This window comes from Homo sapiens, chromosome 9, assembly GCF_000001405.40.
Source record: "Homo sapiens chromosome 9, GRCh38.p14 Primary Assembly".
Classification (NCBI taxonomy): Eukaryota; Metazoa; Chordata; class Mammalia; order Primates; family Hominidae; genus Homo; species Homo sapiens.
The window spans coordinates 37,095,730-38,232,334 of NC_000009.12; the positions used below are offsets into that span (position 1 = coordinate 37,095,730).

A 1,136,605-nucleotide genomic window follows, 5' to 3' on the forward strand; every position below is an offset into this window, starting at 1 on the left:
TTTTTTTGAAATGGGGTCTCACTCTGTCGCCCAGGCTGGAGTGCAGTGGCAGTCATGGCTTACTGCAACCTCACCTCCCAGGCTCAAGCGATCCTCCCATCTCAGACTCCTGAGTAGCTGGGACTACAGGAAAATGGCACCAAGTCCAGCTAATGTTTTGCATTTTGGTAGAGATGGGGTTTCACCATGTAGTCCAGGCTGGTCTTGAACTGCTTTCCTAGGCTCTGCTCTCAGCTCCTGAGCTCAAGCAATCCGCCTGCCTTAGCCTCCCAGAGTGCTGGGATTACAGGCGTGAGCCACTGCGCCTGGTCCTTAAGTGAACAGTTTTTAAAAGCAGTGAGAACCATTTGAGAAACACTGGATACCTTATGTTTCTTTTGGAGATCCCTGGTGAAATAGTCTGGGTAACAATATGTTAATGTGAAACAGATTTTTTTAAATTAAAGGATTTGCCATAGTCTGCTACCCAAAATGACAATTTTTTATTATTTAGTTTTAGTGTTTTGTGGGTATTTGGTTGGGCTTGTTTGTTTATTTTTACTTTGAGGAAATATATCCTATTTATTAGATTTTACTTTTAGCATGTGTTGTTTATTTATTTATTTACTTATTTTTTACCTGGTAATCAGTGTCACTGTATACTTGCAGAGGTATGTGTACACTTAACAGTATATCTTGGTGATTGTTCCACACTGGTACTTTAAGGGCTTCCTTGTTGTTCTTCATATATTTTTCCTGCAGTGGGGTATTCTGATCAATATGTATTTGAATCTCTAATTGGAATATAGTCTCTACCCTCAGGGAGCTTATAGTCTCCTGGAAAAATGAGGTGTGTTCATTATGGCTGCTGAAAGAAGGGAGCAGGTGCACTGGGAAGAGATACAAAGTTTGGCTGGAAACAGTGGCTCATGCCTGTAATTTCAACATTTTGAGAAGCAGAGGTGGGTGCATCACTTGAGCTCAGGAGTGTGAAGACCAGCCTGGGCAACATGGTGAATCCTAAAAATACAAAAATTAGCCAGGCGTGGTGGTGCACGTCTGTAATTGCAGCTACTCCAGTGGCTGAAGCATGAGGATCACCTGAACCTGGGAGGCGGAGGTTACAGTGAGCCAAGATCACACCACTGCACTCCAGTGTGGGGCGACAGAGCAAGACTGTCTCAAAAAAAAAAAAAAAAAAAAATGGAGAGAGAGAGATAAAATGTAGTAGGCAAGAAGAGAAAAGAGATCATCTCAGCTGGTTTTGGATATTGGACATGAGCTCAAACCTGAGAACTGAGAAGCTGTCTGCTGCAGGTGAGTCTGGATGATGGACAGTGACAAGCAGTTATTCATGTGTGAATCTGGTCAACATGAACATTTAGATGCTGAACACAAAAGCTTGATTTTTATTAGCTATATTTGTTGCCCATATATTGGAACAGATCTTAAAGTGGAAGTCAGACGTGTATTATCAGATATCATTTGGAGTAATGAGTGTATTTTCCTAATCTTTCCAACACCAACCTAAAAACTCATGTCAAAAGCATGCATACTAATTAATTTGTTTTCCATATAGTAATAAGATTAACAACCTCGCATTTACATGGGGTACTGAGTCATGCTCAAATAAAACAAGTTCTAATGAGAAAAATTGAATGTGGCAGCAAATCATGTCCCACCCAGCAATCCAGGTTTATGTGTGTTTTTCTGTCTTTCCTACACATATTTTTGTCAGGATCTCACTGTAAACAAGATGATTTCTTTCATGTTGCTTAGGTGAATTTGTTTAGTGAACCACAAAGTCACTGTAAATATTGCACAAATCTGAGTGCCTTGCAGTGTGGCTGGGAATCTTTTAACCTGCTTCAAAAAATGAAATGTGTTCACTGAAAGAACCATATTGGGAGAAAACACTCTTAACATATCAAGGCTCTTAGATATGCAGGCTGGCTCAATTCTATACTGGACAATAGAAGAATTTGTGGTGGAATAACGTGACCTTGTACAGTCACTCTACCTCACCTAATCTGGGCCTCAGTTTCTTCCTCTCAACTGGACAGAGTCGGCTAGGTCTGTGATTGTCCTACCTACTAATCATCAGAATCAGCAGAGGGTGGAGGGTGGCAAGTGAGAGCTTTAAAAAATACATGTGGAGGCCGGGCGTGGTGGCTCACCCCTGTAATCCCAGCACTTTGGGAGGCTTGAGGCAGGCGGATCACGAGGTCAGGAGTTTGATACCCTCCTGGCCAACATAGTGAAATCCTGTCTCCACTAAAAATACAAAAATTAGCTGGGTGCAGTGGCACACTGTAATTCCAGCTACTCAGGGGCACAAGAATCGCTTGGGCCCGGGAGGCAGAGGTTGCAGTGAGCCGAGATCACACCACTGCATTCCTGCCTGGGCGACAGCGAGATTCTGTCTCAAAAAAAAAAAAATGCAAACAAAACACATGGCCAACCTGTCCTACTAAATTCCAGTCCTACTAGACCCCAAAACCCCAGTCTCTGAGGGTTGGGGCTCCCAGAGTTTCTATTTTTAAAAATAAATTTCTCATGTGATTTGATGATCAACCAGGTTTGGGACCCTCTGGACTAGACAGATTACCACTAAGATCTTTTCCAGATTTCATGACCATCAAAACTGATTATTCTAAAAACTCATCTTGGAAAATACCGTTGTGTGTCTGGGTGGAAGAACGCTGGTAAGGGAAGTAGGAAGCTGGATTCGAGTCCTAGGGCTCCCCTCAAGCTATCCAGGGGACACTGGAAAAGCCACTTCACTCTGGACCTTAGTATCTTCATCCACAAAGTAAAGGCACTGGAGCAGGCAGTGTCAGGGCCCTTCCTCTCACATTCTGCAGCCTAATTAATTCTGATTCCTTTGAGATTCATTGTTTGCACATAAACCACCCTTAGGTGACTGAATACAGAGACTGGTCAGTGAGACTGGTTGGGTTCATCTGCGGTAGCCTACCCATTCTTCCTGAGGCCCAGGGAGTCTCTTCTGCCTTGCACCTTCGGTGGGTCCCACCCCTCCACCTCTTTCAGAGGGGCTGAGGGTGTGTTCTGGCCCAGAGCCAGGCACTTCCTCAACCCTCACTCCTTTCCTCCATTTAGGACTCAACTCATTTCAGCTTTTCCTGTTCCTCCAAGACAAGATCTATGAAAGATCCCCGATACCTTATCCCCCACATTCCCAGCCCAGAGATCCCCTACACAGTAAATCCCCAAAAGTATCTGAGAAATGAATGAATGATTGAGTGAACAAATGTCATATCAGCTTCTTTCCAGCTGTAACATTCAATGCCTCTGTCCTCAGAGGGTTCATCCTCAGTGAGGTGAAAGAAGACAAAGTCTTGTCAGGTCTAGATACGGCATAGGACCATGCAAAGAGTGGGCCACTTCTGCCAAACGTTGAGCCTATTAGTTTTACTAACTTCATATGGATGGGATTATACTGGATGTATTCACTGTGTCATGCTGCCTTTTTTTTTTCTTTTTTTTTTTTAATTTCCAGACACAGTTTCACTCTGTCCTCCAAGCTAGAGTGCAGTAGTGCGACCTTGGCTCACTAGAACCTCCACCTCCCGGGTTCAAGCGATTCTCATGCCTTAGCCTCCTGAGTCGCTGGAATTACAGGTGCGTGCCACCATGGCCAGCTAATTTTCCTATTTTTAGTTGAGACAGGGTTTCACCATTTGGCCAGGTTGGTCTCGAACTCCTGCATCAAGTGATCTGTAGACCTCGGCCTCCCAAAGTGCTGGGATTACAGGCGTGAGCCACTGTGCCTGGCCTGTGTCTTGCTTCTTTCAACCAACATTATATTCTATATACTTGCTAGGATGGGGGTTATTAGCATTCACTTTTAATTACTCATTAAAGTATATACATATGCTTTGTGCATATTCAGTATCTGCACTATACTTCACAATAAAAGAAGAATTGAGGGAGTCCAAGACGATTGCTGTTTGTTTTCAAGAGACAACCTAGAATGAGTGTTCTCTTTTAGCCACTTTTAGAAAAAGTGGCTGGGCATGGTGGTTCACATCTGTAGTCCCAGCACTTTGTGAGGATGAAGCAGGACAGTCACTGGAGCCCAGGTGTTTGAGACCAGCCTGGCAAACATGGTAAAAACCTGTGTCTACAAAAAATACAAAAATTGGCTGGGCATGCTGGTGAGTGCCTGTAGTTCCAGCTACTTTGGAGGCTGAGGCAGGAGGATCACCTTACCCTGGGAGGTTGAGGCTTCAGTAAGTCAAGATCTCACCACTCCACTCCAGCGTAGGCCACATAGTGAGACCATGTCTCAAAAAAAAAAGAGTGACTTGGAACCTGTAAGATCTTTACAAAAGGCAAGAACCTTGGGGAAGTTTTTCACATAGGAACTTTACCTCAGAGCTTGCCTTTTCTTCACTCCTTGGCGAGTATTCAGTCAACAGAAGCATTACCCTCACTATGTAGGTCACACATCACATAAGGCTGTGCCTCGCCTACCAAGTGGCCTAACCTGTCTGAGCTTCAGTTTTTTCATATGGAAAATGATGATGTTGCTGGCAGCACGGTGAGAGGTGTGGAGGATGCCCACATAAATAAGGTATGAGGACCCGACTTGCCATACCCTGTGACTGGGCCTAAATCTGCACATGTGGCAAGGTAACTGTATGGAAAATAGGGGTTATAGGCTTTGTGTTGATAAACCTGAGAAAAAGTTTGGGGAAATCATTTTCCACTAACAGACCCAGTTCAGCAACACTTTAGTATTTACCTGCCTGGGCTGCCTCATGCATTGCTCTGTGGCGAGTCAGGGTTTAATGAAGTGGGATAAACCACACACACACACATTAGCATCAGCACAGGCAGGATTAACTTTACACTCCATTTGCAAGAGGAAAGCTCCTCTCCTAGAGTTTGTTATAAAGGGATTTAGAATCACAGAATGATAGAGGTGGAAGAGAGTCCCTAAGACATCATCATAATCCTATTCCGTCATTTTACAGAAGGTCAAAGAGACCTGCCCAAGAGAGCAGAAGAGACCTGCCCAAGGTCACCTACTGAATTAGCACAGAGCTCAGGTTGGACCCCAGTCTCCAGATCCCCAGGCCTACATCCTCTCCGCTTTCTCCTGTATTGCTTAACCACTGCCTTGTAACAAAGGCGGGGTAGCACATTTCTCTTTCTGGCTTTGCTCTATACCCTTGATACTCACACCCTCCATATTCAGGTTTTATGGTGTATGAGCAAGATTTGCATGTACCCAGCTGAGCCAGCCTCCCTCATGTCAGTGTAGCTTTGCACTTGCTGTTTCCTTTGTCTTCATTGGTCTTCCCTCTCTACTCTTTCCAGAGAGATTCTATTCAGTGTTGCCTTCCCCAGGAATTCTCTGAACCATGCCCTCTCCCATCTCTCTAGACTTTGAGCCCCTCTAGAGTAGGGACTTCGTCTTCTTTGCCTTTGTATCTCACTGCCTAGCAGGGGAATAGCATGTGGAAGATACAGAGTAAACACTTGCTGAATGAACAAATGACCAGATGAAATAATAAATAATTAAACATACAAATGAATGAATGAAGTCAAAGGCAGAGAGGAGGCAGTATGGGTCTCAAGCAACCTGGAGCTCTTAACAACTTGCCAATTTAGCTCAAGTCCTTCCTTGTGGAGCTCTGGCCTGTTCTGGATGTTTTCCATGACAACCATGGTCCATGACCTGCCTCCTTGGGATGGCCTGGACTCTGACCACATATCACTGAGCTGAATCTGCCATAGCCCTGGGCTTTCATCTCAGGCCCCAGATAGACTGTCAATGAGCCATCAATTCTGTCCTTGCCACCATCTTCAACCAGTTTTCCCAGGGCTGCCTGCACTGGGGGATACACCTAGAAAATTTCCACGTGAGACGTGAAGCCTATGTCTTCAGGGTGACCGTGCCCCTCAGGGTGGAGTGCCAACACAGATTCCCCATGGGCATCTCAATTCTAGCAACTTGATTAGAGAAGGCACCTTCAGATGTCCCTTGTTTATATAGACTCCTGAGAGGGAAAGTTGGGAGTGTGTATAAGTACCTATATACATGTATTTGACTGGGATAGGCATTGACGTAAAAGTCAGGAGACTAGGGGTTCAGCCCCAACTTTGTCAGCATGGCAAAATGGTTAAGCATGTGGACTCTGGAATTGTACTGCTGGGTTAGAATCCCAGCTCTCGCACTTACTAGCTATTCAGCCTTGGGGAGGTTACCTAACTGTGGTGTGCTTCATTTCCCCACCTATAGAATGGAGACAATGATATTCTCTGCCTCATAGAGCTGCTATGAAGAACACATGAGGTAGGCTGGGCTCCGTGGCTCACACATGTAATCTCAGTGCTTTGAGAGGCCAAGACGAAAGGATCGCTTGAACCCAGGAGTTTGAGGTTACAGTGAACTATGATCATGCCACTGCACTCCAGTCTGGGTGACAGAGTGAGACCCAGTCTCTGGAAAAAAAAAAAAAAAAGAATATGTGAGGTAATATATGTAATGTGTTTAGAATAGTGCCAGGCCCATAGTAAGTGTTAAATAAATGTTAGGAATTGTTATTTTCTCAGACCCTTAGTTCATGTTATTCCTTCTGCCTGGAATGTTCTACCCTCTGGCTTTCTGCATGCCCAGCTCCTTCTCCAAGTCTCCACTTAAGGTCATCTCCTCAGGGAGACCTTCCTTGACCTTATCTAGAATATATTCTCCCCCTCACTCCTGCATCACTGAATACATAGAGGATGGATCAGGGTGTCTCTGAATCTCTTCTGGTTCTTATCTTGTGTATTTTCCACAATGTTATTTTTTAGGCACACCGTTCCTCCCATAAGCCTAGGCTATTCATTTATGTGATTAATACAGAGTAACAAACTTGTAAACTGCAGGCATATTTGATCTGGAACAGGCTGAGGAATCTGGCACCATCCGGTGGGCCACTGATTGTATTTCCAGTTTGCATCTGGTCTTTCTTGTTACATCTTTTCTCCTGTGCCAGAAGTTTCATTGCCAAAAGTGGTCAGAGACTTAAATGTTTACTTTTTCGTTTTGGCAGCATCAGTAAACTGGATTATTAAAGTTTTGTCTTCCCTCTTTGAAACCCCCAAAAGAAAAGAAATTACAAGAAGAAATCTTGGCATACAAAGAAAATAATTCAAAGAATGTAATCATAATAGTAGTCAATGGTTTTCAGACTGACATCTGTACATTAAGAATATGTAAAAATACCAATTTTATGCTCTGACAACTTATTCTGAATTGGGGTGGGGTAATATCTTGGGAATCCCAATGTGAAAGCATTACATAATGTCAGCTATTCATGTGCTTCTTTGATGAGATATCAACAGGAATGTGAATTCCTAAAGGGAGAGTGGTCTTAACAAGTGGGAGGGGAGAGGGAACGCATAAGAAAAGGAAGGAAAGGGCTGGGTGTGGTGGCTCACGCCTGTAATCTCAGCACTTTGGGAGGCCGAGGCGGGTGGATCACCTGATGTCAGGAGTTCGAGACCAGCCTGGCCAACATGGTGAAACCCCTGTCTCCACTAAAAATTACAAAAAAAAAAAATTAGCCAGGCGTGGTGGTGGGTGTCTGTAATCCCTGCTACTCAAGAGGCTAAGGCAGGAGAATCGCTTGAACCTGGGTGGCAGAGGTTGTGATGAGCTGAGAATGTGCCATTGCACTCCAGCCTGGGCAATGAGCAAAAACTCTATCTCAAAAAAAAAAAAAAAAAAAGAGGGACAAAGGAAGAGAGAAGATGTCAAATCATAATGAAAGAGTGGTTGTGTAAAGAAAAGTTAATGCATATATTTTTAAACAATACATACAATCCCAAATCTAAGCCAACCATATCTAGGGGTTACTTATCTCTGTTTTGAGTTTCCACAATTACCACCATGATGGCATTGAACATCATGTTGGGAAGAGGTGTGCAGCAGCACACCATTATATCGTGTTTCCGCCATACAGATCAACTAGAGGTAAATTGCCTTAAGAACTAAGACAATAGTACAACAATTAAGAGCTGGGTGTGCTGGTTGATGCCTGTAATCCCAGCACTTTGGGAGGCTGAGGTAGGAGGATTGCTTGAGCCCAGGAGTGCGAGACTGCCTGGGCAACATAGGGAAACCCATCTCTACAAAAAATTTAAAATAGCAGGCCTGGTGGTGCACACCTGTAGTTCTACTCTCTCAGGAGGCTGAGGTGGGAAGATCACTTCAGCCTGGGAGTTTGAACTTAAAGTGAGCTATGATTGTGCCACTGCACTCCAGCCTGGGCAACAGAGCTAAAAAACAAATAAGAAAACAAACAAACAAAAACCCAAAAAAACACAATTAGGAAATGATGAATTTTAAATATTGTTACCATATGAAAATATTTCTTTAATTGTAAGTGTGATTCTTCTGCCTCAGCCTCCCAAGTAGCTGGGACTACAGGCACGTACCACCACACTCAGCTAATTGTAAGTTCATATAATTTAATTTTTAAGAATGAATGGGTTTAACCAGCAGCTTGGAGAATTCCTTAAAATTTGACAATCAGCTCTCATGAGCCAATCTGAGCCAGCTGAGGCACAATGCTGCCCCTATCCCACCAAAACTGTGTTACCCCTCACCTGGTCTCAGGCAATAGTCTCCTAACTGGCCTCTAACATCTAGTCTCACCTTCCCCACACTAGCCACTAGAAAGGGTGTATAAAACATGTAATTGACCACATTACTCTTCTTAAAACCTTCCATGGGTTTTGATTGTCCTGAGGATAAAATCCTGTTCCTTATCTACCATACCTGGACTTTGTGACCAGACCCAAACCTTCCTCTATAGCTTCCCAGTAAGTCTATTCTTTCACAGTGTTTTCCTCTCTCCCTCCATTCCCCAACATGCTGTGCTCCAGTCAGGCCAGCTCACTTGCAGTTTCACAAACTCACAAGGCTGAGTCATGCCTCTGCCATGGCTCTTGCAGAGCCTCCTGGCTGGTGTGCTTCAGCCTGATCCTGGTTTCTGCAGAGAACACTCACTCCTATGTCAAGATTCAAAGAGTCACTCATGCAAACTTTTCTCATTCTCTTAATTACATATAAACAACAACCTCCTCCCCTTTGAGATGGAGTTTCACTCTTGTTGCCCATGCTGGAGTAAAATGGTGCTCCATTTCAGCTCACTGGAACCTCTGCCTTCTGGGTTCAAGCAATTCTCCTGCCTCAGCCTCCTGAGTAGTTGGGATTACAGGCACCCACCATCACACCCGGCTAACTTTTTGTATTTTTAGTAGAGATGGGGTTACACCATGTTGGCCAGGCCGGTCTTGAACTCCTGACTTCAGGTGATCGGCCCACCTCAGCCTCCCAAAGTGCTGGGATTACAGGCGTGAGCCACTATGCCTGGCCTACCACAATTTTTTGAAAAGGAGGATCAGTTCATGGATCTGAGGATCTGAGTTTAGGGGATCAGAGGAGGAGGGTGGGGTGAAAATAGAGCAGTGATGAAACTTCTCTGTAAATTACCTCTCTGCCTTCCTGCCTCCCTTTTTGCCTGCCACACAGGCTGAGCCAGGTCCTATTTTGGGGCCAAACGCATATGCTTGTGTGCACTCAGAGATGAATAAGACAGCACCTCCCCTGGAGGAGTCAGTGCTACAGATAAGTCAGGGAGGAAGTATGGGAGCCAATTTCACAGGTGGAATAATAAGGGAGATCATACGTCATGACTCGAAATCTTCCCATTATTCTCCTTCCCCTCTGACCCCCGTGCATGCTTCTGAGTCTCCTTGAGAGGAAACCCCATAATATTTCTGGAGTCAAGATTAGATGAGAAGATTTAATAGCATCAGAAGAAACATCTGGGTCCAATTATGAAGCTTTAAATGGAGCCTTTACATTTCATACTTGGAATTAAGGCTAGTGAATCCTCCAGATGTTTTCAAATAAACCAAACTATCACAGAGACAACAGGAGAGTAATTGAAAATGGACTGAGAGAGACCTTGAGCATAGGCAGTCTGAGGTAACACTAAGCAAGCTCACAATATCCCTTGCAAAAAATCTACTAGCAATAGATGTGTATGTCAAAGAATCTTAGAATTTGGGAGCTTAACAGGACCTGCCTTGGCAGTTACTAAGTCTTTTTCCTCATTTTACAGATGAGGAAACCAAAGTGCACAGAGATTAAGTGGTTTGAAACTTCACACAGGAAAATTATGTCATACCTGGCACTATAGTCCCATGCTTTGACTTTTAGTTGAGTGAGGGCCCTTGATTTTCTGCTCACCTATTGCTTTCCTTCAATAAAATGTTCTAACCTTATATTTTATTTTATTTTTATTTTATTTATTTATTTTTTGAGATGGAGTCTCACTCTGTCACCCAGACCGGAGTGCAGTGGCGTCATCTCAGCTCACTACAACCTCTGCCGCCCAGGTTCAAGCCATTCTCCTGTCTCTGCCTACTGAGTAGCTGGGATTACAGGCGCCTGCCACTATGCCCTGCTAATTTTTGTAGTTTTAGTAGAGACGGGGTTTCACCATCTTGGCCAGGCTGGCCTTGAACTCCTGATCTCGTGATCCACCAGCCTTAGCCTCCCAAATTGCTGGGATTACAGGTGTGAGCCACTGCGCCCAGCCTCTAACCTTCTATTTTATAAGTAGGATTTTCTCTTCTAGTAGTGGAATGAGTCAGACAGGGAGAAGCAAGTCCTTGCAAATGATAAATATATATTGCTATGAGTTGAATTGTGTCCCTCCAAGGGAATGTTGAAATCCTTATGCTAGTATCTCAGAATATGACCTTATTTGGAAACAGGGTCATTGCAGATATCAGTTAAGATATGATGGATCCTTTTTTCTGTTTGTTTGAGACAGAGTCTCACTCTGTTGCCCAGGCCTGAATGCAGTGGCTCGATCTCGGCTGACTGCAACCTCTGTCTCCCGGGTTCAAGTGATTCTTCTGCCTCAGCCTCCCAAGTAGCCAGGACTACAGTCACATGCCACCAGACTCAGCTAATTTTTGTATTTTTAATAGAGACGGGGTTTTGCCATGTTGGCCGGGCTGGTCTCGAACTCCTGACCTCAGGTGATCCATGTGTCTCTGCCTCCCAAAGTGCTGAGATTACAGGCATAAGCCACCATGCCCAGCCTGATGGGTTCTCAATTCAATATGACTGATGGCCTCATGGGAGGAAGAATAAGACACACAGGAAGAAGATGTAGCCATGTGATGACAGAGGCAGAGGTTGGAGTGATGCATCTACAAACCAAGGATTGCCAAGAACCTACAGAAGCCAGGAAGAGGCAGGGAGGGTTCTTCCTTAAAGCCATCAGAGAGCATGGACCTGCCAACATCTTGATCTCGGACTTCTAGCCTCCAAAACTGTGAGAAAAGAAATTCTTGCTGTTTTAAGTCACCCCACTTTTTGGTAATTTGTTGTGGGCAGCCCTAGGAAATGAATACAGTACACAAATGTTGCCAGCATGTGAGTTTCCTTGGGCCAAAAGAGGTGGGTTCCATCAGGCCTTGGGGTAGAGGCAGTTATGAAACAAAAGTTGGGCTGGGCTCGAATATTTGGTAGCAATAAGCCCCAAAGTTCAAGCAGCCAGCATGTCCCAATCAGATTCTAATCTGGGATACTAACAATGGATGATGAGCAGAATCAGAAGCAAAGGTGGAGGAAATATTTGTCTTCCCATTTGAAGAAGTTGCAGTTCCAAATCTTTGATTCAGCAATTCTGATTGGGATACAGAATTTTACAGTTTATGCAAGTTGCATCTCTAAGGTACACGTAGCTGACATGAAAAGCAGCAAGTTCTCTTCCTTGTTCTCACCAAACTCCTCCTACCGCATACCCAGTCACAGACTTATATATGTTCAAAAGCCAGAAAAGACTGTAAGGTGGTTGTTAAAACCTCACTCACTTTGGAGTGTTGCTGGACCACTGCAGGCTGACTTCAGTCCAGAGAGATGTGCCCATTTACTCACTGTTAAGTCTTTGAATTAGAGTCTCTGCAGGAAACAGGTGTACATTCTGAATGAAGAATTGAGTAGTTTCATGAAGGGACAGTTTACAGAGGGGTGGGCAGAACTCAGGGAAGACAACAAGGTATGGCACCCTAGGGCTAGCCATTGCAGGGAGCATTCACCTTTTAGTTACACCTAAAAGGGCCAGGAAGGAAGGGAGTGGCTGTATGAAGAAGGTCACCTGACAGGAGCTGTGGTCTTTTGTAGAGGAACGCAATCAACTCATGGAGACGCAGCAGAGAGGGAGCCAGCACACCAACGGTGTGACTTCATTCCCCTCCTGTCCTCCTAAATTTAGCTCATGCTGCCTATTGTCCAACCCCAACCAAAGACCAAAAGATAAGGAAGCTTTTCAAACTTAATGGTGATAGACTGAAAGCTTTCCCCCTAAGATCAGAAACAATATAAGGATGCCTGCTTTCATCACTGCTACTCAACATGGTACTGGGAGTCCTAGCCAGAGCATCTTGGAAAGAAAAAGTAAAACACTGTCATCATTTGGAATCACAAGTCATCCAAATTGGAAAGGAAGAAATAAATATTTACAGTTGCAGAACACAGGACTCTACATATAGAAAATCCCAAGGAATACACAAAAAATCTATTAGATCTAGTAAATTGATTTAGCAAATTTCTAGGGTACAAGATCAACACACAAAAACCAGTTGTGTTTCTGTACATCACCAAGGAACAATCCTAAAAAAAAATTCCATTCATAATAGCATCCAGAAGAATCAAATACAATTCTTAGGAATTTTATTCTGATTGGGATATAGAATTTTATGGTTTATGCAAGTTTTGCATCTCTCAGGAATGCATTTGATCAGACCATTCATCAAGAAAGGTGAAGGACATGTACACTGAAAAGTATAAAACTGCTGAATAAAATTTAAAAAGACCTAACTTAACATGAAATTCCATGGTTATGTATCAGAAAACTTAATATTGTTAAGATGGCAGTACTCCCAAAATGACTTACAGATTCAACGCAATCCCTATAAAAATTTTAATGGCCATTTTTGTGTAAATTTAACCAAGGAGGTGAAGGACTTGCACACTGAAAAGTATAAAACTGCTGAATAAAATTTAAAAAGACCTAATTTAATATAATGAAATTCCATGGTTATGTATCAGAAAACTTAATATTGTTAAGATGGCAGTACTCCCAAAATGATCTACAGATTCAATGCAATCCCTATAACAATTTTAATGGCCATTTTTGTGTAAATGGAAAGGTTGATCCTCAAATTCACACAGAATTGCATGAGGCCCTAAACAGCCAAAACAATATTGAAAAAGAGAAATAAAGTACTACAAAGCTACAATAATCAAAACAGTGTGGTGCTGGCATAAGGATAGACATATATATCAACAGAATAGAGTTGAGAGTCCAGAAATAAACCCAAACACCTATGGCGAATTGATTTATCAACAAGGGTGCCAAGAACATTCAATAGGGAAAAAAAAGTGTCTTCAGAAGATGGTGCTGGAACTGGGAAACTACATGCAAAAGAATGAAGTTGGACCCCTACCTCACTCCATATACAAAGATTAACTGAAATGGATCAATTACCTAAATATAAGAGCCAAAAGTATAAAACTATTAGAAGAAAGCAGGGGTAAATCTTTATGAGCTTGGATTTGGCAATGGATTCTTAGAACTAACACTAAAGCACAAGCAACAAAAGAATACATCAATTAGATTTCACAAAAATTAAAACCTTTCCAAATCAAAGGATATTATCAATAAAGTGAAAAGGTAACCTACAGAATGGGAGAAAATACTTATAAATCATATCTCATAAGGGTTTAGTATTCAGAATATATAAAAAATGCTCAGCCAGGTGCAGTGGCTTGCTTCTGTAATCCCAGCACTTTGGGAGGCTGAGGCAGGCTCATCCCTTGAGCCCAGGAGTTGGAGATCAGCCTGGGCAACATGGCAAAACTCTGTCTTTACAAAAAATACAAAAATTAGCTGAATGTGTTGGTTCACAACTGAAGTCTCAGCTACTCAGGAGGCTGAGGTAGGAGGATTGATGGAGCCCCAGAGGCAGAGGTTGCGGGGAGCCGAGATCACACTACTGCACTCCAGCTTAGGTGACAGAGCGAGACCCTGTCTCAAAAAAAAAAAAAAAAAAAAATTTGTGACTCCACAACAAAAATACAAACAATTCAATTTAAAAATTGATAGTGGATTTGAATAGATAGTTCTCCAGAGAAAATGTACAAATAGCCTACATTCACATTAAAATGTTCAACTTTATTGGTCATTAAAGAAATTTAAGTCAAAATCACAATGAAATGCCATTTCACACCCACTAGGATTACTATAACTTAAAAAATTGAAAATAACAAGTGTTGGTAAGTATGTGAAGAAATAGGAATCCTGGTACATTACAGTTTGGAATGTAAAATCATGTAGCCACTGTGGAAAACAGCTTGGTGGTTCCTCAAAAAGTAAAACATTGGATTACCATAATGACCCAATAATTCTAGGTATATGAATAGAAACGAAAACATTTGTTCACATAGAAACTTGTCTGTGAATGTTTGTAGTAGCGTTACTCATAACAACCCAAAGGTGGAAACAATCCAAATGCCTGTCAGTAGATGTATGGATAAACAAATTGTGGTATATACATATAATGGAATATTATTCAGCCATTAAAAAGAATGAAATGGCTGACTGAGGTAGGTCATGCCTGTAATCCCACCAGTTTGGGAGGCTGAGTTAGGCAGATTGCTTGAGCCCAAGAGTTTGAGACTAGCTTGGGAAGCATGGCAAAACCCTATCTCTACAAAAAGTACAAAAATTAGCTGGACATGGTGGCATGTCTATAATTCCAGGTACCTGGGAGGCTAAGGTGGGAGGATTGATTGAATCTGGGAGTTCGAGGCTGCAGTGAGCCATGATTTGATCACTACACTCCAGCCTCAGCAACAGATACTGTTTCAAAAAAAAAAAAAAAACAAAGAATGAAGTACTGATATGTGCCACAATGGATGAACCTCAAAAATTTTTGTGTTATGTGAAAGTAGCCAGACATAGAAGGTTACATATGTATGATTTCTTTTCTTTTTTTTTTTTTTGGAGACAGAGTCTCACTCTGTCACCCAGGCTGGAGTACAGTGGCGTGATCTTGGCTCACTGCAACCTCTGCCTCCCAGATTCAAGCGATTCTCATTATTCCTATCATTATTCTCATTATTCCTTCTTATTATTCCTATCATACATGATAATAAATAGGAATAAAACCTCTCTTATTATTCCCCCACAGCTGAGCATAGGCACAGAAAAGAGAAAGTTCCAGGGGGTAAGTTCTGAGAGCAACAGCATAGCACAATGAGAAAAAAGCCATTCTCTGGAGGGAGACATCAAACATTCTGAAGAAACTGTATGGCAGTTCCAGGATTTTAACAGATCTGTCCATAGCAAGTAAGAACAGGGATTGCTAGAGCCATGCAGATAGAGTTTTTGAAGACTGTACAGGAAACAGGAAGTTTGAGGTATTGGGGATAGGGAGACAGAACCTTCTGCAATTAATAGGTCTGATAAAAGAAATACAACACCCATATGCAGACTCGTCAGTCAACCACAGAAGAATATCAGATCCCGAAGGGAGGCAGAGGAAGAGGATATCACAGAGACAGTCCTTTTAAAGCCCCATATTGCTAATGGTTTCACCAGTTGAGTAAGAAACAATGGATAATAATGGTTGAAACACAAAGCATCACGTCTATAGTTTATCATATATAATTGTGCTTAAGTTGACTGTAGTAAACTGTGGCTCACATGACAGAATGATCTTAGTTATTTTCAATTAGTTTCTTTTGTGGTTAATCTAAAGTCCCAAGTAAAATAATTCATGGTAGCATTGCCGCAAAGACATGTGGAAACTGAAAACTGTAGACATAATTCCCGGGTCCGGGACGGGCAGCTGAAGAGAGCAGCCCCTCTATAGATGACACCTAAATAAGCCCTGTTTGAGCATGCGTGATCCTTCATGTCTCATAATCTGTGGATCCAGGGCTCATGGACATTTAAAAGAAAGGCATGCCTTTTTAGACAGCTTCTCCACATGTTACTGATGACATGCTTCAAGATTTCTTGTGCAGAATCTGATGATTCTTAAATTAGAATCCCAATAGTTTTGCCAGTCAGTATTCATTATATAGTCACTTAGAGCTAAGCCTTGAGGAATAAAATTCCAGCTAGGAATAATAATAAAAAACGGGAATGGTGCCCTTGCAATACTAGTTCCTTATCCCTAGGATTTTATTATAATGAGAATAGTAAGTATATAGTTTAATTTATAATACATATTTTTAAATTTCATTATTTCATAAGGAAAGGCAGTCTCCAAGAAAAATTAAAAGCCATCTCTATGAATGTCCACATTTTCAAGAACGATTTCATAGCCTGGTTGAAAATTGTGTGCTCTCTCCATCATCTTGCAATTTGAAGAACTGCAAAATCATGAATAATACAAAAGGATGTTAAACTTTTCAACAAATCCAGATGGGTACCAATGTCATTGAGAATTCCTGAGAATCACCTTGATTGCTGCTTCAGACCTAGGAGCCTGAATTGAATATCACTTACCAGTTGGAAGCTATTGGCTTCAGTGACGACAGTTTCTACAATAACATTGGTATCTATATCGTTTACTTTTAAAATTGTATAGACACTAAGTTTGTAATTTTGGCAAATAAAAAACGTCCAAACTTTAACATTCAGTCATTTCCCTTGCTAGCCTTCTATTTCTTCTCCCTTATTATTTAGACTTTGGTGCAACAGAAAGAATGATGGACTGGGAACTAGAGGCCAGTTTTAACACTAACCTTTGCTGGGACCTTGCAAATCTCTTCTTCATTTTGCATCTTAGTTGTCCCTTCTGCAAAATGAGAGAGTTGGACTAGATGTCCCTTTCAGCCATGATTCTCGGGTTTCCATTGTTCCACACAGTCACTGGATGAAGAGACACTGCCAATGCAAAGACTGAGCCGCCATGAGAACTCATGTTATGTCTTGCAACTCTTGAGGCTGGGTATAATGTAGGCCTAAAGTCTTTACTTCTAATCTTAGGTAGCAGGGAAATGTGTCCATTTGTGGGTTATGCTGCTCGTTATCCCTCTAATCCCCGTCTCCCCACACCATGCTAGTCCTGGATATTCAGAGTCAGGGCTTGTTTGTCAACACAGAAGACTCGCACACTTGTGATGCTTTTGCTTATCCTGTTCCTTTACCAGAAGATCCTTCTGCTTCTCTACCTAGTAAACTCTCACTCATTCTTTTAATTTTGCCTTTTAATTTTATATTTTGACATAATTTCAGACTGGGAGAAAAGTTGCAAAATCCGTACAAAGAATCCTCATATACCTTTTACGCAGACCCCCCAAATGATAACTTTTTACCACACTCCTCTGTCTCTCTCTCCCTCTAGCTCCCAGAATTTTTTTTCTGAGCCACTTAAGCATCAGTTTCAGACATGATGCCCCTTTACTCCAGGTAGTTCAGTGTGCTCGACCTGAAAAATAAAACCAAGACGTTCTCCTACATAATGTAAATATAAAAATCGAGGAAATAACGTTAATGCAGTGCTGTCCTCTAACCTAGATCTGGATGTTGCCAATTGTTCCTTTAATGTGGTACAGCTCCTCGGTCTTTCTTTGCATTTCCTGCCACTGACAGTTTTGGAGAGATAAGTCCAGTATTTTGTAGAATGTCCCTCAATATGTGTTTGATAGTTTTCTCATGTTTATATTCAAGTTATGTACTTTTGATGGGAATACCACAGAAGTTACATGCTGTTTTTCTCAATGAATAATGTCTCACATTTTTTTGTTTAGATGAAAGTCCTTCAATCTCTTACTCCCACTCCCCTCCTAAGATGTAAATAACCACTGTTAACAATTGGCATCCATGCAGTATTTTGTCTATGTATCTATGTACACACATATCTACATACAGACACACAGGTACCCTTTAAAAACATAAAAATGGGCTGGGTTCGGTGGCTCCTGCCTGTAATCCCAGCACTTTGGGTGGCTGGGGTGGGTGGATCACTTGAGGCCAGGAGTTCAAGACCAGCCTGGCCAACATGGTGAAACCCTGTCTTTACTAAAAATACAAAAATTAACTGGGCGTGGTTGCAGGTGCCTGTAGTACCTGCTACTTGGGAAGCTGAGGCAGGAGAATCACTTGAGCCGGGGAGGTGGAGGTTGCAGTGAGCTGAGATCATGCCATTTCACTCCAGCCTGGGCAACAGAGTGAGACTCTGTCACAAAAAATAAAAAAATAAAAAAAAGATTTCACAATACACCTACTGCTCTGCAATGTACCTTTTTTCACTGAACTGTATGTCTTTGTGAATCTTTCTATATCTTTTTGTTGAAGCTGCGTCTACAGGCGTGTGCCACCGTGCACGGCTAATTTCTGTATTTTTAGTAGACGGGGGTTTTGCCATGTTGGCCAGGCTGGTCTCCACCTACTGGGCTCAAGTGATCCTCCCACCTCAGCCTCCCGAGTAGCTGGGACTACTGATGCATATCACCATTCCCAGCTAATTTTTGTATTTTTGTTGAGACAGGGTTTCGCCATGTTACCCAGGCTGGTCTGGAACTTCTGGGCTCAAGAAGTCTGCCTTCCTTAGCCTACCAAAGTGCTAGGATTACAGGTGTGAGCCACTGTGCCAGGCCAAAAGTGGCATTTTTTTTAATAGTATAAGTATGTCCTTGTTTAGATCGTTCCCTACTAATGAATATTTGTTTCCATTTTTTTCTATCACAATGTTTGTACATACATTTAAGAACATACCTCATAATAGCGATAGATGCTATTAAATAGCTCTCCTAACACACTTTTCCAGTTTGTATTCTCATCTACTGTGCATGAGATAATTTGCATTTTTCTGACTGTTAGTGATGCAGAGCACCTATTCACGGCCTTTGGGTTTCTTGTTCTGTGAATTGCCTGTTAGTGGTCTTTGCTGTGAGAATGCTGAATTGTCCGTCTTTGTCTGACTACTTATTTCTCCAGGCCTCACTCAATTCTGTTCCTCTGCAGAGGCTTCCCCATGTCCCCTAATCAGCCACCACCCCCTCCTCTGCTGTCCCATAACACTGTTCACACCATGCCCAGGCCTTCATTTACCAACCATTCCATACAAAATCTACTCATTCCAAAAGTGTCCACTGTGAGCCTTCTCTGTGCTTGGCCTTGGGCTAGGTGCTGGGTGGAGAGACATGAGCCAGTCATCATAGACTCCATGCTAAAGTTCAATTTTGAAATGCAGCTTTGAGCATAGAAAAGAGCATGAGTTTTAGATCTAGACATAACTTGAGTTGAATTCCAGCTTCACCACTTCCCAGCTGTGTAATTCAGAGCAAGTCACTTGATTACTCCAAGTCTCCATTTCCATACTAGTGAGGTGAGGCTAATCCCTCCCTAAGAGAGTCACTTGAAGCTGGGCAAGAGACAATAATATCTGAAATGGCTAAAAAGGGCCTGTTACACAGTAGGCTTGCAGTGGATGAATGGTAGTTGAAAGGCAACTGTTAAGAGGTCAAAATCAGTTAGTTCTCAGAGGTTCTAAGAGCCACCAATAAACTGGAAAATAAAAAGGAAGGAAGTAGCTCCTCTCTTTGCAATGCAAAGGATATGGATGAGTGCCACTTGCCCAGATCCTGCTGCAGAATATCCTTTATCTTTCCTGCTCTCTGCAGCAGATTTCTGCTTTGTCTTGGCCCCTCATCCCAATTCAGCTGTGCACTGTTGATGTCCTACTGCCACTTTCGTGGGAAGAACAGGTGCTTCCCTTCTCAAATAAATGTTGGTCTAGGCAGGGCGTGGTGGCTCACGCCCGTAATGCCAGCACTTTGGGAGGCAGAGGCGGGTGGATCACGAGGTCAGGAGATCGAGACCATCCTGGCTAACACAGTGAAACCCTGTCTCTACTAAAAATACAAAAAAATAAGCTGGGCGTTGTGGCGGGTGCCTGTAGTCCTAGCTACTCAGGAGGCTGAGGCAGGAGAATGGCGTGAACCCGGGAGGCGGAGGAGTTTGCAGTGAGCCGAGATCGCGCCACTGCTCTCCAGCCTGGGTGATAGAGTGAGACTCCATCTCAAATAAATAAATAAATAAATAAATAAATAAATAAATAAAATAAACGTTGGTCTCTTTAGAAGATACTCTGTAAGAAAGACTTCAGGATATTTGTGCATGCTGTCACCCATGATTTCAAGAAGTAGGGGCTGAGCACTGTGGTTCACACTGAGGCGGGAGGACTGCTTGAGACAGTTCAAGACCAGCCTGGTCAACATGGCGAGATCCCATCTCTACAAAATGTATATAGTTTTAAATTAGCCAGGTGCAGTGTGGTGATGCACGCCTGTAGTCCCAGCTTCTTGGGAGGCTCAGGTGGGAGGATCTCTTGAGCCCAGGAGGTTGAGGCTCCAGTGAGCTGTGTTTACACCACTGCACTCCAGCCTGAGTGACAGAGTGAGACCCTGCGTCAAAAAAAAAATAAAATAAAATAAAAAGGAGAAATGGGGAGTAGAGACAGCTTCAATTAGAAAGAGAAATGCTGTGTATGTGGAGAGAGGCTAAGGTGGAAAGTTTCCCTGAAGACCCAAAACTTCAGCAGAGTAGGGTGAGTGGGTATATGTTAGAAGGACAGGGAGAAGGGCTTTACAGGCAGTGGAGTGTTCTCTGCAAAGGCACAGGTGTGGGAGGGCATGGTGTGTTCTGGCAACTGCCCAGGATTCAGCGTCAACAGTAGGCAGATGTCAGCTCATGAAGTGCCTTTTATGCCATCCAAAGGACTCTAGGTTTGAAGACATAAACTAAAGGGGTAGGCTGAAGCATTCTGAGCATGGGAAAGCAGTAAATCTTTGTTGAATGCATGTGTGACAGTGGGAAGATGGGACATGGTAATTAGGAGTACAGTCGTGTCATTTAATGATGGGGATAAGTTTTGAGAAGTGCATTGTTAGGTGATTTTTTCATTGTGCAAACTTCATCGAGCATATTTACACAAACCTAGATGGTATAGTCAAGTAAACACCTAGGCCACATGATGTAGCCTATTGCTCCCAGATTACAAACTGCTACATGTTACTGTACTGAATACTGTAGGTGACTATAACACAATAAGTATTTGTGCATCTAAACATGGAAGAGGTACAGTAAAAATATGATAAAATAATCATCATATATGCAGTCTGGTTTTGAGTGGAATGTCATTATGAAGCACATAACTATTATTTCCTATACTTGTGGCCTTCTATAAGTTTTACTTAGCCTTTCTACGCCTCTTTTCTTTTTTTGTGTGTGTGAAATTGGAACTTAAAACATCAACTTGAAAGTATTGGTGGGGCTGAGTGTCTCATGCCTGTAATCCTAGGACTTTGGGAGGCTGAGGTGGGGGGATCACTTGAGGCCTGGAGCCCAGAAGCTGGAGACCAGCCTGGGCAATACGGGGAGACCCTATCTCTACAAAAAAGTTTTAAAAATTAAAAAAATAATTAACTCAGCATGGTGGTGTGTGCCTTTAGTCCCAGCTACTTGGGAGGTTAATGCGGGAGCATCATTTGGGAGATAGGTTTCAGTGAGCTGTGATTACACCACTGCACTCCAGCCTGGGTGACAGAGCAAGACCCTTTCTCAAAAAAAAAAAAAAAATCCACAAAGTGTTGTCGAAATTTAAAATATTATAATAGATGGACAGGAGTAATCCTGGCAATATATTTTTAAATTTTTAAAAAGGTGACATTTGTTTTACACAATACATATTACCAAAACAAACAATCTAGTCATCTGTGATGTGCTTCTATGCCTGTTTTCTTTTCTGGAAAGTGGTTCTCCAATTTTACCTTTTCATAGTACCTTGTCCTTCTCCTTCCCAGCACTTACCCCATAATGTTAATTAAATGTTCTAATTCTTTTCTGGCCAAACTCCTAGACTATAACTGTTTTCCTAGCTAGATGCCTATCTCTATGAGATCAGTGACTTAAAAATTTACAGCTTTTCTGCACTTTCTAACACCGTCTTTTAACAGATAGATGTTCAATAAACGTTGGTGAAAACAATCAAACTCACACTTGTCTTGAGGAGAATTGAAATAGGCCAATGAATTGGCAGTGTGTCATTATGAGAGGAGAAAAATAGTTCAGAGCAGTCTAAGTTACGTTAAAGGTATGCAAAAATAATTTTTTTAAAAATTAAAGATATGGGGTCTCTCATCCAGGCTGGAGTGCAGTGGTGTGATCACAGCTCACTATGACCTTGAACTCTCAGGCTCAAGCAATCTTCTCACCTTGGCCTCCTTAGTAGCTAGGAATACAGTTGTGTGCCACCACGCCTGGCTAATTTTTACTATTTAAAATTTCTTATTTATTTTTATTTTTATAAAAAGATTTGTTTTTTTAAATTTATTTTTATATAATTTTTTAATTAAGAAAAGGATCTTATTTTAAATATAGATGGGGTCTTCTTATGTTGCCCAGGCTGGTCTCCAACTCCTGAGCTCAAGCGATCCACCTGCCTCAACCTCCCAAAGTGCTGGGATTACAGCCATGAGGCACCTTGCTTGAGCTTTAAACATTTTTGTTCAGACGGTCTCATTCTGGAGTGCAATGGTGCGATCTCGGCTCACTGCAGCCTAGACCTCCGCAGTTCAAACCTCAGCCAGGAACAGCTGGGACTCCAGGTGTGGGCCACCACGCCCTGTTATTATTATTATTTTTTTGACACGGAGTTTCTCTCTTGCTGCCCAGGGTGGAGTGCAATGGCGCAATCTCGGCTCACTGCAACCTCCGCCTGCCGGGTTAAAGCGATTCTCCTGCCTTAACCTCAGGAGTGGCTAGGATTACAGGCATGCGCCATCACGCCCGGCTAATTTTGTATTTTTACTAGAGACGGGGTTTCGCCATGTTGGTCAGGCTGGTCTCCAACTCCTGACCTCAGGTGATCCGCCCGCCTCGGCCTCCCAAAGTGCTGGGATTACAGGCGTGAGCCACTGCGCCCAGTCGCCCAGTTAATTTTTAAATTTTTAAATTTTTTTGTAGAGACAGCGTCTTGCTATATTACCCCGGCTGGTTTCGAATTCTCGGCCTTAAGCTATCCTCCCACTTCGGGCTCCCAAACAGGTGAGAGCTACCCCATTAGCCAGGCAGGCATTCAAACTTTATCAGGCCCAGAGGGACTTGAGTATGGTACTTCAGTTAGCACCATCCCATGTAGGTGGTGGTGGGGGTGGGGGTGGGGGGTAGGGGTGTGTGGCAATTGTTTAAAGGCATTTTGTTCTTTTCTTCCCAGTACCTGCATCACCCTTTATCTTCGTGTTCCTAAAATTTGTGATAGAAAGAACAATGTGTAGCCAATGGATAGCTTATGTTATTTTAGTGTCAATTCTTGGTATGTAGTTTAGCAAAAGCCTCTTCTTTTTTCCTTTAAAAATTCACTCGTGGCCGGGCGCGGTGGCTCACGCCTCTAATCCCAGCACTTTGGCAGGTCGAGGCCAGGAGTTCGAGACCAGCCTGGCCAACATGGTGAAACCCCGACTCTACTAAAAATACAAAAATTAGCTGGGCGTGGTGGCAGGCGCCTGTAATCCCAGCTACTTCGGAGGCTGAGGCAGGAGGATGGCTTGAATCTGGGAGGCGGAGGTTGCAGTGAGCCGAGACCGCGCCATTGCACTCCAGCCTGGGCAACAACTGCGAAACTCCGTCTCAGGAAAAAAAAAAAAAAAAAAAAAAAAAAAACCATAAAGAAAGAAAAAAATTCACTCGTAGCTGCTACAAGAAGTGTAATGGCTCATGCCTGTGATCCCAGTGCTTTGGGAGACAGAGGTGGGAGGATCGATACCTTTAAGCCTGGAGCTTCACAAGACAAAGAACTCAGTTGAAACTGCTGCTTATCGGATCACATATTAAGGGCAACTTGAATTGATGATCCCAGGTTGCCCTCATCAAACTTGGCCCAAATAAATTCTCCACTTATATTAACTTTGCCTCAGTTTTTCCTTTAGGTCGACAGTTATTTCTAAAGTTCTACAGATGGGTTTACCTTGTATTAAAATAAGGTGTGAGAAGGGCAAATGAAGCCAGAGGCTCCCAGCACAATCTTGCAACCTTCAGAGACTTCCAAAGGATCAGCATTAACTCCAATATTTAGCAGGAGTGCAGCTCTTCGAGATTCACAAAGTGTTAATCTGTTGCCTAGAATTCCAGAGAGTTGGAGGCGCCCAGTGTGAACTGTGTTCCGCCTAAAAGAAAAAGCGACCAGCCTAAGATCATGAGCGCAAGGGAGAAGCTTGAAGCCATGCGCTCTCAAGTACGCGTTTCCCGCTGCCCAGGTCTGCGGGCCAAGCAGCCAGCCACGCTGGCCCTCGTCATGCACGCGATCAGCTAGGCTCCCGCGCCACGTGGCACTGAGAAGGCGTCCACCGAGCGCCAGGGAGAAGGAGGCGGAGCCCGGCCTCAACCTCGCCCGTGTCCTCATGGGGGTTGTAGTTTTCCTCGCGGGGGTAGAGGGCACGAACTCCCCGGCTTTTGCCCGGTAAATAGCATCTCCTTCGTACGAGTCATTCAAATAATAGATGCAGCCTAGGTAGCTTCAAGAGAAGTTGGGAAGGGGAAGGGGGAAAGCAAGGAAGGCAAACCTAATAATTATGGGCGGGGCAGAGAACGGTTCGCACCCACTACGCATGCGCACATCAGGCGCGGCAGGTGGGCGGGGACGGAAAGGCGGTGACTAGAGCTGTGTTGTCCCCGGAAGTGCCTTCCCTCCCGGGTCTGCGCGGACGCGGCCTCCTTACCTCATTTGTCCTCGCCCCTCCCCGTCCCTCTACGCGTTTTGGTTCCCGGTTGGTGCTTCCTGTTCGCAGCTGCGGCAGTGAGTATGTGTGTGACGGACCCCCGCCGCCCGCGGCTCGGGACCCCTGCCTACCCTCCTTCTTGCCCGCCGGGCTGTGGAACTAGCGCGTGCCCCCTCGCCGGCCTCGACGTCTCCCGTCCGCCCCTCACTCGTGGCAGGGCGCAGCTCCTGGTCCGTCACCTGCGCGCCGCCCCACGCGGCCGGGCTGCGGGTCTAGGGGGTCCGCGTCTCCCTGGCTTTCCAAGGGCTAATGCCGTGATTCTAGAGCGGCTGGGCGTCTAGGGCCTCGGTGAGGGTGGCGTGTCTGCCCTTTTTATTTCCCCGCAAGGCCCCCAGTCTTCTAGGGAAGCCAGTCAGTGAAGCGCGGAGGTCCCGGCGCGCCGAGAGAGAGTCCAGTCTTTGAGGACCGAGTAGTCCTGGGCCACCTCCCGCCTCTGCTGTCAGAAGCAGCAGCTGCAGCAGTAGAATCCAAAATTTCGGGAGCTGTGACCCTTTCCTCATGTAAAACGAGTAGACTTGGACTGTGTTTACTAAGGCGCCCTTTATCCCTCCCATCCTGTGAGCGGACAGTTGCCTTCAACTTTTGGGAAGAGCTGCTGGTTCGGTGGAAAAGCTGTGGCTGGGAATCAGGAGGCCTGGGTTCTAGCCGTGGCTCCCCCACGGATTCGCTGGCGATTCCAGAAAGCTCTTATTGAAGCTGAATTTAAGATTATTTCAGATTGCACAGTTGAATTACGGGCTGCATTAGTAGGGCCTTTTTAGCTCAGTGAATAAGTTTCTCTGAGCTCCTTTCTCCAACTATAAAACGAGAGCGTTCAATTTGATGACTTTTCAGGTCCCCTCAGAAGCTCTTGACTTTGTGGTTTTCTTTTTCTTTTTAAAATTTTTTCTAGGACCGTTAGAGAAATGACTTCGTGTTTGAATAGTTAGGCTGTCGCATACAAAGACTTTTAAATGGATTGTGTGTATACTTAGGAAAGCGTTATGCTTTCAGGAGAATCTGAGCATGGGGAATAAAGTCAGGAAGGATCGCAAGTGAGGATTATATTAATATGATAATTAGCACGGTAAGAGACTGCATGACCGAAGGAAAAGGGCTAAGGGAAAGGTGAAGGAAATGTTTCCGGATAGGATTAGTTCTCGTAAAAATCATATATATATCCCAAGAAGAGCTGGGACTTAAGTGACTAAATTTAGCTTATTTTTTTTCCCCCACTGAAATACTGTGCTCTGTTTGTCTTTTGTGACTTTTGTTTTACACATTTGGATTCTCCATCCCAATCAGATTTGATTCAGAGTGGCCATCGCATTTGAAAAATGGACAGACATTTTAACCCTTTAGACAATTGTGTTTCAACTGTCCTGTCAGGGCAGCTTACTAAGAGTAAGAAAAATTTTACTTTGAAAGTAAAGTGTATTCATCACATTCCAATGAAAATTGGACTGAAAATGAGGCTGTGGATTTGATTTAAATCGGCCGGAGATGGATGCGTGTGTCATCAAGAAGGAACATCTAGGGAGGCTAAAGATATTTGGAAGTAAATAAGAGCAAAAGGTCAGAATGACCAGTAGGTAGACTGTGAGAGCAGAAGGATTGATTAAAGACTGTGTTAAGTAAATGCTGAAAGCTTAAATAAGCCTTAAGTTGTCTAGTTTAAAACAATTCAGTCAATGAATACTGCTCCCTCTTTTGAATGGTAATAGCCTTTGCAGTTATTCTATAGCTGTTTTATATTTGTTAAGGTATTTTAATTCTTAGATAAGTTTCATTTGCATGATATTTTAAGATGTTATATAGGAAACATCTTTTCTGGTCATGGGATTGATAGTTTTTGAGTACCAACTTGGGAGATTCTTAAATGGCAAACTGACAAACGTGTGTTTTCCTTACACCTAAAATGTCTCATTTAGTTTTTAAACTCTGCTGGGACATAAAATGGATATTTGTGAGGTAAATTTAGGTGTTAGAACCAATGCAAATATTGCAATGAAGGAAGGTTTTTCTTCAAAAAATCTTAATTTGAAGTTAACTTATTTGAAAATTTTATTTTGGGCCATGTGCGGTGGCTCACGCCTGTAATCCAGGCACTTTGGGAGTCCGAGTGGGGCGGATCACGAGGTCAGGAGTTCGAGACCAGCCTGGCCAACATGGTGAAACCCGTCTCTGCTAAGAATACAAAAATTACCCAGGCGTGGTGGCGCGTGCCTGTAATCCCAGCTACTTGGGAGGCGGAGGCAGGAGAATTTCTTGAACCCAGGAGGAGGAGGTTGCAGTGAGCCGAGATTGCGCCACTGCACTCTCACCTGGGGGACAGAACGAGACTCCGTCTCAAGGGGGAAAAAAAGAAATTTGTTTAAAAATTTTAGTAAACAGTTGGCTGAGAATCACAGAAATGTGAATCACTTCTAGCCGTGTTCTTAACCAGCTGCATAACCTTGAATAGGCTTCCTATCTCTTTGTATTTCAGTTTCCTGATGGGAAGATTGAGGAGTCTGTATGAGATAATCTGATTTTGTTACCTAGTTAGTATACTTGGGAATCATGTACAGGGATAAAAAAGCTGAGAAAGCCTTCTGAGTCAAGGGTGTGTGTGTGTGTGTGTGTGTGTGTGTGTGTGTGCGTGTGCGTGTGTGTGTAAAAAACATATATTGTCTTCCAAGACACTTTTTAAAAGGGTAAATTAAATTCATTTGAACGTAATTAAAGCAGTAACATTAACGAAAACAACCTTAGGCAGACCTTAACCCTGGCATACATAAACTACCTAAATAAGAGAGCACGTTATGCCCAGCACAATTTTCAAGTACAGACGGTACAAAATCCTCTTAAAGGCCATAGGGGCTAAATTGTTAAATTCATTTTTCTACATTTCAGGGAAAGAGATAAATCCTTTGACCCAAGGAAGTCAGTTTTTATTATGGTTCTGTAGTTTATTTTTGGCATACATTCACAGGTGTGCCTATGGCTCTATTCTTAATCCCTTTCCTTTGGGATGGCTGCAAGAGTAGTACAAACTTGTAACTTTGTAATTTGGCTTTTTAATTTTTTCTGTGCTGCACTGGAATTATGTTTTGTCTTAAGTCCACACTGGATCCTCAGGATGGATCCAGTGAGGATTTTGAAAGAAGCATAATTCCTTTGACTTCTTTTAGAATTAATTTACCTATTAAATAAAAAGGAAAGGATTCATCTTTTATTCGAATTCCTCTGAGGCTAACAATTCAATATAAACTGATGAATGCTGTGAGCATTATTCAGACAATCACATTCAATTTGTGTGACAGTAACAGCATAGCCACCTGAAGGACAGTGCAACAAGGGCACAGGTATATGATACCCTTTAGAAGAAAAGCATTACAGGTGGGTTTATTTGTTTCTGGAAAACAAACAACTCCAGTAGGAATGTAGTACATTTTTGGCTCTTGTCCATTTGGTTTTTGGGATTAAGGTGGTTCTATTACCAGAACTACCACCACAACACCCTGGTATTTTTGGGCAGAAATTTGGGACACTAAGAAAACAACTATTTTTTATTTTATGTGTATAGCTGTTAGTGGAAGAAAGAATAAATAGGCATCATTATTGCTCTTTAGGCTGTCCCTGATTTTGGACACACACTTATTTTTTCAGGGCTCTCATTTTAATCAGTAGTCCATCAGTACCTAATGGAAACATCTACTGTGTAGAGTTTTGGTTGCTGATGCTAGAATTTAAGACTTTGGAGTAGTCGAAAGACAACAGAGAAATTCATCTCATAATTTTTGTATTTTAAGCACATACTAGATTTATCAGGGCTGAAGAACAAATGCCCGATGGTGTAGTTCATTTATTCATTTATGAATTCAGCAAACGTTTGTAGCTGACCCCGAAAATACCAGTTACCCTGTTTGGCTTTGGTGATTCATTGTTTAGCAGAGTGCATATAGTTCCTGCCCTCCTGGGATTTGTGATCTGCGTTTCTTGGAAATTTATATTGAATAAGTAATTATAAATGTGATGAGTGTTTTGACATGTAAAGTACTTATGGAAGCCCATAAAAGGGGCTCTTAATTTAGCCTGGTTGCAAGTGATTTTGAGCTGAGTTTAAAAGATGAAGGCTGAGGAGGATTTAATATGCTCACAGTAGAAAGTAAAGTGTTTCACTTTACACATTTATTCCCAAAGCTGGGAGTTTTGTCTCAATATTGGGTCATTATTAAGTTTGTATTTATACATTATAAATATACATTGTAAAAATATACATTTTTGTAACTAGTACAGAGTTTTTAGACAGTCTGCTCTGTTGCCCAGGGTGAAGTGCAGTGGCATGATCTCGACTCACTGCAGCCTGTGCCTCCCAGGTTCAAGCTATTCTTGTGCCTCCACCTCCTGAGTAGCTGGGATTATAGGCGCACACCACCACACCCAGCTGATTTCTTTATTTTTAGCAGATATGTAGTTTCACCATCTTGGCTAGGCTGGTCTCGAACTCCTGACTCAAGTGATCCACCCGCCTTGGCCTCCCAAAGTCCTGGGATTACAGGCGTGAGCCACTGCACTGGCCCACCCTTGTTTTATTTTTGAGTTGGGTTCTTGCTTTGTCACCCAGGCTGGAGTACAATGGTATGAGCATAGCTCACTGTAACTTTGAACTCCTGAGCTCAAGCGGTTCTCCCACCTCAACCTCCTGAGTAGTAGCTGGGACTACAGGTTTGCACTGCCATGCCTGGCTAAGTTTTTAGTTTTAATTTTTATGGAGATGGGGTCTTACTGTGTTGCCCAGGCTGTTCTCAAACTTCTAACCTCAACGTGATCCTCCTGCCTTGGCCTCCCAAAGTGTTGGGATTACAGGCATGAGCCACTGCCAGCTCAGGCATTTTTATTTATTCTTTTGGCCAATGATCAGAGGGCCGTGCGATTAATTTGTTAATTGAGAATATACATTTACACCCAAACAGTAAACAAAATTGTTTCCTGTTATAGATTTTAGTCATAATTGAAGTAATATTCCTGTATATGCTTGAAAATATGAGCTATAGAACCAGAACCAAGGAAAAGATGAAGAATGGATAGGATAGTGAGAGCTGCTTTAAGTTTTGTTTTAACATTTTGGAAAGCAAGGGTTTTGTATCCTGCGGTAGATCTCAATTTGTTTTTCGTTTACAATATACCTGTGAAATCTTACATATCATGTGCTGCATAATAGCATTTTGGTTAAAGACAGACAGTGTGACTGTGGTCCCATAGGATTTGTATACGTTTTTGCTATATCTTTTGTATGTTTAGATACCCAAATACCATTGTGTTACAGTTACTTACAGTATTTGGCACCGTTACATGCTGTATTGGTTTGTATCCTAGGAGCAATAGACCATACCATGTAGCCTAGTTGTGTAGTTGACTACACCATCTAGTTTGTGAAAATCATCCTATGAAGTTTGCACGATGAAATCACAGAACAAAGCATTTCTTAGAGTGTTGACTGTGTTTCCATCAATAACTATAACTCAATTTGTCAGTAGTAATTCTCGTTGGGGAGTGGTGGGACTTACAGGAGTGGGTCCTAACAGGACTTAGAAATCCTTGGAAAAAAAGGTATTTTAATATGTCTGAGAATAGTGATGGCCTTCATATTAGCAGTTGTCACTGACAGGTGATATTGTTACTTAAACTGGCATGATCTGAACTTTTAAAGTATATTCTGTGTACAACTTTCTCTTTTGCAGCTTCAAGGTTACTGACTTTTTATGATGTTTGGTGGCTATGAGACTATAGAAGCATACGAAGATGATCTTTATCGAGATGAGTCATCTAGTGAACTGAGTGTTGATAGTGAGGTGGAATTTCAACTCTATAGCCAAATTCATTATGCCCAAGATCTTGATGATGTCATCAGGGAGGAAGAGCATGAAGAAAAGAACTCTGGGAATTCGGAATCTTCGAGTAGTAAACCAAATCAGAAGAAGCTAATCGTCCTTTCAGATAGTGAGGTCATCCAGCTGTCAGATGGGTCAGAGGTCATCACTTTGTCTGATGAAGACAGTATTTATAGATGTAAAGGAAAGAATGTTAGAGTTCAAGCACAAGAAAATGCCCATGGTCTTTCTTCTTCTCTTCAATCTAATGAGCTGGTTGATAAGAAATGCAAGAGTGATATTGAGAAGCCTAAATCTGAAGAGAGATCAGGTGTAATCCGAGAGGTCATGATTATAGAGGTCAGTTCAAGTGAAGAGGAAGAGAGCACCATTTCAGAAGGTGATAATGTGGAAAGCTGGATGCTACTGGGATGTGAAGTAGATGATAAAGATGATGATATCCTTCTCAACCTTGTGGGATGTGAAAACTCTGTTACTGAAGGTTAGTATCATATTGGCCATTTTGAAAGTAGTATCATCTTTCATAAGGAGGACTGCTTTTCCTAGAGAAAAGACCAATAGGGTCTACTCCGTTTAATTCCTCACTTTTTGGTCTTGTTTTTTGGTTTGTTTCTCATGCGACTCTCTTACCAGTGGCTACTCTAATGGTGGTTTGTCTGAACGTCAGAAAGAGTATGTCAGAATACCAAAGACACTCTGCTTCTGCTGTAAGCAGATTCATAGCTGCTTCTTCCTGTTTGGCTAGAGCCAGTTCTGGACCTGAAATCTTACTTCCCCCCTCTCTCTCTGCTTGGTACCACAGGTGAGTACTCCATCCACCTCTGGCATTAGCCCTGTGCACTCATTCAGCCAACTCTGTTGGGACTGTCTCTTCCTATGGGATTTGCTTACCCAGGAGTTAGATGGCAAGCATAGGGAATGTCTGGCACACAGAATATATGGAATTAGTGTTAGGATTAGGATTTTAGGTACTCCACAGTCAGAAAGACAGGAAAATATGAAGAGCTGTAAGTCTAGGGCAGGTTATAGGGGAGAATGCAAATTTTGATAGCTACATCATCAAGGATTAAAATTTTGGTGTTAGTTATGTCTCTGTGACATGTAGTCATCTAGTCTTAATGCTTATGCCTTCAAGAAGTTCCTTTTCATTTCCCTCCCTTTATGCCTAATGCTCAGTCTCTTGCACTAGTTTCCTAAGTAGTCTTCTTTTATATCTACCCTGTACACTGTTGTTAAAACTGGTATTGAAATGCTCTTTTACTCATAGTACTTTATTGCTGCTCCAAAATTTTTAATGGCAGCCTGCTTCCCTAGAAATGATGACATTGAATGTAGATTGTGCTTGGAGCCCCTGGGATTGGCAAATGTTTTTTTAAGAAGCCAGATAGAAAATATTTTAGGATTCCAAGCCATGTGATATCTTAACTACTCAACTTGGCCCTTGTGGGAAAGCAGCCTTAAATAATACCTATAGAAATGGGGGTGGCTGTTCTCAGTAAAGCCCTACTTACAAAAACAGGTGGCCGGCTCAGGCTGTAGTTTGCAAACCCTGAGAACTTGACAGCAAAACGAAAAGAGAGAATAGTAGTTAGGACAGAACAGAATCGCGTAAAGTTTTTTCCATATAGGTGAGCTCTGATAATGTTTGTAGGTAGAAAGAAAGAAACTTGTGAAGGAGAGACTAAACCTGTTTGATGGATTGGGTTGGGGGCCAGGTTAGAGATAGGATCAGGTGTATGTGTTGTTGAATTATTCCTAAAAAGGAAGAGAGACACTAGTAATTGCTAAATCATCAAATATTTGTAGAGGTAGAGGAGAAAGAATAAATTCAGATGGATTGAGGCAGATGAGAGAACATATGGGGATGTGTTTGATTTTCTTAGGAAAATGAAAGCAGAAGTGGGAGAGGGCGGGGGATAATTGGAAGCTTAGAATGTGGAAGGGATGTTTAAGTGCTGTGGGGAATACTTTGAGGCAGTGGTTACCAGTATTTTGAAGATGACAACCTGTGTAACTTTGAAACAATTTGTGGACCACCCATGGTTGTAGTTATGATTTTAGTATTCAATTGAGAAAATGCATATTAGAAAGAAGCTACTACTCTTACATGACTTTGTGTTTTATTAATCACAACATTGATATGTGAGAAATAGTGTTTATAATGCGTTGCTCTAGGTACCCATTAAGGTAACTAATTCTGCAGTTTCCCAGGAGGCTGAAGGCTCTTAAGTTGGAAATCATTGCACTTGAGTGAATCAACAGTAAGAGAATAAAGGATTGTTTAGAAGTAGTATTCAGTCAAAATTAAAATGATGTGAACTTGTAGTGAACTCACTTTGAAGGATTCCATAACTTTATCCAGTAATACTTGTCAGCTTGGAGCAAGATGACAGAAACAAAATGATCTTGGGTTAGGCGTAACACTATAGAAGGCCAAAATAAGCATTTAGCTTATTCTTTCTCTAAATTACCTTTTCCTGAGATCACACCTAGTTTCATTAATCACTTCTGTATTTATGGTCATCAAATTGTCATCTCCTTAACCATTTTGTTGATTTCAAATTCTCTGTGTACATCTACAGAATATTTCCATTTGGGTATCTTACTGTCTCACATTTGACATACTGAAAAGAAAGCTTGATAACTTGAAAAAAAAGCTTATTATCTTTCCTTTGAAACAACTCCCTGCTGCTTTCTGTTTGCACTAGAGAATCTACAGACATGCTAAAGTTGATGGCACAATGTGGATAGGTTGGGAAAAACATGAATTAGGTGCTGGATTTAGTGAAGAAATCGAACTGTGCCATATTTGGCAAATGATGGTGATGAGAAAGTAGAGAGAACCTTGGATTTGTTTTCTGTTTTAGCCAAATAGAATTAAATTCTGAATTTTTGGAAATTAATTTACTTGACTCTTATAAACTCTTACAAATACTCAAATATATATTCTCCATTTTATTTCCTTGATCCACTAATGCTGTAATCCTATTTCCAATTAATAAACAACATATTTAGTACTGATGCCCATTTAAGTGTGTTGTTACTCTGTAATCACTATCCCTCTCATAAAACTATCTGGGGATAGATTGGTTCATATAATCTTTAGAGAGAAGATTTTTCTCATTTCTGTAAAAGTGTAGAGAAAATCTCAAGTACTTTAGAAATGCCTATTGTTAAACAGTATCCATAATTATTTTGTGTTCTGTTTCCTTGACCTCACTCAAGAAAAAAACAAAATATCTCCCAGAATTATGGCATACTGAAAACTGCAGTATGACATAAAAGAAAAGACTACAGGCTCCTTGAGGTTGGGTCTTTTCCATACTCATAAACCTGCTTATAATAATATTTAGAGTAATTTCTTGGCACATACATTACCTGCTTTCTCATCAATTGCTAAATCATCAAACATTTATTGAGCATCTCCTCTATGTAGGGTATAAGTAATGCTGAGGTAGTACTCGTGACTTACAGTGGTAAAAGACTTAAGTTTTAGGCCGAGAGCAGTGGCTCACGCCTGTAATCCCAACACTTTGAGAGGCCGAGGCGGGTGGATCACCTGAGGTCAGGAGTTCGAGACCAGCCTGGCCAACATGGCGAAACCCCATCTCTACTAAAAATAAATAAATTAGCTGGGAGTGGTGGCAGGCACCTGTAATCCCAGCTACTTGGGAGGCTAAGGCAGGAGAATTGCTTGACCCAGGAGGTGGAGGTTGCAGTGAGCTGAGATTGCACCATTGCACTCCAGCCTGGGTGATGGAGTGAGACTGTCTCAAAAAAAAAAAAAAAAAGATAAGTTTTAGCCTTGAATGACATAGTGTTTCACTAAAGAGACAGAATATAGGAAGCTAAGTAATTTACGGAATTCTCTCCTTTTTTTTTTTTTTTTTTTTTTTTTTTTTTATAGCAGTGGGGTCTTACCCTATAAATAGAGCAAGGCTAGTTTGGAACTCCTGGGCTTGTGTGGTCCTCCCGCCTTAGCCTTCAGAGTAGCTGGGAGTGCAGGTGTGAACACAGCTTTGAAATCTCAATTTTTTTTTTTTTTTTTTGAGACAGAGTCTCGCTCTGTCGCCCAGGCTGGAGTGCAATGGCATGATCTCGGCTCACTGCAAGCTGCGCCTCCCGGGTTCACGCCATTCTCCTGCCTCAGCCTCCCAAGTAGCTGGGACTACAGGCACCTGCCACCACGCCTGGCTAATTTTTTGTATTTTTTTTTAGTAGAGACGGGGTTTCGCAGTGTTAGCCAGGATGGTCGCGATCTCCTGACCTCGTGATCCGCCTGCCTCGGCCTCCCAAAGTGCTGGGATTACAGGCGTGAGCCACTGCGTCTGGCCAGAAATCTCTTAACCATGGGAGTTAAGTCTCAAAATTCTGGTGATACAAGTGGTTGAAACTTAAAACTTTGTTTAAAAAATAGGATTAGTGAATTTGAGATAATTCATAAGTCTGTGAAAGACAATAAATACATACATATTTTACATTTACTATTACTAAATTTGTAGTAAATTTGAGTACAGCACTACCTCTTTATCTGTGAAAACTTCAGACTCTCCCCTATTACTTTAATTTCAGTGAGACATTATTATATTAAAAAAATGGCCAGGCCTGGTGGCTCACGCCTGTAATCCCAGCACTTTGGGAGGCCGAGGCAGGTGGATCACGAGGTCGGGAGATCGAGACCAGCCTGGCTAACACGGTGAAACCCCGTCTCTACTAAAAATACAAAAAATTAGCCGGGTGTGGTGGCGGACGCCTGTAGTCCCAGCTACTCAGGAGGCTGAGGCAGGAGAATGGTGTGAACCTGGGAGGCAGAGTTTGCAGTGAGCCGAGATAGCGCCACTGCACTCCAGCCTGGGTGATAGAGCGAGACTCTGTCAAAAAAAAAAAGAAAAAAAAAATACAGGCCGGGCATGGTGGCTCACACCTGTAATCCCAGCACTTTGGGAGGCTGAGGTGGGTGGATCACTTGAGGTCAGGAGTTCGAGACCAGCCTGGCCAACATGGTGAAACCCCGTCTCTACTAAAAATGCAAAATTAGCCGGGCATTCTGGCAAGCATCTGTAATCCCAGCTACTTGGGAGGCTGAGGAAGGAGAATTGCTTCAACCTGGGAGGCGGAGGTTGCAGTGAGCCGAGATTGTGCAACTGCACTCAAGCCTAGGCGACAGAGTGAGACTCTTGTCTCAAAAAGAAAAAGAAAAAAAAGAAAATGGGCGTACACATTTGTTTTGCTCTACTGACAGTTAATACCACAACTCAGAGGCATTTTTTTTTCCTTTCTATTCTTCTTCTAAATGTTCAACACTTTTCTGATTTTGTGATTTGAGGTTGTTGATTAGCTTCCTGAGGCTCCATTGAGACTGTATATACGTGACACTTAACAGTCTAGCCTTCCTCGGTGCATATAGATATATGATGGTGGTTTTGCCTGTAGTAAATTCATGTCAAAACATAGGCTTTCAGTGCCTATTACATATGACTTTCAGCTCTCTCTACTGAGGGATGTAGGAGTTTATTTCTGAGGTCTGAGCCTCTTTTCCTTTACTTCCTTTATTCTTTCCTAAGCCTTCTTTATAAAAACTATGCATGTTCTATCGTTTGTTTTCCTTCTTGATTCCCGCCCCTTCCTTTTTTTTTAATTATCCCCAGCAGGAGTGACTTGTAATTCTCATATATTAGAAAGGCAGATCTCCTGGTGGAAGAAAAGATGCACCGAAGGAAGTCAGCATATTTAGTAATTTGTGAGGGGGATCTCAAGTTTGGAAAGGATTGTTATGTAAGACAACCAAATGATGACATGTGACAATAAAGCCATAATAGCTACTTATTTTCCTGGTTAGGGAAGGGATATTACTAGTTCTAGGAGTAACTGCTAGCTCTTTCTTGTACTTTTTTTATTGTGGAAATATAAAAATATACAAAAATAAAATGTTATAATTGACTTCAGTGTCCCATAAACCAGCTTCAACAGTTACCAATTTATGTCTAATCTTTCCTATCTATAACTCTGTGCCCCTCTGTTATTTTGAAGCTCATCAGACATCAAGTCATTCATATATGTATGTATGTGTATGTGTGTGTATACACATCATGTGTGCACATGTGTGTATGCATGTATACACATTTGTATACAAGTGTGCACTCATGTTTGTCCCTCAGTGTCTGTGGGGGATTGGTTCTAGGACTTCCCATGGATACCAAAATCTATGGATGCTCAAGTCCCTGATATAAAATTGTGGAATATTTGCATATAACCTATTTACATCCTCTCGTATACTTTTAAGTCCGGGGTGTCCAATCTTTTGGCTTCCATGGGCCACATTGGAAGAATTGTCTTGGGCCACACATAAAAAACACTAATACTGACAGTAGCCGATGAGCTAAAAAAAAATTACCAGCTGGACATGGTGGCTCACGCCTGTAATCCCGGCACTTTGGGAGGCCGAGGCGGGCGGATCACGAGGTCTGGAGTTCGAGACTAGCCTGACCAACATGGTGAAACCCCGTCTCTTCTAAAAATACAAAAATTAGCCCAGTGTGGTGGTGTGCACCTGTAATCCCAGCCTCAGAGGCTGAGGCAGGAGAATCGCTTGAACCTGGGAGACGGAGGTTGCAGTGAGCCGAGATCGTGCCACTGCATTCTAGCCTGGGCGACAGAGTGAGAGAGACTCTGTCTCAGAAAAAAATTAACAAAACAATCTCATATTGTTTTAAGAAAGTTTACGAATTTGTGTTGGGCCACATTCAAAAGCCTTCATGGCTGTGAGTTGGACAAGTCATCTCTGGATTACTTAACATACCCATACAATGTAAATACCATGTAAATAACTGTTATATTGTATTTAAGGAGTCATAATGAGAAGAAAAATATACACGTTAAGTAGACATGCAATTTTTTTTGGTCTGGAATATTTTCTTTTTTTTTTTTTTTTGAGACACAGTCTTGCTCTTGTCACCCAGGGTGGATTGCAGTGGTGCAGTCTTGGCTCACTGCAACCTCTGCCACCTGGGTTCAAGCAGTTCTTCCACCTCAGCTTCCTGAATAGCTGCGAATGCAGGTACCTGCCACCATGCTTGGCTAATTTTTGTATTTTTATTTTTTATTTTTTTAAAATTTAAAAATTTTAAAATTTTTATTTATTTTCTGAGACGGAGTCTCGCTGTGTCACCCAGCCTGGAGTGCGGTGGCGTTATCTTGGCTCACTGCAACCTCCGCCTCCCAGGTTCAAGTGATTCTTCCACCTCAGCCTTCCGAGTAGCTGGGATTACAGGCACGAGCCACCACGCCCAGCTAATTTTTGTATTTTTAGTAGAAACGGGGTTTCACCATGTTGGCCAGGCTGGTCTTGAACTCCTGACCTCAGGTGATCTGCCCACCTTGGCCTCCCAAAGTGCCAGAATTATAGGCGTGAGCCACCGTGCCTGGCCAGTTATTGTATTTTTAGTAGAGTTGGGGTTTCAGCATGTTGGCTAGACTGGTCTTGAACTCCTGGCCTCAAGTGATCCACCGGCCTTGGCCTCCCAAAGTGGTAGGATTACAGGTGTGAGCCACCGTGCCCGACTGAAACGTACTATATATATATATGTATATATTTAATCATATTACCATAGGTAAACAAATTCCCGGTAATTCTTTCATCATCACATACCCAGCTAGTGTTCAGATTTCCTACACTGGCTCCTAATTTTTTTTTCTTACAGATTATTTGAATTCGATCCAATCCAGGTATTGTAATTGGCTGTTAAACTTAAGTATCCTTTAATGTATAGGTTCCCCTTAATCTCTTCCTTTTTTTAATTTCTTGTAATTTGTTGTAATACCTAGATTCTTTGTCTTCTAGAATTTCCAATGGTCTGAATTTTATAGTATTGCTTAACATGTTCTACTGTCCTCTGTCTTTCCTGTGAATTGGTAGTTAGATCTAGAAGCTTGATTAAATTCAGATTTTCTCTCTGTTGTTACATCATCAGTTTGACACACAGGTTCATTTGTTTCACTTTGCTTTTGATATGTTATTTTTTGGAATTATCTTTTAAAAATTTGGTTTTCTTTTATAATCATGTAAAATGTGTATAAGGTTCCAGATTCAAATCAGCAAAACATGATAAAATCTATCCAGAGAAGGCAAACCTTCTGTCCAGTCGCCATCCTGTTCCTGCCCTTCCCCTTATGAGTAATCATTAAGAGAAAATTGTTGGTTTGTCCTTACATGTGTATATCTTTGTACACTCTTGCCCTTGTTTTTTGTTGGTTGTTTTTTGTTGTTGTTGTTTTATTTTTTGAGACGGAATTTCGCTCTTGTTGCCCAGGCTGGAGTGCAACAGTGCAGTCTCAGCTCACCGCAACTTCCGCCTCCCGGGTTCAAGTGATTCTTCTGCCTCAGCCTCCCGAGTAGCTAGGATTACAGGCATGTGCCACCATGCCCAGCTAATTTTTGTATTTTTAGTAGAGATGGGGGTTTCTCCATGCTGGTCAGGCTGGCCTCAAACTCCCGACCTCAGGTGATCCACCCACCTCGGCCTCCCAAAGTGCTAGGATTACAGGCATGAGCCACCACACCCGGCCCTCTTTCTTAATAAATAGTGGCATACTATCTACTCTTTTCTCTAACCTTATTTTTTTCTCTTAGCCGTATATCCTGGCGATCAATCCATAGTCCTATGTAAAGATATTTAATATTTCTTATTTCTAGGACTATGAACTATTTTTGTATCTTCTACACTAATCTGAGCTGGGCACATTAGGCATGTAATAAATACTTTTTGAAAGTGAATGAATAGTAATTTAAAATAGTTGATGACTAATGCACTTGTTACAGTCTTAAAATATATTTTAAACAAATAAATAATTGTCTAATTCCACTTTCAGAAGAAATAAGAAGTTCTTATTCCTGTTTGTAATTTTTTTTATCATTTGGTAATTTTGAAATATTTAGGTTTAGCAAAAAATTAATAGGCTCAGGTTTTAAAAAGAAAAATGCCTTCTGCAAAAGGAACAATATGGTATTTTTAAGAGTTGAAGAAACCATATTAGTTCCTGGTTTATGACTGTTATGGTATAGAATTTTGTGTCAATGTAGAGCTCCTTCAGTATGTGTAATTTGGCACACAACCCCTTTAGTTCGTCAGCATTTGGCACATCGGGGATACCTAACAAATTGTAGGTAAATTTGTTTATTTATTTATTTTTTCCCTTAGGTAAATTTATTTGCAGTTCTGCCTTTGTGTATAGAGTAGAGCTCTTTACATAGTATTATTTAAAGTGAAATAATTGCTTGACTAAGGTAAATGGCTTTTGAAACTGAAGTAAAATTATGGCTTCAACACTTATGGCAGAAAGTGTTTTAACTATTTTGTGTTAAATCCCTTTTTCTCCCAAAACTATACACACAGAAGTTTTGGATATAATTTCAAAGGATGAAGAACTCATCTAGAGGCCATTGTTGAATTCCTGGCATTCATTAGGCACTCAACCAAGACTGGATATCTAATTAAAATTTGAATAGAGTGGGTTACCTATTTGAATTTTAGGTTTTCTAGTAAATCATTTTGTTTGATCTAGGTCTTTACATATGTGTTTTTTTGTTTGTTTTTCTTTTCCTGTGTGGATTAGTTTCTACCTTGCCTGGCTGATATATCTACTTATCTCTCAGTTCTTAGTTTGAAAGGTCACTTCTGAATGAGGTGTAATGGTCATAGGTTCTCAATTAGTGGTTGTTATTGGGTCTGTTACAGCTGTGCAGTTGGCCAACTTTGACTTTGGGTAACTTAATTTCTTTATTGGTAAAAAATACTTTTTATTTTATTAAAGTCATAAAGAAAAATGAGATATTGGGTAGGCTTAATGTCACAGGAAAATATTTTGATAAAAGTCTTCATAGTTACACGATAGGTTCATGATCATTGTGGCAAACATGAGCTTATAGCTTCCACTTTTTTGTTGTTGTTTGTTGTTGTTGTTGTTTTTCAGACAGGGTGTCTCTCTCCCACCCCACCCCTGCCCCACCTGCAATCTCTCTCTCTCTGTCTTGCTCTCACCCAGGCAGGAGTACAGTATTGCAGTCATGGCTCACTGTAGCCTTGACCTCCCGGGCTGAAGTGATCCTCCTACCTCAACCTCCCAGGTAGCTGAGACTGCAGATGTGGGCCACCATGCCCTGCTAATTTTTTGTATGGAGTTAGATGGAGTTTCACCATTTTGCCCATGTTCACCATGTTGCTCATGTTGCTGGTCTTGAACTCTTGGCTCAAGCGAGCTGCCCACCTCAGCCTCCCAAAGTGCTGGGATTTACAGGTGTGAGTCACCGCCCTGGCCCCACTTGATTTTTTTGTTTTGTGTTGTTTTGTTTTGTAGAGACAGTGTCTCACCATGTTGCCTACCCTTGTCTTGAACTCCTGAGCTCAAGCTCCCACCTTGGCCTCCCAAAGTGTTGTGCTTACAGGCATGAGCCACCGAGCCTGGCCCCAAGTTGCTTTTGAACAACATGTCTCTAGTATGGTGCTATCCTTAAAGAAATTTAATTTGGTGACATTTTATGATCTGCTAGTTTATGACATTGAACTTAATTCTGAAATCTTAAAATCTTTCCAAATATTATTTACTGGGTGCTGACAACGTACAAGCCACTGTACCATTAAGGTATTGGGATTCAAAAATTGCCATGTACTTTTTGCCTTTAGAAATCCTAAAATGCATGACAGTATGGAAAGTTCACTGTAAAACCAGAGTTAAATGCATTTCTACAAATATATGAGATGCTCCAGCAGAATACGTAATCATTCCAGGTGAATGCAGTAGATTTTTTAAAAAGATTAAAAAGTAGATAGGCAAAGTACAAGACTGAATTGAAAAGGAACCCTTTGAATTTGAGTTTCGAAAAATGGGTAGGACTTGAAGTTCAGGTTAAATGCAGCTAAAAATAGAAGGTGAAGCCCTTAGTAGAAACTGAAGACTGTATGTGCCATTCATGTTTATATGTGGCTGGATGTGATGAAATGTTTTAATAGTATATCTTTTTAGAAGCCACCTCTGCCTAAACAAGAAAGGATTATTTATGTTTTGTATATGTTCAGAATACTGTTGGAAGATTTCTTAGTCATAATTTTATTTCATTGCTTTCTCCCTGTTTTTTGCGTACATACCTCCTTTTTTCTTTTAAAATTAATTGGACCAGAGGTTAGTCAAAGGACCTGACCAGCTGTTTAACGTGTATTTTGTGCAGGGCTGTTCAAAGTAGAGCAGGTCTTAAGGTACAACTTTCACTCCTCATAGTTATGTTCTTCCTTATAATCTTTTAACATAGGAAAGGATCATTATTTTGTTAGTTTGGAAACAATACATTAAACTTTGCCTTCAGTAACTTCTCAGATCATTAAGGTGGTGTTTTTTCCCCTCCTTTGGCATTCATCGTCTTAATGTCAGTAGTTTCTTGAGACATTTTATACCCTAACAGGTCATAAGAGTGTATTGCCATGTGACATACTTCTCATTAATGTATAGTTTAATTTCTGCCTTATAACTGAAAAATGGCCACATGCTAGAATTCCAGTCACCAGGAGCATCAAGGAGCTCCCTCTCTGATGTTTTCAGCTTTTGTAAGCCTGTACTGCACAGTTCCTAAAGCTGCTTTTGAACTGTGTCTTTAGTTGTAGCATGTCACCTTACACTTAACTATTGTTAGGGCATCTTTTTATTTAATTTCTAATTAGCATAATGACTTGAGCTGTGTTATTCACTGTTCCATGGTGAAGTTGTCATAGGGAGAGAAGAAATAAAAATGTTCAGTTTCAGCTTTACTTGTGAATGGAGCGAGGTTTGAAGAAAGCTTTTTATGGCCATTGTTCAGCAGAATGAAAATCTCATTAGAAACCCCAGAAATCCCATGCAGCTTTGGGTTGGATTTTAATAACATTTTGGAATGTTGATATTGTATATCACTAATTTCTGTGATTTCACTGTAGATCAGCAACATAGGGAGGCAGTCTTCCAAAGTTAATTTATGACTTTTAATCTAAATTCATTTACAGTTTTCTTTTCAACAATGTTAAGTACCCAGGGAGAGAATTAAATTTTACTTTAAAAAAATACATTTCTTCTAGTAACTGATTTGATCTTCATGTAAGATATACTAAATTCATTGGAAACTGCTTAAACAGAAATACCATGATATGTATTTATTGAACTAATGACTTAGTTTAGTTGCCATTAAAATGTCACTCACCTTATCTACAGGTTTGTATTTTTTTTTTTTTTTTTTAGAATGGAAAAGCATAAAATTAGATGGGCAACATTTTCTTCCTTGTCAGAAGAGCTTGAATCCTGATGTCTTTTTAAGTGAAGAGTGTTTATATATAATTTTCTTGTAGCTTTTGTTTATTATAAAAATAATTATTGCATATAGTGATCACTTATCTAAGAAGATAAGTATGATTTATATAGACAGTATATTTTTATGGTCAGAAAGTAAATTTGATGTGAGCTACATATGATTAGACAGTAAAACTTTTTTCCAAAGAAATATAGAATGGAGAACATTTAATCATTATTTCCCCTTCTTAGAGTAGAGGCTGTTCAGATAATTCATATTCTGTAAGTAGGAGATCCTGTTTTTAAGACTTTACTAAATTTAATTTCAAAGTAATAATCTCTTATAAATGCTTCCTTGGTGGTTAAGACTTATTAATGAAGCAAAAGTATGGACTTCATGGAAGTTTTCAGCCTAACGTTTTAAATCTCTTCATTATTATTTATCTTTGTTTTGTTATAAATTAAAGATACTGGCATGGTTAACTTTTGGCATTTTGAGTTACTTGCCAGATATTTGTTGATTGTGCAAATAGTTAAGAAATAAATATTTTAATTGGGCATCCACCATGTATTATGTCACATTTTCTTTTTAAATCATATGCTTAAGAATACTTAAAGGAGTATGACTTGCTTTTTAGTTTGAATCTTGATCTAACAGCATTGGTTCTGGATGGAGATGTAATTCTAGAGATAAAAATTATTTCTGTTGTGTAGATTTGGATTCTAAATGTAATAATTATTTTAAAGTGGATCTTGTCTGCTAAATGTATAGCTTTTATTTCTATAACAAATTCTTACCTTAGAATTCCAACTTTTGTCAGTTTTGAAAATTAGTTTATTGTGGACTTGAGAGCATCTGTTCTTAATCTCGTGTTTTGCAAACACGTTTTAAGGGAAGACAGCATAAATCTGTGATAGTGAAAATCATTTGTACTTCCCCTCCCTCGCTTTTGCTTAAATATACAATTAACTTATAACCACCTCAGTGTGAAAGAATGGATGTTAAGTAGCTTAAGAGGTATTTATTAAGGGAAAATATTTTTATTGGCAGTTCCCTTAAGTCATATTTGTTTTGTAACTAAATAGTGCTTGCAACAGAATTATCTATCATAGGGAGGGAAAGCTCCAACTCTTGAAAACTTTTCAATACTTTTTCTATATTGGTAGTTAATGAGAATTCTTAAGATAGGAAATAGACTGGTTATGACTGGTAATATGATATTGCTAATGTAATACAAATTATGCTTTAAAAAAGCCAGGTGAGGAATTCAGGATTTGGAAGAATATGACATACATATACATTTAACTAAAGAAAGGAGATTTTCTTTAAAGAGAAGATGTGCAACCACAATCAATCCTGTAAGTTAGTCCTTAATCCTGTACTAGCCAGTTTTTAGTATTAAATGGTCTGATTTAACACAAATGAACTTTTGTCAATGGTTTTATTTAGAAATAGCATTACTTCCTACTTTTAAGGAGGATTTTAATAGCTAATAAAAATTCGTTGTTCTGATAAGAACTTGAAAGACATCCTTACTCCCATATAATTGAGTATTTTGCTCTTCATTCAACACCTCAGCCCTTTTGGTTTGCTTAAAAAATGATACAAATTTTGTGGGAGAATAAATATAACTTAAATATTGCTGTAAATGTGTTGTATAATCATATTTTAGCCTGGTATTATTGGTTCTTCTGTGTATGAAATACTTTTAAACATTCAAAATATTCAATTTAAAAGTTTCTGGATAGGTGAGTGGTAGAGATCCATCAGGTACTTACTTGGTTGTGGAATATTTGTGTTCTTGATGCCATGACATTTTAAAGTTGTATTAATCCCTTTATTTTTCTGTTTGAGATGATTCAGTTTGGGAGGTTTTATTATCAGATCTAACAGAAGAAACGTAAGTGTTGTACCACAGGTCATCTAATTTTCAAACCATGTTGGTTAGTTAAACTGACTTTGGTGTATAATTATGTACCCGGTAGTCAGAGGAGTTCAAGTCGATTGCAATTCAACTCTGTGATTGTGCCACCAGTTAGGTTAACATCAGCAGTGAAGGGCCTTCATTGTGTTAAATTTTTAAATTCCGTTAAGATTATTTAAACATAGAAGGAGATAGGTTTGTGAAGCAAATTTCTAAAGCAGTATTAAGCAAAGAGAATCTTTTCTTCCTCTTCTTTTAGATATATCACATACATGTGTATTTTGATTAAAAGGAAAAAAATTTAATGCTTATAGTATAATGCGCATACTTATTTCTTATTTTTAGAATTTATTAAAACTAATAAAATTTGTTTGGAAATCTCAAAAGATCTTTAGTAGTATACCTGCAACCTCAGCAGTCCCTTTTTATCCATACAGATTCTCTGCCTATTGTGGCCGTTTGCTCTAATTTAAATTTCCCATGGCTTTCGGTTGCAGACTTGGTTTTCTGCAAGAGTGCCCATGCTTACATGGTCATATATTCTTGGTGACTTTTCCACTTTTTCTTTTTTGTTATTTTGTTGATTGCTAAAGAAAAAGGGGAATTTTTTTTTTTAAATTTGTTTCTTTGTTTTGATCTTTCTTCCTTAGCCCATCTATTTGTGTGTTCTTTGTTTTGCAGATTGGAAAGAATTATTGTGTGGTACTTAGATCCATGGGGACTAGCAGGGGAAAACTAATTTTGTTCTTGGTTTTGTTTTCTTAATAACAGAAGCAATTTAATTTTTGAGCCATTGAGAAGCTGAAAAGATATGTTAGTGTTATGCATGAAATTGATGGGAAATTATTAATCCTGAAAATTTGTATTCATGGTCACTTTACTGTTGGAATAAAAATGTTATTTTATAGTGTAACCAAGTTAATACTAGAAATACTAATTAACAGTAAGTGGTACTGTTATAAATCTTTAATTTAAATATTATTGTATATTAAGTAGTTGTTTACAAGAAATCTGTTGTAATCTGATAATGTGATTTCTCTTACATTCAATTTTGTGGTCCACAGTGTGTATATATTCAAATAAGCATATGAACATGCCTTTGACGGTGGACACATTTTTACTTTGACCAGATCTTAAGAGTTTGCTTTTTCTTGGCAAAACTTGCATACTTTCAAATGTGAGGAATTTTGTTTTATAACATAACTTTGTACTGCTGAATTTAAGTCCTTGAAGTGCTATGGCAATTTAGTTATTGTTAGAAGTCAAAAGTAGAGGTCTCTGTTCCCAACATCTCCCCAAAATATTTTTTCATTAATATTCACAGGCTTTAAAATATCAAATTATTGTGATCAAAGCTACTTCTGTTTTACAGTTGTTTTGTGAGGCTGGTGTCATACAGTAACATTTAACTGAATTTTGTATTTGCTAAATTAACATAAAATAATAAAGAGATCCTTTTTACCATTTAAAAAATTCTAATAATTTCCTAATCAGGAAAAATGATGTTATGATATACTGTAAATAGGCTAAAAAAAACCTTGTAATGTTGATACATAGGGAAAAGAGTAATTTTGATAATTAATAATTTTAGATTTTTTTCCTTTGATTGTACCTCATGGTTGTGAGGTGTCTAAAATGCTCTTTCTGCATATCTGTTAAGGACTTTGGGAATTGGGGTAAGGGCAAGCCTTCTTTCTGTGTCTGTTAATTACAGGTTTTTTCTTGTGGATGTAGTGCTCTTAGAATATGAAACTGATTTATAGAATTTGTAATTACCAAGAAATAAATAGCATCATTGAATTTTGTTTTCTTTATTTTTGCTATTATTTTCTAGTTACTGTGCTTCACATTTTGATTTCTATCAAATGACTTCTCAAAAAGCAATTTCTTTTAAATCAGTGAGTTTCAAACTAAGAAGAAAATGTATCCTGATAGTCTAATTAGCTGTTGTTTGTCCATGCCAATTAAAATAATCTTTTGAATTTCTAGTCTTTGATTATAGTTATATAGGCTTCATGAGTTTGTAAAACTATTCCTCCTTTTAAAGTATTTTAAAAGGTGTATTGTAATTTTATAATTGATATTCATATGTAATTATTGAGAAACTTGAATAACCTAAAATATATTTCTAGTATTCAGCACATCAAATCAAGGTATAACCTGTGATATAAAAGTGGTCCAACAGAAGTATACAGCTTTAAAAATAACAAGGAATTAATTCTGTTAGCATGTTTTACTAGCAAATGTTCGTGGAAAATGTTATTAATTCTTAAAGCTCAGTGCCTGGGTTTTATTGTGTGTGGCCTTACTAGGAGAACACTGTAGAGCCGAACTTGAAATTTATTAAGGAAAGAAGAAACTGGTGAAGTGCTTTTATGCTGTTAAAAAAACTTCACAGACAATTGTCAGACAATTTTTTTTTTAAAGGTCATGATTGCTTGATGCCTTTTCCAGTCTTTATTTGAAACTCTCGTTTTGTAGGATTTCTTTTTTGTTCTTCCTCTTCCTTTTTTCTTTTGGCAGTGGGTGGAAGATTCTTTTAAAACTGAATGGCTAAACCTGTATGGTAACTATTGAAGTATGATCGAAATACTTTTATTCATGATTTTTTTAGGCCAAAAAATGCTATGAAGGTAAGCCAATGATGGTAAAATTACATTGTGTTGCGTGGAAACTGTTTTAGCTTTAGCGTTTTCTGTTCAGAAAAGTAGGCTCTGCATTAGAGTTTTAAATTGGGATTTGTTTGTGAAATATTTTGTAATTCTCATATTGCTGATTGCCTTTATGTCTCGGTGTTCTAGTAGATAGTTCGTAGTTCCTGAAAAATAATATTCTGTGTATGAAAGAAAATAGGAGGTGAGAACAGAATGAGAATTGGGAAAGAAAACCCCCTACCCAAAATGCCGCCACCTAACAGGTGGAAATATCTATGCCATTACAGATTTTCAAAACGTAGAGTGCTTGAACTCTTTTTTTCTAAGAGATTACTTCAAATTTGACAGATTTCACAAAATTTTGTTATGATAAATATTAAAATTTTAACTCTTATTTTTATCCTAAATTTAAGCCCTTACAAATTAAGAAAAGAGTGCCTCGAGGCTGATTGCTAATGTTCAATTAAGTTATGTGTTCAGTGAAGTAATTTTTTGATTATGATATTTTGATTTTATTAATATGTAAACTAAAAATTATAAAAGGATTATGAGTACAGAAATTAAATTATGTGAAATTAATTTTGATATTTTGCGGCAGACAGTTTAGAATTAAAATATCCTTGGTGTGTAATAATTTTATTTCTTGTAAGGACATCTGTTGGCTTTCAGTATTCAGAAAATTTAGACTTTTTAATTTTAAATGTTGACGTAAATTAACGGGAGCCATACTTTAAATTGAAAGAACTTAAGGGAAATACATAAAATATGCTAGTGATTGGCTTACTTACATTTTCAGTGATTAGACTTTGTGAAATAAGAGTAAGGCCTAGCATTTTATTTTATTTAAGAAAATATACTTAATTTAAAAGTACTAATACAAGAATGAGAGAAATCTGGTCAAGTATAGTAAATCCATATCCATAATTATTTTCAATCACTAGTTACAGAGGAAGGTGTGAATGCTAATATCTTCTTTGTTGAAAATCATAAGTTGTATTTTGAAAAGGGATGAAAGGGAACAAGTAACTGCTTTCAGGCAGATTTATATCATCCTAACATCATATGTTATTTGTGGGTTCATGTCACAAAAGCTTGCAAAACTTCACAAAATAATTTAATGTATTTTAATTTAGTAAGCTTGCTGAAAACTCTTTTGTGATAAATCTAGAAAAATTTATACATGATATTTTTCTTTTTTAAAGTTTAGTGATCCATCTTGGTACTTTGTCTCAATTTCAGTCTTGTTGATTTAGATAATATTCTTATTGTTTTATAAATTTCCTTTCAGGAATGTGTTACTGCCTTGATACGTTCTCACCTTTCCAGTTATATATGATCCATCTATGACATTCTATCATCCAGGTGTTACTATTTTATTGTTCTTTCTTGTACTTTTGTTGTAAGGTACAGACTTCAAGTCTAAAGTAAGAGCTAGTGTATATTACAGTGTATATGACCATTTCTAATTTGACCTGTTACTGTAAAGAAGGCTAACAAGTGTGTATGCCTAGCCCACCCCTTCTGGAGCAGTTGAAAACAGGCCTCAGAAGACTCAAAGGAATTCTTTTAACTCCTAGCAGGGCCACGGGGTCAATGTCAGATTTAGTCATGCTGTTATTTTAGCCCAGTGGTCCAGAGAGATGACTGAAAAGTGAGTCTTTCATTTCTTTTTTTGTGTGGTTATTAACAGGATTAAATGTAAGCCATTGTGTACTTAGTACCAATTAGTTTCTCATCTGAGAGGTTCATTATGATTTTTTGTCAGCCTTCGTCTTGTAATATTTGTTTCTTTGTTTGATTAGTTAAGGGGCTGAATGGGCTAAAGGGAAGTTTTAACAGCAGTACTTTTAAATTCATTAAGAATTTTAATAGTCAACTTTTCAAATATGTAGACCTTGATTAAAAAAGGGACCATGTTGAAAATTGGCAAAATTAAGTAAATTGTTTAAAATTTTCCTTTTCCTGTTGTATTTTTTTAATCTGAAAAACAGACTGTCTTTATTATATCAAATAATACTTTTATGTTTCTAGAAGTCTACTTCAGATTCTTGTACATACTTCTTAAGATTGTATTTAGTTTGCTGTGAATATGTAATTATCGTTCAGAAGGGGCACATACCAAAAAGCTCCAAAATTAAAAAACCTTTTCAGTTTCTAGGATAGAAACATAGATTGAGCTATTAAAAGCAGAACATTAGAGTTCTGGGATAAAGATAGTTGTCAGGTGTAAACAAGCCTTAATTGAAAAGGAGGCAGCCTAAAAGTTGATTCTTTATGCTATTATAAATAAGTAAAAATGCAAACTTGCTTGAGTTCAGAAAATAGGAGCATACCCAACTTTTAAAACTACTTATTAGATTGGTAGTTGCTTTAGATCCTTAACTTAAAAAAATTCTTATTAAAATCAGTGTTCAATTGAGTAATATTCCTCGTTTAATAGATTGAGATGCCTCAGTTAAATTTTGAACAAAAATTGTTCCTATAAATTGAATTGGAGATGCTGATCTGTTAAAAGCAAGGAATATAACCCAAAATTAAAATAGGAATTATTTTGCTAGTGGATAATTATCTTGGACAGTAGGTCTTATATCTTGTTGAAGTGTGTAGAACACACATTTTCACATTCATTCATCTTTAAGTGAATATACCTGTAGGCTGATTCAGACTTGGTATTTTATTTATTTTAAACATTAGAAATGATAAATACTAATTTAAGCAAGTGCGATTACTATTTTAACTCATTCTTCGAGAGTTGCTTCATTTATCTCAGAGTTTTTGGTGTACCTTATTTACCTTATTTAGATTATATCATTGTATTAAGTCCTTTGCTTACTGCTGTAGTTTTTTGGTACCTAGAATAATTTATTATGGAATTGAATATTAAAAATTTGACGATCCCAATAGTTATGAAGCTTACAGATTCTGTATGTAGGCTTTTTTCCTCCTTTGGTTTCAGGCATAATGAATGGATGGCCCTTGCTTTCTGATATTTGTGTATCCAATTTTCTGAGGAAACACTTTTCTACAAAGTCTGCATGTTTGATTGTTCTACATTTTTCTTTCATTATAATTTGAAAAGGACTTAGATCCTCCAAATGAAAAATGGCTGTCTTGGCCATATGGTAAATTAGGCCTGCTTTATTATTGTCTAATAATTAAGCCTCCCTTTACTTATCCCACCCTCGTTTTAAAAACTAAAAACGTGTGGTAGCTGTATTAGTTAGAACATTTTCAAGTAACAGGAAGTAATTCAGTGGTAACTTCCTCATGTGGTTTACTGTTTATCAAAAAGGAAAGTAGTTTCTTTTGAGAGAATAATGCAGTTTTTGCTGCTCAACATTTTCTCAAGCTCTTTGGAAAATAAGAGAGAAGTCTTTAATGTGCTTGTAATATGATAAGGACAGATTTAAAAATTTTGTTTCTCTTCTCATTACTTGGTGTTTGACTTCAGTGGAAGCTGAAAGAAGTAAATAGATGTTAAGTTGAAAATCTGCCTCAGTGTCAGATGCTCATATAATTTAAATAATTTAAAATTTGTGGGTACTTATATTGATTGACCTTATATTTTAAAAACATAGGGAATAACATCAACTATTTGTATCTTCTCTCTTAACTTAAAGTTGAATTAATTAACTTTAGCTATCTAATAGAGTAGGTCCAGAAATTAACATTCAAATAACAGTAGTAAGTATAGGTGAAGACCAGGCTATCCCAAAGATAATTCATTAGGACTTCTGTTTCTATAGTATCTTTCATATGATAGTAACTGTTGTAAACAATTGAATTATATATATCAATTTAATAAATAATTGCAATATTAAAAAGTTAGCCCCGATAATTTCTACCCAAACACCTCCAAATTATGCTACTTCAAAAACAGTTGAAGGGAAGTTTAGGAATATAATATAGTTTCATTTTAAGACCACTAGGATAATAGACATTGTAATGTAATGGAAAAACATTTTGTCCCATAAAAACCACTTTCATTTAATGCTTTGTTTTTCTGTCTAACCAGGTAATACCTAGCAAATACAGAAAGAGAGATAAAGCAAGCAAGCTGTTTTGAAAGTGTCTAATATTGGCTGATGTAGAGCTATAGGTGGGTGTATCTTATTATTCCATAAAATTAAAAATAAGAGTGGGGGGAAAAAACAAATCCCAAGAAAATAAATGGAAGGTGAGTGAAGAGTGAATAGAATAAAAATAGAGATCTAGTATTTCAGTCAGTCTGCTAGTTAAATTTTATATTCAGAGCTTTAACATTTTGGGCTTTTAAATTTCCTGCAGTGCACATGACTTTCTTTCATAAAAGATATGTCAATCATATTAGGAATAAAAGTAATAGCTCATATAGTGCTTTATTATTAGCATCTAAGAAACCACTGGTATTTGAGTAAATTGTAAGTTAGAATTGATTTTTTAATAGCTTTTTAATGCAGATCAAACATTTGTGGCTTTTGAATGAAAAATACTTATCAACTAATTTTTATTAGCATTGCATTTTTAAAAAAATCTACATTATAACATATTGGAGGTTGATTGAAAGGGAGTTTTTGCCTCCATTTTATAAAGATGCTCTGTAAGAGCACTGGTGATAATGATGTCTATTCCTGTATTTTTTGCTGACTTTTACCTGGTATCCTGTCAGTAATTGTTTTTTCATGTTGAGGAAGAAAAAAGAATCTATACTTGCATCTGTCAGTATTATTGTTGTTTTAACTTTATAGGTATATTGTAGACATTGAATTGAAAGATTTGTAAGCTTTTGGTTTTCTGTGATACTGATTGGGAACAAAGGCATAGATAATCAGAGACAGCAAATAATAGCCAAAAATATATATTTGATATGTATTCATTTAGCCAACAATAACTAGGGCCTTTTGTGAATCACTGTGCAAGATGTGCTGGTACTTACAAAGATGAATCAGGTATAGACCCTGACCCCACGGATCCTATGGCTTAATAGAAGAGGTAAGAGGTGAGTGGCATAATAGAGTCATGGGGTGCAGGAGAGGAAAGATACTGCTTTCATGAGGGGTAGAGGTGTGTGTCAGGGGAGATAAGGATATATCATGTTTAGAGGAACAACAGACTTTTAAAATTCTATTTTGAATTAGGTCGGTTTTTCTTAGACTGAGTTCCTCATTCTCCTAGGGTCCATTTGTAGGGAAAGGTTTTTTAGTTCTTAAATTATTTCTTAAATTTGTATTTTTATTTTGATGTTAAAAAGTGATCGTACCTGTTATAAAGGTAACACTTTGCAGTGATAACTCATAGATGAAAGACATTTGTTATAGGATGAGACTTCAGTTTCTTAAGTCAGTGTTTCTCATTGGGATTTTTGGACAGATATGATGTTCAAGAGAACTTTTTTTTTAAGGGGTTTATATATTTTCTAAGTTTGAGAAACAAAGGCTTAGGCTCATTTCATGTTACTTTGCACTGTCTAAACTACATTCTAATTGGTGGCAGAAAGTAGGTGGCCTAGAAATGTAAGTAGCAAATTTTTTTCAGGAGGTAAGGCAATTCAGCAAGGTAGTGGAGAGTTCACTGTCAGTTACCACTATTTAGGAGTTAAGTTGGTGGCAGTGCTGCTGAATGGGCACAGTTTGTTTGATTTTAAATGGTAATGAACTGTGAGTTTATTAAATAGAGGGTAAAAGTTCTAAATACATTCTGAACATAAACTAGACCCGTTAAAGTGGTTTGTGTTACAACCTACTCTATAGTGTCCTATACAGTAGTCAAAGCTTTTGTGTAATTGATTACTTCTGTGGTCCCAATGTTAATTTCTGCTTATAGTTTTGTAATAGCTTAATTTCATTAAAGTTAATTAAACATAGATTATCTTGTACAGTATGGTATAGAATTTTGTTCCATAAATTGGGAGAAACTCATAAGGAATAAATAAGTACTCTTTAATTTATAGTTCGGTGTTTCCAAAGAAATTTGGGCTTCACATTGGGTGAATTCATCACGATAGATTTAAGAATATCTGTATTGAATATCCCAAACATTGTACACTTTTGGGGGAACATCACTGAACAATATTTTCCTTTCCCACTTATTTTTTTTTAGCAGAAAAAAATACCCCCCTGTCCCCAACAAACAAAACTGATCAAAGTAAGAATTAGATCATGGCTTTCAATTCCTTAGACATTTTTTGAAGTCTCTCCAGGCTTTTAAGATGAGGAATTCCTAGGAATTACTATTCTTACTGGGGAAAAAGACTATTTTGATTACAGAGAGAAAATTAGGTGACATTTGCTCACATTATACATAGAATAGAATGATTCTAGTTCATCTGTAGATTCTTATTATAGTGTTTCGCATGTAATATATGCTACTTTAGGATAATATTTTATTACTGTTTGAGGTTCTTAATAGTTCATGTGTCAGCTTGCCTTTATATAAAAGTCTATGTAAGTTGCTTTGACAGACTTTAAATAAAAATGGGAAACACATAAATGCAGTGTTGCCATGTTCTCTTTTGTTTTGAGCAATTACAAGCATTTCTCATTTCCTGTGCACAGAAATTCCCTGAAAAATCAAGACGCTGCTAAAAGAGTCAAACTCTGAAAGAAATCCCAAAGATACATCACTGCTTGACGCAAACATTTTTAAGAAGTCACTGATTATAATGAACACAGCCTTTAATGGCAGTTTTTCATCTCCTTTTCACAAGAATGTGACAGAGTGTCATTAAGGTTTTAGAAATGAATGCTCCTAAGGAAAGGAGGATCACTAGGACTACAATGATGCTCAGTATGTGGCCATGGGATTCTCTGTTGGGCTCTTTTTAGGTTTTTAATCAGGTTGGAGAAGGGAGTTAGAGAGGAAAGGAATAGGAACAGACAAGAGCTTTAGGACACCTGTACACCACAGTATTTTACTTTCTCATTGATCTTCTAGATGTTGAATCCGTAAGGTTTAATATAGAAAGTCAAACAAGGTTCCAAATATTTTGAGGACCAGTAAACAAAATCAGCTCTAACTATATATATGTGGAAGCACATAATTTTTGCATTTAACTTAAAGTGTTTGGATATATTAAATCTGAAATTTCATTTAAATAGTAATTCCAGTTCTGCTCTAAGGATATTGTTTTAACCCATTGTTCTTTTCTATGGTGACAGTGATTGCCCTTGATGTATTCTGCAGGTCAGTCAGATTGTATCACAGAAGAGGGCACATAATAAATGTGAGCCAGAAACAGCTATGTCTCAGTACAGGAACAGAAAAGCATATTTTTGCATCACACATTAAAATAACACCCAGAAGGCATTGCATCACATATAAATGTAAATCTTTTCTAGAGGGGTGTAGCATGGAAAGAAGGGTTCAGCCAAAATGTCCTCTTAAGTTTTTTAACAATAACAAACACTATAAAGCTCATATTTAATGAGTAATAATTAATGTCTATGAAGTTTGTTTTATGAGTTTTTAAAATTACAGAATATTGTAATAAATAATGTAAAATATTACAAAATATGCTGTGCTTGAGAAGATATTTTTCCAGGTTAGAAAGTTACAGTTTTTCTGAGCAGGTGTTTTCTGTGAATCTCTGTAGCATTGGAATTTATAGAGATATAACTTTTCTATTTCTGTGGGGTTTTTTTGTTTTTTTTTTTTTTTTGAGACGGAGTCTTGCTCTGTTGCTCTGGCTGGAGTGCAGTGGAGCCATCTCAGCTCACTGCAAGCTCCGCCTCCCGGGTTTACGCCATTCTCCTGCCTAAGCCTCCCGAGTAGCTGGGACTACAGGCGCCTGCCACCACGCCCGGCTAATTTTTTTTGTATTTTTAGCAGAGACGGGGTTTCACCGTGTTAGCCAGGATAGTCTCGATCTCCTGACCTCGTGATCCACCCGCCTCGGCCTCCCAAAGTGCTGGGATTACAGGCGTGAGCCACCGTGCCCGACCGATTTATCTATTTCTTTTTTCCATTTGAAGTCAGAAAGAAATTGCTAGAATCCTTCAAGTCTTTCTCAGTGAGAGTAAACCTTTTCTGTATATAAAACGATCATTCTGTATACTTCATTTTACTTTGAGTTTTTTAGACATTAAAGCTGACACTGGAAAGGGTAGCTTTTATTTTACTTTTTGACTTAGCTACTTAGGTTGTATGAACAATTATAAAATCATCTTCATATGTTAAATCTGTAACAAATTCTTTTTCTGGCTGGGTGTGGTGGCTCACGCCTGTAATTCCAGCACTTTGGGAGCCTGAGGCAGGTGGATCACCTGAGGTCAGGAGCTTGAGACCAGCCTGGCAAACATGGTGAAACCCTGTTTCTACTAAAAATACAAAAATTAGCCTGACGTGGTGGTGCACACCTGTAATCTCAGCTACTTGGGAGCCTGGGGCAGGAGAATCACTTGAACCTGGGAGGCGGAGGTTGCAGTGAGCCGAGATTGTGCCACTGCACTCCAGCCTGGACAACAGGGTGAGACTCCATCTCAAAGAAAAAAAAAATCTTTTTTCTTCGACTCTAAGATGATGTTGAGGCTTTTTTGAGCTCTGAATGTAAACTTAGATCCTGTGGGTTGTTTCTTAGTATACTTTCTGGTAGCTCAGTGCTACATTAGCAGTTCTTTATTTTGGCATTGTATTTCCTCACACAAAGTAAAAAGTCTCATAAATCTTCCTCCTTTTAAAAAAATGAATTGAGACCAACAGTTTTCTAATCTGATCTGGCAACCTGGGCTTCAGTAAGGGCAGACTAACAGTAATGGTAGTATGTAGTAGAAAGAGATTGAAAGAATTTCTCTCCCTGGAGTGCTCTAAAGAAAGATTTCCAAATAGCTATAGAAAATTAAATAACTTGCTTTGAATTAGGTAGGAAAATAAACTTGAACTTCCCCCTTTCTTCATTTGTGTTTTGTTTGCTGTTTTTTGTTTTTTTTTTTAATTTTAGAAAAATTGGTTTACAGAAAAATTGCAAAGATAGTGCAGGGAGTTGTCATGTGCCCTGTATTCAGTTTTTCCCATTAGTAGCATCTTATATTAATTGGCTACATTTGTCAAAATTAATGCATCAATATTAACGACTTATTAACTAAAGTCCATACATTATTCAGATTTCTTTAGTTTTTACCTAATGTTCTTTTTCTTTTCTAGGATCCTGTTCAGGACACCACATTACATTTAGTTGTCATGTCTCCTTAGGCTTCTCTTGGCTGTGGCAGTTTCTCAGACTTTCCTTTTTTTTGATGACCATGTCAGTTTTGAGGAATGTTAGGTATTTTATAGAATGTCCCCAAATTAGGATTTGTTTGATGTTTTTATTATCATTAGACTGCATGTATGGGTTTTGGGAGGAAGACAGAAATAAAGTAGCATTCTTATCACATCAAGTATAAAATGCTATCAGCATGATTTGTCATTGATGTTAGCCTTGATTACCTTGCTGAGGTCGTGTTTGTCTGGTTTCTCTACTGTGAAGGTATTCTTTTTTCCCCCCTTCTTCCCAAACAGTATTCTTTGGAAGGAAGTCACTATACACAGCCCATACTTAAGGAAGAGAGTGTTATGCTCTACCTTCTTGAGGGTGAAATATCTATAAAAATTATTTGGAATTCTTCCTATGGGTGATTTGTCTGTTCTTGCCCATTCATTCATTCTTATTTGTATCAACTTGTGGATATTTACTTTACATTTTGGGTTATAATTTAATAGTACTTTATTGTGTTGCTTAAATTGTTCTAGCTTTGACCTTTGGGAGTGCTTTCAGTTGGCTCCTATGTTTCTTTAATATACTCCTATCTTTTTTCCTTAATTTTATTTTTTAAAATTTTATTTTTATTTACTATTATTATTGATTGATTGATTGATTGATTGATTTAGAGATGGAGTCTTGCTCTTTTGCCCAGGCTGGAGTGCACTGGTGTGATCTCGGTTCACTGCAACCTCCGCCTCCCAGGTTCAAGCAATTCTCCTGCCTCAGCCTCCCAAGTAGCTGGGATCATAGGTGCCCGCCACCATGCCTGGCTAATTTTGGTATTTTTAGTAGACACAGGGTTTCACCATGTTGGCCAGGCTGGTCTCGAACTCCCAACCTCAGGTGATCCGCCAGTCTCAGCCTACCAAAGTGCTGGGATTACAGGTGTGAGCCACCACACCCTGCCTGTTGTTATTATTTGTGGTTATTTTTTAGGGTCAGGGTTCACTCTGTTTCCCAGGCTGGTCTCGAACTCCTAAGCTCAAGTGATTCTCCTGCCTCGGCCTCCCAAAATGTTGGGATTAAGGTATGAGCCACTGCACCTGGCCTTTCTTTCTTTCTTTCTTTTTTTTTTAAACATCAGATAGTGGAGCAATAATATTGGTCATCAGTGTTTCTTTTCTTTTTTAAAGCACTTCGTTACTTCCTGGCACTGCAAGATGCTACCGCTCATCTTGTTTCTTTCTTTCCCCAGACCTAGAATCAGCTATTTCTGAAAGGAGTCCTGGTTTCTTTAATTGGAGAATGATATTAGAAACCAAAATCTGGGTGCTCAGTGTTTGTCTTAATATAGTTTGACTCAATGGATTGAGTCAAATCATAGGTAATTTTTGTTTGCTTTTGGAGACAAGGTCTTGCTCTGTCATCCAGGCTAGAGTGCAGTGGTACAATCACGGTTCATTGCAGCCTCAATCTTCAAGTTCTAAGTGATCCTCACACCTCAGCCTCCCAAGTAGATGAGACCACAGGCATGCACCATCATGCCCAACTAATTTTTTGATTTTTTGTAGAGATGAGGTCTCACTCTGTTGCCCAGGCTGGTCTAGAACTCCTGGCCTCAAGTGTCCTCCCGCCTCAGCCTCCCAAAGTAGCTGGAATTACAGGATGAGCCACTCCGCCTGGCTCTTTGGGGATCTTGATTACTCTTGAGAGTGGAGGGGTGTCAACTCTTCTTTCCTTCTTTATTACCTGTAATGAAAATAACAGTGCTTACCTTGGGGTTTGTGAGTATGAAATGAAATAATGCATGTGATGAACTTAACCACCATCTTGCATTGACTGTATTATTGCTAACCCATTTTGAGAGATGAACTGTTTGAATATCAAGGTGTCATGTAGGCAAGAATATTGTATAAATATAAGCTTGTTTAGAATTCTGTGTCATTAATTGCATTTACTCTATCAGTTAATTAGAGATTCTTTTTTGTTGGCTTTTTTTGAGACAGTGTCACTTCGTCACCTAGGTTGGAGTGCAGGGGTGCCATCACAGCTCACTATAGCCCCGACCTCCTGGGCTTAAGAAATCCTCTCACCTTATCCCCCAAGAGGCTGGGACTAAGGGTGCACACCACCATGCCTGGGTGATTTTTCTGTTTTTTGTTTTTTTTTTAAATAGGGACGAGGTTTTGCCATGTTGCCCAGGCTTGTCTTGAACTCCTAGGCTCAAGCCATCTATCTGCCTCTGCCTCCCCAATGCTGGGATTACAGGTGTGAGCCACTGCACCCGGTCGTTAATTAGAGAGTCCTGATCTCAGTTGGATTGTTTAAAAGTGAAAGTGAATGATGATAATATTTAGTAAAATCATCTTAATGCATTTTGACTTTTAACTTCTTCAGATTTTTATTAAAGTATAGAGAATTTAGATGTTTTAGAAAATCAGTGCAATATGTTTGGATTTTGGAAAACATGAAATTTACATAATTTGAAGACAAACCTCATTGCATTTAATATTCTGTTTCCACATTTGTGGGTGTTCTGGCTACACTGGTTATTGGAAGACATTTAAAGATGGCGGGCGGGGTGTAGTGGCTCACACCTGTAATCCCAGCACTTTGGGAGGCCAAGGCGGGCGGATCATGAGGTCAGGAGATCGAGACCATCCTGGCTAACACAGTGAAACCCTGTCTCTACTAAAAATACAAAAAAATTAGCCGGGCGTGGTGGTGGGCGCACGTAGTCCCGGCTACTCGGGAGGCTGAGGCGGGAGAATGGTGTGAACCCGGGAGGCAGAGGTTTCAGTGAGCCACCACTGCACTCCATCCAGCCTGGTGACAGAGCGAGACTCCGTCTCAAAAAAAAAAAACGGCAATTAAGATGACATTTAAATAATTCACTTAGTAATAACCAAGTCAACCAAATTGATATTATTAATATGTAGTAGTTGTGCTTTTAATATTACATTTGACAATAATTTTTTAATTAAATATATTCTAGTAAATGGTTTTGAATTCTAATTCTTTCTTTAAAATAATTCTTTCATATAAATACTTTTACATTTAAGTCCAGTGATTAGATATCTCATGCTGTTGACTAAGAACATTCAATCTTCGTAAACTGGCCATTGGTGTTCTGAGAAATTGAATCTTACAGAGTTCTTTAATTTTGAAAGTTTCTTGTTCTCAGATAATAGCCTTGTAAATGTCTCCAAATTTCAGAGTCCTATTCATCTTACCTAAAATACACTAAGCCTTTGTTCTCTTTAAGTAGTACAGATATCTTAGCAGCCGGTAATGGTTAAGGGTGTGAGTACAAGGAACATTCTGTTTTGGCCCTCTCTGTTGTGCATTGTAGATGCCTCATCACTTCATAAATATTTATTGAGTGTTTTTCTTGTTAAGCACTAGATAAACCTACAAAGGTAAATAAGACTAGAGTTCCTGACCTGTCAAGGATATCACCACCTGGTCTACCATCCATCTGTAGCAAAGTGACCCCAGCGTTCCTATGCTTACACTCTCCTTTTTGGCAGCTTGGCCATGTTAGTTCATGTGTGTTAGCTGTTATTTTTTATTTTTGCTTTTGCCAAAAATCTCAGTAAGCTAAACATTGGGATCAGATAGGTTTCATTCTTAGATTTCTTGATAGATTTCTTTGGTTTAAGTTATGGTTTGAGTTTGTTTCCCTTTTTCGTTAGTAAGGCCACATTTTTGTGAACATTTATTTGAATTAAATTTCTGTTTTCTTTGATTTAAGCCATTTTCATGAATTTTCTCCAGATGCGTGAATTGACATTAGATATCACATTTCTTTTTTAATGGCCATTATGGTTTAATATGTTGCTATTAAAAGGTTGTTTTAGCTGTTTTTCAACTCGTTTCATGATCTATGTGTAAGTTCCCAAAGGGAGAGATCATATTTTATCTTTTCCCGTAAACGCCACAGCATATAATAGAGTGCCCTGTATATGGCGGTTGTCAGTAAATGTTTGACTGGATTCTCTGAATGGAGTAAAACGGTTTTTAAATTCTTTTCATAGCAGGATAGCCCAAATGGCTATAAAAGAGGTCAAAAATTCTTTGTATAAATGTTTTTGACTTTTGGCTGAAACTATTAAATTCTTTATAAAATAAATCATCGTTAAAAAGATACCCACATTTATGTTATAAGCCAAACTCTGTTATTCTGGTAACTGAAAGTTTGTGAGCTTTTTAGATGGTTAATGGGAATGTTCAGATAGATACGACTTTGTCATCTATTGTCTCTGCATTTGTTAAAATAGTAATGCTATCACTTTCTTTAGCCTCTAAGTTAGTTGATATTTATTTACCCTTGTTACCAATGTTCTTATGTTAAAACATTCATTCATTCAATATTAACACCTTATTGTAGCTAGGTATTTTAATAAGTAAATTAACTTCCTGATGCAAGGAGTTGGTAGCATAGTACAGTGTAGTGTTTCACAAATATAACCTGTTGATCCTATAAGGTCAAAACTATTTTCATCATAGTAAGATGTGGTTTTCTGTTATCATTGTTTTAGTGTTTGTACTGATAATGTGGAAGCAAACACCAAAACAATGAAAACAGAAAACCACATGATGGGTAAAACTGCTGATGCCTCAGCATGAATCAGTGCTGTGACACCAGTCTGTACTAGTAGTCATTGTATTCTTCACCATCACAAACTTAGTTGAAAAAAAAAAAAAAAGGCGGCCGGGTGCTGTGGCTCAGTCCTGTAGTGCCAGCACATGGGAAGATAAGGAGGGAGGATGACTTGAGCCCAGGCGTTTGAAACTAGCCTGGGCAACGTAATGAGACCCTGTCTCTAAAAAAAGAAAATTATCCAGGTGTGGTGCTTGCCTGTAGTCCCAGCTACTTGGGGAAACTGAGGCAGGCAGATTCCCTTGAGCCCAGGAGGTCAAGGCTATAGTGAGCCATGATTGTGCCACTGCACTGCAGCCTGGGTGACAGAGTGAGACCTTGTCTCAAAAAAAAGAAGTTAACCTACAGAATGAGAGAAAATATTTATAACCCACGTATCTGATAGGGGACTAATATCTAAAATGTATAAGGAACTCATAATACATATTTGTAGCAAACCAAGTAACCCAATTAAAAAATGGGGTAATGGACCTGAACAGGCATTTTTCCAAAGGCATACAAATAACTAACAGATATGTGAAAAGGTGCTCAATATCACTTTTCAGGGAAATGCAAATCAAACCACAATGAGGTATCACCTCACACCTGTTGTTAGAATGGCTATTATCAAAAAGTAAAATGATAACAAATAGTGGTGAAGATGTGGAGATTGGGAACCTGTGTACACTGTTGGTGGGATTGCAAATTGCTATAGCTGTTACAGGAAACAGTATGGAGGTTCCTCAAAAAACTAAAACTAGAACTACTGTCTGATCCAGCAGTTCTGCTTCTGCCTGTATATTCAAAGGAAATGCAACTACTGTCTTGAGGAGATATTTGCACTGCCATGTTACGTTAGAGTATATACAGAATATACTTGGTAAGGATGTACTTCAACTGGTTGAAGCAGAAGTGAATGGGTGAACTTGAGTGTGGCCTGCCACTCTTGATTATTTAATATCCTGTAGCATCGGTATGTTTTATAAAACAAATTGAGAGCATTAGTCATTTTTAGTCAGTGGGTTATGTAGAGATTTGTTAAGAGAGCATTTATTGTGACAGTTTGAGTCTGTACAACATCCTTGCTTAGAAACCAATTAAAATGCCTCAAGGAATGGATACGTATGTAGTTACTTCTTCCCTTTCTAGATCCCAAATGTTAAAGGGTATTATATAGACCCAAGGAAGTTGTTTGGTTTTAAGCACTTAGCCCCATGTTGAACAACGACTCTAGGCAGACATACTTGATGAGTGAAGCAAAAGGAGGAAAAGCAAAAGTCAAAAATGGATTTTGATTATGGGTAGTGATCAAGGAATGGATGATGTGGGAACAGTGTGTAAGGAGTATCTGGAGGGAACATGAAGGGGAGTAATTGTGTCAGACAAGTTTGAGAGAGTCATTTATATGACATTTCCCCCTTGAGATTTTCCCTTTTATCTTGAATTTTGTATTACTGAAGATAATAAATGCATATATTTAGCTAATGTGAAACAAGTGTTTTCTCTGGTGGATTGACTTTTTTTTTTAACAAAGATATGTGTATTATATATAAAATTAATGTGGTAACCTTTTCATCTTATTCTCCTTAGAATCCATCAGTAGAAGAATTATTTTGTACACTATGTGTGAAAGATCAAAGAATATGGGGCAGTCACCAGTTGTTTACAACCTGGTTTGCAAGTGGCATAAAAAAATATTAGTTTGTCTGCTGAATAAAATTAAACTTATTTTTCTCTCTGTAGCATATTAATTGTATTATAGTATGCCACAGCCACTTCCAGTGCAATCCTCCTAGTCTTGGAACAGCAGCCAATTCCAGGAATTAAGAGAATTAGGTTACTTTGCCTAGTGGCACAAAAAATACCAAGGTATTAAATCATTGGCTTGTCTGTTTGGGGCACAATCAGAAATAAAGTTTAGAGATAAAAGTTGATTTGCATGCTGTTCACATTTGTTCATACTTTAACAGGTATGTTTTTCTATTTCTCTCCGATTTATATAATCCTTTTGAAACAGATTTTCAGTTGCTGTTAGGTCCAGAGGAACAGAATGTTAATAAAATTTTAGGTTAAAGACTAAATTCAGAATTCAACTACAGTAACTTGATGCTACTGGCTGTGACAACATTTTAATCTATCTTTGGAATATTTAAGCAAATATTAAAATATGTGGTTACCTAACATGGCTATATATTAAAATATAAATGTTATATTACCCTGTAACATTTTAAATGATTTACTAATCTATTATGTAAAGTAATATAAGAAGCCAGTTTAGTGGTAGAAATGTTAATTTTATTTTAACTTTAGTATTTCAAAACAAAGATGTTATTTTTGAACTCAAAGTGGTAGAAGCAGAGAGGAGGTGACAAACTGAGAACCTTTTGATTTTGTTGGGGTGGAACTTGGTCTGCTGTTATAGCTGACATTATTACTGTATCTCAATGATTTTTGAGATTTTGGGAAAATTGTTTTAATGTTTCACTCCCAAGCGCTGAAGATACTCCAGAAATCTTTGCCGTTCTGTTCCTATAACATTTGCTCTTCCATTTTGAAGCTACAACAGTGTAGGATATTTTCAGCTTTCTAGAATTCCTGTAGAACCTCTGTATTCTAAAATCTCCCAGGATTAAGGAGGAGAAAAATAAGCAGAAAGACATCAGAAAAACTAATCAGTCATTAGGTTCTCTGGCAAGTGAAAAATGGAATAAAGATAAAGAATGTAGTGGTTAATCAAGAGTAACCTGTTTATAACATAGACTAGGCTCAAAACTTAAACTTGAAACTTAACACAATAAATTAAACCATCTTTGTAAACAGTAGAATTTAAAGAGATTCCCTTAAACATTAAACATTAGGACCTTCTGTGGTGTCACCTTATTCAAACTACCACTGTGTTACCTCTTTTTGACTCTTAAGGCTGCCAGACACCCTACTTGAAGGATCCTGTTGGAACCTGTGGAAATAATACTTACAAGAACGTTGCAGCTAAGCTGGTCCGGGTGCAGTGGTGTTACAACTAATGGATCACAACCAGTCACGGATTTCTTTGTTCCATCTCCATTCCCACTTCTTCACTTGACTAGCCTTAAAAAGGCTCATGCCTGTAATCCCAGCACTAAGGGAGGCTCAGACAGAAGGATCATTTGAGCCCAGGAGTTTGAGATCAGCCCAGGCAACATAGCGAGACTTCATCTCTACTAAAAATAAAATAAAAAAATTAGCCAGGCGTGGTGGGGTGTGCCTGTATTCCCAGCTACTTGGGAGGCTGAGGCAGGAGAGTCACTTGAGTAATAATGGGGTTTGAGGCTGCATTAAGCTAGGATTGCACCATGGCACTCAAGCCTGGGCAACAGAGTGAGACCCTGTCTCAAAAATAATAATGTTGCAGCTAAAAGGTCCTAAAGCATTATGTGGGCCAGAATATCCCAAATCTAGTTGTATGTCACATTTAACATGGGCTGGGGGCAGTGGCTCACGCCTATAATCCCAGCACTTTGGGAGGCGAGGCAGGTGGATCACTTGAGGTCAGGAGTTCAAGACCAGCCCGGCCAATGTGTTGAAACCCCGTCTGTACTCAAAATACAAAAATTAGCCGGGTGTAGTAGCTGGTGCCGGTAATCCCAACTACTCGGGAGGCTGAGGAAGGAGAATTGCTTGAACCTGGGAGGCCGAGGTTGCAGTGAACCGAGATCGTGCCATTGCACTCTATCCTAGGCGACAAGAGCGAAACTCCATCTCAAAAAAAACCAAAAAACTGTATGTTCTTAATCTCTACCACAGATGTATGCAGGTGGGGCTCAATAATTTTTTTTTTTTTTTAGATGGAGTCTTGGCTCTGTTGCCCAGGCTGGAGTACAGTGGCACGATCTCAGCTCACTGCACTCTCCACCTCCTGGGTTCAAGCAGTTCTCTTATCTCAGCCTCCCGAGTAGCTGGGATTACAGGCACAGGCCACCACAACTGGCTAATTTTTGTATTTTTAGTGGAGACAGGGTTTCATTATGTTGGCCAGACTGGTCTTGAACTCCTGACCTCAAGTGATCCACCTGCCTCGCCTTCCAAAGTGCTGGGATTACAGGCATGAACCACCATGCCTGGCCAAGGAATCTATATCTTAACAAGTCTGTGTTAAAATATAAGTGGCAGCTGGGCGCGGTGGCTCACACCTGTAATCCCAGCACTTTGGGAGGTCAAGGCGGGCAGATCACGAGGTTAGGAGATCGAGACCATCCTGGCTAACACGGTGAAACCCCATCTCTACTAAAAATACAAAAAAATTAGCCAGACATGGTGGCAGCCTCCTGTAGTCCCAGCTACTCGGGAGGCTGAGGCAGGAGAAGGGCATGAACCTGGCAGGCGGAGCTTGCAGTGAGCCAAGATGGCGTCACTGCACTCCAGCCTGAGGGACAGAGCAAGACTCTGTCTCAAAAAAAAAAGAAAAAAAAGTGGCACAGATCAATTATAAATCACTGCTTCAAGGCCAGTGCTCTCACTTTGTACATTAATAATCTCAGGCCCAAATAAGATAAGTGATATGTCAACGTATGTTCACTTTGGTCTTTACATGGCAGCTATAGTATACGGAATATTATAAGCTCAGATCGTCATAGCTACATAACTCCTTTAGTTGGAAGATCACGCGTAAATGCCCATCAAGAGCTAGCAGTTCTGCATTTGACTCTTGAAGACCGTGGCATGGCAGACAACACTTCTTGAGCTGTAACAGGTGGACATTAAATCCATGACAGGAGGTAGAGACGGCCAGATTACTTGAGCCCAAGAGTTTGAGACCAGCCTAGGCAACATGGTGAGACCTCATCTCTACTGAAAAAGGAGGATAATCCAACTCTCTTCTACTTCACATTAATATCCTTTTAATGAGCATGGTCAGATACTTTGGAAAGTTGTGGAGATAACTTCAGAAACTAAATCTGAATAAAAACCTATGTGTAAACGATCATATAGATGGCTGTTAGCAAAGTGGTACTTTTGTAAACTTTACAGTTGACATACTATAGTATATACTACATATATACTTATATACTACATATAATACATAGAATTATACATAATATACTATAGTATGTCAACTATAGTATAGTATATTTGACACGTTTAAAATGTACAGTTTCATAGGTTTTAAGATACATATATACACAGGAAGCCATCATCACAATCAAGATAGTGAACATAACCTAAATCTCCAGAAGTCCCTCATGTTCCTTTGTGATCTTGTCTCCTGCCCCTTCATACCGTCCATCCCCAGGGAACCATTGCATTCTGTCATGAGAGATTAGTTTTGCACTTTCTAAAATTTTGCATAAGTGGAATCATACAGTAGGGACCCTTCAGGAGTGGAGGAGGGCTGGCTTATTTCAGTCAGCATAATTGAGATTCATCCATAAAGTAGCAAGTATCAATACTTTTTATTATATATTGATTGTGGTTATCCCACAGTTTATCCATTCACTTATTGATGGACATTTGAATTCCAGTTTTTAGAAATTACAAAGCTGCTAAGAACATTTTAGTACAACTCTTGGTATGGATAGATGCTTTCTTCTTGAGTAAATACCTCGGAGTGGAATGGCTGAATTGTAATGGATATGTGTGTTTATCTTTCGAAGGAAACAACAGTTCCAGGCCAGGTGCGATGGCTCATGCCTGTCATCTCAACACTTTGGGAGGCTGAGGTGGTTGGACCACCTGAGGTCAGGAGTTCAAGACCAGCCTGGCCAACATGGCAAAACTCTGTCTCTACTAAAAAATACAGGCCGGGTACTGTGGCTCATGCCTGTAATGCCAGCACTTTGGGAGGCTGGGGCAGGCAAATCATGAGGTCAAAAGATTGAGACCATCCTGGCCAACATGGTGAAACCTCGTCTCTACTAAAAATACAAAAATTAGCCAGGCATGGTAGTGTGCGCCTGTAGTCCCAGCCACTCGGGAGGCTGAGGCAGAAGAATCACTTGAACCCGGGAGGTGGAGGTTGCTGTGAGCCGAGATCGCACCACTGCAGTTCAGCCTGGCAACAGAGTGAGACTCTGTCTCAAAAACAAACAAACAAACAAACAAAAAAAAACAAAAAGTATTTTTACGTGTGGTGGCATGTGCCTATAATCCCAGCTACTTGGGAGGCTGAGGCACAAGAATTGCTTGAACCTAGGAGGCGGAGGTTGCAGTGAGCCAAGATCATGCCACTGCACCCCGTCCTGGGTGACAGCAAGACTCCATCTCAAAAAAAAAAAAAAAAAAAGAAAAGAAAAAAATAGCAGTTTTCTAAAGTGTTTTTACCTTTTTATGTTTGCACTCATACTGCAGCAGATGAGATTTTCAGTTCCTCCAAATCCTTGCTAACCCTACGAACAGTCTTGATAATTTTGTCGTTCTGATATTTGTGCAGTGGGTGCACATTGTGATTAAGGACTAATGATGTTGAGCATCTTTTCATGTGTTTATTTGCAAACTGTCCAGTCTTTGCTTTGGCTTTGTATTCACTTAATAGTGTCTTTTGAAGAGCAAAAGTTATTAATTTTGAAGCCCAGTGTGTCAGTTTGTTCTTTAATGGATCATGCTTTTGGGGTTGAATCTCAAAAATCTTTGCCTAACTAAAGGTCATAGATAATTTCTGTATGTTCTCTTATAGAAATCTTACAGTTTTAGGCTTAATATTTAGGTTTTTGCTTCATTTTGAGTTAATTTTTATATGATGTGAGGTGTAAATCAGAGTCCTTTATTTTTATATGGAGATATCTAACTTCTAGCACCATTTGTTGAACAATTATCCTTTCTCTATTGAATTATTTTTTCAGTTTTGTTGAAAATCAGTTGTCTGTTGTATTCTGTTTATTTGTCTTTCATGATGCCTATACTATACTCTGTTGATTCTGTAGCTTTATAATTAGTATTGAAGTTAGATAGTGTTAATCCTCCAACTTTTTTTTTTCAAAGTTGTTTTGGTTATTTTAGGTCCTTTGCATTTCTTTTTCTTTTTTTGAAAGAGGATCTTCTGGCCAGTCATGGTAGCTCACGCCTGTAATCCCAACACTTTGGGAGGCCGAACTGGGCAGATCACTTGAGGTCAGGAGTTCGAGACCAGCCTGGCCAAAATGGCAAAACCCCATCTCTGTAACTAAAAATACAAAAATTAGCCAGGCATGATACTGTGTGCCTGTAATCCCAGCTCCTTGGGAGGCTGAGGCACAAGAATCACTTGAACCCAGGAGGCGGAAGTTGCAGTGAGCCGAGATCACACCACTGCACTCCAGCCGGGGTGACGGAGTGAGACTGTCTTAGATAGATAGATAGATAGATAGATAGATAGATAGATAGATAGATAGATAGATAGATAGACAGACAAGATAGATAGACTCTGTCTCAGAAGGAAGGGAGGGAGGGAAAGGAGAGAAAGAAAAGAAAAGAGAGAAGAGAAAGAAAAGAAAAGAAGAAAAGAAACAGGGTCTCCCTCTATTGCCCAGGCTGGAGTACATTGGCATGATCATGGCTTACTGCAGCCTTGACCTGGGCTTACTTGATTCTCTTACCTCAGACTCTTGTGTAGGTCAAACTATAGGCATTCACCATCACATCTAAGTTTTTTTTAGGTATTTATTCACTCTGTGGTCCAGGCTGGTCCCAAACTCCTGGGTTCAAGAGATCTACTTGCCTTGGCCTTCCAAAGTGTTGACATTACAGTCATGAGCCACTGCACCCAGATGCATTTCTGTATAGATTTTAAGTGTAGTCCGTTTCTTCCAGAAAGTGTGGTGGGGGGTGAATTGGGATTGTGTTCAATCTGTATATCCATTGAGAATTGACATATTAAAAATATTTAGTATTCCAGATCGTGAACACGGTATATCTGTCTATTTAGGTCTTCTTTTATTTCTGTCAACAATATAACTTTAGTTTATAAATCTTCTGTCAAATTTATCCCTGAGTGTTTTATATTTTTTGATGCTATTGTGAAATGATACCAGTTTAAAATTACAGTTTCCAGTATTACTGGTATATATTGATCTTGATTCCTATAACTTTGCTGAAATCACTTACTAGTTCTAGAATTTTTTTTCTTTTTTGGTAGATTCTTTTGGATTTTTAAGTTGTGGAACTTATCACCTGGGAATAAAAAAGGCAGTTTTACTTCTTTCCAATGCAGATGACTTTTTTGTTTTTTTTTTCTTGCCATATTGGATGGAAGGGAACCTTAAGTATAGGGCGAGAGTGAACATCCTTGTCTTGTTCCTGTTTTTGAGGGAAAGTATACAGTCTTTCATTATTATGTAAATATTAGCTGTAGGTTTTTTGTAGATACCCTTTATTGGTTTGAGGAAATTTTCTTTGGTTTGCTGTTTTTACCAGGAGTAGATGTTGGATTTTGTCAAATGCTTTTTGTGGGTCTGATCGAGATAATCACACAATTTTAATATAGTGAATTACATGACTTGAATTTTCAAATATTAAAGTGGTCTTGTATTTCTGGGTTAAATCACATTTTGGTCATGCAATATTATTTTTTTAACCCTTTTTGCATTTAGAAAAAAAGCTGCAGCTTGCTGCCAGTTCTCATGTAATTTCACATAAACACACTCTTTGAGGCTGAAGCAAATCTGATTTTCAGTGTGAAAATAAAATATAAAAACTGTTCTTGGAGTTATTTCTAAACAGAACTAACATCAGAATCATCTGACTCATCAGAATCATCTGTTTTGGAAAATTCAGATTCATCAAATTAGTCTTCGGCCAACTGAGAACAATGTTAACATCACCTTTAGGAATGTTATGCAGGTGAGTTTATAATTGCAAATTTAATTTTTTAAATAGACATAGCTAATCAGGCTATCAGTTTCTTCAGAAAGCTTCACTGGTTCATGTGTTTGGAGGACTTAAGAAAAATCTCATCTAAGTTGCTGATTTTATTGGCACAAAGCTGTTTATAATATTCCCTCAGTTATGTGTAGAATCTCGGCTGGGTGGGGTGGCTCACGCCTGTAATCCCAGCACTTTGGGAGGCTGAGGTGGGCGGATCACGAGGTCAGGAGTTCGAGACCAGCCTGGCCAGCATGGTGAAACCCCGTCTCTACTAAAAATACAAAAAATTAGCCAGGCAGGGTGGTGCACACCTGTAGTCCCAGGTACTCGGGAGGCTGAGGCAGGAGAATTGCTTGAACCTGGCAGGCAGAGGTTTGCAGTGAGCCGAGATCGCGCCACTGCACTCCAGCCTGGGTGACAGAGCAAGACTCCATCTCAAAAACTAATAATAATATGTGTAGAATCTCTAGTGATACCACTTTTCTCATTTTTTTTCCTGGTATGTCTGTCTTGAGATTAGTAAATTTTAATGACTTTCTCAAGGAACCAACTTTTGGTTTCACTGATTTTTCTCTATTTTTTTTTAACTTTTTAAACTTTTTTTATTTTTAACTTTTTAAAAATTACATTCTTTTTAATGTTTACAGTGGATTTTATTTGCTCTTATTTTTCTGTTTTCTTAAGGTGGAAGCTCAGGTTGTTGATTTGAGATCATTCTTTTAGTGCTATCAATTTCCCACTAAGTACTTCTTTAGGGCATCCCACAAATTTTGCTATGTTGTGTCTTTATTTTCTCTTTGTTCAAAATACGTTCTGATTTCCTTTGTGATTTCTCCTTTGACCCAGGGGTTATTTAGAAGTGTGTTATTTAATTTCTGTACGTAATTTGGGATTGTCCAGAGATCTTTCTGTGGTTAATTTCTAATTTAATGTATTGTGTTCAAATAAAATACTTTGTAAAACTTCAATCCTTTTAAGTTTGTTGAAATGTATTTTATAGCCCAGAATATGGCTCTCTTGATAAATATCCTGCGTAAGAATGCCATTTAAAGGTCAGATTTTGGAAAATTTCAAAAAATTTCTTTCAGTTTTTTGGCCCTCTTTGGAGATTGGAATTATATGTGTACTAGGCTGCTTGAAGTTGTCTCACATATCAGTGATGCTTTTTATGGGTTATTTTTTACTTTTTTCTCTCTGTTTTATTATAGATAGTTCCTTGTTTTGTCTTCAAGGTCATTTTTTTCTTCTGCAGTGTCTATTCTGTCCAATGTGTTTTTAATACCAGATATTGTAGCTTTCCTTTTTTTTTTTTTCTTTTTTCCTTTTAGAGATGGGATCTTGCTTTGTTTCCAGGCTGGTCTTGAACTCCTGGCCTCAGCTTCCATATGTGCTGGGATTATAGGCATGAGCCACCATGCCTGGCCAAATATTGTAACTTTCATCTCTAAAGTTTTATTTTGGTCTTTCTAATATCTTCCATGTCTGTACTATTTGAATGTAAGGAATATAGTTGTAACAATGGTTTTAATGTTCTTGTCCCCTAATTTTAACATCTTTTTCAAGTCTGGGTTAGTATTAATTGATTTTTCTCCTTACAATGAGTCATACTTTCCTGCTTTTTTGCATGCCTTGGAATCTTTGATTAGAAGCCAGACATTAATTTTAACTTGTTTTATGCTGGTTATTTTTATATTCCTACTAATATTCTTGACCTTTGTTCTAGGATAAAATTAAATTACCAAGAAATGGCTTAATCCTTTTGGGCCTTGCGTTTAAGATTTGCTAGGTGGAAACAAGAATGTTTGGGGCTAACTAATCCTACTACACAACCCTTCTTACTGCTCTATGCAACATCATGTAAATTGATGAGATTTTGCAGTCTCACTGGTGGAAATAGACACTATTCCCATCCCTGTGTGAATGCCTGGTACTATTCTCTGTAATCCTTTTGGGTGATTCTTTCCCCAGCCTCACATGTTTTCTTTACACATTTTGAACACTTTGCCGAATATTCAGAAATATTCTCCTTTGGAGATCTGTGGGAGTATTTCTCTGTGTAGCATTCTCTCCTTTATTACTAGATCTTTCAAATTTATTTGTCTTTAGTCTTCCTGGGTTCTCATCCCTTTCTGCTAAACTCCAGGAGTTTGTCAAGAGTCTACCTGGGTTCTTGCTGTCTGTTCTGGGGCCTGGAAAATCTGAAGGCAATAAACTTTGGGCAGTGCTAGAATTCACCTAGATGTCTTTCATGGATTATTGTCCTGTTTCTTAATGTCTCGTGTTTTAAACGCTTTTTCATGTGTTTTGTCTATTTTTTGTTTATTTTTTGATGGTTTCAGGTGGGACGGGAAATCTGATCCCTGTTAATTTATCTGAGTTGGAAGTGGAAGTCTGCTACTCACTCTTGATTTCTGTGTAATAATTTGAGGTTTGACTTAATGCTTTAGAGCACATTAGACTGTTTCACCTATCCCTCTAAAGGTTTATGTATTTATATGTCAAAAAGGTTATAAAAACAAAACAAAAAAAGCATAGTTTTAAAACTGCTTATTGGGAAGATAAGAATTCACTTTACATTTACGATCTCATATTTTGGCATATTCGGTATTTCCTCCATAACGCCTACTAAAATTAAATTATGTAAACAAAGTACCCAGGCCAGGCGTGCTGGCTCATGCCTGTAATCCCAGTGCTTTTGAGAGCCGAGGCAGGAGGATTGCTTGAGCCCAGGAGTTCAAGACTAGCCCTAGCAACATAACAAGACCCCATCTCTACAAAAACAAAGTACCCAGTACATATTTGAGGAGTAGAAAATTAGCATCTACTGAGGTTTATCAAATACCCAGCCTTGGGCCAGATGCTGGAGGGACACAGCCAAATCTGACAGGGACCCGCCCTCAGGAGCCCACATTCTAGTAGGGGAGACAGAGTCACAGCCGTAATGACAGAAACCAGTGCATTAGATAAGCAATACTTTATCTTAAGTCTAATTAATAATTTAATTTTAAAAGTTCCAGGACCCTTCCTACATCCCGAGACATTCTAATTCTCTGCCGTTTGTGTAGCAATTCTTTGAACTGTTGAAAGATCTCCTGACAAATTGTTACTGATATTGTGTTAAGCAATAATCTTAACCTTCCCAGTAAATGAACTGGAATGCCCAATTTTAAGTTTCTCTATTTATGAAGAAACAAAATACAGGGGTCATAGTCAGGATACTGCCTATGGTACATTTTAAAATTTCTGGGTCTACTAGGATATAATCTTTCTTAACCTCTTTTGAGATTTGATGTCAGTTCAAGGGAAGCATTCCATTGATGTCAGGAAGGCAGCTATTTGTTGACTGAAATTCTGGTACTCTGGCATAAGCTCGTTCTAAAAATCCACAAATATGTTGTTAATAGAATGGGACCATACTTTTCACTTGGGGGCCTACCCGCTAGAGGTGAGATGTCATCCTTGAGATGTTTGGAAGACTTTGTGAGATTTTTTTTTCTTTTGCAAACTAGACGTGCGCCAGCTTCTCTGACCTAAATGTAGCTCCAGTGGGAATTTCACTATGGATACTTTATCTTAAGTCTAATTCCCCTGGTAACCCAACATTGCTGGTTTTAGAATTTAATAGTCTTCAGAAATTTTTTAAGATAAATTTGCTATTTTCTTTATTATCTTTTAATTACTTTTATAACATGGGGTTTTTGTTGTGTGTATATACTAGCATTCCTTTGGACACAAAGTAGACTATAAAGAAAATTTCTAAATTCTGAATGCAGTTTCTCATTGATTTTAATTATTGCTATGTTCCTTTTGAAAATTTTTTGGCTGGCTCTGGCAACTTATGCCTGCAGTCCCACCCAGCACATTTTGAGGCCAAGGCAAGTGGTTTGCTTGAGCCCAGCAGTTCAAGACCAGCCTGGGTAACATGGCGAAACCATGTCTCTACAAAAAATACAAAAGATAGGGCTTGGTGGCATGCATTTGTAGTCCCAGCTACTCAAGAGGCTGAGGCTGGAGGGATCGCTTGAGCCCAGGAAGTTGAGACTGTAATGAGCTATGATTGTGCCACTGCAATCCTTGGCTGCAAAGTGAGATCCTATCTCTTAAAAAAAAAAAAAATTAGAAAAAGAATAAAAAAGTCTACCCTAACCATTTTATATTTAAAACAAGTTTGTTCTTTTCAGTGTCCTTACTTTTAAAATAGTTGAACTGATTTTTCTGGGAATCTTTCTCAAATACAACCTTAAACAGAATATATGGATGTGTTTCTGATGTCTTAGAATTATTCTAATATTAATTATTTGGTGCCATAGACATATTGTAGTTCTCAGAGGCTATTCATATGTATGAGAAATTTTTCTTAATTGAAATTTTCCAAAGATTGCTACACTCAAGAGTTTTTTGAATTCTGTTTGTAAGCTACCTAAGAGTAGCAAATAGGTTTCATTCTCACATACCAATTCCAATCTTTTGAAACAGAGTGTTGAGGAGAGTTCTGAGAGCTTTTGGACTTAGGAAGGATAACTAAGACAGGATCAGCCAAAATTGTCTGTTTGTTTGGGAAAAGGGGATAGAGTGATGGGACTGGTACGCATTTTTGTTCTCTAGGGTTGGTAAGAGGAATTTGGGTGTAATTTGTGTACATCATGAAAACATGCCAATGAAACCAAATGGTCTGAGTTCAGATGCATTTAATCCCTATATTGTCTTTTTCTTGGATCTCATTGACACATATTTCTATTCTACTCATCGACACGTTTCTTCTCTAAGTCTACTCTAATGACACAATTTCTGCTCTAATCCACAAATACTTGGACATTCTAGCTCTTCTCATTGTCCCAACCTTTTAAAACAACTTCAGTAATAGCACCTTTCTTAACCTCTGGGGTGATAAAATGGTGCTACTTCCAATGACTGTTTGAGGCCTTATCTATAGGGTAACACACAGCCATCAAAGTATAGATCAAAAGCTCAAAAGGTTTAAGTTCATCAGTAGAAAAACCAGGGAGTTTTTTTCTCCTGTTCTAGAGAAAAAAGCTCACAGATTGCAGGACTGTAGTTAACTAGTATTTATACTTGTCCTGGGTTGAAGCAATTGTAATAGTATGGTTGACAGTAGGTTTATAAAATACACTTTTGTAGTTTTGTATGATTTTTAGATTTTACTTGGGGTAAAATTGGAAGCGACACCTTAAAAAGAACTTTGTGGGAAGAAATGTGTACAATTGAGTTTCCCTGTTAAGTTCTTTTACTTATTTGCTCTTTCATTGGCCCTTGTATGTGTAGTTGTTAGAAGTGGGGTGAAGGTAAATTGTGTAGTGGAGAGAACCAAGGTGGCAGAATTCCAGCTATAGCATTGTTTCTTGCTGGTGAGTTGTTAGCTTGTTTGTGAGTGCTGTTTTCATGTTCTGTCAGTTTCATTAATAGACAAAACAGTGAAATTAATGAAAGTCTACTGGCATCTTCTTTTTTATTTTTTATTTTTATTTTTTGGTTAAGATACAGGCGGAAGTGCAGTGGTGCGATCATAAGCTCACTGCAGCCTCGAATTCCTGGGCTTGAGGAATCCTCCTCCCTCAGCCTCCTGAGTAGCTGGGACTACAGGTGCATGCCACCATGCCCAGCTAATTTTAAAAAGTTTTTTTTAGAGATGGTGTCTTGTCATCTTGCTCAGGCTGGTCTCTAACTCCTAGGCTCAGGCAATCCTCCCTCAGCCTCCCATATTTGACATCTTCTTGAACCTCTGTTTAGGGACTCTTCTTCCCTGCAGATACCATTCAGTGCCTCAACCATAGTTTTTAGAGGACCTTGAGTTCTACAAACTAGTTACTAATAAAATTCCAAGACCTTAGCTTATAATGACTTAACATGGTTACCTTTTCTAATATTGCTTATATTTGAGTAAGAGGAATGGATGTTTTTCAGATGGAAAAAATTATTTTGGTAGATGTATTCTTCTGTTATTTCTTAAATCTTACCAATAAGTAGCAGTTTACTCTATTCATGGGTGATCTTGACCTGGTTGATTTTTTTCTATCAAATTCATTAAATAAGAGAATTTTTGTACACTTGGTTTAATAAATGAGGCGAGTTTTTATGGGACCTGTGTCTCTTAAAGTTCTAATGTACTTTCTTCAGCTACCAAATTGTCATTTTAAAAACAAAGTGAAGATCAGAGGCAAAATTCATAAGGGATTATTTGCAAATTACATGTTATTTCGTTTAGATTCTTTATGCACACCTTGACTAAGTTTTAAAATTTGCTGGGCAGGTTCAACAGCTAGGAAAATCTGTTAAAATTGTAAATTTGTTGCTTTTGTTACTCTAAAATTATCATTTGTACTGTTTTCTTAAAATGGTCTTTAGCATCTTTTATACCTTCACTTTTGATAATTTTCTGAACTTTGCCGGATATTTTGACATTACAGACTGACTTTTAAACATTCACTTTCCCCCCATTGTCTTACGCATTAATAGAAGGGAATGTCATCTGGTGTTTTGAGTGTGCAAAATAATATTTATGGACCATTCATAGATAAGTTATTTTTAAAGGCATTTCTTCTTAAAAATTTGAATATACACGGTGTCTTGCAGTGGTTCATAAAGTACTTCCAGCATTGGTATTTTAATTTGAGCAACAGTTTTTGTGTGAGCAACGACATGAGTGAGCAATATGGGCATTGCATTATGGACTTGATTGAGCAATGTGGGCATTCCAATAGGGACTTGAGTGAACAATGTGGGCATTCCAATAGAGAGACTTCAGTGAGCATCGTGGGCATTCCAGTTGTTACTTGAGTGAGCAATGTGGGCATTGCAATAGGGACTTGAGTGAGCAGTGTGGGCATTCCAGTTGTGACTTGAGTGAGCAATGTGGGCATTGCAGTAGGGACTTGAGCGAGCAACATGGGCATTGCAATAGGGACTTGAGTGAGCCATGTGGGCATTCCAATAGGGACTTGAGTGAGCAACGTGGGCATTCCAATAGGGACTTTAGTGAGCAACGTGGGCATTCCAATTGTGACTTGAGTGAGCAACGTGGGCATTCCAGTAGGGACTTGAGTGAGCAACGTGGCCATTCCAATAGGGACTCGAGTGAGCAACGTGGGCATTCCAATAGGGACTTGAGTGAGCAACGTGGCCATTCCAATAGGGACTCGAGTGAACAACGTGGGCATTCCAGTTGTGACTTGAGTGAGCAACGTGGGCATGCACTAGGGACTTGAGTTAGCAATGTCGGCATTCCAGTAGTGTGACAGATATTCTTTTGGTTGGTGTCTCATTGTTCATTTTGAAGATTTAACATGTTTTTTCTGAGTTCCTTCTCTTTCAACCTCTTATGACCCTGCAGACTGATTATGAAGTTTCCATTAACCAGAATAAGAAAATGTACTTGCAGACTACTGTAGTTAACTGTTCATATAGCATTTTATCTTATGCATACTATAAAACTGTTATATGGGTATGTAATACAGAACAGACAAAATAAGGAAAACATTCTTTTCCAAAGGACTCACCGTAGAATTCCTTTAACAGAGATCTCTGATGGTATGTTTTGAAATTTAATACCTATAAAACTTCAGTTAGATTCTGCATTTCAGAAGCAAATCTATTGTATAGAGCCAAATACAACTATATATTTTTACAGCACGTTTGTTTTTTTGGGGGAGATCATTAAAGAATATTTACCTTCTAATCAGATTAAAAACTTTTCTTTGATCTTTTATGTGTTCGATTTGTTAATGGTACAGTTGGTATCAGATTCTTCTGATTAACAGCAACTGGCCTGAATCTACTATAAACTTGTGAGAGAAACTTAAAATTGGCCCTTGTTATTACTTAATAAACCTATTATTTTTCTTATTAATTTTTTTAATGACCATCATGTTTACTCTTCTAGGCAGAAATTATGGTTTATTGTGTAATGGGAATAAACATGATTTGTGGAATTATACCTCGTTCATATACTCACTGTATTTCTTGTGAAAGCCGTAACATCTCTAAGCATAGTTTCTTCAATTGTACAATGTAGAAAATTACTTTGTAGAATTATTACAAAAATTCGATGAGTTAGGCTGGGTGTGGTGGCTCACATCTGTAATTCCAGCACTTTGGGAGGCTGAGGCGGGCAGATCAGTTTAGGTCAGGAGTTCGAGACCAGCCTGGCCGATATGGTGAAACCCCATCTCTACGAAAAATACAAAAAATTAGCCAGGCATGGTGGCACCTGTAATCTCAGCTCCTTGGGAGGCTGAGGCACGAGAATCGCTTGAACCTGGGAGGCGGAGGTTGCGGTGAGCTGAGATCACACCACTGCACTCCAGCCTCTAGTCTGGGTGACAGAGCAAGGCCCTGTCTCAAAAAAGAAAAAAAGGAAACTGCTAAAGTTCCAGAGTAGCTGTATTTTACATTCCTATCAATACCGTGTGAGTGCAAAGTATGTTTTTTAAAAAAGGAAATAACATGAATGTCCAGGAAAAATGGAGTAATTGTTGATTGTACAGCTGTATCTTGGAAGACTGTGTGAGTCATCAGAAATGTTATGTAGTGTTTTCATTAAGTAGAAAAGCAGAATCTAAAACACTATTATCTCAATAAAGGCATAGAAAATAGAAGTTGTTCATAATGGATAATTTGAATAAGAATGTTATAATATAACAAGTTTATGTTGAAGGATATTTATATCTAACTTCTTATGTCATTCCTAGTAGCTGATGGTACCCTTCAGTAGAAAAGGAGGGAGAGGGAATATTCTTCCCTAATTCTTGTTTGTGTCACTATTTAAGGGTTTGGAGTATTCACTGTCTAGGAAAATAAATTACTTTTACTAAGTGTCTTGCTATGTGCTAGGTGCTTTATGGGAAAGTTACCCTAACAGCCTTAAGAATATTCGATCCTGGCCGGGCATGGTGGCACACGTCTGTAATCCCAGCACTTTGGGAGGCCGAGGCAGGCAGATCACTTAAGGTCAGGAGTTCAAGACCAGCCTGGCCAATATGGTGAAACCCTGTCTCTACTAAAAATACAAAAATTAGCCGGGCATGGTGGTACATGCCCGTGATTCCAGCTACCAGAAGGCTGAGGCACGAGAATTGCGTGAACCCGGGAGGTGGATCGTGCCACTGCACTCCAACCTGGATGACAGTGAGACTGTCTCAAAGAAAAAAAAAAAAGGAATATTTGATCCTGTGGTTTATTGGGTATAGTCAAGGTACCTGATACAGCCTGTTTTTCTTACCATCCTACTATGAGAATATATAAATACCTTAATTATTTAAAGTTCTTATCTTCATTCCTTTTAAGCATGCAAAACTATATGTATAAACCGTATCGCAGAATAGCACCTCCAAACTGAGGACTGATGTTCATTGTTTTTGTTCTGGCAGCTCTAGCTTCGATTTTCTGTGATTCCTAATATTTCTTCCTCTGCTAGCTCATCTCTAATAGAAGTTCTCTCCCATTTTAGGCCAGGCGTGGTGGCTCATGCCTGTAATCCCAGCACTTTGGGAGGCCGAGATAGGCGGGTCACTTGAGTCCAGGAGTTTGAGGCCAGTCTGACCAACATGGTGATACCCTTCCTCCAAACCCCTCCCCGCACACCGCAGCCCATCTCTACTAAAAATACAAAATATTAGCTGGGTGTGGTGGTGCTCGCCTGTAATCCCATCTACTCAAGGAGGCTGAGGCACGAGAATCGATTAAACCCCCGAGGAGGCTGACGCTGCAGTGAGCCAAAATCATGCTACTGTACTCCAGCCTGGACAACAGAGTGAGACTCTGTTTCAGTAAAATTTTTTCTCCCATTTTATAGTCCATTGCCTCATTCCCCACAAAATGATTTTGTCTCTTTTATTATGGTAGAATTGTCTGTCTTGCAGACCATATGATCTGACCAGCCTTTCTCTCACATACTAGTATTTAAGATTAAATAAATTAAAATAATTTCTTAGTTTTGTTTTGTTTAAATACTGTTGTGGTAAAGGCTGTTTTTTGTCTTTTATCAAAAATGTAAGAGGTTGAACAACAAGAAATTAGTGTAATGGTTGAATATGGCAATTTCATATGCTTCTGACAAATATTTCTTAAGCCTCATTTGTTTTTGTTTGTTTGTTTGTTTGTTTGTTTTGTTTTGTTTTTGAGATGGAGTCTTGCTGTCACCCAGGCTGGAGTCCAGTGGCTCGATCTTGGCTCACTGCAAGTGCCGCCTCCTGGGTTCATGCCATTCTCCTGCCTCAGCCTCAAGGAGTAGCTGGGACTACAGGCGCCTGCCACCATGCCTGGCTAATTTTTGTATTTTTAGTAGAGACGGGGTTTCACCGTGTTAGCCAGGATGGTCTCGATCTCCTGACCTCGTGATCCGCCTGCCTCGGCCTCCCAAAGTGCTGGGATTACAGGCGTGAGCCACCGCGCCCAGTCTAGCCTCATTTGTTAAATACGCTTTCATTAAGGTAGCCTAGGAACTCAGCCACCCTATAGATTGTTGCTTCAGTACAGAAATGAGTCCCACATTTAAAAGAACATTTTATCACTGTTTGTGGTGTTTTAATATCCAGACTTTTGTGGTCTTCATGTTGGAATCAATAATATATGTCAATATATTTTGGTATATATTAATATGTAATTATATTTTAATATATGGAAGCATACATCATATATTAAAATATATGCATAACTGAATTAAATATATACATTTAATGTATATATTTTAAAAATTAGTAATGCTTCTAAATGTCAGTGAGTGCCCTCAGCTTCTGACAATGCTTAATCTACCGGTGTCTAAACAGCATTGCAGTGTTCCTGCTGCTTAAATCATATAGGATTCATTTTAGCTAAGGCTAAATTAGGGGAATAACTGAAGATATATCGGAAATGGAAACCCCAAAGAGTAATAGCTATGAATTCTGTAAATGGGAAGACAGACCAGCCTTTACTGTAGCAGTCAATATATAGAGATAAGGTCTTACACTGGTGTTTTTGTTTGTTTGTTTGTTTTTTTAAACTACTGATGCCTCAGTCCTACCCCTGGAAATATGAGTAAAATGGGGCCAGGACAACAGAAAGTTGAGAGCTTCTTTTTGTACTGGCTTTAAAAGCAAGGATCTAGGCCGGGTGTGGTGGCTTACGCCTGTAATCCCAGCACTTTGGGAGGCCAGGGTGGGCAGATCACGAGGTCAGGAGTTTGAGACGAGCCTGGCCAACGCAGTGAAACCCCGTCTCTACTGAAAATACTTAGCTGGGTGTGGTGGCACACACCTGTAGTCCCAGCTACTTGAGAGGCTGAGACAGGAGAATTGCTTGAACCTGGGAGGTGGAGTTTGCAGTGAGCTGAGACCACGCCAGTGCATTCCAGCCTGGGTGACAGAGTGAGACTCAGTCTCAATAAATAAATAAATAAATAAAATTAAAAAATAAAAGCATGGAGCTAGGTCAGAAATAGCTACAGACTGAGAGTAATCACTGTAAGTAGTGACACAAAGACTAATCTTTGTGCAGTGTGGAAAGTACAGCTGGGTTGTTTCTTTGATTCCTCCTGCCCCATTGAGCCATACCTACAGAGAGCAGCTGTGAAAAACTATCACTTTCAACAATGAAGAATAGTAATATGTCATAATGGAGATTATGAAGTTCAGAAAGGGGTAAATGCAGTTTTGGGGAGGGCTGAGACTAAGAGAGAACACAATAAGACAGGCAATTAAGACTGACATGAAAGATCAGTCACATTGATAGGATATACTCTTGATATGATATAATGAGAATGGCAGTTTACCGCTGTGGTTTTCTTTTCCCAAAACCCATAACCACAGCCTAACCATGAGAAAGACATCAAACAAATCCCAATTTGGGACATTCTGTAGAATACCTAACCCAGTATTCCTTAAAAACAATGAAAGTCAGAGATACTGTCACAGCCAAGAGGAGCCTAGGGAGACATGACAACTAAGTGTAATGTGGTATCCTGGATAGAATTCTAGAACAGAAAAAAATTAAAAACTAAAGAAATCATGTATGAGCTTCAGTTAATAAGGTATCAATATTGTTTCATTAATTTTGTCAAATTTACCATACTAATGTAAGATGTCACTATTATAGGGGAAACTGGCTGTGGTGCACATGAGAACTCGTTGTACTATCTTCACAATTTTTCTGTAAACCTAAAACTGTTCTAACCCTAAACCTAGCCAGTAATGGTGCCTTGGTAATTAAAACACCATGCTGATGAGTATATGATTTCTAGCTAGCTTTATGAACCCCATGATAGAATTTGGATATGTCAGTCCAAATTTATCACTCTTAGTGGAAAATCAGGGTAGGTTCACTTCATTGTTAAGAATACAACAGTAACATTATTCGCCTTTGTAACTTAAAACACATCCCAGCGTCACATACCATTTGTACCCCCACCTCCCCTCTCAAACCCATTGCTTCCCCACTGGCCGCCCCCTACCCCCCACCAAAAAAAAAAAAAAAGGAAAAGGAAAGAAAAAAGGAGAAGGTAAAAAGGAAGGAAAGAAGGTAAAAGAGAAAGTAGAAAGAGAGGAAAGGAAGGAAGAATGGAAAGAAGAAAACTCACAATGGTTGGCAAATAAACCTCTATATTTCAAAGGTTATTGTGAGGATAAAACTCTTATAGTTATGATATAAAAGATTTAACGCGGTGTTGGTACATGTTGTTGGAATAATTCACAGTCAACATAATGAGCAGTGATACAAAGTTCAGGTGTTGTAGCAGACGTATTTTGAGTTTACAGATATTAAACAGTGAAAGTAAATTTTGGGTTTCTGTTAAGAAACACGTAAAATAGCCATTAGAGTTTTGTGGATATGTCAGGTAAATTTTGAAGGCATTTTAGAAATGTCAACTTGCTAACTCTAGGTGACTAAAATAGGTAAGCTTTTTATAAATAAGGTAGATTGAGAAATTTTTGGATATGAAATTAATGATCTGTATGATGACTGATATTTTATTTTGCAAATCAGCATAATGTTTACTGTGTCTCTTCTTGTTAAAGTGTTTTATTTACCTTTCCTGTGTTTGACTGTCTATTCTTGATATTATGTGGTCATTATTTCTTTGCCTCTGTCATTATGTACTGTTTGCATCTTTTCCGTAGTATCTTGATCTTCAAAATAACCAGGCATGCTATTTACATGAAGCAGATAAGCATAACCCATGTAAATTTTCATTGAGTCACTGAGAGGTGGTGTGTGTTTTTTCCCTTTTACTTTAAAATGATTTATTTATTTATTTATTTTTGCTGGCAGCCTTAATAATGTTTTCATAAAATATGATCGATTTATAAGTCTGTTTTACATGCCTTTCCCTTTTTGTCTTAGTGCTTTGCTTCTAAGTTGCAGATGCAGTGGGTGAACAATACCCTGTGTGGTGTGACAGGTAAATTTCCCAATTTACCTGCCGTAATAGTGCGCTGTGTAATGCCATTCAATCATCTCTGAATTTTACTTGCCTGATTAGTTAAGTGAAGCAGATTTTCAATTTAAATGTAACTTCATCTGCTTGATTAAAAATGTAACAGAACATTATCTGCTGCAAATAAATTTCAGTGGAAGAGATGATTTTTGCCTGTTTAAAAATAACATCTGTTTATGTTGGCTGGAAGCAGACGATTAATACCTCTCTAATTTCGAGGTTTACCAGTCCAGCTCACCTGTCTCTTTGCATGGATAGTTGAAATTGATGGCTGTCGAGTATAAACATTTACCTGTTGATGTTGAGTTGATGGATTTCTTTTTTAAGGATAATACAGAATCCCATCATTGGGCATTCATTTATTTGCTGCTCATCAAGATGATTGACAGTTTTGCCAACAACATGGAAAAAGGATCTTCCTTCATGATGCATATGAGAAAAATTTTACCCCTCAATGATGAGTGCCCTACAGAAAAACATATTCTTGTAGATTCTTTTTCATAGTTGGTATTTATTTGAATTTTGAGTTTAGAGTCCATAAGTATAAATTTAAGTCAAGTGCATAGTAAATTAGGGTAGTACACCCCTGCTGGCATTTTTCATCAAGTGATTGTATGTATAGGCCATAAGGACAAGGAGAAAGATAGGAAAAACCAAAATGGTTATTTTTTTTCCCCTGCACTTAGCATAGTGTTAGGCATGTAGTAGACTACTCAATAAATATTTATTGAATTTGAATTAAAAATTAGGCACAGAGTATATTTGATATTCTATAAATGTAATAGACTAGATGTCATTGGTTTAAATATGTAGCTGAAAATTAGAGCAGAAAGAAATTACAGAATGCTAATTGGTCTGTTTATGTTTTTTAAGTGAAAACTTCCTTTTAGGAGCTTATTAAAAGTAGATTTTTAAACACAGAATTCTCCTGTAAACGTCCTCTAGGGGGAAAAAAGACATTGCATACTGTTAATTTTCCTAACTGGTAAGTAAAACTGGGTTAAAAAAATAGATTCAGAAAATTCTAATGTTAATAATACAGTGGTACAATTTGGTGGTTTTAAAAGTATATTTAGTATATAGTAAAACACTATTTGTTTTCTGAAAATTGCTGTAGTTTCACAATCTGAAAAAAACGTCTTGTCTTTTTGAATGCTGTATTTACTTTGGTGGAATATTTTGAACATGCCACTTATTTATAGAGGAATAATTTTGCATTCTTTTGGTAACATTTTTGTTGTCCTTTGTTATAAAGCAAACATAAATATTGGCTTGTCTGTTACTGAATTGATAAATTGCAAACTCTTATTTTAGTTGTAATGGGTTTTGGCCACATTGTGTATGATTTGAGTTGAAACTATTTCAGGCAGGTATTTGAGGAGATTTTCTTTATCAAAATGCTTCAAATCACAAATCAACAAAATTAATTTTTGTTCTCAAATATATAGGATACTTTATTCTAAGTGAGACTATATAAGATATTTAATCTCTAATTAGTAGATTTGGTCATTTCGGATGATATGATTGTTTTATTTATAAAACAAATATTTGGAGATTGTTTTCCAATACATCAGGTTATTCCTTGATATTTAGCAGAAGTTTTTGCCATAGTGCTTAATGAAAACAGCTCAAACTGTTAAAATACATTTTTGGTATAAGTATATTTGGTATGTTCTATGCTTTAATTATTAATTTGTAATTTTATTTTAACAAATTACTTTGTGTAGTTTTTTTTTAGAAGCAGATCAGCTCAGTGTAAGAAACTTAGAATATTGTTTTGTAGCTTTCTTTGTTATTTCGTTGTCCTTCCTTTTTATTTGTAGTTTGCAAGGGTAGATGAGATTTTTTTTTCAGTTTCACTTGTCCAGATGATATTTAATGTAGAATGAATAAACTCAGAAGAGCAGCCTTTACCTAAGGAAGAAGGTATGACTACTTCAAATTGTTTCATCACTTAGTTTGACTTCAGAGATTTTTGCTCTGTGATTTGCACTGACTTCAAAACTTTTTGCATGTATCTCAAAAGTGGGTGAGAACATTTATAGCAGCATTATTCATAATAACCAAACTTGGAAATAAACGCTATATCCATCAGTTGATAAATTGACATACAAAATGTGGTATATTCTTAAAATGGAATATTATTCAGTCATAAAAAGGAATGAAGTACAGATTCATGCTTTAACATACCTGAGCTTTGAAAACACGTTAGTGAAAGAAATGAGACACCAAAGGCCACAAAATATGTGATTCCATTTACGTGAAATGTCCAAATGGGCAAATCCATACAGACAGGAAGTAGATTAGTAGCTGACAGGAAGGAGCTGGGAGAATGTGGGAATGGAAAGGTACTGTAATGGATGTGGGATATATGGAAGATGTTCTGGATTATGGTTGCACAACTTTGTGAATGTACTAGAAAATACTTGCACATTTCAAAAAGGTGATTTTTCTTTATTTTTATAAATTTTTAAAAAAAATTTGAGATGGAGTCTTGCTGTGTCGCCCAGGCTGGTCTTAAACTTCTGGGCTCAAGCCATCCTCCCACTTCAGCTTCCCAAAGTGCTGGGATTCAGGCATGAGCTACTGTGCCCAGCCCAAACAGATGATTTTTATGGTGTGTGAATTATATCAATGTTTTTAAAAAGGGAGTTGAAATATATAAATTGTTGGTTTATAGAGATATTATTACTAGATGAGCTAGTCATTGCTAATTCTTTGACATTTATGCTGTAATCTGATGCTGTGAAGACTGAAAATGTTGACAGGGAAATAGGCTGCAAGTTCGAGGCTGGCCTTTTAATGAGTTGTTAAAAAATACAAAATTACAGTTGTCAGTCTTGTCTTAAAATCTTAAGAATAGCATTTCAATTTTTGTTGATAATACAGGCACATTTATCTATTAGCATTATTTTTGCTTATTTTTTTACATATCTTCTAATGATTACAGTTGTATTTTTTTTTCTTTTTTTCTTTTTTTTTTTGAGATGTAGTCTTGCTCTGTTGCCTAGGCTGGATGTAGTTTCGCTCTGTCACCTAGGCGATCTTGGCTCACTGCAGCCTCCGCCTCCCAGGTTCAAGCCATTCTCTTGCCTCAGCCTCTTGAGTAGCCAGGATTACAGGCACACGCCACCACGGCTGGCTAATTTTTGTATTTTTAGTAGATAAGGGGTTTCACTTGTATTGGTGAGGCTGGTCTCAAACTCCTGACCTTAAGTGATCCGTCCACCTCAGCCTCCCAAAGTGCTGGGATTATAGGCATGAGCCACCGCGCCTGGCCCAGTCGTAGTGATTTCAAAGATGGAACATAAGACAGCCTTGTGGAAAATCAGTCTGTCTTGAAATTGTGTTGTTATTTTTTGAGGTTTCAGTATATTCATTTTAGTGTGAGAGAATGACATCCTTTAAGGTACATGGTGGATACATTGTTAAATCGTAGTAACATCCTTCTGTGAGCCTAGTGCTGGGCACATGTTTGCAATCCCAGCTACTCAGCAGGCTGAGGCAGGCAAGTCCCTGGAAGCCAGGAGCTCAAGGCTGTAGTGTGCTATGATTGTACATCTGAGTAGCCACTGCACTTCAGCCTGGGCACCATAGTGAGACCCCCAACTCTAAGCAGGGTCAGGGGAGAGAAACAGAAAAGAAATCCTTCAGGAAATATTTAGGAAGATAGAAATAATTATATTAAAATCAATGTAAACATTTATGAAATGTAAATATATTCTATCAAAAATTATGTTGATTAAAAAGTTTTCTTGGCACTTTTAGATTAAAAACCATAAATCAGCAGTAGCTTATGCAATGTTCATGTGCTTGAAATTAGACATCTCTTTATTTAATACATAACAGTACATTGTATACCGTTTGAAGCTGTGTGAACTCTCATTTTGTGACTCAGAGGAGAGAGAATAGGTACTTGAATATAAAATATTAGTTCACCTTTCAAAATCAATCCAGTGTGAAATATTGGTTGCCTGAGAGGTCAGTCATACAGAATTGTGTGCTTTATTATTTGAAATGTTATTTGTTTTCAGCCTGGTGCAGAAATCCTTTTCCTTCAGTTATATTTTAGAACCACTGTGTGAGTACATTACTTTTTAGGTTTTGGGCCTCATGGACATTCTTAGCAACTTGTTTTCACAGCCCTTTCTTTGATGTTCATTTGAACCATAGCGTTGTTGATATTCAGAGTATTTTGACCTACAAACATAAACATTTTATATGGTTCAAACTAACAGTTAATTTGCTTCAGTTTACCAGGCATGGATGAGTACAGTTTCAATGCTAATAGCAAATATTTTACTTATTTTACTTTCCTGAGCACTTTACATGTTTTCACTGTTTTCCTCCTCACATCAACAACCCCAATGAATTTTATCTCTCATTTATAAATAAAGAAATAGGTGTAAAGAGATAAAGTAATATGCCCAAGTAAGTGGGAAACTCAGGATTTGAACCCAACTCCTCTTGCTCCAGAGTCTACACGCTGAACAACAATGCTATTCCGCCCTCTACCCTTGATCTAGTCCCCTCTTGGCCATCTGGTAGTTTTGTAAATTCAAGCATAGCTCCTTCTATGGCCTTGAGCCCCTCCTTTCCCTGCACAGTAGAGAGGGGTTGGACTTTTATTGGATTGTGTTTGTATTGTAATTGTGTGTTTTTCCAGATGTGTTTTCTAGCCACAGGAAGAGATACTCAAATAAGTCTTTCAACAGTATCTATTATGCTGACATTCACACTTGTTTGTGTTATTTTGTACGTTTTGGAAGCCTTCTGTAGTTAAGTATTAGTTGAGCTAATTCCTTACTGTTTTTGTGTCATACTTTGTTATGGAGCAACGTAATATGTGTATGTTGTTAACTGAATCGATAGAAATCTAAGAATCAACTTGGTCTATATCATCTGATGATTCAGGGGCTGGTTTGGATCATTGATAAAGTAAATTATTCCCTGTTTTACTTAACTCCTTAGTGGCAGTTTTCTAGATTCCCATTATTGGCTTGCATCAAAAAAAAAAAAAAAAAGGCATTTAAAAAGTTATGCCAGAGCTGGGAGAGCAAGAGGTGCTCTATGTTTTACTGATGGGGCCTGGCAGGATCCTATTCCTGCTCTCCTGATCTCTTATCCTGAATCCCCTGACACCTCTATTTCTGGAATTTTTCTCTTTTGTACTTGGTATCAGTAAGGAAATACATAGTACGAATACCCTGAGAGAGATTTCCAGCTTTATTTATTGATCTGACTGTCTTTCAGCTGATAAAATGCTATTTTATTACCCAAGTTTTAACCTCTGTCTGGTGATTTGTTGTTGTTGTTGTTGTTGTTGTTGTTGTTGAAGTTCAGGCTGCATGTGGGATAGGTTTGCTCAGGCATACTTCTTAGGAAGTAGTCACTTGCATGACTGTTTTTGGGATAACTCTTTGAGTATTTGGAGAGGTCTATTGTAACTTCTGAAAGGCATTGTTTTTACGTATGAATGTTCTAAAATTCATTCTAAATGGTCATGAAAAGAAAAGGATTCACATTTTAGAATGGCAATAGTCCCTGAGGACTATTATGTCTTTTAGATTTCCTGTGGGTTTCTAGGAATGTTAGTGTAACTTAGATTTCCACCTACCTGATTTCTGGATGTGCCTATTGGAACTTGCTGAGATCTTTTTTTTTCCTTAACATGTTGTCCCCTTGACCCGTACTTCGAAACTAAACATATTATTTTATTTGCTTACACTTCAGGAGGCAATTGGCAGACACCAGGCCAACAGTCTCTAGAGGTCGTGGGTGCCATCTACAAGTAGTCATGGTTTTTTATTGTATTTTAAAGTCCGCAAAAGATCTCTTGCTATGTTAGGTACACATACTATAGGTGATCACCTCCTATCCCTTAGGAGTTGTGATCATCTACCATCATTTGGACACTCATTTAGGCAGTCTTCCTGGGTGTTCCATTTGATCTGGTGTTAAATGATAAGGTGAATATCAGGTTACAATTTAGAGCCTTTAAATAAATAAGATGATGTATTATTTTGCATATAAATGTACACTGTTCTTGTTTGCTACTTAAAGGAATGTATTAGTTTCTGAGGGCTGCTGTAACAAATTACCATAAACTCAATGGCTTAAAACAGCAGAAATTTCTTCTCTCAAGAGTTCTGGAGGCCAGAAGTCTGTTGGCAAGCTTGGTTCCTTGTAGAGCTCTGAGGGAGGCCTGTCTGTGCCTCTTTTCTGGTGTCTGGTGTGGCTGGTAATCTTAGGCATTCCTTGGCTTGTGATTGCATCACTCCAGTCTTTACCTCTGTCTTCAGGTGGCTTTGGTCTCAAATTTTTTTCTTCTTTTTCTTCTATGGACACCTGTCATTGGTTTCAGGGTCCACTCTAAATTCAGGATAATCTCACCTCAAGATCCTTAATTATATCTAGAGGGACCCTGTTTCCAAATAAGGTCACATTCAGAAGTTCTTGGGGTTAGAATTTGGATATGTTTTTGTGGGAGGGGACACTATTTGATGCACTATCAGGAATATCTGTTCATTCATGCATTTTATTTATTTATTTATTTATTTATTTTTACAATTTCAGCCAATTTGCTAAGCATCTTACATTATACAGTACATATGTTATACTTTTTTTCTGGGACATAATATTTTGGAGATTGTATTATTTCCCATCTCATTATTCAGTAAACCTGAACTCTCACACTGGGATTTTGTGGGGTTGGGGGTGTGTGGAAAATCTGTTTTATTAAACTTAGTTTGCTATAATTTTTTCAGATTATTAAAAACATGTTCTAAACATGAGTGTATGATTATGTTTAGTTTAATATTATTTATTTTTTAGTTCCTTTTACTTTCTATCCCACCATTTGTGGATAGCATGTAAATAAATCTTGAAATTTGGGGCAAGAGAAACGTAAGAGGTTAATCCACTTCTAAGGCTACATCATTTTCAGAGTAACTGATTCCAAGGATGAGCAGAATATATTTATTTAATAGCTATGAGAGATGGATTTTCATAAACTTTTATCCAAAGTAACAAGATTCTCACATTCAGTGTAAAGGGTGTTATGAAAATGTAAAGTTCATTAATATGCTGTATATTTTTATCCCCTTGAATGTAATTTAGAGATTATATACTGTAATAGGATTTATGACATTATACTGTTTAATCTTTAGGGTGTTACAAACACATCAAGGACAGTTGGCAGTAACTGAAGTTTGCTTGCATTTTAAGAATGCATTAGTATTGCTGAGTATCATGTACTTTCCTAAAAATAAAGAAAATTATACTCTTAGAATATTTACAGATTCAAATATTTTTTTTTCCTTGCAGGCCAAGAATAAAATCTTTATGAACTAACAAGATGAATTAAAGATGGAATGATTCATTTCTATGGTTAGGTTTTAATTAATACATGGGGGATGATTTTGGCACTTTTTCAAAGAATTTGTTTCTGTGTATCTGAATTTGCACCTACTCTGTAACCTAACTGCGATTTATAAAATGAAACAATCTCTTCTAATTTGGCACTTGATAGGTGCTTTGACTTTAAAAGGCAAGTGTATTTTTCTGTCACGAATATCTTGTCATTCTAAAATAAGTAAAAACAATGGATTGATGAAACTTCTTCACTGCTTTTTTCTTTGTGTATAACAAATACATTGATATTTTACTGGCATAAAATGTGTATTTTAGTTGAGTCTTTAAATTATTGCTCAGTGTATTTTGTTTATTTTAAGCCATTATTACTTCCTTTATGTTGGATTTGGATAGTTTAGATTGTAAGCTTCTAAAGGGCAAATAATACATCTTTTCAACTGTGGTCTTGACTAGCAGTCCCAAACCTTTTTGACACCAAGGACCAGTTTCATGGAAGAAAATTTTTCCATGGACAGGGGTCGGGGGATAGTTTCGAGATGAAACTGTTCCACCTCAGATCATCAGACATTAGATTATCATAAGGAGCATACAACCTAGATCCCTCGCATGTGCAGTTCACAATAGGGTTCATGCTCCTATGAGAATCTAATGCAGCAGCTGATTTGACAGGAGGCGGAGCTCAGGCTCTAATTCTGACTAGCCTGCCGGCTGCTCACCTCCTGCTGTGTGGCCCAGTTCCTAACAGGCCACGAACTGGTACTGATTGTTCCCCAGAGTTTGGGGACCCCTTGTCTTGACAGTATCATGCACAGGTAGGTACTTTTAAGCTGTTTGATATTATTGTTTCTACTTCGGGAGATGGGAAGATAAATGGAATAAAATGAGCAAAGTGGCAGTGCCATTAAAGATCTGTGGATATCTGATTTCTCACAGAATTCACAGAATTACCCTTCATTAAAAGATGCAAATGGCAGTTTTATGAAGTCTTTTTGCCCTGTTTTGTGTTGGGTGTTCAGTACAGATGCAATTTTTTTTTTTTTAAATTTTCGATACAGGGTTGGTTGAATCCACTGTTGTGGAACCCATGGGTATGAAGGCCCGACTGTGCTGGGTTAAAAGGTCTTTTCTGTTAGAACTTAAAAATACTATCCTACTTCCTTTTGTCCTCTGTGGTTTCCGATGACAAATTCTCAGTTATTCTAATTTTGTTACTTTGTGAGTAATGCAAGTGAAACTTAAGAATTTGAAAATTTGAGTTTTCAGCCATTATTTACTCAAATGCTTTTTCTTTCTCCACTATACTCTTCTTCCCTTCTGGAACTTGAGGAAATGAATATTAGACCTCTTGATAACTATTGTCCTGTAAGTCCTTGAGGTTTTTTATTTTTATTTTTATTTTTTTGTTTTAAGAGACAGGGTCTCATTCTGTCTCCCAGCGTGAAGTGCAGTGGTGTGATCACAACTCACTGCTGCCTCAAAATTGGCTCAAGCAATCCTCCTGCCTCCACCTTCAGAATAGCTGGAACTACAGATGTGTGCCATCATGCCTGACTAATTTTTTTTATCTTATTTTTTATAGTGCCAAGATTTCACTATGTTGCCCCAGTCTGGTCTCGAACTCCTGGGCTCAAGTGATCCTCCCACCTCAGCCTCCCAGAGTGCTGGAATTAGGTGTGAGACACCATGCCCAGCCCCTGAGGTTGGTCTCTCCTCTCATCTTCTCTCCCCCTACCCCTCCCCCCTTCCTTCCCCCTCCCCCCTCTCCCCACCCCTCCTTATTACCCTCCCCCCTCACCTCCCCCTACCCTCCCCCCTCACCTCCCCTACCCTCCCCATCTCACCTCCCTTCCCTTCCCCCGCCCCTCCCCCTCCTTTCCCCTCCCCCTCCCCTTCCTCCCCTCCCCTCCCTCTCCTCCCCTATCTCACCTCCCCTCCCTTCCCCCACCCCTCCCCCTCCCTTCCTCACCCCTCCCCTTCCTCACCCCTCTCTTCCCCCTCCCTCCTTTCCCCTCCCCCTCTCTTCCTCACCCCTCCCTTCCCCCTCCCTCCCCTCCCCTTCCCCTCCCCTCTCCTCCCCTCTTCCCTCTCCCCTCCCCTTCTCTTTCCCCCTCCTCTCCCTTCTCCTCTCCCCTCCCCCTCCCTTCTCCCCTCGCCCCTCCCTTCTCTCCTCCCCTCTCCCCTCCCCTCCCCTCTCTCCTCCCATCTCCTCCCCTCTCCCCACTCCTTCCTTTCTTCATTTTTTTCCCATCTCTCAGATTTAATATTTTCTATAAATCTGTCAGCTATCTAGCCTGTCTAATGAGATTTTCATTTTGGTTATTATATTTTTCAGTTTCTAAATTTTGCATTTGATTTTTCTTTATATCTTCTATTTTTTGAGGTGGCTTTCCATCTTTGTTCATCCAAGAGTGTTTGCCCTTGTTGGAACATTTTTATAATAGTGGCTTTAAAGTCTTGGTCAGATAAATCCATCATCTGCATTATTTCAGTGTTGGCATCTGTTGTTTTTTTCTCATTGAGGTTTTCCTGATTCTTCATTTGTCAAATTATTTTGGGCTGTATCCTGGACAATTTAAGTGTCATATTTTGAGACCTTTTGTCTTGGTTTAATGCTGTGATGAATGTTGAATTCTTTTCCCCCGCTGAGACTGAGTTTTGCACTTGTTGCCCAGGCTGGAGTGCAACAGCGTGGTCTCGGCTCACTGCAACCTCTGCTTCCTGGGCTCAAGCGATTCTCCTGCGTCAGTCTCCCAAGTAGCTAGGATTACAGGTGCACACTACCACACCCAGCTAATTTTTTCTATTTTTAGTAGAGACGCGGTTTCACCATGTTGACCAGGCTGGTCTCGAACTCCTGACCTCAGGTGATCTGCCTGCCTTGGCCTCCCAAAGTGCTGGGATTACAGGCATGAGCCACCACGCCCAGCTGATTTTTTTTTTTAATAGGCAATTTGGTTGGGTTCATTCAGGTTGAAAGTTCTAAACAGCCTTCTGTAGGCTGTAGTTCCAATGCCAGTTTCCTTTACAAAACCTTTGCAGTCTTACTCAGAACTGTCCAGTGTGTGTGCCAAACATTGGACTGTCTGGGAACTGAGTAGTTGTCTACTCCATAGTTTAGCTCTCAGAGTCTGTGGTATGTTATTTTAGGATCAACCTTATGCAGGCATAGTTTGGAAGGGTGAGCACAAACTTCATGGGGCCACTTTCCTATGCTTCTCCTTCTTCATAATCTCTCTGGTACTTTTTGGTTGCCTAATCCTCCCCTCTTTATACTTCCAGCTACAGAGCTGGAGCTTGCTTTAGTTACTCTCTTCTGCTGCACATTTCTTGCAGCTGTGCCCATACTGGGGCCAAGTAGCAAGAAGACAGAGAAAAAAATAAGCAAAAAGAATTCTTGCTACCCTCTTGATGATGAAGGTTTGTTCCCTCAGAGTTTTAGACTTCTGCAGACCCCACTGCTGCTGCTGTCACTGCTTCCACCACCATCTTGTTTGCTCAGGGGCTGGGTATGGAGGATGTTGAAAAGAATAAAAAAAATGCCTAGGGAATTTTCTTCATTCTATCTAAGTATTAGGAGATTCTGTTCCTGCTCCTCAAGCTAGAACTAGAGGCTTCTCCTGGAGTTCTCTTTGTCTATCCCTGAGTGCCTGCTTCCAGATTTCAGCTGCTTTGAGTCTAGGGCAGGAGATACTAAAGGGGGAAAAATACTAAATCATCTGTTTGATATTAATATGAATTCTTATTTTATTCCCCAGTCTGCCTTAACTAGCTGCTTTATGCATCATCCAGGTTTTCTGGATTCAGTGGAAAAGACAAGGTAGTGTGTGCTTATTCCATCTTACTTGGAATTGGAACTCCTGGTATATTTGGAAATCAACAAAAATGTTAAAACGTAAGAAACAATTGTAACTCTAATGTATGGGTTTCCCCATATTCTTTGTTTTATGCTTCATGTTGTTTAAGAATACATGCATTAGGCTGGGCACGGTGGCTCACGCCTGTAAATCCCAGCACTTTGGGAGGCTGAGGCGGGTGGATCACCTGAAGTCAGGAGTTCGAGACCAGCCTGACCAACATGGAAAAACCCTGTCTCTACTAAAAAAAAATACCAAATTAGCTGGGCGTGGTGGTGCTTGCCTGTAATCCCAGCTACTTGGGTGGCTGAGGTGGGAGAATTGCTTGAACCCGGGAGGCGGAGGTTGCGGTGAGCCGAGATCGCGCCATTGCACTCCAGCCTGGGCATCAAGAGCAAAACTCCGTCTCAAAAAAAAAAAAAAAGAATACATGCATTAGAACCCACACAAGGAAACTGTCCCGTTTCAGGGTACACCTTTTATGGGTGCAACTAAATGTGCAAATTTAGTAAAACATTTTGGGCACTTGAAGCTATTGCAACTTTTGCTGCCTCAGAGAAGCAGGATAATTAAATTTTTGCCTATGGAAAAAGTAATTTTACCTTAGTTTTATGTCTTTTCTAATTTGTCATAAGATTCTAGGCCAAAGATCTAATAACCATTTTCTAGGAAGTTTCTTTTTGTTTGTTGTACTTATTTGAAGTGCATTAGGTTTCTCTTCTTTTTAATCACCAGTATATTGTTTTGAAAGTATATTGAACATTTTTTGTCATATTTTTTCTCCTTTCTCTTTTATATTTCTTACCTTTTTGTACTTTTTGTTTTTTACACTGTATTTCTTTATTTTAGATTCTTCACCCCTACTCTCCATGTCCCCTACTCCCACCCCACTAAAATGGTGGATAGGATTTATGTAGGGGTGCTGCTCTGAGAGTTTGAACTCTGATTGAGAGACTAATCCCCACCCCCGAAGGCTGTCTGCATCAGCTGTCCCCCTGGCTAATTAGAATTCCAAAGGGCATTAATAACCATTTAAATTAATCCGATTATACCTGCAGTTGCTAAAGGTAAGGTTCAGGCTGTTTAACCCTCTGTTAATGAACGCAAACATGAATCAAAACTGGGTAGGAATTTTACAGTTTATTTTCATTTCTGCCCAAAGGAAGAAAACCATTTCACCTGCTCTTTGTAGCAGTCTAGTTTACAACAATGCAAGGAAGCCTTGCCATTAATTCAGCCTTCATTAAAAGACCAAAGCTAAATTGCTCCATCTTGTGAAAATGCATTTGCATTGTTTGTGAAAGTCCTTTGGGGGCAGAGCTGTAGAAAACCGCCTAACAGCAAATAATCCTTTAGTTAAATGCAAAAGTGTTATAAAGAGCTAAAAATTCTCTTTCTAGCAACTAATGTTGCAATGATAATTTGACAGTAGTGGTCTCCCAAGGGGCATTAAACAGGTGGAAAAAGAGCTACCATTTCAGAACTTTAGTTAAAAAGGAGTGGAAATTGAATGACCAGTATTAAGAGTCAGAAGAAAGTCTATAGGGTTATGTAGTCCAGTTTCTCTCATATAGGAATTTTTTCTCCAACATAGTGGACATGGTTACCTAGTTTCTTTGTAAACATCTCAGTAACAGCAAGTGTTAATAAGGCAGCCCATCTCATAATCAGATAACTTGTTATTGTCAGAGAATCCTGATCTGAAATTAGTAACTATTATTTTTCTTTCATTTTACCCTTTGAGCCATATTGAATTATTTCAGTATAGCTCATTGCCCTCATTCCTATTCCCTGACCTCTCCATATTTTCTTCTTTAGATCAGGTGTGTATTACAGGAGATTTTTGAAATGTAGAAATATATGGAAGAATAAAATGTTCAGTAAACATGATTGTAAGACAGCACTTTTCATACATGGTTGAAGTTGAAAAATTTTAAAGCAAGAAAAGGACCAGAAGAAATATCTTTCCATGTAATTGGCTATTTCTTGAAGAGTTATTCTTTTTGCTGTTAATGTGTGTGTCACCTATGGAAAAGTCTAGATTCAATAACTAAGTCAGAAAAATTGGTTTGAGAAAAAGACATCTACTGGAATCTGTACGGCAGTCCTTCAACAAAGATATCTATTAGTCGATAGATGTCATCCCCAACACCTGTCTACAATGACTCATGTCTTTTCCTGATTACCACTTATAGATTTTTCCCTTTTTAAAAAAACTTTACACAAAATGTAAACTTCATACATTGGGATTATTCTTTAGTCTGGATCTTTTCTTTGAATGAAATAAGCTTTGGGATGCTTATTTAGATGTTCAATGGAACAGTGTGGAGAACAGTAATTGTGTTTGGGCTAAAGAATTAATCCATTTAGTCATGGGAAGCACTACTTAGCTTTCCATAGCAGCTGAATTGTGGTGCAACTTTGGGGCTATTTTAGGATTTTAACCTCAAATAGAAATGAAAGTTTATTTGTATTGATGAACATATGCTTTTGAATAATGAGCCATTGACTTGATTTCAATGAAAGTGAAATTGTTTTTCAATTCAGTTATTTTATGTTTGAACATGAATTGAAAGCTACATCTTTGTATTGCTGAAATTTAAAAAAAATCAATAACTTTAACATTTTAACAGAAAGTGTTTTAATAAGCAATTATTAGGGTGGCTTCAGAAGGGTATTGTAGCTTTAAAAATTTCTGACGGTTATTAGTACACTTTTGTACTGTGTAAATCAGACATTGGAATAAAATTACTTTTATTAACTAAAATTCTCCTACAATAGGAAATTTTACTGCATTTTGACATCTAGCAGGCCAAAGAAAGATGTTCAGAAAGTCTTATTTCTGTCTCAGACCAATAATTATCCCATATTTTGTATAAAACATTCTTTAAAATTGTTAGTTTAGATGATCACACAAAAGTAACTTTTCCAAGGGATGTAAGTTGCCTGCCACTGTACTACAGTCTGGCAGGTTCTACAGCCTGGAGAAAAATCTAGTAGCCTTTTAAAAAAAAAAAATTGTGTTAATAATAGCCTGTTTATGTTGTTGGATTTTCTGCTGTTTCATGTACAATTTTATATGAGCTACCAATTAATGCAGTTTATATGCAGTTTCTATCCTCAGCAAGGAATGAGGTGGTAATCCTGCCCTGCTCTTACTACAAAAGCTGGGCACATATCTACCAAGGAAAAATTTGTCCGCCTTCAGGAATTTCTTTCTCCCTCTTTCCTAATCAGTGCAAATCCATCAGTCACCTGAAGTCTCATCTCCTCCATGAAGCTTGTCCTGTGTGACCCTTGTAACCTGATATCCTCATCTTTAAAATTATTATTTGAATGCCTCATCCCTTTCCCTCTTACAGCGTTTTCATTATGATTTTCAGGTTCACACTCAAACTCAGACATTGCTGATGTTCTTTGAACTCCTCTCTGGCACTTAACTTGCCTATCCCACACAATTAAGCACTCTGACCAATTTTGTAGTTAGGGTGAAGTTTTCATACAAATGTGGATATATTGAAGACAAACTCTAAAAAATTGGGTACTTGCTATGCTAGGATAGTGGCCTTTAATATATTAAAGAATATTTCTCTTTTTGAGTTAGCATTTTTAATAGAAAATTAGATAATGGTTAAAACTCAAATTGGAGTACTTGATTCCTGGTGATTTAAGAGATGATACAGAGGTCCTATAAGAGACTTTAGAGCTTACTTACATATCGTAAGTGGTAGGTCAATGTAGAGTTAAGTAGCAACGGCCTTGCAACTCAAGAGCAAGACTGTTAGATAATATAGGTAGAGAATCAAGCAGGATGAAGCAGTGTATTTAGTATAGGGAATGGAATTATTTGGAGTAATGGTACTGGGAAAACATGTCTGAACAGATAATAGAGAGTGTGTGGGGTTAAGACAGACTCTAGTGGCACTGGGAGGATTGGGATAGAGCTTGGTGTTGCACAGATATTGTGCCTTAAGCTTAAGTGATGTATTGATGATTTTCATGGAGCATTTATTCTTTTTAAAGGGAAGATTTATTTGGGTGTTGTCCTGGTTAACTTCAGGAAGGCTTCTGTGTGAAATTATGCTGGAATTCGTTTTAAGGATGTAAATCCTATAAATCCACAGCTTGGGTGACAAATTGAATCTCTAACAAATAGAAGGAATTTAAGAGAAAAATCCTGTTGTCAAAGAATAGCTGATATTACAAACAGTTATTATATATACAAATTCTCTATCCAAAGGATGTCTTTGTATGTTGTTGAGATCATTGTCACTGCTTACTCTCAGGTGGGTATAGCAGAACAAGAACTCAGATTTCTTGGATTCTCTTTTTTCTTTTTTTTTTTTTTTTTGAGATGGGGTCTCACTCTATTGCCCAGGCTAGAGTGCAGTGGTGTGATCTCGGCTCACTGCAACCTCCACCACCCGGGTTCAAGCTATTCTCATGCCTCAGCCTCCCTAGTAGCTAGGATTACAGGCGTGCACCACCACACCTGGCTAATTTTTGTATTTTCAGTGAAGACGGGGTTTTACCATGTTAGCAAGGCTGGTCTTGAACTCCTGACCTCAGGAGATCCGCCCACCTCAGCCTCCCAAAGTGCTGGGATTACAGACGTAAGCCACCGCGTCCAGCCAGATTCTCATATTTTTTGTAACAGCAGATCCCTTATAAGTGCATCCCTTTGCACACCTAAATGCCTAAATCATATTGTTGATAAGTTTAATTCAGCAAATAACTGTTATTTAGCCACTAGGGACGTTGCAGAAGAAACTACAAAATAAAGTTTTTTTTGTTTATTTTCTTCTCATCTCCTTTAGATATATGAAAAATGCTGCTCATTAGCAATGTTTGTGATGTGGTCATGCAAACCAATGTGTTTTGCGTCTAATGTAGCAGTTTAATGAGTGGGAAGATGACTATCCTGGGGTGAATATGAAATGTGGCATGGAAAAGGAAACAATTGCTTGTGAATCCTGGAGAATCTGGTAAAGGGGGAACTTAAATATGTCGAGGAAGGGAAAGGCATTGTAAACCAGAAGAATAGATAGGGAGAACAGTTTGAGCAAATTGTTTTGGGAGGCATATTTAATGTAGTGAAGACTTAATGTAGTAGTGATTTAATGCGAATTAGCTGGAAGAGACACTACCTACAAAGCTCATAATTTAGTCCAAATTCTGAGGAGTAACTTATACTAGGTTGGTAATGGTACTACTGCAAGTAAATAAAATATTGCCAAAATAATTTTGAAATTAGAGTCACCACGATTTAATGACTTGATAAAAATGTTAATGGAGAGAAGAGAGATTGTAAGTTTGTGTGATTTTTTAAAATAATTCAACTACTGATAGCAATAGGGAAGTTGAAAGGAAGGGCCCAGTCCACTTTAGTTTTAGATGTGTAGAGTTTGAATTTTCTGCATTTGATTTTGGTGAAGGAATTATGAGGGTACTTCAAAAAATAAGACTAGAATGTTTGTGTCAGGCCCAGATATATAAATATATATAAATATTTGGGCATGGAAAGAAAATCCCAGGAATCAAATAATGTGCCAGTTTTATGATTTTGACACACTCAAACCTCTGCCTTTTGTTTCTCTGGGTCACTCTGTCCAGTACAACAATAGGCTTGCTATGTATTTTGGATGAACAATGAAAGAGAGTGAACTGTTCTTTAAAAAGCTGTTTATTATAGTGAAACTTTATCTGTAGATGCAGCCACTTTGCCAGATCTCTGATGGAACTAACAATAATTTTGTCTAGTTAATTTTAATAGTACGTCCTTTGTCACAGGTTGTTCAAATGAACAAATATAACATGATTTTTATGGCAGGTAAAGAAGAATATTTTAAATGGAAGGAGACCTGATGCAAAGAAAAAGGCATTATTTTTAGTGGTGCAGCGATTTTGGGACTTATTATAGTAGAACCTATTCTTTATAGAGATTATTTTGTTTGATTTTTCTATTTTGTTTTTCTTTGCTATCTAGCTTTGTTACATAGTGACCATTTTTAGCACTATAAAACTTAATGTAGTAATCAGATTTAGCAGATTATTATTTAAAGCTGAGCATTTAAAATTAACTTTTTGCCCTGTGTTCATTTTTGAATTTCCTGTTTTTATATAAATATTTGATTAAAAAGCTTTCTGTTTAATAAAATTGTGTTATGATTATTTTAATGTCGTTTGAGGACATTTAAAAAACCCTCCCAAAATATCTAGGATATTGTTTTAATCTGTAGCCTTCTCAGTAGAAATTAAAAAAATTGGGGGATACACTTTTTTGTGTGAAGGATAAAGCTCTTGTATTAATGACAACATTAGGTACTGGGTAGTATTTTAGTCATTATTAAAATTATTATTAAAAATTCTGTTATATATTGTAACGTATTAAACATTTGAGTATGTGTTGAGTTCATCATTTGAATACATAGTGCTGTTTTAAGTTATTTGTGTGTTATGAAGAAAAGGTCACTATGTTTTATTTTTATAAGGTGGAAAAAACAATCCAGAATGATAATCAAAGCCAAGGTAGAGGAACTTGTTAAACACTTTAAAATTAGACTTCCCCCCACCCCCAGCCTCTAGTGTGATACTTTGAAGGCAGCTGCTACAGATAAACTCTGGAGCCCCAGATGGTGGTTGCCTAATCCTCATGAGAATTCATGTCCTGGAAGCAGCTCTTATCTCTCCAGACCTGACATTGTCTGTGAGCTTTTGCTAAGGAGGGAATAATATAAACATGCTATGCATGAGTTTCACTTCTTGAATATGTCAAAGACACAGGAAGTTATAACAAAGTATAAAAAGAACCGAGTTCACATTTATTGAAAATGTTGTTATTTAAAGCACTTGATGCTAGCTTGTGATGATGAGTGATGGGGTGCAGTCTGGAAGGAAAGGCACAGTGAACTGTTTTTTATTTTGGAAACGAAAATGCCAGTCTCAGTGTTATGATTTCAGAGATGTAGATTTGTCATTAAGTGTGCAGTACCCAGAATAATTCAGTTATTTGATCTAATGTAAGAATGTAAAACAATCCATCCTGTAAATGAATGTCCTGGCTTTTATTTCCTATGCAGGAGTCCTCTCTGTTTCGAAAGTCAAAACAGCAATTGCACTATTCTGGATTTGATGTTTTGTTAAAAAAAAAAAGTTTCCGAAATCTGATCTGTGAGATCTGGGCCAGTGACAACTATAAGTGGTTGTCTCTTTGGCATAGCAGCCAAATATTCTGAAGTGAAATTGTGGATACTTTATCTACTTCAGGTAGTGTCTCATTTAATATATGAGCAGGGATGTTGGCACTGTCATCATGAATAATTGTTGAATCACCCATCACTTGATGTTATGACTGTCTATAAGGAAAAAGGGGAATTTCCCATCTTATAAAATGACAAAATTTGTAATTAAATGGGAAACTGTAGTGTTCCTCATAACAAAGCCTAAGCCTGTCTTTCAAATCTGATACCTCTTTCTCTAAATAACCTGTTTTCCAACCACTCTGGCCCTCTTACTTGTCCTAGAATCTGTGGTGCCCTGTTATGTTTTCATATCTTTTTTCATTTTATTTCATCATTCTGCAGAGCCCTTCCTCAAAAAAGCTTCTATTCATCCTGTGAGATGAATAGACCCAGCTAAAATATCACTTGTTCTATGGAGTCTTTCTCAGACTGAATAATTTTATTTTCTCCCAGAATGTTACAACCAGAGTAATCTTTGTAAACTACAGATTTGATCATGCCTCAATAAAAAAGTTTTAATGGTAATTAACATTTCATATCAAACTCAGTGTATCAGCCTAGTGGTCTCTGTCTTCATTTGTCCAGCCGATCACATCTTCTCTTTGTCACAGAACAACTTGCTGTTATCCCTTCCTCTGAGCCTACTTTGTGGTCACTTTTGCCCTGGAGTGCTCACCCGTCTGTCTATTTTAGTCTTCCTCATTTTTAAAGATCTAGAGTCTATGAGGAATTAAGATAATACAAAGTGGAAAGTGTTAGGTGCCAAAAGAGAAAGAATTCAGTTGGCATACTTATGTTGTCTTTGCCTCCTCTGTTCAAGTGGGAGGTCCTAATGATAGAGCTTGCTCCCTCAAACTTGTGTATATTCTGCAGTCTCTAGTACAGTATCTTAGGGAAGAGGTAGAGGAGGAGATAAATTTGAAAGATTAGTAAGAAAGAACTGAGTAAAACCTGGGTTTGGTTAGATAGGATAGGTGGTAGAGTGAAGGAAGAGGCATCAAAGACTCGTGTTCAATACCTTTTTTGCATTGAATTAATTGATGATTGACCCTTGGTGTGTTTGTCATATTTTCCTTGCTCTTTGAAATTCTTTTGCCTAATGTGTGCTAAAGTAGTCTGAAACAGACTGCTTACCACCTGTATCTTTTAGCCTTCTACCCACTGAGCTCCTTTTCTATTGCTTCCTATTTTTGACACATTTGCCACACCCTCCTCCCCACCTGTATTCTCTTTTTGGGGTTCTGTTTCCCATAGTAATTTAAATGGCCAATGAAAACATGCCCCAGATGATACTATTTTTCATCATGCTCTCCTGCCACTTTGTTTTCCTGTTTAAAAGAACAAACAGCAAAAGAAAAAGACACAAGCTGCTAGTTTGTAGCCTAGCTGGCTCTGATTTCTCTAATTCTTGTCTTTGCTGTTCTGTCATTCTTGGTTTCTACTGTTTCTTTTTCTTTTTTCTTTTCTTTCTTCTTTTTTTTTTTTTTTTTTCTTGAGACGGAGCTTCACTCTTGTTGCCCAGGCTGGAGTGCAATGGTGCGATCTCAGCTCGCTGCAACCTCCACCTCCTGGGTTCAAGCGATTCTCCTGCCTCAGCCTCCCGAGTAGCTGGGATTATAGGCATACACCACCACGCCCAGTTAATTTTTTGTAATTTTACTAGACACAGGGTTTCACTATGTTGGCCAGGCTGGTCTCGAACTCCTGACTTCAGGTGATCCACCTGCCTCGGCCTCCCAAAGTGCTGGGATTACAGGCGTGAGCCACCGTGCCCAGCCCTACTGTTTCTTTTTCTGTCTGTCTGTCTGTCTGTCTTTCTCTCTGTCTGTCTGTCTTTCTGTCTGTCTTTCTTTCTGTCTTTCTTTCTTTCTTTCTCCTTTTCTCTCTGTTGTCCAGGCTGGAGTGCAGTGGCGCGATCTCGGCTCACTGCAAGCTCCACCTCCTGGGTTCACGCCATTCTCCTGCCTCAGCCTCCCAGTAGCTGGGACTACAGGCACCCGCCACCACGCCCGGCTAATTTTTTGTATTTTTAGTAGAGACGGGGTTTCACGGTGTTGGCCAGGCTGGTCTCAAACTCCTGACTTCAGGTGATCCACCTGCCTCGGCCTCCCAAAGTGCTGGGATTACAGGCGTGAGCCACTGTGCCAGGACTGTTTCTTTTTCTTACCGCGCTCTGCTCCCATTTTTGCCTTCCCATTTGTGCGCCACCATTATTAAATGCTTTATATTCTCTCTTTTGATTGGGTTACACGTTCTTTTATTCTTCCTATTCTTAATCCTTTGTGTTTTCTCTGTTACTTTGTTTTTCTAATTTCCTCTCTCTTTGTTATCTTTTTCTGTTTTCTTCTCCATGTTCACTTCCTTTTTTTATTATCTTTCAACTCTCCTCCTTTTTTCACTCTTCACTGTGTATCATTAAAAAATAAAAACAAACCCGAAAACAAAACATAAGCTCTTGGCTGTATTCAGGCCTCATTTTGTGCTTAATTTCCATGTTTCCTGTTGCTTTAATTAGAGCTGACACCAAGTTTTCCCCTTCATTTATGACTTTTCATTGTTTTCCTCATATTCCTTACCCATAACAAATCTTAAAAAGCTATAATCCCAGCTGTTCTCCATCACCATCATGTCCAACTCCATGTGCTTTCTTTTTCCATTTTTCTTCCAGTGATTTTATGTATGTGTGTTTATTAAAGTCCTAAAATGGGGAAAGTATGGCTGATGTGCAACTGTTGAGTCCTGCAATACTGGCTTTTCTGCCTCCTAGAAGCCTTGGTGGTGAGGGTAGAAGCGGGAGCCAATTCATAAAAAGAGAGTGAAGAGTCAAATAAGAAATTTGAGGGTGTTTATAGCTGTCTGTAAATTATGCTTTGTGGAAAATAGAGTTGGAAGTGTAATTGAGGAACAGGAGTAGACCAGAAATATGAACCATTGAAAGGCTCTCTGCTTAAAGATGCTTATCTTTTCTTCCCTTCCCCTGTGACTCATACCTACTGTTCATTAGAAATGCATGTGTTTTAACTGGTCTTTTTTAAAATGAAAATGTTCTGTAATGTTAAGTCTTCATCACACTTTGTGTGACTTAATCAGATTGTGAATAGGAATTTTAATTTTGAGTGTGAGGGAAGGACAGTGGAGGGAGAGCACTAATGGGTAGAAACTCTCCTGTGTAACAGGGGCTATGGGAGACAAGGGTATCATTGCATGCTCTTGTAACTTTTGTTTTGAATTCATTGAATTTTTTAAATGAAGAAGATATTAGTGAGAGTCTAGTTTAATTTATTTATTTTATAGGTTAAAAAACGATCCAGAGAGATTTACTTGTTCAGGTCTTACAGCTTGTTAGTGATTGAAAAGGGCCAGTTCAATCCATTGTCTTTTTAATGCCATATTATTTTTGTATTACAGTGGCTTCCTAGCCATTCCTTGACTTGAAGTGAGAAGAAAAGGATCAAAGAGAAAAAGAGACAAAAAGTAATATGTATATGTGCCCTTCCACCTTCTCATTCTTTTCTTCCTTTATTGTCAGCATATTATAATATTCTGGTTTTCCATATCTGAAGAACAGATCCTGCTTGTACGGCTAAGGAGCTGTTTTATTGCAAGTATTAGAAAACAAAAATATTAGAGCTTTATTGAGGAGGAAAGTAATAATATATTTTAAAGGTTTTCTATGCTATTTTATTTGTGTTCATCAAAAACACAAGATCACTTTTTGTGTAGAAAATCTGAATGGGAAGCAAAATCTGACTGGAGAATCCAGTGGTCCAGAGTTACTTTAAGAAGTGAATATGTTTAAATAGCAGGGCCCAATGACATGCATCCTAGGGCACTTAAAGATGTGGCAGATACCATTGCAGAGGCACTAGCAAATTACCATGCACAGGATGTGAAAAGGGCAGAGTAATGGTAGGGCTTCTAAGCCACCACTTTTGTTAATCTAGTGCTCTTTACCACCTCCCCCAAAGCTATAGAAACAAAGAAGCTATACAAAACTCATATTATCTGCATTGCACTGGGCTTTGAAGACACCACTTATCCAGCCATACCCCATTTTCTCAACTTACGCATCCTAAATGTAAATCCAATGTGGGTTTTAAGAGCTTGTATAATGTCTATGGAAAATAGAGAGTAGAAATAGAGCTTCTATTCACAAGTGTTTCTTGAATCCCATTTTTTAGAGTACATTTAGCATACTGACTTATTTGATCCTCTAAGCAACTCAGAATGTCTCTGATATAATGCATAAAAATAAAGATAGCACAGTGTGCAATAAAAAAGTTTACATTCTTTGGATTCAGTTTGTATTATCAATCCAGACCTTTTTATTTGTTTGTTTCTATTATGTACCTTGTCTGCTTCCACAAAAGGATTTGAGATAGATTGGGATAACATGCATGTACAATAGTAGGACAGCTGAAGATAAAGTTAAAGGGTAAACAGTCAAGTGAGGTTACCTCTTCTAGGAACCTGAGGTAAAATGATTATTGTATTTAGATATTAAATTTAGCTCTCAGCTTTGGCAGTTAAAACCAAAGGGAAACATAATGAATTGTTTGTTTTAATTGTTTGTTTAATTAAAGAGAAGCACATTACTTTTAACCTTAAATCATGGCTATTTAAATACACATGTATTATCTCTGTAAACTTTTTTGTTTGTTTTTAGAGGCAGGGTCTTGCTCTGTTGCCCAGGTGGAGCTTACTGTAACCTCCACCTCTTGGGCTCAAGTGATCCTCCTGCCTCAGTCTCCCCAGTAGCTAGGACTCAGTTGTGAGCCACCATGCCCAGCTAATTTTTAAATTTTTTTGTAGAGATGGGGTTTTACTATGTTGCCCAGGCTGATCTTGAACTCCTGGACTCAAGCGATCCTCCTGCCTTGGCCTTCCACAGTGCTGGGATTATAGGCGTAAGCCATCACGCCCGGCCCTTATAAACTACTTTAGAGTAGAAACCATATGGATCCACGTTTGTCTCCATCACAGTTTTTAGCACAAGTGAACAAATGGTTGAATATGATTTATTTTTAGGAAAGTAACTTGTTTTGGCACTAGAATCTAAGAGAAAATTTGGCTTCTGGAATCTTATGAACAAAATACTGAGTAATGTAAGTTATTGACAACTATTTCAGCCAAAGTTTTACAAAAGAAGCAAAACAGTTCTTTGTATAGCCCTTGCTTTTGTTAAACCCACAGAAACTACAGGGGGCAACTAGGAAGTGCAGGGTGGTATCTTGAACAAATGAGATTCTGAGTCGATGGACCCAAATCTAGTCCCATATCTGCTTTGGTTTCTGTGACATTGGGGAAGCTATATAACCTTACTGAACTTTACAGATTTCCTCATTTGTAAAATAGGGCTAATAATAATTTTCTCAAAGGCATTTTGGTTTGTTTAAATGAGGTAATCCAGGTACGCAACAGTTTCTTTTGAGAGAAAATATTTTTCTTTAAAAAATTTTTTTTTTACTTTAAGTACCAGGATACATGTACAGAATGTGTAGGTTTGTTACATAGGTATACGTGTGCCATGGTGGTTTCCTGCACCTATCAACCTGTCATCTAGGTTTTAAGCCCCACATGCATTAGCTGTTTGTCCTGATGCTCTCTCTCCCCTTGCCCCTGCCCAGTGTGTGTTGTTCCCCGCCCTGTGTTTATGTGTTCTCGTTATTCAACTCCCACTTATGCATGAGAACATGTGGTGTTTGGTTTTCTGTGTTCCTGTGTTAGTTTACTGAGGATGATGGCTTCCAGCTTCATCCATGTTCCTGCAGAGGACATGATCTCATTCCTTTTTGTGGCTGCATAGTATTCCATGGTGTATATGTACCACATTTTCTTTATCCAGTCTATCATTAATGGACATTTGGGTTGGTTCCATGTCTTTTGTATTGTGAATAGTGTTGCAGTAAACATATGTGTGCCTGCATGTTTATAACACAGTGATTTATATTCCGTTGGGTATATACCGAGTAATGGAATTGCTGGGTCAAATGGTATTGCTGGTTCTAGATCCTTGAGTAATTGCCACACTGTCTTCAACAATGGTTGAACTAATTTACGCTCCCACTAGCAATATAAAAGCATTTGTATTTCTCCATAGCCTCGCCAGCATTTGTTGTTTCTTGACTTTTTAATAATCGCCATTCTGACTGGCATGAGATGGTACCTCATTGTGGTTTTGATTTGCATTTCTCTGATGATCAGTGATGTTGAGCTTATTTTCATGTTTGTCAGCCGTGTAAATGTCGTCTTTTGATAAGTGTCTGTTCATATTCTTTGCCCACTTTTTGATGGGGTTGTTTGTTTTTTTCTTGTAAATTTGTTTAAGTTCTTTGTAAATTCTGGATATTAGACCTTTGTCAGATGGGTAGATTGCAAAAATTTTCTCCCATTCTGTAGGTTGTCTGTTCACTCTGATGATAGTTTCTTTTGCTCTGCAGAAGCTCTTTACTTTAATTAGATCCCATATGTCACTTTTAGCTTTTGTTGCAATTGCTTTTGGCGATTTCATCATAAAATCTTTGCCCATGCCTATGTCTTGAATGGTATCACCTAGATTTTCTTCTAGGGTTTTTATGGTTTTGTGTTTTACATTTAAGTCTTTAATCCATCTTGAGTTAATTTTTGTATGAAGTGTAAAGAAGGGGTCCAATTTCGGTTTTCTGTATATGGCTAGACAGTTTTCCCAGCACCATTTATTAGATAGGGAATCCTTTCCCCATTGCTTGTTTTTGTCAGGTTTGTCAAAGATCAGATGGTTGTAGATGTGTGGTCTTATTTCTGAGGTCACTATTCTGTTCCACTGGTCTATATGTCTGTTTTGGTACCAGTACCATGCTGTTTTGGTTACTGTAGCCTTGTAGTATAGTTTGAAGTTAGGTAGCATGATGCCTCCAGCTTTGTTCTTTTTGCTTAGGATTGTCTTGGTTATGTGGGCTCTTTTTTTGGCTTCATATGAATTTTAAAGTAGTTTTTTTCTGAGATAAAATAATTTTCTGAACTAAGCATGGGCTTTTCAGTTAGGCTGACTTTGGATTTTGCTGTTTGATCATGGGCAAAGCACTTAACATGTCTGCTATGGTTTGAATGTGTCCCCCAAAGGTCATGTGTTAGAAATTTGATCCCCAATATGGAGATGTTGGGAGGTGGGATCTTTAAGATATGTTTGGGTCATGAGGGCTCTGCCCTCATGAATGGATTAATGCAGTTATTGTGGGAGCGGGTTCATGACAACAGGAAAAGTTTAACCCCATCTTAAGTGTGCTTTAGCACCTGCACAGTATGCAGGTTAATTCTCTTGGCAAGAATCTTGCCCTTAACTGGTTTGTTTACAACAATGCCAACAGCGTGCAGGGTAACATTGTAGACTCTTCCAGGTTTGCCATGGTAACATTTGTGAGGTGTTCCTTTTTGAACAGTACCTATTCCCTTGATGTCTGCAGTATCACCTTTCTTGTAGCTTCACGTGTATGTGGCCAAAAGAACAACTCTTTTCTAAAAGGCCTGGAGAACATTATCAGGTTCCTCCCTTACTAGAAAATGAGAGTGTCCCACCTGAAAAACAACTAGTATACTTTAATACACTTTAAAGTGACTACATAATATTTCACAGCTTAGATGTGTCATGGTTTATGTCATCTTGGCTCTGTTGATGGGTACTTTGTAAGCTCCACTTTTTTTGAGACGGAGTCTCGCTCAGTCGCCCAGGTTGCAATGCAGAGGCACAATCTCAGCTCACTGCAACCTCCACCTCTCAGGTTCAAGCAATTCTCCTGCCTCAGCCTCCTGAGTAGCTGGAATTACAGGCACATGCGACCACACCTGGTTAATTTTTTGTATTTTTAGTAGAGATGGGGTTTCACCATGTTGGTCAGGCTGATCTCGAACTCCTGACCTTGTGATCCACCTGCCTTGGCTTCCCAAAGTGCTGGGATTACAGGCATCAGCCACCTTGCCCAGCCAGCTCCACTTTTTTTATTTGGTGAGGAAAGTTGAAATCATGCATTTGTACAATTGTGGATTTGTTGGAGTTTTTTTTTTTTTCTTTCCGCTTAGTCAGTTCCTAATTTGTACATTTTGAAGCCCTATTCTTAGGAGTATTATGATATTTTGGTGAATTGACCCCTTAGTCATTATTAAATGTTTCTCTTTATTCCTGACAACGTCATTTGTTCTAAAATCTGCTTTTTCTAATATTAATATAGGCAGCCACTCTTGCTATCTTTTCTGCCATTTTTTAGTTCTTTTATTTTTAACAGATATATGTCTAAAAGGTAGGTTTTGTGTGGAAAGCATGTAGGAGGGTTCTTTCCCTGATTTCAAGTAGTTCCTTCCATCCCCACACAAGAGAATAGTACTAAGCCAGAAAATTGATGAAACCAATCTTCAGCTTTCTTTCCCCTCCCTCTCTTCCCCTCCCGGCTTTCTCCCTCCCTTCCCCCTTCCCCCTCTCCCTCTCCCTCCTCCTCCCCACTTCTCTCTCATTCCTCTTCCCTCCCGCCTTCACCTTTCCCGCTTCGTTTTGGCAGGGTCTCCCTCTGTTGCCCAGGCTGGAGTGTGGTGGCGCGATCTTGGCTCAGCGCAACCTGCTGGACTCAAGCAATCCTCCCACCTCAGCCCCCCGAGTAGCTGGGACTACAAGTATGTACCACCACATCCAGCTAATTTTTGCATTTTTTGTAGAGATGGGTTTTGCCCATGTTGCCCAGGCTGGTCTCAAACTCCCGGGCTCAAGCGATCCACTTGCCTCAGCTTCCTAAAGTGTTGAGGTTACAGGTGTGAGCCACGATGCTGGGCCTAGCTTTCTATGTGGCCAGTTTCTCTGGTATTTTTCTCTGGAAATTGCAGCGACTTTGACCTGTGTACATTCTGTGATCTGTCCTTGACACTCAATTACGTAGATGGGGTCTGGTTTGACTACCTCCTCCCTTACAAGGTGGCCAGGAAACCTTCTCAATGTAAGATTCAACTTACCTATTTCCTTTCTCTCCAGGATCACTATTCTGCCATGTCTGTGTGTCTAAAAGTGTTTCAGGCAGAGGCAGGGGGATCTCTTGAGGCTAGGAGTTTGATATCAGCCTGGATAACTTAGTGAAACTGTAGTCTCTCCAAAAAAAAAAAAAATCGTTGGTCATGGTGGTGTGCAACCGTAGTCCCAGCTACTGGAGAGGCTGAGAAGGGAGGATCGCTTGAACCCAGGAGTTTGAGGCTACAGTGAGCTATGATCTTACCACTGTACTCCAGCCTGGATGACAAAGCCAGACTCTGTCTCTAAATGAATGAATGAATACAGTTGTGTCTTCTTATTGTTTAGAGTTGAAGTATATGTAGTCCTTGTTACTCCATCATAACTGAAAGTGTAATTTTGCTTTCATTCTTAAATGATATATTTGGAGCATATAATCTCATTTGAAAGCTTTTTTTAGCACTTGCAATGTGTATTTCTACTGTGTTCTGGCATTTATTATTTTTTATGATGTCAGTAGTCATTTTTTTTCTATACGTTAATGTGTCATTTTTCTCTGCCTTCTTTCAAGATTATTTCTGTATTTAAACTTTCTAGTAGTTTGTGATGTGCCTGGTTGTACATTTTTTGTATTTTTCCTGGTTGGAGATCAAACTTTTATTTATTATTTCTCCAGAGTTTTTTTTTTTTTTTTTTTGCCTTGTGTTCAAGACTAAAACTTTTTTCTTGCTTCATTTTTTCCTTCTGGTCATTCTTGTATTCCTGTAATACATGTGGTAATCCGTTGCTGTGTCCTACAGTTTATGATGCTCTGTTTAAAACAAAAAAAAAATCGATTTTCTGTTTGTCGGATCGGATAATTTTTACTGATCTATGTTCATGCCTACTAACTTTTCCTTCTGTCATATCCAATCTGCTATTTAGCCCATTCAGTGATTTTTAAAAATATTTCAGATACTATATTTTCTACTTCTAAATTTTCCATTGCTTTAAAAAAATAATTTCTATTTCTCTGGTGTGATTTCCTATCTGTTTAATCATTGCCAGCATTTTTTTTCAAATTAATAAGTTTTATTTTTGATATTTATGTTCATCGTTTTATCACTTTTTATGACCGAGGTTTAGTGAATAGTTTTAAGTTTTTGTTAAGTAAATTAGTAGGCCCTCCTGTACTCTGGCCCTCCTTTCTGTGTTAGTGGTGTTCACATCAGTTTTTTAAATGAATGATTTGGTGCTCCTGGTTTCTCCAGTGTATTTTTTGTTACGGCTTCTGCTTTTGTTTGTTTGTTTTCAGACAAGGTCTTACTCTGTCACCCAGGCTGGAGTGCAGTGGCATGATCACACATCCTCGACCTCCTGGGCTCAGGTGATCCTCCCACCTCATCCCCTCGAATAGCTGAGATTACAGGCGTGCACCACCACACGCGGCTAATTTTTGTATTTTTAGTACAGATGGGGTTTCACCATTGTTGCCCAGGCTGGTCTTGAACTCCTGAGCTCAATTGATCCACCTGCCTCGGCCTCCCAAAGTGTTAGGATCACAGACGTGAGCCACCACTCCCGGCCTATTAAAGCTTCTGAAACACAGTCTACTAGATTGCCTTCACCAACCCTTTCTCACTTCTAGCTTTAATAGGCAGGAGTGCTGCTTCAGCAAAAAGAAGGGTGAGAGCAAGTTTAGAAATGGCAGTGTTGAATGAGGTGAAATGAGAATAGGTAATGTGTAACAGATCATATTGAGTGATGATTATGGGCTGGCAGCATCTCTAGTAATCCTGAGCTGCTTTCTGGTACTTACATCTCATGTCCACACCAGCAGCAAAACTTGTCACTTTAAGCCTTTGAAATATACTTAGAATCAGAACCTGGTTACTTCTTACCCATCTACTCTGCCATCACTTTGTTCCAATTCACCATTATCATAGTTTGAACTGTTGGAGTGGTGTCTAGATTTTTGTTCTTCATTTTTCCACCAAGCAGCTAGAGAGGTCCTTTTAACACATAAATCAGACAATGTCATTTCTTTGCACACAGCTCATTCATTTCATGGCAAAAAAGGCTATATATGATATGGTTCTTTATCTTTCTGATCTTATCTCCTAATACTATCACCTATCAATGCTCTGCTTCAGCCACATTGACTTCTTTTTAAAAAATTTTAAAAAATATTAATAACTTTATTCTTTTCTGTTTTTACTGGGGCTGGCATAATAAAATACAACCGCAATTTTTTTTTTTTGAGATGGAGTCTCACTCTGTTGCCCAGGCTGGAGTGTAGTGGTGCGACCTCAGCTCACTGCAAGCTCCACCTCCCAGGTTCACGCCATTTGCCTGCCTCAGTCTCCCGAGTAGCTGGGACTACAGGCGCCCACAACCACGCCTGGCTAACTTTTTGTATTTTTAGTAGAGACGGGGTTTCACCGTGTTAGCCAGGATGGTCTCGATCTCCTGACCTTGTGATCTGCCCACCTCGGCCTCCCACAGTGCTGGGATTACAGGCATGAGCCACCACGCCTGGCCATTTTTTTTTTAAAGTTCCAAGTATATTCCTGTCTTAGAGCTTTTGCAGGTATCGTGCCCTCTGTTGTGTATGCTTTCCAACCTCAATATTTACATGGCTGTCTTCCTCAATTTTTTCAATCTTGCTCAAATATCATCAGAGAGAATTCCCCTCACCTGTATAAAATAACATCTTTGTCTACCCTTTTCATTTTCTCTCCCCCTTTTCTTAATGTTTTATATGCATATGTATGTATACACATGTGTGTATATATGTATTTAATGGTTTCACTCTACCTGTTAAAGAAGAACCCTTTTTGTTTCATTTCTGCATCCCCAGGGCCTAGAAACAGTACTCAAATACTTCTTGAATGCATGACTGAATAAACTGGATAAATATTTGTGTTTATAAGGGAAATCAGTGGGCATATAGCAGCATTAGGACTCTGGAGAAGTGTGGAGTAGTTAGGTAGGGGTGTGTTCTGGAGAGAATAAGTTACTGGAGTGGACATGTTCATGCTAAAGATTATTTGTGGGCAGATTACTTGGGCAGATAGTAATACATGAAGTCAGAAGCCTTTCTGGATTATTGGTTTCTCTTTGAATCCACCAAGGACAGTTTTTTTTTCTCTTCATTTGACCCCATGATATAGGATTAGGTTTCTTTCTTTTTCTGTTTCTTCTTCCTGTTTTTTTATTTATTTTTATTTTTTTATTTTTTGGCTTCAGAGTGAGCAAGCTTTCTTTCACCCTTTCTTGGCTCTCTGGTTTATTGTCATAGCCAGTCCTTTCCTGCCAGCTTGATTGTCTTCCCTCTAGTGGCTGGCTCTCATCTCCCTGGCTTCTTTTTTGTCAGGAAGGGTGTTGTGTATGTGCACTTTATCCCTGAATGCTAAGAGAGGACTTGTCAAACTGACAGTTGGTGTGACTGCTGGCTGCCACTTGACACGGAGAATGACATCTAAAAGTCTGCATTTGCAGCCGTGGACCTTCAAGAGACTCATAGAAGAGGCTGTACTTTTTCAGTGAGAAATAACCACATCTATGAACATTTAGTATTTATAATATTAAAATGTATCCTTTCACTAAACTATATTTAGCCCTCATACTGTTCATCCTATCTTATATTACTGATCTTTTTCATGTGATAAATAAGATTATGTAGAAAACACCAAGATTTTTCAGGAGTAGTGTATAATAATGAACAAGGTTTATTTCATTTGTTTCTTGTGTGCATTACATCATTCATTTCCCTCCCATTTTGACATCTGCAATGGCTCCCTGATATCTACTAAATATAACTATTTAACCAGCATCTAAGGCAATTCATAATATGCCCCAACCTACTTTTTAAAATCTTATTTCTTAGTCCCCTCACAGATTTTCTCTACCCTATTCCACTGGTTTCTAAACAGGTTTTTTTTGAAGCCTCTTAGGCATTCCCTTGGAAAGGTAGGGGTCAAGTCACCAGATTTCTATCCTCAACCTTTAGGCTTTAATCTCTTTTGCATATTTTGGTTTCTTTAAAATAGGGCTCTATAACTAAAAGAGGTTTGAAAGTCACTCCATTTGTCTGGTCAGATGATTAGTCTCTATGTCTTTCAGTCTGTCTCTGCCTCTTTCTCCTGTACACATACTCCCTAGGGCCTTATACTTAAACATTTTCTTGTGGCTTTACTTTTCTGTGTAGTTCCTTCTGCCAGGAATGCTAATGTCTCCAGTTGATCATTCATATAGTGAGTTTTGCTGGTTAGCTGGAACAGTGTGACAGTTTTAAACATTTTATTTTTATTTCTAAAGAATTTCCAGTAAGCTGGGAATTAAGTGTTTCGCATGATCAAAACGTTTAGGGATTAATATATGTTTTGTTACCTTATGACATTGTATGAACGATGGAGAAAGACAGATTTTTACAAATGTTAGAAATGTAAAGTCTTGAATTGGGTCATAATTTTTTCAATGAAGGTGTGAAGTTTAAGTTTAGTGGGAGAGAGTGATTCAGCATACATATGGTTTTACTTGTAGGGTTTTTTGGTTTGTTTGTTTTGGGGTTTTGGTTTTGGTTTTGGTTTTTTAATAACATAAGCTGTATATGCAGCCAAGATAGATTACATTATACATATTATTTTTCTTCCATCTTTATCATCAAATACTGAGTTCTCTCACAGTGCTTTGATTCACACTAGAGATTTTTTTTTATTTATAATGCAGATAAGTAGTATGTTTTGTAATGATAGTTCTCATTTCTGGATACTTTTAAAGCTTCAGTTTTCATGTCTTAGTAATAGGATGTTAATTATGTGATATTATTTTATCTTTAACATTTTTCACTGTAGAATATTAATATGGAAATGTTGCTCAGCAGTCTGCAAAGGACTGTTGCTAGTGTAAAACATTAAGTCATTTCGCTTAGAAAATCTGTGGCTAGGGCCGGGCGCGGTGGCTCACGCCTGTAATCACAGCACTTTGGGAGGCCAATGTGGGCGGATCACGAGGTCAGGAGATCGAGACCATCCTGGCTAACACGGTGAAACCCCATCTCTACTAAAAATACAAAAAATTAGCCGAGTGTAGTGGCAGGCGCCTGTAGTCCCAGCTACTTGGGAGGCTGAGGCGACAGAATGGCATGAACCCGGAGGCGGAGCTTGCAGTGAGCCGAGATGGCGCCACTGCACTCCAGCCTGGGTGACAGAGCGAGACTCCGTCTCAAAAAAAAAAAAAAAAAAAAAAAAAAAAAAAAAAAAAAAGAAAATCTTTGGCAAAATCACTGGGGATGATTTTACCTCCCAGGATCATTTTGATAATGTCTGGAGACATTTTTGATTGTTACAACCTAGTGGCAGCTGGGGAGGCGGAGGAGGCACTACTGGCATTCAGTGGGTAGAGGCCAGAGTTGTTGCTAAACATCCTGCCACTAAATAAATGTTTTTGTGGCCCAAAATGTCAGTAGTACCAAGATTGAGAAACCCTGAGCCAATCTTCTACCATACCTAAAAAAAAAATTTTACTTAGAAATATTTTAATTTGTTTGTACAGGCATACTGATTTAGTCAGCCATTATCCTAATGATTCCTTTAAAAAAATTTTTGGAGTGGGAAAATAAAGACTTTTTCTACTTTAGAAAAGAGCAGATCTTTAAAAAAAATTGCTTTTCTTAAGGGTGTAATTGTGAAATAGCTTGCTTTCTTTTTCTCTTTCTCTTTCTTTTCTTTTTAGTTGGCTATCTGAATCATTGAGATGAACTGAAAATTAGATCTTAGCAAATAATTCTGCCAACAGTGGAACTCTAAGGCTCTGGTATCAGCTTAAGGCAGCCCAGCCTTACTTCAGAGTCCCCATCGAACAGATCGTTCACCTTGTTGGATGAATTGCTTCTCTCTCAGGATTAATTAAGAAAATGTTAATACTTTTCTTCCTCTTCTTGCTTCCTTGACCCCTAAACACAGTGTTAACAGCTTCTCTACCTGTACATCAACAATATATCAGTGTATACACCTTCTGAATCCTTCTATATCTTTCTCCATGCTTGTCCAAAGAACACATGCACAGTAGTTTTGGGGTCATTGTTTTTTTTACAGACTTCTCTGAGACATACCTTTTTCACTTTTACTATGTAAGTTTCCCTGGTTGATAGAGGGCTTGACTTTTTAATAGCTGTAATTATATTCTATAGAATAGACAGAGTGGATGTTCGGAATTTACTGAACTCTTCGCTTAGATATTCAACTGTTTTCTGTTTTTTAAAACCATTTTAAACAATATTGCAAATACATGTATACTTTTCTGCTGAATTTTTATTTACCAATAAAATTGGTTTAGTAATGTTTAGTACCAAGAAGGATTAATGAGGATAACCACAAATTATTTGAGCTTCAACTTTTTTTGAAAGTTGTATTTGACCAAAAGGTCCTTCCTCCACACAATTTTGAAGATAATGTAATTACTGCTCAACCTGACCTGGATAGTGTTATTTCCTTGTTTAAAGGGGGCAAGCAAATAGTTTTAGCTAAAATGACAATATAACAGAAAACCTGTAGTTCCACAGGATGAATAAAGACAGACTTAGAAATTATATTGGTAAATATGTTATTTTAAGAAATATTAGTTAAAATTTCAAAAGCAGATCATTCAAGGCAGCAACAGAACCCTTGTTAGTTGCTTTATTGATACAGGGATCCTAATACTGTCTGAAAACTTTTAACAAGGTGTCAAATTCAGAATATGCTTTTTATTGTTAGTAATGTCTATTTATCTGATGATTCATACTTAGTAAATGCATAAATATTGAGTAAATGTTTTAGATTCATTGATCTGCAAGGCAGATGGTATAAGAATAGCCTGGATACATGAATTCTAATCCTACTTGTGCTGTTGTTGACTAGTACCAATATGCCAAGTTTTCACCTCCTGAGAGTGCCTTTCCTTTCCTTATTGTAAAATTGATTGTTTCTAAAGTGTTTTGATTATAAAAATTTCTGATTTATTATCTTGCACATTGTTTTAAAGAAATGGATGATAAAATCATATACTTATTTAATATTGCATATTTCCATTTCCCTGGCTCAGTGCAGAGTAAATCAACAACATTGAAAAGCTAGTTGGGAATCGGAGATGATAGATAGCTTTTTCTAAGTTTTTAGGTCCTTAACCAATATTTGGTATGAGATTCGCTCAATGGTGTGTATGTGTGTGTGTGTGTGTGTATTTGTGTGTTAGAATTCATCAGACAAGAAAATTAATTTCTATTTTAGATATTTTACAAAGAATCACTTATTCCTAGGATTGTTCCCCAAGACATCTGAAATCTTAATTTGCATATCTATGTGGCAAAGCTTTAAATTTAAGTTATCCAGTAGTTTAACATAAAATCATACTGAAACACTCATTAACACATTTGAGTATACTATGTAAGTTCAGAATATAAATTACTTAGTACTGAGCCATGCTGCATTAAGTTAATCTTTATGTTGTTAGATTATTTTTATGTTAAGGAAACATTATCCCAGATTCGGTTTTTCTAGATACATAGAAAGGGACATACTGGATGTTTTTATTATGTTGAATGAAGCTGTGCATTGAAGCTATTATACTTAAGAAACATTTTTATGACAGTTTAGCTTTTTCAGCTGCTTTCATTATGTTGTGTTTTTTAGAAGTCTATTCAGGGTATTTTTAATGTCTTAACTAACAATATGATTTTTGAGCTATGTTTCTGTCGTGTTGTTTCTCATCACTATATGGATAGAATTAGTTATATAGTAACAATGCCTCTGTGCTCCTTTACCACCACAAAATACTTATTTTATTTTAATTCTTATTTATTAGTTGAATTATTTATTACATTAATTTAATTCTTATTTTCTTTGATGTTTTATGAAGCAGAGTTTATTTTCATAATTGTGTCTCATAATTCTGTACAATAATTGTTGGAGGAGTATGTTTAGTGAAAACAAATTAAAGGTGGAAGAGATACTATTCTTCCTCAGCATTGGTAATAATGAAGCTCAATTTCAAGTCATATACTTTTTTGTTATTTGGGTATTGAATATCAGTTTTTGTGAAACTAATATTGCAACCTATACAGTTGAAGAAAGAGATATTTCTGATGTAATCTTATAAATCAGGGTGTAGGAAAATAAAAACTTTATTTTGTAGATTAAAGCTCACCCTATGTTACATTAAATTTTAATAACATTGATATTCTGCTTGCTTTATGAAACCTTTTATTACAAACAGTTATGAATATGAACATCTCATTTGACTACTGATGAACAGAGGGAAAAATCTAAATTAAAACTTTAAATACCACTATTTAATTACCCAAATGGCTTTGACTGTGTTAAAGAGTGTCTGGGATTATTCTGTTTTTCAATTTGTTTTAATGCTTCCTTGGTAAAAGCTGATGGATTCCCAGGCCCATTGCTGTCACTGATGAACTATATAAAGATAAATGACATTATGGTAAATTCCACTTAATGACACATTTTTAATTTTCAGAACACAGACATTTTCAGGCTAGTGAATGAAGGCTAATTACCTCAAGATCAGAACAAAATAACTCCTCATTTCGAAAGATAATAGAAAAGAAATGTTGCAGATTAATGATGCTATTTATCTTTAAAGGAAAAAAATTTTATCTTTATCCAGATAGCATAGCTCCCTAAGGAGCGTGGTTATAAAATGAATCTGAAGTCGCAACTTAATAGGTTATTAAAATTGTGAGTGCAGGCTCTCCTGCTTTAGTCTTTCCATAAATTTAAATTGAAGGTCTGCTTTATTCAAAAAGGAGCAGCTTGTTTATGAGGCCAGTGGGAGCAGCACACGTTACTGACAAAAGATGCACTTAACTTCATTCTAATGTCTTGCTTCTTTATTTCTCTGAATGACTGTCACCTATTTGAAAAAGTATTTTGAAATTTTGTTACCACTCTTAATTGATACCTAAGTGGAAGGGCCATACTTAGACTTGTTTAAGATTAAAATAAAAATGAATGCTGTAAATAAAAGCTGTAAAGCCTTTACTGCACACATATAAATCAATTTGTAATTGATTTAATTGTGTGTGTATATTTTTAAACATTTTAATTTTGTTATATAAGAGGAAAATATCTTGGCCTATGAGGGGTTGATTTTGTGGTCACAGTTGGAATTTATGTAGGAATTGTTCAATAAATCATTATTCACAGTTAAAGGATTAGCAATAATCCTTTTGCTACACTCCCACACAACTAACAAAGTAGTGACTCAGAGAATATTACTTGATCATAGAGGCTTTAAACTGTTCCTGACATCCTAAACTCCTGTCTTTTGCTGTAGGTAATAGAACTGTTATTTCTTTACTAACGAGGTCATATAGCATTTTCTGTAATTTTCATTCTTGTCTCTTAGAAAGTACATGAATTGCCTGTATATGGTTCATATTTCTGAGCCACAGAAAAATGTTTGTGAGCATGAAAGGAAATAGTTGTTGCTTGCATCTGATAGAAATTTTATTATATTATTGTGAGACATTATTTTATTTATACCTTTCCAATTTTATTTGCTCTAAATGGTTAGAAAACATATGTTTATCTTGGCCATACGCGGTGGCTCACGCCTGTAATCCTAGCACTTTAGGAGGCCGAGGTGGGCGGATCACTTGAGGTCAGGTGATCGAGACCAGCCTGACCAACATGGTGAAACCCCATCTCTACTAAAAATACAAAATTAGCTGGGCATGGTGGCACACACCTGTATTCCCAGCTACTTGGGAGGCTGAGGCAGGAGAATTGCTTGAACCTGGGAGGCAGAGGTTGCAGTGAGCCAAGATCACACCATTGCACTCCAGCGTGGGCAACAAGAGAGAGACTCTGTCTCAAAAATAAATAAATAAATAAATAAAAAGTGTATCTTATAGGGAGAGCATTATCTCATTGCCCATGGCATAATGTTGACATAAAATTTTCTATTAAGACATTTCTTAGAACAGCCAGAAAACGGAAGTCTTTGTAATTTTAATTGTAGTATGCATTTGATTTTATGTTAACTGTTATGAAAGCCTCTTATTTTTAAAATGTTCTTAAGTAGTTTTGACTCTGTAGATTAAGGATAATTTCTAATAATAATTATTAAATTTGAAATAAGATATTCATATTTACTCAAAACTGTAGGAAAATACTATAAAATGCACTTTATCCTCTATCTCACTTTTCTTTTTATTTAAAATTTCAATAATATTCCTACAAGGCTCCCTTTATTCTTTATTTGCTACAGGTGTATCTATCTTACAGTGACTTAAGGAGAGAAGCTGATGAGAATTCTGAAGGTTATGTTTTATAGTTAGAATCCTTCAGTGAAAACACAGATGAATATTTTTTCTTAATACTAAAATAATGTGTTTATATAATTACCTTATTTCTAATTCTTAACAGTATCCGTGAAAATAAAAAGAAATGTTTCATGCATATGAGAGAAATTTCAGCAATTATTTGTATCTTCTAAATTCATTTTTAAATGTGGCAAGCACTGTGTCTATAAGCCTATATGTTATTTCACAATAATTTTTGGAAATTTTCTGTTTTAGTCTATGTGAGTCATGTAAAAATTATAAAAACTTTTAGGAACTCAAGCAGCCTTCAATCAGTGAAAGAACTGTTTAGCATGATAATACAAAAATAAAACCTATAGTATTTTGGCACCTTATAAAGCTCCCCTTTCGCCTCAAATTTGATTAAAGTGGATACTTAGAATGTATGCAGTACATGTTTTCCACATGGTTATTATCCTTCAGCTGAAAAAAAATCCGTGTGATTATTGTTAGAATAATATACACTAAAATGTTCTAGAGCATTAATAATATTGTGTCCATGCTCTTGTCTAATTTTTCCCAATTATTGCTATTTTAAATTTCCAACAGTATCTTGTACTTAATCTTCATATGTGAGGATGAGTTTATTCTAAAGACATTTACACACAACTTAGAGAAAATGTCAGAGATTGTCAGGGTTATATTTTAGAGTCAGAGGTAATCCTACTCTGGATATGAAGATAAATCATTTTTTAAAATGTGCCAGTTTTCTCTTCAGTAATGATGATCTTGAATGAATATTCTGTTTGGAAATTCTCTGCTTATGGCCTATCAGTAGTTATTCCTCTGGATATATACTTTGGAAATTCTATTTTAAAGCATGTCATTAATTCTTTAGACTTAATCATCTTCTAGTTCTTTTTGCTGGACTCTGATATTAAAATTTAGCAGTAGCCTATGAAAAATCGTATGGAAAAGAGACAAATTTAGGGCCATTAAATTCCTAATTATGGTTTCATAACAAGGATCACGAGCTATTTACTGTTTACCTCCGTGACAGTTCTGGAATTTTGTTTTGATTGTCAAGTAGCAGATAGATCTAAGTATAAAGATTCTTGAAAGGGCAAAAAAAAAATCTTTGTGGATTCAAATCCTCAAATCCAACTACAATTAAATAATAAGGCCTTATCAGAAGTTATGAAGCATAATAAAGTGCTTTGTCTTTCCACTTGATTCCTTACTGACTCCCCAAGTTAACTATTATGGGTTCATGGTTAAGGCACACAATCAGGAGTGAAGTTCTAAGTTTTAATTTTAGCACTGGCTCAAGTTTTCATAATGTATATAAATTCATTCCCCCCTGTGTTTATTTTCTTACCTGTAAAACTTAGGGGTTTAAATGCATTCAAATTGTGTCCTGGGCCAGGCGTGGTGGCTCACGCCTGTAATCCCCCAGTGCTTTGGGAGGCCAAGGCTGACAGATAACTTGAGGTCAGGAGTTCGAGACCAGCTTGGCCAACATGGTGAAACCCTGTCTCTACTAAAAATACAAAAATTAGCTGGGCGTGGTGGCGCGCACTTGTAGTCCCAGCTACTCAGGAGGCTGAAGCAGGAGAATCGCTTGAACCTGGGAGATAGAGGTTGCAGTGAGCCGAGATTGCGCCACTGCACTCCAGCCTGGGTGACGGAGCGAGACTCCTCCAAAAATAAAAATAAAACGAATTGTATCCTGCAGAGCTTTAGAGATGGGAAAGAAGGTGTTAGAGAGGGGAACGTCTAGTGGGCAGCTCTGTAACTCTGCAGTCTTTTTTCTCCTTCCCTGCTTAACTAGAGCAACATTTTTTTTTTTTTTTTTTTTTGAGATTGGGATTCTCACTTGAGCCAGAGAGGCGGAGGTTGCAGTGAGCCAAGATTGCACCACTGTGCTCCAGCCTGGTGACAGAGCAAGATTCCATCCCCCCTAAAAAAGAAAAAAGATTGGGATTCTGCTTAAGGTTTGAGAAAAATGTTCTTTAAAAATGAAAACTAAAAACAAACAGAAAACAAAAGTTTTAAAACCACTTCCAGAATGGGCCAGGAATTGTCAAACTCTGGCCCACAGGCCACATCTGGCCCAATGCCCAATTTTTTGTAATGAATGTTTCTTTGGACAAAGCCACGCTCATTCATGTACATATTGTCCATTATGCAGCAGAGTTAGTAGTTGTGACAGAGACTATATGACAAGCAGAGGTCAAAATATTTATCTAGCACTTTGCCAAAAAAGTTTGCTAACTCCTGCACTAGGTACTCGCTCACTAATTTTATACCTGAAAATTAATTCCTTGAGATGGCTTAACTTCTGCTATATGCACTTCTCCTTCTTAGACTGCACACTAATTCATGGCTAATTCTTTTTGTTTTAATGCATTATTAAGGATTAATCTTCAGGGATTATGTTTAACCATTTAGCCTCTGTATTTCCTGGCACTCTTTTAAGAATTATTTTGTGCTTATTATTTTTCCTAAGGGATATAAAAATAAATATTGAATAGGAAATGGTTCATAGCCCATAGCCAGTTGGATTGGTAAAATTAATGCATCTGAAATGATTATAGGACATTTTAAGATATAATGTGGTATATTTAGAATCATGTGAGTCCAAAAGTTTAAATTGTGTAAGTCTAAAAGTAAGTTTAGGAGGAGTTCAGAGAAAATCAGTGTGGCTGGAATAGTCTATTTAGCTTTTCTTATTTTATTTTTTGATGAAATGTAACTTGAACTGGTCTCTGAAGACTAGGCAGAATTTGAATAGATATCAAGGACGTCAGGACATTCCTTGGGTGAGGAAGGTTTAGTGAAGGGTGGTGAAGGTTATTGAGTCCATGGGAGAAGTGAAAATGAGGTGTGGTATTAATAAGGAAAGAAAGGGTTGATTACCAGATGAAAGAGTTTGATGTGGAAAATACTTGTAAATCACTTTATGTTTCTGAGTAAGGAAGTAATGAAACATACGTACAAGTAATCAGTAAGACTTGTTAGACAGCTGTTGTTCAGTACTATGCTCAGTGTTTGAGAAGCTATGTAGGATATATATTGTGATCATGTGTTTTCAGGGATCTTATATTCTGATTAGACTGTTAAGATTGGTGGTCAGTCAAAATGGAAGGGCATCGGCCAGGCGTGGTGGCTCATGCCTGTAATCCCAGCACTTTGGGAGGCCGAGGCGGGCAGATTACTTGAGGTCAGGAGTTCTAGACCAGCCTGGCCAACATGGTGAAACCCCATCTCTACCAAAAATATAAAAAATTAGCCAGGTATGGTGGTGCATGTCTGTAATCCCAGCTACTTGGGAGGCTGAGGCAGGAGAATAACCTGAACCCGGGAGGCGAAAGTTGCAGTGAGCTGAGATCGTGCCACTGCGCTTCAGCCTGGGTGACAGAATAAGACTCCGTCTCAAAAAGTAAAAAGGAAGGGCATCACATGATATTGCCAAATGTGAGTGATTGATAGATAGTACTGTGGGAGTTTGAAAGAGCGAGAAATTACTGAGAGCTGTTGGAATCATGAAAAATTTCTTGTAGGGCTAGCATTTTTGCTGGGCCTTGAGGGATAAGGAAGACTCGTGAAGGTATAGTTTATATAAGCAGACAGAAGGGTATTGTGGGCAGGGATAATGAAGTGAGCAAAGGTATGGAGATAAAACATTGTTTTATATGAAGAACAATGAGGAGAGAAGTCTGATTTGTTCAAAATTGATTGAAAGATACAGTGATAAAGCTCAAAAGTAAGGAATTCTGGGGGCAATTTTGTGAAGACCGAATGCAAGTTGGCTAAGTGGGATTTCTTTGTTCTCTTGAACTTTTCCAAAATTTTTTCCCCACACAAGTAGTAGAGTTGTCTCTTCAAGCAGAATGTTGCTAAATAACCTCCATGTGTAAAAGAGACAAACGCGGCGTTGCCTTAATCAACTTGGGTTGAAGAATGTGGAGCTTACCAGGTTCCACCAGTGTAGCCACAGAGGCACATCAGTAGCACCCTTATTGCCCTGAGGAACAGTTTGAAGAATTTTGCACTAAGCCTTAAGAAGCTGTTAAAAGTTTTAGGGCAGGCCTAGAGAAATACTGGTAACATGATTAATCCACTGGTATGCAGGATAGAGTGGGAGGAAACATGGGATAAGAAAACGATTATAGTATTAGAGATTTAAGGACCTGAGTAAGGATGGTGTTAGTAAGAATAGAAAAGGAGAAAGAAGAATGGCCTTTCAAAGGGAAAGATCCATAATGTAGCAGCTATTATAAATGACATCACCATGGTTAAATATTTGAATAAACAATGGCTATGGATAATCATGTAGAACACTGGAAATAGAGAAAATATTAATAGCAAAGAATATTTAAGGCAAGGATAGTATGTAGAGACAAAGTGTGGAACATTTTAAGGCAGGAATAGTCAATATTGAATTCCACAGAGACTATGGAATCTAATTTTGATTTGAGGCATTGGTTGGTGAGTGCACAGTTTCTAAATATACAATAATATGGTTTCTCTGAATTGAGCATGATAGTAACTAGATTAAGATGAGTAAGATTTGAATAGAGAAAGTAAACTCAAGAAAAAGTCAAAGAAAAAAATGATGGCTCTGTTGATTAAATACAGGGAATGAATGGGAGGAACATGAAATACGAGTACTAAAAATGATCTTAGTGGATTTTTTAAAAAGTTTTTTTTTGTAAACTAAAGGTATGGAAACTAGTGGAGTATGTAAATGTGAAACCAGTAGTTATTCATTTACTCAAATATGTTGTGTTTGCTCTGTGTAAGGCATTGTGCTAGGTTCTATAAAAGATTCATAAAGATTCATTTTCAATAGCAAAAAAAACAGAACCTTGGAATAAACTTAACAGGAAATGTGTGGAGTTTATGAAAAATACTATAAAAATGAACAGAGGGATAGTAAGGGAGAGTTGATCAGATGGAAGAGCATACATTTTAAGTGGATGAAGAGACATTATTGAGATGCCAGCTTTCCACAAAATAATCGATAACCTTGGGGGATTGTTTTATGGCTTGACATAATGATCTTAATATTTGTCTGAAAAATTACTGGGAGATTGGCATAGAAAATTAAAAAAAAAAACAAATGGTGACGTGTCCTGCCAGATATTAAATTTGATGATAAGCTTATAACAGTTAAGATAACATAGAACAGGCCAAGGGATAAACAGACCAGAATAACAGAGTGTGTGTGTGTGTGTGTGTGTGTGTGTGTGTGTGTGTGTGTGTGTGTGTTTTCAAGTATAAAGAAGAGTGTAGTACATTATACAGGTGAGATTTTTAATTTGGGGAAAGGATGGATTAGTTAGTAAGTGATATTGGAGAAAAGTTACATTTCTGCTCCATACTATACATCAAAATAAATTCTAGATAATTTAAAATTTGCTATTAATATTAAATGAAACTATAAAGTACTAGAAGGAAATGTGAGTGAATTATTTTATATTTCAAGAGGACTTCCTAAGTATGACATAAAAAGTTAGAAACTATAGTTACCAATATGACAAGAATGTTCAAGAAACTGGTAGGACTTAACTACATCTGCATGAACACCTTTTGAATGTGAACAATCATTAAAAACAAAATTGAGAGGAAACAGCAAAAAACCCACAAACTATGTGATTAATAAAAGGGCTTTTAGTCTAATTGTATAAAGTACCCTTAATCTAATTACATAAAATAGTCTAAGAAACCAGTAAAGAAACGCTCTAGTGGGGAATGTGGGCCAAGCATAAGAATTAGTGGTTCCTAGAAGAAGGAACATAAGGAAAATGTTTACCATCACTACTAATAAAAATCTAAGTGCCATTTAAATCTGTTAAGATGGCAGATCATGATAAAATGAGCATTCGTATACATATATATATGTGTGTATGTATGTATGTATATGGCTATGAGTTTTAGTGACTTTCTTGCTGAAAGGCAATTGGGCCATAGTTACCAAAAGTCTTAAATGTGGCTACTGTGGGCACACTGCCTATGAGGTAGCCCTGCTACGCAAGGAACAGTTTAAAAAAAAAAGTCTTAAATGTAATAGATACTTGTATTTGAATGTTTACAGTAGGATTATTCACAATATCCAAAAGGTGGAAACAACCCGTGTCTATTAAAAGATGCATAGAAAACCATAATGTGGTATCTACATACAACTGAATGTTACTCAGCCATTAAATGTAATGAAAATCTAATACATGGTACAACATGGATGAACCTTGAAAACTTTGTGTTAAGTGCAGTAAGCCTGACATAAAGGGACAAATTTTGTATGAGCTCACATAAATGAAATATCTTGAATAGGCAGATTAATAGGTAAAGAAATATATGAAAGGTTACTGGGGGTTGGGTGGGAGAAAGAAGTTGGGGGAGGTTACTTAAAGGGTAGTTTCTCCTTGGTGGTGATAAAAGTGTTTTGAAAATAGTAACAATGGTTGCACAACATTGTGAGTATAATTAATGATACTGAGTTGTACATTTTAAAACGGTTAAGATGACAAATCTTACGTTTTATATATTTTACCACAGTAAAAGAGAAAAATGACAAAAAATAATGTCACGTTTCACTTACAGGAATTTGTTCTAAGGAATAATAGAGTGTATGTAAGGTCTTTACTACAGAGTTGGAAACAACCCAGATGTTTAATAGTAATGAATTGTTTGCTGTGGTATAGTCTATAACCATTGACAGTGACTGAACAAATATTTAATAGAATATTATGATTTAACAAGTGAAAATATAGGTAGTAAAACAGCATGCACCCATTTTTCATTTAAAAAAATTTATGCCTAAAAAAGACAATGTTCTATTAAAAATTGAAGTGGTCTTCTTTGGGTGATAGGATTACAGAGGTTTATCAAATGCTTGTTTATACCCTGAAAATGTAAAACTTAGGTTCTGGTTCTTTTTTATTTTTATTCTTTTAAGGTAAAAGGAGATTTTTGTCTTTAAATATTAATAAAGGGGTCACAAACAGTATATTAATTTTTTAAAAGGAAAAAACTTTTTATAATTGATTATACCGCTTGCGAGAGTTTGAGATACTCTTAAGAATTCAGGTTAAACTTACAAAATCATTTTTAATACAGAGATCAATGAAAAATTATCCAAAGACATTAGCTCCATGTACTGGTAATTGTTACCAAAAGCCTTAAAGTGTACAATTTTTTAAAATCAGTGTGGCAACTATCCCAGGAATTGGAAGTCTGTGTTTCTTCCCCTAAGATTCAGGTCATGTGTGTATATGTGTGTATTTTAATTTTTAAAGAACATAGGAGTAATGTAGACTCCTACTTCTAGCCATGACAGAGTCCCAGGGACTGAATTTACACTCCTGCTTCAAACTAGAAAAGCAGTCTACAAAATAAAATAATTGTTTATAGACATTGGATAATAACCAGTATAGGACACTAATCTTAGAAGGGAAATAAAGTGACTTCTGTAGCTCTTCCCACCTTATTGCCTAGAGACAGTTTTGGTACAGGGAAGGCAGACATACTGAGATCTTGGGCAGGTGGCATCACACTACATTGAAGAGATAGATTTTGAAGTACAAGGAGGCCAAGGTGTCTAGAATTTGTGGATAAAATTACTAGAGAGTAGTGAGATGCATCAGGACAGAAGTGATGAGATCCACAAATCTCCACAAAACTCAATGAACCTCTTGAGAGTCTGAGCGAATACTCATCTGTGCATGTGTGACAAGAAATTACCCAAGGCTGAAGAAAGAATAACTGGAAAGGAGCAGGTGTAGCGATCCGTGGAGCTCATGCGAAACATTTACACCTATACATTTCTCTCTTAGCAGGGCTTTCACTGCATTCCATGTTTTGGCAGTAAAGCTGAAGAACATTTAAGCCAGACCAATCAGGAATTCAGAGAAAGAATAATTCATTTTATCCCTGGATTATTATTGAATTATTTTATTCCTATTGTGAATAATTCTATAAACATTCAAGTACAGAATTGAAGACCAATCAGGAATAAAATGAAAGAAGACATAAATTACCATCATTAGTAATGCAAGGAGGAACATCACACAGATCCTAAATTTTATGGAAAATCAATAAATTCAATAACTTAGATGAAATGGACAAATTCCTTGAAAGTTAAAATTAAGAAGAAATAGATAACCTAAATGGTCTTATTAAAGAAGGTGAATTGTTAGATTAAAATCTTCCAGTAGAGAAACATCCAAGTCCAGATAGCATTAGTAGTATATTATATCACACTTTAAAGAAGGAATAATACCAATTCTTTACAAACTCTTCCAGAATATATAAGGTAACACTTCCAAACTAATTTTATAAGATTTGTATTACTATTACACAAAACCCAGGCAAGATACTACCAGAAAGCTACAGATCTAGATCCTTCATGAATATAGACACAAAAAATTATTAACAAAATATTAGGAAATGAATTATGTAATATATTAAAAGATTAATATGTCATGATCAAGTGAAGTTCATTCTAGGAAGAAAGGTTGGTTTAACGTGAAAATTAAGCAACATTATTTACTGTATTAACAGACTAACAGGAAAAAAATGTTTTCCTCAATAGATGCAGATAAAGCATTTTACAAAGTTTATCACCTGTTCATGATAGATTAAAACAATAAACAAAAGTCTTGCAAACTAGGAGTACAAGGGGCACTTTCTTAATCCAATTCAAGGACCTTTTAAAAAACCTGCAACTAGTGACTGAATGCTCTCACTTTAAAACTGGGAAGAAGACAAGACAGTCCCTTCTCAGATACATTTCTACATTGTACTGGAAGTCAATTGTCTGGAAGTCATTGTACTGCCAGTGCAATAAGGCAATAAAAAGAAGCTGAAGGCAGACGAAATGGAAAGAAAAATATTAAATCATCTTTAGTTGCAGTTGACATAAAAATCTAGTTAGAAAATTGGAGAGAATCTCAAATAAGCTACTGGCACTAATAAGTTTAGCAAAATTTTTTGTAAGAAACAAGGTCAGTATTCAACAACTAATTATATTTCTGTATACTAGCAACAAACAATTGGAACTTGAATTTTTAAATATGCCATTTTCACAGTATCAAAAAATGTGAAATATTAATAGTAATCATAGCAAAAATGTATAACACTTTTGCAGTGAACACTATAAGGCAATGCAGAGAAAAAGAATCTAAATAAATGGAGAGTTATATCATGTTCATGGATGAGACTTTATATTTTTAAGGTTGCAATTTTTTCCAGATGTATCTATTTATTCAGTGCAATATCAGTCAAAATTCCAGCAGGCTTTAAAAAAAACTTAAGTTGAATTTTCTAAATTGATTATAAAATGTATTTGCAAATGCAAAAGGATCTAGAATACAATGATTAAAACCGCAGGATAGTATTGTGAAGATTAGTATGTAGATGTATGGGACAGAAAAGAATCTAGTAGATTTACATAAAGATACCAAACATTTCAGTTGGGAAAGGACAAGCTTTTCAGCAAATTGGTGCTGGACCAGTCTATAGCCATATGCCAAAAATGAACCATATCTCTTCCATCACACAACATACAGTAATTAACTTGGGACATACTACAGATTTAAATGTAAGAATTATATGAAAATTCTAAAAGAAAACAGGATATTGGCTAGGCACGGTGGCTCATGCCTGTAATCCCAGCACTTTGAGACACCGAGGCGGGTGGATCACGAGCTCAGGAGATCGAGACCATTCTGGCTAACAAGGTGAAACCCTGTCTCTACTAAAAATCCAAAAATTAGCTGGGCTTGGGTGGTGGGCGCCTGTAGTCCCAGCTACTCATGAGGCTGAGGCAGGAGAATGGCGTGAACCTGGGGGCGGAGCTTGCAGTGAGCCGAGATTGCGGCACTGCACTCCAGCCTGGGCGACAGAGCGAGACTCCGTCTCAAAAAAAAAAAAAAAAAACCAGGATATCTGAATACCTTGGGTTATATATTTTAATATTTGATACAAAAGGCACAAGCTATAAAAAGAAAAATATAAAATTTGGACTTAATCAAAATTTAAAATATGTAGACTTCAAAGGATACTTTAATAAGCTGAAAATGCAAGCCACAGACCTGGAAAAAATATTTGCGAAGGATTTATGTCTAGAATATGCAAAGAACTCTTACAACTCAATAATAATGAGATGAACAATCCAAGTAAACATGGGCAAAAGATTTATAGATATACTAAAGGAGATATACAAATGGCAAATATAAGCTAATGAAAAGATCAAAATCATTAGTTATTAGGAAAATGAAACTTAAAACCACAATGAGATACTGCTCTTGTCCACTAGAATAGGTCATAATTGAAAAGATCAACCATTTCAAATATATGGAGAATGTCAAGTAACAAGAACTTGTATACATTGATAGTCATAATGAAGAATTACACAGACTGGAAGAGTCTTTTCTAAATATATACCTTACCATCCAACCCAGGAGTTCCATTCCCAGGTATTTACCCAAGAGAACTGAAAACATGTCCACAAAGTGACTTGAACCTGTATATTCCTACTAGCTGTATTTATAATTGCATAAAAACTTGAAATAACCTGAATGTTCGTCACCTAGTAAACTGATAAGCAAATGTTGATTTATCAATTTAAAGGAACAAATTACTGATGCATTCCACAACATGGAGGAGTCTCTAATTCCTTTTTCTTTCTTTTTCTCTTTTCTTTTCTTTTTTTTGAGACAGTCTTGCTCTGTTGCCCAGGCTGAGTGCAGTGGGGCACGACACAGCTCACTCTGCCTCCCAGGTTCAAGAGATTCTTGTGCCTCAGCCTCCTGAGTATCTGGGATTACTGGTGCACACCACCACACCCAGCTAAATTTTTGGAATTTTAGTAGAGACAGGGTTTTGCCATGTTAGCCAAGCTAGTCTCAAATTCCTGGCCTCAAGTGATCCACCTGCGTCGGACTCTCAAAGTGCTGGGATTACAGGCATGAACCACAGTGCCCGGCCTCTAATTCTTTATACTAAGTTATTGAAGTCAGATACAGTGGACTATGTACTGTATTAATCTTTTCCTATGACTATTCTATAAACGACAAAACTAATGACAAATCAGATCAGTGGTTACCAGGTTTAAATGGAAGAAATTTTATTATGAAAAAGCATGAAGGAACCCTTTGGAGGCATGAAAATGTTCTGTACCTTAATTGTGTAGATATTACATTATAAATTACTTTATGCATTTGATTTTTCAAAATTTATTGTAAAGTTCTGTAAATTATAAAGGTGATTTTATTTATTTATTTTTTTTTTTGAGACAGGGTCTCACTCTGTCACCTAGGCTGGAGTGCAGTGGCACAGTCGTGGCTAACTGCAGCCTCGAACTCCTAGGCTCAAGTAGTTCTCCCACCTCAGCCTCCTGAGGCAAGCAACACCATGCCTAGCTAATTTATTTTTATTCTTGTTTTTATCTGTAGAGACAGCATTTCAGTTTTGCCCAGACTGGTCTTAAACTCAAGTGATCCTCCTGCCATGCCTTCCCAAAGTGCTGTGATTACTGGTGTGAGCCCCTGTTTCTGGCCTGATTTTTAAAATCTGATGAGAAAATATATTGATATAAGAAAATATGAATTTTTATATGAATATAAACATGAATGCTTATATGAATATATTCATATAAGAAAATATATTTCTGCATACTTCTACCCAATCACGATAGTTCAATTATAATATGTGAAAAAGAGGGAACTTTTTTTTTTTTTTTTTTGAGACAGAGTCTCACTCTGTCGCCTGGGCTAAAGTGCAGTGGCGCAATCTCAGCTCACTGCAACCTCTGCCTCCCAGGTTCAAGCAGTTCTCCTGCCTCAGCCTCTCGAGTAGCTGGGACTATAGGCGCCTGCCACCATGCCCGGCTAATTTTTTGTATTTTAGTAGAGAAAGGGTTTCACCGTGTTGCCAGGCTGGTCTCGAACTCCTGAGCTCAAGCAATCTGCCCTCCTTGGCCTCCCAAAGTGTTAGGATTACAGGTGTGAGCCATCGCGCCCAGCATGTATTTTAATATATTACATTGATAATTTAATATTACATTGATTAATGGCTCACAGCTTCTTTGTATAAATGGCTCAAAAAGCCAACAACAGGGGAGTAGTTAATTCAGGTACATTCAAACAATAAAATGCTATATAAGAATTAAACATCAACATTTTTCTATGAATAAAATGGGCAACTTTTTACAGTATAGTCATATGTCACTTACTGACAGGGATACATTCCAAGAAATGTGTAGTTAGGTGATTTTATCATTGTGTGAACATCATGGAGTATACTTAAATCTAGATGGCATAGCCTCATGCACACCTAGGCCATATGATATCCTATTGCTCCTAGGGTATGAACTTGTACGGCATGTTATTGTACTAAATACTGTAGGAACTTGTAACACAGTGGTAAATATTTGTGTATCTAAACATAGAAAAAGTGCAGTAAAAAATATGGCATAAAAGATAAAAGTGGTATACTTGTATAGAGCACTTACTATGAATGGAGCTTTTAGAACCAGAAGTTGCTCTGGTCAGGCAGTGAGTAAGTGTTGAGTAAATGTGAAAATTTACATTACTGTAAATTTTATAAGCACTGTACACTTAGGCTACACTAAATTTATTAACTTTTTTCTTTAATAATAGATTAAACTATGCCAGTTACAACATTTGTATCAACTTTTTACTTTTTAAACTTTTTGATTCCTATAATACTCAGCATAAAATACACTTTGTGTAGCTATGCAAAAATAATTTGTTTGTATCCTTATTCTATAAGCTTTTTTCTAAAGATTTTTAATTTAGTTGTTTGTTTGCTTTTTAAACATTTTTGTTAAAACCTCATACACAGAAGCACACATTAGCCTAGGCCTAATAGGATCAGGATCGTTAATATCGCTGTCTTCCACCTCCAAATCTTGTCCTCTGGAAGGTCTTCAGGGACAAAAACACACACAGAACAGTCATCTCCTGTGGTAAAAATGACTTCTGGAATTCCTCTGAGGGACCTGTTTTACTGTTAACTTTTTTAAAAAGTAAGTAGAAGGAGTACACATTAAAATAACAATAAAAAGTATAGTAAATAAATAAACCAGAAACAGTCGTTTATTATCAAGTATTATGTACTGTGCATAATTGTATTGCTAGACTTTTAATGACTGGCAGTGCGGTAGGTTTGTTTACACAAACATGACCCCAAACCTGTGAGTAATGCATTGTTAAAACATAACAGTGACTACACCATCACTAGGTGATAGGAATTTTATGGGACAGCTGCCATATACTTGTTTTGTTATTGACATGGTGTGTGATCATATATTGAATTGGGAAGAAAGGACATAACAGCAAGATCTCACTTTTGTTGGGAAAAAATGTGGGATGGGGCATTATTTTATGAATGTATATATAGAAAAGATATTAAATATCAAGTGTTTATTGGAGTTAGGTTGGTAGCAGCTTTTCTTTTTTTAAAATAATAAAATATATTTTGAATTTTCTACTCAATATTTTTTCTCTCCATTGGAATATAAGCACCATGAGAATAGGAATTTTTGTTTCTCCTCTGTTGCGATATTGCAGATCCTAGAACAGTATTCCATAAATATGTGTATAATGAATTAATTTTTTTATCTAGCTGGACCTCAGACTAGATTTTTTTTCATTGATTTGTTTTTGTTTTAATTACATAGTTGTGATTACTGGAACTTTATGGTTCTATGTGGTGGAATAAGTTCTCTTTGTTAGTCATATTTAAATTACTCTAGACTTTTTTTTACACCACTTACAAACGTCCTTTTGGGTTTTTTTGTTTTGTTTGTTTGTTTGGTTTTTGAGACAGCCTCACTAGGACACCCGGGCTGGATTGCAGTGGTGTGATCTCTCTCGGCTCACTGCAATCATTTGAATCTCTCCAGGGTTCAAGCAATTCTCCTGCGTCAGCCTCCCCAGCAGTTGGGACTACAGGGTGTGCACCACCATACCCCACTAATTTTTTCTATTTTTAGTAGAGACAGGGTTTTGCCATGTTGGCCAGGCTGGTCTTGAACTCCTGACCTCAAGTGATCCACCCGCCTCAGCCTCCCAAAGTATTGAGATTACAGGCATGAGCCACCGCGCCTGGCCATAAACGTCTTTGGGGCTTTAATTGGAATTGCACTAGTTACGTATATTAATTTGGCATCTTTCAATTAGAAGTTTAAGACATTAGAATGAATTATTTAGATATTCCATATCTTTCAGTAAACTTCATGGCTTTTTAAATATCAGCTGGCGTATTACTTATTAAATATATTTCTAGATGTTTTAATTTTGTTGGTGTTGCTATCGAGATCTGATATACTTTGTGTTTTATATTTGTTCCTGGTTAATAGGTAAGCTGTTGTTTTGTATATTTTTTTATTAAGCCACCTTCCTGAAAATTATACATAGTATTTAAAAAATTTATAACTCAACATTAAGTTGATTAATGAAAACCAAACCTTTATACCTTAAACGATACATAATTTTGTGGTAGAGGAAGTGGCTGTTTTTCTCCATTTTTTTTCACCCTAATTGTTGAAAGCTTCCTATCACAATGGTCAAGTATTTATCATTTAAAACTGAGCAGACTCTCAATACTTTGGGGGCACATTTCACCTACCCCAAGGCATTAGGCAGAAATGCTGAGGAAGCTGGAAGACTTAGTACTCTGTTCTTTGGTCAGCAAGTGATAGTTGACCTATAATTAATTAATAGAAGAAGGAAGTACTCTCAGTGTTTTGGGTCTTTTATCAAACAGGTATGTTATTCTTAGGATCTTTTCACTGTTACTCCCTTTCTGCTATTCTAAAATATAATCCTGGAGTCTCTTCTTTTTGTTGCTGGTTGTCACATTTCTGCAAACAGCAATGTATTGTGTTAATAGTTATTTCATTACAGACATTTCTGCGTTTTGGTTTACATGTGTTCTTGCCTTATTTTTCTTAAATTATTTAAAGGAGAGGAGTATGTTTTGTGCAGAATTGTGTTGATCAGACGTGTACTAAGCAGTTACTGTGTACAGTGCAGCAGTGAAAGGGAATGATAATACTGAGCACTTATGTGCCAGTTCTGAACAGTATCGATGCGGAAACCAAGAATCTGAAAGAATAGGTGTCTTGTCAAAATTTAGGAAGCTATGGAATGTCCATTTGATTCTAAATTCTATAGTCTTAAGCCCTGGCTACACATTAGAATCATCTGGAATATTTAACAAATCTCATAGTTTTATTGTACTCCCCCTCACCCTCACCTTTCATCTAGCCAGGAAATTGATTTCTACAGATAGGGCCTAAGCATCTGGGTGTGTGGGAGAGACATATAATTTTTTAAAGCTGTTACATGATTCTAATTTGCTGCCTTGGTGAAGAACAGGAGTCAGCAAACTATGCCCCATAGGCCAAATCCAACCAATCTCCTGTTTTTGTACTGCCTTGGAGCTAAGAAGGGCTTTAACTTTTTTAAATGACTGGGAAAAAAATCATGACATGAAAATTCTATGAAATTCAAATTTCACTGTCTGTAAATCAAGTTTCGTTGCAACCAAAGCCTTTGGTAAATTTTTGTTGACATGTCAAGAAATAATTGTTGAGCAACTTTTTCATCACATACACATAAAGAGATAAAGAAATATTTGGGCTCAGTCCCTTCAAATTGCAAATCATTTCTTCCCTTTCTGTTTGTTCTTTCGATGAAAGTGTAAATATATTTTTTTATAACTCTTAATATTGGAGAGGAGAAATTGCTAGGCCTAATTCAGTAATCATTTGAACATGTAAGGTCCTAGGGGTTTGTGTCTTCGTGTTTTATATTGACCAATATTAATTCACATGAGACAGTATTCCCAGGTTGGTGGTGTTGGCTTAAGGGTTTAAAGTAACATCGCCATTCTATTTCATTTCCAAATCAAATGTTAATGGATTCCTATAGGTAAGGTATCCCAAGGAAATACTTATTTTCAAAGTACAGATGCTCCTTAACTTACAGTGAGGTTATATTTCTAAAAGCCCATTGCATGTAGAAAATATTTTAAGTCAAAAATTTATTTAATAAGCCATACCCACCAGACATTATAGCTTAGCCTAGCATATCTTAAGCTTGTTCTTGTTTTTATTTGTATTATTTTATTTTAGTCTTAACTTGTAAGGATAGGAATTAAAATAATACCAAATGCTGTCATTTTCCTCAGCAAATTTTAGGCATATGACCTGGGAAATTGTGAACTACTTTCTCTTTTGGCTTTTGGACTTCCTGTTGGGTTTTGGGTATAATATGCTTATAAAGATAGATTTTTATTAATTGTGATTGGACTTCTTACTGAGAGCACTTTCTGAAAATGTTAATTTTCTTAATTGCATACCAGTGTTAAATAATGAGATCACAACTATTTTTGAACAATTAGAGGTTATGTTCTCTTTAAGAACTGATTCTGTAGTCTCTATCCATAAATCTTTCCTCACCTTGTTTAGTGGTAAGGTCAAGTAACCATTAAGTAGACTGAAATATCCCCAGATCAGGCATTCATTCACCATCTTTTAGTATTGCAGTGGAGCCACAGAATTACTAGGAATGGCAGAGAATGGCACTACATGAAGGAATGACAGGAGACTGACAGGGTCAAGAGAAAATGATGGAGGGTTTTAGAAACCCAAACCAAAGGAAAGAAAGAAAAAAGAAGGTAAGGAAGTGGGGATTAGAGGGTGTTTTTTGGTGGTTGTTTTTGTTTTGTTTTGAGACGGAGTCTTACTGTGTCTCCCAGGCTGGAGTGCAGTGGCACGATCTCGGCTCACTGCAACTTACACCTCATGGGATCAAGCGATTCTCCTGCCGCAGCCTCCTGAGTAGCTGGGACTACAGGCGCCTGCCACCACGCCCGGCTAATATTTGTATTTTTAGTAGAGACAGGGTTTCACTATGTTGGCCAGGGTTTCACTATGTTGGCCAGGCTTGAACTCCTGACCTCAGGTGATCCACCCGCCTTGGCCTCCCAGAGTGCTAGAATTACAGGCATCAGCCACCACGCCCGGCCAGGATAGGGATTTATTGACTCACTTAGGCATTTATCTGTTCTCAGCATAGCTGGATCATTCTAGATCTATTCTAGAGGTCCAAGCATTAACACTAGCTCATCCTGTTTCTCAGATCTATTGTTCTCTGTGCTGACTGGCTTCATTCGTAGGCCTTCTGTAGTAAGAGGAAAATGGCTTTGGGTACTTTTGACTTCCATGTCCTTAACACCTATGTCTCAGACAGAGATAGTATCTTTTTTGATAATTCTGGTTAAAGCACAAGAAGTTCTTTCATTGGTTCAGCTTGGATTATTCCTGGTCCAATCAGTGGGGTCTGATGTTTGGATTGGATGGGTGTGAATGGTGTACCCACCTCCCTAATGGGGATGCAGTGAAGTATAGGGTGGTTAACCATCCCTTATCACCATCCATACCCTATGGATAGATTTTCTGATAAGAAACACAGAAGAAAGGAAATGATGCTAAAGAGAGTAAATAGTTAACTGTTAAAAGACCAAAACCTAGTACTTGTGTCATCTAATAGAGAATCCTATGTACATTGTACACTTCCTTTTTTTTAGAAAAATTAAAATAATTTTAAATAGTCTTTGTGAAAGCTTCAAAGATTCTTCCAGGCCTTATGTGTTTGTCCTTTCAGCTTTTCATTATAACTTTATGAAAATATTTTAGCCACTCTTTTAACAATTTATTGAATGTCTGCTATGTCGTTTTACCTGCAGTGTCATTTAATCTTTTCTCAAGTTGATAATTTAAAAAATAACTTTCTAAGTTTTATTTTTATTTGATTATGTACAATATATTCAATTCATATTTGTGGGGTACAGTATGATGTTTCAATACATGTATACACTGTATAATGATCAAATCAGGGTAGTAGTGTATCCATCACCTCAAACATTTATCATTTCTTTCTGGCAAGTACATTCAAAATGTTACATTCAAAATCCTCTTTTCTGGTTATTGTGAAAAATATACAATGTAGTATTATTGTTAATTGTAATCACTGTACTTGTACTGTGCAACAGAAAACTAGAACTTATTCCTCCTATCCATCTGTTCTTTTATACCTATTGACTAACCTCTCTCCATCCAGTCTTTGGCCAGTCTCTGGTAACCACTATTCTACCCTGTACATCTGTGAGAGCTGCTTTTTTAAACTCCGTATATGGGAGAAATCATGTGGTATTTGTCTTACTGTGTCTGGCTTATTTCATTTAATATAATGTCCTCCAGGCTTATCCATGTAGCCAAAAAGGACAGGATTTTATTCTTTCTTTTCTTTCCTTTCTTTCCTTCCTTTCCTTCCTTCCTTTCTTTCCTTCCTTCCTTCTTTTTCTCCCTTCCCCTCTCCCCTCCCTTCCCCTCCCCCCTCCCCTCCCCTCCCCTCCCCTCCCTTCCCTTCCCTTCCCTTCCCTTCCCTGTCCTTTTTTTCTTTTCTTTCAAGACAAGTCTCACTCTGTCGCCAGGCTGGAGTGCAGTGACACAATATTGGCTCATTGCAACCTCCGACTCCCTGTTCAGGCAATTCTCCTGCCTCAGCCTCCCGAGCAGCTGGGATTACAGGCACACACCACCATGCCCAGCTAATTTTTGTGTTTTTAGTAGAGACAGGGTTTTACCATGTTGGCCAGGATGGTCTCCATCTCCTGACCTCGTGATCCACCCACCTTGGCCTCCCAAAGTGCTGGGATTACAGGTGTGAGCCACCGCACCTGGCCCTTATTCTTTTTTTAATGGCTGAATAGTATTCATTGTGTATCTATATCACATTTTCTTTGTCTGTTCCTCTGTTGGTGGGCAGATAGATTGATTCTATATCTTGGCTAATGTGAGTAGTGCTACAATAAACAGTGCAGATATCTCTGACATACTGATTTCATTGTCTTTGGATAAATAACTCAATGGGATTGCTGGATCATATGGTAGCTCTACTTCTAGTTTTTTGAGGAACCTCCACACTGTTTTCCATAATGGCTGTACTAATTTACATTCTCATCAGCATTGTATAAGGGTTCCCATTTCTCCACATCTATGCCAGCATTTGTTTTTTGTCATGATACTGGCCATTCTTATAGGTGTGAGATGATACATTATTGTGGGAAGATAACTTTATTGTATAGAACTAGATTTCTAGACAATTTATGGAAACTGATGAAGACCATGTTATATTTTAAAATATATTTTAACCAAGGCTCACAGGGTATTTCTCTACCTTTTTTTTTTTTATCTGAAGTGCTATCAGATTTTTTTTTTGCTCTGTTGCCCAGGCTGGAGTGCAGTGGCGCTGTCTCGGCTCACTGCAAGCTCCGCCTCCTGCGTTCACGCCATTCTCCTGCCTCAGCCTCCCGAGTAGCTGGGACTACAGGCGCCCGCCACCACGCCCGGCTAATTTTTTTTTGTATTTTTAGCAGAGACAGGGTTTCACCGTGTTAGCCAGGATGATCTCGATCTTCTGACCTCGTGATCCGCCCGTCTCAGCCTCCCAAAGTGCTGGGATTGCAGGCGTGAGCCACTGCACCCGGCCAGTGCTCTCAGATTTTTAATTCCTATGCATAGCATACAGTAAACCTCATCTGGAAGTCCCATACACGGCACAGTGCAGGCTGCTCAATTTTTCTGCCTTGGAAGGATGAAAAGCTAAGTTGAAAAATCATTTTATCAGTTTCACTCCAGTTGTTACATTTTGGCTTTAGAAATATCCTTCATCTCCTGCATCTCATAATCTCCTGCCTTTGAGGTTGTGTCATAGATATTATATCACCCAAGTGCTTTCAATTTGAACTTCTTCAAGAGGGGTGCCTATGTCTCAGAAGTTTCCCGTAGGTCCTATTTTACAGTTATTATTTCAGTTCCTTCTACGCTAGCTTGTTGAAGAAAGTTCTCTAACCAAAGGCAATTCTAATTGCCTTTGAAACCAGTACTAGTCAAGCTGTACAGTAGTTTTATGAAGACTGAGCACTCAACCTGGAGTTCCTTAAAAAGAAGACACAACAGGAAGGCCCAAGATACCCTTTTGCCCTTCAAAATGAACTGCCAGTGCCCCTGCTTTCATGCCTTGAGTGAACATATTCCATTAGAACAAGACTGTACTTTTGGTTTTACTTAAGAATAACTCTCTGAGAAATGTGTTGTTTAGCAATATTCCTTTCAAATTCACAAGCGCTAATTGAAATTACTCTCTATGCTATCTTTCTAGCAAGACTTAAGGTTTCATGAATAGATAGTGATCCTCTTCTCATGTTTCAGGGTTCTGTCTTCATACTCTGTTCTCCTTCCTTTCCTCCATGTCTTTCCCCTTGACTGTATCACTTAAAAAGCTATTCTTTAAAATTAGTGATATTGCTTCTAATTTATATATTTCATCTCCTTAACCGTACTGTAAACCTCTCTGAGTCAGGAAGTATATGTCTTGTATTTATTTTGTATTTTCACACAATGGTCACTTAGTTCAAATAATTCATAAATTTTTGGCATCTAGGTTAGAATGGCACAAAATAAGGCATAGTTCTTGTCTTCAAAGTGCTTTTAACCTTTAGAAGAGATGTGACATGCAAGTTTAATATGCAAGAGTTATTAAAGAGAGCACAATCAGTTTCTCCTCAGGAAAACAGTGGGGACAGATGGTATTAAGAGCCATGCCTTAGTAGCACTGGATTATTGGGATATTTTAATGTGTGTATTTGCTGGATCACAGCATTATAAAGGAGACATTTAAAGAAAACACTAATGATCGTAATCCCTTCTATGTATAATTCTTGGTGGTGGGCAAAACTCATTCCCGTTGTTATTTCATTTTCGTTTCATTACCCTTTGAATCAACGGATCACATTTATTATGAACATATAAAAATCTCACCTATTTAGCTTTCAGAGTTTTGTTTTGTTTTTCCTAATTGCCTTGATGATCAGAAAACAGAAATATCAGAGTCTTGACCTCTCTCTGCCATGATCTTTTGTGTTGAGTTTAGCACTCTTGAAGAAAGGAGAGATTTGTTTATAGCATCTGCCCTGACAAGTCAGTACTGATTCTCTATCCTGGTTAACCAGATTTATTAGTGACTTTCTTATAATACTATTGTAACATTACTTTTGCTTTCCTTCTCCACCTCATGCAAAGAGAAATGAAGTAGGAACTTTTTGCTTGTTTGACATATTCCTGATTTTTTTGTAGGTTTCTCTGAGGTGATGTAGCTTTTTTGGACAGTACACCTGCTATGATATGTAATAGTTTGTACTGTTTTGCTAAGTGATTTTTCTTCCTTTAACAGAAGTATATTTTAACTGTTTGGTTTCTTTTTTCTTTGTGTTCCAATATTCTTTGAGGAGAATAGAAAATGGAAGAAGAAACCTTAGTAAATAAGTTTTTTTTGTGTTACCGAGAAACTGTTTAATAATAAATGTTTCCCGATCCACTTGATGTCCACTTTTTTAAAAAATGGCCTTTATTGAAGGCAAAATTTGGTTTCGATTTTGCTTAGATGAAATTGCATTATTTTGCTATTATTCAGGAGACTGTTTCTCACCTGGTTGATCATTTCAACTGTTTCTTTCTGTGCTTCAAATCATGAGAATCCCATTTGCCCCACCGCAGACTTGGCATGTCGAATAAATGTGATGGCAGCAATTAACATCACGATTGCAATGAAAATGTAAAAAGGAAATAGTTGCAAAGTTGTAGTAGGGAAAACAAAAGCTGGAAAAGCAGCTTTTTATAAATAATTATGAAATTATTTTCATTTTTCCTACATAGGATTGAAAAGTAAACAAATTCTCTGGTTATTTTACATGTTGATTGTTTCTGCCATATAGCTTAGGACTCTATATAGTTGTGGTTAGTTTTGTTTTTACATTTTAAGAACAACACAATAAATTGGAGTCATCAGTGTTCTACATAGATGAAAAGAAATTTATTATTAGAAAAAGCCAAAGGACTTAAAATGTTCCCTTACTTACACATAAATTTAAGTATATTTTTTCCTAGCTAGTAGGTCATTGTGTTATTATTGTGTGTTGCAGAAAGTATTTCACTTAAATTTGAAAATAATTATTAACTGGCTAGTGTTTCATTTTTTATTTAAAAGAACATTATCTAAATATTTATATAAAGCAAAGCAGTCATTCTTTTCATCCTAAGTGTTTACTAGTTTTCATTGTTTAATATTGATTTTCCTTTTTGTTGGTATTAGATTCTTATTACAATGCGTTTGCTCTTTGCCCTGTGATGTTGCTTTGTTGGCTTGTTCATCTACGTTGTAGACCTAGATGACCTTCATGTTCTAGTCCTTTGAGTTTTTTACTAGGCTGAAACAAAAGAAAGCGATTGGTTGCTAGTAAAAGAACTGAACAAAGGCAGACAGGGAGGGTTTTAAGCATGGGATACTGCCTTAGAAAACAGCAGGTATATCTCAGCTCGGTCTATGAAAACCAGCTTCTATAAGGCTAGGCCACCACACTGTCATTTTTTTATTATTGGCCATCCCTTAGTCTCTGTACACTGTTGAAAAAGTGATGATTCATCACAGGATAGTTAGAAATAATTGGCCTGTTCAAACCCTTTACAGTTGGGGAAGTTGGTTTTCTACATCATATAAACCTGATGTCCATTATGCATGTATATTTGGGACACAGTCTGCCTTTTAACTGCACTGTGCTTTACCTGTATGTTTAATTCAGGATGAGATTGGTTCCTAAAGCTTTTAAACAAAGACTTTTTCTTTTTGCTGTTTTTATCTTTTAATATCAATATTGAATGAAAACATATGGGAACCATTCAGAGATGTTCAGTAGACATTAAAATAAAAAGGAAAATGTTTGACAGTTTCCCTGGGTAAGCTGCGAGGCATTTATGTAGCAAAATGATGTATTAAAAGCCAATTATTAGAATAATGATCAACATAAAACCTGGGCTTTATACATCATTAGAAGGTTGTCTGTTGTGGTTGAGGGTTTGGGGCAGTATACATTTGAGTCTGAATACTCCTCCTTATAAGTGACTCATTTTGTGAAGAGAATACAGAAAAATCTTCAAAAACTTTACTTACCTTTCCCATGATTGGTGTTCGTTTTTTGTTCAGGTCCTGTTTTTCTCATAGTAAAATAACTCAGTATATATTTTTGGCTTTAGATTGTTACTAATTTAATCTAGTTTCTCAGAATATTAAATTTATATTTATATGTTTTATGTGCCATTAAGTATTGTTAGAGAATTTGTATAGAGGTTAATAAAAGAGAGTTGCCCAAATTCTAACTACATTAATCTGATATTTAATTAGTTGTGTGTTAGAAGGAAGATAAATCAAATTTTACTTATACCTATTAATAATGGTTACTGGGTGAATTCTGGTAAGGTATTATGTAAAGGCCAGAGAAAATAAAATATTGATGTTTAAAAAGTTTGTGGATAAGAAATCTTTTATTTTTCTTGCCACTTAAGATTAAACCAAAAGATAATTTTTTTACCCTCACTGAATAAACTCATTTAAATAGGGAAAATCTGACCGCATTTCATCCTTCAATTCCTAAGATAAAGGAAAAGAAGCAGCAGGAGTAGCAAAGGTTGGGATAGAGATGGCATACTTTACGTCATTTCTTTCAAAAGGGATGGAATTAAACAAAAAATTTTTTTTCTAGCTAAAAGGCCATCATTTTGTGTTTGTTATTGTTAAGAAGCCACCCAACTACGATTAAAAACATTTAATATGCAATAAAATATTGACGTAAAAGAAATAGCCAAGAGATAGATATTTGTTAATGTGGATATACTTTCAGATTTTTAATAATACTATTGAAATTTTATAAAGTATTGAATAAAATTTCACTTTTAAAAAATAAAAATTCATTTAACAATAATTTCTGAGATTTATCTAGGCCTCTTACCACACTTGGACCTCTCATTTAATCAAAGGATTGATATACACAATAAGTGTGCACATTACAATAAGGTATCTGGGTCAAAGATATTTTTCTTGTTTTTTATTTTGATGTTTATTTAAGAATTTTGCTTATAATATGCCAAACCTTTAGCTATTTAGATAAGTCCCAGTCATACCTAAAATTTTTACTTAGAGCTGAGTATTTGGTGTGGTATTGACCTGGGTAATGAGCGTATAACAAAATGTTATAAATGAAAAGCTATTTCTGACTTAAACTCTTGATTCTTCTACATTAGTGCTAGTAAAATTTATGTATTCTTAGTTCCAAGTAGTGGAATTTTATACATTTTATAATGCCATAGCAAAGCACGATTGGAAATGAGAAGTGCTGTCTCTTAGAAGTTCTCTCATATTTCAGCTAAAACATACTCAGCAAAAAAGATATGTAAATTAAAAGAAAATCTCCAATTTCCTATTCTGAGTAAAGCTTTGATTTTTGCTGATTCAGGAAGTAAGGTTGACATTGGAGCTTCTCATTTCATCTGGAATAATCACTTTTTCCTTTTGAAAAGTCTTTCATTTTAGCAGCAGTATCTTCTAAAACACTCCATTTTGCATGGATGAACCTGTTTTTCTCTAGATAACACAGAAAATACAACTATCATAAATGGTAACCTGCTTTCTATAGTATAGCTTTCCTGAGTGCCCAGTGAGATACTAAAGTGCCAGGCTGTTCATTCTGGAGATTTCACTGATTTTTCTAGCTGCATCCCTATTCTAACCCCCCAAATAACTCCCAAAAGAGGAATTTTATAACTTCCAAATTGACTGCTGTAATAAAATGTTTATCCCCTAAGTCAGTAGTGGCTCATCAGCTTAGGATCATTCAGAATATATAATTCCAGTTCTTCTTGAAACATTGCACCATTTTTTTCTGTTAAAATAGGTTTTGGTTTATCTTAGTGATGCTGATATTTTCTCAGATTTTCCATTAGTATTTTTTCTCCCATCTGAATAATAATCTGAATAAATAATGAACTGGCTTTTGTTATAGGGGTAGGTGCATAGAGCATCCAATAGCATTCCAAATATTTGGCTGCCAAATAAGGAAATCATAACTGCTTATTTGTATTAAATTAGTATTAAATAAAATGATTAACATTTTAAAATGTTTTGGTATAATCTACATGCAATCCGTTAAAATTTCCAAACTAATGTCAGATTCTTTATTGCTTGGCTTTCTGCCAAATGATGTTCAAAGGAAATTGAGTTTTTCTCTAGCATCTAAGGTAAATGGAAATGTATGTGATGTTTAGCTTTGACTAGAGAGTTACAAATGGATCCATGGAGTTTTGGTTATATAATTTATATGCTATATGTATGAGGGCACTTCCTTGCTTCCCATGATACTTGGGATGGTGCTGTCAGTGGAGCAAATGTATGCTTATGCCATCTTGTCCATAATATGTATTTCTGTTGCTATTTGAACTATTAATGCTATGTAATACCAAGTACTTATATCAGAAATTTGTACTCTATGTAGATAGTGCTTTTGAACTTCTTTCTGATAGTACATATTCCTGTATTAATACAATAAAGCCAAGCTGACAGGATGACATAGTGAAGCTCTTATTAAAAATGTGTTCTAATTGTTGCTGAGATACTATTGGAAATCTAGAGCTTGCTGCCTCAAGTTATTTTAAATTGTGTATTTTATATTTACATTTTACATTTACATATTTTATCTATTAAGAATTGCTTTTAAATTAAAAGCTTTACATACGCTTAAACAAAAGTATGAAAGTATATTTGAACTTCAGGAAGCAATTCTTTGTATCAGCACCCTGAATGGTTTTGTATTAAGGAAAGCCAGATTCAGTGACAAGTTTGACCCTCACATCTGGAATTGCCATTAGAGAAAAGCAATCATCTGAGTCATATGTGTATACTTACCTATGACATAAGAAGCACATTTATTTTTCTTCTTTTTTTAAAAGCATATTTCTTTCATTTTAGAAAACCAAAATGCCCAGATTATTATGATTAACATTTAAGTTTTTTGGCTAAAACATAGTTAAGAATTATGGCAGGAAATACAGAATTATTTCTGAGCAAAGTTTATGACATCCAAATTAATACAGCTTTTAAAGGAATCGATGGATAAGCCATTTGAAATTTATATATATTTGTTTTATGTTGATGTCATAGATCTACCGTGTAAAATTTAAACATTATGAAAACAGATTTTAAATATTTAGTAAAGCCTTCTCTGGAAAATGCTAAACCTTTGTTTTAAAATTATATCTGTAGATATCTGGTCACTAATACTGTGAAATTATTTCAGCATTGAGTATTGCCGGCTACAAGTGCTTTGGAAACTCTTTAGCTGTTCATTTTTGGCAAAATCTTACTTTTTGAAAAGACCTTATTTTAGAGGAGATATCAATATTGCTTTCTCAGTTTTTCAAACTACCATTTTGTAATTTATTAGTAAATTGTAAGTGCCACAGAAACCACTGTGCAGTATTCAAGGTCCTTGCATTCAGGGTTAAAACTGAGTTTATATACACACATACTAAACTCTTACAAAGCCAGGGAACAACTATTCAAACTGCACTGTGGACTATGCTAGAGGAGTTAGCATGCTTTCTTTGCAGACATGGTTGATTTGAATACAACAACAAAAAATTGTCCAGACTGCCAACTGAAACCCTTGAAAACACTTTTCAATCTGTAGATACAACTGTATCAGCAAAATGTTGATCAAAGTTCAAGTGGAAACATTAACTAGTCTAGCTAGCCTTCTGGTGTTTTCATTGGTTAATTCACAAAGAGCATCGCACAGTGGATTTTTACGTAGTAGTAACAATTTGCTGTAAAATTGTATGGTCTGAGGATATGACCGTAGAGTTTGTCTTCTGTGTCTCCAAACTTACTATCCTGTACATCTTGACTCATTTTATTCATTTTTCACTTCATTAAACAATAAGGATTTACCTTAAATTAAGCATTTTTTTGGTATGTTTATTGTCTCCTAGTGGTCCTTTGTAATGCCATATGGTTGCTGCCCAGCTCGACTTACAAACTTACTCTTTTTGCTTCTCATACTAGCCATTTTGCAAGCCTGAGCTGCTTTGTGGTACAGGTCAAGTACTTATGGAGTAAAGTTAAGTGAATTTTTATTGTGCAGGAATGTCTTCGTTTAAAGAAAAAAAAAAAAAGAAAGAAAGAAGAAAAAGACTGCCCCAGCCCTTGTTTTTTAAATAGAAACATTTTTTATTTTAGAGCAACTTGGATTTCCTACTGAATATACCATAGTATAGTGAGGGTTATATTTTGTTTTAGGCAGAATGGTTTTTAAAATAGCCCAATTAATTACATAAATGGAAGTTAATTTATTTTATAAAACAGTTTATTTTAAAATAGCTTATCCATATGAGTTATTTAAAAGGGAACTAACTCTTAATGTTTTTAAATATGATTTGATTTATAATAAACTTCCTGGAAGTGAGGGAGGCCTTTAATCTTCATGTATTAAGAGAGGGTGAATAATAATGAATTATTTTTGCCAAGACAGTTTTTTCCTGTTAAAACCCAAGTAATCCTGCCATTTTCACATTTTTCCTTTTGTTCTAAAAAGAAGTGGTAAATGTTTTGCACTGTTTGTTGGCTATGGCTGTGTCATGAGGGTTCTACCATGATTGATCAGTGAGGGCCACTGTGTATTTTTCATATATATTCACTGTGGAATAGAATCCAGTGTTGAATTTTTTTTTAAGTCAGTAGTGAAGAATGGTGGAGAGCATTTGTTCCATTGAATAATTTATAATAGCTAATTTCCCCATAAGAAGCCTACCAAAACATGATAGATATATCTCACTTGGAAGAAAAGTTGTCTGTAAAGTGAATCAAATCCTATTTTAATATATCATATGAGTATATAAACCCCTTTTTCTCACTGATTTTATGGGATCAAAGTGGAAATTATTCTTGTAGAAAATGACTTGGTTTTTAAGACAAATCAAATTTTTAGAAAAGACTGATTTTCAAATACAGTAATATGTATGTCAGATTCTGAGTGCAAAGTAGATAAATATTTTAGATAGATAAAATTTTATATTTGGCATAAATTGAGTAACTTTAAAGATAAACTTTATTTTTTATTTTTATGTTTTGAACACAGTTATAGTCAGTAGTTTCAGATTTTCATCCTCTCCTTGAAATGTTTCAATAGAAAGGATATGTAACTCTTCTTTAATGTTCAATATTCTAGTACTTTAAAGAAGAAGCTATTTTTAAAAATTAAAAGACTGAAATAAAAGAAAGGAATTTCCATTTAAACAGTTGAAATTGTGATTTTAAAATATACTAGCAAATTATTAGATAAGCAAATAATTTCTTAGAAGCCATATAACAGTAAACTAAATTCAATCCAACAAACTATTGTTGAGCACCTACCTGTGCAGAGTGGACAATGTTAAGCAGTAGAAATGTGTTATTGCCTAAGAGTAACTAGTTCGTAGCCTAAGAGAGAGTCAGACACATAAATGGATACTTACAATACAAAGTGTAAGTACCTTGATAGATGAAAATATAGGACATCATGGGGACGTCTAGGACTCTGAATTCACTTTTGGGAAATCAGGTAAGACTTCTTTACTCCAAGACTTCTTTCCTCCAGAAGTCTTATCTGATTTCCCAAAACTGAATTAGGACCTGAAGAATAATTAAAATAAGCTAAACAGAGGAAGGCCTGGAAGAGAGAGAGTGTTGTTGCAGGTTCAGAGAATAGCAGGTATATAGCCCTATTGCTATTGCTTAAGAGATTTATGTATAATTTGGTGTGGCTGGACCATAGGTTTTAAAGGTAATGGAGAATAGTGAGACATTAGTCTGGATTGGTAAAGTGAGACCAGATTATGAAGGGATTTATAAGAACGATCAGAAAAATCAAGAATATCTCAAAGATATTTTTAGTAAGATAGTGACAGGATCATATTTACAATTTACAAGTCAGTTTGGCAGAAGGCAAAGAATAGCAGGGGTTGGGCAGATGATGGCAAGATCAAACTTAAAGAGACTGATTCCTTTCTAAAATAGATGAGAGGTCATGGTACTGTTCTTCTGGATAGTGAATACTAGAGGAGAATCAAGTTTGAAAGTGGACAAATAATAGTTTGTTTTTAACATTTGATTTGAGGTGCTTGTGGATGATCTAATTTGAGGTGTCCAGAAAGGAACTGGATATATGAATATAGAGCCAAGCTCAAGAGAGAATGAAGCTAGATATATAGATTAGGAAGGTAATCAGCATGAGAATGTTAACTGAACCCACAGGAGTCCACAAGGGTCTTCAGGGCTCTCCATCTTTAGCATCAGCGTATGATAATGATTTTGTTACCTAATTCATTATGTTTCAAATGTGAATGCATTGTGAAATATTTAATGTACTATACCAGTATAGGATATTATAAACTATAATGAAGAGTGCATTTACTAAACACATTGCTATAAAACTGGTGTAGTAAACTCTGGGCCAGTGTGGACCATCATTTGGGGCAGGAAAAAGAATCATGTATTTTTTCCCCTTTTCTAAATTGACATATTAAAAGTTGTACGTATTTAACATGTACAACATGATGTTTTGAAATATGTGCAGTTGGCTCTCGGTATCTACAGATTCAACTAACCATGGGTGGAAAATATATTTGCAAGTCAACTTTTTGTATCGATGGGTTCTACAGGACTGATTGCAGGAGCATCCATAGATTTTGGTAGCTGAGGCATCTTGGAACCTTGGAACCTCTGGATACTGTGGGACGACTGTATATATTGTGAAATGGCTAAATTGAGATGATTACCATATGTATTACCTCACATACCTGTTTTTTGTGATGAGAACACTTAAAACCTACTCTCTTAGCAATTTTTAAGAATACAGTGTATCGTTAACTGTACTCACCATGTTGTACAACAGATATCTTTAACTTATTCTTCCTATCTAACTGAAATTTTGTTATCTTTGACAGATACCTCCCCAACCCCCTCTCCACCAAACTCCTGGTAACCACCATTTTATTCTCTACTTCTGTGAGTTCAAATTTTTTAGATAACGTATATAAGTGGACATAAATGTACTTTGTGGATTTTTATATTCTGTCACTTAGCCTTTCACACCTCACTTCACAGCTTTGTGAAGGAGAGGTAGGTATTTTTATTGCTGTTTCCAGTTTAAAAATGTAGTGATATCAAGTAACTTTCCTGAAGTCTCTTGTTGCTCACTGTTGAGTGACAAAATAAAACTTTGAAGAGGGACCTGGGTAGAGAGAGAAATGAGCAAAAAACCATTTCAATGAGAGATCAGTGACCTTACTGCATTTAAGTGTTCTTAGACAGGAATTACACCATTTTTCAAATGTATTGTTTATTTAAAACTTGAATACCCCATCTGTAACTCTGTTCTAGGTGATGTGGTATCAGTACCAGAATGTTGTACTGTTTCTGAAAATTATTTTCAGTATAGCAGTTAAGGACATTAAGGCTTCAAAGCCATTGGTCCAGTTTTGATAAGAAATGAAGTTGGAAGTTGGGTGTAGTGGCTCACACCTTTAATTTCAGCACTTTGGGAAGGGCCAAGGTAGGAGAATTGCATTAGCCCAGGAGTTTGAAACCAGCCTGGGCAACACAGGGAGACCCCATCTCTAGAAAAATAAAAAATAAAAACAATTAGCTGGGCATGGTGGCATGTGCCTATAGTCCCAACTAAGTAGTTCTCTGCTAAGCCCGGGAAGTCAAGGCTGCAGTGAGCCATGATTGCACCACTGTGTTCTAGCCTGGAAGACAAAGTGAGACCCTGTCTCAAAAAAAGTAAAAGTAAAAATAATAATAATAATAATAATAAAGCTGGAAATCAAGGATATATTTTCATCATCTCTTCACTTGACACCAAGACAAGTCACAAACCTGAAGAGTATTGCCTATTTATTCCTATTTATTAGAAAACAAAAAAAAAGTTGTTTTTCAACTCTTTTATCTAGGTATGAATGTGTTAAAAATTATTTTTAGTGTTTTATATATAAGCCAGCATAAATGATAGTAGAATACATTTGTATAATGCTTTAATATTTACATACTTTGACATATTTTCTCATACAACCCTTACAGTTCTCAGAGGAGGTAGTCAGAACAGGTATTAACCTAATTTTATTTTTGAACAAACAGGTTCAGAAGGTAAAGTCAGTTTGTTTCAGAGCTAGAACTTTTCCTATTATACCACCCTGCTTCTAGATGTGCAATCTGTTTAAGAATTAAAGTAATTTAAAATGGTAAATTAAAATGATGTTATTGCAGTTATTTTAATTTCCTGCCTGGAGCGTTTCAGTAGTAGTGGTTCCTGTATTATCTGGGAAGTTAAACCAAATGTTCTTTTATACTCTTTTAGACTCTACAACTTCAGTTAATCCAGATTTCCTACCCAATAACATTGTTTGGGAGCCAGGGATCTCTGGTTGCCCAACCCTTCTAAGTACTTAGAAGCTCTTAGAAAGAATGTTCAGTGAAAGGCAGTGAAAAGGCCTGTTTTGGATACCTACTGCCTATAGCTGAAACCTGTTAGGTGCCTTCATGTGAATCCCTGAAGACACCATGATGAAATTGATAAGCATGTCATAATTCAAGTAAAAACTTATTATGAGTGCTAGATGATAGCCATATACTGAATACTTTCCTGATTTTACTGCTTTTGCCATTGCTCATCTATCTGTAGCTGGAATGCTTTGTCTCATATCAGACTGCCAGAACTAAATTCCACCAGCCTTCAAAGCCAGCCCAACTGATAACTATTTTTGTAAAGCTTTCCCTACTTACTCTAACAAGTAATGATGTAAAATTCTTAGAACAATCTGTCATAGTCTCAATGCAGATGTCACATGTAACTTTGTTATTAATATTTTAGTTACTTGTGGATATCTCATATCTTCTTTGGTTTCTTTGTTATAGAACATTGTCTTCCCATAAACTTGAATATTGTCCCTTTCCCTTAGAAAAGGGAAATGTGGGAGAGGTGGGGAGATGGTTACATCAACCCAATTTTTGCTTCTTAAAATGGGCTTTTGTTGATGTGAGTCTATGGTCCCATTTATTGTTGTGACAATATCTTGGTAGTGGGAATTACTGGGTATGTTGGAGAACCTCAGAAGGGAGAATGGTCATGTTCTCCAGTGCCGTATCTGAATATCTGAATCCTGCTCTGGAACACAGTTCTTATTCTCAACACTTGATCCTATTCTCTTTATCAAACATAGTTTTTACCTCGTTCTCTGTAAGAGCCAATTCCCAGCCCCATAAAGCCAGGAAATCCAGCAATAAAGAATTGTTCCCAGCAGCATGTTTTGTACTTATATTTTCTTCTTCTTCCTTTTTTTTTTTTTTTTTTTTATTTGTTGTTGTTTAGACAGCGTCTTGCCCTGTCGCCACGCTGGAGTCCACTGCAACCTCCGCATCCTGGGTTCAAGCAATTCTCCTGCCTCAGCCTCCCAAGTAGCTGGGACTACGGGTGCGTGCCACCACACCCAGCTAATTTTTGTATCTTTAGTAGAGATGGGGTTCACCATGTTGGCCAGGGTGGTCTCAATCTGTTGACCTCTTGATCTGCCCTCCTCGGCCTCCCAAAATGCTGGGATTACAGGCATGAGCCACCGCGCCCAGCCAGTACATAGATTTTCTAAAGTGTTCAACACTCTTATCAATTCAGATTCCACCATAATTTATATGATCAATCAAGCACTGCTTTGTTTCTCTGTAGGTCTCCTGGAATACAACATAGTCAGAGATGTGTAGAGTATGGTCCTTCTGGGTTTGCCAAATTTTGTGCTGAAGGAAAATGATGGCTCCACCGCTCTTCCTGCCTAACTCGTAGAAAGGCAGCATGGTATTGTGATAGAAACATGAGCTTTGAAGATAAGCAGTCAGATTCTGATTCCTGTTCTTCTAATAGTCCAGCCTTGTAAAGATCACTTATCCTCATAGTTAGCAAGACTTCCTCATTTAAAAAATTCTTTCCTCATAGGGTTGTTGTGAAGACTAAGTGAATTAAGTTCTGTGAAAAAATCTAGCACAGTGTTTAGCACATGAATAGTTTTCTCCATATATGTGGCCTCTCTCCTGGGATGATCACCTTGTCCCAGTTTGTCCAGGGTTTCCCTAGTTTTATCACAGAAAGTCTCATGTGTACTAGGAATCAATCTCTCTCTTTCTCTCTCTTTTTTTTTTTTTTTTTTGAGATGGAGTTTTTGCTCTGTTGTCCAGATTGGAGAGCAGTGGTGCAATCTCAGCGCACTGCAACCTCCGCCTCCTGGATTCAAGCAATTTTCCTGCCTCAGCCTCCCAAGTAGCTGGGATTACAGATGCCTGCCACCACACCCAGCTAATTTTTGTATTTTTAGTAGAGGCGAGGTTTCACCATGTTGTCCAGACTGATCTCGAACTCTTGACCTCAGGTGATCCGTCTGCCTCTGCCTCCTGAAGTACTAGGATTACAGGCGTGAGCCACCACGCCTGGCCTCTCTTCTCTCTCTCTCACTTGACTTTTCTAGGCTTATTGGCCATTCCTTGAATAAGGTACAGTCAAGTTTTACTTTAGACTTTTAAGTAGCTCAGAATAGAGTTCCTTAGCTTGTTGGTTTTTACTTATTTTTTTCATTAATGTTTCAAGGTATATTATGAGGTTGCATTATTTAATTGCTTTGTTGATTGAGCCAGGCAGATCTTTCATTTATTAGCTGGCCTGATATCAGGGCAGGAAAGCTTATGAGTTACTTTGTAAAGTGATGGTTTTATTAAAGGTGGTAATTTTGATCAGCTGACCTATTGGTGGGTTCTGATTACTTTACAGAAGTGGATGGTATTGACAAGCCTCCATCTACTTGGAAGTTTTAAAATGTGTTCTTTTTATTAAAAGGACTTCATCCTGTGAAACTAGTTTCTTCAAATTGAAGTTCTCTCAGTCTAGGCATGATGAGTTACAAAAATGATTGTTTGTAGTATTTTGGAATTGGTTTCCACCTTTATATAAACTCAAATGTCAATTTAATGTGTTCAGTAAGCCAAGCAACCTTTCTAATGAAACAAGTATAATTATGATTTATTTATATTTTTATTTCATTTCTCATTTTTTTCAGCAATCTTTCCTGTCCTCAACTATGTTTCCTTTTTAATTTAAAAAAATCAAGTAGAAAACAAATATCTGGCTTTTTTGTCAATGTCATGGTCTTATGTCAAGATCTTGAAAGGTATCTCTCCAAATTATTGTTCTGCTATAGTTATTTCTATCAAAGAAGTCCTCTTGTATAGCTATTTGTTGAATTGTGTACCTACTGAATTAGTCAAAGCTCTAGCTAAAACCATTTTTTTCTTTACCTCTCCCCTCCCCCAAAACTTGCTTTTGTTATGTATTGGCTTGCTAATCCTTGTGTTGAGCAGTATCAGACATCACCTTTCTTGGGGGCAGTTAGTCCACTCTTCCGCTTTCTTTGTCAGAGGGCTCCCTTAATAGGAGAAGTCAACAGGGAGGACAAAAAGGATTGAAAGTTGTATTTAATCAGGGTCAGAGAGGTGGTGTTCAGAGTGACGGGCCCACAGGCAGGCTGGCCTTTTATGCTTGCCGACGCAGATGGTCCCAGAGCATTCAGCTAAGTGAAGAGAAAGCTGCCCAGTGAAAGCTATTGTAGGGTAGCATCGTTACAGTTGAGAAAGGTTGCCAGGGGTAACTAGAGAGTATCACCAGTATCGTGTGATCACTAGGCTGTGCCATTGAAAATGTTAGACTGAGGATTGTATTGGGTCCCTTGGCATCTTGATGTTCATATGTAAGCAGTATTAGCTTACATTAGTGTTTTTAATTTAGTTTTTTCTGTTTTCTTCCCTTTGTTCTTTCCCTGCCTTTTTTAATATATAAAACATAGACTTATTTTAATTCACAATTTTGTAAAACCTTCTGAAAACATACCATTATTTAATAATATATCTCTTATAGGCTTTATGGTTTGGTATAAACTATACCAAATTTTTGTGAATAAATTGGATTTATGAAAATGAGGTGTAATATTTCTCGTTTAAACAGCTCTAAGTTGATTTTCCATTGCTCTGAAACTGCCCTAGTATATCCCAAGATGGGTAGTTTGTTTTTCTTTGTGATTTTAAGTAACTTATTTTAAAATATGTTAGTATTTACCTGAAAACAGTAGATAGCATTGAGTGCAGGGTTGTGACCAAGAACTCCCAAATATTTATGAAATCTATCTTCAATTTTTGCCTAAGGCAAAAGTAAAAATATGCATCCCAAATGAGCCAGAACCAAAATAGTGTAACAATCATTGGTCTCAATTTAATATACTTAATATACTTTGAATATGATTTTAATATGCCAGTTTTGGAATTCCTTAATTTCATCCCTTCTATTGTCCCCCGGATATTTTAAGAAATTACTTATAGTCACATACAAAATGTAAACACAGTAGTCTCCTGCCGTCACTAGAGGAAAACACATAGAGATTTCTATTCAATGTAAAAGTGAAATTTGAAGTGTAACTAACGTTCAAGGTGAAATGATAATAACTTTGCAAATTATTGTTTTAACTTAGATTACCAGTCAACCCAATTTAAGTCACCCTTACGTCAGTCAGAGCTGATTTTGACTTAATACTGCTTTCTCACCTGTTGAGAGAACATTAAGTGAGGACAAACATAGTACCATCCTGTAATACCAACATTGGTATTTGAGAGCTAATCATCTCCAATGTTATTATTTTGTGTTAGAGGTAACTTTTAGAAATTGGTGAATTTCAAGTGGAGCCAGGCTTTAAAATGCCTTCTGAGACCCCCACTTAATAGTTCTGACTCTAAATTAATTTCACACCTTTATTGAAAAATCTCAAATTTATGTTAAAATGAGCTGTTTGTTTCCTTCCTTTCATTAAAATACAGCTGAGTCATTTTCATTTAAAACAACTCATATTCCCATAAATAAGAACATTTGTCACAAAAAGTTAATGAATCTGGTAAAATTTAGAACTAAGATTCTAAAAGGTCTATAGATACGGCAAGAAAACTGTTTTTTGGAAAATTGAATTTTTATTAAAAAATCAACACAATGTGATTTCCCTTTATTTCCTGAAGAATAATAATTAGATTATGCTATTCTTTTATCATCATAGTTTTTTTTTAAAGGAAAATCATAATATGATCATCTAAAAGACTTAGGGAAAAAAATACATCTGTATCACTTATGGTGAGGTTGGCTTACCAGGATTTATGAATAAAGATTGTAGTGTCAATGCAAATTTTAATTACATTGCTTCTTTAATGAATCTTGATAAGTCTAAGACATTGAAGTTATAGCATTTTATGGTTATTATTTTTATTTTACCGATCCACTTTTTCTTTATCTATGTACATGATACAGATGTGACTGAAACACATGGTAAACCGAATGACCTTGAAGAAGAAAAGAACAAATTTCCATTTCATGTATTTTCATTTAAATTGACCACGTGACACACACAGTGGGACCAGGGAGATTCACATAAAAAAAAATTTACATTAAACTTCAGCAGAGACTTCCTATCACTTTGGTCTTTGATTCATTACAGGTAACATGAATATGAGAGGGAATGGTACATATTTAGTAGTTATCACATGTCATCACAACATAGATTAAAAAACAAAACCGTTTTTATGATTCACAAGTATAGATATGAATGTTACCTCCTTGATACAGTTTAAAGTTGACTCTTTAAAGATAGTCCTTTTATACAATTAAACCATCCTATCAACATATATTTTAAGTATATAAATTATTATATATGCACTTATAATTTTATACTGGAAATTAGGAGCTAGTAAACTAATTTCAGTTTTGCCAGTTGTTTAAATTTTTCTTTAACGTGAACCAAAACCTTTTTCGATTCCATTATTATGTTAGTAATAGTAATATATGAGTGTTACCAGAACATTAATGATTGGAATATTTAGCAAAACCCATTAATGATGGTGTGAGTTAAGGACTATCCCTATATTTCAGGTATATGGCAGTTATGGTGAGAACGTACAACCAGAATAATCACAATTTATTTGTTACAGTGAATTCCATTTTACGAAGAACTGGCAGGTTTTTTAATCTGAACAATATTCATACCAACTAACATACTTAAGAGGTACTCAGATGCTTGCTGAATAAATGTAGTTTAAGATAATACTTTTGAAAGTTGGCTGACATAAGAAAAATGGTAATCTTTAATGGGAAATTGCAGCCTTTGGTGTTTATTTACAAAGAGTTGGGAACTTTTTAAATGCTGTTAACCCTTTATATTGGTTTGAATCTCATCTGGGATAATTGAGAAGGCTCATTGTCATTTTGAGGATCCCAGACTCCCACAAAAAAAAAGATGAGAGTGGGGTGTTGACTAGAGAGCTCCAAGTGATAAAATCTAGGAAAGAACACTAAAAAAAGGCGTCAGAAGGTTTGGGTTTAAGCCCGCTAATATGTGTTTATTACTTACCTATAAAAAGATTACTTATCTATAAAAAGGTGATCTCTACCTACTTTAAGAATTACTACATTCATGAAATTAGAGTAAGTATGTGAAAGTACATACGAGTTGAGTATTCCTTATCCAAAATGCTTGGGACCAGAAATGTTTTAGATTTTGGATTTTTTCAAATTTTGAGATATTTGTGTTATATACTTAAAGTGGAGCATAACATTTCCTTTGAGTGCCATGTTAATGCTCAAAAAGTTTCTTTTTTTTTTTTTTTTGGATTTTTGAATTAGGGATACTCAACCTGTTCTTGGAAATCTGTAACATATGGTATGCATGTAAATTGATGGTTCAAATAATCACTAATACTACTCACATTGCTGCCACTGCTGATGCCTTATAACTAGTATCAGAAGAGCCTCTTGGGATGTTTATACTGTAGTCTACCCTTATCTTTAGGGAATACATTCCAGCATTCCCAGTGGATGTCTAAAACTGCAGATAGTACTGAACCCTGTATGCATTGTTTTTTCCTATACATACATACATCCCTATGATAAAGTTTAAATTATAAATTAGGCACAATAAGAGAACAACAAGATAGAACAATTATAACAGTATAGCATAATGTCAGTTAATGTGAATGTGGCACTGTACTCACCCTTCTTGTGTTGATGTGAAATTATGAGATGAAGTAAGGTGAATAATGTAGGCATTGTAAGCATTGTGATGTAGTATTAGGCTACTACTGACCTTGAACACAAGCATTGTGATACCTTAACAGTTAATCTGATAACCCAGATGGCTACTAGGTGACTTACAGGTAGATAAGGTATATAGCATGGATACACTGGACAAAGGCATGATTCACATCCTCATGGGGACAGTGCAAGATTTCATCATGCTACTCAGAATGGCGTGCAGTTTAAAACTTAAGAATTGTTTATTTCTGGAATTTTCATATAATATTTTTGGACTACAGCTGACTACGGGTAACTGAAACTGTGGAACATGAACCCACCGATAATGGAAGGCTACTGTATTTTAATATTTGCCAACACTGAGCATTTGAAATGAGCTACTTTGGCAGGAAAGATTATAAATAATTGAGTAGATATCAATGGATGAGCATCATAGTGCTCTATCAGCCCTTTGGGAGACCATGAGTAACCTATCATTTGGTTTTAGCTCTTTGTCTTGATTCACTTTATCAAAATGGGACTATAGATGACTTGTGGTAGGTTCTAGAGTGCAAGAAATGAGAAAATAAGTGAATGAGCTTTGCCCAGCCACAGATTCTTAACAGTGCTGAGGGAATTGTCCTGAGGTCTTTGCAAAATCCTAAATTAATGATTATCACTATAACAGATTTTTCTTTACTTCTTTCCATGTAACATGTATTTTCTTCCAACAGATATTTTTAATTGACTTCTTCAGATCAACATTAGTAGGTGACGTTTTAATAAGCATTCTACATTGTTTCCAGCATTTACCTGATGAAATTAGGATAAAATGCCATTTCTGACTGGTTACTAGCTTCCAAACAGCAGCCTTGTAGAACCTGCCATTCAGATTCATGAGTCAGCAGAATTTATAAATTATGATAGGTCATGGATCTTTGTTTTTTTCCCCAGATTGTCAAAAACACATGCCAAGTGTTGTGCAGCTTTATGTACTCTTTCTTTATATACTAGCCAACAGCCTACAATGGTAGTTCTCATCGTGTGGTCTGTGTACCTCTGGGAGTCCCTGGTTCCTTTCAGTGTCCCTTTCTTCAAGGTCAAATCTGTGTTGCTAGTAATACTAAGAAGTTATTTACCTTTTTCAATGTGTTGACATTTCCACTGATGATAAGGAGTAAGGAGTAAAAGTTCTGGCTCCTTAGAATGAATGAAGGCAATTACATGAAACCTTACTAATAATATTCTATATGTTATTTCTACATGCCTGTAGTTTTTTTAAAAAGCTAGTTAGTTTCACTTAGGAATGTTCTTGAAGCAATAAAAATAATTTTATTAAGCCTCAATACTCTAGTACATGTCTTTGAATATTCTGTATGATGAAACGGGAAGTACTGTACACACAAAATAAAACTCGGTGAACCAGTATTTTCCACATGACCCATTCATTATGTTACAAAATTATGCATGAGTGAAAATTTCATTTACTGTCCAAGAGAGACCAATTTTAGATTTTACATTGTAACTAACTTTTAGGAAACTATCACCTGTTAATTTTGGCCTAGTGTAAAAGAACAGTTTCCATAGGTATGGTAAAAAGCAATTGAATTACTGTTTTCTTTTTCAACTGCATAACTGTGTAATGCCAGATAATCTTCATACCATAGGGGAAAAATACTTTTTTTCAACCCTCATAGATTCTTCATTGGATATGGATACCTATAACAAAAGACAGAAGTTTATTGACATGTATATTTTATATATACATGGGAGACACCCATGGAATTAGTAGTTTTCAAGGTGGCTTTGAATAGAGCATTTTCAACAAAGAACAGTAAGTTTTTAGAGAATACAAGACTGAGGAAAAGGACTTTGAATCTGTAGCCGTAGTAAATTTTGGAAGGGCAAATCAATATGGCGGGTAGAGGCTAGTTGGTGAAGCTTATTAACACAGATTCTTTTCCAGGCTAAAGTTGTCTTCAGTGGTTAACCTTTGTTTCTCCTAGTAGAGAGGTGGGCAGGATACCTTTTGTCTTTGCAAATCTATGTCTTGATTTAGGCAAGTGGAAGGCAGAGAGGTTTCTTGCATCTGCTCCTTCAAAACTACCTTCAGTAGAACAATCCTTCCTATTTTGGGGTAGCATATTCTGGTTTCCCAGAACATACTTCAGTCAAAACAACATATCACAGCAGATTAAATACAGAGCCAGATATGACAACTCAACTATTTTCTAGTAAGCCAGATATGGAAAGACATTTGAAAATACAAAACAATGCCACTCTTCTCATTTCGGAAAATAGATTTTTCATAGAAGTTTCACTTTTATTTATTTTTTATTTTTAAATTAGTGGAGAACTATTTAATTTTTTTTTTTTTAGTTTTAATGTCTAGTATGGGAGATACTAATAGTAACAGACCAAATAAACAAAGGCTCTTTGAGGCTCTCAATTTTTAAGAATATAAAGGGATCCTGAGACTTAAAAATTTGAAAACTGCTAAGCTCTCTCTCACTGTGTGACTCGCCTGCTCGCCCTTTGCCTTCTGCCATGATTCTAAGTTTCCTGAGCCCTCACTAGAAGCTAAGCAGATGCTGGTGCCATGCTTCTTTTGTATATAGCCTGCTGAAGAGTGAACCAAATAAACCCTCTTTTCTTTATAAATTTCACAGCCTCAGGTATTTATAGCAACACAGAGATTAAAATCTTATTAGGGCAAGGGGTATAGCTGGTCCTAAAATTGTAAGATTAGGAACTATACTTTGTATTCTAGTTCATAAGTATAAAAGCCCTGGATGAGAAATTGATCTGAGGAAAGCTTTATTGCAAATTAAAGGACTCAGGAGAATAGATATCGCTGGGCAATGGAGGATATCTCATCATACCCCCCTTGAGCAGTTTGCTTTTATCATGACTTTGAGCACTATCCTTTATGTCTCTGTTCCTCAATTTCTCCAGTTATAAAATAGGACCATTTTTACATCAGCGCCTCCTCTCCCTGTCTTACAGGGGTTTGACAAGGATCAAATGAGTTGCTTTAAAGAGAACATGTGAGATAAGATATCTCCTCACAGTAGGTTTCCAGGATCCTGTCCAGGATGATCACAGTCAGCATGGGGTTAATACACAGATTCAAGAGGCATATCAAAGGAGATCTGATAAGATTTAGTGACTGGATGAATACAGGGAATAAACAGAAATTAGTTAAAAATTATTCTAAGGAGCCAGATGCTGTGGCTCATGCCTGTAATCCTAGCTCTTTGGGAGGCTGAGGCGGGCAGATTACTTCAGCCTAGGAGATCGAGAGCAACCTGGGCAACATGGTGGGACCCAGCTCTACAAAAAATACAAAAATTGGCGTGGCACATGCCGGTAGTCCCAGCTAGCTCCTTGGGAGGCTGAGGTGGGAGGATCGCTTGAGCCTGTGAGGTTGAGGCTGCAGTGAGCCGTGATTGTTCGTGCCACTGCACTTTAGCCTGGGTGAGAGAGCGAGATCCTGTCTCTTAAAAAAAAAAAAAAAAAAAAAAAAAAAAGTTTGTTCTGAGGGCTTAATTGTCAATATTTTAGTAACAAATTGGAGGAATTGGAGAGAAAAGCAAAAAATAGATATTTAAAAACCCAGGCTTTTAAGATCAGGATTGTAGGATTGTAGCACAGAAGTTAAAGAAAAGTGGCCAGAAAAATAATTAAGGACAAAACAGGTAGGGCATGGATGGCTGTTTAAGGTTGGCTTTCAGGAAGCAGAGGAGTTTTGTAAGACAATAGGCAAGCATCGAAAAGAAACTTGGATTATTATAACATGTAGCAGAAAAAATGAAAAACAAAACAAAAAAAACTTGGGTTAGCGTCTAATGGTCGGGGCTGGTTATACAATTTGTGGGATACAGTGTGAATGAAAATGAAATGCAGGCCTTTGTTCAAAAAGCAAGGGGAAAAGTACAGTTAAGAGTGCTAATGTTTAAAGCTTTTTTCCTTTGGGAAGAAAAACATGGTAGAGTTAATAGCAATAAATAAGTAAACACAAATTCAAAATTATGTTTGTGGGTATCATGCTTTTATAAAAGATAGTAAATAAATAATACCTTATCACTGTGAAATCTTGATTAATCATGACTTTCTGGCTCTTTTTTCTGCAAATTCATTTTAGTCATCAAAATTTATACTTTTATAAAGTTTCATTTTTAATTTATATAATTGGAAGTAATGTCAATTATGTTTGGCAAATGCAAGATTACAAATATTTTTTGATAATTTTTGATTTTGAGGACAGGCCTTGTACTGATGCCACTGTTAAGAACATTTTATAGGCTGTGACAACATTAGGATAAATTTCTGATAAATTATTTCAAAATCTAAATTTAGAACATCTAGAGCTAATTTTTAGAACAATTTTTCTAAAAGCTTTAACTCTACAAATCAGTTCTGTGTATAGATTTAATTCTAAGTGTAGATTTATACAGGGGTATTTAAATATTCTTTCTGCTATTTCTTGTAACTTGGAAGTTGTACAACTTCCAAGAAACCAAATGACTTCATGACTTGTATATAATTCAGAATGTCTGTTTGTGCATCCTACCTCATATCTTCAGGTATGAAGATATGGAAACATTAAATTTAAAATAATCCTTCTCATTAACAGTTGGTTCTTCATTAAAACAGTTGGTTCTCATACAAAAATATTGTTCTTTTCAACCAAATGTGACAATCTTTATATTCAATTTCTCTTTCTAAAGCTATTGCTATTTGGTTTGCAATGTTGCAGTGGTTTATAAAACTGGAGATTATAAATGCCTTGATGAATTCTGATATATTTTTGGTGCCATGACTTGGATACTTTGCAATAATATGCTGACAAAGGTTTTACTCTCTGAGCACCAACACTTCCTGTCCTGGTCCTTAGGCTGGAGAGTTAATATTTGCGCATATACTGTTAGGATAGGTTCCAGGAAGAGGAGTACTTTGGCTTTCCACTGTATATCCCCAGTGCTGAGCCGCTCTTTCATGGGGCTGCTGCCATCATTGCCATTGCCAATCTGGGCTCAGTCCTGGCCACTGCCTTGAGTGCCCTGTGTTGTCCACGTCTGTCCCAGGTATTCACATTTGGGCCCAGGCAGCCAGTCCAGCTGCTTAGTGCATATGCTGACACTTGACATATTTCCTCTGTTCTGTGCTCCATTGTCCCACTGGTCTTCATCTACAAAGTACAAGTTCAAAGTCATTAACAAGTTCAAGATGGCGACAAAGGACCGTTCAACTAAATAGAGGCCCCTTTTGAGAGCAAGCCCATGTGTGACTGCACAAGTTACATACCTGGTAAGCTTACTCTGCCCATTTATATTGCCGAAGTACTAAGACTACTAAACTGCCTTTAAATTGCTCTGTTCAGGACTTCCCTAAGATGAACTATTTGACCTTAATGGGACCTATATAGTTGTTAGGGGCAGAGACATGGTAGTTTTCATGCAGGTATTCAGTGAGTTTGTTTTAAAACATGCTACCTTCTTAGTAAGACTTGATACTCCTCTAGGAGCCTTATGGAAGCTGAACTCCCTGGCAGCCAGGACTGTAGCTATTGAATCTGACTGGGGTTCTAAGAGGAAGGCTTTTGAAATGGAGTTCAGACAAACTGCTCTATCAAAATACTCTTGTTGATTTAGTTTGCTGTGTTTTATTCTATATCTTTCTTTTAATTACCACTTGGATTTTTATTATTTCTGATCTTTTTTTGTTTGTTCGTTTGTTTTTTGGTTGAAGGAAAGGGATCATAGATTATTATTTAGCTCTCACCACTGGCTGCTTGATATGGATGGCCTACTGTTTATCAATGCCGATAACCAGAGTTTTGGTGGTTGTTGATACCATATATGTCCCCCTTAATCTTGTAATCTTGTACCTATGTGAGAGACATTTTTAAAGAAGAAAATCAAGAAAAATGTCTCATAGCCTCATTTGTCATTTTTTTCTTCTTTAAGACGTCAACAGATTTTTTTTAGAGGAAGTTTCTCTAACTAAATGTCTTTTGTCCTCTGTAAAATGGACAAGAGTTGAAACAAGCAATGTATATGAAAGGTAAAGACGTCAAAGTCAACACACAGACCCCAGATTGCACTCAGCCACTTCTTTGCTTCCCACAGCATTTCTATGCTGTAAAATGCTGTCTTCAATGAACTAGAATTGGAGTTACTGTTTGATCCTCCTCTTATCCTCTTAACCTTGGCCAAAGATATTTACATTATCACTTCCTAACTGATGTGCCACATCTATTGCAAAAATAAGTTGTGGTGAGCAAGATACTGATTCCTTGTGTTCTCAGGGTGGCCTGGCAGGAGCTTCTGGGTCAGTTGTCTGAAGGTGCCCTGCTCCATTTGCCCTAATGTGCTCTATAAACACCTTTCCTTGAACACTGTGACATGAAAAAGGCTTGGAAGTACTACTTTAAACTTCAAATGAAAAACTCACAAGGAAGTGAAATTCCGTAATTAAGCAATTACCTTTTAACCATTTATGTAATCAGTATTGCTTTTGTTCTTTTTCAGTTTTTTTCTCCTAATTTTAGTCAAGGTAAACATCTAAGCAGCAAGTAATATACTGATGAAAATAAATTTTGAGATTTGTAATCTAGTAATTTGTCTTCTGAGTCTTGTGTTAATAGGAACCAGAGGTCTTAGTAAATGAGAACTATGATTCTGGGTGCTTAAATTGTTTTATCCGCACACTCATTGCGTGAAAGATTTCAGCCTATAAGGAAGAAATTATGTCAGTCTAGAGTCTCCTCATTGTAGAAAAGTTCCCATTTTTATACTTTTGATGATAACAAAGCAGCTCCATTGGATTGTGGTTGACAATAGCAATCTGTATGTTTTTGCTAGCAACATACAGATCATAAGTAGAACATATTTCAGAGTTACACATGATCCAAGAGAAAGTGTGCCGAATTTTGAACTTGGTTGGTAGAAAAAGGTGATTTTTTTTTTTTTGGTAAAGAGATTTTTTTAGATAAACTCTAAGAAAGTAGTTATTTACAGAAAGTACACTGAAGTATAAAAAGATAGTAAACATAGTCATAATGACTATAGTTGCTAGCTATATATTCAGTTTATCTGAGGGGGCAGGAACTTTAGCATCATCTTGTTTTATGAACTCTAATTTACTTATCAATAATTTTTCTTACTAGTTACTTGTTGCAATAACTTATACTATTATACTTCATGTGTGGTTTTGATTTCTTAATGGCAGTATCTTCTTTATTAGTTGACTATGGGAAATATACAAGTATAGTGTCCCCTTGTTTGCAAAGAAAGGGATTCGCGTCTTCACAGTTTACTCACAGCTGCAGTGGTGAGCTGCCCTCTCCTGGTCATCTATGCCTTCCAGAACTCCCGGTGGATACCAGGGAAAATCATACATTTTGCCAAATAAATGGATGTTTTAATCATCTTTGATCTTAACATTATTTTGTGACACTGTAGTATAAAGCTCTGCTGTAGCTCCTTACTTTTCATGTCTTAAAAGACATTGTTGACAGAAAAGATGGGTCATCTTTTTTCTCCCACGTTCTTGTAGGCATTCTATCCACCTGAGATTTTTGCCCCATTACTTCAGTCTTAATGGACAAATTTTGTGCCACCCTTGTTTACTAAATTCTTGAGATTTACTTAGAAGATGTTTCTTAGTTTGTCTATCCACTTTGGGAAAAAGAGATTTTCAGAACTGTCTTAAATAAGTGGATTACCCAAGATGTTCTTTTCATAGAAGATTTTTTGTTACATATTTTCTTAAAAATGAGCATCAGATTTTCTCTACTGTTAATAATTCATGTTGTACATGAGTTTACTGGTGATTCTTCTTAAAACCAGTGCTTATGTTTTTATTTTTTTAATTCTCTATTCTTCAATTCCTATTTCTTATAAGCCCATCCTTATTTTAGACTCTAGACTTGGGGACCTATGGGATTCGCATCAGTTATGGTGCTTAACAAAACTTTAATACCAGAATTTTAGAATCTTACTTTCTTGTTGAAAGTAGCAGTTTATCCCAGCCTTTTCCTATTATATACCTTATATTTTGTATATACTCTTACATTTTCTATATACCCTTATATTTTGTATTTTTAAAATGGAAGGAATGAAAAAAAAACCTGTGGTTTTTATCGTATTTCCCATTTATATTTGTACCTTGCTACTAGTTGCTATTTCTATTAAGATTCCTAGAAAACTTTTTATGACATGTTGTTTCTAAAGTTCATATATATTGTAGTAACTCAGTATAACTCATTATTTACTAAGGAAGCATACTAATATTGCATATCCTCTTTAAAATCCTACAGTTAAGAACAAAAGACTAGAAGACATCAGGCCTTTTCATTTATTAGTCATTTTACCTTTTAGACAATTTTATGTAATTATTTTTCACGTGGCAAATTTCATTGTACACTACACACATACGTTTGCAGAAGGGGTGCAAAGTTTTGGATACATGGAAATTTCTTCTTGAGTTAGCTAGAATTTCTTTTCCTTTTTCAAGTTAAGACAGAAAACCCAGCCAATCAATTCAGTTTTGATAGATTTTAAAACCCTAATCAATACTTTAAAATTACTTATGAAGCAAATTATTAAGAGTAACTTCTAAACGTAGAAAACATGAAAATCACATCCAAATTGTAGAAAGAAGTTATTTACAACAAGGTCAGGGCGTGTGCCACTTCTTCCTCCAGCCAAGACCTTTCCTGAACTTGGTGATCATGGATAAACGAGTGCCCAAGAGTCTTTAATTTGATATATGCATTACATTTCTAAGATCTTAAACTAATACTATCTCTTTGCTTGTCTTTGGTGTTGAGATTGTTTAAACCTTTCAAGACCTGATTTTGAATCCTTGCTGTCATTTACTAGTTGTGTGACAGACTTGCCCACTTCTCCTTTATAATGTGGAGGTAATATTCCTACAATGGATGCTTGTGAAAATTAAACATTAATAAGAATATTAAAATGCATTTTGTAAGCCAATAAATGGCATACAAATGTAAATAGTACTTATAAAATAAAATGCGTTTAATTTTTTAAAAATATATGACATTCCCAAAACGGAAAAAGGTATTACAGTGTCTGTTAAACCAGACTTAATGGAATACTTGATTTTTCTTCTCATAATCAACCAATTACATTAATGTATCAAACCTGTGTACTGATGAAGATATTTTAAATAGTCTTTTTTTTTGTGGAGGGCAGAGAATTGTGTAACTTTTATGTATCCCACTGCCTTTTTTATTGTGTATTGTGAACACACCACAGCAGAATTTAAATAGTTAAATATTTGTTGCCTCATTAAATTGTGGCTTCCTAACTTAACTTCAGATTGCAGAGGACTAGAAAAGTAGGCATTTAATATATTATTTTATTTTACGAGTTTTCTTGATACATAATTGGTTTTGGATATATTTCCTCCTAAGTACAGAGCTAGCACCATAAATTACAAGCAGTAACCAGATCTTTTTATATGCCTCACTTTATATTGCTTAGGCAACCTTCTGTATGCTGTTTTCTCTAGTCCTCTCCATAGCAGTTAAACCTGAACTCTCATCAGAGAAGTAAAAATTTCCTGTAAAATGAGTTGTTAAAAGCTATATGTTTGAAGTGTAAGAGCAGGCCCTTCTAATGTTTAGGAGTTAGCTTGTGAAAAAACAAGCTTTTATCTATGTGTTCTTGCATTTCAGTCTGTATTTCTGAATTTATGTATGTGTGTGGCAGTGTAGGGTAGATGATAAATTTTGTAGCCTAGGAAACCTGTATCCCATCAGGAGAGAAAACAGATGTTCTTCCTCCTGGTTAAGAACTACATCTATCCATTTAGCAATTATGAATCTCTTCCCTAGGTAATACTCTTTGAGAAAGGAATCTTTCAGCAGACAGGATCAAGAAGCACATGATTCATTTTTTACATTATGGGAATGAATCCTTTTACATTTGCCTTCTCCTTTTTCATGCTTTCAGTTTAAATAAAAGTAAGTAGACGTTCCAGTTTAAATCACGTTCCAGTTTAAATACCTTACAGGATGAAAGGTATTCTTTACTTCCTAGGATCCTAGGATTCCTAGTAAAGGGATTCTTTCTTACTTCCTAGGATCAGCGAATTGGAGACACTGTCAGAGATCACGAAAGAAAGTTCGTCATTCCTCCCATCCCCAATCCAGTTCAACCAACTTGTTTCTAGCCATGTTTTTATTTAATAGTTTCTGATTTTAGCTTGTTTTGATTGAAATTATATTATCCAAGTCTTGTTTATGTTTCTCTGAAAGTGGCCAAATACTGTTTGTTCTACTTAAGTAGTATTTGCATCTTTTTCTGTCCTCATGCTACCACTGTAGTTGAAACCCTTATCTCTTACCAAAACATAATCTGTCATCTCGTTGCTTCTCTAAATTTCTTCCATATTGCTGTTGGACTGATCTTCCTAAAATAGAGGTCTCATCATGGCTTTCTGTTTTCCAGCGACCATTTTCCTTTTTCAAAGGTATCCTATTGCCTTTAAAATTGAGGATAGTGTGTTTAGCCTAGAATTGACACCCCTCAGTGTTGGCCCTAGTCTGTTTTTTTCAGGCTGTATGCCATAGCACTCCTTCACATGAGCCAAACTGGATGGTTCAGGCTTTGATACTTCACTACCTCTTTTCTCATCCTCAAATCAGTCTCTGTCTTTGTGATACCCATCTTCTCTTCCTTCATCCCCTCCCCAAATCCCTGCATGTTGAATTCCTACTTCTTCCTCAAGATCTTAGCATAATGCCACTTCTACTTCTTCTTTAAGGTCAGACATAGAAAGAAAAGAGTAGGAACTGTATTTACTGTATCAATATGGTAAAAACAACACTTTAATTCCTTTTTTAAACTAAAATGATTTAACCTACTTCATTTATATAGTTCATCCAAAAAAACAGAATGACCTTCCCAAATGCAAATGCTTAATATGTAAAGTTTAGTTACCATATTAAAGAAGATTCTGCACACCATGCCACTTAGGTATCAAGAAATGATGGTATGGCCAAAATGGGCAAAGGAAGAATGAACTATTACAGACAAAACTATGAAACTCAGAGGAGCTCATAGTACAACTGTAAATTTATTTGTTTTTTTAAATTTAGGGATGTGTAAAGAGCTATAAAGTTCTTGACAGGATTTGATAAATCATCAGGGAAAGTAGTTAATGCTTTAGGGTAAAACATTTTAAAATACAGCTTTAAAAATATATAAAAATAGAGCTTTACACTCCTGTTATTAATTTTTAATTGTCTCTTTATGATGCTAAGCATGTTGGCACTAGACTCAGTTTTAAAAATGTCTACCAGCTTGGCATGGTGGCTCATGCTTGTAATCCCAGTACTTTGGGAGGCTGAGGTGGGAGGATCACCTGAGCCCAGGAGTTTGAGACCAGCCTAGGCAATATAGCAAGACTCCATCTCTACAAAAAACAGAAAAATTAACCAGGTATAGTGGTACACACCTGTAATCTTAGCTACTTGGGGGGCTAAGGTTGGAGGATAGCTTGAGCCGGGATGATCAAGGCTGTAGTGAGCAATGATTGCATCACTGCACTCCAGCCTGGGCAATGGAGCAAGACTCTGTCTCAAAAAACAAAGTCTAACAGTGATGTATATGTTATACCAGTGTTATTTGGAAGATAACTTGAGACTTTTCCCATGCATACTGAATTTTTGGGAAATAAATTTAAGTTTTTCTGTATAAATGGTCAAAAAAATGTTATATTGAGAGAGAGAGAGGTATACTATCCGGAATACAGTCTGTGGGATATGCCTGTACAATTAATTTATCCATTCAGGCCCAGTTTCAAAGGCTTTGGAAGATGGGTTGCAAAGTTTATTAATCCTCATCATTTCTTGGCTAAGATAATTAGTATAATATAAAAAGTCTTTGATTCTCTATTCTGATGACCTGTTTTGATCCTTAGAGACAGAACTAAGGATTAAGGTGAGATGAATCTTCTTAGTTTACTAGCCAAAACAGTATACTCAGCCCTAGAACAGAATTCTCTGTCGCTTGTATTTAGCATTCCCTCTTGCTGAAAGTGTTCTTCTCTTTTTATATTTATGATTTCTATTAATGAAATTGCATCTCTGTCTCCCATTTGGTGGTGGGGGGGAGACAGGGGAGAAGAACAGGGCCTTGCTCTGTCTCTTAGCCTGGAATGAAGTGGCATGATCACAGCTCACTTCAGCCTCGACCTCGACCTCCCAAGCTCAAGTGATCCTCCCACCTCAGCCTCCTGGGTAGCTGGGACTACCATGCACGGCTAATTTTTTCTTTTTTTTTTTTTTTTTTTTTGAGACAGAGTCTCGCTCTGTCACCCAGGCTGGAGTGCCGTGGCATGATCTCGGCTCACTGCAAGCTCCGCCTCCCAGCTTCACGCCAGTCTCCTGCCTCAGCCTCCCGAGTAGCTGGGACTACAGGTGCCTGCCACCACGCCTGGCTAATTTTTTGTATTTTTAGTAGAGATGGGGTTTCACCGTGTTAGCCAGGATGGTCTCGATCTCCTGACCTTGTGATCCACCCGCCTCGGCCTCCCAGAGTGCTGAGATTACAGGCGTGAGCCACCGCGCCCGGCCTAATTTTTTCATTTTTTATAGAGACAGGGTCGCACCATGTTGCCCAGCCTGGTCTTGAACTCCTGGGCTCGAGGGATCCTCTCACCTTGACCTGAGATTACAGGTGTGAGCCATTGGGCCCAGCCTGCATTTTCTTGAAGTTGAAGATTTCCTCTGTGATCACATCAACCCAAGATTCTCTTTCTCTAAGCCCTATTAGCATTTCTTATAATGCCATTCAAGTACCATCACTAACTTGATTGGAAGTTCCTCAGAGCAGGGACTGTGTTTCAGATTTTTTGTTCCCCACAGTGCTTAACACAGAGCCTAATACAAAACAAATTCTGTGTGAATTTTTTGTGAAAGCTCTTGGTATCTCTAATGTGCTCTCAAAACCAACTACTATTATAAGATAATTAGATTTTACTCACTACCAGATTTCTCTACCTGGCCAATAAGGTTTGCAGAAGTTCCAGACCTATCAGGTGTTTATTTGCAAAGAAACAAAGTAGTAAACTTCAAAAGTCATGAATGTACTCTTGAGCCCTGTCCTCACAGAAAAAAAAAAAAATAAGCAAAATTTCTATTTTTTTTTTTGAGACAGAGTCTCGCTCTGTTGCCCAGGCTGGAGTGCAGTGGCGCGATCTGGGCTCACTTCAAGCTCCACATCCCAAGTTCACACCATTCTCCTGCCTCAGCCTCCCAAGTAGCTGGGACTACAGGCGCCCGCCACCATGCCCAGCTAATTTTTTGTATTTTTAGTAGAGACGGGGTTTCACCGTGTTAGCCAGGATGGTCTCGATCTCCTGAACTTGTGATCCGCCCACCTCGGCCTCCCAAAGTGCTGGGATTACAGGCGTGAGCCACCGCGCCCGGCCGCAAAATTTCTACTCTTTCCGAGGGGCTAATGCTGTTCTCAGCTGTGAAACTTTATTGTTGTCAATTCTGGCATTTAATTCTGAATAGGGTGCCATCACCTTCACTACTCTATTCATGTGGTCTTTCAACAAATGTATTGAATACTACTGTATGCTATGTTAGGGATAAGAAGTGACCCAGACTGCTATAAGGGAAAGATAAAACAGTAGTATGAGAGTGTATAATATTCTAACGTAGTATGGAGGCCAAGGAAGGCTTTTATGGTGACGTTTAAGCTGAAATCCAAAAGAATTAACTAGTCGAAATGGTGAGGCAAAGAGTGTTTTGATCCAAGGAAATAACATGTGCACCCTATCTACTAGAAGGGATGAATTATTTGCTTGCTGTCCTGAAGGTAGGCCATTGTGGCTTGAAAGAGTGTGAGAGAGAGCATGTAGGGCAAGATGAGGCTGGAAGAGTAAGTAAAGATCAGAAATTTCAGGCATTGTAGGCCATGTTAAGGTTTTGAACGTTATTTTTAGAGCAGTTGCTAATGAAGTATATGAAGCAGGGGTTATAGGAGCAGATTTCCATTGTTAAAAGATAGCTATGCTTCAGAAAAGAGAATGGTGAGAGGGCCTGTAGTACCTGCAGAAATACCAGTTAAGAGGCTACTGGGAGGCTGAGGCAGGAGGATCACTTGAGCCCAGGAGTTTAGCCTGGGCAACGTAGTGAGATCTCATCTCTACTAAAAATTTTAAAAATTAACTGAGTGTTGCAGTGCGTGCCTATAGTCCCAGCTACCAGGGAGGCTGAGGCAGGAGGATCGCTTGAACTGGGGAGATCGAGACTGCAGTAAGCCATGATTGTACCACTGCATTCCAACCTGAGCAACAGAGTGAGACTCTGTCTCAAAAAAAAAAAAAAAAAAAAAAAAAAAACAAAAGAAGTTCTAGGCATGATATGATAATGTTGTTATCTTAGGTTAGTGAGGTGACAGTGAAGAAAGATTATAACTGAATTATAATTTTTTAAAGTAAAATCAACAGAACTTGGTATGGAACTATTTATGGGAGATGAGGAAGAGAAAAACAACTCCTAGATTTCTGATTGTGCCCTGCGTATGCTAAGGAAATACTCAGAAGGGACCAGTTTTAGGAAGTGCATTTGAGGCACCTAGGCCAGTTGAATTTGAGTGGTCAGGTCAAGAGTTTTATATCTGTGAATCACAAGCATAGATAGGCAGGCTAACTTAGGGTTTCAGTTATCTGAGGAAAATAGAGGGCTTTGTTGTTTTATTTGGTAGCCATTAGCTATGTGTGTATCTGGTCTGAATTGAGATGTGTTATAGTCTAAAGACTGAAAAAAGGCTGTAAAGCATGTTATTAATAATATTTTACATTGATTACATGTTAAAATATTTTAGCTATATTGTGCTACATAAAATATATTATTAAAATTAATTTTACTTGTTTAACGTGACTACTAGAAAATTTAAAATTACCAATCTCACATTAGTGGCTTGCATTACATTTCTGTTGGGCAGTGCTGGTATAGAAAAGCAAGCTTAGGATTGGGCCTTGAGATATCCCAATACTGAATGTCTACATATTATCAGAGTCAAGTTCTTGGCATTTTCGTGTGAAAAGACTCAGATACACTACATACACATAAAGTCTTAGCATTGAAAAGACCTCCTAGGAGGCTGGGCGCGGTGGCTCATGCCTGTAATCACAGCACTTTGGGAGGCTGAGGCAGGTGGATCACCTGAAGTCCGGGGTTCAAAACCAGCCTGGCCAACATGGTGAAACCCTGTCTCTACTAAAAATACAAAATTAGCTGGGCACATTTCTGTAATCCCAACTACTTGGGAGGCTGAGGCAGGAGAATCGCTTGAACCTGGGAGGTGGAGGTTGCAGTGAGCCAAGATCGCGTCACTGCACTCCAGCCTGGGCAACAAGAGCGAAACTTTGTCTCAAAAAAAAAAAAAAGAAAAGAAAAAGACCTCCTAGGGAATTTTAATGTTTCAAAATAAGAATTTTTCTTTTCCCACAATCTCCTCTTTAAAGAGGCCATCATTGAAAGTAGTTTCCAGCAATAATAAAAAAAAAAAATAGTAGTAGAAGAGGAGGAGCCATTACTTTCATTTCTGTTCATTCTGAAGAAACAGAGATGACTCTTTCTGTATAACTCAAATTCTTAAAAGAAACCCTTGATATATAGTGTCAATTATATGAACTCTACCTCAGGGTACCTAAAAAAAGAATGTTTGGTTACCCGAATGAGGGGGAGGTTTTCCTTTAGAGAGAAGTATTGGTGCCAACAAATGAAAAAGGAATAGTTTGAACACCACATTTTGCAACTCCTAATGAAATAATGGATTTAAAGAATTATCGATGGCTGCTTATTTGACAAAAAGAGACACCTGACATTGTGCCACTTCAGAGAACACAGTGCTTACCTAGAAGTATTCTTTCCAAAATTTAAAAAATGATCTAATCTACATATAATCAGGCTTCTAGATCCAACTACAAGTTTATAGGAAATATAAAGACTATCTCATGAAAATACAATCAGCAAAATCCAGAATGTGTTAAACTCTACAGGATATCACTTCATTTCTTTAACAAATAATTGCATGGAAAAGAGGGAGGTGGACTGAAGGGAAGAAATATGGAAGGGGGAAACTACAGATTCAGGGACTTAGTTTATTACAATGGACCTTTTTGGGATCTTATAAAGCATATATATTTATCAGGTAATTATAGAAATTTGAACACTGATGAACATCTGATTAGTTATTGTTGGTTTTTAAATATATGATATTGTATTATGGTTACATTTAAAAGAGTCCTTATTTATCATTTGTTTGTTTGTTTGTTGAGACATAGTCTTGCACTGTTGCCCAGGCTAGAGTGCAGTGGCACAATCTCGGCTCACTGCAACCTCCGCCCTCCAGGTTCAAGCAATTCTCATGTCTCAGCCTCCTGAGTAGCTGGGACTGTGGGGGTGCGCCAACATGCCTGGCTAATTTTTGTATTTTTAGGAGAGTCGAGGTTTCACCATGTTGGCCAGGCTGGTCTCAAACTCCTGACCCCAAGTGATCTGCCCGCCTCAGCCTCCCAAATTGCTGGGATTATATGCGTGAGTCACTGCGCCCGGCCATTATTTATCTTTTAGACATAGCATGCTGAAATTTTTGCAGATAAAATGTTTTGCTTAACAATAGTTCAGTAGAGGACAAGGGTAAGTGGGTAGGGATACAGATGAAATAAGATTGGCTGTGAATTAAGAATTGTTAAAGCTGGAACTTTGGGAGTTTATTATACTATTTTTTCAACTTTCATATGTTTGAAGTTTTCCAAAATAGTGAATGAGTAAGAACACACACAGACATTATACAGAGGGGAAGTGTCATTAATGATTTTATCTACTATACCTTTTTGTATCAGAAGATCTGGAGAAGAAACAGAAATATTAAAGTTTATTTCCATGAATAATCCCTTTACTTTCATAAATATCTGCTGGGCCTGGTGATTTGACCAGTAAATGGGATTTATCTTTTTGTGTAGCCAATAAATTGGCTCTTTAATCTTTTCTCATTCACGTTAACTTTCTCTTACCCTGTAAAGTGTGTTGAATTTAATGTTTATTATTCCTATGAGTTGGGGAATTGGTATAAAATACATACATAAAACGTGTAAGAAAAATTATAAATTGAACACCTATGTAACCATCACCCGGGTCAAGAAATAGGACCCTTTACATGTTTCAAAGCTGTGTGGTAAAAAAAAAAAAAAAAAAAAAAAGAAAGAAAGGACCTGGGCAGTACTGCTGACGCACATCCCTTCTCCACCACATACTTCATTCCTCCCCTCTTTCATATATATGTGAATATTCATCACCCTAATATTTATGGAAATCAATCACTTCTTTGCTTTTTATTTTTTCTCTTCTCTTAACGGTATAGTTTGTCTTCCCTCTCGTGTTCTTCATACTTTTACTGTATATTCATGTATGTATAATATTATTTTGCACATTTGCAGACTTAATTAGCACTATTCCGTACGTATTCTTCTAAACTTATCTGCACTCTGCATCCCATAGGGTTTCCTTTATACTGATATGTGTAGCTGTAATTCATTCCTTTTTTAACTACTGTATAGTATTCTATTGTATGATTGCACCACCAATGTATTCGTTCTCTTACTGATGGACATTTAAATTTTTGGAAGTTTTTTGCAGTTATAAACAAAGCTGCTAAGGATATTCTTGTGCATATCTCTTGGTGCATGTATATGAGAGTTTCAGTAGAGCAGGGGTTGGCAAACTGGCCCACAGGCCAACTGCCTCTGTTTTTATAAATAAAACTTTTAAACAGTTATTCTCATTTGTGTATATATTGTCTGTGGCTGTTTTCGGCCCATAATGGTAGAGTTGTGTAGTTGGCAACAGAGACATTATGGCACACAAGCCTAAAATATTTACTACATGGCCCTTTAAGAAAAAGTGTCCTGGCTGGGCGCGGTGGCTCACACCTGTAATCCCAGCACTTTGGGAGGCCGAGGTGGGCAGATCACAAGGTCAGGAGATTGAGACCATCCTGGCTAACACAGTGAAACCCTGTCTCTACTAAAAATACAAAAAATTAGCCAGGCATGGTGGCGGGTGCCTGTAGTCCCAGCTACTCAGGAGGCCGAGGCAGGAGAATGGCGTGAACCTGGGAGGTGGAGCTTGCAGTGAGCTGAGATCGCGCCACTGCACTCCAGCCTGGGCAACAGAGCGAGACTCCGTCTCGAAAAGAAAAGAAAAAGAAAGGGTGTCCTGACACCTACTCTTAGAGTGTATAGCTTGGAGTAGAATTATTAGATCTCCTCAGCAAGGGTAATCATCAACTGTACTGGACTTGGCAAAGTATCCTGCAGGAATTATTATATGAATTCTTACCTCCTGGTCAATATTTGGTGGTGTTAAAATTTTGTTTTGCATTCATATCTCACTATTTATATTGCTGTTTCTCTGATTACTAGTCAGGCTGAACACAGTTTCAAATGTTTATTGAATCTTGCATATTTTTCTGTTGATTGCCTGTTCATATTTTTTGCCCATATTCCCTATGTGTTTTTTTTCTCAGAGATATGTGGGAATTTTTTTTATATGTTCCAGATATGAACACTTTGTTGGTCATATGCATTACCAATATTTCCTCCCAACCTGTGGCTTGTCCTTTAAGTTTTCTTAGTGATGTCTTCTAAAAAACCAGAACACTTTTTATTGGAAATAATTTCAAATTTTAAAAAGTTGCAAAAATAAAAATGGTACTCTTAACCCATTTTCTGTTTAGAAAAAAACAAATACAGCTTGCTGCCAGTGCATTTTTCATCAGGACAAATGAGAAATTGGCATACCTGTGTAGCCTTTATCCAGTCACTTATTATTTACATTTTACTCCATTAGCTTTATAATCATTTGTGTGCTTGCTCACTCTTCATGTATATGTATGTGTATATTTGAATATGCATATACACACAATTCTGAACCATTTGAGATTAGAGCACATATATTATGCTTGGCTTTCATGAGTGTATAGTGATATAATTTTATGAAAATTACCATATCTAATTTCTTTTTTTTTTTTTTTTTTTTTTTTTTGAGATGGAGTCTTGCTCTGTTGCTCAGGCAGGAGCACAGTGGTGTGATCTTGGCCCACTGCAGCCTCCACCTCCCAGGTTTAAGTGATTCTCCTGCCTCAGCCTCCTAAGTAGCTGGAGTCACAGGTGCGTGCCACCATGCCCGGCTAATTTTTGTAATTTAGTAGAGATGGGGTTTCACTATGTTGGCCAGGCTGGTCTTGAACTCCTGACCTCAAGTGATCTGCCTGCCTCAGCCTCCCAAAGTGTTGGGATTACAGGCATGAGCCACCATGCCCAGCCTCTAATTTCTTAATGGTTCCTCTTCCTGTTTAAAAGTTTTTAATGTTAATGTAGTTATTTACTCAATCTTTTCCTTTATGGTCTGTATCTTTTAAATTCTTTCCCATATCTGAGTTTTAAAAATATTTGCTGTATTTTCTCATATGATTGTTAAAATCTTGCTTTCCATATTTAGGAATGTAATCTACTTTGTTTTTTTTTTATATAGTGAGAGATGAATACCAATTTTGTTTTATCCCATTGTCCCAGCACCATTTATTGAATAAATTGTTTCCTTTGTTTATAGTGACACCTATATGGTGTATCAAGTTTATGCATGCAGGTCGTTGGGCTACGTGATTGACTGTTCATGTACTTAGATCACACTGTCTTAAAAATTAGAGCTTTATACTAATTATTGATATCTGCCTGGCAAGTCTTTCTAGCATGTTCTTCTCAAATTTAACATTTACTTTGATAAATAGTTACATAGCAACAATTCATGTAATCATCACATACTCAAAATACAAGATATTACCAGCATAGTGAAACCCATGCTCTCAGGATGTTGCACCCTTGCAGTAACCTTCTCCTTCTCCCAACAGTTGGGCCTTATCCTGACTTTTGTGGCAGTACTTCCTTGATTTTCTTTGTAGTTTTGTCACTGATAACTTCTCCTAATCTATATTGTCTAGTTTTCCTTTTTTTTTTTTTTTTTTGAGCTTTATATTCATGGATGCATCCAGGAGATATAATTTTGTATACATCAGGCTTCCTTAATAAAACATTATAAAGCTGTGGTTCATTTTTTTGTTTTTTAGTTGATGTGGGATATTTTATTTTGTGACTATACCAGAGTTTATTCACTCTGCTCTAAGTGAGCATTTTGGCTATTGTTAACCAGTGTTTCTCTTAATATGCATGTTTTGGGTTAATTTCAGGTAATACATGTAGGAGTAGAATTGTTTTTCCCTATGGTATGTTTATCTTCCACTTTAACATGGAATGGCAGACTCTTTTTTCTTTTCTTTTTTTGTTTTTTGAAACGGAGTTTCACTCTTGTCACCCAGGCTGGATTGCAATGGCGTGATCTCAGCTCACTGTAACCTCCGCCTCCCAGGTTCAAGCGATTCTCCTGTCTCAGCGTCCCAAGTAGCTGAGATTACAGGCACCCACCACCATGCCTGGCTAATTTTTTTTATTTTTATTTTTAGTAGACACGGAGTTTCACCATGTTGGCCAAAGCTGGTCTTGAACTCCTGACCTCAGGTGATCCGCCTGCCTCAGCCTCCCAAAGTGCTGGGATTACAGGCGTGAGCCACTGTGCCCAGCTGGCAAACTCTTTTTTCAAAGTAGTTTTATCAATTTACATTATAACCAACAATGTATGAGAGTTCCCATTGTCTGCATCCTTGCGAACACATGATATTGTTAGTATTCTTAATTCTGTTTTGGTAGGGGGATAGTAGTATTTTATTTTGGCTTTAGTATGCATTTACCAGATGACTAAATGAAGTCAAATACCTTTCATGTGTTTATTGATCACTTAGATATCCTCTTTTGTGAATGACCTATTTAAGTCGTGCTGGAGTTTCTACTTCTTTGGCTTAATAACTTGAAGGGGTTATTTATGTATTCTAGACATGCGTTCTTTATATGTTGGACAGATATCTCCTTCCACATTGTGGCTTGCCTTTTCACTCTCTTAATGGTGTTTTTTTGTTTTATTTTGTTTCTTGATGAACAGAAGTACTTTATTTCAATGTAGTCAAAAGTTATCAAATTTGAATTCATGCTCAATCATTACTTACCTACTATGTGACCATGGCCAGCTTCGAGCTTCAGTTTACTTATCTGTAAATAGGTGGTAATAATATCCATGTCATTGGGTAATTGAGAAGATTAAATAAGATAAAGCACTTATTATAGAGCTTTTTACCTAGCAGTCCCTCAATAGATGTTAATTGCCTTCCTCATCATTTAGGGTGCTCATTTTCATACTGTCTTTTGGGAAATTGGGTAGTATTCATGAGCTATTTGCAAATGAATGTTTTGGAAATTAGAATCTCATATAATTATCCTAGGAATTTAGAAGATTGCCTAAAATAGTAAATCATAATTAATTTGCCCAGAGAACTAAAATGTAATATTTTCTCTGATGTAGAGGATTTACACTGAATATGGGATCCTTGTATAATAAAACTCATGACTGGAGTATCTTATCCAGGAAATGAGAAGAGATAATAAAAAATAGTCTAACCCTTCTACATGCATCATATTTTAAACCAAGAGTAGTTCTCTTTGCCTCCAAGAGAAAACAAGGTTTATTAAATAGTGAAAAATTGCTAATCACTCCAGCCCAAAGTACCTTCTCTCTCCTAGGAACATTTAGTGCCTATTGATGATTTTCATTTTCCCATATTTCATCATTCAACAATAATTTGTAGGACATCTCTTACTATGCTTACTATGCACCAAGTATAGACTCATTCTTTGTGTGAATGGAGCTAAGAATGAAGAGTGGAAGATTTTGTAAAAAAGATTTTAATTATAACACCATGCCAAAAAATTTCAAAGTTCTGCTACTGGTAATGGCGGAATTGTTCATAATGTACCAATTTTCCCACAGGTAATTCTACTCTGGATGAAGCTTATACTATAAATATTTAGTACATAAAATCTAAATGTTTATATACACACACATAATTGAAAGCACACTTTAATGCTTCAAAACATAATCTGGCCAGACCTGGATGGCTCATGCGTATTATCCCAGCATTTAGGGCTGTTCAGACAGGAAGATTGCTTGAGGCCAGGAGTTCAAGACCAGCCTGGGCAACATAGTGAGACCCCCCCATCTCTGAAATAAAATAAATAAAATAAAATAATAAAATAAACTATCTGAAGGCACTGGAGACCAAACCAAAGTGGGCAGAAACTCACAGGAAGTCAACATTTAGAATAAAGAAAAAGCATTTGATGACTTTAGTTTTAGTATTTTATGCTTGAGGGCAGTTACTAATGGCTACACCATGGGGGTGATTAGAACTCGGAAATCCCAATTCTTACTGATTTGGGGAATCAGAAAATAGAGGCTACTATAGCACCTGGAAAGTGAAGGGAAATTCTCAGAGGGACATCCCAAGTTCTGCATATAAATGATTGTCAAATATTTGATCCTTGAACAAAACGTGAACATTCTTCAGAGGAACATAATGGAATCCATAGCCTCTAAAAAGTATCATTCACAAGATGTAGAATACAATCCAAAATTACCAGATATAAATAAAAAGAAACTGGAAACTTTGATGTATACTCAAGAAAAGGCAACCAAGGGACACTATGGGATGACCCAGATATAGTAATTAGAAAATCAAAAAAAAAAAGTTTTTTTGTTTGTGTGTGTGTGTGTGTGTGTGTTTTGTTTTGTTTTGTTTTGTTTTGTTTTGAGGCAGGAGTCTCACTGTGTCACCCAGGCTGGAGTGCAGTGACCATTTACAGGCATAATCTTAACTCACTGCAGCCTCGAGCTCCTAGACTCTGGTGGTCCTTTCACTTCAGCCTGCCAAGTAGCTCGGACTGTAGGTGGGTGCCAACACAACTGACTGACAAGGATTTTAAAGCTGTTATTAGTTATGACTATGCTCAAGGATATAAAATGGCATACAATAAAATAAATATGAAACTTGCTGGAGAAATAAAACTATAAAAGAGAACTAAATGGAAATTTTAGAACTGAAAAATGTAATATCTGTAATAAAAATTCACTGTGTGACCTTAATAACAGATTGAAAATATCAGTGAACTTGAAGATCCAAATCACTCAATCTGAAAAACAGAAAGAAAACTTTAAAAATAAATTCAAAAGAGCAGTGCCCCAGTGACTCATTGAACAATATTAAGACCTAATATGTGTCATTGGAGTCCCAGAAGAAGAGAAGGAAACTGGGGCCAAAAATATATTTAAAGAGATAATGGGAGAGAATTCCCCACATTTAGTGAAAGATGTAATTGTACATATTGAAGAGATTCATAGCCAAATTGATGAAAACTAATGATAACAATAAAAATCTTATAAATAGTAACAGAAAGGAATAATAATAAAACTGAGAGTTGACTTATTAGAAACAATGGAGGCCAAATGCAGTAGAACACCATCTTTAAAGTGCTTAGGGAAGGAGAGCTTTGGGGAAAGCTGGGAATCAAGAATTCTACATCCGGCAGAAATATCCCACAGGAATGAATGCCACATGAAGATTATTTTAGATTTTAAAAGTGAGAAAGGACCAGATGCGGTAGCTCACACCTGTAATCCCAGCATTTTGGGAGGCCACACGGCAGGTGGATCACTTGAAGCCAGGAGTTTTGAGACCAACCTGCCTGAAACCCTGTCTCTATTAAAAAAATTAAATTTAAAAGAGAAAGAATTTGTTGCCAGCTACCCTCCACTAGTAGAAATGCTGAAGTAAATTCTTTGGGATGAAGGGAAATGATATACCAAGTCAAACTCCTGTTTTCAAAAAGGAATGAAGGGAAAACTTGTCTTATTTTATCCTCTTTATTTGTTTCAAATGTATATGATGTTGAAAGCAAAAAAAAAAAAGTAACATTGGGTGATTTATATGTAGATATAATACATATGGCAACTATATCAGAAAGGACTGGGATGGGCAGGTAAATAGAATCATTTGGTGACAAGTTTTTTACATTTTTCATAAATTGTATGATATTAACTCTGAAATGTTAATATCTGAAAATGTAAAGGTATATTTCAGTTCTTAGAACAGACACTTAAAAAAAAAAGACAAAAAAACATAAGGACATAAACCTAAAATGCAATAGAGAAATTATATTGGAATCTTAAAAATATTAAATTACTCCAAAGGACGAAAGGACGGACAGAGTAATAAAAAGCAGTAATTGAAAGATCTAAATGTGGACATATTGATAATTACATCTGGCCAGGTCCAGTGGCTTATGCCTGTAATCCTAGCACTTTGGGAGGCCAAGGCAGGAGGATCCTTTAAGCCCAAGAGTTTGAGACAAGCCCAGGCAACATAGCAAGACCTTATCTCTATAAATTAAAATATATATATATATATTAGAAAAACATAATTACATGAATTGTGTATATACAGAACACTCCAATTAAAAGGCTAAAAATAAGCATGTGAAAGCTGGAGTAGTCATATTAATCAGGTAAGTAAACTTTGAGACTAGGAATAGTAGTAACAGAGGTAAACAAGGATGTTTCCCACCGGGTGCGGTGGCTTAAGCCTGTAATCCCAGCACTTTGGGAGGCCGAGGCGGGCGGATCACGAGGTCAGGAGATCGAGGCCATCCTGGCTAACACAGTGAAACCCTGTCTCTACTAAAAATACAAAAAATTAGCCGGTCCTGGCGTCAGGCACTACTTAGGAGGCTGAGGCAGGAGAATGGCGCGAACCCGGGAGGCGGAGCTTGCAGTGAGCTAAGATCCCACTACTGCACTCTAGCCTGGGCAACAGTGCGAGACTCCGTCTCAAAAAAAAAAAGGGATGTTTCAGAAAGATAAAAGGGTCAAGTAAACAACGAAGGTACTGGAATCAGACCTTCAAAATAGATAAAAACAAAATTTGACGGGATTAAAGGATCTCCTCATCATAGAGAAGTCCACAACCATAATTGGAAGTTTGAATACCTGTCTCAATAATTGACAGAAGTAGTAGATTAAAACTACCAGTAAGGACATAGAAGATCAGAGTAATACTGTATGTAATACCACCCACCTTGACATAATTGGCATTTATAGAACACAAAATCCAATAATTATAGAATATGCATTCTTTTCCAGTATACATTCAGCAAGATAGACCATATATATGGTGGACCATAAAATAAGCTTCAAAAGATTGAAATCTTAGACTTTGTTCTTTGATCATAATAGAATTAGAAATCAATAACAAAAAATCTGGAAAGTTCTCTGATCACAATAGAATTAGAAATCTATAGCAAAAAAAAAAAAATCTGGAAAGTCCCCAAATATTGGGAAATTAAATAATATACTACTAAATTAAAAATTCATTAAACTTTTTTTTGTTACTGCTTGATTAGCTAATTGTTACAGATGATTCTCTGATTTTCTCTCTGTCTCTCTCTCTCTCTTTCTTTCTCTTTGTCTTTCTTTCTTGAGACAGAGTCTTGCTTTGTCACCCAGGTTGGAATGTAGAGGCACAATCATGTCTCACTGTAGCCTTGGCCTCCCAGACTCAGGTCTTTTTTTATCCTCTTAATTTGTTTCAAATGTATATGATGTTGAAAGCAAAAAAAAAGTAATAATGTGTGATTTATATGTAGATGTAATACATATGGCAACTATATCAGAAAGGACTGGGATAGGCAGGTAAATAGAGTCATATGGTTACAAGTTTCTTAACATTTTTCATAAATTGTATGATACTAACTCTAAGTAGAGTTAATATCTACTAGAGCTAATATCTACTCCCATGTATAGTTCCTAAGGTCCCTCCTGCTTCAGCCTCCTGAGTAGCTGGGACCACAGGCGTACATCACTATGGCCAGCTAATTTTTAAATTATTTGTAGAGACAGTGTCTCCCTATATTGCCCAGGCTGGTCTCAAACTCCTGGGCTCAAGTGATCCTCCTGCCTCGGCCTCCCACAGTGCTGGGATTACAGGCATGAGCCACCACACCTGCCCTCTAATATTCTTTTATTAAAAAGAGAGAAAAATACACAAATAGAAGAGATTGTGACATAGAGGTGAAATTCTCTCAGTTTTGTGTGTGTTTTCCTCTTGAGTTTTTCTCCCATATTTAGGAAAAGATGAATTATAAACTCTTTATGTGCAACTTCTTTAAATATAGCATATATGAGTCTCCACTTCGTATATAGTGTCAAGCTGGTACACAAAACAGATTCTCAGAAAATAAACTAAGAAAATATTCCTCAAGTCTCTATAAATACATATTTTATCACATGTGATTGTACTATATCAATCTCATTTTGAATCTCATTTTGAGAGATGCACTTACACTGTTTGGTATGGCGTTTTGTATTACAGGAATGCTTTTCAGGACTAGCAGTTGCTAAGGGAAGGAAATGCTTAAGCTTGTCTGTAAACATTAACTTCAGCATATACACATTAATAATGGCTTCCCCACCTGTAACCAACCTACTTACCTGGCAGGTTTTATTTCCTAGGCTAAGGATTTTTGAGAACTCTATCATAAAACAGCTGAATTATGACCTCCTTTGGTTTTTACAATATGCAAATACAGCTAAATACTCGTTAATATTCTGCATTTAAATTCTTCTTCTTAATAAAGACATGCACTTTATTCCTGCTCCCACGTATGGTTCCTAAGGTCCCAGAGTTCAGACTTCCTTACAATTTTTAATTCTCTTCTATCTTAAACCTTTTGAGAGCTGAGCAATAAGCTTTTCATTTTCTTCAGAATCAGCTCCAGTCTCAGGATTTTGAGGCCATGTCAGTAGAGTAAGAATGTACCCTCCATGTTTTCTATCAAAAATAAAATATTAACTTGTTTAATAGTTTCAGTTTTGCCAGATGAAAATAATTCTGGTGATGGCTGCAAAACAATTTGAATGTACTTAATACCACTGAACTGTACACTTAAGAATGGTAAAGATGGTAAATATTATGTTTTCTATATTTCACCATGATTTTTTAAAAGTTTAAACAAGGCCGGGCATGGTGGCTCACGCCTGTAATCCCAGCACTTTGGGAGGCCGAGACAGGCGGATCACTAGGTCAAGGAGATCAAGACCATCCTGGCTAACACAGTGAAACCCCGTCTCTACTAAAAATACACAAAAATTAGCCAGGCGTGGTGGTGGGTGCCTGTAGTCCCAGCTACTCAGGAGGCTGGGGCAGGAAAATGGCATGAACCTGGGAGGCAGAGCTTGCAGTGAGCCAAGATCCTGCCACTGCATTCCAGCCTGGGAGACAGAGTGAGACTCTGTCTCAAAAAAAAAAAAAAAAAAAAAAGTTTAAACAAGACAGGAGGATCACCTGAGCCCAGGAGTTCAAGACCAGCCTGGGCAACAAAATGAGATCCCATCTTTACAAAAAAAATTTAAAAATCAGCAGGGTGTGATTGTGTGCTCCTGTGGCCCCAGCTACATGGAAGCATCAGTGAGCCATGTTTTTGCCACTGCACTCCAGCCTGGCTCTGGCTTAAAAAAAAGGCGGGGGGAGTGAGGGGGTAAGAAAAGAGTCAAGAAGACCTGAATCTTTTTTTTTTTTTTTTTTTTTTAATGAAAATGGCATTTGTTCCAGAGGCAAGAGTAGCCTCCAAATTAGTAGAATGCCAGATGGAGATGTGGGGTGGGGTGGGATGGGGAGAAAGGTGTTGAAGCAACTCAATCATGCTACTACTAATAGTTCCTCTTGGGTTGAGACTTAGGATGGTATTAAATTCAATTGTTTTCTTTTCTGTTGTTTTTATACCCGTGTGTGCTCTTGATATTATATTGAGTTGGCGTAGTTGCTTGCAGTCAGTAGATAAGAATAGTAATGGGATAATATGTATGAAAAATATTGACAGCACAATACTTTTCTCTTTCATGGAGTTCAGACATAATTTGGGAGAAATAAAGATAGGTAGTCAATGTCTATCCAGCACATCCTAAAATTTATGTTCATTGTTGTAGAAAAATGTATATAATCTAAGTTCCCATAGTTTCAGGAGAAAACAAATTGTAAATTAAACTTTCTGTATTTTTGCTCCATACCCCAAGATTTTACATATCTACATCTAACTATAGCCTCTTCAAGTACTCCTATTGTTTGAAAACAGAAAACTTTAAAATGGAAAAGTGGGCTCCTCCTTTTGTCCTTTCTTACTTGAATTTTCTATTTTGAAAAGAATAATAGGGGAGAATTTCACAGGGCTCTAATTTATTTGACCCCTCTTTTTCCTGTTTTCCTATTATGACTTTAATAATATACTTTTATTTGAAAATATTTCTAAGAGTCACTTTTTTGGGGAGAAGAATTAGTATGCAGTTTTGTTATAGGCACCTCAGTTAGATCATAGTAATAATGGTGATATAAGAGAAAAACAATTCTGACTCTTATAAAATTATCAGAAGGGAAATTTTCCAGTTTATTAAAACAGAAAGGACAGTTGGTTTGGTTTAGTCATCAAAATAAACTCTGACTAACTAGATTCCCAAGTTCTATATTGTGCTTGAATTTTCCATTGGGAATGAAACATTCCACTGCCCTTTTTACTGTTTAACTTAAGCTGCTGTGAACACTCAGAGAATGGCCCTGTGGCTGAGCTGCTTATTTTTTTTTTTTAATCTATTCATTTTATACTTTCAGACAGATTTTTCCCTGGGGTGAAACAAAGGTTAACTGAAATTTCCTCTGTTGTGTACCTGAACGAATCAGCAGTTCGAGAAGGAAATCCCATTGATGGGCCAAGAGAGTGACAGGCTCTATTTAAAGAATTCCCCCGACTGTGTGGTAGACCAGCCATGCCATGAATTTAACTGTTCCTGTGGTCCCCATACTTGTACCCACCAAAAAAAAAGAGAGAGAGAGAGAAAGCGACTTTGTTCTGCAAACGTTGGCCTAAGCTTTGAAAACCATGAGCCATTGAGTTTTGTGAATTCAAGTTAGACAGTAACAGAGGCCAAGACTCTAAGCGAACAATATCTGAAAAGGAAGTACACAAAAACAGGTAGAAACTGTTTAACTGTTTTATTTCTCTGTGTATATACATATTTATGTGTGTTTATACACACAAAAAAATACCTTTTTTGCATTTTATGTAGCCAGTCCTAATTACATTTGATCAATAGTGTTTGTTAAATTTTTTTAAATATGTAACAAATATGAAGGTTTTTCTTGTTTTTACAGCTTTTTTGCTCCATAAAAGTATCCTGGTTTTTATCAGGACATATTATATGTATTGGAAATGAAAGTCAGCACGGTGTGAGTTTAAATGGTTAAAAAAAAAATGGATTTTTATATTACCTCTGCAGGAGCTTCTGTTAGGACCAGCTCATGTATTTTGTATTTTTTCTGTATAAGGGAAACTGCTTTAAATATGAAAAGATGGTATCTTAAGTTGGATTAAACATCCGTAATTCATGTGTATTTAACCTCAGGACTTGTGAGCCTTGTTGAAAAATCCAGCTTTAAACCTTCCCTGTAGGCCTCAATAGTGCATACTGCATTGGGATTATAAATAGTCAGTCTGTTTCTGGAGTGTAGGTTAGTATGTATTCCCAGGAGGCATGAACTATTTACATTTCTAACAAATGTTTCACATATGTTGCTGATTCATATTTCTATGTACAAATTTAGGCTTTAATTTTTTTAATTTCCTTTTTTATTAGAAGTTTTGTTATAAAAAGTTTCTTAAGTGTTTCATTCTTTCTAGCATGGGTGGCTTAAGGAGATTGGAGGGGAGCGTTTCATTTATTTATATAGAGATTTTGATGTTTTGAAAGACAATAGAATTAATAGAGAAAATTGTCCAGATATCCAGCGCTTGGATTTTTGTTTGAGAAGTTTGAGGAAGCAGATGCCATTTGAGTTGGTTTCTATGGAAAAATTTATCTTAGAGATGATGTAGGGCTATATTTATGTTCACAAATGAGAAATTGAAGCTGAGAGAAAGAGAAAATGTTTAATACATAATTACTCAATATGTCTTGGAAGAACCTAGGTTTTTATTCATACCTGGTGTTTCTTTATAAACTGCCTCTCTTTTATCTTGAGATGGTATTTTCGAAATTATTTCTCTTTCTCATTTTCTTCTACCATTTCCTGACATTTTCTTGTCTTTTGTTCTATTCTTCTTCGTCTCTTATTTTTCTATATTGGTTGTACTGTAAATAGGTTGCTAGCAACACACCTTAGGAGCAGGCTTTTGGGGAATGGGTCTAAGTATTCCATTTGGCCTATAATAGGCTATATTGTTGTTTTGGAATATAATTTTGAAAAAATCAAATTTATATTTATCCTGCTAGTTGATCAAGCTATAAATCAATCAATACTTACTAGTTGCTGCTTATATAAATAGAAGAGTTAACCAGTGACTCAGACAGATGACAATTGACTATTAAAGATTTTTTTAAATTGGCATATGTTTAGGAAAATCACTTGTTTCTTCAAAATTTATTCATTAAGCAGTATTTTTTGAGCACTTACTATGTGACAAACACCACACAGGTGATAGAGATACAACAGAGAGGAAGATGGAACTGGTTCCTGTCTCCTTACATCCTGGTGTAATTATATAATAAAAGTTAACCACAAGTAGAAACTTGGGGCATTATTTTTGTAAAATCTCAGTCAAGTTTCTCTCTACATAGAAGACTAGTATAACTTCAGATACCATCATTCATATCCATATCAGAATATAGTCCTATGTTAAAAGTAGAAAGATGCAATTTTAAACATGTTTTCCCATTAGTAATTGTCATGTGGTACATGATGAAATGAAATTGTTGAAATGAGTACCAGTAATTTTATTATTAGAGAAAGTCAGAACACTATTAATAAAATAATTTAGGGAGATTATATAGCATATTGGTTAAGAGCATGGTTTGGATGTAAACATGGGTTTGAGCCCTCTAGTCTGCCACTGAGAAGATTTTTGGTATTAAATCAATTATTATTCATATTTTTATGAATTCATAAACCTCACCTGTTCTCATCTGTGAAATAAAATTGTAATACCTACCTTTATAAGATTGTTATGAGAGTTAAATTAGAAATACAGGCTGGGCATAGTGGCTTATGCCTATAATTCCAGCACTTTGGGAGGCCAGGGTGGATCACTTGAAATCAGGAGCTTGAGACCAGCCTGGGCAACATGGTGGAACCCCATCTCTACTAAAAACACAAAAATTAGCTAGGTGTGCTTGAATTCTCAGCTACTCGGGAGGCCAAGGCACAAGAATTTGCTTGAGTCCGGGAGTCTGAGGCTGCAGTGAGCCAAGATCACACCACTACACTCCAGCCTAGGCAAATGAGTGAGACCCTGTCTCAAAAAAAAAGAAAGAAGGAAAGAAAAGAAAAATACATAAATGTTTAACTTAGTACCTGGCACAGAATAAGCTCTTTATATGTATTAGCTGTTTTTATGTCCTATATTCTTTTTTTATTAATTTAATCTTGATTCTCTTTTTCCCTCCCTCCCTCCCCCCCGTTCCCGCCCTCCCTCCCTGCTTCCCTCGGTCCCTCCCTCCCCCTTCCCTCCCTCCCTCCCCCCCTCCCCCTTCCCTCCCTCCCTCCCCCTCCCCCTTCCCTCCCTCCCTCCCCTCCCACCTCCCTCCCTCCCTCCCCCCTTCCCTCCCTCCCTCCCCCTCCCCCCTCCCTCCCTCCCTCCCTCCCCCCTCCTTCCCTCCCTCCCTCCCTCCCTCCCTTCCTTCCTCTCTGCTGTTGTTGAAACAGAGCCTCTCTCTTTCATCCAGGCTGAAGTGCAGTGGTGTAATTACTGCCCACTGCAACCTCTGCCTCCCGGGCTCTAGCAGTCCTACTGCCTCAGCCTCCCAAGTAGCTAGGACTACAGGCATGAGCCACCATGCCCAGCCATGATTTTCTTTCTCTAGAAAAGTCTGTTAGTGGGGATTTGAACATTCTTTTTGTATTATACATATTTTCTTTGAGGTGTCATACATTAAAATCAATTTCTTCAAAAATCAGGATGAGCATTTGTACAAAAGTATACAGTCAACTAGGATGAGGTTTTTTAAAAGTTGTTTTCCTTTTAACATAAAGTTGTATGTAATAATTTCCAATCCCTCGTGCCTTCTTGCTTCCTTTCTGGCAATCTCAACTTCAAATCAGTAATACTTATTATAGGTACATTGGTACCTATAATAACAAAGCGACTTTGTTCTGCAAACGTTGGCCTAAGCTTTGAAAACCATGAGCCATTGAGTTTTATGAATTCAAGTTAGACGGTAACAGAGGCCAAGACTCTAAGCAAGCAATATCTGAAAAGGAAGTACACAAAAACAGGTAGAAACTGTTTAACTGTTTTATTTCTCTGTGTGTATACATATTTATGTGTTTTTACACACAAAAAAGTACCTTTTTTGCATTTTATGTAGCTAGTCCTAATTACTATTATATACTTATTATAGGTACATTTATGTAGCTAGTCCTAATTACATTTGATCAATGGTGTTAAATTTTTTTTAAATATGTAACAAATGTGAAGGTTTTTCTTGTTTTTACAGCTTTTTTGCTCCATAAAAGTATTCTGGTTTTTATCAGGACATATTATATGTATTAGAAATGAAAGTCAACACAGTGTGAGTTTAAATGGTTAAAAAAAAAAAACATTTAACCATTTGGACTTAAAGACCTTCTGTCAATATTCTGTCTAGAGGCTGGGTGCAGTGGCTCATGCCTGTAATCCAAGCAGTTTGGAAGGCTGAGGTAGGTGGATGGCTTGAGCCCAAAAATTTGAGACCAGCCTGGGCATCATAGCAAAACCCCATATAACACAAAAATATAAAAAATTAGCCAAGCATGGTGGTACACACCTGTGGTCCCAGCTACTCGGGAGGCTGAGGTGGGAGGATTGCTTGAGCCCAGGAGGTTGAGCCTGCAATGAGGCATGATTGCACCACTACACTCCAGCCTGGGTGACATTGTGAGACCTTGTCTCAAAAAAAAAAAAAAATCTATCTATCTATCTATATAGATAGATAGATAGATTTTTTTATAGGTAGATAGATTTTTTTTTTTTTCTGGAGCTAAATTGAAACCCAAGTAGCTTTGGGGGCTTGTTATCCATCTAATATACAAATTCTTCCTTCTATACCAAGTCATGTCTTGCCATAATAGAAGGTAGAACTTTTAAGGAGATAGGGTACCACATTATGGTGAATGAATATTTCTTTTGTGGTCAAAATCATCAAACATTTGTCTATATTTACTGCCCCTGAATTCTCTCCTTCAGTTCTCTTTTTAATCCAGCCAGGTTTTTGCATCACCATTCCATCCAAACTTCTCTTAATAGGATCACCAGTGACTTTCCTAATAAATTCAAGGGTCAGTTCTCAGTCTTTTTCTTACCTGCCCTATTGGTGGCATTTACCATAATCGATAACACCTCTTCTTTGATAGATACATTGTGTTTAGTTGGTTACGGGGCACTGACCTATTCCCCCACCAAGTTTCCTCTCACCTCACTGGTTACTCCTAAATTCTTGCTCATGTTCTATCCTTTCTCTACACTCAAACCCTTGGTACTCTCACCCAGTCCTGTTCTAAATACCATCTCCATGCCATAATTGACAAATTTTATTTCCGGTTCAGATCTGTCTCTGAAACTTAAGACTCATAATCCAGTATCCAATGGCATACTCCACATCTTCATTTGAATATTTTAATACTATTGCTAATCCAGCCTGTCCAAACTAAATTCATCTTTCCCTCAAAACATGTTCCTCTGCATTTTTTAGTTGCAGTAATTATCATTTTAGTTGCTGAGGCCAAAAACCTGGTAGTCATCTTTTACTGTGTTCTTCTTTTACTTTTTTTTTTTTTTTCTGAGGTGGAGTCTCGCTCTGTCGCCCAGGCTGGAGTGCAGTGGTGTGGTCTCGGGTCACTGCAACCTCTGCCTCCCGGGTTCAAGCAATTCTCCTGCATCAGCCTCCCAAGTAGCTGGGATTACAGGCGCCTGCCACCACACCTGGCTAATTTTTTGTATTTTTAGTAGAGACAGTGTTTCACCATGTTGGCCCGGCTGGTCTCGAACTACTGACTTCGTGATCTGCCCGCCTCGGCCTCCCAAAGTGCTGGGATTACAGGCATGAGTCACCACGCCTGGCCTCTTTTACTTTCATATCCAGTTCTTCAACAAATCTTATTAGCTTTACCTCCAGATTATATTCAGAATTCCTCTACTTCTCAGCATACCCACTACTCCACCCTGGTCAGAGGTACTATCTTTTTTGGACTGAATTATTGCAGTAACATTCTAACTGATCTCCTTGCTTCTATACTTGCCCTTCCCATCTATTTTTTCTTCTCAGTGGAGTGATTCTTTGAGTTATAAGTCAAATCATATTACTCTTACGAGTTTTTGTTTCACTCAGAGTAAAAGTCAAAATCCTTATAATGGCCTACAAAGCCCTTCATAAACTAATACCTCTGTACTCTTATCTTCACATTCCCTTCATTTTCTGCACTCTAGCCATACTGGCCTGTCTCCGGTTCCTTAAACACATCAGGAATATTTTTGCCTTAAGAACTTTGCTTTGGCTGTGCCTACTGCCTAGAATGCTCTTACCGCAGAAGTACATGGCTAATTCTTCCATCTCCTTTAAGTTGTTGCTTAAATGTCAGTGAAGGGTATTCTGTCTACCCTATGTAAAATTATAACCCGTACCCAATTTCCATTACCCTGCTCTACTTTTTCTTTTTTCCAAAGCTCTTATGCCTCTCTAATGTACATCATTTACATATTTAATATGTTTGGTTTTTAATTGTTTCACTTTCCCACTAGACGATAAGTTCTATCAAGGAAAGCAATGTCTATTTTGTTCATTGATATGTATATCCCAAGCATCTAGAATAGTGCTTGCAAATGATAGTAACTGAGTTAATATTTGTTGAATAATAAACGAATGGTAAATATTGGGAATAATTGTAATGTTTAGTTTAACCCTGAATATACCGTCAGGTTTATTGGACCCAATTTTAGTTTGAAAATTTTTTTTTATTTTGAGTGTTTCTAACTATTTGTAAGAATTGAGGCCAGGTGCAGTGGCTCATGCCTGTAATCCCAGCACTTTTGGAGACCAAGGCGGGTGAATCACTTAAGCCCAGGAGTTCAAGACCAGCCTGGGCAACGTAGCAAATCCCCATCTGTACAAAAAATACTAAAGTTAGCCAAGTGTGGTGGCATGTCGCAGTAGTACCAGCTACTTGGAGGGCTGAGATGGGAGGATTGTTTGCACCCGGGAGGCGGATGGAGGTTGCAGTGAGTTGAGATGGGGCTGTTGTACTCCAGCCAGAGCGACAGAGTGAGACTCTGTCTCCAAAAAAAAGGAATTGATAGTACATACTTTGATTCTTTCTTAAACGTCTTCCAAAGACTAGAGAAGAGTTTTACTTTTCTTCACAATAAAACTAATTCTGTTTCAGAATTACTGTGTGGGTACATTGGACCCTTTTATAAATCTAAGATACTTCATGGCCTCCTGCCATATCTTGAAAAACTATACTGTTTCATCATCCTAGGAATAATTTTATCATTACTTATTCATTATTTCCAGTTGTACTGAAAAAGACTAAATTATTAATTTTTTAAAAAAACAGAAGAATGATGAAATTGCCTAGAAGGATAATGCAGGAGTGACATGAATCATCACTGTTACATCATCCTTCACTTTTATTATTGTGCTGCCTAAAGTATTGCATTATCTTTCAAGAATGTGCAGTAGAAGTCTGGAGACACACTGTCTTTATAATCTTCTTTCACTTTCATTGAACAAGGCTGAGAATTCACAATTTTATATTTTCCACACAAAATGGCAAATAGGAAATTGACAAAACATGTTTTCACAATTTTTAGATGAATCAGAAGATGAATGCAAAGAAACACGTAGTCTAGGTACTAGAACCTAATGATGTAATGAACTTCATCTTTTAAGTAATTCTCAGACTACGATTTTTCAGTGGATATTGGTAGATGTTTTTTCTAAAACTCAAGAACTGATAAGTGAATGATGTATTTCTGTGTAAAAAAAAAAAGCAGAGTATTCTCATAGTTACTCATTCAACAGAACATTGTTCATCACACAATATATGACAGGAATCTGAATCATCCTGCTTTGATAAGGACATGTGATTTTTTTTATATTTTATGATATTTGTGCATCTAAATTTACTTCATCTGGTTTCTATCAAATGGGCAAATGCTGTAGACAGGTATATATGCAGGGGCGATTAGAAGGAAATAGATGATATAGAAATGAAAAATTTTTTTTCAATTGATCATTCTGATTGTTGCTTATGAATCTAAAAGTGAAAATGTTTTACAGTTTTTTTGTTTTTGTTTTTGTTTTTTTGAGATGGAATTTTGCTTTTTGAGATGGAGTTTTCTCTTGTTGCCCAGGCTGGAGTGCAATGGTGCAATCTTGGCTCACCGCAACCTTCACCTCCTGGGTTCCAGTGATTCTCCTGCCTCAGCCTCCCGAGTAGCTAGGATTACAGGCATGTGCCACCATACCCGGCTAATTTTGTATTTTTAGTAGAGACGTGGTTTCTCCATGTTGGTCAGGCTGGTCTCGAACTCCCGACCTCAGGTGATCCGCCTGCCTTGGCCTCCCAAACTGCTGGGATTACAGGCGTGAGCCACTGCGCCTGGCCATGTTTTACAGTTATTAAGCAAAGAAGAAATATATTTAAAATCTGATATGAGTATTTTTAAACAGATGTAATCTAGGTTCATGCATGATAATTGATGAGTAGTTGCATTCCACATGTTGCATATTTCAGGTATGTTTATGGAATAATATGCGTTTGCTGTCTTTATAGTCTCATTAAAATGTCTTATAAAATTATTTTTCATTATCTCTTTATTCTTCTATAAATTATGAAATGACTTAGTTTATTAAAAGGTCCCATTGGACCCAGATAGTGAATGGTGAAAACTATTTTTCCTAGTATAAAGGAGCAGGAATATAATGAAAAGGCACTAGAGATGTGAAGATGACTAAACTTGGAGAGATGAAGTACTGGTGGCTGGTAGGGTAGTAGGTAGACTTTTTAGGCCAAGTAAATGAAACAACTAAACTGCTATTAAATTCAGAAAAATTAAAATGTTGTGTAAGAAGAAAAATAATGTACTTCATTCACTACATAGTCATTATATAAATTGAATATAAATTTAACCTGAGGATGGAGGGAGAAGAAATTCAGATAGGGTGTTATAAGATAATTAAATCCTCTTTTATTATGAATTTAGAAATTAGATAGATAAATCCATTAAAAAAAAACAGAATGAACATGATTTAGAAATATTCAAGTAAATACCAAAAGAAATAGCAAGAGGTGTAAGTGGTTGCCTCTTGGGAATGGGAGCTGGCATAAGGAGGAGAGAACTGGTATTGTTTCTTACATGGTATTTTAGTATTTTTAGAGTTTTTAAAAACCATGTGTATTGCTTTGATAAAAATTAATAGTAAAATATGAAACTGGATTTAGAGAGAATCTCGCTGGTATGTATCAAATGAAATTGAAGGCACAGGGAAAACAGTCTTAGATCTCAGGTGATGAACAACTGTAATGACTGGAAGGGGGAACCAAAGTACTGGCTTGGAAAGACATTTTAAAGGAATATAATGTGGAATTTTAAGACCTATTCTGATTGGACAATGGGAGTGAAATATTAGGTTAAGATGCAAACAAACCTGTTTTGAGGCACTCATAACAATAGGGGAGAAGGTATTTATGCCCATTTCAAGTGGAGTTGGAATGGTAGGTTGTGCTTTGGATATGTTATAGCTTGCAATGAATGTAATATAAACATTTGTGATATATCCTGTAAACAGTTTGAAGTGTGAGCCTGAACATGTTTGATCTAAGGTCTGGAGGAAGATGTGAAGCAAATCTGACCTAAAAAAAATTATAGGAAAAAAGCAAATTGTTCTGGATTTGTTTCACCAAGGAACAAGTAAGCAGAGAACCAGACACTGGAGAAAAAAAGGAGTCAGGAAGTAGACAAGGAAATGTTAAAAGAAATAATAGGATAACTGAAAGAATGTAGCTTCCAGATTGCTAGCTATCAGCAGATAGATAGAAACTTTTATACAGCCTTTAAATCTTCCCTAGAAACCTTTTTAAAAGTAGCTTCTTGATTAGATTTAAATGGGTTTTATTTATGCTTGTCATTTTACAGATATTGTAAATATACATATGGTATATTTTCTTTTTGCCTTTTGTGGACAGTTGGAGGTGGGGAACAGGCATCCATAGTCAGTATATTTAAAGGAAGAAAAAACAACTTCCATAATCTTGTTATATTGACTGTTTCTGTTGATACATTTTCCCTTTCTTTCTTGTTTCTTAGTATGATTTGAGGGTCATTTTAAATTTCTGAATAAATATTTTGTAAGCCAGGTGGTTCACTGACTGAACGTTTGGGACAGAGGTAATGGGAGATGAGGCCTTCTCTCTCTCTCTCCATAGACAAAGGCCTTAATATGACTAATAACTTAGCGAAAGCTCTATATGACCCTCTGCTAAGCACCTGTATTTATTTCCTCTTTCTTCTTCCTCCTCTACCTCTAAAAAAAGAAATCCCCATTTCTTTTACACACATGTTAAAAATAAAAAATTGTTTCTGGTAAATTTAATATGATTTAAAATAAGATGAACATTTTGATGCTTTACTTGCAAATTCTGCTATTAAAATGTGTTTTATTTAAACTATTGCCACTTATACAGTGAAAAATTTTAATGACTAAAACAGTTTTGTGACCAATGTTATAATTGAAAAGTATAAATTTGAGAAAACCAAGACAGAAAAAGGGAGCAGTTTCAGAAGAATGTAAGTGAATAAAGTGGCTTAGCCCTCAGGGGATTTGAATGTGGCATTGTGTGTATTTCAAAAGTTTCCGTTGAAAACAGATGCTGCTGATGAAGTTGGGAATAGTAACTTCATCTGTGGCTGTTTCAGTTGCTTATTAGAAGTGAGAAAGATCCCAAGGGGTTTATCTGGTGTAGTGGAGTTAGGCTCAGGAAAGGATATGACATAAATATCTGGCAGCTTTGTCTGTGTGGTCTTTAATCCATAAACACTGGTTAGGTACAAGCATGATTATCTATAAACATGCAATTATCTTATTTCATGTGGATTCTGTTTCTACCACAGTGTTATTTCAGTAATGGCAGGGTTGTTTTTTGAAGTCCATTTTAATTCTTAAGAACTGGTTATTACAGAAATTGTAAGTTTTTTCCCTAAACAAAGAGAACTGTCTTACTGAATTTTTATTATATAATGATAGTTCATTAAATTATTTACTGGCTTATGTGCCCCAATTCAGAACAGTACTTATTCATACAGTTGTCCATATGAATGTTTCCTTTTTTGCTTTTTCTTTTCAATTTTATTTTCTGATATTATTCATAGTATTCAAGTTATTCTGATAACTGGATAGATAAAATAGATATGGTCTCAGTCCATAGAGCACTTTGATATAGAGAGGGAAATAAAATATTTATTGACATAGCCCTTAATACAGAGTTTAAAAGTGCCCAGGATCCTTGAAAATATAGATAAGATGCTTTCAGACTATGACTGAAGGAGAATTTACTTCTACTACTAGAGGGAATTCAAAGGAGATAGAAATGTTATTTAATTAATTAATTCAGTAAATATGAATACCTATGGTAACTAAGCAATCATGCTTTGATGTTTGGAAGATATAAAGATAGAAATTACACAGTTAAGTCCAGATATTACAAAGTTGTGAGTGATCATCACTGCTTTTGAAGGGGTACCAGATAAGACTTCAGTGGAGGTGAGTAGGGACTTGATGGCCATATCCCAATTCCAAGTGGATGAATTGGGGGTGAATTCAGGTGTTCCACAGAATAAATGTATAGGCATAGCTGCAGAGAACAACAGGAAACTGGGGAAATTATTAGGCATAGCTGGAACATTGGGACCAGGAAAATGAAGCAAGAGAAACAAGTAAAGGCCAAATCATGAAAGTAAAGGCCAAATCATGAAAGGCACATTGTATAGTATACAAAGGAATTTTATGTGTATCCTGTAGGCAGCAAGGGACCATTCAGGGCAGAATGTATTCACATTTATATTTTAGAAATTACTTAAGTAGCAGTGGAATGAAAAGCAGTGTGTGATAATAGAAATAGTCAGAAGATATTTCATAATCTGGGTAAGATATTAAGTGGTCCTGAGCTAAAATCGTGGCATTGAGGCTATTTTGGATACCCTATTTATAGTATTTGATATGAAAAGTGAGAGAGAACCTGAGTTGAGCTTTCTGGTTTGGAAAACAGACTATGGTGCAAGTCATTGAGATAGAAGACATACAAGGAAGGAAAGTAGGGGTTTTGTTTTTGTATCTTTAAGGAAGAGAAAATAATTCCATTTTAGTGAATATGAGTTTGAAATACCTGTGAGACATCCAAGAAAAGACATGGCTAGAGAAGCAAATTTGGTAGTTCTCACTATGGGCATATATGACATAATCTGGGAGAAAAGTTGTAGAAGAAAATGGGTAAAGTATGGAGTATACCAAGTAACTAGTGAAGAGGAAACCACAAAGGGGGACAAGAGATAGGAAAGCATTTTGTTCTATCAGCCAAGAGAATTGTAAATGCCTCCTAGAGGTCAAGTGAGAAAACTGCTGAATATTATCTATTTACTTTAGGTTGGTGCAAAAGTAGTTGTGGTTTTTGCCATTACTTTCAAAGGCATAAACCACAATTACTTTTGCACCAGCCTAAATACATTGATTTTGAGGAGCTGAGCCTTAAAAGATATTCAAAGTTTGCAATCATGAAAATTGTACTGGGTTGGGTGGAAAATTGGGCAAAAGGTAGACAGTGTTGGAGATCAAGGGAATGCCATGAACAAAAGTACAGAACTGGAAAAGCACATTACAGACATGACCTTTTGTTTTAAAATATTACAAATGTAAAAAAGATGTATAAAAAGAAGGTGTGGACAATAAGTTTTATGCTATTACTTTTATGGTATAACTGCCCAAATACTTAAGTTAACTGGTGGGAGAGTTATTTACAACCTTTTCTACTTTTCCTTTTTTCTTTTTTTTCCTTAACATTTCACTATGTTTTAGAGCATTGAAAGAATGCCATCTCAGATCAGGGAGAGTTTTGGTTTCATGATGCAAGTACAGGAATAGATATTGAGAAAGTCCAAAGTTTTGGTTCCTTAAGGATTACAGGTATATACCAGCTATTGTTTCTTTTTTTTTTTTTCCGAATCTCTAACCATGAGCTCACAGTCTATAATGTATAGGCACACAGATTATTTGGGGATAGAACAGTTGCTAACAGACCTACACACTTAGTTTTACTTACTTACTTTATTTATTTATCGCGAAGGTTGTCATGCGCTGTCATCCAGGCTGCTGGCACGCAGTGGCGGCAGTGGCACCATGTTGGCTTACTGCAGCCTCAACCTCCAGGGCTCAAGCCCTCCTCCCACCTCAGCCTCCATATTAGCTGGGACTATAGGCATGCACCACCATACCTGGCTAGTTTGTGTGTGTGTGTGTGTGTGTGTGTGTGTGTGTGTGTGTGTGTGTGTTTCGTAGAGATGAGGTCTCACTATGTTACCTAAGCTAGGCTCAAACAGTCCTCCCACCTTGGCCTCCCAAAGTATTGGAATTGCAGGAGTCAGCCACTGCATCTGGCCCACACTTGTTTTAGAAGCTATCTTACATATAGGAGACTGTTTTAGTGATGTAATCATCATAAATTAATTTGTTATAGGCAGAATTCAGTATTGCTTTTTAAATAGCTCATTTTCCCAAATAATATATACTTTTTGTCCTTTTTAAAAGCTTGTTGTTAATTAAATTAGCCTTCTATTGTTAAAAATTCAATTATCATGGTTATTTATTTAACACAGTCATGCTTTTTAGGTAGCATTAGATAGCACATATTATTCTACTATATGGTAAATTCTTTGAGGGCAAGCACCATGTCTAAGACATCTTTCTGTCTCCAAAAATGTCTTTTACATGAGAGAGATTCAGTAAATATTTATTGAAAATTAACTTGACACTATTAAATGGAAACTTTTTAAGGAAAGTTGCATTTACATTCTTAAATCACCATTAGTGGCAAATTCACCATTGATTTGTGGAATATTAAATTCTAGTTCATTGTATGCTGAATCATACATACCTACCTTTTGGTGAAATATAATAATGAGTTTTACAATTTTAGATGTAACAAATTAGGATATCTGGAAAATGTAAGGCATCTATGGCTTCCTTATAAGAAGGAGCTATATGGAAATTAGGCTGAGGAAATGATTCTTAGTCTCTGGCACCTGCGGTGTAGATAACCAACTGGATATGCTGAACTGAGCCCTCTGTCTCAATAATCTTTGGTGATCTTTGGAAATACATTTTACTAGCTACTACCTTCTGTCAGATTGTCCCTAAAGGTCATGATAACCAGCTCTGTAATTATCTGTAGCTACTCTCTTAGTAAAGGAATGACGATCTTCAGCTCTTCTAACACAGCCAAATGTAAGCAGACTAAGTATAACTAAAGCTTGGGGTGAACTAGCTTCTATCTTTCAGAAATCCAGCCCATATTCTTCCCCAGAACGTTTGAAATGTGAATGCAGTCTGATATCAGTAAATAGCTAAATTACCACTGCATCTCCAACAAAATACAAGTCGCCCTTTTTTGCCCTATGTTGGAAAGCACACACATAAAAAAGTGAACATTAGTGTAAGCATAATGGACAGGGTTGCTTTGAAGACTAAATGATGTTTAAAGCAATTTATAGCCCTGGATCACCATGCACATATAAAGATGTTTCTCATAACTACTATGCAGTAATTGTCTGTATGTGTAATAAAGATAGCAGAATAGTTCCACAAATGGGGGCAAAGTGTAAAAAAATAGACTGTAGGTTATGGGTCACCCCCATGACCTAGTCACCTCTGACCAGGCCCAACCTCCAACATTGGGGATTACAATTCAACATGAGATTCGGCCAGGACATATATTCAAACTATATCAATATCATCACCAGATGAATAGCTAAACAAATTGTTATATCCATACAATGGAATACTGCTTGATTATAAAAAAATGAACAAATTGCTAATACCCAACAACAGGGATGAATCTTAAAAATATTCAGGAGGAAATGAGACAGACACAAAATAGTACATAACGTATAATTCCATATATGTGAGGTCCTGGAAGGGGCAAAACAAATCTATCGTGAGAGAAGGCAAATCAGTGGTTGCCTCAGGTGGGGGATTGACTGCACATGTGCACAAAGTAACATTTTGGGATGATGGAAATGTTCTACATTTGATTTTTATAGTGATTACCCAGGTGTATACATTTGCCAAATTGAATCCTACTGTATTTTTACATAGGTACATTTTATTACATGTAAGTTACACCTCATTAGTTTCCTTTACGGCCCTGCCTTCTGTAACTTTTTTCCTTCTCTCCCTAAAATTGAGGTATTATCCATTCTTCTGAATTTACCATAGCATTTGTTTGGCCTTCTCTTACTCTTTCTTTCTCCTTTCGTTTGTCACCTTGTCCTCTACTAAGGCTATAAGCTCTTTACATCTTTCTTTACCCTCTAGCACCTTGCTCATTTAATCTTCCAATAGATGTTTGTTAAACGGAGTTGATTTCATACAAAGAAAGAATTACCAGCTACTGCTTTGATCACGGCTCTGAAATTTGAACAGAATCACAATCCCAGTTATCAGCAAGAACAACCCTATAAAAGCAGCTATGGGTTGATGACAGGCATTCTTAGGGCAGTCTTAATTTTACAATTCAGGGCAGTCCCATTTAACATTCTATGGCATTGGGTGGTGGACACATGGAAGATGAGTGTTCCTGGGCCGTATGGAAAGTCCTCTTTAAGGCGAATTACCTTGTGCTAGTTGCAAAGGTCTGGAAGATTTAATTCAGGTAAATTACACAACGTGACAATGTATATAATTCCAGTAATGAGAGAAAATTAGAATCAGAAATTCAGTACTAGAAGGTGCCACCATGGATGCCATTTATTCTAACCCATTGTCATACAGACCCAGAGATCTTAAGTATCCTGCCCAACACCACACAGCAAATTAGCGGCACAGTTAACTCTAGAAGCCAGATTTCTATCAAGTACCATACCCAGAATTTAACAAGTTGGAGAATTTGCTGTTTGTGGAAGTTCTGAGGAGTTGCCCTAGACAAAGCTTTCCTTGGGGTGAGATTTTGAGTTTAGACACAATAGGTAAAGATCAAGGGCAGGAAGCTGCTGTCATTACTAGGTTCAAATCAAAACTGGAACCTTGGAGCCATGGCAGGGACAAGAATTGCCTTATGTGTTCCTGGTGATGTCTTTGCTTCATATACCACTTGAGAAATACTGACTTGATCTATTGTTGAAACTTAGTTTGTATACTTGTTGATGAATTTTCTATAGTAAGAATATGAATATGCTATAACTTTTTGAGGAGTTGTTAGTACAGTTGACCCTTAAACAACACGGGTTCGAACTTCATAGGTCTGCCTATAAGCAGCTTTTTCTCAACCAAAAATGGATTGAAAATACAGTTTTCATAGGCTGTGAAACCCACGTATATAGAGGGCCAACTTTTTATATGTGCAGGTTCCACAGGGCTGACGGGAACTTGAGTGTGCAAGGATTTGGTTCTACCAGGGTAGTCTTGGAACCAATCCCTCATATATACTGAGGGACAACTGTACACAAGAATATTTTTGAATCCCACAGGATTGTTAAAACAATCTGAATAGAGTCGATCTCCCTCCTTCAAACCTTCCTTTTTTACTGTTTTCTGTTTATGTGTAAATTTGGAGAGTGGTAACAGTTGCCATTTTGCATTTCATTGGTTTTATATTTCATTTTTTAAGAACAATTTTAAGTCAGTCTTATAGTTAACATAATTTCAAGTGGTCATTTTGAATTTTAATGATGAAAGACATTGAGATACAAAAAGCAGCTTTGAAAGTTGTAGCAAAGCATGCTTCATACATGGATCCTTTGAATGAAAGAATAATAGCATGGATGGTTGATGAAGGAATAGAAGCTGCTGCTATTTAATGTATTCTTCACTCTCAGTACATGGATACAGCCTCCAAATGTTACAAAGAAAATAATCATCAGCACAGCATCTCTGCATACCTGTGGATTGGTCTTTTTGTAAAGCAGCCTCATGGTTTTCTTAGAAAAGTTTTTTATTTAAAAATATATCTCTAGACACTTACTCCTGGTAGGCCTGGGAAAATGTAGATTACTTCATGTCTCTTCAAAAGCCTTTCAAAGAAACAAGTCAAGCTTGATTTGTGTTTTTGAGATAGAGGAAAGTAGTAAGGTAGGAGGACAGAGGAAATCTTAGCTTTAAAGGGAGAAAAAGATCTTTCAGTCCTTTTGTCAACACTTTAGTTTCTGCATTAGTCATAGGTCCCTTCCCCCTTGGCCATGGGTGGACCAAAGGAATAGCAGCCATTTGCACGTTTGTGAAAGGACAGTGGAAAGAAAAGAAAATAGCTGATACAAGAAAATGTGGGAGATTATTTCCCCCACTAGGTTTTTACAGTTGTATTTTTAGATTAATCAGTGGTTTCTGGATATTTGGCCTCCTTTTTTTTCTTTTATTTTGCTGTTTTTGATGTTATAAAATACAGTGCTAAGAACCTAACCCTATTAGTGAGATATTATTCAGAGTCTAATTTTTTTATTGTTATAATGAAAGTCATGTAGAATGCAAAGCTAGTGGACACAGTTAATACTCATATTTGGTAGAAATACTTTTCCTCTACCAAGCTGAGTTCAAATTGTGGGCCTGCAAGTTAACTGATACTGGACAGGTTAACTGGAGAAAAGATAAGGTTTATTCACACTTGAAGGAGCACTCAATATCAGTAACTCTGAAGAAGAGTTTAGAGGGTTATAGAAGTAAGGGGTTATGCCTCTTGCTGTGGCACACCACAGATGCCAGCACTTTGGGAGGCTGAAGTGGGTGGATCTCTTGAGCTCAGGAGTTTGAGACCAGCCTGGGTGACATGGTGAAACCCTGTCTCTACCAAAAAAATTATAAAAATTAGCCTAGCGTGGTGGCAAGTTCCTGTAGTCCCAGCTACTCAGGAGGCTGATGTGGGAGGATTGCTTAAGCCTGGGAGGCGGAGGTTGCAGTGAGCCAAAATGGTACCACTGTACTCCAGTCTTGGCAACAGAGCAAGACCCTGTCTCCAAAAAAAACAAGAAGTAAGGGGCTATATACCAACTTAACAAGAGGGGGTAGCTTAGGGAGTCAAAGGACAGAAAGATCTCATTTACACAATTTTTTTGTTATGTCTCAGTGCCCAGTGTCAGTCATCTCCCTCCTGTGGATCCTCCTGGAGGTGTGAGAGGGTTGTGACAGCTGCCTCAGTAAAGCTCTGCTTTAGTCAGATAAAAGAAGTTAAGATTTCATTCTGCATCTGCTGTTGTATTTTTGGGCCCTTCACTGATTTTTTTTTGTTTTAATATTTGTATGTAGTCTGATGCTTTTCAATGTATTTTCACATACCTCATTTTATTCTCACAGGACTTTTTAGGCAGACAGGGAAAATACTATTATCCCATTTCACAGGTCAGAAAACTGAGACTCAGAGAGGTTAAGTATTTGTCCAGGGCCACATAATTAATAACAGAGCCAAAATAGGAATTTCAGGTATTCAACATTTCTCAGTGTACCTTTGGGGTCCAATTTGAGTACTCATAAATTGTGTAATCTATTGTCAATCTATAAGTCCTTTAAAAGTGCCACGGTTAAGTAATAATTTATTTGTTTTGTAGGAGAAGATGGTATAAACTGGTCCATCAGTGACAAAGACATTGAGGTAAAATCAAATTGTTTTTAAAATTCAGAATAATAATTTCCTTTGCTTCATAGTTTATTATGATAACTTTTGGAACATTAATAAGTTTAAGTGGCTTATAAGAAAACATTTGATTTTAGCATATGAGTGATTTAACTCTTCAGAAACTTGGTTCAGCCTTGAGTTTTGTCAGTGAGTTAATAGCTGTAATCATCCAGTCCCCTTTCCCTTTCTGTTTCTCTCCTGCGGTGAGTCCTCTCAGCCCATATGGCCTGGTACCACTAAAAAGATCAACACCGGAAATAACTGCTTCTTCAGTGTAAGGAAATGGTTAGTCTATTTTTAGGATGTGGCAGGTGTTTGTCTTTGTCGATTATTAGCCTTAATTGTGGCAGATGCTACAAAAAGAGAATAATTTTATAACTTGGTTTTGGGAGATAGCTAGATTGTACTTACATGTGGTCCACTTGGCCAGTTCAGCAAAATAACAAATAAAAGATGAAAACTTTTTTAAAGATGGAATTCTACCAAACAAGCTAAAGCATGGTTGGGATTTACAGTTCCTCTTTAGATATTCCATATGATATGCATTGTTGGTACTCTCTTACAAGATCCTAGATTTAGATTAGAATATGGGACAGTTAGAATTGGGTCACTCTGTAGGCAGAATGGATCTTAAAAGGATTCCAGTGGAAAGAAATTATCTCATTCCTTTATTTCTATAAAGGAAGACTGGATTATCAGTCTTTTATTATCATCCAGTCTTGTAGGCAGTAACCCTGTGCTGTTCAAAAGAATGGATATATTGGGTAGCTGTACTAACTTTACAAAAGACAAAGTCATAAAAACACCATTCCCTAACTCAAAATTTAAGTAGCCCTCCCATTCAGAAAAACATGGTGTACATTCAGTTATAGAAATCAGCAGTGGCTGGCCGGGCGTGGTGGCTCACACCTGTAATCCCAACACTTTGGGAGGCTGAGGTGGGTGGATCACCTGAGGTCAGGAGTTCGAAATCAGACTGGGCAACATGGCGAAACTCCTTCTCTACTGAAAATACAAAAATTAGCCAGGTGTGGTGGCGGGCGCCTGTAGTCCCAGCTACTCGGAAGGCTGAGGCAGGAGAATCGCTTGAACCCAGGGAGGTAGAGGTTGCAGTGAGTCGAGATCACGCCACTTCACTCCAGCCTGGGCAAAAGAGTGAAACTCCGTCTCAAAAAAAAAAAAAGAAAGAAAGAAAAGAAGTCAGCAGTGGCTTTGACTGAATGCTACCGCGGTGTCTAAGTGATGCATGTCAGTACCCCTGCTCGATCTGAAACATAAGTAGAGAAAGATTAAAAAAAAAAAATCACATGGAGAAGTATAAAAGACTCAGCAGGCGGGAGGGGCAGACAAAAAGCAGTAGAGTTACCTTTATGGCACCTCCTTTTATGTTTTTCTACCTCTTTTTTTTTTTTTTTTTTTTTTTTTGAGATGAAGTTTCACTCTTGTTGCCCAGGCTGGAGTACAATGGCACAATCTCGGCTCACCACATCCTCCGCCTCCCAGGCGCAAGCGATTCTCCTGCCTCAGCCTCCCAAGTAGCTGGGATTACAGACCTGCGCCACCACGCCCAGCTAGTTTTGTATTTTTAGTAGAGATGGGGTTTCTCCATGTTGGTCAGGCTGGTTTTGAACTCCCGACCTCGGGTGATCCGCCCACCTCGGCCTCCGAAAGTGCTGGGATTACAGGCATGAGCCACCACGCCCAACCTCTACCTCTTTTTAAGAGAACAAGAGAGATCATAAAGTTCCCCTGTGGCTAGGTTCTAAGTTGAACAGATATAACTAATAATTCTCTTGCTTTATCAAGGTAATGGAACTGACTTGAAGCTTGATGTATCTTTATTTGCTTATAGTTGTCTTTAACAAGAGTAGTAGATGGCTTTTATTTAGCAGTGAAACAATTTTTTTAATTCTTGATTTTTTTTTCCCTTAGGCCCAGATAGCTAATAACCGAACACCTGGAAGATGGACCCAGCGGTACTATTCAGCCAACAAAAACATTATCTGTAGAAATTGTGACAAACGTGGTCATTTATCAAAAAACTGCCCCTTACCACGAGTACGTGAAATATGCTTTGCTTCTTTCCACATTTGTAAACTCAAAATCTCAAGGGTGAGGCTGGGCACGGTGGCTCATGCCTGTAATCCCAGCACTTTGGGAAGCCGAGGCAGGTGGATCATGAGGTCAGGAGATTGAGACCATCCTAGCTAACATGGTGAAAAACCCCGTCTCTACCAAAAATATACAAAAAATTAGCCGGGCGTGATGGCGGGCGCCTGTAGTCCCAGCTACTTGGGAGGCTGAGGCAGGAGAATGGTGTGAACCCGGGAGATGGAGCTTGCGGTAACAGAGATCACACCATTGCACTCCAGCCTGGGTGACAAAGTGAAACTCTGTCTCAGAAAAAAAAAAAAAATCTCAAGTGTGAAACCCTATAACCTTAGAATTCAAATCTTTTTATAGTATGTGTGTTAAATTTCATGTAGCTTACAGCCTAGTGTCGGAGAAATAATAATAAATTTGGAGTCAGAAAAATGTGGAATCAATTTTAACTTATCATTACTAGTTGTATGGGCAAATCATTTAACCCTCTGTGCTTCTTGTTTTCTTGTCTATAAAATGAAAAGATTGAATCAGATGATTCCTGAGACCCCTTTCACTTCTAAACCTTGTACTTCATAAGATAGCTTATTTCAATGTGAGATAATTTTTATCGTTAGAAAATTATAATTTGGGGCATTTTTAAATGTTTATTAATGTAAGTTACGTTAAGCAGGTACATCAACCTTTGGAACAACACAGAACTGAAGATCTTAGACGTTTCCTGACCAGATAATTAGCTCTTAACAAACATTTCTTCCATTTCTCCTTCCTCTTCCAAATGACTGCTTTTCAAATAGTTCAGACACCTCTTATGCTCCTTTTTTGTTCTTGCTTCTCCAGTCAAAACAGCTTCTTCTGTATCTGTTCCTCCTATGACTTAGCTTCTAGATATCCTCCTCATTCTACTTTCCCTCTTACATACCTTTCATTTTGTCAATATTCCTATAAGAAGAGGCATAAGGAATATATGCCAGCTGCTAGTATGTACAGACTAAGCCTTTTTGGCAAACAATATACATACAGTGTTTTGGACATTTTGTTTGATTTTTACAGTTGTGCTCAGGATTCTACCTTTATTGGGATCTCAAATTAGAAAAGATTTTTTTATGGGATTATATTGAAAAACAAATACTAATCTTCTACCTTTTGAGACTGAAGAGATTTTATGTTTTTTTCGCCACATAGAAAGTTCGTCGCTGCTTCCTGTGCTCCAGGAGAGGACATCTCCTGTATTCCTGTCCAGCCCCCCTTTGCGAATACTGTCCTGTGCCTAAGATGTTGGACCACTCATGTCTTTTCAGACATTCCTGGGATAAACAGTGTGACCGATGTCATATGCTAGGCCACTATACAGATGTGAGTATCCTGCATATAACTAATTTGTCAGGCTTTGGAGGGAGTGTGCAAGTTTGTAATTAATGTGCAAGTTTATAACTATCAGTCAGCATACCTAAAGGAATGTTTACTCCGTGAGATATATATATATATATATAGTCATGTCCATTTTGTCACTGAACATGTATATAAAGCAGTGCTCTAAATAATATAGGGGTAAGGAGCCTACTGAATCAGAAGACAGCATCAAGAGATAGCATTAATAAATATTTTAAGCCCATTCTAGCCCTTTTTCTTTATAAGCTTGTTAAATAAAGGCTGAATTTAAAGAGGTAATAAATAACATGTAAAATTTGTGTATTCATATTTATTTATTTATTTATTTATTTTTTGAGACATAGTCTCACTCTGTCACCCAGGCTGGAGTGCGGTGGTGCAATCTCGGCTCATTGCAACTTCTGCCTCCCGGGTTCCAGCGATTCTCCTGCCTCAGCCTCCCGAGTAGCTGGGGCTACAGGAGCATGCCAACACTCCTGGCTAATTTTTGTATTTTTAGTAGAGACGGGGGTTTCACCATGTTGGCCATGCTGGTCTCGAACTCCTGACCTTAGGTGATCTGCCCGCCTCAGCCTCCTAAAGTGCTGGGATTGCAGGCGTGAGCCACTGCACCTGGCCTATTTGTGCATATTTAAATGAAAATATATGCACAATTAGCAGTTATATACAGATGTTTAATGGAAGCCTATTTTGATGCTTCTTTTTTTATTTTTATTTTATTTATTTATTTTTTGAGATGGAGTCTCGCTCTGTTGCCCAGGCTGGAGTGCAGTGGCGTGATCTCAGCTAACTGCAACCTCCAACTCCTGGGTTCAAGCGATTCTCCTGCCTCAGCCTCCCGAGTAGCTGGGATTACAGGCACGTGCCACCACACCTGGCTAATTTTTTATTTTTAGTAGATACGGGGTTTCACCACGTTGGCCAGGATGGTCTCGATCTCCTGACCTCATGATCCGCCCGCCTCGGCCTCCCAAAGTGCTGGGATTACAGGCATGAGCCACTGTACCCGACCTTTTTTTTTTTTTTTTTTTTTTTTTTTTTTTTTTTTTTTTTTGGAGACAGGGTCTCGCTCTGTCACGGTGGCTAGAGTGCAGTGGCATGATCTTGGCTCACTGCAACCTCTGCCTCCCAGGTTCAAGTGATTCTCCTGCCTCAGCCTCCCAAGTAGCTGGGATTACAGGCGCCCACCACCATGCCTGGCTAATTTTTGTATATTTAGTAGACAGCAGGGTTTCACCATGGTCAAGCTGGTCTCGAACTCCTGACCTCAGGTGATCCACCCATTTCAGCCTCCCAAAGTGCTAGGATTACAGGTGTGAGCCACCACACCTGGCCTGATTCTTCTTATCAATGATTTTGCTGGTCTAATAGTCTAAGGAAAGAAGGACAAGGCAGCCATTACTTTAAATTGCAGCATATTAAAAATGCTGTTTTGGACACTATTTGCATTGTATTGTTGTAAATGTATATGGAGTTTAGTCATAATTTCAAAGACCAGAGGGCTGTTGAAATAAGCAAATACAGCTTTGATGTGGAATATGTAGTTTTCTACATTCAGTTTACCCTAATTCCTAATGAGTGTCTCATTAAGAGTCTTTCATTTTAGGTCTTAATTGCGTTTCTTACTACATAGTAACATATGTTTATTTTATATTAACAGCTAATCAGTACAAAGTCATTTTTCATCCTCATACCTAAGTGGCAATTCTAATTGATTTAAGGGGTATTTATGAAAGGGGTGTCTCTCATTCTCTTTTTTAAAGCATTACTTACCTATTTTTTAAAATAATAAAAGTACTTTAATATGTACTTCCCCAAAGTCATGATACGAAAGCAGAAATATTTTTCTAATTTTATTTATATTGAAATACACCTATAGTCTTTTTTCTTACAGCCCTTTTTAATGCATGTCTGAAATACACCTATAATCTTTTGCTCAATAAATTAGTATGGCTTTCTGTTGAAATGAATTTCAGATTAAAACAGATTAGAGTATGAGTGTTTGGTATATATATGTATTTCTCATGTAAATAACATGACAATTATTTATTGTAATTCCACCAGCAAATTTATACTTAAATTGTTACCCATTTTTTAAACAAACAGTGGTGCATTTAATAATGTTTTGGTAAGTCATATTTTATAAATGGAATTGTGAAATTAAAAGACGTACACTTATGTCTGGATAAGTATTGTCAAATTGCTCTTCTAAAAGATTGTACCAATGTATCTACCTACCAGCAGTGTTAAGAGAAATGAGCACTGCACTCATCAACATTAAGTATTATCAGTCTTTAAAATTTTTGGCTGGTCAGACCAAAAAATGATATTTTATTGTTTTAATTTGTATTTCTTTGGTTATTAATAAAGTGGTATATGGTTAATTAATTTGAATACTCTATTCTCAAGGCTATATAGATAGAAGTTGTCATTTCATTCCAAAGTACTTTAGTCTTATTTTTTAGTGTTTACCAAGTCTTAAAAATGATAAATCCTGAATTGTCCTAGCATTATGTTGTTGTCTGCATTAAGTTGTCAATTATAATTTTCTTAGCAAGATTTTCTAGTTTGGCAGTTATCTTTAATAGCATCTGTTTTTTTTTTACTGTTTTCTTCCAAAGAGCTCTGACAAATATGGTCTTATTTGCCTGTGATAAAGAAGGGGAGTAAGACATTATCATAGGCAATTTTTTAAAAACAAGAAACTGTACTACAGAACAGTTAAAAATTACTTGTAAAAGGTTATATAATCATCTGTGTTAATTCTATAGGCCATTCCTCTTAACTTCTTGATTTTGGCCTCTAATATATGTTAAATTATTATCTAAAATGAGAATTAATAATCCCAATGAATGTAGGTTTTTTTAAATAAGATTAAAATCATGGTATGCTCCTGTAATATCAGCTGCTCAGGAGGCTAATGCAGGAGGATCTCTTAATCCCAGGAGTTTAAAACCTGGTGGCTCACACTTGTAATCCTAGCACTTTGGGAGGCCGAGGCAGGTGGATCACGAGGTCAAGAGATCGAGACCATCCTGGCCAGCATGGTGTGAAACCCAGTCTTTACTAAAAATACAAAAATTAGCTGGGCGTGGTGGTACACACCTGTAGTCCCAGCTACTCAGGAGGCTGAAGCAGGAGAATCGCTTGAACCTGGGAGGCAGAGGTTGCAGTGAGCCAAGATCATGCCACTGCACTCCAGCCTGGCAACAGAGTGAAAGTCTGTATCCAAAAAAAAAAAAAAAAACAGCCTGGGCAACATAGTGAGAGCCTATCTCAAAAAATAAAATAAAATAGGGTTGGGCTGTGACCAGCTTCAGAGAAGGCAGTACTCTTTTCCCCAAATCTACCAGTATCTACTATATTTGTTGTAATTACATGGCGAAGGTTCTGGAAGCTGGTCTTTGTAGCCTACACACCTGGTGTAGGATTCCCTCGCAGCCCAGTCAAGCCTGGGCTCTACTGACTCCTTGTGGCAAGGCTCATAGTCCTTCCACCACCCCAGAAACTTCATGAGAATTCACATGGAAGCCGAGTCATTCTGGCCCCATGTTGTTGGAACTGTACATGCTTTAGGTCTGTCTTGAAACCTGGGCCTCCACAGAAAATTTGTTTCCTCTGCAGCCCTATCAAATGCTTGCTGCTCATCTTCCGTGACCCTGAATCTTAAGAGATGATATCAGCCTCTTTCTCACATGCCATGGCTGCTTTTAAGTCATTACTCAACCCTTTTTATGTAAATACCTTTGGCTTATTTAAGGCTTATACCCTCTAGCAATACTATCCTCTACCATTCTTTGTCATTTTCATCTTCCCACCTACTGGACTTTCTGCTCATTCACAGAGGATTTCTAACCTTTTATAAATTGACGATATTGAGAAACTTCCAAGGCTGGGCGTGGTGGCTCATGCCTGTTACCCAGCACTTTGGGAGGCCGAGGTAGGCAGATCACTTGAGGCCACAAGTTTGAGGCCAGCCTGGCCAACACAGCAAAACCCCATCCCTACTAAAAGTACAAAAGTTAGCTGAGTGTGGTGGTGCACACCTGTAATTCCAACTACTGGGAAGGCTGAGGCATGAGAATTGCTAGAACCCAGGACGCAGAGGTTTCAGTGAGCCGAGATTGCACCACTGAACTCCAGCCTGGGCAACAGAGTGAGACTGTTTCCAAAAAAAAAAAAAAAAATGAAAGAAACTTGCCCTTTTACTTTATATATTCCCATAGTCACACACCTAGACCTCTGTTTGGCCAGATTACCAGATATATGTATGCAAAGAGAATTTGTAGTGAAAACTGTCGAGTCATATTCAAATCCTTTCTGTAATGAAAAGCTTTTTCCTAAAATCTGTTGGAAATTGCTCATTGGTTAACTACTTCTGTAAAAGTATTTGGTTGAAATTCCAGAGTTTTATGAGGTGAAGGATAAAAAGATGGCTCAAGGCCTACTAAAGTCAACCTGCATCATTAGTCCCTTTCAGAAGACAAGAACCTGGATTATGGAAAGAATCCTGTTTCTGAATCTGCTATAGTTTCTCTCCTCACTTGCCAACAATTTTTAAATATACAGAGAATTTTTAAATGTCTGTATACCTTTAGCTTGCACACAGAAACCTATTCTGTGAGCTATCTCTGACATTTCCAAGATAACAACAGCCATACATAATTGTGTGTTTACTGTGCTGGAGGAGTGCTTCATTCACCACTATGCCCTTAGCATATAGTAGGTGTTCAGTAGATTTAATCCTCATAAGCAGGATATGAAGTGTAGGTACTATTTATTACTCCTATTTTACAAACTGAAAACTGAGACATTACAAGGTTAATAAGTCTAAGGTCTAAAAGCTAAAATGATGCTATACTTTATGACTATGTGGAGAAAGCTTACATATTGGCAATCAAGGAATCATCAGTTTATCTCCTACTCGGAGGATCTCTCAACTTTCTTTCTTAAATATGCAGATATTATAGCTCTAATAAGCAACTTTAATATAACACTCATGACATTGGGGCAACATAGTGAGACTCCCACTCTTTACCAAAAAAAAAATTTAAAAATTAGCCAGGCAGGGTGGCACGCACCTGTAGTCCCAGCTACTCGGGAGGCTGAGATGGGAGGATTGCTTGAGCCCAGGAGATCAAGGCTGCAGTGAGCTGTGATCACATCACTGCACTCCAGCCTGGGTGACAGTGTAAGACTCTCTCTTTTTAAAAAAAAAAAAAAAAAAAAATCAATATATTATAAAACACATAAAGAAAAATATTTTCCAAACAAAAATAAATTTTACCTTAGGTTGTCAGCACTTTAAAAAACCCCTGGGGATCAAGAAAGCAGTATAGAATGTTGATTTTCAGATACAGAGCCAATTCTGTGATACCATAGAGCTTTACTGCTCACAAGAGACCATTGCAGCTTCAGCAATCTTTATTAATTGTTCAGATTGCCATCCTTTTTTATTAAAGCATAATGACTGAGTTAGTCAGTGTCAGATATAATCAAAACCCAAACCTCCTAAATTTCCTACCTTTATTCAGCAATTTTTTTCTCAAATTCCCTGCTCAGTGTGTTATCCCAGTCCATGCTAAATAACTGTTAAAGTCTGATTTTTTAATACAGTGGGAGAAAATAATTCATAGAACATATTTCACTTGATTCCTTTATTTATTTATTTTTATTTTTATCTTTGAAACAGAGTCTCACTCTGCCGCCCAGGGTGCAGAGGTGTGATCTCGGCTCACTGCAACCTCTGCCTCCCAGATTCGAGCAATTCTGCCTCAGCCTCCCAAGTAGCTGGGATTACAGGCATGAGCCACAACACCTGGCCAATTTTTGTATTTTTAGTAGAGGTGTGGTTTCACTATGTTGGCCAGGCTGATGTCGAACTCCTGACCTCAGGTGATCTGCCCGCCTTGGCCTCCCAAAGCGCTGGGGTTAACAGGCGTGAGCTACTGCGCCCGGCCTTTTTACTTTTTTGATGCTAGAAAAATGCTCCCATATCAGCCATATACTACAATATTTTTCACAGTGCAAAAGTTTATTTTAAGGAGAACTCAGTTTAAACTGTGTAGTATTTAACATACACGTGAGTGCTCAATGATGTTTCTTCAATAAATATATATGTAAAATTGAAAACTAATGTCTTTTATTTAGATTTTTATTAAACTTGGAGATTTCCAGCAGGAAATACAAAGCATCTAGTACAAATCATTTCATACTTGTCAAATCCAGAATGGAGAGTTACTAGAGCATTATTTTTGTAAAGGTAATTATTTAAGAAACAGGTATTTATTTTATTTTTAGTGTACTCCAAGGAGCACTGAGTAGTATTCATATGATTTCCTCCCCTTATCCTTTCCACAGTCTTACTCAGATATGACTGGCCAGAAATAAGAATGGCTGAAACATATTATTGTGCTGAATAACTAAGCCAAGATTTGAATTTAAAGACTTGCTTAATTCACATATTTTGTGTAATGGCGGTTCTACCTTTATTCAAAAACATCTCCAGTGTTCTACCACCCAAATAAACTTTCTACATTTGTTCATTTAGCAAAAATTTGCTGGTTGCCTCTTATATGCCAGACAGTATTCCAAGTACTAGGGGAAAAAAAGATGAATAAAACATGATCCCTGCCCTTGAGGAACTCAGAGTATAATAGGAAAGGTGGGTGTGTTAAGAACAGTGTAAAGTGTAATGTGAAAGTACATCAGGGTGGTGATAAATAAAAGAGTCTTAGAAGACTCTAAACTTAGTGACTTGCAGATGATGCATACCTAGAAAATGTAGAAAGTGTGACGTAGACCTAAGAAGGGAGCCAAGTAACTGTGTCTTTTTATTTTGACATGATTATAGATTCACATGCAGTTTTAAGAAATAATATAGAGGGCTGGGCGCAGTGGCTCATGCCAGTAACCACAACCCAGCCCTTTGGGAGGCCAAATCTGGAGGACTGCCTGAGGCCAGGAGTTAGAGACCAGCCTATGCAATATAGTGAGACCCTATATCTACAAAAAACATTTTTTTAAGAAATGATAAAATTAAGATTCAGATAGCAAATAATCATGAACAAGCTAATTTCCCTGCTCAACTTATTTGAAGAGAAACCACTGATATATTCAAATCTACTTAATGAAAATGAGAATGCATAAATAAGAATAAATAATTAAAATTAAAATGCCGCCTCCCCAACAAAGTAACTTAGATGTGTAAAATCACGATGTGAGGAAGGAATGAAGGGGAAAAGAAAAACTCATCTCTGAAAAAACTAAAACACTAGAATTATATTATCGTGATAGATTGGTATGTACTTTCAGATAAATATGTAGTTCTGCTGACAGTGTGCATTACACCTACCTTTGGAAATAGGAAAATCAGACTTTGGTTAGATATATGTACTTTGTTCCACCCACTTTTCTCAACATTTTAATGTTATTTATAGGTAATATTGGAGCAAGAGGGCAGGCTGCAATTGATTGATTGTCTTACAAAATTGTTGTATAGGCTTACCAAATGTTTATTTAACTGAGAGATCAGACTACTTCAAGAAAGTTAAGTTGATTTCTATACTTGAAGGTCTCCTCCTGTCTTCTTGATGTACACAAAACTCACGATAATGTTAGTGAAAATCGCATACATGTTCATTGTTCAGGGAGTAAATCCCAAAATCAGGAATTAATAATTTATTGGAACTGTTACCAAGCCACCTAATAAATGAATATCTGAAATTTTCATGGTTGCAAATGTATGTGACCTTATGTAAATAATTATGTTCTACATTTTAAACTTGAAGGCATATGGTACAGTTTGGTTCAATGTCCCCACTCAAATCTCAAGTCGAATTGTAATTCCCAATGTTGAGGGAGGGACCTGGTAGGAGGTGATTGGATCATGGGGGCAGATTTCCCCCATGCTGTTCTTGCAATAGTAAGTTCTCATGAGATTTGATGGTTTAAAAGTGTATGGCACCCTGCCCCTCATTTGCTCTCTTTCTCTCCTGCCAACGTGAAGGTGCTTGCTTCCCCTTCAACCTCCACCATGATTGTAAGTGTCCTGAGGCCTCCTCAGCCATGCTTCCTGTTAAGCCTGTGGAACTTGAGTCAGTTAAACCTCTTTTCTTCATAAATTACCCCAGTGTCAGGTAATTCTTTATAATAATGTCAAAATGGACTAATACAGTGTATAACTTAGCACATTTAAAGTTTGAAGGAGAAACCAGTTCTTATTTTAAATTGTACTAAATGGTTTCCTTTCTAGTCATTTCTAAGTAACCTGAAAATTCCTCCAATCTTTTCAACTCTCCGTATAGTACATACCTCCTTGTCTAGTATTAGTCACTTTGAGTGGACTTAGCAGCTTACTAGCAAGCTTATCTTGTCTTTATAGAAAATGTAAGAATAAATGTGTAGAAGATAGAGATAATTCCCATTCTGCAGACCCTTACCTTTCATCAAAGGAAGGGAAATATTGTCTACTTCTAGCCTGCCTTTATAAACTTTATAAGCTCTCAACATTAAAGGATAAATAAACTTTAGTTTTTCACTGAGAATCTTATGGCACTGAGGAATGGACTGACTTACTCTTCAGTCCAATCACATTTGGGAAGACACAGGTCTCTGATGTATAAAGCAGAAGGCCACTAAGAATTTTATTAAATTTCAAACTTATTATATGCCACCCCTTTTTAAAACTAAATCCAGGTATAAAAGTCCATCATGTAGACTTGAATTTTACTATTAAATCCACTAATACGAACAAATTCTGGGACATAATTATCTGAGTTATGAATTGAGAGTGAAAATAAGATCCTCATTAACAACTCTAAGGCTAAAAGATTCACCAAATCTTACAGAATAAGGTCAGTGCTGCTGACCTTTATAGATCCCTGGATGTGGTGGGAGTTGCCTATAGTCCTAGTACGTGGGAGGATGAAGCAGGAAGATCACTTGAGCAAAGGAGTTCAAGTCCAACCTGGGCAACATAGCAAGACCCGATCTCTTTTAAAAAAAAAAAAAAAAAAAAGTATACATTCCAGACAGCTTTCTGATTGGGTTTTGAAAATCTCCCTCAAATTACACAGCAGTGAAGCAATGTACACAACTGGGAAAGCTTTTTAACCTCTAAAACTATTCAAAGACTTACTTATAGGGATCTGTTTGCCAGCATACTAATCAATTCTGTGTATGATTTTGTTGTACTAATCAATCCTAGGTATGATCTGGTCGAACCCAATATGCAGTTATTCATCTTGAAAAAACAGCTGTTTTCTTCAGTTGTCTACTAGTTAAAATAATTAGGCATGCCATCTAAAAGGTACACACAGTTCGTCTTGAAAACTTACAAATGCCTGTAGAATGATTATATTTCAGTTAAAAAAAAAAAAAGAAAATGAGCTCTGCATAATCTACATGTATATGCTTGTGTGTGTATATATATACATATATAAACAATGATAAATGGGATAAAGTATACATACCAGGCTCTTAACATTGCTTTTCCTCATCAGACTGGGATTGGGTTAGAAAAGAGGGCTGAGAAACACAATTAGCTTGCCTTTATTTGTATTTTTATTGTATTGTTTCATTTGTTTTAAAAAGAGAGTAAGATAATTATGCAGGATTTCAGTTTAATAGTAAGCGTGATCTTCGTTTGTTGTAAGGCATTCTACTAATTGTTGACTTGATAAAAAAAATCATAAGCAATACTAAACTACTTTGAGAAGTTCAAGACACTCAAGCAAATTATATAATAATAAATATTATGAGCTAATCAGCCTTTTAGTTATAGAACATAAAAATAATTCTCTCTGTAATCATGGATATTACCAGAAAAATATACATCCTAAGAACACTAATCATTACGGTGAGGTAGTTTCAGATATAAAGGAAGACATGGCTCAATTTTTAAATTATTTCATCAGTGTTATCTAAACTTTTACTTTTTTAAGCCCATTATATTTTAGACAGGAACCAGTTCTAATGTAGCAGGAAAAAATTCTAAAGTAAGCTACAGGGTCTCAATATTAAACCTTTCTCTCTCACCCTGTCATCCCTGGTTTAGGGATGCTTATATAGAACTTTTACCTATAGGTAAATGCAAAGGAAAGGTAAAAGTTCTATATAAGCATCCCTAAACCAGGGAAGGTAGTAGTGGGTAGCAAGGGTGATGAACTGGTTCCTGTCTAAAATATAATGGACTTAAAAAAGTAAAAGTTTAGAATAACACTGGATGAAATAATTTAAAAATTGAGCCACGTCTTCCTCAGTCTCAAAAAAAAAAAAAGGGTTCCTTTTTGTTTGTTTGTTTTTTGTTTTTGAGACAGAGTCTCACTCTGTTGCCAGACTGGAGTGCAGTGGCGCTGGAGTGCAGTGGCGCAATCTTGGCTCACTGCAACTTCCACCTCCTGGGTTCAAGTGATTCTCCTGCCTCAGCCTCCCAAGTACCTGGGACTACAGGCACGCACTACAATGCCCAGCTGCTTTTTGTATTTTTAATACAGATGGGGTTTCGCCATGTTGTCCAGGCTGGTCTCGAACTCCTAACCTCAAGTGATCTGCCCACCTCAGCCTCCCAAAGCGCTGGGATTACAGGCATGAGCCAATGTGTCTAGCCAAGAATCTTATTCTTATAAGAATCTGGCACAATGAAAGGGTCTTTTAATGGTATAAATAACAATATCCAGTGATTTAAAACAACTCTTCATAGTACCTGGGACTACAGGCACGCACTACCCTGCCCAGCTGCTTTTTCTATTTTTAGTACAGATGGGGTTTCGCCATGTTGTCCAGGCTGGTCTCGAACTCCTAACCTCGAGTGATCTGCCCGTCTCAGCGTCCCAAAGTGCTGGGATTACAGGCATGAGCCAATGTGTCCAGCCAAGAACCTTATTCTTATAAGAATTTGGCACAATGGAAGGGTCTTTTAATGGTATAGATAACAATGTCCAGTGATTTAAAACAGCTCTTCACAGGTCTCTGTAATTGTAACTCTTTCCCTGTTCTTAACAAACCAAAACTTGATGGTCTCTCAAGTTTTCCATAAATGAGTTGATCAGAGACCTATGCAGTGCTTGGCAAATACCACCTGAGCTGCCAGTACTGGTGGGATTTCACATAAGCCTCTTTTTTTTTTTTTTTAATATACCAATAGAAAAAAAATTGCAGGCATATATAAAGAATTGGTAGATCAAAAAAAATAATAATAATCAGAGATGTCTCCAAATGAAATGAATTGTTTGTAGAAAATAGGAAACTTGGGAAAATCCTAACTCTTTCTTCACAGATAATGTGAATAGAGAAGACAGACGAAAAGCACTGCTGAGCAAAATGATGAAGAAAATTATGGACAAAATAGTTCACACTCAATTTGAGTGAGAAAAAGACCCATAGTGAAATTTCTGAATGTCAAACAAAAATTATACTAATATCCAGAGAGAAAAACACACAAATCAGATTCACATCAGACTTCTCCTGTATAGTACTAAATGCTGAAAAGTAATGGAGAAATCTCTAAAGCCTAGAAGATTCTGAGGAAAAAAGATGATACAATCTGTTGCTCATTTGTGAATTTAAGGGAAAAGTCAGAGAAAAAAATTAGCAACAATGAACAGTGAAAGCAAGAAAGCCTGGAATATGTGTCTGAATACTTCTTGATAATCTGTTTTTTAACTTAATATAAGTATTTCCTGGGTGCAGTGGCACCTGCCTGTAGTTGCAGCTACTCAGGAGGCTGAGGCAGCAGAATTGCTTGAGGTCAGGAGTTCAAGACCAGCCCAGGCAACATGGTGAGAGTTCATCTCAAAAAAAGACAGAAAAATATAAATAGAGCAAATTTTATTTTTTAAATTATAGTAATGTGGTTTATAGGTAATTTCAGTAAAATAAAAGGTTATTTGTTTCAATAATCAGAAGAAAAGTAAGACAAAGGAAACTCACGTAGTATAACATTATGGGAGAAAATGGGAGCAAGAAAGTATAAAAAACAAAAAGCATAAAGAATGAGAAAAATCAGACCAAATACATCAATTATAACAATAAACATTTTCATAGTAGATTAAACACTCTTATAGATTTAACTGCCTCCCCCACTCCCCCCGACCCCCCCCAAAAAAGCCTGTTTATCCAAAGAGACCTTTAACAAAAGTAATTGGCAGACCATGGTTTGGGAAAGATTTTTGTAATATGTATGATGGCACAATTATCTGTAATATATAAAAAGCTCTTACAAATCAATATAAAGAAAGGAAAATAATAATACCCAATGTTAGGGAAGCTGTACTATTAAAGTACATTTGGATGGGCTTTCTGGAATTCAGTGATGTATAGTTGCAAAGATATAGCTATAAGAATGTTTATATCAAAGTTGTTAATAATAATGAATACTAGATGCAACCCAAATATTTGACGATGAGGATGACTTGCCTTACAATATAGTCATATAATGGGATTTATTCAGCCGTTTCGAAAATGATATAAAAGGCCGGGCGCAGTGGATCACCTGAGGTCAAGAGTTCGAGATCAGCCTGGACAACATGGTGAAACCCCATCTGTACTAAAAATACAAAAATTAGCTGGGCATGGTGGTGGGCTCTGTAATCCCAACTACTTGGGAGGCTGAGGCAGGAGAATCGCTTGAAACTGGGAGGCAGAGGTTGCAGTGAGCCGCGATTGCACCATTGCACTCTAGCCTGGACAAGAAGAACGAAACTCCATCTCAAAAAATATATATATTTTATATATATAAATGATATTGAAATATAAATAAGTTGCTAGTACATTAAGTAAAACACACAGATTACAAAACAGTATGTGAAGTATAATTAGACTTCTATATATATGTGTGTGTTTCTATATATGTAGATTTGCATAGAAAAAAGTTTGAGTGGGCCCTGTGTGGTGGCTCACACCTGTAATCCCAGCACTTTGGGAGGCCGAGGCGGGCAGATCACTTAAGGTCAGAAGTTCAAGACCAGCCTGGCCAACATGTTGAAACCCTGTCTCTCCTAAAAATACAAAAATTAGCCAGGCGTGGCAGCGCACACCTATAATCCCTCCTACTTGGGAGGCTGAGGCAGGAGAATCTGAAGTGGGAGAATCACAAGTCAGAGAATCACTTGAACCCAGGAGGTGGAGGTTGCAGTGAGCCAAGATCGCATCACTGCACTCCAGCCTGGGCAACAGAGTGAGACTCTGTCTCAAAAAAAAAAAAAAAAAAGAGTAAAATATTCCAAAATATTTGCTCTTGTTATGTCAGGAATTATAGATGTTTTATCATTTTTTGCTTTTTATTTCTATTGATCTTTATTTGCGAGTTCTATATTAGTCATTCTAATAGATGTATACTGTCTATCTTATTGTAGTTTTAGTTTGCATTTTCTAATGGCTAATAATGTTGAATATCCTTTCATGCACGCACTTATCATCCTTATTTCTTTGGTGAAATATTAACATCCCTTCCTAATTTTTAATGAGTGTTAATTTTCTTCTTATTGGCTGTTGATAGTTCTGTCTGTATTTTGGATATAAGTCTTCAGTTGGGTATGTGATTTCAAAATATTTTTTTCTAGTCCATAGTTTGTCTTCTTATTTTCTTGACGGTTCTCAGGCAGAGCAGAAGTTTTTAAATTTAATGAAGTCCAACTTATAAATTTGAACTCTTTACCCAACCCCAGATCACACAGTTTTTTGTTTTTGTTTTTTGAGACAGGGTCTTACTCTGTCCCCCAGGCTGGAGTGTAGTGGTGCAATCTCGGCTCACTGCAACCTCCACCTCCCAGGCTCAAGTGATCCTACCACCTCAGCCTCCTGAGTTGTTGGGACGACAGGCACGTGGCACCATGCTCGTCTGACTTTTGTTTTTTGTAGAAATGAGGTTTCATTTTGTTGCCCAGGCTGGTCTTGAACTCCTGGACTCAAGCGATCTGCCTACCTTGGCCTCAAGTGCTGGTATTACAGGCATGAGCCACCATGGCCAGCCAGAAGATTTTCTCCTGTGTATTCTTTCAGATGTTTCTACTTTTATATTTAGATCTGTTATCTATTTTGAGTTAAACTTTGTATAATGTGAGGTTTAGATCAAGGTTCATTTTGTTTTCTTTACATATGGTTGACCAATTGTTCTAACACCATTTGTCGAAAAGACTTTCCATTCTCAACTGAATTGATTTTGCATCTTTGTCAAAGGTCAATTGGCCATATTTACATGGATTGATTCCTGTGCTCTATTTTGTTGCACTGATGTATGTATATGTCTTGTTGCCAATGCCATATGGTCTTGATTACTATAGTTTTATAGTAAGTCTTAAAATACATAGTGAGATTTCTTAAACTTTTGCTTTTGTTTTGTTTTTGAGACCAAGTCTCACTCTGTTGCCCAGGCTAGAGTGCAGTGGCACTGTGTTGGCTCACTGCAACCTCCGTCTCCTGGGTTCAAGCAATTCTCCTGTCTCAGCCTCCTGAGTAGCTGGGATTACAGGCGCCTACCACCACACTCAGCTTATTTTTATATTTTTAGTAGAGACAGGGTTTCACCATGTTGGCCAGGCTGGTCTCGAACTCCTAACCTCAGGTGATCCGCCAACCTTGGCCTCCCAAAGTGCTGGAATTAGAGGCATGAGCCACCGCACCTGGCCAACTTCGGTTATTTTTTACAAAATAACTTTTGCTGTTCTAATTCCTTTCCCCCTTCATGTAAATTCTAGAATCACCTTGTCTGTACTTACAATAATTTCTGATAGGATTTTGATTACAGTTGTGTTCCAGTCTATAGACTACTGTAGGGAGAGTTGACTCCACTGTATTGAGTCTTCCAATCCATGAATATGGTATGTCTCTGTTTATCTAGAACTCCTTTAGCCTCCATTATCAGATTTTTGTAGTTTTAACTATACATGTTCTCTACATAGTTAGATTTATGTGTATTTAAGTTGTAAGTATTTTGCCTCTCTTGGAATTATAAAAAAAGGTATTGTCTTACTACAACATCAGACCTAAGGATGATTATTTGTGTATCTGACATAAGCTGGATGCTATCAACATCTTGGGAGAAGAGGAAAAGATAATTTCCCCAAGAGCATTCCATGAGATTTAGAACTGGATGACAGGGCATGATTGTACATAGAAGGAGTTTAATGTAGTTAACTAAGGTGAATTAGGATTGGATTTGGTGGTTTTAAACAATTTGCTCTATTAAGTATTTGTTATTTATGATGGAGTTTATATAATTGGGTTTTTTCTTTTTTCTTTTTTTTTTTTTTTTTTTGAGATGGAATCTCACTCTGTTGCCCAGGCTGGAGTGCAGTGGCGTAATCTCGGCTCACTGCAACTTCCGCCTCCTGGGTTCAAGCGATTCTCCTGCCTCAGCCTCCCAAGTAGCTGGGACTACAGGCGCGTGCCACCACACCCGGCTAATTTTTTGTATTTTTAGTAGATATGGGGTTTCATCGTGTTAGCCAGGATGGTCTTGATCTCCTGACCTCGTGATCCACCCACCTCGGCCTCCCAAAGTGCTGGGATTACAGGCATGAGCCACCACTCCCGGCCACCTTTTTTTCTTTTTCCTTTTAAGTAGAGGTGGGGTCTCGCTGTTACCCACACTGGTCTCAAACTCCTGGCCTGAAGTGATCCTCCCACCTCAGTCTCCCAAAGTGCTGGGATTACAGAAATAAACCACTGTTCCTGGCCTATAATTGGTTTATAAGTAAAGTTCTAAACTTTCACTTTAAAATTATCTTACCAGGTTGGGTGCCAAGGCTTATTCCTATAATTTCAGCCTTTGGGAGGCCAAGGTGAAAAGATCGCCTGGGGCCAGGAGTTTGAGACCAGCCTAGGCACCATAGTGAGACTCCATCTCTACAAAAAAATGAAAAATTAGCCAAGCACTGTGGTCCATGCCTGTAGTCCTAACTACTCTGGAGGCTGAGGTCAGAGAATCCTGCTTGAGCCCAGGAGATCAGGGCTGCAGGGAGCTATGATTACACCACTGCATTCTAGCCTGGGCAACAGAGTAAGACTCTGTCTCTAAATAAATAAATAAAAATAAAATAAAATAAAGTGAAACTAATTTACCTTTAGTTTACCTCTTTTGAGTCTAGTTTAAAACTTCTGGTTCCTGCTAGTATACTTAAAGAAACAGTATAGTATAGAACCTTTGCAGACTTAGTTTACAATTTTCTCAGGATGTCAGCGCTCAGATTTCATTATTCCAATACCAAAGGGACAATGAAATCACTCATGGCAGTTGTAATGGAGGGATGCCATCAACATTAGTTTTTATTTTTGTTTTTCAGGGGATTTTTTTGTTTTTTAAGAAATGGGATATCTGAGTGAGCTGAAAGTTATGAAGACAGGAACTCAGAAAGAGTTAAGGTACTAGAAAGCAGGAAGTAAGACCTCTCTTCCATCCATCGTGCACATGGACTATGTATTCACTACCAAACCAGTTAGATGGTTCCCAGAATTATAGGGATCTACATCTACATGTTCTTCCTGGTTTCCACTTACCCAGCCCTCAGGTCTGGTTTGAAGGTAATGAATTATCTCACTTGGTTGTTAACAGTCAGTTGCAGATCGAACTCCTTGTTCTACTGCTTCCCCCCTTCTCACTACTACACTTGACTAATCTTAAAACCCCCCCAAAAGAGGAGGAAAGGCTAGTAAGGAAGCTGGGGCCATTAAACAATGTTTAAGCATAGAAAAAAGGAATACATAAGTTTGAGTTGAATTAAAGAAAGTTGTCTTAACTTTCAGAATAGTGTACTTTTCTTTTTCATCAATGACCAAGGTATTTTAAGATTTTTGTATTCCAGAATTTTAATATAAAATACAACATCAGGATTATCTGATCCAGTATTTTTTTTTAACAACTAAAAACATCGAGTAGACTTCGGCTGAATGTAAAAATAGGTACATTGCACATACTAGATGCTTATTGATGTTTCTGAATTTTTTTAAGAAGGTGGCCACAAACAGCTGTAGTCTAATAAAATCTGTATTTTATTCATTTTGTTCATTGTTTTATTTTTTCCTCTATTATGTCTTTATCAACAGGTCACCTAAACTGAGTTTCTTCTAGGTTTGGGCACATCCAAGAGTTGACCTTGGTACAGTAGATTCATTTATTTCAGCTACTTTATTGATGCCAATATTTCCATTATTTATTTCTGCATCAGCAGTATGGGGAGTGCCAAATTGATGTTGTCATAACAATAGTTAATACAGTGGAGCACTTGCTATATGTCAGGCATTGCTCTAAAGACTTTATACTTATCAACCCCTTAAATATCACAACAATCCTTTGAGGAGGTACTGTTAGCCCCGTTTTACCTATGAGGAAACTGAGACACAGAGATATATAACTTGCCCAAAATAGTAAATAGCTGGATTAGAATCCAGCCATTTTTGCTCTGGATTTTCTGATTTTAGCTGCTACATTATCATGCTACATTTTACTAGCTCTTACAAGGTTTTACTTTACATTACCTTAGGTCATCAGTCAGCAGATTTACTACAAATATTAGCAACTATTTGTGAAATTAACCTTGAAATGTAATCTACTGATAAACTTTGTGCCTTCATAACTGTACTTAAGTTAGGAGGAGAATATCAAAGAGAAAAATCTTTGAGCCAGAAATTAAGCTTGTCAGTTTCCCTGATTACAGAGGATTAAAAGTATAGGAATTGATTAAAATTTGACCTTGGGTGGAAAGATGATTTTATGAAGTCTGGTTCATCTTGGAGGCAGCTTAGAGTTAAAGACCAATGCATGGCTTTCCATACCGATTGGTTAAAAAAATTATGTAGATTTTATACACATTGCCACTTACATCTTGTATGTTTGTAGCTCCTCTTTATCAAGAATGGCAAATTTTCATGCAGAATAGAAGTATAATAAGCATTATTAAGACAGTAACTTGTCTTGAATCTTAATTGTATATTTCTATGATTTCAGACCTCAGAGCAGTCTTTATGTGGAATTTTGATTGACGGCAAATGCTAGGATGTTCTTTTCAAAATTTTCCTTCTAGGAGAAATTATATTTCACGTATACTCAAAGTATATGTACAATAGGATACAAAAATATTTTGTGTAGCTGAGGAATAGTGTATATGCCAGTGATTACCAAAGTATCGGGACAATCAGATGACTTGGTAGCTATAAGTCTATGAAGAGCCTGGTCTTGAGGCTTCAGAGTAGGGGCGTTCTTTTTAATAAAGGCACCTAAACTTATATTTGTGTGCATATGGAACAGTTAAGATGGTGGTTGAGTCCAGAGACTAGAATGGTTTTCTTGCCATGTGTTTTCATTCAACAATTTTTAAACTGAATTATTCTCTTTATTCTTTATTTATGTTATTCACTATCAATGAATATTGTTTGTTTTATTAAATCTTTTGTTTTGCTGTAGTGACTTGAGGGGGCCATCTCCTAACAACAGAGGCTTTGACAAAGCACCAGAGGATTCTGTTAAAAAGTTGTGTTTCGTAATTGTAGTTGTCGTGTCAGAGCCTAACTGACTTGGAGCTGAAGGATTTTTGTGAGATGAGTAGCTGTGCCAGCAGGGACCCAAGTCTCCTGGGCTGGCCGCGCTCTCATTAAGATTTGCCGCTAGCAGTGGCGGTGTTCAGCATGTATGTGACGTGCATTCTGTTATTGTATGCTTGGCTTGTCAGCCTGCAGCTTTCTGACACTCACTTATGTCACTCTTTATTCAGAGAGGAAGAAGCTTTTGATAATTTGACAAGACAAGCTCTTAAACGATCTAGGTCATGGCCTTCACTGTCTGTGATTGTGAACATATTTCCTGAAAGCCCTGTCACTCATCACAGCTACATTTTCTCCCGGGGAGCCACAGGCCTGTCCTGGTCTCTTGTCAGCTCATACATTTTGGTTATTCATATACCAAATACAGTATTGGGGGTTTTTTTCTTCCCTTTTGCAAATGCTAGCATGTTAGTAAGGCTAATCCTTTCTCCTGTGCTGTGTTCCCAGCAGGGCTGCGTTCAAGGGCTCTCTCTAGTACAAGGCAGACAACTGGCCAAGGGGAGCTGAGGAGGAGGAAAGGCCGCTTAGTGCTGTTTTTGTGTTTGTTCATTGTTGTGGAAATATGAGAACTGGTGGCAAGGGCCTTGTCTATTGAGCACTTGAGTCTTGGTCTGCTGTCAGGGGCTGTTTAAGATTGAGTGTTTTATTTTCTTTGATGTTCACATTTGAGAATAGGGAAGTGGGAATTAAACAACAGATGCACTAAGCCGTTGTTCTCGTAAAACAATAATTAGCACCTGATAAAATTCAATATGGGTCAAAATGCACAATATAAACTCTCAATTCATCTGGTGTGGCAAACTGTGTTGATTCATCTTTGAATTTTATGAATAATAACACTGATTTATGTATGGTTTATTATACAAAATACAATAGACGGGAAAACTAGTTGGGCAGAAGTTGGCAAACAATGTAGCACATTGCTAAAACAGATGTACAAGTACACTTTGTATGTTTTCAGTTGTGTGATTTGAGGAGGCCCTTTGGGTTGCCATCCATCTAAGTACCAGTAAGGTGAGATCACCAGGGTAACCAATAAATGCAATTGTATTTTCATAGTTTGTTGAATTTGCATCTTAGATGAGTTCCACAGCTGACTAGTAATTCATTTTAAGTATTTTTTTAATTAGACCAAAGTTAGTTGTAATAGTAGGCTTCTTGCTTTAGAAATTACTTTATTTTATGCAATAGGTATATAATTTTCCATGCAATAGATACATACATTTGGGTGCCATGGCATTCTATTTGATAAGAAGAAAAATACGTGCAACGACTAGGGAATGGTAAAAAGAAGTTGAAGCCATAATAAGCAAAAAGAAAAATTAGGGTTTTAAAAATTCATTGATGATACATAGATATAAATAAAGATGTGTGCCTTATATTGACACCTAGTTTGAAATGAAAAATATTTGTTTACTTTTTAACCTCAAATATAAATAAGTATTACAAAAAATAGCAAAATGAAACTATGCATGAGAATGTTGAGTAAAAATACTTATGAGACAGTCAAGTAGGAGTTTTTAAAAATTACAATACTATTGTCTAATAAATGAAAAGAAGTTTCATGTCTCTCACTACTAATTTTCTATATTGGGCATCATCTTCATGTACAGAGCAATCAGATGATTGTTCAAAAACCAAGTAATTCTTTCTTTTATTACTAAATTGCTGCAACACAAGAAAAGGTCACATGGTAGAGTGGCATTCTGCCAGTGTATGACAACTCAGTGATTGCGATTTTTCAACCGTATTATTCTGAGGACACTGTGGTAATCAAGAACTATCCATAACTAATGTATAAATAACTGCTTGCTTATTTCTACAATAATCCAACTCAAATTATATATACACAGCAAAAAGCTTATGATAGAAGGTAGGAAATGAATATTTAAGGATATATTGTACATTAGATATTTGTGTGTATACATGTTTATAAAAATAGATATTTCTTGTATATATTCTTAAGAACTTTTGTAACAAAGTTTGTGGCTACATTTGGTAACTAACATGATCTTTGCCTTATGAATCAACCTTTTACTTTTTAAAAATAGTTGTCTTTTCATCAGTGTTGTTCATCCAGAAATGACTGGATATAATAAGTGGGTTTTTTTAGTAAGACACTTTAGTTTCCAGGAATTTGATATTAAAACTGGAAAGCTGACCACTAAACAGTCTTTCCTATAGAAAGCTGTGTAGACTGCTTTCTATAGGAGCAGTCTACACAGCTTTCTATAGGAAATTACACAGGAAAGTTAAAATGCGTAAAGGATAAAATTTTTCAGCATAGATATGTTTCAGCATAGTTGAAACATATCTACTTTTTTGTCTAATCACTTATGGTGGTATAATCAGTAGAGGTATTGGCATTCAAATGTTTCTTAAATTATTATCATAGCCATGATATTTTCAGATTGTATGAATTACCTTTGTTAGTCTTATCAATACTTTGAAAAATAAATGAAAGAGGAATGACAAATCAAGTAAAGAGTTGTTTCAAACTAGGTATCAAAAATTACAAAGATTTCAGAAAGTCTTACTCTAATTTTAGGCATGCATCTATAAACAAAAGCTATAAATTTCCATTCGCTTTTAAGAATCACCATTTCCTTTGCTTGGTGTTTTAATTTATTCCAACCATTTATATAGTTACAAACAACACACTTTTTGCTCCTGAGAAGATGGTAAACTGATCAACTATACATAAGCAGCTTGGTTAGAAAAAGTGTCCTTAACAAGGTCATAATTTAGGCATAAGAAGATTTATATATGTGTTCGTAAGAAAATATATTCTAATCACTGTTTTTGTTGTTCCTGCTATTGTTTATATTTGCTTGTTTGGTTGGTTCTTTTGTTGTTACCTATTCTAGTTTCAATTAGTATATCTTTTACAAGATTATCGACGTTTTGGGGATTTTTAAAGTTGTTTTTGCTACAGATGTGGATATGGAAAGATTAGACAGTTTGGACTTTAGTTTCTTGCAGTCGTTTTTGTTCTTGTTGTTTTTAATTCTCTTTCTTATAGAGTATTAAAAGTTAGCACCAAGTGATTCCGTAAAAGATGCCAACAGCTATCACAAATATGTAATAACAGTGAAGTCTTCTTAAAGCAGTTACTATTAAATTGTTTTCCATCTTACTACCAAAGTTCAAAATGCTGTTTTAAAAGGTGTACTTGGTGAGTTTTATTGATTTTGACCACTGCTGTTCATTTATCAGTTTAACTGAGTTATGGCTCTTTATCACATCTTAGTGCCCAAAACTTGTAACCTGAAAAGAAAAAGAGAGAAAACTTTGTTACTGGCTTTCTGACAATGGCGGGGAGTGTGTTAAACCAGTGTAAAATTCAATTAAACTGTCTAGCCAGGTTTTTGAAGCTGAAATGCAGACCCTTTCTGTTAAGCTTCTTATTTTCCTGTGACCGACACCGGTGGATGCTGGGTTATGCCAAAACCAACAGGCTGTAAAGTACCTTGTTTCATGCTCCCAGCTGATCAATATTTTTATTTTCCAGGCTTGCACAGAAATCTGGAGGCAGTATCACCTAACGGTGAGTAGAAACACCTTTTTTATTTTCCCCAAGACCTAGCCTATTTACCCTTCTCTGAACTGCTGACCATAAAATATAGACAAGCATCTTCTGCTGGAAGATAATAAACATCTGAAGAGTTTTTGTACGGAGAAAGCAATAATACACTTTTTCTCTTTTCCACTGCCCCCTACCCTATCTTCCTGTTCTTAAAAGAATTTGATTTTTTTATTACTCACATCATTTAATGATTACATCATGGTATCTCTTAGTCTTCCAGACTATATTCATTAAATTAAAGGGAAAAAGTATACTGGGAGCCTTAAAGAGTAATAATCCAGTGTCTTTAAAATGTTGTATTATCCACAGTCCACAAGCATTCAGTCCACAGTATCTTCAGTTGCTTTTACTAAAACAGTTACTGATATTTTTCAATGAACCTAGAAAAAGCTTAGTGTATATTTCATATAGAATAATTCAACTGTCATATCCTTAAGCCCTTCTTGACTTATTCAAAATGTATAAATATCTGCTTAATACCATTCAAGTTATTCAATTCCTAGTTTCCTTTTATTGTGATTTTAGGCTAAGTAGAAGCAGAAAATACAGTTTGCTAGAGAATCTAATTGACTGGTGCTCAATATTATGAAGTTAGTTTACTTTTAATGTTCAGCTTAAATCATTTCAGTAATTCACCATAGCCCTACTACTCACTTCTTTTACTGTATTAAATATGTTGTGCTAAGCAACAGACCATTATTCTTTTAATTATTACAGTTATATAACATAATATATATTAATTAAAAGTTGTTAAACATTGTTTCTTAAGGTTTAGCATAGTTAAAAGTTTTGTTTACACAAAGACAGGTTGTAAAAATACAAAGGGCAAAGTTCTTTCAAAACATGACTTCTTATCATTCTCCTTAGAGAAATAAAAAGTAAACCAACAAGTAGACTCAAACTACCTGTCTGTCTGTCACAGGCCCAAGAGGCCATAAATTATATAAGGTGGTTTGTTTTCACATTTTGTGATTACCATTTAATTTTTTTAAAGATTTTCAGTAGAAAGCTGTAACTCCTCAACTATTCCTCAAATCTCAAATTAGGATTTGTTAAAAACTTAAGTGTTATACCCAAAAATATATACATACCCATGTATGTTACACATATATATTACAAATGTAATTCATCTGAATACATTGTTTGTGCTTATGTAGCAGTTTTTTTATCCTATCATAATATAGTGAAATCATTACAGCCTAAACTTAATTAGAATCTAATTATATGTTATACTTTTCAAGATGACAGAGCTACTCTTTGTAACTGTATAAAGTAATATCCTTATAGATTTGACATTGCATTTATTTTAGCTTTTCCCCTAATTTAAACAATTCCAATCTTGAAGTGTAGGAAGTATGATTTTAAAGCTGCTCTTTTGATTATTTACACCTGTGTTCGTTTATATACCTATAGTTAAAGGGTAAAAATTTGTTTCAATGTAACAGAAATATTTGAAGGTTTGCTTAATATTTTAGCTGTTCAGAAACATAAATTTTAAAAAGAATCATTAGGAAAAAATAATACAAAATAAATTTACTTTTTAAGGAATTACAATATATTCTATTTATAGGTATAACAAATTCAATTTGAAAACTTTGTTTGTTCCAATCTGGAATCCTGGTTAATTTTTTAAAATAATATTGAAGTTGCCATCACAGTTTATAAATTATCAAGTTGAAATTAATAATGAGTTTACTATGCAAGTATAAATATAAAACTAGCATGTTTATGAACTTGTGCATATATCAGTGTCTCTAAAATAAAATAGTTAAGTAATTATTTAAATTATCAGTATATGGACAATATCCAAATGTATGCAATGAAGCAATATTCAGTCTTGAATAAAAACAAGATGCATGATGATTTTAGTCATCTTCAGCTCTTTTACTAGGCGATGGACTGCCATCTATTGACTCCTAGTAGCCCTCACACATGAATGTTGAGTCAATCAGCGCAGTGACCAAGTAATGAAGCCTCAGTTAGAATTGTTACTACTTATTCATTTAAACCAGTCTGCTTAAAACTCTGGAGCTTTCTACACTTAAGCATTGATTAATTACTTTTTCTAACCAAAATTGTCATATTTCTTACCCCAAATGATGGCAAAGATGATTAGTATCCAGTTTGGAGATGTTTATATTTGGGAGCTTTACAGTTGCTTTTATCTGCCTCCCAACTAGAGGGTCATTTACAGAACGACTTAAATTTTAACAGTAAATTAATGTTTATCCAGGAGTCGTTTTCTTTAAAAACCAAAAAAGTCTATAGGTTAAACAGAATATTGTTTCTCAAACACATAAGAAAGGTGGTGTAGTTGATTGTTACAAGTGGACTTTTGAAATATTCCAAATAAAAAATTCCTTAAAACACTTTCAGAACTAAGAAGAAAGTTATAGAAGTGTTCACTATTTTCAACAATTTCAAGAAAAATAAAATGAAATATCTTCAACAACCTGTATATGAATATAATAGCTTTTTAATCAGCTAGACTCGACTACATTAATAAAAGCTAAAGACCATCATTCTAAAGGGTTCATGCTAATAAAACTAAAAAGACTACATATACACAAACATCCATATTATAACAACCATCTGGTGACACCATCTTTCTATGTTTTAATGATTCTATAATTATATAATTTAATGTCTTTATCAATTTGGAGACCATGAAAAAAAGAAAAAAATATTGTTTTTACTTAACAAGTACATAATTTCCTCAAATAGTTAATATTTTTACCTCCTTCAAAAATGTTTAGAATGCTTTTAAATGTTTAATAATATAGCTAAAATATAACTTCTTGTATTTTCATTTCTGCTACATTTTCAGATTTTTGTAGAGCCTGACTTTTAATGTTCTTTTTCATCTTTCAAATAACTCATTCTAGATAAAAATTTCCCCCTTTATTCGAGAAAGAATGTCCCTTCCCCCACCCCCTGTCATTTCTACTCTCATTTATATTAAAAATCCTAGGCCAATATGGCCACCAACAGAGTTTTACAACCAACAGAATTTTTAACTAGTAGAGGCTATGATTTGACATGAGTTGGACATTTGGTTAATCTTGTTTTTAATCTACTTACTTTAAAAAGTAACCAGGAGTTTGCTATTTGAGGGCTGTATGTGTTAAGAATCGAAAAGGACAATGCATCTTTTATGTTTAATTTTGCATTTGATTTCTTTGTGTGCATTGTTAAAATGTATTTCAACCCTACTGCCTTTTATTTTAACTGAAGGTTTAAGCAGGAAGCAAATGTAACTGTTTTAGAAGAATTAAGCCTTAATTGTTTTTTTATATATAATGTTTTGAATGCCTAGAATTCACACTTCAAAAAATAGACTATTTGTTATCCGGGAAATGGGGAAGAGTAGAGAAATGAGTGTGCTTGACTTCCTTTCTGGCCTAAGAAAGGCTTATGGCCACAGTTTGTCAGGGTATATCTTATAAACCATAAGTAACAATATTACATTTCATTTTGCCACTTAGTTTTCTGTCCTTACCTGGAAATACCCATTTAGAAATGTATTTTTTGTGTTTTCACAGTTTGGAGTTTTATACTGAGTGAGAATGTTATTCTCTAAAGCATTCTATGCCATACTACAGAGTGGGTACCCCTAAATGTCAACAGATTTGGATTTAACTCTAGAACTATGTTTTACACTCCAGAAGGAAGGAATAAGAAGGTGGTTTTGGTTCTGAGACTATAGCTATGCAAAAGCCTTTATCCTGAGATTGTGATGTAAGATAGGATAGATAATTTTCTAATTGCCTAATGCTAATATGGAATGTTTTTCCTTTAAAATAACTTAAAATGTGAAATGAAGAGATTCAAAAAGTCAGCCAGAATCTTTTCTTTTCCTGGTTAATTGGATATATGTTGGGATTCCTAAATATCTTTCTGAGAGGTCCTTGGCTACATAAGCAGATCTGTAAAAACCATAATAACCCCATCCACACAGTAGATATCAAGTGATAGGTCTGTTTTTCTCTGTGTGCGCTTTGGTGTGTTTAAGAAAATAGAACTGGTTACATACTGTCTTGTAAAATGCTATCTAAACACCATTTTTATTGGTACCATTTTTGAGGCCTAGCACATAGGTTTTCATAAGCTAATACATTATAAGTTCATTTTGGAAGCTTTTGTTTTGGTAGTTCAACTTACTTTGCCTACTTCCTCAAGAACCAGAAATACTCTTGTATAAATTATAGTTTTTTTCCTCTGTATCTGGTATTGCTGTTTTAATGTTTTGATTGATCAGGTGTTGCTATTGAGACATTACATCTCTGCCAAATTGTCAGAGGTTTAGTTTTCATTTAAAATGCCCTTAGTACTAAAATACTACTGAGGTGAACGTGATTGTGCTCTGATCATTCAGAAGGCACATGACTCTTTTGTAGTGCTTCAGAGCCATCTTTCCATTATAGTACTATAAAATAAATCAGACTGGTTTATCTTTTGAGTTACTTGGTGTTTGAATAACAAGATTTTTTTTTTGAATAAGCATTGATGACTTGTAATAGTCCATCTCTGATAACAGAGATGGAAAATACATTTGGAGAATGACTAAAATTTTTAAAGATTTTTCAAATGCAAAATTTATATGAATAGTTTTATGTTATTTAAATACTTATCTTGTTCTTAAAGAATTTGCTGTTAAAATTATCATCATAATTTTTACTTCAGTCTTCTCATATTTTGAGTTTAGTAGGAATGATAATTACTACATTTACAGAGTAAGTCAACTGATTTTTTTTTTTAATCTTTATTTCACTGGCATGTGGAACCACATTTTGCCAGAACTTATCATTGGAAAATGCAATTTCAAAGCAAATGAAACCTGGAATTATCAATCTCAATAAATGAGATTCTTTTAAAAATAAATAAAATTTGCTAAATCATCAAAAAGCAATTTTCTAAAGCTACTGTAAAGGAAAGGGGGAAAAATGAATGTTGTGAATTATAAATGCATGTTATTTTTCCTCACATAACATTTCCTCAGATATTTAGAAATTGTATGTATGCATATTTATTTGTGAATGGAGTTAGAATAAGATCATTTAGATTTGGGTGTAATTTTTATTTATTGGAGCACTTGTGAGAACCTTAGTATTTTCTTCTTTACAAAGAAATACTGAAGTGTTCACTCCTTCAATTCTGAAGTTACTTGATTCTCAGTATTTTAATGCAAATACTAATTTGGTTTAAATGGGAAATCAATATGGCATATTTTGCATAGTTTTTTCCTTGCATTAATATATTTAGATAATATCAAGTACTTTATGATGGTAATCCTAATGTAGATTTAAGTGTTTCAGATAATGAAGCAATGAGAAGTATGCAGCCTTCACTCAATTTAGGAAAGATTTATCATAAATGTTTTGGCATAGAAGCAGCTGTGCTTTTGCCATCTTCTAAATATCTTTAATGACCTACTCACTAGTCATCATGAATTTGGCTCATATTTTTAGATATTAGATGTTCAATAATCAAATAATTGAATCTGAAGTTCTACTATAAATAGTGACTTCCTTTCTTTATTTGACGGAAAAAGTCCCTGTGCTTTTTATTCCTGCCCCTAGTGGCTAGGGGCAAAGACCAGTATATTTAGGACTTAAATATGTCTCACATGGCCTTAAAGTTGTACTTCTGTTTTAAAAATGGAAAGAAGTACTTGTTGTGGTCATCTGTTTTCTTATCTGTTAACAAATGTTTATCCTGAGGATGACAAATGGAGCATCACGTTTGCACTTTTTTTTATTACCCTTTCCTCTCTTCCCCATGTGTGTTCAGCATTACTTAGAAAGGAATTATAGTTAGTCATTATAGGGACAATTTATTCTTGATTATTAAATACTGTGGTAATTAAATTTCATTTCTAAGTGCTTCTTGTTTTAACATATATAACACACTTTAAAAATCTTTTTTAAAACCCACAGTATTCATATAATCTCAAAGAAAACTACATTTCTTTCTTTAAAAAAATTAAAATATGGAACACTTCATGAATTTGCGTGTCATTCTTGCTCAGGGACAAAACTACGTTTCTTTTTACTTGCAACTCTGCACTTTTAAAGAGTGACCCTATTACAATAAAAATGAGTATAAATATAAACAAATAGTCTTAGATTTTCCAAAATTAATACAGTTTACCATTGTACAGTATCTAACTATATAATAAATTAACAGTTTTAAAATCTTGAGTGATGCCAATTCTTTGTCGTGTTACGTACACATAAAGAGTGTAGAAGTATTATGTAGATAACTTTAGCATATTCAAGTGATTATTTCGCATATGTGCTTTGAACAGGTATTTCATGCCATTTATTAATTATATTCCGAGTGATCAAACTTGTCATAGTCTTTTCTAGACATTTCAGTCCAACAGTAAATGTAGATAAAATATACTAGAGCATTGATATTTGTATTAGACATTCATTTTGGTAGTCATGCATGTGAGTGACATGGTAGATTACAGTAATTCCTAAAGGTCTGAAGTATTTAGGAATCAATTAATTACTCACAATCATGATCAACCATAACCTTTAAGGGTTTGGATCGATCGTTTGAATAATCTGCAGGAAAAGACTCCTTGACTTGTTAACATGAACAGTCTCTCTGAACTAGTGTTATATTTTCTGTTACAAGCTGTGGTGATAAACTTAAGTTTTAGGTTTCAAAAGCACAGTCTTTTCAGTGACTGAAAGTTAATGAATTATTGTTAAAATCAGTCAGATTTTAGACTTAAAATTTATCAGTCATTTGATCCCTATATATCAGAAATTCAAGGGTGTTATGTGTGGGTTTTTTGGTACATTTATAAGTATTTTCTTCCAGCTATTTTGAGTTGGTGCAATGATCCTCCAAGACCAACAACTCTGGTGTTTAAGAAATACCGAAAACAAGTGAAGAAATATATTACCTCTTTAGAAAGCATTTAACAAAAAAAAGTTTAATATCTTTGGGATTAAATTAGAACTTCACCTTAATTGGTACACCAGTACATAGATACCGCACATTTCAAAACAAGAATTATTTAAAGTGAGTGTTTAGAAATTTTTATTAGCTTTGTAAAAGGAATGCACATGTGTGTATCAACTGGTAATAAAGCTACTAGATAATTTTCATTCCATTTTTCAATAATCATGTAGAACTGAATCCATTGGGTAAATTATAAGATCATCTTTATAATTTTGTAATACATCCATTTTACATAGATATGTTTCTTTACATTGATTTGTGGATTACCCCACATTTTTGTTCAGTTAGGAAAACTAAGTTTTGGGTTGTGTCTTAACTTTGTTTATACAATATCAATTTTGTTTTCTTGGATCTCTCACATTTCCTTTGTTTACAGTTGTACATTTCCTCCCTGTTTTTACCAGGCCTTAGAAAACTGTGCTATACAGTTGGGCCAGAAGGGCAAGCAAATTTCTGAGGAAATTACTAGGTGGCATTTTTTTTTATCATAATAGAGAAAAGAATGCCAGCTTTGGGATTGGACTGTGGTTCAGAGTCTGAGTCTTTCGTCATATACTAAATGTGCAAACATAGTTAAAATATTTAACTTCTAAAGCCCTCAGTTTCTTCATCTGAAAAATGGGGATAATGCCTTGTAGGATTTTGTTAAGTATACGATGAGATGATAAATATAAAATACAATACCTGACAGACAGAGCATGTTAAACACTATGCAGGCTGTACTACAGCAAACCCAAAGGCATCTCACACCTGTGGAGATGGCCTCTGGACTGACGTCCCAAACTCAGGTTATTATAATGTCTTCTGCCCAACATTAGGAGATTCCTAAGGACCTCTTTACTCTGTCTCCTAACAATGTTTCCTTCTTATATTTATTGAAGGGAATCTTTTGTTGACAAAATTATTTACCTCAGTTTTCATTTTCTAATTATTTATACTTGTCTTATTCTTTTCCATTTAGGCTACTTCCTTTCCTAATGAAAATAACTATATAAAATGTGTATCATAAAAATGCAATATCACTTTGAAAATACATATTAATAAATGTGTGAGTCTTAAGTGATAACTTCAGTACCATCTGAATATAGTTCTCTATCATAAGCAAATAAATTATATAAATATTTGCTCTCTATACAAATGATGAGAATAAAACGAAATTGAAAAATTCACCCAAACATAAACATACCCCAATTAGAATACTTTCTGCTAGGGGTAGAGGGCTTATGTTAATCAGATAAGAAATGAAACAAAATAGCATAGCAGTTTTTTGCACTTTAGGTAAAACTACTTTATGCCTTCACATGATTAACACCAAAAACCAGCCTGATTTCATAGCAAAATGTAGTGGTATAAGAGCTGGGTCAGTTCTGCAGACTTCCAGCTGTATTCTCAGATACGTCCAGCGAAAAAGGCAACTCAAACTTAAGCACTTTATCAGTACATGCAGTTTGTATTCTTTCAAAGAGCATTCCTATTTCATGTTTGTTCCTTGTTTTAAGACAAGCAAAGGCTCAGATGGAACATATTGTAAAAGCAAAAGAACATTACTTCCCCCTTCTAACAGGTCCTTGCAGCTGTGGAATTCCCTGCCTTTGTGATCGATGGTTAAGAGTATTACAGTGGAATAAGCAGAGTTGGGATGGCAGGTGGTGGGAGGGCCATGTGTTGTAAGTCATGTGGAGTTATGGTAAAAATGAAAATCTTGGGGTTTATTTGGATCCCCCATGTATTAGCTAATAAACGTAATAGAGCTATGGTTCTATTCTTTTATAATTTTTTTATTGGGGTTCATGTACAATCACATGCAAAATATAGTAGCAGATTTGAATATGTTAAGCATTTTGTATGGTTGGAAGATGTATATTAGTGTGATTTCTGTGTTTTATAGTCTAGCCCAATAAACATTCAGATAAAATGTCCATGGATTTACACATTTATGTGTTCTTTTCTGTCCCTTCCCCCTACATCCTGTCTCCATGCCTTCATCCCTCTATCCTGCATCAAAGCTTGTGGTCCTTCTCCATCCATGTACTAAATGGTTTCTTTGTAAACCAAGCCATTTGTCCATCATTGTTTGGGGTCCAAACAGTGGTAAGATACCCTGTCACCGATCCCGCATGCTATGAATGGCAGCTCCTCTCCGGACAATTGGCGGAGGGGCCGAGAAATATTCCTGAGAGGATTATTTAACCTTTCAATTTAGAGGGCACAAAGCCTGGCTGATTAATGAACTTTCTGATGGGTGCCGATAAGCGGATCTATTTCTTTATTTCCCCTAAAAGTGATTCCTTCTTCTGTCCATATTACTATAATCTTAAACATAAAATGTGGCAAATAGATTAAAAAACAGCACTAAAGAGTTTATCTGGCTGGCAAACTGAAGGAGCTAAATTAAAATTGGTAATGACAGCAGTGGCTCAGCCTCATATATGGTTTTTAAATGCACTGTGTATTTTGAAGAGACTTATTCTCCAGCTCGCCTGGTAATGACTGCTTTTGGTGCACAGTCTGGGGCTGGCTTCTGTTATCCCACCCCACCCTACCCACCCACCCCCCCCCCCCCCAAAAAAAATGAGTTGTGTTATCTGGATGGCTGCAGACACATACGCATCCCCCTTTCTCACTGCATGGGCAGACAAGGTCGATAGCATTACAAGGTATTTGTGGCAGTGCTTGTTTCAGTTTTCAGAGCTGCCAGTTTCCAGGCGGATTTGAATTACAAAAGAAGAAGCTGGCATGAAAATTGAAAGGTTTTATCGGCTGGTCTGAAGCCTCATAGCACATTGCTTATTTATGCAGTCCATTTGCACCAGGAAATATAAAAAGGAAATACATTTTTAAAATAAGGCCATAAAGACTCAGATATGTTTAAGATGGCAAATAAAATATAGATACCTATAATATCTTTCCAGGAAACGATTTTCACTTAATGTTGCACATTACTTCAGAAGAGCATTTATGTTGCTGTCATAAATTTGTGCGTTTGTGTCACTATGTAGGTAGTCTCTGGGGATTAAGAAGGAAGCCTTTGCTAACTTACTTTAAAATTAAAATAGACGGAGGGATAGCTCTGCAGTTTGAGAGCTACATTGGAAATATTTAAATAGGGTGGTATATTAAACTTAAACTAACATTTTTGCATTCCATGTAAAATTAGCTATGGCCCAATGAATAAATGCTACTACCTTTAGAGAAAATTGGGATGCTTTTTAAGCCATGAAGATTTGGAGCATTCAGGAAGTGAATTACTCTGATCCTTACTGTGTTGCGTGTGTTCATTGTTCTCTGCTTACTGAGGTTTTCTTTCTGTTGTTGGAGTTGTTTTGATAGGGGGAGTGTCCTGTTTACAAAAAGAAAGGTTATAAATTAATAAGCTTAATAGCTCATTTTTATAAAACTCGTGCTTCTTTTTAGTTTTCAGATATATTTTAGATTTTGCATAGTGGTTAATGTTGTGAATATATAACCCTTTCACTATTGGAAGTTATACCAATAATTTATATCTATTTACATTACTTTAATGTAGTTTTCGATTTACTGAAAAAGATACAATGATGTAATCCCTTATACTCTTGACTACATAAAATGAAGACATAAGTATACAAACATAAAGTAGTGCAAGACCTTGAGTGATTGGTCATTCGCAGCTTTTCAACCCATTGGTTTATAAAATTTCAGTGTATCCAAAAGAGAAGTAGGGAGGAAGTTACAGAGATACAGGAAATATCAAATAACTAAAGCAACACACGTTATTCTGCAGTTCAAATGAACACTCTTTAAGAATCTTTTTTCCAATATGGCAAATTACTCTCAGGTAAACCATGAGAGATGCATTTTTTTACTATTTTTATTTTCACTATTTTTACCAGTATCTGGGTACCTTTCCCATGTTTTCACGACCTCGACTAATTACTTCATGTAGTTGTTTTTTGTTTTCTTTTTAAACAGAGAAAATATCAAAAGCATACATGTCTGTTGCATGCTAATGATGTGCTGTACATTTTTTCATGAATTTTCATAAGGATTTTTTCTACGTAGCATGTGTGGCTTAATGATGTAATCACCCGATAGACTAGAAAATGCTCCAAAGGAGACGTTCCGGTCTGTTGTGTACATAATACATGTTTCAAAAATCTGCCTAATTAAGGAATTACCCAATGGATTGGGAGTCTGTTGGGTACATGACATGGTTTTTTAACACATAAAAGTATTATGTATATATGGTACACATGGTACTTTTAATGCCATTTTTAACATATGAGGAAAATTAGTAGCAATGTCCACTAGAATACAGGGGAATTCTGTTTTTTCACTAAGCAAAAATAAAAGCTTTAAAAACAGCACTCTTTTAAAATAATTCTAAAGCCATTAGCTTGGAGAAAATTCCTCCTAGTATTCCTGAAAGGGAAGTAATACTGTCAATATTTGCCAGAACAGTGTACAAATGGAAGACTTTGTCCAAAACCTCAGTTGAAGTAGGCCTAGAGTTCAGGTCCCAGGTGTGAGGATCCACCTCAGAAAAACACCTTAAAGGGAGGAAAGGGAACAGTTTTTGGCTTTTTTGTAACACAGCATCATCTTTGTTGTCTCACAGCCTCTGCTTTGGTTCAGTTCACTATAAAACAGTTTGCCTAACTTTTAGGTTTCTTTATTTGATTCTTTTAGGCATAAATTGATTTGGAAATATGAAAGAATAAGGTTGTTCTCAAACATGAAAATCATATTGATTGAAGAGGTGCCTAGGCACATGTGATTTAGTCAGTAAGATTGGAGCCAAGCTCTACTTTTCTCAGTGTTATATTTGGTTATGAATGCATTTACCTCAGGTATTTAATATATTTGCTTTTTAATATATGTCATATAGCAAACTGGATTAATAAATAGAAACACATAGTGTAGTCTTTAAGCATATGTGTGATTATAAAAATAAATCCATTTTGCATTCACAGAATAGAAAATACCCTTTAATTAGTGAAATTGATTACATATCGTATATAGTAATGAGCTTCAGCTAGATGCAAGCCCTCATTGGATCAAAGTCAGTTTAGATAAGGGCAGCTGAAGGTCACAGAGGGAGATGCCCAGCAGGTTCATTTGCATAAAAAATTACTGTTAGAAATAGGACACTGAGGCAGCTCTAGCATTTTGATCTCTTGGCCTTTGTCATGGAGATTCCTAGTAGTGAAGGGAGTAAGGCCAGTGTCCCAGATAATGATTAACTGTTTTAATGGCATTCATTCATTCATTCCACACTAACTACTCATGCAGAAAAAAGGGTTATGTAAAATGACATTAGAAGAAAATCATTTGTAATCGTTGCATCGGGCTGCACTTTGAGGAGACATTAGGAGTAAATCCGTGGCGTGGTAGGCTTATGCTTTATCTTCTGATATTTACTGAGTTTACTGGTGCATGAAAAGCTTTCAGCAAGAATAGCAGATGGGATGGACCTTTCATAGGTAATGCTATCTACCAGGTTATTACTTCTATATATTGATAGTAAAGTAATCTCCAAGATATCACCCTACAAATATAGATTATTTAAATGTCTGCAACCAAAAAAAAAAAAAGAAATACAAAAGGCCTGCTTTTATAAGTAATTAATTTGGTATCCGTTGGGTCAAAGTCTTTAGATGAAATTTTGACTTAAAAAAGTTCACAAAAACTACATTCATTGCCTTGCATTTAACTTTTTGTCAGCAGTACAGGCACGTATGACAGAACACTGAACTTAGAGCTAATCAGTTGACACATTCTGCTTTAAATTGGACCTTTACTGTTAATTAAAAATAAAGACATGCTCCAAGGCATAAGTATTGAGTCACAAATTTATATTTCTAACACAATAGCTTAGAGATTTTTGTTAGATCATAGTATGAAAACTTGTCCACTGGAAACCACTATTGAGTTTTCAGTAGTGTATTCTAATACAGAAATGTTCTCTAATTAGGTAAGATCTAGGCTGATTTCATTCCTATTAAGCCCTAGTACATGATAGTTTATTAAAATGAGAGTATGTAGATAGCGTTTGTCATGTCATTTACTAATTAATTATTGTGAAACAGTTTAGAATTTCATAGCACAATATACTGTTGCTATTTTTATTAGTAATAATGGAAGTTTTTAACTACTGACATTATTCAGATGAATGAACATCCACATGTTTACATTTCTTTCAGGGGCTAAATTTGAGATTCCTTTAAAATAAAATAAGAAGTGTCAACATGAAACATGCTTTCAAAATCTCGATTAAGAAGGATCTCTTTGTCCCTGGTACTGTAAGACTGAGTTCCTGTTCACTTGGCATTACTAATTCCTTCCTGATTTTGTCAGAGTATATACCACATTCTCAGTGTGAAGTAGGGGAGACAATAAGGAAGCTGTATTATTAATTTATTCAAGCTTTTTAATATATTTAAGCATGATTTGATAGGTTTTCCCTTAATGACATAAAAAATTAATAGTTTCCCAAAGTATGCAAGTTTTTATTAACAAGAGCTAAATCATATTGGATGATTACTGTAGGCCATGTGCTTTACTTATGCATTACCTCATTATTCATTCATTAATATTTACTGAACTACTACTATATGCCTGGCCCTATTCCAGGAGCTGAAGTACAGCAGTGAACAAAAACAGACAAAAATCCCTGCCCTCACAGAACTTACTTTCTCCTAGCCTGGGGATGGGGTTGGGAGTGGATAGGTAGTAAACTATATAGTATGTCAGATATGATAAGTGCCATGTTGAGTTTTGTTTGGTTGGTTGGTTGGTTGGTTGGTCTTTTTAAAATAAAATGGCAGTACAGCAGGATAGGGAGTACAGATTGGAGGGAGCTAGCCATTTTAAATAGGGTGCTCAGGAAGGCCTTACTGAGATGACATTTGAGCCAAGGCTTGAAGGAAGTGAAGGAGTGCACTATATTAAATCTGGGAGAAGAGTGATGCAGGCAGATCAAGTAGCTGGTGCAAAGCGCTGAGGTGGAAGTTTGTCTGGGGTATTCAGAGAACAGTGAAAAGGCCAGCATGACAGGCTTGCTGTGAGGGAAAGTAGTAGGAGATGAGGTTAGAGAGGTGGGAGGATGCAAATTACAGGCCATTGTAAAGTTTTTGGCTTTTTCTCTGAGATGAGAAGCTGTTAGAGAGTTTTGAGCTGAAGAGTGGTATGTTCTGATTTGCAGGCTATAAGGATCATCTTTGGTTTAGAGTATGTTGTAGAGGGCAGGGATAGAAGCGGAGAGACCAGTTATGATGTTCTTGTAATCATCCAAACGAGAGTTGAGTAATTGGACCAGGACAGTACTGGTAGAGTGGAAAGAGGTGGATGTATTTGCAGAGCCAACAAGCTTTGCTGATGGGCTGGGTATGAGGTATAAGCAAGAGACAAGTTAAGGTTGTTCGTTTTTGGCCTAAGAAACTGGAAGGACAAAGTTGCCGATGAGATGGGAAAGATTTTGGGAGGAACATATTTGGGGTGGGGGAAGAACAGGATTTGATTTTAACTAACTAAATTTGAGGTGCCTGTTCGACATTCTAGTAGAGATACGTGAGTGTAGAGTTAACAGAGATCAAGGCTGAAGATAGAATTTTAGAATGGCAAGCGAAAAGGTTAATGTAAATCTATACTATTAGATGAGAGCAGATTCAATAGAGAAGAAAAGCAGTCTAAGGACTGAGCCCTGGGGCACTGCAGTGTAATTGGACAGAGAGATGGATAGAAGCCAACAAAGGAGACTGCAGAAGAAATAGCCTATGAGGTGGAAGAAAACTAGGAGAGCGTGTTGTCTGGGAAGCTAAGTGAAGAATCTGTTGCAAGAGGAAGTGATCACCTGGTCAGGTTTTACTGATAGGTTGTTATGTAAGATGAGTATGTTTCATTTATGCCTCACAGCAGTGTTAATGAGGGAGCACTCTTACTGTTATTATTCCCGTTTTACAGATGAGTAAAATGAAGGAAAGACCATGTAAATAACTTGACTAAGGTCACATAGTCAGTAAATAGTGGAGCCCACATTAGAACATAATCCCAAAATGCATTGGATAAATAAATTTTATCAGAGCATCTGGGTCTTAGGAAGAGTTTGCCAATTTTGCCCTTGATTGCCCCCAGTCGTTAAAATACTTTTCTTCCATGCTTTTTCTTTGAATAAGCCAAACATAATCTTTGTATTATGTGTGTGTACATATATAGTACATGCGCATAGCCATACACTTGTATATGCCTGTACTGTCTCTGTGAACACGAGAATCTCGTAACAGTAATTGCCGTTGAGGAAAGGGGAACTGAGTGAGAACAGAAGTGGGAGACAGACTTCTCACCACACCTCTTAGTGTCTTTTGAATTGTGTGCCATGTGCATGTTACTGATTGTAAAATATTTCATTCTTTAAAATCTAAATAACTCATTTAGGATTCATTCTATAGCAGCAAGACATATGATTTGTTCTTTCAGGCTCTGGCCTAACAGCATCTCAGAAGAAATTGTGCTGATGCAGTTTTTTAGTAGAAAATATGTATTTGATGCACACTTAATTCCATTTTGTAGGCCTCAGCCTCCCTAGTGCTTTCATCTTTAAAATCTTTACTATATTTGCTCTTTCATCTATTATCTCCGTATTCCTCGCAGTGTCTATTACAATGTGTTGTACAAAGTAGGAACTCAATAACTTTTGAATGAAAAATTCCTACTAAGGGATAAATCATGAGAACTACCTGTTATTTCCTCAAATTTAGGCAATAAAGTAACTAAATTCGGAAAAATTCCATGAAACTTTTTCTCAGGCACTCAATTAGTAGCAGAGATTTTCAGTGTTTGTATCTACTTTCACCACCTTTATTGGTGCATAACTTATTTCCACTCTCTGTTGAAGTCCTTAATACCTACTCATTCACCACCTATTTGTTTGTTGAGCACTTCCTATGTTCTAGGTCAGGGGTCAGCAAACTTTTTCTATAAAGAGCCAGGTAGTAAATATTTTAGCCTGGCAGGCCATATGGTCTCTGTTATAACTCTATCCTTATAGTATGAAATCAACCATAGAAAATTTGTAAACTAATATGTGTGCCTGTGTTCCAATAAAACTTTATAGACACTGCAATTTGAATTTCACATAATTTTCATGTGTTGCAAACTATTCTGTGGTGATTATTATTATTTTAGCCATTAAAAAATGTAAAACCAGCTGGGCACAGTGGTTCAGTTCTGTAATCCTAGTGCTTTTGGAGGCCAAGTCAGGAGGATTGCTTGAGCCCAGGAGTTCGAGACCAGCCTCAGCAGCATAGCAAGACCCCCATCTCCTAAAAACCTTAAATTAAAAGATAAGTTATGTCTTATATTTGCACAAACAAACATAAATAGAAATATTTGTGAACATAGACCTTTTCAGAGAGCATTTATTATTTGGAGAGTGGATGATCCTTTTTATCATCACAATCCCTGCTGACAGCTACCAACTAGTTATTGATCACCTACCATTAGCTTCAAACCCATCATGGGCATCCCATGCCACTTAAAACAAATCCGATATTCTTCACCCTAATTTATAAAGCCCTAAGTGATCTGGTCCCTCCCTGTCCTCTAGAGCCTCCTCTTTCACTCTTCCTTCACCTACTCCACTTCCAAATTTACAGGTATTTTTTTCAAATCCTCAAATTTGGTAAGTTTGTTCCTACCATAGGACTCGGTACTACTCGTTCCCCATGCCTTACGCCAAGAGTGGTGTTTCCCAGACATCACATACATGGCTTTTCTTGTTATGAGAAAGGACCTTCCTAGTTGAGGCTTCCCCCAAAAAGTCAATCTAAGTCATCACTAGTGATTCTCATTCATATAACTATTTTAATTGTTTGCATACTATTTTTCGCTAATATTTTGTATGTTTGTGTATTATTGGCTCTATTTATCTTCCACCACTGGAGATGTGAGCAATGACTTTTATCTTGCTCACTTCTCAGTTACCTGATCTTAGAACAATATCTGGCATGTATTAGGCCCTCAATAATTATTTTTTGAACAAATTAATGAAGGAATGCATGCATACACTCATGCCATGGGCCCAGCACTCTGGTAAATCTCCCTGATGGAGGCATCCTTCGACTTGTATTCTGCTCTACTTGTCCCCTTCCCTTCTTGCATACACAGCCTAGTTTCTAGGAAAAGTGACCTATGTTCTGTTCTTCAGCAGCTTTCTACTTATAATAAATCCATTACAATCTGGCTTGTACCTCTACCCCTCGAAAGAAACTACTCACAATAGTTTCTCCACTTGCCAACAACTTCCTATTTGCTAAGTCCAGTGGATTTCATAGTCTTCATCTTATATAACCCATCAGTAGCTTTTAACAGTTTCTTCCTTGAAACATCCATTCTGCCTTCATATCTATGACATCATCTCTTTTGTTTTTATTTCTCTTAAGCCATGTATGCTTGTGGCTGCAATTTGATGTCACGTCAAATAATATAGCTGTCTTTGTGGGTGGAAAATCATTTCTGCTTAATAATTTCATGTCTTCACAGTGTTCTATCTGAAGAAATTTGTGAACCACTGCAATAAGGGATACATGGCTTACATGCGTACCTGTTAAAACTCTGTTTAGGCTGGGTGTGGTGGCTCATGCCTGTAATCCCAGCATTTGGGGAGGCTGAGGCAGGCGGATCACTTGAAGTCAGGATCAACCTGACCAACATGGCAAAACCTCATCTCTACTAAAAATACAAAAATTAGCCAGGCGTGCTGGCATGTGCCTGTAATCCCAGCTACTCTGAAGGCTGAGGCAGGAGGACAACTTGAACCCAGGAGGCCGAGGTTGCAGTGAGCCGAGATCGTGCCACTGTGCTGCAGCCTGAGTGACAGAGCAAGACTCCATCTCAAAAAAAAAAAAAAAACTCTTGTTTAATGACTTTTAGCTAGTCTTAATTTATGAACCCCATTTTTAATTGCAGAATATAAAACGGTTGTTATTTTTATTATATCTCAATTGATAATACCTGAGGTTGTAAATTCCATTTTGTGTAGCTTTCAGTAGGAAAGATTATTGAGGTTATTGTTTTGCTACAGTTTTTCATTTTAGGGAATAAGAGCTGAAAGTAAAGTTGTTTGAAGTAGTTTTTTTTGTTTTGGTTTGGTTTGGTTTGGTTTGGTTTGGGTTTGCGTTTGGGTTTTGTTTTTTGCGACAGAGTTTCGCTCTTGTTGCCCAGGCTAGAGTGCAATGGCACGATCTCTGCTCACTGCAACCTCCGCCTCCCAGGTTCAAGTGATTCTCCTGCCTCAGCCTCCTGAGTAGCTGGGATTACAGGCATGCACCACCACGCCTAGCTAATTTTTGTATTTTTAGTAGAAATGAGGCTTCTCTATGTTGGTCAGGATGGTCTCAAACTCCTGACGTCAGGTGATCCACCCACCTTGGCCTCCCAAAGTACAGGGATTATAGGCATGAGCCACTGTGCCTGACCTGAAGAAGATTTTTATAACCTATTTATTATTTTCCTATATCAAGGAAATAAGACCTTTACAAAACACCTGTTTGCAACATTAAAAACAAAATTAGGGGGCCTGGGCACGTTGGCTGTAATCTCAGTACTTTGGGAGGCGAAGGCAAGCAATTCACCTGAGCCCAGGAGTTTGAGACCAGCCTAGGCAACATGGCAAAACCCCATCTCTACTAAAAATAGAAAAAATAGCTGGGCATGGTGGCAAGCACCTATGGTCCCAGCTACTCAGGAGGCTGAAACCCAAGGATTGCTTGAGCCCAGGAGGTGGTGTTGTGGTGAGCTGAGATTGTGCTGCTGCACTCCAGCCTGAGCGACAAAGCGAGACGCTGTCTCAAAGAAAAAACAAAATTAGGGCTGGCCATGGTGGCTCATGCCTGCAGTCTCAGCACTTTAGGAGGCCAAGGTGAAAGGATCACTTGACCCCAGGAGTTCCAGACCAGTCTGGGCAACATAGTGAGTCCCTGTCTCTACCAAAAATTTAAAAAACAATAATATAAAAATTAAAGTAGCCAGGCGTAGTGGTGCACTCCTGTGGTCTCAGCTACCTGGGAGGCTGAACTGGGAGGATCGCCTGAGCCTGGGAGGTCGAGGCTGCAGTGAGCCATGATTGTGCCTCTGTACTCCACCTTGGGCAACAGGGGAAGACCCTGTCCAAAAAAAAAATTAGTTGGCAGACTAGCACTGTTTGTTAAAGACTTTCAATAAACAACATAAGAAATAAAGTGATCCACGTTTAAGCCGATCCTTAACTTTTCTTCCAGTCTCCACAAAGCGTGGGGGTGTGCAGGGGTTAGGTTTTTCTCCCCCTGTTTACAGCCACCACCTCCTCAGAGGTCTGTGTCCATCATCTCCTTTCCTCCTCTGGTTTCAACTTCTCCATCTCCATTATCTTTCCCAGATGTTCAAGTCTTTCCCATTCTATAAACAGATTCCACCAAATCCCCTTCCTGGGTACTGCTTCATCTTATTCTGCCGCTTCATGCTTCTCAATATATAACTTCTCTCTCCTACAACTTCCATTCAATTTTTTAAAACATTTTTTGTTCTGAAATAATAGGTTAGTGCAAAGGTAATTGAGGTTCTTGCTATTAAATGGCAGAAACTGCAATTACAGTTACCTTTGCACCAACCTAATATACATACTGAAAAGTATGTAAAATACATGTGCAAAAGAATAAATTAGTTATGTAATACACACACAAGTTAACTATCGCCATGTTGAAGTAACAGAAAATTTCAGCTATGCCAATATCCTGTGTGCTGTTTCTCCTCACTGGAAGTAACCTGGCTTTAAAGAAAAAAAAAATCCGGGTTAAGTTCACAGATCCTGGCTTTTATGAGTAATGATTTCTTTGCTCTTTTTGTAGTTTTACCACCTTTGTATGCATTACTTTACTGTTCATCCTGCTGCCTTGTACTCTTTCTAGAATATCTCAGAATTTTCACAGTAAGGTTATCTGTGAGCAGTTGCCACTTCAAGTGGATGTTTCTCAGTCCTAATCTCACTAGGCCTCTCTGCTATATTTAACATTGTAGATCAGTTCATCCTTCTTGAAACAACTCTAAAGTCTGTTACTGTATTCTCCTATGTCTCTGCATCCTTTAACCTTCCCTTCTATGTCCATTTCACAGGCTCCTCTGCCCACCCCTTAAACATTGATGTCTTCAGGGTTCCTTCCTCAGCCCACAGCCACTCTTACACTGTCCATGGTGATCCTGTCCACTCTAGTGATTTCAGCCTTCACTCTTATGCTGATTACTTTCAGATCTACTCTTCAGCTCAGACTCTTCTGTCTCTACATAGAAACTGCCTCCTGGAGATCCTTACCTAGATACTCCATATCCAAGACAGTCTTCATCAACTTTGCCTCTAAACTTGCTCCTCTTTCTTTTTCTACTTTTTCTGAATCAATCCTTGTTCACCCATGTTCAAAATCTGGAGGCATCCTGATTTTTCCTTTCCCTCATTCCCCACGTCTTTTCAATGACCAAGTGATACCAGTTCGTTCTTTCTTTCTTTCTTTCTTTCTTTCTTTCTTTCTTTCTTTCTTTTTTGACATGGAGTCTCGCTTTTGTCGCTCAGGCTGGAGTGCATTGGTGCGATCTTGGCTCACTGCAACCTCCGACTCCCAGGTTCAAGCGATTCTCCTGCCTCAGCCTCTGAAGTAGCTGGGACTACAGGCACACACCACCATGCCCAGCTAATTTTTGTATTTTTAGTAGAGACGAGGTTTCACCATGCTGGCCAGGCTGGTCTTGAACTCCTGACCTCGTGATCCGCCCACCTCAGCTTCCCAAAGTGCTGGGAGTACAGGTGTGAGCCACCACACCTGGCCCAAACTACAACTATCCTAACTTCGACACTTAAAACTGGATAAAGCTCATGCTCCTTTACTTGACTTACAAGGCCCTCCATTCTTGTGCCCTGCTTTTTCCACCTTGTCTTCCATTTACACCCGGCTATGTATGTCATATTTTGGCAGCATGTATGCTCTTTTTTAGTTCCATGTCACTGTTCATTCTGTTCCCTCTGCCTAAGATTCTCCATTTGATTTACACCTAATTTGAGAGTAAATTTAAGTTTTACACCTGCAGGGAAACTTTCTCTGACCCTTCTTTAACCCCATCCGCTGGTGGGGGAGTCCCCCTCACCACTCCATTAATGCCTTGTACATACTACTGTCACTGTATTGACATTGTTTTGTAATTATGTATATGCCTCTCATGTTCTGCTGGCCCATTATACTGTGTTGGATACCGAACACAGTACTTGGCACAATGCCAAATTGAATGAGGAGGGAAGAAGGAGAGGGAAGCACACATTGACATTAAGAGTAAAAGAATTGTTCTTACCATGTTATATACTTTAATATATGGAATCGCCTGAATACAGGTCTCCATACAAAACTCTAAGAAACTTCTAAGGAATCCCTTACCTATAAAGCTCTTTTGGAAAGAATGAGGTTTTAATTTTCTTCTAACATCAACAAACCCTCACAAATATTCATGTTGCAGACCAAACCTGGACCACCCAAAAAGCCGAAGACCCCTTCAAGACCATCAGCCTTAGCATATTGCTATCACTGCGCGCAAAAAGGCCATTATGGACACGTAAGTTTGAGTGACATTTGGGCATGAAGCATTCTGTTGTCAGGGAGTGTTTTCTGAAAGATGAACTCAAAAAGAATGTAACTCTAAATACTTACTTTTTAATAAACATTAAAGTAAGACTTAATATATTTTCAACTGGTTTACCCCTCCCCTCCCTGCTAGAGTAACAAGCTATCAGAGCATATTCCTCTAATTATGTTACATGTACATGAACAGGTTGGGATAAAACTAATATAGTTCATAAAATCAAACAAATATAATAGTCAACAGTATGATAGCAGTTCTCATGAGTTCTTACAAACACAATTGCTTTGACACCGCCATAGCATGATTTTAGATTTTCTTTTTTTTTTGAGACGGAGTCTTGCTCTGTTTCCCAGGCTGGAGTGCAGTGGTGCGATCTCAGCTCACTGCAACCTCCTTCTCCCGGGTTCAAGCGATTCTTCTGCCTCAGCCTCCCAAGTAGCTGGGATTACAGGCGCCTGCCACCACACCCAGCTAATTTTTGTATTGTTAGTAGAGATGGGGTTTTACCATATTGGTCAGGCTGGTCTTGAACTCCTGACCTCAGGTGATCCACCTGCCTTGGCCTCCCAAAGTTCTGGGATTACAGGCGTGAGCTACCACACCTGGCCGATTTTAGATTTTTGTTGTGTTTTGGGGTTTGTTTTTTTTTTTTTTGGTTTTTTTTTTGAGACGGAGTTTCACTCTTGTTGCCCAAGCTGGAGTGCAATGACACGATCTCAGCTCACTGCAACTTCCACCTCCTGGGTTCAAGCAATTCTTCTGCCTCAGCCTCCCGAGTGGCTGGGATTATAGGCGCATGCCACCATGCCCAGCTAATTTTTTGTATTTTTTTAGTAGAAATGAGGTTCCACCATGTTAGCCAGGCTGGTCTCGAACTGCTGGCCTCAGATGATCCACCCGCCTCGGCCTCCAAAAGTGTTGGGGTTACAGGCGTGAGCCACTGCGCCCGGCCCAATTTTAGATTTTCTACTTAGTTCTCCCGTTTTCCCTGGTACAATGTTCAGTTAAGTCTACATCACATACATGTAAACCCTGGCATTCAGTGGTGAAAAAACAGATGCTGCATCATTGACTTGCTCACCTACCCCACAAATGCCCAGATTCCCTATCCAGCCAACATATTCCCTAACCCCAGCTGAAAAGGCCAAACTGTGTGTGTTCTAGATGCTGAGGTGTCAAAGCAGAAGAAGCTTCTTGCTGAGAGCTGGGCATGAGGCCACTAGGCAGATGCCACATTAAGTATGAAGCAGCAGCAGCTCATTTCAGAGAAAGGATGTAATAAGAATAGGCTCAGAGCCCATACTTCTGGGAATCTTGAGGCAGTGGAGGAAAGGCAGTGGCACAGAAAGTAGAAAATTCTTAAAAAAGAATGTATTATTCCCAGTCTCCAGGTAGGCTTCTAGTAGCCTAGAAACCAAGATAAACTAATATCAAACCAGATCTGGTGTCAGGAGGCAGAAAGCATGCAGTGTTGGGAGTCCTCAGACTGAGAAGTATGAGCAATAGGATGGGGTGAGTGGTATTGCAGGTTACCACTTGAATTCCAACTATGACACATCACTGGTGTAGATCTTGGGAGCTGGAGACCTACATTGTAGGGCAACGAAGAAAAGTGCTGAACAGAATCCATAAACAGATAAAGTTTATCTTCCATATTGGGGCAGCAGCAACCGTGGGGGTGAGACATAACTTATGAAAGCCAGGATGAGGCTCTGAGCCTCAGTTGCAGTTTTTGCTCTGCTACTGACTCAACCATGTGATGTAAACAACCCATTTTTTCTCTTTGGTCCCATTTCTTTATCTCCAAAGCAGAGAAGTTGTACAGGAAATCTCTCAGCACCAAGTAGTGAAGACTTTTTTTGAGACACGGTACAGAGTGCAGTGGGCACTATCTCAGCTCACTGCAGCTTTGACCTCCCAGGCTCAAGTGATCCTCCCACCTCAGCCTCTCGAGTAGCTGGGATTACAGGCACACACCACTGTGCCCAGCTAATTTTGTTTATTTTTTGTAGAGACATGGTCTCACTATGATGCCCAGGCTGGTCTCAAACTCCTGGCCTCAAGCAATCCTCCCTCCTTGGCCTCCCGAAGTGTTGAGATTACAGAAGTGAGCTACCATGCCCAGCCAAGAAGACTTCTTTTACAGAATTATCATCTCTAGATCTTTTACTGCTCTGTCCATTCCTCATTACTAAACATTCAGATGTTGTCAACGTCTTTTAGGGAACATATTCACATAAGCTTTCCATTACCACACAAATCACATAGATGTACAATTTTTGCTTGCTTACCTCTGTAAAGCAGAGGGGTATAATTTTAGCATTTATGTTTGTTCAATTAAAGAAAAACAATTATAGTTGGATGCTTACTAGTCACTTCTGTTAAGGCAGATAGGAAATATATTAAAAGCATGTGGAATTTATCCCTAAAATCTAGATGTAGATAATTTTTAATTTACAATAAAGCAAATTTGGCAGCCTCATGACTGCCATAGATGAGGAACTCTAGATTATTTACACTAATGAAGAAGATCATTGGTGTGGCTAATCCAGAATAGTAGATAAATTATATAGCCAACTATCAATTGTCTGTGCTAATGGAGGGGACCAGCGATGTGGATAATCAAAATATAATTTACATTTAGCTTTGGAAAACATTTGTAGTATTATATAGCTCTGTGTAGTCACATCAGTCTAGACCATACAAGACCCAAATAGGGAACTATGCAGGTGGTTAAAGATGTCTGTGGACCCCTTCCCTTTCAATGTCAGAAATCCAGCCTTACAGATACTATTATTGAATGGATTCCTCATGTGAAAGACTAGATCTAAGGTGAATATGACATTGCCCTTCCCTAATTTCACTCACTCTCTAGCTGGGGAAGCAAGGACAACAGTAGTCACTGTACAAAGATTACTCCAGGAGTGTGTGAAAGGGGGAGCACGGGCTGGGAGAGTTAAAGATTCTGCTGAAATGAGTATTAGTTGAGTGTATCAAGACCTCTGTTACCTTTGCATAATCACAATTTGCTCTTTTTTTTTTTTTTTTTTTTTTTTGAGACAGAGTTTCGCCCTTGTTGCCCAGGCTGGAGTGCAGTGGCGCAGTCTTGGCTCACTGCAACCTCCACCTCCTAGGTTCAAGCTATTCCTACTTCAGCCTCCCAAGTAGCTGGGATTACAGGCATGTGCCACCACACCTGGCTATTTTTTTTTTTTTTTGTATTTTTAGTAGAGCTGGGGTTTCACCATGTTGGCCATCTGTTCTCGAACTCCTGACCTCAGGTGATCCACCTGCCTCGGCCTCCCAAAGTGTTGGGATTACAGGCATGAGCCACCATGCCCTGCCAAAAGCGTTTCTTTATGTTACCATGTAAGTTTGCCATATAACCTCTAGGACCCTCCCCCCGACAAAAAAACAATCTAAATAATCCAGGTAGTCACAACAGATAAATCTAAAGATAGCAGAAGGATGGAAATGATAAAGATTAGAACCGAACTTATTGAAATAGAAAAGTGAACAGCATCAACAAAACCAAAAGCTGATTATTTGAAAACTCTTTTTTTCAAACAAAAGAGAAACTTCTGGAAAAACTACTGAAAGAAAAAAGGTACTAATAAACAATGAGTGGAAAGTGTGAGTAACTTAAGATACTATATAAATGTTTTTAAATTATAAGACTACTTCATAAAGTTAAATCTGAAAAGGCAAATAACTCTAAAATATATGTATAAATTAACCAGACTGACTCAAGAAGAACAAATCAACTGAACCAATACCATTAAAGAAAATGAATAAGGCCAGGCACTGTGGCTCATGCCTGTCATCTCAACACTTTGGGATGCCAAGTTGGAAGGACCACTTGAGGCTGCCAGTTTGAGACCAGCCTTGGTAACATAGTGAGACCTTGCCTCTACAAAAAACAAATAAAAATTATGAAGTCTGAAACTTAAAACTTACATCACTGTTCATTGGAATATTCATCAGTAAGAGTATAAAAACACATGAGAATGGCCGACTTCAACTTGATGACAGTGGTAACTTCTGGAAAGGGAAGGAGATGAGTGCAAAATGGGAAGGACTTACATGGAGGATTTCAGCTATATCAGTAATACTTTATTCTTGGGGGAAAAACAGGCAACTAAGGTAAAATGTTATGGTTTTATATGAGGGTGAATATAGGTTTTTAATTATTTTTTTATAAATTGTGTGTTTAGAATGATTTATAATTTTTTAATTCTACAAATTAAGTACATAAATGTTTGGCTGCTAGCTTGGCTAGTTCAGACTTGGCTTAATTTTATGTGGATTTTTCACCTACTCTTTAAAATATATTCTAATTGTTTTTCATTACTTAGCTAAGAAACAACATTTTAAAGTAACTTTTAGGCAAGATGGCAGAGGCAGAAAGGGGAAAGTTCCAAAAGAAAAGATTTCAAACATGCTGAATGGATCTGTGTCACAGATCATGATAAACAAAAGCCTGCTATGTGGTGAGTGGTTCAGGCCAAAGCCTATGGATTTGGGAAATACTAGCTGGGTAGAGGCCAGAGTCATGAGAGTAGGAAGCTGTCCTGGGAAAATGAGTAAGAGTAGGGATTTCAACTTGGGTGGCGGAAGCAAGAAGAGAAACTTCTTTTGGGGTGTCTCACAATTACCTAGGAACAATTTTAAACTAGGCATAACCTACCACCAACCTACCCCCCACCGTTAAGAATCACTACCCCTATAAGCAGTGAATGTTGAGTTAAAATAAGCTTGCAAACCATTTGTCTCTAGAAAAAAAGATCAAAGGGCTTAGAACTTATACCCACATTTTGGGGATAGGAAGAAGAGATGGAAAAGAACTTGATAGAAGGCTGTTGGAAGTGATGGACAAGCAAAGGAGTAATACTAACATGAGGCCGAATAACATAAACCCACTAACAGAGCGGCAAGGCTGCTACCTCAGACTGTGAAAGGAGTTAGGCAGAAAAGGCTGAAAAAAGATACGAAGGGTTTCATAGGTAAAGAAGTAAGGGAAGAAAACTCAAGCTTGAAAGAATATCATAACACAGTGGGGTTTAGGGCTGGGTGACCCTCCCAACACCCCAGCAAGGACCATATCCTACAGCCACCACATGAGGTACCAGTGACATGGGGCTCATTTCTAATTAACATGCTCCAGAATCTTGCAAAAAGGTTTTTGAACAGTGTGACCATGTGACATCATAATTTTACATACAATTTATAGGAATGTCCAGAAAGAGAAGTGTATGACCCGTCTCCAGTATCTCCATTCATCTGCTACTATGATGACAAATATGAAATTCAGGAGAGAGAAAAGAGACTAAAACAAAAAATAAAAGGTATGTTGCTAGACTTCTTGTTAGATCACATTTGCAGTAGTTTCTAAATTTCTTTGTTTGTACTGTCTTTGCCTGCTTTGGGGGTCATTGGTTAGCATAGAAAGTATTTTTAGTAATTACCAAAGAGACTGGAACTTTCTTGATCTCCAGAAACCAAGCACCCACTTCAGAAATAATCCCATGTTGCAATCTCCTCACAGTAAACATTTTTTTACAGTGATCATTTTAGGAAATGTCCAGAAAATATTGCTGTCCATCTATATAGGCAGAGTTTTTAAAGGCTCCTTTGAGATTTTTCTGTTTGACAGGTAATTATTTTTTTTTCCATTTGTATTTCTCCAGTATTTTTTTATGGAAAGAAAGGCTTTCCTGCTAAGTTATTCCTGGAGCTTCCCTGAAGAAGTCATTTGTTAGAGGCCACCGCTGCAAGCAGAGCTCCAAGTTCACAACCACCTCTGTGGTTTCTGTACTTACTGTTGCAAACATTGTTCTTTATCACCAAATTAATATCTTATCATTTAAGTTTTCTCTACCTCTGTTCTTTCTTGTTATTCACTTCAAGGTGGTTTTCCAAGTTATCTTTCTTGCTTTAAAAACAAAACAGTTCTGTATTTTTTTAGTTTGTTCTATACCTTATTTTCTGACTCTTTTGGCCTTTTACTCTTCTGGATTCTTAGTTCAGGACCTTTCCAAAATGAAGGTACTAATTCTGAGGAAAATAGAGTTATTACTCTCCCAGCTCCTGCATATTTTACATATTTAATATAAAATGTATGTCATCTACAGCTATCCCTGGATATTGGTTCCAGGAGCCTCCTCATTTACCAAAATCTGCACTTACTTATGTCCCATAGTTGACTCTGCAGAACCTGATTATAGGAAAAAGTAGCCGTTCGTATACACAAGTTTCTAATCTGTGGAATGGTGTATTTTCAATCCTCATTTGGTTGAAAAAATCCACATTTAAGTGGACCCACGTAGTTCAAACTCATTGTGCAAGGGTCAGCTGTGTGGAGAAGTTATAGTAGTTGTAGATTATGATTAGGCAACCAAATTAGAGATTAAAAAGAATTGCATGAAAATGTCATCTCTAGATTAAAGGATTATATGTGCTTTCTGTTTTTTATGTTCTTTGTACTTTTCTGTTTTTTCCAGGTTTTCTATAATGAGCAGTTATAACTTATAATTAGAGAAAACCCATTTTGGTTTTTTTTTAGCTAGTTGTATCGACGTCTGTAGCATAAATCCACTTTGAGGTGTTCACTATGATCCTTTGAAATTTTTATAATAAAAGTCTATGCTAAAAGTTTTTATTGGCCACTTTTTTAATCTTTAAAGATTCTATTGACTGCTAGTTTTCATCTCTCACTGTAACCTCATCTCCCACCTACCCGTATCAGAATCACTATCAGAGATCCGTATTAAGCGTGTCAAGCTCTGACAAAACATTAACATCAGCTTTATCACTAAAACCTCTAAGATACCCGCACTCACGTGCACTCACACACACTCCTCAAAGCCAGTGATCTCTACCCTGGAGGAATAATCTCTTGGGCAGTTTGGCATCCACCTAAAAGTACTATGGCCAGGCCTTATCTTTAGAGGGTGGTTGAAATGTCATATGAGACCATCAAAAGGCCATTTTATAAATCTTGCTTTGCCTCATTTTCAAAGGCTGACTCGTCATCATTGGGGAAACTCGTATTGGTCAGACATGACTTTTCTTCACAAAGCTAAGATGATTACTGTTCTTACAGGTCCTCATCTCCATTGCTTAACCTTGTTAAACTGTTGAAAAGGATAATTAACTATCATTGGATTTCTGAATGTGTTTCATTTTTAGCAATCAGAAACTTGGAGCTACAACTATTTAATTTTTAGTGAGTGATGTCATACTGTTAACATGTTTAAATATCTAGCTTCCCTGTCTGTTAAGTTATTTACACTTAGGAAAGCTCAGCATGGACTGTTTAGCTGCTGAATATGCAAAAATACTTTTATATTTTTCAGTACTCAAGAAAAATGGGGTTATCCCAGAGCCATCCAAGCTACCTTATATAAAAGCAGCAAATGAGAACCCCCACCATGATATAAGGAAGGGCCGTGCCTCATGGAAAAGCAACAGGTGGCCTCAAGAAAATAAAGAAACACAAAAAGAAATGAAGAACAAGAATAGAAACTGGGAGAAGCACAGGAAGGCTGACAGACATCGTGAAGTGGATGAGGATTTTCCCAGGGGCCCCAAAACCTACTCTTCTCCTGGCAGTTTTAAAACCCAGAAGCCTTCTAAGCCCTTTCACCGTTCATCACATTACCACACGTCAAGAGAAGACAAGTCTCCCAAGGAAGGCAAGAGGGGCAAGCAGAAGAAAAAGGAGAGGTGCTGGGAAGATGATGACAATGATAACTTATTTCTTATTAAGCAGAGAAAAAAAAAGTCTTAAGCCGTCAGGCAGCCTCTGATGTGGCTTTTCATTGTTCATTTGGCCTTTGTGTCTATAACCTTCTGGCACTGTGTTTATTATCTATGATTAAATAAAGTGAGTTTTTGGTTTTGTTTTTTTAATTTCAGCCATTCCTAGAGTTACTGAATATCCATGGAGATCTCAATTCTCTGTGTCCAACAGGATATTAGGTAAGAAAGTACAAAGATAAACCTGGACTTCTCCTATTCCAATATGTCATCTTTACTCAGAATCCTAGGGATAGGTAGAAGAATTCATCTTTTCAAGAAAGTGTTTTAAAAATACTTTGGGAAAAAAACTGCATCAAAGGTAATTTATCCTCAAATTAAATCCTTGCAGGAAGAGAAATTAACACTAAGAAAAAGTCATCAATATTTTTCAACTTTTTTTTTTTTTTTTTTTACTTTGGAAAGGACAATAACTATAAACCTATATCCAGATTTTCTTTCTGCTGAAGCTGTTGTCAGAATCTTCCTTTGGACAAAACATCACTAGCTGACTATAAAAACAAAAGTGTCATCATTGAAGCCCTGAAGAGGCAGGGAATTGAGCTTCAGCAAAATACAGGAAAAGAACTATCCAGTATAAATGTCAGAAGACAGATTTCCTAAACAAGTAAAAGAGACATCAAAAATTTTAACATAATCACAATGAAATCATTTTTTACCACTTTTACAGCGGTGTTTCAAGCGGACTGTCACTCAGATCTGCAGAGATGAATATTACTCAAAAAATTTTTTTGTTCTCTTGCATTTTTTTCAACTACCGCAAAGCTATACAGATTTTTTTGTACTTGTGGATCTTTTGTACTTCTCATAACCTAATGTCAGACTAAGAAAAATAAAATATCTGAGAGTAAATACATGTGTTTATTATGTAAAAAGACAATGAGAGTTTGAGTGACAAAGAGCATAGTTAATGTTTATTTTGTTTGTTTGTTTGTTTGTTGTAGAGACAAGGTCTCACTGTGTTGTCTAGGCAGGTCTCAAACTCCTGAGCTCAAGTGATCCTCTTTCCTTGGCCTCCCAAAGTGCTGGGATTACAGGCATGAGCCATCACTCCCGGCCTTGGCATAGTTGTGTTGGGCAGGTGGATAAAGTTATAAAATCCCTGTAGACTGGAGTCAAAAATGCCATTTTTGCCCAAGTGCAAGCTCTCTGCCAGAATAAAATGGTATGAAATCAATTAAATAGGACAATTTTATAATGTCAGGTTCTTAAATTTGTATTTTACTCTTTGGGAAGTATGCAGATTCCTGTATTTCTGGCAGAATCATCTCTCATCTTTCTGAGAGGAAGGAAGAATTCTGTCCTCTCAAATCAGTGCTAGTGCAAATTGTAGGATCACAGAGTTTAGTCTACCACTTTCCCTGTTGCTGCATAGATTTCAGCTAACTTTATTATATGTTGATGCATAGCTTCCTAATAGCTAGAGTTGTTTTCACCCTAAAGTAAGCAACCAGGGTTTTTTTTTTAACAACTTGCTAAATGTGGCAGCCATAAAAAAAGTTTCATGGAAGTGGAAAACCTTGAGATAATTGGCATTATTCTCCAGTAGGACTTGAGGCAAACATGGCTTATTACTCATATGGTATAACAAGTACCCCTTCTGATCCTAAGGCATCTCCTTTCAGGGCAGAAATAGGATTGACGTTCTTTAGGTTCTTTCGTACATAGCAGATTGTTTGGAGAAGGAGAGAAAGGAAGCACTTTTTTTTCTGTTTGTCTCTGCACATTATCTTATTTTTTCCCAAAACTTACAAACATTTTGTTCTAGGGTATAATTTACCTATTGGGTCCATGTATTTACATGCAGATAGGAAAGGATGCTGAGCTACTTCACCTGTGGGCATGAAGATACAGTCTTCATTTCCTGGTAAGAGAAGAACAGAAACATGGAGGAGTCTTTGCTTCATTTCCTCTTCATTTCCCTTGCCCCCAGCTGTTACACCAAATGTTCAGTTAAGGTGAATCAGTCAGTCAGTTTATTAACATACAGACTCTTCATACAACAATGGGGAGTTTAAAATATGTATAGATTCAACCATTAATTAAATAAGACTTTACATGGATAAATACAAGAGAAGAAAAGCAAATGTCCAAAACAGTAAAGATCTGTATAGTTGGTAGGATTAAGAAGATTCTAAACATCTTACCTCTGGCCCAACTTTGATTTGAAGCAGCTTGAGTGGCTCCTATCTTGGGTTCTACCTTGGTTTGTGTTTGGCCTTCTCAAAACAGAGCAAGGGGAACCAGTCTCCCATTTTCTCCATGGAAAGTCTTGCTTTCATGGACCTTGCTATTTGCAGTACTTATTAGTAGCTCTTTATTTTTCTGTTATACAAAGATTATGTAATCATTTTAAGGGGGAAAAATGTTAAAAACAAGTCATATGTGATTCTTTCACACAAAAATGTAGTTAAAATTATTAGTGTCTATTTTTTCAGACTTTTCTATACCTATGTATACATTGTTTTGTAACCTGTTTTTCACTTACTTTGGGAACAAATACATGTCTGCACTTTTGCATGATGTTCTATTATATGGCTGTGCCATGATTTAATCAGCTCCCTGTCGAGCATTTTGTTTCCAATTTTTATTATTTTTGAAAAATTCTTCTACATAATATCTTCTCCATTTATTCAATTGTGATAAAATGGAATTTAGGGTCAGAGAGCATGCATATATTTCATAAAAGTTTTAATACATGATGCCAAATTATATTCCCAAGTCAGATTCTTCCCCAATCATTTATATGTCCCTGGCAGTTTGTGAGTATTCATCTCCCCATTCCCACAATCACATGGAATATTGCCATTCCCTTGTCTCTTTGCCACTCTGATGGGCAGCAAAGAAACATTATTCATTAGTGCTGCAGTGAAAAGATTGATGTGGGTTTGTCTGTGTAAGGAGAGACAGGATTAGCAATATAGGGAAAATCTGTTTTTAAAAGATGTGGAGAGAAGCTTCTCATAGGAAACAACTGAAAATTCTTCTGCCAACAAAAAATTACATACAAAATAAGGGAGCCTTTCATTTGTTTATAGCTGTCCTGATCCCCTGGTCTTATGCTTCGCTTTCTCAACAAAAGGAGGATGCTGCTGGCATCTAATAAGTAGAAGCCAGAGATGTTGCTAAATATCCTACAATGCACAGACTAGCTTCCCACAATGAATCTGGCCCAAAATGTCAATAGCGCTGAGGTTCAGAAACCCTAGTTGAAACCCCAGCTATTTCTCAAATGGAATTCTGTTCACTCGAGAGAGAGTTCACGTTGCCTTCCACATCTAACAGGATGTGCCCTTGTCTTACAAGGCTTTGCATTTCATCATATTGCCAGTGTTTGAGAGACTGGTTGGACATGGCCATTCATGTGAAATAAGGAACACTAGTTCCATGGCATGAAGGTCTACAGTCTGGACCACTTTGTGGAGGATCTGGGCCACTGGAGACTCAGCCAGCTGAGGGAAATTAATAGTTTAGGAATCATGGAAACAAACACTAGAGTGCCAGGCTATGGCTTGAGCCCTGGCAAGAAAAATATAGAACTGTGGTGTGAGAACAAAGGGATTCAGCTAGTGAGGGGAGGAAAGAGTTGGAGACTAATCTGATGGGACACTTAATTGGGTCAGAATGTCATTAGGCTGTAGGAAGGAACCCTCACCAGGATCCAAATCCAACATAGGCCCTTAGATCTCACAGTTGGACTTTCCATTTCAAAGAAGCACCAATGTTTTGGTGATTTATTACACATTGCCATGCAGTGAATCACAGGATGAAGCTGATTGGTGTGTGATTTGAGCCAAAAGTTTTTCTGTTCGTTTAATATATGTTACTTTTTTTTTTTTTTTTTTTTTTTGAGATGGAGTCTCACTCTGTCACCCAGGCTGGAGTGCAATGGCATGGTCTCAGCTCACTGCAACTCCACCTCCCAAGTTCAAGCAATTCTTCTGCCTCAGCCTCCCAAGTAACTGGGACTACAGGGACGTGCCACCACGCCCAGCCAATTTTTCTATTTTTAGTACAGACGGCATTTCACTATGTTGGCCAGGCTGGTCTAGAACTCCTGACCTCGTGATCCACCCACCTCGGCCTCCCAAAGTGCTGAGGATTACAGGCGTGAGCCACCGTGCCCGGCCTAAGTTACCTCTTAAAATGATTTCCTGGGAAATGATTCCATGAAAACCCAGTAAAGGAGTGGGGAGGGAAGTGAGACAGGGAAAAGAAGAGAAGGAAGCCAAGCTGGATGCTTATCAAGTCATGTCTCATAAAGAGGAACTTTCAGACTCACAGGGAACGCTAGAAAGAGTGTAGGCCACACCTCAAAGTTGCCCTAGTAAGGGGCAATGGAGCTGTAGTGTGTGTATCTTTTTTTTTTTTTAATTAGTCATTGTTTAAGCCAGGTAAATTGGGTTTAGGCAGCCCCCTGACGGATGGAGATATGAATGAAACACCAATGTCATTCGCTACAGCCATAATCTCAGAACAGTTCTTCTTACAAAAAGATACTTGGGGCTGGGCATGGTGGCTCACGCCTGTAATCCCAACATTTGGGAGGCTGAGGCAGGAGAATACTTGAGCTCAAGAGTTGGACACCAGTCTGGCAACACAGCAAGATCTCATCGCTACTAAAAGTAAAAAAAAAAAAAAAAAAAAAAAAAAAGATTGGCCAGGCATGGTGGCTCACCCCTGTAATTCCAGCACTTTGGGAGGCCAAGATGGGAAGATTTGCTTGAGTCCAGGAGTTTGAGACTAGCCTGTCAAATTAGTGAGATCTTGTCTCTCCAAAAACTAAAATTAGCCGGGTGTGGTGGCACACGTCTGTGGTCCCAGCTCCCGAGTAGCTGGGACTACAGGTGTGCACCACCACACCCAGCTAATTTTTTGTATTTTCAGTAGAGACGGGGTTTCACCATGTTGGCCAGGCTGGTCTCAAACTCCTGGGCCCAAGCAGTTCACCTGCCTTGGTCTCCCAAAGTGCTGGGATTACAGGCATAAGTCACCACTCCCTGACTAAAATATTGTTGATCTGCAGTTGGTTGAATCCATGGATGTAGAACCCTAGGATACCATAGACCAACTGTATGTTTATTATCTTGTGATCGTTTTGCAGGTGTGTACATATGACAAAGTCTAGTTTCACACAGGTAATCCATTGGAAACATTTTAATATTTTTTCACTGAATTGGGACTGTTCTTATTAAACTGGGTGAGTTAGGCTCAGTAGTCCATAGGCTATCTTCAGTTTTACTTCCTGCTTTGTCCATATGGGGCCAAGAAGACTTGATCATAAGGCAAGTATCCACCTGCAGGGGCCTTGCAGGGAGAGGTCACTGACCTCTTAAGCCTGTGAGTAGGACCTTTATCTAAGAGGCATGCTGGTGATAACTACATGCACAACGTTCGGAAACTACTGTCTACAGGCTGAAGTCTAACTTCTGGCCTAAAATTCAAAGCCTTTCATGCTTCATCTTCTGCAGTTCTTCGCTCTTCTTTCTCCTCTATCCCCTTCACCCTTCCCGTCCCACCACATGAATGACTAATTCCTGAATAGGTCATGCTTCTCCTCCATGCCTTTACCTGTGCTATTACCTCTACCCAAAATATCCTCTTCCCCTTTTATGACCACTCCCAGACAATATTAATCCTTCCCTCTTTGGTGTTTCTGTTGTCATCTGAGTGATTTATTCAGCAAACAGAGGCTATGGACTTTCTTTGCGTCAGGTAGTATTCTTGCTTGAATACTACCTGACGCAAAGAAAGTCCATAGCCTGTGCTTGCTGTGGAGAAATCTCAAGCCTCAAGGGCTAACAAGCAAGAGACAAACACGAAAACCAGTATTTTGTCTTAGAGGTGAGGAGTGCAGTGAGAGATACGGGTATGATGGTAACACCAAAGAAGCATGATTGGTCCTGCTACAGAGAGGGGAGACTGGGCAGGACTTCCCGATGGGTCATTATAACAGAAGAAAAGTGTTGCAGCTTAACAAAAGGGGAGGAGCATGAACCATGTGTGTGAGGCGTGGAGCTGTGAAACAGCAAGGATGCACTCTGTATTCGTTGCCTGGAGCTACTGTCCCAAAATACCACAAAGTGGTGGCCTGAAACAACAGAAATTTGTTCTCTTACAGTTCTGGAGGCCAGAAGTTCAAAATCAAGGTGTCAGCAGAGTTGGTTTCTTCTTGTTGTGCTGAGATAATTCCTTCCATGTCTCTCCTACCTTTTGGTGGGCCTGAGCAATCCTTGGCATTCCTTGGCTTGTATAAGTCCAGTCTCTGCCTCTGTCTTCACATAGGGTTCTCTTCTGTGTCTCCTTGTGTCTTGGCTTTCTGGCCCACACTAAAATTATCTAGGGCAATTTTATCCCAAGATCCTTAATTACTCTCTGAAGACCCTATTTCCAAATAAGGTCACATTCACAGGTGTCAGGGATTAAGATTTGGACATATCTTTTGGAGGAACATTATTCAACCCACTCCTACCTCAAAAACTATAAGAATTGCTTTGCCTAGTTGCACTTTTGTTTTTATTCCAAGCTTTTATCGGGGGATTCGGTCTTCCATATGTTCTTTTTTTCCTCTGTCCGACTTTCCATTCTGATTTATACCTTCCTCAAGACTTTTAAATTAGTGATAATTTCTCATCTTACATATGTCCTTATACTTCAGTTTGTGAAATGTGTGTTGGACAAAAGCATGAACTGGAAAACACCTATCAGGTTTAGTGGCAGACCTCTGCCAAAGGAGTTCCAGGATAGCAGTGAGCCAAGAAACTAGATTGCAGTGCATTGAGGAGGGAATGAGCAGCTACGAAGAGGAGGGTGTCTGTCTCTTTAAACCCTTGCCTGTGAAAGGCTGACAGTACAGAACACTGGCTGGAGTGAGGCTGACATTGACAGGAAGCTGCCGAAAGAGAGAGGGATGCTGGAGAAATAAAACTCAACTTATGGCACTCACATCAAGGAAGTGGGAAGGGATGGATCCAGAGGGACAAGCCAATGGAGACGGGCGAGCAGGGTAAGGAGATGGTATCCTCCTCCTTGATGGAGAAGCTTTTTCCAAGAACAATGGAATAGGTGTGCGGGGCATAGGGAGACTTGGAAGGACCCCCAAAGGGAATAGAAAAGGAGAGCCTCTTGGCCACTAGGATGGTGTTAGGGAGCCAGGGGAGGTTGGAGCCTCTCTGGAAGTGCCCTGTGGCTGCCCAAGTGAGGGGAGACAATGAGTACACATGTGAAGAAAGGATTTCCTGTGGGAAAACCAGATTCATGTCCTTCCTGCCCAGAGTTATGTTCTTCAAGGAGTTCAGTCCTGCACACACTAGTGAATAATCCTTATAAATGTCCACATATGCCCCCCAAGTACGTCTACCAAACATAGCTCAGTCTTACGTAAAACAGTGTACACATGTTACTAATCAGATGCTCTCATAAGGAATCATGCCATTTTGAGAGGGCCCGAAGCTCTAACAACTTGAGACCTCCTATCTGGGCCGTAGCTTTCTCATTATAAAGTTGGAAGTGGTAGGATTAGCCTGGATGGGTTCTCATTACCTCCCAACTCTGGTATTCTGTGGTTCTAATGGTAGTTGGTAGCCCTTGGCATCACTCAAGAATAATCCTTGATGGCCAGTGTGCAGCACTGCCTCCCTGTGGGCACCCCTCAGTCTAACAGCCACACAGCAAGTCCCCAGCCTCCCCAGCTCTGCCCCATTGTATCCAGGTAAGCAAGGTGAGCCCTTGCTGTAAGCATCACCCTGGTTGCCTTCCCATGACCCAGCTTCTGAGAATCTCCTTGCTGTGTGCATAGCCCTCTTCACCCATCTCTCCAGCTCTTCGTGTTGGGCTCCGCCCTTCTTCTGGTAGTCTTCTGATTCCATGTGGCCCCATGAGCCACTCTCTGCCCAACCAGTCATGTAGATGTGGCTTGTGCACAGTCTAGAGACTATATAAGCAGGCCATGATGGTTGGTTGTGATCATTTTTAGGTATCATGCTCTTGATAATGAACATATCCCTCGATTTGATACTGTTTTGATGGGAAAATCAGTTTTATCCCCTCACCATCCCTTTGTGAGCATACACCTAGCCTTAAGTGCTTAGAAGTGGCTGTTCTGGCCAGGCGCAGTGGCTCACGCCTGTAATCCCAACACTTTGGGAGGCCGAGGCAGGAGGATCACTTGAGCCCAGGAGTTCAAGACCAGCCGGGGCAACATAGGGAGACCTTGTCTCTACAAAAAAAAATTAAAATAAATTAGAAATAAGAAATAAGGCCAGGCACGGTGGCTCATGCCTATGATCCCAACACTGGGAGGCTGAGGTGGGAGGATTACTTGAGCTCAAGAATTTGAGACCAGCCTGGGCAACATGGTGAGACCCCATCTCTACAAAAAAATTTAAAAAATTAGCCAGGTGTGGTTTTGCACACCTATATTCCCAACTACTTGGGAGGCCGAGATGGGAGGATTTCCTGAGCCCCTGCAGTGAGCTATGATTGCACCACTGCACTCCAGCCTGGGTGACAGTGAGACCTGGTCTCAAAAAAAAAAAAAAAAAAAAATTCTGTGGCACCCTCCTGGAGACGGGTCTGTTTTTAGCTTCCACACCATTAATAGTTTAATCTCTTAAGTCACAAGTAAGGAAAGGGAGTCACATACGACAGCAAAAGCCCGCAGTTCCCAGCAAAAGCCAGAGGCAAATGAGAACCCACGAAGAACCCAGAGTTCACACCACAACCTGTGCGCTGGTCGGGGTGACCCATGCTGGACCTCCACAGAACATGGGGCCATTCAGCTAACTCAGTAAACACTTGCTGAGCATCTGACCTGAGCCAGGTCCTGTGCTGACATCTAGGACTTTCTACCCTTAAGGAGCTGTGGCTTTTTCTCTAGTTGGTGAGACAGATGGAAACCCCTTCAGTTCCACTACAGATATTTTTGAAATACCTGTTATGTGCCAGGCACTTTCTGAACTCGAGGTACCGCAGTGAACCAGACAGGTGTTATCTATGCCCTCCTGGGGCTTCTAAGCCTTCAGAGAAGATAGACACTGTACAGGTGAGTTAAGTGCTCCAAAGAGTATGGCTCCTGGTGTGTAAGGGTTCAAATATCTGTTGATAGAAAGGATAAAGGCCATGTCATCTTTATTCTTTCTCACAGGGCCCAGCATGGGGCCTAACACAGTTAGACTTAAGTAAATGGATTCAACTCACTGGTCCCCAGCACTGTCCTCTGCATGATGTTACCGAAATGGAGACAACCAAAACTAACTGGACAACTTAGTCAGCTGGACTGGAAGACTGCACTTCCAAATGGAAAGGTTTGCAGTGGCTCCTTTGGAAATGTGGCTTCAAGGGTGGAGAGGGGGGAAGTGAATGTGGGGCTCGCATTATAGGCTTTGGGGGTTACAGAGCTTGCTGGTGTTGCTTGCCCTTACGCTCTGTCAAATCTCAGGCAGATGAAACAAGATGTAAGCTTTCTAAATTATCAATAGAGGGCCTGTCATTCAAATGGAAGATAAGACCAGAGAAAATAAAAGTCCACCAAAATAATGCCAGAGAAAAACAACCCTGGTCTTTCAAAAAACCATAGATACAATTTCTTAGAGAAGTTTAGGCCAGGTACAGTGGCTCACACCTGTTATCCCAGCACTTTGGGAGGCCAAGGCAGGTGGATCACTTGAGCCCAGGAGTTTGAGACCAGCCTGGCCAACATGTCTCTACCAAAAAAAAAAAAAAAAATTAGCCTGTTGTAGTGGCACACACCTGTAGTCTCAGCCACTCAGGAGGCTAAAGCAGGAGGATCGTTTGAGCTTGGGAGGCAGAGGTTGCAGTGAGCCAGGATCACGCCACTTGACTGCAGCCTGGGCACCAGAATGAGAACCTGTCTCAAAATAAAATAAAATAAAATAAAAAAGGTTTAGTCCAGGAGGCCTATTTGTGTTTTGAATCAAAATTCACTGCTTTAGAAAGAAACTGCATGGATTTCAGTGTTCTCGTCTGTCATACTCTCTCAGACTTCTTTCCTACCCTCAGAAAGCTTCCATTTTAAGATAGGAAAGAGAAGCCCTGAAACAAGACCAGTGTAACTTAAGTTACAAAGAGGCATTCATGTGGGTCTATGTGTGTGGAGAGAGGTCACTTCTAGTGTCACTGGTGGTGGAGACCCAGGAAAACTTCACAGAGGAGATGGCATTGGAATTAGCTCTTGAAGCATAAAGAAGACTAATAATTAGGATAAGAGGAAATGCCTCTCAGGAGGAAGACAAATATAGGCAACAGCCTGGATGTAGGATAACCTAGGACACACTTAAGTAAGAAGGTCTAGTATAATTTCCCTTGACTCTAGTTCACATGAGGGTAATAGAGGGAGGTAAATGAACCAGATCACTGAAGTCTGAATTTCAAGCTAAAGAGTGTGGTTTCATTTTCCTCATCTATAAAATGAAGATAATATCTCTGTCTCTTGCAAGAATTAAAGTGAGGCCAGGCACAGTGCATAGCCCTCTTCACCCATCTCTCCAGCTCTTCGTGTTGGGCTCAGCCCTTCTTCTGGTAGTCTTCTGGTTCCAGATAATGGCTATGATTCCGGCACTTTGGGATGCTAAGGTGGGAGAATCACCTGAGCCAGGAGTTTGAGACGAGTCTGGGCAACATGGCAAGACCCCAATCTCTACAAAAATTCTAAAACTTAGCTGGGAGTGGTGGCGTGCACCTGTGGCCCTAGCTGCTTAGGAGGCTGAGGTGGGAGGATCGCTTGAGCCCAGGAGAACAAGGCTGTGGTGAGCTGTGATTACACCACTGTGCTCCAGCCTGGGCAACAGAAGGAGACCATCTCAAAAAAAAAAAAAAGTTCTGCATTAGATGTATATATATTAGATATGTATATATTAGTCATTAACTACTTGCATAATGCTTTGTAAAAAGCAGCTGACACAGGCTGGGCGCAGTGGCTCACACCTGTAATCCCAGCACTTTGGGAGGCTGAGGTGGGTGGATCACGAGGTCAGGAGATCAAGACTGTCCTGGCTACTACGGTGAAACCCCGTCTCTACTGAAAATACAAAAAAATTAGCCACACGTGGTGGTGGACGCCTGTAGTCCCAGCTACTTGGGAGGCCGAGGAAGGAGAATGGTGTGAACCTGGGAGGCAGAGCTTGCAGTGAGCTGAGGTCGCACCACTGCACTCCAGTCTGGGCGACAGAGCGAGACTCCATCTCAAAAAAAAAAAAAAAGGCAGCTGACACAATGGCAGTGGTGGCAGCGGAGAACCATCGAAGATTTTGACTAGGGGAGATGAGTCACTTGTGTGGAGATGTGTTTTAGATTAACACAGCACTGCACAAATTAGCAATTAGCACTTTTGTAATATTAGTACTCATAAATTGCTTTTCTTTCCAAGGAATTAAAAGACATGAACAGACATGGTAGGTGGTTACATCGGTCAGGGTTCTCTCGAGAAACAGAACCAATAGTAGAGATTTATTCAAGCTTGCACAGTTGTGTAGGCTAGCCAGTCTAAGATCTGTAGGGCAGGCAGCTGAGGCAGGATTTCTGTCTTAAGGCAGAATTCCTTCTTTGGGAAACTTCAGCTTTTGCTCCTAAGGCCTTCATCTGATTGAATGAGGCCCACCCACATTATCAATGTCAGTCTCCTTTATTTCAAGTCAGCTGATAAATCACATCTACGAAATACCTTCCCAGCATCATCTAGACTAGCATTTGACCAACCAACTGGGCATCATAGCCTAGCCAAGTTGACATATAGAATTAGGCATCACAGTGGTCTTTATCTTGAATATGGAAACTGAGACACAGACTGGCAAACTGACACAGAAGCTTGGCCAAATTAGAATTCCTAGAACCCGGTACCAGGCCTACCAGGTAACTCTTGTGTCTTATAGTTTTATATTATTTATTCCTGCTTTTTACATAAAATTTACCATAGACATAACCAGACTGAATATCTATGGGTAGATTGTGCCGAATGCTGATGCAAACCACTCTATTTTGGGGAGGAAAGAGAGGACTGACGTCAGGTCAGGCCCACAGGTAGAGACACAGACTTTGGCTTGGTGCGAAGAAACACTTCCAGACTGGAGTTTCCACCAGTGGGACAGGCTGCCTGGGACACACACAGCTCTTGGTCCCCGGAGGCGAGCAACAAAAAGCTGAGCCACTTAACATGGTGCTGTGAAGGAGATCCAAACATCCAGCCAGCATGGACCAGGGGCTGAGAAGAGCCTCCCTCCGAGCCTGTATGAATTCCGATAACCCCAGATACTAGAAATGATCCTCACAATTAACTGCATCCTTCAGAAAAGTCCTTGCTCCTCTCCCTACCCCTTCTCCACCACCAGGGAGCCTGTGGAGATTGGAGCAGAACGGGGAACCTCCCTGAGATGGAAGCCATCTGCAGGCCCCACTCACTTTTCCTCCACTGGCGCCCTCTTGCCTGCCAGCCTACCCTGGTTAACCTTCCTGGGAGGAGAGCTTGTCAAAGTCGCCTCCGCCTCAGCCTCCTTTCACAACCCTGCCTCATCTTCCACACCAAGTCTCAGGGGGCCTGCAGGACCCACCATCATCCTGGAGAAGTCATGGGTCGCCAGCCACCTGTCTCCTGTGCCTGCACCCAACTAACCATCGCTTCCTGCTAATTTGCATTGACAACCTTCCTGCACTTGGCTGCTCAGGGGAGTTTTCTGGTTTTATCTCCTCAATTAACTTTGGCCTCCTGGGTCACTCTGGATTTCCCACTGCAGACCTGGCTGTGGAAGCCTGCCTATATGCTCCAGAGGATTCTTGTCTTTTCACGAGCCCTCCCTTCCCATCTGCAAGCCAGGCTGTGCACACAGCAACATCTTGCAAGGGAGTCTCGGCCATGGCAGGATTTTTGAAGTTCTGGTGGGTGTCAGAGCTGCAAAGGGCCAAAGGACTGTCTAGTCCACTCTAGCCCACCCGACTTTGCCTCCTCTCCTCACTTCACAGATGGGAAATTGAGGCAAGAACTGAGAAAAGGCTTGCGGTGGTCATACATCAAGTCAGAATAATGGCCAGACCCAGGCCTTGGTGCCCCCTCAACCCCCTCACACTCTCTCTGCCACATTTTGTCAACAGAAAACAATTTGCAAACTTCATCAAGTTAGGAGGGAGTGAAAAATGTGTTTAAATATTGAGCTTCAACAGCCTTGTTACTTCTAGGCACCTTCAGCTATTTGCAAGAATCTCTGGGCATAGCATGAGCCGGGCTGTGGCATGGGAGTGAGGGGCTGGATGGAGAAGAGGCCTCCCTCCTGGGCCAGGAAGCCGACTCCCATCCCCTCCTTTAGCACCGTGGACTGAGCACCTCTAAAATAACACCTCCCATGGAGTTACGATGCGTCAGGGAGCAAATGAACTCTGAGATGCAGGAACTAGACCTGAGGACAGGAGGAAACTGGGAAGGGAGTGGGGAGCAGCAGCAGAGCAAACAGAAAAGATGCCCGAAGGAAGCGAGTTCCTAGGCCACCAGGGGCCAAGACCCCAGCACGTGCTATAGATTATCTTGGGGTTCCCAAGAGAAAGAAACTCTCAAGATCAGAAAGTCACTGTTGTCTTGGAGGACTTTCAGAGATAATGAAGTCTAGAATGCTCTTGGTACCTATGGGGAAACTGAGGCCCAGAGAGAGCCTCGCATCCCATACTGAGTTGGGGGCAGAGCCAGGACTACTGCCCAGGCCCGACCCCAGTGTGAGACTCTTTCCACAAGGTGGGGAACCAGGGCGTGGGAGCAGGGTTTGCAGGAGACCTGAAGGAGGGGACATCTATGGTTGGGTGTTGAACTTTTTGGAGCCCTAGAGGCCAGTGAGGCAGAAACACCACAGAGGAAAGCTGGGGTTTCTCTGTGACAACAGACTCTTGTGGTGCTATGAAGAAACTGGTGTGGTTGTGATGAGGAAAGAAAGGCTGTGAAAGTGAAATTTCCAATTTGTGAGAGGAGGAAACTGCAAATGTGTTCTCCATCCCATGCAAATTATCTGTGGCCTTTTGTCCTGCACCTGCAGCGGCTCACAACATACACAACACCAGGGCTCAGACAGGGCTCAGGGTCCCGCAGAGTCTGAACTGGGTCTTCCAGCTCCAAACACAGCAGGAGCACAGGGGCAGAGAAAGTCTCCCTCCAGCTGTGGGGGTGTCCTGAGATGCCTGAGCTGCACCTGTAGGGTGTCTGCCCTCCCAAGGGCCTGCCAGGATGAGAACGGGCAAACCTGGCCAAGGTGACCCCATTAGGGACTACCCTCCTAGGGACAGCACTCAGGGCCGTTCCCAATCACCCCGGATTTCCTGTCCTGCTCGTCTCCTGCCACACCTCCTTTTGATCTACCCCCAAGACACCCCTACCTTTTTATTCTGTGAAAATTTACTCATGCTGTGGGCCCTGCTGGAAATGCCCTCCTACTGTTTCCCCAAACCCCGTCAGAAATTCCACGGGGAAACTCCCTTCCCTTCTGCTGCAGGCACCGTCACTGTGTCTCTCAGCTCTGCCCCCCAGCCTCTGAGTACCACCTTATCCTAGCCCTTAGCTACTGGCTTGTCATTGTCTCTTTACGTTCTCAGCCTCCCACAGAAGCCTGGGAGCTCCTCGAGGGCAGGTATCTGATTCATCTCTGTATCCCAAAAGCCCAGCGTTTTGCTTGGCACCCATTAGAGGCCAGGAAGGGCAAACCTCCTGTCAAATCCCGGGGGAGATGTTGCTAATCAGTCCTGAACACCGTTCCCTTGGAGACTCAGGCTTCTCAACGTGGTGGGTAGGCCCTGCCTGTCAGCCAGGACCTGCTCTCCCAAAGGGGCGCTCCAGAAATGTGTGACTCAGTTCAGCTGGAAGCTCCTGGCCCCTCAGAGGTTTGACGCCAGCCCTCTGGTGTGTGATTTCTGAGATACCAAGGCTTACTTCCTCATGACGCCCGCATGCTGCCTCAGCTTCACTCCTGAGACAGTCCAGGCAGGAAGCACAGAACTCCTCTCAGTTCTGTACTCACACTCGATATTCACACTCATACACACGCAAGTATGTACACATGCACATATGCACACTTGCACCACACATGCTGCCACATACACAATAACACATGCACACGCTTGCTCACACTTGCACACACACACAAATACACTCCCATCAAATGTTTTACGGGATTCAGGAGTTTCAGTGAAGATTTGGGGCTACGAGGACAGGTTACATGACACTGGGCATAGCTTCCCACTGTCCTTGCAGCTCCCCCTACCCACTCTCTCTGTCCTCTCCCCCTCAATTCCCTCCATTGTTCCAGCACTGCCCCACCTCGGTCCCAAATTCTCATCCCTCTGTTTTATAGAGCCATTCTACTGTCTGCTCTGGAGTTGGGAACTGTCCATACCTGTGCCTGCAGATCCCAAACAAGGGAGTGTTTCCCAAAGAGGCATTTGAATCACATGTTTCTCCGTCTTGCTTAGTATCATTATGAACAAATGAATGGCTGTAGCAGAAGAATGTCTTGTCACAGCTCTCCATTTCCCATTCTAAACTAACACAATTCTGGCCAGACATAATGGCTCATGACTATAATCCCAGCACTTTGGAAGGCTGAGGTGGGAGGATTGTTTGAACCCCGGAGTTCAAGACCAGCCTGGGCAACATAGTGAAACCCCCGTCTCAGTTTTTTTAAATAAAAGAAAAAAAGGAATAAACACAATTCAGTGACAAATCTCTTGTTTTGGGCCCTACTCAGTGCCTGGCACTGTGCCAGACACTGCAAATACAGAGACAGTAGCTCCCCCAAGAAAGCACCACAGTGCCTAATAGCAAACACACACACATAAGCAAACACTAGGCTGGGCACAGTGGTTCACGTCTGTAATCCCAGCACTTTGAGAGGCCAAGGTGGGAGGATCACTTGAGCCCAGGAGTTGGAGATCAGCCAGGGCAACATAGACCCCATCTATTAAAAAACAAACAAAAAAGCACGCATGGTGGCCCATACCTGTAGTCCCAGCTACTCAAGAGGCTGAGGTAGGAGGACATCTTGAGCCTGGAAGGTCAGGGCTGCAGTGAGCCATACTCATGCCACTGCACTCTAGCCTGGGTGACAGAGCAAGACCTTGTCCCAAAAAACAAAACGAATAGTGACAAGTGAAGGATGTGACTGAGGCCATCCTAGAGGTAGAGAAACAGCCTTTCTGCTGTGATATGAAGGACAGTCAACTTTCCAGGTGAGCAAGATTGGGAAGGTCATCTCAAGCAGGAGGAGCAGCACGTGCAAGGACACAGGAGTGCCTCACCTATTCTTGAGCTTCATATAAATGGAATCATCCAGTGGGTACTCTTGTCTCTGACTTCCTTAGCTCAGTGAGTCTGTAAGATTCACCCATGGGGAGAATACTCTAAAGCTTTGTTTCAAACATTGAGAATTGGGGAGCTAACTTGGAGGAGCCCAAACTCAACACAATAGTTTCCTAATCACCCCACCACAGAAGCAGGGCTCTCATGAAAATTAGCTTTTATCCTCTTCTTGTAAAAGCTTCCACAGAACCTAAGCCTCAAGGAGCACAATGTATAGCAAGCTCCCCCACCGCCTGCACTGAGCAGCAAGAGTCTCACTCTAGTCCACAACTTAAGATGTTCTATTAAACCCAGGGTGGATTTTCTATGCCCAGTGGTTTTCCATTTTGTCTTTTAATTTTTACTTTAAGGACTTAATTTTAACAAAAGAGCCAAATTACCACCAAGCTTTGAAATGAACTTTAGAGGAGTTAAGAACAGGCTTTGGAATATGAAGCTTTAATGAATATTGGAAGACAGTAATTAAACAGCCACTGTGCCCTGTCTCATGCTTTACAAAAGGCAAGGAACAGAGAGATCAAAGACTGGAGGTGTTTGCTTCGGAACCACTGGAACCACCTGAGGAGATTTTTTTTTTTTTTTTTTGAGACGGAGTCTCTCTGTCGCCCAGGTTGGAGTGCAGTGGCATGATCTCAGCTCACTGCAAGCTCCGCCTCCTGGGTTCATGCCATTCTCCTGCCTCAGCCTCACAAGTAGCTGGGACTACAGGTGCCTGCCACCACTCCTGGCTAGTTTTTTGTATTTTTAGTGGAGACAGGGTTTCGCCACGTTAGCCAGGATGGTCTGGATCTCCTGACCTCGTGATCCACCCACCTCGGCTTCCCAAAGTGCTGGGATTACAGGCGTGAGCCACCGCGCCCGGCCCACCTGAGATTTAAAGTCTCCTGTGCCCAGCCTGCACCCCCAGACCAATGGCATCGGAATCTGTTGGATGGGGACACAGACACCACAATTATCTCTTAAGCACTCACGTGATTCCAATGTGCTTCCAAGGTTAAGAGTTTCTGGATTGATTGACAGTGAAGTGATGAGAAACTGATAAAGGAAAACGGGTGAAGCTGAAAGAGAGAGGTCTTCACACCAAAATACAGCTCAGCTTTGGAAGGAACCGAGAGGGCTACACCCAAGCCTGGTGACACCAAGGGACATTTCCAACCTCTGAGGAAGGAGTTCTGTTATGGGCTAAATTATGTTCCCCCAAAATTCATATGTTGAAGTACTAAATCCCAGTACCTCAGAATGTGACTGTATTTGAGGCTGGCCCTATAGAGGGGTGATTAAGTTAACGTGAGGTCACTATGGAGAGCCTCAGTCCAATCTGACAGGTGTTCTTAATACATAAGAAGAGGAGACCGGAACACACAAAGAGACCCAGGGGTGCACAGGGACCACATGAAGAGGCAGCCAGAGGGCAGCCACCTGCAAGCCAAGGAGGAGGCCTCAGCGGAAAGCAACCCTGCCGATGCTTTGGTCTTAGACATCTGTGGATGACGTCACTCAGTGTTAGTTTGGTGTAGCAGCCCTTGCAAACCAATGCAAGCTTCATTTCAGCACTTTGGTCTTATGTCTAAAGAGTCTTCTCACAAGGTTACTTCTTCAGCCACTTCTCGGACTCTTCCCTAACAACTAATGAGGATCCCCTTAAATACTGATCCACTAAGATGTTCACAGAATATTCCTGATAATTATGGATAGTGGAAATGTTTGACAATGAGAGAATGGAGAAGTAAATGATAGCAGTCAGTTCAATAGAGCATGAAGAAGCCATTAAGTTATCAAGATTTTTTTAGCCTCTTCCCTTGTCTTCTAACAAGGTCTTTTTTTTTGTTTTTTTGTTTGTTTTTTTTTGAGACAGTCTCACTCCCATCATCCAGGCTGGAGTGCAGTGGCACAATCTTGGCTCACTGCAACCTCTGTCTTCCTGTTCAAGTCATTCTCATGCCTCAGCTGGGATTACAGGCATGTGCCACCATGCCCAGCTAATTTTTTTTTTTTTTTTTAGTATAGACGGGGTTTCACCATTTGGCTAGGCTTTCACCATTTGGCCAGGCTGGTGTTGAACCCCTGACCTAAGGTGATCCACCCACCTCGGCCTCAAAAGTGCTGGGATTATAGGCATGAGCCGCCTTGCCCGGCCGACTTAAAAAAATCTCAATAGAAGGCCTGGCGCAGTGGCTCATGCCTGTAATCCCAGCACTTTGGGAGACTGAGGTGGACAGATCACCTGAGGTCAGGAGTTCGAGACCAGCCTGATCAACATGGTGAAACCCCGTCTCTATTAAAAACACAAAAATTAGCCGGGCGTGGTGGTGGGCACCTGTAATCCCAGCTACTCAGGAGGCTGAGGTGGGAGAATCACTTGAACCCAGGAGGTGGAGGTTGCAGTGAGCCAAGATCACACCACTGCACTCCAGCCTGGGCAATAGAATGAGAGTTCATCTCAAAAAAAAAAAAAAAAAAAAAAGATTTTTAAAGTTGCACTTTCAGCATGATCTCTCACCTACGCAAAAACGCATTGAAAATGCCCTTCAGTAAGCGGATGGGTAGGTAAGTTCTGAGGTATTCACAAAACAGAATCCCACACCACCTGCAACAACATGGAAGAATCTTACAAACATTGAGCTGCAGGGAAAAGAAGTCAGACACAAAAGATTCCATTTCCCTAAAATTCAAAACAGCCAAAACTAAATCTGTGCTGTTAGTAGTCAGGATAGCAGTTCCCTTGGGGAGACCAGAACGGGGTACAAGGGAACCTTCTGGGGTGCGGAAAACGTTCTGTGTCTTCATCTAGGAGATCAAGACCCTCGTCCTGAGACCTCCTAACCCCATACCAGGACACTTGAGTATGTGTCTACTTTCTTTGCCCCCAATGTCTAGGTTACCTATAGGTAGTCCTGCCTCTCCAACACATATGGGGACACCCACAGAGAGTCTTTAGCTTCACAGTTGGTGCCTTGACCTACCCATCTGCATCCTAAACCCATACAAGGATGTATAAATATAGAAAAATGTATTGAGTTGTAATTGTACTTTATGTAGGTTAATGTCAGTTTTTTTTAAGTGTTTTAAAAGGCAGTGTAAAAGAGCTGGAAGTTAGTATGTACACAGATGGCCATGGCATTCAGCTGGGGCTGGTACAGGGTCTGTGGGACTGGTTAGGGGTGGGGCAGGCGGCTCAGTTCTGACTTGGGTTGGAAGAGTGGAATCTGGGCAGGCTTCCCCTAAGGAAGTGGCTCTTAGATGAAAGCAGAATGAATGGGGGGAAAAGCATCTCAGACAGGCTTGTTCAAAGGCTCATAGGCAGGCCAGTGGAGGAGTCATCCAGGCTGAGAGCACTGGTCAGGGTCGGAACATGGTTGTGGTGGGAGAGGAGATGGATAGGACAGAGACAGGGACACCCAACTGCAGATGAAGTTGTCTGATTCCAGGAATGATCCCAGCATGGCTGACCAAGGGTGGTCTGTGCTGTCGATGATCTCAAAGCGGGGTCGGGTAGCCATGCCAGCTTGGGGCACAAGGGAGAAGATATGATGTACCACAGTCTAGATGATGTGGTTGAGGTCCCAAGTCACTGTACGTGAGAATATTGATGGGTAAACCAAGGCACAAGCTGGAGAGCTCAAGACTCTGTGGATGTGGGTGTGTGTGTGTGTGTGTGTGTGTGTGTGTGTGTGTAGGAGAGAAGGTAAAATACATAGGTAGGTAGACACAGTGTCCTGGGATAGAGTGAGGGGATATCAGGACAAGGTCATGAGTTGAGGCTTGGAACCTAGGGCAGCTTAGGGGTTCTTAGCTGATCTGGTTTCCCCTTGGGTTTTGTTTCGTTTTGTTTTGTGAGTGCGTGTGTTTAGAAATGGAGCCTTGAGGCCGGGTGCGGTGGCTCACACGTGTAATCCCAGCACTTTGGGAGGCTGAGGTGGGCAGATCACCTGAGGTCAGGAGTTCGAGACCAGCATACCCAACATGGCAAAACCCTGTCTCTACTAAAAATACAAAAAATTAACCGGGCATGGTGGCAGGTGCCTGTAATCCCAGCTGCTCGGGAGCCCGAGACAGAAGAATTGCTTGAACCCAGGAGGCGGAGGTTGCAGTGAGCTGAGATCACACCACTGCACTCCTGCCTGGGCGATAAGAGTGAAGCTCTGTCAAAAAAAAAAAAAAAGAAAAGAAAAGAAAGAAAAAGGGAGGAAAGGAAGAAATGGGGTCTTGCTACGTTGCCCAGGCTGGCCTTGAGCTCCTGGGCTCAAGCAATCCTCCCCCTACAGCCTCCCGAGTAGCTGGGACTAGAGTGAGTTTTTTGCTTTTAAATAAGATCAGATTGGAAAGGATTCTTGGTGATTCTTTTCCTTACTTTATGATTTGTTTTGTAATGGCCTTTTCTTGCCCCCCACCCTCACCTCATTTTACAAAGGGCAACACTGAGACCCAGAGAAGGGAAGAGAGTCATAAGGGAAGGGAATGTGGCTAAATCTCCATGGACCAAGCATGCAAGGGTTTGAGGGTGTCTGCAGCTTAGTCTGTGCCCGAGGCTGGGCTGTCAGGACCAGGACCTCATAAGACATCTGCCCCCTGCCACCGGCCACCCGGGAGGCCCTTGAACCAGTTATTTTGGGAGTGCCATCTGAATAAGATACAGAAATGTGCCATTGTGTTTACGAAGATCAGCAGTAGTTCCTTCTGAATCTTTTCGGGGTATTTTGGCTGGGTTTTTCTTAATTATCCAGATTAGCATTAGGTAAATTCCCACATGTAAAGACGTCTCATCTTCTGAAAACAGTTGTCAATGTGGAAGTGGACTTGTGGCTGGCTTGCCCCCTAGACAATGAATAGGCAGAGGACACTGAGACCCGGCCAGCCCCATCCAGCCCCATCCAGCCCCACCCTTCAGCCTATGAAGTCATTTCTCACGGCATAAACAACACGGACTCTGCAAATGCAACTCTCTCCTTAGTGTTCAAGTACAGCATTTGTTTCCATGATGAATCGGGACCCCAGTGATTATTTCTCTCCCCACAATGTGGCTGGTTCCGGATGCTTTTGGGCCACTGCGTGGGACCTCCAAAGGAAGGCAGGAGAAAGGGATGTGCCTGAATCAAGCCATGAGTCTGGGCGCCACTGGCCCATCCACCATCCGGGGAGGCTTTCCACGTGCAGGATGCGCCACCGAGGGCACGGCCGCCTCTCCCACCCGAGGCCTTCACTCTGCCCTGTCTTCCCCCGGTACCCCTTTCTCCCGTCTCTGCCCAGCCAAATCCTGTCATGGTCAGCGGCCGGCTGCAGCGCCACCTCAGTGAAGCCTTGGGGGAGACCATGCCGTCCCAGCGAGGGGTACAGTAAGGATGCCACAGTCACCCCACCCTCGGGGCCACCTCATCCCGGCACTGGCACTGGCACTGTCCTCTGTGGCTCCCAGCACTTCACACATTTGTATGCTTTGCTTCAGAACAACAAACACTAAAGTTGCAGAACTTTATTTAAAAATGAAAATAAAACTGCCTGATTTATAAAGACACGTATATAGATGTTTGGGAATGTATGTGTGTATACATATGTAGAGAGAGAGCATATAAATAAATTTATATATATATATATATATATATATATATATATTTTTTTTTTTTTTTTTTTTTTTTGAGACAGAGTCTTTCTCTGTCACCCAGGCTGGAGTACAGTGGCACGCTCTCGGCTCACTGCAACCTCTGTCTCCTTGGTTCAAGCGATTCTCATGCCTCAGCCTCTTGAGTAGCTAGGATTACAGGTGTTGGCCACCACGTCTGGCTAATTTTTTGTATTTTTAGTAGAGGCGGGGTTTCACCATGTTGCCCAGGCTGGTCTCGAACTCCTGACCTCAAGTGATCTGCTTGCCTCAGCCTCCCAAAGTGCTGGGATTACAGGCGTGAGCCACCACACCTGTCCTATATTTATATATTCTATATTACCTAATATAAATATATAAATGTTGATATATTCTATATTACATAATATAAATTTATAAATGTTTATATAAAGAAATATGTCTTTGCATATTCATAGAAAGAAATCTGGAAGAATACACACCAAACTGCTCCTCTTGCTTATCTCTGGCAAGTTGATTTTGCTTTCATATGAAGCAGTGTTTGAATTTGTTACAGGAATGTATTAAGTTTTTAAGCTCTTAGCCAATATTTCTGAAGATGAAAAGTGTCCTGGATATGCATCTGTCTTCTCTCTTGCTGGACAGTGGGAACCTGCCTCTGTCCTCTAGGCTGGGTCACAGAGCAAAGTGGGCAGATGTTTGTGAGATGAATTACAGAGAGTGCAAGGATGAGCCCCAGCTGCCTCCAGTGAGGCCCGGGAGTGATGGCTTCTCACTGCTGCCCTGCAGTGCCTGGACCGGCACTTAGGGAGTGCTCCCTAAAGGTTTACTGAATGAAGAAGGAAGGAAGGAGGGAGGCAGAGAAGGAGGGCAGGGAGAGAAGGAAGGGAGGAAGGAAGGGAGGGAGGAAAGGAGGGAGAGAAGGAAAGGATAAAGGGAGGCAGGGAAGGGGGGAGGGAGGGAGAAAGAGAAGAAGGGAGGGAAGAAGGGGTATGAGTGATCATAAACCCTGAATTTGTGTATCTGAATTAATGACTGTTTAATGTATAAATGTGGGAATCTAATGAAACACTGAAATACAGGGTACCATCTGGATGGATGGTGGAAATATTTTATTACTAGGCGTACAATTGTTTTCATTATAAAGTAACAGAACTGTATCCCAAAAGTATGAAAAATAGGCTGGGCAAGGTGGCTCATGGCCATAATCCCAGCACTTTGGGAGGCCGAGGCAGGTGGATGACCTAAGGTCAAGAATTCAAGACCAGCCTGGCCAACATGGTGAAACCCCGTTTCTACTAAAAATATGAAAAAAATTAGCCGGGCGTGGTGGCGGGCGCCTGTAGTCTCAGCCACTCAGGTGGCTGAGGCAGGAGAATCGCTTGAACCTGGGAGGCAGAGGTTGCAGTGAGCTGAGATGGCGCCATTGCACCCCAGCCTGGGCGACAGAGTGAGACACTGTCTCAAATTAAAAAAAAAGAAAAGAAAAGAAAACTTAATCATTACGTCACCCTAACAAATCCCCTATTTGTATTTTTGTGCATTTCCTTCCGAGTAGGTGAGTGTGAGCACATATATCTTCTCTACGTGTTCGTGGGGGCTGCTCACACCATTTTATATCATACTTCTGTTGTAAGTTCCTGTCATATCCTAAGCCTTTCTTCGTCCCGTTATAAAGTCCTCAACCTCTTATTTTATAAGTGCTGTCAACTACATTAAGAGGACATATATAACTTATTTAACCACTTATCTCTTTTTATATTGAGGTAACCTCTCATTTTTTATTATTATAGCGTTTATGATTTTTTAAACTACTAGCTTTTGCCTAATGCCTTCATAATTTTCCCTGGGTACCACTCAGAGATGCTTGGACACCTCAGGTTAGTGTCCCCAGAAGCAGCCTGAAAGTAGCTGGGCCACAAACTTTGTTACCATGAGTTAAGCAGCTTTTGCCCCAGAGAGTAAATCAGTGACCTGCTTCCTTTATTGAGAAAGTCTTGCTGTGGAAAAAGTCAGCAGGACTAAATAGCCCGCTGAGTGACAGTAACGTACATTCCAGTGCGAGCTTCTTATTCCCCTTCATGGACATCTAACCAAGCGTTTGCAGAGCAGCACAGGTCTGCAGGTGACATTTTGAGCAGCACTTGTCTACAGAGCTTCAGTAGGCACAATTGGCTTACTGTAGAAGGTTTACACCTGGGTGGATTCATGGTTGGAGTTTGGAAGAGAATAAAGTCCCTGCCATGAGCCTGGCGCCGTGCCATGGCCTTCCCATGTAACAGTGCTCAAAGGGTGCCCCTCCCACCACTGGGGCCTGCTGTTCTCGAGTCCTTGAGCATTTGCCTCATGTCCTTCCCACGTGCTCCAGCTCCTGTCCGGGCTGCAGATCTCCCGTGCATTGCCATGTGTGAGCACGCACAGCCAGGGCTGCCCCTAGAAACAAGGAGAACCAGAGCCACTCAATTAGAGGGGCCACCACAATAACTGTACTGTTGGCATCTTTCATAGGCTCCTTAGGGTATTGCTAAAAAGAGTAATTTTACAATTGAATTTCAATTATTCTCAGAAAACAGGAATAAGACCCCCACATGAAAGAAGGATTGTAAGGATTTTTAAGCTGAAAGGTAATATGCTCAGGTCTGCATTTTAGAAGGAGCAAACTAACTACTCTATGGAGAATAGATCAGAGAGTTTGAGACCAGAGGTGAGGACTCCAGTGGGGACGTCAGGACTGGAGGTCCCAGGAAGGTCAGTGGTGGCAGTAGTAGGTGTGAATTTTAGTCCCAATTCTTCCACCTCCCTGCATCCACACTCTGGCTATATGAGACTTTGGGCTTGGTCTTGTGACTTACTTTGATCAATGGAATGGGGCAGATGAGTCTTGATACCAGGTCTGAGAGCTGATGGTAAGAGACCTTACATATTTCTACTTTTCCTCTCATGCATCTGCCATCACCATGAGAAGAACCTGTCCAGCTTGGCCGTGGACCCTAGGAGGATGAGGGACACGTACAGCAGAGATGCCCACCAGCTTGCCAACCCCTGAGTGAGCCCAGCCAAGGTCAGTAGAGCTGCAGGCCCTGAGAAGGAACGCCTGTTGTTGCAGACCACTGAGATTCTGGGGCTGTTTGTTACGCAGTATTGCTGCAGCAATGGGCAACTGATACAGTGGGCGTGGAAAGAAATTAACAAAGCCAAGAAATACTTAAGTAAGCAAATGGAGTTAGCGGCCAGTCGAGTGAGTGGGCAAGACGGAGAGAGCCTCAGAGAACTTGGTTTGGCTCAGGTACCTGGATGGTTGAAGGGCACAGTGCCTGTGGTAAAGGACACAGAGGAGGAGACGTGGCCACCCACAGTAGACCTACATTAAGAGCACTCTCTCCTTCCCCCTACACTTTTTTCTTGTTTCTGGAGGAGGCCAGGGCCTGTGTCTGAAGAGATAAGCTCCACAGGGACAGAACCACAGTGTGGGATTATAGGCACCCCTGCCACAGTCAGCCACCCCCACGGCCTCCGGCTCTGTCAGAGCTTCTCCCCCAGTACAGACTCATTAGAACAACCGCTGATGTGGACAAGGGGGTGACCCAGACTTCCCGGCCATAGGGGCCAACTCAAGAAAGGCCCCCAGATTTCCCAGGGCCTCCTGCAGAAAACACAGCCTGCATCTCGTTACTTTCATTTGCTTAAAATACCTGCCTTTGCAGCAGTGAAACCACCCAAAATACTCACTTCTTTATTTCCAGCTAGATAAGTTGAACTCAATTTGCATTGGATAATTATTTTCAATTAAGTGATAACAATCCTGTTTGGTGCAAAAGTAATCTTGTCCAAAGGCCAAACAGTTTATCCCATCCAAGAAACAGGAGGCAGTGATAGGAGGAGGCCTATTAGCATGCTTGCCATGAGGATGGAGGGGCCAATCCCCACCCCTGGAGGGATGCCTCAGCCAAGTCGTTCGTGGGGGACCTCTGACGCTGTGGGCCGGGTGGGACCATTGACCTGGTTTGCCCTTTGACAGCCCCCGGGCCAAGCAGCCACTCTTTCTTCTTTCTGGACAAAGAAGGAGGCACCTCCTGCCAGCTGCAAGGAAGTGGAAAAGGCAGCTGGTCAGAGAAGGGCCCAAGACAGAGGCCAGGACCCAAGTTCTGGGCCAGCCGTGTGTCCCTGGACAAGTCATCCCCCACTGGGCCTCAGTGTCCCCTCTGTGTGGGGAGCAGTGGGGTTAGATGGGGACAGTTCCAGCTCAGATGTGATTCTGTCCTGGTTATCCAGAGCTACCTAGGTCTGAAGCCAGGTTTTCTGTAGGGAAAAGCCCCACTTCCTGTGTGATGTGTGTGTTGTCGGGGCAGGGATGCTCCTCCACCAGGAAAGAGGGAGCAGGCGCTGAGTTCTGGAGCCTCACAGGGGCCCCGCCACTCTCCTGGTCTTATGGCAGTGTCACATTCTCTGCAGGCAGCTGGAGTTCCTTACTTTCCTCCACAGCCTTCCCTACTGTTGCACATCTGGGCAAACCCCCTCCCCACCAATCGAGCCGCCGTGAACATCTTGTTCAAGGCTGCTGGTGTATTCAAGAGCAGACCCTGTCTCAAAAACACAAAAAAGAAAAATGAAAAACAACCTGCCTGCCAATCTTTCTATTGTTATTTACATTGAAAAACATGAGGATCGAGGTGGTCCAAACAAATAACTCTTGTGAATTTTTGCAGCCAATACTTCAAATATTTGATACTTGAGTACCCCATGCTGTGTGCTCTCTGTGTATTCACTGACATGCAGTCCTCCCACAGCAGGAGAACTAAAACTCTTGTCACTTATAGACAAGAAAACCGAGGCTCAGAGAGGCTAAGTAATTTGCTGAAGTCACACAGTGGAATTCTGACTTTTTGTTGGTTTCAATTGACTTCCACACTGCATTTTTTCCTTCTTTCCTTCCTTCCTTCCTTCCTTCCTTCCTTCCTTCCTTCCTTCCTTCCTTCCTTCCTTCCCTCCTTCCTTCCTTCCTCCTTCCCTCCCTTCCTTCCTTCCTTTTTTTTGAGACAGGGTCCCACTACATTGTCCAGGCTGGTCGACCTCCTGGACTCAAGCGATCCTCACCTGGGCCTCCCATGGTGCTGGGATAACAGGTGTGAGCCACCATGCCCTGCTGTTCCGCATTCTTTTCTCTACTTAATGGTGGCAGCGGCCCTTATGCTTCTCTGGCACACAGTGTACCCTCAGCCAAGCCGAACTGAGAAGCTGGACAGGAGGAGGGAAAGAAGAAACCATCTGAGCTGCCGTATCTCTTAAGTACAGTTTTCTGTATTCAAATTAGGCGACACAATCTCCATGAATAACATTACAGTTCCCAAAGGATCACACCCAATTTAAATGTATAAGAGGCCATTAACGGGTGGGGCTAGCTATTAGAATTTAGCTCCAGTGTTATTGTGGTGTGGTTCTGCTATTAGGCAGGCGCAATGGGGATAACAGAAGCCCAAGGCACACTCGCCCCTGGTCTCCAAGGCTCTGGGTCCTCAGACTGGCTGAGTACTGGGGACCAAGGTCACCCAAGAAGCCCTGAGTGGCCCTCTTGAGGGTTAGCAGAGCTTCTCTCTGTCCAAGACAGGTCAGGCTCTCTCCCCTGGCCCCAGCTCCACCGTCACTCAGAGGAGTGGCCTAAACAAACGCTGCAGGTGAGGCTCCCGAGCCCCTGACATGGATGTTTATGGAAGAGGACTCTTGGCATCAGCACCTGGGCAAGGTGGGTAGAGGCAGGAGTGGGCAAATGGGAAAGTCTAGCTGCCATGCGGGCTGAGCAACAATGGGGCCAACCTCAGGGGACACCTGGAAGCCCGAATGTCCTTTCAAAAGTTCTGAATGTGGGCTGGGTGTGGTGGCTGATGCCTGTAGTAATCCCAATACTTTGGGAGGCCAAGGCAGGCGGATCACTTGAGGTCAGGAGTTCGAGACCAGCCTGGCCAACATGGTGAAACTCCGCCTCTACCAAAAAATACAAAAATTAGCCTGGCATGGTGGTGTGCACCTGTAATCCCAGCTACTCGGGAGGCTGAGATGGAAGAATCACTTGAACCCGGGAGGCAGAGGTTGTAGTGAGCCAAGATTGCACCACTGCACTCCAGCCTAGGCGACAGGGCAAGGCCTTGTCTCAAAAAAAAAAAAAAGTTCTGAACGTGGAGTTTCATGCAGAGACGGCCAGGCCTTTGTACCCCCATGCAGATCAGTGGCTGGATGTGGGCTGCCCTGGGAAGGGTGTGACCTCAGGCTGGGTGATCTCAGCAGCTGAGGCTGTCCTACAGGGCTGGTCACTTAAGGCCGTATGCTGACCGCCTGCCCAGCTGCTGGGCAGCACGTCCTTCTTGGAAGGGGATCTGGGCAGGTGGCAATGACTGATGCCCACCAGGGCTGTGGCCTTGTCAGTCTGTGGGATAACACAGACCCTGCCTCAGTGGCTCCAGGGGAAAAAGAGACCATCTACGTGAATTGTTTAGCTCAGGGCACAGCACACAAATAAGAGCTCAAAAAATGTCAACCACTCTTGTTATCCCCATCCTGACCCAAATCACAGGATGACCCTCTGCTCTTCTCCCTCATCCTCGCGTACCTCCCCAGCGTCCAGCAAGTGTCCAAGCCTCACTTCCACACCTCCACTAATGGACAGGTCACTACTTCCCAAGGCAGCCCAAGTCACTGTTGAACAGCTTTTTTTTTTCCTGTGGTAAAATATACATAACCTACATTTTACCACTTTAATCATTTTTAAGTGTACAGTTCAGTGGCGTTAGGCACATTCACATTGTTGTACAACTATCAGCACCATCCATTTCCAGAACTTTTTTCCCAAACTGATACTCTTTACCCATTAAACAATATTCCCTCATTCCTCCTCTCCCCTGAACGCCTGGCAACCACCACCCCCATTTCTGTCTCTATGAATTGGACTGGACTGCTGTAAGCATCTCATGTGAGTGGAATCACACAGTATTTTTTTTTCCTTGTGTCTGGCTTATTTCACTTAACATAATGTCCTCAAGGTTCATCCCTGTGACAGCATATGTCCGGATTCCCATTTTTCTTTAAGGCTGAATAATAGTCCATTGCTTGTACACACCACATTTTGCTTATCCATTTATCTGGCCGTGGATGGATAGTTGGGTGGCTTCCACCTTGTGGCTATTGTGAGTGATGCTGCTGTGAACACTGGTGTACAAGCGCCTATGTAAGACCCGCTTTAGCAGGGCATGTGGCTCACGCCTGTAATCCCATCACTCTGGGAGGCTGAGGCGGGCGGATCACTTGAGGTCAGGAGTTTGAGACCAGCCTGGCCAACATGGTGAAACCCCATCTCTACTAAAAATACAAAAATTAGCTGGGCATGGTGGCGGGCGCCTGTAATCCCAGCTACTCAGAAGGCTGAGGCAGGAAAATTGCTTGAATCCAGGAGGCGGAGGCTGCAGTGAGCCAAGATCATGCCACTGCATGCCAGCCTGGGCAACAGAGTGAGACTCTGTATTAGAAAAAAAAAAAAACCTGCTTTTTTTTTTTGTTTTTGTTTTTGTTTTTGTTTTTTGGGGTTTTTTTTGATAGGGTCTCGCTCTATCACCCAGGTTGGAGAAGGTGCGATCATAGCTCACTGCACCCTCAATCTCCCGGGCTCAAGCAATCTTCCCACCTCAGCTTCCTGAATAGCTGGGACTATAGGTGGGCACCACCACACCCAGCTAATCTTTTTATTTCTTGTAGAGACAGGGTCTTGCTGTGTTGCCCAGGCTTGTCTCGAACTCCTGGCTTTAAGTGATCCCCCCACCTCAGCCTCCCAAAAATGCTGGGATTACAGTGATGAGCCACGCCGGCCACTGCTTTCAATTATTTTGGGTATGCAGAGGCGGAGCTACTGGACCATATGGCAGTTCTACATTTAATTTTTTGAGGAACTGCCATCTGGTTTCCCACAGTGGCTGCACCATGTTTCTCGAGCAGCTCTGAGAGAAAACGTTCTCTTTCATCACGCTGCATTCCCATGACGTCCTCACTGGCCCTTGGCTTTGCCCTGGGGACAGCCCTGCTGAGTCTTTTTTTTCTTTTTCTTTTTCTTTTTTTTTTTTTGAGACAAGGTCTAGTTCTGTTGCCCAGGCTAGAGTGCAGTGGTGCGATCATAGCTCACAGCAGCCTCGAACGCCTGGGCTCAAGCAATCCTCCCACCTCAGCCTCCTGAGTAATTGAGACCACAGTTGAGTGCCACCACACCCAGCTATGGTTTTTTTCGTAGAGACGGGGTCTCACTATGTTGTCCATGCTGATCTTGAATTCCTGCACTCAGGCAATCTGCCCACCTTGGCCTCCCAAAATGCTGGGATTACAGGTGTGAGCCCCCGTGCCCGGCCTCTGTTGAGTCTTGATGCCAACTCAGGAGCCCCGCTGAGCCCTCTGCTCTGGGCACGTCACCCATTCCAGTGCCCAGGGCCCTGACTGCCCACTTCACAGAAGTGCAGTGGCATTTTCTCTTGAGGAACCCCACCAGGGGGAGAGGGAATGGGGTCTCAGAGTCAGGAGCAAGCTCACCTGGCACTTGGAAGGAAACCCAGGACCTCCTGCCCACACTCCTCTTCAGCGAGGCCCTCCTGCCCACACTCCTCTCCAGCCGGGCCCTCAACTTCCCCCAGCCTTCCTGCCCCTCTCCTCTCCTCAGGGCATCACCCTACCAACAGGCGAAAGTAATCTGTGACCAGGAGTACTCTCCTAGGAAACTCTGAAGGCACTTGACACGCTTGAAGAGGTGACACAGATTTAAAGTTGTTGCTTTGCTCAGTCAGTTTACCGGATCAGACCAAAAGTTGCTTTGATATTCAAAAATCTTTAAAAGTATCTAACTTCAATTCTTTTTTTTGTTTGTTTGTTTTTGAGACACAGTCTCACTCTGCTGCCCAGGAGTGCAGTGGCAGGATCTCAGCTCACTGCAGCCTCCACCTTTCTCCTGCCTCAGCCTCCAGAGTAGCTGGGATTTCAGGTGCACACCACCACACCCAGCTAATTTTTGTATTTTTAGTAGAGACAGGGTTTCACTGTGTTGGCCAGGCTGGTCTTGAACTCCTGACCTCAATGATCCTCCTGCCTCAGCTTCCCAAAGTGCTGGGATTACAGGTGTGAGTCACCGCGCCCCGCCCTCACCTCAGTTCTTGAAGGGATTAACACTGCATCTCTTCACCATTTCTGAAGGTTCCTGATTTTACTGTCCTGAGACATTTCTACCTTTATTAAATCCTCCCCATGGGATGGTGGTGGTGGGAGAAGGGACATCACCACCAACAACAAAGAAAATAAGACAGCCAGATGCGGTGGCTCATGCCTCTAATCCCAGCACTTTGGGAGGCCGAGGCGGGTGGATCATGAGGTCAGGAGTTCGAGACCAGCCTGGCCAACATGGTGAAACTCCATCTCTACTAAAAATACAAAAATTAGCCAGGCATGGTGACGCATGCCTGTAGTCCCAGCTGCTTGGGAGGCTGAGGCAGGAGAATCGCTTGAACCCTGGAGGCAGAGGTTGCAGTGAGCCGAGATCAGGCCATTGCACTCCAGCCTGGGGGACAGAGTGAAACTGCGACTCAAAAAAAAGAAAGAAAATAAGACAAAATCACACTTTAGTGGAAAACAAGTGGTGACCACTCTGCACAGCTCTTCAACTCCTCAACGCCTCCTAAGGCAGCTGTGCCAGGTGCTGAGTCCACATATTTTCACCCCGTGCTTCTCACACTGGGACAGTGTACTTCCAGCAGCACCGGCAGCCACACAAAACCCACTCACGGGCTCTGCCCACAGCAGGCTGGGAGGCACCAGCTCTCCTGGCTGAGTGCAGGCTGGGCCCTGGGAGCAAGTGCCTCCTGAAACTTCTCACCCTGATGGCAGCATGCCTCACCCTAGTCCCAGCCCAGAGCCTCAACCTTGCTGGAAAGGCTTAGCATCCGCTAGGAGGAATATTAGACCCAACTCAGGAGAAGTAAGTTCTAGTTCTGGCTTTGCCACCAAATGTGGACTCTCATCCTCACTCTCCCCATTCAGAAACTCACAGGTTAGAAGTGATTATTTCCAAGGGCGGGTGCGGAGGCTCACACTTGTAATCCCAGCACTTTGGGAGGCTGAGGTGGGCGAATCACTTGAGGTCAGGAGTTCGAGACCATCCTGGCCAACACGGCAAAACCCCATCTCTACTAAAAATACAAAAAGTAGCCAGGCATGGTAGCAGGCACCTGCAGTCCCAGCTACTCAGGAGGCTGAGACTTAGCCTCACTTAAGCCCTCACTTAAGACTTAGAGAATCACTTAAGCCCAGGAAATCGAAGCTGTGATGAGCCATGATCACGCTGCTGCACTCCAACCTGGGCGACAGAGTGAGACCCTGTCTCAAAAAAAAAACAAAAAACAAAAAACAAAAAAAAAACCTCAAACCAAAAAACAGACAAAAAAAAGAATATCACAGGAAATTTGGAGAAGAGAAAAAGGAAAAACATAATTACCCCATTCATCCCTTAATACCATCCCTGAGCTATTCGGTGTGTTTCCCTCCAGAATTTTCCCTGGTATGAGGGGCACGGGCTACTGCTGCGCATCTCCCCTCCGTGGCGCATGGTGGAGGTCATGCTGCTCATGGACACGTCTGCCCTGCTGTCTCCACGTGCTTCCCTCTCCAGGCTCAATAGTACCTCCATATCCAGCAGCTATTGCTATGTAACGATCTAACACTCAACATTCAACGGGTTAAAATAACAAGATTTGGCCGGGTGCGGTGGTTCACGCCTGTAATCCCAGCACTTTGGGAGGCCGAGGCGGGCAGATCACTTGAGGTCAGGAGTTCGAGTCCAGCCTGGACAACATGGTGAAACCCTGTCTCTATTAAAAATACAAAAAAATTAGCCGGGCATGGTGGCACATGCCTGTAATCCCAGCTACTCAGGAGGCTGAGGCAGGAGAATCGCTTGAACCTGGGAGGCAGAGGTTGCAGTGAGCTGAGTTTGAGCCACTGCACTCCAGCCTGGGCAACAGAGCAGTCTCCATCTCAAAAAATTAATTAATTAATTAAAAATTAAAAAAATACAAGATTTATTATTGCCCAAGAGTCTATGGTCAGGGGAACAGTTCTACTGATCTGGGCCTGGCTCAGCTAGTCTTGTTTATGCATCTGTGATCAGTTGCTGGGTCCCCTGGTTGGTCTAAGCTGGCACTGTTCACATGTCTTGGCTGACTGGTCATGGCCTGGGCAACTGGGGTGACCAGGCCACACAGTGTCTCACCCTCCATCACATTCTACTGGTCAAAGCAAGTCGCAAGACCGGCCCAGAGTCAGAGTGGGAGGGACTACAAATTTCAGGGTCAAGGGCATGCATACATGGAAGCCAGTAATCGTAGTGTCAATCACTGCTCTTAATCTACCGTAATCCCTAATTTTCATACCTGCCATTTTTGGTAGCAATACTGTTTTTCATAGATGTACATTTCATAGATTACCATTAAATAAGATGTACCACATTTTAATTTGTTTAAAATTTTTCTCTTATAACACTTGTGTGAACAACTTTGGTGGAACCTTCGCCTTTGAGATCAGGAAAAGCAGCGTTTCCCACTCTCAATCAGAAACCCAAGGTTAAGTGAGAAAATTGAGCCCAAGTGTCCCGAAGGCCCTTTAGAAGCAGCGCCACCTGCAGACCTTCCCGAGTTCCTCACCTGACCGAATTCAAAGGTGTCAGACCAGGAGTCTCAGACCAACTCTGAGTCCAGCTGTTGAAATCACTTTCAGTATCACTTTCCGTCTCTGGGCTTCAGTTTCTCCATCTATAAAACTGCAGGGTTGGACTAGAACAGTCTTTCTCAAATGATGTCACTCTGGTCTAAAAGCCAAAAAGATGCCAGTGACCACCTTCTTGAAAGTATTTTTATTGATTGATTGACTGATTGATTGAGACAGAGTCTTGCTCTGTCGCCCAGGATGGAGTGCAGTGGTGAGATCTCAGCTCACTGCAACCTCTGCCTCTCAGGTTCAAGTGATTCTCATGCCTCAGCCTCCCAAGTAACTGGGATTACAGGCATGTGCCACCACACCTGGCTAATTTTTTGTATTTTTAGTGGAGATGGGATTGCACTGTGTTAACCAGGCTGGTCTTGAATTCCTGACCTCAAATGATTCTCCCACCTTGGCCTCCCAAAGTGCTGGGATTACAGGTGAGAGCCCTCGTGCCTGGCCTATTTATTTTGAGACAGGGTCTCACTGTGTCACCCAGGCTGGAGTGCAGTGGTGCAATCATGGCTCACTGCAGCCTTGACCTCCCTGGGCTCAAGCAATCCTTCCACCTCAGCCTTCCAAGTAGCTGGGGCTATAGGCAAGCACTACTATACCTGGCTAATTTTTTTTTATTCTTTCTGTATTTGTAGAGATGGGGTTTCACCATGTTGCCCAGTCTTGAACTACTTGGCCCAAGCGATCCTTCTGCCTTGGCCTCCCAAACTGTTAGGATTATAGGCGTGAGCAACCACGCCTGGCCTGAAAGTATTTTTAAATGCATAAGAAAAAGACAAAGCAGTTCCATATCATTCTAACTGCTCGGCGGTGATCCACCTTTTAGAAATGGTGTGCTAGGAGCAGGGGTCACGGCGTGAGAGGCTGCCCGTCCGGCACCTACGAGGGCGATGTCAGACTCGGGAATCCAGGCACGGGCAGCACATGAGGCAGCTATCATAACAAGGCTGAGGATGATGGCTGGTCTCTGTTCGGTGTCTTGTCTTGTAATCCCAACATGTATTTGTGACCTCGCTCAATGTTCATTGTCTGTTAAATGCACTACACAAATTTAATTCCCATGGTCTGTGGCTGAGCAAAGGAGGTTTCAAAAGAAAATTTGTGCATTCTAGTTCATGAGCTCTTGCTGTTATTTTTAAAGAGCTCCATGGAACAAATGGGTGGACTCCAAGCACCCTTTGAGCTCTAACAGCCTAGAGAAGAGGTGGGAAGGGGGTGCCTCTTTTCTCTTCCCCAGCTGAGTTCAGAGGTCAACAGTCCTCACAGCTGGACATGGGCAGGGTTGCCCAGTAGCTTAGGGGTCACTGGTCATAATGGCATCCTGCATGGCAGAGACCCTGGGAGTAGCATTTTCGGCAATGTTTGGGTTACAGACCTCCTTCCGAGTCGCCTGGAGAGGTCTTTCCCGCCCTTTGTAGTGGATGTATGATTTTGTTTGCAAGCGTCCTTGGGAGAACCACTCCTCCCACAGCATGAGGCTGTTAATCCTGGTGGCTTCTTCCTCCAACCCAGGCCCTCTGAGGAGCACTCTGCCCCACCCCTCGGCACGTGATTGGTTCAGAGGCAGGCATGTGACTCAAGAAGCCAATAAGAATTCTTTTCTGGGATTGTTACTTTAGTCCCTGGGTGAAAGGAGGACTCCCCTGGATAGAGCTGTCTTGCTGGGACGTTCTCTATCTGTCTGCCCACCACCATCTTTCCTAACTCATAGAAGAAAGCGAAGCAGAGAGGCAAGAGATGGGGGGGGTGGGGAGAGGCGGGGGGAGAGAGAGAGAGAGAGAACTGACAAGGCTGCTTGAGCCCCTGCATCCAGCTATGCCTGCTTCCCCTCAGACTTCCACACTTCAGGAGCCAATGAATTCCTTGGTTGCCTAAGCTACAATGAGTTAGGTATCTCTCACTTGCAACCAAGAGTCCTTTAAGGCCCACTCAACAGGGCTGCCATATACAGTGACACCCCTTCGCTTACACAGTACTCAGTCTTTTCAGATGAATGAAGTAAATTGTTCAGTCATCATCTCCTCTCAGAAGCCTTCCTTGATTTCCCTATACAGAACCAGTCACTCCCTAATCTATGCTTCCAGGAATCTTGTAAAAATATACACTGTGGCCCAAGTCCCTCTGTGTATTTATGATAATATAAATTGAATATAAGAATATAAATTGAATATTCAATTTATATTCTTACACACATGCTTGTCTCCCCATCAGAGTGGGAGATCCTTGGGGTAGAGACTAAATCTGATTTATCACTGTTTCCCCCGTACCCAACCAAGAAAGTGCTTAGGTGTTTATTGAGTGAATTATAATCAAATCTCACTACAACAAACAATTGGGATGTCTCATCTAATTTGTTATTAAGAAAATTCTCACCTGAGTGGGTGGCTCACACCTGTAATCCCAACACTTTGGGAGGCCAGTGTGGGAGGATCACCTGAGCTCAGGAATTTGAGACCATACTGGCAACATAGGGAGACCCTGTCTCTACTAAAAATAAAATAAAAATTAAAAAATTAGTTGGTCATAGTGGCACACACCTGCGGCCCCAGCTACTCGAGAGGCTGAGGTGAGAAGACGCCTTGAGCCCAGGAGGTGGAAGTTGCAGTGAGCCGTGATCACACCACTGCACTCCAGCCTGGGCAACAGACAGAGACCCTGTCTCAAAAATAAAAAGAAAGAAAAGAAAAGAAAATTCTCAGCTGAGCACTGTGGCTTATGCCTGTAATCTCAATATTTTGGCAGGCCAGGGGCCTGAGGCTGCTTAAGTCTGCTGACTGGCCCCAGGTCACACACAGTGAGTCTGGGTCCCATAGGGACCGGACGTGCTGACCTCTGTGGAGCTTTGCGCCCAATCACCCAGAGGCAGCAGGAGGAGTTTCTTTTTTGTTTTATTTTGTTTGAGACAGGGTCTTGCTCTGTTGCTGAGTTCAGAGTGCAGTGGCACAATCATAGGTCACTGCAGCCTCAATCTCCTGAGCTCAGGAGATCCTCCCACCTCAGCCTTCCAAGTGGCTGGCACTACAGTTGTGTGCCACTATGCCTGACTAATTTTTTTTAATTAGAGATGGGGGTCTCACTACATTATTGCCCAGGCTGGTCTTGAACTCCTGGGCTCAAGAGATCCTCCCACTTTGGCCTCCCAAAGTGCTGGGGTTACACATGTTAGCCACCATGCCCACCTCAATCAAGATTTGTTTCTTTTCTTTTTTTATTGAGATAGGATCTCACTCTGTTGCCCAAGCTGGAGTGCAGTGTACAGTGGCATGATCTTGGCTCACTGCAGGCTCTACCTCCTGGGCTCAAGGGATCCTCCTACCTCAGCCTCCTGAGTAATTTGGACTACAGGTGTGCACCATCAGGCCTCGCTAAATTTTGTTTCTTTTGTTTTGTTTTGCAGAGACAGGGTCTCACTATGTTGCCCAGCTTGGTCTCAAACTTCTGGCCTCAAATGATCCTCCCACCTTGGCCCCCAAATCTGTGGGCTACAGATGTGAGCCACTGCACCCAGCCTCGAGGTTTGTTTCTTAAACTATCACCCTCCAGGGGCTGCTCTGTATTCATGCACCTTCATGCATTTGGCTCTGGGCTCTACCCACCTCCCCTCACCCCAGATTCTGCCAAGCTGGTGCTTAGGACAGTGGCCCTCCCACTTACGCTGAGGCCGAGATCTCTGACATGTTTGTGGGCCTCACTTCCCAGGTGCCTCCCAGCCCCACATGAGCTGTCTCGTAGGGCCAAGACAGCACTTTTGTATGGGGGTCTGTTTCAGAGGCACAGATGGCTCCAAACACGTCTTCTGCATCTGTAAAAGATAACAGGTGTACATTTAAAGAAAGGAATTCATACATATTTAATGATTTAGCTTAAGCAACTGGGCAAATATTCATTTTCTTAAGGTGGTAATACATAATTAACTGATAATAAAATTAATTGGGTAAAACAGTCTAAAAATAATGCAGTACTTATTACATGAGGGAATATAACTGCATTGAAAGAGGTTTAATTGTTCCAGAGACTGATGAGTCCCCAAAAGCAGCAAAGGGAAGAGGTTTTTCCACCTTTGGAATAAGGGCTCTGAGTGGGCGCTTCCTGTTCACCCTGTGGGAATAGGGTGGGAATGGAGGGTGGAGAGGAAGATGGTTTCTTGCAATTTAACAGCTTCACAACGGGTTTAGAGAGCATCCCAATGTCTACTCCCAACCCTAACCACACATCTTCACCCCTGCCAGGTCAAAAAATACAGAAAAGAAAGAATCTACCACAGATACCCTTTTATTAGATCAGAAGAGAGAAAGCTTGTAGACGCCTCGTGAACTCACCCCTTCCACTGCGAAGTGCCAGACCCTGGGCTGGACACCGTGGGAGAGGCCAGCTGGGCAAGTCTGTCCTTCGGGGAGGTCTGGGGTGTTTGGGGAAGGGAGATAGGGACACACAATCCTCACAACAACTGCAAAAAGAAGTGTGAGCACGTGGGGGCAGAGGGAGCGTCAGTCAGACGGGAGGTGATCGGGACTGGAGAGAGATGTCCCAGAGGAGGTGGCTTGGGCAGGTGGGCTTTGACTGGCGTCTATGGGAGAGGAGCCCGTAGGAAGAAGAGAGAGCAGGACAGCTGGGATTGAGTTGGGCTGAAGCCGGACCGGGGAGGGTGTGGCAAGAGATGAGGCTGAACCGGTGGGCTGGAGGAGGGGGTCCCAGGAAAAGCAGCTCTGGTCCCACCGTCAGCCCTGCCTTTTATTATTAATCTCTCTTGTGAATTCAGGTGGGAAAAGGCCTGCTGAGAGTAGTGCCAGAATTCACAGGAGAAAGATTCTGTAATTTCTTTGAGCTCTGTGACTCTGGACAAAGTATTCAGTATTAATGCAGTTGACCATGACGTCTTCTGTGTGCGCGACTGACAGACCAAATTACCTTTCCTTATCTCCTGGCGAGAAAAAAGGACCATTTTCTTGACATATTTCATAATCATTTCACCTGCTTGCCCCCTATGGAGAGCGCCGGTGACCCGGCCCCCTCCCCTCCCACACAATGCAGGAAGTATGTCATCTAATAAGCCCAGTTTCTAAAGAATGTTTTTAATCTTGGAATAGTGAGTGTGATTTTTGATTGTATTTTTAATTCTCTATCTACTTTTTTAAAAGCACACGCTTTTGTTCTAATTCTCATCTTAGCTCATCAGGGCCAGGAGGAAGCGTGGACATCTTCCATTCCATGGATCTGCTTAGCATTTGACAGGTGAGGCCCAAAGAGAAGGCATGGGCCAGGACCCCTTAGGGCAGCTGGGGGCACACCAGGAATTCTGGAGTCAGGGCTCTATGCCCTCCATGCCCAGTGGGCACCGTTCTCTAGGTGGTGCCCCAGCCCGGTAACTACAAAACCTCAGAGCATTTTTTTCTAATTGTGGTAAAATACACATAACAAAAAATCTACATCTTAACCTTCATTTTTTTTTTTTTTTTTTTGAGATGAAATTTTGCTCTTGTTGCCCAGGCTGGAGTGCAATGACACGATCTCGGTTCACTGCAACCTCTGCCTCCTGGGTTCAAGAGATTCTCCTGCCTCAGCCTCCCAAATAGCTGGGATTACAGGCACTCGCCACCGCTCACTGCTAATTTTTTGTATTTTTAGTAGAGACGGGATTTCACCATGTTGGCCAGGCTGGTCGCAAATTCCCGACCTCAGGTAATCCACCTGCCTTGGTCTCCCAAAGTGCTGGGATTACAGGCGTGAGCCACTGCACCTGGCCACATGGGAAATATTTATGATATTAAGTATAAAAAGCCGATTGTGGCTGGGCACGGTGGCTCACGCCTGTAATCCCGGCACTTTGGGAGGCCAAGGCAGGTGGATCACGAGGTCAGGAGTTCAAGACCAGCCTGGCCAACATGGTGAAACCCTGTCTCTACTAAAGATACAAAAAAATTAGCTGGGCATCGGGGTGCATGCCTGTAATCCCAGCTACTTGGGAGGCTGAGGCAGGAGAATCGCTTGATTCCGGGAGGTGGAAGTTGCAGTGAGCCAAAATCGTGCCACCGCACTCCAGCCTAGGTGACAGAGCTAGACTGTCTCCAAAAAAAAAAAAAGCAGATTGCGTAGCCAGGTGTGGTAGCACACACCTGTAATCCCAGCACTTTGAGAGGCCAAGGTGGGAGGATCACTTGAGGCCAGGAGTTCAAGACCAGCCTGGGCAACATAGCAAGACTTGATATCTACAAAATATTTAAAAATTAGCCAGGTATAATGGCACATGTCTATAGTCCCAGCTACTCTGGAGACTGAGGCAGGAGGATCACTTAGCCCAGAAGTCTTATGCTGCAGTGAGCCGTGATCGCACTACTGCACTCCAGCCTGGGTGACAGAATAAGACCTTGTCTCTAAAAAATAATAATAATAATTAATTAAATTTTGTAAAAAGCAGGTTGCAAGTTGGTATATATAGAGAATGGCTCCCACTTACATGAGTAAATATGTAAATGTCAGTGGGTATTTGCAAGGATATTTACCACAATTTGACCAATGGTTATTCCTGAGTAGTAGAATTATGGATGGCTTTTTCTATTTTCTTTTTTTAATGAAAAATGAATAAAATAAAAGTTGTCCTGCTAGGGCTACCATAACAAAATACCACAGACTGGACTGGGTGGCTTAAACAATAGAAATTTATTTTCTCACAGTTCTGGAGTCTGGAAGTCCAAGTTCAAGATGCTGGCAGGCTTAGTTCTTCTGAGGCCTCTCTCCTTGGCCTGCCGACAGCCACCTTCTTGCTATGTCTTCCCACGGCCTTTGCCCTGTGCACACGTGTCCCTGGTGTCTTTCTTCTTTTAAGGACATCAGTCATATTGCGTGAGGGTCCCACCCTTGTGACCTCATTTTACCTTAATTACCTCCTTAAAGACCTTGTTTCCATATACAGTCACATTGGGGTTTAGGGCTTCAACCTATGAATTTTGGGGAAACACAATTTAGTCTATAACAAAAGTTAGTTTGAAAAGAAAAAGAAAGTAGGCCGGGCATGGTGGCTCATGCCTGTAATCCCAGGAATTTGGGAGGCCAAGGCGGGCTGATCACTTGAGGTCAGGAGTTCAAGACCATCCTGGCCAACATAGTGAAACCCCATCTCTACTAAATAAATAAATAAATAAATAAATAAATAAATAAATAAATAAATAAATAAATTAGCCAGGCATGGTGGTGAGTACCTGTAGTCCCAGCTACTCAAGAGGCTGAGGCATGAGAATTGCTTGAACCAAGGGGGTGGAGGTTGCTGTGAGCTGAGATGGTACCACTGCACTCCAGCTTGGGCGACAGAGCAAGACTCTGTCTTAAAAAAAGTAAAGCTTGTTAAAGCAGTGCTCTTACAAAAGGACACACACAGTTCTTAGGATGAATTTTGTCAGTTTCACCCAACAGTTAATTTCTGTGCTATGCAACCTTTCCCAGAGCTTAGAAAAAAGTTAAAAATTTTCCAATTAATTTTACACACTTTGCATAACTCCAATACTAAGACTTGATTTTTAAAAGAGCACAAGATAAAGTGTATCTATCTAAAATCAAGAATCAACATCATACTAATGATAAAACACTAAACCCCGTCTAGAGGAGTTTGGATTAGAGTCAGAATGAAGACAAGGGTGTCAGTTAGGTATCAGCAATGCTAGCTGCTGTGAGGAACATAACTCCAAACCTCAATGGCTGAACACAATGGAAGTAAATTACTTGTTTACACAAAGAGCAGTGAGAATCCCTGGTTAGCCAGCTGCCTCCCATGTGGCCATTCAGGGACCTCCACTGCTTGTGCCATCCCCCAGAGCCACTGCCAGCTCCTCTGACGGCAAACAGGAAGAAAGACAGTAGAGGATCTTGTGGGAGGTTTTATGGGCCAACCGGGCAAGGCACCTGTATCACCTCCACCCACAGTCCAGTGGCTAGAACCTGGTCACGCGGCCACTCCTAACTGCAAGGGAGGCTGAGAAATGTTACCTCCTTCCGTGCCCAGCAGGAAAAAGAAACAGGTGACGTTGCAGCATTTCTTGCAGAATACCCCACTGTCGTCTCTGGGACTTTTGTTGACAAATCACTGATGTTTTCTGCACATCCTGATTTGCAGCAGGCAGTGACTACTACCTGAGCACCATCCCAGTTTCAGAGATTAAAAATGTGAAAAACTTGGAGTTGATGAAATACTCGATAGGAATAGTAGGTGAAGCTGTAGGAGATGCTGCGCTTGTAAAAGGCCCACGGATGAGCCAGGGCTTTCCGGGCATAACCCCAAGGCCAAAAACATAAGTGATAGACTAACTATATAAAAACAAAAAAATCCCTTATATCAAAAAAGAACATTGAAAGGAGAAGGGCCCACTGTGGGGGAAATATTTGCAATGTGTGATAGAGAATGAGCAGGCTTGCTATTTAAAGAGCCCTTACAAATCAAGAGTGAAAAAGGTGAAGAAAATGGACAAATAACAGTAACAGGAAATTAATAAAAGAAGAACTAAAAATGGTTAAATATGTTAACTATGTAAAACTATTTAGTAGTCAAAGAAGCACAAATTAAAACTACCATGTAATACCACGTTTTACCATCAGATTGGCAGAGATGTGAAAATTGATAATGGTGTTTGCAAAGACTGGCAAGTAAAGGCTATTAACCCTCTGGAAAGGGAAAGATGGGTGCCCTGTTTACCACTGTGGGTGATACGGTCTTGAAAACACTTATGCCTGTTGACCCAGCAGTCCCACCTCTGGAATTTATCCTAAGGAAACAAATGAAGAGATGTGAAAGACATATGTTCAAGGCTGCTAATCTCAGGGGAGCTTTTAAATTTAACTTTAATTTGTATCAAGTTATACATGCACATGATTTCAAAGGTCAAAAAATTCTACAAGATTTGTTACAAAAATCAGCAATTCCCTGAAGCCACTCCCCCAGTCATGGCCCTGCTCTGCTTTTTCAGTCCCAGAGATACTTTTTTTTTTTTTTTCTTTTTTGAGACAGGGTCTCACTCTGTCTCCCAGGCTGGAGTGCAGTGGCATGATCTCGGCTCACTGTAGCTTCGACCTCCAGGGTACAAGTGATTTTCCCTTCTCAGCCTCCTGAGTAGTGGGAACCACAGGCATGTGCCACCATGCCCAGCTAACTTTTATCATTTATCCTAGACAGGGGTCTCCCTGTGTTGCCCAAGCTGGTCTTGAACTCCTAGGCTCAAGCAGTCCTCCTGCCTTGGCCTCCCAAACTGTTGGGATTGCAAGCATGAGCCACCATACACAGCCTCAGAGATACTATTTCAATCCTTTAAGTATTTAGTGTATTTTCTCTAAATACCATGCTTATATTGCTACTTCTTGATTTTTCAGGTTTATACATTATATAGTGATTTTTCATTATGGAAGGGGAGAATTTGGCTCTCATCAATCACTCACTCACAATACCCCCCACCCTGGAACAAAACGCATATTAATACATGTATTCCCACCCCCCACAGCCTCCCAATATAGTTATTTGTCATTCTGATCAGATCAATATTCGTTATTTGCTTTATTCTGACTGCAAATCTGTTTTCAAGATTTTCAGAGTTAATAATTGTCTTGCTTTTTTTTTTTTTTTTTTTTGAGACAGAATCTCTCTCTGTCCCCCAGACGGGAGTTTAATGGCACAGTCTTGGCTCACTGAAGCCTCCACCTCCCAAGTTCAAGTGATTCTCCTATCTCAGCCTCCTGAGTAGCTGGGACTACAGGCACGCGCCACCAAGCCCAGCTAATTTTTGTACTTTCAGTAGAGATGGGGTTTTGCCATGTTGGCCACACTGGTCTCAAACTCCTGACCTCAGATGATCCACAGCCTCAGCCTCCCAGAGTGCTGGAATTACAGGTGCGAGCCACTCTACCCGGCCCAATTGTCTCGTTTTTACCATTGGCTTGGTTTACTAATTTTCGTCACTAATTTAACTACAAACTCTTTCTTTCAGAATTTTGAACATATTCCTCCATCATGTTCCGGTTCCCACTGACGCTGTTAAAGAATCCAGTGCCATTCGGATCCATGATCCTTTGTATGAAATCCACTTTTTCTCTGCAAACTTGTAGGATATTTTCTTCATGCCAGATACTTGTGTTCTTCAATTCTGGGTTTTTGAAAACAAAATATTTTTAAAATTACTTTCTTCTTTCTTTTTTTTTAGGACAGAGTCTCACTCCGTCGCCCAGGCTAGAGTGCAGTGGTGTGATCCCAGCTCATTGCAGCCTCAAACCCCTAGGCTCAAGTGATTCTCCCACCTCAGCCCCCCAGGTAGCTAGGACTACAGGTGTGTGCCACCAGTCCTGGCTAATTTTTTAATTTTTTTTTTGAAAACACTTATGCCTATTGACCCAGCAGGTGTGTGCCGCTATGCGTGGCTCATTTTTTATTTTATTTTATTTTATTTTATTTATTTTTGCAGAAGCCATTGATACCATCTAGCTAAGCTAGGTTGAAGATACTTTGGACTCGACAATTCTATATTAGGATACATGCCCTAGAACATCTCTCCCGTGCATGCACAAAAAGATATTGATGCCTGTAATCCCAGTGCTTTGGGAGGCCAAGGCAGAACGATCACTTGAGGTAAGAAGTTTGAGACCAGCCTGGGCAACATAACAAGACACTGTTTTTACAAAAAAAAATTAAAAATGAGCCAGGCATAGAGGCATGCACCTGTAGTCTTGGCACTCAGGAGGCTGAGGTGGAAGGATAACATGAGCCCAAGAGTTTGAAGTTACAGTAACTATGATCATGCTGCTGTATTCCAGCCTGGGTGACAGAACAAGACACTGACTTAAAAAAAAAAAAAAAAAAGACATTTACAAGAATGCTATGGCAACGTTGTTTATAAGGACAAATACAAGAGAAAGATATAATAAATACTTATTGACAGGGGAATGAATAAAGATGGCACAGTTATACAAAACATATACAATATTGAGTAAATACACAAGACATATAAGGATGCCATGACATACACAAGACATACACAGCCAGCCATGGTGGCTCACACCTGTAATCCCAGCACTTTGGAAGGCTGAGGCAAGAGGATCACTTGAGCTCAGGAGTTCAAGACCAGCCTGAGCAACATCACAAGACCTTGTCTCTACTTAAAAAAAAAAAAAAAAAAAAAAAAATTGGCCGGGCGCGGTGGCTTACGCCTGTAATCCCAGCACTTTGGGAGGCCAAGGCGGGAGGATCACAAGGTCAGGAGATCGAGACCATCCTGGATAAAATGGTGAAACCCCATCTCTACCAAAAAAAAAAAAAAAACAAAAAAATTAGCTGGGCGTGGTGGCAGGCGCCTATAGTCCCAGCTACTCGGGAGGCTGAGGCAGGAGACTGGCGTGAACCCGGGAGTCGGAGCTTGCAGTGAGTGGAGATTACACCACTGCACCCCAGCCTGGGCAACAGAGCGAGACTCCGTCTCAAAAAAAAAAAAAAATTAACTAGGCTTGGTGGTGTGCACCTGTAGTCCTGGCCACTCAGGAGGCTGAGATGGGAGGTTTGCTTGAGCCTGAGGAATTTGAGGCTGCAGCAAGCTATGATTGCACCACTGCGCTCTAGCCTGCGGGACAGAGCAAGACCCCATCTCAAAAAAGAAGAAAGGGGAAAAAATTGCAATCCTACTTAAAATTGCAATATTCCACCACCCCTGCCTCTCCAGCTTCCCTTATTTTTTCCCTCTGTACTTCTCACGTTGTAACATATTAATAATGTATCTCAGTTTCATACCTTTTGTTTATGGTTTGGCTCACCCCACCAGAATGTGTGTCCCATGAGAGCAGTAATCCTCTCTGTTGTTTACGGATGTTCCCAGGGCTTAGGTTGGTGCCTCACATACAGTAGGTTCTCAATATGTATATGTTTGTGAGTTTATGAATGAATAAAAGACAGAAACCGCTACTGAAAGTTTAAAACCATGCAAAGCAATACCACTTATCATTTATGGATAAACACGCAGTTCAGGTTTGGGTTACCCCTGGTGACAGAGGTGGGGAACAGGATCAGGAAGGGACACCCAAGAGTCTTCCAGTGTCCCCGTAAGATTTATTTCCTAAGCAGGGCAATAGAGATGGAAATGTTTGTTATATTATTATCAACAAGTTTTGCATGGCAGAGAAATTCTACAGCTTGAAAAAAAAGAAAAAAAAAAGGAACAGCCAGCACCTGCAGCAGGTGTTAGAGTTTCCCAGGGTTTTTCCACATGACCTCATGGGACAGGGGTGCACAGGGGGCTTCCTGTAAACCCAGCTCAGAGCCAGGTGGGGCCTGGGACTGGGGGTTCTTCCAGAGCTCCCTAACAGGGGGGAAATCCCAGTCAGATCAAGAGAGGAAGGGGCAGCCTAGGAGGCCACCTCTTCTGGGTGAGATGGGGAGAGTGGGCCAGAATGAAGCTTGATCTTACACTGTCTTAGTAACAGCCCAACAAGTTCTAGCCCGTTGCCCAGGTAGAGCCGATTTATCAAGACAGGGGAATTGCAATAGAAAGAGTTTAATACATGTAGAGCTGGCTAAACAGGAGACTGGAATTTATTATTACTTAAATCAGCCCCTCGAAAATTCAAAAATGGGTCTTTTAAGGATGATTCAGCAGGTCTGGGACCAGGGATTGGGGAGTGCGTATTGGTCAGACTGAAGATGAAATCATACGGGGGTTGAAGTCGATTTTTTTTTTTTTTTTTTTTTTTTTGGAGATAGAGTCTCCCTCTGTCACCCAGGCTAGAGTGTGGTGGCGCGTTCTCGGCACACTGCAGCCTCTGCCTCCCGGGTTCAAGCAATTCTCCTGCCTCAGCCTCCCAAGTAGCTGGGATTACAGACATGCGCTACCATGCCCGGCTAATTTTTGTATTTTTAGTAAAGATGAGGTTTCACCATGTTGGCCAGGCTGGTGTCGAACTCCTAACCTCAAATGATCTGCCCACCTCGGCCTCCCAAAGTGTTGGGATTACAGGCGTGAATCATCCGCCTGAAGTGGATTCTTGCTGTCTTCTGTTCCTGGGTAGGATCGCAGAACTGGTTGAGCCAGATTACAGGCCTGGGTGGCACCAGTTTGTGCATCAGAGTGCATCAGCAGTGCAGGGTCTGAGAAATACCTCAAGTGCCAATCTTAGGTTTTACAATCGCGATGTTATCCCTAGGAGGAACTGGGAAGGTTCAGAATCTTGTAGCCAGCTGCGTGACTCCTAAACCATAATTTCAAATCTTATGGCTAACCTGTTAGTCTTACAAAGACAGTCTGGTCCTCAGGCAGGAAGGGGTTTGTTTAGGGAAAGGGCTGTTAGCATCTTTGTTTCAAAGTTAAACTATAAACTAAGTTCAGCCTATGCCCAGGAATGAACAGGGCAGCTTGGAGGTTAAAGGCAAGATGGAGTTGGTTAGGTCAGATCTCTTTCTCTGTCATAATTTTTTTGTTGTTTTTTTTTTTGAGTTGGAGCTTCGCTCTTGTTGCCCAGGCTGGAGTGCAGTGGTGCGATCTTGGCTCACTGCAACCTCCACCTCCCAGGTTCAAGCGATTCTCCTGCCTCAGCTTCCCAAGTAGCTGGGATTACAGGCACCTGCCCAGCTAATTTGTTCATATTTTTAGTAGAGACGGGGTTTCACCATATTGGCCAGGCTGGTCTCAAACTCCTGACCTCAGGTGATCCGCCTGCCTTGGCCTCCCAAAGTGCTGGGATAACAGGTGTGAGCCACCGTGCCCGGCCTCTGTCATAATTTTCGCAAAGGTGGTTTCATCTTTATCCAAGAGTAGGGACTTGCCGCTGGATCCCCCTGTCAGACACACGCTGCTGTGAGTCAGCTCTGGATTCCGCTTTAGGACACCTGGGAGCTGTCCCAGTTCAGAATCTGATTCCCTGTTGGAAGCTCTGCCCAGAATTTCTCAAAACTCAGTCTGCATCCTGGCCCCCACCCCCATGAATAATGGGGAGAATAAATGTGAACCCGGTTTTGTCTACATCATAGGGCTGCTGTGAGAATCAAAAAGGGTGAAAAAAAACCTCCCTGCCGGTAGAGACCAGTCTAACTGCAACTGTGCATTTTTTTCTTAACTATCCCCCTATTGTTTGATTGTGTTTGCCATTTTCTCTGCTATAAACAGCACTGCAATGAACATCTTTACATGCCTGCATATGGGTGAAGGGAAAACTTCCCCTTTTCCTTCTGAAGGTTCACTGAAAATCACCTGACAAAAGGCAGATTAGTAGGAGAAAAAGGATACACATTTATTAACATTCATGGGAGAGAATTACAGTGTGATTACCCCAATCCCCCAATGGGGTACAGAAGCTTATGTACTCTTTTTCCCAGGGGAGCGAGGAGATGGGAAACATAGAGCATTGTTTTGAGGAGCAGTAAATGATTATTAAGGAGAATGAATGGATCAGGGAGACAGAAATCAACTTGTGAATGGAATGAGTCTGAGAGGCAGACATTATGTTGTGGAAAAGTCCATCCAGCTGTGGTTGGACTTCTGACTTCTTTTCTTCCGGCTTCTTTTCTGCAGTGGATAATGGGGTATCAGACGGACAGAAGGCAAATGTGTTTCTTTTGGCAAGACACTTTCTAGGTCAGATAAGGAAATTCCAGAGAGTCCCTCCAAGGACTTGAGGGGTGAGAGGGAGAGAACGAGACAAGGTTAGAGAGGCCTTGATGCTGAGGCTTATTTGTGAGGCCTTTCAGTTTTCAAAAGCACTCAGCATGCCCAAGTGCCACATTTTGGGGAATCATTTTCTGTACCCCAACACTTATATTTTTGGTTTGCTTTAAAAAAATTATTTCTCTGGGATAAATCCCAGAGGAAATAATTGGTTAAAGCATATAAATTGTTTCTATGGCTTTTCAACCTGATAATCAAAAGGATCAGAATACTGTTCTAAAGAGTTCATGCGGCTGGGCAAAGTGGCTCATGCCTGTAATCCCAACACTTTGGGAAGCCGCGGCGGGGTGGGATGGTGGATCACCTGAGGTCAGGAGTTCGAGACGAGCCCAGCCAACATGGTGAACCTCTGTCTCTACTAAAAATACAAAAACTAACCAGGCCTGGTGGCACGACGCCTGTAATCCCAGCTATTCAAGAGGCTGAGGCAGGAGAATTGGTTGAACCTGGGAGGTGGAGTTTGCAGTGAGCTGAGATTGCACAACTACATTCCAGCCTGGGCAACAGAGCAAGACTCCATCTCAAAAAAAAAAAAAAAAAAAAGAGTTAATGCAAGTGCAAAGTTTAAGGATGACTGTCCGGGAGACACAGACTCCAGAGGAATGGAATCAATGCTCTGAAATGGAGAAGTTAAGGTTTTACTTGCATAGGTAGAAACAAAGAAGTTTAGCAGGATTACTAAAGTTTAGCAGCCTTTTCCATACGAGGCTGATCTATGAATTACAGCAATCTGATTGGTTGCAGCTTGTTCTTTGTCAGGAAAGGTATAGTCAACATCTATCTTGAGTAAATTGATTGTCACAGAGCCTATTGTGCTATCTGGTCGGAGTCAGGTACAAGAGAGGAAAGAAGGAAGTTAACCTACAAGGAGAGTCAGTAATGAGGAAAAAGGGGTCTTTCCTCCAGTGCCCTTTAGTCTTTTACGACATTTTACAAAAGAATGTAGGTATGGAAAAAGTTGATCTATAATCAGAGAAACAGAGGTTGTGGCTGCCTGTTATGTGACTCAGGTCCCACAGTCACATTTCCTTTAAGGCTCCAAATAAAATTCCAACAGGTTTGTAAGCAGACAGGGAGGGTCTCCAGGGACTATAGGCATTTAGTCAACTGGCACAATAAGCCTGTTTGACAGCCTCCTGCTTTGCAGCTTGTTTTTTCCCAAACCCTGTGTTGAATGTGGTCACCTAGTTGCTGGCACCAGCTCCTGACAGACCCAGGCAACTTCTAGATCAAGCTTGTCCAACCGGCGGCCCAGGACGGCTTTGAATGTGACCCAACACAAATTCATAAACCTTCTTTGAACATGATGAGATTTGTTTTTGCGATTTTTTTAGCTCATTAGATACAGTTAGTATTAGTGTATTTTATGTGTGGCTCAAGACAATTCTTCTTCTAGTGTGGCCCAGGGAAGCCAAAAGATTGGACACCCCTGTTCTAGATGAACCTGAGTACACATTCCTCATGACCATGCTGACCATGAGCTCCACCTCAGGAGGAGCTACACCTTCATCACCATCACAGGCAACCTGTGGGCTGGCATGATGGTGCCCTGCGTCTGCAGCAGCGGGGCCCCTCGTCCCCTCCATCACTGCATAAAACCCTCCTGTCACTTTCCCTCAGGGAGACACTGCTTTGGAGAATCCTCCCAGGGCTCTTCTTACCTGTGGCGAGTCATAAAACTCCTACTGATCCAAACCTGCGTTCTCGTGGAGAGCCGTTTGAGATTCACCAGGTGAATGAACCCCGGTTTTTTTCTGGGTAACAGGTCGAATGTGAATTACTTATTTTCACAAGCTCTTGACATGTTCCGTCAAATTGCTGTTCCCCAAAGAGTGGACTCTGGTGACATATAAGTGTGTGGGACCATTGCATCTTACCCCAGAGATCCACTCCTGATCTGGCATTATTCAAAATCTGCTGAATTCAAAACGATCCTGTACTTCCTGCTCACCAGGTCTGAAAAGAAAAAAGAAAAAAGAAGAAGGAAAGACTACACCTGACAAAAGACAGGGGGAGACATTTATATTAGTTTGCCAGTTTGAGGAAATGCCTTACTTGGCAATATTGTAAATCCAGTTTACAGCTCACTTAACTGGACAGCTTCAAAATGACTTTTTTTTGGTATACATTTTAAAAGTCAGGAGAGCTGAGACAAAAATGAGAATTTATCAGTATTTAACATTTGATAAAATACCTTGAATATTTAAAATGCTCATAAAATGCTATTATACTGTGCTTTATTTTATGTATTTTATATTTTGAGACAGGATCTCTTCTGTTGCTTAGGCTGGAGTGCAGTGTTATGATTACAGCCTACTGCAGCCTCAACTTCCTGGGTCAAGCAATCCTCCCACCTCAGCCTCCCGAGTAACTGGGACTACAGGCATGCGCCACCACACCCGGCTAATTTTTGTATTTTTAGTAGAGGTGGAGTTTCGCCATGTTGCCCAGGCTGGTCTCAAACTCCTGACCTCAGGTGATCCACCCACCTTGGCCTCCCAAAGTGCTGGGATTACAGGCGTGAGCCACCATGCCCGGCTGACACTGTACTATTTCTGCATGGCATTCTCCAGCATTGGGCACTATTATTTTGTTTTGTTTTTCATTCTAAACAAATAGGATGTCTAACAACCAAGTTTGTAGCTCCAGGCCTTGAGATCCATTTGTAAGAGTGGGGAAGAAGGAGGCAAAGTAATATATGTGCTAGCTAATAATTACATGTTCTGCTTATTAAGAATTTACTTTCTTTTGGGCCGGGCGCGGTGGCTCACCGCGGATTACAGTGCCTGTAATCCCAGCACTTTGGGAGGCTGAAGCAGGTGGATCACCTGAGTTCGAGACCAGCCTGGTCTAACATGGTGAAACCCCGTCTCTACTAAAAATACAAAAATTAGCCGGGCACGCACCTGTAATCCCAGCTACTCAAGAGGCTGAGGCAGGAGAATCGCTTGAACCTGGGAGGCGGAGGTTGTAGTAAGCTGAGATCACGCCACTGCACTCCAGCCTGGGCGACAGAGCGAAAAAAAAAAGGAATTTACTTTTTTCTTCCAGGCCCTATGCCAAGCACTTGTGTTATCTCATTTATCCTTGGATCCTTTTAATATGGGGGTTCAGTTACCCCCATATTACAGACAAGGAAACTGAGGTGCAGATCCCAGAGAGGGGGAGAGAGAGAGCACCATTCTGGTATGTAGCAGGGGGAGTCAGAGAACAAAAATCGGACTGACTGATAAGAGGCAAAGGCACTGGTGCAGGCTCTTCCCCAGCTTCCAGCTCTTTCAACCTTCTGGGCCTCGACTCTGCCCTAAGGAGAGGCTGAGGACCAGGTGATGGGCACCAATGTGTGGCTTCTTCACATCCCACAGGCCGGACCCCCTGGGCCTCACCTTCCAGTGAGGGAAGAGAGAGGTGACTGCCTTTTCTTTCTCTGCACAGAGCAGCAGGGGAGTCGTGACCCCCAGGGGCTCAGTAGAGCATGAGCCTGGCCATTGCCAAGCGGCCCGCCCATGCGTGCTGTGGTTACACGGTCTTCATGCTGGCTGGGGAGCCCCGAGAACTCGGGTTTGGTTCGTCCTCCAAACACGTGAACACGTGTTGAGCACTGACTGTGAATTCGGCAGCTGTGATGGGGGCTGAACTCAGGGCCAAGGAGCCAGGCTCCACTCCACTGTGACACCAGGTGTGGGGCTCGGGTAAGTCACCTCTGTGGCCTCTGACCGCAGTTTCCTTATCTGTAAGATGGGGATGGTGATGACTACCTCGGAAGGTTGTTGTAAGGCTTAAATGAGAAGATGGGCGTGTCTGAGGCCAGCATGGGGCCCTGTAAAGTGTGAGCAGAAAGGGGCTCTCCAGGTGCACTCCGGGTATGACTCAGGCGCCCGCTAGGATGCTCACTGGCCCGGCACTGACATCCAGAATGGACCACAAGGGAGAAAGTGGCAGGCTAGCAGGAGGGAGGCACTTTCACTAGGGGCTGGGAAGGGTCCTGGGAGGGCTTCCTGGAGGAGATAGTGTTTGCACCAAATGAAAACCGGTTCTATTCAGTGATGAGACTTGCTGCCTGCAGCTAGAACTTCCATTTAAAAACTGGACAGAAGACTTCCCCCAGGAGGTAACTTTAGACTGACTCCTGCACCTAGAGAGGGCATCCTTAGAGCATCTTAGGGGAAATCTGCCCACCCCTATGTATTTTCTTTTCTTTTTTTCTTTTCCTTTTTTTTTTTTTTTTTTTGAGACTATATCTCTCTCTGTTGCCTAGGCTGGAGTGCAGCAGTGTGATCATGGCTCACTGTGGCCTCTACCTCCTGGGACCAAGCAATCCTCCTGTATCAGCCTCTGGAGTAGCTGGGATTACAGGCATGCACCACCACACCTGGCTAATTATTTAGTTTTGGTAGAGATGGGGTCTCACTATGTTGCCCAGACTTCCCTCTGTCAATGACAGACATAATTCAATCATTCATTCATTCAATAAATATTTATTGAGCACCTACTAGGAGGTGCCAGGCATTGTTCTTGGTACTGGAATTATGGCAGCGAATGAAACAAAGCCCCTGCTCTCAGAGCTTACATCCTGGTGGGCATGGAGGGAAACTAGACAATAAACAGAGAAATAAAGATGTATCAGATTGGTGGAGTGTCCAGGGCTAGATGAGGCAGAGTGAGGGAGGGGGAGAAGGACCAGTGGGCAGGAAGTGGTGCCATCAGGGAAGCCAGTGAAGGGCCACCCTTTGAGTGACATCTGTAGGACATGAGGCTCAGACCCTGTGGACCTGGGGGGAGTGGAGAATGTTCCAGGCAGGGGAACAGCTGGTGCAGGAGGTCTGAGTGCTGGGCAGAGGGGATCCCAGGCGGGATCCCAGGAAAGCTGGAGACAGAGGGAGGGAGGTCAGAGGCGGTGGTGTCGGCCTCTGTGGGCCGTGATTAGGACCCTGGCCTTACCCGGAGGGAGACAGGAGCCTTTGGAGAGATCCCTTACTGGAGCAGAGGCTTGGCTCTGGCTGTCCGTGAGAAGGGACTGGAGCAGGCCCAGGGCAGAAACAGTGGGGCAACCAGGAGGCTGGGGCAGAGGGGCCTCAGCTTGGACCAGGTGCAGGCGACGGAGCTGGGCTGGGGGACGAGATAGGCTTCTGGGTGTGTTTAAAGTTGGAGCCATGAGGATTGGGTGATGAGTTAGACTCCCTACCCCTGAATGCCCTCACAGGACCACAAGGTTCCTGGTGCTCTCACCAAATACCATCTGGAAGCCTCCTCATTCCACAGGTGATTGTGAAAATAAGACCTTAATTGTTTCATTTTGTTTTTTTCCCCCAAAACAAAACCAAATGTAATGACTAAGAAAAGCTCCACTTCCACCTCCAGGGCGCCGCTCCCTCTGGTGGAGGGTTGGCTCCTGATTTAGATGCTTTCTATATATGAATTACAGGGAAAGGGAGGCCTGGGAGCAGGTCCTTCTGGCCAGCTGGGCGGCTCTCAGGGGCTGCCAGGATGCCTGGCTTCTGCCTGAAGTGAGCAGCTCTCAGTCCCTATGGGCCACGCCTCTGCATCATCAGGAGAGGGCTTGGGAGCACACAGGGACTTTGGTCTTTCTCCTGAGAGCAGTGAGGAGCCACGGAATGCGGCAGGCAGGGGAAAGACAAGACCGGATTTGCTTTTTAGAGGAGACCCTTGAGCAACCCCAGGAGATCAGGTTGGAGGAGGCAAGGCCGGAGGCCAAGCGGTCTGGGAGGGGCCTTCAGGGAGGGGAGGAGGGAAGGGAAGTGGGGCCCACTGAAGGCTGGGGAGTAGCTCCCTGGGCTGCCCCCTGTTGGTCATGACTCTGCCCTGGGGCCCAGGCCCGATGTCCACCTCGAGCCTTAGCTCCTGCAGGTGCAGCTAGATGGAGTCTGAGCTGGTGCAGCTATGTGGGGCCTGTTCTGGGCTAGTGACTCACTTCTGAACGGCTTTGGCAGAATGAGGCAGTTCTCCCTTTCACAAAATTCATCACAGTTCAAGCTTTTGGCCCCAAACAGCGGCAGATGACAGAGGGATTTCCTGAGGTGGTTTATGGGACTTTTGCTGAAATGGTAGCATGAACTTCACCTGGGCCTGCAGGGAGCCATCCCCTGCCTCCATCCCCTTGCTCCTCCTTGGCCTGTCCTAAATCAGGGATGGGACCTTGGTCCTTACCCAGAGCAACCTTGGCCTTCAAGCAGCATGCCTGAGCTCCTCCCTCAGGTTCTGCTCAAACCCTTTTTCCTCAGAACCTGCACACCCCGCTGGGTCGTCACACAGCAAGGCCCATGCCTCCTCCTCCAGGAAGCTGCACTCTGCCCAGATCTCCTTGGATGATGCTAACTCATGGGGTGTGGGGAGTGTGGAAGCCCAGCTTCCTTGCCTGGGGTTTCAATAACCCTGAGATGTAACTTGCATTCCAGAGCGGCCCTCGGGATCACAATGAAGCACCTGCCTGCTGGACTTGGCCAGACATGGCACTGTTGGTCTTCCTTCCCTCCCCTCTCCTGCTTCCCACTCCTTTCCTGGTTTATTCTGGGGGCACTTCCTTAATCAATCACTTGCTCACAAATCCTCAGCAGAGAGCCTGCTTCTGGGGACCCGACCCAAGACACAGCTTCCAGGGGTCACTCCTGCTGTTTCTCAGCTTGGACGGATCCTCCTTGACTGCACCCCTATAAAACAGAATGCAACGCAGAGCTTGTCTCCTGGGGAGAAGCTTCCCAGTGGGACCAGTCCTGCACTGAGGTCCCATGACACCTTGGCAGGCCCTGTTCCTGGTGCCCGAAGACTGGCCTCGGTCCTGGGAGGTAGCCCCTCCCCTTGGCTCCACCCACAGTTGAGTCTTTGCACACAAAGTTGTTCTGCCCACCTTGGCTCTTGACTCCACCCCACCTCACAGCCTCTCTGGGCCTCCGTGGCTCCATCTATACAATGAGGGCACAGGCTCTGCCCCTGTGAGCGGTGGTGTGACGCTGGTTCTGGATTCCTGCTCCCAACCTCACCCTGCGGTAGCTGAGCCAGGACCTCTGGAAAAGAGGAGCCCAGCTTGTTCAAGAATGAACAGCTGGGTCCTGGCTCAGAGAATCAACCATTCTGGCTGTTACAACTCATTACTAAATCCCAGCTATGCCCTGAGGAGGATTAAGGAAACTGCTCCGGTAAAAAATCCCCAACAGAAAGAATGCACTCCCTCCCAGGGAGCCCTAGAAATCTGACCACGGTCATCTTCTCCTGGCGGTCTCTAACCAATGCACATTCCGGGTGTTTGCGTGCCAGAGGGGCCAGCTGGGCATCTGCGCGATTGGCCAATGCCTGGCAGAAAAGCAGCCCAGGGTGCTAGCTTTCTGATTCACGGGCAGGACTTCAGGTAATGCCAGCTGCTGAGGGAGTTTCGTTAGGCTGCATCGCCCCAGGGAGGAAACCTGAGGCTGGATGGCAAGAAGCCTGGACAGGGCACTGCTCTGCCTCGAACTTGCTGGTGACCCAGGCAGGGCACTGTCCCCTGTTAACTCTCAGCTTTCCTACTTAAAAACTGGGAATGGTATCCCCATTTACAGGGATGTACTCACTTACACAGAATATGTCTATAGAGTGTTCACCCTGTGGGGACCCATGTTGGGCACTGGAACCATGAAAAGGCTTGGACCCTACCCTGTCCTTGCCCTGTGTCGCTCCCAGGCTTGAAGCTGGGAAGGTTAAAGGAGAGGGTCCGAGGGAGAAGTGGGGTATGTATGTGGGGGCCACATTAGCACAAAGCCAGAGGCCTGCAACCATGATGCCTTGAGGCTATGGATGAATAAGCAGATGTAGCTGAAGGAGCCACTGGGGTTGGCTGGCAGGTCAGGACAGGGCAGCCATGAGGGTTGTGGTCACATGCCTCAGTGTTACTGTCTTAATCTATTTTCCGCTGCTATCACAGAATACCGCAGACTGGGTAACTTATACAGAAAATAACTTTATTTGGCTCATGGTTCTGGAGGATGGGAAGTCTAGAAAAATAGTGCCAGCATCTGGAGAGAGTCATCCTGTGGCACAAGGCATCACATGGCCAGCATGCACACAAGACAGAGAGAGAAATGGGGCCAAACTTATCCTTTTATCAGAAGCTCACTCCTGCCATAAGTAATCCACTCTTACAATAACTGCATTAATCTCTTCATGAGGGCAGAGCACCTCATGACCCAATCACCCCTAAAGGACCCATTTCTCAACACTGTCACAATAGCAATTAAATTTTATTTTATTTTATTTTTATTTTTTGAGATGGAGTTTCATTCTTATCACCCAGCCTGGAGTGCAGTGGCACCATTTCGGCTCACCACAACCTCTGCCTCCTGGGTTCAAGCGATTCTCCTGCCTCGGCCTCCTGAGTAGCTGAGATTACAGGCATGTGCCACCATGCCCAGCCACAATTAAATTTCAACAGGCATTTTGGAGAGGACGTTCAAACCACAGCAGTTACCTTCACCTGGATTTGAGTCCAGCTCAAGCGTGGTGACCTTGGGCAGGTCCTTCAGGCAGAAGGACTTGAGGCTCTCTGAGCCGCAGTTATCTTGACTTGAAAGTGAGAATCCTAACAGTGCCCACTTGAAGGCTTGTTGTGGGGTGAACACCACATAGTTTGAAGCCCGATCCTGTCTGAGTAGCGGTGGCTCTCTTGCCCCTCTGAATCTTCCAGGCTGGGGCCCTCTGCTCCCCAGAAGAGCAGACTGAGGGGCTGAGAAAGGGGCAAGTGGCTTTCTGTGTGGGGTGCAAGGCTGCAGCAGGCTGAGTCTGGGGGCAACCCAGGTCTGCTGATGAGCTGTTACCCTGCCCCCCAGGGCCACACCTCACTGGGAGCTGAAGCCTGAGCACATTTCCCAGGGGTCTGGGCTGGCCAAGGGGTCCCGACTGGGCTCTCTGCTACCCTCTGTGGCCAGCTGCTCATGTCTCTTGTACGAGAGCATCAGCTTCCAGCAGTCAGACAAAAGCCCAGGCAGGGCCGGGGTGAAAGCCACACTGCGCCTTGCCTGCTGCGCGTCATCGGAAAATGTTCGCCCCATCTGGGCTTCAGTTTCCATATCTGTATAATGGGCTTCCAGCATGTGCCCTGCCCCACCCCTCACCAAGCACAGACCAGAGGCAGGGCCCCCTCAGAGAGGAGACAGTCAGTCAGATGATCTCTATTCAAACCCAGTTCTGCTCCTTACCAGCTGTGTGACCGTGGGCAAGTCCCTCCACTGACCTGAGCCTCAGTTTCTTCGTCTGTAACTTGGGGTTCCTAAAATCAACTTCACTGGCCTTTGTGGGGATTAAACAAACTCTTGTGTGTGGAGTGCCTGGCACGGATCACTCACTCTCAGCGCAAGTTCCCTTCCGTTGGGGCCGCTCTCCGCCTCCTTACACCCTGATCTAACCTCACCTTCCACTGCCCATCTCAGCTGCTGCTGCTTCTCCTCCCTTTGGCGATGCCGACGCGCTCCAGCCTCCAGGCCTTTGCTCACCGTTTGTTCTGCCAGAAATGCCTTTTCTCCCTCTCGCATTCCTACCATTCCAAAGCATATTGTCTTCATTGCTCAGCTCAAATGCTGCCTTCTCCAGGAAGGCTCTCCGAGGAGCTCTGTGCAAGCAGACAAAAACACGGATACAGGGGCACCAGAAGGGGCATCTCTCTGCCCACATCTCTCTACTTTCGGCCTGGATCAGGCTCAAACATGGACATTTTTCTCCCCCACCTCGCAGTACACAAAAGTGCCCACTAGGTGGTGAAAGAATGACGAAGTCCCCGTGGGGATGGGCGATAAGGGAGGCCAACCAGGCACCGCCTGCATCACTCATTCGTTTATTTAACGAATATTGACTGAGCACCTGCATGGTGCCAGACTGTGGGGCAACCCAGCAACAAGGCCCGACTCTCAAGGAGCTTGTGTTCTAGCTGGGGGAGGCTGGACTGGCGGGAGACACAAAAAACAAGGAAATAAATAAAGCAGGAAAAACATGGGACAGAGATGAAGGTTACACAGAAAATGCTGGCCCAGGATCACTTGAGGCCAGGAGTTCGAGACCAGCCTGGCCAACATGGTGAAACCCCGTCTCTACAAAAAATACAGAAATTAGCCAGGTGTGGTTGCGTGCGCTGGTAATCCCAGCTATTTGGGAGGCTGAGGTGGGAGGATCCCTTGAGACTGAGAGGCAGAGGTTGCAGTGAGCTGAGATTTCACCACAGCACTCCAGCCTGGGTGACAGAGTGAGACCCCTGTCAAAAAAAAAAAAAAAAAAAAAAAGAAAAGAAAAGAAAAAAGAAAGAAAGGAAAGAAAAGGAAAGGAAAGGAAAAAAAAAAATTCCAGGCCCTTGAGTGTGTCCAGGCTTCTGACTGAGCATTCTTTCAGTGCAGAGCCACACTTTGAACCTGAGAGAGTGGCTGAGCTGGATGATTCTCAAAGTGCGCTCTGCGGACCAGCAGCAGCACCACCAGCAGCAGCATCACCCGGGAACTCAAAGGAAATGCAGGTTCTCTGGCCTCTGCCGAATGCACTGAATCAGAATCTGCATTTTAACAAGATCCCCAGGTAATTCCTTTTCAAGTTAAAGCGAGAAGCTCTGCCCAAGTCCAGAGGCTTAGGGACCAATGACACACACAAGCCAAATCTGGCCACCTATTTTCGTATGAATCCCATGCTAAGAATGGGTCCTGCTCAGAAAAAAAAAATCTAGAGAGTATTTTGTGATAAATAAAAGACATGCGAATTCAAATTTTAATGGCCATGCATAAAGTTTTATTGGAAGCCGGCTGCACCCTTTGTTTATGTATTGGCTGTGGCTGCTCTTGTACCAGAATGGTGACGTTAAGGAGCAGCAACAAAGACAGTATGGGCCACAGTGTTAAAATATTGACTCCCTGGCCCTTTGAAGAAAAAGTTGGCTAGTCCCTGCTCTAGTACATCTTCCTCACACTTTATGAATGAAGAATCAGGGCCCCGGGGGAGGGGGGCAGTATCTTGTTCAAGGCATCATGGGAGCCCTGCTTTCTCTACACGCTCAGGGTCCTGTTTCCACAGGCTCAGGCCTGAAGAGACTGAAAGCCCCCACTTTTTCTGTCTCTTGGGTTGGCCCAGGGTTGAAACCCAGGTTCCAGGCTGTGAGGAAGTCCAGGACACACTGAGAGGTCATGTGTAGGTGTTCAGGCCAACAGCACAGCCAGGGGCTCAGCTGACAGCCAGCATCAATGACCAGATGTATGGGTGAGGAGGTCTTCGGATGACTCCAGGCCAACTCCTATCTGACTACAGCTACAACTGCACAAAAGAGCCCGAACGAGAAACACTGGCTGAGCCCAGTCAACCCTGGAACCAGAAGAGATGATAATGCCATCCAGCCCTGAGATTTGTTTGGAGGGTGACGCGGCCAAGGATGACACCCACTGCCCCAGAGGCTGGGGGACTGGCAGGTATATCTTAGGGTTTGGGGGTGGGAGTGAAGGTCATCCTGAGGAGAGTCCTTTTTGAGTGTGTTAAGGTGTCTGTGTCCATGTGGACGGGCTGTCAGAATGGGCTGGGGGATGCGGTCAGGGACCACTCCCATTCCCAGGGCCTGGGTGTCCTGACCATCCATGCTAGGTCTGTTCCACGTTGGCCACACTGTTCCAGGCAAGCGCCTTTGGTCACACGGACTGGTCTCTGAGACTGGTCTGATGTGTGTACTCTCAGGAGCCTGGACAGGGGCAGTCTCAATCCAGAAATGACCTCTTCAATACTTGGTGTAGTTCCCTGTATGAAACGCCCAATATTATGAGCCACCCAGGCCTGGGTCACCTGCTGACTGGCTGGAGGAAGTGCATGGGACCATGTGAGGTCACGGCAGCCCCAGGGTTTGCAGGTCGTCTGCATCCTGGCTCCCCCGCTTACAAGCTGTTTGACCTTGGTGAGGTTAGATCATCTTCCTAAGCTTCAGTTTCTTCAGCCACACAATGGGTATAACACTTACCCTTGAGGGTTACTGCGATTGTCACACAAGGCAGCATTTGCATGGGCCCTGGGCCATGCTAGACATTCATCAGGCACTGAAGCTATGGGGGAGAGAAGTGAGGGGCCCAGGCTCTGGAGCCAGTGGGTTTAAACTCCACTCTACCACTAACAAGACATTATTAAAAACTTCTGTGCGCCTCCATTTCCTCATCTGTAACATGGGGATAATAATAGCACCTGCCTCCTGGCTTGTTGAGAGGATATATGTAGTGCTTACAACAGCACAACACACATATATGGGTACTTCACAAATACAAATCCATTCAAGGAAACCAACCCTGGTGCCCTGGGATGGCCGTTGGTCAGAGACACAGAAGCCGAAGCCAGCTTAGGACAAGCGGAGGGGCCCAGGCCTGCCCCTCGGTTCCGGGGGCCTCACTTCTGTTCCAGGGCTGTTCAGTTACCTGCTCCTAGGCCTGGGAGGCCCAGTGGACAACAGAGTGACCTCTTCTCCACTGATTTGATCTGAATACATTCTGCCCCATGAGGGCCCAAATGAGGGAACTGGTATGATATTCACAGAGAGGTGACATCACCCGCTGAAGATCACACAGCAAGTCCCTGGGCCACCTGGATCCCGGCCACAGCTCCACCCTGCTACCTCCCTCTCTTAAGTAACACATTAATAAGTGTCTTACCCTCAGGCCATTATCTGTGTTCCCAGGCCAGGGAACATTTCTGAAACACATCAAACATTGACAAAAAGAGGTGTTTTTCTGTCCCCAGGCCAGGCCCTTCGGCCTCTGTTAACCAGTGAGTGTTCTCTGTTAATCCTGAGCCCAGCTCCTCCTACACACAAGTACAAACAAGGGCATTGGGCATGGGAGAAACCTGTCCACCAGGGCCAGGAGGGGACACGGAAGGTTAATGGGTCCCCTCCCCCAAAGCAATGCACACAGCTGGGGCTCAATAAGTGCTACTGGGTGGTAGGAACAGAGCCAGCTGAGGGCACAGGAAGAGGGATCTGCTAAGCAGAGGAGGCCTGACCTGGGCTTCATTGGGTAAAACCAGTCATCATAATAAGTAGCTGGCATTTCGGGAGCTCTTAGTTAGTTCCAGACACTGCCCTGAGCACTGGACATGGTCACTCACTAACGTTTCCATGTTTCAGTATCTGTGGGGTGCATATGTTGCTCTCCCCAGTCTACAGACAGGAAGCTGCAGGCAAGAAAGATGAAGTCATTTGCTTAAGTCACACCATTACCAAGAGGCCGAGCTTGGATTCACACCCAGCACCCTGGCTCCAGACCCAAGCTCTCAACCACAATACAAGCCTGTGGAGTGGGAGGGGTGAAATACATGAGTGAGGGGTGACTTCTAGGTATTGGCTTGGGGTGGCTGTCCCTTTGATGGATATGTGGGAGGAGCGCAGGTGTCAGGTGAGGTATTGGGGAGAAGGTGGATGAATTGGGTTTGGCAGGTGTTGAGTTCCAGATACCTGAGGATGCTCAGGTGGAGGAGGCAGGAGAGAGGCGGCTTATGGCTCTGAAGCTGGGTGATGGGGGCTGGAGCTGCTCACTCCAGAGTCATCAGCGTAGAAGCGCAGCCTGGGAGACACCTGAGCGATGAAGGGGCAAGGCCACAGCTAAGGCAGGGGAATTGATATTTAGTGTGCAAGGATTCAAAATGACAGCAAGAAAAGAAGTGTTTTAGAGACTATTACTATTATTATTATTGAGACAGAGTCTTACTCTGTTGCCCAGGCTGGAGTGCAGGGGTGCAATCATAGCTTACTGTAACCTTGAACTCCTGGGCTGAAGTGATACTCCGGCCTCCGCCTTCCGGGACTCAGCCACCACAACCAGCTAACTTTTAAATTTTTCTGTAAAGACAGGGTGGGGGAGCCTCCCTATATTGCCCATGCTGGTCTTGAACTCCTGACCTCAAGCAGTCCTCCAGCTTTAGCCTCCCAAAGTGCTGGGATTACAGGAATCAGCCACCAAACCTGGCCAAATGCTATTTTTATTTATTTTATTTTATTTATTTATTTTTGAGACGGAGTTTTTTTGTTTGTTTGTCTTTTGTTTTCTTTTGAGACAGAGTCTCGCTCTGTCGCCCAGGCTGGAGTAAAGTGGCGTGATCTTGGCTCACTGCAACCTCCACCCCCTGGGTTCAAGCAATTTCCTGCCTCAGCCTCCTGAGTAGTTTGGATTATGGGCACCTGCCACCAAGCCTGGCTAATTTTTTTGTATTTTTAGTAGAGACGGGGCTTTACCATGTTGGCCAGGCTGGTCTCGAACTCCTAAGCTCAGGTGATCCACCCGCCTCAGCCTCCCAAAGTGCTGGGATTACAGGCGTGAGCCACCGCGCCTGGCCAAGTGCTATTTTTAAATGAATGTTTTCTTTATTTTGAGGGTAGATAATAAATGCACAAGATGCAAATTCCCAAAGGGTGAAAATTGTGTCTCTCTTACTCTGTCCCAGTTCACCAGGTCTTCTCCCCAGAGGCAGCCACTGTCCCCAGTTTCTTCTTTTTTCTTTTTCTTTTTTTTTTTTTTTTTTTGTTAGAGACAGGGTCTCACTCACTCTGTTGCCCAGGCTGGAGTGCAGTGGCACAATCACAGTTCACTGCAGCCCCAGCCTCCCAGGCTCAAGCAATCTTCCTACTTCAGTTTCCCAAGTAACTGGGACTACAGGTGTACACCACTACGCCTGGGTAATTAAAAAAAAATTTTTTTTTGTAGAGACAGGGTCTCGCTATGTTGCCCAGGCTTGTCTCAAACTCCTGGGCTCAAGCAATGCTCCTGACTCAGCCTCCCAAAGTGCTGGAATTACAAACCATGAGCCACTGCACCTGGCCTGTTCCCAAAGAAACAAGAAAGATGTTTCTTGTACATCTTTCCAGGGATATTTAACACACAGAAATAGGTGGCCAGGTGTCGTGGCTCACGCCTGTAATCCCAGAACTTTGGAAGTGGATCGCTTTGAGCCCAGGTGTTCGAGACAAGCCCGGTCAACATAATGAAACCCTGTCTCTACAAAAAATACAAAACATTAGCTGGGTGTGGTGGCACATGCCTGTGGTCCCAGCTGCTCAGGAGGCTGAGGCGGGAGGATCATTGGAGCACAGGAGGTAGAGGTTGCAGTGAGCCAAGATTGCACCATTGCCCTCCAGCCTAGATAACAGACTGAGATCCTGTCTCAAAAAAAAAAAAAAAAAAAAAAAAAAAAGAATAGGCATATACTTTCTCCTATAAATGGTAACATATGCACTTTGCATCACCCTGTTTTCTCACTGGACAGTACATCTTGGAGATCATTCCACACTGGTACGCACAGAGCTGCCTCACTCTTTTGATTGATGCAGAGTATTTCACTGTGGGAATGAAGCATACGTAATGAACAGTCCCCTATGAGTGGACCTTTAGGTTGTTTCCCATATTTTACTATTCCAACAATGCCACAATGAAGAGCCTTTGGCAGATGGCATTTTGCACATGTGTGAACGCGTCTGTAAGGTAAATTCCTAAAAGCAAAATTTCTGGGTCAAAAAAGATGTGCAGTCTAAACTTTGATAGCTACTGCCAAACTTTCTTATTGAAGTTGCTGATTTACACTCCTACCAGCAACGTATGAAAGCACCTGGTTCCCCAATGTATTATTTTTTACATTGGTATCTTGCTGTAATTTTAATATGCAGTTCTTTTGTGAGTCAAGTTGAGCACTTTTCATCTTTTGTTTTTTTTTTTTGTTTGTTTTGTTTTTTTTTGTTTTAGATGGAGTCTCACTCTGTCACCCAGGCTGGAGTGTAGTGATGGGATCTCGGCTCACTGCAACCTCCATCTCCTGGACTCATGAGCAATTCTCCTGCCTCAGCCTCCTGAGTAGCTGGAATTACAGGCATGTGCCACCATGCCCACCTAATGTTTGTATATTCAGTACAGACAGAGTTTCACCATGTTGGCCAGGCTGGTCTCAAACTTCTGACCTCAAGTGATCCGCCTGCCTCGGCCTCCGAAAGTGCTGGGATTACAGGCATGAGCCACCGCGCCCAGCCATACATTTAAAGGCCATTTTCTTTTCTATAAACTGTCCATTGATATCCTTTGCTTATTCAGATAAGCTGGGCATCTTTGTCTTAGGAACTATTTGTGCAATAAGTAAATCAACCCCTTGTCTATAAAATGAGTTGCAAATATATGGTATTTTTCCCGGTTTGTTGTCTTATGATTTTGTTAATTTTTTTTTTTTAAGATAAACATAAGCCTGGTATTTCCAGGCACCTGGTATTTCCAGGCAGTCTCCCATACAAGCCCTAACCAGGCTTAGTTTCCAAGATCAGATGCATTCAGGATGGTACGGTTAATTTTTCAATGGAGAATTAGTTGTACTCTTATGGCTTCTGGCTTTCGCACACATAGCGTATCACTTATTTATTGCTGCATAAAGAATTACTCCAAAATTGAACGGCTTAGAGCAACAGCAGTCAGTGCATTATCATCTCTTATGGTTCCGGGGTTGACTGGGCTCAGCCAGTGATTCTCCTAAAGGCTCTTTCTTGCAGTTTTAGCTGTAGTCAGGTGGGAGTTGGCCTGGAGTCACCCGAAGGCTTCCTCACTCATACCTCTGGTCATTGACGGTGGCTGTGAGCCGGGCCCCTGGCTGTGCTGTTGGCCTGAACACCTACACGTGACCTCTCTGTGTGTCCTGGACTTCCTCACAGCCTGGAACCTGGGTTTCTACCCTGGGCCAACCCAAGAGACAGAAAAAGTGGGGGCTTTCAGTCTCTTAAGGCCTGAGCCTGTGGAAACAGGACCCTGAGCGTGTAGAAAAAGCAGGGCTCCCATGAGGCCTTGGACGGGATACTGCCCCCTCTCCCCCGGGGCCCTGATTCCCCAGTGGCACGAGGCGCACCCCCCCACACACACACAAGGACACTGTGTAGGGTCACTGTTACTGTCACTCCCCGAGCACGCACAGTCACCGCTCAGCCGCAACCCGGCGCTCCCTCTCGCGAAGCCACACCCCCTGCGCACGCCGCGCGCGACGTCTCTCCCGCCCACTCCAGCCTGGCCCCGCCCCGGCCCAGCTACATTCCCGGGCCAGCTTCTGTACTGCCAGGTCCGGGTCGGCGGCTGCACTGCGGATGAGACCGGTGCGACTCATGAAGGTGTTCGTCACCCGCAGGATACCCGCCGAGGGTAGGGTCGCGCTCGCCCGGGCGGCAGAGTAAGAGCCTCGCGCGCCGTGGAGGAGGGAGCAGGGCGGTCCCAGGGACCGGAGAGCCGGGCGGGGCGTTTGGGCCTTGTGGCCGGCTGGGGCAGGCTTGGAGTTTTGGGGAGTCTCGGAGAAAGTTCTCTGGGGCCCAGTTCTCCTCTTAAGACGACGCTGGGACCTGCAGTTCCGGCTTTGGAGAGGGGAGATTGCCCCTGAGGCAAGGTCCAGGCTAATTCTCCACGCTCCCACAGGACATGTGGGGTCAGGGACATGGCGGTCACTGACCAGGCCCTTGGACGTTTGGCAGGGGGCTTTGATGACTCTTCTTCTTTATATTTACTTATCTTTTTTTTTTTTTTTTTGAGACAGTCTCACTCTGCTGCACAGGCTGGAGTGCAGTGGCTCGATCGATCGTGGCTTACTGCAGCCTCGACTTCTTGGGCCCAATCAGTTCTCCCACCTGAGCCTCCCGAGTAGCTGGGACTACAGGCGCAAACAATCACTACCGGCTAATTTTCTGATTTTTTTTTTGTAGAGATGGGGGTCTCACTCTGTTGCTCAGGCTGGTCTCAAATTCCTGGGCTCAAGCAATCCTCTTGCCTCAGCCTCCCAAAGTGTTGGGATTACAGGTGTTAGTCACCATGACTGGCCTGAGGACCCTTTAATTTTTAAGACAGGGTCTCACTCTCATCCAGGCTGGAGTGCAGTGGCACCATTATACCTCACTGCAGCCTCAACCTCCTGGACTCAAGAGATACTTCCACCTCAGCCTCCCAAGTAGCTGGGACTACTACAGGCATGCACTACCATGCCTGGCTAATTTTTTATTTTTTTCAAAGACGAGGGTCTCACTGTGTTGCCCAGGCTGGTCCTGAACTCCTGTACGAAGGGATCCTCCCACCTCAGCCTCCCAAAGTGCTGGGATTACAGGCATGAACCACTGCACCTGGCCCACCCTTGCTAAATGGAACCCTTTTTGTGGGCCAACCTTGCCAGGTGCTTCATATACATAAACTTTTAATCCTGGTAGCACTGTGAAGTCAGTATTATAATTCCCATTGCACAGATTAAAAACTGGAGGCTGGACTTAGGGTTAAGTTTCTTCCCAAAGCCATGCAGCTCCCAGGTGGAGGAGCTGGGGCTTGTACTCAGAAGTGTCTGACTGCTGTCTGATCACTGCATTTGATCAGGTTTGTGTTTCCAATGTTAGATAGGAAGAGGATGCAATCCAGCCTCAGCAGCCAGTTCTAGGGGCATATGAGATTTTCAAATTTTGTTCACTGCAACAAAACCTTTGCCAAGGACCCACTTTGTACTGAGCAGGAGAAGGTGGAAGGCAGCAACCGCGCCCATGGTAACAGTAGCTCACGCTGTACCCTGCTCATGGGGAGGTGGATGAAAGGTGGTCAGTGCCCTGGGCTCAGTCAGGAGGTGCAAGTAGCTATCCTGTGTCCTGCCACATAGAGGCTCCACACGTGCTGACTGTACTGAATTCCATGGCAAGGGCCAGGAGGCACCGTGCATCACTGGGACAAATATCTGGTTGCTGTGAGCTGCCGTGGAAGCGTTGGGTGGCCTTGACCTTATCTTTCCTGGCCCAGTCCAACTATGAGAGTTTTCTATTTCATGGACTCCACGGACAGGAAGAGATGCAACAGGCCATTGAATCCAGGCCCCCCACCTGAGGCACACCCTGCCCCCCACGGGCCTTCCCTGCAGTTGGCCGCCTGCTTGGCCGCCCAGCCCCTGTGAATGTGGGAAAGCTCTTCTCTGTGCTGACCTGAGAGCTGTCCCCATGCCTTCCCCCTTGCAGCTTAGGCTCTGCTGGGGGGCCCCTCAGCCCTTCACCTGTCACCTGCTGTCTCGGGACAGTTCTGAGACCACCCCTGCCTGACCCTGCCTCCCCTCAGCCAGCCCCGGGCAGCCTGAGGCCAGGGCCATCAGAGGCCAGGATTCCCAGCTGGGAGGGGCGGGGACAGGTGTGCGGCTCCTGCTTCTCCTGAGGGCCTCCCTTTCCCCGCAGCTGTGAGGTGGAGCAGTGGGACTCGGATGAGCCCATCCCTGCCAAGGAGCTAGAGCGAGGTGTGGCGGGGGCCCACGGCCTGCTCTGCCTCCTCTCCGACCACGTGGACAAGAGGATCCTGGATGCTGCAGGTGCACACTGGGTGGGCAGGGGACTTGAGGGTGGCTTGGCCCTGTGGGCCCCTCAGCCTGTGCTGCTGGCTCCTGGCTGCTCTGCAGTGCTGTCTGGGTTCTGAGGGCGTTTCCTGCGATACCAGGCCCGAGCGGGCAGATAGCTTGCTCTGGCACAGGCACTGCCCCTCCCTCCTGCTGTGAACCCCTTGGCGGGGGACCCTAGGAGGGCAAAGACCGCGGTGTGGAGACTGTGGGTGTGGGGAAGTGCATCCAAGGCCCTGGGTTCTCCAGCCCTGCCACAACCTTGCTCTGTGACCTCCAGCAAGACCCTGCCCCTTCTGGGCGTGTGCGTAGTATGAGGGAGGACCTAGCTCAGTGCCAAGCCCCAGCAGGATGTCTTTCCTCAACCGCAGCCACGGGTCTCAGCCCATGGAAGAATAAACCTCCCCCTGTGAGGCTGTTGTGACAGTTTTGAGAAAAGGTTCAGACTCAGAGGCTGCCAGATGGGAAGGGACCCTTGTGAGTCAGTGCTGAGCCGCCCCACATCCTGGCCTTGGCCTGGAAGCTTTGTGGTGTCCTGCTTGCAGGAGAGGGTAGAGAGGGTCACGTCCCAGCCACCTTCTTGGCACTCTCAGAGGTGTCCATGGGGGAGGCCCCAGCGTGGCTAAAGAAGACCGGAGGCCTCGCTGGGTGGACAGTCCAGTGGGTAAGAGCGGGGCCTTGGTGGCAGAGGCCCTGAGGTGAACCCGGCTCTGCCTGTGACTGAGCCAGGCCACTTAACCTCCCTGAACTGCAGTGTCTGAGGCTGTCAAAGGGGATTATTCAGAGTTTTAACTGAAGAACAGAGATGTCAGCCTCTTATTCTAAGAAAACAATAATAAGCGGTGTCCCCATGATAGTCCCCAGTGCTGTGGCTTTGAGTTCCTCGAGGAAAGATACTAACAATGCACTTTCTGCACAACAGGGGCCAATCTCAAAGTCATCAGCACCATGTCTGTGGGCATCGACCACTTGGCTTTGGATGAAATCAAGAAGCGGTAACTGCAGCTTGGGATCTGGAGGGGGCCTAGAGAGAGGGGTGGCTATGAGAGAAAGAAGAGCTGTTGATTTGTTTTTACTGCATATCCCTCGGCCATTCAGGGAGAATGTGAGGTGGCTGATGATAGAATCTGTCCACATGTGCACAGGTCAGTTACAATAAACCCCAGCAGTCAGAAACAGTGGGTAACTTCTGTGTAGGTGGCACCCTTTCACATTCATTATCTTTTTTGATCCCCACAACAATACCTTGAAGTAGCAAAGGCAGGTGTTATTCTTTCTGTTTCAGATGAGGAAATTCAGAAAGGTTAAGTTACTTGTTCAGTCCCTGAACCCTGATCTTCCATCTTCATATCCTTCCAAAGTGGGAGATAATCTAAATAGGAATGAGGACTGCCCGTTTTTGAGTGCTCATTTATAGTTCTGAGCTTCCTGGCAGGCAGATCAAAGAGGGAGCAAAGTAACTCCATGGAAATGTCCCAGCAGTAGACATTGGTAAATATGGTTGAGGCTGATGTTACCACCAGATGTCTGATTCGTAGTGGGATCCGAGTTGGCTACACCCCAGATGTCCTGACAGATACCACCGCCGAACTCGCAGTCTCCCTGCTACTTACCACCTGCCGCCGGTTGCCGGAGGCCATCGAGGAAGTGAAGAAGTAAGTGAACGCAGACCAGGTGCGGTGGCTCACGGCTGTAATCCCAGCACTTTGGGAGGCCAAAGTGAGCGGATCATGAGGTTAGGAGTTCGAGACCAGTCTGGCCAACATAGTGAAACCCCGTCTCTAGTAAAAATACAAAAAAAATTAGCTGGGTGTGGTGGTGGGTCCCTGTAATCCCAGCTACTTGGGAGGCTGAGGCAGGAGAATCATGTGAACCCAGGAGACAGAGGTTGCAGTGAGCTGAGATCACACCATTGCACTCCAGCCCAGGTGACGGTGTGAGACTCTGTCTCAAAAAAAAAAAGAAAAATAAGTGAACGCCTGGCAGGAACGTTGGCTCTGCTCAGCACTGGATCCTGATCACTGTGCCAGTCCAGCCCACGCATAGTCCCTGACCCCAGGTGTGCCCCATTGAGTGAGGACTCAGCTAAAATAAAGCACAAAGCAGAGCTGCAATAAGGGCAGAAAGGGAAGTGGTGAGAGAAGAGGATGAGGGAGGACAAACAAGTTCTGCTGGTGGGTGAGGGCTGGCAGGGAGAGTGTGGATCAGGGAGGGCTTCACAGAATAAGTAGCAGGTGGGCGTCCGCTTGAGTCCTGAAAGCTGCAGGTCCACCATCCCTTAGATCCCAAAATCTAAAAAGCTCGGACAGCTGAAAGTTCTTTCATACTAACAGGAGACTATTTAAGGCTTTTATTTCTCCCATTTAATGTGACTTTCCTAAGTTTTGCTGCAGATGTAACACTTTTAAAACAGGCTGCTGCCCAGACACTGCAGAGGGTGATGTGTGGAATCTACCACGTGCGCCATGCTGCCTTTCTAAAGGCCAAACAGTTTTAAAATCTAGCCTGAAGGTTTCAGATCAGGGATTTCGGCCTGTATATCAAGAGTTAGAGTTGGCCGGGCACGGTGGCTCACACCTGTAATCCCAGCACTTTGGGAGGCCGAGGCGGGCAGATTGTTTGAGCCTCAGGAGTTGGAGAACAGCTTGGGCAATGTGGCAAAAGTCTGTCTCTACAAAAAATACAAAAATTAGGCAGGCGTGGTGTTACACGCCTGTAGTCCCAACTACTCGGGAGGCTGAGGTGGGAGGATTGCTTGAACCCAGGAGGCAGAGGCTGCAGTGAACCGAGATCATGTCACTGTACTCCAGTCTGGGCGACACAGCAAGACCCTGTCTCCAAAAAAAAAAAAAAAAAAAGTTGGGGGAAGCATTCCATGTGCAGATGGAGGGACTGGCCCGAGTCAAGGTGGGAGGCGTGCAAACGCAGGCTCTCACAGTGCGTGGCCAGCAGCGTGGGCCCCGGCACGGGGCATGGAGCAGAGTAGACAGTGCTGAGTCCTGCTCACTGTCCTGTCTGGGGAGTCATCACATCTACTGGAGGTGGCTCAGGGCAGGCTCCATCTCTTGCCCAGGGCAGCAGGGTGGGCCCTGTGGCTGTACTCTTTGTTGCTGCCCTAAAGTGCCAAGAGAACTTGTTTTGGAATCATAAATCCTGAGTTTGCAGCCTGTTGCTCTCAACTCTTCCCTGGTTGTGTGACCTCAGGCAAGTCACCCTTTCTGGTTTGTTTTCCCATCTGCAAAACAGGATGAGAGCCAGTAAGGCCCCTTCCCGCCCTCAAGTTCTATGTCTCTGGTGGCTTTAAAGGTGGAGTCGTTTCTGCTGCTCATCTGCAGTGCCGAGTGGCAGTGCCTCATCCCACTCTCAGTCCGTGACCTGGAGGGTGGGTTTATACCTTGGACCACAGTCAGAGGTGCCGGGTTCTCAGCGGCCCCCATCTTGGTCCAAGGCTGGGCCTCTCACCTGCCCCTCTCTCTCCCCTCAGTGGTGGCTGGACCTCGTGGAAGCCCCTCTGGCTGTGTGGCTATGGACTCACGCAGAGCACTGTCGGCATCATCGGGCTGGGGCGCATAGGTGAGGCTCCCACCGGCCCGCTTGCCCGCCCCGGCTCTCACAGCGTGGTTTGCATCCCTGGCACCACGTGTCTGAAGGCTGAGAAGACCCACATGCTGTCAGGGCACTTTGCTTGCAGTAGAGATATCTCTAATGAGGGATACAGCTTTGTAAAACACAGGCAAATACATAAATAAACCAAAGCAGGATTCCTTAAGAACTCACCAGGTGATAAAAGCAAGTTGCCTAAGGGTCAGGGGGCTTCATGATTCCGGCTCCATAAAGAACAGATGAAGACTACAAATGTGTTGGGGCCGTTAGGAGTGGTTACCGTGAGAGAGCCCATTCCCCCGACACCTACTCCGGCTTGCGTTCTGGAAGGTATGTGACTCACAAAGCCCTAACTCGGGCCGGAGGGCTCAGTGGGCAGAGTTGATCTGCAGTTCTGCAGATGAGGCAGAGACACTTTTCTTCCAGTGGCCCTTATTTGGAGAAGCCTGGCAGAAGGGCGTGAGCCTAGCCAAGCAGCTATCTATTGGTGGTTCTCTGTCATCCTGCCTGGTGCAGGGGTGCGGGTGAGGGTGGAGAGTGTGGAGAACCTGTCTAGCCAACGAACAGCCCTGCCTCTCACTAGAGAGTTGCTTGGAGGAACCCAACAGCTTTGGGGCACGTTCTGAGCCTGAAAATCCAACTGTACAAATCTGTCTCAGCAGCAGCTTACATGAAAATTGTAAGTTTGGGGTGAGCTGGCAGTTTGGCAGTGCCACCAAAAAGTCAAATGGGGTCTGAGACTGCATTCACAGAAGCAGAGGGTCCAGGACAAAGGAGGGGACTGCTTGACCAGGTGTCTCCCTTGTGAAAACCTCTCCAGTTCTCAGAGGTTAGGAAAAACCTGAGTGGCTTTCCAGATGGCTTGGACCATGTGAGGACAGCATCAGCCAGTCACAGCCTCAGGGGAGCTGAGGTGCTGTCTCCAGATCCCTGGGGCAGTGTGGGCTGGCTGGGGGCTAGTTACAGTGGGGCAGCCAGCCCCCCACCCGCTTTGGAGGAGACAGGAGCAGGCAACTCGGGCTGTGCTGATGAAAAGGGTCTGCCCTGAGGGCCGCTGTTCCAGAAATGCTGGGTGGTGTCCCTACCCTTTGCGGGACTGGGAACGAGACATGGACTCTCCTTGCTCTAGGCCAGGCCATTGCTCGGCGTCTGAAACCATTCGGTGTCCAGAGATTTCTGTACACAGGGCGCCAGCCCAGGCCTGAGGAAGCAGCAGAATTCCAGGCAGAGTTTGGTAAGTGAAGCCTTGATTTCCACAGGAGCCTATCTGTGCCCAGTTGAGAGGCTGTATTTTCTCTCAATGGTGGCATTTTCAGGCAGAGGGCAGGAGCTCCAGGCATGTCCAGGGGCTGCTGTCTGGTAGATGTTTAATCTACCTGCCCCTGGACACTGGCCCACTCAGGGAGCACAGGGACTTACCCAGGTCCTCTCCGAGCCAGCAGAGCAGTCCAGGGCTCCCGTCTTTCAGAGTCCTTTGTTACCATTCCCCATTGTGGGCGGAGCAGCGGGGATGGTGGTGGGTGTGAGGAAGGGCTGGGCACTTTCACTGTCTTTTCCTTCATAAACTGGCAAGCACTACCCTAGCCTTTGTGTGCGCCCCTTAGTCCAGGCGGATCCAGCACCTGGCGGGTCCACAGCCTGGTGAGCAGATGGCAGGCTGGATCTCAAGCATTCCCCACGCCCCTGGGCACTTTGGGCCCTGAAGGTAGTTAAAGCCAGAGTGGTCCAGATCCCACTGTGTGTGATTTGACTTTGTGCACTCATGAGAGTTGTCCAGGTAGAGACTCGGCCTTCAGGAAGCATCTTGGGAGTTTCTGTTAGGGAGTCGGGAGCAAGGGGCTGGTCTCCCGCCATCTGGTTGTCCCTAGCCTGGGACTCAGTGCCTGATGGAGTCCTGCCCTCCCTCAGTGTCTACCCCTGAGCTGGCTGCCCAATCTGATTTCATCGTCGTGGCCTGCTCCTTAACACCTGCAACCGAGGGACTCTGCAACAAGGACTTCTTCCAGAAGATGAAGGAAACAGCTGTGTTCATCAACATCAGCAGGTATCCTAGGGCCACCTTACCCAGCAAGCCTGGAGAGGAGCCATCCCCACTGCTGCCATCTGGAGATTTTCTTCCCCGTGGGTTGTTGGTGAGACCCCAGGCTGAGCTTGCTGGTTTCCATAAACCAAACAACCAACTCAGAAATTCGTGGGAATACACGAGACCTCCGTACAGGGAAGAAGAGCCGTCAGAGTGGGCCTGGCCTGTCTGCTTCTCAGCAGTGGCCCCCACCCGGCGGGGCCTGGCACACAGCAGCGTGGCTTCAGGGAGTGTTCCCAGGGAGCCTCTGCAGGCCCATTATCCTCCACCACAAAGGGCTGGACTTGAGGATCTGAAGGGCCCTCTGGAGGCCGCCTCCCACACTGCTGAGCCTGGCTTTGTCTGGCTGTGGTTCAGTGATACTTTGAACCTTATGCTCCTGGGCGGACAGACCCTAAAACTCACGTGGTCGTAGCTCCTCACACTGTCCCTAGGGGTGCCTTCAGGCCACTGGGCATGTATGGAGGTCAGACCTTCCTTCTCTGCCACTCCAAGCCCTTCCTAGCTGGTGCCCCTTGAGCCTGTTTACATCAGTTTAGGGGAAGGGGGATTGGGTGAGGTCATCCTGAGGACTCGTCCACCCCAAAGGTACCTGTAATTACCAACATTTAGCTACAAAACAGGTGACCTGGGAATGGAAGAGTGAAACATGCAGGACCACAGGGCTCGCACTGCTGGCTGGCAGCAGTCACAGCTGCCGTGTACTGGGTGCCTGCATGTACCCAGGACAGCCCAGGACCGTGTATTACTCATTAGTGCACAAGTATTACTTAGTGCACAATATACAGTCTCTAGAAGATGACTTCTTGCCTTCAGTCGCCGCTCCCTTTGATGGCTGTGGTTAGGGGTGTGCTCGTTCCTCTGCCCTGGTTTAGACAGGTACCTGATAGCACACTGTGGTGCTTCTCAGTGGGGGTCTGGGGGTCAACCAGATCAGAAACACTTGGATGGGGCCTAACACAGATGCCCTTCTGGGCCCTGTTCATGCAGTAGAGCATGTAAGAAAGCTTTAATCCTCCCAACATGCCTGGGAGTTAGGTGGTATTCTCCTTATCTCACAGAGTAGATAATTTGAGACACAGATAATTCGAGGCACAGAGAATTTGAGACACTTGCCCAAGGTCACACAGCTAGAAGGAGGCAGGGCTGGAGTTCTCTGAGTATATAAGACTTACAGACATACTGTAAGTATACCTAAGACTTACTGCTTTAAAAGTCAGTGCCAAGTGAGTGGAAAAATTCATTCTGTAGGTTGTTCTGCCTCAAAGGTGGCCTGGGCGGAGGGATCTTCGGGGTACCCATGTCACCACTGTCATTCCCAGGGGCGACGTCGTAAACCAGGACGACCTGTACCAGGCCTTGGCCAGTGGTAAGATTGCAGCTGCTGGACTGGATGTGACGAGCCCAGAACCACTGCCTACAAACCACCCTCTCCTGACCCTGAAGAACTGTGGTAAGAACTGCACTTTCTGATGCAAACTCCCTGCTGCCCTGCAGGACCAGTGTTTTTGAGGGGGTCCCAAGGGGCCGGGTGTGGAGCTAGTGTGAGCAGGTGTTGAACCCAAAGGGACACACCAGGGATCGTAAATGTTTATGTTGTCAGTGACATGGGTGTATGACAGGAGCAGTCCTCTTGCGCATGCTCTGCTGGGTCTCTGTCCCTAAAGGAACAGAATGTAGGTGTGAGTGGATTTGTTTAAAAAAAAAGAGTGGGCCAGGCGTGGTGGCTCATGCCTGTAATCCCAGCACTTTGGGAGGCTGAGGTGGGTGGATCACGAGGTCAGGGGTTCGAGACCAACCTGGCCGATATGGTGAAACCCCATCTCTACTAAAAATACAAAAATTAGCCAGGTATGGTGGTGCATGCCTATAGTCCCAGCTGTTTGGGAGGCTGAGGCAGAAGAATCGCTTGAACCCAGGAGGCACAGGTTGCAGTAGGCCGAGATTGTGCCACTGCACTCCAGCCTGGGTGGCAGAGTGAGACTCCATCTCCAAAACAACAACAACAACAAAGTGGGCTGACTACATGTCTCCATGTGTTACACCACAGTGACTCGTGTAAAACCTGTTACTATAAATTGCTATTACCAGTTTAGCTGTGAAAAATTAAAAGTGTAATGACAATGCCAATATAACTCGTGCCAGTTTTTCAAGCTGTTGTTTCACAACAAAGCCCCCTTCTCTCTTCTGCTTTGTGGGGCTGGGGCCAGGCCTCTGCACACCCCATTTCTGCTGTGCCAGCTGCACTGGCAGGCCTTGTCAGCGTGGGTGTGGAAGGGCCTGCTCCCTCCTGCCCTCCCTTCCTGTCTTTGGGGGAGTGGCAGCAGCACTTCTTCATCTAGCAGCACCAGTTCCTTCCCATAGTGGCTGGGGAATCCAGTTTGCAGTTTTTCCAACACTTGGTGAACCAGCCCCATTGAGCCCTGCTCAGAGACAAGAGCAACAGCCAGTCAGTGCCCGTGCCACCGAAGTCTGAGTTGCAGCACCAGAAGTGCCTCTGGCAGTTGCTACCTCTGTGCTACCACAGTGCAGTGGTTCTCACATTTTTTTTTTTTTTTTTTTTTTTGAGACAGAGTCTCGCTCTGTCGCCCAGGCTGGAGTGCAGTGGTGCAATCTGAACTCACTGCAACCCCTGCCTCCTGGGTTCAAGCGATTCTCCTGCCTCAGCTTCCCGAGTAGCTGGGATTACAGGCGTGTACCACCAGGCCCAGCCAATTTTTGTATTTTTAGTAGAGATGGGGTTTGTCCATGTTGGCCAGGCTGGTCTCGAATTCCTGACCTCAGATGGTCCACCTGCCTCTGCCTCCCAAAGTGCTGGGATTACAGGCATGAGTGTCCGGCCAATTCTCATACTTTTGAGTTCGTCAGAATCACCTGGAGGAGTGACTGATCAAACACAGGTTGCTAGCCCCATCCCGAGAGTTTCTATTTCAGCAGGTCTGGGGTGGGGTCTGACAGAGTGTGCTCCTCACGGCTCCCAGATGCCACTGATGCTGCTGGTCCAGGGACCACACTTTGTGGTTTGGGTTTTTGTTACCTGCTCAGTGAGTTAACAACTTGATGCGTAGTTAATGATTCTTTATATTAAGATCTGTTCAGGTAGCTGGTGGAGTTTATGCCTCCAGACTAAGAGTGATCAGGGCCTTAGGTTGTCCGGGCCAGTCTCTGCCCTTAATTTGGATTCTGGAATGGAAACCTAAACAAAAGGTCTTCAGCTGCCTTCCCCAGTGAATGCTCCCATTATTGCAGCCCTTGGAAACTCTCCCGTCCCTCCCCCACCCCAGCCTGCAAGGAGCACTGGGTGTGATGTCAGGGCTGTCGCCCACAGCCAGGAAAACTGCCCTCCCACCCCCACCCTAGGTCCTGGAATTCAGCTCACGGCCTGGGGACTGCTTCAAAAGGCAGGTCTTGGTCTGAGGAGAGGGCAGTCAGGGCATGAAGCTGCAGCCGCCACCGCTGCTTCTACAAAATCTAAGCACTGGGCTGCAGCCATGTCCTACTGCCAGCAGGAAGGGAAGGATGCAATCATTTGTGATGTAAAAAGACCATGCAGCTCCAAGCAACACAGCTGATGACCCCAGTGATCCCTATGGGGGGAGCACGGATTGAGGCTGCCAAATGGAGACATTAACTGGAACTGCCTGTGCCTTGGGGGAAGGGCCAGCGGCCCCTGTGGGGAACAATTCAAGCTGGACTTTTCCTGCTTCCACTATAGTATGGAGAATGTCAAGGGGTCAGACTGTGTAGACCAATTGGGGCCATGCAGGAATGCATGCAGAAATACCCAGATCTTTGTCCCCAAGAAGGTGAGGCAGAGGTAGAGGAAAAGCCCGCAGAACATGTAGAAGTAGCAGCTCCCACTGAGGCCACTGCAACCAAAGAGGAGGAGGGGTCAAGTTAATGAAGGCCATAGGACTCCAGTCCTTCCACCCCTTCAGAGTGACACGGACCTTTTGCAAAATGCCATTTAGTCACCCTCCAACAAAGTGTCTTTCCCTCTGTTGTCCTGTAAACTGTAATGTACGAAATAACATATTTTGATGATCGGGGTCTTGGCCTCTTGACATATACGCTAAAAAAATGGGGGTTGTTTTATATGTGTCCTGTGTAAACCTGTCGGCAAATATAGCCACCACTTTTGAATTCTCCTAGATGGCCCTGAATTTTGCCACTTTGAAATAATGTGCTACTCAATCTCAGCAACCAAAAACCATTATCCAGGAATGTTTCTTGTGAGTGAGCGGATTTATTCTGATTCATTATATGTCTGAAACGTTGGGGTGGGGCTGATTAGGGTGGCTCACGCCTATAATCCCAGCACTTTAGGAGGCCAAGGCGGGAGGATCACCTAAGACCAAGAGTTCGAATCTAGCCTGGGCAACATAGTGAAACCCCATCCCTATAAAAAATAAAAAATTAGCCATGTGTAATGGTATGTACCTCTAGTCCTAGCTGCTCAGGAGGCTGAAGTGGGAGGATCACTTGAGCCTAGGAGGTTGAGGCTGTAGTAAGCTGACTATGCCATGGCACTCCAGCCTGGGCAACAAAGCAAGACCCTGTCTCAAAAACTCTTCTCTACTAGAAGAGGCCAAATAGTCAGATGCAAATTTCTCCAAACCTATCCTGACCTTGAGTATGTAAAGGGGTACTATACTTCATTCCTGACATATTTTGGTTTCCATGTTGGCATTCAGCTCCGGGTTTTCTATTTGGATGGTGAAAATTTGGACCCTGCCATTCACAGTCCCTTCCTAAGTGTAGGGAAAGGCTGGTTTTTGCTGTTCATTGTTATTCTGAAAGCTCTGGTTTGGGGTCCATGTTCATGCTGGCTCTCAGTTTGATCAGATGCAATGTTCTTGAGAGGAGGGGACCTAATTGTTACCAGAGAGGAGAAGAAACTCTGTGAATTAAGTACTGAATTATGGCTGGGCGCAGTGGCTCACACCTGTAATCGCAGCCCTTTGGGAGGCTAAGACAGGAGAATCACTTGAGGCCAGGAGTTCAAGACCAGCCTGGGCAACAAAGACCCTATTACAATAATGATAAAATTTAAAGAAGAAAATGTACTCAATTAAAAGGAAACATGATTTCTACCTGGAAAAAACCCAAAAGCAGTTTTATGGGGTTTATTTGGTAAAGATGATGTCTCGCTATGTGGTCCAGGCTGGCCTCGAACTCTTGGGCTCAAGCGAACCTTGCATCTCGGCATCTGGAGTAGGTGGGACTACAGGAATATGCCACTGCACCCAGCTGACGGTTCTTTGGGGGCAAGTAAGTTCACTTGCTCTGGGGTGGGATCAGAGATAACTGTGCTGTTCAGCATTTCATTTTGGAGTTATTTCTGTAGATCAGAAACCTTGTGGTCATGTGGCATCATTTTCAAGGGCACATGGTACAGGTGGCCAGTGCTAAACTCCTATGCGTTCACCATTTTTTTGTTTGAGACAGAGTCTCCCTCTGTCATCCAGGCTAGAGTGCAATGGTGCAATCTCAGCTTATTGCAACCTCTGCCTCCCAGGCCCAAACAATCCTTCTGCCTCAACCTCCCAAGTAGCGGGGACTATAGGTGTGGGCCACTACGCCTGGCTAAATTTTTGTATTTTTTGTAGAGACGGGGTTTTGCCATGTTGCCCAGGCTGGTCTCAAACTCCTCAGCTCAAGTTATCTGCCTGCCTTGGCCTCTCAAAGTGCTGGGATTACAGGCATGAGCCACTGCGCCCAGCCCTAGAATACAAATCTTTCATCACATTGTGACTGGGTTTTAGTAGCCTGGAGGCCCTTCACTCTGTTAGTCTGAACCTCAGCTCTGGGGGAGTGTCAAGCTTAGTGAAGGTGGGAGAGAAGGCAAAGCATGGAACCATGAGGTAGTCTCTCTTTATTCTTCTTACCGGCAAACCCAAGCCATGAAAACAGCCCAGCTGAAGGCTGCTGAACCACCCTTCTTATCTCCCTCTCTCTCTCTCTCTCCTTTCCAGTGATTCTGCCCCACATTGGCAGTGCCACCCACAGAACCCGCAACACCATGTCCTTGTTGGCAGCTAACAACTTGCTGGCTGGCCTGAGAGGGGAGCCGATGCCTAGTGAACTCAAGCTGTAGCCAAACAGTAGAGATGGAGGGCCGGGAAGCAAACCGTGCCCTGGTATTGTCAGACACACCCAGGCTTGATTTGGATCCACAGGCAGAGCCAAGGGAAGGTGTGATTCTCTGAGGAAAGAGTGATTCTGATATATGTACTTGTCACATTGGTGTTGGACACATTTGCGCCAAAAGTATGGTAATTCTATTATTAAATAATTCTCTGAGAGACCGTCTTGGCCTGTAAATGGGGAAGCTAACAAGTGGATATGGCTGGGCATGGTGACGCACCCCTATAGTCCCAGCAACTCAGGAGGCTGAGCGGGAAGGATCCTTTGAGGCCAGTTCAAGGCTGCAGTGTGCTATAACCACTCTTTTTAAATCGCCACTACACTTAACCTGGGCAATGTAGCAAGATACCGTTTCCTGCAGTGTGCTATGATCACTCTTTAAATCACCACTACACTTAACCTGGGCAATGTAGCAAGACACCGTTTCAAAAAAAACTTTAAAAATACAAAGAGCATGTTTCAAAGTCACAGCATCCAATGATCTGCCTGGCTCTGCTTCCCACCCCAGCCCTCAGCCCTGGGCATTTTCCTTATTGGAACGTGTCCAAACCACCTTACCCCTCATCTTCTCTGCCCAGATTCCTTCACTTGTCCCTCACCAAGGACGGGACAAACAGAACCCAGTTGTGACCATGGCACTTGAATCTTGATACCTAGACCATCAGGAAAATTAAGGAGCACTTCCAGAAAAGGAGTTAACTGGAAGAAATGAGAACTAGGTAAGGACGTAACTCTTATTTTGGTCAGAACGATTAGAGGTAGGTGGGTTTAATTTTAAAATTAGTTTCAGCACCTACACATATTGTTCCCTTTGCCCATTCTGTCCCCCCAGCCCCTCCCTGCCCCCAGGTGGATTTTTTTTTTTTTTAATCACCACCTTACCCACTTCTCTCCAAGGTCAGGCCACAGCACTGCCATTGCCAATGCCTTGCTCTGTGCTCAAGGAATCAGCTTCCAGCTCTTCCCAGCAGCCAAGCCAAACTGGCAGATGGAGTTTCCAACTTGGGAGGCAGGTCCAGGGAGCAGCACAAGATTACGCAGGCCCTCAGAGAGCAACTGGGTAGACTGAAAAGCAAAATCTCATGCATGTGCGTAGCTCAAAGACAGAAAAGGCGGGGGAAGGCAGAAGGGAATGATTTGAGAGGAACGACCAATTAACTGTTAATAGAAGGTTTGGTTTAAAACAAAGTACTAGTCAAAGAAGGGCTGGCAAAGAGATATTACCCTCTTTGGTTTCAACCTTAATAACGTAAAGAAAAAGAACACATATTTAGAGGCATGAATATGACAAATTTTTTATTTCAAAAATCTCAAGTTGTAACCAGCATAGCACCACTGACATGGATGCCTTGATAGAACTCCTTGATAGAACTTTATGATCTGTTCACCAGAAAAGATTCTACATGATCACGCCAGACTATAATTAAGGCTAACCAATCAAAATTCAGGTACCCAAAACCAGTTATAATCCAGGTAGAAACTACAGATCATAGGAACCCTGGGACTGGTTTTCCAGGGAACCCTGGAATTATTTTTTAAGTGCTACAGCATGTACAAGGACACTGGCCCACAAGCTTGCTTCTCACACGTAGAAACTGACAGACTAAGAGGTAGATGAGAGATTCCAGGTTCCATCTAGCAGTGGAGAGGCAGGGCTCCAGCATGTATCAGAGATAAGCCCCAAAAGCAAAGTCCACTTATGCTTCAGCAGAGGTAAGCGGGCAGGCTCCTGGCACCACCTCCTCCAAATGGAAGGGAAGGAGGGCTGCACCGCTCTGCCTGTGTCACTGGCTCCTCTCCCTGGGTCCAGGCAGGGCCTCTCATTTTCTCCAGGCTAACCCACTGTGTCCCAAGGTTAATCTCACAAGACACTGGTCCCTACATCATGTAAAGGGTGGATGGGGAGCCTCCTAACACCATGTCAACATGACTGCTAACAAGGAGCCACACACACAACTGAATTTCACAGGACCTCATATCCTCCAATGGGCTCTTTCCCACATCTACTCGAAAGGAATCGTGGGTTTCCCTTTGGGCTTTTCTTCCTGGGAATCAGTCCATGGGAGATGCCAAGCGCCCCTGGAACATGAAATTATCCACACATGTGTAACTGCACACTCTAGATTAACAGGAGAGAAAACACGCTCATTTTTGTTTCCAGCTACACATACTTAGCTTTCTAAACACAAAAACTGAATAATTTATCTGATTTATGAATGATGGTTTGGTATGTCTAAGAAAGCTATATAAAACATAAAATGAACTCATGTTCATGCATGAATTAAACTGACTTCATGAGTTCTAGGGAGACGCATTAACCTGTGCTGTTCCCCTGGACGCACACTTGGCCTCATACAGGTGCCACTAACAGCCCTGATGGCAGTGTCAGAGGACAGCAAGGTGAGGCTGGGGAAGTGAGGCTGTAGGGCCCAGAGAGGCCCTAGTGCCTCCAACAGTCTCAGATGCTACTTGATTACTTCTATGCTATGGGCTGCTAACTCTTACATAGCCTAGAAAATATTTACCCATGAACACTACCATGTTTGGATTTCAAACAACTTTAAACATTTGGTATCAGATTGGGGGAGCAACAAATAATAAAATTTAGGGTCTGTACTGTTAAAAGTATAGTATATAACAGTAATAAAACCTGTGTGGGGCATTTTTGGTTAATCTGTCGTCGAAAACGGTAATCTAAACCTGGGAGAGTTGCTATATGGGGAGGGGAGAGTGAAGAAATGGAGAACAGGCTTGTCCTCGGGTAGGATGTGTCAGCCTAGACTGGCCCTCAACATCTGGACGGAGCAACAGGTAAATGTGCCATGGAAGACCCCACAAAACATGACTCCACATCAGCAGAACAAAGACAAACACAAGTCTTTTCTGACTTCCTAACATGGAACTGTAACATCTGTAATACAAGTTGGTTAAAATACTGCTCAAACAGCACATAGGGAAACAATACCTTGTCACTCTCTACAAGTACACACTCCATTTACAATTTGGTTTTTAAACCAGAAAAAACTGTTAAAACATCTATCCAACAGTGATGTATTCAAAAGTATATACATCTAATAGTCCAAGAGAATGCTCACTCTGGACCCAGTGTCAGCACCAAAGTGCAGTGTTTATGACTGCAAATCAGGTAAAAATAAAAAATACAGTACTTTGAGGCCTAGGACTAGCTCATGATACACTTTAAAGCATTTGTGGCAGACAGGTGTGTCCTCAAAGGCCTTCCTTTAAGACAGGCACCAAATCACCACTGGTTACACATAAGTGCATTTTGCATCACTATACAGGGATATAATACTCCCATCAGAAGGTATAGGAAATTTAAATGCTACACAGTTTTACAAAAATTGCTAAAAAATTTTTTTTGCACTTCAATTTTTAAATTTTTAAATGTGCCACTTTTAATATCAATTACAAACTACTTTCTGACTGCATTACTCAACCCCAAGGAAGCACCTGGTTTCAGGGATTGCATCCCTTTCCCAAGACGTGCACTTCACTCAGAAATGCAGCAGCACAAATACTACATGTTAGTTCTCCGGTTATTAGTTGCTAAACTGTTTAAGAGCCACTGGGCAGCTGGAAGCCTCGAACCCAAAGGCATTAACTGCTTACCAAAAGAAATTCAGTCTGACAACTGGCCTCAGCGTTGTCTTGTAAGGACAAACAGCTAGAGCAAAGTGCTGGGAAGATTGCTGCTCTGCCAGCGCAGGCAGGTAGTCTTTGAGTGCTTATACAGGTGGCTGGACTGACTAAACCTCTTGCCACACTTCAGGCAGGCGTAAGGCTTTTCACCTGTGTGAACACGGATGTGCTTCTTGCAATCTGTCAAAGTCAGAAAAGTTTTGCAGCAGATTTTGCAGGCATACTTGCGAGCTCCCTCTACAACCAAAACATTGTGCTCTGATAAGGCCTTCTTGCACTTTGACAGAACATCTGCAGATGCCCTGGTCAACTGTGGAGGGCCAGGCTGGGAAGGATGGCCATTTTCAAATGAGGACGTAGCTCCATTCATCATTAGCTGAGAACTGGTAGAGTTTTCTGGGATCTGTGAGCTCCTGACGGAAGTTACAACTGGCATTTTGGGAGCTATGCGGCGGTAGTAAGGAAAGTTACTGGCTCCTCCCCTTGGGGAACCTATCATTACCCTGGAGAAGGAGGAGTGGAGGCCCAAACCAGACCTGGAAAAGTCCATCCCAAACTGTTCTCCTCCTTGGTAGCCTGAAGTCTGCACACACGGCAGGCCCATCACCTCCTGCATAGGCCTGACGAAGTGGGAGTCTGCAGGTTCACTAAATGGGTTCTCTACATGGGAGCCAGGGGCAGAGGAGGGCCCACCTGCAGGCCCAGCCTCTGGACTCAACAAATAGGGGGCCTCACTCTCCAGCCTGCAGTCACTAGTGGTGTTTGGAATATTATCATCATTGTTCTGATTTGCAGTAAAGTTATTTCCTCTGCTCTTGTTAAGAAAATTCGAAATACTAAAAGTGGACTTATGCTCTAGGTTATTTGTGACTTCCAAAATATGGATATCACCTACCCTGTCTGTGCTAGACTGGGGATCTGAAAAACTCCGATCACTGCTTTCAGGGCTGAGGTCTATCTTCTCGGCACTGACCACAACTCCTTCCACTTCCACAGACTCGCTGCCTTCTGCTTGTGAGGTCACATCGCTCACTTCATCCTGAGGCTCAGGTGAGCTCAGGGGCTCAGATTTAACCACCACTCTCATGTGCTCCTTCTCACCAAGGCCAACCTCAGGGTTTTCACACTGAAAACTACTTTTCTCAGGTGCAGCTTCCTGATCAAAACTAGTCTCAACCTGAGTTGCACGAGAGGCCATGGACAACTGTGCCATGTTGCCAGCACTGTTATCAGACTGGCTGGGCACCTGGGCATCTTCTTGAGTGCCAAAAGACTGATCAAACATGATCGCACTATCTTCCTGGTTATCAGTCATTCCATCAGCTTTAGGATTATCCACAATTTTCAGAGAATCTGGTGAAAAGAACTCCTCCCGAGAATGAACCCCTGAAGGCCCATTCTCCGGTGTAACATCTGAAATGGCAGACTCATCTATGGAGGGTCGGAGGCGCTGCCTGGCCCGCTCCTCTGCAGACTGCTTGCGCTTATGAAGGCGTCTCATGGGGAAGGGCGTGCGCTGATCCAGGTTACTGCGCATGGAAGAGCTCATGGGGGCTGGCTGCTCCTCGCCATTCTGGCTGGAATTGAGGGCTGAGCTCACGATGCTTAGTCCCAGCTGCTGTAGCATAAAGGAGCGCTGCATGCGGGCGCTCTGCTCCTGAACGCGCTCACTGGGGGGAGACATGGGCAGCGTCCTTGTCGTTAAGTAATGTTTACATGCCTTAACAACAGAGTTCAAATGCAGGTGAGAGGCTGCCAATAAGACATCCATTACATTGCTCTCCCCCAGCATGAGGGTGGAGGTATACATCATGTCAATCAGTGCAGCAAAGGCCTCTGCTGTCACCACCTCGCTATCCAGCTGGATCATGTTCATGGTCTGATCTCCTTCTGCCACTGAGAACAGGGCTCGGAAATGCGTGCTGCATGCTGCCAGCACGGAGCGGTGGGCTTTAAAGTGTCTATTCCCCACTACAATGACACAATCACAGAGCTGGCCATGAAGTCTCTGGTAGTTCAGCTGCTGGAAGATTTGTTCAAAGTGACCAGGAAAATCCATGATCCTACAGAAAAACAAAGAAAGAAAATGTTAAGACCTAGAAAAGCTTCAAAGTCAGAACACAAAGGGTATGATGAAAAGAGTGGAATGGATGGCCAAGCTTGGACCTTTGAAGCCCGTGATATCTCTGATAATGGGCACATACACTAAGAGCTTGTCATATAAGAAGCAAATGGCAATTCAGCCATCAGCCCAGGAGGCATGCACACATGTGGGCCTAGCTACCGACAGGCTCCCCTTTACTCTTCATATGAGCCATGTATAACACTAAGGGTCTAAATTAGTAAAGACCAGTGTGTGAGTGATGGCATATCTATCCCACAGAAGTTTGTTAGAATTCTGCATTCCCTAAGGATGAGGAATGAATACCAAGAAATTCCAAAGTCTTAGGAACCCTAAATAAGTGAAAAGGGCAAATCAATATTAGTGTGGAAGATTTCCAGTTATAGATGGTAGCAGATTGCACACACGCATTTGCCCCGTGCTTTTTCCTGAAACCCCACTAAAATGACACGAAGCCCGGCATGGAGGCTCATGCCTGTAATCCCAGCACTTTGGGAGGCTGAGACGGGCAGATCACCTGAGGTCAGGAGTTCAAGACGAGCCTGACCAACATGATGAAACCCTGTCTCTACTAAAAATACAAAAAATTAGCCAGGCATGGTGGTGCATGCTTGTAATCCCAGGTACTCGGGAGGCTGAGGAGGCGGAGGTTGCAGTGAGCTGAGATCACACCACTGCACTCCCAGCCTGGGCGACAGAGTGAGACTTCATCTCAAAGGAAAAAAAAAAAAAACACTAAAGTTTTTGTTTAAACTTTAAAGGTGTAAACCCACAAGGAAAAAGAGAATGAGAAGGCCTTCAATAGCATTTTGGAAGCTGGGGAGAGGTAAATGAGTGCTAACTGACTCAGCACACCCCAAAAGCGAAAATCCTAAACTGGGCAGCGGATAAAACAACCTAACATATATAAATCTCATTCCCAAAGGCCAAGGAACTGGTTGCCCTTGCCAGGGGAAATGGAATGAAGGTGTGGCTAAGGCAGGAGGCCTGGCTGAAAATCTATCCAATTAAAAAAAACAAAAACAAAAAAACACCAGGATGTGGTGGCGCATGCCTGTAATCCTATAGCACTTTTGGAGGCTGAGGTGGGAGGATTGCCTGAGCTTAGGAGTTTGAGACAAGCCTGGGCAACAAGGTGAAACCCTGTCTCTACCAAAAATACAAAAAATTAGCCGGGCATGCTGGTATGTGCCTTCAGCTACTCAGGAGGCTGAAGGGGGAGGATCACTTGAGCCTGGGAGGCAGAGGCTGCAGTGAGCAGAGATCGCACTGCTGCACTCCAACCTGGGTGACAGAGTGAAACCTGTCTCAAAAAAAAATTAGCCGAGCATGGTGGCGTGCACCTGTGGTCCCAGCTACTTGGGAGGCTGAGGTGGGAGGATCACTTGAGCCTGGGAAGTCAAGGCTTCTGTGAACTGTCACTGGGCCACTGCACTCCAGCCTAAGCAACAGAGCAAGGCCCTGTCTCAGAAAATAAAATAAAAATAAGTGAATGAATAAGAGAAGGAATTAATCAGGTCCAATATCTTGACTACAGAAAGAGAAAAGGAAGAATACAGAGGGTGAAAATGATGTAAGAAATGGTTTTTTGTTTTGTTTTTGAGACAGAGTTTCGCTCTGTTCCCCCAGGCTGGAGTACAGTGGCGCAATGTCGGCTCACTGCAACCTCCGCCTCCCGGGTTCAAGTGATTCTCCTGCCTCAGCCTCCTGACGAGCTGGGATTATAGGTGCACGCCACCACACCCGGCTAATTTTTGTATTTTTAGTAGAGACAGGGGTTTTACCTTGTTGGTCAGGCTGGTTTTGAACTCCTGACCTCAGGTGATCCGCCCACCCTGGCATCCCAAAGTGCTGGGATTACAGGCATGAGCCACTGCGCCCGGCCAAGAAATGGTATTTTTTAAATTTTGAGAACTGAAGAAATTTGCTTATTAAGACTAAAAAGGCCCAACAAGTACTCAAAATATGAAGATACAAATCCCCACACTAGGCTGACATCAGGAATAAAATTGGCATTCGTCTTTGCCACAGCAGCACTAAAAGCTAGAAGATGACAGTTCCTTCAAAATTATCCAAGAAAATGATTTCCAACTTAGAATGCCACACCCAGCTAAACTATTAATCAATTAGGATAAACTAAGGCATTTTCAGATAAGAACCCAAAGGTTTATCCTTTCTCAGGAGGCGACTAAGATTGTAGGAAACAGGAGACCCACCAGAGAAGACAGGCAAAGGGAATCCCAAGGATGATGATGAAGCTCCAGATGACAACTAGGCAGCAGGCCTGGAGAGCAAAAGCAGTCAGACTGGAGCAGGAAGGACTCCAAGGAGTGGGTCTCCAAGGGGGGTGGGAAAAAAAGGAATGGATAGATAACCTGATGTGACTGGGAGTGCTTGTAATTTACCAGTCCTATCCAAGTGTGCAGATAGGTCATTAAAAAAAACAAGAAGTTTTTAAATGGATCAATGATTAACTCCAGGAAAAAAAAAAAAGGTTGTTTACTCACAGGACACAATATGTAGTTCATTCGTAGACAATATTTACACAGTCATAAAATATGTACACTAAACCGAATGTGAGATATTGGGAGGATGAGAGAAAGCAACTTTGCATGGGGGAAGAGGGTAGAGGAGATGAGGTATAATAAAGTTAAATCTTCACTTTCCTTATTAATCTAGAAATACAGTCTGAAATAGGTTATCTCAAAAAATAGTAATTTGGCATGTTATTTAGAAGTATAGAAGTTAACCAACTTGGTGGTTCACGCCTGTAATCCCAGCGCTTTGGGAGACCGAGGTAGGTGGGTCCCTTGAGCCCCCAGGAGTTCAAGACCAGCCTGGGCAACATGGGGCAAAACCCCATCTCTTACTAAAAATACAAAAACAATTAGCCAGGCATGGTGGTATGTGCCTGCAGTCCCAGCTACTTGGGAGGCTGAGGGGGATCACTTGAGCCCGGAGTCAGAACTTGCAGTGAGCAGAGATCACGTCACTGCACTCTAATCTGGGAGACAGAGTGAGACCCTGTCAAAAAAAAAAAAAGAAAAAAGAAATATGGAAGTCAATAGTGGAAGAAACAGCTGAAATAATTGAAAGTGGTTGCCTCTGAGGAGTGGGTAATTGATGGGGAAAAGGATGGGACAGGGGACTGCTGTTTTGTTGTTGTTTTTGTTTCTTTTTACCTATAAGCCTTATGGAACTATAGGCTGGGTGTGGTAGCTCATGGCTGTAATCCTAACCCTTTGGGAGACTGAGGCGGGCAGATTGTTTGAGCTCAGGAGTTCGAGACCACCTTAGGCAACATGGCAAAACCCCATCTCAACTAAAAATGCAAAAAGTAGCCGGCCATGGTGGCGAGTGCCTGCCATGTAGTCCCAGTGTACTTGGGAGGCTAAGGTGGGAAGACTGCTTCAGCCCAGGGGGCAGAGGTTATAGAGAGCAAAGATCGCTGCACTGCACTGCAACCTGGGCGACAGAGCAAGTCTCTGTCTCAAATAAATAAATACATAAAAATGTATACACATATATTTATAAAATTAAATTTAAAAAAGGTAGATCTATGATATTCTAAAGGGATATACCTGAGATCTTTGCAAATCTCCAAAATTCACAAATACCATCATGGCATTTCATAAGAAGGCAGCATGGGTGCCAAGTGGCTCCCCAGGCCCAACCACTTGCTCTGATGTCCCAGCCATACAGCCTTACAGGCCAAAGTTGGTCAGGATCCTGGGAAATAACTGAAATGGCAAACTAAGTCCACAAAATTCAAGGGTCTACTGTGGCGACTGAGACTATTATGCTATTCAGCTATACTTGGAAAGTTAACTATCGGAAAAGCAAATGCCTCAAAGCAGCAGACACATGTTGGCCATATTGTTTTGCCTATGTTTGTTGAGCTTTGATGAACTTTCAACAACAAAATAGATCACACATACTTTCCCACTGAGGTGTCTGTTCTTTGCTATCATGTATGAGAGATCAGATCTCCAAAGATGCAGCCACTGCCACATCCCTTCTTGCTTTACCAAGCTTTCCGGCAGAAAGCAGAGAGCCAGCAGTGGCAGGCAGCAGCACACACATCCCGGGTCCCCACCCGACTCACTCAGGGCCCACAGAGCTTAAGGCTTTGGGGAGATTAAACAAAATGCAATTACTGCTCATTAAGTCTATAGCCCTGCCTTAGAAAGTACACTCATATATGAATAAGTGCCAAGTTCCAGAGGGGTAATTATTTTGTAGCAGTAACAGGGAAGAAACATTCTGGTTTGAGGAATAAAATAAACAGGGAATTGTGGTGGGAAGTTGTACAAGACTCAGAGTTGCTCTTCTAAGCGACCATGGAAGCTTGGGCTCAACAGGCAAAAACAAGGAACACTAGACACTCAGCGTTACTGCTTTCTCTCCTACAGTGGGGAATAGACCCAGTGTATTAGTCTGTTTTCAACTGCTATAAAGAAATACCCAAGACTGGGTGATTTATAAAGGAAAGAGGTTTAATTGACTCACAGTTCTGCATGGCTAAGGTGGCCTCAGGAAACTTACAATCATGGTGGAAGGCAAAGGGAAAGCAAGGACCTTCTTCACATGGTGGCAGAAGAGTGTGAGTGTGTGAAGGAGAAACTGTCACTTATAAAACCACCAGATGTTGTGAGAACTCACTATCAGGAGAACAGCATGGGGGAAACCACCCCCAGGATCCAATCACCTCCTTCCCTTCATGTGGGGATTCAATTTGAGATGAGATTTGGGTTGGGACAGAGCCAAGCCATATCACCCAGCATTGTAGTAACAGTCTCACTGGTGACAGTAACAGAGGTAATGGTAGTGGTAATAAAATATATATTTTTTACTGTGCTTTTTTTTTGAGACAGGGTTTCACCCTGTTGCCCAGGCTAGAGTACAGTGGCATGATCATAGCTCACTGCAGCTTTGAACTCCTGGCTTCAAGCAATCCTCCTGCCAGCCTGGGATTACAGGTATAATAACAGTAATTACTGAGAGCCTGACAGTCATTATGCTAAGTACTTTTAATTTACATTATTTCTAATCTTCAAAACAACAGTGGCAGGTGGGAATTATTTTCCTGAGTTAATAGGTGAGGGGGGCCATAAAAGACTGACTTCACAAATAAATAGTATTTCAACTAGGCATACTGATTTAAAAGGGCACTAATATTCTGCTCAATGCTTCTTTTTTTTTTTTTTTAGATAAGCAAAAGAACTTATATGAGAAAAATGGCTTACTTAAAAATTACGGGGCTGGGCATGGTGGCTCATATCTGTAATTCCCAGTACTTTGGAAGGCCAAGATGGGAAGATTACCTGAGCCTAGGAGTTGGAGAACAGCCTAGGCAATATGGCAAGCCCTCATCTCTAAAATAAATAAATAAACAATTTTTTTAAATTGTGGTCCCAGAAACACCATTTTGAGGAAATTTTCCAAGAGCCAGGGGATCTTTGAAAAGAGGCTACTGAGGTAGCTAAACACAACCCCAACAAAGATAAAAGGTTTAAGTAATACTGGAAGACAGGCAAACAGTACCTACAATCTTTTAACTTCCCATCAGCCTAGAGATCCTCAGCTCTACACTAGATCCCCCATCACAGGCCTTGAGACCAACTCAAGTTCTCCACATTCCTCTCAAAACACTTTAGGGATGCTTGGAACTTCCTGTTATACCTTGTTGGCAGACCATCTTCAGGCAATACAGAGGCTAATGTCTGCATCATAACTATGATTCCACCTTGGGAAAGTGGGAATCACAATTTGCAGACTATCCAAATGTGAAGGGGGGAAGGGGTGCTCAGAAGATTCTGGGGAGCTGCAAATGACAGATGTCCACCTAGCATCCCTCTGACAAATAGGGCCCCTCTACATATTAATCCATGTGACTTTGGAAATGCATAGTTTTACTGAGTAAGAGGTGATCTTCCTGGAAATGAAAGAAAGAACCAAACAACAGAAGGCCAGATGAGTTGGTGTTACACTGTAACATCTTCAATTAGCAATTTATTAAGTCCTGATTACTCTGCCATGGACAGCTAAGGAAGTAGAGTAGATTTTCTTAAAAAAGGAACTCTAAAGAAATTAAAACAGAAAATTTAAAACTATTTGTCAACTTATTTAAAAATAGTAATAAACGATTACAGCCGGGCACAGTGGCTCACGCCTGTAATCCCAGCACTTTGGAAGGCCGAGGTGGGCAAACACGAGGTCAAGAGAGCGAGACCATCCTGGCCAACATGGTGAAACCCCGACTCTACTAAAAATACAAAAATTAGCTGGGCGTGGTGGCGTGTGCCTGTAGTCCCAGCTACTGGGGAGGCTGAGGCAGGAGAATCGCTTGAACCCAGAAGGCGGAGAGTGCAGTGAGCCAAGATCACGCCACTGTACTCCAGCCTGGTGACAGAGCGAGACTCCGTTTCAAAATAAATAAATAAATAATAAACAATTACATGTTAACATAACATTTTAATAAACAACTGGGCCGGGCACGGTGGCTTACACCTGTAAAACTAGCACCTTGGGAGGCCTAGGTGGGAGGATCAGTTGAGCCCAGGAGTTCAAGACCAGCCTGGGCAACGTAGTGAGATTCTATATAACAAAAAGAAAAAAGTTATTTAAAAAATAAATAAATAGTTTCCAAAAACATAAGAGGGGTATTGTTTTATATTTTGGCATTAAGAGAAGACAACTGGATTCTCATATTTGCTTCTGCATTCAGGCTTGTGGTATCACACATTGCACGGCCTACTCCATGCACTCCACTCTACATTCATGAAAGAATGAGTAAAAAAAGGCCTGGTGCGGTAGCTCATGCCTGTAATCTCAGCACTTTTGGAGGTCCAGGTGGGCAGATCACTTGAGGCCAGGAGTTTGCGACCAGCTTGGCCAACATGGTGAAACCCTGCCTCTACTAAAAATGCAAAAATTAGTCAGGTGTGGTGGCACATGCCTGTAGTCTCAGCTACTCGGGAGGCGAGGCATATGAGAATTGCTTGAACCCAGGAGGTGGAGGTTGCAGTGAGCCAAGACTGTACCACTGCACTCTAGTCTGCGCGATAGTATGAGACTCTCAAAAAAAAAAAAAAAAAAAAAGAATGAGTAAAAATGATACAGGAATTAAAGACAAATTAAGCAGATAGTGAGGGTAAGCCAGCCCTCGGTAAGGTTTTCCTTTTAATAAAAAGCAGCCCCAAGTGATTTTTCTTTCTAACAAAGAGCAGCCTGTAAAATCGAGCTGCAGACATAGATGCCAGCAGTGGTGCCAATCATGTTCAAAATGGTGGCTTCATCTTCCCTTCTCTTTTTCAGCAATGTGTACGGTAAGCAGCAGACAATGGGGCAGGCCAAGGGGAAAGCCCATTTGCATAATAAGATTAGGGTGGAATGGCCAGCCTTCCCCATGTGCTATATAAACGTCACACGTGATCAAACCAATCTGTGGGCCCTACGTAAATCAGACACCACCTCCTCAAGCCTGCCTATAAAATCTGGCAAATTCTGCCACCGGCTGGTCGTTTCCTTTCAGAAGCTCCTCTGTCTCACTAGAGAGAGAGCTGTTTTCCTTTCTCTTTGTTTCTTTCTTTGGCCTATTAAACCTCCATTCCTAAACTCGAGTGTGTCTGTGTCCCAAATTTTCTTGGCCCGAGACAACGAACCCCAGGTATTTACCCCAGACAACGAAGCTGCTTCAAAAAAAAAGCAAGTAAGTCTTTGTATCATTATAAAAAGTTCTGACCTCACAGACCCCTTGAAAAAGTCTGTGGGGCCCATACAGGTCACTGGACTATACTTTGCGAATTGCTGATCTAACAAAAATTTTAATTATATTTGGAAGATAGAAGAATGAGTAATATGCATTGAGCAAAACTGGCAGAATTACAAGGAGAAATTAACAAATTCATAAAGAACAGTATTACCTTTAACCAAGGAGATGTCAATAGATAATGCCTAAACTGAAATTAAGAATTAGCTCCTGCCAGGCACGGTGGCTCACACTTATAATCCCAGCACTTTGGGAGATCACCTGAGGTCAAGAGTTCAAGACCAGCCTGGCCAGCATGGTGAAACCCCGTCTCTACTAAAAATACAAAAATTAGCCAGGCTTGGTGGCACGTACCTGTAATCCCAGCTACTCAGGAGGCTGAGGCAGGAGAATCGCTTGAACCTGGGAGGCGGAGGTTGCAGTGAGCCGAGATCACACCACTGCACCCCAGCCTGGGCAACAGAGCAAAACTCCATCTCAAAAAAAAAAAAATGAATTAGCTCCAAGCATATTATTTAATATATACATGTAATTACCAAAAGAATTAGCTAAGAGTTGAAAATGGTAGTCTTGGAGAAGAGAAAATGGAAAACAGGAACCTGGGCAACATGGTGAGACCCCCGTCTCTACCAAAAATACAAAAAAATAGCCGGGTGTGGTGATGCACACCTATAGTACCAGCTACTCAAGAGACTGAGGTGGGAGGACAGCTTGAGCCTGCAGGGGTGGAGGGTGCAGTGAGCTGAGATCATACCACTGCACTCCAGCTTGGGTGACAGAGTGAGACCCTATCTCCAAAAAAAAATTTAAAAAGAAAAGAAAATGGAAAGCAGGGAAGGTAAGGCCTGGTGTTTGTCTTAAATCTTGTAGAACTACTGATTCGTTAAATGATGTTCACTGGCTAGGCACGGTGGCTCACGACTACAATCCCAGCATTTTGGGAGGCCGAGGTGGGTGGATCACTTGAGGCCAGGAGTTTGAGACCAGCCTGACCAACATGGCAAAACCCTGTCTCTACAAAAATTAGCTGGGTGTGGTGGCGCAGGCCTGTAATCCCAGTTATTTGGGAGGCTGAGGCACAACAATCGCTTGAACCTGGGAGATGGAGATTGCACTGAGCCAAGGTAGTGCCACTGCACTCCAGCCTGGGTGACAGAGTGAGACTATCTCAAAAAAAAAAAAAAAAAAAAAAGACAGACGTGCACTTAGCAAATTTACATATACACTTTTGGTAAGATGATAAATGTATAAAGAAAGCCTGAATAGACTATAACGACACACATACAATTAGAAAAAACTGTCATTATCACCCCCTAAAAAGCTTTTTATCCTTAAAAGAGTTTTTAAGGATAATTTGGTGGGTAGGGGGCCAGTGAGTTAGGAGTGCTGATTGGTTGGCTTAGGGATGAAATCTAGGGAGTCGAAGTTGTCCTCTTATGCTGAGTCAGTTCCTGGGTGGGGAATACAGAACTGGTTGGCAGGTCCAGGTGGGGCCATCCAGTTGTCAGAAATGCAAAAGCCTGAAAAGACATCTCAAAAGGCCGATCTGAGGTTCACAATAGTGATGTTACCTTCAAGAGTAATTGGGGAAGTTGCAACTCTTATGACCTACCTAATGATGGCTGGTAATATTTAGAATCCCAACCCCTCTCATTCTAACTTGGTGGCTGGTGGCCTTTCATTTGTTTTACAAGAACAGTTTAGCTTTAAACTGTAAACAAAATTCCTTCTCAAGGCTAGTTTGGCCTACGCACAGGAATGAACAAGAACAGTTTAGAGGTTAGAAGCAAGATGGGGTCGGTTAGGTCTGATATCTTTCGCTGTCATTAATTTTCTCAGTTGTGATTTTGCAAAGGCAGTTTCAATTGCACTGACTGAATTTTAAGATAAGCTATTTAAAATATCTAGTAACAGAAGCATAACTCACAGTAAAAATGGGGTCATGAGTTAAACCAAATGCAGCATGAGTTAAACCAAATACTAGCATCATTTTTGATATATGTTTTGGCCATCCCCAAAACCCAGAAGTCAATATTCCAAGAATTAGTTGGAAATAGCAGTGTATATCACTACTAATATGAAGCTCAAAAGTGATTCCAAAGACTATGAATACAAAGGAGGCTTAGATTCATACTGTTTTAATTAGGGTTCCCCAGAGGCAAATCATAAGAGAAAGATTCAAGTGCAAGTGATTTATCAAGAAGTTCCCAGGAGAAAATGGGAGTAAGGAGCAGGAGAAGGAAGCAGCAGCCAAGTAAAGGTATAATATGGGGCAAAATCCCAGCCTTAGTGTGTTCTAGCAGGGGTGCTCTGGAGTATAAACAATGCCTCTGAGTTTGAGCCACCTCAAGGCAAAGGTGCTGGTCTTTCATAGCCCTGCAGTCACTCAGTCAATGACTAAAAGCCTCCCTAGGGCAATGTAAACTGCCAGGCACTTCTGGTTCTCTGGGCCCATGCACAAAGTGATGCCAGTCACCCAAAGACAGTCCTCAAGAGTCACAGATGCAAGCTGTTAAGCACACAATAGCTATAGGATGGGTGCACAGAACCGGTAATAGGGATCAAGGGGATCTGGTCAGAGCTACACAGTATCTGCTACACACCTGGTGATACTAAAAAATAAAGTAACATGTAACCATATGGATAAACAGATGCTACTGTCTATTAGTAAGGAATATTCTTGTATATTTACATCATATAGGTTGCACTCTCAATCCCCTACCCCTGTCCCATAACCATTAGGTGAACAAGAAATCTCTATTCCTTCATTGGATTCTAAGATGCCACATGTCTGTCTGTCTGTCTCTCTCTCTCTTTAAATAGTGACAGGGTCTTGCTCTGTCATCCAGGCTGGAGTGCTGGCACAGTTATAGCTCACTACAGCCTTGAACTCCTGAGCTTAAGCAATCCTCCCACCTCAGCCTCCCGTTGGCTGGGATTACAGGCACAGACCACCACACGCAGCTTTTTTTTTTTGTAGAGACAAGGTTCCCTATGATGGCCAGGCTGGTCTTGAACTCCTGTGCTCAAGGGATCCTTCCGCCTCAGCCTTCCAAAGTGTTGGGATTACAGGTGTGAGCACCATGAAGTTTTCAGATCTGTTACACAGCACTAAGTAACTGTAACGGTGTGAAACTTTTTTACCATTTCCCCACAAATCAACATTCAAATACTATCTCCACCTTTTCGGGGAGAGGGGGTCCCTCTATGTCATTGGAGAAAATCACTTCCCACCCATTCTTAGTCCATGAGTCCATGTAGTACAGATCGAACTGCCCCAAACACCTGAGTTTACCAGGAGACGGAGGATCCAGGGAGACCCAGTCAACTTGGTACCCACTCTCCTTGATTACAGTGATTGTTTCAGACAATCACTTGGGTATGTGACCCAAGTTCTGCCAATGGAGTCTGCCTGTGGGCTTTTGCTGGTATATCAAGAAAGAGACTATCTCAACCCAGATTACAAACTGTGAGGGAGTTATAAATCCAGCACTGAGAGTGACCATTTTTGCCTGTTTGAGAACGAAGCCAACACAGAAGAGAGTGATACCAAAAACACTGTCCAGAAGGTATCAAGACTCTGGAATCCAGGTATGACTAAAGTTGGCACCACCCTAGGACTTGTTTCATGAGCCAGTGAACTCCCCTTTTACCTTAACCTGGTTTGTGTTGGATCTCTGCCACACAGTCAAACATGAAGTTCAAATTACATCTCCCAGGAAAACCTATATAATACAGCTATCTCAAAACCTTTAGAACTTTTTTGGATCTAGAGGGAATATTTTAAAAATTCAGTTCATTTGGGGGATATAAAATTTGCTATTATCTGCTCTGATGGAAGGGAATCATGAATCAAGATCATTCTTACTCAGAACTCTCAAGTAATTCTAGCAAAGTCAGAAGGCCAGTCTAAAAGCCTTAACAGAGCTCAGGCTGAGTAAATTAAGAGTTTTACCCAAAGCTGCCTGTCTGAAGCCTTCTAACCAAGGAAAAAGGCTTCAGGTCTCTTTAAAAGGCTCCAAAATGTGACAATATGAGTCAACATAGCTGGAGGAGAGTGTGGCAAGCAATCTACTGATGTATAACTGTGTCTAACCCAAAGCAAGTGTAAAGTTCAGTATTTGTTATCTGCAGGAACAAATATTTAGGAATTTCAAAACTAAATATAATTAAGAAAATACACTCTCATTACTGTCCATTACATTAACATGAATAATCAAAAGATGACTTTTCTCAATAGATTTACTTTTCTAATAATGCTTTACTTAGGCTAATAAAGTTCCTTTCTGTCTTCGGAGAACAAGCCAGCACATTTTAAACTATTTAATTTATACACTGATATACCCACATGCTTCTCAATAATATACTTCATTCATAACAAAAACCGCACCCATACTCAAACATCATCTACTACCATATCAAGTAATTTGCTGCTTGCCTGCCAGGCAGGATCCACACAGTTGTCACCTGCAGAAAGCAAATTAACATTCTAAGGAATCCTTAACATTCAGTAGCCCAATCTAGATAAAACCCTAGCAGATCCTACTTCTGTGTGGGCTCAGCAAAAACAAAAACCCTAGTGATATGGACAGGAGACAGGGAAATGCTGGGTAGAAGAAGGCAGTACCCCAGCTAAGGCCCCACCCTCAAGCCTGGAAACCTGTGGCCCTAAATGGGAACAGGCATCCCTGTTTTTGCACCCAAATGTTGCCTTTTGGCCTGCCACACCATGCTATCCTGTACACATATAAACCCCAAACCCCAGGTTCCACAGGCAGATGAGCAGACAAACAGAATGTGCAGAGGAGCATAAGAGCAGCGTGGCCAAGGAGAGAAGAGAAGGAGCATCTGAATGTCAAGAGCCATTCAGCTGGGGATGGTCAGAGAGATCGGCCACAGGACAGCCGAACTCCAGGGGAAGATCATCTTCCCACTCCATCCCCTTTCCAGCTCCCCATCCATCCCACTGAGAGCCACCTCCATCATCCAATAAAATCCCGAATACACCATCCTTCAAGTCCATGTGTGACCCAATTCTTCCTGGATGCTGGACAAGAACCCAAATACCAAGAAGGTACTGAGCTGGTTAACACTTAACCCATCTGCATATGGCAAGCTAAAAGAGCACTGTAGCATGCCCAATGGGGCTTCGGGAGCTGCAGGCACCCACCCCTAGATGCCACCGTGGGGCCAGAGCCTAAAAGAGCTTGCCCCAGCTCCTGCCCCTGCCTGTCTCTGTGCTCCTCCTCCTGTAAAGGGTTTTAGCAGTGGTGGCAGCCAAACAGACGAGCCACATCATTGTCACACGTCCTGCGAGGGGGGTTCAGAGAACTCTCCCATTTCATCAGCAGAAAAATAACTAGACAGAACATTTCCTCCACTTGTAGAGACGATATAGATGAAAACAAAAGTCAGAGAGCAGAACAAAGCAAGGACCCACTCAAGTAGGCTAGGATTTTTTTTTTTTAAATACAGGTGGGGTCTCAATATGCCCAGGCTGCTTTTGAACTCCAGCGCTCAAGCAATCCTCCTACCACAGGCTCCGGAAGTGCAGGCTAGGATTTTTTTTTTTTTCTTTTTTTGAGGCAGGATCTCACTCTCTCACTCAGGCTGGAGTACAGTGGCCTGATCACGGTTCACTGCAGCCTTGACCTCCCAGGCTCAAGGTGATCCTCCCACCTCAGCCTCCTGGGTAGCTGGGACTACAGGTGCGTGTCACCATGCCTGGCTAATTTTTGTATTTTTTGTAGATAGGGGGTTTTGCCATGTTGCCCAGGCTGGTTTCAAACTCCTGGGCTCAATCAATCCACCTGCCTCAGCCTCCCAAAGTGCTGGGATTACAGCCGTGAGCCACCCACCCACCTGGCCCAGGCTAGGAATTTTGACAGGGCTCCAAGTCAGACAGAGCGGAGTACTGGAACATCCATCCATTGTTCTAATTTGACCAGCAAAGTGGGAGTAGGGGAAGGCTGGAACTAGGTGGGCACAATGATGCCTGGGTTAACCCCAAGAAACCAGACCTGTCAGCATGACTAATGTCATAATATCTCTGGTTCTGCTCTGTCAGGGTTGGCTCAGAAACTGAACAGATTAGTTCTATAAAACAGGAAAATTCCACTAGTGACTAAAGATGAGCATGACTGAGGAAGGCGAGCTGGAAGCCCTGACCATCTCACCTAACTCTCCAATTCTCTCCACATTGCCACCTTGTTTTCCAGGCCAAAATCCCTAGGGATGAATTGACCTAGAGCTCTGTAACTCAGTTTGAATAAGAAAAGGTATTAGTGCCCTACTTAGGTTCCTAGTACAAGCTCAAATGCTTTTTCTACTAAAACAGCTTATTGAGGGCAGGAACTGTATTTTCTCTCTCTCAAAGTGCCTGACATAAAATACTCAGTAAATTATTTGCTGAATAAACTTTTGCTATATATGGATGAAGTATAATGTATTACCCAAAAATCACTTTTCTGAGAATCACAACTATCTCTAAAATCAGCCAAAAACCAGAAGAAAAAGTCTCAGAATATCCAAAATAAAGATCAAAGACTATGGATGAAAGATTTTCTCATAGGAAAGTCCCTTAAGCCCTCACACAGTCTTTTGTTCGAAACAAAATTCAAGTTTTTCTAGTTCCCTAACTAACTGAAGCAGCAACTCCAGAATGAGAGCAAGGAGTGGCTGCTTAAATGAAGTTAAGCTGATAGCTGCAGAAAGAGACAGCTGACCCACTAAGGGGGAAAAGAGGCCCAGCAGCTTGGAGCTAGGTAGTATACAGCTCAAGGGACCTCAACAGCCCATAAAGGTACTTGTGTATTTTTTGTATACAAGTTCATTCATGTAATATGTTTTTTGTTTTGTTTTGTTTTTGAGACAGAGTCTTGCTTTGCCACCCAGGCTGGAGTGTGGTGGTGCAATCACAGCTCACTGTAGCCTCCACTTCCCTAGCTCAAGTGACTCTCCCACCACAGCCTCCCAAATACTGGTACTACAGGCACGTCACCATGCCCAGCTAATTTTTTATTCTTTGTAGAGACGGGTCTCACTATGTTGCTCTGGCTGGTCTCGAACTCCTGGGCTCAGGTATTCCTCCTACCTTGGCCTCCCAAAGTGCTGAGATTACAAGTGTGAGCCACCATGCCAGCATCATCTAATGTTTTAAAGTGCTTACTTGTTCAAGGTTAAGCGCTGTGGAGCATAGATTTGTATGGGACAGTACTAACTGTCACAGGTATTTAGTGGAAATAAGATATACATGAATAACGATATTACAAAGTGGAAGGCACTAAGTGCCACATAAGAGGTGAAAGAACCTCTCAATGGTTTGGAGAAGGCAAAGGTTATTTCTAGCTTCATGGTAGCGTTGACAACAGAGCTAGGTCTTGGTTGGATTTGGACAAACCCCTAGACAGAGGTAAAGGTGGAGAAGGGGTTGAGGTGGGTAAAGCAATGTATTCGATTTGGCTGGAAAATAGTATGGCTAGAAAGGTAGGTATTGGATAGTGACTGCTCATAACTGATGTTAATAATTACAAGTCATCAGAAAGGTTAACCATGAGGCACATACTTTTGAACTAAAGGCTATCATCACTTTTGAGATTACTTTCTTAAAAAGTATTTTAGGGTTTTTTTCTTAAGTTTAAGCAGCACATCAGCCAGAGTCATTGGTTGCAGCAACAAAAATTGATCCTAAACATAAAAGTAATTTACTGAAAGGCTATTAGTTTGATCATGGAATTGATGGGAAGGCTGGATACGTAAGATTGAACTGGGAAGAAATTAAGCTAGGCAGCAGGAACAATCAGGTCAGAATGCCAAACATCTGTGCTGAACACAGCTACTACTAACCAAATGCTCACTCCAATGGAGACCCAGCCTCCCCTTCCCTACATCTGTTATTAAGTCTCAACTCTTGAGTACCTGTTTTCAATATGTGTGATAAAATGGGAAGTACACCTGAAGTTTTCCTCCTGCATTCTGAAATACAAGTTGCCTCAAGAAAAAGCACTTGTGCAGTTTTTGAGGTGGCTCAACTAATTGCTTTTCTCATGGGACACTATTTTTACTTGAAAGAACGAATGACAAACTATGGTTATTTAGAAGTATTTACCATTTTCTTGAAAATGAATGAAAAAATGAATGAAACAAGCCTGTTATTTTAAATAAGATAACTTAGTACTACTTATTGCCAATAAAAAAGTTTGAGAATTCAGGTGAAAATTAGTATTTTGGAAAACTTGTATCTGTCACTGTGAGCTTGACAGCTTCCCACATGCTCAAATTCTTCTGACAGATCATTGGTGATATTAATGAAATGTGATTTTTTTACATTGTATAATAAATGAGTCAACGTTTGGAAGATCTGCATAACTCTGAAATCAGTATTTTCCAAATGACCATGTAGCCATGTAACAATAATGCTATAAAACAAGGTATGGGTAAAAATTCATTCAAGGTACAAAACATAAGCTAATGTATTTTAATGCAACAGAATATGAAAAGTTCATTGACATAATTTCAGATTCCACATTGCACTAATCACTTAAGAAAATACCACTTGTGGAGTTTTGGTACAGTATCAGAGTAAGAATATCCAAAATTATCTGAAAAATCTACTGAAATAATCCTCCCTTTCCAACTACATATTTGTGTGATGCTGGAGTTTTTTGGTATATTTTAATCAAAATAGTGTATCACGGCAAAATGAATGCAGAAGCATTTAATGGAATCCAGCTGTCTTCTATTAAACTACATATTAAAGAGATTTACAAAAAATGTAAAACAGGGCATGGGCATGCCAGCCCCTGCTTCTCAGCCTGTACTCCCAGCACTTTGGGAGGCCAAGGCAGGTGGATCACCTGAGGTCAGGAGTTTGAGACCAGCCTGACCAACATGGAGAAAAGCCGTCTCTACTAAAAATACAAAAAATTGGTGGGGCGTGGTGACACATGCCTGTAATCCCAGCTACTCGGGAGGCTGAGGCAGAAGAATCGCTTGAACCTGGGAGGCAGAGGTTGCAGTGAGCCAAGATCGCACCACTGTACTCCAGTCTGGGCAACAAGAGCAAAACTCTATCTCAAAAAAAAAAAAAAGTTTTCTTTTCTTTCCAATCCCAACTGATGTGTAGCATAAACAACTTTTAAACATGTCTTTTACCCCTGACAGATCAAGAAACTTTTTTTTTTTTTTCAGGCAGAGTCTCACTCTGTTACCCAGGCTGGAGTGCAGTGGCACAATCTCAGCTCACTGCAACCTCCAGTTCAAGCAATCCTCCTGCCTCAGCCTCCCGAATAGCTGGGATTACAGGCGTGCACCACCATGCCCAGCTAATTTTTTTTTTTTTTTTTGAAATGAGTCTTGCTCTGTTGCCCAGGCTGGAGTGCAGTGGTGCGATCTCGGCTCACTGCAAGCTCTGCCTCCCGGGTTCATGCCATTCTCCTGCCTTAGCCTCCCAAGTAGCTGGGACTACGGGCGCCCGCCACCACACCTGGCTAATTTTTTGTATTTTTAGTAGAGACGGGGTTTCACCTTGTTAGTCAGGATGGTCTCGATCTCCTGACCTCATGATCTGTCCGTCTCGGCCTCCCAAAGTGCTGGGATTACAGGCGTGAGCCACTGCGCCAGGCCATTTTTTTTAATTTTTAGTAAAGACTGGGTTTCATCATATTAGCCAGGCTAGTCTCAAGCTACTGACCTTGTGATCTGCCTACCTCAGCCTCCCAAAATGCTGGGCCTGGCCAAGAAACTTCTTTCTTAATGAAAAAAATTAGTCCAGCTAGGCACAGTGGCTCACGCCTGTAATCCCAGCACTTTGGGAGGCCGAGGCGGGTGGATCAACTGAGGTCGGAAGTTCGAAACTAGCCTGACCAACATGGAGAAACCCTGTCTCTGCCAAAAATAAAAAATTAGCCGGGCATGGTGGTGCATGCCTGTAATCCCAGCTACTCGGGGGCTGAGGCAGGAGAATCGCTTGAACCCGGGAGGTGGAGGTTGCAGTGAGCCAAGATCGCGCCATTGCGCTGGATCCAGCCTGGGCAATAAGAGTGAACACTCCCCCCCCAAAAAAATTAGGCCAGATGCGGGGCTCACACCTGTAATCCCAGTACTTTGGGAGGCTGAAGCGGGAGGCTCATTTGAGACCTGCTTGGTTAACATAGCAAAACCTTTTCTCTACAAAAAAATTTTTTTTTAATTAGCTGGGTGCTGGGCATGGTGGCTCACGCCTATAATCTCAACATGTTGGGAGGCCAAGGTGGGAGAAATGCTTGAGTCCAGGAGTCTAAGACCAGCCTGGAAAACATAGGGAGACCCCCACCTCCACAAAAAATACAAAAATTAGCTGGGCGTGGTGGTGCATGCCTGTAGTCCCAGCTACTTGGGAGGCTGGGTGGGGGAGGGTTGCTTGAGCCCAGGAGTTTGGGGCTGCAGTGAGTTATGACCATCCCACTACACTCCAGCCCAGGTGACAGAGCAAGACCCTATCTCAAAAGCAAAACAGAACAAAGTAGAAAGAAAAAAAAAAACTAAACTTTTATCAAGATGAAAACTATGACAAAGCTTTGGAGACACTATTATTATGGTGCCTTTCCAACAGAGAAGATGAACATGGACTTAATCCATTTCTTACACCTAGTTTACTTTCAAAGCAGTATATGCCTTCACTTCTCAATCATTTATCAAATCAATAATGCTCAGCAAGTGACCTTCACTTGACCTGCAGAGTTGCTTTTGATCATCTATTCAAAATAAGTACAATCTAAGTAACTTAAATGTGTTTAGATTTTTGTAGCATTTCTGGGCTCCTCCCACAACCAAATGCCCAAACACTGGATTTTGTTTTCCTGGTCTTCCTTCCTCAAATCCTCTTCGCAAAAAAGACTAAACCATAAGGACTATAAAGGTGAAAGCCTTGTATTTTTAGAGGAAGATGGTTGAGTGGATTTTAAATTATAATTGACTAAGATGTACTGAAAAATTAATTATACCATGTCAACAATATCATGCATAGAAAAAAAGGGGAGCAACTCACCCTAAACATTTTAAACTTAAGAAAATGGCAATCAGCCAGGTGCAGTGGCTCTCATGCCTGTAATCACGCACTTTGGGAGGCCAAGGCAGTCGGATCACCTGAGGTCAGGAGTTCAAGACCAGCCTGGCCAACATGGCGAAACCCTGTCTCTACCAAAAAGTACAAAAATTAGTCGGGCATGGTGGCACGAGCTGTAGTCCCAGCTACTCAGGAGGCTGAGACACAAGAATCATTTGAACCCAGGAGGCGGAGGTTGCAGTGACCCGAGATCAGATTATGCCATTGCACTCAAGCCTGGGTGACAGAGTGAGACCCTGTCTCAAAAAAAAAAGTAAATTAGGAATAAAGGCATTTGTAAACCTGTTACCATACAAAGTAACAGATTACCAAGTATAATTTCCAAAAAGTAGACCTATCACTTAATCATCCTTTAAAATTTGTAAAATGAACATTTTATTTGTTAATTTCCATTTACATAAGGAAAAATATCACGCTCGATAGGCTTCTTTTCAGTAACAAACATTTTCCAGAGCAGGAAAACGAATTAGGAAAATTTATTGGTTACAATTACAAGGAATTAGTTGGGTACAAAAGTCTCTTTATGGGGGATAGGCAGCCAGGATTTTACTATGTTGCCTGGGCTGGTTTGAACTCAAGTGATCCTCCTGCCTCAGACTCCCAAGTAGTTGGGACTACAGGTGTGTGCCACCTGAGCTAAAATTCTATTAATTTTACCAAATTTCATTAAATCTAAGATGTCTGTGATTATAAAATGCATTATTTCATGTAACACTAGGAAAAAAACTGCCAATTAAGCTATGGCATAATGCTTACTTATGGTATCCTGTCTTCAAGGAAGGAAAACTGTCTGCCAATGACTACTATGATAGAGGCAGGAGACAGACAAATGCCTAGGCAGACAGGGGCACATCCCCAGTGAAACCCCACCTCCAAGCCGAAGACAGTTTAAAAGCTTGAAAGCCAAGCTACAAGTCAAATCCACGGACCAGATTGAGAACCTGTGTTCCCATTTGGCATGCTTTCCTCTGACTGATCCCCACCCTTCACCTATTTTACATATATCTACCCCTTTCCTAATTGGTTTTCTACACTGTCGTGCCCACCTTTGAGTGGTGTCTTTGCTTTAACCGTTTTTTTTTTTTTTTTGAGACAGGGTCTCACTCTGTCTCCAAGACTCCAAGTGTGCAGTGGCATGCTCTCAGCTCAATGCAACTTCTGCCTCCCAGGCTCAAGCGATTCTTCCGCCTCGGCCTCCTGAGTAGCTGGGATTACAGGCGCACGTCACCATGCCGGGTTAATTTTTGTATTTTTAGTAGAGACAGGGTTTCACCATGTTGGCCAGATTGGTCTTGAACTCCTGAGCTCAGGCAATCTGCCCGCCTCAGCCTCCCCAATTGCAGTAATTACAGGCGTGAGCCACCACACCCGGCCTTCCCTTTAAACTTTTTGCATCAGAAACCAATCAGCACACACTCCCCATTCTGAGTCCCTAAGAAGCCCCGGAACCAGCCACACTGGGAAAGAGACCACCCCCTGCATGCCCTCTTCTCTGAGAGCTGTTCCATCACTCAATAAAATTCTTCTCTGCCCTCCTCACCCTTCGAATTGTCAGAGTAACCTAATCTGTTTGGGATGTCAAGATAAATCAAAGCTTTTAGGAAATACATGTATAACTAATAAAATGAAAGGCACCTCTAAAACTGGATCTTGAAATTAAAAGCTACTATTCAGTGGTGAAAATGATGAGAACATATGCAAAGAGCAATAGTTCACTCAGAAACAGCTGGTCTTTTAGGAGATGAGAAGTTCACTTCATACTTAGACAAAAGGCATAGTGTAGTGCTACATTCCATCCCACCTGCTACACTAACAAAACTGGCTCTACTAGACAACATCCATATTTGAGAAATATTACGTACAGTAAAAGAAAAATCACACGCTTAAAACTGACAGAGGGGGAAAGTATTTAAAATTAATTTACATTAAAAAAAAAGTTGAAAGCTAACATAGAATCAATACCTTGGGTTCTTTTTTCCATTTCCAAAACGAATGTGAGCCAGATTCAAGATTCTCTGTCAGCACTACACCAGGTTTTGTCAATTTCACTGAACACAAGATATTTTAAAGTCTCCAATTCGATATAATTCATGCTGAGTTCTTTAAGTACTATTTGATATCCCAGTGATTTTTTATTACTTCCACTTTGGGGACAGTCTTGTGAGTCTCTTTTGAGAGCGTTCGCTCCTAAGTCTGTAAGATGCCTTTCCTCCAAATCTTACCATTTTCAGAATTCTGCTAGAGACATATCAATTAACCAAAATCCAGCTTGCCAGCATCCTCAGCTAACTAAAAGTTATGTTTTGACACAACTTTTAGGGAAAAGGGGCAAATCTCTAGTAAACGAGTTGACTTCAGGACTCTTCAAAAAAAGAGTCTGTTTATTCAGCAAAACCCAAGGGCCCAAAACAGGTCCCCACCCAAGTAGTCTTACCTGTAAGGTCACCAAGCTGGCTGTGGTGGCCAGGTCAATCTTCCCAAATTTGATGAGATTTCCATAAGGGTTAAAAGGAAGAGTGAACGGTTTCCTTTGGCTTAGGGGCTTTTCTCTAAAATTCCTTGTCTTCTTCCCATCTGGACTTTTCCCTCTGAACTATTAGCTTACTGCCAACCACCGTCCCCACAGAAATCACAAGAGTTTAGGCAAATGAAAAGCAAGTTCTGCCCAGCCTTTTACATCTAAGCACAACAGCCCATACTAGGACAACAAATTACCAATGACTTAATGACTAAGGCACAGCATTCTCTTCAACCTCTAAAGAAAAGCCCGTAATGTCCTCTACTTAATACAAGTGAAAAATATGAGAACATGTTTTGGAATATTTTTGCTTCAATTTTTGAAGGTGAAGAGTTCCTTCTATTAATTCAAGTTAACTAGAGTCAGAAGATACTACTTAGTAATCAACTTTACTGTGCTTTCACCTAAAATTTTTCCTCCAAATTATTTAGGATTTGCCTTCTGTTCAGAAAATTAGTTTCCACAATATCCTTCACTATGCCAGAATGCTGACTGACTTAAAAAAAAATGACCATTATGAAAGGAAAAAACTAACCTTCAACACCCCTTAATTCACTGCCTTTTATTATTTACATACAAATCTGTCCTCCAAACAGGAGAAGATGGGACGGCAGTGTCTTACCACCGCATCCCCCACAGCTCCTCGCACGAAGCCTGGGAGTAGTGGGCATTCAATAAATGCCTATTAAACACTTCAGTCCTCTCATAACAAGTTGGGGCATTCCGAAACACTGGCTCCACCCCTCCAGGGTCGGCCGCTGGCTCCCGATGGCAGTCTGCCTATGGCCTTGCTCTGGTGAAATGAAACCTCGTCGCTCAAGACCCAGGATGGGGGCAAGGGAGCCGTCCGACCACATCCCGCAGGGCAGCAGATCCTCTCTTCATCCCGCCAGGCCGCTGGTCCTGAGGCCTTTCCCACCCCATTCGGGAACCTACGTCGCCAGCCGGGGATCCACAGGAGTACCAGCCCCCGCCCCACCCCGCAGACAGCCTGGCGTCGGGACACCGGGGACGCCTGCGCAGAAGAACCCGCCTGGCCCCTTGGCTCCAACGGTAACAATGCTCCCCTCCGAAAGACAGCCAGAGTAGTCCGGGGGCACCAGTACACGTCTGCGCGCTCCCCGACGCCTTGGCGCGCCCCTGGTGCTCAACCTTCCCCACGTGAGCGCGCCCGCCATCACGATACTCGCTGACGGGGTCTCCTCACCTGAGTCGGGCTCCGCCCCCCTCCTCCTCGCTGAAGGAGGCGGTGACCCCTCTCCGATCGGACTCGGCAGTGTCAGAGGAGGTGGGAACGTCCTGACCAGCGTCTCCGTTACGGGACTTCCTCCCCCTTCCACCCGCCCCCCTCCCACCCCGCCTCTAGTCCCCTAGCTCCTCCAGCCAGTTCGCCGCAGCACTCTGAGAACACGGCGGCGGCGCCCGAGGATAAGCGGAAGTGACGTAATGCAAGAGCGCCTACTCCGCCCCATTCCGCCTCTCCCAGTTGGGCTGCAACCAATCAGCAATGGGAAGGGCGGGGCCGGGGTAGGAGTGCAGCCAGCCGGCGCGCGGAACCTGGAGGAATTTACTTAGCCCCCGGAAAAACTGACCAATCCACGGTCCCTGAAGTCTGGTTGTGTTTACTACCGACTGAATCCGTGAGCTCTCTGACCAATCACCCTTTGCCTTACAACATGTAAAACGGTTATCAAATGCCTTTTAGGGCGGGATTTATCACTAAACTGCTCCAGGTTTGGACTATAGAAATGCGGCTGTTCGCTGCAACCAATCAAAACCCTCTGTGGTTTAGGCTAGCGGGCTTTCCGCCTAAATCCGCCAATCACAACAACGACTGCGTGATGTCTGAGGGCGCCGGAGAGGCGGGCCCTCAGGGCAGGCCGTACCGCCATTGGCTGGTTCTGAAGGATTTTTCCACCCTCGTGGTGCCCGGCGCTTTAGTGACCCAGGGCTCTTCTCCGGGGTGAATTCCCTTCGCTGAACACACACACACACACACACGTAGAGGGCTGGAGATTGAGTTCCCACTTCATAGACGTTGGGAAAGATAAGATTCCAAAAAGCTCTTTAGGTTTAACTAAGCCAAAGTCCAGGGTGAAAACCGCGAATAAAAAACGCTGTCCATCGGATGGCAGTTAGGTCGGACCCCGCCCCTCGTCCAGTCCGGGTGGCTGCGCGTCTGGAAACGGTGGCGCCCCAGGAGCCCGGCGCTTGGCCCCGCACTCGGCTGCAGGTCAAATAAGCCTGTAGTCTGCATGCCCAGATTTATAATCACCTGCACTCCCCCCACAAAAAAATAGGAAGCGCTAAGCTCTCCCACTCCTGTCCCAAACGTGGAAGGGTCGCGGACTTGTATGGGACGCGGTCTGAAAAAAGCGAGCCCCGGGGCGACGCTCGGGTTTCCAGGTGCACCCTCGGAGGGAGAACCCGATCCCTGAGCATCGGACACTGGGGCCAGGGAAGAAACCCCCTTTCCTAGGGTGAGGACGGCAGAAGAAAGCTGCCTTCTCCGGCGCAGCGTGTCTGGGAGCGCTGCGTGGCTCTGGAGACAAAGGCAGGCCCGCGAACTCAGCTGGGTTCTTCTGGGGGTGGGGGTAAGGGTCTTGGAGGAGCTCCCAGAAAAATGGAACTCCCAGCCGGGCGCGATGGCTCACGCCTATAATCGCAGCAATTGGGAAGGCTGAGGCGGGCAGATCGCCCGAGATCAGGAGTTCGAGACCAGCCTGGCCAACATGGTGAAACCCTGTCTCTACTAAAAGTACAAAAATTAGCCGGGCGTGGTGGTGGGCGCCCGTAATCCCAGGCAACTACTCGGGAGGCTGAGGCAGGAGAATCGCTTGAACCCGGGAGGCGGAGGTTGCAGTGAGCTGAGATCGTGCCGCTGCACTCCAGCCTAGGCAACAGAGTGAGATTTCGTCTGGGGGGAAAAAAAAGGAACTCCCCGCTTTAAGAATGGAACACACCGAATACCCCTACAGCAGATTCCATCCCTTCAGTTACTGGTCGGAAGTGTTGATTTCAAAAAGCAACCTGTTTGCGTGGATTTCTTTAAGGGCTCGGTGGAGTCTGATGTTTAATTCTTTTCCTTAAGATTCGCTGACACTATAGCCATCACACATATTTTACTGACAGATTGATCGGTAAAATAAGGAAAATATGGAATGATGACAGTAAGCCAGGCAATAGGAGAGATTCTTTTGCGTATCTGTCTCTCAACGGTAAATGCCATGACCTAGATTGCCTCAGATTTACAGGCTGGCAAAAGTTTTAAAAATTGTATATTCAGAATTTAGGAGTGTGTGGAAGTGGACACCCGCTATATTGTGGACGGGGGTGTCACTGATGCCCTGTTTGACGATCACTTCGTAGTATCTATCAAAATTTAAAATATGCATTTGTTCCCTTCTAGATGGTAATTCCTTTCTAGAAATATATGCTACCGAAATACAAAGATGTGGAATAATAAACCCAAGGCTGTTTACCACACCTTTGTAAGTACAAGGGGCGGGGGGGGGGGGGTAAGTGGACAACAAACCTAAATGTGTAACTAAAGAAGATTACAAAAATTTGATAAATATGTATCATGGCTCCTTCATGACTAAGGCTCCTATAGATACAAAACGAAAGTAATAAAACCCTGCGGCCAGGCGCGGTGGCTCACGCCTGTAATCCCAACACTTTCGGAGGCCGAGGAGAGTGGATCACGAGGTCAGGAGTTCGAGGCCAGCCTGACCAATATGGCGAAACCCCATCTATATTAAAAAAGTACAAAAATTAGCCGGGCTTGGTGGCTCATGCCTGTAATCCCAGCTTCTCAGGAGGCTGAGGCAGGAGAATCGCTTGAACCCGGGAGGCGGAGGTTGCAGTGAGCCGAGATTGCGCCACTTCACTCCAGCCTGGGTGACAGAGAGAGACTCCGTTTCAAAAAAAAAAAAAAAAAAAAAAAAAGAGCGGGTCTCCTTAATTTTTATTTAACAGACAGGTGTTGTTACTTTAATAGTATTTAGGAAAACCTGGAATTTCAGGTTGCTTAGATTTTCTAATCACTGACAAAATTATTCCTAAAGTAACCTATACATTTCTCGAAAAATGTATCAATAAGATACTTTCTGAAATTAGACAAATAAGTTCTAAGATTCATAAGGGGAGATAATATTGAAAGAATAGGCAAGACAGTCATGGAAAAAATAAGTTGGGTATCTACCTGTGAGGCAGGATAACAAGGTCTGGAGGCGGGGACCCTCAGGCCGACTCCTGCTGACTGGATATCAGAAGCCACTCTCTTTTCACCCACGCCTTTTTCTGCGTGGCAGTTGCTCCGTGGCAGTTGCAAGCCCTCCTTTTTCTGTCTGGCAGTTGAAAAATGAAAATACCGGCCGGGCGTAGTGGCTCACGCCTGTGATCCTAGCACTTTGGGAGGCCGAAGCGGACGGATCCCTCAGATCAGGAGTTCGAGACCAGCCTGGCCAACATGGCGAAACCCCGTCTCTACTAAAAGGACAAAAATTAGCCGGGCGAGGTGGTGGGCGCCTGTAATCCCAGCTACTCAGGAGGCTGAGGCAGGAGAATAGCTTCAACCTGGGAGGCGGAGGTTGCAGTGAGCCGAGATCGCACGCCACTGCACTCCAGCCTGGGCGACAAGAGCGAGACTTGGTCTCAAAAAAAAAAAAGAAAGAAAGGCAAGGCAGGGCAGGGGAAGGCAAGGCAGGGCAGGGCAGGGCAGGGCAAGGCGCAGGGCAAGGCAGGGCAAGGCAGGGCAAGGCAGGGCAGGGCAAGGCAAGGCAAGGCAAGGCAAGGCCTCTGATAGCTCCTCTCCTGAAAAAATCAGACTGATCATGGGCCCACTCTTCATGCTGACTGGTCCCTTCCTGCAACCAATCAAACTGGTTACTGGCCTACTCTTCATTCTGACTGGTCCCCTCCCGCAACCAATCAGACTGATGGTGGGCCAATGGGAAACCTCTGGAGGTATTTAAACTCCAAAAAATTCTGTATCCCACGCTTTTCAGGCTTGTTCAACCCTGCTCCCACCCTGTGGCGCGTACTTTTGTTTAAAATAAATTTCTGCGGCTGGGCGCTGTGGCTCACGCCTGTAATCCCAGCACTTTGGGAGGCCGAGGCGGGCAGATCACGAGGTAAGGAGATCGAGACCATCCTGGCTAACACGGTGAAACCCCGTCTCTACTAAAAATACAAAAAAATTAGCCAGGCATGGTGTCGGGCGCCTGTAGTCCCACCTACTTGGGAAGCTGAGGCAGGAGAATGGCGTGAACCCAGAAAGCGGAGCTTGCAGTGAGCCGAGATCGAGCCACTGCACTCCAGCCTGGGTGACAGTGCGAGACTCTGTCTCAAAACAAAACAAAACAAAAATTAGCCAGGCATGGTGGCACACACCTGTGATCCCAGCTACTCGGGAGGCTGAGGCAGGAGAATCGCTTGAACCCAGGAGGCGGAGGCTGCGGTGAGCCAAGATCGCGCCATGGTGCTACAGGTTGGGCAACAAGAGCAAAACTCCGTCTCGATAAATAGATAAATAAATAAATTTCTGCTTTCACTTCCTTGCTTTGTTTGTGTGTTTTGTCCAATTCTTCAAAATGCCAGAGAACATGGACAACTACCTTCAAGTGGTAATACCTGACTTTTTACAACAAATTTAATATCAATTTAATCAAATATAATATTTTTAAGCCAAACTATAATAGCAAAAGAAGAAAACCTGGAAAGAATTTTTTTTTTTTTTTTTAAGATAGAGTCTTGCTCTGTCGCCCAGGCTAGGGCAGTGGCACGATCTCAGCTCACTGCAACCTCCACCTCCCAGGTTCAAGGAATTTTCCTGCCTCAACCTCCCAAGGAGCTGGAACTACAGGCTCATACCACCGTGTCCGGATAATTTTTGTATTTTTTCGTAGAGATGGGGTTTTGCTATTTTGACCAGGCTAGTCTTGAACTCCTGACCTCAGGTGATCTGCCCACCTTGGCCTCCCAAAGAGCTGGGATTACAGGCGTGAGCCACTGCACTTGGCCAAACAATATATTTTATAATCTTGAAGTAAAGTAGACCTTTTTAAACAAAATACAAAGCCTGAGCGGTAGAGAGTAAGTCTGATAAATGAAGCTAAATAATAATTTACATTTTTCTATTGTGCAAAAAATTCCATAATTGAAAGACAAAGAATAGAGAAAACCATTTGCAACACATAACATAGATTTTAAAAAAAATTTTTAGAGACAAGAGTCTCACTCTGTCATCCAAGCTGGAGTACGGTGGCATGATCAACTCACTACAGCCTGAACCTTCTGGGCTCAAGCAATCCTCCTGCCTCAGCCTCCCTAGTAGTTGGGATTACAGGCATGTGCCATCATGCCTGGCAAGTTTTTATTTTTTGTAGAGATGGGGTCTCACTGTGTTGCCCAGGATGGTCTCAAATTCCTGACCTCAAGCAGTCTTCCTGCCTCAGCCTCCCAAAGTGCTAGGATCACAGGCATGAGCCAATGTGCCCGGCCATAACATAGATTTAAAAGGCTAGGTTCCTTAACATATAAAGAGTTCCTGTATCTCATTAAGACCAATAACCAACTGTAAAAATAAGCAAAGGACACAAATAGAGAATTCATAGAACAAGACATAAAAATGGCTGACGCCTGTAATCCCAGCACTTTAGGAGGCCGAGGCTGGCGGATCATGAGGTCAGGAGTTCGAGACCAGCCTGACACACATGGTGAAACCTCATCTCGACTAAAAATGGAAAAATTAGCCAGGCGTGGTGGCACGTGCCTGTAATCCCAGCTACTCAGGAGGCTGAGGCAGGAGAATCGCTTGAACCCCAGAGGCAGAGGTTGTGGTGAGCCCAGATGGCGCCACTGCACACCAGCCTGGGTGACAGAGCAAGACTCCGTCTTAAAAAAAAAAAAGAAAAAGGAAAAAGAAAATGGCTGATAAACATGAAAAGATTCTCATTCTACCTCATACAAAAGAAATACTAAATATAATACAATGAGATATCATTATTCAACTATCTGGATCAGAAAAAAATCAAACTATTTTATAACATGCCATGTTTGCAAGGGTTTAGGTATAAGCAGCCATTCTTATTCACAGCTAGTGGGAGTAGAAATTGGTACAGATTCTACAGAAGTCAATTTGGCAGTATCTACTAATGGAATCCACTCAGAACTACTGATGTGCTATGGAGATTATTTTAAGCTGAAAACATCTAACAAACAGCAGCCATAAAGAAAAAATCTTATCTAAGCTTCTTTCCTTGATTTATCCAAAGCTTCCTGAAAATACAACCATCACAAATCCCCTTTCCAGGTGGTTTACAACCAGAAAGGAGATAGCTCATTTGCACCTGGATGAGAAATTACATAAACAAAAGGTTATCAGAATTGTCTGTACCTTCCACTTCTTTGCTTTCACTTGTTTCTCACTAGTTTCTCACCATTTGCTTTCCCTTGAAGTCCGAACTCTCTTCCTTGAAGGTCCTGTCTCTCCTTATTAAGATGATACATAAATCCTTAACTCTAACTGTAGGGAGTGTCACTTTTTCTGTACACTTCCACATACATGAATAAACTTGTCTTTTCTTCTGTCAATCTGTCTTTTTTCAGTTAATCTGTAGGGCTCCAATCATTGAATCTTAAGTTGGCAAAAATTCATCTACAAATAATCTCTTACTCAGTGAGATCACACTTTTAGAATTTTATCCCACACATATACACAAGTATAAAATCACATATGCACAGTTATTTATTGCAGCATTATTTGTATTAAAAAACAATCCAAAACAAACAATTCATCAGTGAGGACTAACTAAATAAATTAGAGTACATCCATACAATTGAATCTATGAAGTTGTTAAACAAAATATTGAGGGAGGCTGGGCGCAGTGGCTCATGCCTGTAATTCCAGCACTTTTGGAGGCCAAGGCAGAAGGATCACTGGAGTCCAAGTGTTCAAGACCACCCTGGGCAACATAGGGAGGCCCCATCTCTGCAAAAAATACAGAAATTAGCCAGGTTTGGTGGCGTGCACCTGTAGTCCAAGCTACTTGGGAGCCTGGGTGCAAGGATCACTTGAGCCTGGGACATCAAGGGTGCAGTGAGCCATGATCATGCCACTGCACTCGCAGTGAGCCATGATCATGCCACTGCACTCCAGCCTGGGCGACAAAGTGAGATCCTGTCTCAAAAAGAAAAAAAAAAAATTGAGGAAAGAAAAAAAAAAAAAGAATGAGGAGACTTTCACTTTTGCTATAACAGAGTAACTAACTGCTCCCGTACTTGTCCTCCGTGAGTAAACACCTAGAAAACTAGAAAAAAAAAAGGTGAAATAATGTTTTTAGACATTGGACAGTAGGCAGCACAAAACAGTGATTCCTGAGAGAGGGGGGAACAAAAGCAAGGGAGCCTTACAATTGCTCCAGTTTTCTTCCCGGAGACACTTTCTGGACAACGAAACAGGAAGGAGAGTTCAAACAGAGCATGGTAGTCTCCCACTGATTTGAGGAGAGAGATTGGAATTCCAAGAGAGTGAGTCAGCAGGAATTTGCAGGGTAAATTACTGGAGAAGAGGCACCTAGGCATAAAAAGCCTTCCAGAAATTCTTCCTAGGAATCTTCCACAGTCTGTTAGTGATTACCAAACTGTGTATGAGTAAGATGAAACTCTAAAATAGGCCAGGCAAAGAACAATTCTGAAAAATCACACAGAGATGGGAAACATTCAAATTCTGACTAAAGCTGAATAATAAAAATAAGATTTTGTTTGTTTTTCAATTTCTTTAAAAGAAAGGCTTTTGGCCGGGCACGGTGACTCACGCCTGTAATCCCAGCCCTTTGGGAGGCTGAGGTGGGCGGATCACAAGGTCAGGAGTTCGAGACCAGCCTGGTGAATGTGGCGAAACCCCGTCTCTACTAAAAATACAAAAAAATTAGCCAGGAGTGGTGGCAGGCACCTGTAGTCCCAGCTACTCAGGAAGCTGAGGCAGGAGAATCACTTGAACCTGGGAGGCAGAGGCTGTGTGAGCCGAGATTGTGCCACTGCACCCCAGTCTGGGCAACAGGGCGAGACTCCGTCTCAAAAACAAAAAAAAAAAGAAAGGCTTTTACATTGTATGTGAAATGGTGTAATATTATCTCTATGTACACGGATATTTTAAAGATGCATTTTTTTTCTTTTTTTTTTTTTTGAGATGGAGTTTCACTCTTGTTGCCCAGGCTGGAGTGCAATGGCTCAATCTCGGCTCACTGCACCTCCGCCTCCCAGGTTCAAGCGATTCTCCTGCCTCAGCCTCCCTAGTAGCTGGGATTACAGGTGTGTGCCACCATGCCCAGCTAATTTTGTATTTTTAGTAGAGATGGGGTTTCACCACGTTGGTCAGGCTGGTCTCAAACTCCTGACCTCAGATGATCCACCCACCTCGGCCTCCCAAAGTGCTGGGATTGCAGGCATGAGCCACCATGCCTGGCCAAAGATGCATGTTATAAACCCTAGAGCAGGGGTCAGCAAATATTTTCTATAAAGGGACAGACAGTAAATATTTTGGGCTTTGCAAACTGCAAGTGGTCTCTGTTGCATATTCATCACATATTTTTCTTCCTCCTTTTGTTTTTGTTTTGTTTTGTTTTTGCAACTCTTAAGAAATGTATAAACATTCTTAGCCCAAGGATTATATAAAAATAGGCCAAATTTAGCCATTGGGACATTGTTACAAACTGAATGTTTGTGTCTCCTCCACCTGGATTGATGTGTTGCAGCCCTAACCCCCAGTGTGATGGTATTAGGAGGTGGGACCTTTGGGAGGTAATTAGCTTTAAATGAGATCTTGAGGGTAGAGCACCCAGGATGGGATTGGTGGCTGTAAAAGAAGAGGAAGATGGAGTGGTGCCTCACACCTGTAATCCCAGCACTTTGGGAGGCTGAGGCAGGCAGATCATGAGGTCAGGAGTTTAAGACCAGCCTGACCAACATGGTGAAACTCCATCTCTGCTAAAAACCCAAAAATTAGCCAGGTGTGGTGGTGCACACCTGTAATCCCAGCTACTCAGGAGGCTGAGGCAAGAGAATCGCTTGAACCCAGCATGCGGAGGTTGCAGTGAGCCGAGATAGCACCACTGCACTCCAGCCTGGGCAACAGAGCAAGAATCTGCCTCAAAATAAATAAATAAATAAATAAATAAATAAATAAATAAATAAGAGAAAGAGACACTAGAGCTTCTCTCTCCGTCGTGTGAGGATACAGCAAGAAGGTGGCTGTCTACAAGGCAGAAAGGGGGCCCTCACCAGGAACTGAATCTGCTGGCGCCTTGATCTTGGATATTAGAGCCTCAAGAACTGTGAAAAATAAAGGTCTGTTGTTTAAGTCACTCACTCTGTGGTATTTTGTTATAGCAACCCAAGCCGACTAAGACAGTCATATTTGCCACCCCCTTCTCTAGATCAACCACCGAAAACACTAAAGAGGTATATCTAATAACCAATAGTGGAAATAAAATAAATACTAAAAAAATTCTAATAATCCAAAAGAATGCAGGAAAAAGGAATAAAAAAGGAATGGCACAAATAGAAAACAGTAACTGAATGGTAGATTTAAACCCAACAATGTTGATAATTACACTAAATGTAAATGCTCTAAAAGCTTCAATTAAAAGGCAGTGATTGTTAGACTGAATTAAAAAAAAGACCCAACTATATGCAGTGCATAGAAAACCTGTTTTAAATATAAAGACATAAATAGGTTGAGAGTAAAAAATATGGAAAAAGATATATCATATAAACGACAATCATAAGAAAACCGGAGTGACTATATTAATATTTGGTAAAGTGGATTTTAGGATAAGTTATACTGCAAGATATTAAGAAAGACAATTCTAATGATAAAAGGGTGAATTAATAAAGAAGAGATAATTCCCCTGAATGAACATGTTTCTAGTAACAAAGCTTCAAAACACATCTTAGCCCATTATCTGTTGCTATAACAGATCACCAGCACAGGCTGGGTGTATTAGCCCATTCTCACACTGGTATAAAGAAATACCTGAAACTTGGGTAATTTATAAATAAAAGAAATTTAATTGGCTCACAGTTCCATAGGCTCTACAGGAAGCATGGCTGGGGAGGCCTCAGAAAACTTACAGTCATTGTGGAAGGTGAAGGGAAAGCAGGCATATCTTACATGGTGGGAGCAAGAAGAAGAAAGTGAAGGGGGAGGTGCTATACACTTTCAAACAACCAGATCTCATGAGAGCTCTATCATGAGATAGCACTAGGGGAATAGTGCTAAACCATTAGAAACCACCACCATGATCCAATCACCTCCCACCAGGCCCCACCTCCAACACTGGGGATTACAATTCAACACGAGATTTGGGTAAGGACACAGAGCCAAACCATATCACTGGGTAACTCATAAAGACAGGGAATTAGTTGGCTCATGGTTCTGGAGTCCAGGAAATCAAAGAGCATGGCATTGGAATCTGGTGATTCCAGCCTGAAAAGGCAAGCCAGTGTATGAGACAAAGGGAGAGAGAAATTGGGCTGAACTAGTCTTTTTTAAAATCGGAAAACCACTACTCTGATAACTAACCCACTCCCACGATAATGGCATTAATTAATTCATGAAGGCAGAGCCCTTATGACCTAATTACTTCGTGTGTGTGTGTGTGCACGTGCGCGTATGTGTGTGTGTGACAGAGAGAATCTTACTCTGTTGCCCATCCTGGAGTGCAGTAGCAAGATCTCAGCTCACTGCAGCCTCAGCCTCACCAACTCAAGCATTCCTCCCACCCCAGCTTCCCATGTAGTTGGGAGCACAGGTGAATGCCATCACACCCAGCTAATTTTGTTTGTTTGTTTGTTTGTTTATATTGAGACGGAGTCTTGCTCTTTTGCCCAGGCTGGAGTGAAGTGGCACAATTTCGGTTCACTGCAACCTCGGCCCCCAGGTTCAAGCGATTCTCCCGCCTCAGCCTCCCAAGTAGCTGGGATACAGGCACCTGCCACCATGCCCAGTTATTTTTTTTTTGTATTTTTAGTAGAGACAGGGTTTCACCATGTTGGCCAGGCTGATCTGGAACTCCCAACCTCAGGTGATCCAACCGCCTCAGCCTCCCAAAGTGCCAAGATTACAGGCATGAGCCACTGCACCCAGCCTTGTTTATTTTTTGGTAGAGACAAGGTCTCACTATGTTGCCCAGGCTGGTCTCGAATTCCTGAGCAATTCTTTCACCTCAGCCTCCCAAAGTGCTAGAATTACAGGCGTGAACCACCATGCCCAGCCCCTAGTCACTTACTAAAGGCCCCACCTCTTAATACTATCACAATGGCAATTACATTTCAACATGACTTTTGGAGGGGACATTCAAACCATGGCAATATGTGAAGCCAACAAAACTGACAGAACCAGGCCGGGTGTGGCGGCTCACACCTGTAATCCCAGCACTTTGGGAGGCCAAGGCAGGCAGATCACTTGAGGTCAGGAGTTCAAGACCAGCCTGGCCAACATGGTGAAACCTCATCTCTACTAAAAATACAAAAAAATTAGCCAAGCATGGTGGCAGGTGCCTGTAATCCCAGCTACTCAGGAGGCTGAGGCAGGAGAATCGCTTGAACCCAGGAGACGGAGGTTGCAGTGAGCTGAGATCGCACCACTGCACTCCAGCCTGGGTGACAGAGTGAGACTCTGCCTCCAAAGAAACAAAAACAAAAAAACCTGATAGAACCTAAAAGGGCAATTCTAGAGACTCAGCAGTATCCACCCTATAGTATGCTTTTTCCATTTTCTGTGTTCCTCCTAGGAAGTTAGTTCCTGAAGCCAAGGATCGTAGATTTTAATTCTTATATCTTTTGAAATGTCTTGTACAATGTTAGAAGACAGCATGAGGATTTTAAAACATCTGAAAATTGTTCAGCGATAAATTTGACTGTGTATTAAGAATCCTTTTTAGGGGTGGGAAGGAGGACCAGCCGAACCCTCATGTGGGACAGAGTGCGTGTGTGGTGTGTCCCCAAGGGCAGGAATTTGGCGAAGGGAGGTGAATCAGAGTGGGTGGAGGGAGGGGAAGGGCGGGAGGAGAAAAAGGTGGGAAGAGGACCAGGTGGGAGGGTGGCAGCTCACTCAGGAACCCGCGGGGGCAGCGCAATGAGGCGGGTGACCCTGTTCCTGAACGGCAGCCCCAAGAACGGAAAGGTGGTTGCTGCATATGGAACTTCATGTGATTTGCTGTCTGTGGCCAGCAGTAAACTCGGCATAAAAGCCACCAGTGTGTATAATGGGAAAGGTGGACTGAATGATGATATTGTTTTGATCAGGGATGATGATGTTTTATTTGTGTGTGAGGGAGAGCCATTTATTGATCCTCAGACAGATTCTAAGCCTCCTGAAGGATTGCTAGGATTCCACACAGACTGGCTAACATTACATGTTGGAGGGCAGTACTTTACAACTACCTGGAGCACTTTAGTGAATAAAGAACCTGACATTATGCTGGCCCACATGTTTAAGGACAAAGGTGTCTGGGGAAATAAGCAAGATCATAGAGGAGCTTTCTTAATTGACCAAAGTCCTGAGTACTTTGAACCCATTTTGAACTACTTGCGTCATGGACAGCTCATTGTAAATGATGGCATTGATTTATTGGGTGTGTTAGAAGAAGCAAGATTTTTTGGTATTGACTCATTGATTGAACACCTAAAAGTGGCAATAAAGAATTCTCAACCACCAGAGGATCACTTACCAATATCCCGAAAGGAATTTGTCCGATGTTTGCTAGCAACTCCAACCAAGTCAGAAATGCGATGCCAGGGTTTGAACTTCAGTGGTGCTGAACTTTCTCATTTGGATCTTCGATACATTAACTTCAAAATCACCAATTTAAACTGCTGCAATCTTGCACATGCAAATCTTTGCTGTGCAAATCTTGAATGAGCTGATCTCTCTGGATCAGTGCTTGACTGTGCAAATCTCCAGGGAGTCAAATGCTCTGTTCTAATGCAGAAGGAGCATCTCTGAAACTGTGTAATTTTGAGGATCCTTCTGGTCTTAAAGCCAATTTAGAAGGTGCTAATCTGAAAGGTGTGGATATGGAAGGAAGTCAGATGACAGGAATTAACCTGAGAGTGGCTACCTTAAAAAATGCAAAGTTGAAGAACTGTAGCCTCAGAGGAGCAACTCTGACAGGAACTGATTTAGAGAACTGTGATCTGTCTGGGTGTGATCTTCAAGAAGCCAACCTGAGAGGGTCCAACGTGAGGGGAGCTAGATTTGAAGAGATGCTGACACCACTACACATGTCGCAAAGTGTCAGATGAGAATTTTAGGGGCTGAAGGAAGATGTGCAAGATGAAAATGTTTTCCTTATCGCTTTTCTTTCTCCACCCACTCAGTTGTCTAGAAGAAATAACACTGTCAGCAAATTTTAAAAAATCATTTAGAGGATTATGCTTGTTTTCAGCATGCATAAGGGAAAAAACTGACTTTTTTTTCCATATTCTGATTTTTAACGCAAAAGCACTCATTCAATAGATGTAGGGAAACTAGATATTGCTGCCTTTTGAATGGGGTAGGGGAGTTTACCTGGTTTTATGACCACGAATAGTATCTATTGTATTTGCTTTTAAATAGGCATGATGTGGAAATGCCCTCTTGGTTTGAGATGCATTTGAGGATTTTAATTTATGGAAAGCACAACATATGCAATTATATTTATTGAATACCTAGATGCAGTATGGATATTTAAATTGTTAAAACTTTATGAAAACTTGGAAAAGGTTGCTCAGGTTTATAAATAGCTTCAGTGATGCCTCCCCTCTTTAAATACCTGTCACACCATATGAATATGGTGAGATCAGACTCCCTAAAACTCTTTTCAGGTTCATTTTTATGTTTACTTTTTAGAACAAAATGTAGCTAAATTAAAGTAATATCCAGTTCTTACTGATTGAGACAGAGTGGAAAGAAAGACATCGTTGTACATCACCGTCATTCCAAAGGTACAGCGGAACTCCAGATGGAGGAAGAACTTACCTATCACTACAACACTTGTAAATGAGCATTTCTCAGAATTTCATTCTAGGGAAGTTCCACTCAACACCAGACCAAGAAATTCTATCTATTTATACTATCAGCCTAGTTTTCTTTCTTTTTTTTTTGAGACGGAGTCTCGCTCTGTCACTCAGGCTGGAGTGCAGTGGCGCAATCTCAGCTCACTGCAAGCTCCGCCTCCTGGGTTCACGCCATTCTCCTGCCTCAGCCTCCCAAGTAGCTGGGACTACAGGCGCCTACCACCACGCCCGGCTAATTTTTTTTGTATTTTTAGTAGAGACGGGGTTTCACCATGGTAGCCAGGATGGTCTTGATCTCCTGACCTCGTGATCTGCCCACCTCAGCCTCCCAAAGTGCTGGGATTACAGGCCTGAGCCACTGCACCTGGCCTTACCCTAGTTTTCTAATACAATCATCACAAGCATAGGAAGATACTTCAAAACCAAAACTCCAAGGTGCATCATTAGTATTCGTTTAATTCAAATACCAAATAGTTTACATAGGGCCAGCTTAGAAATAGACATTAAATCCAGATCTACTGCAATCAAAGCTTATACTATATGAATGAAGATGGTAGAGTTGCCTGTTAAAAGGCAATGTAATATAATTGCAGCTAGAATCCTACAGTGGAGAATGAGGAATTTTAAACAGACATTTGATTACAGCCACCAAAAAATATATATAAAGTAAAAATAAAGGCATTTGGCTGGCCCAAGATGTAATACCAATCAGTCAGTACCTGTGATTCTTTCACTTATATTTTTTATTTTTTTAAAAACAAATTTTAGCCCAATTTTCTTGAGTCATTATCTCTCCGCAGCAGCAGAGGAAGGGCCTGTATTCCCTACCAATGGCCTGGTGTCCTTATGTCTACCCCAAGAGCAGGGATATTAGCTGTGTCCAAATGGGTTCTAAATTCTACAGACTCATCAACATGAGGCAAGAAGTCATTGAAAACCACTTTTGTCTCCTTTGGGAGAATGACATATCTTTAGTATTTATGTAGCTTATTCTTCTATATCTACATATGCAAAGCTTTCCTTAACAGTAAAGGGTACATATGCATAGTGGGAGAAGATCAGACCTTTACGAGTGAAGGAAAGCAACTTCAGAAATGAATTATTTTCTTTGCTTTATTATTTTTACCAAGACAGTGAAGTATTGTATGGGGAGATAATCTATTTTCATAATCAATATGTGCCTAAATTATATTTAAATTATTTCACTCTGTACTATATTTTTAGGAATTATAGAATGTGTTATTCATTCACTTAAAGGTACTTCTGTAGAAATAACCTAAAACTGCAGAAGGATCTGAAAGATCTAAACATGTTGTGCTTAGAAACTGCAGATTTTAGATCTAATGTATAAATGATATAAAGTGTTTTAAAAAAAGAATATTTTTAAAAGAACAAGATCATGTCCTTTTCAGGGACATGGATGAAGCTGGAGGCCATTATCCTTAGCAAACTAACACAGGAACAGAAAATGAAATATTGTTCTCACTTATAAGTGGGAGCTAAATGATGAGAACACATGGACACACAGAGGGGAACAACACACACTGGGGCCTATCGAAGGGTGGAGGGTGGGAGGAGAGAGAGGGTCAGGAAAAATAACTAATGGATATTAGGCTTAATATGTGGGTGATGAAATAATCTGTACAACAAACCCCCATGAGATGAGTTTACCTATGTAACAAACCTACACATGTACCCCTGAACTTAAAACAAAAAATAATCTTTTAAAAATGTTCATGTTCAATTCAAATCCTAGAGTTTCATCCAAAATAGCAGGCACAGTGTTTGTTTGTTTGTTTGTTTTCCCTTGGGACAGGGTCTCGCTCTGTTGCCCAGACTGGAGTGCAGTGGTGCAGTCATAGCTCACTGCATCCTTGAACTCCTGGGCTCAAGCAATTGTCTTGCCTAAGCCCCCCAGTAGGTGGGACCACAGGCACATGTACCACACCCAGCTAATATTTTTATTTTTTGTGGAGGCAGAGTCTATGTTGCCCAGGCTGATCCTGAGCTCCCAGCCTGAAGCAATCCGCTCACCTTGGCCTCCCAAAGCGCTGGGTGAAATTTTTTTAAAGGGAGGTACAAAATTGAATACAGTATTATATCAATTATATAAATGTGCATATGCACAGAGAAAAAAACTAGAAAGAAATACAACCAAATTGAATAATTTTTGCCTTTTTGTGGGGAAGATATCATAGATTACTGTAATTTTATTATTAATATGTTTCTGTATTTTCAACATCAAATATGTATTTATTTGATAAGTTTTTTATCTAATACATATTCAGAAAAATTTAAATATATAAACAGGCTGAATCTAACTTGAGTAAATTTAACAGCCCTTAATACAAAGCTCTGAATTTTTGTTTTTCAAAAAAGTTACAAGGATGATATAACTTAGCAGAAGCAAAGCTAAGAACTTTTGTTTATTCTTAACCCCAGTAAGTTAACTGAGCAGTATAGATGTTTACAACAAATGCACAGGGGATGTGATGAATTCTCCTTGTTCTGTGCTACCCAGCCCAGTGCTGAAGTACTGATCTGTATGGGACCCTGAAGGATCCAGATATACTGGCATATGTCTAGCAGAGGTGACCAGGAAGAGGAGGGACCTAGAAACTTTGGTATGTGAGGGATAATTTTGGCTGGGAGAGGAGAGGAACAGATACATGGAAAGCATGATAGACGTCTCCAGGCTTTTGAAGGGCACAGGCAAGAAGAGCTGATTGTGTTCTGCATGACCCCGGAATGAAGAACTGGAGCTATAGGGAGAAGCTACAGAAGGTAGAGTCAGCTCCATGTAAGGAAAAAACCTGTTCAAGGTGAGAAGTCCACCTTTTAAGGAGTGAGTCATCCATGTGTGTAGGTATGCAAAGAGGGTCTGCATCAGGGATATGAAGGAAAGGAATGGGAATGACCAGAGGAGAGAACAAGAGAGTGAGACAAACACAGAGGGAGAAAGGAAGGGAGGAAAAAGAGAAGCAGAGGGACAAGAAAGGAAGAGAAGAGGTGAGACAGAAGAAGCTATTCTCGGCCGGGCGCGGTGGCTCACGCCTGTAATACCAACACTTTGGGAGGCTGAGGCAGGGGATCACGAGGTCAGGAGTTCAAGAGCAGCCCGACCAACATGGTGAAGCCCCATCTCTACTAAAAATACAAAAATTAGCCGGGCATGGTGATGCACGCCTGTAATCCCAGCTACTCAGGAGGCTGAGGCAGGAGAATTGCTTGAATCCGGGAGGCAGAGGTTGCAGTTAGCCGAGATCGCGCCACTACACTCCAGCCTGGGTGACAGAGCGAGACTCTGTCTCCAAAAAAAAAAAAAAAAAAAAAAAAAGAAGCCATTCCCCAGAGTACAGGGCGAGTCACTGCAAACAGTATGGAATCTGACTCGCCTTTTCAGGTCTTTGTTAGTGTTATCCTGAAACACCAGCAGATGGAGATATTACCCCAGGAAAGGAGGACTTTGCTTTTCTCCCTCTCCTTTTGCCCTCTGGAAAACCATTTTCCTTCTCTGAAAAATGATACTAAAAGAGAACTCCAGGTGTCTCTGAATTATTTCCAAACTAAATTTCCAAAAAAAATTATGTGGTAAATTTTGCCTGTGATTATCCACGATTTGAATATAAAAGAGGCCACCTGGCCAGGTGTGGTGGCTCACGCCTGTAATCCCAACACCTAGGGAGGCTGAGGCAGGTGGATCACTTGAGGTCAGGGGTTCGAGACCAGCCTGGCCAACATGGTGAAACCCTGTCTCTAACAAAACTACAAAAATTAGCCGGGCGTGGTGGTGGGCACCTGTAATCCTGGCTACTCAGGAGGCTGAGGCAGGAGAACTGCTTGGACCCAGGAGGCGGAGGTTGCAGTGAGCCCAGATCACACCACTGCACTCCAGCCTGGGCGACAAGAGTGAGACTCCGCCTCAAAAAAATAAATAAATAATTAAATAAAATAAAAAAATAAAAGAGGCCACTATAGGTTTTTGCATTTTGGTTAATGCCTATGTAGGGCTCCCTCCATCCTGCCCCATCCCACCTCCATCCTGCCCCATCCCAGTTACACAGGCACGTATGTATATGTACATGGTGTGTATAGGTGTGTCTTTTGAATAACTGTTAAATAATTAAACAACACAGGGGTATACTATGATCCCCTTCCCAGCTGCCTGACCATCAACACTTTGCTTCCACGGATAGAATCTCCGTCATTTGGAATTCTTGCCTGTGGTAATTCTAGGAGTTTTTGCTTCAGTGGGTGTGTTGTACTCTTCACTCTTTGTCCTCGCTACAAAACAGTCAATCCAGGGGACTTGCACATAATCTGTCTGACTGGCAAATATGTGCCTTAAAGGGGAATCAGTCCGGTATAACAGTGATTCCTAAACTTCAAGTGCACATGAATCACCTGCAGATCCTGTTGCAGAAGATTTGATAGGGTTGGAGATCCTATATTTCTAACAAGTTCCCAGGTGCTGTCGAGGCTGCTGTTTCCATGGACCACACTTTGAGTAACAAGGCCATACAATGTGTTCCTATATCATGAGTAACAAGGCCATATAATGTGTTCCTATATCACAAGATACTTCTCTTAAGAACTATACTTGGCTCATTGTAGCCACTGTTATCTTGGTCACCTTTAACTTTGATTTAACTGTTCATATTTTCATTCAACCAAAAAACATTTATAGAGTCTGTTATGTGTAAACCCTATGCTAGTTGATTTCAACCAATATTACCAAACATCTTTGAGTTCCAGTCCCTGTGCTAGGCTTCCAAGATTAGTGATAATTCAGGCCCATTCTTTGCCCTGTCATTCATTAATTCATTCCATATTTATTGAGGGTCTAGTATGTTCAGGATTTGGAGATAAAGCAGTGATCAAAACAAACATAAATTTGTTTATTAACCTCCAAAGTGTTTATTGTGAACCCCAAGTAAGTTTAGTGAGGAAACAATCAATGGGTGAGACAATCACACAATTAAGCTCTTCTTTCTTCATCCTTCTTTCTTCTTTCTTCTTCTTCCCTTTTCCTTTCCTGAACAATTCAATCCAAAATCATGAGGTGGGGTCAAGCAAGGTAGCCTTCTAAGGGAGGAAAGGCTATGAGAGCTAAATGCAACACATGATTCTTGACAGGACATTTTTGCTATAAAAACATGATTGGGCCAGCTGCAATGGCTCACGCCTGTAATCCCAGAACTTTGGGAGGCCAAGGTGGGAGGATCACTTGAGCCCAGGAGTCTGAGACCAGCCCTGGCAACACAGTGAGACCTAGTCTCTACAAAAAATTTTTTTAATTAAGAAAAAACAAAACAAAACTGAGTGTGGTGGCACACACTTGTATTCCCAGGTTGTGGTGAGAGGATCACTTGAGCCTGGAAGGTCAAGGCTGCAGTGAGCCCTGGTTGCAACACTGCACTCCAGCCTGGGTGACAGAGTGAGACCCTGTCTCAAAAAACAAACTAACAACAAACGTTGGGACAATGGGTGAACTTAAATGGGATGTGAGGATTACATGGTGGTAATGTACCAGTGCTAATTTCCTGATTCTTTTCTGTTTAATTTTTTTTTTTTTTTTTGTCGCCCAGGCTAGAGTGCAGTGGCACCATCACAGCTCACTGCAGCCTCTGCCTCCTAGGCTCAAGCAATCCTCCCACCTCAGCCTCCCGAGTAGCTGGGACGACACGCGTGCGCCACCACACATGGCTAATATTATTTTTTGTAGAGACAGGGTCTTGTTATGTTGCCCAGCCTGGTCTCAAACTCCTGGAATCAAGGGATAGAACTGCCTCTCCCTCCCAAAGTGCTGGGATTGCAGGCGTGAACCACTGCGCCCGGCAATTTGCTGATTCTGATGGCTGTGTTGTTATTTAGGGAATGTCTGTAGGAAATACTATAGTCTTCAGGGTTGAAAGGGTATCAGGTTGACAACTTACTCTAAATGGTTCAGGGCAAAAACATTTCTTGCAGTGTTTCTTTACGTTTGAGATTGGGTAATTAGAAAAGCGTGACAAGTGCTCAGGCAAAGGGGCATGCAGGCTTTAGGGTTATTCCTAGGATCCTGGGTGTTGGAGGCGGGTGTTGAGGGTGTGTGGAAGGAAAAGAGTCTTGAAAGAAGGTGATTTGGAAGACAGAGGGGAGTCAACCGGAGTTCTTGCCCTTCAATAGTACGCATCTTTGGGCAAAGGGGGCCTCGGCCAGCGTCCATGCTTAAAGGCCCTGCTTTCGCCTTCTTTCTGCTCTGAAAACTCCCCGTGCAGAAGAAGGGTTGAATCCGCAGTGAAAAAGGGACATGTCCATCAGCTCGGACTCCCTCTTCTATTCCAGTCCAGAATCTCCTGCCCAAAGGCTCCGGGGTTGGCTGGGCTTCTGTTCCATCACCTCAGTGTTGATTGGGCCACAGGTGTGCACGCCACAGCCCATGGCGGGGAGCTGTTTGTCGGACTGTGGACAAAGTTTGTACCTAGAGCTGGATGTCCACGTGGGTGGGTGGGAAGCCCTAGAGAGGGGCGGCTATTCGCCAGCGGCCACATTTAGTTGGGGCTCAAGCAGTTCCTGTCAGAGAATTCTAAATTTGAACTTGGTCCTTCAGGTCTTGGGAAGATGAGTTTGTCACGGTAGGAGAGAGAGACGACACTCTCTTTAGAAGGTGCTGAGCCGGAAGAAGGCTCATAGCAAGCTTAGGCTGAAGCCTTTGGCGCCTCGGGCTCTGGACCTACAAAACCCAGAGTGCACGCGAGCGCTGAGCCAATCAGGTGCTGCGCCTCGGCCAGTCAAGCGGGTGTGTGGCACCTTGTGGGCGGAGACCACGCCTCTCTACGCGGGGGGCGGGGACACGCGGCTCGCGCGCTGTGGGCGGTGCCCGGCGGGGCCACGCCTTTTCCGGCCCGCAGCGCGGCCTGGGCTCCCGCGTGTTTAAAAGTGCGCTTGTGGCTGCTGCTGTCTTAACTCCTGTGCTTGGCGGACAGACAGGCGAGATGGCGGCGGAGGTGTTGCCGAGTGCGAGGTGGCAGTATTGTGGGGCGCCCGACGGGAGCCAGAGAGCTGTACTGGGTAAAGACTGCGGAGCTGGAGCAGTGCTCCTCTAACCCTCTCCCCTTCCGTCTCGGTACCTCAGCTGTCCTCTCGCCCTCCGTTGGGCTTCTCCCCAGCGGGGCCGGGACCCCTCTAGTCTCCACCACTCCCCTGGGCTCTGTCAGGGCTCCCCTGTCCGTCTTTCTGTCACTACCTCCCAGCCAGATTGGGACATCCCACTCACCCGCTCCCCAGAGCTGTGTCCAGGACCCTGCTGACCCCCTCACCCACCAGGTCTCCCGCCTCCCCCATTTCCCTCTCTTCACTGGGCAGGGGTTCCTTCTGTCACTTTAGGTATGTACCAGGCCTCTGCTGTCAGCCTCCTTCCGCGAGACATTCCCTCCTGTCACAGCCCCTCCCCAGGGTTCTCCCACCTCCCTACCTCCTCTTCTCAGCTGGCCCCGGATCTCCTCCAGTTCCCTTTGGGTCAGGACCCGAGCTTCCTTGCCATCCCCATTCTGACACTCCCTCCCAGTGACAGTCTAGTCCCACCGTACATTGTGTGGTACATTGTGTGGCCTTCTGCTCTCATCTCATTCTTGGGCTGCACTCTTACAGTCCAGTTCTCCAACGGGAAGCTACAGAGTCCAGGCAACATGCGCTTTACCTTGTATGAGAACAAAGATTCCACCAACCCCAGGAAGAGGAATCAACGGATCCTGGTAAGTGAAGCAGTTGCCAGCTGTCTCCACTCTGCAGGGCTCAGAAGGCCCCTGGGAGTGGGTGGATGTGGGAGGGAGTGAGGGGAGAAAAAGGGGAGTAGTAGCAAATGGAGCTTTGAAGAACTCTGATGCCCAGCAGCCTGGGATGTGGGGACAGGCTCCATCTTTCATTCATTTGTTCTTTCAACAAGCATTTATGGAACCTGCCCCTCTGCATCCCTGTGCTGCAAGCTTCTAGGAAAACAGCCAAATCAGGCCTAGCCCCACTCAGAGTTCATACTCTAGAGCAGGGTTTCTCAACCTCAGGACTATTGACTTTTTGGGCCAATAATTCTTTGCTGTGGGGGCAGCATCCCTAGTCTCTACTCATTAGATGCCAGTAGCACCAGAGTGGATTTCCCTGGATTGAGAACCTCTGCTCTAGAGAGATGAGAACTGGCTGTGAGGGACACTTTTACACAAAGCTCTGAGGCCACGTGGGGAAGAGTACAGGGCAGAGTGAGCTCAGTGGGAGGAGAGGTCTCTGCCAGAATGCCTTCCTTGGTGAGGTCATGTTGGAGCTGAGCCTTGAAGGCTGGAATGAGGGTTTGGCAGTCAACGTTTGGTGTTTCGAGTGAAAAGGATAGTGAGGACAAATGCAGAGAAGCAGGAAAGCTTGCTTATGATTGGGGAGTGAATCAGCCATGGTCCTGAGAGTATACAAAGAACAGGCCAAAGAGAGATTGCTTACAGAATCACTTTGTTGCATACCTTTAAGTGCCAGAAGCCCAGGGCCTCTCTCTCAAGTCTTGTGGCAGAATTCCCCCAAGAGCTTTTCATACCATTTAGAAGCTAGCACCATCTGAGGCTTCTCTTCCAGAAGTCGTCTTGCTTCCCCTGCAGGGACACCCCATATTCCCTTAGAGATAGTGGGGCTGGATCATCTGCCAGAGATGAACTAGTTCTAATCCATTGTGAGTCTGGATTCAAAAGCCTCAGCAAATGTAGAAAAGAGAAATGATGCTTAATACCTTTCAACATTGGTTGTAAATGGAGTTTCCCCTCTCTGCATTTTAGGCAGCTGAAACAGATAGGCTCTCCTATGTGGGAAACAATTTTGGGACTGGAGCCCTCAAATGCAACACTTTGTGCAGGTAATGGCAGGGGAAGGGACAGTGGGAAGGGTGATGGGGTTGGGAGTGGTGGCAGCACTGGCACTGCTGTTTCCTGTCTGTTTTAAGGGTAGCAGGAGCCATCTAGAGAGGTTTACTAGGTGATCCCTGTGTTCCTATTAGACCCAGAGCCCTTCCCTGCACGTGTAGACGTTGCTGGAAAGGAAAGATAACTTGAATTTCCTAAAAACCTCATTCATTTGTAATCTTGTTTATTTATAGCTGTCTTATTCCAAAAGGCAGGTCTCTCCATTAATTTGGAATGTGTGACTAGTAGGTCAAAGCTTGCGTGAAGTTTACCTGGGAACTAACGACAGGTAAAGAACTTGGTAGTGTTGAAGGCTCTGGACTGGGAAAGAGGAGCCTGGGATTCCCATCCAGCTGTGCTGCTGATTGACTGAGTGGCTGGGTAACTCTGCGCATCACTGACCCCCAGCCTCCCCCTCTGTACAGTGAAGATTGTCCAGCCTGAACTGTATCACTCTCGGGGGCTGGCATGATGCAGACAGGGCCCTGTGATGGTACCCAACAATGAACTACAAACTAGGCCCTTTCTGAGCCCCGGTGGACCATACTCCAATAGAGGAGAGGTCAGATGGGTGTATAGGTGCTGAGAACTATTAACCCTGCACTCTCCCCTCTCAGAGATGCCCTAGTTCCAATTGGTCTCCTCCCCGTTTACTTGATTTTGCCTCCATAAAACTGTTGTGCCATAAATTGTAGTGTAATTCTAGGTTCGTACACCCCAAAAGAGTTTTCCATTACACTACCGCAGTGAGCCCAAATGTGATCAACTATCAGAATCACCTAGTAGCTTTTTTTTTTTTCCCAGAACCACCTCATATCCTCCCATCCCATCCTATCCTTTCCTATTCCCTCTCTATGCAGAGAATTGCTGTGGGGTAGGGGTAGGGGAGATTATTGTTACCCATGAGTAGATGATGCATTCCTCAGGTGTGTGGGCAGAGAGAAGGTTGAGAACTTTTGAACAGGAAACAGGGCCAGGTGCAGTGGCTCACGCCTGTAATCCCAGCACTTTGGGAGGCTGATAGGGTCAGATCACCTGAGGTCAGGAGTTCGAGACCAGCCTGGACAACATGGTGAAACCCATCTTTATTAAAAATGCAAAAATTAGCCGGGGATGGTGGCGTGCGCCTGTAATCCCAGCTACTCAGCAGGCTGAGACAGGAGAATTGCTTGAACCCGGGAGGTGGAGGTTGCAGTGAGCCGAGATCATGCCACTCCACTCCAGCCTGGGTGACAGCAAGACTCTGTCTCAAAAAAAAAAAAAAGAAAGCTGTACAAATAATGCTTTTGAATAATCCATTGTTATTTGTATTATTTCTTCTTTATTCAGGCACTTTGTGGGAATTTTGAACAAGACCTCTGGCCAAATGGAAGTATATGATGCTGAATTGTTCAACATGCAGCCACTATTTTCAGGTAGGTCCCAGTCATGAAAGCTGACAGAAATAATGCATAGTTTGGGTTTGCTGGATGAGTTGGCTTGAGTTTTAGATTTATAAAACACATTTTATAGTTATTTTAATTTATTTATTCTGTTTTTTCTGCTTTGTCTGTGTTGAGAAAATGGTTTTTTATATACACACTGTTTTTTGTTTTTTGTTTTTTTTGAGATGCAGTCCCACTCTGTCACCCAGGCTAGAGTGCAGTGGTGTGATATTGGCTCGCTGCAACTTCCACCTCCCGGGTTCAAGTGATTCTCCTACCTCAGCCTCCCGAGTAGCTGGGATTACAGGTGCACATCACCACACCCGGCTAATTTTTGTATTTTTAATAGAGACAGCGTTTTACCATGTTGGCCAGGCTGGTCTCAAACTCTTGACCTCAGGTGATCCACCTGCCTCGGCCTCCCAAAGTGCTAGGATTACAGGCGCTAGCCACTGCGCCCGGCCTAGAGTTTTTTATTCAGCACACACTTATTGATAACCTAATGTACCAGGCACCAAGCTGGGGCTGTGGATGTGGCAGTAAGCAAGACAGACACAGATCCTGTCCCCATAGTGTTTAGAGACTTGAGGTCAGAGGTTCATAAAAGCAATCTGAGCAATGATCAGAGCAGAATATTAGAGGACATGTCTGATATAAAATCTTTTCCATAAAAGAACTTCCTTCATTCTTTTTATTTTTATTTTTTATTTTTGTAAATTACTTTATTTCTTCCTTGATCATTTCAAGGGACTATCTTCAAACCAGTACAAATATTTCATACGTAATACCTGGCCATTTTCTAAACAATCGAGGAGTTTGTTGCACAATAAGCTACCTCACGTCTTTCAGCAAGAAATACATTAAATTTGAAGAGTAAAGACATTACATAATGAACTAGGACATAATTAAAATTTGCCTTAAATATTTCTTTGGGGGAGAGAACACCACACTTCTACTCAATGAAGAGAAACATTTTTACAGTCCAGAGGTCTTTCATTTTTTAAACACCTGTCACGCCATGAATTCATAGGGAATAGGTTCCAGCAGCTCAGGCTGCTTCCCATTGGTTCTCACCAAGTGTGCTTCTCTGGGTGGAGCAGGCTGGCGCTTCAGTTGAACCCAGGTACCTTTCTCTTTTGCTTCTGTCTTTTTCTAATCATCTTTCTTCACCCGTTTCATGAAGCTTTCTCGGCTCTTAGAGTGCTTAATGTGCTCAATACGCACACTAATTCTCTTGGCAAGAATCTTGCCCTTGTTTGTTTACAACAATGCCAGCAGCATGCTAAACTGTAGACGCTTCCAGTTTAGCCATGGTAACACTTGAGGGGCATTCCTTTTTGAACAGTACCCATTCCCTTGATGTCTACGATATCACCTTTCTTATAGATTCACATATATGTGGCCAAAGGAACAACTCCATGTTTTCTAAAAGGTCTAGAGAACATATATTGGGTGCCTCTCCTCTTTCCCTTTGTGTTTGTCATTTTGATGAATTACTGCAAGATGGCAGTTCTGGCCGAAAGGGTTCTTTCTTAATTCTTAACTGTTATAGTTGGGGTAAAGAGGTTTTAGAATTTCTGGTAGACAAAGGAAATTGCTTATTAAGTTGTATAGTAACTTTCACGTTGAGGACAAGTCTCTACACTAATTTGAGGAAGATCTATTTTTTTTCCCTAATCCAGTGGAAGAATTTACATTGTTTCTCTGCTTTGTCATCTTAGAATGCTCAGGGCTAGAGTGAGATCTTCCAAAATAATAAATAAAAGGGTCACACTCAAGGGGCTTCTGTTCCTTAAATCTCAGAACTTGAATCCTTAGTGATGCCCTTAAATACTGGGAACCATGGCAGGATAGGGCGATAGACAAGAAAGAAACATTGGGAGCATTGTGAATCTGCCTGATACCTCAGAGGCATTAGTTCCAGTTTTATTCTCTCAAAGCAGTGCTTCCATCCCTTTTGAGAATCTGCTAAGGACCTGGACCTACTTCTGAGAAACATATATGATACACAAATACATATATATGGGATTTTTTTTAATATGGGATTTTATACATAATTTTTTTTTTTTTTTGAGACCCAGTCTCGCTTTGTCACCCAGGCTGGAGTGTAGTGGTGCAATCTGGGCTCACAGAAGACTCTGCCTCCCGGGTTCTAGCGATTTTCCTGCCTCAGCCTCTTGAGTAGCTGGGGTTATAGGTGTGCGCTACCACACTCGGCTAATTTTTGTATTTTTAGTAGAGATGGGGTTTCACCATGTTGGCCAGGCTGGTCTCAAACTCGTGGCCTCAAGTGATTCACCCACCTTGGTCTCTCAAAGTGCTAGTATTACAGGTGTGAGCCACCGTGCCTAGCCAAATTTTACACGTAATTTTAAAGGTCTCTTGAGTCCGGACACCCATCTGTGAATTTCCTAGGTGTCCCCCTGCTTTGCAAACATATATAACTATATTTAAATCATCTTCCAACTGTTCTTGTAAAATCCAGGGAGGCAAGGAAAATTGTAATTTAACGTGTTGATTAAACATATTTTTGTTGTTATATGTAAGAAGTTTGTAAATATGAGTTTATTCTAGGTAGCACACACACAGAGATAACATTTAAGTCCTTACTATATGCTAGTCACTGTTCTAAGCACTTTCCATGCATATACCAACCTTCTGGAGTAAGTACTGTTGTTCTTTTTTTACCAGTGATGAAACTGGCACAGAGGTTAGATGACCTTATCAGGGGTGATGGCTGAGATAACAGGCAAGGCCACTCCAGAGCTTGTACTGTTGTGTACTAAGTTATACTGCCCTTATTTGAGTACTTTGTAGATGATTGGAGAGCATCGGTAAGTACCACATACCTCATGTTTATGCCTGCTTTTAGGTCTTTCACCAAGAAAGCAAAATTATTTTCTGGAAAGAGCCAAGGACTTGTTTTCTAATCCTGTCTCTGCCACTACCTGGTGAACTGACCTGGGGCAAGTAATTTCATCTGTGGGCCTTCTGTTTTTTAATTTCTAAAATGAAGAGGTTGGGCTGGATGACCGCTTGATTTGGCTAATTTATTTTCCAAGTTCTTTAACTGTATACTAAAGCTGCATATTAAATATTCACAGTATACACTCATGTTAGGCTCAGGGAAGTCCTATAGTAAAGAAATCTATTATTCTTAGATAGACAAATGAATATTAAACACTATTACTATTTGTAGGCCTCCCAATTGACTTTTCTTTCTCTCTGTTTTTGTGTGTTTTGATAGATGTATCAGTTGAGAGTGAACTGGCGCTAGAGAGTCAGACCAAAACTTACAGAGAAAAGGTGAGTGTGATAGAATTAAGATGTGGGACCTTAAGCAAGTTCCTTCTACACCTCGGGTTTCTCCATCAGTGAAATGAGCTTGTTGAACTCAAGGGTCTCCCTGGCTGCTCCCCGCTCATTCAGTCTGTTTCTCTGGACAATTAGTTTGTACCTGCAGAAGCCTCCTTGGTCCCACAGAGAACAGTCTGGCTCCCATCTGGGGCAGCTGAACACAGCTCTGTGCCAATGTTTGGAGTCGGTTCTCTGGGCTGATACAAGTGTAGCATAATGCTTGTTTTTAGGATTTAGTCCAAGTTTTAGAATATATTGGTTGTAGCCTGAAAACATTCACGTTAAAACAAAGTAAACTTGGGGATTTTCAATGTAGAAGGTCCCTACAAAGGTCATCTCACCCCAAGATGACAAACTGATTGAATCTTTGGTGCTGTGTGGAGCACTGTATTGAGAAGGGTTGTGAGGCTACTTTTTGCTTCAGGGGGAAGGAGTCAGTGATCTATTAGCCCTGTCTGTTACGGGTGTAAGATGGGAGAATTACCATTCTACTATTCCTGTCTGTTACGGGCATAGGATGGGAGAATGGTAAGCCATGTGCTACAGATTTGCCAGCCCTAATCCTAGTCAAGTCTTTATATCTTACTGATGGAGATGCTGTTGATTGATCAATCTGTTAATATCATTTGGTGCTTACAGCAGTCCTGTGAGGTAAATAGGTGCGATTCAGCCTTATTCACAGGTGAGGTAGTGATCACTCTGGGATGCTGAGAGTATCCCCATAGTGACACAGCTAGGAGGGGCAGCACCTACCTGTCCTGTCCCCAGTAACCAGGTTTATCTCATAAACAGATGGATTCTTGTATTGAAGCCTTTGGTACCACCAAACAGAAGCGAGCTCTGAACACCAGGAGAATGAACAGAGTTGGCAATGAATCTTTGAATCGTGCAGTGGCTAAAGCTGCAGAGACTATCATTGATACGAAGGGTGTGACTGGTAAGAAGTTGGAACTTGGGCTAAGAGTCTGCCCATAATGACAGCTTTCTCTTCTCTTGAGATCTTTTACCCACCCACACATGGAATGCTGGGAGCTAGGGCTGGATTCCTTTCAGCCTCTTGCTGAAGGCCTTCTCACGGACAGGTTCTGGAAGTAGTAAGAAACATCCGACATGGCTTTGTCTTCTAGTGATCCACAGTCAAGTACAGGGACAGGCATGGAATGGATACATGCCTGCCGTGCTTATGGTGCTGGGGTTATGGCCTGCAGGGCACAGAGGAGGGAGAAGGCCTCAGGTCTCTCCTTGTGCGTTGCAGGGAAGCTTTGGTCAAAAAGGCTGATGTGTTGATGGAAATGAGCCTCCAGAGGTGGCATTTCACTTTGGGATCAGTGGCTCTGTTTCCGGTATTCAGCAGCTGGAGTATTTAATTGTATTATTTTAAAATGTATTTATTGTTCAAATACATTATAAGAACATAAGAGCAAGTTTGTGTAAGAGTAGCTTTTCTTTTTACCGATTTTGGAGATGAGGTCTTGCTATGTTGCCCAGGCTGATCTTGAACCCTTGGCTTCAAGCAGTCCTCCCGCCTCAGCCTCCCAGGTAGCTAGGATTATAGGCGCACACCACTGTGCCCTGGGCAGAGCAGTTTTTCTATTAAGAATGAAATTCTAGTAATTTTTGGAAAATCTTTCCATACCCTATGATTATATAGATTTCAACACTTTCACAAATTTATTTATTGATTGATTGGAGATGGGGTCTTGCTCTATCACCCAGACTAGAGTGCAGTGGTGCAGACATGGCTCACTGCAGCCATAACCTCCTGGGCTCAAGTGATCCTCCTACTTCAGCCTCCCAAGTGGCTGGGATCACAGATGTGTGCCACCATGCTCAGCTAATTTTTTTAGTTTTTTGGAGAGACAGGGTCTTGCCATGTTGCCTGGGCTGGTCTCAAACTTCTGGGCTCAAGCCATCCTCCCGCCTTGGCCTTCCAAAATGTTGAGGTTACAGGTGTGAGCCACCACACCTGGCTGCGGAGTTATTCTTGTGGGGCAGTTACAGTGTTATATTCTGAAAGTTTTGTTCCACCTACAATGTGTGGCAAGTTTTTCTAGAAGTTAAGCCATTAAAGGCTATTTTGGACGTCCCTCACTTTTAGTTTCTCTCATTTTATATTGTAAATGTTTATGTATTAGCACAGCTGTCAATCCCAACTCTATTGTAAGTTACCTGAGGGGAATCTTGTCACCTCCACCTTCTCCAGTGCCTAGCTTGTGTTTGTTCATGAGTGAACATGGCAGTCCTGAAGCAGTCAGCCTGATGGGGAGGCGAGGTCACTTTGGCAGAAGCATTTAGACTTGGGGTTTCTGGACCATTGGTGGTCTGAAGTGCACAGACTGAAAAGAATGTTGGGGAACTGGAAACAAACAGGGTGATACATGGATTGTTTCTTTATTGAAAAGCTCTGGTCAGCGATGCTATCCACAATGACTTGCAAGATGACTCCCTCTACCTTCCTCCCTGCTATGATGATGCAGCCAAGCCTGAAGACGTGTATAAATTTGAAGATCGTATCCTTCTTGCAGTAGAAAAGCTGCCTTATTTCACAAGTTGAGATGTTTGCACGTGTGTGCAGTCAGGTTCTCTGAGGGTGTCTGTGTTCTGTGACATTCACAAGAGCTCCATCCAAACCTTTGCAGTTGCTCAGTGCTCTTGCCAGGAGGTTAACTTGGCTTCCTCACTAGCTGAGGGACCGGCCCCTGGGATTCAAATCCATTCCTCAGCAAAATGCCAAATGCCCACAGCTTAGACCTGTGGGGCTCACTCTCCATGGAGAGTCAAAATAAGAGTTGAACCAGCCAAATGCCCAAAGTCTAGGGCAGACCACTTTTGTTGAAGGAAGGGTTGGAGCTTAGAATTTCACCACCCAAGGGGTCCGGTCAGAAGGAAAATGCCTGCAGTGGCTTTGTGATGAGAAAAAGCAGAAAAGCCTGGGCAGGGAATGGGCTCTGGGCTGGGAGTCGGAGAACTGAGTCACCAAGCTCTGCCCCTATGTGATCTGCCCTGTGTGATCTTTGGCTCTCTGAGCCTGTTTCCCTGTCTGTGAAATGCCACTGCTATGAGATGACCTAGCTAGTTGGATGTTTCTATTTTGGTTGGATTATATTCTTGACCTGTAACTAGTTCTTTCCCCTGCGGAGTATGAAGCTCTTCAGAGCCCATCTGAAGCTTTCAGGAACGTCACGTCAGAAGAAATACTGAAGATGATTGAGGAGAACAGGTACCCTGACTTAAGCAGATGGGGATTCTGGGGAGTGCTGTTGGGACCCAACAGTAGTCAGACACTGTGCAGGTCCTCTGGGCGTCAGTCAGTGAGGAAGTGTGTCTGGAGCATTGGACATGAATGAGCCAGTGTTTTCTTGAATGTTTGGGCTTTCAGGAGCTGTGGGTCACATTCGAGGGAGAGGGCTGGTCTCTGAGTCCGTGGGACCTGCGACAGGGCAGAGGGTGGTGAGGCCTTCTACTCTGGGGCTGGGAACTAGAGCTGGCCTGTGTCACCCAGTGTCATGCTGGTGCTGATTGTCACTGGCAGGGCCCAAATGCTGGCCTGGGAATGGGTGCTGGCCAAAGTGATGGTTTCTCTGTGATGATATGGTAGGCAAACTTTTCTAACATTAAATTTATGTATTTAAAATATTGTATATTTTAAATAATTCAGAGATTATTTCCTTCTCCCTCCCCTTTCCCATTAAAACAGCTTCTTTTATGATAGTGAGTTTTTTTTGCTTTTGAGTTTTTTCTTTTAATAATTTTATTTTGATAAAGAGTTGTCAATCTGAGGTTTGTTCCTCCAGTTTTTGTTTTAAAATTTTACTGGTCATTGAAATCCAGTGCCTTGGAATTATTATTATTATTTCTTTTTTTTTTTTTTTTTTTGCTTCAAAGATTTATTTCCAAAAAAGAGCTCATTACTAGTTCATAGTTGTCTTAATGTGATTGTGACTCAGGGGCAGGTGCAGGAACGAACTCTGAGCGGGGAGTCTGAAAACTGAGTCCCCGAACTCTGCCCTTATCTTCCCTTCTTGAAGCCTCAGTTTTTCTATCTGTAAAATGAGGCATCTATGAGATGATCTTGAAGAGCCTTTTTATCTCTGTGAGTCCAGGGTCTTGCTAGCAGTAGAGCAGTGCCTGAAAATAATAGTTAGCATTGACTGAGCCTTAACATTTTTGCCAAGCACTGTTCTAAGAGCTTTACTGGCATCATCTCTTAATCCAGAAAAAATGCTCAGGAGGAGAGTACCTGTACTATCATTGGCCCCAATTTATAGATGGAGAAACCAGGGCACCAGATACCAAGAAACTTGCCCCGCTGGGCACGGTGGCTCACACCTGTAATCCCAGCACTTTGGGAGACTGAGTCGGGCAGATCACCTGAGGTCGGGAGTTCAAGACCAGCGTGACCAACATGGAGAAACCTCATCTCTACTAAAAATACAAAGTTAGCTGGGCGTGGTGGTGCATGCCTGTAATCCCAGCTACTCAGGAGACTGAGGCAGGAGAATCGCTTGAACCCAGGAAGCGGAGGTTGCGGTGAGCCAAGATTGCGCCATTGCACTCCAGCCTGGGCCACAGAGTGAGACTCAGTCTCAAACAAACAAACAAACAAACAAAAAAAGAAACTTGCCTAAACCATTAAATGGCAGAGAAAGGATTGAAACCCAGGCAGGCTGACTACAGAGTCTATGCTCCTGACTATAAAAACAGAGGTCAGAGGTTAGCAAACTACAGCCCACATGCCAAGTCTGGCCTGCTGCCTGTGAGTAAGTAAAGTATAAATAAAGTTTTATTGGAGCACAGCCCTGTTCATTTACGTAAGTAATATCTGTGCCTGCTTTCGCACTACGATGGCAGAGTCAAGTAGTTGCAACAGAGGTTGTATGGCCTCCAAAGCCTAAAATATTTACTGTCTAGCCCTTTATTCATCCCTGCACTGAACCATGTTCTCCTATTATAAGGAGTGTTGAGTGTACTGGCCCTTCATCAGCTGCTTTTGTTCGTTTGTTTTTTTTTGTTTCTGAGACAGGGTCTTGCTCTGTCACCTAGGCTGGAGTACAGTGGCGCAGACAGCTCACTGGAGCCTCGACCTCCTGGGCTCAAGTGATCCTCCCGCCTCAGCCTTCCGAGTAGCTGGGACCACACACATGTGCCACCATGCCGGCTACGTTTTTGTAGAGATGGGGTCTTGCCTTGTTGCCCAGGGTTTCATCAGCTGTTGAGTGCGTCGGGGTGAGAGGCGCCTGCTGTTCTCGTTGTAAGAGGGAAGTAGTTCCTGACAGAGCCCATCTTACCCTGACACAGGCCTCCTTTTCTTTTCCTTGTTTTAGCCATTGCACCTTTGTCATAGAAGCGTTGAAGTCTTTGCCATCAGATGTGGAGAGCCGAGACCGCCAGGCCCGATGCATATGGTTTCTGGATACCCTCATCAAATTTCGAGCTCATAGGGTAGTTAAGCGGAAAAGTAAGTCTATGATAAACATTTTATTCTAATTGTTTCCAGTATATTATTTGTCTGTAATTCTTAGATGAGTTCTGATGAGAGAAGAAAATGGATATGTCTGTCCAAGTCTTTACTGTCAACTGTGAGATTCATTCTGGTACTGCTGACATGTCGAGGGGACTTGCCAGGCCCCTTTTTCTCTCTGGATCTCCCATTTTCTCATCTGAAAATTGGGGCCACGTTGGATTATATGATAGTTCAGGGTCCTTCCAGAGCTAACATTTGCTACTTCTATTCTGCATGAGGCAAAGTAGAATATCCAGGTCAAATAAAAGGAAAACTTTAAGGGACTGTTAGAACAAACATCAGCCACGTGTGTGCGTGTGTGTGTGTATATATAGAGAGAGCTTATGAGTTACACAGATGTATCTTGAAGGCTTGTGGCAGGTTTGTGTTGTGTCAGCTTATTTCTAACAGGAGAGAGTCAATCTGATGGTAACCCAGTGTCACCTGTAGCTAGGATCCTTTGCGGGTCACACCCTCATACCTACCCAGAGTTGGAAACCCAGAAGATGTCTGTGGTTTTAGGCACAAGGTGTATTTAGTTGTTGTTACTGTGATTGGGCATCCAGTAGTCTATACTCCTGTTTTTCAGTATAGTCATGTGTCGCTTAATGATGGGGATATGTTCTGAGAAATGTATCCTTAGGCAATTTTGTCATTGTACAAACATCATAGAGTATATTTACATAAACCTAGATGGTATAGCCTACTACACACCTAGGCTATATGCTATAAGCTGCTGTTCCTAGGCTGCAAACCTATACAGCATGTTACTATACTGAATATTATAGGCAATTGTAACACAATGGTATTTGTATATCTAAATATATCTAAACAGAAAAGGAATAGTAAAACTATGATATTATAATCTTACGGGACTGGCTGGGCATGGTGGGTCATGCCTATATCTCAGCACTTTGAGAGGCCAAGGTGAGAGGATCACTTCAGGGCAGGAGTTTGAGACCAGCCTGGGCAACATACCAAGACACTGTCTCTACACAAAAATAAAAACATTAGCTGGGGTGGTGCACGCCTGTATTCCCAGCTATTTGGGAGGCTGAAGCAGGAAGAGTGTTTGAGCCTAGGAGTTCAAGGTTACAATGAGCTATGATTGCACCACTGCCTCGGTGACAGCAAGACCCTGTGTGAAAAAAATCTTATGGGACCACTGTCACATATGTGGCCTGTCATTGACCAAAACACTGTAATGTGGGACATGACTGTATTTGCTTAGTCATGCTTTTTTTGTTGTTTTTTTGTTTTGTTTTTGTTTTGTTTTTTTTGAGACAGTATCTCGCTCTGTCACCCAGACTGGAGTGCAGTCCCATGATCTTGGCTCACTACAACCTCCATCTCCTGGGTTCAAGCAATTCTGCCTCAGCCTCCCGAGTAGCTGGGATTACAGGCGGGCACCACCACGCCCAGCTAATTTTTGTGTTTTTAGTAGAGACGGGGTTTTTCCATGTTGGCCAGGCTGGTCTCGAACACCTGACCTCAGGTGATCCACCCTCCTTGGCCTCCCACAATGCTGGCTGGGATTACAGGCGTGAGCTACTGCACCCAGCTTGTATTTGCTTAGTTCTTTTTTTTTTTTCTTTTTTTGAGACAGAGTCTCGCTCTGTCGCCCAGGCTGGAGTGCAGTGGCTCGATCTCGGCTCCCTGCAACCTCCACCTACTGGGTTCAAGGGATTCTCCTGCCTCAGCCTCCTGAGTAGCTGGGATTATAGGCGCCCGCCACCACACCCGGCTAATTTTTGTATTTTTAGTAGAGACGGGGTTTCACCATGTTGGTCAGGCTGGTCTCGAACTCCTCACCTCATGATCTGCCTGCCTTGGTCTCCTAAAGTGCTGGGGTTACAAGTGTGAGCCACTATGCCCAGCCAGTTGTTTTTTGTTTTGTTTTGTTTTGTTTTGTTTTGTTTTGTTTTGTTTTTTTGAGATGGAGTCTCACTCTATTGCCCAGGCTAGGGTGCAGTGGCGCAATCTTGGCCCACTGCAACCTCTGCCTCCTGGGTTCAAGCAATTGTCCTGCCTCAGCCTCCCAAGTAGCTGGGATTAGAGGTTTGCGCCACCATACCTGGCTAATTTTTGTGTTTTTAGTAGAGATGGGGTTTCACCATGTTGGTCAGGCTGGTCTTGAACTCCTGACCTCAGGTGTTCTGCCTGCCTCGGCCTCCCAAAGTGTTGGGATTACAGGCGTGAGCCACCGCGCCTGGCCACTTAGTTCTTATTTTCACATTCCAATTCCACCTTTCCCCCTCTCTCCCTGAGCTTTCAGCACAATTTTTGTTTTCTAAGGTCATGTTAACTCTGGGTCCTTAGGCCTCAGGCTGTGTTTTCTTGTCATTGCCCCATCACCAGCATCTCTCGTGCAGGGCAAACTGCAGGCTGCAGCACACCAAGCATGTTTTCATTTTGATGTGGCTGTTCTGCTTTGTGTGGGCCCTGCTTCTCTTACCACCTGGTTCTGGTCATTGCAGTGGCCCAGCTGTTGGCCTTTTCTCTTAGCTCATGGTTGAGGTGTGGCCTGAGGGTTTTGAGAGAAAATGATCAAACTCAACTTTGTGTTGTAGGTGCTCTGGGACCTGGAGTTCCCCACATCATCAACACCAAACTGCTGAAGCACTTTACTTGCTTGACCTACAACAATGGCAGGTCAGGGGGTGGTTGCTGGGATTTTTCTTGTGCAGGAGAAAGTAGGTGGGGGTTGGGAGTGAGGAGCAGGGGCTTGGACTCAATTCCATGTCCACGGAGATGCAGTGCTGAAAAGACTGCTGCCATTTGGAAGGCTCCTGGGGCCCCAGTAAGTTTAGCAAATGCTAAATATGACATACTCTGCCCTTCTTAGAAAAGTATTACCTTTTGGGAACCTTAGAAGCTCTGGGAAGTCCTACAATAAAGACTTGTTTTACTTCACATACTTTTGAATAGCCCTTCCCGATGTCTCACAGAGCTGGTGTTCTGCGGAAAGGCAGCATTGCAGAAAAGGGCAGCCCAACTCGGTGACTCTGGGGAAAGACCCGCAGGCCCTGCCCCTGGGCTTCCTTCCTGCCATTTGCATGGCGTGTGTTTTCTGCTCTTGAGTGTGCTTGGAAGAATCAGCACAGCTGATTTCGGGATGATTGTTTTCCCAGCAGCCCTGCTGGGCAGGCGGGGACAGACTCACAGGGCCCTCACCAGCTCAAAGCGCTAGCAGTGCCCAGGTAGAGTGTAGGCCCAGCTTTCTCTATCTGCCTCAGAGGGAAACATGGACTGGCACACTGCTCCACTGTGTGTGAGGCCCAGGAACCTTGGAAGGGCAAAGTCACCCACATTCCTTTTCCTTTCCTGAAGTTGGGAAGACATTCCGTGCATATGAGAATAGGATTGGATGTTCTTATTTTGCTTTTGGAGAAATTGTCTGAGAGTTTAATTTTGTTTCTCCTTTATTGCCACTGATTTTCTAGATTACGGAACTTAATTTCGGATTCTATGAAGGCGAAGATTACTGCATATGTGATCATACTTGCCTTGCACATACATGACTTCCAAATTGACCTGACAGTGTTACAGAGGGACTTGAAGCTCAGTGAGAAAAGGTGAGCACAACAGAATAAAGAGCTCCCTGCAGGGTGTCTCGATGTCTTATTTCTGGTACCACTGGAAAGCATGAGGCACCACCAAGGGAACTGAGGATGTTTAAATGTGGGAACAACTTGGAACTAAAGGACTATTTTCAATGAATGAATCATTGACTGAATGAGCAACTAGACATTACTGAGTGCCTTCTCTGTGCTAGATAAATTATGTCATTATCTCACTGATTTCCCTAGAAAACAATTGAAGAATCAGGCTCAGAAAAGTACGTAACATTCTCAAGGTTACACAACCAAGAGGGGAGTAGTTGGCCTTGAGACCTGAGCCTTTCCATAACATTCTGTTCTGAATAACCAGGCAGCCTCCATTCTCTGAATTGCTGTCACAGGGGAGAGGGATTCTGTATGGTTCTGAGGAGTGCAGCTCAGGGTGGAAGTTGTAGGACAACCCAATTTGAGCTTAGTAAGAAGAGCTTCCTCACAATCAGATGGAAGGGTTTGCCAGGGGAACCGCTGGTTCCAAGGCCAGGTGGAACTGCTGTTTGGCAGGGATTTTATGTTTGCACTTCTCTGACCCAACTGGGAGAGCTGGTGGTGGAGGTGACCTTTTAGGCTCCATCTAGCCTTGTAGAGGAGATTCAGACAGTAGGGGCAGAGCTGCCCAGGAACCTGAACTGTGAGGTCAGCTGATCTTTGTCAGTGATTTAGGGGCATCTGACATCCAGTGGCCCAGAGGGTGTCTAGGAGAGCCTGTGAACACACCTCTGTCTGGACTCTCTAGCAGTCCGTGGAGGGACTGTTCTGAGGGCTGTCCACAAACTGTGTTCCCACAGGCAGTGAGGCTGAAAAAAAGAGAACAGGTACTTGGAACCTGTCAGATTCTAGCAAGTGCTCAATCCTGGTTGCTAAAAGTTTGGTTATGGGAGGTAAAGAAAGTTGCTCACGGGGCTGTAGATACCCTGGTTTTTCATCACCCATATGGATCTTTTGAAGGGCATTAAAATGAAATTGGCTGTCTGATGGTTCCCAGCGGGTGAGGGGACCTTGCCTGCCTCTCTGCCAGGGGCTTTGTGCCTGCTGGCAACCTTTGGGATTCTGTCTTTATGGCCTGGAGCATGAATGTGCTGCTACCTTTTGCCAAACCTCCCTGAACAGTCATGTTGAGGGGTCTCTCCAGTTCTTCTGTTTATGTCTTCCTTAGGATGATGGAGATAGCCAAAGCCATGAGGCTGAAGATCTCCAAAAGAAGGGTGTCTGTGGCCGCCGGCAGTGAAGAAGATCACAAGCTGGGCACCCTGTCCCTCCCGCTGCCTCCAGCCCAGACCTCAGACCGCCTGGCAAAGCGGAGGAAGATTACCTAGACGCATGCTTTCCAGACAGGGCGTTTTGGCTGCATCACAGCCACTGGCTGGTCCTATTCATTTCCATTTTTATGTATGTTTTGAAAAGAAAAGGTCCGGGGATGGTGGCTCACACCTGAAATCCCAGCACTTTGGGAGGCCGAGGCAGGAAGATCATTGAGCTCAGGAGTTTGAAACCAGTCTGGACAACATAGGGAGACCCCATCTCTACCGGAGGAAAAAAAAAAGAGTCAGGCCTGGTGGTGTGCGCCTGTAATCCCAGCTACTCGGGAGGCTGAGGCAGGACGATTACTTGAGCTTGGGAAATCAAGGTTGCAGTGAGCTATGATTGTGTGGCCACACTCCATCCTGGGTCACAGAGTGAGACCTTGTCTCAAAAAAGTAACATAAGGAAAAAAGAAGCCTTGCTTTAGCACAGGTATGAAGCCAGAAGCCAGCATCTCAACTGTGCTTGTCTTATGCAGAAATATAAAGCGATGGCCAGGTTGGACTTCATCTCTCTCCTTTGGTATTATTGCTGTGATTATAAATGGCAGATGTTTCTCATGTTGGTTCACCTGTGGGGATTTGGGAGGGTGGGTCCTCCCTCCCAAAGTTGACTCACCAGGCTGAGTCAAATCTAATGGATGAAGGTTTCCAAAGAGAAATGTGAAGTGGCGTGCTTAGGTCTGGAAGGGCCAGTGGAGTACGCAGTGAGGAAGGAGGATCTGGCCCAGCACGCCTGGGAAATGACACTTCAGGCTTTATCAGAAGCTAACTGGGTCACCAGTGTGATGGGGGCTGCCACAGGCCAGTAGGATACAGCCTGTTGTAATGGGGTGGAGCCAAGTCAGAGGAAGTGGTGACCCAATTTCTCTGTCTGGTGGAGGCCACATAGAAGGCAGGGGTCAGCTATGAAAGCCACACTTTGAAGAGGATGAATCAGTCAGTGTTCAGTTCAGAAAATCAATTGCTCTAGGTATCTTAAGAAGAATGGATTTTAATGTATGGATAAGGTGCTGTAGAATTGTGACAAGGGCCAGAGGACTGGGAATCGGAAGGTTGCCGTCAGGACTGCTGAATTCAAGAACACACTGCCGGGGTTGCCATCGGGGACTCAGAAGCCACTTCTGCTCCATAACTGCTCCTGGAATTCATGCAGCTGAAGATTCAACACTGGGCTGCTGATTTCAGCTACCCATGCTTTCTTCTTTTTCTTTTTATTTTTTTGAGACAGAGTCTTGCTCTGTAGCCCAGGCTGGAGTGCAGTGGCACGATCTCGCTCACTGCTACCTCCGCCTCCCATGGCCTGGTTCAAGCAATTCTCCTGCCTCAGCCTCCCGAGTAGCTGGGATTACAGGCATGCGCCACCATGCCCAGCTAATTTTTTTGCATTTTTAGTAGAGACAGGGTTTCACTGTGTTGGCCAGGCTGGTCTTGGACTCCTGACCTCATGATCCACCCGCCTTGGCCTCCCAAGGTGCTGGGATTACAGGTGTGAGCCACCGTGCCCAGCCTACCCGTGCTTTCAAAGGTCCTGTATTTCCACCACTTTGTCACCACAGACAGCCAGAAGGTCAAGCAGCTGGCCTCCACCTTGCTTCCTTCTGGTGCGCATATATAGGAGCCTGATTAGCATGTAGAATCCTAGCAGAATGGGAGTCTTTGAAATAGGTTTCAGCTCACCAGCCTCTAGTTACAGGAGGCATTCTAGAAGGACATGAGTGGATTATAACTGCCAACCAATTGTATGTGCCACTGAGGAGATGGAGAAGCTGTGTCCAGAGCGGTGCTATAAGGACAGGAGTGTGACACAGGAAGGCTTAGGTACGTGGCCTGGGCCCAGTCTCACATCTCAGGGTCCTGCTTCAAGTGGGAGCAGTTGAGATCTGTGACACTCAGCACCTGGGAGGCCGGGTCAGTGAAGGGAGGGAGACAGAACTCAGCTCCTCTGAGAGGAGAAGTTTACACAGCACCTGGGGCCCTCCATTTGGGAGTCACAGTGGAAAGGAGTCTTGGCTGAGCTTTGGGGCAGGTGCACCTTATTTTCTTTGCGGTCTGGGATGCCCTCAGAGCTGTGCTCCTCTGCTTTGTCCCCATCTGCCTCTGGCCCTGGGTAGGAGGCACTTGGAGCATACTTTGTCTTCCTTCAGCAGAGGTGTGGGCAGGGAATCTACTTGTCTCTTGTTTTCCTTTAAGCCGTTGTGAAAATCAAGTATGTGACTCTTCCTTGGAAAAAATAATCTCTCAGAAAAGGACTTCTAATACATCCTCAGGGTAGAATGTGTTTCCGTGATTACTTTTTTTTTTTGAGATGGAGTTTCGCTCTTGTTGCCCAGGCTGGAGTGCAATGGCGTGATCTTAGCTCACTGCAACCTCTGCCTCCCGGGTTCAAGTGCTTCTCCTGCCTCAGCCTCCCGATTACAGGCATGCACCACCATGCCCGGCTAATTTTGTATTTTTAGTAGAGACAGCGTTTCTCCATGTTAGGCTGGTCTCAATCTCCTGACCTCAGGTGATCTGCCCGCCTCGGTCTCCCAAAGTGCTGGAATTATAGGCGTGAGCCACCACGCCCAGCCTTTTGTGATTACTTTTAAAATTCAGCTGGGTTTGACACTTGGAGGCTTAATTTCTGGGAATGACTGGACACAGCATGTGGCTGGGACCCTCTGAACAACCTCTGACCTAGTGGAGAAGCAGGTGGTAATGACTGTAGGTATGGATAGGGAAAGACTAGGCGGGCAAATACTTGTCGTGTGTCAACAGGTGTATTTTGCTAAATGTCGGGGACACATTCCAAGAGGCTAAAAAGCAAATTTCTGTACATTAGGAGATTTGTGAGTCCTTAGGAAAGGCTCAGAAGAGGGCTCCACCTAGCACAATACCTGACATAGAAAGTGGTCAGTGTCTGCAGAATGAGTCGGCATGAACCGTACTTTCCTTGGCAGGGTTATTAGGTGGTAAATACCTGCAGAATAATGGGATTGTACTAGGGTTTCTTCTGGCTTTAGAAACCCATTTGTTTACTAATAGATTCCCAGAGGATACCTTGATCTCACCAAGCTATTTGCCAGAATGTCTCCTGATGGCCTCATTGAAGAAAGGGGGACTATGAGCCAGATGCTGGTGCCCTGAAGATTTGTAGTTTGTGGGATAGTCTTAACTTGGCAGGGTTTGATTAACAGAATGAAGTCTGTTCCTTAGAGGGAAGTCTTTGCTTGCTGCCCTGACCTGCTGGACACTGTTAATTGGGATGAGGTCAAAGAAGGCATAGTTACCACATTTGCAGGAGACCCTAACCTGGAAATAGTAAATTACATAACATTCTTTCAAGTGTCTCCTCTTTTAAAAAAGTATTTTGATATAGTTTCACACAGAGAAAACTTGCAAGAACTCTTGTATATCCTTTACCCAGATTCTCCAACTGTCAATACTTTGTCCCATTTACTATTTGCTTTAGACATTTTGAGATTTGTTTTTGAACCATTTGAGGAAAACATCCTACCCTTCTACCCATAAGTACTTTTTCAGTGTGTACATCTTAAGAATCAGGACTTTCTCTTCCATAACCACAGTCCATCAGATGCAGGAAATAAGACAATAATGCAATACTATGACTTAGCCCACAGTTCATGTTCAAATCTTACCGATCACCATGCCTCTTTGGTCTTGCTTAATCTGAAACAGTTCAGATTTTTATTGGACTTTCTCGGCTTTGACATTTTGGAGAGTGAGGTGTTATTCTTTAGGGTGTCTGTCAGTTTACATTTGGGGCTTTCCCGTGATCGGATTCAGGATTTACATTTTTGGCAGGAACAGCACAGAAATGATGCTGTGACCCACATGCATCACATTAGGGGCCCATGATGTGGGACTGCGCTTTCCTTGCTGCTGTTAACTTTTATCAGTTAAGGTTGTGTTTTCCGCATTGTGAAGATACTGTTTTTCCTTTTAATAAGTAATTTCTGGAGGGATACTTTGAAACTAAGTATCCTGTTCCTCATCAAACTTTCACCTACTAGTTTCAGCCTCAATTGATGATTCTTGCTGAATCAATTACCAAGATGGTTGCAAAATGGTGATTTTGCAACATTATCGTTTCTTCTAATTATTGGCATGCTCTTATAAGGCAGTTTGTTTTCTCGACCTTAGAAGTTTTGTGTTCATTTAGTTATTGGCATAGACTCAAGAGTCTTGTGTTCTATGTGGAGTCTGTTACTGTGATTCCTTGTGATGTCCAGATTGTATGTATTTGGCCAATCTTGAGTTCCTTCAGGAAACCTCCTGGATCCCATCATTTTAAGGGTGCTTCCTTACTTTCTAGCATGAGATATTCCAGGCCTACCTTGTACTTTCCCTGCTGCAGCCCTGGAGTCAGTCTTTTGTTGTGGTTTTGCTTTTTAGAGACAGGGTCTTGCTCTGTCGCTCAGGCTGGAGAGCGGTGGTGCAGTCAGCTCACTCCACTCCTGGGCTCAAGCCATCCTCCTGCCTCAGCCTCCTGAGTAGCTAGGACTATAGGCATGCACCACCACGCCCAGCTTTGAATCCGTCTTTTATCCAAGGAGCTCTGGCCTTTTAGCGGAGAATAGCGGATGACATGAATGATGGGCCTGAAGCAGGAAGTGAAATGCAATCCTGACCACCAGACAGATGGGATCTTCAGCTGCACTCAGGCAAGAACTAGGCTCGGGGTAGAGGTGACAGCTCTGTGATGGGGAGCTCAGGCTGCACCAGGAGGCCATGCTAGGTTTGACTTCATTTAAAAAGCACACTACACAGCTGACGGGCTCAGGAGCTCCATGAAGGGCACCCTGCAGAGGTCTGGAGGGTAGTGAGAAGGTACCAATGGGGCGAGCATGCCTGTGTCGGGAGGCTGATCCGGGTAGGAATAAGCCCAGCATGCCCCACATGAGCCCACCATGAGGAAGCATTTGGAGAGAAAGCTTGCTCTGTGTTGTCAGAAGGGAGATTGAAGAAGGTGGGCCCAGGGGTGCTGTTGACAGTATAGGCTCATGTGCTGTTCCAAGGCTCATCTCTGGCTCTTGCCTGGTCTGGCCATACCATGTCCACATCCGCTGTACTTAGGACTTCCTCTGGGCACCAGGGCAGTGGCCTCACCAAGACCTGGAGGCCTAGATGATGAAATCATACTGGTGTTTGCTGTGCTTGTACATTCCCATCAGCAGACATCCGTGTTTGGGCCTGACTGGCCAACAGGGAAGTCCAGGGAGGACACAGTATAAGCTGCTTGGGTAGAGGTCAGCTGGAACCTCTTGTGAACTCTGCACCAGAGTGAAGCCTTCACCCATGGCAGTATTCCTGTGGGTGGGAGGGAAGCTACTGCAGACTGAAAGCAAATGATTCCAAGGAAACACAGTACTTTAGAGAATTCTCTTTAGATCCGTGAGTGCTGCCCATGGAGCTGGGCCATTCCTCCTGAGATACAGGACAGGACGCCTCAACTCTGCTTCTTTGGGCTCTCCCAGACCTACCCAGGCCACTGGAGTGAGTCTAGAGAAATGACCAGGGTGGTGAAGAGACACCCTGCAAACTGGCACATACGAGAGGAACCCAGGAGGGCAGCAGACCCCAGGGGGATGAGGGTGCTGCCTGCAAATCTCTGAAGAGTTGTCACAGAACAGAGTGAAGAGATGTCCTTTGGGGGCCCCAGGAGGTAGAGATTCTGGGAATGAGGTTGGGTTTGTTTCCTCATTTGTCTGCCTGTCTGTCCGCCATCCATCCAACACTTAGTGAGCTTTGCTCTGTGCTGGGCATAGAGAATCAACAGTGAACAAGATGGGCAAAGTCCCTGCCCTCAACCAACAGACTGAAAAGAGAGGATTCAGTGCCATCTGCAGGTGGCATGTGGCTGAGTGGGCACAGGAGCATGGAGAAGGCGCAGTTAACTGTTATTTGTAGAGACAGGGGAAGGTGTTCCATAGAAGTAGTGACTAAGGAGCTTCTGAAGGAGGGGTAGAATTTAGCGAGGGAGAGAGACTTTGGCTCAATTAAGTAAAAAGTTAGATGGGCTCAGTTTTCTTGGGCAAGTCTGGCCTGTTGTGCAAAGCACCCGCACTCCCTGACTCTTCCCCAAACACAAGAGCTAAGGTGGGTGTTCTGTTCCTCCCACTTCTGCCTCCAAATGACCTGGAGGGAATTTGTGTCCCAGCTGTTCCCTTCCCTGCCACCTTTGCTCCAGGTAATAGCCCTCCTCACACCTCTCCACATCTGATAGGGAACTTTCCCCTGCCGGATCTCAGGAGCATCAGCACTCCCAGCCTCCAAAATGGGGACAATGAGCTCACCAAGTCAATGTTTAATACATTATTGACAGAACTTACGATGATTTTAGGTGGCTCAGGGATGTAGTAAAGTACTTGTGTTCTGCTGGTTAGGCTAAGCTGAAGTGACAAATGGCCCTCAAATGTCTGGTTTCAACAAAAGTTCATTTGCTTTTGTTGAATGTCTGGCACATGTCTGTCAGCCAGCAGGCACCTGGGACCCTGCTCCGGGTTAGCTTCACCCCGGGACTCGGGCTGCCATGTCTGACACGTGGTGGTCCACTGGCAGAGGGACACACGATCGGGGCAAGTTCTGCTGGCCCTTAAAGCTTCTACCCAGAAGTGACCATTAACCACTTCTGCCTACATTCACTGGGCAAATCAGGTCCCATGGCAACGTGAGAGGGCATGTACTCTCCCTGAGGGGCAGCAAACAGTAACTACCAAAACCAATGAATATTTTCATTTTAATAGTTTAATGTATGTTTATAGTAATATAAAAAGTCTTTTCAGTGTGTGAAAAAAAGACATGTTGTAGGATGGGATCCTGGAATGGAAAAAGGACATTAGGTAACAAACTAAAGAAATCTGAGGCCAGGCACAGTGGCTCATGTTTGTAATCCCAGCACTTTGGGGGATTGAAGCAGGCGGATCACTTGAGCCCAGGAGTTTGAGACCAGGCTAGGCAACATGGCAAAACCCCGTCTCTACAAAAAAATACATAAATTAGCCAGGCGTGGTGGTGCATGCCTGTAGTCCCAGCTGCTCAGGAGGCTGAGGTGGGAGGATCACCTGAGTGAGCCTGAGGAGGTCAAGGCTGCGGTGAACCATGATCACACCACTGCACTCTAGCCTGGGCAACAGAGTGAGATCCCGTTTCAAAAAGAAAAAAATCTGAATAAACTATGGACTTTAGTTAATAATGTGCCAGTACTAGTTTATGAATTTTTACAAATGTACACTGATAGCATAAGATGTTAATAACACAGAAACTCGGGGGTGGCAAGGGTGATATGGGAACTCTAGTAATCATCTGTCTGCTCAATTTTTCTGCATATTTAAAACTTCTAAAAATTAAGTAGATTTAAAGAAAAAAGTACTAACTTCTCAGGTGACATATGGATATAGCAAAAATTCTAAGATGCTGAGTAAGTGAAGTTGGGGAAGTGTGCTCCGGGGTCTGAGGTCCCTAAGCTGACAGTCCAGTGATCCATGGGGACGGCCTGTTTCTGTTGTCTTCACAGAGCAGGCAGGAGTGGAATTATAGCCCGATTGAGCCCTTCAGCCCTATATCTGGAACTGTCACAGGAACAAGCTGACCCAACAAGATGGCCCCAGGATTCTCCTGTCTCCTTCAGAGGAAACAGTGCTGGGCCTGGCCAGCTGGGAGCCCCAGTATATGCCCAGACTAAGGAAAGGCTTCCAAAAGTGCCTTTTTTAAAATATAGAACTTTATTTTGGTTACTGAGGTTTTTGTTACTGTTGGTTCACAGAAAAGTCATTTCTTAGAAAATAGTAACGGCAGCATTTTTTACAGCGACTCACATTGGGGCCACCAAACAAGTGCAAAGGACAGTGCCAGGGATAGAAGAGGCCAGTACTCTTGTGCCCAGTGTTCTCAGGGAGAACCCAGTGCTCCTGGCTCCCTCTACCCCCTCCCATCCCACCCAACAGAGCAGCACCTAGGGCCAATAGAACCAGCCACGCAGCCAAGTGCACGACAGTGACCCCAGCAGGCTGGTGAAGGCCCCACAGGAAAGGCCGAGTGGGAGGGGATTGTTCAGGTTGAGCTGGCCCTGCATCCAGCCCTCTTCCTCAGGCAGTGGGGTCTGACCTCACCTGGCTTTGGGACTTGGACATATTCACAGTACGGTTCAGTAAAGTCCTCTGGGAGCTGGCCTTCCTCTCCTCACTCAGGCCACTAATCCTACCCCAACCCCAGGCTGGATCTGGGGACACACAGTCAGAAGTGGCCCTACCTACGGGGAGCACACAGGTGAGTGGGGGGTCAGGCAATGGACCCAGATAGCTCCAGGACAAGGCAGAAAGTGCTCAGTACCCTGAGAGGGAGCAGAGAAAGGCCACTGAGGCCCAGAGGGGGAAAGAGGGCAGGGAGAGCTATGTGGAGGTGGCAGTGTCTCGGCTAAACCTTGAGGAACGAGGACACGGAGATGGGGGAGAAGGGCATGCCGGGAGGAGGAAAGAGCATGAGCCAAGGCACAGAGTGGGGAGGCTTGGGAGGGTCAGTAAAGACCAGCGCTCATCCATGAGAACACAGATGCGAACGAGAGGCCCAGGTACCCTCATCTGAACAGGCTGATGCTCAGGAGGGGCGGCTGGTGTGGGCACGCTCACATGGGGTTTGAATCCTTCTGCATTTGGGAGCTCTCTGGGGATGGAGTAGAGCCTTGTGCATCCCTGCCCACCCAGCCTAGCATCTGCCTGCACGCTGCAGCCCCACCTGTTTCAGCATGTCCCTCTTGTCATCCCTGGGGCAGCCTTTCCATGGGGTCTCCTGTTGCTCCCAGGTCCTTCCTTCCTCCCAGGTCCATGTCCAAGTCCTCAAGTCAACCAAACTCAACTCCTCCAGCCTCCAGAGACAGCTGGGAGGGTGTGGTGGGGTCCCTGGAGGGATTGAGAGGGAGACAGCTCTAGCAAAGGGGAAAATTCTGGAGCAGTTGTCTCTCTCCACCTCACTAGAATCACTTCCCGCCATCAGAAGTAAATCTGCTCTTTCCTGAGAAGAGTCTGGGTTTGGTGTGTGTAAAACACAGTTCCTTAGAACTCAGAGAAAATCCTGACCAAAAGCTTCAGCATTTGAGCTTCCCCCGCTCTTCACAATCTTTATAGACTTCGAGTGACTGGAAACCCACCAGCTTCTATCCCTTCTCCCTGAAAAACATTGCCCACTTTCTTCTTGCTATGGGCTGTGGAGCTGAAGTGTTCTGGAGGTACCGTGTTTTGGAGGCCCGGGACCCATTTGTTCGAGGGGGAGGGGGAGGGGCGGAGTCTTTTCAGGCAGTATTTCCACCTTAGCTCCTCTGAGCACCCATCCAGGCTTGGCCCTGAAGCAGGTCTGTGTCCTCACAGGATGGTGCAGAAGACACTGCGGTTGCTGTGGTAACCACCTTCCACCCGGGCTGTGATCCTCGTTGCCATGGCTGTCACCTTCTGCCCATTGTGGGCTGCCGAGGGACGTCTGAGAGAATTTTCAAGGTGGGGCCGTGCTGGTGGGTTCACCAGGCGCCACGTATCAGACCTGGAGGTGCAAAACGAAAGTCAGTGAACTTCTGAGGGGTGTGCAGTGCTGGCTGAATGCCCTGCACAGTCTTAACTTGGGTTCCAGATCGGTGGATCCAGGTGTTTAAATCTGGGTGTAGGTTTTATCTTCCAGTTTAGTGTTAGTCCAAAGAGGTGGGCTGTTGAGAAACTAAGGAGCAAAAGCCCTGCATTCCACGTCCAGCTCTGCCTTCAACTCTGCATGTAGCCTTGGACAAGGTCCCTCTGTAGGCCTCAATTTTCCCGCTTTGAGACACTCTGTTGCCCAGGCTGGGGTGCAGTGGCACGATCATGGCTCACTGCAGCCTCAACCTCCTGGGCTCAAGTGATCCTCCCACCTCAGCCTCCCAAAGTGCTGGGATTATAGGCTTGAGCCACTGCATCCAGCCGACTTCTCCACTTTAAATAAGGATCTGGATAAGATCATAGGGTGGTTGTTGTGAGACAGGGTCTCATTATGTTGCCCAAGCCGGTCTTAAACTCCTGGGCTCAAGTGATCCTCCTGCCTCAGCTTCCCAAGTAGCTGGGATTATAGGTGTGTGCCACGGTGCCAGCTTTTCCTCTTTCATTTCTTTTCAGCTCTATGACCACAAATGTTTATAGAAGCTTTATTCATAATCACCAAAAACTAGAAACTACCTAAATACGCTTCAGCTGATGAGTGAATAAACTGTGCAGTACACCCATACAGGGGAAGACTACTCAGCAATTGAAAGGAATGAACGCCTTACATGCAACACCATGAATGAATCTCCAGCATGTTAGGCTAAGTGAAAGAAGCCAGACTCAAAAGACTACATACTGCAGGATTTCTGGGTTTTTTTTGTTTTTACTTTTATTTTTTAATATATATATATATTTTTTCCGAGACGGAGTCTTGCTCTGTTACCCAGGCTGGAGTGCAGTAGTGTGATCTGGGTTCACTGCAACCTCTTCCTCCCAGGTTCGAGTGATCCTCCTGGCTCAGCCTCCCGAGTAGCTGGGACTACAGTTGCGTGCCATGATGCCCAGCTAATTTTTGTATTTTTAGTAGAGATGGGGTTTCACCATGTTGGCCAGGCTGGTCTCGAAATCCCGACCTCAGGTGATCCACCCACCTCGGCCTCCCAAAGTGCTGGGATTACAGGCGTGAGCCACCGCACCCGGCCACGATTTCTTTTATATGACATTTGGGAAAATGCAAATCTATGGGGGATAGAAGTTGGTGGGTTTCCAGTCACCCAAACTCTTGTAGAGAGCATGGAGGGCCAGGGAAAATAAAATGATAGTGAAGCTGTGGTCAGAGTTTTCTGATGCTTGAGTTACAAGGAACCAACTTTACACACTAAGTCTCCATTTGCTTAAGGCAACACATTGTCTTATATGTATTTTTATGATAATGATGTTACAATGAAAGGACTGGAAAGGTGTGGACGGAATCAGAGGTTGGCTACTAGCATGTGAATAAAAAGGCCTAAGCTATGTTGGGAGGACTGTATGTATTTGAGTTTGGCAGCAGGGGAGCACTACTGAAAAGGAGTGATGAAATGAGAGGCTGGAAAAGACAATTAGGACCTCAGGGTACACAGCGGACAATACCAGAGCTGGCATTGGCAAAGTCCGGGCTGTATCCTGTACCCTGGGGTCTCCAAAGGGAAGGAGGAGGTGGATCCCAGGGAGTCCACAATATAATCTGCTGGGATATTGGAAGAAAATACTAGAATTTTGGTTTTTTTTAACTGTATACTTTAAAATTTTCTATTTTGGGGATAGTTTATAATGTAAATAATATACTGCTAGAATACACATATATAAGTTATAAATAGGTATACCGGTGAGGCGCGGTGGCTCACACCTGTAATCTCAATACTTTGGGAGGCCAAGGCGGGTGGATCACCTGAGGTCAGGAGTTCGAGACCAGCCTGGTCAACATGGCGAAACTGTCTCTACTAAAAACACAAAAATCAGCCGGGAGTGGTGGTGGGCGCCTGTAATCCCAGCTGCTCAGGAGGCTGAGGCAGGAGGATCGCTTGAATCTGGGAGGAAGAGGTTGCAGTGAGCCAAGATCGCACCACTGCACTGCAGCCTGGGCAACAGAGTGAGACTTGGTCTCTAAATAAATAAATAAATAATTAGGTATACCTACATCGGGGGGTTTCTTCAAAGAATATTTTTTCCCGAGAGTGTGTGTAATACAAAAAGTATGGAGATCATTACAACAGAACATGAAGATCCATGAGAGGTTTTAAACCATGGATGTGATGTGACTGACCAGAGCTCTCACTTAGAAAGATTAACCTGGCAGGATGCATGGGACAACCTCCAGAGTGGAGCAGGGGGTGGCCACGGGCAGGGAGACTGGCAGGAGGCTGCTGCAGGGGGACAGGTGACATTGGCGGTGCAGGAGTGATACCAACTACAGCAAATATCAGTATGATTTTACAACCAGAATGTGAAAGCGAAAGCACGGACCAATCAGAACACAGCCCAAGCAGAAGCAACTGGAACAGCTGTGCATTGCAGTAACACAGGCGGTACAGGTTAGGGTGAGCGGTGCTGAGACCTGAATTAGGATGGGGGCAGTTGGGGAAGAGGAGGTGCTGGAAAAAGGAACATTTTAGAAGCAGAATCAACAAGACCTGGTGACTGACTGACTGGACATCTTCGGATTAGGGAGAAAAAGGCAGCAGAAGTTTTGTTGTCAGAACACTGAGTGGATGGTGATGTCGCTGAAATGGAGAACGTGAAAGGACAGACAGGTTTGAGGAAGATGGGTGGCGGCAATTGTGATACATTGAGGCAGAGTGACTAAAGGACAGCAGCAGCATCAACTAACATTTTTACAGCCCCTCAGAGATTCAGCCAGATAGTGTGATCTTATTAAATGGATTTTACTAAGGCTCGAAGATGTGAAGTAAGTTGCCCAAGGTCACACAGCCAGTAACCTGCAGAGCTGAGATCTGAAACCACATACCCCTGACTCTTAAAAAGCTTGTTCCCTCCTGGGGAGTCCTCAGCCCGGGCCTGACATAGAGCCAGGCACAGGCCTTTTTCTGACTGGAGTCGACAGCTGGCAGGGTTGCAGGGAGCCCGGGCAGCCACAATCCCTGGGTGTGGGCCTGGCTTCTTCAGGGAGCTTACTGTGGCTCTAGAGGACTCGTTCAGGCAACCCCAAGCACTCACTTTTTCTTGAAGACCAGGAACTTGTTGTTTTGCATGATGCATTCTCGGTTGTTTGAGATCTGCTGAAAGATGGTCTTACTGGTTTTGCCCTGGAAGATGATGTTTTCCTGCACCAGGGCCTTGGCACGGCCCCGCACGGCGATGCCGTAGGCCCGGAACGAGTGGATCCGGTTCTTTATTACCTGGGAGAGGCAGCCAGAGATTGTCACACCTCAGGGATTCACAGACTGAGTGGGAGAGCTGGGCAAGTGAATTATCAGTTCTAAAACCAAGAGGCAGGAACATGCCAGGCAGGTCAGTGAAGAGCCTATGAGCTCAAAGAAGGGCACCAAGAACAGCCTGGGGGAGCCAGGGAAGGCTTCCTGGAAGAGGTGATAGGTGAGTTGTAGGCATTTATCAGATGCACAACAGGGAGAGCTGTTGCAGGAAGGAGAAACAATATGCAAAGGCCTGGCAGAGAGGGGAGGCAGTGTCAGAAGTCAGGGCCACTGGCAACCCAACTGAGACGAAAGTGTGTCCCTCTCTCCCTTCCTCTGCTCCCACAGTGCTCAGAGGCAAAGCCCCAGCATTTTTACTCTTTGCCTAAAGTCACTAACCCACGAAGCTGCAGAACTGTAAAGAGGCTTTAGGCGACCCAGCAATCCCACTACTGGATGTCTACCTAAAGGAAAAAAAGTCATGTGCACACGCATATTGATAGCAGGACAATTTACAATTGCAAAAATATGCAACCAACCTAACTGCCCATCAGCCAAAGAGTGGATAAAGAAATGTGGTATAGGCTGGGTGCAGTGGCTCACACCTGTAATCCCAGCACTTTGGGAGGCTGAGGCAGGTGGATCGATCACCTGAGGTCAGGAGTTTGAGACCAGCCTGACCAACATGGTATCTCTACTAAAAATACAAAATTAGCTGGGCATGGCGGCACATGCCTGTAATCCCAGCTACTTGGGAGGCTGAGGCAGGAGAATGGCTTGAATCTGGGAGGCGGAGGTTGCAGTGAGCTGAGATCATGTCATTGCACTCCAGCCTGGGCAAAAGAGTGAAACTCCATCTCAAAAAAAAAAAAAACAAAAAAAAGGTGGTATATATATACCACAGAATACTACTCAGCCATAAAACAGAATGAAATAACAGCCTTTGCAGCAATTTGGATGGACTTGGAGGCCATTATTCTAAGAGAAGTAACTCAGAAACGGAAAACCAAATATCCTATGTCCTTACTTGCTCACTACTTATAAGTGGGAGCTATGCTAATGACGAAGAAAAGGCATAAGAATGATATAATGGACTTTGGTGACTCAGGGGGAAGGGTGGGAGCAGGGTGAGGGATAAAAGACTATATATTGGGTACAGTGTACACTGCTTGAGTGACAGGGGCACCAAAATCTCAGAATTCACCACTAAAGAACTTATCCATATAACCAAAAACCACCTGTACCCCAAAAACTGTTGAACTAAAAATAAAAATAGAGCCCTTGGGATCGTAATTCCATAAGGGCAGGAACAAGATCTGTTTGGCTCCACAGTGAAACGGAGCTCTGCATAGAAAGGTGCTCAGAGCTCAGTCCGGTGGGGAGACAAATAGGTGAAGGAAGAGATACCAAGCCCTGTGGGGAGTGCTCTGTGAGGACCAAGCCCTGTGGGGAGTGCTCTGTGAGGTATGTGTGGACAAAAGCACTAGACAAGAGATAACTCAAACAGCCTGGGGTGGGAGGTGGGAGCTCAGGGACTCTTCCTGAACAAAGATACAGCTAAGCTGCAGGACTGCAGTGCAAGGCGGGCAGGAGGTATGCAGGGTATATAGGGAAGAGTGTATGCAAAGGCCCCAAGGCAGGATCTCTCTCTTCATGAAGCATCTACTGTACAGCAGGCACTGTGCATGATTATTCTGTTAAGGAAAGAGAGCTGAAATAGTCCTGACCTTGACCCGGAGACCATGAAGATAACTCGGGAGGCTCCCAACACCATGACAAGGAGGGGACACCCCATCCCTGGCTTCCTGCTGGTGAGCCCTTGTTCATCCTTCAGGACTCAGCTTCTCCGTCCCCCCCTGTGGGAAGTCCCACCCACATTTCCCAGGCTGAGTCCTGGCAGGAGGGATACTGTCCCTTGTAGTGCTGAGTGATTACGGTTCTGTTCTCAGCAGAGGCCACGAGGACTATCCCAGGGTTGTGCCCTGTGTGGGCACCACACGTCACACACATGCAGACATACTCACTTTAGTGTCGGACCTGGGCAGCAGCTGCAGCCCGCTGCCCCGGTTGCCAATGATATCGTTTTCAATGACGATGGTGCTGTCGCCCTTGGTGATAATGCCGTGGCCTCTGTTGTCATAGATACCATTGCCCCGGAGCTCCACTTTGCACTGGGCCTCAACCTTGACCCCACTTTGCCGGTTGCAGGAGATGCTGTTGTTGGCCACTCGGGTGGGTTGGCTGCTCTGGGCCACAGTAATGCCTCTGTCCCCATTCGCGTGGATCACATTGGTGATGACATGCAGTGCCTCGCTGCTCTGGACATAGAGTCCTGAGGCTATGGGTGGAAGGGTTGGAAAGCACAGGGGGTCCCAGGGTCAGCCCTGACACCACCAGTCAGGAAAAGCCTTCCCTGAATTGTGCACTCCGGGAGAACGGAGTGGAGAAGAAGAGGTACCAACACTCAGAAACAACCCTTGAGTTTGCGTCTTCCAAGCTGATGAAACAGCAGGAGGAAATCCAGGTGCGTCAACAAAACTCTGGTTCTTCTGCATGAAGTCCTTATTCAGTGTAGCCAGGGAAACACCATGTGAGAAGGCTCCTCTGGCCTGAGCTCCCACCGTGTGCTTGAATGCCTCCTGCACCACCGCCATCCTACTGCCGCTTACACCTCCCTGACGGGGTGCTCACTGCCGCCTCAAGGCTGCTCACTCCCCCTCTGGACAGGCAGATCTACTCATTAGAGGGTTTTGCTTTGCTCTCCTTCCTACACTAACCTGGAATCTGCCTCCCTACTGTTTGGGGAAATTTTCTTTTTTTTTTTTTTGAGACGGAGTCTCGCTCTGTCGCCCAGGTTGGAGTGCGGTGGCGCCATCTCGGCTCACTACAAGCTCCGCCTCCCGGGTTCACACCATTCTTCTGCCTCAGCCTCCTGAGTGGCTGGGACTACAGGCACCCGCCACCACGCCCGGCTAATTTTTTGTATTTTTAGTAGAGACATGGTTTCACCGTGTTAGCCAGGATGGTCTCGATCTCCTGACCTCGTGATCCACCTGCCTCGGCCTCCCAAAGTGCTGGGATTACAGGCGTGAGCCACCATGCCTGGCCGGAAATTTTCTTCTTAATGTAAGTTCTGTAATTTTGGAGTACAAAAACTTACTAAGCGAGTAATATGTGTCAAAAATGTGTTTGAAATTTGGGAAAGGAAAACTGACGCTTGCGGTTGTGTGTACTTAGAGACACTAGGTACATGAGGAGAAAAACCCCAAGTCAGCAGGATTAGAGCTCCATGGCTTGTCAGGAAAAGAAAGCAGGGCAGCCAGACCCGGGGGCGAGGAGAGGAGGGCTCTGCGGTAGGTCCCTCTGCCCACCAACAGCAACAAGGGTTGGGGCAGTGCTGGGGGAGGTTGTGTGCAGGACAATGACTGGGGCCCTGCAGCAGTGTCTGGAGCCATGAGCCTGCAAGCTCAAATCTCTTGGTGGCACCAGCCTGTTGCTTCTCCTGGCTTGGTTGAGAACAACAAAAATAAGTATTTGTGAACGTAGGTGGCTTTGCCTGTCGTACCGGACAGACAGCATGGCCACATGGAGGAACCTCTGACCTGGGAGGAGACAGAACTCATTTTCTGAATAAGTGGGTTGGGGCTGCTGGTTATCCATCTCCCTGTCCTCTACCACTACCAGAAGCAAGTGCTTACCAGGCCCAGGAATCTCTTTTAATTTTATTTTGTTTTAGAGACAGGGTCTTGCTCTATTGCCCAGGCAGTAGTGCAGTGGCACCATCATAGCTCACTGCAACCTCGAACTCTGAGTCCTGAGCTCAAGCATCCTCCTACTTCAGCCTCCCTAGTAGTTGGAACTACAGGCATGTACCACCATGCCCAGCTAATCTGAAAAAAATTTTTTTTTTCTCAGTAGAGATTGAGGTCTCTCTATGTTGCCTAGTCTGGTCTTGAACTCCTAAACTCAAGCGATCCTCCTGCCTTGGCCTCTCAAAGTGTTAGGGTTACAGGTGTGAGCCACTGCGCCTGGCCCAGGAATCTGTTCTGAATAAGCCTTCCTCCATTTCCCGACCCACCCATCCATCCTACCCTCCCACCCCCACCCCACAGTGATTTTGATAATCAGGAGGCTTTGGGAGCCCTGGAGTTAGGTGAACTACACAGTAATTATTTTTTTTTAATTCAAGAAATATCAAACATCTTCTACCATCTTTTTTTTTTTTTTTTTTTTCCTTTTAAGACAGGGTCTTGCTCCTGTCACTCCTGAGCTCTGAGCACCTAGAATACCGTGGTGCAATCACACCTCACTGCAGCCTTGAACTCCTGGGCTCAAGCGATCCCCCCGCCTCCTGAGTAGCTGGGACCACAGGCACATGCCACCAGATCCAACTAATTTTTCTTTCTCTACTCCTTCTTCTTCTTTTTTTTTTTTTTTTTTTTTTGTAGAAACCAAGTCTTGTTATGTTGCCCAGGCGGGTCTTGAACACCTGGCCTCAAGCAATCCCCCAGTCTTGGCCTCCCAAAGTCCTGGGATTACAGGCTTGATCCCTGGCACCTGGCCTCCATTTTTCATCAGGTTTAGGATAACATGGATTTAAAACACTTTTATTTTCTGCCTCTCTAAGAAGGAAAACTCACTGCCAATTAAACCATGATATGCATCTCGTGGGAGATGTTGAATTTTGAGAAATGTATCCTAGAGTTGATTAAAAGCATGTGTGCCAGAGGTGGGATTTGGTACTGCAGGGACAGGGGCACTGAGCTGGGTGGGCTTCAGTTCTTTGTCTCAAGTTCATGGCCTATCAGTGTTGATGAAACAGCCACAGAAATAAATACAGTCGCGAGGCCTCATAACAAGTGCCAGTGGGGATGGGGAGGGCCCAGTTCAAAGGAGGAAGGAATGAAGGGGGATATTCACAACAGGTTTTGAAGTTCAAGTTAGTTTGGGACGTGTGGATGGGAGAAAGGCATGAGTGAGGTCAGCAGGTTAGGAGGCAGGAAAGAATGGATTCAAGTTTAATGAATAAATACAGGAGGATTGGGGATCAGGCTGGAAGAAGTGGCTGATGAGGCCTGAGGGCAAGTTGGGATCAGTCTGCAGAAGGCCCTGCCTGGCGGCCGCACCGTCTCAAAAATAAGAAGCACCTCTGCTCGGCCGCCCCACCGTCTGGGAAGTGAGGAGCACCTCTCCCTGGCCCCCACGCTGTCTGGGAAGTGAGGAGCGCCTCTCCCTGGCCCCCACACTGTCTGGGAAGTGAGGAGCGCCTCTGCCTGGCCGCTGTGCAACCCTCCAAGTGTGAAGTGGCAACCTTGTGTGTGATTTTTCTGCCCTACCCAGGTTTGCATCTTTGACATTAAAGTTTACTTTTAAATTTAAATTAAATTAAAAGTTTTAAATTGGAGAAAAAAAAAGACAGTGGGGAGCCATGGAAGGTTCTTGAGCAGGGGCTGAGGGGGTATACTCACCTCCATTGTGATTAATACTGTTAGACTCAACAAGAGCTATGGTGATGGGCCGGCGCAGTGGGTCGTCCTCCTTCTCCAGCTCTGTCTCCCAGAGGATGGCGTCCCCATCCTCGCTGAAGTTCTCTTGAGCCCTGTGGCCTCGAGGTAACTCGCTGGAGCCATCCTTCTGGCTAAATACTGCCACTCCATACAGGCCATTGTAGCTGACGTGGTTGCTGGTGACATGGGGGAGGCTGGACGACATCATCCACACACCACAGCCCTTGTTAGCTGGGACAGTGAGAGGAGCTGGTCACCGACACTGAACTCAGGTGAAGCGGCACCTGAGTCTCCCTGAGAGGGGAAACAAAAGCCACTGGCCTGGGAGAGAGTCCCTGCCTTGCTAATGACCTCGGACAAGCCACCTGATGGCTCTAGCTGCAGACTTCACCTTCACACAAGAGAGGTCATCAGGATCAGGTGAACCTCACAAGCTCGGCTCGTTCCACACAGTGTGAAAGTGCTCTGAGGACTGTCAGGCCACATGTCCACATCAGAAGCACATGAGCCCACAGTGACAGTGCCAAGGGGGCACCAATCCCTCCCTGCATAGGAGGCAGCCTCAGTTGGAATCCCAGCCCTACCACTTCCCAGCTGTGAGACCCTGAGCAGGTTACCAGACCTCTCTCTGTCCCTCAGTTTTCTCATCTTTTAAATGGGGTTAATAACCGTGCCTCCTTCAGAAGGCAGTCATGAGGATTAAATGTGATCATGCATAGAAAGGGCTGAGTAGAGAGGTGGGCCTGAGTCATCTTTATTATTATCACTGTATTATTAGAGATAGAGTCCAGACAGATGAAGGCTCTGCCCAAAGTCACTGCGTGAGTGAGAAGAGTTTTCTTCCTGTGATTATCTTGTTTTCCCATTATATTTTCCGTTCTCTGGGATCAAAAGAAAGGATAAGAGGAGTTAGATGCACATGAGCCAGGGCTGAAATGGTCCTGTCCTTAAGACATGACACAACTCCTGTCTTTTGCTATTTTAAAAGGGGATAAAGCCTTCTGCTTTGCTAACCCCACGGGGTCAATCTGGACTACAATGTGATTTGTAAGAGGCTCTTTGTTCTGGGAGGGCCTGGGTGACTGTGGCCTGAGAGTGCCTGTTCAGATGAGGTCTTTGAGGCACAGGGAAAGGCAGTGACCTTCTCAGGACCCACAAGCTGGAGATGGAACCTGGGCTTCCTGCCTCCCCGGCTGGGTTGGGAACAAGCTCCTCACCGTAGATGGTATTTCCTTCTATGAGGCCTTTGCCTTCGTCTCCCACAACCACACCATCTGAATAGCCAAAGCAGATGAGGTTACTCCTGAGAACGGGGATCCCTCCACGGCGGATGTCCACACCTCCCCACTGATTCTCACGGATGACATTTTCTATGGAGAGAAGCAGAAAAGAAGGTCAGTACCCAAGGGCCAGCTCCAGTGCTGGCAAATAGGACTTGGACAGTTTTGATCAAGGCTACTCCAGACCAGAAGGCCCTGGCCTTACCCTGCCAGCAATTAGCACTGTAAATCTTGTCTGCTGTCTGATGTTTCAGGGACTTATCTGCTGACTCCTTTCCCCAAGGGCAAGGCTTGTGTCTATCTTGTGCACTCCTATCTCCCCGGCACCTACTATACACCCAATGGCCTTGAGGACTGATGATTAAAAATGAACTAGTTTTGGCCAGGCATGGTGGCTCATGCCTGTAATCCCAGTACTTTAGGAGGCCAAGGCGGGTAGATCACTTGAGCCCAGGAGTTCCAGACCATCCTGGGCAAAATGGGGAAATCCTGTCTCTAAAAAAAAATACAAAAAAAATTAGCCAGGTGTGGTGGTGCGTGCCTGTAGTCCCAGCTTCTTGGGAGGCTGGGTGGGAGGATCACTTGAACCCTGGAGGTCAGGGCTGCAGTGGGCTATAATCGAGCCACTGCACTCTGGCCTGGATGACAGACTGAGACCCTGCCTCAAAAAAAAGAATAAACTAGCTTTGGTGAGTGACACTGGTGTCCAAAAAACCAACCAACCAAACAAAAAGGAAACAAAACAAAGAATAGGCCGGGTGCGGTGGCTCACGCCTGTAACCCCAGCACTTTGGGAGGCTGAGACGGGCGGATCACCTGAGGTCGGGAGTTCGAGACCAGCCTGACCAACATGGAGAAACCCCGTCTCTACTAAAAATACAAAATTGGGCGTGGTGGCACATGCCTGTAATCCCAGCTACTCGGGAGGCTGAGGCAGAAGAATCACTTGAACCTGGGAGGCGGAGGTTGCAGTGAGCCGAGATCGCGCCATTGCACTCCAGCCTGGGCAACAAGAGTGAGTGAAATTCCGTCTCAAAAAAAATAAATAAATAAACTGGCTTTAGAGTCCTCAGAGGCAGAATGTGGCCATTTACCCACAAGCCTGTGAGAAGGCGCTAGCCTCACCTGCAATGGCTCAGGAGTCTCTGTGTGACTGGCCTCTTCCTGTCTCCATGTCCCCACTGCAGGCCCCTTGTGCACCACACTCCAGTCCCACAAGCGATGTCCACTCGGCCATGCCAAGTCTGTTCTCACAGGCGGCCCTACACGGAAGGTTCTTTCCCAGCTCCTCCAGCCACTCCCACTCAGGGTCTGGTTTCCTTGTCACCTTCTCAGAGGGCTGCCCTGACCACACAATCCCAAATGCCTACCCAGTCCCTCTTTTGCCTTAATTATCCATAGAGCACTTGTCACCCTCAGATGGGATGTTTTTTGCTCATATACGTAGGCTTTTATTTATTTATTCGCTTCCTCTCCTAAAATGTCAGTGGCTGACAGCCTCGTTCACTGCTGCACTTGTAGCTCCTGGAACACGGCCTGTATACCACACGTGCTCAATCCATGTCTGATAAGTTCAGTCAGGGGGATTCCCTGGACCAGTATTTGCGGAATCCCTTTCATATCCCAGGCCTGGCTCTGCTCTGTGCTGAGGCTACATTGATGTACCAGATGGACTTGACCCTCACCTTGTGGAATTTACCACTTTATAACAGAGGAGACGGACACCACAAACCACTAAGAAATTAAGTCAAAGGCCCTAGAGAGGAGGCATCCTGGGTATAGTGAGTGTATCTGTGTACAATGGGGAAGTCAGGGAAGGCTTCCCTGAGGAAGTGACAGTTAAGCTAAGACCCAAAGGATAAGCAGGGGTTAGCCGGGCGGAGGTTTCCAGAGCAGGCAGAGGTCCGCACAAAGACCAAGAGGAGGGATTTGGACAGGTGGTTGGGCATCAGTGCTTCTGAAACTGTTCTGTGAGCCACCTTGTGAGGGCCTGTCGGCTCTGGGCCTGGAAGGAGCAGACACCCACTCTGTGTTAGGCCCTCCTGTAAGAAGCACAGCCACCATGCAGCTGGCGTCCCTGAGCTCCAGCCCACCAGTCAGAGAAAGAGGCCATAGTCTGTGGGGGTAAAGGAGCAGTGTGAGGTCCTGAAGCTGGGGGGTGACGCCAGGGGACCTTGGCCTGGCTGCCAGGTGCCAGGCAGTTCCCATCCGTACCTGTGATGAGGCCTTTGCCGTTCTCATTCACTGCTATGCCGGCAGCACGGCCCTTGAAGATGTGGTTCCCGCTAAAGTGGAAGGAAAACAAAACAAAGAGGTGAGCCCAGGGCATCAATGTCATGCTTCCAGGAGACTGCCTTCTTTCATGGAAACCCTGTCTCTACAAAAAATACAAAAAAATTAGCCGGGTGTGGTGGTGTGCACCTGTAGTCCCAGCTTCTTGGGAGGCTGGGGTGGAGGATCACTTGAGCCTCCCTATGGCTCAAGTCCACAGGGGCATAAAAGCATTTCCTAAAGTCCCTTTATAAGCCAGGCATATAGAAATGTTTAGTTGTCACTGGGACAGCTTGACCAAAAACTAAACCCCCAACTATGCTATACACGCACAATGATATCCAGTTCACTGTAGCCTCACTTGACTGTCATCTACATATATACCCATGCATATATATATACATTTTTTTTTTTGAGGTCTTGCTCTGTTGCCCATGCTGGAGTGCAGTGGCACAATCTCAGCTCACTGCAACCTCCACCTCCTGGGTTCAAGCGATGTTCGTGCCTCAGCCTGGATTACACGTGTGCGCCACCACATCCAGCTAATTTTTTGTACTTTTTGTAGAGATGGGGTTTTGCTACGTTGCCCAGGCTGGTCTCGAACTCCTGGCCTCAAGTGACCCATCCGCCTCAGCCTCCTAAAGTGCTGGGATTACAGGCATGAGCCACCGCGCCTGGCCTTATATGTATTTTATCCAACCCTCAAATGTTTGAACCAGAAAATGTTTACAATTTTTTTGTTTAAGACATGGGTTCTCGCTATGTTGCTCAGGCTAGCCTCAACCTCTTGCACTCAAGTGATCCTCCCACCTCAGCCTCCCAAGTAGCTGGGACTACCAGCATGAGTAACTGAGCCCTGGCATATTTTTACTACAAATCTCACCTCCAGAAAGGATCCGTGGCCACCTGGAGAAGTGTGTGTATGTGTGTACATGGGGCAAGCAGAATAAAGATACAGGAGGGATGAGAAAACACTTAGAAGAAGGGGACAGATCAGTGTACCAAGAGCCCAGGATGGGATATTAACTGCAGATGAGCACAATTTGAGTCCTGTGCTTCTCTGCATCCAAGGAAAAAAGAGAAACATATATAACATATAAAAAGACAAAAAATATAACTTTCTGTGGCAAAAATAGATCCTATGGTTTGTCTCATCCAGGCCATTACAGGGATCTTAAACTTCATTCCGTATCCTGCTCCAGACTCTTATCTCTCATTGCAAAGAAACAAAGGAAAAAAGCACAACCTATTCTCTCAAGATGACTATGTTTTAAAAACCCAACACTGATCTAATTATGATATTCCTCACCCAAAACTCTTTCATGGTTCCCCAGCATCCCCAAGGTAAAGCCCAGACTTTTCAGCTTGGTGTATTAGTTTCCTATTGTTACTATAACAAATTACCACAAACTTGGTGGCTTAAAACAATACAAATTTCTATCTTTCAGTTCAGGAGGCCAGGAGTTCAAAATGGGTTTCACAGGGCTAAAATCAAAGTGTCAGCAGACCTGTGTTCTATCTGGAGGCTCCGGGGAGAATCCACTCCTCATCCTTTCCAGCTCCTAGAGGCCGCCTGCACTTCTTGGGCTGTGGCCTCATCACTCTGACTTCTGCTTCTGTCCTCACATCTCCTGCTCTCTTATTTATTTATTTTTTAAAATATTTTATTTATTTATTTATTTATTTATTTATTTATTTATTTATTTATTGAAATGGAGTCTCGCTCTTGTCACCCAGGCTGGAGTGCAGTGGCACGATCTCGGCTCACTGCAACCTTCGCCTCCCGGGTTCAAGCGATTCTCCTGCCTCAGCCTCCCAAGTAGCTGGGATTACAGGCACCTGCCACCATACCTGGCTATTTTTTATATTTTTAGTAGAGATGGGGTTTCACCGTGTTGGCCAGGCTGATCTCGAACTCCTGACCTCAAGTGATCTGCCCGCCTCGGCCTCCCAAAGTGTTGGGATTACAGGCATGAGGCACCGCCCCGGCCCCTGCTCTCTTAATCTAATTCCCCTGCTTCCTTCTCATAAGGGCCTGTGGTTACACTGGGCCCACCTGTATCATCCAAAATAACCTCCTTTCATCTTTCTCCAAAGTCCTTCACTCAATCAAATCTGCAAAGTTCCTCTTGCCTTGTAAGGCAACATATGCACAGGGTTCAGGGACTAAGACATGGACATCCTTGGGGCCATTATTCTGCCTATCATGCTTGGCATTCAAGGTCCTCTGCCGTCCAGCAACAACCTGCCTTTGCACTATCCCTCTGGTATCTCGTGTCCAAACACACCACATTTCTCACCATTTTCTCAGACATACCCTGAATTTCACTGCCTCTGGCCCAGAATGCCTTTTCCCTGGCCATAAAATCCTATTTATCTTTCAAGCACAACTCAAATGTCAGCTCCCTGACATGCTCAGCTGAGATCACGGCTGAGTTCCTTGGTCAGTCTGCATGAATGCCTAGTAAAGTGCTCATTTTGGTGAGTCTTCCATCATGGCTGTGTGAGTGTGTGTCCATCTCCAGCATAAGACTGTCAACTCCATGGGGCAGGCAGGGACTGTTCTTGTACATGTTGTATATCACTGCCCCCTTATATAGAGTGGCTGGAATGTGTGTTCAATGAACAGCACACACACATACAAATACACACTCTTCTGTTCAGGCAATAATGCAGAAGAAGGGAAAGAGCTCTATGACCACTAATTGTTTTTAGTAAGCTGTCTGTAACAGTGAAAAATAGGATTATATTCCGTAATTTTTGAACCAGCAATTAGGTCTGGTTCAAAAATTATGGCATATCGAAATACTGGAATATGGTGAAACTTTCCAAAGTGATGAATGTAAAGGCCATGCATGCAACAACATGGAGACAAAGTACCTATGGAATAATGCTGGGGGAAAGCGCTCTGAATATACTTGCTGCCCATTAATGCCAGCTATTCTCCTAAAGCACAGACATAACTGTGTGAGTCTTCTGCTCAGAGCCTTTAATGAGTCCCCGCTGTGTAGACAGAATAGGCTCCCCCGCCTCAGCTTGGTCTACATAAGGCCTTCCTCATCTGGCCCAAGCCTTTCTTTCCATCATTCCTTTCCACTCTGCTGTGTGGCACAGATGGTCTGCCGCAAGGACGTCAAGGGTCACACTGCAGTGACCACAGGGCCCAAGATATTCTGGGACCATCCCAATTTAAAATATTCTATAGCACTGTCACACCATGTCAGATTTTTTCTCAAGCCACCGTCAACGGTTTGCTAACCCCTGAATCTGCTGTGCCCTGCTGCCTTTGCTCATGCTGTTCCATTACTAGGAACATCCACCGACCCCTCCCTACCCCTATCTCCATGAGTCCAAGTCTTACCCATATTCCAAAGTCTGACTCTGATGCTACCTCCTAAATGAGGCCTTCCCACATCCTCCTAGTCAGAATGAGTCTCTCCTTCTGGTACCACTCTGACAGCATTTATCACAGTCTGCCCCATACTAGAGCTGGGATGGCAGACAGGGTCCCAGGACTGCCACTGCTGCCTCCCACCTATCACTTATATCAGTCCCTGACCACAGCATGCTTTTGTGCTGAGGCCAGGTGCAGCACCAGGATGTTGACACAGCACCCCCAGGCACCACTAGCAAGTAACTGAAACTGTTAGGTGAGCTGAAATCTCTGTTCCATCCCTGCCTGGGGGTACTTCTGTGCCCATTTCTCCAGGCTAGAGTAAGCTCCCAGGGAGCAGAGCCTGCCCATGTTGGAAGTGCTCAGTAGTGACTGCCGAATAGAACGCCTACACGGAGTTCACTGGAAGGGCACATAAACACAAAAGCCGCTGTGTTACTGGGGTGGGATGATGAGTGAAGTCTCTTCTCTGCTTGCATCTGTACAGTTGTTTCCGTAAAGAGTGTTTTCAAATGGAGGAGAGACAGGGAGGAGGTTAACAAAGATGAAGGAGGGAAACAGCAGCACACACCTCACAACGGGGTTTCCGTGGTACAGGATGTAAATGCCAGCCTCCTTATTGGAAAAGATTTGATTGTTCCGGATGATGCCTTTCCCATTGCCAAGGACGACAATGCCAGAGCGAAGGCCATGGTGGATCTGGTTACACTGCAAGTGAAAATGAGACACCACAGAAGCCAGATCAGACACGTCAGCGAAGCAGAGTGCCCAGGTGCCGCCCACACCTCCGCGGCAGGATGAACACAGTGGAGAAAATGACGTCACTGTAAGAGCCCTAGCCCGTGACAAAGGGAATGGGTCACACTGCCGCCCTGCCCTTCCTGCACCAGTACACACATGAAAACCTGTAAGGGAGACTATGAAGACTGGAGTCTTCGCTGCCCAGCCTCTTAGGAGGGCTCTTGGTCTTCACCTGCAAGGCAGGCTACTGAAAGTTTCAGAGCCTCTAATGAGTCCCCTAAACACATAATCATTTGGCCAGGCCATAACTTCTAGGGTCCAGGGAGGCCATCTCTTGAGGAAAGGCAGCACCCCAGTGCAACCAAATGTTGGCCAACTGCAGTCCTAAAGGGGCCACATCCAGAGAGGGGTCACAGTTGTTTGACTTCTAGTCCTTTCTCATTTAGGGAGGGCCAGCGGAAGATGCAGACACTGGGGGGCCAAGCTGTCCCATGGGGCATAAGGTCTTAGAAGGTGTATGAGCTACAGAATGCCAAGAGATATCTTTTTTTTTTTTTTTTGGTAGAGACAGGGTTTTGCTTCATTGCCCAGGCTGGTCTTGAACTCCTGGCCTCCAGTGATCCTCCCATCTTGGCCTCCCAAAGTGCTGGGATTACAGGTGTGAGCCACCACACCCGGCAAGATATTCATTTCTAATATCTCTTTGTGCGAATGGGAAAACAGGCCCACGATTATATAGTACATTTGTGGAAAAGCCAGATCTGAAATCTAGTTTTTCTCTTTCCCATTCCAGTTAGTTGCTTTTGCACAGTGACTTAATATTTTTAGATTAGAATAATAATAAAATTATCTCACTCTAAGTTAATTTATAGCTGAAGTCCAATTCTATACTTTGTAAATTGGGAAGTTAGCTGTATCTCTTCCAAAATGATTTCGCAGAAATAAAGTTCTAGTTGGCTTTAAAGTGTTTCGTGTGCAAACTCTCCTTATTCTTACTCTTTCCAGATTTTTCCTGAAGGATTTGGCAGGCTCATCAGAGCAACCACTGCCTAAGAGAAGTCCCGCACAGGGCTGAAGAGCTCCAAAAGGAGTATGCAGCAGCATTTCCATCCCTACACCCTTTCACAACGCCAGGACTAAAATATACCACTCCCTTCCCCCTCCACCTGCTATCCCTCTGTCCTCAGAAGGGCAAACCCCTCATCTCTCTAGCCAGAGGGGCAATAATTTCCTAAGCCAAAGCCATGCATCAACCACCAGCTGCATGGTAGAAACACAGTGAGGGGAAGGGGTTGGCAGGAGACACTGGCTAGCTGTGTGTATTTTCTTTTTCTTTTTTTGAGACAGGGTCTCGCTCTGTTGCCCAGGCTGGAGTGCAGTGGCACAATCATGGCTCATGACCATGCCATAGTTATGGCAGCCATGACCTCCCAGACTCAAGTGATCCTCCCACCTCCCACCTCCGCCTCCCAAGTATCTGGGACGACAGGTGTGAGCTACCATGCCCAGCTAATTTTTATAATTTTTTGTAGAGACAGGGTCTTGCTATGTTGCCCAGGCTGGTCTTAAACTCCTGGACTCAAGTGATCTTCCTGCCTTGGCCTCCCAAAGTGCTGAGATTACAGGCATAAGCCACTGTGCCCAGCCTTCTCTCTGTATCTTTATGGGCAGTTAAGATATGATGGGTTCAGCATTACCCGTGAGTCAGACTGCCTGGATTCAAATCCCAGCTCTGTCACTAGGTGTAGGACTTTGGGCAGGATCCTCTGCCTCTTCAGGCTCTATATCTTTACTATAAAATAGGGATGATAATAATTCTTCACAGGGTTCTGTAAGCATTAAATGACAAGTAAATATCTATGAAGTGCTTAAAAAAGCATCTGGCGTATAATAAGCATTATGTATTAATGGTGGCTATTATTTTTTCAAGCCCATAAAAAGTCTGTTATATTTCCCAACTCCTAGGAAATCTGTCTCTCAGTATACATGTAACAAAATTCCTCCCATACCCCATAAATCTGTGTAAAAACAAAATAAAAAACCCCCAAACCCCAAACCTGCTTCTCAGGAAGAGCCAGAGCAGAAAAGGAGCTGGTCTCTCGTGTCACTGGCCACACAGTCTAGGATTTTAAGTGGTTTTCACACGGGTAGAAAATCAAACTCAATATGCCCTCACAATAACCACGAAACAATCTTCAGAACTAAATACCCGAAATGTCCTCTTACACAAGTGAATAAACTAACTTGGTGGGTTCGCTGCTGTTGTTTTTGTTTGTTGTTGGATCCAAGTGTCTTTAGGGCAGACATCACTCTCTTTAACCTTATCAAACTCAAAGCCAACCACAGCATATGAGGGCTGAGGGCCCTGTGAGGTTTCCCTGTCTTTCTGGTCCTCCTCCTTATTAACGGGGAGATGACCAGAAAATGACTTGTCCAAAGTCACTGCTAATACACAGACAGAGACACAGAGTCACAAGGACACGCAGAGGACAGAGCAGGAGCCACCTGCAAACAGGAAGCACGTAAATACAAGAGGGCAACGTGTATTTAAATATCCTCACAAATGGTTTCTGAAAACCAAGAGTCACCCTGAATAGGGAACGAACACAAAGTACCAGTATGAGTGGGTTGGACTTTTTCCGGATGTCTACACCAGCCTCTGCATTGTGGTAAATGTTGTTGCCGGCAATCAAGCCACCGCCCTCCAAGCGAAGAAAGATGCCTGACGCTCGGCAGCGGTAAATGTCGTTCCTGAGCATGATGATCTAAGCAGAAAAGAGAAAGCCATTTATTTTCCTGTTACAAATATTTTTTTAGAAACCACTGGAGGAACACCTGAGTCTTTTCCGCACCACCTGATCCATGCAGTTTACCCCGTAGGCAAGAGAAACGCCTCAATGCTGGCACAGCCACGCTCCCACTGTGTGCTCCCAGGACACAGCCATCTCCAGGCCCTACCTGGCTTTGCCCTGCAGGCTCCTTAGCGGTCTCACATTGGTTCTTTTTTTTTTTTTTTTTTTTTTTTGAGACAGGGTCTTGCTCTGTTGCCCAGGCTGGAGTGCAGTGGCATGATCTCGGCTTACTGCAAGCTCCGCCTCCCAGGCTCACGTGATCCTCCCACCTCAGCCTCCCAAATAGCTGGGGCTACAGGCTAATTTTTGAATTTTTGTTTATTTTTATTTTTACTATGGATGTGGGCTGGAGTAATTTTGTTGTTAACTTTTCTATTTTTTGTAGAGATGGAATCTCACTATGTTGCCCAGGCTGGTCTGGAACTCTTGGGCTCAAGCAATCCTCCCACCTTGGCCTCCCAAACTGCTGGCATTACAGGCATGAACCACTACACCTGGCCCACACTGGTCCTTTAACTAAAACCTGGACCAAAGCTTGGCCCTGTGCTCTATATTCAGAACCTGCAAGCAGCATAGCTGGATGATGGGATAGAAAGGACGCTTAGGGGAAGATGGGACTGAGTGGTCTTCAAACTTTACATGCACTAAGTTTGCATGAAGATTTCCCCAGGGGTCGAGGGTGCAGCTACTTTTAATGAAATAAAGTTCCAGGTCCACCACTTCCAATGCACCTTCACTAAAATCCACCTGTCTGAGACGGCACGGACAGTAAGGTACCACACAGGTTCTCCTCTCCCACCTTCCCTTCCACTTTATAAAACAAAGGCCTGTTCTTGCACATCCTAAATCTTTCATGGTGTATCACCCTGGGGTGGAAAACTACTGAGACTCCAAATGAAGGGATGATTAGAGATATTGGTATAACAAAGCCTCCTTCAAACAAGTTCCCATAACCAGCAACCTGCTAATAAAGGGATATATTTCCAATTACATTTTCTTTTTATGTTTAATAAGTACAGTTGTCTCCCCCATGTCTGTGGGTTCTGCATCCATGGATTCAACCAACTGTGGATTGAATATACATTATTAAAAATAATAAATAATAAAATTGAAAAACAGGCCAGGTGTGGTGGCTCACGTCTGTAATCTCAGCACTTTGGGAGGCCGAGGTGGGCGGATCACTTGAGGTCAGGAGTTTGAGACCAGCCTGGCCAACACGGTGAAGCCTCGTTTCTACTAAAAATACAAAAACTAGCCAGGCATGGTGGCAGATGCCTGTAGTCCCAGCTACTCAGGAGGCTAAGGCAGGAGAATCTCTTGAATCAGGGAGGCAGAGGTTGCAGTGAGCCGAGATTGTGCCACTGTATTCCAGCCTGGGCGACAGAGTGAGACCTTATCTCAAAAATAAAATAAAATTGAATTAAAAAAAACAACAACAGTATAGGCTGGACGTGTTGGCTCATGCCTGTAATCCCAGCACTTTGGGAGGCTGAGGCGGGCGGATCACCTGAGGTCAGGAGTTTGAGACCAGCCTGGCCAACATGGTGAAACCCCATCTCTACTAAAAATACAACAAATTAGCTGGGCGTGGTGGCTCATGCCTGTAGTTTCAGCTACTTGGGAGGCTGGGGCAGGAGAATCGCTTGAACCCAGGAGGCAGAGGTTGCAGTGAGCTGAGATCACATCTTTGCACTCCAGCCTGGGCTAAACAGTGGAGACTCCGTCTCAAAAAAAAAAAAACAAAAAAAACACAACCAACAAACAAAAAAACCCAGTAGAAGAGCTATTTACATAGCATTTGCATCGTATTGGGTATTATAAGTAATCTAGAGATGACTGAAGTGTGGGAGGATGTGTGCAGGTTAGGTGCAAATACTATAACATTTTATATAAGGGATTTGAGCATCTGTGGATTTTAGTATCCTGGAACCAAGCCCCCACGGATACCAAAGCATGATAATATATAAAAAATCTGGAATGTTTATCTATGCTGTCTTAAACAATTATAGATTAATAATAAAATATATTATTATAAATTGTGTACTACTAATAATATATTGCATTAGGACAAAATTCTGTGAAGACTAAAGTAGAACAAGAGTATAAATGGTAAGGTTTCAGCTTCTGCTTAGGATGGAGAAAGTAGAAAGAATATACACAAACATGGACTTTCTGGTGGAACCCATCAGAGCTGAGGCTGCTGGACAACCGGCTAGCCTGAATGCTACAAAAAGACAGGTGCCTTTCGGAGCGTGCAGTGAGCCCAGATCGTGCCACTGCAGTCCGGCCTGGGTGAAAGAGTGAGACTCCGTCTCAAAAAAAGAAAGACAGGCGCCTCCAAGGAGACGAGGCCTGAGCACTTCCCTGCTGAATGCAGGGCTGCATGTGTCATACAAGCCAGTAAGAACTCAGCTAACATTTTCAATGCACTGTTAAAGACCAGCTGTGAATTAGTGTGAGTGCAGAAACTCTGGGAGTAGCTGCACCTGTTCACTTCTCTGTGGCCTTCACTAGGTGTTCATGGAGAAAACTGGGGGCAGATGAGAGACTGGAGACAGCACCCTCCTGACGCAGGCTGGGGACAAAAGTGAGAGAGGCATTAAGCCCCTCTCCTGTGTTCTTTCCCCCTAACTCTCTTACAAAACAAACCGTATGCACAGAGAAACAGCGGGAAAACACTCTTATCTCTGGGGGTGTTGGGAGGAAAGTGACTTAGGCCCAGATCATCAGAGGTCCCCTAGTGCTGGGGGTAGAGCCAGGGTCACTGAAAAAGTCCTGCTCTCAAGACCACAGACACAGCACCTACCTAGACTAAGGATGACCCAGGACAAGAGAGAAACCCTGCCATCACGTAGGGTGACAAATAATGGCAGTCTACTGCTGAGGGAGGGCGAGAGCAGCGGAGATCGCCTCTGAGCAGCAGGCACAAAGGAAGATCTGAAGCGGAGAAAACTAGCACGAGGTAATGCTGGAGAGAGCTGAAGCCTACGGGACGCTGAGGATAATCCTATCATCACCATAATTCAAACGGGCTCAGCTCCTAACTAGATCGACCTCCTAAGAGCCAGGCAAAAGAAGAGGTGTGCCCATTTCCAAACTAAATACTACAGAGCTCAGTCCCCACTGTCCTACATGAGATATCTGACTTCCAACTAAAATTTATGACACATAAAGAAGAAAATCACAGTCGGTGACACTTCTTTTTTTTTATTTTTTTTTTGGAGACGGAGTCTTGCTCTGTCACCCAGGCTGGAATGCAGTGGCGCAATCTTGGCTTTCACTTGCAACCTCCACCTCCCGGGTTCAAGCAATTCTCCTGCCTCAGCCTCCCGAGTAGCTGGGACTACAAGTGCCCGCTGCCATGCCTGGCTATTTTTTTTTTATTTTATTTTAGTAGAGACGGGGTTTCACCGTGTTGCCCAGGCTGGTCTCGAACTCCTGAGCTCAGGCAATCTGCCCGCCTCAGCCTCCCAAAGTGCTAGGATTACAGGCTTGAGCCACAGCACCCGGCTGACACTTTTCTTCTTGGAGCCTCAAGCAACCAGGCTCCTCCTGCCAGCCTTTACCCTCCTGGGATGTTCTAGAGGACAGAGCCAGGTGACAGCCTTCTGTGGGGGAGCAAGGATCAAGGCCTTGCTTGAAAGGGTGAAAGGGTGTGTCTCCCCTTACTTCTGGGCCTTCACACACACCTCCTTTGCCTCGCGTCTTCACCCTGCCGACTTAAGGGGCAGAGCCAGACTTTAACTAGAAAGCCATATTCTCAATAACTATGCAAGGAAGAATGCCCTCCTTGAGGGCTTGAGCCAGATCCTTTCATCGTGGTAGTCACGACAGCAAAGCTATTACCTTTCCCTTTTTATTTGGCCATTTTCTTTTATGTATGTGTACAGGAGTCTTGCATTATGCTTTCAAAGTAACATCACCTGAAATCCTCTTTGGAAGTGGGCTGGGTAAAACACAATTAAATTTAAATTAATTAAAATGTGATTGCTATTAACCATTTTAGAAGCCTGCAACACTCATGAGTGACCTTTGTACAATGTTCTTTAGTTTACTGAATACTTCCGGCATGGGACCTTCCAATAGCCAGTGAGAGAAGAAAAATAGGGATGCTTATTTTCATTTTACGAAAGTGAAGGTCATGTTCATAGTGAGTTAGTGGAGAGGTGAGACTCGAATCTAGGTGCTATGCCATGCTTTCTTCTGCATGGGCTGTCTTTCCCTTCAGAAGGCCTTCCTGTCATCAACCATTTACAGGATTTGCAGATTGTCCTGTGGTGCCCTAAGTCCCAGCACATAGAAGGTGTTGATTGTCGCAGTGGCTAGAAGGACTGTTCTTAGCATAAGGCCCAAATGTCTCAAGGGGGATTCCAGGTCTGGGTAAGGTAGCTTTTGCTCACCCCCAGCTTCATCCTTCAACCTAGCCCCACCGCATGGTTGAATTCAACCTCACACCCAGGCTCTGGCGTAGGATGTTTCTGCTGTTGGGACACCCTCACTCTCCACCCCTTCTTATCACGTGTCCAATTTTCCCTGGACCTTCTTCTCATTGTACCCAGCACAGACGTTTCCTCAACAACCCTACTCCAGTTTGGAGTGAAGGTAGTAATCATATCTCCCTGAATTTTCTCTTATCCAGGCTTTGTTTCTCCTACTCCGACATGGTGAGATATGTGAGCAGCAGCATGACATAGTGAAAAGAGGCAGGAGACCCGAGTTTCTAGTCTCAATTCTGCCTAACTTGCTATGTGACCCTGAGTAAGCCACGTTCTCTCTCTGGGCCTCTCTTTCTGGGAAATGAGAAAAAGCGTTTCTGTCCTTTCCAAATCAGATGATGGGCATGACGTCAAGCGTGCGTGAATAAGTTTAAAGAAAATTATTTTTAAAATGCAAAATAGCCCCATCAAACCCTTCCTACATATAGCCACAGGAGCCCCCTGACCAATCTAAAGTCATGACAGCACCTTGCTATTATGTATACACCGCACTGCGTAAGTCAGGTTCCGGAAGATGTTTCCTTCCATCTTGGCTCTGCCGTGGGAGCAGACGAAGACGCCTCCCTTCCCGTCCCGGAAGAGGCACTTGCGGATGAGGCAGCCCTGCACGGAGTTGGCCAGTGCCATGGCCTCCTTATCCTTCTGCAGCTCCTGCTGCAGTGAGTTCAGCACTAGGCAGCTGGGCAGCTGAATGGATGCTCCTGGTAGAGGTGGGCCCAGAAATGAGCCCCCCAATACAGGGCGTGGGCCCTGCACTTGGTAGGATAGTCTGTACATCAGCTGGTCCTCATCTTCATCCTCACCGCTGGGACTCAGGCCTCCATCGCTGCTGTCCGGGGTCTGGGCCACCCTTTCACCATCACTACCCACCTCTGCCTCCTGTGAGCCAGCCTTGGAGCCTGGCTTTGGGGAGCTAGAGGCTGGGCTGGTAGGGCTCTGGCTGCCCTCGATAACAATGTCACAGGTCTTTGGGCTCCAGGCCTGGTCCCGGCTCTCTAGGTCCAGGGACATTAAAAAGTCAGAGTCCTCTGTGGGGAGAAAAGTGGGTGAGGACTTGATAAGCCCTAGTAGATACTTGTAGGCCCAGTTCTTATCTGCAGATGGGTGACCCTCAACAGTCACAGAGTTGTTTTCACTGCCCACAAATTCACAGTTTTCCAGGACACACAGGGGCACGTTGTGCAGGAAGATATGGGTGTTTTTGAAGGTACAGAACTTCACTTGGCAAGTACCCGGGCCATGGACCTGGATGTGCCCGTTCTCAAAGTTGCAGTTGTCAAACTGGACGTGACCTGATGTTGTCTGGGGAATGAAAAGAAGAAAACGGCTGTAAGAGGGATGAGATTGGTTTTGGACTCTAGCTGCCCTTTAAGGAGGGTAGAACATGGAAAGGCCATTTGTTCTGCTGATCATCTTCCCCTCCCCACTGGGGTCTGGATGTCAGCTGTCCCCAAAAGGAACTGGGGAGCTGCTCTGCATCAGAGAGGGAGGGAAACTGGAGCTGCCCGCACCTCCATCCTTCTAATCTCAAAGGAAGGGAGACAAGTAGATGATGGCAGAAAAGTTCACACTGCAGCATGACTCCTCCTAAAACCTCAAGTCTCAATCACGTGCCAGGGCTAGGACAGGCAGTGAGAGAGGCCTAGCCGCATGTGCTGGCAAAGAGTTCTGACTGTGTGGCAACTGATGCACGTGGTGCACAGCAAAATATGTCTCTAAAGAGAGGGGACAAGGTATACTGCCATTGCCAGGAAGCATTGAACAGTGGTTAAAAGCATGGGCTCTGCCAGGTGTGGTGGCTCACGCCCGTAGTTCCAGCACGTTGGAAGGCCAAGATGGGCAGATCACTTGAGGTCAGGAGTTCGAGACCAGCCTTGTCAACATGGTGAAACCTCATCTCCACTAAAAATACAAAAATTAGCTGGGCGTGGTGGTGTGCGCCTGTAGTCCCAGCTACTTGGGAGGCTGAGGAATGAGAATAGCTTGAGCCTGGGAGGCAGAGGTTGCAGTGAGCCGAGATTGCGCCAGTACACTCCAGCCTGGGCGAAAGAGCAAGACTCGGTGTCCAAAAAAAAAAAAAAAAAGCATGGGCTCCGGGGGTTGACTGCAAGTGTTATCTTGGACAAATGACTTCACCTCTTTAAGCCTCAGTTTCCTTGTCTGCAGCATGGGGCTCACTAGTTCACAAAGCACCATGCTAGGCACAAACTTAGCACTCAATAAAAGTCAGTTATTATCATCTGGGGTCAGGGACACAAGGAGCAGAGTGTCCTCAAGAGTCTGGAGTGGGGATGGGGCAGTGCCAAACTCTCCTGCCTAATTCATTTGGGCCCCTTGGCTCTGTGGGCCCAACTGAGAAGCAGTCTTGGTGAGGCCCACTCACTCTCTATTCCTGAAAAAGAGCTGTTTCTGGATTTTATACATATTTCATCAGATGTATTTGAATCATCAAATGAGGGAGTATCTCATGATTCCATTTAATAATCCAGACGTACCTACCCCTTGAATAAGTTTTAAAATTGACCTTTGATAGATTGTCCCAGAATTTAAGCCCCCTTAACTTTTCTAATTTCTTCCTTATGGCTAACCTAATTTTTCCTTGCTATTTAAATCCATTTTCTCTCTAAAGATAAAAAAGCCAGCTCTCTGGAGATGCAGAGCCACTGCTAAGGTTCTCCTTAGAAGTCACTGAAAACTGCTGTGAAATCGCCTTGGCCTTTGCATTTTTCAGGCAAAGCCATCCCAGGCCCCCATGTCTCCTTTAGTTGAAAAACAATCATGGACTGAACACTAACTAATATATGTTATATGCTAAGCACTAAGCCACAGGGCAGGCTACAAACAAGTCTAACGCCAGGCCTCATCCCTTGAGGATCTATGACTATACTTCTGAGGGAGAAGTAGAGGCTGAAATCAAAATATTACTCTAAGAATAAATGTATTACAAAATGTGAAGGGTCTGGAACATTATTTCTTTCTAGAAACAAACTCTCCTTCTGGGCCTGCAGACCAGCACCAGAGAAGTTCATCAGTTCTTCTGAAATGCTCTAGGGCTAAAACACAAGCTTTTAAGCTTTCAGGTAACATAGCATGATGTAATTTTATAAGCATTTAGATGAGAAGGCCTGAATTTGAGATCTAACTTCCCTAATTACCCACTTGAGAAAGTTACTTACCAACTGTGACCTTCAGTAGCCCTCATTTGCAAAATAGGCATACCACATCTACTTCACCTACACAAATGTTTGCTGTGGGGGTCCAATGAGGTCACAGATGGAAAGTCACCTAGATTATGAATAGACTTTGGATCTTACTAAGTCTGAGACCTTGATGTCACTTAATCTTGCTGAGCCTCAGTTTTCTCATCTATAAAATCAGATGACATTACCTATCTCAGAGGCATGTGGAGAGGAACCCATGAGATAATGGCTATAAGGCATATGGCATGCACACACTACATCTGTCACAAATGACCAGTGGTATAAGGATCATTACAAACATGAGAGACAATTGTTATTGGCAATATACTTTTAAAAATCATATATATATGATTTTTTTTTTTTGAGACAAAGTCTCACTCTTGTCCTCCAGGCTGGAGTGCGATGGCACCATCTCAGCTCACTGCAACCTCCGCCTCCCGGGTTCAAGCGATTCTTTTGCCTCAGCCTCCCGAGTAGCTGGGATTACAGGCACCTGCCACCATGCCCCGCTGATTTTGTATTTTTAGTAGAGACAGGTTTCACCATGTTGGTCTCGAACTCCTGACCTCAGGTGATCCACCTGCCTCGGCCTCCCAAAGTGCTGGGATTACAGGTGTGAGCCACTGCACCTGGCCAAAAATCTTTTATTTTTTATGAGCAGGCAGGAAAGCGATATAATTTTTATTGACTACCTACATAATCCAAGTTTCTAGGCAATGTATAAGCTATAGACTGTTCTGCCAGGAACTACCAACACCTGGATACCTGCTTTACTTTGAACCATCTTCTGGCTCTGCATTCACGGAAGGAATATGTTGGACAAATATTTTCTAACCTTCTCACCATTGCCCTTGAGAACTAGCAAATCATGGTAAAAGCCTGCCCTTCCTTGATCCCACACAGGGTGGGGTTCATGTGCTGAAGGTGACTAGTCCTGTATAGCCTTTTTCCTCTGTGGCTCTCACTCTGGGCATGCCTCCATGAGCAGCTAATGGGCTCTCTGCTTCCTGTCACCAAGTGGCATGCTTCCAGAACCTGGCTTTCCCGCCGCTGCTAGACTGGTGGCTCCAGTTGGTCCAGTTGGAAAGGGAAGAGGTGCAAAAGAATTTTGGTTCCAAGCCCAAGCCATTTTTAAATACTGCTTTACCAAGAATAAAGCAGAATTCTGAACTCTACTGATCACTGTGCCTGTTTCTCAACTGGTTCAGCACTCAGAGGAGTATGAGTATAATAATAACTCTTAACTTTCAATTCCAACAAAAAAAGGGATTAAAAGCCCAGAAAAGAGGGCAAGCCTCTGGGGTCAGAACTAGAAAGGCCGTCTATTGATGTGGATACCCACCTTATACATGATGGGTGAGAACCAGGCTGGCGTGAAGACGAGGTTGCACAGGCGTGTGGTTGAGCAGTGCTGATCAATGCTGGCCAGCAGGGCCACTTCACCCAACTTCCCCTGCCCTACAATCTCCACAGGCACCTTCAAGATGATTTCACCTTGCTCTTCGTACACACCTGGGAAGAGCACAATTCGGTCATACAGGCTGGCCATGGCCAAGGCACTGCCCAGGCTGTCAAACTCACGGCCTGGCCCAACACTCAGGGTACGTCGTTCCCTCCTCCGGCGGAATAGAGAAAAGCAGATGGAAGACTCCAAGTCCAAGGCATTCTTGGTCCATGTCTTGGATGCAAGGTAATGCTGCTTGAAGGCTTCTCTCCAAGACTCAGGCTCCACATCTGGCTGGTTGGGCCAATTGGGATGGCGGCACTCGGTGCAACCCAGACACAGCTGCCGCCAGCGGGTGCTGTCGAGACTGAGGATCAGTTCATACCAGGCCCTGCATACCAGGCTGCAGCGGCCCAGGTCGGGAAGGTGCAAGTAGGCTAAGATCATGCGCCACAGCTCCAAGGGGAGGCCACCAGCCTCCATGGTCACCTAGGAGACAGACACAAAACAAAAGAGATTTCTGTCTATCCTACTTACCAGTCCCCCTTTTTTATTTTTTTGAGATGGAGTTTCACTCTTCTTGCCCAGGCTGGAGTGCAGTGGTGCGATCTTGGCCTCACCATAACCTCCACCTCCCAGATTCAAGCAATTCTCCTGCCTCAGCCTCCCAAGTAGCTGGGGTTACAGGCATGCACTACCACAACTAGCTAATTTTGTATTTTTAGTAGAGACCAGGTTTCTCCATGTTGGTCAGGCTGGTCTCAAATTCCCGACCTCAGGTGATCTGCCCGGCTTGGCCTCCCAAAGTGCTGGGATTACAGGCGTGAGCCACCACACCCGGCCTCCAGTCCCTTTCTTAAAATACCCCCTGCCATCTCCTGAGCCCAAGGGTGAGCAAATAAACAAGGCTCAGCCAGTCAGAGGACTCCATCCTTTCAATGTGAATCCTACTCTAGATTTTTCCACCAGGAATTAGCAAGGAAGACTCTCTTTTCTCTATGGTCAGATGTTATAAAGATATGACTCCAGGCCGGGCGCAATGGCTCAGGCCTGTAATCCCAGCACTTTGAGAGGCTGAGACAGGTGGATCACCTGAGGTTGGGAGTTCAAGACCAGCCTGACCAACATGGAGAAACCCTGTCTCTATGAAAAATACAAAATTAGCCGGGCATGGTGGTGCATGCCTGTAATCCCAGCTACTTGGGAGTCTGAGGCAGGAGAATCGCTTGAACCCAGGGAGGCAGGGATTGCAGTGAGCCCAGATCGTGCCATTGCGCTCCAGCATGGGCAACAAGAGCGAATCTCCATCTCAAAAAAAAAAAAAAAAGGATACGACTCCGGAACTGCCAGGTTCACCACCATGTGGAGGAAACCTTCTGGTATAAGAGCCAAACAGAAAGATGACCTTTAAAAAGAGGAAGAAAACAAGGTGAGCACATGTGTGTGTGTATCCTGATAGTACTGATTCCAGATTCTTAAAGATGTCTTGGAATCTACAGTTCTTCCTTCAATTTTGTAGGATATCCCAATGGCCTTCTACTAAATCCCCCTTTTGCTCAAGCTAGTTTGATTTGGGCTTCTGTGACTTGCAACTAGAAGAGTCTGGACTTCTAAGAGGGAACCCACCTTTGGCTGTTAGGGTCCTAGAGCTCTGGATCCCCTACACTCTCAAGGAAGAGACCTCTATCTCTTTACACTATTAGGAATGAGAACTGAGGCAGTGACTGTCCATCTGTCTGTCTCTGCTTGTTCCCAGATCAAGTAATTACTGTTTCCCCACGTGGGGCAGCCCCAGGACAGACTACTGCTGAGTCAGATGCTGTGGGTTTTGGTCCTGGCTCTGCCATTGGTTATCCTGAGCAGTTAATTGGTTATTCTGAACACCTATGGGCTGGCTGCCCAGCCATCTACCTACTTGCTTTTTCTGGAAAATCTTCTTCTCCCCTACCAGTGATTTATATCACATGATTATAGAGGTAAGGTTCCCAGCAGATGTATATGTAGAACAAAGGATCCCCGACCTCTTGACTGCAACTGATTGGACTCTGGATGGTTCTAAAGGGGCCATCGAGCCCTTTTCCAGGAGAACAGGAGTTGCAATTCTAGAATCAGGATGGCCTTATTCCTGAATGGTGGGGAATGAGTGGCCCCTTTTCTAAGCTATAAACTCAGGAATAGCCTCTGGTGATCATTTTCCCCAGGCTGGGGCATAGGAGGAGACAAGACAGAAGAAGCTGATCTACATTGAGAAAAGAATAAATTAGAGACACAGAAAAAAGCAGAGAAAAGGGCAGAAGCAAGGGGCATCCAGTTTCTCTATAGCACTGCAGGTCATAGCTCTAGTCTATTCTCAAAGCTCAGCTTTATCCTTGCCCTTTGAATGCCATCAGATATCCCTGATGATGTAAGCTGGCTTCATTTACTTGTTTTTATACCTAGTTCAAGGTCTCTCATTTATGAGTGTCAATTTTCCCACTTAAAAAACAAAGGGCCAAGTAGATGACCTAGAGCAACTTCCAAGTCTGAAACCCAAGTCTCTAGACAACTAGAAAGTAGGACTATGGCCGGACATGGTGGCTCACGCCTGTAATCCCAGCACTTTGGGAGGCCAAGGTGGGTGGATTACTTGAGGTCAGGAGTTCCAGACCAGCCTGGCCAACATGGTGAAACTTTGCCTCTACTAAAAAATACAAAAATTTGGCTGGCTGCAGTGGCTCGTGCCTGTAATCCCAGCACTTTGGGATGCCGAGGCAGGTGGATCACTTGAGGTCAGGAGTTCAAGACCAGCCTGGCTAATACAGTGAAACCCTGCCTCTACTAAAAATACAAAAAAATTAGCCGGGTTTGGGGGCGTGCGCCTGTAGTTCCAGCAACTCAGGAGGCTGAGACAGGAGAATTGCTTGAACCTGGGAGGTGGAGGTTGCAGTGAGCCGAGATCGTGCCACTATACTCCAGCCTGGGCAACAGAGCGGGACTCTGTCTCAAAACAAAACAAAAATTAGCCAGGTGTGGTGGTGGGCACCTGTAATCTCAGCTACTCAGGAGGCTGAGGCAGGAGAATCATTTGGACCTGGGAGGCAGAGGTTGCAGTGAGCCAAGATTGCTTCACTGCACTCCAGCCTAGGTGACAGAGTGAGACCCTATCTCATAAATAAATAAAGTAGGACTAGAAACAACTGACCTTCATCAAATTGTTGACCTCTCTAGAGCCTTGGGTATCCTCTCAATTTTATGAAAATGCTAATCATACTTGTCAGTTATCTAAGCCCCAAGAAGGCTAGGAGCACAAATGTCTGATTATGTCTGGAAGAAATGCTGAGCTTCCTCAAGACTGGCGTGGCTTTAATTCTGCAGATTTGTACTGGAGCCCAGATGAGTAGGTTCTTCTCTAATGATCACCAGCGAGACTTTACTAAGAGAGAAAAGCGGCCGGGCGCGGTGGCTCACGCCTGTAATCCCAGCACTTTGGGAGGCCGAGGTGGGCGGATCACGAGGTCAGGAGATCGAGACCATCCTGGCTAACATGGTGAAACCCCGTCTCTACTAAAAATACAAAAAATTAGCCGGGCGTGGTGGCGGGTGCCTGTAGTCCCAGCTACTCGGGAGGCTGAGGCAGGAGAATGGCGTGAACCCGGGAGGTGGAGCTTGCAGTGAGCGGAGATCGCGCCACTGCACTCCAGCCTGGGCGACAGAGCGAGACTCTCTCAAAAAAAAAAAAAAAAAAAAAGAGAGAGAAAAGCTGGGCTCTGGACTGTTAAGCATAATAGGGGAAAGGCTGGGCTCCTGACATCTGCCACTCCCCAAGATGGACACCAGTTTATTTATGGCGGCTTCTATGACACTGATGTTTCCTGTTCTTCGTTTATTTCTTTAGTTATACATTCTCAGGCTTTTTTTTTTTTTTTTTTTGAGACAGAGTCTCACTCTACCACCCAGACTGGAGTGCAGTGGTGCGATCTCGGCTCACTGCAACCTCTGCCTCTCAGGTTCAAGTGATTCTCCTGCCTCAGCCTCCTGAGTAGCTGGGATTACAGGCGCACACCGCCATGCCCAGCTAACTTTTTTGTATTTTTAGTAGAGACGGGGTTTCACCATGTTGGTCAGGCTGGTGTCGAACTCCTAACCTTGTGATCTGCCCATCTTGGCCTCCCAAAGTCCTGGGATTACAGGCGTGAGCCATCGAGCCTGGCCTCTCAGGCTTTTTAAGAGAAAATTGTTCTTCTACTCATTCTCTATCCATTTTGTAGCTGAGCAATCACATCCATTCCCTTGGCTTCAACTACCACTGGAAATGCATGACTACAAAATCCAAATGTCTAGCCCCAATCATCTTTCTAGCTCCACACGTGAATACCCAATTCTCTTTTGGGCATTTCTACCTGGATGTTCCATAGATAACAAAAACTCAACATCATGTCCAAAATGGAACTCTGACTTCCACTTCAGGCCATGACAGAATAACGGAAACTGGATATTCCCTTCCTGCCATAAACAACTATAAAGCTGGACAAAATATATGAGGCAAGTGAATATGTGTTTTCAGGCACTGAGCAGCAAGCTGCTCAAGACTGTGATTTTTGGCCGGGTGCGGTGGCTCACACCTGTAATCCCAGCACTTTGGGAGGCGGAGGTGGGTGGATCACTTGAAGTCGGGAGTTCAAGAACAGCCTCACCAACATGGTGAAACCCCATCTCTGCTAAAAATACAAAATTAGCCAGGCATGGTGGTGCACACTTGTAATCCCAGCTACTTGGGAGGCTGAGGCAGGAGAATCGCTTGAACCCGGGAGGCAGAGGTTTTAGTGAGCTGAGATCACACCACTGCACTCCAGCCAGAACAAGAGCAAAACTCCATCTAAAAAAAAAAAAGACTGTGATTTTTGAAAGAAAGGAAACATAGGAGGTGAGTGCCAAGAACATCCTGGCATTCATTCTGAGGCACTTTCTTACTATGGTGTAAGAAGATGGTGCCCAAGCAGAGTGGCAGTCCCACCAAGCAGGCAGATTTGAGTTCTGTGCTGCTGAAGAGGCTGGCATTTGTGAGGCAAGGTACCAGAATAAAGTGAATAGCACAGAGGGGGTGGGGAGGAGGGGCAGTTCCTAGGCTGAAGGCTGGGCTGCACATGTACAGGGCAAGACTTCATCAGATGTAGTAGGGATCACCTGCTATGAAAATTTATTCTAATTTTCCACTTAACTTCTGTGTTTAATTTTGTTCATTCACTCATCCGACAGACATCTATTAAGCCTTATTATGTAACAGGTCCTAAGAGAAAATATTAATAAATCGGTATTAAGACATGGTCTCTGTGCTCAAGTTGCTGATAGTTTAATAAGAGGGGAGAAGACATAGTGAAACACAAAACAAAGTTGGCAAAAGACCTTCACTAGTAGGTTGAAAAATCATGGAGTAACTCCTAGAGATGTCTTTTTTTTTTTTTTTGGATGCAGTGGCCATGATCTTTGCTCACTGCAGCCTCTGCCTCCCAGGTTCAAGCAATTCTCGTGCCTCAGCCTCTCGAGTAGCTGGGACTGCAGGCGTGCGCCACCACGCCTGGCTAATTTTTGTATTTTTAGTAGAGATGGGGTTTCACCATATTAGCCAGGCTGGTCTCAAACTTCTGACCTCAAGTGATCCGCCTGCCTTGGCCTCCCAAAGTGCTGGGATTACAGGCATGAGCCACCGCACCTGGCCTTAGAATCACTTTAGAAAAGTGTTTCAGTTTCTTCTACAGTTAAATGCATACCTATCCTATGACCCAGGAATTCCACTCCTAGTTATTTATACAAGATAAATGAAAATAGGTGTTTACAAAAAGACTTACACAAGAATGTTTACAGCAGCTGTATTCATAATAGTAAAACAAACAAACAAACTGGAAACAACCCAAACATCCATCAACAGAAGTGTGGATAAACAAGTTCTGGTGTATTTGTACAATAGAGTACTATTCAGCAATACAAAGGGATAAACCATTGATGTAGACAAGAACATGTATGAACCTCAAAAATAATATGCTGGGGCTGGGCGCAGTGGCAGACGCCTATAATCCCAGCACTTTGGGAGGTCCAGGTAGGTGGACTGCTTGAGCTCAGGAGTTTGAGACCAGCTTAGGCAACATACTGAGACTCCATCTCTGAAAACAAAACAAAACAAAAAAACAAAAAACAAAAAATTAGCTGAGTGTGGTGACGCACAACTGTAGTCCCAGCTACTAGGGTGGTTGAGGTAGGAGGATCACTTAAGCCCAGGAAATCAAAGCTGCAGTGAAACATGATCGCATCACTGCACTCAAGCTTGGGTGACAGAGCAAGACTCTTATCTCAAAAAACAAAACAAAACAAAAAAGACAAAACTAGTCTATGGTGATAAAAATCAAAACAGTGCTTAGGCCAGGCACAGTGGCTCACACCTGTAATGCCAGCACTTTGGGAAGCTGAGGTGGGAGGACAGCTTGAGTCCAGTTCGAGATCAGCCTGGACAACATAGCAAGACCCCGTCTCTACAAAAAAGTTAAAAAATGTTGCCAGGCATGGTGGTGTGCACCTGTAGTCCAAGCTACTCGGGAGGCTGAGGTGGGAGAATCCCTTGAGTCTAGGAGTTTGAGGTTACAATAAGCTGATGGTGTCACTGCACTCCAGCCTGGGTGACAGCAAAACCCTGTCTCAAAAAACAAACACAATACAACGGTGCTTGCCAGCAAGGTGGAGATTAACTGGAAGGGGTTACGAGGGAACTTTAGGGTGAAGGAAATGTTTTATATCTTGACTGGTGTGTTAGTTATATGGGTGCATACATCTAAAAACCCTCACCAGAGGTTGGGCACAGTGGCTTATGCCTGTAATCCCAGTGCTTTGGGAGGCCAGGGCGGGTGGATCACCTGAGGTCATGAGTTTGAGACCAGCCTGGCCAACGTGGTGAAACCCCACCTCTACTAAAAATACAAAAATTATCTGGGCATGGTGGTGTGCACCTGTAATCCCAGTTACTCAGGAGGCTGAGGCAGGAGAATCACTTGAACCCGGGAGGCGGAGGTTGCAGTGAGCTGAGATTGTGCCACTGCACTCCAGCCTGGGCAACACAGCGAGACTCCATCTCAAAAAATAAAAAATAAAAAAATAGAAACCTCCCTGGATTGTATGCTTCAGCTCTGTGCATATCATTGCATGTAAACATCATCTCCATTTTTAAAATAGTATTTATTATCATCTCTCCCCATTCTTGCTCCACCACCTGTACTGTATTCCTTGGTTAATAACACCATCATTTTCCACCTAGCTGCCCAAGTCAGAACTAGAGAAACCTCCTTGATTTCTTTTCTCCCTCCTTCCCTCCCTCTCTACCCCAGATACTCTCTGAAGTCCTGTGTTTCTGCCTCCTTAAGCAATCTCTCCTATGATTACTTTCTTCACTATCCTCCCTGTCCCTGCATTACTTCTTTGGTTTGGATTACTATGACAGATCCTTTTTTTTTTCTTTTGAGACGGAGTCTCCCTCTGTTGCCCAGGCTGAAGTGCAGTGGCGCCATCTCGGCTCACTGCAACCTCTTCCTCCTGGGTTCAAGCGATTCTCCTGCCTCTGCCTCCCAGGTAGCTGGGACTACAGGCGCCCGCCACCACGCCCTGCTCATTTTTTGTAATTTTAGTACAGACGGGGTTTCACCGTATTAGCTAGGATGGTCTCAATCTCCTGACCTCATGATCCACCCGCCTCGGCCTCCCAAAGTGCTGGGGTTATAGGTGTGAGCCACCGCACCTGGGGATCTTTCTAAAATACACCTCTGATCTTGTCAATTGTTGGCTTAAAATTCCTCAGTGGTTCCCCATGGAGTCCTGGGTCAAGCCTAGTACAGAAGATCAGTTGTGAGCTTGTCTTTTTCTCTAGCCTCATCTCTGACATTCATCCCAACCTACCCTCACCCTCCCAATAATAACCTTTCAGAGGACCTTTCCTTATCCTCTCCCCTCAGAAATTAAGTGCCTCCCCTGGGCTCCCACAGCACCCAGAGAACAGCTCTAGCCAACATTTTAAACATGTGAAACAAAACACAGAGCACACAAAGCAAATGTGTAGTTTAGAGAATCATTTTACAAGGCAAGTATCCTGTTCACCACCACCTGGATCAAACACAAAACCTTGCAAGCCCCCTAAAAGCCTCTCTGTGTCCCCCATTCCAACGCTTCCTCAAAAAGTAAGTTCAGTCTTGATTTGTGTAGAAATCACATCTGAGCATTTCTTTATGGTTTTATCACCTCAGTACACATCCTTAGAGGCCATAGTTTTTAGTTTTGTCCTTAAGTTTTTGGCTTGATAGGTCTTTTGATTCTCATTTCATCTGCTGGTTCCCCTCTATCTTTTCTTTACAATTTATTTGTTGAAAACCCTGACTCATCTGACCAGAGTTTCTCATGGTCTCAATTTTGCTGACTGCATGCATTACTTGAAGGAGAGCTCACTTGTTCCTGTCACCTGCACTTCCTGCATGCTGGCACTGGATCCAGAGGCTTGCTCAAACCCAGGTTCAACCCCTTTAGCAATACTACAAGTGGCATTGTACCTTTTTATTAGGAGCCACATTTCTGGTTGTCTCTTTTTTGATGTTAGTAGCCAGTGGTGCTCAATGCCTCTATCCAGCAATTCACTGGTGGTAACGAAATGTTAATACTCTTAATTCACCAAAGAACACTAAAAACAGTACAAAACAAAACAAAAACCAAGCCCAATCAAAACTCATTTGGCTTTGATAAGCTGAAATAATTTTATAAGAAGATTTTATAATTCTATTCATCCACTATTTGGTTATCCAGTGGCACAGTACATATAGGAAGAGCCAGCTTAATGCTTTCATTTTATTTCTCAGTTTTCTTTTTTTGTCGTCTCAGGTTTTTTTTTTTTTTTTTTTTTTTTTTTTTTTGAGATAGAGTCTTGCTCTGTTGCTCAGGCTGGAGTGTAGTGGCATGATCTTGGCTCACTGCAACCTCCACCTCCCAGGTTCAAGTGATTGTTCCGCCTCAGCCTCCTGAGTAGCTGGTATTACAGGCACCCGCCACAATGCCCAGCTAATTTTTGTATTTTTAGTAGGGAGATGGGGTTTCATCGTGTTGGCCAGGCTGGTCTCAAACTCCTGACCTCAAGTGATCGGCCCGCCTCAGCCTCCTAAAGTGCTGGGATTACAGGCATGAGCCACTGCACCTGGCCTTTTTTTTTTTTTTGAGACAGAGTCTCACTCTGTTGCCCAGGCTGGAGTGCAGTGGCGCAATCTTGGCTCACTGTAACCTCAGCCTCCCAGGTTCAAGCGATTCTCTGCCTCAGCCTCCCAAGTTGCTGGGACTACAGGCCTGCACCACACACCTGGCTAATTTTTGTAGTTTTTGTAGAGATGGGGTTTACCCATGTTGGCCAGGCTGGTCTTGAACTCCTGGCCTCAAGTGATCCACCTACCTCGGCCTCTCAAAGTGCTGCGATTATAGGCACCACACCCAGCCTATTTCTCAGTTCTCAAGATAATGAATGGGTTCCCTGTTGTTCTCTGAAGGTGACTGGCTCTCAAAATTCATGTTCTTCTCACATGCAAAGTGCATCCATCCCAATAGCCCCAAAAAGTCTTAACTTGTTCCAGCATCAGTTTTAAAGTCTAAGTCCACAGTCTCATCTAAACCAGATATGGATGACAGTCAAGGCATGATTCATCCTGAGGCAAATTCCCCTCCAGCTGTGAGCCTATAAAATCAAACAAGCTATGTGCTTCCAAAATACAGTGGTGGGATAGCACAGGACAGACATTCCCATTGCAAGAGAGAAACAGACAAGAAGAAAAAAGTCACTGGCCTGAAGTATGTCCAGAACAGAGCAAACAACACTAAATCTTAAGGCTGGACAATAATCTTCTTCGACTCCATGTCCAACTTTCTGGACACAACGTGTTGGGGGCTGGGTCTCCAAGGCCCTGGAAAGCCCTGCCTCCACAGCATTGCTGGACATAGCCCACACAGCTCTGAAGGGTTGCAGTCAATACCTGTGGCTTTCCCAGGCTGGTGCTGTGTGCTGGTGGCTCTACAGGTCTGGAGTCTTGGGGGCAGCCCTGCTTCCAAGACTCCACTAGGTAATGCCCAAATAGGGGCTCCCTGCAGCATCCTTTGAAATCTAGGTAGAGGCACACAAGCCTCCACAGCTCTTGTACTCTGCAAGTCTACAGTTAGCCCCACGGGGATAGCACCAAGGTAGACTGCTTGTGCCCTGGGTTCTGTAGCCCAGCCACACCTGGGCCTGCTTGAGCCACAGGTGGGGTGACCAGGGAACAGAGGCCTGAAGCATCCCTGAGCAATGAGCTCCAAGGTTCCAAGAGTGCCCCGGGCCTGGCCCTTTAAGCTGGTTTGCCCTCATAGCACTAGCATTGAAGTGACGGCACAAGCAGCCTTGAAAATCAAATGGTCACTTGGCCACACCCTTGGTTTTCTCTTCTAAACCATTTAAAAAATTCTTTACATAACCAGAACTGAGAGTTTTTCAAATCTTTGTGTTCTGCTTCCCTTTTAATTATAAATTGTCTTTAAATCCTTCTTTCTTTTCCCATTTTACTATAAGCAGTTAGAAGCAGCCATGCAACATCGTGAATGCTCTGCTGCTTAGAGATTTCTTCTGCCAAATCACCTAGCTTTTCTAGCTTTCTCTCCTTTCTGCCTTCTACAGAGTCCTAGGACACAGACATTGATTCAGCCAAGTTCTTTGCCACTTTATAAGAAAGATAACCTTTCTTCCAATTTCCAATACCTTGTTCCTCATTTCTGTCTGAGACCTCATCAGACTAGCCTTCACTGTTGCAACTACTCAAGCAATCTGTAAGAAGAACAAGGCTTCTCCTATATCCCTTCTTTCCCCAGGCCCTGGCCAGAACCACCCTTAATGTGGCATTCATGTCAATGAAGGATTTTCCAGCATTTGCTTCAAAACTGTTCCAGCCTCTATGCATTATCCGTTTCCAAGTTGCTTCTACATTTTTAGGTATTTGTTATAGCAACACCCCACTCCTCCAGTACCAATTTATGTCTTAGTCTGTTTAGTGCAACCATGTCGGAATTCTTGAATCTGACTAATCTGTAAAGAACAGACACTTATGGCTGGGCGAGGTGGCTCACGCTTGTAATCCCAGCACTTTGGGAGGCCGAGGCAGGAGGATCACGAGGTCAGGAGATCGAGACCATCCTGGCTGACACGGTGAAACCCCGTCTCTACTGAAAACACACACACGCACAAAAATTAGCCGGGCATGGTGGTGGGCGCCTGTAGTCCCAGCTACTCGGGAGGCTGAGGCAAGAGACCGGCAGGAACCCAGGAGGCAGAGCTGGCAGTGAGCCGAGATTGCGCCACTGCACTCCAGTCTGTGTGACAGAGCGAGACTCCATATCAAAAAAAAAAAAAAAAAAAAAGAACAGACATTTATTTTTCACAGTTCTGGAGCCTGGGAAGTCCAAGATCAAGGTGCTGGCACCTGGTGAGGACGTCCTTGCTCTGTTCTTAGATGGTGGAAGGTAGAAAAGCAAGAGGGATGAAAATATGTGTCTGCACACTGCAGAAGGATGGCAAATGCATCCCCACAAACCCTTCCATTCATAAGGAAGAGCCCTTATGACCTTTTACCTCCCAACACTGTTGCATTGGGGATTAGGTTTCCAATACATACATTTTGGGGGGGACATATTCAGACCACAGCAGTGACCAATTCAGGTTGTGTGTGTGTGTGTGTGTGTGTGTGTGTGTGTGTGTGTATTTTTTTTGAGATGGAGTCTCGCTCTGTCACCAGGCTGGAGTGTAGTGGTGCAATCTCAGCTCACTGCAACCTCTGCCTCCTGGCTTCAAGCAATTCTCCTGCCTCAGCCTCCCGAGTAGCTGGGACTACAGGCACGCGCCACCATGCCCAGCTAATTTTTGTATTTTTAGTAGAGACAGGGTTTCACCATGTTGGCCAGATGGTCTCGATCTCTTGACCTCATGATCCACCTGCCTCAGCCTCCCAAAGTGCTGGGATTACAGGCGTGAGCCACCGCGCCCGGCCACATGTATGTTTTTAAATTGTTATGAAGTCATGGACTGACACGTATTTTATGGGTTTCAAGTCTTTGAAATCCCTACTTTTATTAAAGTTCAAATTAAGCTATCTTTGGCCCCACATTGGTTCCTCAGTCCTCCTGGCACAACCCCTGTACCCTCTGATAGCTTCCTTGCTATGTGGTATGGCTAGATAGCATAACAGCTTCTTTCTTTAAGAAGTTGTCTTTAAAAAATGTTCATTGAGAAAATTGTAGATTCACATGCAGTTATAAGAAATAATAGAGATCCTGGCCAGGCACGGTGGCTCATGCCTGGAATCCCAGCACTTTGGGAGGCCGAGGCGGGCAGATCACCAGAGGTCGGGAGTTCGAGACCAGCCTGACCAACATGGAGAAACCCCGTCTCTACTAAAAATACAAAAAAAAAAAAAATTAGCCAGGCGTGGTGGCACATGCCTGTAATCCCAGCTACTTAGGGAGGCTGAGGCAGGAGAATCGCTTGAACCTGGGAGGCAGAGGTTGCGGTGAGCCGAGATCATGGCATTGCACTCCAGCCCGGGCAAAAAGAGCGAAAGTCTGCCTCAAAAAAAAAAAAAAAAAAAAAAAGAAAGAAAGAAAGAATAGAGATCCTTTGCTTGGTTTACCCCAATGGTAACATTTTGCAAAACTATAGTATAATATCCCACTAGCATGGTGACATTGATATAGTCCAAGGTCTAATTTAGATTTCTCCAGTTTTACTTGTACTCACTTGTGTATGTGTATTAAGTTCTATACAATTTTATCACCTGTGTAACTTTGTGTATCTATGACCAGTAAAGACGGTGAACAGTTCCAACACCATATGGATCCCTTGTGTTGCCCTTTTGTAACTATACACGTCTCAATTCTCCCTCCTCTCTCCTGTCCCTAACCACTGGCAACCATTAATCTGTCCTCCAGTTCTAAAACTGTATCATGTCAAAAATGTTATATAAGTGGAATTATACAGTGTGTCACCTATTGAGACTGGCTTTTTTTCATTCAGTGTAATTCGATGGAGGCTCATCCTACTTGTGGTGTGCATCAATAGTTTGTTTATGATGCTGAGGACTATTTCGTGCTATGGATGTACCATATCCAGTAGTGTGTATTTGCAGAATTGACAGATGCATTCATATGTGCAATACAACCCCCTACCAAGAAATGGAATACTCCAGAAAGTTCTCTCATGACTCTTCCATCAAGTTCCACCCCCGACCCCAAGAGGCAACCACTGTTTTCTTTTCTCTTATCTCCTCAAATTCCTACTATCATGATTTTCTACTACAGATTAGTTTTGTCTGTTCTAGAATTGCATATAAATGGGATCATGCAGTATGTATTCTTCTGTGTAAGGCTTCTTTCATTCAGCATAATATTTTGAGATTCATTCATTTCATTGCATGTAGTTTACTTTTTAACTGCTCAGTAGTATTTCATTGTATTAAGTGTTAATATATCACAGTTTAAAAAAAATTAATTCTCCTCGATGGAAACCTGAATTACTTTCAGTTTGGGGCTATTATGGATAATGCTGCTGTGAATATTCTTATATAAGTGTTTTTGTGGACACGTTTTAATTTTTCTTGAGTCAATACTTAGGAGTGGAATTCCTAGGTTCTTTTCCCAGAGAGGCTATACTATTTTACACGCCTACCAAGAAAGAATAAGAAACACAGTTGCTCCACATTTGTTGTGGTGTTTTTGTTTGTTTTTTGCAGGGTCACACTTTGTCACCCAGGCTGGAGTGCTGTGGTGTGATCACAGTTCATTGCAACCTCGAATTCCCAGGCTCAAGTGATCCTGCTGCCTCGGCCTCCCAAAGTGCTGGGACTATAGGAGTAAACCACCATGCCCAGGCTGTTGCTGGTTTTTAAAATTTTATCATTCTGGTGGGTATGTAATGGTATATCATTTTGGTTTTAATTTGCATTTTCTTCATAATACACGATGTTGAGATTTTTTGCATGTGATCATTGGCCATTCATATATCTCCTTTTTGAAGTACTTGTTCAAATCTTTTGTCTTTTTTTTTTCAGACGGAGTTTTGCTCTTGTCATCCTGGCTGAAGCCCAGTGGTGCAATCTCGGCTCACCGCAACCTCCAACCTCCACCTCCCAGGTTCAAGCGATTCTCCTGCCTCAGCCTCCCGAGTAGCTGGGATTACAGGCGCTCGCCACCATGCCCAGCTAATTTTTGTATTTTTAGTAGAGATGGGATTTCATCATGTTGGCCAGGCTGGTCTCAAACTCCTGACCACAGGTGATCCACCCACCTTGGCCTCCCAAAGCACTGGGATTACAGGCGTGAGCCACTGCGCCTGGTCCTTTTGTCTGTTTTTAATTGTTTTTTTTAATATATATTTAATTATAGGACTTCTTTATATGTCCTTTGCCAGATACATGTTCTTTGAATATTTTCTCCCAATCTGTGGTTTGCCTTTTCATTGTCTTAATGGAATCTTTTGATGAGAAGTTTTTAATTTTGATGAAGTCTAACTTACCATTTCTTTCTTTTTATGATTATTTTCTTCTATCTGTCTGAGAAAGCTTTGTTAATTCCTAAGTCATGGATATAATCTCTTGTCTAAAAGCTTTGTGGTTTTGACTTTTACATACTGTTCTATGATCCATCATGAATTAATTTTTGTTATGGTATGAGGTAGTGGTTGAGGTTCATTCTTTTTCTATGTGGATATCAAGTTATTCTAGCACCATTTGTTGAAAACAGTCTCCTTTCCTTATTGGGTTGCTTTGGTGCCTTTTTCAAAAAAAACAAACAATGGTAGTGTGGGATTATTTCTGGACTATTTGTTTCATTGATCTACTTGTCAATCCTTATGCCAGCACCACAGTATCACCACATTTTTGACACTTTTTTTCCTTTTATGCATTATGCTTTTGGTATCAAGTTTAAGAACTTTTTACCTAGCTCTAGATCCTAAAGATTTTTTCCTGTGTTTTTTTCTAAAAGTTTTATAGTTTACACTGTATACTTAAGCCTATGGTCCATCTTGAGTTAATTTCTTATTGAAGTGTAAGTTGAAGTTTTTCTTTTTAGCCTATGGTTATCCAACTGTCCCAGGACCATTTGTTAAAAAGGTTATCCTTTCTCCATTGAACTGCTTTTGTACTTTTGTCAAAAAATGATAAATCAGTTGAGGATATTTTTGTTCTGGATTTTTTTTTTTTTTTTTTTTTTTTTTTTGAGACAGAGTCTCTCTCTTTTGCCCAGTCTGGAGTGCAGTGGCACAATCTCGGCTCACTGCAACTTCTGCCTCCTGAGTTCAAGCCATTCTCCTACCTCAGCCTCCCAAGTAGCTGGGATTACAGGTGTGTGCCGCCACGCCCGGCTAATTTTTGTATTTTTAGTAGATATGGGGGTTTCACCATGTTGGCCAGGCTGGTTTTGAACTCCTGACATCAGGTGATCTGTCCGTCTTGTCCTCCCAAAGTGCTGGGATTACAGGCGTGAGCCACCGCATCCAGCCTGTTCTGTATTCTTTAATGGAATATGTCAAAACCACAATCTGGATATTAGACATGCTTTTTCTACTGGCTTGGTCATTGTTTCTAAGCCTTTTGCATCCTCCACTGGATTGTTTACGATAGGGACTGGGTACTTTTCTCTCTGAAGACTCAATACCTGGTGTTGACTCCTTTCTCTATTACAACTATTCAGGGCAACAGAAAAGACAAGGAGAGCATTCTTAGCTACAGGGTGCCTACATTATTCCAATACTGGGTCTACGTGTCCATGCACTATGAGAGTAGGATTCTGATTTTTCCCAGGCTATGGGTTCTTTCAGGCAATGATGCCAATAAGTGATGATTTATGATTACTTACAATTGACCCGACCATCATCACAAGACAGTAGTACCTCTGGCAGCTCAAATGAACCCTTTTATATTGAACTCTCACGTAACTCACTCTTTCCCTCACAACTTCATATCCTTGCACTCTACATCCCTTCTGAGCCTTACCCCAGACCTCTTTACCCCTTCGGAGGCCTTGGATGGCTCTGCCTCTGATTATTCTTTTCTTAATTTGAATGTTGCTTTTCTCCTCACAAAGTCATTCTCATGAGGAAGGAGCTCTGCCAGGACCTGAGTGGGGTAGATGCAGTTCAGCCTCAGTTAGGACCTCTCCTCCAACCATGTTCTTGGCTTGCCTCACTTGAGAAGTAATTTTAAAATGTTATTTTGCTGTCTTTCCATAAAGTTTTGGTGACCTATACGTGGTACTCTGAATTCAGTGACTTCACATATTACATTTCATCTAGCTGGCCTTGACCGTTCACAAAGTCCATTTCTAGCTAGCTCAGATAATCTCCCTCCCACATAACAGCTTACATACTATGTCCCCACATGGTTTACATTTATCTTTCTACATTTCTTATCTATTTCCCTATAAAGAGGGGCTCATCTATAATACTTTTCTAGCTGTCCTGGTTTCATTTTTTTCCTTATTATTTAGCCACTTCAATTTAAAACCACCAGAAGGACATCATTATCCCCATTTTCATAACCTTCCATATGAAAGTATGCTAACCATCAACTACCCAAACATTTCCTCCCAGTGGGCGATCTCATCTTAACCAGGACCAACTGCTGCATCTGAAAGGAGTATTTTTAATCATTGCTAAGAGCTTTGACGTACTTGTTAGAATCTGTATTCTCATCGTCCCCACAGGCTGCTCTTGATTTCTGAGCTCCTCTGAGTATAACCATATACTCTTCTTTCAGGGAGCACCATATACTGCGCACTTTCTGAGATGCTTTATCCATGATGTTCTTTCCTTCTACAAGGGGCAACTCTGACAGGTGTTCAAGAGTGAATCAGCTAACACTAAAGGAACCTAATCTATACCACCTTCCAGGTGAGAGGCTTCCATATGGTCTTTTGCAGGACTTTCCATTAGGGTTCTCCTGGGATCTATTGCTAATGGTTGGTATTCCAAGTCTCAGGAGGGACTTGGAATAAGAGAGACCCAAATTGCAACCACCAACCCTCATAAATGCATCTCTGCTTCTCAACTCGAGCCTAGTTTACTTTACTATATAAGTGTTCAACCCAGTCAATGCATTGTGTGCCCCATGTGACATCCCATAGTATCCAGCACTGACAATTTCTCTCCCAGATGGGTTTCCCCCATTTCCCATAGTAGCTCATCAATAATGAATACCCTAGGCTATCATAATTCACTTACAGAGAATACAGCAAGAACCCCACATACCATCCAATATGCAGCACAAAGTACAGGCTTAATAACAGTGTTTTTAAGTAAACGAATAATCAGAAATGAGCCCCCATCATGCCCCCACCTCAAATTTTAGGTGAATAATTAATGTATCACCCATTAGGTGATAGCAACCATTTGCTGTCATAGCTAATAACAATGTGAGATAGAAGGAATTAAGCACTACTGCAGCTTATAGAGATCAAGAAGAAAGAAAATCTTTTTTTTTTTTTTGAGATGGAGTTTCGCTCTTGTTGCCCAGGCTGGAGTGCAATGGTGTGACCTCAGCTCACCGCAACCTCCACCTCCCAGGTTTAACTGATTCTCCTGCCTCAGCCTCCCGAGTAGCTGCGATTACAGACGCGCACCACCACGCCCGGCTAATTTTTTGTATTTTTAGTAGAGACGAGGTTTCACCATGGTCAGGTTTGTTTTGAACTCCTGACCTCAGGTGATCCGCCCGCCTCGGCCTCCCAGAGTGCTGGGATTACAGGCATGAGCCACCGCGCCTGGCCGAAAAAAGAAAATCTTTAAGCCAGACTTAGTAGGACCTCCCATAGCAGTGATTCTTTAATCGTGGCTCTTCAGTCATCACCTGAGAATCACCTGGGGCCTATTCCTAGCTTCATCTCAGACCTCCAGAATCAGAATCTCTGGAGTGGAACCAATTATGTGCATTTTTAACAAGCTCCCTGGTGATTGTGATAAAGGGCCCCACCCACACTTTGATGCAGCATCCTTCTTCCTCAGCTTCAACCCTTTCAGTGAAGCAGCTGTCTCTGTATCATGCAAAGACCAATCATTTCAAAGCCAAAAGACCTGGGGTCAAGTTGCAGGTGACCTTGAACAAGTCACTTAACCTCTCTGGGCCTCAGGTTCCTCATATATAAATTGGGGACCTTGATAGCACCCAAAGGCTTGCTGTGATGATTAAAAAATTGAAAGCACATTACATTGGGAATCAATGCTCTTCATCAACTGCTTCCAGTTTTCTTTCCTTCTGGGCACATGACAAGATTGTACATCTGATCCCTCCTGAGGTCAAATGGGGCCACAAGACTAGTACTAACCAATGGGTTTTGAGTAGAAGAGATGTGCGTTACTTCTCGACTAGAGCACTTCATTGCCTATGCAGGATCATCCACAGCTTGCTTTTCTCTGTGGCACAGCAACTGGCAACATTTGAGATGACGGTTACTCTAGGAACCTGGATCCTTAAATGATTAGAGTAAGCAGAGATCCCGACCAAGCCAAGATGGACAAACACCATGCATGAAAAATACACCTTTGTTTGGGTTAAGGCACTAAGAACTTGCAGATTGTTTGTTACCATAGCAGAGGCTGAAAGAGCATATGAAACTCTAAAGGGCATTATTATAAAGCCCTCGGACACCTTGAGATTGACTTCACTACTCTTCCCCAGGTGGTGTCAGTTCTGACCCCTTGGAGCCACTGGTGCTCGACCCTCTTTCACAAGTTGCATGATGGGAAAGGCCCTGAATGCCAGACTAAGAAGCTTGTACTGTCTATTATAGATTCCTCAGAAGGGAAGTGGCCTGATCAGAGCTATATTTTAAGGAGATCCATCCAGGAGAGGTATTTAGGTGGAACAGTGAGGGCAGGAACTCACAATTTTGCAAATATTAATTGTAATTTCTTTCCCTTAGGATGATGTGAGGGTGTCTGGGGGATTTGGGGCCAAGCCACCTGACGTAGAAACTACTGGAGCTTCGGTTTCTTGGGGTTCCAAGAAGCCCACCTATAGTAGGAAGCACATGGTTTAGTCACTGGCCTCTCAGGGGAAGGGGGATTTCCTAGCAGGTTACTGTCAACCCTTCAGCATTTGTTTTCCCCCAAACTTGCCTGTGTACCCAACTCCAGGGCTCTGTATCTAGAATGAAGCCAACAATTGCCCCCTCTTGACTCCGAGCACACATGCACATTTCCTATCATTCCATTTGGCTTTATTTACTATATCTTTACACTAATCCATGGAGATTCATGAAACAACAGGGACTTCTTAGAACAAGGTAACACTTTTTATTTTATTTTTTTTAATGCATTCAAGTTTTGCCTTTCCGTTTTACCACTGGGGCCTCTGCATGTGGAATTAAAAGTAACAAATGTCCCCAGAGCCTGTGCACCTGGAGTGTGATGCCTGTAAAGAACTGGAAAAACAATGATGGAAGCCTGTCTGGGATGGAGGGAGTATGGCCTGAAGTAGGCCCCAAGTGGTTCCGTTTTTTGATTAAAAAAACTTTTTATTTTGCTGGGCGCGGTGGCTCATGCCTGTAATCCCAGCACTTTGGGAGGCCGAGGCAGGCAGATCATGAGGTCAGGAGATTGAGACCATCCAGGCTAACACGGTGAAACCCCGTCTCTACTAAAAATACAAAAAATTAGCCGGGCATGGTGGTGGGCACCTGTAGTCCCAGCTACTCAGGAGGCTGAGACAGAAGAATGGTGTGAACCCAGGAGGCGGGGCTTGCAGTGAGCCGAGATCGTGCCACTGCACTCTAGCCTGGGCGAAAGAGCAAGACTCCGTCTCAAAAAAACAAAACAAAACAAAACAAAATCAACTTTTTTTTTTTTTTTTTTTTTAAAGAAGTGAGGTCTCTCTGTGTTGCCCAGGCTGGAGTACAGTGGCAGGATCATAGCTCACTGCAGCCTCGAACTCCTGGCCACAAGTGATCCTCCCACCTTAGCCTCTCAAAATACTGTGATTACAGGCGTGAGTTACCATGCCCAGACTTGTTCCATTTTTTATGGTCCCAAGAGTGTTAGAACTCAGAGTTTCTGTGTAGCACTCTCCTAACCTCCCACTGGAGGTATCCACATGCCTCTGGGCCACCTGGTGTCCCCAGCCTCAGTGGGAGAGAAGGAGGCAAGTCCCATAAGACTTGGCTCTCAACAAGCAGGCTCTCTGCTGCTGCCTCGCCCTGTGACTTCAGCACGTCCTTGAACCTTTCTGAACCTATTTCCTTGCCTCTAAACTGAGGCTGACAATGGCTGGCCTGATACACCTCATGCAGATTTTGACAATTTCCAGAGAAAAAAATCATTTATTCAACAAACATTCGTTGATTGCCTATGTGCCAAGCATTGTTCCAAGAACTGAAAAGCAGTAAATGAGGCAAAGTCCCTACCTTCAGAGACAGACAATAAACGAAAAAGATATTAACATAAATGCTATGAAGAGAAATAAAGCAGGTTAAGGGGTATATGTGCATGCATGTGCTATTTCAGACAGGGTTGTCAAGGAAGGTCTCTGAGGAAGTGACATTTGAATAGAGACCTGAATGACATTTAAAGCCATGGCATGGACTGAGATCACTGGTGAAGGAGTTAAGAGAGAGAAGCAATCTGATGAACAAGCCCTTGGCCAGTCTAACATCTCAACGGCATGACATGGAAACACATCTGTAAAGGGGAAAGTGGGAACAACCTCCCTCACAGCACTGTCCAGAGCTCTGCACCTGTGAGGCACTGGAAGGAAGGCTGCTGCTTTGTTCATTTGCTGTCTGTACTCCCACTGCTTCTGGGAAGGGTGGGCTCCATGTGCCCGTTCACCAAGCACCAAGATGGGCAGGCAGGCTGGGGTCAGGAATAAAAACATCCCTCAGGGATCTGCACTTGGGAGCTGTGTGGTGGGAGGAAGTGGCAACAGGGGAACGCTTTGGTATTAACAGTTGAGTATAAAGTGAAGCCCTTGCTTTGGCTCCCTGTAAGCTCTCTAATGTCTTGGTCGCTCACAAATTCTTTTGTGTGAGTGGATCTGTGAGGGGGCAGAGGGGACACAGGAAGTGCTGAGTTATTCCACAGGGATGAACCACGGGAAAAGGGAAACACACCTGTGGACCCAGAGCGCCAGGTGACAGAGCCTGGGCACCTCTAGGAGGAAATTCCCTGTGGAATTAAATGTTTTCCTTCATTTATTGTCTGTCTCCCCTGAGTAAAATGTAAGCTCCTGAAGGGCAGAAACTTTGCATCACTGCTTTGCACTATGCCCAGAACTATGCCTGGCGCATAGCAGGTGCTCAACAATCATTTACTGAATAAATAATCACCCTCATCATTATCTGGTATATTAGCATAGCTGAGACTACTCAAATCATTAGCAATAGATTCCCTGCTGCCACACAGATCCCTGTGGAATAAAAAAAGAAGTAAATAAGAACCCAAGTATGTATTCAACACTTGCTGTGTATAAGACCAAGTGGTTAGCACCTTGTGAGTCAGTGGGAATCAGATAAAGACCCTGCTCTCAAGTCTGGCAGAACAAAGATATGTCTACCAAAAAACACCCAAAAGACAAAAAGAAAACCAAAGAAATCCCACAATTCAAGGGGAAAAATGCTTAGTGCCTGATATGGTTTGGCTGTGTCCCCACCCAAAATCTCATCTAGAATTATACTCCCCATAATCCCCATGTGTCAGGGGTGTGACCAAGTAGAGATAATCAGATCATGAAGGCAGTTCCCCATGCTGTTCTCATGATAGTGAGTGAGTCTCACAAGATCTGATGGTTTTATAAGCCATCTGGCATTTCCCCTGCTTGCACTCATTCTCTCTCCTGCCACCCCGTGAAGAGGTGCCTTCTGCCATGATTGTAAGTTTTCTGAGGCCTCCCCAGCCATGCAGAACTGTGAGTCAATTAAACCTCTTTTGTTTATAAATTACCTAGTTGTGGGTATTTCTTAACAGCAGCATGAGAACAGACTAATACAGTAAATTGGTACTACAGAGAGTGGGGTGCTGCTGTAAAGATACCTGAAATGTGGAAGCGACTTTGGAACTGGGTAACAGGCAGAGGCTGGAATGGTTTGGAGGGCTCGGAAGAAGACAGAAAAATGTGGGAAAGTCTGGAACTTCCTAGAGACTTAGAGGGCTCAGAAGACAAGAAGATGTGGGAAAGTTTGGAGCTTCTTAGGGACTTGTTGAATGGCTTTGATCAAAATGCTGATAGTGATATGGACCATGAAGTCCAGGCTGAGGTGGTCTCAGATGGAGATAAGCCACTTCTTAGGAACCGGAGTAAAGGTAACTCTTGCTATGCAAAGAGACTCACAGCATTTTGTCCCTCCCCTAGAGATCTGTGGAACTTTGAACTTGAGAGAAATGATTCAGGGTATCTGGCAGAAGAAACTTCTAAACGACAAAGCATTCAAGAGGAAGCAGAGCATAAAAGTTTGGAAAATTTGCAGGAGATCATTTCGGAATTTTAAGGTTTAATGACTGGCCTATTGGATGTGATAGAAAAGAAAACCCCATTTTCTGGGGAGAAATTCAAGCCCAATGCAGAAATTTGCACAAGTAATGAGGAATGTTAATCACCAAGATAATGTGGAAAATGTCTGCAGGGCATGTCAGAGAACTTCAAGGCAGCCCCTCCCATCACAGGCCCAAGGCCTAGGAGGGAAAAATGGTTCCATGGGCCTGGGCCAGGCACAGGGACCCTCTGCTCTGTGCAGCCTTGGGACATGGTACCCTGCATCCCAGCTGCTTCAGCTGCAGCAGTGGCTAAAAGGGGCCAAGGTACAGCTTGGGCCATTGCTTCAGAGGGTGCAAGCCCTACTCACTGGTGGCTTCCACATAGTGTTGAGCCTGTGGGTGCACAGAAGTCAAGAACTGAGGTATAGAAACCTCTACTTAGATTTTAGAGCATGTATGGAAACAGCTGGATGTCCAGGAAGAAGTTTGCTGCAGGGGTGGAGCCCTCATGGAGAACACCTGCTTGGGCAGTATAGAAGGGAAATGTGGGGTCGGGGCCCCCACACAGAGTCTCCACGGGGGCACTGCCCAGTGGAGCTGTGAGAAGAAGGTCACCATCCTCCAGACCCCACAATGGCAGATCCACTGAGAGCTTGCATCATGTGCCTGGAAAAGCTGCAGACACTCAACACCAGCCTGTGAAAGCAGCCAGGAGGTGGGTTGTATCCTGCAAAGCCACAGGGGTGGAGCTGCCCAAGGCTGGGAGCCCACCTTTTGCATCAGCATAACCTGGATATGAGACATGCAGTCAAAGGAGATCATTTTGGAACTTTAAGGTTTAATAACTAACCTATTGGATTTTGGACTTGCATAGGGCCTGTAGCCCCTTTGGCCAATCTCTCCCATTTGGAGTGGGTATATTTACCCAATGTCTGTACCCCCACTGTATTTAGGAAGTAACTAGCTTGCCTTTGATTTTACAGGCTCATAGGCAGAAGGGACTTGCCTTGTCTCAGATGAGACTTTGGACCTGGACTTTTGGGTTAATGCTGGAATGAGTTAAGACTTTGGGGTACTGTTGGAAAGGAATGACAGTGTTTTGAAATATGAAGACATGAAATTTGGGAGGGCCCAGGGGCAGAATGATATGGTTTGGCTGTGTCCCCGCCCAAAATATCATCTTGAATTATAATTCCCACAATCCCCATTTGTCAGGGGAGGGACCATGTAGAGGTAATTGGATCATGGGGCACGGTTTCCCCCATGCTGTTCTCGTGATAGTGAGTCCCATGAGATCTGATGCTTTTATAAGTCTCTGGAATTTCCCCTGCTTGCACTCATCTCTCTCCTGCCACCCTGTGAAGAGGTGCCTTTCACCATGATTGTAAGTTTCCTGAGGCCTCCCCAGCCATGTGGAACTGTGAGTCAATTAAACCTCTTTTCTTTATAAATTAGTCTCAGATATTTCTTCATGGCAGCGTGAGCACAGACTAACACAGTGCCATAAAAAAGGGAAAGCCCTTGTTTAAAGAACAAAAATGTGACCTCCAGCTAGGGAAACAAACCAATAATAATGGAAGACAACAAAAACAGCAGCAGGTAGCTTTTACTCAGTACTGCTATTTGAGGGGCACAATATTAAGTGCTTTTCATGCATTATTTCATCCTATTCCCTGAAGATCTCTTCAAGCCTTACAACTCAAAATGTGCTCCCAGGACCTAGGAGCTTGTTAGAAGTGGCAGACATTGGGCACCACCGTGTACCTCCTGGATCAGATTTGGCATTTTAACAACATCACCAGGGAACTGATGTGCACCCTAAATTTGAGAAGCAATGACTGAAATTAATACTGTCTTCATTTTTCAGTTCAAGAAACTAAACTTATGTGACAAATGGCTTGCCCCAATCACTCGTTAGAGAGGTGCAGAACCACTGAAGCCCAGCCCGTCCCCAGAGACTCTTGTTTTTAACCACTAAGCCAAGCTTCATGGAGGAGCTGGTATCTGAACTGGACTCTGAAATTTGCATAGGACTGGGACATTCAGAGGAGGAAGAAAGGGGGCTATAGCAGAGGAAACAGCATCAGCAAAAGCTCCTGAGGTAGAAAACCTTCAGCTGGGCTTAGGACATGTTGGGAGGTTCAGTCTGGCTGCAGCTCCAGGAGTCTGAAGGGATCAGTGAGAAAGGCCACCTGTATTAGTTCACATGGAACACCCTTAGCCAAAGGTAAACAGTTTCTAGTTAATTTGGGGGACCATGGGGAGCTGCCATGAGTCCCAGCACAAAAGGCCCTATGCGTGCTGAAATGACTCTGACAAAAGGGACCCAACAGGCTTCATTCACACTCTAGTTTGGGCTCTGCCTCTCCCTTGCAGACTAATCATGACGGCAGGTGACTTAACTCTTGTTTCACATTTGTATAACAAGGGAAACACACTTTCTACCTACAGAGGGCCATACTAGTATCAAAGTGTTGGAATTTAGTTTCTAATAAAAAAGTAAGATTAGCCAGGCATAGTGGTGGGCACCTGTAATCCCAGCTACTTGGGAGGCTGAGGCAGAGAATCGCTTGAACCTGGGAGGTGGAGGTTGCAGTGAGCTGAGATCACACCACTGCACTGCAGCTTGGACAACAAAGTGAGACTCTGTCTCGGAAAAAAAAAAAAAAAAAGTGGAAAAAAAAATCAAGGGCTGCTCAGAACCCTATTTAGTATTGACAGGAAAAGAAAAAATTTCTCTTCCAACATTATGAGGCACACAAGCCTCACAGGCACAGCGTAAATAACTACAAACTGTATTAACTGAGCAACTGTAATGGATTAATGATTTAAAATCTTTCTTCAAATCAAAGTAAATGTCCCTAGCTTTGTGGAGTAAACTGTTCTAAAGTAATAGTAAAATATTATAACCCCAAAGAGCCCTGTACACACACCTACACACACCATCGGAAATGAGACAAAACTTAAATTTGAAGATGAGAAAAACTTCAGCTGGGCTTTTCATCATTTCTTCAAACCGTAGCTCTCTTCAGCGTGAGAAATAACCATCTGTTTCTTATTTTCAGCTTTGAAATTTGATGACATAAACCAGAAAGCTGTGTTCTGATGGTGCTTTCTGAGTGGGCTTGGAGCCATAAGGACCCTCTCTCCTTTCAATGCACTGCCTGTTCATTTTGGTTTACTTAGGAGACAGAAGGGGAGTTGCAGGGGGGTCCCCAGATCCAGGTTTTAGTACTGATTCTCACATAAATTTATTGCATGTCCTTGAAGGGGCAGGCAAGGGTGTTTTGAGGGCTTACTAAATGCCAGGTGCTTTTTACATGTCTTTTTTTTTTCTTTTTTTCTTTTTTTTTTTTGAGACAAGGTCTTGCTTTGTCACCCAGATTGGAGTGCAGTGATGTGATCTTGGCTCACTACAGCCTCAATCTCCTGGGCTCAAGTGATCTTCCAGCCTCAGCCTCCTGAGTAGCTGGGACTATGGGCACACGCTACCACACCCAGCTAAATTTTTTTTTTTTTTTTTAGAGATGAGGTCTCACTATGTTGCCCAGGCTAGTCTCAAAGTCCTGGGCTCAAGCGATCCTCCTGCCTCAGCCTCCCAAAGTGCTGGGATTATAGGCGTGAGCCACCATGCCCAGCCTTACATATCGTCTTAATGAGCACTTATAACAACCAAAACGTAGTATGCTTATCCTCAATTCCTATGAGTAAACATTTATTGTGTGGTAATATTTTAGTGCATAACAATTGCAGGATCAAATTCATTCTTATTTCATGATCTGTGAGTTTATATATATGTGATGGTGGGGCTAGAAGTTCCTATATCATCACTTCACAAGTTAGGAACCCCAGTACTCCAAGAAAGGAACTAGGAGGCACCATGCCTGGCTAATTTTTGCATTTTTAGTAGAGATGGGGTTTCACCATGTTGGCCAGGCTGGTCTTGAACTCCTGACCTCAGGTGATCTGTCCGCCTCGGCCTCCCAAAGTGCTGGGATTCCAGGCATGAGCCACTGCACCTGACCTTAGCTATGTCTGCCCAGCACCTTCCCTCTTCTGCGTCCTCAGGGGAACCCCGCTTCTACTCTATTTAGTCCTGCTGGGGCTGCCACTGAGAGTGTTGCAGTCCTCTACCTCACAGGATGGATACTTGACCCAAAGAAGACAGTAAGAATCCCCCATCCTCTTGCAAGGAATGGGGCAACTCAAAAGAGTCCATATGAGGAATGAAGCCAAACTCAGACAATTAAGGTGAGAGACTGCAAGAGATCAAAGGGCCAGGGACACAGTAACATTTTCTTTTTAAAGCCAACTGATGTTCTTTTTCAAGTTCAGATACTTTAAGCTGATCACCTACAAGCAAACAAATCCTGACAGTTTTCTCAAGTAAATTATTATTATTATTATTTTTGAGATGGAGTCTTGCTCTGTTGCCCAAACTGGAGTACAATGGCGCGATCTTGGCTCACTGCAACTGCCACCTCCTGGATTCAAGTGATTCTCCTGCCTCAGCTTCTCGGGTAGCTGGGATTACAGCCGCCTGCCACCACGCCTGACTAATTTTTGTATTTTTAGTAGAGATGGGGTTTCACCGTGCTGGCCAGGCTGGTCTCGAACTCCTGACCTCAGGCAAACCGCCCACCTCAGCCTCCTAAAGTGCTGGGATTACAGGTGTGAGCCACTGGCACACATCCCCACCCACCCAATTTACTTTGTTTTCAAGAAACCAATTTACTTTGTTTTCTCAGGTAAATTATTTACTCTCTTCCTTTTTCTCTCTGTAGGCTAGTAAGACTCCAATCAAAGTTGATACATTGTATTTACATCTCCTCTACCCTAAGGTGGAAAAAGGATAAACGGAGTTCATGTGGTCTAAGGTCGGAGTTCACGTGGTCTAAGGTCGGAGTTCATGTGGTCTAAGGTCAGAGTTCATGTGGTCTAAGGTCGGAGTTCATGTGGTCTAAGGTCGCTGTACTGTCTGTCCAAAAGAGCAAGGATATTCACCACTTATAACGGAAATCTATCAACTTTGGTCAAATTGAAATTTCAAGCATAACCATTAAGAAAAAGTGTATAACATCCACATTAGTAGAAAAAAAAGGTGAATGATGAAAAATAGCTCCAAAGAAGGGAAGACAGCTGTAATGAAATGGAGAACTGTCAGGACAAACAGATTGAGAGCATAAAATAAGGCAGACCTAAACAAAAATACATCAGTGGTGCTATTAATGAAAATGGACTAAATGTTCTAATTAAAAGACAGAGAAAGTCAGGGTTTTCCCTGACTTTAAAACTTCCTTATAAGTTTTCCCAGGGTTTAAAAAACCAAAACCCAATTATATGCTATTCATAAGAGACTTACCTAAAACACAGTTACAGAAAAGATGCAACTAATGGAAAAAAAATACCTTGTGTAGATTTTTAAAAAGATTACACTATCAGGTAAAGTATAAGGCAAAAAAAAAAATTATTAGAAACAAAAAAGGCAGCTTCATAATGATAAAAAGTGAATTAAGAATTAAGAATTAAGAAGATAAAACAACTTTATATTTGTATATGCACCTGATAATACGGCCTTACAGATATAAAGCAAAAAAAAAAAAAAAAATTAAAAGATGAAGTAGACAAATTCATAATTATACTTGGATATTTAAACACATCCCTCTATAATTCATAGGAAAAAAAAAAACACCCAGTAAGGATAAAGAAGATTTGAACACCATTAACAAACTTGATCTAATGGCATTTCATTGGACATTGAATCCAATAACTGTAGAATACATTTTACTTTCAAACACACATGGAACATTTATAAAAACTGACCATAAACAGAGCTCTAACAGAAGTATCAAGAAATTTCAAAGGATTAAAATTATACAGCTTCGAGCACAGTGGCTCACACCTGTAGTCCTTCCAGCTACCTGGGGAGACTGAAGCAGGAGGATTGCTTGAGCCAGGAGTTCAAGGCTGCAGTTAGCTATGATCACACCACTGTACTCCAATGTGGGAGACAGTGAGACTGTCTCAAAAACAAACAAACCAACCAACCAAAAACAGAACAAGCTCACTGACCACAGTCATAATTAGTCATAAATAAAGGATAATTAGAAAATGTTAGTATGTTTGGATATTACAAAACACATTTCTCGAATATAATATCTATTGGTTAAAGAAAAAGAATTACAATGGAAATTAGAATATTTTTAGAAATAAACAACAAAGAAGGCTGGGCGCAGTGGCTCATGCCTGTATCCCAGCATTTTGGGAGGCCAAGGCAGGTGGAACACCTGAGGTAAGGAGTTCGAGACCCGCCTGAGCAACATGGTAAAACCCTGTCTCTACTAAAATACAAAAACATTAGCTGGGCATGGTGGCGCATGCATGCAATCCCAGCTACTTGGGAGGCTGAGGAGGCAGGATAATCCCTTGAACCCGGGAGGTGGAGGTTGCAGTGAGCCGAGATTGTGCCATTGCACTCCAGCCTGGGCAACAAGAGTGAAAGTCTGTCTCGGAAAAAAAAAAGAAAAGAAATAAACAACAGAGATACCACATATCAAAACTTGTGAACTCCTGCTGAAACAGAATTTGGAAAAAAATGTATAACCTTAAATAGAGAGAATCAAAAAGATAAAAATTAATGAAACTAAACATCAATTTCAAGAAGTCAGAAAAAGAACAAAATAAATCCAAGGAAAATAGAAGAGAAAAATAAAGAACAGAGCAGAACTTATGAAACAGAAAACAAATTTATTATGAAGACTATCACTGATGATAAGAGCAGGTTCTCTGAAAAGAACCTCTACTAAAACCAAAGAAGAAGGAAAAAAAAGCATTAAAATGAAATCAGAATGAAAGAGGGGATATCTCTATAGATGCTGTACACCAAATGATAAGAAAATATTATAAACGGCCAGGTGCGGTGGCTCACGCCTGTAATCCCAGCACTTTGGGAGGCTGAGGCAGGTGAATCACGAGGTCAAGAGATGGAGACCATCCAGACCAACGTGGTGAAACTCCGTCTCTACTAAAAATACAAAAAATTAGCTGGGCGTGGTGGCACGTGCCTGTAGTCCCAGCTACTCAGGAGGCTGAGGCAGGAGAATCGCTTGAAACCGGAAGGCGGAGGTTGCAGTGAGCTGAGATTGCGCCACTGCAGTCCAGCCTGGCGACAGGGCAAGACTCCGTCTCAAAAAAAAAAAAAAAAATTATAAACAACTTTATATAAGTAAATATGAAGGGATAAACTCCTAGGAAAATATTACTTAGTTAAGAAATTATAAAAACAAAATCACCCTAGAACCATTAAAGACATTGAGTCTGTGGTCAAAAATAAGATTGCAAAGAAAACACACCTGCGAGCCCAGGTGGCTTCATCACCAAGTTCTATCATACATTCAAGGGACAAAGAAGGGGAAACTAAAATGGATGGTGGAAGAGGATGATATGGGTATTTGTTAGATTTCTGGACCAACTGCAGCAGCAAGGGTTGTAATTTGTCTCACTAATCTTCCTCTTATAAGTTTTCCCAGGATTTGTGACTAACCAGAATCCTGGAGAAGCTGTACCTGGATACAGTGAACTTAATATAAGAAGCAAGCCTATCTGTATGGTACAAGAAGTGGACTGTGGAGAATACTACTGGTTCCATCCAGATCATCTTTACTGGTTAGCACACCTGTCACTGAGATGTGGTGTCAGCTGAGAACAACTCACAGATGTCCCTTTCTCCAGAAAACTGCAACTGCCCCCTCACCAGGCTGTGCCTCTCCTCCCCCAATCCAGCTTTCCTCATACTCCTCTTCCTGAGGGCTTCTCCCACAGTCTCACTTGAACAAGAATCTCTATTTTATGCCCTGCTTCTACAGAATGGGATCGAAGATATCACCATTTAAGAGGGTGAAAAGAGAGCCATATATATATATATATATATATATATATATATATTTCCTTATTGAAAAATCAATTTAAAAAATTTAAAAATGGCAAGAGACATGAATAGACAGTTCACAAAAGAGGCAATCCAATTAACCAACAAAAAACTGCTCAAGGGCTGGGCATGGTAGCTCACACCTGTAATCCCAGCACTTGGGGAGGCTGACATGGGAGAATAGTTTGAGTCCAGGAGTTTGAGACCAGCCTGGAAAATATGGCAAGACCTGGTCTCTACAAAAAAAAATAAAATAATTATCTGGCTGTCCCAGCTGCTCAGGGGGCTGAGGTGGGAGAGATCTCTTGAGCCTAGGAGGTTGAGGCTACAGTAAGCCATGATCACGCCACTGCAATCCAGCCTGGGTGACAAAGCAAGACCCTGTTTCCAAAAAAAAGAAAAAAGAAAAAAGTGCTCAACCTCAAGAGTAACCAAGGAGAGCAAGTTAAAACCACAAGAAATATCAAGACACACACATGAAAATAGTTAAAATATTAAAACCAATAAAAGCAACTATTTGCCAGGATATGAAGCAACTGGAACTCTCATATACTCCTGGTAGGAAAGTAAACTGTTCGACACTATCTAGTAAAGCAATTGTACTCTAACATATATAACCTAAAGAAACTTGTTCAAATACATCAGAAAATATCTAAGGATGTACTTGGCAGTCAGAAACTATAAGCAACTCAAGTATCCATCAACCACAGGATGAATACATCTATTGTGACACAGCCATACCATGAAACACTGTTGGCAACGAAAATAAGTGAGGCCGCCACGTGGATGCATCTCACAAACAAGTTGAGCAAAAGAAGCAAAACACAAAATGCAAAAGTATGATTCTATATGTATGAAATTAAAAAACTTAAAACTATATTGTTTAGGGATATATACATAGGTGATATAATTACAAAGAAAAGCAAAAAAATGATTATCACAAGATGATTTCTTCTAGGGGAGGAAATTATGATTTGGAAGCAGGTACTGAGTATTGGCAATGTTCCAGTTCTTGACATGTTGGTGATTACGTGTGTATTTCCTTTAGAGTTATTTGCTAAACTATATATTGTGTTTTTTACCATGCATATTTGCTGTATTTCATATTCAAAAAGTTTAAAACAAATAAATGAAATAAATATACTGATTATTGTTTCTTAGAAAAATTGAGAAAACTAAAATCCTTTATTTTTAAATTAAAACCTTGCCTGCAAAATCCCTAACAGGGTACATGCCAAGTAAATTTTCCAGAATGCCTAAATCTGTGTGGCTCAGGGTGACCTGACGACCCCTCTTTACATATGGAAAAGTAAGGTGAGTAGGCACCCAAAGTCCTGGGGTAGCTATCTTGTTGAAGGCTGTCATTCCTGAGAATCATCGGTAGGCAGAACCCTGGAGAGTATGTGGAACCAATTTGCCAAAGGGATTTGGGTTAAGGTTAAGAAGAGAAGGGACTGAGCCCACAAACTCTGATAAGAAGTTTGAAAACAGAGACATCTCTTGGGTGGTCTAGATGACCATGACCAAGGTTGCTAGCAGGAAGGGCCCCAAATGCCCTAAAAGAGAACTCTCCAGGACACCAGGGGAACCCAGCCTGGTGAAAAGCTCAACAAAAGCCCAGAGTGAGGTGCTTTGGGGAGAATGGCTGAGCACGCAAGCATAAATGAAACAAGCTCTAACCTTGGAAAACCAAGCATGGAATCATGCTGGCAGAGATTTGGTCCAATAAGGGCATTGAGCAGCAGTGATCACACATCCGTGGACTGTGTAGGACAGCTCTTCAACAGTTATGCCATATAGCTGTGTCAGGAATGACAATGTGTGTGGACTGCTCAGACAATGCAGTTCTCTCTCCTCTGGAGAGTGACAGTAAGACTGACCCCATTGGAATGTATAAGCCCCCAGAGAGGCTGGAGAAGGAGACACTGGAATTCTCACTAATAAGGACATTAGAGAGGACTTGGGAGTCTACTTAGAAAAAAATAAGGAAAGACAAGAGTGAATGTAAACCCAACTTGTGAAATGAGACACACATGTTAAACATCTAAACTGAAATAGACAAAATCTTAATCAAATGTCTCTTTGTGTACATTCCTTTATGTATACAGTATCAAACATTTTAGACGAGTGGGAAACTAATAATCACTAAACTAAAAGAGGGTAATGAGAGAAATTAGCAGACATTTCAAACAAAACCCATGACAGGTAACTCAAGAATAGGTTCATTCATTAAGGCAAACTGAAAGAACAAAACACTTGTTCCATCTATTTCCTGACTGAAGCAGGTACAAGGAATTTGTTTACTTCACATCTTCCTGTGAAAAGCAAGTGATGTCTTCTTGGTTGCCCAGGACACCATCCCTCCCATCTCTGAGAGCTCTTGCTGACTCCCTATCTACATCATCAGAGCCCCCACTAATCTGCCCTCAGTTTTATCCCTGCCAAAGAATCTGAGGTCCCTAAGGCCAGAGTCTACGTATGTTTTTATCTATTTCTACTCACTCCCACTCCTCTTGGCACTGCCACCAATGCACGTTTATTGAAGGAAAAAAGGAGGGAGGGAAGGAAGGGATAGTGTAACTGCACTGCAACTGAAAGAAACCAGAGAACGGAAACTCATGGTGACCTGGTGACTGCTTGAGCATTTATTGCTTAACAGCTACTTGTGCGATCATAAAAATACAATTCCCCTGATAACCACGGCAACCAAAATGATGGCACTATGGTGAAGGCGGCTCTTCTCAGAAATCTAAAAACAATAATAGGCTTGAAACCAGAAAGACAAAGAAATCCAAGTGCTCCAGGGCAGAAGGAAATCCTTTCTTAAAAGCCCTGATAAAGCAGCTTTTTCTCCAGTCTCTCAAATCTCACCAGGCTCCAGCAAGGGCTCTGGAACTGGTGTGAGGGATCAGGAAACAATTCAGGCCTCTCTGTGTGCTCCTATCCCTGGAGGCCAGCTGTTATGAGGTAAGCTCACTGGGAGCTGCAGCTTATTGTTATTTTAAAATGTACTGAGAACGGGCAGGGAGATGGATATATATATAAAACATTATATAACCTCAAACTAACATAGCTAGCTCTGGAAAAAGCCCCTTGAGGACAGGGACCATGTGTGTCTTGTTCACAGCTCTATGTCCAGATCCTAGTAGGTGTACAAGACAGAGTAGGGGTTCCATATAGCTGCTGAATAAATGCGGAATGAGATTAGAACTGAGGGAAAGCACAGTGCCTGGTAAAAGGTCCATCCTCTCCACTACCCACTGCCAGCACTCTGTTGGGTCCTGAGCAAAATCAAAGTCCTGTCGTCCTTCTGGGTCCAGTCTCTCCATTTGCAAAGGAGACAGCTGGATTAGATGGTTTCCCAGGCATCCTCCAGCTCTGACAGTCAATCACCGTACTGTGTTTTTTTTTTCGGTGGCTACACATGCCTGGCACTTTTCTCTCCCCTCAGAGGGAATCTGATACCAATCTGCTCAAGTAAATTGATGTTCCCATCCAGCCTGACTCATATGGTAGGAACAACAGGTTCATATGCCAATTGTAAAAGAGAAGGCAAAGGGGGCCCAGAATGAGAAAAAGAAAAGGTCTTACAAACCAAAACGGCAGTTTTCAGGACTAAAAATATAGAAACAAATGTGATTATTCTGCTGAAAAAGCCCTTCACGTGGGGCAATCTCTAGCTTACTAATAATGCTTATATTAACAGCATTATCTACTGAGGCTTTTGTGCCAGACACTGTGTGCTAAACCCTTTACAATTAATCCTCCCAGCAACCCATGAGCTTATTACCTCCTTTTCACAGATGAGGAATCAATCTGGCTGAAGGTCACAAAGCCAGTAAGTGGCAGAACTGTGATCTGAACCAGAGCTAACTGACTCCAGAGTTCTGGCTCCTCAAATGACTTTCCCCTCTGTTCTTCACTGTAGTCCTAAGAGCGAGGCAGGACAGGGGTTATCACTTTTTGTTTAAAGATGAAAAAACCGTCTGAGAGGCTTGAGATTTGCATAAAATACACAGTGGGTGCCCAGCCCCATATTTGCCCCTTGAGATTTGCATAAAATACACAGTGGGTGCCCAGCCCCATATTTGCCCCTGCGTTCCTAGGTGAAGGCTCTTCCCATCCCAAGAGTCAGCTTCTTCTTCTTCGACTTTACTTACACACTCGAAAAATCTCAGGGCTGGAGGCACCGCGGAGATACATGCTCCGCGTCCGGTAGTTTTACGGGAGGGTAAACCAAGGCATAGCTCTCCGTCGGCGCGCCTGAGCCTCCGGATGCCGGGGGACCGCGGAGCCGCGGGCGGCCTGAGGGTACGCCTCATGGTCCTGCCAGACCCCTGATGCCCGAAGCCCGACCAGACGCTCAGCCTCGGCCAGGACTGAGCGGCGCCTCCTGGGTCGGTCGCCTGGGGAAGCGCCCCGGGTCCCCTCCCCCGGCCGCCCAAGTTCGCCCGCAGCCTCTGCGCACCGGCCGCTTACCTCACAGGGCGCTCGCCCACCGCGGAGTCCGGGCCGCGGCCGCCGGTGCCCTGGAAGCCACCCGCCGCCCCCGCTGGAGCCGCAGCAGCCGGTAGGATTGCGGCGTGCGGCCAGCCCCGCCCGGGGGCGGACAGCTGCCTGGGGATCGTGCGGAGCCGCCGCCGTCATGTGACGCGCAAGGCGGCGAAGGATGCCGGGAGCAGCTGGCTGGCCGGGGCTGGGCTTCCCGACCACCGCGCATAAAAGCTGTATCTGCAGGAGGGGCACCGGGAGGCGGGAGGAAGGCAGACGAGGAGGGGGCGCGTGGGGCTTCGGGTACTGCAAAGGCGAGCTTGCGGAAGGACGATTCAGGCTCGTGTTGCGTGGCCCCAGAAGGGGCAGAAATAGAACCAGTGGGTGGAAACTGCAGGGAGGCATGCTAAGGCCAATACAGTGTAAATAAGATTCCTGCGAGCACCAGTTATCTAACAGTATAAGGAGCAGTTTCCTGGGGTGCTAGGCACCCTGTAGATGAGCATGTAGGGTCTGGGTTCATTCACTGAACAAACTGACCATTGGCTACCTGCCAGACAATGTACTAGGAGTACATATTAAATTAGTTGTATGTATGGCGCTTAGCATAATGCCTGCCACAAAGTAAATGCTGTATGTTTGTTGCTGCTGGTGCCGTTACTATTATGGGCACAAAAGTGAACAAAGCAGATATGGTTCCTCTTCTCCTGAAGTTAATTCTGTAGTGGAGAAGGTAGACGGTAATCAAGTGTCATTTAAACCAATATGTGTTTAAAATTGTAGAAAATGCACGGAAGGAGCTGTAATTTAAAAATAGGGGCCAGGTGTTCATGCCTGTAATCCCAGCGCTTTTGCAGGCCGAGGCTGGAGGAAAGATCACTTGAGCTCAGGAGTTCGAGGTTAACAGTGAGCCATGATTGTGCCACTGCACTCCAGCCTGGGTGACAGGGCGAGACTCTTGTTTCAAAAATAAAACTAAATAAATTAGGGACCAAGGAAGGGTAGTCAAGGAAGACCTCTCAGAGTAAGATAAAGAGTTAGCCAAATGGAAGAGGGGCAGGGTAAGCCCTGTGAAAACTCTTGGACCAGGTGGGTTGGGTTGGAGGAGAAAAGATCGCTCTTTGTGGAAATGGAAAACGTCTAGCTTGTCTGAAGCTTTTTAACGGGAAGAACAATATAAGTGAGGTCAGAAAGGTAGGTAGGGGCCAGATCACGCAGCACTTAATAGGCCATGATAAGGATTTTAAAATTGTACGTAACAGGAAGCCATCGAAGGGGTGGAGGATTTGATACCTTTTAAAGCAGTATGTCAGCTACTATGTGAAGACAGGAGTTAAGGGTGGAAGCAGAGATTGGTAGCTTAACCTATTAACTGGGCCCGTGGAGGTGCTATTTATTGAAATGGGAACTATTGTAAGGGGAATATATTTGGAAGCGGGGGGAGATCAAGAACTCCCATTTGAACTTGTTAAATTTGACACTGCCAGTTAGAATGACTATTAACAAAAAGACAAAAAAATAACAAATGCTGGTGAGGACATGGAGAAAAGGGAACTCTCATACACTGAATTATACAGCCAGTATAGAAAAATGCATGGAGGTTTCTCAAAAAAGTAAAACTAGAACTGCCATATGATCCAGCAGTCCCACTGCTGGATATTTATCCAGGAATGGAAATCAGTATGTCAAAGGTATGCCTGGATCCCCATGTTTATTGCAGCACTATTCGCAATAGCCAAGATATGGAAGCAACCTAAGTCTTCATCAACAGATGAATGGATAAAAAGAATGTGGCATATATACACAACAGAATACTATTCAGCCTGTCATTTGCAGCAACACAGATGGAACTGGAGGTCATTATGTAAAGTGAAATAAGCCACGCATAGAAAGACAAATATCACATGTTCTCACTCATACGTGGGAGCTAAAAAGTTGATCTCATGCAGTTGGCAAGTAGAATGACAGTTACCAGAGGCTGGGAGGGGAAGGGGATAGAGAGAGGTTGGTTAATGGGTACAAACATGGATAGAAGGAATAAATTTTAGTGTTCAATAGCACAGTAGGGTGACTGTAGTTAACAATAATTTATTGTATATTTCAAAATAGCTAGATTTAAATGCTCCCAATACAAATAAATGATAAATTTTTGAGATGGATATTCTAAATACCCTGATTTGATCATTACGTATTGTATGCATGAGTCAAATATCACATGTACCCCATAAATATGTACAATTATCTATCAATTAAAAATAATTAATTTTGAGATGCCTGTGTGTCATCCAAGTGGAGTGATTAAAAAAGCAATTCACGGCTGGGCGTGGTGGCTCACGCCTGTAATCCCAGCACTCTGGGAGGTCGAACGGACGAATCACGAGGTCAGGAGTTTGAGACCAGACTGACCAACATGGTGAAACGCCGTCTCTATTAAAAACACAAAAATTGGCTGGGTGTGGTGGCGCGTGCCTGTAATTCCAGCTATCAGGAGGCTGAGGCAGGAGAATCGCTTGAACCTGGGAGGTGGTGGTTGCAGTGAGCAGAGATCGTGCGCCACTGCACTCCAGCCTGAGTGGCAGAGTGAGACTGTGTCTCAAAAAAAAAAAAAAAAAAGCAGTTCACTTGTAATCCCAGCTACTCAGGAGGCTGAGGCAGGAGGATCGCTTGAACCCAGGAGTTTGAGACCAACCTGGGCAACGAAGCAAGACCCTGTCTCTAAAAAAGAAAAGGAGTTGGATACAGACCTCCGGAATTTACGAGAGAATATCAGCTATAGAAACATAATTTACCAAGAATACTATGAAAAAGAAATTATTACACGAAATTGTGGCCTGAAATAATTGACCCCGTGGTCCTACTGACCTTTTTCAGTCCCTGGTTCTATAGAATATATTCCATAAAAATGTATTCCATCTATTATTACCATATGGTGAATGTGGTATGATTCTGGGTGAGGTCTAAGTTACCATGTAGCTGGTCTCTTTTATAAATAAGAAAACCAAACACTAAAACCTAAAGCCAACAATTTATTTTAAGACACAAAGTTGTACAGTAGCTAGGTATAGTAGAAAGACCACAGGGGTAGTCTCACACTGCAATGAGCCTGATGATTTACCTTGCTGACTGACAAAGCTATGCCATATTTAATCCTTTGAAAAGTATCTTACTCCATGAAACTGGCAGTCCAGATATGACTGTCAATAAACAATCAAAAGCTTGAGTTTCTGGATTTGTGCCAGCTAACATTATCATTTTGGTATTTGTATAAAACAGCTGACTTTCAAAGTGCTACAGCAGTGTCCTACAAGAGCAAGCTGTCTTCCCTATTAGTGGGGCAAGCATCACGTGCCACATGGGAATTTTTGTTTGTTTTGAGATGGGGTTTTGCTCTTGTCGCCCAGACTGGAGTGCAATGGCATGATCTTGGCTCACCGCAACCCCCACCTCCCAGGTTCAAGCGATTGTCCTGCTTCAGCCTCCCCCGTAGCTGGTATTAACAGGTACCAGCCACTAGGCCCAGCTAATTTTTGTATTTTAGTAGAGACGGGGTTTCACCATGTTGGCCAGGCTGGTCTCAAACTCCCGACCTCAGGTGATTCGCCCGCCTCAGCCTCCCAAAGCTCTGGGATTACAGGCATGAGCCACCACACCTGGCCAGGGGTTTTTTTTTTTTTTTTTTTTTTTTGAAACAGAGTCTCGCTCTGTTGCCCAGGCTGGAGTGCAGTGGCTCAGTCTCAGCTCACTGCAACCTCCACCTCCTGGGTTCAAGCGATTCTTCTGTCTCAGCCTCCCAAGTAGCTGGGACTACAGGCTTTCGCATTTTCAGTAGAGACAGGGTTTCACCATATTGATTAGTCTGGTCTCAAACTCCTGACCTCAGGTAATCCACCTGCCTCGGCCTCCCAAAGTGGTGGGATTACAGGTGTAAGCCAATGCGCCCAGCCAAAAATATAACTACTTAAATATAAGAACATCATTCACAAACTACAGTTGAGCCCTCTCTTCTTTCTGCCCTCATCTCACCTCTGCATGCCTCTATCCTACCATTAGACTCGAGAGGAAACTTACTCATCTTTATACACTGGCACCTGGCTGGTGTTTACTGGCAAATGTATAAGTGAACACACAAAATCTCCTCAGCCATGGGAGCTTTATTTACTTTGCTTTCCAGAAAAAGTAGGCTCACACAGAGTGGTGTCCCAGGTCAACATAGTGGACATGCCATGCTTTTTGGCTGCCCAGCATCTGAGGTCCCTTCCTACATTTGGGAATTCCTTGTTTATGAGTTTGCTGGGAAGCAGAACATGCCTTTCACTATAGAAGTGGAAATTCCAGGTATTTTCTCTGCTTCTCCTTGTGATTCTATCATGCTACAAATTACTCTTGATTTTGAATTAAGTACCAGAGACACAATAAAGTCTCTGGAATAATTTTCTCTGGGACCATGGCAAGTGCGGCAAGTTCTTAGAGCAACACTGGCTGCCATGATCCAGGGTTCTGTGCATGTGGCTTTGGCAAAGTAAGTGGTGGCACCTAATGTTCAGCAGAAATGGCGTCCTCACTGCCCCAGCTCTGTGGAGTATGACCAAGGAACAAAGGGTGATGTTCCAGTTGCCTACTCTCCAAGCCTAATTCTCTAGGCCTCCTGGTGATACTGAACTCCCTGTTATCCTTTTAATAAAATACTTTTCTTTTTCTGTCAAAATTGGATTTTGGTGTTTGCAACTAAAAAATCTGACTCACATAGTCACATGATAAATAGCAGAGCTGAAACTATAATCTAGGACATTGAAATCCTAATTCTAGTATTCTTTCCATGTAGACAGATCTCTACTTTCCAACAACCCACAATTTTTACATTACATATCGCTGTCCCTAAATCATTTTGTTCACCGAATTTATACTTGAATATGTAAGCTGATTAGTGAACATTTCAAGTGACTGTATTTCAAATGCAGTATTATCTTTGTACATCTGTTTATGTAATAGTTTCTTTCTTTTTTGCATTTTTGGCCTCTATATACTTAAGTGGAAATGAAAATACCCCGCACTTGAACAAACGTGGGAGTTAGGGGCCCCGACACCTGCACAGTCACAAATCTGCATGTAACTTTGACTCCCCAAAAACTTAACTACTAATAGCCTACTGTTGCACAGAAACCTTACCGATAACATAAAAAATAGATTAATATGTATTTTGTATCATTATCTATTATATACTGTATTCTTACAACACAGTAAGCTAGAGAAAATGTTAAGAAAATCACAGAGAGAAAAAGCATTGACAGTACTATACCGTATTTATTTAGATTCTAAGTTTAGGTTGTCTGTTTACAAGATTAGTCGTGTCTGAAATCAGAGCAACTACAGCTGCAGACCTCAATCTATAGTACATATCAAGAATTCAACTTTTTCCTTTAATGTCATGACTTTTCTCTGCTTCCTGGGAGCACTTCCAGCATCACTAGTGGCACTCTGTATAGATCCCATGGAGTTATTCAAAGTTTTGTGGTATGGTATTAAACACAAAAAATACATGAGACAGAGAGGGATCGCTTTTACTTTGATTTGCAATTTACTGGAGCGAGGAACTGCTCATGCAGAGATGAGTGTCACATGGCATTTTAAGTGGATACCTATAACACTTGAGCTCCCTGCAGTGGCAACAAGAGGTGGCTATGGACTTACTGTATTACACTATTACAAAAGATAATTTTATGCAGTTATGATTTAATACTGCATCTTTCTCTTGACCTCAAATTGTGCTATGTATGGTCTGTGTACATAAGTTTTGATAAATCTTAATTTTTTATAATAGATGTGTGCATTTTATGAGTAAGACTACAATCTACATATATTTTATGCATTCATGACATCCTTTATCTTAAATTTTTTCAATATTTCTAGACTACATATGTGTGCTTTTTTCAAATTGTTGCAAATCTCCGATTTTTCAACGCATTTTTTGAAAAAAATCTGCACGTAAGTGGACCTGTGCACTTCAAATCTGTGTTGTTCAAGGGTCAACTCTACTATTACTAATGTGACTGAGAAAAAGATGAAAAACTATTAGACACGCTTAAAGTAGATCTTTTTAGCCTTATAATGACTGTTGGACTAAAACCAGCTGTGTTTTATTTCTGAATGAAAGAAACAATTTAAGAACATATTTCATAACTCTGAAAATATTTCGTATGTTTAAAAGACAAAGTGCATAAATGATTTTGTAATGTTTTACATCTCAGTAACAAGTATATTCAACTTTTACATATGTGATTTCTATGTTTTGTGTACTTATGCTAAAGTAGGCAACTGACACCACATAGGCATATCTGTAATACTGAGCATACACAAGTAGCATGTAAGTAGCAACTGTTCACTGTCTCCTGGGTGATGTCCATAACACAGAGTAAGGAAAAGGTCTTGTGTTTTATCTCAAATTTATTATGACAAATTTCAAAAAATACGTTATTAAAGGTTGTTCTTGTGTAGTGGAATTTGGAACTGCAGTATACACAATAGCCAGCAGATGTCAGAATGGAATCTCTTAAGACTCAAGTATGAAAACACAATAAATAACAGGAGTTTCTGGAAGGACTGAGGCTTTCTTGCTCTTCTGTGCACAACACACTTCAGTCACACTGGTCTTTCTTCCTCAAATACATCTGCTTTAACACTTTTTCAAAGATGCCCCGCTCTATCTGGCCAATTCCTATTCACCCAAACCTTACTTTATGTGTCTCTTCCTAAGGGAGTCCTCCCTACTGCCTCCCAGGCTCAAAATCGAACCCATTATTTTCCCCTTGAAACTTGTTCCTTACTTCAGCGAATGGCACCGTCAACCCTGCACTTAAACCAGAAATCAGGGAGTCTTCTTTGATGCCTTTCTTTCCTCACTACACGTATCTAAATAAATGCTGAGCTGCTCATATACCCCTCTGACCTCTCCTTCAAATACAGTACCCATATTGCATCCAATATTGTTTTAAGTGGACAATTCTGAACTCCCCACCTTGATCAACATGATCTTTGCCTGACCCTCCCTTTACCTAGTCACCCTAGATAACCTGGACCTATCCCTTCAGGTTCCTTTAAATGTCATGTTTTCAGGTAAGTTCTCTCTGAGCCTCCAGCAAGGTTTTCAGGTCTTTGAGATATTTACTCACATGGCATCTTATGGCAGATTATAGACCTCAAAAAGGCAGTCCCCCTGCCCGTCCATATCCTCAACTCCTAGCACAGTGCCTGGCACATAGCAGGAACTCAGTAACGCTGATGAATGAATTTGTAATCTCAGGGCTTTGATCTATGATAAAATGAACATCTTTAAAGTAATAAAAGTGATTTGGTGACCATTTCACACTTAGCCAAATTTTACTCTTTACTTTAGAAGGTGTCCTGTAGGACAAATCCGGCCAGCCATCTTTTCTGTAAATAAAGTTTTATTGGGACACAGCCACACCCACTCATTTGCATATTGTCCCTGGCTGCTTTCATACTACCAACTGCAGTTGGCAGCTGAGAGATCGTAAGAGCCCACAAAGCCTAAAATATTTACCATTTGCCCCTAACAGAAAGCTTGCCAACCCCTGCTTTAGTGGCTTGACGACTGAGCTACATGCAGAATTTATGACATGATCAAGCTATAAAAGCAAAATAGAGTAAAAAGAATGGTGCCTGGATCTTGTAAGAGACAAGCTTAGCTCAAGCAAAGAGGGGGAAGAGAACAAGAAGTCCTGATTCCTGTACTTGTTCTTCATTCCAAATGTAGGCCCAAATTTTCCAGCCTGTGAACTGCTGAACATGTTAACTGTAATGCTAACTTACTCCACAGAAGAACTATAAAGAGCAATGATAAAGCAGTTTTTTTTTTTAATGTTGCACTGACAGCAGGAAGTACACTACCTTAACTTAGGAGCAGCATTCCTACTAAGCTGGTAACCTGTTTGTGGAGAATAAACATTTTTCACTATCCCCATTTCTTTCAACGTACCCCTTTCAAGAGTTTACCAAACTCAAATTTGCTATGGTTCTTTCTTATTTCATGTTACATATTCAAACAAACAAACTGTATATATCTCCCCAACTGTTTCTTAATGTACTATTTTAGAACTGCTTATTCCAAGTATTGAGCCCCTCTGTGGCGTTTATGGCCTGAAAGTTAAAAAGCTGGTCACAAAAACTGAACCATCACATTTTCTCTTACTCCAGCCTGAACATACACTAGAATCCAGGGTAACAATTACACTATTTTCCTCCAAGAAAAGCATGTAAGGATGGGGTACAAGGAATAAATAAACATTAAAAGTCCCCTGGATAAGCACAGACTGACTAGAAATAATTTTTTTAAATGAAAAAAAAAAAAAAAGTCCCCTAGGCCTTGGCCAGCTGCTACTCATTGGCCACTGAAACTTGCAGTCTCAACCTCTCCACCTGTAAAATGGCATTATTATTGATTGGTTAAGGCTATTTTTAGATAATGAACTTAAGTGTTTGGTAAGTTTGAAGTTTGTACACAATTAGAGGATGAGTATGCTATCTCAGAGCATCTGGAAATAGGAATGAGATCTGTCTATGCTGTGAATGCCAGCACAAATCACTTCTAAATGCCTTATACCAAAGACTAGCCATTAATAACATTTACCAAATGTCAAGCAATTGTGCCAGCTGCTCTACTTGCATTTTTTCACTTAATCCTTACGACACTTTGAAGTAGAGAGATGTTTCTATTATCCTAATTTTATAGTTAAAGAAAATGAGATTCGGAGCTCACTTGCTGAAAATCACCCATCTCGTAAGTATTGGAGCCAACATTCAAAATCAAGTCTGCCTGTCTTTAGAGCCAGTATTCATATGACCACAGTGCCATACACTACACCTTCTTAATTTAAGAAATAAATACAAAACCACAGAATTAAAATACATGCTTTCCAGGTTAAGATGGTAGATGAAGCACGTATACCTACCTCCACTCCCTCCCAAAAATCCCATTAAATGACGGTAAAGGTTTTTGTTTTAAGATATAAACCTAAAAGGATGGAAGAAAAGAGGAAACAGGAATAAAACGTTAGAAGCTGGAAAATAGGTAGATCAACAGTAAATAATGTAGTAGACTCTGAAAAACTGAATTCTGAGCCAGCGGTAGAAAAAGAAAAAAACCCACAAGAACCCCCAAACAACAACAAAAACTCACAACCTAATTTATATCATGGAATCCCTAAAAGGCTCAGAAACTAGTGGCTTCAGGTGCCTCTAGCAATAAGGGGTAGAAGGGTAGACATTAAAATAAGAATTGGTGCAAGGTTTAAGTAATCAGATGCTCTCTGCAACTCTATGCAGCAAAACAGCCTCCATTACACAGTACCCTCTCAAAATGATAGTTTTTTTTTTTAGGCCAGGTGCAGTGGCTCACACCTGTAATCTCAGCACTTTGGGAAGCTGAGATGGGCGGATCACCTGAGGCCAGCAGTTCGAGACCAGCCTGGCCAACATGATGAAACATCATCTCTACTAAAACTACAAAAATTAGACAGGCATGGTGGTGTGCGCCTGTAATCCCAGCTACTCAGGTGGCTAAGGCACAAGAACCGTTTGAGTCAGGGAGGCAGAGGTTGCAGCGAGCCAAGATCGTCCACTGCACTCCAGCCTGGAGCAAAACTCTGTCTCCAAAAAATAAAAAGTTTATTTTCTGAAAAGGGTAAAATAGAAGGTCTCTAGATTATGGGATGCCAGGCAGTTTGGGCAGAGGTACTATACTCAAAACAGAGACGCAGTGAGCAAATACATACTGGATATTGAAACACACACACACACACCTGTCTGTCCTGAGCCTCACCACAGCCCTATTCCTTTGAATCCCAGAACGTTGGCAGGGCCTCATTCAGCACTTGGGAGATTGGAAGAGTCTTTGTTCTCTGAGCAATGACCAGCTCAATGGGAAATAACTAAAGATACAGACGCAAAAAGTTTTCTCAACAAAAATGGCCCAATAGATGGCCCTTTGGCAAAGTTCAACATCAACAAGCTCCACTCCAGGCCTTTAATCCATGTTAGTTCCCAATTTTTAAGTGTGAGCAGACAACCAAGGAAAGCATCTAACATGAAACAAAAAAAGAGAAAAGCAATTACAGATAAAATAGAATATAAAGGAAAAAGAAAACATTAAAAGTACTATTGTTCTAAAAAGAGAGCAGAAGGAAAAAGAAGGGGAGGAAATCAATAAAAACCTATAAGCATTCATTGGTGGATGCTACAAATTAATACGACTGAACTCATGGAGACAGAGTAGAATGATGGTTACCAGAGGCTAGGAAAGGTTAGGGAAGGAATGCAGGGATGGCTAATGGGTACAAAAATATAGTTAGATGTAATGAATAAGTTCTAGTATTTGATAGCATAATGGGTGATTACAGTCAATAATAATTTACTGTACATCTAAAAATAACTAAAAGTATAACTGGAATGTTTGTAACATAAATAAATTATAAATGAGGTGACAGATAATCCCGTTATCCTGATGTGATTATTAGGTACTGTATGCCTGTATCAAAATATCTCATGCACCCCATAAATATATACACTTACATACCCATAAAAAATAATAAAATTATTTTAAAACCTACAAAATTTGAGAAATAAAGATACAAGTTTCAAGTTTAAATAGGTTCACCAAGTGCCCACCACAGTGTATTAAAATAAACACACACTAAATGATGTCATCATGGAATATAAGCATACTAGGAACAAAGATCCTTGTTTCTCAGGAAGAAATACTTAGTCCCACAAAAAAATCAGGAATCAGAATGATTTCAGATTTCTCAGCAGCAACACTGAAAGCTAGAGGCTTTGCTTTAAAATTCTGAAGGAAAATGATTGCTAATCTAGAACCCTATATTCATCAAACTATAGAATAAAGACATTTTTAAGGCCAGGCACAGTGGCTCATGCCTATAATCCCAGCACTTTGGGAGGCTGAGGTGGGCAGATTACCTGAGGTCAGGAGTTCGAGACCAGCCTGGCCAACATGGCAAAACCCTGTCTCTACTAAAAATACAAAAATTAGCCAGGCGTGGTGGCACGTGCCTGTAATCCCAGCTACTTGGGAGGCTAAGGCAGGAAAATCGCTTGAACTGGGAGGTGGAGGTTGCAGTGAGCCAAGATCATGCCACTGCACTCTAGCCTAGTTGACAGAGCAAGACTCCGTGTTAAAAAAAAAAAAAAAAAAAAAAAAAAAGACATTTTTAGACCAGCAAGGTCATTCACCTCCTATGCCACCTTTCTCAGGAGGACACTGCCAGAGAAAACAGGCTCCATCAAACAAGGGAGTAAACCAAGACACTAGGTAACAGAAAACGAGATATAATAAGAGAGAAGAAAAGGAATTCCCGGACAATAGTGAAGGGAGTTCCCAGAATACAGTCACATATCAGGCATAGAGAAGGGAGTTCCCAGAATATAGCCACACACATCAGGCATAGAAGGCTATCAGTCCAGTCAGGGGCGGGTCAGAAGACTCCAGGAAACGCTTACTCAGGAAAATGAAACAGAGTACCTAATAAAGCTGATTGCTGTGAATGATTTAGATAAATGGCAAAAAGTTTAGTTGATTTAGTGGAAATTCCATAGAAAAACCAAGCCTAGAAAAAAACAAAAAGATACACAGCAAAAGAAAACCAGGTACTATACTCAGAATCCTAATGATACTAATCTACTCAAGATCACACTACGTTATCCTTTGGAAGGAAGAGATGACAAGATACGTGTGAGTGATGGCGCTAAGGACAGGAAAGAGACCTAAATCCCAATCACGACCGTCACATTATTTAGAGACCAAAAGGTAAATACCAATAAAATCAGCTAAAAAGAGGTGTATGTAGTTGCTCCTGGGGAGAAGGTTAAGGACTATCCCCCCTCCACTCAACAAACTTGGAGAACTATTTGGCTTAAAAATATAGTACTTTTTCCTTTGGTAGTATTAATATTTCATATACTCAGCATCAAGCAGTAATGCTACCTTTCATTAAGACTGCCTGGCAATAAAACACAATGACACTTCATCAGGATTGGCAAATTCTCTAGTCCAAAACAAGATGAACTTACTGAAGCTTGCAATAATCTCAATATAATACAAGTCTCACTAGTGATTGTTGGTTTGCAGCAAAAAGTAGGATAAGAAAAATAGAAACCCAACTTTTCTTAATTGATATGTTTATTAAAAACATAGACTAATAATGATCCTGTGCTTAAATGTCATTGTGGTTGTGTGCTGATTTCCACAAAACATAATATAAGAGACTCTTCACAAATACACTCTGGGCAGAAGAAAAAGGTAAACAGAAATGACTGACAAGACAGTGCCATTTCAGACACAGCTCCCTTAATACTTGCTAGAAAACGGAGTTTGACATTATTTACAATTATACCAGTATTGTCAGAGGCCAAACGTCACAGGGATAAGGGTACACCAGATCACGAGACATCGTTTCATACTTCCCAAATAGTTTTATATTTTAGCTTTGAAGGTCAGTTACCAGAGCCAAACTTGTTCTTAACAAGCAGAATTTTATGTCCATTCAAAGAGTCTCTTACACCTTTCTGGGCCTATTCACTTGCAGAGAGGAGTCGAAACTGTAACCAGGCTCTTCATATCGTGCATTCATATGTGATGTCCTGTCTTCATATGCTGTCCAATTTCTTTAAGATAAATGGAGCTGAAAGAAAAACAAATCTAAAATTAGTTTTCAAATCTATTAGCCCATAGGCTACATTATAGAATTATCAGGTTTATTCAACATGTTTTTGAAAATAACTCCAAGTGATGGTCAAGCATGTGCCTGTACAGCCCAGCAAAAGGGACTAGTTGCCTTCCAAAGCAGCCCATTCCACTGTCATTCAGCTATTATTGTAAATTTCATTCTTATACTACATAAAACCTTTTCTCCAGATAGTTTGCCCCTTAGGGCCATAAAGTATAAATCCAATTCTCTTTCAAATGACAAGGCTTTACTCTAGCGATTTATTTTAACTGTAAAAGGAACAAAACTCTAGAGGAAACAAATGGGCATTTTTCACCTTTAAAAACTCATTTGAAAGGCAGAGGATATGGGAAAACACTGAACTAGAGAACCGGAAGAGCTGGACACCTATTTTGGGTCTCTTACTGATTAGCTATATATCACTTAACATACTCTAGATCACATCTGATACAGTCCTACCTCAGTCATTAAGAGGGTCTAATAAGATCATGTACATAGAAATGTCTAGAAAACTAAGTGTCGACATATAGATCTAAAGAAGTGATATTACTGTCCTGTGTAAAAGTGTTGTGACCAAAAAAAAGCTACCCAAATCACCTTCTTTCTCAATACTCATACTAATAGAATTTTGTTAACATTATTTTATTTATTTATTTTTTTCAGCCTCCTGAATAGTTGGGACTATAGGCACATGCCACTATGCCTGGCTAATTTTTGTATTTTTTTAAAAGACGAGGTATCACCATGTTGCCAAGGCTGGTCTTGAACTCCTGAGCTCGAACAATCTGCCCGCCTCAGCCCCGCAAAGTGCTGGAATTACAGGCATGAGCCACTGCGCCCAGCTCAATTTCTTAATATTAAACTGAAGACACTGAGATCTGTCAGAAGCTGATAAAGTCAGCAGTATATCCAATTTTTCCTACTAATTCTTAACGACAGAAAAAAATCCATGAAATGATCAATGGATAAGCAAAATGTGATACATCCTTCCAACAGAAACTTATTTAGCTATCAAAATGAAGTTCTGACACATGCTACAACATGGATGAATCTTGAAAATGTTATGCTAAGTGAAATAAGCCAGACACAAAAGGCCATGCATTTGACAATTTCATTTAAATGAAATATCCAGGGCCAGGTGTGGTGGACCACACCTGTAATCCCAACAGGTTGGGAGGAGGAAATGAGAAGGATTGATCGAGCCCAATAGTTTGAGACCAACCTGGGCAGCATAATGAAACCTCGTGTCTACAAAAAATAAAAAATTAGCAGGGCGTGGTGGTGTGTGCCTGCAGTCTCAATTACTCAGGAGGCTGAAGTAGGAGGATCACTTACTTGAGCCTGGGAGGTCGAGGTTGCTGTGAGCCATGATCACTGCAGCCTCCACCTCTGCACACTAGCTTAGGCAACAGAGCAAGACCGTCTCAAAAAAAAGAAAAAAAAAATCCGGACTAGACAAATCCATAGAGAAAAAGTAGATTAGTCGTTGTGAAAGGCTGGAGAAAAGGGGGAAATGGGGTAACAATGAATTCGTATGGTGTTTCTTCTAGGGGGAAAGAAAATACTGTCAAATTGTGATGGCTGCACAACTGACTGCTAAAAACCACTGAATTGTACACCTTAAATGGGTATATTGTATAATATACAAATTATATTTCAACTTAAAAGTGAAAATAAACAATTCATATCAAATACAAAGGTCACTGAGAAGCAGCAAATATTTCACTGGCAGCTAGATCAATGAAAAAGGCAGGAGGCAGGAAATAAGTAAATTTGGGAGTTGCAAGAAGCTGTTGAACTAGGATGATACGGGTGTTTCTGTTCCCCAAGACTCGCTCTTCTGTGAAAGCAGAGTAATACCATAGACAGTGAAAGAGACACAGAATAAGGGACATCTCAGTATCAGTGAGCTCTGGCCTAAGCCCAACATGAGCCTTCAATAGGATGACTTTGGTATGGCCTTCATTTATTTGAACCATCCCTGCCGCTCCATCCAGACTGGCTGGCCAATAATATACAGCAAGGAACAATGGAAAGGATACTGAATTGAGAACGAGAAGGCAGGGCATTCGAGAACTGATCATAAAGCTGCTTCCAGTTCTTATATTCAGTGTTCCTATAACTCTGATACCTTCCTTCCTTGCTAAGTCCCCTCTGAAAATCAAGTTCTCATTTGTAAAATGATATAAAGAATCTTAGGCCCTGCCTCCCTCAAAGGTCCACTGTCAAGACTATATAATGGGAGTAACTTCCTGTCAATTTTAAGATATAGAAAAAAAAACCTCAAATATTTGCATTAATCCTATAGACTCATATTCTTTTTTCCCATTTTTTTCCAAAAAACTAATGACTCACTTCACCCTCTATACAAAGAAACAGAAATGAAGCAAAACTTTTTGGATTTCAAAGGTCAGCACTTTTGAAAGGGAAGGAACCCGGCCGCTGGTTCACGCCTGTAATCCCAGCACTTTGGGAGGCTGAGGCAGGTGGATCACCTGAGGTCAGGAGTTCGAGACCGGCCTGGCCAACATGGTTAAACACCCATCTCTACTAAAAATACAAAAATTAGCCGGGCGTGGTGGCGCGCGCCTGTAATCTCAGCTACTTGGGAGGCTGAGGTGGGAGAATGGCTTGAACTCGGGAGGCAGAGGTTGCAGTGAGCCAAGACTGCGCCACTGCACTCCAGCCTGGGCAACAGGGCGTGACTGTGTATCGAGGAAAAAAAAAAAAAAGAAAAGAAAAGAAAGGGAAGGAACCTGGTACTGAGTTAAGAGTTCTGGATTTTAGGTCAAGATCATTCACTGAATCGCTGAGTGACCTTTGGCCAGCCTTCCCAAGAAGGCTGTTTCTTCCTTCTAGAACTATGGTTCTGTTTCTCTGTTTCTCTGTCTGCAAAAACGAGGGAGTTCCTCTAGGGATAATTACTTGAGCTCTTTCAGCTCAAACATTCTTTTTTTTGAGATGGAGTCTTGCTCTGTCACTCAAGCTGGAGTGCAGTGTCGCGATCTCGGCTCACTGCAACCTCCGCCTCCTGGATTCAAGCAATCCTCCCACCTTAGCCTCCCGAGGAGCTGGGATTACAGGCGCCCGCCACCACGAACTCCTGACCCCAAATGATCCGCCCGCCTCGGCTTCACAAAGTGCTGGGTGGGATTACAGGTGTGAGCCAACGCGCCCGGCAGCTCAAACATTCTTCAAGCTGGGAGAACCAGGATGATTAAACACGCGCGCCGGCCACCACGTGCACTTCAGTGCCCGGACCCTGACCCGCAGACCTCAAACCGCGCATATGCCCGTCGCCTTCAACGCGCACCCTCCTTGCTCCCCGCTACCGTTCAGCTCAGTTCGAAGGCCCCGATGACCCCTTAGAGTTAAGGGGTGCCCGTCGGTGAGCTCCCCGCTGGTCTCACAGTCACAGCCCGGGAGACACTCACTGACTCGCAGGAGGGCCACGTAGATGAGAAAGTTCCGTATGGAGGAGATCACATCCTCGCGCATCTTCCGTTTCATCTCCTCCGGGTCCAGCTTCGGCGCGAGGCCCTCAATCCGGAACATCGCGGCTCTGACTTAGCAGCTTCCAGCCGCCGCGCTCTGCTCTCCACGGTGGCCGCCTCGCGCCCGGAACTCGGCCTATCCTCACTTCCTGTTCCCGCCCTCTCGTTGCCACACTCGACGATGGATGCCTGCACGGGACAATCCACGTCCTGACCCAGCTGATCTGAAGTGCGGTGTGAAGCGGGCGGCCGCAAGCTCAGCAACGCAGGCTCTGGTTTCTCCACGCTGTCTTTAATAACATCTGTCATACAAAAATCAGCCCGGCTCGGTGGCGCGTGCTTACAATCCCAGCTACTCGGGAGGCTGAGGCAGGAAAATCGCTTGAACCCAGGAGGGGGATGTTGCAGTTAGCCGAGATCGCGCCACTGCGCTCCAGCCTGGGCGACAGAGCGAGCGAGACTCCGTCTCAAAATAATAATAATAATAATAATAATAACAACAACAATAACATCTATCTTGAGCCTGGAGCGCTGCGCTGTAAAGTGCTTTTACGCGCTGGAGGGGGCTGTGCACATAGGTACCACTGTAAACAGTGATAACTAACATTTATTGAATATTCAATATAATTGTCCCCCGTGAATTCGATATTATAATCTTCGTTTCCTAGATTAGACAATTGAAGCACAGAGATCTTTAAAACATCTTGCCCAAATGTGCTTTAATTTTTATTTATTTTTTTATTGCTAATTGTGGTGGTTGAGACTGTTCTGGAACTCCTGGGTTCCAGGATCCAAGCGATCCTCCCGCCTCGGCCTCCCAAAGTGCTGGGATTACAGGCGTGAGCTATCGCGCCTGGCCCCCAAATGTGCTTAAAAATACCTCAGAGGGGGAAAAAAGTATTGAGAGAGATAAGTGATGTCAGCAAAATATTAAAAACTGCTGGTGACTAGTACTTCATTTTAGTTAATTATTCTAGTCTTTCTTGAGTATGTTTGAAACTTTACATAAGTTAAAACAAAGAGACAAAGATGAAACTTTTTTTTTTTTTTTTTTTTTTTTGGAGACAGAGTCTCGCTCTGCCGCCCAGGCTGGAGTGCAGTGGCGCAATTTCAGCTCACTGCAACCGCTGCTTCCCAGGTTCAAGTGATTCTCCTGCCTCAGCCTCCTGAGTAGCTGGGATTACGGTTGCGCAGCACCACGCCTGGCTAAATTTTGTATTTTTTGTAGAGACGCGGTTTCACCATGTTGGCCAGGCTGGTCTTGGAAACTCCTGATCTCAGGTGATCTGCCCACCTCGGCCCCCAAAAGTGCCGTGATTACAGGCATGAGCCACCGCACCTGGCCTTTTTACAGATTATTGAAGCACAGAGGTCTTTAAAATACTGTTAGCCAAGTAACACAATATGTATAAAGCAAGTTCAAATCTGATCAGCATTTTACAGATGAATAGAAAGAGGCTCAGAAACCAAGTCCAGCTTTGGTGTGAAGCCCTTTATCTGGAACATCGCAGCTGAAGTCTAAAGTGCACTAAAGTCTAGTCATTCTGCTGGTGATGCACGGGCAGGGTTCTAATGCAGATAATTATCATGTCAAGTTGAATTATCTTTCCCCTGCACCCTACTGCTCATCTGTTAGTCTTTAACAGTTAGTGCCCACATGGATGGACATCGCTAGAGTCAAGAGTTTGATGCAACCAGATTTCCTGTCACAGAAGCATCCAAACAGAGTTAGTAGGCTGCTGCCCCAAGTTACGCATGCCAACTAGCCATATCTACTTCTTACACGCAAGCCAGATGACTGAATTGCTCACATAATTCAAAACCAGAATGTTCCTTCTTGACTGCATATTGCATAGCAACAATGGACTTTGGATAAATTAGGACAATAATTTACTATGAGAGCAACTAATAACTATATGCACGGTCAACTTTCTGGTTGACAGAATGTAAGGCACTGGGGCAAGAAAGGGAACTCATCTGCTTATTCCAGCTTTAGCAACCTTTTGCATCTGTAATTCATGCAATGGAATAGCAGAGGCAGCTCTGGAATGGGAGGGGCTGACTCCCAAGGAATAGCCTCCAGCCAACCCTTGGTGAGTGTTTAGAAAGCCTGCAGTGATGTTGAAAGCAGCAAGAACTGCGGAAAGAACATGAACAGGAACACTGGAGACATGGACTCTAGATCTGGCACTGCTGCCAACTAGTGGTGTGATGAGGGACGAGTATCTGATTTCACTGCAACTCCATTTCTTTCTTCTTCTTTATTTATTTATTTATTTATTTATTTTAGACTGAGTTTTGCTCTGTCGCCCAGGCTGGAGTGCAGTGGCGTGATCTTGGCTCACTGCAACCTCTGCCTCCCGGGTTCAAGCGATTCTCCTGCCTCAGCCTCCCGAGTAGCTGGGACTACAGGCGTGTGCCACTACGCTCGGCTAATTTTCTTTTTTCTTTTTTAAGAGATGAAGTTTTGCTCTGTCGCCCAGGTTGGAGTGCAGTGGTGTGATCATAGCGCACTGCAACCTCACACTCCTGGGCTCAAGCAGTCCTTCTCCTGCCTTAGCTTCCTGAGTAGTTGGGACTACTGGCACGTGCCACTACACCTGGTTATTTTTTTCTATTTTGTTAGAAATAGAATATTGCTGTGTTGTCCAGGCTGGTCTCAAACTCCTGGGCTCAAGTAATCCTCTTGCCTCAGTCTCCTGACCGAGGCATGAGCCACTGCACCCAGTTCTTCCATTTGTTTAGTTGGAAAGGGAAGGCATATATTGAGATGCTTTTGAAAGTTTCTTCCAGTTCTAACAGTCTATGCATTTTTTAAAACCACCTATGCATCTTGAATTTTAATTGTGTCATCTAGAACTTTCTGTTATGGAGTGTATGACTTTGAAAATATCATCAAATATGGTCAGACATCAAAATGGTCAGTGTGTGTGTGTGTTCCACGATAGGATGGATGTAAAAATAAGGCATATCTCATCCATCCGAATAGTGAGGCAAAGTGATTGGGAAGGGGTGAGTTCTTGTTACGTGGTTCCAGTAACTTCAACCCCTAATGCTGATAAAATTTAGAAAAACAGCTCACATATGAAACTATCAATTTATTTTCTCTGCAGAGATGCTTTTGAGTAACTTTCATAGGAAATGAAAGACGGGATAAATTAGCCAAAAATAATGTTTCTTGGTGAAAAGAACAGATTTTAAGCATTTGAATTTTATTCCCTAAATTAAAGCAGTACTTTCTTAAATTAATTTTTTGAGACAGGGTCTCGCTATGTTGCCCAGGCTATTCTCAAACTCCTGGGCTCAAGGGATCCTCCTGCCTCAGCCTCCCAAGTAGCTGGGATACAGGCAAGCGCCACCATGCCCAGCTAAAGCAGCACCTTTACACCCGGTAGGTGATATGGTAGCAAACGGCTAGCCTGTTAAAGGGCAGTATTATTTTCATAACAATTTTCTTAAGTCTGGTGCTTGCGTACCTGTAGAGACAGAAGTAGGTAGTGGATAGAAATATGGGGTAGCTAGATCTTGGAGTGAAGAATTGGTGTTGGTTACAGGCTAGGAGGATGACCCATTCCTGTCTCAGATACGTTCCTCCTGGTGAATTCAGTTTTCCCCTTGCATGGTTCATCTAGTTGTAATGAAGGAAACTCATGAAAAGAGATTCGCTTCTCTTTTTTGGCTTTTTAAAAAAGTGCTTATTTATTTGGCATGTAGGTGGTGGTATTGTCCAATGACAGTGGGTTTAGGTGAGGCAAATTGAGAAAATATGCTTCAGGAAGTCAACATTGGATGGAGCTATTTCATATCTTGGACCCCTCATTCTTCCTCAATGATGGGATGATTAGAGGTTGGGTCTAATCTTTAAAGTTGCCCACATTTCTAAAAATGCTGTAATTCTGTGTTCATCTTTCCTGTTCTTCCTACATAACCTTGAACTAAAAGCTAAGAGCAAAGGATTCACTGTGATTTGCCGTGGAAGGCAAAAATAAAAAGTATGCGCGCATAATTTAATATTGATATTTGTATTATTTAGTCTGATCACAGAGGAAATGGGAGCTGATGTCACAGCCTGTCTTGTTTTCCATTTAGATCCCAGGAGGGATTAAAGAGCCATTTCCTTTGCCTCGACTTCCCAGACAGTACAGTACACATCATTCAGAGTGTACAACCTACTCATAAGAGAATTAAGTGCTTTAATTTTCATCACTGGTGAGGAATTTGTATTTGCAAGGTCAGAGATTGACTGATGACTCATGATTGGGGAATAAATCCAACATAAAATCACAGGAAGTTTGTGATTCCTAATTTATAGGGAGCTATATAGGCTTTGAGTATTGAACAGTTCAACCCCTTCATTTGGCAGATGGGGAAACTGAGGCCCAAAGGGACGCTAGTTAGAACTGGCTTGGACTAGGATAGGTCTCTGGGCTCCCAGTTTAGCCCCTTTCCCCATCGTACCTTGTTGGTTTCGATACTTTAACTGTGAATATTCTCATTGACGATCCTCCCCTCAGAAGTAAAGATGAAAAGAATGGAGTGTTGTTAAACCCCAGCTTGGGAGGGACAGGATAAGGGGTGGCTGTTACTCATCAATAGACTACAGGCAGCCCTTCTTTCCACATTGCCTCACCCATCACCAGTTGTTAATCTGGACTGTGTTATTATCCAGTCCCACACCTCTCCTTCCTCATTCCTTCAGGAGGTGAACATGGCCTGGAATTCCTAAAATAAACTTGACTTTAAAGTCCACTCAGAACCAAGATGAATGAAATAAGGGTCAGGACAAAGAAAGGACCCTTGGGCTCTCAGTAAGGATTGTTCCATGATAGATGCTAACCAGAGTCCTCACCTAGCAGAGAGGATAACTTACTTCTAGAAATTACTGCTCACTAAGGGACAGATGCCTCTTTAGGAAGAGGGGACCTTTGAACCTTAAAGGGAGGTAGAATGTTGATAACCTTCACCTCACTGGCATTTGCTTTCTATGACACCCCGTTCTCAGTTCTAACCTTTAGGGCTTTGTTGTCTGGATAATTCATGAATATTTGATCTCTTGCCATGTAGACTGCAAGCACCTCAAGTACAAGGAACATGTCATCGCTCATTCTTTCATCCTCCAAGCAACCGAGGACAGGTATTTACATGGTAGAAACTCAGTAAGTACCCCCAAGTGAATGAGTGAATGAATGCATTTCATATCTACTAGTGTTTAGAATTTAAAAATTGCTGGCTTTGTATATTAGATTGAAAGGAAATTGTCCCCAAAAGAAATTTCCCTCAAATACTACATAGTATTATTATTATTATTTTGACACAGAGTCTTGTTCTGTTGCCCAGGTTGAAGTGCAGTGGCATAATCTCGGCTCACTGCAACCTCTGCCTTCTGAGTTCAAGCAATTCTCCTGCCTCAGCCTCCTGAGTAGCTAGGATTACAAATGTGCACCACCACGCCTGGCTAATTTTTGTATTTTTAGGAGAGATGGGGTTTCACCATGTTGGCCAGGCTGGTCTCGAACACCTGACCTCAAGTGATCCACCCACCTTGGCCTCCCAAAGTGCTGAGATTACAGGCATGAGCCTCCACACCCGACCCTACCTATTAGTCTTATATAGTTACTTATTTCTCACTCTTTTAGAACAGGTTGTTTTTTGTTTGGCTAAATAAAAATCAATTAAATAATTTTAGTCTATCATAGGCAGAGTTATAGAATGAAATTTAAAATGTATTTGCTTGTATTTATTTACAGCAATATAATTATATAAAACCCATGTCATACTTTAAATAACTTTCTTTCTTTTATAAAAAAGTATGTTTACTATAATAAAATTTAGACAATACAAAAGTAAAGAAAAAAAAAGTAATTCCCCATAATACTACAACCACTCATATTGATGGTAATTCTTTTGGCCTTTCTTCTATCATATACATGTACAGCTCTTGCTCTTTCTTGTGTGTGTGTGTGTGTGTGTGTGTGTGTGTGTGAGTGTAGGCATATATATATAATATATATATCTCCACACGCATTTATATCTGTGTATTTTTACAAAAATAGAACATTTAGTATATGCTGTTTTTACCTGCATTTTTCATTAAGTGATATTGACTGTCTTCCTATATCTTTAAATATTCCTCTAAACATCATTAATGATGGCTGTATGGCATTCCAGTATATGGATTTACCATAATTTATTTACTAAATCTCTTCCTTTGGGTATTCAGTTGCTTACATATTTTCTCTATAAATAATACTTCAGTGAACATCCTTGTAGCACTTATTTTGTGCACACTTAAAAATTTCCCTGATCATTAGAATTACTACCTTAAATTCAGAGTTCTCAGTTTTTCCTAGTGACCCTCTTTTTTCTGAGGAATAGGGCACACTCTGGCCAAGGGTGTAGATGTCAGGTCTCCAGGCCTTTAGAACTACAAACAAGGAAATGGGAGATTTTGTTTTTAGAAGAGGTTTGCTTTCTTGTGCTAGAAGTTATTTTGCAGCAGGAAAAGTAAAATGTACTGAGGGCTTAGTTTGCATTGACATCATTTAGAGCACATACTAATTTCTAGCCATCTCCCTGCAGAGGTTAGAGCTGATTTTGCCATCATTCCCATCCCATCCCCATTACACAAAAGACACATGCATACGTTATGAAAATGTGCTTAGGCCGGGCGCGGTGGCTCACGCCTGTAATCCCAGCACCTTGGGAGGCCGAGGCGGGTGGATCACGAGGTCAGGAGGTCGAGACCATCCTGGCTAACACGGTGAAACCCCGTCTCTACTAAAAATACAAAAAAAAAAATTAGCCGGGTGTGGTAGCGGGCGCCCATAGTCCCAGCTACTCGGGAGGCTGAGGCAGGAGAATGGCGTGAACCCGGGAGGCGGAGCTTGCAGTGAGCCAAGATAGCGCCACTGCAGTCCAGTCTGGGCAGTCCAGCCTGGGTGAAAGAGCGAGACTCCGTCTCAAAAAAAAAAAAAAAAAAAAAAAAAAGAGTGAAATAAAATAATGTACATAATGTGCCTGGCTTATGGTGGACACTTTATAAATCGTAGCTACTACTAATAACAAGACATAATTTTTCAGTAGAAAAATTATGAATTGAGCATACTCTAAATGGAGCAAGTAATTTTTTTTTTTTTAACCACAACAGTATCTAAAAGGCCAGGCATGGTGGCTCATGGCTGTAATCCCAGTACTTTGGGAGGCTGAGGCGGGAGGATCACTTGAGCTCAGGAGTTTGAGACCAGCCTGAGCAACAAAGCGAGACCCCATCTCTACCAAAAAAAAAAAAATTTAGTTAGTCATGGTGGTGGCACACACCTGTGGTTCCAGCTACTCCAGAGGCTGAGGTGGCAGGATCGTTTGAGCCTGGGAGATACAGGCTGCAGTGAGCCATGATCGTGCCACCACATGCCAGCCTGAGTGACAAAGCAAGACCCTGTCAAACCCAAACCAAAAAACTCCCAGTATCTGCTATCATTAGTCAGTCCCATTTAAATTATCCCTGGCCTCTGATTCACAGTAAATCTTTTTTAAAAAGTGGCAGAGCACCCACAGTCCTCTTTTCCTCACCTCCTATTTATTCTTTTTTTTTTCTTTGAAATGGGGACTCTCTCTGTTGCCCAGGCTGGAGTGCAGTGGCGCGATCTCAGCTCACTGCAGCCTCCACCTCCTGGGTTCAGGCTATTCTCCTGCCTCAGCCTCCTGAGTAGCTAGGACTACAGGTGCGTGCCACCATGCCTGGCTAATTTTTGTTTTTGTTTTTTTGTTTTTGTTTCTGTTTTTGTTTTTAGTAGAGACGGCATTTCGTCATGTTGGCTAGGCTGGTCTCAAACTCCTGACCTCAAGTAATCCACCCACCTCGGCCTCCCAAAGTGCTGGGATTACGGACGTGAGCCACTATGCCCGGCCACCTCCTATTTATTCTGCAGCCTAAGGACAGGTTGGGCTTTTGGCCCCATCTGTTCTCTGAAACTCCTCCTTTGAGAGAAATCCTTATTGCCAAATCCAGGAGATTCTTGTGGGCCTCAAACCCTCTGCAGCATTTGACACTATTCGCCACATGGCCTTTTCAGGAAAGCTCTCCCCTCTTAGCCTCAGGGATACCACATTCTCTAGCTTTCTTTTCACCTCACTAGATGCTCCATAGCCTCCTTCCACACTCTTCCTTGGGTCACACTTAAATGGCAGCATTCTTTAAGGACCTCTCCTGGATCCCCTTCTCTTCTGTACCCATGGGCAATCTTGCCTGGCCTCAAATGCCATCTTTAGGCTAATGATTTACCACATATGTCACCAGCTCACTTCTCTCCAGAAACACAGAGGTGTATATCCAACCGACCTCCTAACTTCACTGTCTTCTCAGATGTCCCATGGGTACACACTTCACCTGTTCAAGGCAGAACCAATCCTCTTCCCATCTGTCTTAATCCATTTGGGGCTGCTATTACAGAATATCTGAGACTGGGTAATTTATGAAGAACGGAAGTTTATTTTCTCTCAGTTATAACGAGACTGGGAAGTCCAGGATCAAGGTGCTGGCATCTGGTCCAGTGAGGGCCTTCTTGCTGTATCCTCACATGACAGAAGGTGGGAGGGCAAGAGAATGCCCACTCCTGAAAGCCCTTTCATAAGAGCACTAATTCATTCAAGAGGGTGGAGCCCTCATGACCTAAATCTCCCATTAGACTCCACCTCCTAATACTGTTGCATTGGGGATTAAATTTTCAACACATGAAATTTTGGTCACACATTCAAACCATAGCACTCTTCTAATCAATCTTAACTCTTATGCTGTCTAGCCCAATGACTGGCACTACCATCCATTCCCTCTGGTTGTTAAAGCCAGAAATCTGGGAGTCAACTTGACTCTTGCCCCACCCATAGGCCCTACCTTGAATTAACCACTAAGTTTTGTTGATTCTATCTCCTTAATATCTCCAAAAGTCATAATATTCTTTCTGTTCCCACTACTACCACTTTTGCTCAGGCCACCCATTAATTGGTCTTTATTCTGTCTTATCCTCCCTAGTGCGTTGTCTACCTTGCAGCCTGAGTGATCTTCCTAAATATACATTTTATAGTGCAAAGACCCAAAGCAAAGAGTTTGGTGAGCTCAGGGAACATCCAGCAGATCGGTGTATGGAGATAGAGGCGGGAGGTTGAGTGGGAAAAGAGAAGAATAGAGGAAGAGTGAAGAAGAGGCAACAGGTTGAGGAAGAGAGTAAAAAGGGATGATGTTGGTGGGAAGATAGGTCTTTGCACATGAATTCTTTCTGATTAAAATTCCTTTTCCTGGCCAGGTGTGGTGGCTCACGCCTGTGATCCCAGCACTTTGGGAGGCTGAGGCGGGAGGATCACGAGGTCAGGAGATTGAGACCACGTGGTTAACATGGTGAAACCCCGTCTCTACTAAAAACACACACACACACAAAATCCCTTTTTCTATCTCTTCATCTGGCTAATTCCTAATGTCATTCAGAAATAGCTGGGTGCAGTGGTTTATGCCTGTAATCCCAGCACTTTGGGAAGCCGAGGCGGGCAGATCACCTGAGGTCAGGAGTTCAACACCAGCCTGGCCAACATGTTGAAACCCTGTCTCTACTAGAAATAGAAAAAAATTAGCCGGGAGTCATAGCAGAAGCCTGTAATCCCAGCTACTGGGAGGCTGAGGCAGGAGAATTGCTTGAACCCGGGAGGTGGAAGTTGCAGTGAGCCAAGATTTCGCCACTGCACTCCAGCCTGGGCAACAAGAGCGAAACTCCATCTCAAAAATAAATAAATAAATAAATAAATAAATAAATAAATAAATAAAATCACCTTAGATATCACCTTTTCCAAAAAGTCTTTACTAGTTTAGTTAATGGTTACTTGCCAGTGCTGGTTCCTTAGTTGTAACCATGGTACCACTGTAATACAGGATGTTAATACTGGGGAGACCAGGGTGAGAAGTATATGGAATTCTCTGCACTATCTTTGCAACTTTGCTATCAATCTTAAACTATTCTAAATAAAAAGGTCATGAAAAAAATTCCACTAGCTCTCCTGTGCTGGCTTAGCTGCTGCTTCTGTGTGTCTATGAGACCTGTGCCTACTCTTGTCCAAGCGTCAAAGCACTTAGCATAATATCTTACCATTGTCTATGTGTTTTTCTCTTCCACCAAAATAAGGATGGGAATCACGTCTTCTCATTTTTGTATCTCTCATGCCAACACAGTGCCTAGCAAATGAGAACTGTTTGGTTATCTCCTAAGTAAATGTTTATCGTAAATAAGTTTATTTTAGGGGGCACTACCAAAGCTCTTATTACAGGGTAACCTGAAATTATAGCAAAAAAGAACCTAACAGTCTCAGATATTAGAAATGACTTGTAAGCTCTGTTTGCTCCTCAGCATGGAGGACTTGGCAGACCTGTAGTGATGGATATACTTGAACATCCCGTGCATCCCCACACACAGTGTTTCTGTTTCCGGGAGAGCCACGTGATCCTTGTTCCTCTGAAGGTAAAGAGTCCCAGGCCAGCTGAGCTGGGTTAGTTCACTCCAGGTGAGCCTCACAGGCTGCTGCCAAATCCCAGGAGGGTGTGGACTGTGTGCGAGTGCAGGAAAGCCAACTAGGGCAAAGGGCAAAAGAACCAGTTGGAAGAAGAATGACACCACAGGGAGATGAATCTCCAGTTAAGCAATTCTAGTCCCAGCTCTTGCATTAATGAGCTGCGTGACCCTGGCCAAGTGTCTATCTCTTAGTAGGCGCCAGAGTCCATATCTGTAAAATGAGGGCTTGGATTGGCTGGTCTCTACAGTCTCTTCCAGGATTGATGCTGGGATTTGGTGATCAGTGTGAAGACTGTGGACACTGGTGGAAGGAAGGAGGTAAGTGTGTGTTAGGAGCATACGGCAACTGAACCATTGGTTTGGGTTAGCAGGCACCATGAGCAAAAAAACAAACAAAGCCAAAAAAACGAGTTAGGTCAGAGATGTGTTTAAGTCATCCTGGAAGTAGAGACTTCTGGGACACAATAGTTCGACCGCTGTGTCTTAAGGATTTAACTCAGATCCATCAGAAGGAAACATTCCTAAGTATTGCAGTGGGGGAGGTGGGTGGCAGAGCAGTTGTGATTTATACTTAATAGAATGATCATATTTGGGGAGGTTTTTGTGTTTATTGGCTAATAGGTTTTTTGTTTTGTTTTGTTTTGTTTTATTTTGTTTTGTTTTGTTTTGTTTTTGAGACGGAGTTTTGCTCTTGTCGTCCAGGCTGGAGTGCAATGGTGCAATCTCAGCTCACTGCAACCTCTGCCTCCTGAGTTCAAATATTTCTCCTGCCTCAGCCTCCCAAGTAGCTGGGCTTACAGGTGTGTGCCACCACGCCCGGCTAATTTTTTGTATTTTTAGTAGAGATGGGGTTTCTCCATTTTGGCCAGGTTGGTCTCGAACTCCTGACCTCAGGTGATCCGCCCACCTCAGCCTCCAAAGTGCTGGGATTACAGGAGTGAGCCTGTAATCTCATTATTACATAGTTTTGATTATTTGCTTTTCACTGAAATTATCTGTAATTTAAGTGTTGGAGATGATGCAAAGAGTACCACCTGGAACTTGGCTGGGGCAGGCATGGCAGCAATGCAGTGTTTTTGAATGCAACTGTTAAGTGTGCGAATTAAAATTATTTGGAGTTTGAGGCTATGAACTATAAAATCATAAAAATTCAGCATTTTCTTAATCTAAGTGAAAAAAAATCCAGTTTATTTCAAAGTTTACCTTTCCTGACTAGGTAGTAGTGGCTTTGGTGATTATATTAAAGATTATATTAAAGAAAAGTGTCTATTTGCCTAATTGAGTAAATATATTGTAACCAATCATTACTAGTTAAGAAGATCTAGTACCTGGTAGAGAACTTAGGGTGAGTAGAGAAGAAAATAACAGCGTGATTGTTAAAAATCCTAAGAAGATTCTTTTTGTTCACTGTATCAGAATTTCTGAGAGGTGGGTGGAAACACCCACTTTTGTCCCTGAAAGAACTGGAAATATGTAGTCACAAGGTATGCTTAGAAGCAGGGGCTTCTTGCTCAGAGCAACTCCTTCCAAATCTGGTCCTCCTTCTGTGTGGACCAGGTTTTCTTTCCTTCTTAGAAAAATAGTTATGTAATGATTCACTTGTGTTCAGGGATGGTAGAAAATTGCTTAACCTCATAAAGATTTTGGATTTAAATCCTGATGGACAAGGCACCAGCCAAATGTTAGCGTGAAGATGTGTGTCCTTGGTCCTCAGCATTGAAGTGGGCCAAGAGCAAAGAAAAGACCTTCCTGAAAAATGAGGGAACCAGCCAGAACCAGGGAGAATGAAGGGAAGTGGGCCAAGCATTAGGGCCGCAGGAAGAGGAGCCAAAACCCCAAAACAGTAATAGTTAGCATTATTGAGCATTTCTGCTGTGCCAAGCATGGTTCTAAATCATTGAATATAATTCTCACATCAACCCTCTGAGGCAGGCTCTATTATTTCCACTTTACAAATGGAAAAGTCAGGCATAGAGAGGTTAAATATTCATCCAAGGATAATCAGATAGTACATTGTGGAGCTGGAATACAAATCCAGGCAGTTCCACTGTGGAGTCGTTGCTGTTAGTCACCGTGCTTCAGTGCATATATAACCTTTTGATATTGTATATGACTTTCAGTCTGTGCTTCCAGTACCCAGCCTGGGGCTGGGAAGGTAATGGACTTTGCTGGATGTTCCTGAACTGAATGGAACCCAGCAGACTCAGCCTGTGCCCAAACCTGGTACCTGGAGTCTGTGGGAGGCTCTGTTTGGCTCAGCACAATCCTTGGGAGAAGCAGAATGCTAGTCAGTCCCTGAGGGCTGGCAACAAAGCCCAACCCAGCCAGCTGACAGATCATGGCAGGACTCCCCCTTACTGCATTGAAAGGGGTAGGAAAAGCATGGGCACTCAAGAACCCAGAGCTGACGGAGATGAGAAAGCAGCCTGGTCATTCCATAGCACATACTGAGAACCCACTCTACACCAGCCCCTGCTCTGGGCACTAGCCACTGTCAATATAGAATTAGATTGTACATATTCTGTGCCCTAGAGGAGCCCCCTGCTAATGGTGAGAAAGGCCACCTATCTGATAGGACTTTGGAAATTGCCTTAGGACCTCTGTCCTGGTTTGTACAGCAGATAAGACTAATTCCAAATCATATTGTCATTCTGGTAGAATTTTATTTATTTATTTATTTATTTATTTATTTATTTATTTATTTACTGACTGAGACAAGGTCTCACTCTGTCACCCAGGCTGGAGTGCAGTGGCATGATCATAGCTCATCACAACCTCAAATTCTTGGGCTGAAGGGATCCTCCCACCTCAGCCTCCTGAGTAGCTGGGACTACAGGTTCATGCCTGGGTAGTTTTTAAATTTTATGTAGAAGCAGGGTCTCACTTTGTTGCCCAGGCTGGTCTTGAAGTCCTGGGCTCAAATGATCCTTCCACCTCAGCCTCCCACATAGCTGGGATTACAGGCATGAACCGCTACACTCAGCCTTACGGAAGTTTAAATATTCAGCTCACTGCCCACTAACTGAAATCAGGAGATGGGTTGTATAATCTGTAGACCCCTGGATGAACTTTTTGGAGCAAGGATGTAGGGGCTAAGGTTATGGCAGGTCTGGGTAGACAGAATCTGCAACAGGACTCTGTAATTAAAATGGCAGTAGAGATGGTTGGATAAGAGAGGGGAGAAGGAAAGAAACCTGCTCTTGTATTCATAAAACAGTAGGGCATATTTATCCCGGTGGAAGAGGGCATTTATTCTGTGTGCCAGCCATGGAACCATCTATTGGATCAAGCCTCTTGAGTGATGAAAAAATTGTTGTAGACTAGGGACTTATTTGGTGATGAAAGTGATGTCTGATTTGCTTGTTGTACTGGTGGCATTCTTTGTATTGCCTTGTTTCACTCTCAGAAGTATTCTGGGTTGGATGACAAACTTTATGGTCACACTGCCCATGGACAAAAAGATACCTGTATTTTTCTGGTGGCCCTGAGTTCTAAATTTTAAAGCCAAAGAGAGGTTGGTGTATAAAGCACCTCTTGCTAAATAGCGTTTTCTTCTGGCACCACCACGCTGAATATGCACAAAACTCTTTTCTTTTCCCTCTTAGCTTGGCTGGAAATATAAAACTAAAATTTACTTTAAAATTAATAGAAAACAAAAAAGATTCCCTTTAAACCAGAAAAACAGATACAGGATAGAAATTTATTAAGTTCTTGCCACAGATCAGCTTGACTGGCTCAGTTCAGAATGATCAGTTCCTGGATTGCTTAGCTCTCCTCCACCTAGAGTTCTGGGACACACAGCCAGAGAGAGGCTGGAGTAGGAGTGTCTGCAGGGAACCATAGATGTAAGGGAGTCCTTGGCCCTTCACATGTCATTCTGGGCTATGAGACCCTGAGGGGTTAGTCCTTGACTCCTGGGAGAAGGGAGAAGGGTTTTGTTTTTATTATTTTTTCACATGAAGCCACTGCTTGAAGCATAGTGACAGTGAATGTAGAAATCATTAGAAACATGGTTGAGCACAGTGGCTGACACCTATAATCCCAGCACTTTGGGAGGCCGGGGCGGGTGGATCACCTGAGGTCAGGATTTCGAGACCAGCCTGGCCAACGTGGAGAAATCCCGTCTCTAATAAAAATACAAAAATTAGCCAAGCATGGTGGCTCGTGCCTGTAATCCCAGCTGCTTGGGAGGCTGAAGCAGGGAGAATCACTTGAACCCGAGAGGCGGAGGTTGCAGGGAGCCAGGATCACACCACTGCACTCCAGCCTGGGTGACAAAGTGAGACTCCATCTCAAAAAAATCATTAGAAACAAAAGAATCCGGGGAAAGGAATGAAAGTGGTGTTTCATGAAGTTTAATTGAGCAATGACCTCCTCATTAGCAGCAGTCAGTTCAGTTTATGTGACCTCATTTAAGGAAAAAAAACAAGGATTAGGGGAAAAAGCGCCTCCTTTGTGTTACTGTTCCTTCTCTCTCTCACTGGTACATCCACCTGTATCCTTGTGGTTGTGTTGCCATTGCTAAATTCATCAAACAAGGTCTGTGATTGTATGTGACCTTAGTCATCTATTTGTTACACAAGCATTTTTGGATTGTTTGAACCATTCAACACCTCTTTCCTTTGCATATAAATGGAGATTAGGAGGATTCTTAATAGGTAGTTATTGAGCATCAAGCCTGTCATAGATATTAAGGAGAATTACAGGGTCGGGGATTTATAGTCAAAATTCAAAGAGATGTGAAAATAATGAGAAACCTCATGGTTTAGGTTTTGATGTTAGAAGCTCGCTGCTTCAAAGATCTAGAAATGTGTAATAAAACCATACCAGCTCTTGTTTCTACTTCCCCAACATAAAACAGCTAAAGATCACTGAATAAATTAATAGACGATAGCAAGAGTGTGTTTCTTCAAGGGAAGTTCCTCTGAGAAGCTTGCTATTTCAGGAAGACATGGGTCGTGGCTTTTGTGAATCAATTTTAAAAGGAGCCAGATAAACTTGTGGCCAGCGATAACATCTATAGCTATTGAAGGCGAGACGGGGTAGTCAGTTCTCATGCTGCATTGCATTTAAACCCTGTGTCACGAAGGCTACGTGAACAGGCTGGGAATGTCTTCCCCACAGGGTCCTTGCTCGTATTCAATTTCTCCTGATAAACTGCCTCATTCTCCATGTCAAACCCTTTTCAAAGCTTGACATAAATTCTGGGTTGATGAAGTAACATACTGATTATTTAAGAAACATGGCATAACTTATAAGGACTAGGATGCATGCCCAACTCTTCAAAGTTTTGAACTCTGGGGCCTAGAAACCAATTTCAAAGGCACTGCCTACTTTCTTTCTTTCTCTTCTTTCTCTTTCTTTCTTTTTTTTTTTCTATCTTTCTCTCTTTCTTTCTTTCCTTCCTTTACATCCTTCCTTCTTTTCTTTTCCTTTCTTCCTTCCCTCCTTCCTTCCTTCTTTCCTTCCTTCCACTTTCTTTCTTCCTTCCTGAGATGGGGGGAGGGTAGTTGGTCTCACTATGTTGCCCAGGCTGGACTTGAACTCCTGGGCTCAAGTGATCTTCCTATCTCAGCCTCCCAAGTAGCTGGAACTATAGGCACTTGCCACTGTGCCTGGCAAGACTTAGTTTTCTTTTGCAAATCATTCCTGGGAATTGACACAGAAACAACTTATTAATCTTAAAAGCAACCATATTCATAACTTCATAGTAATGATAAAAATACTAAGAGTATTTAAATTTCAATAAGAATAATAGCTGAAATGTATTGGGGGCGTATTGTGTGCTAGGCCCTGTGTACACTGAAAGTTTCACATGGATTGTCTTGTTTAATCCTCCCAATAATAAGCATTATTATGTAGGTGTTATTATATTATCCCAGTTTTACAGATGAATATTATTACAGTCCAACCGTGCTCCTGAATTCCTGACCAAACATCCAACTGTCCACTCAACATCTCTGTTTGGATGTTTAATAGGCATCTCAGGCCGGGCATGGTGGCTCACGCCTGTAATCCCAGCACTTTGGGAGGCTGAGGCGGGCAGATCACCTGAGATCAGGAGTTCGAGACCAGCCTGACCAACATGGAGAAACCCCGTCTCTACTAAAAATACAAAAAGTTAGCCGGGCATGGTGGCACATGCCTGTAATCCCAGCTACTTGGGAGGCTGAGGCAGGAGAATCACTTGAACCTGGGAGGCGGAGTTTGCGGTGAACCCAGATCACGCCATTGCACTCCAGCCTGGGCAACAAGAGCGAAACTCCGTCTCAAAAAAAAAAAAAAAGTATCTCAAGTTTAAAATGTCTAAAACTTGGCTCCTAATATTCCCTTCTCGTTCCTCTGCCCCCAAGAAACTTCCTCCCCTTCAGTTTTCCTCATCTCAGGTAGCGGCAAGTCCAGCCTTCAGGTTGCTGAGGCCCAAAACCTTGGAGTCATCTTTGACTCATCTCTTTCTCTCAAACCCTGCATCCAATCTGGTCAGCAAATCCTGTTGCTGCACCTTCATAAAGCATATCCAGAATCAGAGTACTTCTCACTCCTCCACTGTTACTTCCCTGCTTCAAACCACCATCCTCTTTCACCCGGATGATTGCAGTAACCTTCCGCCCTCACCCCCTTCAAGTCTGTTCATCATGGTAGCTAAAGTGCTCTTGTTAAAATGCAAGTTCAAAACCTTTCAGCGGCTTCCCATCTGACTCAGAGTGGAAATCAAAGCCCTTACAATGGCTACAAAGGCTCCACGGGCCCGTGTCTTCTCTCACTGGCTGTCCTTCCCTCAGCCTTCCTCACTAGCTTCCTCGGCTCCAGCCTCCTTGCTCTTCCTCAGGAAAGCCAAGCCTACTCAGGGCCCCAGAGTCTTGGCTCTGATTCTTCCCTCTGCCTGGACTGCTTTCCCCAACACCCTATCCACAGGCTTTGGAGCTGCCTCTCTTTCAGGTCCAATGTCACTTTCCCAGAAAGCCCTGCCCTGAAGCCCCATTTAGTTTTTACAACTACCCCCGGCCAGCAGTCGTCATGTTTCTTCCCAACTTTAGTTTCTTCCCAGCACTTGCCACCATTGAACATACTACATAGTTTTCTTAATTTGTTGTCTCTTTCCCCACAATAGAATGTCAGCTCCATGAATGTGGAGATTTTTTTGAATTTTGAATCATTATGGATACATAACAGTTGTACATAGTTACGGGATACATGTGATATTTTGATGCAAGCATACAGTGTATAATGATCAAATCAGAGTCATTGGGCTATCCATCACCTCAAGCAAGGGCAGAGATTTTTGTCTCTTTTTTTTACTTCAGTATCCTTAGTGGCCAGAACAGTGTCTAGCACATAAGAGACACTCCATTTGTTGAATAACTGAATAAATGAGGAAAGTGAGGTTTAGGACTTGCTTGACTTTATTTTATTTTATTTTATTTTTTTAGAGACGGAGTCCCACTCTGTCAAAAAAACAACAACAAAAAACAAATGGTATACTGTTTACACTGTCCTATATCTCTCTTTTTCATTTATCATATCATATATGTTAGAGATTGTGTTATATCAGTACATGAATAACTATCACATTCTTTTTTTTTTTTTTTTGAGACAGCGTTTCTCTCTTGTTGCCCAGGCTGGAGTGCAATGGCGCGATCTCGGCTCACTGCAACCTCCGCCTCCTGGGTTCAAGAGATTCTCCTGCCACAGCCTCCTGAGTAGCTGCGATTACAGGCGTGCGCCATCACACCTGGATAATTGTGTGGTTTTTTTTCTTTTAGCAGAGATGGGGTTTCTCCATGTTGTTAGACTGGTCTCGAACTCCCAACCTCAGGTGATCTGCCCGCCTCAGCTTCCTAAAGTGCTGGGATTACAGGCGTGAGCCACCATCCTGGCCTCACATTCTTTTTTAAACAAAGATACATTGTATTTTATGTATGGACATACTAAAATGTATTTAACCAGTCCCCTATTGATGGACATTTAGGTTGTTTCCAGTCTTTTTCTGTAACAAATAATGCTGCAGTTAATACCTTTGTGCAAGCATCATTTCACCCATGTAAAAATACGTTTGTAGGATAACTTCCTAGAAGAGGAGATACTGGGCCAAAGGGTATGTGCATTTGTAATTGTTTTTTTAGCAAAGTCCAGCCCTGCAGTCTAGCATTTGTAATTTTGATAGATATTGCCAAATTTCCCTTCTTGACCTTTGTACCAATTTGCATTCTCATCAGCAACGTATGTGAGAGGTTAGAAGCTCTTAACCTTGAGTTCACAGACCCTGAAATTGTATAAGCAAATTTTTTGTGCTTATGCGAATCTACATGTGCTTCTGCGGACGGCCCCACCTGTCAGCAGATTCTCAAAGGACTCGAAATCTCCCAACAGGTTAAGAATCATTGCTTGCAGGAAGCCTTACTCTTGAAGATCTAATATAAAGAAGGGATTTCTTCAAATTATAAAATGATTTTGAAAGGATTCTGATTTTCAGAGGGAATCACTAAAAATGTCTTGTGCATTTACAATACAATGAAATTGATGAAATTAAATATGTGCACTTATTTTATTTGGTAGACTCTTTTTTTGCCCAAGTGTATATTGGTTCTAAGAGGATTTGGAGCAAATCCCACTACAATAAAAGCTATGTGTAACAGAAAGATATTTGAGCCTCCAGGTAATACACCCTTTATTTCAAATAATAGTAAACCTGTATGCATAGCTTTGGGTTTATATGTTTAAGATGCTGTATTTGGAAACATTTTTGACATACCTTAGTGCACAGAGCTTAATGCAGAGCTTGGCATACAGTAAGCCTTCAATGTCTATCTTCTGTATTCTTTTTTTCCCTTTACTCCTTATCTTAGAATGTGCAGCATTTCACAGATCTGGTTATAATGACATTGGACCTAAAGTGATTCTCTCAGCCTAGGAGAGAGGCCAGTGGCGATTCCCAGTGGATCAGCCTGGGTATAATAGGCTCTTGATTTCCTGAGCCCTCAGCTCAGTGGTTCTTTCCTCCACTCAGGTCCCAGCACCTATGCAAAATACACTTAAGCCCTTGTCTTCTGCTTCATTTCCTTGACCATTTATAGGCCTAGAAACCCTGACCTATATCCCAGGGGTGTGATGTGGATTGACCAGTAAACCATTATTAATTGTGAAGTAAACATTCATTATTGTTAGCACTGTTTCCGGTCTGGGTTCCTGACCTGGAGAGAGAAACTGCTTGCACAGTGGCTCTCTGTGGGAGTTCAGAACACTCACAAACTTATGAGGGGTGTGTCCTCCTTTGAAGTATGCTAGGAGTACTTCAAAGTTTTTTTGTTTTTGTTTGTTTTTGCTTTTGTTTTTGTTTTTGTTTTTGAGACGGAGTCTCGATCTATTGCCCAGGCTGGAGTGCAGTGGCGTGATCTCGGCTCACTGCAACCTCCGCTTCTCGGGTTCCAGCGATTCTCCTGCCTCAGCCTCCCAAGTAACTGGGATTACAGGCATGCACCACCATGCCCAGCTAATTTTTTTTTTTTTTTTTTTTTTGAGACGGAGTCTTGCTCTGTTGCCAGGCTGGAGTGCAGTGGCACGATCTCAGCTCACTGCAACTTCTGCCTCCCGGGTTCAAGCGATTCCCCTGCCTCAGCCTCCCAAGTAGCTGGGATAATTTTTGTATTTTTAGTAGAGACAAGGTTTCACCACATTGACCAGGCTGGTCTCGAACTCCTGACCTCAGGTGATCTGCCCGCCTTGGCCTCCCAAAGTGTTGGGATTACAGGCATGAGCCACCGTGCCCAGCCTACTTCAAAGTATTTTAAAGGATTTGAGTTCACTGGAGAGATGTCCTGTTTTTAAGTGACTACGAGAACCTGGTCACTGTTCCCAATATCAGAAGGACTGCCACGGGGCAGAGGATGAGGAGTTGTCCTTCATGGGTCCAGAGGGCAGAACTAGGACCAGTAGGGAGGTAGATGTTAACCTGAGAATGGGAAGAACTTTAATGGCTAGAGCAGTTCAACTACCACCAACTGCCTGAAAAAGCAAGAAGTTCTTTCCAGTCATGAAAACGTTCAAGCAAAGGCAAGGTGATTTTTCATTTTCAAAAATAATTTATTGATTAATTACCTACCATGTGCAGGACATTGTCCTAAGTGCTAGAGGAGCCCAAATGTGAACTAGGCAAGTAGTGTGCTCCTAGAGAGCTCCTGGTGTAAGAGGGAAGATAAAAGTCATCTATCCATGCATCCATTCACTCAGTGAATATATACTGAGCACCTACTATGTATGTGACAGGCATCATAGCACTGCAGATACAACAGATAACAAAATAAAGATTTTTGTACCTTACAGGTGGTAGATGAGATTGACAGTAAGATTCCCTAAAGCAAGAAGTTAATGTTACCCTTTGAGAATGAAATTAGGAAAAGTTAATGTGAAACAAACCAACAAAATCAACTGGCTAATGGGAATATAATTATAACTAAGGGAGCTTAAATACAACAAATCATATGATACTTTGCTGGCTCTTAGTGTAAAGGGGTTAGTCTGCCTGGAGCTCGAAAACAGAGACACAGCGGAAAAATATTTTAAAATTTGTTCCTAGCGTTCTCTGAAGACAGGGTAGTCAACCATGGACTGAAAACATCAGGCTGCCACAGCTCAGTGACACTGGCCACTGAGATCATTCAACTCACATTCTTTCAAGCACCTTTTCTTCTTCTCTTGGCTCCTATGTACCTTCAGGTTTAACTTAAATATAACTTTTCTGGAAAGCCTCTTCTGTACTCTCAGAGTACTATGTACTATGTGCGGCTTCATGGCACTTATTACAGCCATAATTTATTAACTGTTTCTTTATTTAGTGTCTGTCATCTCTCACTAGACTGGAAGCTGCATAAGGGCAGAAGCCCTGTCAATCTTATCCACACTTGCCTCCTACTGCCTGGCACATAGAGGCACTCAGGAAATATTTGTCAAATGACTGAATAAATAAATGAAAGACTGAATGAATCTGACTTCCCAGGAAGATTTTCTTATAAGGGAAGAATGCTGCCAGCAGAGAGGGGACTTTATTTCTGAGTTTCTTAGAGACCTCTCATATGACATCACTCTAACATAGGTAGAAAATGAACAGGAATGATCTATGGGACTTCAGAGATGGGGTAGCAATTATGGAAGTGGTTGTTGAAGAGTGGACACCTAGCCCAAGTCTTGAATCAAAGATGGGATTAGGCATGTGGGACTGAGGGGTAGAGGGAAAAAGATTATTCTAGGCAGAAATGGACAACACAGGCAAAGATACCAAGTCTGGAATGCAGAGTGCATATAGGGAAGAAATGGGAAATAACATGGGGAAGGCAGGCTGGGATCCCAATGAGACAGGCAGGATGAAGAATATGGACTTATTCATATTCATCTGTTGGTAGGCTTTGCCACAGAGGGAATCCCTGCATTGCACAAGGGCGTCAGTTCCTTCCGTAGTGTTTCAAAAGGCATGGTGTGGACAATGAAATTGACTGAATGACTCCAGGGAAAGGCCAGCTGAAATGTTTCCCAAAAAACCTTCACAGTGGGGCATTACCTTAATGAAGTTACAGGGTCCAGGTTCTGGCCCTTTGCCCCTGAGGTTCGGAAGTCTAATTTGTCAGCAGTCAAGGGTGTCTAGGCTTACAAGGCTAATGTACATAACCAGGATGCTAGCTTATTTACAAGGAAAACTAGAATTGCTGAAGGTTTCAAATGTTCAAGGCCTATGACTAGAGCATTCTAGCCCAGTAAGTAGGCCAAATGAGAAGTCATATTATAATCAGGTGTCAGTTTATTAACTCATGGTAAGAAATACAATTGCCAAGGGATGCCTAAGTCCAATGGCTAATGGATTTATTTCTTGTAGGTGGAGCTACATGAAGCTAAACTATAATTAGATTGCTTGATAAGTGTGGAATTAAAACAAGGGGAAGAAATTAAAAGAATGTTTAGAGGCATCTGGCCTAGACCTCTATAATAGGGAGATACCTGTCATCAGAATTACCCAAATCTCCTTCTTAACCAGAGCCCCTTTGCCAAGACTTGCTTGTCTGACCTTGCAGGGTTGCTACCTTTTCTAGTCTTTTCTTTCTTTCTTTTTTTTTTGTGTGTGACACAGGGGTCTCACTCTGTCACCCAGGTTGGAATGCAGTGGCGTGATCTCAGCTCTCTGCAACCTCCACTTCCCAGGCTCAAGTGATCCTCCTATGTCAGCCTCCTGAGTAGCTGGGACCACAGGCATACCATGCCTGGCTAATTTTTTTGTATTTTTTGGTAGAGATGGGGTTTAGCTGTGTTGCCTAGGCTGGTCTTGAACTCCTGAGCTCAGGTGATCTACCCACCTCGGCCTCTGAAAGTGCTGGGATTACAGGCATGAGCCACTGCACCGGTCTATAGCATTTTCTTAGCTCGTCAACCTCGCTTCTGATTGAGCTTTTCTTCTTTACCTGTATTAATATTTTCAATGAGATTTCATCAAGTGGTCCCGGTCTGAGAACCATTCTGTTTCTTTAAGGTGACTTAGCAAATCTCTACTCTAATACATTATGTGTTGATGTCCTATTTTAACTCTCAAGGACAATCTCATTTCTAATTCTTTCAGGATCACTCACTGTTGCCCTTAGTACTGACAACACTTTACAGCCTCGAGATTTTAGGACACCCCAAGCCCCAGATGGCTTAGAGCAATCTTATTTAACATTGTCGGGATTTCCCAAACTAGATGAAACCTCAGTGATAATAACTCCTTCCATTCCATTCATGTGTTTCTTTGTAATCAAAACACATGATCACATCTGTTCTTTTTTTTTTTTGAGACAGAGTCTCCCTCTGTCACCCAGGCTGGAGTGTAATGGCATGATCTCAGCTCACTGCAACCTCCGTCTCCTGGATTCAAGCAATTCTTATGCCTCAGCCTCCCAAGTAGCTGAGATTACAGGCACCCACCATCATGCCCAGCTTGTTTTTTTGTGTATTTTTAGTAGAGACGGGGTTTCACCATGTTGGTCAGGCTGGTCTTGAACTCCTGACCTCAAGTGATCCACCCGCCTCGGCCTCCCAAAGTGCTGGGATTACAGGCATGAGCCACTGTGCCCAGCCCTTTTTTTTTTTTTTTTTTTTTGACAGAGTCTTACTCTGTCGCCCAGGCTGGAGTGCAGTGGTATAATCTCAGCTCACTGCAACCTCTGCCTCTGAGTTCTAGCTATTCTCCTGGTTCACCCTCTCACGTAGCTGGGATTTCAGGTGTGTACCACCACACCCGGCTAATTTTGTATTTTTAGTAAAGACGGGGTTTCACCATGTTGGCCAGGCTGGTCTCAAACTCCTAACCTCAAGTGATCCATCCACCTTGGCCTCCCAAAGTGCTGGGATTACAGGCATGAGCCACTGCGCCCGGCCCACATCTGTTGTTTTATTCCATCATCCTAAGAACTCTTGAGGGAAAGGGCGGGGATTGGAGTTGCTTATGGTCACACAGTTAATAAGAGGTAGAGACAGATCTCAGAGCCCAGGGCACTTTCTGTTGCATCCTGCTGTTGCACCATGAAAAAGAACAGAGTTTTCTTGTAAATTCCACCTGCACTGAGAAGAAATATCACATAATACTGTTGTTAGATTTACCCACTTGAAGGTCAAGCACAGAAGTCAGATTTGAGGCTTACCATGAAACCATGATTGAAAAATCTAGTATCAGAAGTAGGGCTTGATTTGCAGTACTGTAGATGGGTCTAGTCTCTCCGTATCTCTAGGAGATAGAACAACAGGATTAGACAGACCCCTCAGGGCAGAGTTGGCAGGAGCAAAGACCAAATTATAGATTGGAAGGCACAACAGTGATCCTAGAGTTAGAATGAAGGGGGCTGGTGTTCCTGGGGTATATTACCACCAAGCTACAGGAAACATAGGGTTGAACGACCCCTCTTAGACTCAGAAGTCTTTTCCTCTAAACACTGCTGGATGTACAAGGACCCATTCTTATGCATTGCTTGCTTTCCGCAGACTGCACACAGACCATGATAAGAGTCATTATTGAGCACCCACACTATGCTAGGCTCAGGCCTAGGTATGTGATTTTGCTCTTAATCTCTATCCTACGCCCAAGAAACTGTAACCTTTAGAGGTTAAACTTGCCCAAGATCACTAATATGATGGAAATGGGTTTCTAAGCAGGTCTGTTTGGCTGCAGAACTAAACTTTTTTCCCTTTATGCCATGACGACAAACATTCATATCTCAGAATGAGATGTTACAATTCAGGCCTCTTCTGTCCTCCAGTTCTGCTGGCTGGAGTGATGAGAACAAGAGACACTCTGACCTCAGAGAGCGTTGCATTCAGTACATGCCAGAGCCAGACTGCCTGGTTTCAAATGCAGGCTCTACCACTTGCCCACTGGGATAAGTCTTACTGGCTCTGTGCCTGTTTCCTCACATGTAAAATGGAGAAATGATAGCACTCACTTTATAGAATTATTGTGAGGATTAAATATGCTAATGTAGGTACAGTGCTTAGAAAAGTATCTGGCACATAGTAAATGCTCAGTAAAATTAGCCATTATTATCTTTTGATTAAATTGAGTTCATGATCCCAATCCAATCTGACCACTTGACCGGATTCGGGAGACACTGTGTCCTCATTAATTCCCTAATTCTAAGCCATCCCTTGAGGTGGATTACTTTCTAAATGGGTCATCTTAACCATTTTTAAAGATCCCTACTGATGTAATTATCAAACCTCATCTGGAATTCTTGTGTCACACTCTGGGCGGTCCCTACAGTTTGCCCCTGTTGTACCTTCCTTCCTACTTTCCTAAAAAGGCCTGCCTAAAGTGACTCTGAGTTCACTGGACAGCTGCCCTTTCGTGGGTCCCAGCAGCCCTCTGGTCTTTAGAACTCCCCATGAGAGCCCATTCTTTGCATGCTTTGGAGCTCAGCAGCCTTCCTGAGTCTTCTCAGCTAGTGATGTTCGGATGACTGAGCTTGTAGGAAAGGGTGGGGCAGCCCCAGCTGACTCCAGAAAGGAAATGAGGTCTGTCCACACAGACAATCGCAGACCAATTAAAATGGTGCATGAGGCAATTAAGGACTGCAAATGAGGTGCCACTGCTCTGAGGTGCCACATAACTGCCAGATAATGATAGCCTTCGGCAGGGACAATACTGTGACTTGGAATTGAATGACTTTTATGACAGGATTAAAACAAAAAGGACAAGACATCTGCAAGACATAAATTCATACTTTCAAATTGAATCTTTAATACAGTTCAATCTCACAAATATTTATGAAACAGGGGGGAACAGTGCTGGCTGTTACAGGGGACAAATGAATAGGTGACACTCAGCCCCTGACCCAAGAGTGGCAGTTCTCCCTCTCCACTGCTACTTCTCATCAGCAACAACAGCCTCTTTTACCTGGAATACTACACTCATCCCGATTGGTCTCCTTGTCTCTTTTCTCATCCACAATCCATACAAAACAACTTTGGGCACATAAATTTCCCAGCCAAAAATGCTTCCCCAAAATGAGAAGCATTTTTGAGTGGGAAATAGCCTACATATTAAGTGTCAATACCTTACAAGTATTGAAAGCCCCCACAGATTGGTCCAAATTAACCTTTCCAGGTTTTTTTCTTCCAATCATACACCTCTCCCTGACCATATACCCTATATGCCAGCCTCATTGGTTTACTGCAGTTCCCTCAAACACACTGTCTCATTCTTTCCCCTTCTTCTTGCCTTCTCTGAATCTGTTACAAAGCATCATCTCTCTTTCGGTCTCTGACTAGAGAAATCTTGCTCACCTTTCAAAGCTCCTCTCAAATGCCACTTCTTCCCTAAAGCACTCCATGGCATTTGCCTCCTTTAGTGGGAGGAGGCAAATCTGTGTCCATGTCATCCTCTGTTGCACTTGGTTTATCCTTCTGTTGCGTAGCTTTCCTCCTGTGAGCTCCCTGCTGAGCCAGTCCTGGGATTGACTTTATCATTTTCCTCTCCCACAGCACAGCCTAGCACAGGATTTATGTGGAGTGAATTATACTGAATGGAATGGAGGAGATAAACCCAGCCCCAAGTGACTAATGTAAACCGACATGCCATAAGGTTCTATGACAGAGCTCTAAAGTGGAACAGAATTCAGGTTGGAGTGCGGATGAAATTTTTTCCAAACAGGGAAAACTTGGGAACGTTTCCATTTTTTTTCCATGTAAACCTTTCCTGACATCTCTGTGACATGCATCCCACCTGTAACTGTCCCCCTTTGTGATATTCACAACCCGGGCCTATAACTGGAAAATACTTGAGGTCAGAGATCTTTGTTATTTCCTTATACTTACTTCAGGGCTTGGCACATAGCAAGGGCTCAACAAATGTTTGTGGGAGAAGGGTAAAGAGGGTAGGAGGAAGAAAAGAGAGTTGTATTAATATAGAAATGGAGTAGGGCAAAAGCTGCAGAGAAATTGAATCAAGGCCAGTGCAGTGGCTCATGCCTGAAATCCCAGCACTTTGGGAGGCCAAGGTGGGTGGATCACCTGAGGTCAGGAGTTTGAGACCCGCCTGGCCAACATAGCAAAACCCCATCTCTACTAAAAGTACAAAAATTAGACAGGTGTGGTTGTGGGTGCCTATAATCCCAGCTACTTGGGAGGCTGAGGCAGGAGAATCAGTTGAACCCAGGAATTGGAGGTTGTGGTGAGCCGAGATTGTGCCACTGCACTCCAGCCTGGGCGACACAGCGAGACTCCAGCTCAGAAAAAAAAAAAAAAGAAATTGAATCGAAAAAGGTTTAGTCACATATTATGTGGGGACCCTGCCGTATAGTCTTGGTGGATTAGCTTGATATAGTGAAGGTGCTTACTAGCTACATACTGCTTTTTGTAGGTGCCAATTGACACTGAGTAGACAGGGGAAAAAAAAAAAAAAACCTGTATTCCCAGATTCATTTGTTTCTATCCTCCCCCACATCCTGGAGTTGGTGCTGTGATATATTCCCCAGTAGGAGATTACTGGGAGGCAGTTGGCAGCTGCATTCCATCCTTACCCTGTAACAGAGGGTCACCGTGATCGCTAAAAGTTTCACTAACACAAAGACCAGTCCAATGCCCACTTAAGTCAAGGTGGCTCTTAAAAACACAAAAACCAAAGGCTTCCAGATGAGGACAGAATTCCATTTTACCCTTCACTTCTACACAAATAGGCAAAATTAGAAGTGGAACACTCGTGTTTATCTGCCTCCAGGTCACAGCATCACAGCAGAGTAGAAGGAGCAGTGGCTTGGCATTGCTGAGAACCAAAAATAATGAGCAGTTTCGCCACTGACAAGGCACACAACTTGAGGCAGATGCCTTAATTACCAAGGCTCATTTTCCTCATCTATAAAATAGGAATAAATACCATATTCTTCACAGGGCTGCTGTGAGAATTAAATAACATGCACCATAAATCACTTAGTCCAGCACCGGGCATAGAGAAGGCCCTAAGTAAATGGTTGCTATTGATCATCATGATTTAAAAAAAAAAAAACTATTTGGGGTAATGTTCAAGGGCTTAGCATAGTAGACAGCTGTTATATGATATTTCAGAAAGCATGTTTGATGTTCCAGCTGTCTGGTGGAGCAGTCTTGGAGCACTGGGTTTTCCTTTCAACTCCTGTTTTTATTGTATCCTTTTCATGTGTCTGTATTTATATGCTATAGAAAGTATAGCACAGTTTTTTTTTTAAGCAATAATGAAATATCTTCTGGCCCTTGTTTATTTTCATCTTGTTTCCTGCTATTCCAGGCCCTGTGTACTAGGAAGAGATGATAAAGCACCTTCTTTACTATAATATTTTATTGGTGTGTATTTGCAATAGCATTTTGAAGAAACTAATTCCCAAGAGTCAGCCTTCAATGCTTTCTGTTAAAAAAAGTGCTAGGCTCATAAGATGATGTGACATCCAATATTTTCATTATTTATTGTAGTTTTAATTTAATTCTTTTCAGTTTGCATGTTACCTATTTTTGTATAGAAAATAAAAACATTTTCTCACATGTATCCAAAATGATAGTCGAAATTGATGGAGAGGGAAGAAGGGAATAAGAGAGAAGGAGTGACTGACTGATTCTTCATTACAATATTTCATATCAGGAAGGCAAAGAATGAGTAACTGAGGAGGATAAAGGAGGCAGGGGACAGGAAAGGCCTACACTAGGGTAGACCTTCATTAATTGTTCACTGAATAGATGAGTGAATTGTAACAGGGTGTTAGACTAGAAGTTTCCACAGAGAATTCAGACACAATAGCTATCAGATACCCAAAGTAATGGGACAGACCACCCAGAGGAACTCAAAACAGGATTTAGCAGAAAGTGGTTACGTGACTCTTGCACCGTCATCCTCACCAAGGGTCGAAGGATAGAATGACTGGAAGCTTTTGAAGAGGATTTCTTTGGAGGAAGCAGCTGGTGTGCTAAGTGCCGCTCATGGCCCCAGGGGATAAGGAAGGGGTGTGTGGGTGCCTATCTCACCTCACTTCAGCAGGACCACTCAGAGCTTGAGCTGTGTCTCCTGCAGTTGGGGGCCCAGGGGACTGGGTCTGACTCCCGCCCTGGAAATTTACAGGAAAAGAGCAGGGCTGGCTAATGCTTTGGCTGTGGAACAAGGAGGAGTAGCTGCTGCTTCGGGATTGGCCAACACTCCCAGAATTTGTTCAGGCAAAGAATGCTTCAGGGAGCAGATATGGGCCCCTATAGGGGAGAGCCAGTGTGGGAAGCACCTTAGATGCATTTACGTGGGAGTGAATAGGCCCCAGCAGATGAGACAGCTTCTGGATGGTGAGGGCTGCTGGGATTTCTAGGGCCTGGGAGAAACTTCCTGCCGAACAGGATGCTTTTGCTCAGGTTAAGGGGTCCTCAAGTGAGGGCTCACAATAGTACCACGTAAGAGGAAGTCAGTTTGACACAACTGCTCAAATCCTCAGCCAGCTGTTCTGCTGAGAATGCCTTCATACTCAGGTGTAAATCAGTTGCAGAGTTGGCTATATGCTTGCTTCTGGGGACATTTTTGCTTTAGCAGTAAAAGTGCCTGAGTTCAAAGAAGTAATACTTTCATAGTGGATTATGGGCATCTGAAGCAGGCAAATGCCATGGGAGATTTCCTTAGAAGGAGCTCCCCAGCTGTCTGGGAGCCATATTGGATATGCCCCTGAGCTCTGGGCACATGGGTGGTGGCTGCTTATTTTGCCTGAGACGGTGAATGTGAATGCATGTTATAAACTATTAGGTGCTGTGCAAATGTAAGCCAGCATTGTTATCGTTTTGCTTTAATAGCCGCAATGAATTACCAACAGATGTGTGAACTCTTAAAATGTTCGTTACACACACAGATGCTTCTCCCATCCTTATCAAATTATCTCATTAGAATTGGAATTTCTTGAGCATCCCAGAGGGTCAGAAGCAACCCTCACACATCAGAGAGACAAGGTTCTAAAAACCAAATGTTTAGTCCCTCACAGGGCATTTCTTCTTTTTCCCTGTCTACTGCCACCTGTCCAGAAGCGTTTCTGCTTTAGATCCTATCAGTCCCACCTTGCAACTGAGGCAGAAACTCCAGCCTGGCCTGAGCCTTTTTTGTGTTAGAAATGATAAGAAACAGCTGTCCTCGGATTAATGCCATCATCTCTGTTATGATTCAGCCATTCAGCTTGTGGCAGCAATTGCGTGTTAGATGAATGTCTTTCTAAATTCAATCACCCCAAAATAAATACATTGCAGTAGTCTCATTAAACAAAATTGGATGCAAGGAGAGAATGGGACTGACTGATAGGAAATGAGAAAAAAGTAGGATATTTCAAAGCTGCACGCAGCCAATTGCCCTTCAGAAACCTCTTCCAGGCCCTTGTTCAGCTTTAGCACATTTAGTTAGAAAAGAAAAAAAAAAACAAAGAGAGATGCTTATGTATGTGGTAATACTTTCTCCAAAGAGGGATCTTTTTAAAAATGACATATGATAAAATAATATATATTCATATGAAGGGATAATCATACAAAATAGGCAAATATGCAGATCTCATATATGACATTTAATATAGATTATCCTGCTGTTCAGTAGATCATTGGAATGTTTTAAAGTCTGACCACATGGTAGACACTGTGTTAGGTGCTGAGGGGATGCTACATTCATTGATGAATTCATTCGTGGAAGCTGTGTGTGCTGAGACCACTCTATGCTGTGTCCTGTTCTCATTGCTAGGGGTACCACCATGAACGAGACAGCCTCTGGTTGGGAAAGGTGCCTGGAATGGGATATGGAAGAGGATGGACAAAGATAACTGTATGTATTGAGAAGTTCAATGTGCCAAGTACCATAGGAAACAAACACAAAGAGACTCATGAGAGTGTAGAAGAAAAAGCAGTTGTTTATCTCTTAAGGAAACAGACAATCTTCAGGCAGGGGGCAGCCTTTTCGCTGAACCTTGAAGTCTGTGAAGAGTTTCAAAGTAAAGGCCCCTCTAGGCTAAGGAAACTGTGTGAACAAAAATGAAGATTATACATTTTGGCAAGGGGCTGGGGACTAGAGAGCACAGAAGACATAGGGGAGTCATAGATATGGCTGGACACACTGGTGAGAGCCCTGCATGCTGGGCCAAGGAGTTTGAACCCTATCCCTTATGCACTCGAGAGTCACTGCAGAAATGATATGATTAGAATTGTGCACCAAGAAGCTTAATCCTGTAGCAGGCTATAGATAGAATTGATTGAAGGTAGGAGGCTTTAGAGATGGGAGTCTACTAAGACCATCACAAAAGTTCAGGCCAGGGATAAACAAGGGCCCAAGGTAGGATTATGACAGATAAGCACTGGAGAAACAAACATTAATTATTAAAAGGAAAAAAAATCAATGAATTTATGACTGTGGACATTTTAGGCTCACTACGTTCCTCGGGGTATTAGATTTATTTTTGCAGATTAGGGTGATGTGGGAGAGGTGCATATGGTTCGGGGCCCCAGCGGGAAGACAGGATCTAGCTGAGGTGGTTCAAGAGACAGTAATGAAGGCACTACTTGCAGAGTTGTGGGCCAGGTCAAGGGAACCAAGAGTAGGAAGCTGTTAACATCCCTAAGGGGAAAGGCAAGGAAGGAATAGTACCAGTTTCTAGTGAGAGCTGGAGCCATAGAGCAAGGGCCACCCAGCAGGTGCTATAGTCTAGGAAGGACAAATAAGGGAGCAGGAAAAGAACTAGCCCTATGTCTCTTAGTTACTGTCCTTTATTCTCCTGCTAGTTCCTTTCACTGGTCAAACTCACCTGAAATGTGACTGCATAATGCAATTACAGAGGTGGGCCTCTCAGGGCACACAGCAGGAGACAGGAGACAATGGGCAGAAATACACATGAGGGAGAGGGGAACGGGAAGCAAATGGAGACTAACCAACATATAGTGCTACATTCTGCCATATTCTTGCTTTTATATTTCATGTCTTGGAGCTTCTTAAATCCTAAGGATTTCAAACAAAGGGGTTTCCCTCAAAACCTGATTCCAATTCACACTCTTGATAATAAAAGCTAGTAATAAAATCTAAATAATGAAGGGTGAGGGGACATAATTTAACTTTAGAATCTCAGTTTATCTGTAGAATGATGATATTAATTCCTGCTATGACAACTCTCTATGATTATTATGAAAAGAAAATGAGATACAGGAATAAAACTGTTTTTAAAATTAATTTTTGGTGTGAATCACTGAAAAGATGTGAGGGATTGTTATCATCATCTGGGATCATTCCATTTTTTGCTTTGGTACTTTCCACCCTACCAGCACAGTGCCTACCCAGAGGGCTGCTCAATCAATGGTTATGGCATTGAATTAACTTGAAATGAATTCTGAACACATACACCCTTTCTCTTATAATCCAGGCATGATGTCTTTCCATCGGTTTTCTTACTGTGAGATTTTTACCTCCCTCAACATACTATACCCTCTAACAATATGTCAGAAAAAATGAAGACCACTCAGGGTTAAAGTAGTTGAGAAATATTTAACTTCTTTCATCAAAGAAAAATGTCTTCAGATATTCTTGGAGTGAGACATCATTAGTAGCTTTGACTAAGTATCCCAAGTCTGAACATGGGATTTCTCATCTGAATGCACTAGTTTCCTTTCACAGCTTCCAACAGCTGCACACACTGTGATTTGGAGGGGGTAGCAGTTTGAAAGATGAAAAACCCTTCAAAGCTGTTTGAAATAGCTAAATCCCATGTGTGAAAAGACTCAGTTCTGGCACTGTAATTGCTTTTCTTGGTCTGATCCTCAGGGATAGGCCCTAAATGAGATATTAGGGTTGTTCCATCTCTAATACTGATGATTTTGCCTCAGAATTCAGGTCCTTGATTTTCTGAAGTGCATTAGAAGAAATGCAGGCAGAGAGCTCCCTGCCAGGAAGTCATCTGAGGAAAGCCTTCCGTATTGCTTACTTCCTCAAGCATAGGTGGACGCGCAGGAGTGTTTCCCGTTTGCTGGTCCCAGACATCAGCACAAATAAATGAAGCCAACCAAAGGACTCTGGGACCCTGGACAGTTCCTAAGTGCTTAGAGGGTCATCTGGTCATGGACCTGTCCCAGGGTCCTGTTGATATAATTGCTTTAAATTGCTTCCAAAGCCAAAGGACCTGGAAAAAATAGGTAAGGAGCTGAAGGAACTACAGGTGAAGAGCATGCAGAAGAGAGAACTGGGGTGGGCGTGGGGCAGGATGCAGTTTTCACCCTGCAGCTATTTCAGGGGGTGGAGTGGTGCATCTTCTCCAAAGAGGAGCCCTCCTCGTGTCCACAGTTTGCTCCTCCAGGCCCAGAACGCTCCTTCCAAGCTGGGTTGCTGTCTGCAGCGCCTCACAAGGAGAGGTTTGCAGATCAGCAGCAGCTATATTACCAGGAAGCTTGTTAAAAATGTAAATGAGGGCCGGGAGCGGCGGCTCACGCCTGTAGTCCCAGCACTTTGGGAGACCACGAGACTAACCTGGCCAACATGGTGAAACCCCGTATCTATTAAAAATACAAACATGGCTGGGCGCGGTGGCTCATGCCTGTAATCTCAGCACTTTAAGAGCCTGAGGCAGGCGAATCACCTGAGGTTAGGAGTTCAAGATCAGCCTGGCCAACATGGTGAAACCCCGTCTCTACTAAAAAATACAGAAATTAGCTAGGCATGGTGGCACATGCCTGTAATCCCAGCTACTTGGGAGGCTGAGGCAGGGAGAATTGCTTGAACCCCAGAGGCGGAGGCTGCAGTGAGTCGAGATCGCGCCACTGCACTCCAGCCTGTGCGACAGAGCGAGACTCCATCTGAAAAAAATAAAAATAAAAATACAAAAATTAGCTGGGCGTTGTGGCACGTGTCTGTAGTCCCAGCTACTTGGGAGGCTGAGGCATGAGAATTGCTTTAACCTGGGAAGCAGAGGTTGCAGTGAGCTGAGATTGTGCCACTGCACTCCAGCCTGGACGACAGAGACTTAGTCTCAAAAAAAAAAAAAAAAAAAAATTAAATGAAGGGCTGGGCACTTTGGGAGGCCAAGGCAGGCAGATCGCTTGAGCTCAGGAGTTTGAGACCAGCCTGGGCAACACAGCCAGACCTGGTATCTGAAAAAAAAAAAAAAAAAAAAGCTGGAGGTGGTGGCATTCATCTGTAGTCCTAGCTACTTGGGATGCTGAGGTGAGAGGATCACCTGAGCCCAGGTGATAGAGGTTGCATTGAGCTGTGATCGGGCCACTGCATTCCAGTCTGGGCAACAGAGAGAGCCCTGTCTCAGAGAGAGAGAGAGAGAAAAGTAAATTATGGGCTTTACCACATACCTACTGAATCATTATCTTTGGGGTGTGGGGCCATGAAATATCTTTTTTAGCAGGCCCCTAGGGGATTTGTGTGCACTTTGAAGTTCGAGCAGTACTGGTTTAGAGTACACCTGCTTTGCAAGTGATTGTAAGTGTGTCTTCATTCCCTTTAATGTAACAGAGCTCCACACATAATTGGACTTTTGTAGTCATTGCCAGTTACTCCACCTTCGAGGCGATCTTTGCTGACTCAGGTTTTCCTGCGTTTTCCCAGAGCTGTTTCTTTCAGCTCCCATGGTCCTGCAGAAGCATAGTCTTTTCATGCTCCACTCTTTCAGCTCCAGTTTAAAGTCCTCTGCCTTCCATCTTTTAGCCCCTTACCTCAATTTCCCAAGTTGCAGAATTTCCCTCATCTTCCTCCTTCTTTGTTCAAGAACCATGTTAAATCCCCAAGACACCTCTTTGCCTCCCCATAAGTTTCATGTTTACTTTTTAATCCTCTACCTTCTTCAATTTCTGAAATAATAGCTCTCCTGACAAAATTTTATTTCTTGCTCTTTATATCTCTGGCACCTTCCTGCATCACTGTGCAAGTGAGTCTTAAGAGTTAGAGTCCTCTCCTTTCATCTCCAGTCATTGTTGAGATTATTTTATTATTTTACTTTATTTATTTTTGAGACAGTGCTAAACCCTCACTCTGTCATCCAGGCTAGAGTGTAGTGGCACAATCAGCTCACTGTAACCTCCAACTACTGGGCTCAAGGGATCCTCCTGCCTCAGCCTGCTGAGTAGCTTGGCTACAGGCCCATGCCACACCATGCCCAGCTAATTTTTATTTTTTTTATAGAGACAAGGTCTCACTTTGTTGCCCGGGCTATACTTTTCATTTTAAACAGCTCAATTTTATTTTATTATGCCTTCCCCCAAGTGGGTTACACTTAATCCCTTTAGTTTTGGGATACTTGGTGGTGAAGGATTCTTACTTAGGTACTGTGATAAAGTTGCCAGACTTTGGTTGGGAAAATATATAGCCTATTCAGGCTACCAAGTAATGGGGAAAATGAGAGGTCCTTAATAATTATCAGCAGGGCCCACCCAGGTTTAAATTCAACTCAATTCAACAAACATTTATTGAGCTCCTAAACAATGCAAAGGACATGTATTAGGTGCTCAGGAATAGGACCGTGACTTATAACGGCACATTTAAAAGCAGAATAAGGCTCAGACAAAAAGGAAAACCCAGTACTGGCAGACCCCAGTTACTAGTGAGGCATGCTGTTTTGCACATAATAGACATTTAAGAAAATCTGTGTTAAATGATAACATTAATTTTCAGACTAACAAGGCTTTACTTGGGTATGTCTTTTCACCTAATTGCTGTGAATTTGGAATTCTGCAGAAGGCTTTCTGTAGGGCTTTATGTTGCAAGGCTGTGTGCACCAATACTTCCAGCCCTAGGTGTCTTTCTTCTGCTTCTGTGATAATGGATGAGGCAGTAGCAGGATGGAGTTTTACCGGAAAATGTGAAGGAAACACTTGGACTCAGGACAAAAGAGAACTTGTAAACATATTAGTCTTTGGGGAAATCTTACTGCAAATTGCTCTGAAGAATGTAGACAGAGAGAAAAAAGAAAAACAGAGAAAAAGAAAGGAGGAGGAGGAGGAAAGAGAAGTCAAGTTTTAAAAGCAAACAGAAATAATAGTTTTGATGGGATGGATTTGTTTTCTTAATAAGCCTAATGATCCCAGGAGTCTCATTGGATTATTAGCAACTGTATTTAAAATTTAAATCTAAAACAAGTTTTGTAGCTGCAAAGTGCTTATCAGAACCTAACCATGCCTCTCTGGCTGGCGGCTAAGGGAACCTGCCTACCTGAGGGATGGCCACTTGATGTAGCATAGTGAGGAGAAGGGACTTAGGCCTGACTTGACCAAAATCTTAGTGTGTGATCTTTCGCAAGCTCCTTCCTCCTTCCCTTCCTGGTGCTGCAGCGTCTTCCCTATAAAATGAATAATGGAGATCAGGTCAGTGATTCTAAGTGTGTGGTCCCTGAACCAGCAACATCACCATTATCTAGGAACTTGTTAGAAATTCTACTATATCAGGCCGGGCGCGGTGGCTCACGCCTGTAATCCCAGCACTGTGGGAGGCCAAGGCAGACGGATCACCTCAGGTCAGGAGTTCAAGACCAGCCTGGCCAATATGGTGAAACCCTGTCTCTACTAAAAATACAAAAATTAGCTAGACGTGGTGGCACATGCCTGTGGTCCCAGCTACTCAGGAGGCTGAGGCAGGAGAATCGCTTGAACTCGGGAGGCGGAGGTTGCAGTGAGCCGAGGTTGTGCCATTGCACTCCAGCCTGGGTGATAGAGCGAGACTCCATCTCCAAAAAAAAAAGAAATTCTACTACATCAGAAACTCTGGGGTAGGGCCCAGCAATCTGACTTTTAACAAACCCTGCTGATAATTCTGATGCACATTCGAGTTTGAGACCCACTGGATGAGTCAGTCTACATTTCTATAAATGAAGTAACTGAAGCTCACACAAAGCAGATGTAGGCAATTGAGGCAGATGTTGGTGCTGGAGGCCACTCATTCACAGCTGCATGGTCATGGAGTGGAGTGGGGGCTGCTCTATATGGAGTGGACTGAGTTGCAGCCCCCAACCTTCGCTTCCTCCAGTACTAGATGACCGATTGTAGGCACGCCAATTGCATGCTCAGGGCAGTAGCAATGCAGGGCCACCCGCCAACATCATTTTGTCTGGAAAACATTTGATACCTGATGCTTTCCTAAAAACATTAAAGTAATCCTCACAGGAAATATCAGAACTTTACTGGACCTCTTTATACTTAGTTTATAGTTCAGTGCTTTTTAAAAAAAATGTTGAAATTCTCTGGGCAGGAATGGGGACCTGGTGGGCCTGTATAACCTTTTCAGAGTTTAGAGTATTTAGAGTTCTCTAGCCTGCCCTGCCTTCCTCCTGGCTTCTCTTTGAGGCATGCATTAAGCAACTTACTGTCTTAGTTTTTTTGGGCTGCTATAACAAAACGCTGTAGACTGAGTGGCTTACCAACAATGGAAATATATTCCTGACAGCTTGGGAAGCTGGAAGTTCAATATCAGGGTGTCATCATGGTTGGGTTCTGGTGAGGACCTTTTTCTGGGTTGCGGACTGCTGACATCTTGCTGTATCCTCATGGAGTGGAAGGTGCTAACTCCAGTCTCCTCAGCCCCTTCATAAGGGCACTAAGCCTATTTGTGAGGGCTTCACCCTCATTACCTAATCATCTGTCAAAGGCCCCACCTTCTAAATCCCCATCACATTGGAGTTTAGATTTCAACATGTGAATTTTGGGGGGACACAATCATTCGGTCCATAGCACTTGCCATACCTTATTGACTCTCTAAGAAGCACACCTTTTTAACCTCTGAGATTGGAATATGTCTTACAATTGATAGTGCCTTAGGTCCAATGAAATGTTGGCACTGTTGATGTTCCCTAGAAGCTATTCTGTGTAAGGCTTTCTTTCTTTTTCTTTTTCTTTTCGTTTCTTTTTTGCTTATTTATTTATTTATTTATTTATGAGACAGGGTTTCGCTCTGTCACCCAAGTTGGAGTGCAGTGGCCTAATCTCAGTTCACTGCAACCTCCGCCTCCTGGTTCAAGCGATTCTCCTGCCTCAGCCTCCAGAGTAGCTGGGATTACAGGCTTGGGCCACCAGTCCTGGCTGTTTTTTTTATTTTTAGTAGAGACGGAGTTTCACCATGTTGATCAGGCTTGTCTTCAACTCCTGACCTCAAGTGATCCACCCACCTTGGTCTCCCAATGTGCTGAGGTGGTCAGATCGCTTGAGGCCAGACTTTCACCCATAGCTTTTTCAGAAGTCTAAAACTTTCTTATGACCCCTGTGTCTGGAATTAGGTTCACCATGGACAGTGTGCATCCCGGTTTAGGCATTCTGACAAACTCATCCAGAAGGTATTTAGTTGGTTCTTTGTGGAGCTCCCATGATTTTGGTGTCCCCTGTTATTCAGTGCAGGGATGAATAGCTTCCTTTAGATAACTTGACTTTTTCCTAGGCAATGATTAGTGTTCTGGACAGTGTCGTGCATAGAAAAGGCCTTAGACTCATACCGTGACCTCAAGGAGCACACATTCTAGTGACACAAATGTCAACAATTATAATGTAATGTGCTAAGTGCTGTCATAGAGGTAAATAGGAAGTCCTACAGAGGAAGGGAAAAATTAAGTCTGTCTGCACTTGTTGGGTGTCACTTCACAGAGGAGTTGATGTCGCCTGGGTCTTGAAGAAGAAGAGATCACTGAATGGAAAAGGAAGGGAAGAACAGCATGTTAAAAAGCACTTCGATGTTGAAAAAATGGTTAAAAGCAAGAAAATTAAAAACAAAATAACAAACTAAAAAATAATAAAAAAGCAAAAAAGCACTTAGAGTATCCCTACAATGGGTGAATGGCATGGTACATAAATACAGATCTGGAAACCAGCAGGATAGGCTGTGAAGCCATGGGATTTATTGTTATCAGTGAAACACTTGCCATCGCTTAGCATTAAAGGTAACTGATTTTCTTGGCAGCCTGGGCAAAAAGAAATGTGTGATGAGTTAGATAGCTTTTATTAACTGATTAAGGGAAGCATGGAGGTTTGTCGAAAGAGACAAATAATTTTCTTAGCAGTAAACTCTAAAGCGTTTCCAATGTGCATCTTGATATTGGAGTCACTGAACAATACAGTTTAGAATAATAAATTCACAAATTCCATATTTCTTTCTTCTTTTCTCTTTTCAGAGACAAGGCCTTGCTCTGTCACCCAGACTACAGTGCAGTGGCATGATCATAGCTCACTGCAGCCTCGACCTCCTGGGCTCAAGCAATCCTCCTGCCTTAGCCTCCTGAGCAGCTGGGACTGCAGGCGCATGCCACCACACCCAACTAATATTTAAATTATTTGCAGAAACAGGGTCTTGCTATGTTGCCCAGGCTGGTCTCAAATTCCTGGCCTCAAGTGATCCTCCCACCTTAACCTCTCAAAAGTATTGGGATTATAGACATGAGCCACTGTGCCTGGCCTCCATGTTTCTTTATACTAACTTGAGTAACAGTTAAGATAATAATTTTAATGATTTTTTTCCTGATAAGAGAAGTAATACATGTTCATTACAATACATATACTGGTCATAAAAAGAAGAAAAATTGCTGGTCCTGCCAGTATCTAATGTTTTTATATACATAGATGGGCTATACGGCATGTACAATAATGGGATTATTTAACACATCTATTTAAACCTACATTTTTTTACTCAAAAATATATTGGGAACATTTTTCCATGTCATTAGTTATGCTTCTACAATAAGGCATTTATTGTGCCACTTAATGGATATACCGTAATTTAACAGTATCCTATTGTTGAACCTGTATTCAATTTCCTAATATTCTGTTCAATATGTTGATGAACATTCTTGTTAACAAATCACTGGGCCTATTCGTGGTGTTTTCTGTATTAGAGCTCTTTAGGCTGTTAGTATCAGAAAACCAAGTCAAATTATTTTAAACAAAAATGGAATTTACTGTGGTATTACCTGAAAAATTCAGGAATACATTGGCTTCAAACATGGCTGGATTCAAGTGCTCAAGCAAGCCATCAAGTGCTATAGCTTTCTCTTTCTCTATCTCAGTTTTCCTCTCTTCTGCGTAGGCTTTATTCGCAGGCAGGCTCTCTCTCCACAAAGTGGTAAAGGTCATCACTGGCAGCTGCAAGCTTATGTAGTCTTCATAACTCACGATTCTAGAGAAAAAACCTTTTTGTGACAGCTCCTGCAAAAGTCTCGGGGAAACACTGATTGGCCCAGCCTGGGTCACATGCCATCCTTGAACCAATCATTACAGCCAGGGCTGCAGTACTCTAATTAGCCAAGACTGAGTCCTTAGTGCAACTTGTGAGTGGGGTCAGCTGCCCTCAAATCACATAGATAAACAAGATTAGTATTGAATAAGAAAGGGATGAGTTCTCAAAGGGAGGGATGCTAGACAGGTTAAAAAAATCCCCACAAATTTCCTGAAGATAAATTTCTGTATATATATAATATATAATTTTTTCTTTTATATATATAAAAATATATACATATATTTCTTTCTACATATATTATATATAAATATATACATATATTTCTTTCTACATATATTATATATATATATATTTTTCTTTTCTTTTTTTCTTAGATGGAGTTCTCGCTCTGTCCCCCAGGTAGGAGTGCAGTGGCATGATTATGATCTTGGCTCACTGCAACCTCTGCTCCCAGGTTCAAGCGATTCTCCTGCCTCAGCCTCCCAAGTAGCTGGGATTACAGGCACCTGCCACCACACCTGGCTAATTTTCATATTTTTAGTAGAGACAGTGGTTTCACCATGTTGGTCAGGCTGGTCTGGAACTCTTGATCTCAAGTGATTCGCCCTCCTCAGCCTTCCAAAGTGCTGGGATTGCAGGCATGAGCCACTGCTCCTGGCCTATTTTTAAAATGCTTCTAATGCATATAGTTAAATTTCTTTCTAGAAATGTGTAACAATTTTCACTTTCACTTGCAGTGTATGAGAAAGTTCTTTTTCTTAAGCCCTCATAACAACTGGGCAATACCATCCTATTTTTTAAATAGTTTTATTTGTATCAAAGTAATACTTCTATAAAAGAAACCAGTGAGAACCAGTGGTGTGCTGTAAACTAGGTCTCTGGGAAAGAAAAAAAGCAGCCTGGTGCAGTGGCTCACGCCTAGTATTCCCAGCAGTGTGGGAGGCCAAGGCAAGAGGATTGCTTGAGCCCAGGAGTTCAAGACCAGCCTGGGTAATATAGCAGGACCCTGTCTCTACAAACAAACAAAAAAATTAGCTGGGCATGGTAGCATGCACCTGTAGTCCCAGCTGCTTGGGAGGCTGAGGTGAAAGGATCATTTGAGCTTGGGAGGTTGAGGCTGCAGTGAGTTATAATCATATCACTCTACTCCAGCCTGAGTGACAGAGTGAGACCCTGTCTCTAAATAAAGAAATAAATAAAAGAAAAAGCCCTGATTTGGAGTTTATTTCTGTGGTATAAATGTTCCCACCATAATAGAGGTGTTTAACAACAGTGTTTAAAAAGGAATGGCAGTCTCCTGCCCCATCTCTCTCTAACACTTTGTTCTTCTCCCCGGAGGGAACCACACTTAATTATTCTCTTTTCTATTTTATTTGCCTCCACATTTCTAAATCATATGCTTATACTATTATATATTAATTTATCAATTTTAAACATTACCCATAGAAATAATAGAAACATATTTCCTGCTATGGTAGGATGAGCTCTTAGTTCTTATACTGTCTCCCCACTTCCCACCTTCATCAATCGCCAGATTTAACTGCTTTTGTTGTTGTTGTTGTTCAGTTGATAGCCAGTGTTTACTTATTATGACTTTGCAAATTTCCTTCACTGCTATGCCAAGAAGTACATATCTTATACAACCCTTAGCTTTTCTTTTACAATCCTTAGCTTTTCTTGGTGTAATTTCTCTAGCGTGTTTTTCTCATTTGTTTAATTTTCTCTGTATTTATTACTAGTTTTCCTGAAGTGTTCCAAAATATATGTGATGTACCTATCAACATTTGGATTTCTGCTTAAACACACCAGTGGTTCTTTTCTCCCATGCAAACTTCCTTCTCATAATCCTTGTCCTTCCTGTGCTAATCTGGAATGGTTGTTTTCCAGCCCTGCTGCAATGCACAGCTCTTGTCCTGCCGCTTCCCAGTTCCCTTCAATTCTCCTCTATTTTGCACTTCTGTTTTCTGAAACCCATATCTTTTTTCCTTCTTGGTTTACTCTCAATTTTTTACAGAAGCTCTTGCAGTTGTTTCCTAAGACAAGATACATGGAAGGTAAAATTTTGGAGATTTTTTTTCTTCTTCTTTTTTTTTTTTAAAAAGGGATCCATGTGCAGAACATGCAGGTGTGTTACATAGGTATACGTGTGCCATGGTGGTTTGCTGCACCTATTGACCCACCCTGTAAGTTCCCTCCCCTCACCCCCAATCCCCCAACAGGCCATGGTGTGTGTTGTTCCCCTCTCTGCGTCCATGTGTTCTTATTGTTCTGGAGATTTTTAAAGTATGAAAGTATCTTTATTATGTCCTCCACTTGACCAATTGTTTGGCTGGCTATGAAATTTTAGGTGGAAAACAATTCCCTCAGAATTTTGAAGACATTGATCCATTGTCTTTTGACTCATTCTTACTCTTCAGATACTATTGAAATTGCCATTATGACAGTGGAGAAATGAGAATTCATTTTAATTTGCATTTAAAATGAACTGCATTGTCCATGTATTGGCTGTCCTCTATGGGTAGCCTCTCTTTTAACCTTGCACCAACCTTGAAGAAAGCACTCAAAATTTCTTTATAAGTCCCCTCTGAACAGAGCCATTTTATATACCATTAATGTTCAATTGAATTTATTTGATATTTTCTAGCGGAAACAGAGGTGGAGATTAGTATTGCCCAGAAGTTGGCATTCAATTTAATTCCTCATTAGACATTCTGACTCCCCTTTTTTTGAACTGGTTTGATGTTTTTTTCTTTTTTTTTGTTTTCCTTGCAAAAACCCTCAGCTCACCCGAGGGCCAATGGAAATTTATTAATTTTTTTGTCCTTTTCCATCTTTCCCCAAGTGGCTTTTCCTTGCAAAATGCCTGACATGACACCAGAGGGGAACCTGGGAGCGGGGGGCACCCCAAGGGGCAGCCCAGGGACTTAAATACAAGCTGGAGGGCAGGGCACAGGTGGGACAGGCAAGAGACAGCACGAGGGACATGGCTTCTCAGGGAGACCAAAGACTTGCTTTCCTGCAGGAAGCAGCTGTACCAGAGGGCAGGGGACTAGGATCCTGGGTGCAGAGTGGGTGGGCAGAGAGGCCCCCAACCCTGGATGGAACCCACATTCCCCAGAGAAGTAGCGGCAGGGGATGAGGGCCTTCCCTGGTGGGCTCCAGAGACCGAGGGGAGAGTGAGCCAGGTGTGCTGCCTCGGGGAAAGGGAGGAGGTGTTAGCAGTGAGAGGGTTAAGGCTGGTGCCCAGCCTCTGGCACGGTGGGCCTTCCGCCTCCGCCTGACATGGGGACTAAGGGGCACGGTGGGCAGGCAGCGCGTGGGTCTGTCTCTGGCAGGGCAGAGGGCGGCAGGAGCAGACTTTCTCCAGGCTCAAGACACAGGCCCAGCGCCGCTACCCGCCCAGCCGCCCTCGATATACTCAGACCCCACCGCAGCTGGACGGCTGGAGCTGGGAGTGTGGGAGGGGAGAGGAGGCAGTGGGGAGAGGAAAGGGTGGGCTGCTGGGCCCCTGTGGCCTCCATGGCTGTCCTGAGGTCCAGCCCAGGGCCCTGGATCCCCTGGTCACACTCCTGGCCCTGGGCACTGACTGCAGCCAGGGCAGTAGAGGCCGGGGAGACCCTCAGCTCTTGGGCAGAAGGACAGCAGGAAGAAGGGGAAGGAGAGAAACCCAGTGCAGCACACATGGGGGTGGGAGGGAGACCGACAGAAGAGCCCTAGTTCCAAAGAAAGGTGTGTAGGGGGGGCATCTTGGAAAGTCACCTAGAGGCAGCAGCAGAGCAGGCCCCCGCCCTGCCTGGCCACAGGTCCTGAGTGTCCTCCCTTAGGGACCCTGACAGAATAGCGGCTCGGGGCAGCAGGCAGATGGGCCAGAGGGAGATGGGGAGCCCAGGACACCCCAAAGCCACAGACTCAAATGCCCCAGGAGAGGAAGAGGGAGGCACCTCCTGTCCCCTCCAGGGACATCATTTGGAGAAGGTGCCCCCTCCTGTCCCACTCCAGTGCCCCTCCTAGCAACAACCACCGCCAGCCGGCTTTACAGGGGTGCTGTCGATCTTGAGATTGGGCCGCTCGCCCCCGGAGGCTGCTCCGGGCCCCATCTGCTTTTTGATCTCAGCAGCCATGGTCATGAACGCCTGCTCGACATTGGTGGCATTCTTGGCACTCGTCTCCAAGAAGGGGATGCCCAAAGAGTCTGCAAACTCCTTGGCTGTGGTGTTGTCCACCACCTTCTTGGTGGTGAGGTCGCTCTTGTTGCCCACCAGGAGCTTATTGACGTTCTCGCTGGCATGGCGGTCAATCTCCTGCAGCCACTGCTTCACGTTGGCATAGGATTCCTGGTCAGTGACGTCATATACCACGAGGAAGCCATGAGCCCCCCGGTAGTAGCTGGAAGTGATGGTCCAGAACCGTTCCTGGCCCGCCGTGTCCCAGATCTGAAGTTTGATAGTTTTGCCATCCAGCTCGATGGTTTGGATCTTGAAGTCCACCCCGATGGTGCTGATGTAGCTCTCTGTGTAAGGGTCATCAGCAAACCGCAGGAGCAGGCATGACTTGCCCACGCCTGAGTCGCCAATCAAAAGCAGCTTAAACAGGCAGTCATATCCGGGGTTCATGGCGGCGGCGGAAGCCCGCTCAGTCGCTCCCAGTCGGCTCTGCTCCGCCTCCCGTTCCAAGATGGTGGCCGCCGATGTTTTTTCAATTTTAGAAATTAAAGTAAAATTGCATTTAATAAAATTCACCCTTTTTAGTATACAGTTCTGTGAGTTTTGATAAACATACACGGTTGTGCAACCACCACCACCACAGAGATACAGAATAGTTCCATCAGTCCCTAAAATTCCCCCTTGCTTCTTCCCCTAACCCCTACACTCTGGCAAGCAAGCACTAATCTGTTTTCTGTCCCTATTGTTTTGCCTTTGTTAAATAAATGGAATCATAGAGTATGTAGCTTTTGAGTCTGGCTTCTTTCACTTAGCATAAGCATAGACTAGAAAAGTTCCAGGGCCATCACTTAATCTCTCCAGGCCCAGGATTGCTCATCCGTAAGACAGGAGCTATATCATCTGTCCTTTCTGCCTTTCAGAATGATTGTGAGGGTAAAAGGACATGCTAGGTGGGAAGGTGCATTGAGAAGTGTAAAGTGTTACACAAGGACAAATGGTTGCGCGGATAGTGAGTGAAAAAAGTGTGCAAGAGAGAAAAGAGATCACTGAGTGTTAGCTTTTGAATAACCCACAACAACGGTGGGATTTTAATTCTGATTTCAAAGGAAAATGGTGTATGCTTTCTTTCTTTCTTTCTTTCTTTCTTTCTTTCTTTCTTTCTTTCTTTCTTTCTTTCTTTCTCTCTCTTTCTTCCTTTCTTTCTTTCCTTTCTTTCTTTCCTTCTTTTCTTTTCTTTTCTTTTCTTTCGAGACGGAGTCTTGCTCTGTCGCCCAGCCTGGAGTGCACTGGCGTTATCTCGGCTCGCTGCAACCTCTGCCTCCTAGGTTCAAGTGATTCTTCTGCCTCAGCCTCCCGAGTAGCTGGGATTACAGGCATGGGCCACCACGCCTGGATAATTTTTGTATTTTTAGTAGAGACAGGTTTCACCATGTTGGCCAGGCTGGTCTCGAACTCCTGACCTCAGGTGATCTGCCCGCTTCGGCCTTCCAAAGTGCTGGGAATACAGGTGTGAGCCACTGCGTCTGGCCTGGTTTATGGTTTTTAATGAAAGGACTTGCGTTATGGGTAGTCCATGTCTCTGTGGCCTGGAGAGCAGCCTGACAATGCCAGGGAGGTGGCTGCCCACCTGTCTGATTATAAAACTCTGCCCACAGATTTTCAGGAACTGATCCCATTTTAGTAAATCTTTGCTGTATTAAACAACTTTTGTTTATGTATCATCCCAGAGAGGGGGGTCTTATCTTGGGACCATGGTGCAGAAAGTCGAGGATGTCTCCTGCTTGCAACCTCATGGGAGATATTTTCTAAATCCTTTACTCTTCAAAGTTGATAAGAAAAGGAGGCCTTTTCAACTGGTGGGCTTACTAAAAATTCTGCAAGTTCCCCACTTAGTAAGATCTTGAGTGCTCCCAGGGAAGAGCCATTATAAACTGTTATAATGTGTTCTAGCACCCCTACTTTGGTAAAGCACCTGCTTCAAATGTTGGCTTTACTTCCTCCTCAAAGTCTATCCTGATCTTCACAGTTCCAGCTCTCTCCTCTCAAAGTGACTTCCTGCTATGAAATCCCTGAGAGCAGAGGTTCCCCAACTTTCTTGTTTCGTGGTGCCCACAGTAATTTTTCGTAGCACTCCCAGGTAAAAATAAATGTGTAACAGTTCCATAGGTTAAGTAGTTAGATCCAAACAACTTAATAAGCATTGAAGTCCTAATAATTTAGTAGTTGTTTGAAAAAAGTGCACATACATTTTAAATATTATATTTTTATTTAATTTTAAAATAACCACGGTAAGTTACTAATGGGATGTGTGTGCCTCTTGGATGCTGTACAACTTCTCAAACCTTGGATCAGGTTGGACACATTTCCTGTTCCATGTTGGGTTTTGCACAAAAAAAGTGCTTGCTTTTTATCACAGCGACTAACAAAAACTCAGCTTTGCAAGGGTATGATGTCATAGGAATGCAACATGATCTGAGAACTGCCTGGAGCTAGTAGTTTGCACATGTCCAGTAGATTCTGGGTGTCGCCATGTTTCCCTTGAAAAATTAAATATCCCATTGTAACCCTGTGAATTTGCTGTGGCTCTGCAGGACACCTCAACCCATAGTTTGGCCCTAGAAGTTTTCTGTACCTCTGATGATAAAAAGCACATTCTACTTTCTATCACAGTTATTTGAAGACATACATTATGTCTCCTAGTAGAGCTTTTTGAAGGTCAGGACCATGTCTGATTCATCTCTGTATCCTTCGTAACACCTCTCAGTAAAAGTAACTAGCATTTTATGAGCACTTACTAAGGCCAGGATGTCCATACATCCATGGGCTGGATGACTCCAGTGTCTATGCACTTCCCAGGACACTATTCCACCTCACTTAGCACAGTGCCTTACCCATAAGCTGGGAGCTTATGGGCTCAAGCCATCCTCCCGCCTCAGCCACCCAAGTAACTGGGACTGCAGGCATGCACCACCAGGCCTAGCTTGCTGTTGTATTTTTTGTAGAGACTGCGTTTTGCCATGTTACCCAGGCTGGTCCTGGACTCCTGAGCTCAAGTAAAAAATAAAATTTTACTTGAATGAGTGAACAGAATTGCATATACTTAATCTGGGCCACACCTTGCAAAACAATTCACAGAACTCAGTCAGGCCAAGTAGATGCCTCTATACAGCCAGCATGAGTTTGGGGAATAGCACTGGGACTAAGCATAGCTCTGTCACTCACTTACCTCTGGCCTCAAGCAAATGGTTTAACTGCTGTGTGTTCCTGTTTTCCTCAGCTGTGAAATTGGATACCGATACCTCACTCAGGAGTATTATGAAGGTCAAATGAGATATTGTCTGCATAAGGGCTCCAAAGGACATCAAGGTGGTGCGTGTTAAGGGATTATGGTTCAGTGTAGGTAACACAGATGCCATTAATGGCATACCCCTATTCTATGCCTGTTCCTGGTAGGGCTGAAGCAGGAGGGGGTGGCTGAACCGAGGACAGAGTTATGGGGGAAGAAGGGGTTAAATAAGTAGCTATTTCTGTTCCCCAAGTGACCATTCTCTGGGCACAGACTGAAATTCCCTCTGGAGCTGCACTAATGGACACATTAGTATCAGTTGACAAAGTACCATATGCTCTGAAATGTTCTCCCATTAAGCTTCATGGGAGGTGGCAGGAATTCATGGTCCATTGTAGGAAATCTGCCATGATTTTAGTCTTCAGTAAAGTATACTCCTAGGCTTCCTACGCTCTGGAAGGTCGGGCTAGGCCTCCAACTACATAATGATGCACCAGACATTACTTATTTTAAGACAGGAAGGCTGTGAAGTAAGGTTATCTTTGTCTGTCAATAGTAGACTCATAAAATCATCCTTTATTTTTGAAAAAAAATTATGTTTTAACAATGAATTATTTTGTGAGTATTTGCTCTTTGGTTTCAGGTTAATCAGCATGTGTACTGGTCATTAATCAGGATCCAGATTATGAAAATAACACATAATGTCTTCAGTGGCATCAATAAGTACATGGTTTTTCATAAGTCACCATGTTATTTATTTATTTATTTAGAGACAGGGTCTCGCTCTATTACCCAGGTTGGAGTGCAATGGAGCGCAGTAAAATCTGGGCTCACTGCAGCCTTGACCTCCTGGGCTCAAGCCATCCTCCCGCCTCAGCTACCTGAGTAACTGGGACTGCAGGCATGCACCACCAGGCCTAGCTTGCTTTTGTATTTTTTGTAGAGACTGCATTTTGCCATGTTACCCAGGCTGGTCCTGGACTCCTGAGCTCAAGTGATCTGCCCACCGCAGCCTCCCAAAGTGCTGGGATTACAGACCATGTTATTTTTATGGAAACTTCCTTTGCAAGAAGTATCATCTTTCTTAATACCAGTCAATTTGCCTAAAAAAGAATGAAGGGAAAAAAGGAAGAAAGAAAGACCCAAACTCCACCAGTTTCAAAAGACAAGGCAGACTTAAAAGTGTCAAGATCTGGGAGTTTCAAAATGTATAACAATAGCTGCCATTTATTGAATGCCTGCAACACCCCAGAGCCTGTGCTAGGTGCTTTATCCTTACTAGTTAATTTAATTCTCACAACACCCTTCAAGGTCAGTATTATCTGTGTGTTAAGATGAGAAAACTGAGAGGTTACATTAGTTGTCCAAGGTCATAAAGCTAACAAGAGCTGGCATTCAAGCTACCTCTGGCTCCACGGCCCAGATCCTTTCCAGAACATCCCCCTCTGATTCAAAGAACAGGCTGACACAGTGTTGCAGTACACAGTACATAGTAACAAAACATGAATAAAGCCTTGTTTTTAAGAAAATCTAGATCATCCCTCCCTCTCCCTATCCTACACCGAAGATAGGAGAGGAACCTTCCAAGACTTTCCCCTGCGTCTGGGGACTGTCCATGCACTGTTTCCAGAATTTAGGGAATGTGTTAGCTGGAGGGGGTCCAGGCTAGTCTAGTGCCTCCCCAACATCCCCCAGTTACTTTCATTTAGATTTACTCTGCTTATGCCTGTACTCTACAAGGGGCTTCTGTTTAGTAGGATTTGAGTTGAATATAGAATCCTACCAAAGTTGGAAAAACACTGATATAGTCCAATTCTATGTTTTGTAGGTGAAGATCTCTCAGACCCAGAGCAGGCTTGACCAAAATAACCTAGAAAGGTAGGACAGGCCCTTTGCTCTTTAAAATTTAAATTTCTGGATCACTACAGCAAAACTATTGGAGTGAGAAAGACAATCACCATGGGAAATATGCTCCAAAAGCTGTTTTCACCTGTTGACAGAACAGAGGAGGGTAGCAGAACCCTCCCAGATTTAAATTCTGACTCAATCACCAACACCAGCTATCTGGATGATCTTGAGCAGGTTACTTAACCATGTAGAGTCTCTTTGTCTGCAAAAAAGACACATGATACTTGCTTGTTGGAGTTTTTGTGTTAGTATATTAAAAATACATAGCATCTAATAGGTGTTCCTTTCCATCCTTAGAGCCTTCCCATAGGCTGTTCTCTCTGCCTGGAAGCTCTATCATCCCTCTCCCCTTCAATAGCTGACTTGGACTTATTATTTAGTTTCTTTCACTAGATTTCTTGGATTTGAATCCAAGCTCTTACTAGTTGAGTGACCAGGGGAACATTTGGCCTTGGTTTTCTCATTTATAAAGTGGGGATATTAATATATAATTCATAGGGTTATTAAAATGAGATAAACCGCTTAGAACAGTGCCTAACAAATATTAGGTCTCAATAAAATTTGGCAAGGACGATTTGTGGGATCCATAATTCCAGAGGGCTCTGTTTCCTCCTTCGGTAAGCTATTCACATTGCCTGGAAGCTCATGACATTTACTCTTTATTCTAGGAGTTCAGAAATTTCACCAGGATATATTTTTAAATATCCATTCTGCCAATCTTTGTCTTTTAATTGGTGTATTTAGATTATTTACATTTAATATAATTACTAAAATGTTAGCACTTAACTCTGCTATGTTGTTATTTCTTTTCTTTCTGCACAGGGGAAAGTCTTGGAAGCTTTCTCTCCCATCTGTTTGTTCCCCATTTCTCACTCCTCTTTTTTCTTTTTCCTGCCTCCCTGTGGAGTACTTGGGCTTTTTAAAGAATTCTACTTTGATTTATCTAAAGTATTTTTGAGTGTATCTCTCTGTATAGTTTTTAAAGTTGTTGCTCAAGTATTAAATCATACATAAATAACTTATTACAGTCTACTGCTCCTGACATTTTACCCTTTTCAGTGAAATGCCCAGGACTGGAAGTTCTAGGTGTGTGTTTTAAAATTAATACAGTGTAGAAATTAGAGTCTTTTTTACCTGATAACTCAAGTCCATACATTTAATGTATAGGTAATTCAAGTGCATACATTTTATCTGATAATTCAAGACTATGGGCTTAGTCTTTTTTTCTATTATATTTTGGTTATTGCTTTGCTCCTTTGTTATTTTTTTCCTCCATTTGGTACTATTATTTGCATATCTTCTAGATATTTCATCAATGTTTTAAAACCCTCTGACTCATAATTTCTATTTCTTTTTAATTTTGGTTTGGTACTGTGGGGTAGTTCTCCTTTTTCATCTTTCAGATCATTAAATCAGTTTTCAGTGGTGTTCATTACATTTTTCATTTCCACAATTGCAAATTTAAAAAATTGTGTATTTAACTTTCAAAAACAATTTTTCCTCATTTTGATCATTTCTTTCTAGTCTCTGCTTGAATCTCCTTACATTTTTGATTTTAAAAAGTTAGTTTTTCTTCTATTAAATTGATCTCAATGTGATTCCTCTCTTTTAGTTATTTGTCTTGGTTGTGCTCCTTCAAGCTATTGACTCCCTTTAAATAATCTCTGATCTGCTTTGGCTACTTATATCCACAAGTGGGTAAGTTGGGCTTTTGTGGCCTCTTGGGTACAATAGTTCAGCGATCATGAAAGGAAAGAATGATGCTTCTCCAGTGGCCTGGTGGTGAACAAAGCTACCTGGCTGGGTCCACCAGGCTGAGGTGAGGTGGAAGAAGCTTTTAGGATCTTTGGACACTCCCAGAATTAATAGGGTGGGGTTGCGCTGCTGTGTGCCATTGTGTAGTTTGCTTATTGCAAGGGCATCTGGTGGAGAGGATTAATAGGAGCCAACATCCACTTGCTGAGCTGTGTACCCTAGTGTGGAGCTACATTGGCCCAAAGGAAGGAAGCATATTTTCTCATTTTCACAAAGGTATCTGAGAGGGGAAGCTTTTTTCTAACCCACATAAAGATGCTGTGTGGGCTAGGTGTGACCCTGAAGGGATAGTTTGGTCCACCTGTGACATTCGGTTCTACAGAGGCAGGTCTTGACAGAGTCAGGGGTCTTCCCACAGAGCTATTTGCAGGAAGTGGGCAGGGACAGTTCTTCCTCTCCTGTTGAGAGGTCCTGCTTAGTTGGGGTAGCTGGGCCCCTCAGGTAGCCCAGGATTGAAAGCCTTCACTGCAGACTCACTAGCGAGGCTGACTAGTTCTCAGGCTCCTGGGCCTTTGTCCTTCTTGCAATGGTGGACGGTGTGGCAGCAACACCGCCCTTTGCCAATCCTGCACTGCGATTGTCTGTGTGGGATTGGGCTCCAGCTATAGGCAACAGTGTCCTATGCCCCATTCACTGTATGGCTCACAATTTGGGTCCCCTCAGCAGGGAGCTGGGTAAGAGAAGGGCTTGGAAGGTGGCCCCCCATCTTCAGAGAAGCCCCCTGGGTAGGCACGCTAAGGTGATTTAGGAAGTTTCTCTATAACACAGTTCTAATACAGCCATCTTTCCTCCCCAACAATAGAGCTCAGTTTCCCAAATAAACCTGAATCTGAATCCCATTTACCAGCTCTGTGACCTCATACCAGTCGCTTGAATTCTCTGAGCTTGCCTCAGTTTCATCTGTGAAGTGGGGATTGTCATGTGTGTCCTGCCTAACTCAAGCAGCTGTTGAGAGAATAAGATGAGATGATTGCTCTGTTTGGTGTTTTACAAACTGAAAAGTCTATGCAAAAGTAAAGAGATGAAGAAAATAGTGCTAGAGAGGGTGGCATCTGCCCCCGGGGGCTGTGGGGAGCACGGTGGTAGTGGGGAGTTGCAGTCACCCAGCAGATGCAAAGCAGAATGAAGCCTATGGGAAGTGGCCAGATGTAGTTGTCAAGACCAGGGTAGGGCCACACTTGATGCTGGCCACAACCTCAAGACATGCCTTCTTCTGGGGAGCTGATCTCCCAGGAGCTGAGCCAGCAGAAAAAAAAAAAAAAGAGAGAGAGAGAATTTTACAAAAGAGATAAAAAGGCAGGAGTAATAGATGCTGAACCCAGTCCTATCTTTTCAAAGCTGCCTCTCAAAACACTGAAAGATTTATCACTTAAGGAATGAGATAAAAATTCATCTGACAAGAGACATAAAGAGCTTGAATATTTTTTAAAACTTGTGATAATCATTCCCAATTCTATACAAATATCTTATTGCCTTCCTCTGTTTCTAACTGAGTCATTATGTCCATTACATTAGCAATAGATTCGAATACCAGTTTTATCAAGGAGCAGAGAATGCGATTAGGAACAGGAAAAGAAATATAAGCAGACAAGGCTTAGATGAGAGCTAAGGAATAAATCCAGATATCAGACATGTTTTCCATCCTCCTGCCCTACCACTAAAAAAAAAGGTAAAAATAGATCATCTTTGAGAGAACGACTATGATAAACAGTCAAGCAAGGTCTGGAGGGTGTTGGGAGACTGATCTCTCTTCACCAGTACACAGATAATGAACTTTCTAGCTCAACTCCCTATTCTTAGTATTATACAGTGAATTGGACAATTCATTTTTAAGAAGTGAGCAGTGAATGTCTGCTTCTGTGTCCTAGAATCTTGGGAGTAAGAACATATTGTTTTTCTGTCAAATTTTCTCTCTGTAAAGCAACAATCTAATTGTCCCTAAGAGGTAATATAATCCTCATGATAATCACCCAATTTCTTTTGCCAACAGCAGTACTTCTCTTTGTGACTATAACACTTTAGCTTCCTTAATCTCAAAGAATCATTTGGTTTAGGGCTCAGGGAACATTGGTTGTCATCAGGTATCATTGCCTCTTCTTATAGAGGAGTAAAGTGTAGCTCAGAGAGGTGAGGCGATTTTCCCATAGCCACATAGCAAGAGAGGGACAGAATTAGGGTCTAGAACGCTAGGGCACTGCTTTTCTACAAGTAGCTCAGCAGAAGTGCTGGCATAGATATCAGAGAGGGCTATTTTTAATAACCCTCTCGCAGTACTCCAGTAGTCCCTGAGTCTTGGCTCACTGAAGCCTTGATGTAACTGTCTCATTATATTTCTGCATAAGACCTTGAATATTAAGAACATACAGTTTATGTGGTGTAATAACACTCTCTTAACCAAACCGTTTCATCCCCTATCCAATGTGGATTCACTTCAGAAGGCTTAAGTCTGTAGTAGGCACTCAACAATGTTGACTGAATGAATGAATAACCACTTAGAGGCCCATTAAGGAATCATGTCGTTTTAGATCTGAAAGAGACCTGGAAGGTCATTCTGGTCCCATTCCTCCATTCTGCTGAGACTTGAAGAGTGAGGGGACTTGGTGGCAGAGCACTCCTAGAGCTCCTTTCCCCTCTGCTTTCCATACAGTGTTCTTTCTTTCACCCATACTACTTCTCATTAATTTGATCTGCAGGCATTAAAATTGCCAATTTACTTGTGTTCAGGTAAACAAAATAAATATTTCTAACATCGAAAACACTTAAAAACATTTAAAAACACTACTCCATAGAAAATGACAGGGTCGAGGTTTTTTTAACCATAAGGAATTTGATCATTCTGAAGAAGAACAGAAACTTGTCCTAAATCACTGCAGACAGTAAAGCTGAAATTTGAAGCAGTAAATGATTCTATTTTGGGAACAATAGATATGAGGTCAGGAAGAGTTAGGCATTCTAAGAAGGAAATTGTATAGAAAAGCACTATTAAGTCAGCTCTCAGAAGTATTTGAGTGCAAAGGAGATTGATACAGGTAAGGGGAAGGTATGGGCACTTAGCAGATGACAAATGGCATACTCATTGCCATAGAGAAAGCAAACTTTTAGCTGAAATGGTACTTATGGGAAATAAATTTGAATCTCAGATGTTTGAGTCAGGAAGTCTCATTAGGATGCAACACAGCTTGTCCTTATGGGCTATTACATGGTGTCACTAAAAAAAGGAGAGACTCAGAGAGGGACAAGGCACAACCACATAGCAATATGAGAAATTTCATTCTTGCTATATCTTGTTCTATATTAATATTAGATCATTTGATGCTATCCTCTCACCAAAAATGACTCTTCAGAGTGACAAAAACAGAGATTGAAAGTAATCTAGGCCAGGCACGGTGGCTCATACCTGTAATCCCAGCACTTTGGGAGGTCGAGACGGGCGGATCACAAGGTCAGGAGATCAAGACCATCCTGGCTAACACAGTGAAACCCCGTCTCTACTAAAAATACAAAAAAAAATTAACCGGGCGGGGTGGCGGGCACCTGTAGTCCCAGCTACTCCGGAGGCTCAGGCAGGAGAATGGCGTGAACCCAGGAGGAGGAGCTTGCAGTGAGCCGAGATCGCGCCACTGCACTCCAGCCTGGGCGAAGAGCGAGACTCCGTTTCAAAAAAAAAAAAAAAAAAGTAATCTATATCCAAATGACAGCTGTTAGGGTAAAACTTGAGAAACATATATACTTTATTTGTTGATTTATTCATTCATTCAATAAATATTTATGGGATTATAGGAAGGCAAAAATAAATAAGACATTGTATTTCTCAAGAAGGTCTCAAGAAGACAGACGTGTAAACAAATCATTGTAATGGGTGTGCTGCGTGCTTTATTTGCTGTATGCTGTACATAAGTACAGCAGAGGCTCAAAGCAAGGACTGGGAAGAGTTCATGGAGGACAAGATATTTTTGACCAGGATTTAAAGGAAGAAGAAGTTTGTCCAATAGGTTGGGTTAAAGGTTAGAAAAACAAGGAAGCAATAATAGCTTATGTAAAGTATTTAGCAGTATAGGATTTAGAATTTCATATGAATCCCAGTGCAGCTATTTTAAAGCTGTGGAATCTTGGGTAAGCGACTTTACTTCTTGGAGCCTCAGTTTCCTTCTCTCTGTAAAATAAGTAGGGTAATCCTCACCGCATATAATGATTAGAAGCATTCCTAATAGTGCTGGCTAGCAAGTAATGAATGCTGTTTCGTCTCCAGGAACTCTTATTTTTTAGAACACTCCTAGGTGGTAGGTATTCTTATTATGCTCCCTTTGCAAAGGAAAAAAACCAAGAACTGAGAGGTTATGGAACTTTTCCAAAATTACATAGGTTAAAAAGCAGCATTGGGATTTGAACCTAGGCAGTTTGGCTCAAGACTACATTTTTTTTTAACACTATGTTATGTGTCTCTTATTACATAAGGTACCCTAAGAACATAAGGTGTTTGGTGTGCAGGTGTGGGGTGAGGTAGAGATGGCGCCACACGGGTAATAGGATCACTGTGGATTCACGTGATGCTAAGGAGTTAAGACTTTGCTGCACGATCAAGAAGGAACAATGGAGGTGTCTTCAGCAGGAGAGTCACTGGTCAGGTCTGTGGTTGAAAAAGATCACTGGCAGTATGTGAAGGATGAAAATAGGAAAGACTGGAGGCGGTTACTACAGCCTTGGCAAGAAATGGTGAGGCTCCAACGAAAGCAAGGGCGGCAGGATGAGGGGGAGGAGACATGTGTAAGAGAAGTTAAGGAGACAGAGTTGATTGGACTTAGTGTCCAGTAGAGTATGAAGGCCAGGAAGAAGGAAGAGTCTAGACTGTCCCTTTGGTTTCTAGTTTAGGTGCCCAGAGGAAGGAAGTGCCACTACCAGTTGAGATAGGGAAGCAATGCAAAAGGGGTAATTTGGGGGTAAGATGTGGGTTTGGTTTTGGCTGTGTTGAGAGTGGGGCACCTGAGGGACATTTAGGCGATGTCCAGCAGGCAGTTGTGTCTCTGGGTTTGGAAGACAGAAGGTTTGGCTGAAACCATGCAGCTGATAGAATTGCCTGGTGAGAGTGAAGGGAGAAAGGCCAAGGAGGGACATGAGGGCAATGGTAAAGGAGGCTGAGGGGCAAGAGGGACCAGAATGAGAATCTGAGGAGAGCGGGGTTAGGGGCTGGGTCCGGCACCTAGAGAGGCTGACACTGACGCAGGTAGCTAGGAAATGGAGGGGGACAGGGCAAAATTCCATGGGGAACATTTGTACTCACCGGACAAGAGAATAGTTCTTATCTTACTTTCTGACAAGTGCTATGCTTTTTGGTGTTTAACTGCCTTGGAGAGAGTAATTTGATGATTAATCTTTATCTACAAAATAATTTTTAAAATTAAACTTTATTTTGAGAAAATTGTAGATTCACATGCAATTGTTAAGAAATAATTCAGAGAGCCAGAATACTTGATTTTTAAAAAGCTTTCATTATTTCCACTATGGCTTCAGAATCTTCCACCCTTATGGTGCTTCTGTCTCCTGGGGCAGAACTTTGTATACTACAAAGACGGGTGAGGAAAGCAAAAGGCTCACTCAGCCCGTGGATCTGGGTGGCAGAGGGCTGGGGCACTGACAGAAAAGGGAGCTTTGGGTGCAATTACGTAGGAGGTCTTTCAGCGATGGAGCCACTCAGGAGTTTCTGGATGGACTCCTGGATTTGGAAATGAAGGTCACAAAGGAGGAGCACCTGCCTTCATCCAGACGATGTTGGCTCCAAAGTGCTGCTAGTCTTCCCCCACCGCCCTTGGATGAAGGATGCACTTGTTAACATCTGCCTGTGCACCATCCCCAGAATGATCTAACATCCCAGTCTGATGGTGCCTCAACCCTACTCAGAACTCCTCCCATGAACCTGCCAGTGCACTGGGAACACGGTGCAAACTCCTTGACCAGGAATTGGCCCCTGCTGACTCCCCTGCTTTATGTCTCAACTCCTGCCACTCCCTCTGTGGGATCTCTCTCATCTTGGGGTCTTTGTTCCTGTGGTCTCAACCTGAAAGGCTCTCTCCACACTCCTCCCTTTCACTGGCCAATTCCACTGGCCTTTCAGGTTTCCATTTAGAGCATGCCCTCTCCAGGAGGCCTTCACTCAGTCAGTGCAGGCCTGAGTGGTGCCCTTGGCCCCGTGGGATTGGGTTATTGTTACAGGAACTGGACTGTATTTTAATAGTCCTAGACTGTACATTCCATGAGGACAGGGACTGCTTTATTAAAGGTGTATTGTATCTCCAGTGTCTAATGCAGGATATGGACCTCGTAGGTGTTCAGTAGAGTTCAGCACGGAAAATAGTGCACAGACACATGCATTTGGGTATCATGCTCAGAGAGGCGGTAGGACCAGAACCAGGGGAGTGGGTGAGACGGCTCAGGGGGTCAGAAAAGGGCTGAGTGCAGAGTCCCAGGGCGCTCCGGCATTTTAGAGCTTCTGGTTTGAGGAACCCTCAAGGAGACCGAGGGAGTGGCTGGAGAGGGCCGAGGAAAGCTAGGAGAACACAGTTTCCCAGCGCGGAAGGAGTTTACAGAGACAGGGGAGGTGGTCCACAGTGCCTACCGTGGGCCCACGCTCTCCCTCTCCCTTCAGCCGAACACCTGCGGGGCGTGGGGGTCAGGGGGCGAGTCCCCCAGGGCTCCCCGTAGCTGGGGCTCTTCCTGGGGAAAAGGAGGCGTGAGAAGGGGGTCGTTTTGGGAACTCTTCTGGGTTCCAGTTCTGGCCCAACCACCGCTGGTCCGGGTGACCTTGGGGAGTCCCTTTCCTCTCCCAGCCTCAGTCTCCCCCCTGGGTACTCAGCGGACGCTGCGTGCCCCGGCGGTGAGCTGAGGCAGGCGGCGGAGGCAGGGCCCGGGTGGGAGCGGGACCGCCCACTGCGGCGGGCCGGGACCTCGGAGCCAGCGGAGGCGGCGCGCGGGGCTCCTCCCCCGGGGCGGGGGTCGCGGCGCCGGCAGCTGGCGGCCGCGCAGCTGCAGCCTCAGCACCTGCCGCCGCCAGACGGCGCGGGCGCGGCCCGGCCCGGCCAACCCCTCCGGCTGCAGCCTCGGCGCGGGAGGCGGAGCCCGAGCCGAGCCCGAGCAGCGCTGCTTCCCGAGCCTTGGCCGCGACCGTGCCCGCCGCTGGGCGGGGCCGCCCTTCTCCGAGAGCGTCAGCCCGCTAGGTCCTTGTCCGCGCGGGCGGCACCTCCTCTGCAGGTAAGGGAGGGGTCCTGGCACCGCAAAGTTTTGGGGAGACGGCCTGTCCCCACACCCCGGGCCTGCGCCTCGGCTTCCTCCGCGCCGCCCTCCGCCTGCACCACCAGTCCCGGGTGACCCGCGCCCGCCTCCGGTCCTCGTGTCCCCAAGCCCGGCTCGGGGGCGCGTCCGTGGGCTAGCTCAGGACCTGCCATCGTGAACTGTTTGCACAGTAGCGATGTGTGCTTAAGTTTCCGAGATCTGCATGGTGTAGTGAGTGGAAACAGCGGCAACGCGGGAGGGGGAGAGACCTGGGTTCAGGTGCGGCCGCGGCCAGCGCCAACTTTCTGAGTGACCTCAGACCAACCCTCTCTGTCCGTCCTCGATGGCCACACCTGAACCAGAAGGGGTTCGCCAGGGACGATCAGCTGCAGTGCCAATGCCTGTGTTGTCATTTTTTGAGTAGAGGGGCATCCCTGAGTGTCTCAGCTCCAGAACTCATTGCGTGTGGAGAGGAATGAGCCACAGAAGTCAGTCTCCAGGGTCGCGTCGCTAACTTGCAGCAGCTTTGACTGAGCTTTAGTGGGGGCGTTGAGTCAGCCTCGGGAAGCAGGGGATGCCCCTAGGGTTAGGAGTCAGGACTCTGGCTTCTGGTGGCTCCTCTGCCATACACCCACTGTCTGTGTGACCTTGGGCAAGTGCCCCCTGCTTTTGCCACCTATAAAATAGGGTGGAAGTCGTGTTCACTAGTTGTTCGCTGTCTCTTTCAGCTGTAAACTCTGGAGAAGCGGAACCTCCGGATCTCTGCATTTAGTCAGTTTGGGTGGAGGCAATATTTCACCAAGAATCCATCTAGCACTTGCAAATGAACGTTTAGAAAATAAAGGAGGCATTTGCAGTTTGCTTTGGAAGTCCCAAAATAGACATGGGGAGGATTGGTGAACGCTCAGTTCGCCTTCTTCAGTGCTTTGGACCGTCATGAAATATTCAACGACATAATGATTTGTTTTCAAAGTGGCTTATAGATCAGGAAGCGTTTCTGTTTGTGAGTCGGTTATTTTTGTAAAAACCTCAGAATGGTTGTTTGGGAAAAAAAAATAATGCACTGTTCTAGGGGTCCTGACCTAGAGGCCAGCATCTACTTGTTTCTAGTCTAAGATGATGGTTGAGATGATTTCCAATCAAGACAATTTCGGGCATCCTTTGGTCGGTGTTGAGTATGGGTACGGTTAAGGAGCCAAGTTCATCTTTTCCAGGACTGGTGCATTCTGGCACAGTCACAGCAAAACAAGCACGAGGTAGTTAACTGTGATATGCTAGAAAGTGAAATTTATTCTTTTGCCCAATATCTTGTTCCCCTTGTGCTGCAATTAGTGGCTCCCCAGTGTGTGGGTGAAACGCATTACCACGAAAGGATTCTCACAGAAGTGATTTTATGATTTTATTTCCTTCCTCGACATCCTGGTTTTAAGTTTCTAGCATTATGAAATCAGAGAGCTGGTGAGGGTGTGCTTGGTGACCAGAGCAGAGTTGTGGTACCTAAGTTTGTCTTTCCTGAATGAGACCCCATCCTTGAAGCTAATTTGTCCAGAGCCTTTTATCTCTCTGACGCATTCAAATGCCACCAGTCTTTTCCCTCTTCATTCTCTATTGGTTCATCAAGCACTTTCTCACTACTCATTCGAGAGGACACAAACATGAAAATTACCAACAGGCCCTACCCTCAAGGAGCTTAGGTTCTGTTGGGGAATAGAGAGGCTTGTGCCACAGGATCTTCATTGTGGGCTTTATCGCCTGGGATTCCTGTGAACACTAAGGAGGGTGAATTCCAAGTGGAGATATTGGAGAAGGCTTTACAATGGAAGGTGGAGGAAGAAGAGGATTTCAACAGGTGGTGAGGAATAGAAAGGCTATGTGTAGGTCAAGGAGCTGGTACGAGCAAGGAACTGGTGAGAGCTGGGAGAGCATGAGACAGATGAGAGCAGTGAGCCTGGTGGAAGCACAGAGAAGGCAGAGCACTTCAGAGACAGGGCAGCGGGAAGAGGCTCTGGAGGCTCTGAACCTGGGCTGGAATCCTCGCTGGCTGTGGAGTATTGGGCCTCCGAGCGTCACTTTTTTAATTCGTAAAACGGGAATAATAATAATTCCAAACTCACAAGATTAAATGAGATCATGTATAACAGTGTCTAATAGGATGTTTGCATGTAATAGGTGTTGGATAAAAGTCAATTCTTTTTATCAGAGGGTTCATGGGCAAGCTGAATAAGTGTTTGAAGGCACCATTGGAGTAAATAGTGCTTTTGGTTTAAGCATGTGCATTGATTTAGAACCTCACCAGCAGCAGAGAGTTCTTGTGACAATGTGATGTGTCCTCGAGGTGCCTCCTGATTCAAGGGGCAGGGGCTTTTTGTTATTTGGAAGGTGTTCAGATCAGATACTAACATCAACAACAGGCAATGCCCTGTAAATACTGTTAGGTGGTGGGAGGTCACAGAAGGCTAATCAGAAGGCTCAATCCCTGCCTCACACAAGCTTATCACTATGTACTCAAGGACCCAGATTGGTGGGGGAGGGGGGCAGATTTGACAGACACAGCTCTAAATATATCAGCTTTGTCCATATAGCTGGGAGCGGGGTACTGGCTCCCTTCTGTCTTAGATTTGCAGTGGTCAAAGAATAGGATACAACCTGGGTAGCATAGTGAGACCCCATCTCTACAAAAAATTTACAAATTAGCTGGGTGTAGTGGGTGTGCACCTGTGGTCCCAGCTACTTGGGAGGCTGAGGTGCTGAGGTGGGAGGATCACTTGAGTCTCACTCGAGACTGCGGTGAGCTATGATCAGGCCACTGCACTCCAGCCCGGTCAAAAGAGTGAGACTCCATCTCTAAAAAAAAGAAGACAGAGGGTGAAGAATAACATTGCAATACCTTATGACCCTGTGTAGCACTATGTAGCATCTATGGTACTGTCCTTCATTTTTTCAATCAATGGTTGTTCATAGAACACCTGCTCTCTGCCAGAAAATTGTTCTAGGTGCCTCGAGAATACATCGGAACAAAAGGCAAGGTCTCTACCTTCCTGGAGTTTATATTCTAGTTGGAGAAAATAATGAAGAAGTCATTACATAAATAAGGTAACTACAGGTTGTGCCAAAGGCTGGGAAGAAAATAAGTGGGGAAATGTGGGAGAAAGTAGTAGGAGTGGGACTCCATTGGAGGGTGGTCAGGGCAGGCCTATCTGAGCCAGTGAGAGCCACAGGAGAGAGGGAGCCAGTCTTGCCTGGAGCTGGGTGAGGGTCAGTGCAGCAGCTCTGTATCTGTAAGAGGTAGGGTAGTTCTGTGTATGAGAATGCAGACTCTGGGGCCACACCACCTGGATTTGAATACTTGCCCCTTGGCTAACTAAATATATTCCACTATCAGGTTATTTAATCTTCTGAACTTCAGTTTTTTCATCTGTAAACTAGGGATAATAACAGTACCTCCTTGAGAGGGTTGTTGGATAACTGAATGAGTCGATACATGTAAAGTACTTAGAATAGTGCCAGTTATGTAGTAAGCACCAAATAAAAGTTCAATTGAGGGTGAGAGAAGGAGGAAACTGTTCCAGGCTGAAGGAACAGCAAATGCTAAGGCCTGGAGGCCTGAAGGGGCTTGGTGCATGTACAACTAGACAGTCTGTGTGCACAGGTATTATCCTCACAGTTATCGGGGAGACTCAAGAGCAGGCTCTCTGCCCCTTCAATACAGAATTATATATTTTAGGAATTTTGAAGAAATGACCACCCACAGCACTTTTCACTTGCAGGATCAGGCCGAGTGGTGTGGTGAGCTGCTGCTGCTGCTGCTCCTGCTACAACTTCGGGGACATTGCACAGTAGACCCTTCTTTAGGATCTCTTTCCCTCCCTCCTTCCCTGCCCCCGGAGGTGCTCATTGATGCATAAAGGGAAAGCAAGAGTGGAGCTGAGCCCCTGGTGCCACCAGCCCTGGTACCAAAATACTGGCTGTGCCCGCTTGCTGCGGGGTACCCTTCAGCCATCATCCCCTCCTCCTCCCAAGCTGGAAACTACAGCAGGGGAGGCTAATTGTCTGTGCCTTCTCCCTTGTTCCCTCCTTACTGAAATCTACTCAGTAAGGACCAAGTGACCTTGCCCTGTAAAGTAACAGTGACCAAGCCCTGTTATTTTTACTTCCAAAATCTCTCTCAAATATGCCCCCATCTTTCCATTCTCTCTGAGCATCAGGCTTCAGTGCTCTGTACTGTAAAGTGTGGCTCTGATCTCATCATGCTCCTCCTTAGAGCCTTTCAGTGGGTCTTCCCTGTATGGATACTGAAGTCCCGAGTCCTCAGCCCAGCAGGCATGATGGGCTACCTCCATCCTTTCTCTCACACCCCCTCCTCTGCACCATGTCCCCACTCTTTTTTTTTTTTTTTTTTTTTTTTTGAGATGGAGTCTTGCTCTGTTGCCCAGGCTGGAGTGCAGTGGTGCGATCTCGGCTCACTGCAACCTCTGCCTCCCGGGTTCAAGCAATTGCCCTGCCGCAGCCTCCTGAGTACCTGGGACTACAGGCACCTGCCACCATGCCCGGCTAATTTTTGTATTTTTTCGTAGAGACGGGGTTTCACCATATTGACCAGGCTGGTCTCGAACTCCTGACCTTGTGATCCACCCGCCTCGGCCTCCCAAAGTGCTGAGATTACAGGCATGAGTCCCCGTGCCCAGCCTCCCAACTCTTAATCCCCCTAGCCTCAGGTCTCTAGGCCTTTGCTCCCCCGTCTAGCCCCTCTGTCTAGCATGTGCTTTAGCCTTGGTGGTCCTGCCTATGCCTGAAGGCTAAGCTCAAATCCTACCACCCTTAGGAAGCTGTCTTCCAGATCCCCTCATCCCAGGGATTTCACTGTTCCCTGATACTTGGTACCTCTCATGGAGAAGTCATTACTGTCAGCCTTGAAGGATTTTGTGTGCGGTCACTTGTGTATGTGGCCACAGCTCATAGAAAGCCCTTGGGAGGGCCGGCACAATGTCCTTCATCTTTCTACCCCACAACCCTTTTCACAGAGCCTAGCCCTAATGCAAGCTTGATAATGGTCTGTATCGGATTGACAAAAGCCTGTGATTTTCCCGATATCTGAAATGGTTTGAGTCAAGCCAGAAACATGAGGCTGATGCTTAGGGGTTGCATATGGTTGTCAGCTGAACTCACTCGTGGCATTCTGATCCCTCAAGATGTAGCTCCTTCATTTGATGATGGGTTGATGCAACCTCTAAGATGAGTCTGAGTTTTGAATTTAGCTTTTCAGTGTGCCTATTTTAAAGGAATATACTGTGTAAAATTTGAACCTTGAAGCTTTTGACAATCATTCTTTATATTATAAAAGCGTTCCTTACTGTAAAAAAGATCAGTATAGAAAGCTTTCAAACACCAAATATACCTATGCACTTAACACCAATCAATGTATAAAATTTTGGTTTATCCACAGCTATTGTAGTTGTACTTTTACTGTATCCTGAGATATACACTAAACTTAATATATGTTCATGGAAGCAGTACTAACAGTGGATTAAATTTGTTTTGGTAATTACAGATTACATTATACAGGTTTGCAAATCTGAGACTTTTTTTTTTTCAGTTAACTATCTGCCTGAAGGACAGTGGGAAGCCGGACTAGGTGCTTGGCAGATTGATATGAGGGCAGAAGCCATTATTTTCATTAAGTGACACAGTGTTTTCAGGAACTCATCTGATGTTTAGAGACCTTTTTGCCAGCAGTTAGAAGTGGTTTGGGCCACCAATCCTTTCCCAAGCTGGCTGCTAAATGGTATGTGGCCTTAATATTAGTTGTTTTGGTGAAAAAGAAAAAAAAAAACACTAATTACAAGTTGGAAAAGATAAGATGGTAAATTTAAAAGTTCTTTTGACCTCTTTCAAGGAATGATCTGAGAACCTCAGCTGCTTCAGTAAAAGGGTGATATGGCAAAATTTCAAAATCCTGAATGGAAAGAGCTTCAGAGGAATTCATCTGGATGCAACAGTGCATCATTCTCTGAGATTTTTGACTTAAGAGAAGACAGATGTGCAGGCAGCTGAGAAATGCTGTGCTTCCTGTTCTTTGAGTATCTAGAATATAGGGTGTAGGCTACAGCTTGTATTAAAACCAACGATAACAATCCCACCTCCCCTGCCAGTTGAAACCCCTGTCTGATGCTGACTTGTAACTATTCACATGTGAAGCTTCTGAGTTACTGCTTTGTTGTTTTCTTTGCTCCAATGTAGAATTCAGAAGGATGCAAAAGGAAAAACAATTATTAAAGACGAGGATGGCATTTATTCGTTCTTATAAAAATAATTTATTTAGTAGCTGCAGTCTCTGTTCTCTCTGGCTTTCCCTGGAAAAAGACACCACTCCAGACTGTCCAGGGCTCCCCTGGTACCTGTGAATGTGCTGTTAGTTCCTGGTCTGGTTAGAAGATGATGTCTCTGTGGAGATACATACTTGGCCTCTTTCTTTCTCCCTGGGGTGAGGGACATTTTATGTATAGGAGATGGAAGAATAGACGGTCTCTTTCTCAAGCTCATTCCTGGTTATTTTCAGTACTTAGCTCTTTGCAAAAACTGCGTAATAAGTGTCTTAGTGAGAGTGTGCCTTGTTTATGTGCTGAAAACCTAGATTCACACATATGTTTCCAGATATTTTAGCTACCAGCATAGACCCTCAAACAAGACTGCCAGCTCCGGAGATGATCAAGTACAGCCTTTGTGTGGTGCAGGAATTCCCCTAGCATACCCAGCCTCCCTCTGCTTGGACCTACCAACCCCCACCACCTTCCTATTCCATCCTCAGTTGGCTCTGGTTATTACAAAGTTCTTCATTATTCCAAGCCAAAAATCTTCCTCTCGGCAATGGTTGCCCCATTGGCCCGATCCTGTCCTTTGAAGCCCCACACACAAAAAATCCATTTCTTCTTCCCTATGACAGCTAGTTAGGCCACTTGGACCTTCAAAGACAGGGATCAGGCCCCCACATCTTCACTTCTTTAGGCAGAATGCCCACTTTATCTGGCCCCCTGAAAAGCTAAGAATGGGACACCGCTGTGCAGGTGGGGGTCTGATCAGCCCAGACAGGAGCAAGCCCACTGCAGCCTCACTTCGGAATCTATATTTGCGTTAGCACAGCCTGAGGCCAGTTAGGTCCCGGTGGGTCCCCCTTCTGAGCTGTGCACTGGGCCACTACGGAACTGCATGCACTTTGGCGTCAGAGAGACCCGAGTGTCCTGGCCCAGTGGTTGACGTGGGGTCGGGTGAGTGAGCCCCCTCTCTGGGACTCAGATCCCTCATCTGTCTGACTACTTCTTAGGTGCTGTATTTTTTCCTGTAAATGCTGTAACAAATCACCTCAATCTTGGCTTAAAACAGCAGAACTGTGTCCTTGAACAGTTCTGGAGGCCAGAAGTACAAAATCGAGATGTTGGTAGTGCTGCTGTCCCACTGGAGTCTCTAAGGGGAATCCTTCCTTTGTCACTTCCAGCTTCTGGTGCCCACTGGCATTTCTTGACTTGTGGCTGCATCACTCCAGTCTCTGCCTCCCTGGTCACGTTGCCTCCTCCTGTCTGTTTCAAATCTTTGTTTCACTCTTATAAGGACACTTGTCCTGAGATTTAGGGTCCATCTGGATAATCCAAGGATAAGCACGTCATCTAAAGATCATTAATTTAATTATAGGTGTAAAAATCCTTTTTCCAAATAAGATCACATTTACAGGTTCCTGGGATTGGGACTTGGAATTATTTATTTATTTATTTATTTTTGAGACTGGGTTTGGCTCTGTCACCCAGGCTGGAGTGCAGTGGCATGATCAAGCTCACTGCAGTGCTGATCTCCTGGGCTCAAGTGATCCTCCCACCTCAGCCTTCTAAATTGCTGGGACTATAGGCGCACACCAACTGGCTAATTTTTAAATTTTATTTTTAGTAGAGATGAGGCCTTGCTATGTTGCTCAGACTGATCTCAAACTCCTGAGCTTAAGCAGTCCTCCTGTCCCAGCCTCCCAAAGTGCTGGGATGACGGGTGTGAGCTACTACATCCAGCCAAGACTTGGATATCTTTTTAGGGTGGCCGCCATTCAGCCATTGGCTCTCTACTTTCTCTACTTTTGCAACTCCCTTTTGTTTCTATTGTATTTGAACCCAGCTCTCCAGGGTCACTGGCCTCAGATCCTCAGGCCACATGTCTTCTGTCTCCTCCTTCCTTCAGCATCCTGGCTGCTGCTCTGAAGGGTGCCGGGGCTGTTCCTATCACTCCTGTTGTACAGATGTGGGTGGGGCCCTCAGGGATTAGGCTGCCTAGGAGAAAGCTCAGGTCTTTCTGGTGCATACCCTCATTTCCACCAGCATGCTATGGCGAGTCCAGTGGAGGTTTTGTCAGTGGGAAGGAGAAGCTGTGGCTATTAAAATATTCATTGCCGGTTCTCAGACGTAGGGAAGATCCCACAGTGAATGTGCTCTGGACAAAGAAGGGACACATAGTGGAAGACTTATGTCTTCACATTTTCCCACTAATTTAGACTGAGATTGGCTCACTGAATTTGAGGGAAATTATATTCTCAGTGCCCAAATACTCTGTAAAAAATCAGGAAATGCTCCTTGACAACCCTGTAAGGGCATAGTAGTATCATCTTCTTGCCCTACAACTAGCCTGTTTCAGAAGTTCCATGGTCCTTTAAGTGTGATCTCCAGTCTGCTGCTGGCTTCTGGGCTCTCCAAATGCAACTCCCACTAAAATGTGCTTTTCTCCACAAAGAGAGTGCGCTGCTTTGTTTGCAGTTGACTTTTCAAGCACTAAAAAAAAAAAAAAAAAAACAAAACTGAGGGGCAAGCAGAAGAGCTGCGTCTGGTGAAGCTAGTAGTGGAGCTGAGAGAAAGCAGGGGGAGGGTAGTGGCCTGGGAAGTTCTGGACACTGAGCAGCTCCAGACTCTCCACTCATTGCTGCCCCCAGGATTCCTGTCCGACGGCATCCTCCTAGATGGCTGCTGCACTCATTTCAATGTGCTTTGCTAAGAAAGGCCTGTGTGGGGATAGGGGCTGGGGAGGAGAGGCGGGGAGGGAGGAGAGAGATGAATCAGACAGTCCCTGCCCCACCTGCGGCTGGAAGTAAGTCAGTGCTGGGCAGGGTGCTGTGCTTTGCAGAGACCCTTGGGAGCCTAGCAAGGGCTGGCCATGCCTTGCAGGGAGATCTAGGAGGGCTTCTGGGAGGGACTGGCATTTGAACCGAGCCCTAGTGGGTGACTAGGAGATAAAGAAGAGAAAGATGGATAGAACAGTGTATCCAAAGTTGACCTCAGGTGGCCCCCTTCCTGGTCATCATCCGATGGAGCTGCACTGGAAGAAGCTCAGGTCTTACAGGGACCTTAAGGACCATCTAGTAAGGAAGATATTCAGACTGCACTGCTTAGAGACCTCCGCTTCTCATTTCTCTTAAAGAACAGTGATTTTAAAGTAGGTTTAAACAATGGGTTTAAAGAACAGTGATTTTCCATTTTGACAAGGCTTGTTTGGTATAGCCACTTCAAAATATCCCCACATCAAAATATGATGCTTTATCTGGGATATCTTTTCCAGACTTTGGGAGCCTTCCCTCCTGCACTTTCATTTCTGCAAGGCAATACTCCCCAGACAGTGTGGTCATGGGGTGTTGCTGTGTAACCTTCCCCACTTGACTGTGAGCTTCCTGGGCAGGGACCGAGCCTTGCTGCTCATTCAGTACGGAGCCCAGAAGGAGGCCTGGGGGGTACAGTGTTGACCGATGAAATGAATGAATGCATGGCTATGACTACTTCCTTAGCTGCATCTGGCTCCCAGCTGCCTTCATTGGTCTCTACAGTCATCAGTAGTATCCTGGCTAAGTCAAGAGCATATGTGGGCCTCTGTGTTTCTCCATCTTATATTCTCTCCTGGAGTTGGTTTGCTATATCAGCCAAGTTAGTAGAGACTTGGAGGGGTGGTGCCCCCTCTCTGCACTTTCAGAGGATAGGGAGGCGGTGGACCTAATGTCCAGCCCCTGGAACTGCTGCCTGTTGTTCTGTGACATGGCCAGACTGACCTGGGAACTTGCTAATTCGGTCCAGCTGGCTCTTCTTGGTGCCTTGTAGTCTTAGTACTAGAGTCACAGAGGCAGGAGGGTGCAGGGGGAAGTACCCAGGCCTTTGACTTCATCAGGCCTGAGTTTACCAGTTGCATGATCTGAGGCCCATTGTTTACTTGCTTTCTTAATTGATTATCTGTGCATGTTAAGCTTACAGAAAAGAAGATACAGGGAGGATATAATGACCCCTGTTTTCCACCTACACATGGTAAATATTCAATAAATGTTAATATTCTTTTTATGTTATCTGAAGGGCTGTCATGGAGAAGAGAGATAAGACTGGTTCTGTGTGTTAGAGGCTATCCAGAACAAAGTTTAGTTTTGCCTCAAGTTCTCATCCTTTCCAAATTTCATAAAGCCCCCCAGTGTCCTAATTCCTCAAGCTTACGGCATTCCTGACATGTTTGTTTCTTATTCTCTTCCACCTGCAAACTACCACCACCTCTCTGTGTGAATTTGAAGGTTGCTTCCCCTTGTCTGGGCCTCAGTTTCCTATCTGTGGGCTAGGTTATATCCAAGGTCCTCTACAGCTTTGACACTACATTTAATTTCACAGCATAGATAATCCATGTCTTAGACTGTTTTGTGTTGCTCTAACAGCTTGTTTGGAGGTTCCAGCAGGGGAGCACAGCTACTCGTATACCCTTGACCAAAGACCAGTCCTCCTCTGTCGGGGATGGCTGTCCTCTTTGACCAAGAATGCAGCTTCGGGAGGGATGCACATGGAGTGGTGAGGGAGGAAGGGGACACCTGCCTAGCCAGCCAGATCAGCTGAATCAAACCTGGTGACCAGTGGGGTGACAGATGTCACAGCCAGATTGCCCTCACATCCATGTTGCTATAACAGAATACCACAGACTGGGTATTTATAATAAATAAAGATTTATTGGTTGTGGCTCTGGAGGCAGGGAAGTCCAAATCAAGAGGCCGGTATCTTTCATGAGCCTTCTTGCTGTGTCATCCCATGACAGAAGGGCAAAGAGAGGGCAAGAGGAGTGAACCCAATCGCACAATAATAAACCCACTCCTGCAATAACAGCATTAGTCTGTTCATGAGGGTGGTGCTCCCATGTTCCAAACATCCCCTATTAGGCCCCACCGCCCATCACTGCCATATTGGGGATCACAGTTTTAGCACATGAACTTTGGGGGGTACATTCAAACCATGGCCATTCATTATTTGGAAAGTGATGTTCTAGGCCCCAGAGCAAATACAGATGGAGTTACAGTCCTTGGCCTTACAGAGGTCACAGCCTAGTGTGGGGACAAATAAGAAGTCAGCATCATGAATGCTGTGGTAGGGAATACAGGGCTGAGGGATCGGAACCAGAACAGGGAGAGACTAGCCACTTGATCAATGTATGGGCCCACTGCCCTCAGGGAGGAGCTATCTAGAAATGTTTGTTACTACATAAAAATATGAATGATGGAGACCAGGTCTTCCCAGGTGGCACTAGGATTTTTTGCTTTGAATTGGAATTATCAGTATGGAAAATCCCAGCAGAGATGACCTATGTGAGGGACCTTCTTTCCTCTCTTATTCTCCTGCCTTCTTGGAAAGAAAAAAAAAATATCCAAGTCTTCAGAATAGATTGACCTTTATGTACAGAAGCTCTTGGGACATGCAGCTCAGTTTAACAAGTACTGTTTGTGTGCCTGAGAAATGTCTGGGAAGATGCAGAATTACATGCGTAAAGAGAATTAATCTATCTTTTGCCATGATTGTGTTCAGAAGCTCATTTTCAAAGACAGTTTCAATTTTCCTAGCTGTCTGGGTGACAGTTAGATGCGTACAACCTGTGCACACTCATCCCTCTCTTGTATTTAGTCTGCCCAATTTAATTTGTTTAGATACCGTAGGCTTTTATTGATTGCCCATTAGAAGTTTAGCCTAGTGTTGACAGCCTAGGGGTATAAGAGACATCATTAGCCAGAAATTTCTTTTGTAGCTGGACTAGTAAGTCTTATACCCAAGAGTCAGTGAACAGAATGATCTGTTCACTGGGGATTGCTGAGTAAATTGGTGTGAGTGCCAGGATTTCTGCCCCAGGCTGAGAGATCTGGATAGATGGATGCTGAAGATGGTTCTTCAGGAAGTCTTTTGGAGGAGTCTGCATTGGAGATGGGCCAGGTGGGGATTGCATGCCAGAGTGGAGATGCAGGGGGAGGGGGCTGATCAGCAGGTGAACTCAGCATGGGAATTAGGCTTGAGCTAACTTTTCAGTCTCATCCTCCAGCCTGTTGTTCTCATGCCTTAATAATGAAAACATTTCTTCAATGCACAAGGCTCTAGCAGGCCTCTGGATTTTTGTTCATGCTATTTCCTTTGCTTACCCTCTCCACTGCCACACTCCATCTACCAGTAAAACTCCTAGTTATCTTTCAATTCTAGTGTTCTTCTGCTGTTCTAACCTCGTGACTTTGCCTCTCCTGGTTTCTCGTAGTGTTTTGTCTATATAGTCATCCTTCAGTATCCCATAGGGGATTGGTTCCAGGACCCCACTGCAGATAAGAAAATCCATGGATGCTCAAGTCCTTTATATAAAATGGTGTAATGTTTGCATATAACCTATGCATATCCTCTTGTATACTTCAGATTATCTCCAGGTTACTTATAATACCTAATAGAGTGTAAATGCTATGTAAATAGTTGTTATACTGTATTGTTTAGGGAATAATGACAAGAAAAAGTCTGTACATGTTCAGTATAGACACAACCATGCATCTTTTCCCCGAATATTTTCAGTTCAAGTTTGGTTGAATCCACGGATGCAGAAGCCCCAGATATGAAGGGCTGACTCTACTTCTGTTTCAGTATGGTACCTGGAGCATGACAGACGCCCAAGAGCTATCACCTGAATAAATGAATAACTGAATAAATGACTGATTATTAGGTTCTGTGTCTGACTCACCTGCTGGAACTGTGAAATGTTTCCTGAGAGAGGAGTGGAGGGCACCGAGATGAAAATGTGGGTGACAGATTCAGAGCAGGGAGACCACTGGGCTGCCCTTGGTGGTGGGGTGGGGGAGATGCCCTTTGGAGGGGATGTAGGGCATCGACATTTATGTATGTATGTATGTATGTATGTATTTATTTATTTATTTTTACTTTAAGTTCCGGGATACATGTGGAGAATGTGCGAGTTTGTTACATAGGTATACATGTGCCTAGTGGTTTGCTGTACCTATCAACCCATCACCTAGGTTTTAAGCCCCACATGCATTAGCTATTTGTCCTGATGCTCTCCCTCCCCTTACCCCACCCCCGACAGGCCCCGGTGTGTGTTGTTCCCCTCCCCGTGTCCATGTGTTCTCATTGTTCAACTCCCACTTATGAGTGAGAACATGCGGTGTTTGGTTTTCTGTTCCTGTGTTAGTTTGCTGAGGATGATGGTTTCCAGCTTCATCCGAGGACATCAACTTTTTGATGAATAGAAGCACACAGTAAAGATATTCTCTAAGATATGCTATAGACACTAAACATTCGGGGAAAAACCTGACTCTGGAATAATCAAAGAACTACAAATAAAATCAGCAATAAAAGCAAAGAAAAGAACTGCAAACAGAAGCCCCCTTATAAATCTAATAAATTAGGGGTGACTGAGTAATTGGGGGAAGTAGTTTTCCTACTGACCAAGGGAGCATAATTGGGATAGCTTTTGTGGGGGGCAATTTGGCTATATCAAAAGCATTAAAAACTTGTATAGTCTTTCACCCAGCAGTGCCATTCCTAGGAATTTATCCTAAGAGAATAATTACAGATGTATTTTCAGAGATGTTTATCTCAACATATTTGTAATACAGACATCGAAAATAAACCAAATATCCAGCAATAGGGACTTAGCTTTAAAAATGGCACTCTTATCTATAGCAAATAAACAATAATGTTGTAGAATAATAAAGACACAGGGAAATGTTTACAGTGTATATTTTTCAGTTTAGAAACCAGCATATATGGTAAGTTCCCAATTATGTTGAAAATGTGTCTTTTCACACAAAAAGACTGGAAGAGTAATTAGCAACTTATAGCTTTTAGTGGACAATTTTTATTATCTTCTCTCCAAAAAAGAAAACTTTCAAAATTTTCTACCAGCCACATGTATTACTTTTATAAGAGGGAGGAAATAAGTGACAATTAAGAAAAAGAGATAAGCTTTTGGAGAGCGTTGTTTGAGCGTCACTAGGTGGAAAACTAAATGAGCACATCATTTATCTTGCAAATTCCAGACAGGTGGTGTTTTCAGAAGGAAGAGTGGTCTTAGGTCCATTTGTGTGAGTATATTTATAGAAGTGAAAGCTTTGGGGGAAGGAAATAGATTGATTTTTTTTCCCCTTGAACTTCTGAAATTATTTTTTCCACTCCATTTGTAATTGAGCCCAGGGAGCTATTCTTATTTCTTCCTTTCTTGGGCACTGCGTTAGACCTAAAAATGTTAACTGGCTTAGGATGTGGGTTTTGCTAAAATGATTCCCCTTGAAGTCTTCACTGGGCTTTCTCATGCTTAAAAGTGGGGTCCCGCAGAAGATCACTTTCTACCTAATGCACTTTGCTCCTGAAGTCTTTGGCAACGTTGGGGTGGTCAGAAACCACTCCTGCCTTATGGTTCTGGACCCCAGCAGCCACATGTGAGGGCTCAGCAGTATGCACCTGTGTTGGCACTGTCTGTTGGAGAGGTTTATTTAGGGGTCAATCTGGCATCACCTTATCCTGTGGACGTAACATTAGTCTGCAGAAAAAGAGATCAGAGTTGGGTAGAATCACTTTGAATATTAAAGATAGTGATGCCTTTTGCCATACATCTCCAAAGAGCTCTGAGCATTTCAGACATTACCTCATCGTTAATTTTCACAGTGTTCTTGGGTGAGAAGCTGATGGCAAGTATTCCCTGGTCTCCGTGTGGGGCAGAACATAGCAAATTTTAGGTAGGTAGTAGGAGTTCTCCTGACTAGATATCAATTGGTAAAAGAAAATGGGGGCATTTTTTGGGTGTCTTCTTCACAGTTGTTCTGCGTTACTCAGAAATTAAATTGCCTTCCTGCATTTTGCCCCACTAACACTTATTGAGTGTCTACTGTGAGCAAGGCACAATGCTGAGTACTGTGGCTAGGAGTGAAATGTAAATGTCCTTAGTCCCACACTTAAGGCCTTTGGTGATCTGGCTTCTTCCACCTGCCACTCCTACCCCGATACCTCCACTTTATTTCACATACCTTTTATGCCTCATCGTCTTCATGCTAAGCTGAACCTTTGGTCTTCAGGGTAGCCCAGTGCCATCTCCCTTCTGTGCACTTTATGCCCTTCCCCTGGTGTGCCCCCGTTGCCTTTCTCCCTACCCCTGCAGGTCTTATCCTGTCCTTCACGCTCTGCTCACCTCCTGCACAAAGCCTTCCCTGATAGCTCACTCTACTTTATCCACAGCTGGATGGGATCTCCCACCACCAAACTCCCAGGTGTTCTACTAGCCTCTCTGCACTGGTCCTTACTCTTTTTTACTTTGTATTTCAGTGATTTATGTGCACTCCTTGATGACTTTTCAAGCTTCTTGACTGAAGAGATGTGCAAGTACTCAATGCATAAAGGAATGAAACGGGCATAATTTCAGGCTAGCAGTCACCAGTTTGTGCCTAGCTTTCTGAGGTACAGAGTCACTGATAGAACCCTACTTGGCCTCGCCTCTCCTTTGATCCTTCCTCACTGAGGCCCTTTGCTGCCTCCCAGTCGGTTCCGTCCTCGCCTTGCATCAGTGCCCATACCATCTTTCAGTTCATAGCTGTGTATTAAAAAGTATTCCTCTCTTATGGTGTTCTGGGGAGACATGGGAAAAGAGAGACAATTGAAGCATGCTTTTTTTTTTTTTTTTCCTGAGACAGGGTCTTGCTTTGTCACCCAGGCTGGAGTGCAGTGGCGTGACCTTGGCTTACTGCAACTGCTGCTCCCCCAGGCTCAAGCGATCCTGCCACCTCAGCTTCCCAAGCAGCTGGGACCACAGGTGCGCACCACCAAGCCCAGCTATTTTCTTGTATTTTCAGTAAAGACAGGGTCTCACCATGTTGGCCAGGCTGGTCTAGAACTCCTGACCTCAAGCGATCTGCCCACCTCAGCCTCCCAAAGTGCTGGGGTTACAGGCATGAGCCACTGTGCCAGGCCTGAAGCAGTTTTAAGGTTACCCCTGGGCTGGCCACAATGGCTCACTCCTGTAATCCCAGCACTTCGGGAGGCTGAGGCGGGCGGGTTGCTTGAGGTCAAGAGTTCAGGACCAGCCTGACCAACATGGTGAGACCCCATCTCTACTAAAAATTAAAAAAAAAAAATAGCCAGGCATGGTGGCACACACTTGTAATCCCAGCTGCTTGGGAGGCTGAGACACAAGAATTGCTTGAACCCGGGAGGCGGAGGCAGAGGTTGCAATGAGACGAGATCGTGCCACTGCACTCCAGCTTGGGTGACAGAGGGAGACTCTGTCTCAAAAAAAGAAAAAAAAAAAGAAGGTTACCCCTGTGCTTATTTCTTTTTCAACCTCTGTAATGCAAACCACCCACACTTCATGGGATCCTAAAATTGCAAAGGGCTTTATCCAGAGTATTCTTTGTCCATGAGCCGGCATGAGGGCTGAGATCATCTCCTGCTCTACCTGTGGCAGGCTGTGTGAGGCTGGGCAAGTTATTTAATCTTCCTGTGGCGTCATTTCCCCATCTGTTAAGGGGGGATAATGTGCTTAGGGGTGACCTACCTCCCTGGGATGCTGTGAGGCTTAGTGAGCTAATGCCATTGCTATTAACTTTAACTGAACACAACTGGGCAGAACTAGCAGGAGACCAAGTATTATGTGGCACAGAATAAACTCTACAACTATAAAATGGATGCATCATGAGACCTTGGGTGTCATCTTCTGTGTTGCCCTTGGCACAGAGGAAGCCAGTTTGCCAATCAAGGACCTCTAGGGTTTCCTCTCTCGACTGGCTCAAGTGGTTGAGGTCTTGAGGATGAGAATGCCATCTGCAGGACTCCTGTGCCTGTCGTGCTGAAAGGAGAGAAGCCAGACATGTTGACAGGCATAGCTGCAGCTGCCCAGTATCCGCAGATGAGGAGGGTCATGCTCCTGTGAGGAGGGGGCCCGTGCCACAGAGATACCACCCAACTTTGCCCACATGGCCTGGCAGTCGGTTTTACTTGGGCTTATCGATGAGCTATGGGAAGGTCATTTGATATTCACATTCTTGTGGCCGCAATGTTGGGAATGTGGCCTTTTATCTTTAAAAATAGCTGTGTGCTGGGAGGCCCGGGAGCAGTGTCCTGGGATGGAGGGGAGCTGCCAGCAGGGGGAAGAGGTGTGGATTTCTTTCCGAGGAAGAGTCCCTTCAGCTCTGTGCCACTGGTGAGTTGGTGTTTGCTCATTCTGTAACGTGTGCTGCTTTCTCTAGACTGTTCTTGGAAAGGGGGCTGTTTTGGTTCTTCTCAATTGTGATACCTTCTCCATATCTTAAAAAAAACCTGTTTCCACGGTATATTTGTTCTTGAGCACTTATCCTTTATGAAACCTGTTTGATTAAGATTCTTTCAGTGTTCATAATCGCAATTTATTTATTATGGGTTCTTCTCAAATTTAACTGGTAATTATTTCTCACATTTGTTTTGTGTTTTCAAAAGGCAGCATCCTTAATCATTTTATATATAAATAAGATAATCATTAAATACTTTTGGAACTAACTTGCCAACAGGTTTTCAAAATTGGGGGATCATAGGATGTGAGACCCCAGGCTAGAGACTTTCACGTTGAATAAATCCCTGTTTCAGATGGTGCAATGATGTCCTGAGAGGATAATGAGCAATCTTTGGTTACACAGCTAACTAGTGACAGAATCAGGACTTGGATCCAGGTCCCCTAACTTCCTTGTCCATGCCTCTCTGGTCAGCTCTGTGGAATTTAGCCTCTGAATTACAAGTGAGTGAGAAGGGGAAAAAAATCACTACCTAATTTAACTTTTCCGTATGTCTTAATTAAAATGAATCTTCTAGTTTTAGAAATGCCTATGCCATATACCACAGCTGATCCCTTGACCTTGACTTGCTTGATTCCTTTGATGGTCTGCATTGAGGATTCTTCAAGTATGGTCCCCACCTGTATTCTCCGAGAGCCTGTGAGAAATACGAACTCTCAGCCCCGCCCCAGACCTAGGGAAACTCTGCGGGTGGGGCCCAGCAACCTGTGTTTTAACAAGTCCTCCAGGTGATCTGATAGGCAGTGAAGTTACAGAACCATTGCCTGCCATGGCTTAAGTCATCCTCTCCATGTGTTTGACACCCAGGGCAGTGACTCACTTTGTTTCTTTTTCTTTTATGGATTCTGAGTTTTCTTTACCGAAGAGAGAGTTTCTCTGTTGCTGCTGCTAGCTTTGAATAATGATTCCCTTTTTCTGCTTCTCTGCATTACTACTATACACACACACCTAGCAGGAGTGAAAGATAGGTGGGCCAAAAATGAAAGTAAATAGGCTGGGCACGTGGTGGCTGACTCCTGTAATTCCAGCACTTTGGGAGGCCGAGGCGGGTGGATCACCTGGGGTCGGGAGTTGGAGACCAGCCTGACCAACATGGAGAAACCCCAACTCTACTAAAAATACAAAATTAGCCGGGCATGGTGGCGCATGCCTGTAATCCCAGCTACTCGGGAGGCTGAGGCAGGAGAATCGCTTGAACCCGGGAGGCGGAGGTTGTGGTGAGCTGAGATCACGCCATTGCACTCCAGCCTGGGCAACAAGAGCAAAACTCTCTCTCAAAAAAAAAAAAAGAAAAGAAAAAAGAAAGTAAATAGGGGATTTGAACAGAAACAGGTTTGCAGGTAGAAAAAAACGTCTCAACCACTGAGGTATGTTTTCTGCGTTTAAAACTTGCTACTTCTCTAAGCACACTGATAAATTAGACTGTGTCTAACTGTATTATACTGGGTTTTCTATCATTTATTTGTTATTTTATTCATTCATTCTGCAGATTTTTTGTACCTTGTATTTGCATGGCTCATGTTAAGTGCTGGGGGAGACGTATTCGAGTTTATCAGGAGGTAGAGAACATGTTCAAAAATAACTATAATCCAAGCTAGCCAGTGATAAATACAGGAGAATCATCTTTAGTAAAATGGTTGTGGAAGCCTAGAGATGGTAGAAAGCATGTATGAGGGAGGAGGACAGCAGGGAGGACTTCATGAAGACAGCAGCATTTAGACGAAGCTTAAAAGGAGGTGGAATTTGACATTGAGAGTTTGGGCGTGGGTAAATAACATTCTAGGCAAAGGTGCAAAAAGATCAAAGCATGGCGGGAGGCTCAGTGCAATTTGTTAGGATGGGGGTTATGTGAAGATGATTAGAAAGAAATGAGGCCATGTAACTAGGTCAGTGTCAAATGGAGAAGGATCTTCAAATACTCACTTAGGAGTTTGTTCTTTATCCTGAAGGCAATGGGGAGTCATTGAAGGGTTTTGAATAAGGGGGAGGTATGACCAAGCTGTGCTTTCAGTAAAGTTAATCTGCCATCAGCATGTGAAGTAGACTGAAGTATGTGAGAGGGAGACTTTCGTTGTTTTTATTTTGTAACTGCTTTGCAGCAGTTTGTTGATAGATTGAAAAATTGTCTTAATGTTTAATTGGGAGGTAATTGCCTTTCTTCTGGTGATCGTTGGATTTTGAAATAAGCATCCAGGGCATAGTTTATTGTCTGGGGAATGCAGCTGTAACGTTATAATGGGGAATCTGCAGGAAAATAAGAATCACTTATCAGAATGGCTTTATAGGAAACTTCCAGAACTAACTTCTTTCTTCCTTCTTTTCTTTTGAACATTTTCTTTTAAACAAAATGTGTTCATATTCATTTTATCCAGTAATAACCTGGTAATGCTAGATCACATAAAATCTACAAGTATTGAACACCTAAAGGCTATTGAACACCTAAAGGCTCTTTCTTGCCTTTTCCTACTCAGCCTCCAGAGCTGTTTTCCCTCTCACTCAAGGACTTACTTTGTTAAAGTGCCTAAATCAAACTCATTTTGCAAGGATCTGCCTTATTTCAGTGGTGGCTCTAATGGGAATAGTTGTAGGAAACTTGAATGTCATGAATATTTAAATATGTTATGACTTCTAGTATTTGTAGTATAGAGAAGGCTCTGTTACCGTTGTTTTTTTCAGTAGGGCTCTCTTTATAGGGCCTTGGCTTTGGCTAGTTAGCACCATTGATTTTAGTCATTCAATGAGTATTTAGTGAACATCTATTAGGCACTGAAAAATCATGGTGAATCAGACAACCACGGCCCTGCTCAATGTGGAACTTATATTCTAGCAGGGGATATATACAAGTAAATAGTCAAATATAGTCTGAGAGAGGGAAAATACTGGGTACTGTGAAAGCACCGACCCCGAGTAGAGGTCAGAGAAAACTTAACAAGTGGGATATAAACTGAGACCTGAAAACTAATTGGGGGCTGGCACAGTGACTCACTCCTGTAATCTCAGCAATTTGGGAGGCCGAGGCGGGTGGAACACCTGAGGTCAGGAGTTTGAGACCAACTTGGTCAACGTGATGAAACCCCATCTCTACTAAAAATACAAAAGTTAGCCGGGCGTGGTGGTGGGCATCTGTAATCCCAGCTACTCAGGAGGCTGAGGAAGGAGAATCGCTTGAACCTGGGAGGCAGAGGTTGCAGTGATCTGAGATCGTGCCACTGCACTCCAGCCTGGGTGACAGAGCAAGACTCCATCTCAAAACAACAACAACAAAAAACAACAAGCAAACAAACAAAACAATTGGGGTAGGTTAGTTAGCCTAAGCTTGCGGGGAGACAACTGGGGGGAAATGGACTGCTAATGAGTATGAGGTTTCTTTCTTTTTGGAGTGATGAAAATGCTTCAAAATGGATTGTGGTGATGGTTGCACAGCTCCATGAATATACTAAAAACCATTGACTTGTGTACTTTAAATTGGTAAATTGTATGCTATGTGAATCATATCTCAATAAACCTATTTAAAAAGTCAGTTGGAGAAGCCAGCAGCAGGAAGGGTGTACCTGGCAATGAAACAGCACATGCAGAGGCTCCGTGCCATGAACAAAAAAGGAAGAGATCCACTAGGTCTGGAACCTCCTGGGAAGTGGAGAGCAGTAAGACAGAGGAAAGTGAAGAGGCTTGAGAGGGGGAGTGGGGCCTGCACAGGTAGGTCCTTGAAGTCCTGTAAATAATAACAGCAGGTACCACTTACGAAGGGCTTATCAAATGCCTGGTACTGTTGTAAGCTGTTTCCATGCATTACCTCATTAATTCTCACAACAACCTTATGAGGTAGGTACTGTTGTTACTGGCATCTTATAAGTGGGAAAACCAAAGCACAAAACTGTGAAGTAACCTGCCCATAGTCACAGATCTAGCAAGTGGCATGGCTGAGATATGAGCCTGTATTAGTCTGTTTTCACCCTGCTGATAAAGACATACCCGAGACTGGGAAGAAAAAGAGGTTTAATTGGACTTACAGTTCCACAGGCTGGGGAGGCCTCAGAATCATGGCAGGAGGCAAGAACCAAGAGAAAATAAGGAGGAAGCAAAAGTGGAAGCCCCCAATAAACCCATCAGATCTCATGAGACTTATTTACTATCATGAGACTAGCATAGGAAAGACCAGCCCCGTGATTAAATTACCTCCCTCTAGGTCCCTCCCAGAACATGTGGGAATTCTGGGAGATACAATTCAAGTTGAGATTTGAATGGGGACACAGCCAAACCATATCATTCTGCCCTTGGCCCCTCCAAATCTCATATCCTCACATTTCAAAACCAATCATGCCTTCCCAATAGTTCCCCAAAGTCTTAATTCATTTCAACATTAACCCAGAAGTCCACAATCCAAAGTCTCATCTGAGACAAGGCAAGTCCCTTCTGCCTATGAGCCTTTAAAATCAAAAGTAAGCTAGTTACTTCCTAGATACAATGGGGGTACATGTATTGGGTAAACACAGCCATTCCAAATGGGAGAAATTGGCCAAAACAAAGGTGTTACAGGGCCCATGCAAGTCCAAAATCCAGTGGAGCAGTCAAATTTTAAAGCTCCAAAATGATCTCCTTTGACTCCACATCTCACATGCAGGTCAAGCTGATGCAAGAGGTGGGTTCCCGTGGTCTTGGGCAGCTCCGCCCCTGTGGCTTTGCAGGGTACAGCCTCCCTCCCAGCTGCTTTCATGGGCTGGCGTTGAGTGTCTGCGGCTTTTCTAGGCTCCTGGTGCAAGCTGTTGGTGGATCTACCATTCTGGGGTCTGGAGGATGTTGGCCCTCTTCTCACAGCTCCAGTAGGCAGTGCCCCAGTAGGGACTGTGTATGGGGGCTCCCACCCCACATTTCCCTTCCGCACTACCCTAGCAGAAGTTCTCCATGAGGGCCCCACCCCTGCAGCAAACTTTTGCCTGGGCATCCAGGCATTTCCATACATCTTCTGAAATCTAGGCAAAGGTTCCCAAACCTCAATTCTTGACTTCTGTGCACCTGCAGTCTCAACACCACGTGGAAGCTGGCAAGGTTTGGGGTTTCCACCCTCTGAAGCCACAGCCCAAGCTGTACATTGGCCCCTTTCAGCCATGGCTGGAGCAGCTGGGACACAGGGCACCAAGTCCCTAGGCTGCACACAGCAGGGGCACCCTGTGCCTGGCCTATGAAACCACTTTTTCCTCCTGAGCCTCTGTGCCTGTGATGGAAGGTGCTGCCATGAAGGTCTCTGACATGGCCTGGAGACATTTTCCCTATTGTCTTGGGGATTAACATTAGGCTCCTTGCTACTTATGCAGATTTCTGAAGCTGGCTTGAATTTCTCCCAGAAAATGGGTTTTTCTTTTCTATTGCATCATCAGGCAGCAAATTTTCTGAACTTTTATACTCTGTTTCCCTTTTAAAACGGAATGCCTTTGACAGCACCCAAGTCACATTTTGAATGCTTTGCTGCTTAAAAATTTCTTCTGCCAGATAACCTAGATCATCCCTCTCAAGTTCAGAGTTCCACAAATCTCTAGGGCAGGGGCAAAATGCTGCCAGTCTCTTTGCTAAAACATAACAAGAGTCACCTTTGTTCCAGTTCTCGATAAGTTCCTCATCTCCGTCTGAGACCACCTCAGCCTGGACCTTATTGTTTATATTGCTATCAGCATTTCAGTCAAAGCCATTCAACAAGTCTCTAGGAGGTTCCGAACTTTCCCACATTTTCCTGCCTTCTTCTGAGCCCTCCAAACTGTTTCAACCTCTGCCTGTTACCCAGTTCTAAAGTCGCTTCCACATTTTGGGGTATCTTTTCAGCAACACCCCACTCTACTGGTACCAATTTACTGTATTAGTCTGTTTTCATGCTGCTGATAAAGACATACCTGAGACTCGGAAGAAAAAGAGGTTTAATTGGACTTACAGTTCCACATGGCTAGTGAGGCCTCAGAATCACAGTGGGAGGCGAAAGGCACTTCTTACCTGGTGGCGGCAAGAGCAAATGAGGAAGAAGCAAAAGTGGAAACCCCTGATAAACCCATCAGATCTTGTGAGACTTATTCACTATCATGAGAATAGCACAGGAAAGACTAGCCCCTATGATTCAGTTGCCTCTCCCTGGGTCCCTCCCAGAACATGTGGGAATTCTGGGAGATACATTCAAGTTGAGATCTAAACGAGGACCCAGCCAAACCAAACCATATCAGAGCCCAAGAGGTCTGGCTTTAGAATTCACACCATGGGCCCTAAAAAATGATCCTAAAAGTTATGGGGTGACATTATAGAGTTGTATACAGGAAAGTGACAAGGTCAAACTTTCATCTTTGAGAAAGATTACTCTGTGGTGTGTGGAATAGATTGGAAGAGGAGCAAGACTGAAGGCAGGGAGACCGGGTGCTACAATGATCCACGTAAGGAAGAGATCATGGTGGGGCACGGTGACTCATGCCTGTAATCTCAGCACTTTGGGAGGCTGAGGTGGTTGGATCACTCTAAGTCAGGAGTTTGAGACCAGCTTGGCCAACATGGTGAAACTCCATCTCCACTAAAAATATAAAAATGAATCGGAGTGGTGGCGCACACCAGTAATCCAGCTACTCGGGTGGCTGAGGCACAAGAATCGGTTGAAACTGGGAGATGGAGGTTGCGGAGAGGCGAGATCGTGCCACTGCACTCCAGCCTGGGTGACAGAGTGAGACTGTCTAAAAAAAAAAAAAAAAATACAAATCATGGTGGCCTGAATGTGTGTGATGGTGGTGGGGATAGAAAGAAGTGGAAACTTGAGAGATTGTTAAGGAGGTCACATTTACAGGAGTTGGAAAGTGGTTGGATATGGGGGGAGGGTACAAAGACTCTCAGGTGGATGCCTGGGTTCTGGGCTTGGGAAGTGGGGAGAGTAGGGTGTTTAATGGTGCTCATGATGTAGGTGCCACAGGTGTGTCCCAGCATGGGCTGGTGAGTGCCTGCACATGAGAGAATAGATTAGACCTCTGATCTGACCTCTCCACCAGTCAGAATTATGAACTTGGAGGTGGCAGGGGCCTTAGAATCCTTCTAGATCTAGAGATGGAAATGGAGGTATTAGAAGAAGAGACTTGCTGAGAGCCACACAGGGCGCAGTGCCAGGGCAAAACGAGGTGTGCACCTGCTGCTGCTCGAACTGGTGTGTGTTCACCTGTCCTGTTGCCACTCCCTGGAGAACCTTTGCTTCAACCTGTAAAGCTTTGATTCTCTTCTGAGAGATCATCTCTCTAATCCTTAAAAGAGGTATCATTGCTGCACAAACAGTAACAATGGGAATTAAAATAGAAACAAAAAGAATTGGCTGCCTAAACCCAGCATCCATCAGATCAAGCTTGTTTTGTGTTCTCGCCTGTCTGCGCTCCGCATCACTTTTACAGTTGTACCCAGAGCATAGATATGGCTTTATGGCCTGTGGTTTATACTCACATTAAATCCAGAAAAGGCTTTTTCTGGAATGTTACATGGTTTCTGGTTCTCATTTTTTGGAAATTCAAGGAAGAAGACATGCAGTAAGCATGCTTCTGTGGCCAGTTCTGTTTTTCGTTCCTAGAGCTCGTGTCTCGGGGAGCATCTTGCTGCATAGTGTTTTCCTGTTTTCCTTAGGCAGAACTCCCAGCCCTGATCATCTCTATGTACTTTTAAAGTGGGGTGACTCAAACTGGACACTTCTCTACTGAGGTTAGGGACAGAGGGCAGAATGCTTAATTAGGGCTGAATTTCTGAGTTCCTGGGTCCTGCGGTTTTCGGCGATCTCTGAATCGAGTTGGCATTCATTCACAGCTGTTGGTGCCACTCCTACTGGCTGCCACCTCCTAACAGCTGACCCGGCTCCCTGAATTGTTTGCTGTAAACTGGGCAGCCCTACAGGAGGGAGAAGAGGTTTCCGGATAGAATGCTTAATTAGGGCTTAATTAAGACAGCCAGAGTGGCCCGTTGGCCTGAACCCTTGCATAGGGTTCTGATTGGCAGGCGGCATCTGGCATTCTTGGCCGCCTGACAGCAATCAGCCGTTCCTAAGCCCCATGCAGAGATGAGCGAGACACACACTGCCCTGCTGTTGGCAGGAGCTCTTCCTAGACTCCCTATAGCATTTTAGACAGCCCGTTCTTATGGGCCCCACTCTCTGCCTTATATTGGTTAGGAGTTTTCTATGTGGCTTGTCTTCTCTATAACACGATGAACACCCAAAGGGCAAGGGCTGTGTCTGCTTAATCTTGATCTCCTCTACCACACTCAGCACAGATCCCAGAGGAAAGAGGATCTAATGGAACGAATTGCATTTACTTTTGGACCAAATCCCTTAATTTGAGATGGCTGCAGACCTGTAAAGTAGAGTCTAGAGTCCAGGGACTGGAATTGAAAAATGCAGAGTCTAGGGGCCCGCAAACCCATGGCCAGCAACAAGTCTATGAAAAGGGTGAGGACTTTCAGGGAAGGAACCTCAAAGTCAGGACAGAGCCTTGATGTCATAGTCATGGGCAAGAGTTCTGCGAGGCATGTCCTGGGCCCAGCCCTGCAAGCCATTCTTGGTTGCTTGTGCTGTGGTGGTGGTTGTTACTGTTTATTAGTATGATAGGTTTGTAATCCTGCCTTCCTTACCCAGACACAGAAATGTGGAGTCAAATCTCAGCCCACCAGGGTGGCAAGCAGCTTCATATGGGCTAGAACTCTGGGAGTCTAACCTTCTGAAATGAAGAATAACATCATAGCTGCTGTCATTGAGGACTTTCTTTGTGCCATGCATTCTGGTAGAACTTCACATATATTATCTAATTTACTGTGGGGCAGGTGAAGTCAGCCCCATTTCACAGATGACAGTACAGGCTCAGGGAGGCTAAGGGAACTTGTCCAAGGATGCAAGGTTAGCACAAGGTTAGTGAGAGTCGGGGTTGGAACTAGGACATGATAAGGCCTGTGCTGTTGACATGAAAGGTCACTGGGGAAGAACTGTGAGTCCAGTAGTGCACTGTGAAAGCTTGGAAGGAGGAATACCATGACGTGACCACCAAACAAGATCATCTGCCCATGAGAGTGCTTTGAAAACTACAGACCATGGTTCAAAAACCTTGCAACCTTTGCTCACATTGCTAGCAGATCACTTCCTTTCTTTTGCTTTGAATTCTGATTAGGTGTGTATGTGTCTGACTTCCCTGGTGAAATGCAGGCTCCTTGAGGGTGAGAATTGTGCCTGCTTATCTCAGTGTCCCCCACAGCCCCTGTACTTGGCAAATTGTTGATGATCATTGAGTGTTTCTTGAATCTGTGGATATTAGCATTGATTCAGAGAGGAAGAAATGGAAACAGGACCCATGGTGACATTTGTCCAGATGTGTCGTGGCTAAGCCCTTGGCTGGAGATTTGACTCAGAGAATTGGAAAGAAAGGGCAGAACCCTAGAGCTCTCTGGAGATATGTGTGGGAGATCTCAGAGTGAATAAAATTCTGCCTACCCATGACCTCCAGCTTCAAGGCATCGATGCTGATTCTATCTCTTTTCCCCTCTAGTACTTACCACTTTTTTTTTTTTTTTTTTTTTTTTTTTTAGATGGAGTCTCAATCTGTTGCCCAGGCTGGAGTGCAGTGGTGCAATCTCGGCTCACTGCAACCTCCACCTCCCAGGTTCAAGTGATTCTCCTTCCTCAGCCTCCCAAGTAGCTGGGATTACAGGCATGTGCCATCACGTCTGGCTAATTTTTGTATTTTTAGTAGAGATGGGGTTTCACCCTGTTGGCCAAGCTGGTCTCAAACTCCTGATCTCAAGTGATCCACCTACCTCAGCCTCCCAAAGTGCTGGGATTACAGGCACGAGCCACCACACCCGGCGTACTTACCACTTTCTAACAGTCTTAATTTCCTTTTTTGTTCATTGTTTCTTGTCTAGTGAGAACCTGTATTAGAATGTAAGCTCCACAAGAGTAGTGATTTTTGTCTTTTTTGCTCCTAATGACTCCCAAGACCTAGAACAGTGCCAGGCACATAGAGGATACTGAATAAATATCTATAGAATAAATGAAGGAAGTGAAGGTATCGCAAGACCTGGAGTCACTGCAGAGTCAGCTGCACCTCTGCCATCAAAACACTTTCCAGGAACCTAATGTTCTGTGTGAGCCTCCCAAGTCAGGGCAGGGCCCAGAATAGCCCCAGATAGACTGCACTTGGCCTGGGCCCTTAGCTTTTCCAAGTAGGCTACTCAGGCCCTGTGGTCCTCATCAGCCTTTTAGGGCCCAGCACAGGTGCTTCTGGCATGGAGAAGCCTCTAATCTCGGTGCTCCCCTGACCTAGAGGTGATCCCCCTTCTTCTGAGCCCCTCCCCTCCATGCAGCCCTCTCTCATGGTCTTGCCATCTACTGTGTGTTGGAGCTCCTGGTGGGCAGACACTGTGGTTGCATCTTCTTGCTCCCCACAGACATTGGCATAGGGCCAGATGTTTGTTGGGTGACAAACATCTTTTGAGAGAGCAGCAGTCTGCCCAAAACTGATAAGTCTGGTGGCCAGAAGCATTTGGGGAACTGTAGTTTGCTTAAAGAGAGTCAGAAACTTCTGATTTGAAAGGGCTTTGAGGTCATGTTTCTAACCCCATCACTTTTCTTTTTCTCCTTTTATGGCATTTGTTTTTGTAAAACACCTTTATTGAGATATAATTCATATACCATGCAATTTACTCATTCAAAGCATACAATTCAGAAGTTTTGGTATATTCACAGATATGTACTAACATCAGCATAGTCAACTTGAGAACATTTTCATCTCCTCTAAAAGAAGTCTTTTACTCTTTCACTATCACTCCTCCATGCCCTGTTTCCCCAACCCTAAGCAACCGCTAATCTCTTTTCTGTCTCTACAGAGTTCCCTACTGGACTTTCATATGAATGGGATCATAGAATATGTGGTCTTTTGTGACTGGCTCCTTTCAGGAAGCACAGTATTTTCAAATTTTATCCATATGTAACTCTTACCTTTACAGGTAGGAAAACAGACACGGAGGGAAGGGATGTGACTTGGGTCACATGTCCAGTTGGGAGCAGAGCAGGAACCTGATTGCTGGTCTCCTGTCTCCCTGCACAGTGCTCTTTCCCTGCACCAGGGTGGAGACAAGGGGTTCAGCAGCCGCAGCTGACTCAGCAGTGTCATTTGCCATCCATCACTGAGGCTGCTTGAGGGTAAGCAGTAAGACAGACATGGTGATGTGAGGCCTTACAGATCACATCAACACCACCAGTGTTGGCATTGGTGTTCGTTTCAGCCCTTTCCCACACCCTTTCTAGGGATACTGTTTATCTGGTAAAGTGGATGACTTGTGTGACCAACTTCCAGTCTTCTACTAGGAGTGGCCTGGGTCCCCATCCCCTCAGATCCCTAGCAAGAGAAAGGCACAGCCTGGATCCCTATTAGATCTGCCTGTTCCTGTTGCCACCCTGTAGCTCTCGAAGGGCCATGCAGAGACCATCTGTACTGAGCTAGATAAGAGGCTAAGCCCTTTCTAAGAGATGTCTAATCCTGTTAGGCAGATGGGAAATGTGAGGGGCATGACGATGCCCTGAACTAGTGTTCCCGAAGGCTTGTCTTTGTACCACACGACACTCAAGACTATCTTAGTGGATATGTGAATGAGTGCTTTTCGTTTAAATTGCTATATATTTATTTTAATGTGCACCAAGAAAAAAACATATCCAGCATGATCAAACCTGTGGTTGAATGAATACTGTTGTCTAGGATGAAGCTAAAACGAGAGGCACTGTATTATAGAATCTGTTTTACGCAGACCATGTTTTGCAGGTGTGGTGGTCTGGCAGTTTGTTGACATGGCAAAAGTCAGGAGGGCAGTTTGAGGTCAACCATCATTTGGGGAATGCCACCCTGGGGTGATGGGGGTCCAGGGTGCTTTCCCACCTCCTGCATCTCCTTTTCATCTGGTGTGCAAGGCAAGGTGAGATGGCAGAGGATGCAGGCAGCCAGAACTTCTTGACGTGAATGAAAGGCTCAGAGAACCTAGAGAACCAGCTGTGAGCATTGTTTTTTCTCTGGTCCATGATAAACCGCCTTTCAGGTATTCAATGCCCTTTTCTATAATAAAAAGAGGGGAGGGGTTCCTGTTGGAGAGAGAGACTTAAAGGAGGGAAGGGAAGATGGAGGAGGAAGAAGAATGATATGTAGTGCCATCCCAAAATAAGAAATGAAAAGAAACAATTTGGGCTGGGCACAGTGGCTCATGCCTGTAATCCCAGCACTTTGGGAAGCCAAGGCAGGTAGATCACTGGAGGCCAGGAGTTCGAGACCAGCTGGGGCAACATAGCAAGACCCCTGTCTCTACTAAAAATATAAGAAAACTAGCCAGGCGTGGTGGCACGTGCCTGTAATCCCCGCTACCCTGGAGGCTGAGGTGAGAGAATCACTTGAACCCAGGAGGCAGAGGCTTCAGTGAGCCAAGATGGGGCCACTGCACTCCAGCCTGGGAGACAAAGCCAGACTCTGTCTCAAAAAAAAAAAAAAAAAGAAAGAAAGAAAAGAAAAAAGAAAATAAACAATTGGCTTTATCTCAGCTTCTTATGGCCACAGGTGAAATGACGTGTGAGGTTAAAATATCAGGGCCTGTGTTACTGTGAAAGACTTGACTGAGATCCCTGAGTAGGGAAGAGAGGTTTGAAACTCCTTCCTGGGGTCCTGGTTGTAACTGCACTTTGAGGAATAATCATGTGGTCTAATAGATAAGTCCCCCTTCCTTCCTTTCTAAGAATGTCATTTTCCTGATAAAGTGTCATAGCAATCTGAATTCTTTTTAAGAAATTCATGCAGATGTGTGAGCCCATTATCACTCACTAAGCTATGATCACGGTAATGAACCAAGGCAACATCAAATGATTGACATTGGAAATGTAATGTGAACTTCCCTAAAATATCTGCCAATAACTTTTCCTTTGGGCTTAGAAGGTTCCATAGTTATAGCTGCTTATTGTTCTGGGGTTCTCATCTTAGCATAGCATTTCAGACATCTGTAACTTGCCATTATTAATTCAACAAATCTCGATTGAGCTGAAGGCATTCTGCTAGGCTCTGCAAGGATTGTAAAGAAACAGGGTACTTTTCTCCCCTACCCTCAAGGAGTTTACAATCTGAGGGACAGAAAACAAGACCTGAATCCATACGAAGTTAGAAAACACAAGACAAGAGCATAAAGGAGATGATCACAGGCTGTATGGAAGAGCAAGACTACACAGCAGCTCTGTGATTGGGGAACCTGGTGAAACATGGTAGGCGGGTGGCCAGGAACTCGTCCTAAATGTGGTGGGTTTGAGCTAAGTGTTGACAGTTACATAGGATTTGAATAAGTCCTAGAAAGTGGGAGAGATCAGAACAAAGACACAAGAAGGGCTACCTAGGGGCTTTTTTTGAGAGGCAGAGAAGCTTTGGAACAGAGAATTACTTGACAGGAGAAGAATGGGCCTTGGGTTCCCCTTGGCCAGTTTGAGGAAGTTTTTTAACCTCTCCAAGCCTCAATGTCTTGTCTTCCAAATGGAGTTATGGATTCCCACTATGTGGGGTTGTCATGAGGAGTGAATGAAATCTACAGGTGAAAATGTTAGTTTCCCTCCTTCCCCAAATTGATCAAGAGAGCAGTGTTTTGGGGGCAATAGTGGGAGATAGAGTTGGACATCCAGGAAGATGTTGGATTTTAGGGATGGGGATCCCTGGAAGACTTAAGTGACAAGATAATACAATTTTACAATTGGCAGATACTTAGAAAAATGCAATGTTAAGATAAAGGGTTAACCAGAGGCTTGACAACTTGTGCAATTCTAGGATTAATTAAAGGCAAAGCCAGGAAGGAAACCAGGTCTCCTAATATCTAGTTCAGTGCTCTTTTCAGCATTCCCTAGGTTTTATCTGGAGGGAGGTTAGAAATGCAAATTCTTGGGCCCTACCCTAGACCTCCTGAACCAGAAACTCTGTGGCTCAGACATCCATGCTTTAACCAGTCTTCCAGGTGCTTCTAATGCTTATAGGGTTTTACTAAGAAAAAATGGTGGAAAGGTGAGAAAAACAGATTCCTTACAGAGTTGGGGTTATTACTTACTGTCAAGGAAAGGAGGACAGAAGGGTGAAGCTGGGCACCAGAAATAAACATTTTTTCTTTTCTTTTTAAAATTAAGATACAATTCACATACCATCAAATTGACCCTTTAAATTATACGATTAGTGGTTTTTAGAATATTCACAAAATTGTGCAGCTATCACCACTGTCTAATTCTAGGACACTTTTATCACCTTAAAAAGACATCTCTTACCCATTAGCAGTCAGTTCCCATTTCCCTCCCCCACTGCCTTCGCAACCACTAATCAATTTTCTATCTCTATACATTTACCCGTTCTGGTCATTTCATATAAATGGAATCTGACATTTATATGAAATCATGTAGCCTTTTGTATCTGGCTTCTTTCACTTAGCATAATGCTTTCAAGGTTCATCCATGCTGTACCATGCATCAGGACCTCATTCCTTTTTGTGGCAGAAATAGACTTCTTCTACTTCAAACTTTTGCCACACACAAATTTGGTCACACAACTGAGCTCACACTACCTCAGAAAAAGAGATGTTTCTTGGGCATATTTCCGTAGAACTTTATAGTTTTCAAAGCATTGTCACAGCATAATGGAATGTAAGCCTTACACCAACCCTGACTGATAGGCTGGGCAGGGATCATTATCATTGTTTTTACAGATGAGAAAACAGACTGTAGAGGGGAGTGTTCTGTGCAAATCCAGTACACTACTGTGCCTGTTCATTGAAGTGTGAGTAGGAATTTGATGGGTGTGCAGGCAGGGAGTATGGACTAGGCAAAGGAACAGTATCTGCAGAGACACGAGGGCATGAGAAACCAAAGCCTTTGGGGGGAACAACAGGTAATACAGTTCTGCAGAGTGTTGTGCGAGGGAGATGAAGTTGGCGGGTAGGCAGGGCCAGATCACAAAAGGCTTTGGGGGGAATGACAGGTAAAACAGTTCTGCAGAGTGTTGTGTGAGGGAGATGAAGTTGGCGGGTAGGCAGGGCCAGATCACAAAAGGCTTTGGGGGGAACGACAGGTAATACAATTCTGCAGAGTGTTGTGTGGGGGAGATGAAGTTAGCAAGTAGGCAGGGCCAGATCACAAAAGGCTTTGGGGGGAACAACAGGTAATACAGTTCTGCAGAGTGTTGTGTGAGGGAGATGAAGTTGGTGGGTAGGCAGGGCCAGATCGCAAAAGGCTTTGCGGGGAACAACAGGTAATACAGTTCTGCAGAGTGTTGTGTGGGGGAGATAAAGTTGGCGGGTAGGCAGGGCCAGATCGCAAAAGGCTTTGGGGGGAACAACAGGTAATACAGTTCTGCAGAGTGTTGTGTGGGGGAGATGAAGTTGGCGGGTAGGCAGGGCCAGATCACAAAAGGCTTTGGCTGCCATCCCAAGGCTGGGGGGAGGCAGTGGGATGGAATGGCTGAGTCCAGCTTCAGAGACAAGCAAGCTAATCTGATTTTTAATTCCAGTTCTGCCACTTCTTTGCTGTGTGTGCTTAGCCAGGTGACTTAACTTCTTCATGCCTCAGTTTCCTTTTTTTGTAAATGAGAATTATTATAAGCATTAAATAAGATAACCTGTATACATTGCTTAGCTAGTGCATGGCACATAGTAAGTGGTAATGTTGTTAGCATAGTTGTGTTACTGATATTACTATAATTCTTGAGCTCAGACTTTATCCTAAAGATGAAGGGGAACCACTGGGGGATTTTTGAAAATAAAAGGGATGTGATTAGAATTACGTTTTATATCACTCTGGCAGTCACATGGAGGACAGATTGATGAAGAGTAAGGAGACTGGCTGGGGGTTATTGTAGCACGTCAGATAGAATGAAAGTTTGAACTCAGGCAGTAGCACTGAGAAAGGAGAGGAGATGAGAGATTAAGACAATTGGGACCAAGGTCAACAGAATTTGGTGACTGAATCAATGTGGGGCACAAAACAGGGAAAGAGTCAGTCATGATTCCCCAATTTTTTTTTATTTTTGAGACAGGGTCTTACTCTGTCACCCAGGCTACAGTGCAGTGGCATGGTCATGGCTCACTGCAGCCTCAACCTCCTGGGCTCAGGTGATCCTCCTACCTTAGCTTCCCGATTAGCTGGGATTACAGGTGTGCACCACCACGTTCAGCTAACTTTTTTTATTTTCAGTACACACAGGATTTCACTATGTTGCCCAGGCTGGTCTCAACTCCTGGGCTTAAGCAATCCTCCCTGCTCAGCCTCCCAAAGTGCTTGGATTACAGGCATGAGCCACCGCACCCAGCCAAGATGTCTTTCAAGAACAGTGTCTCAAGTAGCACTTGTAAAACTTTTACATCTCCCAGAGAGAAAGATAATGAACTTGAGTCAATACCTGAATAATGTGCTGCAAAATACATGAACATAATCTTTCTTTTTCAAATGATCATTCTCTTTTCCTTTTTTAAAACAAGTTTTAAGGATGATTCTTTAATCTTTGCAGTTTAAAAATTTGAGTTGATATGTGAAGAGTCTTCCTTGTGGCATACCTGAGAGTTGTATTTTGTGTTCTTTATTTTTGAAACATATTTTTCAGCTTAATAAATTTGCCTTTCGGCTGGGCGCAGTGGCTCACGCCTGTAATCCCAGCACTTTGGGAGGCCAAGGCGGGCGGATCACAAAGTCAGGAGATCGAGACTATCCTGGCTAACACGGTGAAACCCTGTCTCTACTAAAAATACAAAAAAAAAAAAAATTTAGCCGGGCGTGGTGGCGGGCGCCTGTAGTCCCAGCTACTCGGGAGGCTGAGGCAGGAGAATGGCGTGAACCCATGAGGCGGAGATTGCGGTGAGCCGAGATCTTGCCACTGCACTACAGCCTAGGCGAGAAAGCGAGACTCCGTCTCAAAAAAAAAAAAAATTTGCCTTCCATTTCTTTGGTTACAGTTTTGTGTGTTCCTTTTCCATTTTCTCCGCTAGCCCTATTATTTGTGAGTTGAAATCCTCAACTGATTCTGTGCCTGACAGTTTTTCTTGAAGTGCTCTCTAGTTTTATCTACAATTTCAATTTAGCGCAAGTGATTTTGGGCACTTTAGTTTCTTTTTTATCCTTTGCTGCCTCCACTGATGTTTTCATTTCTCAATAGCTTGTGCTAGTTTCCTGAAGTCTTTTATTATCACCTTTTGTATCCCTTTTGAAGGGTTTATAACCTTAATTGTCTGTTTGCATTTAAAATAGCTATCACCTTGACATATTTAGTCTTCTCCATTTACAAAATATTTTGAGAGAGTTTGCCTTTTTATATTCACATTGTTCCAGGCAACCAGAATTGTGTTCAATTTGAGGGTCCATGCCTTTTAAGATATTTTTCCAAGTTGATGTGTGCTCTAAAAAGATCTTGTATTACAAGGAACTGTTGAAGGAGCTGAGGATGTTTGATTTGGGGCAAAGGAGACTGAAAGGCTGAAAGATTTCTATGTTTGAATCCAGAAAAGAAGCTGATTTATTCTGGGCGGTGGTGGTAGGAGTGGCCAGAGGGCAGCATTGGTGTGGAGGACTCAAGCTGCAGACGAGTGGAATTCAGCTTTATGTAAAGAAACTTTCTAACAATAAGATGGGTCCAACAGGGAATGACAGAACATAAGAGGCCAGATGACTTCTTGGCAGTGGGACCGTAGAGAAGATTCAAACGTTTTGGATGATGTGGACATTTACTTCCTTCCATTAGCCCAGCAATCCAGAGGCTAACATTAAAACCATTAGCAGGTCATTCTCTTGACTTTAAACTCTCCTGCTCAGACCTTGCTGAGTCAGGGAGCACTTTTAATGGCTTGGTTGATGTAGGCATTTGTTTAGTCTTTGGGGATCCCTGGATGAAGGTACCTGCCTACTCACAGTCCAGATATATAACACAAATTAATTCTCTTAATTAGAACCATGTATGTTTATAGAAACCAATTAGCTAAATTATATTTGGCAGCAGTTTCTTAAAAAGTAACCACTGTAGTTTGAAGACCTTCAAAAGGCGTGGAAAGGCTCGATGGCCTTCAGTCCTATGGATATGTTCGAGATCCCTGACAACTCTGCAATCATGTGGAAACTATAAGAATGTAGAGGTCAGACATTGTGCCTCTTCCAGTGCTGTGCTTACTTCAGGATTTCCAACTACTCTAGGTAATGTGGGGCTTTGAATTTTGAGACAGACTGCAACAGATACCATCTTGCCTGGCTCTTAGATCTAGTGGAGACCTCAGATTGCATGAATGGAAGGAACTGTAGAAGTCATCTGCTCCATGTATTCCATGGATGTGTCCCTCTACGTCATCCTCGTGTCCCTTCTGCTATATTCATGCAGTTTATGCAGGCTCCCCTGGAATACCTTCAGCGTCCAAGATCTTAACAATTCTTGAGGAAACTCATTCCATGCTGGGATCTACCAGGAACATGAATTTCTTGCCTTAGTCTGAGCTGGAGTCCCCCACGCTGTGGCATTTCCCCGTTAATCCTGTCTCTAAATTCCAGAATCATGTGGAATATGTGTCTTCCACATGGTGGCCCTTAGGCTCTTTGTGAACCATGATCGTGTGGGCCACCCCCAAGTTTTTATTTAATAAACATTCTTTGATTTTTCAGTGTGTTTTCATATGACTTGCTTTTAAATCTCCTTTCCTAGACCCCATAGGAAAGCGTGATGCTCAGACATAAGACAGACCAAGTTAATATCAATATCCTAGAATTTCCAACGGACTCGATCCTAGAGGGGGCCCAACTGGGGCAGTTGATATTTGAAAACAATATCCCATGGCTTTTGCTAGACATTTGTTCTTCTGTCTTCTGTGTTTAGTCTCTGTTTTGTCAGGACACTATAACCTACATTCTTGATCCTCCATGGTAAGTCTCAAAGAAATATGATGTTATTTTGTGTTCTTGGCAAAGGAACATTAAATAATCCTTATTATAAAAGAGCTTTTACAAATTGGCGACAAGAAGGCAAACATTCCAGCAGAAAAATAAGGAAAAATCAGAAACAGTAAAGTAATAAGAAGTAAATATAAATGGCCAAGAGCACATGAAAAATGTTGAGCTGTGCTAGTAATCAAATAACTTCCAATCACAGCTGTGATGAGTTCTGATCTGGAAAGATATACAGGATACATTTGCAGGTTAAAAAATACAAAGTGCAGACTACTGAGTATAACATTCTATTTTTGTAGAAAAGATGTATTAATATACATGATATAGGTCTCTATTAATTCAGGACAAAGATAGTATGAATACATACCAAATTGTTAACTGTGTTAACCTCTAGGGGAATGAGTTGGATGCTTGAAGTAGGATGCTTATTTTATGTAATTTTCAATGTGATGGATTTATGTGTGATATTTAATTTTTAAAATATTTTCCTATATATACAAGAAATATATTTTTATATGGGAAACATATATACAAGTATATACATTTCCTATTTACAAATATATATTTAATTATATATAAATATATATTTAAGCCAATAATTGAATGCTACTTTCAATCCCATTAACAAATATTTTAACAAATGACAATGTCTAGTTTTTATAAGAATATGGAGGATAATTTACTTTTGTCTTCTGTATTTTTCAAAATATAAATCTTTAAGTCAATAATTTCCATCCTACTGGCAAATTTTTTTTAAGTGATAATATTCAAAAGGTCTGTCCTGGCAGGAGTGCAAATTGGTAACTTCTTGGAGGCAATTTGACAATATACATCCAAATTCTTAAAAGTGAACATATGTTTATGTCCAATAATTTCACTTCTAGGAATTTATCCCCCCAAAAATATCTGGGAAGTAGCCATTTGCCATGAATAAAGATTTTTATTGTAAAGCTTTCATAATAGTGAGAAATTGGAAACATCACAAATGTCCAATGATAGATTTATTAAATAAATTATGGTATGATCAGAGAAAATAATACCATATAACCATTTTAAATGATGGTGTAAATGCTTAAATATTAATATGCAATGATGTTTATGAAATCATAAGTGGGAAGATGTAATTTTAATTAAGAAACATCTATACATGTGTAAGCATAAAAAATGATGAAAAATTAACTTGCTAATTGGGAGGTAGTGATTGTAGCTAATTGTAAGTGATTTTATTTTCATTATATTTTTCTGTGTATGTTATTAGAAGAATATATTCCTTCGGTTTTTAAAACTAAGTTAAACATTATTAAAAATCATTTAATAAAATAGTATTAAGGGTTTATAATAGAAATCAGCATTTCCTGCCCCACTCCTCCTCACCCTTGAATTTCTCTTCTTAGAAGCTCTTTCAACTCTTCTAGCCATTTCCTCTGGTATTTTCCTGCATATTTCTTAGAAATATGCTTGCATTCTTATTTTCTAATGTATTAATTTTGGACATTATCTAATTATTATGATAAATGAGGATTTAGCTCTTAGGCTACTGCACTTGCTTCCCTTCACCATATCGTTCCAATATCATTACATCACTGTCCTTTAGAAACCATTTTTCAGTGTTTACATTATCATGACAATGTAAATATTGTTCATTGTTGAGCCAAGCAGTGAACTATAATTTTATTTTCTTATACAACTTTTTATTTTCCTTGGATTTCATAATTCCCTCTGTTTTTGATCTGCTTAGTTTTTCATGTACTTATTGCTAATTCTCCCATACCCTCCAACAGCCTCTCAGTGAAATTTTCTACACAAACACATCAGATAACTTATCCATTTCTATTTCTTTTCCCTAAGACCTCTGTCTTCATGCATCTCAACAGTTGCTCTCTAGGTCTTTTATACAGGTGTTACCTTAATGCATGCCTTCACAGTCATCCGTGATGCTTATTTTGCCTCTTATCTATATTCCATTCCTAATATGCTGGATCTCATTTCTTTTGTCCTTACTTCCTTGTTTTGGAGGAGCACATCCTCTGTCAGCATCCTGAGAAAGGATGTGTGAAAGGTAAATTTTTAGAGACCTGAACATCTAAAAATGTCTTTTGTACTTGATTGGTAGTTTGATAGGGTATCGAATTCTAGACTGGGAATGCTTTTCCCTAAAAAATTTGAGAACTTCAATGGCTCCCAGCTTCCATTGTTATTACTGAGAAGTTTAGTGCCATTTTTAATTTCATTTGTTTGTATGTAATCTTTTTTTTTCCTCTCTGGAAGTTTAGAAGATATTTTCTGTTTCTAGTTTCTGAAATTTTACAATGTTGTTACTTGATGTGGGTCTTTTTTCATTCACTAGGGTGGGCAATTAGTATATATTCTTAATTTGAAAATTTAAGTTCTTCAAGAAATTTTTATTGAATTATTTGGCAGTTTCCTTACCTCCATTTCCTTTATTTTCTACTTCTGGAACTTCTGTTAGATGAATATTACACTTCCTGGACAGGTACTGTACACTTATTGTCTTTTATGTTTTCTCTGTCTTTGGCTTTGGTTACTCTTCCTACAGTCTTTCATTGACTTTATTTTTCTGTTTTTATTAATAATTGAATTTTTTATTCTAGCTGCCTTATTTTTAATTTCCAAATGTTCGTTCTTATTCTCTGATAGTTTATTTTTAAAAAATCCTCTTCTTGTTTCATGAATATAATACTTTATCTTTTTGAAGATTTAAGTTATAGATTGAAATTTTTTTTCTTCTGTTTTCTACATTGTCTCTGTTTCTTCTGAATTTTTCTGTTTGTTTTGGTCTGTTTTTTATAATGCATGCTTTCCTTAGATATTTATTGATAAGTAAGAGTAAAGCAGTAAAACAAATAATTGGAAACTTTGTATGATGGGTCTGGCTCATTGATTAATACATTTCAATGCAAGATGATCTGGCAGCAAGTTACCTTTTCCCTGCAGGGATCCCGAAAATGTCAATATCTGAAGGTCTTTTCTCTGGTGCTATTCAGTCCTCCAGAGAAGGATTCTCTAATCTTTTGCTTGGGACATGTCTTAGTCTGTTTTGTGTTGCTATATAATATCACAGACTGGGTAATTTATGAAGAAAAGAAATTTATTTCTCACAATTCTGGAGGCTGGAAAGTCTAATATTGAGGTGCTGGTATCTGGTAAGGGCCTTCTTGCTGTATCATCCCATGGAAGAAGGTGGAAGGGCAAAAGAGCACACAAGAGAGTGTGGAAAGAGGCCAAAGTTATCCTTTTATCAGGAACTCACACCCACAGTAATGGCATTAATTCATTCATGAGGACACAGCCTGCATGACCTAATCACCTCTTATAAGTTTCACCTCTCAACTCTGTTGCAATGGAAATTAAGTTTTCAACACATGAACTTCAGGAACACATTCAAACCATAGCAGGATATAAAGTACTCGCTGACAGTATTCAGAGAACTGGGCACAGGAAGAGGTCTTGTCATTCAGTTAGAAGAGTTTTACTTACTTCTTCTATTTTAATTCCTGTACCGTCTATTGTGCCTAGTCTCCCCAAGCTTCTCTTGTTCGTTTTCTCCAGAAAATAAGCCTCTTATCTTCAGTAGGATGGGAAAGAGATAGTTGTCTAGGTAGGTATTTCCATATTTTCAACCTTATGCTCATCCTTGCTTTCTCCTGTACTTACTGCCCCTAATTCCTGAGCCACTGGGCAAATCAGCACCCCTAGATTGGATCATGGTACAGAAAAAGCACATTAGTGAAAAACTGGTAAAATTTGAACATAGTCTATAGTTCAGTTAATAATATCGTACCAATGTTAATTTCTTAATTTTTACAAAGGTAAAATAATTATGTAAGATGTTAATATTAGGGAAAGCTGAATGAAGGGATATGGGAACCCTATATTATCTTTGCAAACTTTTTATACATCTAAAAGTGTTCCAAGATAATTTTTTTAAAAGAATAAGACAGTCTGGGTGTGGTGGCTCATGCCTATAATCCCAGCACTTTGGGAGGCCAAGGCGGGCAGATCACTTGAGGTCAGGCGTTCAAGACCAGCCTGGCCAACATGGTGAAACCCCATCTCTACTAAAAATACAAAAATTAGCCAGGTGCAGAGGCATGTGCCTGTAGTCCCAGCTACTCGGGAGGCTGAGGAGGCAGGAGAATAACTTGAACCCGGGAGGTGGAGGTTGCTGTGAGCCAAGATCGTGCCACTGCACTCCAGCCTGGGTGACAGAGCGAGACTCCATCTCAAAAAAGAAAAGAAAAGAAAAGAAAAGAAACTCTGGAAGGACAAATGGAAAACAAGAGCAGTGATTATGTATGGGCATGGGAACTGGGTGGGTAGGAGCAAGGAAGGATATAAGACAGACTTTTCACTGTCTACATATTTTTTATTATGATAAGAACACTTGAGATCTACCCTCTTAAATTTTTAAGCACACAATACAGTAACTATCTTTTTTATAAGCTAGTGTTGAATTATGTAAGTGAAATACTTATTCAAAAATTAAGTATAAAAGATTGAACAAAAGCAGCAGCGCTCAGAGGAATCTGCACAATGTGATGAAGAATGCTTCCATGTCCATGGGGTTCCTGATGCAGGCAAAACTGAACCGCATTGTCCAGGGTTGCACACATAGTTGGGAGAGGGAAGGACGGTGTCACATGGTAAGGTGTATCTCTTCCTATGGGTCACAGTCACAAAGTTTGAGAAACGTTATCTATTTTACTCTCTCATCCTTATGTTTAACTGTTTAAGATACAAACCCAGTCTGTTTGCTGCAAGATTGAGGGTTGCTAAAGTTGTTCACTCTGTGAACATTGAGCACCTGTTTATGTTGATTTTAGACTAAGGGAGAACACTAGTTATTCGATTAGCATGTCTTATAATGGGCAAATAAAGGAAGCATCGTCCTGATTTATCAAAATCCTCTTTAGAGTATTTTGGTTAGCATCTTAAGAACACTCTTCTTCCTTTTAGGTAAATGGAAGAGCTGGAGACCAGTTTATTCCAGACACGGAAAGCACATAGAATAGAACAAATGGTGGCAAGATGGCTTCGGCGCTCCCGGGACAGCTCGGCCCGGTAAGCCTCCTGAGTTTGCAGATTTCTGTCTATAAAGGTCTGGTGTCCCGGGGGAGGAGCTTGTGCTGGTCCTGGCCGCACCTTGGGATTGCTGTCTCCGGCTTGCTTTGTTCTTACACCATATGGTGGGAGCAGTGTAAACAGGTCAGCAATTTTGCTGGAGTGCTTTTCCCTGTACCCTACCCCCAACATGTACCTACACACACACAGAGACACCCCAACTCACACACACTTACAACATTTACAAACACACTGACACACAGACATACACACAGAAATACACTCATACATACTCATACGCACATGCATATACACTCTCTGGAGCACACACTCATACATACACTCTTTTGATCTCTCTCTGACACACACACAGACACACACACACATAGAGACACACACCTCTTGTCTTAGTACTTGACATGAAGGTCAGGTAATCTGCCGTTTATATTCTTTCTGTGTCTTCTGTGTCTTTCTGTGTCTTCGTTTCCAGCAGCTGTTCCTTCCTTGCAGTCCCTATGTCATTCTAAACAAAATAAAATGAAATCAAATACAGATCTGATTTGACTGCTACAGGAGAACTTTCAAATATGTTCTGTTTCGAAGCGTTCATTTTTGCTTGGATTTCCCATCTGGCCCTGCCACAGAGATGAAATATCACGTGTCAGGTGTTTCTGAGACACACATTCTTCCAAAGGAACTGGAAACAGCTGTTCTGCTGCTGAGTAATAAACTTTGCTCAGGGCTCCACTGCCCTGTGGCCAAGTTCTCTGATCCTCACACACCGAGGTCAGATAAAATGGGGCTCCCTTTTACAGATGAAACACCTAAGGCTCATAGAGTGACTTGTTTAGGACCACTCTTACCCAATGCTCAGAAAGCTTGGATGGGTCCCCATTTATTATAGGAGGAAGCTTAAACATTTTTGGTCTGACGTTTCAAGCTGCAATCCTTTCCAGCTATTTGTCTTACTACTCTGCTTCCTTCACAGTATGCTCCAGCTAAAGGGAACACTTATTATTCTACTACAAGCACCCTCTCTTCTCTTTCACCCCTTGGACCTGGGCTCCTGGGCCATATCCCTTCCTCCCATCTCCATGTGGCCAGAACCCCCCGCAGCTTAAGGCTTGGCTGAAGTGCTGGGTCTTCCATGAAGCCTTCCTCTGTCTAGAGTCAGGATGAATTTCTCCATAGGACCCCGTAGTATTTTATTTGTAGCACTGGCATTGTGCTCCCCCTGGTGCATTCAACTTTTCGAGCCCATTCATTTCCTTTCTCCTAGACCTGCCTTCTGTGAGGTCCAGGAAAGTATTGGCTTCATCTCTATGGCCCAGAAGTGATTGTCTTGCATGAGTGTTGTAGGTGGTCAGGTAGTGCCTGATGAATGAATGGAAAAACTGCTAAGCACATTGTTTCCCACAGTGGGGTCTGCAAAACCTAGTCCTGTGTGATGCTGCTCCATTAAAAGAGATTCTGTGGCCATACATGTTTGGGAAATGATGCATCCTATATCCTACTTCTGCCTTCCCCGACTTGGTGATTTATTATACACATTATGCATGTAATACAGATTAAAGGCTCTGAGAAGTCTCGCAGAGAAAGAGACCTGTTTAACTTGATGTTGCCTGGATATTTGACCTTGGAACCCTCTTAACATCTTGCCTTCTCACAGACTGTAAATGAAAGGTGACAACCATCACTGCTATCTAATTTTAGAATATTTTCAATACTATAAAAAGAAACCCTGTGCCCTTTAGCAGTCACTTCCTATTCTCCCCTCTGCCAGCCCCAGGTAACCACTAATTTACTTTCTTTTATTCTTTTTTGAGACAGAGTCTCACTCTGTTGCCCAGGACGGAGTGCAGTGGTGTGATCTCAGCTCACCTGCAGCCTCTGCCTTCTGCCTCGTGTCTCAGCCTCCCGTGTAGCTGGGACTGCAGGCGCGTGCCACCATGCTACTGTCTATCTCTGTAGATTTGCCTATCCTGGATATTTCACATAAATGGAATTATACAGTATGTGATCTTTTGTGACTGGCTTCTTTCGCTTAGCATAATATATTATTTTACTTACCATAATGTGTTCTTCTTTTGCTTATCTTCTTTTGCTTATCATACTGACATGGATCAGTATGACATGTCATAGTGTGGATTGGTATTTCATTCTTTTTTATTGTCAAATAATATTCCATTATGGAATATTTTCTTTGTTCATTCATCAGTTGATTTAACATAAACATTTGGGTTGATATATAAAGCCAAATAAGAATAGATAGATAGATAGATAGATAGATAGATAGATAGATAGATATGTCTGTGATGTGAACATTTGAGTTGTTTTTACTTTTGGGCCATTATGAATAATGCTGCTATGAACAATTGTGTAAAAGTTTTTGTTTGAACACATATTTTCAGTTCTCCTGAGTATATACTTAGGAGTGGAATAGTTGGGCCACATAACAACTCTGTGTTTAGTCTTTTGAGGAACTATCAGACTGTTTCCCAGAGTGGCCATACCATTCTACATTTCCACCAGCAGTATGTGAGAGTTTCAGTGCCTCTACATCTTTGCCAACACTTGCTGTTATCTCTTTTATTGTAGCCATCCTAGTGGGTGTGGAATGTTGTCTCATTGTGGTTTTTATCTGCATTTCCTTGGTGGTTAATGATATTAAACATCTTCCCATGTGTCTAGGGAGTTTTGCTTTCCAAGTGCTTGAGAAAGAGAAAAACAAAGAGATAAAGTTTCCTGTCACTGCCCATGGAAGACATAATTTCCATGTTTCTAGGATAAATCATTTGTAGCCTTGTGTGAATTTCTTCTCATCTGTAATCTTTGGTGTCCTCAGATTACTAGAAAATGATCAATAACTGAAAAAGCTGAGTGAGGGGTAAATAATTTCGTTTCCTAGGAATAGACTAAATGGTACCACCTACCACCTTGTTGCCTGGTCAAGAAACCTGAGCATCATCCTGACTCCTTGAATCCCCTGCATCCACCCCATCAGCAGCTCCTATCAGTTTGCCTTCAGAACTGTCCACCTCTCTCTCCCTGGGACCCCCGCAAGGATCACTCACTTGCTTTTTCCCTGTTGCAGCAGATTCTCTACTCTGCAGCTATAGTGGACTTTTCGAAATGTAAAATGTTCCTGTCCCATGCTAGCTCCCAGCTCGACCCCACCCCAAACCATTCAGTGGCTCACCTACCATTTTGCCATGACCTACAAGTCTCTTCACAATCTCTCACCAGCCCAACTGTCCAGCCTCACCTTGTTCCTCTTCTTTCCTTGCTCACCGTTCTCCATTGTTTTGCTTTTTTTTTTTTTTTTTTTTTTTTAATATCTAGAAGTCATCGAGCTCTTTCCTATCTCAGGGATTTTGCACTTGCTGTTCAGTTGGCCTGGAAAGTTCTTTTACTTCCTGTTTTTATGACAGGTCCTTCTTCATCAGGTTAAATTTAAACATCACCTTCTTTAAGAGGCCTTTCCTGACCACCCAAGGCACAGGGAGTCCATTCTCTTGCTTGTTTCCTCCAGGGTACTTACCTGCTCATCACGCTTTATAATTATATATATATTTATTTACCTGTTCATTATCACCTCTGCCATCATATGGCTTTTCTCCCCCAACCTTCCTCTCATATATGAGACCAGGGACCCTGACTGTTTTGTTTCACAAAGTATCGTCAGCCTTAACAGAGTCCATAGTATGTAACGGACATTCAATAAATTTTTACTGATTAAGGGCTTTTATAGTAGGGGACTGTATTATTCATTGAAATATATTTAAAATGCACATCCCTCCTTCTTCCAAAAGGAATTTTTAATGATTACAGTTTTAAAACATGTGGGAAAATTAAACAAGAAGTGTTAGAAATAGATTGCAAACCAATGAGACTAAGGATTTAGCATTTGAATACTAACATTAGCCCTGAATTTCCTGGTAGCTGGGGCAAGAAATCAAGGAAGTGTATTGAAATGTCCTCTATAGTGCAGAAGGAAGAAACACAGATATGCATCTGTAGTCACATAATTTTACATGCATATTTTAGCAATTCTGTTTTTTTCTGACTTTTAAAAACTCAGTCGTTTCAGCCAGTTGTACTTGCTTTACTTGTCTTTGGCATTTTTTTCCCATAAAATTTAAACTCTATCTGTGGCTCTAAGTGAGTTGTCTAGGAGTAAATTAGTCAAAAATAACCATTTCCATTTCCAGGCATTACTAAACAAATTGATAACTTTTATACACACAGAGTAATGTTAGAGCTTTATAGAGAATCTTAAACAGGTATTTTACTGAGGAATAGTGTCAACTTTCAAAGTTCCTGTGATTTCTTAAATTTTAGATTAATTTTCAGTAGGTGGTTATTGTTACAATCATTAGTCAAATTCAGTTGGTAGCCCTTAGTTTGAATGAGTGTCCCTGTTTGGGTAGGAGTAAACTGGTGAGACCTATAGTTACAGGAATGGGAAATTGTGCAGATATGATAAGGATGACTCCTCTGTTACCACTCGATTTCATATTCCAACGGAAAAATAACATTTACAGTATCAATGTTCTTTTAGAAATAGCTAAACTCGGCCAGGCCCAGTGGTTCATGCCTGTAATCCCAGCACTTTGGGAGACCATTCTGGCTAACACGGTGAAATCCCGTCTCTGCTAAAAAAAAAACAAAAAAATTAGCCGGGCGTGGTGGCAGGCGCCTGTAGTCCCAGCTACTCAGGAGGCTGAGGCAGGAGAATGGCGTGAACCAGGGAGGCGGAGCTTGCAGTGAGCCGAGATAGCGCCACTGCACTCCAGCCTGGGTGAAAGAGCAAGACTCTGTCTCAAAAAGAAAAAAAAAAGAAAAGAAAAGAAATAGCTAACCTCCCAAAAGGTCTCTGTGACATGTTTTGAATTTCTGTGTAAATAATGCAATGCAAACTGCTTAATAAAAGCTGCAACACAGTGACATTACATCATAAACTAATTAATTTTTAACCTTTTGCTTTCAATCAAATTGTCATCTTCTTTATAGCTTCGTATGACTACAGAAGTGATAAAATGACAAAGATTTGATGATAGTATATTTTTCCACTTAATATTACCAGTTCTTCGGCTGGGCGTGGTGGCTCACGCCTGTAATCCCAGCACTTTGGGAAGCCAAGATGGGCAGATCACAAGGTCAGGAGTTCGAGACCAGCCTGGCCAACATAGTGAAACCCCGTCTCTACTAAAAATACGAAAATTAGCTGGGCATTGTGGCGCGTGCCTCTAGTCCCAGCTACTTGGAAGGCTGAGGCAGGAGAATCTCTTGAACCTGGGAGGCAGAGGTTGTGTGAGCCAAGATCGTGCCACTGCACTCCAGCCTGGGCAATGGAGTGAGACTCTGTCTTAAAAAAAATAATAATACCAATTTACATAGTTAAATGGGATTCTTTTCCTTCGCAATTTCTTTCATTGCTTCTAAGCTTACAAAAATCTTCATCCAATACAAGTTTTTCAATTCAATTTAATAGCTTAAAATGTTTATATTTAATTCTTTAAGTTGGAGTTTATTTTAGTATATGCTAGGAGATGACGATCTAACTGGATTTTTTTTCCAAATTAGTAAGTAGTCATTCATATTACCATTAATTGTGAGTGATCTTTGCCTTCTTGATTCATTCTTTACTGACCCCTCCTTTATTGTATGTGAAATTCTGGCGTCTGTGAGTGGGAGATTGGACCTGTTTCTGGGCTGGCTATTCTGTTCCATTGATGTAACTGCCTACTTTTACACAGCTGTATTAAAATTACTTACGTTACAATAGTATTATGCATCTCATTATCTTTTTTTTTTTTTTTTTTTTTTTTTTTTTTGAGATATAGTTTCCCTCTGTTGCCCAGGCTGGAGTGCAGTGGTGCGATCTTGGCTTACTGCAACCTCCACCTCCTGGGTTCAAGAGATTCTCCTGCCTCAGTCGCCCGCGTAGCTGGGATTACAGATATGCGCCACCACACCTGGCTAATTTTTGTATTTTTTTAAATTTATTTTTGAGATGGAGTTTCACTCTTGTTGCCCAGGCTGCGGTGCAATGGTGCAACCTTGGCTCACCGCAACCTCTGCCTCATAGGTTCAAGTGATTCTCCTGCCTCAGCCTCCCGAGTAGCTGGGGTTGCAGGCATGTACCACCACACCCGGCTAACTTTTGTATTTTTAGTAGAGACAGGGTTTCTCAATGTTGGTCAGGCTGGTCTCGAACTCCCGACCTCAGGTGATCCACCTGCCTCGGCCTCCCAAAGTGCTGGGATTACAGGTGTGAGCCACCACACCCGGCCTAATTTTTGTATTTTTAGTAGAGGCAGTGTTTCATGTTGGCCAGGCTGGTCTCGAACTCCTGACCTCAAGTGATCCACTGGCCTCAGCCTCCCAAAATGCTGAGATTACAGGCGTGAGCCACCGTGACCAGCCTCATTACCTATTAAACTAAGCTTTTATTACTCTTCATTTTCAGTGCTTTTAGTCTTACCCACCTATTCTGTCATATGAAGTTTAGAATCATTTTATTATACTATTAAAACAAATAAGCATGAGATTTACTGAATTCTCTCTGTCTCTCTCTTTTTTTTTTTTTTTTGAGATAGGGTCTTGCTCTGTTGCCCAGGCTGGAGTACAGTGTTGTGATCTTGGCTCACTGCAACTGGCACCTCCCGGGTTCAAGTGATTCTCGTGCCTCAGCCTCCTGAGTAGCTGGAATTACAGGCATGCGCCACCACGCCTAGCTAATTTTTGTATTTTTGGAAGATACGGGGTTTCACCATGTTGCCCAGGCTGGTCTTGAACTCCTGATCTGAAGTGATCTGCCCGCCTCAGCCTCCCAAAGTGTTAGGATTACAGGCATGAGCCACCGCACCCCACCAAGATTTACTAAATTCTCTTATGCTTAATCTAGAAATGTTAGTTTTATAGAGCGAGATCTAAAGAAGCATAAAGAACTTAATGTGACATCGTGCTTTCTTCACTGCTTGGTTGTATCCTCAGGGCTTGAAAAGATATTTCTTTTAACTTGTCTTGAATGTTAATACTAATGAACATACATGCATGTCTACACACACAATGACACAAGGCACATACATGCATACATGTGTACACACCCATGCATGTATGCACACAGGCACACACATGCACATGTATGCATGCACGCACACACACACACACATATACACACATTTTGGCATCTTAGTGTCAGAAGCCCTTGCTGCTGGTTTTACACACTTTCCAAACTTACTTGGTTATTACAACTATAAGAAGTCTATTTACTAATTTTAAGAATGGTTTTGTTAAAACCTTTCTAATTCTGTTGACCTTTCTAATACTATTAATGGTGTAGAAAGACCCTTTTAGGCAACAATTTTTTTTTATTGTGTCTTGACCCATAGGCAAAAGTAGAGAGATTTGAGGGTAGTCTGGAAGGCTCCTGGACTGCATCTGCAGAGTTGCCATTATTTCCTGAATCCTGTTTTTAAAGTAATAATGGAAGAATTTCTCCTTTCAACTGTAGGAGCACTACCCTCACAATCTCCACAGTGAATGGCCCCCTAGAAACTGTTACAACCACAAGTGCATTCCTATGATTGTGATTACATGCTACATTTCCTTCTGGTACAGACTGATGCCTCTATTTCTGGTTTCTTTGAATCGTCTTTACGTTATGAAATCCAGTTTATACCAGATTTAGCTTTTAAAATCACTCAAGCTGAACATAATAAAGTGTTTAAACATAGATTCAAAATTGTTTCTCCACATCCTGCTGGAACTCGGAGGTGAATTCTTTGTTGTTACAGGATAGAGGTAGAATACATTTTCCAACATATCAGAGAGCAGATAAAAAGCCAGAGAATATGTGAAGTGCAATCAGTATCCATCTGGTAGTTTTCCTTTTCAGTGTTATTAACCAGCTCAGTATAAACTTGTGAGCTATGAAAAGTAGAATTCATCTATGTGAGACTGTTTTCATGATAAATGTAACATGTTTGTTCTGGTTCTACCTTAGGGGAGATCCAGTTATCTGGCAGGAATTTCATTAGTGTAACTATAGGGCTTCTGTTCTTCCAGTGTAAGATCACAGAAATGACCTCACATTTATGGTTTGAAACGATTACAAAGGCAGCAGAAACATGTTTTGAGATCAGTGCTTAGTTTGATATTTATAAGATGCTTCAGAGGAGGAAATGTTGTTACAGAGATCATTTCCTTTAGCTTACTGTCAATATTAAATGTTCTCTATGAGGAGCGGCCATGGTTTGGTCATGTACTTAGGTTAATCCCTTTCCAAACAAAAGCTAGAACATGGCCTTTGGGGAAAATGTCAAATCCAGACTTTGGGCCAAAGCCACTGACACTGTCCAGGGATTAGTCAATACAGTGCAATGTCATTTGTCCACCATTGTGGAGGACCGCACTCTGCCAAGTGGAAGATAACGGAGCCTGCCCATTTGAAAAGCATCAAAATGGATTCTGTTGAAACCCTGTAGTAAGGTTTGTTCTTTCTTTTGTTCTCCAAACAATTATTAACCCTACTCTATGGCTGGTACTGAGTTCAGCACATGGGACAAGAAATATGTGGTTCTTGCTACACAAACTAGTCCAGAGAGGACAAGAGACTTTGCACTGGTCTGTAGGTACATTTTGTAGGAGATATTTCCACCAAAATCAGAAGACTGAGTAGGAGTTGGGCAGGTAGACAGCATGATTGGATATGTTGGGGAAATTGTGTGTGTGTGTGTGTGCGCGCGTGTGTGTGCATGTACGTGTGTGTGTGTGTGTGTGTGTGTGTGTGTGTTTTGGAGGCAGGTGAGTTATTCTAGACAGAGGGAAGAGCTTGTCCAAAGGCCAATGTGTTTGAGGAACTTAGAGTAGGCTAGTTTGACTGGAACAAAAATATCAAAGAGAATGAATGACTTGGTCCTGGAGGCTGGAGTGATGGGCGGGAGCTGTATTAAGCCATATTCAGGATTTTGGATTATGCCATTCAGTCAGGGGAAACACATGAACAGAATTGTGTTTATAAAATCAGTCTGGCTGCTAGATGGAGAATCATTCAGGAAAGATGAGAATGGAAAGTGGGGAGACCAGTTAGCAGCCTAGTAGAAACCTGTCAGTAGGGCTGGTGATGGGGCCTGAAACAGAATGGTGGCTGTGGAGATGGAAAGAAATGGACCCTTTTTGAGATCTTCTCGTGTTGTGAGTGATTTGAAGGATAAGAGTGGAGGAAAGTCAAGGATGACTCTGGGATTCTGGCTTGAGCAATTGTCATTATCCTTATGATACCATTTACTGAGCTCTGAGACACGGAGAAGATAAGTTCTGATTAGGGCAATAGCCATAGGGTTGAGCTATATATCGAGTTAAGCAAACATAAAGGAAAATGACAAAGTTTCATCTCTGTTACTTATATTCAAATTGCTGTTCATTACTGGTTGTATATGCCTTTTCACTTTTCACTAATTATATTAGAGGTACAACTACATTAGCAGTAACATATTAGATATGTACAGTATTTTGCTCATTTATTTGCCCAATAAGCACTGATGCTTCCCGTGAGCAAAGATCTTCACTTGACAATGTGAGAAATACAGAGGTGGACAAAATGTGGTTCCTGTTTCCAAGGAATAAATAGTCTGTTAAGGGTAACAATATATGGAGTCAGATAACTTTAAATAAAGGTTTGGATGCTCGGGGCCATAAGAGAGGGTCAGAGCTCCAAGATGTGAGAACTTAGGTCTGGCTAGGAAATCAGAGAAGGAAGATATGACCTTTGAGCTGGACTTTGACTTGGCCTCACACTTTCTGCAGAGGCAGTTGTGTGAGCCAAGGCCCAGGGGTAAAACTGTTAGAGGTAAGATCAGTCTGGAGTGAAGGCCTGGGAAGGGGAGTGGTGGGTGGATGCTGGCTAGGGACTGAAGCCTCAGGACACAGGTCCACGAAGGCAAGGTTGAGGAGTTTGGCTTTTGTTCTGTGGGTGGTGGGGAATTATTAGGAGGAGAATAATTCTAGTTCTCACTTAGGAAGGGTAAACCATAGCTTACACAGTGCTCTGGAAGGGTATTTTCTAGATTGTGTTTCTTTGTATGTCTGAAGCTTTTAGGCCCACAATACTTTTTGATGTAGAGTCTTCGAGGTCATTCTTTGTTGTGTTTGGTTTATCTATTCCCTATCGGGTTGTTTTGAGTTTTCCCACTATTCTAAATAAAGCTGAGATTGATATTTTTGAATACTTAAGAGCCAGGGTTTATTGAACTCATACTCTGTTCTAGAACTTTACTAGGCATGGGAGACATGGAGATGAATGGGTACCACCCTTGTCTTCTAGGAACTCATGGTCCAGGATAAATAATATGATATTTTTTCCTTTGTGGTCATCAGTTCAAGGAATACCGGTCAAAATGGTAACAGAAGATCAAATTTAAAATTTAAATTCATGGTACAGGTTCACCAATGATTTCCTAGAGAGATTGAATTGCCAGTTTGTATTGTCATTCTTTAATCTCAGGACTAGTACCTGTTGGGCCTTATTATTTTTATTCATATTTGGTATGACACATAATAGTACTCCATAGCCCTTTCAGTTGTGCTTCTTTGATAAGGTTGTACATTTTCTGTGTTAATTTCCAGCTTGCTTTCTTCATGTGAGAGTTGTCAATTCACTTGCTTTGAGCATGTGAAATGTGGGTATCTACTATGTGTATTTATGCCCATTCTTCATATATTTGTATTATAAGCTTTCCCCACTTCAGGATTTTTTTAAATTTACTTATTTTCAGCTGCTTTATTGATAGATAATTTACATACCATACAATTCCCCCATTTGAAGTGTACAATTCAATGGTTCTTAGTGTATTCACAGATCTGCAACTGTCACAAGTCCATTTTGGAAGGTTTTCATCCCCCACAAAGGAAACCTATACCTATTAGCAGTGACTCCCAAACCTCCCAAACCTCCCTCCCTGAAGCCTTGGACAACCCCTAATCTACTTTCTGTCTCTATAGATTAGTCTGTTCTAGATATTTCATGTTAATGGAATCATACAATATGTGGTCATTTGTGACTGGCTTTCACTTAGCCAGATTCATCCATGTTTCATTCCTTTTTATTGCCAAATATTCTGTTCTGGAATACGGTATTTTATTTATCCATGTCATTAGTTGATGGACATTCGAGTTGTTTCCACTTTTGGACATTTACAGAAAATGCTGCTATAAATATTCATGTGCAAGTTTTTGTGTAGACATTTATTTTCATTTCTCTCCGGTACATACCCAGGAGTGCAATTGCTGGATCATGTTGTACACCATGTTTAGTCTTTTAAGAAACTTCCAGACACTTAAAGGACTTTCTAGAATTTCTATTCAGTTTCATTGGTGAAAGCCACACTATGCAGTTTTGATTATTGCCTTTGTCTGAAAGGAGTGCTTACTTTTCAACTGTAACTTTTCTGAAATCTAAGTATTTCTGATAGAAATTTAGAGTTCAAATTGATACGCGCTGTAAGTGTAAAATAGACCCTGGATTTTGAAGACTTAATATGAAAGAATGCAAAATCTCTCATCAATAATTTTTTGTATTAACTACGAGTTGAAATGATACTATTTTGGATATATTGAGTTAAATAAAATATATGTTATTAAAATTTATTTCACTTATTTTTTTCCTGTTTTTATGTAGCTATTAGAAAACTTAAATTTACGTATGCGGTGTGTATATTTCATTTGGACCGCACTGCTCTAGAAGCAGTGCTAGTGTGCCTATTGAAGAAAGTAGCCCCAATTTGAAACCTGCTTCCCAGCTGTATGACTTTAAGCAAGTTAAAATCTCTCAGAGCAAGATTTAGTCTTTTCACCTATAAAACAGGAATAATAATTGTACCCACCTCAAAAGTTTGAGGGTTGAGTGAGATATATATATATATATAATGTTAAATCACTCCCTAAAATATAGTTAGTATTCATAAATGTTATTAATTATTATTGTCGTTATTGCTGTGATTACCATCAATTTGTCAAGTTGTTTTTTAATCTGGAAGAATTTTTTATTTATATTACATTAAATCTCTATTTAATTTAGAACTTTTTTTTTTTTTGATACTTAGTGTTTCCATCCAGGAACCCAGCATAACTTTAACCCAATTATTGTGTTTTCCTTTATTGCTTTAAGGAAAGTTATATTATTTTCTTTAAATAAATCCTTCTTCCCCTGAATTACATTAGTACACATCACTAGTTTTGTTACTTGAATCCTTTCTTGGCATTTTCTAGATATTTAGCATTCACTCATTAAGAATGCCTAACACCGAATGTACATTCAGCTAATCTGCTTTTAATGAATTGTTTGATCCTTTTTGTGGCTGTGTTTTGTGTTTTTATCCTGCATCTCCACTAAACTTATCTTCTGGCACTAAAAATTTTCTTTGTTCATCATTTTCTGTGTGAATGTCATCTGCTAAAAAACAAAAAAAAAATAATAAGGTGGTACTTTTCCATTCCTGTGCTCATTATTCCTCTTGTCATTTTTCCTTCCCTGATAACTATTATTAGCATTTATCCTACTACATTAAATAAAACACCAAATTGTTTGTTTGTTTGTTTTTGAGATAGTCTCGCTCTGTCACCCAGGCTGGAGAGCAGTGGCATGATCTCAGCTCACTGCAACCTCAGCCTCTTGAGTAGCTGGTACCACAGGTGTACACCACCAAGTCCTGCTATTTTTTTGTATTTTTAATAGAGACAGGGTATTGCCATGTTGCCCAGGCTGGTCTTGAGCTCTGGGACTCAAGTGATTAGCTAGCCTCAGCTTCCCTAAGTGCTGGGATTACAGGCATGAGGCACTGCACCTGTAATGTCAAATGTTGATTTTTGACTTTTAGTATAGAGTGTTATTTATTGCATTTAGAAAAACCTTTTTATAGCTCTAAATGTTTTTTACAAAATCAGGAATAGGCTGGGTGCGGTGGCTCCTGCCTGTAATCCCAGCACTTTGGGTGGCTGAGAGGCAGATCACTTGAGCTCAGAAGATTGAGACCAGCCTGGACAACATGGAGAAACCCCATCCCTACTAAAAATACAAAAAATTAACCGGGTGTGGTAGCACGAGCCTGTAGTCCCAGCTACTCAAGAGGCTGAGGCATGAGAACCGCTTGAACCAGTGAGCTGAGATCATGCCACTGCACTCTAGCCTGAGTGACAGAGTAAAACCCTCCCTCAAAATAAATAAATAAATAAATAAATAAATAAATAAATAAATAAAAGATTGAAAAAAAATCAGGAAGAGCTATGGGCTTTATTTAGTGTGAATTTTCAGTTTTCTGTTTCTTCCCTCTCATTAGGTCTCTCTGCTGCTCCAGCTCAGTATTACCTGCATGCTGGCCTAGAAGAAAGACTCCCTCTGCTTCTAGGTTGTGTGGGCTGGGTCATCTATTCATACAGATCCTAAATTTGCTCTAAGTCAGGGCCTGGGGGGGATCCTTGGTGGATAGTGTACACGAGACTTTGGACTTGTGCTTGTCACTTACATTTTGGCTCTGTGAGACAGTTTTTCATATTTCCGGATCCTTGTTGAAACTGGAGATCATTATAAATGAGAGGGAGATGATTTTCAGATAAGTGAGGGCCTATTGCATTAGGCAGGGTTCCTGAAAGTGTTTGGTAAATGGATGAGAATAAATGATAGACCTTAACCGCAGAGTCCCAAGACAGCTATTACTCCTTCACATTTCTGTTGTTCATAATGACAATAAACACCTCATCCCATCACTATTTGACCTTCCTCAGAAAGAACCACTGACTGTTAGAGGGAAAAATCATTTGCCACAGGTGAATGACAAATAACTTGTGACTCGCTTTGTGGTTTCTCTCTTTGAGAGATAGAAAATATTACTTTCCTGCTTTTAAGGAACATACATGTTTTAAAAGTTGATATAGAGGGAGTCCTTGCTATCTGAGATTTTATATTGGAAACCTTGCAGTTACAAAGCTTAAAGGGAAGCAAAATTCATCATAAAGAAACAAAGAAAAACATCACCAAAGACAAAATCTTGCTATAAAATTATCCGTCATCAAACATCTGAACCTGACAACTCCTTGTTTCTGCTCACCATCCATGTTTTTCCTCTCCTGTACCTCTGACTCCAGCAGTATGTCCTGCCTGGGATGCCCATCTGCCTGTTCTTCTGTCAGTCCGTCCATCCATCCATCCATCCATCCATCCATCCATCCATCCATTCATTCATTGATTCACTCAGCAGCAGTTATTGAATATCTTCTGTGTGCCAGGATCTGGGCTGTATAGGTATACCCTAGACATGTCTCAGAGTGCAGCTCAAATGCCACCTCTTCCAAGTACCAGATGCGTCCCTGATTCCCTATTCCCTGCCCTACAAAGGTGAAACTGCTCTCCCCCTTCTCTGTGTGTCCATAGCACTTCCTGGGCGCTTTCTAGATATTTAGCATTAGCTCATTAAGAATGCCTGGCAATACGACTTCTCTTTTAGAGGACAGTCCTAAGTTCTGCTAGTGGAGTTGGTGTCTTATTTGTCTCAAGAGGAGAATTGGTGTCTGCTCAGTTCTGCATCTTTCTCCATGATGCTTAGGGCTGACCCAGTTCGTGACCAACAACTAGAGTCTTCTCTTTCTCTTTTTTACATACTCCTTCTCTTCCAGGGCTAAAGTTGCTGCAGCTGATGGGCCCGCCAGGAACCCAACTCAGACCCTCATCCCTGTGCGACACACAGTAAAGATAGACAAAGACACCCTCCTCCAGGACTATGGATTTCACATTTCTGAGAGCCTTCCCCTTACAGTGGTGGCTGTCACAGCAGGTAGGGGATGACTGGGAAATGAGAAAGGAGTTTGGTTTCTTAAGGGGAAATAGCCCCAAATCTCCCCGATCTCTCTATCCTATAACAAAATGCAGAAAATCCTACCTGGGAAGTTAGAAAAGGCACACCTAATTCTGTCTTGGGCTTTGCACCTTACTTTGATGCTGGGAGGGAGGAAGCCTCAAGTGCACTTGCCGCTCCAAACCCCAGGCTCCCACTGGCCTTGGCTAGGGCGTTGCCCACCCTTGGCTCCCTGGCTGGTCTCAGGGGCAGTGAAAGTATTTGGCTAAGCTAGCCTTCCTCTTTGAACCCCACACGCTCCTAGCTGGGGATACTTTCTGGTCAGACAGTAATAGAAACCATTGATTTGTTTTCATTTGAACCTTGTGAAATACAGGCTGTACCAGGGTGGAGAGGAGCAGGTGGGGAAAGTCCAGTGCTTGTTTTCATAATTGAGGTGTGTTAATCTGGGATTCGTTAAAATGTATTGATTTCTATTTACTACACATACACACCAGAGTTTTTTAGAGATGAATGGAGTAGATTTACTGGCCAACTCTATTGATTTAGAAGGTTTCTGCTAGTTTTCTTTCTCAGGACAGTCTTCTAACATCCCTGGAAGTTGGTGATAGATGATAGGTACATTATCCATGGTTTATAAACAGGAAAATTAAGATCCACATGAGCCCAAGCCTGACTGAAGGCGGGGGAGTGAGCCAGTGCCCCTGGGAACTGGATCAGGGTGCCATTTAACTGTGCCGCTATTACACATAGAGTCTGGGTCCTCCCGGCATGAGCACCAATTACTTATTTTCTGTCCAACAGGAGGCTCTGCTCACGGCAAGCTTTTCCCTGGTGATCAGATCCTCCAAATGAACAATGAGCCTGCTGAAGACCTTTCCTGGGAACGAGCAGTCGATATTCTCAGGTACTAAATGGTCTTCCATCATCTACAGAATTGCACAGATTATCAAAGAACAAAGATGGGCAACAGGAATGGCATAACTGATCCCCTGATTTTAATAAGGCTAAGTCTCCTTTAAAGCAGCAAAAACAGCCTCGTTTTAGAGTTCCATCTATTAAAACGGCTTCTTGTTAGTGGCTGTTACAGTCCACTCTCTCTCACTTGCCTACAAAAGAGCTTGGGAGGCACAGAGTGCTGTATTTGTCAAAGCCCTGCTATGCCCAAGACACCGTGCTAAGCATGCAGGGAATGTAATGATCATAAATAACCCACAGGCCCTACCCTCTAAGGATTTATAGGCACGTTGTAACATATGCCAAAGATTGAACTAAATTGATGCCAAATCTGTTCTTCTTTATCCCTCTTGATATATCTTCTTAAATATAATTGCAGGTGCATCTTGGTTGGCATATATGTAGTTTCATTGATGTAGCACCTCCAAACCTTCTGTCTGGTGTCATTGTGACTTATGAAAATGCCTCGCTTTTTACCTAGACAATGATTTCCTGAGACCAGGGCTCAGTGGGTGCTCAGTTAAATGAGTGAATATGGTTAGCGCTGGGAATTGGCAACCCAGACTTTAAGACGGAGGAGTGCCATTGATAGGAGTGAAGAGGACAAGCAGACATTTTAAGGGCACATGAAGCTTTGGCTTTTAAATTTTTCACTCAACATTGTTCTAATGACTAGTATAAAGACAGACGAGAATCAGAGGTAGATGAAAGCTAACTTGAAGAGATATATATATATATATAAAATTCAGTTTGTGATTTTTCATGAATGGCTGATCTGGCTTTGGGGTGGTATTAATTGTTTTTTTTTCCCTTTTTTTTTGAGATGGGGACTTGCTGTGTTGCCTAGGCTGGTCTCAAACTCTTGGGCTCAAGTGGTCTTCCCATCCCAGCTACTCGGGTGGCTGAGGCAGGAGAATCGCTTGAACCCGGGAGGCAGAGGTTGCAATGGGCCACGATTGTACCACTGCACTCCAGCCTGGGTGACAGAACAAGACTCCATCTCAAAAAAAGAGAGAAAGAAAAAGAAAAGAAAAGCCAAGGAAATACACTGTAAATGCTGGAGAGTCCTCCAACTTGGGCAGAAGTTGTAGGCTGACAAAACAGAGAAGGGCCCAGAAATATTTCAGTTGTGTCTTTAATGCTGGGTAAAATTTGGTCCAAAAGATGGAGGTGAAGGGTGATTCAGGCAAAGAGGTAAACAGAAGCAACTGGGTGGGAAGTAGGGGCTGCTGAGCAGTTCAGTTTGCCTGCAGAAAAGTTCTAGGAAGTGAAGTCCAGATGATAGAAGGTCTTGAATGCCAGCACAGCATGTTTCAGTGTGATTCTCCCCCTGGAAGGGCGAGCAGTTGAAGGCTTCTGAGCAGGGATGCATGACTTGAGGTGTGCTGTGCATCTGTACCCTCTGCTGTCTTTTGCATGTGAGAATCCCAGGACGCCTTACTTTTTTTAAGCTTAGTTCCCAGTGTCTAAAACCAGCATGTATTATTCAGTGTCACGTGTAAAAGGTAAAACACAAAGCAAAACAAAAAGATACAACAACAATGCCAAGAAAACATCTCAAATTCCTCCAAATAGCTATGAGGCCAGTATGTCCTTTTAGAGCACTTGCATTTGGGTTTATTGTGATTTATCTCAGAAAAGGCCTGTTCTCATTTAAAATGGAAAAGAGGAAGTCCCTAGACACTTAGACATCTTGGGTTGAGTTTATCCTTTTGAGGAAATAACACACCAGCAGCAATTGGCCTAAATGTTCATATTGCAAGAAGTCAAATGAAATTATTTTGCCAACTGCTTCTCCATGGTAGCAGTGGCAAAGAGAAAGGAAAATATGATCGATTTTCTCTGTTCTGGCCGCTAATATAAAGTAGAGGTCAAGCAGTTATCTGCTTGATTTGATCACTTTTGAAATCTAAGAGATAATGCAAGACAAAGATGTCTACTATCTTGATTATATGATTGGGCTCATTACACCGACTTTGTGTGCCCAAACACCATAAACTCTTTGGCTTTTATCTGATAAACGTTATCCACAGACATTCATTCTGTTTAGTGAAATGTTTAGCCTGAGTTTTATGAAATAGCAACCTGAGTTATCTGTGTTATTGCCATATTTTCTCCTAAAAAATTTTTTTGGGTTGGGCACGGTGGCTCACACCTGTAATCCCAGCACTTTGGGAGGCCGAGGTGGGCAGATCACCAGGTCAGGAGTTTGAGACCAGCCTGACCAACATGGTGAAATCCCATCTCTACTAAAAAATTAGCTGGGTGTGGTGGCGGGTGCCTGTAGTCCCAGCTACTCGGGAGGCTGAGGCAGGAGAATTCTTTGAACCCGGGAGGCGGAGGTTGCAGCAAGCCAAGATTGCGCCATTGCATTCCAGCCTGGGCAACAGGGCAAGACTCTGTCTCACAAAAAAAAAAAAAAAAAAAAATTGGGGGACATAAATCTAGCTGGTTGTCACTGGATGAGTTCTTCATTGTATAGGACTAAATTAAGGCTAAGTGCCTTAATTAATGTTGTGGCTGTAGATATAGACTAGATGGTAGAGGTGAACTTACGAAAATTCCCTCCAGGTGGGAGGAGCTCTCTGGGTCAGCTTAAGTTCCTTTGCAGGTTGCTGCATTTCCCAATATCTTTCTCAGTTTTGCTGAGCCAAAAAAGCTAAGGCAAAGGAGGCTGCTTTATACTCATTCTGCCAGTCTTTTTGACCCTAACACACATGCTCACACATGTATGCATGCACGTGCATCCATCACGCAGAACGACTAAATGTTTTTGTCTTTATTCTTTCTTTTTTCAGGGAAGCAGAAGATTCTCTTTCAATCACAGTTGTTCGCTGCACGTCGGTAAATCTCTTTCTATGTCCTGTGTGTTAGTTTCACCATTCTTGGCCCTAAGACCCTGTTCCCCCAGAGGATATCCCTCATAAAGTAAGCGGGGAAGGCAAAGGGTGGAGGGTGACAGCTGCCCGGCAGTGGGTGGCCAGTCAGTCCATGTTATCTGAAGACCTCCTCCATGCAAGTACTGTGGAGGAAACAGATATGGTGAAGGCCTCAAGAATTTATGGTCCAGCTGAGGAGATGGACCTATGGCTATGCACAGTAGGATGATGGTAAGGGCACCAAACTGGAGTTTCAAGACAGGTTTGAGTGGTATGACTTTGGGAAAATCATTTAGTTTCAGTTTTCACTTTTGTAAAATAGTCATGACAATAACTGCCTTGTCTGTTTAATGGGTTGTTAGAAGGACCAAATGAGATGTTGGATATGAAAGTATTTTATCAGCTCTGAGGCTCACCACACGGCAAGGTGTGGCATAGATGATGCACAGGGAGGAAGCGGCAATCCTAAACCACCACAGGCCGAGGAGCTCCTTATGTATTATTTAGGGAAAGTATATAATCAAATTTTCAAAGGAAAAACTACTAAGGAGATAGTTTTTCAAAAGTTGATAGAAAATTTTCATTGTGAGAAATTTTAATAGTACTTCTTAGCCTTGGCCACAAATAGACCAAAATAAAAAAGAGGGGCATAGAGAATTTGAATAATGTACTTAATAATCTAATTTAATTGACCACATACCAGGCTACCAAGAAAACTCAATAAATTCCCCAAATGAAAAACTGTGCAGGTCCCTTTTTCCGAATATAATAAAATAGAAGCTAATAACTATTAAAAATTCAATTAAAAACCATTCAGCCATTTGGAAATAAAAATGTAATTTCCTAAGTAAAGATTGAGTCAAATAGAAAAAGAAAAACTATCATTATAGACTATTTAGAAAATAATTGAAAATTAAAACTGTACTTCTTTTATTTTTTCTTGAGATGGAGTCTCACTCCCGTCGTGCAGACTGGAGTGCAATGGCGTGATCTCAGTTCACTGCAACCGCCACCTCCTGGGTTCAAGTGATTCTCCTGCCTCAACTTCCCAAGTAGCTGGGATTACAAGCACCCACCACCATGCTGAGCTAATTTTTGTATTTTTAGTAGAGACAGGGTTTCGCCACATTGGCCAGGCTGGTCTTGAACTCCTGACCTCAGGTGATCCACCTGCCTCGGCTTCCCAAAGTGCTGGGATTACAGGCGTCATCCACCATGCCAGGCCAGAACTGTACTTCTTAAAAGTAATTATGTGCAGTTGAAGCTACACTCAGAGTAAAATTCATGGCCTTGAGTGTTTTTATCATTTAATACAGAAGTAAATCAATTAAATATTCAGTGCAAGAAGTTAGAAGAAAAGATTAATAAAACAAACATAAAGCAGAATAAAGTAATAAAAATTAAAATATAAATGATCCTCTGGAAAACAGAAAGATTGTAATGTTGTTAAGTCCAAAAGCTATTTCTTTAAAGACAAAAGTTATATAAAATACAAAAACCTTAAGGGAAAGAGATATGGGAGTCTCATGTGGAGGAAACTAGACTATTACTGACATATATAAAAAAATAACATAAAAGGAGATACATACTATGTTCCTTGATGGGGAGACTAAGTATTATTAATATATCAGTTATTATATTAATATATATACTTAATACAAATTCAAGCAAACTCTTACGGGACTTTCATTTGGATTTAACAAAGTATATCAAAGTGAGACTTATCTCAAGAAAACCTTTTTTAAAAAGGATAATGAGGATGGCCTTGATAGGCAGGTTTAAAAACGAACAAAGCTACAATTATTAAAACAGTATGATATTGGTGAAATGTTGAACATGTCAATGTAATCAGATAAAAAGTTCAAGAGTAGATGCTAGTATAGGAACATAGTATGTGAGGCTGGGTGCAGTGGCTCATGCCTGTAATCCCAGCATTTTGGGAGGCTGAGGGTGGCGGATAGCTTGAGCTGAGGAGTTCAAGACCAGCCTGGGCAACATGGCAAAATCCCATCTCTACAAACACAAAAACAAAAACAAAATGATTATAGCTGGCAGGGGCTTAGGTGAGAGAATCGCTTGAGCCCAGGAAGTCGAGGCTGCAGTGAGCTGAGATCGCACCACTGCACTCCAGCCTGGGTGACAAGGTGAGACCGTATATATATATATATGTAGAGAGAGAGAGAGAGACCATATATATAGAGAGACCTATATATATATGACCATTTATATATAACTATATATAGTGTGTGTGTGTATATATATGTATATAGTTTGTGAAAAACATAGCATTCCAAATCTGTGGGAGAAAAGGCAATTATTCAAGAAATCAAACTTGGACATTTGTTTAAGTATTTGGAAAAAATACAGTCTCAACTCTAAAAATACAAACAATATGGATGGATGTCTGTCTGGTCATAGGCTGTAGAAAGGTTGCCTACGCATTTAGGGCGTGGAAGGAAGCACAGTGGAACAAAGGTGATTTGATTACATGAAAATATAAACCTTCTGTGGTCCAAACACTTCATAAACTAGAAAGCAGAGAAAGTGTTGTCTCCTCTCTGTATTTGACAAATGTTATCTTTTGTTTTTATTTCTTGGAAATAGAGTAGGAAAAAACCTACCTAATGAGGATGAAGATGTTTGCCATAAATATGTCAGACCAAGTATTTTAGGTATCGATAAATGGAAGTTCTTCTATTCTTAACAGAATTTGTCTATTAAATAATGTGAAACCAATATGGAAACAGGGAAATCTAATCAGTATAAATGGTAGTGAAGGTGTTAGGTCCTTTTTGTTTAGCTGGTTATCATCTCATTGGAGAGTATCTTAATCTTAATCAGGCAGGTTTTTTCCTGATCTGTTTCCAAGAAATGAGCAAAAGAAAATACTTAATGTAGGGAGCAAGGGCAACAGCATAGAGCTGAATCCTTTAAATAATAAAAAGTATGGGAAGGTAAAAATTGGTATGTGTCCAGTACCACTCCTGAGATTCCTACAAGATTTCCAGGAAGAGAGGAACGTGCTCTGGAGGTCTCTCAGGGAGAACTGGCATTAGCCCAGTCTGTGGCCACCAGTGCCTCTGAGAAATGCCCTAAATATTGGCTAGCCTGCTCCTGGGCCTCTCACCAGAACTGCTCCGAAGAAGTTTATTTTATTTTATTTTATTTTATTTTATTTTATTTTATTTTATTTTGTTTTGTTTTATTTTATTTTATCTTATTTTATTTATTTTTGAGATGAAGTCTTGCTCTGTCACCCAGGCTGGAGTGCAGTGGCGTGATCTTGGCTCACTGCAACCTCCGCCTCCTGGGTTCAAGCAATTCTCCCACCTCAGTCCCCTGAGTAACTGGCATTACAGGCATGCACCACCACGCCTGGCTAATTTTTATATTTTTTGGTAGAGGCAGGGTTTCACCATATTGGCCAGGCTGGTCTTGAACCCCTGACCTCAAGTGATCCGTCTGCCTCGGCCTCCCAAAGTGCTGGGATTACAGGTGTGAGTCACTGCGCCTGGCCCTGAAGAATTTTAAAAACATTGCAAAATGATCATATATGTCTTGCTTTAGCAAGGAGCCTCATTGTTGTCGTGGTAGATTCTTGGAGTCCTCAGATTACTTGAAATTGATTAGGAATGATAAAATCCACAGTTGCAACATTAATCACTGCTTCCCTAGAACGTAGAATTTTATGAAAATGTTCTGGTTTAAATTTGTAGATCTGTATTGTCTATATTCATTGTCTATAATACATTAATTATTTGTAATAATATTAATACCAGTATTTATTGTCTTATTTAATTTGCACCAAAAGGAAATGCTACGAGGAAGATACACTCATTATTCCCCTTTTACAGATGAGGATGCCATGGGCCTCACACGCCCATGGTCTCACATGCAGAAATCAGTGAAGTTGGGTTGCTTTCCAGGTAGACTCCGGAACCCACATTCCTTAGTGATATGCTGTTGTACCTCTGTAAACCCTGCTGCCTTTGTGAGTGACATTGTGTAGCCCAGGGCAGAGGGTATTGCCAAAAGATACAGGAATGTTTTCCAACGTGTCCCTTTTCAGTGCCCTTTTAAACATTAACTCTTAGTTCAGCGAAAAACATGCACAAAGAGATTTTATCAGCTGAGGTCTGCTGCTTTGTGATGAATTAATTTAGAATCCAGAGAGAGCTTAGAAGTTCTAGAATAATGAGTAGCTCATATCCTTTGAATTGTCTCTTTAAAATATGAGATGGCTGAAGTGGGTGTAAGTAGGTGGTTTATAATATGTTCTAGATGCCAAGATATTCATGGTAGCAGAGCTGATGTTCAGGTATAAAAGTACGGGAGCCACAGTGGGGCCTGTGTGTTGGGCATTTTCATGTCAGCATTTTTTTTTCCCAAAGCAGCCAGTTTCATGGTTGGGTGGTTCCAAATGTAAGAACGGCCCTTCTTCCCTGTGACTCCCACCAAGTAGCTCGGAGCAAGTCCACTTTGTATGAAATGGCAACGATTTGGAAGAGTGACCTTCTCTAGGCTAAACAACTGTGCCGTTGACCATTCCTCATAGATGGGTTTTCCTGAATTTTCACTTCTCTGAGAGCTTTCGGGACAAGAGTCCAATTTTATGGTGACCCTCCCAAATAGTGGCACCCAGAAAGGAACACAGTTCCACCAATGACCAACCAGTGCTGAGTACCATGGGGAGTGGACATGCACCAAGAACGCTAGTAAAGCCCAAGATTGGGTTAACATTTTCGCAGGCTCAATCACACTGTCGGCTTGGGTGAAACTGGTGACCAACTAAATACTGAGCTGGTTTTCCAAGGGATAGCTTCCAAGCCACGTCCCTTCAGTTCCATGCTTGTGCAATTGAATTGAATTCTGTGCAATTGATTTTTTGGATGCTCAACACCACACTTCACATTAATCCCTGTCATGTTGCTTTTGCCCAGTGTTCTGGCATGCTGAGATTTTACAGTCAGGGAATTGTGGGGCTGAAAGGCTTATTTGTACAGTTGACAGCTGTAGTCATTTTCCAATGACTTCCTGTCAGGGAACCTCCTCTTCCTAAGTCTACCCCAGTTCCTTCAGTTTCCTGCCAGTTGATTTTCTTGAGCATGATCCAGCTCTGGGCCTAATTCTTCCAGGATTTATCTCCCGAAGGTGAGAGACAACAGTGTTTTCTTCCTGCAGATTCCTTTTCTCTCTGCATCTCTCCTCTGTTCTGCCCCTGATTTTTTATTCCTTTGAGTCTTTGGGGGGTTGGTGGTTGTACCTGTTGCTTTGACCACTCACTTTATCTTGTTCCCTGCAGCTCTTGACAGCCCAGCTCCTTATACCCTCTTATATTTGTTTTTAGTGATTTCCTGGCCTTTGACCCATAGCTATCTCTGGTCCTTAAGTTTCTCATGCACCCTCTTTTAGATTCCCAGTTCCTTGACCTTGCCCCCCAAATTCTTGCTGCCTGATATCTGATGACACCTTGCAGCTCTGTCCTTCACAGGTTTGGCAAGTTCACTCTCTGGGGCTTCAACCAAGGCATTGCTAAATATCACTGTTGAGGATTGAGACTAAGTTACTTAGTTAGAAATCAGGACTATTTTGAGTATATATATCAACTAGTTTATGAATCCACCTAATGGCACTGCATCTGGCCTTTTCCACAGGGGGATTATAGGAGACCTTATCAAATGCTTTGCAAGAATGAAGGAATACTACTATATCCATAGAACCCTGGTCTACCAATATGGACTTCTCTCTTCAAAGGAAAAATGAACTTGATTGGCTCTGACTTGTTCTTGGTAACTCCATATTGGCTGTTAGTGATCACTGTCTAAAAGCTCTCTGACTATCTCTTATCTTGGATTTTGCCGAGAAAAAAAAAATATATATATATGTATGTGTGTGTGTGTATGTGTATATATGTGTGTGTGTGTGTGTGTGTGTGTGTGTATATATATATATTTTTTTTTTTTTTTTGAGATGTAGTCTTCCTCTGTCATCCAGGCTGGAGTACAGTGGTGCAATCTCGGCTCACTGCAACCTCCACCTCCTGGATTCAAGCAATTCTCCTGCTTCAGCCCCCCGAGTAGCTAGGACTAAAGGCATGCACCACCACGCTCGGCTAATTTTTGTATTTTTAATAGAGATGGGGTTTCGCCATGTTGGCCAGGCTAGTCTCAAACTCCTGGCTTCAGGTGATCTGCCTGCCTCAGCCTCCCAAAGCGCTGGGATTACAGGCAGGAGCCACTGCACGCAGCCTGATTTTGCCAAGAATTAACGACAAACTAATCAATATGTGTTTTCCTAAATCCTCCATGTTCATTTTCCGGAAAACTTGATATTTGACCATCTTTAGTCTCCTAACATTTCTTCCATTCTCTGTTCCGTGGATGATACCAACTGTTACATATTATAGGTCCACAAGCCCCCTAGATTCAAGAGGTATGGGAGTCTTCAGCTCATTCGAAGCAATCTGATAGTCTTATCACTAATTTTGGGTTGGAACTTTTTCTTTCTCTTATTCCTCCTATCCCTTCTGTTATTTCTACAGGTGTACTTCTTCTCTGCAAACATTATTATTTCCCTGCTTTTCTACTAATTTTTTTTGTTTTAAAGCAAATTATATATTTGAGATGTTGAGTCATAGTCATGAATCCTGTCATGCCAAGGTTCTAGTTACCCATGAGAATCACATTTATCTTTTTGCATTAAAATTTCAGGGCAACTTGTTCACTTCATGTACTTCATGGCTTCGGTCTGTTGGTGTTTGAGTCTATGAACACTGTTTCCAACAGTTTCCCTGATTGTTGTTATGTATCTCTTCTCCCATCTTCACAGAACGTGGCCCAGAGTTTCATCTTGGTACTTTTACACATGGAAACATTCTAGAGGCTGGTCTAAAGGACTGTCCACACCAAGGGAACATAGGCTGTTAGGCTGGAAAATAGTGTATCAGGATTTCATCCAGGAAGGTCACAGCCTGTTGGTCTAGAAGATCATGTAAGATGCTATTCAGCAAGTGTCACAAGTTGGCCTGATACAATCTAGTCCAAAGTCTTCACCATATACTCATACCAACCTGTGATGACTCTCTTTACTTCTTTGGGAAAAGAAGGTACCTTCCAAAAGATAAGAGCGAAGTGGAGCCAAGGGTAAGTCATAAGGGTCAGAGTTTCAGGGAACCCCGTCTAACTCCTATATTGTGTAGATGGGAAGACTCTGAAGGCCAGAGAGCGGCAAGGACTGGACCAAAGTCACACAGTTATTTTGTTGTGCTTTACACACGTACCTGGTTTTCTTTCATAAGAATTTGAGTTTGAGATAGTTCTCACAACTATTGAGCAGTAAAACATGAGTTGGAATTCAGATAGTCCCATTCACAGGCCAGAACTCTTTGTCTTCATCGTATCACAGCTATTTTGCTACCATGTTGAATGTCCAACTATTCTCAGGTACACGAGAACATTATCTGGCTTGGGATCCCTAGATTTTATGAAAATACCTATAATGGGATATCATCCTTTCCTGTGGGTTTAAATTGAATCTGCAACAGCTATCAAAGTTTCTGTTTTTAAGAAATGAGAAGATAGATATACCTGGCTTTTATGAAAGCACTGTTCCAAAATGCATCATGTTACTGTTTTTCAGGGAGTCCCTAAATCGTCCTTCCTGACCGAGGAGAAGAGAGCCAGACTGAAGACCAACCCCGTGAAGGTGCACTTTGCTGAAGAAGTGCTCATCAGTGGACACAGCCAGGTGTGTCACTAGTCAAGGGATTGAAATTATGAAGCTGGCGAGCTGCCTTCTGGCACATAACTCCCTGAACCTCTGGAATTCCACAGCACAGAGGGTGCAGAGGAAGTGCAGTGTGTTTGCAAGAGGCTTTGTGCGCCCTCCCAGTCAGATGCCTGCAGACCCTGGACTGGGATTGCTGGTGGGAGCTCTGGGCCATGGGTGGGGACTGGGAAGAAGAGCACTGGGTTTGGCCCTCTATTGTTCTGTGACTCCATTCTTCTGCCCATGAAATTTCGACAAATTCCAATAGTTAATTTCTCGTTATGCATCTTCAAATTTATTATCCTCTCTGAGGGTGATCTATTGATAATGGTGCCGGTGGTGATGGGATTGCTTTTTAGTTTTAAGAGTCCATCATCTATTGAACCTCTATTATGTGACCTAAACTTTGTGTGTACAGTCCTTAGACATCACAATACCCTGCAAGGGAGGTGTTTTAACAAAAGAGGAAGCAGAGGCCTAGAGAGATTAAGAGACTTAACCTCTAAGATCACATGGTGAGAAAATGCAGGAGCCCAGGTCCATGTGACTTTGGTTCTTTGGTTTTTCACTATGACGTGCTGTCTAGTCCTTTTTGATATGGAGGGACCCAGGGTTGGGGGTTCAGAAGACAAATTTGTAAAGGGAAAATGTTGGCTAGAGTTTGATTTTAATGTGGAGTGTTGGATAAAAGGCTCATTTATTCATAATTTATACATTTTCCCCCAGTAGTCTATAACTATTGCCATTCTGAATTTCTTAATATTAGACTTTGAAACTTCAAAGTTGAAACTTGTCCTTTTCTGGTCTTCTCACCATAGAGACCAGCAAAGGCCGGGGGAGTCACAGGGGGTGGGGGCTAAGGCCATTTTAACAAAGGATCCAGGTGACATGGTCCACATCTACAGAGCCCTTATTTTCTACCTGCCCTGCTACTTAATAGAGCACACCTTTAGATAGACTTGAGTGAGAAAGGTGGACTTGTTCAGGAAGGGGCCAGTGGGAGGCCTAATGCATGACTTAGAAAACACCTGTCAGTTGGCAATATTTGAGTCATGTTTGTGAAATTGGATTGAGTCTCTTTAGAAAATTAAGTTTAGATTCTGCTGGGCGCGGTGGCTCACGCCTGTAATCCCAGCATTTGGGGAGGCTGAGGCAGGCAGATCTCGAGGTCAAGAGATCAAGACCGGCCGGGGGCGGTGGCTCACGCCTGTAATCCCAGCACTCTGGGAGGCCGAGGCGGGCAGATCACAAGGTCAGAAGATCGAGACCATCCTGGCTAACATGGCGAAACCCCATCTCTATTAAAAAATACAAAAAATTAGCCGGGCGTGGTGGTGGGCACCTGTATGTAGTCCCAGCTACTTGGGAGGCTGAGGCAGGAGAATGGCGTGAACCCAGGAGGTGGAGCTTGCAGTGAGCCGAGATCGCGCCACTGCACTCGAGCCTGGGCGACAAAGCCAGACTCCATCTCAAAAAAAAAAGAGATCGAGACTATCCTGGCCAACGTGGTGAAACCACATCTCTACTAAAAATACAAAAATTAGCTGGGCATGGTTGTGCGTGCCTGTAATCCCAGCTACTTGGGAGGCTGAGGCAGGAGAATCACTTGAACCCGGGAGGCGGAGGTTGCAGTGAGCCGAGATTGCGCCACTGCGCTTCAGCCTGGCGACAGAGTGAGACTTCGTCTCAAAAAAAAATTAAGTTTCGATTCAACACATGACTCTTCATTTCAAGAGTCATGCACAGTGATGAGTAGTGAGGGTGAGAACCAGCTAGCAGGACAGGGACAGAATAAAGGCACGACAGGTGTGGACAGGGTCACCTGGTTGATTTGTAAAAATGGCCATGACCTCCCATTCACTGCTGTCTATGCTGAGGGGACCAGATAAGAACAACTTTCACCTGAACTGGCTACAGAACTGGCTCAGAGTTTTGGTTGGGGAGTTTAAAGGAACAGGGTTCTAAAAAGGTGTCTCCAGGAAGACTTGGAAGGTTGGGGCACCTCGGGGAATCTTTGGGAGTCTGCATCAGCCACATAAGGCAGAGATAGCAAAACAAGTAAGAGTTCATCCCTGTGACCTGTCTATTCATCCTTTCAAGTGTTTCAAAGATGATAAAATTGGCTGTTAAACTTTTCCCCTTGGAACATGATAAGACTGCCTTAGATACACAATCACTGTATTAAGAAGGATCTGAGATAGTAAACCAACATTTGAAATATGTTTGACTTTGCTCACAGTTAAACAAATACAAAGAAAAAATATTAAAAAGTAAAACTTTATACTTAGCAAATGAGCACAAATAGAGAAAAAATGTAAGCCCTGATGCTGAGAAAGTAATTATAGTCATGCACTACTGATGGCTTTATAAATTGGCTTAAACTTTTTTGAGTGGAAAAAAAACAAAATTTAATGACTGCTATAAAAAATGACCCAGAGATTGCATTCCTGTTAGTCTATACAATAATTTAAATGTGAAAATCCATATATTTAAAGATATCTATAGTATCAACATTTTAAATAGCTCCCAAAATGGAAAAACATGCTCAATTGTCTAGGGCAGAGGAATTGTGAAATCAGTTCTGATATTTCAACTCAATAGAATATTATAAATCCATTAAAATTATGAACATTAAGCCCACCTAAAAATTGTATATGAAATGCATATTGGGTAGAAAATAAACATAGAGTCATGCATATTAAATTATTGCAGCTCTCTAAAAACTATTTACAGATATAGATAAAAATTGGAAAAAGCCTTAGGGAAAAGTAAGTGGTGGTAGTTATGTAATGTTGCTATGAATATATTCTTTGTAAACCTTTTAAATCACAAAGAAAGTACTAAGGAAAAAATTTCCCACTGGGAAACCCCAAAATTAAGATTTGTAAACACTCAGAGCCAGAGAAGTAAGATGGCAGCAGAGTAAGCGGTCTGAAATCCCTCATCCTGATGTAGTGTGAAATGGCACTGGAATATGAACATCTTCCTTTTTCCTCCATAAAAATACTGTGGTTTTTTAAAATAAGTTATAGACCCAGGAGACAGAGGCTGCAGTGAACCGAGACTGTGCCACTGCACTCCAGCCTGAGCAACAGGGTGAGACTCTGTCAAAAAAAAAAAAAGAGAGAGATGATTGTGAGTCTTGCTTAGAAGATACAAACACCTTTATATTTAGAAGATTCAATATTCTCATCTGAAAAAACTGGAAGTTGTTTGTTTGTTTGTTTAAGATGGAGTTTTGCTCCTGTCGCCCTGGCTGGAGTGCAGTGGTGTGATCTCGGCTCACTGCAACCTCCGCCTTCCAGGTTCAAGCAATTCTTCTGTCTCAGCCTCCAGTGTAGCTGGGACTATGGGTGTGTGCCACCACGCCCGGCTAATTTTTGCATTTTTAGTAGAGACAAGGTTTCACCATGTGTAGGCTTTATACCCAAACTCTTTATAGAGATGAGTGCAGGGGGGCAATTCTAGCTCAAATCTTGGGAACTCTAAAATTTCTCTGTGCTTCTGGAGGACACCAGCCCCACGGGCCCTTTGTATTTGCAACCAAACACTCAGAATCACTTCTTTTTTTTTTCTTTTTTTCTTTTATTATTATTATACTTTAAGTTTTAGGGTACATGTGCACAATGTGCAGGTTAGTTACATATGTATACATGTGCCATGCTGGTGTGCTGCACCTATTAACTCGTCATTTAGCATTAGGTATATTCTTACGAGAGCTGGGAGATTCTCCAAAACCCTCTCCTGCTCCATCCCAGGAGTTCTAGCTGGCATGGGGCCACCCAACACAGACCAGTCCTGTGCCTTTTCCCCAAATAGCCCTACGAGAGTGGCAGAGTCCCTTAGGGGACCTCATGCATCTAGGGTGATAATTGGGGTGAATGTAGTGGAGAGCATCCCTCTGCCCTTTGGTGATATTTCATTACAGGGAATGCAGCAATAAAATGAGGGTAGGAGAGGCTTCCCTACCCTCTCCATCCCACCCCAATCCTACAAGGTAGAGTCTAAGAATCTCTGAAAGGCCCATGTTGAACAGTGTGCATGCTGGTCATCTGGCTTGCCAAATTGCCTCCCATAAGGGTACAGCCAGCAGTAAAACGTGAGCTGATGGTCATGAGACATTGCACAGGCTCGCGCAGTGCTATCAGTACGCTCGTAGAAGGGCTCACTCTTCTCCACCGTTTGTCGTATCTAACAGTCCTCATGGGTATCCCTTGACAAAGCATGCCTGTGCATTGAAGAAATTCCCAAGTGCCAAGAAAGAACCCCTGACATGGTGAGGAGGTTAGGGAGGATCCTACTCTCCAAACCAGGCAGGTCCAGACAGCCAAGGATTTGTCATACCCAGGGGCAGGAAAGCTGTGACTGGGATACAACAGGCCAGGCATGGTGGCTCACGCCTATAATCCTAGTATTTTGGGAGGCCAAGTCAGGCGGATCACTTGAGGCCAGGGGTTCGAGACCAGCTGGCCAACATGGTGAAACCCTGTCTCTACTAAAAATACAAAAATTAGGCTGGGCACAGTGGCTTAGGCCTGTAATCCCAGCACTTTGGGAGGCTGAGGCGGGTGGATCACCTGAGGTCAGGAGTTCAAGACCAGCCTGGCCAACATGGTGAAACCCCATCTCTACTAAAAAAAAAATACAAAAATTAGCTGGGCATGGTGGTGTGTGCCTGTAGTCTCAGCTACTCGGGAGGCTGAGACAGGAGAATTTGCTTGAACCCAGGAGGTGGAAGTTGCAGTGAGCCAAGATTGCACCACTGCACTCCAGCCTGGGTGACAGAGTGAGACTCTGTCAAAAAAAATAAAAAAAATAAAAAAAAATAAAAGCCAGTCGTGGTGGCAGGTGCCTGTAATCCCAGCTATTTGGCAGGCTGAGGTGGGAGAGTCGCTTGAACCTGGGAGTCAGAGGTTGAGTGAGCCGAGATCGTACCACTGTTCTCCAGCCTGGGTGACAGAGAGAGACCCTGTCTCCAGAAGGAATAAAAAAAGACAGGGATACAACAATACTCTTGTGTTTTCCAGGGTAATTCTCTGCTGTGTATGCCCAACGTGCTCAAGCTATACTTGGAGAATGGACAGACCAAAGCTTTCAAGTTTGAGGCAAACACAACCGTGAAGGTATTAAGAATAAACTTGAACTTCTTTTCCCAAGAAGAATGTTCTGGCTGCTAGGACCCCCCAGGCATCTTGCCCTGCATCTGCCTTGGTGGTCTCACAAACACCGTGGTCTGAGCCCCTGTAATAATAAGCCAGGTGCCATGTTATCTCATTTCGTTGCACGACCACCCAGAAAGATGGTCTTTTTACCACCATCGTAACTGGGTGGGGGTTAAGGGGTGGGAATCGGGACTTAGAGAGATGAAGTGACTTGCCCAAAGGTCAGATTAGAACTCCTAAGCCTTCACCCATAACCACCAGGCTTCCCTGCCATTTGTCTGTGACTCTACCTGCTACGCCAAACACTACGAAAACCCAGGTGAGATGTCAGGAAAGGCCCAGGCGCTGCCTATTCTGTTCTTGGTTAAAGTCAATTGAACTTATACTTCACAAGTTTCCCCATATGAGATGATCTGAGAGGGGTTACTGAGCTTAGTCAGGGGTGGTCTCGATCTTCAGGAGCTTGCAGTCTAGTTGAGGGACGGTGGACGTTCAGGGAATGCTTGATTGTCCAAGGCAGGATGAAATAAGGGCCAAGTGCAAGGGGAAGAGTACCATCTCTTCCAGCCTGTCCAGACTTCAGACAAGGCATGGGAAAGAAGCTGGACCTGCGCTGAGCTTTGGAGGATAACTAAGATTTCAACAAGGGCCAGTAGGGACAGGGCAGTTGAGGGTAGGGTACATATCAATCAGAGAGTCACGTGAACTAATGCAGAGAGCCAGAAAAATGGCAATTGCCCAGGAAATAGCAAACCATCCAGCAGGACTGGGGCACAGGCTGTTTTCTTGTGGAAGGAGTGGCTGTGGAGGGCCTCAAATGCCAGGCAACAATAGAGCTTGAGTTTTATCCATAGATAATATCGTATGGTGCTAGCAGTTCTTGAACAAGGGAGTAAATAGTGTTAGAGTGAGGCCGCAGTGAAGAAGCAAAGTTGTTCAAACAGTAAAAACCATGTAAGAGGAAACATTGAGCCCAGCTCTTCTGGTACAAGGGGAGAGCAGGTTCAGGAGGGCCAATGCAGCTATAGGGGACAAACAGTAGCCAAGACACACATGCACACACACATCTGCACAGTACATTCACACACATGCATATGCATGCACACATATGTACAATGTACATACACCTGTACGCACACATCCAGTGCTTCTCTCTGGCACCTTCATTTGGCAATTCCTACAGCTGCTCCAAATGCTCTATTCTATTTCTTCCTAAATGTGAGTTAGAAGAAGCTGGAGAAGGGCTTTCTGAACCTGGGGAACTCCAAGCCCAGAGGAGGAAGCAATGGAGGAATAGACTTTAAGTGTTTACTACATGCCAGGCACGCTTCCTGGGCACTTTCTTGTATACGATCTCATTTAATGCCCTAGCAACCTTGTGAAGTAACTAGTGTTATCCCCACTTTGCAGAAGAGAAAACAGGCCCAAGAGGCCCAAAAGCTGTCAAGATCAGCTAGCTCATAACTGGCTTTGAACTTGGTCTGTTTTTGAATCCTGTGCTGGAATCTTGTCACTCTGCCATTCTGCAGAAAAGGGAAGCTTTGCAAATGGATTAGACAAGAGTTCTACTTTCATCATCTTTGCTCAAAGTGGATTGGAATAGAAGGGTTGATTTTTTTTAAAGCAAGTCCCCCTTTGGTGGCCAAAAGGACTTTGAGGTAGTTTACAATAAAGGCCCACATTACAGGGGAATTAAACTTAAGATGACAGAGAGAGTTGGGGAAATGAACAAGGACTTAGCCAGTATAATACTGGTTAATCTTATTTATCTGTAATAGCCAAATTTTTTAAAGCAAAGTCTTTAGCTGTTTACGACACAGAGAAAGGTGGACATAAATAAATCTTATGAGTGAAAAAAGGAAAAATTACTGTCCACTCATCAGTGACTTCTCTTCCCCTTTCCCTCACTAAGGGAAGAAAAGTTCTTGTATTAGAAAACCCTCTTTCTCTAAACCAAGAAAAAGAATATGTCATTTGACCCAGTAAACATTTATTGACACTTTTTGTGTGCCAGGCATTTCTATATCACCAACAACTTGGCAATAAATTACCCAGGGGCCGGGTGCAGTGGCTCATGCCTGTAATCCCAGCAGTTTAGGAGGCCGAAGTGGGTGGATCAACTGAGGTCAGGAGTTTGAGACCAGCCTGGCCAACATGGTAAAACCCTGTCTCTACTAATAATACAAAAATTAGCCAGGCATGGTGGTGCAAGCCTGTAGTCCCAGCTACTTGGGAGGCTGAGGCAGGAGAATTGCTTGAACCTGGGAGGCAGAGGTTGCAGTGAGCCGAGACCATGCCACTGCACTCCAGCCTGGGCGATGAGAGCGAAACTCCATCTCAAAAAAATAAATATAAATAAATAAATAAATAAATTACCCAGGGTTATACTCTTAGGAAGCCTGAAGTCTTGGGGTGGGGCTAGGGTGAGGAGATGAGATCTGGGGACAACTCACAATGAAACGAGGTACCGGTGTGCTTAAGACCATGAAAGCGGGACAGAAGCCGTGTGGTACAGGCTCAGGGGAGAGCAAGCTTCCAGCTGGGTGCCAAATAAAGGCCTCTGGGGGAGTGGAGTGGTAGCATGTATGGTGGACTTAGAAAGATAGATTGGCTTTTGACTGGAGTGGGCCAAGAGTGATGTGTGAAGGCAACATCCGGGCACGGCGAACAACACCAACAAAGATCCAGAAATGGGCAAGTTTGACAAGTGTGTGGGGCTTGTGGGCAGAGTGCATTGGGATAAGCAGCAGAAGATAAAGTGGGAGAAGTGGGTTGGCACCTGATACCTTGAGAGTCTTGAATATTAAGCTAAGGAGTTTGGATTTTGGCCAGTGAGCCATCAAGAGCCACTGAACGTTCTTGAGCAAGGGAGAGCATGCCCAGTACAAGGCTTAGACAAATTCCTCTAGATCAAGAGTCAGCAAACCTTCTGTAAAGGGCCACATAGTGAGTATTTTAGGTTTTGCAGGCCACAGGGTCTCTGTCATAGTTATTCAACTCTGCCATTGTAGCAAATGCGCATGGCTATATTCCCATAAAACCTTAATTACAAAAACAGGCAGTGGGCTGGATTTGCTCCACAGGCTACAGTTTGCCAACCTTTGCTCTATGTGCAAGTTGGAGAACAGATGGGTGGCAGGAGGGTTCACAGGACATCCCTCTACAAAGCCAAGAAATGCATGAGCCCAAGCTGAGGTAGACATGGGAGAATGGAGAAGAAGGGACAGAGTCAAGAGACAGGCTTTCCATTGGGGCCAGCACAATGCCAGGCACACAGGCAGCACTCAGTTAATGGTGTGGAGCTGCAGAAGCAAATGGACCCTTCAGGACTAGTCACTGGGTAGTTATGGGGGGTGATGAACAAGTGGAGAGAGGGCTCCGAATCAGGAGTCATGAGGAGGGAGGAAATGGACCCTTCAGGACTAGTCACTGGGTAGTTATGGGGGGTGATGAACAAGTGGAGAGAGGGCTCCGAATCAGGAGTCATGAGGAGGGAGGAGCACCTGATGGTGCGAGACTTACTGCGTTTGAGGTTCTGGCAGGACATTTATGATTTCTGTTTACTCACCAAGTGAAAGTTTGTGTGCATCTATTATGTGCCAAGCACTGGATATACTGCATAACAGAGCACAGCACAGGCAAGGCCCACATCCTCAGAGAGTTTAACATCTAGTGGGGTGAAAGACAATAAGCAAGAAAACAGAGATTAGCAGTTGGCATGCATTGAATACTTACCATCTGCCAGGTGCTGTTCTAAGTGCCTTCTATGGGGAAATCAATTCAATGTACACAACAACTCTATGAGATAGGTGTTAATATTATTCCCATTCTACAGATGAAAACACTGAGGCATAGAGAGAAGAAGCAATTACAGCTAGGAATTGGGAATGGAGGTCTAGAACCCATTCCCTTAACTTTACCATGGCTGTTAATTGAAGAAAATAATATTAAATAATGGTGAGGGAAATAAACAGGACACTGGGACAGAGAGTAACAGGGATGATTATGTATGCTGGCCAGAGAAAGCCTCTCTAAGAGGTGACATTTGGACTGAAACTCGAAGGAAGAGAAAGAAACAGACCTGGAAAGAGTAATGGGGAAAGTATACTGGGCAGAGGGAACAGCATGTGCGAATGCTTCGAGGCAGCAAAGACCTCACAGAGGGCTGCTCTAGTGAGCAAGAAGAGTGTGGCGTGGCAACCAGGATGCCTCAGCGCAGCATTCACAACCATTCCGTCCTGTCAGCCACTCTCAGAATTACGCATTATTGTCCTCTATTTGGAGAGGAAGTGACTGGGGTTCAAAAGTGTCCCTCAGTTGTGGCTGGACGTGGTGGCTCATTCCTGTAATCCCAGCACTTTGGGAGGCTGAGACTGGCAGATCACCTGAGGTCGGGAGTTCGAGACCAGTATGACCAACATGGTGAAACTCCATCTCTACTAAAAATACAAAAATTAGCTGGGCGTGGTGGCGCACACCTGTAATCCCAGCTACTTGGGAGGCTGAGACATGAGAATTGCTTGAACCCAGGTGGCGGCGGTTGCAGTGAGCTGAGATCACAGCATTGCACTCCAGCCTGGGCGACAGAGCGAGATTCCGTCTCAAAAAAAAAAAAAAAAAGTTTCACTCAGTTGCATAGTGAGTGGGTGGTGGGATTCTGTCTAGTAAGCAGTCAAAGATACAGACTGGGAGCCTGGCCAACGTGGCAAAACCCCGTCTGTACTAAAAATACAAAAAAACTAGCTGTGTGTGGTGGCAAACGCCTATAATTCCAGCTCTTTTGGAGGCCAAGGCAGGCAGATCACTTGAGGTCAGGAGTTCAAGACCAGCCTGGCCAACATTCCAAAACCCCATCTCTACTAAAAATACAAAAATTAGCCAGGCATGGTGGCATGTGCCTATAATCCCAGCTACTCGAGAGGCTGAAGCAGGAGAATTGCTTGAACCCAGGAGGCAAGGGTTGTAGTGAGCCAAGATCACGCCACTGCACTCCAGCCTGGGTGACAGCCTGGGAGACCCTCTCAAAAAAAAAAAAAAAAAAAAAAAAAAAGATAGAGACTGGGAACTCTAGAGAGAGAATAAGTCTAGGGACATAGGAGAGAGGCAGAAACCTCCACTGGATGGCTTCAGCCTTCCAAGTAAAGCAAGACAGGGTGGCTGTATGGATGGTGATGGAGCTTGAGGAGAGGGGAGCTGTGGCTGCAGGGCCGTAAGGGGCCTGATGAGTGGGACCAGACTCTGGCGTAAGTCAGCAGTGGGCATGTCAGTGCAGGCTTTTCTCTCCCTAGCTGCACTGAGGAATGGCAGGAAGGCCAGGGAAGTCCTTCCTGTTTCTTGCGTAACTCCTGCACCTCTCTGTGCCTGCTAGGACATCATCCTCACCGTGAAGGAGAAGCTGTCCATCCGAAGTATCGAGTACTTTGCACTGGCCCTGGAAGAGCAGTACAGCATCTCCCGGCTGCACCTGCTGCACGAAGAGGAACTCATCCAGCAGGTAGGGAGGACTGACCGCCTGTTCCTGGGAGGCATGGGCTGGGCTGGCTGCATACCTCAGCCAGAACCTCTGGGGACAGGGCTCAGCACATCTGCAGGTTTGATGCACTTTCTCTTGCCCCAGAAGGCACAGAGCTCACTCAGCCTGGGGGTTATGGGACAAGAATCAGCCTGATTTTCATCTGCTAGTATGAGGTAGGCAGGACACAGATTTAAGGTCCCCATTTTGCAGATGTGGAGACAAAGGCTTAGAGAGGTAAGGTGACTTTCTCAAGGTAACACAGCTGATAGAACCCTGATCTTTTGCTTCTAGCTCTGATGATCTTCCCTTGCACCTGCTGCCTTTGAGCCATTAGGGAAGCATTTGTTGCTGTGTCTAAGCCCTTCTTGTGGGACTTACCCCCGATATGGTTCCTGATGGCAGAATAGGGTAAACACAGCCAAACGGTCTATATCACTCAATCTCCCAACCATTCAATAATATGTTGTACCAACTTTTTAAAGCTAAACACAGGTTAGTTCAACAAATCTTTGTGAGTCTGTTACAAAGATGAGGAGGATTTTAACAGTTGGAAATGAGTAATACATAACCTCATAAAAGCCACCCTGAACATTCCTCTTTGCAGATGAATTCTTACCCAATGCACTCACCGATTAGAAGGTTTACTGCTTGCAGACTTTTTAATTACTTCTATTCCATTTGCATTGGGAAAGAAAATCACATTAAATCCCTAAGATAGTTTAAGTGAAATAAAGTAAGTTGTAGAATGGTATGTATACTATATTATTATTTGTGGAAGATAAAAGAATAGACTTATACTGAAGCATGAATATACATAAACTGTCTCTGGAAGGGGCACACAAGAAACTGAAAACAGGAGTTTCCTCTGGAAAGGGAAACTGGAAGATAGGTGAGTGGGAAATGCTGCCCTTTTGAACCTTTTACATTTTGTACCCAGGAAAAAGAAAGTCAAATTAGGAGTAAAGGTCTATGGCTGTCTTGGGAAGCACTAGAATTGAAATCTCTGGGAACTGTCTTTCACTGTCTGTGTTTTATAGAGTGGTTTTGTGGAATGACTGCAAGGACAAAGGCAGTTAGGAGATTAATAGTATCTCCCTTACCCATCGCAGGTGGTAGAAAGGGAGGAGTCACATGACTACCGCTGCCTCTTCAGGGTCTGTTTTGTTCCCAAGGACCCCCTGGACCTCCTGAAAGAAGACCCCGTGGCCTTTGAATACCTCTATCTGCAGGTGACTGGGTCTGTGCTTCCTAAAATAACAGTGGTTGTTCTCAAAGATGGTGCACTGGGTGATTTTGAACGTGAGCTCGAGGCCATTAAACAACTCCCTGGTAGGGATTCTCTTTATCTGAAGGAGAATGGGCCTGATCATCGCTCAGAATTCCCTTTTCCATCACTGAGTTGCTGTTTTAGCAGGTGTGCGATATCAGAATGAAATTCAGGCTCAGTCCTCAATGTAGATGATACATTTTCTAATACCATTTTAGGATCTTTAGAATTACAGTTTTTATTGCCAAAAGGGGCCTTAGTGCTTTAAAACCTCGTTTTAGAATGATGACACTGAGTCTTGGAAAGGTCGTGTGATTTGCCTGGGTCACTCACTTAGTGGCAGAGCCAAAACCTGGTTCTTGATCCGTGGCCTGGTGCTCCCCCTATTCTACCTCCTTAGATGAGAGTTATGATGCCATTTTTATTCTGATGAAAAATAATCATTTGGAGCCGGGTGCGGTAGCTCACGCCTGTAATGTCAGCATTTTAGGAGGCCGAGGCAGGTGGACCACTTGAGGTCAGGAGTTTGAGAACAGCTTGGCCAACATGGTGAAACCCCGTCTCTACCAAAAATACAAAAAATTAGCCAGCCGTGGTGGCACACACCTACAGTTCCAGCTGCTTGAGAGGCTGTGGCAGGAGAATCACTTGAACCTTGGAGGTGGTGTTTGCATTGAGCCAAGATCATGCCACTGCACTCCAGCCTGGGTGACAGAGCGGGATTCTGTCTCCAGAAAAGAAAAAAAAAAAGAAAAAGAATCATTTGGCAGATATCACCATTTTACAGATGAGATAACTCAGACTAGGTGGATTGGACTGCCCCAAGTCTTACAGAAATGGTGGCAGAAAATAATAATAATAGCAATAACAACGCCATCAATACTTTATATTTGTATAACACTGTGTGCCTTATACCTGCTTTCATATGCATTATCTAATTTAAGTCTCACAGAAACCACATAAGGTAGATTTTACTATCCTCATTTACCAGACACCAAATGCTTGGAGAGTCTTGGTAACTTAACCAAGGTCACACAGCCAAGAACTGTCAGAGCCAGCTCTCAAAGCGGAGCTCCTGGTCCTGCTGCCTTTCACCCGAGAGAACGAGGGGACACAGTATGTCTGCTTTTGTTTCCCATCTGCTCTATTTAATCTCTTCTAGAGCTGCAGCGATGTGCTCCAGGAGCGCTTTGCTGTAGAAATGAAATGTAGCTCTGCACTCCGACTCGCGGCTCTGCACATCCAGGAACGGATCTACGCCTGTGCCCAGCCACAGAAGATCTCTTTAAAGTATATAGAGTGAGTGGCAGGGGATGGCAGCTGCATTGCATTTATAACTTGCTGGCCCCTGGCCAGGAGGGCCAGATGCCACAGAAAGCTGATAGTCACCCACCTACCCATCTGTCTGTTGTCTTTCCATCCATTTCCCTCTGCACCCTCTCTAATCTGACCTGGCTCCCCCAGATGTCTGAACCTGGCTGCTCTCTCTGGGACAGAAGCCAACTCCAGATGGAATGTCACAGGATTCCCTTGTAAATTGCCTGTTCCTGGGAAGATGTCTTGGGAAATCAGTTGCCAGCATCAGTGTTAAGCTTTTCTAGGGGTGGGAATGCCTTGGAAGTTAATTTTTCCCGTGGATATGAACCAGTTCCTATTGCATTATGTCTCCACTAGAGCAGTTTCAAGTCCTACGATTCCAGCACCTTCTGATTCTTAGCTTAGAATTGTTCTGGACAGCATCACTCAGGTTTGCTAAGCCCCTCCCCAGATCTCAGCTCTGTCCTGCCTGAGCATCAGAATCAGATGGGGAATCATATTTTTAAAAATACAGCATATCCTTGGCCCTACCCCTGATGTACTAAGTCCAATCTCTCGCAGCAGGGCCTGAGAATCTGTAGTTTTAGCAATTTTCTGGGGGATTTTGAAGCTGCTAGGCTGGCACCATGCTGAAGCTTAGCCTAGGGGATTCACAGGAGCTCTGCGTTGCCCCATGAGAGTGTCTTGTACTCTCTTGTATGCTGTCATTATTTGCCATGTATTTTGTAGTGAAAAAGATTCAGAACTCCTGCTCTGACTGATAGATGGTCACACCACACCAAGAGTAATGAGCTCCCAGAATGATCAATGGGGTTTAGTTCCTGAATGCCTGTGGGGATTTTTGTGGAGAGTGTGTGTATGTGTGTGTGAGAAAGAAAAAGAGAGGAGGAGAAAGTGGCTCGTAATTGCTGTATTATGGGAACACTAAGTACTGAATCAAATGTAATTATGCTCTTCATTAGAGCCAAGTACCCTGTAGAAATGGGCCTCCTTGTCTCCAATGTCTCATGGCAGGAAAGACTGGGGAATAGAGAACTTTATATCTCCAACTTTACTCCGAAACATGAAAGGCAAAGACATCAAGAAAGCCATTAGCTTCCACATGAAGAGGAACCAGAATTTGCTGGAACCCCGACAGAAGGTAATGAAGGTGCCTCTGCCGACCCACTCAGCTGTCGTCTGTGAAACCTTAGGAAAAACATTTTCAACACTGCCTGGATTTTAGACCAATGAATAACTCTGACTTCAAGTGTTTTTTTTTCTCTATTAAGCAACTTATTTCTGCTGCCCAGCTACGTTTAAATTATCTACAGATCCTCGGAGAACTCAAGACATATGGTGGAAGAATCTTTAATGCTACTTTAATGGTATGTATTAGAGAACTGTGAAATCCTACTCACGTAAGGGACCTTAGAGATCCTCTGAAAATCAATGTGTCTTTTAGCCTAAAATTCCTGAGGACTCTGTCATGTACTAGAATTTGTCTGGTAAACTAAATAGTACACCACTGGAAAATATTTACCACGCGTTTGCTTGGTGCTACCCCTGTGATAGATGCTAGGGGAAGCAGGGCTGAATAAGATGTGATTTCCGTCCTTGAAGGATGAAACAAGCTACCCAACAAAATGAAGCAAAGCCATGAGACAGGTTCAGGCCTATTGCTGTGGAGTTTGGAGACAGAAGGTAGCACTGCTTGCTTCAGGGTAAGTATAGGGAGGAGAAGGGGTTAAGGAAAGAGGCAAGAGGAAGCCTGAATTTGGCCAGACTTCAGTAGAGAGGAAAAGGCATTCTGGGTCAGAAGGGGATGGTAAGCAGTTCACTCTGGAGCTTTGGGTATATGAAGGTGAAGAGGAAAATTGGAAATCATGAAAGAAAAATAAGAGTGTTTGACTGCCAAGCTGAGTCTCTGATTGTTCAGAAGGGAGGAATGAGGGGTGGGCCTGAGAAGAGAAACGAGAAGCAGAAAAGCCCTCTGCTCTCTTCCCATTCTCCTGCCTGCTTCTTTTTGGAGCCTAGGCCTAGAGCTTGTGCCTTTCAGCAGTCAGTGTCTCGGGGGTATGGTTTCAGAGAGCTTTCCTCCAGCACTGTCAGCCCCAGGACTCTGCAGCACAAAACCAATTTACAATTAGAGTGGGGTTTTAAAAAAATATTAACCAAAATCCTTTCAAAAGATTTGGTATGCATCTCAGTCATTTACAGTGATGGGCCAATGTAATCAGACTGCTAACCTAACAATGTAGATGGAAGAAGAGAATCAGTGTTTTGAAAGAAAGGAAGAGCATCAGATAGTTAGGGGAAGGGGAAACACAGATGGATTCTTCGTTTAAGTAGAAGACCCAAAAGGTGGGAAAGAGACTAGATCACAGAAAGGAAAGTTTTGAAGGTACAAGAAAAACTTCCCAATTTTTCTAAGGGCTAATTCTACCCTCTCCCAGCTGTCCAGTTCCAGTCCCCAGTCTCCCTTTACCTTTCTTGTCTAAGGAAAGAACTGGTAGTGGGAGAAGCAACCAGCTACATGGAACAGGTTCAGGGTGCTTGCTGGGCACTGCGGGTTACAAATAGAGATAAATGCAGACTCTGTTGTCAAGAAACTTAATGTGGAAAATGAGACTTAATACAAATAATTAAAATAAGAAGTCATAAGTGTTCAGTGCTAGTAGAGAAGTAAGAGGAAGTGGTACAGAACAACAGAGAGGAAAGGGAGATTTCTGGCTTAAGGAGGCTGAGATCAGGCAGATGCTTTCCATAGGCAGTAGGTTTTGATGTAAGCTTTTAAAGAAGGATCAGGATTTAAATGGGAAATGATGGCAGGGAAGGGATTCAAAGAGCAGGAAGATAGGTACATAGGTGTGAAAATACAGATGTGTTTATGGCTGTGGCTCAGGGCTATATTGGAAAGAGTTTTGGGGAAATAAATTTACACTTTGATTTAGCTGTTGATGGGGTCCAAGTTAGGCAATAGTCTGGAGGAGTGGTGGTTAGGATCCAAAGTAGGAATCAAGGAGTTTGCAGCGAGAGGTATTATTGCTTACATGTGAAATGTATTTTCACTCGCTTGCGAATGGAGACTAATTCCCCTTCCACCCTCTGCAGTTACAGGATAGAGAATCCTACATTGCCCTTCTAGTTGGAGCCAAGTATGGGATTAGCCAGGTTATCAATAGCAAACTCAACATCATGTCCACATTGGCAGAGTTTGCAAACATCAGCCGTGTAGAGCTAACGGAAGAGTCTGAGAAAGTGAGCGTCGTCAAAGTGTATCTTCAGGACGTCAAGGTAACACAATGGGGAGAGATTCTGAATTCAACTGCTGGAATTTGGGGCCAAATAGGGGCCAGGCTAGTTTATATGAATTTTAAATAATAATAAAGTCTAATGTCCAATATCTGCTTAAGAGGACGAATTGTCCATCCTGTTCTATCAAACGGAAAGTGGTAAATGGTAAATTTTCCTGAAGAGGTCCTAAAAGGTTTTTTTGCACAAACTGAGATGGACCATGTGCTTTCCTGTTGGATTTAGAAACGTAGATGGAGAACACCAGAGGATTTTTTTTTTTTTTTGAGACAGAGTCTCACTCTGTTGCCCAGGCTGGAGGGCAGTGACACGATCTTGGCTCACTGCAAGCTCCGCCTCGTGGGTTCACACCATTCTTCTGCCTCAGCCTCCCAAGTAGCTGGGACTACAGGCGCCCACCACCATGCCCGGCTAATGTTTTGTATTTTTTCGTAGAGATGGGGTTTCACTGTGTTAGCCAGGATGGTCTCGATCTCCTGACCTCGTGATCCACCCGCCTTGGCCTCCCAAAGTGCTGGGATTACAGGCGTGAGCCACCGCGCCCGGCCCACCAGAGGATTTTATCACATGAATGGGACCAGATTGCTGCTCAAAAGCTTTGAGTGGTGGGCATTAAAATGGGTAAATAGTGGGCCCGGTGTGGTGGCTCACGCTTGTAATCCCAGCTACTTGGGAGGCTGAGGCAGGAGAATCACTTAAACCCAGGAGGCAGAGGTTGCAGTGAGCAAAAGATTGCACCATTGCACTCCAGCCTGGTGACAAGAGCAAAACTCTGTCTCAAAAAAAAAAAAAAAAAAGGTAACTAGTGCAGGGTACCTCCTGAGCCTCTCTCAAAGGTCTTACTTTTATTCTGCCCTCCTTTGATTTAATCCCAACATACTCAATATTGGTGCTTTATTCTTATCACCCTCTCCCTCATTCTCCACATGTTCTTGCTCCTTTTTCTTTTTTAAGTTCAGTCTTGCAAGTCCCTCTGCAGGAATGAACAGGGTGGGATGGGGCAGTTTGGATATGGCGCTGGGGTAGAGGATGAGGAGTCAGAAGACACTGTATAGATTGGGTGGGAAGGACCCACTGTGTGTGAGTGAGTGTGTGAGTGCGTGAGAGTGTGTGTGTGTGTGTGTGTATGTGTGCGCACACACACACGCGATGGTGTCTGTACGAGTACATGCATGTCCTCATTTAAAGCCTTGCAAGTGAGGATATGGGGCACCAGGAGACCTACCTGTGGACCATGGCCGGATTTACCTGGAATCTCTCGTTGGTCCCACATGGCTTTGTTGTCAGTCTTCAGACTGTCCCTTGGTCCTTGATAAACATGAGATTTCTATTTGCTTTCAAAGGTTCTGACTTTGCTGCTGGAATCCAACAGTGCAAAAGACCTAGCCTGCCTGATTGCTGGGTACTACAGGCTGTTGGTTGACCCAGTTACCTCCATTTTCCTCTGGCCTGGAAACAAACAACAAGCGCACCGGGTATCTGCAGAAGAAGGTGAGGCACTGAGTCTTGCCCCAATAAGGACAGGCCCCTTTCACTGGCCTTGTAGGTAAGGGCAGCCTAAAGGGAGGTGGTGAATTGAATTGAGCCGAGGCTTCAGCTCAAGTGGATGAGAGCTATTTCTCTGTTTATTTCCTAGTAAACAATTGATCTTTCATAAATACTAAACAAAGAAGCTTTCTTTGTATCTGAAATTTTCCTGAAACCAAGGAATGCTGTGGAAGAGCTCTAGTTCCCTGCTGTATTTCCTAAGATTGTCTCTCAGATCCACTGCATTTTATCATTATTTCTCAGCCAGGCATTGTGGCTCACGCCTGTAATCCCAGCACTTTGTGAAGCTGAGGCAGGTGGATCACCTGAGGCCAGGAGTTTGAGACCAGCCTGGCCAACATGGTGAAACCTCATCTCTACTAAAAATACAAAATTAGCCGAGCATGGTGGCACATGCTTGTAATCCCAGCTACTTGGGAGGCTGAGGCAAGAGAATCGCTTGAACCCAGGAAGTGGAGGTTGCAGTGAGCCGAGATCGTGCCATTGCACTCCAGCCTGGGCAACAAGAGCGAAACTCCATCTTAAAAAAAAAAAAAAAAAAAAAAAGATTATCATTATTTCTCATCAAAAAGAGATGTCACTTATTTGTTCAGGAAGTAGATGACCTGGCTTCTCTTCCTTACCTATGCACTCTTTTGCAATCTCTTGAAGTATAAAAGAACTTCTCTGCAAGGCAGGTAAGACAGTTTCCTAGGCCAGCTCCCAGTTTCTGCCAGGCTTTTGCCTCAGCACCATTGATGCAGCATGAACCTAGGGCTGTGCTGATAAATGCTTAACAACTCCCTGCAGAGGGACAAAAACAGTTTGAAGGAATTGCCCAATTCCATGGTGTCAACATTCTCACGATGGGTAATTTCAGGCTACCACGATATGATGATACCATGATGAATGTGGAGATGGGAAGAGGTGATCAATAGCACACCACTGTAGAGTGTTTCCTCTATATGGATAAAGTAGAAATCAGCTCAAGAGAATAGGTACTAATACAATAAGTAAAACAGTTAGAAAGTGATGAGTTTGGAGTATCTGTTACCTTTGTTTTTATTTTTATTTTTTTTAGAGGCAGTCTCTCTCTGTCACCCAGGCTGGAGTGCAGTGGTGCAATCTTGGCTCACTGCAGCCTCCACCTCCTGGGTTCAAGTGATTCTCCTGCCTCAGCCTCCCAAGTAGCTGAGATTACAGACACCTGCCACCACGCCCGGCTAATTTTTGTACATTAGTAGAGATGGGGTTTCGCCATGTTGGTCAGACTGGTCTCGAGCCCCTGACCTCAAATGATCTGCCCACCTTAGCCTCCCAAAGTGCTGAGATTACAGGCATGAGCCACGGCGCCCAGCCTGTTACCTTTGTTGTTACACAATGTATTTATGAACGAGGGGTGACTCCTCAGAGTCTGCTCAGGGAGACAACGCAGAGTGGCAACAGGGCTGTTGTGGAGGGGTTGTGGGGGGGACTGCTGCTGCCTGTCAGAGAAAGTTCTCTAGAGGAAGAGGTATTGGAAATAGATCTTGAAGAACATGCTGGAGTTAACCAGGCACGGAAAAGGAAGACAGATCATTCAAGGCCGAGGGGGCCTGGAGGAATGACCCGAGGAAAAGGCCATGACCTGAAAGGAGCTCTCCCTATGGGTGGCTGGAACGTGGCAGGGAAGGCTGCCATGGGGGACTGGGTGCCTGAGGAGGGGCTGGACCATATTGCAAGAGGGGAAAAGGGAGATGGTGAAAAGAGATAGGAGCCCCACCACGAGAAGGGCAGCTAGACTACAGAGGAGACCTCAGCGCCATTCTGTGAGGGAGACACTAGACTGAAGGGGAGGTGTCAAGACCATCCTGTCGTGGGTACTAGACTGCAGAGGAGGGTTCAGGGCCATCCTGGGAGAGGGGGAAGAGCCTGCAGAGGAGGCCTTAGGGCCATCCTTTGAGGCAAGGGAGGACTAGACTGTGCATGAGGCGCCATGGCCATCCTGTGAGAAGGGCAACAAGGCCATACTGTGAGAGTCTGTAACTGTTGTGGGGGAGGCCAGGCTCTTCCCCGTAAGCAGGGCAGCCATCAGAGGGTTTAAGCAGGGTGTGATGAGGTCAGAGAGAAGTTTGAGAAAGATCACTCTGGAGGCTTACAGGAATAAAGAGATTGCAACCTGGCTCAGTGCTCCCCAGCCTCCTACCATTAATCCTTCCTGAGAACCTGCCGCTGGATGAGTTTTCACTGTCCTACAAAGCCCATAGCACCCATGGATCCAGAAGGCCAGGCTTTAGAATGGTGCCAGCCTAGCAGCCTCGTACTCGTCATAAAATTGCTAAAAATACAGATTCTCAGGCCCCACTTCTAGCGATCTGACTCAGTACATCAGGGGTAGGGCCAAGGATCTGTTGTATTTTTAAAATATGATTCCCCATCTGACTTTGACGCCCAGGCAGGATAGAACTGAGGTCTGGGGAGGGGCTTAGCAAACCTGGGCAGTGCTGCCCACACAAAGAGGAATCAAAGTAAATACCACATTTCCATGAACAGACAGTTCTCCTTGGAGGTGGGGATGGAGTTAATCCAGCCTCCTTTAGCTCAGAGAGATGTGGGACAGGCGGTCTGATAGCATGGGGAGAACATGGAAGCTGGAGTCCCTCGGATCCCGTGTTCGTCAGTATAGGACGGTCTTAGGCCAGCCACCCTCTGGCCCTCAGTTTTCTCGTCTGGCAGGGTTGGGTGGGGGTCAGGGGGCTAGAAGGACACATAGGTAGGAGAATTCTGTTGTGTAACTGTTGCTGTACCCTGTGTTGCAGGCTATGAATCCAGGGCCTGCAGTGACTCAGAGGAGTCCTCTGAGGTGGACTGCGTACTCGAACCTCTCTCTGACAGGCGCCTGGTGAAACTGGCACCCTGCAGATCACTCATAAAGGAGGAGCAGCCTCCTGGGAACAGCCCCACACCTGAGGTGGCTAGGAGGGGCCCCAGCACCTGCGGGGCCAGCAGCACGACAGACAGTGCCGAGTCCGAGGCGTCCGACTCAGCCAACACTGAGAGCCGCGGCTACAGGACCAGTGGCTCGAGTGAGTCCATGGACGCTCTGGAAGAGGATGACTTAGACACCTGCTCCTCCAGCAGGTCCACCTTCTTCCACTTTGGCTCGCCAGGCCTCGCAGAGAGCATTGACTCTGACAGCCAGGAGGAGAGAAGCGGGATTGAAACCAGTGGCTTCCTCTGTCTCCTGGACCTGGCCCAGAGAGCCAACCCCCAGTGCCAGAAGACAGAGTTTTCCGAGAGTGCTGCTTTGGAGACATTTGGCTGGGCACCAGAACTGAGCACAGTCAGGCTGGACCCCAGGCTGTATGAAGGCAGCCACGCTGACTACTACAGCCTGTGTTCCAGTGTCTCCCCGGCCAGCTACCTGAGTGACAGTTCCGAGAGTACAGCTTCCCGGCAAGGGGGAGCCCCGCCAGCCTGGGGTCAGCAGGGCTGGACTGAGGCCCAGCCCAGTTCCATGCTGGAACCCCTGGCCCTGCACCCACCACTGGCCTTTGAGGATGGCAGCTCAGATGAGGAATACTATGACGCGGCTGATAAGCTCACTCCCCCAGGCCCCCCGTCAGGTGAGCCGTCCCTTGCAGGTCTGCAGACACGGCAGGCAGCTCCTGAGTGCCTCCCGGGGATCAAGGCCTGGGGCCAAGCTTGAGAGGAAGGCACATGAGTGAAACAGGGTCCCTGTACACTTCTGAGGAGGTAGATACAGATTCCATGGACCAAATTTTAGGCATCGTGGCAGGCCTGCAAGGGAGGTTCAGACAACTGTGGCAAGCAGATGGGAGGGATTCATCCAACAGTGGGAATCAGGGAAGGCTTCCCAGAAGAGGGGGCAAATGGGCTGGGCCCTGTGGGAGGGACAGAATTTACAAAAAAGGAAAGGGCTTGACAGGAGTGCCCGGCAGAGCGAAGTGGCTATGTCATCACTGATCCTGAGGCTGCATTAAAGGAGGCCTTGAAGCAAGAAGAACCAGACAGACAGGCCGTCTGTGGCCCTGCAAGGCCTTCTGGGGTCCAAGGGACCCTGACATCAGAAGGTAGGGGATCTGGTGGCTGTGTTTCTATCAGGTTCCTCATACATTCCTCCACCGAGAGTGTGGAGGGTCTTTCCAAGCAGAACTGAGATCCTGGCAGGACACACACACACACACACACACACACACACACACACACACACTGCATTCTGAAGGAAACATATTGGAAAAGAGCACATGGATGTTGAAGGTGACCTGCCAGGAGCTGGGAGAGCTGCAGCCCTTGTTCCTGTCTCGGCACTTTCCTGCTGCTCTCTGATCCTCTATTCCCAGACCTCCTGTGCTCTCCCACTGTTCTGGAGAGAAAGGCCAGCTCCTCTGGGAGCCCCATCAGGCCCTTTGAGGCCCTCTGTGACATGGCCTCTGCCTGTCTCTCTCCCTCCTCCTGCATTCCTGCCATACAGACCTCCTTGCCACTTTCTACAAGTGCCTGTTTTTTCCCCCTCCTCCAGCCTTTGCACATGCTGCTCTTTCTGACCGAAACACTCCTCCCCAGATCGTGGCTGATGGTGCCCATCCGTCTATCAGATTCCGGTTGGAATTCACTTCCTCAGAGAACATTTCCCAGGCTTCCCAGGCCAGGGCAAGTCTCCCCATCTCTGTCACATGTTCTTGCATTACCTGGGGCTCTCCCTGTCTGGCACCTCGCACAGCCTGTAAATTACATATTTACTTGTATGATTCTGTGTTGATGTTTCTCTCCATCACTAGACCGAGAACTCCTTTGAGCGTTAGAACTGTGTGTTTCTCACTGTGTCCCCAGCACACAGCGTCTAGCAATTGTTGTTAAATGAATGAATGAAGTCTCCACCATCTACACTGAGTTCAATTGACTGTACCTCTAAGGAAAGGAGAAACCATGGCCAGACTCCTTACTGCTCCCCAAAGTACCCAGACAACCACTTTCCATGCCCCAGCCTTGCCCTGCAGGGCCAGCCATTGTGCCGGGGGGCAGGATGGAAGTGTGGCAGAAACCATCAGTCAGGGCCCTTTTATGGGAGTCTAGTCAGGAACATATGGGGTTCATACCAGACACTGTTTTGTTTTTGTTTTTGTTTTTTATAGGGAGCCAGTGTAGTGCTGAGAAAAGAGCCAGAACTAGGATTCCTCAGCCTGGGTTCTGATTTGGCCCCTGACTGACTATTGGAGCCTCTTTGTCTTTGGGACTTAGAAACTCCTTGGTCGGTGGCTGTCAGTAGCCTAGGGCAGTCAAATGTGACTGGGCATCAGAATCACCTGAGGGACCTTGTTTAAAAACTATAGATTTGGCCGGGCGCAGTGGTTCACACTTGTAATCCCAGCACTTTGGGAGGCAGAAGCAGGCAGATCACCTGAGGTTGGGAGTTTGAGACTAGCCTGGCCAACATGGCAAAACCCCATCTTTACTAAAAGTACAAAAATTAGCCAGGCATGGTGGCGTGCACCTGTAATCCCAGCTACCCAGGAGGCTGAGGTAGGAGAATCACTGGAACCTGGGAGGCAGAGGCTGCAGTGAGCCGAGATTGCACCACTGAACTCTAGCCTGGCCAACAGAGCAAGATTCTGTCTCAAAAAACAAAAAACAAAAAAACCTAAACCTTATAGATCCCTAGGCCCTAGCCTCAGAGATTCTGACTCCTCAGAGATTGTGGGGAGCAGCCTAGGACTTGATAAGGTTTCTAATAGCATACAGCCAGGTTAGAAATGACTGGTCTGACTACCCAAGCTCTCTGATTCTCAAGTGCTAGGCTCTGATCCTAATTCCTTCTGGCTGATTCCCAAGGGTTCTTTACAATAGTGCCTCTCCTCCCAGAAAGATCCATCCTGGGATGCACAAAACTCGATGCCTGTGACAGAGTTGTGGCCCCTTTACATTCAGACATGAAATGGCAATAACGAGCAGCTTCCTTTTAGTGAATACCTAATGAGGCAGAGGCCTTGTGCTGGGTGCTTTATAAAAATGCACTAATTCCTTTAACCTGCACGGCAGCACTGAATGGCACCATTGGCACTAAAAGACTTGGGTTAACATCAGCACAAAGAAAAAGTGTTAGGAAGTAAGATTGTTTATAGAATTGCTGGCAAGCCTGAAGACCTGGGTTCAGAAATAGACAGCAACCAGGCTAAGAGTCTAGTCACAGGATTCCCTACCTGTATTATCAAGCTATTGTGGTTGGAAAGAATGGCTCTGCTTTTTTTTTTTTTTTTTTTTTTTTTTTTTTTTTTTTTTTAATGTCTTTGGGTTTGGAATTCTGGAGAATTTGTAGCTGATTGGCTGGCGTGGACAGAGCATCTTCGTGAACAGTTCCAGCAGACTCTAACCATTGGGGAGATGTCATTCCCTAAACAGAAGTTGAGATGCTGTGACCAAAAGATAATTAAATGGATCTTAGGCATCCAAAAATTTAATAATGTCTATCACAGCTGGGTGCAGTGGCTCAATCCTATAATCCAAGCACCTTGGGAGGCTGAGGTGGGAGGATTGCTTGAACTCAGGAGTTCAAGGCTGCTGTGAGCCGTCACACCACTGCACTATAGCCTGGGGGACAGAGTGAGACCCTGTCTCAAAAAAAAAGAAAAAAAAAAGTCGGCCAGGCGCGGTGGCTCATGCCTGTAATCCCAGGCCTAGGTAGGCGGATCATTTGAGGTCAGGAGTTCGAGACCACCCTGACCAATATGGTGAAACCCCATCTCTACTAAAAATACAAAAATTAGCTGGGCATGGTGGCAGATGCCTGTAATCTCAGCTACTCCGGGGGGATGAGGCAGGAGAATTGCTTGAACCTGGGAGGCAGAGGTTGCAGTGAGCCGAGATCACGCCACTGCACTCCAGCCTGGGTGACAGAAAGAGACTCCGTCTCAAAAAAATAAAAAAAAATCTGTCACAATTATTATCCCCATCTTTCAGATGAGGAAGTTGAGGAGATCAGGATTGAACTTGCTCAAGGTTACACAGCCTAGCCAGAATTTAAACCCAGGAAAGCCCAAGGCCTGAGCCCAAGCTCTATTAACCTCTTTTTTTTGTGCTTTTTAATGTATTTTTTCTTTCCTGACTCCCAGGGCCCAGAGATGTTTCTACTGCAGAACCCAGTGCCACAAGCTTGCAGAATAAGGCCAGCACTTCTAGCCCTGAGAACAGCCTGCCTTGTGGGCCAGATGGAAGACAGCCAAGCAGGAGGGGAGGGGTGAAGAAATATGCCAAGACCCTGAGGAAAAGAAGGTCTTTCCTACAGACCGACTACACCTCTCAGGTCTCATTTCCCCTGGTGCCATCAGCCTCCCTGGAGAGTGTAGACGACGTGTGCTACTATGACAGGGAGCCCTACCTGGCCCTTGGTGCACCCTCCCCAACTGTGTCCTCTCTGCAGGACATGCAGGGTGAGCCTGGCCTTCTGGAGACCAAGGCCTTGGGGCTGCTGGCTCCTCTGAGGGAGACCAAGAGCACAAACCCAGCCTCCAGGGTCATGGAGATGGAGCCCGAGACCATGGAAACCAAATCAGTCATCGACTCTCGAGTGTCTTCTATTTCTGCCATTCGCTTCCGGATTGACCCCAACAATAAAGAGAATTCTGGTGTTGTCCCTGCTGCCAGCTCCTCAGCAAGCACTCCTCACTGTTCTAACCCAGGTTCATCTGGCCCAGATACTGCTCAGGCAAGGCCTTCCCAAATCTTACCTCTATCTCAAGACCTGGATGGGATTGCCCCCAAAGAACCAACCATAGAGCATGGAGACAGCTCCTTCTCCCTCTCCAGTGGTGACCCTAACCCAGACAGAGCCTGCCTGGCCAGCAACCCAGGACTAAATAATGTCTCTCAAGGAGACACACTAGAGCTCCAGTTGGAGCCCCATGTCCAGTTGGAAATGGGATTGGAATCTTTTTGTACAAATCATATACAAGAAACTGCCCCCAAATACACAGAGCCTTTGTTGTCTCCTAGAGATGAGCCTAGAAGTGATGAATGTGGAATAAATCCAGGAGAGAAGATAGCTTCTATCCCTACAAAGGAAGAGCCACAAGGACAACTATCTCTGGAAAGAGACAGAGAAGTTACAAACAAAAATGGCACCAACGTATTTCAGGAGGAGTCTAGGAAGGATTCAGGTGACTCCCCGGGTGATGTGTCAAATAATGTTTCACAGACTCTTGATATTAGCTCTCCAGCTGGTAAAATAGTAACCTCCCTTTCTTTAGATGCTCCTGTAACAGGGACCGAGCAGATCCCACCACATCCCCCTAGAGACCCTCAAGGACAGAGCAGAGAACCCCCAGGGCAAGGCTGCCAGGCTCAAGAACAAAAACTATTCGTAGAGTTGGATTTAGACCCTGATTTCTTTCTTGGGAAGCAGACAGTTTCACCAGCCGTCCCTCCAGAGGGGATCAAGGCAGAGGCACCTAACCATGTGACAGGGCAAGATATAGCCCCTAGGGACAGCCCTGAGTGGGTCTGTTTTAATCCTGAGCCTTCCCTGCCAGAACCACTACCATGTCCACAAGAGGATCCTCACTTAGAAACTTCAAACCATTGCTTACTCTCAGAAGGCAAAAGTGACAGCTCTAGCATCTGCCTTTCTGCTGAGAAGTCTTTTCTGTGCTTTGCCCCAGAAAGCCATCCTGAAGTCTCTGCCAGTCTCAGGGTGGCCACATCTTTGGGTTTTGCAGGCATGAATGAGATGGTGGCTCCCAGGATAGGGATGGACCAGTGCAGCTGTCAGTTCTCCTATGCCACATGCTTCCGTGGCCCGCAGCCTGAGACAGAGGAAGAAGACAGGGACTTGGAAGCACACCCCATGGCCCCCCTCACCTCACCGCCCTCTGCGGGAAGCCCGGTGGTTCTGCCCTGGAGGCCTGCCCGAGCCCACAGCTGCACCACCGCACCCCTGTCGAGGAAAAGCCACATCTGGCCAGAGTACTGCTCCAGGGCACTGAGACAGCTGAAAGCCACCCCTGCCAGCACCCCTGAGGGCTTCATCCAACTCATGGAGAGCTTGCTGGAGCTACAAGACATTTTAGAAACTTCCTGGGGGGTTGGAAACAAACATCCCCCAGAGAAGTGCACCTGGCACTTTACCGAAAGCCGGAGCCGCCTCTGCATGGGCTCCCAGAAGCTCCTGTCGAGCTGTCGGCATGTGATCAGAATGGACCAGTCCCCCGAAGAGATGCAGGGGGCCGTGCGTGACACCTTCCAGCACCTGGTCCAGCTGGCCGGCCTGTGCTTTCAGTTCACAGACTGTAGCCGCTGCTCCGCCCGGCACAGGGAGGCAGCGGGGAACCTGAGGGATGTGGTGTACACCTACCATCAGTTTATAGAGGCTGCTAAATCGACCTGCGAGAGAGGCTACCACGACCTGAGTGTGAAACTCCTGGCCCGTCAGTGCACGGCCCTCACGGCCGCCGTGTTCTGTTTGACCCAGAAGTTCCGGGCATCCACGGCCCTGTAAACAGGTCAACGGCCCAAGGGCCTCCTGCCCTGTCCTGCCTTGGACACTTCCCTGAGAAGCCCCTTCCACTCTCCCACCCACCCTCTTCAAATGTTTACTATATAGAGTATTCAAATAAACTGCTGCTTAATCTTGGCCTGAGTCATAGAGTTTGGGTTAAAAGCATTCACTTATATTCGTTCAACAGACATTCACTGGATACTTCCTTTGTGCCAGGCCTTGGGATTTACAGATGAGTAAGACAAGTCTCTCCCCCTGGTCAGGATGCTTACAGACTCTCTAGGCACAGATTAGTTAGATCACTATCAGCAAAGTGTTTATCATAAAAGGAGCGTACCCAAGGAGTGTAGAAGCAAAAGGAATACTCAAGAAGGCAGGGGTGAGGGAGAAAGGTGGGGGTCACTGAAAAACAGTCTTGACTTCTCATATCACACTTATTTGGCAATAACCTTTGCAAATAGGAGTGAATACCGGTAATATTTGATAGACTTCGACCTTCACAAGTTATGGTTTGCAGCGCCTGCACCAGGAGGCCTGGGATTCTTGGCTGCCCCACTGCAGCAAGCATAGGTTGCCACTAGGTGGCAGGAAGTTCTTTCATTGCAAGGCCACACATGTGCTTTATCTGAAATTGATTGCATCCCTGAATCTTGCACCTTATTCCTGTTTTAAATATATAAAAAGCCGAACATTAAAGCCTTGAATTAGATTTGCCTTTTTAAGAAAATTAAAGCAAAAGAAATATATTGGATACCTTTCTTACCCCAGTTGAGCCAGTTAATCCCAGTTCATCCTGGTGGACCTTAGACAAGCCACCTAACCTCTCAGTGCTTTGGTTTTCTTTTCTGCAAATTGGCATACTAATAGTGCCCATTTTATGGGATAGAAATCCAGCAAGTACTCAATCTAGTAGATGATAAATGCTAGCAATAACCCTCAGCTCTTATGGACGTCTCTTCTAGTCTGAAACCATCCACTGTATTTTGTTTTTAGACCCCAGGGAAACTGATTTTAAGCCTCCCTTGGGGTGCCTCTTTGCCTGGCTTCTCTGTCCAGGCCAAAGGTGGTTTAGTCACTCACCTTAGGCTATTAGAGTTCGTTAAAGGAGTCCCTTGTCCCTCTGGTGCTCCTGACCAGTGTGAGCTCAGTGCTGCCGCTGTGGCTCTTCTCTAGGGCTCCTTCCCTCCACCCAGCAAAAGCAGGAACAGAAAGGAGAGTATGAAGTCACACACCTCAGCTCTCTCCAAACAGAAGGAAAACAATACCTGAGAGAAGACGTGAAAAGGCATCCTTCCCATCTCCTGTTACCGATAACTTGTTGTTAATAACTAGAAACCAGTTACCAGTACTTGTGCCAGGAAAAGACGTATTTTCTTAGAGGCCTGTTTCTTTTCATAGGATACTTTGAATAAAACTTAAATGAGGCTCTTGAACACAGATTGGAAGCAATTTCATGGCAATGAAAAATAGGAACTACAGGGCACCAAAATAATAAAAATTGCCTAATGTTAAACAAGACCTGAAACTTTTGTCAGCAGAAAGCTGTGAAGAGGTAAAAACACAACCTATGTGTTCACAAGTTTAGGGGAGGAGCTCGGGACTTCACTCAACAAGAATTTTTTTTTTTTTTTTTTAGATGGAGTTTCACTCTTGTTGCCCAGGCTGGAGTGCAATGGTACGATCTTGGCTCACTGCGACCTCTACCTCCCAGGTTCAAGCGATTCTCCTGCCTCAGCCTCCTGAGTAGCTGGGATCACAGGCGTCTGCTGCCATGCCCAGCTAATTTTTGTATTTTTTTAGTAGAGATGGGGTTCCACCATGTTGCCCAGGCTGGTCTCGAACCCCTGACCCCAGGTGATCTGCCCACCTTGGCCTCTCAAAGTGCTAGGATTACAGGGGTGAGCCACTGCACCTGGCCTCAATCAGGATTTGAATCCTGGCTTTGGCCTGTGTTATCAGGCATTTCTCTGGGCCTCAGTTTCCCCATCTGGCAAAAGGAAATAATACTCCTTTTCATTTAATGAGGGCCTAATATGTGGCAGATGTCTTATTTAGATACCTTGAATGCATTTTTCTAATACAGCCAACACCCTAGAGATTGTTGAATAATATATATTCAGCATTATTGTGAAGAATAAATAATCATGGAAGGCACAAAGAAGACTGAAGCTTCCAGCTCAGAACTCAATACATGTTTATTTCCTTTTTCTTTGGTTCTCCTCCCCTCAAATTCATTAACTGTCTTGAGTTGCTACTGTATGGAGCTGCTATTTTTCTCTACAGTTCCCATGAGGAGAACTAAGTCCCAGAAGTGCTGGGAAACCCTTCACTGTTTGTTGAAAAGCTAAAGAAGCAGGGGAAATTGCACTGTTTAGCACTTTCTTTGAGTCATGCAGCCTCCAACATGAGATAGGCAGAATGGGGACTTGCTACCCTGAAATGCAAGGGTCAATTGTTTAGTGACTAAGAAACGATGGGACATTTACACCTTTCCTTCCTTTTCCCACCCACCATCACATTGGCTGATTCATTTCTTTCAACAAACATTCATGGGTTGCCCATGCCAGGTGATGCCTGATGCAGCATCATCTGCTTGATGCAGAATGTAAATAATTGGGGAAGAATCTTATTATATTTTGAAAAGCTCCTGAGAGAGATTAGGTGACACGTGAAGATAGAGGCTTACAACATAAGGCGCGGTTCACTCGGCCTCCAAAGAGAACAGATAAGGTGCTGTGAGGAGTCTAAGGAGAGAGAAGTCATTTTGGAGTGAGGGGCAGAGTAGTAATCAGGGAAAGCTTCCTGCAGAAATCAGCATTAATTAAAACTAGCCTGTCAAGAAGTATTTATTGAGTATCTACTGTGTGTCAGGTCCTGGATCTGATAGATAGAATTTGGATATGTCAAGAATGTAGAAAAAAATCATTCATTTATTGTCAACAAATATATACTATGCAGTGGCATTGGGAATACAACCACGAACACGGCAGACATAGTCTCCTCAAGGAACTTATAATTGTAGGAAAGACACAGAAAAAAAAATCCATTACTGACTGAGAGGTGATACAAAGAAACCAAGAAAAGATGCCAAGACAGGGATAGAATGAACCAATCTTGCCAAAGTGATCGTCAGGAAAGGCCTTTCTGAAGAGGGAATGCTGAAGCTGGGGCCTAAAGTATAAGAAGCCAGGAATGGAAAAGTGAGAGAAAAGGGAATAGTATTTGCAAAGGCTCACAGTGTGTTTGAAGCATTTCAGGATCAGCGCAACTGGAACATAGCAAGCTGGAGGAAGAGTGATAGGAGATGAAGCTGGGAGGGGCATGCAGGAGCTGGGTTGTATAATACAAGACCTCGGGCAGGGGGTTAGATTTTACATCAGGAGAGACACATAATCATATGGCAAACAGATGGAGTGGGGATTGGGGAAAGCAATGAGACCAGCTAGAAGGTCTTTTCCTCCCACTGGAAAGTGGCTATGAGCTTATTCAGAGGCAAAGGACACAAGAGCGGTGGCAGGGAGCGGAGGAAAGTGTTCAGTATGGCTCAGTGTGAGGCGCAGGGACTGGTAGGTGTGGTGTGAGCTAAAACCTGAAGGCGTCATTGAAGATCATTTAAGCCATGGTGCAAGCCCCACTGGGGCATTTCAGCAGACAGTCGGAAGCCAGGGCCATCTCTGAGCAGAGCAGAGATGTTAAAGCTGGGCTTTAGAAAAAGCCTTATGGGAGGGCCAGGCGCGGTGGCTCACGCCTGTAATCCCAACACTTTGGGAGGCCGAGGCGGGCGGATCACGAGGTCAGGAGATCGAAACCATCCTGGCTAACACGGTGAAACCCCGTCTAAAAAAAAAATACAAAAATTACCCGGGCGTGGTGGCTGCCTGTAGTCCCAGCTACTCGGGAGGCTGAGGCAGGAGAATGGCGTGAACCCGGGCAGCAGAGCTTGCAGTGAGCCGAGATCGTGCCACTGCACTCCAGCCTGGGCGACAGAGCAAGACTCCGTCTCAAAAAAAAAAAAAGAAGAAAAAGCCTTATGGGGTGGAGAGTTGGGGGGGTGGGAATGAATTTTTAGTGTTAGTATTTTAAAATCGCAGCCGGGCACGGTGGCTCACACCTGTAATCCCAGCAATTTCAGAGGCCGAGGCAAGCGAATCGCTTGAGCCCAGGAGTTCAAGACCAGCCTGGGCAACATGGTGAAGCCCTGTCTTTTTTTTTTTTTTTTTTAAGAAAAAGAAAAAATTTGTAAAAAAAAAAAACAAAATCGTCCTGGAAGCTGATAATGGATGGATTGGAGCATGGATTGGGGATGGCTGGTAGGTGCTAGAGGAGCTGTGGAAAGAAAAGTCCACAGGGGGGAATTGTTGGGCCAAGGAGGAATCCAACCAAGCTGTAGTTTCTTGAACGGGAGATATTTCGGGCTCATTCAGGTTGGAGTCTCTCTGAATGGGTGAGACCTCTTAGGACTGCAGGAGTGAAGGAAGAGTGGCTGATAAAGAGGCCAAGGCTTGGGCAAGCCGCTTCGTGTCTCTGATGGAGGAAGAAGAGTGCCCAGGGGCTAGAATCATCCTGGTCAAAGCCCTGATATTCTGTTGTAGGCTGGGGCAGTGGCGAGGGAGGTTGTGTACTCAGGAAAGGGTTGTGTCAGCTCGAGGGCTCTGCTGGCTGTGGCAAAGCCTGGGGAAGGGCAAGGCTGTGGGATGATGGGCCGTCCAAATTTGGTTTCACCTGTTAACGAAGGGGAAAAAAGGTGCTAGACTCAGTTAATCTCCAGAATTGGAAGGGCCTGGGAGGGGAAAGATCTAGTTAGGTTAATAGAGGTTTTTTTACAGATGCAAATCCCTCCCGCACCCTCAACACAAAACAGCTTTGCAGGGGCCATTTCAAATTATGGCAATGAAACATATTTTGGGGTAAAAAATTTTTGTTTTTCTGTCATGTTGAGAGGTGACAGAGTGATGGCAGCCCTCGCTCGCTCTTGGCACCTCCTCGGCCTTGGCGCCCGCTCTGGCCACGCTTGAGGAGCCCCTCAGCCTGCCGCTGCACTGTGGGACCCCCTTCCTGGGATGGCCGAGGCCGGAGCCGGCTCCCTCAGCCTGCCGGGAGGTGGGGAGGGAGAGGCACAGGGGGAACCGGGGCTGCTCGCAGGGCGCTTGCGGGCCAGCTAGAGTTCCGGGTGGGCGTGGGCTTGGCGGGCCCTGCACTCGGAGCGGCGGCCGGCCCCGCCGGCCCCAGGCAGTGAGGGGCTTAGCACCCAGGCCAGCAGCTGCGGAGGGTGCGCTGGGTCCCCCAGCAGGGCCGGCCCACCGGCGCTGCTGTTGATTTCTCGCTGGGCCTTAGCTGCCTACCTGCGGGGCAGGGCTTGGGACCTGCAGCCCGCCATGCCTGAGCCTTCCCCCTACCCCTACCCCTACCCCTACCCCCACCCCTACCCCCACCCCCACCCCCGCCGTGGGCTCCCGAGAGGCCCAAGCCTCCCAGACGAGCACTGACCCCTGCTCCACGGCACCCGGTCCCATCGACCGCCCAAAGGCTGAGGAATGTGGGCACACGGCGAGGGACTGGCAGGTAGCTTCACCTGCGGCCCCAGTGCTGGATCCACTGGATGAAGCCAGCTGGGCTCCTGAGTCCAGTGGGGACTTGGAGAACCTTTATGTTTAGCTAAGGGATTGTAAATACACCAATGAGCACTCTGTATCTAGCTCAAGGTTTGTAAATGCACCAATCAGCACTCTGTGTCCAGCTCAGGGTTTGTGGATGCACCAATCGGCACTCTGTGTCTAGCTAATCTGGTGGGGACTTGGAGAATCTTTATGTATAGCTAAGGGATTGTGAATGCACCAATCGGCACTCTGTATCTAGCTCAAGGTTTGTAAATGCACCAATCAGCACTCTGTGTCTAGCTCAGGGTTTGTAAATATACCAATCAACACTCTGTGTCTAGCTAATCTAGTGGGGACTTGGAGAACTTTTGTGTCTAGCTCAGGGATTGTTAACGCACCAATCAGCACCCTGTCAAAACGGACCAATCAACTCTCTGTAAAACAGACCAATCGGCTCTCTGTAAAGTGGACCAATCAGCAGGATGTGGGTGGGGCCAGATAGGAGAATAAAAACAGGCTGCCCGAGCAAGCAGCGGCAACCCGTTGGGGTTGCCTTTCTGGACTGTGGGTGCTTTGTTCTTTGTAATAAATCTTGTTGCTTGCTAACCCTTTGGGTCCCTACTGTCTTTGTGAGCTATAACACTCGCCGTGAAGATCTGTATTTGCAGCTCTTTCTTGAGGCCCGTGTGACCACGAACCCACCGAGAGCGAAGGAACAACTCCAGGTGTGCCCTCTTAAGAGATTTAACACTCATTGCGAAGATCTGCAGCTTCACTCCTGAAGCTAGCGAGACCATGAACCCGCCAGAAGGAAGAAACTCCAGACACGCAGTCTTTAAGAATTGTAACACCGCGATGGTCCGCGGTTTCATTCTTGAAGTCAGTGAGACCAAGAATCCACCATTTCCGGACACAATATGATATCAGGTTGGAATTTGATATTTTAGTTCTACAAAGATTCTGTTGTGTCAGTCCCCGTTGGGCCTAAACTCCGCAAGGGATGGGATATAATATCAGTGCATGTCCAACCGCCCCGCTCCACTCCCGCTTCCTGTAATGGCCATAACTAGTTTTTAAGGTTTCCTTCGGCAGAGAGGGAGGTCCATTCAGTCGGGTGCGGGCCTTAGAATTTTTTTGCTTCACACACCCCAGTTTCGCAATGTCCAGCCCTTGACAACCAACAGAGCACCTGTAGGAGCCCTGTGAAGTTGGTAAAGGGTTGGGGTTGTAATAGCTGTCCAGCAGACGGGGAGACAGGGGTTCAGAGAAGGTGGGCAACCACCACAGCAGGACGCAGCTCCCTACCGCCAGGGCTGGGAGTAGAAGCCGCAGCCTCCGCTCCGGCTCGGCCCCACGAGCACCCTGCAGGTGAAAAACTACAATTTCCAGAATGCCATTCGGAGCGGAGTTACGAAGCGGAAGCGAGGCCGGGGGCGGGGGGGATCCGATGCGCGCCGCTGCCGCTGCGTGGGGGTGAGGGGATCAGGTACGCTGTCCGCTGGTTAAGGGGGCTGGCTGGGGGCTGCGGGGTCTGTCCTGGGACGTCCGCCTCCCTCGCGGGTGGGGCGGACGTTGAGAAAGCAGCGTTTAGCAGTCATGTGGCCTGTGGTACTCCACCTTCCTGATACTTTCCCTTCCTGCTTCCACTCGCACGCTCAGCCTGTGGGCCGGGAGAGACCCGCAGGCGGGGTGCTCTCAGGCTGAATTCGATGTGCCATCACTTAGCGGCAGTGTAGGTACCCATCAGGTGGGAGTTAGGCTAGCAAAGGTCTGAGGCCTCTGCCAACCTAGGGTGGGGGTGCGGAGTGGAGGATTTATGAACTCAGCAAGTATTTATTAAGCATCTATAAGCAAACAACACTTGCCTACATTGAAGGGATGGAGGAGGTTCCGACAACAAGTAAAATAGGTTATGTTGGATAGTAATATGAATGAGGAGAGGAAGGTAGTCTGTGAGTGTCTTAGGGAAGAGCATTGAGGGTAAAGAGAACGGCGAATGTAAAGGCCTTGAAGGGTATGTTTGAGGAACAGCAAATAGACCCCGGAGTGCAGAGGAAACGAGAAAGGTAGACCTTAGTGATCTGCATAGGTCATTGTATGGATTTGGGCTATTTACTGTCAGTGAAATGGAGAGTACTGCAGGGTTCTAAGCAGAAGAGTGGTGATCATCAAATACTTAGGATGCTCACAGGGCTCGGGTACTGAGGGTGTACAGGTGAATTCTTCCAATTCTTCCCTGGGTTTATAATCTAGTGGGGAAACAGGTAGACAGCTGTCATGCAAGGCAGGGTCAGATAATTGGAGCCCCATGAAAGCAGAACGAATGTCATCCCCAAGTCCCCAGGATGTACTATTATGTCAGGTGCTTAGTAGCTTTGTTGAACGAAAGTAATGAATATTCAGCATCGGACCCATAATTGGAGGCTCAGAAAAGATGTTTAATGAAGAAATGAAAAATAAATGAAATCTCACTTCTTGATACTGTTACAATGGCAATTAAGTTTCAACCTGAATGTGAGAAGGGGACAAACATTCAAACCAGAGCAGCACTCAAATTCATAAGATAGGAAATACAAAGGTGCTGCCAGGATTGGGGAAGGGAGAGTTATATAAAGGTCACAGGGTCGGGTGTGGTGGCTCACGCCTGTAATCCTAGCACTTTGGGAGGCCCAGACAGGTGGGTCGCGAGGTCAGGAGATCGAGACCATCCTGGCTAAAATGGTGAAACTCCGTCTCTACTAAAAATACAAAAAAATCTAGCCGGACATGGTGGCGGGTGCCTGTAGTCCCAGCTACTCAGGAAGCTGAGGCAGGAGAATGCGTGAACCTGGGAGGCAAAGCTTGCAGTGAGTCGAGATCGCGCCACTGCACTCCAGCCTGGGCGACAGAGTAAGACTCCGTCTTTTTTTTTTTTTTTTTTTTTAAAGTTAGTTTCACTTTAGGAAGACAAACAAGCTCTGGAGCTGGACAGTGGTGATGGTGGCACACAATGTGGATGCCCTTAGGTGTGTTTTTAACTGCACATTTACAAATGGTTAAAATGGTAGTTCCTATGTCCAAAAAAAAATGCTAAATTTGGGCATAGATAATGTCCCACACAGATTGAGCAGATCTCTGCTTCTGTGATGTCCAACTTCACCTTTGCTTTCTGAGGATCCCTAGGTGGCAATCACCTAATCAGTATTTATTGAGCTTCCATTCTGTGCCAGGCCTTATGCCAGACAACAGAGATACAAAGATACAAAAGAGGTGGGCCCCGCCTTCAGGAGTGTTAGCTTGTTCTATTACTCTTCTGATGGTGGTTGGAGTTGTTTTTATTTGATTTGCAAGGTTATTGCATCCCAAATTCCTGGTTTAAGAAACATTCTCAGGGACTGTAGAGATTTGGAGAAACATGAGGTAAAAGGAGGGGAAAAGAAAGGAAGGGAGTGGGAGTGGTGGCGGTAAACTTCAGTTCAATTAAACAAAAAATAAACACTGCTGTTTTCAAGGTTCTATACTGTGAACTCTTAAGTGTTTAGGTAAATGTAGGTATAAGCCCTCCTACAAAGGAATTCAGTTTGATAGGAGAGAAGATACCAGCACAGACTTTCCAATTTTTGAAAACAACAGTGGAAGTCTGTAGCTCCTAGGATCTCCTATCCTAGATCTCTTTTCCCCTCCTTAGCCAGACTACCTCCAGAGAAATCTCTAGATCCATTGCCTCCCAGTCATTCCCCAACAGGCCCCGGCATACAGTAGGAGCTTGGTGGAATGTTTATTAACTAATGAATGGTCAACACAGGTAAAAATACAAAATGCTATGAAGTTTAAAGGAGGAAGAGATCACATGGCTATTAACTAGCATTTATTTAACAAATGGGTGTTGGTTTTCTCACCCTAATACAATGAAGTTGTCAGTTAAAGATTAGTTTATCTTAATGTTTTCATTTGTTATTTTCTGAATGCCTATATGCAGGAAAATGCAGATGACTCTGATGGTATAAAAGTCTGTTCATTCATCTAAAAGAACTGTCATAATGGGGGTCTAGATATCTTTTGTTTAAAAAAAAAAAAATGGCTGGGTGCGGTGGCTCACTCCTGTAATCCCAGCACTTTGGGAGCCTGAGATGGGTGGATCACTTGGGTCAGGAGTTTGAGACCAGCCTGGCCAACTTGGTGAAACCTGATCTCTACTTAAAATGAAAAAATTAGCGTGGTGTGGTGGTGCGTGCCCGTAGACCCAGCTACTCGGGAGGCTGAGGCATGAGAATCGCTTGAACCTGGGTGGCAGAGGTTGCAATGAGTCATGAGATTGCAATGAGATCATGCCACTGCGCTCCAGCCTGGGTGACAGAGCAAGACTCTCATCTCAAAAAGATATATATATATATATACACACACACACATATATATATACACATATATACATATGTGTATACATACATGTGTATGTGTATATATGTGTGCATATGTGTGTATGCGTGTGTATGTATGTGTGTATATATACACACACACATATACATACACACATATATACATATACAGGTGTGAGGTGGCTCACATCTCTACCCAGTGACTGGGAAGCTGAGGTGGGAGGATGGCCTGAGGCCAGGAGTTCGATACTGGCCTGGGCAACATAGCAAGACCTATCTCTTAACTTTTTTTTTTTTTAATTTGTGATCAACTTCACTGTTCATTCATGTGGAGTGCTTCTGAAATGTTTAAGAATAGCTTGGATTTTTTGTTTTGTTTTTGAAACAGGGTTTGCTGTGTCACCCAGGTTGAAGTGCAATGGCACAATCATAGCCCACTGGAGCCTTGATCTCCTGGGTTCAAGCGATCTTCTGGCTTCAGCTGCCCAAGTAGCTGGGACTACAGGTGTGCATCATCATGCTCATCTAATTCTTTGTGGAGGTGGGGTCTCACTTTGTTCCCCAGGCTGGTCTTGAACCCCCAGGCTCAATTGATCCTCCCTCCTCAGCCTCCCAAAGTGCTGCGATTACAGGCATGAGCTTCTGCGCCCAGCCAGCTTGGTATTTTCCTCATTTCTCTGGAGATACACATTATGAAATTTTATGCATGCCACTAATTCTTTGTGATAGTCTGTATGTAAATACATTTAAAAATGTGTACTGGATTTTAAAGGATTTCTAAGCAGAAATAAACTTTAGCCTAGGCAGACAAATGGACACAAATTTCAAATCTATAATTTTGAAAATCTAGAAGGTAATTTACTTGGTCATCTTCAGGAATATATCTGGTGGTCACATGTTCACATGATAAGTCATGAATAACCAAAACTGCTCAGAAGATTTACCTTCTAATAGCAACTGTAAGAACAACACTGAAGGGGTTTTGAATAGTAGTTAACAGCAAGTATTTCATGAGTACTTGTTTTATATCAGTAAGTGAAAGGTATCTAATTCTTGCAACAATCCTGTGAGGTCGTTTTATCCCATTTCGTGGAGAGACTCTATGGCAGAGACTTAAATCCTCTAGCTATTGTCCCATTACTCACAAGTGGCAAGCTGGGAAGTGTGTCTGAATTCTAAGAATGCTATTTTCCCGCTTAAACCTATTTTAAGTGTGTCTAAACTGAAAACAACTAAAGTTTGGCCCAATTTTGAGCATTTGATGGAGTACAAGAAAAGCAATATGAACTCAACACTAGAAATGTTTTCCAAACACAGGAGTCAAAATGGAAAAGAAAACATAATTCTAGGACACTAGCCATCTCTACAGTGAATAATATTTATGGAGTTATAATATAAATGCAGTTTACAGCTGGTGCAGTGGCTCACACTTGTAATCCCACCACTTTGGGAGGCTGAGGCAGGCGGATTGCTTGAGTCCAGGAATTCCAGACCAGCTTGGATAACATGGTGAAACCCTACCTCTACTAAAAATACAAAAATTAGCTGGGCATGGTGGTGTGCACCTGTAGTCCCAGCTACTCATGAGGCTGGGGTGGGAGAATCACCCGAGCATGGGAGGTCAAGGCTGCAGTGAGCTGTGATTGCACCACTGCACCCCAGCCTGGGCAACAGAGTGAGACCCTGTCTGAAAAAATAATAGTTTACAAATTTGGTTTACAAATTTTAGAAAATACCACGGGGATAGACAAAGCACTTAATTGTTTTGTCAGGGCAAAATGTAAAACCTACCTTGACCATATAAAATTAAAGGCTCAGTTGGAAAATTAAAGGGAGAACAGAGATAGAAATATAAGGGTGTTTATGTTCACAGCCTAAAGATTGGGGAGTCAGAAATACTATAACTTGAACAAGAAGTAGAAGTTTTAAAATATTCTTAAAAGTAATAGACTCCTGGTAATTGTCATGACAGAAGGAATGGGTATTGGACTTACCTTCCTACAATAAACTATAAAACTGGAGAAAGGATATGAAGAAATTGTTTTCAGGTATTGGGCAGTAGTCAGGACAAGACTGTAATCCTTGAGGGAAAAGAAACACACAAGCTAAGCCCCACAGTCACCCTGGCTTTCTACCTGAGGGTGCATAGTGACACGGAGCCCATACAGAGTACGTCTGTGTCACTGGGTGGAGCAAACAGTTGAATTTAGGGCTGCTGAGATTGGATACAGCAGGGAGGGAGTGGTGTAGCAAAGGAGCCCCAGAAATCTGTGTACGGGTCCCCAGATGGTGGTGCTGTGGAACATTTGGAATGCTCATACATTGCTGACAGGCAGTGTAAAATGGTATAATACTTTGGGAAATGGATGGCAGTTTATGAGTTAAATACACACCTATGCTATGACCTAGCAATTCTACCTTAAAACTTAGTCAATGGATGTGAAAACATGTATCCATAAAAACACATCTATGAAAATGTTCATAGCAGATTTATTCCCCAAGCTGGAAAAGATCTCAAATGCCCATCAACAGAATAAATTGTGATATATTCATACAATGGAATGCTACTCAGCAATAAAAAAGCAACTACTGATACATGCAGCAACATGTATAAGTCTCAAATATTTTGAGGGGAAAAAAGTCAAGTGCTAAAGAGTACATACTGTTTGCATCTATTTATATGAAGTTGTATAATAGATACAGCTAATCCATGGTTATAGCAAAGAGAACAGTGGTTGCCTTTGGCAAGTTGTGGGAATGGGATGAAGACTGATTTGGAAAGTGGAGAAGAAAGTTAAACTTTCTGGGGAGTGAGGCTGGGTGTGGTGGCTCACGCCTGTAATCCCAGCACTTTGGGAGGCCAAGGCAGGTGAATCACTTGAGGTCAGGAGTTCGAGACCAGCCTGGTCAACATGGTGAAATTCATTTCTGCTAAAAATACAAAAATTAGCTGGGCATGGTGGTGCGTGCCTGTAGTCCCAGAAACTTAAGAGGCTGAGATGGGAGAATTGCTTGAACTCAGGAGGCGGAGGTTCCAGTGAGCCAAGATTATGCCACTGCATTCCAGCCTAGGCAACAGAGTGAGACTTCATCTCAAAAACAAAAACTTTCTGCGGTGATGGAAACGTTCCATATCTTGACAGGATTGTCAGTAACACAGAACCTATACATTTGTTAAAGCTCATTGAGTTAGTATATTTTACCACATACACAAATTCATTAAACTGTACCCTTAAAATCTTTGCCAAAAAAATGTAAAGATCAAGGTAACTTGATCTCAAATTTCAAAATCAAGATAACTAATGAAGAATTAAAAATAATAGGCCAGGTGCGGTGGTTCACACATGTAATCCCAGCACTTTGGGACGCCGAGGTGGGCGGATCACCTGAGGTCAGGAATTCAAGACCAGCCTGGCTAACATGGTGAAACCCCGTCTCTACTAAAAATAAAATTAGCTAGGCCTGGTGGCTGGCGCCTGTAATCCCACTACTGGGGAGGCTGAAGCAGGAGAATTGTTTGAACCTGGGAGGCAGAGGTTGCAGTGAGCTGAGATTGCAACGCTGCACTCCAGCCTGGGTGACAGTGTGAGACTCCATCTCAAAATAAGTAATTTAAATAGGGGTTGACCCCTATCTCTACAGAAAATTTTAAAATTAGCCAAGCATGGTGATGCATGCCTGTAGTCCTAGCTACATGGGAGGCTGAGGCGGGAGGATTGCTTGAGCAGGTTGAGGCTGTAGTAAACCATGATTGTGCCACCGCACTCGAGCTTGGGTAACAGTGAGACCCTGTCTCAAAAATAGTAATAATACGGACTGATTTAAGCGATTTGAATTCTTATGTTTCATAGGGAGTCAATACATTCAAAGCTGATGAATCATGAAATAATGATGTAAGCATATGATTTCAGTTTAAGGAGTTAATTACCAAAAGAACAAAAAAGAACTGGTTAACAAGGGTTGCCACTAGAGGTGGAAGGGATAGGAGTGTGGATTGTTACTTTTCATTGTAGTTTTTTTTTAACACCATATACATGAATCATACTACATAGACTTAACACTTTTTAAGATATATTTTTCATAAAAGTGGTTGTGTGACTACACCCGGAGGACCAGCCATAGGTAATGGTCACATCATTTGTGTTCTGTGACATTTGACCATTGACTAAAGCATTTCTGACTCATATCGTTCAGATTTTGAACTCCACTTTGAAATTGACATCATTAAGTGTTGTGTAAGAGTGCTTGTCTGTAGTATTCAACCTCAGCACTTCTGAGGGATATTAAACATTTTCAGTGGTGACTGGCTTTCTACTGCAGTGGTATTCAACTGAGTTGGAGGAAATACATAGTTTAAAAAAACTGATACATACCAACAACCTAAAAGAATTCTTGGTTTCATGTCACTCTACTATATACATTGGTACATTCTCCCAAGATGTCTCTAGTACAGTACCTTACTTACAGTAGGTATTCAATAAATATTTGCTAAAGGAACAATTTTGAAAATAAACTGGTTGAAACATAATGGGGGAGGTGAAGTGGCTTTTGCAATCTGTCTTACCCTCAAATCATATCATGCATTTTAAAGTACACAATAAATAACTTGGTTATCTGTGTCACTGCAGCTATGGATAATCATTGATTGCTTGGAGACGTCAGGTGTTGTGCATGTCCTCTAAGAAGTGTATCTGGGGCTGGGTGCAGTGGCTCATGCCTGTAATCCCCGCACTTTGGGGGGCCGAGATGGGTAGATCACTTGAGGTCAGGAGTCCGAGACCAGCCTGGCCAACATGGTGAAACCCATCTCTACTAAAAATAGAAAAATTAGCCGGGCTTGGTGGCAGATGCCTGTAATCCCAGCTACTCAGGAGGCTGAGGCAGAAGAATCACTGGAATTCAGGAGGCAGAGGTTGCAGTGAGCCAAGATCACACCATTGTACTCCAGCCTGAGTAACGAGAGCAAAACCGTCTCAAACAAACAAAACTTCCTTACTACTGAACTGTTTCTCTGCTGAATCATGTATCTGGAAGACACATGCTTTTCTCAGTCCAGTAAATCTGGTTCAGTATTTTACACACTTCTTTCAGTAACACAATAACACTTTGTCATTTGGATGTAGGGAGATACCTATGTTAGTGAAATAATGTAATAGCTCACATAATTGTGCCTTTTTCCAGTCTGGTGGAAAGGACAGAGGACTAAGTCCATGGACTGGAAATTGGAAGGGAGTACTCAGAAAGTAGAGTCACCTGTGCTGCAGGGGCAAGAAGGCATCCTAGAGGAGACAGGTGAAGATGGACTTCCTGAAGGCTTCCAGCTTCTGCAGATCGATGCGGAAGGCGAGTGCCAGGAGGGAGAGATCCTGGCCACAGGCAGTACGGCATGGTGCTCGGTGAGTGCGTGAATTGCCTGGCCATAGGCCTTGAATGATGGAATGTCTCAAGACACCCCTGTTTTAAAGATGGATACTGGTAGTGAAAAGAGAGACGGAATGAGTTTTGTGTATTCTGAGTGATGAATTTTCTGCTAACTGGTTTAAAGTTTTAGTTCCATTTGAGTCATAGGAAAAGTTCAAAAGGAATTTTTGATATACCCCTGAAGGGTCAGGAAATCTAAACTCCAGGCCCTGTCACTAATGAATTTTCTGTGACCTTGACCAGGTCATGTCTCTTTTTCTGGGGCTCTGTTTTCTCTAAACACGATCCAGTCTAGGTTTGTTTTTAAGAGTAATTTCCTCTTTCTCTCCAAACTATATATATAAATAAGAAAAAAGCAAATGTTTCTAATGTTCATTTTCCTTTTTTGGTGCTTATGAAGTTCTCAAACAATTTTGTTTTCTGGATAATATAAGAAAAATGTCCAGAGAAAACAGAGACACTGGGAAAAGATAGTTGCAGCAAAGAAGAGCAAAAGAAAGCAAGAAAAAGAACGAAGAAAAGCCAATCGTGCAGAAAATCCAGGTGACAATAAATGAGACTGTTGGTATAATAATATTTATTTTTTAGCAAACGTGTCTGCATGTTCCAATGAGAGTAGGAATTTTGTATAAGTAAAAAGCATCTGGGATGTGGGACCCACTGCCCTATTTTCTTGGGAATCAAAACATCAAAGAAAGCAAAATTTGTAGCTGGGTGTGGTGGCTCACACCTGTAATCCCAGCACTTTGGGAGGCTGAGGTGGGTGGATTTGCGAGGTCAGGAGATCGAGACCGTCCTGGATAACACGGTGAAACCCCATCTCTACTAAAAATACAAAAAAAAAAAAAAAAAGCCGGGTGTGGTGGCACGCACCTGTAGTCCCAGCTATATTTGGGAGGCTGAGGCAGGAGAATCACAAACCTGGGAGATTAGAGGTTGCAGTGAGCCGAGATTGAGCCACTGCACTCCAGAGCCTGGGTGACAGAGTGAGACTCTGTCTCAAAAAAAAAAAAAAAAAAAAAACAAAAAAAAAAATTTAAGGCTGCTTTTCAAATATAAGCTATCTAACTAACGTGTTTATAAGCTCAGAATAGGAGTGATACCAGCAACAGCTAATATTTATTCAGTATTCTGTGTTAGGTTCAGTTCTAAGAATTTTACATGGATTACCTCAATAAAGAGGAGCTGTTATTATCATTCCCATTTTGTAGGTGAAGAGACTGAGGCTTAGAGAAATTAAGTAACATAATTATGCCCAAGATAATGTAGCCAATCAATGAACAAACTGAACTTGGATTTAAACCCTGCTGTGTGCTGCAGAGCCCATACTCCTCACCACTCTGTGTAAATCTTCTAATGAACGAATACCTTACATCAGTATCAAGTTTCTCTTTATATGCAAAATACCCACCTGGCTAAGATTTGTTTCTTATATAATATTCCTCTGGTTTTCCACTTTTATTTCTTTCTGATATTTCTGCTTTAGGCATTTGCCCCCAGCACAGCAAACGTTTCCTGAGAGCTCTAACCAAAGACAAACTTTTGGAAGCCAAACACTCAGGACCAAGACTATGTATCGATTTGAGTATGACCCACTACATGTCAAAGAAGGTAGAACATCCACTAAGCCTGGAATTCCTGCTCGCCATGAGGGAGGCCCAGAAGGGTACAGCTTTCCGAAGAATATGGTCAACTCCAGCTTCTGGGATTCCTTAGTAAACTAGTAAAGTGTTTGATTTTCTATACTGGGTTACTAAGTTCCAAGGTGGCTGTTGTAACGAACCTGGAAGAGAATATATATAGTTTGGTTTAGTTTGCAAATTTTTACCTTGTCTTCTGTTTTAAGCCCAACATCTTTGCCTCTCTGTTCATGATATCCTCAGTCTGGATGGAACCTTTCAGGTTCAGTTTTCCAGACACTAAACCTTTGGGAAGAGGAATATTTGCCTGGTAGCATGTTGTGGGAAGATTACCTGGTGGAAGAACTTTTTGCAATGTGTGTGTTTTTTGTTGTTGTTTTTTTGAGATGGAGTCTTGCTTTTGTCACCTAGGCTGGAGTACAATGGCAAAATCTCAGCTCACTGCAACCTCTGCTTCCTGGGTTCAAGCAATTCTTCTGCCTCAGCCTTCTGAGCAGCTGGGATTACAGGCGTCTGCCACCACGCCTGACAAATTTTTTTTTTTTTTTTTTTTTTTGGAGACAGAGTCTCACTCTGTTGCCGGGGCTGGAGTGCAGTGGTGCAATCTTGGCTCACTGCAAGCTCCACCTCCTGGGTTGACGCCATTCTTGTGCCTCAGCCTCCCACGTAGCTGGGACTACAGGCTCCTGCCACCATGCCCAGCTAAGGTTTTGTATTTTTAGTAGAGATGGGGTTTCACCATGTTAGCCAGGGTGGTCTCGATCTCCTGACCTTGTGAGCTACTGCGCCTGGCACACCCAGCTAATTTTTTTTCTATTTTTAGTAGAGACGGGATTTTGCGATGTTGGCCAGGCTGGTCTCAAACTCCTGTCCTCAGGTGATCCACCTGCCTCAGCCTCCCAAAGTGCTGCGATTACAGGCGTGAGCTACTGTGCCTGGCCTCAATGTATGTGTTTTAATTGATGCTCATTCACCTCATTGATGAAAGAGGGATTCCCACACTAGAGTTCTGGGAATGGCAGAATGCATGACACCTGACACTGGACAGATGAGATTCACAGCAGTTCATGAGTCTCATATACTTACAGCCCAGGGGAGGAAGATACTGTATACCATACAGGGCCACGTGGGGATTGTAATCAAGAACAGAATGAACAGCAAGGGGCTGTGTGAGGTGGGCTTTGTAGTATCCAGGGGTTGAGGTGCCCCCTGGTTACTATAGGAGGATGTGATTGGCTTGTTAGGAAAATTCCATGGGCTGGCAGGGAACCAAAACTCCTTAGGGATAAAGAGATTATGCCTTGGACCCTTGATGAAAAGTATTTAATTATTTATTATTAAGTTTTAAGGTACATGTGCACAACGTGCAGGTTTGTTACATAGGTATACGTGTGCCATGTTGGTGCTGCACCCATTAACTCGTCATTTAGCATTAGGTATATCTCCTAATGCTGTCCTTCCCCCCGTCCCCCGACCCCACAACAGTCCCTGGTGTGTGATGTTCCCCTTCCCGTGTCCATGTGTTCTCATTGTTCAATTCCCACCTATGAGTGAGAACATACGGTGTTTGGTTTTTTGTCCTTGTGATAGTTTGCTGAGAATGATAGTTTCCAGCTTCATCCATGTCCCTACAAAGGACATGAACTCATCATTTTTTATGGCTGCATACTATTCCATGGTATATATGTGCCACATTTTCTTAATCCAATCTATCGTTGGTTGGTTCCATGTCTTTGCTATTGTGAATAGTGCCGGAATAAACATACGTGTGCATGTGTCTTTATAGAAGCATGATTTATAATCCTTTGGGTATATACCCAGTAATGGGATGGCTGGGTCAAATGGTATTTCTGGTTCTAGATCCCTGAGGAATCGCCACACCGACTTCCACAATGGTTGAACTAGTTTCCAGTCCCACCAACAGTGTAAAAGTGTTCCTATTTCTCCACATCCTCTCCAGCACCTGTTGTTTCCTGACTTTTTAATGATTGCCATTCTAACTGGTGTGAGGTGGTATCTCATTGTGGTTTTGATTTGCATTTCTCTGATGGCTAGTGATGATGAGCATTTTTTCATGTGTTTTTTGGCTGCATAAATGTCGTCTTTTGAGAAGTGTCTGTTCATATCCTTTGCCCACTTTTTGATGGGTTTTTTTTTTTTTGTAAATTTGAGTTCATTGTAGATTCTGGATATTAGCCCTTTGTCAGATGAGTAGATTGCAAAAATTTCCTCCCATTCTGTAGGTTGCCTGTTCACTCTGATGGTGGTTTCTTTTGCTGTGCAGAAGCTCTTTAGTTGAATTAGATCCCATTTGTCAATTTTGGCTTTTGTTGCCGTTGCTTTTGGTGTTTTAGACATGAAGTCCTTGCCCATGCCTATGTCCTGAATGGTATTGCCTAGGTTTTCTTCTAGGGTTTTTATGGTTTTAGGTCTAACATTTAAGTCTTTAATCCATCTTGAATTAATTTTTGTATAAGGTGTAAGGAAGGGATCCAGTTTCAGCTTTCTACATATGGCTAGCCAGTTTTCCCAGCACCATTTATTAAATAGGGTATCCTTTCCCCATTGCTTGTTTTTCTCAGGTTTGTCAAAGATTAGATAGTTGTAGATATATGTGGCATTATTTCTGAGGGCTCTGTTCTGTTCCATTGGTCTATATCTGTTTTGGTACCAGTACCATGCTGTTTTGGTTACTGTAGCCTTGTAGTATAGTTTGAAGTCAGGTAGCATGATGCCTCCAGCTTTGTTCTTTTGGCTTAGGATTGACTTGGCAATGCAGGCTCTTCTTTGGTTCCATATGAACTTTAAAGTAGTTTTTTCCAAGTCTGTGAAGAAAGTCATTGGTAGCCTGATGGGGATGGCATTGAATCTATAAATTACCTTGGGCAGTATGGCCATTTTAATGATATTGATTTTCCTACCCATGAGCATGGAATGTTCTTCCATTTGTTTGTATCCTCTTTTATTTCATTGAGCAGTGGTTTGTAGCTCTCCTTGAAGAGGTCCTTCACATCCCTTGTAAGCTGGGTTCCTAGGTATTTTATTCTCTTTGAAGCAACTGTGAATCAGAGTTCACTCATGATTTGGCTGTTTGTCTGTTATTGGTGTATAAGAATGCTTGTGATTTTTGCACATTGATTTTGTATAAAAAGGATTTTTAAAGCTAGGAGACCTTATCTACGGGAGCAGAGTTGGGAGGGGAGCTTACTATTAGGCTATTTGAAGTATTCCCAGTTTTGACAGATGTCAAGGCAGTGCATAATACTGGGCCTTAATTTTAGGCCTTACATCACAGTATGTAAATTGTAAACTCTCTTTTTAGACATCTGTTTTATGTGCTAGTGTTTGCATATTTTTCAGATAAGTTAGGAAAACTGCAGATCTGAGGTTCCTACCTGAAACTTCTAACTCTAGTCCTCTGAAAATGTTAACCAAGAATTCCCTACTATTAGGCTGGGCACAGTGGCTCCTGCATATAATCCCAGCATCTTGGGAGGCCGAGGCAAGAGGATCACTTGAGGCCAGGAGTTCAAGACTAGCCTAGGCAATATAGGAAGACCCTGCCTCTAAAAAATTAAAAATTAGCCAGGTATGGTGGCCTGTACCTGTAGTCCCAGCTACTCAGGAGGCTGAGGTAGGAGGATCACTTGAGCCCAGGAATTTGAGGCTGTAGTGAGCTATGATTGTACCACTGCACTCCAGCCTGGGTAACACAGCCAGACCCTGTCTCCAAAAAAAAAAAAAAAAAAAAAATCCATATTGTTAAATTAAGATAGCAGATTAAATCAAACCCAGAGTCTTTTTCTCCTACCCAACAAATCAAGCCAAATTGTGAAATTGCTTTTATATAAGAGCATTGTCTGTGATTCAGGGTAAAAAGTTAAAACTTCCAACCCTATTGCATCTCCTGAAGTTAGGAAGAAGGTACCAAATTTATATGATGTTCTGTAAAAACATTTATGTATATTAATGAAACCTCTTTAATAACTTAAATAGTATTACATAAGATTTTAGATAAAAGCTAAAATAAGAATTTCATATATTAAACATTTAACAGCAGGGCCAGCAGGAGGGCGAATTCCGTTTTCCACTACCTCACTGTTTCTGGACTTGTATCATTATCTTTTGTCTGTAAGGTGTGATGCCATAAGGTATAATACACGCACACATGTACTCCTAGTACATGGGGTTTTCTGGAGTAGCGTTCAGTGAACTTATTGTAGCCATTTCTTGATAGCTAATTTAGAGTGAGTTGGCATGTTTTTGCCCTGAGTTGTTCTTATTTCTTTGAAGGAATTAAGTAGACTGGCTGGACAGATTCGAAGGTTGTATGGTTCAAACAAAAAAGCTGACAGGCCATTTTGGATCTGCCTCACTGGATTCACAACAGACAGTCCCCTTTATGAAGAGTGTGTGAGGATGAATGATGGATTTTCTAGTTACCTGGTAAGTCTCTTTTTGCATATTATTTGAATTGTCATCTGAAAAGTTATTGTGGTTAATAGTATTTTTTTTTTACTTTTTCATATATGTTACATTTTCAGTATTGAAGTCTAAAAAAATTCAGAACCTCTCATAAGTTCTTAAATTTAAAATTTTTTCTCATCCTCCTACTGCATTGGCAAAGTACTGTTACCAGTGTCTAGGACTGTATTTTGTATCCCGTATATTTATGCTAGACTGTATACTCCAGGAATATTTTTGGGAAATGCCATGACTCCTTTCTTGTTCTCATTAATGGTGAATTGGGAAACATGAGTTTTGGGGGAAGAGAAGGAATCCCTTTATGAAGTAATGCAAATTTAAGATAAGTTTTAGGGAGTACTAAGGTACTTTTCACCTCTCTCTAGGATCTCATACATTTAGTGATACATATACATGCAAGAATCCAAATGAGTTTCTCAAATGTCACTGAAAATGCCCAGTGTGTTTGCATTGTGTAGCTGAGACTGAGCAGTTGTGACCTTCCCCAGGAAGGTCCATGGAAGTGATGAATGTGAAGGGTGCATTGCGCGGGGCTGCACAGCCAGCTGTTTTGCTGTTACTGTCTTCACAGTCTCTCTTGTAGTGCAGCTAGTTCCAGTTTTCTTCTATGTAGTTGTTTTAATGATTCTTTTACATAAGCCAAACAGTCCTTTTTACAGGTCCACATAGTTCCCTTACTTTCCTGTCTTCGTGCCTTTCTTAGTCCCTCAGCTTTGAGTTCTTCTCCTTTTGTGTATGTCAATATTAATCTATTTTGAGGCTGGGCACGGTGGCTTATTCCTGTAATCCTTGCACTTTGGGAGGCCGAGGCAGGTGGATTGTTTGAGCTCAGGAGCTCGAGACTAGCCTTGGCAATATGGTGAAACCCCGTCCCTACTAAAAATACGAACATTAGCTCGGTGCAGTGGTGCGCGCCTGTAGTCCCAGCTACTCAGGAGGCTGAGGCAGGAGGATCACTTGAGCTTGAGAGGCAGAGGTTGCCGTGAGCTTAGATTATGCCACGGCACTCCAGCCTGGGTGACAGAGCCAGACCCTGTCTTTAAAAAAAAAAAAAAAAAAAAAAAAAAAAAAAAATCTCCTTTCAGAAACCCAGTTCCAGCATTTCCTTCCCCAGGTCATCCCAATGTTACTCCCTCATCTGTAGTCCTGGAGCATGCTCCCCGTACCTCTGTCAGAACCCCATATCGCTGTCTCATTTCATAGGTTTGAACGTCTGTGTCTACTTTCCCTCCTAACTAGGTACTTTCTGAGAAGCTGTCAAGCTGTCACATGTGCAGTTCCTTGATAAACCTAGAGCCATGCCTGATAGAAACTTGAAGCCCAGTAACTAGTCGTTGAATTTTGAGCGGGGTTTTTTTTTTTTTTTTAAAGACAGGCTGAAGTGCAGTGGCATGATCTTGGCTCTCTGCAACCTCTGCCTCCTGGGCTCAAGCCATCCTGCCACCTCACTCCTAAGTATTATAGCTGGGACTACAGGCACATGCCACCATGCCTGGCTAATTTTTTTGTATTTTTAGTAGAGACTGGGTTTCACCATGTTGCCCAGTCTGGTCTCGAACTTTGGAGCTCAAGTGATCCTTCCACCTTAGCCTCCCAAAGTTCTGGGATTACAGACGTGAGCCACCCCACCCAGCCGTGAGCTGTTTTAACATCAGACTGTTTGCATTTTCCAGTTAGACATAACAGAAGAAGACTGCTTTAGTTTATTTCCCTTGGAAACCCTTGTGTACCTGACTCCTGACTCAGAACACGGTATGTAGTTGAATGCATGGATTCGTATAGCCCATTGTTCCTGTGTTTCATTATTCCCTGTGGCAGAATTTATTAAAGCCCCTCAAGAAGGACACCCCTCCCCACCCCCACAAAAAGTAATGCACATGAGCAGTGCTCCTCTTACAGGCAGGGGCCTCACTGGATGCTTCGATGTGTCTTACCATGGCTCACAGCTGCAGACTTAGGGTTTCCATCCTTATCTGGGCCTTGTGTAGTGCCTGCCAGTCTTTCCCAGTGTCCTTGGTCTGCTACCCCACTAGCCCTTCTTGGATCAATGTTAGATCTATTTTTTCCTAGAAAATCATTCATTTCACATAATTTTAAAATGTATTGGTATTCAGTTGATCATAGTATTCTCATCTAATTATTTCACATTCTTCTGCAGTTTTGTTTCCTTTCTGAATCTAATGTTGATTTGGGTCTGCTACCCTTTTTCGTGATTAGCTATGCCAACAGTTTGTCTGTTTTATTGGCCATTTTAGAAAATTAGCTTTTGGTTTTATTGAGCAAGTTTCTTTTTGTTTTCTACTGAATTTCTACTTTTATTGTTAATAATTCTTTCATTTTGCTTTCTCTGGATTTAGAAATTATAAAACAGATTTGATCTCATTGGCCTTCATTTTTTCATTAGCTCTTGAAGATGTTGATCTAAACAAAGTTTACATCCTCGGTGGGCTTGTGGATGAAAGCATTCAGAAGGTAAGTATACATTTCAGCCCCAACATCTGTTTTAAAAAGCAGTGCTTACTTTTAGAGGCATGTGCCCTGTTATAGTCTCCTCTAGAGGGTCTAAGAACTCAGAGGGAACAGGAAGAAAGAGCCATCCCCACCAGGTTGGCCCTCTGGCTGGTGAAGTTCCCTCTCTCCTCATGAGCAATGTCAGCGAAATCAAGAGTCGGGAACTGGACTGGGCACTGTTTGGTAATTACATAGCCATTGTTGAGTTTCTCTCTTCAGTTCTGCAAGGATAACTCTGATATTGACCAAGTAAGCATCAACTCAACATTCTTACTAGCTGTTCTTTGAGGGAGTAGTTTGCTCCTTCTAAGGTTGATCTCTCTGCTGAAATAGTCTTAGCCCAAAACCTCAAACTCCTAGGATTATCCAGATTTTTTTTGTTGGAGTTTTAGAGGAATAATTGGGGTGTCACTGGAATTTTGAAATGTTTGTTATATAGCTGTTTAAGATAATTGTTTATATTTACTAACATATTACATAGATAATAAGTTTAATAAAAGTTAAAGACTAACATATAAATATAAAAGAGTAGAATGAAAGTCTTTCCTACCTTTGTCTCCCAATTCCCCTCCCCTGAGGCAACCGATGTCAAGTTTTCTTGTGTATCCTTCTTTGAGACATTATATGATCACAAAGTATGTGTTTGTGGGTATATTTTACATATAGGTAGAGGTAGATGTGTTCTATCTATGTTCCTGTATGTATGAGATGTATGTATATTTAACACAGATGATAGGTTAATTTAATTGAATTTATTTAAAAAATATTAGTGTTCCATGACTCCATAGTGATCATCTAAAATACGAGCAGGGGCTACTTACAGAAGAATGCAGCTAATAAGGAATGCATAATAGAATTAGAAAATCATCATTTTGTCACTCCTAATACAATTGTTGACTCAGTTGAAAGAAAGGTTGTGGAGGAACCGGCTATTTACATGGTCTCAAAGTATCACCCTACAGATAACAAAGGCAAAGATTTAACATTACAGTAAAGCATTCTGGTGGTCACCATCTTATCCAAACTTGATCAAACTTAGTATCACCCATACAGGTACAATCTCTGCCTCCTGAGGTGTAGTATTCTTGACAGAAAATGTTTTTTTTTTTTCTTTTGAAGCAGGGCCTTGCTCTGTTGCTGCAACCTCGATCTCCTGGGCTCAAGCAATCCTCCCACCACCTCAGCCTTCTGAGTAGCTAGGACTACAGGCCCATGCCACCACACCTAGCTAGTTTTTAATTTAATTTTTTTGAGACATGGTCTCACTCTGTTGCCCAGGCTGGAGTGCAGTGGTGCGATCATGGCTCACTGCAGCCGCAATCTCATGGGCTCATTTGAACCGCCCGCCTCAGCCTCCTGGGTAGCTGAGACTACAAGTGTGTGCCACCATGCACAGCTAATTTTTATATTTTTTTGTAGAGACAGGTTCTCACCATGTTTTCCAGGCTGGTCTTGAACTCCTGGACTCAAGCAATCTACTCACCTCAGCCTCCCAAAGTGCTGGGATTACAGGCATTGAGTCACTGTGCCTGGCCTAGTTCTTAAATTTTTTTTTTAGAGACAGGGTCTCACTTTGTTGCCCAGACTAGTCTCAAACTTCTGGACTCGAGCAATCCTCCTGCCTCAGCCTCCCAAATTGCTGGGATTACGGGTGTGAGCCACCGTGCCCAGCCTCGTGTTTAAAATTTTTTGTAGAGACAGGGTCTCACTGTGTCCAGCCTTGAATTCTTGGACTCAAGCAATCCTCCTACCTCAGCATCCCAGAGTGCTGGGATTATAGGCATGAGTCCTCATCTGGCCCAGAAAATGTTTAAGCTGAATTTAATTGTGAGGAAACAGACAAATCAGAATGTGGGACATTCTGCAAAACAACTGGACTGGACTTAACCGAGGCAGGAGGCTGTTACAGATTAAAAGAGGTTCGTCCAGGCACAGTGGCTCATGTCTGTAATCCCAGCACTTAGGGAGGCCCAAGGCAGGAGGATCACTTGAGGCCAGGAGTTTGAGACCAGCCTGGGCAACACATTGAGAACCTATCTCTACAAAACAATTTGGAAAAGAAGAAAAGGTTAAAAAACCGTAATAGCCAAATGCAGTATGTGAGCCTTGTTTGAATTCTGTATTGAGAGGAAAGCTTTATAAAAAACAGTTTGGGGAAAGTTTAGGAAATTTTAATGTAGATTGTGTATTAAGTGAAATTACAGATTTAAAAGTTTTCTTTGAAGTGAAAATGGTATTGTGGTAAGGTAGAATGTCATTGTTCTTAGATGCATGCTTAAGTATTTAGTGAAGAAGTATTGTGATGTCTGTAGCTTACTTTGAAATGGTTTGGCAAATTATTTTTTATTGAGACAAGGTCTTGTTCTGTCATCCAGGCTGAGTGAGGTGGTGCGATCATAGCTCGCTGCAACCTTGAACTTCTGGTCTCAAGCAATCCTTGCGCCTCAGCCTCCTGAGTACGTAGGACTATAGGCACATGCTACCATGGCCAGCTAATTTTTTTTTTTTTTTTCTGTATTTTTGTTAGAGACGAAGTCTCTTGATGTTGCTCAGGCTGGTCTTGAACTCCAGGCCTCAAGCAATCCTTCTGCCTCAGCCTCCCAAAACACTGGGATTACAGGCATGAACCACCCTGTCCAGCCCAAAATATGTATTTATATACAGAGAGAAAAAGCAACATATTAACAACTGGTGAGTCTAGATTACAGGAATGAATATTGATTGTATTATTTTGAACTTTTCTTAGGTTTGAAATACTTCAAAGTAAAAAGTTAGGGTCGGGCGTGGTGGCTCACGCCTATAATCCCAGCCCTTTGGGAGGCCAAGTCAGGCAAATCACAAGGTCAAGAGATCGATACCATCCTGGCCAACATGTGAAAACCCTGTCTCTACTAAAAACATAAAAATTAGCTGAGTGTGGTGGCATGTGCCTGTAGTCCCAGCTACTCGGGAGGCTGAGGCAGGAGAATCTCTTGAACCAGGGAGGCGGAGGTTGCAGTGAGCCGAAATCACACCACTGTAGTCCAGCCTGGTGACAGAGCGAGACTCTGTTTCATACACACACAAAGTCTGGAGGGCTGGAGGACTACTTGAACCCAAGAGTTAGAGGCTGCAGAGAACTGTGGTCACACCACTGCACTTCAGCCTGGGTGATGCAACACAGTGAGACCCTGTCTCTAAAAAAAAAAAAAAAAAACAACAATAATAATAATTAAAAGTTTATTAGTCTTACCTGCAGCAGGGTGACAGCGCCCCCACCCCGTCCAAGACAGGGCCTTGCTCTGCTGCCCAGGCTGGAGGGCAGTGGCACAATCAGCTTACTCCAGGCTCAATTGATCCCCCTACCTCAGCTTCCCAAGTAGCTGGGACCACAGGTGGGCGCTACCATGCCCAGCTAATTTTTTGTTGAGTTGGGGTTTCACCGTATGGCCCATGCTGGTGTCGAACTGCTGGGCTGAAGTTACCCACCTGCCTCACCCTCCCAAAGTGCTGAGATTGCAGGCATGAGCCACGGTGCCTGGCCAACAGTCCCTTTTTTGAGGCAGTTAAGTTCAGAGGGTCAGTGAGCAGTGCATGACTTACAGATGTGCAGTTTTAACATATTATCTGTCCACCAACATTTAAACTGAAAAATAACTGGAAGATTTGTGAGATGTTTAGAACTTTTTGGTTGTTATTGGAGTTTGGCTTCTTCACAGAAATAAGCTAAGAACAACATTTCTTCAAGGAGAGTCATTTTATTATGAATCATTGTGCAAAGAACATAAACTAAATTGTAAGCTCTTCTAGGGCAACACCCAAATATCCTAATTTTGAATTCTGTACTTCAAAGTGATTATAAAGGAATAAGACTTTTTATAAAACAAACGTATCATATAGCTCATATATGCAAAGGAGTTTTATCCTTTCAAATAAGTCCCTGTATCGCTTAAAACATTTTTGGAAGTTCTATCTAAAATTTTGTTTCATGTGAGGCAGGTGTCAGCACCGAAAAGGTACTAGGTCCACTTCACACTATTCCACCTGGTTAGACCATACTCATGATGGCCAGTCAGTTATGGGACCGTAAACAAAATGATACTGGACTAGCTTAGAACAAGTTCAACTTGTCCTGAATGATGAAGGGACTTGAAATTCAAAGAAGAGTTGACAGAACTGAGGCTACAATCTGGAGACTAGAGGATTCCTAGGGGCATGATCACTGCCTTCAAGTTTCTGAATGGCCATCTTTTGGAAGGGCCATCTTACTTGCATGGTTTGGCCTTGGGGGAATAGACCTAGGATGAATGAGTGGAAGTCTCAAAGAAAACAGAATTTTGCTCAAGATCAAGAAGAATTTCCTATCAGCTGGTACTATCAAAACTGGAGTGGGTTGTCCCAGGATGCATGAACTCCCTGTCACAAGAGCTGTCCATTGAGTGGCCACATGGCCTCTTGGAGAAGTCATAGAGAACAGACAATGAATGGGTGGTTAGAGTGATACAGTTAACACTATTGAGACCCCTTCCAAGCCTTGGCATGTTAATTATCCCAGTAATCTGAACCTTTCTCTTTAATCCTGAAGTCTTAGGTAGAAAATCTTTCCTGTGCTTCTTACAAGGCAGCAAATGTAATCTGACTGAGTCATGACTCAGTCTGAGGGACTTCATGACTAAGGAACATCTTATAAAGGGACATCAGTTTCTGTACTCTGACACTAAATGGCCTCAAGTTGATGGACTTCTTGTGACTCCTTTTTGCAGTTTTCAGAGCCCGCCCTTTTATATTTTTGAGACAGGGTCTCCTCTGTCACCCAGGCTGGAGTGCAGTGGTGCAGTCACAGCTCATTGCAGCCTTGATATATGTCCCAGGCTCAAGTGATCATCCAACTTCAGCCTCCAGAGTAGCTGGGACTACAGGCACACACCAGCACACCCTGTTAATTTTTTTTTTGTTATTTGTAGAGACAGGATCTCCCTATGTTGCTCAGGCTGGTCTTGAACTCCTGGGCTCAAGCAGTCCTCTGGCCTTGGCCTCAAAGTGTTGTGTGAGGCACTTCACCTGGCCCCTTTCTTTTAATTGGGCTCTCTCTTCTCACACCCTAATGCCACTTGTTGCAGTGGTGCACCTGTCTTGAATCTTGTCTACCTTTTCCTCTAATTTGATGCTGCCTTTTGGCAATGAGCTGGAAGTTCCAGATATCCAGAATTGGGTCTTACTGAGTTAGGGCTCAGAATGTGCTCTGATTGATTAGACTGCTTGGGCCTTTTGATGCCTACTGTGGCTGCAGATGTGCCTCTTTTGCTTATTTCCCTCTTGGTTCTAAGTGGCAGTGAGTGGAGGACTGTGGATGAGTGACCCCCCAAAAAGTAAGATATTGTCACATAAGCTCTTGAGACAGTTAACTCATTATCTGCAGTTTCTTCCATTCCACAATAGGCTACTTATTTTTAATGCTGTATTACATTGAGAATATACTCATGTATAATTTTTATAAGAAAAATATTTAACTATATATTTACAGAAGGTGACATTTCAAAAGGCCCGGGAATACTCTGTCAAGACCGCACGCTTGCCAATCCAGGAATACATGGTCAGAAACCAGAATGGGAAAAACTATCATTCAGAGATACTGGCCATCAATCAAGGTACTTCTTACACGGCCCCCATCCAGGGTGTGTGAGTTCTGGTGCTGCTGCTTTGCACTGTGTTTAAGTGGCCTTTGAGTCAGTCTCCTCTGTGACTAATGTGTGTGGACTTTATTGCATGTACGTCATGACATATATTCTGGCCACTAAGAGGCATTCTGTTTTCTTCGTCACCAACTATGTTAAAGATAGTTGAAATTGTCCCCTTGGCCAGGTGCAGTGGCTCACACCTGTAATCCTGTAATCCACTTTCAGAGGCCGAGGTGGGTGGATCACCTGAGGTTAGGAGTTCGAAACCAGCCTGGCCAACATGGTGAAACCCCATCTCTACTAAAATACAAAAATCAGTCAGGCGTGGTGGTGCACGCCTGTAATACCAATTATTCCAGAGGCTGAGGCATGAGAACCACTTGAACCTGGGAAGTGGAGGTTGCAGTGAGCCGAGATCACACCACTGCACTCCAGCCTGGGTGACAGTGATACTCTGTCTCAAAAACAAAAAAAAAAGCTGGGCACGGTGGCTCACACCTGTAATCCCAGCACTTTGGGAGGCTGAGGTGGGCAGATCACCTGAGGTCGGGAGGTCGAGACCAGCCTGACCAACATGGAGAAACACCGTCTCTACTAAAAATACAAAAATTAGCAGGGCATAGTGGCAGGCGCCTGTAATCCCAGCTAATCTGGAGGCTGAGGCAAGAGAATTGCTTGAATCTGGGAGGTGCAGGTTGCGGTGAGCTGAGATCGTGCCATTGCACTCCAGCCTGAGCAACAAGAGTGCAACTCCGCCTCAAAAAAAAAAAAAAAAAAAAAAAAAAAAAAAAAAAAAATTGTCCCCTTCATCTAGAATGCCCAGCTTTTAACCTCTCACCACTGAATTCCTGTTTGATCTTCAGGGTTCAGTTCAGGAGCATCTTGGCCCTTCCCCATCCCAGGCCACAGCAGAGCCCTTCTGTTTCCCATTTTACTGTGTTCCTTTCTGTTGCACCCTATCCATTCATAGGCCTGTATCTTTCAGGGTAGGCTGAGGTCCTTGAGAGCAAGCAGAGCCTGTGTCCTTGCCTCTCCCCGCAAGACCTTAGTACCACATATGGTGCAGAATAGGTTTGTTGAACGAAATATTACAGAACATCCTTTTCATTTACTCGTTCTTTTTTTCCCTCTGTGGTCACTGTGTTTTCTGTTTACTCTCTAACAGTGTTTGATATCCTGTCCACTTACTTAGAGACTCACAACTGGCCTGAAGCATTGAAGAAAGGAGTTTCTTCAGGAAAAGGCTATATTCTTCGGAACTCAGTGGAATGATGGGCCTAAGATTGCAGCTGCGTGGCCAGGTGCTCACGCCGTAATGCCAACACTTTGGTAGACCGAAGTGGGCAGATCACCTGAGGTCAGGAGTTCACGACCAGCCTGGCCAACATGGTGAAACCCTTCTCTACTGAAAATACAAAAATTAGCCAGGTGTGGTGGCGCATACCTGTAGTCCCAGCTACTTGGGAGGCTGAGGCAGGAGAATCACTTGAACTCGGGAGGCGAAGGTTGCAGTGAGCCGAGATTTCACCAGTGCACTCCAGCCTGGGTGACAGAGCAAGACTCCATCTCAAAAAAAAAATAAATAAAAAAAAATGCAGCTGCAGGAGTGAGGCGCTTGGAGGTACCTTGACCCAAAGAGCAGGGCAGAGGGTGGCAGTGGCACATAGGCAAGTGTCTTTGCATGACATCTTCTCAGAGCTTCACAATAATGTCAGGGACCACATTTAATGCTTTTTAATCTCCCATAGTGCCTGGCTCACAGGAAGTGCTCAGATATGTTAAGTAATAAAAAGTTAATGTGGTGGGTGCAGTGGCTCACGCCTGTAATCCCAGCACTTTGGGAGGCTGAGGTGAGTGGATTACAAGGTCAGGAGTTCCAGACCAGCCTGGCTAATATGGTGAAACCTCGTCTCTACTAAAAATACAAAAATTAGCTGGGCATGGTGGTGCGTGCCTGTAGTCTCAGCTACTCAGGAGGCTGAGGCAGGAGAATCGCCTGAACCCGGGCGGCGGAGGTTGTAGTGAGCCAAGATCCAGCCTGGGCGACAGAGCCAGACTCTTGTCTCGAGGGGAAAAAAAAAAAAAATTATGTAACAAGGAATTAGCCTCAAAACCACATGGCTTTGGACGTGCTAATTCAACTTTTGTACATCTATTTGTGAGAGACCTCTTGAAATTGTTTAAATGGTTACATCAAGAGTTTAATATTCACTAAACTGGCATCATAAAATTGTATGACTTTCTCCAGCCTTGTCTGATCATGCTCGTTGTTGCCCAGCTCAGTAATAAGCTTTGCAGGATCCAGCCTGTTCTGACCTATCCCTACTGAGTCCCCATAGCATTTTGTTCCCTCCTGTGGCTCTTACCTTGTTCTCCCTTGCAGAGTATGGGCATGGAGGGCTTCTCTTCCTAATCCTTCCTAATGGTAGGATCCTAACAGGACAAATCTGTGTACCTATCTTTCTATCCTCCCTGAGCCTGTACCAACTAGATTCTTCATATGTATTTGTAACAGATTAAATTGGAAAGCAAACACAGTATTGATTAAGTCTGTCTTGAAAATAGCTAGAAAGTGTTAGACACATGAACACGTTAGATAACCTACTTATTACACAAATCTCATGTTCCTTATGTCCCAGTTGGACATATTTGCTTCAGTTACTCTGACAGTTTGGGTTAACTTGCTAGTTAAGCAGCTAGCAAATTTGGGACATGTATTCAATATCTCAAAAGAACCAACAGATTACTTCTCTGCTGTGTCCCCTCCCCTTCACAATTTAATTCCTAAGGAACTGTTCACCTAATCAGTACTTTTCTATTTAAAAACTGGCTAGACAGTTCATAATAAAAGATATGGGACCAACCTAAGTACCCATCAACCAATGAATGGATAAAGTGTGGTATATATATCCCATGGAATATTAGCCATAAAAAATGTCTTTTGCAGCAACTTGGATAGTATTGGAAGCTATTATTCTTAGTGAAGTAACTCAGGAATGGAAAACCAAATACCAAATGTTCCCACTTTAAGTGGGAGCTAAGCTACAGGTAAGCACACAGAGTGGTATAACAGATACTGGAGACCCGGAACAGGGAAGGGGGAAGGATAAACTACATACTGGGTACAATATATAGTACTCAGGTGACTGGTACACCAAAATCTCAGACTTCACCACTATACAATTCATCCGTGTAATCCAAAACCACTTGTACCCCTAAAAGCTATTGAACTAAAAACCATCCAGTCCTTAGAAAACATTAGAAACACACGAAGCTCCTTGGTCTTTATCAACAAATAGAGTTCTATAATCTCTTTGATCCAAAAAGGACTTTCTATGGATAGGCTTCAGGGGATCTGTATCTCACATATTCTCAGAGGTCTAGAAACCAAGAATCACTGATGTGGATCACCTGGCAGTCTCTTTACCTCTAAAGGTTTTGGTTAATATACTAAATAGCATAGAAGAGTTTTCTATGCTTAGCTCCTAGGAAATGATTTTAGCAAAATAAGACTTGGCCAGATTTGGATTCAGAAATCCTCATAGTGTTATTTATATAATGATAAAACTCAAAAATATCCTGTAACATGAAATATGTGACTAAAGTTGTGAAATGTATCATGCTGTTTGAAGTAGACAAAAGTATATTACAAAGTGGCATATAAGCTATAATAACTATAATTTCAATTTGATGAATATAGAGAATGTAGGCCAAGTTAAATTCTGTGCCTCAGTTTCAATTATGAGGATAAGTGTCTTCTGCAGTTAGAATAAAGGAGTTAATCCATGCAAAACACAATACTTGGTAAATGAAAAAGTATTTCGTTGTTATATACTCACCCGCTGAATAATGGGACTACAGGTGACATTTCTTTGCTGCTTTATACTTAGGTATTCCACATTTCCTCTGGTGAACCTGGCTTACTGTTATAATCACAAAATTATTTTACTGCTGACCTCCAGTTAATTATGGAAGCTGTAGCAATTACTAAGGGAGTTAACTCCAAATAAACCCTAATACTGTTTTTTAGTAAACTTTATTGTACCGAACAAAAAAAATGATTTTGCAATGATTTTCTCTCCCACAAAAGCGTGGGTGAAAACCAGTAACTTATAAAAATACTTTCGGACTCTAATAATACATACATTCACACCTTATCTTCTGAGTATTTAAATGGGGGAGGTTCACCTGAAAAAACCCATAGTTTTTTGCCTCAACTGACCTGTAAAAAAGTCCACCTATATCAACTTTCTGCCAATCTGGAGAAGATCTGTTTTCTTTGATCTGACGTCATGTGTTCACAAGCTTCTAAAATGTTTGCCAAAATTAAAGTCTGCTGGATGGTTTTTGCCTTAACCCATATTCTTCCATTCATTCCAAATACTATCTCCAGTGGATAGAGTTTTCCCACTTCCTGTATGATTTCACAATCTGGAGCTAATAGCCTGGTGGGAAGAGAAAAGAAAATGAAATTTAATGAAGTGGCAAAGGTGTGTCCGGAGTCTCCTTTAGAATGTGATTCCTTTTCTGAGCAGTTCTCCATAGCTGTTCAACAAGAACAAGGCACGTGATGACATTTGCTGCCTCCTTTCTTCCAAGAAGGAACTTTACACTGTTCAAAGGTATACTAGAAATCACAGAGGTGGGCTATGCCTTACAAAGAAATCAAACTCCCTAGGTTACCAACTTTGTAAAAGTCATTCCCCTAGATGGTCAGAGCACTTTAATTCTAGACTGGGAATCATAACTTTTTTTATCTACAGTGTTAAGACACTTTAAACTTATTTTCCTGGCCATATTATTCTCTTGTGTTAAATTCAGTACTTGGAGAGGAACATTGGCTCTTTCAAACCATAAGGGTGGTGCTTGGTTAATAACATGCTTCTTGGTTAAAAACATGCTTCTCTGATGTCCAAACTTAATTCTCCAGATCTTTAGGATATGTAGTAAGGAGAGGCATACAAGATAGCTCTCAACTTCACTGGCTCTAGGAGTAAAGCCCCTGAATATGGCACAGCTTTGGGTGGGTAAAGTTCTAAACACCAAAAAGAGAATCTGCCTCAGCATGAACCTCAGTATGCCTCAGTATGACCAAGTGTCAGAAGCCTTCTGTGAATGTCTACATAACCTTGAACATCACAATCTAAGCTGCGTGTGACCCCCATAATTAGAAAAAATTGATAATTTTATACAACTGCAGACTGCATCTGTATTCAAGTGACTCAGAACAGGGGAAAGGCCAGTTTTCACATTTGGGCTAAGTCAAATAAGCAACAGGCCTGGGAAGGAAGATATGAATACAGAGTAAGAGCTTAAGGCATGAAGTATCAGCCCACCAGAAACTACACAGCCAAACACATCTGAATTTGATATGTTTCCAAGAAGATAGGATTAAATTCATGAGTTTCCAAATGTGTTAAAATGGATACTGATTTCTAACTCTGAGGAGAAATTCAAACGTTACAAAGAATCTGAATCCTGAAGATTAACCAACTTTCCAAGAATGTATAATTATAAAAAGCAGTCAAGCCAGCAGACATCAGGACTTACTTTCTAATTAAGCCCAGAGTCACTTTAAAAAGCAGACCATCCTGTCCAATGACACCCATTCCATTGGCTCGTCCACAGCTGTCAATACAGACCATCTCTGGTTCCATGTCTTTATTAGCAACCACAAACTGGCCATAGATGAGATCTCCAACCTACAATGATATTAAAAACCAGTTCATTTCCTCTCAGCAAACTACAGGTGCTACTATTGGTTCTTTCTCACAGGCATCAATGCCAGCCACCTACAGTTCTGTGGCTAAGGGACTGACTGCACTATAGGATTCCCACAGTCACTTTGGAGTTGAGTCTTGGGGAAAAAAAGGAACACATGTATCATTCCCTTTCACCAATCAGGAAATCACAGACGAGGAGCCATCTCAAGGCCAGAGAACACTAGGATTGCACTGTCCAATATGGTAGATAGCCAATTGTTTAAACTTACATTTAAATTAAAATTAGGTATTTAAAATTAATTTCCTGAGTTGCATTAGCCACATTTCAAGTGCTCAACAGCTAGTGGCTACCATACTAATCAGTGCAGATACAAAACAGCATCACTGTAGAAAGTTATATTAGGTCGCACTACCCTAGAGAATTACAGATTTACAGAGAAAGGAAGGAACTCCGGCATGCAAATTATTCAAAGCAAAATCAAACAATAATTCACTGACACTTCTCCCTGCAGGATTTACTTAAAAACCTCATAGAGCTAAACTTCAAAGGGACGAAACTGAGGAAATGGAGAGTGAACTCATTCTGTTCACTCAACAAAACGTATTAAGTACCTACTGTTTGTTGGTGACTATGTAAACTAGAAAGGAACAAAACATTCTCTGCTTTTCAGAAGCATTTGGTCTTGGAGGGCAGTGGGGAGGTACATATAAACAAACCTCAGTCAAGGCTCAATCCAGTAAGTGCTAGAGCAAAGATACGAGAAAAGTGGCAACTAGAGATGGCTTTACAGAGGTGGTCATGTTTAGCCTACGTCTCAAAGAATGAGAATGTGTTCCATAGGGTGCGAAGGGATAGTGCAATCAAGACAGTGGGAACAGCATGTGCAAATAAGGGCAGGAAATTGAGTTTAATGGCGTTTGGTGTGATTTGAGTATGGCTGTATGAAGGATATAATTAGGGATGAGGAAAGACACCTGGAGTGTAATGCCAAGGAATTCTGTAGATTTTGGAGAATCTTGTCTTTTCGAGAAAGTGACCGTGTGAGGATGTCAGCTCTCAAAATCCTGGATGGTGAGGTAAAAGCGTGGAGGCAGGGATTAATGAAGAAGTGACTGAGACCAGTCAAGAGGGAGCTGAAGCCTGAACTTGTGGAGATAAAGGGACGGACATGCCAAAGATCAGAGACAGAATCAAATAGGATCAAAATAGGATTAAGCAACTAAATTTGCATGAGAAGTGAATGAGAAGAGGTGAAGAAATCACTAAATTTCAGGCTGGATAGACAAGAAGAGTGTGGCTATGCTACCTGAAAAGCTCAAATTGAAAACCCAAGGTAACAATATTACTCCTCTATCAGCTCCTAGGACCTACAGCCAGGATGGATGGATAGCTGATAATGTCAATTTGCACCACCTGTCCCTCCTCTAAGCCTACAGCAGACATCCTTGTCCAGAGGATATGGACATAACAAATAATGGCGATGATAGATACAACCTTTCAACTCAGTAGAAATGAAACATCCCAAGAACAAATGTAGCCAATGTAAAATAAATTGTAAATGTAAAAAATAATAATAATAATTATGTGGCTCTGATCCTGGAGCATCTGAAGAAACTCTTGGAGCCTGGGGCAATTATATACAAGCTCAGAGATCTAGGTCATGCTTTGGAGACAATTCAGATAGCCTTCTGGATATGTGAGTGTTCTAGGGAATGGATGTTTGTTTCTTTGAAACCAAAGGCTCCCGTAATTACCTGCACATTTGGTCTGTTTCTTTTAGTTGCACCTTCAAATGACAAGTAAGACAAAGAAGCTGGCTCACTCCCTCCAACATCAACTTTGAATATATCTCCAGATTTAGCTGTCACTATGCCAATCACATGGTCTCCTTTTACTGGAACATACTACAAAAAGAAACAGAATGAAAAAACAGCCATAAATGACAAGATACCATTGGAAGATACCTTCAGCAAGTCCTTTGTGGTTACTTTATTGTCATTAAAGAGAAATCTGATCAAATGCCACTTTCGGTAAAAGAAAATCACTTCATAAAGTGCCGGGTGTGCAGCTTCTGGTAGTCTGTTAATTGAGTCCAAACTCCATTATCTCTTAGGCACCCCAACCAGTAAGTCTCTAGCTTTGTGGCATAAGTCCAGTGGCAAAGGAATCCTTACAACCAAGGAAGCCCATTCCATAGACAATTTTTTCTATATGAAATTCTTACCTGTTCTAGGAGAAATTAACTCCCTATGACATCCACTCATTGAGCCTAGTCCTGCCCTCTGAGACTCCAAACGGCAGGCCTGCTGTGGGGTTTTGAAGACTATAATCATGACTCACGGTCTCCAAACGTTTTTCTCTCCTGGTCGCCCTTCTCAGGCTATGTTCCTATTGTTCACGGTCCCTCTAAAGGACATGCAGAAGTGGGCACAAGACTACGGTGGCTCTAGGTTTGCCTGAACAAAAGAGGGCCTCAGGGTCCCTCTCTTCTTTTGGGAGGTCTTCTCAAAGCAGGGCTACCACTCTCACTGCCGCACCACCCCTCCGGAGTCCCAGCTCACCCGCTTCTGCTGAGAGTCCACCCAGTAAACACCGCCGCCGCTGCCACTGCCGGGCTCCTTGTGACGGAGGCGGCCGCACTTGGTGACCAGCAGGCGGTCCCCACAGCGCCGAAGGCCCGGACCGCATACAACGCGCACCCGCGAGCACGCTCTAGCATTCAGGCTCAACGGTCGCTCCACTGCACCCCCAGGGCCTTCCGCGTCCTCCTGTTCCGGCAGGAGCAGCTCCTCACCCGGGAGCACCACCTGACCTAGTACTGTGCGTGCAGCGCGCGCCCTGCTGCCCGCGAGAGATTCAGCCGCGACAGACGCAGGTTCGGCCATCGCGGGCTCCACCAAACACCGTTTCCGGTACCCGCCTTCCGCTTCCGCTCCGCTTCCAACACCCGCCCTTGAGGACTTTCCGTTTCCGGCAGTAGCGGTCCGTTGGATTCGGACCAGTTTATGAAGCTTGATGGCCGTCAGCTCACGGGTCCCTGTCCAAGGTGGCAGTGATTGTGGCCGGCCACCTATCTGACAGCCTGGCCGCGGGTCGGTATGAAAACCGCGCAGCTTGGTCCATCGAAAAGCCTCCACTTCCAGTGTCTCGGGTCGCGTGTTTTGTGACCGGTCGCATCGTGGGGATACGAGATACTTCCACTTAAGAGTTTCTTGGGATCTCTGGAAGCTGAGCAGAGGGGCTTTGAAAATTGGACGCTGGGGCCGGGCGCGGTGGCTCACGCCTGTAATCCCAGAAGTTTGGGAGGCCGAGGCGGGTGGATCATTTGAGGTCAGGAGTTCAAGACCAGCCTGGCCACCATGGTGAAACCCTGTCTCTACTAAAAATACAAAAATTAGCCGGGCGTGGTGGCACGCACGTGTAATCCCAGCTACTCGGAAGGCTGAGACAGGAGAATCACTTGAACCTAGGAGGCGGAGGTTACAGTGAGCCTAGATGGTGCCACTGCACTCCAGTCTGGAGGACAGAGTGAGACCCTGTCAAAAAAAAAAAAAAAAGGGAAATTGGACGCTAGGTGGGTTCATGGGACCTTCTTTCCGACTCCGCCCTCAGAAGAGTGGCTGACCTTTTAACAGGAAAAGTAGTTTTTTTCAAAATAAATAAAACCTTCTTGGTTGTTAGAGATCTAGTCACATTTAGAAAACACAGAGAAAAATAAAAGAAGAAAATAAACGATGTTTTAATCTTGCCCGTTTTTCTCCCTTGCTACACTGTAGTTCTGATTCTTTAGAGCCCAAGGTGTGGCATGAAATAGGTAATACCTGATGAATGAACGAATGTATTCCTTTGGTGTGTATTTCTCCCTAGACTTTTTCCCCCTGCAAATATACATATTTCACATGCTTCCGATAGCCCTACATGGCCTGGAATATCAGTAACTCAAATTTCCCTGGAGCACACTTAGTTGCGCACGTGAGAAGCAGTTGAATTCCAAACCCAAAGAGATTCCAATCATCTATCTGACTTTGGGGGTTCTATTTTAAATCACCGTTTTCTCTGTCAACTCGAACCTTCAATTAGTGCTTGATCAGATTCTCCAGCAGTGGTAGAATTCCTAGGGTCTGGGAGGCCGTGACTGACCGATTGCCTTTAGCGGCCCTCCCTTTCTACTGCTCATCTCTTTGAGGCACCTGCTTCCAACGTAATTTTTAGATTTTTTTTTTTAGACGGAGTCTCGCTCTGTCGCCCAGGCTGGACTACAGTGGCACCATCTCGGCTCACTGCAACCTCCGCCTCCCAGGTTCAAGCAATTCTCCTGCCTCAGGCTCCCGAGTAGCTAGGATTACAGGAGTGCACCACCGCACCTGGCTAATTTTTGTATTTTTAGTAGAGACAGCGTTTCACCATGCTGGCCAGGCTGGTCTTGAACGCCTGACCTCAAGCGATAGGCCCACTTTGGCCTCCCAAAGTACTGGGATTACAGGCATGAGCCACCAAGCCCGGCCGAATTTTTAGATTTTTTAGGATGATTAAGACAGATCATCTCTAACACACCCTCCAAATTTGGCAAGCCATTTTCCCCTGGGTATAAAAAAAGGTCAACAAATAAAAGGAGCTCCCACCTCCAGGTTAGTTTCCCTGGCAAGAGTGGGAGCTCCTGTGGCAGGGACAGCGTAAATTGTGCTCTCTTCCCCACTCCAGAAGTATTCGGTGACCACGCCTGCCTCAATCTTGGCAGGCCCAAGGCCATGGCTCAAGGGCGCTCAAGGACCTCACATTCCGGCCAGGCAAACAGGCAGGTCGGTAAATGTTCTCTGGACCGTCTTTGATACACCCCATGTCGGTAGTGAAGTCTCTGGAGGAAACTCGGCCCAGATCTAGCGGCTGAGTCCTATGAGGCCCACTACCCTGTGGAGGCCGCACGTGGCGAGCGGTGTAGCTCTCTCGCGGGTCAAGGCAGATGAAACAGGGAGGCCGGGACCCGAAGGCGGTGGCTGGGCGGGGCTCCACTCCTGAACACCTACCACCCTGACACGCCCAGAGCGGGTGGGGCACGCGGGACCGCAGCCTGCCCACCAGACCGCGCGCAACCGAGGAGGTGTTTCGCCACCTGGCGGTCTTGCGCCCTGTCGAGAGTGAGCACCCGGTCCTAGGCGGCGGGAGCCCTAGGCCGCGAACGAGTGTCTCGAACCCGGCTTCAAGCCGTCGAGGGCGCGCGGGTCGGTTCTAGCGTCCCATGGGTCGCGGTTCGCGTTTTCGGGCAGCGCGTGCCTCCTCTCCTGGTTATAAAAGTGGGAAAAGTGCAACGACTGGGGAATGCAGAGGAGGCCAGAGCCCGGTGCAGGCGGCGTGCGCGCTTTGCCCTCTGCGGGTGCGTGTGTTTCCTTGCCAATCGCGAGGTGGATTACGCCCGTTCTCTTCAGAGGCTTACTGGTTTCGAGCCGAAGCAGTCGAGACTGCTCACCTTTCCAGTGCCTCTGGCCTACGTCTCCCCATTCGGAGTGTAACCAGGCCCCTTGAGATTTAAGTAGTCTGGCATTTTTAGTAACTGAAGTATTGAAAATTCCGTTTGGTGTTTTTTTTTTTTCTGTTTTGTTTTGTTTTTTGTTTTTGAGGCAAAGTCTCGCTCTGCCGCCCAGACTGGAGTGCAGTGGTACGATGTCGGCTCACTGCAACCTCCACCTCCTAAATTCAAGCGATTCTCTTGCCTCAGCCTCCCAAGTAGCTGGGATTACAGGCATGCACCACCATGACTGGCTAACTTTTGTATTTTTAGTAGAGAGGGGGTTTCGCCATGTTGGCCAGGCTGGTCTCAAACTCCTAACCTCAAATGATCCGCCTGCCTCGGCCTCCCAAAGTGCTGGGATTCCGGACGTTAGCCACCGCGCCCGGCCGTAGTGAAAATTCTGATCAGGCCCTTGCCTGCATGCACATAGTAAGCGCTCCCGTTTTGCCCAATATCTCTTGTTCCCACAATATAATTATAAACTGCTGTTGTCCTGTTTCTTTGTCTAGCAGGAGAGATAACTTCAGGGTCATGAAAATATTTTGCAGAAGGAATGAATGCCATTAAGGACTTTTTGACCAGCTGCTGACACCCATAAGTCTGGTTGCTCAAAGTTTTATCTGAGACTGTAGAGGCACAGACTTTTCCCCTCTGTTCCCGGAAACCCTCCCTCACACCCTACCCCATAAAAACGCCTGCTGTCATCTCTTTGTTAAGTAACATTTGAGAGATCTTGCTCTTCCGCCTTCTTGCTTTGGCCCAATTGAACAAACCTTTCTCTATCTCCAAGCACCTGTGTCTTAGCGTTTGGCTTCAGCTCTGCATCAGGTACATGAGACTGAATTTGGGGTTACACAACATTAGTATGACATATGGGGAAATTGCCAAATTGACCTTTGGAAAGGTTGGACCAGAGTGTAGCTTTCTGGACTCCTCCCAGAACTTCCTCTTCATAACTAATCTTTGCTAGTTTAGAAGTTAGAAACGTGGCATCTCACGGTTGCTTTTCTTTACCGACTGGTGAGGTTGGGCATTTGTTCCTTTTAACCAACACTAGTTGAGCATTTGCTTTCAGCCAGGAATTGAGCTGGGGAGGCGGCTGAGTCCTGGTCCCTGCCCTTGGGGGAGTTCACTCTCTCCACATGAAGATAGCAAGTGTTAAGGTGGATGCAACAACCTGAATAGAGTGTCAGCCCTGAGGGTACAGAGGATGAAATAGTTGTCTCTACATGGAAGGAAGGCAGGGGTTAGGATAGGTGTTACAAAGGAAGTAATAATTTGAGTGAATCTTTAATATTTTTTACTTTACTAGTTTCTAAAATTATAAATGAACTACATGCTAATTTACATACTGAAATTAACCATAAAAGCCCATGAAAGTATTGTTAACATCTTTATTCAAATACAGGATTTAATCTAAAAACATAAATGCCCACAGTTATCACTGCACAAATGACAGACTACTTGCTACAGATATTTTTACACAAGGATCATAACTTCTCAAACAGGATTTATTGTAAAAAGTAAAAGAACACTTTTTTTTTTTTTTTGAGACGGAGTCTTGGTCTGTTGCCCACGCTGGAGTGCAGTGACTTGATCTTGGCTCACTGCAACCTCCGCCTCCCAGGTTCAAGCGATTCTCCTGCCTCAGCCCCGCAAGTAGTTGGGACTACAGGCACACATCACCACTCCCGGCTAATTTTTGTATTTTTAGTAGAGACGGGGTTTCGCCACATTGGCCAGGCTGGTCTCGAACTCCTGACCTCAGGTAATCCGCCCATCTCGGCCTCCCAAAGTACTGGGATTACAGGCGTGAGCCGCCACACCTGGCCCAGAACACGCTTTTTTCTTACCAACTACTGTTTTAAATGTATTAGCAATTCCATAAAATATAGTTTCCTCACCATCATTTCCCAAATCTGAACTACATTCTGTTGGCTAGATTCTTATGTGGAATAACATTCAAGTTTGGTCTTAGTGTATCACAATACAGGATTGATTTTAAATACTCAAAATTACATGGTTTTCTGGTTTCCAACAGCTTTGCCATTTATCTGCATTTCTTGAATAAGGAAACATCTTTCTAGTTCATGTTTATTTTCATTTTGTAGTGTGTGTGTGTGCCTGTGTCATGGCACCCTTTGTTAGAGAAGAGCCCCAACCTCCTAGAGAATAGCAAGAAATAACAAGACTCCAACGGAGACGACTAAGCAAGAAAGCAGGTTCACCAGCCACAACTCCATTGGTACCAATGTAGATGAGATTTGGTGGATCAGATGAAGAAATTTATTATTCAACACAGCATACAGTAGGAGTACCAGCAAGGTAGCACTGGTTGGCCTGTCCTCAAGTCCTATGGAGTAAATGCAATGGGCCCGGACAGTGGTTGCACATGCAGTGGTTTGCACCATGACTGAGGGATCCAGGGCTAAGGGCCTAGCATCTTTTGTAGCAAGTGGCAAACCAACCAGCCTCCTTCCCTGAGGGAGTGAGCTGTTGTATGGTAGTTATGCTGTGGTCATCTTAACCTAGTTAAATGCCGATGTGACTAGCTAGAAATGGTTCAGTATTAGGGGAAAGTTAGGCCTTGTGTTTGGCATACTTCGCAAGCACATGCAGAGATGCTCAAGGCCACAGCAAACTGCCTGTCCCAATAGAAGTCAAGGCCTGTCATCATCTGACTCTACCTTATCTCTGCAGTGTCATCTCATGCAATTTTTTTTAGTGATCTAAGTTTTTTATCATTCTGGACTATTCACCAAGGCCACTTTAGCTGTTGTATTCTTCTAGCTACTGATTCTCTCCTCTTATCTCCTGCCACACAGCAAGATTCCTGAACACAGACAATAACTGCTCAATAAATGTAAGGATGAAAGGGCCTGAAATTGTGACAACTACATAAGAAAACTGTGTGTCATGATGCTATTAAGGGACTGTATTCATTGAATTCCTTCTATATACAAGGTCCAGGCATAGATGGATCCATGGAAAAGCTTAAGATATCTTCATCAGTCAAGGTCTAATCAGAAGACAAACCATGCTCATTTGAATAAAGACAGTTTAATATATGAGGAATTATTAGCTATAACAGGGTATTAGAATAATGAAGCACTGGCTAATAAGAACTAGAGAGCTTTAAAGAGTATAGCAATAGCAGATATAAGGAACAGCTGCTACTCTAATGCTGTGATAGAGTTCCCAAAGAGGAGCCTCTCGCCTCCAGCCAGGGCAGATTGAGACCCTTTTGAAGAGAGTGTGGCTGTGGCTCATTAAATGGCAAGAAGTCACTGGGAATCTTCCAGTGGAACTTCCTATAAATCCACCCTCTAGAATTTTCTGGCACTTTTACGTTGCTGAGGAAACGTATTCATGGGGAGGGGTCTCCTGGAAGCCTCTGCTATAAAACTGCCCAATAGGGTGCTAAGGAACACTGCTGGCTGCTGAGTGTTTCTGGCCACCAATCAAAGCAGGAACAGATGCTGGAGAAGCTGCTGTGCTGCAGAAGTGTGCCAGTGAGCACAACTGGACCAGGAAGCAAAACCCATTCCTCCTGAAACGCCTCTTCAGGGCCTTCTACCTATAAAGCATATCATCACGAAAGAGAACAAAGGAAAAAAAATTTAAGGCTCAGATCCATTTTCTCAGAGCAGTCAGTGAAGGATGAATTTGGACCTGAGAGACAATACATTGATAACTGGCACAAGGTCTCATGAGGTGGTGTATTAGTCCATTTTCATGCTGTTGATAAAGACATACCCAAGACTGGGAAGAAAAAGAGGTTTAATGGACTTACAGTTCCACATGGCAGGGGAGGCCTCACAATCATGGCGGAAGGCAAGGAGGAGCAAGTCATGGATGGTAGCAGGCAAATAGAGAGCTTGTGCAGGGAAACTCCCATTTTTAAAACCATCCAATCTTGTGAGACTTATTCACTATTCTGAGAACAGCACAGGAAAGATCTACCCCATAATTCAATCACCTCCCACCAGGTTCCTCCCATGACACATGGGAATTGTGGGAGTTACAATTCAAGATGAGATTTGTGTGGGGACACAGCCAAACCATATCAGGTGGTAATATCAAACTCATCAGTAATAGCAATAAGGTAGAGTCTGCCCATTCCCAGATGGCTTCACTGGTGAACTATACCAAACATTTAAATAAGAATCAATACCAGTTATCACAAACTCTTACAAAAAACAGAAGAGGAGGGAACACATCCCAATTCATTTGATGAGGCTAGTATTACCCTGATATCAAAACTAAAGACATCACAGGAAAAGGAAACTATCCTTTTCCTTTATGAATCAATATCCTTTATGAATACAGACACAGAAATCTTCAACAAAACACTAGCAAACTGAATCCAGCAACATATAGAAAGGACTGTATACTGTGACCAAGTGGAATTAATCCCAAGTATGCAAGGTCTTTTAACATCTGAAATCAATTAATGTATTATGCCATCTCAATAGATGCAGAAAAAGCGTTCGAGAATGTCTAACACCCTGTCGTGATTTAAAAACAAAAACAAAACCAAACCTCAATAAATAAGATTAGAAAAGAACCTCCTCCATTTGATAAAAGGCATCTATGAAAAACCCACAGATAACACTTAATAGTGAAAGACTGAAAGCTTTGCACTTAAGATCGGGAATAAGACAAGGAAGTCTGCTCTTGCCATTTCCATTCAACATTATACTGGGGGTTCTGTCCAGGGTAATTTGGTAAGTAAAAGCAATAAAAGATATCTAGATAGGAAAGGAAAAATTAAAACCATCTATATTTGCACGTGATGTGATCTGGTATATAGAAAATCCTAAGGCACCCACCCACCCACACAAACACACACACACACACAAAACCATTAGAACTAACACTAACAAGTTCAGCAAGTTTATAGGATATACAAAAATTAATTATATTTCTGTACCCTTGAAATGAACAACCCAAAAATAAAACTTCAAAAATAATTCCACTATATAGCATCAAAGAAAAGAAAATATTTGGGAATTAATTCAACAAAAGAAATGTCAAACTTTTTTTTTTTTTTTTTAATTTGTAGAGATGGGAGTCTCACTATGTTGCTCAGCCTGATTTTGAACTTCTGGGCTCAAGCAATCCTCACATTCAGCCTCCCAAAGTGTTGGGATTGCAGGCATGAGCCATTGTGCCCGGTCAGAAATGTCAAACTTAAACTCTGAAAACTACAAAATATTATTAAAGGAAATTAACAAAGATCTAAATAATTGAAAAGGCACCCCATCCCATTTTCATGGTTCAGATGATTTAATATTATTAATAGGAGGTCATGGGAGGATGACTGCTTGAGCCCAGGAGTTCCTGACCACCCTAGGCAACAAAGTGAGACCATATCTCCACAAATAACAATAATTTAAAAAAAAATTGCTAAGATAACACTATTCCCAAAATTGAAATACAGATTCAATCCAATTTTTCTCAAAATCCCAACTGCCTTCATTGCAAAAAATGACAAATTGCTCCTAAAGTTTGTATGGAAATTCAAGAGACTCAGAATAGCCAAAATAATCTTGAAGAAGAACAAAGTTCTTCTTTTGTGAGAACAAAATAACTTATATTTCTGATTGCAAAACTTACTACAAGGCTACAGTAATCAAGACAATGTTGTATAGGTATAAGGATAGATATAGATTAATGGAATAGAATTAAGATACAGAAATAAAACTTCATCTTCAGCTAAAAGTTGAGAGATGGGAAAAAATATTTTTTTAAAACCCTTTATGCTTACAATCAGCTGATTTTTTACACAGGTGCCAAGACAATTCAATGGGGAAAGAATAATGTTTTCAATACATGGTGTAAGCACAACTGGATATACACATGCAAAAGAATGAAGTTGGATCCCTATCTTAAACTATATAAAAACATTAAATGATTGAAAGGCCTAAATCTCAGAACTAAAATTATAAAACTCTTAGAAGAAAATGCAGAGGCAAATCTTTGTGACCTTGGATTTGACAGTGGTTTCTTAGATATTATACCACCAGAAGCACATTCAGGAAAAAATTGAAAAATCTGACTTTATCAAAATTAGAACAGATAACTCACTGAATAGGAGAAAATATTTAAAAATTATATGTCTGATAAGGGACATGTATCTAGAATATATAAAGAACTTTACTACTCAATAATAAAAAGATAGATGACCCAATTTAAAGGTGGGCCAAGGATCCAAACAGACATTTATTCAAAGAAGATATATGAACAACCAAGAAGCATATGAAAAGATACTCAGTATCATTAGTCATCTGGGAAATTCAAATTAAATCACAATGAGATATCACTTCACCTCCACTAGGATGGCTACAATCAAAAAGACATTATAACCAGTGTTGTGGATATAGAAATTTCAGAACACTCATCTTGCTGGTAGAATTATAAAATGGTACAGCCACTTTGAAAACTGAAAAACAGTTTTGCAGCTTCTTAAAAAGTTAAACATAAAGTTACCATATAACATAGCTATTCCAGCCAGGGGTGTGGTGGCTTATGCCTGTAATCCCAGCACTGTAGAAGCCTGGGCAGGATGATCACTTGAGCCCAAGAGTTTGAGATCAGCCTGAGTAACAGAGACCCCATCTCTGAAAAGAGAAGGGACGGGAGGGGAAGGGAGGGGAAGAGAGGGGAATGGAAGGGGGGGAGGGAGGAGGAAAGAGAGGGGAGGGGAGGGAAGGGAAGGGAGAAAGAAAGAAAGGCAGGCAGACAATTCTACTTCTAGGATATACCCAAGAAAATTGAAAGCTTATGTTTACACAAAAACTTAGACATGAATGTTCATAGCATAATGATTAATAATAGCCAAAAGTATAAGTAATGCAAATGTCCAGCAACTGATAAGTGAATAAACAAAGCATGGTATATCATACAATAGAATATTATTTAAACCTAAAAGGGACTAAATGTGCTACAATGTAAAATTAATCTAGAAAATATTACGCTAAGTAAAAGGCCACATATTGTATTATTCCATTTACATGAAATGCCTTCAAACCATGGAGATAGAAAGTTGATATTTAGTTGCCAGAGGCTGGAGAGACGGGTCAGTGAGAGTCATTGTTTCACGGGTACAGAGTTTCAGTCTGGGAAGATGAAAAAGTTCTGGATATGGATGGTGGTGATGGATGCACAACAATGTGAATGTACCTAATATCACTGAACTGTATATCTAAAAATGATTAAAATGGTCAATTTTATGTTTATATATATTTTACCACAATAAAGAATTATTTTCACAGAAAAAGGAGAGAGAGAGAGAGATGAATTGAATGTGGCAAAATCCTAATAATGGAATCTAGATGATGGGCATATAGTTATTTTTTTAAATACTCTTCTCTCTAATTTTGTTTGAAAATTTTTCATAACTAAAAACATAATATGGAGACAGGCAAAATAGGTGTCTTCTTGATGACAATTCAGCCTGATGGGGCAAATATATGGAAAAACTTGTTGCAAAACAAATAACAAACACAGCTTTGACCATGCCTTTCTCCTGCCTGAAAGCCCTCTGAGAGCATCGTATCACCTACAGGGAAAAAAGACTCTCTGTGACCCTCTCCTCTGCTCACCTTGCCACCTCATCCTGCTTCTCCCTGACTTCCATTTCTTGAGCAACACCAAATCCCTTGTAAATTTCCCAAACATGCCCTGATCTGTGCCATTCTTCATGCCATGTATGCACCCTGCTTAACAATCCAGTCTCCCTCCCTCTGCTTAACCTCTCCTTAAAAACTGGCTTGATCACCAGCTCCTCCAGGGAGTATCTTCTGACCCTCTGCTGAACTGTCCCTCATCTGTGTTTCCATAGCTCACTGTCCATAATTTGTCATAGCATCAAACACACCAGATTCAGACTACCAAATTTGTGCAAATGCACATACACACTCAGATCCCAAGAACCTAGAAACCGGTATATCAAAGGCATAGTGTGAATTCTGTGAAGGAGTTTCTGTACCAGGGAAAGCTCCACTAACTTTTAAACTTGCTAGGTATTTCTCCAGCTTTATGAACATTTAATGTCAGATATCCCTGCAGAGACCACTTAAAAGTTTACTTTTGCTCTAGGCTGAAAACAGTATACCTGAGGAAAAACAGTAACATGACTTACACCTTAGAAAATATCCACTTTTAGTTTTCGCCTAAATAGTGCAGGTAATTTTGAGTCTACAAGGCTTCTGAAAAAGAGCAGGGGATGCCAGGTGCTTGGGAGTGGGGGTTGAAGGGTGGAAATGGGACTTCATGCCTAAGTATACGAATTTCAGTTTGAGAAGATGAAAAAATTCCTACCCATTGCACCCTCCAGTTCCCATCCGAAAAGACAACCACCTTCATCTACAGCTCTTTTCTCTGCTATTTTACCTCAATGTTTAAATATAATACACTGATATTGCTTGATTTCTTAATTTTAAGAGAATGTGTTGACTTCCTGACAAGGTAGATGTGGTTTTGGCTCTTCCTATTTCCACACTCTTCATCCCTCCCTCTCCACGCTTTGCTAACACACGGCATAGTTACAGCACAATTTCTGGTTAAATCAGAAGCCATTTTTTACAATATTACCAGTGCAAATATTGTTATCTGCCTTGACAGATTGTACATTTTATGCAATCCTTTATTTTTCATGGAGTTGGTGATTGCCTCGTTTCAGTCCATTGTTTGTTATTCTATATACTTTGTTAATTTCTTCCACTATTCTGGCATTGGAGTCTTTTGCCTCGCCTTAATAGATTGCAACATTCCATTTCCATTTTTCCTCTGGAGACTTCCCACTCTGTGCTCCTCCCACTTTGGGGGGGCTGCTCTTCAGGCCTGCTGCACAGCTGTCTTTTCTTTAATTGTGGTAAAATATGCATAACAAAATTTATCATCTTAACAATTTTTACATGTACATTCAGTACATACACAGTGTTAAGTGTATTCATACTGTTGTGCAGCCATCACCACCATCCATCTCCAGAACTCTTCTCATCTTGCAAAACTGAAATTCTGTACCCATGAAACAATACCTCCCCATCCCCACCTCACCCTAGTGCCTGGCATCCACCATTCTTCTTTCTGTCTCTGTGAATTTGACGACTCTAGGTACTGCATAGAAGTGGAAACATACAGTATATATATCCTTTCGTGACTGGCTGATTTCACTTGGCATAATATTCTCAAGGTTCATACACGTTGTAGCATGTGTCATATTTCCCTCCCTTTTTGTACACCTGTCTTTTATACCTTCCTGCACTGCTCTCCTTCTTAGATCCACTTAGATCACTTTTATTCCACTTTCTTGCTTTACCTGTCCATTTTGCTAGAGGTCCATAACCTCCGGTATCTTCTTAAATAAAGAGAATATGAGGCTGGGCACAGTGGCTCACGCCTGTAAAACAGAGTGACTCTGTCTTTTCTCAAAGATCTACTGATGGCCACACAAGGCATCTCCTTGCTGTGTTAGGTATATCATCCTATGTCCTATTTCTTGTGGCATCATTGAGCCCACAGCAGGCCTCATTTTGAACTTCCACATGTGGCATTTTTTGAAAAATCTGTAGCTGTGGCAATACTGAGCTTGCATTTCCTCGTAGTTGCCAAGTTATGGCTGCCCCCAGTAAAGGGAAATTTAGAGACAATGCTTGCAAAGCTCCTACCAATAAGCCTGGTGAAGCACTTACTCAACAAATGGAAGTTGTTCTTTTTCATGGGATTACAGTTATTCAAAGGTTCAGAATTTAAAAGTGTTCAGAAGAAAAGGGGAGCCAGACCTGATATTTGTAGATTGGCTTAGATTTGGAGGTTTTTAAAAAATACTATTGAGTTGCCATCCTTGGCAAGGAGCTTGTATGTACAGCGATAGCTATAGATCCAAGCCAATCTACAAATGTGTGTGTAGCACCTGGTTACGAGCATGGAACCTGGAGCTAGATTGCCTGGATTTGAATCCTGGCTTTACCACTCTCAGGCTGACTTTTCTTTTTTGTGTCTGTGTTTTCTCATCTCTAAAATGGGGATAATAATCGTACCAACATACCTTGAGTTTTGAGTTAATATATATGAACCAGCTTAGCATAATATTAGGCACATACTAAACATTATATGAATGTTTGCTTATTATTTTTCAATAAGCTTATATGATAGGATCACTTAACTCAGCATAATATTAGGCATATACTAAACATTATATGAACATTTGCTTTTTATTTTTCAATAAGCTTATATGATAGGATCACTTTACTCAGCATAATATTAGGCATACACTAAACATTATATGAATGTTTGCTTTTTATTTTTCAATAAGCTTATATGATAGGATCACTTTACTCCTTGAGTACATTGTTTTCTTTGGGCTACAGAAGGCTCCCTGGTTGAAAGGACACATTTGTTTTCTTGGTTGTCATTCCAATTCTTTTTTTTTTTTTTTTTTTTTTTTTTTTTTTTTGAGACGGAGTCTCGCTCTGTCGCCCAGGCCGGACTGCGGACTGCAGTGGCGCAATCTCGGCTCACTGCAAGCTCCGCTTCCCGGGTTCACGCCATTCTCCTGCCTCAGCCTCCAGAGTAGCTGGGACTACAGGCGCCCGCCACCGCGCCCGGCTAATTTTTTGTATTTTTAGTAGAGACGGGGTTTCACCTTGTTAGCCAGGATGGTCTCGATCTCCTGACCTCATGATCCACCCGCCTCGGCCTCCCAAAGTGCCAATTCTTTTTTTTAATTTTTGAGATGGGGTCTCACTCTGTTGCTCAGGCTGAAGTGCAACAGGCTGAAGTGCAGGGTGATCACAGCTCACTGTAACCTTGAACTCCTGGGCTCAAGGGATCCTCCTGGCTCAGCCTTCCGAGCAGCTAGGACTACAAGCATGCATCACCACACCGGAATGATTTTGTTATTTTTCATAGAGAGACAGAGTTTCATGATGTTGCCCAGGCTGGTCTCAAACTCCTTACCCTCAAAAGATCTTCCTGCTGCTTGAGCTTGGGAGGTTGAGGCTGCAGTGAGCCATGACTGTATTACTGTACTCCATCCTGGTCAACAGAGTGAGACCCTGAAAAAAAAAAAAAAGATCCTCCTACCTTGGCCTCCCAAAGCACTGAGATTACAGGTGTGAGCCACTGTGTCTGGCCCTTGATTCTTTTTGTCAGTGCATAAGTCCTGGTTCAGGTATTGTGAAATCAAGTGATCATCCCACAGGAAACTGAAACTGAAATTGAGCAGCCATCATTCTGGTACCTCAAGGGACTCTGCAGGAAGACCCTAGGGGGACTCTGCCAAGAACAAGTCTAACCTGTTCTGAGTCTGTCTCTTTTTATGTATCTGTATCTCCTCCTACCATCAACTTTCTTTCTCACCGTCTATCCCAAGTCTGTTCTCTCATGGCTGCTGCTTTCTCATGATTTCTCTTACTCCTTTGGTTTGCTCAGGACTCCAGCGGCCTCACTCTGCCTTATGACTTTTCAATCCCAACCATCATGGCCAACTGCCTCACTTCTGATTTCCCAATTCAAATTCCCAAGAGCATGAGTCTGTATGGGCAAAGACTTTTGGTCTGGCAGCCTCATGGACCAGTGGCTAATCTATAGCCTGGTTACTCAAATAGTTGTCCTACCCCGGCTAGTAGGCAAGGAAAGCTAAGTAACAGCTACAAAATTCGACAGCCTAGGACTTCTAGGATGGGTTCAGTAGAATATACGTGCTGGCATACACATGAAGAGTGTGAATGCCAGGCAAGTAGGCTGCTACAGTAGATTGGACCCATCCAGGGGGTCTCCAGAGAAGTAGAACCAATAGGAGATATAGATATAAGAGAACATTTAATATGGGAATTGGTTCATATCATTGTAGAGGAGTCCCATGATCTGCAGTCTGCAAGCTGGAGAACCAGGAAATCTGGTGGTGTAATTCAGTCTGAGTCTGAAGGTGTGAGAATCAGAGGAGCTAATGGTATAACTCCCGGTCCAAGACTGAAGGCCTGAAAACTGACGATGAGTCCCCAAGTCCAAAGCCCGCAGAACCGAGTTTTGATGTCTAAGGGCAGGAGATGGATGTACCAACTTAAGAGAAAGTTAAATCACCCTTCTGCCTTTTTGTTCCTTTTCAGTCTTTAATGAATAGGATGATGCCTGTCCACAATGGTGAGGGCAGATCTTCTATTGATTCAAATGCTAATCTGTCCTGGAAACACCCTCACAGGCACACACAGAAATAATGGTTTTCCAGGCTATCTGGGCATCTGTTAGCCCAGTCAAGTTGACCCAGAAAAGTAACTATCACCTATTTGCCATCTTTCATTTAAGCCCAGATACACAGACTGGCTATCTCAGCCATTCCTTGGGTAGCACATCCAAACCTGTTTCCTCTCAGTCTCTCCTTTGCCTTGTGACAAATAGGTTTTGGAAGAAGCTGCCTGTGGTCACCCTGAACTTGTTGTGCCTTTAAGAGTTGGGCATGCTGGCCAGGCGCGGTGGCTCATGCCTGTAATCCCAGCACTTCGGGAGGCCGAGGCGGGTGGATCACGAGGTTCAAGACCAGCCAGGCCAAGATGGTGAAACCCTATCTCTACTAAAAAATACAAAAAATTAGCCGGGCGTGGTGGTGGGCGCCTGTAATCCCAGCTGCTCGGGAGGCTGGGGCAGAGAATTGCTTGAACCCGGGAGACGGAGGTTGCAGTGAGCCGAGATCGCGCCACTGCACTCCAGCCTGGGCGACAGCGCGAGACTCCATCTCGGAAAAAAAAAAAAAAAAAAAGAGTGGCATGTCACCTATTGTGTGTGGCCTGCACGTAATGCACTAATTCTTAATCCCTCGCTGATCCCAGTGTAAAGTGGAGACACCAGTACATACTCAGCCTCACAGGACTGACTGGTCAGGCCACTCATCCCCAGGCACGCGGCCACCGGTCACTGACAACTACAGACCGACTCTGCCACCCAGATCAGGTGCCCAGATGCTCAGTCGCTCACACAGGTAACTACTCGCTCCCTACCTCCGTTCCCGGGACTGCGGCGCCCCAAACCCGGCGGTGTCTCAGCTTTCCCGGTCCCCGGCGGACGGTGGCCGAGGGGCGGCGCGGGTTTCCAGCCGGTGGGGTTAGGCCGCTGCACGCCGGAAGTGGCAGCTGAACAGGGGCACTGAGGTGTCGGCCGGCGGGGCAGTGGCCCGGAGCGGGGGGCGGGGGCGTTGATCATGTTTCCCTTTGGGCCCCATAGCCCTGGAGGGGACGGATCGGCCGGAGCCGGGGCTGAGGAGCCGACGCCCCACGAGGGGCAGGCAGCAGCCACCGGGCCGCCCTCGCCACTACATCCCGGGGCTGATGCGACCCATCCCCCTCCACCCGCCCGAAGCCCTCGCCGCCCCGGCGCCCCATCGCTGTCCCCGGCCCCGCGCTCCGGAGAGCTAGGGCTGCCTGGAGCTCCGGAGTCCTCAACTGCCTCCGCCCCGGGAGAGCCGTCACCTCCCTCCCCTCCGTGCCGGCGGCCCGGGCCAGACTGCAGGGCCAAGAGCCGGGGCCGACACGGCCTCGGCGCGGGCCTGGGCGGCCCTGGCGCTAGGCTGTTCGGGTGGCTGAAAGAGCGCAGCCTGGGCCGCGGGCTGTTCGTGGACCCGGCGCGGGACAATTTTCGCACCATGACTAGCCTCTACGGTTCCATCCACCCCGCGGACTCGGTGTACCTCAGCACCCGCACCCACGGCGCCGTCTTCAACCTCGAGTACTCGCCCGACGGGTAAGCGCGGCCCCTCGGAGGGCGGGCGCCCGCCTCCGCCCGGCTCTGCTGCCAGCGGACGGCCGTCCTGGGCTCGCTCCCCGCGCCCGGGCCGAGGTTAGCGAGGCCGTTTGGGGCCGCTGGCCTTCGTGCCTCCTGGCACTTTCTGAAGCGCATTCTCGCCCTTGGAATCCCCAGCCCAGCTTTTTGAGGCAGGCAGGCGGGGCCCCACTTGCTCGCCTTCAGGACTTGGGCTCTGTGAAGGAGAAATGCCCGAAGCTACACAGCGGACCTGTCAGAGCCAGCCCACAACTAGGGCTTTCTGGTACACAGTAGGTGCTCAGTAAATACATTTTGAATAAATGCCCGCTTTCTCCCCATCATCCTAGGCTCGCGTTTTCCTACCTAAACCTGTGTCGGGGTAGGAAAGCTGTAGATTCCTTGCACTCTGTACCTGAACTTGCCATGATGGGGCAAGTGCGTTCCTTTGCTCAAGGAAGATACAGTACTAAGACACTGTAGAGACGTGGCTCTCATGATTTGGGTCATTTGTGAAGTCCCCAGGCTAGACTACAGCCTTTTTCTTGGCTGATTAAATATTTATTGTATGGCTTTGCTTTAAAGGGAACTTTCCAAAATCGTATCTATTTAAAACTTTGTCTTGTCAGTACACAAGTCCGCCATCAAAAGAAAAAATGTGCACAGTTCCACCATGAGGTGACATAGTTAATGTAATTCTTACCCCACCAAGCCTCTCGGTTGCTAGTTGTTTACTCAGTTGTTCATTCATTCATTCTCTCATTCGGCGTATATTTGTTGAGCACTTGCTATGTTCCAAATGCAGGAGTAACCATGCTGAGCAAAACCAGCTAATGGCACTGTTTTCATTGAGCCTGGGACTTAATGGTTCAACTAGATAGTAGATAGCCTTACTAAATAATGCATAAAATATATTTGTTAATTGAGATAAAGTCTTGAAGGAATCTGTTATGGACACTGTGTTCACGGATTCCCTGAGGAAGTGGCACCTAAATGAAAATAAAAATGAGTACGAAATAAATTAGTCAAGATAGGGTTGGGAAAGGGATAGAAGTATTTCAGATGGAGATGATTGGTATGTCAAAGGTCGTAGAAGGGCAGCATATCATGTTACAGGAGGTGAAAAAAAATAGGTTTACAAAGCAAAAAATTTTACTGAAGAAAGACCTGAAGTTGCTAAGGAAGGAGCAAAGGAATAGAAACAGGAGTTACTGTGAGCAAGTAGACTCTATTCCATTTCAATGATGGAAGCGCTTCCTAATCACACGTGGTGCTGGGGTCTCTGGGGTCTCAACAGCAATTGGTTGGAGCATGTAGCAGTGGATGCACACCTGAATAAGGTGGAAAACTGGTGAGAGGAGAAACTATTTTGCTGAAACTTATTCATGGAACCTCGCAGCCTCCTTCCTTCAGCCAAGCCCTATTCCTAAAGTTTCCCTCAAAACACGAACAGTCTGTCCTCAAATATTCAGTTTCTCTCTTCATATCCCGGCCCCTCTCCTCCCAACCTCCTACCGATACTTTCAGGAATTCAGAAGCAGCTATTTCTACTTTTTGGATGTGGGATTTTAGGTGGGAGTATAATGAGAAGAACAGATTTTAGAGCTGTTAGAATAAGGGATATATTGCTTAGTTTTTGTTTGAATCTAGAATGTATTTTCTCATAACAGTTTTGTAAAAGGTGGTTAGGAACTCTTGCACTTAATTCCATAATTTTAAATTACACAATTAACATATATGCTCATTGTGTAAAACCTAGGCAATAAATGAGCAAAAAATACCTAAACATTGCTTATGATCCCAGAGATTAAATGGATATCTAAGGAAATTTTTAATTTGTGTATGTTTATTTTAATATAAACATGGAATCACTGTTTTGTAGCTTGCTTTTTTTCTTACAGTAAATTGTGAACTGCTTATGTTAATAAATATATTTCTACAACATTAACATTTTTCATTAGTTTAAATAAAACCTCTTTGAACAAATATTTTATATTTATATCTTTAGGATAAATCCCTAGAATGAGTTATTGTTATGAAGATTTTTATATCTATTGTTAAATTGCCCTCTGCAAAGATCATACTAATTCTCATTACTATATTCTGATTCCTACATTCTAGACACATGCCTGTCTCCTCATACCCTTGGCAACACTGCATACTGCCATTCTTTTTCATGTTTATCAGGGTGATGAGTGAAAATACTTCAGTGTTTTAATTTTTCAGTCTTCTTACTTCATCTAGTATGCCCTACATTTGTGTAGGACTTAAAGTAATTTTACAGATAGATGACATATCCGTGTTAAATGAGGTAATTTCTCATATCTTTCAGTTAAATATGAGTTAAATCAGCTTACCAGGTAGCATAACCACTGTCACCCTCAAGGACTTCTCAATACAGAGAAGGAGGGGGTGACACAGAATGTAAAAATTAAAATTATGAATTTAATAGAGACCACAATATAAGGAATTTGGCAATAAAAAAGATAAATGGGTTAGAAGGTATTTTCTAAAGAATTCAAAAAATGTTTTAAGTGATAGAAACATTGTCAAAATAAGTGTATCACCTTCTAAAATGACATTTTGAAAAAGTAAAATTGATAATGTTAATAAATTATAGTATGTCAGACCCTGTCAAACTGTCCTCCATGAGAACACATTAGGCACAGCTATAGAGATAATTCACATATTGGAAAATAGAAGCAAAGAAACTAACTAGAATACAGACCTGGAAAACACAGAGATTGAAAATATGAAAAGGAGATTTAGTAACACAGAGCATAGAGAGAAAAAGCATACCATATAGTTAGCCAGAGTTCCTAAAGAAAATAGTCCCAGTTTCTTCAGGAACTCTGGCTAACTATATGGTACGCTTATACCATATAAGCATATCATATGGTGTAAGGGGGACTATTTGAAGACATAATAGCTGAGAACTTTCCAGAATTGAAGAAAGGCACCAAGCCATGATTTAAGAAGCCCAACAAACCCAAGCAAGAATTCTTTCTAGACATATTGTAGTGAAACTGTGGGACAATAAATATAAAATCTTAAAAGACAGAGGAAAAAGGGGCCGGGTACGGTGGCTCACGCCTGTAATCCCAGCACTTTCGGAGGCTGAGGTGGGTGGATCACCTGAGGTTGGGAGTTCGAGACCAGCCTGACCAACATGGAGAAACCCTGTCTCTACTAAAAATACAAAACTAGCCGAGCGTGGTGGTGCATGCCTGTAATCCCAGCTACTCAGGAGGCTGAGGCAGGAGAATCGCTTGAACTTGGGAGGTAGAGCTTGCGGTGAGCCAAGACCGTACCACTGCACTCCAGCCTGGGCAACAAGAGCAAAACTCCATTTAAAAAAAAAAAAGTAGAGAAAAAAGGCCTCAAAGGAGCAACTATGAGAGTGATAGCCAATTAGTCTTCAACCATAATATAAATATAGAGACAGTGGTAATTATTTCAATATGCTAGGAAAAAACCCTCAGTCTAGATTTATACCCAACAAACATAGGTTCTTTGTCCTTGCCAAGAACAAAGATGAAATAAATACATATTCAGACAAGGAAAGCTGAGTAAGTTTGCCAGCAGACCTCCAATAAAGGAATTCTAAGTTCAGAGAGAAGGAAATTATTTTCAAACGGAAGGTCTGAGAAGCTAGAAGGAATGAAGAACAAAAAGTGTTAAATATGTATGTACATGTTAATCTGATAATGTCTTTTGGGATTAATAGAGATGGAACAAAAATAGAAGACAATAATAGCATATAAATTATGAAGTGAGGCCGGGTGTGGTGGTTTATGCCTGTAATCCCAGCACTTTGGGAGGCCGAGGCGGGCGGATCACTTGAGGTCAGGAGTGTGAGACCAGCCTGGCCAACCTGATGAAACCCTGTCTCTACTAAAAATACAAAAAAATTAGCCTGGTGTGGTGGCATACACCTGTAATCTCAGCTACTTGGGAGGCTGAGGCAGGAAAATCACTTGAACCTGGGAGGCAGAGGTTGCAGTGAGCGGAGATCACATCACTGCACTCCAGCCTGGGTGACAGAGTGAGACTCCATCTCAAAGTAAAATAAAAATAAATGATAAGTGACATTCTAAGTTTTTATGTATTTGGGGGGATAATAATATATGTTAACTTTGGGCTTTAATAGGTATTTAAAATTTTCAAGGAACCAAAAGACAAGAAAGATTATAATTTCCAGACTAGTACAAGAAAAAGTACAGAATGAGAAAAAAATTCCAAAAGAAGGCAAGAAAGGAAAAGAAAAAAAGACAAGATATAATAAATAAAAAGCACAAAGAATAGCTGAAAATAAATCCAAACATTACTAGTTGCAATAACTATAAGGTACTAAATATTCTAATTAAAAGACAAAGAGTAGCTTGGCGCAGTGGCTCACGCCTACAATCCCAACATTTTGGGAAGCCAAGGCAGGTGGATCACTTGAGCCCAGGAGTTTGAGACCACCCTGGGCAACATAAGGAGACCCTGTCTCTACAAAAAGTACAAAAATTAGCTGGTTGTGGTGACGTGTCCCTTTGTCCCAGCTACTCAGGTGGCTGAGGCAGGAGGACCACTTGAGCTCGGAAGGTGGAGGCTGCAGTGAACCAGGATTGTGCCACTGCACTCCAGCCTGGGCAACAGAGACCCTGTCTTGCAAAAAATAAAATAAAATTAAAAAATAAATAAAAGAACAGTACCTCTTAAAATCTTACTCTTAATGGCATTCGTAGACTACATTCAGGCCTGCTATTCAGCTGATACTGGTTCAGCTATACTAGTTGTTAAAATATTGATATGTCCATAGTGGTTGAACAGTTACTGTCCCAAGCCTGTTAAGTGTCATCTTAATGCTTCATCGCCTTCCTTGGGACTTCCTATAGTAACCAATTATATAGCAACTAAAGAGTTAAGAACTAGGACAGCAAGAGACTGTCAGCAAACATCTCACTGGAGAACTACAGGGCAGCAGCCATTCTAATTACTCCTCACCCGTGCCTGGCAACCTCCAACACACAAAAAAATCCATAGGCCCAGTGACCATCTGGCTTCCCTAAGAGTAGGGCTGCCTACCTTTCTCATATCACTCTCACATGGCCCCTTTGGGAACTACAGCCCCGGGAGATCCAGAAAGAAGAGCAGTCAAATGAGAGTAATAGTACTGTACTACCGCAGTTGCCATCAAAATATATTAATTCTCTTGGCACAGTATACATTCCCATGGCAGGATAGAATCTACAGCAGATGATCGAGGCCTGTGGGGATGGTTTATGGATGAATAACTTCTGGGATGCACATCCTTAGTTTTATCATTCTTGTTTAATTTCCCCATTATTTAGATAGGATAAGTGTGCCAACACCCAATGAATACCTGCCTACAGTAGGCATTAATGACACTCATGTTATAAATGAAAATGACTACCAAAATACATCTTTTTCTGTCTACCAGACACATTTAGTTGGGGGAATTAAGAAGCAGAAAGTTTATTAAATGAAGGTTCTGTACCTTGGTGTATGCTGTTAACTGCTGTGTTACGTTACCTCTCACCTGGACTGAGGGATTAGGTTTAATATAATTAAGTATATCAATAAATTATTTTTGTGACTTAGTTATTAATATATTTAAACAAATATTGACTATATGAAACTAACAGCAAGCATTTGAAGGGCTAAAAACATTTTAAAATATACTTACTGTTACTTCAGCAAAAGCCAAAAAGAGGATTCAGCTCCCATGAACAATTCTGTTGATGTTAAGAGTGATTTCTTTTTTTTAGGCCAGGTATGGCAGCTCATGCCTATAATCCTAGCACTTTGGGAGGCTGAAGGTGGAGGATTGCTTGAGCTCGAGTTCAAGACCAGCTGGGGCAACATAGGGAGACCTTGTCTCTACAAAAAATTTTAAAAAGTGTGATTTTTTTTAACGTATCATGACTACAAGTTATTTAATGACTATAAATTTAATGTGGACATTCTTAGAAGGGCTTTATCTAGTTTCCTATGTCAATTCATGGTTCAGACAAGGGCATCTGTGTCAAATAAAAGATTATGGCTACAATTTCCAAAAATTAATAAATGATTGAAAATTACTAGAATGATTTAATGAACAATTTGAGCTACAATGGTTATCACCTGGTGAGCATTTTTATAATCTATATAGGTTAATTTATTTAGAAAATGTTTTTAAATTTTATTTATGTTAATTTATATTACCACTGAATTTTCTTTTCTTTTCTTTTTTTTTTTTTTTTTTTTTGAGACAGAGTTTCACTCTTGTTGTCCAGGCTGGACTGCAATGGCGCGATCTTGCCTGAATGCAACCTCCAGCTCCCAGGTTCAAGCAATTCTCCTGCCTCAGCCTCCCAAGTAGCCGGGATTACAGGCATGCACCACCACGCTCGGCTAATTTTGTATTTTTAGTAGAGATGAGGTTTCACCATGTTAGTCAGGCTGGTCTTGAACTCCTGACCTCAGGTGATCCACCCACCTCAGCCTCCCAAAGAGCTGGGATTATAAGTGTGAACCACTGTGCCTGGCCTGAATTTTTAACCTCTTTGAATATCACACTTAACTGTATGTAACAGCCGCTTCATCCTTATATTTTTCAAACACACAAGGAACAGTTATAAAATTTTCACATATGAGACCACAAGTTTCAAAAGATTGGTATCATACCGAATACAGTTTCTCACCACAATGTGATCACTAGAAGTAAATAAAAAGATAACTAGCTGGCATGGTGGTTCATACCTGTGATCCCAACACTTTGGGAGGCTGAGGCAGGTGGATCACTTGAGCCTGGGAGTTCCAGACCATCCTTACAAAAAATACAAAAATTAGCCAGTTGTGGGGCTCATGCCTATAGTCCTAGCTACTCAGGAGGCTGAGGTGGGAGGATCACTTGAACCCCGGAAGCAGAGGTTGCAGTGAGCCAAAATCGCGCCACTGCACTCCAGCCTGGGCGACAGCCTGGGCGACAGAATGAGACCCTGTCTCAAGAAAAATATATATATTATATTATGTAAAAGTATATTATATATAATATAAAATATATATTTATATAATATATAAATATATAAAACATATATTTATATAATATATTATATAAATATATAATATATGTAATATATAAAATATATAATACATAATATATAATATAAAATATATTTATATAATATAATATAAAAATATAATATATTTATATAATATAATATAAAAATATATAATATAAAATATAAATATATTATATAATATAAAATATAAATATATATTTATATATTTATATTTATATATAAAATTTATATATAAAAATATATAAAAATACATACATAAAATATATATTTATATAATATATATTATATATTTTATATTTTTGGAAGTCAAGAGACAAGTATAATTAAAAAGATAACCAGAGACCTGGCACAGTGGGTCACACTTGTAATCCCAGCACTTTGGAAAACTGAGGTGGGAGGATCTGGCAGGAGTTCAAGACCAGCCTGGGCAAGGAAGAAAGACTGTCTACAAAAATTTAAAAATTAGCCTGGTGTGGTGGCATGTGCCTGTGGTCCTAGCTACCCAGGAAGGTGAGGCAGGAGGACTGCTTGAGCTTCAGAGTTTGAGGTTGCCACTGCATTCTAGCCTGGGTGACAGAATGAGACTCTGTCTCAAAGAAAAAAAAAAAAAAAGATAACTAGAAAAGTCTCATTCATTTTCAAAAAGAATTGATAAATTCATGGGTCAAAGGGGAAATTATAATGGAAATTAGAAATGTTCAGAACTAAATGATAATGAAATCATATGTCTCAAAACTTGTGGGATACAAGTAAAGCTGTACTTAGTAGGAAAATTATAGTCTTTAATAAACTGATAAGGAAAATTAATGAGCTAAGTATTCATCTCATGAAAGAGAATAGCAAAGTTATCTGCAAATAATAGGAAAATCAATCTAAAGAGAGCAGAAGGAAATATAGTAAAAAAAAAAAAAAGGTAGAAATTAGTGAAATTTTAAAAACCATCAGAAATACTGAATAGGGACAAAGTTTTGTCTTTGAAAACACTTATAAAAATGAAAAACATCCATGGTACTAAGAAAATGCACAGATAATATTCAGAATAAAAAGAGGGACATAGGTCGGCACAGTGGCTCACACCTGTAATCCTAGCACTTTGGGAGGCCGAGGCGGGTGGATCACCTGAGGTCAGGAGTTCGAGACCAGCCTGGCTAACAGGCGAAGCCCTGACTCTACTCAAAATAAAAAAATTAGCCAGGCATGGTGGTGGGCGCCTATAATCCCGGCTACTCCGGAGGCTGAGGCAGGAGAATCGCTTGAACCCGAGGGGCGGAGGTTGCAGTGAGCCAAGACTGTGCCACTTCACTCCAGCCTGGGCAAAAGAGCGAAACTCTGTCTCAAATTAAAAAAATAAAAGGGTTAGGGGGAGCGGGGCGGCCGTGCGCGGTGGCTCACGCCTGTAATCCCAGCATTTTGGGAGGCCAAGGCGGCTGGATCACCTGAGGTCAGGAGTTTGAGACCAGCCTGGCTAACATGGTGAAACCCCATCTCTACTAAAAATACAAAAAAGTAGCTGGGCATGGTGGCAAACGCCTGTAATCCCAGCCACTCAGGAGGCTGAGACAGGAGAATCACTTGAACCTGGGAGGCGGAGGTTGCAGTGAGCTGAGATTGCGCCACTGCACTCCAGCCTGGGCAACGAGAGCGAAACTCCATCTTAAAAAAAAAAAAAAGTTGGGGGGACAATTTTATATGCAAGAGGTAGATTGTTTGGACCAAACTTCCAACTGAGAATAATCAGAAAAGCTAGAGAAAATATTAAATATTTAATGTAAGATATAGAAAGCTTATGTGTGAGGGGATTAGAGCATTATCAGGGAAATGAAGAAATTGCAGGGTCAAGTTCTAAAAAATAGGAAAGCCAGTGATGTGAGCCCAGCATTTGAGCTCGCTTCTCTGAGAGACATCTGTCAATCTCAAAAGCAGCAGCAGCAATGAGGCTGAATGGTATTTCTTTCTTTCTTTCTTTCTTTTTTTTTTTGAGACAGAGTTTCATTCACTGTTGTTGCCCAGGCTGGAGCGCAATGGCGCAATCTTGGCTCATTGCAACCTCTGCCTCCCGGGTTCAAGCGATTCTCCTGCCTCAGTCTCTGGATTAGCTAGGATTATAGGCGCCTGCCACCACGCCCGGCTAATTTTTGTATTTTTAGTAGAAACGGGCTTTCTCCATGTTGGTCAGGCTGGTCTCGACCTCCTGACCTCAGGTGATCTGTCTGCCTCGGCCTCCCAAAGTGCTGGGATTACAGGCTTGAGCCACTGCGCCTGGCCTCTGAATGGTATTTCTAATGGACTCATGGGTGGGATAGATGAGATTACAAGAATTGCAATTTAGGATCCGCAATTTAGGTTTGGGATTGAAACTCCCCTCCCCTCACCCAGTATACCCTAGGACTAAAGGTGAATCCAGAATCGACAGTACTCATGGGGACTAAAGGCCAGCTTCAAATAATCTCATTCCCTACGTAGATTAAGAAGACCTCAGATTGCCGGCACCTCTACTCTAGCTTACTTGCCATAATTAAAGATGAATCTTCTATGGAAGAAGAAAATATGCAGCTGAGTGCCGTGGCTTACACCTTTAATCCAAGTTCTTTGGGAGGCTGAGGAGGGAAGATTAATTGAGGCCAGGAGTTGGAGACCAGTCTGAGCAACATAGTGAGAGATCCCATATCTGCAAAAAATCTAAAAATTAGCTGGGCAAGGTGGTGTGCGCCTGCCATACTAGCTACTCTGGAGGCTGAGGTGGGAGGATTGTTTAAGCCCAGGCGTTTGAGGTTACAGTGAGCTATAATCACATCACTACACTTCAGCCTGGGTGACCAAGCAAGACCCTGTCTCTAAAGAAATTTTTTTAAAAATATAATATATCATCCAGTGCTTTAAATTATCCCTATAATTTTTGTATACAGTGACGAGCACTAGTACAAAGAGATTCGTTGTCTGAAAAACCAAGAAAATCAGCAAACAATAGAAATAGACCCACAGGAGATCTGACATTAAAACTATTTAATATGTTCAAGGAATTATAAGATGGAGAAATTTAGCAGAGAACTAGAAGCTAAAAAAAGAAAACCCTAGAACTAAAAAGTACAGTAACTGATAAAAACTCACTGGATGATTTAACAGCAAACTGGACACAGCTGAAGGATTTGTGAGCTTGAGAATAGATGAGAAAAAAATATACAGAATAAAGTTCAGATTTACCAAAATGGGACATAGAGATTAAGATATGTCATAAGATACAGGGAAAAGATCTTATAAATATAAATGGAGTTTCAGAAAGATATTAAAGAGAATGAAGATAAATCAATATTTGAACAGATAATGGATGACAATTTTAAAAATTAACAAAAGACATTGTAGATTCAAGAAAGGCTATACATCTCAAGCAAGAGAAAGACAAAAAAAGCAGGCCAGGCATGGTGGCGCACCCCTGTAATCCCAGCACTTATGGAGGCTGAGGTAGTTGGATCTCTTGAGCTCAGGAGTTTGAGACCAGCCCGGCCAACATGGCAAAACCCTGACTCTACAAAAAAATTAGCCGGGTGTGGTGGCATGCGCCTGTGGTCCCAGCTACTCAGGAGGCTGAAGAAGGAGGATCACTTGAATCTGGGAGGTCAAGGCTGCAGTGAGCTGAGATTGCGCCACTGCATTCCAGCGCCACCACACTCCAAACCTTCTGAAACAAAACTGCTTCAAAAACAAAAAAAAAACCTTCCAACTGCTTTAAAAACAAAAACAAAAATCCCTACCAACTTCTTCAAAAACAAACAACAAAAAAAAGAAGAAAAAAAGACAGAAATATAAAGCCACACTTAGCTACAAGAGTAAAGCTGCTAAAACTAAAATAAAACATACATGCACAAAGACAAAGAAAATCTTAAAAGCAGCTAGAGGAAAGAGATAGATTACTTTCAAAGGAGGCTCAAAAAGAGAGCTAAGTTCACTGCAGAAACAATGGAAGTCAAGAGACAAAGATATTTCCAGACAAATATTGAGAGAATTTGCCACTATCAGATCTACACAGAAACAGGTAACAAAATTATTCTTTAGGAGGAAGGAAAAAGGTGGAAGATCAGAGGTACAGGAAAGAATGAAAAGAACAAAAATAAATATGCGTGTAAATCAAAATGAATGTGAACTTTTTTTTCATTTTTTTAGACAGAGTCTCTCTCTGTCATCCAAGCTGGAGTGCAGTGGCATGAACACTGCTCACTGCAGCCTTGACTTCCTGGGCTCAAGTAATCCTCTTGCCTCTGCCTTTTGTGTAGCTGGGACCACAGGCACACGCCAGCATGGCTGGCTAATTTTTTTATTTTTTGTAGAGACAAGGGTCTCAGTTTGTTGTCCAGGCTGGGAATGGTATAAAACATGAAAAATTTTAGTAGAGCATTAAATTTATATATAATTATATCTAAAAAATTAAATATTAGGATGGGATAAAGGAAGTTGAAGTGAGCTAAGGTTCTTGCATCATCCAGGAAGTAATAATTACGTACTTCACTTTAAAAAGTTGATGCATGATGTTAGCTCTTTAGGTATTCGCTAAAAGAAGAGTAAAAATATATTTAACATACTAAATAGCATATGGGGAGATATCAATAGCAAATGTATATATATTCTTAGAGATGGGATCTTGCACTGTTGCCCAGGCTGGAGTTCATTGGTGCTGTCACAGCTCACGGCAACCTCCAACTCCTGGGCTCAAGCAATCCTCCCGCCTGTCTCCTGGGCAGCTAGGACTGCAGCCATAAGCCACTATGCCTGGCCATTTTATTTTTTTATAGAGATAGGGTCTCCACATGTTGTCCAGGCTGATCTCCAACTCCTGGCCACAAGCTATCCTCCTGCCTTGGACTCCTAAAACACTAGGATTACAGGCATGGGCCAATGTGCCTGGCCAAAAAAATGTTTAAAGCAACTGAAAAGGGACATAGAACAGACAGGACAAATGGAAAGTAAATTCTCTGGTGACAGATTTCAACTCAAAGATTGCTAGTAGTTACATTAAATGTAATTTGACTGAGACAATGATTGTCAGATCAGATTTTTAAAAACTGCTTACAGAAGACATACCTGAAATGTAAGGATACACAAAGTTTTAAAGTAAAAGGATGTCAAGGCATACCACTGCTAGCATTAGCTAAATGAAAGTTGGTGTGTTATGTTAATATCAGACAACACAAAAAACAAATTCATACAATTTCCAAGCATTGAGATTAAGCAGTTTGTTTTTCAATGAAAGTTCAGGAAATAAATAACTAGAAAATCTCTTTATTTTTGGAAATGCTCTTTTAAATAACTTGTGAGTCAAAGAAGAAATCACAGTATAAATTATAAAATATTTGAAACTGAATGATGAAAACACTATCAAAATTTGTGCAATTGCAGCTGAAGCCATGTATAGAGGAAAATCTTAGATCCTTAAATGCAGATATTAGAAAAGAAGAAAGGCTGAATTGTCAATAAGCTAAGTAAGCATCCATCTCAAGAACTTTGAAACAGAACAACAAATTATACCCAAAGAAGGTAAAAAGAAGGAATAGAGATCAGAGTGCAATTGAACCACTTTGAAACTATTTGTCACTATATATATATATATATATATATATATATATATATATATATATATATTTGTTGTTGTTGTTGTTGTTGTTGTTGTTGAGATGGAGTCTCATTCTGTCACCCAGGCTGGAGTGCAATGGCACGATCTCAGGTTACTGCAACCTCTGCCTCCCGGGTTCAAGCGATTCTCCTGCCTCAGCCTCCCAAGTAGCTGGAATTACAGGCATGTGCCACCACGCCGGCTTTTTTTTTTTTTTTTTTTTTGTATTTTTAGTAGAGATGGGTTTCACCATGTTGGCCAGCCTGGTCTCAAACTCCTGACCTTGTGATCCGCCCGCCTCGGCCTCCTAAAGTGCTGGGGTTACAGGCGTGAGCCACCACGCCTGGCCTTCAATTTTTTTTTTAAGAGGCAGGGTCTTGCTGTGTTGCCAGGCTGATCTCAAATTCCTGGGCTCAAGTGATCCTCCTGCCTCAGCCACCCAAAGTGCTGGAATTATAGGTGAGAGCCACTGTGTCTGGCCTTTAAAGTTTAAAAATAGAAACAGAGGATATTGTGAACAACTTCATGCCAATAAAATTCTAAAGTTCAATGAAATAGGCTAATTCCTAGAAAAGTAGAAATTACCAAAACTGACATTAGTAAAAGATTAGAAAGTAGTATCATAACCAATAATACTGCATCAGTAGTTAGGTCTAGATGGTTTTATAGACTAGCACTACCAAATTTACAAGAAATAAATAATCCCAATTTATATAAACTATTCCAGTGTATAAAATAACAAGAGCCAGTCTTAATTCATTCCATGATGTTAGCATACACTTTATACCAAAATCTGACATGAATAGCACAAGAAAGCAAAATTACCATGCAATTTCGCTGAAGAATAAAGATAGAAAAATCATAAACAAAATATTAGCCAACTGAATCTAGCAATGAGGTAAAAATAAAAGACTGATTTGAAATTAGAAAGTAAATTAATGTAAATAACTACATTAATATATTAAAGGAAAAATATAGGAATATCTCAATAAATGCTGAAAAATCTCTTACACAGTTTGACATATATTCATGAAAAGAAAGCTTAGCAAAATTGAAACAGAACTTTCCTTAATCTAATAGTAGGAATCTGCCCAAAAAACCTACACCAAACATTGTACTTAATGATGAAATGTTGAATATATTCTTGAAGATCAGGAACAAGATGAGTGCCTGCTATTAACACTTCTATTCAACATTGTTCTGAAAGTCCTAGTCAGTATAACAACCAAAAAGAGAAGGAAACAGGTTTTTAAAAAGAAGAACAGTCTGGGCATGGTGGCTCACGCCTGTAATCCCAGCACTTTGGGAGGCCGAGGCAGGTGGATCACCTGAGGTCAGCAGTTCGAGACTAGCCTGGCCAACATGGTGAAACCCTGTCTCTACTAATAATACAAAAATTAGCTGGGCATCATGGCACACGCCTGCAGTCCCAGCTACCCAGGAGGCTGCGGCAGGAGAATCACTTGAACCCGGGAGGCGGAGGTTGCAGTGAGCTGAGATCACGCCATTGCACCCCAGCCTGGGCAACAAGCGCAAAACTCTGTCTCCAATAAAAAAAAAAAATAGGAAGAACAAAGCAATTATTTTTAGATGGTATTATTATCAACCAAAAACCCCAAATAATAGAATAGTAAGATCGATTGATAAATAATCAATATTTAAAAATCAGTTACATTTCTGTATACCAGCAATAAGCAAAGCCAAAAAAATTTTTTTTGAGACAGGGTCTTGGTCAGCTAGGCTGGAGTGCAGTGGCATGATTATAGCTCACTACAGCCTCAACCTCCCTGACTCAGCTGATCCTCCCACCTCAGCCACCCAAATAGCTGGGACTACAGGTGTGCACCATCATACCTGGCTAATTTTTAAATTTTTTGTAGAGACAAGGTCTCACTGTGTTGCACAGGCTGGTCTCAAACTCCTGAGCTCAAGTAATCTTTCCTCCTTGGTCTCCCAAAATTCTGGAATAACAAGAATAAGCCACTGTGTCCAGCATAAGCAAAAATTTTAAAAGAACATTTATTCAAATATAAAAAAAAATCAAGTGCCCAGGAATAAGTTCAACAGAAGGTAGGCATGGGCCATATGGAGGAAACTATACAATTTTGTTGAGAGAATTACAGAAGATTTAAATAAATGGAGATAGATTATGTTAATGGATTGGAAGATTCCATATTGTAAAGACAGCAGTTCCATTACAACTTTTTGGGCCACGCGCGATGGCTCACGCCTGTAATCCCAGCACTTTGGGAGGCTGAGGTGGGTGGATCACCTGAGGTAAGGAGTTAGAGACCAGCCTGGCTAACATGGTGAAACCCCGTTTCTACTAAAAATACAAAAAGTTAGCTGGGCATGGTGGCACATGCCTGTAATCCCAGCTACTTGGGAGGCTGAGGCAGGAAAATCTTTTGAACCCAGGAGGCAGAGGTTGCAGTGAGCTGAGATTGTGCCATTGCACTCCAGCTTGGGCAACAAGAGCAAAACTCTGTCTCAAAAAAAAACAACACAACCTTTTGGTATTAATAGATTTAATATAATCTCAATTAACATCTGCACCTGGGGTGTGTGTGTGTGTGTGTGTGTGTGTGTGTGTATACATAAATTGATATGTTGATTCTAATTGTATAAGGATGGTCAAAGATCCAAGATTTACTCAGATACTCTAAGAAAATCTTTAATGTGTGGGAAAATGTGCATATTACTGTATGAGGTAAATCAATATTGTATCATATAAATTCTACCTAAGTAATCTGTAAAGTCAGTGCATTTCAATAAAATTTCAACAAAATTTTTTAACAGAACCTGACATGGTATATATAAAATTTACTTGAAGAGAAAGCATAGTATTAGCCAAGAAAAAGTGTCAGTAAAGCAAATGAGGGAGTCTTGCTTTGCCACATAGCAAATATATCATAAGCCTTCTAGAAATTAAGATAGTGTGATGTTGCATAGAATACCAATATACAGTCGAAGAACAAAACTTGTATGTAGTGAAGATGGCATTATAAACCAATGTAAATAAGATCAGCCTTGATATTGGGACAAATTGTGTACCAGCAATAAACAAAGCAATATGTATCTTTTAAAAAAATATGTATATTTTAAAAGATACATATCATACCATGTACAAAAATATACTATAATTTGATTCAAACAAAGCAATAACTAACAGTTTTATAGATCCCTTTTATACAATGTTCAAGATTAAGAATCTCCCAGAGGTTGGCTTTGTGTGGTGGCTCACACCTATAATCCCAGCAATTTGGGAGGCTGAGGCAGGAGGATCACTTGAGGTTTGAGACCAGCCAGGGCAACACGGTGAAACCCTGTCTCCATTAAAAATACAAAAATTAGTGGGGTGTGGTGGCGGGTGCCTGTAATCCCAGTTACTCTGGAGGCTGAGGCAGGAGAATCACTTGAACCAGGGAGGTGGAGGTTGCAGTGAACTGAGGTCGCGCCACCACACTTCAGCCTGGGTGATAGAGCGAGACTTCGTCTCAGAAAAAAAGAATCTCCCAGAGTCTGGGACTGGTGGTTCATGCCTGTAATCCCAGAGTTTTGGGAGGCTGATGTGGGAGGATCACTTGAGGCCAGGAATTTGAGACCAGCTTGAGCAACATAGTGTGATCCCATCTCCACCAAAAAAAAAAGTCTCCCAGAATCATTGATTCACTACTTATGCACAAAAGGGAAAAAAGTTCATTTCAGGGTTCTTCTGACTTACAAAAAGAAATAGCTATTTATATGTCTTCAAAAATTACAAATATTAATTTGAATATTTTTACTCCCAATGACTAGCATAAAAAATTTCAGATATTATTAAACTTTGAAGTCCAGATGTCTTAAAAAAGGGTTTATGCAGACAAGTCCATGATTAGTAAATAAAGAAAAGATTTCAACTTTTTTTTTTTTGAGACAGAGTCTTACTCTGTCACTCATGCTGGAGTGCAGTAGCGTGATCTTGGCTCACTGCAACCTCCGCCTCCTGGGTTCAAGCGATTCTCCTGCCTCAGCCTCCCAAGTAGCTGGGACTACAGGCCCCCACCACCACACCTGGCTAACATTTTTTGAATTTTTAGTAGAGACAGGGTTTCATTATGTTGGCCAGTCTGGTCTCGAACTCCTGACCTTGTGATCCACCCACCTCGGTCTCCCAAAGTACTGGGATCACAGGCGTGGGCCACCGCACCCGGCCAAGATTTCAACTTAATGGTTGTTTTTTAATCTCCCACTTTACCTAAAAAGTTTGTTCTGAATAGAAAAGTTTTTGGCTATTTATTCTATCTTATGTACGTTCATCTTAGTTGTATAAAATACACAGGATTTCATTTGCTAGAAATGAAATGAATCTGAAAGAGCAGGGCCCACAAAAAACTTATACTTAATCAAAATAAATAAAATAAAATACAATAGATTTTCACAAATCAAAACAAGGTTTGTAAAAGGTTTATAAAAATATAACTTTGCAGTGGGGAAGGCCTGAAACAAGAGACAAACCTAAAAAACCATGAAGGAAAAGACTGATAAGTTTGACTATGTTTAACTGCTCTGATAGGTTATATGCCAGATATTTTCCAGTACATTTTATTGACAGTGATGAAGAAATATATAATTTGGTTGTATATGAATTTCCCGTAAGTTGTCTCATCAATGTACATTTTTTTGGCAACCACCTTTTTTATTTAAAAATATGTTTTGGAGTTCTTTCATATTCATATAAAGCTACCCCTTTTTAACTTCTCTACAGTATTTCAAAGTATTGTGTACTATGGCTTGTATAATCAATCACTCCCTGTGTCATGTACATTTAAGATACTTTGAATTTCTCCTTTTTACAATGAAGCATATCTTTATATGTCTCTTTGTATTTGTAAGTAATTAGTTCTCTAGATTAAATTCCCAGAAAAAATTGCTGAGTCAAAACATATGCCCATTTTAAATTCTGATACTTTAGAGGTGCTGTGCAAACATAAGCTGTACCAGATTATACTCCACGATAATGTATGAGAGTACCATTTCCTACTACTCTTGCCAACCACAGATAGTATCAATCTTTTAAACATTTGCTACTAACATGGGCAAAAAAAAAAAGTTATTTACCTATAGCTTGTGTAATTATAAATAAGTGAACATCAATAACCAGCGAATGCTAGAAAACTAAACAAGATAAATGTGTCATTTGCTTTCAGGTCAGTGCTGACAGTTGCTTGTGAACAAACTGAAGTTCTGCTTTTTGACCCTATATCTTCAAAGCACATAAAAACACTTTCTGAAGCTCATGAAGACTGTGTAAATAATATCAGGTTAGTATTATAGTGAAAAAGTGAACTTTATCAGTGTGGCCCAAAATGTTCTGTTTTGGAAGTTAGTGAAAATGAAAATGTTTAATGCCTTATCCAGCACTGCTAGATGATCCACATTGTGAATTGTGAATCTAATCCCTTATAAAACTAATCCTTTAATTACAAAACTTACTCTTAGCTATGTTGGATTGGAATGTTTCTGAAATACATTTCTAACTTCTATATAATTTTACCTTTTCATATATTAGGGTCATCATTATGAACCTCAGCCATGTATTATGCTAGTCCTGTAATGCCTTTGTGCTAATGATTTGTGTAGAATGATGGCAGTCCCATTGCTTAGCACCTCTCACTTCCACCCTACCACTCTCTGCAGAAATACAGACTGTTAAGAGGAAAAAGTACATGCACAGACAATTTCTCTGTAGCATCATTGGAAGCTCCTTAATTTTCAATAATGTGGGAAGTGAATTATAATTGAGTAGTTTGGTGATTAATATTCAGTCATTAAAATGATGGTCATAGAGACTACATAGCAACATAGACAAATGCTTCGCATAATACAGGGTAAAATTGTGATAAGAATTATACAAATAGATGATACAGAAGAAAAAGATTAAAAGGAAATATTTTAAAATTCTAACAGTAGTTAAAATGGATGGATTATAAGTAATTTTCTATTTTTTCTATGTAATGAGATTATATTACTTTTATAATTATTACTTTTAATTTTCTAAAAAAAGAAATAGGTAAATTACTAGTCAACGTAACATACTGGGTGTTTTGATGTAACTCCTATGCTCAAAACACATAGAACAATAAATTAAATAGTACAAAAAGTATAGCCAGGTTCTGAAACAACATAAACATCTTTGTGGGCCAGAAATGAAACATGGACACAAAGTTTTAAACGGGGCTGAAACCACAGACCAGCTGGCTTTCAGTCTAGCACTGACAGCTAGTAGTTTTGCTCCTGTCAGGTAAAAGGATTAAGAAGTGCTTAAGTGTTTCATGCGAGGCAGGAACCAGAGCCAGAATCACTACATGAAGTCCGGGGTTTGGTTAAAATATCTGTCTTATTTATGAAAGGCTGAAAAGAGAAAAGAGCTATTCACTACCCGAGACTATAAGTTTTAGCTGATAAAAACACAGCCTCATCAATAGCTATTGAATGAAGCCACTTGCTGAGTCAGTAACTGAATGTCTATGTATGATATTTCCAGTATCATGATTAAAATGGAGCCCCGAAATGTCATTATAAGGCCTAGTTGTGGACTGGGGGCCCAGATGGCCAAGTGGGAGCAACTCTGAAACCATTAAATAGGAGGAGAGAGAGAAATTAAAAACCTTTTCTATTCAAAAGAAACCTATAACCCAAATTCTAAAATTTATAAAGACATATAATATTAATATAACAAAATCAGCCACCAAAACATTCATTTCTCTGGATGAAATTAATTTTATGGAGCAGTTCAACAAAGACTTTATTTTAAAAAATAAATTATGTATTTATTTTTGACTAGTAATAGATGCATGTAGTACAAAATTCAAAGGTACAAAAAGGGTAAACAGTGAAAAGTAAGTCTATCTCCACCTCTTTCACCTAGCCACCCAGTTTCCCTCCCCAAAGGCAACCACTGTTACCCATTTCTTGCTATCCTTTCTAAGATAATTGTTGCATATACAAACATATATATATATATACACACACACACACTCACACATATGTACATTTTTATATAAATGGTAGCATTTACACATATTATTATTTACCTTGCCTTTTTCACTTAATAACATGTTTAGAGATCATTTGATATTAATACCCATGGGATTACCTTATTCTTTTTAATAGCTGCATGGTATTCCAATGATTGGGAGAAACTTTTAAGCCTTTAACTTTTGCTTTTAACTTTAACTTTTAAGGATGCTCAGAGAAATAAATTAAGGGATACGTTCCAATTAAAGAGAGCTTAAAAACTGAAACAAAAGAGATTGAACAAGAAGAAGTCAATGTAGTAGAGAACTAGCTAGAACTCTTAGAAATTAAAAATGTCAAGCTGCCCAGAAATAAATCCAAATACTTACAGCCAACTGATCTTGGACAAAGCAAACAAAAACATAAAGTGGGGAAAGGACACCCTTTTCAACAAATGGTGCTAGGATAATTGGCTAGCCACATGTAGGAGAATGTAACTGGATTCTCATCTCTCACTTTATACAAAAATCAGCTCAAGATGGATTAAGGACTTAAACCTAAGACCTGAAACTATAATAAAAAAAACCCTTCTAGACATTGGCTTAGGCAAGGATTTCATGACCAAAACCCCAAAAGCAATTGCAATAAAGATAAAGATAAATAGCTGGGACCTAATTAAACTAAAGAGATTTGGCATGGCGAAAGGAACAGTTGGCAGAATAAACAGACAACCCACAGAGTGGGAGAAAATCTTCGCAATCTATACATCTGACAAAGGACTAATATCCAGAATCTACAACAAACTCAAATCAGTAAAAAAAAAACAACAATCAATCCCATTAAAAAATTGGGCTAAGGAAATGAATAGATAATTCTCAGAAGAATAATTCTTCATATGACCAACAAACATATGAAAAAATGCTGAACATCACTAATGATCAGGGAAATGCAAATCAAAACCATAATGCGATACCGCCTTACTCCTGTAAGAATGGCCATAATCAAAAAATCAAAAAACAGTAGATGCTGGTGTGGATGTGGTGATCAGGAACACTTCTACACTGCTGGTGGGAATGTAAACTAGTACAGCCGCTATGGAAAACAGTGTGGAGATTCCTTAAAGAACTAAAAGTAGAACTACCATTTGATCCAGCAATTCCACTACTGGGTATCTACCCAGAGGAAAAGAAGTCATTATTTGAAAAAGATACTTGCACACGCATGTTTATAGCAGCACAATTCACAATAGCCAAATCGTGGAACCAACCCAAATGCCCATTAATCAATGAATGGATAAAGAAACTGTGATATATATATATATATATATATATATATATATATATATGATGGAATATTACTCAGCCATAAAAAGGAATGAATTAACAGCATTTGCAATGACCTGGATGAGATTGGAGACTATTATTTTAAGTGAAGTAACTCAGGAATGGAAAACCAAACATCATAGGTTCCCACTGATATGTGGGACCTAAGCTATGAGGACATAAAGGCATAAGAATGATACAATAGACTTTGGGGACTTAAGGGGAAGAGTGGGAGGTTGGGCAAAGGACAAAAGACAACAAATATGGTGCAGTGTATACTGCTTGGGTGATGGGTGCACCAGGGTCTCACAAATTCCCACTAAAGAACTTACTCATGTAACCGAATACCACCTGTATTCCAATAACTTATGGAAAAATAAAATAAAACTAAAAAAAAGTCAAGCTGGGCTTGGTGTCTTGCACCTGTAATCCCAGCAACTTGAGAGGCTGAGGCAGGAGGATCACTTGAGCCCAGGAGTTCAAGGCAGCAGTGAGCTATGATTGCACCACTGCTCTCAGCCTAGGTGACAGAGCAAGACTCTATCCTTATAAAAAGAAAGAAAAAGAAATTATGTAGTTGGTATATAAAAAACTCAATAGATGGGATAAACTTTACCTTTTACACTATTGATAAATGAATTAATGAGTTAGAATATAGCACTTAAAATTCACACAGAACACATAAAAAAGGTTAAAATATGAAAAAGTAGTTGAAAGACAGGATTAATTGAGAGATTACAGTGTATAGTTATAGAAAAATATTGGTAGAAAACTAAATTTTTGAAGATAACAATGGCTGAGAATTTTTAGCGCTGAAGGGCCTGAGACATCAAATCAAAAGTGAACTTTATAGTGTTTGCAGTTTAAATAAAGATAAATCTGCATCTAGACAGGTTGTGGTGAAACTCTAGAATACCAAAAGTCAAGAGAAAATCTTAGAAGCCACCAAAGTTAGAAGCCAGATTACCTACAGAAGTACAATAATTACAGAAACAGGTTTCTCATTAGCAATAGTTGATATCAGGAGAAAATGGAGTAATATTAATATCTTCAATATGAAGGTAAAATAATGTTCAATACCATGTTATGTCCAGGGAAACTGTTAATCCAGACTAAAGAATTGTAATTAGGTAAAATGTTAACTGTTATTAAGAGAAAAGAATTTAGGAGTTTTTTTGGCGGGGGGTACATGTAAAACAAAATAAAAACTAAAACTCTAAATTAGCACTATCCAATAAAAATGTAATGCTAATCACATATGTAATTTTTAATTTTATAGTAGTCACACTAAAAAAGAAAAGAGGTAAAATTAATTTTTAATAATTTATTTAACCCAGTATGTCCAAAATATTATCATTTCAACATGTAATCAATATAAAAATTATTGAGATATTTTACTTTCATTTTTTTCATGCTTTCTTCAAAATCCAGTTTGTATTTTATACTTAGAGCACATCTTTTTTTTTTTTTTTTTTTTTTGAGACAGAGTCTCACTATGTTGCCCAGGCTGGAGTGCAGTGGCGTGATCTCAGCTCACTGCAACCTCTATCTCCTGGACTGAAGCAATTCTTGTGCCTCAGCCTCCCGAGTAGCTGGGATTACAGGCATGTGCCACCACACTCAGCTAATTTTTGTATTTTTAGTAGAGATGGGGTTTCACCACGTTGGCCAGGCTGGTCTCGAACTCCTGACCTCAAATGATCTACCTGCTTCAGCCTCCCAATGTGCTGGGATTACAGGCATCAGGCACCGTGCCCAGTCATTAGAGCACATCTTAATTCAGACTGCCTGCCTATCAATGACTCAAAAGCAGATGTAGGTAATGGCTACATTACCAAATTGGACAGTGTGGTTCTAGATAGTAACAACAAATAGATTGTATGCACGGGGGAGTTTTGTTAAGTGGGAAGGTATAATATGTTAAGGCCCTCTTCATGTTCAAGAGGAAGATAAAAATATTAAGTAATTCAGACTCTTCTAGCAAAATGTATAATTAAATATATGTAATGAAAAAAACTGAAAAGATTTAACTAAAATAATGGAAATACAAACCATTATAGCTCTCAAAGCAGCAGAAGGGCAAAAGAGAATATTGAAAACTTAATCAGTTCAGTAAAAGGATAGTTTAAAAAAGTAAAAAAAAAAAATTTAAATGAAGAAAAGGGATGATAAATAGAATATAGAAAATGAGAAGTAGAAAGAGTTCCAAATATATGAGTAGTTCAAAGTAAATATAGATTAATTTTCTTTGTTAAGAGTCAACAATTTGAATAAAAAGCCAAATTATTTATCTGTTGCTCTATTGATATATGTTTAGCAATGCCAAAAATAAAACCACTGAGAAATGGGAAAAGAAAACTGATAGAAATTATCAATATCAGACAGATGAAAGACCAAGGGCTTTAATAAAGATAAAATGAAACAGTACACATTAATAAAAGGAAAAGTCTACCAAGAAGATATAATAATTATGAACTTGAATGCACCTTAAATATAGCCTTAAAATACACAAAGCAAAAACAGAATTATAAAGAATTAGAAGTCTACAATTATAGTGAGATATTTTAATACAGGTGTGTCCAAAACTGATAAATCAAGCAGATAAAAATTAGGCAGTAGAAGATTTTAAAATATCCTGAACAAATGGCTGTTATTAAAAAGTCAAAAAAATACAGATGCTGGTGAGGTTACGGAGAAAAAGGAACACCTATACACTGTTGGTGAGAGTGTAAATTAGTTCAGCCATTGTGGAAAATAGTGTGTTGATTCCTCAAAGACCTAAAAACAACTACCATTCGACCCAGCAGTCCCATTACAGGGTATATACCCAAAGGAATAAAGACACATGCATGCATATGTTCATTGCAGCACTATTCACAATAGCAAAAACATGGAATCAACCTAAATGCCCATTAATGGCAGACTGGATAAGGAAAACATAGTACATATACACCATGGAATACTATGCAGCCATAAAAAAGAATGAGATCATGTCCTTTGCAGGAACATGGGTAAAACTGGAGGCCATTATCTTTAGCAAATTAATGCAGGAACAGAAAACCAAATACTGCATGTTCTCACTTAGAAGTGGGAGCTAGATGATGAGAACACATGGACACATAGAGGGGAGCAACAGACGCTGGGGCCTTCCAGAGAGTGGAGGGTGGGAGGTGGGAGAGGATCAGGTTAAATAACTAATGAGTACTAGGCTTAATACCTGAGTGACAAAATAATCTGTACGGCAAACCTCTATGACACAAGTTTAGCTATATAACAAACCTACACATGTACCCCTGAACTTAAAAATTTAAAAAAGTGGCTGGGCACAGTGGCTTATGCCTGTAATCCCAGCACTTTGGGAGGCGGAGGCAGGCGGATCACCTGAAGTCAGGAGTTTGAGACCAGCCTGGCCAACATAGTGAAACCCCATCTCTACTAAAAATACAAAAAAACAAAAAAACAAAAAATAGCCAGGCTTGGTGGCGCGTGCCTGTAATCCCAGCTACCCAGGAGGCTGAGGCAGGAGAATCGCTGGAACCCAGGAGGTGGCGGCTGTAGTGAGCCGAGATCGCGTCACTGCACACCAGCCTGAGCGACAGAGCGAGACTCCATCTTAAAAGAAAAAAAAAAAAGTTTAAAAAAGTGGTATATTTCTTTAAAAAAAAAAAAGGCAATATGAACAGAGTTAATGCATAGCTGAACAAATGAGAAAAGGTATTTCAATGTTAAAAGCTGACAAGGGATTAATGCCCAGAATATACAAGGGACTCCTGCAAATAAAAATCAGGAGGGCAACCCCAGTAGAAAAATGAGCAAAGGATATGGACAAACAATTGATAGAAAGGAAACCCCTACAGCTATTATGCATGTAAAGAGAAGCTTAAAGTTATTAGTAATCACACAAATGAGAATTAGAACAAAATGGCACTTTACATCTACTGGACTGCAAAAATTTAAAAGCTGGATAAGCCAAATGTTGGCATAGATGGGTTCTGTATCTTGATGGCTGATGGGGTGTGGATGCTATAGCCTTTCTGGAAGGATCTAGGGCTACTAATGCTATGACCCAGCAGTTATGCTGCTTAGTATATAGTCCAGAGACATTCTCATAGGATCCACAAGAGCCCACAGGTTTGAGGTTGTTTGGTGTGGTGTATGTACGTGGGAGAGCACTGGAGCCAACTGAGTGCCCACCATCAATGAGAGAATGCACAGGTGAAATGTGGCAGATGACACCAGGGTGATGTTCGGCAATGGGAACCCAGATTAGATAATGCCTGTGCCACATGTATGAGATTTCAGAACCTAGCAGTTTTTTAGAGAGAAAAAATAGTAAGAAGCAGAATATGTAATACACTATCATTTATGCAAATAAAACATACACCCAAATACCACAATACCTTTTTTTTTTTTTTTTTTTTTTGAGATGGAGTTGTGCTCTTGTTGCCCAGGCTGGAGAGCAATGGCGCGATCTCGGCTCACCACAACCTCTGCCTTCCAGGTTCAAGCGATTCTCCTGCCTCAGCCTCCCAAGTAGCTGGGATTACAGGCATGTGCCACCACGCCTGGCTAATTTTGTATTTTTTAGTAGAGACAGGGTTTCTCCATGTTAATCAGGGTAGTCTCGAACTCCCGACCTCAGGTGATCCACCTGCCTTGGTCTCCCAAAGTGCTGGGATTACAGAGGTGAGCCACTGCGCCCGGCCACCACAATACCTATTTTGTAAGAACACCAACATAAGAAGCAACTACATGCGATCAGAACAAAATCCTTGCGTAAATGGGTAGGGGAGGAAATGAAAGTTGGAGGTGGGGATAAATGGAAACAAATGCTTAGACAACAAAGTGACCTGGGAACCTTGCACAGATTGGTGATGAAAATATGCTACAATAGGATAAAAGTATGATTAACTCCACCTTCTGCATCTGGGGGTCTCAAAAACAAGCAAGCAAACAAGCAGGTAGAAAACAAAAACAAAAAGAAAAGGTGCAAAACAGAGTTATCAAAATGGTGGTAGAGTTAATGTATTTACATTAAACAAATATGTTTTTAAGAACAAAAAATATCCTGAACAATGTTTCTAATTAAAAACAAATGCTGGATAAAATGTAATATATATATATATTTCTAATATGTAGTTGAGCTGATAAGAAAGACAGGAATCCATGGGCCAAAAATGAAATGGAATCAGGAATGCAAAGAAGTAAACAGGTGTTCAGTTGGCTTTTACCCTGGAGGCTTCTGCCAAGTGCTGGTGACCTTGAGCTTCTGTTTTGACAAGTATGAGAAGTAAAGGGAACAAGAGAGATAATTCTAGAACCAGTTTAAGGTGAGGAATTTAGTAGAAAGTGACTCTGCATAAGGCTGGGACCCCAAAAGTGCTTACTTTCAGCAAAAAGGTGATCTAGAGATAAACCACCCTGTTCATCTAGGCTGTGGCATTGGGGACAGAAGTAGCTGAATATCTTATTTTATTTTATTTTAGAGAAAGTCTCCCTCTATTTTAGAGACAGAGTCCCACTCTGTTGCCCAGGCTGGAGTTCAGTGGCATGATCATAGCTCAAGGGATTTTCCCATTTCAGCCTCCCGAGTAGCTGGGACTATAGGTGTGTGGCACCACCCCTGGCTATTAAAAAAAATTTCTTTTTGTAGAGACAGGGTCTTGCTATGTTGCCCAGGCTGGTCTGACGCTGCTGACCTCAAGCGATCCTCCCACCTCGGCCTCCCTAAGTGCTGAAATTACAGGCATGAGCCACTGTGCCTGGCCCTCCTCTGTGAATATCTAACCACAATCCAGCACTCGTGCATGTGTGGGACCCAAATTCACACTACCATATAGTTCAAAATCTCCAGCCAACAATTTTCAATTGGATTCAGGTTGGAAGCACTGTCATGTATCTGTAAAAACAAATATAAGTCTGCCAGGTGCAGTGGCACACACCTGTAGTTCCAGGTACTTGGGAGGCCAAGGCTGAGCCCAGGAGTTCATGGACAGCCTGAGCAAAATAGCAAGACCCCCTCTCAGAAAAAAGAAAAAAGAAAAGGAAAACAAATTCAAATCTTCTCTGGAGGCAAAAAGTCAGCATCATAAAGAAGTTGATTCTCCCCAAATTATTCCATAAATCCAGTGTAGTTTTAGTTAACATACCAACAGACTTTTTCATAAAACTTGATTTTAAAACTTATATAGAACAGCAAGAGCGAGGCATGGTGGTGCATGCCTATAGTATGTAGTCTTAAAACAGGAGTAGATTAAGTGACAATGGAATATCCCAAAAACAGACCTGTGTATCTATAAAAATGTTGTATATGATAGCAGGGGCATTATGAACCAGTGCGGGGTGGAAATGGAAAAGAGAGGTTTGGCTATATATATGAAAAAATAGAATAAAATTAGATCTCTACTTCACACCATAAGTGAAAATAACTTCCAGTTAGATTAAAGATCTAATTATGAAAGCAAAGCTTTAAAGTTTTAGGAGAAAGTATAGAATATAGTTGTATTCTAAGTGTAAGAAAGGATTTTTTTAGATACAAAAAGCATAAATCATTAAGGATTGATCAGTTCAACTGCATAAAAATTTTAAACTTCATTGTAACCAAACGCATCATAATAATGTGAGAAGATAGGCTATAGTTGGTGGGAGAAGGTATTTTCAATGTACATAACCAGAAAAGTATTAGTATATAAGATAATAGCCCTTTAGCAAAAGAGGCAGAGAATCACCTAAGATAAACTACAATGAACAGGCCGGGCACGGTGGCTCATGCCTGTAATTCCCGCACTTTTGGGTGGATCACCTGAGGTAGGGAGTTCGAGACCAGCCTGACCAACATGGAGAAACCCCGTCTCTACTAAAAATACAAAAATTAGCCGGGCATGGTCGTGCATGCCTGTAATCCCAGCTACTCGGGAGGCTGAGACAGGAGAATCACTTGAACCCGGGAGGCGGAGGTTGCGGTGAGCCAAGATTGTGCCATTGCATTCCAGCCTGGGCAACAAGAGCAAGACTCCATGTCAAAAAAATTAATAAATAAAATAAAATAAAACAAAAAACTACAATGAAGAATAACTACAGAAAGATGTTCAAGCTTATCATTTATTATGGAAGTACAAATAAAAATAACAGTAAATACCAAGTATTGGCAGAAAAATACTTGCTATTTCTCTCGGCAGCGAAACGTTGAGAAATAGGCACTCTTAGATATTACTGATGAAGTATAAATTTATAACATTATTTTGAAGAGCAGTTGAGCAATATATGGTAAAGCTGAAGATTAATTTTTTTTTAATAATTGATGCAGGCTGGGCATGGTGGCTCATACCTGTAATCCCAGCATTTTGGGAGGCTGAGGTGGGACAATCACTGGAGGGCAGGAGTTCAAGACTAGCCTGGGCAACACAGTGAGACTCCGTCTCTACAAACAATTTAAAAATTAGCCAGGTGTAGTTGCACGTGCCTATAGTCCCAGCTACTTAGAAAGCTTAGGAGGAATGCTTGAGCCCAGGAGTTTGAGGCTGCAGGGAGCCATGATTGCACCACTGCATTCCAGTCTGGGTGACAGAGCAAGACCCTGTCTCTTAAAGAATAAAGAAGAAGAAGAAAGAAATTAATGCATATGTGGACACGGAGGTATATGAAGAAGATTCATTATAGCATTGTTTGTAATAGAGAGAAGTTGGAAACGAATGTCTATCAAGAGGAAATATTAATAGATAAATAAATTCTGGTGTACTCATACAATGAAATACTATACATCAGTTAAGATAAATGAACTAAAAGCATCAGCATCTGATACACATCTCAGAAATTTAAAGTTGAGGTAGAAAAGAAAAAAATGTAGAATGAGCTTTATATAGTGTGATACCATTTACATAAAATTTGAAAACATTACAAACATAAGCTTGGTGAGGGCATGTATTTGTTCTGTGCTCTATCCCAGCATCTAGAATTGTGCCTAGCATATGGTGGGTTCTTATTAAACATTTACAGAGAAAAAACTGAACGCAAAACAATACTATAAAGTGTTTATGGTTACATACATATGAATTCATGGTATTAAAAATTTACATGGGAATAACAACAACTTTTGGATAGTGGTTCCCTCTGGGGAGGAAGAGAAGGGAAGGGACTGGGGAGGGATATACAAGGCACTTCAACTGTGTTTGTAATGTTCAAAAATATGTGAAAGATAAAATGTTAAAATTGATAAAGCTGAGTGGTATCACAGATGTTTGTTATATTTTTCATAGTTTTCTCTATGTTGCTAATATGTTATAATTTAAAAATTTCTTAGAAAGATAAGACTTGTGCCAAGTTGTTTGCCTTTACTCAAAACAACCTTTGGCTAATCCGCTATTAGAATGTATTATTTATCAATGTTAGCCTTCATTTGCTGCTGCCAGTATGCCTGCCATAGCAACTCATGCCTACAAATTTGAATCTGCTTCTTCTGATCTGTTGATTAGAGAAATCGATTTTGAAGCTCGTTTAGAAGTATACATAACTTAAGAGTTTTGGCTGGGCGCAGTGGCTCATGCCTGTAATCCCAGCACTTTGGGAGGCTGAGGTGGGCAGATTGCCTGAGGTCAGGAGTTCCAGACCAACCTGGCTAACATGGTGAAACCCCGTCTCTATTAAAAATACAAAAATTAGCTGGGCGTGGTGGCACACGCCTGCAGTCCCAGCTACTCGGGAGGCAGGAGACTCGCTTGAACCCAGGAGGCAGAGGTTGCAGTGAGCCGAGATCGCGCCACTGCACTCCAGCCTGGGCGATAGAGCGAGACTCTGTCTCAAAAAAAAAGAAAGTTTTGAGTGAAGATCTGAAGAGTCTTTGGTGCATGAGCTCAAGTGTGCTTTATTTATTAATAATACTAACTTCCATTTTTTAATGCTTTCTATGTGCCAAACCTTCTGTGAAGCACTTTTTATACATTACTTAATCCTCACAGTATCCCTCTGTGAGACAGATATTGTAGCTATTTAAGGAATAAAAAACTATAACTCAAATAAAGAGATTTGCCCAAGTTCTTAGATATAGTAAGTGGTGGAGCTGGAATTCATACTCAGTTCCATTAGATCACCTCACTGTACTGTTCAGAGACAGGGGCATGCATTTTCTGGTTTGAATCTAGACGGTCATTTTGTACATACTTGGTAATGTCTTCTAGTTCATTTCTTAGTTTTGTAGTTTGCTTATTATCTTGTAAAATAAAAAAATAAAAAACATTGGTAGTTACGGACAATATTTTCTATTACTTCATATTTTGGGAAAGTAGTGGGAAAAGTCTGTAATTTAAATACTTACACCCATTATACAGGCTTACTTCTCATTCCTGAGGGATCTGTATGTGGATTTAGAGTTCCTTTAATAATCATTAGCTGGGCGTGGTGGCCGGCATCTGTAATCCCAGCTACTCGGGAGGCTGAGGCAGAGAATTGCTTGAACCTGGGAGGCGGAGGCTGTAGTGACCCGAGATTGTGCCACTGCACTCCAGCCTGGGCGACAGAGCGAGACTCCGTCTCAAAAAACAAAACAAAAAAAAGATCTAGGTCCCCCCAGTTATGAAGTTGCAGGGAGAAGCCCGGAGGTCATCATAAAAATATTTACTTAGTGATATTACATTTAAAAAATTAGTACCTATTTAGTCGGGCATGGTGGCGGGTGCCTGTAATCCCAGCTACTCAGGAGGCTGAGGCAGGAGAATCGCTTGAACCATCTAAAAAAAAATAATAATAATTAGTACCCATTTAGGCTGTGCATGGTAGCTCATGTCTGTAATCCCAGTACCTTGGGACGCCGAGGTGGGCGGACCACCTGAGGTCAGGAGTTCAAGACCATCCTGGCCAACAAGGTGAAACCCCATCTCTACTAAAAATACAAAAATTAGTGGGGCATGGTGGCGGGTGCCTGTAATCCCAGCTATTTGGGAGGCTGAGGCAGGAGAATCGCTTGAACCCAGGAGGTGGAGGTTGCAGTGAGCCGAGATCACGCCATTGCATGCCAGCCTGGGCAACAAGAGCGAGACTCCGTCTCAAAAAAAAAAAAAAATTGATACCCATTTAAATATATCCCAGGATCTATTTCTCCCTCCCACTGTCTTTGTTGGCGTGCTGCTGATTGTTAAATTTCAAACTATATAATGCAAATGTAGTGCTGTGTCAGTGGGAACACGAAATTTCTTATCTTACAAAGGATGCAGAATTTTGCAAAACCCTGAAAATTATGTTAGAGAACTGGTCAAGTAATATAAAATCACTGGCAGATAATGATATCATAGAATTAAGAGTAGTGATCAATTAAAGAAAATGACATCAATTATGACATGATAGACACCTCAAAGCATTATGTGAATAACTCACAGGACTAAGGAAAAAGGCTCTTGGGAAAATTGATGAGGCCCTTGAATATTTATACAGAAATGACTCTCTGTTTTAGGTTTTGTTTTGTTTTTTATTTTTTGTTTTTGTTTTTGTTTTTTGACAGGGTCTTGCTCTGTTACCTAGACTAGGCTGGTGTGCAGTGGCACGATCATTGCTCACTGCAACTTCTGCCTCCTGGGCTCAAGCAGTTCTCCTGCCTCAGCCTCTCAATAGCTGGGACTACAGGCTTGGCTAATCTTTTGTAGAGATAGGGTTTCTCTATGTTGCCGGGGCTGGTCTTGAACTCCTGACCTCAAGCAATCCACCTCGCTCAAAGTGTTGGGACTACAGGCGTGAGCTGAAATGACCTTCTTTTTGATTATACTACAAATTCAAATATGAAGTAAGGATGTCATATTCTGCTATCATTATTTCATTGGGAAGATTAAGTAAAAAATGCCAAACATTTAATTATTCTTGTTCTGAGAATTTGCATATGCAGATGCTCTTCAACTTCTGATGGGATTATCTCCCAATAAACCCATTGTCAGTTGAAAATATTGGAAGTCAAAATAAATTTAATACCCAGATAAACATCATAAAGTCAAAAAATTGTTAGTCAAACAATTTTAAGTGGGGGATCGTCTGTAGTTAAATAGGAAAATGTTATTTTCATGAGTTTTCATTTAATTTTTTTTTAAGATATAGACTCAACAACACTTTCATTTATACAATGAAATGTTAGTACCCATTTTAATAGAATTCATTTTCAGTTTCTTTTATCCTTTACCATATCATCTGACAATGAAGACCTTGAATTTGTCCAGATGTCAGCTTACCCATAGCTGTTACAGTCATGTATGCTGGGGTTTGATGGGGACATTTGGAGAAGTTCTGTGATTCAGAGACACAGATTTCAGTGTGTTTGAAGGGTTGTCTCTTATTTATTGGGGTCTGTGGAGTTATAAATATTTTACAATTATTAACTTATTAAGCTAGACTGAGTTTTGAGAGGACTAGGCCCACATATCGAAGGATTTGTCTAACGCTACATTCTCTGCATCTGTTGATTTTGGGATAAAAATTGTTCTAGGTGCTTTAATTTATCTCCTAGTGTACATTCTTAATATTCTACAATTTTTTTCTCTTTATCAGTGATTTTCCAATACCAAAGTTTTTTTTGTTTGCTTTGCCGCCTAGGCTGGAGTGCAGTGGTGCGATCTCGGCTCACTGCAGCCTCCGCCCCGCCAGCTCAAGCGATTCTCCTGCGTCAGCCTCCCGAGTAGCTGATATTACAGGCAGGCGTCACCACACCTGGCTAATTTTCATATTTTTAGTAGAGATGGGGTTACATCATGTTGCCCAGGCTGGTCTCAAACTTGAGCTCTGGTGATCCGCCCTTGTTGACCTCCCAAAGTACTGGAATTACGGGAGTGAGACACTGTGCCCAGCCATCTTTTTTTAAATTTATGTTTTACTAAACAGCAACTTCCAATATCAAAGTTTTTAATAAGTAATATTTTGAGGCAAAAATGAGCCAATTAAAGTCAAAGTATTGAATTTCTCATTAAACTTATTCAATTCAAAACTATTAGCTTTTATTCCAACTTTATATTTTTCTATATTTTTGGTATTAAAATATCCTTTCATGCAACAATTATAGTTTTTTAAATGACCTTATTAAGAAAAATTAAAAAGCTAATCCCCCTATTTTTTATGAAAGTCCAACAGTCTGGAAACCTAGCCAGTTCAGAGATCTTTCTGAAACTCTCATTCTAATAATCTCTCTTCCTTAAAACTCTCAGACCACTGTGGCCTACAGCAATATAACCCCACTGGGGTTTTAAATCCATCTGTGCATTAAGTATTTTCTGTAGACCGAATAAAATATCTTTGTTATTTTTTAAAAACTTTTCAAATGTATGAATATGCTCAATTTATTTTAAAACTTTAACTTTCCAGTAGCTTTTTAGAAAATATTTTTTGTACGTATTTTTCTCAATCACGTACTTTTTTTTTTTGAGACAGGGTTTCACTCATGTCGCCCAGGCTGGAGTGCAGTGGTGCTATCTCGACTCACTGCAACCTCCGCCTCCCTGGCTCAAGAGATTCTCTTGCCTCAGCCTCCTGAGTAGCTGGGACTACAGGCTCGTGCCACACCTGGCTAATTTTGGTATTTTTCATAGAGACGAGGTCTCATCATGTTGCCCAGGCTGGTCTCAAACTCCTGAATTCAAGAGATCAGCTGGCCTCGGCCTCCCATAGTGCTGGGATTATGGGTGTGAGCCACTGTGCTCAGTCTCAGTCACATAATTTCTGTCAAATATGGAAGTCATTGAACTAGTTTTACTTTAGAAAGCATCATCAGGGCCGGGCGCAGTGGCTCATACCTGTAATCCTAGCACTTTGGGAGGTCGAAGTGGGCAGATCAGTTGAGGTCAGGAGTTCAAAACCCACTTGGCCAACATGTTGAAACCCTGTCTCTACTAAAAATGTAAAAAAAATTAGCTGGGGCCGGGTGTGGTGGCTCACGCTTGTAATCCCAGCACTTTGGGAGGCCAAGGCAGGCAGATCATTTGATGCCAGGAGTTTGAGACCAGCCTGGCCAAAATGGTGAAACCCTGTCTCTACTGAAAATACAAAAATTAACCGGGTGTGATGGTGGGCGCCTGTAATCCCAGCTACTCAGGAGGCTGAGGCAGGAGAATGACTTGAGCCCGGAAGGTGGAGTTGCAGTGAGCCGAGATCGCGCCACTGCACTCCAGCCTGGGAGACAGAGTGAGACTCCGTCCAAAAAAAAAAAGTTACCTGGGCGTGGTGGCGGGCACCTGTAATCCCAGCTACTTAGGAGGCTCAAGCAGGAGAATCGCTTGAACCCGGGAGGCGGAGGTTGCAGAGAGCTGAGAGTCACGCCATTGCACTCCAGCCTGGGCAACAAGAGTGAAACTCAGTCTCAAAACAACAACAACAAAAAACATTATCAGTAAAGGTAAATCTATAAGGGAAAGATGGACTTGACAATATAAGAATTAAAATTTTATATAATGTGTCTGGTTCATCAGAGATTGTTATCACAGGTTTGGTGAAATCCTTTGGAACATCAACGTGTAGGTTTGAAAACTGTACCCACTTCATATTGGTACTGAGAAGAAAGCCACCATTTTTGGCTATATTGCCCTTAGAACTGTTTACAGAAAAATTCCCCAATCCCTGCCAGAGGCGCCGGCACACGGCCCCAAACGCCGTCCGCGCCGCCACGGTAAGGCTGTATTGGACAGTTATGAATATTTTGCTGTGCTTGATGCTAAAGAACTTGGTATCTCTATTAAAGTACACGAACCTCCAAGGAAAATAGAGCGATTTACTCTTCTCATATCAGTGCATATTTATAAGAAGCACGGAGTTCAGTATGAAATGAGAACACTTTACAGATGTTTAGAGTTAGAACATCTAACTGGAAGCACAGCAGATGTCTACGTGGAATATATTCAGCGAAACTTACCTGAAAGGGTTGCCATGGAAGTAACAAAGACACAATTAGAACAGTTACCAGAACACATCAAGGAGCCAATCTGGGAAACACTATCAGAAGAAAAAGAAGAAAGCAAGTCTTAAAGCCTCAGGGAGGCCATTTTTGCCTGAATTTGAAATGAGGGTGGGCCAGATGAGTATGTTTAAGTGGAGAGTGCTTCCAGCTGAGATGATTTGAGTCTGCCCTAACTGCTCTATTGAGTTCTCGTGCCCTCATCAGCTGAGAGCAGGGAATGGAACTTTAATGCAAGAACCACTTTTATCTACTCTTTTTTGTACATGTCATTGTTTCAGTTCTGATTTCAACAAACATGAGCAAACCACTTTGACTCAAAGCGGAAAGAGTGAAAATTCTATTTTGTTATGCTACTGGTGTTCAATTATTAGTTTGTACCATTTTTAATTTATGTCAGTTGATGCATCTGAAAATAAGTGCTTGAAGTGTTCACACCCTTACTTTTTTTTTTTAAGATTCCTAGAAGGAATCTTTGGTTAATTCAGATTGAGCAGTTAAAGTTTTTGCTATTTACCTTTGTGCAGGCTGGCATATGCTAATTTGGGGGTGGTAACCAACCAATTTTATCTCATTTAAGCGTTACATTTTGAAGACTGTGAATATACTTCACAGTAGATCAAACACATTTATGGCATGCACTGACCTCTTCTTGGAGCCCAGAACTTTATAGAGTTGCCTACCAGGGTTACTGTAATGGAATTTATGATCTTAAGAAATTACTAGTTGTATTATTTATCCTGTGATTCATTCATTCAATAAGCTTTTACTGCATAAACTTTGCATCCAGCACTGTAGTAAGTACCCAAAATTGCATAGAAATAATGGCTTTTGAAAATTGCGCAAAGCAGGCCGGGCACGGTGGCTCACACCTGTAATCCCAGCACTTTGGGAGGCCGAGGCAGGCGGATCACGAGGTCAGGAGATGGAGACCATCCTGGCTAACACGGTGAAACCCCGTCTCTACTAAAAATACAAAAATTAGCTGAACGTGGTGGCACGTGCCTGTAATCCCAGCTACTCAGGAGGCCGAGGCAGGAGAATCCCTTGAACCTGGGAGATGGAGGGTGCAGTAAGATGAGATCGCGCCACTGCACTCCAGCCTGGCAACAGAGCGAGACTCCATCTCAAAAAAAAAAAAAAAAAAGAAAAGAAAATTGTGCAAAGCATAGGTAAATATTTTTCTTTACTAAGCTTCTCATTGATAAGCCCTCTTTCTTTTGGTAAATGTCACTCTGTTTGTTAGGAGATGTCTGCTTTTCCATGAAATGAAATAGTGGCTAAAGCCCTGAAAGAGGCAAGACTACAATGGGCTGAAACAGTTGGTATAGCAACCCCAGAGAAGTGCTTCATTTTCTTTTTATAGTAGAAGCAGGTCCATGTCTTTTGTGGTTTCCTTCACATCTTTGGAGTAGTTATGACTTCTCAGTTTTTCCCCCCTTAAACTGCATTGCCTGTTCTCTTTTCCTGACATGCTATCAGGTATCAGTGTGTTGAATACATACTGCTTGTGTGTCAAAAAAAAAAAAAAGAATTAAAATTTTGATTAGCTGGGCATGGTGGCATGTGCCCATAGTCCCAGCTACTCAGGAGGCTGAGACAAGGAGGGTTGCTTGAGCCTGGGAGGTCAAGGCTGCAGTGAGCCATAATCATCACTGCACTCCAGCCCAGGCAACAGAGCAAGACCCTGTCTCAAGAAAAAAAAAAATTAAAATTTTGATATGGGAAGAAAACATAAACCATATAAAAGATAGAAATATGTGGAAAATATATGCAATGCACAGTGTTTGAAAAACGGATATATTATCTTTAAAGATTTTTTTTACAACTCAGTAATTAAAATAATACTGCAGTTGTAAAATCAGCAAGGAACATGAACAGCAAAGAAATATATTTTTCTAATAAATGTGAAAAAGTTTCAACTTTACTAAACATAAAAGTTTCAACTTAAAACAAGATGATTTTTTTCCTAGCACTTAGGAGAAAGTTTTTTTAAAGACCTATGTGGCAAGGATTTGGGAAAATGGACACTCTCCTAACTGCTGATGCAACTCCATATTGGTATGATTTTTTGGAGAACAATTTGGCTACATTAAAAAAAACTTACATTAAAAAAATCTCATTTTACTTAGCAATATGTTTTTCTGGAAATATACTTAGAGAAATACATAGGGATGTGATTAATATTTGGCTGTAAGTATGCTCATCTTAGTGTTTTTTAGTAGTAAAAAATTGTAAGCAATCCAAACACCCAAAAATTGCATATTCATTTTAAAAAGAAGCCGGGCACAGTGGCTCACTCCTGTAATCCCAGCACTTTGGGAGGCCGAGGCAGGCAGATCACCTGAGGGTCAGGAGTTTGTGACCAGCCTGGCCAACCTGACAAAACCTGTCTCTACTAAAAATACAAAAATTAGCTGGGCATCGCAGCGGGCACCTGTAATCCCAGCTACTCTGGAGGCTGAGGCATGAGAATCACTTGAATGTAGGAGGTAGAGGTTGCAGTGAGCACCTGGGGGATAAAGCGTGACTCTGTCTCCAAAAAAAAAAAAATTAAAAAGAAAAAAGGTTTCAGTTCTTCATACAGTGAACACTATTCAGCCATTAAACATGATTTTGTTAATAAACCTTTAATAATGGCAATATGTTTTTGAGATAATATTAGGTTTAAAACAGAAATTAAGCTAAACATCAATAAAGTGGTTATTTTTGGTGATGGATTTTTTTTTTCTTTTTCTTTTTTTTGAGACGGAATCTTGCTCTGTGCCCCAGCTGGAGTGCAGTGGCACGATCTCAGCTCACTGCAACATCCGCCTCCCGGGTTCAAGCAATTCTCTGCCTCTGCCTCAGCCTCCGAGTAGCTGGGATTACAGGCGCCCGCCACCATGCCCAGCTAATTTTTTTTGTATTTTTAGTAGAGACAGGGTTTCACCATCTCGGCCAGGCTGGTCTTGAACTCCTGACCTTGTGATCCACCCGCCTCAGCCTCTCAAAGTGCTGGGATTACAGGCGTGAGCCACTGCGCCCAGCCGATTTTTTTTCATTAAAAATATTTTCAGTAGAAATGTTTTTTGTTATCGTTATTTTTAAAATAAGAGATGGGGTTTCGTCATGTTGCCCAGGCTGGTCTCAAACTCCTGAGCTCAAGTGATCCATCCATCTTGGCCTTCCAAAATGTTGGGATTATAGGTATGAGCTACCACGCTTGGCCAGGAAATGTATTTTTATAATTAAAAAATAGTTACTGGTAATCACCATAGAATAAATCCATAATGTATTCCCTAGTCATCTCTACTTTCCCACACACAGCACTCCTAACTGCTGCTTCTCAGAGGGCACCATCCGCTCACATGCCTGTGTATCTTTGCTTAGTAACCCTGACCACTTAGGGAGTTCCTGCTCATCTTTTATTCAGTTCAAATGATAACATCATGAAGTCTTTCCCAGCCACCCTCTTTGCTTATTCCACACAATTATTTCGTGTAATTATGTACTTACAGTGTCTTTTCTGCTAGGCAGTGAACTTCTCTTTCATTTATTTTGTAAGTATTTGTTGAGTGCATATGTGTCTGGCACCATGTGTATTGTATACTGCAGATCTAACCATGACCCTAGGCAGACAGGTTCCTTCTGTCTTCAGGGAGTTTACAGTAAAGTTGTTCCTTACAGTATAATATTAAGTATTATGATAGAAGCTCCCAGAATGCTTTGGGAGCTCAGAGAATTGGTAGGTCTACCAGGCTGGTTAAACAAGGAAGGCTTCCTGGAGGGCATAACAGCTGAATACAGTTATATGCCACATAACAACATTTCAGTGAGTGACACCATATACAACAGTGGTTCCAGAAGATTATAATGGAGCTGAAAAATTCCTATTGCCTAATACTTACTATGTTATACTTATTATTGTTATTTTAGAATGTACTCCTACTTAAAAAAAAATTAAACTGTAAAACAGCCTCAGGGAGGTTCTTCAGGAGGTATTCCAGGAGAAGCCATTGTTATCAGGAGATGACAGCTCTGTTCCTGTTATTGCCCCTGGAGGCCTTCCAGTGGGGCAAGATGTGGAGATGGAAGACAGTGATATTGATGATTTTTACCCTGTGTAGAACTAGGCTAATGTGTGTCTTTGTTTTTAACAAAAAAGTTTAAAAAGTAAACATTTTAATAGAAAAAAGTTAATAAAATAAGGCTATAAAGAAAGAAAATATTTTTGTACAGTTGTACAATGTGTTTGTGTTTAAGCTGTTATTACAAAAGAGTCAAAAGTTTAAAAAATTAAAAATTCATGAAGTAAAAAAAGTTATAGTAATCGAAGGTTAATTTATTACTGATGAAAAATTTTTAAATTAATTTAGTGTAGCCTAAGTGTACAGTCTTTATAATGTCTACAGTAATGGACAGTAATGCCCTAGGCCTTCACACTGACTCACCCCTCACTCACTGACTCACCCAGAGCAACTCCCACGCCTGCAAGCTCCATTCATGGTAAGTGCCCTATACAGGCGTAACATTTTAAATCTTTTATACAGTACTTTTACTGTATTTTTTCTATCTTTCAATATACAAATACTTACGATTGTGTTACAGTTGCCTACAGTATTTAGTATGGTAACATGCTGTGCACATTTGTAGCCTATGAGTGATAGGCTATATACCATATATACCATATAACCTCAGTGTGTACCATCTAGGTTTGTGTAAGTTCATTCTATGATGTTCACACAACAACAAAATCACCTAAGGACACATTTCTCAGAATGTATTCCATCATTAAGTGACACATGATGGTATTAAAAAGAAAGCAAGAATTAGCCAGATCCAGGGGCAGGAGGAAGGTTGTTTCACCTAGCAGAAACAACCTGTGTAAACGCCTGGTATTTGAAAACCGTGATCAATTTTAGGAAGGTCGTTATGGTGTTTGTGGATATTGAGGTTGATTTCTGACAATTATATGTAAATTTATCTTAGAAGAAGCACCAGAATTCATTTCTTCTGTAAGAGATTAGGATAACAGCATGTATTACAGAAAGCATCCTAATGTTAAATTAAGCAAAAATTCAAGTGTGAATAGTAGTTTATTTTTTAAGTATTTGTATTAAATATATTCTCACTAAGGATTGAGAAGTTAGTGTAAAATAATAAAAAGTCTGAATTATAGAGTATTTTAAGCCTATTTTGTAATTTTCTTGATTGGTCCTAATAAAATGTTGCTAAGAGATTATTTGGGAAATACCTTTCAGTTAAAAGATTTAAAATAATGGCAATTTTATAGCAATTTTTGTATGTAACTGTGTTCTAAATAGAAAAAGATGTTCCTTGTAGCAGAGCAAATATTTCTCATGATTTTGATTATGTGTAATGTGTCCCTCTCGGCAATCAAGTCTTCAAAACTTCCTCTATCGCCTATTAAATTCTCTCTCATCATTTTTGTTTCCTATAGAGATTCTGAAGTTCTTTTTTTCCCTTCTGTCACTGTTTTCCAAACACTTACCCCTATTTCCAATTTCAAATAAAAATCAGTAATTTAAAGCAAATGGATCCAATTGCAATATGACTGTCATTAAATCATAGTATCCTGGCTCTGTGATTATGCAAAGTATACTTTTTATAGTATATCAGTCATTGGGTTTACATAGTGAGTGTGTAGTCCTTTTTTTCTTTCTTTCTTGACTAGGTAATATAGTGACTGTTTCTCAAATCAATTTTCCTTTAAAAAGAGATTAAATGAACCAGGGTTTTGTTTTTCTGCTTTTATAGATTTCTTGATAACCGGCTGTTTGCTACCTGCTCTGATGACACTACAATAGCACTATGGGATCTGAGAAAATTGAACACCAAAGTATGCACTTTACATGGTCACACTAGCTGGGTGAAGAACATCGAATATGATACTAATACAAGACTCTTAGTAACATCAGGATTTGATGGAAATGTCATTATTTGGGACACTAACAGGTTTGTGAATAGGAGACCATGTTAGGATTATGAACAAAAACATTTTTTTTAAAGATGGTGAACAAATTCAGTGTTCTGTCCTAGCCTCAAGAAGGAAACTGGCTTTAGGAAAAGCAACCAAAAAGTGATGATATATTTTGTTAATTGTACCTAGTCATATATTGCAACTAAAAATTTTGGGGAAAATTATACAGGAAGGAGACCAAGTAGTATAGTTAATGATGAAAACTGGCTTATAAAAAAAGAGTTTCCTGAATTTAAGGAAAAATATTTTTGTTATTTCTCCTGTGAAACTAAACTGTTTCTCACTTTTTCTTCCCTCAATTCTACATATATTTATTTTGCAATTTTTGTTCTTTGTTTTCATGCATTAAAAGAGTAGTTCTCATTTGGAATGGTACTGATCTCAAAGGGAATGTTTAGGAATAAAGCGTGGGGCAATTTTGGTTGTCACTATGGGGGAAGAGAACTATCTACTAGCATGTAGTCAGCAAGGACCAGAGTTTCTAAACCTCCTGCAGTACACAGGTCAGTGTGCACAGTGGACTAGTTGTCCCACCTAAAATGCCAGTTATGCCTCTGTTGTGCAACATTCCAACAAAATGTCTCCTTATAAAGAAATTGATATTTAAAGAGTTGAAGTTTGAAAAACAATTAAAATATGCCTGCTTTGCTAGCTATGGTGAAATGATAATATAGTAAACACACCATGATCATTTCTGTGTATATTTGTTTTTGTTGTTGTTTTTGAGACAGGGTCTCGCATTGTCACCCAGGCTGTAGTGCAGTGGTACAGTCACAGCTCACTGCAGACTGGATCTCCCAGGCTTAAGTGATCCTCCTGCCTCAGACTCCTGAGCAGCTAGGACTATAGGCATGAGCCACCATGCCCACCTAATTTTTTATTTTTTGTAGAGACGGGGTCTCGCTATGCTGCCCAGGCTGGTCTTGAACTCCTGGGCTCAAGTGATCCTCCTGCCTTAGCTCCCAAAATACAAGGATTACAGGCATGAGCCACTGTGTGTGGCCATCATTTTCGAAATATTCTTTTTAGAGGTCATATGTAAAAAGAGAGGGGCTATTCTTGGAGATTTCTAGCTACCCATACTCTTTGAGTGGAAGGCAAAAACTATTGGTTATCTTTAGACAAAGACAAGCATACCTACTAAATGAATTTGTTTACTAAAATTTAGAAATAAAATTTGAATAGAAATATAAATGTAACTTCCAAATTAGTAGAGGGTAAAAAACTAATAAAACATGATCAATCCCATAGAAGCAGAGAAGGGAAGGAAAAAAGATAATTATTTAAAAGAACAGGTAAATTAGGAAGCACAAAACTAGTCATATACTGCAACTAAAAAGTTGGAGAAAATTATACAGGAAGGAGACCAAGTTGTATAGTTCATGATGAAAACTAGCTTACAAAATAAATTTCCTTAATTTCAGGAAAAATATTTTTTGTTATTTCACAAAGCATAAAACTAGTAGGCAGATAACCTAAGCTTTAATCCAAATATTAATAACTGTGATAAACGTATATGGGCTAAACTGTCCAGTTAAAAATAGACAGTGTTAGATTAGATTAAAAATAAAACAGAACTGTATTTTCTTTGTAAGGGACACAGTTAAAACATACAAACCTAGAAAAGTTGAAAGTAAAAGGATGAGAAAAAACAAACAATTATACGTCAAAGACAAAACAGTTGTGGCTACATTAATAGCAAACAAAATAAAGTTTAAGACAAAAAGCATTACTGATAAAAAGGTACTATAACAAAAGATTAATTTCACTAAAATATAAAAGCTTGTATGCGCCTAAAAACATAGCATAAAACTATAAAAAGTAAAAGTGGACAGAATTACAAGAAAGAAGTGAGAAATCTCCATCTCAGTGGAAAATATTAACAGCATTCTCTCATTTACTTATCTAGATAAGATAGACAAAAATGGGCCGGGCATGGTGGCTCACGCCTGTAATCCCAGCACTTTGGGAGGCTGAGGTGGGCAGATCACTTGCGGTCAGGAGACCAGCCTGGCCAACATGGTGAAACTCCATCTCTACTAAAAATACAAAAATTAGGCCACGTGTGGTGGCTCACACCTGTAATCCCAGCACTTCGGAAGGCCGAGGTGGGTGGATCACCTGAGGTCAGGAGTTTGAGACCAGCCTGGCCAGCACGCAGAAACCCCATCTCTACTAAAAATACAAAAATTAGCCAGGCGTGGTGGCTGGCACCTGTAATCCCAGCTACTTGGGAGGCTGAGGCAGGAGAATCACTTGAACCCAGGAGGTAGAGGTTGCCGTGAGCCGAGGTTGTGCCACTGTACTCCAGCCTGGGCCACAGAGTCAGACTCTGTCTCAAAACAATAACAACAGCAACAACAAAAATAAATAAAACACAAAAATTAGCAGGGCCTAGTGGCACACGCCTGTAATCCCAGCTACTGAGGCAGGAGAATCGCTTGAACCTGGGAGGCAGAGGTGGCAGTGGGCCAGCCTGGGTGACAGAGTGAGATTCTGTCTCAAAAAAGAAAAATAACAACAACAACAAACAAAAATGGATAAGGCTGTGGAAGATTTAAATATTATTAATAAGCTTGATGTATTACACATATTTAGATTTCTGCTACCAACAACTAGTGAAAACATCCTCTGAAGCAAACTTAGAACCAGTACAAAAATTGAGCATGTACTGAACTACAAAGTAGGTTTCAGCTGGTACCAAAGAACTATTATCACACAAACCATTTTCCCTGTTCTTAGTATCATTTAGTTATTAATTAAAAATTCTCATGTTTAGAGACTTATAAACTCACTTTTAAATAATTTATGGATCAAAGAAGAAATCATACTGAAGACAGGTTGAAAATTGATGAACTAAGCATCTTACTCAAAAAACTGGAAAAAAGTAAAAGGATAAACCCGATGAAAGTAGATGTATGGAAATGATAAGTGTAAAAGCATAAAATTGATGATGTCAAAAATGAAAATATAATAGAGGATTTTTAAAAGCCTGCTCTTTGAAAAAAGCTAATTGAATAGGCAATTCTCTGGCAAGATTCATCAAGAGAAAAAAGACATAAATAACTAATATCAGCAATAAAAAGGAGACAACAATATAGAAGAAGATGATAGATGAGCTTTATCCCTATATACTTGAAAACTTTGATGAAATAGCCAGTTTACTAAAAAAATACACCTTAGCAAAACTGGCCAAGGAAGAAATAGAAAACCTGAAATAGACCTATTACTAGGACTAATATTTAGCCAATATGTACTGGTTCAGCTGAAGTACTGTTAAAAGATTGAACTTCTTCCATACCAATTCGTAAATAGGCACTGCCCTGAGTTACCCTCTGACACCCTCTGACTACCCAGGCCCCTCTTCTAGAGATACCTCCCACAAAACCTTCCCATGATTCAGCAGCAAAAGTCCCCCTTACACAATATGGCGATTCCAGGACCCTGTTCCAGCACAGCCATCTGCATCTATTCTGACTGGCAAGTGTTCATGCGGTGCTTGTTATTTAAATATTCTGAATATCACCTCTGCCACAGCCATTAAAGAAATGGAAAAAATGAGTTAAAAACTACCTACAGTACTAATAAAAGAGCAGGTCTGTCAGTTTTACAGGTGACTTCTACCAAATATTGCAAATAAGAGAGAACATTCTAATTTTATTAAACTGATCAGATTATTGAAAAAGGGAATTCTTACATCATGTATAAAATTAGTATGACCTTGATACCCGAACTTAACAAAGATAATATTAAAAAAAAAGAAAGACCAATCTGTAATATGAATGTAAATACAAATATTCTAAATGCAAAGAAATTGAACCCTACATTATAGTAAATATCATGACCAAGTTGGGCTTACTCAAGGAATGAAAAGATGGTTTATCAATAGAAATTGTATTAATATAATTACCCACATTAACAGATAAAATGGGTAAATCTGTATGATTGTTTCAAATGAGGAATAAGATTCAACATTTAGTCATAATTAAAAACAAAAGAGAGGAGATATCATAACCAACCTTACAGAAATTAAAAGGATTAATAAGGAGTACTATGAGCAACTTTATGGCAACAAATTAGGCAACACAGATGAACAGATAGACACCTAAGGAGTCACAAATTACTGAAATTGACTTAAGATAAATAGAAAATCTATTGACTTATAGACCTACAGCAAGTAAAGATATTGAATTGGTAATTTTTTTTTTAAGATGGAGTCATTGCAACCTCTGCTTCCCAGGTTCAAGTGATCCTCCTGCCTCAGCCTCCTAAGTAGCTGGGATTACAGGCATCCACCACCACCCCTGGCTAATTTTTGTATTCTTAGTAGAGACAGGGTTTCACCATGTTGGTCAGGCTGGTCTCAAACTCCTGACCTCAGTGATCTGCCCACCTCGGCCTCCCAAAGTGCTGGGATTACAGGTGTTAGCCACTGTGACTGGCCTGAATTGGTAATTTAAAAATACTCCCACAGTGAAAAGCCCAGAATCAAATGGCTTCACTGATTAATTCTACCAAATATTTACATAGTAAATAATAACAGTCCTTCACAAACTCTTCCAGAATATAGAGGAGACAGGATATTTTCCAACTCATGCTTTGAGTCTACTATTATCCTGATACCAAAACCAGACAGACACCATAAGAATAGAAACTACAGGGCTGGGTGTGGTGGCTCATGCCTGTAATCCTAGCATTTTGAGAGGCCAAGGCGGGTGGATCACTTGAGGTCAGGAGTTCAAGACCAGCCTGGCCAACATGGTGAAACCCCACCTCTACTAAAAATACAAAATTAGCTGGGTGTGGTGGTGCATGCCTGTAATCTCAGCTACTCAGGAGGCTGAGGCAGGAGAATCATGTGAACCCAGAAGGTGGAAGTTGCAGTGAGCCAAGATCACACCATTGCACCCCAGCCTGGGGCACAAGAGTGAAACTCCATCTCAAAAAAAAAAAAAAAAAAAAAAAAGAATAGAAACCACAAATATTCCTAAAAAAAAAAAGGATGGAAAAATCCTCAACAAAATATTAGCAAATCTAACAATATATATAAACATTTTTATGTCATCACCAAGTGGAATTTATCCCAGGAATACAGGGTTGGTTTAACTCCCAAAATCAGTTAATGTAATACATTATACTAATAAAGGTCAAAACCCATATGATAATCAAGACAGAAAAGCACTTGACAAAATCTCTTTGTGATAAAACTAGGCATAAAAGGGAATGTATTCAAAAGCTAAGAATCTTGCTTAACATTGAAAGACTGAATGCATTCCCCCTAAGATGGGAAGCAAGGCTCTCACCACTTTTTTTTGAAATTATACTGGAGGTGCAACATTGCACTGGAGGTGCAATCAGGTAAAAAAAAGAAAAGGCATTCAGAATAGAAAGGAAGACGTAAACTGTCTTCATATGCAGGAAATATGTTTCTGTATACAGAAAATAGTAAGGAACCTACCAAGAAATCCACTAGACCTAATAAACAAGTTTAGTAAATTCACAAGATATACAATCAATTGTATTTCTACTTATAAGCAATGAACAATCCAAAAATGAATGAAGAAAATAATTTAATTCACAATAGCATCAAAAAGGGTAAAATACATAGGAATAAAATTAACAAAAGAGGTATGAGATTTGTACACTGAAATCTATAAAACATTGCTAAAGGGAATATAAGAAGTTGTAAATAAATGGGGAGATAGTCCATGTTCATGGATTCGAAGACTCCATATTATTAATTAATAACAAGTATTGGCAAGAATATGGAGAAACTGGAACCCTGATTGCTGAAACCCACATTGCTGGTGGGAATGTAAAATGGAATAGCCACTTTAGAAAACAATTTGGCAGTTTCATAAAATGTTAAACATGGAGTTACCATATGATCCACCAATTCCACTCCTAGATATCTATTCAAGAGAAATGAACATATATGGCCACACAAAGACTTGTACATGAATATTTATAGTAGCACTCATAATAAGCAAAAATGGAACCAATCCAAATATCCAGCAAGTGGTAAATAGATAAACAAAATGTGGTGGATGTATGCAACAGAATTCTATTTAGCAATGAAAACGAACAAATAATTGATACATGCTATGACATGGATGAACCTCAAAAAATTATGCTGGGTGAAAAAAGCCAACTTGCAAAAGACTACTTACTGTACGATTCTATTTATATGAAATATCTAGAATAGGTAAATCTATAGAGACAGAAAGTTGATTAGTGGTTGCCTGGAGCTGAGAGTGGGAACAGAAAGTGATTGCTAATGGGCAGGAGGAATCTCTTAAGGTGATGAAAATGTTCTAAAACTGGATTGTGTTGATGATTGCACAGCTCTGTAAATTTACTAAAAAATTACTTAATTGCGGCCTGGCATGGTGGCTCACACCTGTAATCCCAGCACTTTGGGAGGCCGAGGGAGGGTGGATCACCTGAGGTCAGGAGTTTGAGACCAGCCTGGCCAACATGGTGAAATCCCGTCTCTACTAAAAATGCAAAAATTAGCAGGGCGTGGTGGTGGGCACCTGTAATCCCAGCTACTCAGGAGGCTGAGGCAGGAGAATTGCTTGAGTCCAGGAGGTGGAGGTTCCAGTGAGTCAAGATCACGCCACTGCTCTCCAGCCTGGGCGACACAGCGAGACTCTGTCTCAAAAAAAAAAAAAAAAAAACTTAATTTACACCTAAAATGAGTGAGTTTTATGGCATGTAAGTTATACCTCAATGAAACTCCTGAATCATTAATTAACTAGAGATAGAAGGAAATTTATCAAAAGTATATACTAAAAAATTATAGCACATTTTAAAATGGTGAACCTTAAGAAGATTTCTCCTTAAAATCTGGAAGGAGAGCTTGCTCACTGTTACCACTACTGTTCATCAGTGTCATGGGGTGGGTGAAGCGGGGGAGGGTACTAGTTGGTGCAATAAAAGAAGGAAGAAAACAATTATATATGGATTGGAAAGAAGAAAACACTATTATTCACAGATGATATATCAGGCGTTGGCAAACTATTTCTGTAAAGGACCAGGTAGTACATATTTTAGGCTTTGTGTACTACATGGTCTCTGAGCTGTCATAGATGATACATAAATGAATAGATGTGGCTGTGTTTATACAAACTTTCTTTATAGAACCAGGCAGTGGTCAGGCACCGTGGCTCATGCCTATAATCCCATCACTTTGGGAGGCCAAGGTGGGAGGACTGTGTGAGCCCAGGAGTTTGAGACAAACCTGGGCAACATAGTGAGACCTCATCTCTAAAAAAATTTTAAAACATGGCCAGGCACGGTGGCTCATACCTGTAATCCCAGCACTTTGGGAGGTTGAGGTGGGCAGATCATGAGGTCAGGAGTTCGAGACCAGCCTGACCAATATAGTGAAACCCCGTGTCTACTAAAAATACAAAAAAATTAGCCAGGTGTGGCAGGTGCCTGTAATCCCAGCTACTCAGGAGGCTGAGGAAGGAGAATCGCTTGAACCTGGGAGGCGGAGGTTGCAGTGAGCCGAGATCGCACCACTGCATTCCAGCCTGGGCAACAGTGCAAGACTCCATCTCAACAACAACAACAACAAAAAATTTAAAACATTAGCCAGGTGTGGCCGTGTGTGCCTGTAGTCCCAGGTACTCAAGAGGGCGAGACAGGAGGACCCCTTGAGCCCAGGAGTTCAAGGTTTCAGTGAGCCATGATTGCACCACTGCACTCTAGGCTGGGCAAGAGATTGACACCCTGTCTTTAAAACATAAAATAGATAAAAGTGGGCCAAATTTGGCCCATAGGCCAAAGTTTTCTACTCCCTGTTCTATATAGAAAATCTTACAAATTCCTCAGAGAAATTATCAGAATTAGTAAGATTTAACAAAGGTCATTAGATATAAATTATGGAAGACAGTAGGGAGGTTCCTCAAAAACTTAAAAATAGAACTACCATATAAATCCAACAATCCTTCTACTAGGTATATATCCAAAGGAAATTAAATCACTATGTCAAAAAGATATCTGCACTCTCATGTTCATTGCAGCACTATTCACAGTAGCCACGATATGGAGTTAACCTAAACGTCCATCAATGAATGAATGGATTAAAAATGTTGTAATATACACAGCAAAATACTATTCAGCCTTAAGAAAGAAGGAAATTTTGTCATTTGCGACAATACGAATGAGCCTGGAGGACATTATATTAAACAAAATAAGCCAGGCTCAGAAAGACAAATATCACTTACATGTAGAATCTAAAAAAGTCAAAAACTCATAGAAGCAGATAGTAGAATGGTGGTTACCAGGGACTGGGGACAGGTGGGTGGAGTACAGTTGGGGGAAACTTTGGTCAAAAAATACAACATTTCAGTTAGGAGGAATAAAAGTTCAAGAGATTTATAAGGTACAACATGATGACCACTGTTAATGACAATTTACTGTTGTTATTATATATAATTGAAATTTGTTAAAAGTAGATTTTAAGTTTTATCATCATAAATGCTAAGTATGTGAGGATATATTTTATATATATATATATATATATATATATATATATATATATATATATATATATATATAAATTAGCTTGATTTAGCCATTCCACAATATATACATATTTCAAATATCATGTACACCATTAAAAAAACTCATTTTTTTAGGCCTGGTGCGGTAGCTCATGCCTCTAATTCCAGCACTTTGGGAGGCCAAGGCGGGTGGATCATTTGAGATCAGGAGTTCGAGACCAGCCTGGCCAACATGGTGAAACCTTGTCTGTACTGAAAATACAAAGAGTAGCCGGGTGTGGTGCCACACACCTGTAATCCCAGCTACTTGGGAGGCTAAGGCAGGAGAATTGCTTGAACCTGGGAGGAGGAGGCTGCAGTGAACCGAGATTGTGCCACTGCACTCCAGCTTGAGCGACAGAGTGGAATATAGTGGCACAATCATAGTTTACTACCACCCTGTCCTCCTGGGCTCAAGCCATCCTCCTACCTCAGCCTCTCAAGTACCTGGGACCACAGGTGTGACACTCTGCCTGGCTACTTTTGCATTTTTTCATAGAGACAGTGTCTCATTATGTTGCCCGTGTTGGTCTCTAACTTCTGGCTCAAGTGATCGTCCCACCTCGGCCTCCCAAAGTGCTGGGATTACAGGCATGAGCCACTGCACCTAGCCAATAAGCAAATTTTAAAATAAAGGGCATAAACTGCCTGGGCACAGTGGCTCACACCTGTAATCCCAGCACTTTGGGAGGCCGAGGCGGGTGGATCACTTGAGGTCAGGAGTTTGAGACCAGCCTGGTCAACATGGTAAAACCCCATCTTTACTAAAAATACAAAAATTAGCTGGGCGTGATGGCAGGCGCTTGTAATCCCGGTTACTCGGGAGGCTGAGGCAGGAGAATCGCTTGAACCTGGGAGGCAGAGGTTGCAGTGAGCCAAGATCATGCCACTGCATTGGGCGACAGAGTAAGACTCTGTCTCAAAATAAATAAATAAATAAATAAATATATATGAAAATAGATATTGAAAAGTTACCCAGAATATAATATGAAAAAGATACTGAAATGAAAAGATAGAAAATATAAAGAAGCAAGTTATAAGAAAAGGAGAGTCAAACATGAATGTTTCATACATATATTTGGAGCTCTAAAAGAATAGGGAAAATCAGTGAGAGGCAATATTGGAATAATGACTGAGAAACTTTCAGAATATATGAATAATACGAATCTTAAGACTTGGAAAGTCAAATGAATCCCAGTAAAGATAAATAAAAAGAGATCCAAATTTACATATACCAGTGAAATTGCAGTACTCTAAAGACAGAGAGAAGATTCACCAGAGGGGGGAAAAAAGATAAATTACGCAAAGTAATAGTCAGACTAATAGCAGACTCACAAATAGTAACAATGGAAAATAGAACTCTGTGGAAAATTATCCTAAATATTCAGAAGGAAACAACGACCTAAAATTATATGCTAAGCTAAACCTTTATTCAATAAGATGAGTTGAGCTGGGCATAGTGGCTCATACTTATAATCTCAGCACTTTGAGAGGCTGAAGTGGGAGGATCACTTGAGACCAGGAGTTCCAAGACTAGCCTGGGCAACACAGCAAGACCCCATCTCTACAGAAAATTTAAAAATTAGCCAGGAGTGGTGGTGCACACCTGTAGTTCCAGCTACTCGGAAGGCTGAAGTGGGAAGATTCCTTGAGCCTGGGAATTTGAGGTTATAGTGAGCTATGATTATGCCACTGCACCCCAGCCTGGGCAACAGAGGGAGACCCAGTCTCTTAAAAGAGTGAAATAAAGATTTTCAGAACAGGCTGGGCATGGTGGCTCACGCCTATAATCCCAGCACTTTTGTAGGCCAAGGCGGTGGATCACCAGAGGTCAGGATTTTGAGACCAGCCTGGCCAACATGGTGAAACCCCGTCTCTACTAAAAATGTGAAAAATTAGCTGGATGTGGTGGCAGGTGCCTGTAATCCCAGCTACTTGGGAGATGTATATTGTACAACATGATGACCACTGTTAATGACAATTTACTGTTGTTATTATATATAATTGAAATTTGTTAAAAGTAGATTTTAAGTGTTATCATCATAAATGTTAAGTATGTGAGGTTATATATATATATATATATATATATATATATATATAAATTAGCTTGATTTAGCTATTCCACAATATATACATATTTGAAACATCATGTACACCATTAAAAAATTTTATTTTTTTTAAAGGCTGAGGCAGGAGAATCGCTTAAACCCAGGAGGCGGAGTTCACAGTAAGCCAAGATCGCGCCATTGCACTCTAGCCTGGGCAACAAGAGTGAAACTCCGTCTCAAAAAAAAAAAAAAAAGATTTTCAGAACAATAAAAAGCGAGAGCATTTACCTCAACAAAGTCTAACTTTAAAAAATTCTGGCCGGGCATGGTGGTTCATGCCTGTAATCCCAGGCATGGGTGTGGTGGTGCGTGCCTGTAATCCCAGCTACTTGGGAGGCTGAGGCAGGAGAATCGCTTGAACCCGAGAGGCAGAGGTTGCAGCGAGCTGAGACAGTACCATTGCACTCCAGCCTGGGCGACAAGAGCAAAACTCCATCTCAAAAAAAAAAAAAAAAAAATTCTGAGGGATATACTTCAGAAAGAAAGGATCAAAAAAGGAATTTTGGAGATGAACGAAGGAATGATGAGCAAAAAGATTGTTAAGCATGTATGTAAATCTCAATATACATTGACTGTAAATTCTATTTTTTTTAACAGCTGGAAGTTTTACAACTTTTTCTTCTGGTACTCATTTTCATTATATTTTCTCATAGAATTATATCCTGTTATATGCTCAGGCTGGTGTGCAGTGGCGCAATCATGGCTCACTGCACCGTCCACATCCCAGGCTCAAACCATCCTCGCACCTCAGTCTCCAGCTAACTTTTTATTTTTTGTAGAGACAGGGTCTTGCTATGTTGCCCTGGTTGGTCTTGAAATCCTGGGCTCCATCTGTCCTCACGCCTCAGCCTCCCAAAGTGTTGGGATTACAGGTGTGAGCCACCACCCCTAGCCTACTGATCATTCTTATTGGCATCAAAAATATGCACGTAAACTGACATTAATTTTAAAAATTGTTTTCTGTGACCACAGGGCTATTAGTGTTACATTTCTTCTGGATTTAATGATCATTACAATATTATTAGTCCACAATTGATTAAAACAACATGTATTATTTTAAATAATAATTATTAACATAAAAAGTAAAATTTATTGGAAAGACATCTCATTTTTGAAGTTTCAATTTTTTTTTTTTTGAATAGAGACAGGGTCTGTCTGTCTGTCACCCAGGCTGGAGTGCAGTCGTGTGATCATAGCTCACTGCAGCCTCAAACTCCCAGGCTCGCGTGATCCTCCCACCTCAGCCTCCTGAGTAGTTGGAACTATGAGTGCACACCACCACACTCAGCTAATTTATTTTAATTTTTTAAATTTTTGTAGAGATGGGGTCACCATCTTGCCCAGGATGGTCTTGAACTCCTAGGCTCAAGCAATCCTCCTGCCTTGGTCTCTCAAAGTGCTGGGGTTACAGGCATGAGCCACCATGCCTGGCCTCAAATATTTTTTAATTGACACATTGTAACTGCACATATTTACAGGGTACAATTTGATGTCTTGACACATATATGTTGTATAATGAGCAAATCAGTATTAGCATGCACTTATCATTCCTTTGTGGTAAGGACATGTAACAGTCGCTCTTCTAGCTATTTTATAATATACTGTATCTTACTATTAACCGTCATCACCCTACTGTGCAATATTAATACCCTAGAACTTATTCCTCCTAATTGTAATTTTGAGCCCATTGACCAAGCTCTTCTCATCCTCCCTACATTTTATTTTGAAGGGCAAAAAATATGATTATTACTGAACCGTTATATTTATGATAACTCTAGATTTTGTTGGCTTGGTTTCTCCTGTAGGTATACAGAAGATGGGTGTCCACATAAGAAATTCTTTCACACACGTTTTCTCATGCGAATGAGGTTAACACCAGATTGTTCCAAAATGTTGATTTCAACGTCCTCTGGATATCTCTTAATTTTGCATGACCTTGACTTAACTAAGTCTTTAGAAGTAGGCAGCTATCCCATTTTAAGAGCAAGAAGAACTACTTCAAGTTCAGGTAAGCTTTTCTTTTTTGGTCAAAAAGATTTTTCTCGAGAATCTCAAACATAGAGATGGTATAGGTTTCTTTTCTGAAAATGATAGCAGGAAAAGGGAAGACAGTTTTTTAAAAGGCATTCTTTAGAAAGCTCATTGATGGGTTTTTATCTAAGCAAGTATAATGATTTGTATGTATCTCTGACATATCATTCATATGTACCTCTGAATCACAAATGGACTAGGAGGAATAACTGCTGACCCTAAAGTATTTTCTTTTAGCTTTATGCTAGCCACAGGATCTTTTCATCAGTAATTTTGAATCATCACTATCTCAAAAATTAGTGATGGCACAAGGTCTTAAGTCCTTCTGGAATCAAGCAGAGCTTTTATTAAATTATGGTCAATATAGAGTTTTAGTTTTATCTGTATCCTAGACTTACAGATGTCCAGACACAGGTAGCTGGTGCCATCTTATCTCATTACTCTCTAAACGCTCTTTTGCTAAAACTCTGTCTCTTCTCCCATTGCTGATTTTGTTAGACTTAAGAGAATTTAGGGTTCAGAAAAATGTACGTATTGTATTTTATCAACATTATGTGATTTAAAAAAGACTATATTTCATCTACCTTTGGGAAAGAGGGGACTGGTGTGGGGACATACCCATCATTTACATTATAAACAAAAATCCAGGGGAAAAAAGACTTAAGCATTTGGAACATAGAATGCTAATAAATTGCTATTAAAAGGCAGCTTTGAATGGTTGGGGCCAGGTGCGGGGGCTCACACCTGTAATCCCATCACTTTGGGAGGCCAAGGTGGGAGGATCGCTTGAGCCCAGGAGTTGAACTCAAGGGTAGCCTGGGCAACATAGGAAGACCTCATCTCTACAAATAACTTAAAAATTTAGCCAGGTGCAGTGGCTCACGTTTGTAATCCTAGCACTTTGAGAGACTGAGGTGAGCAGATCGCTTGAGCCCAGGAGTTTGTGACCAGCCTGGGCAACATGGTGAAACCCTGTCTCTACGAAAAACACAAAAATTAGCCAGATATGCTAGCATGCATCTGTAGTCCCATCTACTCAGGAAGCTGGGGCAGGAGGATCACCTGAGCCTGGCAGGTTGAGGCAGCAGTGAGCCATGATTGTGCCCCACTGCCCTCCACCCTGGGCAACAGAGAAAGACCCTGTGTCCAAAAAAAAGGAAATGAAAAAAAAGGTTGGAATCTTTCTCCTTGTGCACAGGACCACTTCTGAAAATTCCTTTGGGAAAGTACAGACATCATTGTACTGCAGTGCCTGGCATAACTGTCAAAAGTAGAAATTTAAGTTTTACCAACTTACTTGCAAACAAGGGATTTCATAAATATACGAGTATAATCCTTTGAGATTCAAATTTGCCTTTTAAGTTAAACATGATAAGCAACTCTAACTTAGTGAGAAATAGTGATTTTGAATGTCTAGTTGGCCTATTTCAACTCAAAAACCAACAAGGTTTTCAGTTTTCTAATGGTAATTCTGATACTAAATAACATTACAGGAAATTAGACTAGTAAGAATTCTTAACATAGGTATGGGACCACTAGCAAAATGTGATGATGAAATAGACACTGCTATTTGGAGTAATATATCAGACTCCACTACCTGATACTCATTTTATTTTTTTCAATGTAAACTTTATGTCACATTTCACAGTATTCACATAAACTTGGCACAGTGGTGCATGCCTTTAGGCCCAGCTACTCAGGAGGCTGAGGCTGAGGCAGGAGGATCACTTGAACCCAGGAATTAGGAGTCCAGCCTGGGCAACATAGCAAGATCCTTGTCTCAAAAAAAAAGACTATTCACGTAATTTCAAGAATGATAATGGAAGTTTTTGGTATACTTTAAAGAAGAATCTCTTCATGTTTCTGGTAATGGGCCTGTTGTTTGGACCCTATTTTAACATAAAACAATAGGCTTAAGAGCTTAGTTTTCATTTTCATGGAATTTTTGGGTTCCATTTTAGTACAGAAATCATGAGGATCCAAAGACGCTCCTATGATTATTTGGTTTTTCATTTTTATTTCACATAGTCAAGTCTTTGATATAAAAGATTCAGAAAGGGACTAGATCTTAGAACACTTCAAAGAGCTGTCTTGCCTTCCTCAGTCTTATAGGCCAGTGATATATGAGCATTTTTTCAAAATTTTAAAACTATGGTTCGAGTAGATAATTAAAAAGTTAAGAGCCACTACCAGAGTTATGCTAGGTTTATTGTCAGAATTTTTTATATTTTTAAGATTTGACCACTTCATCAAGTTCATCTGGTCCTAGAGTTTCTGGCTCACCTTGTCATCATAGTGATTCTAATTCTTCTGAGAAACACATGTCACGAGCCTCTCAAAGAGAAGGTAGGTTAAAAGTTGGATTTTATAATCTTGTAACAACAGATTATGCCAATCTGATTAATTATTGATTGATTAAAACCAGTTTTATGGTTTTAATCCATAAAAATAAAAGCAATGGAGATGAGGTGATTTATCCCTCAGTCATCATCTTCAAAAAGCTAACCGAGAGTCCCTGGGGTTGAATATCTTGAGTTAAATCTTAATAGAACTTGAGCTTTGGTTTTATTAGCTGGACTTAGTTTGGTCTAGTTTGGAGAGGAAGTAGTTCAGAAATATAGATTTCAATCAAGATTGTTGTGAAAATTAAGTGAGATTATGCACGTGAAAGCTCTGTATAAATATAAGTCATGAATTTTCAGGTAATTGTGAAAGTCACCTGGTTACCCTCAGACTTTTTGCTCTGCCATTTCCTTGTCTGTGCAATGCCTGACAGCTTCCAAGGGTTTGTAGGATAAAGTGAGCTACCATCTGGCTCCTCTCTGTATTTCCCAGTTTTTTCCTAGCCATTCTGGCAGAACTAGTTGCTCTGCCCTATACCTTCCACCACACCCCCCCAGTTGAAATGGTTTCTGCCTATACAAATTCCACATACTGTTCCTCTTCATACTAACTGACGTCTAAGCTCTTATACCATTCATTGTTTATTCTTCTCTTTGTGAACTGAGTATTAAGAGCCAGAGATGGCTTGCTTTTTTTTTTGTCATTTTGGGTCACTTTTGGAGATAGACATTTCTCTACCTTGTTATTTTGGGCAGAGACTAAATCTTAGACTTCTAATTTGTGTTTTCACTGGGTGGCTTTGCCTAGTAGATGCTGGTTATCTTGCATGGCTACTTATGTCAGTAGAATGGTTTAAGAGCTCTTTCTAACCTATATGGCCTATCCACTTGCCTCTGGATATTGAAGTCTGTGATATTTCACTTTAAGGTTAAAGGCTCCTCCTCTTAAATTTAAAGATTTATGCCCAGAAGTATAACATTTTTCCTTTGATTTGTAACACAAACATCTTTTGCAGATTCTTCCTGTTCTCCTTCCACTTGTGCTATGGGAAACAAGTCAAGGCTTCTAATAATCATTGAGAAAAATCTTTATTGATTGACTACACCATCCACAAGAAAAAGAAACTTAATTTAAGAAGAATAGTTAACATGCTTGCTTGTTATTGACCAGTGGTAAACACACAAACACAAATATACAGCAGTTCTATGCCACAGAGAGTTAAGAATGAGGGAAGAGATGATATATGAGGAGGCTGGGAAGAAGAGGAAAATGAGAGGGTGAAAAGAGAGGGAAAACATGGGAGAAGGTGGGGCTTATAGGTGAAGTTGCTCTAAATGTTGGAAATCCTGGATCTTCAGATGTCAGAGTATGTTAACACTATCCTTTGGCAGATATAATAGCTGTATAGAGCAGAGGCTTTCAAATGCATTTCAGCATTAGAACTCTATTTTTGACATGAAATCTGCTGTGGATTCTTAGAGATGTAGCACAAATAAAATCAAAGTAGCTCTGGTTCAAGAAAAATTAGGGAGGCTCTTGACCCTCCAGCCTTCCCCACTCCATCTACACCTCAGCCCACACGTGGTTCCCCACTTTTGCCATCTCCTGAGGAACCCCAAAGGAGCACAGTTAGCAAACCACCTACTTAGAATGCATTTCTTGTCTGGTTTTGTTATAGGTTTTCCAAATTAATTCTTAAAATAAGAGTATATTTTTCTCTAAAATTGTTAAAGTTCAATCATATGTGAAATAGTTATTTCAGTATAGTTTTGTTATAGCAGTGTAATTTAGAGCTTCACAGGTTTCTGTTAATGATGTAGTAATCTGAAGGGAATCTTTAGAAAGAAGGTAACACATCTGCTTGACAAGCAATTCACAAAGGATCTGACAGAGGGAGCTCAATACCTTCAAAATAACTCCTTCCACAGTCAGAGAAGTGTTGAAATATTTCTCTTGCTATTAAATTTCTAAGTTGCTTCCTTACAGTGTCTATGAAAGTGGTTTTTCACGCACCTGAAGGATATAACATATTCCTATTATTAACAGTGCCTTACTCCAGCAGTCATTTTCATTGGGAGTTAGGTAGAAGGAAATGATGAGGCATAGTAGAGTCTATGATTGGCAATGTCTCCCATCCCTTGTTTTGACATGCCTTTATGTGAGGTGTCCTTTCTTACCTCCAACATTTTATTTTTTGTTTATAGTGTTGTTATTGCAGGTGCTTAAGTCCTGATCTTTTTATTTGCTTAAAAGGCAATCCTCATGGCTTCCAAGTATTTCCTTCTCTGGACCAGAAAGCACCAGGACCAATGAGAGGAGAATTGTTACCTTTTACCTTTCTAGAGTCCTTTCATGTCACATAACTTTGGTTCTTACTTAAATAAAGAGCTTTCTGAGATGTAAGATCCAAATAAAAGAACCCCTAGTCAGCTTCTATGCCTTAGCCTTAGGTCAGTGACAATTACTGCTGTGGGAACTTGGATCTTTTGTTCTATTTATACCCTTTCCCCACACCTTCACCCCGCCAAAACTCACACACCATACATTGGGGAGTACCACGCTCTTTAACATATGGTAGCATAAGGGGCAGACTAAGGAATGACGGCATGGGAGGTGGCTGCCAGAAATAAAAAGCTTTGATGAACTGCCTTAGTTTTTTGATAATACAAATCCCACATCCTCATTTTCTTATATCTCAGGAGTTTCACCACGAAATAGTCTTGAAGTCGTAACCCCTGAAGTTCTTGGTGAGAGTGACCACGGAAACTGCATCACGTCCTTACAGCTGCACCCAAAAGGCTGGGCCACTCTTCTTCGGTGCTCAAGCAACAGTGATGATGAGGAGGTACAGGCAGCAGCACTCCACCTTCAACAGGGCTCATTGGACAAATTGCCATTGCCGTGTGTGCAGAGCTTAGGCCGATCGCTGACTGCAGTCTCTGCCTTCAAGGGCATACTGCTAGAGATCCTGCTTCTCGACTCTCCTGTTTCTGTCCTCTCTTGCTTCATATGGTATCATTATCCCTTCCAAACTCTTCTTATTCCTCTCCTGCTGGGGTTGAGCAAGGTGGGAGGTACTTTAAAGGCCAGCATCAGCTCAGTTTTTGCCCAGCTTCTTAAATCTTGCCTCTTTCATCTCACCCTAAACAAACAAACAAACAAACAAACAAAAACCCCTTGTATAATAAACATAGGTCTGAAATGTTTCAGCTAAGCTGGCTAAATGTGAGATTTTACTAAGCCAATTGAGTATCATAATTTTCTTTTTTTAAAAACCAGGGGAAACTCTGGGAAAGGAAGGGACTATACTGATGACTAGGGGGAAAGGTGTTAAATGACTTTATGATTCTCATCACTCTGGAAAGCAAGAGTCTTCCAAGGATCTCACTGGTCCTAGAGGCCACAACTGAAAGGAGAGAAGAGAAGAGCCTTTGAATTGTGTAGGGGAAGAGGTAAGATACTCTAGGGCTTGGATGTACTCCAGGAATTTTTAAAATATCAACATTGTTGTTGCCCTTAGAAAAGAGAATGTATTACTGCAAAAGTCACAGGCAGCCTCAGGGAACAAAAGGCTTTAAAGCATCATAACACAGAATAACCTCAGCTTATGAAGATAAGAAAGTAGGGGGCCTACAAGTTTTGTTAGTTGGGAGGGGGATAGCATTATTCTGAGTGATTTCTTGTAAAAATTCTGTGGCTTTGGCAATCTGTTGAGCTTTTTAAAAATAAGGAATATCTGTAGCACTATTTGGGCTCTGTAACCTTGGTTTGTCTCCCTTCTCTCCCCCTAGTGTACTTGTGTCTATGAATTCCAAGAAGGAGCTCCAGTGCGACCTGTCTCACCTCGCTGTTCTCTACGACTGACTCATTACATTGAAGAAGCCAATGTAGGCAGGGGTTACATCAAAGAACTTTGCTTCAGCCCCGATGGACGAATGATTTCTTCCCCACATGGCTATGGGATTCGCTTGTTGGGATTTGACAAACAGTGCAGTGAACTTGTTGACTGCTTGCCCAAAGAAGCCAGTCCCCTGCGGGTGATCCGTTCTCTGTACTCTCATAATGATGTGGTACTGACAACAAAGTTCTCTCCAACACATTGTCAGATTGCCTCAGGGTGCCTTAGTGGACGGGTTTCTTTGTATCAGCCAAAGTTTTAGGCACAACTTACATCAAATAAGGAACTCTTCTGGTGTTTGACTTAGGAATTGCTTCAATTTAGATGAAGTATTTTCTTTTTAGAAGATCTTATAAGTTTGGGTCAAGATCCTGGTTCTTATGGGTCCATGAACACACTTGTGACCTTAGTACTTGGTCATCCAGCATCATACAGGCATCTCCAAGTTAGACTCTATGCAGCATCATCTTTTGCAGCATTCCTCTGCTCCTGCTGATCTGTGCCACTGAACTCCAGTTCTTCTGGTCATTTTGCATGGTAGCTCTTGTCACGTTCCTTCCTTCCTCACTCTCTATTTCTCTTTCCCTCTCCCTGTCCCTCTCTTTCTTTGTGTTTGTTGATTTTGGTGTCAATTTTGTGGACATTTGGCAGGAGTTTTGACTGGGGTAGGAGAAACCCATGACATTAGAATTGAATAAAACCTAGAAGTTGGATATTGGCATATTGGTTGTTGAAAAATAAATTTCATCCTCACTTATGAGTATACTTGGCCTTTTAAAGTTACTGTTATGTTTATCTATATTGAGCACAGATAATGGCATTATTCTTATAATTGTTAAGATAGTCTTGCAACAAAATGTCTTTTAAGTTTCCTGTTAAAATTATAAAAAGATTTTCATGGTGAGAGGGATTTTATTGTGAAATTCTAGAAAAAAATATTACCACCTCTCTTTGTAATTTACTTTACTTGTATGAATTTAACATCTCTAGCATGTATCCTTACTTGATATTTTGTTCCTATCAACAGCATTAGAAAGGAAAGGAGACAGAATGAGCTTTGGTTATTTCTATTGCACAGAAAAGGATTTTTAAAATTAGATTAGTATAATATCTGGCCATAGAGTGATAAGAACAATATGACTTAGATTTTCTGTATTTCATCTGCCAGATTATTTGAATCACACAGGATGATGTGTTAACAGTATTAGGGTGGAAGAGGAATCAAGAGTAAAGAGGTAGGGGTTTACTCATTTTTCTTCCCTGAGCCAGGTGTGACAAGCCAACTCTGTCACCATTCGTGAGGGGAGAGTTGCAGTCCTCTTCAAGCTGTTATCATAAGTACAGTAGTCAGCTACTTGGATATCAAGACTAAGTGCTGATATGAAGACTTGCCTTTGTGTTTTGTTATGAAACACGCAAGCATAAAGCAGGACTCAAGCACAAGGCTGACTGTTCTACTTTGAATAACAGCTTCCTTGCAGTCTCCTCCACATGGGTGGTACTGTGTTTAGAAGGGATTACCAAAGGCTGGAGCGATTTAAGCTATGCACTAGCCTTGCCCTCTTAGGTTGCATTCTCTTTAGGCCACTGGTTCTCAAACATTAGGGTGCACTGTAACCATTACAGAGCTTGTGAAAAGTGCAGAAACCTGAGCCTCACCTTATGAGATTCTGATTCAGCCAGGGGGAGGACAGGAATCTGTATTTTTCATAGCAACCTCAAGTAATCTTTATTCTGAGGGTCTCGGGATTGCAGGTTGAAAAACACAACCTTAATCAGCAGTAAATTCTTCTCTACTCGGCCAGGCGCAGTGGCTCATGCCTGTAATCCCAGCACTTTGGGAGGCCGAGGTGGGTGGATCACAAGGTCAGGAGTTCGAGACCAGCCTGACCAACATGGTGAAACGCCATCTCTACTAAAAATACAAAAATTAGCCGGGCGTGGTGGTGCTCACCTGTAATCCCAGCTACCCAGGAGGCTGAGGCAAGAGAATCACTTGAACCCGGGAGGCAGAGGGTGCAGTAAGCCGAGATTGCACCACTGCACTCCAGCCTAGGCGACAGAGCGAGACTCTGTCTCAAAAAAAAAAAAAAAAAAAAAAAATTCTTCTCTACCCATTTGGGCTTAAGACAATTCCCAGAAAGTGTTTTCATTATTTAAAAAATAATAATAGTAAATGAAAGCAATTTTAGAGGTGGAAAATACCTTAGAATGGAATCATTTGCATTATTTGACAAATGAGAGAAGTGACATGACTTGCCTAAGGTCATCCTGCAAAGTTAGTGGCAGAGTTAGGACTTGAATTCCAGTCTTCTAATTCCTTGGTCAGGGCAATTTCTACTGTGTTATGCTGTCTGTTAGAAATAATGACTTATGGACACTTTGTCTTTAAGTTGTATTATTGTAAATACCCTTAAACTGGCCAATAGATTTTAGAAAGGCAGGCATGGGAGTAGATGCTGAGAATTCTAGCCATAAGAAGAAAAGTATTTTAAATCTTACAGAAATGTTTAAACAACCCAAAATACATGAATAAAAATGACATTTCTTTGTAGGACCTGCCAACTAACTATTCACACACATTTATAGAGGTTATAAGGATCTTGGCTCTAGAACAAATTTTTGAAATTAGATCATTTTACCATGGATGTTAACAAAATTGGAAATTTTTTGTCACTGAGAAAATTATCACAAAGCACAGTAAATACATATACTTACCATACATTTTGTAAAAAACACATTTTTTAAAGAAAATAGGGATGGGTATGGTGGCTCACGTCTGTAATCCCAGCACTTTGGGAGGCCAAGGTGGGAGGTTCACTTGAGCCCAGGAGTTCCAGACCAGTCTGGGCAACATGGCGAAACCCCATCTCTACCAAAAATACAAAAATTAGATGGGCATGTTGGTACACGCCTGTAGTCCTAGCTACTCAGGAGGCTGAGGTGGGAGGATGGTTTGAGCCTGGGAGGCAGAGGCTGCAGTGAGCCAAGATTGCACTATTGCACTCCACCCTGGGCAATAGAGCCAGATCCTGTCTCAAAAAATAAAAATAGACTGGGCATGGTGGCTCATGCCTGTAATCCCAGCACTTTGGGAGGCTGAGGTGGGTGGATCACTTGAGGTCAGGAGTTTGAGAACAGCCTAGCCAACATGGTGAAACCCTGTCTCTACCAAAAATACAAAAATCATAGCCAAGCGTGGTGGCAGGTGCCTGTAATCCCAGCTACTCAGGAGGCTGAGGCAGGAGACTCGCATGAACCTGGGAGGCAGAGGTTGCAGTGAGCCGAGATCGCACCACTGTACTCTAGCCTGACCAGCAGAGCGAGACTCTGCCTCAAAAAAAAAAAAAAAAATAAAATAAAATAAAATTAGTTTTGGAGGTGAAAACACCCAAACTGTTATTATTTAAAAATACCTACCAAGTACTGTGGTCATATTGACATTCAAAAGAAGTTTCATAAATCGTATCAACTCTGGAAAGAGTTCATGTCAGATGCTAGACCAGCAAGTTACCCAACTCAAAATTCAGCCAATGATTCTTTACTATAGAGTACCTATCATGTGTCAAATAATATACAGACTTCACTACTAACCCTCACAAAAACTTGCAGGGTAGGTGGAATGAGCCCCAATTTAATTTGGAGGTAATAGTGGGTCAGAAAGATTAAATGACTTGCCTTAAGTCATAGAGTTAGCAGTGAGTGGCAGCACTGGGATTCAAACCCAGGTTTGTGTCTTGTCCAAAGCCTGTGCTTACTGCTTTACCATTGTGCTCTTTAGTTTGTAAAGTATGGTAAGCTGGCCTGTTATTTGTTTAGTATCTTCTGGATTTTTTTTTTTTAATTATAGAGCTAGCTTACCGTGTGTATCATGTAAAAAAAATTCATAAGATTAACAATTTCCATGAGAATATCATAAACTCAGGGCACACATTCTGGCCATTCCTGACTAAAAAACTTCAAGCAGAATAAGCAGCTATAAAATAGAAAAGAAAAATTAAGGATAAACGGCATTGTGAAAAAAAACCGAGCCACACAGATGAGAATTAAAAATTAACAGCCAGCAAACTCAAAAGAACCTTTGTCCTCCTTGAGATATGGTGATGATCAAAAAGTTAGCAAGGAATATTAATCAAGGAATTAAAGGGCATTAGGAATGCTATAGTATTGGAAGAAATTACATCTTAACATTTCAAAGCCCCATTTCACTTAAGAGTAAAATCTAATCTGATGTTTTTTACTCTGAATTTTATTCAGTAATTTTTATTCATAATTCATGATAATTGGTAATGTAGTATAATTGTTAGTAAATGCAGTACAAATTGTTCTACTGTTTTAAAAAGTTTTCCGCAGAACAGTGCATTTATGGCAATGCTATGTTTAATGAGTTAGGGACATCAAATATATAGTAGTTCCTTATTTTCAGTTGTGAAAATGAAATGGCTAAAGCAGAAGAGACGTCTATTTTAGTCTTTTAAAAATGTGTGTGGGTGGTCTTTTTTCCTCAGAAGCCCAAAGCACATGTATATTTTGTTATTTCTCCTTGCTATATTCCTGAGACTATACTAAAAACTTTAAGAAAAGGAACAAGAAAAAGGTAAATTCATGTGTTCCCCACTGCTGTGTCTAGAACCAAGATCACATTATATCATTGTTAAAATTGTGTTATCTAGAAAGTGCAATATAGGGAAAACACTCTAAGAATCTTTTAAAAGCCTAGTGTTTCCCTTATTTGTCAGAATATGTGGTAGTGGCATCCATAAGTATCTTTTAACTTGCATTTAGCAGGACAAATAGTGTGATACTTATACTGATGACAATCATCCCCATTTAATGACCAGCAGTCACTGAGCGCTGTGAAAATTCACTCAGTGATACCCCGTGTTGGTCTTGAAGGAAACCGTACATATGAATTTTTGGATAGCTAATGTATATCTCTCAAGTGCCAACATTTAAAACTTGTAATTATTTTTGATGTGAGTATTTCAGGTATGTTAGTATACCTTCCTGCCTTCTTCTTAAACATCATGCTCAGTATAATTCACATTTTCATGATGAAAAGTTAAAGTTATATTCATAATGTATTATTATAAGTATCCAGCTCTGATGTATGTAAAACACTTCATAAAATGTAAAGGGCTATAACAAATATGTTATAAAGTGATTCTCTCAGCCCTGAGGTATACAGAATCATTTGCCTCAGACTGCTGTTGGATTTTAAAATTTTTAAAATATCTGCTAAGTAATTTGCTATGTCTTCTCCCACACTATCAATATGCCTGCTTCTAACAGGCTCCCCACTTTCTTCTAATGTGCTGTTATGAGCTTTGGACATGAGATAACCGTGCCTGTTCAGAGTGTCTACAGTAAGAGCTGGACAAACTCTGGGGGGACACAGTCTTTGAGACAGCTCTTTTGGTTGCTTTCCACTTTTCTGAAAGGTTCACAGTAACCTTCTAGATAATAGAAACTCCCAGTTAAAGCCTAGGCTAGCAATTTTTTTTAGTTGCAACTAAGTAAGATATACTACAAACTAAGGATGCTGCTAGACTAAGGAATAAACAGCAAGGTACCAAAGTACAGCAAAGCAACAACAAAGGCTCTGTATTTGCAGAGGGGTCTATCATGCTTTTAAGAAAAAAGAAGAGTACAGGAAAAAAATTCAGATAGACATAAGAGTATTTTGGATGCCATTAAACTTTGTCAATAACCATTAAAACATAGGCTTAAATTATCACGTATTGTTACAAAGACACAGTTTTGTCTCATTATAAAATAAGATTATATGAAATTTATATTCTAGAAATGATTCCAAATCATGTCCTAAGAATTTCTCCCATTCAAATGATAATGGAAATTACTGTCAAAAGGAAAATCTCAAAGTTACCATTACGCTGCTCTCTTGTAAATGAACTAGGGATAAAGATATGGGTTTTATCAAAAGCCCTAAGGAATATATCTCACATTCACCTCCTATATGTATGTGTATATATAAATGCCACTATAAATGAAAATGTCACCCAGAGATAATAAAATAATTTTTAAAGTTTAAATCTGGTCCAAAGTCTTTAAAATAGGTAGATTTTCAGCTTTCTTAAGTTTCTCCCTCATTTAGATTTCATGGTTTTTACATAAAGGGTGAATATTTGAATTTTCTTTTAAATTTCACTGCATCTTCAATTGCCCAACTGTGTTTCCTGATAAATTTTAGATTCACATTTTTAGGAAATTTGGAGTATTCCAGACAATATACTAGATACCCAGAAACTTTTCTCAGTAGGTTCTGAGGTGTTTTAAGTTCTTATGCTAGACTGTAAGCTCCTTGAGGGCAGAGACTGTTTTATTTATTCTTGTATCCTCAGTGCCTGGTACAGGACTTGACACAGAGTAGTTGTTCAATAAATATTTGTTGAATGAATCAAATGAACCTTCACCATATATGGCCTGAAGCTCTCATGAAGCCAGCAGAATGCAGTGTGCAGATTATTCCGTAATAGAGGAATCCATCATTTATTATTATAATTAACAGACTATATTCATCAGGGTAAGATCTGTTCTGACCATAAGCAAGCAAACATTTCTCATTGACTTGGAAAACTGCAAGTTAAGACTCAGTTTTTCATTCAACGAACATTTGAATCCCTATTATATGCCTAGTTTAGTACTGGGAACTCAAGGGACAAAGATAACTATCGTCTTGGTATTCCATAGCTGTAGTTGAAAGAGATTTAGATTCAGGGCTGGCTTAAAGAGGTTGTACATGTGCAGTTACATAGTGTCCCATACTTAGAAAGATTCCATGTAGGCTGGGTGCAGTAGCTCACACCTGTAATCCCAGCACTTTGGGAAGCCGAGGCAGGAGGATCGCTTGAGCCCGGGAGTTTGAGACCAGCCTGGGGAACATAATGAGACCCCATTTCTACAAAAAATGAAAACACAATTAGCCAGGCATGGCGGCATACACCTATAGTCCCAGCTACTCGGGAAACTGAGGTGGGAGGATCACCTGAGCCCAAGAAGTTGAGACTGCAGTAAGCTGAGAGCACACCACTGCACTCCAGCCTGGGCAACAGAGTGAGATTGCCTCAAAAAAATAAAAAAAATAAAAAAAAAGTTGAAAGGCCTCATGCTTACTTTAATGCTTTGCTATAGCCATCTTGAAATTCTCAACTTTTTGAACAAGGGCACTGCATTTTTATTTTGTACTGGGCTTGCAAATTATGTAGCTGGTCCTACTTAGATGTAATCATTTTGACATGATGGGTACAAAGTAATAAAAGAGTTACAGTATCTTTCACTTACCTTCTAATAAAGATATTCACATTCATTGAGAATTAGCTATAAAATGTATAATTTAGTAAAATAACTTCTGAAATTAAAACCACCTCCTTCCCACAAATTTTTGGACAGATCAAATGTTCTTCATTTCAGAATTACAAAAGCTTTCTAAAACTATAATTGGCTTTTTACCTTTTTAATTGTTTTGAGTCTTTCAAATGGATGAATGTAGAGTTGTAGATGAGTTTATTTTATCTATATACACACCTACATAAACATATAAGGTTTTAATTTAAAAAAACCTTTATATTATAAATGCATTGAATATGTGATATAAGTCTACCTCATAACATGATTTTTTAAAAATAAATGCTACTTTGAAACATTTGACACACTTTTTGTGTGTGGTTAACCTGTTTAAAAGGTTGATGGCAAACTTGATTTAGTAATTGCTGGAGATTTTTTGTTTAAACTACCTATATGTGCATTTTTAGACCAAAATCAAGCACAAGGCTATGACAATGGCAGTGGCTTGGTAATTCTTGTTAGTGACATTCTGGACTTTTTCAATCATGCACTCTCCATCAGAAAAAATTTAAGATCCAAATTTTGATTATCTATAAATGATGGGTATACTATTGTACTGATCTGTTAAGTACATTATAAAACATACACAGAGGAAAATCGAAAGTTTAAAAGGATACGATTTTTAAAAATTAAAGTTCTAAATTTCTTCCTGTACCTCCAGGGATAAACTGGGTCTCAGCTGGTATATGGACATTTCATCTTAGGAAGGCCACTATCTAAAATGTAGAATTGGCATTTTACACTAAAAACACATTTACTAAGATTGCATTCTTTCACATATGTTCACTAATGTTCTAGCCATTTGCAAGTTTATTTGGTATGAATATGTTTGTAGAGTTTCTAAAATTAGTTCTTTATTCAGTGAAAATTGTATTATCAACAGGAAGCATCATTCATAGATTTTTACCCTTTTTGTCAAGCTGTTTACAGTGACTGAATCTTATATAAGAACTCAGAACATGATATTTTTCAGTGTTCTCTAGAATTTCATTTTCTTGTTGTATTATTTAACAGTGTGATTGATGGTTCATTTTACCAGATTATTTTCATTCACCAGAGTATGATAATCATATTTGGGACACTCTTTTTGGTAAATCATTGGAGATTAAAAAAAGAGTGAATCCCTTTGAATTCAAATTATTTTGTGAAATTAATCATTCAGACAAACTGATTTAACTAACCATAGCACTAATTATCACTATTTCGTTATCTCTATGACTGACATATTTTGGGCTATTTAAAAATATATTTTTAATTGAAAGGGAAATAATTATTTGCCATGCGTTAATAATAAGGAATCAACAATGTATATTTGTTTTCTATTGCAGCTGTAACAAATTACCATAAACTCAGTTATTTAAAACAACAAAAATTTATGTTCCAGTTCTGGAGGTCAGAAATGGATCTCACTGGGCTAAAATCAAGGTGTTGGTGGGGCTGTGTTTCCTCTGGGAGCCTAAGGGGACAATTCATTTCCTTGCCTTTTCCAGCATCTAGAGGCCACCTGCATTCCTTGGTTCATTGCCCCTTCTTCCTTCAAAACCAGCAGAAAAGCATATTCTTTTTTTTTTAAAAAGTACTTAATTTTTTTATTTTTGAAGAGGCAGGGTCTCACTATGTTGCCCAGGCTGGGCACAAACTCTCCTGGGCTCAAGTGATCCTCCTGCCTCAGCCTCCCAAAGTGCTGGGATTACAAGTGTACGCCACCGTGCTTACATTGACTTTCGTGATTACATTGGGCCAACTGCATAATGCAGGATAATCTCTCCATTTTAAGGCCAGCTGATTAGCAAACTTAATTCCATTTACAACCTTAATTAGCCCTTGCCCTGTAACATTACATACAAGTTCTGGGTATTAAGGATGTGGACATCTTTAGGGGCTACTGTTCTGTTTGCTTACTGTGTGCTAGTGTTGGGTACTAGCCTTAGCGCTTCACAGGCACTATTTAATCCTTAAGGCATTCTTATGAAGTGGGTACAGTTATTCCCATTTTACAGAGGAAGAAACTGAGGCTTAGATTCGTTTACCTAAAGTCATATACCTAGTGAGTTTCAGAGTTAGACTTCTACCTGGTTCTGTCTGACTTCATAGCCTAACTTCAGTTGCTATACAGCTTTGATAATTCAGTGAGAAAATGTTTACTGCTTACAAACTATGTAGAACATTGTGAATACAGGTGTCATACTGTAAGAGAAATGTATTGCAGCTTTATTCTGTAATCAGGTAAAATTATTCTGATATCATTGTGAAAAAGTTGAAAAGCTTCCGCTTATGTGTATAGGGCCAGTAACATTTTCAGAGTTGTCTTGTAACACATAAGTGCTTTTATTCCCTAGACCTTTATCTACTAGGGCTTAGCTGTTTTAGTTTATAGCTGTCATATACTACTTTTAAAACAAATAATGCTGGACGCAGTGGCTCATGCCTGTAATCCTAGCACTTTAGGAGGCCAAGGCGGGCAGACTGCTTGGGCCCAGGAGTTTGAGAACAGCCTGGGCAACGTGGTAAAACCCCATCTCTACAAAAAATACAAAAAAAGCTGGGCATGGTGGCACGAGCCTGTAGTTCCAGCTATTGGGGAAGGTGGGGGGAGGGGCAGGCAGTGAGGTGGGCGGGTCACCTGAGCCCAGGAGGTCGAGGCAGCCTTGATCATGCCACCAGCCTGGGTGACAGAGTGAGACGCTGTCTCAAAAATAAATAAATAAATAAAAACTAATAACTATTTAGGATATCAACTTGAAACAGGTATTTAAATCACGACACATGTACATTTATAGAACATTATGTACAGTTGGTTGCTGCATCTCAAAAACTACATTATCAGGCTGAAAAAAAAACCACAATATTATTAAAAGGCAAAGATAAGCAAGCTTACAACTTTTTAAGGTTTATTGCTTCCAGAGCCATATTCTTAGAGTTTTTCTCTTGATCTGTGTGGCTTCAACCACATATATTTTTTCCACAATAATGGGATAATTATAGGATTGCCTGGTTCCTGATGGGGTAAAGGTGGATGTATTAACAGAGACGTTATCAGTCATCAGTGGTTATCTGGTGTCTATGCATCATCTCTATTTGGCAGTGTGTCCCAGTGAGTATACTAGGCAGAAATAGACTGCCATTTTAGGCCTTAGAATCAGGTTCTTATCCCTGACTCCCCCACCCTTACAGGAGAGTACTCAAGACCATGGGCAAGTACTCTTGGGAGCTTTATCATTGTCTGCTCACCAAGTATTAGAAGCATCTGCTGTAATACCGCATTAATTAGCTCTGACTTTGTCCTAGTCAGGGAGTGTCATTCTCATTCTTTGGAGAGACTTCATGCTATCCCCTACCTCATGGCATTACATCCCCTCTTGGGAAAGTCCAATTTTTGTATAACAACCACTGGGCCTGTCCCTGAGTTTTCCTCCAGGCTCCTCCCTTTTGGCAAAGGACAAAAAAAAGTGGTGCTCAAACTTTACTGTGCATTAGAATCACCTGGAAAATGTGTTAAAATAGATTGCTGGGTCCCCATCCAGAGTTTCTGATTCTGTAGGTCTGGAGTGGGAGCCCTAGTTTTGCATTTCTAATCAGTCCTCCACTGATGCTGTAGGTCTTAGGGACCACAGTTTGAGAACCACGGATATAGAAAATGCAGTTAAGATTTAGATCTTCCATGGATGACAGATGCCATGGATCTCTGTGTAGATAACAGAAGTCCATTTAGAGAACCTCCTACCTTTTTGAGGCCAATATAGAAGAACAATGTGTCCCTTCAGCTACATCATTTTCAGTACATTATCAGGTTTGCACTTCTTGAACTAGAGCTAAGAGTTCCCTGATTAAAACATGATATTGGCCGGGTGCAGTGGCTCATGCCTGTAATCGTAGTACTTTGAGAGGCCAAGGCAGGCAATCACCTGAGGTCAGGAGTTCAAGACCAGCCTGGCCAACATGGTGAAACCCCGTCTCTGCTAAAAGTACAAAAATTAGCCAGGTGTAGTGGCGCAGGCCTGTAATCCCAGCTACTTGGGAGGCTGGGGCAGGAGAATTGTTTGAACATGGGGGGTGGAAGTTGCAGTGGGCCGAGATCGTGGCATTGCACTCCAGCCTGGGCAACAAGAGCGAAACTCTGTCTCAAAAAACAAAACAATAAAACAAAAACATGATATTTACATTACTGGGCAGTTAAGTAAGCTAAGATGATCTTACCTTCTCAGGAACAGACCTGGTGCTGTGTAGCTTATCTTTTAACTCAAAATGAGAGAGCAGCTACAGAAATATACACTCCCTGGTATAAGCTGTAAATAGCTGCAACTGTTGCTAACAATAGCAATAAATCCAGAAAAGGAACAACTGAAACTTTAACCAGAGCATACACAACTCAAAATACTTTTTAGCCTTAAAAAGTGTTTTAAAAAAAGTTATTTCCAGGGAGCCGGGTGAGGTAGCTCACGCCTATAATCCCAGGACTTTGGGAGGCTGAGGCAGGCAGATCACCTGAGGTCAGGAGTTCGAGACCAGCCTGGCCAACATGGCAAAACCCTGTCTCTACTAAAGATACAAAAAACTAGCTGGGCGTGGTAGTACATGCCTGTAGTCCCAGCTACTCAGGAGGCTGAGGCAGGAGAATCACTTGAACCTGGGAGGTAGAGGTTGCAGTGAGCCGAGACTGCACCACTGCAAGCCAGACCCTGTCTCAAAAAAAACAGTTGTCTCCTTGCAAGTTGTTTAAATTATGAGTACTTTAGAATGCTTTGTTGACATTACTTGTTAAAGTTCTTCTCTATAAAAGGTTAGTTTTTGTTGGGGTAAAATGAAGGATCCAAATTTAATTGTGAAATGGTTACTTTTTAAAAGTTAAAATACAGAGCATCAGATTTGTTCTAAACACATTGCATTTATTCTTAAATAGTTTTTTTCTTGCATACTTAATAAATGTATGTAATTAAAAGAAAGATTTCCTGGCGTTTATTTAAAGTTGCAGTGTATTGCAGGAAAATCATAATTTTCCTAGTAGCCTGGTCCCTGCTAGTCAGGAGGTGGGTAGACCCCTTATTGCTGGGCAGTCTTAGGAAAGAATGCTTTTTCGTTGTTGTTGTTTGTTTGTTTTGAGACGGAGTCTCGCTCTGTCGCCCAGGCTGGAGAGTAGTGGTGTGATCTTGGCTCACTGCAAGCTCTGCCTCCCAGGTTCAAGCCATTCTCCTGCCTCAGCCTCCAAAGTAGCTGGGACTACAGGCACCTGCCACCACGCCCGGCTAATTTTTTTCTATTTTTAGTAGAGACGGGGTTTCACCGTATTAGCCAGGATGGTCTTGATCTCCTGACCTCGTGATCCATCCGCCTCGGCCTCCCAAAGTGCTGGGATTACAGGCGTGAGCCACTGCGCCCAGCAGGAAAGAATGTTTGAAAGATTGGCCTCTGTTTTAGCCACCAGCCCTGTCACATTCAGGAGGGGATAGTCCAGACCTCAGTGGGAGGGAACTGCCATATTATCATCATTAGTGGGGAAGACAAGTAAATTTCTAGGCCACAGGCTTGTGTTCCCTTCTAGCAAGTATTTCAGTGGTATCTTATAACTTCATAGCAATCTAAGAATAGCATACTAAAAGAGCTAAACTGAGTTTCTCAATTATTCAGCAATAATGATAAACCCCCTAATGGTTTTTCCCAACATTTTATTATGAAAATGTCCAAACAGCAAAGTTAAAAGAACTTTACAGTGAACACTGTTTACCAAGGTTTTACCATTAATATTTTACTTGTTTTATCCCTTAACTAACTCTGTCCATCAGTCCATCTTGTTTTATTTATTTTTTTGAGACGGAGTCTCTCTGCGTCGCCCAGGCTGGAGTGCAGTGGTGCAATCTCGGCTTACTGCAACCTCCGTCTCCCAGGTTCAAGTGATTCTCCTGATTCAGCCTCCCAAGTAGCTGGGGTTACAGGCACCCACCATCACGCCTGGCTAATTTTTGTATTTTTAGTAGAGATGGGGTTTCACCATGTTGGCCAGGCTGGTCTTGAACTCCTGACCTCAGGTGATCCACCTGTCTCAGCCTCCCCAAGTGCTGGGATTTACAGGTGTGAGCCACTGCACCCAGCCTAATCCATCTTAATTTTTGATGCATTTTAAATTGCTGACATCTGTACCCATCCTTCTAAAAGTCCTCACATGACTAGAGTTTAACATTTGTTTTTTTCTTTTGTTGTAAAATTTACATAGAATGAAGTACACAGATTAACTCTACATTACTTAAATTTATATAAATGTATACACCTGTGTAACCCAAACATCTGTCAACATATAGAGTACTACCACCATCCCAGCAAGTTCTCTCCTGCCTCTTCCAGGTGAACCTCTGCCCCCATCCTCCCAGAGGGAAACACTGTTTGTTTGTTTGTTTGTTTCTGCTACAGATTTTCCTCTTCTAGAACTTCACGTAAGTGAAATTATCCATTATGTATTCCTCTTGATGATTTCTAAAAGAAATTCTTAAGAAATTAAAAGGGTTTCCGAAACAAGGAGAATAATTGATAAAGAAAATATCAGAGATCAGATTGATTACTTCATTAAATGTATTTATTATGAGAACCTCTAATCTGTGGATATAGAAATCTGAAAGACAGACCCTGCCCTCGAGGAGATCACATTGTCCTGGCAGATAAAGTACAAACATGCAGTTAGAGACAGGCAAGAAACAGTTATCACTTGGCACAGAAGGGGCCTAATCCAGCCTGGGAGGCGATGGAGAAATCAAGAGACATTTACATTTTCACTTTGGAACTTGTCTCGGGCAGCCAGTGCTCTTTATTTTCCATAAAAGTCTAGAACCTCTTAACTCAAAATGATTTGTCCTGAAATGGCAGTTTTACAACACTGAGTAGGTGTAACACAAACTCGCTAAATAAAATAAATGAGGAAAAACTGTAAAAGGCACAAACTGAAATTATTGGGGATTCTGTTTTCCTCTAGTTCGAGTTGAAATAGACTCAAATAGATGTGTTATTGCTCCCAAACACAAATAACATGCATTCCTGTTCTTGGATCACAAGTGGCAGAAGCTTTCAAGAGCTCTAGATAGCAACAGCAAAACTTTAATCTTCTTGGACTTCCCTTTAACCTTCTCAAGGTATATAAAACTGTTGCTGGTTGGGCATGGTGGCTCATGCCTATAATCCCAGCACTTTGGGAGGCTGAGGCGGGAGGATCATTTGAGGCCAGGAGTTTGTGACCAGCCTAGGCCAACATAGCAAGACCTCATCTCTACCAAAAACCAAAACCAAATCAATTGTATCTTCAAACTGAGGCCCTCATCTCCTAATTTTTTTTACTCTTTACTTCCATATTTTACACACAGATTACAAATGAAAGATCCTCAGTTTCCACCTGTACCCACTTTTTCCTACCTTGGTCCTTCTCAGAACTCTATCACTGTTATTTAATGAGGAGGTAAAGCCCGAGAAAACCTGGAAATTTGTTTAGCCACACTTTCCCCAGAAAACTGAGAGGGCTAAGGAAAATTCTGAAGCTTCTTTTGCCCAAGGAAACAAGAAAGCTACTTACTATAAACCACCCATTATAGATATGATGACCCTTGAAAGAGAAATAGTTTATTTTTCTTCGTATTGTCTGAAACAAGAGAGCATCTCAGTGTAACTAAATGCATTTTTTAGTGTACATCAGAAGGAAGTAATTGCTTAATAAAGAGGGCCTGAACTGAGTTTGTTTTATTTCTGTTGATCATGAAAGGTAGAGCAGCTGTAGAGGTGAGCTGCCCTAAAACAATGTAAACAAGTCACTGCCTTAATGGTGCTTCTAACAGTAACAAAGCAGTGCTCCATGACAAACTATTCTAAAGAATACTTTCTTCTTGCTCTTCCTAGTCAATTTCATTCAATTGAGCTCCACAATTCAGAAACAGTGCCAGGAGGGATAAGAAAAATGGAGTGCCTGTACCTCTGAATCCTGACTCATGCACAAGTGTTTTATCTCAAATTGGCTAGACATTTCTCAGAGTAAAGGATCGCTGGCAGTGTTTGGAAACTAAAGGAGAATAAAGAACAGTCTCATCAATCATGCAGCTAATGTTGTGGACTGAATTCATATATTGAAGCCCTAACTTCCAATGTGATAGTATTTGGAGGTGAGGGCTTTGGGTGGTAATTAGGGTTAGATGAGGTCATGAGAGAGGTGCCCATGATGGGATTAGTAATCTTATAAAGATAACTAATTTATAATTACTTATAAAGGGCTGAGATTAGAACTTTCTCTCCATTATGTGAGGGTATAGCAAGAGGACAGCCCTCTGCAAACCAGGGAGAGGGCCCTCACCAGGAACCAAATCTGCTGGCTCCTTGATCTTGGACTTCCCAACCTCCAGAACCATGAGAAATAAATGTTGTTTAAGCCAGTGGTCCCCAACCTTTTTGGCACCAGGGACTGGTTTTATGGAAGACAATTTTTCCACAGATAGGTGGAGCGACACAATGGTTTGGGGATGAAACTGTTCCACCTCAGATCATCAGGCATTAGATTTTCATAAGGAGTGCACAATCTAGATCCCTTGCATTTGCAGTTCACAGTAGGGTTTGCATTCCAATGAGAATCTAATGCTGCCACTGATCTGACAGGAGGCAGAGCTCAGGTAGTAATGCTCACTTACCCACTGCTCACCTCCTTCTGTGCAGCCTGGCTCCAAACAGATGGGTACCTGTCCGTGGCCCAGGCGTTGGGGAACCCTGATTTAAGTCATCCAGTCTATGGTACTTTGTTATGGCAGCCCAAGCTAAAACAATTCAGTACTTTGAGATCAATGTAAAAATTACCTTTTCCTTAAATGACCTCCATGACCCATTAACAAATGAAGGCTGACCTTCATTCGGTCATTTCATAGGATATTCCAGAATGCTGTGATACTGAATATCCATGTGTCCCATCATTCTTGATTCTTGGTTGTTTTTTTTTTTTTTTTTTTTTTGAGACAAGGTCTTACTATATTGCCTAGGCTGGACTTGAACTCTCAAACTCCTGGACTCAATAGATCCTCCTGCCTTGGCCACCCAAAATGCTGAGATTGCAGGCGTGAGCCACTGTGCCCTGCCAGGACTGGCTTTTTAAAGAGGCAACAGGGCCAGGCATGGTGGCTCATGCCTGTAATCCCAGCACTTTGGGAGGCTGAGGTGGGTGGATCACTTGAGCTCAGAAGTTTGAGACCAGCCTAGGCAACATGGTGAAACCCTGTCTCTACAAAAAATACAAAATTTAGCTGGGAATGGTGGCACACACCTGTGGTCCCAGCTACTGGCAATGCTGAGATGGGAGGATCGCTTGAGCCTGGGAGGCTGAGGCTGCAGTGGGCCAAGATTGCGCCAATGCACTCCAGCCTAGGTGACAGAGTGAGAATCTGTGTCAATAAATAAATAAATAAATAAATAAAGCAAGAGGTATCAAATATTCACAACAGAGATTTCTGCCTCTCAGCATGGGTGCAACTTTCATCCCACTCAGGATAATAGTGAGAGCTGAGGTACTGAACATTGCTAAAAAACTATGTGAGGGTAAAACAAAAGAGGTCTATGAATTGCTTGTTAGATAGGCCAGGAAAAGTCCTGCAATCTAAGGACCAGATTACAGCAGGAAATGCAGTCAGAATCACCTGGAAGGAAAAGCTGCAATCTCAAATAAAATTACCAGTTGCATTTTTCTGTTGTTACAGGAAGCAGGTATTAAAACTGCTTTCACCAGAAAATGTGAGGAGACAGCTTTCATTGTGCCCCAGTGTGAAATAATTCCAACTGAATGGTTTGCAGAAGAATACCAACTGGTTCTTCACTCGAAAGAAATCCTGGTGTCAAGGAAGGATGTGAGTTTTGCCCACCTAAAGTGGAGATGTTTTTCAAGGATGATGCCAATCATGACCCACAGTGGTCTAGGCAACAGCTAATTGCAGCAAAATTTGGCTTTGCTGCACTTGGTATAAAACTGAAGTGGATATCATGAGTCATGCCACATAGGCTGTTTTTGAAATCCCGGAGAAATCCCGGTTGCTCCCAGAACTGTACACCGGTTGATATGAAGATTGAATTTGGTGTTCATGTGACCAGCAAAGAAATTCTCACTGATGTTATTGATAATGACTCCTAGAGACACTCACCATCGGGGGAGCAAAGCCAATAGAAAGACAGTCTTTTAATCATACTTTTAAAAATGTTATTTTAAAAAAATAGAGCCAGTCTTGCCATGTTGCCCAGACTCAAGCAATCCTCCTGCCTTAGCCTCCCAAAGTGCTGGGATTACAGGCGTGAGCCACCACTCCTGGCTGAAACAGTCTTATCAAGGCTTCAGTGTAACTCCTGAAGGGTTCCAAATGGTAAGGAAAAACTTTGCGTGGGTTGTAGAGAGTAGAGTTGCTTTTGAAATCAGAAAGTCAGTGCAGTGTTATAGTATTGATGGGTTCTACTTCTGATCTTAATCACCGTGAAAAAAATCAAGGCCTGTGGAAATTTTGGCATTCCATGTAGACTTTGAGTAACATCTGCACATAAAGGACCAGAAGAAATGCTGAGGATTAAAGCTGAGTATGAAGGGGTGGCAGTCGTACTGTATTTGTGGCAGTGGCAGGCAGAAGCAATGGTTTGGGATCAGTGATGTTTGGGAACACTACACATCCAGTTATCTATTGTCCTCCCCTCACACCAGACTGAGGAGTTCAGGATGTGTGGTCTTCTCTGCGACTACTCAGTGGTCTCGGCTATTCAACCATACTTTCTCCAGAAGGATCAGCTCAGTTTGCTACTCAGATATTTGGATTAAACAACCATTTATTATGGGGCAAACTGCAAGCAAGCACTTTGAACACATGGATTTTTTGGAAGAAAGGTGACAAGAAAATCAGAGAAAACATCATTGCATTTTTAGGGGGAAAACTACAAATTTCTAATTTAGCTGCAGAAAAAATAATTAGAGAACACAAATAAAATGTACTAGTGAATACATGCTTCTCTAGACCCAAACAAAAACTATTTGCAACGTAATTAAAACAGGTTAAGTGCTGTGAAAAATAGAAACATGGTGACATAGAAGAGCCTGACGGGGGAACCTAACCGAGTCCTGAGAGTGTAAGCCAGCTTCCCCAAGGAAGTGACACTTCAACCGAGATCTGAAGGACAGCAGTCTATAAATGAAGTAGAGAAAGGCAGTGCTGAGGGCAGAGGGCACCTGCATGGGCAGAGGCTGGGAGCAAGATGAGTACAGCGTGCCCCAAGTAATCAGGAAGTGCCAGTGGCTGGAGTGCAGAGACAGCAGCGCAGTTTTAGCTAGAGATGAGAGTAAGGGAGGCAAGGGCTGGATCATCCTGTCTCCTGTAGGCCACAGCAAGATGTTTGGTCTTTATGGCAGAGGAAAAGCATTTATTGAAGTGACATTTTAAAAAATTACTGATGGCCGGGCACGGCGGCTCACGCCTGTAATCCCAGCACTTTGGGAGGCTGAGGCAGGTGGATCACTTAAGGTCAGGAGTTTGAGACCAGCCTGGCGCAAAACTGTCTCTACTGAAAAAATACGAAATTTAGCCGGGTGTGATGGCGGATGCCTGCAATCCCAGCTACTCCGGAGGCTGAGGCAGGAGAGTCGCCTGAACACAGGAGGCAGAGGGTGCAGTGAGCCAAGATTTCACCACTGCACTCCAGCCTGGCGACAGAGACCACGTCTCAAAAAAAAAAAAAAAAATTATTGACAATATGAAGAATAGATTGAAGGGAGATAGGAACTGAGATAAATCCTATTTTACCTTCGATTTCTACTTTAAAATCACATATACTCATTTGGACAAAAAATTTCCTAGTTGGGAACGTCAGATAAATAGATTTAAGGCAGCCGGCGCGGTGGCTCACGCCTATAATCCCAGCACTTTGGGAGGCCGAGGTGGGCAGATCACCTGAGGTTAGGAGTTTGAGACCAGCCTGACCAACATGGAGAAACCCCATCTCTACTAAAAATACAAAATTAGCCAGGCGTGGTGGCGCATGCCTGTAATCCCAGCTACTTGGGAGGCGGAGGCAGGAGAATCACTTGAACCCAGAGGTCGGAGGTTGCGGTGAGCCGAGATCACGCCATTGCATTCCAGCCTGGTCACAAGAGCGAAACCCCGTCTCTAAATAAAAAAGTAAATAAATAAATAAAAAGATTTAAGATGGGAACCAGTCTCTTGGGGATTGGGAGTGCTCTGTAGCTATGCAGAGATCCCCCAGGGCTGTTCCTGGTCACACCTACTCCTCACTCTGGAGGTCTAGAACTCTACAGTGGCTGCTATGGGTGGGTTAAAAGATTTCATCAGATGATGATTAAACACCCTTTTTATCAAATCTAAATGTACAAGTTCAGGATATTACACTTATTCTTTATGATGGATTTCAATCCAAAACAGGACTTTTAGAAGCAACTGCTCCTTTACCTTGCTGTCCTTATCAGGCAACCTCAATGATCTCTAAAGCCAGGAAACAACCTAAAACTTAACATGCAAATTCACAATGTGGCTAAAACTTCACACTCTCCTAACCAATGAGCTACAACAGAAAGGAGCAGCTCTGAAGGCAAAAGTAGATATAAAAAAAAAAAAAAAATGAAAAGCACAAACATCCAGACCATGTAACTTGGGAGTAAACATTGCATGAGGCTACTCTATTACAACAGAAAGTACTGATAAGCTAAACCAAGAAAGTTTAAACTCAGTAGAGAAGTGTATTAAATATGAGGAAGACCTTTAAGAAATAAAATGTGGCCAGGCACAGTAGCTCACGCCTGTAATCCCAGACTTTTGGGAGGCCAAGGTGGGCAGATTGCTCGAGCCCAGGAGTTCAAGACCAGCCTGGGCAACATGATGAAAATCTCTACAAAAATTAGCTGGGCTTGGTGGCACGTACCTGTAGTCCCAGCTACTCAGGAGGCTGAGGCGGAAGGATCGCTTGAGCCCAGGAAGTCAAGGCTATAGTGAGCCATGATCATGCCACTACACTCCAGCCCAGGCAATAGAAACCCTGTCAAACAAACAAACAAAAAGCTTTGCAGTTAAACTACCTGGAAAATAAAACTTATATGAAACCCCTCTTGACGAAATAAGATGGATAGACAAAGGAATGTTTTACCTGCAACATCCCCAGGTTAAGTTGCTAAAAGTCAAGGTAGTGTGCTAAATGTTTTCTGAATAAAAAGACTAACAGATCAATCTATCACTACCACAAAAAAGGAACGTGCCAGTAACAAGCAACTACTCAAGCATAAGAGAAGACCAAAAAGAGTGGGCTTAAAAAACAAACTTTATTCCAAATTATCAAAAAAAAAGTGTTAACTCTGAAACATTTAACAGATTTCATTTAAACTCATAGGGTCATAAAACTCAAACTATCAAACAAAAATAGCATTGTGCACTTAACCACTTTCAATAATGAACCTTCAAGAGGAAACATTTAGAGACTCCCACACAATTTGGGAGCCAATAGGCAACACATATTTAATATTAAGCAAAGACAGCATTAAAAACTAAAAATCCTCAAATTTCAAGAGAATACCTGTTCAAGTCTTTGATATACATTTGCACATGAGAAAAGAAATATTTTAATTTAAAAGAGACCAAGTCTGAGTGCTTATCCTTTCTTCAAATGTAATCTCCTGTCCACCCTTCATTTTATGACTGCATACGCCTCACTCTACTTCATCTACACTGAACCAGTGTTCGTTCAACATGATTGGCTTCACTCGAAGCCCTCTAGATCCCATTTCATATATCCCATCGACCACCATTATTCCCTTACATGTTTGCACAGCCTTATACTGAGCATTACATTGTAACCAAGCTTGGGAATTTCAGGTATCCAAAGGTAATTATATACACAAACGCTTCTGTTTTATTGCACAGTTCACAATATAGCTGGTGATTACACAACCAACCATGTTAAGATGAATATCGACTATTTAGACAAATACATCGATTTTGTCCCCAACCACAAATGAAACAAGAAAGACACACATATTCGCCACCATATCAAGGTTGTGTTTACTCTGTGGTGCAGTCCTGAGGGCTCATACCACTCTCAGTGTGTTCAATACGGAATCCATAACATTTCTGGTGGCATCACACATGAAGTATAGGACACAAGACCATAAGTGTCCTGCGCTCATGAGCCATTTGTGCCACAGACGTAACAGAAAGGCCACTTTTAAAGCTTTTCAGATATTCAATCACATTTGCCTTTTCAATTTTTTTTTTTGAGACAGAGTTTCACTCTGTTGCCCAGGCTGGAGTGCAGTGGCGCAATCTCGGCTCACTGCAACCTCCGCCTCCCAGGTTCAAGCGATTCTCCTGCCTCAGCCTCCTGGGTAGCCGGGATCACAGGCATGTGCCACCATACCCGGCTAGTTTTTTGTATTTTTAGTAGAGATGGGGTTTCGCCATGTTGGCCAGGCTGGTCTCAAACTTCTGACCTCAAGTGATCCACCCGCCTTGGCCTCCCAAAGTGCTGGGATTACAGGCGTGAGCCACCGCACCCGGCCTGCCTTTTCAAAGTTGTTACCACACTAGTTCACACTGAAGGTAAAAGCAATAGTTAGAATCTCTTATTAACAACACATTTTGACTTCAAGTTCAGACAAAGCTGTTGGTTACAAGTTCTGCTAAATTTTTTGTCAAATTTAAGAAGTCTATAGGACAACACAAAACCATCCCTGGTAATGTATTTGCAGTTTGGTCTTCAAAAGCTGTAAAGAGTGACAAAGAAATAAAAAAAAATACTGAGTTAAAACCATTAAAAATATTTATTAATAATTGTTTTTAAATGCCACTTATTTGAGACAGCAGAAACCAAAGCATTTTCTTTAGAATTCTCACTTAGCTTGTATTTCACAAAAGTGCTTTAGAACTCAGATTTCTACCACCTGTGTGGAGTGTAAAGACAAAAGGAAGCCCAACAAAACCAAAGGCCCAATGGTGTCTATTCCCAGGGCCAAGGTATAACCCCAGGCTAACCCACCTGCCCTGGGCTGAGTAGCTGCACACACCTGTGAGTGCTCAAAGTCACACGCATGATTGAGGGGGTCAGGCACCAAGGTGCCTTTATTTATTCATTTCTCAAACTCAATTCCCTTCAAATCCTGACTCGATTTAATAGGCCAATGGATGCTACTCATATTTATTTGGTGCCAAATTATTATTTTTTTAAATCCTTACATCTGCACCTTGAAAGCAAACTGCAATATCCAGCACAACATTGTCAGAGCTGCTGTATGGCTATTTAGCTTTATTACTGCCTGGCTAATGCTTAATACGCTTCATCCTTTACAGCTGGAAGAAGGATGGTCACTGTATTTAACCAGCCATAGTGCATTTAGAGGTCAACAGCTTTTATGGACTATTTGTCCAAGAACTTTCAGTAAACTACCAAGTTGAGGCCTTTATTTTGGTCAGTATGTATAAATATTCATATGCAATTATCCAGAAAGAAGAAAAACTGGTTAACAAGAAACCTACTGTCATGTCAGATGCTGGAAATCAATCTTTAGCTACATAATATTTACAGAAAGGGTTTTAAGATGCATAATCCACTTTTTCAGTCTGTCTCTTGTATTTCATTAGTCAATTGGAAGTGGCACAAGTTTCATCTGGAAAAAATATTTTCACCTTTTCTAATTCTTTTGACAAATAAGTTTTTGTCTGTTAAGGGATGAGAATGCTATTTGGCTATTACCTACTTTTAGAATTCAAACTAACCCTTCAAATGTCTTTATTTAGATCATATGCTCTCAAACTATCTTATTGTTTTACTGACACAATGGTAAAACTGGGTTCCCAAAATGTCAAAACCCTAATGGAGTCTCTATTTCCAAGAGTAAAATAAAAGACAGCTAACACTGTGAGGTGAAAACTATCCTGAGCCTTTTTTCCCCTCTCTTTAACATTTAGAAACTAGGGGGAAAAAAGTGGGATTGCATTAATAGACTTCCAAAACAAAATGTTATGGAAGTGTTTATTTTTTAAAAGGAGAGTTTTAAGAGAACAGGATGCTTGAATATGACCAACTCCCACTCAAGGGGAAAAATAACCACAGGCCTTTGCTGAGATGGCACCAGTAATTCAAAGAAACCAAGCTAACCAGAATTTGATCCACACACAAAATGAAAACTTGTTAACAGGATGGAACAACTATAACAAGATTCAAGTCCCTTCATCTTTTGGCAATGAAATAAGTGAAATTATAACACAAGGACATTTTGGAAGGGTTGAAGATCACAGTCAGAATCAAACAGAAAACTTTCAAACCTAGAAAGCAAAACAGGAACTTTCATAGCTCCTTGATCTACCATATCTAAATAGAAATAGTATAATGCCTATCCAATAGGTGCTTAGTTTCAAAACTAATACAAGCAATTTATCATGAAAAGCCTATACCTAATAAGCTGTTTTTCTTTTCTGTTCTGCCCCTTTGTCATATGCTTGAGCTTAATGAAGACTGTCCTCTGCAGCTGCTCCTGAGGGCAGAGAAGCAAGCAATGGAGTAACAAAGGAAGCCTGAGGAGCCCCTGGCCCCTGAGGACCTTCTCCTCTGGCCGGTCACAGCCACTTATGTTTCAATGCAGGCGATTTCAAGATTGGTTTAAGAAAAAGAATCCTATCTTGGGGATTAGGTTCCCTGTCAAAGGCCATCAGATGGACAGCTATTTACCAGGCAATTAGCCTAAAGCTCTTAGGTAATGATAAAAAAAAAAAAAAAAAAAAAAAAAACCTTGTATTTTCCTATTGGAACCTTTTATCCTATTTTGTTGATGCTTAAGGAAAAAAGCTTTGCCCATAACTCACTGTGGCCTGGAGTTACGACACCAACTTATATTTGGCCAATTAAGAAAGAGATTCTCCTGCCTCAGCCTCCCGAGTAGCTAGGACTACAGGCGCCCGCCACCACGCCTGGCTAATTTTTTGTATTTTTAGTAGAGATGGGGTTTCACTGTGAGTTTCACTCTTTTTGGCAACAATAATACGGCGCCCAACGTGGGCCTCAGAGAAGACTCGGAACCCCAAAGGAGTTGCCCGAAACCGGAGAGAGAAGCGGAGATCCTGATGTTTCTCAGTGCCATTGTGATGATGAAGAACCGCAGATCCATCACTGTGGAGCAACATATAGGCAACATTTTCATGTTTAGTAAAGTGGCCAACGCAATTCTTTTCTTCCGCTTGGATATTCGCATGGGCCTACTTTACATCACACTCTGCATAGTGTTCCTGATGACGTGCAAACCCCCCCCTCCCCATATATGGGCCCTGAGTATATCAAGTACTTCAATGATAAAACCATTGATGAGGAACTAGAACGGGACAACAGGGTCACTTGGATTGTGGAGTTCTTTGCCAATTGGTCTAATGACTGCCAATCATTTGCCCCTATCTATGCTGACCTCTCCCTTAAGTACAACTGTACAGGGCTAAATTTTGGGACGGTGGATGCTGGACGCTATACTGATGTTAGTACGCGGTACAAAGTGAGCACATCACCCCTCACCAATCAACTCCCTACCCTGATCCTGTTCCAAGGTGGCAAGAAGGTAATGCGGCAGCCACAGACTGACAAGAAAGGACGGGCTGTCTCATGGACCTTCTCTGAGGAGAATGTGATCCGAGAATTTAACTTAAATGAGCTATACCAGCGGGCCAAGAAGCTATCAAAGGCTGGAGACAATATCCCTGAGGAGCAGCCTGTGGCTTCAACCCCCACCACAGTGTCAGATGGGGAAAGCAAGAAGGATAAATAAGATCCTCACTTTGGCAGTGCTTCCTCTCCTGTCAATTCCAGGCTCTTTCCATAACCACAAGCCTGAGACTACAGCCTTTTATTTATGTTTTCCCTTTGGCTGTGACTGGGTGGGGCAGTGCGCAGCTTCTGATTTTAAAGAGGCATCTAGGGAATTGTCAGGCACCCTACAGGAAGGCCTGCCATGCTGTGGCCAACTGTTGCACTGGAGCAAGAAAGAGATCTCACAGGATGGAGGGGGAAATGGTTTCCCTCCAAGCTTGGGTCAGTGTGTTAACTGCTTATCAGCTATTCAGACATCTCCATGGTTTCTCCATGAAACTCTGTCGTTTCATTATTCCTTCTTAGTCAACCTGCACAGCCTGGTTAGACCTAGATTTAACCCTAAGGTAAGATGCTGGGGTATAGAACGCTAAGAATTTTCCCCCAAGGACTCTTGCTTCCTTAAGCCCTTCTGGCTTGGTTTATGGTCTTCATTAAAAGTATAAGCCTGGCTGGGCGCGGTGGCTCACACCTGTAATCCCAGCACTTTGGGAGGCCGAGGCGGGTGGATCACGAGGTCAGGAGATCGAGACCATCCTGGCTAACACGATGAAACCCCATCTCTACTAAAAATACAAAAAAAAAAAAAAATTAGCTGGGCGTAGCCGGGCACAGTGGCTCACGCCTATAATCCCAGCACTTTGGGAGGCCGAGGCGGGTGGATCACGAGGTCAGGGGTTCGAGACCAGCCTGACCAACATGGTGAAACCCCGTCTCTACTAAAAATACAAAACAATTAGCTGGGCGTGGTGGCGGGCGCCTGTAATCCCAGCTACTTAGGAGGCTAAGGCAGGAGAATTGCTTGAACCCTGGAGGCGGAGGTTGCAGTGAGCCAAGATCGTGCCACTGCACTCCAGCCTGGGCAACAGAGCAAGACTCTGCCTCAAAAAAAAAAAAAAAAGTATAAGCCTAACTTTGTCACTAGTCCTAAGGAGAAACTTTTAACCACAAAGTTTTTATCATTGAAGACAATATTGAACAACCCCCTATTTTGTGAGGATTGAGAAGGGGTGAATAGAGGCTTGAGACTTTCCTTTGTGTGGTAGGACTTGGAGGAGAAATCCCCTGGACTTTCACTAACCCTCTGACCTACTCCCCACACCCAGTTGATGGCTTTCCATAATAAGATTGGGATTTCCTTTAAAAAAAAAAAAAAAAGAGGCCAAACTGCATTCTTCTTAGAAGGTCTATTCAGTTGATAAATGGCACTTAACTGATGGTTTTTTCATATAACCTTTAACAAGAACTCATAAGTTGCATTGATTATGCCCCAAGAGATGAGGGACCGATGGTAATTCAGATGGGCACCTCTGAAAAGATTTATCAGTTTTCTGTCCCGTTCCAGCCAGATTTTTTGGAAAACCTTGGGGAAAGACTGAAATTCCCCACCAATCTGAGACTGTATGCGAGTTTTTACAACATTAATTGGAAAAAACAAGAATCCCAACATGGCACCCAATAGACCTCCACAGATAAAATCATTGACCAGATGAGCACTGTGAGTCGTTGCGGTAGGCAGATGCTCCTTAATGGGACCTCGAAGGCCGAAAAACAAGACATTGCTGAGTCCATTCCGGAAAAGAATGGGCACCAAGCCTCGATAATACTCTCCAATTCCATGACATTTCAGTGCCTTGAAAGCCTGGTAAGTGTTGGTAAATTTGTCATGATGCTTGTGGTCTTGAAGCAATGTCTGAACTCTTTCCAGTGGAGTGAAAATTGCTTCTGTTGTCCCTGCAAGCACTGCCGCCACGCCACTGGTTGCAAACTCTGGAGCACTGACATGCTTGTGGAGAAGGCAGGATAAATCCTCATACAGACCAAACATAAGTGCAAGCGTAGTTGTCTTCTGCATCAATGGGGGAAGGATTCCACGATACAAATTTCGAAATCCATCCCTTCTCAACTGAAGTATTGCATCCCGGGTTTTGATGCCATACAGCTGTTGTCGAAAGAGGACCTTCTGAATGGGAAATGTGATTGCGACATTGTTGAAGGCTGCACAGCAGCCACACAAGTAATGCTTCATCTCACCAACATTTGTAATATGAGGTGATATATCTTGTTTTGAAGATGTTAGTATTGGTGGCCTCTTTTCATGAGCTTCTGAATCCATCATGCTGCTTAAGATCTTTCTTTTTCATGAAGGACTTTTTTTAACCTACAAATAATAAATGACAACGGGTAAACCCGTTTTATAGAGAGCTAAACACATGGGCTTTCTCCCTAATCCATCCTCTAATATCTGGACACCACACTTTCCTTTTCAGACTAGATCAGTGATTCTTAAAGCATTTTCAGAAGACCCCTGGAAGTCCCTGAGATCCTTTTGGGAGTCCAGGAGATTTTCCTTTTTCAAACTACATATCTATGTGAGGCTTGATTTTTTGCATATACTTTAATCAAAATGACTTATCACAACAGACTGAATGCAGCAAACAGGAAACTCCATCTTAAGTCAGACATGCAAAAGGCTTAGAAAACTGTAAAATATTTTCTAATGACTGTAAAATCATTAGAAAAAAATGGGAGGCATGAATGTTATTTTTCATGAAAATGTGTTAACATGTAATGTGTTTATCATTACCTTAAAATTCATATTTTAATTTTAAATTCCTAAAGACCCTGAATATCAGTCCACATAAACAAAGGGTGTTTGGGGCCCACAATCATTTTTAAGACTGTAAAGGAGTCCTAACACCAAAAACTTTCAGAGCCACTAGACTAGTTCGTAATTACTGACTACACTATATACGGTATCTATCTATTGTCCTGCTGAAATAGGCCCACATTCCTCCCCTGAGAAATAAAACAGCAAGACATGCACTCATTCTATTCATATTTATACTTCTTTGGTACCTACTATGAACTAGGTCCTCTGCTAAGTTGCTAGAGATTCAAAGATAAGGAATTCACAAACTAATAGAATGTGCCAAGGTGAACAATTACACCAATGTGACAGCTTCTATGATAACCAACCATTGTGGGAACACAGGTAAGGGACACTGAACATGCACCTTGGAAGGTGGAGGTGTGGGATGATGGGGGCAAGGAAGGCCTACAGGTATGTACCATGCACTCTATTTTCATGTATGAATTCTCAAAACAACTCCACAATTATTTTTCCAGTTTTACAAATGAATAAAACCAGTATTCTCTTTTGTTCTGTTCAGGGCACAGCTAGTAACTGGTGGGGTCAGCATTCTGAAATGAAGTCTGAGTGATTCCAGGGCTCATATCCCTGCTACCATATCACAGATGGCAATGACTTTGTGAGGCTGCCCTGGGATAAGAGGTGGCTATACTAGATACTGCTGAAAATGATTGGAACTAAGCCAAAGTTCCACCCCTATAATACACCTCCTTCTGTAAAATGCATGATCTTTCCTTGCCAGTCATCTAAATCTGATTCCTTCTCCCTGAAAAAATCCAGATCCAAATAGCTGGGTCATACAGAATAATTCCCACCTTCCAGTTCTGGTCTTGGAAATCACCTTTATTTGGGGGATAACATGATAACTGTATATTGTATCTTAGATATAATAGAAATATATAGAAACTTCTATATATTAGAAATATATATAAATATATACACACATATGTGTATGTGTGTGTGTATATGAGGCTAAATATTTTTTAATTGGATTTTAATTCCTTAACAGTAAGATACTGGCCAGGCATGGTGGCTTATGCCTGTAATCCCAGCACTTTGGGAGGCTGGGGCAGGAGGATTGCTTGAATCACGAGTTTGAGACCAGTGTGGGCAACATAGAGAGATCCCATGCCTATGAAAAAGTTAAAAATTAGCTGGGCATGGTAGCACATGCCTGTAGCCCCAGCTATGTGGGATGCTGAGGTGGGAGGATCAATTGAGCCAGGGAGGTCAAGGCTGCAGTGAGCCATGATTGCACCACTGCACTCCAGCCTGGGCAACAGAGCAAGACTCTTGTTTCTAAAAATAATAACAATAATTTAAAAATTAAAAATAGTAGTCAGGCGCAGTGGCTCACACTTGTCATCCCAGCACTTTGGAAGACCAAGGTGGGAGGATTGCATGAGGCCACAAATTTGTGCCCAGCCTGGGCAACATAGTGAGACTCTGCCTCTACAAAAATCAAAATAAATTTTTGGGGCATGATGGCGTACACCAGCTACTGGGAAGGTGGAGGGAGAAGGACCTCTTGAGCCCAGGAAGTTCAGGCTGCAGTGAGCTGTGTTCATGTCACTGCGTTCCAGCCTGGGTGACAGAGTAATACCCTGCTTTAAAAAAAAAAAAGAACATACGATCCAACAATCCTACTTCTGGGGATATAACCAAAACAATTGAAAGCGCAGTCTCAAAGACCTTGTACACCCACGTTCACAGAAGTACTATTCACAACAGCCAAGAGGTGGAAACAATCCAAACCATATTTAAGAGTTTCAATGGGAAATAATAAAAACAACAAAAAACCGTCTAGGTCTTTCACTTGGAACAAAAAATTGCCAAGTTCCTTAAGTTTTTTTTCCCTCCTCATACTACACACATGCTGTGGTGAACTGCTCAACACTCAGGACAAAAGATGTTAAAGAGAACCATGATCACTCTCAAAGTAGAAAGCGTAGAGCTGAGGCACAGAAAGAATCAGATAGCATTAGTTCCTAAGGGGCGTATATCTGCCAGAGCCACCAATGTGTAATGAATATGGAACACACACACAACCATAATTTTCCTTCTAAGACTACAGATTAAGAAAATAATTCACACAACATGTACACAAAGATTCAGCCATCGCCCGGCCAGCCGCCCCGTCCAGGAGGGAGGTGGGGGGCAGCCCCCACCCGGCCAGCCGCCCCGTCCGGGAGGTGGGAGGCGCCTCTGCCCGGCAGCCCCTTCTGGGAAGTGAGGAGCCCCTCTGCCCGGCCGCCACCCTGTCTGGGAGGTGTACCCAACAGCTCATTGAGAACGGGCCATGATGACGATGGCGGTTTTGTCGAATAGAAAAGGGGGAAATGTGGGGAAAAGACAGAGAAATCAGATTGTTGCTGTGTCTGTGTAGAAAGAAGTAGACATAGGAGACTCCATTTTGTTCTGTACTAAGAAAAATTCTTCTGCCTTGGGATGCTGTTGATCTATGACCTTACCCCCAACCCTGTGCTCTCTGAAACATGTGCTGTGTCCACTCAGGGTTAAATGGATTAAGGGCGGTGCAAGATGTGCTTTGTTAAACAGATGCTTGAAGGCAGCATGCTCGTTAAGAGTCATCACCACTCCCTAATCGCAAGTTCCCAGCGACACAAACACTGCGGAAGGCCGCAGGGTCCTCTGCCTAGGAAAACCAGAGACCTTTGTTCACTTGTTTGTCTGCTGACCTTCCCTCCACTATTGTCCTATGACCCTGCCAAATCCCCCTCTGCGAGAAACACCCAAGAATGATAAAAAAAAAAAAAAAAATTTTATATATATATATATACACACAACTACTTTAAAAAAAAAAAAAAAAAGATTCAGCCATAAGATAGTCACAGCCAGGCTTTTAACAGCAAATAATGAATACAAATGCTCAATAGTAAAAGACACAATGTGTAAGTGAAGATGTATCCACAGGATGAGACATAAAGTTATTAAAAATAAAGAAGTGTTTAAGGTTCAGTGTAGGATTAATTTTGAATTTTTAATGGTATTTAGACGCAAAGTAAAAATTAAATAGCATACGTATGTCAGGTACCTATGTCAGGGGAGATAAGACAGGCAAATAATTAGACAACAGGGAGATAAATGAAATCATGGAAGGTATCAAGGCCCCATACAGCAGGAGGTCATTAATCAGCTGTCTGGAGAGAATGACAGGCAGGACATGACCCGTGGGCTCGGCTCTGAAAGCTGAATAACTGTCACTATGCACATAAGGGTGAAGCACATTTTAGCCAATGGAGCAGCAGAGGCTAAGGCACAGGTGTTGGGCTAAAGGAGCAGCGGCATCGCGTTCTTGGAGGTTACTTGTGTATGCCCTGCAGGGGCACAACGTAGGTAGAGAAGGATGGGTAGCTGATGAGGACAGAGAAGCCGGTTAGGACCCTCAGGAAAATCCCAAGACCCTCTGAACAATACTACATTATATATATACAATATATACAATACTACATTATATATATATATTTTTTTCTTTTTCTTTTTTTTTGAGACAGTGTCTCACTGTTGCCCAGGCTGGAATGCAGTAGTGCAATCTTGGCTCACCTGCAGCCTCAACCTCCTGGGGTCAAGCAATTCTCCCACCTCAGCCCTCTGAGTACCTGGGACTACAGGCACATGCCACCACACCTGGTTAATTTTTTTTTTTTTCTTTTAGATGGAGTCTCACTCTGTTGCCCAGGCTGCAGTGTAGTAGCACGATCTCAGCTCACTGCAACCTCTGCCTCCTGGGTTCAAGCGATTTTACTGCCTCAGCCTCCCAAGTAGCTGGGATTACAAGTGCGCACCACCATGCCCAGCTAGTTTTTGTATTTTTAGTAAAGACAGATTTTTGCTGTGTTGGTCAGGCTGGTCTTGAACTCCTGACCTCAGGTGATCCGCCCGCCTTGGCCTCCCAAAGTGCTAGGATTACAGGTGTGGGCCACAGCGCCTGGCCCAATTTTTGTATTTTTTTTGTAGAGATGAGGTTTCACCATGTTGCCCAGGCTGGTCTTGAGCTTCTGGGCTGAAGTGATCCAACTGCCTCAGCCTCTCAAGGTGCTGGGATTACAGGTGTAAGCCACTGTGCCCAGCCAAATTTTTTTGCTTTCTCTTGTGAAGCAAATGAAAGAAACTATTTTACTTAAGTATGTTACACTAAGATCTGTATATCCTTTTCTAAGAATATAGACTATGATTAAGAAAATGTAGACATCTGTACAATCTATGGCCTAACGCCTCTTTGGAGTTTGAGCTGCTTTGCTGTCATGTTCCTATTAGAAAAGATGAACTCTTTTTACCTAAGAGCAAGTTAGGACTAATGTCACTGCAGGCCCAAAGTCTACCCTAAGGAAGGTAATACAAGGAGTCAGGAAACTTCTCCCCACTCAAAGAAAGTCACTTGGTTGTATCCAGAGAGCTGGGCAGTGTCAGAGCTCAAACCTTTCACTGTCCCTCCCTGATCAGGAGAGCCATACCACCTCTAAGGTCCAAAATATTTTGTTCAGTTGAAGAAACCTGCTCTGAAAATTTGTTTCACTGCCTTTTAAACAGAGAGAAATTACTTCCGATTTTGGCAGTTACTAATGCGGTTAGATTATGAAGTCACCTGTATGCTCCACTGAGAGATGCCAGATTCCTTGGAGTTGGGCTGTTTGTAGATCCAGTAACAACAAAAAATCATTTAAATAAAAATTCACAGAAGAAACGTGTATAACCTACATGAATAGAGAAAAAAAGCTGGAAACCAATTAAACACACAGAGAGCCTCTCCTCCAGGCTCACTGGCCTACTCGGGTCTCTTCTCACCTGAACTAATGCAAGGGACCCTGCAGCAATCAGCCTGACTCTGTTCACGCTCACCCACCCCTATTCCCTGCCCTCTTCAACCTACTCGTCATTTTAAAAAGAAACACACACACACACTACTAAGTTTAAAAAGTGAGGTATGTAACAATGCATTTTGGAATCTAATATTAGCACAGAGATACCTGAGCGTTTAGAATGGTTGCACAGTACTCTATGAAATGACTGCACTGTATACAATTTATTCTACCTCCTATTTATGGTTGCTGTTTTTTTTTATGGTTTTGTATTATTAAGGTTTGGAAAACTCTGTGGACAATTCAGCTTGCCAAGTGTGTGAGTGGGTATACAAAAGATATACATTTTTAATTCCAAGACCTTCCAGAGAGTGTCTAGAGGAAAGGTCTAATTAAACCTGCCCCCACTCACCTTTTTTTTTAACTTTTTTTTTTTTTTTGAGGCAGAGTCTTGCTTTGTTGCCCAGGCTGGAATGCAGTGGTGCGATCTCGGCTCACTGCAACCTCCACCTCCTGGGTTCAACTGATTCTCCTGCCTCAGCCTCCCGAGTAGCTGGGATTACAGGTGCCCGCCACCATGCCTGGCTAATTTTTCTATTTTTGTAGAGATGGGTTATCAACTTGTTGGCCAGGCTGGTCTTGAACTCCTGGGCTCAAGTGATCTGTCCGCCTTGGCCTCCCAAAGTGCAGGGATTACAGGTATGAGCCACTGGCCTGGCCTTTTACAAAAAATTTTAAGTTCTGAGGTACGTGTGCAGGTTTGTTATGTAAACTTGTGCCATGGGGTTTGTTGTACAGATTATTTCGCCACCCAGGTATTAAGCCTAGTACCCATTAGTTATCTTTCCTGATCCTCTCCCTCCTCCCACCCTCCACCCTCCTATGGGCCCCAGTGTGTGTTGTTCCTCTCTATGTGTCCATGAGTTCACATCATTTAGCTTCCACTTGTAAGTGAGAACATGTGGTATTTGGTTTTCTGTTCCTGAGTTAGTATGCTAAGAATAATGGCTTCCAGCTCCATCCATGTTCCAGCAAAGGGCACAATCTTGCTCTTTTTATGCCTGCATAGTATTCCATGGTGTATGTGTACCACGTCTTCTTTATCCCGTGTACTACTGATGGGCATTTAGGTTGATTCCATGTCTTTGCTACTGTGAATAGTGCTGCAGTGAACATGGCTGTGCATGTGTCCTTATAGTAGAACTATTCCTTTGGGTATTGTTTTTTTCTATTTCGCCTTTAAACAATGCAGCAATGGGCAACCTTGTACTTATACCATGTGAATTGTTTTGCCATTAAAAACTTTTTTTTTTTTGAGACAAGGTCTCATTCTGTTGCCCAGGCTACGATGCAGTGGCACAGTCATGGTTTACTGTAACCTCGAACTCCTAGGTTCAAATGACCCTCCTGCCTCAGCCTCCTGAGTAGCTGGAACTACAGGTATCCACCACCACATTCGGCTTTTTTTTTTTTTTTGTAGAGAAGGGGTCTTGTTATGTTAGCCAGGCTGGTCTCCAACCCCTAGCCTCAAGCGATCCTAATGCCTCAGCTTCCCAAAGTGCTGGGATTGTAAGGAGTGAGCCACCTTGCCTGCCATTTAAAATTTTTGAATATGATTCCCCATCTTTCATTTCTATTGACCACTTCTTTACTATACATTTTCATATATGTTGCCCATTTTTCTGCTGGCACTTTGGTTGTCTTACTGATTTGTAAAGTATCTTTTAGATATGAAGCAAATGAATCTATTTTAGTCAAATTGTGGCAAATAATTTTTCCATGTCTATATCATTTTTATACACTGAAGTTCTTAATTTGAATATTAAATATATCTCAACTTCTAGATTTCATGTTCTCCTAAGGTCTTCATTACTCCAAAATTATTAACAAGTAATCCAGGCTTCCTTCCACAACTTTTTTTTTTTTTTTGAGAGAGTCTCACTCTATCATCTAGGATAGAGCGCAGAGGCATGATCTCGGCTCACTGCAACCTCTGCCTTCCTGGTTCAAGTGATTCTCCTGCCTCAGCCTCCCAAGTAGCTGGGATGATAGGTGTGTGCTGCCATGCCCTGCTAATTTTTATATTTTTAGTAAAGACAAGGTTTTGCCACATTGGCCAGGCTGGTCTCAAACTCCTGGCCTCAAGTGACCTGCCTGCCTCGGCTTCCCAAAGTGCTCGGATTACAGGCCCTTCCATAATTTTTATGGTGAATTATCACGTATACTGTAATATCTCTGGAATATCAGTTTAAGAAGTGAGGCAAAGATAACAGACTGCCAACATCACTGATGACTGAACTTTGTTTCCATCAGTTGCAGCATAATCTAAATACCCACGGGCGTTTGCGTTTATTTCTGCACTCCATTCTTTTCCACAAAGAGCCTGGTATTTCTTCTCTAGTACTAACCTGTTTTAACCTATTGCAGCATCAAAATATAGTTCATCATCTAGTAGGGCTTCCCCCTCCAAAGATAATTATTACAGTTTTTCTAGCCCTCTCACTTTTCTCAGGTAAACTTCGGTGTACTCTTCCCCAAAATCCTGTTGGTGTTTTATGGTGGAAGATGTATCCACAGAATGAGGCATATATATTTAAAATAGGCTGGGTGGCCGGGCACAGTGGCTCACGCCGGTAGTCCCAGTATTTTGGGAGGCCGAGGTGGGTGGATCACTTGAAGTCAGGAGTTCGAGACCAGTCTGGCCAACATGGCGAAACTCCATCTCCACTAAAAATACAAAAATTAGCCAGGCGTGGTGGTGTGCACCTGTTGTCCCACCTACTCTGAAGGCTGAGGCAGGAGAATCACTTGAACCCAGGAGGCGGAGGTTGCAGTGAGCCGAGATTGCACCACTGCACTCCAGCCTGGGTGACAAGTGCGAAGCTCTGTCTCAATAAATAAATATTTAAGGTTCAGAACGGTATTAACTTTGAATTTTTAGTGGTATTTAGATGGAAAGAGTGAAAATTAAAGAGCATATGTATGTCCGGTACCTATGTCAGGGGAGATAAGACGTGCAAATTAATTAGACTATAGGGAGATAAGTGCAATCATAGAAGGTATCAAGGCCCCGTACAGCAGGAGGTCATTAACTAGCTGTCCAGAGGGAATGACAGACAGGACATGACAAGTCTATCTTAATTTTAAATACTGATCATCTTTTCAAAATTGAATCTTAACTTTACAAGAACTTGGTATCTTCCTATTTACTTATAACTTTTTGCAAACCTTAAAGCATTAAAATTTTCTTCACATAGATATTATTTCTTACATCTATGTATTTCACCTTTTTGGTTACTATTATATTTTAAATTTTTAAATTTTTTTTCTTTTTGAGATGGGGTTTCACTATGTTGCCCAGCCTGGTCTTCAACTTCTGGGCTCAAGTGATCCTCCTGCCTCAGCCTCCCAAAGTGCTGAGATTACAGACATGAGCCACTTTGCCCTGCCTGATTATTATTATTCATAGGCTATTTACTTCCATCAGTTTTCTAACTAGTTTTCGTTTGCATAAGAAAACAACTAACAATTCTTGGGTATTAAGGTTAGAACCAGCTAACTTACTGAATTCTTACTATGTCTCAGTTTTTTGGTGAACGTTTTAGTTTCCACCATGTAAAAGATCACTTGCAAAAAATTTTGCCTTCTCTTTTATAATATGTGTAATTCTTTCTTCTTATTGAACTGATAAATACTTCCTGAACAAAATTAAATTATAATAAAGGATTATAATAAATTATAATTATAATCCCTATATATAATTACATATATATATAATTATAGTTCTTATATTTTTCTTGACACCTGTGGGAACTCTCCTAGGGATTATCATTAAGTTGGCTTTCGGTTTTAAACAGGAAGTTCTTGTCATCTGAGTGTTCATAATCCAGGTCCTAGCAGTTTTCAAGTTTACACAGGGAAACAAATCATCAAGACACAGAAACGTTCACTGATCAGCTGAGTCATATATGATTTATTCCACTCAAGTATCCCTCCTCCCTATTTATCATCTACCCCTGCCCATCTGTAGGACTCTACTGTAAACATGAAGTGCAGGAGGCCTTCCTTCTGCTATCACATAATTTCATCTCACAAATCATGCCAAAAACCCCAAGACTTCAATCTATATTCATTCTAAGAATTAGTGGAGCTGCAATTATAACTTAAGCTCCTGCCCCCAACTATTAACTATGAAATTGTGCTTCCCATTAAAAATGGATTCCAGGCCAGGAGCAGTAGTTTACACCTGTAATCCCAGCACTCTGGGAGGCCGAAGCAGGCAGATCACTTGAGGTCAGAAGTTCAAGACCAACCTGGCCAACATGGCAAAACCCTATCTGTACTAAAAATACAAAAATTAGCCGGGGGTGGCCGGGTGCGGTGGCTCACGCCTGTAATCCCAGCACTTTGGGAGGCTGAGACGGGTGGATCACCTGAGGTCAGGAGTTCAAGACCAGCCTGACCAACATGGAGAAATCCTGTCTCTACTAAAAATACAAAATTAGCCAGGCGTGGTGGCGCATGCCTGTAATCCTAGCTATTCGGGAGGCTGAGGCAGGAGAATTGCTTGAACCTCGGAGGCGGAGGTTGCAGTGAGTTGAGATTATGCCATTGCACTCCAGCCTGGGCAACAAGAGTGAAACTCCATCTCAAAAAAAAAAAAAATTAGCCGGGCATGGTGGCATGCACCTGTCATCTCAGCTACTTGGGAGGCTGAGGCAGGAGAATTGCCGGAACCCAGGAGGCAAGGTTGCAGTGAGCCAAGATTGTACCACTGCACTGCAGCCTGGGCGACACAGCAAGACTCTGTCTCAAAAATAAATAAATAAATAAAATAAAAATGAATTTCATTTTTCTAGTCAACTGATAAGTCAAACTGAGAGAATTTTCAAACATGGGAAGGAAATATACATTTATTATTGTTGTACTGAAGTTCAATCACCTCCACACCTTCCCACCGCCAATAACTCAAGAGTCTATCTTAAACTTTGGTCAAATGCTTTTAGAAAGCTCCTGAGATGATCATACAAACACTGGAGACAGCCAGTGTAATATTTAAGAGTACAGCCTCTGGAACCTACTAATTACCTACTTAAATCCTAGCTCCACCACACATGTACTGTGTGACCTTTGACAAGTCACTCTATAGCTTATTCTCTTTATAAAACGTGGCTATTAACTACCTCATAGACTAGCTCAATTAACTGAGCTAACAACATGTAAAGTGCCCAGGACAGCAGTCTAGTGTACAGTAGGAACTCAACAAGGGCAAGCTATTTTATTATTCTTTTCTATCTTTTCTGACTTATTCATTTGGTGTATTATGTTAGCATATTTCTTGGTGATTACTCACTCTTGCAATATGTGGATAAATGCTACTTGGCCGTGGTGAAATATTCTTTCATCATACTGCTAACTTCCATTTACTAATATTTTAAAATTTCATATTACTGTTCATAACAGATCATGTTGTCATTTTTTTTTTCTTCTTTTACAAGACAGGGTCTCACTCTGTCACCCAGGCTGGAGTGCAGTGGTACAATCATGGCTCACTGCAGCCTCAAGCTCCTAGACTTAAGCAATTCTCCCAGCTGGGACCACACACGTGCGCCACCATGCCTGGCTAATTTTTCACTTTTTTGTAGAGACAGGGTCACTCTGTGTTGCCCAGGCTGGTCTGAAGCTCCTTGGCTCAAGCAATCCTCCTGCCTCAGCCTCCCAAAGTGTTGGGATTATGGGCATAAGCCTTGGCACTCAGATAAGTTTTCAGTTTTAATACTATCTTCACATCAAGTGCCAGTGTCAATGTTCCACTGGCTTTGTAAAAAGAATATGTGATTCCCCGCCCCCCCACCCCCATCATACTGTAGAACAATTTAAATCTTATCAAAATGATGTGTTCCTTGAAGTTTAATTGCATTCACCTGTGACATCTGAGCCTGGAGTTTGGCAGGATGATAGCTTTGTGATAATGTTCCCAATTTCTTCCATTGTTATTGTTCTGTTAGGTTCTCTCTTCTTGAGTCAATTTTGATAACTGGATTTCCTTAAAAAAAAAAAAATTCTGGTTTAATTTATATAGCCTTTTTTTTTTTTTTTTTTTTTTTTTTTTTTGTAGAGACAGGGTCTCACTATGTTGTCAACGGTGGTCTCAAACTCCTGGGCTCAAGTGTTCCTCCCACCCTGGCCTCCCAAAGTGTTGGGATGACAGGCATGAGCCACTGCTCCCAGCCTATTTTTATTTTTAAAGACAGGATCTTGGCCAGGTGTGGTGGCTCACGCCTGTAATCCCATCACTTTGGGAGGCCAAGGCAGGCGAATCATGAATGAGGTCAGGAAATCGAGACCATCCTGGCTAACACGGTGAAACCCCATCTCTACGAAAAATCCAAAATTTAGCCAGGCATCGTGGCACGCACCTGTAGTCCCAGCTACCTGGGAGGCTGAGGCAGGAGAATTGCTTGAACCCGGGAGGCAGAGGTTGCAGTAAACCAAGATCACAGCACTGCACTCCAGCCTGGGCGACACAGCAAGACTCTATCCAGAAAAAAAAAAAAAAATGACAGGGTCTTGTTCTGTCACCCAGACTGGAGTACGGTGGTACGATCATGGCTCACTGCAGCCTGGACCCCTGGGGCCTCAGTCTCCTGAGTAGCTAGGACCACAGGCGCATGCCACCATGCTTGGCTAACTTTTAAAAAACATTTTTTTAGCAGAGAGGGGGCCTTGCTATGTTGCCCAGGCTGGTCTTGAACTCCTGCCTTGGCCTCCCAAAGTGCTGGGATTTACAAGCCACTGCACCCATCCAACACTTGCTGTTTTAAAAAATTACTTCTAACCTGTGTACTTATGTTCCCTTTTTTCTTGAGCAGGGTTATCAGTTTATCTAATTTATAACCTTACCACTCCTAGCAAAGCAGCAGCTTGTGAATTACCAATCTTACTATTTCTCAGTTTTGTTTTGTTTTTTTGAGACAGAGTTTTGCTCTGTCACCTGGGCTGAATGCAGTGGCTACCTCGCAGTTCACTGCACTTACTGCAGCCTTGACCTCCTGGGCTCAAGCAATCCTTCCACCTCAGCCATCTGAGTACCTGGGACCACAGGCCCGCACCACCAAGCCCAGCTAATTTTTGTATGTTTTGTAGAGACAGGGTTTCTCTACGTTGCCCAGGCTGGTCTCAAACTCCTTGGGCTCACATCATCTGCCAGCCTTGGCCTCCCAAAGGGGACTACAGGCATCAGCCACCATGCTCACCTAGTTTAAAAAAAAAATTTTTTTTTTGAGACAGAGTCTCACTCTGTTGCCCAGGCTGGAGTGCAGTGGCGCAATCTTGGCTCACCGCAACCTCCACCTCCTGGGTTCAAGCGATTCTCCTGCCTCAGCCTCCCAAGTAGCTGGGATTACAGGCATGCCACAATACCCGGCTAATTTCTGTATTTTTAGTGGAGACGGGGTTTCACTATGTTAGCCAGGCTGGTCTCAAACTCCTGAGCTCAAGTGATCCAGCCTGCCTTGGCCTCCCAAAGTGCTGGGATTACAGGTGTGAGCCACTGTGCCTGGCTTATTTTCTTGTAATTCTTAAGTGAGACAACTATTTTTATCCTTTATTTCATAACTTGACTGTTTAAGGCTGTGTACTTTTCTTTGAGCAAAACTCTTATTACTATTTAAGAGAGTTGGCATTTTGTCTTAACTATGCTTGCTAGTAAGTGTCCCAAAATCTTCAGTGAGTCTAGTGTTGTTATTCACAGTAAAAATAAGATTAAAGGGAAAAAAAAGGTTCCAGAATATCATCTGTTCCCTCTCTCCTCTCCCTTTCTTAATGTACAGAGTTTTGGGGCTTAATATGATTAACTTCAAGATATGTTCTAGACACTGAAGTCTGTTAGGGTATTGAGTTTGATAATTATTAGTTCTACTACATCCTTACTTTTTACTGATTCAGCTGATAGGTATGAGTTAAAAACTCTTATTAGTACACTTACAAGCTAAGATTAATCAATATTTGAAGTCCTAAAACTTAGTCTAGAAATGCTTGATACCTATGTAATGCTTTGCACTTCTTCAGTTTCAGAATTAAACAATGTTAAATCAACAAGAATATTTAGATTAATGTACATGATTACATGATATTGTGACAATTTATGAATGTCAAAACCATTTTATTTTTACATACGGAGCACACAAAATATTTTAAATTCTAAAGTCACCACCTACAAGCTGTTTACACATGCTCCTTGACAGTACAAGCCAAGTTATTTGTGTACTTGAACAACAATAAAAATTTTGTCCATGTTCACTTTTACTGGAATGTTACTTGTATTACTTTCTGAAATTTTGCAAATAAAGGTTAGTTTATTTATGACTCTGTGTGAGAATGGGGACTGTTATTAAACAAGCAGAAAACTACAGCTAACAGAAGTTAACCATTTATTGACCACCATATCCAACTATTTTAAGAACATTACTGTACATTGAGATTCTCAGATTTAAAAAATAGGCCTAGATGGGGGAAAAAATGTTATGAAACCCTCCTGGACTTTACAGATTTAAAGCTTTTTCTCTAGTTTAATCCTACACACCAGGATGGTGTGAATATGTTCTTAATTTAGCAATAGAAGGATAATGTGCACAGCATTATTTGGTAGTACAGTTTAGACTTTTGCATGTTTACCTATACTGTGAACATGGTTAAATTTCTTTGCTAAACTGATCTTTATATTTTTATTCATTAATGTGGATAATTCTTTGCAATTTATTGCAAAATTTATTTACCATAACTTTACGCTTGTTTGCTACGTAAAACTATCTCATCATAAGGGAGCAGTTAATGAACTTGATTTTCAAGCAACTACAAGTGTCAAGCTTCTGTGACTAAGAAAACAGTGTAAAGTCTAAAACCTTATTATAATTTACAGCCTACATGGATCAGCATGATACAGATATGATCCTAGCACAAAGGTCTCTGCAAAAACTGGGGAGAGGGTGACTCCAATTCTCAAAGGATGTGAATTTCCACTAGTCAGCAGGTCTGAGTCAGCATTCAGAACAAGATCAGCCTGGGTCTAGTCCTAGTTACGACACTAGCTTGCCAATATAAAGACAAAGCAATATCTGATTTTAAAATCCACTGATCTGAGTTTGCTTTCATTTACCAAACGAGAGATCAGATGAGTCAACTCCTAGCTTGTTTTCCCCTGAGATGCGCTAAGGGTGATTCCAGTTCCAAAGCGGTAACCTGTGCTCTAAACCACTATGGGACCTCAAGAGTCCTAGCACCTTTTGATCCTATGGAATCCTTTCAAAGCACGGGCAGAGGCGGCTCAAAATGGCAAGGTCACTATACATTTCAAGGGCTTCTGTTTCAGAGATTACAAGTAGAGAAAAACAGAAGGTGGGAATTAAGATCAGCTAGGTAGAGCTGTGAGATGCAAAACAAAGGTTTTGCAGGAAGTTGAGGTGCTGACATACTCCATCTAGCTAAACTGAACACCAAATAATGGATGGAGACTAACACCACCAACACCATCGTCCCCGAAAATCCTTGTACAAGTGAGCTTCCTACAACGCGATGCAATATGCTGTCGCAGAACAAGCACTGCCAGGCTATGTAGCTGAACTTACCGTTCTCCAGGCGTCCATTTCCCCAACCTGTGAAAGGCGGGGAGGGGGTTGGACAAGATCACTAAGTCCTCTTCCGTTTCTGACACTTCACAGTCAGGGGTCCCGAGGTGAGGCCGAAATCCCAGTCTCCCGGGACGCAGAGGCCCTTGCGCGGTGCCATCCCCGCTGTCCCCCGGGCGCAGGCAGCTCCCGGCTCCTCCCCGCCCCTGCGGTTCCTGTGCACCAGGGAGGTGCCTCCCCAGCCCAGGGCGCGCCCGAATGAAGGGACAGCGCCTTCGCGGGAAAGGTCGCCCAGCAGCCGGACAAACACCCGCGGCAGGCGGGGGAGCCCGGAGCCGAGGAGGCTCAGAACTGATTCCGCCCGCGCCGCCTGGGTGGGGCCCGCAGGGACCGGGCCAGGGCAGCCGGAGCGCGCAGAAGACAGGGATGGGCCCCCAGGGCGGCAGCCTGCCCCAGCGGGCCCTTCAGCGCGTTTCCCCTCCCTCCAACCTCATGCGAAGAAAGCCCGGTGCTTCCCCACGCTCGTCCCACACTCACCCATCAGCGCCGGCGTCCCGCAGGACGGCTAGCGAGCCGGGGCCCGCGCAGGCGCAGACTGTGACCGACCCCGAGGTTGGGGCGCAGCGCGACGCGCTGGGCGCTGTTGGGGTCACGTGAGGGAGACACCGCCCCGCCCCGCCTCCCCTCCCTCGGCCCGCGGCCCGCCAGATGTCGCCAGCCTACTTCTCCTGGCCGCAGGCCGCCGCGGCGGGGCAGGTAGAGGGCCACGCCAGCACACCTGTCAGGATGCGGGCTCCGCTAGCCACCATGCTTCACCCTTGATGCCGTACGGTGGCCTCAGCGTGCCAGAAACAGCCAACGCGTTCTCTAGCGCGCTGCCTGCAGGGGGCGTCTGGGCATTGTCGGTTTTAGGGGCCTTGTCGGTTCTGCGGGGCGAGCGCCTTCGCGGAAAACTCCAAAGTACCCTCTGTGGAGCCTTGTTGAGTATCTTCAAACCTTCAGAGGGACCTTTTATCAGCGACCCATGCCGCAGTTTACAGAAGAACGCTTTGTGCGTGCTTTGGGACGTATGGATCACTTTTAAACTTTTTCCTTTGAAGCTCAGACAGCTTGCGGGGGGCTTGGGAGGAGCGCTGCCCGGGGAGTTAGAAGGCTTGGGTCAAAGTCATAGCCCTCATACTTCTTGAGAGTGACCTTGGGTGAGTCGCTGGACCCTGAGCCCCAAATCTCCGTCTGAAAAGTAACCCATGCCTTGTATGCGTCCTCGGGCTGTTGCAGGAGTCTTTGGAAATGATGGTTCTGACTCTGAGTTGGAAACTGGAACGCACACAACAGATGGGAGGCGTTGAAGGAAACAGAAAGGTCGGCCTGAGGGGAGAGGCGTTTCAGGAGGCTTGCGGATGTGTGAAGTGTGCGCACTGTGCTTGGGGCGAGCCCAAGCAGTAACCCCACCCGAGTGAAGCGTTCTTGGGGGGATCGGCTCCGGGTGGGCGACGTTCCCCGCGTGCCCCCTTCCCCCGAGAGCACTTTGTAGACACTGACTCCAAAAGCGGGTCTGGTCTCTGCCCAGCCCCACTTTGGCTGGCGTGCTTAGGTGCCTCTCGGGAAGCTGGAGACCACCCTCCCCCATTCCAGCAAACGCTCCATTGAGGAACCTACTGCGTGCCAGGTCCTGGGGAGCTTAGCGTCTGATGAAGGATACAACAACAAAAGACTGGAAATTCAGAAGCATGAGGGGACCTCCCCCCTCGAGGGAGAACCAGAGATGGCTTCACAGAGCAGACGTTTGAACTGGGCCTTGGAGGATGGATGAGTGGAATTTGGCCCAGTGGAGAAAGTCATAGCAGCAGGAGATAAGATTGTAAGGGTCAGGTGGTGGGGCTGGATAATGCGAATCTTGACTGTCAGACACAGACACCTGCCATCTAATTAGTACGCGAGGGATAAATTTTGGACTCCGCAGGATAAGGACAAGGCTACACAATGGCTTAGAACAGTTAATCGGGCAACAGTTGGAAAGGGCCTTTGCCTCAAAATTATGTTTGCCCTGTCTTGTGTGAATGCCTATTCAGATGCATTATTTGAAAAATAAATAAACCAGGCAGGCATCCAGCGTGTTCATAAGCATAAATAATTAATTTCAGATTAGAATGGAGAGGTTATTCTCCTGCGGTAAAACCTGAACAAGAAGGAAAAGACTGAAATTAAACACACAATTGGGGCACACCAGACTCAGAAAATCCCAGGCTAACGGGAAAACTGAGGTCTGGAGCTGAGCCCAGTCTGCTTCTTTTATGCTGCTGCAGGCCACAGCACAGTCCTCTGCCCCTCCAGCTCTTAGTTCCTTGTCAGAAACCCCCAGGCCCTTCATTGGCTCTTCTTGGGCATATGAATGTTGGGGATGAAAACCCTCTATTTTTGGATACCAGATCCATCTTAAAGTTAGCCCTTCATTTCTGTCCTCATCCACCCATTCCTGCATTCCATACCTCCAACCACTAGGTCAGCTGCCAGATATCCTCCAACCCAGCTGTGATCATGTCATCCCGCAGCTTAAAAATCTCCAATGGTTCCCCCTTGGTTCCCTCTTGGTTCCCCCAGTAAATCCAAACTCCTTAACTCGGTGCACGGGGCTGTCCTGTCCTGGCCCTTTTGCCAGTCTGTCCACCTCAACCCCAACTATATTCTGTGCTTTAGCCATATGCAGTCTCAGTGTTTTGCAAATCCTGTGTTCCTTAAGCCTGTTTCCCCCTTTCACCACTGATACATGTTAGCCCTTCACCAAATAGCCCTTCAAGGTCCTTTTGCCTCCTCTCCCTCCTAGAAGGCTTCCCTGATCATCTCAGGCAAAATTGACTGTCCTTGCCCCTGCCTTCCCATGCCCCAAAGTTTGGGGCGCTTCTGACATCCTGTCCTATGTTGTAGTCACTCATGACAGTGTGATCTTTCCCACCGCCAGCTCATGAGGGCAGAGCTGTCTGGCTTTTTCCTGGCTCTCCAACTCAGTGCTTGGCAAAAAGGGCGCCTAGGAGATGTTTGCCGAAATGAAATGCGGGTGGAGAGCAGAGCTGTTGGAAGGCAGGGCCTGGGTTCCTGGGGGAAAGGGCCATAAGAAGGTTGCTGGTGGATCTTTGCTTAATCACCCTCCACTCCTCCCCTCAAAAAATGCTTTCTAGAAGGTTGTCTGGTGCCCTCAGACTTCATTGGCTCTTAGGTGCACGAAAACAGCCTTACGCAAGCTGTCAGTGGAGTATCAGCTACTGTGAGTGACTATCTCTGCCACTCCCCTTCACACCCCCAGTACCAAATGGCCAAGGGCCAGCCAGCCCCTTGGTGTTCCCTTCCCTGAACTTGCTGCATTCTTTTCACGTCCCCCAACGCTTGGGTATTTTTTGTCCTCTGTGCCTAAAAGGTCTTGCTTGCTTCATAACAATGTCCTGTTCCTCCTGCATGGCTCAGTTCAGAGGCTTCTGGTCACTGCTGCCCCATCTGAACTCACTACGTCCTGCTGCAGAGCCCCTCAGTGCTGTCAGCCCCACCCTCCCTTGCCCCCACCTCAGGTCCTTGCAGTCTGTCCCCATGGCTGGTCTGTGAACTCCAGGACCTTCTCCCTTTCTGCTTCATTCATGTCCAAACCTGCTCTGATCCAGCAACTCACGTGCATCTGTATTAATAACATATAACAGAGACCCAGGGTTTACCCTGCCAGCCTGGGAGATTGTTTGTTCTCTTCAGTTTATTCATTCATTCATTTTAATGGTGGTGGGGCCCCACTGAATCAGTGATTCTTAGCCCTGTTTCACATTAGAATCATCTGGGAAGCTTTGAAAACAAAACAACAGCCACCCCCCGCCCCACTCCCCGGCCCCATTCCCCTGCCCCAGAGGTTCTGATTTAATTGGTTTGCAGTGGGACCTGAACCTTAGTATAGTCTAAAAGCTTCCCAGGTGTGCTGAGGTTGAGAACAACAGTGCTCAATTCTTGCTTCCCCAATGTGCCTGAAGACAAGAATCTCTTGAATTTGGGCAAACTACCTATGGGCCATACACTTAGGGACAGCACCAGCACTGAGTCACCCAGAAATGTGTTAGAAATGCAGAATTCTGGCCCCAGTAAACCAGGATTGGTATTTAACAAGTTCACCAGGTGTGCTGTGTGCACATTACAGATTGAAAAGCATTGACCTAGATTCTAGGTCCTAGAGGTCTGGTTAAAAAATAGATCTGTCTCATGTCTGTAATCCCAGAACTTTGGGAGGCTGAGGCAGGAGGATCACTTGAGTTTGAGACCAGCCTGGGCAACACAGTGAGACCCTGTCTATAAACAATAAAATAATTAGCCAGGCGTGGTGGCACACATCTGTAGTCCCAGCTACCTGGGAGGCTGAGGCAGGAGGATTGCTTAAGTCTGGGAGGTTGAGGCTGCAGTGAGCTGTGATCATACCACTGCACTCCAGCCTGGGAGACAGAGTTAGACCCTAACTCAAAAAAACCCAACATATATATATATATATATGATATATATACACACACACACACATATGATATATACACACACATATATGATAGATATATACACACATGATATATACACACATATGATATATATACACACATGATGTATACACACATACGATATATACACAAATATGATATATATGATATATATATATAATCAGTTCCAAGACAGACTAAATTAGAATCCCCAGGAGAGAGGCCAGTTGGCCTGTGTATATTTAACGCTAGCCCTGGCTGATTCTTCTCAGGCAATTTTGGGAAATTATAGCTTTAAATTGACATCCTGACCCATTATAGTGACCTGTGGTTTGAAACACAGGGTCCTACAGGGCTCAGGAATGTGTAAGTGAATGAGCCTGTAGCTCAGAGGGGAAACAGTCCTAAGGAAAATTATCAGCATTGCTTGAGAGCCGCACATACCAAGTGCTCTGAGTGTTGATAGGAGAGGGAAGTTGTACCAGCTGCAATCAGGGAAGGCTACTTGGGAAAGGTGATCTGTAAAGGAAAGCTAGGATTCAAATAAGGTGGGTTCCAGAAAAAACATGGGATGAGAAAAAGCGTATAAGAAGGAAGACACCAGGTGGCTTTTTCCCTATCATCATTTCGGTACCCCGGCTTTTTCTCCCAGCACACCAGCAGGCAAAGTTTATGCCCCCTGATAAGTCCCAGAGCTCAGAAAGATTGGTGACCTCTGGGTAAGGTCAGGGACACCTTACTTGTTGTCTGAGTGACACATACTTGTGAAATACAAATACATTTTTACCTACCAAGGGCCAAGTCAATGAAACAAGAAGCAGTTGCACAATACTGTGTGGGTTTCCCAAGCAGCCACACGATATGTCATTTCCTCAGATTTTCACATACTTTGTGTCCTCAAAGAAGTCCCATGACCTATCTGAGCTATGTACCCAGTAAGAGGTGAGGCTGGGACTCTGCCACTCCTATTGTTTTGGGGGATGGAGCTAGCCACAAATGCGCAGTGTGATAGTTGATGCTTTCCTTTTTCCTGGCACTTGTTCAAAGGCCCAGATGGATGGTGAGCTGCAGGGCGGTGGGCAGCCTGGCCTTGACCCCAGGGGAGTATCTCCTGAGCTCCCTCATCATAAGACACCCATGGGGAACTTGTGAAAAATATCGGCTTCCAGGGCTGACCCAAGACCTCCTGAATAAAAATCTCCAAGCAGAGGTCCTAGGAATTTGTATTTTTATAAGAACCATGTGTAAACCTTAGGTGAGGCTAGTTGGGAAACACTGAACTCAATGTAGCATGCTGCAAGGTCAGAATACTTGGGTTTGCATCCTTGATCCACCACTTCCTAGTGATGTCACTGGATAGCCCCACACCAGCCTCAATATCTCCATCTACAGGATGAGGGTCCTTCCTGGTGACCATGTTCCAAGACCCTGAGGGAGGTTCCCCATGATGGCAGATCCAGTGCGATGGAAGCTCATCCTCCTTCCGGTATAGAGGGGGCAGTGGTGCTCAGGGACACAAAATGCCACCCTTCTCTCTTGTCCTTGGGGCAGAAGGGACCATGCAATTTCTCTCTAGATCCCATTCACCTCTGGGCTATGACCTCCCCCTGGGCCTCCACCACTGAATCCAACTTCTGCTTTTCCTAGCATCGCTTCACCTTTCTGAACCTCAGTTTTTCTTTTCTGATATATTTTGTTTACTTCTTTTGTTTATTTTTTATTTTTATTTTATTTTTTGAGACGGAGTCTCGCTCTGTTGCCCAGGCTGGAGTACAGTGGCGAAATCCCTGCCCACTGCAACCTCCACCTCCTGGGTTCAAGCACTTCTCCTGCCTCAGTCTCCCAAGTAACTGGGACTATAGGCACCTGCCACCATGCCTGGCTAATTTTTGTATTTTTAGTAGAGAGGGGGGTTTCACCACGTTGGCCAGGCTGGTCTTGAACTCCTGACCTCAAGTGATCCGCCCGCCTTGGCCTCCCAAAATACTGGGATTACAGACGTGAGCCACCATGCCCGGCCTGTTTATTTTGAGACAGGGCCTCCCTGTGTTGCCCAAGCTGAAGTGCAGTGGCAAGATCTCAGTTCACTGCAGTCTCCACTTCCTGGGCTCAAGTGATCTTCCCACTTCAGCCTCCCAAGTAGCTGGGACTACAGGTGTGCAGTACCACACCTGGCTAATTTTTGTATTTTTTTTTTTTTTTTGTAGAGATGGGTTTTTCTCCATGTTGCCCAGGCTGGTCTTGAACTCCTGAACTCAAATGCTCCTCCCTCCTCGGCCTCCCAAAGTACTTGGATTACAGACATGAGCCACCACACCAGGCCTGAACTTCAGTTTCTCATCTGCACAGCAGGACTCCCATTGTGGGAGACCAATGCATGTACAATGTGAGGCGCACATAGAGTAAACCCGCCACAGATAGGATCTTTTATCATTGTTACTTCAGCTAACAAATACTTATTGAGCACCTACTGTATGCCAGCAGCTGTCCTAGATCCCTGCTTGTGTGGAGTCTGCATTCTGGTTCCGTTCTAGGGGTTGGAGACAGACAATAGATAATGAACACAATACATGTTTAATATTTAAAGAATAAAGCTGCTGCACAGATTTAACATTTAAACAATAAGACAATAAATAGGTTCAACATTGACATAAATAAATGTAATTATTTAAATAGTAAACAAAACAGATGCTTTTTTTTTTTTCTGTTGCCGAAGCTGGAGTGCAGTGGTGCCATGCTGGCTCACTGCAACCTCCGCCTCCCAGGTTTAAGCGATTCTCCTGCCTCAGCCTCCCAAGTAGCTGGGATTACAGGCATCTGCCACCACACCTGGCTAATTTTTCTATTTTTAGTAGAGACAGGGTTTCGCCATGTTGGCCAGGCTGGTCTCAAACTCCTGACCTCATGTGATCCACCTGCCTCGGCCTCCCAAAGTGTTGGGATTACAGGCATGAGCCACCGCTCCTGGCCAACAGATGCTTATTATTTAGATAATAACTATAGTGTGTTAGAATTAATTTAAATAACAGAGAAAGATGGGATGTTAGAGGATGCTGAGAAAGGGGATGGAGAGAACTCTGTGAGCACTGCTCTGGGACGTCCAGCTGGAGAGGAAGAAGATCTTAAGAGCTGTGGTCTCAACTTCAGGAGATGTCCAGTGAGGCTGGAGCATTTTTTATTTATAAAATAGACTCCACTTCTTGCCTCCCACAGGAAGCCTTTCTGGCACCCTAGACCCTCTTTGCTTTGAAATCCTGTGGCTACACTGGCCTCTGCCATCACACTTTGTTCTCATCCTAGCTGACCTCTGAAGGTTGATGACGCTAAGCCTTGCTAAGGGCAGTCATTCAACACCGCGTGTAATCTTTGCAGCAACCCTGTGAGGCTGCTGGTTTTGTGTTACTTTGCAGCAGAGGAAGCGGAAGCTTTTGCAGTTTGCCCAGGTCACACAGCTGGAAAGGGACGGAATTAGACTAAGTTCCCCCTGGGTGATGGCTGTTTCTCTGCTCACCTGCGTCCTGGACCTGAGGAGGGCAGGGCTCCTTCTGAGCTTCTCTGGGTTTCCCCAGCCCCAGCTCCAGCCCCTGACCCTGGCTCTCTCACAGGGGCAGAGGGAGGGTCTACTGAATGGGAGGTAAGGGGCTTGCCCTTGGGGTAAAAGGACAACTGTTCCGGCTTGCTGGGACCATCCTGGTGTTAGCCCTCAGAGTCCTGCACCCTGAAAAGCTTCTCTTATAGGGACAACTACTCACCCTACATGCAGAGCCCAGTCTCCTGTCCAACCCCATGGGTAGCCTGAATTCATGCTGTCCCTGAAGAGAAAAGCTACTTACAGTGTGCCTCATGTTTTAGGCAAGGTCCAAGTTGCTAAAAGTCTTTAAAGGTAACAGGACAGCTTTTCTGTGGGGGCACTCCCGGACACAGCAGTGGAAGAGGAACTGACGCATCTCTGGAGGACAGGAAGTCTTGAAGATGTACCTAACCTTTGACCTCATAATGCCCCGTCTATTAATTTCTCCTTACAAAAAAACCAGAAATATGGATAAAGATTTCTGAACAATTCCCTGCAGAGCTGGTTATACAAAAATTTGAATAAGTTAAATTAAGGTAGAGGCCAGGTGCAGTGGCTCACGCCTGTAATCCCAGCACTTTGGGAGGCCAAGGCAGGCGGATCATTTGAGGTCAGGAGTTCCAGACCAGCCTGGCCAACATGGTGAAACCCCATGTCTACTAAAAATACAAAAAGTAGCTGGGCATGGTGGTAGGCGCCTGTAATCCCAGCTACTTGGGAGGCTGCGGCAGGAGAATCGCTTGAACCTAGGAGGCAGAGGTTGCAGTGAGCTGAGATCATGCCACTGCACTCCAGCCTGGGCGACAAGAGTGAAACTCTGTTTTTTAAAAAAAAAAAAATTTAGGTAGAAAATACGATACAGCTATTTAAAAAAAGATCATATTGTAGGAGATTTAATAACAGAGGAAAAGGGACACGACACTGTGTTAAGCAGAAGATGGAGGCTATAGAACTATGTAAACATGGCTTGAGCCCAATTTTAATTTAAAATAATTATATATGTGCATAGAGAAAAAGACTGAGGTGATACTTCAGAACGTGAATGTACTGTTCTTTGAGTTTAGGGTAATTTTTATTTTCTTCTTTATGTTTTCCTGAAATACAAATTTCCATTACTAATACAAGTAAAAAAAAATTTTTTTTTTTGAGACAGAGTCTTGCTCTGTCACCCAGGCTGGAGTGCAGTGGCCCGATCTTGGCTCCTCCGCCTCCTGGGTTCAAGCGATTCTCCTGCCTCAGCCTCCCAAGTAACTGGGACTACAGGTGCCCATTACCACACCCGGCTAATTTTTGTACTTTTAGTAGAGATGGGGTTTCACCATTTTGGCCAGGCTGGTCTTGAATTCCTGGCCTCAAGTGATCTGCCTGCCTTAGCCTCCCAAAGAGTTGGGATTACAGGTGTGAGCCACCGTGCCCAGCCACAAGCACAAACTTTGTGTGGTTTTTTTTTTTTTTTTTTTGAGATGGAGTCTTGCTCTGTTGCCCAGGCTGGAGTGCAGTGGCAGGATCTCGGCTCACTGCAACTTTGCTTCCTGGGGTCAAGTGATTCTCCTGCCTCAGCCTCCTGAGTAGCTGGGATTATAGGCGCCAGCCACCATGGCTGGCTAATTTTTGTATTTTTAGTAGAGACGGGGTTTCGCCATGTTGGCCAGGCTGGTCTTGAACTCCTGACCTCAAGTGATCCGCCTGCCTTGGCCTCCCAAAGTGCTGGGATTACATGTGTGAACCACTGCGCCAGGCCACAAAGTACACATTAATTTTATAATTGGAAGTCAGTAACTTTGAAATAATATTGCATAAAATTGTTCCGTACTGAGCCCTTCTGATTCGGCCTGACCTCCCTTCCCAGTGGGCATGAATGGGCTTGACTTTAGAGTACACTGCAGTGGGAAAAGCTTGGATCGGGAGTCAGAGGGAGCCTCCCAGCTCTTGCTGAAGTTGTTTCCTTTGCCTAGGATGCCCGTACTCCCTGCGTGTTGAGGCCTGGCTCAGATGCCACTTCTACTGTCTCTTCTGCTGGAGCACCCATCATTCATCACTCCGCACTGCCTGCCGTTTATCTGTTTACATGCCTTCCTCTTCCTTCTCTGGGCCTGCAGAAGTTCTCCTTCTGTAACTGACAGGGTGACTTGGAGGTGGCATTTCTGCTCCCTGGGACTGGCTGCAATACTAAAGAAAACCACACGAGGGCACTAGAGCCACACTGGTGGCTTCCTGCCATCCTGGTCAGATCACAGCTTAGGAAACTGTCCCCCAAGCCAGAGATGACACCAGTCACTACAGGCCTGGGATGCTCCCACTTGGGGGAGCCAATGAGGAAAGAAATGGCTCATCAACTCTGAGAAGAATCCCCCAGCCCTACCCTAGTCTTCCCAGAGCTGCACTGGCCAAGGCGACCCTTGGAGCTGGTCGCCCTCAAGCACCCCAAGGCATGTGGAGAGGGACTTGCTGTGTGGCCTTGAGCATGCCTCTGTCCCTGTCTGGGCCTCCATTTCTGGCCCGCCTTGCTGGCTCTCTGTGCAGGGATGAAGGCATCTGGCGACCCACCGCTTCCTGTGGACTCTGATGAGGAAGGGGTTTCTTGTGCTCAGTCTCCTGCTCCTGGTCACCAGCTTGCCCTGTCTGTTTCATGCTCAATGTGTGTTAAATTGAACTGAAAGAGAAATACCCGCCACCACCGCCACCCACCACCACGCAGAACACATTCTAGAGGTGACCTTTCCTCCCTCCCTTCAGGAAATTCCCGGTGGCAGAGCACTGGCATTGCCTGTGGCCCCTTGGTCCTGACCAAGCTCAGGAATGTTTTCTGTCACCAGGACCCTGTGCCAGGGCTTTGCCCTCCCCGAGCACAGGCGTTCCCCGGGTGTGTGTGTGTGCACGTGCATGTGTATGCTGGGGCATGGGGGTGTTGGTGTCAATGCTCTGAGGGAGCCTGACAGTTGGAGGTGTGGATTCTGGGACACTGGGATGTATCGGGGAGGTGGGGGAGAGGGGAAGAGGTGAACCAAAGCCCTGGAGTCCTGGAGAGTCGGGGAGGAAGGGGGCCAGCTGGGGAGACAGACAGCCACATTCTTGAAAAGGAGAAGGGAGGGAGGAGTGGCAACTAAGTTCCTGCGGAGGCGGGGGCGGGGGTTGGGGGGGTCGAGGAATCACTCCAGAGCAGGCCCCCAACATGCTGGGGAATGCTGTGCCCCTTCAGGTGTAGGTGAGGAGGGGCTTGGGCGCAGACCTTCCAGGTGGACCTGGGCTGCCTAATGCTGTCATCATGGCGATGGTGGCAGGCAAACAATGGCAGATTTTGTGCCAAGACTCGTGTCCTGCCCTTCTCTCCTTAAGAATTCAGCTCCTCTAGGAAACAGGTGGCCAGCATCTCCCCATCTTTGGGGAGACCCTCCCTGCCCTGCCCTGTTCATTTGCCTCTGCGGAATGAGGCCTCTGGAGTCCCAGGAGTCTGGCCACCTCCCACCAGGGCAGGCTGCACCACATTAGGCTCTGATGGACTCACCCTGATGATTCTACCACCTGTTATCTCTGCATAGACCATCCAGCCCGCCAGGATCTCTGCTGAACTCCTACCATCCCCCAAGGCCCAACTTTCCCTGACCGCTGCAAGCAGATTCAATTCCCTCTCATCTGGGATCCCACAGCTCCTTGGGTTGTTTTTACACACTGGAAACTTCTTGAGGGCAGGGGCTGAGTCCCATTCACCACTGTATCCACCAGACCTGAGGACCAGTAGGTACTCACTGAATGTCTGCTGAACGAATTCATTTATTTCCATTGAGCTCATTAGGCCTCTCTCTTCCTCATAATTAGGAAGCAGAAAGGTTGCTTTTTCCTTTAACAATCCACCTTTGGAAGCTGATGGCAAGAGCTCAGCTTTTGCAAGCAGAAGGCAGTCCAGCTAGATTCCTGGGGCACATGACTGCATTAAAAAACAAACAAACAAAAATCATGCATGCTCAAGGAGGTGCATTTAAAGGAGACACTGTGTGGCCAGGCACCCGCCAGTAATCCCAGGACTTTGGGAGGCCAAGGTGGGAGGATCCCTTAAGCCCAGGAGTGAGACCAGTAGCCTGGCCAACATGGCAAAACCCCATCTCTACTAAAAATGGAAAAATTAGCTGGGCATGGTGGTGCATGTCTGTAGTCTCCGCTATGTGGGAGGCTCAGGTAGGAGGATCACCAGAGCCTGGGAGGCAAAGGCTGCAGTGAGTGGAGACTGTGCCACTGCACCCCAGGCTGGGTAACAGAGAAAGACCCTGTCTCAAAAAAAAAAGAAAGAAAAAAAAAAGACAAATGGTAAACAAGACACTTGTAGTATATTAAGAGCTTCACATTAAATATTCATCATTATACAGTGTGTCACATAGATTTGGAATGTTACAAGAGACTTCAGCAGTAGGTGGCTGGTTTAAGGCTCCTGGCAGGGATGCAAACAGCCCCAAGGAGGGAGGTGGAAAGGCCAAGGGGCACCTGTGTTCCAGGACCAAGGGGCTTGCCCTCCTGCAAGCGCGCCTGTGAACAAGTCCCCGTGGGGTTCTGGGAGGTGCGCCCACATCTAAGACTGTGCGCCCTGCACTCCCTCTGGATGGCTTGCCGAATTTGGTCTTCGCTGATCACCAATTCTGGAAGGGTGGAGAGACAGTTGGCTGGACAGCTGCCTGATTCGGCCATGACCCTTCACGGGTGTCTGTGGGCCAACACCAAACGCCAGCCTGCTCTGCTGGCAGGGCTTCTACCTGCACAGTCCCTAGGGCTGCAAGAGCAAATGGGGACCCTGGCTGCCGGTCCTTGCCAGGCCCTTGGTCAATGATATCACCACTTCTGAGACAGCGTCTGGGGAGCTACCGGAACTTCGTGTTCAGCATCTTACAAAGGGGGCCGCTGGTTCTGGGAATGGGCAGAGGGAGCCTGCAGCTCCACCCTGTTGACCGGACGCCTTGCGGGTAGCTGCTTCAGGTTTCCCTCCTGCTCACTCTCAGGCCACAGAGGGGCCCCGGCCCACAGCCGCCCTGTGAGGACAGGGCCTGCCTCCTGAAGCCTCGGAGTCTTTGCACCCCTTTCCTGGGAACAGCTACGCTGTGAGCCTCTCTCCAGGAGAGGGTGTCAGCCTGGGCCATTCTTCTGACTTCAGGACGGGACTGGCAGGCGGTGGGGCCCTCTTCCCCTACAAAGCCTCCTTTCTTTCTGTGGGCGCCATCCTGTTTGGGGGGCTGCCAGAAGGGCCCTTGACTCCTCAGCGCTCAAGGACAGAGTTGCTCAAGTGGGCAGGCATTATGGTCAATAATAAAGCCAGCAAAGAAGGGAGACACAGAAACAGCCGCTAGTGCTGGAGGTTCTCAGACAAAATGCCGAGGGCGCGACGTTGTGTGGCAGGAGCTTTTCTTTTCTCTCAAAGAAATCCAGCTCAATTTTTTCCCCAATTAATTGGCAGCAGATGAAAAAAAAAAAAAACAAACCCAAAACAAAAACCAAACCAAAGCCAGTAACCTGAATGTGAGTGTTTCTGAAAGGGAAAAGCTGTTTCAATTGTTAGATGTCCAAGAAAACATGAATACAGGCTGACACAGGAAACGGTCACAATTAGAGGAAGAAGAGGGAGAGGTTCATAAAATTAAGGGAAAAAAATTCTTTTCAGCAGCTCCCATCCTGTAAGCTGGCTCCTCTGCTGGCCTCTGTCCCTGAGAGGGGCAGGAGGTTGGGCCTCCCAGGGAAACTTCAGGAAGACGAAGGCCAGGGACAGAGGGAGGGTCCCAGGAATACCCTAAGAGGCCAAGTCAGGGCCAGAGGGCACAGCTGCCAGCTTCCACTGAGACCCTCCCAGAGCCTTTTCTGAGGAGCAATGTGCCCGGGAAGATGGTCTACAGGGAAGGACCGTGAGGTGCGGCCCCACCCAGCAGCCTCAGGAAGTGGCTGGACCTGAACTTGCCAGTGTGAGGTCTCACCCTCCTCCCCCGCCGGAGGGTTGTTCCCCCTCTTCCTCAGCCTCTCTTGGGCCTCCTCTGAGAATAAGCCTTGGGGTCCAGGCTCCTCTGTTTGGCCAAGTGCCAACTCCTCACTCATCTTGTCATTTCCCACCTACCTTCCCACTCCCCCAAAGGAAAGCACGAATCGTTCCAGGGTGTCCCTGCCTTCCTCCCTCATTGAGGGATGTTTTAGGAAATGCCAAACAGGCAAGGAAAGGATTGGCTTCTTTAAGAGATTAAACCCAGGCCACAGCCAGCGTGGTCTCTATGAGGGCTGGGCCACGTGGACGTGCCAGACAAGGCCTGGGAGGAAGACCCAAGAGGCAGACTGGTCACTAAAGGCGGGTCACCAAGGGCAGGGCTTTGCACAAACCGCTGAAGTCCACGCAGCTACCTAAAGGGGCAGGGCTCAGTCCCAGCTCGACACGTGGCCTTGGCGAGTCCTCCTTCTCCGGGCCTGTGTCTCTGCATGTGAACAGTGAGCTGGAACCACCTCCAAACAGTCTCTAAAGACATGAGCAGCGCTGATGTCTGAACCTGCTGATGACATTCAAACTCGGCCCCTTGTGCTCTGCCCAGGTGGGCCAGGGATGACAGTCGTCAAACTTCTAGTTCATTCAGACCAGCTGGTGCCTGGCGAAGGCTCTGGAACCCTTGTATCTCATTCAGGAGAGGGCAGCCACATCTTCATGCTACTGGGTGGGTGGAAAAAGCAGGAGAGCTGAGAAACTCTTAGCCTCATCGGGGCTGCCTGGCCTGTGTGGGAGGACCCTGCTATGGCAAGCAAGAGAGAGGTCGCGTGTGCGTGTGCGTGTGTAGGTGTTCTTGTGTGTGGAAGCAGTGTGGACCACTGAGGGCTGTGTGTGTGTGTGTGTGTGTGTGTAGGTGTTCTTGTGTGTGGAAGCAGTGTGGACCACTGAGGGCTGTGTGTGTGTGTGTGTGTGTGTGTGTAGGTGTTCTTGTGTGTGGAAGCAGTGTGGACCACTGAGGGCTCTATGTCCCTGGGAGGTCAGGATTCTCCCTCCTCCATGGGCAGGGTGACAGCAAGGCCATGCAGAACCAACGAAAGAGCATTGGCTGCAGAACCGCTCTGCTGCTGGTGAGCTGTGTGGCTTTGGGCAAATGACGTTCCTTCTCTGTCTCCCTTTCCCTACATGCCAAATACCTCCCAGGTGGTGCTAACAGATAGTGGGGAGAGAGCCCTTTGTAGCCAGCTGGGTGCTGTGTCCAGGGGTTGGGGGGGTGTCAACACAGACGTCCCACTGCAGGAGGGAAAGACTGGTTTTTTGGTCAACACTGGAGGCTCCTGACTATGTCCACTGCTGAAGCCTGAACTCTGAGCTCTGGGTTGACTCCCAGAGTGCTACCGACTGCCTCAGCCCAGTTGTCAGAGCAGACGGCTCTTGTGTCCAGAGCTGCTGAGGGCTGGAGCTGAGGCCTCGGCCTCCCTCCCCTCCCTGGGGCCTGCCACAGCAGCAAGCCCAGAGGAGACACGCCTTGCTCTGGGAGTGAAACCAGAACTGCCCCCTCAGAGACCCTCTGCAGTATATCAAAAAAGGATAAGGCTATATATTAAATGACTATTTTATTTACACACCCTATTCATAAATAATTGAATCCTCTTTTTGACTGCACAATGATTCCTTGAAGATAGCCTAATGATTACACTGAGTGACTACAAGTAGATCAGTGGGCTTACCCATCTGTGTGTGACCACCTTCTCACATCTGTACTCACACACACACTCACACAGACACACATATACACACCAGCGGGGCGGGAACCCCGGGGCCTCCGGGACTCTCAAAGCACCAGCATTTGGCTCCCAGCATCAGTAGGGGGGCTCCTGTGGGAAAACTTTGCCCTGTACAGAGGTGTGAATTTGAGACAGCTGGAGAACAAAGAGATGTCAGCCAGGGAGCTCCCGCCCCACCCTACCCCGCCCCTCGGAGCTGGTCTGCCTTTGTTCATCCTGGAAGGCATCTCTTTGGATTTGCAAATATTTTAATTCACAGAAACTCAAGGAGAGGGTGGGGGTGGGGGCTGGGGTGGTGTGTTGCCGCCCTTCTGTCTTTATCCAGGCCTTCTCCAGCCCCCGTAAGTGGCAACAGCATTCTAGAGACATGCAGTGGTGTGCTAGTACCATACACACAACACAAACGACACAGCCAGCAACAGTGGCTGGGCTGGTTGGTGGGGGGCCTCTGGCACCTCCAAGTCTCAGGCTCTGTCACAGAGCAGGGCAGGTCTGGTCCGCTCACAGGGTCCTCACAGCCACGGGATAGAGGAGGGACAAGTGCTCAGCCCCTTTGATGGGTAGCTTTCTGGTGGTGTAGTAGTGGATGACTTCCGGGACACTGTCGAACGGAGGGCTGTTCTGACCCAGAACGTATTTCTCTTTGGTTTTGGCCAGTTTCATGTGCATAAAACCCTGGTTGCTCCTGTGAACAAAACACAGAGTTATCAGAACTACCCCCCTGACACTCAGGCTGAGGCCAAGGGTCTCCTCAGCTGTCTGGGACAGAAGGGATCCCAGCCATGAAGTGGCTGTGAGCTGCACCTCTCCAAGCCAGGACCGAGGCCCAGGACCAGATGAAATGCAGCTGCACCCAAGCGCACCCCCAATTCCGGCATCTGACCCGGAACCAGCAGCAGCCGCCACTGCTACAAGAGAGCATTCCAACACTGAGCGCTTCTAGGGACTTCTTCAGAAAAACAAAACAAAACAAAACAAAACAAAACAAAACAAAACAAAACAAAACAAAACAAAACTTAGTCCCTCTTTTCTATTACCAGTGCATATCCCTGTTTAAGCCTTGCCTGACAGGTGCAAAGTGTGTTCATGTCCCCAATGCCATGACAAGTGGGTAGGGCAGGGGTCATCACCCCCAGTTTCCAGAGGAGGAAACTGTGTGGCAGGGATGGCAAGTGATCTGTCCTTCCCTTTCAGTAGTAGGAAACTGTCACTGGGAAGGGGCCACCCAGCCAGGGACTACATTTCCCAGCCTCCCTTGCAGGCAGTTAGCCATGTGACTTGGCTTAGCCACTGGAAGGTGGGCAGAAAGTCTGTACTACCTGCCCTTCTTTATAAACCCTGTCTCCTGCAAGGTCCAGCCTGTGTTGCCTCTGCTGGGTGGTTTTCCAGGCTCCCACAGGCAGAGCTCCTTCCTTCATCTGGTGGCACTGAGGACACGCATGCCTTCCTGAACTGTAGGTACTTAGCCACCATCCCGGCTCCTCTGAGCATGCCATGGAGCAGGGCCCAGTCTATGTCCACCATGCTTGGCTTCAGACCTGCTTGGGAGGAGCCACCTGAAGTCTGCTCAAGGAAAAGCAGTGGGTGGGTTTCTCAGAGATCAGAGCACACAGCCCTTGCAGCCTGCCTGCATCAGCTCACGAGGGCCAAAGCCACAGTCCTCCCACCAGCATTTGCCTAGCCCCAGCAGACCTCTCCCAGCTCTCACCAGGGCTGCAGCCACACTGGATCCCTCACCCCTCCACCAGCCTGTCCTCTGCCTGCCCACTCAGTTCCACGCCTTTTATGATTCTACTGTGATTCTGCCACCAGACGTGTGGATGCTTTAGATTTTCCAAAGCACAGTCCACTTTATCGGGTGTCTGTCCCTTAGGTAGAAAGCTGGAGCTTCTGACAAATCACCTGCCCCCATCTCCACGGCCTCCAGCAGACTCCCCCAACCTGAGCTCCAAGCAGACTTGAAGGTTTGCAGCCTTTCCGCTCCAGCTCCGCCCCTAGCCGCTGTCGCTCCCACAGGGGCTCTCAGGGCTTGAACACATCTCTTCCAGTCAGGACTGGGCTTCCCAAGCTTACAAGTGCCCACTCTATTAACACCTTAATTTGGGCTCCAGGACCATTTTTAAATGGGCAGAACAAATGCTTAATGAAGTGCGAGCACTAAGCAATATGTCTGCTCATAATAATGTATTTAGAGATGTCACCCTTAGCTTAAAGGAAATCGTTGGGAGAGCCAATTACATTTCAAGAGAGACTAATTCCTGTAAAGAACTGGAATTTAAATCAAGATTTTTTTTAAGGCTGGCAATGTTCTAATTACAGAGCCTGTGGCAAGTTCTGCTCCTCAGTGAAGGGTCATTTCATCGGAGAATTGCCTAGACACGTCTGAGAAGCAGGCGGCGCACTCGCTTAGGCTGCAGAAAGGAAACGGCATGTGTGTTACAAGAAGAATGTAAAACTCCATTCCAGCAAAGACTCACCTACCCACCACGCCGAAGAGACCACAGATCTGTGCCAGTTTGGAAAGGGCTGTGATTGCTTAAGTAATGCGCTGAAACTGTGTGGCTGAGAAAACAGCAGAAGAGTTAAAAAGCTGAGCTCTCAGAGCCACATGCCCAGCTTTGCCTGGAGAAGGGGTGTGGAAGGGCGAGAGAGCAGGGCTGGTAAGGAGGGGCTGCAGGTGCCAGGGACACTCAGCAGGGAGGAGGGTATGACCCTGGGCACATCATTCCCCTCTGCGTGCATGCACTGAGTGGCCTTACGTTTTTGGGGTGCTGGACCAGCAGGCTTTGTGATTCTCACAGATCTATACCTGGGGGACAGAGTGGAGGAGGTGTCAGGCAGAGGGTCACAGCCGCTGGCGGGAACTGAGTCTGCCAGTGTGCAGGTATGAAGCTGCAGGGGAACAAGCCAGTTTCATTTTCAAGGTTAGGAGAGTAACTCACATGGGTGAAGGCAACATTTCATATGAATTTGTTCTACGGCATCTGGCAAGGGAAGTGGACAGTGATAGCAGCAATGGCTCTGACAGAGTCCGAAGCAGAAGCTAAGCTCCTCTGTTCCCAGGTTAGGGGCTTAGAATGGCCACCAAGTACTAAAAGCCACACAATGTCCTCTGTACCTTGGCTGCCGACAGATAGCGAGGTGGGGCAGCTGCCAGGCTGAAGAGAGTCTAGACGTCCCCGGGAAGTCCCTCCTGCCTGTCTGAGCCTGCTGTTTATCACCCCCAACACACTCCTATCTCGCCTGTGTAAGCACCCACGAGTTTACCACCCTGAGCCAGGCTGTGCCGATGGGGCAGACTGGTCATGAAGCTCAGAGACCAAGGCAGAGCTGGGACCAGCACTTGGGCTCCATGAACCTCTAGTCTGTGGCCTGACCATTCTCAGGCAGAGGGAGAAAGGCGCGTTCACATGCTGACCCTCCTGGGCTCAAGCACTGCACCCCGTGGGTTCCCTGGCCCTCAGGCTATCCTTGTGCCTTGCTGGGCTCTGTCCCTTCTCCTGCTGCATCCACAGGGAGGCTGACTAGATGACCCTGGGGGGTACTTCCAGCCCTAGATCCTGGATTCCACATGTGCAAAACATAATCTGCTGCCTACCCGCTGAGGGCTTCCTGCAGGAAGGGGTCTGCAAGCAGCCTCACACCTTCCCTCCACCGCTGCCCTCATCCCCAGTCCTGCTTTCACTGGGGCATTGGCCAGGATTGCCTTCAGGGACAATCCTTCCTGTAGGCCAGGCTCTATGTCCTGAAGCACCGAGGTGCAGAAAGGGGAGGTGTCTGGCCCAAAGTCACACAGTGATTATCAGCAGCAGATGCCCAGAGTCAGTGCTCCTGACCTCAGCACTCCCCAGACCTGAGAGAGGGCCTCATGTAACCCTCAGTGTTCCATGTGAAGCCAGGCAGAGGGGGCGGATGAGAGGCGTCAGACTCTGAGCAAACATCCCCTCCACGCTGATCTTCCGCCTCCACAGCGCCCATGGTGCAGGGCTGACGGCAGGTCAGAGACAGCAGAGGGGCTGGGAGTAAAAGACAATGTGTGGCACCCACACAAGGGGCTGTGCCGAGGATTGGAAATGGCATGTTCTGATTGGTGGAGCCCCCCAGCCTGAGAGGCAGGGTGGTGACCGCCCCCCCAGGGGTCCGAGGTCCCGAGACTATCTGCCAATCCTCGACCAATGCAAGGGTCAGGTGACGCCTTGTCCACACACAGCCAGGAGACATGCTGTGACAATACATTCTCATTGGTTAAGGTCCCCATGAGGGAGATGCCATCTAACAGTTGAAGATTTAAAAGCAGCTGCCAGGAGTGGCTTCAGTGACTCCCACCTTCACACAAAAGGAGACGCGAGCATGAGCAAAGGAAGCATGAGCACTTCTGTGGAGAACAGAGGGGTTCATCAGGCAAGGAGTATGGCTGCTCCAGGCAGCATGTATTCTGAGCTGCAAGCAGCCTGGGGGTCACCTCTCACTCCCCTGGGGTACCGTGGAGGAAACTGAGGCCAGAGAGTACACTACCCTGGCCCAAGGCGCACAGCAAGGCAGGCTGCAGGTGAACCCAGAGCCCCGGCCCCGCATCCCGAGCCAGCTGAGCCGGGCTCCGAGCCACATCTCCTCCCACCCTTCTTCAAGGCAGCATGGGCTTCCACACCTCGGCACCGTCATCAGCACCATCGTCGTTCAGGGAGGGCATTGCCCCCGGGGAGCTTCAACAGGCTGCTATGCCTGCCAAGCTCCTGCATCAGCCACATCTCCTTTGATAGGACATCTTGCGAGGGCAAAGTCACAATGAGAGGTGTCTCTGGTGGGTGACCTGTCTAATGAGTCTTGTAAGGCTGGCAGAGGCCGGGGTGCTGGAGCTGTCACAGGCGTTCAGATCGCTCATTATCATCACAAAAAGCACCTCCTCATCATCAGGATTATCAAATGTGCCGGGCACGCAGGGCTAATAACAGGCCCCACCTTGCAGCGCAATCACGGGCTTTAATAAAACATTACTCAGCCTGCAGCTGCCGGCCGCCGAGCAGGGTGCGAGGCCTCACCTCTCGCTTTTAGACCTAATTGCTTGATGCATATTTCATGAAGAATCCTGGGTAATAGTTATGTTAAATCGCTTCTTTTCATGATGAAATGACTTAAAAATACTTGCATATAATATTTATGCAGGAGAAGGATGGAAATTGGCCTTTGGGACTAATGTGTGGGACCCAGTTACAGGACTCCAGACACAGAGGGGATTTCTGGTTTACCTTAGCTTGAAAGGTGCATGGGGAGCTGCTGTCCTGACCCAGATGTCCCCAGAACATTAGCCCTCAGGTCAAAACCATCTAAGGCTCCCCATGGCCAAAACAGATATAACAACACCCAGTACTTCAAGAGCCCCTACTGGGTACTGGGCTCTGAGCTGAGCTGTTGCCACATATTATCTCATTTAAACTGTAGAGCAAACAACTTTAAGTTGTTAGAATGATCACTGTTTACAGATGGGAAAACTGAGGCTCAGGAAAATTGTGTCTCATGGGACATGGTAGGGCTAGGATTTGAACCTATGTTTGTTGAACTCCAAAGCCTGGCATTCAAGGCCCTGAAGCTCCCACCACAGCCTCATCTTCCTCTGCTCAGCTACCCGTTGGCCTCTTTCTGCCCCAAGATCTGGCTTCCCTGCAGCTTGGTGAGAACTGGAGGTTAAGAATCCTGTCAGCCCATTGTGATGTTTCTCAGCAGGCTGAGCCTTAGCCCCCTCTGGCCTCTGGGCACACATACATGCCTGGCACACAGCTGGGGCACTGTGCCCATCACCCATCCACCCATCTATCCATCCATCCATCCATCCACCCGCCCACCAGGGTCTGCCCAGAGCCGGGGCAATGAGGCCCCATGCATCCTCCCCTCCAGACGTAAGCTTCCCAGGGCAGGCTGGTGGCTGGTCGACCTTGTCCCTGACTGCAGCCCAGCAAAGGGAGAAGCTGCCCACTCTGAGGCTGGATACAGTGGATGCTTTCTCCAGTCAGCAACAGTCCCAGGACGAGCCAGTGAGAACTGGCAGAGTGGGAAGGACTGGGGAGCTTCCGGAGGGTCATCCCTATGAGGTGAGTACACAGGCACACGCTTTTCAAATCAGAAAGTCTCCCCCAGGGAGGCCACAGGGAAGAATGCACCAGAGCCCTCTTCCCTTAGGATTTGGAAAGGACTTATTCCTGAGGCCACTCAGCCGCCCAGTGTCCCCTGCCCAGGCCTAAATAAAACATGAAAGTGAGACAAGTTCCCTTGCAAAATCATGGTCTTCTTGAAGGGGTAATGTGAGCGCTGGCCCTGCCCCTCCCTACTCAGGCTCTAAGTGGCTGCGTCTTTTCTTCTTGTTGGGCTATTTTATTTTGCTATTTTTTACCCCTACTCTTTCTTATGACTTTATTTTCCATTACCCCAAAGAATGTGGCACAAAGCTGTTGGGCCATTTTAAACATTTAAATCTTACATTGTGCGAAGATTCCTGGGCCAGGTTGTTGGAAGGAGAGACAGAATGAGCTTGTGCATTTAAAGTGCACTCAACCATCAGTTGCCAGATAATTCTCAGGTGAGGGAGGTGTCGCAGGTCCCTTGGCCTTGGGGAGCAGGGCAGCGAGTGCTCACACTCTGATCCCTGGGAGCACTGCCTCTATGCTTGGCATGGGGAAGGGCCCTTCCACCCCCACAGACATGTACTTGCTTCCAACAGGGTGGAGGCAAACAGGGAAGTTTGTGCGGAATTGAAGGGAGTCAGGCCCAGCTCTAATGCTAACCTGCTGTGATGTGGGTGAGAGCCAGCATGGAGGGTGACCATGGCAAGGTACCTCCGTGGTCACCTACAAGCCTGCAAAATGGGTAGTTCCTGCCATAACCCCACCCCCACCCTGAGGATGGCAATTCTGCCTCTTGAAAGCAGTGCCTTTATGACTCACAACTTCTGCTCTCCTCCTGCCGCCTCTTTGACCTCCAGGGAAGTGGGACATTTTGCTAGGTCTATGCCTCTAAAGAAACTCTCCTCCTCACACCCGCGAGCAGGATGCAGCCACTTCAGCAACACTAGTGCTAGAAGATTCGAGAAGCACAGCATTACCCATCTTACCGACTGTGGCCATGCTGCCAAGAGCTCTATGTACCTCTTCACAGCAACACCAAGAGATGGGCCTACAGATTCCAGGTGGGGAAACAGAGTCAGAGGGCTCAAGTGACTGGCCTGGGACTATGCAGCCACTGAGGCGAGAAGTGAGACTGAACACAAGTCCATTGAATCTTCACAGAGCCAGAGTGGGTGCCCGCCTGCCAGGCAGACACACGACCCCGTTCTCCCTCAATGTGTGGTAGATAAAGAGGCGGTAGAGATCTCTGAAGAGAATTAGGCCACTGTTTCAGTACAGCATTCAGCAAAGAGAGGGCCCTGCTATCTTAGCAGAAAGCCAACAATCCCAAATGCATGGAGAGCTGTAGCCTGGACCTGGGCTACCTCCTTACAGACACTGCCCCAACACTGTGAGAGATGTGGCTTCTCCACAGCAAATATTTCAACAGTCCACCTCTGTGGTCCAATTACTCACCCAGAGCCCAGGCAGATCCCACTCACACAGGGCCTGGCCTACCTCTGGCATGGCTGAGAAGACCTTAAATGCTCCCTTGGTCCATGACTGGACTAACCTGTGGCCTCCCAAGGAAGCTGGGAGGGCTGGCATTATATGCAAGATACCCACTGCACAGATGAGAAGACTAAGGGTCTGAGGGAGAAGCAACTTGCCCAGTCACGATGCAAGGCTATCAGGGCTTCCCAAGCCAGGGGACCAGGATGTAAGTGCATCTCACTGTGTGACTGGTTTCTCCAGCTGTCTGAGGCGTGGGGCAGGGGGCATGGAGGCTCCTTCTAGCTGAGATGTTCTAATAGTCAAGGCAGCTGGGATAAAGGAGCTTAGGAGGCCACGTGGCCAACACCTGCATCCTGCCCACAGCTTCCAAAGCAGCCTTCACAGTGACAAGCCAAAGACACACACACCAAGTTATTGTGAACAAACGTCTCAATGTAAACGCTGCTGAGCAAAATGACGTGATTTACAACCAAATAATTAGACTTTCAATAGACGCATCAGCAGCGATTAGCCTACCCGAGACGCCAGGGCATTTCTCAAGCTCTAAGTTGGTGGCCCAGGGTGAAGGCCTTCAGTAAATCATGACAAAAAGCCATCTCTAGGCAGGAGAGCTGGCAGATGCCTCTCCTGGCGAACATGTAGAGGCATAAGGCTCGTTTTAGCACACAAAGCAGTAGGTATGTCAAAATGAACCCATTTTGGGCAATTTTTCTCATGAGAAAACCAACACATTATTAGACAAGAAGTTTTTAAATGATGAGCGCTCAGACTGAGGGAGTAAGCCTCCCATTACCAGGGGTGTGTAAGTGGGAAGGCAATGACACTTGGTGGGTGGATCCCGCTGGATGCCTTTTGTAGTCCCCCCTCAGGGTTCCCACCAGCCTCAGCCAAGTGCACGTGGAAACTGCAAGGAGGGCTGGACGCAGAAGCGGAGGGGGATGGTGAAATGCTGCCAAAGCTTCAGGAAAGGGAAACAGGGTCTAGGGCTTCTTTCTTTCCTTCCTCTCTTTCTCTTTCTCTCTTTTTTTTTTTTCTACCTCTAATTGAGGACTTTTCTAGGAACATGAAGGCCTGTGTGTCGGAAATTATTTTTCTCCACTCTTCAGCCCTGGGCGCTTCCCCAAAGGGAGGAAGTTCAAAGTCTGATCCCACTGATATCATTGGCTGGGCAAGTCCCCTCCCCCTGGGCCTCAGCGTCTCCCTCTGGAAAAGCTGGAGGGGATCCCTTCAGTGCTGAGTTCTCAAGTCAGTGACGGACATGCCAGTGTGGGTGGGAGCACCACAGCAGGAGGAACAAGGCAGGGCAGAATGGCTCCCCTCATGGAGGGAGACAGGTGGGTACACTGGCCACAGTGGATCCTGGGCTTGGGGACAGCAAAATGACAAAAGCAGGCTTCTCATGCCTGTGCCAACAGGATGGACAGAATCCAGGCCAAGGGTGATCTCTTCCTACTGAGGACAAGGCTATCTGAGCCCTTAGGCTCCTTAAAGCAGTGGCTCCTACCTGGGGCAATTTTGCACTCCCTCTTCCCTGGGGAATACTCGCAATGTCTTGGTACATAGGTGCTACTGGCATCTAAGTAAGAGGAGGCCAGGGACGCTGCTAAATACCCTACGACGCACAGCACAGCCCCCACAACAAAGAATAATGTAGCCCAGCTTCCCACAGTGCCTAGGCTAAAGCCACACCACTCGCTAGACGGCCAGTGCCTCAAATTCTGCATCCACAACATGGGAATAACCAGAGTCCACCCTTGCTGCTGTGGTGAGGGGCAGATGAGAACCTCCACATGAAGTGTGAACGTCTGACGAATCCCGGCTCGCCTGGCCCCTTATGTAAAGGTGTAAGACACAGAGCGGAATCTGCCAAATGGCTTGGTTCCAGAGGGCTCCAGGCTGTTTCCAAGGACAGGACCCCCTAGTCCCACCTGAGCAGCACATGGTGGGAGATGTACCACATCTGAGGAGACTCCAGAGCAGGACCATGCAGAGGCTGGGCCAAGGCAGCCTCGGGGGAAGCCCCAGCTGCCGAGGGGAGGACTTGGAGCGCACAATGGCTTTTATAGCCCAAAGGGGGCCAGCGCCCTGGGGTTGACCCAGGCAGGGCTGGAGAGGGGGGTGGGCCTTGGGGTGCCTGAGGATGGTGCTGTACGCAGCCCAGGCTCAGGGCCACCCAGACCTGTATCTGAGTCCCTGCCCTGAACTGTGCCTGGTCTGAGCTTCAGGTCCTCATCTGGGAAGTAGAGCTTTCACTGTTCACCCACAAGGGTAGTCTGAGGTCTGGACAGCAGGGAAGCAAGGCTCGCCAGGTGCGGAGGTGCCGCCGAGTATGCAGGATGTCGTTGGAGCCTGGTCACCTGGGTACAAATCTGCACTCTTTGGCAGGCCCCTCGGATAAGCATGACGTGAAACAGGGGGCTGGCACTAGATTCCAGCTTAATGCATTTTTAAATTTTTAAATGAAGAACAGTGCCTTTCAGAAAATACTGACGCCAGTGCAGGACTCAGGGTCCTGGCGTGGGTCTTGTTCTCATCTGCTGGGCAGGAGCCACTGCACCAGTGGCCGCCTGTCTGGTGTGTCTGGTGCACCTGGCTGGCTCTGTGCTGTCTGGGCTGAGCACTGAGCTAGGTTTCCCATACGTCTGCTCTGTCATTCACGGCTGCATTGGCAGCCCAGAAGCCATGGATGTGGCTGCAGGAGCGTCTCCTCCAGTTGGGCAGCCTGCCTGGCTGGGGTGGGATACCTGGGTTCTGGCCCAGCTCTGTGGCCGGATGACACGGGGCAAGGCGTTTACTGCCCTGAGATCGATTTCCTGAAACATCAAGTGTTCTTTCACCACAGTCTCTAAGGCACACTGTTGCACACAGGATCCACATGAAAAGAGAAAAGGAAGCTGGGCGTGGTGACTCATGCACTCCCAGCACTTTGGAAGGCCAATGCGGGAGAATTTCTTGAGCCTAGGAGTTTGTGAGACCAGCCTGGGCAACATCGTGAGACCTCATCTCTGTAGAAAATTTAAAAATTAGCCGGGCATGGTGGCACACGCTTGTAGTCCCGGCTACTTGGGAGGCTGAGGTGGGAGGATTGCTTGAGCCTGGCAGGCTGAGGCTGTAGTGAGTTGTGTTCACACCAATGCAGTCCAGCCTGGGCGACAGAGTGAGACCCTGTCTCAAAAAACAAAACAGAAAACGAACTAAACAGGAAACTGGTCATAGATGGTCAATGGCATTTATTAAGTGTCTACTGTGTGCACTGCTCTAAATGCAACATTTCTGAGGGAGACAAGACACCAACCAGATACTCTGAGATCATTTGGTTCCCTGTCATCATTTTACAGATGACACTGAGGCTCAGAGAAGGGCAGAGGTTTGCTCTCTTTCCGCAATACAGCCCCTGCCCCATGCCTCTATTGCGGAGGATTCTCTGGCAAGACCAGCAGACTAGAGTCTGCAGTAATGGGGTGTGACAAGCTGGGGTGGGGGATGTGGCAGGGGGAGGGGACATGCAGGGAGGGGAGAGGGGAAGGAAGCAGCAATGCCCCCTGCTCCTCATTTCTCATCCCGAGTCACCCCATGGACCTTTGCTCTTGCTAAAGCACAGTGCTCACCCTCACCAGTCTCTTCCTGGCCCACCCTGGTGGGGGCCTCCTCACCAACTGACCAAGGGTGTTCACCAGCACAGCAATGAAGCGGACTCACTATCCACAAAGCACCTTATCTAACTTAGTTTTATTTAAGAAAAAAAGTAAAGATGAGAAACTCAACAATCCTTATCAAAACCCCAATGTCATTCTTCACAGCAAAAGAAGAAACAATCCTAAAATTCATGTGGAACCATAAAAGACCCTGAGTAACCATAAAAGACCCTGAGTAACCAAAACAATGCTGAAGAAGAAAAGAAAGTTGGGGGCATCACACTTCCTGATTTGAAATTATATTACAAAGCTATAGTAATCAAAACAGTATGATACTGGCATACAAACAGACACATAGACCAGTGAAACAGAATAGAGACCCCAGAAACAAATCCAAACACATATGGGTCAACTAATTTTTGATGAGGGTACCAAGAAGACACAATGGAGAAAAGATAATCCCTTCAATAAATGGTGCTAATAAACTAGATTTCCACATGCAAAAGAATGAAACTGGACCCATATCTTCTATTACACACAAAAAATCAACTCAAAATGGATAAAAGACCTAAATATAAAAATAGAAACTATAAAACTCTTACAGCCCAGGGGAAAAGCTCCTGGACACTGGCCTTGGCAATGATTTTTTTGGATATCATATCAAAAGCTCAAAATAAATAAATGGGACTACATCCAAGCTCCTGCACAGTAAAGGAGACAATAAGATGAAATGGCAGCCTACAGATTGGGAAAAAATATTTGCAAACCATGCATCTGATAAAGGGTTAACATCCAAAATTTATAAAGGACTCACATAACTCCATAGTGAAAAAACAAATAACCTGATTATAAAATGGGCAAAAGACCTGAATAGACATTTCTCCAAAGAAGACATAAAAAAATGGCTGACAGGTATATGAAAAGGTGTTCAACATCAGCAATCATCAGGGACATGCAAGTCAAAACCACTATGAGGTATCACTTCATACCCACTAGAATGGCTATTATCAAAAAGTCAAAAGATAACAAATGTTGGCGAGGATGCGGAAAAAAGGAAACTCTTATACACTGTTGGTGGGAATGTAGATTGGTACAGCCATTATGGAAAAGAGTAAAGAGCTTTGTAAGGAAATTAGAAGTAGAACTACAGTATGACCTAGCGATCCCTTTTCTGGGCATATACCCAAAGGAAGTAAAATCACCATCTTGTAAAGACATCTGCACTCCATGTTTACAGCAGCGCCATTCACAACAGTCAGCATATGAAAACAACTGAAGGTCTGTCAAGGATGAATGGATAAAGAAACTGTGGTGTATGTATGACAGAATACTATTCCGCCCTAAAAAAGATCTTGTCATTCACCACACAGGAATAGGCCTGAAGGACATTAGGGGCAGTGAAATAAGCCAGATACAGAAATAAAATATTGTATATGGCCTGGTGTGGTGGCTCACGTCTGTAGTCCCAGCACTTTGGGAGGCCAAGGTGGGTGAATCACCTGAGGTCAGGAGTTCGAGACCAGCCTGGTCAACACGATGAAACCCCGTCTCTACTAAAAATACAAAAATTAGCCAGGCATGGTGGCGGGTGCCTGTAATCCCAGATACTCGGGAGGCTGAGGCTAGAGAATCACTTGAACCCAGGAGGCAGTGAGCCAAGATCGCGCCACTGCACTCCAGCCTAGGTAACAAGAGCGAAACTCCATCTCAAAAAAAAAAAAAAAAAAAAAGAAAAGAAAAATATTGTATGATTGATCTCATTTACATGTGGAATCTAAAACAAATTCAAATATGTAGAGATGGAGAAAAAAACAGTGGGTCCTTGGGGCAGGGTGGGGAGGAGATGGGGAGATGTAGGTCAGAGGGTACAAAAGAGCAGACATGCAGGATGAACAAGTCTAGAGAGCTGATGCACAACACGAGGACCACAGGTAATAAACAAATTGTACTTCATATGGGATTCATACTAAATGAGTAGATGTTAGCTGCTCTAGCCACAAAAAAAAAAAAAAAAAAAGGTAACTATGTAAGGTGAGGGATATGTTAATTTGTTTCACTATAGGAACATTTTTTGTTTTGCTCTGTCGCCCAGGCTGGAGAGCAGTGGTAAAATCACAGCTCACTCTGTAACCCCAAATGCCTGGGCTCATGGAATCCTCCTGCCTCAGCCACCCAAGGAGCTAGGACAACAGGGGTGTGCCACCATGCCTGGCTAATTTTTAAAACTTTTTATAGTAATGAGGTCTCACGACGTTGCCCAGGCTAGTCTTGAACTCCCAGGCTCAAGCAATTCTCCTGCCTTGGCCTCCCAAAGCGCTGGGATTATAGGCATGAGGTACTGCATCTAGCTCTTAGTAACCTTCTTACTATCTGTATGTATTCTATAACATCATGGTGTATATCTTCATTATACACAATAAACTTTATTTGAAAAGAAGAAAAAAAATCCAGAGGGGCCTTTTAAAACTGCAAATTAAGACAGATCTGCCTGCTCAAAGGCCACTGCATCTAACCTGAGGGTGGTTTTTCCTCCCTGGAATTTCAAAGGCATCGGGTTGACTGGGAACCACCCAGAAACCCTGCCAAGGACCTTTTGCAAATTATATGAATGACCGTGGTTCCTGGTGGAAAAACTCCCAATAGTTCTTGGGAATCTAGGCCTCAGTTTCTTCATCTGTGAAATAGAGAATAGTTTACAATGTTCCCTGAAGTCCACTGAAAGCTAAGTAAAGAGCTCAGAACTGGGTGTTGGGGTCCTGGCTTCTGCCTTCTCAGGCCTTGGTTTCCCCATCTACATGATGAAGAGACAACCTTTGAAGCTTGGCACATAGGAGATGCTCATACCACATGGGAAGGAAGGATATTAAACAAAAGGACTCGCCTTCATTACAGACACCATGGAGCCCCAGGGCTGGAAGTGGAGTGGAGGTTTTTAAAAAATAGAGTTTATTCAAGTGTGTCCTAGAATGTCCACCAGTACCCAGAGACTTACTTGTTAAGCCTGTGGCCCCCTGGATCTCTTTGCAAGCAAAATCTGTTGTAAACTCGCCCTCTAAGAGATTCTGATGCATGTTCAAGTTTGAGAATCATCATTCTAGTTCCATCTAATGATGGAAACTCCTCTGTAATATCCGCAATATTTACTGTCCAGCTTTGCTACTTACCACCATCACCAGAGAGCTCATTCCCCACCAAGACAACCCATTCCAAACAGACAGCTTTGCCTGTGGTTAAGTTCTTCCATGTCCTGAGCTGAAATGTGGCTAACTACAGCTTGCTGAGATTAGCCCAGCTCCGAGCTCTAGCTCCTGCAGGCCAAGGCCACTGCTTCTGCCCTGTGAAGGTCCCTCAGAGACAGGAAGACCCGGGCTACTCTTTTCCAGCTGTGCCCCTGGGGCAGAATTTCCTGTCCTTTCCCATCCTGGTCGCTTCTGCTGCCCGTTCCCCAGGCAGTCACCATCTCTCACACAGCGGGAGTCAGCAACTAAACAGGGTCCCGTGGGGTCTGTCCAGCTTGGCCATCAGTCCTTCTGGCTGGACACAACTCCATCATTAACACAGACACTCCTGAGCTTCGGTTGAACTCCTTTTTGGGGTCTGCGGACCTCCTGAGTCCCCCCCTCTCCCAGCCCCTCCCAAGTCCCAAGAGACAGGGTCTTATTGACATGCAAGTGTCATCAGGTATAGTAACACTCATCTCTTGAGCACCCTAAAAGGTGCATGGGGCCGAGAGCTTTTCTGTGGTGGGAAAGGATGGGGGTCTTGCTTTGTTGTCCAGGCTGGAGTGCAGTGGCACATTCATAACTCACTGTAACCTCTAACTCCTGGGCTTAAGTGATCCTCCTGCCTCAGCCTCCTGAGTAGTTTAGGATTACAGGTGTGAGCCACCATGCCCAGCTAATTAATTTTTTTTTTTTGTAGAGACCTCGTCTCACTATGTTGCCCAGGCTGGTATTGAACTCCTAGGCTCAAGTGATCCTCCTGCCTTGGCCTCCCAAAGTGCTAGGATTACAGGCGTGAGCCACTGTGTACAGTTGGGTCCAAGAATTTTAAGAAGCAAAAGCCCACTGGCTTTGGCCACACTTGGAAGGTTTGGAAATGGAACATTCAAAGGTCACTGTCAGCTCTTTGTGGTCACGGTTCTGGGGGGCAAATCCTCTCATGTTGGACACTCATTCTGGCAGCTTTTTGACAACCTCTTTCCACAGGGTGGAGAATTTTCTCAAAATTAAATCTCTGGCTCTTTGCTCCCTAATGAAATTGATTTCTGCCTTGACAGACAACAAAGCTTTCATTTTATTATTTGGCTTGGGTTTGACCACATTAATTATTGCTGTTTTTTGTTCCCCCTGCACGTCTGCAAGTAATTGAGTTCCACAAAGTTACTTACTATAGGAACTGATTGCTTCCTGAAAACACAGATCCCACAGAAGTAAAACAGGCAACCCTAGCTTCTTCAGAGATGACATTTTGGTTAGGGTTGGAACAATTCAGAACAGGAAAATGTATTTTCCTAGCCTGAAAATCTGAACTCAACATGGAGTTATGCGAATATTTGGAGACTGTGAGTCTGAAATGTGGGTGTCCGGGTCACACCATCTCCTGCGTTTGTTGCCTCAGTCATCTTACCATCGATGTGTCAGAATCCTACACTGCCTCGAGTTTCTAATCACTGTTACTGGCATCATTCTTCCTGCCTCTGAGAACACTCTGCAGACGCCTGTTCAAGCTATACCAGGAGCTAAGAAAAGCCTGCCCGGCACCGTGCAAATGCATTTCTCCCTGCGAGGTTGTGTTCGGCCTCGGTGGGGCATACGCCTTTAGTGCCAGGAGGAAATGACGGGCACACGGCTTGCTCTCTGGCAGACTGGGAAGTGGTGGGGAGTTGTTGAAGGGATGGAGGGCTGGGATGTAGAGCACTGCTATGGCCACAGGTGAGCCCCTCATCTCTCTGAGCCCGTCTCCTTCAGCGTAAAGTGAGTTGCTGTGGGGAGTCAGAGAGAGCTGACTAGGGCTTCAGAGTGTACAAAATCGTGGTCCTGGACCACGATTGCATTTATGCCTCACAACGATCCTGAGATGTAGGAACTATTACTCTCCCCATTGTACAGATGCAGAAATGGAGGCCATACAGCTAGTAAGACGCAGAATCGAGATCTGAACCAGGGAGGGATTCTGGCTCCAGGTGGTCTACCTTCTTAGCCACGATACTCTATGCTTTTTCTCTACTGAGCCAATTAAAGTACCCCCAAATAACTGAGGCACAGAGAAGTTACAAAGAAAATCTCAAGACAGAGCCGGAACCAGAAATGCGTTTCCTAACTCCATAGCCAATGAGCTTCCTGCTCTGCCTCATTAAAGAAAAAAAAAATCTCTATTATAGGCCGGGCGACTTTAGGAGGCCAAGGCAGGCAGATCACCTGACGTCAGGAGTTCGAGACCAGCCTGACCAACATGGTGAAACCCCGTCTCTACTAAAAAAAAAAAAAAAAAATACAACAATTAGCCGGGCGTGGTGATGCACACCTGTAATCCCAGCTACTCTGGAGGCCGAGGCAGGAGAATTGCTTGAACTTGGGAGGCAGAGGTTGCAGTGAGCCGAGATAGCGCCATTGCACTCCAGCCTGGGCGACAGAGCGGGACTCTGTCTCAAAAAACAAAACAAAACCAAACAAAACACCATTATAAAAGAGATTCACTGTGGAAAATCCAGAAAACACAAATCTAAAATAAAAAGAAGATAAAAACCTGCCATTTCATCACCACAGACAGTGGTTAATCACAATTTGGCATAGTGCCTTCCTATATTTTTCCCACACACATGCGTACATGCATGTGATATACGGCTACCGACTGGGCTGACCTTTGCAATCTGATTTTATTACAATCATGGCTCATTTTGCATGTTGTGATTACTTTTCTCCCAAATATAATCTCCAAACGTTTCCTGAGTACCTATCATGTGCCAGGCCCTCTGGGGTGTTGAGACCAAAAGACACATTCCCAAAGAACGCTCAGCCAAGAAAGGTTCCTAGCAGATGACAAATCATTTCACACTACAACCCTGAGGGTCAAAATCAGATGTTAGATGGCAAATTTAGAAAGCAAGGTCCCAGGGTTTATGTACCTAGATTTTTTTCCTGGGGGGTTTCTAGTAAAAACTGGAAAATCTGCTAGACAAATTCTAGAAGAGCTGTAACATTTTATGCACCTCAAACTGGAAACAAAAACTGGGTGACATTTTACAAAACAGAGAGAGGCTCTGTCACTTCCAAGGGAAAACTGAACAGCCAGCTACCCTAGCCAAGTTGGGACCTTAGGGAGGAAGGACACTGCATACGGCCTTTCCTCTAATCTCCAACTTAAATGTCCTTGTTGCTTAAATGTCCTGTTGCTTCCCCATAACTTCCCCAGTTTTCTCCTCTCAAACATCTTAACATCTGAAGTCCTCCTCAACTGGCCCCTCCTCCAGGAAGACTTCCAAGATGCCCCTAGTCAGACTTACTTTCTTTCTCCCTCGCTTTGTCTTCTGCCACACCTCTGTACATCACAGTACTTCCCTACTGTCCTGTCTCCTTGTCTGGACTGTGAGCTCAGAGGCTGACATGTCTTTGTCTCCTCACCCAGCTGACAGCCCAGGGCACGATAAGAGCTCAGTGGTGAAAGCCATGCTGCTGACTTGTCTATAAGCTCCGCCCTGAAAGCCTGTGCTTAAAACGTGGCAGGGTGATCTCCAAGCTGCCTGAGGCCATAAGCAGAGTGTGGATTTTCCAAAAGAAATGGCAAAAATAAAATTAAAATTAAAAAATGGTTTTAATTAAAGCATTTGGAATAAGCTAGCTTTGCCAAACCCAATTGTTTCTGATATTCCTCTTGGGTGAAATAATCTTTAAAAAGATAAGAAAAAAAAAAAAAGCAAAGCATTATTAAAAGTGGCAAACACTCGTGCTGGAAGGAGGATGGAGGCTGCTCACAGGGGAGCTTCCTAGAGAAGAGCAGGTGAAAGACATAGACCCGCGGATGGAACAGCCTCTGCTCCAACAGAGGGCAAGGGCGCCTGCGTGCGAGTGTGCCGCATACACAACAAAACCTCATTTTATAGCCCTAGCATTTGAACTGCGGGAGCGAAGACAAGGGCTATAAAATTTGACATCTGATTTTATAAATCTGCCTCAAGGACTGACAATGTCTGTGGAGAAAATGAGAGAAGAATATACAGTGCTTACGGGGCTCCAAAGGGTGATAACCCTGGGGTGGGAGCTGGGACTTCTGGGGGCTCTACCAGCAGCCTTCCAGAGGACCTCAGGAAGGTCCTCTTGCCTTCCTGTGCCTCAGTTGACCCCACCAGGGTCTTGACCTGGATGATTCAACTCCCTTTGGGCTCTGACTCCCCAAAAGTCTGGGGAACAGTCAGGCCCTGCCTTAACACTGGGATTTTACCACGTGAAGTTAGCTGCTTCAAGCCCCACCGAATGCCTCTAGGTAAGGGCCAATCATGTTTCCTGTGGGGCCTTTGTATCGCTTACCCAGCTATCAGTAAAATAAGCCCCTACAGCACAAAGGCTCTGCAAACCACCCTACCTGCATCTGTGCAGCCTCTCAGAGTTTACAAGAGCTTCCACTGCCATTGCAAATCTGGGCCTCAGGGCTCAGAGGCTGAGACGGGAAGTGACTCACTGGTGACCTCCTGGCTGGTAGGAATGGTGGGATTCAGGCTGTAATCCCCGGGCTCCTGATCACAGCCTTCCTCTCCATGCAGCCACCCTTTCACTGATAGCAGATGTGACGTCTGCAGCTGTCCTCGTGGCCTTCCCTGCAGCACCCTCTATGCCTTCTCCCAAGTCGCCAACCAACTCATTCCCAGATGGCTTTTGCAAAAATATTGTTAAATAATTCAAATTAACAAGATGTTAGAAATGTGATTGGAAAGAAATGTTTTTCTCATTTGGAGAGACCACCCAATGCCTCAGAAGGCAACTGTCCCGGGGCACGAGAGGTTTCCTGGAGACAGACGGGCAGTTGGAATGCTTCCCTGGTGGCGGAGCCGCACAGGCAGATTTATGTGGGCTGATACGAGACAATTAAAAACCGGCTGGAAATGTAATCGCGGCTGCTCAGATGCTGGAGAAGACCAAGGAGCTCCGGTAAAACAAAGGGCACTGCTCCATCCCTGGCTCAGACGGGAGACGCAGCAGTCCAGGGAGGGAACCCCAGCCTGTTGACGGGCACGTCTGGCACTGCCGGGTTGGGGGGTGGTGCACTGGGCCGTGAACTGGCAGAGTGAGGCAGAATGAGAGCAGGCACCTCTTGCCTCTGCGTTTTAGGCAGCATTGGGAAGGGGGAAGCTGAGCTGCAGGGAGTCTGTTTTCCTGGTCTTTTCCAGGTCTACGTTGCAGCCGGGAGAGCCACTATCCACCCAGCTGCTCCGAAATCTGGATGTGGTCCTTGACTCCTCACTCCTCCTCCCTCTCATCAATTCTACCTCCACACACCTCTCCTTTCTACTCCCACTGCCCTAGTCCTTCTCTCCTGATCTATATCACACACCCAGGGCCAGATAGGGCTTCCTAAACTTCTCTCTCATCAGGTATGTAGGCCGCCTGCCACTGGCCCCTCTGAATTGGCCTTGGCCTCCTAGTTTGCTACCAGATAGTCTCAGCATCATCAGCCTAGCACCTGAGTGCAAATGGAGAACTTCTAAGCTTAGCTGGAGCAAATGGCTGAGAAGGGTCAGGAAAGAACAGTGGTCCAGGAGCTGGGCAGGCTCAGCCTCTGCCCCTCCCTGACAACACGGCCTTAAGACAGGTTAAGCCCCTTTGAGCCTCTGTTTCCTCTTCTGTAAAGTAGGAGCAATGAGTTGCGCTTTCTTCACAGCTCCTTGAGGGCTGGACCCAGAGAAGAAACTAGACTCTTCTATTTGGGTCATGGATGCTGACACTGTTGGCTCAGAACCAGCCCCTCTGGTTTCAGGTCTCTGGGCTTTCTCCATGTCACCACTGCCTGGGGAAAGGGGTCTGAGAAATGCTGGGCACAGGGCTCATGGTCACAGGTCCTGTCAGAAAATCCAGCTTTGGTCCAGAGAACTAGTTGGCCATTGGCTGGGCTTCTCAGGGCCTGCTAGGGAGGAATGGGGGTGTTTCTATTCCGAGAGACCCCACAAGGTAGAAAGAGGCCTCGAGCTGTGTTGCAATCTCATCTCTTTACTCATTAACTGTGACGTAATGTGAACACCAGTTTCTTTATCTGTAAAAATGATGGCAATGGTTGCTACTCTTCTTGAACATACTATCACAGTGTGAAAGCTGGCTATTCCCAAATATCAGGCCCTGTGCTGGGCATGCTGACCCGTATCACCTCACTCACATGTTACAGCAGCCCAGAGCAGGTGGCGGGGCAGGATTTACACTTGCTGTGCTAGAGAGTAAACAGAGGGCTCAGAGAATATGCAGAACTCAAACTAGGGTCTGTCTGAACCCTTCAGAAAGGAAGGGTGCAAATCATGGTGACTAGTTTGGGATCCCGTAACTTGTCAGAGGCAGAGCTAGGATTTGAACCCAGGTCTCCTGGGCATAGGCCCAGGGCTGTTCCTACACTCTCCACCCCCACTGCACCAGAATCACCAAAGCACCAGGCTCAGAGTCCAGAAGAGGTGCCAGTCTAATGTTGAGGGTGGCGTCCTTGGCAATGTTTTACCACCAGCAGGGCACATTTTCTCAGTAATTCTGAATAAAGGGAAATGTCATCTAATATTCCTCACAGTGTCCCCTCAATGGTGCACTCTCTTATCCTGCAAGGCATCTGCACATTCTAAAGTTCACTGTTCTCATTTAGTCCTCTGCAAAGAGTGTTTGAGGAGTCTCTGTTTTGCCTACAGCAGTGGCTTCTAATTGTGGCATTTCTTTTAAACCTTTTAGAAGGAGAAAACACGAAGCACGCTAATTGAGCAGAAAGTTCATTTTTCCTCCATGAGCCCTGAAAGGACATGAAATCCTCCATGCGATAAGAGCAAAGAGACAGACCCCCTCTTCCCCCACCACCCCTGCTGCCCTGACTCAGGCTGGCTCAAATGCTGCTAGCAAACAGCTTGCCTGCTGGGAAAGCCAGAGGCAGGCAAGCTTCTTCCTCTTTCTGGGCCTCAGTATCTCCACTTGTTCAAGATATTGGACCAGAAAATTGAAAAAGTCTCTTTCTGTTCCCTAAACCCCAAGATTTCTGCTTAGGGTATTCCTGGAGCTGCTACCTTGACTGGCTGCCAACATGCTTCCCTATGAGATGAGGAGGCCAGACCACAAGTTCGGAAGATGGGCAGGAGAGCTGGAGGGGCAGCAGCATGGTGATGAAAAAGGATACCTGTTGAGTGGTCATCATCTCCAGCTCCTGATGAGCAACTAGGAGGTCAGAGAAGTTCACTCATTCATCCAAGGTCACACCAAAGCACAACGTACAGAGTGCAAGAGAGGTGAGAGGTTCAAGACAGGTTATCCAGGAAGAGGGGAGCCTGGATTGGACTCCAGTTCTGTGAGATTCTCTAGCATTCTTTCCAGCTGTAGCCAATAAAATCTAGAACCCATCATCGTAAAGGACAGTGGATGTGGGCACAGATGGAGACTTCCAGGTTGAACCCAGACAATTTGCAATGCACTGGGACACACCGAGCTCTTTCCCCAACAACCCGTGGCTCTCTGAGGTCCATAATAAAGACATTTGAGCTACCACTGATAGAGCACTCACTATATGCTGGAGCATATGCTAAGCACTTCACATATATTGTGTCTTCATTAATACACCTGTGAAACCCATTTTATAGATGAGAAAACCAAGGCTCAGAGATGTTCAGTCCCTTTGCCCAACACTACCCTGTTAGTATGTGGCGGAGCTGGGTTTCAAGAGCCTAAGCCAAGACCCAGAGCCATTGTCTTCACCGCTGTGCAGAGCTCCCTCTGTTGGGGGAGTCATGGGGCACATGGCCAGGAGCTCAGGGCCCCTGCAACCACTGCTGAGCAGTGTGGGGGTCCTGAGGCAAGCAGTACTGTACCTGAGCTGCACACACCTGCCTTCCCTGAAGTTTGCTCTTAAAAGGCTTCATCATCCCTGCAGGGGCCTGGCTGGGGAATACAGTGACCTACTAAGTCCACTGTCAGGTATTCAGGTATGCTGGGGCTGTGTGGGGAACTCAACAATGGCCAGGGAGGTCCCACTGTGGCCTTGCAGGGACCACCCTGGTGGCTCACACATGGGAGCAAGCAACCACCACGGAGCTAGGTGTCTGGAGTCTCAGATGTTAACCCAACAAGGGGATGCTTGGACGGCAGAAGGAAGTGGAGACTTGCTCCCTGCTGATAGATGAGGGGAGAGCAGCCTTTCCTCATATCCCCACTCCCACTGGCCCCTAAACCTTTATTATTTCTTTCTCCTAGCTGTCAGCAGCAACAAACTAAGATTAATCACTTGCCTGCCTGGACCCAGACATGCCTACTGTTTGAAAACTCTCTCCTTTGCTATATTAATCAATGAAGGGACAGACAAAAGAAAAACAACCCTAACTGCCACGCACCCCCAGTGCCCCTCAGCTCTTCTTGGCCCTGTTACACCCACCCAACCTCCTTCGGAGCTACAGGAGGTATTTGCCGGCTAAAGACTGAGTACCCAGCAGTCAACACAAACCCGGCTGCTCTAAGCCGGATACAAATAGACGTCATCAAGCAATCTGAAGGACAGGAGGCAAGTTCTTGATAATGTCGTGCTCCTCCTTCCCTCCTTGGAGGAGATGGGACCTTCCTGCCATCCTTGGACTGAGAGGAAAGTGGTCTAGTCATAGAACCCTTAAACTGGAAGCAAGTTTACTAATCAGACCCCAGACCCTCATTTTATCGATGCAAGTGGAGAAGATACCTGCCAGATACCTGCCCAAGTCACCTAGTGCAGCAGGGACAGCCTGGACTCACCCAGGGCTCTGTCTACTCTGCTGCTTCCGTGGTGATTTCTGAAGGCTCTGGAAAAGCTGGGAGAAGCAGAGACTGGTATATACTGAGCACCATCTATGTGTAGGGCTTATCTGCCAAGCCTTACTTCTTGCTGAGGCAAGCATCCCGTGATGCTCAGGAAGGTGCAGTACCTTGCCCAGCATCAGGTGCGGGGAAAGAGATGGAAGCAGGACTTGGATTCAGATATCTGACTGCAGAGCCTGTGTTGTCCCTCTCCATCTTGAAAAGGGCTGCCTCGGTCTCCTGGGATGCCTGCCCACGTGCTGTTCGCCTTCTGGACTCCTACATCAGGCCCCTCCCCAGCTCTCGGTCTGTGCCAGTTCACGTGGCATGTGTAGGGACATGGAGGGGAAGGGGGGGATCACTGGGGGGACAGGGAGGCAGAAGCTGGCATCCCTCCTCGCCAGTACTCATGGGCCCCCTAGTTCACTCATGGTTCTAGAATACAGCCCTGACAATAGCACTGCATCCTGTTTCAAACCTTGAGAACTCCCTGCTGCCTCACAGGTAAAGCCCCGACCCCTCCACCTGGTGATCAGGGCTACATCTCTCTTGGGCTCAGATGAATGTGTCATTTGTTGTTCTTAGGCAAGCTCCGCCCTGCCCTGTCTCTGGGCCCATTCTCTCTGCAGCCTGCCTTTTCTCCCCTGTGCATGGGTTTAAGACCTGCTCATCCTTCACATTCCCCTTCCTGATTCCTTCCCTCTTTCATAGCCTGGAAACTTTCATAGAAAGAGTACTTTCTACTTCGGGCAGCCCTGAACACATTCTCCGTGAGTTATAGGTGTAAGTGTCTTCCTTTCCTTGTGAGGCTGTGAGCTCCTGCAGGGCTACAGCTCATTCAGTAACTGACACTGGACGGGGCAGAGCTCATTGGCTGGGCTGGAGAGGCTGTGAACAACCAAGTGCCACAGCATGATGGAAACAGGCCAGACCCCAGAGGTGTCTCCTTAGGTCACGTTTGCAAGATGCCAGGCAATTTGCCTTCGGGGATTAGAAAGCCAAAGGTCCCTCCGTAAGGACTGTATGCAGCCATTAGCCCCACTGGCTTTGGGACTCTCACCACCTCAACCAAGCAGGGGCTGGGTCCTTGTCAAAGCTGCTGACTGCAGAGGCCTCAGAGGTGCCACTCGGTGCCCCTTCCCATGGGTCACACAGGATCCCTGCTCCATGAGGGCAGAGCCTGCCCAGCAGAACTGGAGGCCACAGCACTCACCCCGCCTCCCTGCTGTCTGCCCCCAGCTAGAAGTCCCCCAGTCTTTGAAGTCCTTCCCTCATCTTGTCCACATTCCTTTGCAAAAACTCACCAAACCAGAACTTGCCAAGACTCATTCGCAGGCCAAAGTGCCTGAAGAGCCTTTTAATGAGATTTTTTTCAAGGCTTTTCATCCCTTTCCTCCACTGCCAGCCTTTCCAGAGACAGGAAACTGTGTTAAGAGTTTGACATTTTCTTGCCAATTTCTCAGCTCAACCCTTTGCTCCCTGAGGCTGGAGTGAGAGTATCCAGGGGCCAGTGGTGGGTGCCAGGTCAATGAGTTGGCGGGCAGCCAAGGGAGAGAGTTCTGCAGGCAGGAGGGGATGAGGAAAGTGTTCAAGGGCAATCAGGCAGAATCGCCGAAGACGATTCACAGGTAGGGGCCCCTGCCATGGAGGGGGCTCTGAGATGTCATGAGGTGTGCAGGCGCCACTGTGGGTCACTGCAAGTGCAGAAAGTTGGGGGGTGGGATGCCGACAGGTGGCAGCTTGGGCTGATCCAGGGACCTGTCTGGTCACCACAGTGGGAAGCTGTCACCATCTCTGTGGTCAGTGGTCAGCTGCCAGCCGGGCAGCCTTACACCAACCCTAAATCCCTTCTGGGTGTCAGTTTCCCCACCCCCATGAGGCAAAGGGACTAGAGTAAATGGGTCTCAAACACTTCTAGGTCTGACGTCAGAAGACCTTTCGACTGAGTGTAAGGAATGCCGGGGAGGAGATGGGAGGACATGGCTGGGAGTCCCATGGCCTCCACTCCAGTCTTGGCTCTGCTGTGGACCCTGGCAGGCATTCGGCTTCCCCCAGCCTAAGATGAGGAAGAAAATGCCTCGCAGGACCTTGGTGAGTGCAACCTGCACGTCAGTGGCCCCATCACTGAGAACTGCATCTCAACTCTTCTGGGAGCCCCCGAGACCCGCCAAGGCTCTCCTGCACCTCCATGGCTCTGCCTGGGCTGTCCCCTCTACCTGAGCTGCCCTGCTAGCCGTCCCTGTCTGGGGAACACCTGCCTTCTCTTGAAGGTTCAGGTGCAGCCTTCTCCCTGCAGCTTCTCCTGACTCTCTGTGGCAGGGACTGCCCACCCACATGCCAGCTCTGGGCTCCCAAGACCCCCCTGTGCAGACCTGTGTACAACAAGACACAGGCTGGCCTGGCCAGGCTGAGCCCCTGGAGGCTGGGCCTGACTGTTCTCACCTCTGGACTCTCTCTGATGCCCAGCCCAGTGGCTGGTACGGAGGGCTCTGAAAAATATCTGCTGAGGGAAGGGTGCACGGGGTGTCCTCTGAGGCTGAACTCCCCCAGATCCTTTCTTCATCCTAGAACACCCTCAGGGCAGGACAAACTCACATGAAAATGGCCAGAGGCGGATAACCAGCATAGCTGGAATTCCAGTGTCAATTTGCACCAAGCTCCTGACAGTGTCAAGAATGCCATTCCCCACCCACCCCTGCCAGGCAAGCCTTGAGTATTTGAGAGATCAGGCCCCTCACTTGGTGGCTGGCAAAGATGGTGCTTGCTCCAGGCAGCCAGGATATGCAGTACCAGGACGGTTCCCCTTGCGGTTGAGGTGATTCATTCCAGGGCATTGCTCCCCAACCAGCAGCTGGACTGGCCATCGGGAGCTGGGGCTCCTCTGGGAAGCAAGTTCATCTCCCCTGAGTGGGTTGCCTGGCTCAGCCATAGGATGCCCAGCCCAGCCCACCTCCCCAATTCTGGCATTCTTCAGGGGAAAGCTGGGCAGGTGAGAACAACCCCGGCCTTTGGAGGTGGTGATCTAATGCCTCTAGATCTGCATGCAAAACTAGACCTCACCTCCAGCTCCTTTGGGCTCAGATGGGTCACCCAAATGACAGTTCCTGATAATGAGGTCCATGGGATGGGTGCGGGAAGGCAAACACAGAGTTGATGGTAGAGGCTGCTGGGCTGCCTTCCCAGTCTCCCTCGACGTCCTCCCCTCACCTGGGAGGTGCAGGTGGTCCAGCCCACAGATGGGGACATGGGGAGAGTTAGAGAACCCCTGATGTCATTGGTGGAGGTGGCCTTAGAGCCCATCAAAGCCCAACTCCCCACTGGACAGATGTAGGGGAAGAAACTTGGTCACACAGGGAGCAGCGAGTGGCAGGACAGGACTCCTATCCAGAATTCTGGACAATGGGTCCTTCCTGTGGCTCTTAAAAATGGACTTCAATCAAACTGCAGGGCTGACCCCAGGAAACAGGGGCAGGGTTATGGGAATCACACTAGATAACACTGACACAGCACTGTCTGGGCTGGGAACACTGTCTGTCAGCAGCTCATTGCCATACGCAGTGCACAGATGAGGACACTGAGGCCCCTATGGCGTGACTGGCCAAGGCCACAAGGCCAGTGAGTGCAGGAGGCCAGGCACGAGGCCCGTCCTCTACCTTCCCCACCAAACACAGCTGGGCCCTTGGGACTGCATGCCTACGCTGTGAGGGCAGAATCAACGTGTCGTCAAGGGTGGTCCTACCCTCTAGGGAATGGCACACCCCAGTGAGGAGGGGAAATGACGCTTCTGGCCCTCTGAGCCCCACTGTGAGCTGACATCTGGGCCTGCTTTTATAACTGAGGGTACAATGCACAGGGGACTGAGAAATGTATTCTGCAGGAGACAGCTGGCACTATTACTTCTGCCACTGGGTCTAGGTTCCTTGTGTGCTCCCTGGTTGGGACCTCAGCCCTGGCACATCCTGGATACTCAATAGGCTGCTGTTCCCTCGAAGGCAGGTCTGCACTGGAGTCACCACAGGGCCCCAGTGCCAGCCCGGCAGGACCTTAGTTCAAGGGCTCAGTACTTCCCCACCTCTGCCTAGAAGAACAGGAAGCTGGAGCAGCTGATGGGGCTCTGGTCCTCTAGGATGAACGGCCCGGTTTGGCATGGAGTGCTCTGTCCTGTCCTCCCTGATCCTTTCGTGGAGGCCCCTCCAGGCCAGGCCCCCAGCCACGGGGATTCCAGGAGGAATGAGGTTCACTGAGGAACTCAGAGACAGATGGGGAGGGAGACAGAGTGATAACCCCCAATGACCAGCACCCCAGAGGGTCCCTGGAGCACTGAGGAAGCCCAGTATGCAGGGAAGGCTGGTGACACTTGAGTCCTGTCGCTGATGCCACCTGCTTCCTTTACCTCTCACAGCCCAGAAGAGCACCATTCACCTTGATGGCCCCATCAGCATGCCTGGTGGTGTGCACGCCCCCCTGCTGCTGTCCTCTCCTCAGTCCAATTCCGCTCCTCTGGCTTTGGCCACCTTCTGCCCGGCCCCAGTTGCAGTTTAGCATATTGAACTTTCCTCGGCTGCCATAACTGACCCGATTCTTTCAGCCATCAGGTCTGATGGCAGACAACGAATTATGCAGGCACCAGCAGCCTAGAGAAGAGCAAGGTACCTATTTCTTGTTTGTCTTGAGTGCCCTACCCGCTAGGCTAGAAGTTCCCTCTGCATCCTCTCTGGTTTAGGCAGTGGTCCAGCCTTTGGTCTTATTCCCCTAGTGATGACAGGCTCACTACCTTGAGGCAGCTTGGGTAGCTCTAATTCTTGATCTGCTCTGGCTATTAGGAAACTTTTCCTCTTGCAGAGCTGGAATCTGTCTATGCATTGTCTGCCCACAAGTCCCCTGTCTGTACATCAGCTCCCTCTGCCCTGACAGTCCTTGAGAGATGCATGGTCCCCACCCCGTGTCCACATGCTCTCTCTTCTCTAGGTGGACTCCCACAGCCTGTGTGCCTTGCCCTACCTGCCTCTGCCCATGCCTGCCGCCCTCCTGACTCTGCAGTTTGTCACTGTCTCTCTCAGGGCAAAGCCCAGAAGTTGTGGGGGGAGGGGTCAGTCGTGAGCAGAGAACACAGGCCAGTTTCACCTTCCTTGGTTTTACTGAAGCCTCTGTCTACAGGGCCGGCATGTGTGTGAGCTCTCCTGACAACCGTGTCCCTGCAGGCCGGCTCTCCCTCCCATGGCCTCTAACAGCGGTAAGTGGGACAGAGAGGATGCCAGGCAGAGGGATTCACTGCTTCTGGGGGATCTGTGCTGGCTGAAGAGCCTGGGTTTACACCCCAGTTATGTCACCAGCTCTCTATATGTCCTTGGCAAATCCCTTCTTTTTCTGGACCTCAGTTTTTCTGTAAAATGGGTTTAGGCATTCTTTTGGGTCCCGTCCAGCAATAGCACCCAACTAAAACATGCTTTTCTTATTTCTGGGCCTGCCCATCCTGACAGAAATGCCTCACAGGTCAGAAAGACCTGAAAGTTTCCAAAGCTGCGATAGGCAGTAACACCACCTCTTCCCAGTGCTCCTCCTAGACTTTGTGCAACACCCAAACTCAGGCCCACACAAACCGCAAGCCAGAGCTAGGTCATGCTCACAGTGGCAGAGAGTCATGGGCTGGTCACAAGTCCTGGCCCAGCCACTTGGGCCAGCCACACCCACCTCCGTGAACCTGTTTACTCATCTGCAAATTGGCGACGATATGTTCCTCAAAAAAATCAAAGGACCATCGTCGTGGGCTTTGAGAGCAGGATGAGGCATGCTAGGAACTTCGTACCACCCCGGCTCACAGCAGATGTGAAAGCTTTCTTGGATAGTTAATACAAAATCCTAGAAAAAGGCCCCTCATCTTCTGGAAGGGCAGCAACAGTGAACATAAAAACTCCTCTGTATCCCAGGAGAATAGGATCAAATTGAAAAACCCAGGCCTAAAATAACGTGTGCTGGCAAGTTTCCCAGGGGACACTGGCGGGTTTTTCTGCCACAGACACGGTGGCCGGCTGCGCTCGCAGAGGCTGCCGAGGAGGGCTGGGGGTGCTCGGGGCGGCACTCACCTCAGGGAGAGGGAGTAGTCATGCTTGCTGGTCTGGCTGTTCCGGACAAGGTAGCTACACTCCTTGCAGAGTCGCAGCAGGTTCTCGGCGTCTCCTCTGCTGATGGCTCCGTGATACCATCTGTGGAGAGGGCAGAGAGTGGTCAGAGCCCAGCGCGATGGGATTCCCATGGCCCTGACCTGCCTTGGGAGACTCAGCACCCGCAGAGAGCCTCCCTGTACAAGCAGGCATGCACTGGTTCATTCCATGGGTACCCACTGCCCGCCTGCTGCTGCCGGGTCCTGGGGAGAGCACAGTGAACAAAACCCAGTCTCTTTTCACGGGAAGCTTATGCTCTGGTGCAGGGAGTCAGGCCACAGACACTCAAGTCATCACAGAGCACAGTGTGAGGACAGGCATCATGGAGATGAAGTGGCATAGGCTCATGGAGCTGGGGGCTGGTGAGGGACTATTTCAGGCAGGGTGGCCAGGGAAGCCTTCTCAAGGTGAGGTGGCTCACGCCTGTAATCCCAGCGCTTTGGGAGGCCAAGGCAGTTGGATCACCTGAGGTCAGTTCAAAACCAGCCTGGCCAACATGGCGAAACCCCATCTCTACTAAAAATACAAAAATTAGCCGGGCGTGGTGGTGGGCGCCTGTAATCCCAGCTACTCAGGAGGCTGAGACTGGAGAATCACTTGAACCTGGGAGGCGGAGGTTGCAGTGAGTTAAGATCATGCCACTGCACTCCAGCCTGGAAGACACAGCAAGACTCCATCTCAAAAAAAAAAAAAAAAAAGAAAAAGAAAAAAGAAAATGGAAAAAAAAGAAGAAAGAAAAAAAAAGTGACATTTCAGTGCAGACCTGCAGGAGGCAAGGAGGGAAGCCAGAGAGGAGCTTTCTTGGTAGACAAATCAGCAGCGAAGGCCAAGGCAGAAGGCTGCCTAGCGTATTCTGGAAACAGCTAGGGGCCAGCATGGACAGAAGCAGCAAGGGGAAGGGGTGTGCAAGACGTCCCGAAATGGGGCTGCAGCAGGGGCTTTTCTCTGTTTGAGCAACATGGAAACCATCAGAGGGTGCTGATGGGAGGGCCACGCTCTGACTCAGGGATGTGTGCAGACATGGATGGTGGGCAGGGAGGTAGCTGTCCATGCTCCTGCCAGACGGCTCTAGCACCACTTGGGCATGTGGGAATCCCAGCATTACTGCTCCCAGATGCCATGCATGCCAGAGGAGGGCAGGCGGCAGAATCTGAGGGGAGGAGTGCCGTGCAGAGGGCCCGACTCATCCCTCATCTCCCATCAGAGGAGGAAATGGGAGCAATGCTTTTCTTTCTTTTTTTTGAGACAGGGTCTCACCCCGTCACCCAGGCTGGAGTGCCGTGGCGCGATAATAGCTCACTGCTGCCTCAAACTCCAGGGCTCAAGCAATCCCCCCAACCCCCAGCCTCCAGAGTAGCTGGGACTACAGGTGCGTGCCACCATACCTGGCTATTTTAAAATCTTTTCTAGAGACAGGGTCTTAATATGTTGCCCAGGCTAATCTCGAATTCCTGAGCTCAAGTGATCCTCCCACCCCACCTCCCAAAGTGTCAGGATTACAGGCGTGAGCCATTGCATCCAGCCTGATTTTCCTTGTGTGTGTGTGTTTCCTTTTTTTTTTTTGGTTTTTAGAGACAGGTTTTCACTTTATTGCCCTGACTGAAGTGTAGTGGTGTGATCACGGCTCACTGCAGCCTTAAATTCCTGGGCTCAAGGGATCCTCCTGCCTCGGCCTCCCAAGTAGTGGGCCTATAGGCACGCACCGCCATGTCTGGCTCACTGATTTTCATGACTGGAAGAGCTGACGGTAAAACTGCAGGGAAAGAATAAAGATCCTCACTGCCCATGAGTGGACACACTCAAAATACATTCCTGTTTACATGATGGTCTCTGCGCGGTAGTGGAGGGGGTGAGACTCAGCCAGGAGAGGCAGAGGCACGGGGCGGTACTGTGGTTGGAGTGTGCTTTGTCCACAGAGACATGGATGCTGCTCCGAATGGTGGCTCTGCTGCCTGCTGGCCAGGCAAGCCACTGACCAGGCGGCTTCTATTAAGCGAGGATCATGCCAACCTCTCTTGGGTTGTGGGAATGTAACAAGTGGCCCCGCAGGAAGGGCCAATGTAGAGCCTGATGTGGGGCGAGTCTTAACCGACGGCAGCTGCAGCGTTAGCAGAAAGAGATTGCCCTCGCAGACTGTGTGGTGACATCCCCACCTACAATGGTTGCAGGCCGCTGCCCATCCAGAGGCTGCATTTTACATTACATTTCCAGGTGCAAGTGGGGATGCTGCCTCCTGGTGCCTGTCTCAGAGTGTCCTGCAAACCGTGCCTCTGAGAGTTCCGGCACTGACATTCTCCTCAGAGAAAAACCCAAACCACCCGTCCCCATGCAATTCCTGCCACTCATGAGGCAGAGCTCAACAGTTAGTAGCAGTGGCCACAGCAAAATTAAAACCCTAAGAAAAAAAATCAACTTTAAAGTCAAGGACTGGAGAGTAAATGTGAGTGTCCTTGTCCAGTGGGAATGTGGCCAAGTGGTGGACAGTCCAGGCAGTGGCCACCAAGCTGGACATCCGGAGGGGAGACTTTCCAGGGGAGAAGGCAGGAAGAGCATGCAGACCACAGACCCCTTTCTTTCTAAAGGTACAGAGAAATATGTAAAGAGGAATGTGAAGTTGGGGTATGCATGGGTTGCCACAATTAAAACACCACAAGTAAAACATTTCCTGAGACATGAAGGTCCATGTTATGCTTTAGAAAGGCTACATGGCTGTAATCAGGAGAAACAAAGACAGCATTGACTTCGGAAGTAAGAGTTAACAGGTTTGGGAAGGCTGTCCTCTGGGAGATTTCACTGTGTAACACACCCTCAGTGAGCTGACAAAAACATTTTACTAGGAAAACAAGTCCCAGCCATTTGAAGCTGAGCCGTCCTCAGGGAAAGGCCTAGAAGTGGTCTCTGGGGAAGTGCTGCCTGCCATCCACCCTCCCTGAGCTCAGGAGCAAGCTCTGCTCTGAGATGGGGGCATGGCCTCTGGATTCTTGTTAAGGGGAATCCCAGGTGGTTAACAGGATAAGCTACCAGTCCCTTCCCCAACTGCTCCACACAGAGTCAAGGGCAGGGGACAAGGGGCTGAGGAACAAAGGAGAGAAGGAGCAGAGGGTGCTGGATCTGGGGGCCGGGCCGGCACTGGCCAGCCTGTCAGCAGGAGGCTGGAGACTAGGAGTCAGGCTGGGCTGGGCGGTCCTGTGGGGGGCTACAGCCAACTGTTGGGCCCACGTAGGCCTTGCTTCACCTGGAAAGAGAATCCAGGCAGGAGGTCATCTCAGGGATGGGCTGGACCTCGTGGGGTTGGCCAGTCAGGTCAGAACCAGGGGGATTAGGGAGACTCAACTATCGTCCTTCACCCCAGCCAATACCCATGAGCTCATCCAGTATTTACTCACCACTCACTATATCCTTGATCTCACGGGGCTGATGAAGGGAGAGGAAGAGTCAACAGAGAGATACAGGAAACAATTCCAGATAGTGACAAGGGTTATGCAGGCATCCTGGGGTTATGATAAGGCAGTGACTGGGGCTGTATGAGATGCCCGCTTAGAAATGAATGGGCAGGGGAGGCCCCTGAGGAGATGACATGTGGCCTGAGAACATGAGAAGGAGCCAATCGTGAAGAGCCAAAGAAAACATCTCTGCAAAACAGGCAGCAAGTGCAAAGGTCCTGAGGTAGGAATGCGCTTGCAGTGCTCACAGAGCAGAAAGGCGGCAAGAATGACCCAGGCACTGTGAGCAGCGGGCAGGAGGTAGGCCCAGTTCTTGTGCCCAGGAGGAGAAGTTTGATTTCATCCACAGCAATAAGAGTTTTAAGAGATGTTACTTGCCCTGGGAAATCTTACAGACAGTCAGTCAGGTTGGCGTGAGGAGGGGCCAGAGGAGACAAGTCAGGATGCTAGTGAAGTAGTTCACACGGCAGGTGGCCGCAGAGATGGAGGAATAATGGATTCTGGTGGTACTTAGGAGGGAGCACTGGCAGAATTTGGTAAAGCAACAGATGCTGGTGTCCGGCAAAAAAAGGAATCAAGATGATGACGGGTTTGTGGCTTGAACCATAACTAGTTAGATGTGACACCGTTTATGGAGGTGCGGAAGCTGGGGGAGGGGCAAGTTTCGAGGAGAAGATCAGGAGCCCAGTTTTGAACACATTAAGTTTGAGATGCCCACTTGTCAGCCAAATGGAGATGCCAGGAAGCAACTGGACGTAGGAGTCAGGAGCTCTGGGAGAGGTGTGGGCTGATGCTACATGTCTGTGAGTCACCACTAGGATCCTGGGAGAGACAACCCAGGGAGAGCACGTAGTTGGAGACTGAGCCCTGGAAAGTCAGACCTTCAGGTCAAGCAGAGGCAAGGAGCCAGCAGAGGAGATGGAAGAGTGGCCAGGGAGGCAGGAGGAGCACCAGGCCCAGAGGCCCAGAAGGAGAGTGGTCAACTGTGGTGACTGCCACGGAGGACAGAGGGGGTCGTCTGGGGACCGGGGCAGAAAAAGGAGGCTGGCTGTGGTGGGTGAGAGAGAAGGGGAGGTGACAGAGAGGGGAGAAGTGCTGGCAGCTCTTTGGAGACTGTTCATTCACGCAACAGCTATTTATTCAGCACCTGTTACCTGCTGGGCACTGTTCTAGGCACAGGGGATGCAGTGGTGACCTAGACAAGTTCCTGCCCTCATGGAGTTTCTGTTCTCAGCAGGGGCAGTTGAGAGGAATGTTGAGTCAAGGTTTTTTTTTTTTACTTATGTTGGCAAAGTTTGTTACTGGGACACGTTCATATACTGATGGTAATGATGGAGGAAGGAAGAGGGGTGCAGGTGGGGCTGCCTCCAGGAGGCAGTGGGGACAGACCCTGAGCACTGGAGCACCTTTCTGCTGTCCCAGGAGGGAAGGCAGGTGGTAGGAGCACCTAGGCAGATGTGTGCCTGCCCATCCATGGCCACCCCGTGTGACCTGGGGCACACCCCAGTGCCTCGGTCTCCCCTCCTACCTCCCTCTGTGCTAGGGTGGAGGAGAGGTTCAGACTGGAAGGCGCCTCCTGAACTCTAGAACAGCATCAGTTCAGGTGGGGGACTAGGTGATCCTCTTTACTGGGGTCATCAGGCTCTAACCGAAATGGGATTTTACCTTAAGCAAACCCCTCGGGTGATGAGTCAGGACTTCTGACTCATCTTGGGGAGTTAATCGTGGGGAGATGAGACGATGGGGGAGGAAAAGCCAGTCATGCCTCTGGACTTGGCTGGGGGCCCCATCAAGTGGGAATGGGAAAGGAAAGAGAGCCCAACCCTCCCACCTTGAGATGAAGGCTGAGTCTGGGGGTGGGAGTGGGCAGGCTGGGCCCAGACTGACCCAGGCAGACCTGGCCACTGCTGGTCAGGACGCACGCCGAACATCTGTGAGTCACAGTTTGTTGATTAAAAGTGCACAGTTTGATCAGAAATAAGCAAAACCTGTCAGACGATCTGCATGGCTGTGAGAAATGATTCACAGCACCGGCTGGGAGCACTCACAAAGGTGGCAGAAGCCTCCAGAGGTGACAGCACTTGCTTAAAAGGGCAGCATATGATGTCATTCGGAAAACCCTGCATCCTGCTCACCGAGTGAGAATTTCCTGTGAGGGTATGCCCTGCCGGCCATGCCAAGACCAGAATCCCCAAGACAAATACAGTACGTGACACACACCAGGGAAGGCTCACGAACCATGTGTGGTTGTCAGTGAGTCTTGTGGCCTCATGTGTGCCTACTCCATACCAGGCAAAGGGTGGGAATGAGCAAAGAGTAAGTGGAGGAGAGGGGAGGGGAGAGGGTGGGGTCTGGGTCATGAGGTTGGGGGCACTCTGAGCCGTGAGTCCTTGCCAAGGCTCTGCACCACTCTGGGCCCTGATGTTCTCATCTAGGCAATGGGCTGACAACCCTTTATTGCACATTTGCTTGTTTAAGCAGACAAGACACCTGAGGACACCAGCACAAGTCCTGCACCTGCTTTGTCAAGTTCCTGGAGAAGCTCATTCTAGTCCAGTTATGAGACACGGTTAGAAACTGAAAACATAGTTTGCAGACAATTCACAGAATGAATGGCAGGCTAGGGAGGTGGGACTTTATCCTGGAGGTAATGTGGAGCCACTGAAGGTTTCAGAGCAGAGCAGGACCCTGCACCCAGGGATGATTTGGCAGAGCAGGGAGATGATAACCATGGCCAAGGGGAGGGGCAATAAAGGGCCCGGCCCTGCACAGTGCTGGGGGGCAGCAAGAACGGAAAGGGATGTGGGACCTTGGGGGCAGCATGGATGGGACTTGGCCACTGACTGGAGGTGGGAAATCTCTGGGCAAAGGGGCTGGGAAAACCCGCATCAAGAGTGGAAAGGCCTCGCCCAACTCTAACAGTATCAAGCAGACATGGAGCAAGAACACGACTGTAGCTAGAAAATAAATCTAATTTACACATAGTTTTACACTTAGGGGAAAGGATTTAGTTTATATTTAGTTTTTCCAAGGACTTATTTGCTGCATGATGAAATGAGAAACTAGGATGTAAAAAGGAGGAGTGCACCCTGTAGACTCTTTTGCAGTTCCTCCTGCCATTGAAGGTAAGGGTGGCAACACAGTGTGGAGAGAAAAAGTTCAGGGCTAGAAGCTAGGAGGTATGTGTTCTAATCCTGGGCCTACCACTGGCTGGGTGGGAGCCTCAACCTTCCAAGAGCCTTAACCTGCCCATGTATACACAGAGGGGGAGGTAGGGGCAGGCTAGAAGGCCCCTGGAGTTCTAGCATGCCTCAGTCTGGGTATTTATTTATTTTTTTTTGAGACAGGGTCTCGCTCTGTTGCCCAGGCTCGACTGCAGTAGTGTGATCACAGCTCAACACAGCCTCAACCTCCTGGCCTCAATTCAGTCTCCTGCCTCAGTCTCCCAAGTAGCTGGAACTACAGGTGCATGCCATCATACCTGGTTAATTTTTGTATTTTTTTTTCTTTTTTTTGTAGAGACAGGCTCTCACTATGTTGTCCAGGCTGGTCTTGAACTCCTAGGCAAGTGATCCACCCACCTCGGCCTCCCAAAGTGCTGGGATTACAGGTGTGAGCCACCACGCCCGGCCCAGTCTGTGGATTTTTAAAAGAAGATGACATGAAAGAGAGGGCAAAAACTAGGTGAACTGGGAGGTGAGGTTGGGCTTTGCTCCCAAGAACTTACATTTGCTTCTCCAGGGGGACGGCAGGATCCACCCTTTCTCCTAGGATCCCGCAGAACTCAGGGCTCCCATGTTTGATAGGCTTAAAGCCCCCTCCAGGGGCACGAAGCTGGCGCCGCCGGTCCCGCGAAGGTGAGGGGGATGACTGCCGCTTCTCGTTGCCATTAAACTGTGCTGTGGGGAGAGAGAGAAAGTGCAGGGTTAGCAGAGCTCAGCCCAGGGAGCTACTGTGAGGCACAGAAGGGTAACGTTCAGCTGGTCTAGTTGGCAATTTACAGCTTGCAGGAGGAAGGGTTTCAAGCAATGACATAACATGGCACAAAAGATTTTGGCTTCCTAAGACAGGACACCCACGTGATCACAGCCCAATGGTGCGTGTGAGGGGCTGGCTGAGCCTCCAGAGGCCACTGGGCTCAGCCTTACCCCCACAGAAACCTCCCTGTGGCCTCTAGCGGGGGGCATGGCACTGCCTTCGGGGGGCACTGCCTTGGGGGAACTCTGTCCTCTGGACAGTTCTCAGGGGAAAAAGCTGTTTCTTGTATTGGGCCAAAAATCTGCCTCCAAGTGGCTCCTCTCCTCCTCTCATCCCACCTCAGGCCATACTGGCCACATCTGCCCCTTTCCCTGGGATACTCCTATAGAGTGCCACTTAGGGGTCATGCTACATCCCCTGTATTCAGATCCCCCGCATGGGCCCAGGACCCAGCGCCCAGGTGAGGCTAAAGCAGTGCCCATAGCACAGGAAGGGCCATTCCACATGCTCTTCTCCCCGCCCTGGGCCTGTGGGAGCATCGTTCACCCCCACAGGCTGGGGGAGGATGCTCCTTGAGGGAGACCCTGGAGACACCACAAAGAGCAGAAAGCGCTGAGCTAAAACTGGAGTTGCCAGAGGGTTCCTGGAGACCACCTTGCCAGTTATCCAGCTGGGCCTGTTTCCTTCTCTGAAAAACAGGGATAATGACAGCACCCATCTCATGGGGATTAAAGCAGATGACACACCTAGAAATCTTAGCACTGTGCCTGTACCTGTGGAAGGTAGTCTGTGCTGTTATTATAAATCACACTTATTGTGTCTGCTCAATGCACACACAGTACTAGTCACCTCACAGAAGCAACTGAACCAACCTGAGTTCTTCTCCTAAGCCTGCCAATGATTAGCTGCGAGCCTTGGCTACGCTATTGAACCTCTTTGAGTCCCCAGGCTGCTGTGAAGGTCAGATAAGAGGATACTCCAGCGCCTGACACACAGAGGGTGCCTAAGAAACGAGGCCAGAGCCTGCAGAGGAAGGTTCCTGAAGCCGAGGCCAGCTGCAGGCTCACAAACATGTCCCTGGCTGTGCCACACAAAGGCATAAACCTCTCCTCTAACCAGCAAGCATGATTGTGGCAAGCTATCCTCCAAGCCCGGCCAGACACACGAAAATCAACCCCCATGCTCACAGAAGGTCCTGGAGAAACCTCAGCGCTGGCGGGGTAACGTGCTGTCTGCTGAAACCGAGGAGCGTGATGAACCTGTTCTACATCTCAGCCACTGAACCATCTTCCCTATCAGGGACTGTGGGGCATTTCTGTCCCTCTAAGACACTCTTTCTCCATCAACCACTTTGGAAAACAGTGGGAAGGGAGGCTCTTGCCAACAGAAGGCTCCAGAGACACCGGACCCACCCACTTTCTGGACTGTGCTGAGCGTGTGGCCAGCCTGCTACCCAGCAGTGACACCAACAGGTAGTCCACCCGCGATGACACTCCTAACCACTTATCCACATGTACTAGGCACACTTCAAGGCTGGGAAAATAGTGATGGGCACAACAGACAGAGATACCTGCCTTATGGAGCGCAGGGTCCTCGTGAGGAGAGACAGGCAATAAATCAATCTGCCTATCAGTGGCTGGGGACAAGTGCCACTGAGAAAAATACAGCAGGGCAGGAAAGCCCTCTCCAAAGGTGACATCTGAATAAATATCTGAAGGGAGGAAGGAACATCTGTAGGAAGGACACTCCAGGCAGAAGGAAGAACAAGTTCAAGGGCCCTGGGGTGGGACTGTGCCTAGAGTGAGACACAAAATGATCCAGAGTGACTGGAAGGGAGTTGGGAAGGAAGCTGGGCTTCCTAGTCTTGGGAAGGACTCTGGCTTTGTTCTGAGAGACGTGGAGAGCCGTTCTGACTGGGCGCTTCCTTACAGGATTGCTGTGCTGAAAAGAGATGGAGGCAAGGGGTGTATGGGAACACTCTGGACTCTGTCTGATTTTGCTGTGAACCTAAAACTGCTCTAGAAAGTATAGCTGGCTAATTAGAGGGACAGAGAGCATGTGTACACGGGCACACAGGAGGGCAGCGAGGCAGTGCCCGCCAGTGGTCAGATCCAGCCACATTCTGCAGGCAGAGATGGCAGGACTCGCCTGTGCATGCAAAGTGCACCATGAGAGGAGGACTACGGGTGACCACAGGCTGAAGTGCAGCATCAGAGAAGGACGACTACTGGTGACCACAGGCTGTTGACCTAAGCGCTGGAAGGATGGGCTGGCCTTACCTATGAGAGGAAGACTCACCAAAGGCCCTAATTAAGCTTCCAGAAAGCAGCATGGAGGCCATGCCTTAACCTAGAGACACCCACAGCTCCGTGATGCCAGGGCTGGTGGTGTGGAGAGGAGGCAGAGTGAGGACTCGCTGGGGGTTCCTGCCCTTCCTTCTGGCCACAGTTCTTTCCTGTGTCCAACTACACACAGACAGCAATGACCTCAAGGCCTTCCCAGGGGACAGGTCCTGGGGCTGGAGAGTGAGAAGGCCCTTTCCCATCAGCTAATAAGGGGGCTTTTGTGATAGTGGCCTAAAACCTGGAGCTGGGGCCCTAGCACACACATCACCACCAGCATCTACCCCTCGCTGGCCTTCCAGTAGCCTGGATCTCCCAGTGGGGTTCTGGCTGAATGACGGCACCCTGATGGCAACCAATCATGGGACATATGGTCTTGGACAGGGGGTTGGGAGAAGGAGAGAAAGAGGTGAAGCAGGTTCTTACCCGAGCCCCTACTTTGCAGAGCCCTCCATGGGTGACCTTGGGCAGGGGAGAGCACTGGGGCTAGACAGACAAATTGGGGCCATGTCATCCTGGAGCCCCTTTCTAAAGAGCTTGGACTTGAACTTATAGATGGGGATAATCAGAGAATGGGCTTTAGAGACCTCTCTGAGTGCTGGTGGAGGGTGGGTTTGGGGTCAATCCTGAAGACGGGAAGACCAGTCAGGGAAAGGTGATGGAGGCTGACCCCCTCAATGACGGGAGGGATGTAGAAGCTTGACTACTTGTGGGAGTGAGTCCGGGATAACTGCTGTGTGATGCCCAGATTTCTGGCTTGGGGGAGGGTGATGCCCCCATTGGGATGGGCACAGAAGGGGATGTGGTCAGGGAGCATGGGACTAGCCTGCACTTCTCCATGATGCCTCCCTGCTGCTAATTTTCTGGTTGTCAGGAATAGAGAGGATACAACTCAGCAGGCATCCTGGCCCATAGGGCTGCCAGCGTTGAAGGGCTGCGGCTTGCCCTGGCATAGGAAGGGGACTAAGCTGGAAGTGAGGTTCTAGGCTTAGTTTTGCCACAGGCTCAGGAGACCGAGGGACCAGATGAATTATAAGTCACTTTCACTCCTGACATCCTGGGGCTCCACTGGCTAAAATCAGGATTGGGGGATTTCTGCCAATATAAATCTCTACAATCGACATCCCGACACAGAAGGTGAGCAGAGAGGCATGGAGCACAGAACATGATTGTGGAGGGAGCCCAAGCTTTTCGGCACAACCCAAAAGGCTCTCTAGGACCCGGCTGCTTGTCCAGCCTCAGGTCCACCAATCTCTTCACCTCACTAATACCACTTACCCTCCAGAGGTCACCTATTTCAGGAAGCCTTCCTGGACCTCACCTCTCCCAAGACTCACCTTGATCTTAGCACCCTAACTGCATGTCCTACCCTGGCTCCCGGTGAGCCCCCTGAGGGTAGGGGCTGTATCATGTGCCCCTTCCCCCATACCTAGCCCATTACCGGCAACATAACAGGTGCTCAATAAGTGATTAAATGAAGAAACTTAATGAACTGCTGTTTAGCTTTATTGGGAAAAAAAAATCGGTTTCATACCAGATAAATTGGATAAAAACTAGTAACGTCCTAGTCAACAATGTAATTCCCCACTGAAATAATTTACACATTTGCTGGCAAGCTTAATAATATAGCCATATATCTTAGAGAGAACAGGTGGTGATGAGTGACAGGCTTAATTAGGCAAATCATTTCACCTAAAATACAAATATACAAACTCCAAGTGCAGTGATTCGGCAGCCTAAGAAAAAAAATGTTAAGAACAAAAGCACCAAACACAACTGCTCTCATTCCTTCTAATTACGTTTCTCCTTAATCTGCAATTTAACATGGCAATTCTTTTAATTTAGTGATTTTTCTGCAAAAGATAAAGACACAGTCCTTCAAAAGAAGATCTGCATTTAGAGAAAAAATATGCTACCCCCGTGAGTCATTAGAATGACAGAACCTAATTAATTTCACCTATGGGCAATTAAAAATGGAAGTTGGAATCTGAAGGAGGAAAGTAAGACTCAGAGCTGTGCAGGTTGAGGCTCTGGGAGCCCTTCTGACTTTGGTTCCAATGATGGGGACCAGACCCTGGTGGTTGATGGAAGAGAGAGGCTGGTCAATGTTTTTCCAAAAGTTCTGCCATGGTGGCAGGACTCATTCCTTGAGACCCAGCTCAAGTGCCTTGCTTCTAGGAAGCTTTCCTGGCCCTCCCATCTGGATTGGTCCCCTTTCTGCTTGTATGACAGATTTTACACCAATCAGTCCTAAAATGTGGTCACTGCCAACAACAGAAGACAGCATCCAAGACACCTAGCTTAGCTCTATCCCTCCTACTGGCCCTGCCACGTGGGTAATGGGTGAGGAACGGCGGTCCAGAGGAGTAGTAGGAGGAACTCCTCCAGGGTCTCAAAGCCAAATAGCAGGGTGAGGGTCAAGCCCAGGACTGCAGGCCTGCAAGGTCAGGCTCACCCCACCCTTGGGTCTTCATTCCCCACAAGAATACCTGAGGGCTGCTGGTCTGGCAGGAGCTGGGCCTCATTCATCTGGCCTCCCTGCTGTGCACTTCCTACTTCTAGGCCTGGAATTACTGCCCTTCTGCTCCATCTGAATGATGTCTAGGAAAGGTCTGGCACAAACGCCACCTCCTCCACAAAGCTTACCCTGATGCCACCTGCAGAGAATTATCATCTCCCTCTTGGTGGCTCCCAGCCCTCAGTACATCTCCTGTAGCTCAGGGGGCATCCACACCACTCTTCTCAGTCAGCCTGGGTGCTGTGGGTGCTGCGCCTGGGATTTATTTTTCTTTGCCCTCTCCAGTCTCTTGTCTGCCCCTAACTCACAGAAGTTTCATGTGGAGAAGGTGCTTGGATGAGATAAATGTGTTCCTTCAGGGTGGATCTCTTTCCACTGTCCTGTCCACTGTTCAGAGCTGGCCAGAGAGTAAACTCCAAAAAGCCGATGGACCTCTAAAGCATAGCTCTCCTGGGTTTGCAAACCCTCCCTGCTCCCCAGTGCCCCAAGACAAAGGACAAATTCATTCTGGCGCTCAAGTTCCTCTGAATTTGATGTAATGATGCAACTTCCCCTACAAAACCCCTGTGGGTTCCACACCCACCCTTAGGTTCCAATCACAAAGGACAGCCAGTCCCCAGATCTATCATCTGCCTTTTTGTCTTTAGGGCTTTGTTTGGCTAAGTCTACCCTCTAGAATCCCTTTACTTCACTATTTCTCTGCAAAAACCCCAGCTATTCTTCAGAGCTCAGCTCCAACGTTATCTCCTGGGGTAGGTTTTGCTCTAGACCCCCAGGTAGAATTCCTTTCTCCTCCTCTGAGCTCCAAAGTCTGCACCACTGTCCTGGCACTGGCCTCTGCAACACTGAGGCATGTAGGTGTCTTCTCAGAATTGGACACTTTGCAGAGATGGGGCCATGTGCCTCAGTCTCCTCGGAGTCTCCCCATGGCCGACCTGCAGCTAGCTCCGATGAATGGCCCGTGGCTGAAACCCACCCAGGGAATGGAGGAGCTGCAGTGACTCGACTCACAGTTTAGGAGTCAGGAGGACCTGGGTTTGAATCCTGTCTCTGTCATTACTGAGTGACTTGGGGCATGTTTCTTAAACTTCTTTGAGCCTTAGCTGCCTCATCTGCAAACCAGGGCTGACAATACCTGTACCGTGAAGGTAACAGATGATGTACCAAGGTCCAGGCAGGCCCCCTGTAAGCGGGAGACCCTGACCCATGGTCACATGTACGCTCTGATACAATGCCTGTATCAGAAACCACCCCTTTTTCTGACTCCTGCTGAAATTCCTGAGTGAGAAGCTCCAAGAAGATAGGGCATTTCATTCTGTTTTGTTCAAGGCTAAATTCCCGATACCTAAAACAGTGTCTGATGTACAGTGGATGCTCAACATCAGTTGAAGGAATGAACCTGCACCTGGCTCAGCAGGACTGTAAATCTTCCATTCATCAGTCAACAAAGGAAACTCAGGAGCTGGACTCACTCAAGTGATTTTGGGAACAGTTTTGAAAAATGGCTTCATCTTTCTTTTTTTTTTTTTAAGAGACAGGGTCTCATTCTGTCGCTCAGGCTGGAGTGCAGTAGCACGATCATAGCTCAATGTCACCTTGAACTCCTGGGCTCAAGCCATCCTCCTACCTCAGCCTCCCAAGCAGTAGGGACTACAGGTGCATGCTACCATGCTGGGCTAAGTTTTTTTTTTTTAAGTTTGTAGAGGTGGCCTCTCGCTATCTTACCCAGGCTGGTCTTGAACTCCTAGCCTCAAGTGATCCTCCTACCTCAGTCTCCCCCAAACGCTGGGATTATAGGAAGGAGCCACTATGCCTGGCCTAGCTTACTCTTTATTTAGTGATTCCTGCTCATGGGCAGGCACCATGGGGGACTTAAAGTCCACGTTCTCCTCTAGTTGTTGTGGCAAACCTATGAGGTCAGTGCTATTACTGCCCTCGTTTTTAAAAGTGACGCCCGGTATGGTTAGGTAAGTTGCCCAGGGCAATAGGAACAGGTTGCTATGACAGGCAATGGGTCCCAGCGCTAGCCCTTGAGCCCTCTGCTTTGGGACTGCAGCCCTGGGCAGCCTCCCCAACCCAGGAGTGCCTTCCCCGGCGGAGGTGCAGTGAGAGAAGAGCTGACAGTCTGCCGCACATCCTCTTGTCCTCACCATTGACCAAGGGTGCGGGCAGTGGCCCCCGGGGATAGGGGGTCATTCAAAGAGAACTGGAACGGAGCAACAGGACCCAGAGGAGACTGGCATGGTTCTCCAAGCTCTGACTGTCTGGCTGCTTCTTTCTGGCCTGAAGTCTATGACCCTCTCAGTTCTCCAGTATAAGATGGAGTTTCCTTTAAACAGAGGCAATAAAGGTTGGAATGATGAAAAACAAGGCACCGTGTGTAGACTGCTTGCAAGGAGCTCTCAACCGCCACAGGCTTCTTAGCCCCTCTGCACATGAGCTGGAATGAACATGGGCCACATTTGTAAACCATATGTGGCTGACAGGAGGGGCTTGAAGGCTGTTGCAGCCCTGGTGTTGGTTCACGAATGTACAGAGGCAGAGTCAAGGTGCCCAAGGCCTTGCACAGTCCCTGGCAGGGGTTCCTGCACAGCACCAACAGCTAGGCTGGGACTCTGGGGTGTTGGTGAGGGGGAAAGGTGGGTGAGAGTGGGGAGAGCTGAGGTGGAGAGCCCAGAAGGCACTGCTGCCCAGGTAGTTGTGCGACCCCAGGAAGGGGCAAGGAGGGGAGATTATGCATTGGTTTGGGAGGTAGGGTGGACTACATGACCCCCGGAGTCTATGAAAATGCCATCAACTTTCACAACAATGCACTAACATCTGTAGATGACTGAAACCCTGTTCACATGACAATGGGCCTCTGCTGTTTCAGCTTTCCAAACAACGTACTGTATCATCTCATCTGACCCTCACCAACACACAGCAAAACAAGTATTAGAATTCCCAAACAAGTATGAGAATTACCATTTTATAGATGACACAACCGAGGCCCAGAGAGGTGAGGCCCCTTCTTCCCTCTAGTTCAAGAGTGAGTTTTGCTCACCCACCTACCCCACCTGCCCAGTGAGTGTAGGTTCCTTTCAGGTACCTGTAGGACAAGTGGCTTAGCAAATGTTTGATTTGTATTTCCAGGATCACCAACAAGAGGCCTCTGTGTTCGCCTGGAAGACACACACAGGCCTCAGGGCATTGTGCTGCCACTCATGATGGGAGGTGCCTGAGAACAGAGGTCCTCATTGTGAGGGGAGGCGGCCAGCGACTCACCACAAAGCAGGCAAGCGGGAAGGCTGTGAAGCAGGTGCCAGGACGCTGCCTGGGTTCCAGGAACGCCGTACACACATGTCCAAACCTGGGATGGGGACGGCGGGCCTGGCAGAAGGGGCATGCCTTTCTTCTCTTATTTGTGACATCCCCAGAGGAAAAATGAATGCTATTACTGGGAGCAAAGACCCCACCCTAAGATCTGATGCTTGACTACAGGAAATCTAAAGATAAAGCCCGATGAAGATGATGAAATAACCCGAACGCAGAGGCCTCTACGGCTGCCAAAGCAAGCCATATTTATTGTCATAACTCATTATGCAGATGGGAAATGGAGGGCTGGAAAAAGGACTGACTCACCCAGAGTCAACAGTTAGACGTGAACTTGGACTTGAGTCCAGGTCTCCTGAGTCCTGGAGGCCCCTAACAAGTTCAGCATAAACCCTGTGTGAGTGCAATACAGTCTCAAAAACAACCATAGTAACCACAGTGATACATCTATGAGCACTCACTGTGCCCCCAACTCTCAGTGCATAGTACCGCCCCCACTGTACAGATGAAGAAACAGAGACAACTTGGCCCAGGTCATCCCGCCAACAAGTGACAGCACAGGACTTTAAATCCAGATACCCCTGGCCCCAGCACCTGAGCTCCTTCCTGAGTTCCGGGCCAGGCCCATCTGTAAAACATACCTGGGACCTACACACGTCTGATACAGTATGTCTCCCGACACTTTCACCTGCAGACACCCACAGACACTTATTTAGAATCCTAGAGCCTGGGAAAGTGACTTTTTCCCCATCCACAAGCCCAAAGACCTGCAAGGAGCAGGCTGGGCATTTGTGGAAATGAGTCTCCCTGTCCATAAGACCCAAAGCCCCAGCCCCACTGTGTATGTTTCTCTGCTGCCCATTGTGGATGGCTGTGAGGGAGGCCAGGAGAGATGGGGAGTGGAGGTCGGGGGGACAAGCCAGGTACTGGCCACAAATATGGCTTGCCAGGGCTGCCTGCACCCAACCAACACACCAGTCTCCAGGCCCACAATGTGGCATCTGGATTCATAGTCAATCCTCAGACAGGCAGGGACATGCTGTCCACTTCTCCCTGGAAGTTGAGACCAGAGGTGGCAGCCACAGCAGTCAATGGCTACTCAGAAATGCCCTCCTACTGCCTCACCTAGTGAGGAGACAGGTATACAGCATGCAAGAAAGACATGAAAACACACCGACTGTGTGTGGGCAGGCCATGAGATTTACTGGTATTCTACTGCTCCTAAGAGAACACAGGGTTGGTTTTCCTGAGACCCGATTTACTCAAATATCTTTTTTTTTTTTTTTCTCGAGACGGAGTCTCACTCTGTTGCCCAGGCTGGAGTGAGTGGCACGATTTCGGCTGACTACAACCTCCACCTCCGGGGTTCAAGTGATTCTCCTGCCTCAGCCACCTGAGTAGCTGGGATTATAGGTGCCTGTCACCATGCCCAGCTAATTTTGTATTTTGGGGCCGGGGTATCTGGATTTAAAGTCCTGTGCTGTCACTTGCTGGCGGGATGACCTGGGCCAAGTTGTCTCTGTTTCCTCATCTGTACAGTGGGGGCGGTACTATGCACTGAGAGTTGGGGGCACAGTGAGTGCTCATAGATGTATCACTGTGGTTACTGTGGTTGTTTTTGAGACTGTATTGCACTCACACAGGGTTTATGCTGAACTTGTTAGGGGCCTCCAGGATTCAGGAGACCTGGACTCAAGTAGAGACCTGGATTCAAGTGGAGACAGGGTTTCACCATATTGGCCAGGCTGGTCTCGAGCTCCTGACCTCAGGTGATCCACCCGCCACAGCCTCCCAAAGTGCTGGGATTACAGGCGTAAGCCACTGCGTCTGGCCTGATTTACTCAAATATCTGAGGGCTCACTGTGTGCCAGGCACAGATCACAGGTGTGAACAAGACAGGCAGGGTCTCTGACCTCAGGGAACTTAAAAATCTCCACATGAAGATCTCTGAGCTGCCAAACAGAAGAGCAAAAGTATTCTATCAAATCTTTGTTTTTTTTCCACTGAGGAGACAAAGGCACTTGGAGGAATATTTCTATCAATGTAATTAGCAGATGAAACAAAGCTATTAAACATTGGTGTTTTTTTCCTCTCCTTTTTTTAAGATTACTAAATGAATTTATTCATACGTCAAATAGAAAAACCAACTGGAAAAACCTGTCCCTCAGTAATACATTAGCCAAAGGAAACAAGTGATCCCCGTTCTCTCACTGAAACCCCCCTTTCCTGGGCAGACCTGCTGTTCACAGGTGTTAAACATTAATTACAACTGTTACTCATTACATAGCAAAAAGCATTTGGTACCAACACAATTGTTAATTTCCTCACAGGCTCAAGGCATTCTGGGAAGCTATACAGGGGACAGGAAGCATCATGGGAGCCTAAGGGGAGCCAGTTTGGAAGAGACAGCATTCTCCTGGCTAGGACAGGTGGTGGTGGTGGCCGGGTTTAAGGTTCTCCAAGGGACCCTCTGCAGATGCCGGGGCCCTGTTTATTCTGAGCACGTGAAGATGAGTCACATAGCTTGGTGGGAATAGCAAGTGTGGAGCAGTGCCCTACACACACAATGGTGGTGTTAAACCAGCTTCAGAGCGACTGTGTTTGAGGGGGACGGTGACAAGTCACGAGGGCAACATGGTATGGGTGCAACTGCTTCTGCCTTGTACCGGTGTGCAAGGGAATTCCAGCCTGACCCCAGCCACACACAGGATATCAAGGCAGCAGTGGAGAGAACAAGTGCTGTGCAGTCAGACTGGCCCAAGTTCACAGCTGTGTGACTGTGGGCAAGCTGCTCACCCTCTCTGAGCTTCACTACTGTCATCTGAGTGACGACAATGAAGTGAACCCTACCTTGCAAGGCTCTGTAGGGTTAACCTATGCCAGGTTTATAATTATTGCTCAATAAATGTTAATTTCCTGTCCCTGGTTCCTCCCCATCCTTCCTTACCTTAATGGGATTATTTTAAATTAGCTAGTTGAGCTGGCTCTGAGATGATTCATAGTTGTTTAGGAAATAGACATACCTGGGGCCTTACTTTCCCTTTTAGCCTCATTTGATGAGGCTTTGAAGGTGTCAAAACTCAAGAGGGAGGCTGGCTAAGGGGTGATACCATAGCATAAGCACCCCACACGCTGACAGTGTCTAGTGCGTATCTAGCTATTTCCGAATAAACCAATGTACTCCAGTACAGGGTGTAGTAGAAGCACAGAGGGGAAGGAACCGGTTGTGTCAGGGAAAGCTTCCTGGAGGAGGTGACTTCCCCTCCCTAACTCTATCCCAACCCCACACCTAATACAAAGCATGTACTCTGTACCCTCTATGTTCTCAAAGTGGGGTCGCCAGATGGCAGCATCAGCATCACCTGGGAACCTGTTGGAAATGCAAACTCCCATGCCTCACCCCGGATCTACCGAATCAGGAACCCTGGGGGTGGAACCCCAGCAATCTGTATAACACTTCCTCCAGGTGATTCTGATGCCTTCAAGTTTAAGACTTACTGCTCCAGGCAAAAAAGAAATCCACAGACATGTCAGACCTAGAATAGGGAAGGCGCGGATCGGAGGAAGGCCCTGGGGACCCTCTCCCACCCAGGGGACCAGTGGCCCAATCCTCGGGAGGGACTGAGTAAAGAATGGAAGAACCAGGGGACTCGTTAGAACTGTTGCTGGAATTGGGATATGGGGTTTCCTGAAGAAGTGGTGCTTTCCACACCATCCGTGCTTCCCATTGCCAGGCATAACTGGGAATGAGCTTTGGAAACAGGTCCTCTGTGGCCACTAAGTACTTCTTTATGCAACATGGTTTTTATGTTAAATTGAATTTTATGTAATACAGCAAGCCCCCTCTGAACACCAAAACCAATTCTGAAAACCAAAACACCAAATGATCCTTTAGGGCTTACCATGTCTTTTCATTCAGATCTTTTGTTTTTATTTAATCAACACAGAGATCCAGTGTGAGAAGTTGTGACCATCCCCATTTTACAGATAAGTAAACTAAGGCTCAGGGAGACTGAACAGTCTGTCTCAGGTCCCGAAGTGGTGAAGGGTGGAGCCGGCATGTGAACTTGGGACTGTCTGACTCATCCCATTGCCCCATGGGTCCCAACATGCAAGACACTGTCCTAAACTTCTAGGGCAGAGAAATCTGCCAAGGAGCTAGTGGGGAAGACAGATAAGTACCCAAAATAAGTATGCTGAGCAGTATTTGAGTCATGTGTCTTTTATCTTTGCTATGAGGCAGACCTGGCTGAGCCAAGGACACTGCCTGAAGAGTAACTTTCACGGAGACAAAGCTTCAGATGGTGAATCGAAATGAGATGACTTAGTTTCTCAAGAAGGTCTGGGGGGTGCCCTTCACACACCCTCCTGTCATCTGGCTCCTCTATCAAGCTCAAGAGCTGCAGTTACTTACTTCTCAGATACAAGTGCAAATTATTAAAGACATAGCCGTTTACTCACTGGGTTAAAAGGAAATGCTGGTCATTCCTCTATGTATGGCCTGACTGGCTCTGCCATGAGGTCTCCAGCTGTTCCCTTCTCCACTCTGAGCCTTAGTTTCCCCAGAAGGACAGGGAGTGGGACTCTATGGTATGTGGGACTCTATGGTATACGGGCCCCTCTCTGTGCTGAGTGGTGGTAGGAGAAGACCAACCCATGGGATGGCGCTGGTCCCCCTCCAATGAAAGCACGAACCTCCAGAACCCAGTCCCCCACAGAAACCCTGACTGGATCCATTTCAGGTGGGAAGCCACCACCCAGTTACATATCCTGGTGTAGATGTCGCAGAAATTAGTGCAAGTGAGATGAAGAAATTAGTGCAAGTGAGATGAAGGGCATGCGATACCTCTTGAGGGCTGTGGGGGGATGAGAGCTCCAATCATATTTCCTGCAGCATCTTGGATAGCACCAGAGAGGCCAGACATTTGACTGGGTTAGGGCAGGGGCTCTGGAGTTGGAGCTGACAGGTTCAAAGTCCGGCTCTGCTGCTGACCAGCCATGGGCTGGGCCCCCAGCCAAGTTATTTCTTCTCATGGGACCTTAGCTTCCTTATCTGTAAAAGGAGGAAACTAACCTCCCAGAGGGTGATTATGAGGATTGAATGAGAGAATGCACACAGAAAGTGCTCAGTAAATGCTAGCAACAATGCCAGTACTTTCCTGATGTGATACCCATCAAATCTCACCAAGACCCTTCTGAAGTGGGAACTACTGGTCTTACTTCCCAGGTGGAGAAACTGAGACTCCCAGGACATGTTCATGCCCAGTCCTCACACTGGTCCTTCAGAGGTGTGAAGACACCGATTTGGTGTCTTTGCCACCTCCACCGAGGTCTGCTTCTACAGGCTATCCACCCCGGCTCCTTGGTCCCTGCCTGTGGGCCCCTCCCTACGTGGCCACTTTCTGCTCAGGTTCCATTTGTCCATCTTGCAATCTGTGCCACACAGCCTGGCAACCAGGTAGACCTGCCACACCAACCTGCACCACCCCCAGACACCATGACATCATCCAAGGCTCCTTGTCCCCTTCCCAACATTGGGCAGGGGGTGCCACATAGGCCTCGTGTGGGCCCAAGCTGCACCTGGCGGGGGTGGGTTGGGGACAGAGCAAGAAGGCCATTTCTAGACCCAACTGCTGGCCTTGCTGGTTGCTGTAAAGACTCCTGGGGTGATTCAAAGTGGGCCAGGAACAGAGTCTAGCCTGCTCTGGAAGGCTGGTGTCTCTGCCGGGTGGGAAGGGGGCTGACAGCTTGATGGAAGCCACATCACTTCCCTGTGGAGGCAGAGCTGCAGTCCACTCCCTGCAGCCAGCAGCCCGTGGTGGAACCTGACTGGGCATTGTCCTGGGGATTGGGATCCGACAAGTGGGAGTGGGGGTCTGGTGAGGCCACAGTCAGCTTCCTGGAGAAGAGCAGGCAACGAACACCCAGGGTTTGCTGTTTGGACGGCTCCAAGTATTTCTCACCAACAACTCTCTGAATCCTTAATTAAATTCCATGTCAGCCATTCTCAGAGAAGGGGAAACTTTCATTCCTAAGAAGTTGGGGCCACCTCACACACTCTAAGAGCTGTTTTTGTGACAACTGGGAAGTGATAACTGAGCCTTCCGCGGTGGCAGCCCCAGCCTGATGAGATGGGAAGGAAGGCGCTGACTTCCAGAAACACTGCCCAAGAAGGGCGCCCCGGTGGAGAATGCTGAGGCAGTGCCTGAGAGGTGCTTTTCTTGAACGCAATTCGGGACAGTGCTTTGAAAGCTGGAAGGCACTTTTGCTTCATAGATGGATGGAGCTAATTCAGCCATCTTCCCCTCTCCCTGTCTCTGACCAGCACGCTGAGGCTCTGATGGAATGAAGCCTGGATGCATACCCAGAGCTGGTTGCAGACTGACCTCCCAGGACACGCCCTTTGTCAGAGCCCTGCCTCGCTCAAGCTTCTGCTTGCAAACCCCCAGTGATGGGAAGCTCATTACACACATTCAGTTCTAACCAAAATTCTTACCCTTCACCTGGGCCCTACATCCCTGTGACTCCCCCTTTGGCAGGCCCAGGTCTGTCCCTTAGGAGTCCCCCACACTCTCCACCCTTTGGAAATTTGAAAGCACTGACCCCATTCCCCGCCCAAGTTTCCCCATCCAGGCCAAATCTGCACAATCAGCAAATATAAGGGGTGAAAGGAGAGGGTAATGATTTTGGCCAGCCAACTCCACCCCATACAGCTCTTCCTCCAGCTATGGATCCTGCACCTCAGGCTCCAAAGACTCAGTGCAGAGAGCTCCCAAAAGCCAAGAAAAAACTGCACAGGGCATTTCTGACAGGTACTATGCTAAGGATGGGGCCCAGCCAAGCTGCCTTACTCACTGACCACACCAACGACTCGCTCAAGTGTGAGTGCATACACTTGCATACACACCCACACACATGCAGATGGATGTACACTCTCATGCACACACAACACTGACTCAGGTGGGGGTCCTCGCCATCCTTCCCGGGAAGCTGCACTTCTGGTTTTACACATGGGGCTGTGGCAACACATCAGCAATCTAACCGAGCTGCTTCAACTTATCCTCACCACTTGAGAGGTGGCCCACCCACCTCTCCACTTTCCCTCCAGCGACAGTAACAGTGAGGATGCTTCTCACCTGCCAATGCTGCGCCTAATGGACTCTGTCCACAGACATGGGAAGAGAAGGCTGGTGCCCATAGGACCCCTCCAGCTCCTGAGTGAGATGGCCTCCTCCTTCTATGCCCCAGGAAGCAGAACTGAGCCAAAAGCAGCTTGGGAAAAGCACAGCCAGCACCCGCCCTGGAGTAGGACCTACAGAGGCCAGTGACCGGATGAGACACAGACGTGGATGTGATTCTCTGTCTATCTTCTATCAACAGCCCAATAACTCAGACTGACCGTGACACCTGTGATGGCAACTCTGCCACACAAAACCCAGGCCAAAACGGATGCTTGTGGGCTCAGAAACTCATTCTGAGACAGTTCCATCTGAGACCTTATGATCCTTTGTGAACAACTAAATGTACAGGAGTTCTAAAACCACCTTTGGGCAGAAGTGGGCAAGTTCTGGCCTGAGAGTTTTCTTCAAAGATGATGTCCAATAGGGGAATTGCTTTTCACTTTCACAGATCACCTGGGATCTTGTTAAAACAGATTCTGACTCATAGGCCTGGGATGGGACCTGAGACCCTGCATTTCTAACCAGCACTGGGTGAGGCCAATGCTGCTGGTTCAGGGACTGCACTTTGAGTAACAAGATGCCAGACTAGACTAGACCATCAAAGGCAAGGGCAGCCCCTGAGAGGCCCACAGGGGGTCAGTCCAGGGGAGGGTGAGTCCCCACACCTGCCTGTGGTGCTGCATTATAATGTGGGTCCTCGGTGTCTGGGAAAGTTGTCACATGAGCCTTTTTAGCCCTTTAATCAAACTGGTGTTTGCAAAGAGTAAGCTCTTGGATGGCCCCAGTTCCTCCCATGCCCAGAGAAACACAGCCCCTGATCAGCCATGCCCAGGGGACAGACCTTGGGTTCCTTTGGTTCAAGGGAACAGAGGAGGCTGTAAAATGCACAGGGGAGACCTGGGGCAACTAAGGACCTACAGCCACAGGATGACTCTTATCTTTGGCTCTCGGCCAGGGGCTGGGGCTCCAGAAAGGTGATGGGACAGGTTGTCCTTGAGGACCTCACAGCCTGGCAGGCAAGACCAACATCTACAGAACTAACCCTGATGTGGTGTGAGAAATCTTCCCCCAGTGATGTATGCAGGAAACTCGACAGACCTATAGGGGCAGCAGGAAGCCTGTGGAGTGCATGGCTGTGTACCAGGGAGGGCTTGGAGAGATGATAATGTTTAAGCTGGGCCTCAAAGGAGGCATAGAATTGTTCCAGATAAGACAGGCAGGGAAGGGCATTTTAGCTAGAAAAATGGGATTTGCTCAGCGCATGCTATATTCACAGAACTGTGAGTAATCTGTGTTGGAATGGCTAGAACAGCAATTAAGGGGCCTGGGATGAGGGCAGGGTAGAGGCCTCACTGTTCGGGGTTAGAAAGGTAGAAAGGGTCTAGTTATATACAAAAAAAGGGGAGATTTAAGGCAAAATAAATTTTAAACAAACTAAAGATAAAAAGTTTCCCTTTATGATTGTCAGTGTGGTAGGAATTAAATGTCACTCACTGTCTCTCTTTTTACATGCCTAAACTCTGAGATACCTAAACATTGTTTGGCATCTGGCTTTTCATCTCTTAACATTAGACATAAGCATTTCTCTAGGTTATTATGAACTCTTGCTGAACATCACCTTTTAGAGGCTACACAACATTCCAATATTCCACCACACAGACGCACAGAAATCCAGTCCCCATTGCTGGACATTCGGGTTGCTCTCCATTTTCCATGATTATAAACAGTGCCTTTTCCGAATTTTTTTATTTTTTATTTTTATTTTTTGCTCTTGTTGCCCAGGCTGGAGTGCAATGGTGCGATCTCGGCTCACCGCAACCTCCACCTCCCAGGTTCAAGCGATTCTCCTGCCTCGGCCTCCTGAGTAGCTGAGATTACAGTCATGTGCCACCACGCCCAGCTAATTTTGTATTTTTAGTAGAGATAGGGTTTCTCCATGTTGGTCAGGCTGGTCTCGAACTCCCAACCTCAGGTGATCCACCCGCCTCGGCCTCCCAAAGTGCCAGGACTACAGGCGTGAGCCACCGCGCCCGGCCTTCTGAATTTTTTATCATAACTTTGGCACAGATTCTAAGGAGTGGGATTAGAATAAAAAGGTGTTAGCTTAGATTTATGACTTATGATGCACATGCCCAAGATCACTTTTCAAAAGGGCTGTGGGAGAGGAGTTCTAGAATTGTGACAGATACCCAGATTCTAGAAAAACCAGCCTTTGAGTAGGAAGGAGATACCCAAGTCACTCAAGGGGCTCTTGGCCAGGGGAGGGTCATCTGGGAGGGGCTGAGCTCTGTCCATCACCTGTGCTCTGTGAGCGTGTGCACGCTGAAACTGGGATAGAAGACACAGTGGTCCTGTGAGCCCTGCAGGGCTAGCTCAGCTCGCAGCACTGGGTGGGATCAATGGGCCCGCTGAGGGCCAACAGGAGCTGCTGTGCACACTGGGTTCCTCTTACCTTCTAAGAAAGTTCCTTCTGAAAACTGAAATCAGGCCGGGTGTGGTGGCTCACGCCTGTAATCCCAGCACTTTGGGAGGCCGAGGTGGGCGGATCACCTGAGGTCAGGAGTTTGACAGCAGCCTGGCCAACATAGTGAAACCCCGTCTCTACTAAAAATACAAAAAATTAGCTGGGCATTGTGGCAGGCACCTGTAATCCCAGCTGCTTGAGAGGCTGAGGCAGGAGAATCACTTGAACCTGGGAGATGGAGGTTGCGGTGAGCCGAGATCGCATCACTGCACTCCAGCCTGGGCAACAAGAGCGAAACTCTGTCTCAAAAATAAATAAATAAATAAATAAACCAAAAACTGAACTCTTGGCTTCAGTGAGCTAGGGTATTATCAATAAATAGGACCAAGACAGAACCAGACAATGAGAGCATCTGAGCCCTCTCTTTAAAGTGTGGAGGCTGGAACACTGAGACCCTGGAAGCCAGACCCAGAATTTCTCCTCGGCCTGGTTTCCCTACCCTCACCTCTCCCTTTCCTCTGCAGCCTACATCTGTGAGGGTACTGAGAAAAAAGACCACCCAACTGGATTATTAAACAACCCTGGAGTTTGTCCTGAGCGCAGGTGGGGACCAAGGTGAGTGCTGAGCGCAGCTCAGCAGCTGCCTCCTGAGCAGGGTCAGGGCTCCTTACCTGCCAGGGCTGGGATGGTGACCCGGTTCCACTCCCAAGGCTGGTCGTACTCATCGGCGGGCCTGTCGTCATCCTGGGGCAGCTTGCTCTCCCGCAGTCGGGGGCTGACTGTGCTCTCCGAGTCTGAGTCAACACTTTGGCCTTCAGGTTCGTAAGGGGTGTCATATAACTGGATACCTTTATGCTGGGACCGGACACTTTCCTGCCTCTGAAATTCTGCAGGCAAAAAGGAAGGAAGCAGAGATGAAATGGATACTGCACTTCCTCACCTGCATTCCCACCCAGAAACACCACAAACTCAGAGCTGCCAGCGGGGAGGTGAGAACGACAGAGAGACAGACCCCTGTCTGGGTTTTACCCACCCCACCAACCCCCAGTGCCGCGTCTCTGCTCTTCCTGGGCCAGGCTTGCTCACAAGGCTCACATGCTCGCAGGCCTAATGACAGCCCTGCCTCCATCCACTCATGAATCTCAGGCTTAAGAGGCAGAGCCCAGATGTGAACATGATGCTCCAGGTGTGTCCTGATGCCCACCCAGAACACGCAGAGCTTCTGACCCCTTGCTTCATAAACAGGCTGGGGTCTTTCCCTCTAGGGCAGTTCCTTGCCCTCTTTGGACTTTCAGTCCTCATCTGTACAAGGAAAAGACTGGGCCATGCAGTTCCCAGTTCCCACCAGCTCACACATTCATTTAAAAGAACCAACAAGAGCCTCCCCAAGGAGACCAGAGGCCACTTTTCTCCCCCGCAAAGCCTGAGTGACCCCTTCCCTTTATTTCTACCTCCCCCAGACCATCTTTTAAATAGACTGAATTTATTTAGGGATTTGAGAGGGTGTCCAGCTTCACTTCTGAATAAAGAAAGCAAGCTCTTGATCTTCTAGAGAAGATGCTAAGGCCTGGCACTGGTGTGGGCTGAGGGATGACTGCCTGTCTAGACGAGGTCCCAGACAGGAGGTGTTCATTTTGGCTGCTGCTCAGTCCTGGGAGGCCAGTAGTGGCTGGAAGGATGGATGCTAGGATGCTAAAATCAGGCACTTCCCAGTCAAACAGGGAAATTTTACCTGCTGTTTGATCATGGATACTATGTGCATGGCCCAAGCGGGGAATGTGGGGAAGGTTTACCATGGAGGTTGGTTTCAGGAACCTCACTGTTCCCAGCAGACACAACATGTGCCTAAATTACCATCATGCTTGGCGGCAAAGGGGGCTCAGTGTAGGGCCTGGGAGTGGCAGGGCAGGAGGGAAGGGAGATGGCATTTGAACTGTCAGCTCTGACAAGTGGAAGCAGGAGAGGGGTGGCTTCCTGGTGGTAGGACCAGGGCAAGCCAATGCGATGAGGCTGGAAAGAACGTGCTTGCTGCCTACTTTATTTTTTATTGTGGTAAAATACATATAATAACATTGAGCACTTTTTTATTTTATTTTATTTTTTGAGATGGAGTCTTACTCTGTTACCCAGGCTGGAGTGCAGTGCTACAATCTCGGCTCACTGCAAACTCTGGCTCCCGGGTTTACACGATTCTTGTGTCTCAGCCTCCCAAATAGCTAGGAGCACAAATGTGCACCACCACACCTGGCTAATTTTTGTATTTTTAGTGGAGACGGGGTTTTGCCATGTTGGCAAGGCTGGCCTCGAACTCCTGACCTCATGTGATCTCCCTGCCTCTGCCTCCCAAAGTGCTGGGATTACAGGTGTGAGCCACCGCACCCAGCCAACATTGACCATTTTAGCCATGATTAACGTACAGTTCAGTGGCATTAGGTACATTCACACTATTGGGAACCTTTGGCACCATCCATCTCTAGAACTGTTTCATCTTCCCAAACTGAAACCCTGTACCCATTAAACACTAACTCTCCCCATTATCCCTCCTCAGCCCCCACAATTACCCTTCTACTTTCTGTCTCTATGAATCTGATCGGTCTAGGCACATCCTGAACAATGTGGAATCATTCAGTTTCATAATGTTTTCAAGGTTCTTCCATGTTGTAGCCTGTGTATGACTTTCCTTTTTCAGGCTAATATTCCATCATTATGTATATTCACCGTCCATGTTGGCTGGAGTACCAGGTCCAAGGAGGTGAGGGAGCAGAGGTGAGCCTTGATGCAAAAGGGGTGAGGACTGTAAGTGAGCTATTTCAATGCTCTCTTGAGGTCTTCCCGAAATCAGAATTCTGATGGCATAAAGATATGGCAGAAGCCACAGGAGTTATGCTCCTTGAAGAGCAGCTGATAAAACACACACAAATGACATCAGCCCTTCCGAGAAAGAGAGCTGCTTTCAGGCTGGGCTTTATGATTCAGGCCGGCTCATGTGGACACACGCCACGAAGAAACAGAAGCCAAGGATACTGTGCCTGTGATCATTAGTGTTTACATGAATTAACTTTATGCTAGTATTTCCCAAGCTTTATTTAGTCATGTGACTTCATGACTTGGGCCATTTCTGCCTACCAGTTGGGTGGTAGTAACCTGGGTGGTTACTTATCATTTTTATTTATCTCGCCTCACTTTTTAGATAAAATAAACTCATTTAAAAAAGAGACTTTGGATCACCATCCCATAAGCCATTATTCTTTGCCAAAAATAGATACTAAGCAGAATGAATAAAAACCAGCAAGGTAGGTGCTGATGCCTGCTGGGAAGCTGAGCGTGGGGCTTGCTTTCTCTGCTGAGAGGTGAGATTTGCAAGTGTTGGAGAGCCACCGGGAAATGCAATCAGCAAACAGACACTTTCTCTGGCAAATATGAATAATCTTCTCTCCCTGGAAAGAGAGAGAATAAGAAGGGAAAAACCTTCTCACTATGTAGTTCTCAGGGCACCTAATATCACATCTATGAGAAGGTGTCCCACACTTTGGCAAACACAGCTTTTATTGGGTCCCATGAGTAAACTCGGATCATTTATTAGTTTTGAGGATGATGCTTCCTTTTTTTACCGAGGGAGGAACAGGAAAAGAGAAGGGAAAAGAGTGGTAGGACTTTGTCACTTTACGGTGAAGACCAACTGTTAAGTACGGTGGACAACTTCGTAAATCACTAAATCTACCAAACTAATCTGCAACTTATTGTCTTGTAGGGTCCTCATCACCTGTATTCGTCTTCCTCCGTTCTGAGGAGTGAAGTCTAGCCTCCTGTCTGCAGAATTCTGGGGGCTGAGGATACGGCAGCTGAGAAGGCACTGACCTGGGAAAACCACCTTCCTCTTCACCCTCCTTCACAAAAGCAGGACCAGCAACCACTCCCATGTACACAGTTGATGAAGTACTTTTCATGCAATTCACCATTTAATCTAAAGGAACCACAAACAATTCACAGATGTACTTCCCGTCGGGCCCCTGATAATCAGGAGTGCTTTTGCTCACTCTCACGCCAAAGAGATACTCAGTGAATGTGGTGGGATAAATGAAACAGAACTGACAGCCAGAAACCACTATTTACCCCCAAATTCCAGATACTTTATGAAAGTCCCTGACAGTAGTGATAAAGGATCTGGGACAATATGCCAAATGCATACAGTTTAGTGTTAAACAATATGCATTAGAGACAGATATTCTCCATAAACACCAGCCTTAAAGGGAAACATGTGCAGTGAACAGATTAGCTATTAAATCAGAGGACTTGTGCATACACCTCTCATGCAGGATTTATTGTTCCAGAAGCATCTGCACCTTACCAAAGCTGGACTAGTAATGGCATGCAGTTAGGGCAGGGGATGTTATAACGGTAATCATTAAAACAAGCCTCCCCCACTACATTACATGGCGAATTCAAATTTTCATTAAGGCCCCAACAATAGGGAAGAGTTAAGTAAATTATGGCATGTTAACTGGATGGAATATTAAGCAGCCATTAAAATGATCAATCTGAAGATTATGTAGCGACATGGGAAACCATGCAAGAAATTATGCTAAGCTAAAAAGTAAAATGCAAGATTGTTTATGTGTGGGGGGCAAAGTATAACGCAGGCTTTTTAAACAAGTCTCCGTCAATATGAGCAGGGCCCCACAGGGAATTCTGCTCCTTGCCTGGGCATTGGTAAATACTGACATCACAGATTTGGCCTATATCTACACTGTGATGACAGCAACGTTGTAAGTACAGACATCCACAACACCAAGAGCTGAAAAACCCAATACAGGAAGGTAAACAGCTACTGTGTAGAGGAGAAGGGATTATCGCGTAATTATTTTTGAAAGTTGTTTTAAATAATGAATAAAGACACTAGAGCAGAAAAAATGTAATTAAGATGAGCACATGAAAGAGAGTAAATATGATTTTAAGCAGGCTGGGCTTCCAGGAGCTGCGTGTATTTAGGAAGCAGCTGCCTTTCCCTGAGAAAATGCCCATTTGGGAGCATCTTCTCTCCTGGGAGAGGCTCACCAACAGCTCCAGGACATCGAAGGCCCTTGTGCCAGGCCAGCTTGCCAGATGTTGCTGCCTCCTGCCTAACTACCAGGCCCGTCTTCCTTATTAGCTGGGCCAATCCATGAGGGTCCAGAGACCGATCTCACAAGGGAGTCTGTGACCATATGTTTTAAGTCACAAGTTATCTGAACATCAGCATCTACACATTCATGCAAAATGACCTTTAATATTAGGTGGCAGTCTGTAATTTCATGCCTCTTAGGCAGAAAGCAGAAACATTAACAGGATGGGGGTTTCTGTTGACCTCTGGAGCAGAAAGGTTTGTAAACAGAACTACATACATAGAAAGAAAAGAAGACTAAAGCACTTTCTTTAGAATCAGAGAATGTTAGAACTGAAAGGGACCCTAAGAATTTGCCTGGGCCCATTCACCAGGAGAGCTAGGCAGGTGTGCTCCCCACAGACTGCGGCCATGGCGGGGTCTGCCCATGGGAATGTGGAGAAGGTAAGGGCTGGGGAAGAGAGCAGGCAGTAATCCTGAGAGGATGTGATGGGGGTTTAAAAGATTGCCCAGTCCACAAGCAACAAGCTATACTCTGCTCCAGTATTCACCAACTTAGTGCCTCCCTGAAAAAAAAAAAACAAAAAAACAACAACAACAAAAAAAACAGGCCCCCCCACCAAAGTTGGGTGCAGTGGTTCATGCCTGTAACCCCAGCACTTTGGGAGGCCAAGGTGGGCAGATCACTTGAGGTCAAGAGTCCGAGACCAGTCTGGCCAACATGGTGAAACCCCATCTCTACTAATAATACAAAAATTAGCCAGGCATGGTGGCAGGTACCTGTAAAATTTTTTGGTTTTCCAATGCACACAAAAGTTATATTTATATTATACTGTAGTTTATTAAATGTGCAATACCACTGCCTTAAAAAAATGTAGAACCTTAATTTTAAAAATATTTTATTGCCAAAAACTGCTTACAATCATCTAAGCCTTCAGTGAGTCATCTTTTTGCTGGTGGAGGGTCTTGCTTTGATGTTGCCGGCTGCCGACTGATCAGGGTGGTAGTTCCTGAAGGCTGAGGTGGCTGTGGAAAATTTTTTATGCCCCTCCCCCCAGCTGTGGGAATTTCTTAAAATGAGACAATAAAATTTGCCACATAGATTGACTCTTCCTTTCACGAAAGATTTCTCTTAGCGAAAGGCTGTTTTATAACATTTTACCCACGGCAGAACTTCTTTCAAAATTGGAGTCAATCTTTTCAAACTCTGCTGCTGCTTCATCAACTAAGTTTATGTACTATTCTAAATCCTATGTTGTCATTTTAACAATGTTCCCAGCATCTTCATCAGGAATAGATTCTATCTCAAGAAAACTGTCTTTGCTCATCCATAAGAAGCAACTCTTTATTTGTTCAAGTTTGATCATAAGATTCCTGCAATTCAGTTACATCTTCAGACTCCACTTCTAATGCTAGTTCTCTTGTTATTTTCATCATATTTGCAGTTACTTCCTCCACTGAAGTCTTGAAGGCCTCAAAGTCATCTGTGAGGACTGGACTCTTCTTCCAAACTCCTGTTAATGTGGCTATTTTGACCCCTTTCATGAATCACAAATGTACTTAATGGCTTCTAGAACAGTAAATCTTCCCCAGAAGGTTTTCAGTTTACTTTGCCCAGGTCCATCAGAGGAATCACTATCTCTGGCAGCTATAGCCTTATGAGATGTATTTCTTAAATAATAAGACTTCAAAGTTGAGATTACTCCTTGATCCATGGGCCGCGGAATGGATGTTGTGTTAGCAGGCATGAAAACAACATTCATCTCCTCGTACATCCCCAGCTGAGCTCTTGGGTGACCAAGAACAGTGTCAATCAGCAGTAGTATCTTTAAAGGAATCTTTTTTTCCTTAAAGTTGGTCTCAAAAGTGGGCTTAAAATATTCAGTAAACCATGCTGTAAACAGAGGAACTGCCATCCAGGCTTTGTTGTTCCATTCACAGGGCACGAGCAGGGTAGATTTAGCATAATTCTTAAGGGCTCCAGGATTTTTCAGAATGGCAAATGAGCACTGGCTTCAACTTACAATCACCAGCTGCATTAGTCCCTAACAAGAGAGGCAGCCTGTCCTTTGAAGCTTTGAAGCCAGGCATTGACTTCCCTATGGCTCTGAAAGTCCTAGATGGCATCTTCTTCCAATAGAAGGCTGCTTTGTCTACACTGAAAATCTGTTGTTTTGCATAGCCACCTTCATCGATGACCTCAGCTAGATCTTCTGGATAACTTGCTGCAGTTTCTACATCAGCACTTGCTGCTTCACCACACACTTCCATGTTATGGAAATGGCTTCTTTCCTTAAACCTCAGAAATCAACCTCTGTTAGCTTTTCTGAAGCTTCCTCCACTCTCTCAGCCTTCACAGAATTGAAGAGTTAGGGCCTTGCTCCAGATTAGGCTTTGATTTAAGGGAATTTGTGGCTGGTTTGAGCTTCTATCTAGACCAAACTCTCTCTCTAATAGCAACAAGGCTGTTTTGCTTTCTTTTCAATTGTGTATTCGCAGGAGTGACACTTTTAATTTTCTTCAACTTTTCCTTTACATCCACAACCTGGCTAACTATTCGGTGCAAGAAGCCTACCTTTTGGCAGATCTCGGTTTTTGACATGACTTCTGCACTAGGCTTATTTCCAAGATTTTGGTTTAAAGTGAGAGATGTGTGACTCTCCCTTTCCTTTGAACATGTAGAGGCCATTGTTGAATTATTAATAGGCCTGATTTCAACATTGTTGTGTTTTACAGAATAGAGAGGCCCAAGGAGAGGGGAAGAGATGAAGGAATGGTCAGTCAGTGGGGCAGTCAGAACACACATAACATTTATTAAGTTCGCCATCTTCTGTGGGTGCAGTTTGTGGTGCCCCAAAACAATTACAACAGTAACATCAAAGATCACTGATCACAGGTCACCGTAACAGCTATAATAATAAAAAGGTTTGAAATATGAGAATTACCAAAATGTGACACAGAGACACAAAATGAGCACACGCTGTTGGAAAAATGATGCTGATAGACTTACTTGAAGGAAGGTTGCCACAAACCTTCATTTTGTAAAAAAAAAAAAAATGCAATACCTGCAAACCACAATGAAGCAATGCACAATAAAATGAAGTATGCCTAAACATTTTATTATGGAGAGTCTCAAAATCTGTATTTTGAAAGAAGATGGGCCAGATGTGGTGGCTCACGCCTGTACTCCTAGCGCTTTGGGAGGCCAAGGGGGGTGGATCACCTGAGGACAGGAGTTCGAGACCAGCCTGGCCAACATGGTAAAACCCCGTCTCTACTAAAAATACAAAAATTAGAGGGGTGTGGTGGTGGGCACCTATAATCCCAGCTACTGGGAAGGCTGAGGCAGGAGAATTGCTTGTACCCAGGGGGCGGAGGTTGCAGTGAGCTGAGATTGCGCCACTTTACTCCAGCCGGGGCAAAAGAGCAAAACTCCGTCTCAAAAAAAATGGATAAGTAGGCCGGGTGCAGTGGCTCACACCTGTAATCCCACCACTTTGGGAGGCCGAGGCGGGCGGATCATGAGTTCAGGAGATTGAAACTATCCTGGCTAACATGGTGAAACCCCGTCTCTACTAAAAACAGAAGAAAAAAAAAATTAGCCAGGTGTGGTGGCACACGCCTGTAGTCCTAGCTACTCGGGAGGCTGAGGCAGAAGAATCACTTGAACCTGGTAGGCGGAGGTTGTGGTGAGCCAAGATCACGCTATTGCACTCCAGCCTGCGCAACAAGAGCAAAACTCTGTTTCAAAGAAAAAAAAAAGAATAAGCATCTAATGAAATGATACATAACATGTCTTATGGTAAACATCAGAAGAAACCTGTTCTTTACTTCTTTACCTTCTCTTCAGGAATAGAAAAAAAAGGCCTGGGTTTGCTCGCTGGAAAACTGAGGCCAAGGAAATCAGCAGGCCTCTCTGGTGCCCCCCCCTCCATCTTTTCCAGCTGTGCTGGCATCCACCTGTCCTCCCAACCAACCAACTATCTACTGAATGCCCAGTATGAGAGGAGACAGAGAGGAATGAGATGCAGTCCTGGCCTTCATGAAGCTCTTGGTAGGAGAAGGCAGAGCTCCCAACAGGGACAGACACAGCTCAGCCTCCTTAATGGGAGCAGACTTGATACCACAATCTGATAACTAAGAGACAGGTTTCCATTGGGGGAACCTGGGAGGGCCTTAAAAGAATTTAGACAGGAGGTCATAGCACAGTGATGTGGCGGCGAAAATGGGTACCAGAGGAAGAACCAAGGCAGAGGCCCAGGGAGTCAAAAGCTTAAGGTGTACATGAGGTTGCTCGAGAGGGCTGGGGACTGACAGGTACCTGGTGGGAGATGATGCTGGAGGCAGATGGAAGTGGGTTTCTGGATGGCCTTAAAAGTACTGCATGGCAGCACCCCCAGGAGTGGTAAAGGAGTGATGCCCAGGAACCTCTGGGCAGGGAGGAGCTGGGCAGGACACAGGCTGGCACAGACGTGCAGGAGCCTTGCTGGAAATGATAGACGCTGGCCTGCAGGCCCTTCACCTCTAATTTTCCCAGCTGGGCTTGTCTGGGAATCCATACCACTCCCTAATCATGGGGTAGCAAGCTAGGTAGAGTTGTATGGCTCTCCACTCCCAGGCCCTGCCACTACCTCTCAACCCAGGAAACCTCTATTCTGCCAGTGGTAGGCATGCCATCTGATCTCTCTCACATGGCTTTGCAGCCACCGGGGATCCGTGCCCGAGACGCCAGGGTTGCAGGTAGATTAGGCTCAGGGCCCCAGCGGTGTCAGGAAGGGCTGCATTACTGGAATGATGCACTTGCCACTTAGCGGGGCTGCCCCTCGCCAACCACCTGGAGGGAGGCAAAGCCCTGGGTCCAGGTGAACCGACAGGCATAGCAGCACTGTGTGCTGGGTGAAAACACCGATCCCACTAGAGTGCTTAGTCTGAATCCTGGCTCCAACAGGTGACCTGGGGCAAGTTACCTCAGTTTCTTCATCTCTAGAGGGGAGAAAACGGCACCCACTGGAGGAAGGATGTTACGAGGATTAAATGAATCCATATACGTCAAGTGTTTCGAACAGTGCCTGGTGCACAGAAGGCGTTTTGTGAATATTGCCATTTCAACGACCACTCCTGGGGGCTTCCTTGGAGCCCCATCTCCAAGACTCTTCCTCCTCCAAGGCTGTCTTTGCCCACAGAGCCACAGAAGGCCTGCTGACTGAAGCCTCACAGGCCAAAAATGCACTGGGAACGGGAGGGTCCCAATACCAACCTTTGAGCCTGTTGCCATTTCTGGGTCCACAACTCCCGAGGCCAGTGCCACTTTGATAATCTGACACCCCCACATAGGAGCCATACTCTAGGTCAGCTCTTGTACGTAACGTGAAACACACAGGGAAGGTCTCATGTATGTCTAGTCACCCCATTTTATAGATGGGGAAACTGAGGTCAGGGGAAGGGAAGAAAGTCACAGGGACTAGGCCCCAGGCTCCTTAACTCCTGGACCAGGGCTCTCCTGGCCTTTTCCAGACACTTTCTGACATTTTTTTTTTAAATCAGTCTGTCTTGTTTTTGGTCTTCTGGGGCCAGGGCGTCTATTGCAGTCAGGTCCCTGAGGTGTTAAAAGCACACCTGGCACCACGGAGTGAGCGATGAGCTCTGCGGGAGTGCCAGGCGGTTCTTCCTAATTAGACACGCCGCAAAACCAGCCAAGTTCCAGGTGCCACATCAAAAGGGAGGTGACTTTACCCCCATCTAAACCATTCAAACGTCTGCTGGAGAAGAATCCTCCCCCTAACCAGGGTGCTTCAACGTCTGAATTCAGGGGTCCCTCAGAGGCTGAGGGTGAGTGGCATGGAAGAGCAGGGCTGCAGGACGGCAAGGGCAAGGCAGGGCAGGGCAGCTCAGAGACGGAGCTGGAGCCACCCCAACCGTCACACGGCAGGAGGCCCCACCTCCTCCTCATCTATCTAGTCTAGTTTCCGGAGCTGTCTAGGAGCCAGGAGACTGACTAATTGGAGTTCTTCTGTCATCTCTTTTCCAGGCATGCACAGAAACACCCAACCAACAGAGGGTGGGCTCTGCGGAAGCAGGGCTGTGGGACAACAATGGTCACCTTAGGAGCAGAGCAGGGCCTATGGCTGCCTGGCTGAACCTGTACTGCCTGATCTTTTATGCTCAGCCTGAGGGCAAGGGAAAGGCCCAAGTCTGGAGTCAGGGTGCCTGGGTTTGCTCCCTTCCCTTGGTTGTCTGTACAAGGACAGGGTCTTCTCATGAGCCCCTCTGGCCTGAAGTACTCGAAGAGAGACAAAGCCTGCAAACCTGATGACGACCAATTGCTTTCATTGTGAGTAAAAAGGCCACGTGGACCTTGCCGTGCAGCTCTGCAATGATCCACAGTGTCCATTAGCCCTACCATCACTCTGCATCTTCCAGTGACTGCCTTTGCGTGCGGAGGCCTCTAAGCCGCTGCAGGCCTGCGTTCTGGCGCCATCCCCCGTGGAGACTCACTGAGGCGAGCTTGCTGCTCTGGGGGCCAAAAGCAGGGGGCGAGTGGGCCTCCCTTTAAAGGAGCCATGTCTACTTAGGAGACTGCTTTCTAAATCCTCGCCGACTGCAACATCCAACTTCATAGGCAAGTGGGGTGCCTGTTTTTCTTCCTCGAATACCCACTGAACCCCTACTATGTGCCACATTAGACCTGAGGCCAGATGCTGAGCACTAGATGCATTAGATGAGGGTCCTGCCTCCTAGGGAACTCATGGCTTAGCAGGAGAATCGGGACACCACCGTCTGTAAGCGCTGAGTTGGACAGCAGTGAGCGCCTGCCTGCGCCAGGCACTGTCCTGTGTCCTGGGCACTGGGAGTAAATTACTCCTCATCCTCAAAACAGAGAGGCAAGAGTTATACTGCATTTTATAATTCAGAAACTGAGGTTCAGACAGGAGCAGAGGCTAAGCCAGGACAAGCCTAGTTCTGCCTGGCTCCCAGCGTCCTAGAGTGGTGTATGTACCAGCAGCTTGATGGAGGCAGAAAGGAAATCTAGCCCTAGGATTCAGTAAAACTTCAGGGAGGATGTGGCATTTCACAGAATCTCAAGTCCTGATGCAAGGAGACACCTTGAGGGCCAGGGATGCCAACGGACCCTGCCTGGTGTCACAAACAGCGAGGAGTGGGCCCAGGTGTAGAAGGCTCTCCAGGAGAGGACGATGAGGCCATCAGGACAAAGGGCAACTGGGGCAGGACAAGCATAAACCAAGTTTGGGAGAGAGGAAAGCTGGGGGATGTTGAGGTGAAAATCAGGGTTCTTGCTGCCTTAAGCCTAATGCTCATGAGGTAGAAGGAAACAGGGAATGGCCCCCACAGAAGGTGGGGCCAGCTATGGAGGATCTGGGATGCCAGGACTAGGGGTGCAGCCACTAAAGGCAAGAAACTGGGAAAGGTGGACCAGGAGCCTTCATTGGGTTTGTGCTTCACATACACAAAATCCTTTAAGAAGCTGGCAGGACACATGGGGATGTGGTAACTAGACACTGATAATCTGAAGGTTGGGCCTTCCAAACAACTAGGGCTCCACCCTTTCAAGAAGTGGGCAGAAGATGCCCAGGGCTCCAGAAAGCAAAACACACTCCTGTGAACAGCCCCCAGATGTGGAAATGCTGGCATATCCACTGGGATGATGAGCAGGGGCTGGGCTAGCACGGGTGGCATCAGCATCCTCAGGCCAACCATGACAGGGCGGGCATCCCCGGGGCCCCTGTGCTGCAGAGAGCCAGGGCCCAGCAGGGACTTCACAGGGCTGCAGCACACACAGGCAGATGTGCGTCCCAGCTTGTTCCTTCTGAGTATCGACAGACCACAGCTGCACGAAGGGCCAGCGCCCCACACACGCGATCTTCCAGTCTGCTGGGCACGGTGCGGTCTCTGCCTCCAGAGAGGCCTGGGGCCACACTCTAATGAGGTAAAGCCATAGGGGACAGGCTTTCACGCCAGACCAGTCACGGCTATACCCCTTACCCTGTGGGGGCTTCCCTGCTCACCAAGTGGCTTCACCTGCAGCTCTCACAGAACCTCACAGAGCGAACCTCAGAGGGGCTGTGGTGCAGCCAGGCCCCTCCCCGCCTGACTGCTGCCAAGTCCACAGCTCAGACAAGCTCAGTGGTTGGGCCAACATCGCAAAAACTCAATTGTCAATAGTGCAGTAATCACCATTCTAGGAACACTGCGTGCTGGAGTCTGCTAAGTGCATGCCATCCAGCTTCTCGTTTAACTCTCAAGACAACCCCATGAGGTGGTACCCCACAGACACTGCCATTTTATGGACAGCCACAGGGCAAGCGAGGAAGGGATGGAAGCAGTCTGGCTCCAAAGTCCATGTCCTTAACTGTGCAGCTATCTACAGTGCCTTTCCAGCCCAAGTCAGTGTTCCCTCCACTCCACTAGGGACAAAAGAACACGGACACATTCAGGTCAGCAAGGAAGGCAGGCACTGAAGAGCCCAGTCCCAGCTCCAGCTCTGTCCGGATCCCACAAGGTTGAGTGACACCAGGCAAGTCGCTTCCTCCCTCTGGCTGTCAGTTGGTCATCAGTCAGGGTCACTGGAGTAATCTCAGGCTCCCTGCCCTCTAGCCCTGAGGTTTATCTGACCACATACAAGTCCCTACAGGATTCATCATGGTTGGGGGGCCTGGGAGGAAAGCCTGGGGTGGTATCACGAGGAAGAGAGTGGCCCACCAAGGAGGTATTCAGCACATTCTAGATGCGTCAGAGGGGCGGCCAACACAGGCTGCTGGTGCCGGCCTGGCTGGTGCTTAGTGATTACAAACTGGTAGTGGGGGCAGGGTGCCAGCTGCCTAGAGTAGAGCCAGGGTCCTCTGCTGGGGAGGACCTTCCCCTCTACCTATATACCCTGGGGGCCCTGGTCACCTGGGCTGAGGTACCCCTCACCACATGCCAGCCTTCCCAACCAAAGTAGCCCCACCTGTATACCTGGGGCGTCACAGGGTCACTGCCTCAAGCTGAGGGGTGCTGTTGACAATGTGCCCAGTGCCCAGCACAGCTGCCCCTGCGGAAGCAACTTGCTGAGATCTTGGCACATGCTCTGCCCACCCTTCTTCACTTTGGAACTGCTTCAAGAGAGGCACTAATCCCCCCAGGGACTGAGAGACAACCTTTGCCTTCTGGATAACAATGACGAGGCTGCCAGCCTGGGACCAGCCTGGCTCCCCGCTCACCAGCTGTGTGACCTTGGCCAGCTGCCTGATCCATCAGGGCTAATATTCCTCGCAGATGAGGTGAGAGGGGTTGAACCAGATGATCTCAGAGGCCTTTCTGACTCCAGAGTTTCTCAGTCTGCTTCTACAAAGAGTGGATATTCACACCGGCTTCTTCTTGTAACTTGCTAATGCTGTGGCTCCATCAAGTTAAGGTGGAAGGGGACCTGTCAAGAGCACCCATCCTACTAGCATGTTGGACGCTGACCTGGCATCCTGACCACCTTCCAGCAAATGCCTCCAAAATCCGACCACTACATGCAACAAGAACTCTGCCCACCGACAAGCTTCTCTTCCATACACAAAGCTGTGCTTTCCTGCCTGGGATGGTTCTTTTTATGTGTCAACATGGTTGTCCTATGGGGTGCCCAGATAGTTCGTCAAATATTATTCTGAGTGTTTCTGGATGACATCAACATTTAAATTAGTACACTGAATAGTGCAGATTGCACACCCCTCCTTGTTGGTGGGCCTCATCCAATCAGTTGAAGGCCTGCATAGAACAAAAAGGTGGACCTTCTCCCGAGTCAGAGAGAACTCTACTGCCTGACTGCCTTTGAGCTGGGGCATTAGCCTTTTTCCTGCCTTCAGACTTGAACTACATCATTGACTCTCCTGGTTCCCAGGCCTTTAGTCTTGGACTGGTACTAAACCACTGGCTCTCCTGGGTCTCCAGCTTACTAACTTACCAACAAATTTTGGGACTTGGCAGTTTTCATAATCACATGATCCATTTTTTTTTTTATAAATCTCTCTGCACATGCACATACACACACACACACTCTCTCTCACACACACATTTTATTGGCTCTGTTTCTCTGGAGAACCCTAATACATGCCTCTATGGACAGCCCTTTCCCCACATGTCCAGAACGTGGTCCTTAGACTAGCTGCTTGTCTGTTTCTCTTCTTAGGAAACAAAGGTCCTGCAAAGACTGGATCAATTCAAAGTCAAGTCTATGAGGAATTATCTTTATCACAATACAGAGGGATCCGTCTGCCCCTTCTCCTGACCCCAAAGAACGAGGCATGCAGCCAAATAGCAGTTCCCTAAGAGGACCTGCAATTCTTCCTTCAGGAGACTTGACAGTAGCAAAGCCACCATGAGCCCAAGGATCTTGGTGGGACTTCCTACCTGGCCCAGGAGCGATCACCTGCCAGGGGTCAACCAAAATTTAACAAAAAGGACTAACAGCAAGACTCCCTCCTTCCATATAGCACTTCAAGGTCCACAAAACCCTTTGCATTATTTGGTTCTTGTAACCACCTGATTGCAGACAGAGCCGGCAACTCCATTTAAGTGGGGAAACGGGAAACTCAAAATTGAAGGGCCTTGCCAAAGTCACAGAGTGAGCGGTCGGCACAGTTACTATGTCTCCACTTCCTACCCTGATGGCCTTTCCAACTCTAACGTCACTTCTTGTATTTCTTGGTGTTACAGCACATAAAACCCTATTAAAGTGTTGTTGTTGTTGCTGTTTTCGCTTTTGTTTTAAAGAGGAGTGGGGAAGGAAAAGGTGTGTGTGGGATGCCATGCACAAGAGCCAGGAACCTGAAAGTTGCCACTATTCAAAATTCCTCTCAGGCAGCTCTTTCCTGTCAATAGCTATTATAGATGACACCATCCACACAACCATCCCAAGAATTATGTGGAAGGAAACATCTGGATAATCAACATTTTTGTGCTGGAAGAAACGAGAATAGCCCCTGCTCAGGGCCCTGAAAAGCCGTCCTTAAGAGGTTCCAGACTGTGTGAAAGATGTCATCAACTTCCAGAACACGAGACTGGAGGCACCTTGATTGAGTAGAGATGGCCTCATCTCCCCTGGTGGTCTGTTCCAATGGAGTCCCCTCTAGGTGCCCTGCTGACATGCTGCTGCTCCAGCTTCAAGTCTCAGCCTCTGTTCAGTTTAGAGCACCAGGTACTCTAAACTGTCAAGGGTGTTGGAGGTGGTACAGGGGCTCAGAGATGAATCCAATACTCCCACTGTCATCTCTCCTCCACCCTGGGAGCCTTGAGGCTTCTACCATTTTCTAGCCCTTTGCGTGCTCAGGCTCACCCCACCCCACCTCTGGGGGTCAAGTTCCAGTCGAATCCACTTAACACATCCCCTGTGATTCCCACAGCAGAACCCAGCTCCACAGATGCTCAGCAAATACTGGTGAAATGGAATAACATAAACACACAGCCTTTTGCAAATTCAGAATTTAGCACAGAAAACAAATGTTTAAAAAAAAATTTGTGTATTCTAAAAAGGGAACTGTACTCATAGACTGTTGGAGGAGTATAAACTGGAAATGCCCTTTTCAGAGGTAAATATCCTGTGGCCTAAAGTTCCACTTTTAGAAACCTACTCTACAGAAATATCCAGACCCACAGGCAGAAACAACTGCTCACAAATTTTGCTACAGAATGAAGGGAGCCCAGAATGAAGGGACCAGAAACTAGGAATAACCTACAAGTCTATGAACAGGAAAACAACTGAACACATCACGCTACAGTCACACGGAATCGTTCAATAGAACAAATGACCTCAGACAAGATCTGTGACAAAGAATAATGTTTGGCAGGATAGAATTAATGTAGAAAACTGTGTTTGTAGATACGCACAGATGTGTATTTTTGTAAGCAAATGGGAAAAGGGCTATAAGAATACATAAATTATTAACAATCCTTGTCTCGGGAGGGAGATTTCACTTTTTACCTCCTATAAGCCTGTATGCTGAATCTTCTTACTCAGAGCACATATTACCTAATGTGATAATTAAAATTTTAAAAGGAAGTTGCAAATGTGGCACATGAAGACTCTCCTGTTTGATATTATCAATATCTGTGACAGCACTTGTTGAGGGTCTATGTGGAACGAGGCACAGTGCCAGGAGTTCTACATTAACCCCTAGGACAGATGGGGAAACTGAGGCTGAGACTGAGAGGGCAGATACCTGAGCTGGTATGGCAGGGCTAGAATTTCCCACCTCCGCTTCTCTGATCAGAGTCTGTGCACGCTCTCCTCAGGGCTCCACGCTTTCAGGGACACTGCGTCATGGAATTCCATCAACTTCTACTTAATATTCCAGTGAAATGGGCTTCTGCATTCAAGAGTATTTCTAAACAATTTTCACTTCATGTAATGTTTATACATTTTGAAGTTTAGGAAATTAAGTTTGGAACAAATTATGTATTGGTTTTCAACTCCAAGATGTACATTTTAATTATAACATTCCCCCAAACATGACCCTGGTCATCCACAGAGGTACTCGATTATTAAAGAACCATAGTTATGGTCTCAGCACAGGAAATGATGAAAGATTTCCCTAAAAACACAGCTACAAGGACAGGCCTAATGACTTTTTGGGACCCATGGTTTCACTGCAAAGGGCCCCACTCTCCTGGAAGCTTGATACCCTCTAAGTCACAAGGCAAAGTGATGCCCATCACCCAATTTTGATCAGCAAAGCTCTGAACCAAAAACCAAACTGAGATGGATGATAACCCACAGGCTGTGCTCTGTGAAGGAAGGTGTGCTTGGGAGTGAAGGAGGTCAGACACCCTGTCAGAAGAGGCTACGCCTCACTGAGGGATCTGAAGGGGTTACAGGCAGCACCACGACAGGTTCTTTCCCACAGATTAACATGGGGTCCCAGGCTCCCACACCAGAAACATGCTTCTGGTGACTAGTGGCTAGAGTAGGTAAAGGAGGAGGTCCAGATACAACATATCACTTCACTAGTTCATTCTTCCACTCCTCCCCTCCGGAGCACCTGTGTTGCTGTTTTATGGGAAAACACTGAACAATAAAAACTTGGTCCAGCCGGGCACGGTGGCTCACACCTGTAATCCCAGCACTTTGAGAGGCCGAGGTGGGAGGGTCACCTGAGGTCAGGAGTTCGAGACCAGCCTGGCCAACATGGTGAAACCCCGTCTCTACTAAAAATACAAAAATTAGCCAGGTGTGGTGGTGGTCGCCTGTAGTCCCAGCTACTCAGGAGGCTGAGGCAGGAGAATCACTTCAACCCAGGAGGCGGAGGTTGCAGTGAGCTGAGATCGCGCCATTGCATTCCACCCTGGGCAACAAGAGCGAAATTCCATCTCAAAAAAATAAAAATAAAAAATAAATAAAAACCTGGTCCAGCTTTAGAGAAGCTCATGGCCTAAAAACGTGGTCTTCTTTGGGGCTAGGTAAGTGTGTCACCTGCTCAAGTACCACTAGGCTAAAGAGGCTTACACTTCAGTGGAGGGGCAACAGGGAGCCACTGAAGGATTCTGAGGAAGACTCGGGGTGAGCAGGGGCCTGGGGTCTGCCCCGTACTTTATCCCATGCAGGGGGCTGGGTAAGTCGTGTTCCCCTGGCCTGTTTCCTAACATTTTAGACTGGATTCTCACCGGTGGCCTGCCACCATACAGCATGGTGTAAATGAACTAGACAGCACCAACAAGGATCATCAACCACAGGACCACAGGCAAGTGCTCTCCATGGGGTGCCTGCCACCAGAATCAAATGCTACAGGTATCAGAGATAGAAACAGGGTCTGGTGAGCACCATATACGTATATGCATGCACACACACACAAACACACACACACACACACAGTCTCACACTCTAGGCCCTCTAGGAGCCTGATACCCAAGCTCCTGAGAACATGCCCCCAACAGCAGTCAATAGGTTTCTCTGCAAGGGAGCTCCAAAGCATTTCTTATCAGCTGTGCACATGAGAGTGTCTCAGCCAGGAGTTAGCGGCAGGCGAGGTGAGCGACAGGTGAAGAGATTTTAATAAAATGACAAGCAGCAGCCTATGTTACAAGAAGATTCTTGAGGTTTGCTGAAGGCTCTTCCTCTTCCTTTTTTCCTGGAATGAGATGAGGCTTAACACTTGCCTTTTGGATGAAGTCTTGTGACCAAGTGAATGAGAACTGGCAGGGAGAGTGCGATGGGAACGGATGCCTACTTGAATGTGTGTGCGCGTGTGTGTGTTAAACAAGAAAAAGGAAGTCACAGGAAGAAAAACGAACTGAGCTAAAAATAAGGCTGCTCCAACACTATTGTGAGACAGAAAATATAACCTCAGTTAGGCAGGGAAGCCAATGTGATATGAAACAGAAAATATAAAGTTCCCAGGGAGGGATAGCATTAGGAGATATACCTAATGTAAACGATGGGTTAATGGGTGCAGCACACCAACATGGCACATGTATACATATGTGACAAACCTGCACGTTGTGCACAAGTACCTTAGAACTTAAAGTATAATAATAATAATAAAAAGAAATTACAATGAAGAAATCCTATTCTTTATGTTAACATAAACATTGAGTTTGTGTTAATGTAAGTTAAACATATATTTGTTAATTTATTCTCCCTTAAAAAAAAAAAGAAAATATAAAGTTCCCACCTAAAAATAACTGGGAGTGTAAATGTGGACTTCACCGTTGAGAAATACGGAATTTTTGATATAAGCCTGAGCTTACAGTCTCACTTGGCAGGGAGGAGTTACCTGAACTTTGGAATTTTAAGGTTCTCTTCTAAATAGGAAGCTGACGATACAGAACTGAGATCAACTCCAAGAGCATTCCTGTCTATTGGCTCAAAGACCTACAAAAAACTTAGACTGTGAAGACTTGCCTGAAGCTGAGACCCAGGACGGCAATGGGTGGAACATGGCTAGAGTCAGAAGCCTGGCCCCAGCTGCTGCTGGGAGACCCCAGACAGCACCCCGTCTCCTTTGCAGCTTCCTTGTCTGCAAAATAATGGAACCATAGGCGGCTGATTGACCTCAGTGGTTCATTTACTTACAGAATCACCCTTTTTCATATTATCCCTTTGTTACTTTATAGATGGTTATAGCAACACTGCAATGTGAGAGAGTAGAAAGTGACCATGAGATCTGGAATGGACTCTCAGCTGGCCACTCCAAGCTGTGTGACCCCAGCAAATCCTCCAACTTCTCTCTGCTTCCAGCTCCTCAAAAGTCAAATAAGTCAGTAGATATGAAAGAGTAACCAATGAAGAGCACCGTGCATATAAATATTATTCTCTTCTGTCCCATCCCTCATTCCAACTTGATCAGGTTAGAATAAATGCAAATGTAACTCAAATGACTGATTACTTCCCATTTGATTCCACATACGAAATACACTGGCAATTCCAAATACCAGTAAGTTCATTTTGGAACTGGACTCGGGAGACTTAGGTTCAAACCCTGGCTCTGCCGCCTACCAGCCTATGCCCTCTGGGGAGCGATTTGCCCCAGTAGAGACTTGGCAACCTCTGTTGTGGAGTGGGGAGAATATTAATATCAATTTCATGGCGCTGTTTAAAATAAAACCAAACAAAAGGTATATAAAAGAGACCTGTAACCATAAAACCCCATGCAGATGTTACATATGAGGAATATACATAGAGTGCGCAGACACACAACCTTCCTTCTAGCTGACATCTGGTATAAATGACTCACCAGTCAATCGGTTTATGTCCACATGGGGAAGACTTCTCGTTTTTTTTTCTTTCATAATATCAGTCATGTATGCTGCCCTTCAATAGCATAAACATCTACCTCACCGTGAAATATTTTTTACATTCACCCCTAAAAGGAAGAGCCCTGTACTCTGTGACAAGGCTGAGAAGGCATGATCTGATTCCAGGGCTCAGCAACATGACACACAAACCCTTAATATCTGGAACTGAAACGTTCTTCCTGAGTGTTTCATTAAGTATATCATCTGCTTGCATTTGGCACTCTTCCACTAGCTGGGAACCTACAAAAATTGATGTGGGATGACAGCTGAGTTGGCGCTGCCAGACAAGCTTCCTCACTCGAGAACAGGCTGGGGGAAGGGCAGGCGGGCGGCAGCTGTCACGTTACAGCTGCCACCACACAGACACGCACTTCAGATTTCACTCACGTCCCCTGACGGAGGGAGGCACCAGCCACAGGCCACATGACCGCTGAGGCTCCAGCTCATCCCACTCATCCTTGTCCTGGTGAGACAGAGGCGGACACTTTCCTGGGGAAGTCCCACCCCACCCTCCCAAGGAATCTTTAAACTCCTCTTAGCGCGAGCCCTCCTCTGCTGTGTATACCTGCTGGCCTCTGGGCCTGATATTCCAGCCACCTGCCCACTGCTGATGGGGAGAAGGCCCTGCTTTTCCCAGCTCTGGCCACTGTCAGTCAGTCTGGAAAAATGCTCCTCCACAGGCCAGCCTGGGTCACAGCGTGCTCCAAGCCTGGGGAGCACAGGACCTCAGAGGCCCTACTGAATCTTGCATCACCCCAAAGGTCCTTACACTCTCATTCCTCCTCCACTAGCGGGGAGCCTCCTTCCTAGCTTGCTTTCCTCACCGTCAATGTCATGTATATTAATATCAGAAGGAATATTAGGGGGCAGAGGGAGCAATGAGACCAAGGGTGCTCGACAAACTTATCCAGAAAGCCCCCAACACCTGCAGGGGCCTCATTCCATGCTGGCTGATTCCCATCATTCTCATCTATTCTGCAGAGAAGGTCACTGTTCTGAAGACACTTGACGGCACTCCCTTACGTTTGCCAGAGGGGTTTAAAATCAGTTGCTCTGAGACCCAAATCACCATCTTAGGCAGGTGTCTTTGAACATCCAATTGGCTTACACCCAACAATTCTATACAATAGGTCAAATCATTGTTTCCTGGGGGTTTAATTTGCAACTAATTTCTCTTACAGGGTTCACCAGAAAGCTCCCACTGTTTAAAATGAAATGTACCAGGGTGCTTTGTAGAGATTTTTCTATGTGGTGGATGACCTGAAATGGTGGTTTTGAATAATGTCCAAGCCGAAATGACTGCAGCCATTCTGTGTGCCCGTAGTCAGCCAGGGTCTGCAGGTGGGAGTGGACACAGGGCAGCCTGCTGAGGAAGCCACCAGGCCATCTGTCCACAGGCTGCATGAAGCGACTCCACTTTCAGGAGCATCTGAACCCCTCCCCTTCCCTCACACCCAGGATGAACTTTCCTGTTTCTCGCCTGGATCATAAAGTCTGAGCTTAGCTGGTACTCATGGTTGAAGCCTGCTCAACAGGGAGAAATAGCACATAGCTGGGACAGCCTTGCAGCCTGTCCAGCCCTTGGGTGGAGGGTCCTTAACTCAGGCCTGAGGCCTGTACGTGTGCAGAATTCTGTGATCATGTACATAGGAGCCCAGAGCCTAAATAAAGCAGCAGTTCTTTAAAAAAATTTGGTAATTCAATGAACACTTAGATGAGAGTCTAAAGCCCTTATCTCTATAGTACCAACTGGCTCCTCATCTCCTAATGTTGGACAGACACAGAGTGTCCACTGATGTGCTGGCTCTGGGCCAAGGTTGGAGCCTGCTGGTCCCCACCTCCCCAGCAATGGCCTTTCTTTCAGCTCCTCATTCAACACCCAAAGGCATTCAAGGTTGGGCCTAGATCTCCCCTCCTTCTACTGTAGTCTCTTAATCACCCTGGAGAAGAATTCTGTCCCTTTGGTACCCCAATGTAGCACTAATTATCTGTCTGATTCACATGTCAATTAATCACCCAAGGCCTTAAGACATTGCCAGTGCTGGCTCTAACTGCCCTGTGACTCTCCATATCTACCGGCTTATCCTGGACTAATTTTCTTGCTTGATCCAGGTTTGAGAGCAGAGGCTCTATGTGATCAATCTGTGTGTCTGCCTGGTGTCAGGAGGATTTCAATGAGCTCAATAGTCTGAGTCAGGGAAATGGGAAGCTGACAGGCAGGAGGTGGGTGGGAGCAGGTGAAGGTTCAACAACTCCAGATAGTCCTGTGGGTACAGTCCAAGCCCCTTAGGGGGCTCAGAAAGCCCTTTATGAACTAGTCATCGAACATCTTGGCAGCCACGTCTCCCCTCTGTAAGTTCTTGAAGCTGCAGCCATGCCGGCCACAGGCTGTATCTCCATTTGCAAGCCATCCTTTCCCTCTTCTCTACATGACACCCACCTCTGAGTTAACTTCAGGACCCAACTCAGGTGTCAGCTCAGCACCTACGAAACCACTGGTGGGTCCCCAGAGCCACTAGCTAGTCCTCTCCTCCAGGTCTGAGCTTGGGCTGCTGCCTAGACAGCCCCTTCCCTCCTGGCCTGCTCATCTTTTAAGACTTAGGCCAAGCTCCAATTCCTTGGAAGCCTTTCCTGCCTCCTTTTCCCCTGGAACCTGAGTGATCGAAATACCTCTGTGGAGGTCCCCACAGCGCAAAGTAAAGCCCAAGACATGTCAGACCTGAGTCCACATCCACTGGGGCTTGGATCTCATTTATGTCAATCTCTGGACGCCCAGTGTAGAAGCTGGCACAGGAGGGTACAAAATGACTGCAGAGTGGGCAAAACTCCTAAAGTACTGCTACCCCAAGTTATCTCATCTTTGTGGTTGGCCTTCTGGGCTGTCCAGCTCCACCACCTCAGGACTGGAACCCTGTACCTCTCACATCACAGAGACACGGAGGCCGAGGCACTCTGCTCCATCACCCCAGGGCAGATGGCCAGCTTATCAAACAACAGCTGTCCAGGGCGACAGCAGCTTCTCACTGTGTGACAAGGGCAAGTGGCAGAAAGGACAACAAGGCCCTGGGGGCCTGAGGCCCAGGAGGAGACCCTGCTAAGGGGCAGAGGGCCCTGGGATGGGATGGGGATGAACAAGAGTGATGCTTCTTCCTGGCTTGTGGTACCCACTGTGTCCAACCGAGCAAGCAGAGGCAGTGGCAGGACAGCCCGTGTGACAGGCACTTGCTGCATTCTGCTGTGGTGGAGCTGCTTTCTCTTGTAAAGTGCCGCCGTGCCCAACTGCCTGCTTGTAAAGGGGAGCGCGACGGGGATTTACAGCATTCCTGTTGCTCTGAGCTCTGAGTTACGATTCCAAGGCACCAGTGGCCGGGAGCAGGCAGCTTGGAGGGAGGAGGGAGGAGGGAGGGAAGCACTAGGGCCAGGGCCCCAACACAGTACTGAGCTGGACCGCTATCCTGCTGGCCTGGGCTTCCTGACCACCAAGGACTCCATAAACGGTAAACTTCCCAGAACTGCAGGCGCCCCAGAGACTCACAACCTCCCCCACCACCCTCAGGGCCAGATACATGGTCTCTGCATCGCCTGTTTTCAAATCCAGGAAAGCACATGTTCTGATGGTCTCAAAATCCTATTTTGTTTATTTATTTAAAGACAGGGTCTGGCTCTGTCACCTAGGCTGGAGTGCCGTGGCACGGTCTCAGTTCACTGCAACCTCCACCTCCTGGGCTCAAGCAATCCTCCTGCCTCAGCCTCCCGAATAGCTGAGACTACAGGCACACGCCACCACGCCCAGCTAATTTTTGAATTTTTAGTAGAGACGGGGTTTCACCATGTTGCCTAGGTTAGCCTCAAACTCTTGAGCTCAAGCTATGCACCCTCCTCGGCCTCCCAAAGTGCTAGGATTACAGGTGTGAGCTGCCCTGCCTGTCCTCGAAATCCTATTTTGAATGCTTATTTTTCAGGGACAAACAGGAAATCCAAATGATTAATATGTTTGCAGCCATTAAACTGACTTCAAAGGCAAGGATGAGATGGAAGCAGAGGAAAGGCCCATTTTTCATCCAGTTTCAACCAGCTCTTCCCAAGAGCCAAGCTCTGTGCTAGGCTCTGGGGAACCCACTGTGAGTCACTCAGGCCCTGCCCAGGCTGCTGGAGGAACTCAAGAGCAAGGCAGAACAAGAGGGAGGAAGTCCCTGCGGGATCACAGAGCCCTGGGGAGCCCCTCAGTGAGGAGGACAGTGAGCGTTTACACAGGAAAGCAAGTGGGTGATGGGGTGCTGCTGGACCCTGGGAACCCTATAGGGTGTGGGATTTGAGGAAGGCCTGGAAAGTCTGGGCTCAGATCTGAGGAACCCAGTGGAGATCTCTGAGCAGGAAAGTAACATGATCTAGCCAGGCCTGGGAAACTCATCAGGGGACAGTGAGGAGGGATCTGTGAAAGGCTGAGACTAGCAGGCGAGCTGATCTCACTCTGTTCTCAAACCTCCTAGCTTCTCTCCTCCCTGAGGTCTCTCTCCTGCAAGGGGTGAAGGAAGCCTGCTGCAGACTCGGGGTGACCAGGAGCTCAAATGGCTGCTCCACTTTATTCAGCTGATGCACATGCAAAATGACAGCTGTTTCAAATACACTAAAAAAAATTATTTAAAGGTATATATGCTACAATTAGGCCCAATTCGAAAGTAGGCTTCTGTGGAAAGATATCCCCTAGGGAGGCTAGTGTGACTTGAGCTCACAAACAGGTTTCTGGAGTGCTGAGTGGAAGCTGCAGACACCAAGCGCCGCATACTGAGTGGAGGTCTGACAGAGACTGGGGACAAACAAAGGCAGCCGAGGCAGCAGCCCAACCACCAGCAGCACGTGGGAGGCTTCTGTGTTCTGGGAGATTGTGTCCCTGTGTGCATCCAGCGTGTCTTTGTGTGACTGCCACCACTACCAGGACAGGTTAGCACTAAAGTCACCTTAGGATCTGGCTGAAGCCTTGACTTCAGAGATGGAGAAACTGAGGCATGCCTTGTCCAAGCTCAAACCGGCTGTCGGAGGAGCTGCAATTCACTCCTGCAGCCTCCAGCTCATGACTCTCTCCACTAGTCACCCCATGCCCTCTACCCCCAGCCCTGTTCTATTTGGCCATTCAGAGATTTACAAGATTCCAGTATGAATCACAGCTTTGTGAAGGCTGACAAGAAGAGCCACGAGGCTGGGGCACCACACCTGAGTGGGTGGTTTCCATTCCTTTCCACAGGCCCAGGGCTGGGTCCTCAGGACTTGCACAGGTAGCTTCAAGGAGACAACAGAACGGATGTCCATCCCTCCCACAGGCAGTGGAGAGAGAAAAGAGAGGGAGCGAGAAGTCAGCGAGAATTGCTGCTGCTGGCAGACCAGGCCAGGCCAGACCACAGCTTGAACAACTGAAGGAGACCCCAGGCCTAAGCTCTTTGCTAAAGCAGGGACTCTCTAACCATGGGACCATCTGTCCCAGAGCCATGGAGCCATGTATTACAGTGCAAGTTCTCGGGCTTCAGTGAGGGCCTCTACAGGATGGGGCCTAGGAATCCGCATTTTCACCACTGCCCACGACCTTGCCCTTGTTTCCCCATGTTGACCATGGTACCAACTGACCCTGGAAGGCCCTGCACTCATGGATCTTCAGGGCAGCCTGCCCTTCACCTTGACCCAATGTGGTGAGCAGAGCCAGGGGGCGGGGGCATTCTCCTGAGCCTCCCATCCTCTGCACTGTGTGCTGATTCCCAGGTGGCGCTGTTCCGAGGCCGGGTGGGCTGATTCTGTCTGCAACGCTGGGCTAACCTGTACAGTCCATTGGGAAATGCAGTGTGATTTGGCCTCCAAAGTCTTTGGGGGCTGCTCCTCAATTCAGTCCTATAAAGTGCATGGCATTTGGCCCTCGGAAGCCCCTCAAGGCTGAGAGGCTTTACTTGCCACATAGGAGCCCCAGAGCCAGTTGGGGTTGAGGGATCTCACAAAATGAACCAAAATACTGCCCTGCAGGTGCCAAAGCCTGGCTTTTAGTCAGGGTGCTGGCAGAGTGCTTTAGTCCTGGTTTCCTATGTGACTTCGGGAAAGTCCCTTAGCCTCTCTGAGACCTCATCTCACCATCTATACAATGGAGATAGCACCACGTGTCCTGCCTGTCTCGCCAGGGTGGTGTGAGAATCCAATCAGCAGGGATGTGCTTGGTATGTAAACGCATGGGGCACTGTTACATGGCTTTTTGCTCTTCCTTTTTTCTTTATTTTAAGCATCAGGGAAAAGTTAATTCTTTTTTTCGGTTTCAGAGACCAAGTCAACTCAGAGGTAAATGGACATTCTTTTTCAGCAGCAGGCAAGAAAGCACTTGCATGGCTGATACCTGGCTTGCCCCTTTCTCCTCTGAAAGGCAGGGGTCCTTAGGTAGGCAACTCTGAATGGCTCTTTGGTAATCCTGAAATCTCAAGTGAGCCTGTGTGTTTACATCAGTACTTACAAAGGGAGACGGAACCACCCTTGTCAGGAGAGGAGATAATCGTCAAGCACACCTTCCTGGCAAAGGCACCATCGTGTAATTAAGGACGATAATTACAGCTCCATGGCTAGTGTCAAACCCAGGGCTCTGTCCAGACACAATTATGCCTTTCCTCACCCTGAATGGGAAGACATGCAAGGCTCTTTGTGGGCTGGGGAGAGCCTGGCCAGTTCTGTCCTTCAGACAAGGATGGCTTCTCCAGGCCAAGCCCTTTGGACGCTTTGACCTGGAAGCCATGTCCAGGCGGGTTGGGTTCGATACTCTCCAAGTTAGGTCTTCTGCGGTCCTGCCTCGCTGCATGGTGAGACCAGGTGCCAGGGACACTGAGGCACAAGCAGCCTCTTAGAGTGGGAGGAGACTGGCTGGCCACAGAGGGTTAGGGTTAGTTCCCTTGGAGGCCACATCCTTGCTGGCAGAAAGGTTCTCTCCCAGCGTCTACCATGGAGTTAGAACAATGACTTGAGCGCTTGGCAGTTCACCCACACTTACCCGCTGAGACCTCTGTAGATAACAGCCCAAAGGAGATGAACAGGAGAGAAGAGAAAAGGCCATCTGCATCCTCCCCATGAGCTCCAGAGAGCACGAGTGGTGGTGAGTGACTTTCATCCACCCTGATCCCACCTCACAGGACCTGGCTCTGAGCACAGACTCTTTTTAATGGAAGGGAGGGGAAGGGGACAGGGACTGATGTGATATAGCAAAGAGACCCTAGCTCAAGCCCTGGCACTACAGCTGGCTGACCCTGGGTGGGTCACTTCGATTCTCTGGTTTTCCAGTTTGTCTATCTTAAAAAAAGGATAGCAAGGACTGCCTCCAGGGTTGTTCTGAGGATGAAATGAGATGTGAGTAGTCAGCAAAAGGAGAAATAAATATAAATGGTGATAGCAATAACCCCACACATATAACTGAAGGCCACAGTCTTGGAAGAAATTAGAGAAATGCCAACAATCTGACAATATTAATTAGAAATTTCTACAAAGCCATACGTGTCCTGAAACAAAGAAGTTTTCCTCCTAAATGCTTAAACAGAGAGGTGGAAAAGCCATCACTCCCTGCAGAGGACCTAGAGGACAGGAACCCTGACCGACCTGGACAGGGTTCCTACAGGGGAAGGCAGGGCAGGAGGCCTTGCTTTGAAAGAGCACTACCGAACCACGTGAAACACATAAGAAGGCATCCTAGTGACTGGAAGGGGCCCTGGGCTAGGACTTCAGCTCAGGCCACCATTCAGGGGACAGTTGTGAGAACCCTCCTCCCACACCCTCCTCACCCTAGCCCCACCACCATCTGTCTAGTCCCCCAACCTAGCTTGGCTCTAAAATTCTCTCTCTGTGAAAGAAGATTTCCAGAGAGGGGAAAGGTTCTAATGCCCAAGTTCAAGCTTTTCCAACAGCATCACATACAGTTCAGTTAAAAAGTGAGCTAAAACCAGACTGTGAATTTTAACTGCAGTACTAGATCCTGCAGACTCCAGGACCCTGCATCAAGTTCCCTGGGGTGGAGACCGTGAGTTTTAAGATCCACCCTGTCTCACCCCAAGAAATCACACATTTCTGCAAATTTGGGAGCCAGACCCAGGGCATAGGGCTGGGGCCCAAAAGGCAGCCAGAAACTTTTTATTAGTACGGAGCCTTGGGAATTTACAACAAATCTTGGTCCAGATGAAAATTAGTTTCAAGTCTAGGGGTAAACAGGCTGGGCTATTAATAAGGACCAAGCCCTTCCTCCTAATTTCTGGGTGTAAATTAGACAATAATTAAAAATATTGTCTAGTTTCCTCTGAGGATCAGCTGGAGGACAGCTCACTTTGCATGGCAGCCTGGGCTGTGCTGGGGATGAGAGTGAGAAGGGGGCAGGGATGGGCGAGCCAAAGGCATAGGGACCTGCCCCAGGTGGGTGCTTTTCACAATTCTGAGTCCCCTTCAGCTAAACACAGGACCTCCTTGGGTTCTGTCCTAGGCTGAGGCCTCTACTTCCTTCCAACTCCACCCTTGAACCCTGGGGCTAGGCCATGCCCCTCGCTGCAACCGCTTCCACCACCCTTCCCACCCAGTCCTAACCAACATCCACCCCTAACCAAGCAGAATGGGCCACATCCTCCCCGCGGCTCCCCGTCCCACGAGGGCAGGGTTCTACACCCACACATGACAGCAGTCATAAGCCACATCCCAGTGGACAGCCCTCCTGAGGGGAGGGCCAAGGTGGGCTCCACCTCCCAGCCCCTGTGCTCGTTGCAGTGCCCAGAACAGCAGGGCTTCCATGGATTCTCCACGAAGACCCTCCAGAGCTTCACCCTGAAGGGGAGGACAGGAGCATGGGGCCGGGCTGCCCCTCCTCTATCTTACATAGCTCTGACACTGTCCCAACTGTACTATGTCCCTCAGTGCCCACTGGAGCAGGCCACTCAGTGGCTCAGCACTAACCCTTCCCCCAGTAAAGACTCACTCAGCAGAAACAGTTCTCCGTAAGGTAAAGGACACAGCACAGAAATGGAAGCAAATCCTAGAAGAGGTCAAGGAAGGGAGGATGCTGTCGCCCACCGGCTGGTTCCCAATTGTGTGGGGTGGTGAGGCTGTTGCTGGGGGCCTCCTGGCTCCAGGCCTCTGCTTCTGTTACTGGGGAGGGCAGGAGCTGGCCCGGGGGATCTATCTCAGGCCCATGTGCTTCCCTCAGCCCAGGGTCCATCCGGCCCATTGACTGCCTGCCCTGCTCCTGCCTGGGCTTTGGAACACAACTCCCAGGTTCCTGGAGGTGCTCCCAGGCCCCCAGCTGTTGCGGAAGCCTCTGCTCCAGGTTTCTTACTGGAAAATGGAAACAACCCAGGCGCTCCCTCCCTGGGCCTTAGGGAGGCTTAGGAGAGATGCTGTGAAGGGCATGAGAGCACAGGGCTTCAGTAAACACCACCTGAGCAGAAAACTGAATGCCAGCTGGCCTGGTTCTGCCTTGAGCCACAGGCACCTGGGGAAAGCAGCAGATCGGGAGCCTGAAGCATGCAGAGGCTTCTGGGGAAGGTGAACCTGAGCTGCTGGGGGCTGCGTGGGACTCGGAAGGGAAGGGCCGCGGTGGAGCTGAGTGAATAAAGATCTGCTGAGGAGGTGGGCGCCCCCCAGCCCACCCTCCCAGGGCTGTGCTGGCAAAGGTGGGGGGACCAGGCCAGAGGTGTTCTGAACTGGGCAGCAAGAGGCTAGAGCTGAAGGCAGGCATGATGAAGGCCATTCACTTCAGGAAGTTGAGGACTCCAGAACCCAGCCTGAGGGGCAGAGGGTGGGGAAGGGGGACCCAGGGGCCAAGAGAGGCCCACTAGGGCAGCATGAAGACTTGGAAGGCCCCCGACCTGGTGAGGAGTTGCCAGAGAGGGTAGCTTCACGGAGGGCTGTGTGGCTGGGGGCACGGGCACATGAGTGCATGTGCCAGCGTCCACGCAGAGACTCGAGGCTTAGCAGATGGGAAGGAACACGGCCACAGGCCAGCAAGTGAGAGATCAGCTGAGGTGCCAGGGACAGGATACACACTGCCCCATTGGCCAGGGCAGAGGTGAGCCGGCCCAGCAGGCATGAGACCCAGTTCTGGGAGCTGAGAGATTTGTGGGGGATGTTTACTCACCATGTGCACACATCATTCCACCAAAACCAGCAAGTTCTGGATGAGGGGACATTCTTCACCAGAAAGTTCCAGGCCAAAACCTCAAACACAGGGCACCGACAGTCTGAGCACAAGACACCCTGGCCCCGGCCTGTCCTGTCATCCTGCCCTCCAGGGGTTCCCAGTCTAGCAGATACATCACAGTGGACATGGTGAGGGCTGTGACGGCATATGGACAGAATGGGGTGACGTGGGCAGTAGGAAAAGAGAGGCCCAAAAGTTGAGGCTTGGGCTTGGGAGACGGCCCCTCTTTCGGTGCTTTAAGGTGGCCAGGTACAATTACACGCCTATACCCTGAAAGGGAGAGTGAAGAGGTGGCATTTTATTTCCTTCTGCTCAGCTGCCTGTTTTGGAAAAGGACCACAGCCAGCCCTCACTAACCACAGGAACGCAAACGGGCCAAGCTGGCTGAAAGGGAGAAGGCAGGACTCTCCAGGAGATGGGGAAGAGCACTGAACCTGAGGCACCGGCTACATTGCCGCCACCAAGGGAGGACTCAGACCTGCTGTTACTCAGCATCCCTCCCTTGCATCACCAGGCAGTGATCCCTGTAGGGAGAAGGGGCCAGAAGTCCTGTCAGCCACCAGGACTCAGCTTTCTCATCTGCAAAATGGAAATCATCTCATCTGCTTCCTCTCGGAGCCTTAGGGAGAGTCCTGGTATCATATATAAAAGGTACCCTTTAAACACAGACTGCTGTCATCTCTGTAAGTTTCCAGAAAGCCAGCCTGAGCCCTACTTAGAGGAGAGTACTAATTAATTAGTCAAATAATAGGGTGTGGGGCAAATCACGGAATCTCCTCCTTCAGGCTTCTGAAAGGCAGGAACTGTGGCCGGCTGTCTCCTTGGCCACTCCCTGCATACTACTCCTCTCCCCAGACCAGAAACACAGGCCAGGACTTCTCATGGTGGCCCCCAGGTCCCTGGAATAGTTTGGGGCCCTCCTCTGATCTGACTCCAGCACCTTCCCTAACACATGAATGCATTCAATCTCTCCCAAGCACCTAGCTGGCTGCTCCCACCTCAAAGGTGACCACATCTCAACTCTGACTCCTCCCCAGGAACCTCCCTTCCCTACTCAGATAGGACAGGCCCCATCAGGTGACTGACTTTCCCATCCTCCCACTAACAGAGGACCCCACTGGTGGTGTCATCCCACCCTCTCCTCTCCCTTCCACACAGCACCCACTGGCTGGTGGGCCCTTCCACCACACCTACCCTGACTCCACAGCACCTGACCTGGCCTAGATGATTGCTATAGCCTCGGAACCATAGAACCTGTCTCCCTGCCTCTTGCTAGGCGCTGCAAGATTCCATCCCACACTCCCAGGCGGGCCTGTTTTCCTAAATGACTTCCTAATCGTGCCACACCCCTGCAGTGTGGGTTTCCGCAAGGTTTCCACACCCTGCCCAGCACGCAGGGAGCTGGGCGGGTACAGGATGCAGGAGCTTTGCTGCAGATTAATCTGAGTCTCCCTGAGCCTATTTCAGGACAGGTATCTCCATCAGTTTCTGCACTTTCAGATCTTTTAATGTCTCTCTGGGATTCTGAAATGCAAGGCTGAGGCAGGCCTGGGGAGGTGAACTCCTCCATTTCACATTCCTATTCCTGTATTTCTACCTTGGGTAAAATGCACGTTTCTCTCACAGCTGCCAGGAAAGACAAGGAGTTAGGGATGTGTTCCGAGGGGCCTGAGCCCTCGCTGACAAACGCTCAGCAGGACTGCAATCTGTTTGTTGGGCCCTCACATCTATGAGGCTTAGTGCCAGCAGCACGGGGAAAACCAATGGCAACCCTCAGGGCCCGTGCTCCTCTACTGGGGCCAAGGACAGAGGAACACACCTGCCAGCCACTGGGCCACAGCTGTCCCCCTTATCCCCAGAAGACAGCACTGAGACCATCCTTCCTACTGAAGGTGGCCCTGGCCCTGGGGACAAGTCTCCACTCAGCTCCTGACTTTGAGAAAGCCCCTGAATTCCAGCCCTTGATAACCCGGAGCCACAGCATCTAGTAAATGAGTTTCGGGGAATCATGGGTAGGCTACTGCCACCTTGGTCCCTCACTCAACTGTTAACTCCATGAGAACAACTTTGTTTTGTTCATGCATAGACCCGGGAGCATAGAACGGTGCCAGCACATGGCAGGTGCTCACAAATAGCCACCCAGTCAATGAATGAATGCACTGCATTTTTCCCCTGACCCAGGCCCTGTGACTTCAAGCAAGCAAGTCACAGCAGAATGGGAGAGGCTGCTTATAGTGAGTATTTGTTTGTTTCCTTTTCTTTCTTCTCCATACAGACTTGCATTCCTATACTCATTCATGCAATCGGTGAATATTTACTGGGCCCAGAAGAGAAATGAAGATGGGTGAGGACCAGTCCCTTCCTTCACGGAGCTCTCGGCCCAGAGAGGGAAGGAAAAGAGGCAGAATCAGCTATCCCTATGCAGTCCGCCGGCTGCGGAGACAGAACTGGTCAGAACGCCCACCCAACTCCCACCCTGACGCCAAGGCAGCCTCCCTGCCCACCTAGCAAGTGGCTAAACTCAGACTTTCCAGATCTGGCATTCTTTGGAGGAGGATAGGAGGTCCCTGGGCTCCTGAGGGGCACCCAGGACTCTGTGGACCAGCCCAGGTCCCAGGAGTGAATTAATGCACTCATTCATTCAACCAGTGTTTACTGACAACCTACTTTGTACCAGGTACTTCAGGTTCTAACAGGGAACAAAACCTATATCTCTGCCCTTGTGAAGGCCACATCTCAGCAGTGAGACAGACAACAAACAAGGGAAATGTAAAAAAAGTATGTAATATGCTAAATAATGACAAGTGTTAAGGAACAACATCAGAGAGGTGGGGGAGGGGTGGAAATGTAAGATAAGTGGCCAGAAGGCCTCCCTGAGGAGGTCATTTTGAGTCAGGACCTCAAGCTTGGCTTTGCTGGGATGCTGCCCTCTTTGTGCAGCACACTTTGGTCCCAGAGGCTGTACCACTCCTTCTTCTGTGTTCTCCAAGACCAGATTTCTCTCTCCAGTGTAATTTTTCTTAGTTTGTTTTATACTACAGACATCAAGTGTTCTCTGGGCCCCTGTCCACCTTCCCCATGTGACAGGAGCACCTGGAGGGCAAGGACCCTCAGCCCACAGCGGGGGTGCTATCAATGACTGTCTGCTCTCCTTGGCCTATTCCAGGCCTGCTGCAACTTTCCTGAAAACCTGAACGTGCTCAGTGTCAGGGGTCAAAGACAAGAGGGGAGCCGGGGTGAGAGAATAGGAAGTGGCTCCTAGAGTGGGCCCGCTGGTCGCCATGGAAACCCAGGCTTCCCACTTCTCTCCCCGCCCACAGCTCTGCGGGTGAGCACCACTGGGCTGGGTGTGTGAGCCCTGCTGTTTCTTAAGAATAGGAAAGTCATCAGGTGACTAATATGAAATCTATTTACACTTGATGATCTCCTTCCTGTCCGGTAGGTAAGTCATTCTGGCAAATGACAGACCAGCCAGGGAACTCTGCACAGTCTACGACCAAGCCTGCTACCTGCCAGGCAGGAGGATTGACAACAGATTTCACAACATTTCAAAATAAGGCCCAGGAGCTCCAGGATGGAAGTCAGGAGACTTGCCCTGTGGCTTGCTGCTGTGTAAACTTGGCTAGTGCACAACCCTCTCTGGGCCTCGGGCAGGAAGCCTATATGGGGCCAGAAGCACTGCTCCTCAAGGACAGTTCCATCCTGCCATGATCCAGCTGGGGGAGAGCTGTGACCACCAGGACAGGCTGAAGCCTGTGGTGTCTTGGTGGGGAGGGCAGGCCAGGGAGGAGCTTGAGGCCTGGAGAGGGTGAGAGGCAGCAGGACAGAAGGAAGTGAGGGGGCTCAGGGTACAGGCTTTGGGGAGCAGAGCTGTGCAGGGAGGCAAGTGTGTGGACATCCTGGGAGCAGAGTCCACGGCACTACAGAGCTGGGGCTGGGAATGGCCTGGACTCAGGACCCAGACAGAAGGCCCTTTGCTTTCCCAGCTCAGGGGAACAGTGCTGCCTGGAACCAGGGGTCAGGGCTGACGGCAAATATGAGAGGAAGGCTGAAGTCTCAGGCAGGGTGGCCAGAGGCAGCTTCTCTGACACCCAAGCAAGACTCACAGGCTCCTTTTTCTGAGAAGCATTTGCCGGTCTCCGGGAGAGTTCATTCCAGAATGAGAGAACAGGAGCCCTAGGAAGGGCCTCTAGAGCTGGCTGTCCAGAATGGTGTCCTGTCTGTCCTGAGAGCAGAGACAGCAGCATGCATGCTTTTGGGAGGGGCTGAGGCTGATGCCACATGGAGGTGGCTGGGGGTGGGGCAGGACCCTCAGGACTGTTAGAACCAGGCCTGACAAGGGCAGCTGGAGAAGCCCAGTGTGACCGCAGAGGCGGGTAACCAAAGGATTTATGAAGTCACTCCAGACCCATGACCTCTAAGAATCCTCTTGACACCCAGTGAAGGAGGCAGAATCTGATTTTAGAGATGAGGGAACTGAAGCCCAGAGAAGAGAAGCAACCTGCCCAAGGGCAGAGCCAGGGGCAGAGCCAAGGCTAGAACCTGTACTTCCTGCCTCCTTTCTCCTGAAACACAGAGGCCACAATTGGAACATCGTCTTTAACATGATAAACCCCATGATTCTCCCAGAGAGCATGTTGCCACTAGAAGAGGCCACACCAGAGGATGAGAAAATACAAAAAAAATCCCCTCTTGCCTTTAAAATCAGTGACTGGCTTCATCTGGACGGTGCCTACTAGCACACAGTTAAAAAGGGCAGAAGGCCAGTTGTAAGCAAGGAAAACAGCCACGTCAAAGCAGGGGGGCTCTGTGTGAAATGACTTTAATTTCCTCTTATTAGGCTATAAAGTTGATTTAATAATAAAAACATGCTAAGGACTTTTTAATGTGTAATTGCTTACATATTAAAAATTATGTGAAAATGCTTTCAATTAATGCTTAAAGATTCATCCTGTGAGATGACACTTTGAACAGTTTTATAAAGGATGCCAGAGGAAGGGTTAGTAACATCTAAAAAGGCGGCCTAAGTAACTAAATTTTCCAATTATTCCTCAGACTCTGGGGAACACAGGACAGATGAGAGAGTGTTTTAGTTGTAAGCGAGGGCTCCAGAAGGTGCATCTTGGTTCTGTTTCTGCTGCTTATTTAATCTGAGGCTCAGTATTCTCCTCTGTAAAATGGGGATGATGAACATCCCTATACCTCATAGGCGAGGATTAAGTGAGCTAATCTCTGGAAAGTACTTGGAGCAGTGCCTGGCACACAGGGAAGCCCTTTGCAAAAGCTAATGACTGTCATCCATGCCACCATAACTCCTTGGTTACCTCTGAGAATTCCTAGGGCTGAAGGCCAGTGAAGAGACGATCTCAGGCACAAAAACACGCTGTGCCTTTAGGTTAACTTGGGCTTCCAGATCCCAGTCAGTCTCTACATGCTCTTGCCCCATGAGATTTTCCTATCATTATCCCATCAAAAGCCTCATCTCCAGCCACTCCTCTCTAGCAACAAGGGCCCACCTCTATGCTTTTCTCAAGCTTTTCCCTCGGCCTGGGATGCCTGACTCAGTTCTCATCACCGCCACCTCCCACAACCCACTCTACTTGGATCACCCAAATTGGAAGCCCTTGTTCCCTCCTCTGAACTCCTGGAGAGCCACATGCTCATCTCAGTGCACCCACCACTGACCACTCCAGGTCCATGCCTATCTGCTCTGTGGATGTTCCTGGAGGGCAGTGGCGGTATCTGCCCAGGTTATTTGGTGTAGTCTCCAACACAGCCCGGCCTGGAGCCCCTGCAATGACCGAGCGCACTGCAGAGGGCCCAGGGACCACCTGCTCCAGCACTGGCAAGGGTGCAACCTACTTCCAGGTGGGTAGGTGATCCTACAGGGAATAACTAGAGAATTCAACAGCACAGCATTCCACAGGAAGGACAAACAGGCCCTCTGTCCTCTAATAACAACAATCTTATGCACATGTGCAAAGTTTGTTTTCCACATGGGCATCAGGATCACAGGCCCTATTTTACCATGACACCACGGCTCTCAGTGGGCTAGGCACCCTGACCTATCCAGGCACCCAAGTCAGCCTGATCAGTGTCCAGCGCCCTTCCTGCTGCATCAGCAGGATTTCATGCATCCGGGGACCTTAAGCCTGGGATCAAGACCTGGGGAAGAGGGAAAGAAGGGGCTGTGAAGCTAGCTGCCTGATCACTGCCTCAACAGGAGGCTTGGCCTGGGGATTCCAAATACAGAGATGATGGGGCATGAAGGGAACCCAGAAACGCTCTGGTACTTTCTCTTTAAATTGTACACAAGGAAACTGAGGCCCAGATGGGCAGCAGGGCATAGAAAAGGCCAAGACCAGAATTTGATCTTGAGAGACGAGTCAAGGAAGATGAAAAGGGGAAATAGGACTGAACAATTAGCCAGGCCAGCACTGAGAAAGGAAGCTGCCAGCCCTACCCAGATCCCTCCTATTCAGTTGGTCTCAGGTGCTGTCTTTGTGGGGCTGGTCCTGGGTGACTAGTGAGTCACTCTGCTTAAAACGCAGATCACAGTGAAACATGGCATCCTGGGAGCTCAGGGTTAATGCAGACCTCAGAAGTCGCTTGAGCCAGCCACCCATCTGAGACTCAACTCCCTTTCATGTCACTGCCCAATGCTGGCTGTCTTGCCTCTGCTCTGATACCTCTGGGGATAGGCAGTTCACTGGTTTACAAGACAGCTTCACATTTAATCAGTGGGTTTTAAAAAAAATCTCAAAAGGATTATAACTTCTTTGAGCCTCAGTTTCCCTATCTATAAAAAAGAAAGCTTGGACCAGGTCACTAGTTCTCCAACTAGGTTCCATAGAGCTGTAGGGTTTAAGGAGACACCCCCAGAGATGCTGCTGGGGTGAGAGAGGCGATGGGGATGGCAAGTGAGGCCCAGACAATTGGGCTCGGAGGTTTGTGAAGGGCTGAGCATCCATCTTGGAAGCAGAACATACCTCCTGCCGGTGACACAAACTGGAGCCTGTGGAGAGGATAAGCTGAGGCATTTAGAGGGCAGGGGTGAGAGGAGCCCCTGGGAGAAACAGGCACACTTCCTCACGCCTTCCATCCTAGCTGTAGTCCACAGGGCTGGGCCAATCTCCCCACCACCTGCTGCATGGAGCCAAGGGACACAGAGGACAAAGCCTCGTCAGTGAATCACTGCCCAAGACGGCTATGCTGGGGAATCTGAAAACCAAACTACAGTGCACCAAGGCTGGAGAGGCCCTGGAAAGAATGCTCCACATGATGGTTCAAACAGGCTAGGAAGTCAGCCCCACAACTGACTTACCAGCTGGGACGTCTTGGGCTAGTTTTTTAACCTCTCTGTGCCTTGGTTTCTCCATTAGTCAAGTGGGCAGCCTATACTCCAAAGGGTAATGGTGAGGACCCAGTTAAGAACTGACATCAAGTGCTGTAAGCAAGTACTAGAGAGCTTACCAGCTGCCTCCCCGTTGTTGTTATCACCGGCCCCTCATTCCATATGTAAGTAAATATGGGGGCATACAACGTGCTGCCCATCGTCGCACAGCCAGTTAGCAGCCCAAAGCGGCTAGAAGCACTAATGACTGCCTGCTCTGAGGCTACTGCTTTGCAGGGGAAAACCGAGGTCCCTGGGTCATTCAGGTGGCAAGTGACCATCCCATATCTGCTTGACTCCAGCCCACGCTCCTCCTGTACAGGTACGCCACCTGCGGCACACGGAGGGCACAGCCTTCTTGTCAGCGTTATGCTTACTTATTCAAGATGATGCCCTGTAACTACAAGTTACACGCTCACATACACATAAAATGTAATATCATCCAAAAAGGATCATTCTAAAAGGTTAAACTTTTTCCATGTCACTCCCACTCCACTGCCATCACCAGCACCACTCTCTCTTCCCCCACCATCTCCCCTTCGAAAAGCTTCACGTCAGCTCTGCAAGCCTCCTGGAGCATCTACGCACTGATGGCTCATCCTACCCATATGCAGCCCTGCCATCAATCACTGGGGTGACGCCACAAAGAATTACACACAAATAATTTTGAGTCAAAGGGAGCTTCAGCAAGGATCGTTACAAACAGAAAACACCCCTTTTAATAACCTATATTCTTAAAAATAAGAATTGTGGGTAAACTAGGGCACAGCTGCCAAGCTAGGATGCAAACACAGAGCAGCATATGCTAGAATGCTTCTTTGGAGAGAGAATGCATGAGGTCTTTAAGAGGTTCTAAATCAAACTGCCTCAATCAAATTGCCCTGCCTTGGACCTAACCCCATGGGGTGTACCCTCATTTAAAAGGCAAAGTCGGTGCAGTGGCTCATGCCTGCAATCCTAGCACTTTAGGAGGCCATGGTGGGAGGATTGCTTCAGTCCAGACCAGCCTAGATGACACAGTGAGACCCCGTCTCTACTAAAACTACAAGAAAATTAGCCTGGCACGGTGGCACGTGCCTATGGTCTCAACTACTCAGGAGGCTGAGGCAGGAGGACTGCTTGAGCCTGGGAGGCGAAGGTTGCAGTGAGCCAAGATTATGCCACTGTACTCCAGCCTGGGCAACAGAGGAAGACCCTGTCTCAAAAAAAGCCGAAGTTCCTCAGGTAATTTCTAGCCAGGTGAACAACTACTCACCTTTGAGGTCTTCAGCAGCACCCAGTAGGGAACTCCGGCTCCATTCCTAAGGCACCAGGCAGGGGCAAACCCTCCATGAGACTGGGGCTCCCAGCAGATGCCCTCTCCCATCCCCCTTCCATTCCCGAGTGTGGACTCCTGTAACAACATCCTGCCTGTGGCTCCATGGGACCTCAGCCCCTGTCCCATGTTCTGCACTCAGGGCAAGCCACTTACTTCTATTGGTGCGACTCCAGGAAAGGAGCCGAACCTCTCAGTTTCCCTCAGCCTCATGATGAAGAAACATAATGAGGCTTAATGAGGGTATATGTCAAAGTGCCCAGCATGGAGTCTGGTCCCTGGCAGGGGCTCCTGCCATTTCCTCATGTCTAGGTGCCCCAGCATCTGATGCAAACACTACACTTCCTTCAGTACCCCACCCCAAAGTTTGCAAAGCGCAGGCCATACTTTGTACTCTGCCATCAATTCACTGTGCGTCCTCAAGCAAGTCTCTGTCCCCCCCGCCCCAACCTCAGTTTCCCAATCTGTAAAATGAGGCTGTTAGGTTTAGATGACCTCAATGATCCCTCCCCACCCTGACATTCTGAACATGACCCAAAGTCGCTCCTGTAACCACTGCTCCTTTAAACCGGAGCCAACGCCTGCTGAATGCAAGACTGACAGAGCTGTAGGGAGGTGCAGGCCGCAGGCCACAGCCCAAGGGCTGGAGCTGGTCCTGGGGCTTCCACAGAGCTGGTGTCTCACCAAGCCTGATGGAGGTGAGGGCATGCACTGGCTGTGGTTGTCGCAGGGCCCAGGCATGCATCACATCTGTGGTGAGGACTCCCCCAGCCAGCCTGCTTCCCTGAGCCACTGGAGGACAGCAGGCTGCCTTCCCTCAGGACCCCAGATCCAAACACAAGCTCAACTCTTGGCCTCTTGTTGCCCACTGAGGCTGCTTTGCCAGAGGAGATTAGAAAGATGGGAGTGGGCATGAGAGGGATGCTCCAGAAGTCTGGACCTAAGTCCCTCTGGTCCACTGCTCTCTGCCCTGGCCCTCACGAAGTGGCTAAGTGTTCTGGAGGCCACACTGGTGGTCAGAGAATCTCCTTCCATGAACAGGAGGAGCAGGAGGCAGAGAACAGCAAAGGCAGAGCCTAGAAGGTGCACCCAGATCCTTCAACAATCAACCTGCACGGCTACACAGCCCTATAAGCTGACGCTGGACATGGACCCGGCACACGCTCAGTGCTCAGTAAATGCCGCTTCCTCTCCCTTCTTTCTCCTAATTCAAGAAGGAATCAGGAGAAGGTGCTCAAAGACAGGAATGCAAAAAACCAAACAAAAACCAGACAAACAATAAGAGGGCCACAGAAAGAGGTATCTGTATCCCAAGTGTCCAGATACACAGGGTACCAATTTGATAGGCCTCCAAAGCCCAGGCAGCCCCAAACTTGCTCCCAGCCACTCTCCTGCACCCTGCAGCACAATGTGCTGATGTGCCCCTGCCCATGGCACTGCCTGTGTGGGGTCACAGGGGCAGCCTACACAGCTGCTCTTCAGTGTCTGGCCTGCCCTCTTGAACCAGGAGAAGCCACAACAGGGGTTTCCCTTTTGCTTGTGACCTCCCCCTAATCCTGCCTACAAGATGACTGATGTCTGCTAACCCTTCACTTCTTAAAGATGCTCCAAGTCTTGTATTATCCTGGCTAAAATAGGCCCCCAGGATGCTGCATACCCAGCCACATTCTTCTTGACTCCACACAATTGCTTTGACAAGGTTTTGTCATCAAGGGCCAACAGGAAAACAGCCACTGGGGGAATGTCTCCATGCTTCCTGTAAACCTGTCATGTAGACCAGGGTTATTTATGCTGCTTCCAGCTCCAAAACAAAGATTTCTCGGGATGCGGCCAGAAATAATTTTGTCTCTACTAGTAATCTGGCCAGCTCTCTTCTACTAAGCAACGAAAGCCAGGTGACCCAGCCTGCTTCCCTTTTTGCCCTGCCTACTACGAAGCTCTAAGTAAAGTTTTATGTCTCAAATGCTATCTTTCTTCACTCAGAAATTTCTGATAGAACTACTTTTTCTCCCTCCTCTCCCCACTTACTTCTTGGCCCCTACCTTTGGTTAACTGCACGTGATATCCTTGTATTTGGACTCTCATGGTGCCCGGCCAGTTTTTTTCCTAATATAGGTGAAACATAAGCAGGTAAACTGTGGGGAAGACTTAATACAGCATTGCTCCCACCTACCAACTTGAAAGCACACACCATGCCCCCAGTGAGGCTGGTTGGGGACCACCCGGCAGTGCCCTCACTCCCTTTCTACCCCTACAACCCCAGCTGTGAGCCCCTGCGCTTCAGCTCCACTTACCTGTCATGATCCTCTGTGCCTCATAGGGCTCCATGTAGCCAGCACTCTCCCCCTTTCCTGCTTTGCTCTTGAGATCATTCTTGGCATCAAAGGGATCTGAGTAGTCATCGGCTATGGTCACCTGCAGGGAGGAAGATGGCAGGTGTGAGTCCACCTTTGGCTTTTTTGTTTCACATCTCTTCACAGCTAGGCTTTGGGCCTCAGCTAGATGAGCAAGGAGAGGCAGGGGAGGCAGGAACTAAAGCCGGCGCCCGGACTCAGGGAGCTCCACATCTCACAGGGGTAACGAATGGGACCCATACTGGCAGGGCTCCACTGCGATGAAGAGCCCTCTGAGCTCGTGCATGCCTGGCTGGCTCCAGGCACAGTGAGGTGAGAACAGAAGGGCATCTGGTGAAGGTAACAATGCACACTAAGCATGGAGGCGAGAACCTGGAGGGCATCCTCAGGGAATGTGAGTTGCTCGGTTTAATGGAATGGAAGTGGAGGAAAAGTTGGAAACGAGATCACAGAAAGCCTAGAAATGCTGACATGCTCCTGGTGCTGGCTGAGGCACAGAAGAGTTTGTCTAGAGATAATTAGCTCGGCGTTCCATTTCCCCAGACCTGGAACATAACCACGCCTTGGGTCATCAGACAACAATTTGGTGAGATCAACTACATACAAAGATCACTGTGGCCCCAGACAGACCAAATAAAAACACAAAAGCAGCTCAAGGATCGACAGACAGCCAGGGCCAGTAAGGACCTGAAAGCAACAAACCCAAAGACCCCTCGACAACACATGGGTAAACTGAGGTCCAGTGTGAGCAGAGGCTTGGCCAGATCTTCTGCCTCCCAGGGCCCTGCCTGAGCTCCCCACTTGTCTGTAGTCCAGAACACAGCCCCTGCCTCTTCTCCCCAGAGAAAAATTCTCCAACTCACAGACAAAGAGTGAGTCACCTGGGGGTGGGGGGCACTCCCATGAGAACCTGAGTATCTGGGATTCTAACACTTCAGAGACCACCGTTCCACGTTTTCCCTGGAGAAGAGTAAAAATTCTCGATTGCAGGCTCCAATTAAACATGGCAAGTGTTCCTCCCTCTTTTTACTTCCTAACCTTTAGGAGAGGCACAGAACCCACCGAATCCACGCCCCTCCTGCTTAGCCCCGCTTCATCATAAACTTGTCCTGGGACTTCCCTCTTGCCCTTTTTGGTCACATTTCTGGCAAAGACCAAGCCCTCAGCTCCTCAGCCAGTGCCACCCGGCTGCTTCTCTTGGGAGGGGGCAGGTTAGCGTTCCTCTCAACCCTTGGGGTTACATGAATTGTTATTTAAATTGTGGGTTTAATTAGAAACCACAGGAGCCTGTTCTCTCAGCTCCTGGAATGTAAGGCATTTGAGGGGCCTGCAAACTCAGGGGAAGGGAAAATCCCCCTTTGTCTGCCTGGTAAATGGCAGCTTGTGGCAGCCGTCCTGGCAGGGTGAGCAAGTGACCGCCAGCTGCCAGGAATGTGATGCCCGGAAAGGGACAGCAGGCGGCAGCTCTGTCCCTGGCAAGTGGCTGGAGGCCAACGGGAGGTTTAGCACACAGCGGTCACTGCTCCCCAAACAAGAGAAGCTCATCAGTGAAGACCGAAGCCCAGAGTGCCCAGCACTGGAGCATCTATGGCTCCCGCTGCCGCTACTCCACCACTTTCTCCGTGGCTGTGGCTCAGGCTCTGAGTCCCAGTGGGGACCCAGTAGGGGTGGCTTCCAGATGCTGACATTGTAATGGCAGCCTTTCTTGAGACTCACTGAGCTCAAATGACACCAGGCCAGGGAAAGAAGGGGTGGGAGAGAGCTAGGCCTTGCAATGTCTTTCATTTGCTATTTCTACTCTACCATTTGCAGAATACATTAGGGAGAAAATTATACACATAAACTGCTGTCAAACGGAACAGTTCAGATGCTGGTCAGGTGCAGGGTTTTGTGTCTCAGAGTTCAAGGGGCCAGACATCCAAATGGAGAAAATGAGTTGCTGCTGTGGATGACATCTAATCTTATTTCTCTTGTCCCAGATTTCCTCACTGTCTCTCTTCAACATGAACATGCTCCATCTATTTTGCAATAAGGAAGGGAAAAAATGTCTCCCCTGGAAAACAAAATCATTTGGGGGGATTTGCTGGCGGGGTGGGAGAGGCAGTTGGGTTGCAGTCTCCATAGTAATCTAGAAATCGCCATTCCAGCTCTCAGAAGTGCTCTGTAATTTGCAAACACAGAGGTTTGCAGGATATAAACCAAATCTTTGTTTGCCCTGGGACAGGAGTTCTGGAAGGACTGTGATTCAGCAAGTGCTACCTATATTTTCTAATTAAAATGAGATCTGAGCTCAGGCTGTCATGGAGCTGCGGCTGCCTGCTCCACTTACTTCCGTTTCAGTAAGAATGTACAAATCCTAAAACCAGGAAAAGCCCCTGGTCTCTGCTGACATATGGTTCCAGTTATACCTGCTGACAGTTGAAAATCCTTCCATTGAAAAAAAAAAAAAAGTCTAGAATTCTGTTAGTTTAAGAAGCAAATTGGAAAGTTCCTAAAATGTATATTTAATCAATTTGCTTTTGAACTTCAAAGTGAGGTTGGTGGAGGGAAAGAAATTTGAGGTTTGAGCAACCTGAAACTTTGCAAACACTACACTGAACTGTCTGATCTTTTGCAAAATGATGTCCTAGTTTTGGGAATAAAAATTCAACCAGGTGTTAGGAGAGTTGAGCAGGCAGTCAACCAGAGTGCCCTGTGAAGTACCATGGGCCCCAGCCATCAGGACTGGGCAGTGTGACCACTGTCCAAGCTGCCTGGGGCTCACCGCCAGTCCAGATGGCCATGCAGAAGGTTTGTGTGAAGCGTGCTGCTTTTTTGAGCTAAAAGAAAGAGAATGAGTTTTCTCCAGATGTGAGATTGGATTTCTGACGGGATTGCTTTTGCTTTGCTTTAAAACTTCCCAGTTAGTGGACAACTCCTGTATATCTAATTGAACAATTCAACCAAAAGGGAGCCAGCCGGGACTCCTCTGCAGGCCAGGCCACCTGGGTCCACAAGAAGCTTTCCTTTTAGTCTCAGATTGGCAGAGACCTGGCAGCCACAGAGGCAGAGCTGAGCAGTAGCAGAAAAAAAGGCTGTAGAGTGCGGCTGCTTAGTCAGTGAGCCACGTCATCTTTTGTTTGCTCGGCCTCTTGGGATGAGTGCTAAACCCCAGGCAAGCACCTTTCTTGCTTTCAGACAAAACTACAGACCCCAGGTCAGCCCAAAGCCCCTACAGGGCTTCCACAGGTTTGTCCTCCTGGAGACCTGCTCTGACCTCCCCTTGTTTTCCACAGGGCCCACTGCAGGGCGTTGTCAGTCACCTAGCAAACCAGCAGTGGCCTGGGGATGGCCTCTCCATGCCTCCTCTCTGGAACGCACACTGCTGGGGCCCCTGTGTTTTTATCTTAGAAACTTCACTTTGTGATAGGAAGTAGTCTGCAGCTGTTCATCCCAAAGGAAAGGACTAGAGGAAGGTGGGTGTTGCCCCTTGGCCACACTTCCCTATGGACTGGTCAGAGTTTTAGTTGCTTTTGTGGGACAGCTGCACTTGTGAGCAGAATTGGGTCCTCTCCACATGCTTTCAGTGGAAATGCACTTGGGTGGAGACACTTACAAGGGTAACTTTGGGCAGAATCCATTAAAATCCCCAAATGCGCCAAGTTTGACCCAGCAATTTTACTTCTCAGTATTTATTCCCAAATGTGCATAAGGGTCCATGGGAAGGATGCTGCCTGAAGTAATCATGAGAAACCACCCGAAACTACTGCATCCATCAATAGAGGAATCGCTAAATAAACTGTGCTAGTTCCATACGATGTAACATTATGCAGCAGGCTGAAAAAAAAAATTTAAAAAAAGCAGTTGCTCTGTGTGAGCTGGCACAGCACTCCATGACATAGCTCTGAATGGAAAGCAAGCAAGCTGTAGAATGATAACTACAACATCATACCTACTTAATGAAAAACAAAACAGAAACCTGTATCTCTATTAAGTTAAAGAAAGGGTCTGGGAGATGCACACTCCAAACTGACCCCTCTTTGGGAAGGAGGGAAGGACTTGGAATGGGGTGCTTAGGGGAAGTCAAAAGAGACCTTCTCTGCAATGTTAAAACATTTTCAAACAAGGAGAACCTATTCATGTACTATGTGCAAAACTAAACTTGCTTAAAAGCACTCCTCTTCCACAGGCTATTTTTGGTACAGTAGACAGAATGTTTCCCAAACTTGCCTGAAGACAGGAATGGCTTGGAACGCTTGTTAAGGAAACAGATTCCTAGCCCCAATAATCTGTATTTTAACAAGCAAGCCAGGTGATCCTTATCAGGAAAGCTTGGGAAACAATAAGCTAGAGCCAGCACCCTTCCCCACCAGTCTAGAGACAAGCCTCCAGATATTACTCTGGAATTGTACTTTTCCCAGGTATTGCTCAGCCCTGTTCGTTGAAGTGAAGCAAGAAGTTTGTGCTAACATGCAGCTCTTTTGTTTTCTTCCCTGGTGGTCAACTGGAGAAAAAGAGGACCCGACGTGCCATCTCCAGGATCTAAGACATGGAGGAAATGGTAACCCCTCTGCAATCATGTGGGCTGGCTCCAGATTGAGCAATTCGGCCTGTGCAGGGGGAGAGGGCTACCAAAATCTCACAAATCACCACTAAAGAACTTAGTCATGTAACCAAACACCACCTGTTCTCCAATAACCTATGAAAATAAAAATTTAAATAAATTTAAAAAAAGACTTCTGCCCTGTCACCACCCTGAAAGTGACGGGGTGGGGGGGTGGCCCAACAGGGATCCTAGCCCCGAGGATCTTGCAAGGCAAGGCTTTCTGTTTGAAACCCACAGCAGCTTTCAGGCCAAGGCCAATTTACTCTCAGCAAACTCGTTCTAGGAAGATCACCCGGCTACAGGAAGGGCTGGTGGCACTTCAGAAGAGGAGCCACTGCAGAAATGCAAAGGGAATCTCTGCTGAAATTGCTCAAACCTGCTAAAAAGAATGATGAGGCATGTCCGGGCTTAGTGGCTCACATCTGTAATCCCAGCATTTTGGGAGGCCGAGGCGGGCGGATTACCTGAGGTCAGCAGTTCGAGACCAGCCCGACCAACGTGGAGAAACCCAGTCTCTCCTAAAAACACAAAAAAATTAGCTGGGCCTGGTGGTGCATGCCTGTAATCCCAGCTACTTGGGAGGCTGAGGCAGGAGAATCACTTGAACCCGGGAGGTGGAGGTTGTGGTGAGCCGAGATCGCGCCATTGCACTCCAGCCTGGGCAGTAAGAGCGAAACTCTGTCTCAAAAAATAAAAATAAAATAAAAAAGAATGATGAGGCTGGGCACGGTGGCTCACACCTGTAGTCCCAGCACTTTGGGAGGCCGAGGTGGGCAGATAACCTGAGGTCAGATAACCCTGAGTTCAAGACCAAGCCTATCCAACATATAGTGAAACTCTGTCTCTATTAAAAAATACAAAAATTAGCTGGGCGTGGTGGTGCATGCCTGCAGTCCCAGCTACTTGGGAAGCTGAGGCAGAAGAATTGCTTGAACCCAGGAGGCGGAGGTTGCAGTTAGCTGAGATCGTGCCACTGCACTCCAGCCTGGGTGACACAGCGAGACTCTGTCTCAAAAGAAAAAAAAAAAAAGAATGATGAGAGAGGCAGACTGGCTGCTGTCTTCCAGGATCGAGTGGCCCACACTGTCCCTATTGCCCCATGGTCACCTTCATGTGCCCTGCTGTCTGTGGGACAGCACAGGCCTGTGTCACACACCACACTGCATTTTTAGACAGGTGAATAATGAGTGTTGAATTATGATGCAGTCAGCACGTCGCATCTGCACATCCGCCACCCTGCTAAGGCAAAGGAGAGAGTGTCTTGCTGGCTGAAGGGTCTCTGTGCTGCTCTCCTCTCCCCGGAAAGTGAGGGGGCAGCACCCCACAAGGCCCCTGATTCTTGCCAGGCCCTTGACTTCTGCTCTATGCCAAAGCAAACCGCATATGAATGCACTTGAGAATGTTCTCAATGCTCCCAGTCAGACCATTTTCTCACTGATTCACCTTTAAGACTATACATTAATTTCCTTAACAGTTTGGGGGCCACTAATCTCTTAGAGAATATGATCATTGATGAAGTTGTGCCTCCCCTCATCACATTACATACACCCACAGAGTGTTGTTGAGCACATCATAGGAAGGTCATGAAGCAAGCCCCCCTGTCTAGGGCCACAGTAATGAACAGTGAAAACAAGACACTCTCTCCTTTACCTTAGCAAGGCAGCAGGTGCACAGATGCGACGCGTCGACTGCATCGTAATTCAACACTCATTATTCACCTGGCTAAAAATGCGGTTTGGTGTGTGACACAGGCCTGTCATTGACTGTGAGAGGGTCACTCTGAGAGAATGATGGCCTGGGGCTCTTTGTCTTGGCTTGCCGGGAGCCCTGGCCCTCTCCCCAGCTCTGAGGGTCAGGAGGGCTCCTTGAAGGTGAGCAAATAGCATTTGGGGACGTGAGGCGGCAGCAGCAGCACAAGTGCCTCTGTCCCCGCTCCGAGGCCTGAAGTCCCAGTCCTCCTTTGGGACCCCCCCATAACACAGGCCCTAGCGGGCCTGATGTCCACAGGAAGGAGGCTCTGTTGCCATGCCAACAAAGATGACATTACAGAAACAGAGATTTGGGGGTCTGGAGAGGGCTTCAAATAATGATGAGGCCGCTCAGAGAAGCGGTAGTGGACAGATGTTCTGTGCAGACCCAGAAGCCATACAGACACAAGCCAGGTGATTCAGGAAAGACATCGACAGCCAGTAAAGGAACACGCTGCCTGGGAAAGGGAGCTCCTGCTGCGTGGGGTGTCCAAACAGAGGCTCTAAGATGGGCTTCTGCTTTGGGGGGAAGGTCAGCTGGCTGGATGCCACACTCAGTATCTTTCTAGTGCACATACAGTGCAAAGCCCAGACTCAACTTGGACGTAGAGGTCTGAGCTGCCCCAAGCAGAGCCCTGGCTTTAAGGACTGGCTAAGTGGGTTGCAGAACCCCTGCCATGGCGGAGGCAGGCAGCATTTCCAAAGTCCCAAGGCTGACCGGTGGCAGCTGGGCTGCAGCAGCTGCCCGAGGCTATGTAAATATACAGAAAGGCAGCTGGCAGTGCAGAAAGGATGCCGCCAGGCAGGGACAGTCCAGGCAAGTGGAGCTCTGGAACTGGTTCTGCTACACCCTTGCTGGGTAACTCCGTGCAACCTGTTTTCTCTGAGTTTCGGCAGGTCACCTGTGAAGTGGAGCAGGGTGGTTTGCCTTCTCAGCTTCACATAAACGTTGTAAGGAGCAAATAATCAGATGATCCAAGGATGTGTCAGTAATTTATAAAGAAAAGGCCGTGTCCTTGTTACAGAGCAGATGGCACCTCCAGGATGAAGGTAAGTGCGGTGAGGGGCAAAAGCACTTTCAGGCAGGGTCTCTGCCCACGAGAAGATGAAAATCTGGTAGGGAAGACAGGACAAAGACGTGAAAAGAAACCCCCGCCAAGGCCCCGGTGATTACCAGGGAAAATGGGTACAATTATGCATGACAACAGCTGTCCTATTTCTCAAACACAAAAAGGAAAATGTTTGTGAATGCCCTTTTTTCCCCCCTTTCCTGCTTTGGGTAAGATTCATGCCCTAGTTGGGGCACCTGGCAAAGTGGTGGAGAACCTCTCATAACTCTCGAGGCACTTCCGCCTGTGTGCTGGGAGACAGAAGTGTGACTTGCCTATGGCCAGCATCCAGGGCCCTGAGGGGTCCACAGCACCAGGCTGTTACACCACTCAGGGATATGGGACACCCATGCAGGTACACACACAAGCGCCCCCTACTCGCCTCTTCCTGTCCTCAGCTTTGACTATCATCATAGACCAACTCTCCTTATAGGCACGCCAATAAATCACTGCTGACATGGTAAGGAAATTAATTTAGGGAAGATTAATTAGCTACATTCATGCACTCAGCTGCAACTGCTGGAAATCAGACGGTGGGGAGGTTGGTTTTCCACTCCATTTAGGATTGGTTTGCTTTCTACCTTCTAAGATCTGGCTTGCCTCAAAGTTCAAAGCCCCCTCTTGCATCATGAAGGCCCCTGCCAAGTACTCCGCCCACATGCCTTCAGGGGCAGGGAGCTCATGATGTGGCAACACAGTCCTCTGGGACGGCCATCACCACTAAAGTGTCTTCCCTACACTGAGCTGAAATCTGTCTCCCAGCAGCCACTATCCGTTTTTCTACTGACCTAAGGTGTTCTGTCCTAAATGCTCCTTTACAGACCTGACAGTGACCTGCCCCACATGTCAGGAGGCTGGGAGTGTGGGGGGTTAAAGTGGTCACCACTGGTCTTTCCAGTCCTGCCCCTCCCACGGCCACAGCTGCTTGCCTAGACACCTGCAGGCTCCGACTTGTTAGGAAAAACACATTCCAAATTCCAGCCTCTGTCAGCTCCTCTCAAGCCTGCTTGCTCAGCCTCTCTCTCTCCGTCACACACACACACAGCCCACTGTCTTCCAGCTTCACCCCCTCAGAGTGAGCTGTGGGTCCTGGGTAGGAGGCTGCTGGGAACAGAGCCTGGCTCCACCCTCTGTTTACCCCAGAACCTCAAGTGGTAGAGACAGGCTTTTCAGCATCTCTCAAGTAGTGGGAGGTTCTATTTTGAACTCAGAAATACCTCAATCCTAGAATTTCTTAAGTGCTTTCAGCCAGGGACTATGGATAGAAAATCCAGCACATCCCTCCTGAGGACAAAAACACCCGGGGAGGGGTCTGCAGCCACTACTGAAAGGATCCCTGGGGGATGGTCTATTCTGCTAGATCTCAAACTCTTGTGTGTGCATGATTTCTGCAAAGGGAATCTTACACATGCACCACTGAAGAAAGTGACACCATGCATAGTTTGAAAACCATTTATCCACTGGGGACAGAAGGCTGTGAGTGGGGATGAACTTAGTAAAGTTAATGCCAGGACCAGGTAACCCAACCCATGTTTCCAAACTCCCAGGTCCACACGATTTCTTCAATGCCTATACCACTAACTTTCCTCTTAAAATCATCTTTAAAAATGTCAGAGTATAATCACCACAACTGCCTCACAGAAGAACCCCCCTACCTCCCCTTACAAGGACCAACCACCCATCGCTGTGGACAGCTCTCTGTGGGAGGTGGGCTCCGGGCCAGGCTGGGTCCCCATGGAGCCACTGACTTAGCCGCCCCTCATTCTCCCCTCAACTCCTACTTGGCTCTGCTCAGCTCTCCTGCAGACTCCATCAACCTCTGTCCACCTTGCCAGACAGCCCTTCCTCTCAGGCTTCCTGCTCTAGGGGGTACGAGTGCTCCCCTAGGGGCCTGAGGCGACACTTACCAGGGACAGGGAAAATGGGCCTGAGAAGGGTATCAGGAAAGCTGGTTACTAAGCCAGCTCTCAGACCAGCCCTGGTCGCGAAGAGTAAGAGCAAGATTTTCTTCTCCTTTCTCCTTCGGAGCTGAAGGCTGGAAGGGTAAGGGGAAGGTACTAGTTAAGCTCAGGGTCACAGGTGCCGGATGGTTCCACAAATCATTTAGCCCTCTGCTCTCACCCTCCTCATCTGTGAAATGAGGATGGGGCAAGGCCTACCTGAGCCAACGCACATGGTGTATTCGGAACAGGGTGGTGCACAGCAAGTGCTCAGTGTCAGGTGTGATCACCATCAGCTCAACACACCATCCAGCCTGCAGAGTCTGGGTCTTGCCCAGGGTCACCTGGACATCAGAAATCCAGACTATCCCCCTCCCCATGTTGATGAGGAGCCACCAGAGGCTCCAAGTAACAAATGACACAGCAGAACACTCCTGAGCGGGTGACAGAACTAGACTCCCATCAAATCCCAACCAGGAGAGGACCTATGTCATCTGTTGAACTACATATTTACAGAGTGCCTCCCAAACTGGTTTTAGACAGCTTAATTCGAGGCATTTTTCTGCTTCTGATAGGCACAGCCTGTTGGTCCCCCACCCCCTTCCCAAGGAAGGATCAGGAATGCCCGTGAGGCTTTCTCACGGTAACGTAAGGCTCTGTACAGTAAGAATAACTTCCAGTGTGCTCACAGGAAAAGTATGTAAAAGCAAAACAGCAGCGCCTGTGAGCCAAAGGCCTTTCCTGTGCAATGTGGTACCTTTCAAAGCCAGGCCTCTGTGCCCCAGCCAAGGCCCGGGAGTCACCAAGTGCACCCTCTCTCTCGTGTGTGCTTCCTGTGCTAGAAGCCAAGGTTAAAGGGGAGAAAGAGCTCAGGCCTGGAGGAGCACGAGATCGGGCCAGCACAGTGCCTTTTAATGATCAGCTGCAGAGGCGCGGGAACCCGCACTAAGTGAAGGATCATTTCTCCCCGAACGGGACCCATTAGGATGACTCATGCACATTTCCCACAGGGGAGCTAAAAGGCTGGGCCAGGCCCCTTTAAGGCACAAGCAGCACTAAACAGCTGCTCTCCCCAAGAGTCACTCTCTCTTTATTGAGGATAGGCAGCATCAGCCACAATTACCAGCCCCATGTTTGAGGGCTCCCAATTACATTCCGCTTAACACCAGGTGCTCCATAAATGCTGATTCACTTTTTAAAATAATGCTGTATCCTCCAGCAACCAAGCCTTGATGAACTCTTTCTCCTGTGCCGTCATCTAGGCTGGGAAACCCTGAACCTCACAGGCCTGTTTCTCACATGTACTCGGCGCTTTCTAATGTACAGGAAACTTAGGGTGGCTAGGGCTTTGCGATGTCAAGCAGGTCTGTGATGGTGTTTATCGCTGTTCAGTCCGATCACCTCGTGCCTCCACGTGCCAGGCAATGGGCTCTGTGCTGGGGATACAGAGGAGAGGAAAGGCAGGCCTCCTCCCCCTGCTCTTGCATTGCTTCCAGGTCCCCAGGGGAGATGGGCATTATTCAGTTCACCTCCCCAAGGCAGGCTGGCATGTGCCAGGCAGGGTGAGTAAATGCCTGGGTGAAGGGCCCTTCCCACCCTGCCCTGAATTGCAGCTATGTGTAGGCCTGTCTGCTTCCGCTCCACCAGGAAGGCAGGTTCTGGAGCTCTGTTTCCTTTTTATTACAATATAGCACCTGGTGCACAGCAGGGTCCCAGCAAGGTGTGCTGGGCTGAAACCAGGGGCAGGGCAGGGCAGGGCCTCCAGGGTGGTGGATTCCGGGCCCTGAGCTCCAATGCTTCCAAATTTCTCACCAGCTATGGAGCTCTACTTTCTCTAAGCCTGAGCCCTCCCACTTTCACTGGGAAAACATCTTCCTTCTGCGGTGCAGGAGAAGCTGAGTCAATGAACCAAGGGATACATAGTGCCTGTCACATTATGCTGGCATAGGCAAGGGCACAAGGGCACTAGAGAACACAGAAAAGATGCTGCTCTTATCCTCTAGAGGCCACAGGCCATGCCTTTTAGTCTGGGGAACCCAGACACAGACCTTGAAGCAGGCACTAAAATGCAAGTGGTTGATCTGGGAGGAGACACTTACCGGGGACAGGGAAAATGGGCCTGAGAAGGGTATCAGGAAAGCTGGGTTACAAAGCCAGCTACCCATGGTGGGCAACTAGATGGAGCATGATCTGACAGAGGAAACTCTGGGAAACCATGCACAACCCACCCCTCAGAATTACCTTACCAAGAGTGAGGGAGCTGGGGGTCAGGCACCAACTCCTGGGAGCTCCTGGTGTAGGCAGAGCGGCTGTTCCCATTCCTATGTTCTAGAAAAGCCCTCGGGCACAGAGATGTGGATGAGCCAGTTGGAGAAGGCCAGACTGGGGAGGCAGAAGGGACAGGGTGGGTCTTGACAGCATCTGCTGCCCAGGGCAGGGGGTGCCTCCTGGAGAGGGATGGAGCTGAGCCAAGAGGTCTCTTCTGGTGCGTTTACCCAGCTGAAGCAATGGTACTGTGCGGGGCTCCCATCTGCTTGGCTCCTACCCCGGATCTCACACCCCATCTCCCACCTAGGGTTTGAAGCAGATAATGGCTTTGCAAATGCATTGGAGACTGCGCAGAATCACAGGAGTCCCCAGAAGCCACCCTCCCTAGTGCAGGCTGCCTCCCCTCCCAAAGCCCAAGTATCATTTTCTCCTGGTCTAGGGCCCTGTCCCAGAGACTAAGCAGGCACCTCCCCGAGGAAGCACATGGACAAAACCAAATGGGGACCCTATGGGCCTCTTTAGATCCTGCAACATCAATCAGCCTGGCAGCTTCAAGGAGGGCCCAGAGCTGTTGTGCCAATAATGGACGGGCTCATGCACCCTGTGATACCTATGAAGGCCTCAGGGGCAAGTCCATGTGGGCCAGGCCATAGTCCCTCACGACTGGCTAGTGGTAAATCAGAACACCACGGTGTGCCCATTTCATCACCCTGCAGCTGGGGTGCTGGAAACCCAGGCTTGCTCACAACCCCACACACAGAGAAGCAAGCCACCCTCAGTGATACCCTTCCTGACTGCCTCTAAAACCAATCTCCTCCTTTGTGCAAACAAATATGGCTCAGGCCACACCAGAATTGCGAAGAGGAACTCCAGCCAGAAGGCCTGTGGCACCTCTAACCCGGCAAGGCCAGCTCCAGCGCAGGCTGAGTTAGCTGAGGAGACATACTAACAGCCAGTGAAAGAAGTTAAGGAGTCTATTTATTCATTAAAACAAAATCCTTTCTGGCATCTCAGCAATTGACAAAATCAGGTCTCAAAACAGTACTTATAAAAGGATTCCATTTTTCTAAAATATAACATCAAAGAAATGTGTTTATATCCATAGAAAAAGGACCAGAAAGAAATGAAATACAGCACACAGATGCATGCTCTCTGCCTCCCTGGTCACCTGCCATTCCACGGGGTGGTAGGGTGAGGGTGAGGGGGCACCTTGCCTGCTGCTCCTCTGTGATCAAGCCCTCCAGGGCCAGGGCATGGACAAGTGGATACAGGACCACCGAGCTTCCCAGGCCCAGGGAACCCTCCTTGCTCCTGGAGCTTTCCCTTCATGGCCCTGGACCCCTTACTGCATCCTAGCCAGAAGCCTATTTGTAAACATGTAAATGATTCTAGTCCACCACAGCCTTTGCCTTGAAATCTCCACCAGGCCCAAAGCTTTCAACACCAAGTGGTCCAATCAACTCTGCCCAGCCCCAGCCTGGCATAAAGGGGTGTGAGTAAATGCTGGGGGAGTCAATGAGCAAATTAATCTACAGAGGGTCTATGGGGCCATTTCTCTCCAGGGCAAAGCCAGAAGTCCTACCAATAAGGGACAATTCATACAACAGTATAGACAAGCAAGGTTTTACTCAAGTGCTTGCCCATTTTCTGGCTGCATGACTTTGGGCAACTTACATGACATACTTGATCTCTCTGTGCTTCCATTTCCTCATTTATAAAATGAGAATAATACCAAGACCTACCCTCATGGGGTTGCTATGAGATTTTTTTTTTTAATTTGTTTATTTTTTAGATGGAATCTCGCTCTGTTGCCCAGGGTGAAGTGCAATGGCGTGATCTAGGCTCACTGCAACCTCCATCCCCTGGTTCAAGCAATTCTCTCACCTCTGCCTCCCGAGTAGCTGGGATTACAGGCACACGCCACCACGTCCAGCTAATCTTTGTATTTTTAGTACAGACAGGGTTTCACCATGTTGGCCAGGCTGCTCTCGAACTCCTGACCTCAAGTGATACGCCTGCCTCAGCCTCCAAAAGTGCTGGGATTACAGGTGTGAGCCACCACACCCGGCCTGCTATGAGATTTAAATGAGTTAGTATTTGTCAAATGCTTAGACCAATATGCATGGTAAGCACTGCTGAAGTATTTGATAAATAAGTAAATGTGTACACATTTGCACAGCATCTGCCCCTGCACCTAGATGTACACGTGCATGCGTGTACACAAGCAAGTATGCCCACACTCCCATATGCTTCAGCACAACAGCATGCATTGCAACTGGTTTTCTCCACATCACTGCGAGATGGATGTGGGTGTACTCTCACAGCCAGTGGGGAAAGGGAGAAGGGCTGCAGTCTGCCCTAAACCACAAAGTCCAGTGAGGGCATGACCAGCAGCTGTGGCCAATGGAACCAGCTATCTGGCTGGACCCAGCTATCACACCAGCTGCTGCTCCCAGTCAGAGAGCAACTGCCCACCCAACCAAGCCCACACAGGTCTGGCCTGGGGCAGGGGACCCCAGATCCATTAGTCCTGGACCATGTACAACTTCCCCCCTCAGAGATGTTGAGCCCCCAGAGCGCACACTCTGTAGACGACACAGCAAAATGAGCCCAGATAAACACCACCTGCCCACCTCTTTCCTCCAGGTATATAAGAGGCCTCACTGCTGCGATTCCTCCCACTTGCTGCTTTCTCTAACCTCAAGCTTCCTCACAAAGGGCTGCAGAGAGCAGAGGAAATGCTCTAAGTCAGGCATAACGGGGATTTTAAGAGGCCGGGCCCAATGCACTTTATTTCTGGGGTTAAGAACATTAGGTTCTTATTTTTAAATGCCAGTATATCAGGGACTGATGTTTATAGTTTCCAGGGCTAGCTTCACAGGTGAGTGGCCTGTGCAGTCGCAAAAGGCCCCTGCACTTGGTTTAACAGCCTGCCATCACCATTTGGAAATTCTTAATAATTTTTAAATGAGGGGCCTCACATTCTTATTTTTTGTGGGATGGGCCCTGCAAATTATGTAGCTGATCGTGATGACCCCTCCCCAAACACCAACATCCAGAAGTTTCCATGGGGAGCTTGAGGCCCAGACTGTAATCCCCTCCTCTTGCCAGCAGGGCACCATTAGCTAAGTCATTCTATCAGCTCCTCAATTTCCCCATCTGTAGAATGGGTAGAGTGGGTTGTTAGGGCCAGAATCCTGGATTTCATGGACTACTATACAAAAAAATTATACAAAAAAAAAAGGGGGGAAAGACAAGATCACGCACACTAAAAGAACCCAACCGCCATCTGTCTTCACCCACATTTTATGAAGGAAAGGGCTGGGCATGGTGGCTCATGCCTTTAACCCCAGCACTTTGGGAAGCCAAGGTGGGAGCATCACGAGGTCAGGAGATAGAGACCATCATGGCCAACCATGGTGAAACCCCGTCTCTACTAAAAATACAAAAATTAGCTGGGCGTGGTGGTGTGTGCTTGTAATCCCAGCTACTTGGGAGACTGAGGCAGGAGAATCGCTTGAACCCGGGAGGCAGAGGTTGCAGTGAGCCGAGATCTCGCCACTGCACTCTAGCCTGGTGACAGAGCGAGAGACTATGTCTCAAAAAACAAAACAAAACAAAATCAAACGAAAAAAGATAAAGACAATAACAATTTAACAGTAAAAAGGTAAAAAGGAAATTGAGAATAAAGCATAGTCCTTTAAGGTGAGTAAGTTTAGCTTCATAAGAAACCCCTAACCGTCCATTTTTCTAATTTCATTGGAGATCACCATGCTTTCTAGGGAAGCATTACCCCAGGTGAGTGTTTCAGTCCTTTTAGTATTACTTTAGAAACCAAGCCTTCCTATGATGTCAATGGTCTGGTGTGCATGTTATTGCTTAAGAGCACTGACTTTTCCAGACCCTCTTCCCACCCTGTGTCCCTTCCGCTTTAAGGGGACATCTGAGACCATCACGGGAGCTGGTTTCCATGAAACACCAACACAGCACTTGACAACGGCTGTATGAATCGGGCCCAGAATGGCCCTTATTTATTAATGCACATTGTAAAATCTCCTTCCAAATGCAAAGTCATAAATCACCTGCCACTGGAAACATTCTATCCTGAAAGGGAGGCAAAGGTATCTTGAACTGAATCCCAGACTTACCCATTTCAAAAGAGCAAACTTTGATCCACTGCTGATGAGTAAATCAAGGGGAGGCAGGCCCCTTGCTGATAACTTGGCTATCACAAGACACCTCAACCTACCACCCAGCTTTCTCTCTTCACCCACTTCTCTGTGAAGACCTGGGACCGGGCAGGACTCATGGGGGCTGAGTCCCAGAGCCTGGGATCCTCCAGTGCCAGGGCCCGAGAACCTCGGACCAGACCCTCCAAGCGCCTGAGTGTTCTAGAGGACTAGAACAGGCAGGAGGCTAAGGGACGATGCTTACAGAGGGGGCACCGCCTAGAGAGCACCTTCTCTACAAGCCAGGCTCTTGGCTCTGTGCTTTCACGTACATCATCGTATTTCATCCTTCCTAATCACCTCATTTTCAGATGAGAAAACCGAAGCTCAGAAATGTCTAGGAACCCTGCCAAGGCCTCAGAGCACAGAAGGCTACGCAGGTTTCAACCCAGGCCAGCGTCACCCCAAAGCTCTGGCTCTCCTGGGCTACCTACAGCCTGTTGTATGAGTTTCTAAGTCCAGGCTCCTTCTGGGCAACAGGAAGAGATCTCTGAAGGGAAGTTTGACAGGAAGAAGCAGCAGCTTTGCCAGCTTGGCTCAGTTGCGCCAACCGTGAGCAAAGGCCACCTGACAACTCCCTTAAGTCAGCTGAGTGCTGGAAGTCTCCCTTCCCCTTCCTCAGCTGCCCTGTGACTCCGGCACACCTGCAACCTGCCCTGCCCGGGCCACACCTGGGGAAGCAGTGCTTCCGCCTGCAGCCTTTGAAGCCTGGCTTCCAGCTCTCCTCTCCCTCCACCCTGTACCAGCCGTATCCCTCCTGCCTGGGGGATCCTACTTCCCCACATACCAAAGCCAGTGCAGCGTGGCACAGTCCTTGTCTTCAAGTTACACAGAATGAGCACCAGCGTTGTTTTGAAGTTGTCCCCATGGAGAGGCCCCGGACCCCAACACCAAACCTCTGCACATGGAAGCATACCCGTGCCAGGCAGAGGAGGGAATGACAGCCAGAAGGAAAACCTGCTTCTCTAGAAAGAGTGAGCCCTGGTACTGGGCCCAGTATGCACTAAGTACTAAGTGCTAAAATATGCTGGCTGTTGTTATTTTCAAACATGACTGTAAAGAAAACCTGATTTTTCTCATCAGAACCAGCAAGAAAATGGAATTTTATGGTAGAAGTGGTTCCATTTTCATCTGGTTAGGGTGAGACCAGCTGAATTAGAAAACCAAGCATCCACAATGCAGTGAGGACTGGACGATCTAAGGAGATGAGGCGGCCCTCAGGGTCAGCATGGTTAGCCTGCAATCACCCTCAAAGCAGGTGCTGGCTCCAATGGGGCATCTGGGAATAATTTAAAGCCTATGCTTTCCTAAGATAAAAGTGAGCACCCCATCACCTCTATGGGTGCCCCATGATCATGCCCATTTATCAGGGATAACACCAGTGACTGGGGCCAGCCAATTCGGGGAGGGGGCCCTTCCAACCCACAGATCCCAGAAAAATGTACTCCTTGGAGACATTTAAACCAATACCCCAGCTGGTGCGGTGGCTCATGCTGGTAGAATTTGGGAAGATCACTTGAGCCCGCGAGTTCGAGACCAGCCTGGACAATATAGGGAGACCCTGCCTCCACAAAAAATAAAAATTAAAATTAATCCAATGCCCTAGTTGACCAATCATTTCGGAAGGGCTTGGAGAGGGTCCACCTGAGTGGTCTCGTTACACTCCCCCTCCCCATATTTTTGTTATGCCCATCCTCTGATCAGTGGGCAACAGGATAAAACAGGTGGTCCCGAGTTTCCCATCTATCCTGGGTCCCACAACTAGAGCTGTTGCAGCCCCAGCCTCTCCATAACTCTCAGTCTTATGGACTGGCTCACGCAGGCCTGCTTGGTGAGTAAGGCAGGAAAGGCCCTCAAAGCTGTCCACAGCCTTTCCTACCCAGGAAAAAACTGCTGTAAAATCCTGACACCCCCCCAGCACCACCTCCTGGATTTAAGAAGGGGGAGGTGGCTTGGGTTTTAAAAAGAAAATTGGATTCCCATTCATGAATTACCCACACCGAGGGCACTTAACAGGTGAAACGGGTTCTGCCATTGATGAATGAGCTCGGGTAATAACGGGGCTCACCCTTCGCCATTAAAAATATTAACCTCATTCCTGGCCCAGCGATGTCATAAACCCAGGGCCCCTGAAGCTCTCTCTCATGGCCACACTTCCCATCTGCCTGGTGAGGGAGTTCAATGTGCACCTCTCACCCTGCGGGCAAGCCCTTTGGGAAGTGTACTAACGCCCCTCATAAAACCAACTGCAGGTAGACAGGAGGAAGAAATAATGTAATAACTTGCCACCTGTATGCAAGAATTCAGAGGCCTCCACTGCCTGGGACCTTTACTAAAGTGATGCAGTGCTCATGTGGTCTAACACAGCTTCCCACAGCCAACCTGACCACAGGCTGCAAGGACAGTGATAATGATGTTATGATCCACCATGAGAGAGGAGACTGTCTCCCTCTACTCTGTACAACCAAAGGACCAATGGAGAATCACGTCCAGCTCTTTGGGAGGTCCCCTGTGGCAGGGAGCTCACTACCTCCCCAAATACTCTGTTATACTTTGAATAGCTCTGTCTGATCATTCTTCCTGAAATTGAGTTGAAATCTTTTTGAGAACTTCTACTGGTTGGTTCTCATTCTGTCCTCTGATCCCACAGAACACGCCTGCATCCTGTGCCAGGGGTTGACCACTGTCTTGCATGCCCCCAACAGATACCCCTGAATCTTCTCTAGTACTTCATGTTTTTGGTTTGTTCATTTGTTTGTTTTATTGAGACGCAGTCTCGCTCTGCCACCCAGGCTGGAGTGCAGTGGTGCGATCTCAGCTCACTGCAACCTCTGCCTCCCGGGTTCAAGTGATTCTCCTGCCTCAGCCTCCAGAGTAGCTGGGATTACAGGTGTGCACCACCATGCCTGGCTATTTTTTGTATTTTTAGCAGAGATGGTGTTTCACCATGTTGGTCAGGCTGGTCTAGAACTCCTGGCCTCAGGTGATCTGCCCACCTCGGCCTCCCAAAGTGCTGGGATTACAGGCATGAGCCACCCCATCCGGCCTGGGCCTTGTACTTTAATTAAGGAGCGGTCACCAGGATGATAAAGAGCCCAGACTCTCCCCCACGTCTCATGGGCATAATTGAAGGGACCGAGGGGTATCTACTAGAGAAGATTCAGGGGTATCTGTTGGGGGCATGCAAGACAGTGGTCAACCCCTGGCACAGGATGCAGGCGTGTTCTGTGGGATCAGAGAACAGAATGAGAACCAACCAGTAGAAGTTCTCAAAAAGATTTCAACTCAATTTCAGGAAGAATGATCAGACAGAGCTATTCAAAGTATAACAGAGTATTTGGGGAGGTAGTGAGCTCCCTGTCACAGGGGACCTCCAAGCAGAAGCGGGTTGAGCACTTGGCAAGGAGGACCTAGACTGAGATCCTTTGCCACTAGAAACTCTATAGTCCTCCTGAGATTTTTATGGTACCCTGAAGCATAGGACTGGGGATAGGGGAGCCAGTGTTGAAGGGGTTGCTCCAACCTTATAAAACTGCATCCCTCCCTCTCACTTTCACAGGCTGCTCAGTGAGAGAGGTTCTCCACCTCTTTCCCCAGTGGCATGTGAAAGGTTGGGTGCCATGGGAGAAGCACAGAATCACATCCTGAAGTTCAGCAATGCCCACGGTGGGGTAGGTCTTGGGGACAGAAGGACAAAGCTCAGTCAGTGTCTACCTTCCATGAGTGGATAATCTAGGGAGAGGTCAGCAACCCTCTCCTGTAAATTACCATATAGAAAATATTTTAGGTTCCTGAGGGTCATACAGTACTCCTGGTTTAGTCCAGTGATTCTCAACATAGCTGCACATCAGAAAAACTCCTGGGGAGCTTTTACAATGCACCATGCCTAAGTTTGGCCCCCAGAAATTCTGATTTAAGTGGCCCAAGGTGGGGCCTGGGATTAGTATTTCTAAAAGCTCCCCTAGGAGCTTGGATACAATCCATCCAAGACTGAGAATCACTCTCTGGTCTCCAGCAGAAACAGGCGCGTGCAAAACCTCAGCATTATCCCCAGTGATTTCCCAAACCCAGCGAGGGGAAGTGACTCGCTCAAGGTCATACAGTGAGTCAAGAGGCAAAGAATCTGAGCCCAAGATCTTCTCCCTGCAGCACCCAGGCACAGACAGGCCCAAACTCCTGTTCCAGAGCTTGGGATACCAGGCCTTCTTGCTCAAGCCCTGCTGCCCCATAAGGTGAAGACCCCAGAGAAACACCAGCCACATTCGCCCCGACCCACTCTAACGCATGGGGCACTGCCCTCTCTCCAGACCAAACCTCAACGAGGTAGAACTAACAGGGGAATGAATTTCTAAAACAGCCACATTTTAACCAAAATTGCTAACAGTTTATTAGCATCTGGGAGGAACAAAAGTTAGGGCTGTAAAAACTGTATTTCTTCAGTCCTAACAAGCGCAGCCACAGCAAACTCTTTACCAATGACACCACTAAAGACTTGCCAAAACGTGCCGCCTGCCTAGAGCTCTGCCCACGCAGGACTTGGGCACAAGGAACCCCCAGAGCCCTTGGGAATGTTGCAAGAGCTTGGCTGAGGCTGGGTGGCCACTGGCGGCGATGATCTCAACGTCTACAGAGCAAATGAGCTCCGAAAGACAGGGCAGACCCAGGCATCCCCCGCCTAGCAGGAGCTCTGCTAGTGGAGATAACTGGAGAGTCTCTGAGCCCCAGACTCTCTGGGGTTCTCTCCATTGAGCCACAGGACAGTGAGGGACTTGAGAGAGCAAGGATGGGAGAAGCTGAATAATAATACAAGAAATACTGAGAGCAGCTACCAGGGACTATGCTCAGTTCTTTTAATACAACATCCCTATGGATTTGATTCTCATATTGTCCCCATTTTACAGATGAAAAAAACCAAGGCATGGGGTGGCTGGATAACATGTCCAAGGTCACCAAAGCAGTTAAGTTGCAGAGCCCTGACTCAAACTCGGGTGCTGTCTCTTAATCTTATGCTCAACAGACTTAGAAGTGACTCTACTATGAAACTCCTCCCTGCAGAGACAGCAAAATAGACCCAGAGAGAGCAAGGGACTGGTGCAGGACCCCGCAGCACGGGAGCTGGGGTAAAAGCAGTTCTGTGTACTGCCCTGTAGACAGCCTGGCTTTGGGCCCTACTAGGCTGACACAACTCCCTCTTTTCCCGGAGAAGAATCCTGCGATCTCCTTATGACACAACAGTGGGCTCAAACAAGAGAACTGGAGAAAGAGATGGCACACAGGGCTCTTGTCTGTAGTCTGTGTAAAGTACCAATTGCTGGAGTACTCCGTGTCATTTGGAAACTTCCTATCTTACCTCCATATAGGCCCATGGTCAACAGGGCTGTGAGCTTGTTTCCGACACCTGCCCCCACCACTGCCCGCTCCAGTCACACGCAGAGTCACCAGCCCCCAACTTCCCCAGGGGGTCTTCACTCATACTGTGCCCTTCTCTCTTCTCTGATCACTGCATGTTCAAATTCTATCTAACCTCCAATGCTCGGCACATGAGAACATGAGCTCTAGAGTGAAATGTGGGTTGAAATCCACACTGTGTCACCTTGAGAAGTTTGCTCAACCTCTCTGGGCCTCAGTTTCTTCACTATAAAGTGGGGATAGTAACAGAACCCACCTCAGTGCTTGGCAACAGGAGGGGCTCAACTGTGTGTCATTATCATCGATTCAGCCCCCATGTACCATTCTGAGAACCCCACCTCCGCTAGAAGTGAGCCTCTCTCCTCTGAGCCCTGAAGTTCTGTCTGCTCCTCCATTCAGCCTCCCTGGGCTGACCTTGGGGCAGATCCTGTGCTGGGCTCTGGAACATAGAGCAGAAGGAGTGGTCCTTCCTGCAGGAGACACAGGCTCATTGGGGGATAGCCACAGGCTCACAAATAGGCATGACACAAGGTGGCTGGGCTAGAAGAGGAGCTAAAAAGTGACATTTCACATTCTGTCACACTCTAACAAGATTTTTTTTAAAATCTGGCTCTCTTCCTACTGACTAAAAGTGGTTTAACTAACTCCTAACACATTGTCTAAGAGTTTTTAAAAGTCAGGCCAAACTCTATTTGGAGAACTCCAAACAGCACCCAGAATCTTCCCCTAACCCTGCTTTATAGCTTGGGTCTGGCTGTCCGGCTCTGCCCTCCCCATCCTACGCCCCATGCATGTGTGCCCCAGCCCAGCCATTCCATGCAGGCCAGAGCTCAGCAGCACACAACAGGCTGGGCGCACAGGCACCAGGCGTGGTCAGGTCAGGCGTGGGGGACCTCCAGACTTAAGAGCACCACAAGGCAGGCCCTGTTCTATCACAAAAGCAATGGACCTGGGAGCCCCAGGAACCAACACTCTCCACGTGTGCACTGCACTTTGCGGTTCATAAAACACATCTGTGTCTGTCACTTCCCCTTCCCTAACACCCAGGGAGTCATCTTACCATGATTACTAAGAAGCCCCACCTCCACCCCAAACTGGAGACTCTGGGACAGGGCCTATGTTCACTTTATCTTTTTGGTCCCTGAGTCTAATGCAGGGCCTGGCACACAGTAAGGTACTGAGTAGATGAATAAATGTATTTTACAAATGAGGAAACTGGCTCAGAGAGATTAAGAAATGTGCTCAATGTCACACAGCAAAGGAAAGCAGCGGGTCTGCCTGACTCCCAGACTCCTTCCTGCCCCAGCCCAGTGCCTCCTTCCCCAGGACACAGGGATGCAGCCCACTCTGCTCCCTACTCGGGTCATGAGCCAGCCCCGCTTCCCAGGCCAACCAATGAGCTGCCTGGGCATCTAGGAGGCCCCGGGGGTGGGGCAGGGAGAAACTGGGTGTTGGGGAGTGACAGTGGGCAGGGGCCACCCCCCAGGGAGGTATCAAGGAGAAGTAGGGAAAGGCAGATGGAACCCCGGAGAGGGAGTGTGTGCCAAAGAGAACAAAGGCAGGAATGGAGCGGGTGGGATCAGGAGCCCGAGGAAGTGAGGAGATGGAAGTTTTTTGAGACAGACTGTCAGCCGTGAAGAAAAACATGTTTCTGAACTCCTGACGCTTATCGCTTATCAGGCAGGGCTGGCGGGCGGGCGTGACAGCCCAGGACACTACACTACAAAAAAGGGGTCGCCAGAGAACATTTTCTTCCCCGGAAAAATGTGGATAATACATAGCTGGAATGGTGAAAAGCATCCTTAAGATAAAGTGCCCTGTCAGATACTGCTGTCAGGCGTTAAGCCTCCAATGTTATCTCCAAACCAGACAAAAAAACCTAAAAACAAAAAACCACTTTTCTGATTAATCATTAAATCTAAACAAGAAGAAAACTGACAAAATGGGCTCTTTTGCAAAAAAGAGCATTTTGAATGATAAGCACAATTGAAAGCCTAAGGCAAGACTTTAAAGCGCAGTGGGAACTGCTTAGTCATTAGCCTGTATGTGCTGCTGCCACTTCAAGTTTGCAAGAAGTCTGCAAGATCCGAAGGGGGTCATGGCCCTGGGGCCAAGCACACCCATCCCACTTTGTGGCAAAGGAGTATGTGAATGAATGGATTCCAAGATTCTGGATTTTACTACCCTTGGCCCCTCCCTGTGGGCCCAGTCCCTGCCATCTACAGAGCAGAGGTTACAAAGCCACGACAAGGTCCCGTTGTAATCCTACTTCCTGAACAACCTCTTTAACTTGACCACACAAGGGCAGTAAAACACGTAGCAAAGGGGTCATCCGGAAACAGCCCTGATATAAGAAGTACCTCAGGGAAGCTCAGCTCCCTCATGAGTCCAGGCCAGGCTGGCCGGGCCCACCATCCCCTCCTGCCTCAGCGAGGGCAGCGGCTGGTCCAGTAGGCCACAGGCCTCTGGGGCAACTTGCAGCTGGAGCTCGAGGGGCGAGGGGAGAGGAGGAGAAATGGGCCTCTCGACAGGAGTCTGGCGGCCCATGCCCTGCCCTCCATGAATCCCTAGGCCCCAGTCTTATTTTAAGCCAGAACCCAGGATTTGGGTTCTGAAACTGCATTCTAGAGCTGCGCCCCAGGCGTGTTTACAGCCGCCTAATTCTTGTGGTGATTGTTTCTGGAGGATAAGCCTGGGGGTTTTTCCTCCTCAGAAATTAGTACACTACCTCAGGTCAGCCGGTCTTTCCCCATAGCCGCTATCTGCTGTGTGCAGGAAGGCGACTCCTTCCAAGGCTCAGAACTCACCGTCCATGGCAGCTGAACATTAGGTTCAGAGAAGCAGAGGGGGCACAACTCGATGGGGAAAGGCTGGGGTGTGGCCTCGACTGCGCCACTGGCTGGCCATGTGTGTGACCTTGGGCAAGTCTTGGCTGCCTCAAGGGTAAGACAGAGATGATGGTCCGCTGAGGGCTGTCGTGAGGAGGAAACCAGACCACGGTGGGAAGCTGCCACATGAATGCCGGCCGTTATCCCTAAAGGGGGGGCTTGGGAAGGGAGGCCTCCCCAGACATGTGTCGGCACCCATGCAGTGCAGTGGAGGGACAGAGAGGGCACAGGGTCAGCCAGAGCTCCGCTGCTCTGCTCAAGTGAAGAGCTACCCCTGTCCCCAGCCACTGCATGCCATACCACCAACAGCAAGCGAGTGGGCGGGCAGGCAGACAGGCAGGTAGTGCTGGAGTGGCTGGGAGGGCTTCCTGGAGGAGGTGGCGGTCTTTCCTGGGCTCAGGCAGGGGTATCAGCAATAGGGCACACTACGGTGGGGGGGCTGCAAGTGAGGAAAGTGGCAGTCAAGAGACCAGTTTACAACGTTGCAGAGTTTGTGGGGAGGTATAGAGCAAAATGAAGAAAAGGAGTTTGGGGATAGATTTTGAGGGCTCTAGATGCTAAAGTCTTTGGGGCTTTGCCATAAATGGAGGAAGCATGAAAGTATTGGAGCAGAGGTGTGATGTGCACTCTGGAAGATGAGTGGCAAGGGAGGGTGCGGGGTGGGGTTAGGTGGGAATAAAGCCACACTGGGGACACGTGGCAGGGCTGGGGTGGAAGATACTGCCCCAGGGACGCTTAGAGTTAACTTCCACAGGACTGTGCACCTGGTGGGACTCAAGCAGAGAAGGTCTGAGGACATTTGTCCTTACCGAAGTCCTCTTCTCCAGGCTAACAAGCCACAGCTTAGTTTCTTCTGGGCAGGGATGGAGGGTCAAAAGTGGCCACCACCAAGTCCTTTTCTCTCTTTCTACACAAACTGAAACAAGCCTTTCCCCTTCATGCCTGATACCCAGAAAGCCCTTTTCCCTAATCAAGAGCCTGCATTTTACCTTTGCCCAGTAAAGGTTCTACCCCAGCTCCCTTCCCATAACCATGCACACGCACCGGTGAATCCACCAGTCAGGCGGGGGCTGTGTATGGGGAAGGGACTCAGACCTAAAGTGACCTTACCACTATGACATGAGATGGGCCAGGTAGTCACAAGCAAGGCCCAGGCATGACCTATGGGTATGGGGCAAGAGGGAGACTGCGTTGGGACAGAGTTTTGCCAACTAGCAGGATCTGAGGCAAACCTGCATTTGCTAGGCTGGATGGGTGATGGGAAGGAGAAGGGCATGCCTGCTTCAGAAATGGGCACAGGCAAGTGCAGAGGTATAAAACTTCGGTGAGTTCGGGGAAGAAAAGGGAGGTGGAGAAAACCTCATTGGGGGTGGTGGTGGGGTGGAGATTTGGATACCAGGTTAAAGCAACTCAACATTATTCCCAAAGGCAGTGGGAAGCCACTGGTGGTTCTGAGAAGTCGAGGAACTGGTTCAGGCTTATGCTTTGACAGGAGGGATGTGATCAGCTGCCCTCCACAAACAGGTCGTGACAGGGGCCGGTACTGAATGCCCGAAGCACAAGCAGAGGAGAGGTACAGTGCAAGCCTTCTGATTGCCAAAACGCAGCCGAAGTCGGCTCTCAAACATACTTTTTAAATAGTGCTTTGGGCCTTAGTGGAAACAACCTCATTCTCTACCTATTTCCTTTCTTGTTCTTCAATTTTCTCCCGAGTTTCTGAATATTAATCTCATGAGGAAGTCATTAGCTGGCGCTGCAGTCTGTTCTAATTATAAAGCACGCTAGGAGCACTGGGGCAGACGGGGGAAACGTGCCGACGTCTGGCTTCGCCCAGAAGGCATCAAGGTTTGGAGCGCAGGCCCTAGGGTGGGACTGCCACATCTGTCCTGTGCCGGGTCACCAAGTATGTTACTTAAACCCTCTGTGCCCCTGTCTCCTCATCAGGGTAACGAAAATACCTACCCACGAGTGTTGCTGCAACAAAGCAAGGCAGAGTTTAGCATGGTGCCCGGGACACAGTAAGAGCTCACTATGTACTAGTAGATCCAGAAATCACCCATCATCTTCAGTTATCGTTTAATTGCTAACCTCACCTCCAAACTGCACACATGCCCTTTAATTACTGAGGAGCAGTGTTGTGCGTAACACACTGGGTCCAGAGTGGGGAGGCCCCAGTCCCGCTCAGGTATTCACTGACTTCTGGGTGACCAAGAAGTTCACTTCTCCAACCCTAAAATGGGAAGGGGGAATCCCCAGTCTCTCTGCCTCCTGGGGCAGCTCAAAGCAAGCTGGAAAGTGCCGGTGCAGGGGTTAGCACTCTCTTGCCTCCACCTTCAGCTGGGTGTTTAAGAGGGGATCTACCTCCAAGGGAGTGACATTTCCACCATGCTCCTCTGTTGGCTTCCCTCGGAAATCACTTGTGACAGGCTCTTGGAAGGCTGGGCCAAGAAAGCAGCAGCCACAGCCAGAATAGCAGGGGCCCAATTCCAGCCTGGCCAAGCATGGGCTTTCCTGGGGCGACCTGGCCCAGCCTCGAAGTCGAATTCCTGTTAATTCTCACTATCCCCACCAAATGTCCGCCCCAGGCCAGGCCAGGCTCTGGGCTTTCCCAGACTCCCTGCAGTCACAGAGACTCCTCAGACCCATGACTACCCAGCTAAGTCTCTGGCCATGCTCTAGGAGCTGCTCAAACTCCCCCGGTCTGCCAGACCGCCCACAACCCCACCTGTTCCCACTCTGAGCTCCAGTCCTCTACCTTTCTCACCAGACCCAACTTGTCCTTGCCAAACTCCGTGCTTTTGGCCAAGCTGTGCTCTCTGCCTAGAGTACATTTCATTCTTCCCCTACCCAGTGTTCAAGCCCAGACCAAAACCACCTCCTCCAAGTAGCCTGCCCAGATTACTCTCCCAGAATCAATCCATCTGACACACTGCAACACCCTGTCTTGCTTTGCAGTGGAAGTCCTTGTGTCCAATGCTCTGCCCCCAGCTTCTCTCTGCCTATGCCACAGTGCCCTGTCCTGCATTCCCCACTGTGCCTATGCCTGGGGATATTACCTAGTAGACACATAGGGGACTGAACCAAAAACAAAGACAAAACAACAGCCTCCTTTGAACAGGATAACTGCTCCATGTACTTAGATTCTGGGGACTGACATCTTAACTGTGCATTTCCCTGTCTGAAAGCAGTGAGTTGCATCCTCCCTGAAAAAGTGATCACTGGAAGCACCGCTGTGAAGGCAGCCACCTTTAGATGGGAGAGAAACGCAAGGTGTCTGAGTCTGGGAACATGGAGCTGGAGGGGAGAGGTATCGAGGGTCAGTGGGGCTCCCCCTTCCCCTGCCATAGAAATCATCCACCCTGGCCGGGTGCAGTGGCTCACACCTGTAATCCCAGCACTTTGGGAGGCCGAGGCGGGGGGATCACCTGAGGTCGGGAGTTTGAGACCAGCCTGACCAACATGGAGAAACCCCATCTCTACTAAAAATACAAAACTAGCTGGGTGTGGTGGCACATGCCTGTAATCCCAGCTACTTGGGAGGCTGAGGCAGGAGAATGGCTTGAACCCGGGAGGTGGAGGTTGAGGTGAGCAGAGATTATGCCATTGCACTCCAGCCTGAGGAACAGGAGCAAAACTCCGTCTCAAAAAAAAAAAAAAATTAAGAAAAGAAACCATTCTCCCTGAACGCACTGGTGGCAGAGAAAGCTCAGGGCCAGGCCTCAATCCAGGGCCATGGCCCCTATGCTGGAACCAGCACACCAAGGTGTTGACCTGGAGAAGCGGGCATGCCCTGGTTCTGCCTGGCAGCCCACTCTAACCTGCCACTGCACATAAATTACAGGGAGGAGGCCGGTGGCCAACTGGCTTCAAGGCAGGCCCTGCCTCTCTCTAGCACAAGGAAGCGCTTTGTGCAGCCCAACACCTCATTATCTGGCAACTCAGTCACACCGGAAAGGGCAAATAATGGGGTGAGCGCGACACATGTTGTGCAGACGTCCCTCCCTGCACAAACCTGTCCTGGAGTCCCACTGCCTGTGGGCCAAAGGCTCAATTAACTCCTTAGTATGGTATTTGCAGCCCTTCAATCTGGCTGCAACAACTCTTTCCAGAAAAGTCTCTTTCTAATCTAATTCATTTATTCATCTATAAGACGTTTACTAAGCACCTACTATGTGCCAAGCATGATGCTGAAGGAGCTGAAGCACTCCTAAGGTCTCATGGGTCCTGAATCCTTTGCAGATCACACACAAGTCCCCAGCTAAAAGCTCTCCATAGAGGAGGTGGTAATTACTAACTGTTTTTAATCATCACTCCCACCTGCCACTGAGGAGAATCAAAGCTGCTCTTTCCAATGCCCACCACCACACCAAAAGGCAGGCAGCACAGGCCTGCATGAGGCCACTAGAAGCCTAAAATGTAGAGTCTTGGCTGCTCTGGAGGGCACTGGAGTTTGGAGGTTTTTTCCCTTGTTGGAGTTACTGGCAATTTGGGGACTATTGGGGTTTTACAGCATACTGGCTCTTCAATCAACCTCTCTGAGATCACTTATCTGACAAGCACTCCTGCATCCACTCTGGGGTCAGGCCCCGTGCAAGGTGCAGGGCTCTCACTGTGGCTCTCCAGGAGCCATGACATGGTGTGACTGCTTCCGCCAGAGGTGTGGACATGTGTACACAGAGGAGGGAGGGGTGGGAGGTCAGGAAGCCTCCCAAATGGCAGGACAGCTGAGCTGAACTTAAGAGGATGAGGAGGATAAAGGTGTGACACACAAGTGAAGACACAGAGGCATACAGGTGAGCCTTGCATCCTGGCACAAGGTCAGAGGTTCCCAGCTGGCTGTCATGGAAGGGATGGAGTAAAAAGAAGCCTTTCCAAGAGGTAAGGGTCAGCTGGAATGTCAAGCTATGAGTCTGGACATGATAGAAGCCATGGGTAGTGTCTAAATGATGACACGTCCAGACTCACTTTTGGAAGACAGAAGATAAAGGACAAATCAAAAGGGTCAAGACTACAGCCACATGGGATATCAGGTATGGAACTTTTCTTCTAGTAACATTTGTAAAAGCCACAACGACCAGGTGCGGTGGCTCACGCCTGTAATCCCAGCACTCTGGGAGGCTGAGGTGGGTGGATCACTTGAGGCCAGGAGTTCGAGACCAGCTTGGTCAACATGGTGAGACCCCCCCCACCCCCAAGTCTCTACTAAAAATATAAAAATTAGCCGATAGGTGGCGCGCACCTGTAATCCCAGCTACTCGGGAGGCTAAGGCAGGAGAATCTCTTGAATCTGGGAGGTAGAGGTCGCAGTGAGCCGGGATTGTGCCACTGCGCTTCAGCCTGGACAACAGAGTGAGACCCTGTCTCCAAAAAAAACAAAGCCACAACAATAAACAATTTGACAACATATCAATTTCCTACCACTTTGTAATGAACCTGACTATACAACGTGAGATCCTACACAGCACAACACAGGTACAATAAAAACGGTGCATTTTAAAAAGACGTATGTTTTTTGACATGAGAACGTGGGCAACTTCTGTGCAATGTAAAGATTGATTAAAGATCTTCTAGCGTGTCTAGGCCAGAGACAGCTTGAAAGAAACCAAGAGGGAGTGGGGTCAAAACAATCAGGTCAAAATGGGTATGTATAAAACACAGAGATTACAAGTTAACATGGGTCATGATTATGAAAAGAGGCACCAGGCACAGGTGGCTCACGCCTGTAATCCTAGCACTTTGGGAGGCAGAGGAGGGCGGATCACCTGAGGTCAGGAGTTCAAGACCAGCCTGGCCAACATGATGAAACCCTGTGTCTACTAAAAATACGAAAATTAGCCAGGCGTGGTGGTGTGTGCCTGTAATCCCAGCTATTCAGGAGGCTGAGGTGGGAGAATCGCTCAAAACCGGGAGGCGGAAGTTGCAGTGAGCCGAGATAAGAAAAAAAAAGAAAAGAGGCACCTAATGTTTTCAGCCAGGGTTGGGCAAAGCTTCACTTCTGTAAGTAAAGCATTGCTGAACGTGGCCAGGCCTGCTCATTTATATATTGTCTGTGGCTCCCTGAAGAAGTGAACAGAGGCAACAGAAACCGTGTTGCTGCAAAGCCTGAAATACTATTTGGCCCTTTACAGAAAAAGTTTGTGACCTCTGTGTTAGACACATAAGAATTGAATACAGGCAAACAAGAACAAGCAGTTGCCCTGAGGGCAATATACTGATGCTCGAAGCCCCCCCGGGTCCTCCTTCTCCGAGTAGGGCCCTCAGGAGACACCACATTCCTCTGAACATCTTGGGTGGTCAATCTTCCATACTCTGGAGTGGATTTAATTTCTAGAAACTGCCCACGGCTTTTCCAAACCAATTTAGGTGAAAAGGTGGGTGATCACGCCAAGCAATGAAACATACAAACTTGCCAGGGGCAGGACGCAAGCCTCTAACACGGAAGGAATTGAAATCGCAATGAGATGTGGCTTCATTGTAAAGTTGCACAACTTGGTTTCTTGTGTCTCATTAATTGGGGACAACAGTCATATAATGTTTGGGCCTCGGCCTGACAGGCCTGACAGTAAAAATCCCTTCGTCGCTTGTGGCTTATGACTACCTCTTACAAGACAAACCACATTCCACAGGAACCTGCGGTCTGGAGAGGGCTGTTAAGGGCTGTCCTGGGAAGTTTTTGGAAAAGATGGGGCCTGGTGAGAGAAAAGAACACCTGGCCTTTTTACAAATGCAGACACTGTGGCCCAGGGAGGGGAGGGGCCTTGCCAACATCACCTAGCCATGGCACCTCAAGGTTCAACGTACCCAAAGTGGCCAGTGTTTCAGGTTCAGTGCCAGCTGTGGGGGATGAGTGAAAAATGAGTTCATGTTCTCCAAGAGTCCAGTCCCTGGTATCCAGATAACACAGGAATGTCAATAAAAACAGAGAAGTTTGGCAGGCCTTGGGTATGTCCCCTGACCTCTCCAAGTCTGCTTACTTGTATGAAAAATAGTATCTTCCTTACACAATTCCTGTGAGGACTCCAATGAGAGATGTACCTGAAGCACCCAGCAGAGTATAGCATACAGTAAGTGCTCAACTGAAAGCAGCTAATCACTTCAGGCACAAGGCTGAGCTATTTTCTAGTTGCAGCGGTCCAATCTTCTTACCCACAAGTGTGTACACACACCTCCCCTTCGGTGCAGAAAACTGGAGACTGCAAGGCTTCACTGAGCACCTGTCCTGTGTGAGGAATGGCCCTGCCTGCCTCCAACAGGGAAGTTAACAGAGGGGAAAACTGCAATCTGGCTCTGGAACTGCAACATTCCTACCCCTCTTGGCTAATGCCTTCAGCAGGACCACAATTATAAACACAGAACTAACAGGAACTGAGAAACAGCAGCAGATCAAAAAGCAGGTTGCTCTTGCTTTTGGAGGATGTGAGACAGATTTCTTCCAAAGAGGCAAGGGAAAATCCCCCATCTTTACAGGTCAGGAATAGCGCCAGTAAATCCCTCCACTTTGTCCTTTCTCCTTTCATGGAATAGCCCAATGCGCCAGTGGGTGTTAAGCAAACAAGGGTGTGAGTTGCAGCTTCCTGTGCCTGACTATGCAGTTCCCGCACAGGTCCTTGCCCGAGCTAACGCTGTGGCCCCGGACACAGACAGATAAAGTCCCGATCGAACACTAAGGGCCAAAGCTGGCACCAATGAGCAAGCCTGGTGAGCTTATATAACAAAGGGCTTGTCACCACTTCCTGTGATCCTCATCGCCAGCATTCCAACACAATGAGACACTCAGCGGCTTTGAAGTTCAACAACTCATTCAGATGGCCCCAGCAAAAACTCTGCTGGGAGGTGGAGAGCCTGTGCTCCCTTACCTCACCTTCTCATCCCCCTCCTCACGTTGTGCTTGCAATGTTACCACTTCAAAAAAATTTCCAATAGTAATTAAATGATTTGCATTTGTTTTTAAAAACTGTAAAATATTCCAACCTTCCAGCGATAACCAGTGTATACATTTTGGTCGATTTCCTTCCAGTCTTTTTTCTACATATGTCGGTGGGAATGCAGTAATTGGAAAAGAATACAAATATTCATCATTTTTTATATCCTGCGTTTAAAAAAGTATTACTTCTGGCCAGTTGCAGCAGCTCATGCCAGTAATCCTAGCACTTTGGGAACTGAGGTGGGAGGATCACTTGAGTTTGAGATCAGCCTGGGCAGCACAGTGAGAGCCTGACTCTACATAAAATTTTTAAATTAGCTGGGCATGGTGGTGAGTGCCTGTAGTCCCAGCTACGTGGGAGGCTGAGTCTGGAGGATCTCTTCAGCCCTTGAGGTGGAGGTTGCTGTGAGCTATGATGGCACTGTTGCACTCTAGCCTGGGTGACATAGCAAGGCCCTGCCTCAAAATAATAATGATAAATACACATACAAAAAATGAAAAAGTATTACATTGTTGAGTGTTTTCCATCTTAACGATATTGCAGTGGAGTTACTCAACTCAGCTTTTGTTGGCTGTATTCCCTCTCACTTTAGGCCACACGTTAGCCACTTCCCATGGCTGGATATTTAGGTAATTTCCAGTTTTTGGTTTTGCCAAATGTTTTAGGTGCTTTTCCCTAGGAGGGCACCACTGGGTTCCCAGGGTAACAACTTTTAAGCCTCTCCATGTTGCTCTCTCACTGTTTCCAGTCACTCTTTTTGACCTAAAACCAAGTCTACAACATTTTTAGGGCAACAATACAGTCTATTCACAGGCACCTTCTCAGCTCATCTCAAGACAGAAACGAACATCCTTTTTATTTATTTTTGAGACAGAGTCTCGCTCTGTCACCTAGACTGGAGTGCAGTAGCGCCATCTCGGCTCACTGCAGCCGTAACCTCCCAGACTTAAGTGATCCTGCTACCTCAGCCTCCCAATTAACTGAGACCACAGATGCATGCCACCACACTTGGCTAATTTTTAAATTTATTTTGTAGAGATGCGGTCTCCCTATGTTGCCCAAGCTGGGCTCAAGCGATCCTCCTGCCTCGGCCTCCCAAAGTGCTGGGATTACAGGTGTGAGAGCCCAGCCAATATCCTCACTGAAAACAGGCTCAGATGGGTGTGGTGGCTCATGCCTGTAATCCCAGCACTTTGGGAGGCTGAGGTGGGCAGATCCCCTGAGGTCAGGAGTTTGAAACCAGCCTAGCCAACATGGCAAAAGCCCATCTCTACTAAAAGAATGCAAAAATTGGCTGGGTGCGGTGAGGCGCGCCTGTAATCCCAGCTACTTGGGAGGCTGAGACAGAAGAATCGCTTGAACCCAGGAGGCAGAGGTTGCAGTGAGCTATCGCACCACTGCACTCCAGCCTGGGCAACACAGCAAGACTCAGTCTCAAAAAAACAAACAAACAAAAAACAAAGCAAAAAAAAAAAAAAAAAGGAAACAGGCTCAGAGAGGTCAAGTGACTTGCCCACAGTCACAGTCTGACCCTGAACCCAGACTAACCCTGGGCACTAACACTGGCCCACACTGCTTCCCTCATAGGCCCCTAGGCAGGCCAGTATTTCAGCAGGTACCATGGGTACTTTTTTTTTTTTTTTTGGAGACAGAGTCTTGCTCTTGTTGCCCAGGCTGGAGTGCAGTGGTGCAATCTTGGCTCACTGCAACCTCCGCCTCCCGGATTCAAGTGATTCTCCTGCCTCAACCTACCAAGTAGCTGGGATTACAGGCATGTGCCACCACACCCGGCTAATTTTTGTAAAGACGAGGTTTCACCATGTTGGTCAGGTTGGTCTCGAACTCCTGACCTCAAGTGATCCTCCTGTCTTGGCCTCCCAAAGTGCTGGGATTACAGGCGTAAGCCACTGCGCCCAGCCAACATTTAAAAATTGAATGCATGATGATCTGAAACACAGCTTGCTATGGTCCCCAAGTCTCACCCTGTAATCTTAAATCCACCTGTCAATGTCTTGACCATCCAACCCCAGAACCAATGCAGGGAAATGTCACAGTCCTTCAGCAAAAGGGCTCAAGTAGTCTTTTATTCAGCAATGGGAAAGGTTCCCTTTTACCACTAAAGAACTAAGCGGCAGAAAATGCCATGCCCCAATTAAGTCTAAGGAATAGACTTAATAATGACAATCTAATTTGCTCACTCTGAATTTAGACTATGAATGCAAGGTTACCTTAGATTTCACATTCAAACCTACCTTTGAAATTCAAATATATGGATATTTTAAGGCAGCCAGGCCTCCTTCTGCAAGGGAAGCCCTGATTTCCCTTTTTGGGATTTTTTTTTAAAGAAAAGTCTGGGAAGACACAAGAACGTATGAACAAAATATATGTTTTGTTTCAGTACCCTTCACAGATCTAAAGTCCCTTCCCCATAACTATGAAGGTGGTCGTCAGAAATGTCCAAGCATAAAATGACTCTCAAAATGAATGAATGTATACAACTGAAATTTACTTTCAGAGTAAGAAATGCTTGAATATATATGGAACTAGAAGCTGCCGAATGTTAAGAAATCCAATACTCTTAAGTGTCTGCTAGTCTGTAGAAAACAGATGTAATCAGAAGAAACCATCAAAAGCAAAGGGTAAGATATTTTCAAGGATAATCATTCCCAAAAAGGCCAGGCAGATACAAAAAAAAAGAGAGATTTCTAATTTGGGGGTGATGGGAGAAAACACACAAAAAAGAACGTGCCTTCACTCCTCAACCACTGACTACAATCTTTTACTACAAACTGCTTATTTAGCATCCTCTGAATTGTCACAATTTTTGCTCCCACTGGAGGCTTCAAGTCTAATCATCTGTAAGGATTCCTCAAAACAGTTTGCCTGGATAAAGAAAAGTTTCTCTGCCTTTTCAAAACCAGGCCCACTTCTACCCTAGTTTGCAGGTGACAAAGAATCTGAGTCGAAGTTGCACACAAAATTCAAGGCAGGCCAGGCAGGGTGGCTCATGCCTGTAATCCCAGCACTTTGGAAGGCGAGGCGGGCAGATCACGAGGTCAGGAGATCGCGACCATCCTGGCCAACATGGTGAAACCCTGTCTCTACTAAAAAATAACAAAAATTTAGCTGGGCATGGTGGCGCATGCCTGTAATCTCAGCTACTCGGGAGGCTGAGGCAGGAGAATCGCCTGAACCAGGGAGTCAGAGGTTGCAGTGAGCCAAGATCGCGACACTGCACTCCAACCTGGTGACAGAGTGAGACTCCGTCTAAAAAAAAAAAAAAAAAAAAAAAATTCAAGGCAGAGGGACAAAGGGCAAGTAGGCGAGACCTCAAAGCATGCCCGGGTTGAGTGTCTGCACTTTGACAACCTTCAGGCCCAAGGCCTGGGAATATCATCCAGGCTGTGACAGCGTTCTCAGCTGTCCTGTGGGTGATGAGGAAGTGATGACACCAACTCCCACCATCTCGTCACTTCACAGTCACACCACAGATGGCTTTCAGATGATCCAGAGCCCCACAGAAGCCCGGCAAGCAGGAGCTGACTGATGGCAACATTATTCCTAGATCTTTACAAAGCGTTTCTTCTGAGCCTGTAAAGCGAGCTCTGCCGGTCAGAGTGGCCCTCTGATGGAGTGGTGAATGTGTAAGGAATTGTCCAGGGATCTTCAAGGGGCTCTTTGACTGAGCCCAGCAAACATCTTCATCGTGGCTAACATTTCTTTCCCTCTGGGGACCTAAAGGAGGCTGAGCACTTACTGTTTTTCGAAGAGCTTCTCCCTGCAAGGACGTCCTCTGAAGATCAGCATCCCGCGTTGGCTCAGAGCCCTGGTTTTCCCTTTCCCTTCTTGCACTGCTGTCTTCTGAAGACTTCAACTACGACACCAGCAACTTTACATGGCTTCTTTCTAACTGCCATCATTTGCCTGGACATCCTGGAATGTCTCTAACTCCACGAGGTGCTGCCATCAGATGGGAGAGCTCCATCTCAAGGGCAGGTGACTAGCTCTGTCCACCCCCAGAACACACACAGCCCCCTCCCCATCTCCTTAGTCCCCCACGTCTTTCCTCATGGATGGGCTGCTTGGTAGCTCTGTCCTTTCCTGCTCCATGTTTCAGCAGAAACAAGCAGTCTGACTTGTACAAGGCCTCCTCCGCCCAACTCTCCAACCAGCAGAGCCATTCCCGGCTCAGACTCCGTGACCCCAGCACATGTTCCGTCCGGCTCTGACAGAATGTGGACAAATGCTCTGATGGACTGAGTAACTCACAAACTCCCACAGAGGACGTTTCGGCTATTGACAGAAAAATCTATCCTCCTGACAAGCGCTCGGTCAATTTCTCTCGATTGCCCAGTGTCATCTGAGAGCTGCCTGAGCAGTCAGTTGCAGTATTTGAGGCCCTTGGTGCCTCTGCCTAAAGCATTCCATGTCCTCCTAACTGGGTCCCCACCTCCATGCCCAGCTTAGAGCCTCCCCACCCCCACTCCTTTCTAACTATCCCCTCAGGCTACAGACATACAGGTGTCCCTAAAGCATGAGGCTGACCCTTTCACTCACTCCCTCCACTACCTTTCTTTACCCACAGAATAAAGACCAAACTGTGGCCTGGCCCTGAAGGCCTTCCCACACCTGGCTTCTCCTCCATCATCTACTAGGGACCATTCAGAGGGCCCCTCTCCCGGGATGTCCTCCTCACATCCACCAATCTCTAAATATCCAGATCCTCCTTATGCATGAAGGCCCAGCTCCCATGCTGCCTCCTCCATGAAGCTTTCCTTGATGCCCCTTTGGCAGCATTGTCCTGAGAATGTGCCTATGGGGAGTACCTGGCCCAAACTAGACACTTTATCGACAGTAGAGACCTGTGGTTTCTATGACAGTAGAGACCTATTCAGCTGATAAATGGCCATCAGCTGACACAGAGCTGACCCGTCACTGTCCCTTGCATCTGTGTAACATAGACTGACTGCCTGGCTGGAACCCCAGCTCCAGCTCTACCCACTACTAGCAGTGTCATCTACGATAAGATACAAACTTGTTTGCCTCAGTTTCTCCATCTGCAAAATCAGACTCTTTTTTTTTTTGAGATGGAGTCACTCTCTGTTACCGAGGCTGGAGTACAGTGGTGCGATCTCAGCTCACTGCAACCTCCACCTCCCGGGTTCAAGCAATTCTCCTGCCTCAGCCTCCTGAGTAGCTGGGACTACAGGCGCTTGCCACCACGCCCAGCTAATTTTTTGTATTTTCAGTAGAGATGGGGTTTCACCATGTTAGCCAGGATGGTCTACATCTCCTGACCTCGTGATCCGCCCACCCCAGTCTCCCAAAGTGCTGGGATTACAGGTGTGAGCCACCACACCCAGCCAGAATGGGACTCTTAATAGAACTTGCCTCCTATGGGGTGTTGTGGGAATCAGTGAGCTAACATACCTCAAGCTCTTAGAACAGAGTGGTGATCCCAGGTAAAGCTTAACCGTAAGCAGACCCACCAAGATAAGGATAGGTTCACTCTCTGAGGACCACATCATCAGCCCAGACAGGGCAACCCCACTGACTTTACTGTGGCTATAGAAAGCCCAAAGTTCAAAGCTGGACTGAGGCCCAAGACACACAGGCCAAAATAATATAAAACATTCATAAAGCTCTTCCTAAATGCTAGGCATTGTGCTCAGCCATTTCAACAAATGATTTTATTTAATCCTCACAACGACCCAATGTACTTCCCCAGAACCTCATCTCCCAAATGCCTTACCATCTGTAAAATGGGGATTCTCACAGCAACACCTCAAAGACACACAGTTAAGGATCAAGTACTGAAAGTGTTACCTATGGTGACACAGAGTGAATGGTCAGGAAACACCATCTGTTACTATTCTACCTACATAGAAGATGGGGCATTCCAGGCCCAGAGAATTTTATCACTTGTCCCAAGTTACTAAGCTTCCAAGCACCAGGGCTAGGATTTGAGCTCTGGACTTCCGACCCTAAAGCCAGTGAGTGTTTCATGCCACCACAGTGGGACACACTTGGGTTCTGCTGTGTCTGGAGCAACAGCCCTGGGCTCCTGTGGTGTATGACCTTGTCAGCTAGCCCCCACAAGGGGCCAAGAAGCAGGACAGGGAATGCCCAACCCTGACATCACACTGCTTTCAGCCACGCAACCTCTGCTCCACTTGCTACCTACTCCTCTGGAATCCACTCCTGACAGCTCCTTTGCTGAGACTCCCCAAATCCACCTGGGAATCTGACCTTGTTCCCCATCCAGTCACATGCCTGCACAGTTAACACCTCAGTGCCAACCTCAACTCACCCACCGGGAACCTGCTCTAGCCTATTACTTCATGCCCACAGGAAGCTCCTAGACTTGGGCTCCATCAAGACCTCCACAGTTGTGACATCAAAGGGTCCTTGCCCTTAGCAGCTGGGGTCCTGGCTGGGAATCTGGCTCTGTGGGCAGTGTTATAGCCTGCAGCTTCTCTCTGCCTTTGAAGATACAATCGCACATCTGAGGGTCCTTATATGAGAGAAGCAAGGTTAGACTGGTTCTACTTGACCTCAGAGAGTCAAACCAAGACAGTAGTAGAATCTACAAAGAAAAAGAGTTCAACCAACGAGTTCCTGTGAATACCAGGTGCTCAAAAAGCTAGAGTAAACATTTAAAATAAAAAAAAAGTCAACCCCAGCTGTGCAAAGGTGGCCGGACAAAAGGTAACAAATCTCAACATTGGAAGTTTTCAGCATGGATGGAAGAGAGTTGGATGGGGTGATCCCCAGCTCTCTGGGACACCAAAGGTCAAGGATAGCAGCTTTCTACCTTGGCTGCAGATCACAATCATCTGGGATCTTCAAAAAATACTGATGCCCTGGCTGTATCTCCAGAAATTAATTAATCTGGGATGGGAGCCTAGGAAACTGAAATTTGTAAAATGCTATGCAGGTAATTTTACTGTGCTGCCAGGACTGGTCCTGGGTTCAGTGACGTGATGTGAGTTAGGCAGACACCTTCAGCCTCTTAGAACCACAGTCATGTTCGGCAGTGTTCAGAAATCTGCATTTTTCCTGGATTTATTCCCCATGAACACTCCACGACTTAATCTTTTCCTTTAATACCAATTTGTTTATGTCATCAACCTCACAGCAAACACTGCAGGATGGATTTTCCTAACACCAGCATGAACCAGAAAAAGAGAAACAGGCTATAGTGGTCTGGAAAAAAATCTCTCACTGATTGAAGACACGGGACACCTGGGTTGATGGTGGGCCGAAAACGGTGGGGTGCAGAGGAAGAACCTGGTGACCTGAACTTTTTGCAGGTGTTAAAAAATTTGAGTGACCAAAATCGTGTGGCCCACACAGGCCACACCTTCAAATCCTACCCATTCTGAACTCTCCCACCAGCCATACCCACCTCGCCCAAATGCTTCTCTTGTCTGCTCAGGGAGTCATTTACCTGCCTGCCTATGCTGGCAATGAATTCCTCCCTCTCCAATACCCACTCCTGGGCTCTCAGCTAGAGCACCCAGGCTTAACTGTCTCTGATTGTTCCATAGGACTCAGCCCAGTGCTGGAATATGGTTGGATGACTGAACGCTACACCCACTCTGTGAAAACTGAAACACTCGCTTGGCTCAAGCCACATGGGCAGGGCAGACCACCGTGATTGCCTCAAATACACCTAGACAGCCCAGCCTCCGGTATCAGAGGAGGATGCCGACTCCACCAGAGGCAAGACAAGGCTGTCTTGGCCACATCCCACACACCACAGCAGGTTTGGCATTCTGCTGTGGTGGGTAAAGATGAAGCCCTAGTTAATACCTAGTTACTTTCCTCAGATGTCAGGAGTTGAATGTGTAATAAGCGCATGGGTATCTGCAGAAGAAAGTTGTCATTTTATAAAGACAGGCCTTCATCATCATTATCATAATCACTGATGAGACCTAAACACTGTCAGGGCAAGATGGAGTCAAAATATTTAAGTCTCAAAAGGTACCTGAAGATCATGAGCAAGCAATACAGGGTACCCAGACACACACTAGCCATTTGGAAAATAAGATGACAACCATACCTCATACAATGAAATCAAACTCTAGGGGGATGGAAATTTTAATGTAAAAAAAAAATCCATCAAAGTATTAGAAGAAAATATAAATACTACAGTAGGGAAGACTTTGTTTTTTTGAGACAGAGTCTTGCTCTGTCTTCCAGGCTGGAATACACTGGCGCAATCTCAGTTCACTGCAACCTCTGTCTCCTGGGTTCAAGCAATTCTCGTGCCTCAGCCTCTAAAGTAGCTGGGACTACAGGGGGATGCCACCACACACAGGTAATTTTCTGTATTTTTAGTAGAGACAGGTTTTTGCCATGCTGCCCAGGCTGGTCTTGAATCCTGAGCTCATGTGATCCACCCGCCTCAGTCTCCCAAAGTACTGGGATTATAGGCGTGAGCCACCGCGCCCACATGGGAAGACTTTTCTCAGCAGCATGCTCAAGAAATCATGAAGGTGGAGACTGATTAAATAGAAAACAATTCATTGTAACCAACAACAATTGCCACATATAGAACCAAAAGGCAAATTACAAACTTTAAAAAATGTTCTGCAACCCAAATGGCAGGTAAGGGGCTGCTATTGTTAATCCACAAAGAGTTCTTACAAATCAACAGACAAAACCCTGCAGCAGAAAAGGATGAACAGATGATAAAGTAAACAGTTTTGGAAAAGCAACACAAATGGTCAACACACATTTGCACCAGGAATCCAGGAAACTGCAAATGCAACTAACTTGCATTAGAATTCCGAGGATTGTGTGAGAAGGGTAAAACAGGTGTCAACTTGTAAGGTCTTTCTAGAACACAATTTGAAAGTATGTATCAGACTTTTTACTGTCTTATCCAACAATTCTCAGAATCAACCCCAAGGAAATAATCACAGACCTATGCAAAGAATTAAGTTACAAAGATGTTCATTACGGCACTGTTAAATTGGTGAAAACGAGGAAAAGCCCAACATGTGAACAGAATACAATGCAGCTATTAAATTACAGTTGTTAAATATTTAAGATATTGTAGACATCTTTCCATGTCTTTACGTTTAAAAAAATATAGACGGTATCACTTAATTTTTGTGGCGAGAAAAATAAACATATATATATATGCAATGAAAAATGGCTAGATGAAAAAGTAGTAAAATGTTAATGGTGGTTTCTTTGAATTACGGAATTAGGGTTGGTTTCTGAGTTTTGCTTACTTATTATTTTCTATACCAAACTTGTCTTAATTTTGTTATAAGGGGTAAAAGGTTAGTCAAAAGATAAATGTGGAACTACAGCTCAAAATGCAAGCTGGTCCCTTTCTGAGGAACCGGCTCAGAGCACAGCCAACTTGCAAGGGCCCCACACAGGGCAGGTAGGCACCATGCCATTCCGCAAATGCCATGCAGTCCCCGATCACATGTGTGGCTTTGGAATGCACCAGAGGGATTACCGGGCTGTCTGGCTTTCTGGGAGTGCACATCCAACAAGATGGTAAAGTTTCACTGTTAAGAACTTTCTGATGATTTTCATTTTTAGAATTTAGCCGTGGCCTGGAGAAACCTGCAGACTCTCATTCCTCCTAGTTCTGTTTGCATTCTCCCCATAGCCCATGTACCAGTGAACCCACAATATAAGGGACCACTTCCTATCAGAAGCAGCCAGCAATGAAATGTTCTGCTGAGCAAAACAGTGGCTGCTCCAGCCCTGTCCCTGGAGACTTAATCGCTGCACTGTCTCCACCGCCCTGTGGTGCCCAGCTCAGCCATGCAACATAGCAGGTGGCCTCTTTTGAATTAGGAGTACTGGGGCAATTTCAGACTAGTGGCAGGCAGGGCCTGGCCCTTTGCCACCTTCCTCTATCCCTGGCAAATATACCATGGCATGCCCCAAGCTCTGGCCACCCCTGACTGCACACAGCAGAGTTCCCCTTCCAATCTCAGCCACTGTAGATGGGATCCCCTCTGTCTTGGATGCCCCATCCACACCTTCCTCTGGACCCATCTCCCATGAGGCCTCCTCTTCCTGACGGTTTTCCCCATTTCCTCCCACAGACCCAGACAGAGGGCCATCCATTTCTTCCCTGGGATCTCAGGCACCTCCTGACCCCAGAGGGCAGAGAGTGTCCCACTCTGGACCCCTAGGCCTCAGCTGCTGAATCTACTGCATCAGTGGCTGCTCGGGGCCAAAACCCTGCAGCCATCCTGGCTCTTCTCCCTCATCTCTGCCAGGAAATCCTGAGGCCCAATTTCACCACACGCTGGAATCTGCCCCTCTTCTCATCACCTGCTGTCAAAGCCCTGCTTTCAGTGGTCTGCCTGCTGGTGCCCTCTCTGCTCTAGAATCTCCAGAGCCACCCTTTAAAAACCCAAGTCAGATGCGTGGCTGGCTTCTCTGCTCAGAACCCTCTGCTGCCCCCATCTCATGCAGGGTTAGCGAGGAAGGCCTCTTCAATGCTTGTGAGTTCCGACATCCTCTGCCCCACACCTCTCAGCCCTCAGCTGCCTTCATACCTCCTCCTCACCTGCTCCGCTCAGTCATATAGATCTCTGCATTGCTCCCTGAACCACCGAGGCATGCTACTGCCTCAGGCTTCTGCACTGTTCTTCTTCCCTCTGCCTGGAATGCCGTCCTTGGAGAGCGGGGTGGTTCATGCCATCACAACTCTTAGCAAGGCCCTCTCTGAGCACCCACATAAAAAGCATCCCACCCCAAATTCACGTTTGCCATCGCCTCTTTATTCCTCTTTACTTTCCTCCACAGTCCCCACCCCTGACGTAACTGTATTTACTTGACTCCTGTCATGAGAGAGCAAGCTCAGGGGAGCATAGACTCTTATCTGCTTTGTTCATGGCTCTATTCCCAGCACCTAAACAGAACAATCCCCAACACACAGCAGGCTCTCAACAGTGTCTACTGAATGAATGAATGAATGAATGAGAAGAAAGGACTTGGCATGGGCTCTCACAGCCCCCTGGGAACTCTGGGTCCAGCCTGTAAGTCAAGGCCCGGCAGTGGGCCAGGGAATTCGCTTCCCCCACCCACCCACCCACCTGTCGAGTCACTCTCCCCTCCTCGGCCGTGGGAAGCCCCTTTCTGACCAGGAGTATTACGTGTTGCTTGGAAAACACTGGGCCTGAGTCACTCAGTGGGGCTCTAATTCTCTCTCCATCCCCTGGACCCACCTCCAAGATCCTTCCTTTACAGCATAATGGGAAATCCAGAGACAGCTCCCCTTGGAGAAACTGGAAAGGAACTGAATGATTTAGAGGAAAATTCAGTTCTTCCTGCCTCGGGAGTTAGGAAAGCTCAAACTCTCAGGAAGTTAGTGCCGCTGAAAGTGAAACATTAATAGAAATATTACTGGAAAATACCAAACAGGAAGAGAAGGAAAATTCCATTGTGGAAGCAAGGTCCTCTGTCGATGCTCCTTAATGGTCTCAGCAAAGTGTTTCAGAATCAAAACACGGGAAGAAGCGGAAATCAATCAGGCTGTCACCCTTCCTGTAGACTCCAGATTCGGCCACGCCACCTCCACACCACCCCGGCACAAAGGGCACTGGCCTCAACACAAGGTCAACACACACAGCAGGTACTGGCCACCAGCTCTGCCTCTGCTGTGAGGCAGGGAAGAATGCACTCCTCCCCATGAGCCTCTGTTTCTCCATCTGCAAAGGGGAGATTACAGCCCATTCCTCGCAGAGTGGCTCTGAGAAGCAAACAAATTACCGGTGTGAAAGTGCCCTTTAAGCTGTGGAATACTTACATAAATGTTGGAATCAGTCACTTCTACCATGCCAACAGAGGGGACATTTTACAAAGAGTAAGTCTAGCCACAAATAAGGCAGAGATGATAAAGCAAATTCAGGCATGGGATTGTGCAGCTTGAGGTAGTATGGCACAGTGGTTACAAACAGATGCTAGATCTGGCTTCACATCTCATCTCTGCCACTTACTGGCTGTCTGACTTTATTATTATTATTATTATTTTTTGAGATAGTGTCTCGCTTTGGTGCCCAGGCTGGAGTGCAGTGGCCTGATCTCGGCTCACTACAACCTCTGCCTCCCGGGTTCAAGCAATTCTCCCACCTCAGCCTCCCAAGTAGCTGGGATTACAGACATGTGCCAACACGCCGAGCTAATTTTTGTATTTTTAATAGAGACAGTGTTTCACCATGTTGGCCAGGCTGGTCTCCAACTCCCGACCTTAGGTGATCCACCTTGGCCTCCCAATGTGCTGGGATTACAGGAAGTGCTGGGATTACAGGCATGAACCACCGACCTGACTTTAGACAAGTGACTTAACCTGTCTGTGCCTTGGTTTCCTCATATGTAAAAATGAAAATAGAAGTAGCAGTAGTAGTAGCTACCTCAAAGGACTGTAGTGAGGAGTAAAGTTACATACAAAGCACACAGAACTGCACCTAGCTCAGAGTATGTATAATAAAAGTATTAGCTAATATTACTGTAGTGGAAAACTCCCTTAATTCAAGTGATTGTACCTTTTTTACTCAAATACCTCCTCCTCACCCTGCATCTCCTGTGGCTCCATGAAATCAAGGCCCTGCCCAGAACAGTCTCTGTGCCAAGACAGCTTTTAGCTCACCCACACCACTTTATTTACAGATAAATTCTGACATACAGATGTGGGTTTCAACCTTGGTTCCTGTGTCCTCAACCAAAAGATAAGCTTTTCAGGGGCGGGCACTATCCAGGCCCTGGTTCATCCCTGTATCCACACAGCTCCTGATGGTGGCCTGCATATAGCAATTGCTCAGTCAGCACAGGCCAAATGAAAGCTAGGAAGTCAGAGACGACCACCACCTTTGTCCTGCGGAAAATGCACAACCTTCTGGGCACAGTGGCTCACACCTGTAATCCCAGCACTTTGGGAGGCCAAGGCAGACGGATCACTTGAGCCCAGGAGTTTGAGATCAGCCTGGGCAATAAAAAAATACAAACATTAGTTGGGTGTGCTGGCGTGTGACTATAGTCCCAGCTACTTGAGAGGCTGAGGTGGGAGAATCGCCTGAGCCTGGGAAGTTGAGGCTGCAGTGAGCTGTAATCGTGCCACTCACTCCAGTATGGGGGACAGGAGTGAGATCCTGTCTCAAAAAAAAAAAAAAAAAGAAATAGAAAATACATCACCCCTACCACCACCATCAACCAACCTCACAAAGCCACAGGGTGTGTTGCCGTCAGCCAGCCAGCATGCGAGCTCTGTTGGAAAGTCACACGTCCCAGTTTATTTTCTAGGGCCAAGCCTGGCCTACCCATTCCCCACAGGCCACCACTTCTGGGCTCTCCCAGCACAAGCTAAGCTAATCAGGGGAAGGCTTGACCACAGGCAAGTTAGACCTTGCTGACTGATCAGAAGAAACCACAGCTGTTTCAGATTTGACTTTTAAAGCTAATTTTTATGGGTCAGAAATGCTCTGGGGGCAAAGAGAGGATAGGGTCAAGTCATGGGGGTTAAGCCCTGGGGTAATCAGTCATGTTCTGAGATTGTCAGATTAGAGAGGACAGTCACCTGATCTCCTTCAAGGAAACTTAAGTTCCTTGTTGATCAGGGCCAATGTACCGCCAGTCTCTTCCTCCAAACAGAGCACACACAGCCCGGCAAATCCTTGAAGGGAAGGAATGCTTGGTGTTAGAATGAGAAGACATGACAGTTACAAGACTCACGTTTTGTGCAGCTGTCCCTTGGGATGTGCCAACTCTGTGCTCAGAATTTCTCTATAAAATAACTCAAGTGCTGCATTAACATCTCATTTCTGGAACTCTGAGGCAGATGGGAGACAGAGAAACAGAAAAGCCAGCTCTAGGGCCTCTTCTAGGGACACCAAAGCAAAGGCTGAAAGCGGAGAAATTACAGCAGAGGGATGCAAGAAGAGTAGCATTAAGTAAAGGGGAGGAGGAGACATGTAACATATATTCCAGTAAATATCCAAGCCTCATACTACTTATTTCCATTGAAACCACGGAAAATAGAGGAAGCATATAGGTTTTGAACTCAAGACTGCACTGGTGTGATCCTTGCTCTATCACTTTGCAGCTGTGTGACATTAGGCAAGTCATCAACCTCTCTAAGCCTCAGTTTCTTTATCCGGAATATGGGGATAAGGTAGATGATGGCATCGAAGGCCCTAATTAATGGCTTGCCTGTATCCCTGCCCTTTGCCATGGGACACTGCAGCTCCTCCTCTCTCCTTGAATTGTGGCTGGCCTTATGATTTGCTTTAGTCAACAGAATGCAGCAGAAGGGTCACCATGCCAGTTTCCAACCTCAAGAGACCTTATGCGCTCCTGCTTTTTCTTGGAACCCTGCTGCCGTCATATGAACATGTGCTGGAGGAGGAGAGACCACACGGAACAGAGCTGAATTGTTGCAGCCCAAGGCCATCCTAAACCAGCCCACCAAACACGTAAGAAAGCCTAGCCAGGATCAGCAGGGCTGCATACCCACCCCACCCCCAGTGACTGCAAAGGCATGAGTGAGCCCAACTGAGACTAGAAAAATGACTCAGATATGCAGGCTCTTGGCTATAATAAAACCTTATCGTTTAAAGCAGGGGTTGGAAGCTAGAGCGCACAGGCCAGCTGCCTGTTTTTGTAAATAAAGTTTTATTGGGATACAGCTGTTCCCATTAATTTCCATATTGTCTATGGCTGCTTTCAAGCTACAGTGGCAGAGCTGAAGAGCTACAATAGAGACAGCATGGCCCACAATCAAACCACGGGCGGTTTTGGGGTGATTTGTTATGTAGCAACAGCTAATACAGTACTCAAGCCTCTCCCAGTGGGACAGTGAGGATTAAATGACCGATTAAGTGGTTACTATGAAGCCTGGGGAATGTATTTCCCTTCTGGGGAATCAACCAGGAAAAACTGGATTTGATACGCAGCATTTCTCTCACACTGCTTTCAGGGGATGGGACTTCAAAGGGGAAAGTGTCCCAAGCCAAACCACAGCTATCAAGTGCAACCCTGACCTTTGCCATTAGTGATATTTTAAGAACTGGAGAGTGTGGCTGTTCATCAAATGGGAATGACTGACAACTCATGTTTGACCCCGGCTTCAATCAAGCCCTACATCAATGATTTTATGTGAAACAGGACAAATGATAATTCACAACTCCGCAGCAAGGCACATGGGACTTTCTTCCCTTTGTGGGCTCCAACCTCCTTCTGCAGTCTCCCACCACACCTGCCCTGCTGCCCCCAGCCATCCTCTCCAGCCTCCAGGCCATGGCACAGGCTGCTTTATTCCTTCTGCATGAAAAGCCCTCTTCCCCACTCCCCTGCCTTGGGAATTCCCACTCAGCCTTCTACACTCAGCTCAAGAGTGGCCTTCTGCTGAAGGCCCTCTTTGGCTTCCCAGCCAAGTTCAGGCCCTCCCAACCCTGTGCACACACTTCTGGCATTCCTCGGGTTGTGATATTGTCTCTCTGGTTGTATCTGTCTCCCTGACTAGACCGGGAGAAGCTGGTATTCAACTGCAAACTGAGAAGCTTCCTTTTTGGAAAGTTAGCCACCACTTACTTCTCTCTGAATTCCCTCTGCCTAGCAGGCAGTTTAGAAACTGTTTGCTGGATGTTTTTTTTTTTTTTTTTTTAAAGTTAGACATGATATTATTTATTCTGTAACTATGGAAAAAGTGTTATTTAACTCAACTCTGGATGCTGACAAAATATAAAGTGTTGGTACACATTAGTATGTATTTAAAACCTGGGAAAACTGATGTCATGATGCTCCTGACTTAGTTGTGGTGGAAACAACATTTATTTAATTATAATAAAAGAAACAAGACTTCAGCAGAAAATATAACTGGATGAGACCTGTTTGGCTGCACAAAAGGAGACCTACCAAAGTAACTGGCCTCTTTTGTCATCATTTTTTTTTTTTTTCATAAAGCACAACTTGAAGGAATACTGTGTCTACCTATTCCAGTTTCGTTTTCTCATCCCAGGAGCTCGGGACCTCACCGTCTCTCACCAGAACTACAACTGTCCCCTAACTTTGATCCTATTTTCCCCAGATTTTGGCAGCTGTTTATAGCCTGGATGCCCCTCCACCATGGCTCTGAGTACATCCCTTCCCTGGCTCAACAACCTTCAAGGTCTCCCCTGTGGGGTCCAACTTCAAGCCCCTACCTCTCTCACACTGTCATCTCTCATTCCCCAAACAAGGCCCAGCTGCATGAAAGTGCTGCTTTCCAAGAACAGGCCTCACATTGAGATTTTATACACATACACACACGTCTATGTTCACACACATGTATACACTTACATATACACACCCTGACACATAAGCACTCCTGCAGCGTGCAGTCACCCTCTCCCCTGAGCTGAGATTCCACTTCCAACCCTAGATCCAGCTCAAAGCCACCTTCTAGGTGATGAACTTCCCAAATTCTTCAAGATAAAAACACTGGGAAACAAAGGATGAAATTCCTGTCAATCTCCTCCAGGAGCTCAGGCCAGAGATCATGGACAAGTCTCCTGCATCCTTCACTACCTCCCCTCCTCACTCACACTTGTACCAAGACATCTCTGAGTACAAAGTAAATGCTGGAAAAAGTGGGCTATGTTAGGGGAGAAACCAGTAGAGTAAGGCTAGTTTCTCTTCCAAATAATTCTAAATGGAAAAGTTGGCAGGGTGCCGTGGTTCTCACTTGTAATCCCAGCACTTTGGGAGGCCAAGGCAGGAGGATTGCTTGAGCCCAGGAGCCTGGGCAACACAGAGAGACCTCCTCTCTACAAATAAAAAAAATTAGCCAGGCGTGACAGTACATGGCCCCAGTTACTCAGGAGGCTAAGGCGGGAGGATTGCTTGAGGCTGGGAGGTTGAGGCTGCAGTGAGCCATAACTGCACTCCAGCCTAGGTGACAGAGTGAGACCTCTAACAATAGATAAAGACTAAATGAGGTGCCAGAAGTGGTTTTCCTGGATCCATGAGTGAGGGGCAGAAGGAAGGCCGGATCTACAGTGTGCCTGGCCTCCCAAAAGCTGTCTGGCTGGAAATAATGTGAAAACAACTGCTTCCTGACTGCCTGATGGGGTGGAGGTGGAGGGGTGCTGGCCCAGGATCAGGAGGTAGCCACACACAGATGGCAGAAACAAGGGCATCCAGAGTCTCTGCATCCCAAGGCTGCCCTGACCAGAAGACCCAGAGGGACAGTTAAGGAGAAGCCACTGTTGCATGAGTGGTTTTCAAACCATGGTCCCAGGACCCTCAGCCATTTCCCCTCAACCTGGGAAATGATGGAATGCAAACACTCAGGTCCCCCACCAGGCATGCTCAATCAGACGCTGCAGGATGGGCCCCAGCAATCTGTTGTAACCAGCCCTATAGGTGCACTAAAGTTTGAGGATCGCTGCACTATAACGTCCTGCTGAGCCTCCCTGGCTGCCTCCTCCCTCCTGGGTAGAAAGAACATCTGGACAACTTCTCAAAAGATCAAAGGTCTCGCAGTCACAACCTAGTAGGTGAAAAGTAACCCAGAGAGATCTTCTAAAAAACCATATCTGATCACAACACTCTCGCAGCTAAATCCCTTCACAGGCCCCCTCTGTGCTTAGCCTACAAGGTCCTCCCTGACTCAGGCCCTGCCCAACTCTTAACCTCTCAATTTCAGCCACAAGGGACTTCACCTGCAGTTCCCTGAAGCACAGGGTTCTTCTCCAGCCAACCATGGTGACCACCCCTCCCTCACAATAATGGCCCTGCCTCCAAGGTGCACTCCTCGATGCCACACCCCCCAACCTCTCCCTTGCCCTTCATCCCTCCTGTAACCCTGTAACACGAGGTCTCATCATAGCACTCATCACCATCACGCCACTATGGCCTCTGTCATAGCATTCGCTGCAGAGGGTCCCTGCTCCAGCACCCAGCAGGGGAGGACACAGAGAAGACCCGTAAGAAATATCTGGTGATGAAAAGAGTCAAGTCTTAAATATCTTGACATCCTGGCTATAAAACAAATCATTCCTTAGTGTTTGAAACAGTCTTAACTGTAACTGGGAAAAAATGTTTACTGAAGTTTTGAACCACTAGCAGTGGAAGAGAAAGGAGATCTGCCCACCTGGGGTGTGGCTGCAGGGTAACAAGGAGGATGCATAAAGTCCAGTGCAGTTAGCCGTGACCCTCTCGTGCCTTTTATATACAAGACCTCCAGGTTTCCCCAGTGCCTGCACCAAGCCAAGCTTCAGCCATGCATAAGACTGCACGGAGCCTATCTGGTGTTTCCCTCACTGACCAAACACAGGCCCAGGGTCCTGGTGGCTCCCAGGGAAATCTGCCCCCTCTCCCAAAGCAGCTCCTAGGTAGCCACCTGGCTCCCAGCTAGTCGTCATCTAGGTGTGGCATCCTAGGTGCTTTAGAAACCCAGAGTCCAAGCTTCCGAGGGGTGCCCCAAACTGCCTCCAGGGAGAGGTGGGATCTTCCACGGACTGCCCATGCAGATCAAACAGGGGAGGGGATATTCTGGGGACCTCGGGGAGGGGAGGCCAGGCAGAAAAACTAGAGGGACATTCCCTTCCTCCTCTCTCCTGGCAAACAAAAAAGATCCCTTTCCAAGCACCAGATGGCAGGTAAGAGCCTGTCTCCCTCCTGTCTGGACATCCAGTCCTAAAAGGAACTCAGACTCTTAATCAGTCTCCCCCAGCCCAGGCCTGGGCAAAGGTTTACCTTTGGGGGAAGAAGGTGGGGAGAACAACAGCCACGCACCAGGGCGCTGAGAAGGAAGGAGCTCTCCCACCGGGCCTCAGATTTAATCAAAACACTGCCTTCCACCAGAAGACAGAACAAGTATTATTTTATGGGGGAAGGGAGGGCTTCACAGGAGTGTGAAGGGGGAGGAGGGGACCTAGTCTGGCTGTAATTAACTCGTCTGCTTCAAAGGGAGGAATCTAGGTGGCCTAATGCGTTAGGAAGGGGGCTGTCACAAAGTCCCCCCGTGTTCCTGGGACCTTATGGGGTAGGGGTGAGGTCAGGAAGGAAGCAGGTGAGGATAGGAGGGGTGGGGTCTCCTTCCAGCCGGGCCTGATAGGCTGACCCCCTCCCGCGCGCAGCGGGAGGAACTGACGGGTTCGATGAGGAGCGCTCTTGCAGGCAGCGCATTTCAACCGGAAAAGCACGCGTGGAGGTTCCCGGAGCAGCTCCGGTACCAGGCAGCCCGGATTTGGAAACCTAGAGCTGGGGGTGGGGCAGGGCAGGGCCGGGCAGGGCAGCCGCGAGAGATTTACATATACACGCTGGAGACAGCCGGTCCGGATCTGCCACCAAGAAAGCTGTGTAATATTGGGCGAGTCCCTTCCTTGCTCTGGACCTCAGTTTCCCACCTACAGCGTGAGCGGAGGGTGGAGGCTGGGATAAGGGGTGTCAGGAGTCAAAGCTCTTCGAAGTCCTAGACAGCTCTGACTCTGACTTTACTCCTTGGCAGCCAGAAGGACTGACTGGGTCCGTCTTCCTGGGGCAAGGCTGGGCCGGGCGCTCTCGCTCAGAGGGGACGTTCTGGAAGCAGCGGCGAAAGAGGTGGGGTCAGGAGGCCGCCGGTCCCAGGAAAAGGGCGCGGGAGGAGGCAGAAGCGGGAAGCAGCACGCCAGCCCCGACCCAGGGTCCTAGGCCGAAGCTGAAGTAGAGACTCAACACCAGAGCGGCGGGTGCCTCGGTTTCCCCGTGCGCACCGTGGCTCTGGAACCTCGGGAAGAGGCCAAGGGGCACCTTACCTTGTCCTTCTTGCCGGCCCCGCTCTCCTCCGCGGCTGAGGCGGCGCACTTGTTGAGCAGTTTCTTGCCTCCGCAGGCCGTCGGGCTCCAGGTGCGGCCGCCCGCGCAGGCGCCCCCCAGGGGGTCCCCGGCCCCACCGCCCGCGGCGCTCTCCACTTTGATGAGGCGGTGCTTGGGGGAGATGTAGCGCACCTCGGCCGGCGTGGCGGGCCGCCGCTCGCTGCTGCTGCGGTAGAGATGCGGAGAGCCGGAGGACGAGGACGAGGACGCGGCGGCCCCCGCGCCCGAGGAGGCGCAGCAACAGCCCGCGGCGCCCGACGCGGACGAGGCCGAGAAGGCGCGCTGGACCCCGCCTGGCTCCCCGCTGCCGCCGCAGTAGTCCAGGCGGCACATGGCGCGCAGTTTGCGCAGCGACGAGCCAGGCCCGTTGTAGGGGTCCTCGAAGTCTCGCTCCTTCTGCGCGCGGTAGGCGCGGATGAGGTCGCTGGTGCTGCCGCTGTCGTCGGGCAGCGAGCCCGAAGAGGCTGAGAAGCAGGAGGCGGTGGCCGGACCGCAGGACGCCGAGGCGGCGGAGGAGGCCTGCGGCACGGCCTGGGGGGGCTGCGAAGGCCGCTCGCCTCGGCGCCGCTGCTCGCGGTAGTCTGGCCGCGGCGGCTGCGGGGGGCTCTTGGTCTTGCTGTTGCCCAAGCTGAAGTACTTGTTTAGCCACTTGGCCATGGCGAGAGGCCGCCTAGGGCCGCGGCGCGGGAGCCCGGTCCGCCGCCGCGGCCATTCGGGGGGCAGCGCTGCGGCGCAGGTCCCTCGGCGCCCCGGCCCCGGCGGGGGGCGTCCGGGGCGCCCGCTCCCGACGCCAAGTTCAAGTTCTTGCCGCCGCCGCCTCCTGCCGGCAGCTCTCTGGCTCCGGCGGCTGCAACACCTCCCTCCGCCTAGCGCCGCCCAAGCTAGGAATCTCGCGCCCCTCGTGGGCGCGTCTCATGGGGTCCCGGCCCACGCCCGGGGGAGAGCGGAAGGTCCGAGCGCTCCACGCCGCGGACCCTTTGGCCGTACGCCCCTCGCCGTGGATCGCGCTCCTGCCCCGTCGGAGCCGCAGCCTCCGCCTTGGCCGGGATCCGCGGCTGCCGCGGGAACTTCTCGGCGTCCTCGGCTCCCTTCTTCCTTCCTGCGAGCGCTGGGGAGAGCTCGGCCCCGCAGCGGAGGAGAATGCGGCCGGGAGAGACAGCGAGCGACGGAGGAAGGCAGCCGGCGCCCGCCGGAGCCCGCGCGCCCGTGCCCGTCCCGGCGGCGCCTGTCGCTGCCACTGCCGCCGCCTCCCGAGCCGCCGCGTGTGTGACACTCAGGCCGCCAGAGCCCGCCCCGCGCCGCCGCCCCGCCCCCCCGGAGCCCGCTCGCGCGCCCCGCCCCCCGCCCGCTCCCGCAGACCCAGCACCGCCCATCCCCGCGAGCCTGGCCCCGGGCCGCGGCCCAAGCCCCGCCCCCCTCGCGCCCGGGGCCGGGGTGGGCGCACCTCTCCGCTCCTGCACACGCCACCTCCCGCGGCTGCCCTGGCGCCAGCACCAGGGTCTTGCCCCAGGGCGCTGGGGTCCCGCCGCGCAGCCGGCTCCACCTAGCTTGCAGCTCGCCGCCGCCTCGGGCGAGAGGTTGCCTGGCGGAGCCTGCTACGCGCAGAGGCCAAACCTTTCCGCAGTCCCCCGGGACCCCGCGCGTTGTTCACTCCAGGGATCCCCCTGTCGGGGTTGAGGAGGGAGAGTGGATTAACACGGAACCTGTCTAGTTTACAGCGTGGCCCGTGTGGAGGAAATGCAGTGCCTAGTGCCCTTAGGGACAGAGTGGCTGTCCCTCTTCCTTAAAGGGACAGACTCCGGTTCAGCCCCGTGCGCCAGGTCTTCGGAGGAATCTTTATGCTAATGAGTGTATTAGCAGTCCAGATGACGGATGTGGTCGGGATAGGCGGTGGGAGCCGGGCCCAGCACCAATCCGAGAGCAAGGCTAGGGGAGGTCGGAATGTTTGCTTACCTTTTCACCTCTGAGGAAGTCGAGGCTTTAGCCCTGTTCGCTGCCAGCCGGCGGGGAGCAAGTTGTGGGAACATTTAATGCCTTATGTTGTAGGAGCTGGCAAGGATCCATTTAATACAGGACCTCGGCCGGGTGCGGTGTCTCACGCCTGTAATCCCAGCACTTTGGGAGGCCGAGGCGGGTGGATCACGAGGTCAGGAGTTTAATACCAGCCTGGCCAAGATGGTGAAACCCCGTCTCTACTAAAAATACAAAAATTAGCCGGGTGTGGTGGCGGGTACCTGTAATCCCAGCAGCTACTCGGAAGGCTGAGGCAGAGAATTGCTTGAACCTGGGAGGCAGAGGTTGCAGTGAGCCGAGATCACACCACTTCACTCCAGCCTGGGCGACAGAGGGAGATTCCGTCTCAAAAAATAAATACAGGACCTCATTTTACAGATGGAGAAACTGAGGCCCAGAGGAAAGTCACACAGGTGGACTTGGATGCCAGTTCCTAAGTCGGGTGGCACCATAATTATGTCTTTTCCAAGAGTCTCTTCTTTGCGATTTCAGATCATCCTTTGATTATTAACCAAAATTGAGGAAACAGTCCCAGGGAGTGGCCTGATTTGGTCAGTGTAACTTTTCCTGGGATCTGCACCCAGGGGAGGTGGCATGCTCCCTGTTGAGAGGGAAATGCTGCCTAAAGATGAAGTAGCTGCCACTAGGGCCTGGTGCTGCTTTGAATTTGCCTGGGCAACCCTCAAAATGTGACTTAACTCTAAGATGTGGGCACCTGAGAGCTGAGAAATTCTCTAAGAATGTTGATTTACTAAAACAATAGCCCAAATCAATAATCTGCATTTGCTGTCTGTCTGTTATAGATGTGCTTTGGGGGAGTCTGTTTTTCCCATATCCTGTAGTAACAGTGGGAACTGTGAGGGCAGACAGCAAGGCCAGGGGCTCTTTTGATCACATCATAGTTCTGGCCACGCTGGAAGTAGAGGTCAAACTCAGATTTCAATCTGAGACATTTGGACAGGGAAGGCCTGAGAGCTGTTACTGCTTCCTCTCTGTAACCCACCCAGACTCATGCCTGAGGCCACAGCACAGAAGTGATAGAAGCAGGACTTGAACTCGGTCTTATCCTGAAGCTGACCTCTGTCTGCTCAGCCATACACAGTGGTAAAGTGAAATTGACTTCAAATTTGTTATTCCAGAATCAAGCTATTTGCCCTTTCCCTCCTTGGTCAGACAAAACTGTCATCCTCTGTGGCCAGTTGAATTTTCCAAACCCACTATGTGACGTCTCACAGTCGCAGATACTATCACCAGCTACAGAGCATCTTCATTGCCTGAGATCTATTTACTTAGCATTTCACAGGAAATAATCTAAGGGATGTGTGTGTGTGTGTGTGTGTGTGTGTGTGTGAGAGAGAGAGAGAGAGAGAGAGAGAGAGAGAGAGAGATGTGATGTGTCTGGGGCATGCAGAGAGGACCCAGAAGTTGACCTGGCTAGGATGTTTATTTTGAATATACCTAGACTTAAGTATCTCCGTTACCCTTTAAATTGTTCCTCTGTCGCATTGGCACTTAATTATCTTGCACGTAAGGAGGCCCCAGTAGAAAACCTGAAAGGCAAGGACATCCTTGTTTTAAGCCCCACCTTTCATCCAACCACAAATCCTCCCCAGCTCCCTTCCTTCCCATTTCTACTTCTGGGCTCAGATCCTGGCAATAGGCCAGGCCACCTGAGACAAGAAAGTCCTCACCAGAATCTGGAAGCTTGCTCCCTGCATGTGTCTTGCACATGGAAAGGTTATCTCTGCCTTTTCCAAAAGTTCAGGAAGAGAAGTTATATTTCATAACTTATTTTTTCCATGTCACTTTCATCAGGCCGTAGAGTCGGATCCACTTTTCCATGTGATACCTCTGCTGGGGTATAATTTGCAAGCCAGAATTATTGTAATGCTATAGTATTATGCCAAGAACTTCCAGAGCACTTGTGTATCTGCTCAACCCTTAGACACTCTGTATATAATTAACCCTCCTCAACATCCCTGCAATCTGGTGTTATTCCCAGTTTACAGATGGGGTAGTTGGCCTAAGGTGGTATTTACCTCAAGCAGGCAAAAACCACATGGGTGTTTTCCTTTGGGAGCTTGTAGAGACGACCATCCAAGACTCAGAGTCCGAAATAATCATTCTGAAGGGAAATAGAAAAAGCTTCCTAAGGACTTTGCCAAACGGTTTAGGAAGACAAACACTTGTAGAAGTATTAGAGCATTATAGGAAGTAAGAGCTGGACAGACTCTCTTTTCAGAGATCCAGCCACTCCATTTTACAGAGGGCAAACTGGGACCAGTGAAGGGAAGAGATTAAATCAAGAGGCACAGCTAGGATTGGTCCCCAGTCTCTTGACATCACAAACTCATTATTATGTGATGCTGTAAACTGTGCCCATCATTTTTGGAATTTTTGCTTTTCATGTCCTCCTCCAGTCCCACCCTAGTTTTCTTATTAGAAGGGTTGAGTATGGCCCTGTTTCTGTTTCTGTTCTATCTCAGCTTCTCACCTTAGACCAAGAGCTCCTCAAGCTGCTAGGGGCATGGTGTCTCCTTTGCTGCACCTCCTTCCAGTATCTGGAGGAAGGCTGTGCCACTTGTACAGGTCCAGAAAAATAGTGCCACCACCAACCCAACAGACTCATCTTCTTCTTCTTCTTCTTCTTCTTTTTTTTTTTTGAGACAGAGACTGGCTCTATCACCCAGGCTGGAGTGCAGTGGCACGATCTCCGCTTACTGCAAGCTCAGCCTCCCAGGTTCATGCCATTCTCCTGCCTCAGCCTCCTGAGTGGCTGGGACTACAGGCCCCTGCCACGACGCCCGGCTAATTTTTTTTGTATTTTTTTAGCAGAGACCATGTTAGCCAGGATGGTCTCGATCTCCTGACCTCGTGACGCACCTGCCTCAGCCTCCCAAAGTGCTGGGATTACAGGTGTGAGCCACTGCGCCTGGCCTTTTTTTTTTTGAGACAGAGTTTCACTCTTGTTGCCCAGGCTAGAGTGCAATGGGGTGATGTTGGCTCAACACAACCTCCGCCTCCTGGATTCAAGTGATTCCCCTGCCTCAGCCCCCGAGTAGCTGGGATTACAGGCATGCGCCACCATGCTGGGCTAATTTTGTATTTTTAGTAGAGATGGGGTTTCTCCATGTTGGTCAGGCTGGTCATGAACTCCCGGCCTCAGGTGATCCGCCCACCTTGGCCTCCCAAAGTGCTGGGATTACATGCGTGAGCCACCGCACCCGGCCTCATCTACTTCTTTTAGATAACATTATTCAGTTCTGTCCATTGAATGTTAACGTCAGTCCCCTGTCTGTGTACCAGGCCCTGTAGGATGCAGAGATGATCTGGACCACAGTCTCTCACCAATAATTATACAAGGCAAGATGAGAGAAGTGCAGGACAGAACAAGGGACAAAGAGCTATGGGGCTATAGGGAAGGGAGATTTTAATTATGGGGCGGGGCAGATCATAGTGGGTTCTTAGTAGAGGTGATATCTGGTCTGGGCTTTGAAGAGTGAGTAGCATTATGATATAGTAGAAGTAGACGAGAGAATTCCATGCGGAGAGAGAGAGAGCAACATCGTGAAAGGCATAGAAGCAGGAACATGTGGTAAACCACTTGGGCCATAGTGAGTTGTCAAGTGGAGTGGAGTAGCTGAGAATCTCTGAATGCATGGAATGGTGGGTAAGGGTAGAAAGGTAGGCTGTACCACATCAGGAAGAGTTTTCAATATCAAACTCAGGAGAATTTTTTATCTTGTAGGCAATAGGGAGCCATTGAAGGTCTTTGAGCAAGGAAATTAATTACCTTATGTTTTCTACATTTTATAAAGATTATTTGGGAAGCAGTGTGGAAGTTGTATTTCTTGGGGAGAGACAGAAAGTAGGCAGAGCAGTTAAAGGAATGTTAAGGAACCAGAAAATGGTGCAGAGAACAGTAGTTAATGCACAGAAGGCACTCAGTACTTTTGTTGAATGAATAAATAACGTTGAAGTAGTGAAAGGGTGTTAAGTCATTTTAGAGGACAGACTCTGCCTGACTCTCAAGTCTTTGCCTTTGGGCTACTTAGTGAGTGGTGACCAACCACTTCCCAGTGAAAGGTGATACTGCAGGAAGGAGAAGGTGGTTGACTTGGCATTAGCTACCTGTATAAACAGCTGTGAGGGTCAGGGCACAAGTCTGGACTGGAGGTGTAGATTTGGGAGTTATTAGAACTCAGTAAAGATCTAAAGCAAAAACTTCTGTCATCCATGACCCCTTAGTTCATTCCTACTTTACCCAGCCCGTCGGCAAAGTATATGCAGAATCTGGCCACTACTCACCCCCTCCACTGTTACCATCCTGGACCAAGACTCCTTCATCTCTTGCCTGGATTATTGTGGGAGTCTCTTATCCATCTTCCCTGCTTCCATCTCACCCCAGCAGCCAGTGATCCTGTTAAAAATGGGTGTGATTATGTCTTTCCTCTCTTCACATCCCCCCTGGAATCCTGATTTTCCTAACAGGAAATGCCAAAATTCTTACAGTAGCCCGTAAGGCCTTATATGACTTGGTCCCCTTAAACTCCTAACCTCCTGTTATGCTGTCCTCTCTCTCCTGCTGCAGCCAGGCTGCCTCTTTGCTGTTCTTTGAAGCCTCTAGGCACACTTGTGCCTTCCTTCAGGACTTTATTTAAATGTCACATGCTCAGTGAGGCCTCCCCTGGGCACAGTGTCTAGAACTGCGGTCCCTGCTCAACACTTGCCATCCCTCTTCCTCATTTTATTTTCCCGATAACTCTCTTCCTCATTTCACCTACTGTATATTTTACATATATTTCTTGTTTATTCTTTGTCTTGCCCCACAGCGGGAAAGAGATCTTTGCCCTTTTGTTCACTGCATACCTCCAGTGTCCAGAACAGTGCCTGTAGTCATAGTAGGCACATGATAACTATTTATTGAATGCATGAGTGGATGGAAGCAATTGATATCGTGGAGGGTGGAAGAGCAGAAGGTAACAGCTGGACATCTCCGTCCACTTCAGCTTGCTAGCCTTGGCCTGGAGGTAGGAGCATGTCAGACTTACTATGGTTTAAAATATATATATGTAAGATGTATAACATGATGTCTTGATATACATATACATAGTGAAATAATTTTTACGGTCAAATTAAGCAAGTTAACCTATCATCTCACATAGTGACCTTTTTGTGTGTGTGGTAATGAGAGGTGACAGCGTGCTGGCAGTCCTCGCAGCCCTCCCTCGCTCTCGGCGCCTCCTCTGCCTGGGCTCCCACTTTGGCGGCACTTGAGGAGCCCTTCAGCCCGCCGCTGCACTGTGGGAGCCCCTTCCTGGGTTGGCTGAGGCCAGAGCCGGCTCCGGCTCCCTCAGCTTGCGGGGAGGTGTGGAAGGAGAGGCGTGGGCGGGAACCGGGGCTGCGCGTGGCGCTTGCGGGCCAGCGCGAGTTCCGGGTGGGCGTGGGGTCAGCGGGCCCTGCACTCGGAGCAGCCAGCCGGCCCCGCCGACCCGGGCTTAGCACCTGGGCCAGCAGCTGCTGTGCTCGACTTCTCGCCGGGCCTTAGCTGCCTCCCCGCAGGGCAGGGCTCCCGACCTGCAGCCCGCCATGGCTGAGCCTCCCCCTGCGGCCGTAGGCTCCTGCGCCACCCTAGCCTCCCTGAGGAGTGCCGCCCCCTGCTCCACGGCGCCCAGTCCCATCGACCACCCAAGGGCTGAGGAGTGTGGGCACACGGCGTGGGACTGGCAGGCAGCTCCACCTGCAGCCCCGGGACAGGATCCACTGTGTGAAGCCAACTGGGCTCCTGAGTCTGGTGGGGAACCTTTATGTCTAGCTAAGGGATTGTAAATACACCAATCGGCACTCTGTATCTAGCTCAAGGTTTCTAAACACACCAATCAGCACCCTGTGTCTAGTTCAGGGTTTGTGAATGCATCAATTGACACTCTGTATCTAGCTACTCTGGTGGGGACTTGGAGAACCTTTATGTCTAGCTAAGGGATTGTAAATACACCAATCGGCACTCTGTATCTAGCTTAAGGTTTCTAAACACACCAATCAGCACCCTGTGTCTAGTTCAGGGTTTGTGATTGCACCAATTGACACGCTGTATCTAGCTAATCTGGTGGGGACTTGGAGAACCTTTATGTCTAGCTCAGGGATTGTTAATACACCAATTGGCACTCTGTATCTAGCTCAAGGTTTGTAAAGACACCAATCAGCACCCTGTGTCTAGCTCAGGGTTTGTGAATGCACCAATTGACACTGTATCTAGCTACTCTGGTGGCGACATGGAGAACCTTTGTGTGGACACTCTGTATCTAGCTAATCTAAGGGGGAGGTGGATAACTTTTGTGTCTAGCTCAGGGATTGTAAAGGCACCAATCAGCACCGTGTCAAAACGGACCAATCAGCTCTCTGTAAAATGGACCAATCCGCTCTCTGTAAAATGGACCAATCAGCAGGATGTGGGTGGGGCCAGATAAGAGAATAAAAGCAGGCTGCCCGAGCTAGCAGTAGTAACCTGGTGGGGTCCCTTTTCCTTCTGTGGAAGCTTTGTTCTTTGGCTCTTTGCAATAAATCTTGCTGCTGCTCACTGGGTCCACACTGCACTTATGAGCTGTAACACTCACTGTGAAGGTCTGCAGGTTCACTCCTGTAAACCAGTGAGACCACAAACCCACCAGGAGGAACGAAGAACTCCAGACGAGCCGCTAAGACCTGTAACACTCACCGCGAAGGTCTGCAGCTTCACTCCTGAGCCAGCGAGACCACGAACCCACCAGAAGGAAGAAACTCTGGACACACCACCTTTAAGAACTGTAACACTCACCGCGAGGGTCCGCGGCTTCATTTTTGAAGTCAGTGAGACTAAGAACCCACCAGAAGGAAGAAACTCCCAACACATCCGAACATCAGAAGGAACAAACTCTGAACACACCGTCTTTAAGAACCGTAACATTCACCGCGAGAGTCCGCGGCTTCATTCTTGAAGTCAGTGAGACCAAGAACCCACCAATTTCAGGACACAGTAAGAGCACCTAAGATCTATTCTCTTGGCAAATACCCAGTATCCAACGCAATATTATTAACGAGTCCTCATGCTGTACATTACAGCTCTAGACTTATTTTTTCTACGTATCTGTACGCGTTGACCTATATCTCCCCATTCTCCCCCATCTTGTCCTCTCCCCTCTTCTGGTAACCACCATTCCCCTCTGTTTCTATGTATTCAACTTTCTAAAAACAGATTCTACATACAAGCGAGGTCAAACAGTATTTGTCTTTCTGTATCTGACTTATTTAGTGGAACATCTTCCAGATTAATCCATGTCATTACAAATGGCAGTATCTCCTTTTCTAAAGCTGGATAGTGTCCCATTGTGTGTACATCATTTTTTTAAAATTTATTTATTTTTGAGGCAGGGTCTCGCTCTGTCACCCAGGCTGGAGTACAGTGGCATGATCTTGGCTCACTGCAGCCACAACCTCCCAGCCTGAAGTGATCCTCTCACCTCAGCCTCCTGCGTAGCTGGGACTACAGTTGTGTGCCACCATGCCTGGCCAACTTTTTAAGTTTTTTGTAGAGACTTTTGTAAAGTTTTTGCCATGTTGTCCAGGCTTGTTTCGAACTCCTAGGCTCAAGTGATCTGCCCACCTTGGCCTCCCAAAGTGCTGGGATTATAGGCGTGAGCCACTGCACTCAGCATATTTTTAATTTTAATGGGTACATAGTAAGTGTATGTATTTATGGGGTATATGAGATATTTCAATACAGGCATGCAATGTGTAATAATCACATCAGAGTAAATGGAGTATCCACCACAATTTTTTAACCCATTCACCCATTGAGTGAATGTTAGGTTAATTCTGTATCTTGGCTATTGTGAAAGCTGCTGCAATGGAAGTTCACCATCTCTATGAGATGCTGATTTCATTTTCTTTGGGTATATACCCAGAAGAGAGTTTACTGGGTCATATGGCAGTTCTAGTTTTAATTTTTTTGAGGAAACTCCATACTGTTTTCCATAATGCCTGCACTAATTTACATTCCCATCAACAGTGTGCAGAGGTTCCCTTTTCTCCACACCCTCACCTACACTTGTTATCTCTTGTCTCTTTGATAACAGCCCTCCTAAGAGGTGGGAGGTGGTATCTCATTGTGGTTTTAATTTGCATTTCCCTGTTGATTAGTGATGTTGAGCACCTTTCCTATATATCATGGCTATTTTATATGTCTTTGTTGGGAGAAATGTCCATTTAGGTCCTTTTGCCCATTTTAATTTAATTTTTTTTTTTTTTTTTTTTTTTTTTTTGGAGATGGAGTCATGCTTTGTCACCCAGGCTGGAGTGCAGTGGTGCAATCTCAGCTCACTGCAACCTCTGCTTCCCAGGTTCAAGCAATTATCCTGCCTCGGCCTCCCAAGTAGCTGGGATTACGGCACCTGCTACCACACCCAGCTAATTTTTGTATTTTTAATAGAGACGAGGTTTCACCATGTTGACCAGGCTGGTCTTGAATGCTGAACTCAGGTGATCCTGAGTTCTGCTTTGGCTTACCAAACGGCTGCGATTACAGGCATGAGCCACTGCGCCCAGCCCTTTGCCCATTTTTTAATTGAGTTATTTAATAATTAAAAGAAAAGCCAGGCGCGGTGACTCACACCTGTAATCCCAGCACTTTGGGAGGCCGAGGCAGGTGGATCGCAAGGTCAGGAGTTCGAGACCAGCTTGGCCAAGATGGTGAAACCCCATCTCTACTAAAAATACAAAAAAGTAGCCGGGCGTGGTGGGTGCCTGTAATCCCAGCTACTCAGGAGGCTGAGGCACAGAATTGCTTGAATCCAGGAGGTGGAGGTTGCAGTGAGCCGAGATCGTGCCACTGCACTCCAGCCTGGGTGACAGAGCAAGACTCCATCTCAAAACAAACAAAAAACCCTTTTGCTATTGAGTTGTGTGAGTTTCTTACATCTTTTAAATATTAATCCCTTATCAGATATGTGGTTTGCAAATGTTTCCTCCCAATCTTTAGGCTGCCGATTCATTTTGTTGATTGTTTCCTTTGTTATGCAGAAGCTTTTTAACTTGATGTAGTTCCACTTGTTTATTTTTGTTTTCATTGTCTATGCTTTTGGTGTGATACCCCAAAAAAATCATTGCCAAGGCCAGTGTCAAGGAGCTCTTCTTTCGTGTTTTTTTTCTAGGAGTTTTACAGCTTTGGGTCTTTCATTTAGGTCTTTGATTCATATTGAGTTGATTTTTGTGTCTGGTGTAAGGTCAGGGTCCAATTTTATTATTTTCCATGTGAAAATCCAATTTTCCCAATATCATTTATTGAAAAGACTGTCCTTTCCCCATTGTGTGTTCTTGGTGCCCATGTTGAAAATTAGTTGACCATATATACTCGGGTTTATTTCTGGGCTCTATTCTTTCCGTTGGTCTATATGTCTGTTTTTATGCCAGAGCCATACTGTGTTGACTTGCTGTACTTTTGAAGCACATGCATTCTGGGGTTCTGTTCCCAGATCTCTTAAATTGAGGAAGCAGAACATGACTCATCCCTGCCTTCCTGGCATCCGGAGGGGGCTCCAGGAAAGTTGTGGCATCCAGTTAGCCGCTTCCACGTGAGTCCCAGTCCTGCTGACATGTAAGCCTGTCCCCAGTGTCGCTGAGCCAGCTGCTGTTCTCTCCACATCAGGTACAACTAATCTTAGGAATCTCATTACGGGTCGAGAAATAATCCTCTATATCTAGATTAAAGTCTGTGTTTTGACCATTACCGCGCACTGAGCATTGAGCCAACAGTTTAATTGAGCTGTTTATGCCGCTGCCTTGATCTCTTCCCAGAGAATTTACAGCTAATTCCAAGTGTCTCTGTGAATTAAGTGGGCCTCTCCCAACATGCTTTGCCCGGTGTTTGCCTGTTTCAAATCCCACTTGTCCTTGTGTTACCCAATGATGGGCTCTCACTCACAGCTGTCTCTGACCCTGCCGCTTACAGCCCACTTCCTCCCTGAGGTGGCCATTAATGATATGGTCCCAGAATGGCCATAACCCAGGATAGCTTCTGTTAATACCTACAGCAATAGAAAGGGGGGTGGAGGTGAGGATGGGGTGGAGCAGAGAGGTCATAAATTATGACCTCAGTGACCCCTTTGAAATCACCTCCAGGTGACTAACAGTCACCTCTAGCAAGAGGGTACATGCCTTTAGCGAAGTTAAGTGTAATGGAAGCAAAGAGTTCCAGTCTGGGGTCAAGACTCCTGAGTTCTTACCTGACATCCTCTGTGATCTCTGGGGCTACAGTTTCCCTGTTTGCAAAACGGGAGCTGGCAGATCATTGTTTTCCATTCAGGATAGTAGAGGTGTCTTAGGATAGGGCTGCCATATTTAGAAAAAACAAAACAGGCTGGGCATGGTGGCTCATGCCTAGCACTTTGGAAAGCCAGGGCAAAGAGGATTGCTTGAGCCCAGCAATTGGAGACCACCCTGGGCAACATAGTGAGACCTGGTCTCTACAAAAAAATAAAATTATGCTGGGTGCTCATGCCTGTAATCCCAGCACTTTGGGAATCTGAGGCAGGCAGATTGTTTGAGGTCAGGAGTTCAAGACCAGCCTGTCCAACATGGTGAAATCCTGTCTTTACAAAAAAAAACACAAAAATAAGCCAGGCGTGGTGGTGGGTATCTGTAACCCCAGCTACTTGGGAGGCTGAGGCAGGAGAATCGCTTGAACCCAGAGGTGGAGGTTGCAGTGAGCCAAGATCGCACCATGCACTCTGTCCTGGGTGACGACAGAGCAAGACTCCTAAAAAAAAAAAAATAAATAAATAAAAAAATTAGCTGGACATGGTTGTGCAAGCCTGTAGTCCCAGCTATTCAAGAGGCTGAGATGGGAGGATCACTTGAGCCTGGGAGGTTGAGGCTGCAGTGAGACATGATTGTGCCACTGCACTCTAGCTTGGGTGACAGAGGGAGACTCTGTCTCAAAAACAACAACAAAGGACATCCATGCAATAGTTGGGACATACTTATAGCTAATTCTTATTTATTTACCAGAAATCCAAGTATAACTGAATGCTGTATATTTTCTCTGGTGACCTTACTCAAGGGGCTGTGTACGCAGGGCCCTGATCTACAGGTGGGTGCTAAGAGAGCAAATGAGTTGAATTGCTTTGTAGCGATGCATCTTAATGGTCAAACTGCCTGCATCTGGCAAGTGCAGCATAGATTATGGAGGCTGCAAATCCACTGAGTGCAGTGGCTTTTTCAGTCCCAAACTTCAGACTGATAGCCGTCTTGAAGGCCACCACTGGAACCTGGGGCTTATTGGCAATAGGTCAAGTTAGGCCCATAAGAGTCAGAAGTACACAGGGGCATGTAGGGGCAGAAAGGTCTGGGTCAGAGAGCCTGAAGGTCTGGCAGAAGGATCTGTGGAGCTTGTAGGCAAGGAGGAAGTGAACGTGGGGAGAAAGGAAATCAGGCCTGGTCAGAGGACATCACAGGTCAGCCAGGTGCCAAGGAGTCCCCGTGTTCTAAGGGTGCCGGCAGAGAGAGAATATCTGCGGATATCTGCAGGGCTGGGTGGGCGGTCAGACCTTGAGGCTGTGCTTGCTTTGCTTCAGAAGCAAGTGGTGATCAAGAACACAGCAGTGTTTTTCTGCAACTGAGGAGGACTTAAATACTACGTGCCCACCAGCACCTTTAGGTTTTCTTCTATGGGGGATTAGCTTTGGGATTACCAGGTGCCCAGGATGTGTGATCCTCCTCTTCTTGAGAGAGGTCTGGAGACCAGGCAGCAGGGGCTGTGCATTATTTACTTCTGCCCACCCTGGTGGGTGGCCGAGTGCCTGCCAAGTGTTAGCCCCAGTGACTGTGTATGGGATTGAATCCAACAGACATTCACTGAGTCACAGTTCTTAAATCTCAGTTATTACCTCCGGCCTTAAACCACACCACCATGTGTAAAAGGGCACCTTTATCTTTGTAGAATCATTGCAGACTCTCCTCCTGCTGGCTGTGTCCATCTCTCCCTCCCTTCCACATCTTCCTGCAGAGCATCCTGTCTGTGCACAGAAGTCCAGATGTTAGACCCACCCAGCTCCTGGACCTGGGCTTTGTATACTGACGGTAACAATTGAAACAAAAGACATACCAGGCACTGTGGCTCACGCCTATAATCCTAGCAGTTTGGGAGGCCAAGGTGGGTGGATTGCTTGAGTCCGGGAGTTCGAGACCAGCCTGGGCAGCATGGCAAAACCCCATCTCTACAAAAAATACAAAATAAAATATTAGCCAGGCATGGTGACGTGTGCCTGTGGTCCCAGCTACTTGGGAGGCTGAGGTGGGAGGATTGCTTGAGCCCAGGAGGTCGAGGCTGCTGTGAGCCATGATTGTGCCACTGCACTCCAGCCTGGCCTGGGTGACAGAGTGAGACCCTGTCTCAAAAAAAAAAGGACATAAAGGCATTAAACATTGAAACCACCAAGATTAAATTTACCTGGGTTTACTTGTGAGTGACTTTATGTGCTAGGGTGCCAGGAAAACACCCTAAATCTGAAGAGTTTAATCCAATTTTCCTCTTTGTCAAACTAAACTTGGGTGTTCCTGAAAAGATGAAATATTACTTGAAGCCCTGCAGTTGGGAAAGTGGTTGATTTCTTCAGTGTTAAACCACACCAAAAAATGTTCTGATGCAATTTCCAGCCTCTCACTTTGGCTGTAATATTTAAAGGCAATTTTTAAAAGTCACTTTCCATGCATAATTTTCTCCCACTACACTTTGTTATTTTTTTTTCTCGAATTGAAATGGTTACCATGCTGCCATCTGAGGCTTTGCTAAGTGGGATGCATTGGTCTTTGCCAGAGCCAAGAAAGAGTTAAAGTTGCAAATGGCCGTCTGTCATCTTTCTCAGTCTGGGGATGGGGGTGGATATCGCCCAATTGTCTGTCCTTTTCTTCCCCTCCCTAGGGCTGAGTGCGGGATATCAAGTCTCCTAAAATAGCTCAGACCCTGTGGGGAGATGCCTGCCCTGAGCAGGAGCTAGCTTGGCATGGAGGATTCTCAGAGTTGGAAGGGAATGTTCCTGGCCAAATGGTCTGATCTCTTGGGCTGGAAGAGAGAGGAAGGAGCTCAGTAACCTTCCAAACCAAACATCCACTAACAAGCTCTTTCAGGGCCCTCAGGGAACCCAGATGACTGCTGTCATCTTCCTTCACCTAAGTGGCATCCGACAGAGCATCCACCCCCACAGAGTCCTCTGAGGCTGCTGGGCACAGTGCAGAGAGGCACTGGCAGATCTGGAGCAGAATCTAAGTGAGCATCTCCTCATTAGGATTTCTGGATCTCTTAGGATTTACAAGATACTATAGAATCATTGCGTATTGCAAATGTCTGAAGGAGAGAACTGTTGGTTTTTGTGGTTTTCCAGAGTCGTGGTGGGTGGAGGGGCTTCTTCTGCCCAGGCCTTCGAGCCCACTCTGATCCTTTCAGTCTTAAGATGCAATGATTGTTTGGGGGCTCTAGACTATGGACCTCCTCACTCCAAGGCTGGGCAGTGTCTCATTTGCACACTTTGAGTCAGGAGCTGGCGCAGGCCAGAGAGAAGCACTGCTTTCTTCCTAAGCCTCATGCTTTTATCTTTCTTTTTTTTTTGAGATGGAGTTTCGCTCTTGTTTCCCAGGCTGGAGTGCAATGGCACGATCTCGGCTCACTGCAACCTCCACCTCCTGGGTTCAAGTGATTCTCCTGCTGCAGCCTCCCGAGTGGCTGGGATTACAGGTGCCCACCACCACACCTGACTAATTTTTGTATATTTAGTAGAGATGGGGTTTCACCATGTTGGCCATGCTTGTCTTGAACTCCTGACCTCAGGTGATCCACCCGCCTTGGCCTCCCAAAGTGTTGGAATTACAGGTATGAGCCACCGTGCCAGGCCCGGTTTTATCTTTATGTACAAGTCGATTTGTATTTCTGTTTGCTCCTATTGACAGACATTTTTGTGGTAGGTATAGCCTTTGCATGTTATTATTAGGCACTCACCACAGGAATTTACTCCTCCAGTGGACCAGTTTTGCAATAAGGTAGCACATCTCCCACAGCCACAGTGCAGGTCAGGGGCACTCAGACTCGACTGTGCCTCGGAGCCACATAGACATCAGTGTTAGCATGGACACTCCCATGGCCACTCCAGGGAAGCTGACTCAACAGAGCTGAGTGGGGCTCAGGAATCTGAGCCACAGCCGATTCTGTTGCCAATGGGCTGAGGGACCCCACTTTGAGAAACTCTGGTTTGTGTCTGAGTTCTCATCTGTGATATTAACCAGCAAATTGTGGGTGACAAAATCTGGGATGGAGGCATTTTTGACTTTTGGCTGGTCGATGTCCCCAGCCAAAAGTCTGACATTCAGAGGATTGGCCAGCCTGCATCACAGGTAGGCAGGCAGGCTGCAGTCAGTGTCCCTGCAGGGGCGTCACGTCTCCATTGTGTGCCCTGCAGGATCCATAGTTTTTCTTATTTATCCTGAGCTAATCTCCCTCAGTGCCCAGTTGAATGGATTCTGCAGATGAAATGGGGATTAGGAAGGAGGAAGGGAAGAGAACAAATATGAACAGTGAGAACACTGTGCTAGATGCTGAGCTCCCGGCTTCACACCGATTGTGTCTGACATCACCCCCACAGAAGCACAGTGGGTTGGCATTACTGCGCACTTCTCCAGCTGAGGGCTCAGAGGTCCCACGGCTAGGAAGTGGCAGACGCTTTGTTGCAAACTCAGGCATGTTCAACTTAAAGGCCTTCCTCTTTTTTCCTTTCTCTCCCTTGCAGGGGTGGGGCAATGGATACATTTAAGGTTTTTTCCCTCATTTTTATTTTGAAAAATTTCAGACTATGGAAAGATTGTATGGTAACCCCCCTGGACCCTTTAATGGTTAGCATTCTGCCACATCTGCATTCTCTCTGTCTACCTTACCCAGCTACCTAACTAATTTTGCTAATCCATCTGAGAATTACTTGGGAACATTGTGTTGATTTACTTCTAAATATTTCAGTTTATCTCCAAGGAACAAGGGCATTTTCCCACAGAACCATAATACAATGATTACACTTGGGAAATTTCACATCAATACATTACCATTTAACGGGTATCTGGCTTATTTTCCCAATTGTTTACAAAATGTTTCTTATAGTATTTTTTTTTTTATTTAGGATTCAATCCAGGATCACTTACTGCATTTACTTGTCAAGTCTCTTGAGTCTCTTTTCATCTCAAAGAGTATTTCAGTCTTTTTTGTTTTTGGTCTTTTATAACATTGACGTTTTTTAAGGAGATCAGGCCAGTTGTTTTACAGAATATCTGTCAATTTGGATTTGACTGGTCATTCCCTCTTAAGAGCTTCATGTCAGGGGGACAGAGGCTCTACTCTTCTGATTATCTGCCACTGCCTCTTACCAGGTGAGGATGGAGCGTGGCTGTTTGTTGTTAAAAGGCCCGGAGTGGGAAAAAAAGCAGCCCAGTTTGGTGGGATGAATGTACGCTGTGAAGGGCAGCAGAGGAGAGCTCAAGTTCTGGCTCATGTCCCTGGCCGATTGACCTTGAGCCTATCAAAGAATATTCCTAGAACCTGGTTTTCCTCTTTGTAAATATAGATGGTTTTGGCCTTGCAGGATTATAACAAATATAAGTAAAGAACCTAGCACGTCACCTGATGCATAATCATAACTTCATAAATGGCAGCCACTATTAAGTCCTTAATTACAATATACCAAAATATCCTGCTTTTTCTTCCAACACACCTGTCAAATACACCCTTTTCTGTACTTTCCCATTTCCCCATTCTAGGGCACTTCTATTGCTACTGCCTCCTTTCTGTTGCCCTCATCCTTATCTGTCCCATACATGCCACCATGGGTTGTCCTAAAATGTGGCCCTTGTCATCATATTCACCTGGCTTCCTTTTTCCCCAGCACATCGAGTCTGTCTGGCACTCAGCACCCTTCATGGTCTTACCTCGTCCCCTACCTGAACATTTCTTCGACTATTTGCTCTTGATTTGGCTCCTAGGATTTTCTCCCTGACTTCCCTCATTCCCCATACTCCCACACAAGGTGCATGCATAAATCACCTGGGGTATAGTCACAAACAGAAACCACTCTAGGCCTTCCATGTGGAAAGGGATTTAATGAAGGCAATCAGGTGCTTGGAAAATCTGGACAAACAAAACTCAAAAGACAGTCTGGACAAGCCAAGGTCAAGGAAGGCCACTGGTTTTGTCACTAGCTTTCACAGATAGGGAATTTGAAGGAACTCGGAAAACTACTAGGGATGATCTCAGTTGCCTCCAATCCCAAGGCCTGAGATTTTCAGGAAAGTACCTAGAAGCTGCTGGAAAATGCCATGTCTGCCTAAGCCCAAAGTTTGACATTGCCAGAGGGGCAAAAATCTGGCTTCTGCCTTCTTTCTACCTTCTAGATCTTGGCAAGTGCTTCTCATGGGTGTTTTTCGATGCAGGACTCTGAAGACAGGGATTCTGGAACATGTAGTTCCCAGGCTTCTAGCTCCTGTGATCCAGGGGAGAGAAGAGAAGTGGGGTGCTGGTCAAGGAAAGGCTTTCCTTGGAGACAAGTGGAGAAGACATTTTCTTACTATTTCTTAGGGTCACAGCTGGAAGGATGTGAAACTGGTTGCCTTGGAAGCCATTATCCCTGACACTTAGAGGAAGCCCAGCTGTGGGAGGAGAGAATGAGGCCCCCAAACAGTGAAAAGCAGAGCAAAAGACAGAGCTGAAAAAGAGAGCACACTGATTATATTGTGCCAGCCCTGGATTTGAAGGCTTACTTTATGCAGTGTTCTCCATGTCCTTCTCAGTTATATCCATCCATACATTTCTTTTTCACTGTAGCTAATTTCAGTTAGATTTCTGTTACTTGCAGCCAAGAGGGTCTTAATGAATAGCAGAAGGGAGAGCATGTAAACATTGCAGAGTCAGAGTGTGGTGTGTGCTTTGCAAAAAGAACTAACAAAGGAATCTGAGCACCTAGAGAAGATAATAAGAAAGAGTTCAGCCAGGTGCGGTGGCTCATGCTTGTAATCCCAGCACTTTGGGAGGCCAAGGTGGGGGCAGATCACCTGGGGTCAGGAGTTCGAGACCAGTCTGGCCAGCCCATCTCTACTGAAAATACAAAAATGAGCTGGGCGTGGTGGTGTACACCTGCAATCCCAGCTGCTCGGGAGGCTGAGGCAGGAAAATCGCTTGAACCTGGGAGGTGGAGGTTGCAGTGAGCCAAAATTGCACCACTGCACTCCAGCCTGCATGACAGGAGCGAGACTCCATCTCAAAAAAAAAAAAAAAAAAAAAAGTTCATCTCCATTTTATCTTTTTCCTTGGAAATACTATTTAAACCATAATTCTACCTTAGTTATTACTTATTTTTAATTTATTTTATTTTTTGAGACAGGGTCTCACTTTATTGCCCAGGCTGCAGTGCAGTGGTATGATCTTGCCTCACTGCAGCTTTGACTTCCCCAGGCTGAAGTGATCCTCTTGCCTCAGCCCCCAAAGTAGCTGGGACCACAGGTGTATGCCACGACGCCCGGCTAATTTTTTGTATCTTTGGTGTAGACAGGGTTTCCCCATGTTGCTCAGGCTGTTAGTTATTGCTTCTCATGGGTTTTGTTTTCTTCCAGAATTCTCTTCTTCCTTTCCTTCTGTTTTCAAAAGACTTCCTGTCTCCCAAAGACCAATTTGATTATTTTCTCGCTGGGACCTCCACAGCTACATTACCCCATTTCTTAATTCTTGAAGTTCTTGGCACAGTCTAATTTGAACCACAAATTATTAAATTTTTGATGAGTGCTTCAGCTGCCCTTTATTGGCTGTAACTTCCCGCCATGGACTGCATCCTCATCCACAGATTGATCGCCTTTGACTGGTGCTCAAGAATCCTTGGGAGTTGATGGACTGATGAATCAAACGGGGAGTCTGAGGCTGCCATGGACAATTAAATGGGAGAGCAGGAGTGGAGAAGAGTTAGTGCTGCCCAAGTAACGGTCATCCAGGAATAAGGAAGCCTTTTGAGAAATAATAATCAAGCTGGCTCAAATGCACTTGGCACACATGGGGTGGACCCTGAGTCCCAGGTGGTGCACCTCTCCGAGTGGCCACAAGGGGGCGAGAGAGGGCATGGTCCAGGTGCCAAAATATTGCTGTGGCTGTGGGGTCAGCCAGCTGGCTGGTCCGCTAGTTGAGCCCTGGCTGGAAGGGGAATCTTGGCCTAGGTGATTTGCACAGGATAAAGTGGGCCTCCAACCAGAAGGCCTAGGAAGCAGCGTGCCTGGACCAAGGTTAGGAAAGCCCAAGGATGAACAGACGGATGGCAAACATTGATAAACATCTAAGAATAGGAGCTAGAATCTCCAAAATTAAACCAGCAAGTGAATGTCCAGTGACCCACATATTCTGCTAAGGATGGGGGATGACTCAGTGTCCTGGAGAAGGAAGCAGGAAGCCCAGGCATAGTACAGTGGCAAGGACTGAGTCTGGGAGGCAGGGGTCTGGAGTCTGATCTCTAACCTTGTAGTTCCTCAATCCTGTGTCTATGGCCCCTGATGAAAGCTCGTACTGTGTGTCCTTAGGTGATGACCTCTCCCTCTCTGAGCCTCAGGTGTCTCATCTTACCAAATAAGTTTGATGTCTGGAGACTGAGAGACCAGCCCCACCCTTGCACTGGGCACCATGATGACCAGGGTTCCTTTCAGTTTCAATGGTCTCTGAGTGACATGAACAAAACAGTTAGTTGGCTGCAAAGACCATGTCTTTCTCACTTCTGCCTGTGTACACCTGCTTTCTTTACAACTTTTGAGGAGGCCCTGGTCCTTTGGGACCAGGATTGTTCAGACCTTTGTAGAAGCTGAGCAGTATAATTTCTAGATGCACTGACCCATGACATAGCACACACCAAAATGCCCCCACATCCCACTGGAAATGCAATTCATTTTCTCTAAAATAGTTTTTGGGGGCATTTTAATAATTTTACTTTGAGGATTATTTTGCTAATTTTATTTTCAATGGCTGTGGTTTCTTAGAAATCATTGTGCATAGTTAGGAATTCCTTGAAGTGAAAGAATCTGCTAATTCTTTTCAAATATAAAAAAATTTACAGATACTAAGTATAACGATGTATAGAGTTGATGTAACACAGAATTTCAGGGCATTTCATTACATTTTGACTGTGGAATTTTCATTTTGTAACTTGGAGTCAATGAGAATTTTTGTAGTGCATGAAACATTTTTCGAGGCTCTTGAGAAGCTCGTAGGTCCTCTGTCCTCTGTCTGTGGCACCTGATGGGAAAAATCCTCCTGCTTGAGGCAGCTGAGTTGAAGTGGGGGGTCATTTCTTACCATTATTAGTTTTTGTCTCATGTCTTCTGGCCTGAGAGCCTGTGCAAGCTTTGAGTGTATCAACAAGTAAAGAACACCCCCTTTCACTTTCCTTTAATCTCAGAAACTTCATTTCAACATCTGTCTTTCAACTAAGCCATCATATAGGCAGGCATCAGGGTAGCAGAATCCCCCCAGCCCCAGGGATTTTCCTAAAGCTTGTCTCTCCCCAGTGCTCTCAGGCATACCGCAGTCAAACCAGACATCATCCCCATTGTCAGGGTTCTACAGAAATAGATATCCCACAAAGGGCAGTATCTTGCCTGAGAATTTGTTTTCTCTTGCTGATAATTCCTCTCCATAAACATTTTTGAGAAAGATGAATAGGTGTACCTTTCTGGAACAGTGAATGGATGCTGGGGGGTGAAATGACTCTGCATGGCATGTTTTATGGATGAGGGGAGGGTCCTGAGGACTGCCTTTCATGTCCTCAGCCTCTGACTTGGTTGCAGATTGCCCAGCCTACTCTTCTGTAGGTGAAGGTTTAGCAGCTGCTTCTCTCACTGCTGATAACCTCTGGAAGGCCCAGCCTGGGTGGAAGCTAGACACGCCCCAAGAGTTGGCACAAAATGCCACCAGCCTGTAGCAGCTCTGGGCCCACCCTGAAGACCTGGTTATCTCATTGCACCTCACAGCCAGTGCTGTAGGCTTCAGACACTCCATTCTGCTGGATCCCCCCTGCCTGCCTCTCTTCCCAACAGCCATGAAGGTAATGAATTCCTTCCCATCATGATGTTAATGAATCTCAAAGGGGGAAAAAAAGGAGATAAGATCTCAGAAATAAAGACGCCAACATAAAAACGGAAGACACAGTGACCTTCAACAGGATGAACAAATTTGAGATTTTTCCATTCATCTCTGCCTGGGGGATGGGGACGGTGACCGTTAATAACAAAGTGACACCAAGTGATTTGCTGACAGTTCATAAAGGTCCCCGTGAAGCCCAGAGTCAAGAATGCCAAATGACTCATGAAGGTAGCAAACCAGAAATGGGGTTGGCGGGGGGGGGAACCCTGAACTGCGACCTAGGTCGCAGGTTTCAAAGCAGGTTTATTCTCACCCCAGGATAGGGCTGCCAGAATTAGCAAATAAAAACATAGGATGCACGGTTATATTATATTTGAGTTTTAGGTAAGCAGTGTTTTTTTTTTTTTTGTATATTTGGGACATATTTGTACTGAAAATTTATTTGAAATTCAAACTTGGCATCCTGCATTTTCTCTGGCAACCCTAACCCAGGGGCATAGCACTTCTCATTTCCCGAGTATGTACACATTTCCAGGCTCAACTTCCACCAGGAAGAGGCTCCCTCCAGCTTTTTATATCTTAGTTTCTTGAATCTTACACTGACTTATAGGTCCAGCTTACAGGCCATGTTTTTGAGAAGACGTTCCCCCAACAAATCATTTCTTCCTTTCTCTCTGCCCTCTTGCCCACTGTGTTTTGCTTATTTTCCTATTTTGGTTTACATTTAGTTGCATGTAAGTCTGTTTCCCACACTAGATTGGGAGCAAATCAAGGGCAAGGACTGTATCTAGATTCTTTTTCTTCATTGCCCCCAATATAGTTTCACCCGTGCCTGACGTGCATACTTTGTGAATGTTTGCTGACTGAATGAGTGAGTGATCAAAGCTAACATGCTTTGAGTGCTGACTATGTGCCAGGCATGGATTTAAGTCCTTTAATGTTCTAGTAACACTTTGAGGTAAGCGTCATTTTAATTTCCATTTTAGGGATGGAGAAATGGAGGCACAGAGAAGTAACTTGCTTAAGGTCAAGGGCAGAGCTGGGACTTGAACTCAGGCAGTGTGGCTGCAGAGTCTGTGCTCTTAAACTCTGTAATAGATCAAATGGATGAATGAATGAACAGAAGAATGAGTGGGAGAATAAATGAAAAAATTCACGAGCAGAGGTGGCAAATGGTAGTAAGATCAGGGAGATACAAGAGGTAGGAGCCAAGGTAAGTAATAGGACATCAGAGGCTGGCGGAATCAGAGTGAAACCAAGAAGACAAGCTGAGTGACCTGAACATGAGAGGCAGCCCAGCAGCAGGAACGGCTCATCTCTGGTTCCTCTTTCTGCTTTGGAAATTAATCCTTGGGCCCCAACTGATCTATGACTCTGCAGGAGCCTGACTGTAACTCTTCCTAGCTTTCTGTCTCTCAGCCCTCCACTTCCCGGAGCGGACTCCAACCCCTCTTCTCTTAAAAGGCTCAGACCTGCTGAGCTCTGAGGCCAACGCTGTCTTTCCTTGGGGGTGCTCACTTAGGAGTTACAGGGCATCCACAGGAAGTCAGCTTGGTGTCAGGGCCCTCCCTGTTCTTGGGCCATGGCCACTCCATGTCTAGTGGACCTCTGTCTGGCTCCTGCTGTAGGTGTCACATTGAAGGAAACAATGGGATCAACAGAGGGTGACCACAGGCTGCCTGCTAATCAGATCACTGCCAGGGTTATTATAGAAATGCATTTAAGCCCATGGAAACAGACAATGGCCTGCTTATGTCTTCAACCTATTCTTTTTATTTATAAAGTTGTGGTTTAAAAAACCCCACATAACATAAAATTGACCATCTTACCATGTTTCTTTTCATTTTTTTTTTTTGAGAAGGGATCTCTCTGTCACTCAGGCTGGAGGGCAGTGGTGACCTCAGCTCTTTGTGACCTCTGCCTCCCAGGCTCAAGCAGTCATCCACCTCAGCCTCCTGAGTAGCTGGGACCAGAGGCCTGTGCCACCACGCCCAGCTAAATTCTTGTATTTTTGGTAGAGACAGGGTTTTGCCATATTGGCCAGGCTGGTCTCAAACACCTGGACTCAAGCAATCCACCTGCCTTGGCCTCCCAAAGTGCTGGGATTATAGGCGTGAGAAACCGTGCCCGGCTGTTTTAACATTTTTATGTGTACAGTTCAGTCATGTTAAATATACTCACATTGTTGTGAAGCAGCACTCCAGAAGGCTTTTGTCTTGCAAAACTGAAACCTATACCCGTTAAACAATAACTACTCTCACCTCCTCCCTCCAGCCCCTGGTAACTACCGCTCTACTTTGTGTTTCTATGAATTTGATGATTTTAGATACCTCATATAAGTGGAATCATGCAGTATATGTATTTTTGTGACTGGCTTATTTCTTACTGTAATGTACTCAAGGTTCATCCATGTGAAGCATGTATCAGAATTTCATTCCTCTTTAAGGGTGAATAATATTCCATAATATGGATATGCATTGTCTTCATTCCTCTGTCAGTGTCGAGTTGTTCCCATCTCTTGGCTATTGTGAATAATGCTGCAGTAAACATGGGTTTGTGCAAATATCTCTTGAGACCCTTGCTTTCAACTCTTTTGGAAATATTCCCTGAGGAGAAATTGCTGGAGCATATGTTAGTTCTATTTTTAATTTTCTGAGGAGCTACCATGCTAGCTTCCACAGCAGTTGTATACAATCATATGTTCCCTCCAACAGAGCACAAGGCTTCCAATTTCTTCCTATCTTCGCCAACACTTGTTGTTTTCTGTTTCCTTGGTAGTATCTATTCTAATGGGTGTGCCTGTTTCTGGACTGCCTTAGAACATTTTTTAATTATTTATTAGAACTGAGCAATGGGAAAAGTATCACATAATTTTATGGGCAGATAACCCGATAACCTAGAGCCACAGAGAGCAATCATAACTTTGCCAATGACCTCGTGACTGTGGGCAAGTTGTGCGATCTCTTGAGTTCTCATCTGCTCACTTAAGGACAAGGCCTTCTCAATGATACAACCTTCTCCCTCCTTTCCCCTGATGTTTTCACGAGGAAAAGGTGGGAAGTGAGAGGTGGGAAATGACTTGTGAGATTGGGGTCTTAATCTCAGCAGCCATCACCCCGAGTATATATTTTTCTTTTCTCTATAAGACTAACTCATGCTTATTTTTGAACATGTAGAAAGCTCACAAAAGCATTAGAAGCAAGGAAATGTGTATCTACCCTTCGATCACCCAGAGGCAACACCTGATAACATTTTGCTCTGTTTCTTATAATCTTTTTCTAAGTGAGGCAAACTTTAATCTTCGAGAGTCCCTCTTTTTCTAAAGAAGAGCTACTTCTTTTCACAGCAGTCCGTAGCAAAGTTAACTGAGCTCTCAATTTCTTAAATATATCTTTCTTTGTGCTAGTTCATTTCTTAGATGTGTCACTTTGAGTGAAAAGCAATTAATTGTAGTGGAAACGCTGCTAGGAGACATCTTATGAAATTCTGTTAATATGTATAGGGAGAGAAAGGAAGGGGAAAGGGAGCTGCCGGGCAAACCCAGTCTATTTAAACGGATAATTTCCTTTCCTTTCAAGTTTCAGGGTTGCAGATCTATATATTTATGAAAGGACTAGAAAGCTGTTACTGTATCTCCAATTTGTCAAACTCGGTAAAAACCCAACTGAAAAGCAAAGTTGATAGAATGACTTTGATAAATGTCATTTTCAATTTTTTTGGTTTTCCAAGGAACATTGCTATATCAGTTCAGAAAAAAGTCGAAATTACAATTGTAAGATTAAAAAAGGGGGCATGTGGGAGAGCGCTGGGTTTCGAAGGCTTGTTCTCAGTAATGTCCAGCCTCAGGAAGCCATGCCTGGAGATCATTTTTTAAAATATTTTTTGAGATGGAGTCACTCTATCACCCAGGCTGGAGTACAGTGGTGCAATGTTGGCTCACTGCAACTTCTGCCTCCTGAGTTCAAGTGATCCTCCTACTTCAGCCTCCTGAGTAGCTGGGATTACTACAGGTGCCTGCCACTATGCCCAGTTAATTTTTGTATTTTTAGTAGAGACAGGGTTTCACCATGTTGGCCAGGCTGGTCTCGAAGTCCTGACCTCAGGTAATCTGCCTGCCTCGGCCTCAAAGTGCTGGGATTACAGGTGTGAGCCACCGTGCCTGGCTGCTTGGGGATCTTTGGGGCTGGTGTTGCCTAAAGGATTGGGCTTTGAGGCTGCAGGAGTCCCAGAAGGTTTTGTTTTGAAAACTGGGGCCTGGCTGGGACCCCTGAGGGTGGCCTGACCTGCCTCCTGGGTTGGGGAATCCTGCACAAAAGGCATTCAGCACAGCTCCTGGCACAGGAGAACTGCTCAGTAACTATTGAATATAATTGCGATGTTCTGGGGTGTGGAGGGAGAGGGCTTCTGGGCCTTCTCTTGGCAGTGTGGTTGGGAGTCGGAGGAAGAGTCACATTTGGAAAGTGAGGTATGGTGGGGAGTGTATTGGTCCCTTTATCTGCTTTCTTTCTTTTTCTTTTCTTTTCTTTTCTTTTCTTTTTTTTTTTTTTCTTTTTAAGACAAGAGTCTTGCTGTGTCGCCCAGGCTGGAGTGCAATGGTGTGATCTTGGCTCACTGCAACCTCTGCCTCCTGGGTTCAAGCAGTTCTTCTGCCTCAGCCTTCCGAGTAGCTGGGATTATAGACATGCGCCAGCATGCTCAGCTAATTTTTGTATTTTTAGTAGAGATGGGGTTTCTCCATATTTGCCAGGCTGGTCTTGAACTCCTGACTTCCAGTGATCCACCCACCTCAGCCTCCCGAAGTGCTGGGATTTCAGGTGTGGGACACTGCACCTGGCCCCTTTATCTACTTTCTAATTCCTCCATAATATGGGCTTCCAGGGCCCTGGTTGGGAAAGGAGTGTGTGTGTGTGTGTGTGTGTGTGTATGTGTGTGTGTGTGTGTGTCAGGGCATCTAAAACAGGGAAGGTTTAGGGAGGAGGAAGAGTCAACTCACATTTATTAAGCCGTTACTGTACTGTATGTTTACCAGACACCATACAAAGCATGTGATATGGTTTGGATGTGTGTCCCCTCCAGAGCTCATGTTGAAATGTGAAACCCAGTGTTGGAGCTGGGGCCTAGTGGAGGTGTTCGGGTCATGGGGGTGGATCCCTCATGAATGGCTTGGTGCTGTCCTCTTGGGAATGAGTAAATTCTCACTCTGTTCGTTCTTGCGAGATCTGGTTGTTTGAAAGAACATGGTGCCCTCCCTCTCTCGCTTCCGCTCTCGCCATGTGACTGGCCTGCTCCTCCTTCACCTTCCTCCATGATTGTAAGCTTCCTAAGGCCTCCCCAGAAGCTGAGCAGATCCTGGTGCCGTGCTTGTACAGCCTGCAGAACCATGAGACAAACCTCTTTTCTTTATAAATTACCCAGCCTCAGGTATTCCTTTATAGCAATGCAAAGGAATAACATAGCATATAAGAACTAAACCAAAGAAGTAACACAGCATGTAAGAAAAAAACTAATTCACAAAAGAGGTTAGGAGGTAACTGGACTAAGCATTTGGACCAGGCTTTTCTTCTTGACCCTGAAGCCTGAGCAGGAACATCTCCTCCATTTCCTGTGGACCTATAGAAAGATTTCCTCCACCATGTTTCTTAAGAGTTCAAGCCTAGCCTGGCCTCAGGTAAGGTCTCAAGAAGCAGAATTTTCCGGGCCGGGCGCGGTGGCTCACGCCTGTAATCCCAGCACTTTGGGAGGCCGAGGCGGGCGGATCACGAGGTCAGGAGATCGAGACCATCCCGGCTAAAACGGTGAAACCCCGTCTCTACTAAAACTACAAAAAATAGCCGGGCGTAGTGGCGGGCGCCTGTAGTCCTAGCTACTTGGGAGGCTGAGGCAGGAGAATGGCGTGAACCCGGGAGGCGGAGCTTGCAGTGAGCCGAGATCCCGCCACTGCACTCCAGCCTGGGCGACAGAGCGAGACTCCGTCTCAAAAAAAAAAAAAAAAAAAAAAAAAAAAGCAGAATTTTCCTAATCCATGAAAACTCAGAGGTTTTCCATTTCGGGGTGTAAAAAGGCTTCCTGCCAGTGGCAAGGAGCTACTTTATCACTGGCTGCCACTCATCTTTGAGAAGGACAGCCCAAAAGAGCTGGCTTAGGCTTGCCAGAAACTCTCCCAGGCCACATGGAAAGCCAGGTGACCCTGTAGTACCTGCCCAGTGTGACTCAAGCCCCGAGTAGAAGAAAAGCAAGTTCCAACCTGCAGGCCAAGCCTGGCATGCAGTGGGGCTGTGCGCAGACTGCCATCCTTGGCACCAATGGTGCCAAATTTCTTGCCAAATGGGCTTGAGTTTCAACATGTTGGGAGAGCACAGGAGCCTGTGAGCATAACTTTGCTGTCAACCCTGAAGCAGGGCCAAAGAAGATCCTAGAGAGTCCAGCAGTACAGCAGATGGAAGGGACAGGCATGGATGTTGGGCTCCTGGGGATTCAGCCCTCTTTGGGCAAAGCAGAACACCATCTAACACCAGAGGACTAGACTGCGGCCGGAGCATTGCCCGAGCCATCCCAGGGGATGGAGGTGAGTTTTTGTTTTACCTGTGAGATCTTAGAACTTAGGCTAGGTAGGTTTGTAGAAGTGGTCTTGTCTACAGTGTGCACCTTCATTGTACAGATGGGGAAATGGAGGCCCAGAAAGAAAAGGAGACTTTCCTAAGGTCACATACTGGAGCTCGTGGTGCAGCTAGACTGCAACCTAATGTGGTGGTATTTTCGTTTCCCATATTACTTGGTCCTCTCAAATGACTATAAAATTATAAAGGGTTTACAATTTTAAGGGATTAGTTTTCTAAGGGAACTCTTGTTTTCCATCAACTCTGTGAAGTCTTGGGGGTCCTTCAGTAACCAGGGGACTATAGAATCCTTTTGATCCTAAGAATAGGAATTAGGTCAGATTTTTCTCTTTCTGGGCAAACCCCTTCCTACTTAGTTGAAATCCCTTGAAACTCTAGTCAATAGTGAATGAGAGGCCAGCTGAACAGGACAACCCACTGTCTCCATCACCAGAACGTTCTCCGCTCAAAACTTTGTTGTATATGCCTCAATATGTTGCCTATATCTATAATCTGTATCATCTATCACTGTCTCTCTTATATACATTGTATTTTTCCATGACATTACATCTTCTCTGATATGTGTGACAGAGTTTTCCATTGTATGATTATACTAAAGTTTGTTTAATTAATAATGTAAAGTTCTTAGTTTGTTTTTTCTTCTTTTTTGTTGATTACATTAGCTAGTCCCTTCAAGACAATGTTAGACACTGAAGTGATAAGTATCCTTCATTCTTCTTTCTTCTGATTTTCTAAGATCTGTGCTTAGAATTTTTCTCCTAAATGGGTGTGGATATAATTACATATCCTTAGTTTTCAGGATTTTTATTAAATTCCTTTTGGGTTTTTATCAAGATGATCATATTTTTCTTTCTTAATCTATTAAAACAATAAATTATAATAACAGATTTTCTAATGTTGAATCAGACTTGTAATCATGATATATTATTCTTTTAATACATTGCATATATTAAATATATGCAATGTTTAATGAATTATATGAATATATAATTTAATATATATTGATTCTATTTGCAGTATTTGACATGCTATTTTTGCAAATATATTTATGTGATATTAATATTTAGCTTTTAGTGTGCTTGGTATATCTTTGTGAATAAAAAACTATCAAGTTTGATATGAATGACATGTTAGATTTATAAAACAAATTAAGGAGTATTTCAACTTTTATGCTGTGGACCCACCTAAATAGCACAGAAGTTATCTATTGCATGAGGCTTAAAATAATTCACCTGTAAAACTGTATGGACCTGGTGCCTATTTAAGGGCTTATTTTAAAAATAAGTTTTCTAGACCTTTCTATTTTTGTCTGTCTTTTCTGTATCTTCTTCAGAATAATTTGGTAATTTATATTTTTTGAGGATTATTTATTTTAATTCAAATTTTAGCATTTCCTTAGAATCTCTGATTATATCACCTTTCTCACTTCCATCATTGTTTGTGTTTCTATTTTTTGTGATTAGAGATAATTGTTACTTTCCTCTATTGCTGGTCTTTTCAAGGGATTTGCTCTTGGAGGTGTTTACTAATTCTACTTCCTGTGTATGTGCGTGTTTGTGTGGGTATTTAATTCCTTAATATCTGCTTTTACCTTTACCATCTGCTAATTGGATTGATTGAATTAATTTCCTCTAACTATCTTTTTTAGTTGAATGCTGAGTTTTTAAAAATGTTTTTCTTATTTAAAAGCTAAAAGTATTTAAACCAATATTTAAACCCAAAAATTGTTCTCAGAATGTGGCTTTACCTATACCCCAAAAGTTATTTGAGCGTTGTATTTGTTTATGTTTGTTATTTATGTACAAACATAAATAACAACATGGTTGGATGTAGATTTTTAGTTTACAATCTTTTCCCTTCAAACTCTTGATGTTACATTATTTTCTTCTTGACTTCATTATTTCAGAGAACTGTGGCAATCTTATTTTTTTCATTTAAACATAACTTATTTTTCTCCTGCTATGATTAGCCTATAGAAATTTTCTTCTATTTATGTGTAACACATAGCTGGAGCTTAGTAAATCTACATTGGCAGACTAACTGAAGGAAAATTTCAGCAGTTTATATCAAATAGTACATCTCATTTATTTAATGAGTTGTCTGGTATTCTGTAATTCCTTTTCATCTGAAAGCTACAGTGTTTATTCAGTTCAGGGACATTTTCTTCTACTTTTTCTTTGATGATCATTTCCTCATTTGCTCTGTTCTTTTTCTTAGGAGTTCCTACTAATATCTGGATTCATCATTCAAGTCACTTTGATGTTCTCTGTTCTTTGAGCTACTGGAGAATGCCTTGTTTGTCTTTCCAATTCATAGAGACACAGACTTGATGGAGATTTGAAATTCAACAATTGTGGATTACATTTTAAAGCATTTTTTCCTAATTTAGTGGCTTATCCTTTTCTTAGATGCAACTGACATTTCTCTGTTCTCCTATCACTCAGGCTTTCTGAAGAACGTGACATGGACAACCACTACCCGTCTTCCTGAAATTCTTTTTTTCTCTTGTATACTCCGACATCACACTTCTTGAGTTTCCTCCTACCTGATGACCAGTCCATTTCAGCCTTTTGTCCTGGCTCCTCCTCTGCTCAGCTTTGAACTATTGAAACATTTCAACACTTGCGCCTGGGCCTTTTTTTCTTTTCTCTGTCTGCACAGTCTATCCAGAGCCATAGCTTTAAGTACCATCTTTCCTCTGAACAGTACCAAATTTGTATCTCTGGCCCATACTTTTCCCTGATCTTAGACTTATGTCTCCATGTTTGTAGCTCCACTTGGAAATCTAAAAGGCATCTCAAACTTCGCAAGGATAAAGAAGACCCTTGATTCTCCATCCCAAACCAATTTCTCATGTCCTCTCAATTTTCACCAAAGAGCTCAAACATTTAGTTGCTCAAGACAAAAGTATAGGCATTATTTCTATTTCCTGCTTTTCCCTATTATCACAGCTAATCCATCCTCAAGACCTGTTGATTCTCCCTCCAAAATGTGTCCTGAATTTGTCTACTTCTTTCAATCCACACTTCCATGGTCCTTGTTCCAACTATCATTGCAATAACTACCTGACAGGTCTCTTCATGTCTACTTTTGCCCTGCTGTAATCTGTTCTTTATATAGCAGCCAGAGTAATCTTTTAAAAACAAAAACTGATGCCAAAAAATTAGATAACCTAAAATGGAAAATTTCCTAGAAAGACACAAACAGTTGAAACTGACTCAAGAAGAATTAAAACATTTGAACAGAGTATAACAAGAAAAGATAGTGAATATTAAAAAAAAACCTTCCCATTAAAAAAAGATGATTTCACTGGTGAATTCTTCCAGATGTTTAAAGAAGAACTGACACTACTCTTCCCTAAAATGAGAACACTTCTCAACTCATTCTGTGAAGCCAGTATTATAATGATACTGGCTGTATAACTTACATAATACCCAAGTCAGACAAATACCACAAGAAAACAACAGACCAACATTCCTTATGAATATAGATGCAAAAATTCTCAACAAAATACTAGAAAAATGAATCCAACAACATATAAAAAGATTACACCATGATCGAGTGAGATTTATTCCAGGAATTTGAGGTTGGTTCAACATAGAAAAATCAATTTATTTAATAAACCATATTAATAGAATAAAATATAAAAACCATATGATCATTTCAATAGATGCAAAAAAGCATTTCACAAAATTCAACACCCTTTTATGATACTCAAGAAACTAGAAATTGAAGGGAACTTCCTCTACCAGGTAAAGTATATGTATAAAAAACCCACAGCTAATGTAATATGTAATGGTGAAAGACTGAAAGCTTTTTTTTCTAGCATCAGGAACATGATAAGAATGTCTGCTCCTGCTACTTTTAGTCAACATTATGCTGCAGGTTCTAGCCAGAGAAATCAGGCAAGAAAAAGAAATAAAGTACATCTAAATTGGAAAGGAATAAAAGTAAAACTAGCTGTTTTGCATGCAAATAGACGTGAACTACTATACATATGCTGCTTGACTTATGATGGGGTATGTCCCAATAAACCTATAGTAAGGTCAAAAAATCATAAGTTGAGCCATTGTAAGCTGGGGACTGTCTGCATAGAAAAACTTAAATTCATTAAAAAAAACTTAGAGATAATAAATGAGTTCAGCAAAATTTAGGATACAAGATCCATATACAAAATTCACTTGCAGTTTTATACACTTGCAAAGAAGAATCCAGAACTTAAGAAAATATTCTTCTTGTAACATCACACAGAACAAACCACTTAGAAGTAAATGTAACAAAAAAGGTGCAAAACTAGTAAACTAAAACCTATAAAAAATCACGAAAGAAATTAAAGAAAACCTAAGTAAATGGAAAGACATCCCATGCTCATGGATTGGAAAACTTAATATTGCTAAGATGGCAATACTACCCAAAGTGAGCTATAGATTCAATGCAACTTATCTCAAAATCTCAGCTGGCTTTTTTTGAGAAATTGACAAGCTAATCCTAAAATTCATATGGAAATGCAAGAAGCTCAAAATAGCCAACACAATCTTGAAGAAAAAAAAATGTTGGAGAAACCACATTTCTTAATTTTAAAACTTACCACAAAACTACAGTAATTAAGACTGTTTGATACTGGCATAAGGATAGACATATAGATCAATGGACTAGAAGTGAGAGTCCAGAAATAAACATCTATGCTCAATTGATTTTTAAAATTAATTTACTTTTAATTAACAAAATTGTATTTATGTTGTACATCATATTTTGATGTACATTGTGGGATGGCTAATCTAACAAACATATTTATTACATCACATACTTACCATTTTTGTGGTGAGAACATTTGAAATCTACTCTGTCAGCAATTTTCCTTTTTTTCTTTCTTTTTTTTTTTGAGATGGAGTCTCGCTTCGTTGCCCAGGCTGGAGTGCGGTGGTGTGATCTCGGCTCACTGCAACCTCCGCCTCACTTCCTGGGTTCTAGCAATTCCCCTGCCTCAGCCTCCTGAGTAGCTGGGATTACAGGTGTGTGCCACCATGCCCAGCTAATTTTTGTATTTTTAGTAGAGATGGGGGTTTCACCACATTGGCCAGGCTGGTCTTAAACCCCTGACCCCAGGTGACTCCATCCATCTCTGCCTCCCAAAGTGCTGGGATTACAGGCGTGAGATATTGTGCCTGGCCTGTCAGCAATTTTCAAGTATAGAATACAGTGTAGTCACTGTGTTCTACAATGATCTTCTGAACTTAATCCCACTGTCTACTGAAAGTTTGTATCCTTTGACCAATATTTCCTCAATCTCTTCCCCAACCCCTGAGTGCCAGCCCTTGGTAGCCACTATTCTATTCTCTGCTTCTATGAGTTTGACTTTTTTGTTATTTTTTTACTTTAATTAATTAATTAATTGAGACGTGGTCTCCCTATGTTGCCCAGGCTGCTCTTGAATTTGTAGTCTCAAGCAATCCTCCTACCTTGTCCCCGCAAAGTGCTGGGATTACAGGCATGAGCCACCATGATTAGTTGTTTGACTTTGTTAGAGTCTACATATAAATGAGAACATGTGGTATTTGTGTCTGTGCCTGGCTTATTTCACTTAGCATAATGTCCTCCAGGTTCATCTATGTTGTCACAAATGACAGAATTCTCTTCTTTTTAAAGTCTGAATAGTATCTCATTGTGTATATATACCACATTTTATTTACCTATTCATCTGTTGATGAACATTTAGGTTGATTTCATATATTGGACTTCTCCCTGCACTACATACAAAAATTAAGTCAAAATGCATCAAAGGCAAGAGATGAAACTATGAGACTCTTAGAAAAAAACATAGGTGTAAATCTTGTGGCCTTGGACTTTCTTAGTGCTTTCTTAGATACAACCCCAAAAGCACAAGCAAACCAAAGAAAAAAATAGATAAATTGGACTTCATCAAAATTAAAAACTTTTTGCTTCAAAGGACACTATCAAGAAAATGAAAAGCTGGGCTCAGTGGCTCATGCCTGTAATCCTAGCACTTTGGGAGGCTGAGGTGAGAGGATACTAGAGCCTAGGAGTTCAAGATCAGCCTGGACAGCATAGGGAGACCCCATCTCTACGAGTTATAATAAAAATAATTAGGTGGGCTTGGTGGTGCTCACCTGTGGTCCCAGCTACTTGGGAGGCTGAAGTGGGAGGATCCTGAGCCTGGAAGGTCAAGGCTGCAGTGAGCTATGATGGGGCCATTGTGCTCCAGTCTGGGCAACAGAGTGAGACCCTGTCTTAAACAAACCCCAAATCCCCACAAAAATTAAATAATTGCAAAAAATATTGGCAAAGGATTTGAATAGATATTTTTCCAAAGAAGATGTACAGATGATCAATAAACATATGAAAAGGTGCTCAACATCATTAGCCATCAGGGAAATGGCAAATTTAAAACCATAATGATAACACTTCATATCCTATAGGATGGTTATAATAAAAATATGGACAATAACAAGTGTTGGCAAATTGGAACCCCTCATACATTTCTGGTAGGAATGTAAAGTGGTGCAGCCACCTTGGAAAACAGTGGTGGTTCCTCAAAAAGTTAAACATAGAGTTATGTCTTAGCAATTCCCCTCCTAGGTATACACCCGAGATAATTAAAAACATGTTTAAACAAAAACTTCTACACAAATGTTGATAGCATTATTCATGATAGCCAAGTCAAAATAAAATGTCAATCAATAGATAAGTGGATAAAGAAAATGGAGTATACACACACTGGAGTATTATTCAGCCAAGAAAAGGAATAAAGTGCTGATACATACTACAATGTAGATGAGCCTTAAAAACATTGTAAATGAAGTCAGACCCAAAAAGTCACTCATTGTATGATTCCATTAATATGAAACAGTCTTAGTTAGCAAATGCATAGAGATAGAAAACAGGTTAGTGGTTACCGGTGCTGGAGGGAGAGAAAAATGAGTAAGAGCTAATGGGTGTGGGTTTCCTTTGGGGTGATGAAAATGTTCTAGGATGAGATAGTTGTGATGGTTGCTCAGCTTTGTGAATATACTAAACCCCACTGAATTGTATACTTAAAAGGTGAATATTTTGGTGTGTGAATTATATCTTAATTTTGAAGAAATGAAATGACCCATCCCAAAGCAGGAGCACTAATAAAGGTCTCATGGACTGGAATATGCTTGGCAAATCCACCAGACACAGATTCCTACTGTAAGGAGGGCCCTCACTTGCAGGCAGACAAGTCCCCTTTGGGATGGGAGGGGACTTAGATCAGAGGTCAGTGGGGCCAACCCTGAGCCCCAGCCCCCTGTTACGCCTCCCTGCCAAGTGCTCATCCGACCTCTGCTTGCTTGCTTGCCTGCCTCTTTTGACAGGGAGATCATTTCTGTTGAAGACAACCCCGTTGGTCTTAAACAACTTGATTTTTGAGAAGTTCTTTACTAAGAAAAAAAACAACTTCTTCCTGTAGCTTTCTTCTGGTTCTGTAGCAGAGCTGGTTCTGGCTCTGCCCTCTTAGACACAGAGAACAGGTCCATTCCCTCCCCTCCCTGACAGCCCTTCACGGACTGTCATACATGTATTCACTACAATCCTATGATCTGCTACTCTTTATCTTTAAGATCCTGGGCACAGCGGGCACTAGAGGGCCTGAATTGCCTTCATCAAAGCAAGAGATAATTATGTATCGCCATAATGCATTTTAAAAAATAAAAACAACCATCTACTTATGAGAGCTTTCCTAACAAAACAAATCTGAAGACCAAGAACTAAACTAGGAAGTTCTTTGAGCCTTTCAAAGTGGTGTCAGAGTATGGGCACTTAAAAAATAGATTCTGTCTAGCCTTTATTTTTATTTTTATTTGTTGATGGAGTCTCACTCTTGTCGCCCAGGCTGGAATGCACTGGTGCGATCTCAGCTCACCACAACCTCTGCCTCCTGAGTTCAAGCAATTCTCCTGCCTCAGCCTCTGGAGTAGCTGGGATTACAGGTGCCTGCCACCACGCCCAGCTAATTTTTGTATTTTTAATAAGGACAGAGTTTCACCATGTTGGCCAGGCTGGTCTTGAACTCCTGACCTCAGGTAATCCACCTGCCTCAGCCTCCCAAAGTGCTGGGATTACAGGTGTGAGCCACCATACCCAGCCCTGCCTAGCCTTTTTACTCTTTGTTTACATATAGTTCTAACACATTTGGCTGCCAGATTACTAGGCCATGGTGAATCCAAAAGGAGATGGAAGCTTCTGGAGGCAGGCTCCTCATTCCACCCTTTAAGTGATCTTGACTCATCCCCCTATTGGTTATCCCATACAAAGCTGCTGTTGGTGCCTATGCCGTCTGTGAAATTGTTCTAGGTCACCTTCAAATGGCCTGCCCTGTACTCCTCATCTTCCATTTTCCTGATTCCTATCCACCCCACCACTGCCCAGCCTTTTGTCCTCACACCTGGCCACTTCAATTGGTGGCCAGGTTTTGAACAAGCTATTCAAGCTGTGATTTTATTTTATTTTATTTTATTTTGAGACAGGGTCTCCCCTGTCACCCAGGAGTGCAGTGGCGGGATCATGACTCACTGCAGCCTCGACCTCCTGGGCTCAAGGGATCTTCCCATTCAGTCTCCCAAGTGACTGAGACTACAGGTGTGCGCCACCATGCCCTGCTAATTTTTGTATTTTTTGTGGAGACAGCATTTCGCCATGTTGCCCAGTCTGGTCTTGAAGTTCTGAGCTCAAGCGATCTGCCTGCCTCAGCCTCCCAAAGTGCTGGGATTACAGGCATGAGCCCCTGTGCCAGGCCAACTGTGATTTTAGTATTCAGCTTTTCCACTTACTGGTGGCATAGAAGTCACTTAACCACATTAAGCCTTGTTTTGTTTTAATCTGTAAAATGGGAATATAATGATTTCAATCGCACACATTTGTGTGTGAACGGTAGATGCCATAGTGTGTGTGAAGGAATAAGCAGTCACCAAGGGCAGCTGTTCTGATGATCTGGCCTCTGTTTGCCTGCACCATGGCAGTCGGTTGTGGCGGTCCCCAAGGGGAGACCTTGCTCTAAGCAGGCCCAGGATTTCAAAGGCAGGATTTAAGAGGACAACTGTGGTCATAATGGTAGTTGGAAAGACAGAGGTGAGAAAACTTTAAAACTCAGGCACTAAAGGACCCTTGTCTGGGTCCTTTAGCTCAATATCCCCTATCAACCTCCAAGAGTGTCATCTCCATAAAGCATCCTAGAGCCTAATGCCTGTGACTGTCCTCCCTTCATTTCCTAAGCAAAAGCGTATTGGTACTCATTTTGTGCCAGGTACTCCTGCCAACTGGAAAGGTAGAGATAGAGACCTCTGCCTTCAGGGGGCTCCCATTCTTGTTGAGCCTAAGTCAGGGGAGGAGGAAAAGAATAATAATTTATAGATACTGTTTAGGCTGAGCCTGGTGGCTCATGCCTGTAATCCCAGCACTTTGGGAGGCTGAGGTGGGCGGATCACCTGAGGTCAGGAGCTCCAGACGAGCCTGGCCAACATGGCAAAACCCCGTCTCTAATAACAAATACAAAAATTAGCCAGCCATGCATCTGTAGTCCCAGCTACTTGGGAGGCTGAGGTAGGAGGATCGCTTGAACCCGGGAGGCAGAGGTTGCAGTGAGCTGAGATTGCACCACTGCACTCTAGCTTGGGCAACAGAGCCAGACTCTGTCTCAAAAAACAAAACAAAAGACATTTTATGGTGTGTTTTAGAAAGATTTACCTTCAAAATGATTATACTTCTTAGTTTATATCTGAAATAATTATAGTTTTAAATATTTTAGCCAAGGGAAATCTTCAGTTATCATTCAATTTCGTTTAAGTGGAATGGAGAGTATCAGCTTTTGCTAGGTAACGATGAGTCACATTTAATGAGTGTTTACCATATGTCAGGCTCTATCCTAAGTGCCTTATAGTTCTCTTAAGTTCTTTGATCCATAACAGCCCTATGCAATGGTACAAATATTATTCTTGTATTGAGTATGAGGAAACTGAAACACAGAGGGGTTTAGTAACTTGCCCAAGGTCACATAGCTAATAAGTGGCAAGCTTGGATTTGAACCCAGGGAGGCTGGCTCCTGAGAGAGAAGGAGCTCGTAAACACTATATTTTAGGGTGTCCCATATAACAAAGACTTACTTTCTTTGGATTTTTTTACCAAGTGATCATTCATGTAATGTATGTATGGACACTGTCACAGAATGTGCAGGTCAGTCAGGACAAAGTGGGAAAATCGGACACTTGATATCTTGATTCCTTCCTTTCCCCTTGCGATTTTACAAAGAAGGAAATTAAAGCCCAAAGACGGGGCAGGGGACCGGCCACCACCAGGAGGGTGATGGGCTCCCTGCCTCCCTCACAGTTTTGGCCGGGTGCAGTGGCTCACACCTGTAATCCCAGCACTTTGGGAGGCCGAGGCAGGTGGATCACTTGAGGTCAGGAGTTCAAGACCAGCCTGGTCAACATGGAGAAACCCCATCTCTACTAAAAATACAAAAATTAGCCAGGCATGGTGGTGCATGCCTATAATCTCAGCTACTCAGAAGGCTGAGCGGGAGAATCACTTGAACCCGGAAGGTGGAGGTTGCAGTGAGCCAAGATTGTGCCACTGCACTCTATCCTGGGTGACAGAGTGAGACTTTGTCTCAAAAGGAGAAGAAAAAAAAAAAAAAGGGCCCAAAGACGCATAATGACTTCCTTAAGGTTACAGCATGAAAACCAGACTGGAGGTCAGAACTCAACCCCCAAGCTGGGCTTTTCCCAGTATCATTCTTCGTTCTTAATGAGCCCTGTATCAGACTCTTAAGTGGTTCTGAACTCTCTTTCTCTGTCTTTGTTTCACAGTCCAAAGTCTTCTTAACCAGAAAGTGCATTTCCTCTTCAGTACCAGTAACCCCTGGTTCCAACTGCGTCAAAAACACTCCCTAGGCTTTCTCATGGCTGTCTTACCTGCTTTGCTGGGGCTATTTATGGAGGAAGAGCACAGGATCTGTTTTGCCTTTCATCAGAGTCAGGATCAGAGCAGAGAGGCTAGGACACAAACATTGAACCCCGAGATCCGGACCACATGACTAGGGTGGCGGAAACTGGGGCCCAGCCACAGCCAAAGCCATGGGGAGGCCATGCCAGCACAGCCATCACCCCATCATCTCCTCCCCTGGCTGTTCGTCTAATCCTCAACAGTGCTGAGATGCCACAGACTAGAAAGTGCTACAAGAAACCACACGGATTTGAGTGTCACAGTTGTGTGTGAAAAATACTGAACCAACTCTGGACTGGGAGTCAGGAGGCCTGGCTTCCGGGCTTGGCTCTTCCACTGACCAGCTATGAAGGTCTGGGCAAGTTGACACGCCCCTCTGGGCCTCTGTTTTCTCATGCGTGATAAGAGGTTAATCAGCTGCTTGCCTATCCTCACAGGATTACTGTGAGGCTGAAAAACAAAAGTGACAATGCTTTGGAGATAACAAAGCAGTGTAAAGATGTAAGGAATATTGTCATTGCACTGAGCTGGACCCAAGGTAGCAGCAGCTCTGGATCTCCTGCCCTGGTGATAAAGAGTTGTAGAAAAGGCTTTATCCACTCCCTTCTGCCATACCAAGACCTGCTCCCTGGAAGAGATTTGGGCAGTGGGAAAACAGAGCCCAGCCTGGGATTGTTTCCAACACCATGTGTTGGCTCTTTGGAGCACTGTGCCAGGAGTCAGGAGCCTGGGCTTTGGGCCCTACTCTACTGCAAACAAGCTGTGTACCCCAGCTGGGCTACAGTGTGAAAACCTGACTCTGCTAGTGTGGCCTCCCCATGACTGTGCCCAGGTCACCCCAGTCACATGGTCTGGATCTTACGCCCAGCATTCCTTTCCTAGTCCCTGTGCTCTGATCCTAACCTGATTAGAGCCAAATGAATCCTGTGCTTTCCCTCCATAAACAGCCCCAGCAAAGCAGGCTGAGCTAAGTGCTGCCACGTAGCCTCTCTTGGCTTCGGTCAGCTCTAAAAGTCTGATGCCACAATCAGATCATCAGCTTGAACACAGGGAGGTGGATCAGCTCTGAGATCTGAGGAAGGGGAAAAATGGTGGAAAAATACCTACTAAGCATTAGGTCCTTTCCATGTAATTGATCTCACCTCATTTATTCAGCCCACGGTTATGCCAAGCTCTGCGGCTGGTGCCGGGTACCGGCCATAAACAAGACAGACCTGGTTTTCTGGAGATTACAGTGAAGCAGGAGAGGTGGGCGTAAAACAAATGTTCACACAAATGCAGAATGACAATTGTGGTAATGGTACAAGGAAGAGAATAGAGCTATGGGGAGGGACCTAACCAGCCCATTATGGAGCTGAAACTTGACAGAGAATAAGTAGATGCCCAGCTAGAAGGGGGCTAAGCTTCCATGCAAAGGGAACAGGCGTGAAGGCCCTGAGGTTGGAAGGAGATTGCCATGACCCAGAGACCAAGCAAGAAAGCAAGTGTGTGTAAAATGTGGTGAGCAAGAGGGGCTGTTGCTGGCACTGATGTTGAGGGCCTGGCTGAGCTCTTTCTCTTGGCTATACTCAGAAGCAGAGGTCTTGATCTTAATCTTGGCATTCCCCCCTCCACCCCCACCCCCCCCTTTTTTTTGAGACAGGATTTTGCTCTGTCACCCAGGTTGGAATGCAACAGCATGATTATAGCGCACTGCAGCCTCAAACTCCTGGGCTAAAGTGATCCTCCTGCCTTGGCCTCCCAAAGTGCTGGGATTACAGGTGTGAGCTCCCCTAATCTTGGCATCCCTTTACCTTGGAATATGAGCTCCACTGACTTAGATTTTCTGCATACAATTAGAATTTCTTATTCTCTGGACAATCTGATTTATCATATTCACCAAATTTGATAAACATTCACTTTTTTTCTGAAAAACAGAAAAAAAAGACTCGTCCCTGCTCTTCTGGTCCTTGTCTGGAGGACAGGCTGAAGAGAGGGCAGCTGGTGGGGCAGACACTTGATTAAGAAACTCAAGCAAGGCTGAGATGCATGCCACAGAAGAAGCGCAAGGGGCCAGGGTTCAAGGACCAGGTCTGACAGTTACAGGAACTTGTCGTGTTAATGGCCACATCTTTGTAATGCTTGTCATTCCCGTGTGGGAGAGTTTCCAGGGAAAAGTATAATTTAAGCTGAGCCTTGAGATGTGATAGGACTGTTTATTTTTAATACGTTTTTCCAACTTAAAAATATATGCGCCTAAAAGAAAATTTGAGAAAAAAAAGGACAAAGAAGATAATTATAACTATCCTTAATCCAGAGCAACGACAGTAAACATTTGAGGGAGTATCCTTCCAGGCTTCGTATCTATGTTTAACAACATTGAAGTCATTGTATATAGACAATTCGGCAGCACTTTCATCTTTCATTTCACACGTCAAGGGTCTTTGCCTAGGCCATTACATGTTCTTTAAAAATACAATATTTGATGGCTGTTTAATATTCAGTACTTTGGGTTTGTGTAATCACTTCATTATCAGATATTTTGGTAGTTTCCAAATTGGTTGCTACTATGAATAATGCTGAAATGAGCATTGAAGTACATAAAACCTGTGGTGGCATCTGGGTATTCCCTTAGGGCAGAATCTGAGGAGTGGAACTGCTGGGTCGAAGAGTGTGAACATTTCTATGGCCTTGGGTATTTACTGGCCCATTATGTTCCCACTCACATTGTAGGAGCTCCTCTATCTCACTGCCACCCACCACCACTATTTTCATTTTTAAATCTTTGCCATTTTGATGGAAGACAATGCTGTTGCTGAAGAATGCCTTTCTTTGACTAAAGATGAGTCTGACTTCGACCAGCAAAGTGCGGGAATGGGGAGGTGAGGAAGGGCACTGAGAGAACAGTTTGCTGCTGGCATGGTTCCTTTCCAGGCAGCTCTGTGGAGGTGTCAGGAATGTTTAGGAATTGCACCAAGGCTGTGTCATGTCACGGGTAACTTCTTCTCTGCTGTCTTAAGCACTTACAGCAGCCACGGCTCAGAGCACTTCCACCTGGAAGGAGAGTGTCTGTCTGAGATACCAGTTCTGTTTGCCCCAGAACGACCTCAGGAGGTGAGGACCCGTCCCAGCCAACACCAGTGCTTTTCTCTTAAAGGATGGATTTCTACAGCAAATTTCTCCAGTGAGACGGGGAGTCTACTTTCATCTTCTCTCTGAGAAATGAAATATGGTGAGGTGGGATTTGGGAATAAAAAGTTTTTGGAACATGACTTCAAAAACAGGACTTGGTATACTACTGGATAAAGCATAAAGTGGTTTACCCTTTTTGGAGGTCAATTTGGTCATATGTCTCAAATTGTAATGAATACTCTTTAACTCAATAATTTTACTTTTTTTTTTTCTTTTGGAGACAGGATGTTGCTCTGTCGCCTGGAGCTGGAATGCAGTGGTGTGATAATGGCTCACTACAGCTTCAATCTCCTGGGCTTAGGTGATCCTCCTGCCTCAGCCTCCTGAGTAGCTGGGACCACAGGCACATGCCACCATGCCTGGATAATTTTTTTAAGTAGACATGAGTTCTCACTATGTTGCTCAGTCTGGTCTTGTGATTCTCCTGGGCTCAAGTGATTCTCCCACTTTTGCCTCCCAAAGTGCCGGGATTATAGGCATGAGCCTCTGCACCCAGCTCCATAATTTTACTTCTAAGAATGTATTTGAGGAAGTAAACAGAGAAGAATGCAAAAATGTGCTGACTCTGGGTACACTGCCTATGAGTTAGCCCTGCTCCACAGGGATCAGTAATAAAAAAAAAAAAAAGTGCAAAAATGTGTGCACAAGGATGTGTACAGAAGGGAGTATTGTGGGTGTTAGTGAAAAGAATGGAAACAATCTAAGTAGGTGTCATCTATGTGCCTGAGAAATGAAGACATTTGCATGAGAAATTGTATGGAAGTCTGGGTTGAGGAAAGGGCCAATACTGGCTAAGAAAAAACTGTCTTGACCGGGCATGGTGGCTCACGCCTGTAATCTCAACACTTTGGGAGACCGAGGCAGGCAATCACCTGAGGTCAGGAGTTCGAGACCAGCCTGATCAATGTGGTGAAACCTCATCTCCACTAAAAAATACAAAAATTAGCCGGGTGTGGTGGCACATGCCTGTAATCCCAACTACTTGGGAGGCTGAGGCAGGAGAATTGCTTGAACCTGGGAGGTGAGGTTGCGGGGAGCTGAGATCATGCCACTGCACTTTAGCCTGGGTGACAGGATGAGACTCTGTCTCAAAATAAATAAATAATAAAAAAAAGAAAAAACTGTCTCGAAAATATCCAGCAGAGCCTCCTGCCTAACACCCAAGATGAGCCCTTCCTCCCTGATCACATTTGGCCTCAACAGCTTGCAAAGCAAAGCATGGCTTGAGCCTACCACGGGCAGGGACACGGTCGGCAGCCCATGTTAATCTGCATCCATGAGTAGGGAAAATGAGTCATTCAGCCAGGAGGGCGAGGCCTCTGTTGGGCACCAGTCTCTCCTGGTGCCTCTCAAGCTACTAATGTGGCCAGTAGGATAGTAGTTATTTTTCTTGGCCTGAACCATTCCAATAGGGGATCTGAATATCCCATTATCAGGCTAGTGTGCTATCCAAAACCCCTAATGAAGCATGGACAGAAAAATATCATCATATATCTTTCATGTGATTCAAAAGTTCCTAATCAGAGGACCAACCAGAGGAACTGTCTCTCTCAGAGATATATTGCAGGGAATAGAAGAAAATATTAGAAAATATTGAATTCCAAATGACAACAAACTTTGAGAGAACATTGCCTTTATTCATCATTCAAAAAGCATGTATTGAGTGTCCACCCTATGCTAACAGTGAACAAGACAGGCAAAGTCTCTGTTCTCATGGGGTTTACCTTCTAGGGTGGGAAGAAAGATAACAGAGAAGCAAATAATAAATGATGAATATGGAGTGCTGTGGTGTGGACTAATAGGCTAATGAGGCAGAGCGACTGAGGGAGGCACACTGGGGATAGTGAGAGTGCTTGTGGGGAATTGTGAGCTTAGACTTGGCATCTGAGAATGGACCAGCCCTGCAAACTAGGGGGTCTCAGGCAGGGGGAACAAGTACCAGGACAGAACAGAGGCCAGCCTTGCTTCAGCACAAAACAGGGAGACAGACGTGGGTGAGGGGGAAGAGGTGGGCAGGAACTAGGTCATCCAGGGTCTTATTCATTCTGAGAGCAGTCAGGCACAGTGGTTCATACCAGTAATCCCAGCACTTTGGGAGGCTGAAGTGGGAAGATTGCTTGAGGCCAGGAGTTCAAAACCAGCCTGGGCAACATAGCAAGACCCCATCTCTACAAAAAAATTTTAAAAAATTAGGGGGGAATGGTGGAGCACACCTGTAGTCCTAGCTACTCGAGGCTGAGGCAGGAGGATCCCTTAAGCCCAGGAGGTTGAGGCTGCAGTGAGCTATGATCACATGACTGCACTCCAGCCTGCGTGACAGAGGAGACCCTGTCTCAAAAAACAAACAAGCAAACAATCAAACAACAAAAAACCTCAACAAAACCCAAAAGCCATTCTAAGGGCAATTGGGGATTACTGAAGAGCTTTAAACAGGAGAGGAACATATATGGTTTGTGTGTGTGTGTGTGTGTGTGTGTGTGTGTGTGTGTGTGTATGTGTGTGCTGTTGCTTTTTAGTTTTAGTTTTATTTGTAATTTTAGTTTACTAGGAATTATAAAAAAAAGAGATATAATTGATATACATAAAGCTTCCTTTTTCAAAGAGCACAATTGAGTCTTTTTTTTTTTTTTTTGAGATGAAGTCTCTATCTGTCACTCAGGCTGGAATGCAGTGGTGTGATGTCGGCTCACTGCAACCTCCACCTCCTGGGTTCAAGAAATTCTCCTGCCTCAGCCTCCCGAGTAGCTAGGACTACAGGTATGTGCCACCATGCCCGGCTAATTTTTTGTATTTTTAGTAGAGATGGGGTTTTACCTTGTTGGCCAGGCTGGTTTTTCACTCCTGACCTCAAGTGATCTGCCTGCCTCAGCCTCCCAAAGTGCTGGGATTATAGGTGTGAGCCACTGTGCCCGGCCTTCATTCCTTTTGAAAGATTAATAATATTCCACTGTATAGATTTACCACATTTTATTTATTCTTTACCAGCTGTTGGACATTTGGTTTTTTTCTACTTTTGGGCTATTATGAATAATGTTGCTATGAACATTCATGGCTACATCTTTGAAAGGATATATGCTTTTCTGAATAAATGCTCCCTGGATTTTGTGCAAGCCTTTGGTTAATTTTCAGAGTTCTGAAAACGTTGATTCTGCCAGTTTTGGGCAGTATTTCCATTGCTTGTATGGAGCAGACAATTCTCAGAAGTCTTTACTCTGATAGTTTGCTGATGTCATGCTGAATCCCTTCATTTTTATTATTTATTTATTTATTTTTGAGATGGAGTCTTGCTCTGTCACCCAGGCTGGAGTGCAGTGGCATGATCTCGGCTCACTGCAACCTCCGCCTCCCAAGTTCAAGCGATTCTCCTGCCTCAGCCTCCCCAGTAGCTGGGACTACAGGCATGTGCCACCACACCCAGCTACTTTTTGTATTTTTAGTAGAGATGAGGTTTTACCATGTTGGCCAGGCTGCTCTCGAACTCCTTACAGCCTCTCAAAGTGCTGGGATTACAGACGTGAGCCACTGTGCACAGCCCTAAGTCCTATTCTTGATGCAAAAAAGCCAGATGCAGAATTCTGGTTCAACAGACGTAAATGAGAGAAGTGCTCAGCTGGCTGAGTTGATAGAAATGGGTAGGAGGGGCCGGACGCGGTGGCTAATGCCTGAAATCCCAGCACTTTGGGAGGCTGAGGTGGGCAGATCACGAGGTCAGGAGATCGAGGCCATCCTGGCTAACACAGTGAAACCCCGTCTCTACTAAAAAATACAAAAAAAATTAGCCAGGCGTGGTGGCAGGCACCTGTAGTCCCAGCTACTTGGGAGGCTGAGGCAGGAGAATGGCGTGAACCCGGAAGGTGGAGCTTGCAGTGAGCTGAGATTGCGCCACTGCACTCCAGCCTGGGCAACAGAGTGAGACTCCGTCTCAAAAAAAAAAAAAGAAATGGGTAGGAGGTATGAAGAGCCGCCCTTGGGATTAAGACAAACTCAGAGGGCATTCAGAGTGAAATAATGTCTAGAAGTAGATACTCTGGGCTGCATCAGACACTCATGAGGTTTTGTGTCCTGGAGTATGTTTAGGGTGGTGAAACTATCTTGTGTTAGAGCAAGGGGAGGGCTGGGGCTGTTCAGCTGAAGAATGAGAGACAGGAGACATGAGCACTGTCTGCAGATCTCTAAAGGGCTGCCCTGGGGCAGAGAGAGCAGGTCTGTGAGGCCCCCCAGAGCAGAGGTATGTCCAGTAGTCAAAGATACAGAGAAAGAGACCTCAGCTCAAGCATTGAAAAGATCTCAGTAACAGGCTGAGCATCCAAGAATGCAAACTTGGGCATATGTCTGTAGGTAGTGAGTCCCCAGAAAGGGCCAGGTTGGAAGAATTCCAGGAAGTGTTTTGCACAATACCTGCAATGATGTTCTCTCAAAGTTGTGTTGGAGCTGATGGGGTTATCATGTCTTCAGATCTGCCCTTTCTTCATTCCAGAGCTCTGCCACCCACCTAGCTGGGAAACCAGAAACCTGGGCACTCTCCTAGACTCTTTCTCCTCTCCCACTCATGGCAATCAATCAATCAATCAACCAAACACCAGGTCCCATCCAGGACAACCGTAGGATATCTCTGGCATCTGGCCCCTTTTCTCCATCTATTGCTGCCATCTTCACTCAGATCTTCATAATTTCTTGTCCTGGCCTCTGTTATAGCTTCAGGTCTGTCTGTTAGCAATCTAACTGCAAGCTGATCATGTTAAGCCCCTTGATGAAATATTTGCCCTTTCTCCATAGTTTCAGGATAAAGCATGGACACCTTAACATGATATTCAACCCACCTCTCCAGGCTCACTGTTTTCCAGGTACTTTAGCCTCCAGCCGCATGTCACTGGCACCTGCCTTTGTTTTTGCTGAGAGTTCCCACATATACAACTCATGCATCCCAGCTTCCCCTATTATCTACATCTTAACCAATGTGTTATGTTTGTCAGAATCAGGAACCGATGTTGGTACATTATTATTAAGTTCATAGTTTACCTTAAAATTCACTGTTTGTATTATACATTCTATAGATTTTTGTTTTGAGACAGGGTCTTACTTTGTCACTCACACTAGAGTGCAGTGGCATGATCATAGCTCACTGCAGTCCTGAACCCTTGGCTCAAGCGATCCTCCTGCCTCAGTCTCCTGAGTAGCTAAGACTACAGGTGTGCACCACCAAGCTTTGCCAATTAAAATTTTTTTTTTTTTTTTTTTTGGAGACAGGGTCTTGCTATGTTGCTGAGGCTGGTCTTGAATTCCTGGCTTCAAGCAATCCTCCCACCTTGTGCTCCTAAACTGCTGGGATTCCAGGTCTAAGCCACTGTGCCTAGCTCTATAGGGTCTGACAAATATATGATGACATGTATCCATCATTACTGTATCATACAGAAGAGTTTCACTGCCCTAAAAATCCTGTGCTTCATTTATTTCTCCCTTGCCCCAACCTCTCCATGAGTCCCTAGCAATGACTTTTCCTGGCTTTTTATATGTTAAAAACCTACCCTGGCCAGACGTGGTGGCTGACACCTGTAATCCCAGCGCTTTGGGAGGCTGAAGTGGGTAGATCATCTGAGGTCAGGAGTTCGAGACCAGTCTGGCCAACATGGCCAAACCCTGTCTCTACTAAAAATACAAAAATTAGCCAGGCGTAGTGGCAGGCACCTGTAATCCCAGCTACTCAGGAGGCTGAGACATGAGAATCGCTTGAACCCAGAGGGCGGAGGTTGTAGTGAGCCAAGATCGTGCCACTGCACTCTAGCCTGGGTGACAGAGCAAGACTCGGTCTCAAAAACAAAAGACAAAAAGCCTACCCACTTACCTCCTTAGGAAACCTTCATATATTTTTCTGTGCTGGGTTCTCTCTCTCTTTCTGTCTCTGTGTGTCTCTCCCTGTCTCCCTCCTTCTTCCCCTACACACCAACCCTGCTGGATAGATTTTACCTCATGGGTGAATAAACAGAGGCTCATTTATTTAAATAACTTGCCCAAGACCATAGAACCAGTGAGTGTGGGGACTGAGATTTGAACCCAGCCCTGTCTGTCTCCAAACCCACCCAGAGCCCTTTTCTTTTTTTCTTTTCTTTTTTTTTTTTTTTTTTTTTTTTTGAGACACAGTCTCACTCTGCTGAGGCTGGAGTGCAGTGGCGAGATCTTGGCTCACTGCAAGCTCCGCTTCCCGGGTTCACGCCATTCTCCTGCCTCAGCCTCCTGAGTAGCTGGGACTACAGGTGCCTGCCACTGCACCTGGCTAATTTTTTTTCTTTGTATTTTTAGTAGAGACGGGGTTTCACCATGTTAGACAGGATGGTTTCGATCTCCTGACCTCGTGATCCTCCCGCCTTGGCCTCCCAAAGTGCTGGTATTACAGGCGTGAGCCACCGCGCCGAGCCCAGAGCCCTTTTCTTAAGCCCTTGACCGTGTGCACTGTCCGCCTTCCCTCTAGATTGAGAACTTGAGATCAGGGACTATTTCCAATTCAGGTCTGGGTTTTCAGAATCTAACCCAAAACCCCAAACAGAGCAAGGATTCAAGATAAATATGCATGGATTGAAAAATATTTTGTTTATTGGAATGCTAATGACTAGCTGGAAGCATTAAAGAAGAAAAATATCTGGAGTCTTTGGGCTGTCTGCAGGAAAAGATGTTTACCCCACGCACTCCGGCAGACCCTCTGAGCTCAGCCTCTTGAGTGAACTTAATTCCAGTGCCAATGACCCGGGGGTGTGTATGTGTGCTTGCTAGTTCAGGAGCTCCATTGCCCCCATACCTAGGACGCTCTTAAGAGGGAAACAGGCTCCTTCATCCCAGGCTGGAGAGGCCTGGAGAGGCCCATCCTTCCCATCTGGGCTTCCCTGGAGAGGGGCCAGGCCTGGGTGTGCTCACGTGTGTGCACTTGAGCTCAGCGCCTTCTCTCTTCAGCCATCACCCCACCAGATGCATAGTTCTTCTCTCTGCTAATGCAATTTATATGTCTGAGCATGAACAGAGGATTTGTGAGCCTTCAAGGCAGTGGCTTTGGAAATTACCACGACAGGCCAGGGCTGCTGGATAGAGAATTGGGGTTTAGGAGACTTTGGAGGAATTATTTTCAAAGGTGAGGAGGCTCCTCCTGGACAGGAGGAAGAGCATATTCTGGGCTCTGAGAAGCCCACACCTATCCCATGTCCTCCCCCAGGCCCTTCCAAGATTCCTTTTAAGACATCCCCAATAAGACTTTGTGGCTTAACAATGCATAGGACGGGAGCTCCTCACTGTGATGGAGCAGAGGTTCATTTAACAGGATCAGCTGTTCGGGGAGGTGAGGTGGGAATGAGAGCTTGGTTCACACTGAGACTGGGGCTCTCACCAGCTGGGGAAAAGTCGGTGCATTAAAAAATCTCTGAGCCTCAGCATCTACCTGATAAAAGTTGAAAGTGGTAAATCATGTCCATCAGGAGGTCGTGTTTCATACTGAAATGGACTCGGGCTTTTGTGTCCAAAAAACCTGTGTGGCCTTAAGCAAGCTACTCAACTTCTCTGAGGCTCTTTTCTGTCATATGTGCGTTTGGGAATACCCAAGTACCCTGCAGGGTTGTTTGGAGGGACTAAAGCAGATCCAGTGGAGAAAGTGCTACTAGTAGTGCCTGGTGCCTGGCACCCGGTAAGGGACCAGTCATCACAGTCCATCCTTGGTAGATGCCTGTTCTTCTCTCCTGCCTCACTGCAGGGCGTCAGCCACCACTTCAGTCTTAATGCCTCCTCACTCACATCCCACTCCAAACTCCCATCCTCCCATCGTCTCTTTTTTTTTTTTTTTTTTTTTTTTTTGAGACAGGGTCTCACTCTGTCTCTCAGGCTGGAGTGCAGTGGCGCAGTCTCTGCTCACTGCAACCTCCACCTCCCATGTTCAAGCGATTCTCCTGCCTCACCCTCCTGAGTATCTGGGATTACAGGCACGTGCCACCATGGCCAGCTAATTTTTATATTTTTAGTAAAGACGGGGTGTCACCATGTTGGCCAGGCTTGTCTTGAGCTTCTGGCCTCAAGTGATCCGCCCGCCTTGGCCTCCTAAAATGCTGGGATTACAGGCATGAGCCACTGCACCCAGCCTATCATCTGTCTTGACTGACAATTACAAGTCTGTTGACTTTCTCTGCACATCCAGGGGCCATAGTGCCTTCCATGTCTGTCTAGAAAGGCCCTTTCTGAACCCATTCTGACCTTGTCTTTTTCCTGCTTAAGAAAACTCTTATGGCTCCCTGTCACCTACCAAGATAAAACGTAAACTCCTTACTGCCTTCCGCCTTCTTAGTCTTACTTCCTCTTCCTTTAAGGACATGTCACACTGCAGTATCAGAGTCGAGGACTGCAGCTCCCAGTGTCAAGCATTTCTTGTCCATATTTCTTGTGTATCATTATCCATCTTTCTCCCTCCCAAGATGAGGGTGGTTTTCTTAGTGAATTTTGAAAAGCGTGATATCTTGATCTAGTTAAGAACAAACTCTAAGGAAAAACACGATAATAATTTTTTTCTTCATGCCTTGAAAACCACCTGAGTTTTGCCATGGATTTATTCACTGTTTTCCTATGAGCCATAGCGGTAGAATGATCAGAGCATTGTATTGTATTTCTTTGCAATTTCCCTGTGCTGGGTTGCAGGTCTGGAAAATGATAGATGCCTAAAATTGATCAGGGTAATCGATGCTACGTGAAGTATTTACACATGATGGATGTATCATCTGCCAGATGTGGGTGTTGGCAACAGCTTGCTTGTTTATAAAACCCCTGAGATCCCATTTGTATGAGTGACTAATGTTTGCACACAGAGCTGTTGGCTGTGTTTCTGAAATGACTATTTATTCGACATGATCACCTTTCTCCTTTACTTCCCCATTCATCACAAGCCCTGCTGCTCTTTCCTACATAACAAAATCAGAGTTTTATTCAATCTTCTTTCTCCTTGAACTCTGTGATATATGGAGGTGGTTTTATTTTGCATTTCCAACTGGCTTCCAGTCTTGCCTCCCCTCTGATTTGAAACTCACATGTTGCTGGTGTTCTGTCATGAGGCTTTAACTGCACCTGCAATATAGACTCTAAACCCCCAAGGACAGCATTTAGAGTCTTCCCCAGCCTGGCCTCAGCTGACATTTCCAGATGTACATTGTACCGAGGACTCCAGCACTGGAAAGCGATGTTCTTTTTATAAGTGACCCAAGCTCCCTAGCTTATACTCACAGGGATATTTACTGACAGGTCCTGGCATAGGACACAGAATTGGAGAAAGGCCTGCCTGAACCAGCCCAGCTCTGGGGACCTCTGAGACTGAAACTAGGGTCTCCAAAACCATGAGCAACTGTCATCTCCCCGTTTCTGCTTGTCTTGTGTAATGGCCTCATTCTCTCCTGAAGACAGGTTTTCTCTACATAGTAGGAATGTGGCCCTCATCAGTCTAACTCCTCATCAAGGAAAGTGTTTTCTCCCTGCTGCTCTAGAGGAGGGACACTGGTTAGCCTGGATTGGGTCAGTGCAGCCCTGGACCGGTTACTAAATCTGGGGGCTGGGGAGTTGTAACTGACCTAGCCAGCATCACTGGCCTGACTCTGTGGTCAGGAGGACGGCGGAATAGACTCTTAGAAGAAGGGAGGAGAAGGAGTAGGCACGGTGGCTCCCATCTATAATCCCAGCACTTTGGGAGGCTGTGATGGGAAGATCGCTTGAGGCCAGGAGTTCAAGATCAGCCTGGGCAACATACTGAGATCCTCTCTCTACCAAAACAAAAACAAACAAACAAACAAACAAAAAACCAGGCAGGTGTGGTGGCATGCGCCTGTAGTCCTAGCTACTCAGGAGGTTGAGGTAAGAGGGTCACTCAAGCCCAGGAGTTGGAGGTTGCAGTGAGCTATTATCACATCATTGCACTCCATCCTGGTTGATAGAGTGATACAGTGTCTCTAAAAAAAAAAATCAAGAAGAAGAACAGTAGGAGGAGGAAAGAAGGAGGAGGAGGAGAAGGTGGGAGGGGGAGGAGAAGGAGGAGGGAGGAGGGGAGTGTATCGGTCAGACAGAGCTGTGGCTACGTTCCTGCTCTGCACATCCTAGCCACAGTGCATGTGCCATTAGTTAAGCACTTACTGGGCACCAACCTTCTGTGCCAGGCTCCAGCCTTTCTTCAATGGAGCTCACAATCTGATGGAGGAAACAAATGCCCAAACAGATCATTCAAGTGCAGGGGGTAGAGTGCACCAGTGTTGGCGACTCAGTGTGTTGTCAGAACCTGGGCGGGAGGCTTTGAACTCAACCTCTTCAGTCAAGGAGGCCTCCTGAAAGAGTGACAGGGACCCCAGTCTTGGAGGGAACAGAAGGAGTGAGCTAGGTGATGAAGGAGGAATGTGCATTCCACGTGCGCAGCAAGGTGAAGGTGTAAGACCAGGCCTGTGCCCAGGAGAATCAGCAGCTCCGGAAGGTTAGGGCATGGAGTGTGGAGGTGGACAGGGACAGGAAGGGTGGGAGGGCTTGGAAATGCCTCCCCTTTGGCCTTGGCTCTTGCCTGTCCCTCCTGCCATCCACACAATGAAATCTGACTCAGCCTCAAGGCAAGCTCTGCAGCAGACCTGCCATTTTGAATCCTTCAGTGGAGAATCACAGTGTCCTCAGGGATTCTGCGGCATCTTACAGGTGCCTCTGTTCTAGACTTTCATGTTCTGCCTTGCTTTCAGTTATTTATTTACACATCTGAGGTCCTTTACTACATCAAAAGACCCTTGAATGCAGGAACCATGCCCTAAACATCCTTCTATCTTACACAGCTCCTTGTTCAGTGTTCAGAAAATAACTGAATTGTGATCACTTGGCTAATTGGACAGTTTTTCCACCTTGGGAGCAACTACCAAAATGACATTGGTTTCATGTAAGTTGAAAGAATTTTAAAAGTTATCTATTAACATTTTTTCAACATATCCAATTTTTTTATATATATATATATATATATATATATTCAAAAACAAAAAGAGCTTTATGAATTTTATTGATTATAAAGTTGATAAATATGCATAAAGAAAATGTAAATGATACACAAAAGCATAAAGAATAAATTTAAAATCACACAAGATACTATCTCCCAGAGGCAGCCACTGTTTACATTTCAGATAATCTTTCAGACATTTCTCTATAAATCCAGCTATTATTAATGTATAACTTTATAAAAAGGTAGTAAAAAATGCAACATAAGCTAGCCCTCAGAGTAATAAGTTCAAAAGAATTTAACAGTTGAATAAAATGTGTTTTTTTTCTTTTCGATAGCCTAAATGGGTTCTCTGATGTTCCCTGAGGGATTAAACAACCACTCAAGATTTTCTTGGGAAACTTCTACCTGCTTTCTGTCTCTCTTTTCTTGAGATAAAATTGACCTGCCGTAAAATTCGCCATATAAAGTATACAATTCAGTGGTTTTGAGTATGCTCACAGGGTTGTGCAACTATCACCACTATTTAATTCCAGAACATGTCCATCGCCCCAAAAGGAAATGACATACCTTTTAAGCAGTCACTACCCATTCCTCTCTCCCTCCAGCCCCTAGCAACAAATAATTTCTTTTTTTTTTGAGACAGAGTCTCATTCTGTCACCCAGGCTGGAGTACGGTGGTATGATCTCGGCTCACTGCAACCTCTACCTCCCAGGTTGAAGCAATTCTCCTGTCTCAGCCTCCCAAGTAGCTGGGATTACAGGCACCTGCCACCACGCCCAGCTAATTTTTGTATTTTTAGTAGAGATGGTGTTTTGCCAGGTTGGCCAGACTGATCTCAAACTCCTGACCTCAAGTGATCTGCCTGCCTTGGCCTCTCAAAGTGCTGAGATTATAGGCATGAGCCACTGTGCCTGGCCACTAATTTAGTTGCTGTCTCTATTTTATTTCTGTCTTTATGGACTTGCCTATTTTGGACATTTCATGTGAATGGAATTATATAATATGATGCCTTTTTTATCGGGCTTCTTTCCTGTAGCATAATATTTTCAAGGTTCATCTATGTCGTAGCATATGTTAGTGCTTCATTGCTTTTTATGGCCAAATAATATTGCATTGTATGGATATACCACATTTTGTGTATCCATTCATCAGTTGATATACATTTAGATTCTTTCAACTTCTTGGCTGTTATTAATAATGTTGCTGTGAACATTAGTGTAAAAGTTTTTATTTCAGCATGTGTTTTCACTTTTCTTGGGTATATACCTAGGAATAAAATGTCTGGGTCATGGCTAGGCATGGTGGCTCACACCTGTAATCTCAGCACTTTGGGAGGCCAAGGCAGGCGGATTATGTCAGGAGTTGGAGACCAGCTGGCCAACATGGTGAAACCCTGTCTCTACTGAAAATACAAAAATTAGCTGGGCGTGGTGGCAGGTGCCTGTAATCCCAGCTACTTGGGAGGCTGAGGCAGGAGAATCATTTGAACCCAGGAGGCAGAGGTTGCAGTGAGCCAAGATGGCGCCATTGCACTCCAGCCTGGGCAACAGGGCTAGATGCTGTCTTAAAAAAAAAAAAAAAAAAAAAAAATCTGGGTCATATGGTAACTCTGTAGTTAACTTTTTGGGGATCTGCCTATATAAGAGTTTCACTTTTTCTGTGTCCTCAGCAACACTTGTTATAGTTTTCTGGTTATAACCATCCTAGTGGGTGTGAAGTAATATATCATTGTGGTTTTGATTTGCTTTTTTTTTGCTTTTTTTTTTTTTTTTTTGAGACAAGGTCTTGCTCTGTCACTCAGGCTGGAGTGCAGTGGCACAATCATGGCTCACTGCAGCCTCAAACACCTGGGCTCCAGCAATCCTCCTGCCTCGGCCTCCCAAGTAACTGGGACTATAGGTGTGTGCCACCATGCCTGGCTAATTAAAAAATTTTTTTTGTAAAGACAGGGTTTCACTATGCTGCCCAGGCTGGTCTTGAACTCCTGAGCTCAAGAGATCCTCCTGCCTTGGCCTCCCAAAGTGCTGGGATTGCAGACATGAGCCACTGTACCCAGCCTGCAGTTTTCTAATGACTAATAACATTGAGTAATTTTTATGTGCTTATTGGCAATTTATATATCTTCTTTGGAGAAATGTCTATTTCTTCACATCCTTTGTCCACTTTGTAACTGGGGTATTTGTTTTTTATTGTTTAGTTTTTAAAGCTTCTTAAATATTATGAACCACTGTAGACCTGATTTGCAAAACATTTTTCCCCCATTTCATGGCTTTTTAACTTTCTTGATAGTGTCCTTTGAAGCACAAACATTTTTAAGTTTGCTGAAGTCCAGTTTGTCTGTTTTTCTTTCCAGGGTGTGTTTCCTGATACGTCCTCACAGGATTGATTTTTCTTTCTTTTTTTTCCTTTTTTCTTTTTTTTTTTTTTCGACATGGAGTCTTGCTCTGTCGCCCAGGCTGGAGTGCAGTGGTATGATCTGGGCTCACTGCAACCTTCACCTCCCGGGTTCAAGCAATTCTCGTGCCTCAGCCTCCCAAGTAGCTCCCATTAGGTGTGCATGGCTAATTTTTGTATTTTCAGTAGAGATGGGGTTTCACCATATTGGCCAGGCTGGTCTTGAACTCCTGACCTCAAGTGATCCACCTGCCTTGGCCCCCCAGAGTGCTGAGATTACAGGCGTGAGCCACTGCGCCTGGCCGGAATTGGTTGTTTTAACCTTGCCCCAACCAGACTGTCTTCTGCACTCTAACTGCCCCTTCTAAGTCTTCCAGGCAGCCTGGGCCCCTGAAACACTGGGATTCCTCATTACCCAAGGTTCTTCTGTGTTTCATGGTGATCACTACATCTTCACCACATAAGACACTTTGGATTGACTTCAAGACTCACCTTGACATTGGCTTGAACACTTTCTCCAACTTCGGCTCCTGTAACAAAGACTCTATTGATTCTCCCTCCACCTCTCTCTGCCCCTCTGTGACTCCACTCTGGACTCTTCATCTTGCTCAGGGTTTGCCGTACTCTCACTTTTCTCTCTCTCCTCTCTACTTTCCAGTGTTCACCTGGTTTGACTTCTTCAATGACCTCCTCTCTTTCGCTCCTTAGTGATGGAAGGCAACACAGTGAGACCGACCTGGGTTTGCAGCCTGGCTTGGAAATTTGCAAGCTGGGAACCTTGGACAAATTTATTTATAGCTCTGTTCCTTTGTTTCCTCATCTGTCCAGTAGGGGTAAGAATAATGTCTTCCAAAGGAGCTCTTGGGAGGCTAAAGGAGATATCATAAATACCCTGTGCCCATGATACGTGATAGAGTAAGGGCTCAAAGATATTCACCATCGGTGCCCCACTATCACTTCAAACTCAGCCTGTCCAAGCCAAGCTCATAATTTCACTCCAGGCTAGATCCTTCTGTCTTTTGCCCCCTTCATCCTGCTAGTGCCCTCACTTTGGGGTCACCTCCTACCAGGCCTTGTTCATTTACGATAATATCATCCCACGTGTGTCCCACATCGCCAGAGCTTGTCCATGCCCAGGCTCTTGCTTTCTTTCACCCTGGAGCCCCAGTCACCTGATCCTGCTAACTTTTGTTTCAAAATATCCCCTTCTCCCTCTTTTCTTTCCACCATCAGGGCCCCTGTCCTAGCTGTGTGCTCACTGGACTCTGAGTGGCGGAACAGCCCCTGATACCACCGTGGCCCACCTACCTCTGATCTCTGGCCTTTAGATTTGGCTCTCACAGGAGCTAGGAGTCCAGGCACCTTCCTGTGTTTTCTACAGCTCTGATTCTTTTTCCTGGCAAGTTGGGGCCACACACTAACCTGGCAAAATGTGGGAGAGGGAGCGAACTGTAGAATTTGGAGGTGGGAGCTCCTGATTGTAGACTAGGCTTGCCAGGGGATCCAGCAAGTCCTTTATGGTTTTTGGACCTTGATTTCCCCACCCGCACAGTGGAGATGAAGAATTTCTCAGTCTTGAAGGCCCCTGCCTCCTCTGATGTGTGGCGATTTATCACTTGTGGTCTCTTCCAATTACGAGGCTCATTCATGGGGCTTCTGAGAAGTCCCTTTTCGCTCTCTTCCTACCTTGACAGATTTGTCTTCTAAGGTGAGTTTCTCTTTTGCCGAGTCCTTCTCAGACCTCATTTCCTATCTCTGACTCACTCCGCTTGGCTTCTTCCCCTACCTTATAGCCTAGGGTGTGTGCGTTGATGTACAAATGTGTTCTGATAGTTGGCATAGCTTCTGCCTCTGTGTTCTCTTGGTCTTGCAGACAGTCTCTGCCTCCTGTCTCTCCTATTCCATCTCAGCCCCACACTGACAACAACCCATGGGATCTTTCTAAAGCTTAAATCTGAGCTTGTCACTCCCCTGCTGAAAAAACTTCGGTGGCTCTCTAAAGCCCCAGGATCAAGGTTATCTCCTTACCCTCCTTTTCAAACATCCCACACCCCTCTACAGTCTGGTCTCAACCTAACTGCTGTACTCATCTGCTCCTGAAGAGATGGGCCCCCGATTCCTTTGCTGATTCCATCCCTGTGCATGGAGTGTGCCCTCCTCTCACTTCTGTGTCCAGTGACATTCTGTGATGTCACCCACTGGGCCTCAGATCAGCTGTTACTTTCTTGGGAAGCTTCCCTTGATCTCTTCATTCAAATAAAAATGCTGTTACTTGTACATTCCTGCAGAATGTTATTCACTCTGCGGAGAAGGATCATTTTCTTTCTTCTTCATCTCATGATAAAGGTGGGGGCAGTGTCTGATGTGGCCAGGTGGTCAGCACATCGGTGCTGCTCAGTATACATTTGGTGACTAAGGGAATGGCTTCTTTATGGACTTCTGGCTTTTGTCTCCCTCCCCAGCTGGGCTACTTGAGAGGCCTCCTTTAATCTACCCACCATAGATAGATCCTCTTGAAGGGCAGCTGGGTTCATCTGCTGCCAAGCCCAACGTATGTTCCACATTTAAACAAAGGAACAGGAAGAAGCAAGGATTAGTGCAAGATGCTAGTCATTGAGCACACAGACACCTGCTGGCACAGGGACCTTTGGCAAAATCCCCAGCAAGTGCCCACAAAAGCCAGTGGTCGATGGTGCCCACAGATAGGATTCCCACCGGCTGAGCTGCGGAGCCTGAGCACCTGCATCCTTCCAGTTCTAGAGAGCTGGAGCTGGCGCTTGAGATCAATGTGTTCCAGCCCACTCGTTTTATAGATGCAGAAGCTGAAGCCCCAAGAAGGCTTCCCAAGACCACCCAGCAAATCAGGGCAGCGCTGGGAAAGAAACTCAGGGCTTTCATTGCCTGGGCCCGTCCATCTTCACCAGGCTGTGGGGTTTTATGAGTACTGTTGTAATTCCTGGATGTTTTCCTTCACGAATAGGGATTTCCCTAGAGCTGGATTAATATGACCTTGAAATTGGCACTTATCTTTGAAATTCCAAGAGCAAAATCACTGATGGAGGGAATGAGGGAGGGGAGAGAGGGGGAGGGGAGAAAGGAAAAAAAAGGAGAGAAGGAGGAGAGAAAGAGAGAATGAGATAGGGACAAAGAAAGACACACGGCCAGAAAGAGATAGAGATGAAAAATGATCAAAGCCCAACAAAGAGATCAAAAGAGAGTCAGAAAGAGACCACCAGACAGTGCGTGAGAGAGATGGGAAGCAGAGACGAGGGAGACTACAATAACAGAGCCCTCTCTACAACTGCCTGCCTCCTTCCTCCACAGGGCCCCTGGGAAATCCTTCAAAGGCAAGTGCAGCTGTTGCCAGCTCTGGGTTCTGTGGGGCCCATAGGATGACGTGGCCTGAGGCTTCATCACTGGAGCCTGGGGCTTCAGCTTTCCAGGTAATGCGTGGGTTGCAGCAGCTATGGGAGTATGAGGTGGGGCTCTGAGAACAGTGCTGAGGGGCAGGAACATCTGGCCCTGGTCTGGGGTCTGGTGCTGCCTGGCTGGGGGTCTTGAGGAGGTTTTTACTCCAGAGCTTGGGTCAGCTGGTCCCTAAAGTTCTCCTAGCTTTGAAATTCCTGACTGACTGAGCCCATGGGACCTAAAGATAAAGGGTTCCATCCCTTCTTGGATGCTCATCCCTAACCACTACTTTGGGATCATGTCAGCCATCAAGGATGTGGTCAGAGAGGCATTGTCCACCGAAGGAGACTAACTTCACCTATTGATTTCTCCAGCTAAGAAATCTTCTTGGTAGAAATGTGAAATTACAGACCATCAGAGCTGGAGGGTACCAGGCACGTCTTTCTTGAGTTCCTCATTGCTCAGACAGGGAGACAGACTCAGAGAGCCCATCATCAGGCAGGAGCTAGAAGGTAGAACTTGGATCTGCTGGCCCGGTCATGGACCCCAGAGCACCAGGCTGCATGCTGAGTGGCAGCGAGGGAATTAGACAGGTTTCTTAGGCAGCAAGAACAGCCAAGTCCCCAGAAACATCCCCATAATTTGGGGAGGGATGGTACTGCTTCTCCCTTCTCTTTCCCTATTTAGGCTGTTTCAGAGCCACTTGGACTGTCCAATTTCACTGCCCAGGAGCTAGTTCAGCGGCAGCTGGCTGCTCACTACCCCTTCAATCACCAGGAACCCAGACTTTCAGCTCCTCTCTCTCAAAGGCCGGCCAGTCCTCTGGGCATAGTCTTAGAGGAGGCTGCCCCATGACTGTGTTTTGGGGGTGCTGGGTAGTGGCTGCAGAAGGCAGCAGATGGGGGTATGTTGAAAAGAAGGAAAGGGTGTTCAAAAGATGAAATTCAGACATACAAATCCGTCTATATTACCCACCACAAGTCACCAAATGGTGGAGTGGACTTTCTTTCATAGACATTCTGAGGCTTTTTCTTTGTTTCTTTACGTATTCATTCAGACACATATTCATTCACTCATGTAACCAACCAACCAGTCATTCATGGTGTGCATGTTCAGTTGTGGTGATGGTGGAGGTGGAGGGGGTGCATTGGTGGTGATGATGGTTGTGGTAGATAGGTTGTGTTGGTGCTGCTGGTAGGGGTGCTTTTGTTGGTGGTGGGTGGTACTGATAGGTGTTGGTGATATTGTGTGTAGTGGTGGTAGTGGGTGGTTGTACTGATGGTGGGCGGTGGTGGTCGTAGGTGAGTGTTTCTGTTGTTGGGTGGCATTGATGGATAGTGGTGATTGTGGTGGTGTTGATGGGTGTATCAGTGGCAGAGCTGATGATGTAGATACTGGTGGTGGTGAGTGTTATCTGTGGTGATGGTGATTGGAATAAGAATAGTGCTGATGGGTGTTTTGGGAGTAAACGTGTTGCTGTTGATGGGGGTATGGTGACAGTGATCGTGGTATCATTGCTTATGATGATGGTAGGTTTTGCTGGTAGTGGTGATGGATGTAGTGGTGGTGTCAATGGGTAGTTGTGGTTGTGGTGGTATTGATGATGGTATTGTTGATGGAAGTTGTATTAGCTTTCTATTGCTGCTGTAACAAGTTATCACAAATTTAGGGCCTTAAAACAACACAGATTTATTATCTTACAGTTTTGTAGAGCAGAAATCCAACATAGGTTCACTAGGCTAAAATCAAGGTGTCAGCAGGCTTAGTTCCTCTCTGGGGGCTCTTAGGGAGAGTCGACTTCCTTTTGTCCTCCAGCTTGTAGAGGCTACACCCATTATTTGGCCCATGGCCTTCTTCTTCCAGCGATGTTGCAAAGCCAGCGATGTCATATCTGTCTGACCCTTCCCCCACTGTCCATCTCTCTCTTTGAACACAGACAGGGAAGGTTTTCTGCTCTCATAGACTTGTGGTTAAATTGTACCCACTCAGGAAACCCAGGATAATCCCGCCATCTCAACGTCTGTACCCTTAATCACATCGATAAAGTCCCCTTTGCCATGTAAGGTAAAAAATGTACCAATTCTGGGGATTAGAGTGTGGATATCTTTAAGGGAGTAATTTTTTGGCCCATCATAGGGGGAATGACGGTAGTGACGATGGTGGTGACCATGGTGATTGTGGCGTTGATGATGATGAGTGTAGTGATGGTGGAGGGTGGTAATAGTTGTGGTAATGGGGAAGAGCGGGTGGTAATGGTATTGGTGGGTGGTTATAGTTGTAGTGTTTTTGAAAGGGTTATGGGAGTGTGGGCAATGGAGACAAATCCACCACTTTGGTTCTCTGCACATTCTCTGGTCAGGAGGGAGCCATGACCTGGACAGAGCATCTATATCTGCAGATGGATGGTGTGCTCAGGGACATGAGAGAGGGAAAATGAAAAGCTTTGAGGGCTTGGAAGAGGTAGATGTCCTTGTTGGCAGGGGCTTAGGAAGCTTTCTGGACTCTGAAGTATGGCTAGCCATTAAAAAAAACTCCGTAACGTTAATAGCTTTGGCTGGGCACTGTGGCTCATGCCTGTAATCCCAGCATGTTGGGAGGCCAAGATGGGTGGATCACCTGAGGTCAGGAGTTTGAGACAACCCTGGCCAACATGGTGAAACCCCATCTCTACTGAAAATACAAACAGTAGTTGGGCACAGTGGTGGGCGCCTGTAATCCCAGCTACTCGGGAGGCTGAGGCAGGAGAAATGCTTGAACTCAGGAGGCAGAGGTTGCCGTGAGCTGAGATCACACCACTGCACTCCAGCCTGGGTGATAGAGCAAGACTGTCTCAAAAAAAAATTAATAGCTTTACTGCTTTATATTTGTAATACGTGCTAATTAAACACAGTCAAGCAACACAGAAAAGTGCAGAAAAGAAAAATTTTAAAGTAACCAAAATCTTACTTCACATAAGGTTGGGGAGGGAGGTCATCTCCATACTCAGAGGTGGAGGTTGGGAGGTTCCTTGCTCAGAAGGACATTCCCTTCCCAAGGGAGGAAGCAGAGTGAGCAGTGGAATGAAGGTGTCCCGGGGTAGGGATGGTTCCATGTCCTGGGAGAAAGGGGCGGGCACATGTTCAGTGCAAGTGGGCACACAGCTATCAGAGCCGGGCAGGGGTGAGGTGGGGTGAAGCAGAACAGGCTCTCCCCTGCCTGCCCTTTGTCCTGTGATCTGCCTGGGTGAGCAGATAAGCTTCAAGGATCATTGCATTCTGTGCGTCACTCTGGGGGTGGGGGGTACACTGAAATGTGTCATGTAGGCCACTGCGGAATTGCAATGAACAAGAAGGATCTAGAAAGGGACAATATCATGGCCTTTTCTCTTTTCTCTCTAGCACCATCCCTCCCTTCCTCTGCCCTTGAGCAGAGCCTCCCCAGAAACCCAGGCATTTCTGCCTATTCATGGATCTGTGTGAGGCTAAAGGAGCATCCCCGACAATGACCTTGGGGGAAAAGACCTTTTGGGTCCTACTGATGCTAAGGGGACACCTGGAAGGTATCCATGCAAAGGGGCCAAGAAAGGTCAGAGTTTTAAAGGTCCCTTAAGATGATCAAGCCTAGGCCTTTTCAATCTTTCCCTCGTTGTTTATTCTTTAAGTTGTGACATCCTTTTGTCAAGCAACATTTTCAGTGAAAGTCCAATATGGACACCAACAAATAGGAAACTGCTTTGAGTGAAGCCAGGGAAGAAGTCTCTGCCTAGCTGAGCACCTAACACCTGGCTGGTCAACTTACTCCAGGCCTTGGATCGGGGTAGGAAATGGGGGAAGCATGCTTGACTTTCAGGGCTGTTAGGGATGACATAACATATGCAAAGCTCAGGACTCTGTAACGTGGAGAGACATTGAGGGCTTCCTAGCGGCTTAGCCTCACTCTAGGCTCTGTTTGGGAGGAGGGGACGGGGGCTAGGAGCCTGGAACATGGCCCTGGAGGGTTCCTATACAGGCAGATTATCATTCCAACAGTTGGCCCCCAGGCACCTCCTGCCCCAACTTAACACACACTTCCTCTCTACCTGCATCCTGCTGCCAACCTAGGTGGCCTCAGTGTCCCCTGGACTTAACACTTCACTTCAGCCTTACAGTCCAGGATCACCTTTGATAACAATCGCAGCAGATAATGTTAATGGAGCACTTGTCTCGCGCCAGGCCCTGTTCTTAGTTCTCCATACGTGTCATCTTGTTTGATGCTCCCAATAGCTCTTCAGAGGGAGCCTCGCTCTGTCACCCAGGCTGGAGTGAAGTGGTGCAATCTCGGCTTATTGCAACCTTTGCCTCCCAGGTTCAAGCGATTCTCATGCCTCAGCCTCCCCTGTAGCTAGGGTTATAGGCGTGTGCCACCATGCCTAGCTAATTTTTTGTATGTTAGTAGAGATGGGGTTTCGCCATGTTGCCGAGGTTGGTCTTGAGCTCCTGAGCTCAGGTGACCTGCCCTCCGCAGCCTCCCAAAGTGCTAGGATCACAGGTGTGAGCCACTGCACCCAGCCAGAGCACCATTCTTCTAGTCATCTTACGCATGAGCGAGGACTCACGATTTGCCCAAACTCATGCAGGTGAGGAGAGCTGGAATTTGGTGCAAGTACCATAGTGCCTGAACCAACACCACCTGAGGCCTCCCCACCTCTGAAACCTCAGCTGCCACAGCCCACTCCTTGGCCACAGGGTCCCTCTGCACCTCATAGAGACCTTTAGGTCTTTTTTGTAGCTTCCCCCCATTTCACTCAGTCACTTAGCCCCTCCTGCCTTCACTTTACCTGCCTAAATCCTTAGACCCATACTAGCAACCTCACCAGTGCTCTGAAGCCCCAGGGCTATTACCAGATCTAGTGAAAACCCTGTTTCCCTACCTGGAAGGAGAAGCAAAACTGCTCATTTGAAAGCTGGCTGCTTTGGAACCTTCTGAAAGGTCTGCAAAAGTCATCTTCTGTATAGAAAAAATTTTCTTTGTTTAGAGAACTCCTTTGAGAGCCTTTAGGTGAGGCACAGGGCATGGGCAGGGGCCCTGGCAGCTCTGGATAGAGGATGGGAGAGCAGAGAGGGTCAGGGGAGGTGACTCCCAGGTCTACCGCCTCACACACCTCTGGGGGCCCATCCACATGGCCTTGTCAGTGTAGCCTCTGGGACTTAGCATGTTTTACCCCTCTGGGAAAGGGGGTAAAAGGGAGCTTTACCCCCCACCAGTGAGAACCTCAGCAGGACTGATCACAAAGGCTGTTCTTCAACTCTCCCCTGGAGTATGAGAGGGAGTAGTTATACTCCACCTTATGCACCTCCAAAATGTAATCCAGAGTCCTTCCTTTGGACCCCAAGGCCCTATGAAATCTGTCCCATACCTCATCATCCACCAGGACCACACCGCTTCCTGCTTGCCTCAAACACCAAGTGCAATCCGGCTTCCACACTGCCTTCGCACCTTGGCACCTGCTCGTCTCTCTGCCAGAACTTGCACCCCTGGATATCTAAAGGGCTGCTCCTTTCTTTCTTTCTTTCTGTCTTTGCTCAAAGGTCACCTCCCCCAAAGGGCCTTCCTTGACCTGACTAGCTAAAATCACACACGGTCACTGTCTCTTCACTCTGCTTAAATTGTCTTCATAGCACTGATCATTATCTGATGTCAAAGTATAATTTCCAAAGAGTCAAAAACATGACTTTCATAGAAGCATCTAGCGGGATGTGTCAGTGATTTATTTAACTCATTAGTGAGGAATCAGCAAGATGACAGAGCTGGTTCAAGAGGGGATATGAGAACCTGCTATATGTAATCAATGGAAAGAGAGTGCTGGAATAAGATGGCAAAGTTAGATACTAAATTGGTTAATGTCCTATAGGACAGTAAAACTGCAACCTTTGGGGTTATCTTTTCTTCAGATAGAAACCATTTGCATCTCTGCTGGACAAAAATCATTTGCAGCTTATTAATCTTCTTGAAGTTAACATTTAACTTCCTAGAGTCTGGGTCCTAATCAATAGTAAATAGTAAGTCAAGCCAAAGTGACTCTCCTAGAACAGCCCTGTCTAAAAGGACTTTCTCTAATGAAGAAAATCTGCACCAAACAATAGTATAGTCCCTAGCCCCCAAGTGGCTGTTCAGCTCTTGACATGTGGTTGGTGTGATTGAGAAACAATTTTAGTTGTTTGAATTAAATTTTAAGATATTTAATCAATATAAGTAAATAGCTATTATATATTGTTATATGTATTTTACTATAATATTAAGATAACATGAATAATTTAATATTTATATATAAATTATATGTAAATATATAATTTATGAGCCGGGGATGGTGGCCCATGCCTGTAATCTCAGGACTTTGGGAGGCAGAGGCAGGCAGATTGCCTCAGCTCAGGTGTTCAAGACCAGCCTGGGCAATACGGCAAAATCTCAACTCTACCGAAAATACAAAAAATTAGCTGGGCGTGGTGGTGAGCACCTGTGGTTGCAGCTATTCAGGAGGCTGAAGTGGGAGGATCACCTGAGCCTGAGAGGTGGAGGTTGCAGTGAGCTGAGATCATACCACTGCACTCCAACCTGGGTGACAGAGTGAGACCCCATCTAAAATATATATATTTATTTATTATATTAAATATATTTAATTCATGTAATTAATATAAAGTTAATGTAAATGGCCAATTTACAATTAATATAAAGTTAATAAATTAAACTTAAATGGCCAATGTGGTGAATGGCTACCGTATTGGACAGCCCAGCCCTAGAAAGTCACAAGACAATTAGGGAGCTTGTTAGACAATGTTTTGAATCATTTTCATGTTTTGAATAATTTTTTCTTAACTCTGACAGTATATTATGTGTTTATTTGCTTGTTTATTGTCTTTTGTTCCTAATAGAAAGTAAGTTTTGTGATCGAAGGGACGGCTTTGTTTTCTACATGTCCTAGCACTTAGGAGGGGTGCCTTGAGCACAGCAGGTGCACAATCAATAATTGTTGAATGAATAAATAAACACAAAGTGGCTGGAATCTTATCAGAAGCCAAAGCAATAAGAGACTCCCCATGGTAAGTTTGGCAGATGAGCTTTAAGCAAGAGTGATGCCTGATGTTTAATTTTAAATGGTTTTCTTATTCTGTAAAGTAATCCCCTGCTGTTAACCTCAGACCTTCAGTGATGTATGTGGCGGCGGCTAATTGTTCTTGGGGAAGTGAAGGTCTATGAAAGAGGGTGGGGTGCAGAGTTGGGGGGAGGACATGATGACATGCAGGGGGTTAGAAGGATGGAGTTGGGTGCAGACATGCAGAGCCAGGGTAGACAGGAGGGGCTCCGCAGAGGGATGGGGGTGCTTCCTGGGGATCCTCAAACTACCAGGGAGAACCTCAGGCACCCACCCGCAGTTAAGAAGAAACAGACTCAAGTCATTCACTTGGGATTGTGTATTAGTCAGGGTGGACTAACTACAGTAACAGTCTTGAAATCTCAGTGGTTTGACATGGTGAGTTCCCAGGAGAGGGCCCTGGCCTTGGCCAACATGGTCTAGTTGGGGCAGAAACAACTCTTCATCTATCTCTGCAGGGTGAAGGTGCATAATCCACAAATCATTTCTCTCTGCCCTTGGGCTGCACTGGAGCCTACATTTATATATGGGAGTGTTTACCCAGGGAACTTACAGGGGATCCACCAGGAGGCTCACTGGGTGCAGCAAAGCCAGGAGAAGCCCCTTCCTCCTGCCTCCCCTTCCTCCTGCCTCCCCTTCCTGACTCCTCCCATTCTCCTTTCCCTGGGGCCTGAGGCAGCACAGCTGACTCTTAGATCTCAGCCTCTTCCCACAGCACAGGTGTGACTTGGCTGGGCCATGCCTTCCTTGGAGTAGGGAAAGGATTATTTCTATTCAAACCCCCCTCACCCTGCTTTTCCAGGACACATAAAAGATGCAGGCTGTACACTGGGGATGGTGGGAATGGTGGCAGGGTTGGCACTGGGAAGTGGCCTATGTCTTGTCCTTGGCTCCTTGGCTGCCTGTGATGACTGAGGATTACAATTTGCGTGGATGGGACTGTTTCTCTCTCTCTTTCTCAGGCTAACCATCAAATGCCCCAGGTAAATGAGACAATGAGATTATTGAGCTGCACCATCCCTGGGAGACTGAGGACCTAGAATCATTCCCAGGGTAAAGGCTCCAGAAGGCAGGGTTCTCAGCAGCCCTGTGGCCCTGCCCCTCATTGTGCAAAGGACAGACCTGGGCCTGGAGAGGGGAGGGGACTAACCGGGGGGCACACGGTGGGCCAGGGTCTCCTGACTCCCAGCCATGGCTTCCCTGTCACCCTGTTCTCCTGAAACCTCCCTCAAAGGTGTCTGTTCTTTGGGCTTGTCCCCTGGGTCTCTTTTCCCTGTCATCAAAGGGGGCCAAGATGAAGTGGGAGGAGGAGAGGTGGTGGGATGGATGCAAAGAGAGAGGCCTTTTTAGGCTGCAGGAACCTCCACAGGACACTGGAGTCAGAGACCTTCTCCATGAGGTTCTTATCTCTGGGGGGACCCCCAAATCGCCCTGCTGTCTGAAGGGAGGGGCCTTGGGCAGGATGGCAAGCATCAGTTTCTGGCTGTGCCTAGGACTGGAATGGGGTCCCAGGCTGCCACATGGCTGTACGTCTCTGATGTGTATGCTGCCCTCTCTCCCCCTGCCCCTGGGAATTCCCTGTTCCCTTTCCCTTCCCATCTAACAGAGGAGTCCTCCTCCATCAGAGTTGAAAGCGCCCTTAGAAGCCATCCAACCCCCTCAATTTACAGCTGGAGAAAGAGAGGTTCAGAGAGAGGAAGGGGCTTTCATGTGTTTGTACTGCCAGTCAGGGCAGAGCTGAGACTGGAGCCTGAGGCTTCTGCACTAGCTAGGGGTTTTCCAATGTGCTCCGGGCTGACTCTTGCCCATTCTCTTATCTTGTCTCATCTTGTCTCATCTCATTAAGGATGAGGGGCTAGAGAGAGAGCACTGAGATGGGATCTTGAAATTGACTTCTGAACAGCTCTTGGCTTGTACAGTGAGAGAAACACTTCCCCCACCCCCTCACCCAAGCCCAGAAGTGAAAACCACCCCTGGCCTCCATTCCAGTTACCCCTCCTTGCTGGCCAGGCTGTCTCTGTGGGGTCCCAGGAAAAAGTCGTGGGCAGGGGACAAGTGAGGAATAGGAATGGGCCACTCCTTTGGGGAGGAAACTCCACTGGGCTTGAGCTCCTGGAACCAAGGAGGACAGACTGGCAGCTGCCTGTTGGGATAGGTTCTTCGGAATTTCATGGAGTTCTTTAGAATGGAAGGCAGAGGGAGGAAAGCATCTGAGATTGGGTCCAGGGAAGAAGGAGCAGGGGCAATGGCAAAGGCCTCTTGTTGCCCCAGGTGGATGAGAAGGTATATTTGGGGACTCTTCCTACAGGGAGTCTTCCAAGCTTGACTTTAGGGTTCCTTGCAGCAAAGACCAAAGTCAGAATAAAAAGTCAGAATACACTTGGTTCACTCTGTCATTTATGGTCAGGATGCTTTTGGCTGTCACAGAAACCCCACTCAAAAAAGCTTAGGCCAAGGCCAAAGGGAATTATTGAAAAGATACTGGGCTTTTCCATGTCACGAAATCATGGAAAGGCCTTGCTCATGTCAACAGATCACGTCCCTATAGCTGAATGCAGCCAGGACTGTCTTTCATCTCTGCTTATCTTTGTGTCAGCTTTGCCTCTGATGGCTTCTTCCACACTAGAGGACACAGTGCTGACCACTCTCCAGTGTCCCACAGCTCAGAGCTTTATACCAAGAGACAGACGGTTCCTCTTTCCCCAGGTCCTATTGGGGAAATCCCTAGAAGGACTCAAACTGGCCTGGGCTGGGTCCGGCAGCCACCCATGGCCTGAACCGTGAGGTGTTGGGAACTGTCTGCAGAGGACAGAAAATCACAGTGAGTCTGGGAACCTCTTTCGAGGGAGCCCTCTCTAGTTAATTTCTTTAGAATGTTTGTTAATGTCTCCTACATGCCACACCTGGCCATAGCTGAACTGTGAGCAGCCTCAGATTTAGGGTGACCACAGTTTAACAGAGGAGCAAAGCACAAGATAGTAAGTTCTTCAGGCCTGAAAGAGAGCAGATATGGTGCTCTGGGAAGACAGTGATTTTAGAATCAGGTGGAGAGAGCAGAATGTCCAAAAGCTTGGGGGAAACTGTGAGCTTCTAGCTCACTGGGAAGGCAGCAGGCGATGAGACTTGGGAACAAGGCTATGGAGCTTCAGATTTGACCTAGAGACAGGGGGAGCCATAGGAGGCAGGGAGGGGATGGGGTCAGACTTGTCCAATTATGTCCTATAGAGCCTAGTGCTATGTTGGACATCAAGTTGCTAAGTGGCCCTGTTTTAGGAATTCCCTTTCAATGATGTGTGGAGAGGAGAGCCTGAGATTGCAGACAGGGGAGTGGATGGGTAGGAAGCCACAGGCATATCCTAGGGTAGTCTCAGCACACCAATGCACAATTATGGAAACACGATTATTAGCAGAATTGAGCTCCTTTGTTTTGTGCAGTTATGGGAGCCAGGAGACAGCCACTACTCTATAAGAAAGGGAAAAAAGATTGCTCTGTGAAACTGAATTCATCAGCTGAAGAAGCTGCATTTGGTCTAATTCTAACATTTCACTCAGCTTTCCTTCTCTGGCCCTACTCTTCAAAACCTTCCGGTCCTCCAGAGTAGGCTGTTCCCACCGTCAGCAGCATAGAAGAATGCAGAACAAAGTTCTGCCTCCCTAAGGCAAGGAGGAAACTCTTGTCAGGCAGGAGAGCACTTGAGGACCTGGGGGAGGAGGGCAGAAGAAGGGCGGACACAGGGATTCTGGCTTCCCTCCCCGGGGACAGGAAAAACACAGGGCATCTTCCTGGAACATCAATTGTTATCAAAGATTTCAAGAGAAAAAAATTCATAAATCATTTTAATACTAAGATCAGATGGATATATTATGGAGTAGAATGCAAGTTTTGCATGCTTTTAAAAAAATTATGGTAAAATACACGACAAAATTTTACCACCTTAACCATTTTAAAGTGTTCAGTTCAGTGGTGTTAAATATATTTCCATTGTTGTGCAACTGTCACGACCATCCAGTTTTATAACTCTGCTATCTCGCAAAACTCAAACTCTACCCACAAAACAATAACTCCCTGTTCCCCTTCCTCTCATCCTTTGGCAAACACCATTCCACTTTCCTTCTCTACGAATTTGACTACTCTAGATGTCTCATAGAAGTGGAATCATACAATACTTGTCTTTTTATGACTGGCCACTTTTGTTTAGCATAATGTCCTCAAGATTCATCCGTGTTGAAGCAGGTGTCAGGATTTCCTTCCTTTTAAGTTGGAATAATACTCCGCTGTGTGTACGTATGCCACGTTCTGCTTATCCATCCAGCCATAGGCGGACATTTGGGTGGTTTTCCCTTTTGGCTGTTGTGAATAATGCTGCTATGAACACGGGTGCATAAATATCTGTTCAAGACCCTGCTTTCAACTCTTTTGGGTATTTACCAAGAAGTGGAATTGCAGGATCATGTGGTGTTATAATTCTTCAATTCTTCCTCTTTTTTTTTTTTTTTTGAGACAGAGCTTCGCTCTTGTTGCCCAGGCTGGAGTGCAATGGTGTGATCTCAGCTCACTGCAACCTCAGCCTCCCAGGTTCAAGTGATTTTCCTGCCTCAGCTTCCTGAGTAGCTGGGATTACAAGTGTGCACCATCATGACTAGCTAATTTTTTGTGGGGTTTGTTTGTGGGTTTTTTTTTTTTTTTTAATTTTAGTAGAGACGGGGTTTCACCACATTGGCCAGGCTGGTCTCAAACTCCTGACCTCAGGTGATCTGCCCATCTCGGCCTCCCAAAGTGCTGGGATTACAGCGTGAGCCACCACGCCCAGCTGGTATTATAATTCTATGTTTAATGTTTTTTAGGAACCACCACACTGTTTTCCGTAGTGGCTATGCCATTCATTACCCTCAACGTGCATGTATCTTCCATATTCTCACTAACACTGGCCATTTTCTGTTTTTCGATACTAGCCATCTTAATGGGAGTGAGGTTTTAGCATACATTGTTAAAAGGAAAAGACATATCTCACCTCTGATGGCTGCTTTGAGTCTCATTCTCAGAGCCTCAGGGCTTTCAGAGCAGAAAGAGAAAGCATCCCAAGCCTGGGTGCAGCACTTAGTGGGTCTGCAGGAGTCGCTTACCCTTCTCCTCCTGTTCTTTGCAGCTTGCTTTCACAGCCTTGAGGGCAGGATAGGCCACACATAAGTGTGACATGCAGCAGAATGAAATGCCTTTTATCATCAAGAGTCACAGCCTTAAGCTCAGAGGACTGGGAATCTCTCCCACAATCCGGAAGGCAGGACATCCAGAAGGCAGCTTCATGGAGGAGTGAGATCAAGCTGGGCAGTGAAGGCAGAGAGGACTTTTCAGGTAGGAAGTGGTCTTAGAGGAGAAGAAGGCTGCACCTGAGCAAAGGCCTGTAGGTGGAGAGAAGGAAAAGGGTTTTTCCTTCTTAGTTACACAAGCAGGTTTGAAGGATTCCAGCGGGCTCTGGACTTACCCCTATCCTCCCTACCCCACCAGCCTAGTTGAGCCTTCCTCTCAGTAAGGGATGCCAGCGTCTTTTGGCTCCTTCTCCAGCCCTCCAGATCACCCCCTCTTTCTCGAAATGCTTTCCTTGCCTCCTTGACACCTGGCTCTTTCTATTTTTCTCCTCTCCTTAGGCTGTTTCTCCTTGTCTCCGCCAATTCTTCTTTCAGCTCCTGAAGAGTTTCCAAGGGAGAGGACTTGGCAGCTGTCTGCATATGATGTCCTTGTGCAAACCTGCGATTGAGATCCCAGGGAAGGGGCTGTCAGCAGTTGAAGGGGTGACTAGCCCTGTGAATGTACGCTTAAGTTTTGGTGCCTTCTGGATGTCCCCAGGCAGGAATCTCTGCCTTCTCACCTCCTTTACCCTAGATAAGGCAGCCTTTCAGCTGAGCTGAATTGATTCAAGCTCTCAAAGTCATCTGATTAAGGGGACAGTACCTGATGGCATCAAGCAAAGGTGTCAGGGGTCTTGTGATGGAGACAGACACGAGTTCGCCCGGCACCCACACAAAAAGAGGAGAGCTGGATTTGGGAAGAGGCAGTTATAGTCACTGTGAAAGGCAGTGTGGGAGATGCACCTCATTGCTACGGGAACTCAGAGGAGGAAGACATCAATCCAGCTTTGAGGTGAGGCTTCAAGTAGACTTGACAACCTAGCTGGGGAGATGAGCTGTATGAATCCACACATGGAAACTAACCAAAGGCATATGTTCTCAGAGGCATCAGAGTTACAAATAAGTTCTTTGAGTATCGGAAGAAGAAGGCATTTTTATCCTACTTGGGAATGAAGGTGGCACCACAATTTCCTGGATGGAGTGAATTTGATCCATGCCTTGGCAGGATGGAAGCAGAGACGAGGTGGAAATAGAATGACTAGGGAAGAGAGTGAGTGGAATCCCAGGGCAGAAATGCATGCAGTATGTCCAGTGAGCAGTAGATGATCCAGGGTGGTTGGAGCCTTTTGGTGATGGGGAGCCATAGAAAGTTCTTGAGGAGTAGGGTGATGGGCTTGGAGGTGTGCAGTGATTGGCGAGTTGCTTCTCATAGCAGTGTTGGGACTGCCATTAGCTGAAAGTATTAGGTTTGGGAAAGGTGAAATCCAATCTGCATGGACTCATCAGCAATGATTTCTGGGCTAGTGAAGGGGGAGGAAGTCTAACCCTTTGGAAAGCACTTGCTTGAGGCACTGATGCACAGCTCCTGCATAGCGGATCCTCAGTCTTTCTAAAGATGCCGTTTTAACCTAGTTTCCTGGAACTCGTACAACTGAATACAGTATTTGATGTTTACAAAATTGAATTGGAAAATCTCAAACAAGGCAGAAAAAGCTATTATTTCAAGCTTTCTGTTGGCTCTGTTTTAGCTTGTGTGTCTAGTGGCTGGAGAGGCTGGGAAAAGACCGTGGTGGAGGAGCTAGGTGGCTGGAGGCAGGGAAGACAAAGGATTCAGTTCTGGACGTGTTGAGGCTGAGATTCATGGTGGCTTGCAAGTGGAGATATCCAGCAGACTGTCGTGCTTATAAATTTGAAGCTTCGGATAGTGGTTTAGGAGTATATTAGCCAGCATTCTTCTAGTTATGAGTCATAATCCTAACTTTAACTGTCTCAAGTCAGAAAAGCAATTTATTGGCTCTTGTTAGTGGAAAGTCCAGGGGTTGGTTGGTTCTGATGTTAGGCATGGCTGGACCTAGGGGTTCAGTGATGTTTAATGATGTCAGTTATAGCCTGTCTGTCCATCTCTCTGTCTCTCCGCATCTCAGTTCTGCTGGGCTGTATTTGGCTTCATTCTGCATGTAGGTTCTCTCCACCAGATAAGGCTTAGTGTCTCCAGGGGAAAGAGGCTAATTTCTGCCAGCAGCAGAGTTCTGGGGGAACTCTGATTGGCCTGGATCAAGAATGAATAAGAGTGCCCCAGTCCTAAAGTTAGAGGACAGGGCCATTGTGATTGGCAGTTCCCCTGTGACCATGTGGAATTGAGAATGAGCAATTCCCCAAAGCAGAAGTGAGGTGTCATTCCTAGGAATGTATGCTGGATCAAGAAACAGTACAGCATCCACAGGCTGTGTCAGGGTGTCTTCACTACACAAGTGAGGATTCTGCAGCACAAATAGATGAGATCATCTAGGGAGACTGTATATAGATAAGAGAGAGAAGGGCTAGAGCTTAATCTGCCAGAGTTCAGGGAGGAGACTGGCCAGGAAGAGGCTTCCAGGAGCTGGGAGAGTCTGGAAGGGTCCAGGGTGATCCAAGCCTCAGGAGGAGATAATGAGGAAGTAATCCTCTTCAGAGAGCTCCAGTGATATGGTAATGGAAAAGTAATTTTACAACCGAGTGACTGGAGAGCTTGGAAAAAGCTGGGGACAAGGGGGTGATGGGATGGAAGCCAGCTTGGAGGGGCTATGAAAGGAACAGGGAGTGCTGGAGCCAGAGAGGTTGCTGAGTTTTTGTTTTTGATTTAATGAGGAGACACCTGATGTGTTAATGCTCAAGGGAGAGGATGAAGTTTGGGGAGAGGGAGGGGATTCTGGAGTAGATGGCAGGGCTGGAGTTAAGGACAGAGGCAGCAGGATTACCTTTGTCTCCACAAGACCCTGCTGTATACAGCTGCATGACATGCACAGCAGAGTCCATCTTGTTCACTTAATATTATATGCATTTCCCATTTGCAATGTAGTATTCATACTTATCTTTTAAAGTTAGTTTTTAAATGACAAAAGCAACACATGCATATGGTAAAACAAAATGCAAACAGTTCAGAAGGAATAAAAGATGAAAATGAAAGTCTTCTCCATCCTCCCTCAGCCTGCCTTCCTGTAGGGAAACTGCTTTTCATTAGTTTCTTGGGAATTCTTCCCAAAATTTTTAATGCATATACAAGCATATATGTGCATATATTTTAAAATAGACAAGTGGGATCCTACTGTGCATACTGTTCTGCACCTTGCTTTTTCACTCAATGCTGTATCTTGGAGATACTTCCTTATTAGCATATAGAGAGAGCTCACTCCCTTTCAAGAGCGGGATGCTGTTCTGTTGTGGGGATGGAGTAGGGCTTGTTCGACAGTTCTCTACTATGTGGACTTTCTATTGTTTCTAATCTATTGCCATTAAAAAGAATACTGCAATATACCTTTTAACATACTTATTTTTGTGCACAGGTGGAACTATTTTTGTACATAAAATTCTTAGGAATGGAATTATCGGAGTTAAAGAATATATACATTTAGAAGTGTGATAGGCAATGCAAAACTGCTCTTCAAAGAAGTCACATACATGTGAATATTTTGGAGCTTAAGTAGGAGATACACAGGTGTTTGTTATATTACTGCCCATATTTTTTGTATGCTTGGATAGTTTACCCACATATGCACAAGAAGTCACAATATTTACACTCCCACAAACAGTAAATAAACATGCCCTCATTTTCCCAAAAGGACATTAATGAGATTTTAAATCTTTGTCCATTTGAAGGGTGGAAAATGGTATATCCCTATCACTTTAATTGCATTTATTTAATCATGAGGGTGGCTGATCATTTTTTCAGTAAATTGCTTTTGCATTTCCATTAAGTCATACTTTAATGCCTACAGACAGTTTCATTTTATACATGTGCCTTAATTTACTTAACTCTCTTCTTGTGGGTTATTTATATGGTTTCTGAACAACTGTGAATATCTTTGTACGTGAAGTTTTTTCTCTTCTCTTTTTTGAGTTTTTTCTTCAGTGTACCATTCCAGAAGATGAATTGCTGGGTCAACAGTGTGAACATTTTTATGACTCAATATATATTGTCAAACTGCTTTCTCAAAGGGCAGTACAATACACAGTACCCCCAATTTTATTATTCTCTTCTCAGGATTAGGTATTGTAAATACAAATTAATTATTTTCTAATTTTATAGGTAAAAATGAGGGCTTAATTTCATTTGTATTTTTCTTATTCCCAGTGAGGTTGAATATTTTAATATGTTTGTTTATTAATTGCATTTCACCTCTCTGAACTGTCTTCCTTTCTGCTCATTTACTGATAGCACATTCTTATACAAAGGAAATAAGATGATATCTTATCAGGGAAACCTCTTTCCTCAGGCCCTGTGACATTCTGGGAAATTATTGACTGATATCAGATTATCAAAGTCAATCTTTTACATGAGAAAACTGGGGAGGGAGTGATTGAAAAGACTTAGGCGATACAGAGTGAAGACAGATGGGAGAACTGAATGAGTTAGACTCTAGGTAATGATGTGGGTTGCAGATATGAGGGAGGTGGGAAAGAATTTATGAGTCAGGATGGAAATTCCTGGGTAGCATAGAGAACATGGAGGGCTCAGGGTTCTCCACCTCTCAGCTTCCAAATGGAGCCCTCTGGGTGACCCGGACAGCAGTGGCTGGGTTTCAGAATGCCGACCTGGATGTTATCATTTCTGCCATGTGCTGCAGACTTGAAAACAGATTGGACCGAGGAAGGATTTTGCTTAAGCTTTGGGTGAGCAGTTACTGAGCACCGTCCCCTTCTTTATCCAGACAGCCATTTAGTTTCACCATTGTTAAACAATCTCTGTTATTTAATTTGATATCTAGATTCATTGGTATTATACTTTCTATTTCTTTTATTACTAATTTTCATAGATTTCTTTGATCACTTCATATATATATGTATACACATATGTATATATATACACACGTGTATATATATATACATGTGTAGTATCGATTCCTACTATTTTATTACTGTTCATACCTTCATTTCTGTGTGTGTGTGTGTGTGTGTGTCTGTGTGTGTGTATATTCACCTCTTTTGGGGGGAATTGACTGTTCATATTCATTTTTCTTTCTTTTGGATATTATTTTATTCATTTTCAAGTAATCTTTATATATTAAAGTTATAAGATTGTCATATTTTTCACAACATTATTTTTAATTTATTTGCGTTTAATTTTGTTTGTTTCTTTCACTTTTTTTATTTTTCTTTTGAGATGGAGTCTCACTCTATCACCCAGGCTGGAGTGCAGTGGTGCAATCTCGGCTCACTGCAACCTCTGCCTCCCAGGTTCAAGTGATTCTCCTGCCTCAGCCCCACCACGCCCCACCATGCCTGGCTAATTTTTGTATTTTTAGTAGAGACGGAGTTTCACCACTTTGGCCAGGCTGGTCTCGAACTCCTGATCTCAAGTGATCTGCCTGCCTTGGCTTCCCAAAGTGCTGGGATTACAGGCTTGAGCCAATGCACCTGGCATCACTTTTTGTTACTGAAATGCACAATCGAGCTTGTCTAATCTGTGGCCCACGGGCTGCATGCAGCTCAGGACAGCTTTGAATGTGGCCCAACACAAATTCCTGAACATTCTTAAAATATTATGAGATTTTGTTTGTTTGTTTTTAGCTCATCAGCTTTTGTTAGTGTTAGTGATGGCGGTGGTGGCCTGGCTGCTGCCATGATACTGGCTGCAGTGGGGGCGGGGTAGCCAGGGCTGCCCGCTCCACAGAGCCAGTGAGAGCTGGGAACAGGCAGAAGCCCTGCCCGCTTCCAAGTTGGAGGTGTGAGAGCCCCACCCTACTGGGGCAGCTGGAGCTGCCCAGCCATGGCTGCAGACCCAGGCCTCTCTGCACTCTAGGGGCCCAGGAAGTCCCCTGTCCCTGAAGGCTCTGAAGTTACTGCTCCTGCTGCCTGGCCTCTCCCACTCCCAGCATCCACTCCAATTTTGGAGCAAAGTTGTGGCTGAGCCCAGGTGCTGTCATGACCCAGCTGGGTGTGTGCACACTTAGGGCAGTGCTAACACGCCAGCTCCCTGCTGCTTCAGCCCCCTCCAGACTTTGAATGCAGATGAGCAGGGGAGAGAGGCCAAGGCAGGGATAAGGGTGGCTAGGGCATGTCTGCAGGCACCCCTCAGCATGAACAGCCTGAGCACTGTGGGCACCGTGGATGGCAGGTTAATGGCAGCAGGAGACAGACAGGCTCCTGGGCAGAAAGGGGCGTGTCCCTGATGAAACCCCCGCTTCAGGCCAGGGACAGCCTGGGGTCCAGGCTGCCAGTTCTGCCGACCACAGTGAGAACTTTTGGTGCTTTTTCTGGGTCTGCCCATGGCTGCCCATGGACCAATCAGCACATACTTCCTCCCCTCTGAGGCATGTAAAAACCCCAGACTCAGCCAGACTTGCACAGATGACCTGTCTGCAGAGAGGAGCTACCCACTGTGGGTCTTCTCTCTGCTGAGAGCTGGACACTTGTTGGGATGACCTGCCTGCAGACAGCTACCCACTGCGGGTCTCCTCTGAGCTGTTCTATCACTCAATAAAGCACTTCTTCACCTTGCTACCCTCCACTTGTCTGCATACCTCATTCTTTCTGGATGCAGGACAAGAACTTGGGACCTGCTGAGTGGCAGGGCTGAAAGAACTGTAACACAGACAGGACTGAAACATGTCCTTTGCTTGCCACATTGCGGAAGATGAGAGGGAGAGAAGAGAGAAGGAGAGAAGAGTTTCAGCCCTTTGGGGATCCCAGACCTACGAGCTCCTTGAGCCAGGGCTGTGACACCCTTTTTGGAGTTCTGCAGTTCTTGGAGTCTCCAAGCTTCCAGGCACCACCATGTTCCCCAGTGCCAGCCATAGAAACTGCTTGCAGTACGCCTGGTCCAGCTGTAGCCTCGCAGGGAACCGGCACCCATGCCAGTGCCTGGAGCTGCCTGCCCTGCCGCAGCTGGAGTGCCTGGCTGTGTGCAGCAGCCAGACCTCACGTTCACTCACTCACATACCCCTTATCACTCTGCACCTGAATTGCCCTTGGCAGGCGTGGGATCCAGGCTTTTCGTGCAAGGTGAGCAAAGCCTGCCAGGCCAAGTGGGCAGAACGAGCCCAGTGGGCCCAAGCAAAACTCAGGCAAAGGTGCCACAGAGGTTTCCAGCCAGAAAAGTGACACCCCAAGGATCCTGTGACAATAGTGTATTTTATGTGTGGCCCCAGACAATTATTCTTCCAGTGTAGCCCAGGGAGACCAAAAGATTGGTCACCCTGACATAGAGCTTAAGTGTAAGTTTCATGAATTCTGACAAATGCATATACCTGTGTAACCCACATTTCTATCAAAATATATAATGCTTATCGATGGGTGGGATAATCCTTACCTGTTCCTCGTTTTGGAGGGCAGATAGAACATGATGATTGGAGATGCATGAAATGTGATTAATGCCTCTGCCTAATCAGGACTTGCAACACCCTGAGTACTCCTCTCTGATTCTTCAGGACAATCACTACTTTGAAAGAAAAAAATGAACATATATATAAATATTTCTATTACCCTAGAAAGTTTCTCTGTGCTCTCTTCCAGTCCAATCCTCACCCTCCCACTGCTCTGCCAGAGGCAACCACTGCTCTGATTTCTATCACCATAGATCAGTCTTGCTTGTTCTAGAATTTCATGCAGGTGGAATTGTAAAGCATGGCCTTTTCTGTGTCTGGCTTCTTCCACTCAGCATGATGTGTTTGAGATTTACCCATGTTGTCACAGTTGATGTGCTCTTCCTTTTTATTGCTTAGTGATATTCCATTGTATGAACATAGCACAGTTTGTTTATTCATTCTCTGGTGGGCCAACGTTTGGGTTGTCTCTAGTATTTAGCTATTATAAATAATGCTCCAATGAACACTTTCGTACAAGACTTTTTGTGGACATATTTTTTTGGCTAAATATCTAAGAATGGTTTGCTGGATTATATGGCAAGTGTACATTTAACTTTTTTTAGAAGCTGCCATACTGTTTCCTAAAGTGATTGTACCATTTAACACTCGCCCCAGCAGTGTATGAGGTTCTAGTTTCTCCATATCTTGCCAACATATGGTGCTATAAGTTTTTTAAATCTTAATCATTCTAGTGGTCTGTAGTGGCATCTCATTGCAATAATGATTTTCATTTCCTTGATGACTTAGGATGTCAAACTCTTTTTCATGTGGTACATTTGACATAGAGACTTTAAGTTTTATGTAGTTGAATTCATTAACCTTTTCTGTTATGAATTTTATTGACTTTATACTGAGAAATCCTTCTTTTTTTGGTAGAGATGGGGTCTTTCTATGTTGCCCAGGCTGGTCTCAAGAGATCCTTCTACCTCGGCCTCCCAAAGTGCTGGGATTACGGGCAGAGAAATCCTTCTTAATACCCAAAGCTAGTAAATATTTTTACTTTTATTTGCTTCTAGCCCTTTATTGGTTAAACTCTTAAACATTACACTCTTTAATCTACCTGTATTTTGTTTTAAATTGTAAGAAAACTATTTGTCCTCAGGAACTTAACCAACTAGACTGTATATTGAATAATAACTTCTTCCTTTCTTCACCTATTTGATCTACCACATTTATCTTAAACCAACTTTTAACCTATCATTGGGTCTATTTCTATGATCCTGTTAGTGTTGATTTTTCCACCAATAGTACAGTTTCAATTATTAGGATTTTAGAGTTTATCAGGTAAGCAAGTCTACCTTCATTACTCTTTATTTCTTCAAAAATTTCTTTGCAATTTCAGCTCATTTACTTGTCTCCTCTAACTGTGGAGGGCTAAATAATGACCCCTCAAAGATGTCCAGGTCCTCATCTCTGGAACCTGTGAATATGTTACTTTACATGGCAAAAGGGACTTTGCAGATGTGATTAAGATTCTTAAGAATTCTGAGATGGGAAGATTATCTTAAATTATCTGGGAGGGGCCCTATGTAATCACAAGGGTTCTTGTAAGAGGGAGGCAGGGGTGTTAGAGAGAGGAAACCATAGAAACAGGGATTGGAGTCCTGAGGCCACAAGCCAAGGAGGACAAGCACCTTCTAAAAGCCAGAACAACAGGGAGCAGATTACCCATTGGAGCCTCCAGAAGGCACCAGTCCTGCCAACGCTTTGCTTTTAGCTCCTTAAGACTCATCTTGAACTTCTCATCCCCCACAACTATAGGAAAATAAATTTGTGTTGTTTTAAGCCACTAAATTTGCAGTAATTTTTTATAGCAGCAGTAGGAAGTTAATATACTACCTTAAAAATTATTTTTAAAAATGATGTTCTAAGTGTTTTTCCATTATCATGTTGACTAGAACTGTATTGAGCAGAAAATTTAATTTGCGAAGAATTCACATTTTTATACTATTCAGTCTTGCTACTGAGATTTCTCCAGAAAAGCATCTCCATGTCCCTCTACTTCTGCTCATCGCCTGCTATCGCTGTTGGGTTTCTCGGAGTAGTCTTCAGGTAAAGGTTTGAGTGCAAGTAGTCTATTTAGAAGGTGATTCCAGGAAACACATGTAGGAGAGTGAGAAAGTAAAGCAGGGAAGGGAGGCTGCCAATAAAGGGAGTGTTATCAGCAAGTGACCATCGTGGGTGACTGGCATTTCCTCTCACTGGGGAACTCTGGGAACCCACATAGATCATGCAGCTCAGGGCTATCCAAGTTTTCCATAGGGCACAAAGGCTTCACCTGAGTATTGGGAATGGAGGAGCATCCGGGTGCAGACCACACCATCATTCCTAGTGAGATCATCACAGCAGCCTGTCTCTGCAATCACTGGCTCTGTGGGCAACTTACTTCCCTGCCCCGAGTCCCAGCATCCTGGCATTTCTTGCCTCCTCTAAAGGAAGTGACATTACAAAAAGGAAGAAAACTCTAACTTTGCACAGGATGTTGCAGCCAGAACAGCTTCCCAGAGGAGGTGAGCTGCTGCTAAGTGGCTGAACAGGTGTAGCAGCTGATCTTTCATCCCCAGCATCATCATGGATACCTGATTTCCAAGTACAGCATCTGCATCTCTCTGCCCAAGGACTTATCCTGCCTGCCAGAGTCTATGGCAGGTCACAAGCATTGGATAATTTGTCCTCCCTGCAGTCTCCTGCCAATGACTGGCTGAGGTTGGTGTGCACATACCCCAGCTCCTTGCTCCTGGAAGGTGGGAGGTGGAGCACTCAGAGGCATGAGTTTGGCACCAGCTCCTAGAGTTCCCCAGTGGGTTAAAGCTTTACAGTCTACCTTTTGCTGGCTGACTCACTTCCCTGCTCCACATCCCACTCTCCAATAGGAGTTTTCTGGGGTCATCTCCCAAATAAATGCTTACACCTGAATCCTTGTCTCATAGTCAGCATTTGGGGTAACCCAAACCAAGATAGTAGGCAATGGACCAAAATGGCCAGGGGTGAGGTGGAGGCACACCAGATCTGGGGATCAAAGGCAGGCACCACTGGGCTGAGAGAGGGAGATTTTGAGTCTGTGGTGTGAGCTGAGGGGGTTTTGGCCCCTTCCTTTGTACTTTGATTTTATGGCTCCTCTAGCCATTCCTTCTGTTTGGCTGGCTGGTCACCATGGCTATTTGGGGTCTGACCCTGAGACTGGGGTCCTAGTAGTGGTTCTGGCCCCTGGGCCAGCCCCTTTGAACACCCAGGAGGAGTGAGAATGTCTAGAAAGTGGTTTGTTTGGTTTTACTGAGGCAGCAGGATCTGCAGGCCACCTGGACTTCATTTTGGTAGAAGACCTGAGAACAAATACTTCTCCATTTGGGAGAATTTAATGCGTTTCTGAGAGGGGAGAAACATCAGCAGAGATTGAGCTAGTGCTCCAAGGAGGACATTCGGCTTGTACCCTCCCTGGTAACCATGGGGATGGAGGGACTGGGAGCCGGGCAGGATCCATATCCCATAAAAATGTTGCAAGATGAAGGGCCTGCAGATACCCTCCGACAGCATGTAATTGATGGGGTAATCAGAACTCCTCCTGGAGGGCTGTGAGGGAAGAGGAGCTGTGATTCAGAGCCTTGGGGGCTTGGATGTTTAATGAGGCACTGGGAGCCCATAAAGATTTAGATGAGAATGATTTGTCCATTTAGGATGCCAAATCTACCTTAGCACCGCCCCTGGAAGGTGCCGCTGCTTCTCTGACTTCTCTTGGAACTCTGGGTGCTGAAATCAACTGACCTAACATTTGAGGGGCACCATGTAAGGGCGCAGCCAACGCATCTGGAGGCTGAAAACTGCCAGCTGGCTGCCACGAGGGAACTGAAGCTGAGAGAGAGTAAGAATCTCAAGCCAGAAAGGCCCTTATAGAGGGGTAGCTGAAGTCCAGGGAGGTCAAGTAACTTGTTCAAAGTCACACAGTGCACCAGGGACCATTAGCACCAGTGATAAGTTTAGTTGGAAGAAAAAAGGAACTGCTAAAGTCTAGGCAGGGACAAGAGTGGGCATGTTTCCTTCTTAGAATGCAGAGGGTAATCTACAGGGCACTAAAGACAAAAATAATAGCTTTTGGTGTTTTAAAATTTGAACATTTAAACTGCTTCCCTAAATGCAAAATACATATTATGACACTTTGAGAATCTTTAATGCTTTACTCAGCAATTAAGAAGGAGCCTATTAATATTTTTAATATTTGGCAACTGACTCATGAAATGGATTAAAGATGGCATCCAAGACCAAGCACGGTGGCTCATGCCTGTAATTCCAGCACTTTGGGAGGCTGAGGCGGGCAGATCACTTGATCCCAGTTCAAGACCAGCCTGGGCAACATGGCAAAACCCAGTCTCTACAAAAAAAAATGCAAAAATTAACCAGGTGTAGTGGTGTGCACCAGTAGTTCCAACTGTTTGGCAGGCTGAGGTGGGACAATCATTCGAGCCTTGGGAGGTTGAGGCTGCAGTGAGCAGTGATCACATCATTACACTCCAGCCTCGGTGACAGACTGAGACCCTCTCTCAAAAAAACAAACAAACAAACAAACAAAAAAACAGGGATCCACATGTCTAAAACATTTCCAGTGTCTGGAAACACAAGGGCCTGAAATAAGATAGTGGTAGTTTGCTGCACTAAGGGATGAATGAGGCTGGCCCTCTCAGAGGGTCCTACCTGGCCTTGGGCAGGGAATCTTAATTTTTTTTTTTTTTACTTTTTTGATTCTAAAAGCAATGTATGTTACTGTAGGAAATTGGGAAAAAGAGACAATATGTAAAACAATAAAAAAATTACTCATTAACTTCCTCCAACCTCCCCCAAATAACTATTCTTAACACTTTTTTGTATATACGTATTTTTAAAAATTGGTGTCAGCCTTATTTTGCCTTGACTCTAAGTCACCAGTTAATAGCCTCCAAAGAGATAAATTTTGGTAGTTGATTTATATTCCATTGAAAGGTTTTGGCATAATTTATTAGACTGTTTCTAGGTCATTTCCAATTTTTCAATATTATAAATAACATGATGTTAAACGTTCTGGTGCATAAATCTTGGGTGGCACCTCTGATGGTGCACTCGTGTTCCGTTCCCAGCAGTGGTGGGGTCAGAGGCTCTGCACCCTTTCTGCCCTTCTAGTACCAGGAGCCCAGGGGCTGTAACTCTAGCAGCACCCAGACCAGCTCTGCTCTTCGCCCCACAGCCTCAGCATCCTGGAGTATGACCTTACAGGGTGGGGGAGAAAGCCTGAATCTGCCTTTCTGTGCCACGGTTTCCCCTTCTATAAAAGGAGGAGCATAAACGAGTTCATTGGATTTCAATTTTATTTCTTATTTTTATTTATTTTTTGAGATAGACTTTTGCTCTTGTCACCCAGGCTGGAGTGTAATGGCACAATCTTGGCTCACTGCAAACTCTGCCTCCCAAGTTCAAGCGATTCTCCTGCCTCAGCCTCCCCAGTAGCTGGGATTACAGGTGCGCACCACCATGCCTGGCTAAGTTTTGTATTTTTTCAGAGAGTCAGGGTTTCCCCATGTTGGCTGGACTAGTCTCAAACTCCTGACCTCAGGTGACCCGCCTGCCTTGGCCTCCCAAAATGCTGGGATTACAGGAGTGAGCCACTGCGCCCGACCTCAGTTTTATTTTTTTAAAACTCTTTTACTTCAAAGGAAAATCTTCCATATAATAGAAGCTCATTATATAAAACAGAAGTGAGAGGGAGGTCCTTTGACTGGGGCTAGAACTCTGCCCAGTAGTTCTTTTTTATCCTGCCAAAATTATCAAAGGTCCTCTGTGTGCCTGGCTCTGCGCTAGGTGCTGAGAATAGAATATGAGCCAAAATATTTGGCACTTCCCTAAGCCCAGGCCTCTTAGACCCTTTGCTTCTGGGGTGTTGGAGTGTTTCAGGGCATTGCTGACTGACTACACTAAGATGGACGCCATTTGGCACTGACTTTGTTTTTAACGATAATCATTTTGTATATACTCTATAGGGTGGCCCTGTGTTAATTGAATTGCCCCATGCTTTGTTCCCTTCTAGGGATAGCCCTGTCTGATTCCACCGTGTGGCCTCTGAGCCCTGAGGTAGCTCCTAGAAGTTCAAAGACCTTGCAGGCCCTGTCTGAAACCTGTAGCCTCTGTCCATTCCAGTGACCCTGCAGCTCTGATACCACTGTTTGTACAACTCATGCTGTGATTACGGCTATCAGCTGCTGTGGTCTGCTGACCTCTGCTTACAGGCTGGCACCATGCTCAGAGCTCTGTGTGCATTATCCCACTCAGTCCTTATGGCTATTCGAGGCTCCTCTCAATATCCCCATTTTACAGGTGAGGAAAATGGGGCTAAGGGTGCTGAGCATCTTACTTCAAATTCAGTCCTCCTGAGCCTGTGCTCCTGCTCACTAGACAACTGCATACAGCAGGGAGGTCTACTTAAAGCCTCCATGCACTCACTGGCAAGCCTCAAGATTCCTACCAGGCACAGGATGTGGAGGCCTCTTCAGTCCTTGGCATAGACCCTCCAGTGTGCCCAGCCCTCTGCCGACACATCACAGCATCTGCCTGCATCATGAAGGGGCTGTAAATGGAGCTTGGTTTGAGGGCAGGGCTGGCTCCTTCTGGGGGCGGCCATGATTCTGACCTACTGGGTCTGGCTGATGGTGTGGGTTGGGGCCCACACCATCACGTTTCTCTGTCTGGAATTCAGCAGGCCTTTGGCTGAGCTGGGTGTGAGAGCAATAGCTGCACGAGGATTGTGGCCACTGTCCCTGTGAGCCCAGGAAATGGGAGCATTGAGTTATTTTGTCTGTTGTCACCAAAATTTCAACAACTGCCAGGGAGAACAGGTACCTATTAAGTCTCTAACATTTCCACTTTCCAAACTGGGGCAGAGGATGGGGAATAAAGAGAGAGAATGCTTGAGTTTCTGTCCCGGTTCTGCTAGTGACTGCTGTGTGACTGTTAAGTCAAGGTTTGGTTCAATGTGTGTCTGGAAGCTGTAATATGTGAATCAGCCTCCCTTCACCTGGCACCTGGAGGTGGTTTGCTCATGGCTCAGAGAGTCCTGCATGTTAGTGAGGCAGTTATTGTGTCTGTAGCTCACTCTGACCACTAGTCTGTGACATCCCTGAGGGCATGGACCATGTCTGATTCATCTTATCTGTGCCCCCCAGGGCCAGCCTCGTGCTGCTCTGTGCATGTCTGACTGAGGGAATGAAGAGCCCTCTGGGGGAGGGTAGGGGGCTGGCCGGCCAGGGTCATCATCTGTCTGCCCTCCCTCAGGACAGACTGCGCTCCAAGTCTGGGAGGTTGGGGGCTGGCTGTCAGAGCACAGGCAGGTTTCCTGCAATGTCGTTATGATTTTCCCCAGTGTAAGTGAGCTTTGTCTGGGTGATGCTAGACAATGGCACACTGGGCTTCTGTTATCAGCTCGCAGATCTGTCTGCCTGGCCAGGCTGGGCTTCTGGAGGTCAGGGGCCCAGTCGGATTCCTCTGTGTCCACAGTGCCCAGTGCATGGTCTGGCACAGAGTTGGTGCCCAGTATGTGGGCAGAGGGGGTGCTTTATTGCTGGGCTTCGCTCTGACCCTCATTTCAACCTTCATTCAGACAATTCCTTAGTAATTGTCACTGATAGCTAAGCTGACAGGTGTGAGGCTTGTTATGGGGGTGGGGAGAGTCGACAGAGATAAAAATGGACTTAGTTCTGATCCTCAGGTGCTCCAAGAGTAGCTGGAAGAATCTAACAGGTCAACTTAGAGTTGTACTGGACAGCATGTGTCTTAGTCTGTTTGGGCTGCTATAATAAAAATTCCATAATGGGTAGCTTATAAACAATAGAAATTTATTTCTCACAGTGCTGGAGGCTGGGAAATCCAAGATCAAGGTGCTGGTAGATTCTGTGTCAGATATGGGCCTATTTCCTCGTTCATAGATGGCACCTTCTTGCTGTGTCCTTGCATGGTGGAAGGCATAAAGGAGCTCTCTGGGGCCTCTTTTATAAGGGCTCTAATCCCATTAATCCCATTCACAAGAACCCCGTCCTTATCACCTAATCACTTTTTTTTTTTTTTTTTTTTTTGAGACAGTCTCACTCTGTCACCCAGGCTGGAGTGCAATGGCACAATCTTGGCTCATAGCCACCTCCACCTCCTGGGTTCAAGCAATTCTCCTGCTTCAGCCTCCCAAGTAGCTGGGACTACAGATATGTGCCACCACACCCAGCTAATTTTTGTATTTTTAGTAGAGACAGGGTTTCTCCATGTTGGCCAGACTGGTTTCAAACTCCTGACCTCAGGTGATCCACCCGCTTCGGCCTTCCAAAGTGCTGGGATTACAGGCATGAGCCACCGTGCCCAGCCTTCTAATCACTTCTTAAAGTCCCCTTCTAGTAACATCACCTTAGGGGTTAGGATTACAACTTACCAAGGTGCGAGGTGGGGGGACACAAACAGCCACGGCAGCGTGCTCCAGGGGCAATGGAGGATGAAATGAACAAGGCTGTGGGGACACAGAATAAACAGAGGCATGAAGCAAGCTTCTGAAATGGCAGGCCTTGGAGCCAGACTGTGTGTGTTCAAATCTCAGCTGTGTCACATATTAGCTATGCAACCTTAACCAGTCATTTCATCTCTTAGTGCCTCTGTTTCCTCATTGGCAAAACAAGTACCACAAGCAAGGGTCTTAGAACAGTGCTTGGCAGATAGTGAGTAGTCAATAAACGTCAGCTAAAGTAAGAGAACAAATGGTTTTTACCTTTGAACAAGCCTCCTGCAAGATGCAGGAGAGGGATACCTGGGCACTTTGAGGCCTGTATGGCCCCAGTGCTCTTAAGAATTCCAGAGCTCTGGCCAGGTGCAGTGGCTCATGCTTGTAATACCAGCATTTTGGGAGGCTGAGGCGGGCAGATCACCTGAGGTCGGGAGTTCGAGACCAGCCTGACTAACATGGAGAAACCCCGTCTCTACTAAAAATACAAAATTAGCCGAGCTTGGTGGCACATGCCTGTAATCCCAGCTACTTGGGAGGCTGAGGCAGGAGAATTGCTTGGACCTGGGAGGCGGAGGTTGAGGTGAGCCGAGATTGCACCATTGCACTCCAGCCTGGGAAACGAGTGAAACTCCATCTAAAAAAAAAAAAAAAAAAAAAAATTCCAGAGCTCTGCCACCTATTTGAACACTGCTGATCTAGAGACAAACTGAGGCCCAGAGAGGGGCCAGTGCTTGTCTGAGGCCACACAGCTAGGGGCAAAGTCAAGACTGAACCCAGGAGCTCCTGCCTCCCAGCCTAAGGTACCTTTCTGTTTACCAGGCAACCTCCCTTGTAAAAGTCCCACATCTGCATGTCATTTGCATCGATCACACAAAGCCCCACATGAAATGTGGCTGGATGCTTTCCAAAATATGACCCAAAGCAAGTGTGTGAACTGACTTATATTGATCGCTGTACTAGCCAGAGATGGGCTTATCTGCTTGGAATTTTCAAAAGTGTTTCTTTTTTAAGTGAATGATTTGATTGGCTTTTGCCATTTAAAAATATATCCAGAGACATGTGATCAAATGCTTTCCTCTTCTTAGGCCAGATTTCATCCAAATAAAAGGGAACCTGGCTTGTCCTTTTTGAAAATCACCTGCTCTCCTTCTGCCCCCTTCTTATAAAAGCTACTCTTCTTTATTCTCTGCCAGGACCCAGAGGCCTCTGTGGGTGTCTCCCCACCTGACCCCTCAGGGTCCCGCCATCCTCATCTCTTTCCTGCATTATTGTGATAGTTTCTTCCCCGTGTCCTGGCATATAGTTTGGCTGCCTCCCATTCTTTCTCTACAGAGCTGTAGTGTATTAAAAAGAAATCTGTTCACACCATTTCCCTCCTCCACTTCTATGGCTTCCCACAATCTGCAGAGTAAAAGCTAAAGTCCTTAGTTTGTCATTTAAGATCATTTATGGCCAGGCGCAGTGGCTCACGCCTATAATCCCAGCACTTTGGGAGGCTGAGGTGGGCGGATCATGAGGCCAAGAGATCGAGACCATCCTTACGATCTAGCCTCAGTTTACCTATTCATTTACTTGCCTCTTTCTTTCTAGACACAAATTATTTATACCCTACAGATAAAGCAGGAGGAACCTAATTGTTCAGACCTTTTAGACCAAGAAGGTTGCAGTAGTTGAGGTCACAGGTTCCTGGCAGTCAGGGCTTATATTTGTTTCCTGTGGCTGCTGTAACCAATGAACTTAAACCTAATAGCTTAAGGCAACAGAAATTTATTCTCTTACAGTTTTGGAAGCCAGAAATCCAAACCGAGTCTGAATCACATTCCCTCAGGATGCTGCAGAGGAGAATCCATGTCCTTACCTCTTCCAGGTTCTGGCATTCCATTCCTTGGCCTGCAGCTGTAGTGCTCCAGTCTCTGTTGCCGTGGTCACATTGCCTTCTCCAGTGGTGGCAAAACTCCCTCTGCCTCCCTCTTATAAGGACACTTGTGATTACATTTAGGGCCCTCCTAGATAATTCAGGATAACCTCCCCATCTCAAGATCCCTATTTAATCACACCTTCCAAGACCCTTTCTGCCACATAAGGTAACATTCCCAGGTTCTAGGGATTAGGACCTGGAGATTTTGGGGGTCATTCTTCAGTGGACTACAGGGTCAAAGGGAAACATGATGTATTTCCAAAGCTTTCCCACTGAAGAGGCAGACGTCTTCCTGCGACCCCGAAGATGATTACTTACTTGCTATGCACAGCCTTCTATCCTTTTAGTTTGCATTTTGTGGGATGGGGAAGATAAGAACTATTCTCTTAAAGTGGGCTAGATTGGATTCTGGCTAACATTGAATATGTAACCAACAGGAGTATTGAGAAATTAATTGGCTTTTTGTTTTGTTGACTCTCATGGGCCCTCCAGGAGGAACAAAAGCATTTTCTTCCCAGCCTTCACTGTATCCTGCAGGTCTCCCTGCCCAGGGGGGAACCTGCCTATGTTTCTAAAGTTTGGGCTTTTAGTTTTGTTTTTGACCTTTCACTGGGGGAAGGAAACAGGCTTTCTGGAGTCTTAAGTCCAGAGTGAAGAATTTGCCAGGGAGAGGTGAACTGAGACCATCTCTAGTCGGGGGTTTGACCCTAGGTGATCACACTGGGTTGTGTGAGGTGGGGCCAAGAGGACCCGTGCTCTGGATTGAACATCATGTGTTCACCCTCAGGGTACAGTGCCTGTCCTGCTCCCCCATCCCCTGCCTCAGAAAGGTGGTGGCGTGGCAAGTTCCTAAGAGGGTGGAGGGGCCTGAGCCTCATAGCAATATGGTTCCTTGGGTCAGTAGGGGGCTGTATGGGAGCCTGGGAGCCCCAAGAGCCTCAGCAGGGACCCCCATGGCCTTGCATGGTGGAGAAGGAGGAGTAGGATGACCAGCACAATGAACTGCGTTTGGATGGCCCCCAGGGGTCTGAGCAAGAAGCGGGGCAGCCATGACCACAAGGGACAGTGGCCCTGAGAACTGGACTGTGTAAGCCTGGGGGCTTTCTGTAACATATAAGGGAGGTGGAGGGACTGCTTGTCGACCATGGACATGGGTGGGCAAACTGGTTTTATTATGGAAAGTGTGCAATGGTCCTTGCATCCCCGGAGCTGTGGAGTAAGCCTCAGGCCTGTTACTGATGAGTGGGGTGAACAGGATTAACACCCTTGGTTTGAAGTGGAGTGGGAATCTACCCCGGGGCATCAGACTAGACTCAGACACCATCAGATGCACCAGGAAGGAAGGATGCACCATAGGAAGGCTGGGAGGGAGGTTGGCAAGAGGTGGCAGGGGCCCTGAATGTCACACTAATGAGCTAATCCTGACAGCACTGGGGGAGCCAGTGATGATGAAAGCGGGAAAAGGCCTGGCCTGACATGGGCCAGGTGCACCTCCTGGAGTGTGGCCCTTGGGAGGACACTTCCACAGCAGGGTGTGGCCACTCAGGCTGCCTGGTCGTCCACACAATGGCTGCTGTCTACTGGGGGCTTTCTCTTCCAGACTCTATGCTAGATGCTTTACAAGTATTATTTTATTTCATTCTCACAATAATCCTATGAGGCAGATACCTGATCCATCCCCATTTAACAAATGAGGAAACTAAGCAGAGAGAAGTTAAGCTGCTTCTTAAAAGGCCCAAAGTCCCCCAGCTGGTGACAGCAGGACCATCAAGCTCCTAACTCATCTTTTCCATCAAGGCACCTGGGCCACTCGATAACACCAGAATGAAGGCTTTGAGTAATCACCTGTTCCCTACTCTCCCATTGTACAAATGGGAAAACTGAGGTGAGGGAGCTTGATCAAGGTCACTCGGTAAGCTAGACGTGGAACTGGAAGCTGGTCCAGATGTCCAGGTCAAGGCTCTCCTGACTCCTCTCAAGGGTGGCTGTGCCTGGGGATGCAGCAAACAGGTGGGATACCTGGACATGGTGCTGGCCAGAGTCCAACCCAGCACCTCCATCCTCACCCAGACCTCAGCCACCAGTACATTTGTGGGCAGAGCCCACAGGATCCTCCTGAAAACACCATTTCTTGGTCACAAGCTATTTTATGATTGAATTTTTCAAGATGTCTATTAGGAAATGTTTTATATATATATAGAACAATATTTGTAATGCATATATTCATTGCAAAACATGATAGTAAAATTAGCACCCATGAGCTCACCATCCACTTTTGGAACTAGAACTTTCCTGGTACTCTTGCATGTGTCTGGGTACCTCTTTCTTATTCTAGCCCTCACCTCCCCTACAAATGACCACAACCCAGGCTTTGGTGTTTATGATTTCCTGGCTGTTTTGTGATAGTTTTAGCACATATATTCATATTCCAAAGCCATATATTATTTACTTTTATTTGCATTTGAACTTTATAAAAAAATCATACTGTTTGATATTACAATAAAATATTCACAGTCTTCTGTAAATTACTTTTTTTCACCTAACGTTGTTTCTAAAATTCATCCATGTTGATGCCTGTAGCTTAGTTCATTCATTTTCCCTGCTGTGTAATATCTCACTGTGTAAAACACCACGTATTATCTATTCTTTTGCTATTAGGCATTTGGTTTGCTTCTAGTATTTTGCTATCATGAAACGCTACTATGAACATTCTTGGTCATGCCTCCCAGGGCGCATGGAAGAGATTCTCAAAGACATACCTAGGAGTGGGGTTGCTGGATCATATGACGTGTGCGTATCGAACCTTACAAGTTAAAGCCAGATCAGGAAGGGCTCCCACCTTCATTGTGTGGTTCCCTGGCTCTTCCACCTTGTGATCTCTCTCTAGCGCCCCCTGTTGGCAGAGGCTAAGAGATCGTCAGCAGGCCAAGCAGAATATTAGTGTCCCAGCTGTCATCATAAAAGGCAAATTTAGAGGGGATAGGGTTAGAGATGAGAGCCATAGCACCTAATTTAGAAATATGTGATCACCCCACCAGTGAGTAAAAAAAACTGGGCCAATGTGGCCTGAAGGTCGCCAGCTTAAAACCTCTGCAATGTGGCCTGATTTCTTACTGATCTCCACTTTGTACCCTCTGCTCTTGCCACAGGGAATGTCTCCTCCTTCCCTAAATGTGGTGCTCTTCCACGCCCATTTATCCTTTTCTCTCAATCTCAATTTTCTTTCCCACCTGGCACACTTTGCTCCCTGTTCAAGTCCTTCCTGTTGCTGAAACCCCATTTCAAATGCTGCTTCCTTCGTCATTTTTTTCTGATCTCTCCAGCTGGAGGTAATAAAGATATCCTTCTCTTGAGTTCCCCAGCTCCATATCTACCCTCTCTCTGGGCAACAAGCAGTGTTCACTTAGCATCACTGTTGTTTGGTCTATGGCTCATCTCCTCAATCAGAATTTTATTTTAAGAAAAGCAATGCAAGTAAGGGCATAGAGGAAATAATCACTCATATCACATCGCTGACACTGATACAACTTTTAATATATCCCTTTCCAGTTTCCCTGTGCACATACATTGGTATATGTAGTGCACATGTAATGTTGTATCTAATTTTTTAAAATATAAATGGGATCTCTCTGTGACACCCATGCTGGAGTGCAGTGGCAGGATTATGGCTCCCTGCAGCCCAATCGCCTGAGTTGAAGTGATCCTCCTGCCTCAGTCTCCTGATTAGCTGAGACTACAGGCATGCACTACCATGCCCAGCTTTTTTTTTTCCCCCCATTATTTTGTAGAGAGGAGTTCTTGCTATATTGCTTAGGCTGGTCTTGAACTCCTGGCCTCAAGCAATCCTCCTGCCTTGGCCTCCCTAAATGCTGGTATTACAAGTATGAGCTACTGTGCCCAGCCTCCCAGCCTGTTTTTCTTTTTCTCCCTTTATTAGGTCAAACTATTTTTTTCCTATGTTGCTTCATAACATCACAATTGTTAATGGTTATCCACTCTTCCATTGTATGTTAGTAATAGTTATAAGTGACAGAAACTCAACCTAAAAGAGCTTAGGCAAAAGGGATCTTTGTGCAGAGGCTGCTGGGGCATCTTGCAGAAACCAAGGTTAGAAATGTTGGGCTGCGGGGACCTGGAACCTGGGTGCAGATGCCTGAGGCACTGGTGCTTGCCTTGGCTTCATATTTTCCCCTCTTCTTCAGCAGACTGGCTTCCTCTGCTTTTCCTCTCCATGTGGCAGAAAATACCCACTGACCATACCCAAGCTTTACATGTGACAACACAGCCACCCAAACAGAGACTAACCCTATTTTTCAGGAGCTGGCTCCTCCTGTGGAGCAAGGGGGCAGGGTCAGATTCCACTAATGTGGTGATCTTTAAAGGACCAGGTAGCCTGTGTAGGAAGGGGATCCTGGGTTTTAGACTGCTTCCAAATAACTGCTACTGTAGTCATCTCGTGTATTAGCACATAAACCTCTCCTTAACTTGAATTATTTTCTTTGGACCAATTCTTGGAAGGGGGATGACTGGGTCATAAAGTTGGAACATTTTTGTGATGTTTGATATTATTGCCAAATTGATTTCAAGTAGTTATTCAACTTCACTCCCACCCGACAGCATTGTGCAAGAGAGCCTTTCGTTGTGCCATTGAGAGCACGGGGCATTATGGCTTGAAATAGATTTTTTTTATTATTTTAATAATCGTAAAAAGATATCTCGTAATTTTTATTAGCATTTTTCTGGTTACTAGTAAGGCTGAAGACTTTCTCATATATTTGTTTTATTGGAGTACGTTCCCTTTTGTGAATTGTCTTTTCCTGGCTTTGCCCAGTTATCGAGTGAACTGTTAATCCTGTTCAGATTTAATTGCCCCTTCCTTTTGTGTGTGCATTGCACTTTCTCTATCTTCCTTTCAGGGTATGAATAGTGGCCTATCTTGTATTGTAGTTATTTGTGTCTGTGTCTGATCTTTCTTACTGGACTGTGAGCTCCTGGTGGGCAGAGCCAGGCCTGGGCTCCAGCCTAGCATGGAGCCTTGTTCTAGTAAAGTGCTCAGTGATGGTTAATTGGGTAAAATAAGCATATGGTTTCAGTCTGCATGATGCCGAAGTGAGTGTTCAGCCTGAGGGGTGCTGCATATAGGCTGCGAGGATGTAAGAGCCTGGACCTCATTCATTCAGTCATTCAGCAAATAGTAACTGAAGATCTATTGTGTGCTGGGGTCTAGGAGGGCATCGATGAACAAGCCTCCCTGGAGCTTACAGGACAGTGGAGGTGGGAGAATTCAACAACTATTGCACAGCTACAGACAAATCCTACTTATCCCAAAGAGTTCCGGAGAGGTCTATGAATTCTGATGGAGAGGAGAACAAATCTAACATTGTCTAGGGAAGTCATTGGCAAACCTTTTCTGTAAAAGGCTAAATAGTAAGTATTTTAGGCCTTGTGGGCCACATACAGACTATGTCACATAGCCTTCCTTGTGGCTTTCTTTCCTTTTTTTAAAAAAAAATAGTTCTTTAAAAATATCTTTAAACTTCCTAGCTAAGGAGCTATGCAAAAACAGCTGAGGGCCTGATTGGATCTGTAGGCTGTAGTTTGCCAACCCTTGTCTAGCCCCTAGAGTCATAGAACATCAGGGCTGGAAGGGTCAACTCCCTCATTATTGCACAGGTGGGGAAACTGAGTCCCAGAGGGCGGAAGCAGTGTGTTGGGTCCCCTTGCTGATACCCGTGCTGAATCAGGCAGTTGAGGACTTTGCCTGGGTCCTGGCACAGTCCACTCTGTTTGTCTCTTGGAGCAACCTACTCTGGCAGGTTTGTGCCTTGGCTGGCACAGGAGGTTAGGAAGTGGTCGGTTCCCAGAGCACAAGGCTGCCTCCCCAAGGGCTGGTTCCTATCCCTTCCAGCATGGCAATTCTTTGGCCCCATGGCCTCCTGTTGAATTGGGGTTGGGGGTGACAGAAAACATGGAGCAGCAGCATTATTAATTAATGCTTCTGTGTCCCAAGGCTGAGAATTTTGTCATGTGTAGAAGCATTTCCCGTATTAAAGTTGATTTTTACAGTAAAGGTGATATTCTTTTTCAACTGAATCATGTATGGGAGAGTAAATACTAAAAATAATTGCTTCCTCTCTCCCAGGCTCTCTCTCCTGACCAAACACACACTCAGCAACAGACAGGACCCAAAGCTGCTTGTTCCATCTCTGGAGGCTTCCATGGGTGCAGGGACTGAAGGGACAATGTCAGCTCCCCATCCCTCCCCTCACTGTGCAAAGGGAAGCAGGTCAGAGAGCACCTCCTACTTAGCTTCAGCCGGGGGTCCCTCCAGGGCTGCCATCTCTGCTCTTAGCAGGCTGTTCTCCACAAAGAACAGCCACTGCCACTCCCCACCCCAAAACTGTGTCCTTAACATCTCTCACCACGGGAATGTCTTGAAACCCCAGCCAGGATGGGAAAACTTGCAAGCAAGGAGGCAGGATTTGATTGATAACCAGATCTTTAGCTAGAGGTCTGCCAGCAGTGTGACCTTGGCAAGTCTCTGCTCCTCTCTGGGTCTCAGTCTCCCCTTTGACACTAAGGGAGGACAGATCTTACTGTTCCTTAGAATGTTAGTTTCTGGCAGCCTGTGATGTGGTTGGCGTGGGGTCACGTTCAGGCCTGAGGACCTTCAGAGCGCTCAGGCTGCCCTCACTCGGCTCTGCCCTCCTCCTGCCTCTATGGTCCCTTTGGTCTTTGCTTCTGACCCCCCCCACCCCCCGCCCACTCATGCTAAACTGCTGATCCCAGCACCCTCCCCTCCAGGCCTGGGGGCTGGCATCCCCTCCGGGAATGCCTCTTTCCTCTCGTAACAGGGCTGGCCCTGCCAGCACCTCACCACATTTCCTCTGTGCTTCCTGCAGCGGGCAGCAATGGTGGTGAGAATGTATATGTGCAGGTGAGTGAGCGGGTATGCCTGTGAACGTGTGCCTGCGTGTGAATGTAAACCACTGCATGTGTGTGAGAATGTGTGTGGTGCGTAAATGAGTGAATGGATGAATGGGTGTGCAGGTTATATTGAGGACAAAGCTTTTTGTTTAGTTTGGCTCTGTTTCAAGCAAATCAAGACCTTTGTTTATTTCCACATACCTGTACACACATGGGTATGTGCATACACGCACACACAGAGCTTCAAGGAGCCAGCTTTAAGAAAATGCCTGCCTAAAACACCCCCACTTCATTTCTGTGGTCAACCCCATTCTTAAACCCCTTTCTTTGGGCAGTGCTTCTCAAGCTTTGCTGTGCAGAGGAATCATCTGGGGATCTTGCTAAACTGCAGACTCTGTTTCAGCAGGCCTAGGGTGAGACTTGGGATTAATTTTTTTTGTCGTTATTTTGAGACATGGCCTCACTCTGTCATCTAGACTGAAGTGTAATGGCATGATCACGGCTCACTGTAGCCTCAAACTGCTGGGCTTAAATGATCCTCTCACCTCAGCCTCCTGAGCAGGCTGGGACTATGGGCACACACCACCATGCTCAGCTAATTTTTAACTTTTATTTTTAGTAGAGGCAAGAGCTTGCTATGTTGCCCAGGCTGGTCTCGAACTCCTGAGCTCAAGTGATCCTCGCACCTTGGCCTCCCAAAATGCTGGGGTTACAGGTGTGAGCCACCATGCCTGGCCGAGAGACTCAGGGTTTCTAACAAGCCACCAGCTGCTGCTGCTGCTTTTGCTGGTCTCCATACCAACTCCGAGTGGACTGAACTTTGGGCACAAGGCTCTAGATCACTGATTGGTTGGCAAACTGTGGCCCACGGGGCAAATGTGACCCAATGTCTGTTTTCGTAAACAGAGTTTTATTGGAACCAGGATTGGCTACAGAATTTGTGGAACCCAGTGCAATATGAAAACGTGAGACCCTTTGTTCAAAAATTATGAAGACTGTCAAGACAGCAACGGCAGAGAACTAAGCTAGGCACAGGGGTCCTTTTAAGTGTGGGCCCTTTGCTTGCACAGGCTGAACGCCCATGAGGCTGGCTCTGCCTGGAACACAGCCATGCCCATTTGTTCATGTACTGTCTGTGGCTACCTTTGCCGTATGATGGCAGAGTTGAGCAGTCAGGACAGAGGCCCTATCGCCCATGAAGCCAAAAGTTGTCATTCTCTGGTCCTTTACAGAAAAAGTTTGCAGCCCCTGTTCCAGATCACTGGCTCTCTCAAACTTGGCTGTGGGTTGGAATCACCTGGTGAGATTTTACAACGCTGCTGCCTGGGGGCCTTCCTCAGAGATTCTGTAGCTGGTCTGCGGTGAGGCCTATGAGGGTGTGGAAGCAAAAGCTGAAGCTACTCAGGCTCCAGGCTGACCACACATGCCCAAACTTCAGTCAACACTGAAGGTCCTAGTTAGAAGCCAGTAGCTTCCCAGAAGCTCTGATAACAAATCATCTGTGAACCCTTGCTAGAACTACAGTCCTGAGGAATTTGGGTTCTTTTTGTATCTTCTTGGAGCAAACGTGGAGTCCCTGAGAGCCAGACTGAATTCACTGATGCCAGGTCCTTGCGGGGACCAACCATCCTGTTGTGGAACTTAGGGATTTCCCGCAATGCAGGGCTTTCCCTGCTCCAACTGGGACAGTCCTCAGGAAACTGGGCTGGGCTGGGGCGGGGGTGGTGGTGGTGGTAGTGGATGGGCCCAGTACCACTGGGTGTCTCTGATTTGTCCAGAAGAGAAAGTGTAGGCGAATTCTGCAGATGTCCACCTCCAAGTCCTGTTAGGTTGATCTTGTTCATAGTGCAACCAGTCAAGGGCCGTGAACACCCAGGGGATCCACAAAGCTACATTCTCCTGGCCAGTTACAGACAAAAATCCCCAAATGCCTATCTTAGAGTGATAAGTTATTCTTGACATTAACCCAATTACAGTCTAGGTTTTGAAACGCAGAGGGAACAGACTCCTAAGATGACCAACTTAACCAAACAATTGATTTCCAACTTGACCACGCATTTAGGACAGTAGCCAATGAGCAGAAGCAATGATGCAGCACCCTAGTCAATCTTTTCCTTCCTTCCCTGTGTTCTTTTATTTGATCCCCTTCCTCCTTCCCTTCTTCAACACCTGTCAATCTCCATATCGTGAAGAGCATTGAATGGGATGATTTGAAGTTTCTACTCGATTCTGTGGCTCTCAAGGAGTCACTGGAGGTTTTGGATGGGTGAGTGAAGGGCTCAGGGCTTTGGGTACTCACTGTCCAGTGGTTTGGGCCAAGGCTCTGAGGAGAACACTAGTGGCCTCCATGAGGCCTGGTCTAAGAAGCAGTAACCGCGGTGACAGTAACAGGAGCCGACACTCAGATGGCCATGTGCTTCAGGTGCATTCACTCACAGCCCTCATCAATAAGTGCTATTATTATTCCCATTTCAGTGATGCAGAAACTGAGACATGGAGCAGTTAGGAGACTTGTACAAGGTTGCAGAGCTACTAAGTCAAGATGAGATTTGCACCAGGCAGTCCAGCTCCAGGGTCCATACCCTTAGCCTTATGTTTTCTAGCCTCTCAGAGTGCAGGGGGTGCACAGTGAGGCATTTGGGAGGCCCAAACAGGGCTTGTGACTGCTGGGATGTGGGGGTCATCATGGCTTGGGCTATGGAAGATGGCAGGGCCATTTGATTTGGCCTCCCAAGTTTCAGAGCCTGCCTTTAACCTTTTTCTAGAGCAGTGGACCTCCACTCCTTTCAGGGACAGAGTGTCTGGACATCATTGTACCTTTGTAGTCCACCAGGAAATCTCAGCACATCTAAGTTCATCTTGCAAATGAGAGTGAGAAACAGTTTTACCTGTAGGAAACATGGCTCTCTTCTACATGTGCAAAATGTAGTAACAACCAGGTGTTCATTGCAGACTTGTTGAAGTTGCAGTTTTATTCTGTTTCTGTTTCCCATTAATATTTATTTTGCCATTTGCCATTTGTTCACTAAAAAAAAAAACCTCTGCTCAAAAGTAGGCAAGCAGTTGCAAGCACTAGTGTTTTAAGGAAAATATATAAATACAAAATTTAAATTCAGAAAATTCTCCCCATGAACTTAATGTTATTCTCATTATTTGGAAGTTGAGAAATGATGAACCATTGAGTGGGATGACCCTATCCAACTCCCAAAGTAATAGAGCTGACAGAACCATGCCATCTGTCTCTTTCCCTCTGATGCTGGAAACAAGTGTAACCTTGAACTCCCTGGTTCTCACACACTGTGGGTAGAAAGGAGGTTATATTAATAATAATAACTTAAAATCTGCTAGATCTTCAGCCATCTCAAAAATCTCTCCAGGTTGTGCTATGAAAGGGTCCCACATATGCTCACAGTCTTCTTGTGTTTGCCAGCTCTGGCTACCCGCTGATGTCTGTACTCTTTGGTCCCATGAAATAGGCGCCTCATCCCTGTGTCTGCTGCTAATGTCATCTGTGGCAAAGTTGAGTCCTTGTCTAAAGTTATATAAAGGAAAATAAAAAATCTCATGACAGGCTAGGTGCAGTGGCTCATGCCTGTAATCCCAACGCTTTGGGAGGCCGAGGCAGGCAGATCACAAGTTCAGGAGTTCGAGACCCACCTGGCCAATATGGTGAAACCCTGTATCTACTAGAAATACAAAAATTAGCCAGGTATGGTGGCGGGTGCCTGTAGTCCCAGCTACTCGGGAGGCTGAAGCAGGAGAATCATTTGAACCCAGGAGGCAGAGGTTGTAGTGAGCTGAGATCGTGCCATTGTACTCCAGCCTGGGTGACAGGGCAAGACTCAGTCTCAAAAAAAAAAAAAAAAAATCTCAGGACTCCTCAAACAACAACAACTTCTTCTTCTTCTTCTTCCTCTTCCTCTTCTTCTTCTTCTCCTTCTCCTCCTTCTCCTTCTCCTTCTTCTCCTTCTCCTCCTTCTCCTTCTCCTTCTCCTTCTCCTTCTTCTTCTTCTTCTTTTTTTTTTTTTTTTGATGTGGAGTCTCGCTCTGTTGCCCAGGCTAGAGTGCAGTGGCATGATCTTGGCTCACTACAACCTCCACTTCCCGGGTCAAGCAATTCTCAAGCCTCAGCTTCCCAAGTAGCTGGTATTACAGGTGTGTGCCACTGTGCTTGGCTAATTTTTGTATTTTTAGTAGAGACGGGATTTCACCATGTTGTCCAGGCTGGTCTCAAACTTTTGACCTCAAGTGATCCACCAACCACAGCCTCCCAAAGTGCTGGGATTACAGGCATGAACCACTGTGCCTGGCCTGTCATGAGATTTTTCATTTTCCTTTATATAACTTAAGACAAGGACTCAACTTTGCCACAGGTGACATTAGCAGCAGACACAGGGATGAGACTTCTTATGTAAAAGGGAAGCTTAAGCCTGAAGGCTGAGTCCTTGCAGCCCTCTCTTCCAAATGAGTAACTATTACTAAACTTATGCATCCCTAGAGGAAGGTAAAAGGCCTCAGGCATCTGCAAAGGGCTGCCCCCACAGATCATTCATAAGTAAATTCTTTGCTGGCCTCTATAAACAAGGACATGCCAATTGTAACTCTGGGTCAACAATCTAAGTCTAGCTCCTAAAACTCCACACTGATAGTGTCTATTACAAGCTTATCTTCCCAGGTGCAGAACAAAGTCAAGAGTCATTTCCTCTACCTACCCAGAGACTGGATAATTGATTCTTCCTTTACTTCCTTTTTTTCTTTAGACATTCACCTTATCTTATGTAAAATGTAGATTTACTGGGCACTAACTGAAGTCTCACAAGAATGTAACTGTTTACCTTACTGCCTACCCTACATGCCTTTCCCCCTCTTCAAGGAAATGTATAAATCCTAAACCTCCTGAAAACCTCTTTGGAAAAACAGTCACAAATGTGTCTGTGGCTCATGTTTTCTCCTAGATGTACCCTAAAGCTGGCTTAATAACCCTCAGTGATTGAGACTTTTGTCTCAGTTACTCATTTTGGTTGTCAGTTACATATCTTAGTGTTCCCAAACATGATCCTGAAAGATGCTATGGCTTATAGTAGCAGACTTCTGATTTTTAACTGGGTGAATAGCCACCTGGGATAAAGAGGACATTCCCTAGCCTCCCTTGCAGCTAGGTGTGGTTGTGTGATTAAGTTGAAGCAAATGAGATATAAGTAGACATTGTGTATAATTGTTAAGGAAGTGCCTTTAAAAGCAGGAAGATGGCCGGGCGCAGTGGCTCATGCCTGTAATCCCAGCACTTTGGGAGGCTGAGGTGGGAGGATCATGAGGTCAAGAGATCAAGACCATCTTGGCCAACGTGGAGAAACCCAGCCTCTACTAAAAATACAAAAATTAGCCGGGCATGATGGTGCGCACCTGTAGTTCCAGCTACTTGGAAGGCTGAGGCAGGAGAATTGCTTGAACCCAGGAGGTGGAGATTTGCAGTGAGCCGAGATTGCGCCACTGCACTCCAACCTGGTGACAGAGCAAGACTCTGTCAAAAAAAACAAACAAACAAACAAAAAAAAACAACAGGCTTTTCCCTCACTTTCTGCTTGCTAGAGTGCAGCTGTAATGTCTGGAGATCTGGCAGCCATCTTGGACCATGAGTTGACTTTGGAAATGGAAGCCATGCGTGGTATAGTAATGAGATAGAAAAAACATGGGTCCTTGATCCTGTAGTATGTCATACCAGCCCAGTACTTCTAACTGCTAGACTTCTTGAAAGTAAGAGAAGGGTAAACATTTTATCTTGTTTAAGAGACTATTATTTGGGGTTTTTCTTGTAGGATATAATAAATTCCTTTTCAAAGGTTTTAGCCTGTAAATTGTTAAGTACAATGAGTTCTGAGATCCTCTCCAAAGAACCAATATATCAGTATGTTTAGCTGTTATAAATAAATTTTTGATGCTACAAAAGAAATAGCACTCGAGCATAAATTTAATTTTCTCAGCAAGGCAATTTTTACTTCTATAGAAGGGTGCAACTTGCAGATGGAGCAATCGCGAGAGCACACCTGAACAAGGGAGGGGAAGGGGTTTTTATTCCTGATGCAGCTAGCCCCTACTGCTGTATTGTTCCCCTATTGGCTAGGGTTGGATCACACAGTCTAAGCTAATTTCTGATTGGCTATTTTAAAGAGAGCAAGGGTATGAGTCAGAGTGGTGGGGTGAGTAGTTTGGCGGAAAGGACGGTTACGGAACAAGTGACTCAGGATGAGTCAGGATGGAGCAGGTGACCAGGGGTGACTCAGGTCAAAGCAGGTGACCAGGGGAACAGATGTGAACTACTGATTAGAACTGGTGGGAAAGTTGTTTACTGAAACTAGAGACAAAAGATTGAAGAGAACCAGGAAGTTAAACTTTAAAATGAAGAACAAAGAATAAGAGAGCTGACCATACTGACATACTGATTCTTTGAAGAGAAACTTGGAGTTCACTATATCTAACACAGCTCCCCTGTTCTTTTTCTTCATTTTAAAGTTTAACTTCCTCGTTCTCTTTGTCTCCTTGCCCCTAGTTTCAGTAAACTACCTCCTACTAGCCTGTATAACCTGCTCCGTCCTGATTCACCCCTGGTCACTTGCTCTGACCTGAGTCATCCTGAGTCATCTGTTCTGTAACCATCCCTCCTGCCAAACTACTCACCCTGCCACTCCGACTCGTATGCCTGCTCTCTTTAAAATAGCCAATCGGAATTAGCTTAAACTGTGCGGACCAACCCTAGCCAATAGTGGAACGACACAGCAGTAAGGGCTACCTGCATCAGGAATAAAAACCCCTTCTCCTCCCTTGTTCAGGTGTGCTCTTGCCATTGCTCCATCTATGAGTTGCACCCTTCTCTAGAAGTAAAATTGCCTTGGTGAGAAAATTAAATTTATGTTCGAGTGCTATTTCTTTTGCAGCACTGAAAATTTATTTCTAACATTCTTTTCCTCAAAGTTGAACCTTGCCTCAACAAATATTGATGCCAAAATGGAACTGCATTCTTCTCAGTCCTCCTGGCTTGAGCCTCACTGTCTAAGCTGAAGTGAGGACAATGTGCCCCTCCCCAGTTTGGTTGCCCATGGTTTTACCTGGGTTCCATAGCAAAGTTCCCGGCTTCCCAGTTCAGCCATTCTTTTTTCCTTCCTTTTCTCTCCTAGCAATGCATTATTCCAGGGCTTTTCATACTTTAATCATGCAGGAAGTGTGTTACAATGCAGATTCTGATTCAGTAAGTGTGGAGGCAAGGCTGGAGAGCCTGCATGTCTAACAAGTTTTCATCTGATGTTGCCGGTACTGAGTACTAAGGTATTATAAAACTCACCGTAAGCTTGCAGACATGGACCATGTGGGAATCTCTGTTTCCACAATGCTTGGCACACAGCAGATACTCAGTGTATGCCCAATGATTGACTGAATAATAGGCAATTAGCATGCCAGATGCCAAGAAGTCCTGCAGGAAAGAAACCTGCCACTCTGTTTACTATGCATATCTCAAGTTTATTTTAATTGGAACCCTATTTTCAGAAACACCTATTAACATTTTATAGAAATAGTGCTTTGAGAAAGCCACTTTGGGAGACCCTGGTCTAGGGTGGAGTCTTAGCTGACCCAATAATTAGAATGAGCTGATTTCTGTATGAGAATCTCAAACCCAGGGTTCTGTTTGGGTTGTCTGGTTCAGCAATTAGGAGAAATTGTTTTAGCTCATAACTTCCTGTACCCCTGAGGGCCTGCAGACTCCTTGAGGGGACATATTTAAATGCAATTAAATATAGGAGCTGTTGCATTTGCTAAGGTGCTCAGTTTTCCTCTTCCCCTGGCAGTGCCCAACAGACCTACGACCCCCTCAGGGCACGAGAGCCTGAGTTATTTGCCAATTAGCATGATCCTGTGGATTTGTTGAAATGCTTTTGTTCCCAGGCTGAGGCAAGGAGGAAGTCTGGGAAAAAACTGAAGGAGGACTTGGCTCTGGTTAGAAGCTGGTGAAAAACCGAGTTCCCCTCAGGGAACAGTGTTGACTCTGTCGAGCCCTGGAGCTTTTTTGCTGCAAAAGAAACCTCCTGGGCTCTGGAAACTCTGCCTTTGTCAGCTTCAAGGGAAGGGAGACAGCTGGGAATTGATGCTTTGTCGTGGTTCTGTAGGAGCGTTCTCAGAAATGCAGGCCCAGCTGTCTGTCCAGGAACCCCAAGAATGGCCCAAAGCCCCCAAGAAGGTGGCTTTACAGGATCAAGTCAGAGGGTCTACATAGGCTGCATCCCTTTAACTAGAACTTGGGCACCCAGCCCTTCATCCTCATTTTGGGTCCTCCTAACAACAGTTCTTGATCTAAAGGGAAAATCTTACTCAACATCCTACTCTGCATGTCAGAAGACATAGCCCCTATGAAATAAAGGTAGAAAGCCATAAAGAGAAGGGCAGGCATTCTTTAAAAAGCCACAGAATGAGATTTTTTTTTTAAAAAAAAGATTAAATGAAAAGGGAATTGATAAGAAAAGGAAACACTGTCAGAGAAACTAAAAATGTAATCACAGAATGAAAACCCACCGCTAATCCCTGGGTGAGATTAAAGAACAGAATTGGTACCGTAAAATATTAAATCAGTGCTGTAGAGGTCAAGGTCGAGAAATCTCATCAAAAATGCAGAGAAAAAGATACAGAAATTAAAAAGGCAGGAGGAAAGTTTATATATATGGAGACCAGGGAGCACAGAAGCACCAAGCAGACATTTGGTGATCCTGAGGGGTGAGACCAGAGAGAAGCCATCATCCAACAGATAAGGGACCACCATGCACACCCTGAGTGTGTAGCTCACTAGAGATTGATATATCCCAGGACAAAATGGCTGGAAATGGACCTCTAGCTAGACACCCTGCAAAAATGTTTGAAGAATCAGGATTTTTAAAAGCCTACAAGTATATACACAGAATAAAGAGGAAATCTACTGAGGAAGGAAAATCAGACTGGCTTCAAGCTCTTAGTGCCCTCAATTTGGATAAAGAACGTCTACAGAGTTTTCAGAAGAACAGAGAAAAAGATTGTGATTCAGTAATTTGATGTCCAGCCAAGGTACTTACAGTGTTTGAAGTCTTAGGAAAGATACCTTCAAATATGCAAGGGTTTAAGAAATATGCCACACTGAGCCCTTTTTAAATAAGGAACTCTGAGAAGTATTTAAAATTGTCAAGAGATGAAACACATTTAAGAATCAAGAATAGGGAAGCCATGAAATGAAATGACAGGGTGCAAATGCCTGCTAAACAGAGAAAAGTCTAAAGAATTTAAAAAGTGGCTCAAAATTTGAAAAGTTAGAAATATTCTCAAGAAGAAGCAAAGAGAACTTGGGAAGTATTGATGTACTCTTGATTAATAGTTAGAAAAAATTTGTGAGTTAAAGAATACTTTTGAAAAGTTAAAATAACTGGCCGGGTGTGGTGGCTCACGCCTGTAATCCCAGCACTTCGGGAGGCCAAGGCGGGTAGATCATGAGATCAGGAGATTGAGACCATCCTGGCTAACACGGTGAAACCCCATTTCTACTAAAAGTACAAAAAATTAGCCAGGCGCGGTGGCGGGCACCTGTAGTTCCAGCTACTCGGGAGGCTAAGGCAGGAGAATGGCGTGAACCCAGGAGGCGGAGCTTGCAGTGAGCCGAGATTGCGCCGCTGCACTCCAGCCTGGGCAACAGAGCGAGACTCCATCTCAAAAAAAAAGAAAAAGAAAAGTTAAAATAACTATTTGTAGAATTCTAGACAGATAATGTGCCATGTATAAATACACATAATATAAAATGAATTACAATAAATAGTATATAATTATATAACATATGCAATATGTATACACACATGCACACACAGAGGAAAAGATAAAATGCCAAGAATACGTGGTCACCATACCAAACAGCAAGCACTGGAAGAAGCAAGAAAGCATTAAAATAATTTTTGGGTAATAGATATAATACTAATAATCTATTTCAACAATGAGTGTAAATGGGCTATATTCCTTTATTTTATGACAAAAACTCTCAAATTGTATGCTTCCTATAAGAGAGGCTTTCAAAATAAAGTAAAACAGTAATGCAAAAAGCAAATAGGATCCAGCAATTCCTCTCCTAGGTGTGTACCCAAAGCTATTGAAAGCAGGGACTCAAACAAATACTCGTACATCAATGTTCATTGCTGCATTATTCACAGTAGACAAAAGGTGGAAGTGATCCAAGTGTTCATCAGCAGGTTGCTGAGTAAACAAAATGTGTTATATATGTACTAGAGAATATTATTCAGCCACGAAAAGGAATGAAGTTGTGATACATGCTAAAACACAGATGAACCTTGAAGACAGGCTAAGTGAAATGAAGTAAGTCAGACACAAAAGGACGGATACTGAGGTGCCTAGAATAGGCAAATTCACAGACAGAAAGTAATTAGAAATGACCAGAGGCTGGAGAGAGGGGAAATGAGGAGCTATTGCTTAATGGTTAGAGCTTCTGTTTGGGAGAATGAAGTTTTTGAAATAGTTGTAATAGTTGCAGAACACTGTGAATGTAATTAATGCCACTGAATTGTAGGCCTAAAAATGGTTAAAATGGTATATTTTCCCCCAATAAAAAATATATATGAAAGTAAATGACAGGCAAGGTTACATCAAGCACATACAAACATAAAGACAGCAGGAGCCCTAATATTAATTTCAGGCTAAGCAGGATTCAAAACCAAACAGATTCAATGCAACAAAGAGGTTTTATTATTTATTTATTTATTTATTTATTTATTTATTTATTTATTTTTAAGCGATGAGGTTCTCGCTATGTTGCTCGGGCTGGTCTCCAACTCCTAGCCTCAAGCAATCTTTCTGCCTTTATCTCCCAAAGTGCTGGGATTGCAGGCATGAGACACCATACCCTGGCCTTAAAGAGCTTTTATTTCAATAAAGGGTACAGTTATTTTGAATATATAACAATTATAAATCTTTATGCAATAAGTAACATAGCATCAAAATATATAAAACACATATACACATACATACACACCTCATTATCATTATCTAGGAAAAAAATAACAAGCTTGCCTAATTAAGTAAGAGACATTTTCCCTTTTCCATCTTCCCTCTCTTTGCCCCAGCAAGAGAGAGGAAGCACAGGGTAGAACTGAGGGGATTGTGAGGAGCAGACCCTCCCTACTAGTCCTCCATACCCACTGAAATCAGGAAATTTTCATCAATAGTTTATTACCATCTAATCCTCAGATTTTATTTGCATTTTGCCAAATGTCCCAATAATATTCCTTATGCCAAATGTCCCAATAATGTTCTTTACATCAAAAAGAATCAGTTCAGAATGATGTGTTGCCTTTAGTGATTAGCTTCTTGTCTCTACAGACTCCTTCACTTTGGAACACTTTCTTCATCTTTCTTTGACTCTCATGACATTGACACTTTTGAAGATTACAACCCATTTATTTTGTTTAATATCCTTTAATTTGGGCCTGTCTGACTTTCCTTAAAGTTAGATTCAAGTTATGTGTCTTAACTAGGAACAACACAGAAGTGATGCTTCTGTGACCTTCTCATTGCAATCTTGCAGGTGGCTCAGGATGCTGATTCATCCCATTGCTCATAATGTTCATGTTGATAACCTAAGTTGATAAACAAACCTTGTATCTGCCAGGGTTCTTCATTATAGTTTTACTCTTTTCCTCTATGTAATTAATAAGTACTTCGTGAAGAGATATTTTGAGAGTGTGTATCCCATGCTTCATTAAACTTTTATTCATTTATTTATGTCAGATAGTCTTATGATTTCCTGTTCTATTCAATAAGTTATCGTTTGTTACTATCACTATTTATCTTAGTGCCCAAATTGCCTCTGATTTGGTGTTTGGTAGCCCCTTTAAGCTGATTCATTTTGACATGTTTCTATCATTCTTTAAGCTACCTTGCTTTCTAGAATGATAGTATATTCCAGGATATCTTGCACTTTCTCTATCTAAACTCTGGAGTCAGCCATTTCTCCAGGGAACTCTTGTTCCTTTTAATGGAGAATGTTATTTAGAAGCCAAGACCTGAACACTAGGTGTGCTCATTGCTACTGGGGTATCACTACCCCAGGCCCTTTCAGTGGACATTAAGTTGATAAGCCTGCTGTTTGCCAGGATTCTCCATTGTAGTTTTATGCTCTTCCTCTGAAGATGTGTGTATACATATATCCCCATATATATATATATATATATATATATATATATATATATATATACATTTACATCTATATTTCTATATCTGTCTCCATATTTTGAAATCAGTGAGCTCACACCAACAGCCCCAATTCTAGTCCAATATCACTGGATTCATTCTAGTTCTCTTATTTTCTACATGTTATAACTCCCTTCCCTGAAAGTGAGAAATATCATTCACATTATCCCTAATACAGTCATCCCTCAGTATTTGTGGGGTATTGGTTCCAGGACCCCCCACGGATGTTCAAGTTCCTTATCTAATATGGTATAATATTTACGTAGAACCTATGCACATCTTCTCATATGCCTTCAGTCATCTCTAGCTTACTTATAATATTGAATACAATGCAAATGCTATGTAAATACCTGTTATACTGTATTGTCTTTTAATTTATTTTTTAATTATTGTAATTTTTTTTTCCCTGAATATTTTTGATCCAGTTGGTTGAACCCATGGATGCAGAACCCATGAATACAGAGGGCTGACTGCCTATTTACTTATTTGATCAATTCCCTTTATGTAATCAACCTCCAACTGCACCTTCTTCCCTGTGCAGATGCCCTCCTCACAACATCTGAGCACCAGTCTGCCTTTCCCACCTGGAAGCCTTCTTCATCCTGCTGGATTCTGACACCCTATGCTGGGCATCCCCTCTTGAATGTTTTCCTCTTATTCTCTGATGCCTCATGCTGTTTGCACGCCTCCGCCCCTGAACCAATATTCTCACCCCACGCTCAGGCTCTGCACTCTGTGCCTGGCAGCACCCCTGCACAATGCCCTTGGTGCTCCACCTGGGCTCTGACAGCCTGCTTCCGGTTACCAAGGCTCTCCCTCACCTCTGCAGACACTGACCTTTCTTGGCCATAGCTACTGGCTTTTGGAGGAATAGAAGGGAAGAGAGAGAGGAAGAGCTCCAACAAGTTTAATAAAAAAAGAAAAATCAAAAATTTAACATAGAGAATAATAAAGAAGAAATGTGCATACAGACACATAAAATTTTTTAATGAGAAAAGAATGTATAAAAATGGTCAAAATGAGTAATATAAGAAAACATAAATGGCAAATAAATTGGCAAAATGTAGCCAAATCATAATAGATCTGAAGAAACCAAGAAAGTTATTAAAGAGTTGCATTCAGAAAAGGAAGTGGTTTTATGGGTGGATTATTTTAAATCTTTAGGAAATAGATAACTTTCTGGGGAAAGTACAAAATGTGTATGATCGTATTTTTTGAAAATAGCATAACTTTACACCAAAAACCTGAGGATGAGATCCCAGAAAACTATAATCCAATTTCACTTGTGGCAGGAAGTGAGTGGGAATTTTTCAATTGCCTCAGAATGAGTAATTGACACCCAAAGCAGTAGATCTAAAGAAAGCCACTGGACCAGTTTGAGCTCTCCAGTGAAACAGAACAAACAGGATATGTGTATATGTATATGGAGAGAGTTGTTTCAAGGACTTGGCTCATGGATTGTAGAGGTTTGGAAGTCCAAAATCTGCAAGGTGTGCTGGCAGGCTGAGACTCAGGGAAGAGTTGTGGTTCCAGTGCGAAGGCAGTTTGCTGACAGAATTCCTTTTTGCTCAGGGGAGGTCAGTCTATTATTTTATCTTTTATATTATCTTTATTCAGGCCTTCGACAGATTGGATGAAGCCCATCTCCATTACAGAGGGTAACCCGCTTTACTCAAAGTCCATGGATTTAAATGTTAATCTCATCCAAAAAACACCTTCACAGAAACATCTAGAATAATGTTCTGCCAAATATCTGGGCACCACGGCCCAGCCAAGTTGTTACATAAAATTAACCAGCACAGCCACTTGTAAAGAAAGCCCAAAAGCATCAGAGGCCCAGGCACCTACATCCGGATTTCTTAGGAGCTGGCTGCACAGGCTCCTTCCACCTCCTCCTCATTCCAGCAACCTCCCCAGCTCCAGACAGAGGACTGAGAGGGAGAAGGTACTTGACAGAAATCTGGATCAGGGACTGAGGGGAGGGTGTGCTCCCCACTGGGCAAGCCAGGACCACAGAGGATCCTTCCTAGAGACTTGGGGAGGCTGAAGGAAGTCTTAGATCCTATTTGCTGGTTGGGTATTGGTTGAGCTGTGAAATCTGGAGCCTGACCCCAAGAAGAGGGGCTGAGATGATGGCAGTGTGGAGGGAGATCCCTTGGGCAGTCTGGCAGGCGTCCCCAGGAGTTTGGGGCAGGTGTGGGGTGGTTGCTGTATCCATCCGTTTCCTAGAGATGCCATGACACATACCATAGACTGCGTGGCTTAAAGGATAGAATTTTCTTTTTTCTAATTTTCTTACAGTTCTGAAGGTTATAATTCCAAGGTCCAAGTCACAATAGGATTAGGTTCTTCTGAGCCTCTCTCTGTGGCTTGTAGGTGGCTGCCTTCTACCTCTGTGTGCACATTGTCTTTGCTCTATGCTTCTTGGGACCTAATTTCTTCTTATGAGGACACCAGTCAGGCTGAATTGGAGCCCACCCCAGTGAACTCACTCAACCTTAATCACCTCTTAAAAGACCACGTCTCCAAATACAGTCACATTCTGGGGATTAGGACTTCAACAGATGAATTTCGAGGCAGCACAATTCAGCCCATAGCAGCTGTGAACATAGAGAACAGTGCCTGCTTCACCTGAGGATTCCTGAGGGCTGGAGACTGCTGGGCAGCCTGTGCTGAGAGAGAGGGTGAGGACTTTGGTGTACTATGCCTGGAAGACTTGGATGTGGGGGCTGCCCTCCCAGATGGCTAAGGCCTTCAGGGTGTGCAGAAAGGGCCCCCCGTACTCTATGTGAAGGAACAGGTGAAGTGCAGGAGGAACGGAGGCTCTGGGGGTGCCCAAGTGGCTAGGCCAGACAAGTGGGTGCCCCAAACAACCAGGGGAATGGCAGGCATGAATGGCTGCTGGGCCAGCAGGGAGATGGGACTGTCTCCCAGAGCAGAGCTAAACACTACACCAAACAAAGCCAGTACCTTGCCCTTACCACAGGGGCCAATCAGTGGAACCATTAGCTACAGACAGAATGGACTAAGCCAAAGTGAGTGCTCCTCACTTCACTGGGTGCTCCTCACTCCCAAGAGCTATCCAGTTACATAAAGTGACACTGGCACTAGGGGCTTGAGCCTTGAAAATGAAGGGGGACAAGGAAGAGATTTTCTCAGCAGCAGAAAAAGTCCCTCCCTCCCTTCACTGCTCCCAGGACCGAGCTGGGGGCTGCGGGAGCAGCATTGGGAAATGCGACTGAAGTATTTTATTAAACAAAAACAGCTCCCATTATTGCTAATTGCTTTACATAGTTTCCCATCTCTGTAACCATCCTACAAAGGGGAGCGGGAGCTTGGGGCTCGGTGTGGTGAAGCACAGAATCGAGTCTACACAGCTGCTGTGTGACAGGACTGGGCATCAAACTCAGCTCTGTGCCATGACAAGACGACATGGCCTGAGAACAGAGCACAGGCTTTTAGCCACATAGCTAGTGTTTGGAGGCTCCTTGACTTATTTCTGGACAAAGTAGGGTCTAACTAAACTAACCAAATGATGTCAATCTTGGGGAGCAGCGTGCGTGCACATGCGTGTGTGTGTGTGTGTGTGTGTGTGTGTGTGTGACTTCCCTGGTCACAATGTAATGGAGGTTTCTAGATAATGAAATCTGATGCTTCTCTTTACAGGGTTTACAGGGTTTCCAGGTCATGTGCTCACCCTGGGCAAGTCTAGCATGAACCTGCTGGAACAGAATTCTTAGCTTCTGAGTAGGGATCACTGAGTCTGCTGCTGTGGAGTCTTTGACCTGGTTATTCATGGATGAACCATCTGTTTCCCCTTTGCTCTCATGGCTCAAGATGGCAAAAGCTTTCTCCCACCCTTGGCCACCTCTCCCTTCCATTGTTGTGGCCAGGTGGCTGCTGTAGCTGCCTGTTCTTTAGGGATGGCACCCCTGGAGTCAGAGAGTCCATCCCTGTCATCATTGCTGTTGAGACAGAGATGGTGAAGCAGCTCTTCTCTGGCATTGCCTGTCTGGATAAAGCAGGCACTTGACTTGGTAGCTCACACCTGAGAGACCTAGGGGACCTGTGCTTCCTGGGGACTTGGTGAGGGGGAGCAGAACAAAAGGCTGGTGGAAGCCTCAGGGGTAACTGTACCCTTCCCTGGGGATCTCCCCCATCCTGAAAGCCAGCCTGGCCTCTCAACAGGGGCCTGAATGGCCCTCCCTCTGCTGAATGTGATAGAAAAAGGGAGACAGGCACAGAAGGAGCTGTTTTCTCAATGCTTCTAGATGGAACAATATACGCAAAGACCATCTGAGTCACCCTCAAGGGAGGACTACAACTTCCAGATCACTGTTGGTCATTGACACATCACTGACCATCCTGCTCACGCTGCACCTCAGCAGTGGCTTTCCTCCTCCCTTGGCTAAATGCTCTTCTCTTTCAGTTGACATTCATGGGGCTTATGCATAAGTAGGACGCAGGCCTCCTCCCAGTGGGCGAAGGTGAGGGTGGACAGGGAGCACATGTCCCTCAGAAGTCTGTATTCCAACTAGGGGCAAAGAAATGAAATCCCAGTGCTGGTGGTTTCTGGTGCTCACTCCCAGTGCAGAGAAACTGCTCTGGCTAGGGGCCTGTCACAGTAGCCAGAGCTGGAAAGAAGCTCTGAATGTTAGAAATCTGGAGGAAAGCACAACTTCAAAGAGTCTTTTTCTAAGAAAAGTCCCTTTTGCTGCCCACAGGGAGTCAACTGCAGATACGGTTTTAAAATTTTTGTAGAAAGTCAGTCCTTCCTGTCTCCCTTCCTTATCCCCAGGCCAGAAGCAAATAAGTATTTCCCAGAGAGGAGAGGGCAGGAAGAGGAGTTCTGTGACCTGGGTGGGGGTTGCTCACAGGCCTGAGTACCCCAGTATTCATCATCCCTTTCCTCTTGCCTCTGAGGATGTGTATGTGCCTCTTGCCTCATTACCCATTGATTCATACCTCCCCAGCTGTGCCTGCTGCATGAATCGGATGGTCCTTTTGAATTCAGACATCTCAGACCTAAAGAGCTGCAGGACATGGGCCTACCATGCCTTAACATGTTGTTTTTCTTGCACACTTTGTCATTGGTTGGCAGAATCTCCACATCTCTTTCTCTGTCTCTCTTTTTTAAAAAAAAATCGCTTTATTAAGATATAATTTGCATAACACATGTCTTAGCCCATTTGCATTGCTATAAAGACATACCTGAGGCTGGATAATTTAAAGAGGCAAGAGGTTTATTTGGCATATGGTTCTGCAGATTGTATAGGAAGTATGGCACCAGCATCTGCTTCTGGCAAGGGACTCAGGCTGCTTCCACTCATGGCAGAAGGGGAGGAAGGGAAGCTAGCATGCAGACTTATATGGTGAAAGAGAAGGAGGGGCCAGTCTCTTCTCAACAACCAGTTTTCATGGGAACTAAGAGTGAGAACTCACTGCTGTGAGAATGGCACCAAGCCAAACACCTTCCTCTTGGCCCCACCTCCAACACTGGGGATCACATTTCAACATGAGATTTAGTGAGGCCAAACAAACCATGTCCAAACCATATAATCCACCCATTTAACAGTATGTACAATTCAATGGTTTTTTAGTACATTCACAGGTGTGTGCAACCATCATCATAGTCAATTTTAGAATATTTTCATTATCTCAAAAGAAAGAAATCCTGTACCTTTTAGCTATTACTCCTCTATCCTCCAACCACTGCCCCCCAGCCATAAGCAAGCAGAAATCTACTTCCTGTTTCTCTAGAGACCCCATTCTGGACTTTTATAAGAATGGAATTATACAGTATATTGTCACTCGTGACTGGCTCCTTTTACCGCACATCATATTTTCAAGGATTATCCATTTTGCAGTGTGTATCAGTAGTTCATTCCTTTCACACTGCTCTTGATGGGGGTGAGCAGGCTGAGTGTAGCTCCATGGAGTGGAGGAATAGCTATAGAGACCTCCAAGTCCAGGCTCATGAAGAATCTTGCTTTGTACCCAGGCTTGGCATGGTTCATTTCAGATAATTTCACTCACTTCCTCCTTAGGTGGTTGGTAAACTAGAGACCAATGTCTTCCCTTGACTGTTATTAGACTGGTGCACATGGTCTTTGTACTCAGCAGACAGGCTTCTCTGCCTGAGGCCACCATCATCTTGTTCTTTCGAAAGGACGTCTATTGCTTCCAGGTGTTCTGAATGCCCTTATTCCTGCTGTAAACTCATGCTGACCACGGAGAGCAAGCAAAGGCACTTATTTGCATCCTCTGCACATTTGTGAAGGAGCTTCTGTGGGGTTCTGTCTGAGCTCTAAATTCTTCCTGGAAGTTTTGGATAAGGAAACATTCTTGACATCCTTGCACTTGGACACAGTACTGCTGATGCTGTAACTGAAGTTTTAAACTGGTAATAGGTTGGCCTGGACTTTTTGTTAATTGAAAGTGACCACAAATCCATAAGATTTGTTCAAATGTCATTATGGGTCAGGAAGAAGAGATTTGGAAGAATTTGTCTGAAGATAAGCAATTGGACAAAAAACCCCACAAAACCATCTTATGTTTACGCCCTGCTGACTTCAGACTGTTCAATACAATGATTACACATTTAAGAACATAGAGGCATACATCCCATATAAATTTTAGTGTTAGTATTCAATTCAGTAGTATATTAAAAGAATACTACATTATGACCAAGTCAGCTTTACTACAGGAATGTAAAGGTGGCTCTTTATGAACAAGTGCATTAATGCAGTTTGTCACAGCAAGAGGTCAAAAGAAAATTTTTGGCAGTAGTTTGGAAACCTGTTCACACAAGACATTTTTATTTCCTTAGCATGGGTGCCACACAGAAACCAATAGAACAAACGCCATACTTGTTTGGGATGGCTATTTATGCTGCTTTGATAGACTTATCCTTAGAGAAACTATCTTGTTTGTTTGTGTTGCTAAAAGGAATACCCAAAGCTGGGTAATTTATAAAGAAAGATTTATTTGGCTTATGGTTCTACAGGCTGTACAAGAAGCTTATCTGCTTCTGGTAAGGGCCTCAAGCTGCTTCCCCTCATGGCAGAAGGAGAAGGGGAGCCTGAGTGTACAGAGATCACATGGCCAGAGAGGAAGCAAGACAGAGGGGAGGGAGGTGCCAGGCTCTCTTTAACAACCAGTTCTGGTAGGGACTGGTAGAGTGAAAATTCACTATTGCAAGAACTTCATCAAGCCATTCATGAAGGATCCACCCCTATGACCTAAGCACCTCCCATTGGGACCCACCTCCAACATTGGGGATCAAATTTCAACATGAGGTTTGGCAGGAATTACACAAAAATGATGCTGGGTGCTCTCCATGTGCTCTATCAGGAAGTGCACAATGCCAACCCATCACACTATTGTTGACTTAATTTTAATCTTCTCCTCCAACTTTCTCCACTGTGAAGGCACCATTTTCATTATGCCAGTTTCAGAGCATGTCCCCACAAATTAAATCATAAAATTAAATCATAATTTAATCCCTTTTGGAGGGAGTAAGACATTTAGGATTTAATTTTGTGCTAAAGAATAATAATACAAAAATAGCTATCATTTAATGACCATTTATTATGTGCAAGGCACTGTGCTATGCACTTTATGCATCTTAGTTGAATGCTCAAACCCTTGAATTATGTACCATTATTATTCCCTGTTACAGATGAAGAAAATGAGCCAACTGCAGTGATGGATTTGAAGCAGGATAGATTATATGCTACCTATTCAGTCTTCTTGAGTACTATTTTTTCCCCCATTTAGTAAAAAAAAAAAAAAAAAGAAAAGAAACTGTAAAAGAAATTAGCCAAGGAGGCTGGATGCAGTGGCTCATGCCTATAATCCCAGTACTGTGGGAGGCCGAGGTGGGTGGATTACCTGAGGTTAGACATTGGAGACCAGTCTGGCCAACATGGCAAAACTCCTCCTCTACTAAAAAAAAATACAAAAATTAGCCGAGTGCGGTGGCTCATGCCTGTAATCCCAGCACTTTGGGAGGCCGAGGTGGGCAGATCACCTGAGGTCAGGAGTTAGAGACCAGCCTGACCAACATGGAGAAACCCCATCTCTACTAAGAATACAAAATTAGCTGGGCGTGGTGGCACATGCCTGTAATCCCAGCTACTAGGGAGGCTGAGGCAGGAGAATCACTTGAACCTGGGAGGTGGAGGTTGCAGTGAGCCAAGATTGTGCCGTTGCACTACAGCCTGGGCAACGAGAGTGAAACTCCGTCTAAAAAAAAAAAAAAAAAAAAAAAATTAGCAGGTCATGGTGGCACATGCCTGTAATCCCAGCTACTTGGGAGGCTGAGTATCACTTGAGTCCGGGAGGCGGAGGTTGCAGTGAGCTGAGATGGTGCCATTGCACTCCAGCCCTGGGCGACAGAGCAAGACTCCATCTCAAAAATAAATAAATAAATAAAAAAGAAATTAGCCAATGAAGAGTTAAAAACACCAAACAGAAGTGGTTTAAGTTTTTCCTTGCAGCTCAAGTGATTCTGTTTGTGACAACTAAAGACCCAGAGGTTCCATTTGATGTGTTAGTAGATAATACACCTTAAAATCTGCAACCATTTAAAAATTGGGCTAAAGACATTTAAAGCCACTAAAGTTGTCAAAAATAAACCCCACAAAACCTCATTATTTCTACCTATGTTAGGTCAGCTAGTGAAAGGAAAATGAAAGGTAATGGCTAAGAATTAGCTTTCCAAATGGCTCAGTCAAAGCCATTTGGAAATTTGCCAGTCCAAGGACCAACCCAAAAGAAACCTCAAATATAATCTCTTTGTACAAAGAAAAGAGACACCACAGGCATTATTAAAATACGAGAATTGGTGGAACCACTTCGATACTGGTCAAAAATCATGAGAATAAAATATTTTCAAATATCCTAGAGAAAGAAAGACATGTATTAATTATAAATTAAACACTATCAATCTTTGTTTCGATTCTTAATGAGTGTTTTTATCTGAGTTCGTTTTTATTAAATTTCCCTTGGGAGAGGAATGGTGGATTTACAGATCTTTTACTAGGGTCCACTTATTATGGGCGCTTTGCTAAGGCCATAAATTTTGCAGTTGAATGACAATAGCGAGGAGGGAGTAGAGCAAGCAGTGGATTGAAGCTGGGAAGGAGGGCAGGATTAAAGGTGGCTTGCACAGAAAACAGTTTTTACATTTTGATATAGCCCCAAATGACCTGGGTTAAAAGTACCACATTAACATGTCCTTTGAATAAAAATAGCCACATCAAAATGGACAGCTTCACTCAGATGTCTATCATAACACTCACTCTGGTTCAAAAAATTTATGATTCATAGGCTTAACAATAAACACACAGCTTTAGCTCCTTCTGAAGACCTGAAAGGTCATGGACTGGAATCCTGAGTTGTGAGGCCAGTTTCCTGAACCAAGATTCAGAGCTAGCCAGTGAACCTAGCAGATGGGCCAGCGTTCAATTTCCACTGAAGTCTGGCGTTCTCAATTCCTGTAACCGCCCAAGGGGTTCACCTTGCCTGCTGCCTACACAGACTCGATTCATCAAGACAGGGGAATTGCAATAGAGAAAGAGGAATTCGTGCAGAGTCAGCTGTGCATTAAACCAGAGTTTTATTATTACTCAAATCAGTCTCCCCAAGCAGAGTTTTTAAGGATAACTTGGTGGGTAGGGGGAAGCCAGTGGAGCCAGGAGTGCTGATTGGTCAGAGATGAAATCATAGGGAGTTGAAACAACCCTTTCCCAAAGCACACCTCCTTCTTGCCTGGGGACTAGACTGCCTTTGTAGGACTAACATTAGCCACAAGATTAGAGATTATGGTTTAGGAGTCATGCAATTGGAGGCTACAAGATTCTGACCCTCCCTAAACTGCTCCTAAGATCAATGCTTGAGATGCTTTGCAAATGCTGCACTTAATGGATCAGGGGGCACCACCTAGATCAATAAACTGGCTTATTTGATCCTGTGGCCCCCACCCAGGAACTGACTCAGTGCAAGAAGCCAGCTTTGACTCCCTGTGATTTCATCTCTGACCAATCAGCACTCCTGGCTCACTGGCATCCTCCAGCCTACCAAATTGTCCTTAAAAACTCTGCTCCCTGAATGCTCGGGAGACTGATTTGAGTAATAATAAAACTCTGATCTCTCACACAGCTGGCTCTGCATGAATTACTCTTTCTCTGTTGCAATTCCCGACTTGATAAAGATAAATCAGCTCTGTCTAGGCAGCGGGCAAGGTGAACCCACTGGGTAGTTACAATTGGGCCCCTGACAACCTTAGAGCCACAGCTGCTATACCAGCCCAGACTTTTACACTTGAGAGAAATTAACTTCTCTTTTTTACTGATACGTAGTCATTGTACATATTTATGGAGTACATGTGATATTTTGAAACATGCATCCACTGTGTAGTGATCAAATCGGTCTTTAAGATATTCATCACCTCAAACATTTATAATTTCTTTGTATTGGAAACATTTCAAATCTTTTAGCTGATTTGAAATATACAATAAATTGCTGTTTACTATAGTCATCCTATTGTGCTATCAAACGAGAACTTATTTCTTCTACATAACTATATGTCTGTACTCAGTAACCAACCCCACTTTATCCCCCTCTCTACTCTTTCCGGCCTCTAGTAACCATCATTCTACTCTAAAAAGTTGAATTCCGCAAGTTCAACTTTTTAGCTCCCAGAAATGAGTGAGAACATGCAATATTTGTCTTTGTGTACCTGGCTTATTTCACTTAACATAATAACTTCCAGTTCCATCCATGTTGTTGCAAATGACAGGATTTTTTTTTTTTTTTTTTTTTATGGATTAAGAGTATTCTCTTGTGTATGATCTCCTCTTTTGTTTAAGCCTCTGTTAGCCTGGGTTCCTGATGACACATCTGGACCTGTGTCCTAATTAACACTGTAGGTAAAGCAAGGATCTACGACCGTTTCCATCTTGTCTCTGTCATGAGGCTGTGAGCTCCTTATGGCAATCTCTCCCTACATTTCTTCCAGTTCCTCATGGTAGGCACAGCACTATCCTACGCCTTGGACCAGAATAGACTCTTGTGGATGCTTATTGGATGAATGAATGAATGAATGAACATGTCAGTGTGTTGCGAGCTGGGAGAGATGCATCAGAAAAGCAGTGGGATGAGAGTCACATACCCCGTACCCTTGTTGGAATTTATGTCTAGGAATTTGTGTTTGGCTGCTTGTAACAGAAAACCCTAATTTTGGGTAATGACTTAATCAAATAGTGATTCATTTCCCTCAAATGGTAAGGGCCTGGGGGTGGGTGGTTTCTGAATTGGGTTTGGTGCAGTTTTGGGGGTGGCCAAGCCTAAGTTTCTGCCATTCACTTGGCCTCTTCCTCATGGTCACAAGATGGCAGCCAAAATCCGACAGTTACATCCATGTCCCAGGGAAGGGGAAGGAGGCAGCAGGAAGAAGGCAAAAGGGAAAGTCAGCCAAGTCTGTCCCCTCTTAAAGGTCTCAGGCTGCTCCTGCCTTTTGCAGGGCCCACAATAAGAGTACAAGGCCAGGCGAGGTGGCTCACACCTGTAATCCCAGCACTTTGGGAGGCTGAGGCAGGCGGATCACAAGGTCAGGAGATCGAGACCAACCTGGCCAACATAGTGAAACCCTGTCTCTACCAAAAATATAAAAAATTAGCTGGGCATGGTGGCACATGCCTGTAGTCCTAGCTACTCAGGAGGCTGAGGCAGGATAATCACTTGAACCCAGGAGGCTGAGGCAGGATAATCACTTGAACCCCAGGAGGTGGAGATTGCAGTGAGCCAAAATCGCACCACTGCACTCCAGCCTGGGCGACAGAACAAGACTCTGTCTCAAAAAAAAAAAAAAAAAAAAGTACAAAGGGAGGTCCAACTACTATCTGTTTATATATTTATCTTCCTACCCTCAAAATGACAAAGGCAAAAACATGTCAAGCTGTATTTTTTTTCTCTTGCACCTAAATTCAATGTGGAATTGAGCTATAATTTTTCTATGATTGGAAGTCACGAAGCACCAAAGACAATTGAATTTAATTGTGACTGAATATATCTGGGATTCTGTTGATGAGCTGGCAAAGTCTGAATGAGACCAAGGTAGTATAATAAAACCAAGGTATACATAATTCAAAAGTCATGATGTATTTATTCCATACATTATTTTTCTATCATCTGAGCAAAATTCAATAATTATGTTAATAACAAAATTTTCACAAATTTGTCTTCTATTGACAGTAATGCTCTAAAGCAGGGGTCCCCAACCCCCAAGGTGCAGACCAGCTCTCTGTTAGGAACTGGGGCACACAGCAGGAGGTGAGCGGCAGGTGAGCAAGCATTACTGCATGAGCCCCACCTCCCATCAGATCAGCTGAGGCATTAGAGTCTCATAGGCGTGTGAATCTTATCCTGAACAGGGCATGCGAGGGATCTAGGTTGCATGAGAATCTAATGCCTGATGAGGTGGAACAGTTTCATCCTGAAATGATTCCCCGACAACCATGGTCTATGGAAAAATTGTCTTTCAGGAAATCTGTTGTTGATGCCAAAAAGGTTGGGGACTGTTTGTCTAAAGCAAGGATTGGTCAACCATATCCTGCAGTCCAGCCACCTGTTTTTTGTTTAAAACATTTTATAGGAACACAATCATGCTCCATCTTTTACATGTTGTCTGTGGCTGTCTTCATGTTACAGTGGCGGAGCTGAGTAGCTGTAACTGGGACTGTATGGCCAACAAACCTAAAATATTTACTCTCTGCATCTTTAAGAAAAAGTTGCCAACCCCTGATCTAAAGTATTTTTTAAAAATGTAATTATAGTCAAAATATACAAAATTTGAATCTATTTTCATTAAGAAGTGTCAGTTAAAGTGAACGTAGATGGCTGGGCATGGTGGCTCATGCCTGTAATCTTAGCACTTTGGGAGGCCAAGGCAGGTAGATTGCTTGAGGTCAGGAGTTCAAGACCAGCCTGACCAACATGGTGAAACCCCATCTCTACCAAAAATACAAAAATTAGCCAGGTGTGGTGGCATACACTTGTAATCCCAGCTACTCGGGAGGCTGAGGTAGGAGAACTGCTTGAACCTGGGAGGCAGAGTTTGCAGTGAGCTGAGATTGCACCACTGCACTTCAGCCTGGGCGACAGAGTGAGACTCCATCTCAAAAAAAAAAGAAAAAGAAGTGAACATAGAAATTCAATAATTAAAATTATTTTTTGTGTACATCTTCTAGAGAAGTTTTTTCCTAAAGAAGTCATAATTTAACAAATTAAAAGGTAAGATTCTTTTGTAGTTCACAAGCATGATTGTGTGTTCACGTGCATGTGTGAGATGTCACCCTTGTGAACCTTGATACGACGTTGGCACGTTACCCATCTCACATTAAAAAAATTTTAAAAAAGTAAAATGCTAATTCTAATTCATGCATATTAACATTACTTAAATAAAGCTAAATTTTATTTAACTCTAACAAATTTAAATAAATCTTATTAAACATTTCTATGAAAATAAAACTTGACCTTCTACCATTCAATATCTATGTGATTGCCGGCAGAAAGGCTTCCTATCATTCTTCATGCAATTCTGCTTATACCTACATATTGCAGATTTCAGAGCAATGTGAGTTGTTGAATATGGCAACATGTTCTTCAGCTGCCAGATACAATTGCCATGAATGCCCTGTAATTGGTAAGAACCTTCAGAATAGTGGGCTAGAACTTGAGGAGAAGCAAGAAAATAGATGTTTGGGACAACTGGGAAATGCTAATTTGTTGTGTAGGAATATTAAACCTATGATATCTGCTGGGAAGGAATTAACAAGCAACTTGTGTTTTTCCATTAACTAAGCTCTTCTGCCATTCAAATCCTCCTGCTCTCTGAGCAGCATCTACCTCCAATGTCCTCAGGCACAGAGATGCAAAATTTCCAGGCTCAGAGTGTTTCAAGGACATAGGGGAGGGCAAGAGTTGTGAACGTGTGTATCCCTGGGCTTGCGTGGTGTTGATAAGAATGAATATTTGGGGTATGGATTGCACTGTGTCTGTGTTGAGGACCTGATCCCAGATGATAGAGACCACCTTTATGTTTGTTAGGAAATAGTTATGTGTGTGTGTGTGGCCATCCTAGTCTGTTTTGTGTTTCTATAACAGAATATCTGAGACTGGGTAATTGATAAAGAAAAAGAATTTGTTTCTTACAGCTCTGGAGGCTTAGTGAGTCCAAGATGGAGGGGTTGCCTCTGGTGAGGGCATTTTTGGTGCATCCTAACATGGAGGGATGATGCGAGAGTGTGCGAGAAAGGGGATGGGGTGCCTAACCCCTTTCCTTATCAGGAACCCACTCCTGATAACTCAAGACCGTGACATTAGCCCATTCAGGAAGGCAGAGTCCTCATGACCTAATCACCTCTTAAAGGTCCCACCTGTCAACACTACTGCATTGGGGATTAAGCTTCCAACACATGAACTTTGGGGTACACATTCAAACCATAGCTCTGTGTGTGTCTGTGTGTGTGTGTGTGTGTGTGTGTGTGTGTGTGTGTGTGTGAGAGAGAGAGAGAGAGAGAGAGAGAGAGAGAGAGAGACATTCGAGTGAGGCCCTCTAAAGCAGGAGGCCCAGAGCAGAGTCTAAGGACAGACAGTGCTAAAAAGGCTCTCGGGAAACTCCCCTCAAATGGCTTCTGCTTACATCACCTTGGCCTTAACTGTATCCTCTGGCTGCTGCTGGCTGCGGTGGAGCCTGGGCACATTGTCAACTCCTGGAAAACCAGGAAGCAGGGGGAATCGTGATCAGGTTGGCTATGAGTAGTCTCTGCTACACTGCCTTCTCCTCCTACTCTCTCTGTGGCCGTGACCTTCTCCCAGCCTCCTTTCCCTTCTCCCCACATCTAGATCTTCCCTGCCACACCTCCATCTCAAGCTGGGAACCCCCATTTCTCTTACGTCACTTCCAGCCAGAGCTGCCATAGCCTGGATGAAGAGAGTGAGTGTGGGAAGTCCTAGGTGGCTCCTCAGTGCTCCCCAAGCCATGCCTCCAGGAACATGCCATTGTCCTTGGGCCCAGTGGTTGTCACAGCTAACTGGCATGAGCAGTGAGGTGGGGAGGGGAGAGGGACCAGATGCCACCTGCCCCCTTGCTCCTCCTCCATGCAGGCATGGAGGGTCATTGTCACCAACTGGTTGTAGACTGTTGTCCTCTGAAGAGCTGCCAGAAGGGTTTACTGCATTCCCCATAGATCAGAGAGCAACATTTTTCTCTGGGAAGATGCAGGCCCCACCAGACCCTGCACCACCACAGGGATCCCCCTCTGGGTGGCTCAATTAGTTTCCCCTCCTCTCTTAGACCCTGTCCCTTTCAAAGGTAATATAATCAAAGAAAGCAGATTTTTGAGAGACTGGCTCAAGGCTGGGAAGGAGAGATATACTCTCTTAACATAATCAGTTACTGGAGATATTTCAGCAAGAAGTTGTCTTTTGTAGGTTCAGAAGCATGATAGAGTTTTTCAGTATTTCACCTGAGGCCAGACCACAGTGATCCTCTCTCTCACCTCTCTACCCTTGGGACTTGGAGCGTCTGTCACTCGATCAAGCAGCAGGACTCAAGCAGGGTAAAGAGTGACTGATGGCTTATCCCAGAGGCTGGGGAAGAAGTGGGGCTCTCAGAGGAGCCTGGCATGGTGGGGGTGAGAGGGGGGCATCTGTGGGAGGTGGGCTTGGGGGTAACAGTATATGTCTGTCCTGCTGAGGTAGGAGCTAGGCCACTCTTTTCCCTGTGACTTCCTCTTTTCTGGGACCTGCCATCCTGGAGATGCACAGGCGGCAGTTGGCGGGGGGGCATGGGGGGTGGATGGTGGCCCTAGAAGTGAGTGTTCTTGTACATGCAGGTGCATGCTGCAGTTAACCCTCTTGTCTTCCTTGTGACTAGCCTCTGTTGACTGCATCTCTGGCTCTGAATTCACAGGTGTGAGGGCCAGGAACCCTAAAAGCACACCACTCTGAAAATGCAAACACAGAGTAGCACCCTAAGCTGCTCTGCGAGCCAAACATGCTGCAGCAAAACAAGCAACAGGGCACCTGCCAGCCAGGGCTGGCCCGCACTCACCACATCAGATCTACCAGGGCCACTGATGAAGATCAGTCAGGCAGAGGGACAAGCCCAGAGGGGCTGCGGACCCACAGGCCTTGGGGTAGGAGAGAAATGAGCTGGATGGAGAGGCAAAGGCAGGGGAAGACTTTTTTCCTGTGCCTTCCTGGCTTCCTCTCACACAAGGAGAAGCCAAAGAAAGTCTTGCTATTTCTGTAGGAAAATGATGTGGCGGGTACATGTGTATACATGTTCACGTATCTGGATAAGTCAGTATACACGTGTGTGTTTGTGAGTGCACAAGCATATTCATGCACACGTGTGCATATGTACACATGGGAGTACACAACTAATCTATGACAAATGTCATACAGGGTGGAGGACTCACATTATCCTTTTAGTTCAAGAGTTCGTGACTGGGGCCCATGAATGGGTGCCAGTGAATCCCCTGAGATTATGTGCCACAATTTTTGATGTACATTTTTCTAGAAGTGAAGCCTTGATTTTCCTCAGATGCCCCAAGCCCCAAAATGATTTTTCTGCCTATTCTGTGATAGGCAGAATAATAGCTCTCCACATCCTAAACCTCAGAACCTGTGAATATGTTACATTCCACGGCAAAGGAGAATGAAGGCTGCAGATGGAATTAAGGTTGCTAATCCTCTGGGCTTGAGAAGGAGAAGGTCTTGGAGTATCTAGGGGGACCCAATGGAATCACAAGGGTCATTATAAGTAAAAGAGGAGAGTCAGAGAGAGGTGATGTGCGGAAGACTCGCCGCCATTGCTGGCTTTCAAGATGGGAGGGAACCCCAAGCCAAGGAGTGTGGGTGGCTCTAGGAGCTGGAAAGTGCACGAAAATGGGGACCCAGCCCTACCGATGAAACCGCCTTTGCAAAATTATGACTGAGACAGAGAAAGAGATCTAAATTAATCGACTCCCTTTTGTTTCTAAACTCCAAGCTGTCCTTGTTCTTTCCTGGGCGCAGGCTGAACTAACTTTGGGAGAAACTCAGTTTATAGTTTATAGTTTAAAACAAAGACAATAACAACCCTTTCCCAAAGCAGACCTCCTTCTTGCCTGGGGACTAGACTGCCTTTGTAGGACTAACATTAGCCACGAGAAAGAGTAGGCTATAAGGGAAGATTGTCAATATTTTATGTGGTAAGAAAAGCTACAGTCATTTTTTCTTTGCACTTTGGATGCTGAAATTTTCCCATGGAACATAGCCACATCTAGATAGATGTGAGCTTTTTCTTCTGTTAAAATTATTCTTAATGTCTGTAAAAACGATTTTCTTCTGTAGAATGTTTGACTTCATATTGACCCTTATCTGTAAAACACCTATTTGGGATAATATTTGGAAAAAAAGTAAATAGCTTTTTCAAAATGAAAAAAAAAAAAAAGAAATTATGGTTTAGGAGTCATGCAACTGGAGGCTACAAGATTCTGACCCTCCCTAAACTGCCCCTAAGGTCAGTGCTTGAGATACTTCGCAAATGCTGCACTTGATGGATAGGGGGATGCCACCCAGATCAATAAACTGGCTCATTTGATCCTGTGGTCCCCCCACTCAGGAACTGACTCAGTGCAAAAAGCCAGCTTTGACTCCCTATGATTTCGTCTCTGACCAATCAGCACTCCTGGCTCACTGGCTTTCCCCAACCCACCAAATTGTCCTTAAAAACTCTGCTCCCTGAATGCTCGGGAGACTGACTTGAGTAATAATAAAACTCTGGTCTCCTGCACTGCAGCTCTGCATGAATTACTTGTTCTCTATTGCAATTTCCCTGTCTTGAGAAATGGGTTCCGGCCGTTACACTGACGCCTACATTTTAGCTCCATGAGATCCATTTTGGACATCTGACTCCAGTGCTGTAAGATAAGAAATCTGTGTTGTTTTAAGTTCCTCTTGTTAGAATAGGTAGTTAGGCAGACATGAGCAGGGCAGGAGATGCCCCACACACCCACCAGGAATGTCAGGTGATGATCAGATGACAGTCAGCTGGTTGTTACACTGTCTCTCTAAAATAATAATTGGTTGTAGCTGGTGCCAGGCAAAGGCAATCTCCCAATAGATAGAAAACACCTGAAGCTGGTGATCAGCCACTTCCCAATAATATCGGGCAAGTGGCTGGGTGCAGTGGCTCACGCCTGTAATCCCAGCACTTTGGCAGGTTGAGGTGGGTGGATCACCTGAGGTCAGGAGTTCGAGACCAGCCTGACCAACATGGTGAAACCCCATCTCTACTAAAATACAAAAATTAGCTGGGCATAGTGGCAGGCGCCTGTAGTCATAGCTAGTTAGGAGGCTGAGACAGGAGAATTGCTTGAACCTGGGAGGTGGAGGCTGCAGTGAGTCAAGATTTCGCCACTGCACTTCAGCCTGGGCGACGGATGGAGTGAGACTCTGTCTCAAAAAAAACACACAAAAAGATGAGGCAAGTGGCTCAAGCATGTGAACTAAGAGGCAAAATGGCAGAATTTAACTGGCATGTGACCTTCCTCTGAGAACTCTCAACTGGTAAGAGAAAAACACCTCAAGTGAGCATGTGTACAATTTTAGTAAACACACTGTGCATACGGCCCCTCCCAAATGCTGGCAGGCCACTGTGCATGTGAACAGCCTGCCCCAAGGGAAAATCAAGGGAGGAGAGATGCAACCGCCAGGAAGCATGACAACGTGTAAACAAGGTCAGAGGTCAAAGGTCAGACAGCCCACTTGGATTCCTCAAGTCACCCGCTTGGTTCTCTTCCAAGTGTACTTTACTTCCTTTTGTTCCTGCTCTAAAACATTTTTGTTTGTTTTTTAAGAGATAGATCTCGCTATGTTGACCATGCTGGTCTCTGGTCTCGTACTCCTGGCCTCAAGCGATGGTCCCATCTCAGCCTCCCAAAGTGCTGGGATTACAGGGATGAGCCACCACACCTGGCCTTCTGCTCTAAAACTTTTTAATAAACTCACTCCTGCTCAAAAACTTGCCTCCATCTCTCACTCAGCCTTATGCCCCTTGGACAAATTCTTTCCTTGAAAGAGGCTAAGAATCTGTAGTTGCTGCAGACCCATACAGATTCGAGGCTGTTAACACTCTGTGACAAGTTGTTGCAGCAGCCATAGGAAGCTAACCTGAGGACCATTTCTTTCCTTGTCACGCTTATAATGGGCAAAGAAAAGGACCCACACTGGGCTCAACCACCTGCCACATTCTGGACCCTGTGCTGGCTCCTCTACCTGCATGACTCCAGCAGGTAAGAAATGCTCTTCCCCTCTGAGCAGTAAGGAAACTGAATCTCAGATAGAGTAAGTGGCTTTTGTAAACTCACCCAGGTAGTAAGAGGGGGAGGTCTGTTCTGTGCCACATGGGGCAAGGGGTGAGTTTAGCAAAGGGCCAGTGTGGGGCAGAACAAGAACAGGACTGGAGTGAGGAGACCTACGTCCTAGTCATGGCTCCATACCAACTTGCTGTGGGACTTCAGGCAAGCTACCACCCTCTCTGGGCCTCAGTTTCCCCATCATTAAAGTGAGAGAATTGTACTAGGGTACTTTCAGTCCTGATGATCAGTGACTCTAAGGCAATATATATACATATTTAAACTCAACGGGGTGTTTAAGACTCCTGGCACAACAAAGAAGGAAGGAAACTCTGCCCTCTCTTACCCCTCCTCCGCTTCTCAGCCTTCATGCCAGATTTTTTTCGCCTGGGGGCCAAATAGTTGGGAGGAGGCCCAACTGTGTCTGAGATTGCTGAGGGAGAAGTAGGTTGAGTAGTTAGGGAGGACATACATTTTTAAGAAATTATCTTCTTGTTTTTGAGACAAGGTCTTGCTCTATCACCCAGGCTGGAGTGTGGTGGCATGATCATAGCTCACTGCAGCCTCAACTCCTAGGCTCAAGCAATCTTGCTGCCTGAGCCTCCCAAGTAGCTGGAGTAGCTGGGATGATAGTGAACACCACTATGTCTAGCTTTTTTTTTTTTTTTTTTTAACTTTAAAGTGGAGACAAAGTCTTGCTATGTTGCCCAAGCTGGTCTGGAACTCCTCAACTCAAGCAGACATACAATTAGATCCAGGAGAGATGGTGCAGGGGAAGCAAAGACCCTGGGGAGACATCCTTAAGGTTCCACCTTGGGTGGTTCTGGCTCTGTGGGGGTGACAGGCAGGCTCGTTTTCACTGGCAGAGTCGTGTACCCAGGAAATGACCTGATTCCTTTCTAATACTTGCTCCACGGGGTCTGGTCAGTCTTCACAGCACCAGGCAGACAAAGGGCCTGGAAGTAGAGGCAGGAGGTCCCAGATCTACCGACCTGCCAAGTCACAGCCTCTCTGGGCTGCTGGAGAATCTGTAAGCAAGACCGAATTGTAAAAGTAAAGCACAGCACAGCTTTGAGACCCAGAAGCCGTTGCTGTGAACTTACTGTTTTTGAGCTGCATTCTGGAGAATTGCAGCTCCAAGTTTATTTTACCCATTATGTATCAAAGAAGACCCCATATAGTTAATGTTGCCATCCGCCCTTGGACCCGGGTCTCATGTTTAGACCCTGGCATGGGCTGCTGCCTGGCAGTCGTCTCGTGCCCTGGGGGCTTGTTAGACTTGTGGGAGCTCCCAATCCGTGTGCACACTGATGTGTGACAGCTTGACTGTAGAGGGCCCAGCTGTGCCCTCCCCACAGGGCAGAGGGCCGACCCAGAGCCCACACTCTCTGGACCTCACTCCTGTACTCTCCACCCTGGGATTTCCTGCTCAAAGGGACCAAGCCTGCTTCCAGGACCTGTATTGGCCTCTTCCCCCAAGCCATGGTGCCCCAACCCCAAGGGATGGCCAAAGAGTGACTGGGGGAGTTGGCAAGGGGCTGTTGCGGGTGTGGGGTGGAGCTTGGACGTGAGGGCTTGAAGGTCCTTGCTTGTGTGCACGAGACTCCTCACATTGCAGGATGGAGTTGTGGGGAGGGTGGAAAGAGAAGAGTACAGACACTGTCGGCTACAAGCGTTCTCTTTTACTTGTCCTGGGTCCTAAAATTGTCAGAGTGGCCTATGCGATTTTATAAAATAATTTTTCTAGGTCTGTGGGAATCTACAATTCCACTGTTAAGGTGAGAGAGGGATAATTAGAAAGTTTTCTTAGAGGAGGGGCATTGGAGCTGGGTTTTGACAGATGCGTAGTAGTTCAGTAGTAGAAACAGAGGGAATTAAAACTATGTAAACAAAAATATGGCAGAAGGGAAGTGAGGTATTTGTGGGAAAAGATGTGCTTTTTGCTACAGTCTCCACAGTTTGGGATCAGATCACGAGGGTCTTGAATTCCAGATGGGGGGTTTGGTGGGAGGGAGCCCTCGAGGGTTATGAGCAGGGAAGCTGCAAGGTAAGGACAGCACTTGAGGAGGAGTTGTCAGATGGAGGCGTGGAGAGTAAGTTGGAGGAGAGGCTTCCATGTGGAGACCAGTGTTTGACCTGAATTGAAGCAGAAACAGTGGAAACTAGAAGCAGAAGTGGATTCGAGAGACATCTGGTAGATGTCTGCTTGGCCTTGGTGATCAATTTGTTGGTGACAGAATGGAGTGAGAAAAGAGATGCTGTGGACAGAGGTGCCTTCACAGTGGTGGGAGATGCTGAGGCTAAGGTGCCGAGAGGCACCAGCTGGGGAACTGTAGAGAGACCCAGCTGGAGATAGACTTGCAAGCCATCAGCAGACATAAGCCTAGAGATCATCAACAAAGGACTGGGCTGGGAGCGGTGGCTCACTCCTGTAACCCCAGCACTTTGAGAGGCTGAGGTTGGTGGATCACCTGAGGTCAGAACTTTGAGACCACCCTGGCCAACATGGTGAAAGCTCGTCTCTACTAAAATACAAAAATTAGCCAGGCGTGGTGGCACGCGCCTGTAGTCCCAGCTACTCGGGAGGCTGAGGCTGGAGAATTGCTGCAACCCAGGCAAAGGTTGCAGTAAGCTGAGATCGTGCCACTGCACTCCAGTCTGGATGACAGTGAGGCTCCATCTCAAAAAAAAAAAAAAAAAAGGACTGATCCCACTTGTATCAGGACACTAAAGGGGCTTTTAGTGACACCATGACTGTCTTTGCCTACCTGGGGAGGATACCAGACTGGTCACAGGGTCTCCTGAGGAGGGGGCTTGGGATAGGGTGACTTGGAGGCAGAGGTGCAGTTAACACCCTTGCTGACCTCTAGAAACTATCAGGACTCTTTTAGCTGTAAGTCACTGGAAACCAGACCCAAAGTCAATGTATTGGCTCTCATATCCCTGCACTGTCAAACTTCAGGATTAACTTGATATAGGCGCTCAAGTAATGTCAGGATGCACCTCTGTTTCTGTCTCTCAGTTCCTCCTCCTCAAGGTTGACTCATTTTCAGACAGGCTTTTCCCTTTTGGTCACAAAATGGCTTTTAGCAGTCCCTAAGCCTGTGTCTTTTTACGTTCAGACCCTGCAGAAAAGGATAGAAATCTTTGCCTAGCATTTTCCAGCAGAAATTCTGATGTTTGCTATTGGACCACCTTACGTTAAGGTGTCACTTAAACCCCATCACCATGGCCCAAGAAGTACAATGTCCACTGCTAGGCCAGAGAGTAGAAAAGTGCCCAGAACAACTAGACTAAGAGTGAGGTGCTGGACCCCATAGGAAGATCCTGGTTGTGCCTTGTGAGGAGCTAATATTATGGAGGCAAAAAATAAACATTCACTCTATCTTCCTTTTCCAAGAGTGTTCTCTATAAAAAGGAAAGAAGGGAACTTTCCAACAGCTTAAGGCAAGTTTGTAGTGAAAAATGATAAATTCACATTTATTTTTTTAAAGGAACACATATGATATAGGACTTTAAAATGTTTATTAAAAAGGAAGTGAGAAAGCTCACTGAGTGTGCAGAAATATGCCTGCATCTCAAACTATGAACCAGCATTTATATCCAAGCTTCCTGGTGGCCAAGGCAAAGAGAAACCTTACTAACAGAGCTCTTGTTGGTTGAAAGAAACAGATGCACCGAGCACTAATTCTGCGTCCGAGTAAGAGCTATCACATATCAAAATGAAAATGCCATTGTTGTGGTTTTTATGGAAGATACTAAAATATTGTCCTTCTTACAGACTTCCTCCTGCTAAGTGGAAAACATAGCTTGGTTCAGTTGAGGAAGAAAACATTTTGCAGTCCCACACCTGCTTTTGCTGATTTATTCAGATTCCTTGCTAAGAGAATCAGGGGGATGACTGGATGATCACCAGGTCCCCAGAGCTTCTTGGAACACAGAGGGGTTCTCTGTCGGTGACTTGTGCAAGGGAGAGGTCTCGTTAGTAATCAGTCAAGCAGTAGTGAGAGCAAGTGCAGGGAGCCTGCATTGATTTCTAACACATCAGACAAAATGGCGCCCAGCAGCTAGCGTTTGCAGCCTGGGAGAGGCTTGCCAAATTGGATTAGCGAACCAAATGTCTGCTCTATGGCTGAGAGACAGGCGAGGCGCTTATTAAATAGTCCACAGGCAGGGATGTTTCGAGTACTTAATCAACTCTTCATTTCCCTCCTCCAGGGAACAGGGAAGTCTCAGTGCCACCCACGGTGAAAAATTACCAATCCCTGCAGGATCTCTCTTTGCCATTTTCACTGCAGTATGTGCACAAATCATAGGAAAGATCCAAGGAAGACAGTGCAAGAATATTTGGCCATGGGGCACTGGAGACTGCATAAGTCTGCAGGCAGGAGGCCAGGGTGCTTGCAAGTCCTGCCTCCCACCTGCTCACTGTGAAACCCCGGCTCAGTCCGTTCCCTTCTCCAGGACCCTTCAAGGTTCTCCCTGCTCAGACAGACTAGAAACAGTTCTCTGGAGATGCTTCCTTAACAGAGGCAGCAGCCAAAGCGGCTTATGCAGCCAGTGGCTTTTCCTAAGGACCTGCTCTGTGTGCAGGATCCTTTGTGTGTGTGGTGGGGGAGACAGGCCGGTGCCTCCCTATTTTCTCTTTATGGCTTTAATTCAGCCTCTCCACCTCTACCTCCTGCCTCCAGGGTGGAAAGCTCCCTTCTATCCTCTCATCAGCTTCCTTTCCTCTTTTCTCACTTGAGAAAATTTAATTTTAGAGCCAGAGAGTACCAAAGAGGCCTTTGGAGCTGGCCTCTGTTACAGTCTTTGAGGCTCTTTCTTGCACCGTTTGGCAAACTGAGGCCCAGACACAGGAAGGGCCTTGCCCAAGGTCCTATGATGAGTTTGCAGTGAAGCCAGGGCTGATCTTCCCCAGTGCACTTGCTTCCCTCTCCTTGAGGAACAGGAAGAGCCTGGGCCAATTGAGGTCAAAGTCACAGTGTTAATAGGAGTGATGGGCTTTCATACAAAGCCTAACATGGGATCCTTCCCGGACAATCCCCCGTTTTTCCTTCTATGAGAAAGGTGGGCTTAATCAAGGATGGCATCCTTGGACAAGAAAAGTGGGGAACAAGGGAGGCACAATGCCATCTAAAAAGCAACCCTGGGAGAGATTGTACCAAAGAATAGAGAGGAATGTACATTCCCTTTGCAGGATTCTGTGTGCAAAGGGTGTGTTTTCTCCCAGGAGTGTTTCCTATAATTAGAGCAAGCTGCCCACCCCCTCCCCCCACAGCAGCAGAGGGCTGCATGATGAGAACTGGTGGATCTAGTTCACTTGGAGGAGGCATCACAAGGGTTTTCCATACCACTCCTTATTAAGACAGCCAAGGATAAACATTAAAGCAAGGAAGATAAAGTCCTTGGAAAAAACCCAAACAAACAAATCTGCAAACGTTTTGTGAAGATTTGGGACCCTGTCACTTTAATCCTTCTATGATCCATCAATGCTGATTCTAATCCGGATCTTATCACCACACTTCAGTAGAATGCTTCTTTCAAGCTGGACAGAGCATTCTTTTTTTCAGGTTCCAGCATTTCTACCTTTGATGTTCCTGCTAACTGGGGCCCTCACTGATGAGATGCCGGGTGCAGCTTCCACTTGGGAACCTCTCTGACTCCACCAGGATGAGAAACAAAGAGTTGGAGAGGAGAATGGAGGCAGGTTTCCCCTCAGGCTCTGGCTGCTTCTCCTCCTGCATCAGAAGATCAAAGGGAGGGAAGAGTGAGGCCTCAGCGGGGGTGGGGGTGGGGGTGGGGGTGGGGTGGGGTGGGGTGGCCCTGCTCTGTGTGCTTCCCGGTAGGAGCCAATTTCTTCCCTAATTTATTGACCACCCTGACTCTTTCCTCATCTTTCTGATTAATAGTTTAGTTGGGGGTGCTAGGAAATTTACCTCCAGTTGTTACCATAGCAACCAGCTCTCTTGTACAGGATCCCATAGACAATGCATTTTGGGTCTTCGGCAGGAGCTGGGATTTACGAGGATCTCAGCATGTACCAGGGCAGAATGGGCAAGATGATGTTCCACTGATATGCTTAAGAATTATGCGTGGGGATAGGAAATGGTCTTGCCACACGGTAAATTGGGAAGGATGGTTTTAGTGCCTTTCCTTTCCTCTTGGCTTTGTCTCTCTCTTACAAGAGACCCCTCCCCCACAACATTCTCTCTTAGGTCCTCGGAAAACTAGTTCCTCACAGGACAAAGGCAGGGCCAGTTTGGTGGAAGTCACGGGGAGGCTCATTCCCTTTCAGCAAAAGGAAGAATTTGTAGTGGGTAGAACCAGCTGAAGATACAGTTGGCAGTCTTGGGAAGTAGTGATCCCTGGAGGTGTGTGAACAGGGGCCTGTCAGGGGCTCTAGAAAATATTGTATAGAGGACCGAGTGAGGGGTGGCATGTGTGGAACCTCTGGGTCCTTTTCATCCCTGGGAAGGGAGTTGCACTGTACCTGCTTGTGAGGCCAGCTCTCACCTCTCCCAACTAAGCAGAATATCAGATTTGGACATTTCAGTTCCCTGGGCCCCTGGGATGTCTTTGGTGTCCTCATAAACTCAATACCCAGTACACTGCCTGGCCCTTGGGTGAATGAATAAATTCCTTAGGCCTTTATTAAGTGTGTGGACACAACTTACTAACTGTTTATGTGTTCTTTTATTATGATAATAAAAATATACATTTCAAAGCATTGTCATATAACAACTGGAACTGGAAATGGAAAAAAATTTTGTTGCTTTTAAAACCCTATCCCAGGTGCTGGACTCATTCCCTTATTACAGTTGAGGCATAAAAGTGTTTGTCTTCCACAAACCATGTGGAAATGGTGGGGAGGAACTGAAAGCTCTCCTTGGACAAACCCCTTAACCTCCCTGTGCCTCCATTTTCTCATCTATGAAATGGGGGTAATGGAAACCATCAGGAATGATCAATTGGCTTTCACTTATGAGCTGAATGTGCTTGATGGGGAGATGCTTGGCTAAAAAGTGTGTAGCAATAGATTAACAACATCTGCCCTGGACACCAGATGTGGGGAGGATGGCACATGTGCCATATATTTGCCGTCCTTGGACCAGATGGTCTCAGAGAACCCTGATGGCTCTAGGTGCCAAGATGTGACGATTCTAGGCCACCTTAGTTGTTCTCTGCCTTCAAACCAACCTTCTTGGCCTTTCTTTACTCTCAAGCCTGTAAAATTATCAGGGAACTGACTTTGTTATTTCAAAACCTCATTACATTTTTCTTCTTCCTTCCTTCCTTCCTTCCTCCCTCCCTCTCTCTCTGTTTTTTCTCTTTCTTTCTTTCTTTCTTTTCTTCTTTCTTTCTGCTGGGGTCTTGCTCTGTCACCCAGGCTGGAGTGCAGTGGCGTGATCTCAGCTTACCGCAACCTCTGCCTCCTGGGTTCAAGCGATTCTCCTGCCTCAGCCTCCCAAATAGCTGGGATTATAAGTGTGTTCCACTATGCCTGGCTAATTTTTGTATTTTTAGTAGAGACGGGGTTTTGCCATGTTGGCAAGGCTGGTCTTGAGCTCCTGACCTCAGGTGATCCTCCTGCCTCAGCCTCCCAAAGTGCTGGGATTACAGGAGTGAGCCACTGTACCTGGCCGGAACCTCATTACATTTTTCTTTTCTCAACAGATTGACCTATGTAAAAGACCTCAGATTTGTCTAGAAGCAGGGAGATATCCAGGTTGGTTTGTAAATGATACAGATGGGAAATGCAGAATTTAGGCTCCAAGGAACACCTGGCCTGCAGCAGCTTGCATAAGAGCTATAGGCAAACAAGAGGCTGCTGAAATCTTTTGAAAAGACCTGCTGCAAGGAGTGGATGGAATGCATCCCACAGGGATTTATTCTGGGCACACAGCTGCACTCTAGGGCTGAGATTACTCTTTGGAAGCAAAAGACTGCATCCCTCAAGGGAGAGAGACCTGGCCGGGCCTTCTCAGGTACAACACTCTCTCCAGTATTTCCCCAATCTCTCCTCTAGCTCTGTCTGCTTCCACTCTCCCCACCCACCCCTGGCTACAGTCACGCTGGCCTCTGTACCATTCCCATGTCTGCCGCGTGCTTTCTTAACCCTATGCCTTTGCCAGTGCTATTCCAGCCACCTGTAATGATCTTCTCCACCCAGCAGACTCCTATTCATGTTCCAAGATTGAGCCACAGAGTAATCTCTGAGATGCCTTCTCAACCCTCTGAACCACATAGAGCCCTGCATCTCCTATCCCTTTCTCTACGTCTATACTGGCAATGTTGGTGAATCTCTACTTTTCTTGGTTCAGGGTAAGCCTGGACACAATGGAGTGAAACATCCCAGAATATAATCATTTTGTGACATAAAACAAAGATGGCTCAATTCTCTGATGAGAGCAGAGACTTGTTTCCATAAGAACCCTCTCTGGGAGCTCATTTCTCAGCTGAGGGCTGCTTGATGCTATAGGATGAATTCCTTTGGCTCATGCTCAGGCCTTTCATGGGGGCTGGGCTGAGGTCAGGCAATGGCCAGGTGGGCCCCATGGCTGGGCCTGACCTCATGAAAGAGCTTATATTTAATCTTTTGATGTTATCTCCTGTCTTTACCCATTTTTGTGTTGCTATAAAGGAATACCTGAGGCTTGGTAATTTATTTTAAAAAGAGGTTAATTTGGCTCATGGTTCTGCAGGATGTACAAGAAACATCGTGCTTCCTTCCCCCTCTCTGGTTTCCTCTCTAGCCAGGTGATATCTGCACACTCAGGCTCCCCTCTACCTTCTGCCATGAGAAAACCTGAAGCCCTCACCAGAAGCAGATGCTGCTGCCCTGTGTGGGCAGAGATCACATGGTGGGGCAGGAGGTACCAGTCTCTTTTTAACAACCAGTTCTCCAGGAAACTAATACAGCAAGAACTCACTCATTACCATGAGGATGGCACCAAGTCATTCATGAGGAATCTGCCCTCATAACTCAAACACCTCCCACTAGGCCCCACCTCCAACACTAGGGATCAAATTGCAACATGAGATTTTGAGGGGTCAAACAGATAGAACTATAGCACCTCCAAAGGAAGTTATATGTCCCATCAGAGAGGTACATTCACCAGATCAAAGTAGGAAATGTTCACCAAAGTAACATTTGCATCCCATTACTGAACCACACCATTTGTAGTACCTTATAAATTAATATGCTTTTAAAATACATACTGGAATTATCTTGTGATTAGCAATATCTCATTGCCTTCTTTTTTTATATTGAAAGTGCTCATTTGATAAATGTAAAGATTTAAAATACAGGCATGCACCACATAACAACATTTGGTCAATGAAGGACTGCATGCTTGATGGTGGTCTCGCAAGATTATAATACTGTATTTTTACTGTACCTTTTCTATGTTTAGATATGCAAATACTTACCACTCTGTTACAGTTGCCTGCAGTGTTCAGTACAGTCACATGCTGTACAGGTTTGTAGCCTAGGCGCAATAGGCTATACCATATAGCCTAGGCACATAGTTCTGCCATCTATGTTTATGTAAGTACACTCTATGATGTTCACACAACAACAAAATCACCTAAGGATGAATTTCTCAGAACATATCCCACACCGTTAAGCGATGCATGACTGACTGTATATCACAATTTTGGTAATTGTTTCTTCATATCTTCATTTATCAGTATGTTAGGCACCTTAAAAATTGGAAGTGGCCCAGGCTTCTCTCAGCCTCTGAGAGGCCCCACTCGTCTAGGACTATGTTTGCAAACCTACACAGTAGCTGTGTGACCTTGGGCAAGTTACTTAAACTGTCTCCCTAGCTTCAGTTTCCTCATGTACTCATTTACAAAATGGTGAAAATAACTCTATTTTGCAGGGTTTCAAAGATGAGTTAATGTGATGTAAGTGAAGTACCTAACAGTTTTAGATACACAAGTTTCTCAGTATACAGTAAGTAGATGCCCAGTAATTGGTAGCAGTTGTCATAATTTTTTCTGGTGTATTTCTAGCTGTTTTGATCCAGAAAACTTTTTTTTTTTTTTTTTTTTTTTTTTTGAGATGGAGTTCCGCTCTTGTTGCCGAGGCTGGAGTGCAATGGCATGATCTTGGCTCACCGCAACCTCTGCCTCCCGGGTTCAAGCGATTCTCCTGCCTCAGCCTCCTGAGTAGCTGGGATTACAGGCATGCACCACCATGCCTGGCTAATTTTGTATTTTTAGTAGAGATGGGGTTTCTCCATGTTGGTCAGGCTGGTCTAGAACTCCCGACCTCAGGTGATCTGCCTGCTTTGGACTTCCAAAGTGCTGGGATTACAGGCATGAGCCACCATGCCTGGCTAATTTTGTATTTTTAGTAGAGATGGGGTTTCTCCATGTTGGTCAGGCTGGTCTAGAACTCCCGACCTCAGGTGATCTGCCTGCTTTGGACTTCCAAAGTGCTGGGATTACAGGCATGAGCCACTGCACCTGGCCTTTTTATTTTATTATTATTTTTTTGAGACAAGATCTGACTGTCACCTAGGCTGGAGTGCAGTGGTGCAATCTCTGCTTACTGCAACCTCTGCCTCCCGGGCACAACCCATCCTCCCACTTCAGCCTCCCAAGTAGCTGGGACCACAGGTATGCATCACCAAGCCTGGCTAATTTTTGTATTTGTGTGTATGTGTGTAGGGATGAGGTTTGGCCATGTTGCCCAGGCCAGTCTTGAACTCCTGAGTTCAAGTGATCTGCCTGCCTCAGCCTCCCAAAGTGCTGGAATTATAGGTGTGAGCCAATGCACCTGGCCTGATCCAGAATACTCCGATATCAGTTACCTTTTGCTGTGTAACAAATCACTCTAAAACTTAGTAGCTTAAAATAACAACCATGTATTTACTTCAAGATTCTGTAGGTTGGCTGTTTAGGCTGGGCTCAGCTGGCAGGTTTTCTGAACTCAGCTAGAATTCCTCTTGCTTTTGTAGCTAGATGTGGGGCAGCTGCAGTTTGGTTTTGCTAGTTTGGGCTGAGCTCTTGTGTATGTTTAAGGTCTTGGCTGGGACAACTGGCCTGACTCATGAACTCTCATCCGCTGGCAGCTTAGCCTGGGTTTGTTCACATCATGAAGACAAGGGTCCCAAGAAAGCAGGTGGCGGTGTGCAAGGCCTCTTGAGGCTTGGGCTTGGAACTAGTACAGTGTCACCTCTGCCACATTCTATTGGCCAAAACTAGTCACAGACTCAAGACTTGAGGACACCACTTTTGATAGGAAGAGTTACAAAGTCACATCTGCAAAGTAGCAGAGACACAGAAAGGGAAGTAACTGTGGTCATTTCTGCAAACAATCTACCACAATTCCCCCTTTGTAAACAAAAAACAGCGCCTTTAATTTATTCCCTGGGTGCCCCAGTGAGCAAGTGGGGATAAATTGTGTTCTTTTCCACTCTCTGGTTCAAGCCTATTTTTAGATCTGGTCTAATAAAATGAATTTCACACCTGGGTTACTCACCCACTAACAAACACTTTGTTCTTATTGATGCCTAGGACAAATGCCGAGGCAGCCTAGATTTGTAGTTCCTTTACCTCTGAGTACAATAATTGTTAATTATTTGCTTTATTTGGTTCTGTTGCATTTGCCAATAGTCAATTACCTATGTTAGGTTTTCTTGTGATCAGTGGGGCTTATCCAATATTGCAGCTCAGGTCCGTTTTTGTCTCAGAGATGTCTATTCCAAGATAAAGAAAACTCTTGTTCACTAGTTTATTGAATATCTGTTTATTTCAAAGCCTTCTTATGCACTGGTGCAAGCACCAAAGTGCTCAGGCTGAGTTCTTAGAATTGAACAAAAGGCCAAAGATAAGCTTTCCTTTTGTGTAATCTGGCTAAATCCCAGTACATAGAATAGATAGAAAGAGCAGGTTGTGAGATCCTAGGGCATTTGTTCAGTTCCTGCCTGAATCTCTGAAACTGCCTTATCCCCTGTAATCCACCCTCCACATAGCTACCTAGTGACCTAATGCAGAGACCTGATCACATGGCTTGTGGTAGAGTGCATGGATGGACCTGACTCTCCAGTCCTCCGTATAGCCATGAACTTTGTCATATGACTTGGCAGGAGCTCTCACTGGTTCCCCTCCTCTTGAATCTAGACTGGGTCATGTGACTTTGTTTGGTGGACAGAATGAGGTGGAAGTGACAACGTGCCAGTTCTGAGCCCAGGCCTCAAGACACCTTGCATGTTTCTTTCCGTGCTCTTGTGCCTCTGTCATTGCCATGAGCAAGACATGCCCAGGCTGGCCCAGCAGTTCCAGGAGGAAGACAAGACATATATGGAGAAGAGCCAAGTCACTTCAGCAAGGCCCAGCCCAAATCAGCTAAGCCCCAGCCAACCCCAGATGCATAAGCCATAAATGCTGATTGTTGCTTTAAGCCACTGACATTGAGGTTGCTTATTACATGGCGGAAGTTGATGCCTCATTCTTCTATTTAAACTCCAGCACTGGTCCACTGATCCCCTGTGGCTTGAGGCATAAAATCCAGGTGAAATCTTCCACCATCTTGGCCCTGCTACTTTTCTCTTGGTGCCTCCATATCTCCCTTTTTACTTTATACCTTAGCAATGACCCCAAATGACTTGTAGCTCTTCAAATGCATCATGCTGGTTCACCTTTCTATGCCTTTGCACCTGGTATGCCCTCTGCCTGGAATGCCATTCTCCTCTCCTTTGTCTGCCTAGGAAATTCCTACTCATCTGTCAAAACCCAGCTCAGGCATTGTATCAATGTACTCTCCTCTCCCCTGAAGTAACTCATACCCACTTTTCTGAGATGTTTGGATGCCATATATCTATATCTATATATCTATCTGTATGTATATCTATAAATCTATTGTTACCATATATGACATGGTATTATGAAGTATGTTCATTTCCTTTTAGTTTTGCCCATTGTATTAGTCCATTCTCACATGGTTATAAAGAAACACCTGAGACTGAGTCATTTATAAAGAAAAGAAGTTTAGGCTGGGCATGGTGGCTCACACCTGTAATCCTAGCACTTTGGGAAGCTGAGGCAGGTGAATCACTTGAGGTCAGGAGATCGAAACCAGCCTGGCCAACATGGTGAAACCCCATCTCTACTAAACATACAAAACATTAGCCAGGCATGGTAGTGGGGCCTGTAGTCCCAGCTACTTGGGAGGCTGAGGGAAGAGAATCACTTGAACCCAGGAGGTGGAGGTTGCAGTGAGCCAAGATCGCACCCTGCACTCCAGCCACAAAAACAAATGAACAAACAAACAAAAAAGACGTTTAATTAGCTCACGGTTCTTCAGGCTGTACAGGAAGCATGATGCTGGCATCTGCTTGGCTCCTGGAAAGGCCTCAGGAAACTTACAAACATGTCAGAAGGCAAAGGGGGAGCAGGCACTTCACATGATGAAAGCAGAAGCAGCAGAGTTGAGGGGGTGCCACACACTTTTAAGCAACCAGATCTCACAAGAACTCACTCACTGCAAGGAGAGCACATAGGAGTTGTTGCTAAACAATTCATAAGAAATCCATTTCCGTGATCCAGTCGCCTCCCACCAGGCCCCATCTCCAACACAGGGACTGTAAGTTAACATGACATTTGGGTAAGGAGACACAACCAGACTATATCACCCATATTTCCCACCTATAGACTGATTTACTTTAGGACAAGGGCAGCTTTAATGTAAATGTACTCTTAGTGCCTAACCCAGTGCCTGACACCAATAATGCTTGATGATTAAATGAAGGAGGACCTGAAAAGAGGGAGCATCTGAATTGGGCCTTGACCAAGTGGTAGGATTTGGACACAAAGAGATGGGCAAAGGAACTCCAGAGAGAAGGTACAGTGTGAGTAAATTTCCAGTACAGGGGCTGGAAAACAGGAATGACATGATTTCATTTTGGCCCAAGCTTTTGATAGAGAGTAGCAAGAGCTATAGTGATATGTGATTAAAAAAAAAAAAAAAAAAAGAACTCCAAAAACATATGTAAAATGAATATTATCTTTCCAGAAGACTCATCCACTAGGAAGAGATGCAAGGCAATGTCTTACCCCAAAGCAAGATAATCTATGAATGGGTAGCTGATGAGATGATGGGGCAGAGCGAATACCTCCAGGACCCTCAGGGCCCTGCTGCTGTGTGCATCTGCCTCCTGTGAGGAACTTCTTCACTTGTAAACTCTTTCCAGAGTGTTACAGGCATTGAGAAGTCCAGCATCTCAGGGGTTAACTAGAGGCCTGTCTCTGTACCCTTGGGTGGTAGAAAATGACCCTGGATACTGTCAGGTGTAGCTTGGCCCCTGCTAGGAGGCAAATCCCACTGCTTTCTGGCTGGATGAATCTTGTCCCTTGAGGAATACTTGCAAAAATGGTGTTGCAATATAAAGCAGGGATGCTTAGTCCTCCATCCTTGGTCCCCACCACACAGAGAAAGGAAGGGGCTGGCCAGGGGTTTCTCCCCGCACAGGCCTTTCCCCTACCAGCTGCCTCTGCTGTTGCAGAGCTCTTTAAAATATTTAAACATCTTCATTATGGCGGGTTAGCCTTTTAAAGATTAACACTCCTCAATTATAAAAGCAGAGATATGTATCTTTGCTATGTCACCCCATGCCACCTTGTACTGGCCACTTCATGGCTTTTATCCCTTGGATCTATGATTGCCTAGTTACTTTCTGTCACCCCTACTGGGCCACAGGCTCCAGATGGCAGATAATTGGCCTCCACAGTTCACCATAAGATCCCCAAGGCCAGGCACTGGGCCTGGCCTTGGAAAATGCTTAATAGACATAATAGACAGTTGTTGAATAAATAAACTTGTAAAGAGTTCAGAAAAGAGAAGCTATGCTTGCCTACTACCCCAACAACCAGAGGGACCACTGCTAACATTGTCATAATTTTCCTTCCATGTCTTCTTTTATGCATGCATATATTCTATACTTTTGAATGAAGCTGTACTTTTTTTTTTTTTTTTTTTTTAGACGGATTCTCACTCTGTCGCCCAGGCTGGAGCGCAGTGGCGCAATCTTGGCTCACTGCAAGCTCCACCTCCCAGGTTCACACTGTTCTCCGTCCTCAGCCTCCCGAGTAGCTGGGACTACAGGTGCCCATCACCACACCCAGCTAATTTTGTTTTTGTATTTTTAGTAGAGATGGGGTTTCACTGTGTTAGCCAGGATGGCCTCCATCTCCTGACCTCGTGATCCGCCTGCCTCGGCCTCCCAAAGTGCTGGGATTACAGGCATGAGCCACACGCCCGGCCTGAAGCTATACTTCTTAATGGCATTTCTGCCATGTCATGAAAATTATTCACAAATACCATTTTTAATGGCTGCTCGATTTCCCATCATATGGAGACACCCTATTGTTGACTATTTATGTTGCATCCAATTTTTCACAGTTCTCCCAGAATAAGTATCTGGGTTGGGAAGGCATCCTTTTGCATTGGTTTTTGCTTATTTTCAAATGATTTTATTAAGCTAGACTTCCAGGAGAGGATTAAAATATATGAGCACTGTAAAAACTCCTGGAACATCTTGTTAGCACTGCTGCCCAGAAAGACTGGACCCGTGTCCCTGCTAGGTTTTATGTCAGAGTGAGCTGAGAAACTCAATGAGGCAGTCTGGGATAATGGCAAGTCACCGTCCTGGGCATATGAAAACCTGGGATGAGGGAGGACTTTGAACAGCCCCTCCCTTCTCTATGCTTCAGTTTCCTTTTCGTGCACTGGAAGGACAAGTATTGTGCTGCCTCATTCTCAGTGCTACTGTGTGAGTCCAATGAGGGGATACTTGGGACAAGGCTTTGACAGCTGAGAAACTTGGTTCTTGTTCTTTTTATTTTATGTTAAAAGGGACTAGCGTAACCAAGGGACTAACATTATTGAGGCAAACAGCATCTTCCCGAGAAATGGTGACTGCTTTTCTGTCTGCAGAACTGTGACCTTTTGGGAGACAAAAGATTTCAGTATTCATTGTCTTCTCACCCTTGATTGTCCTGCTGGGGTAGGTGGGGAGAAGAAGGAGGAGTAGGGGAAGACGACATTGACATCGGATCTGCAATTCCTGAGTCACTGGAGAAAAATGAACTAGGAGAAAAAGAGAAAGTTGCTACCAGAACTTTGGAAGAATTATTCCATGTGCTGCTCCCTCATGCATCCACTGACCCTAGGTGGGTCCCTTCTCATTCCCAAGCCTCAGTCTTCCCTCTGCATATTAAGGGCTCAGACCAGGATCCCTAACCAGCTTCCTCTGAGAGCCTGAGTGCGTGAGGCTGGGACAAGAGAGAGGGCTGTGAATTGATCTCCTCTGCACCATCTGCTGGCCTAGTCAACCTCTCAAGCCATCCCTGGTCTCTGGGCCTTCCTGGACACTAGAATCTCCCATGAGGATGTCAGTTTAGACTGACTTGAGGGTGAATTCACCTGGTGCAGAAGGTTGGGCTTTTAGATCCCTTTGTTGCAGCCTAAATCTAAGAACCAAATCTGAAACACTTCCTGTTCCTCCCCGACCCCATCAGTACACTCGAGTCTCTCTGACATGATGCCGCAGGCCCTCCATAATGTGGCTACAATCAACTTCTTGATAATAAGAGTATTTCTACTCCAGGTAGTTGTGAGGACCACACAGTACATGTGCATAAAGCATTTAGCATGATACTCAGCCAGCACATAGTAACCACTCAATAAATGGCAGCTGCTATTAGTTATCACTACCACTGTGACTTACTCTCTTCTCCCTTTCCTTTTCTCCAATGCCTATCCTGGCATGTGGCCTCATGCCCTTGTGTCTGCACAGCCTTTCCCCTCTGTATGGAGAGACCTCAATTCATGTCTCCCACTTTGTGCCCATTTTGGGGTGTAATTGCTGAGTGGAATTGCCCACCTTGGGAAGATGGTCATTTCTTGCTGCTTTTCTTTCCCCCAAACTCATATGGTGGAATTTGCTTATGTCTTGAACTTATGGTGTGACTCCACTGTAGGGGGGACACAAGTGCTCAGTCAACAAAGGAGTCATTGGCTCTAGGGGGTCTCCCCACTAGGTTATGAGCTATTGACGGCTGAATCTGGGTTTGTCCTCCTCTGCACCCATAGTGCTGACACCATGCTTATACATAGGCAGTTTCAGAAAAATCCATGTATTTAAAACAGATTTCTAGAACATCCATCAAGTGTCAGGCACTGCTCTGGGCATTGTGGATAGGATGGTAACCAAGATAGACACACGTCCCTGCCTTCCTGAAGCATGTATTCCAACTGGGGAGACAGGAAAAAGAACAATAAATGACTTAGTTAAACACTATTTCTCTTTGTCTGTTTCTATGTCTGGAGGAATTTCCTTTGCATTGGGAGGGTGTGTTTGTGAGAATATGTTTGGCTAGTTTTTAGTAGCCATATAGGAAGAGTACTCAGGAAGCTGAGGTGGATCTCAAAGAGATGAGCAGTTATCCTCCAGAAAAGGGAACCCAGGATAGAACTAGAGGTCAGTGACAGCTAGTGCCACAGGGCAGAGAAGGGAAAGACGGTGTTGAGGTGGTTTTGAATACAAGTCCTCCTCTGAATGGCTCTAGGGCACATTCCAAATTGCAAGTGCTGATTTGCAATGGAGCTGTTTTTCACTTGGACAACTTTATATATTGTGCTCCAGGGTGAACAACAACAGGGATGTATTTACTTAATGATGTGGGGAAGGGCAGCCAGTAAATAAAATAATCACAAAGTGTGACAAGCACTTAATAAAGGGGCCTGAGATGAGGCTGGAGGAAAGGCAGGGGCCGATTAGGCTGGGTCTCAAGACTGTGGTGAGGGGCTTGGACTTTATTTAGAGTGAATCAAAGACCAGGGGAGAGTTGGGATCTGATTTTGCTTTAAAGATCACTCTCACTGCCATGTGGAGTCAGTTTGATTTAATTGAATCAAATATTTCTGGAGAGCATCCAAATAAATTGGCTTCTTGAAGCCATCACCTCCCCCTGCTGAGTTTGACTAGCTCCTGGTAGAACTGGGGACCCTAATTTCCCAAGGAGACAAACATCCAATTTCTGGTTTAGATTTGCATTAGAAAGAGACCTTAATTACTCTGATCTCTAACACCTCTGAGGAGCCGATTTGAGCTTTTCAGATGCAAAGAGTGTTAATTGGCTAAGGGGCCCAGCTGAGCTGAACCCTCACCAAGTGGGAAGGGGTAGAGGAAGGAGAAGGGGAAAGGGGTTGGAGAGAGGAGGGGACACCTCGCATTTGTCAGGTTTCCTGGAGATCTGAAGGGGAGTGTGAGGGGAATTGATACCAACAGTTTGCCCACTTTCGATCCTTCAAGTCTCCTCCCACTCTTCCTTCAAGATCCAACTCACTCCCACTGTCCCAGGAAGCACCCCCGCCCCCCGTCCCCACTCCCACCCCCGGATTTCCTTTACCGCTTCCTAGGCGGACAGTGCCTCCAGGGACTCCTGGTTTCTAATCATGGCCCTTGGATGGCCCTTCCACTTGGAGGGCAAGGCTTCTATCCCTTGCAGCTTCATCTCCTTGCACAGCCCAAGGTGAGTGCTCGGAAAATGTGAAATGAATGAATAATAAAACAAATGATAATGTTAATGATAATATAATAATAAAAGCCACCACTTATGTAGTGCTTCCCGTGATTCTACACTGCTGAGTCTCAGAGTCAGAAAGCATTTACTCCTGCTCTCCAATTCCTGCCATAGCCAATCTCCAGCATAAATCACCATTGATGGTTATGTATTTATCTGTGGGATTGTTTAATACTAACCTCCTCCATGAAGACAAAGAACCCCTGCCTGTTTTGTTCACCACTCTATCTGCAGTGCCTAGCCCAATGTCTGAACCTAAAAGGCTCAATAAACATCTGTTGAATGAGAGAATGCTTGCATACATCCAGTGATGGGAAGTTTACTCTCTCCTAAGGAAGTCTTGCTCATGTATGGTTCCTTTTCCTGTTAGTTCTTCCTTTTACTGAAGAACTAACATTCGTTTCCCTGGAGCATCCATTTAACACTGATGCCTGGATTCTCTCACAAACAGCTTGCCACCTGCCCCTACCCCACCACCACGGGGCTGCAAGGCTATGATTTATAAATGTTTCTTTCTGTATGTCCTGTTCGCTTGCTATATGTGCCTGGTCACTCCCTCTGGACACAGTCCAGATGGTCCTGTTTCCTCTCACAGTAAGGCCTGATAAATATGTAAAGATGAGACTCTCACTTCCCATGTTCTAGGAATTACATTTCTATAATGCAACTCTTCAAATGTAGTTGCCTCTACTCTGTTTAAATAAAGATATAAGGCACCAATAAGGAAGATGAGTTGACCAATTGAGGTCTTTTCTACAGGTGTAGAAAATGTTAATGGTGGGTATATGGGGAATACAACTTTTTTTTTTTAAGTGAAAGCAGGTTTACAAAGAAAGTACGGGGTATACAAATTTTAAAAGTTGTAAAACTTTTCAACTTTTTAGTACGTTTGAAATTTTTCAAAATAAAATGTTGGAAATAGGAAAAATCCAATAAAGTAATTAAAATGGAATACTAAAAAAAATTAACCACAAAAAAGACAAGAAAAACAGAAAAAAAGAACAGGACAAATAGACAGCACATAGCAAAATGGCCATTAAAGTCATGTTAAATGTATTAAAGTAATGTTAAATGTAAATGAACTAACCATTTCAATTAAATGGCAGGAATTATCAGACTGGTTAAAGGAATAAGAGCTAATTTTCTGCTGTCTACAAGCAATACTTAAAAACACAAAGACATAGGTTAAAAGTAAAAGGATAGAGATTAGGCAAAAGCACTAATTATGAGAAAGCTGGAATGGCCATATTATCTGATGATAACATAGACTTTGAGACAAGAAGTATTATCAGAGATAAACACACTTCATTACAAAAAGTGGGTCCAGTTCATGAGGACAATAAAAGAATGATAAAATTTTTAACACATATAATAATAAATGTGAATGTGGGTAATAACAGAGCTTCAAAATACATGAAGCAAAAACTGACAGAAATAAATGGAGGAATAGATAAATCCACAACCATAGTTTCTATTTTTGTTTTTGTTTTTTGAGACGGGGTCTTAATCTGTTGCCCAGGCTGGAGTGCAGAGGCACAATCACAATTCACTGTAGCCTGGTAACTCCTGGGCTCAAGCAATCCTCTTGCATCAGCTTTCTGAGTAGCTGGGACTACAGGCACATGCCACCATGCCCAGCTAATTTTGCCATTTTTTGTAGAGATGGGGTCTCACTATATTGCCCAGGCTGGTCTCAAACTCCTGGGCTCAAGTGATCCTCCTACCTTGGCCTCTCAAGTGCTGGGATTACAGGTGTGAGCTACCACCTAGCCCTACAACTATGGTTTTTATGCTCTCAGTAATTGATAAAACTGTTAGAACAAAAGTAGTAAGGATAAAGATCTGAACAACATTATAAGGCACTTTGACACCAAGAACTGTATGTAGAATACTGATTTTTTTTTTTCAAGAACCCATGGAACGTTCATTAGGATAGACCATATGCTGGTTTTCAAGTGTAATACATTTTAAAAGATTGAACATTTATACAATGTGTTTTACAAATAATGATGAATATGAAGCTACAGATTGAAGAAGCCCAATGGGCCCCAAATACAAGAAACATGAAGAAAATGATATCAAGGCATGTTATAATCTAAGAGCTCAAACCTTTTGATAAAGAAAAACTTAAGCCAGGTGCGGTGGCTCACACCTGTAATCCCAGCACTTTGGGAGGCCAAGGCAGGTGGATCACCTGACGTCAGGAGTTTCAGACCAGCCTGGCCAACATGGTGAAACCCCGTCTTTACTAAACACAAAAATTAGCTGGGCATGGTGGCAGGCACCTGTAATCTCAGCTACTTGGGAGGCTGAGGCAGGAGCATCACTTGAACCTGGGAGATAGAGGTTGCAGTGAGCCAAGATGGAGCCACTGCACTTGAGTATGGGCAACAGAGTGAGACTCAGTCTCAAAAAAAAAAAAAAAAAAAAAAAAAAGATAAACGAAAACTTTAAAAAGCAGCAGGAGCTGGAGCCACAAGAAGAAACAAAAAGGAAAAAGAAAAGAAACAAGAATGACACCTCTGAAGGACTGAAAGAGAGAAAAGTCTGTCAACCTAGAGTTTATATCTCAGCAAAAAGATCATTCAAAAGCAAGAGCAAAATAAGAACTTTAAAAAATACATAAAAACTGAGGGAATTCTTAGTTGGCACACCACACTATAAGAAACACTAAAGGAACTTGGTCAGACAGAAGGAAAATGACACCAGATGGAATCATGAATTAATGGAAAGTAATTAAAAACATTAGAAATGGTAACTGCATGGTAAACAAGATTTTTAAATATTATTTGAAATTCTGTTAAAGATAATTTACCGTTAACATGAAAATAATTGCAATGCAACATGGCATTTATAACATGTAAAAGTAAATGCATAACGAGACAAATGTTGAGAGTGGGGAAATGGAAATATTTACTATTGTAAGGTTCTTTTTAAAATGTTTTCGTTTTTAATTTTTGTGAGTACATAATAGGTCTATATATTTATGGGTTACATGAAATATTTTGCTATAGGCCTGCAATGCGTAACAATTACATCAGGGAAAGTGGGGTATCCGTCTCCTCAAGCATTTATCCTTTGTGTTACAAAACAATAGTTTTTTAGTTATTTTAAAATGTACAAGTAAGTTATTTTTGACTATAGTCACCCTGTTGTGCTAGCAACTACAAGGTTTTATTCATTCTTTCCATCTTTTTGTACACATTATCTATCCCCACTACCTCCCTGCCTCTGCTACCCTTTCTAACCTCCAATAATCATTCTTCTACTCTCTCTCTCCATGAGTTCAGTTATTTTAGTTTTTAGCTCCCAAAAATAAGTGAGAACATGAGAAGTTTGTCTTTCTGTGTCTGACTTATTTCACTGAACATAATGACTTCCAGTTCCATTCATGCCATTGCAAACGAGAGGATCTCTTTCTTACGGCTGAATAGTACTTCATTGTGTATATGTATCACATTTTCTTTATCCAATCATCTGTTGACGGACAGTTAGGTTGCTTCCAAATCTTGGCTATTGTGAATAGTGCTGTAACAAATATGGGAGTGCAGCTATCTCGGATATACTGATTTCCTTTCTTTTGGGTATATACCCAGCAGTGGAATTGCGAGATCATACGGTAGCTCTACTTTTGTTTTTTTTGAGAAACTGCCAAACTGTTCTCTATGGTGGTTGTACTAATTTGCATTCCCACCAGCAGTGTATGAGGGTCCTTTTTTCTCCACATCCTCACCAGCATTTGTTACTGCCTAACTTTTGAATAAAAACTATTTTAACTTCTCATTGTAGTTTTGATTTGCATTTCTCTGATGATCAATGATGCTGAGCACCTTTGCATATGCCTGTTTGCCATTTGTATATTTTCTTTTGAGAAATGTCTATTCAGGTTTTTTGCCCATTTTTAATCAGATTAGTAGATTTTTTTCCTATAGAGTTGTTTGAGCTCCTTATATATATTCTGGTTTTGTTTTGTTTTGTGTTTTGTTTTATTTTGTTTTGTTTTGAGATGGAGTTTCACTTTTGTCGCCCAGGCTGGAGTGCAATGGCATGATCTCAGCTCACTGCAACCTCTGCCTCCCAGGTTCAAGCGATTCTCCTGCCTCAGCCTCCCAAGTAGCTGGAATTACAGGTACCCGCCACCATGCCCAGCTAATTGTTTGTATTTTTAGTAGAGATGAGTTTTCACTATGTTGGCCAGGCTGGTCTCAAACCCCGGACCTCAGGTGATCTACCCACCTCAGCCTCCCAAAGTGCTGGGATTATAGGCGTGAGGCACCGCGCCTGGCCTATATTCTGGTTATTAATCATTTGTCAGATGGGTAGCTTGCAAATATTTTCTCCAATTCTATGGGTTGTCTATTTACTTTGTTGATTGTTTCTTTTGCTGTGTAGAAGATATTTAACTTAATGTGATCCCATTTGTCCATTTTGCATTGGTTGCCTGTGCTTATGGGTTCTTACTCAAGAAATGTTTGCCCAGCCCAATGTCCTGGAGAGTTTCCCCAATGTTTTCTTGTAGTAATTTCATAGTTTGAGGTCTTAGATTTAAGTCTTTAATCCACTTTGACTTGATTTTTGTATATGGTGTGTGACAGGGGTCTAGTTTTATTCTTTTGCATATGGATATCCAATTTTCCCAGCACCATTTACTGAAGAGACTATCCTTTTTCCAAGGTATGCTCTTAGCACCTTGTCAAAAATGAGTTCACTGTAGATGTATGGATTTATCTCTGGGTTTTCTATTCTGTCGCACTGATCTATGTGTCTGTTTTATGCCAGTACCATGACATTTTGGTTACTATAGCTCTATAGTATAATTTAAAATCAGATAACGTGATTCCTCCAGTTTTGTTCTTTTCGATTAGGATAGCTTTGGCTATTCTGGGTCTTTTGTGGTTCTATATAAATTTTCAGAGTGTTTTTTCTATTTCTGTGAAGAATGTCATTGGTATTTTGATAGGGATTGCATTAAATCTATAGATTGCTTTGAGTATTATGAACATTTTAGCAATATTCTTCCAATCCATGAACACGGAATATCTTTACCTTTTTTTTTTGTCTTCTTCAATTTCTTGCATCAATGTTTTATAATTTTCATTGTAGAGTTCTTTCACTTCTTTGGTTAAGTTAATTCCTAGGTATTTAATTTTATTTGTAGCTGTTGTAAATAAAATTACTTTCTTGATTTCTTTTTCTGATTTTTTGCCATTGGTATATAGAAACACTACTGATTTTTTGTATGTTGATTTTGTATCCTGCAACTTTACTTCCAAGAGTTTGTTTATCAGTTCTAATAGTTTTTGGTAGAATCTTTAGGTTTTTCCAAATATAAGATTATAACATCTGCAAATAAGAATAATTTGACTTCTTCCTTTCCAATTTGTATGTCCTCTATTTCTTTCTCTTGACTGCTCTAGCTAGGACTTCTAGTACTATGTTGAATGAAAGTGGTGAAAGTGGTCATCCTTGTGTTCCTGATCTTAGAGGAAAGACTTTCAGTTTTCCCCATTCAGTATGATACTAGCTGTGGGTCTGTCATATAGGTTTTTGTTTTTTGAGATGCAGTCTCGCTCTTTCACCCAGGCTGGAGTACAGTGGCACAATCTTAGCTTACTGCAACCTCCGCCTCCCAGGTTCAAGCAATTCTCCTGCCTCAGCCTCCTGAGTAGCTGGGATTACAGGTATGTGCCACCATGCACAGCTAATTTTTGTACTTTTAGTAGAGATAGGGTTTCATCATATTGGCCAGGCTGGTCTCAAACTCCTAACCTCAGGTGTTCCACCCACCTCAGCCTCCCAAAGTGCTGGGATTACAGGCGTGAGCCACCATGCCAGGCCCATATACGGTTTTTATTATGTTGAGGTATGTTCCTTCTATCCTCAGTTTTGTTTTAGGGTTTTTATCATGAAGGGATGCTGAATTTTATCACATGCTTTTCCAGCATCAATTGAAATGACTATATGTTTTTGTCCTTCATTCTTTTGATATGATGTATCACATTAATTGATTTGTGTATGTTGAGCCATTCTTGCATCCCTGGGACAAATCACACTTGGTCTTGATGAAAAATCTTTTTTTTTTTTTTTTGAGACAGAGTCTTGCTCTGATGCCCAGGCTGGAGTGCAGTGGCACTATCTTGGCTCACTGCAACCTCTGCCTCCTGAGTTTAAGCGATTCTCCTGCCTCAGCCTCCCGAGTAGCTGGGACTACAGGCGCATGCCACCACGCCTGACTAATTTTTGTATTTTTAGTAGAGATGGGGTTTCACCATGTTGGCAGGCTGGTCTCAAACTCCTGACCTCAGGTGATCCACCCGCCTTGGCCTCCCAAAGTGCTAGATTACAGATGTGAGCCACCGTGCCTGGCCGATGAGCAATCTTTTTAAGTGTTGTTGAATTTGGTTTGCTGGTATTTTGGTGAGGGTTTTTGAGGCAATATTCACCAGTGATACTGGCCTATCATTTTCTTATTTTGATGTATCTTTTTCTGGTTTTGGTATCAGGGTAATACTGGCCTCATAGAATGAGTTTGGAAGTATTCCCTCCTCTATTTTTAGGAATAGTTTTAGTGGGATTGGGATTAGTTCTTTTTTTTTTTTTTTTTTTTTTTTTGAGACGGAGTCTCGCTCTGTCACCCAGGCTGGAGTGCAGTGGTACAATCTCGGCTCACTGCAAACTCTGCCTCCTGGGTTCATGCCATTCTCCTGCCTCAGCCTCCCGAGTAACTGGGACTACAGGCGCCCGCCACCGCACCCAGCTAATTTTTTGTATTTTTAGTAGAGACGAGGTTTCACCGTGTTAGCCAGGGTGGTCTTGATCTCCTGACCTCATGATCCGCCCACCTCGGTCTCCCAAAGTGCTGGGATTACAGGTGTGAGCCACCGCGCCTGGCTGGGATTAGTTCTTCTTTGAATGTTTGGTAGAATTCAGTAGTGAAGCCATTGGGTACTGGGCTTTTCTTTGCTGGGACTTTTTATTACAGCTTCAATCTCATTACTTGTTGTTGGGCTGTTCAGGCTTTGGGTTTCTTCATGTTTCAATCTTGATAGATTTCACGTGTCTAGGAATTTATCTGTTTCTTCTAGATCTTCTGATTTATTGGTGCATAGTTGTTCATAGTAGCCACTAATGATCCTTTGAATTTCTGTGGTATCAGTTGTAATGTCTCCTTTTTAATCTCTGATCTTATTTATTTAGGTCTTCTCTCCCTTTTTCTTTGGCTAAAGGTTTGTTCATTTATTTTTTCAAAAAAACAGCTTTTTGTTAAATTGATCTTTTGTATTGTTTTCTTCATTTCAATTTCATTTATTTCTGCTCTGATCTTTATTATTATTTTTCTTCTACTAATTTTGGGTTTGATTTGTTCTTGGTTTTATAGTTCTTTAAGATGCATCATTATTTATTTGAAGTTTTTCTTATTTTTTTGAGGCACTTATAACTATAAAATTCCATCTTTGTACTGCTTTTGCTGTATCCCATAGGTTTCGGTATGTTGTGTTTCTGTTATAATTTGTTTCCAAAAAATTTTTGATTTTATTCTTAATTCATTCACTGACCCACTGGTCATTCAGGAGTATATTGTTTAATTTCCATATATTTGTGCAGTTTCCAAAAATCCTCTTGTTATTGATTTCCAGTTTTATTCCATTGTGGTCAGAGAAAATGCTTGATATTATTTTAATTTTTGGGAATGTTTTAAGACTTGTTTTGTGACCTAATATATGATCTATCCTTGAGAATGATCCATGTGCTAAGGAAAAGAATCTGTATTCCGTAGCCCCTGGATGAAATGTTCTGTAAATATCTATTAGGTCCATTTGGTCTATGGTGCAAATTAAATCTAATGTTTCTTTGTTGATTTTCTGTCTGGAAGATTGGTCCAATGCTAATAGTGGGGTTTTGAAGTCTCAAGATATTTTTGTATTGGGCTCTATCTTTAGCTCTAATAATGTTTGCTTTATGTATCTGAGTGCTCCCATGTTGGGTGCTACATATTTAAAATTGTTATATTCTCCTGCTGAATTGATCCCTTTATCATTATATAGTGACCACCTTTGTCTCCTCTTACAGTTTTTGTCTTGAAATCTATTTTGTCTGACATAAATATAGCTAACAATAAAAGAAAATAAACAGCCTGAATAAACAGTCCAGAAATAAACTCACACATATATGGACAACTGATTTTTTTTACAAAGGTGCTAAGAAAAGACAACTTTTTAACAAAAGCTAGAACAACTAGATATTCACATGCAAAAAAACCCCACAAAACCAATAACTTACATCTGTACTTTGTACTATATACAAAAATTAACTCAAATGGATCAAAGACCTAATTGTAATCCTAAAACTATATTTTTAGAAAGAAGCATGAGAGGAAATCTTTGTAAACTCATATTAGGCAAAGATTTCTTAGCTATGTCACCAGAAGCACAGTCTATAAAAACAAATTTGAGGCTGGCACGGTGGGCTCATGCCTGTAATCCCAGCACTGTGGGAGGCCGAGGCCGGTGGATCACCTAAGGTCAGGAGTTTGAGACCAGCCTGGCCAACACGGCAAAACCCCGTCTCTACTAAAAATACAAAAATTAGCTGGGCGTGGTGGCATGCACCTGTAATCCCAGCTACTCAGGAGGCTGAGGAAGGAGAATCACTTGAACCCAGAAGGCAGAGGTTGCAGTCAGCTGAGATCGTGCCACTGCACTCCAGCCTGGGTGACAGAGCAAGATGTCATCTCATAAATAAATAAATAAATAAATAAATAACAAAAATTTGATAAATTGGATTTAATCAAGTTAAAAACTTCTCTTCAAAAGACATTGTTATGAGAGCAAAAAGATAAGCAACAGTCTGGAAATGATATTTGGGATTCATATATCCGATAAAGGATATGTATCGAGAATATGGAAATCTCAAAATCTAATAATAAGAAAACAAAAAATCCCACTTAAAAGTGGACAAAAGAGTGGTACAGATGCTTCAAAGAAGGCAAATTAGAACATAAGATGCTCATTATCATTAGTTATCAGGGAAATCAAATTTAAAACCACAGTAAGATACCACTGTGTACTTATCAGAAAGGCTAAATGTCAAAAGACTGTCCATACCAAGTGTTGTTGAGAATGTGGAGAAATTGGAGCTCTCATCCACTGCTGATGTTGATGTAAAATTGTACTACTATATTGGAAAATAACTTGGCATTTCTCAAAAAGTTATACTTTATGATCCAGCCATCCTACTCTGAGGTGTTTACCCAAGACAAATGAAAGTATATGTGCATTAAAATATTTGCACACAAATATTCATAGCAGCATTATTTGTCACTCAACAGGTAAATGGATAAATTATAGCACATCCATACAATGGAATGCTATTCTGCAATAGAAAGGAACAGACTATTGATAGAAATGTGGTGCCTACCTCAGAATGAATCTTAAAATAATCATGCTGCAGAAACAAGACAGACAAAAAAAGAATACATGCTGTATGATTTCACTTGTATAAAATTCTAGGAAATGCAAACTAATCTGTAGTGACAGAAAGCCAACCAGTGAGGATGAGGTGGGGAGGGATTATGAAGAACAAGAGGAAAGCTCTGGGGATGAAGGAGAAGCTCACGGTCTTGGTGATGGTTTCGTGGGTGTAAACATATGTCAAATCTTATCAAGTTGTATACTTTAAATATGTACAGTGTATTCATGTGAATTATATTTCATAAAGCTGTTAAGTATAGTTGAGTCTTAATGAGGCATATACCAAAAACAACAAAAATTCTTGAACCTTGTCCTTGATCTACTGATACACATTACCTGGGAGGGAGGCTCAAGGCTGCAGTTTTGCAGTTCTGACACACACACCACCACTTGAAAGCCTCTGGTCCATGGAGCTGAAATTCCTCCCAGTGGCCTTGCCAGGCTCCCTTTTTCTCTACCTGCTTCCCATGAAAGCCTCAGGTTTCCCAGTCCCCATTTCATTCTCTGAGCTCCGGCCCACCCAGCTGTCTGAGGTTCCCTGACGGGCCCAGGCTCTTGGCCTCTGGGCCTTTGTAGCTGCTGTGTCCTCCCCCTGGAGCACCCCTGTGCTCTTCTTCAGTTGACTGGTTCCCAATGGTGCTTCAAAACCCTGCTCAGGAGGCACCACCTCTGGAACGCCTTCCGGACACCCCGCCCCAGGTTGGAGGCTCCATCTTTTCCACTAGCTTTCCCTGTGAACCTCTCCGAACTTTGGTTTCTTGATCTCTAAACTGAGCTTAAAAATAATGCCTACCTCACAGGATTGTTTTGAAGACTCAATGAGATAATGTAAACTTTTTAGCATAGTTGTTGGTGCATATTAGAATTCAACAAACAGTGGCCACTCTGGTGTGGCTGGTGCTATTATTATTCTCCATCACTCTTGTCATCTTCTCCTCCTTGTGTCCCTGGAGGCCTCTGAAAATGTCCCACAGAGCACACTGGTGGCTGCTGTTCAGTCACTTGTCTGCTTCCTCCCCTAGACCATGACTTCCCTGAGGACAGGGGTGCACCACAAGCATTCAGTGAGTTCAGTCCACAACACTTATTGAGCAGCCTCTGGGAGCCAGACCCTATCCCAGGTGCTGGGGACACAAAAATTAGGAGGAAGGCAATGAACATCAGAAGTGAAGGTGGCAGAGAGGTGCCAGAGGGGAGTGTTAGGAGCACAGATTTCTGAGCCATCTGCTCCATCACATGTAGCTGTGTGACTTTAGATAAGATACTTAACCTCTCTGTTCCTCAGTTGCCTCATCTGTAAAAGGTGGGGGGTAAATAATGCCTATCTTGCTAGGTTGTTGTATCATTTTCTTTTCTTTCCTTTTTTTTTTTTTTTGAGATGGAGTCTTGCTTTGTCTCCAAGGCTGGAGTGCTGTGGCATGATCTCAGCTCACTGCAACCTCCGCCTCCTGGGTTCAAGCACTTCTCCTGCCTCAGCCTCCCGAGTAGCTGGGACTACAGGTGCACACCACCATGCCTGACTAATTTTTGTATTTTTAGTAGAGATGGGGTTTCACCATGTTGGTGTGGCCAAGGCTGGTCTCGAACTCCTGACCTCAGGTGATCCGCCCACCTCGGCCTCCCAAAGTGCTGGGATTACAGGTTTGAGCCACCGTGCCTGGCCTGTATCATTTTATTTCATGTTAACACATAGTCTTGCTCAACTAGGTAATACTTTTTTTTTTTTTTTTTTTTGAGATAATCTCACTCTGTCGCCCAGGCTGGAGTGCAGTGGTGTGATCTCGGCTCACTGCAACTGCCGCCTCCTGGGTTCAAGCGATTCTCCTGCCTCAGCCTCCTGAGTAGCTGGGATTACAGGCGCCCGCCACCACACCCAGCTAATTTGTGTATTTTTAGTAGAGACGGGGTTTCACCATGTTGGCCAGGCTGGTCTGAACTCCTGACCTCAGGCGATCCGCCCACCTCGGCCTCCCAGAGTTCTGAGATTACAGGCGTGAGCCACCGCGCCCGGCCCAATGAGATAATATCTGTAAAACATTCAGAACAAAGGACACTGAGTATCCACTGGATTTGGCAGTTAGCAGTGCATCAGAGAGATGTGGAGAGAGCTGCTTTAGAGGAAGCAGAAGCCAAAGTGCAGGGATGGGGAAGTGAGTGACTGGAAGGGATGAGAAAGGGGAGTGGAGACAGCCCCCTGAGAGCTATTGGGCGCAACAAGAGAGAGGGTAGTTTGATGGAGAGGGCGTTATTGACAGGAAGGTGCCAGTAGGATGGGAGTGACTGCAGATACAGGAGAGACGAAGGAGAACAGAGTAAGGGGGCGGGGGCTGGACTGCCTGCATCCAGGTGCAAGGGGAGGTGAGGGGGGGGTCGGCAGGGAGGGAGGGGGCTCGTTCATACCTGCTGCCGGGGTGCTCTGTATCCTCAAGTGGAGCAAACTCATCTGTGGAGGGAGAGAAGAGTGGCGAATGGAGCGGGGGGGGGGGGGGGCTCCGGGAGGGCGGGGGAAGTGTGAAGTAGCTCTTAAGTGGAGTGGGGGAGGGTTAGAAAAGACGGTGACAGGCGGTGCTAAGCAGAGACCAGAATCTGGAAGGGTGCCAGGTTGTGGGTGTGGGGGAGGGGGCTGTTCCGCCGCAGCTGCAGCTACAGCCAGGAGGTGAGGGTGAGGAAGCTGGAGGGAGGCATGACTTTTGGAGTGGGCGGGCTCACCGGGAGGATGACCAACTAGATGGTCCAGATTGCCTGGAAATGGAAAGTCCCTCATCCCAGGAATGCCTGAGGCCAAACAAACCAGTAGAGTTGGTCACCTACTGCAGAGTGATGAAACCCTGGCCCCCACGGGGGTGAGCGTGCTGGCTTTGTGATCGGCGCTAGGATGCAGGCTGGGGGTGGTGTGGGGGTGTAAGGGTAGCCTGGACACTCAGGAAATAGGACTGGGGGGTTGGGAGGGAGGTTAAGGACCTAAGGGTGTCACTCACCTGTCTTCCTGGTTCCTGAATAGTGCCTGGCCTTCCACCAGGCACTAAATATTTTTCCAGAGACTGTGAAACCAGACATTCTTACTACTTTTAATTTTTGCCATAGTCACATAGCTTCTGCGTTAACGTAATATTCTTTAAAATCAGCTCTTTAACAAGTATGTCTAAAAGGAAACACCCTTTACCCTATATGGACAAAAAGAAACCACACAGAGCCCCACCACCAAGCATATATTGGCGGCTAACTGGATCTGCTGCTTGACAAGGGAACTGCGGTGCCCAGGGCTGCTGTCTGTCTGTTACCCTGGGAGATGAGTCGGCTTGAGAGAGGCATGGACGATGTGCTCGCACCCAACGGAGCCCTTTCTCCTTGAGCTGCTGAGAAGAATGGGGCTTGAAAGAGGGACAGCTTTGCTGTGTGACTGAATTCCATGTTCCTTTACTACCTGCGATCATCTTGCTTCCCTCACTTCGGAAAATGCTGTGATAAAGTGATTGAGACTATAGGTTCTCTTAGTGTTCTTAAGAGTCAATAACAGCTGTGCATTTATTATTTTATTTTTTCAGGCTGAGTCTTGCTCTGTTGTCCAAGCTGGGGTACAGTGGTGTGATTTTGCAGTGAGCTGCAGCCTCAACCTCTGGGGCTCAAGCGATCTTCCCACCTCAGCCTCCTGAGTAGCTGGGATTACAGGTGTGAACCGCCGCACCCAGCCTCAGCTGTGCGTTTAAATACCAAGATGTCATTTGGGTGGCATTTTTGGGGGGTCATGTATAGGCTTAGAGAATGTTGCAGCTGAAAAGATCCCTGAGGACTCAATTGATCTGACACCCCCCCATCTCTGCTTCCTTCCTTCCTTTTTTAAAGGAAGGGAAGTAGAAACTGAAGCCCACAGAGGGCAGAGACTTAGCCAGAGCCTCGGAAACAGAGCTGGGACTAACCCCCACCCTCCTAGCTCGGCCAGCAGACCCGGTTAGCTACTTCTCCCACTTTCTCCGCACTTGGCCTTCGGAGACTATTTTGCTGCTTGATTTCTGATTTCTTGTCAGCTGTGATTAATGAGGAAATCTCCTGCATACACGATTTTCAGCTGTACCCGGTTTACGGCAAACAGATTAGATCATTTAAGTCAGAATAATACTATTTAGCAAAGCTGGATTTAGAGCTGGCAGAAATTAAGATTAAAGATAAAAAAAATAGAGTGAGAATCATAGATCAACACCTGAAAAATCTTGCTGCCTGTACACATCCCTAATTGAGAAGTATGTGAAAGATTCCATCCGTGAAATTCAATTATCATGCAAGCCAGAGGAAGTGGCTTCCCTGGGGAAAAAAACCAGGCAGCCCAAATCAAAACAGCCCCACCTGTCTGTTTTCGTGTCAAAAGAGTGAGAAAGCCTGCCTGGCTGATGATGAAATATGGACGATATGCATCAACTTGATGAAAATGTCCAGGGGTCCCTTTCTATAATGGGATTATCTCTCGAGCTCCTCCATCAGAAGTTAGCCTGGAAAAACGTTTGAGGCTTCATAGATACTGAGGGCAGACTGGCACCTGCACCCCATTCCTGACACCCTTTCTCCCAGCTTCAGAGTGGGTGGGACTGGATGGAACTGGAAGACAAAAGGAGCTCTCAAGCCCTGAGCCCCTTCCATGGATGAGGGGCTTCTTAACTGGAGCAATCAGCAGGAAAATCTCACAACTGTAATGATTACAAATGAGCCAGTGGTAATTGACCCGCCTTTTAACTGCAAGGAGGGATGCAGGGTTGGGGCGGGGGTTCTTCAGCACTTGCTTTGTCTCTCGGATTCCAGAGAGATTCACACTGCAATCCTGGATCTGCAGAAGAGCTGGATGGAGTTTCTTTTTGGTTAACTGCTGTGCGTGGTCATGGTGGTAAATACAGGCTTATTCCCCTCTGGGGCTTAGAGGCGTACAATTTGCAAAGTGCTTTCACATTCATCAACTCAGAACATTCGACTCAGAAAACCCTGAGATAATGTTTCCCATTATACAGATGAAGAGGCGGAGGTTAAACGATTGGCTTCATCTGTTTGAAAAATCCGTGCTGGATTCCGATCTAATGTGTGTTTGGTGCTACGCTGGTCCATTTAGAGAAAGGCGCCATCTCAGTCTCTCAGGAGCAGGCATTCTGGTGGGGAGGATTAGACGCTGACTTATGTGATCATCACCGAAGGTCAAATGTGATAGGGCCATCGGGGAGGGGTGCTTAGGGAGAGGTCAAAGATGAAAAAGACTGCTTGATGGAGAAACCCTCCCCAAGGGCCAGGGCCAAGCCTGTCTCTACGGCAGTTGTAGCTCCAGTACTTGGCACAAAGCAGGTTTCAAAAGCATCAGTTGAATAAATGAATGAATGAATGAATGATAGTGGTGCCTCTTAAGATAGACCTTAAAGGATGTAAAGAATTTGGGGAATTTGAAGAAAAGCAAGTAAGTTGGGAATTATTACCGGGAGAATAGAGGAAGTAAATCGTAGGATATCAAAATTGCAATAATATTGGGTTTGCTGAATCTGTGCTGAGTATGAACAAGCTCTGGCTGATGTTAACAATGTGGTTTTGCTAATCCCTGCTGCATTGTCTCATGGATGGTGACAGTCAGGTCTCTCCTTCACACTCCTCCCTCTTCTCCCAAAGTCACTGGGAAAATTGCTTTGCAGACCATCTGTGCCTCTTTGAGTGACTTAGAGGTTTCAAATTAGTTTCTCCAGGTATTATTTTGAATTCTAGTGGCTTGCTCCAGATCAGGGCAGGACTAAGGGGAGAGGAGAGATGCTCAGGAGGGGGAGAAATATCTGAGTTTGATTGGAGACTCATGATATCTTTGGTGTACAATCAAAATCGGTGAAGGTGGTTCTTGATGTGAACTGTGTATTTTGAGTCCTCAAGGAACACTGCCTATCCCTGCCTGGAAGGAAGGGTCTAGTGTCAGGATAGACTCCCTGGTACTACCTGGGAGGAGCCCCCTCAACCACTCTCCCTGAACTGGAAGGGATGGGGAACATGGTGTCGTCTCCAGCTTGAGCCATAATGTTCACCTTTGTGATATGGGACAAGAGGGCCCTACAGGCTCAGGGTCATCATGAAAGGCAACAACTTTATAAAAGGGAAGAAGGAGTAAGGAAAACCTGCCTGTCCCTAATTATAGAGTTATCATGTCCAACATCTAACCTAAAAATAACAGTGGACTTGTCAAGCCCTGATCAGGAGGTACTTACTGGGAAAATCTGATAGTCACATTTCAGGGTGGGCTGGTTCTTCTCTATTTGTAATCCCTTCCAGGGCCATCCTCTGACTTTCTCCACCCTGCCCTGTCTCTGGGGGGCTGACCCACATGGATGGTATCATCTGGGCTCCTTTGCCCTCAGGCATTAGGTTGGGTTCAGTCCATGGGAGGCACTTGGGCGATCGGAGAAGGAGAGAAGGAATAGTCAGGGTAGCTCTTCCCTGCTCCCTTCTTGCTTTAAGATCATGTCATGGCAGGGTCTGGGTCCTTCTGTGACCATGGTGTGCCAGGCAGCCACAACCTTCACCTCCCAGGTTCAAGTGATTCTCACACCTCAGCCTCCTAAGTAGCTGGAATTACAGGCACATGACATCAAGCCTGGCTAACTTTTGTATTTTTAGTAGACATCGAGTTTTGCCATCTTGACCAGGCTGATCTCAAACTCCTGGCCTCAAGTGATCCATCTGCATTGAGCTCCCAAAGTGCTGGGATTACAGGCATGAGCCACTGGCCCCTGCCTCACTAGGCCCTGCCTCACTAGGCTCTGCCTCACTAGGCTCTTAAGAAGAGCATTCCAGGCCTGGTGCAGCGGCTCATGCTTGTAATCCCCGCACTTTGGGAGGCCGAGGCAGGTAGATCATGAAGTCAGGCATTCGAGACCAGCCTGACCAACATGGTGAAACTCCGTCTCTATTAAAAATACAAAAATTAGCCAGGTGTCGTGACGGGTGTCTGTAATCCCAGCTACTCGGGAGGCTGAGGCAGGAGAATCGCTTGAACCCGGGAGTTGGAGGTTGCAATGAGCCGAGATTGCACCACTGCACTCCAGCCTGGCCAACAGAGTGAGACTCCATCAAAAAATAAATAAATAAATAAATAAAAATAAATAAATCAGCATTCCTTCTCTTAGCCCCTTCAGGCCTAGGGGTGTCAGTGGCTCCCACTGTTGCTAGTGTCTGGGTGCCGCAACATCCTGCTTACACCTCTGTAGTGGTCCCTTCCTTCGAGTGTCTTCTTTGAATTGACTTATTTTTTCCTGCTAAGATCCTGCCTCATAGGTGCCTGGAGAACAGGCTCCTGCCTTGTTCATCTCCACAACCCCTGGGTCAGACTGCAGAGCCTGGGCTCCTACTGTGTAACAGGCAGCCAGAGTCCATCAGAAATTGGCTTGAAATTCTCCTATCTCTTGGGCCCTTAGGGTTAGGGCTGCTGCTTTGGGTGTACGGCGCCTGTTTCACTCCCAGGAGCTTAGCCTTGTGATTTCTAGAGATGCCAAGTATATTATGTGGCTCACATGGGGGCAGGTGAGAAAAGCTACTGTCAGTGAAGACAAAGACCTTACCCTGCCTTCAAGCTTAGCATGTCTAAGTGGAAGCAGGTTTCATGAGAGAAGAAACAATGAACTTTTAGGGTTGGATAGAGTTGGGTTCAAATCTTTGATCCTCCTCTTATACACTGGGCAGCCTTGGGCAGGCCACTTCTCTCTGAGTCCTCGTATGTAACTGGGAGTGACAATAGTCTCCTCAC

General features: G+C 43.7%; 12 protein-coding genes, 9 long non-coding RNA genes, 2 other non-coding genes and 10 pseudogenes across 103 annotated transcripts, besides 122 other annotated features; 15 read left to right on the forward strand and 18 right to left on the reverse strand.

Annotated features, from left to right (window-relative positions):
- Window positions 1–16,256: 16,256 nt before the first annotated feature.
- Window positions 16,257–24,671, reverse strand: LOC105376034 (uncharacterized). Its single transcript, NR_188580.1, has 3 exons — window positions 24,067–24,671; window positions 16,841–17,526; window positions 16,257–16,465 (listed from the first exon to the last, which is right to left on the reverse strand). It is a non-coding gene; the product is annotated as an uncharacterized LOC105376034 (long non-coding RNA).
- On the forward strand, window positions 24,438–262,420 carry ZCCHC7 (zinc finger CCHC-type containing 7). Of its 19 annotated transcripts, XM_011518051.3 has the most exons (10): window positions 91,719–91,842; window positions 151,341–151,401; window positions 153,764–164,836; window positions 206,459–206,502; window positions 208,459–208,584; window positions 209,815–209,985; window positions 232,070–232,105; window positions 253,628–253,723; window positions 258,981–259,095; window positions 261,106–262,420. In XM_011518051.3, exons 3-10 carry the CDS (start codon window positions 164,809–164,811, stop codon window positions 261,537–261,539), a joined length of 1,050 nt encoding a protein of 349 aa, XP_011516353.1. In that variant the 5' UTR covers window positions 91,719–91,842; window positions 151,341–151,401; window positions 153,764–164,808; the 3' UTR covers window positions 261,540–262,420. The 19 variants fall into 19 exon arrangements, 18 of the variants coding, with proteins under 18 accessions (XP_005251669.1, XP_024303459.1, XP_011516352.1 ...); XM_005251612.4 differs by lacking the exons at window positions 91,719–91,842; window positions 151,341–151,401; window positions 153,764–164,836 and adding exons at window positions 24,438–24,558; window positions 30,583–31,213; XM_005251608.5 differs by lacking the exons at window positions 91,719–91,842; window positions 151,341–151,401; window positions 153,764–164,836 and adding exons at window positions 24,845–25,943; window positions 30,583–31,213.
- Window positions 24,507–24,586: an enhancer, noted in NCBI's record as "active region_28378". NCBI's record gives its function as "activates an Ori minimal core promoter by ATAC-STARR-seq in GM12878 lymphoblastoid cells {active_cell/tissue: GM12878}" and the evidence as "EXISTENCE:reporter gene assay evidence [ECO:0000049][PMID:35858748]".
- Window positions 54,044–54,545: an enhancer, noted in NCBI's record as "NANOG hESC enhancer chr9:37149770-37150271 (GRCh37/hg19 assembly coordinates)". NCBI's record gives its function as "activates a minimal SCP1, AML or CMV promoter by ChIP-STARR-seq in naive H9 embryonic stem cells {active_cell/tissue: H9 hESC(naive)}" and the evidence as "EXISTENCE:reporter gene assay evidence [ECO:0000049][PMID:30033119]".
- On the forward strand, window positions 65,460–91,273 carry LOC105376033 (uncharacterized). Its single transcript, XR_001746665.2, has 2 exons — window positions 65,460–70,206; window positions 90,983–91,273. It is a non-coding gene; the product is annotated as an uncharacterized LOC105376033 (long non-coding RNA).
- Window positions 88,845–89,419: an enhancer, noted in NCBI's record as "OCT4-NANOG hESC enhancer chr9:37184571-37185145 (GRCh37/hg19 assembly coordinates)". NCBI's record gives its function as "activates a minimal SCP1, AML or CMV promoter by ChIP-STARR-seq in naive H9 embryonic stem cells {active_cell/tissue: H9 hESC(naive)}" and the evidence as "EXISTENCE:reporter gene assay evidence [ECO:0000049][PMID:30033119]".
- Window positions 92,568–92,647: an enhancer, noted in NCBI's record as "active region_28379". NCBI's record gives its function as "activates an Ori minimal core promoter by ATAC-STARR-seq in GM12878 lymphoblastoid cells {active_cell/tissue: GM12878}" and the evidence as "EXISTENCE:reporter gene assay evidence [ECO:0000049][PMID:35858748]".
- Window positions 94,091–94,310: an enhancer, noted in NCBI's record as "active region_28380". NCBI's record gives its function as "activates an Ori minimal core promoter by ATAC-STARR-seq in GM12878 lymphoblastoid cells {active_cell/tissue: GM12878}" and the evidence as "EXISTENCE:reporter gene assay evidence [ECO:0000049][PMID:35858748]".
- Window positions 114,343–114,637: a silencer, noted in NCBI's record as "tiled region #4584; K562 Repressive DNase matched - State 5:Enh". NCBI's record gives its function as "represses a minimal TATA promoter and a strong SV40 promoter by Sharpr-MPRA in K562 cells {active_cell/tissue: K562}" and the evidence as "EXISTENCE:reporter gene assay evidence [ECO:0000049][PMID:27701403]".
- Window positions 117,626–118,825: an enhancer, noted in NCBI's record as "POU3F2 HCT in ZCCHC7 intron, chr9:37203352-37204551 amplified region (NCBI36/hg18 genome assembly coordinates)". NCBI's record gives its function as "activates a mouse minimal Fos promoter in transgenic zebrafish G0 embryos {active_cell/tissue: forebrain | midbrain}" and the evidence as "EXISTENCE:transgenic organism evidence [ECO:0001131][PMID:20363979]".
- Window positions 118,399–118,580: a conserved region, noted in NCBI's record as "conserved region; HCT with multiple POU3F2 binding motifs". NCBI's record gives the evidence for it as "EXISTENCE:sequence alignment evidence [ECO:0000200][PMID:20363979]".
- Window positions 130,473–130,974: an enhancer, noted in NCBI's record as "NANOG hESC enhancer chr9:37226199-37226700 (GRCh37/hg19 assembly coordinates)". NCBI's record gives its function as "activates a minimal SCP1, AML or CMV promoter by ChIP-STARR-seq in primed H9 embryonic stem cells {active_cell/tissue: H9 hESC(primed)}" and the evidence as "EXISTENCE:reporter gene assay evidence [ECO:0000049][PMID:30033119]".
- Window positions 143,783–144,077: an enhancer, noted in NCBI's record as "tiled region #4537; K562 Activating DNase matched - State 5:Enh". NCBI's record gives its function as "activates a minimal TATA promoter and a strong SV40 promoter by Sharpr-MPRA in K562 cells {active_cell/tissue: K562}" and the evidence as "EXISTENCE:reporter gene assay evidence [ECO:0000049][PMID:27701403]".
- Window positions 155,481–156,497: an enhancer, noted in NCBI's record as "VISTA enhancer hs901". NCBI's record gives its function as "enhancer in: hindbrain (rhombencephalon)[8/8] | midbrain (mesencephalon)[8/8]" and the evidence as "EXISTENCE:transgenic organism evidence [ECO:0001131][PMID:17130149]".
- Window positions 155,487–156,249: an enhancer, noted in NCBI's record as "OCT4-NANOG hESC enhancer chr9:37251213-37251975 (GRCh37/hg19 assembly coordinates)". NCBI's record gives its function as "activates a minimal SCP1, AML or CMV promoter by ChIP-STARR-seq in naive and primed H9 embryonic stem cells {active_cell/tissue: H9 hESC(naive and primed)}" and the evidence as "EXISTENCE:reporter gene assay evidence [ECO:0000049][PMID:30033119]".
- Window positions 155,963–156,022: an enhancer, noted in NCBI's record as "active region_28381". NCBI's record gives its function as "activates an Ori minimal core promoter by ATAC-STARR-seq in GM12878 lymphoblastoid cells {active_cell/tissue: GM12878}" and the evidence as "EXISTENCE:reporter gene assay evidence [ECO:0000049][PMID:35858748]".
- Window positions 206,763–206,812: an enhancer, noted in NCBI's record as "active region_28382". NCBI's record gives its function as "activates an Ori minimal core promoter by ATAC-STARR-seq in GM12878 lymphoblastoid cells {active_cell/tissue: GM12878}" and the evidence as "EXISTENCE:reporter gene assay evidence [ECO:0000049][PMID:35858748]".
- RNU6-677P (RNA, U6 small nuclear 677, pseudogene) lies at window positions 238,128–238,228 on the reverse strand (annotated as a pseudogene).
- Window positions 262,421–266,498: 4,078 nt separating the features above from the next.
- LOC124902153 (uncharacterized) lies at window positions 266,499–300,683 on the forward strand. Of its 2 annotated transcripts, none has more exons than XR_007061478.1 (3): window positions 266,499–270,873; window positions 286,448–286,543; window positions 299,493–300,683. It is a non-coding gene; the product is annotated as an uncharacterized LOC124902153 (long non-coding RNA). The 2 variants fall into 2 exon arrangements; XR_007061477.1 differs by lacking the exon at window positions 266,499–270,873 and adding an exon at window positions 298,661–298,778 and having other exon boundaries at window positions 285,694–286,543.
- Window positions 274,104–274,253: an enhancer, noted in NCBI's record as "active region_28383". NCBI's record gives its function as "activates an Ori minimal core promoter by ATAC-STARR-seq in GM12878 lymphoblastoid cells {active_cell/tissue: GM12878}" and the evidence as "EXISTENCE:reporter gene assay evidence [ECO:0000049][PMID:35858748]".
- Window positions 279,223–279,332: an enhancer, noted in NCBI's record as "active region_28384". NCBI's record gives its function as "activates an Ori minimal core promoter by ATAC-STARR-seq in GM12878 lymphoblastoid cells {active_cell/tissue: GM12878}" and the evidence as "EXISTENCE:reporter gene assay evidence [ECO:0000049][PMID:35858748]".
- Window positions 280,959–281,258: an enhancer, noted in NCBI's record as "active region_28385". NCBI's record gives its function as "activates an Ori minimal core promoter by ATAC-STARR-seq in GM12878 lymphoblastoid cells {active_cell/tissue: GM12878}" and the evidence as "EXISTENCE:reporter gene assay evidence [ECO:0000049][PMID:35858748]".
- Window positions 282,503–282,752: an enhancer, noted in NCBI's record as "active region_28386". NCBI's record gives its function as "activates an Ori minimal core promoter by ATAC-STARR-seq in GM12878 lymphoblastoid cells {active_cell/tissue: GM12878}" and the evidence as "EXISTENCE:reporter gene assay evidence [ECO:0000049][PMID:35858748]".
- Window positions 284,828–284,897: an enhancer, noted in NCBI's record as "active region_28387". NCBI's record gives its function as "activates an Ori minimal core promoter by ATAC-STARR-seq in GM12878 lymphoblastoid cells {active_cell/tissue: GM12878}" and the evidence as "EXISTENCE:reporter gene assay evidence [ECO:0000049][PMID:35858748]".
- Window positions 286,723–286,772: a silencer, noted in NCBI's record as "silent region_19903". NCBI's record gives its function as "represses an Ori minimal core promoter by ATAC-STARR-seq in GM12878 lymphoblastoid cells {active_cell/tissue: GM12878}" and the evidence as "EXISTENCE:reporter gene assay evidence [ECO:0000049][PMID:35858748]".
- On the reverse strand, window positions 288,638–299,065 carry LINC01627 (long intergenic non-protein coding RNA 1627). The gene is made up of 3 exons (XR_002956875.2): window positions 298,918–299,065; window positions 295,194–295,357; window positions 288,638–288,717 (listed from the first exon to the last, which is right to left on the reverse strand). It is a non-coding gene; the product is annotated as a long intergenic non-protein coding RNA 1627 (long non-coding RNA).
- Window positions 289,757–290,257: an enhancer, noted in NCBI's record as "H3K4me1 hESC enhancer chr9:37385483-37385983 (GRCh37/hg19 assembly coordinates)". NCBI's record gives its function as "activates a minimal SCP1, AML or CMV promoter by ChIP-STARR-seq in naive H9 embryonic stem cells {active_cell/tissue: H9 hESC(naive)}" and the evidence as "EXISTENCE:reporter gene assay evidence [ECO:0000049][PMID:30033119]".
- Window positions 295,159–295,428: an enhancer, noted in NCBI's record as "active region_28388". NCBI's record gives its function as "activates an Ori minimal core promoter by ATAC-STARR-seq in GM12878 lymphoblastoid cells {active_cell/tissue: GM12878}" and the evidence as "EXISTENCE:reporter gene assay evidence [ECO:0000049][PMID:35858748]".
- Window positions 295,439–295,488: an enhancer, noted in NCBI's record as "active region_28389". NCBI's record gives its function as "activates an Ori minimal core promoter by ATAC-STARR-seq in GM12878 lymphoblastoid cells {active_cell/tissue: GM12878}" and the evidence as "EXISTENCE:reporter gene assay evidence [ECO:0000049][PMID:35858748]".
- Window positions 300,003–300,297: an enhancer, noted in NCBI's record as "tiled region #4136; K562 Activating DNase matched - State 4:PromP". NCBI's record gives its function as "activates a minimal TATA promoter and a strong SV40 promoter by Sharpr-MPRA in K562 cells {active_cell/tissue: K562}" and the evidence as "EXISTENCE:reporter gene assay evidence [ECO:0000049][PMID:27701403]".
- Window positions 303,232–303,291: an enhancer, noted in NCBI's record as "active region_28390". NCBI's record gives its function as "activates an Ori minimal core promoter by ATAC-STARR-seq in GM12878 lymphoblastoid cells {active_cell/tissue: GM12878}" and the evidence as "EXISTENCE:reporter gene assay evidence [ECO:0000049][PMID:35858748]".
- Window positions 307,360–307,529: an enhancer, noted in NCBI's record as "active region_28391". NCBI's record gives its function as "activates an Ori minimal core promoter by ATAC-STARR-seq in GM12878 lymphoblastoid cells {active_cell/tissue: GM12878}" and the evidence as "EXISTENCE:reporter gene assay evidence [ECO:0000049][PMID:35858748]".
- Window positions 309,477–313,349, reverse strand: LOC124902154 (uncharacterized). 2 transcript variants are annotated; one of them, XR_007061481.1, is made up of 4 exons: window positions 313,163–313,349; window positions 312,842–312,939; window positions 311,813–311,891; window positions 309,477–309,776 (listed from the first exon to the last, which is right to left on the reverse strand). It is a non-coding gene; the product is annotated as an uncharacterized LOC124902154 (long non-coding RNA). The 2 variants fall into 2 exon arrangements; XR_007061480.1 differs by having other exon boundaries at window positions 309,477–309,881.
- Window positions 309,712–323,779, forward strand: LOC105376035 (uncharacterized). The gene is made up of 4 exons (XR_007061479.1): window positions 309,712–311,667; window positions 313,371–313,627; window positions 320,301–320,480; window positions 321,027–323,779. It is a non-coding gene; the product is annotated as an uncharacterized LOC105376035 (long non-coding RNA).
- Window positions 313,510–313,929: an enhancer, noted in NCBI's record as "active region_28392". NCBI's record gives its function as "activates an Ori minimal core promoter by ATAC-STARR-seq in GM12878 lymphoblastoid cells {active_cell/tissue: GM12878}" and the evidence as "EXISTENCE:reporter gene assay evidence [ECO:0000049][PMID:35858748]".
- Window positions 314,415–315,206: an enhancer, noted in NCBI's record as "H3K27ac-H3K4me1 hESC enhancer chr9:37410141-37410932 (GRCh37/hg19 assembly coordinates)". NCBI's record gives its function as "activates a minimal SCP1, AML or CMV promoter by ChIP-STARR-seq in naive H9 embryonic stem cells {active_cell/tissue: H9 hESC(naive)}" and the evidence as "EXISTENCE:reporter gene assay evidence [ECO:0000049][PMID:30033119]".
- Window positions 314,984–315,033: an enhancer, noted in NCBI's record as "active region_28393". NCBI's record gives its function as "activates an Ori minimal core promoter by ATAC-STARR-seq in GM12878 lymphoblastoid cells {active_cell/tissue: GM12878}" and the evidence as "EXISTENCE:reporter gene assay evidence [ECO:0000049][PMID:35858748]".
- Window positions 315,954–316,003: an enhancer, noted in NCBI's record as "active region_28394". NCBI's record gives its function as "activates an Ori minimal core promoter by ATAC-STARR-seq in GM12878 lymphoblastoid cells {active_cell/tissue: GM12878}" and the evidence as "EXISTENCE:reporter gene assay evidence [ECO:0000049][PMID:35858748]".
- Window positions 316,789–317,579: an enhancer, noted in NCBI's record as "H3K27ac-H3K4me1 hESC enhancer chr9:37412515-37413305 (GRCh37/hg19 assembly coordinates)". NCBI's record gives its function as "activates a minimal SCP1, AML or CMV promoter by ChIP-STARR-seq in naive H9 embryonic stem cells {active_cell/tissue: H9 hESC(naive)}" and the evidence as "EXISTENCE:reporter gene assay evidence [ECO:0000049][PMID:30033119]".
- Window positions 319,283–319,577: a silencer, noted in NCBI's record as "tiled region #8540; K562 Repressive non-DNase unmatched - State 5:Enh". NCBI's record gives its function as "represses a minimal TATA promoter and a strong SV40 promoter by Sharpr-MPRA in K562 cells {active_cell/tissue: K562}" and the evidence as "EXISTENCE:reporter gene assay evidence [ECO:0000049][PMID:27701403]".
- Window positions 326,313–326,938: an enhancer, noted in NCBI's record as "H3K27ac-H3K4me1 hESC enhancer chr9:37422039-37422664 (GRCh37/hg19 assembly coordinates)". NCBI's record gives its function as "activates a minimal SCP1, AML or CMV promoter by ChIP-STARR-seq in naive H9 embryonic stem cells {active_cell/tissue: H9 hESC(naive)}" and the evidence as "EXISTENCE:reporter gene assay evidence [ECO:0000049][PMID:30033119]".
- Window positions 326,706–343,765, forward strand: GRHPR (glyoxylate and hydroxypyruvate reductase). Of its 10 annotated transcripts, XR_002956828.2 has the most exons (11): window positions 326,706–327,076; window positions 329,116–329,246; window positions 330,193–330,265; window positions 330,809–330,925; window positions 332,755–332,843; window positions 334,003–334,107; window positions 334,782–334,917; window positions 336,279–336,409; window positions 339,109–339,188; window positions 341,682–341,822; window positions 342,001–342,053. XR_002956828.2 is itself a non-coding variant. In XM_024447716.2 (10 exons), exons 1-10 carry the CDS (start codon window positions 326,721–326,723, stop codon window positions 341,751–341,753), a joined length of 1,290 nt encoding a protein of 429 aa, XP_024303484.1. In that variant the 5' UTR covers window positions 326,706–326,720; the 3' UTR covers window positions 341,754–342,053. The 10 variants fall into 10 exon arrangements, 8 of the variants coding, with proteins under 8 accessions (XP_024303484.1, XP_016870809.1, XP_016870810.1 ...); XM_024447716.2 differs by having other exon boundaries at window positions 341,682–342,053; XR_007061375.1 differs by lacking the exon at window positions 339,109–339,188 and having other exon boundaries at window positions 326,967–327,104; window positions 342,001–343,765.
- Window positions 326,779–326,928: a silencer, noted in NCBI's record as "silent region_19904". NCBI's record gives its function as "represses an Ori minimal core promoter by ATAC-STARR-seq in GM12878 lymphoblastoid cells {active_cell/tissue: GM12878}" and the evidence as "EXISTENCE:reporter gene assay evidence [ECO:0000049][PMID:35858748]".
- Window positions 326,939–327,564: an enhancer, noted in NCBI's record as "H3K27ac-H3K4me1 hESC enhancer chr9:37422665-37423290 (GRCh37/hg19 assembly coordinates)". NCBI's record gives its function as "activates a minimal SCP1, AML or CMV promoter by ChIP-STARR-seq in naive H9 embryonic stem cells {active_cell/tissue: H9 hESC(naive)}" and the evidence as "EXISTENCE:reporter gene assay evidence [ECO:0000049][PMID:30033119]".
- Window positions 329,239–330,179: an enhancer, noted in NCBI's record as "H3K27ac-H3K4me1 hESC enhancer chr9:37424965-37425905 (GRCh37/hg19 assembly coordinates)". NCBI's record gives its function as "activates a minimal SCP1, AML or CMV promoter by ChIP-STARR-seq in primed H9 embryonic stem cells {active_cell/tissue: H9 hESC(primed)}" and the evidence as "EXISTENCE:reporter gene assay evidence [ECO:0000049][PMID:30033119]".
- Window positions 332,312–332,812: an enhancer, noted in NCBI's record as "H3K4me1 hESC enhancer chr9:37428038-37428538 (GRCh37/hg19 assembly coordinates)". NCBI's record gives its function as "activates a minimal SCP1, AML or CMV promoter by ChIP-STARR-seq in primed H9 embryonic stem cells {active_cell/tissue: H9 hESC(primed)}" and the evidence as "EXISTENCE:reporter gene assay evidence [ECO:0000049][PMID:30033119]".
- Window positions 332,813–333,313: an enhancer, noted in NCBI's record as "H3K4me1 hESC enhancer chr9:37428539-37429039 (GRCh37/hg19 assembly coordinates)". NCBI's record gives its function as "activates a minimal SCP1, AML or CMV promoter by ChIP-STARR-seq in primed H9 embryonic stem cells {active_cell/tissue: H9 hESC(primed)}" and the evidence as "EXISTENCE:reporter gene assay evidence [ECO:0000049][PMID:30033119]".
- CHCHD4P3 (coiled-coil-helix-coiled-coil-helix domain containing 4 pseudogene 3) lies at window positions 338,372–339,057 on the forward strand (annotated as a pseudogene).
- Window positions 338,673–339,311: an enhancer, noted in NCBI's record as "NANOG-H3K27ac-H3K4me1 hESC enhancer chr9:37434399-37435037 (GRCh37/hg19 assembly coordinates)". NCBI's record gives its function as "activates a minimal SCP1, AML or CMV promoter by ChIP-STARR-seq in primed H9 embryonic stem cells {active_cell/tissue: H9 hESC(primed)}" and the evidence as "EXISTENCE:reporter gene assay evidence [ECO:0000049][PMID:30033119]".
- Window positions 342,373–369,721, reverse strand: ZBTB5 (zinc finger and BTB domain containing 5). Of its 2 annotated transcripts, none has more exons than NM_014872.3 (2): window positions 369,486–369,721; window positions 342,373–346,826 (listed from the first exon to the last, which is right to left on the reverse strand). In NM_014872.3, exon 2 carries the CDS (start codon window positions 346,820–346,822, stop codon window positions 344,789–344,791), a length of 2,034 nt encoding a protein of 677 aa, NP_055687.1. In that variant the 5' UTR covers window positions 346,823–346,826; window positions 369,486–369,721; the 3' UTR covers window positions 342,373–344,788. The 2 variants fall into 2 exon arrangements, with proteins under 2 accessions (NP_055687.1, XP_005251691.1); XM_005251634.3 differs by having other exon boundaries at window positions 368,195–369,721.
- Window positions 368,643–369,328: an enhancer, noted in NCBI's record as "H3K27ac hESC enhancer chr9:37464369-37465054 (GRCh37/hg19 assembly coordinates)". NCBI's record gives its function as "activates a minimal SCP1, AML or CMV promoter by ChIP-STARR-seq in naive H9 embryonic stem cells {active_cell/tissue: H9 hESC(naive)}" and the evidence as "EXISTENCE:reporter gene assay evidence [ECO:0000049][PMID:30033119]".
- Window positions 369,329–370,014: an enhancer, noted in NCBI's record as "NANOG-H3K27ac hESC enhancer chr9:37465055-37465740 (GRCh37/hg19 assembly coordinates)". NCBI's record gives its function as "activates a minimal SCP1, AML or CMV promoter by ChIP-STARR-seq in naive H9 embryonic stem cells {active_cell/tissue: H9 hESC(naive)}" and the evidence as "EXISTENCE:reporter gene assay evidence [ECO:0000049][PMID:30033119]".
- Window positions 369,549–369,648: a silencer, noted in NCBI's record as "silent region_19905". NCBI's record gives its function as "represses an Ori minimal core promoter by ATAC-STARR-seq in GM12878 lymphoblastoid cells {active_cell/tissue: GM12878}" and the evidence as "EXISTENCE:reporter gene assay evidence [ECO:0000049][PMID:35858748]".
- Window positions 370,015–370,700: an enhancer, noted in NCBI's record as "NANOG-H3K27ac-H3K4me1 hESC enhancer chr9:37465741-37466426 (GRCh37/hg19 assembly coordinates)". NCBI's record gives its function as "activates a minimal SCP1, AML or CMV promoter by ChIP-STARR-seq in naive H9 embryonic stem cells {active_cell/tissue: H9 hESC(naive)}" and the evidence as "EXISTENCE:reporter gene assay evidence [ECO:0000049][PMID:30033119]".
- Window positions 370,701–371,386: an enhancer, noted in NCBI's record as "NANOG-H3K27ac-H3K4me1 hESC enhancer chr9:37466427-37467112 (GRCh37/hg19 assembly coordinates)". NCBI's record gives its function as "activates a minimal SCP1, AML or CMV promoter by ChIP-STARR-seq in naive H9 embryonic stem cells {active_cell/tissue: H9 hESC(naive)}" and the evidence as "EXISTENCE:reporter gene assay evidence [ECO:0000049][PMID:30033119]".
- Window positions 373,196–374,027: an enhancer, noted in NCBI's record as "H3K27ac-H3K4me1 hESC enhancer chr9:37468922-37469753 (GRCh37/hg19 assembly coordinates)". NCBI's record gives its function as "activates a minimal SCP1, AML or CMV promoter by ChIP-STARR-seq in naive H9 embryonic stem cells {active_cell/tissue: H9 hESC(naive)}" and the evidence as "EXISTENCE:reporter gene assay evidence [ECO:0000049][PMID:30033119]".
- On the forward strand, window positions 381,236–382,781 carry KCTD9P3 (potassium channel tetramerization domain containing 9 pseudogene 3; annotated as a pseudogene).
- Window positions 381,402–382,601: an enhancer, noted in NCBI's record as "CDK7 strongly-dependent group 2 enhancer chr9:37477128-37478327 (GRCh37/hg19 assembly coordinates)". NCBI's record gives its function as "activates an origin of replication core promoter dependent on BRD2, BRD4, P300/CBP, MED14 and CDK7 cofactors, with strong dependence on CDK7, by STARR-seq in HCT116 cells {active_cell/tissue: HCT116}" and the evidence as "EXISTENCE:reporter gene assay evidence [ECO:0000049][PMID:35650434]".
- Window positions 389,684–390,275: an enhancer, noted in NCBI's record as "H3K27ac-H3K4me1 hESC enhancer chr9:37485410-37486001 (GRCh37/hg19 assembly coordinates)". NCBI's record gives its function as "activates a minimal SCP1, AML or CMV promoter by ChIP-STARR-seq in primed H9 embryonic stem cells {active_cell/tissue: H9 hESC(primed)}" and the evidence as "EXISTENCE:reporter gene assay evidence [ECO:0000049][PMID:30033119]".
- Window positions 389,684–390,346: a biological region, named in NCBI's record as "H3K27ac-H3K4me1 hESC enhancer GRCh37_chr9:37485410-37486001".
- Window positions 390,017–390,346: a silencer, noted in NCBI's record as "silent region_19906". NCBI's record gives its function as "represses an Ori minimal core promoter by ATAC-STARR-seq in GM12878 lymphoblastoid cells {active_cell/tissue: GM12878}" and the evidence as "EXISTENCE:reporter gene assay evidence [ECO:0000049][PMID:35858748]".
- POLR1E (RNA polymerase I subunit E) lies at window positions 390,219–407,968 on the forward strand. 3 transcript variants are annotated; one of them, NM_001282766.2, is made up of 13 exons: window positions 390,219–390,394; window positions 390,974–391,077; window positions 392,134–392,210; window positions 393,586–393,671; window positions 396,553–396,646; window positions 396,928–396,986; window positions 397,830–397,974; window positions 399,440–399,547; window positions 400,161–400,257; window positions 402,362–402,495; window positions 405,111–405,192; window positions 405,984–406,115; window positions 407,314–407,968. In NM_001282766.2, the coding sequence occupies exons 4-13, from the start codon at window positions 393,633–393,635 to the stop codon at window positions 407,471–407,473; spliced, it is 1,050 nt and encodes a 349-aa protein (NP_001269695.1). In that variant the 5' UTR covers window positions 390,219–390,394; window positions 390,974–391,077; window positions 392,134–392,210; window positions 393,586–393,632; the 3' UTR covers window positions 407,474–407,968. The 3 variants fall into 3 exon arrangements, with proteins under 3 accessions (NP_001269695.1, NP_071935.1, XP_047279685.1); NM_022490.4 differs by lacking the exon at window positions 396,553–396,646; XM_047423729.1 differs by lacking the exons at window positions 390,219–390,394; window positions 396,553–396,646 and having other exon boundaries at window positions 390,504–391,077.
- On the reverse strand, window positions 394,660–395,204 carry RPL21P83 (ribosomal protein L21 pseudogene 83; annotated as a pseudogene).
- A 7,194-nt stretch (window positions 407,969–415,162) lies between the features above and the next one.
- FBXO10 (F-box protein 10) lies at window positions 415,163–480,651 on the reverse strand. Of its 7 annotated transcripts, XM_047423220.1 has the most exons (12): window positions 480,482–480,651; window positions 479,793–479,932; window positions 445,455–446,045; window positions 441,381–442,214; window positions 436,180–436,329; window positions 433,395–433,531; window positions 429,373–429,443; window positions 427,096–427,248; window positions 425,840–426,109; window positions 422,396–422,709; window positions 420,175–420,356; window positions 415,163–416,992 (listed from the first exon to the last, which is right to left on the reverse strand). In XM_047423220.1, the coding sequence occupies exons 3-12, from the start codon at window positions 446,037–446,039 to the stop codon at window positions 416,818–416,820; spliced, it is 2,871 nt and encodes a 956-aa protein (XP_047279176.1). In that variant the 5' UTR covers window positions 446,040–446,045; window positions 479,793–479,932; window positions 480,482–480,651; the 3' UTR covers window positions 415,163–416,817. The 7 variants fall into 7 exon arrangements, with proteins under 7 accessions (XP_047279176.1, NP_036298.2, XP_047279175.1 ...); NM_012166.3 differs by lacking the exon at window positions 479,793–479,932; XM_047423219.1 differs by lacking the exon at window positions 479,793–479,932 and having other exon boundaries at window positions 480,163–480,553.
- Window positions 415,837–416,393: an enhancer, noted in NCBI's record as "H3K27ac-H3K4me1 hESC enhancer chr9:37511563-37512119 (GRCh37/hg19 assembly coordinates)". NCBI's record gives its function as "activates a minimal SCP1, AML or CMV promoter by ChIP-STARR-seq in primed H9 embryonic stem cells {active_cell/tissue: H9 hESC(primed)}" and the evidence as "EXISTENCE:reporter gene assay evidence [ECO:0000049][PMID:30033119]".
- Window positions 419,669–420,170: an enhancer, noted in NCBI's record as "H3K4me1 hESC enhancer chr9:37515395-37515896 (GRCh37/hg19 assembly coordinates)". NCBI's record gives its function as "activates a minimal SCP1, AML or CMV promoter by ChIP-STARR-seq in primed H9 embryonic stem cells {active_cell/tissue: H9 hESC(primed)}" and the evidence as "EXISTENCE:reporter gene assay evidence [ECO:0000049][PMID:30033119]".
- Window positions 433,242–433,611: an enhancer, noted in NCBI's record as "active region_28395". NCBI's record gives its function as "activates an Ori minimal core promoter by ATAC-STARR-seq in GM12878 lymphoblastoid cells {active_cell/tissue: GM12878}" and the evidence as "EXISTENCE:reporter gene assay evidence [ECO:0000049][PMID:35858748]".
- Window positions 433,712–433,761: an enhancer, noted in NCBI's record as "active region_28396". NCBI's record gives its function as "activates an Ori minimal core promoter by ATAC-STARR-seq in GM12878 lymphoblastoid cells {active_cell/tissue: GM12878}" and the evidence as "EXISTENCE:reporter gene assay evidence [ECO:0000049][PMID:35858748]".
- Window positions 436,136–436,195: a silencer, noted in NCBI's record as "silent region_19907". NCBI's record gives its function as "represses an Ori minimal core promoter by ATAC-STARR-seq in GM12878 lymphoblastoid cells {active_cell/tissue: GM12878}" and the evidence as "EXISTENCE:reporter gene assay evidence [ECO:0000049][PMID:35858748]".
- Window positions 466,047–466,096: an enhancer, noted in NCBI's record as "active region_28397". NCBI's record gives its function as "activates an Ori minimal core promoter by ATAC-STARR-seq in GM12878 lymphoblastoid cells {active_cell/tissue: GM12878}" and the evidence as "EXISTENCE:reporter gene assay evidence [ECO:0000049][PMID:35858748]".
- Window positions 469,660–469,809: an enhancer, noted in NCBI's record as "active region_28398". NCBI's record gives its function as "activates an Ori minimal core promoter by ATAC-STARR-seq in GM12878 lymphoblastoid cells {active_cell/tissue: GM12878}" and the evidence as "EXISTENCE:reporter gene assay evidence [ECO:0000049][PMID:35858748]".
- Window positions 470,240–470,429: an enhancer, noted in NCBI's record as "active region_28399". NCBI's record gives its function as "activates an Ori minimal core promoter by ATAC-STARR-seq in GM12878 lymphoblastoid cells {active_cell/tissue: GM12878}" and the evidence as "EXISTENCE:reporter gene assay evidence [ECO:0000049][PMID:35858748]".
- Window positions 471,164–471,213: a silencer, noted in NCBI's record as "silent region_19908". NCBI's record gives its function as "represses an Ori minimal core promoter by ATAC-STARR-seq in GM12878 lymphoblastoid cells {active_cell/tissue: GM12878}" and the evidence as "EXISTENCE:reporter gene assay evidence [ECO:0000049][PMID:35858748]".
- Window positions 472,222–472,351: an enhancer, noted in NCBI's record as "active region_28400". NCBI's record gives its function as "activates an Ori minimal core promoter by ATAC-STARR-seq in GM12878 lymphoblastoid cells {active_cell/tissue: GM12878}" and the evidence as "EXISTENCE:reporter gene assay evidence [ECO:0000049][PMID:35858748]".
- Window positions 472,769–472,969: a silencer, noted in NCBI's record as "peak7234 fragment used in MPRA reporter construct". NCBI's record gives its function as "represses an SCP1 promoter by STARR-seq MPRAs in K562 erythroleukemia cells {active_cell/tissue: K562}" and the evidence as "EXISTENCE:reporter gene assay evidence [ECO:0000049][PMID:32103011]".
- Window positions 480,305–480,684: a silencer, noted in NCBI's record as "silent region_19909". NCBI's record gives its function as "represses an Ori minimal core promoter by ATAC-STARR-seq in GM12878 lymphoblastoid cells {active_cell/tissue: GM12878}" and the evidence as "EXISTENCE:reporter gene assay evidence [ECO:0000049][PMID:35858748]".
- TOMM5 (translocase of outer mitochondrial membrane 5) lies at window positions 492,684–496,868 on the reverse strand. Of its 3 annotated transcripts, none has more exons than NM_001001790.3 (2): window positions 496,683–496,868; window positions 492,684–493,203 (listed from the first exon to the last, which is right to left on the reverse strand). In NM_001001790.3, the coding sequence occupies exons 1-2, from the start codon at window positions 496,801–496,803 to the stop codon at window positions 493,169–493,171; spliced, it is 156 nt and encodes a 51-aa protein (NP_001001790.1). In that variant the 5' UTR covers window positions 496,804–496,868; the 3' UTR covers window positions 492,684–493,168. The 3 variants fall into 3 exon arrangements, with proteins under 3 accessions (NP_001001790.1, NP_001127957.1, NP_001127956.1); NM_001134485.2 differs by having other exon boundaries at window positions 496,581–496,868; NM_001134484.2 differs by having other exon boundaries at window positions 496,524–496,868.
- Window positions 496,465–497,224: an enhancer, noted in NCBI's record as "active region_28401". NCBI's record gives its function as "activates an Ori minimal core promoter by ATAC-STARR-seq in GM12878 lymphoblastoid cells {active_cell/tissue: GM12878}" and the evidence as "EXISTENCE:reporter gene assay evidence [ECO:0000049][PMID:35858748]".
- Window positions 498,183–498,477: a silencer, noted in NCBI's record as "tiled region #11948; K562 Repressive DNase matched - State 4:PromP". NCBI's record gives its function as "represses a minimal TATA promoter and a strong SV40 promoter by Sharpr-MPRA in K562 cells {active_cell/tissue: K562}" and the evidence as "EXISTENCE:reporter gene assay evidence [ECO:0000049][PMID:27701403]".
- Window positions 498,877–498,946: a silencer, noted in NCBI's record as "silent region_19910". NCBI's record gives its function as "represses an Ori minimal core promoter by ATAC-STARR-seq in GM12878 lymphoblastoid cells {active_cell/tissue: GM12878}" and the evidence as "EXISTENCE:reporter gene assay evidence [ECO:0000049][PMID:35858748]".
- Window positions 504,507–504,689: a silencer, noted in NCBI's record as "fragment chr9:37600233-37600415 (GRCh37/hg19 assembly coordinates)". NCBI's record gives its function as "represses an EF-1alpha promoter that drives an FKBP-Casp9 reporter gene in an ReSE screen in K562 erythroleukemia cells {active_cell/tissue: K562}" and the evidence as "EXISTENCE:reporter gene assay evidence [ECO:0000049][PMID:32094911]".
- Window positions 507,500–651,175, forward strand: FRMPD1 (FERM and PDZ domain containing 1). Of its 13 annotated transcripts, none has more exons than NM_001371224.1 (17): window positions 507,500–507,610; window positions 527,511–527,591; window positions 596,909–597,013; window positions 611,687–611,844; window positions 612,670–612,772; window positions 615,621–615,666; window positions 623,340–623,447; window positions 628,496–628,591; window positions 633,999–634,124; window positions 635,255–635,374; window positions 636,575–636,711; window positions 637,744–637,870; window positions 638,001–638,096; window positions 639,823–640,005; window positions 641,367–641,514; window positions 644,349–645,155; window positions 648,660–651,175. In NM_001371224.1, exons 3-17 carry the CDS (start codon window positions 596,913–596,915, stop codon window positions 651,038–651,040), a joined length of 4,737 nt encoding a protein of 1,578 aa, NP_001358153.1. In that variant the 5' UTR covers window positions 507,500–507,610; window positions 527,511–527,591; window positions 596,909–596,912; the 3' UTR covers window positions 651,041–651,175. The 13 variants fall into 13 exon arrangements, 12 of the variants coding, with proteins under 12 accessions (NP_001358153.1, NP_001358154.1, XP_047278959.1 ...); XM_047423003.1 differs by lacking the exon at window positions 507,500–507,610 and adding an exon at window positions 523,118–523,419; NM_001371225.1 differs by lacking the exon at window positions 527,511–527,591.
- RAB1C (RAB1C, member RAS oncogene family (pseudogene)) lies at window positions 540,759–541,605 on the reverse strand (annotated as a pseudogene).
- Window positions 555,097–555,366: a silencer, noted in NCBI's record as "silent region_19911". NCBI's record gives its function as "represses an Ori minimal core promoter by ATAC-STARR-seq in GM12878 lymphoblastoid cells {active_cell/tissue: GM12878}" and the evidence as "EXISTENCE:reporter gene assay evidence [ECO:0000049][PMID:35858748]".
- Window positions 566,018–566,320, reverse strand: RN7SKP171 (RN7SK pseudogene 171; annotated as a pseudogene).
- Window positions 601,643–601,889: a silencer, noted in NCBI's record as "fragment chr9:37697369-37697615 (GRCh37/hg19 assembly coordinates)". NCBI's record gives its function as "represses an EF-1alpha promoter that drives an FKBP-Casp9 reporter gene in an ReSE screen in K562 erythroleukemia cells {active_cell/tissue: K562}" and the evidence as "EXISTENCE:reporter gene assay evidence [ECO:0000049][PMID:32094911]".
- Window positions 650,161–650,662: an enhancer, noted in NCBI's record as "H3K4me1 hESC enhancer chr9:37745887-37746388 (GRCh37/hg19 assembly coordinates)". NCBI's record gives its function as "activates a minimal SCP1, AML or CMV promoter by ChIP-STARR-seq in naive H9 embryonic stem cells {active_cell/tissue: H9 hESC(naive)}" and the evidence as "EXISTENCE:reporter gene assay evidence [ECO:0000049][PMID:30033119]".
- A 5,996-nt stretch (window positions 651,176–657,171) lies between the features above and the next one.
- On the forward strand, window positions 657,172–683,243 carry TRMT10B (tRNA methyltransferase 10B). Of its 18 annotated transcripts, none has more exons than XM_011517735.4 (9): window positions 657,172–657,564; window positions 666,174–666,388; window positions 666,848–666,956; window positions 667,900–668,024; window positions 672,347–672,499; window positions 674,212–674,290; window positions 674,943–675,010; window positions 680,553–680,676; window positions 681,872–683,243. In XM_011517735.4, exons 1-9 carry the CDS (start codon window positions 657,555–657,557, stop codon window positions 681,976–681,978), a joined length of 990 nt encoding a protein of 329 aa, XP_011516037.1. In that variant the 5' UTR covers window positions 657,172–657,554; the 3' UTR covers window positions 681,979–683,243. The 18 variants fall into 18 exon arrangements, 16 of the variants coding, with proteins under 16 accessions (XP_011516037.1, XP_011516038.1, XP_047278789.1 ...); XM_011517736.4 differs by having other exon boundaries at window positions 681,899–683,243; XM_047422833.1 differs by having other exon boundaries at window positions 681,692–681,971.
- Window positions 657,986–658,220: a silencer, noted in NCBI's record as "fragment chr9:37753712-37753946 (GRCh37/hg19 assembly coordinates)". NCBI's record gives its function as "represses an EF-1alpha promoter that drives an FKBP-Casp9 reporter gene in an ReSE screen in phorbol 12-myristate 13-acetate-treated (for megakaryocytic differentiation) K562 erythroleukemia cells {active_cell/tissue: K562(+PMA)}" and the evidence as "EXISTENCE:reporter gene assay evidence [ECO:0000049][PMID:32094911]".
- Window positions 683,985–689,363, reverse strand: EXOSC3 (exosome component 3). 2 transcript variants are annotated; one of them, NM_016042.4, is made up of 4 exons: window positions 688,992–689,335; window positions 688,185–688,334; window positions 686,257–686,408; window positions 683,985–685,151 (listed from the first exon to the last, which is right to left on the reverse strand). In NM_016042.4, exons 1-4 carry the CDS (start codon window positions 689,313–689,315, stop codon window positions 684,950–684,952), a joined length of 828 nt encoding a protein of 275 aa, NP_057126.2. In that variant the 5' UTR covers window positions 689,316–689,335; the 3' UTR covers window positions 683,985–684,949. The 2 variants fall into 2 exon arrangements, with proteins under 2 accessions (NP_057126.2, NP_001002269.1); NM_001002269.2 differs by lacking the exon at window positions 686,257–686,408 and having other exon boundaries at window positions 688,992–689,363.
- Window positions 689,018–689,077: an enhancer, noted in NCBI's record as "active region_28402". NCBI's record gives its function as "activates an Ori minimal core promoter by ATAC-STARR-seq in GM12878 lymphoblastoid cells {active_cell/tissue: GM12878}" and the evidence as "EXISTENCE:reporter gene assay evidence [ECO:0000049][PMID:35858748]".
- Window positions 689,075–689,590: an enhancer, noted in NCBI's record as "H3K27ac hESC enhancer chr9:37784801-37785316 (GRCh37/hg19 assembly coordinates)". NCBI's record gives its function as "activates a minimal SCP1, AML or CMV promoter by ChIP-STARR-seq in naive and primed H9 embryonic stem cells {active_cell/tissue: H9 hESC(naive and primed)}" and the evidence as "EXISTENCE:reporter gene assay evidence [ECO:0000049][PMID:30033119]".
- Window positions 689,088–689,227: an enhancer, noted in NCBI's record as "active region_28403". NCBI's record gives its function as "activates an Ori minimal core promoter by ATAC-STARR-seq in GM12878 lymphoblastoid cells {active_cell/tissue: GM12878}" and the evidence as "EXISTENCE:reporter gene assay evidence [ECO:0000049][PMID:35858748]".
- LOC105376037 (uncharacterized) lies at window positions 693,317–705,162 on the reverse strand. Its single transcript, XR_929599.3, has 3 exons — window positions 704,938–705,162; window positions 702,902–702,999; window positions 693,317–695,513 (listed from the first exon to the last, which is right to left on the reverse strand). It is a non-coding gene; the product is annotated as an uncharacterized LOC105376037 (long non-coding RNA).
- Window positions 704,597–705,198: an enhancer, noted in NCBI's record as "H3K27ac-H3K4me1 hESC enhancer chr9:37800323-37800924 (GRCh37/hg19 assembly coordinates)". NCBI's record gives its function as "activates a minimal SCP1, AML or CMV promoter by ChIP-STARR-seq in naive H9 embryonic stem cells {active_cell/tissue: H9 hESC(naive)}" and the evidence as "EXISTENCE:reporter gene assay evidence [ECO:0000049][PMID:30033119]".
- Window positions 704,597–705,559: a biological region, named in NCBI's record as "H3K27ac-H3K4me1 hESC enhancer GRCh37_chr9:37800323-37800924".
- DCAF10 (DDB1 and CUL4 associated factor 10) lies at window positions 704,825–771,935 on the forward strand. 8 transcript variants are annotated; one of them, NM_001286810.2, is made up of 7 exons: window positions 704,825–704,918; window positions 723,559–723,672; window positions 746,360–746,557; window positions 759,051–759,253; window positions 761,512–761,622; window positions 764,319–764,464; window positions 765,411–771,935. In NM_001286810.2, exons 1-7 carry the CDS (start codon window positions 704,899–704,901, stop codon window positions 765,777–765,779), a joined length of 1,161 nt encoding a protein of 386 aa, NP_001273739.1. In that variant the 5' UTR covers window positions 704,825–704,898; the 3' UTR covers window positions 765,780–771,935. The 8 variants fall into 8 exon arrangements, with proteins under 8 accessions (NP_001273739.1, XP_047279821.1, XP_047279822.1 ...); NM_024345.5 differs by lacking the exon at window positions 704,825–704,918 and adding an exon at window positions 705,068–705,676; XM_047423864.1 differs by lacking the exons at window positions 704,825–704,918; window positions 765,411–771,935 and adding exons at window positions 705,068–705,676; window positions 764,899–765,071.
- Window positions 705,040–705,559: a silencer, noted in NCBI's record as "silent region_19912". NCBI's record gives its function as "represses an Ori minimal core promoter by ATAC-STARR-seq in GM12878 lymphoblastoid cells {active_cell/tissue: GM12878}" and the evidence as "EXISTENCE:reporter gene assay evidence [ECO:0000049][PMID:35858748]".
- Window positions 705,780–705,839: a silencer, noted in NCBI's record as "silent region_19913". NCBI's record gives its function as "represses an Ori minimal core promoter by ATAC-STARR-seq in GM12878 lymphoblastoid cells {active_cell/tissue: GM12878}" and the evidence as "EXISTENCE:reporter gene assay evidence [ECO:0000049][PMID:35858748]".
- Window positions 706,150–706,199: an enhancer, noted in NCBI's record as "active region_28404". NCBI's record gives its function as "activates an Ori minimal core promoter by ATAC-STARR-seq in GM12878 lymphoblastoid cells {active_cell/tissue: GM12878}" and the evidence as "EXISTENCE:reporter gene assay evidence [ECO:0000049][PMID:35858748]".
- Window positions 740,311–740,860, reverse strand: MRPS10P5 (mitochondrial ribosomal protein S10 pseudogene 5; annotated as a pseudogene).
- A 9,910-nt stretch (window positions 771,936–781,845) lies between the features above and the next one.
- Window positions 781,846–808,398, reverse strand: SLC25A51 (solute carrier family 25 member 51). 3 transcript variants are annotated; one of them, NR_024872.3, is made up of 5 exons: window positions 808,339–808,398; window positions 807,802–807,828; window positions 804,100–804,221; window positions 785,789–785,902; window positions 781,846–785,019 (listed from the first exon to the last, which is right to left on the reverse strand). NR_024872.3 is itself a non-coding variant. In NM_033412.4 (3 exons), the coding sequence occupies exon 3, from the start codon at window positions 792,819–792,821 to the stop codon at window positions 791,928–791,930; it is 894 nt and encodes a 297-aa protein (NP_219480.1). In that variant the 5' UTR covers window positions 792,822–792,863; window positions 804,100–804,221; window positions 808,339–808,398; the 3' UTR covers window positions 791,875–791,927. The 3 variants fall into 3 exon arrangements, 1 of the variants encoding a protein (NP_219480.1); NR_024873.3 differs by lacking the exon at window positions 807,802–807,828; NM_033412.4 differs by lacking the exons at window positions 781,846–785,019; window positions 785,789–785,902; window positions 807,802–807,828 and adding an exon at window positions 791,875–792,863.
- On the forward strand, window positions 782,333–816,706 carry PAICSP1 (phosphoribosylaminoimidazole carboxylase, phosphoribosylaminoimidazole succinocarboxamide synthetase pseudogene 1; annotated as a pseudogene).
- Window positions 789,954–791,844, forward strand: TMX2P1 (thioredoxin related transmembrane protein 2 pseudogene 1; annotated as a pseudogene).
- Window positions 807,839–808,598: a silencer, noted in NCBI's record as "silent region_19914". NCBI's record gives its function as "represses an Ori minimal core promoter by ATAC-STARR-seq in GM12878 lymphoblastoid cells {active_cell/tissue: GM12878}" and the evidence as "EXISTENCE:reporter gene assay evidence [ECO:0000049][PMID:35858748]".
- SHB (SH2 domain containing adaptor protein B) lies at window positions 820,169–973,498 on the reverse strand. The gene is made up of 6 exons (NM_003028.3): window positions 972,200–973,498; window positions 920,282–920,402; window positions 878,893–879,108; window positions 860,154–860,325; window positions 852,906–853,025; window positions 820,169–824,275 (listed from the first exon to the last, which is right to left on the reverse strand). Exons 1-6 carry the CDS (start codon window positions 972,914–972,916, stop codon window positions 824,092–824,094), a joined length of 1,530 nt encoding a protein of 509 aa, NP_003019.2. The 5' UTR covers window positions 972,917–973,498; the 3' UTR covers window positions 820,169–824,091.
- Window positions 826,625–826,724: an enhancer, noted in NCBI's record as "active region_28405". NCBI's record gives its function as "activates an Ori minimal core promoter by ATAC-STARR-seq in GM12878 lymphoblastoid cells {active_cell/tissue: GM12878}" and the evidence as "EXISTENCE:reporter gene assay evidence [ECO:0000049][PMID:35858748]".
- Window positions 827,471–828,082: an enhancer, noted in NCBI's record as "H3K27ac-H3K4me1 hESC enhancer chr9:37923197-37923808 (GRCh37/hg19 assembly coordinates)". NCBI's record gives its function as "activates a minimal SCP1, AML or CMV promoter by ChIP-STARR-seq in naive and primed H9 embryonic stem cells {active_cell/tissue: H9 hESC(naive and primed)}" and the evidence as "EXISTENCE:reporter gene assay evidence [ECO:0000049][PMID:30033119]".
- Window positions 827,583–827,877: an enhancer, noted in NCBI's record as "tiled region #877; HepG2 Activating non-DNase unmatched - State 17:Gen3'". NCBI's record gives its function as "activates a minimal TATA promoter and a strong SV40 promoter by Sharpr-MPRA in HepG2 cells {active_cell/tissue: HepG2}" and the evidence as "EXISTENCE:reporter gene assay evidence [ECO:0000049][PMID:27701403]".
- RNU7-124P (RNA, U7 small nuclear 124 pseudogene) lies at window positions 840,978–841,039 on the reverse strand (annotated as a pseudogene).
- Window positions 856,123–856,622: an enhancer, noted in NCBI's record as "H3K4me1 hESC enhancer chr9:37951849-37952348 (GRCh37/hg19 assembly coordinates)". NCBI's record gives its function as "activates a minimal SCP1, AML or CMV promoter by ChIP-STARR-seq in primed H9 embryonic stem cells {active_cell/tissue: H9 hESC(primed)}" and the evidence as "EXISTENCE:reporter gene assay evidence [ECO:0000049][PMID:30033119]".
- Window positions 858,058–858,187: an enhancer, noted in NCBI's record as "active region_28406". NCBI's record gives its function as "activates an Ori minimal core promoter by ATAC-STARR-seq in GM12878 lymphoblastoid cells {active_cell/tissue: GM12878}" and the evidence as "EXISTENCE:reporter gene assay evidence [ECO:0000049][PMID:35858748]".
- Window positions 858,398–858,687: an enhancer, noted in NCBI's record as "active region_28407". NCBI's record gives its function as "activates an Ori minimal core promoter by ATAC-STARR-seq in GM12878 lymphoblastoid cells {active_cell/tissue: GM12878}" and the evidence as "EXISTENCE:reporter gene assay evidence [ECO:0000049][PMID:35858748]".
- Window positions 901,949–902,450: an enhancer, noted in NCBI's record as "H3K4me1 hESC enhancer chr9:37997675-37998176 (GRCh37/hg19 assembly coordinates)". NCBI's record gives its function as "activates a minimal SCP1, AML or CMV promoter by ChIP-STARR-seq in naive H9 embryonic stem cells {active_cell/tissue: H9 hESC(naive)}" and the evidence as "EXISTENCE:reporter gene assay evidence [ECO:0000049][PMID:30033119]".
- Window positions 907,621–907,690: an enhancer, noted in NCBI's record as "active region_28408". NCBI's record gives its function as "activates an Ori minimal core promoter by ATAC-STARR-seq in GM12878 lymphoblastoid cells {active_cell/tissue: GM12878}" and the evidence as "EXISTENCE:reporter gene assay evidence [ECO:0000049][PMID:35858748]".
- Window positions 912,443–912,737: a silencer, noted in NCBI's record as "tiled region #5136; HepG2 Repressive DNase unmatched - State 5:Enh". NCBI's record gives its function as "represses a minimal TATA promoter and a strong SV40 promoter by Sharpr-MPRA in HepG2 cells {active_cell/tissue: HepG2}" and the evidence as "EXISTENCE:reporter gene assay evidence [ECO:0000049][PMID:27701403]".
- Window positions 912,858–913,799: an enhancer, noted in NCBI's record as "H3K27ac-H3K4me1 hESC enhancer chr9:38008584-38009525 (GRCh37/hg19 assembly coordinates)". NCBI's record gives its function as "activates a minimal SCP1, AML or CMV promoter by ChIP-STARR-seq in naive H9 embryonic stem cells {active_cell/tissue: H9 hESC(naive)}" and the evidence as "EXISTENCE:reporter gene assay evidence [ECO:0000049][PMID:30033119]".
- Window positions 914,366–914,998: an enhancer, noted in NCBI's record as "H3K27ac-H3K4me1 hESC enhancer chr9:38010092-38010724 (GRCh37/hg19 assembly coordinates)". NCBI's record gives its function as "activates a minimal SCP1, AML or CMV promoter by ChIP-STARR-seq in primed H9 embryonic stem cells {active_cell/tissue: H9 hESC(primed)}" and the evidence as "EXISTENCE:reporter gene assay evidence [ECO:0000049][PMID:30033119]".
- Window positions 915,873–915,932: a silencer, noted in NCBI's record as "silent region_19915". NCBI's record gives its function as "represses an Ori minimal core promoter by ATAC-STARR-seq in GM12878 lymphoblastoid cells {active_cell/tissue: GM12878}" and the evidence as "EXISTENCE:reporter gene assay evidence [ECO:0000049][PMID:35858748]".
- Window positions 921,157–921,920: an enhancer, noted in NCBI's record as "OCT4-NANOG-H3K27ac-H3K4me1 hESC enhancer chr9:38016883-38017646 (GRCh37/hg19 assembly coordinates)". NCBI's record gives its function as "activates a minimal SCP1, AML or CMV promoter by ChIP-STARR-seq in primed H9 embryonic stem cells {active_cell/tissue: H9 hESC(primed)}" and the evidence as "EXISTENCE:reporter gene assay evidence [ECO:0000049][PMID:30033119]".
- Window positions 921,603–921,897: a silencer, noted in NCBI's record as "tiled region #8282; K562 Repressive non-DNase unmatched - State 7:EnhWF". NCBI's record gives its function as "represses a minimal TATA promoter and a strong SV40 promoter by Sharpr-MPRA in K562 cells {active_cell/tissue: K562}" and the evidence as "EXISTENCE:reporter gene assay evidence [ECO:0000049][PMID:27701403]".
- Window positions 923,283–923,577: an enhancer, noted in NCBI's record as "tiled region #2787; HepG2 Activating DNase matched - State 5:Enh, and K562 Activating DNase unmatched - State 5:Enh". NCBI's record gives its function as "activates a minimal TATA promoter and a strong SV40 promoter by Sharpr-MPRA in HepG2 and K562 cells {active_cell/tissue: HepG2 | K562}" and the evidence as "EXISTENCE:reporter gene assay evidence [ECO:0000049][PMID:27701403]".
- Window positions 925,737–926,246: an enhancer, noted in NCBI's record as "H3K27ac-H3K4me1 hESC enhancer chr9:38021463-38021972 (GRCh37/hg19 assembly coordinates)". NCBI's record gives its function as "activates a minimal SCP1, AML or CMV promoter by ChIP-STARR-seq in naive and primed H9 embryonic stem cells {active_cell/tissue: H9 hESC(naive and primed)}" and the evidence as "EXISTENCE:reporter gene assay evidence [ECO:0000049][PMID:30033119]".
- Window positions 930,319–930,827: an enhancer, noted in NCBI's record as "H3K27ac-H3K4me1 hESC enhancer chr9:38026045-38026553 (GRCh37/hg19 assembly coordinates)". NCBI's record gives its function as "activates a minimal SCP1, AML or CMV promoter by ChIP-STARR-seq in naive H9 embryonic stem cells {active_cell/tissue: H9 hESC(naive)}" and the evidence as "EXISTENCE:reporter gene assay evidence [ECO:0000049][PMID:30033119]".
- Window positions 930,828–931,337: an enhancer, noted in NCBI's record as "H3K27ac-H3K4me1 hESC enhancer chr9:38026554-38027063 (GRCh37/hg19 assembly coordinates)". NCBI's record gives its function as "activates a minimal SCP1, AML or CMV promoter by ChIP-STARR-seq in naive H9 embryonic stem cells {active_cell/tissue: H9 hESC(naive)}" and the evidence as "EXISTENCE:reporter gene assay evidence [ECO:0000049][PMID:30033119]".
- Window positions 931,338–931,846: an enhancer, noted in NCBI's record as "H3K27ac-H3K4me1 hESC enhancer chr9:38027064-38027572 (GRCh37/hg19 assembly coordinates)". NCBI's record gives its function as "activates a minimal SCP1, AML or CMV promoter by ChIP-STARR-seq in primed H9 embryonic stem cells {active_cell/tissue: H9 hESC(primed)}" and the evidence as "EXISTENCE:reporter gene assay evidence [ECO:0000049][PMID:30033119]".
- Window positions 931,847–932,355: an enhancer, noted in NCBI's record as "H3K27ac-H3K4me1 hESC enhancer chr9:38027573-38028081 (GRCh37/hg19 assembly coordinates)". NCBI's record gives its function as "activates a minimal SCP1, AML or CMV promoter by ChIP-STARR-seq in naive H9 embryonic stem cells {active_cell/tissue: H9 hESC(naive)}" and the evidence as "EXISTENCE:reporter gene assay evidence [ECO:0000049][PMID:30033119]".
- Window positions 933,067–933,236: a silencer, noted in NCBI's record as "fragment chr9:38028793-38028962 (GRCh37/hg19 assembly coordinates)". NCBI's record gives its function as "represses an EF-1alpha promoter that drives an FKBP-Casp9 reporter gene in an ReSE screen in K562 erythroleukemia cells {active_cell/tissue: K562}" and the evidence as "EXISTENCE:reporter gene assay evidence [ECO:0000049][PMID:32094911]".
- Window positions 934,413–934,912: an enhancer, noted in NCBI's record as "H3K4me1 hESC enhancer chr9:38030139-38030638 (GRCh37/hg19 assembly coordinates)". NCBI's record gives its function as "activates a minimal SCP1, AML or CMV promoter by ChIP-STARR-seq in primed H9 embryonic stem cells {active_cell/tissue: H9 hESC(primed)}" and the evidence as "EXISTENCE:reporter gene assay evidence [ECO:0000049][PMID:30033119]".
- Window positions 936,343–936,844: an enhancer, noted in NCBI's record as "H3K4me1 hESC enhancer chr9:38032069-38032570 (GRCh37/hg19 assembly coordinates)". NCBI's record gives its function as "activates a minimal SCP1, AML or CMV promoter by ChIP-STARR-seq in primed H9 embryonic stem cells {active_cell/tissue: H9 hESC(primed)}" and the evidence as "EXISTENCE:reporter gene assay evidence [ECO:0000049][PMID:30033119]".
- Window positions 942,085–942,690: an enhancer, noted in NCBI's record as "H3K27ac-H3K4me1 hESC enhancer chr9:38037811-38038416 (GRCh37/hg19 assembly coordinates)". NCBI's record gives its function as "activates a minimal SCP1, AML or CMV promoter by ChIP-STARR-seq in naive H9 embryonic stem cells {active_cell/tissue: H9 hESC(naive)}" and the evidence as "EXISTENCE:reporter gene assay evidence [ECO:0000049][PMID:30033119]".
- Window positions 942,969–944,373: an enhancer, noted in NCBI's record as "VISTA enhancer hs2062". NCBI's record gives its function as "enhancer in: heart[6/9]" and the evidence as "EXISTENCE:transgenic organism evidence [ECO:0001131][PMID:17130149]".
- Window positions 951,213–952,206: an enhancer, noted in NCBI's record as "OCT4-NANOG-H3K27ac-H3K4me1 hESC enhancer chr9:38046939-38047932 (GRCh37/hg19 assembly coordinates)". NCBI's record gives its function as "activates a minimal SCP1, AML or CMV promoter by ChIP-STARR-seq in naive H9 embryonic stem cells {active_cell/tissue: H9 hESC(naive)}" and the evidence as "EXISTENCE:reporter gene assay evidence [ECO:0000049][PMID:30033119]".
- Window positions 951,213–953,200: a biological region, named in NCBI's record as "P300/CBP strongly-dependent group 1 enhancer GRCh37_chr9:38047203-38048402".
- Window positions 951,477–952,676: an enhancer, noted in NCBI's record as "P300/CBP strongly-dependent group 1 enhancer chr9:38047203-38048402 (GRCh37/hg19 assembly coordinates)". NCBI's record gives its function as "activates an origin of replication core promoter dependent on BRD2, BRD4, P300/CBP, MED14 and CDK7 cofactors, with strong dependence on P300/CBP, by STARR-seq in HCT116 cells {active_cell/tissue: HCT116}" and the evidence as "EXISTENCE:reporter gene assay evidence [ECO:0000049][PMID:35650434]".
- Window positions 952,123–952,417: an enhancer, noted in NCBI's record as "tiled region #8558; HepG2 Activating non-DNase unmatched - State 5:Enh". NCBI's record gives its function as "activates a minimal TATA promoter and a strong SV40 promoter by Sharpr-MPRA in HepG2 cells {active_cell/tissue: HepG2}" and the evidence as "EXISTENCE:reporter gene assay evidence [ECO:0000049][PMID:27701403]".
- Window positions 952,207–953,200: an enhancer, noted in NCBI's record as "OCT4-NANOG-H3K27ac hESC enhancer chr9:38047933-38048926 (GRCh37/hg19 assembly coordinates)". NCBI's record gives its function as "activates a minimal SCP1, AML or CMV promoter by ChIP-STARR-seq in naive H9 embryonic stem cells {active_cell/tissue: H9 hESC(naive)}" and the evidence as "EXISTENCE:reporter gene assay evidence [ECO:0000049][PMID:30033119]".
- Window positions 953,201–954,194: an enhancer, noted in NCBI's record as "H3K27ac hESC enhancer chr9:38048927-38049920 (GRCh37/hg19 assembly coordinates)". NCBI's record gives its function as "activates a minimal SCP1, AML or CMV promoter by ChIP-STARR-seq in primed H9 embryonic stem cells {active_cell/tissue: H9 hESC(primed)}" and the evidence as "EXISTENCE:reporter gene assay evidence [ECO:0000049][PMID:30033119]".
- Window positions 963,165–964,364: an enhancer, noted in NCBI's record as "CDK7 strongly-dependent group 2 enhancer chr9:38058891-38060090 (GRCh37/hg19 assembly coordinates)". NCBI's record gives its function as "activates an origin of replication core promoter dependent on BRD2, BRD4, P300/CBP, MED14 and CDK7 cofactors, with strong dependence on CDK7, by STARR-seq in HCT116 cells {active_cell/tissue: HCT116}" and the evidence as "EXISTENCE:reporter gene assay evidence [ECO:0000049][PMID:35650434]".
- Window positions 971,935–972,738: an enhancer, noted in NCBI's record as "H3K27ac-H3K4me1 hESC enhancer chr9:38067661-38068464 (GRCh37/hg19 assembly coordinates)". NCBI's record gives its function as "activates a minimal SCP1, AML or CMV promoter by ChIP-STARR-seq in naive and primed H9 embryonic stem cells {active_cell/tissue: H9 hESC(naive and primed)}" and the evidence as "EXISTENCE:reporter gene assay evidence [ECO:0000049][PMID:30033119]".
- Window positions 972,629–972,678: a silencer, noted in NCBI's record as "silent region_19916". NCBI's record gives its function as "represses an Ori minimal core promoter by ATAC-STARR-seq in GM12878 lymphoblastoid cells {active_cell/tissue: GM12878}" and the evidence as "EXISTENCE:reporter gene assay evidence [ECO:0000049][PMID:35858748]".
- Window positions 973,099–973,908: a silencer, noted in NCBI's record as "silent region_19917". NCBI's record gives its function as "represses an Ori minimal core promoter by ATAC-STARR-seq in GM12878 lymphoblastoid cells {active_cell/tissue: GM12878}" and the evidence as "EXISTENCE:reporter gene assay evidence [ECO:0000049][PMID:35858748]".
- On the reverse strand, window positions 975,698–978,910 carry LOC105376039 (uncharacterized). Of its 2 annotated transcripts, none has more exons than XR_007061483.1 (4): window positions 978,830–978,910; window positions 978,581–978,692; window positions 976,312–976,397; window positions 975,698–975,822 (listed from the first exon to the last, which is right to left on the reverse strand). It is a non-coding gene; the product is annotated as an uncharacterized LOC105376039 (long non-coding RNA). The 2 variants fall into 2 exon arrangements; XR_007061482.1 differs by lacking the exon at window positions 978,830–978,910 and adding an exon at window positions 975,964–976,126 and having other exon boundaries at window positions 978,581–978,668.
- Window positions 992,243–992,537: a silencer, noted in NCBI's record as "tiled region #13386; K562 Repressive DNase matched - State 12:CtcfO". NCBI's record gives its function as "represses a minimal TATA promoter and a strong SV40 promoter by Sharpr-MPRA in K562 cells {active_cell/tissue: K562}" and the evidence as "EXISTENCE:reporter gene assay evidence [ECO:0000049][PMID:27701403]".
- Window positions 992,484–992,533: an enhancer, noted in NCBI's record as "active region_28409". NCBI's record gives its function as "activates an Ori minimal core promoter by ATAC-STARR-seq in GM12878 lymphoblastoid cells {active_cell/tissue: GM12878}" and the evidence as "EXISTENCE:reporter gene assay evidence [ECO:0000049][PMID:35858748]".
- Window positions 993,876–993,945: an enhancer, noted in NCBI's record as "active region_28410". NCBI's record gives its function as "activates an Ori minimal core promoter by ATAC-STARR-seq in GM12878 lymphoblastoid cells {active_cell/tissue: GM12878}" and the evidence as "EXISTENCE:reporter gene assay evidence [ECO:0000049][PMID:35858748]".
- Window positions 1,012,082–1,012,261: an enhancer, noted in NCBI's record as "active region_28411". NCBI's record gives its function as "activates an Ori minimal core promoter by ATAC-STARR-seq in GM12878 lymphoblastoid cells {active_cell/tissue: GM12878}" and the evidence as "EXISTENCE:reporter gene assay evidence [ECO:0000049][PMID:35858748]".
- On the forward strand, window positions 1,051,699–1,051,832 carry LOC124900277 (U8 small nucleolar RNA). Its single transcript, XR_007061911.1, has one exon. It is a non-coding gene; the product is annotated as a U8 small nucleolar RNA (small nucleolar RNA).
- Window positions 1,068,780–1,068,839: an enhancer, noted in NCBI's record as "active region_28412". NCBI's record gives its function as "activates an Ori minimal core promoter by ATAC-STARR-seq in GM12878 lymphoblastoid cells {active_cell/tissue: GM12878}" and the evidence as "EXISTENCE:reporter gene assay evidence [ECO:0000049][PMID:35858748]".
- Window positions 1,074,818–1,076,017: an enhancer, noted in NCBI's record as "P300/CBP strongly-dependent group 1 enhancer chr9:38170544-38171743 (GRCh37/hg19 assembly coordinates)". NCBI's record gives its function as "activates an origin of replication core promoter dependent on BRD2, BRD4, P300/CBP, MED14 and CDK7 cofactors, with strong dependence on P300/CBP, by STARR-seq in HCT116 cells {active_cell/tissue: HCT116}" and the evidence as "EXISTENCE:reporter gene assay evidence [ECO:0000049][PMID:35650434]".
- On the forward strand, window positions 1,094,678–1,094,778 carry LOC124902348 (small nucleolar RNA U13). Its single transcript, XR_007061924.1, has one exon. It is a non-coding gene; the product is annotated as a small nucleolar RNA U13 (small nucleolar RNA).
- An 11,452-nt stretch (window positions 1,094,779–1,106,230) lies between these two features.
- Window positions 1,106,231–1,131,318, reverse strand: LOC107987064 (uncharacterized). The gene is made up of 2 exons (XR_001746667.2): window positions 1,131,256–1,131,318; window positions 1,106,231–1,106,529 (listed from the first exon to the last, which is right to left on the reverse strand). It is a non-coding gene; the product is annotated as an uncharacterized LOC107987064 (long non-coding RNA).
- Window positions 1,116,169–1,116,369: a silencer, noted in NCBI's record as "peak7237 fragment used in MPRA reporter construct". NCBI's record gives its function as "represses an SCP1 promoter by STARR-seq MPRAs in K562 erythroleukemia cells {active_cell/tissue: K562}" and the evidence as "EXISTENCE:reporter gene assay evidence [ECO:0000049][PMID:32103011]".
- Window positions 1,118,158–1,119,038: an enhancer, noted in NCBI's record as "OCT4-NANOG hESC enhancer chr9:38213884-38214764 (GRCh37/hg19 assembly coordinates)". NCBI's record gives its function as "activates a minimal SCP1, AML or CMV promoter by ChIP-STARR-seq in naive and primed H9 embryonic stem cells {active_cell/tissue: H9 hESC(naive and primed)}" and the evidence as "EXISTENCE:reporter gene assay evidence [ECO:0000049][PMID:30033119]".
- Window positions 1,131,323–1,131,617: a silencer, noted in NCBI's record as "tiled region #15195; HepG2 Repressive non-DNase unmatched - State 10:DNaseD". NCBI's record gives its function as "represses a minimal TATA promoter and a strong SV40 promoter by Sharpr-MPRA in HepG2 cells {active_cell/tissue: HepG2}" and the evidence as "EXISTENCE:reporter gene assay evidence [ECO:0000049][PMID:27701403]".

Bases quoted from the DNA above. Each gene is read 5' to 3' on its own strand.
- ZCCHC7 (XM_005251612.4), top strand. From the start codon at position 30,604: ATGATGTTTGGTGGCTATGAGACTATAGAAGCATACGAAGATGATCTT. The intron at 206,503-208,458 runs GTAAAATCAAAT...TTTTTCCCTTAG, and splicing joins TCAGTGACAAAGACATTGAG to GCCCAGATAGCTAATAACCG. The intron at 259,096-261,105 runs GTATGTTGCTAG...TATATTTTTCAG, and splicing joins ACTAAAACAAAAAATAAAAG to TACTCAAGAAAAATGGGGTT.
- GRHPR (XM_024447716.2), top strand. From the start codon at position 326,721: ATGAGGCCTTGGACGGGATACTGCCCCCTCTCCCCCGGGGCCCTGATT. The intron at 332,844-334,002 runs GTGAGGCTCCCA...TCCTTGCTCTAG, and splicing joins CATCGGGCTGGGGCGCATAG to GCCAGGCCATTGCTCGGCGT. The intron at 334,918-336,278 runs GTATCCTAGGGC...TGTCATTCCCAG, and splicing joins GTGTTCATCAACATCAGCAG to GGGCGACGTCGTAAACCAGG.
- ZBTB5 (NM_014872.3), bottom strand. From the start codon at position 346,822: ATGGATTTTCCTGGTCACTTTGAACAAATCTTCCAGCAGCTGAACTAC.
- POLR1E (XM_047423729.1), top strand. From the start codon at position 390,712: ATGTACCAGGCCTCTGCTGTCAGCCTCCTTCCGCGAGACATTCCCTCC. The intron at 399,548-400,160 runs GTATCCTTCTTG...ACCTGTAACTAG, and splicing joins CGTGTATAAATTTGAAGATC to TTCTTTCCCCTGCGGAGTAT. The intron at 400,258-402,361 runs GTACCCTGACTT...TCCTTGTTTTAG, and splicing joins AAGATGATTGAGGAGAACAG to CCATTGCACCTTTGTCATAG.
- FBXO10 (XM_047423219.1), bottom strand. From the start codon at position 480,324: ATGAGGCGTACCCTCAGGCCGCCCGCGGCTCCGCGGTCCCCCGGCATC. The intron at 426,110-427,095 runs GTGAGGAGCTTG...TCACTGTCCCAG, and splicing joins AGAAGGAAATACCATCTACG to CTAACAAGGGCTGTGGTGTG. The intron at 422,710-425,839 runs GTGAGTATACCC...TTCCACCCATAG, and splicing joins CAGTATTAATCACAATGGAG to CCTCAGGACTCTATGTCCAG.
- TOMM5 (NM_001134484.2), bottom strand. From the start codon at position 496,803: ATGTTCCGGATTGAGGGCCTCGCGCCGAAGCTGGACCCGGAGGAGATG.
- FRMPD1 (NM_001371224.1), top strand. From the start codon at position 596,913: ATGGAAGAGCTGGAGACCAGTTTATTCCAGACACGGAAAGCACATAGA. The intron at 612,773-615,620 runs GTACTAAATGGT...TTCTTTTTTCAG, and splicing joins CGAGCAGTCGATATTCTCAG to GGAAGCAGAAGATTCTCTTT. The intron at 638,097-639,822 runs GTATGTATTAGA...CACCCTCTGCAG, and splicing joins TCTTTAATGCTACTTTAATG to TTACAGGATAGAGAATCCTA.
- TRMT10B (XM_011517735.4), top strand. The intron at 668,025-672,346 runs GTAGAACATCCA...ATTTCTTTGAAG, and splicing joins CCCACTACATGTCAAAGAAG to GAATTAAGTAGACTGGCTGG. The intron at 675,011-680,552 runs GTAAGTATACAT...ATATATTTACAG, and splicing joins TGGATGAAAGCATTCAGAAG to AAGGTGACATTTCAAAAGGC.
- EXOSC3 (NM_016042.4), bottom strand. From the start codon at position 689,315: ATGGCCGAACCTGCGTCTGTCGCGGCTGAATCTCTCGCGGGCAGCAGG. The intron at 688,335-688,991 runs GTGAGCTGGGAC...TTCTTTTTGTAG, and splicing joins TGGACTCTCAGCAGAAGCGG to TATGTTCCAGTAAAAGGAGA. The intron at 685,152-686,256 runs GTAAGTCCTGAT...TCTTCCCACCAG, and splicing joins ACTCTGGGCTTAATTAGAAA to GCTATTAGCTCCAGATTGTG.
- DCAF10 (NM_024345.5), top strand. From the start codon at position 705,138: ATGTTTCCCTTTGGGCCCCATAGCCCTGGAGGGGACGGATCGGCCGGA. The intron at 746,558-759,050 runs GTTTGTGAATAG...TTTCTCCTGTAG, and splicing joins ATTATTTGGGACACTAACAG to GTATACAGAAGATGGGTGTC. The intron at 759,254-761,511 runs GTAAGCTTTTCT...TATATTTTTAAG, and splicing joins AAGAACTACTTCAAGTTCAG to ATTTGACCACTTCATCAAGT.
- SLC25A51 (NM_033412.4), bottom strand. From the start codon at position 792,821: ATGATGGATTCAGAAGCTCATGAAAAGAGGCCACCAATACTAACATCT.
- SHB (NM_003028.3), bottom strand. From the start codon at position 972,916: ATGGCCAAGTGGCTAAACAAGTACTTCAGCTTGGGCAACAGCAAGACC. The intron at 920,403-972,199 runs GTAAGGTGCCCC...TCCTCCCTGCAG, and splicing joins GGGCCGGCAAGAAGGACAAG to GTGACCATAGCCGATGACTA. The intron at 860,326-878,892 runs GTAAGGAGCCCT...CTCTCCCCACAG, and splicing joins CACCATCCCAGCCCTGGCAG to CACAGTTTAATGGCAACGAG.